The 1,148,984-nt window shown below is 47.1% G+C and overlaps 4 protein-coding genes across 10 annotated transcripts; all 4 read left to right on the top strand.

The window, feature by feature from the left end:
• The first annotated feature begins 43,108 nt into the window (after positions 1–43,108).
• On the top strand, positions 43,109–138,156 carry LOC146869489 (solute carrier family 12 member 6-like). The gene is made up of 4 exons (XM_085599919.1): positions 43,109–43,156; positions 73,487–73,674; positions 107,453–107,586; positions 133,748–138,156. The coding sequence occupies exons 1-4, from the start codon at positions 43,124–43,126 to the stop codon at positions 133,837–133,839; spliced, it is 447 nt and encodes a 148-aa protein (XP_085456045.1). The 5' UTR covers positions 43,109–43,123; the 3' UTR covers positions 133,840–138,156.
• A 201,525-nt stretch (positions 138,157–339,681) lies between these two features.
• On the top strand, positions 339,682–907,494 carry LOC146869487 (RNA helicase MOV-10-like). Of its 6 annotated transcripts, none has more exons than XM_085654053.1 (23): positions 339,682–340,001; positions 457,221–457,317; positions 488,166–488,320; positions 489,045–489,283; positions 521,558–521,798; positions 523,777–523,926; positions 589,879–590,041; positions 591,033–591,187; positions 602,640–602,816; positions 608,905–609,052; positions 674,668–674,829; positions 717,934–718,037; positions 721,270–721,367; positions 721,856–721,975; positions 724,194–724,296; positions 782,699–782,816; positions 784,116–784,307; positions 784,845–784,919; positions 807,318–807,443; positions 810,038–810,126; positions 872,090–872,211; positions 894,397–894,487; positions 907,241–907,303. In XM_085654053.1, exons 3-22 carry the CDS (start codon positions 488,169–488,171, stop codon positions 894,474–894,476), a joined length of 2,814 nt encoding a protein of 937 aa, XP_085510179.1. In that variant the 5' UTR covers positions 339,682–340,001; positions 457,221–457,317; positions 488,166–488,168; the 3' UTR covers positions 894,477–894,487; positions 907,241–907,303. The 6 variants fall into 6 exon arrangements, with proteins under 6 accessions (XP_085510179.1, XP_085510160.1, XP_085510169.1 ...); XM_085654034.1 differs by lacking the exon at positions 339,682–340,001 and adding an exon at positions 340,048–340,144; XM_085654043.1 differs by lacking the exons at positions 339,682–340,001; positions 894,397–894,487 and adding an exon at positions 340,048–340,144 and having other exon boundaries at positions 907,241–907,494.
• On the top strand, positions 675,998–677,266 carry LOC146869488 (uncharacterized). Its single transcript, XM_085599670.1, has 2 exons — positions 675,998–676,062; positions 676,606–677,266. The coding sequence occupies exons 1-2, from the start codon at positions 675,998–676,000 to the stop codon at positions 677,264–677,266; spliced, it is 726 nt and encodes a 241-aa protein (XP_085455796.1).
• A 121,400-nt stretch (positions 907,495–1,028,894) lies between the features above and the next one.
• On the top strand, positions 1,028,895–1,091,447 carry LOC146869486 (prolargin-like). Of its 2 annotated transcripts, XR_014960013.1 has the most exons (3): positions 1,028,895–1,029,864; positions 1,072,414–1,072,921; positions 1,090,764–1,091,447. XR_014960013.1 is itself a non-coding variant. In XM_085599906.1 (2 exons), exons 1-2 carry the CDS (start codon positions 1,028,910–1,028,912, stop codon positions 1,072,584–1,072,586), a joined length of 1,128 nt encoding a protein of 375 aa, XP_085456032.1. In that variant the 5' UTR covers positions 1,028,895–1,028,909; the 3' UTR covers positions 1,072,587–1,075,143. The 2 variants fall into 2 exon arrangements, 1 of the variants encoding a protein (XP_085456032.1); XM_085599906.1 differs by lacking the exon at positions 1,090,764–1,091,447 and having other exon boundaries at positions 1,072,414–1,075,143.
• Positions 1,091,448–1,148,984: the final 57,537 nt, after the last annotated feature.

Genomic DNA, 1,148,984 nt, shown 5'->3' with positions numbered 1-1,148,984 from the left:
CGATATCCTAGTGATGGGGAAGGAACAAGAAGACCACGACGAGAAGCTGGAGATGGTGCTTAGGATCCTGGAGGATAACGGACTAACAGCAGAATGGGAGAAGTGCCATTTCGACATGTCGTCGGTCACCTACCTAGGGCACGAAATTGGAGAGAGTGGGATAACACCAAAGAAGGGGAACGTGACAGCCATATGCGATGCTCCTCCACCCACCACCAAGGAGGAAGTACGATCCTTCCTAGGGATGGCGGAATACTATAGTAAGTTCGTCCAACACTTTGCCACGAAAAGGCACCACATGAGGCAGCTCACGAGGGAGAAAACAGCGTTCGCATGGACGGAAGAAGCGCAAGAAGAGTTTGACACAGTCAAACGAGAAATAAGCCAGGCTATCCAGCTACAAGGGTACGATCCCCTAGGGAAATCGATACTGATGGCAGACGCCAGTGAAAAGGGGTTGGGAGCAGTGCTCATGCAAGAGAGACAAGATGGCAAGAAGGAGACGATCGGCTTTGCATCTAGATCACTGACGAATTTAGAACAAAAGTTCAGCGTGATTGAGAAAGAGATGCTGGCCGCAGTATGGGCCATGGGGAAGTATCGCCAGTTCTTGTGGGGCACGCGATTCCTGCTGAAGACAGACCACAAACCCCTGGTGAAGGTATTAACGTCCAGCGGCCATGCCGGCGCGACTCCCCGAATAGCGAAGATGACGCTGAAACTATGGGAATATCGCTATGATGTGGAATATATACCAGGATCAAGGAACAAGAAAGTGGATTATCTCAGCAGGGCGGCGGCAAAGGAGAGTGCCACCACGGGCACGGAAGAAGATGAGGAGATGGTAGCCGTGACGGAGGATCCGGAAAGGGCAATAAGCAGGAGAGAATGGAAGGAAGCCTACGGAGCAGATTGAGATCTGGAAGAAGTCAAGAAATGCATAGTGCGAGGGTGGCCCGAGAGGAGACACCAGAAGCCCCAAATTCCGGCAATTTTATGAAATCAGGGACGAGTTGTCGGTGGGAAATGATGGGGTGTTTGTATACCGAGGAAACCGAGTGGTACCACCAGCAGAGATAATACCACATCTTCTGAAGATAATACATGAGGGGCACCTGGGAATCGTGAAAACGAAAGCACTAACTAAACAGACATATTGGTGGCCAGGCATGGACCTACAGGTGGAGAGGCATGTCAGAGACTCTGTGCAGTGCCAAGGAGCTGACAAAATTCTGAAACCCATGAGACCAGCTCTAGGGAGGTTCACAAACCCATGTAATCCCTGGGAAGAAGTGGCGGTAGACATCTTGGGGCCGGTACTTGCCAACATAGGTATTCCGAAGTACATATGTGTGATAGTGGACAAATACTCAAAGTGGCCAGAGGTACACATTCAAGAAGAAATGGACACAGGGACAATCATTCGATTCCTAACCATGGTATTTCTCAGGGAAGGCATCCCCAGAGCCATTATAAGCGACAACGGACCCCAATTTACTTCGGACAAATGGAACCGATTCGCAGAAAGGAATGGCATACGACTTAAACACACGGCGGTATATCACCCTGCCAGCAACGGCCAAGTAGAAAGGTTCATTAGGGTGATAATGGGCTCTATACAGGCAGCCATCTCCGGGGGCAAGGACTGGGAAAAGGAGGTACTAAGCACACTATGGGCATACCGCATCACCCCCACTAGCACGGGGTACAGCCCGTTTCAAATTTTACGTGGAAGGCAACCCTTCACGAAAGACAATGTCGCGTGGCAGGAGAAGACAATCACAAGCAAGTGGTCACCTGCAGTGGTGCAACATAACCTGGAGAAAGCGCGGAAGATATATACTGACCTTACAACAACAGAAAGAATGTGAAAGAGACAGCTTTGGAAAAAGGGGAGTGGGTCAGAGTAAAGCTGGCAGTCCTCAAGAGGAAGGGAGATAGCAAATACTCCCCACCCCTGAGAGTGGAAGAGGTGTATGACAGAGCGGCACTACTCAGTGATGGGAATGTATGGTCCCAAGACCACATGGCCAAGTGCAACAAAATCCTACAGTGGCCCCGAGAGGACAATGAAGGAGTGACAGCCCCAGAGGACATGAGGGACGAAGAAGGAACACCGAACGGAGAAAAGGGAGAGAGTCTGCAGGAAGATCATATCAACGAAGAGGATGAACGAGAAGGACCACATAGGGAAGAAAGGACCCGGGAAGAGGGTGAGAAAGGAGGAAAAGAAGGGAAAGGTACCCTAGAAGGAAGAAGGGGAAGCCCTGTCGCAGCAGAGGGTCGAGAAGGACACGCTACCCCGGTAAGATACACCCGAGTTGGGAGAGCGGTGGTGAGACCAGCCAAGCTTAGGGACTATGAACTGGAGTAACAGACTATGAACGGTAACCCCTCTCAGTTATATATATAGTTTTGTGTGTGGTGTAAAAAGGGGAGATATGTAGTGTCGCGGTCTAGCTGACCGGGCACTACGTCATCACGCGCATTAGCGTGGCGGCCATATTGGGCACGTCTGCGCATGCGCGAGGGAGCGCGAGACGCGCGAGAGACGAACGAAGCGTTCGGAGGCGGCTGCCCGGCGCTCTTGGTGTAAGAAGAGTTAAATAAATAAATAAAGGTTAAATCTTGCACTGGCTGCTGTCCTTCACTGTGGGGGAAGGCAGAACATTACAGCTGTGGCGCGCGCGCACCGCTCGCGGGCTTCTTGGATCCATTTCACAGGGAAGTAACTAAATGAAAGGACCGCTGACGTCTTGCATGCTTCTTGTTATTATTTCATTCCTATCACCTTCCACTTCTAAAGGCGAGAAACAAAGAACAGCTCAAACACTGTCGGTGTGTGAAGGTGTAAAAATCGAGGTTTGAGTTTAAACATGCTTGATCAGGGCGTGTAGGAGCTGCGGGAGACTGGAAGCTCACACATGAGGACCCTCTCTGCTCTGGTAACATCACCCCGACGCAGTTTTGTGAACTTCCAAGAGCCTGTAAAGCAGTCATCCCCCCAAGAATGCCTACTGTTCCCATTAATGGCCCTAATAAGGATCCCATAAAAGCACCCAGCCAGATGGCAGTGATTAGGAGCGCAGAGCACAAGGGCCCGCGTTTCGCGCTTACGAAAGAGGGTGGAGGGGGGCAGGCATGGCGCTCTTGCGGTTGTGGGGTCTGACGGATGGCATCCAGGAGGAGGAATTTGGAGGGGAGGTGTGGGCGGGATGGGCCATGCCTGGGCTCCAATGGGTGTTACCTCGCATCTGGTGGGGTGGCAACGCCGGGCACCGCAGGGGGGCGTGGCGCCCAGAGTTAGTGGTTGGCTTTTATTTGTTAGCAGGAGTAATGGGAGGTTCGGAGCGGCCGACCTTGGAGCGGAAGGAGAGCACAAGTAGGCGCATCGAAGCCGGAGTTGGGCGGCAGGGTAGAGAGAGGCACGGGAGTTGTTTATGTATTGTGCAGCAGGGGGGAAGTTGGGAGGTTGTCATCAGTGGTCCACTGTAAAGGTGAGGATTACAGGAAACAAAAGCAACTTGCAAAGAAATCCAGAGATCGTTGTCTGTGTTGAAAGTTGATTTATTCTTCAGACTTGAAAGGAAGTCACTGGAGCACGTCTGTTGCGGTAGAAATCCAACTGCTGAACAAGATCTCCAGTTTGGAATCATCTACCGCAACAGAGGCACGACACGAGCGCTCCTTGAAAGTAAACATACTTTCAATAAGCGCACGCCACAGAACAAAGAATATACAGAAGAGAACTGACATCACAGAATACAGGTTACATTATCTACTTACGTACTCTACATCATCTCCCTTTTTTCAATAAAAGAAAACAAGCTGTCGAAATAGGAAAAAACTAAGACAAATAAAGATCCTTAAATTTTGCAGGGAATGAACAGTTCCTTGTCGGTCTGAATGATACAGATGTTGTGGGTGTGGGAAAATCATAATTGATCTGTGAATCCAATACTTGGGAAGTGGATCGAGTTGGGTTGCAAAGAGCAGTTTGAAAGGATCGCGTGTGAGAACTGTCAGAAGATAGGCCAATGGGGAAATTAGAACTTTGAAAGGATTGTGTGTGAGAATTGTCAGAAGGTGAGCCAATGGGGAAATGAGAATAGCCAGATGAATCAAAGGAGTGTTTAGTCATCCTAATTCTATTAGCTTGTTCAGGGGAAAGTTCAACTATAGCTCTTTTATTCCACCACCCCTTTTTATCCAAAAAAACTGACCCCTTTGCAACTTTTAGAATTTGTGTGGGCAAAGAAAATTTCGAAACACCTTTACTAACTCTACATGGATTTTTGATCATCACCCAATCACCAACTTTGAATGTATGTACAACATGTTTAACTACAGAATCAAAATTTCTTCTTTGTGCTTCCTGTTGCACCAAGACATTTCTTCTAAGAATATGCTTATCAGTACAAGCTAAACAATTTCTGTCTTTACTTGAAAGACCTTTTATCCAAGATGGGCAAATGTTCCCATTAGGATTCCTTCTTTTCAGTAATCTAAAGGGAGAAATGCCCGTAGTGGAATGAGGGGTAACAATGTATGACCAAATCTTTTTTCTTAGAAAGTCTTCCACATCAACATTGGTAGAAATAGCAGACTGAATACCCTCCTTAATCAATCTATTCATTCTCTCAATAAGACCGTTCGAGGAAGGAGAATACAATGCAACCCTTAGATGCTTAATGTCATGTGCTTTAAAATACTCTTGCATTAAAGAAGAACAGAAATGTGACCCATTATCCGTTACAACCTCTCTTGGTGAACGCTCAGCTTGAAAAACTCTATTCAGAAATTTAATGACAGGATGAGAATTTGGAGTTTCACAAAAATCAAAATCAACCCATTTCGAATGATAATCAATGAGAGAGATAATAAACTGTTTATGTTGAGGTAAAACAACAAAAGGACCCGCAAAATCAATTGCAAGTTTAGACCAAGGCTCCTCGGGTAAAGGAACACAGTGTAAAGGAAGCTGAGAAGTCTTCCAATGTTTATCTGAAACCAAACATGTATTACAACTGTTAATCCAATTTGTTATGTCTCCATCTAGACCTGGCCACCAAAAGTGTTCTTTAAGTTTTCTAGAAGTGGCACCTATCCCTAAATGTCCTTCATGTGCTGCATGAAAACGTTTGTTTCTAAAAATGGATGGAGGAACACACTGGTCTCCACGGAAAATCACATCATTAACAATAGATAAATCATTCGACACCTGTGCAAATGATTTTAAAGTACCAGGAAGGGAACGTTCTTTGGGCCATCCTGATATAATCATGTTCTTAACAGCAGAAAGTGTGACATCCTCACAATAAGCTTTTACCCAATCCGATTGTGATATACTGAAAGGAGACAGAACTAAATCCTCAATTGAAGCAACAACACATTCTACATCATCAAAACTTGAATCAGATGAATTTTCTTTTAAAGATAATCTGGAAAGGCAATCTGCTCTCAAATTATGTCCTCCCGAAATGTGTTGTATGGTAGAGTTGAATTCATGTAACCTAGACAAAATCCTGACTAACCTGGCTGATGCCTTACCAGTGCCATTACCACTGAGGAGGTGCAACAAAGGTTTGTGATCACTTAGAAGAATGAAGTGCGAACCCCAGATATACGTTTAAAATTTTTCTACTGCCCAAGAGCAGGCTAAAGCTTCTCTCTCAATAGTGCTATAATTTCTTTCAGCACTACTCAGAGATCTTGAGGCAAACCCAACAGTATGCTCTTTTGATCCTATCCATTGACAAAGTACTGTGCCCAATCCATGTTGACTTGCGTCAACAGAGATTGTGCATTTTGACCCTGGAGTAAAAGATGACAAAACAGGAGCCTCAATTATGACTTTCTTAACTAGATTGAATGCATATTCAACCTCACTTGACCAAATAAATTTCTCATTTTTCTTGAGAAGGGAACGCAAAGGCTGAACAATTTGGGGGTAACCCTGGATAAACCGAGAATAATACTCTGTCAATCCTAAAAAAGATTTCAGCGAATCTTTATCAGAGGGAATTGGCACATTTGATATCGCCTGAGTAAGTGATAATTTTGGTTTTATTCCGTTTTCTGAAAGTGAGTGTCCCAAATAATCTACTTCCTTTGCAAAAAATTTGCATTTATTTTTCCCTAAAGTCACGCCAACCTCCTTAAAGCGAGACAAGACTGCCCTCAAAGTGTGTATATGATCACACTTGTTTTTTGAAAAAATAAGGACATCATCCTGGTACGCTTGTACAGATGGTATATCTCTAAGAAGGTCATCCATAAACTTCTGGAAGACACTGGCTGCAGAAGCCAAGCCAAAAGGAAGTCTTAAATATTTATATGCTCCGAAAGGAGTGATAAATGTAGTAAGCTCAGATGACAATGGTGACAAAGGAATTTGATGATAAGCACTCCGTAAATCAAGCAAAGTAAAAAATGTTGATCCAGATATACCAGTGAGTAAATCTTGAATTTTAGGGAGAGGATGGCAGTCAATAATTATATTCTGATTCAATGAGCGAAGGTCAGCACACAAACGAATGCTAGAATCCTTCTTTTTAACAATAACTATGGGACTGACCCATTGTGAAGAGATGGTTGATTCAATAATGCCTTCAGAGACCATTTTGTCTAATAATTTTTTAAGATCATCTTTGACATTTAAGGGTATTGTCCTTAATTTGTGCATAACAGGGACTGCACCTGGTTTAAGTCTAATTAAGTGCTCATAGTTTTTAATTTTCCCAACAACTTCTTTGAAGACCTCTGGAAACTCTGAAATAATACTACCAGCTAGATCATTTAAATCTTCTGACACTAATGAAACTGAGACATCATTAACCTGTACTGGTGAATCTGAACCTGGAACTAGCTTTAGTCCCATTTTTGCAAGATCTTGCCAACCCACAATACATTTTCCCTCGATTGCAACATATATTTTCGTACAAGTGCACCTTCCCAAACATTTCACATCACCCATAAAATAACCCAACAGAGCGACCTCTGACCCTGTTTACCAGGCAGGTCGCTCCCCTCACCGCCACGCAGCCCCCTGTGTGACCACGGACCGCTGCTGCATTGTGTCTGCCTGCGTCAGAGTGACTGTGCCCTCCTTCTCTTCTGTACCCACGAGTGAGTGATTCTCCCCCACTGTACCTGTGTATTTTGCTGCCTTGATTGTTCCCCTCTCCTTTGGTGCCCAGATTGTGTCCCTTTTTTCTTCTGTCATTCCCCGCGTCTCCCCCTTGCCGCCCGTTTCCCGCCGCCGCGTCCCATAGCTCTGCCCCCCTCGCACCCTATTGGCCGCCGCGTCCCGTAGCTCCGCCCCCTCGCACCCTATTGGCCGCCCCGCTCCCACCTCCCAGCTGCTCCTCCCTCCCTCTCCCACTCATATGGAGGCCGCGCAGCGGTAGAGAGAGCGACCTCTGACCCTGTTTACCAGGCAGGTCGCTCCCCTCACCGCCACGCAGCCCCCTGTGTGACCACTGACCGCTGCTTCATTGTGTCTGCCTGCGTCAGAGTGACTGAGCCCTCCTTCTCTTCTGTACCCACGAGTGAGTGATTCTCCCCCACTGTACCTGTGTATTTTGCTGCCTTGATTGTTCCCCTCTCCTTTGGTGCCCTGATTGTGTCCCTTTTTTCTTCTGTCATTCCCCGCGTCTCCCCCTCGCCGCCCGTTTCCCGCCGCCGCGTCCCGTAGCTCCGCCCCCCTCGCACCCTATTGGCTGCCGCGTCCCGTAGCTCTGCCCCCCTTGCACCCTATTGGCTGCCCCGCTCCCACCTCCCAGCTGCTCCTCCCTCCCTCTCCCAATCATATGGAGGCCGCGCAGCGGTAGAGAGAGCGACCTCTGACCCTGTTTACCAGGCAGGTCGCTCCCCTCACCGCCACGCAGCCCCCCCTGTGTGACCACTGACCGCTGCTGCATTGTGTCTGCCTGCGTCAGAGTGACTGTGCCCTCCTTCTCTTCTGTACCTACGAGTGAGTGATTCTCCCCCACTGTACCTGTGTATTTTGCCGCCTTGATTGTTCCCCTCTCCTTTGGTGCCCAGATTGTGTCCCTTTTTTCTTCTGTCATTCATCGCGTCTCCCCCTCGCCGCCCGTTTCCCGCCGCCGCGTCCCGTAGCTCCGCCCCCCTCGCACCCTATTGGCCGCCGCGTCCCGTAGCTCCGCCCCCCTCGCACCCTATTGGCTGCCCCGCTCCCACCTCCCAGCTGCTCCTCCCTCCTTCTCCCACTCATATGGAGGCCGCGCAGCGGCCGCGCATCTGGCGCGCCTAAGGCAAGCCCGTCTGTGCCCATCTGCGCCTGGCCCGCGCCCAGCGCCAGACCCCCTGGCCCCCGCAGATGCCAGCCTGCCCGCAAGTCCTACAACGCCGCCACTCTCATCGCACTCAACACCGGCCGGAGCCCTGGCTGCTGCAGAGCCACCCCAAGACGCACCCACGGACCCTTCACCTGCCAGTCCTGCAAATTCTCCTGCATCCGGACCCATACCGCACCCGCAAAGCCAAGCACCAACAGCAACCACCTGAAGCACCTGAAGTGCATCCTGCTCAACACCCGCTCCGTCCACAGGCACGCAGTGGAACTCTGGAACCTGCTCGACGCCACATGCCCAGACGTCGCCTTCCTCACGGAAACCTGGATGAACGCCTCCTCAGCACCCGACATCGCCATCGCCATCCCGGACGGATACAAGATTACCCGGAGGGACCGCACCAACCAGAATGGAGGAGGCATCGCCATCGTCCACAAGAACACCATCCGCATCACGACCAACTCCGAAGACACCCTCACAGCCGCCGAACACCTGCACTTCCAGATCCACACCGACCCCAAGACCACCCTCAGAGGCACCCTCATCTACAGACCCCCGGGACCTTGCACACAATTCAGCGAAGACATCGCCGACTTCATCAGCCCGCACGCCCTCCCCTCCGCTGACTACATCCTCCTCGGGGACCTCAACTTCCACCTGGAGAACAACAACGACCGCAACACCACCACCCTGCTGGACAACCTCGCCAACCTCGGACTCAAGCAACTGGTGACCACCCCCACCCACTACGCCGGCCACATGCTCGACCCCGTCTTCTCCTCCAGCAAGGACATCACCTTCAGCCACGCCACCGGACTCCACTGGACAGACCACAGCTGCGTCCACTTCAGCTTCAGAAGGACCACGACTCACCACCACCCGCAACTGGTCCCCCGCAGAAGCTGGAACAGGATCACTGCCGACCAGCTCACCACATCCCTGAGCCAGAACCCCCCCACCAGATCAGCAAACCCCAACCAAGCCGCCAACAACCTCACGAAATGGATCAGTAACTGCGCAGACGACCTCGCTCCACTGAAGACCCCCCCCCCGCCAGACCCAGCACCAAGAAAGCATCTTGGTTTACCGACGAACTGAAGAGCTCCAAGAAGAACTGCCGGGCCCTCGAGAAAGCCTGGCGCAGAGACCCAACTACAGACAACATGGCCACCCTCAAGCTCGCCACTCGAAGACATCACCAGCTGATCCACGCCACCAAGAAATCCGCATTCAAGGAACAACTGGACAACAACACCCGCAACAGCAAGGAACTCTTCAACATTGTTAAAGAGCTCTCGAACCCCAGCGCCGGAAACAACGACATCACGCCCTCGCAAGACCTCTGCAACTCGCTCGCCTCGTTCTTCCACAGCAAGATCGCAGACATACACAACAGTTTCAGCACACAGCCAACGCACCCTACGACCGGAACAACGCCCCCCACAACCACCCTCCGCGCCTGGACCCCGGACAACACCGAAGACACCATCCGCACGATGAACTCCATCCACTCAGGATCTCCAACCGACCCCTGCCCTCACCACATCTTCAACAAGGCCGACTCTGTCATCGTACCCCACCTGCGGGACATCATCAACGCCTCCTTCGACACCGCCACCTTCCCAGAGAGCTGGAAGCACGCCAAACTCAGCGCCCTACTGAAGAAACCATCAGCGGACCCCACCGACCTCAAAAACTACCGCCCCATCTCGCTCCTTCCTTTTCCGGCCAAAGTCATCGAGAAAACCGTCAACAGACAACTGCCCGCCTTCCTCGAGACGAACGGATCCCTCGACCACTCGCAGTACGGCTTCCGGGCCAACCACAGCACCGAGACCGCCCTTATCGCAGCCACCGACGACATGCAAGCTTTGCTCGACAACGGGGAAACAACGGCCCTCATCCTCCTGGACCTCTCCGCGGCGTTCGACACGGTCTGCCACCGCACCCTAGTGCAGCGCCTCAACAACATCGGTATCCAGGAGAAGGCACTGGAATGGATCATCTCCTTCCTCGCCGGAAGAACACAGAGAGTCCGCCTACCCCCGTTCAGATCCGAGGCCACCGAAGTCATCTGCGGCGTACCACAAGGATCATCACTCAGCCCCACCCTCTTCAACGTCTACATGAGCCCCCTCGCAGCCATCGCACGCCAACACAACCTCAACATCATCTCCTACGCCGACGACACCCAACTGATCCTCTCCCTCACCAACGACCCCGCCACCGCCAGAACCAACCTACACGAAGGGATGAAAGACGTAGCCGAGTGGATGACGAACAGCCGCCTGAAACTGAACTCAGATAAGACGGAAGTCCTCATCCTGGGATCATCACCCTCCGCCTGGGACGACTCCTGGTGGCCCCCTGCCCTTGGCAGCGCACCCAAACCAACAGACCACGCACGCAACCTGGGCTTCGTCCTGGACTCCTCCCTCTCCATGACCAGACAAGTCAACTCCGTCTCCGCATCATGCTTCAACATCCTACGCATGCTACGTAAGATCTTCCGGTGGATCTCCACCGAAACCAGGAAGACGGTCACCCAGGCCCTCGTCACCAGCCGACTGGACTACGGCAACTCCCTCTACGCCGGAACCACAGCCAAACTCCAGAAACGACTCCAGCGCATCCAGAACGCCTCAGCACGCCTCATCCTGGACATTCCCCGACACAGCCACATCTCCGTACACCTGAGAAACCTGCACTGGCTCCCCGTCAGCAAGAGAATCACGATCCGACTCCTCACCCACGCACACAAAGCTCTCCACAACCAAGGCCCAAGATACCTCTTGACCTTCTACACTCCCACCCGCCAGCTTCGATCAACCAGCCACGCCCTCGCCGCCGTCCCCCGCATCCGAAGAGCCACAACAGGAGGAAGATCCTTCTCCTACCTGGCTGCCAAGACGTGGAACTCCCTCCCCATCCACCTCCGCCTGACCCAAGACCACCTCTCCTTCAGGAAGCAACTCAAGACCTGGCTGTTCGAGCAGTAGCGGACCCCCCTCCCCCAAGCGCCTTGAGACCCTCCGGGTGAGTAGCGCGCTATACAAATGCTTGATTGATTGAATGTCTTTACCACCATAACCCTTTGGAACAATATCCAGAGGATGCAACTTCATAGAATGAGATGGCCAATGAAAATGAAATAAAACATCAGAAATGATGGTTACAGGTGCACCAGAGTCTGCCATCATGCTAAAGGAAATGTTATTAATCATAACTTCGCACGTAGGTTCTTTTGCACGATTATTCATTGATGACTCTCCGACAGTATCAATTGCAAGAATAATCTTTTTCTCTTAAGACTGCGATGAAATATTAACAGTGTTAATATCCAGGTTATGTAGAGCCACATCCACGGAACCAATATGTCTGGGTATTCCTCCAGTGATGAGACAGCACTGACTTGAACAAATCTCTTGCCCCTACAAACCGTGTAAAAATGTCCAATCTTTTGACAATTTGAACATTTCTTTCCAAGTGCCTGGCAAATAGGACTGTTCCCAAGATGCATTCTTGAACCACATCTGTAGCATGAAGTAGTCATTCTCCTTTGAAAAGGTTTTACAAAAGGTCTAACAAACTTGCTTTTTGTGGAAATGGCATTGACGTGCGATTCATTCTGTGAACTTGTAGTAAAACTCGCTTCTTGTGAAATACACTGTGATGACAATATAGATCGCTCAATGCTTTTAGCCATATCTATCACCTCTGATAACGTTGGATCACGGCAGCTTAATATTCTTTCTTGTAGTTTTTTTATGATAACATTTGTAAACAAATTGATCCCTGATGACTATATCAAGATAAGCACCAAAATTGCATTCTGCTGCTAAATTTCTGAGTGCTGAAATAAACTCTTCCACCGTTTTGTTTGGCTCTTGTTTTCTTCTCATGAAATTATATCTTTCAAGCATTACATTTGGTTGTTCCAGAAATGTTTTATTTAGTCTCTGGACTGCATCAGAAAAAACATTCCAACCATCTCCATTACCAGGTGGGGGAATACCGGGAGGAAGATTGTCAAATATTTCCCGTCCCGCTTTTCCCAAATGACTATACAAAATTGCCAACTTCCTTTTAGCTGAATACTCCTCATCGTCAATTGCAACCAAGTAACTCTGGAAAACTGCAAAACCAGGTTTTCCATATTTCTTTTGGTTTTCCAGATAAAGGAAGAAATTGTTCAAGTAGGACAATTTGTTGATTTGCTGCCATTTTCTATGTATTGTTTCTCATTTACTATATATATATAATTTTTTTTATATATATATATATATATATATATATACTTGACATGCAAAAGATTTAATTAAATTTAAAGTACCTTTTTTTTTTTATATATATATATATCCTCCAAATCTCTTCCTTCTTGTGACTGACACCTTTCTCTTACCAAATGTAGGCCTTTTATCTTGTTTTATTGTAAATAGCGTGTATATCGCTGAAGAATATACACTCTTCGCAAGCTTGTGCAAAGAAATCTCCTTCCCATTCAATTTCTTTCCCTCGTACGCTCCGTTGCCATGGAAACACACTTGTTTAATCCTTAAAATGGCCACCGGTCCGGTCTGTGCGTGACGAAGCGCAACGTTGTATTGTTTCGATGCCTTGCTAAGATACAACGTTGGAGCGTGAGGCGTCAGAAGAGTGCGTCTTGAAAAGCTGCAAAGCACTCAAAATTCCGCCGATTGCTCCCCCGTGCAGATAATTGATCGCCGGAAAGCACCACAAGTACTACGCGTCAATGCCAACATCAATTTCCTCTTTTCTTTTAAATGAGGAGAGCGTGCAAGTCTGGTGAAATCTTCCTTTCTTCAAAATCGTCGCCAAAATGTAAAGGTGAGGATTACAGGAAACAAAAGCAACTTGCAAAGAAATCCAGAGATCGTTGTCTGTGTTGAAAGTTGATTTATTCTTCAGACTTGAAAGGAAGTCACTGGAGCACGTCTGTTGCGGTAGAAATCCAACTGCTGAACAAGATCTCCAGTTTGGAATCATCTACCGCAACAGAGGCACGACACAAGCGCTCCTTGAAAGTAAACATACTTTCAATAAGCGCACGCCACAGAACAAAGAATATACAGAAGAGAACTGACATCACAGAATACAGGTTACATCATCTACTTACGTACTCTACATCCACATGCAGCGGCGGGTACAGTGGAGGTTGTAGGTCAGTTGTCCAGGGGTATTGAGGGCGCATCACGTGCTGGGGACAGGTTCGGTGGGGTTTTTGAAGGAGTTTGTGGCCGTGGTAATTCCCGCTGTCTGGGCGGTGGAGACGGGGATGCGTGGGGTGTCAGAGGCTGCACCCAGTTTGGTGGCGGAGCGTCGGGGCGAGTCTTGATGCTGCTGCGGGTTTCCAGGGATGGATGAGCGCTGGCCGGGTGGTTACTGTTTTGGGGAGTGTGCAGTGCAGCATTGGACGGGGGAGGCCTGGCAGTGGAGGTGGTTGCCCCCCCAGGGGGATGGCAGTGTTGGAGGGGATTTGGTAGTACCTGGGCTCTGGCGAAGTCGCAGCTCAAAGGGAGTAGGGTTGGGGGCAGGGGGAGCGGGCCAGGGGGAGCGGTGCGGTTGTGGGGGGGGCGCTAACCTAGGCAGCCAGAGAATACACAGCGTGGGGTTGGGGTTAACAGGAGGAGTGGTACAGTTGGGCAGTTGTGGCAAGCAGCTCCATGTGGAGTGCGCCTTGGGCGGATGCCGCCTTTCAGATCATGCACCGGAGAGCAGGGGGATTCACGCCCCAGCCCCCCCCGTGTTTTCGGAAATTAAATAAGGAGACGACGGTAAAAAAAACATGGATACAAACGGTTTCCGCTACAAAGAGTAGTTATGAAGTTAATTTATCGAACAGTTATCGACCGTCTTCTGCCTTTAGACGGGGTTACGACCCACTCCTCGTATCGGCAGCGCGAGTGTAGTTAGCAAAGCTATAGTCAGAAACATTATTTCCAGAAGTCAGGATTGGCGCCATTTCTTACAGTGGCTGGGGGAATTTGCTCACGGGGGCGTAGAGGCACCAGTCGGCAACATTATGGAGTGCAATCGCAATTAGAGAGAGAGTGTTAAGTACTGGCCTGGCGGGTTGCTGGCAGGGCATACACTTATTTATTTATGTTTATTTAATGCGTTTTTTATATAGCGCTGACTTTACCCGAAGGTGTCAGCGCTTCTCAATAGGAACAGTAATGACAAGTGAGCATGTTACAAAAGCAAACGTTATGTTACCTGAGGCAATAGTGACAATTGTGCATGTATCGAGCAAACAAAAATACAAGAGGTAGCAAACGCATGTTTCATAAGCGTACAAAGTACAAGTAGAGGTATAATACCGCATAAATGGCAGACACTAACTCTCTCCCCCCCTCCCCCTCTCCCCGGGTTGACAGCCCGGGCGGAAACAGTTTCTCGAGCAGACACACAGCCGCCCAAAGCACTTCACAGGTCTTCATCTGACCATTAGCTGGTTAATGAGGCTTTGTGGGTTTTTCACCCTTTATAGAGCCCCTGCATCGCTACACGGATACTGCTCGAAGCATTAGCATGTTACACAATAACAAGCCCTGACGGCCGAAAGGCCCGGGGAATTGGGTTTTTGCTTGCATGAATAGAGGGTTGGGAGACTAGCCGTGAAATCGGTAGTCTCCCGCAGGAATTGGGAGGGTTGTCATGTCGGCACTAATGCCTTCTGGGCCTTGCTAAGAGCGCCCCCCACTCACAGGCGGCCACCTCACATCCTGCCTGGCTTTGTGTCTCTCCTCTGTCCATGGGAGTTTAGGAGTTCTCCTGCCTTCGCCTCCAATTTCCAATGCCACATAAGATCGAATCCCGCCCTAACAGCCCCCCCTATAACGCCTGCATTTCAGGAAGTGTGAGGGGCAGTACAGCAGCAGAAATTGGTTTGACAGGATAACGCCAGCTGCGGGCTCATTTAATTTGTGGCTAAAAATCGGTGCCTAGCATAGTGTGCCGCCCCATTTGTATTTTGCGGTTTGTCATGGCATCCAGATATGTGAGTCGAGAAGTAGCAGCATACGGATAGTAAGTCGGGCCGATTGGCTTTATCAATGGTGGTTAATTGAATTAGATAGCTAAGCAGCAGGGATTGCTTGGGTAATAGGTGGCAAAAGAGAAGAAGTTATGCGGTTTAATGCAGTACATTGGGTGCATGGCGAGACCAAAGAGGTGGAAGCTGCCGGAGGTTAGTAAGTGTTAGTGCTGCACTCTGCATAAGAGCTACCAGCGTCCGCTGTTAGTCCGCGGGCGGCATGCGCTGCTACCTCTGCTCGAGCTAATTTTGCCAGTTAATACACACCACTCCAAAAAAAACAAATGAATGTCCACTCAGCCCACTTTACAGCACGAAAAGACTATGCTTAAGGATCGTGGTGCAGCACCCAGCCAGACGGCGGTGATTAGGAGCGCAGAGCACAAGGGCCCGCGTTTCATGTACAATACCGCGAGCGCCTTCTCTCCACCACTGCCCTCCCCTAAACCTAAGCGGTCTCCCATGCTCTATTGTAAATGTAAATGTATGTGTCTTGTAAAGCGCACTGCTGCCCTGAGGCGTCGTGGCATTAAAAGCAAGGCAGGTCAATTAAATTCTATTCGATGTGCAACCGCTTGTGTACACAATGTGTCGACCCTCAAACTGGAGTGATGGTGTGTGCATGATGGATTACTTCGTGCAACATTATCTAGGCTCATTTATATCTAATCAGCAATTGGTAGCCAATGTAAACTGCTTAATATAGGACCGATACGCTCCCACCCTACTGAAATGGCCGCTACTTATAGCAGGGCCCTAAAGCAGGTCCCTGCAACACTTGCGGTGCAGGGGGATGGGTGGCACTATTCAGGGGGTCCAACCTGTTAGGGAGCCCCCATCCCCGTCGGGAGACTCACATTCAGCCCAAACCCAATGAGATACGGCAGACTCAGGGGCCCACCCTCATATTCTGCAGGGGCCCCCATCACTTTGCGTTACGCTACTGGACTCTTGTCGTGCATGGGTAATGCACTTTTATTGTAAAGCGTTCCCTGTTATCTAAGTAGTGTTCAGAGAAACATTGTAAAGACCCTTAACGCCTTTAGCCGATCACGGACCATTGATTAAATGCCCTTTACCTCAGCCTTTGTTCTTCACTATAGGTGACAGTGGTTTTTTAAGGTAATTTTTTTTTTTTTTAAGAAGATTGCCATTTTTTGTTTTTGTCTAATGAATGTCAGCAGAATTTTAAAAAATGGAAAAATGTCATTAAATCCTACCTAAATCTACACATAAGTACCAGTGCTTCAATCAAGGTGCCTAAAGCTCCCCTAATTATTAGAATTACAAATATATACAATGCTGCTTATACACTAAAGCCCACAGCTGTGTATGGACACTTAATCTTAATACGGGGCACCTTGAATTGAAATTGCATTTGTTTAGCGTTATTCATGACGAGAATTTGAAGCCAGCCTATAGAAAAGCATGTATGTTGTAATGGCACATATGTACACTGTGATAGCTTTCGTCTGAGTTATTTTAAATGCATCAGCGGACTCCTGAACTGGATGGAATTCCTTATAAATAAATAATCCAATCAACAAGAAGAAATAGATGCAGGCCCCCCTGTATACAAATCATGTACATATTTCCTAGGAAGCTGTAAACATTTTAGCACGACAGGCAGTTTGGATTTCCATAACACGGAAAGCAAAATGTTGTTAGTAGCAGGTGTCTGGGAAGGCAAAGTCACATTAGAAATGTATATCATTTATGGGTGAAAATGGGACTCAAAACGCCTCTTGAAAGGACGCCACCTGGGGATGTTGGCGTGGCGAGTCAAGGACTACAATTGGCGACTTCTACAAGCGTCCATCTGGACACGGCTCTGCCAAACACACAGTACCTGTGTGAATGGCTGATCCTGTTTTCTATTATCATATGTTTTGATCATAACCGGTCAGATCGCAAGACAGGACGTGATTTCTAGGTCTTGCAGATGTGCTCCCCATCCTTGCAAGGATGCATCCGTTGTCATTATGTAACTGGGCGATTGAGGTTCGAAAAGTAGACCTGCCGAGAAATGTTTTCTTATACCCCACCATGACAGTGTTTTCTATATTAGAGGAGTGATCAGGACTAGATCCTTGAAAGACCCTTGAGCTTGTACCCATTGTAGGTTAAGAAGTTTCCTGAAGTGGCCTCATGTGAAGACAGCAATTTGGGACTAACGGAATTCAGGATGAAAGCATTCCCAGCATGGACTTGAACATCCTCAGTGAAACTGACTTTCTTTTTTGCATCTGAGAACTCAGCTTTTAGATTTTCTGGATGCGCTTTTCCGATGGATTCGCCTTTGCTTCTTTTGTGTTCAACACTACCCCTAAAAACTGTAGAGTCTGGGACGGAATCCGAGAGGAATTTTTCCACATTTATCTTTAGACCCAGGGACACGAAAAGATTCCTGCAAGGTCTTAGAGTTTTGAGTGTCCTGATACATCGGACCTTTTATCAGCCAGTCATCCAGATATGGATAGACCTTGTGTCCTTCTTGTCTCAAATATGCTGCCACTGGCGCCATGCACTTTGTGAACACTCTTGGTGCGGAACGGAGACCAAAGGGAATACATTGAATTGGTAGTGGCACCCCGCCACCTCGAATCTGAGATACCGCCGCTGTTTGACGTGTATTGGAACATGGCAGTATGCATCTAATAGATCTAAAGATGTCATATAGTCTTCTCTGTTCAGCATCAGCAGAATATCTTGCAGCAATAACGTTCTGAAGAGCTGCTTTCTGATGTACTTGTTTAAACCTCTTAGATCCATCACCTGCCTCCACTTGGTACTTTGTTCTTTCCTTATTAGGAAACAATGTGAGTAGAATCCTTTCCCTCGATGGTGGTTGTGTGTGTGGTTGTGCGTGGTTGTGTGTGTGGTTGTGGTTGTGGTTGTGGTGGTTATGTGTGTGTGTTGTGTTTGGGTGTGGTTGTGTGATTACACATCAAATAATTCCACTGTATTCAATACAACATAAATACACTCCACATACCACTCAGTACTACATAATTGCACGCCACATAATTACTCTACTTAATGCAAGATAAATACACTCCACACAATACCACTCTGCCACATAACACAACACATAATTACACTGTACTCAATGCAACATAAATACACACCTTTCACTCAAGTTCGTACTATATAAAAAAAACACACAAAGAACAATTGCAATGCAATAGGTCTCACATTACTGAATCTTTGAGCTGCTATTGGTGTTGCATTATTATTAGCAATGCCAACAGCTCAAACTTTAATAATGCGAGACCTATTGCATTGAAAATGCTTGTTACTTGTTTGCCACAGGGCTTTTGTTCTCACTTAAAGTTTTGAACATCTGGTGACTTTTTTCCTTTGTGTTGTTGTGCTTCCATTCATCGTGGCTGCTATCATTGACAGGTGTCTTTTCTTTGGTGTGAAAATGTCTTCCAAGGACTACAATGATTTGTGTGATCTACCTTCTAGACTCTCATGCCATTATGAACTGTAATATCTGTTAGAAGATGTCTTAGAACATTGAAGAACAGAGAATGGATTTGCCTCCAAGACAAGCAGGAAGGACAGCTTGGAAATTACTGACACTGCTCCTACTGGTCCTCTTTGATGGAAATAGAAAGAGGGTGGCTTTTTTCCTGTGCGGTTTCTGAAAGGATCAAGTCACCTACCCTCCCCAGTGGCTTAACCACCAAACTTCAGCATAATGAGAACAAGTGGTTGATTAGGACGATCTCAACATGGCACATTTCCAATCCTTCACTGCCCAGAGAACCGATTCATCTAAGCTTGGCATGGTAGTTGCAAACAGCTAGCACCCCTCCTAACCCCCCCCCCCCCATCCGAGAAGCATCATGTGATAGTGTACACTATAAATATTATCCATACATTACTCTTATTTGGCATTAACATCTCTTTTGATGTGGAATTCAGCGTTGCAGAGTGTCTACTTCCATGGCCTCAGTTTCAGAAACATAGTTTGCATGGAGAACTAAAGGTTTGAAAAGGTTCAGGCCCTTATCTCCTCCCCATATCTGATATCCGAGGATGTCAACGTGGTTCTTCTTCTGCCTTACGCTATACCAGCTCCTCTGGAAGGGGTGCAACCGCCATATGAGATGCCTGCCTTTCTGGCTAGTTCGCTAACATCACCTGCATACAACATAATCACATACATAAACACCACACCCACTAAAGATCGAGTAGTGATAGACCTCCTGATAGGCCATTTCAGAAAGTAAAACGGAGGAATGACCCACAAAAGCATACAAATGCTGATAAGGTCCTCCTAGAAAACATAATTTCAGAGAGGAGCAACACGGATGTCTGTGAGACTCCACTCTGAAAACTAGGAGGTATGATGGACACTCATTCAGATTCCAGTTGGGCTACTCAGACCTCTGTTTCTGAGTTCAGTTCAGTTCTGTAGTTCTTTATTCGGTTGTTAAAACAACATAAAAAGATATATATACACAATATTTTTTTTTTTTTTTTTTTTTTAAACCAATTAAATCAACATCATGAGAACTCTGGTAGAAAAGAATACGTATTCACAAGAGAGGTACATAAAATTCATAACAATCACAATTTACTCCTGTCCTCTAGTTGCTCTTAATCTCAATGCGACTTTAATAACATTCAATATACAACACAGAGTCAGTGGATCAGCCGCCCTTTGTAAGAAAAGTAGCGCGGGTTTGGTTTGAGTCAGTTTGGCCCTTTTAATGATATCAATTAAAAATCTCCGCCTCGGCATTGAATAAAAAGAACATAAAAGTACAAAATGAAGGGTGTCCTGCGGAGACCTGTTGTCGCAGCGCAGGCACCCTTCTGCTTAATCGAAACAGTGTAACCTAGTGGGTCAGCTAATAAATGTGGTAAAAGATTGAGCCTAAAACAGGACATTAAAAATCTATCCTGTGCATTATGCATGAGGTAGAGATAAGGTTCCATTCCCTCGGTGGTCTTAACGGAGCTATGGGCATTCACTGTTCCCTTGGTCCCTTCTTCTATCATTCTACTTATATTTCTTTGGGCCAGGAACAATCTTTTTAACTTGGGTTTATCCTGGGCTCTAATTTCTGATGGATTAACAAAAGATCTTTATAGCCCAGGTTCTCCAAATTGGTCTTAACATACTTAAGCCAAGGTATGTTCATGCTTCTTTCTCTTCCTAAACAGTCTCTCAATATTTGCCTACTTATAGCAGCTTCTGGATTTGTCCAGATATTAAGCCACGATAGAATAGGTCTGTACTTGACCATATCTTCAATATATGGCCTTCCCAGCTCTCTGTGGGCGATGACAGCTGGAATACTCTGACTGGATTTTTAATACTGACCATGCAATTTTATTTTCCTCCCGCTGCAATTGTTCTATATCTACAAATCCCCAGACTTAAGGGCCGTACATGGCTTTAGAACAACTGATGGAGCTGTACAAATTCATTGCTTGTTCTGGAGACCATTGCCCTAGCCTCCACCCATAACTGGTTATTGCACCATTTGATGATATTAATTTCCCACATCGCTCCTCTACCAAGGGGGTGAATTTTAACATCTCGTCAAACAGTAGGCCCAAATAGGAGAAGGTCTGCACCTTTTCCAGTATGTGACTCCCAATTCTGTGCGTGAAATTTGACCGAGGTTTATTGCCTGCCGCCATTACAAATGATTTGCCAAGATTGACGGAAAGATCTAAAGTTCCCAGAAACTTGACAAAACCATTGATCTGTAAGCTTTTCGGCGTTCGGGCTAACAGTACCGCATCGTCTGCGTAGAGCAGAACTGGGATGTGGCGTGTACCAGCTTTTGGGAAACCAACATTTAGATTAATTAGGGTCTGCTCTAAATTGTTAATGTATAGTGAGAATAAGAAGGGCGCAAGAATGCAGCCCTGTCTCACCCCACTAGTACACAGGAAGGGATCAGTAAGGCCCCCCTCGGTGTTATAACGTACCCTAGCTGTGGTGTCCCTGTGTAATTTCCTGAGTATGGTGATCAGGCCCTGGTCAATGCCAAGCTCGCCCATCATTAGCCAGAGTTTGTCCCTATTTACATGATCGAAAGCAGCCGCCAAGTCCATGAACCCTAGATGAATGGTTTCATTGCTTGTTTTAGTGTACTTGGCGACTAGCATATAAAGGTTCAAACATTGATCACTAGTTGACCTCCCTGATCTGAAACCGTATTGAATGTCCGATATGATGTTTTTTTCCTCGGTCCATTCAATTAATCTGTTAAGAATTACCCTTCCCGAGGGGAGGAGCCAAGATGGCGACCGGGACGGCAGCGTAGACTCCCGGCTCCGTGAACCTCCGCATCCCGCACGGATATCCTGCACGAGATCCTCAACCTGTGCTACGCGGTCGTGTTTCTGAAGGAGAGTGGCACCCGACTGTGTGACTCCGAGGTTTCTGGCTGCGGTACCGCCGGAGAAATGTGCATTTGAACTTTGCGGCCTGTGCGGCCCCGGAGCCGGGACCTCGAGTGGACGCCGTGGCCGGGTGGCAGTTCAACAACAGCGGTCTGTTGTGACTGGGTGGAGTCGATCCACCGGAGCGGTGCCAAACTCGGCCTACATTTCGTCGTGGTCGTTTCTATTGTCAAGCGTAGCGGACCGGGTGCATGCCCGGGGGTGCAATTCTCAGATCCTCCGGTGGTTGCCCCTGCCTTTGATGGTGAGCTGCCCGGCCGCCGCCCGTATCCTGCCCGGATCATTGCGGGCCGCCCCCGGATTTTTACGGGAGCTGGTCCGTAGTGGGGACGACTGTTGCCCGTGACCACGCAACGGATAACTTTTTGCCTGCCCCCGGAACACGGTCACCAGCGACGTGGACATCGAGACGCTTGTCCCAGGGTTCCGGCCCCGGTGAGGGTCGGGCATACTTGGTGGCCATCTTGTTGCGATGAAGCCTACCATCCTGTCCGCTGGGTCGCAGCGGGCTTGTGAGAGTGCGACTTTCGGGAGTGTGGCGGCGCGATCCCAGAGAGCTGTGCTGGGTTACGGCGACCTCCTCGAGGCCCTTGGTGCTCTTCACTCCTCCTTGATTCATGGTGTCGGGGTCTTGGGGAGTAAGCTCAACGGTGTGGCGTCGGCGTTGGGGCAATGGCGACCCGCCTGTCGGCACGTACACAGGGACTACTCACACTGCGCACAGGAGGACACTTTGGCGGCCACCCCTGAGGTTAGTGCACAGCTGGACACTCCGGCCAGTATGCTACAGTGTGTTCGTCCAGTTGAGGGCCTGATCTGCCCCGGAGGCATTGGCCCTGAATGGGATGTGGTAGCCTCGTCCCGTACGTGCCCTCCTGCGACCCAAGGACAGCTCCAGCAACTATTGTCTGCTTTGGCTGCTTCTGCCTTCCTGGACCTTGCGTGCAGTGCATATCCTGGGGCAGCACTGGGAAGCCTGTTTCTCCACGCTGCGGACTGTGTTGATGCTCAGAGACTTCCATCCCACCTGTGTGCGTCGCTTCTCGGACGTTATTGGACAATCCTCTACCTTGGAACATCGGATATGGTGCTGGGTCGAGGGGTAGGCATGGGCAGAATTCCAAAGAGTGGTCGGGGATAAGGCTGATCCTTCAGGGGTGGTCATCTAGTGGACGGGCGGGCTCAGGGGTTGCGTCCTCTCCTGGCATAGCTAACAGCATAATAGGTGCATAATGCTCCCCATCTTTCTTTGAGAAGATCGATTTTGTGCTGTTTATTGTTCACTTTGGGGGAAACTTACCGTGCGGGAGGGAGAAGCCGGGGGTATGTTTTGAAGGCCCTCCTCCAGTTTATTAATACTTTCTCTACCCCCCCGTCTGGTGGGGTTCTTTTCCTACTTCTTTTTCCCTATTCTCCTATATTTCGGGTCTGGTTCCAGGGCGACAGGCACACTGCTGGGGGGGGGGCCGTACTCATCTGCAGAGGTGCAGGGTGGGGGGTTGGGGGAGGGGATTCTTTAGTCTTTTCTCTCTTTTTCCATGGCCTCCTTTTTCTTCTCTGATTCTTTTTTGTTTTTCTTTTTCTGGGATCAGCGTGATACACTTCCTTTGCTATGACTCGTTGCCGCTCCATGTGTACCACAATTTCCGGGGTGCTCCCCGGGAGTTCTGGCGGGGGACTGCTGGCGCCACTGCTTACGATATTCTTCCCCATCCTGACGTTCTTGTGTTTGCGCCATTGACCTAACAGATTGCTGTAAATCGTTTCTGTTTATTACTCTGCATACCTGTAATTGCTGTTTGAAAATTGTCTGGCACCTGATCCTTCTGCCTTGTTTCATTATAAAATGAAAACCTTTTTCTCCTGGTGCCCTACCTACGCTGTTCACAGTATTAGCATTACGATTCTCCTCCCCGAAGTGCTGCCTGTGTTTACATTTGCCTGTTTTTGCTTTGATTGCTTAGCGGCCGGCCCCGGGGGGTTGTAGGCCCATACCTGTTCTTGATTGAACTGTCAATAAAGGTTTTAAAAAAAAAAAGAATTACCCTTCCCAATATCTTAACAGAGACATCAATCAGCGAAATGGGCCGATAGCACTGAGGGTTGTCCCTGTTACCATTCTTGAAAATAGTGACAATGATGTCAGTTGACCAAGATCGGGGCAGACCAAACATGATGGCTGCGTTTATCAACCTAGTCATAATCGGGGGCCCACAACTCCACGTTACTAACGAACAGGTCAGGTGGGGATCTGTCTGGACCAGGTGGTTTATTTTTAGTTAGTCCCTCAATGCCCTCAGTAATTTCTGCTAAGGTGAACTCGATAGTTGCAAAAGAAAAGACTTAAATAGCACTCCCACACGGGGGTTAAGTTCCCCACTAATATATTTTGCCAGCTAAATTCAAGTCGCATATGCTTGTCAACAAAGGAAATAAGAGGATCAGTTTCATTAGTTGGTTGTCTTGTCTGATAGCAAATCCGAGACCCCTTAGTTATTAGTTGCTTGTCATCTTTATTTTTTTAATAGGATTGCAAGTTCCACTACACGGACCAGCCGACACGTGTTTCGTCTTACAAAGACTTTTTCAAGGCTGGAAAGATAAACACAATAACTCAATACATCCACCTACAATACAAATTTAAAAAAGCAATGTAGAGAATCAATGTTAAAATGCTGACAATAGAGTGCTCACCCACACTAGTGATGAACAAAAGTAAATGTGCAAATAGATACCCAGAGTTCCCAAGGTCTATTAGAGGTATTGAAGCCAAGAGGAAGATCAGAACCATATAATGAAATAAATATATCGCACCACTGTAACTTAAGAATCTCTTAACACTAAAAAGAAATTGATTGTGAACACGAAAAAGTCGGAAACACTGCTCATGCGTTGTACGGCTGAAATGAACTGTATGTCAGATATAAAGCAAAACCGTAGCAACCCACCACAAATCGTAAGAAGGCTGGGTTAATGTTGTTCATAATATTCTGGAACGCGTGGTTCAAAAGCACGAAGTCCAAAGTAACTATAACGCGTGATAAATCACACCATCTATGGGGAGGACAGAACACCATCAGATCACTAATCAACATTAACGAAGAATGAGTATCTTAAAGCTCGACTTATAGCAATACGGTTATTTGCAATTAAGTCAACTTACGAAGGCTCTCTAGGGCAGACATAAGGCAAGCCGTGTCATTCTCATCTAATGCCAGAAACTGTAACCCTCCATACTAGATATATACACACCTGGACATCCATAATCCCAGGGTTCCATTAAAGTGGCAACAATAATGTCACAGAATATGCCAGAAGCGCTTCAAACTACATAAAAACCTAATAGGTCATAAACATGTGACTATGAATGTTTTTTGCGATCTCTCCTCTATATATGCTGACCAAAGCTAGTAGTTTACTGGTAGGTTAAATGCACATTCAGAACGAAACATTATTAGATGATCACATACAAAGCTGATAAATTAAGTTGCATGAACAACAAAACAAAAGAAAGTCGCGTTAAAGCTAAGAGTGACCCCCCTCTCATGAACAAACATACCATTTAAAGTAAGCAGTTGTCCATTCCAATTGAGCAAATAGAAACTTTTCAATAAAGTTCTTGAAGTTAGTGGCGTGCTGACTCCTTGATACGAGTGCACCCACTGCCTAAAATCACGCAAAGAAAAAAACAAAAGAGATAAGGGCCAAAAACATCCCATAAGTATGAGTGAAGGTGAAATATCACCAGTCCATATAGCTAAAAGCCCTGTGGTTCTTACCTGTCTCCACAGAGAAAAGAATATAACCGCAATCCGCACTGTCTCGCTGACAAGTGAACGGCGCGAAACTCCCGTGTTCGGGATATCCAAACGCCTGTATCTCGTGATGTCAGATGGAGTCACCTGATCTAAAAACAATGTTTAGAAAGTGTAAAAGGCATGGCAGTTTAGCCGCCATATTAGAATGGTAACCTACCCTACATGTTATATATATATAACACCATAGAATAGCGCGTGTGTAACGTTACACATAAAACAAAATAAAAAGAAAACCTCCAAAGTATTAAAGTAAAATACATACAAGATTTCCCTCAGAGAAAATCCTATTTACTTGAGGGTCGATAGTTATGATAAAATTGAGGTAATAAATCCCCCCCTATCCCCGCGTACCACTATTTCAATTCCATTGAATCAAGTCGTGCAAAACTAGCAATGTCCCGTCCCATAAGAATCATTGACCCATTAGGATTATTTAGGTTAGCAGTTTTCACGAGCGCCATAATTAAATGGTCTTCTATCCTCTGTATAGGGTAAGTGTAACATCAAAGGGAACTAGATGTTACACGAGATAAAAAAAAAACCCAAACAGTATCAGCAAATAACCAGACTGTAAACACTACCTAAAAATAATTGTTGGAAAACAGACATCTGCCCAATAATCCCTACTTGTTAAAAACGCAAAAAAAACACTACCTAGTGTCCAAGAATTAATAATAGAAGTATGGACAAATCGGGAAAAACGTGTGCCGAGTGTCCATCCTCAAAGTACAAAAAAGCCCATGTCAGAATTTTTATTAGAGGATTTAGTATCTCCCCACACGAAAAACGTAATGTAACTTTACCCCCCTGTCAATTAGTTCAAGAAGTCAAACACCAAAAGAAAATAGCCACTCCACAACAGTTACATAATAAGTAAAGAATATGTTGCTTCTATAGCTCGGTTAGTCATTAGTTATAAATATCGCAGATGGCAAAAGGAAGAAAGATAAATAACAGACATACAAGTGTTTAAGAGAAACATAAGCGACCATAGTCGCCAGAGTGTTAGCTTCGCAATTAGTTATCATGCCAGGTAAGTTAGTGCTCCTCACATACATAAGTCAATGTATAATGAACAATAAACTTATACATCAATTGGTAAGTATTGTGTACTAACTTAGGCCTCCTCTTGAATATACTCCTATTCAATTAATCCATATAGACAATCATGAATCCGCCTGTCATAGAATACATTTACATACAGTGCAGTGTAAATGGAAACATGATTAACATAAGTGATCAAACAGGGTAGGTCTCATAAGCAGTCAAGAGTTAACATGATTCATGCATGGGAGTATGAAGCAACCATTTCTACATTTATTGTAGATGAAAACACGTTATAAAACTTTTTAGTCTTTCAGGAATACATGGAGCTCCCTATCTATATTTAGACCCAAGTCGACAGTTGGTAATTTTATGAACCATTTAGCCTCCAGTTTCCTCAAGGCCATTGTTTTATCACCCCCTCTGGGGTCCTCTTTTAATGCCGCAATCCCATGGAATCTAATTCCTAGAACTTCAGAATCCTTATGTGTGGTGTTATAATGTGCTGCTAGCGGGTAATCCCTGTTGTTGTTGCGGATAGCTCTGATGTGTTCCTGAATCCGCTCCTTGAGGTGAACTCGACCAGCTGCTCCTGAGGGGCAGCACCCTCCTCCAGGCTCTTAAAATGGGAGACCCACTGCTCCGGTAGGATGTTTGCCCCAACCTCCGGGGCACTGCTGTCATGAAAGCAGGGTTTATTAATTATGCTCCAAAATTTGGTGATATCCCTTCTTTCCGCTGCCTCCCTTAAGTCTGCCCACACTTCCCCCTGTAGTGCTAATTTTCTCCTTTTGACCTCGACCTTGTATTTTGCTCTGCACTGAATTACCCTATTTATGTCACGGGGCTACTGTTTAAGGCAGCTTTTTAACTCCCTGAGGGCCCGTGAACAATCCCTATCCTACCATCTTGGTTGGTTAAAGGCTTTTTTTGAGATGCGTGTTGTCAAAAGCCCTTCGATCAGACTGGTTATCTGCCCAAATGCATTTAGTAATTGTGGCCCATCAGTTTCAAGGTCTAGGCATTCTTCAATGGGCTGCTTCCCTTGCTCCATCAGGGCTCTATAGAAGGTGGCACTCCCTATTTTTGCCCACTTGAGTCGCCTTCCTTGGTCTGTCACCCTCTCAACAATGCCCCCCACTGAACGTATCCTAGGTAAAACCTGATACTGGAGTACCATTGTTAGGGGGTTATGATCACTGAATGGGCTCCACTCAATCCCAACTGCTACAATCCTGTGTTTGAGGGGCCTAGAGACTAGAATGTAATCAATAATTGACGAACACCCTCTCCTCTTAAAAGTCGGGGGGAGGGTGCCATCACTCTCCGTGGCCATCATATTTATCGTGTGTTCCATATCATGGCTAAACAAAATCTTACTCAGGTCCCTTCCTTCTGGTGTATGGGCAAAATGAGGGCCTTTTTGGCAGGGCAACGTGACCAATCTGGATTTGTTGGGAGAAGGAATGGGCATAAATGAATGTTTAAATCCTCCATGATTATATTAAATGGGTTCATTGCCCCATTTGTATGTCGGTATTCCTTACTCAATTTAGAGTCTAATACCCCTAGGGTGTAGTTTTCCTCCCTACCTTCTCCCAGATTATAAACGTTGTATAAGATCAGTCCAAGTCCCTTACCCTCAAACCTTACAACCTGTACATTGCGGGATGGGCTTGCTATGTTGGACCATTTACCTTGCACCCTTAAATCCACATACAGGGACAAACCTCCCATAGCTCTGCCTGAACTAGATTTTAGAGCCGGGATAAAAAAACATTTATAACCCTGCATGTGGAAGGAACTATTATCGGTCACCCAAGTTTCCTGGAGGCTAATTACCTGAAATTGTTCGATGTTTTCCCTCCACTCCTGGTTATTAAACTTGCTTGCTAAGCCAGCCGTATTCCAGGAGATAATACTTAAGCCTCCCTCTACCTTCCTTGCCTGACCCAGGCTTTGAATATTTTGTTGTGCCCCATTTAACCCTCCCATAGACCGTAACACCCTATTCATTCCCTCGCGACCCTGGGGGGTTTCACCTCTCTCTATCTCCCTTTCCACCCTAATAGGTTGCGATGTTTCTCGGGTAGATGGAATTAACTGGTCAGCAATCTCTTCTATTCTTACTCCCCTCAGTGTCACTAATGATTCGGGGTTATCCATGGGCCAATTAACTGGAGGAAAGCGATCCTGTAGTGGGCTCATCCGTCCCTCCCTCAGAGCCACCGCATTTTTTAACTTTCCCTCATTTCTTTGCGGTGACAATGAAACGGGAGAGGGAATTAGTCAGTCATTATCCCCTAAGGACATCAGGGGGGTACACCTGTTTCTCCAGCTAGCCGAACCCCCTTCCCATATCCCTAGCATTTCTCCATGATGACACTGGTTCATGTGGGAGCTTGTGTACATTCTCTCCCTTCGTCCTTCCTGATGGCGTGTTTCCTCAATAGGGGCAAACTGACGAGGATAGAAATAATCCAGGGGCAGGGGTTTTATATTCCCAGTGTAATTTACTATGTCTTCACTGAGAATAAGTTTAACTACACTACTGTCCCTGAAATTGATAATAATACAATTTCCTACGATATCTTTATGCCTATTTCCAAGCCAGTTTACCCTTCTGACCAAGAGAATCTCCCCATCTTTCCCCTCTGGCAGCGGTTTGTTGTGACTCAACCAATGTATAATCTTATTTTTTAATTCCTGGTGAGACTCCTTCTGTTCGCCCTTTAATTCTGGGACCCCCGCAAGAATCACCACTAATGGGCACGCCTCTGGGGGTAGATTAATCGTTGGTAGAGGGGCAGTGGGTACTATCCTAGGCACACTCACTAACTGATAAGTCGCCTGATTTGTCTGAGTTATATTCAGGGAACTTGAGTGATCCTCGATGTTGTATATAAACCCTGTCCTCTCCCTCCTTTATACTGATCCTTCTAATTTGATCTAATAATCTCGGTCTGCTGCATTATATGGGCCTCTCGTATTGGCATCTGCATGCCTAAAGCTTGTCCCTCCTTAGGTCTGCTAGTTTGCCTCTCTATTGCAGGGGCTAGATTAGGGCTAGTTGCATTTGTGGTGTTAGTTGTATCCACCGCTGACCTATATGCCCTATCCCTATTTTTCATTTCATTAATTATTTTGTCCAATCTACTTACAAGTGGTTTAATCTGGCTTACAATAAAAGCTTCCAAATGTGTTTGTAGGTCAGCCACTATTTGCGATAGCCAGATTGGTACGACTGTGTGTTGTTTTGGCTCGGCCTCCCTCCCTTCCCCTGGTTTAGTTCTCGTGTTAGACGGGGCGCTGCCGGTTCTGAATTTCTTAAATCTAGATTTCATTGGTCCGGCTTTGCGTTTCCTACATACCTCTATTGGTGTACCCATTATGAAGTCCCCCGTTTCCCCCTCGGAAATCTGCTGGGCACAATGTAAGTCCAGGGTACTAAGCTCATGCGGGCAAGAAGGGGGAGTATCCACAATCTCACAATCTAGCACCTGGGTTGGGTTCAATGGCTCGGTTAATGGGGTAAGAGAAAGGCGTCTCTGTTCGTTCGATTTCACTAGAGACTGCCCCAATTGCTTTTTGTAGCATACGATCGATTGCCATGGGTTGAATAATTTGCGGGGGCAGTATACCATTTTCCTGTGTAAGCAGCTTTAGCGGGGTGAGCAGCCTAGGCTTGGTTTTGGTTGAGCGTGTTCTAACTTTGCCCGCCATTCTATCTATAGTTTAGCCTCGTACTTTCACACAATATTCAGCAACTACCACACACACTACGAAACCCCTACAAGGTTTCCCGTACCACCCGTAAGGGCCTCCAACACCCCCTTTGAACACCACCTGCGTTTTAATGTCCCAATGTCTTTACCTTCAAGACCACTCCCACCACAATCACGATCTCCTGGAGCCCAGGCCTCTATTAACGAGCTTAGAGGGGTGGCCCAGCCCAGCCCAGCCTCCTTCGGCCTGTGACGGCCTTGGACGGCCCCGCCCTTGGCCCGGGCTTTGCCCGGGCGCTGCCTGCGCGCGTCCCGCGCTGCGGGGCACCTGCGTCGGATTTAAGCTCCCCGGCGCTGCCTAGGGACGTCAAAGACAAGCGCCTGGGGTGAGCATGGGGCTTCTGGGCAATGTAGTTCCCGCTGGCCGTTCCCCTCACGGCGGTCCGCTGAAGGCTGATGGCGGTGGAAGAACTGCTGCTGCCCTTGCTGGCTGTTCCCCTCACGGCAGTGGTCAGGTAAGTTCAGTGGCAGGGTATTCAGTCTCTTGTGCGTCCCTGAGTTACATCCCACAGAGAATGAAAAATTCCTAACGTACGTAACAGAAAGTTTCAATTCTATTAAGGACTTGGGGGCGAGGATTATACCTTCTTCACTCTTTATTTAATAGCAGCTATTAAAAGGTTAACAACTACATTTTCCCTGAACCCTAGGGCAAGGTAGTAAAGAAAAACACGTGGAAAAAACAGCCAATCAAGTCCATGTAACAGTGTCCAATCAGGGGTCTCCGAGCCCAACATAGTCCTCTGTCAGTGTCACTTCGCCCTCTTTCTTTGCGCAAAGTCAGCCCTCAGTACACCTTCAGGCATCCTGTTTGTTAGCACCAGATCCTGCAAAGACAGAGAAATATTACCAATGGCACCTCGACTGAACCAGCCTGCAAGATCAACGTCAACGTAACATAGCACAACAGGTCAAAGACACCCATGCAACCCCATGTATGTAAACAAGATTACTTACTGCAGAATGTGGAGGGTTGACAATTCTTGGACTCTAGGGTGGAATTATCCTCGCCTCCGAGTCCTTAATAGAATTGAAACTTTCCGTTAAGTTAGCTAGGAAATTTTTCATTCTGTGTCAGGACTGGAGGCAAGAATTATGCTAGTTCAAAGCTTGCTCACAATGAGGGGAGCCATGTTCAGCACCGGCTTGAAATAGAATCTCTGAAATGTGGAGTCCGAAGACCAGTCTGCCGCATTGAGGATATCCTCCAAGCGGGCACCCAACCTGATGCTTTAGAGGCCATCGCCCCTTGAGCTGAATGAGCTCCGAACTGACCAAGGTTGATACCTGCCTCGTGCATCACCCATATGACCCATCTAGCAATAGTCGTTGACGACACCGCCTTAAAAGGCTTCCTAAGTGCAATGAGCAGTTGACGTTCTCCCAGAGGGCGGAATTTGTCTGTCATCTCTTCATACGCCTTGAGGCATCTGACAACACACAATTTGGGAGAATCTGGAAATTCCGGATAAGAAATCACCCTGATATGGCATTTCATGCGTCTGACAAGGGTGAAGGTCCCCCCCTCCGAAGTAAACATCCTGCTAGTGATGTCCAAAACCCTGAGGTCTGAAACACGTCTGCAAGATATGAGGCAGAGGAGCATGGCTAGTTTTGCGGAAAGCTCTTTTCTAGAGAATAACCGATTTGGTTGCCAAGACAGAAATAGGTTGAGGACTTGGTTCACGTCCCAGAGTGCCAAGTAATGAGGCTCGGGGTGGGGGGGTGGGTTAGAGAGAGTCGAATGCCGCGTAGCAATCTGCAGACCATTGTGTGTGCACCCATAGCCATGTCATTAAATGGCACATGCCCAGATGAAATCGCAGAACGAAAGGTGTTTATTGGCCGGTAAGCCATGCTCTTGGCGGCCAATTGTGCCAAAAGATTCACGACGCGACCAAGGGATCAAAACCCTGTCACAAGCACCAACGGGACCGTCTGCCCCAAGCGGATCTGTACCTCTTGATGGTGCTATCCGCCCAAGCCTTGGAGATGAAGGATTCAGCCTCTTGCGAAAGGCCCGGGACTTCCCATCGTCCCCTGAAATCTGCCACGCCATGAGCCACAGCGAGTTCGCCAACACTATGTGGATGTGGATCTTTGTCGGGACTCAAGAGGAGGGTCGGAAAGTGGGGGAGTAGGATTGGAGAATCCCACGAAAGTTCCAGTAGAACTGGAAACCAGACTTGCGATCTCCAAAGGGGAGTAATAAGAACAAGGTCCGCTGACCGTCTGGGGATCAGGTCTGCTACTCTTGTGATCATCACGTAGGGAGGAAAAGCGAACCCCTTCTCCAAGCTCCAGTCCTAGAGGAATGCATCCGTGGCTACCGCCGAGGGATCTGGCCTCCAGCTGAAGAACCGGGGCAGCTGGTGGTCCAATCTCAAGGCGAACAGGACCACTGAGAAAGGACCTGTGGGAGGGCAGGTCGTATAAACAGACGCGGAGGCTGTATGTATGAGGATAATGGTCGAGTTTTATTCAGTGCTTTGTTCAAAGGGGTTGGAGATACGAAATAATGTTCAGTGTCCTCGGGTAGTTCTTCTTTTCCTTCCCAGGTGTCCCTGTCGGTAGTTTCCCTTCGGGAGGGTTCTTCTTCTTGGGTTGTGGGGTTCCCCCGGAGGCTCATGAGCATGTAAAGAAAAAGGAGCTCGTCAGTGTTCCAATCTATATAGCATGAGGTCAGGATAGTTCCTTCACCAACACCCAGGTGTGCTACTACGTCTTTCAATCCGGGACGTGCCAAAACAAGATGTACATCAATCATGCATTTATCAATAAAGGCAGGGGACTTCACAAGGCTAGGGGTTATCGTGATCCTTCCTAATTCTCGGCTACCGCTATCACGCTAGGGCAAAAGAAAGGAGGTCTGTGCACAAGAAGTAAGAGTTTGAACGTGCCCGCAGTTTCCCGGTTTCTCCCGACACGTCCCCCCCTCCCTCGTTTGTAATCACCCGCTTTCGTCCCCCTGACCCGGTCCCGTACCACTCACCGGCTCCGCCGCAACTCTTCTCCCGAGTTGCGGCCGCTCTCCAGCCTCCTCCTGAGGTATCCACCACTCCTCACACCACGTCTCGTCGTCTTCCTCCTCCTCGCCTCGGAGTGCTCTGGTTCCGCCGTGGTTGCCGTGCTCCGCACCTCTTCTCCTTAACGCCTCGTCCTCTGTGTACTTCCTCTCTCCGGCTTCTTCGCCCCTTCTGTCCTGTGATTGGTTCTTTTTCTTCATGGTCTCCTCAGTACTTCCGGGTTCACTCCCGCCTTCTCTCGGGAGCTGAGAGAGTGCTTCCTGTAAGGGTGGCAGACGTAAGGGATTGGTTATTGGCTCCGATACAGTTCGCCTGTTTTCCGGCCCCGGGGTCCTAGTGCCGATATGTGGACGGTGAGGATCGTTGTACACGGGCCATGGCGAAGAGTCGGTAAGTCCTTCCTGACATCTCCTTTCCCTTGCTGTCTTTCTAATGGGGGGATTCCCTTGAGGATATCGAGAAAAGAAATCCGCATTTATCTGTTCTGTACCTTTCCGATGTTTGGTTTGAAATTTGTAGGGCTGTAAGGCTAAGAACCACCGCAATACCCTTTCGTTGTTCCCTTTATTACGGGCCATCCATTCCAAGGGCGCATGATCTGTATAAAGGGTGAATTCGCGTCCTTCTAAATAGTATTTCAATGAGTCGATGGCCCATTTGATGGCTAGAGCCTCTTTTTCAATGACAGCGTAATTCCGTTCTCTCGGAAACAGTTTCCTACTTATGTACAACAGTGGTCTTTCCTCCCCCTGAGTGTCCCTCTGGGATAAGACAGCTCCCAGCCCTTGATCGGAAGCGTCTGTTTGTAGGACAAAGGGTAAGGTGTAGTCAGGACTTGCCAGTACCGTGTCCGACGTGAGGGATGATTTTAACTTTTCAAATGCCCGGACTATCTCTGGGGAAGGATGTCGGAGTTTATGTTCGGTGTTTACCGTTTTCTGCAAGAGGTCGGTGAGAGGGGCAGCTATTTGGGAGAACTGAGGAATGAATCTACGATAATACCCTAGTAACCCTAAGAAGGCACGGAGGTCTTTGGCTGTTTGGGGCAACGGTATTTGGGATATCGCTGTCAATTTTTGACTTTGTGGTCGTATGACACCTTCTCCTAATAGGTAACCCAAATATCTTACGGTTTGAGCCGCCAAGTGACTCTTGGCAGGGTTGATGTTTAGGCCATGGTTTCCCAGGGACCGTACTACCCGAGAGAGGTGATCAAGGTGTTCCGACCAAGAGTCGCTAAATATAATGATATCATCTATGTACGCCCCTGCATATTGTTCATGAGGCCGCAAGATTATGTTCATGGCCCTTTGAAAAGTAGCGGGTGCTCCATGTAATCCAAAAGGTAATACTCGGAATTGGAAAAGGCCGTCCGGTGTGGAGAAGGCCGTCTTTTCCCGATCTTCGGTTCTCAGGGGTATCTGCCAGTATCCTTTACATAAATCAAGGGTGCTGATGTACTTTGCTTTACCTATTCGTTCAATCATCTCATCTACTCTCGGTAGAGGGTAGGTATCGAATTCAGAAATTTTGTTGACCTCTCTAAAATCGATACAGAAGAGGACGGAGCCGTCTGGTTTAGGTACCAGTACTATGGGAGAATTCCACTCACTGATAGAGGGCTCTATTATGTCCATCTTGATCATTTTCTGTACCTCGTCTCGTATGGTCTGTCTACGTGCTTCCGGAATCCTATATGGTCGGAGACGCACTTTCTTACCGGGACGAGTTTTAATGGAATGTTCTAACAAGGTGGTTCTCCCTGGGGTCTGAGAGAAGATGTCCTGTAAGGGCGTCAAGACCTCGACTAGTGTTGTCTTTAGGGAGGCTGGTAACTCCGAATCAATGCATTGGACAAATAGGGGAGGGTTTGGTTCTGTGATGCCTACGTGAGCTGGAAGGGGTCCCTCCCATTTCTTGAGAAGGTTAACATGGTATATCTGAGATGTCCTTCTATTTTTATCCAGTTCTATTCGATAAGTAACGGGGGTTATTTGTTCAAGAACAACATAGGGACCCTGCCATTGGCCTAAGAGTTTGTGATCAGATGACGCCATCATTAACAATACGGCGTCTCCGATGGCGAAACTACGGGTCTTCGCGGTCTTATCATATTGAGCTTTTTGGGCCTCTTGAGCTCTCTCCATATTGTCCCTAACAATGGTACGTATCTGATGCAGATGCGTTTTCAATTGACTCACATATTCGATGAGGGGTGTGGAGTTGTTAGGTTCAGATTCCCAGCTCTCACGTGTCATATCTAACAGAGAGCGAGGTTGGTGGCCATAAAGCAGCTCAAATGGGGAATATCCTGTGCTCTTTTGTTGTTTACAACGAATCGCATATAGAGCTAAGGGTAAGAGATCTTCCCATCGTCTTGATTCTAGGGCTAGCAGTTTTTTTAACGTGAGTTTAAGGGTGGCGTTATAACGCTCCACCAAACCGTCCGTCTGGGGGTGATAGGCTGCAGTTCGTATCTGTTTAATGCCCAATTGAGAACACACCTGCTTCATCAATTTGGATACGAACGGGGTTCCCTGATCCGTTATAATTTCGCTAGGAAAACCAACCCTAGAGAAGACGGTGATCATGGCTTTAGCGATACTAGATGCATTTGGGTGTCGCAATGCGATGGCTTCTGGAAATCTAGTCGCATAGTCTACCAGCACTAGAACGTAGCGGCAGCCACTACGAGAAGGTAGAAGAGGGCCTATGATGTCCATTCCTATTCTATGGAAGGGTTCGTCTATGATGGGTAGGGGCTGTAGTGGGGCCTTAGGTGGTCGATACCTGCTATTCTTCTGGCAAACGGGACATTCTCTACAGTATTGTTTCACCTGACTGTATATTCCGGGCCAATAGAATCGCTCCGTGATGGAACGTTCCGTTTTCTCGTTGCTGAAGTGTCCCCCTAACAGATGACTGTGGGCCATATATAGGACTTTTCCCCGGAAAGGGCCTGGAACCAACAATTGGGGTGTCGAGTCCGGTTCAGCCTTCCTATACAACAACCCCCTGTTAATAAAAAAATAAGGACATACATGTGAGGGGTCTTCGTTGGGTATAGCCTGATTCCATGCTTCTTGAAGAACGGGGTCCTCTCTTTGTGCTGCATGGAAGTTCCGATCTTCCTCCCATGGATTGTTCTCTGTCTGTACTGGGAGGACTATGGCGGGTTTCTTCCGTTCTTTACGTCTTTGTGTTTTGGATTTCCTGCTTTTTGACGGGGGCCACTCGGGATTTTCATCTCGGGAAAAGGGAGCATCTGCCCACCAATCTCTGTCCTCGGGTTTGGCCTTATCCAATAGTTGAGACAGTTGTGGATAGTCATTTCCTACTATGATTTGTTCAGGAAGTTGTGGGATGAGACCGACTTTTAATTTTGAACCAGGATCGTTGGGGTGCTGTATATGCACATAGGTGGTAGGATACGGCTTGGTATCCCCATGTACACATCGTATGTTCACTATCTCTTCGGATATCTGGAGGTCAGGTCCCAATTCTTGTGGCCGTATTACGCTCTGTCGGCATCCTGTGTCGGCTAAAGCTGTCATGGGTCGACCATTCACCACTATATCACAATGATAGGGGGGGGCGGTACTGGTTTGTGACATACAACAATAATTTCTGGCTATCCCAATTTCCATGGGTTCCTCTTTTTGGGGACAAAACCGAGCTATGTGTCCCATGGCTCCGCAATGGAAACATTGAGGACCCGGTTGCGAGGGTCTTGTGACTGGTACCCCCGGAACCCTGAACACCGGTGTACCAGGGACTAGAACAGCCGGTTCCGGCTTTCTCTGCAGGGTTGGTCGAGGCGGACGATGCAGGCCACTGACCCCTGTTCTCCATGATATGTCTTCTCTCCCTTTCTGTACGTCTTGGGCTCTGCTGTAGGCACTTGCAATTTCAACTGCTGTGTCTAGGGTTAGATTAGCGTGTTGTCTAACCCGTTTCTGAATGGGTGGATGGAGTGAAGACAGATATTGTTCCAAGTAAACTTTTGCCATGATTTCGTCCTTGGTGGCAGTGGCCGGCTTTAGCCACCGATCAGCCATGTCTTTTACCCGGAAGTATAATGCTCTGGGGGTTTCTTGGGGACCCTCTTTCAGTTGTCTTAAACGTATCCTATAAGTATCGTCGTCTATCCCCAATCTTTCTAGGATGCACCGTTTAATATCGGCATAGGGGGTAGTTCCTTGAATATTAGCTGCTTGATAGGATGCTTGTAGTTCTCCAGATAGCAAAGGTCCTAGATATTGACCCCATTTATCAACTGGCCATGCCGCGGCCAGGGCCATTCTCTCAAAATTGTTGAAAAAATAGTCCGGATCCTCTCCTGACACATATTTCTGCAATATAACGGAAGGCATGGTGCTGGGAGCCCTCTGTTGCCCAATAACATCCGTAAGTTTACCCATGGTGGTATCGTGTGCTTGTCCTTGGTCGGACAGTACTTGTTGGAGCTTTCCTCTGTCTTGTTCCACCACCGACAAAAACTTCTCCATAGCCTTACCCAGGCTCTCTTGGTTATCGGCCATCCTGGCGAGTACAGCTTCCATGTCTTTGGAGGATCCCACTTCTGACACCACTTGTGGGAGGGCAGGTCGTATAAACAGACGCGGAGGCTGTATGTATGAGGATAATGGTTGAGTTTTATTCAGTGCTTTGTTCAAAGGGGTTGGAGATACGAAATAATGTTCAGTGTCCTCGGGTAGTTCTTCTTTTCCTTCCCAGGTGTCCCTGTCGGTAGTTTCCCTTCGGGAGGGTTCTTCTTCTTGGGTTGTGGGGTTCCCCCGGAGGCTCATGAGCATGTAAAGAAAAAGGAGCTCGTCAGTGTTCCAATCTATATAGCATGAGGTCAGGATAGTTCCTTCACCAACACCCAGGTGTGCTACTACGTCTTTCAATCCGGGACGTGCCAAAACAAGATATACATCAATCATGCATTTATCAATAAAGGCAGGGGACTTCACAAGGCTAGGGGTTATCGTGATCCTTCCTAATTCTCGGCTACCGCTATCACGCTAGGGCAAAAGAAAGGAGGTCTGTGCACAAGAAGTAAGAGTTTGAACGTGCCCGCAGTTTCCCGGTTTCTCCCGACACGTCCCCCCCTCCCTCGTTTGTAATCACCCGCTTTCGTCCCCCTGACCCGGTCCCGTACCACTCACCGGCTCCGCCGCAACTCTTCTCCCGAGTTGCGGCCGCTCTCCAGCCTCCTCCTGAGGTATCCACCACTCCTCACACCACGTCTCGTCGCCTTCCTCCTCCTCGCCTCGGAGTGCTCTGGTTCCGCCGTGGTTGCCGTGCTCCGCACCTCTTCTCCTTAACGCCTCGTCCTCTGTGTACTTCCTCTCTCCGGCTTCTTCGCCCCTTCTGTCCTGTGATTGGTTCTTTTTCTTCATGGTCTCCTCAGTACTTCCGGGTTCACTCCCGCCTTCTCTCGGGAGCTGAGAGAGTGCTTCCTGTAAGGGTGGCAGACGTAAGGGATTGGTTATTGGCTCCGATACAGTTCGCCTGTTTTCCGGCCCCGGGGTCCTAGTGCCGATATGTGGACGGTGAGGATCGTTGTACACGGGCCATGGCGAAGAGTCGGTAAGTCCTTCCTGACAGGACCCCACCGGTCGTTCAACATTGGAAAAATGCCCTGGTCGAGCATCCAGAGACTGGAATCTGAAATACCATGAGTGAAAATCCGCCACCTGATTGTCGCGCCCTGGAAGGTATTCCGCAGTGACTGAAACCTGGCTGTCCGGGCAGTATTGCCAAAAACTTGTGGCTAAGTCCGAGAGGGCTTTGGATCTTGTCCCTCCTAGGTGATTTATATACCGGACTGCCGAAATGTTGTCCATCTCGAGGAGGACACATGATTGCACCAAGTCCCTCATCCAACAGTGGACGGCGAAGGATCCCGCCAGAAGTTCCAAACAATTGATCTGTAACTTCTGTTTGGCGGGAGACCACAATCCTCCCGTAGAGAGGTTTCCGCTCCTGGCGCCCCAGCCTAACCTGCTGGCATCGGACTCTATAATCAGATCTGGTGCAGAGCCGAAAATCGCACAGCCGTTCCAAGCCTCCATGTTATCCAGCCACCACTGGATCTCTTCCCGGGCGTCGTTGGACAGGGAGACCTTGTTGGGAGTAAGGGTAACCCTTGCGTAAGAAGTATACCTTTAGTTGCTGAAGAGCCCAGTAATGGATCGGGCCTGGGAAGATGGCTTGGATTGACGGCGAAAGGAGGCCCACCACCCGAGCTAGTTGTCTGAGAGACACCCGTTGTTTGGAAAGTACACTCCTCAGCTTGTGCCGAATCTTGGTCACTTTCCTGGAGGGAAGGCTCAGGGTGGAAGAAGCAGAGTTTATTACGAATCCTAGGAAGGTAATGGACTGCACAGGCACCAACAGAGATTTCTTCTTGTTCACCACAAATCCCAAACTCTGAAGCAATTCCACCGCAATCTGAAGATGGGCCGATAGCTGACGAGGACAAGAGTCCATCCGAAGGAGATCGTCCAGGTACGCGATCATCCGAATGCCTCGAGCTGTCAGGAACTCCACCACTGGTTTGAGGACCTTGGTGAAACACCAGGGAGCCGAGGAAAGGGCGAATGGAACAGCGGAGAACTCGCACGTTTGATGGCGCCAAACAAACTGGAGGAAGCGCCTGAGTGGAGGAAAGATTGGGATTACCAAATAGGCATCCTTGAGGTCTAACCGTACCATCCAATCTTGAGGCCGCAAGACATCCCGGAGGAGATGGATCCACTCCATCTTGAAGTGGCGGTAGACCAACCACTCGTTGAATTCGCTTAGATTGATAACCGTCCACCGTCAGTCTTGTCGACCAAAAATATATTGCTTAAGAAGCCTTGTGAGTGTGGAGAGGATAGGGAGATAGTGCCCTTGTGGAGGAGGGATGCTACTTCCTCATCCACAAGGGCGGCCTCTTGAAGTGAAAACTGAATGGTCCGGGGTCTGGGAAGCTGAACTGGTTCCCCTACAAACTCTATGTGGAACCCGTGTACCTTCTGCAGTACCCACGCGTCCTGGGTGATGAAACTCCAGGCCTGGATCAAATTCGCCAGCCGCCCCTCTATTTTTAGATGGGTAAAAAAGGAGAACACTCACCGGGACTTGAGGTGGTCACTCCTCCTTTGTAGCCTCTACCCTTGCCGCGACGGCCTCTGGTCGGGTAGAAATTCCTGAAACGGGACTGATCCTGATACTGCTTGGAGCCTTGTCCCCTTTGCGCACCCTGGTGGGGATGACGACCGGCCGAGGGGCCCCTGCCTTGGCCAGCCCCGTGAAAAACACTAGGAAACACTCTTTTTTTGGTGGTCGGTGCTTTATCTAATGGGGTGAAAGTGTGGACAAACTTTCCGAGCTCTTTTACCAAAGGCTCACCAAAGAGACCTCCCTGGGCAACGGCGCCCGCCTCCGAGTCCGCCAGATCCCCCAATTTCGGGTCAACTTTATTTAGCAGGGAGCAGCGGCGTTCGGTGGAAAGAGAGCAATTCGCATTGCCCAAAAATATAATGTGCCTCTCTGCCCATCCTGAAAGGCTTTCCGTGGAAATCATAGAGCCGGATTCTATGGCCTCCTCGCCATGTCGAGGATCTTTGTCATGGGGCCCAGGGCATCCAGGAGCTTGTCCTGGCATGCCCTCCATGACCTGTCGATCCCCTTCTTAGGGTCCCTAACAAATTTCTTCTGCAAGAAAGTGGCATGTGGGGATCAATTTCTGGGGTAAGGGCCACTTTCCCCTCCAGAGACGGGCGGGCACTCTGCCCGGAGGCAACTGCAGGCCTCCTCTAGCAGTCTATGTATGCGCCCCGTCACATAGCTTGCTACCATATCGGCCGGAGCCCACTCTGAGGAGCGTGGGTGGACAATGTTGTCGGGGTCGAGCATGCCCGACGTACTCTGAGAAGGGCGGTATGGAAGCCAGGGTCTAGACAGACCTGGTTCCTCATCTTCAGCTCCTGCCACCTTAGGGTCAGTGTGAGGGTAGAAGAGGGTAGGGATATGTAGTATTATCATTTTTCGAAGAGAGAGAGGCTGTTGGTGTGGAGAGTCGATTTGCTGGATTGTTGGTGCGATCGCTTGGTCCCTTGGCTAAATCGTGGGGACTGTGTCATGCTGAAGGAGAATTCCTGGACTTACCTGGGTTTTCTTTGATGATAAAAGGACGATTACATCTGAAGGGATTTTGCTTATTGCTGTGGGTTGACAGGTTCTTCTGGAGGCGGTCTCCAATGTCCAAATTTAGGTAAATAATTTATGTCATGTCAATTTATGTTAGAGATCAAAGACTGGAAATCGCTCAAAGGAGAAATTGTTGAACTGTAATCCTGAATATGCCAACACAACGTGACTTAATTAGATAAACTAAAACTTTGATTAATAAGAAACGAGTTTGTGATTCTTTAATAAGGTATTGAAAAGCTAATCGAAAGGTTCCGAAGCTTTAAATGTGTTTTAGCTGGTTCTAAATCACCATCAACCAGACCAACTAATTGGTCCATCGACCAAGTGGTGGAGTGCCTTGATGTTAAAGTTAGGATTCTATAGGTGCAGATGTATATAATGTAAAGGAATTACTCCCGACAGGTAACAAGGTACCCCCCCACATGTCCAGCGCTTCTTTTCCTCCTGTGTCCAGATTCGAGTGAGACTCATGAGTGTTGGTGTTATGGGCCCCACCAATGAATGAATGTATGAATGAGTAGTGTGGTGACGAGTCTGTGACATAGGGAGGATATGTAAATCTGCCCTTTTCCGCTGAAGCAGTCTCATTGGAAAAGTAGTGTGTCATGTTACTGTCAATACTGCTGTTGAATAAAGTGAAGAAAGAGGAGCATAATACTCGCCTCTCGTTCCGACGTAAAATTACATACATTGCCAGCACCCGCATCATAAGCCTCTGTACACACTTTGTTATAAATTCTTGGGGAAAAAACCTCCAGAACAGAGAAAGCATGGTGTTGCACAGGCTGAATCACCTGGCAAAATTTATCTTCACGGTTCTACAGGTTGTATGACAGAAGAACGCATTCCGTTGCAAAGCATGCCTTTACCACGCATGCGTTTACCATGCATCCTTACCATGCATTCTTTTTATAACGAATATGTCTTTACCATGCATGCCTTTTCCAATGAATTTCGTTGTAAAGGCATATGTGTGGTAAAGGTTATGTGTGGCAATGGTACCCGTCACTGACACTCCGAACACTTAAAACATTCCGATCCCATCCCTGAACCCTAATACCTGCACCCGCTGCAGCTCCTCCCCACCATCCAAATTCAGTCTCCCAACCCCTAAGCCTTAAACACCACTCCTCCCCTCTCCCCAGCCCTGTAAACCATCCTGCCCCCAGCCTTGAGTGCTATAATCCGGTACACACCACCTGTAAACAACCCGGACCCCCGCTCTGAGCCACAATACCAGACCGACGTGGCATCAGCCCTAAAAGCTCTCAGGCCTAAAACCCCATGTTTACCTTTGGCTTCTAAAGGGAGGGGCGAGGGTGTATGAAGTTCCTCTGACGCACATGTGTTCTTTTCTGTTTTTTTAAATAGAAGTGGAGAAATGAAACTAAGACAAAAGGGGAAAGACTGAAACGTGGCTCTGAAGACTGACGTGATGTCTTTCCTGCAGAGGGTCTCTAATTTTGAGGTAAAGATACTTACGCAACGCATATGCCTTTTGCGTTCATACCTTTACAACGTAATTCGCTGTAAAGGCATGCGTGATAGAGGCATACTCGTGAAATCACGCGTGGTAAAGACTATGCATGGGAATGTTAGGTGCATGGTGAGGGCTGTGTTGTAAATGCATTGCATGAAAACGCCCGCTTTAAAGCGGCTGTTCCCCGGTTCGACTGCATCTTTGTCAAAAAAGGCACTAAGCAGGCGAGTCAGGTGCAGAAAAGGGAAAGATTTCTCTTACAGCCTTAGATATGGACAACTCTGCCCCCGGAGAACCCACCTGGAAGGTGCCTAAAAAGTGGACACAACATCAAAGCGCCCTTTACCCTCCAGAGGTAGGCCTGTCTCAGATCAGCCTGGAAGCCTTGTGTTACTCCATTGACAGAAAATATTATCTCACTTTGTTGACAAAGACAGTAGTGGCATCACTAGCACTTAGGTTTCATTTGGACGTACCATCCATGTTTTTATGAGCTCACATGTCACTGACCCCATTTGCAAATAAAACTTTGAAACTGTCATTGAAGGGGGGTGATGAGGGATCAGGCGATGATGGCCCTTTTGGACAAGCATAAAGCCCAGGCAAACTGATTGTCAAATGGAAGGATGCTGACCATAATCAGGATCCAGATAGTTAATACTCGCCACAGGCCAATTCATGTTGATATCATGGTAAGGATACAAGTCACGCATGAGGGTACTGTGTCCAGAACTGTGATGCACAATAGGATCCATATTATGAACAGAAGTACCATGGTAGCAGGTACAATGAACCACCTACCAATCAAGTGCCAAAAGATCTATTGCGTGAACTTCAATCCATGGTGGTCGATTAGTATACCAGGTTACCTTCAATACTTCATCCTACATTACCACAAGCACAGCACCCAGTACCCCCTCAATTGGTAGTGCCAAAAGCACAGCCACAGCCACAGCTACGTGAGCACCTGCTTTTCCCAAACAGTCCACTCCTCTGTTGCCCCCTCTTACCCTGGATCCACCACCTCATCATCATGATCCAGATTCTTCTGAAGATGATGATGTAGAAGGTGAAGGATAGGTTTTTGACAAAATTATCCTACTGAGGACAATAACGTGAGGATTATTTCGCATACTTCCAGAAAATGAGAACCTCCACCAGCAAATTCCCTGCTCGACGACATTAACAAGTTTTACACTCCGTAACAGGTTATGTAGAGATTTGTTCTCGTGTTGTAAGGTCTAACCAGAAGATCACTTCATATTTGGCTTGAGAGATCCACCTTGAAAGGCATCCAAGGCCATTGAAATTGTAGACCATATCCCTTTTGAAGGGAAGAAACGTAATCAAAACTTGGTTTCTGGTCTAGCGACTTTACCTACACTTTAAGTAGTCACCCAAAAGCAGATTATATTGTAGCTCAAGCTGCACAGAGCTTGCAGTTAATCCACACATTGTACAGTGACTCTTGACATTGGAGATCATTGCATGAATGCGTTTGGGGAAAGAAACTCCTCACTTGCAGCTAATTTCACCCACACTACCAGTTCCTATTTCCTTCTTGGGTAGATATGACCAGCAGATGTGGAATGACATAGCTCCATATCTAGCACTCATACCAGAAACAAGCATTGGCATAGCCAATAGGTCTCGCTTTTGGGACCCTATAAGTACTTTGGTATGCAGCACAATATCCTTAGTGCAACACCACCAACTGTTGCATGGCTAAACACTTATAAGGTCCCAAAAGCGAGACCTATTGGCTATGCAGATGGCGGCGCTGCAAAAGTGAAAGTAATCGCGGCTGTAAGGGTACCCACGAGATGGCGAGATACAGAGAGCTGATACATGGAGAAATTGAGTATATCCTGTTTTAATATTCCCGGATGCATTATGGGGCAGTGCAATTTCATCTCAATGCACTTACTTAGCCAATTCTACTCAATTTGCATCATCTGATGACCTTTTGCAGCACCTGGTGTGTCATTAAGCACTGAGAATTGTTTTATGAAGTAGTCCTGCGTTGGAACTGGTCACATGTTACATCAACATAAGTAGAGATTTAGCAAATCCCATGTAAAGGGACTGAGAATAATATAAAACGAAATATATGTACTCTCAGCCCCATAGCTCCTGGAGACAGGAGGCTCTTGCCGTACAAAGACACTTAGGAGCCCATATATTCGTAACAATGCAGGACACTGTGCGGTAGAGGCTGAAAAATCGATTTTACATGCACCAAAAAATATTTATTTTCTTAAGTGAACTTCAGTAACACGGAGGGGTCCAGCATGATCGGGGGATTAAAAAGAAAAGGGATGAAACAGACAGATTTCTAATGCGCCTTGTTCCCTTCTTAATCCGCTTATGTTGTGGTGGGAAGAGGGCGCCTGTCAGCTGAGATCATGCAAAGCTGCCCCCAGTGTGTGAACAGAGCACGTGCGGGCACGAGCGTAAAAGGTTGAGGGGGGGTCACAGACGTGAGAATGGAGAAGGGCGGAAGAGGCGGTATCAAAGTGTTTCTAGATCAGCACTGGGATTGAGGAAGAAGGGCGGGGCTATGAGGATAGAGAAAGCAGCACATGGACAGGAAGAGGCGCGAGGAGATGGAATGGGCAGGTCTAGAATGTAGAAAAGCTCGCGGGCAGGAGAAGGGGAAACAGAGGGGATTGAAGGAGGCAGGGTTATAGCAGTAGACAGACCACGGAGAAGAGTGGGGCGGGATTAGAGTGATAGAGCAGTACACAATCATGGGGGAGAAGAGAGAAAGGGGCGCAACTGTTCGTTCTTTTTCCGAGTCTAACTGAAGTGCTGTAATGGCGAGTGTAGGGTCAGTCATCCTTGGTCTGTTGTTCCTTTGTTGTTTCCCGGCCGGCGGTTGTCAGGCGTTAGATTGTGAAGGTGAGCGGATCTGTGATGCTTGCTTTGTGTAGACCACGACGCACTCTGAACTACCCCTTACACACTTACAATCCCTCATCGCGATCACTGTAAAAGTGATCGCGATGACGTACGCTAGGGATGCGCGTGCAGCAGCGGGGGAGGGGTATGGTGCTGAAGGCTGGCGCAGGAAAGGCAGATGGCTGGGCGAGAAGGGAGGGGGGAATGCGGGGAGCAGCTGTGTGCGTGCACGCCATTGTGCACTGTAGCTTGTCGCCAGCACAAAAATGTGGGTAGCACTTTCTAAACCCACCTACTAAATGTCTCGCCAGACCAGCGCATGCGCTGGGTCAGGCGAGACCTAAAAAGGAAGAAGTCAAGGCCTTTTCTCAAGCTGGAAAAGAAGCATCTATTGCTATCAACAACACTGCCTTGGATGTATGCCATGTGGGATTTCGACAGCTAACATCTCATTAACTGGCCTGTTCTACTTAGCAAAATAACTATTGGAAGCAAGCATTAAGACTTCAAGCAATAAAATGGATGTAATTTACAGCTAGCTTGATAGTGCATGCAGCCCAAGTGAAAAACAACATGTGGAAATTAGGTAAGGGGTCTATAGGCCTTTCTCTCAAGTGACAAATCTTAAAATGGGAATTCAGAAATTCAGTCAGAAACTTGAGAAAGATGAACTCCCAATCTACTCCATGGTAAAAAGTAAAAACATGAGAAAACAATAAAAAAAAACTATATAAAAAACAGTTCTGTGAAATCTGAAAGCAAAGGCAGACGTGTTCTGGGCAAAGCTAATTTTTAGTGCCAAACAGATCAACTCCAGTTTATTCTGGGAGATAATTAATGAGCTTGATAGACCTGTTAATGTAATAAATAACTCGGATGTGGCTGAGCAAGCATGGTTTGTGTACCTGGCGGATAGGTTATTCGGTGGTCCCTGTTCTAAGGTATCCGTGACAGAAGAACACACAAGACTTCCAGGCAACGAAATGGGCTGTACCATTGTAATACATGGAACTGATAAGCACAAGAACCCTGTAATGTATGAAACTGATAAGCACAAGAACCCTTAAGTGGGAGTAGCCAAAAAGATAGAAAAACTATATCAAATGATATAAGTAATACAAGAGGCACGGTAAACAGTGAGTTCAATACATCATTGGATATGCAAATATGTATGCCTGAGTACGAACAGCAGTCCTATTCACCCAATGATGTAAAAAACGTTACATCAGTGGGACAGCAAGATGGTGCGTCTGGGCCAAATGGTATACTACAGGCCATCTTTAAAATGGACCCTCAGTACTAGGCAATTGCATTATCTGCTTTATATAAAGAGGTCTAACCAACAGGCTCTATCCTCACGAGCTGGCGAGGTTCAGGAATCCGGTTTTCCACGGTGGGTATCTTTCCAGTCTAGCCAACTACAGGCTCATAGCACGAATAGACTCAGAAGCTCAGTACTATGCTTCTGTAATCCTTGCAGACCTTATCAAGTTGTGGTAAATATTCTTTTTCTACCGTGACTGAATTTCATACGGAATCTAAAGTAAAGTAAAATAGCTCAAAATAACAAGAGGCAGAATCCGTGGTATAAGAGATTTTCTGAATGGTCTTTATTCCAAAATGGCCGACTCGAGTGGCGGCCTTCAGGTTCCGTCACCACGAGGGTTCAGGAAGTGAAGTACAAAACTTTATTGACAAGCAGTAACTTTTATAATACATACATCACAATGAAGTGAATACAGTAGGCGTAACAATTGATAAGGACATTGACGTTTGGTGTGCGTAGCCGAAAATGGGTGTAATAATGAGTAAAAAGGAACATGATTGGCTATGATGTAATACATAGGTGGATCTATAAGATAATACTTAACATAGATGCGCGCGCAGCAGCATGACGTGTGATTGACGTGCAACTAGGGGGTGAAGGGGACTTGACATTTAGCTCTACATGTGGAGACGAGAAGTCTGGGGGGTCAAGTCAACCTAATCCCAAATCATATCTAACATCCTATGTTTAGAGAACTATGTTATCCACAAGAAGAGACTCTCGGACAGAATCTATTCTATACTGACTGTGTGCGTGTACAAGCGTCTAAGTGTCTATATGAGATGCGAGGGGCAGAAAACTTTCCATGGAAACAGGGCTATGAATTACTTGCAGGAGGACGGAAAGGCCGAGTCCTTTGCTTGTGAGCTAAAGGAAATGTTTACCTAAATCACTGGACAGGAATGCATCGGCTGAGGAGCAAAGTAGATAATTCGAAGGTGAAATACAGCTTCTTGGCAGGCAGTCAAAACTGGCCGGGGCAGGCACCGTTAGCTGCACAGGGAGTAGGACAAAGTTCATGGATACAGATGCGAGCTCAAGCTGAAGCTGTCAGAGACAGAGAGCAGGGAAGGCTTTGAGGACAGAATCGGGCCTATTTGCCTGAACTGTAAAAATAGAGTAACTTAGCCATATAAAGTCGGTGGCCTTTCATACTTAAGAATCGAATATCCAGCCCATTGATGGCGGATCTGACAGAGAACATGTTGACGGTGGACGCACATATGTTTGCGTTTTGGAAACTGGAACTGGAGAGAACATACATGTACTTGTGACATGCACATAGAACCGTTGGGGTCCAAGATAGGGGACATAACTGACCAGAAAAATCCATATTTCCACATTCCCTCCTTGTCCCCTTCTTGCCCTTCACGAGATATCAATCTTCATCAATCCATTGATCTGTTCATATAGCATCATTTGTTCTTCTTTCTTCTTCCGGGATCTTGAACGAGAACCTTGATATGGAATGCATGATGTGGCACACAGACCACAAATCGCTGGTCCACATTGCAGGCATAAACAACAACTGAAGAGCATAAGAAGGCCAATACCTAGGAAGGATAGAACTCTCCATCCCCAGGCTGATATCACACTCCAAAACCACCCGGACCACGTCCAAGTGCCTGGATTTTCGTGTATCTGGCTCACAATCTTATGAAGGCGTGTTATAGCTTTATATACAGATGGCGAATTTTCTGGTATGAATATGCAGCAGCTGGATCCGATGACCCTGCAAGCTCCGCCCCTATCGGCCAGGATGACGTCAAGGACAAGACGATTCTGGAGAACAACAATTCTCATCACTGATTGTTCCTCTGTCAGATTGCCTAGGGCGGCTATAGTCTCGTTTACTACAGCTTCGAGAGTCTTGGTTAGTCTGCGTATCAGCTTACTATTTGATATTGTACCTATATAGGGAAAGATACCTTTATTGAAATCTACATACTTGTCCCATGCCGTCTCAGTATAATCGACAACTGGGAGATCTCTTTGCTCTCTATTGTGTACTAAATGAACATTCCGATAATAATCAGGGGGAGCTAGGAAAACAGGTGGTAAAAGGAATGCTATGTAACAGGTACCATCCCAATCTAGAGGCAGACGCATATATGCCGTCTGACCACATATAAAGTAAGAATGGCGAGAAGCTCTAAATGACGATTTACCTTGATCACTATATTCTATTGTAGTAACGCATTGGCTATGGCCCATATGTATGGAACCAACTTTTCTTACACATAATTCACCCTTAACTGGAAATACTGACATAGTGGGCAGAATTAGTTCAACTTCGGATTTGACATTCAGAATCATAAGATTAGGTGTAAAATTACCTAATTTATACACTTCGTTTTCTAGATCAGTTCCTGTTCTACTGGGGCGACCCTCCTTATTAGGATGACAGACTTTGAATAAAACTAGATTCAGATTTCCCCATATCCAATGTTGTTGATAAACTGCTGTGTCTGGGTCTATGGAATTTAGTAAACTAAACCATGCTCCACAGGAGCCATTGTGTGTGAACGGATGTGGAAAGAAAGGCAGAACTCCTTTGTTATTCTGATAGGGAGGGAGTCGGCCACACACCCAACAATTGGTGGCATTACTAGTCTGATGGGAATGATGTAACATGCTAATGAAGGTGTTATTGCGCAGCGCAAGTCTATAAGATAATTCATGTGGCGGTAGGTCACTAAAAGAATGTTCTGCAGCAACATTATAAACATGTCTAGAGATAGGATGATATATGTGCAAAATCACACTCGTAATAATTACTAAAACACTCAATAAAAACAAAATTAATAATGTCCTCATACAGTAGCTACGCAGTGATTTACAATACGCCTGTCGTTTCAACATTTCTCGGGTATTTTCTCTACTCAGGTCCAAGGGATACATGTCGGAGACAATTCAACCGCTTCACCTTGGAGAGGACTTAAACAATCAAATTGCTCGACTGTTTGGGCCTAAGCTTTAATTTATAGCACTGAGAGTCATTCTGTTCAACAAAAGGAAGTTTTGAATCAGTCTGTGAGGGAGTGCAGGGCACAGTGTCTATATCCGAGGATAGTCCATGAAATTTTTTAACGTGACTGGAATGTATCCATCCTTTGCGGCCCTCCACTTTCACGGCTGTTCTTGTGGTCAGCAGGACTAGCTTCGGTGTTTTCCACCTGGGCTCCAATTGGGTTTTCCGATCGAAATTCCTCACAAACACCAGATCCCCCGGAGCAACATCATGGGGTTTCACCTCAGTGTTGTCAGGAAAAGCTGCAGCTACCTGTGAACGACAAGATTGTAGTGCAGACATCAAGGAAGCCAAGTAATCTGTCAGCATATTACAATTAACATCAGTTATTTTACGTGGTATAGGCGTCCCCCACATATTTGGTGGTCTTCCGAAGATCACCTCATACGGGGATAGCCCTGTTCGAGAGTGTGCTACCATCCTTATGTAAAATAGTGCAACTGGTAATGCTACTATCCAGTCAACACCTTTCTCCTTACATATTTTAGACAATCTGATTTTCAAAATTTGGTTATGTCGTTCCACGAGACCTGCTGCCTCGGGGTGTCGGACACAGTGGAATTTCCACTGATATCCCAACAAGAGTGAGACATGTTTCATTAATTCGGATGAGAAAGGCTGGCCGTTATCTGAATATACAACACGTGGTAAACCGTACCGCGGGAAGAATTCTCGAACTAACTGTTTGGCAGTAGTCGGGGCCGTGTAATCTGATACTGGGTACGCCTCAGTCCATCGGGAGAGAGCGCAGACAACTACCAGAACATATTTGAATCCTCGACATCGTTCCATCTGGATATAATCCATTTGGAGCACTTCAAAAGGATGGTCAGGAGTCTGGAATCCACCCTGTTCTACGGGAACACTTTTTCCTGGGTTGAACTGACAACATATCATACAGGTACGGACTTTTTGTTTAGCTGCCGCTCGTAAATGTTTGTTGAACCAAATGTGTTGAATGCTATCTAGCATAGCTTTCTCTCCTAAATGCGCTGGGCTGTGAATTGTAGCTATAATGGCTTGGACCATAGAGTCAGGAAGAAACCATACAGATTTCTCCTTCGTCATCCATCCCTGATCTGTCTGGATCCCTCCTAGTTCAGTCCATTTCTTTAATTCTTCTGCAGTAGCATGTGTCTGTATGTCAATCACGTCAAGTGCGGGATCCTTAATTGTCATACACTGTGTTGGTGTCTGAACTATTGGCTTTGTCATGTCTAATGTGCGATTCTGAGCAGTCTGTTTAGCTGTTCTGTCAGCTAAATCATTGCCTTGAGAAATGATATCAGTAACCTTCGTGTGTGCTTTACATTTCATAATCGATATGGCAGTTGGTAGATGTATTGCGTCTAACAAGGCATGAATGAGGGTTCCGTGCTGAATGTGGGCACCATGGGAGGTTAAATAACCTCTCTCTCGCCACAGCACGCCGAAGTCGTGTACAACTCCGAATGCATAACGTGAATCAGTGTATATGTTGACTTTTTTATTCGTGGCTTGAATACAGGCTTGTGTTAGAGCAATAAGTTCTGCTGCTTGGGCTGACAAAGTATCTATACAATTTGTCTCAATAACTTCAGTGTCTGTTGTGACTGCATACGCGGCCACTAAGTCTCCTGTACTTGCTCTCATGCATGATCCGTCTACATACAACGTCAGGTCTGGATCTAACAATGGAACGTCTGTCAAGTCTTGTCTAGGTTTCGTCTTTATTTCAATAATTTCAACACAATTATGAGCTAGTGGGTCTGTTCCAATTACAGGTAATAGTGTAGCAGGATTCAATGTATTACACCGTCGGATCTCTATGTGTGGCTGAAACAATGTTAGTTCATAACCGGTAAGTCTTGCTATGGTCAAGTGTTGTGTCTGTGTTCGGTTCACAAGAACTTCTACTGCATGTGGTACTTGTACTGTCAATGGATGTCCTAACACTATGGCATCGCTTTGTCTGATTGCTAAAGCTGTTGCTGCCACTGATTTCAGGCACGCGGGCAAAGCCTGAGCTACGGGATCTAATGTACTGGAAAAATAAGCACATGGCTTGCGTGATCCTGCTTGATCCTGAGTGAGTACTGACAAAGCAGTACCTTCGCGTTCTGTAACGAAGAGTGTAAAATGTTTGCTATAACATGGTGTTGCTAAAACAGGTGCTTGGCATAAAGCTTCCTTTAGGCTTTCAAAAGCTTGTGTATGTTCCTGAGTCCAAGGGAGAACAGTCGATGTGGCTGCCTCCTGTGTGGTTAACTGAATGAGAGGTTTTGCTAGAAATGCGTACTGAGGGATCCACTGCCTACAATATGAAGTGAGGCCTATGAAAGCCCGCACCTCCTTTTGTGTCTGGGGTATTGACATGTTAGCAATTAACTGGATGCGATCTGGTGTAAGCTGCCTTCCCTCCTTGGACAGCGAGTGACCAAGATAAATAACTCGCTGGACACAGAATTGCAGCTTAGAAGGAGACACTTTGTGCCCCTTGTCGGCTAGAAAATGTAAAACTGTCAGAGAAGCCTTTTCACATTCAGGTTCGCTTCTCGCGGTGATCAGCAGATCATCGACATATTGAAACAGTGCAGTGTTGACTGGCATGTGGATACTGTCAAGTTCTCGTTTCAGTGCTTGGCTGTAGATGCTGGGGCTTTCTGTAAATCCTTGGGGAGCGCGTGAGAATTTAAAGCTGCGCCCATTTAAACTGAATCCGAACAAATATTGGCTTTCCGGATCTATTGGGACGCTGAAGAAGGCATTCTTGAGATCAATTACAGTAAAGAATGTTGCTTCGGAATCAATTGCTGTCAATAATGATGATATATCGGGAACCACAGGAAATTGTGGCACAATGCACTTGTTTAGTTCACGCAAATCAATAACCAATCGGTATACTGGCGGAGCAGTAGGGTCAGTTCGTTTAAGAATCGGAATTATCGGCGAATTACATACATTGGAGTCTGTTTCTACAACTACTCCTTGGGCAATTAGCTCATCAATGATTTTCAACAAAGCCACTACAGCATCTTGCGGTAACTTGTATTGTCGCATTCGTGGTAATACCACTCCTGCCTTGAGTGTAACTCGGTATGGTGTAATGTTCATGCAACCAACATCAGTAGGGCCTTGTGCCCATAGATGTGCTGGTAAAGTCTGTAGTCGGGGATCCATGTCTCTAGATACATAGTGACCTTTAAAATCACGTAAAAACAATCTTACTCCTTCCGGAGAACAACATATTATGGCTCCTAGGGCTTTCAGAGTTTTAATTCCTAACAGATTTTCTGGGCATGATTTAGTAAGCAATAAATCTGTGGTTCGTGTCAAAGGTCCTATCGTAAGTGGAAGAGGCTGTGATACTTCATTAACAATAGGTTTTCCTGAAAAACCAAGGGAAACATTTTGAGAGCCTGAGAGGGGTGCCCCTGGAACTTCACTACGTTTTATAGTTGTTCGACTTGCCCCTGTATCGAGTAAGAATTTTCTATCTTGACCTAATAATTCACTATGTACATAAGGTCCTTCTTGATCTACAGGAATCTCGATAAGCGGTAAGTCAACTTCCCTCTCTAGGCTGGTTCATGCGTAACGCTGATACTCAGGATATTCATACTGTGCAGTCTGATACATTTGTCGTGTTGTGGTTTGTGTGGCAGTAACAGGCAACGGTGGTGCAGCTGGCACAAACTGTATTGGCTGTTGTGCGGCTGGCATGGCCTGGGAATGCGGCATAGCTCCTTGTTCATTCTGATCTTGTCTATGTGGCCGTGATCTTTCTTGTGTTTTACCTATGGCGATATTATGTTTTAGAACTGGACAATCGTGTACGTAATGACCTGGCTTTTTGCAATAATTGCATGTTCCTTTTACCGGTCCTGCTGAATCGGACTGTGTCGTACCCTTTTTATGTCCTTCAGCCGGTACTGTCTGAGACACTAGCATTTTCATTTTTGTATCTTTCATACGTCTTTGTTCGTGTTCTTGTTCATCTCTAATTCTATTGTGATGATACTGTAACATTTGTAGCATTTGTGACGGAGTATTACTTTGCCAGGTACTCTCGAATTTCAATATTCTATTCTTTACTGGAGGTAAAGCATTTTCTACTAATTTTGTCACAAATAAATGTGGATACGACTCACTACTTGTTTTTATACCACTATTTATTCCAAAATATTTTTCAAATCGGGCATAATAGTCACTTGTGTCTTCATCGTGCTTTTGTTTACAGGCCGTGATTGCACCCCAATCTTCCTTTTTCGTAGTTAATAAACGTGGCAGTACTTGTACTAGTAAACCTGGTAATGCTTTGACTTTATCCCCGAGCCCTGAACCTGCAGCTCGGGCCTTTTCTTCCGTTTCTAATGCTGTCCAATCTATCTTTTGGTCTCCCACTTCCCACTCTTTTTCTTTCAGTTTTTCATAAATGCCAGCAGGTAAGAGCACCTTTAATATCGTCATAATATCAGGATAGGTATACTCTCCCATCAGCAACATGTCCTTAATTTCTCGGTGGAAACCCGCTGGGTCTTTGTCATGACTTGGTACTACTTTCTTCATTTCTAACAATTCAATTTTTGATATGGGTGTGTATACAAATACACGGTGAAACTCATTGTCTTCGCCTTTTATTGGGTGCACTTCTCGTAAGGGATTTTGTCTATCCATATAATACGGCGTTCTTTCTCTGCGGGGCAGCGAGAAAGAATCCGGACTTACAAAAAGGACATACTGTTTACGTGACACTAATATTTCTTTAATTAACTTGTTACTAGAACCTCTCCATCTGTTCGTGAGTAGTTCCGTTAATATATCAGGTAAAGGACCAGGGTCAGCATGTTGGCTCTTATATAGTATAAGAAGCTGCTGAATCATATAGATTCCAGCTAAACGTTGTTCATCTGTACTAAGGTTAAAAAACGTGTGTGCTACGGTCTCATCACCGTATTTTTCAGGACTGTCAATCCAGTGAACGGCTGATCTGGCTAATTCTTGCTCATCCAGGGAATCGAGGAAATGGTAACCCCTTCGTCCTCGTAGTATTTTATCTGCGGCTTGGAACAAATGTTCAGGAGACTTTAAATTTATTACAGGCGTCGGATACGTTCTGCTATTATTTGGACATTCTGAGTGTATGGGATCAGAAAAGTATCTAGTATTATCACAGGGTCTTCCTCTGCCTACGTATGCTATGGTTTCTGACTGTCTTGCGGAATTCCCTGATTCGGATACTTCATCTTGCTCGAACTCGTCTGTTTCCAATCTTTCTTCGTGAATACGTTCTATTTCTCTACGGATTTTTCGGCACATGGCTATTATACAGTTTTTCTTATCGTGTCTCCCTTCTGATATATTCTGGCTCCATCTTGTAAGAGTAAGCATTGTATTCGGGTCTACCCCCGGTCGGTCTTGATTTCTGATCACACAGTTTATGAGGAAACGTAACAGTTCCCCCTGTATCTCTACTTTCTGGAATTCCATAGCTCTGTTAATACATTCTGGGTCTCGCCCTGTTTGGACAAAATGATATATTTTATCTAGATGCGTAATCATTCCTGGTAACCTTGCTAAATACTCTGCAGCTCGTCTGATACGTAAGGATGCCAGGACCATTTCGTCCTCTTTACCGACCACCGGGTCATATCTACAATCTATAAGGAGTTCCTTAAGCGTACGTTCACTTACGAACTTGGGTGTACGTGAATGCGCTGATTCTTGAAAAACAAGTTTATTTATTCTAGGTGGCGTAAAAGTATTGCTTGCACCTCCCGTGGCTCCTTCAGGGGCGTCGGGTGTGAATGGATTCGTCGAACGTGATACAGCAACTATAGGTGTCGATACCACTGTAGAATCGATTGCGGGGGCAGATGCGGAAACAGATGTGCTTGCCGGAGCTCGTGTCGGGACTTGTTGTTGCACGGGGACAGATACCTGATCCTGACGTTGAACCCCTCCGCCAGACGGTCTATGTGGTGTGGGGTTAGCATACTCGGGAGCTGCGTCGTCTAGATATGAGGAAAGAAAAACATCTTCTGCGGTTCTGGGATGCCCTTTTGGATGTACCCTAATTGGAAATAATGGGGGTGGCAAGTCTTTTGGCATCTCTGGAACAGCCTTAGGTAGTCCTTCGGCTAGGAGGGGGTACATACCACTCATAAGAGCGTTTCTTTGTCTATCTACTTGTTCTGATTTCACTCGGATACCTTCCTCAATTAATATATTTTCTTGAACTTCCTTTGAACTCTCTTTACTCCTCTCCTTTTGTCTACGTGCTTTTTCTGTACGTCTATGAGATTCTTTACGCCATAATTCAACGGCGTCTTTCTGTGACTGTCTGACTTTTCTTTTCCATAACTCTTCTTCCACTTTCATGATGCACTCTGCATCCCAGGTTCCCGCTGCGGGCCACCTTTGACTTTCCGGCAATCCCTTGGTATAATCTACCCATAGATCAAGAAACAATATGGCATCTAAGCCATGCTTGTGATACATAAAATGCCCTGGGGTGTCCCTAGGAGGAATAGGAACTGCTTCTTCGAGCACCCCTTTTCTGGTAGTAATCTGTCTTAACTTCGAGAAGAGCGGCATTTCGACAACTGATCTGATACTTACTCTTGAATTCACTTAATACGGAAAACACAATAATGAACGGTGAACAATGAACAATCATTCATACCACAATATGCAAGACATTTGAACACTTTAAACATTAAACATTAAACATTTTAAAAATGACCGACGATGATGACAGTCTGCATAACTAATCACCAAGCTGAATTCTTGACAAAAACTGAATACTTCGGAATACTTGATATACTGCTAAACAGTACATATACACTGCTAAACAGTGCAGACCGGATTTGTGTACCCAAATCCGTCTTGACCGGCACAACCTATGTGCGCGTCAACACGCCTCCCCGGCGATGGTACTCACCGAGTAGCTCCTTGAAACGGAAGGCCTCAGAGAATGAACGGGACTCGATGACTGCGGACAGCGGACCTTCTGGACATCGGGATTTCGAAAACCTGGTGGGCCTCTGTATACCTCGGATCTTGCTCTCTCAGCTAGGCTCTGGTCGGGATACTTCGCACTTCTCACCGCCTCGTCTGGGTTGATCGCAGCCTCAGTCGCCCCCGCTTGACCGGAGGGAGCTTACAGGAAATCCTGCTGGTACGCGTTTATGGTCCGTCCAGCTGTGGCAGGAGACCGGGCCTGCAACGCACCGCCGGCGCGTGAGATGAGAAAGTGTCCCTATTCGGGCGCCATTATGTGGTAAATATTCTTTTTCTACCGTGACTGAATTTCATACGGAATCTAAAGTAAAGTAAAATAGCTCAAAATAACAAGAGGCAGAATCCGTGGTATAAGAGATTTTCTGAATGGTCTTTATTCCAAAATGGCCGACTCGAGTGGCGGCCTTCAGGTTCCGTCACCACGAGGGTTCAGGAAGTGAAGTACAAAACTTTATTGACAAGCAGTAACTTTTATAATACATACATCACAATGAAGTGAATACAGTAGGCGTAACAATTGATAAGGACATTGACGTTTGGTGTGCGTAGCCGAAAATGGGTGTAATAATGAGTAAAAAGGAACATGATTGGCTATGATGTAATACATAGGTGGATCTATAAGATAATACTTAACATAGATGCGCGCGCAGCAGCATGACGTGTGATTGACGTGCAACTAGGGGGTGAAGGGGACTTGACATTTAGCTCTACATGTGGAGACGAGAAGTCTGGGGGGTCAAGTCAACCTAATCCCAAATCATATCTAACATCCTATGTTTAGAGAACTATGTTATCCACAAGAAGAGACTCTCGGACAGAATCTATTCTATACTGACTGTGTGCGTGTACAAGCGTCTAAGTGTCTATATGAGATGCGAGGGGCAGAAAACTTTCCATGGAAACAGGGCTATGAATTACTTGCAGGAGGACGGAAAGGCCGAGTCCTTTGCTTGTGAGCTAAAGGAAATGTTTACCTAAATCACTGGACAGGAATGCATCGGCTGAGGAGCAAAGTAGATAATTCGAAGGTGAAATACAGCTTCTTGGCAGGCAGTCAAAACTGGCCGGGGCAGGCACCGTTAGCTGCACAGGGAGTAGGACAAAGTTCATGGATACAGATGCGAGCTCAAGCTGAAGCTGTCAGAGACAGAGAGCAGGGAAGGCTTTGAGGACAGAATCGGGCCTATTTGCCTGAACTGTAAAAATAGAGTAACTTAGCCATATAAAGTCGGTGGCCTTTCATACTTAAGAATCGAATATCCAGCCCATTGATGGCGGATCTGACAGAGAACATGTTGACGGTGGACGCACATATGTTTGCGTTTTGGAAACTGGAACTGGAGAGAACATACATGTACTTGTGACATGCACATAGAACCGTTGGGGTCCAAGATAGGGGACATAACTGACCAGAAAAATCCATATTTCCAAGAAGAACAACATGGTCCCAGTCAACCAGACAGGATTTAGAAGCTGGTTTGGTCCAACCATGAACATCTTAGCAGTTTCCTTAATAGCAGATAAATGCAAGTGGATGCAAAAAAACTGTTACATCGTTGTTGTAGAGATCTCAAAGCAGCATGCAACTGTGTAGATTGCAGGATCTTGTGGAGAAAAGTAAGTGAGTAGAACATCCCAGCTAAGATGCTACGAGCTATAGAACGATTGTACTCGCAAGCCTGAATTCAAGTCAAGTTGGTATGTGGCACGAGGCTTTAGAGGAAGATTGCTACGGGAAAAGGCCTGAAACAAGTGCGTGTTGGCGCTATTCTTTTCAACATATTCATGGCGGATCTATCACCAATGTTAGCCCAGATAAATTTGCATTCCACCACGCCTGTGCCCCCTAAGCCTATCACACCTATCCTATGCGGATGATGTTGTAAAGCTTAGTTTAACAAATGTTGGATTGCGAACATCAATTATTAAACTGAAAAACTACTTCATTGCTAATAAACTTGAAATAAATACAACAAAAACGAAAACAAGACCATTGGGAATCGACCAGGGCACCCGTTTAAGATCCGGCTGGACGAGATGATGCTGGAGCAGGTTAACTGCAATAAATACCTGGCAGCATATATAGACAATAGAGCAAATTCCCTTGAGCAGAAACAGTTAATGTCAGGGAAACACCCTTATCTTTGCATTTTGCACACTTGCCAAGAAATTGAATGGCCCCTCTTTCAAGCCATTGAGAGTTGTCCTGTTGTCTAGTGCTGAGGGGGATGTGAAACCAAGTGACATGTTGTACCCCAGCATGGAAAGTGAATGATTACTCATAAGGGGCAAGTAGATAATGGCACAACAACTTCAAAAGTTGATCGTGCAATTAGAATAAGCAATGAGTGAGGATTGCACATGATGAGATGTGCTATAAAGTGAGTATTTATGAGGGATATAACCCAATCAGGTGGCATGCTAAAAAGAATAGCGTGTTTCTAAAATATCTACCTATATTCTTTTGCTAGAAGTAACTACACAATGTCATTGTATAGTTTAGGCTGAAAAGCCCCTCTGGTTCGCCTGTTGAATGCTCTCATTAATACGTTTTTTCCACAGTTGCAGTGACACAGATCAGAGACTTAGTAAACTATAGAACGTTAGAATAGGTTTGGCCAAATATCACTGGTAGACTAACCGTCTTGGAAATATAATGGCCCTACATCATGTAGACATTGTGAATTCGAGAAGGAGGACTTTATACATCTGATTTGTATATGTCCATCCTTTACAAAAGTCACTTGTCACTCTACTTAAAAAGAGCATTAATGCCAGGGGCATACGTACACATGTGTACATGTAGGGCAGCCATAATAGAACATCTTAATCCTGCTGACCTCAAACTGAATTGCATTTGTCATTACACAAAAAGGCAATACAACTTAAATTGCAATGAACCCTAATGCATCTTTGTGGGTGGTCAACTGCCATCGTTAGACTGTGAAACAAAACTGAACTGTGAAGGCAGGCTGTTGGCCAAGAACATAATAGGGTTAACCTTGACTATCCTGTTAATCGTAGGGGTCAATAGTAGTAAGAACTCCCTGATAAGTACTTCTGCTAACTAGATGGTGTTATGACTTCATTGTTTATTAATGAATATGAATTGTTGCATTTTATCAATCTGTTCCCTTTTGAAAAACAAATTATTTTCCATGTGGATTAAGAGGATCCAAAGCAATCTGGGTTTATGTATTAGGCTGTATGCGTCTCATTTATTTATCCGAGCAGTTCAAATGAAAACAAACAATTAGTTTTGTTTTATATTAAGTGATAAAGCATGAACAGTGATACAATAGTCAATATTTATGTGTTTTATTCAATATATTAACTATTTGTACGTTTTATAAGTAACATAGTTACGGTTTTAACTAACCAAAACAATAAAGAATTTTTTATTTGATTTAACAGCTAACAGAGGCTGCTGTATAACAGTATGCGGGTTCGCTTCGGTATACCCGATTTCAACCAGACATACAGTGCCACAGCCTGGATTTGCCTTATGGTGTAGAGTCTATGTTTGGATGCCACCTGGATGATGGCCTCCAGCCTATCAAAACAGTCACAGAGATACTTAAGAATTCTCCAGGTGCGCCAACCACAAGCCTTTCAAGAAGATTGCAGTCACTGAGCTCAAATCTTTCGGCAATCTTGCCAACCGTACCACCAAAAACAGCAGCCTGGTCTAACGTGGGACATCTTGAGAACAAGGATTAGAATGAGGTGCTGGAGGCACCTTTACGGTTGCTATTTGCAGCCCGGCTCAGGCTGATCCAACTTTAATACCTCCACAGAGTATATTTTACACACCGTAGACTTTGGCGCATAGATGTGATCGCCTCCCTAACTTGTCTCCGTTGTGGCATCGGGGGAAGGCACATTTATTCATATAGTGTGGAGCGGATGATGTTGTAATGCTTAGTTTAACAAATGTTGGATTGTGAACGAGTTTCATAGATTCTGGTGTGTCGTGATGGCCTGTCTGGGTGGGGTTCTGTTTCTCGATCCCAGTGGATCCTACACTTACACTTGTGCATCTCACCGGTGATTTGGGTGGTAACAAATATCAATTATCTCCATTGTATTTGGGCCTAACTGTAGCTAAGCGGATCATAGCGCGGGAGTGGAGGGACAAGGCTCCCCCCCCCCCATTCCTGGCAGTATGGAAGAAGGGAATCGACCATTGTATAGGCTTGGAAATATCAGTTTATAAGGCATGGGGCTGCCTCCCAGAAACACCCTAAGATATGGCAGAAATGGGCAGATTACTGGGGCATAGATTTAGACCCAGTTTGTCCCAGGTCTTAGTCGATTCATGATGATGTGGCATACTGATTGTCTTCTGTGGATTATTTCTGTGTTTTATTGCCGGATGTGGGGTGGGTGGATATGTGCGTGCGTATTAATCATTGTTTCATTGTTTGTTGGCCTAATAGGCCCCGTTCTTAGTATAAATTGCAAAATAAATAAAATGTGTTTAAATGTAAAGAAAACAGCAGCCCTGTTAGATATCTCTGTTACCTTTTCCAGCAATGCAGAAGCTTGGGCCAAAAATCTCAATATATTCTGCCCATCTCAAGAGGCACAAAGAAGTCACTCCAAATGCCAGGTCTCAAGAAGACAGTGACTCTAGATTTACACCAGCTACACTCCCCTCTAATTTCTCCGAGCAGTGTATTTCTGCCATATCTTACGGTGTTTCTGGGAAGCAGCCAAATGCCTCATAAACTGCTATTTCCAAGCCTCTACAATGGTCTATTCCCTTCTTCCATACTGCCAGGGATAGGGGGAGCCTGTTCTACTTGTGGGTCCCACGCTATGACCCACTTAGCTAAAGTTAAGCCCAAATACAATGGAGATAATTGATATCTGTTACCACCCAAATCATGGGTGAGATGCATGAGGGTAAGTGTAGGATCCACTGGGATCGACAAAGAGAACCCCACCCACACAAGCCACCAGAATCTATGAAACTCGTTCACAGTCCAACACTTGTTAAACTAAGCATTACAACATCATCCGCTCCACACTATGTAAATAAATGTGCCTTTTCCCCGATGCCACAACGGAGACAAGTTAGGGAGGCGATCACATCTATGCGCCAAAGTCTATGGTGTGTAAAATATACTCTGTGAAGGTATTAAAGTTGGATCAGCTTAAGCCGGGCTGCAATAGCAGCCGTAAAGGTGCCTTCACTGCCTCATTCTAATCCTTGTTCTCGAGATTCCCCAAGTCAGACCAGGCTGCAGTTCTTGGTGGAACGGTTGGCAAGATTGCCGAAAGATCTGTCTGTATGGGTTCCCTATGTCAATTGTCTGACCAGCACTAATTGCAGGGGCCACAATCCCTTGTTCATGGAGAGGGGCGGAAGTTATCCCCATTTGTAAAAGGGGGGAAATCAGGGAATCTTGGCTAATTATAGGCCATTTCGCCTCTTAGATGCCCTCCAGAAAGTGTATGCAAGACAACTGTCAAATACACTTAACGATTGGATTGAGGGTATAGAAATCTTGACCCTATACAAAGCAGGGTTTAGACCAAAAATGAGTACTATTGATCAAGTCTTAAGGCTGCTGATTATGCTCTGGAAACATACTAGACTCAGAGAGACAGATATTTATATTGTGTTCGTCAACCTCAGAGCTGCCTTTGGATTGGTCCCCAGCATCCTTAGAGGAACTCTGGGTCCTGGCGGTCCTCCTTGCCCAGATATTTATATTGTATTCGTCAACCTCAGAGCTGCCTTTGGATTGGTCCCCAGCATCCTTAAAGGAACTCTGGGTCCTGGCGGTCCTCCTTGCCCAGATATTTATATTGTATTCGTCAACCTCAGAGCTGCCTTTGGATTGGTCCCCAGCATCCTTGAAGGAACTCTGGGTCCTGGCGGTCCTCCTTGCCCAGATATTTATATTGTATTCGTCAACCTCAGAGCTGCCTTTGGATTGGTCCCCAGCATCCTTGAAGGAACTCTGGGTCCTGGCGGTCCTCCTTGCCCAGATATTTATATTGTACTCGTCAACCTCAGAGCTGCCTTTGGATTGGTCGCCAGCATCCTTAGAGGAACTCTGGGTCCTGGCGGTCCTCCTTGCCCAGATATTTATATTGTATTCGTCAACCTCAGAGCTGCCTTTGGATTGGTCCCCAGCATCCTTGAAGGAACTCTGGGTCCTGGCGGTCCTCCTTGCCCAGATATTTATATTGTATTCGTCAACCTCAGAGCTGCCTTTGGATTGGTCCCCAGCATCCTTAAAGGAACTCTGGGTCCTGGAGGTCCTCCTTGCCCAGATATTTATATTGTATTCGTCAACCTCAGAGCTGCCTTTGGATTGGTCCCCAGCATCCTTAAAGGAACTCTGGGTCCTGGAGGTCCTCCTTGCCCAGATATTTAGCTTCCACCAGAGCAATTATGCCCAAGTTCCCAGGGGGCAGGGGAGTGAGGCAAGGGTGCATCCTGGCCCCTACCCTCTTTTCCCTATATGTCAACAACATAGTGGAGGCTCTTCTACAAGGGAACATAGTTGCACCTAAACTCGACGCGCCCAGGGTGCCCATACTCTTATTTGCTGACTATACCTTTTTAATCTCCCAGACTCTGATGGGCCTACAACCGCTTTTAGTAAATTTTAATGCTTTTTGCTCATCTAAGGGCCTTGAGATTATTATCTCAAAAACTAAATTTGTGACAGTCAGACCACACAAAACATTTAAGCATGCTAAAACTAAGACTTTTTTTCAAATTTGAATAGTTGCACATAATGCTTGATAGCAGATTATCATGGTCTCCACATATTACAAAGAAGGGCTGTGCTCAAACATCAAACCTCTGCGATTTGTAGGAGGTTTCAGGGAACAGCTTTGAGAGCCTTACTATCGGCACTTGCTATACAAACTAAAGGCCCAATCTGCTGCCTTGTATGGACCTGAAATTTGGAGATATGCCACCCTGGAGTTTCTCACCTCAAGCGAAAACAAGTTAATTCGATCATTGCTCTATCTCCTCACAAGCGCTCCTCTAATTTTTTTTTTTTTTTTTTTAAATTATTTTTATTGCAGGAATTAGTAAATCTTTACATAATCGGCCAGCATTACATCTCAAGCCGGAGCGTTGAAACCCAACTCTCCGATCCCCTCCGGAAGTTGCTTACACAGCCGTTCAGCCCACAACCCTGGGGTCGGGCGGCGAAAGTCCGTGGGGGCTCAGGAGGTTGTCGAGGTCGGCCCGGAGGATTCGTTGTCCTTCATCTGCTTTTCTAAACAACCCTATAACTCCAAAAACACCCCCCCACCCTTAAAACCCCCCAATCCTAGAAAAACCCTCCCCCCCACCGCCATCAGCGCGCGGCATCATCCGCAACCAGATCTTCTTGGGGACCCATGGGGAAAACAATAAAGCTGAGAAGTGCAACCGTCTACCGGGACTCAGGGCGCGCCGCTACCTCATGTTCGGCATCGCCGGGGGCGCAGTACTCCCTAAGGGCCTGCACAAGCATCTCCCACTCCAGCGCTGTCTCCTCGGCCTTCTCGTTACGCTGCCTCCAAGCTAGCTGGTATCTAAGCGTACTCTCCCCCGCCGCCCACTTCAAAAATTCGCTGTGCCACCGGCTCCCTGTCGGGCCGGTCCGTGCCTTCCAATTCCTGGTCACCTCCCGTTTAGCAAGGAGCAGCCCCAAATCTATGAATTTACTAGATATTTTATTCTTGGGGGTATGAGGGAACCAATGCAGGAGACCCACCGCCGCATCCAACGAAAGAGATCTCCCCGTCGTTTCCTCCAGGGTCTTCCCCACTTCCTCCCAATAGACCGACAATCCCGGGCAGGCCCACAGCATGTGGAGAAGGTCCGCCTCCTGGGCCGGGCACCTGGGGCACTCCGCTGAGGCCGCCGCAAAATATCGCCTGATTTTCACCGGGGTCAAATATGCTCTATGGAGCACATAATAGTGGACTAATTGAAAGCGGGCGTGGCGTGTGCCCTTCCAGGCACGCCGCACCAGCTGAGCCCAGGTCGTCTCTGGGATCTCCTTGCCAATGTCCTCCTCCCATCGGTTTCTCAGGGTGGTGAGGGGAGCCAGCCCCTCTTTGAGCAGTCTACCGTAAAGGCATGTGACCGCCCTTACCGTGCCCGCGGACATCATCACGTATTGGCACACTGGGGATAAAAGGGGTTCTGCCTGCCCGGACCTCCAGTGCGCCTGGATCGCTCGAACAAGGGCCGAGTGCAACAAAAAGTCGCCGCGGGGAATCCCGAAGCGATCAATGAGCTCCTGGAATGGCAAGAGCGTCCCGTCCTCGTAGAGATCACCGATGAGCTGCAGGCCGGCGTCCTCCCAGGTCGCCAGCCGCGACCAATCACCCCCATGGGGCAAAGCCGTTAGCATCCCCAGCGGTATTTCGGGTGCATACGGTGTCCGCTGGTGGCCCCGGGCGTGAGCCCGGTTCCAGCACAGGCGAACAGTCCGCTCCTCCATGGACAAGTCCTGCAAGGCCAATCGTTGCCTCATCACTATGAAGGAGAGAACATGCCTGGCCATACCCGTTCCCCTCCTGTCCTCGGGGCCCCGGAACTCCCGAGCGATCTCCTGGGTGAAGGTCTGGAGCTGCGCCGCTAAGTAATATTTTTCGAAATCCGGCGCCGCAAGCCCACCCTCCTCCTTCGGCCTCATCAGGGTCTTGAGGGCCACCCGCCGGCGGCCCGAGCCCCAGAGGAATCCGACTATCATGGACCGTAATAGTCGAAACGTGGTCGGTGGGATCCAGATCGGTAGTGTCCGGAAATAATATAACAGCCGGGGGAGCGCCACCATTTTAAGCAGAGCGATCCGCCCTGCCACCGAGAGCGGCAGCGTGGCCCAAAAGCCCATACTGCCTCGCAGTGCCCGGATGCCCCGGGCAATGTTCCCATCAAGGAGGCCAGAAGGTTCGTGGTAGACATACACCCCTAGATATTTGAAGCAGTCGGGTTCCCATCTAATCTCCCTACTCAAGGCAGGTGTAGGGGTGCCCCTGCGAATCGGGAAAAGACATGTCTTAGTCCAATTCACTCGAAGGCCCGAGACCTCCCCAAACTCCGTGAGCGCCGTCGCAGCTCCACGTAGGGCAGCAAGCGGATCTTCCAGGAAGAGCAACAGGTCGTCTGCGTATAGGGAGACGTAGTGCGGGCCCGACAGGGTCCACAGGCCCGCGTAATGGGCTCCCGACCGGAGATGCAACGCAAGAGGCTCCACCGCCAGCGCAAAGAGCAGTGGGGAGAGCGAGCAGCCCTGCCTCGTGCCCCGTTCCACCGGGTATCGTGAGGAAATCAGCGGTCCCGCCCGAACCCTGGCTGACGCCGAGGCGTACAGCACCCTGGTCCAGCTGACGAAACCCTCTCCGAGGCCGAACCTCCGCAACACAGTGCAGAGGTAGTCCCATTCCAGGCTATCAAAGGCCTTCTCTAAGTCTACTGATAGGACAACCGGGCATGGGGCGTCCACAAGCGGTTCCCCAAGCAAGCGGCACAACCTGCGAATGTTCATGGTCGTGTTACGCCTGGGGATAAAGCCAGCCTGGTCCTCATGCACTAAAGAACTCATGTGCCCAAGCAGCCTCGTGGCCAAGATGCTGCTAAGTATTTTATAATCCACCGTCAGCATCGTTAAGGGACGGTAGGAGCCCGGATCGGATGAGTCCCTGCCGGGCTTGAGGAGCGGGACCACCAATGCCTCACACATCGAGCCTGGAAGGCGCCCCAGCCTCCTCGCCTCTCTATATACCACCAACAACCTAGGGGCTAGGAGATCGGCATAAGCCGCATAGAACTCTACAGGAAGCCCGTCCAGGCCCGGGGTCTTATTTCTCGCCATCTTTTTAATGGCGCTACGGATCTCTCCCAGTTCTATGTCGGCCCCCAAGGTTTTAGCCACCTCCTGCTCCATCGCTGGAATCTCTAGGGGCCGCAAATAATTATCTAGCAGGGCAGGGTCTCGGACAGAGCGACTGCGGTACAAGCGCTCATAGTATTGCCGGTAGCAGCTCAAAATCGCAGGCTGAGTATACACCTGGGTTCCGTCTGCCCTACGCATGGACGTCGTCAGTGAAGTCTGCCGCGCAGGGTTGGCCAGCCACGCTAACAGCGCGCCCGACCTATCCCCCTCCGCGATGGACCGAACCGTATAGGCTTTATAGTCAAAACAGCGGAGCCGTTCGACCTCTGCTGCCACCGCCTCCCTCGCCTCCGCCGTGCGCGCCTGTAAGTCCGGGTGCCCTGGGCGGCGTAATTCCAGCTCGCGGAGTTTCCGATCCGCTGTCTCCAGGTCCGCGAGGATAACTCGCCGCACACCGACCTGTTTAGATATGCAGTACCCTCTCACCACCACCTTAAAAGCGTCCCACTCTAGCGCTCTCGTGCTCGCGGTGCCACCGTTGGACGCAAAGTACTCCGAGATCGTGTCACCCAGGTCCGCCTTGAAGACACTGTCCTCAAGGGTCTCGGGACGTAATTTCCAGGTGGGCACCGCCGGCACCCCAGGAAACCAGCGAAGGTCCAACAGGAGGGGGTTATGATCAGAAATGGTTCTGGTCAAATATTCAGACCGGACCGCCGCCGAAACCAATTCGGGCGAACCAAGAAAGCCGTCCAATCGAACGTGCAATTCATGGAGGCTCGAGAAGTAGGAGTAGTCCCTAGTTGTGGGGTGTTGCGCCCTCCAAATGTCCGTTAGGCCCCAGTGAGTCTGCCAGTCCCGACGGTCCCTAGCCAAACGACGAACCGGAGAATCAGGGAGGGGTGGGTGCGAGCGGTCATTGTCTACATCCACTACGGAATTGAAATCGCCACCCAGCAGGATGGGCCCGGAGAGGCAGTGGGCCAGCGAGCCCGATAACCTGGAAAGGAAGGCAGTCTGGTCGACATTAGGAGCATACACACAGCAAACGTTTAGGTCTCTCCCTCCCAAAGTCCCCGAAATGGCCACATAGCGCCCCTCTGGATCTATCACTGAGTTCGTGACCTGGAAGGGGACCCCAGCTCTAACCCAGATCAGCGCCCCTCTGGCATACGCGGAGTACGAGGTGCAAAAGACCTGCCCCCTCCATCTACGCTGTAGCGCCGCCCCTTCCGCCTTGTTCAGATGGGTTTCCTGCAGCAGCGCCATTTGTATCCCCCTACGCACTAAATAAGCGTGGACCTTGTGACGCCTGGACATTGTATGAAGCCCCCGTACGTTCCAAGTAACACATTTCAGATTGGCACTCTCAGCCATTGTCCCATATCAGTCTCGCAAAGTCTCCCCAGCTGGGTCCCAACCATAAAAGGACATCAATCCTCATAGCACTGATGGCGGCCATTGTCCCCAAACAAAACTGAACAACCCAAATATTAATTAACTCCCCTCCACCCTCCCCAGAACAGGACCCAAATAGCACCATCTAGTTCCCATCCAAACCACACTCCCCACCAACCCACTACACCTTACTAATCCTGCAGTCGCCACCACAGGAAGGCCTTAAGGGCCAGGTGCGGGCCGGACGGAGGCAATGGGCCCTCGACGCCCAGGCCACCAGGACTAAAGCAAGCCCACAACAGTGTCACGAAAAGACCCCCTGGGGGCCAGTCCAGGGCACCCCGCCCATCCTACCCCGGTAGACAACCACTCTTACCGTCCCCTGCCATCCCCCCGCCGGGCCCCCACCCAAACTGAAGAAGAACACCCAGTTACCCCTGTCCATCCAGTATGTCCTCCACCGATTGTGGTGTGATCTCCGGCGTATGGCCACTGTCCGGTACAGATCCCTCGGAGTCCGTTGAGCCCCTCTCATCATCCGGGATCCCCTCCTCCGCCGTGGCATCGTCCCGTGACCCAGACAGCGCCGTCAGCACCTCCAGCACTCCCCTCCGCTCCGTCGATGTCTCCACAGTTGAGGGACCCCCCGATCGGCCTCCGCGACCTCTAGTCCTCCTGGATCTCCGCCTCTGTCCCGGCTCTGCCATCCGTCTAGGCGAAGAGCCGGATCCACCTTTCCCCGCTCTATAGAGTTCGAGCCAGTGACAAGCGTCCTCTGGGGTGTCGAAGAACTGGGTTTTGTCATCGACAATTACGCGGAGTCTCGCCGGGTAGAAGAGCGAGTACTGGATACCCTCACTCCGGAGCTCGCGCTTGACCGCCAGGAAGGAAAACCGTCTGCGTTGGGTTTCATAGGTGTAATCCGGAAAGATGTTCACCTGACTATTCGCCACTTTGAATGGTCCATTGTGTCTGGCGGCATTGAGGATCAGGTCCCTATCCCTGAAGTGCAGCAACCGCGCCACCACCGGCCGCGGGGCACGGCCCTGCTGCGGCGGCCTCGCCGGGACTCTATGGGCACGCTCCAGAGTGTAAAAGGAGGACAAACCCTCCGGGGCCACCGTGTCTCGGAGCCAGGCCTCCAGATACGCCACCATGTCGCCATCCTCGACCTTTTCCGGCAGGCCAACCACACGAATGTTGTTCCTCCTGTTGCGGCCTTCTGCATCCTCCGCTCTCTGCTCGAGGACCGTGATCCGGGATAAAGCCTCCTTCATTTCCGCGGCCAGGGTGCGCTGCGCCGGCTCCAAGGTTTTCACCGAGCCCTCCACTTCCTTGACCCGGTCCGACAGTTTGCCGTGGTCCGCTCTAAGGAGACCCAGGCTCGTCGCCACCTGGGCAATGTCCTGCTGGAGGGCCGAGCGCGTGGTCGCTATCGCCTCCAAAACACGGTCGAATTGCTGCTGCAGAGGTGCACCACCGGCCTCCTCTGGACCTCCGCGTTCCTCCTTGTCCTGGGTCTCCAAGTCCGAGACGACCTGGGCAGTCCCCTTGGCACCTCTAGGCTTCCCCATGTCGCCGGCCGTTCTCCGCCCGGGTCCCGGGGCAGGCGTCCCCAAGTGTCGGCACCGGCTACGACTCCCTCGGGTGCTAGGCCTCAAGTCAAATGCCGGAGATCTCCGTCTCCAAGGCCCGTTGGATCGTCCCAGCCGCGGCCCGTGCCACCACCTTGCCGTCCGGGGGCACCGTGGAGGAGGCGGGGACAATCGTCGCCGGGCCGGGCAGGCCCACACGGCCGACCGAGTGTCACCAGCTCTACCGGACGACTCGCGGTTCCAAAGGGTTGCGCCTCCCATGGGAGTGGGTCAGCCAGGAGAAAGTAGCCAAGTACGATGCAGGGAGTGGGGCCACCGTCGGGATCTCCAGTTGTCCCAACGTGGGCTCCGCTATGGTGTGGGCATCCGTTCATCCAAGTGCAATCCCCAGTAGCAGAGACCACTCTGACTGATGTCCAGTTTCAATCCCCACCGGGAGACCACCGAGCAGGGGGCGCCCCGTCGTCAGCGACGATCCTCCAGTCTATCGGATCCGGCCACGGGGACAAAGAAGTCCGGGCGCCATGTTGGGTCACACTCCGCAGTTCCCCTAACTGCGATTTGCACCGGGTCACCGCTCGTGCCGATCACGCTGGGGGCCCCGGCAGGTCTCCGTTGGGCCGGTCGCCAAAACATGGGGGTCGGGGTGCCCCGTAGCCGCCGATTTACAGGATAATCACGGGCTCAGTCCCGGAGCCGAGCTCTCAGGCGACCATCGCCATCGGCGCCCAAGCCACGCCCCCCACAAGCGCTCCTCTAATACCAATGTTTTATGATGTCGACCTAAAAAGGGTGGGAGAGATAGCTAGACTTGGGCCTCTCATATATTGTGTGAGGCTTTGAACCACTGAGTAGTTGAGCCCGTATCGGAGGTCAGTTGAGGAATTGTTAGCCCTTGGTAAGGGCCTCACCTTCCCGTGGTTCAAACATGCCCGCCATTGGTCTGAAAGATTGGACCTTAGACAATTCTGGTCGGAATCTGCCTTGCTTGTGGCTACTTCCAAGCTCCAGCTAAAAATACGCTATAGGGAGTATATTCAAACCAGTCTCTTGTTGTTCCACCCTTGGTAGGCTGACAAACCAATTCTTGCTTAGTAAGGATCGTCTCTTATGAAACCTTTCTCTTTCTCTTGCTGCAACAATTAGTAAAATCTTTATACCTGAAATGTAGCTATGATGCTCTTGAATTGGGGTCATTCGCAGCAGTATGGAGCCCTTACAGGGGCACTGCCAACTTGTCTGAACGTACTATGTGTTCTCTGTTAATAAACAGAGCTATTTTTTGCTATTTTTCTGTCCAGCATATACAAAGACTAGATGGACATGATATGTCCGGTGTGCAAGTATCAATGGCATTCGTAGGTATTTGGAGGCATTGAGAGTCTTGAAGGGTGACACATCCATTTATACTGTTTTTGCTGTAAGCAAGTTCTTATTCATGGTAGAGCTTATAAGGAAAGCTAATGGTCTTAAATTGTAGACCAGAAGAAATTGTTTGAATGCCACTGGTTGCTATTTTACAAAAGAATTCAATGTTACTTCTTGGTGTGCTACGAAAATGTTTTTTATTCTTTTTCAAAGGGATTTTATGATGCAGTGGAATAGGCTTTGAAGAGATTATTACCTGACCATAACTATTCTGAAAAACTGTATATTAATGATTGTTTTGTTTTATGGACTCAAGTTTCGAAAATAAACTTTCTCTGATTACTGACTGATTTAGAAACTTCTAAGTCCTCTCTCTTGATTTATGATTGTTTATGTGGAATCCTATGGTATTCTCTTGCACTCTTTGTAAGAATTAAGTTGTATTCTAGAAGACTTCCCTCCCTCCTCCAGGCCAGCCACGTTTAAAGGTCACCACTTTAGTTTACATGTTTTCGGATCCACTCTGCATGGAAAGTTAGGGGTTTAAGTCTGGAAAAAGCGAGGTACAAATCCAGAGTAGCTTCAGTGTGATATTCCTGTCCCCGGGTTGTTACCATGCTTAACAGGGAATAATCCAACTATTTAATCCTTGAAATGGAACAATGCTGGACAGCTGTATTGGAGGCAATTGGATTTTGTTTATTAAGGAATTGGATACACTGCACTAGGATGACATTTTTGTATGCTAGCCTCCATGGGGAGTTGTTTTGGTAAGCTACCTTATTCTGATGTGCAGGTATGTCATCGTTCTGAGGGGGCGGTGGGCTGGGCATCTGAGACCCTTGCGTGCAGCTCATCGTGCTGAAATGACGAAGAGCCACTGTTCTCCTTTATTCCTTTTCTGCGCATTGTCTCATACATGGTCTGGATGTCGAGGCAGCTCTTGATGGAGACAGATCCTGATGATCAAGGATATCTGAATATTCAGGCCCTTGATAAACAAGTCTCCAAAGGTGAAAAGTATTACCTTATTGAACAGGTTGCTGGTTGTGTTCTAAATGTCACATAACTTGACACCAAACAATTAGAGATGTCCAGAAGCAGAATTGACCACTTTTCCACCGTTTGTTTGAGGGATCATTTCAGGGTGTCCTTCCTTAGCCCCTCACCGAAGTAAAACCTTGAGGTACACAGTTGTTTTATCTACTCCAAAAGGCCTACTTTGTAATTTAGGCTTCACTTGACGTATGTCACTCACTTCAGTGGTGTGAGAGTCTGGAGGGCCGCAAAAACTGCTGTGCTGTCCTTGCAAGATTTGTTCTCACCACGGAAAGATAATTAAGAGGAGACCACATTATGGCTGTAAAAAGAGTAGGGCAGAGACTGCACCTAGGGAGGAGGGGAATGCAACAGTAGAGTTCTTGTCGCCGTAGAAGAGTGAATTCGATAGTTAATATTGAATAAATCAGCAGACATCACCTGAAAAATCGTGAAATCTAGCATACACATAAGAAATATCTGCTTCACAGACTGGAAAAATGAACGGCCTGACCTCACTGTATGTTCTGAGACCGTGAAGCATCTGCTTCCTTAAGGGACCAGATTCAAACCTCTGCCGTCTAAATGCTGAATGCTGAATGCATCATTCACAGCTTTGCAGTGGGCTACTTCAACTAGTCTTTGCATTCAAATATATGCGATATTGTCAAATGTCAAGTTTTCCAGAAGGAGACCCTTAAAGGCTCTCAACTATGAGTAATGACGGCCATCACAGGAAATGATATTCATGATACCTGAAGTTCTTTTTTTTTTTTTTTTTTAAATATTCAGGCTCAGCTGGTAAAGGACAGAAATTCAATGCTGCGCTTGACGAGCATCGGCTCAGATGAGGAAGATGAGACAGAAACTACCCAAGAAAAAGTACACATGACCTGGACTAAGGAAAAGTACCTGGCTGCACGAGCACAAAGCCGGGCAAAGACACTGGAAGGCTTCCAGGACCTACTTAACATACGACCGTGAGTGCGCGTGCGTGCAAATTGGAAGCCATTTTTGTTTATTGACACGGAAGAGGAGAGTATAGACTCACCAGAATTGTAAATGGTAGTGACACAGTGAACATAGTAGGAAGGTGATGTTTGGAAAACAGGTAGAAGGTGTGGGCTTTGAATGTGAGTATCAGGATTGTAAATGGGCTTGTGATTACATCCAGTATTGGATGGGAGTATAGATAGAGTCAGGGAGAAGTGAGCATATAATGAAGAAAAGATGTGCATAACACAATGAAGGTGTTGACACAGCAAAGAAGTATGGGCTGGCAAAGGAATGAAGATTTTCATTTAGCATGAAGGTGATTTTGTGTGTTGCAGGAGAGTTTGTGGGCACAGTAGAAGGACATGGTCGATATATCACAAGGAAAGGTGTGGGTATAGCAGTTTGGTGGTGGGAGCACAGAAAGAAAGGGGATGTGTGAGAATAGCAATGGAATGTCAGGAGTATAAAGAGGTATGTTTTTGATGGATACTTCTAACTACATATTCCTCACTATTTGAATACCCCCAGGCGCCAGACTGGACCCAGAAAGTCTACAGCAGGTGCTCCTATGCACCTTCTTGCCTCAAAATGGACAGCGCAGAGATGTTTAATGGCGCCACCCCTGTGCGCTGACATCAGTTCCTTTTTTGAACAGCATATGACATGTATCCAAAGCTACACTCAAACTTTTGTTGGTTCTTCTCCAACTTCCAAAACGTTTTTTAGTGACAATGTATTAGGGATAGATCTCTTGTATAGACTACCGGCTGAATGAAGCACATGTTCGTTACGGACTTGCATGATGTCTATCTATGGTTTCTCAGATCCACACATGATTCAAAGTCATGCAGCAAATGCTTCCTGATTCATCCAAATTTCATCAGGGAGTGGGAGGCAAAGTTGTATGTCTTCGAGCACTGGAAACGAAGTCGGTCACGCTCCAAATCGTAAACCCGTTCCTGCTCTAAGTCCAAATCTCTTTCTCCTTTTTTGGGTAAGACCATTACGAAGTGAAAGGACAAATCTTAAGTGCGAGCACAAGAAGTGTACACAAGAGGCTACTCCCTGCTCACTGCCCTTTATGAAGAGATTGCGCAGTCGTCAAGCAAAAGGGCATACTCTGCACCTTTCATGCAGATCCAACCTTATTCCAGAGCTGGAGCTGATGCGCTTCAAATTTCCTGGGCCAAGTTTCAGTCTGCAGGAGGCAAACACCTTCAAGAAGGCAATGCTGCAGCTTTTTCAAATGATTCCAGGTCCCCCTGGAGCCCCAGGACTCTGACAGTGCCTTCCTCGGTGCAGACTGGCAATGTTAGGTCTCTACCCAGCCCATGCCAGTTCCACGGCCATGCCTCTACTCTTTTGCCGAAGGCCATGTTCATTCCAGAAGGTTTGGCACCCGCCCTGGCTATGGTACTCTTCTTCTGACCCAAATGCCAGTCTCCGATCCAGAGCAGAGTTCAGCTAAATTTCAGCCAATGTCTCATTATAAGATTATTAAAGTACAGCCTATTATTGTTGGAAGATTCTTTGGCTGTGCCTCTGACAAGGCACCAATATTCCAAGCATCTTGAGGCCTTGTTCAGTTCAAACTCTGATGCAATTTAAGACCTTCAGAATGTTCCACATGATGAGGAGGCTGTACGAAGCTGATCTGTTTTTAGACCACCAGATTGCTAGTGGCCAGGATACCTTACCCGAGTCACTGATGGACTCCCTATTGGGTCCCTCACAGTGGAAATCACCACCTTTGTGGTGGTGGTTTGTAGAGGTGTTGGAACTACAGTTGCCAAGTGGAAACTGAAAACAATTTGTTTACAGAAATCTTGCAGCCTGGCCGTGCAACTTCAGAGCCTTTGCTGCCTTTCAGTGTAGCCCTGAAAGAAGGAAAAATACACTCAGATGATGGATGGAATGCAGAGCAAATCAAACATTCTTCCCCAGTCAAGAGATCTGGGTTACATCCATTGTTCTTTTCCTCACCATGCCACCCAGTTTAGACCCAGCCATATGCAAATCAGTCTTGACCCTGTGCCTCATGGGAACAGTCCTGACCGAACTGCCAAACCAGGTCCTCCCTTGACCGGAAACAAGCATCCTGGGACCGGTTTCAGGGCATCACCCCTCATCAGCCAGGCTAGCTTGAATCGAGTGGCACAGTGAGCCTGGGACCCTCATTTGGGCATAGCCGGCGCAATTAGGGTGAGAAAGCAAAAACACACAGATGATGGACGGAATGCAGAGCAAATCAAACATTCTCTCCCAGTCAATAGATCTGGGTTAAATCCATCGTTCTTTTCCTCACCATGCCACCTCAGTTTAGACCCAGCCAAGAAGAAGGCATGGTGAAAACCATGCCAGTAAGTTGGTAGGTGCCATAGGCCAGCTCTGAGTGACCATGCCTTTTTAACATAGCTCCCCACACACCAGAAAGACTCATAGTTCAGGCTTCATCCAGCAAAGTGTGAACCCAAATGCCTACCTAATTTGCCACCTGACACAGAATCTAGGAGCACAAATATGCTTAACAGGAGTGAGATCGCGTCTACCAGTCTTGCACTGCAGTCTCTCAAAGCTGTCTGATTCTTAGGAAATACAACTCATGCCCTCTGGGATAGGTGAGTGAAATGTTGCCTGACTTCCAGGAGGAGTTGCGTAGTGCCTTTGCCTAGGGGTTCCATAACGAACAGCATGCAGTCAAGTACATTTTACGGGCTGGTCTGGACACTACAATGTGGGCTCTGCCATGGCACTAGTGTGGTGATTCGTAATCACACCTGGATGAGCACTGTATGTTTCTCTGTGTATGAGCAAGCATCCATTATAGATATGCATTCTGATGGTTCCAGGCTGTTTGGCAACAAAGCAAATTGAGATTTAGACCATATAAAGGATTGTTCTGCTATGGCCCTCTCCTGCGGCTCGTGACCCCAGCTGCCAGTTCCATCAACAATACCGTAAACCCGGGGGTTACTCCTAGGGCCTGGCTTACTGTCAGAGACTGCCCATTTAACATCCTATTCAACAAACCGCTTCCCCTTCTTTTGCAGTACCAGGGGGGCGTCGTGAGCACAGGGCTATCGAGAATGGCAGTCCTCATCTGCCTTTTCCCCTGTTTCTGCCAGGCCTCTCTGATTCACCCTTTGGAGTCATCTGCTGCCAGTAGGGAGATGAATGTATTTTTACTTTCCCTGCTGGCATGCAATTACTTCAGACCAGTGAGTCTTGCAGGTTACACCCTTTTCTTTACTGTCCAACCCTCCATCATGCCGCCAGTCCCTCCTATTTTCACTCAGACTTCGGCAGAACATGTTTCAATAATTACCAAAGTGGTCCAGTCATTGCTAACCAAAAAGATAAGAAAAGAGTCCCTAAGATGGAGTGGTGCTACTCCTTGTAACCCTAAAATTCGGATACTCATGCTGATTTAAGATCTTTGGTTCTTGATCACCTTCCTGCAGAAAGAAAGTTCAAGATGATCACTTTAGCATCTGTCCTTCCACCCCTAGATCCTGATGATTGGATGGTAGCCTTAGGAATACCGATTGCATACTTTCATGTAGCTATTCTGCAGCCTTGCAGATGTTTTTTCCTCTTTGTTGTGGCAAAGGAGCATCTCCAGTTAAACACCCTTGCCTTCGACCTCACATCGGTTTTCTGAGTATTTACGAACGTGATGGTGGTGGTTCGCCGACCATTTTCTCGGGCCGGTGGTTGCATGTATTCTCATACCTTGACAACTGGCCATTGAAGGCAGGTTCATCACAGTCAGCCATGGACCACCTGGGGACGGCCATTTTGCCACTGTCCACCCCGGATTGCTCTATCAACTAGCCAAACTCCCACCTTCCGCTAGGGCAGAGGAATCCGTGTATAGGACATGTTCTGCAACAAATCTGTAACATTCAGGATATGATCCTGATATTTTGGACTCAATCATATGTTCCAGCCCAGATAGTTCTGAGGCTGCTTGGTATGCTGCCTTGTGTATCCTATTGGTGCCTCATTCCCATTGGCACATGTGGGTTCTGCCATGGACCCTCTGCCTTCAATGTGCGCAGCAGTGGGGATGCCACTCAGACGTATCCAGGGATTGGAAAAGATGATTAAGGGCCTTCAGTGGTGGATTGAGACCACTTCCTGTATGACATCCAGAGCTTGTAGTAGTAATGGTTCAGCTCCTGGATGAGAAGGCTACCTGGCTAAGGTGAAGATTAGAGGCCCCTGGTCTCTGATGTGATGCATCTAGTCCAGCAGTCTTCTGGAGCTGTGCGCCATCTGACTGGACCTTTGGGCTATTTCTTTGACTGTTTACCACCTGGTAGGATCCCTAAATGCAGAGCAGATAAGCTCATCAGATGCGATCTAGTCGACCAGGAGTGATTTCTGCACCTGGAGATAGTTTGGAGTGTCAAACTATATTGGATTAACCAGTGACAAAGCTCAGGTACTTCTCCTACCCTCTATGCCAGTAAACCATCTGGTTGATATCTTAAAAAATACTTAATGTTGGGAAGCAAAAGCTGCATCAATATTTTTGTATATCTAAAAGTCCTCATTGCACAATGATCATTCATTTCATATGTTATTTTATGTAAAAATAACAAAGATATTTACACATTATATCCGTTCTCATGTAGCAGCATCTGAAAGTCCTATTGAGTTTCAAATCACAGTTCCAGTTCCTAATGTTTTTCTGAAGACACGACTATTTCCACCATTATTAGTGATAGTTTTTTTTTTTTTTTTTTAAATAATCCTCTGTCATGAAATTATTAATGATCATTCCAACCCTTTGAATCTGTAGTTTGTGGGAGTGGTGCAAGGAATAGGTGACCGAGCAATGTATTTAGTAGATCATGGTTCAAGTCCGACTACATTAAGATTATATATTTTTGGATCTAGTTTACTATTCCTCCTAAAAAGTTTGTAACATACACTTAAGTATAAATGGAAAATATTGAATTCTGTATGATTCTTTTTACCTCTAGAAGAATGCTTTCACTCTTGAAAAGTCTTACCTTTGGGGTTTTTTGTGTTATGGGTAATAGGATACATTAACCAAGGAACCTCATCGCAGTGAACTACTGGTCAATGTACTGGCATGGCATAGGAGGCAGTTGACAGACTGAGAATTAATCATTATAATTTAAATTTGTAGATATATATAGCGCAGCTTATCACCAGTTAGGGTATCTAGGTGCTTTTAGGAGATCAATGTTCAAGATTCACTACAAGTTCTGCAGATTTTTCTTTTTCTTTTTACTGAATTCATTTTGGTGGTTACATTTTTTTTGTTGTTTTTTTATTATTCTCTACAAGAAATAGAGAAGAATATAGGCTATAATTTTTGTGAGTTAAGTCTGGTGCTTATACATCTTCTTTGTGTTGAAACAACCCATATTTAACTAACTGTTCAATTAAACGTAGGTGGTTAAATGTCCTGCTCATGACATTGGTTGCCTAACTTGATCCTGAGTTATTTAAGAACCTTTTTTCAATAACACAGGTTTGCTTGATGCGGAAGGTGAACAGCATAGATTGCTCATGGTTGGTACTATTGGCTCGAAACGCATATATAATTGGTTGTGCTAAGAATGAGAAAGGAATTGATATAATATTTTATAAGATTGTAACCTGGTTATTAGGCTTTCTTATGGTGTATACACAGATAGAATAAATAGAGATAAGAATGGTTTATTATGAGGGTGGCATGGAGCATTTGCTACTAACAGCCAAACAGGGATATCAATCTAAAGGTTTGGAAATAATTCAGGTTGCAGTGATCATAGTTAGCCCACTTTGTGAATCCTCTTAATTGTATGCACTATTAATGTATCTTTGAAACTGTACCCTATTTTTCATCAGCCTCGCAATTTGAATTAATGTTTTCTTAATTTTTTCTCGCATCACTCGCAGCCCCCGCCCCGGGTACAGTCCTTTTCAGCCGGCCAAGCCCAGCAGGTCACCAGGGCGCTCCGTCTGTGGGTGTGTATCGGTTCCGGTGCACTAGGTATGTGCGCATTTATCGTGTGGCATATGGGCAGTCACCTTGTGCATGTCAGTCCGCCCTTGCCGCGCAGCTGCCTCGCCGTCCTCTCCGCCGGCAAACCACCTTTCCCCAGGATGGTTACCTTCATGGATGGGCAATCATGCGCCACACACAAGCAGGGGCCAATCGGCTCTCACCCCCGGGGCGCCGCAGTCATCTCTCCCCGCGCCGGCGGGAGCGTCAGTGGATGCAGCAGTGCAGGGTGCTTCTTCGCTGCCAAGGCCTCATCAGCTCACAGCGCACTCCGGCACTCCTCTCTGCCGCCCGCGTGGGTCAGCCAGCCCACCGCCTGCCAGGTGTCTGCTTCAGCGATCCGGCTGTGTGTGGCAGGCCAGTCTCGCCCCCGCAAGTCCCCGCGGCGGCTCCACTCCGCGCGCCGGGTCCTCTGCTCGCGACCGGGGACTCGCGTAGCGGACGAGGCCGCCTAGTGCAATGTGGGCAGGCCGCTGGTGCAGCGATGGGCCACCGCGTCGGAGCGCCGCCACCTAGCGCGGCCGCGAAAGCTGTCGCCGGGTCTCCAGCGCTCAGGCATCTCCCGCCTGATCTTTGCTGCACAGAAAAGGAGGCATAGTACGGATGGGCATGCGGATTTTGTGTTCGGCCGGCAGAGCCCCGTTACACGGCGGCCATCTTGCGGCTCGGCTCGGCCACGCCCCCATCTGATAGAGACTTCTAGCTGCAGATTCCTGACCTTTGAATCAGATACCCGAGCCATACTATCCTGGCGGTGGGTTGCGGACTCATGACCTAGACTAAGAAATCTTGCAACACTGAACGGGCAAAGTGCCCATCCTTGCACACTTGACCATCAAGGCAATAATGTTTTGCGAACGTGTGCAAAGATGCCCACGTCGCTGCCTGACAGATGTCTTGGACTGGGACACCCCGAGCCAAGGCCGTAGTCGCAGCCTTTCCCCTGGTGGAGTGGGCCCTTAATCCCTCAGGGTGCTGCTGCTTCACAAGGCGTAACAGATTTTAATGTCTGTTAGCAACCCATCGAGAGATGGTTCTTTTCTGCACTGCCTTTCCCTTCTTTGCTCCCATACACCCCACAAAGAGTTGGTCATCCACCCGGAACTCTTTTGTGCAGTCAAGGTAGAATGACAACGCTCTTTTTGGGACCAGTCGGTGGAGACGCTCCACTTCCTTAGAGGAATGTGGGTGAGCAAAGAAGTTGGGCAAAGTAATGATCTGAAAGAAACAGTTAGTTACAGATTCCTTACCTTAGAATTACCCCCAGGCATCAGACTGGATCCGGAAAGTTTTTCAGCAGCAATACTTGTGCGCGTCACAAGGTGGCGTCGGTCGGCTCCACGTCCGTCGTTGGCGTTGTGGTCGCCAGGAAGACGTTGCGGTAGCTACTTAGACTCCGCCCTCACGCGCTGACGTCAGTTCTTTCTTTTTCCGTACCAGCCAGCGCAGATCCAGAGAGAGCGGTACCTCCAGTCATTTTTTGACTGACTTTTTGATTACTTTTGTCGACACCTTTTTGAGTCCTCACGACTCCTGGTGCACGTAGGGATGCCCAGCTTCAAGGCTTGCGGTTCCTGTAACCGACTGATGTCAGTTCCCCACCGCGTGTGCCTCTTTTGCCTGGAATGCGACCACGACTCAAGTCGTGCTCCGACTGCCTGTACATGGCTCCGAAGGCTTTGCGGGAGCAAACCCGAAAGCTTCATGAGGGGTTCTGCAGTCGGCTCCGTGCCGTTTGAGGTCCCGTTCACGAAGGAGGTCGAGGGACTGGTTGCGGAGCCATCATCACTCTTCTAAGTCTTCGCACTCGGGGTCAGGTAAGTCGAAGCACAAGAAGAAGTCAAAGAAGCATCGTCACTCTTAGACTTCTCCCTGTCGGTCGGCTGACGCGATGAGGGATGCGTGCGGTGCCCCTTCCGCAGCTTCACGTGCGGAGCCTGAAGAGATGACTCCGGGTTTCCCTCCCTTCCCGGGAGTGACTCCTGCCCAGCTTCCTAAGTTCTACGAGGCGATGCACACCATCTTTGGGCAGCCCGAACCCGCTGGCGCGGCTTCAGGCCCCATGGACTCGTTGTCCGTCGGTGGCTCCGGCCCCGGCCCCGCACGCCCTTCTTAGATCCAAGCCTGGATCTAGATCAGTGCTGGTGGAGGTGTAATGAGGTCAACCGGTGCCCGCATTCAACGCATCGACTCCGGCCTCCATCCTGGTGTGGGCACGGAGCCGGACCAGCGTCGACCGATGCCGGATCCAGCGGCGAGTAGGGTTTTTGTGCCTGTGTTCACTCCTGGGGTCCCTTTAGGCCAGATTGGCACCCAGAGGAAGAGGAGGAGGATTGGGAGGGGTCAGGTGACCCTCTGACCGACCAGTATGACCCGGACTGGAGAGAAGACCTGGGGGATACATCTCCTGACCTTGGCATGTTGTCTCCTGCTACCATGGCTACGGAGGAGGGAGCGTCATATGCAGTGGTGTTGTGTAGGGCAGCCGAGGCTCTCACCCTCGAGCTTCTTACTGTGGCAGTCAGGGCTAACCTCCTAACAGAGGTGCTTCAACCGCAAGCGAGCTTTTCAGAGCCCCTGCTTCCGTTTAATGAGGCCCTCACTGACATCCTTTTGGGCACCTGGTCCAGGCCCAACACGGGGGCTCCCATGGATAGGATGATCGCCCGACGCCACCGCCCAGCCCCGGGTGACCCCACTTTCCTGACCCAACACACCACCCCTTAGAGTTTGGTGCTTCAAGCCTCTACTTCTAAGGGCACATTCCCTACCACTCCACCAGATGGGGAATCCAAGAAGCTGGATCATCTTGGGATGAAGATTTTTTCTTCCGCCAGCTTGGGACTGCGGTCTGTAAACACCGCATGTCTATTGGGCCATTCTTCTCACTCTGTGTGGGATACAGTTGCGCAAGTGCTGGCACAGTGCCCGGAGAAGGCCCGGACACTACTCTCCCAGGCTGTCGCCGCCGGGAGGTACGCGGCAAAGTTTACCATCTGTTGTGGGTAGGATACCGCCAACTCTCTAGGCAGGACGATTTCCATGTCAGTAGCCCTTCTAAGCTACGCCTGGATGAGGTCGACTGGCTTTTTCCGGGGATGTCCTGAATACTCTCATGGACATGCGCTTTGATGGCCGTCGCCTTTTTGGCGACAAAGCGGACAACGCTCTACATCGTTTCAAGGACTCACAGGCTACGGCCAAGTCTTTGGGCCTCTCCAGCCGCCCTTGGCAATCTGCTTTTCGCCCCTATCGTGGCTACAGAAGGGGTGCCCCACTACGTCCTGCCCAGAGCCACAGGCCGGCGCATGTTCCCCAACCTTCGTGTGGCCAGGGACGTGGGTACCACTGCCGTGGTTCAGGGGGCCAGCGGGCGGGCCGGTTCACCAACCCCCCTTCTGCAGCAGCCTCCAAACCCTCCTAGTCGGACCTTTCAGGCACATCAAAAGCCAGTGTGCGGCAGGATCCGCCATCGCCTCCCTCACTGGCGCACCATCACGTCAGGCAGGTGGGTTTTGCAGATAATCCGAAGGGGCTACTCCCTCCCCTTTGAGACTACCCCTCCAGCCATGCCACCACAGTACCATCGCATATCGGAAGATCACCTGGGCCTTCTCCAGCAGGAAGTTTTGGCTCTCTTGGCCAAGGGAGCCATCGAGCGCGTTTCTGTCTCGGAAGTAGGTCGTGGTTGCTATTCCCACTACTTTATGGTACCCAAGAAGGACAAGGGCCTGCGTCCTATCTTTGACCTCAGGAGCGTCAATCGCTTCCTCCGGAAAGAGAAGTTCAAAATGTTGACGTTAGCTCAGGTCTTGTCTGCCCTCGACCCTGGAGACTGGATGGTAGCGTTGGACTTGCAAGACACCTATTTTCATATCCCCGTCCTGCCGGCCCACCGGCGCTACTTGCAGTTCATGGTAGGCCACAAGCATTTTCAGTTTACCGTGCTCCCCTTCGGCCTTACCGGTGTCCCTCTTGGTGCTCACGAAAGTGATGGTGGTGGTCGCAGCTCACCTGCACAGATCAGGGGTTCCAGTCTTCCCCTATCTTGACAACTGGCTGTTAAAGGCGGGCTCGCCCCAGACTGTCGTCTCCCACCTCCCGACTACGGCCGACCTCTTGCAGCCGACCTCTTGCATTTGTTGGGGTTCTCCATCAAGATGCCGAAGTCACACCTATCCTCTCTCAGAAACTCACTTTCATTGGAGCGGTTCTGGACACGACGCAGTTTCGGGTTTATCCTCCCGAACAGCGAGTCCCGGATATTCGGGCTATGATTCCGATCTTTCAGCCTCTATCCAGGGTATCGGTCAGGATGACCCTGAGGCTGCTGGGCCTCATGGCCTCCTGCATCCTGCTGGTCGATCATGCCAGGTGGCATATGCGGGCTCTGCAGTGGGACCTGAAGTTCCAGTGGGCACAGTATCAGGGGAATCTGTCTGATTGCATCCAGATCTCGAAGGGCACTGCACGCCAATTGTAGTGGTGGCTCTGCGGCAGATCCCCAACCAGAACACACAGTGGTGACAGACGCATCCCTTCTGGGATGGGTCGGCCACATGGGAGAGGCGGAGATCAGAGGCCTCTGGTCTCTGGCGGACTCCAGGTTCCACATCAACCTTCTGGAGCTACGGGCGATCCTTCTTGCACTAAAAGCCTTCCTTTCCTCTGTCCGGGGAAGAGTAGTGCAGGTGTTCATGGACAACACCACCGCCATGTGGTACTGCAACAAACAAGGCGGGGTGGGGTCGTGTACTGTATGTCAAGAGGCTCTCCGCCTCTGGACATGGCTGGAACATCAGGGCATATCCCTGGTGGTTCAACACCTGGCAGGTTCAGTGAACGCCAGGGCAGACAAACTCAGCCACAGGTGCAAGACGGATCACAAAAGGCGTCTTCATTCGCAGTGGTGCAAGTTCTCTTTCAACAGTGGGGAGAATCTTGGTTCGATCTATTCGCCACCGCAGAGAACGCACAATGTCAGCAATTCTGTGCGTTGGAATTTCCAAGGTAGCACTCGCTAGGCGATGCTTTTCGTCGCGAGTGGAGTTGTGGTCTTCTACACGCCTTTCTGCCTATACCACTTCTGCCCAGAGTGCTGAAGAAGATCAAGCACGACCCAATCCGGACCTTGTGGCTCCGGATTGGGCACGAAGAGTCTGGTATCCTGAGCTGCTCAGCATAGCCATCGATCCTCCGATCCGACTGCCTCTTCGGTAGGATCTTCTGTCGCAGCATCAGGGGACAGTCCTCCACCGAACCTGTCCAGCCTCCACCTCCTTGCATGGAGATTGAGCGGCGGCAATTGACGTCATTTGACCTGCCTCCCAAAGTATGTGACGTAATCTTGGCAGCCAGGCGTCCTTCCACTATGACGGTATACGCCTGCAGATGGAACACATTTGTGGCATGGTGCACAGCAAAGGCTGTGGATCCCCTTTCTGCCCTTCTTTCTGAAGTTCTCTTGTTCCTCCTTTCTTTGGCCCAGCAGGGCTCTGCTCTGTGCAGTATCAAGGGCTATCTTTTGGCAATTTCTGCCTTTCTTTGGCTTCCTGATCAGCCTTCTCTCCAAGTCTCCGGTTTTCAATAATTTCTTAAAAGGCATAACTCATCTCTTTCCACCTATTCCCTTCGTTATGCCTCAGTGGGACTTGAATCTGGTCTTGACCTATTTGATGTGCGCTCCCTTTGAGCCACTTCACAACTGTCCTTTAGGACTTTTAACCCTTAAGACTGCATTCCTGGTGGCCATCACTTCTGCTAGACGAGTGAGTGAGCTCCAGGCTCTTTCCTCTAAACCTCCTTTTCTGGCTTTACATCCGGACAAGGTTGTCCTTCAGACTCGTCCATCCTTTCTTCCAAAGGTGGTTACTTCCTTTCACATTGGGCAAACCTTCACTTTGCCCACCTTCTTTCCGCCTCCGCGTCCTTCTGGACTCAAAACGTGCGCTTTCATTCTCTCTGGATCGCACAAAAACGTTCCAGGTGGATGACCAACTTTTTGTTGGCTACGTGGGCGCAAAGAAAGGTTGGGCCGTACACAAGTGGACCATTTCTAGATGGGTCGTTTTGTGTATTAAAGCCTGCTAGTCTCTGGCTAAAAAGGAACCTCAGGTGTGGCTCCGCGCCCATTCCACCAGGGCAACGCCAGCCCCTACTGCTTTGGGACGAGGAGTTCCTCTACATGACATCTATCAGGCAGTTACGTGGGCATCTCTGCACACGTTTACCAAACACTACTGCCTGGACAGTCAAATCCGGAGGGACAGCTTCCTTGGCCGTTCTGTTCTCCAGGACTTTCTGGTGTGAACTTGGTTCGCAGACCAACCTCCGGGTTTGGTATTGCTGGGGTATCTATTCTAAGTTGAGGAATCTACAACTAACCGTTTCTTTCAGATGAACAAGTTACTTGCCTTCGGTAACGATATATCTGTGAGAAACTTAGGTTAGTTATAGATTCCTTACCGTCCATCCCATCCTCCCCGTTCTGCAAACTGATTTCTAGGGTTAAGGACATCCTTTCAGGGCCCTAGTTTTGTGCACCAGTGGTCTGAGTCTTGCACTGACGTCAGCACGCGAGGGCAGCATCTAAGTAGCTACCGCAACGTCATCGCGGTGACCATGACGCCAACGACGGACACGGAGCCGACCGACGCCACCTTCCAACGTACAGACGTACTGTGGACGAAAAACTTTCCGGATCCAGTCTGACTCCTGAGGGTAATTCTAAGGTAAGGAATCTATAACTAACCTATGTTTCTTACAGATATATATCGTTACCAAAGGTAAGTAACTTGTTCGATTGGCCCAGATGAAATGGGGTCTCAACCTTTGGTCAAAAGGATGTCCTGGTGCGAAGCCCCACTTTCTCTGGAAAAGACATAAGATAAGGAGGTGAGCTGGACAACGCCTGTAATTTACTCACCCTCCGGGCCGATGTAATCACCAGTAAGAAAGCTGGAGGGGACAATTATGCAAAGGCTTCGAAAGGAGCGCACTTCAGGTAAGTGAGGGCCAAATAAAGGTCCCATTGTGGCATAACAATGGGTGTAGGTGGAAATAAATGAACCAATCCTTTTGGAAATCTATTTACAATAGAAGATTTAAAGAAAGAAGGCTCGTCTGGCAGCCGCAAAAAAGCAGACAGAGCAGAAAGGTAACTCTTGAGAGTTCCCAAAGCAGAGCCCTGCTGGGCAAGGGTTAGAATGAACATAAGGACAGTATAAATGGGGTCAGAAAGAGGGTCTATAGACCTTTCTGTACCGTATAATACAAATTTCTGCCAACAGCAGGCATATACCGACTTAGTGGATGGCCGCCTGGCCGCCAGAATAACATCACAGACTTCAGGAGGAAGGTCAAAAGCCATCAACTGCCGCTGCTCAACCTCCATGCATGGAGGTGCAGAGTTGACAGGTTCGGGTGGAGAACCATCCCCTACTGCTGCGACAGAAGATCCTACCGAAGGGGCAGCCTGATCGGAGGATCAACACTTATGCTCAGAAGCTCTGCATATCAGACTCTCCTTGCCCAGTCCGGCGCCACAAGGATGACTTGGCCCCGGTCACTCCTGATCTTCTTCAGAACGCTTGGCAGGAGTGGTATGGGCGGAATGGCGTACAACAGGCCTGAGCTCCATTCACGACGAAATGCGTCACTGAGCGATAGCCGCCTTGGAAACTCCAGTGTGCAGTACCGCTGACATTGCGCGTTCTCTTCGGAGGCGAACAAATCTAACCAAGGTTCTCCCCACTGTTAAAAGAGACCTGGAGACACCATTCGTGATCCTGAAGGTATCGATGGCTGAGATTGTCCGCCCTGGTGTTAAGAGACCCTGCCAGGTATTGAACCACCAGGGTTATGCCCTGCTGTTCCAGCCATGCCCAGAGACGCAGGGCCCTTCGACAAAGGGTCCACGACCCCACCCTCCCCTGCTTGTTGCAGTACCACATGGCGGTGGTGTTGTCTGTGAACACCTGCACTAATAATTTTCCCTTGACAGAGGGAAGAAATGCTTTCAATGCCAACTGAATCGCTCGGAGCTCCAACAAGTTTATGTGGAGCTAGACTCTGCCGGAGACTAGTGACCCCTGATCTCCACCTCTCCCAAGTGGCTGCCCAATCCCAGAAATGACGCATCCATCACAACTGTGAAATCTGGTTGGGGAAGGGAGAGCGGTCTGCTGTTGACCCAATTGTGGTTAGTTAACCACCACTGCAGATCCTTTGCAGCTCCTTCTGAGATCTGAGCCACGTCAGTGAGATTTCCTCGATGCTGTGCCCATTGGAACTTCAAGTCCCACTGCAGAGCCCGCATACGCCACCTGGCGTGTCTTACCAACAGGATGCAGGAGGCCATGAGACCCAACAGCCTCAGAGTCAATCTCACCGAAATCCAGGATAGAGGCTGAAATGTCGGAATCTTAACCTGAATATCCTGGTCTCGCTGCTTGGGAGGATAAGCCTGAAACTGCACTGTGTGCAGAACAGCTCCGATGAAAGGGAGCGTCTGAGAAGGAGTAAGGTGTGACTTCGGCACGTTTATAGAGAACCCCAGCTAATGCAGGAGGTCCGCCGGAGTCTGAAGGTGGGAGATGACTGCCTGGGACGAGGACACCTTCAACAGCCAGTCGTCTAGGTAGGGGAAAACAAACTCCTAACCTGCGCAGATGAGCTGCAACCACCGCAATCACCTTGGTGAACACCTGCGAGGCACTGGTAAGACCGAAAGATGACACGGTAACCTGAAAGTGCTCGTAACCTACCTTGAACCGCAGGTAACGCTTGTGGCCCAGCAGGATGGGAATGTGAAAATATGCATTCTGCAGGTCCAACACCACCATCCAGTCTCCTTAGTCTAGTGCAGACAAGACCTGAGCCAATGTGAGCATTTTGAATTTCTCAGTTTTGAGGAAGAGATTGACGGTCCGAAGATCTAAAATTGGCTAAAGCCCCTTGTTCTTCTTCAGAATCAGAAAGTAGCAGGAATAACAGCCACCGCCTACCTCTGAAGCTGGGACCCTTTCTATAGCTCCCTTGGCCAAAAGAGCTGTAACTTCCTCTTTTTTTTTTAATAATAATTTTTATTGAACATCAAAGAAAGAAAGGTCATGTTATACAAGTTATCATTTCCACATACCTGGGTACGGTGTCTATTACGGGCTGTAGCATTGTGTCTCAGTTTGACTTACTTTACTACGCTGTCAGATTTCTTTGGTTTCAGAGCGTTAATTGGTCGTCAATGGAGGGGACAAATGGGGGTGTAACTTCCTCTTGGAGCAACTTCAAATGATCCTCCGTCAGCCATTCCTGAGGCGGAATAGGAGGAGGAAAAGAAAGGAAAGGAAGAGAATAGCCCTCCTGGACGATCTGCAAGACCCACTTGTCTGTTGTTATAGATCTCCAGTGGGGGGATGATGACGAATTCTCCCACCCACTGGAGAAGGTATGGTCCTGCAGAAACCGCCTAGGAGTGCTTGGAGTTTGTGGCTGTTGGGGGCAGTGTGGCAAACGACTTCTGGCCTCCATTACGAGGACGGAATGTACCACGTCCACTTATGGCTTGGGTAGTCTGAGCGGGACGGTGGCTAGGATAGGGCTGACACGGCTGGAAACCCCTTCCGTTGCCACAAGAGGGCCGAAAGGAAGACTAGCCACGAGGAGTGGAGGAGAGGCCCAAGGATCTGGCCGTAGCTCGAGAGTCCTTGAACCTGACCAGTGCCGAGTCTGCCTTTTCCCCAAAAAGGCGGGTTCCATCAAAGGGCATGTCCATCAAATTGGCTTGGACATCCCCCGAGAAGCCAGTTGTATGAAGCCAGGCGTGGCGCCTCAAGGTCACCGTATCCAGACCACACCATATGGCGAATTTCGCTGCATCTCTCCCGTTATTGACAGCTTGGGAGAGCACAGCCCGGGCCTCCTCCGGGACTTGTGATAGCACCTGCGCAAATGTCTCCCAAAGAGAGTGGGAGAAACTGCCCAATAAGCAGGCAGTATTCACCGACTACAATGCCAGACTGGAGGAAGAAAACATCTTCTTTCCAAATGAGTCCAGTCTCTTGGATTCCCTATCCGGAGGGGCGGAAGAGAATGTGCCCTGGGAAGTAGAGGCCTGCACCACCAAACTTTCTGGGGTGGAGTGTTGGCTGCGGAACTTTGGGTCGCCCGGAGCTGGGTGATGCCGGCGTAAATCGTCCTATTCACAGGAGCCCGTGTGCTAGGTTTGGACCATGTTCCTAGAAGAACGTCTGTAAGTGCCTCATTAAAGGGCAATAGTGGTTCAGAGGCACTGAGGGCAGCTCCAGTCCAAGGACCTCAGCTGCCCTCTCAACCACCATGGCATAGGGCTCCCCCTCGTCGGTACCCACTGTAGGCGGAGAGAGCATGCCAGTGTCTGGGGAAGTGTCCAGACCACTGGCTTCCCCAGGTTCCCCTATACCAGCCCATAGTCTCCTCAGAGACATCCTGGTTCTCTAATGGGTCTCCAGGCTCCTCCTATTCCTCTCCTGAGCCCAGCACATCAACAAAGTGCTCAGGCAACAACATAGAACCCCTGGGTTCTGTCGGAATCTGCGTCGCTTGGCGACGTTCTGGCTCTGTGTGATCGGGGATAAGGATAGGGCTTACGCCACCGACGGGCATCGGCGACCTCGCAGGCACTGACTTCAGGTTCGACACCCAGGAGATCACGTTGGCACGACCGGCGCCGAACTGGATCTGGAATCTGATCCCTGAGGCCCCACCGGCACTGTGGCTGAAGCCGACGGCCTCGAACCCGATGGGGCCCCCTCCAACCCCGCAGGGCCCAAAGACTCACCAACGGGGTTGTTCCGCTCAAATACACGGCGCATGGCCTCATAAAAATCTTTAATTTGAGCGGGAGTCGCTCCGGCTCCAGGAAAAGGGGGCGAGGTGCGAAGTCGACTAAGGCTCTGGCTCTGCAGAACCTTGCCTAGAGCGTCGGTGCTCCTTACCTCTCTCAATGACGGACACCAGTTGAGGTGAAGTCGAAGTCCGCTGGGACTTCTTCTTCTTGTGCCTCTTTCCCGAGTGTCCAGATGATCTTGAATGGGAGGAAGAGGATTAGGGCTCCGTGAGCGGTCCCGCAACCTCCTCTTCTTCGAACGGGACCGTGACCTCGGAGTCCAGCTTAACGGTGTCGACGTCCGGGCCGCGAGCAACTTCATCACCCGCTCCCTCAAGGTCTTCGGGGCCATCGCTTGACAGTCTGAACAAGTCTTCGAATCGTGGTCGCGTTCAAGACACTACAGACATACGCGGTGGATATCGGTAACCGACATCATGTGGGAACATGTCCCACATGGTTTAAATCCCGTCTTTCTACCAGGTATCCCTTGCACACAAAGTTGTTCAAAAATTTAGACAAAAGTCAAGAAAAAAGCCTGCCAAAAGGCAGCAGGAGGGTAGCTCTTCCCAGATCGGCTCTTAACTGGTGTGGAAAGAAAAGAACGGACGTCTGCTCATGGGTGGTGCCTATGTAGGCACCCGACGTAATAACCAACGCTACAGACGCTATCAACGTCAGGTGGAGCCGAATAGAGCGTGTGAGGGGTATTGCTCAGCAAAAGGTTCTGGATCCAGCCTGACATGTGGGAAATTCAAAGGTACGGAATCTGCAGCTAGAAGTCTCTTATCAGATATTAATATTTGGCATTTGTATAAAACCAAATGGCACTGATCCTGCCACTCACCCTAAACATTAACCCACTCAGTTGATAGGAAACTTTTTGGATCACTTAGATGGGAGGTGGGTGCAGGTGGAAACTAGGAAGAATTACCCCACTCTCATTTTGCGCTTACCAGTACAGGGTTGGGGAGATCTTTTTCACAGACAAGACTGAGTTTTGTGAGATAAATCTGGTCCTGAGCATGTTAACACACCAACGGACTCCTGTGGAAAAGAAGACATTTTCGTTGAAGATGTCTGTCTGTAATGAAACAGAGGGATTGCAGCTAACTTTTTTCCTCTGAACGTTTGTGTTTTCTATAGTGGCAAGGTGGATCTCTGGACTTACCCCTTTGTCTTAGAAGTGATGTTGCAGTTTCATATGAATGAAGAGAGTGAATTATTCTACCTACGAGCTGAAAGGAACTTCTAGCCCCAGATTTTTCACCTTTGAATTTCCCCCAGGCGTCATCCGGTAGGTGGCGCTGATCAGCTCAGAGTGGCATTATCCACGTCGGAAGTGACATGTGCGTTGCCTATGTAGGCACCAACACTCCACGACCATCCGCGCCAGTCAGTGCAGATCTGGAGAGAGCTAGCCCTTTAGTCACTTTTTGACTGAGCTTTTTTCAGCTACTGTCAAATCTTTGAGAGTTTTGCTCCTGGTGTGGCAGGTGCAATATAGAAAGGCTGACTTCAAGTCCTGCAGCGCCTGTCACTGACTGATATCGGTGAAGTACCTGCATTCTGTTTGCTTTTCGTACCTCGAGTACAACCATGGCGTACTGCTCTGTTTTAATTTCAAGAGTTTTCACCTGCGTGTACACCTCTCTAATCTCCGATACCACCCTGCTTAAAACACCCCCCACCCGCATGATTGACTGGCCCCAGGCTCTAACCTCCAACCCAAGCAGAATTTCTGACCCCTCCACCTCTGGACACTCGGGATCCTTCCAATGTCTTCCCATGCCCAGCTTAAAATCCCTCCTCCTCCTCCCCCCCCATTCTCCTCAACAGAGGCCTGCTCCCCTCCCGCACTGGTTTCTCTTCTGCCGCCACCATTTAAAAAAGCCGACTACGTTTCTATCTCGCAAGTTTGTTTACTTTATGTCCCCTCCCCCAGGCAGCCGTTTACTAAAATTCTACCCCTAAACAATTTGCCACATACTGCGTCATTTCGCTCCCTGAGCCGGATGCCAGAAAGAAAAATGTCTGCAATTTTAAGGCGCTTTTGCTTGGTTGAATTCTATTAACAGGAAACCGTAGTGAGGTTTTTTCCCATGACAAAAAGTCCTCACAAAAAAGCAAGATAATTGTGCAATTCAGAAACATCCACAAAGCGTATTAGCCAAAATAAGTCGTAATTTAGAAGCACAATTGCCGACAAGTATCCCTACTAATGGTGCTGCAGGGAAAAAAACAAGTGTTGGCAAAGTCAATAAATAGGTCTTTTGCTGGCTGTAAAACTTTGGCTTTGTCAATGTTTTGTCAATGTTTTTTTGTAAAACTGTTCAAAAGGACTACTTTTTGTGGGTCAATGCACATTGTGCAAGAGCAGAATGCAGTCTGAGATCTGCTCTTCCCCAGCAGCTCCGCTGTGCCGTGCTCTGCCTCTGACCCCACCAGGCAGGGTTCAAGACCGCGCCTTGCCTCGTGCGCCTCGCTGGTGCCCGGTGCTATGTTTTTTGCCCCTGTCACGCTGGTATTCTAATTATTCTCCTCTTGTCCCTGCATTGTGCCCTTGTATATTTTTATTTTCATTCTGTTTTTTAGGTCTCGCCTACGCAGCGCGCATGCGCTACATAGGAGGAGACCTCTTGAAATCGATTCGGTTTTTCGCCCAAAAACGTGCACGCATTGCATTGCTTTCAATGGCAACGCATGCACGTTTGGCGATTCCCTTGCGGGAGCGAGCTTTGAAGCCATCTATTTGTAATTAACTTGCAAACAGATGGTGCCTCTTGCTCGCTCCCGCAAGGGAAACAGGCGCAGGCCCCCTCCTCTCTCCCCTCCCCCTGCTGCCTCCTCCTCTCCTCGTCAAACTTGGTTTTTTTACATGGTCGATGACGACCTTTATTTGCCTCCGGTTGAAAGGAAAGTATGGGGTCTCCAGCACTGTGAAGATTGCTTAACTTGGATTTTTTTTTCTTTTTAGGTATGCCGAGCATTTATCAGCAATATGGCACCACTCGCACCGTTCATTCAGGGCATTGTTTTTGTTTAGGAAGAGGCATTGGTGTCTCTATTTTCTGCATCACGGGCTCTTGGTCAACACTGCCACATGCCAGCCAGACACCCATAATGCACGGAGCTGGAGATTCAACGTGCAAGCCTTCCTGCAGCACCTAGATTTCACACGCACAGTGGTGCAGCGTTTGGTGCTGCCAAAAAGCAGTGCACGACTGGTATCCGTTTACTAGTATGGACTTCTTCAGGGCAGTCAGGAGCAAGTGCGTTAGATTTTTTACTGCACGTCACTGCTAAAATAAAGGAGGCGCTGTTAAGTCTGCTGGTCGACCCCTTGATGCAAGTCACTGACTCAAAGACCAATGAGGCTTCTCAGCCTTTCATCCTTCAGAGGTCGATAAGAGGAGTACCAAGCAGCTGGGTATAAAATGCACACGATCAACTCTTAGTTTTTTATAGTCAGACCTGCAGGACTCAATCGTTTGCATATCAGCTGGTGCTTTGGGATTTCAAGTCCACTGTTAGGAAAATACCGTTTTTATGACTTCTTTTCTTTGCGACAGCTGAGCATCAACTTATAGCGCCTTGTTTTTTTAGAACATTTAAATTCAACCAGCTGCAAATAAACATCTCTCCCTTATGCACAAATCGGTTGGACAACTCAGCAGGTTAATACACTTGTTGCTGAGATCTCTGCAATCTACACAATGCAGACAGTTCCGTAGTCAAAATCATGGGCCACCAGCCAACTGGTTGCTACACGAGCTATAGACGCAAGTGCTCATGTCTTAGGAGGGGTTTCCGCCACTCGTTCCGTTCCAGAGTAGAATGCTTGTGCGCATGCCCAGCTTCATCCAAGGGGTGGAACCAATTTGAGTCTGTAAATGGTGTCGCTATACTGCTCTTGTGCCTGCGCACTTTAGGTTAATTGGAGCCAGTGTGCATGACCACGCGCAGGACCAGTCAGGAGGAGGGTGGTCAGATAGCTTTTCGCGCATTACTTCCAGCTTGGTGGATGCAAAAACAGAATGTAATGAATCAAAAACGCTATTACATGCCTGAAAGGTTAGCTTGAAAGCCACAGCGGCATCTTTTCACAGGCAATGCTAAGCAGAGGGTAACCACGGCCCTCTTTCGAACGGTTCAAGACGAAGAGCAGAATTCAAAGTGAGGTAGAAATTGGTGCAATACTTAAGTCCTCTTGAGAATTTGTTGCCCTGCCCTCCTGGGGACCTCCATTGCTATACTCTGCTTTTTAAGGTCTCGTCAAAACAGCGTTCGCTCTGTCATTCTAGAGCCTATTGTTAAAACAAACATTGGCAACGCTTCATTGTGCTTTACTTATACAATCAGCCACAATACTCTACAACATAGCCAAACTGTATTAATAAACACACAAGTTCCCAAAAGCGAGACCTATCGGCTATGCCAATGCTTGTTTTCATTCTGGTTAATCTACTTCCTTTCAATTCCGTTGTACTTGTATTGTGCCCTTGCTGTTTTTCTCTTTAATCTGTTTTTCCCTTATTGTGCTGCCTGCTGTTCCCGCCAAAATCCTCTGCCCCTGACCACCCCCGCCTCCCAGCTGCAGTGCGTCCCACCCCTCTCCCCTACTTAATGGCGGCTGCTTAGGGGAAGCGTGAGCAAGACCCCATCTCTTCCCCAGCAGCTTCGCTGTGCCGTGCTCTGCCTCTGACCCCACCAAGCAGGGTTCAAGACTGCGTCGTGCACCTCACTGGTGCCCGGTGCTGCGTTTTGTGCCCCTGTCGCGCTGGTATTGTAATTATTCTCCTCTTGTCCCTGCATTGTGCCCTTGTATATTTTTATTTTCATTCCGTTTATTTTCATTCTGGTTAATCTCCTTTCTTTTCAATTCCATTGTACTTGCATTGTGCCCTTGCTATTGTTCTGTTTAATCTGTTTTTCCGTTATTGTGCTGCCTGCCGTTCCCACCTAAATCCTCTTCTCCTGACCACCCCCGCCTCCCAGCTGCACGTCCCACCCCCTCCCCTACTTAATGGCGGCCGCTGCGCGCCGAAGGTGCACCTAAGGCAAGCCAGTCCGCGACCAGCACCAGGAACCCTGTATCTCCAACCATCCGCTGCTACGACACCACCACCCTCCACGCACTCAATCCCAGAAGACTCGGAGAATGGCTACAGGCCTCACTGAACACAACCAATGGCCAGTTCTCCTGCCTCCGCTGCCGCCAGACCTTCACCACCAACACTCCTGACGCCAGCACCAGCGACACCCTAAGGTGCATCCTCCTCAATGTACGCTCCATACACAAACACGCCATGGAAATCTGGAACCTACTTGATTCTCTCTCACCCGACATCGCCTTCTTCACAGAAACATGAACCAATGCCTCCTCCGGCCCGACATCAACAAAGCAATCCCGGACGGATACAAGATCCAGAGGAAGGACCGCCCTAACCACCCAGGAGGAGGCCTCGCCATCGCCCACAAGAACACCCTCCGTCTCAACACCTCCAGCGAAACCTTCCTCACTGCCGAACACCTGCATTTCCAGATCCAGACCAGCCCCAACGCCACACTCAGAAGGACCCTCGTCTACAGACCACCCTGCCCCCGAAATCCCTTCACCACTACCATCACAGATTTCATTGCCCCCCACGCCATCGCCTCAATGAACTACATACTCGTCGGAGACCTGAACTTCCAGCTTGATAACTCCAATGACCACCACACCACCACCCTCCGCGACAACCTCGCCAACATCGGACTTGAACAACTCGTCACTACACCAACCCACAGAGCAGGACACACTCATGACCCCATCTTCGCTGCAGGAAACAACGTCCACTTCAGTCACACAACACAACCGCCATGGACCGACCACCACTGCGTACCCTTCACCGTCGACAAACCCAAGGCACCCAAACCTGCCCCATACCCACCACGAAGGAACTGGAGCAAGGTCACCCACGAACAACTTCAGTCCACCCTCACCCGAGACGACTGCACCTGGGCATCCGACGCATCAGATGCAAACAGCGCAGCCAGAGGACTCCACACCTGGATCTACAAATGCGCAGACGAGCTTACCCCGCTTCGCCACCCCAGCAAACAGCAGGAAAGTCGCCTGGTTCACCGCCGATCTCCAAGAAACAACCAAAAGCTACTCAACATACAAGGACGACATGACTGACTACCCCAACCAAATCAGAACCACCAAGAGGAATTTCATCCACAACAAAATCCTTGCCAACTCGATCAACTCCAAGGAACTCTTCAGTGTCATCCAGGAATTCAACAACCCAAGCAGCGAAGCCACAGACATCACCCCATCCCAGGACCTCTGCGACAAACTTTCAACCTACTTCCACCTCAAAATTAACAAGCAATGGCATAGCCAATAGTGTCTCGCCTTTGGGACCTTATCAGTGTTTAGCCATGCAACACTTGATGTTGTTGCACCAAGGATATTGTGCTGGATAACTAAACACTTATAAGGTCCCAAAGGCGAGACCTATTGGCTATGCCAATGCTTGTTTTACTGGTCATCCTGCGGTGAGTGCATTGTAATGCAAAACCTGCAAAATTTCACTGAGCCACTTTCACCTGCCACAGATCAAAGAAAGGCAGGTGGCAGACAATGAACTTCCCCAAAGAAGTAAACTTCCTGCATCATAGGTGGCTCTGCACAGAATCCGTTTTGTTGCAGAAGCGGCCCATCATTAAGAGCGGAGGAGCTCTGCCCCTTCACATTTTTCTGACTCATGAAGAAGGTGTGTCAAGCTGAGCAACGGTCAATCTGACAGGCATCCATCATGTTTGGGTCAGTCATCAATGCACTGTACATGTGCTATATTTGTAGGAACATGACTACCGGAGCTGAAATTTGCCAGGCTGAAGTTTTCACAGCACGCTGGGCATGACCTCCTCAGCCCTGCAGAGTCTTCTATGAGACTCACCCTCTCCCCTCATGACGAGGGCTAGTGTCACAGACATGTGTGCTTCAGTTTTAAGCCCTGAAGTGCCCAAGGCAGAGTGTCCGTCAGTGACACTCATCAGAGAGGGTGTGGGGTTTACAACTCTCACTGATCCCATTCTGTGATGAGTTAATGAAGGTCCTCCTGTCATTGGCAGGTTGGCCAGCGAGAGGAGGTGGTGAGATCATTCTTCAGTCCCTTACTCCAGAAAACAAGAGACTTCCCTCCTGTCACCCACGATACAGCCCAATAAGTTTTCTTTTTGTAATGTTGCGTGCGCGTGTGTATGTATGAACGTTTGTGTGTTTGTGCGTGCATGCATGCATACCGTGAATGGGTGTGTGCATGTGCCTGAGCTGGGTGTGTGTGTGTGCGTGTGTGTCAGCTTCACAGCTGAGGGGGGAAAAACACACAATACAGATTGAGAAAAGGGCAAATTGAGCCCATGTATACAAATTTGCTAGTGCATATGCCCATGGCACCTTTTCATGTTCACACTGCCTACGAGGCATTTTTTGCTCTCTCCTGGAGGTAAAAATTGCATGGAAGAAGCATAAATAGAAGAATCACATACATTACAAAAATGCAATAATTAAATTAAAACTGAGTGGAACCTTATTCATCTGCATGTGCCCAGGTCCAGAGCATGCGTGCGGTAGGAAAGGGTTAACGTTTCATGTGGAGCCCTGGAGAAGCCATGCAGAACTGCTTCAGCCTCCTCTCGTGGGTATTCTGCTGCACACTTTGCCAGAACTAATTTCACGCTTTTAAAGGCACTTGTACTACAAAAGGAATATGTAATGAGCCGCCGTGAGATACGATTGTTTGCCGCTTGCACGGAAAGACCTGTAGCTCTTCAGCACTTATTAAAAATCATTTCTCAATTAGGCCCACCACCGATGCCTAAAAGGAGTCACACAGACTGCACCGCTCTCACGCACGTCTTGTTAGTTGAGAGCTTTTGGCGCACGTCTGGCATTCGGTCTTCGCCTCATTAAAATGAAAGTCGAAATCACCAAAATGCCCAAGGGTCGCGGAAGTGACGTCATGCATCATTTGACCCCTCAGTGACAAAATCTATGTTACCCATGCCCTACCCATAGCTTCCTAACCAATAGCTTCTTATTGCCTTGTGATGGGCTCAAAACATTGCACGGATTAGAAAAGAAAGAATGAAAGGAATCGTGTTTACCTTCTGTTCCTGCACAGCCCTCATGATTACTGAGACTAGTGGTACTAAGTGCAGTACCAGGGGTGCAAAAGACATGCCCACTGTAGCAGCTGCCACACCTAATCGAGATCCAAGCTTCATAACTTCACTACTTTTCCTCTCTATTCTAGGAAGCTGGTGTGGCTGGAGGAAAAGAAAACAAGCACTAGCGCGCAAGCCTCACGCGGCAGCAGGGGGAAGGGAGAGAGGAGGGGGCCTGCGCTATTCCCTTGCGGGAGCGAGCAGCAAGGCACGATAATTGATCACATATGGCGCCAGCTGCTCGCTCCCGCAAGGGAATCTCCAATCGTGCACGCGTTGCCATTGAAGACAATGGAGCACGTGCAAGTTTTTGGGCGAAAAAGGGAACAGATGGCTAAAGGTCTCTTTCCTATGCAGCGCATGCGCACTGTGTAGGCGAGACCTAAAAACCTCTACGACGACTTCATCGACCACCCACCAGACGCCACAGACGGTCCCATGTGCCCTAGAGACACTAGCCGGCCCACCATCTCCAACTGGACACCAATCACGGCTTAAGACACCGCCTCGACCATGAAAGGCATCCACTCGGGGGCCCCCACCGACCCCTGCCCTCCTCATATCTACCACAGAACCACGGCCACCATCGCACCTGAACTACAACGCACCATCAACACCACCTTTACAGAAGGCAACTTCCCAGATGATTGGAAACGTGCAAAAGTCAGACCCCTGCTCAAGAAGCCCACGGCAGACCCCAACGACCTAAAGAACTACCGACCCATCTCGCTCCTCCCCTTCACAGCCAAAGTGGCAGAGAAGACAGTCAACAGAAAACTGACACGATTCATCGAAGAGAACGCCATCCTCGACCCTTCCCAATCCAGATTCCGAAGCAACCACAGCACCAAGACCGCCCTACTCGCCGCCACAGACGACATCCACACCCTCCTGGACCAGGGCCACTCCGCAGCACTCATCCTACTCGACCTATCAGCGGCCTTCGACACCGTCTCCCACCGCACACTAGTCGCCAGACTACATTTATCATGGATACAGGGAACAGCCCTGGAATGGATCAGATCATTCCTCACCGGAAGAAGCCAAAGAATCAGACTGCCACCCTTCCTCTCCGATCCCACAAAAATCACCTGTGGAGTCCCACAAGGGTCATCTCTGAGCCCGACCCTCTTCAATATCTATATGGCCCCCCTTGCTGCCATCGTCCGACAACACGGCCCAACATCGTATTCTGCGCTGACGTTACCCAACTCATACTCTCCATCACCAAAGACCCCACCACCGCCTAACTCAACTTCAGAAAGGTATGCAAGACGTCGCAGTCTGGATGACCAACAGCTGCCTGAAACTCAACCCAGAGAAGACAGAAAACCTTGTCCTTGGAACCACCCCCTCTGCATGGGACCACACCTGGTGGCCGACCGCCCTCTGATGCCTGCCTACCCCCACAGATCACGCCAAGAACCTCGGCATCGTACTTGACTTCTCACTCACCATGAACCGACAGGTCAACGCCGGCACCTCCAGCTGCTTCAACACACTCCGAATCCTCCGCGAGACCTTCAAATGGATCCCCTTTGAGTTAAGAAAGACGGTCACCCACGCACTCAACTACTATGGAAACGTACGCTACGCCGGCATCAACAAGTCCCTACTCCACAGACTCCAGACTATACAGAACGCCGCCGCCAGACTCGTCCTAGACATTCCCAAACACAATCACATCAGCCAGCACCTACGAAGACTCCATTGGCTCCCCGTGGGGAAAAGAGTCACTTTCAAGATCCTCACCCATGCCTACAAATGCCTGCATAACAACGGGCCAAAAAACCTCAACGACAGAGTTAACATCCACGTACCCAAGAGAAACCTCAGATCTACCAACCTCTGCCTGGCCGAAACCCTGCGCATCCATAGAGCCAGAGCAGGCAGAAGGTCCTTCTCCCACATCGCAGCCAAGACCTGGAACGAGCTACTGGCAAACATCAGAAGTGCCCCTTCCCTGAACACCTTCAGGAAGACCCTTAAGACCTGGCTCTTCGGCTAAGCAGACCTGCGCCCCCCTCCTCCCCCCCCATTCAGCGTGATGAGACCCTCACTGGTGAGTAGCGTGCTTATAATCCCCTGATTGATTGATTGATCGATTGACTGCCGCACCATGAACCTGAAGGTCTTTAGGGAGCGGCTCCCTCAAGCTCAGGGCAGCTCGACCTGCAAAGCTGGGACGCGCTCAATCCCAGTTGAGAGGAAGGTCCTGCAATCGGTCATGGAGTCCAAGATCTTTGTCGCATTTGAAATTGTCGGGTCACTTAGGTAAGTCCCACTGCATGAAGAAGAGCAAGAATTCGAAGAAGTCTTCAGCATTGCTCTGTCTGTCTCAGTCTTCAAAGGAGGCGAGGGAGCACCCTCATTCGAGGCCTGGCTCCGCGGTTGAGACAGCTTGAGGGACGACTCAGAGCCTCCCCGCGTTTACGGTGCCGGCCGGAGCAACCCCCCCCCCCCCCCCAAAAAAATTCATGAGTGTTATGAGGCTGTGCACCTCATAGTAGAGCAGCCCACATTTGGGCCCCTTGGGTTCGGGTGGGGACTCTACTTGTTTCACGGTGGCAGCTCTGGCCTATGGTTCCCCAGCACTGGTTCCGATGCTGGTGCCCCGGATGCCGCTGTCCCCATTCTAATCCCTGACTCTCACACGGAGCTGGAGGAACATCGCCCAATGCTGGCTCCAGCGCTTACTGGCGCCTTGCCTCGCAGGTCGGACTCCCGAACCCCATTCCGATGGGGTAGAACTCAGGGAGAAGTAGGAGGGGTTGCTGGAACCAGAAGGGTACCTGCCCCTAGATACAAGCATTTACTGATGTGAGGACCATCCGGCCGTCAGCGGACTGGATACTTCTCCAGATACTGACATGGTCTCTCCTCCTACTGTGACTACGGAGGAGGGAGGCTCTTTCGCTATGGTGGTGAGGGTGGCTGAGATCCTGGACTTTGGCCTGCCTCCGTAGCCGACAGTACTAATGTCTTGACAGAGGTGCTTCAACCAGATGTGTCTTTCTCAGGACCGCTTCTTCCTGTCAATGAAGTCCTCACGGACGTCCTACTAGGGTCTTGGTCCAAACCCTGCACAGGGGCTCCTGTGAACAATGATGATTGCCCGCTGCCACTGCCCTACCCCAGTGGTCCCCAGCTTCCTCATGCAACCCCGGAGAACTTGGTGGTCTAAGCCTCAACTTCCAGTGTAAATCCTAGCACATTCCCTACAACCCCACTGGATAGGGAATCCAAAAGGCTGGATACCTTGGGAAAGAAAATGTTTTCTTCCGGCAGCCTGGTACTGCGGTCCGTGAACACTGCATGCCTTTTGGGCTGCTACTCCCCTGCACTGTGTGATACGGTTGAACAGGTGCTGCCAACGGCTCCAGATTCCCCCAAGCTCCCAACCTGTTAATGACGGGAGGGATGCACACCATCCGATGTGGACTAGACACCACCGACTTGCTGAGCAAAGTGGTTTCATCAATGGTGGCCTTACGGCGCCACACGTGACTGAGGTGGACTCGCTTTTCAGGGGATGTCCAGGCATTCCTTATGGACGTGCCCTTTGATGGCACCCCTCTCTTCAGAGAAAAGGCAGACTCGGCGCTGGAGCGCTTCAAGGATAGCAGGACTACCGCCAGATCATTGGGTTCTATTTATGGTCCCTCGCCAACCCCAGCGCGCCTTTCGCTGCTTTCATGACCACAGAAGGGGCTTCCAGCTGCATCTTTACAGGCCCTGCAACCACGTCACACTAGCTTCCCAGCCTCTGCGTGGCCGAGGACGCGGTACCCACAGACCCCATGGGTCGGCCAGCCAGAGGTTTGGCCAGTCCATCACTCCCTTGATAGCCACAGCCTCTAAACCCCTTTAGTTTGACTTTAATCCATCATGGGAAACTAGTGGGAGGCAGGATATGCCATCACATGCCCCACTGTCGGTCTATAACTTCAAACCAGTGGGTTCTTCAAATTGTCCAACAGGCTACTCCCTCCCCTCTGTGACTTCCACGCCCCCCCATGCCACCTACTGAGTAAAGACTGACAGAAGACCACTTCTCCTTTCTCCACCCGGAGTGACAGCTCTCCTGGTCAAGGGAGCCATAGAGAGGGTGCTGATGCCAGAAGTAGGCCATAGTTGTTATTCCCTCTATTTTTTGGTGCCCAAGAAGGACAGAGGCCCTTGTCCTATCCTAGGTCTGCACCCTCTCAACTTCTTCCTCAAGAAGTAGAAATTCAAAATGCTCACACTTGTTTAAGTCCTGTCTGTCGTGAACCCAGAAGACTGAATAGTAGCGTTGGACCTGCAGGATGCATACTTCCACATTCCCATCCTGTCTGCCAACAGACATTACCTGCAGTTCACAGTAGGCCATGAGCACTTCCAGTTTACCGTTTTTCCCGATGGCCTCACTAGCCCCCCCTCTGTTGTTCACCAAGGTGATGGCAGTGGTTGCAGCTCATCTACGGATATCAGGGGTGCTAGTCTTCCCCTATCTAGTCTACTGGCTGCTAAAGGCGGGCTCACCCCAGGCTTTCGTCTCCCACCTCCAGGCTGTCGTCTCCCACCTCCAGGCTGTCGTCTCCCACCTCCAGGCTAAGGCAAACCTCCTGAACTCGCTGGAGTTCACTATCAACATGAGGAAGTCACACCTGACTCCCTCTCAGACGCTCCCTTTCATCAGAGCTGTTCTAGACACAGTGCAGTTTGGTCTTATCCTTCCAAGCAGGAAAGTACAGGATATTCAGGCTATTATACCAATGTTTCAACCTCTATGCTGGATTTTGGTGAGACTGACTCTGAAGCTGCTGGACCTCATGGCCTCCTGCATCCTGCTTGTGACTCATGCTGGCACATGCCTGCTCTACAGTGGAACCTGAAGTCCCAGTGGGTGCACCATCAGGGGAATCTCTCCAAACTGGCCCAGACCTCAGAGGGAACTGCAAAAGACCTGCAGTGGTGAGTAACGAACAATGATTGGGTTTCCCTTCCCCAACCAGATCTGACAGTAGTGACAGATGTGTCACTCCTAGGATGGGGCAGCCATCTGGCAGAGGTGGAGATCAGAGGCCTGTGGTCTCCGGCGGAATCAGAGTTCTACATCAACCTTCTGTAACTCCAGGCGATCCGGCTGGCATTGAAAGCCTTTCTACCCTCCATCAAGAAAGGCTAGTACAGGTGTTCACAGATAACACCACCGCCATGTGGTACTGCAACAAAAAAGGCGGGATGGGGTCGTGGACCCTTTTTCAAGAGGCCCTGGTGATTCAACACATGGTGGGTTCTCGGAATGCCAGGATGGACAAACTCTGCCAAAGATGCCTAGTGGATCATGAATTGCGTCTCCATTCGGAGGTGGTGCAAGGTCTGTTTGAACAGTGGGGAGAGCCTTGGTTAGATTTGTTTGCCACAGCAGAGAACGTGCAATATCTGCAGTTCTGCGCACTGGAGTTTCTAAGGTGACTCTTGGTCAGAGACACTTTTCGTCTCGAGTGGAGCTCAGGCCTCCTGTATGCCTTTCTGCCCATACCACTACTGCCCAGAGTTCTCTAGAAGATTAGTAACAACCGAGCCCAAGTCATCCTTGTGGCTTCGGACTGGGTTAGAAGAGTTCGGTATCCAGAGCTGTTGAGCATGGCCATCGGCCCTCCGATCAGGCTGCCCCTTTGGGAGGATCTTGTGTCGTAGCAGCAGGGGAGGGTTCTCCACCTGAACCTGCCAGCACTCCACTTAAATGTGTTTATATTAAGCGACAACAGTTGACCGCTTTGGACCTTCCACCTGAAGTCTGTAACTTTATCTTGGTAGCCAGGCGTCCCTCTACCAAGACTGTATACACCTGCCGTTGTAACATATTTGTGGCATGGTGTCCAGAGAAACAGATTAATCTCCTCTCTGCTCCCCTCTCTCAGGTCCTTCTCTTTATTCTCTCTCTCTCCCATCAAGGTTCTGCTCTGGGCACCCTTAAGGAATATCACTCTGCTATTTTAGCCTTCACGCGGCTGCCTGATCAGCCATCCCTCTTCAAATTCCCTGTTGTTAACAGATTCTTGAAAGGGTTACAATACATGTTTCCTCCTTCACCCTTCATCATGGCTCAGTGGGACCTTAATCTTGTGCTCACTTTCCTCATGTGCGCTCCCTTTGAACCTTGGCGGGTGAGGGATCGCCTGGAAAAAAGTTTTTTTTCTTGCTAAGCGATCAAAATGGATTCCCCCTGTATCCTTTTCCCTTAGGGCACGTTTTATCATCAAAGCCTCCATATCTGAGCATCTATTCAGACAAACTGGTTCTGCGCACTAGGGGCTCTTTTGTACTGAAAGTAGTTACTCTATTTCATCTAGGCCAATCCATCACCTTGCCTACTTTTTACCCTCTACCACATCCCTCCAAAGAAGAGGAGCCACTTCACCATCTGGACCCAAAAAGAGTGTTGCAGTTCTACCTTGACCGCACAAAAGGTTCCCAGGCGAATGACCAACTCTTCGTGGGAGCAAAGAAGGAAATAGACTTGCAGAAACAGACCATATCCCGTTGAATCATGTTCTGCATTAAGCTCTGCAAAGCATTGGCTATCAAGCAAGCCCTGAGGGTTTGCGAGCTCATTGCACCAGAACAAAAGCTGCAACCACTACGTTAGCATGTGAAGTTCCAGACCTGTACATCTGCCAGGTTGCACATGTTCACCAAACACTACTACCTGGACAATCTGGTCTGTCAGAATGGGCACTTTGCCCATTAGGTCCTGCAGGGCCTTTTAATCTAAAACCTGTTACACAGACTCCCCTCCGGGGAGGTATTTCTTGGGCATCAAAGTGAGGAATCTGCTGCTAGAAGTCTTGATCAGATGAACAAGTTACTTACCTATCTGGTAGAGGCTATATCTAGCCACAGATTCCTTGTCGCCCCACCCATCCTCCCTACTCTGTGAGCTGATTCTAGGGTCAGTGTTATTCCCCTTTCAGAGCCCTTGTTTTCCTCACCAGTGGTCAGTGTTCTTCGTTGCTTCGCGTTCCTGGCGTGGGAAGTCATGAAAAGAAACTGACATCAGCGTGCTGGGGTGAGCACCTATATGGGCATTGCACATGTCCCTTTTGGCAGGGACAGCGCCACGCGGAGCTGATCAGCGTGCAGGAGTACTGTTTAAGAACATTTTCCAGATCTGGTCTGATGCATGGAGAAAATGCAAAGGTGATCAATCTGCAGCTAAGGCATTACTGAAGGTAATTAACTTGTTCTTTAATACCAGACCACAAACCATATAAAGTCCAAATAGCTTGTCAATTATGGACCAATCCATTTCTAGGTAGACAATTTCCTGTATCGCTGTGTTATCAGAAAACGAAAAGCCCCTGACAGGTATACTACTCTTTGAGGTATAGGGAAATGTAGAGATGGAAGAAGCATAGTTTGTGTATACAAAGTAGAGACGTGGGGAGATGTGTGTATACAGCGTGCTACTTATAGTACACAACAGTCCAATTTGTTATACGGTTCTTACTAATTAAGTAGGATTGTGTATCTGGACAACCTAAACATGAGAATATGAATAGCTGCTTCACACATAGGAAATGTTGAATTAATTCTTTGCTATCTCACAGTGCCCCATTTGAACACCTAACCTTTCCAGGGTACCAGATGGTATCAGCAACCTTGAACTTGACCACTCTCTTTGTTCCCAAGGAAAATCGTCTAAACAGTTCTATCTTTTCATTATTCACTTTTGCATGCCCAAGGTAAACACAAGAAAGATACAAATTGGGTCTTCAACCATTTATTGAAACAATTATATTCTTGTATACAAAGAGTGTGCTACAATCATTAGGCAGGAGAAGCAAAGCATTGTAAGCAGCATTACAAGAATGTTGAAAAAGATGAACAGTTCAACCATGATAACATTATTATGTGATTATATGATTAGAAGATTATACTCCTACCTAACACTACTTACACTATCTGGAGCATAGTGGGAGTGCCCTCGGCCAGATCCCTTGGGCTAGCTGAAACCCCCCCATACCAGAGTGTGATGTATAAGGAAGCTAACTCATCCTATATAGAACAGGATATCGTCCTTTGCAGATTGGAGGTTAGAGTCAGCAGGACTGCATTTCAGCCACAGCACGTCGACTACCAGGACAATCCCACCAGAGATGCTACTCTGCTAAATGTAATACAGAGGCTGGTAATATAATAAAAACACTGTTCCAATCGCACTGTGCCAAAGGTGTAGAGCTGATGCAATAGTGTTTATGGTGCCTTAGAGCTATCTCCAACCGGACAAACAAATACAAGGGCATCACATTCCATGTGCCTAGCCTTGGACAGAGTGTACAACCAACATGGTAATAATGCTTACTAAGAAATAAACAACATGTAGAATAGCTTCTCAGTACATTATAGTGTAAGTGTAAAACATGTAAAAAGTCACCATCAGAAAAAGATGTCAAGCTAAAAAGTGAAGCTAAAATGGAGACTTAGTGCAGACTCTGTTGTGCCCCACAAAAAATGATTCTGTTACAGTAGAGTCTGGATGCAGTAGCAAAGAATGACATTCAACAAATTCATTGTACAAGTGAATTTGTACAGATGTGGTAATTTCAATGTATACTCCGAGTTGTATAACCTGTCCTTTATTTCTCCTCCCTCTCGTGTTCAGGGACCAGTCAAATGTGAGGCGCATGCACACGGCGGTCAAATTGAATGAAGTTATTGTCAATAAGTCGCACGATGCCAAACTGGTCCTGCTGAATATGCCCGGGCCTCCCAAGAACCCCGACGGTGATGAGAATTGTATCCTTTTTCAGGTTTTTCAATCCAGTTTACAGATTAGTTAATTCTTTCATTCACTTTACTTCTTTTGTACTCTGTCTGCCAGTTGCCCCAGTAAAACCCCATAATGGTTTGTTTTAGTCTCTAGAACTAAGTAAACTCATAAGAAAACAAATGAGAGTGCTAGACACGCAGGAATATTTCCAAAATTCCATCACCTAAACTGAAATGTCCGGTTTCCATTAATACCCGTCACACAGATTCTCTGCTTACTGAAATATCAAAATGTGCCTGCCAACTTTTATCCATGCAGTAAGCACAAAGTAGTGCCTAAGTAAATATAGACGCTGAGCTGTCAGGGTTAGCATTGGAGCCGACAATAGGGCCACACACACTTATGACATCATTACCCAACTCTATTGTTAGATTGTTTTTGTCCGCCATTAGATTCTGACGTGATCCAGTGAGCTGCAGGTCTCGACAAGTTTGTCGGTTCCCGTCATGGCCTTGAGTCTGCTGACTTCCACCTTGTGCATACTCTATTTGATGCATCACTCTATACTTGCACGTCTGTTCCATCGGCTGGTTCCTTCAACAATCAGTGTCCAGGCCTCAGGGCCCTCTGGGCACTTTGGGCCAATGCATGCCCCAGCCTCCCTTCAGAAAAAGATGACTCTCTTAAGGTGTGTGAACGGACGACCTCCAGGAGATGACCCGAGGGTCACACTACATATCCCTGGGCCAACCTCCATGCTGTGTACAACTTGTGCCTATCGCCGGACCATAACAAAAGCCACTGCAACTGCTGTTCGACGTTCTGAAGCAAAAAGACTCTTCACGCGCCAAGATTCATGGTTGGCACACACCAGCTTGTCCTGGTCTATATTGGAGATGCCCGACATCTTTGGGGAAGCGTACCCCTGGCTGCGGAGAAAGAGGAAGAAGAGGAAATGAGCGAGTCAACCAAGCTCCCAGCCTGCCAGCCCAGCCATGAGTACATCCACTCTGATGACTCAGAGCCTGGCAAAGAGTTCCTCCAAAAGAGGAAGATGATACCACCAAGGATGCCCAATCCACCTAAGTGGGCTCTGGTCCACGTGTCAAGATAACACCACAAGTGAGTACTGTAGATGCCGAGCACTGCCCCTTGAGGGATCGGGCATCAAGCCCACTGCCAAAACTGCCACATCTTGAGGAGCACCACAGCACTGGTCGACACAGAAATAAGGCCACAGAGCCAAACCCCTCAAGCCTCAATCCGCCTCAATGCCGAGACTACCCATCTGCACCCATACACAAGCAACACTGATGACACAGACTTTCCGGCGCCGGCCTCAACTGCTGTTGAAGCTTTCCTCAGCCCCAAAGACACCCTTGCACCGAAACCCTCCTTGGTGTCAAAGCCGCCTCCAGCATCAAAAACACATTCCCTTGACGTCTGTGAACATCCCATGCTCAATAGGTTCCAGGAGGAGTGGACGTCAGACAGTGCAAAATCATCATTCAACTGCTCACTGGAAAGATTGCAGCCTCTGAGAAGCTTCTACCCCAAAAAGGCAAAGTTGCTCCCGAGGACACTCAACCACTGGAGGTTCATGGTCTTCCCAAAAGGCACAAGGGCAAATTGCGTCCTCATATTCCTTCTCCACCATCTCCTCCTACTCCTTCTCTACCCTCACCCAGTCCACCTCTTCCATCTTCACCTCCACATCCTACTCTACCTCATAGGTCACCAGACGTCTTATTCCAACACTAGCAGTCCAAACCCCTCTTCATCAGCCGATGGTTACACACTTATGTACCACGGTGCTTTCAGTCACCCTGAGGAGGACTACGATGTGGACCCAGATTTAGAATACATCCCTGTATCCCTCACTCCCCAATGACACTACGGCATATCATAGTGTCTTCAGTGTGCCGCCGCCTATCACAAGGTGGATCCCTACACCACCCAAGAGGATTTCATCTTGGAGACTCCTCCAAGACAGAGCACTCTTTACAATATTTCCCCATGCTAAAAGGGTTGGTCAAATCTGTTCCTAATATTTTTAAAGAGCCTATTTGGTCTATACCTTAGTCAGATTACACCTAACCCCTAATGCAGCATACATGCAAAACAGAGAACATTTGTCTCTTCAAAATCCCTCTTATCAAAGCCTTCATGGAAAGCCTCAAACGGGTCAATTCACCCATGGAACTCCCCACCCCTTCTTGGAACTTTAACATTGACCTTACAAGACTGATGGATCAACCCTTTGAGCCCATGAATTCATGCTCTCTTCAATTTCTCTCCTGGAAGGTGGCCTTCCTTTTTTCAATTACTTCACTTAGACACATCAGTGAGTTGCAAGTCCTCCCATTTAAAGATCCCTTCTTCCAAGTCCATAAGGATAAAGTAATTCTTAAAACCAATGCTAGGTTTTTGCCCAAGGTGACCTTTTCCTTCCACCTCAACCAATCTATTTAGCTCCCAGTCTTCTTCCCACAACCTGACTCAATAGCTGAAAGAGCACTCTACACTCAAGACATTGAATGTGCTCTTATGTATTACATTGATAACGCCAAACTTTTTCCTAAGGCACAGAAGATATGTGTAGCCTTCTCCAAACCCCATAAAGGGCATGCCATTTCAAAGCCAGGGATATCCAGGTGGATAGTCAAGTGTATCCAAACCTGTTGCGATCAAGCGAAAAAAAAGCTACCCTCCTGCCCACATTCCACCCACAAACAGGGTGATAATGTGGCTTTCCTTGAAAATATTTGCATAGCAGACATCTGTGAAGCTGACACTTAACCCACTCCTCAAAGTTTTACAAAACATTATTGTCTGGACGTGCTATCAACAGAACAAGCCAGAGTTGACCAGAACATTGTTTCAAACCTCTGCCCCATCCAATGGCTAACCTCAATTTACAGGAAGACATTTTTTTCAGTCTTTGCACGGCATGTGTAGTTACAGCCACACATTCTATCAACATAATATGTTACCCTGTAAGCGTCTGTTAGTTGCATGTAGTGCTGTACATTCACATGCGCCCACCCTCATTTCCGGGAGCCAGTGGTTAACGCAGAGTTTTTGATTTTTTCCCTCTAATCCGTTTCCTTCTGCTTGCATGGTCATTGTTCTGTTATATGCACACTACTCCTTATTTACACTTACCCTTTGGGCGAAAAACAATCTAACACTGGAGTCCGTGACCATGCGCATTTATTCCTAGAGGAGGAGTCACAGAGACCTTGTGACTCAAAAGACTTCTTTGAAGTAAAACAACTTGCAATGACCAAGCCCAGCACTAGATGGCAAGTGTTTGCACAGCATGTGAATCTACAGCACTAGATGCAACAAACAGATGCTTACAGGGTAAGTAACGTATTCCTTTTTGTTCAACTTTTTATTACTCCAAACCACGTCACGCCTAAGGTCGACTTGGTCATAGCTCACCAATCCTGCACTCATTCTCACAGCAGAGTAAGCAGTGGTGTTTAGCAGCTTGGAAGCCTTCCTTATCTCCTCTTGTTAGATTAAGATGCTACTAAATGGTTTACCTTAAGGATCCATCCCAGAAACAGCCCATTTTCAGAAGACAATGGCCAAGGTCTTTTTATAGACAGTTCCTCCTTTTTCTCTGCCCTCTGCCACATCTTCTTTCAACATTATAGCCCCAATGGCATCAAGCATGGATCCCAAGGCTGTTTTTGAACATAATACTCAATGCATTTAACAGTGAGACATGCCCGCAACTCACACAACTCCTGGTACTTTCTACAGCCAAGCTGACTTCTGGAGGGTACTTTGATGTCTATGGTGCTACATATGGGGGAGGTTAACAGAATTCCCTGAGGAAGGGAATTGAATTTGAAGGTTACTATATCCCCCCCATTCCAGTACAACCTATCTAACAGACTTACAACATGCTAGTGGGAAGATACTTTACACAAGTATTCAATCATTCATAGATTCTCATGCTTGAATATTCCCTGTCGTCAAGGTGGGAGTCCCACTGTAATTTTAGCAAGCCGTATAAAGGAAAAGCATAACTTAACACAGTTCAAAGTAGCGATACTGTCAACCAATTAACATCCATTGAAAACAACCAACCTCCAGCCAATCAGGAAGCAGCTCAGAATGCACCTGTCCCCTCTAGGACCACCATTCCTACTGCAAGTCAGGTGAAGGGGAGCTTCCCTGCGCTTTGCTGACTTTAACTTTCTCAGAAGTAGATTTTATCAACTTTTGTCTTCAACCTCAACTGACAAAACCTTTAGTCTAACATCACTTCAGTGTTAATTCTGACAGAATTATGACTGAAGTCTCTAAAAAGTTAGTTTTTAGGTCTTACGGTTGGTGTGGTAAGCTTAGGCTCCACTCTGATGACCCTCATAAGGAGTGCCTGTACTGTCTTCATAAAAAGCATAAGGCCAAGAACTGTAAGAACTGCTGTACTTTCTCTGCAAAAACTCTCATTGACAAAAAGGGTAGCTTACTGATTTGTCTCCAGAATATGAAAGGGAGAGAGGATCCATCCTGTGGAGATAGAGGTGAGGAAACTTCTAGATCTCTAAAAAAAAAAAACAGAAAAGAGATGGTTCCTCAGAAAGAGATTCTATTGATGAGCCCTTTTGGAAGGTCCTTAAGGGCCAAGAGAAATAGCTCACTGGGAGAAGTCCTGCCTTCGAAGAAGATTCTGCAGAAAAAGTCATCTTGTTCATCAAAACTTGAAAAATACAGGTCAGAGCCTCCCATTCTTTCATTTCAGGTTCCTTCTAAATCAGACTAAAAAAAGCATTGACAGACCCCTCGTCAACAAGACACGTCATCAAAGAAACCGTTGCTGAGGCCACCATCAAAGAAGGTGACATCTTCAACATCAACAACTACAGTAGCTTAGTCGTCAAGGATTTTGATGACGTCATCGACTGCAATACCTTCGACGCAGACAACACCATCGCCGACAGATGTCGATGGCATCTTTGCTAGCATCGTCCTGATTGCAGACTGACCTCCGTCCGTGGATATTAGATACCGCATCGACTATATTCTAGTGTGGGTAAATTGGTTTATCCCTTTGTGAATGTCTTTTGTGTCACTGTTTACAGTACCATCCAGGTCTTCAGCTTGTAGGAATAGACTATAGCTGCGTAAGTTACCCTGGTTCTCCGACACCGACATAAATTGGATCCTTTACCATACTACTTTTAGACGATTGAATTAATATACACTTCCTGCTGATCTAAATACTTATGGAATTACTATAGCCATTGCGGCTATCCTGGTCATCCTAAGCCTCTACAACTGGGATCCTTTACCGAACCATTAACAGACCATTGAATCTCATTACGTCTCCGGTATTTTTATAGCGCCTAGGTCCCCAGAATCCCCGTTCTGAAGAGACCCCGTACCACTTGAGGGTCGAAACGTCCCAGAGTTCTAGAAACATACTCTAGAACGAATGATTCAATCTGATATCCAAAGGACAGCCCTTTCATTCCAACAACCAATTATTCACTGTAGCTATTTCACTGTTTTGGTTATGGTCACTCCACTGGGGTCACATAAGTCACGTTCTAATATAAATTTGTATACAGTGTGAATACACAGCAGAAATCTATTTTTCTATTTTGCCGGATTGTTATTGCAAATAAAATACGCTCACTTCGGCTGAAGTGGGTGTAGCATAAGAACTGTTGTGTGTGGGTTAGTTTCTCCTGAGTCATATATGTTCCCTAGAATCAAAGAAATTATATTACTTAATTATAACAAATGATACACATATTGACTCTATCGTATGCTAATTTCATTTAAATCGCACAAGAAACTAACTCCTTGCTAAAATTTCATTTTTTTGATTTCTTGAGTTTCTTGTGAACAACTGTATTTTGGCTGCGTAGTACAACTTTGAAGCGCAAAAATACCATTGTCAAGGACACCATCTATGGGTTCCTTGATGAAGCAGTCTGGTATTATACTGTTACTCCAGTACTGGAACTTTCATAGATTCACATGCTTGAATCATTTCCCGTTGTTGAGATGGGAGTCCCCGGTACCATATAATAGTAATTTAATGGCCCCAAGCCCTTCAATTTTGCAACCTATCAGGCTGCTTTGCCTCCTTGAACACTCCTGGAGAAGCTCCAGTCCCTCAGATGTTCTACCACACATTGTGCTAGGGAGTCTCCACTGAGCTCTGCTCAGTTATTTCTTACTTGGATGCTTTCAAGAGAATATTTCCAATATTTTGGTACAGTGGAAGTATTTACCTTCTACCCTCAGTGTTTTCCTACATAAAAATCTGACTTCATTTAACCATCATGTCAGACAAGGAGAAGAAAAGTCTCTTCAGGGCCTGCAGTACCTGCAGTAAAATGAGATCACACTCTGAAGACCCACACCAAGACTGCATTCATTGCCTGTACCCAAATCATTCTATTAAGGACTGTTCGGTATGTCGCACCTTTTCAACCAAAACTTTGAAGGATAGAGAAGGACGCTTACTTATCTGGCTTCAAAAATACAAAACTAGAAAGGAGCTACAATCACTACATTGTCTCCCACCTCCTCCTCCTTGACGACGACATTGTTGGCGACGGCATCTATGATGACCGTCAATGCTGAAGATTTCCCTGATTTTATCATTGACGACACTGTCTTCGGCTCCTCCGTCAACTCCGATAACCCTGCCGACGACTGCGATACCAGCGACGATTACACCACCGACTGCAAATAAGATGTTAGCGCCACCATAGATAGAAAAAAATGGCAAAACATCAAAGAACAAAGTTTTTGACCCCTGAAAACACCTCTCCAAGCAAAGTGACAATCCTAATTCAAGCTCATCTCTTGGAGGAAGAAGACTCTGATGATGACGGGTCCTTTGGTGTCACACGCAGTCCCTCTGAGTTGCATGTGAAATGCCAAGAAGAAGAGGAGGTCTGTGATGATGAATATGAACAGCACTATTTTCTTCCCATGACCAGTATCAGCAGCCATTCAAGGAGGACATGGTTTGTCTACCTGGTTCTCTGGTTTCTGACTTGCAGTTTGTGCTTTCGGATTATAGGAAGCAATTTCCATCTAATACAGCTACGGCGCCACAGGTATCCACGCCTACCAGATCATGCGCTGCTCAGCGATCCACTCCAGCACAAACTACATCATTGCCTGTCTCAGTAAAGCATACACCACAGGCAGCCATACTCCATGATCCAGATACAGCTGAAGATGAGTGAGAGGAAGGAGAGCTTTTGCGACTCCCACACCTACGCAATCATCTCCATCACCCACCTGAGTGGGTTTGCCACTGGAAGATATTGGGGGTTTTCATAATTTGTTGAAAAGGGCAGCTAAACATTTTGCACTCCCTATTCCCACCAAGCTGATGGACTGTTTTTTATGATTTTAAGGAGCCTTTCCAGAAAAGTGTGAGGTTCATGCCCATTGCCAGCTATATTTGGGAGGAGGGCTTAAAAGTAATGAAAAATCCAGCTACAGTCACAGCGTTTCTTCCATGCCTTGATAAGAAATATAAAGCCCCAGAGGATGCTTGGCTTGTCTAACTAGCCATCCAAAGCCAGACAAAGTAATTACGTAAGCAGCCCAATAAAGATCAAAGAACCCCTCCATTCCGATCTCTGCGGCTCTGGACAAGGAGGGCAGATGCTTGTATAAAATCTGCAAACTTTTTTCATCAATGTCAGGGCTGACAGAGCGGCAAATTCTCTGGCTGTTTCGGGAAGATATGATTGCCAGCAGCAGGCTGACATCAGCCTATATGTAGGTTAACTTCCAGAAGACACGAAATTGGAAGCAAAAAAGATGTTGTAAGAGGGAGAGCACACATCAGCATAGATCATAGAATGTGTCATGGATATAGCCACCACTGCATTTAGGCAACTTTCAGGTTCTGCTTTTCTCAGCAGACAAGGCTTGCTCAAAGCTACTTCCTTTAGGCCTGAAGTAAAAAATAAAATGTAGATCTTCCCTTTGATGGAGAATCCTAGTTCGGCAAGCATGTTGATGAAGCCATCCTTGCAACAAAGACTGACACAGAGACAGCTAAATTGTGAGGGATTCTTGAGTTCAAGAAGATGCCCTTTTGTGGGGGCCAGAGAAAGAGGTATGCCATCATATAGGGGAGGTTATCAGCAATACTGATATCCCTCCTACACATCTACCTCCCAGCTGTTTTGTCTACTATATTCCCAGAGACAACCACCTCAAGTGGCCTACAGCAGACCTGCACCTAGAGGAATAGCAACACATCAGGTAAAAGATGCTGGTCTTACCCAATGACCTGTCACAAGATCCGGGTACCCCTATCTTCTCACCATTCAGACTAGAAGGATATCCCAGTTCAATACATTGGCAAGAAATAACATCGGACCAATGGGTCCTAGACCTTGTTCAATTTGGCCACACCCTAGAATTCGTCTAGAACCCACTATTAAACCCACTGCACTCCTCCATTCCCAAACATTTACAACTGCTCGAGACCATGTTTAGGAAGGGAAAGATAGAGAGGGTCACTCTTTCGCAACAAGGGAAGGGATTCTATTTCAGTTTCTTCCCGATTCGCAAAAATTGTTAGTAATGGCAGTCTATCCTCGACCTCTGAGATCTCAACACATCTCAAATCTCAAAAAACAATCATCCCTTATGGTGACATAGCAAGATATTCTCCATCTAAACAACTCTCTACCTGCAGAATGCATATTTTCAAGTCTCCGTCCTTCCTTCCCAAAGGAGATTTCTAAGGTTCACAGTAGCAGTCAGCCACTACCAGTTCAAGATTTTTCCTTTTGGTCTGAAATCAGCCCCCAGGATATTTACAAAGTGTCTTGCTCCTGTAGCAGCCTTCCTAAGGAAACAAAAACACCAGGTGTTCTCATACTTATATGACTGGCTCTTCAAGGCGCATTTAAGTCAAGCAACACAAAAATCAACAAACGCTTGCATTGCCCTGTTCAACGAGCCAGGTCGCAATCTGAATTGGAAAAAGCAAGGCCCACAACCATCAAGGACTGTAACCATTTTTGGGAGCAACACGAGGACTATAACCAACAAAGCTTGCCCCACATCAGAAAGACATGTAAAGCTTATAACATTAGAAAAGTCTATTCTGAAAAAAGAGTCTCTTTAAGTACTCATCTACAAGTCAATATTGGGGATGATGTCATCAGGCATTCCTCTACTTCTGTTCTGCCGGTTAAGGATGCAACCCCTCCAGGTAGAAACCTCCAATGGGTACAAGCGACAGGTTTGTTCAACAATATCATCAAGTCACTCATGCCGTGGGGGGCGGAGCTTGTCTGGCTCAAAGATAGCCGTGGCTTAGAGCAGCTCCATAAGCCCATTAATATATCACTAATAACCCTGCTTCTCCTAGTGCTAAATCCTCAATTTTGCCCCCAGCCAGGGAGTGCTGACTACTGAAGGAGACGAATGCCGCCGGATTTGTGACCGAAAGCACGGGCGGGAGAGTAGAGAGTGCAAACGCGACTCCTGGCCTAGTGGGAGACGACGGGCCAAGAAGGTCCCATTACGGGCTCTCGCTCTGGAGCGGTCCTACAGAAGGTTTTACTGGGAGTAGGTAGCGCCCCCATTGTTTTATGTCCAGCCCGGGAGGACCCGTACGTAAGCGGTCCCCTGGAGAAAGTGCCTTTGGTGTTCCTGGAGGCTGCCGGGTGGAAAAAGGAGGTGACCGGCGGATCGGGACCCGCGCTTCTGAGCCGGAGTGTGGAGGCACTTCTGGAACAACACAGGCTGCGCTCGCAATCTGAGGCGGCCCCGACTAGGAGACACCTTGAGCCTCAGGCTGCCCCTCCCTGTGGCTCGGCACGCATCGAGGGATCTGCGGCAAGACACCCAGCAGAAGCCCTGGGGGTCTGATGAGTTGTTGCTGCACGGACCTGGGAGGATCGTGAATGGGTCACACTCCGACCGGCCAGACTTTTAAGGTAGGGGGAAGCTGCGGGAGGGAGGAGGCGGGTGGCGAGTCTTCACGTAGCCTGATGGCTCCGCAGCCTTCCGGCCACTTGTGACGCCCTCCCCCTGATCAAAGTGAAGACTGGCAACTTTGAAAACTCCGTCAGGCCTAAAATGGCGCTGCGTGCCTTTGTGTGTCAACCAGATGCAGTGAGGGCCTTTACCTGCAAGGCATGTGAGAGGGAGCAGAAGCCTGAAGTTCAGCTCACTGCCCCCTCACTGAAACCAAAGAAGGTCTAAGGGGGCCCCTTCCGAGGACTGCCAGACCCAAATAGCCTATTGTCCTTTATTACCTCAAGGGCCACTGAGGAGTGAGCTTGTGGAGACCGCACACATGCTGGAGTGATAAGTGCGGAACCTGCACTGCAAAGAGTTGGCTGTTCCTCTGCTGACTGGGGAGGGGGAAGATAGAGTGGTCGCCGCATCCCTTCACCTGCTGCCTCGACCTGGGGCCTTGCAGGTCAGGCTAGACGGAGGTCTGGGTACTAGCGTGCAGCGGCGTTGTTGCTTGTAACCTAGTGGCATACCAAGTGGAGACTTGCTGGGGGGAGGGGAGACACCCTCCCTACGAACCTACGGCCTTGCGCACCCTCAACATGGGAAAAACAGAAAAGTACCAATCTAAGTTACAATTCTAACCACGAAAAACTCCAAGGCAGAGAGACGCAGAAAAAAACGCTTCGGAATTTTGTTTTGAGGTGGGTGACTCGGCTGCTGATATGGATCTAAAGCAAATACTTTCCGCTATGCAGCGAAGCCTAACCAAGATAGGTGGGAAGAGATAGACGCTCTCGCATTTCGGATGGATTGGATGTCCGAGCGCCTAGACAAACATACGGAAAGGCTAGACACTGGAGAAAAGGGTATCAGATGCGGAAGATGCTCTGAATTCCAACCTGCTCTCAACCATGAAAATGGATAAGCTACTGCTCAATGTGCAAGCTACGGCAGAGGACTTGGAGGCGCGCTCTTGAAGAAATAATGTACACATAGTTGGCATTTCGGAATCCGCAAGTATCCAGAATATGTAACTGTTTGTGGAGAAATTGTTAGTAACTCTGCTAGGTAGAGATACATTATCGGACATTTTCATCATAGAGCGGGCACACCGATCCCTGGCCCCTAGACCGATCCCGGGTGCTCCCCAGTGCCCCATCATTTTGAGAGTACTCAATTATAGAGATAGGGATGCGGCCCTTCAGAACGCTAGAGAACTTCGAACCTTGAGGTACGAGATATGGACTTATCCATGTACCCAGACTTTACCGATCAGGTGCAAGAGGCGCGGCGCCAGTTCCTGCCGGTGAAGCGTCGACTTTGGGAACTTAATCAAGAGTACAACATGGTATACCCGGCGAAACTGAGGATATACACGTCTTTGCTGAAACCAAGCATGCTCTGCAATTTTTTTTAAAAAAGAGACCGTGAAAGCCATCGTGAAGTATCCCCAAGGTCTCAGGAGAAGCGGGACGGTGCCTCCCTGGACCCAGAGGAACAATGAGACAGGCTGCTAGCTGCACTGGAAGGGACAGGATATGAGCTTCATGTGGCTCTCTACACGAGAAAGGGGAGGATAGATATGGCCAGGATGGGGTATGTCTAAACTAAATTGGAGAATTCAGACACTGATAACGCTCAAGAACAAACGTGGAGGCCGTGACCTGGTCCTCTTCTATCTCCTTCACTGTCTACGACTCCCCAAAGCTGATGGAGGAAACTCGCACTTGCAGCTACCAATAACTGCGGCTCACTGCTCAGTTTTCAGGTCCGCACACTAAAAAGAGGCACTAGCTGGATTCTCCACTAGCCGCACGGACATATATGATTGTGCACTGGAAACGCAGATACATGGGAAGATGTGGTAATGGGGAGTGATTTAATGACATGGTGGAGGGCGGTGGTGTATGTTTAATCATTTGGAGAAGCATAAATGTTATTTTAGTTAAGGGCTGGACTGGTGGTAAACAAACTAGACTGCCGGCAACATCTGCCCCTGTGTGTATTACACCAGGATATCAATGTTATTGGTTGTTTCGCCACAGTGGCGTGTTTAGGTTTTATAGGGTTGGAGGGATTCTCTTCGATAATGCTAGGTTGGGGTTGGCATAGAGTGGGAGGGGGGAGGGTTTGGGTGCACGTCATAATCTTACACAGAGTTGCGTACTCTGAATATTCGGACAGAGAAGAACACTACACAGATGGCAGACACTTATACAGGTAAAAACAATTCGCGGCTGAAAACTCAAGAAAGCTGAGGAAAAAGATGAGGCTCTAGATGTGGACGTTCAAGGTCTTAATGACCATAGAAAACTACGTAACGTAAAGTGGTGGCCTCCTTCAAGCAACATCAGGTTGATGTGACGATTCAGGAAACACACTTAGCCCCCATCCCCCCCCACAAATGCGATGTTGTCCGCGAGGTGCTTGCAGGGGCAGTTACGCGTTGCAGGCTTCACCTCACATGCTAGGGGTGTCCTTACATGGGTTAATCCTAAATCAGACCTCACATTCCTAGACGCTGATGTGGATCCCAATGGTAGATTTGTTGTCACGCGATGCCGCAAAGGGGGTTCAGTGCAATGCTAGTTAACATATACAGAACCAACCATGACGATTCGCAATTTTACCACCCACTAGCGGGCCCGCCTGATAAAAAGTAGCGACCTACCACTAATGGTAGGGGACTTCAATTGTATATTAGACCCAACATGTGACGGATCCAAGGGTCAACCCAGGCAGCCATCTGCAACGGCAGTAGCAATTAAAGACATTATGGACCAATTGGGTTTGGTTGACGTATGGAAGCAGCCCGCCAGTTACTCCCCAGGGTTCACTCACTACTCAGCACCTCACAACACACATATCAGAATTGATTATTGGCTGACATCCAGGAATCTCCTCCTCCAGATTGAGTCCTATATCCCCCTTCCAAGAACCTCTTCTGATCATGCCCCCATTCAGCTCCACCTAGAAATGACAACAGAGCACTTTGCCCCTTTTACATGGAGGTTCCCTCCCTTTTCCCTGCTGGACCCGGTTTTCCACGCGGAAATTGCCACATCCATAGAGTCCGATTTAGAGACTAATATAGAGTCAGTTGACTCATTACTGACAGTATTGGAAGCCTTCAAGGTGTATATAAGAGGGGAGGCCATCTCAAAACACACTGGGGTCTTATGTTCTATCTGAAACAGACTTGCAAGACTAGAGACAGAAATAGCGCAGTTAGTGAGGGAACACCAGTGGACTGGGGATAGGACGAGACTAGATGGGATTAAACGAACACTCAAGAAGTATCATGACACCGCAGACAGTGAAATCAAGCATCTAGGTAAATACGCTACTGCGAGGGTGTATGGTGAGGGTGAGAGGCTGGGGGCTATACTAGTGAACCTTCAGCACCCTAAGAGGGACAATAACACTGTGGTGGAAATACAGAACAAACAGGGTGTTCTGGTCCGCGACTCGAAGGGATTGCGGACAGGACTAAGATAATACAAGATGTTGCTGCCATTGAAGATTAGCGCACATCAAGATGGCATGGCTCGCTGATGAGCATAGAGAGCTCCACTGGAACCCAGAGACAAAAGAGTTGCGCTGTTGTCTATGCGATCAGGTTCAGCACCAGGCGCTGATGGCCTTACTGTGGCCTTCTACAAAGCTTACCTAGACCTGATCATGCCCCAACTACTTACATTATTTGAGGAGATGGTAACGCAGAAAAAGATGCCTCTGTCGATGAGAGAGAAATGCAATAATCGTCATTATACTAAAGTCAGGAAAAACCCCGGCAAATTGTTCATCTTACAGGCCATTATCCCTCCTAAAGGTGGACACAAACCTCTTTGCTACAATTCTTGCTAACTGCATAGCTCCCCTTGTCCTGATCCGCAGAGCAGGCAGGATTTGCTCCAGGCTGCAATTTAATCCTTAACCTCAGAACTGCCTTTGGCGCAATCCAACACATAAACCCGGAAACCAAAGCGGTTGCTGTGTTTTTAGACGCTGAGAAAGCGTTCAATTCGGTGGAATGGCCATTCATGGAGGCAGTACTACGGCATATCGGAGTTGGCGAGGTCTTTCTACAGTTAGTCCAGGTATTATATGAGGCAGGAGTGGCGAGGATCAGGTTGGTGAATAGAGTCACTGCACCAATTCCCATCTCTAGAGGCACTCGCCAGGGTTGCCCTCTTTCCCCTTTATTGTATGCTCTGGTTGCGGAGCCCCTACTCTGTGCATTGAGGGAATATCACGGACAGAGAGGCGTTCGCTTCCCCAGTTATCAGCTAATTGTGTAAGCATTTGCCAACGATATGCAACTATATGTGAGGGAGCCGGAGACCCACCGTACCCCGGTCCTCACAGAGGTGATCAGGTTCGGACAATTGTCTGGTTTAAAGAAAAACTGGACCAAATCTCTAATATTTCCTCTAACCCCTGCGACAGTCCTTGTTCAACTGGAATTTCCTCTATAATGGACCACAGAATCGGTCCGCTTCTTGGGGATACAAATCCACACTGACTCTGGGGTAGTCATGACGGATAACTATGGTAAAGCTGTGGGGAAGCTTGAGGAACATACCCATGCTCCTCCTGGCACACATATTCACCAAACTCAGGTCACTCATAATTAAGCTAGCCTGGGCGGGTAAGCAACCCCGGGTCAAGTGGGAAACACTTACACTTCCGTATTCCATGGGGGGACTCAACACACCTGATTTGGAATTATATTACAGGGTAGTACTTAGCTCACATGTTCATACGTGGCTGCAGGGCCCACAGAACCTCCCACATCTACACATAGAGAGAGTGGCTGCAAACCGGAACACATTGCCGCAAGTTATATTCAACACTCCTTCCCGCACACACAGCATATTAGACTCCCTCAACGCTACTATCCATGCATGGCGAAACTTAATTTATAGGAAAGCAGGAGCGCTTATGTTCTCACCCAGAATCCCAATAGAATTGTGCACCTGGCTTCCGACGGGGATAGATAAGGAAGTATCCAAAGCCTTGAAAAGAGTGGGTATTGAGGTAGTAGGTGACTTGTTCCAGGATGGCGAACTGCGTGAGTGGGAAGATGTCTCTGGAGAGGGAAAAGTGCATTAGCCACGAGAGCAATACCAGTTTTTTTAGAGTTAAACATGCAATGCAAAGTCTGCTAGGTGATGGATGGCATGCTACAACCAGAAGAGATGGTAGTCCACACCTATGCTATACGTACCCCATCCTCATCTAAGCTAATCTCTACAATATATAGTATTACACCAAAAAAATAGAAGGCCACTACTCTCTAAACCACAGCTGCATTGTCAAAAAGATTTAGCCAGAGTAATAGATGATGACACCTTGTGATACTGCTGTGAGGTCACTAAGCGAATCTCCCTGAATAGCAGGCACCGCCTCATTCATGTTAAATATGTCAATGGGATACACTATACCCCAGCTAGGCTGCATAGATACGGTCTGAGGGATTCTGCTGCCTGTCATCGTTGCTCGGAGACGGAAGCCACAGTCATACATGTAGCTTGGCACTGCCCCAGAATATCGCAGTTTTGTGAAAAGCTTTTTCAGACACTCTCTGGTATCACCGGTCTTTCACTCGCACTTGACTCGTTCTTGGCGTTATTGGGCTATAATAAGGGAGTAGGCAGGGAAGAGCGATGGCTAGTTGCAATAGGTCTATTGTTGGCCAAAAGAAGGGTGGCAATGCGCTGGGCTTGAGGCCCGGCCCCTACTATAGAGGAGTGGTTCAAGGACATGGTATACTGTAATACCTAGGCGGACACTTATAGTGAACTCCTCCTCTCACAGAGCAGACCCAAATCCTATTGGGGACTGTTCCAGCAATACCTGGTGGGCCAAGAATCGGGGGAGCCTGGTGGAAGAGGGGAAGATGAACCCAGTGTGCATCTCACCATTATGGGGGCGGGGAAATAACATGTATAATCCTAGGACAGTGTCAAACTGATTGTTTGCCATTTTGTGCTCAGAGCAATGAGAATCGTAGCTGTGATGAAAAGGCTATTGCTTATTTGGATTGTGCTGTTTCATCTGTACTAGAGTACGCAACCGATGTGTTTAAAACTGCAGTTTTTTTTCCTTTCCTTTGTGTTTTTTGTTGTTCTTTTCTTTTGTAAAAGAAGGCTAATTGAATTGGTGTTATGTTGTTTGAAAACTAATAAATACAATCTAAAAAATAAATTTTTTAAAAAGTCACTCAAGCCATGGTCAAAACCTTAGCTTGGTGGACACAGCAGACACAACTGTCAGGCGGCCTTTCATTCCTAGCTCAACCCTCTCCGTTGGTCATTACCACTGGTGCTTCCTTGGATGGATGGGAGCATCCCTTCAAGACCTATAGTTCAGCTGCAAGTGGCAGAAGCCTCATCAGCGTTTTCACATCAGTCTGCTCGAGCTCAAGGCAGGACATCTGGCCTTGCTGGCTTTCCTCCCCAAGATAAAGAAATCATAGGTTCTCATACAAACGGACGGTACAACAATATACTATATAAACAAACAAGGGGGTATGAGATCACTTCCCCTCTCTCGAGAGTCACAAGTCATCTGGAATTGGGCCATCCGAAATGGGTTGCATCTACAAGCGGAGCATGTCCCAGGAAAGCAAAATAAGATGGCAGACAGTCTCAGCAACCTGAGCGGGAACTAGATTAAGAAAAAGTCAACCACATATTCTCACAGTGGGTAAAACCCAGTCTCAACCGCTTGGTGAACCCTCAGAACACCAAATGCTGACTCTTTGCAAGATGGCATCACCATCCGGGATCATGGGGAAATGCATTTTCGATGGCATGGTCTGGAATCTTTGCTTGCACCTTTCCGCCCATTCCACTGATTCCAAAGGTTCCCACAATGATGAAGATCGAACCTTGCAGGTTGATACAGATAGCCCCAACATTGGTTTACATAACTCCGCCTGCTGTTGGAGAAATCTCACATCCGATTGAAGGTCTCGCCTTCTCTGCCTACGATAAGCGAGGGTTAAGTCCCGCACCCATATCCTAAGTCTCTTCACTTATTGGCTTGGCTCCTGAGCAGAATGAATTTGCCCATCTGACTATCCCTCCTGAATGTAGGGAGATTCTTTCCAAGGCCAGAGCGGACAGTATTAACAAAACCTATTCTCACAAGTGGAAGAGATTTTGTTTATGGTGTCAACAAGAGCAGATACATCCCCTGTCCTCCTCACCTGAACATATATAAACATACCTATAGCAATTGGCACTATCTGAAAGAAACACGTTAGTTATAGATTCCTTACCTTAAAATTACCCCCAGGTGTCAGAACGGAATTTATTTTTGCCTGCAGTACCTCTGCGCATCGGAAGGTGGCGTCTGGCATCGTGGTCGCTGGGATGACGTCGCGGCAGCTACTTAGACGCCGCCCTCGGGCTCTGACGTCAGTTCTTTCTTTTTCCGCACCAGCCAGCGCAGATCCGGGAAGAGCGGTACCTCAGTCATTTTTTGACTAACTTTTTCTCGACTTTTGTCGACTTCTTTTTTCGAGTCTTCGTCTCCGAAAAGGCGCACAAGGGATGCCCAGTTTCAAGGCCTGCGGTTCCTGTCATTGCATGATGTCGGTGACGGATCCGCATCTCGTATGTCTTTTTTGCCTGGAGCGCGTCCACGACCCCAAGTCGTGCTCCGACTGCCAGTCGATGGCGCCAAAGGCTTTGCGGGAGCGATCCCGAAAGCTGCTTGAACACTGACAGTCCGCTCCGTCCGTGCCTTTCGAGGTCCCGGTCGAGAGGGAGGTCGAGGGACCGGTCGCGAATCCACCACCATTCGGGTTCAAAATCATCGAAGTCTTTGCACTCTGGGTCGGGTAAGTCGAAGCATAGGAAGAAGTCGGAGAATCATCGTCTCTCTTAGACTTCTCCACATCGGTCAGCCGATCCGATGAGGCACACGGGTGGTGCCCCTCTCGTGGCTCCGCACGCAGAGCCTGAAGGGTCGACTCAGAGTTTCTCTCCCTTTCCGGGACCCGGAGCGACTCCCGCCTAGCTTCGTACGTTCTACGAGGCGATGCATGACATCTTTGGGCAGACCGACCCCTCCAGCGCGCCTTCGGGCCCCGCGGACTCAATTGGGGGGCCTATGTCTTTGCTGCCGGCAGCTCCGGTGCCCCAGACCCCCCTTGGATCCAGGCCTGGAACCGGATCAGCTCCGGTTGACCTTGTTACAACTCCACCGGCGCCGCTTCCGACGGCACCACTACCGCGTTCGACGCCGGACAGCCCCCCCAGGCGGGCATCGACCCCGGCCTCCATTTCGACGGGAATACGGAGACGGACCGGCGTCGTTCGACGCTGGATCTGGTGCTGGTTGGGTTTTTTGTGCCCCTGTTCACTCCTGGGGTCCCTTTTCAACCACAATGGCACCCAAAGGATGAGGAGAAGGAGAACAGGACAAGAGAGAGGAACTAAGGATGCCAGTGGTTTGGACACCCCCTGACCTTGGCAGGCTGTCTCCTCCTACCGTGGCTACGGAGGAGGGAGCGTCATACGCAGGCCGAGGCTCTCAACCTCGAGCTTCCTACGGTGGCGGTCAGGACTAACCTCCCGATTGAGGTGCTTCAACCGGCTGCGAGCTCTTCAGATCCCCTGCTACCATTTAATAAGGCCCTCACAGACGTCCTTTTGGGCTCGTGGTCCAGGCCCAACGCGGGGCTCCCGTGGACAGAATGATTGCTCGACGCCACCGCCCGGGTCCGTGTAACCCCACTTTCCTCTTCCAACATCCCACCCCGGAGAGCTTGGTAGTCCAAGCTTCCACTTCAAAGAGCGCCTTCCCTACCGCTCCACTGGAAAGGGAATCCAAGAAGCTGGACCACCTTGGCAAGAAAATTCTCTTCCGCCAGCTTAGGACTGTGGTCCGTAAACACCGCATGTCTCTTGGGCCATTATTCCCACTCTGTGTGGGATACGGTGGCGCAAGTGCTGCCTCAGTGTCCGTAGGAAGCCCGGGCAGTGCTCTCCCAGGCTGTTGCCGCCGGGAGGGATGCAGCAAAGTTTACGATACGTTGCGGGCTGAACACCGCCGACTCTCTGGGCAGGACCATTTCAACGTCTGTAGCGCTTCGTCACTACGCCTGGATGAGGTCCACTGGCTTTTCAGATGCTGTCCAGAAAACCTTGATGGACATGCCCTTTGATGGCCGTCGCCTTTTTGGCAACAATGCAGACAACGCCTCGCCACCCGTCCGGCGCAGTCTGCTTTTCGCGCCTTTCCTGGCTACGGAAGGGGTGCCCCACTATGTCTCACCCAGAGCCACAGGCCGCAGCAAGTTACCCAACCTTTGCGCAGCTGGGGACGTGGGAACCAACGCCGTGGTTCACTGGGCCAGCGGGATGGCCAGTCCACCAACCCCCCCCTTTGCCGCAGCCTCCAAACCCTCCTAGTCCGACCTTCCAGGCCCATCGAACGCCAGTGGGCAGCAGGATTCGCCATCACCTCCCCCACTGGCGCACCATCATGTTGGACAGGTGGGTTTCACAAATAGTCCAAAGGGGGTACTCACTTCATTTCGAGACTATCCCTCCAGCCATGCCACCGCGATACCCACGCATGTTGGAGGATCATCTGGCCCTTTTCCAGCAGGAAGTTACGGCTCTCTTGGCCAAGGGAGCCATCAAGCGCGTTCCTGTCCCAGAAGTAGGTTGTGGTGTTACGCCCACTACTTTCTGGTCCCCAAGAAGGACAAGGCCCTGCATCCTATCTTGGATCTCAGGGACGTCAGTCGCTTCCTCTGGAAGGAGAAGTTCAAGATGTTGATGCTTGCTCAGGTCTTGTCTGCCCTCGACCCGGAAGACTGGATGGTAGCGTTGGACTTGCAGGACGCTTATTGTCACATTCCTGTCCTGCCGGCCCACCGGCGTTACCTACGGTTTAGGGTAGGCCACGAGCACATTCAGTTTACCGTGCTCCCTTTTGACCTTACCAGCACCCCTCATGTGTTCACAAAAGTGATGGCGGTCGTCGCAGCTCATCTGCACAGATATGGGGTTTCAGTCTTCCCCTATCTCGACGACTAGTTGTTAAAGGCGGGCTCGCCCCAGGCAGTTGTCTGCCACCTCCAGACTACGGCCGACCTCCTGCATTTGCTGGGGTTCTCCATCACTGTGCCGAAGTCGCACCTGATTCCCTCTCAGAAGCTCCTCTTCATCGGAGCGGTTCTGGACATGAGGCAGTTTCAGGTCTATCCTCCCAAGCAGCGAGTCCGGAATATTCGGGCTATGATTCCGATCCTTCAGCCTCTATCCAGGGTTTTGGTCACAATGACCCTGAGGCTGCAGGGCCTCATGGCCTCCTGCATCCTGCTGGTCGATCAAGCCAGGTGGCATATGCGGGCTCTGCAGTGGAACCTGAAGTTTTAGTGGGCGCAGCATCAGGGGAATCTGTCCGATGCGTCCAGATCTCAGAGGGCACTGCACGACAACTGCAGTGGTGGCTCACGAACCAAGATTGGGTCAATGGCTGATCCCTCTCCCTTCCCCAACCAGACCACAATGTGGTGACGGATGCATCCCTTCTGGGATGGGGCGGACACATGGGAGAGGTGGAGGTCATAGGCCTCTGGTCTCCGGCGGAGTCCGGGCTTCACATCAACCTTCTGGAGCTCCGAGAGATTCGTCTTGCACTGAAAGCATTCACATCAACCTTCTGGAGCTCCGAGAGATTTGTCTTGCACTGAAAGCATTCGTTCCCTCTGTCTGGGGAAGGGTAGTGCAGGTGTTCACGGACAACACCACCGCTTTGTGGTACTGCAACAAACAGGGTGGGGTGGGGTCGTGGACCCTATGTCAGGAGGCCCTCTGCCTCTGGACATGGCTGGAACATCAGGGCATATCCCTGGTGGTTCAACACCTGGCAGGTTCTCTGAACGCCAGGGCGGACTAACTCAGCCGCAGGTGCATGATGGATCACGAATGGCGTCTTCACTCGGAGGTCGTGCAAGGTCTCTTTCGACAGTGGGGAGAGCCTTGGTTAGATCTATTCTGCACCGAAGAGAACACGCAATGTCAGCAATTCTGCGCGTTGGAATTTCCAAGGCGCACTCGCTCAGCGACGCTTTTCGTCGCGAGTGAAGTTGCGGTCTGTTGTACGCCTTTCCGTCTATACCACTTCTGCCCAGAGTGCTGAAGATCAGGCGCGAGTCATTCTTGTGGCTCCGGATTGGGCACGAAGAGTCTGGTATCCAGAGCTGCTGAACATGGCCATCGATCCTCCGATCAGACTGCCTCTTCGGGAGGATCTTCTGTCGCAGCAGCAGGGGACGGTCCTCCACCCGAACCTGTCCAGTCTCCACCTCCTTGCGCACTGGAGTTTCCAAGGCGGCTCTTGCTCAGAGACACTTTTCGTCTCGAGTGGAGCTCAGGCCTCCTGTATGCCTTTCTGCCCATACCACTCCTGCCCAGAGTTCTTTAGAAGAATAGTAACAGCCGAGCCCAAGTCATCCTTGTGGCTTCGGACTGGGTTAGGAGAGTTCGGTATCCTGAGCTGTTGAGCACGGCCATCGGCCCTTCGATCAGGCTGCCCCTTTGGGAGGATCTTGTGTCGTAGCAGCAGGGGAGGGTTCTCCCCCCGAACCTGTCCAGTCTCCACCTCCTTGCGTGGCGATTGAGCGGCGGCAGTTGACGTATTTCGACCTGCCTCCCGAAGTCTGTGACGTAATCTTGGCAGCCAGGCGTCCCTCGTCTAAGACGGTATATGGCTGCCGGTGGAACAAATTTGTGGCATGGTGCACAGCAAAGGCTGTGGATCCCCTTTCTGCCCCTCTTTCTGAAGTACTCTTGTCCCTTCTTTCTTTCGCGCCGGAAGGGCTCTGCTCTGGGCACTATCAAGGGCTATCCTTCAGCCATCTCTGCCTTCCAGATCAACCTTCACTTTTCAAGTCCCCGGTAGTTAACCGTTTCTTAAAGGGCTTAACACATCTTTTTCCTCCTATCCCCTTTGTTATGCCTCAGTGGGACTTGAATCATGTGCTAACTTATTTAATGTGCGCTCTCTTTGAGCCACTTCATAACTGTCCTTTACATCTCCTGACTCTTAAGAGTGCTTTCCTGGTAGCCATTACTTCTGCTAGGAGGGCGAGTGAGATCCAGGCTCTTTCTTCAAAACCTCTTTTCCTGTCTGTTCATCCGGACAAGGTGGTTCTCTGGACCCGTCCATCCTTCCTTCCTAAGGTGGTCACTGCCTTCCACATCGGGCAGACCATTACTTTGCCCACCTTCTTTCCGCCTCCGCTTCCTTCAATGGAGGAAGAGAGGCTCCACTGTCTGGACCCAAAGCGTGCGCTCTCCTATCTGGATCGCACAAAACAGTTCCGGGTGGATGATCAACTTTTTGTTGGCTACGTGGACGCTAAGAAGGGTCGGGTCGGGCCGTACACAAACGCACCATTTCTCGATGGGTCGTGTTGTGTATAAAGACTTGTTACTCTCTGGCTTAAAAGGAGTCTCTAGTCAGGCTATGCGCTCACTCCACCAGAGCGACAGCAGCCACTACTGGCTTGGGAAGAGGAGTACCTCTGAATAACATCTGACAGGCGGCCACGTGAGCATCGCTGCACACGTTCACCAAACACTACTGCCTGGACAGCCAAGTCCGGAGAGACGGCTTCTTTAGCTGTTCTGTTCTCCAGGATTTTCTGGTGTGAGATTGGTTCGCAGACCCACCACCGGGGTTGGTATTGCTGGGGTATCTATTCTAAGGTAAGGAATCTATAACTAATGTGTGTCTTTCAGATGCAGAAGTTACTTACCTTTGGTAATGATATATCTATAAGAAACAGTTAGTTATAGATTCCTTACCGCCCCACCCATCCTCCCCGTTCTGCAAACTGATTTCTAGGGTTAAGGACATCCTTTCAGGGCCCTAGTTTTGTGCACCAGTGGTCAGTGTGTTGCATGGCTCTGCGTTTCTGGTGCGGAAAGTTGTGTAAAGAACTGATGTCAGTGCGCGAGGTCGGTTTCTAAGTAGCTGCCGCGACGTCATCCCAGCAACTACGACACGGACGCGGAGCCGACCGACGCCACCTTCCAACGCGCAGCGGTACTGCTGACGAAAAAACTTTCCAGTTCCAGTCTGACGCCTGGGGGTAATTCTAAGGTAAGGAATCTATAAATAACTAATGTTTCTTACAGATATAGTGTTACGATAGGTAAGTAACTTGTGCTTCAGGTTTAGCTCATGCATTCATCAGAGTTCACCTGGTGGCCATTACTCGATTCAGATGATCACCCAGGTCACCCTCATTATGGTCCTCCAGAATAATCAAACCATTCCTCAAAGGCTTATTTAGGATCTTCCCTCCAGTCAGACCTCCTCCTCCATCTTGTCATCTGAAGACTGTGCTATCACAGCTCATGAAGAACCCATTTGAGCCCATTCACAGAGCGAGTTTAAACTACCTGTCCTGGAAGGTTTCTCTCCTTGTGGCCCTGATTTCTGCCACACTGGTCAGTGAGATCCAAGCCCTCGCTAATCAAGAACCCGTCCTACAATTTAGAGAGGACATGATCATCCTACGTACAAACCCAAAGGTTTTCCCTACAGTCCCTTTGGACTTCCACCTCAATGAGCCGCTGATTTTGAAGACTTTCCAAACCCTTCAACAACGGCTGAAAGGGCTCTTCACTCTTGGACATCAAAGGGTGCATCAAGTTCTACATAGACAGGACCAAGAACTTTTGTAAGTCTAACCAATTGTCACATTACAGTGCACCACAGAAGGGGCAACCCCTTTCCAAACAGAGCATAGCTAGATGGATATCTGCTACATTTCTCTTCTGAAACCAAGCAGCAGGAAACCAGTTACAAACTTCTGTGCATGCCCACTCTACAAGGAGTATTTCAACCTCAACAGCTCTGTTTGCAGGTCTGCCACTCCAGGATATTTGCAGAGCAGCTACCTGGAATAAGACGCATACCTTTACGCAACACTACTGCCTGGATTCAACTCCTCAGGGGATGTAGCAGTAGGACAAGTGGTTCTAAGACATCTTTGCCAGTAAAATTGAGCTACCTCTTTCTTCTCACCATCCTATTACTAGTTCCTTACATTGTCTGTAATATAATATTTTTTTTTTATTTATGTACTGTATTTGGGAAAGGGCCCTTTTGAACAGATGGGTTGGGCCTCCTTAAAACAGATAGAAAACAGATTACCCTAGATGTAATTATTCAAAGAACACTTTGTTTTCAGTCAAGTAAATACATTGTTTGACCTGTGTTTATTCACAACTTATTTTGTGATCTTCTATGCAATATTTACACTTAAACATATCTGTCAAACCACATTCAGATATATAAAAAGACACATTTTTACACTATACAACACTGTACAAAACTCTGATATTACTTATATACCATAGTGACATATATTGACACATACTCATATGATCAGTCTGATAATGAACAAAATGCAAAGGTTGTAGTTGCTAAGATTATTTATGCAAACTCTCTTGCTACTAGTATCCCTTAGTCGTTCTAAGTCAGTTGTGTTACAGTAGACTTTATCAGTTATTAAGTCTTTTTTTGTATGTCTACTGTACGACTTAAATACAATGAAGACACTCCTCAAGTTTGTCAGTCGATGCATTTCGAACCTCTTATTCCTTTTGGATTCTCCTCAGGACCCTGAATGGTTATAATTTTTGTTCTTTTTAAATTAGAGCACATTCATTGTGCTTTTTCAAGGATTCCTCTTTCAAATTAAGACGGCTTCCTTCAGTCCTTCATTTAGGTTCACATTTTCTTTTGGAATTCCATCAGGGCTTGGCGTCTCTCCGGTTCCTGCTCACATCAGTCTGCTACATTATTCTAAGTAAAAGGGAGATCTCTATAGAATTGTATCCCTAACAACTCTGGTTGATTATTGCATTTTCCTGGAGAATGTGAGTTGCAGGTGATGTATTAAAATAAACCCTCTAATCTGTTTCTATAAGATAATGTAATACGTCTGATCTAAGTTCTTGCCTAAAGTGGTTTCACATTTTCACATAATGAGATTGTTGGCAGACTTTTTACTCCACCTCACACTTCACAGGAGGAATACAAAGGCTAACATACACCTTTTGTTTGGTTTCTCAACGGGTGAAGAAAGAAAAACACTCTCAGAACGCAAATGACATCAGATCTGCTGTGATTACTCTCAGTTGCGAACCGACATAAAAGATGTCTGTAACTGTTGGGGCAAATTCATTGCCAAGTATGTGCCAACATCTGGGCTTCTGAGAGATAATCAGGTCTTGGAGGCCAATGCATGTTTGCCAAACATCAATATCTCGACTTGAAAGCAAGGCACATTTTTAAAGAGTGGTTCTCCAGTGGCTAATGGGTTGACATTTTGTTATGGCGGTTATTGACGGGAATGGACGGAACTGACACATCACGGCATAAATGGCAGTGATAACATTGCTGACTGTGCAGCTGAAGTTACTATGGGGCATTTCTAAAAATAAAAAATCCCAGATCTAGTCTAATGGCTGCAGCGATTTCTAAGATGCACAATTTGCCAAGAAGATCAAGTTAAGTATCCTTCCACTTTTTCAAAGCACAGGTGAAAGGGAAAGTTATACACATGGGTTCACCTGTGCATTTTGTAGTGATGCAGTTCTTTCCCAGGAGGGCTCCAGGCCTATGCATTGATTTAGATTACCTTCTAACATTAAAACTGATAGTGCTGGTGGAACTCTGTGTATCAAAGCAGGGTAATATTCGCCTTTGAGACCACTATGTCCGCATCCATCACGCTATGGCTTCCACCCCTGTTTGCAAGGCTTATTTCAAATGGCCAAACCAAGCTGCAACACAAAACTGTAGATTGAAGAATAAGCAGTAAGTAAATGATCTTTCTCATGAATGAGCTTCCTACAGGGTGACACTAAGACTTGCTCCCCATCTTGTTGGTGAAGCATCATGGGTGACTTTCCATTTACACCTTGGAGTATAAAGACTTATGTTTTGTGTTGCAGGAGACCTACAATTTTTAATATGCGCTGTCATTACGGCAGCCATTTTTTCTATAAGCTGCACTGCCTGATAATGTGCGGTTTGGAGTGGTGAGAGGGTGAGTAATTGAGAATGTTCCATTATAAACAGTACTTGCAGATGTTACATTAGGGACAAATATACTTACTGCATCTTCTTTTTATACTTAACCTACTCTGTCAGATATGGAATTCTTAGAGGTTCTTACGGAAGGTCTGGAGAGAGTCCTTTTGGTCCGCGGGGGTGGCACAGAGGTCATCACTATCTACTCATAAACTGCTGTTTCCTGTTCCAGCTGTTCATCATCAAAGATCCCCATAACTGGACATCAAAATGCCAGGAGGATTACAGAGGCCATTCTCTGCTGCTGTTAGACTTGTGTGCGCTCTCAGTGCAAATGCCTTACAGACTGCTATGAGAAAGATGTTCACTTCCAGGAGTACATTTGTTGGGGACCTGCATGTTGGTCACTGCACGTCAGCTAACAGGCCTGTCTCCCCTTTGCTGGTTCTCTGCTAGCTCTTACCAGTTACATCCAACTTCTGTGGTGCGACTGAATTGGGGCCATAGAGACAATTTTATCTTATAGTAAATTGCCCTCTTCACCAATGGAAAACATAATTTTAAGACCGTTTTACTGATGAAGGACAGTGTTGCCTTTATCATTTTTTTTGTTTTTCCTTTTTATGCTGATGAGTGGTTATACATTTCCACAATGGAAGGTGCACTTCCTCAGGATGCACTGCTGGGTTACCCAGACCTGTTGAACAGCACACCTACACCTCAAGAGAGCAGATGAGGTCATTGTTACAAAGGGAAAGACATTCGGCTGATTGGGGTCATTGATACCTCCCAAACCTGAATTCAAAGTCTTTTAAATATTGGCTATTATTCTGCTGGGTATAAATTTGTAATTGTACATTTTTATTTGAGTGCTACCTGTTTATTGGGGGGTGGCATGTTCTTTGACGTTCCTACTAGCAATGTGAGGGAACTGCTTGGGGAGAAGAAAACTAAACATGGACATTGTGGAAAACTGCACCTTAAGATCTGTAATCTTCAACCTGAGAACTTAAGAGTAATATTTGGAGATTGAAAGCTCAGTGGTTTTTGCTGAATTGACTGAAGCCACAGTGGCTGAGGGTGTGTTTAGGAAGAGCCTAGTAGCAACACTTGTGGCCATTGTTTTTGGCTGCACAAGTGTTACTATTCAATAAAAATGTATTTATTTCTGGATAATTTGATAATAAATCTACATGCCCCGTACTTCTATCTTTAAACTACCAACGTTTGTAGTTTACAAGGCATTTCTTTGACAGGTGAGTGTGGAGTTTTGAACCCAACATGCTGCTGAAGTAGCTAGGGTGTTTTGTACCAGAATATCTCCCTGAAGGTTACCTCACAGTCCCTTAAGAAATATATATATATTTTAATTTGCACACTTTGATAAGCATATGTATTGATAGGCATATGTGTTTCCCCTCTTATGACGGACTTTGCCTCATAAGGAAAGCTGCCTGGCACCAAAAACGTAGTATGTGAAATATGTAATAAGGACACTGAAGTTAATAAAACATTCCTAAACCATTTTGCCATATCAGTGTTTAGAAGAATTATATTTGGTTTCCTTTTCCTGTCCAAGACAGTGTATACTGGGAGAGCAATTAATTCTACCAGAACTCCCGTCTTGTGGGGAACCCCTATCCGGCATTAATTAGATTCTGTTTCTATGATTGCCTGTCAGATATGCCAACTTTGTATTGATATGGTTGGATATGCCAATTTTGCATTGATGTGAGACCACTATCTCTATTCTTGGAGGGCACCATCAAATGGACCCATCTATCATGGATACCAACATTTTATCTGCTACGGTTTAGCTGGCGATCTTAATATAAAATAACCAATTCAGTGTTTTACTGTGCCTCTATATTACCAGTGAGATTCCAACATGGTTGTGCATAGTAGACTTCACCTCAGCTAGTGTTCATTGTTAATGACGTGCTGAAAACAGTAAGGATGAGTCTGACTTTCCACCATCTTCTACTTTAGGATCCCTACAGTCTAATGTGAGATGGTTGTATGTATGTATGTGTATGTATGTAAGATGCTTAGAATGTAACCACAGGGCAAGAAGTGTGACCCGCTGCTCTTTCCAGAGACTCATAGGAGTTTTGTCTAGGAATTCTCTGTTATTTTTACTCAGCAGGTGTGTAGGTTAATGTCCTGTCCATAGGCGCACAGAGATCCTTGAACAGTTTCTATGCCATGGCTCTAGATGGCAGATGATTAGCAAATCCATTCCATGAGGCATACCAGGTGTCAAGACCCAGATCTGCATGCCACTTGTAAGGGGTAGCAATCAGGCTAATGTATATTCTGCAGGGGCAGATGTTCCAGTTCTAGATTTCTTTGACACTGTGTTACTGTGAGCTAATGTCCATTATGCAGCACAGAGAATATCAGTACAAGATGTTGCTCCCACTGTCCAAGTTGATGCATTGTGATTCAGAGGGTGAACTGAAGTTCGGGTGACTGGAACAGAAATTCAATTCCTCTTTTTAGTGTCACCTAAAAATTATAGGGAACTATGAATTCCAACATATTCCTTAGTGAAAGAAAATGAAGCCTACATATTTTAAAACGTATCAATCAGTGAGTACAAAGGCAAGTCTGTGTCTTTTCCTATGAGATTCTGATTTGTCATTTAATTTGGAATCACTTGGCTAATTCCTCACTTCTAGCTTTCATTTGGATTAAATTATTTCACATTTTATTTTTGGGGATATTTTTTAATTTTGCATATCTGTGATTTTATATCTTACTTCTTTAGTTTTGGTCTCATACTTTCCAAGTTCTTTTCATTTCTTTTGTCTCTGCTAGTGTTTATTTTTCTGTACGTCTGTGCTAAATTAATGCTTCATTTATTTTCTTAACATCTCTGCCACTTTCAAAATTATTTCTTTACTTTGGATTCTTACTTTCACACTTCAAGGTGGTTAGGCGCTCTCATCTAATTTCACACTGTGGTTCCTCCCTTTAGGATCTTCTTCCTCATTTGCACAGATGCAGGGGAAAAAAATTAAAAAGGAAACACCACCCAACGTCTTTCTCCTTTTCTCATTACCTGCCTTAAAGAAGCCCTTTGTAAGCAAAGACCATGCTCATGACAAATGTTATGTGCTTCTATTAATATTGCCCTATGTTGTTCTTTTGAACTACTGTAACATCCTTTTGGTGTAATTGCAGCAAACTAGATGCCAATTTAACATTTTAATAAAAACAATTCAGTTGTTTTGTGTAACTTAACAGTGGGGTTTGTGACCTTTGTAGTTGTCCCATTCAGTACACTTTTGTTAGTAGTTTTTTTTAGTCAGCCCTAAATCTCCAACTCCTGAATTTTTTCTGGACTTGGAATACGTTAAATTGATAGGTATATTTTGTATTTTCCAGGGCTTCTGTCCTCTAAACAATATAACTTGTGCCATCTGAAGGACAGGCTTTCAGTTCTCTGAAGACCAGTATGTAGTCTCCTCTGAAGATCATGTATTTTCTCCTTCAAATAAAATAACCTTCTGCTTTCTAGGCTTTCCTCCATTAATGACAATGCCACCAAGTGGCAAGGGCATGAGCCCTTGGAAGACTATCTCTTTTGACCGACATTCTCTCTGCTTTATGTATGGCATTATGCAATGCAAGGACCACATTTAGTTTTTTTGCGTATCAGGTTTTCTGAAAGTGAGGCATTGATCTGAAGATACGGTCTTGAATTCCTGATGCATTTTAAAGCACAGGCTTTGTGTCTTCTGAAGACTAAATATGCTGTCCTCTAAAAAAGAAGAGTCTTTTGATGATGAGACGTTTTGTCCCCTGATGGCAAGGTCTTCTGCCCTTGTAGGCCAGGCCAAACCATTTGGCTTCTAAAGACCAGACTTTCTGCCCTCCGAATGAACTGGCCTTTTAACCTTGAAAGATAGGGTTTTTAGACTGTGACAGTTAGCCCTTCTGCGCTTTGCATACAAAGCCTTACATCCTTAGAAAACCATGCCTTTTACCTTCTGAAGATGAGGCCTTCAGGCTTTAAATGTTATAGTCCTCTGGAAATGTGTCCTTTGTTCTGTAAGGAAAAAGCCTTGTGCCCACTGAAGAGGTATTTTATCAGGCGGTTCCTTTATATTAAATCACCCAGCTGATGAACCTGTGATAGGACAGTTGAAAGGTACCCGCTACGCATGGTTTGCAGAAGGAACACTGAACATATTCGTTAGGTGTCTGTATGTTTGTACAATATTTGCTATCATGTTCCAGGGATCATTTCTTCTCGATAGGGGCATATGCTAATATTTCTCCGTCTTGTCACAGTTTGCCTATTGGGGGTCAGGTGGAATAGTGATGGGAAAAATGTTATGAAAAACATTGATACTGAAGGGAACATATTTTGAACATGACTAAAACAATGATGCTTTTCGCTCTCAGTTTATTCAGGTGGGTTATTTATTTTAGGACTGTGAGATTTTTACAGACCAGCAATATTCTTTGTGTACATCAACGTCACTGTGTAAATGGAAAATGAATAAATCGTTTTTATAAAACATTTGTCATTGAGTTATTTGAAAGACGCATCCTCCTCTAGGGCCTCATGCCACAAAAATGATCATGATCATGCTACAGGAGCGTAAAACGGCCCTGTGCATGTGGCAACCAGCTCATCAAGGATTGCGTCTGGAAAGCAGAGGTGAAGTGTGTGCTTTCATATGCATGCAGGAGACGGGGATACTGGGAATTTTTTCTGATAGGCATCTACAAACGGTTGTATGACAGAACAACACATGGAAATACTTTGCATGACTTTACCACACATTTTAACCCCAATTTTTTTTAGAACACATTTTTACAATGAATGCCATTACCTTGCATTATTTAAATATATATAAAAATAACTATTTGTGGGGGGAGAGCCCCCCCAACTTACCTTAAATGCGTGGTAAAGGCATATGTTGTAAAGGGATATACATGGTAAATACATGCGTCATAAAAGCACAACATGGTAAAAACCTCGTTGTAAAGGCTGTTTCCTCTACAAACTGGGAGTACACAGGTGTGTGGATGGTACATGAGTAATTATAATTCGTGCAGGGCACACAATTGCCCCTGCATAGAGTGCCGCATTAGATGCCATGCTCCTTGTAGAATGTGTCCTTAGTCTTCCTTGTAATGGACGCTTTGCCTTGGCACGACAGAATTTGGGTTCTTTTAAATGAGGTGGGTGTGCTTTTAAATGGAGTGGGGTTTTTTCAGGCTTATGGGCATTTTACACTGTATACCAATGCTCCCTTACTTTTTCAAACCACAACCTACGTTTTAGTTTGACAAAATTTTACGATCCACCTAGCTTTAATGATCATGAGGCAGGTGTTTTTTTAATGTTATAAAGAATTGTGGGGTAGCACATTGGTATTTGCAGACAGCACATGATCCATTAAAATAATCTCTAAATTTGCACAAACATACAGTTTTATAGGTAAAACTATACTGCATACAAACGATAATGTTTGGAAATCGGATTTCAGTGAATATTATTTGCATCATCAAGTAAAGTTTCTTGATTTGTTCTGATCCTGCTAAAATCCATCACACTTCAGACTTACAAAACAAAGTGCTTCATTGTGCTTTTGTAACTGCTAAATGTGTACAGTTCAGGTACAGATTTTTAGGTCTCGCCTGAGACAGCGCTTTAGCGCTGCTCTGGCGAGACTTATAGTAAGCACTTTTGGAAGTGCAAACGATTGCTTTCAGGCCGCCAACTACTGTGCATGTGTGCCGGGCGCGCGCACCATTTGGCAGCCTGAAAGCACTCGTTGTCTTTCACTTTCGCGGCCGCTCGGCCGCTTTGATGTTTTATCGTGATCGCGATGCTTATCTTTAGATGTTTGTCCTTGTGTTTTATCTTTATAGCTGTGCTCTGCGAGTAGGCAGTGCCCTGGAGAGTGCAGTGCCCTGCGTGGCACCCTGCTGGCACACCTCTCCTAGGTTTTTTTTGCATCACACACGAGCTGTCGAGTTTAAAAAGAACGCAGTGCCACACATGTGTCAAGTAGCAGGACTTGTTGCTGTGTTTCCCACGAGTCAGTGGTGGGGTGTCTGTATCAAGTGTCTTAGCTCACAGATCACACACTGATCCAGCAGGGAACTGGGACATTTCTGCTTCTCTCCGTATTGGGGCTGGTTTATTTTTCTAAATGGGGCCAGGCTTAGTATTTTTACACTTTTATGTTGTTGGCACTGGAAAGTTACCGAATTGCTGACAGCTATTCTACGCCTTCCCAATGTCAGAAAGTGCCCTGTACAAATGATATAAATATACTTACACACACACATATACAAGTCAAGTCAAAACTTTTGTATCCGATCTGTCAACAAATGTCCAACCATCATTTTTTCACATCGACCTTTCATGTGTGGCAGACATATTTCTGTATACTTTTAAGAAACATCTAGCTTTAAACACAATAAACTGGATTTGCATCTATTGTGCTTCACGCACGACAGTCCTGCAAGGACTCCGGCATGTAAAACCTCGGGCCCCAGAGACTACGTGCACTGCACCGCTTGAGTTTTTTTCCTTCCCCTGTCATCAGCGTCTTTGATGTTTCCTGTTCTCAGCTTGCTTCATCCCGCAACCCTGCCCAGCCCCGCTCTGTCAGGCTAAGAGTCCCCATAACATCATGGATGTTGTGAGTTTCGAAATATCCCTGGTTAAAGAGCTGCTGTCTGAGTTGGAAAGCTAATGGGTGGAAATAACACACTGATATATCTGCTCCAAATTCTAAAAACTGCATAAATTCAGTTATTGATGAAAAAGGTTCTGAAACTTGCCTAAGCATTTTGCTTCGCATTTTTAATTTGAGGCAGAGGTGCTAAAAGTAAGATACTCTGGAAAAGACATGCCCATGTATACTTACACACACACATGCATGTGAGAAGCACCGTGCCAGCTAAATGAGCACTGTATCTGTGCTCTCCTTAAGTGAAACTTTGAATACAGTGCGTGAGCTCCCAATAAAAACTGCACACACCATTCTAATACATTTTTTAAAAACATATCACCTTTTTCTAGTGCTAAAGGTTGGGACAGAATGAAAATGAGAAGTGAATGGTTTCGGAGTTATGACGTGTGACGCGAGCACAGGCATCTTGGCTGTTTTAGTTACTTAAAGGTGCATTCCTTCAGAGGAGTGCCGGTCTCCTCTCCCTTCGTTGCTTGGTATTGGATGCCTCGCCACTTACCTCCTTTTTGAGGGCCTGGAATAGAACTGAGTGGGCTTGTGTACTGAGCCACCTCTAGGCGCTTCGTGGAGGGGTGATGCGAAAGGCTGCCTGGGTTGTGGTCTTAGGACAGAGGGGTTGTGTGTCTGCTGTTTTTTTTCACTGATTTGTCTACCTAGGAACAGTCAAGATGTATGCATTCTTTAAGGTACAGTCCTTCTGCTGTTTCTTACACACACTCACCCAGCACCATTTCCATGCACAAAAACTATTCACTCTTTCTTTCACACCCAGTGTGTAGTCATTTTATAGCTCTTCAATACCTGGTTCTCTCTTTTAAACCAACCCCATCTTTCTTATTCCTACCGCCCACCCGTTTCCTGGTTTACAAAAATCACTACTGTGTACGTCATCGCTCTACTCCCTGGCATGCACTCACATAGAAGTTTTTAACTCTTAGTAAAAGTACTGATTAAGAGTAAATAAATAAACGTTACTGCACTGAACCAAAACTTGAATCTAAAATCGAATACTGAGCATTCCATGCAAGATATCTTTTGCTATACTAATTTTTTGCTTTTTCTGAGAGATTTATGAAAAACTCGTTTATTTTGAGAAAAGGTAACCGGTAAATAATAAATATGGCTCATTGCATTTCATTGATTTCTGTACAATAGACAGGCAACAGGACGTGATGAAGGGGCCACTTAATCGAGGTGTCACTGAAAGCTCCTACTCGTATGGCTCTCTCTATCTGCATACAAATAATAATAAACGCATTCGCCACCGCGCACATACTCCCAGCCTCCGACTGAAACGGACACATCTCTGAAGATTCAGGCACATTAAACTGAGAGCCCACCCGTTTCTTCTCCCCATGTGCCCTCCGAGTTGTGCAATTGTGTAGGCGGCAGGCATACGTGTGCTCTAAACCAACCCCATCTTTCTTATTCCTACCGCCCACCCGTTTCTTCTCCCCATGTGCCCTCCGAGTTGTGCAATTGTGTAGGCGGCAGGCATACGTGTGCTCTTGTGCAGTGAGGCATATTAAAGTTTTTTGATTTTTTTAACGCTGTGACACAGCAAACCTCGTTTAAAAAAGAAAAACACTTTAATCCATGTTACCCAACATTTTTTGTGGACTTAATTTTTTTTTCAAATTGGCTAGATCTCATTGCTTCTTGATTTCCTCCTAGCCCGGTGAGCGTTAGCCCTGGCCTTTTCTTTTTATTCAGTATTTGAGTTTTGTCGTAGCAAGAGGTAAGTGACTTTTACAAATGTTAGCCTCCCCCGTTTTTGCAGCTCACATTGCATATCTGAAAGGAGTAATCTCGATAGTCTCTTCACATGGAAATGCATGTGTTTCTTCTGGGATCCTGGGTGTACAGTGGTATTGAGTATAAAATAAATCATTATTGGAGTGGAAAGGTGGTTACCTATGCAGAGAGTGACTTGTTCATTTTTTTTATTTTGCAAGTGGAGCCTTGCTTTCCTGCAGCCTGGACATTTCAGAATAGCATCGCTTTCCGTCCCTAACCCCTCGCAGCTTATTTATTTGTTGGTTGAGGAAGATGATCTATCTGATGCTTTTCTTTTCACATTCTTGCCGATCTTCCTGCGTGTTTTCCTTCTTTCAGGGGGAGACCGGGGAGAGGGCTTTTGCTAATGGAAAGAATGCAGGGCCTGTGACTGAAGAATGTTTTGTTCTGAGCTAGTTAAGGTGCTATAATGGACGTTTCTTCCAATGTTTTAATGCAGTGTCCGTACCTGAGTCAAATTATTTATTAGGCCTAATTACTTTCACATTCGGCCAATGCTTGTTATACACTTGTTTTGTTTTCTTCTCTTTCGTAGTTAGGGAAATGTGATGGTGAAAGGCAGCACGAGTACATTTAAAGTGTAACATTTGCTTGAGTTTTCGTCTGTCCTTGTGCTTTCATTTCGCACCCTCTTTTATTTGTTTGCAAAGCGCTCTGATACCCACGGGTCTCGCCAGTGCTATATAAAGCTTTATAAATAAAAACTCGGGCGCACTTCAAATTACAAGAACGGTTCTGTTTCTGGCCAGGCCCCATCACTGACCCTTGGAAACACTCTCTGCTCACTCCCAGCTCAGCACATCCAACTCTTCCCTCAGTCCACAGCACAGAGCAGCCGATTTAAAGGGGGCGCCGTTTTTCACAGAAATTGCGTGCACTTCGCCCCGGAATCAGACTTGGCACCAAGATAACAGGCCACAGACATGCCTCATAGCTGAAAATAAAATAAATGCAAGTCCAGTCTGGTCATTAGATAAAGCTCTCTACCAGGTTTCATTGTTGTAGCCCTCTCCATGGATGTTTCACAGGAGCCATTTCAATCAAATGCTAGATGTGTACTCTGTTTTCAGCTGCAAGAATTTCCCTGAAACATGAGCCTAAACGTCTGACTGTTGCATGTGGGCACTGATAGGGCTGATAAGGAAGAGTGATTATGGCAATAAAGGAGGCCTGTGCGAATTCTGTAGCCTTCACTGCTTGTGGATAAGCACATTATATGCGTGCTCTCCCCGTTACTTTAAGATGTCTGAAATGGCCGCAAGGAAGCTCTACAAATAGTGCTCCGGAGTAGCACTAATTTCTGTTATTTATTAACAAAATAAACAGATACACATTTGTGTAGCACCCAAATCAGATTTCTAAGAAACTACCGTTGTGAAACCAACACACCAAGAGCCCCACTGTTCGTTCTCTTGAACCATCAGACTGACACATCTGAAGCACTGTCCATAGCACACTAACACACACACTCACTGCACCCCGCACTGAATCCTACTCCTGCATACTTAATATACTTCTGCAAGTCATTCATACACTGGCACACTTTAAATCCGTATAGAAAGCAATGCATAGCATATTGTGGCAACTAGCTCATACACACATCCACTTGGCTTGCAGACACTACACCTCAACACCTTACTCCAACAAACGGCAAACAAATACAAATGCCTACGCCACCTAGAACCCAATGCAATGAAGAGTACACTTGGCTTTACCACACCCTCTAGATAGGTCTGAGCTCTTAAAAGCTCTTTTCTAGTGTTATAAAGTCTTTTAGGTACATCTAGGCTAAACATGCATGTCACCATTTGGGGTGCATCTGCGGTTAAAATCTACTGTGACACCTCACCTATTGATCATTTTTGCTATTAACTATGGAAAAAGATCATGTGGCACTTTAAATACTCTTGAAATATCACCAGTCCCAAAAATCTGCATAAGTGACAAGTGAAATAGGCATAATTTCTAATTATGCCCTTTTGGCTGGTGCTATCATCTCACCACACCAAGTTCCCAGTCCTATTTACTTTCCATTCTGCAGAGGTCTGGTAAAAATAGTGCAATTTGTTAAGTATTACATCCCATAATGTTTGTGTAAGTTACCAGATCTTTAGCTGCCACGAAACACTTAAGCATAGTATGGTCCTCCAGAATAAGGTCAAGACACACAACCAACCACAACCAACCACACACACACACAACCACACATACAACCACACACACAACCACACACACAACCACACAGACAACCACACACAACCACACACACACCCACACCCAACCACACACCCACACCCAACCACACACCCACACCCAACCACACACACACACAACCACAATCACACACACAACCACAATCACACACACAACCACACACATACACACACAACCACACACACAATCTTAAACACAACCTCAAACACACACACAACCACACACACAACCACACACAACAACACACACACAATCACACAAACAACCACACAACACACAAACTAACACACAACAACACACACACAACCAAGCACACAACCACGCACACAACCATGCACACAACCATACATACAACCACACATACAACCACACACACAACCACACACACAAACACACACACTCAACCACACACACAACCAACCACAACCACACACACAACCACACACACAACCACACACACAACCACACACATAACCAACCACACAACCACACACACACAACCATACACAACCAATCACACACACACAACCACAACAACACAACCACACCCCAACCACACCCAACCACACCCAACCACACTCACACACAACCACACACACACAACCACACACACACAACCACACACACACAACCACACACACACAACCACACACACAACCACACACACACACACACAACCACAGCCACACAACCACACACGCACACAACCACACACGCACACAACCACACACACACACTCACAACCACACACACACAACCACACACACACACACAACCATACACACACAACCACATAACCACACAAACAACCACACACAACCACAACCATACACACAACCACACATGCACAAAACCACACACACACACAACCACACACACACACAACACACAACCAGTTTTTTGGGCTGTCAGCATAAATAGGCTGTCACCAAACACGATGAACACCTCGGGAAAGTTTAGGAAGTCACCCTCAACTTTGAAACCACTTGCTGTTGCAGAGTGTGTGCTGTACACATGGCAATACCTTGACACAGCGGACTGTTGCAAGGAATGCTTTGAGCCTCGGAGGCTGACAGACTTCAGCCTGTGCATTAGTTCACCCCGACTTGGCGCTGCATGTAAACAGGGTGCCCACTGTCCAGCATGAAGTGAGACATTGTGATCGGGGCTGGAGATGCTATTTAGCAATCTGCTTAGAACACTGTGTTTCATTTATAACATTAAACATAAAGGAGCACTGGCAATGCTGATAAACTGGATTTCATTTTGAGTAGTGACTAAAACTTTAAAAAAACCTTCAGTACTGAAACAAGTGCAATAGGTCTTGCATTTGCAAAAGTTTAAGCTATTAGCATTGTTCATGACAATGCCTTTTTATCTATTTTATAAAACAAACACATAAATAAATGTCATTATCATTTACAATGCCAATAGCTAATGTTGCATTATTATTAGCAATGCCAACTGCTCACACTTTTATAATGCGAGACCTATTGCATTGCAAATGCTTGTTTACATTGTGTTGTGTTAGGAAATATGGATACCCTTCAGCTTTCCTTTCACTGTTCACGTACACCATCAGAATTGTCACATAATTCACTTTTTTTTTCTTTTTTTGGCTGCAAAGTGAGAGGTGTGTGTAAACACCAGTCTCTGTGTTAAAAATTAAGTAGCAGAAGTCTTAGCCTGACATTTGACTTCTGTTTTTGAAGCGCAGCAAACGGGACATATGTACAGAATTTAAAGGCATCTTTATTTATTGCTTGGACTTTGGTGACTCAACAAAAATCAGCTTGCGACCCACCAGTGGGTCGCGACCCACAGTTTGGACAGCACTACTGTATATGTTTTTACAATGTATACCACTATACCTGTACCGGGTATTCTCAGCCTAACGACGGAATGATTCAAGCATGTGAATATATAAAAGATATATATAAAAATAGAGAGAGACCCCTTTTAAACACAAAGGCACTGGAGTACTATTAAGTAGTTTTGAAGTCGGCTATCCCTTGGAGTATAATTAGGAAACATGCAATAATCCCATCATCTTTTTCAGTCATACAACAATTCTATCCTCTAAAAAGCACCCCCAGTTGGTTCTAATAATGTCTAATTTTCAACTCCAAGTTGTGTCACAAAGGACTACTTTATTAAAGATATATTGTATACAATTGTAAGGACATTAAAAATTTCACAAACTGTGTGTGACACAATTTTTTCTAAATAAAAACACAATATTACATACAGTACAATTAAAACTTCATACAAAACATTTCATATGCAGAACAGCATTTCATATGCAGAGAGAAAGAGAAAATTGACAGCACAATTTGTCATTCAAAAAGCATATCGATTGGGACAGGTTTGAAAACTAGGCCTTGATGCACTTAATTGTTACACCATTTACAAGACCAAGAGTTCCCATAGATTATGCTATTAATTGCGTCAACGCGTTTCGATGGTTTCTTGTTAATAGTTCATCTTTTTCAAGACCATAATAAATTCAAGTCTCTCTGTGTATTTCATTATACAGTCGCTGTAAGCATCCTTGTCATTGCAAGTACCGGGCCCCTGCTGCTATTTAGCGCAAGTTGGGACCATATATCAGCCCTTCTTATGTCTGCACAGTTTCCTTTTTATTCAATTGGCCTCTATATTAAATCTGCGCTCACGGCTGCCTTACGTGATTTTCTTTCTATTCTGTATGGTTTAAAAACGTTGTAGACCCTTGGAATTTTGCTTAACCTTTAATTAAAACAGCAGAGAATCGTAGAATGTCTCAGATCACACCTCCTACCATAGACGCAGCTTGAGGGACTAAATCTTTACAAGCCTCCTCTCGTTTGTTGTTGCAATTCACTTCCGTATCGACGGAGTGACCGGGTCTTACACGTGTTGTCTTTCTCTCTGCATATGAAATGTTGTTTTGTATGATGTTTTAATTGTACTGTACTTTATGTAATATTGTGTTTTTATTTAGAAAAATTGTGTCACACACAGTTTGTGAAATTTTTAATGTCATTCCAATTGTATACAATATATTTTTAATAAAGTAGTCCTTAGTGACAAAACTTGGAGTTGAAAATTAGACATTATTAGAAGCAAGTGAGGGTGCTCTTTAAAGGATGGAATAGTTGTATGACTGAATAAGATGATGGGATTATTGAATGTTTCCTAATTATACTCTAAGGAATAGCCAACTTCAAAACCAATATGTAAAAGGTACCAATGTTGGAGAACTGCGGTTACAGATAAGTAGATAATTTCATACAATGCGTGTAAGTATGTATGGCACATTGTTGCCCAGAGTAAGTAGACAGTTCATGTGTGTCTGTAAATCAAAATGTCATTAGGAGTCTGAATAACACATGGGTTCTGTAGGAAAATGGGTTCTGACCTATTTAAAAAACAGAATACTTTTGCATTTAAACTATCCAGTATTTGGACCTTTACCATTAATGAGTCTCAATGAGTTGTTCTCACTGTAAACTCTCTGAAGCGGGACTGAGATTGCTAGCCGTCACTGTATACCTTTTAAAACAAGGCTTGCTGCTGCTCAGCAGAAGTAAGATACACTAGGTTGGCTGCATATCAGCAAGTGGGACTATTTTTTATTTTAATCAGACTAATGTATTTCTTCTGCTAAAGTGTAGGGAGTACTTTTTTTCTCTACAATCTTATTGACAGTGGGTGTGCATGTAGACACCATTTTGTGATAAGGATTTGTTTTTTTCATGTGTTTGTAGACAGATAACTATGCAGTTTTTATATTTTGGTAGAATTAGAAACCAGTCATTGTTTATGAATTTGTGAAATGAGTTATGTTTCTGCAGTAAAATGTAGTACTCCTTGTAGATGAAGAAATGTGTTTTGGTATAGTGCAAGGGATAGTGTTATTTGTCTACAATCACACAGTGACCAGCTCTCAGGACACCCCCGCGCCGCACGGCCACCAGCTGTGTGTGTGCCCCTCGCTGCTGCTCGCAGCCTCGTTGTGCCGTCTGCCTGGCCGCCCTAGCTGCCTGCCTCGCTGTCCCTTGCCCCTGCAGTTCCGCCGTATTTTTGTTATAATTTGCTGTATTGTTGTATTCTGACTGCCTTATTGTATCAACGTGGTTGTTTTCCCCATGTGCCTTGCCCGCCCCGCTTCCCGCTCCCCGCTCCCCGCCGCCGTTCACGTGGCCACGCCCCCTTTTGTTCTGTGTCCTCCCCGCTCCCGCCTCCCAGCTGCTCCTCCCTCCCACTTGTCCTTAAATGGCGACCGCGCGGCACAGGTGAATGTGACCTGCTCTCAGGTCACCCCTGCGCCGCACGGCCACCAGCTGTGTGTGTGCCCCTCGCCCCTCGCTGCTGCTCGCAGCCTCGTTGTGCCGTCTGCCTTGCCGCCCTAGCTGCCTGCCTTGCTGTCCCTTGCCCCTGCAGTTCCGCCGTATTTTTGTTATAATTTGCTGTATTGTTGAATTCTGACTGCCTTATTGTATCAATGTGGTTGTTTTCCCCCTGTGCCTTACCCGCCCCGCTCCCCGCTTCCCGCCGCCGTTCACGCGGCCACGCCCCCTTTTGATCTGTGTCCTCCCCGCTCCCGCCTCCCAGCTGCTCCTCCCTCCCACTTAGCCTTAAATGGCGACCGCGCGGACGCGCAGCGGTTACGCGCAGCGGGCATGCAGATTGTGCGCCGAAGGCGTGCCAAAGGCAAGCCCGTCCGCGCCTGGACCGCGCCCAGTGCCAGGACCCCTGGCCCCCACCGATGCAAGACGACCCGACAGACCTACGACGCCGCTGCCCTCAACGCACTCAATGCCGGCCGGAACCCCACCTGCTGCCGGGCCGCCCCGAAACGCACTCACGGACCCTTCATCTGCAGAACCTGCAAGTTCACCTGCCTCCGAACCTGCACCGCGCCCGCCAAGCCAAGCTCCAGCAGTAACCTCAAGTGCATCCTGCTCAACACCCGCTCCGTCCACAGACACGCCGTGGAACTCTGGAACCTCCTCGACACAACATCACCAGACATCGCCTTCCTCACGGAAACATGGATGAACGCCTCCTCAGCCCCCGACATCGCCATCGCCATCCCGGACGGGTACAAGATCATCAGGAGGGACCGCGTCAACCAGACCGGAGGAGGCATCGCCATCGTCCACAAGAACACCATCCGCATCACGACCGACTCCAACGACACCTTCGCCGCCGCCGAGCACCTCAACTTCCAGATTCACACCGACCCAAAGACGACCCTCAGAGGCACCCTCATCTACAGACCCCCGGGACCACGCACACAATTCAGCGAAGACATCACGGACTTCATCAGCCCACACGCCCTCCCCTCCGCCGACTACATCCTCCTAGGGGACCTCAACTTCCACCTGGAGAGCAACACCGTCACCCTGCTGGACAACCTCGCCAACCTCGGACTCAAGCAACTGGTCAACACCCCCACCCACTACGCCGGCCACACGCTTGATCCCGTCTTCTCATCCAGCAAGCACATCACCTTCAGCCACTCCACCGGACTCCACTGGACCGACCACAGCTGCGTCCACTTCAGCTTCATAAAAACCACAACCCACCACCACCCGCAGCAGGTTCTTCACAGGAGCTGGAGCAAGATCACCGCCGACCAGCTCACCACCTCCCTCAGCCAGAACCTGCCAGCACAACGGACCCCAACGAAGCAGCCCGCAACTTCACGCAGTGGCTGACCGCCTGCGCCGACGACCTTGCACCACTGTGAAGAACCCTCCCAGCAGACCCAGAAGCAAGAAGGCCCCCTGGTTCACCGACGAACTCAAGGACTTCAAGAAGACCTGCCGCACCCTCGAGAAAGCCTGGCTCCTCGACCAGACCACTGACAACATGACCGCCCTCAAACACGCCACCCGCAAGCACCACCAGCTCATCCGCACCACCAAGAAGAAATCACTGAAGGAGCGACTGGACAGCAACGCCCACAACAGCAAGGAACTCTTCAGCATCGTCAAGGAGTTCTCCAACCCCAGCACCGGCAACAACGAATTCACCCCTTCACAAGATCTCTGCGACTCCCTCGCCTCGTTCTTCCACCGCAAGATTGCCGACATCCACAACAGTTTCATCACACCATCCACGCACCCAACCGTCGAACCAACGCACCCCACCGCCACCCTCCGCACCTGGACCACGGTAACCACCGAAGACACAGCCCGCACGATGAACACCATCCACTCCGGATCTCCAACCGACCCCTGCCCCCACCACGTCTTCAACAAGGCAGACTTCACCATCGCACCCCAACTCCGGAACGTCATCAACACCTCCTTCAACACTGCCACCTTCCCGGAGAGCTGGAAGCATGCTGAGCTCAGCGCCCTACTGAAGAAACCAACAGCGGACCCCACCGACCTCAAGAACTTCCGACCCATCTCGCTCCTCCCTTTTCCTGCCAAAGTCATCGAAAAGAATGCCAACAGACAGCTTGCCGCTTTCCTCGAGACGAACGGATCCCTCGACCCCTCGCAGTCCGGTTTCATAGCCAACCACAGCACCGAGACCGCCCTCATCGCAGCCACCGACGACATCCGAGCCCTGCTCGACAACGGGGAAACAGCGGCACTCATCCTCCTGGACCTCTCCGCAGCGTTCGACACTGTCTGCCACCGCACCCTAGTCCAACGCCTCAGCAACACCGGCATCCAAGAGAAGGCACTGGAGTGGATCATCTTGTTCCTCGCCGGAAGAACACAGAGAGTCCGCCTCCCCCCGTTTCGATCCGAGGCCACCGAAGTCATCTGCGGCGTCCCGCAAGGATCATCACTCAGCCCCACCCTCTTCAACGTCTACATGAGACCTCTTGCTGCCATCGCACGCCAACACAACCTCAACATCATCTCCTACGCCGACGACACCCAGCTGATCCTCTCCCTCACCAGAGGACCCGACACCGCCAGAACCAGCCTACACGAAGGGATGAAAGACGTCGCCGAGTGGATGAAGAACAGCCGCCTGAAACTGAACTTAGACAAGACGGAAGTCCTCATCCTGGGACCATCACCCTCCGCCTGGGACGACTCCTGGTGGCCCCCAGCCCTGGGCACCGCCCCCAAGCCAACAGACCACGCACGCAACCTGGGCTTCATCCTGGACTCCTTCCTCTCGATGACCAGACAAGTCAATGCCGTCTCCTCATCATGCTTTCCCACCCTTCGCATGCTTCGCAAGATCTTCTGATGGATCCCGACCGAAACCAGGAAGACGGTCACCCAGGCCCTCGTCACCAGCCGACTGGACTACGGAAACACCCTCTACGCCGGAACCACAGCCAAGCTACAGAAAAGACTCCAACGCATCCAGAACGCCTCCGCCCGACTCATCCTGGACATACCCCGACGCAGCCACATATCCGGCCACCTGAGGGACCTGCACTGGCTCCCCGTCAACAAGAGGATCACATTCAGACTCCTCACCCACGCACACACGTCTCTCCACGACCTGGGCCCCAAGTACCTCAACGACCGCTTGACCTTCTACACGCCCACCCGCCAGCTACGGTCTACTAGCCTCGCCCTCGCCGCCGTACCACGCATCCGAAGAGCCACCGCCGGAGGCAGATCCTTCTCCTACCTGGCGGCCAAGACATGGAACTCCCTCCCCATCCACCTTCGGCTGACCCAGACCACCTCGCCTTCAGGAGACAACTCAAGACCTGGCTGTTCGAGCAGTAGCGGACCCCTTCCCCCAAGTGCCTTGAGACCCTTCCGGGTGAGTAGCGCGCTATACAAGTGATATGATTGATTGATTGATTGATTGTGCATTTGGGAACCACTGTGAGAGAAGCATTTAGTAATATCTTGTATTTGCTGACAGATAACTCTTTTAAAACCTGTCATGTTGTCAAGTTTTAGTAGCATGAGAAGCCAGTGTTTGCTTATGCGTTGATTAAATGAGTCAGGCAATGATACAAAAGTGCACTTTTGAAATATGCACATTGTGTGCAGTTCTCTTACCACTTCCATAGTAGTAAATAAGGTTTGGTAAACTCGTAGAGATAGTGGTTGTTGTCTAGAATCACACTGTGAGTCTGTGTGCATTTGGGAACCAATGTGAGAGAAGCATATGGTAACATTGTTTATTTGCTGACAGATAACGGTTTTAAAACATGTCATGTTGTGAAGTTTTAGTAGCATTAGAAGACAGTTATGACATATGCGTTTATTAAATGAGTTAGGTATTGACAGTAAAGTGTAGTCGTGAAATATGTAGATTGTGTGCAGTTCCCTTATCACTTCCAGTATAGTGAATGAATTTTGGTAAACTCCTAAGGATAGTGGTGCTTGTCTAGAATCACACTGTGAGTCTGTGTGCATTTGGGAACCACTGTGAGAGAAGCGTTTGGTAACATTGTGTATTTGCTGACAGATAACTGTTTTAAAACATGTCATGTTGTCAAGTTTTAGTAGCATTAGAAGCCAGTCTTTGCTTATGCGTTGATTAAATTAGTCAGGCATTGACATTAAAGTGCAGTCGTGAAATATGTAGATTGTGTGCAGTTCCTTTACCACTTCCACTGTAGTGAATGAGTTTTGGTAAACTCATAGGGATAGTGGTGCTTGTCTAGAATCACACTGTGAGTCTGTGTACATTTGGGAACCACTGTGAGAGAAGCATTTGGTAACATTGTGTATTTGCTGAGATATAACTGTTTTAAAACATGTCATGTTCTCAAGTTTTAGTAGCATTAGAAGACAGTTATGGCTTATGCTTCCATTAAATGAGTTGGGTATTAACAGTAAAGTGTAGTCGTGAAATATGTAGATTGTGTGCAGTTCCCTTACCACTTCCAGTGTAGTGAATGAGTTTTGGTAAACTCCTAGTGATAGTAGTGCTTGTCTAGAATCACACTGTGAGTCTGTGTGCATTTGGGAACCACTGTGAGAGAAGCGTTTGGTAACATTGTGTATTTGCTGACAGATAACTGTTTTAAAACATGTCATGTTGTCAAGTTTTAGTAGCATTAGAAGCCAGTCTTTGCTTATGCGTTGATTAAATTAGTCAGGCATTGACATTAAAGTGCAGTCGTGAAATATGTAGATTGTGTGCAGTTCCTTTACCACTTCCACTGTAGTGAATGAGTTTTGGTAAACTCCTAGGGATAGTGGTGCTTGTCTAGAATCACACTGTGAGTCTGTGTACATTTGGGAACCACTGTGAGAGAAGCATTTGGTAACATTGTGTATTTGCTGAGATATAACTGTTTTAAAACATGTCATGTTCTCAAGTTTTAGTAGCATTAGAAGACAGTTATGGCTTATGCTTCCATTAAATGAGTTAGGTATTAACAGTAAAGTGTAGTCGTGAAATATGTAGATTGTGTGCAGTTCCCTTACCACTTCCAGTGTAGTGAATGAGTTTTGGTAAACTCCTAGTGATAGTGGTGCTTGTCTAGAATCACACTGCGAGTCTGTGTGCATTTGGGAACCACTGTGAGAGAAGCGTTTGGTAACATTGTGTATTTGCTGACAGATAACTGTTTTAAAACCTGTCATGTTGTCAAGTTTTAGTAGCATTAGAAGCCAGTGTTTGCTTATGCATTGATAAAATGAGTCATGATTTGACACTAAAGTGCAGTACCATGTAGTATTGTCTTCACTGCACCAGAGCTGAAAATTTTAAATTTTTACCCAGGCACTGTCCTAGAAGTAGTCTGATGATTTAGTCAGTTTCTAAGTACTTATGTTGTGAACCATTCATTACCAAATAGACTGCTTCAAATGTCTGTGCAGTATGCATGTAGTTCTCTAACCACCTACACAGTTGTTTTCACACCTTCAATTCCCTAGTCAGTATCCATACACTTCTAGGAAACACCCTGTCAGTCCCTTTGCAGTCTTCTAGTGACCCATTCAGCACCATGTAGTAATCCATTCACTGTGCCAAAACCCAAACACTTATAAATTCACTAAGACACTCTCTTTACAGTACTCTAATGATTCAGTCACTGTCTAAGTATTCATGCACTGAGCCAGGCCTTAGCACATGGACTGCTTCAAACCCCTATGCACTATGCATGCAGTTTTCTAACCACCTACAGACTTGTCTTTTACACTTTCAATTCCCTAGTCAGTATCCATATAGTCCAGCAAACATCCTGTCACTCCCTTTGCACTCTTCTAGTGACCCATTCAGTACCAAGTACTAATCCATTCCCTGTGCGAAAAGCCTACCACTTATAAATTCATCCAGGCAGTCTCCTTGCTGTAGTCTAATCATTCAGTCAGTACCCAAGTACTCATGCAGTGAGCCAGGCCTTAGCACATGGACTGCTTTAAATGCCTATCCAGTATGCATTCAGTTCTCTAATCAGCTACACAGTTGTCTTTTGCACCTTCAATTCCCCAGTTAGTATTCATATACTTCTCGCAAACACCCTGGTACTCACCCAGTGTGTCTCCTTTTAGTAGTGTAATCATTCAGTTACTTAGCATGTAGTCTTTTAGTGAGGTAGGCTTTAGGGCATGAACTTCTTCAAAGTAGTATGCACTATGTATGTAGTGTTTTAATCATCGTCACACTTGTGGTTCAGGGCTATAGTTTCTTAGTCTGTTTTTATATAAAATGTGTTTGTACAGTAATGGAAAACTATAAATTTTAAAGTTATTAATATACATTTATTTGTGAATCTTTTTTGCAGATACTGTATTTCAACGTTAAAATTGAGAAATTATGCCAGAAAAAAAAAGAAAAGAACAGAGACAGGAGGATTATTTGAAGAAACATCAACCACAAGTATTGAATGAACAAGATAATGTGGCTAAAAGGAAATAAAATTCTGGTAAGATCACGAAGCAATTTATTAAAAATGTTTGTAGGAGCAAACAGAATGTAGAGAATGCTGCAACTTCAGAAATTTTTTTAAGTAAGAAAAAAAATCAAAATAAGAGGAAAAGTAAAAAAGCAAATGTTCAGTCAAAGGAGATGAAGTATGGTAAAAGAAGACAAAATCAGTATAAGGAATTACGCAAAGAAATATTTTACAAGAGAGTAGTGCATAATTTGCTGAAAGATGTGAAGAAATATAAAAAGAGAGCTTTATTTTATAAAAAGAAGAAGCATATTGAAAGCATTGTGGAAAAGGCTTTTGAAGTAAAAAGGAAACTGTTTATTATACTGTTAAACAGAATTTGATCCCTAGATAAACCAATATATGTAATGAAGGCCAAAAGTAGGAGGGAAAGAGTTATTAATAAAAAAACATTTTGTGATGTTTTTTTGGGAGAATGGAAACACAGTTCTAGTTCAGAGCCTTTTTTTAATGAACAGAGTTATTCACTAAGTGAAAAATTATTGTATGCAGTTGACACCAGTGGTAGAGGTTATGAGGTTAGTGATGGATGTCCAATGGAGAAAGAGAAAATGGTTGAAAGAAATGCAGAAGTGATAGCTGATTAAGTTTTAGGGAGACGTGCTAAAAACCCTGTGTACAAGTAAAACAAAAGATTAAGCTGTTGCAAGGACTAGACCCTTGCAGAGTGAGAAAACATACTGGTTTGCAAGGTCATTCTCTGGCTTGTCTTTCTAGGAAAGTTTGTGAAAGTGCTTTTCACCATTTCAGAATGCTAGCAGTACATCAAACTCAAATGCGGAAGTTAGTGGGAAGGTTGTATTATGCAAAAAGTCCAGCACTAAAGCTAAGTGAGTTAAACAGTGCTCGTTTACGTGGGTCAGTTTCAGATGTGAAGCAGGTCTGTGAGGATATTGAGTTTTGTTACTTTGGGCCTCAGCAAGAGAGTGAAGAAACTGACATATTAGTAGAACAAAATGTTGAAGACAATGTAGAACCTGTAATTACAGAAAAATTTGAGGATGAAATCACAAAGTTTAAGGTAATTTCAGGTGAAAGACCAAATGTTTCTTGGATTTGTTGTCGGCGAAATCACTATAAAAATCAGACTAGGGGTGTCAATCTGTATTTAAAAAGTGAAATAGAAGATAATGATAAGTGGATGGAATTTGCAACTTATTTGTTGGTAGAGGATTGTTTTGATTTGGGATGTGAGCAGCGTATTTGCAAATATTGTTATAATAAATTGGATGAGAATAAAATGCCTGCTAGAGCTGTTCATAATAATCTAGAGTTGGTTGCTATTCCTCCAGAGCTGGTTGATTTAAATACGTATGAGTCTATTCTGATACAATGTGTTCACCCGTTTCAGGCTATTGTTCGTATGGAGCCCAAAACAAGTAAATTACCTCCATCAGATTTGCAAAGAGGATTGAAAGGAAGAGTTGTGTATTTACCATTAGATTTAAGGAAAAATGTTGAAACTATTGGTGTAGATAATGCAGAAAATGAGCCACAAGTCATTCTAGTTAATGGTGTTCCTACTAAGAATAATAAAATCTGGCAAGAGTTAGTGGAAGTTAGAAAAGTGCAAAAGGCATCATTGTATCTGTTAAAAAATAATGAGTACTATAAAAAATGTGTTTATTGGAGAAGAAGAAATATATTTAGCAGAAGATAGTGAAACATTAAGTGGACAAATTGAAAAAGTGGACATGTCCAGATGTGAAGAGATCTATGAACATTACAGTGTACATCTACTTCATTCCAAAGAGGTGATGGGGAATACAATTGAGTTGTTTCAAATGAAAAAAGCAACAGGAAGTCCCATGAGTGTATGGGAAGAGAGCTTGGAAGCTCGTTGTTTCCCGCAGTTGTTTCCAACAGGAAAAGGTGGACGATATGATGATAGTCCTGTGCAGATTCCTGCATCTGAATATCGGACAACAAGATTATATGCAGAAGATCCAAGATTTCGACAATGTATCCCTTATATGTTTCATCTTCTGTTTGAAAGTGACTTGTCTGGACTTTCATATGCAGTAAATCACATTTTAAAAACTGGAATGTATCTTCAAAATGTAACTGCAATGGATTTTATGGATAAAGTGCATCAGAGAGATGATCATTTAGAATCTCAGTTGATTAATCTGATGGCATGTCAGCGTTGGACTAATGAATATTGGTACCGTCGACATGGAGAACAGAAATGCATGCTACGGAACTTGGGAACTCCTACATGGTTTGTTACACTAACCTGTGCTGAGTATGCTTGGGATGATTTACTTGAATTTCTTCGAGAGACAAATTCCAATATAAAAAATATTGAATACAAGACACCTGCAGAATTGTGCTCTTTGGATCCTGTCAATGTATGCAGACATTTCAATCATAGGTTTGAAGCTATGATGTCTTTCGTCTGCAATAAAAAGAATCCTCCTCTTGGAGAAGTTGTGGATTTCTTTTGGAGAAAGGAGTATCAAGCAAGAGGTGCTCCTCACATACATATGTTGTTATGGGTCAAGGACGCCCCCAAATTTGGAACAGATTCAGATGAAACGGTTTTGTCTTTCATTGAAGATTATGCTACATGTGCTCTTCCAAATAGCAGAGAAGAGAAAAACTTAAAACAACAAGTCTTACGATTTCAAAGCCATAGGTGTGGAAAATACTGTAGACGAAAGTACAAGTCAAAGGATAAGTTCTATACCAAATGTCGTTTTGGATTTCCACGTCCTGTATTAGCCAAAGGAAGAGTGAACAGTTTTATGTCAGCTGTACGACATACCATCACAAGAAAGTCTCCGAAAAACACCTACAACTTAAGAAGAAGCGAAGAATCAAAATACATAAATGACTACAATCCAGTTATTTTATCCATGTGGAACGCTAACATCGATATTCAGTATGTTACGGACAAATCCATTGCAGTTGCTCGATATGTAACGTCTTACATTACTAAATCAGAAAAGACTGAATTGAAAGAAATGTGGGAAGAGATTTCTCACGAGAAGACTCTAAGTAAGAAATTATACAGTTTCAGTTTGAAGATGTTATCGCATCGTGAAATTGGAGCATATGAATGTTCCAGATAGGTTATCATCTGCAAGTCTATATTCCAAAAGTAGAAGAACCATTTATGTGAGTCTACGTCTTGCAGGAATGCGAAATCGGGTACTGAAATCTGTTCAAGAAATTGAATATTTAGCAGAAAATGACCCTGAAAGTACAGATATTTTGAAAACCAATATGTTGGGCACATACTATCCAAAGAGTAGTCATCATCTTGAGAACATGTGTCTCTATGAAGTGCTGCAAAACTACACTTTTAAACGGAATATTACAGAGAACATCAACAATGGAAAATATGGAGTGATTGGTTCTGAAGGATGTCTGGTGAAACAAAGGAAAGGAAATTTAATTAATCACAGAAAACTGAGTTGCGACACTGCTGACAAAAGGGAATTTTACTATTTAGCCCTTTTGCAAATGTTCAAACCATGTCATTCTGAACTGGAATTACTTGGAGATTTTCCCAGCTATGAAGATTAATTTAATGCTTGTAAAGATAGCATACAATGCAGTGCTTTCGCAAATTATGTGAAAATGTTGAATGATGAAATTGATCAAGAAGCTTCAATTGCAGCTGAGATTGCTAGAGACAGTTCTCAAGACAGTCAAAGTTCTGCTGTACTGAGTCAAGATCCACTGGGACAACCAATTGTTGAAAATGAAGCAGCGATTGCAATGAATGAGGTGGAAACAGCAATGTATCATGCACAAGAAGATGCAATACAGTTAGAAAACTTGGAAGAGCAACTAAATGTTGAACAGAAACAAATATATCAGCAAGTGAAAGAGCAGATTGACCATGGATTACTTCATGAAAAGAGAGTGTGCTCATGTACATCATTTCAACCTATCCGAATGTATGTGAGTGGTCAAGCTGGAACAGGAAAGAGTTTCTTAATTAAAGTAATTACAAGTTATCTGCAAAAAACAACTGAGTCGCATTTGTCTTGTGTTGTCACTGCTCCAACTGGGTTGGTAGCACATAACATTAAAGGAATTACTTTACATTGTTTACTAATGCTGCCAGTAGAGCATGAGAACAAATTGGAATACCACAAGCTATCTGGAGAAGCTTGTTGTGAAGTTTCAAGAGTGCTGAAGAAAATGAAACTTCTCATTATTGATGAGGTGAGCATGGTCTCAAACTTGATGCTTGCCTTTGTGCATTTAAGAATGCAGCAAATTCTTAAAACAGAGTATGACGTGTTATTTGGAGGAAAACACGTCATAGTTTTTGGAGATCTACTGCAACGGACACCGGTAAAAGGACAACCGGTATTTAAAACACTTGCCCATGAAGATACCAGAAAGTCTCTTGGCAGTGTTGGTAATGTGAACATTTGGAGTAATTTTGAATACAAAGAACTGACAACAAATATGCGACAGGCAAATTATGCTGAATATGGAAGTATTTCTCAAGATATAAGAATTGGAATTCTTTAAAAAATAGGGAAAGAAGCTTTGGAGAGTCGATTACTTTGCAATGTCTTTCCAAATGAAAATGCAGTTGCTGCAAAAGTGTACGTGGAAATTGCTAAAAATAAGTCAGTGATTTGCTTAATGCCGACACTGCGTGAGTGTTCAATATTCAACGAAGAATTATTAAAATTGGAAAATGAAGAAATTGTTAAAATGGAAGTCATCGATAAAATACTACATGAAGGAATCACTATTATTTTGACGGGTAAGTTGAGATCAAAACTAGATTGTTTAGAAAAAAAATATCTAAAACTGCTGGTTTGGAAAAGACACTGTGGTGCCGATCATGATCCTGCAAAAACCGGGTACGAACCGTCGGACGGAGCACATTCACCGTCCGACGCGTACCTGGTCGTCAAAATATACAAACATGGAATTACGATTCGCACGGAAACTCAATTTCCGTACGAATCGTACAAAACCTCGACCGACGAAAATAAACATACAAATGCGATCCGGGAAAGCGCCGACGTGACGTCGGGACGCACGCAGCCTGCCATTCACGAACCAGGAATTACGATTCGCACCGACGTCATCCCGCACGGAGAATATTTTCCGGCTGCCAAACACTGCCGGGAAATCAGGATGACGCGAACAAGGAGGACCTGTACGCGACGGACAGATATGGACCCGAACCTACGTGTCATCCCGGCCCTCATAGCAGTCGACCTCCTCTACAGGTTCCGACGCAGACGCCGCAGAAGGTCAGAACAACTAAGGGAGGGGGGAAAGGGGGGGGGCAAGACCCGGGGCAGGCCACAAAACCACCACCAAAGTCACACAGCACACATGCCCTGGACATACCTGACCCCCATGCCCTGGTCACCACGAGGGGGTGGGGGCGTGTCCAGCAAAGCCAGCGTCCGCCACAACGGAAGTGCCTGACGACGCGAACCGGCAACACAACTATACAGGTACGTCCCGTACCCACGCCTTAAGAGCGTGGGTACGAGTCGTACCACGCCCACACCTACATCACCCCAACAATGGCAGGACGGCTCGTACCCACGTGGCAAAGGCCTGGGTACGGCCCGCACAAGCATTCCACAGCATGGGTACGGATATGTACGGACCGTACCCCCACCCGCGTATGCATGGAGCGTACCCTCCATGCCAACAGTGTACGTACGGACCGTAACCCCACCCGCGTATGCATGGAGCGTACCCCCACCCCAACAGTGTAAGTACGACCCGTACCCTCACCCGCGTACGTATACGTCCCACCCCAACAGTGTATGTACGACCCGTACCCTCACCCCCGTACGTATGGAGCGTACCCCCCACCCCAACCGTGTATGTATGGACCGTACCCCCACCCCAACAGTGTAAGTACGACCCGTACCCTCACCCGCGTATGCATGGAGCGTACCCCAACAGTGTAAGAACGACCCGTACCCCCACCTCGTATGCATGGAGCGTACCCCAACCCCAACAGTGTATGTACGTACCGTACCACCACCCCAACAGTGTAAGTACGACCCGTACCCCACCCGCGTACGTATGGAGCCTACTCCCACCCCAACAGTGTAAGTACGAACCGTACCCCCATGGAGCGAACCCCCACACGTGTATGTTCTAAGCGTACATATTGTTAAATAGGAGGGGTGTGTGCCTATCACTCCCAGCAGTGCCCAGACGCAGGAGGGGTGGGTGCCTATCACTCCCAGCAGTGCCCAGACACAAGAGGGGTGGGTGCAGAGTCCTCCCAGCAGTGCCCAGACACAGGAGGGGTGTGTGCAGAGTCCTCCCAGCAGTGCCCAGACAGAGGAGGGGTGTGTGCAGAGTCCTCCCAGCAGTGCCCAGGCACAGGAGGGGTGGGTGTAGAGTCCTCCCAGCAGTGCCCAGACACAGGAGGGGTGTGTGCAGAGTCCTCCCAGCAGTGCCCAGACAGAGGAGGGGTGTGTGCAGAGTCCCCCCAGCAGTGCCCAGACACAGGAGGGGTGGGTGCAGAGCCCTCCCAGCAGTGCCCAGAGTCAGGAGGGGTGGGTACAGAGTCCTCCCAGCAGTGCCCAGAGACAGGCGGGGTGGGTGCAGAGTCCTCCCAGCAGTGCCCAGAGTCAGGAGGGGTGGGTGCAGAGTCCTCCCAGCAGTGCCCAGACACAGGAGGGGTGTGTGCAGAGTCCTCCCAGCAGTGCCCAGACAGAGGAGGGGTGTGTGCAGAGTCCTCCCAGCAGTGCCCAGGCACAGGAGGGGTGGGTGTAGAGTCCTCCCAGCAGTGCCCAGACACAGGAGGGGTGTGTGCAGAGTCCTCCCAGCAGTGCCCAGACAGAGGAGGGGTGTGTGCAGAGTCCTCCCAGCAGTGCCCAGAGTCAGGAGGGGTGGGTGCAGAGTCCTCCCAGCAGTGCCCAGAGTCAGGAGGGGTGGGTGCAGAGTCCTCCCAGCAGTGCCCAGAGTCAGGAGGGGTGGGTGCAGAGTCCTCCCAGCAGTGCCCAGACGCAGGAGGGGTGGGTGCAGAGTCCTCCCAGCAGTGCCCAGAGTCAGGAGGGGTGGGTGCAGAGTCCTCCCAGCAGTGCCCAGACTCAGGAGGGGTGGGTGCAGAGTCCTCCCAGCAGTGCCCAGAGTCAGGAGGGGTGGGTGCAGAGTCCTCCCAGCAGTGCCCAGAGTCAGGAGGGGTGGGTGCAGAGTCCTCCCAGCAGTGCCCAGACACAGGAGGGGTGGGTGCCTAACACTCCCAGCAGTGCCCAGACGCAGGAGGGGTGGGTGCCTATCACTCCCAGCAGTGCCCAGACACAGGAGGGGTGGGTGCCTAACACTCCCAGCAGTGCCCAGACATAAGAGGGGTGGGTGCCTAACACTCCCAGCAGTGCCCAGACATAAGAGGGGTGTGTGCCTAACACTCACAGCAGTGCCCATGGAACGCAAAGGGTGGAGTAGCCACAGATACCATGCCCACAAATTTCAGTCAGGTGCACAAAGACCCTGCAGTACATGTAACACATGTGTGCGAGGCTGGGAGCATACGCATGCATAGCGCAGAAAAGAAAACATGTCCACATGAAGTCATGTCAATAGTCCACATACACAAGTACAATGACTACCAAGGATGCCACGAATGATGCAGGTGGAGACATCGCTCAGCATGCATGTGCAAAGTTAAAGGAGTCCGTCACACACCCAGCTAATGTACACACAGCTCAGCGCTAAATATTGGGAACACCCTGCAGGGAAGATGTCAGGGTACACAGAGGAAGGAATACACCTTGGGACAATTTCACCATGCAGCAACTGCTTACATGAACACAGAATCCTAGCTAACACCGTGTGATGGCACACAGATCCCAGGGTCCCCCCTATGACCAGCACACTACTACATTTCCCACACACCCAACACATGAACACCACCCAAAATCATGTAGCAGCCCCACCAACAGCAATACCAGCAAAGCAGTAGTGTTCCAAGGGAAAAAAAAATTGCTTTATTCAGCATGAACCAAAAAATCTTGTTTGTAGGAAGTTCTATATTTACAAAGCCCATAGGGCAGTCCAGAAGTCACAGCTGGATGGGGGACACAGTGGGATGCGTGTCCCCTAGCTTGCCTGCACAGTTACATTCCGTCGTCTTCCACAGGGGTGAGGGCATCATGTGGGGGGGAAGAACCAGGCACCGCAGGGACAGGAGGGTGAAGGGTAGGCGTCGTGGGTGCAGGGATGGAGGACTCCACCACAGGGGGTGGGGCAGGGCCAAAGGCGGAGGCCAGGATCTCGCTGCACACCTTAGCAAGGTCCTCCAGGGAATCCCCTGCACCCGAAGGAACCACAGGCCCCAAGGAGGGGGAGGGGTCAGAGGGATGGGTCGCAGCGCCACTGGGGGAGGGTGTGAACGGGGGGGGGGGGGGGGGGGGGGAATCAACCACCCTGACCGGGGACTTCCTTGACCGCTTGCGTGGTGGTGTCACTGTGGGGCTCAGGGACAGAGCGGCCATGAAGGAGTCTTTGGGGGAGATGTGGCCAGGAGAGCTGAGGGGAGGGGATTTGGAGGGAGTGGATTTGGTGGAATGCGGACTCCCACTCTGGCTGCGTGTCACACGTTTGCCCCCCGACCCAGTGGGTGTGCCTACTTCACCCTGTGTGTGCGTGTCAGGAGGTGTGCGGTGGACCTTCCCTGCTGGTGTGGTGCCTGTGTGTGTTGTGGTGGGTGCATGCTGACGTCTGGGTGTATGTGGGACAGGCATGGGAGTGGGAAGTGTGGATGGGGCAGGGGTAGGGGGTGGGACGTAGCGCTGCAGGAGACCCACTGCTGCAGTCAGTGTCGAGTCTATCGACCTCAGCAAGCTGCGTTGGTCAGCCTGCGATGAATGAATGCCCTCCAAGTATGCCTCCATGTTGTTGAGGACCTGGCTGTGGCCATGGAGGACATTAAGGATCGCAGCCTGACCAATCTGCAACTGCCGCTGGATGTCCACAGACTCGGCATTGGCGGCAGCAGTGGAGACAGGGGCAGGGGGTGCGGTGCCTGGCAGGAAGGAGACATGTGGTGACCGGGCACGTTGGGAAGGGACACGAGCAAGTGGGAGGCGGCTGATGGCAATGAAGGGGGCAGGTGCGATGTTGTGCCGCCGTCAGCTGCTGGTGCAGCCTCCGCCCACTCGGAGAGATCATCCTCGGACCCGTCAGCTTAATACTCTGTTGTGCCAGTCGACAGGTCCCCAGCTTCACTCTCCTCCGCCTCAGTCCCACTTGATGTGCCAGCCCCGATGTCACCGCTGGCACTGGTGCTCGGTCCCTCTGCTCCGTCTGTGCCCATGTCTCCCTCCGTGTCCCCCGACTATGCTGTGGGCAGGGTGAAGAGACAGAAATTAATCATACACCTGTATACATATGTCACATGAGTCCAATCTACATAGGTTACAGTGCATAGCCTGAAACAAAAGAAGAGTTACATCTACAAAACAAGGTACATATGTAGGGCATGCAAGACACAGTTGTTTGACCCACCATGCCACTGAAAAACTATGGAGAGCATGACACAATAGCAAATGAGATGGAATGGAATTTTGACTGAGGAGCAAGGCCCTGGGGACAATCCAGCACTGCATCTGCACCACACAGTGTGGCAGGAAATAGGGATGAACAGGGACCATATCCACGAACAAGAGGCACATGCAGCATAGGTTATACTGAAAACATGCCCACCATGACTGGCTCACTGCACCTTGAGTGCATGTCCAGACAAACATCACACACTGGCCAGTCCTAGCAAGGAGATATCAGGTTGTGACATGAAGGCCATGCCCGCACCACCCACCCCCTACATGAGACAATTATTTGGAGACACAGGAAGCACTTACAACCCTTAGTCTGGGTGAAATACACATGGGATGCAACAATTCAAGATTGCACACAAAATACCCAAGGTGCGCCTGCCAAATAATCATGTACAAATGGGATTCATCAGATGATTGTAACAAGACACACAGGCAATGTCCACCGTGAGTATGAACAAGGAAAATCAGGTCAGGCTGTACAGTGGACACTTGTACTACATTTCACGTCAATATACATTTGGCCAGGGGACAATGGCACAGAGCACAACCTATGCTGTAGACACAGAGATTGTCGACATATTCGGATTACACACATGATACCTTGGAAAATATGCCCCTGGGGACAGTAGTGGCCACACAACTCCATGCTCCTGAATGGGAATGACTGCAACACACGCTACCATCCCCGCACTATGCGTACCGCACACTCATGCACATCATGTCACAGGCCACCACATAGGACATGTGTGCTGTAAGGCCTCACACTTGAGAGACTAACTCCCATGTCTGGACTCAGCATTAGTGCCAACTGACATGGAACCCACAAGACCAGAACTGGACAGGGCACAGGCAAGGTCCCAAAACCTGTTACACACCACCCCCACACATGATGCTGCAGGCATTGTACACGTGGAGAAGGCGCCAGGCTACATAACCTTGTGACGGAGTGACATCACACAGACCAGGGAACACATTGCAAGGAGGGGAAGGGAGGCAGGAGAGCACTGCAATACTGTGGGTAACAGGATCTGCACAGCACCATTAAACCCTGGCAGTGTATCCATGGAACAGTGCACTTACAAATGCTGGTGAAACACAACAAACACACATGTACCTACCCCCTTCCTGCGGCTGCATCTCCTGTAAGCGCCTGTCCAAGTCTGGAAATACCACTGCCAGCACACGCTTGTGGATGTGGGAGAGACGGCGGCGCCCGCGGTTCTTATGGCTCTCAGGTGAGTCCCCCAGCAGGACCCGTGCGATCCTCCGCGTCCAGCACTGGATATCCTGCCAGCGTTTCCTCACCTGGGACAGGCGCCGCTTGCGACCATCCGCACTCCTCACGGCACTGACGGCGGTCAGCCAGATCTGCTCCTTGGCAGAGGCGCCTACCTGTGAGGATGAACAAGTGACACTACATCAATACACCTGCAACATGTCACAGAGACACATATGAGAACAAATTAGCTGGTTACAACAAGGCATGTCATGCAGCCAACGCATTGCACCTTTGCCATAGGGACATACTCCTCTGGGGAAGGGCAAAAGCAGTACGTGCCAGTGAAAGTACACAGTTGGAATGAGGGCAAAGACACAATCAATTATCAAGGCTCACACTGTGCATCACACCCACCCCTCCTGCGTCTGGGCACTGCTGGGAGTGATAGGCACCCACCCCTCCTGCGTCTGGGCACTGCTGGGAGGACTCTGCACCCACCTCTCCTGACTCTGGGCACTGCTGGGAGGACTCTGCACCCACCCCTCCTGTCTCTGGGCACTGCTGGGAGGACTCTGCACCCACCCATCCTGCGTCTGGGCACTGCTGGGAGGACTCTGTACCCACCCCTCCTGACTCTGGGCACTGCTGGGAGTGATAGGCACCCACCCCTCCTGCGTCTGGGCACTGCTGGGAGGACTCTGCACCCACCCCTCCTGTCTCTGGGCACTGCTGGGAGGACTCTGCACCCACCCCTCCTGCGTCTGGGCACTGCTGGGAGGACTCTGCACCCACCCCTCCTGACTCTGGGCACTGCTGGGAGTGATAGGCACCCACCCCTCCTGACTCTGGGCACTGCTGGGAGGACTCTGCACCCACCCCTCCTGTCTCTGGGCACTGCTGGGAGGACTCTGCACCCACCCCTCCTGCGTCTGGGCACTGCTGGGAGGACTCTGCACCCACCCCTCCTGACTCTGGGCACTGGCTGGGAGACATCAGGCATTCCCCCCCCTGGGACCCTCCCTACAGTACATAGCATGTGTGTTACACCTGGACACAATGGCAGAAGTCACAGTCACAAAAAAGGGACACCGTCTGTGCTAGTAGCCTCTGCACTCACCTGATACCCTGGTCGCCCATACAGCAGGGGGTACTGTGGGAGGATCACATCCAGCAATGCCAGGTTCTCCTCCAGGGTGAATGGCTGTGACCTCTCCACAGACCTTGACATGGTTCCAGGGAATCAGGAGCAGCAGCAGTGTGGTAGAATCGAAATATGTGCAGGCAAGTGATCCCTCATGGGACATGGCTGCCTTATATCTGCCTTGCTGTCCTGTTTCATGCACAGGAGTACAGAGTGATTGGTCACTCACATTTGCATCCTATGTTTCCTCCAATCCCTTCAAACCTGGCACAGTCAGTGGGTTCTTATTGTGTTTTTTTCTTCAGCATGATGTCAACCCCACAAACACATTGCAACAAAGTAGATTCATTCCAACTGACTTCTGCTGTGCACCTTCCAGAACAAATTCAAACTTAAAACTTGGTCTCCATGACAACCAGCATGCATGTAGGCCTTAACCCCTTCCATGCTCATGACGGAACGGTTCCGTCATGAGCATCGGTTGAGCTGTGCTCATGACGGAACCGTTCCGTCATGGCCCCGCCCGCGCTCGAACCCTTCAGCACCGCGGGGGAATCCGCGCCGCGCTGAAGGGGTTAATACTTGTCCCTCATGTGTCCCCTATGTAAATTTGAGCTTCACACACACGTACGGTGCGTTCCGGGGCCCTAGGGCACCCCAAATGCATAGCACGGCCCGTACAGGCGTGTGTACGGGCCGTACCACTATGAGTACGCATACGCAAGAACACCCATAGTGGTACGGCCCGTACACATGCCTGTACGTTCACTATCACCATGGGTGTCCTCGCGTATGCGTACTCGCAGTGGTACGGCCCGTACACACGCCTGTACGTTCACTATCACCATGGGTGTCCTCGCGTATGCGTACTCGCAGTGGTACGGCCCGTACACACGCCTGTATGTTCACTATCACCATGGGTGTCCTCGCGTATGCGTACTCGTAGTGATAGTGAGCGTACAGGCGTGTGTACGGGCCGTCTCACTATGGGTGTTCTCGCGTATGCGTACTCATAGTGATAGTGAGCGTACAGGCGTGTGTACGGTCCGTACCACTACGAGTACGCATACGCGAGGACACCCATGGTGATAGTGAGCGAACAGGCGTGTGTACGGGCCGTACCACTACGAGTACGCATACGCGAGGACACCCATGGTGATAGTGAACGTACAGGCGTGTGTACGTGCCGTACCACTACGAGTACGCATACGCGAGGACACCCATGGTGATAGTGAACGTACAGGCGTGTGTACGAGCCGTACCACTGCGAGTACGCATACGCGAGGACACCCATGGTGATAGTGAACGTACAGGCATGTGTACGGGCCGTACCACTGCGAGTACGCATACGCGAGGACACCCATAGTGATAGTGAACGTACGCACGCGTGTACGGGCCGTACCACTATGGGTGTTCTTGCGTATGCGTACTTACTGACCGTACACATGCCTGTACGCTCACCATCACTATGGGTACACATACGGCAGCACTCCCATAGTGATATGGGAACGTACACAGGCCCTCTTAGCAGCAGTACGGTGGTTTTCACACATCACAGTGGTGACAGGCAGCACACAGGAAGGAATAGGGCTGACATACTTGTCCATGGATGGACATCAAGGCATTGTCTGGGCAGTACTACATGTGTGGGGCACAGGTGTGAAAGGCTGTGATGTGGCACATGACTCCTGAGTCGAGAAGGCACCAGATGTATGATGAGATGTGTACACATGTAATGTGTGATGGTGCGATGTGTGCCAGGCATGCCCTTGACTCCTTTGACATGTGTGCATGTCGTACTGCACACTTGTGTATGTATGTATGTATAATTATTTGTAGAGCGCACTGTAACCCTACGGGCATCCTGGCGCTATAGACATAATGCAGGGCAGAAACAGAGTAGGGGGAGCAAGGAGGAAATTAGACTCTGGGAAAAAGCCAGGTCTTGAGCCGTCCACGGAAAAGAGTCAGATCCTGAACCTGTCGTAGCTCCGAGGGAAGACCATTCCAGAGTCGAGCAGCCGCGGAGCTAAAAGCTCTGCCTCCCAAAGTGGCTCTCTTTGTCTTGGGAATCAAGGCCTGCCTAGCTGAAGAAGAGCGCAAAGTGCGCGAGGGGACATACCATCCAAAACGACTTTGCAGTGGTATAGGGCCAAGGCCATGAAGAGCTTTGAAGGCTACACACAGGGATTTAAACATAATCCTCTGTTGCACAGGCAGCCAGTGAAGCTCAGCCAGAGCCTTGGTGCTGGAAAAATAGCGCGGTCTTTGAAGGGCTAGTTTTGCGGCAGCTGCCTGGACGCGTTGAAGCCTCCGGATCAGATAAGCCGGGGACGCAAGCAACAAGGCGTTACAATAGTCCAGACGACTAAGAATGGTGCAGCGAACTACTGTGCCTCGCACATGAGGGGGCAGAAGAGGTAAGATCCTGCGGAGGCCTCTCATGATCATATAACAGTTTGAGACCACCTTGTTAACATGTGACTCGAGGCTTAGCTTCTCATTGAAACAGACCCCCAGATTACGTACAGTCTTTACAGGAACCAGGGGGGTGTCCAAAGGAAGAGGCCAAAAATTGAGAGGCAGGGGTGGCGATACCCTGCCCACTGAACAATGTAAGATCTCAGTTTTGGCACCGTTAAATTGCAGATCATTGTTTTTCAGCCAAGTCGTCATTTCCAGCATGCAGTTATGGAAGGTGGGTAGAGAATCCGCCTGATCACCTTCCAGGGAAATGATTAATTGTGTGTCGTCGGCATAATTAACAGCCGTAATGTTGCAAGATTTAATGATTTGTACCAGAGGTCGCATGTAAACATTAAACAGTATCGGGCTGATAGAGGAGCCCTGTGGGACACCCTGTTTGTTAGGCAAAAATTCTGACTGATATGGAGGCAAAAAGACCGCCTGCCGTCTGTCCGACAGATAGGACCATAGCCATTTTAGGGCCAAGCCAGTGATCCCCATCTCTTCGAGCCGATGTAAGAGAATCTTATGGCTAACAGTATCAAATGCAGCGGATAAGTCAAGTAATATCAACGTTGCAGACTGTCCCTTATCCGCTCGCATTCGCAGGTCATCCAGGGCAGTGATCAAGGCAGTCTCAGTGCCATGCCCTGGACGGAAACCAAATTGATTCTCCTCCAAAATACCTCTACTCTCTAAAAACCCAGATAGCTCCTGGCTAACGAGGCGTTCCGCTATCTTGGCTGGGAAAGGCAGCAAAGAGATAGGGCGATAGTTCCCATAGCAAGTGGGATCCAGCGAAGGTTTTTTCAAAAGGGGGGAAACCAGCGCATCCTTCCAGCCGGCCGGGACCTCACCACTAGTTAGAGACTGATTGGTAATCAGGTGGAGGTGCGGAAAAGTTTCTGATCCCAATTCCTTCCAGAATTTATGCGGAATAGGGTCAAGAGGAGACCCCGAGCAGACTTTCTTGGCCACATTGGAAAATTCCTCCCAAGAAGGGCACGTCCAATGATCCAACCGAGGCCCTGCTGCTACGCCCACATTTAGACTGGGAATTGAGTGGTTCAATGGCTCCACTGTTGATAAGACTACATCAGCTTTACAGCTAGAAATAGGATCATACTGCAGGCCCTCAAGAATCCCCCTGATTTTATTGTGAAAAAAGGCCGCCAGCCCGTCACACAAATCCTGCGAGGGAGAAATCTTATTGGCCAGACATTCAGGATTATTAAAACCTCTCAGAATGTTGAAGACACACTTAGCACTATTCGGGGAGTTTTGAATGAGGTCAGCAAAATATAGCGCTTTAGCAGATACAATAGCGCACTTATATCTGCCCAGCAGATTCCGCCAAATGATCCTATCACTAGTTAGGTAGTGACAGCGCCATTGCCTCTCTGCATGTTTACACTGAATTTTAAAAGCCCTGAGTTCCTCTGAAAACCAAGGGGCCGAAGGGGTAGCTCTTTTCCTAAGTTGTTTCATTGGGGCGATCTGATTAACCGTATTCTTAATGTAACTGCAGAGCTCCTTGAAGTTAGTGTCAACCGACTGCCCTGGAACAGGGAGAGGAGCCGCATTAAACAGAGAGGTACCGTACGCTCTCCTTCGTAGGGTTTTCCAATCCCTGCTCAGCACACTATCAGCACCTTTGAACAGAGGGGGTTTACCTTTGGAAATTGTCGGGATACTAAAACTGATCAAATAATGATCAGACCAGTCCATAGGGAGGATATTGTCGAGAATCGCTACATTCTCGCCCGCAAATATAAGATCAAGGGCATGTCCTGCCGAGTGTGTTGCCTCCAACACATGTTGTACTAGATTGAGATTGGCGCAGGATTGAACAATATTGTTATATGCCGTTTTCATCGTAGCGTTAGGCCAAAGATTGAAATCTCCCAAGATCAGCAGACTGTGATGAGTGAGAGCCAAATTGCCAATCACCTCCAGAAATTGCTGCTGTGTCTGTTCGCTCACAGTCCCCGGGGGTCTATAACAAAGTATTCCGGTCAGGACATTGCCGGACTTGTCCTTCAGCGAGAAGCCCAAGGTTTCACACTGCGAGATCTCGTCAATGTCCAAAGGAACAAAATCCCAGATTTCTTTAAAGATAATGCCGGTACCACCACCCCTGCCATTAGATCTGGGTTTATGGAAGGCTTTAAACCCAGTGGGGCAGGCAGCCCCAAGTTCCCCATCAAGACCAGGCGACAGCCAAGTTTCCGTCATAAACAGAACATCGCAGCTATGCTCATCGATAAGCATCTGAATTTCTGTTGAGTGCTTGGGGAGAGACCTAACGTTTAAGAGTCCACATTTCAGTCCCTCTTCTTTGTCGGGGCAGCCAGGAATCCCTAGTTCTTGTCCCATTGATATCGCTTCCGGAATCAGGGCACAATTATTCAATTGGAGTAACTGTGACCGGGTGTAGCAAAGTCGCCTATTAAGAGGCCTCACACAAGGTGGGGACTTGCTGGCAGCATGGTATGGCACATCCGGCACGTCCGAGGCGCGGACGGGCGCAGACGGGCTTGCCTTTGGCGCGCCTTCGGCGCGCCGCCGGCGCGCCCGCTGCGCGCGTCCGCTGCGCGGTCGCTTAATGATGACGTTTAAATAGGCGTCAGGCACAAAAGACTGGAGCGCTGACCGCCTATCGAAAAAACGCGCTAGTTCCGGTCACGCAAGTAATTAGGTTACCAGGAATAACTTTGTGCAAAAGAGCAAGAAACAGTAGCAGGTATATTTTAAAAAAGTGCGAGTCAATTTTAAAATCAGGCAGCGATAAAACACACAATTCCCAATTCGATAACTCCACACCCCCAAAGCGTCACTCCCTTCAAGTCAATTAGGGCGCGGTCGCTTAATGATGACGTTTAAATAGGCGTCAGGCACAAAAGACTGGAGCGCTGACCGCCTATCGAAAAATGCGCTAGTTCCGGTCACGCAAGTAATTAGGTTACCAGGAATAACTTTGTGCAAAAGAGCAAGAAACAGTAGCAGGTATATTTTAAAAAAGTGCGAGTCAATTTTAAAATCAGGCAGCGATAAAACACACAATTCCCAATTCGATAACTCCACACCCCCAAAGCGTCACTCCCTTCAAGTCAATTAGCAAGTGTGATGAGCGTCACTGGCATGGCACGGACACCAACACACGGAAGTGTCCCCTGAGGCCCGGTAAAGGGGTTACCACACCTGACATGTCACTACCCACGGTGCACGATGTGACTATGTCATGTATGTGTGGGGGTTCACATTAGGTTGATGTTGGAGCTCCCTCAAAAGCTGCAGCTGTTGCAGCAACCAACATGTGTCTGTGTGTAGATTGACATTGCACACTGTTCCGCACACCATGCCACATGTGGTATCGGATGTGAGGTGCGTATGTATGCATGGGACACGGAGTAGCGTAACAAGGACATGTCTGCATCCTCTCTATGAATGTGTGGTGAGTCATCACATGTACACCTTCATGGCAAGGTGTGTGGGCTGTCCTAGTGTAATGTCATGTGACCTGTGGCTCTAGTGTTCCGCTACCAGTCTCTGCAATCTACATCCTACTTCTGCTGATGTGTGGATGTATGTCACTCCTGTCTTGCGTCTGGCTGTTCACTTGCACTGGGACACAGCTAATCCCATGCCATGGCATGTGGAGGTTCACAATCTCTGTGTGTAGCTGGGTCTTGGTAGGAGTGTCACCTGGCAGCCATACGTGTCCAGGGCATGTGGCACATACCTGACTCCGTATGTAGCATATGTGTATAGACAGATTAACATGTGCTCAGTACTAATTAATTGTTGTTGTGGTGCACTCACTCTTCCTTGTCACTTCCAAATTACTGCAGAGCGCCGCCTCTTCCCCGACCAATTCCGGACTTGGCTGCCATGTGGGAGAATGACTGTATCCGGTGCTACCGCTTCCCCCAACGGTTGATTCTGGATTTGACGGCGAGACTGGCACCACACCTGCAACCGCTGCACAGGTATCCTACGGCACTGACACCCAAGCTGAAGGTAATGGCAGCCATACATTTTCTAGCCACGGGTACCTTTCAAAATACCATAGCTCATGTTGGTGGCATGTCCCAGAGCATGTTCTGCCGTGTGCTGCATGATTTCTTAGAGGCCATGTTGATTCACCTGGATGACTTCATCCATTTTCCTACCCCTGAAATGTTGACTGGGGTCAAGCGTGGATTCTATGCCCTGGGAGGGATGCCCCATGTCATTGGGTCCATAGATGGGACACATGTGGCTTTGGTAATGAGGAAATATGAATTTTGTGATCAGTTATGTCCCCTATCGTAGACCCCAACGGCTCCATGTACATGCTATAAGTACATGTATGTTCCCTCCTGCTCCAGTTTTGAAAGACGCAAATATATGTGCGTCCATCGTCAACATGTCCTCTTTCAGATCCGCCATGAATGGGTCAGATATTCCACTCCTAAGTATGAAAGGCCAACGACTTTATGTGGTTCACTTTCCACATTTTACAGATTCAGGCGAGTAGGCCCGAATTCTGTCATCAAGCCTTTTCCTGTCTTCTGCCTCTGAAAGCTCCAGTCTGAGTCTGCATCTGTGTCCATGAACTTTGTCCTACTCCCTGCGCGGCTAACGGTGCCTGATCCAGCCCGTCGCCTGCCAAAAACTGTATTTCACCTTCAAGATTATCTTCCCCCGCTCCTCATCCGATGCATTCCTGTCTAGTAGTTTAGGTAAACATTCCTCCAGCTACCGCGCAAAGGGCCAGGCCTCGCTGTCCTCATGCAAGTAATTCATAGCCCTGTTACCATGAAATATTCCTACCCCCTCGCATCTAGTGTAGACACTTAGACACTTGTACACGCACTAACAGTCAGTATAGTCAGTATAGAATAAGATTCTATCCTAAGAGACCTCTCTTTTTGGATAACACAGTTCTTTAAACATAGGATACTAGATATGATTTGGGATTAGGTTGACATAACCCCAGACTTCTGTCTCCACATGTAGAGCTAAATGTCAAGTCCCCTTCACCCTCTAGTTGCACGTCAATCACACGTCATGCGGCTGCGCGCGCATCTCTGCCAAATATTTCTGCTGACATTGCAGGATTCTCTTATGGATCCACCCACTTGTGACATCATGTATGATGACGTTTATTAAATTACGCCCATGTATACGCCTCTATTAGCTACGTATGCACAGTTTATCTGTACTATCAGCTGTTACGCCTCTTGCATCTGTTTCACTGTAATGTATTTTCTATAAAACTGCCTATCTGTCAATAATATATGCCCTTCCTTCCTGAACTCTCGTGGTGATGGAATAGAATGCCTACAATTCGAATTGTATTCCTTTGTATAGGAATAAAGCCTTTTAAAAACCTCTAATACCACGGATTCTGCCTCTTATATTTACTGAGTTATTCTTAATAGACTTTACCGCATAAAAAATAGTACCGGTAACGAAATATTTACCACATAAATTGGCGACCGAACAGGGACACTTTCTCATCTCACGCGCTGGCGGTGCGTTGCAGGCCCGGTCTCCTGCCACAGCTGAACGGACAAAAACGCGTATCTGCAGGATTTCCTGTATCTCCCTCCGGCCAAGCGGGGACGACTGAGGCTGCGATCAACACCCAGACTAGGCGGTGAGAAGTGCGAAGTATCCCGACCAGAGCCTAGCTGAGAGAGCAAGATCCGAGGTATACAGAGTCCCGCCAGGTTCCGAAGTTCCGAGTCCAGTCGAGTCGAGTCCAGTCCGGTCCAGTTTCAGTTCCGTTCCGAGGCCTTCCGTTCCGAGCTACCCGGTGAGTACCATTACCGGGGAGGCATTTAACGTGCACATAGTCTGTGCCGGTCAAGACGGGTTTGGGTACACAAATCCGGTCTGCACTGTTTTAGCAGTGTATCTGTACTGTTTAGCAGTATATATAGTATGTTTTGCATATAAATAAGTATAAATAAGTATTATCTAGTGTCAGTATAATGTCAGTAACTAGTTTTCTATTAGTTATCATTGTTCGTAAAACTGTTAAGTGTTAAATGTTTTAAATACGTTCTATATATTGTGGTGTGAATGACTGTTCATTATTGTGTTTTCCTGTATAAAATGTGTTCTAGTAATACGGTCTAAAAATGCCGCTCTTTTCGAAACTAAGACAGATCAAAACTAGAAAAGGTGTACTCGAAGAAGCTGTTCCCATCCCACCTAGGGACACTCCAGGGTACTTTATGTATCATAAACATGGCCTAGATGCCATATTATTTCTTGATTTATGGGTGGACTACACCAAAGAATTACCAGAGAGTCAGAGATGGCCCGCAGCGGGGACCTGGGATGCAGATTGCATCATGAGAGTAGAAGAAGAATTATGGAAAAAGAAAGCCAGACAGTCACAGAAAGATGCCATTGAATTATGGCGTAAAGAATCATATAGACGTACAGAAAAAGCACTCAGACAGGAAGAGAAAGGTAGAGAGAATTCAAATAAAACCCGAGAAAATCTATTACTTGAGGAAGGTACCCGAGTAAAATCAGAACAAGTAGATAGACAAAGAAACGCTCTTATGAATGGTATGTATCCTCTTCTGGCCGAAGGATTACCTAAGGCCACTCCGGAAATACCAAAAGATTTAACTCCTCCATTACTCCCGATAAAAGCACATCCTAAAGCACATCCCAAAACAGCAAAGGACGTTTTCCTTTCCTCCTATTTAGATGACGCAGCTCCCGAGTATGCTAATGCCATACCACCCATACCGCTTGCCGATGGTGTTCAACACCAAGAGCATCCTTCTGTGCCCCCGCAGCAACAGACTCCTATGCCAGTCCCGTCCGTTTCTACAGTTTTTCCCGCGTCTACAATCTCTATCCTACGCCCAACGAATCCTTTCGTGCCTAGCACCTCAGATGGAGCTACAGGAGGTACGACAGACATGTTTGCCACACCGCCGCGAAATAAACAGACACTTAGAGATTTAGCACTCCAACGTACACCCCAATTAGCGACATCAGACATGTTTAAAGAACAGCTTGTGGATTGTAGATACGACCCAGTACCAGGTAGGCAGGATAAATTGCTCATATCATCACTACGTATAAGACGAGCTACATTATATTTAATGACGATACCAGGAATGGGTGAATACCTAGACAATATATATCGCTTTGTCCAAACAGGGCAAGGTCCAGAAAGTATTAACGAAGCTATGGAATACCAGAAAGTGGATGTCCAAAGACAACTACTACGTTTCTTCATAAATTGTGTAATCAGGAATCAAGACAGACCTGGGGCAGATCACGAAACCATGCAAAGACTTGCCAAATGGGGTCAGAACATATCAGAAGAGAAACACGATAGACAGGCGTGTATAATCGCCATGTGTCGAAAGATCCGCAAGGAAGTAGAACGAATACATAAAGAAAGACGAGAAACAGACAGAGTAGGATCAGAAGAAGAGGAGGAGCAAGAATCAGAACAATTAGATACGATAGCTTATGTAGGTAGAGGAAGACCCCATACCAATACTAGAGGTTTTAATGACGCAATACGTCCAATACGTCCAGAATATAATAGACATTTTCCAAACCCTATGCTAAATACGAAATCACCTGAACACCTATTCCAAGCCGCTGATAAATTACTCCGAGATCGAAGGGGGTACCATATGCTCGATTCCATGGACGAACAAGAATTAGCCAGGTCAGCAGTACAATGGGCTGACAGTCCCGGCGAATACAATGATGATGTACTTGCACACACGTTTCTGAATCTAGATCCATATGAACAGCGCTTAGCTAGTATATACATGATTCAACACCTCCTTATTTTATATAAAAGCCAACACTCCGATCCAGGACCCTTACCTGACATATTGATAGAACTACTCACGAATACATGGAGAGGGTCAGGTACTGATTTGATTAAGGAAATTCTAGAATCCCGAAACCAATATTTAAATTTCGTATGTCCAGAACACGTTCCAGTTCCCATTATGGGAAGAAAAATGTATCACATAGATAGACAGAACCCGTTACGCGAAGTGCACCCAATCAGAGGTGCCGGTGATAATTTTACACGCGTGTTTGTGTACACGCCTATAACTAAATTGGAATTATTAGAAATGAAGAAAGTAGTACCCAGCCATGACAAGGATCCAGCAGGTTTCCACCGTGAGATAAAAGACATGTTACTCATGGGAGAGTATACCTACCCCGATATTATGAAAATATTAAAAGTCCTATTACCTGCCGGTGTTTACGAAAAACTCAAAGAAAAGGAATGGGAGGTGGGAGACCAAAAGATAGATTGGACAGCATTAGAAAACGAAGAAAAGGCCCGAGCTGCAGGAGCAGGGCTTGGGGAAAAGACTACAGCACTGGCAGGATTACTAATACAGGTATTGCCACGTTTATTAACTACGAAAAAGGAAGACTGGGGTGCAATCTCAGCCTGTAAACAAAAACCAGATGAAGACACTAGTGATTTCTATTCCCGATTTGAAAAATGTTTTGGTATAAATAGTGGCATAAAAGCCAGTAGCGAGTCATATCCACATCTGTTTGTGACAAAATTAGTTGAAAATTCTCTGCTACAAGTCAAGAATAGAGTATTGAAATTCGAAAGTACCTGGCAAGGTAATACCCCATCACAGATGTTACAGATGTTACAATATCACCACAATAGAATTAGAGAAGAACAAGAACACGAACAAAGACGTATGAAAGATACAAAAATGAAAATGCTTGTTGCACAGTCAGTTCCAGCCGATAGTCATCAAAAGGGTGATTCCGCAGGTCCTGCGAAAGGGACATGCAACTATTGTAAACAACCAGGTCATTATATACACGATTGTCCAGTCCTGAAACATAATATTGCCACAGGTAGAACCAATGAGAGACCACGTCCACCTAGACAGGATCAGAATCAACAACAAATCCCTCAGAATGCACAACCTAGGTTAGCTCCGCAACAACTAGCTCCGCAACAGGCAGCTCCACAACAGATCGTAGCACCACCACAAGCGCAGCCTATTGCTGCAACCCAAGCAACAACACAACAGATGTATCAGTACGCACAAACAGATTATCCAGATTATCAGCGATACTCATGAGATAGCCTAGAGAGGGAAGTTGGCTTACCCCTTATTGAGGTTCCTGTAGACCAAGAGGGACCTTATGTACATAGTGAACTATTAGGGGAAGACAGAAAGTTTTTACTTGATACAGGGGCAAGCAGAACAACTATAAGACGCAGTGAAGTTCCAGGGGCACCCCTCTCAGGCTCACAGAATATTTCCCTTGGATTCTCATGAAAACCTATAATCAATGACGTAACACAACCTCTTCCACTTACAGTCGGTCCATTGACACGTACTACAGATTTATTGCTTACTAAATCATGTCCAGAAAACTTGTTAGGCATAAAAACATTGAAAGCCCTAGGAGCCATAATATGTTGTTCTCCGGAAGGAGTACGACTATTTTTACGTGACTTTAAAGGTCACTACGTATCCAGAGACATGGATCACCGACTGCAGAATTTACCTTCACATTTATGGGCACAAGGCCCCACTGATGTTGGTTGCATGAACATTACCCCATATCGAGTCACACTGAAAACAGGAATAGTACTACCACGAATGCGACAATACAAGTTACCACCAGATGCTGTAGTGGCTTTACTGCAAATCATTGACGAGCTCATTGCACAAGGAGTGGTTGTCGAAACCGACTCCAATGTATGTAATTCCCCGATAATTCCGATTCTTAAAAGAACGGATCCAAAAGCACCACCAGTATATCGATTAGTTATTGATCTGCGCGAATTAAATAAATGTATTGTACCACAATACCCTGTGGTCCCAGATATCTCTTCACTACTCACAGCTATTGACTCAGAAGCAACGTTCTTCACTGTAATTGATCTCAAGAATGCTTTCTTTAGTGTCCCAATCGATCCGGAAAGTCAATATTTGTTCGGTTTTAGTTTAAATGGACAAAGTTTTAAATTCACACGCGCACCTCAAGGATTTACAGAAAGTCCCAGCATCTATAGCCAAGCACTGAAACGAGAACTTGACAGTATACACATGCCAGTTAACACTGCCTTGCTTCAATATGTCGATGATCTGCTGATCACCGCCCGAAGCGAACCTGAATGTGAAACAGCGTCACTGACAGTTTTAAAATTTCTGGCCGACAAGGGGCACAAGGTGTCCCCTTCTAAGCTGCAATTCTGGGTCCAGCGAGTTGTTTACCTTGGGCACTCGCTGTCCAAGGAGGGAAGGCAGCTTACACCCGACCGCATCCAGTTAATTGCTAACATGTCGCCACCCAAGACACAAAAGGAGGTGCGGGCTTTTATAGGCCTCACTTCATACTGTAGGCAGTGGATCCCTCAATATGCATTTCTAGCAAAACCACTCATCCAGTTGACAACACAGGAGGCAGCCACATCGACTGTCCTCCCTTGGACTCAAGAACATACACATGCCTTTGAAAGCTTAAAGAAAGCTTTATGCCAAGCACCTGTCCTAGCAACACCATGTTACAATAAACAGTTTACACTCTTTGTTACAGAACGCGAAGGTACTGCTTTGTCAGTACTCACTCAGGAACAAGCAGGATCACACAAACCATGTGCTTATTTCTCTAGTACATTAGATCCAGTAGCTCAGGCACTTCCAGCGTGCCTGAAATCGGTGGCAGCAACAGCTTTAGCAATCAGACAAAGCGATGCCATAGTGCTAGGACATCAATTGACAGTACAAGTACCACACGCAGTAGAGGTTCTCTTGAACCGCACACAAACACAACACTTGACTATAGCGAGACTCACCGGTTACGAATTGACATTGTTCCAGCCACACATAGAAATCAGACGTTGTAACACGTTAAATCCTGCCACACTGTTACCAGTAGGCGGAACAGATCCATTGGCACATGATTGTGTCGAAGTTATCACTATCACGACAAAACCCAGACAAGACTTGACAGATATCCCTTTGTCAGATCCAGACTTGACACTGTATGTAGATGGATCATGTATGAGAACAAGTACAGGAGAGTTAGTGGCCGCTTACGCAGTCACAACAGACACTGAAGTCATTGAAACAAACTGTATTAACACTTTGTCAGCTCAAGCAGCAGAGCTCATCGCTCTGACACAAGCCTGTATTCAAGTCACAAATAAAAAAGTCAACATATACACAGATTCACGTTATGCATTCGGAGTCGTCCATGACTTCGGCGTACTGTGGCGAGAGAGAGGTTATTTAACTTCTCACGGTGCCCACATCCAACACGGACCCCTCATTCAAGCCCTATTAGACGCGATTCATCTACCTACTGCAATATCGATTATGAAATGCAAAGCCCACACAAAGGTTACCGATATCATTTCTCAGGGTAATGACCTAGCTGACAGAACAGCTAAACAGACTGCTCAGAATCAGACTCACACAACTGACACGACAAAGACAATAGTTCCGACACCAACACATTGCATGACAGTTAAGGATCCCGCTCTTGATGTAATTGACATACAGACACATGCTACACCAGAAGAAATAAAGAAATGGACTGAATTAGGAGGGATCCAAACAGATCAAGGATGGATGACGAAGGAAAAATCTATATGGTTTCTTCCCGACTCAATGGTCCAAGTCATCATTAACACAATACATAGTCCAGCGCACCTAGGAGAAAAAGCTATGCTAGACAGTATTCAGCACATTTGGTTCAACAAACATTTACGAGCAGCAGCTAAACAAAAAGTTCGTACCTGTATGATATGTTGTCAGTTTAATCCAGGTAAAAGCATCCCCGTAGAACAGGGTGGATTTCAAACTCCCGATCATGCTTTTGAAGTCCTCCAGATGGATTATATCCAGATGGAACGATGTCGAGGATTCAAATATGTTCTCGTAGTTGTCTGTGCTCTTTCCCGTTGGACAGAAGCATACCCGGTTTCAGATTACACTGCCCCGACTACTGCTAAACAGTTAGTTCGAGAATTCTTCCCACGGTACGGTTTACCACGTGTTGTCTACTCAGATAACGGCCAGCCATTCTCATCCGAATTAATGAAACACGTTTCCCTTCTATTAGGCTACCAATGGAGATTCCACTGTGTCCGACATCCCGAGGCGGCAGGTCTCGTGGAACGCCATAATCAAACTTTGAAAATTAGATTGTCCAAAATATGTAGAGAGAAAGGAGTCGATTGGATAGTAGCCTTACCAGTTGCGCTCTTTTACATGAGAATGGTAGCACATTCTCGAACAGGGCTATCCCCGTATGAGGTGATCTTCGGTAGACCACCAAATATGTGGGGGACGCCTATACCTCGCAAAATCACTGATGTTGACTGTAATATGCTGACAGATTACCTGGCTTCCTTGATGTCTGCACTACAATCTTGTCGTTCACAGGTATCCGCAGCTTTTCCCGATAATACTGAGGTGAAGCCCCATGACGTGGTTCCTGGGGACCTGGTGCTGGTCAGGAATTTTGACCGGAAGACCCAACTGGATCCCAGGTGGAAGTCACCGAAGTTGGTTCTACTCACCACAAGGACAGCCGTGAAAATCGAGGGACGGAAAGGGTGGTTGCACTCGAGTCATATCAAGAAATTTTATGGACTACCATCCAGTGTAGATACTCAACCCTGTATTCCCTCACAGACAGACTCAAAGCTCCCCTTGGCTGAATTAACAAAACCAGAACTTTACAAACTAAAATTGAGGTCTAGTAAGTCAGACAATTTGATTGTTTAAGTCCTCTCCAAGGTGAATCGGTTGAATTTGTCTCTGACATGTATCCTCTAGACCGGAATAGAGAAAGAAATCATCAGATGCAGCTCAAGAAACATGCGTATTGTAAATCATTTCGTAGTCACTGCACAGTAACATTATTAATTTTGTTTTTTCTAAGTCTTCTGATCATCATTGTCAGCATCCTATTGCACATGTATTACCCTATTCTTAAACGTGCTTACAATGTAACTGCAGAACATTCTTTTAGCGAATTACCTCCGCATGAGTTGTCCTATAGATTTGCGCTGCGCAACAACACATTCATTAGTATGTTACATCATTCCCATCAAACTAGCAATGCCACATATTGTTGGATATGTGGCCGACTCCCTCCCTATCAGAACTATAAGGGAGTTTTGCCCCTCTTTCCCTATCCGTTCACACACAATGGCTCCTGTGGAGCATGGTTTAGTTTGATTAATTCCCTAGATTCAAATTCCGCAGTTTATCAAGACAACTGGGTATGGGGAAACCTGAACTTAGTTTTGCTTAAAGTCTGCTACCCTAACAAGGAGGGACTTCCCAAAAGAACAGGAACTGATCTAGAAAATGAAGTATATGGATTAGGTAATTTTACACTTAACCTCATGATCCTGAACGTTGAATCTGAAGCTACACCAATCTTGCCCGCCATGTCAGTATTCCCAGTAAAAGGGGAATTATGTATAAGAAAGAATGGCTCCATACACATGGGCCATAGTAAATGCACCACTGTAATAAAATTCAGTGATCAAGGCAAGTCTACATTTAGAGCTTCCCGTCATTCCTACTTTATATGTGGCCAGACCGCATATATACGTCTACCTTTAGATTGGGATGGTACCTGTTACATAGCATTCCTTCTGCCACCTGTTTTCCTAGCTCCTCCTGATTATCATAGAAATACCCATTTAGTACACAATAGACAGCAGAGAGATCTCCCAATTGTCGATTACACTGAAACAGCATGGGAAAAATACACAGATTTCAATAAAGGTTTCTTTCCCTATATAGGTACAGTCACTAATAGTAAGCTGATACGTAGATTAACCAGAACCCTTGAAGCAGTAGTGAACGAAACTATTTCCGCCTTAGGCAATTTAACAGAAGAGCAGTCTGCTATGCGGATTGTTGTGCTTCAAAATCGTCTTGTCCTTGACGTCATCCTGGCCGATAGGGGCGGAGCTTGTAGGGTCATCGGATCAAGTTGCTGCATTTTCATACCAGAAAATTCGCCGTCAGTATATAAAGCCATAACCCGCCTTCATAAGATTGTAAGCCAGATACACCAGAGTCCAGGCACCTGGACTTGGTCCGGTTGGTTCTGGGGCGTGTTGTCAGCCTGGGGATGGAGAATCCTATCCTTCCTAGGTATTGGCTTTCTCATACTATTCAGTTGCTGCTTATGTCTACAATGTGGGCCAGCGATTTGTGGTCTGTGTGCCACCTCGTGTATCCCACATCCAAGTTTTCGTTCAAAATCCCGGAAGAAGAAAGAAGAACAAATGATGCTATATGAACAGATCGATGGCTTGATGAAGATCGATATCTCCTGAGGGTCCGTAGGGGACAAGGAGGGAATGAGGAAATATGAATTTTGTGATCAGTTATGTCCCCTATCGTAGACCCCAACGGCTCCATGTACATGCTATAAGTACATGTATGTTCCCTCCTGCTCCAGTTTTGAAAGACGCAAATATATGTGCGTCCATCGTCAACATGTCCTCTTTCAGATCCGCCATGAATGGGTCAGATATTCCACTCCTAAGTATGAAAGGCCAACGACTTTATGTGGTTCACTTTCCACATTTTACAGATTCAGGCGAGTAGGCCCGAATTCTGTCATCAAGCCTTTTCCTGTCTTCTGCCTCTGAAAGCTCCAGTCTGAGTCTGCATCTGTGTCCATGAACTTTGTCCTACTCCCTGCGCGGCTAACGGTGCCTGATCCAGCCCGTCGCCTGCCAAAAACTGTATTTCACCTTCAAGATTATCTTCCCCCGCTCCTCATCCGATGCATTCCTGTCTAGTAGTTTAGGTAAACATTCCTCCAGCTACCACGCAAAGGGCCAGGCCTCGCTGTCCTCATGCAAGTAATTCATAGCCCTGTTACCATGAAATATTCCTACCCCCTCGCATCTAGTAGACACTTAGACGCTTGTACACGCACTAACAGTCAGTATAGTCAGTATAGAATAAGATTCTATCCTAAGAGACCTCTCTTTTTGGATAACACAGTTCTTTAAACATAGGATACTAGATATGATTTGGGATTAGGTTGACATAACCCCAGACTTCTGTCTCCACATGTAGAGCTAAATGTCAAGTCCCCTTCACCCTCTAGTTGCACGTCAATCACACGTCATGCGGCTGCGCGCGCATCTCTGCCAAATATTTCTGCTGACATTGCAGGATTCTCTTATGGATCCACCCACTTGTGACATCATGTATGATGACGTTTATTAAATTACGCCCATGTATACGCCTCTATTAGCTACGTATGCACAGTTTATCTGTACTATCAGCTGTTACGCCTCTTGCATCTGTTTCACTGTAATGTATTTTCTATAAAACTGCCTATCTGTCAATAATATATGCCCTTCCTTCCTGAACTCTCGTGGTGATGGAATAGAATGCCTACAATTCGAATTGTATTCCTTTGTATAGGAATAAAGCCTTTTAAAAACCTCTAATACCACGGATTCTGCCTCTTATATTTACTGAGTTATTCTTAATAGACTTTACCGCATAAAAAATAGTACCGGTAACGAAATATTTACCACAGTACCACCACAGGCACAGGAGGTAGCGTACCGGAATCGCAAGCACTACCACTCCATCAATGCCCTTGTGGTGTGTCTGTCCAACATGGTGATTTCACATGTCTGTGCTCGTTTTCCAGGATCAGCACACGATGCTTACATCATGAGGCGTAGCAGGGTGCCTGAAATGATGACGCAGCTGCGCAACGAACGAGCATGTGTTGTTGGTGGGTACACTCTGTCTGTCCTGTATTTTGCGTAGACTTCCAGCACGACCGCTTCTCCTGTCCTGCTTATGTCCATGTGCTTTCCATGTAGGGGACGCTGGCTATCCCAACATGCCATGGCTGATCACACCTCTCCGCAACCCCATCACGCCGGCCCAGCTCCGCTACAACACCGCCCATGGCCGGACAAGGCGAGTGATAGAGAGGACGTTTGGCCTCCTGAAGAGCCGATTCAGATGCCTCCACAAGACCGGCGGCGCCCTCCCATATGCCCCGGCGAAGGTCTGCAAAATCTTCATGGTCTGCTGCATGTTGCACAACGTGGCAGTTGAGAAAGCTGTGCCACTCATCCTGGATCAAGATGACCAGGACCATCCACCCGTGGAGGACGAAGGGCTTGGCAATGGGGCTAGTGATGTGGAGGATGTGGAGCCGCAAGAGGACATCCGGACTCGGCTCATACGCGACTTCTTTGCTTAGTGGTGAGTACCAGTGTCTGAGTGTGCACGCATTGGTCCCCGTGTGGCATGTGTTGCGATGTGTGTCTCCACCTGCATGTATGGCACGTGAGTCAGAGGTGTGTGTTGGTGTGTCACTGGAGTGATGGTGCCAGTGATGGTTGTATTTCCCCAGTCATAATTGTGACCTAGCATGTTGTCATCCATACATGTGTCGAGTACATGCACATGCAAGTGGCTGTGCTTTTTGTGGCTGACTTCTTGTGTGTCTCTCTTCCCCAGGTACTTGCGCATGCCGTCTGCTGGTTGCATTGTTGTGGCACTGCTATTCCTCATGGACACGTCATCGTGTGCTGACTCAGCGTTACGGACACGTTTGGAAGTCACCTTAGGGTAAGGGATGCATCAGGGGTGTATTGGGTGTGGCAGTTGTTCACGATGTATGCACACTGCCCCTGTCGATGTTTGGTTCCTCTGCAGACATGTAGCATCACCATGGTACACATTACATGCAGCTGGGTACACCTGAATAGATGGTCAGACTTGTTGACAGTCATCAGTGATGGGATTGTGGAATGTGATGATGGCATCAATGTGTGTAACACTGCCCTCGGACACATACGGTTTGCATTGGTTGACATGCTGTGGGACTTCCACATCAGCGGATCAATGGTGTATGGCAGGCTCTCCGTGAGCAGCTGGGGGTGTTTAGCTGTTAGCCGACACTTGTGTGCCAGTTCCATGGCTATCATGCATTTGTGCTGCAGAAGGGGGGTGCCAGTGTTGGACCCACATGTTACTCCACATGAACTGTTCATGTGTACTTCGAGTTGCCTCTGCAATCCCGAATACATGACTAATAAAGGTGTCCCTATGCCTCCAAGGTGCCTCTTCTCAGTCAATGCTGGTGTGTTGCCACGGTGCATCCGGCATGTCTGGCATGGTTTTCCGTGATAGTGGCTATGTGTCTATGTGTCGAGTAGCAAGATGCAAGCTGTTTATGTGGGATTAGACTGTGTATTGTGCATGATGTCCATGACTGTGTGGGTATTGTGACATGTGCCATCCCCATGCATCCAACGTTGGCCAGGCCACCATTCTCTGCATCCACTGGACTCAAACTTGCAGGACATGGTTCTGCCACCTGTCTACACATACCTGGGTGCCCCCCAGGACACTCGACATGATCCCTGACCTCTGCGCATGACTGTTGCTGTACTCAATATGTCTGTCTGCACGGTTGTGCGGCCACCCCCTCAGCTGGTTGGGCCCATCACGGGTGTGTATGGTGCTCCATGTCTGTCTTGCCTAATACACTGTGACCCATGTGTGTCCTGTGCCAGACTCAGGCCCCAGGGTGTGGATGGTTGAAGTCAAAAGAGAACTCAGGCATGGTTAGACTTTACAAGACACATGTAAGGTAATAATGCAACCAGCAGGCATCTTCTCTTCATGGTGTGACTTTTTATTTTAGTGGGGGGGGGGGGGGGTTGACATGAGGGGCTTTCCGGGTGTGTGGAATCCAAAGTTCACTAGGGGAGTTGGTGTCCTTGCCATTTGAAATCCTCAGAGTCCATGCCACAGTCTTTGTCAACATTGGTCAGACAGTGACCAGCAAGGCCATGTGGCAGAGAATGTCTTTTGATGCTGTGATGCTGTTGCTCCAGTGGGCCAGGTGCCAGGCCAGGTGTCCTGGGAGATGGTGCTGTAGCGCCGACCCTCACGGTCTTTTCCGTGGACGACCCGCCCTCCTGCAGGGACCCTCAGAAGCAGGCCGTGATGATGTTTGGGATGCTCCATCGGATGTTTCCTCCTCCTCCTCCTGATCCCTCCCTGTGGGTGGTGATGTTCTACGCCTTCTGGCACAGGGAGGGTTGCCCATGTTGTCGGCTATCCGACGGAGTGTAGTGTGAATTCCTGTGAACACCGTCACGAGCTCAGCCTGTCTGTCCTCCATCCTCCGTTGGTGTTGCAGTAGACAGGCATGTAGCTCCGCATGTTGCTGGGCCTGCTGGGTCTTGATCCCCTCGAGGACGGACACAACCTGGGCCATGTCCGTGGTGTCCTGCCGGTATGTGTCCAGGATGTTTCGGACATGGGCATATACCGGTTCCCCAGCCAACTGGTCAGGCTGGCGCCTCCGCCGTCCTCCACTCCCACCACCCCTGCCCACTTGCGCCTGGCCTGCCGTTGTGGGCACATCGGGTCTCCGGGACCCCTGAGGGATGGCATTTGCGGTGTTGTCTGCCTCCTCCTGGGTGCCCGGAGAACCTTGTCCCTCCTGGACAGACTGGCTGCTTTGTGGTGGTGGGGCAGGGATCCTGGGTGTCTCCTGGGATGTGGCAGGAGTGGGGGTGGTGGTTGGCCCCGTTGTACCTGACGCAGGTGCTGCAGGTCGTTGGACACCAGAGGGGCCAGGTTGGTCGGGGTCGTCCACAGAGTGGTGAGAGTCGTCGCTGCCGGTGGGATCGGCCTCCCGCAGAGCCGGGTCCTGTGAGTCTTCCTCCCCAGTGTTGGGGGGTGAACCACGACGTTGACCTGTGTGTGAGAGAGACAATGTTAATTTTGTTCCATGCAACATCCATGTTTCATTAGTTTCAAAGTTGGAACATTTCCTCTGGGTATTTGGATCTGTCTAGCATTCCACTCACAGTGCACTTGTGCATGGGTATGTCCCTTGGGCACAGCTTTGGCGACTTTAACTATGTGTGGCACAGTCTTACTTGCTGCGTCAAGTGTGACTGCAGTCAGCAGTGGAGTGGGCAGGTGTGGCGAGCCGTGCATTGGCGCCTTCCGTGTTGCACTGTACGTGGGCACATGAAGTTGTTCCACACACTTCAATGATGCAGGTAGCTGTCGTTGTGCTCGTGCACAGGTTGTGACATGGCCTGTGTTTTGCCAAGGAGGAGAGGGGGGGTGCTGGCACTGGCCACCCTTGTCTACATGCATGCAGTCCACCTGCTGACGAGCAGACATTCCCACACACCACAAGGCTGATTTGCTCTCCCTGTGTCTCCCTCCCTCTCTGTCCCCCTCTCCCTCCCTCTGTGTGTCGGCCTCCTCCCTCTGTCCGTCTCCCTGTGTCTCCCTCCCTCTCTGTCCCCCTCTCCCTCCCTCTGTGTGTTGGCCTCCTCCCTCTGTCCGTCTCCCTGTGTCTCCCTCCCTCTCTGTCCCCCTCTCCCTCCCTCTGTGTGTCGGCCTCCTCCCTCTGTCCGTCTCCCTGTGTCTCCCTCCCTCTCTGTCCCCCTCTCCCTCCCTCTGTGTGTCGGCCTCATCCCTCTGTCCTTCTCCCTGTGTCTCCCTCCCTCTCTGTCCCCCTCTCCCTCCCTCTGTATGTCGGCCTCCTCCCTCTGTCCGTCTCCCTGTGTCTCACTCCCTCTCTGTCCCCCTCTCCCTCCCTCTGTGTGTCGGCCTCCTCCCTCTGTCCGTCTCCCTGTGTCTCCCTCCCTCTCTGTCCCCCTCTCCCTCCCTCTGTGTGTCGGCCTCCTCCCTCTGTCCGTCTCCCTGTGTCTCCCTCCCTCTCTGTCCCCCTCTCCTTCCCTCTGTGTGTCGGCCTCCTCCCTCTGTCCGTCTCCCTGTGTCTCCCTCCCTCTCTGTCACCCTCTCCCTCCCTCTGTGTGTCGGCCTCCTCCCTCTGTCCGTCTCCCTGTGTCTCCCTCCCTCTCTGTCCCCCTCTCCCTCACTCTGTGTGTCGGCCTCCTCCCTCTGTCCATCTCCCTGTGTCTCACTCCCTCTCTGTCCCCCTCTCCCTCTCTCTGTGTGTCGGCCTCCTCCCTCTGTCCGTCTCCCTGTGTCTCCCTCCCTCTCTGTCCCCCTCTCCCTCCCTCTGTGTGTCGGCCTCCTCCCCCTGTGTCTCCCTCCCTCTCTGTCCCCCTCTCCCTCCCTCTGTGTGTCGGCCTCCTCCCTCTGTCCGTCTCCCTGTGTCTCCCTCCCTCTCTGTCCCCCTCTCCCTCCCTCTGTGTGTCGGCCTCCTCCCTCTGTCCGTCTTCCTGTGTCTCCCTCCCTCTCTGCCCCCCTCTCCCTCCCTCTGTGTGTCACCCTCTGTCACCTCAGCCCAGCTTCCTGGGCACACACTGTTAGCAGTTCTTTGAATGGCCCTTGGCTTGTTGATGTGAGTTTGTGTCTGATCTCCAGGCACCCATTGGGTGTAGTGTCTGTGTCTGCGCTGCTGCTGTGGTGGTGTGTGCTGCCACTCTTTCACAGTGTTGGCTGTTCATTAGCTGCTGTCATGTGCAAAAACGTGCCTTCACCCCCATGTGTTAATGCAAGGCATCCGCCATTTGCTGGCAAGTCTTTCCTGTGTGGGGACACACTGTTTGTCTGGCTGTGACCTAGGCCATATGGGCAGAGGGCATTGTTGTCTGCTTCTGAGTTGCACTATGTGATTTTTGGGGCCCACCCTCCCGCCATCCGGGTTACCGTGTCATGGGTTGGTGTCTTCTGTGGCCTGTGACTTGACATTGTCCAGCTGGGTGCATGGGGCATGGTGGCGCCAGTGGCATGTGCGTGTTCATGGAGTGTGGTTGAGTCATGCGATAGCTTGGGGTGGTTGCGTGCCTGTTTGTGGGTTTGGTTGTGGATGACGTTCCCCCCATGTGAGGTGCGTTGTTTGTGTACTCACCCGGGTCTCGGAGTCCTCCTAATCCTTCGACTGCCTCCACCGGCAGTATGGCCATCACCCTCTCCTCCCAGGGATGGTAGTGTACGGGTCTGCGGGACGGCCCTCCTCCAGTGACGTTGGCCTGGTTGTGTTCATCCGTCATCTTGGCTCGGACCCTCCTCCGCAGATCGTACCACCTGGCTTGGCATTCCTGCTTGTTCCTTCTGGTGTCCGCAACAGCATTCACAGCATCGACGATGGTCTGCCACATGGCTGTTTTTGCTGATATGCTGGTCTGTCTGACCAATGTTCCAAAGAGGTGTGGCTCGACTCTGAGGATTTCATCGACAAGGACCTCCAACTCTCGGCTAGTGAACTTTGGATTCTTGTTAGTGGGCATGGTGAGGGGTGTGGGTGTGGATGGTGGGGGGGTGTGTATGGATGGTTGTGGGTGTGGTTGTGCAGGTGTCTGTGTGAATGTGATGAGGGGGTGTTTGTGAAGGTGTGTGTGTGAAGGTGTGCAAGTGTAAGGTGTGGTAAAGCTTCTAGTATGGTGCTGTAGGTTGTCTGTGGGGTCTGGCAGCAGTGAGTCTGTTGCAAAGGCTCATGGTTTGTGTGTGTTGGCCCTTTTTATTGGTCCATTGGTGGGTGTGGCTGTGTTTGAACTTTGGGTGGGTGTGTTATAAGGAGTGGTGGTGTTTTGGGCCTCTGTTTGTTTTTGGCAGTTGCAGGTCAGTGAATGTGTTGTTTTAGTGGTTGTTGGACATGTTTAGTGGCTTTGTGCCATTCGAATGGTGTATTCTTGTGTCGTTTTGGTTTGTCCTGGTTGTGTACGTGCGTTTTAGCGTGTGTACGGTGTGTACATGGGCCATTTTGTTGTACAGTGCTGTCCTTGTGTGTGGCTTGGTACGACTCGTACATGCGGTTGTGATGTTGGGGCCTGGGGTGCGCTCCGTACTTAGAATGTTGTGGTGGGGGTACGCTCCATGCATACGCGGGTGGGGGTATGACTCTAACGTACACGGGTGTAGATACACAGGGGTATGACACGAACGTAGAGGGGGGGTGGTAGGACACGTACAGGGGTGTACATACGGGGGGTACGACACGTACACGGGTGTACATACACGGGGGGTACGACACGTACAGGGGTGTACATACACGGGGGGTACGACACGTACACGGGTGTACATACACAGGGGTGTACGACACGTACACGGGTGTACATACACGGGGGTACGACATGTACACGGGTGTACATACACGGGGGGTACGACACGTACAGGGGTGTACATACAGGGGTGTACATACACGGGGGTACGACACGTACACGGGTGTACATACACAGGGGGGGTACGACACGTACACGGGTGTACATACACGGGGGTACCACACGTACACGGGTGTACATACACGGGGGGTACGACACATACAGGGGTGTACATACAGGGGGGGTACGACACGTACACGGGTGTACATACACGGGGGTACGACACGTACACGGGTTTACATACACGGGGGTACGACACGTACAGGGGTGTACATACAGGGGGGGTACGACACGTACACGGGTGTACATACAGGGGGGGGTACAACACGTACACGGGTGTACATACACGGGGGTACGACACGGGTGTACATACAGGGGGGGTACGACACGTACAGGGGTGTACATACAGGGGGGGTACGACACGTACACGGGTGTACATACACGGGGGGTACTACACGTACAGGGGTGTACATACACGGGGGTACGACACGTACACGGGTGTACATACAGGGGGGGTACGACACGTACACGGGTGTACATACAGGGGGGGTACGACACGTACAAGGGTGTACATACACGGGGGGTACGACACGTACAGGGGTGTACATACAGGGGGGGTACGACACGTACACGGGTGTACATACACGGGGGGTACGACACGTACACGGGTGTACATACACGGGGGGTACGACACGTACATGGGTGTACATACACGGGGGTACGACACGTACAGGGGTGTACATACACGGGGGTACGACACGTACACGGGTGTACATACAGGGGGGGTACGACACGTACACGGGTGTACATACAGGGGGGGTACGACATGTACACGGGTGTACATACACGGGGGGGTACGACACGTACAGGGGTGTACATACAGGGGGGGTACGACACGTACACGGGTGTACATACACGGGGGGTACGACACGTACACGGGTGTACATACAGGGGGGGTACGACACGTACACGGGTGTACATACACGGGGGGTACGACACGTACACGGGTGTACATACACGGGGGGTACGACACGTACACGGCTGTCCATACCCGGGGGGACGACACGAACGTACACGGGTGTTAATACGGGGGAGGTACGACACGAACGTACACGGGGGGGTACGACACATACACGGGTGTACATACACGGGTGGGGGTGTACATACACGTGGGGTACGACTCGAATATACGGGGGCTGGGGGGAGTGTTGGGCGCGTATGCGGGCACATGTCTCCATGGTTGCTATGGGAGTTCGGTGCGGACGGTGTTTTTTCCATACGGTTGTAACATCGGACGCACGGGATGGATCGTGATTCCGCGGTCGGACTTCACTTTTCACTTTTGTACGGTAAATCGTACAAATGTGTCGGACACATTTTCCGACCCGAGGACGTGTGGGGAATAATTCCCAATGCGATTCGTATGGTCTTTTTCCCATGCAAATCGTAATTGGCAGTTTGTACGGCACTTGTACGATTCGTACAGTAAAAAGACCGGATACGAGTCGTACGGGCTATTTTTTTACCGGATCGTGATCGGCACCTGTATGTGTGTGTAAACTGTCGGGTAATTTTAAGGCGTAATTTGGATGTAGAGAAAGGTTTAGTTAATGGTGCAATGGGTAAAGTGGTGGATTTTGTGAATTATCAGAAAAAAGAAGGAATTGAATTTTTTAAAATTAAATTTGATCAGATTGATGAAGTTAAAGAAATTGGTCATTCAGTTCGTTTTTTGCTTGTTAAAGATTTATATGTCCGTAGGAAACAATTTCCATTTTCTCTGGCATATGCAGTGACTATTCATAAATCTCAAGGATTAAGTGTAGACAGTGCATTGGTGGACATTGGATCTACTGTATTTAAAGAGGGTATGGCATATGTTGCTTTGTCGCGAGTCAGAACATTATCTGGTTTGTTTTTGATTGATTTTGATGAGACAAAGGTTACTGCAGATGCAAACTGTGTAAAAGAGTATAATAGGTTAAGAAGGGTGTATGCTGCAAATTTAGGTCAATATCCTGTATTTGAAAAGTGTGTGGTTGGTCGAAAAAGAAGGTTAGAGAATATCTGTACTGAAGATGTCAAGAAGGGAAAAGAACAAGATAATGTTGCAATTGCAGGTAAAAAGAAATTGGACACTGTTGAAGAGATTGTTGGTTATCAGTTTGAAAATAGTTCTGGTGTCAACTGCTATGCTAATGTAGTGGTCAATGTTGTTTTATATCTGGAAGGTTTGCAAGCACAAATTATGCAGAATCGGGGAAAAAAGATTTTGTTCTCTGTTGCATTCTGTTTAGGAAAAATTGACAACAGATAGAAGTAAAATACAATCTGTTTCAGATGTTCGTAATCTTTTGGATGTGTGTTCTGGTTCTACACAATTTACACAAAATATCCAACAAGATGCTCAGGAATTTTTAATGTATATGCTTACAATTTTTGAAAATGAAGGTGTAGAAATAGAAAATATTTTTGGCCTTTCTTACAAATGGGAACATTATTGTGACAATTGCATGTATACATGTAGCACCAATGTAGACACTGAGAGATTTCTTTATTTAACATTACCAGACTGTAAATCAGTGTCTTTCAATAAATTAGTGAAAGGTGCAATTCAAAACATGGAGTGTAGCCAATGTAATTCAGAAATGTTATCCACATTATTCTTAACAAAATATGGAAAATACATAATTTTAATGATGCAACGTTGTACAGCTGATGGAAGAAAATTGGATACTTTAATAAAGCAGTTTGTAGCAACACAAGTATCAATATCAGGAAGGACTTTTGTAGCAATTGCAATAATTTTCCATGATGGTCCTTTCACCACATCTGGACATTACACTGCCTATCTAAAATGTGACAAAGGCTGGACACTTTGTAATGATGCCCAGTTGGTTTTCAAACAACGTTTGCCTAGGGAATTACAAAATTCCTACCTAATATTTTTAAAGCCAAAGTTTTAGGAAGATAATTCACTCTCTGAGGAATTTATTATTATAATTTAATAGGACTACCATTGGACAATTTACATAAAGAAGAAGTGCAAAAATACCATTTGGCCTCAAGGATAGGTATATTTTTGAATTATGGACTTTTTGGTGGCATTTATTCGGTGATTATTTTAATGCGGCAACATTTACAGTTTTTATAAGTTAAAGTTATAAACTTTTGTAATCTGTAAGCATTTCAGATATGTATGATTTGTATTTTCTGGTATTTTACTGAGAATAGTATGTTGTTTTTTTTTTTAACAATCTTTCTGATTGTTTTTTTTTTTGCCCGCTGTTAAGTGATGAGTACCATTGAAATCACTATTTATAGTGAAATTCAATATATTCTGAGAACAGCACAAAAGGCAAACAAATTACTTTGTGGAAATTATGTTGTGTTGTAAAAAATGTATTATTATATGTTATAATTTTTTTTCACAGATCCAAATTTTAAAATAAGCAATTTTTAAAAATTTATATTTGAATGAAAAACAGCAAAAAATGAATACAATTTTTTATTCCTATTACTGTGAAGGTAAGTTTAACTAAGTCTCAATATGCAGAATGAAGTGGCCTGCAAGAAGCTTCAAAGTTGAAACACGTTTCTAAAAACACTCTGTTTATGTAGTTTTGAAATCTGACCATAATCAGATATCATGTGACCTGCAAAAAAAGAAATTTGAGGGGTTCATAATATTTCACGTTTTTAGCTGTTGAAGGACCGCAATCATTTCAATCATTCTTCTTTGAACATCTTTGCAGACAAAACTCTGTGCTTACTTTTATCATTCGCAAGGAAATTTAAAAAACGGAAATATGTCACTTTTTGTAACATAGTGTAGTAATCTGCTTTTAATGTAGTGCATTTCCCTTGCCCTGCTGTTCTCCCCAGCTATGTGATGTCATGTAGAATGTTGGGAATGTTGGGACGGTTAGAGTGGCAGTTGTGGAAGATGGGCTGAGTAGCCAGGAGGCTGCTCCTGGTGGGGCTTACTTAAAGACTTACTTAAGAACCTGTGAGGACATAACTATGGAATAAACTACAACTACAAGATCCTGTCTACGAGACTTTCCTTTTATTTTTACATTGGCGACGATTTTAAAGGCGAAGAACTTACGCGTGGAGTAAAGATGGTTGGGATGTAGAGGGAGGTGGATTCCCCCTTTACGTCAATTGGTGGTAACTGGGATGTAGAGGGAGGTGGATTTCCCCTTTTTAGGGTACTAGGCTTTGTTTGGTTTGGTGGTATTTGTTGTGTTGAAGCTGGTCTTCACACACTCTATTTTAATCTACAGTGAGGGTAGTGCACACCCTTTACACTGATTCTACCCTAGTTGGTTTTTCTTTTGTGCCTAGCATTAGTGTTTCAATCTCGCTACCCTTTTATATTGTTAGTTAGCTGTGTGTTTGATGGGTATCTCTAGTTGTCACATAAGGTTGAAGTGCGCAATGGACAACATTTTTATTTTATTGGTTATGCGCAATGGTATGTTTAGGGAGGAGGATTCTCCCTGTCCAGTAGGTGAAGTGTGTATGCAGTAGAGGGCATGTAAATCTCCCTGGTCCTGCCATTTGTTTAGGGAGGAGGATTTCCCCTTTACATAGAATTCTATATTTCTTGTTATTTGATTATACTTACTTATTATTATATTTACAGTAGATTTCGTGCTAGATGTTTATCTTCCTTTTACTACGGTTATAGAATTGTATGCTAATTCATTTTGTGAATTTTATTATTATATTTACAGTGTATTTCTTGCTTAATGTTTATCTTCTTTTACTGTGCTTGTAGAATTCTATGCTAATTCATTTTATTATTATTTAAAGGGGGGAGATATGTAGTAATCTGCTTTTAATGTAGTGCATTTCCCTTGCCCTGCTGTTCTCCCCAGCTATGTGATGTCATGTAGAATGTTGGGAATGTTGGGACGGTTAGAGTGGCAGTTGTGGAAGATGGGCTGAGTAGCCAGGAGGCTGCTCCTGGTGGGGCTTACTTAAAGACTTACTTAAGAACCTGTAAGGACATAACTATGGAATAAACTACAACTACAAGATCCTGTCTACGAGACTTTCCTTTTATTTCTACACATAGTTATTGTGCAAGATACTCTTTTATATTTACAAAGAGAGGAAAAGGCACTCTGTGCACTTTTTATACTCCATGTAAATACAACCTCTTCATTTAGACCACTTTGCGTTGAAAGGGTGTTCTATAAGTGTTGTTGTGCATGATTGCACTTAATACTCATAGAACAAGACACATGTCTAGATTTATCAGAAATCATAAATCTCGATAAGTGTGTGAATGGTGCACCATTCTACAATTGGTGTAGGAAAGCACAACAAAGAGAATTGTTTTAATTTCTCCACATTTGTATATCTTCAATGCATGCTGAAATGTTCAGCATACATTGAAGGAGAAAAATGCATTTTCTCATTGTTTTTGTGCAGGAAGGTGTGTCTTCCTGTAGAAAAACAAACAGCACATGACACAGAAATCCTTGCACTATGGTGCAAGGGTGCCTGTGTCACCACATGGCTGCAGTTTAAGCAGCCGTGCAGACAGAAGCATAGATTTGCAACATATTTATGTACATATGTTGCATCCCTGTGCTTCGGAAGTACTACAGCACACTGCAGTTAAAGAGGTTACTGTGTGATGCTGCAGCACTTCCTTATAGTTCTGCACTTATACATTCACCATACGCTACTAATGCATTCATTCAGTCAATTACGTACTACACATACATTCATCTAAACTTTCACACACTAACAAAGAAATTTAGCTCTTTTTTTAAACCAGGAAAGTTAGTTGTTACAAGAACTTTTTTTTTTCTTCTTTCTTCTTTTATATTCTTTTTTTGGTTTTTCTAACAATTTTGTGATTGTTTTGTTTTTTCTGAAAAAACAAAACAAAAACAAAACAGGAGAAACCAAAAAATTAACTTCAGGGAACAATAAAAAAAAAAAAAAGCAAATATGACTTTCTTGGCGGCTTTTAAAAATTGATATTGAGGACGGATGTCCAAGGTTTGGTCTGATGGATGCACTCTTGATGTGCTCGGCTGCGATGAGGTGGATGGCGCAGGAGCAGGAGCGTTTCTCATCCGTCGGCACTCTTCTTTTGCAAGATTGTTTGGATGAACGGTCCTCATGTGCTTCATCATACTTGCCGTGCCGCAAGAGTATTTCTTGTTAGGATCCCCTCTCGATAGGACTCTTTTGCAAATCTTGCATGTGACCAAGGTGGCATTGGTTTTATTCTGCCCCTCTGGAAAAGTAAAAAAATGTCTTTGCGTGGTAACTCCGGCAAAAATTCATCCTCAGAAGTATGAGGTGATGCAGGTGATGCCTGCTGGCCTGAAGCCATTTTTGGTTGAAAAAAGTTAGAGCTAAGTGTAAACTTTGTCTAAAAAAATCTTCTTCTCTCCAAAGAGGTGGTTCTCCAAAGAAGCTCAAAGAAGAATGATTGAAATGGGTGGGGTCTTTCAGTAGATAGAACAGGAAGTGTAATGAACCAATCAAATCTCTTTTTTTGCAGGTCACATGGGATCCGCGCACCGTGCGCTTACGCAGCACACACCCAGCGCGCATCCGCGAAATTGAATTAAAAAGAAATATAGGATTAGATGTCAAAATATATCAGTTTTAAGACTAGTTTAGAGTTTGTCTTCAATTAACATTCACATGAAATACATAAATATGTTTTTTTAAATGTTAAATACTTCGCGGGATCCGCGTACCCACCGCATCATAGACGCAGATGACGCATCGCGGAAGCGCGTAAACGTTGCGTTAAGTACATCGAACGTGTCGCGTATAGGCTGGGAGCCGCGTACGGGTCGCATTGAAATCGTGCACTAACCACGTACCCGACGCATACCATGCGCGGATGCTATCACGTAGGGATCGAGAACGGTGCGCTTAGGGTGCGCGGATCCAAAAAATGGAAAAAAAATATATAAAATAAAGTTTTGCAGATATAGTTAAAAAAATATTTTAAAAAATATGTTTGAAAAACCCATTAAGTTCAAATAATATTTTTTAATTTTCAAAAGAATTAATTGAAAAAATACATTTAAAAATGGTGATAAAAAAGTATTTTAAAAAAATGTAATTAATGAAATGACACACTGAATTTGAAAAATATAGAAATCCAATCAAAATCATTAAACATGATATTTTCAGAGATAAGTTATAGATAGGAATTAGCATTTAAAAAACCTTTGAAATTCACTGAAAAAAACATAGGTTTCAGGCCTGATATAGCTAGGAATTAGCATTTAAAAAACCTTTGAAATTCACTGAAAAAAACATAGGTTTCAGGCACGTTATAGTTAGGAATTGGCATTTAAAAAACCTTAGAAATTCACAGAAAAAACCATAGGTTTCAGGGGTGTTATAGTTAGCTGGACATTCCCCTCGTACAAAACCCTAGAAATTTCCCTGTTATAGTTAGTTCAGCTAACTATAACTCGCGCCCCCGCAATGCAGTGCTGATGACGTCACATATTACATCACTCATGACATGGTCAGTGACATCACTGATGACATCACTGATGACATCACTGGTGACATCACTGATGGCGTCATCCATGTGATAAATTAGTGCATCTTCTCACACCCTAATATAACCTTTGATACACCGACTCAAAATTTCAGATGGCCATTTTGACAACCATTGATACTCCAATACCAATAACTACTCACCCACTCATTGACTCTTAGGTCTATATACATCTCCACTCACTCACCTGTACAGTCACTCATACTTACAGTCACTCTGTGCATTTATACACCTATATAGACACTCACACACCGCCAATCATCCATTGAGGTACTGGCACATCTAGTCAGTCATGCAAATAATTAATCACAGTAAAATGTACTCACCTTTACAGTTAAAAACACTCAAGTTCACTTACTCATAAAAAATACTAACAAATTCTGTGTCTTCCTGCAGAAAAACAAACAGCACATGACACACTATGGCGCATACAGCCACTCCCAAAATCACACACTCTCACATATAGATAGTTATATACTCTTACACACATATAGACTGCGTTTCACATATGTAGTTACTGACACATGTACAACTGAGATATACATTCAATCACTAACACACCCATACATACACTCACCCAACCATACAGTCCATCACAGATGCACTCTTAAAAACATGCACCCACTGAATCACCCACTCACACATCTAGTCACAGAGTCACACACACCCTACCCACATAAACAATCAGGCACCCATACAGATACTCAGACAACCGATCAATAACCCATATAGACACTCATGTAGCTATTCACAAAACCATGCACCCACTTATACACCAACACACAGACACATACAGACATTCACACAGTTTAGTCACTAGTCTGCAGTAAGGTACATTTAATGACTCACTTATAGACTCAGTTACGCACCTAGAAAATCATCCATTCACACACTTGTACAACCACTTATTTTTCAACAGGCCTTTCCCTATATATATTAAACATAATAAAACTGTTCAGAAACACATGCTCAATGGATGATGTCATCAGTGATGTCATTTGAGATGTCATCAGTGATGTCACTGACCATGTCATAAGTGATGTAATATGTGACGTCATCAGCAGTGCATTGCGGGGGCGCGAGTTATAGTTAGCTGAACTAACTATAACAGGGGAATTTCTAGGGTTTTGTACGAGGGAAATGTCCAGCTAACTAGAACGCCCCTGAAACCTATGGTTTTTTCAGTGAATTTCTAATGTTTTTTAAATGCCAATTCCTAACTATAACGTGCCTGAAACCTATGGTTTTTCAGTGAATATATATATATATTTATATTAACAAATCTATCAGGGCCGGCTTTAGGGCGGTGCAACCGGTGCCACCGCACCGGGTGCTGGCTTCCTGGAGGCGCCGTGTTTGAAAGTTTATTATGCTTTTGAAGCACCTGCTGCAGCGTTTCTTTCCCCTGGCAATTACCAGGCCCCACATAAATGTCAAGATAACTCGTGTGATTAATTATCTTCCTGGAGAGAGATGAGCATTTTGTATAGTTGAGGTTTTGACTTAGGTGAAGTTAGTGCAGAGGGTTAATATGCCTGCTGCAAGGAACGTGTACCAAGTAGATTACAGAGTGTTATGATTTAAACAGATCAGCAGGTTACAGCTTTCAAAAGAGACATCTTTTTTGTTACTTGCAATTTATAACTTAAAGTCCTAATATAGAACAATGAGCTATTAACTTTCATCCTAGAACTGCAAACACACTGCAAAGTATACATTATTAGAACATTGATTAATGTTGCACAAAGGGTTAATTTGGCTAGAAATCGATTCTTCTTATTAAAGAAAACTCCCAACTATGCTGTTTCTTTTTCGACTCTGAGTTTTTGCTTCTCCACACCAAGCACTCTTAAACTATACTGCCTACCAGTATGGATGACATGAGACTCCTACACTTTTAGGGGCATATTAGCAAGGGCTGGAGATATAATTATCGCCGCTTTAGCGTCCGTTTTCGGGCGATAAGCAGCAATAATTATATCGCAATATCATCAAGGACACGCTAGCGCGTGTTTCTTTGATGTAGAGCCCGTTTTTTCACAGCCTCGCATCGCTAATGAGATGCAAAGGAGGCGTGGCTGTGAAAATAACACATGAAAATATGTGGATGTGCAGCGATAAAAAAAATCGCGCTACCTCGCACTTAACGCTGGAATTTAATGTCTGTTAAATTCCAGACTAAGGCATACTAATAATGGTGGGTGGAGGGTCGTATCAGCAATGTTAGCACTGTTTTGCATGGAAAAACGCTGGAAAACCAGCGATGTTCCATGGTAAACACCGCTATCTGTGAAATATTATCGCCATAGCGCTATGTATTGTTAATATAGCATTATCATGGCGATAATTTTCAGCGATAGCCGGCGATAATATTTCTACCGCTATGTGGGGCCTGTTAATATGCCCCCTAGTCCTTTGGCTTATGTAACATTTCCTATACACTGATTTACACAGGTATGATTTATTGTCTCTGTGTAATGTGTGTGTGATGCAAAGTGCTCGGACACCCTACACTGGTATGAGTGGCGCTATATAACTAATTCAATGCATCTGAGAGTGTGTGGTTATGGAGACTTGGGGGCATATTATCAAAGACGGCGTTAAAAATTATCGCTGGTTTAGTGGCAGAAAACTGCCGCTAATGCGGTGATAATGGGCTTGATAATATGCCCTTGAGAATTCTTTAGACGTCCATGTTCTGGTGTGAACATGAGCTTCTATTGGAATTCTCCAGGGCATATTATCAAGCCCATTATCGCCGCTTTAGCGGCAGTTTTCTGCCGCTAAACCGGTGATAATTTTAACGCCGTCCTTGATAATATGCCCCCGAGTCACTGTTAAAGGGTGCTAGTGAGAGAATCCGTGGTGGAGGTGGGCATTGGGGGGGCGTCAACAATCATTGCCGCACAGGGCGCCACCACTACTAAAGCCGGCCCTGAAATCTATTTTTGATTATGGTGGTGGTCATGGATTCTTTCTTACCACGCCTTCTAACTGCATTATGTGAAGTATGTATGGGATAAATCTTGGCCTTGTGACCAAGAATCACATCAAACTAATCAATGTTCTTCTACTGTTTTCCTGTATGTAAACAAGTGTTTGCATTGAGTACCACAGTTAGTTTTTTTCCTCGTTCTTTGGATCATCTATCTACTCCTGCCAGAGGACATGTCCCGAAGGTCCAATCCTGGTGGGAGAAAGCCGATTGACTGTGCCTCCACGAAATAGAGACAATTGCAGTAGTGTACCGAAAGATGTTGGTCCTGGAGGAAGAGGAGCAGCCAGCCACCACTCCCTTGGGCTGCCTTCTGGAAGGACCCGGGCAACGTCATAGCCACTGCAGCCAGCCGAGGTTCTCAGCCACCAAATACACCCCCATGCAAAACTATCTACTTCTGCCTTCCTCCACAAAATCTCAAAGGACCAATAGAAATTGAAGATGGGCTAGCAGGACCTATCAAGCAAATAGAGGCAGTGGAGCACATTTTTATGGGGGAGCTGCTGTTGGGGGTGAGGTTGGCACAATTGGAGACCGAGTAGTTTGTTTTTAGACTTTTATGTTTTTTAGAGCGTCTTGCTTAGGTTAAGGGATGGGCCTGCTGTGGAAGGAAAGAGTGGGAAGGTCAATTGGGATGGAGGTATGGTTAAACTTGTTATTTATGCAGATCTTTTTTTTGGGGGGAGTTCATAGCAGTAGGAGGGGGTTTGGGATGAGTAAAAGGGAAGTGGAGTGGGAAGAGTCGTAGGGAAGGGTTTAGAAAACCTTGTTTGGGAGCACTGAATAGTAAAAGAGGTATGAGATGATGGAAGGAGGGGTAAAGTAGGGAAGAGTCTAGAAAGGTTTTTTTGGGGATCATAGTAGTGGTATGGGTGTTGGGATGAATGAGACAGTGGAGGTAGAGGATGTATTGAAAGAGGTATAGGGTGAGTATTAGTGTAGTGCATTGGAAAGTAGTAGAATGATGTTTGAGAGGAGTCGGAGTTGAAGCAGAGGATATATTGAGAGCGGTATAGGGTGAGAAATAGGGTAATGCTTTGGAGAGAGTAGTAGAACAAGGTTTGAGATGAGTGAGTGGAGATAAAGGATATATTGCAAGCGATATAGGGTGAGATGTAGGGTAGTGCATTGGATATGCTGAATTAGAAGCAAAGTAATAAATATATAGATATATAACTACATGAAAAGTATATATATGCATAAGAAAGGTAATATATGTAGATTAAAGTTGCATTTAATAAACCTCCAGCTTTCTAGTGTTGTTGTACTTTAATTTATTTGTTTTCATTTTTTGTAAAACAATTGTGAAACAATTGTAGATAAATAGTTATGATAAAAGATTTACTTATTTATGCAGTCACTTATATACATGTTAAAATATAGAATAATGTAACTTTAAGTAATATGTACACATTTTAAGCAGAACTAGCGAATATCTATATATTTTTAAACATTATTATACACATTTATCCAAAGCAGTACACATCTGTAGGTACATAGCTATAGTCCAAATAAATGCCTATATGCACAGGGGTGTGGAATTTAATAAAATATCTACTTGTCCATGGGGCAGGTTGCTTCATAAATTTACTTGTCCTGTAACAGAATCCACTTGTCCCTTTGGTGCCATGTAGTGCAACAGAAAAGTATGGCAGCAGTCTCATTATATAAAAGCTCTGATATAGCCTCTCTAATTATGCCAGGGCTCATACCATAGTAGTGTTTGAGCCCTTGCAATCCCTGTATATTGCCGCATTTCCCATAGATCTAGATACTGGGGCTGAAGGCAGTGGTAAGCAATAGTTCCAGGGTTAGAATGCCCTTTTGAGTGTGTGCAAACCTACTAACTGGCATGTTTTAAGGGTTTTCAACAACTCTTCTCTAATCTTTTCCCATACTGAGAAATGTTGGAAATTGACTCCTGACAATGGCGGACGTCAACCTTCTTCCAGAGTTGGGGAAAAAAGTGGTTGGAGGGAAAGTGAACTTGCAATCACTCAGATTTTCGCATGAGGAAATCTACACATGCATATTTGCTTATGCTAAAATGCAGTTCATAAATATTTTCTAGGAGTACTATTTCTTGTCCTAGTTCTGTACATTTTTGGGAATTCACGAAAGCTGTATAGCTGCACTTAATGCAAGGACATATACCATGGGTGCACTTTTGAGGCTTTCTTTAATAATTGGGCCTCTAATTTGGTCTGGCGTTGACCTTTTGTGTTTATTAAAATTCTGTCTCTCTTTATCGGCTGGCTTTACTGTGAGTGACAGCATTCTGCTCTTTCACAAGGAGCATATTGGTACACAAAGTAGTTTTGTTTAGTGCCAGTAACTACTGTGGCAGTGTGTGCTTTTTGAAGCCATAAAACAATTTTTGCTTTTGCCAATGTTTGTTATAGTGGTAAGGACCCGGCAGCACCCAATAAGGTTTTACAAAAACCGTGCCAAAACTAGTCACACATTGACAAAACTAAAATGCTCTATACCAACGTCAGAACTTTTGGCTTTGTCAATGCTTGTTTATTTTTGTTTCCCATAATCATTTTGAAACTGGTTAGACTGATTTTCCATTATGAATATTTTAGGAAATTCTAGCATGCATCAACATTTTCCTAAATGATGCTTCAAAGAAATGGTACCTAATATTTACAGTAGTTTGGCTAAACATTTTTTTCCTGGTTGCATTTTTGTTTTGGGAACATTTTATTTTGAAAGCACAGGATCATCAGTCTTGCTTTCAAGCTTCTGCAGATAATTGCATCTAATCAGAGAGCATTCTGGGAGCATTGTATGTTGCCTCATATTGCTAAACTTTGCAAATGTGTGAATACAGTTTTTTACTAGAACCACTGTCAGTAGTGCAGTCCGTGCTTACATTTCCTCAGAGCGTTCAGCCTAATAATAAAGGCTTTGCATTAATGAACCATAAAGACAAGTTCAAACAGCATTAACCTATAGATACAAATTCTACCTTAACTGCAGACAATGCCCTTCCCTGATCCATAATGTGGAACTGTACACTAGAAAGCCAAAGGATTAGTGAAGCAGGGGGTTGGGTTTACTTGTCCCAATGACAAAATAAACATGAAAACATGCTGTCCTTGACCTTAAACAATATGTCCTGGGCATTGGGCTATAGGAATTCCACACCCCTGTATGCAGAAGGATATGCTTTATATTTATGTTTGAGTATGGTGGTTATGTGCGGAAAAACCACCTCCTGAGTAGTCTTCTGAAGATAAGGTGGTTATCCATGGATCATATGTTTGGGGATAAAGAGTGCCATAGTTTCAGAGAAGGTTGAGCCACCCATGTTTTTTTCTTGTATGATGGGATTTTGAAGTGAGGTGTTACTCTAGAGTGGAGGTTCCTTAGTTGAATGTATTTGGTGGTTTTATTCCTGATGAAGTGCGGTGCTGTTCCATATATTGCTTTGTGTGTGATACAAAGCAGTTTGAATATGGATCTTCTGGCAACCGGTAACCAATGTAGGGCTTTCAACGCAGGGGAGATGTGGGCTTGTGGCTTTATATGTAAGAGTAGTCTCGCAGCCGAGTTCTGAATCTGTTGTAGTCTTTTCATAGTTATTAAAGGTGATCCGTGGTAGAGGCTATTGGCGTGATTGAGCTTGGACGGAACAAGAGAGATGGTAGCTTGGACCTTGTGTGGAAATCCCAGGTGGGGGAAGATTTGTTGCAGAGTTTTTATAGTAACAAAGCTTGATCTAGCTAGTTTGTCCACTGGGGCATTCATTAATAGCTTGGTGTACATGGTCATTTCAAGGTTTCTTACTTCCTTTTGATACTAGGCGGTGTTTCCAGATCATTAGGTCAGACGGCGAGTGGGTCATAATTTTTCCAACCTCCACATGTGAGTATTTCCGTTTTGGAAGCATTCAATTTGAGATGGCTCCATGTTATCTATTGATCCACGGCTCGGAGACAACTGAAAATTGGGACGTTAACAATGTATTTGGGCATTCCAGTTGAAGGAGTATGTGTGTCATCTGTATGGTTATAGCACATAAGGTAAAATTGATTGATCAGTGCTGGCAATGACTTCATGTAGATGTTGAAAAGCATGGGTGAGATGATAGAACCTTGAGGGACCCCTGCTTTTGTGAAGTATGGTTTGGGCGAGAAAGGGGGGGTATGGCTGACGTTAGTTTTGTTGTGAAGTAAGGATGTGATTTAGTCTAGAGCAGTCCACTCTATGCCGGCTTCGTAGAGTCTTTGTATCAGAGTGTCATGGTCAACCGTATCAAAGGCAGCTGAGAGGTCTAAAAGTAGTGCAGCAACCCTTCTGTGGTCAACTGTGTTCTTAGGTCATATAGATAGCAACGAAGGCAGAGTCTGTGCCTCTTGAATCTGAGAAACTCTGCTCACTTTTTACAATTGTGTGTGCAATACTTTGTGACTATGTTTTAAGAACACTGTGTGAATAGCTCTTTTAAAAAACAAAATTAACGAACCTGTGCAGGACTAGACCTTCCTTGCCCCGGTCCGTCACGGCTTGCTAGTGCCGATTGTACGGAGGGCAGGAAGTAGGTATTGGCACTTCCGGTCTCCCGGTAGATTGACTGGTCGACGGTCTAGTGTGGAGGCGGGCGGGCCTATTTAGCTGCATGCTGGGGAGGACACGCTGCGGTTCGAGTGCAGACGGTGGCAGAGTCTGTAGGTACCGCTTCTCCCTTGGCATTGCGGTTTTGAATCTGAGAAACTCTGCTCACTTCTTAAAATTGTGTGTGCAATACTTTGTGACTATGTTTTAAGAACACTGTGTGAATAGCTCTTTTAAAAAACAAAATTAACGAACCTGTGCAGGACTAGACCTTCCTTGCCCCGGTCCGTCACGGCTTGCTAGTGCCGATTGTACGGAGGGCAGGAAGTAGGTATTGGCACTTCCGGTCTCCCGGTAGCTTGACTGGTCGACGGTCTAGTGTGGAGGCGGGCAGGGCCTATTTAACTGCATGCTGGGGAGGACGCGCAGCGGGCGTGCCGAAGGCAAGCCCGTCTGCGCCCGTCCGCGTCCGGCTGGGGCCTGGGGCCAGAACCCCTGCTCGTCCCCCAACAACCATCAGCTTCACCCCTGATGCTCTTTATAGGCTGCGCCCCCCTACATTGGCTGCATGTGCGCACAGCATACGGGTAGCCTCCAAGACTCAGAAATGTAATCATTGCCCCTTCTCACTGGCTAACAATCAGGATGACTCCAAAAAGGAACATAACTTCCGGATAACGCTGATTAATTGTAGATCCCTTACTAAACACCAACTTGAATTATATGACCTCCTTTTAGATAGCCAGCCGGACATCATGATGTTGACGGAGACTTGGTTGTCAGAGGACTCGGTCCCTGATATCCTTGTGGCACTCCCCCCGAATTATGGAATGGTGAGATTGGACCGTCCAACTCATAAAGGGGGTGGGATTGCACTGATCCATAAACTCTCTATTGAATGTGCACTGGAAAGGGCGGATATAGAGGCGTGTGAGGCAGGTCTCTTTACTATTGGGGTTGATAGCGCCTATGCTATCAAAGGCCTACTAATATACCGTCCTCCCGGCCCTATCCTTCAATTTACTAATAATCTTAGAGAATTGGTCATCCACTTAGCGTTACGGTATGCTAAGGTGATGGTGTTGGGTGACCTTAATCTTCATCTGGATGACAGGGATAATGCCCTTGCTCAAGATTTTTTTTTTTTTTTTTTTTTTTTTTGTTTTGAAAAAGTTTTTATTGAGCAACAATTCGGTCACAAGTATGGGCCTACAACCACCCGGGCCGGCCGCTAGGTACATAAGGAAATACACACATATCAAAGTTGCAATCCGTCCCCAGGGCACTGCCCCGCAGTGGCTCAAGATAGTTCTCGAAGAACAGCAAGCGTCAGTCCAATAGTAACAGAAACAAAAGAAAAACAATAAAAACAAAAGGCGAGTTACGAGGGATACCAGTGCGGTTCAGGCTCCCCCCGGGAAACTCCAGTCAGAACATTTGAGCAATCCGCTAAAGAGAGGAGTACCGGGAGGCCGGGGACGGAGGGGGGGGGGGAAAGGGGGGTCAAGGAGGATGAACGTCCCTATGTAGTTGTTACAAAAAGCGCCAGGAACCGTCGAGGGTCAGGGGGACATGGCGATATCAGTGTCTACCAGGGGGGGCGTACAGATGCCTCCGCGATACGCATTCCATTGGCCCCAAATTCTACCCCATGCCCCCGGCTTGCCACGGGCCACATACACTGTCTTCTCCCGAAACATACACCAGTCCATATTCTCCTTCCATACTGACACGGTGGGCGGCCGTTGAGCGCCCCAAAGTTGCGCTATATCCCTCTTGGCAATCATGTTCCCTAGGGCCGCCCACCGAGTCTGAGCCGCGTTGTAGTCATTGGGCTCCCACACATTCAGGACACAGCGACGCACCTCCGGCAGCAGTACAACCCCGGTGACCTGTCCCATAACCGTGTGGACCCGGCGCCAATAGTCCGCCACCTCGCGACACTCCCAAAGGATATGAAGAAAGGTGGCGCTGAGCCCGCAGCCTCGTTTACAGAGCCCGTCGTCGGAAAATCCCATCGCGACCAAGCGCGGACCCGTAACATACACCCGGTGGAGAATCTTGAGCTGTACCAACCGGAGACGAGCCGGAATGGCAACCTCCTTGGGGGACGACAGTGCAGACTGCCAGTCTTCGTCGTCCAATTCGACCCCATCCCCAGTCCAAGCCCCCCGAAGGCGCACCAGGAGATCCGCCCGGTGATTGATCAATTTTTTATAAATTAAAGAAATAGTACTATCAGGGACATGTCCGTCAAGTACGCGGTCCTCGAGGGGCGAGGAAACAGGGATCTTGGTCCCCTCCCCGAAGACCGAGAGCAGGGCGTGTCGAACCTGGGCGTAGCGGAAGAACTCCCTGTCGGTCAGCTCGTATTCGGCCTGGAGCACCGCGAAAGTCTTGACCGCGCCCTTGTGCCACAGGTCTCCCACTTTGCTGATACCAATCGTGTCCCACTGGTCAAACCCCTTGGTGGTCCACAAGCTGCCCAGGCGGTCGGAGGCAAACAAGGGAGTAGCACATGTCATTCGCTCACTCCAGCCCATGGCCGCAGTGGCAGCCCTCCAGGTCCGCACAGCAATCTTAGTAGGACCCGTAAGGGTCCGGTCAGCCAGGCGGGAATAAAGTGCCCTGTTGTAGTTCCCGCCGGGAAGCAGGAACTTGTCCATCTCATACGCCGGATTCAAGCCGGGCGCATACGTGGCGTGGTTAATGGCAGATAGCTGCGAGGCCCAATAGTACCTGCGAATGTCAGGAAGCGCGATGCCCCCGTCATACCAGGGGAGAGTGAGCTTGGCAAGAGCAATACGCGCCCGGCCGTTCCACACCAGTCTCCTCTGCAGGCTCTCCACCTCCCGAAAGTAGGCCACTGGGATAACGTCAAAGGAGTTCTGGAGTGCATAGAGGAACCTGGGAAGGGACATCATTTTAAACAGCGCGGCCCGACCCAGCGGGGACAGGGGCAGCCTGCACCACCGGGCCGTGTCCTCCCGCAGCCGCCGAAGTGGACGCAGAAGATTCTGCTCGTAGCGAGCCACCGGGTCCAGCGAAACGTATATCCCCAGGTACTTAAAGCCGCTCAGAGATATTTGAATCGGGAGCCGAGGCGGCAGGAGAGGAGGACCACCAGCGATGGGATAAACGCAGGATTTAGACCAATTGATCGTGAGACCCGAATTGTTCCCAAAGGAGGTCAGAACGTCAAAGAGGACGTTGAGTGACTGCCGCGGTGAGGTGAGGTACAGGAGAATGTCGTCCGCATACAGCGAGACCCGATCTTCAAAGCCCGGGCCCCACCGGATCCCTCTAAGCGAGGGCTCCCAACGGAGCCAGGCAGCGAGTGGCTCCAGGGCGAGAGCAAAAAGCAACGGGGACAACGGGCACCCCTGCCTCGTGCCCCTGCCGAGGGCAAAGGGCCGAGAGACCCGCCCATTCACCACCACTTGAGCCATGGGTCCCGTGTAAAGGAGCCTCACCCAGCCAATAAATCCCTCCCCAAAGCCGAATTTATCCAAGACGGCCCAGAGGAATGGCCACTCAATAGTGTCAAATGCCATCGTGGCATCCAAAGAGACCAGCACGGCCGGCTCGGTGAGGAGCCCCGCCCTGGCGAGGACCCCGTGCAGACGCCGCAAGTTAAGAGCGGTGTTGCGGTGCGGGATGAAGCCGCATTGGTCCGGATGAATAAGGTCGCACACGACACTCAACAATCGATTGGCCAGGACTTTCGCCAGGATTTTAGGCTCTGCATTGAGCAGTGAAATAGGCCGGTAAGAGGTACAGCGGTCACGCGGCTTGCCCTCCTTGGGGAGAACGACTATAGTGGCCAGGCGCTGGTCGGCCGGAAGGGAACCCGCCGCAAGAGAGTCGCGGAACATGCGGCCGAGGAAGGGCGCAAGCTTATCAGGACGCAATTTGTATAGTTCAATGGGCAGACCGTTAGGACCCATAGCCTTGCCCGAGCGAAGGGAACGAATCGCGGTCGCTATTTCATCCGACGATAAGGGGGCGTCCAGCCGCTCCCGGTCCTCAACGGACAGGCCGGGCAGAGCAATATCTCTCAATAGGAGGCGAGAGTCATCTTCGTCCCTGTCAGTCACCGGGGAGTACACCGCCCGAAGGTGGTCAGCGAAGCATTCCACAATCTCATCCGGTTCAGTCACACACCCACCATCCGCAGCACGCAACTCGGGGACCACGCGATTCACTCTCTCCTTTTTGTCCAGCCACGCAATCAACTTTCCCGCCTTGTCCCCCGCGTCATACAATCGGCCCTGCTGCTCCCTATACATAGTTTGGGCCGCGTCAGTGACCAGGGACCTATATTCGAACTGTTTCAGGCTAAGGGCATGTAGCCCGTCCGGAGTAATATTCGCCTCCAAGGCCGACTCCAGCCCCGAGACGTCAGTCTCCAGCTTCACCACCGCCTCGCTCCTAACCTTCTTGGCCACCACTATCTGGGCGAGGGCGTGTCCGCGTATAACAGTTTTAAAGGCTTCCCAAAGGGACAACGCAGACGACACCGACCCCTCGTTTTCACTGAAGTATTGGTCCATGGCCTTAACCAGGCTGTCACGGGTCACAGGGTCCCGCAGGTACCAGGGGTTAATGGGAGCTATCCGCCCTGCGGACCGCGGCCCGGTGTCAAAGAGAAGCCACAGCGGAGAATGGTCGGAGATACCACGCGCCAGGTGTCTGACCTCTCGAATCCGACCAGTCTGCGCCGCTGGCATAAGGAAGTAGTCTAACCTGGAGAGACTCCCATGCGCCCCCGAATGAAAAGTGAACTGGCACTGGGTCGGATGCAGTAGTCTCCAACTATCCACCAAGCCGAAGGTCTCCAACATCCCACCCAGCCATGACTGGGCAGCGGGGAGGGTCCTCGGTGGGTGACGATCCAGTTCACCCGAAACCACAGAATTAAAGTCCCCGCCCATGAGCAGGAGGCCGTCCGGGAGGTCAAGCAGCATTCGACCCAAATCAGCAAAGGTGGAGTTCTGGAGGCCCGGGGGGACGTAGACTGAAACCAGGGTAAGGGGCTGCCCCTCCCACCTCCCAATCAGACACACATAGCGCCCTCTGTCATCCGAGACTATCCTCGTGATCTCCACCGGAAGGGAGGTTCGCAGGAGAATGCCCACCCCCCTGGAGCCAGTTGTGAAACCAGAATGGGCTACGAGGCGGTATCCCCCTCTGTGCATCGCATGGCAGACATTGCCGACCAAATGCGTCTCCTGGAGAAACACCTCATCAGGAGTCAAACGGCGCAAATATTGCAGTACAACACCCCGCTTAATACGGTCCCCCAACCCATTGACGTTCCACGACATAAGCCTCAACCCGTCTCCCCCCATCCCCTCCAATAGAGCAAGAAGCCCCCAGCCCGCAGCACCGCTCCCAAATATGGATAAAAATCAATTCCTCGCCCTGTAAACAAAAAACACACAACTAAACAACCCCTCTTCCCCCCCAACCCCACCCCAAGTCCACCGCCCCCCACCCTGCACCCCTGCGGGCCTAAGACCCCCCCCAACTTGCAGTGTGCCTGTCGCCCCGCTAACCCCATTCTACAAAAAGACCCCGGAGGAGGAAAGGGACCCGAACCCGCCCGCACCCCTCACAGTCCTGGTAAAACACAGTATGCAAAAGAAGTAAGACCCAACTGTACAGTGCAAAAACGCAAAAGCAAGGACCAAAGGTCAGTCTAAGGGGACCCGTCACCTGCGGTGCCCCCAGAGGGCCCGGGCCGGCCACCCCCGTCCGGCAGCGAGTCCAGCCAGTCACTTGCGGCCACAGGAGTGTCAAAAAAGACTGTCCGCTCTCCATGCTCCACTCGAAGTTTCGCCGGGTAGAGCATCGAATACTTCAGGCCTAGCTCGCGGAGACGGCGCTTCACCCCCTGGAATCCCATCCGCTGTTTCTGGACCAGTTGCGTGAAGTCCGGGTAAAAGTTGACGATCGAGTTCTCGTAGCGGACCGGGCCACGGGTCCGTGAAGCCTGCAGAATAGCATCGCGGTCCCTGTAGTGGAACAGTTTAGCCACGATAGGCCTCGGGGGGGCCCCCGGCCGCGGCCGGCCGCCAGGAACCCGATGGGCCCGCTCCACAGCGAAGAATTTACTTAGGCCAACCGGGGACAGCTGCTTCAGGATAAGTTCCTCGACCACGAGGTCCACCGGGCGGCTGTCGGAGGACTCCGGTACCCCAATGATACGGATATTGTTGCGTCGGGCCCGTCCCTCGAAGTCCTCAAGCCGCCGGGCCATGTGGTCGTTGACCACTCTAATGTCCCCAAGCGCGGCCCGCAGATCCGACACCTCCGCACCCAAGGTGGAGGTCCGTGTATCAAGGGCCTGGACCTTCTCGTTGGTTTTAGAGAGGTCGGCCCGAATCAGGGTGACGTCGATCGCGACAGTGTCGATCTTACGGGCCAGGGCCTCATATTGCGTCGCGATAGTTTCCCTGATGCCCTCGATGGCGCCCATAATGTCCTGTAGGGAAGGTTCCGCAGCGACGGTCGTGCCTCCCCCCGCAGCATCCGGGGAGAGGCCAGCAGCGCCAGGGGACCCCCTGCCCTGGGTATAGCGGTCCATGTTGTTGCTCTGGACCGCTCCCCCGCGTAGTGAGGCCTTGGTCTTGCGCCCCTCCGGTCCCCCTTTGCCCGCCATGTGAGCGCCGTCACTCACTGGGACCTCCGATCAAGGGGTGCACGGGTGCCAGAGAAAGGATCACAAACTGTCGGTGTAGGGGTCGGAGGCGTCAGACCCGTCCGTAGCAGATGGAAGCAAACCTCGGGCAGAGGCCCAAGAGGCACCCCGCCACCTTGAGCACGCACGCCAGCTGATCTCCTGAAGGCCAAAATCGAAACCGAAAGTGCTGAATCGGTGACTGGCACCGCGCTGAGGCCGCTGTTGTTCAATTGCAGCCCGGCCCCACGGGTCGCCTCCACCCCGGCCTCCTCCGTCGGGTGGGTCCCAAAAGTTCCGGCGACGATAACTCAGGATTCCCAGGTCCGATTAGAATTTTGGAAAGAGATATATAGTCAGCTGGTCTTCTTCTCTCAGATTCCATACACCAACTCAGGATAGTCTCAGGATTTATTCCGAGGAGCAGAAAGGGTCCGGGGAGCCCTGTGCTCACGCGACCATCTTGGATGCGCGCTAGGCTCCTCCCCCCTTGCTCAAGATTTGATGGCCTCGCTTAATTTAATGCTCCAATCCACTCTCCCTACCCATCAGTTGGGACATCTGTTAGACTCCATCTTTGCCAACTGGGAAGGTATCAGGGTGGACGCTCCGATTCCGGTCCCTTGGTCTGACCATTATCTGGTCCCCTTTAGCTTTACGATCCTCAAACCTCAGACTGTGCTCATAACAGGTAAACCTCAGAGGAAATGGGCCAGTTTCTCGGTCTCCAAGTTTAATCAGGCCCTACTGTTAGCAGGGCCCCTGGGGGGAGTGACTTGGAAACTGCCTGCAGTGCCTTGACCCACCGTATCAATGAGGCGCTTGATAAGGTAGTCCCTTGGGCCTCTAGTGCCCAGAGGAGACAGAGTAAAACTGCTCCCTGGTTCAACGAAGAACTGAAGGTCGCCAGATCCTCATGTAAACGTTTGGAATGTAGTTGGAGAGTGGACTTTTCCGAAGATAGGAAACTATCCTATAAATCTGGTCTCAAGAAATACCACTCTCTTATAAGAAAGACACGAGCTGCCTATTACAACACCAAGATTGAATTAGCTGAGAACTCCTCTAGGGAACTGTTCAGGATTTTTAAAGAACTATCATCGCTGGACAGAATTTCACCCCCTAATAGGGACTCAGCTGAGGCTTGTGACAGGATCGCTGAGTTTTTCTCCGAGAAGGTGGAGAAAATGTATTCTACCTTTCCTGAGGCAGCTCGTAATGGGAAATCCACTTTACCAAATGATGGGAGCACGAATGTGGTCTCCTGTCTCCCGAGCTTTAGCCTTCCTTCTATGACTGACTTTCATGCTCTTGCCCTAAGCGTTTAGTCGGATTCCCCAAAAGATCCTATGAAACCTAAGAACATGAAGGATAGTATGGACACTTTGACACCTTACTTTAGACACCTCATTCAACTCTCATTTAACACAGGATTAGTCCCACGGGAATGTAAACAGGCTGTGGTTGTGCCTATCAAAAAGAAACCCGGAATGAAGTCTAGTCAGCTTGAAAATTTGCGGCCAATCTCGCTTTTACCTTTTATCGCTAAAATTGCAGAAAAGGTGGTCAACGAGCAATTGGTGAGTCATATTAATCAGAACAACCTGCTGCACCCCACGCAGTCGGGTTTCCGGGCTACTTACTCCACAGAGTCGGCTCTGCTTTTCTCCACGGAAACCATCCGCAGTTTGGTCGATGCGGGTCAGTCGGTTGCACTGATCCTATTAGACCTCAGTGCTGCTTTCGACACTGTAGCCCACCCGATTCTGCTGCAGCGTCTTAAGGAAAGCGGAGTGGTTAATCTGGCTCTGGAATGGCTTAGCTCCTTCCTACGGGATAGGCATTTTCAAGTAGCCCAAGGACCGTTCTACTCCAAGAACATCAGGCTAGAGCAGGGGGTCCCTCAGGGTTCCATTCTGAGCCCTACGCTCTTCAATCTTTATATGGCTCCCATGTCCGAGAGTGTCAAAAAATATGGTGTCAATGTCGTGTCATATGCAGATGACACACAGCTTGTTGTATCTCTTTTTCAATCCCGTGCTGAGGATGCCTCCAACTTTTCACTGTGCCTACAAGAACTTGCCGGTTGGATGGCAAACAACTGCCTCAAATTGAACGGTGATAAAACCGAGGTACTGATTGTAGGTAGGGACACCAACTTATGGTCTCCCAAGTGGTGGCCTCAGACCCTCGGCCCTACTCCTGCCCCGAGGGAACAAGTGAAGAACTTGGGTATATGGTTAGACTCTAAACTTTCATTTGACCACCAATCCAGGACACTTGCTGGTAAGTGTTTCGGTATAATGAAAGGCCTCCGGAAAGTTTTAGATGTGCTCCCTGTAGCGGCTAGGAAAACCTTAGTCCACGCACTCGTCACCTCACGCTTGGACTATGGGAATGTCCTCTACTTGGGCGCTAACAATAAAAGCATGCAGAGGTTGCAATATATCCAGAATGCTGCTGCCCGACTTGTCTTGATGCTGCCCAGGAGGGCTTCAGCAAAATATGCTCTCTCCACTCTACACTGGCTGCCAGTTAAAGAACAAGCTTCCTTTAAGGCCCTCTGCATTAGTCATCGAATTCTCCTAGGGAAGGCTCCGATCTATCTTAACGATCTGCTGTCCCCCTACTCGCCCCCCAGGGCCTTGCGGTCCTCGGGCTCAGGGCGTGTTCTCGTTCCTGTTATAAAAAGAGCAAGAATGGGGGGCCGATCCTTCCGTTAACTTGCGGCTAAACAATGGAACAATCTCCCCGTGGAACTACGACTGGAGCAGTCCGAAACCACTTTCCAGAAGAAACTGAAGACTTGGCTTTTCAGGATAGAGTAGCTTGTCTCTTCTTCTCTCTCCTTTTCTGATCGATAGTGCTTACTGAGGACGGACCATTTGTACCGCAGCGCGGGGACATACTAGTTAGTATAACCAGGCGCTTTATAAACTTCTTTATTATTATTATTATTTCTTCCCGGACGGAATCCCGTTTGGAAGCCCGAAAGCAAGGGATTATCTTCAATTGAATTGTGACATCCGTGCGAATGCTGCTCTTTCTATCAGTTTGCCCAGGAAAGGTCCATTTGTAATCAGTCAGTAGTTGTCGCGGTAATGGGCATATGTATTACTTTATTAGGTCTTAGTTAGGAAATTGTTGATGATTCTTCTTACTGGTGTGGCAGCAGAGGTTCTTAGAATAATTGTCTTGAAGGTTTGTGGTGCTCACCGGGTCAGAAGGGCTGCCAGCAGGCATGCTTGCTTGGACCAGGTCCATAAATTCATTGTGTAAAATTTGTTGAAAGGAATTGAGAGGCTGGGTTAGAGTATTCTTGGATTGTTGTTTTGGAAAAGGGTAGTGTTGGTGCTTTTTCTTTGTTTTAAATATGCGTCAAACGTGTCTGCTTCAGCCGTGTAATGATTTACCAGTTTGTCTGTGAAATCTTGAGTAATGGGATGAGCTCCTTCTAGGCAATTTGGTTTGCGAAACTCAGTTACAATTTGATAGAATTCTTTATTTGCACATTTAGCATTTTTAATTCTGTCTGAATATTACATTTTCTTAGCTTTTTTGATAGCTGACTTGCATAATCTGTTAAGTTTCTGTAGCCGCAGTTTGTCTTGATTGGTGTTTGTTTTGAGACAGGCACGTTGCAACTTTCTAATTTGTTGTTTTATCTCTGTATTTCTCCAAGGTGCTGTTTTCTTTGGTTCTGTTGTGTCGTTTTTAGTGGTATTAGGCTATCAAAGCTTCCTATAGCTACTCATGTAGTTTTTTAACAGAATTTATTGTGTCTAGATCTTTACTGGATGTTAGTTGTGTTTCTAAGTGTTCCAAATTGAGTTTGTTCCACAGTCGACAGGTGAATGCACATAAGGTGGTTTTAGGTGCGTTGCTTTGTGTTTTTTCTATGTATTGTCTAAAAAATGAGGATTTGGCTGCCCTAATCTAGATGATAGCTCACAAACCTTCTGAAAACTCCACATTTATTTTTTAGCTCCCATTTTTTTTATATTTTTGTGCTTGGTATAGAGGGTGGCCTGGTTCAATAATTTGTAGAGGTTAATGATACTTTTTCCTACCCTCAGCTCAAAATGATTTCGGTAGCTGTGTTATCTTTAGCCCCATGTTACCTATTCCAGTTCGATTAGGTGAAATGCAACAATTGAAGCAATCTAAAATTATCTATAGGGGATAGATCAAACTCTGCCACACAAGTCTCCCCATGTTTTAGTACCCCATTTTCAAATAGGTTCCTTAGTACTGGTGGGGATGTTGGATTCCATGTCCTGAACCTTGCATCAATCATCTCTGAGGAAACTCAGGGTTATATACTCTGTGGATTATAGGCACCAGATCTGTGATTATCTGTTCCAGTGATCTAGTAAACTCGAACAGACGTAAGAGTCTCTTCATCATCTTAGCCTCAATGTATTGGGGCAATCATAACAAGGATGCCAATGCAGCCCTTAAATTATCTTTTTCTACTCTAAGCAAGGGCTTTAAGTTGGGCTTTTGCATCCCTTCAAGGGCCAGTCTAGTCTAGGTAACCTAGGTCTCTAGATCCCAAAAGCTAATATGTCTTTGAGATATTTGTTTATATAGTATGGCTCTTGGGAACTGTTAGAACTGGGGGTCTCCAGTTGGCTGAATAGGGACCCTTGCTTCTAGTCAGGGCAAGGGAGTTACACGTTGAAGATAACCCCTGCTCAACCCCTTGGTAGCTTGGCACGAGCAGTCAGGCTTATGCCAGAGGCAATGTGTAAAGCGTTTGCGCAACACACTCACGCAGCAGCAACACACTAGACACACCACAAAAGAAACTCCACACAAGGTTATATATAAAAATAGCCTTTGTATTATCCAAAACACATTAGAATAGTAATCACACAATATACACTGTGCCAACTGGCACTAGGCAATATATTCACCGGGGATTATATGCAGGACCAGGCCAATCGGGCCACGGTCAGAACCATCAGAATGCAGGTAGTAAATATAAAACAACCAGTAACTACTGGTGAAATACTGTGCTCAGCAATATACCATCTCAGGCCTAAAACGCAACCTGCATAAACATCAGAGGCATAAATACATTATGCATAAGCACCATAGCATAGATCACATTGGATTAGGCATAATCAGCAACATAAGCACATTACGCAATAGGCATCATAAGCCTAAACCGGGCACCTCAGTCGCACAGTACTTTAGGGCCTTGCGCCCTGCCAACCATAGAGTTGAGCCCAGGCTAACTGGCCTCCAATGGGCTCCAATGCCCTTTGTCCAAAATGTCAGGGGTTCCGCGGTGGGCCTTCTACTGGCCCTTTTGCTGCCCATGCAGCAGAAACACAGTGCGCAGAGGCTGGGGCGTGGGGCGCAACTCACCCCCTCCTTAATGAAGGAAAATAGCCCCCAAACGTTGCAGCTGCCCGCAACGGCGGCGCAGCAGTGGAGAGAAAATAGGCACTCGCACTAGAAGTGTCTCAGGAGCATCAACAAATGTTCAGGGTGAGCCCCTCTCACTGGGGCTCTGCAGGGACTTCCGAACACCGGGGGAGGGCACCGACAATGTGCCCCGATCAACCCCCCAACAGCACACACGGCAGCCCCACTCAACAGGGCTCTCTGGAGGCTCTCTTGTTTAGACACAGGACTCCGATGGGGAGCCCGTGAGGCTCTTGTCCTGCTTCTCCTTCCGGCTTCACTTCCTCAACTCCTCGCTTCACCAATGGAAGCCCCCACCCAGTGGGGACTCCTCGGGGACTCTGCTCTTCTTCTGACGGCATGCGGGGCTCCCACCGCTCACGGGGGCCCCGCTCAGGGATCCGCCGACTCCGGGACTTCTCCCGCTCCTCCATACTTCTTCCGGCCGACACCGCGGGGCTCTCTTGAAACTCACAGGAACACTGCTCCGGCCCTCCCGGATTTCCGGTCGGTCGTGCTGTAATTGGCGGCCCCAGCAGCCTCCTCCAGATGGCTCCGCCCCAAGTCAGGCACGGGGGCCTGACTTCCTGCCACTCCTCCGTGATCGCCGCTCTCAGTGATTCCTCTGGCAAATGCAGGGTGGGCTCCGGCTCTTGTTAGCATAAAATGCGGGGTGGGCTCCTGCTCACAATGGCAAAACGCAAGGTGGGCTCCCCTTACAAATCCGCAACTTAGGGGGGAATCCCACACGCCGGGATTTCCTTGCAGCTGAGCCAGCTCCTCTCCCTTGGCCAAGAAAGTACAGTCCTCACTTATGCGCTGAGCCCACAGTTCCTGGAAGTCCTCAAAGCTCAAGGGGGCACAGCTTGGCCTGGGCATGCCAGCACACAGGGCCCTCCAGCAGGGAGGCAGTCCCTCATGGCGGCCTCCTCCTGGGGCCCAGCAGTAGCAATTCCCCCAGTCAGACAAACAGCAGCCCAAACACATGGGGCTCTAATACTTATACCCCCAAAAAGCCTTTGAGGCCTTTGTGCTCAGGGGGCACTGACCCCTGTCTAAATCAGTTCTGGGAGTCTCCCTGCCAGTGACACCTTCTTCCTTTGATAGTGGGGGTCTGGATCCTCAGTCACTAAGCAGGAGATGGAGCCATTGTTATCACTTTCAAATCCAGACAGTCAATCCACAACCAGGCAGAGAGACACAGAAATGTTAGAGCACAAAAACCCAGTGTGAGGAAGTACCCGTCTGCACCAGACCCTTACGGCCCCCTCCGGGCATGAACCCCCTCCAACGAACTCCCTTCCGGACTCTGCCCTACGGAACAGTGTCTACAACGTCCATGACAACGGCGACCCCGCCCCTCTCTCTGTTACAGGAACCTCCCCCGAGAAACAGCAGACCGGAAGGACTACCCCTCGACCCCGGCAGTCCCTCCTCCCTGCCGAAAGCCCGATCGATAAAAGACGGGAAAGGAGAACCAGCAGGCGTCGGAACATCGTGGCAGGAGGTATCGACTCGAGACGTGGAGAAGGAAGAAGAAGAAGGCGGCGAACCCGAAGAGTGGTCCGAAGACTGGTGGAACCCTACGGAGGTGGCTGAAGAGCGGCCGTAACTCGGAGGAGAGTTACGGCGGAGCGCGTGAGTACCTGTTTCCCTCCTTTCAGCACGCTAGGCGTTCTGTGTAAATATGTCAACCCCAGTGTAAATACTCCCTCTACTCGAGACACCCCCTATTCACCGAACAACCTGTGTAGATAGTATACAGCACTGCATCCTGTAAATACCGCCTTCACGACCCCCATTCCGAACACCTCTGTGCCTTTCCACCCCACCTCCGTCCCTTCTCTTCCTTTTCCCTCACGGTCGTTTTCTCTCCCATCTCACCCCTGGTTGTGGTTACGGCATAGAATAGCGAGTCTCAGCAGGACTAACGGCTCCCTTTTCCTTTCTCTTATTGCCCTCCGAGGAAACACCTGTGGGTTACCGAGCCTCGTCGTCCCCCTCTGACGTGCGTGCCCGAAGTGTCAACATCGACGGCCAAGGAGGAAGACCGTGAACCAACGCATTGCCGTTTTGTTCCTGCTGGAGGCATTTTCTGTTGTTGTGAACTCTTCATTCACCCCTTCCAACTGCTTTGTGTGCAATAAAGCTCAACATTGCCCACTATATCCGGCCTCCTTGCCTGCTTTTCCAGCCCGCCGACCGCCCACGATCACATTTGGTGTCAGAAGTTGGATCTCCTGGAGGTATGGAGGCCGTAATGATGAGGATGGCTGACTCCCAAGAGCAGTTAGGACAGCTAATGGAGCGGTTCTTGAAAACCGCCGAAACCGACCGAGGTCAACTCCATGACGTTTTGAAAGGACAGGGGGATACCCACGAACAAGCTATGGGGAAACTTACAACCGTTCTGGAACACCAAAGACCAACCACCTCCCTCCCCTCTGTGGTTCTCCAAAAATATGTGCCGGGAGACGACCCCGATTTTTTCTTTACAAATTTCGAACGCCTAGCCCAGACAGCTGCCTGGCCGAACGACCGCTGGGGCCATTACCTGGGTCCCTTGTTGACTGGTGAATTACAGGCCGCGTATCAGCAAGCCAACATCCAGGGTACCGCTCCGTATCCTGATATCAAGAAATGCATTCTCGAAAGACTGGTTATCGACGACGAAACGTATCGAATAAAATTAAGACAGATAAAGGAAGGACCACAGGAATCCCCCAGAGCCCTGTCGTTTCGAATCAAAGACCTAACCCATCGGTGGCTGAAACCAGACACCGCCACCAAAGAAGAAATCCTTGAGAAAATATGTCTTGAACAGTTCCTAATCTCGCTACACCCCGGTACGCAAAGGTGGGTAAGACAACATGTCCGCCTTACCTTAGAAGCAGCTGTGGAAATAGCGAGTGCCTACAGCCGTGCTCAGGAGCTACAAAGAGGCAAGGAGGAACATCCCCCTAAACAGCACCCTTCGACCGGATCCAGAGCTCACCGTCCGCCTCTTCCCCGAAGACCAGAGCCTGTACCTCCGTTTCCTGTCCCCCTGATGCCGCGACCCCTCAACCCTGGACCCCAATGCTACAGTTGTGGGGGTTTTGGACATATCGCCCGAGTCTGCCCACACAAAGAAGAGCCGATGGAGGTTGGCCTTGCCCGTAACTATGTGTGTTCCGTTCCGGGTAGCAAACCGCCTCCGTTCCATTGTCCAGTGACTATTGACGGACGACAGCTCATGGCTCTAGCAGACACAGGGTGTCGACAAAGCGTTCTTAAACCGCAGGTTTTGCCTCAGCCTGTGACGTCCCCCTCAGGTACAGTCGCCATTCAATGTGTGCACGACGACACGAAAATGTATCCCACCACCCAAGTGACAGTTCAACACCCAAACGATTCCGGCACCACCCTCACAGTGGGTCTGATACCAGCCCTTCCGGAACAGGCCATCTTGGGGAGCGACTATTCGGGCCTACCAGGACTTCTACGAGACACTACTGATTCCTTGTCCCAATGGTGGGAAGAAGCCCCTTTTCCCCAGGGACCGTCCTCCCCTATGATGAAACCCAAAATCCCGAAAACCAAAACCCAAAAGAAAAAGGAGAAAAGAGAGCACGCCGGGGTTTTTCCTGTAGTCTCGGAGGAACACCCATGGCAGACCGACAGGGAATTCAGGGCCGCACAGCGTGAAGACCCTAACCTCCAGGAAGCCTGGACAAAAGCGTTGGACCACGAGGATCCTCTGATCGTAGGTCCTTACTTCTATAAGAAGCAGGGGTTGTTGTACCGTAAGGGGGGAACCCAACAAAAGTCCCAACTCCTAATCCCTGGCCCTTTCCAGGGAAAAGTCCTGTTTCTGGCCCATAGCCACCTTCTGGGCGGTCATTTTGGTGAGGAGAAAACCAGCCAAGCCATCCTAGAACGATTTTATTGGCCGGGGGTGCACCAACACATAAAAAAATACTGTAGGGAGTGCCCGATATGCCAAAAGAATAGCCGGTATCGGCCGCCTAGGGTACCCCTACACCCTCTTCCTATTATCGACGTCCCCTTCAGTAGAATAGGGATGGACATTATAGGACCCCTGTTGCCTTCCCGCAGTGGCTGTAGGTACGCGCTGGTGATCGTGGACTACGCCACGCGGTTTCCTGAAGCCCTACCTCTACGTCAGCCTACAACCCAAAACGTTGCCAAAGCCCTCATCACGGTATTCTCGAGGGTGGGATTTCCTCGGGAAATCTTAACGGATCAGGGCACCCCTTTTGTTTCAAGACTTCTGAAACAAGTCTGCTCCCAACTAGGGATTAAACAGATCCGGACCTCAGTGTACCATCCCCAAACAGACGGGCTCGTGGAGAGATACAACGCCACGCTAAAGCAAACCTTAAAGAAATTGCTGGGACTAGAGGCGAAGCGTTGGGAGGACATGTTACCCCTTGCCTTGTTCGCTATTCGCTGTAAGACCCAGAGCAGTACCGGTTATTCCCCCTATGAATTACTGTATGGTCGACCCCCTTGTACCCTGCTGGAGATGGCCCAAGAAGCTTGGGAAGCAGAACCCGACCGTACTAGACCCCTTCCTGAATACATGGAAAACCTTAAAACCCACTTGTCTATGATGAGGGACATCGTACACAACAATCTGGAGAACGCTCAAATAAAACAGAAAGAACAGTACGATAAGAGTACAAAACCCAGGGTCTTCTCGGTGGGAGATCAAGTTCTATTAATGATGCCATCCTCTGATCAAAAACTCCTAGGACAGTGGCAGGGCCCATATACTGTTCTTCGACAGGTAACCCCCGTCACCTATGAGTTGGACCTCGACCCCACACGCGGTACCACTCAGATATATCATGTAAACCTTCTAAAAAAATGGGAAGGCCCTCGCCCCGTCCTCTCCACTACAGCGGCTCAAGCTTCCCTCTCCTTTTTCCCCTGCATAGACCCTGGACTAACACCACAGCAGAGTCACGAGCTTACGACTAACCTATACCCCTTACGCATGGTGTTTTCATCCTCACCCGGACATACCACTGTTACAGAACACAGTATACGAACGACACCGGGAAAAGTAGTAAGGCAACGACCGTACCGAGTCCCTGAAGCCCGCAGGGCGGTTATACAGAGAGAGGTAGAACAAATGTTGGAAATGGGTATCATAGAACCCTCGGTGAGTGACTGGAACTCCCCAATAGTCCTGGTACCCAAACCGGATGGGTCTGTCCGGTTCTGTATCGACTTCCGTGAAGTGAACAAAATATCCTCCTTTGATACATATCCATTGCCTCGCGTCGATGAGATGGTCGAACGCATAGGGAAGGCTCAGTACATTTCCACGTAGGATCTCTGTAAGGGGTACTGGCAGATACCCCTCAGAGAAGAAGATAAAAAGAAAACAGCGTTTTCTACCCCTGAAGGGCTGTACCAATTTCTCGTTCTTCCGTTTGGCCTTCATGGGGCCCCGGGCCACCTTCCAACGAGCCATGAACCATGTATTGCGACCCCACACTTTGTATGCGGGCACCTATCTCGATGATATCGTTATCTTTAGTGATAGCTGGACACAACACCTAGAACACCTACACAAGGTCATCACTTCCCTAGGCTCCTACGGTTTCACCATCAACCCTGCCAAAACCACCCTAGCAGCACAAACGGTGAAGTATTTGGGGTACCTCCTAGGTGAGGGCCTGATACGACCACAAGAAAGCAAAACCGACGCTATCCACTCCCTCCCCTTCCCTCAAACTAGAAAAGACCTGCGGGCGTTCCTAGGTCTTCTGGGATACTATCGTAGGTTTGTACCTAACTTTTCCCAAAGAGCAGCCCCGCTCACGGACCTGTTAAAGAAGTCCGTAAAAACCGAAACTCTCCTACAGAATCCAACCCCCGCTTTGTGGCAGGCCTATACTGACCTGAAAAACGCCCTGACCTCCAGTCCAGCATTAGTCAGTCCTGATTATTCACAACCCTTTCTTCTCCAGACCGACGCATCAGACCAGGGACTAGGGGCGGTGTTGTCACAAAAAGACCCCTTTGGGAATGAGAAACCCGTCCTCTATCTCAGCCGAAAATTATTTCCCCGAGAGAAGAACTATGCGGTGATCGAGAAAGAGGCTCTAGCCATTAAATGGGCCGTAGAAAGTCTCCGCTACTACTTAGAAGGGCGGCCTTTTACCATTTTCACTGACCATGCCCCACTGGAATGGATGGCTCAGAACAAAGGACACAACGACAGGGTCCTCCGCTGGTTCCTGGCGCTCCAACCCTATCACTTCACCGCAGTACACCGGAAAGGTGCAAACCAGGGTAACGCAGACTACCTCTCCCGCTACCCAATGTCTCCCCCCCGTACAGGAAAGACAGCTAGGGAAAGGGAATGTGAGGAAGTACCCGTCTGCACCAGACCCTTACGGCCCCCTCCGGGCATGAACCCCCTCCAACGAACTCCCTTCCGGACTCTGCCCTACGGAACAGTGTCTACAACGTCCATGACAACGGCGACCCCGCCCCTCTCTCTGTTACAGGAACCTCCCCCGAGAAACAGCAGACCGGAAGGACTACCCCTCGACCCCGGCAGTCCCTCCTCCCTGCCGGAAGCCCGATCGATAAAAGATGGAAAAGGAGAACCAGCAGGCGTCGGAACATCGTGGCAGGAGGTATCGACTCGAGACGTGGAGAAGGAAGAAGAAGAAGGCGGCGAACCCGAAGAGTGGTCCGAAGACTGGTGGAACCCTACGGAGGTGGCTGAAGAGCGGCCGTAACTCGGAGGAGAGTTACGGCGGAGCGCGTGAGTACCTGTTTCCCTCCTTTCAGCACGCTAGGCGTTCTGTGTAAATATGTCAACCCCAGTGTAAATACTCCCTCTACTCGAGACACCCCCTATTCACCGAACAACCTGTGTAGATAGTATACAGCACTGCATCCTGTAAATACCGCCTTCACGACCCCCATTCCGAACACCTCTGTGCCTTTCCACCCCACCTCCGTCCCTTCTCTTCCTTTTCCCTCACGGTCGTTTTCTCTCCCATCTCACCCCTGGTTGTGGTTACGGCATAGAATAGCGAGTCTCAGCAGGACTAACGGCTCCCTTTTCCTTTCTCTTATTGCCCTCCGAGGAAACACCTGTGGGTTACCGAGCCTCGTCGTCCCCCTCTGACGTGACGTGCCCGAAGTGTCAACATCGACGGCCAAGGAGGAAGACCGTGAACCAACGCATTGCCGTTTTGTTCCTGCTGGAGGCATTTTCTGTTGTTGTGAACTCTTCATTCACCCCTTCCAACTGCTTTGTGTGCAATAAAGCTCAACATTGCCCACTATATCCGGCCTCCTTGCCTGCTTTTCCAGCCCGCCGACCGCCCACGATCACACCCAGCTAAAAGAGTGGTTTCTAAACACACAATGCAAAAACCACCTTCACAAAAAGATGTGTTATTGAATTGTGAGTTCAGGCACACTAAACTTCACCCCTCCATCTTAAGCCTTTGAGAAGATAGGCTGGAAACATATTACACAGCCTTCCCATTTTGTCCTATGGGTAAGATGGCCTTTCAACAGTGAAAAATGAAATGGAGAGTATTTTACTGTCAGGACATGGTACACACCTCAGTACATGTCCTACCTTTCACATACACTGCACCCTGCCCAGGGTGTACCTTGGACCTACCATAGGGGTGTCTGATGTGCATAGAAAGGGAAGGGTAAGGCTTGGCAAGTGGGTGCACTTTTCATGGCAGTTTAACAAACTGCGCACAGGTGCTGCAGTGGCAGGCCTGAGTTCTCTCTTTAAGGCTACTTGTGTGGGTGGCACAATTAGTGCTGCAGGCCCACTAGTAGCATTTGCATTACCAGCCGTGGCACACATAGTGCACTTTACTAGGGACAAAAATACCAATCATGGACAACCAATTACCATTACACTTTACAAAGGGAGCACTTGCACTTTGACACTGATCAGCAGTGGCAAAGTGCCCAAAGCATCTAAGTTGGCAACACCATGTCAGGAAAAAAAGGTCTAGGGGGAAAGCAAAAAGTTTAGGGAACTTTGGCCAAAAAGGGCCAAGTCCAACAGGAACCTAGGAATCTTATTACACCAAGTGAAAGCTAATTTTTTATTTTGCATAGTTGTAGTGGTTGACGTGCGAATCTAAGTGGTATCATCTATACTATGTCAAGAGTTGCAGTATGAAATTCATCTTGATGGACAAGACCCATAGAAACCAAGAAATCTCTAGCCTTCCCCATCCAGGTGAAATGGAACCCTAGATATTGAGGGGATGTATGTTGAGACAAGTGCAATCCAAAACACCCATTGCCCTTTGTTTAGTATGGTTAACTCTTAACCTGGAAACTATTGAGAAGCGTCAAAGCAAGAAGAGACCTTTGCGGCTGCGTCACAAGACGTCATCAGCAAAAAGAACTAGCATGTACTGAACACTTTTAGTGGTTATGCTATGAATCTCTAGATCGTTTTTAATGCCACATGGAAATGGTACCGTAGAGGGGGCAATTCTCAGTCCTGTCTACCCCTACTCAAAGCCAGATTGGCTAAGAAATTGCCATTAATGTTTATTTTAGCCTTGGAAACCTTAACATTTTCTAATATATAGATATATAAATTGGCATGTTATTGTCTAGTCCTATTTTATAGGAACCTCCACTAGACCCTAGTTAAGGGGTTCTTGCCATTAGAACGACTGATTTCATTTTAGTAAGATCCGCTTGTTGGAAGCCGGAGTCCCAGTCCTGCACTACTGTCACCAGGTGTGCGACCTGGCGCTCCCCGCTCAACGTTTAGGCCAAGTAAGGATACCGTTTGAGATAGCCCTGCTCACCCCCTTAGTAGCTTGGCACGAGCAGCCAGGCCTATCTCCAAGGCACGAGTGTTCAGTATGTGCAACCACGCCCACAGCAACCCCCCGGTGACACCACAAATGGACTCCACACAAGTTTGATAGAAACGAGTATAAACTTTATACAAAAAGATATACGATCAGACCACACAATACATAAGCCAACATAGAATAAAGGGTAATATTCATTCCGGCTGGCTGGTAGGTTCAAATCCCAACCACCGCTTTCGAAATGCTATGCTGGTTGCAATGCTCGAATCACACACGTTGCAATAGACAAACAATAGTGCACTGCGTAACGATATTATCCTGTGCTGGGCAAAGGAGATATAATATAATGCATAACGATACAACCCGGTACATGCAATGGGAGAAATAATGTAATGTGTACCGCTATCTTTATGTACTGTGCAATGAAGGAATAATGCAATGCGTCACACCCCAATCACGTACGTTGCAATGAAGAAACAATGCAATGCGGGCCGCTACAATCATGCACTTTGCAGTTAAGGAATAATGCAATGCGTAACGACAATCTTGTACTTTGCAATGAAGAAATAATGCAATGCGGCCCGCTGCAATCATGTACTTGGCAAGGGAGAATTAATGCAATGCGTAGCGCTACAATCGTGTACTTCATTAGGCAATAATTATGTCAGGCGTCCGAAGACAGTCCGGCAGTTCGTTAGCAGCAATATTGGCAATCTGTTCTGTGACAATCAGCTTCTTCGATCAGAGTTGCCCCCCCACACAGTTAAACGACGACGGAGCACAACTTATTACTCTAGCCCCTGTACTGCCGCTCCTTTAGTCAGTACGGGCCTCACTCTGAGCCAAAGCAAAAGGCTCACGTCATCAGAAGGACTGAGAGGCCGAGAGAGTGTTCCTCCGAGCCCACACCCCGCCCAGGTAGTAATCCATGTTACCAGTACTCTCAACAGGCCTCAGCGGCTCGACCTGCCAGCTCAGCTCTTCCAGGGCTACCGGTCGGGGCCGCGACTGTTAGGGAGGTCTCAGGCAGCCTCAGGGCACACGTACCCCACGCCCCTGAGATGACTTTTACTCCGGGTGCACATTCACCACCGCACCCTCCGGGTCTCCTCTGCCACGAAGCCACACACACAACGCTGATGGGACTTCACGTCGACTCCGAGTGCACGCTCACCAGGCACTCCTCCTTGCGGTCTCAGTTGGCACCAAGACACGCTCACCGCGCTGCAGAGACTCAGTTTCTTCCGGTGCACACTATGATCAGCCGATCACCTCCACAGTCCCAGGTCCCCGATATCCAGGCGCTTGTCACCAACCCCTTCGGCGCACCTCGACATGCTCACCGTGTCCGAGCCTCACTTCTCCTCCGGTGCACTCGATCACCAGGCGCTCTTCACCAATGCCTCCTGTGCACCCCAACACCCAGCCTGCGCGTCTGAGGCTCACTCCATTTCCGTTGCACACGCCGACCAGACGCTCCTCACCAGCGATTGCGGTGCACCACGACACGCACTAAGCTCGTCCGAGACTCACTTCAGCTTCAGTGCACACATTGACCAGGCGCTCTTCGTAACGCCTCCTGTGCACCACGACACGCACCACGCGCGTCTGAGTCTCACTTCTCCGTGTGTCCAAGATCACAGGGCATACCTTCCGAGGGTCTCTTGAAACTTCTTTTATGTTCCTGTGTTTCCAAACAGGGAGCCAGCTCGCCTCGGGCCCTTGGGGTTACAAGACACAGCACAAAGTACAGTCTTTGTCAAGCAGGGGGACCCAGCACCTCCAAGCACTGTCCCAACAGCCTCTTCCTTAGTTAGAGCAGCAAACTGCAGACCAGACCCAGATCACGAATCAAGGATTGGTCTTTTCCCAGCAGTCTCTTCATTTACTCCTTCTTTAGCAGAGGTTCCTCTTGACCACAAAAACGGGTCCAAGCCTTTTCAGTCTCAATCCATTTCTGTTTCATTCCAACGTTCAGGGGTTTCAGCTCTCATAGTTATACCCCTCAATGTCTTTGAAGTTCGTTGTGCTCGGGGGTCCCTGGCCCCTGCTTAAATCAGTTCAGGGTGTCTCCCTCCCAGTGTCACCTTTCTCCCTTTGATACTGGGGGTCTGGATCCTTAATCACTCAGCAGGCGATGGGTCAATTGGTTTATAGCACCAGCCCAGGCCTTATCACCTCCCGGGCTTCTCCTCCCCCTACTCTCCAGATGTAGGGCAGCCTGGTGCCATCTCAACCCCTCCCTAGGTCAAGACCTCTCCCAGCTCCTCGCACCTCTCAGATCCAGACAGTTAATCCACATTCAGCAGAGCCACACAGAAATGCTTAAAGCACTAAACTCAGCCACTTTCTGAAAGAGTGGTTTCTGAACACCCAGTGACAAAACCACCTTCATAGAAAGATGTGTTATGCCACTGTGAGTTCATACATACTAAACTTCACCTCTCCATTATAAACTTACAGGAAACTAGGCTAACAAAATACAATACCCAGCCTCCCTCATTCTGTCCAATGGGCAGAATGGCCTTTCACCAGTGAAAACGAAATGGAGTGTTTTTCACTGTTCAGGACATAGCACACACCTCAGTATATGTCCTGCTTTTTACCTACACTGGACCCTGCTCAGGGGTTACCTAGGACCTACCACCGGGGTGCCTACTGTGTACGCAAAAGAGAAAGTAAGGCCTGACAAGTGGTTAAACATTTTCTGTTGAAATGGCCACTAAATTGGCATAGTTCTGCAGTTTTACTGGAAAACTATATAGTGCAAAAACAATAATGCATGGAAAAATGTCTTTCAACAAATATTTATCATTGGTGCATCCCTAAGTCAAGTGTCTTCATTGATCCTATTAAAATCTTTGCCTCCTCCATACATCTGAATTACAAAAAAAGTCTTCATTTGTGTCTTCCTAATTGCTGATATAATTTGAAATATGTATATTGTTCATTTGGTAATTAAATATTGTTGTGTGTTAGAAAAAACTGACATCCTACAGCCTGTAGGATTTTCACCTAGATCCCGACCCTTTTACAAATTCCTCATACTTTGCAGTCGGAGAAATAAAAATACACACCACTTTCCAAATCAGCAGCAATTTGTCAGAAGACAGCCTGACATTGGACCCTTGTCTTTGTACGTCCAGAAAATGTGGTGAGATAAAGACAAATTTAAAGGCATCTCTATTACTCGTTCACCATCTGAACTCCAGCGCAATTATTTCTGGGAGTGCTGCAACACCACACTTCCAGCGCTTATGCACCCCCCCTCCCCCTCCTTCTCTCTTGAACCATTGATGTACTAGTTGCAGTAAAGAGATCCAGGACAGCATTAGAAAATAAGATGGCCACTATAACCACTGAATTAACCTTCTAGGTGCCGATTTTCATAAAATGTCTGGCCTTGAGGGAAGCGAGAAAGATAAATTCATACCCTTTTTTTTGGATGTAAAGTCACAGTGACTAAACTTCAAACAGTGTTGTTGTAACTGGTAACAAAAGAAAAAAGACACATAGGGGTGTAGGGGAAAGCATAGAATATTAGTTTAAGATCTAAATCTATGACATCTACGCCCAAAGGTCCTCTCTGTAGTAAGATCCCATGGGGGTCCAGTGCCTGAGCTTCAGCCACCTCCCAAGTATGGTCATTTCATGCACCATCAATGATGGACACGTAATATTACAGGGACCAGAGCCTGTGACCAGTTGATGTACAAGTTTGTCAAAATCTTTTTATTTCCAGACTTCAAGCAAGTGGCACATGAGCAGCGGCGCCCACTCGAAGCGGCAAAGAAAGAACTTAGAGAAGAGAAAAGTCAAGTATATGATGCTCCTCCAAAGAAACTGTGTAAAAGTGTGCCGGGTGAGACCTAGCACTTCCTCAACACTAACAACACGTGGTAGTGGTTGGAGACCAGATGGAAGCCTTCAAGCTCTTGGACTGCAGCAGGCGCTCGACAAGGAGAACAATAACTGCTAGAGAGAAGAGGTCAAACTGACTCCCCATGAAAATAGTTCAAACCAGTTCCAAAGAGAGAGCACAAATGATTCATTAGGTGTCCCAACAGTCTGAACCCAACCACAGCAACAAGACAACAGCAACCCAGACTTGGGCAAAGAACTTTAGGGAAGTCGACAATAATGTGCTTTTATGCGTAAAATGATGCTTTACAACTGGCTTTACTGGCGGAGCTCACAGATGGCCTTCCACGCCTTACACCAGATTATCCAATAGAAAGGTAGTGCACAGATTTATATGTGTTGTGTTGAGTACTCATTTGTTACAATTAAAACTGTTAATGTTGGAGCGAAATGTGCCTCGCCCACTTCTCTAGGAAGTGAAGTATGGTGGGGTATTGGGGAGTCTTTAGTAGTCAAAGTAGAGTTTTATGTCAGGAATGCTCATAGTAAATGTGAAGTCCATTAGTGATGTATGAGTTACTTCAACACACTTGTTACTTAACTACGAACCCATGGGCATATTAACAAGGGCCATATCTCCGCTTTTTTGGCTTTAAAAGCCAAAAAAGCGGAGATAATAATATCACCCTATTACCAATGCAGGGCTAACATGCATTAGCGCATGTTAGCAGCCGTATTCCACACACCTCGCATTGCATCTCTAGATGCAAAGTAGGCGTTCCCTGCCTAAACTAACAGGAAAATATCGGTAACTGTCCTTTGCCGTATTTACAAGACAGCCCAGGATACATGTAGCGTTACAAAAAGCAGCGCTAACCGCGGTAATCGCCAGGAATTAACGTCTAAGAAAATCCTGACTTGCCTATATGTTACATGGGAGGTGGATTGTACGGCTCAATCCACATCTCCCTATTAACAAGGATTCCCTTTACACTGCTGGTGTATCGCTGGATTTCCAGCGATAAACCCGTATTTTGCCGCTATCGCCGGATTGTTGATCGCCATGGAGATAGGCGTTGATAATAACGAGATATCTTGGTGATTGAATCCAGCGATAGCCGGCGTTGTGCAAACTCGCGCTAGCAGGAAATGCGATAATTATCGCATTTCCTTGATAATATGCCCCCTAGTGTGGTGCGGAAGCATTACACACTTAGGGTCTTTGCGTGGAATGTGAACACGTTGAGTCATAAGCTTAAGAGAAGGGTGGTGCTACGTTTCTTACATAGGAGGTGATGCTACAGGACACACGTCTCCTGGGTTCCTGGGGGTAGACACATATACTCTCCTGTCTCACAATGGGTACACAACAGGATGAAGAGGGAGTAAAAATGGACCACTGTGTCCTGGAGACGAATCATTCAGAAGAGCCTATTCGGCGACCAGCTTCTCAGGTTTGACGTCTACAACAAGTAGCATGAGGAGCTATGACCTCTGTCCAAGTGCATTCCACCGGCGCAGTCAGCATCTCCTACGACGTCCTCGGCTCCCAAAGCTGATCGTGGGAAGGTGCCTCGCCCTTGTTTCACCATAACAGTAGCCAAGAAGAAATGTGAGTGTGGGCAACCACCAAGCTGCTATTGAGAAACGTCATCTGCTTTCCTTCATTATAGTGCCTTGTTCAACTGCTTGTGGTCTGTGCCTATTTTGGCGCGGAGAAAGCTGCCTGACGCTCTTCCAAGTCACATCCAAGCATTTCCGGTTTGCTGTCCCTAAAACACCCTGTGTCATCAGAGACCATTTTTATAAACGATTGTGTCACAGACTCGAAATGATGAACTACTTTATACGGACCATAACACTGGATGGAAACGTCTTCTTGCATGCACGTTGTACGACTGGAGCAGTAATAGGATCGGGTTAGTGTGCTGCTGAAGTAGCAGATGCAAAATTGCCGTATTGCTCTTCTTCACCACTACAGAAGACGTTTATAGTTGTAGTAATTGGCGAAGAATTTCAAGGATCCGCGAGGACAGTGGCCGAAACTCTCTCCACAGCTGTGAAATATCAACGGTGCTCGGCACCTGCCTCAACTGTTTTTTCTGTATGAAACTGATTTTTGTGAACAATGGCAACAATCTTGTACATGATTTTCATATCTGAGAGCTAGTTAGTTAAGTATTTCTTAATGCAAAGTATACCAATGATTCTGGAAGTCCGACCAGATGATCTTTTGTCGACACGTGTGTATGCCAGACTGCAAATCCTTTGTGTGTGATGCCTTGTAGTGAAGGGCTGCCTATCACTTGTTCTTGTGGGCATGGCTAGGTTATTATGCGTGTAGTTGGACTTCTGCTAAAGATTAAATAGCATATCTTAAGTGCATGAAGGAAAGGGGGAACCGCAGGACACACAAAAAATTCGCAACTTTAGCTGCTGTTTCTGAAACCTGATCGGTTTGTGTCTGGATTTAGGATTGCGAAGATTCCTTAGTTCTTCGAGGTGTTTTTTAAAGCGAAAACCGCATTTGTGGGGACCCTGGCAAAACATTAATTCGGGCTGTTTGTAGCAATAGTACTTCTTAATTCATCGTTCCTGCACCCACCTGTTTGTTTCCTGTTGGCTGCTGTACTCGCCCTGGGAAGGGCTTTGATGATCGCTGATTTCCGCGAGTGGCGGCACTAACGTGGGGAGTAGGCTCAGCACGGGACTCCGGTTCCCAGGAGCCCGTGCGCGGTCACACCTGTGCTTCTCCCCGCCTACCGCCCCAAGAACACTGATAACGCCTCGCGGAACCCGCTGGCGCGGGTCCCGCATCGTTCCTGCACCCACCTGTTTGTTTCCTGTTGGCTGCTGTACTCGCCCTGGGAAGGGCTTTGATGATCGCTGATTTCCGCGAGTGGCGGCACTAACGTGGGGAGTAGGCTCAGCACGGGACTCCGGTTCCCAGGAGCCCGTGCGCGGTCACACCTGTGCTTCTCCCCGCCCACCGCCTCAGCTATACTTAAGTTCTGACGGCATCCGCTTCGCGGTACGCGAGCGGGACGCGCCGGACGAAGCCCGGACAAAGGGCGGGCCGTCTGTGGCCGTCAGGGGCCAAAGGAGGCCGGGCTGGGCCATATCCCTTTCCTCCCAAGTGTAATCAGCCTAGGGGGATGCCCTCACCAGGACTATGCAAATCTACTGCCAGGGAAGGGGGTTGCAACGCAGGGACACTGGACAAGTACTTCAAACCTACCAAAGAAGACGTAGGTAAGGAAAATTCTTTGGAGAGACGTAGGGCGGAGCGGCGGCGCTCCATTGATTCTATGAAGAGCAGACCCCTGCCAGAGATTATCCCGTATCCTATTACTCAAGAGGAAGGTACGCCCCTGTTAGAACCGGCGGTCTCTAGTTGGCAGAGGTATACACTTCTGACAAATAGGGACCTACCAACTCTAGTCAGGGAAAGGGGATTACACACTCAGATAACCCCTGCTACCCCCTTGGTAGCTTGGCAGAGCAGACAGGCTTATCTCAGAGGCAGTGTGTTAAGCATTTATGACCACATACAGTAATAAAGTGAATACACTACAGATGGACACGACACAGAAGTTATTATAAAAAATAGTATTTTTATATAAGGCTTAGCACAAGACCAAATAACGACAAAAATATACCACAGTCTTAATAAATACTCTTTGGAAGGAAAAATAATAGTTCAAGTAAGGTTTCTTCTTGGCAAATAGTTCTTTAGCAAAGTATTCTTCTGAGCACAGTTCTTTGGCAACAATGTAACCCCCACAGGAGTCACACGACGTCGAGTCTACAAGATTCCCAAGGTTCGGCGTCGACCGCGAGGAGCGCTACGTCGAGCCTGGAGTTGCAACAGACCCCACAAGTACAGTACCTTGAGAAACGAAGAAAACGATGATCCACGGCGTCGAGATGTCGGCGTCGAGGTCGGCGTCGATCGTGCCTCGGAATCGGGTCAATCCGCAGCGGCTTCGAGGGATGTCTGGCCGGAGCAGCGCTCACGGCGTCGAGAAGGGCGTCGAGTCGATGCGATCAGCAGCGGCGTCGGGACGGGGTCGCTTGGAGGTAGAGCCGATACTCACTCCTCACTGGCGTCGATACCGGCGTCGAGACGGGGTCACTTGGAGCCGGGGCCGATTCCCACTGCTCACTGGAGTTGCTGCTGGCGTAGATCGGGCCCGGCGGCGTCGAGACTGCAGATTTTCCCTTGTGTACTGGAAACAACACTTTCCAGCAATTCAGCAATTCAGTAGATGGTGAAGTCCTTTGGCCCTGTGACTTCAACAGGAGACTGGCACTCTTCCAGTCCTTGGAGATTTTCTAGCAAGTGTTCAGAGAGTACACACCAAGTTCCTCTCTCCTTGTTCCTTGGCAAAAATAAAGAAGCAGCTTTCAGGTTCCTCCACAGCAAAACAGCACTCTGGCAGAAAGGGGAGGCAAGTCCTTAGATCAGCAGGCTTCTTGTCCTTGGTACAGGTTTCCTTGTCAGAAGTGATCTGAGTTCTTGGTTCAGGGGTCCTTCTCTTATACCCCTTTTTCCCTTTGTTCCCTTTGTCCAAGCAGGGAGATTCCCACCAGCTCAGGTTTGTTGTGGGTGTTGCCAGGCAGAGGCACCTGGCCTATTCACTGAGCAGGGCAGAGTCCTCAGCCGCCCAGCAGGAGGCGGAGCCAGTATTGTCACTGGCAGGAGCAGGGCTATCAGTCGCCCAGCAGGAGGCGGAGCCAGTATTGTGTCAGGCAGGGCAGGCTACTCTTCCCTCACTCTATGTGTAAACGCCCCATTCACCCCACACTGATTCATTTAGACCTCTGGAGCCACCCAGCCCTTGACACACACACCAAACCAGCAGAGACCGGTAGATAGTTGGACAAGAAAATAGCCACTTTCTAAAAGTGCTATTTTCAAACATAGAATTTAAAAACCATCCATCCTAAAGGGTGTGTTATTAAATTCTGAGTTCAGGGATACTAAACTCGACATGCTACCATGCTCCCTGAGTCAGATAGATTATAATGGAGTTAATAATCAGTCTGCCCAGTCTGGCCTATTGGAGGCAGGTAGCCCTTCAATAGTGAAAAACGAAAATGGCTGTAATTCACTATTAGGTCATGCCACACACATCAGGGCATGACCTACCTTTTACCAACAATGCACCCTGCCCTAGGGCCTACCATAGAGGTGTCTGAAATGTGGCAAAGTGAAGGTTTAGAGACTGGTAAGTAGGTTTCCTTACCAAGTCGACATGGCAGTCAGGGACTGCACGCAGGCGCCGCGGTGGCAGGCCTGAGACACATTTTACACGCTGCTTCTGTGGGTGGCACAACCAGTGCTGCAAGCCCACCAGCAGCAGTTAACTTACACGCCCTTGGCACACGCAGTGCACGAGACTAGGGTCTGAACAGTAAGTCAACCAAGCCAATCATAGTAACACCAATCAATGTAACAATTTAACATAGGGAGCACTTGCACTGTGGCACTGATCAGCAGTGGCACAGTGCCCAAAGCAATAATCCAGCAAAAACATCGTAAACAGAGGAGGCAAACAGAAAAAAATGGAGGAGAGACTCATGCCAATGATGCCAGGTCCAACACGTGTCCCCTCCAGCTGAAATGTGGGGAGAACTACCCTTCACCCAGGGAGTCCTCATCACTAAGGCGGAAAAATCTGGACAGACCGTCAGCATTGGCGTGATCTGTACCAGGGCGGTGTTCCACCGTAAAGTCCATCCCCTGTAGGGAAATGGACCACCTCAACAGCTTTGGGTTCTCACCCCTCATCTGCATTAACCATCTGAGGGGCCTGTGGTCTGTCTGAACCCGGAAGTGAGTCCCAAACAGGTAGGGTCTTAGCTTCTTCAGCGCCCAGACCACAGCAAATGCCTCACGCTCTATCGCACTCCACCTTTGTTCCCTGGGAAGTAACCTCCGGCTGATGAAGGCTACAGGTAAGTCTCGGCCCTCCTCATTCATCTGTGCTAGAACAGCCCCCACACCATGCTCTGAAGCGTCTGTCTGGACAATGAATTCTTTTGAAAAGTCGGGTGCCTGGAGGACTGGTGCTGTACACATTGCAGTTTTCAGGGTGTCAAAGGCGTTCTGACAGGCGTCAGTCCAGATCACAAGTCTCGGCTGCTTCCTGGAAGTCAGCGAGGTCAAGGGGTGCACAATGTTGCCATACCCCTTGACAAACCTCCTGTAGTAACCCGTGAGACCCAAGAAGGCTCTCACCTGAGTCTGGGTTTTGGGCGGTTCCCAAGCCAGGATGGTATCTATCTTGGGTTGCAGGGGGGCCACCTTGCCGCTCCCTACTTGGTGCCCCAAGTACACCACGGAACCCTGCCCAATCTGGCACTTACTAGCCTTGATTGTGAGGCCTGCTCTGCGCAGGGCCAACAACACTTCCTGGAGGTGGCGCAAGTGTTCCTCCCAGCTGGCGCTGAACACTGCTATATCGTCCAGGTAGGCGGCGCTGAAATCTTCCAGCCCGGCCAATACCTGGTTAACCAACCTCTGGAATGTGGCAGGGGCATTCTTCATCCCAAAGGGCATCACACGGAACTGGTAGTGCCCATCTGGTGTGGAGAATGCAGACCTCTCTTTTGCCCCATCAGTCAAGGCGATCTGCCAGTACCCAGACGTTAGATCAAACGTACTAAGGTACCGGGCAGCCCCCAACCGATCGATGAGCTCATCAGCTCTGGGGATGGGGTGCGCGTCAGTCTTGGTGACCGAATTGAGTCCTCGGTAATCCACACAGAACCGAAGTTCTGGTGAATCACCAGGCGCTGCAGCCTTTGGGACCAAGACCACTGGGCTGGCCCAAGGACTGCTAGAGGACTCAACCACCCCTAAGGCAAACATCTTGGAGACCTCCTCCTTGATATATGCTCTGACCTTTTCAGTCACCCTGTAGGCCTTGTGCCTCACAGGAGTGCTGTCCCCAGTGTCCACATCATGGACACACCACTGAGTGACACCAGGGATTAAGGAGAACAGATCAGGGAATTGTACCAACAGATGGCGACAATCTTGCTGCTGCTCAGGGGTCAGTGTGTCAGAGAGGACAACACCATCCACAGACCCATCTTTTTCTTTTGCACACAGGAGGTCAGGAAGAGGCTCACTCTCCTCCTCCATCCCAGCATCTGTGGCAAGGAGCATGCCCACTTCGGACCTTTCTAAGTGGGGCTTTAACCGGTTGACATGCAGGACCCTTAAGGGGTTCCTGGGAGACTTCAAGTCCACCAAGTAGGTGACATCGCTCTTTTTCTCCACAACCTCAAACGGTCCAGTCCACCTGTCCTTGAGCGCACAAGGTTCCACAGGGGCCATGACCCAAACTTTCTGACCAGGTTGAAGCTCAACCAGAGTGGCATTCTGATCGTACCACCGCTTCATCTCTTCCTGGCTGGCCTCCAGATTTGCCTGAGCAAGATCTCTGAAGCGCCGAGTCTGGTTCCTAAAGGCCAGCATGTAACTATATACATCCTGGGGAGGTTTCCTGGGAGATTGCTCCCAGCCTTCTTTGACCAGACTCAAAGGTCCTCTTACCGGGTGACCATACAAAAGCTCAAAGGGGCTGAACCCTAGAGACTTCTGTGGCACCTCACGGTAAGCAAACAGCAGGCATGGCAAGAGGACGTCCCATTTACGCCTCATTGGTTCTTCAAGACCCATGATCATGCCTTTTAGGGTCCGGTTGAATCTCTCAACCAGCCCATTACCTTGAGGGTGGTAAGGAGTGGTAAACTTGTAGGTTACCCCACACTCCTTCCACAGAGACTTCATATAATTCGAAATGAAGTTGGTGCCCCGGTCTGACACCACCTCTCTGGGGAACCCCATGCGGGAGAAAACACCCATCAGTGCCCGTCCCACCACGGGGGCCGTCACTGTTCGGAGAGGGATGGCTTCCGGGTACCGGGTGGCATGGTCCACCAAGACCAGGATAAACCTGTTGCCCATGGCTGTCTTGGGGTCCAGTGGCCCCACAATGTCAATTCCCACTCGCTCAAAGGGGGTACTGACGACGGGAAAAGGTTGGAGGGGAGCCTTCTGCTTCCGCCCACTTTTCCCACTTGCCTGGCAAGTTTGACAGGTCCTACAATGGATATCTGAATCCCTTCTCATCTGGGGCCAATAAAAATGGGTGACAAGCCTGTCATAGGTCTTGTCCTGCCCCAGATGTCCAGCTAACGGAACGTCATGAGCCAACCCCAGTAGGAAGGCTCTGAAGCGCTGGGGTACCACCAGCACACGGGCTGACCCAGGTTCAGCAGCCTTAGGCTCGCTATACAGGAGGTCGTTCTCCCAGTAGACCCAATGTGATCCTGACTGATCACCTGTCGTTTGGGCTGAGGCCTGCTGCCTCATACCCACAAGAGAAGGGCACACTTTCTGTTCAGCACAAAATTCCTCCCTGGAGGGACCACCATCCTGCTGCCAATGGGTCAGCTCGGGCAGGTCTCCCAGTTCGGCCACTTGTTCTCCTGTCGGTTCCAGGGCATCCCCCTCAGGGTCTGCTCCCTCCTGGACCGCGGGAAGGATGGGGGACGGTTTCCCGCGCCCCCTGCCTCTTCTCTTCACGGTTGGGACCTGGGCCATACTTTCAGGCTCCGGGCCCCCATCAACACCCTTACTGACTGACATGGACCGGGTGGTCGCACACACCCACTCAGGCAGACCCAACATTTCCAGATGCGCTTTTCTCTCCACCTTAGCCCAAGGGGAGTCCTCCAAATCATTGCCCAGGAGACAATCAACAGGCATGGCGGGCCTCACAGCAACCTGAAGAGTACCTGAGACCCCCCCCCACTCAAAAGGAACTTGAGCTACCTCACACTGACTCTGTGAGTTGTCAGCAGCTACAACGGGGTAGTATGCATGAGGGACCACCTGCTCTCTGGACACCAAGTGACACTTGACAGCTGTCACACTCGCTCCGGTGTCTCTGAGAGCTTCCACCCTATGGCCATTAATGGTCACCCACTGCCTATATTTCTTAGTGTTACTAGGCAGAGGGGTTGGAGGGACCATTTCCACGTCTCCTAAAGAGACCAGGGACATTTCTGCGGGACCCCACCCACCGGGGGCACCCATCTCATCCCCTCCCAGGGCTACACTCGCTACCTGACGAGGGGGTGCACGCGGCGGTGCATTCGAATCCTTCATGGGACACTGGGGATCATAATAACGGTGTCCCACCTGCTTACAGGCATAGCAGGTCATGGGGCCCCTGTGAACAGGTTTACCTGTCGGGGCCTCTGGCTTCTTTACAGGGGGAGGCTGGGAACCCTTCCCTTGGTTCCCTTGGGGACTACTTTGGGGCCCTTTCTGAAACTCCCTCTGTTTACCCCTGTCCCCCCCCACTCTTCTGCTGGGGACCCTGCCCACCTTTGGCTGAGTCTCCCACTGGACCCTTGTGGACCCTGGTACTGACCCAGCGGTCCGCCTCCTCAGCAAGTTTTCTAGGGTTAGATATCTTGCTATCAACAAGGTGCTGGCGTAGCTCTGGAAAACAGTTATTAGACAAGTGCTCCCAAGCAAACAAATCATAAAGAGCATCATAACTATCAACCTTGCTACCCTTTATCCAACCATCCATGGTTCTGCAGAAAAAAGACACATATTCAACCCACGTAGTACCAGGCAACTTCTTACATTCTCTAAAGGTTTGTCTGTACTTTTCTGGAGTTAAGCCATATCTCAGCATTAAAGCATCTTTCATATGAGTATAAGACATCCTATCCTCAGCAGGAAGGCTCAACAAGGTATCTCTCCCCTCGTTTGTAAAGCGGCTCCACAACCCCGTTCCCCAATCCTTCTCAGGGACCCGGTGGGCCAACAATGCTAACTCATACGCTTTAAACCATTGGCTAATATCTTCATTCTTACTGTAATCCTTGATCACATCTTTAGGAAAATAAAACCTACTTTCTGCAGGCACAGATGGAGTGCTGCCACCAGAGGGATTCAACTCTAAACTCTTAGTTTTAAGCTCCATCTCCCTCACCATCTTCTCACGTTCAAACGCTAATTTCTCTCTCTCAAAATCTAATCTTTTGCTCTCCATTTCAGCTTCTCTCTTGCTTCTCGCATTCTCTAATTCCAACTGCCCTCCTAATTTAAGTTTTGCCATTTCTAACTTGTACCCCCTCTCCTTCTCCCTGTCTTCTAATTCTTCGGGGGAAAGGCTCCTAGAGGACGCACTACTGCCTGGAGATGACACTGGCCCACCTGTGGGCTCTTCCTCTTCCTCTTCTTCTTCCTCTTCCGGTACCACCACCGGATCAGAGGGATTCCTGGCCTCTACCCAGGCCTTCAGCGCTTTGAGGAAGCCCTCTTTCTTTGAGACACCTGTGGTAGGAACTTTAAACTGCTTGCAAAATACTTTTAGATCTTTTAGCGTGTAGGAATCTATCTTCTCCTTATCGAATTCCCCCACAACATTCTCCACAGGTGTAGCAGCTCCGGCATTCTCCATGGTCAAAACTGGCAGTGTTTAGAAAAATCAGATCCAGGAAAGCGGAGAACAAAAATAGGATATCCTACCAAACAGACTGTGGCTGCGTTATGGTCTGCTTTCACTATGTAGCGTACACTAATCACTGCACATGAGTCATAAATGCAAAGTTCAAATCCTCACCGCTGACCACCAATGTTAGAACCGGCGGTCTCTAGTTGGCAGAGGTATACACTTCTGACAAATAGGGACCTACCAACTCTAGTCAGGGAAAGGGGATTACACACTCAGATAACCCCTGCTACCCCCTTGGTAGCTTGGCAGAGCAGACAGGCTTATCTCAGAGGCAGTGTGTTAAGCATTTATGACCACATACAGTAATAAAGTGAATACACTACAGATGGACACGACACAGAAGTTATTATAAAAAATAGTATTTTTATATAAGGCTTAGCACAAGACCAAATAACGACAAAAATATACCACAGTCTTAATAAATACTCTTTGGAAGGAAAAATAATAGTTCAAGTAAGGTTTCTTCTTGGCAAATAGTTCTTTAGCAAAGTATTCTTCTGAGCACAGTTCTTTGGCAACAATGTAACCCCCACAGGAGTCACACGACGTCGAGTCTACAAGATTCCCAAGGTTCGGCGTCGACCGCGAGGAGCGCTACGTCGAGCCTGGAGTTGCAACAGACCCCACAAGTACAGTACCTTGAGAAACGAAGAAAACGATGATCCACGGCGTCGAGATGTCGGCGTCGAGGTCGGCGTCGATCGTGCCTCGGAATCGGGTCAATCCGCAGCAGCGTCGAGGGATGTCGGGCCGGAGCAGCGCTCACGGCGTCGAGAAGGGCGTCGATGCGATCAGCAGCGGCGTCGGGACGGGGTCGCTTGGAGGTAGAGCCGATACTCACTCCTCACTGGCGTCGATACCGGCGTCGAGACGGGGTCACTTGGAGCCGGGGCCGATACCCACTGCTCACTGGAGTTGCTGCTGGCGTCGATCGGGCCCGGCGGCGTCGAGACTGCAGATTTTCCCTTGTGTACTGGAAACAACACTTTCCAGCAATTCAGCAATTCAGTAGATGGTGAAGTCCTTTGGTCCTGTGACTTCAACAGGAGACTGGCACTCTTCCAGTCCTTGGAGATTTTCTAGCAAGTGTTCAGAGAGTACACACCAAGTTCCTCTCTCCTTGTTCCTTGGCAAAAATAAAGAAGCAGCTTTCAGGTTCCTCCACAGCAAAACAGCACTCTGGCAGAAAGGGGAGGCAAGTCCTTAGATCAGCAGGCTTCTTGTCCTTGGTACAGGTTTCCTTGTCAGAAGTGATCTGAGTTCTTGGTTCAGGGGTCCTTCTCTTATACCCCTTTTTCCCTTTGTTCCCTTTGTCCAAGCAGGGAGATTCCCACCAGCTCAGGTTTGTTGTGGGTGTTGCCAGGCAGAGGCACCTGGCCTATTCACTGAGCAGGGCAGAGTCCTCAGCCGCCCAGCAGGAGGCGGAGCCAGTATTGTCACTGGCAGGAGCAGGGCTATCAGTCGCCCAGCAGGAGGCGGAGCCAGTATTGTGTCAGGCAGGGCAGGCTACTCTTCCCTCACTCTATGTGTAAACGCCCCATTCACCCCACACTGATTCATTTAGACCTCTGGAGCCACCCAGCCCCTGACACACACACCAAACCAGCAGAGACCGGTAGATAGTTGGACAAGAAAATAGCCACTTTCTAAAAGTGCTATTTTCAAACATAGAATTTAAAAACCATCCATCCTAAAGGGTGTGTTATTAAATTCTGAGTTCAGGGATACTAAACTCGACATGCTACCATGCTCCCTGAGTCAGATAGATTATAATGGAGTTAATAATCAGTCTGCCCAGTCTGGCCTATTGGAGGCAGGTAGCCCTTCAATAGTGAAAAACGAAAATGGCTGTAATTCACTATTAGGTCATGCCACACACATCAGGGCATGACCTACCTTTTACCAACAATGCACCCTGCCCTAGGGCCTACCATAGAGGTGTCTGAAATGTGGCAAAGTGAAGGTTTAGAGACTGGTAAGTAGGTTTCCTTACCAAGTCGACATGGCAGTCAGGGACTGCACGCAGGCGCCGCGGTGGCAGGCCTGAGACACATTTTACACGCTGCTTCTGTGGGTGGCACAACCAGTGCTGCAAGCCCACCAGCAGCAGTTAACTTACACGCCCTTGGCACACGCAGTGCACGAGACTAGGGTCTGAACAGTAAGTCAACCAAGCCAATCATAGTAACACCAATCAATGTAACAATTTAACATAGGGAGCACTTGCACTGTGGCACTGATCAGCAGTGGCACAGTGCCCAAAGCAATAATCCAGCAAAAACATCGTAAACAGAGGAGGCAAACAGAAAAAAATGGAGGAGAGACTCATGCCAATGATGCCAGGTCCAACAGCCCCCCATCAGTTTAAAACCTTTGACCCCTGAGGACTTCCCTCTCCTATTGCGGGATATCCCTACTTCCCCTGAGTTGGCCCCTGGAAAGTCTCTGGACATAACCCCTCCCATGACATCTACTACCCCTGTTAATTTGGTTACTCAAACCCCCCCTTTGCATGCAACTAAGAAAATCAAGCCAAAACAAAGTGTAGTGGTAGAGTTGCATAGGCCCCCACCGAGTAAACGTAGCAGAAAGTCAATGGGGGGGAGGGGGAAAGCCAAATCGTCCCACCTAGATTTTGGCAAAAAACACACAATTGTGCCACAACCTGGGAGGGACAATGAGATTGTTCCTATTGCTCTCCCCTTTAAGGCCCTCAGTCCCAATAGAGCTGCTAACACAAACGACCCAGTGGCCGACACATCCAATAGTAATTCCCCTCTTACATCTTTAGGGAGCATAGAATCGCTACTTCGTTCCCTTCTGCAGCCCATCAGTGATAGCTTGAAAAAAGTGGAGAGTAGGCTCACCCTATTGGAAACATCCCTTACTACCTTGAACACCTTAGTTAGTAAGCAATCCAATAATACGGGACCTCATCTCCCCGCAGGAAACCCCACTAAAAAAGGAATTACAAAGGGCGATAATAAAGTTTCCCCCCAGAGTGTGACCACTGCCCCTCCCTTGCAGCCATTAATGGCTACCTCAGTCCAGGCACCGCGCTGTAACTCATTCAATAGGCCCTTACAGCCAATAGACTCTGCCCCTCAAAGTTCCCAGTCGGGGATTAATGGCGGCCATCTAGAAGCCGGTGGCATCCCTCTACCCTCCCCGGGCCGGCCGGTCCCAAGTCTACGGAGACCAGACTTGCCGCCAGAGGCCAATAGTTTAACGGTGGTCCTAGCAGGTGCCCCCCGTTTAAGACTAGGGGAGAATGAAGATTATCAAGCACTAAAGAATAAGGTCATTAAATGGCTAAATTGGAACCGACCTTTACCTTCTCATTTTAACAATGAGATCATTATGGTTAGAAGGGTCCCCTGGTTAGGCAAGACTAGGAAAACAATAATAGGGGACTGTATTCTGGCAAGTTTTAAGGACCCGGGCACTGTGCTGCACATCTGTAAAGGAACAAATAGATCACTGGATTCTACTATTCAGACTCTTCCAGTATCCTTTTTTTTCCCCCCTATCCGTATGCACCACATTCCAACGCAGGACGAGAGGGTAAGGGTGGAACATAGATATAGACAAAAGGACTATGTACATCGCCCAAGTTTCCAAGTGCAGGATAGGCCCTATTTCCATTCCAATCGCTTTAACTGCCTGAATAGTTTGGATGGGGTTGATTGACTTTCCGCTCATACGCCAATGGCTTTGGATTGTGGCGTCTGCAGCTCTTTCAAGCTACCTACCTTGACTGCTGTTAAATCCCATGGGCCACTGAACAACCTGGCGGTCCTGGACAACTTATCGGCCCATAATGTTCCCAATGCCTCTGGAATTCTGATCGACCCTATACGGGTGGAGAATGACTACAGTAGACCTTCCGATTCACCGGTCCCTACTGCTGGTAGTGCGTTAGAATCCCCGATTGCAGTAGAGTCCGGAATCACACTCTCCAATTCTCCTGGCCCGGCATCTAACACCCTTGGATTTCTGAGGCTAATTTGTTGGAATGTTGCCGGCCTCGCTAACAAACTGTGGGACTCGGACTGGGCAAACTACATCGAGACTGGAGACATATGTATGTTCCAGGAAACCTGGGCCAGAGAGGACTATGGTCACCAAGGCTACATGTCATTCTTCATTCCAGCGAGATGGGAAGGCAAAGGCCGTCCGTCAGGAGGACTTACGACTTGGGTTGCATCTCATCTGGGCTGTGTGGCAATTCGGATGCCGACCAATTCTGAGGACATTCTTGCGATTTCTCTATTATGGCCCAATCAAGTTAAACTGGTGTTCATTAATATTTATTCCAGGCCAATGGGGAATGTAAAGGAATCGCCGACCATAGATGAACTCTCTAATTTTTTAGTTGACCTACCGAGTGATTCATACTATGTTGTGGGAGGGGATTTCAATTCTCATTTTGAGCCACTCCCTGGTCTTCTGGATGGGCTATCATCTGAAGAAGAAGTTAGATGGGCAGTCCCTATGGTGGAAGCCCCACCCCCAAAGGCATGGACCCCTTTAGCCGTGCAAATCACAGCCCTCACCCTGAAGTTTGGACTCAGAGCTTGTAATGGGCGAACAAAATCTGATATACCCAGCAAAACCACCTATAACAGACTGGGAAGAGAGTCCCGTCTGGATTATGTCCTGGCTCAAATAGTGAAGTGGCCGACAATCCAGGACTTCAGGGTGATGGAAAGGTCCGATAGTGACCATAACGCACTGGAGCTCGACCTTGTCCATCCTGGCCCCCAAGCTCTTGTGAATAACGTGGTGGGTAACACCCCGGCGCTTCTCCTTGACAACAATAGGAGAAGGATCAGGTGGGAGCACCTGGCTACAAGCAAGAATAAACTCCCCAGGCTCTATGATGGGATAATTCCCATTTTGGAAACTGTGGGTTGCTTGGACACTGAGCCATACAATAAAGACTCCCAGGGTTAATTGTCCAAAGCCCATGAGGAACTTATAAAAGCTGCGGCACCTCATTTCACTTGTAGCCCGCGAAAAGCAAAAGGGGGGCGACGAGGTAAAACATTATGGTACAACCTTGCTTGCAGAAGTGCAAAAACAGAGCTCCTTAAACTAATCAAGGAGGGTTTAGGTGGGGATAGCCTAAAACAAAGCAGACGAGTTTATAAGAAACTCACTGCCCACGCTAAGGCAGAATGGGAGGAAAAACAGTGGGAAGAACTCACTAAGACACTAGCGACCCAAAACCAACGGCTGTTTTGGAGGATTGTGAATGGGGGGTCGGGGAACCTAAAATCTGCATTCGAGCCCAATATTGCCCCAGGGGTGTGGCAAGCTCACTTCCAGACCCTATACAGTCCTGACCCGGGAGAATCTCCTGCTGTTGACGGGGTAGGCTGCCTGGACTATGAAGGGGAGCCGATAACGCTCGGTGAAGTGACCGCTGCCATCTCAGGACTTGCTTCTGGAAAGGCGCCGGGACTGGACGGTTTACCAGGGGATATGTTTAAACAAGAACCTACTGTATGGGCCCCTTATCTTACCGCCCTCTTCAACGGAGTTCTCGGTGGCATGGAAATCCCTAGTACTTGGCTGGGGGCCGAGGTGGTCCCCATTTTTAAAAAGGGCTCACCTCTCCTCCCAGCCAACTACAGACCAATCAGTCTGATAGATGTGGCACAGAAACTGTTTGGTAGGGTGATGCTGAATAGGCTCCAGGACTGGATGGAGGAGGTGGGAGCCCTCAGTCCATACCAGGCGGGATTCAGGAAGGGGGTATCCACAGTGGACCAGGTTTTTAGATTGAATCTGATCTACTGGCGGGCAGCAAAAATCGAGGGCGGTAGTTTGTACACAATTTTTGTGGACTTACGGGCCGCATTCGATCTGGTGCCCAGGGGGAAACTTTGGAGCATCTTGGCAGAGATGGGCGTTCCCCCGGACATCCTATTGATCTTACAGAGACTGCACCATAATAACTACGCCCGAGTGAGGTGTGGGAGGTCGGGGGAACTGACCGATAGATTCCCCGTTGACCGGGGGGTAAGACAGGGCTGTGTGTTGGCACCGACCCTGTTTTGCCTCTTTGTCAACGGGGTAATCGCTCATCTGAACGCCACCGAATATACCGACGCCCCGAAATTGAACGGCAGCAGGGTGCCCGCAATTATGTTTGCGGACGACACCCTGCTGCTATCCAAAACCCCCATGGGCATTCAGAGGATTCTTGACTCCTTCGTGGCCTTCTGTACTGATAGGGGGCTGGAAATTAATGCGGCAAAAACCAAATTTATGGTTTTGAATCCGAGGCAAAAACTACGGCCAAATCCGCAATTGGGAGCTGGACGGCTTGAGAGAGTGACCACCTTTGAATACCTTGGTGTGACTCTCAACGAAACCATGACTTGGGGATCCCATCAGAGCAGGGCTAACCTTAAACTTACGCAAATCACTGGGGGTATTGCCCGGATGATGACTGGTTCATCATATCGTCCATTGGGGGCACTGATCCAGATATATAAGGCCCAGGCTAGGGGAGCGATAATGTATGGGGCGGAAATATGGGGCCATACGCCTTGCCAGAGTCTGTCATTAGTGGAAAATAAGTTTATAAGACAGATAGCCGCACTCCCGCCCAGTACTCCGCTCCTCCCCCTGAGGCTTGATCTGGGCCTACGACCATTAGCTGACGAAATAAGCCTGAGACCTTTAGCATTCTGGCGTAGGCTGTGGAGCAGCAACGATCTCGTAGAATATAGGGCGGAATTGGTTGAACTTCTGAATCACCCAATAGCGCTCAATATCCCTTGGGTCAAAAATATCCAAGCCATTTGCATGGGAATAGGGCTCCCCGACTTATGGACTGAGCCAGCGAAAGCCGCACTAAATATATCCAAAAAGTCACTGGCCAAGGTCTATCACGAATATAAACTAGCCAGGGCTCAAGCTACCCAGGCAGAAGGGTCCTTAGCTTCTGTGTTTATGCAGAGCAAGGATTTCTATAGATTTGAGAGGGTGTTGGATCCTATCTCCCCCGTACTGACCCGGAAGCTGTTCCTCCAATGGAGATACGGCACACTGCCGTTCCGGTCTTTCACAAGCACCTGGTTACCGGCTCCCACCCTAAAGCAGTGTCCGGCCTGTGATGCCACGGAGGAAACTGACCTGCATGTGGTTTTTTTTTTGCCCAGCCTACAAAATAGCACGGAAATATTGGCTTCTCCCGTTGATAAGGAATATGGGTTGCAGGGAATACGCACCAATGTATAGAATTTTAAAAACTGATCTCTCTGGCCCAATTGTTTTTGCATTAGCTAAATTTCTGACCAATGTTTGGCACACGCGTAACCGGATTTTAAAGGCGTTGGGTCCCTCTTAATAGTTTTTATTCTTATACTAGAGATTGAATATGTATACTGTAATTCTTTATTGTTTCCACTTTGATAACTGCTGTTTAATAATTTTTTTATCTTAATTCCTGAATTATTTATGTATTTTATGCTTGTACATATTTTACCTGTGCTTTTATGGTCACCGACCGAAATAAAGCTATCAAAGTAAAGCATGCTTTGAGACAAAAGACTGGTCATCTGCTGAGAGATGAGCGTTAATTGCACCCTGACATTCGAGCTGCTTAAAACCATTTATTCTATGTGGGTCCGGCTCTTTTTTAATCACTACCTGTCGTGTTTAAATTAATAATATATAAATGGTTGAATTTGTATGGTACTGTTATTGTTGAAACCCCCTTTTTATCAAAAGAATTGTTTATTTTCACTTTCTAAATGTAATAAAAGTAGAGATGCTAAGCACTGGGAAACCCGGGAAAGGGGGGGGGGGTGCTGATGGGTCTGCTCCTATTCCAGGTATGAGCAGGGATAAAGGAGACATTCAGCCACGGCTATAGGGGTATGAGTTTGAGCAAGAGAAACGCAGTAGAAACTAATTCCGTGTTTCAACCTTACAAACGATTGATGCTGCAATCTTTCTATTTCAGGACTGTCAGCATAATTAGAGCAAAGTTTAATCGCACGTGTGAAGTTATCTTAAGGTCACTTTGAGTAATTAATACAATCACATCCTGGAATGTTCATTAAGCTACTTATTGCGCTGTTAAACTTGGAAATCAACATGAACTGATGTGTGTGTTCTTCTTAACCGGTGCTCTTTTCTTACCAATAAAGTACAACTGTCCCCTAGTTCTCAGTTTTCCGTTGGCACCTCATTACTAAAGTACTCTGATTCCTAAAAGTCCTCTCTGTCCTCTGCCTTCAGATTCAACAGCTTTTCACAGACTTTTGCGTTAATGTGCTATTTGTCTTCAAACTTCTAGGCGCGCTTCTGCACTTATCAGTCTGACACCCAATGTCCAAAGCTCACGCGCTGACATGAATGAAAAGGAGAACGCCGGATCCCTTAAATCACTCCTACATTTAACAGATTCATAAACTTCCGTGTCTCTGACGGGAGCGCTGATCATAATCGGTCCACAGTGTATGACAACGAGAAATACACACGGGAGACGTGTCTCACAAGCACTAAAGCGGAACTGGAAATGACGTTTTCATGCTACGAGCCTGCAGAACCTGAATTATGTCACATTTAGATTACATTTCGAACACAACATAACTACATATAAAGTCATTAAAAATACAGGTAGTTCGGGGTTTATGTATAGTGAAAACTCTATCCGAAGCTTCACTAACACATAGGCTTCCCTAAAATGCGGCCATATACAGAATTGCAATAGCCGGTAGGCCTCCCAAAAACAACCGTAGATGGTGGGCGGCAGCAATGCATGCTTCCTTCCACTCACGTTAACAGATACAGCGTAGATAACATCACAAGCGTGTATCATGCTTCACTTACACCCAGAAAACGGTTGCAATATGTCCAACAGCAAGCATCCTTCACATGCACAGAACAGGTGCAGTCTTTCAGCACACGTGTCACGTATGACACAAATGGCCGCAGTGAAAGATTCATTCACACATAAGAGTAACAGTAATACTAGTCTGTAGACTTACCACACAAACATCAGATGCAGTACAGACAGCTACTTCTGTCACACGTAGAGAGAGGAGTCCTTGGCATGAGCAAATAGCAACCCATGGTTGTCGGAAACACAGAATAGCTACAGCATTGCCCGCATGGACGTTAATTCACCAATAAATGTCAGGAGCAGCAGAAGTGACATCACATACACTTTGCCCTTAGCATCGCCGTCAGGAAGTGACATCATAAACTTTGAGCCTGGATCTTACCTGTCCTGAGTAGGTCCGGGTCTGCGCCGCCTCGGGTCCGTTACTTCTGGCGACGACGCCTACACACTCACTCAACAGCCCATCAGTGCTAGCATTGCAAGACCCCTCTCAGCCAATCCTGGTGCTGCTCCTTAGAGCAGGCTTACGCTCCACCCGCCTACCCATTAGGAGACCGAGGTTTGAGCCTTGGCTCAACCCTCGTTCTCCTAATGGGCATGCGCCAGCCTTTGGAAACACTAGTGCGCATGACTGGGCACGGTGCAAAAATCGCCCTCCGTCCCCACTCATGCGCACTTGTGTGCTGCTGGCTGCCTGTCAGTCAACATGACGCCAGACCGCCCACCCCCTTCAGAGTCTGAAGGGGGTGGGCGGTCCAACGTCATACTGACTGACAGTTCTCCCTCAGCGTCTCTGAACTTAAGTAAACTGAGAGTTTACTTAAGTTCAGAGACGCCGAGGAAGCTGCGGGCGCGGGGTGCGGGCGGGGGGGCAACGACCCAACGCCCCCAATGGACGGACCGCCACTGATGTACTGACTAGTGGAGTGACACCACGTCACTAGGTGTCTTAAGGACTACGAAAGAAGAAACCCAAAGGGAGGGGCAACACTATAATGCTTTCCTTCTTTGAGTGATACAATGAGCCGTCATTATTTTTCTTTCTTGTACTTGAAAGACATATACTACGCCTTTGATTTTTGCGGGAGAACTGAATGCTTTTTCGATGATTTTCAACCATCCTTGATCTTTATTTTTGGACTGTCTTTATGCTTTCTTTGCTGAACTATTGATTTACTGAGTCTCACTTTTATCCCTGCATATAGACTCGCTCTTAGAGGACTTTTAACTTGATCCTTTTTGTCCTGTGCTTGGAATTGGAATGATGTTAAGGAAGCTGCCCATCTATCTGCCTAAATACTAGTTGACATTTGTAACTTTGAAACCACCCTCTTTTGGATTCAATTTTATGATCAAATGTGTAGCTTTGGACTACGTATTGCAATGTGTTTGACTTAAATGCTTAAGAAGTTTCTTTTATTAATTTTGGATCAATAATACAATAACAAATTAACTAAATTGCCTGAGTCTATTATTCTGTCTTGATGTTCTTTATTGGACTGTATTTTATTTCCAAGTAGATTAAATGTGGTGTAGAGAGTATCTGAGAATCTTTTCAGAATGTCAACTTCTGCTCCTTTTCTTTTGTGTAGCAGCACCTTGTGCGCCTAATCCTGGTTGGGCTGAATTTTAAGGCTGGGTCTTCCCATTGCAATACCTTATTTATATAGATTGGTCCTGAGAATAATATATTTGAACCTGATTTCGAACTTGTGAGTTAGTCACCAATTAACGGTCCTCATTGGGTGATTAACGCTGTGATTTGGTCACCCTAATTCCCACCCTCCTATTGGCGGATAAAAATCCTTCACAACATTCTACATTCGCCTTTGTAGTTAGGGAAATGTTGTGAGTCTTTTGACCATAAAGTGCCCAGTACAGTTAGAGGGATAAATAAGTAAGCAGTGGATTATAATAGAAAATGTATTAGATTATTTTTACGCTTCCACTGGATCAGTCAGATAAAATAACATATATAAACTCAGCACCAAAGTCAAAGTGAAACCTTTTATTATTTTCTGCAGTTTTATATTGTGCAAACTCGACCCAAAGGTATTTGGGCACTTTACATGAGCTGCAATTAAATGACACAAGCCTGCATTATTTTTTTTCTTTTAGGTTCCGAGACATTAAGTGATTTGTCCAGAATTGCAGGATCTTGAGCCGATGCCGATACTCAAATCTTTATGCCAAGATCTAAAGTCACATCTGCTATTATATTTTAATAGCAGAAACACTTGGAGACCAGCGATTGGAACATTGTGGAAGAATTGTTCACTTTTCTAATGAACATGTGCATTCATATATTCACTGCATGAAACAACAGGGTTTACCAAAATGCATGTTGTCTTACTTTAATTGCTGGCCGATGAGATGAACTGATTCATGCTCGTCCTGCCTGGATTTTGGCCCAGAGTTTGTAATCTCTGCAGGGGTGCATGACAGCAGCAGACATTACACTTATTGGTGGCACCAGCACAATGGACACTGGCACCAGTATTCTATTCCGAGGAGTGTCCACGAGTGGTCGCTCCTCCATTTATTTATACCCTCGCGCCACGCTCAGCAATCAGAATGCGTATAATGCAACAATGTATTGTAGAGGCAGGGTGGCACTCTACATCCCTTCCAACTTTTATTAACTTTGTCATTCGGTGCACATATATTCTTGAGTCTCTGACTTGGTGCGGGGTTGCGAAGAAGACTATACTTCTGGCTCCGACCTCCTCCATTAAAGCTGCCAGACAGCAGTGGGGTGATGGTACAAGATGCACCAGAGCATCCTCCTGATGGCTGCGATGGCCCTGCGGGTCTGCCTGTGTGGTTTTTTGGGTGAACTCAGTGTGATAGTCTGACATCTCTGCATCAGGAGCGATGGCAATTTTGTCTTACTCCTGGTTCCCTTCCCCAGCCAGGGATCTCACTAGCTTAAACCAAGACACGTTACGGGCCGCCATTGTGTGGCCTCGCTGTACTGTGACCATAGTTCCGTGGATCGTTGTCACCTTCCAGACTTCCCTCTGGAATGGAGTGTGGAACTTCCATCGGCAGTGTTGCAGGCTAGGCTGGCATGTCATTGTTATTGTTTCTTCTCTTTTGAGTGGCCTGTACATACAGTAGAGTTGACTTTCACTGAGGTCCAGAGGGGATGCATTCACAAGTGGCTTCACATCAGAAGGTCCATTGGCGCACAGTTCGTGGTACTGTAGGAAGTTTGTCAGTAGGTTCATAGGAACCTATAGAGACAGCACTCCAGGTACTCCTCATTGTCTACGCCTATTTTGAGCGAGTTCAGCGTGGGCATGAAGCACTCCACCTCTCCATTGGCTTGAAGCCACTGAGGAGTCACTTTATGGTGTTTGATGTTTATTGATCACATATATGCCTTGCATTCTTGCCCCTGGAATAGGGGCCGATTGTCTGTCTGAATCCAAGCAAAGCGAATACTTTCTCTAAAACTGGCTTCACCTTGGAGAATCTAGTGGACTGTATGGCTTCCACCACTGGGTACATGGTGTGGCGGTCCATGATCACTGCGGTGATCTGTCCGTTAGGGAAGCTCCCGAAGTCCTTGCTGATCTGGGACCATGACGCAGACATGGATCCTCCGTGACAACAGGTTCTGGAATGGGAGCCCTGCTTATGATCGTACATGAGTGGCAAACCTCCTCCTTATTGTCCACCAGGGTGCCCATGCCGCGGAACCACACCTTGTCTCTCAGCCTTGCTTTAGTCTTTACCAATCCTTGGTGGACCTGATAAGCCAAGTCAAACACTCTGGTCTGGAGGCTCTGTGTAATCACGATTTGCCTTGCCAGAGTAGCAGACCTAAACCGTTGGCGCTCAGTTCATCTCGTATGCATCAATGCTGGCTCATCGTCTTTTGCACAGTCTCTTCCAGTGACTTAGACCCATCCAGAAAATGTCGGAATTGCTTCATCCTGACGGCCTCTTTTGCATTTGAGAGGCACGTGTCAGCAAACATCGCCTCTGTGATCTCTGCAATGGACAGTGCCCTTGGACATGCGTCTTTTACCACCATTTTCACAAAGTCCACTGTTCCTTCATCCTCCTCAGTCGTCTTTGGTCCATGCTCTTCCTGAGGGTGACGTAACAAGTGATTGTCTGGGTTGTTGAGCTCTGGGCGGTACAGCACGTCAAATTGGTAAGGTTGCAGCTGCACCGCTCGATGCGAGGCCAGGCATGTCGGGAGGTCCCTGCAAACAGAGTGAAAAGGGGCTTATGGTCAGTGATGACCTTGAATCGCTGCCCACAGAGGTATAGGTAGAAGTGATGGCAGGCCCACCTAATGGCTAGCGCCTTGAATATAATTCTGCCCCTCCAAAGTGAAGCAACAAGAAGCTCTTGATGGTGCCATCTGTTTCTCATGTTGCACAGAAGTAGTGCTGCAGGCGTCTAATCCACTGGTGCCAACATGGCACAGCCATTTGCGGGGTCCTTCAGCTCACTAAATGGTGACAGCGCTTTAACTGAGGCGTTGGTCTCCTCGGGATGCATCTAATACAACAATTTATTGTAGAGGCTGGGTGGCACTCTACAGAGGTGAACATCCAATACAATGGGCTGTTGTGCTGTTGTATTGCGGTGTTCCCGCTGTTGGTTGCTACAGCAGGAACACCGCAGCTGTCCCTTCCATCGTACCACAAGACTGGGGCGGATTCTGACTTCACACGCTGTGTGAGCAGGCGTGCTAACTGCTTAACCTCTTCAGTGCCCATGACGAGATAGTCTCGTCATGGACACGTTTATAACAAAATCACGCATCCTACAAGTGTTTCTAGATTTAAATACACTTGGCATTTGTATAGGCTTCTTGACAAGTTATGCAGTACAATTCAATTGAATGTATAACCAACAAAAGGACAACAAACGTTGCTCTTTACTCCAAGGTTAGAAACAAGCCTCACACATGTGAGGCCAACATCACATGGTGCTGCAAGAGTTTTATGGTCCAAATATGGGAACACAATTGACCCTTTACTGTCTTGACCTCAAAAAGATGCTTGATGTGGATGGGTGGTGATGCGGCCCTTGTCGCTCCCTCCCTAACTGGTTTTGAGACTGATCCTGGGTTTCATCGCTCACTCAGGGGACCATGGGTCTGGGAACACACGGTTATGGCGGCTGGAGTTGGGGCCGGCTTACGTACTCCCTAAACAGAGTTCTCCCGGGGGGGGCGGTTAATCTCTCCGGGGTGGGTTGGGCGACAGGCGCTCTGCTAATTGGGGCGGTGGGTAGTTTAAAACCTGCGGAGCAGGGAGCGGGGTGGGGGGGTATGTTTGGTGGGATGTTACAGCGGTTCTGGCTGGGTCGGGAATACGAACCGGGACGGACCCACGTTGGGCAGTCCTTATTGCTATGTCTCTTGTTTTGAGCGGTTGGGGGGTGGGTAGGAGGGCGCGGTGGGTAGAAGGTTGTTCCGGTCACACACTGATGATATGGAGGGGCGGGAAGGCGGTGCCGGCACTCGAAGACAGGTGGGCTCCTACAGTAATGGGTATGGCTAGTAGCCGGGAAGATAGCCTCCGGGTTCTTAGCTGGAATGTTAATGGTCTGGGCAATGGGCTCAAGCGTACTATTGTCCTACAGTTTATCAAGCGCCACCTCCCAGATGTAGTGTTACTGCAGGAAACGCACTTAATGGGAAACGCATGCCAGGCCCTCAACAGATGGGGGTACACTCTGGCGGTGCACTCTGGCTTCACCTCCGGCTCTCGGGGGGTGGGGATTCTGCTTCGCCGGGCCCTGCCACTGCACATTGATCACACAGAAACGGACCCACTGGGCCGCTTTGCGGGCTTGTCGGGGAGATGGGCTGGCCGCCGGTGGAATCTCCTCTCTGCTTATATCCCTCCAGACTCAGGCGTATGTGGACCTCGGTAGGCTCCTGCTCTCCCTCCCGGACGGGGTGGTGATCATCGGGGGTGACTTTAACGCAGTGATCTCCGGAACCCTTGACAGACAACCCCCTAGGGAAACACCGCGGGGGCAGCGGTGGCTGGCAGACTTCCTCGACGCCTTCGGGCTCACGGACAGCTGGCGGCTGTTGCATCCCACAAGCAGACGCTTTACTTTCCACTCTGGCCCTCATCACTCTTTCTCCCGCCTAGACTACATATTGACTTCCTCACAGCCTGACATGACTGTACGGGAAGCCGCCCTTCTGGCGCGCGGCATATCTGATCACTCCCCGGTTTCCGTGCACCTTGCGGGGGGGGGGGGAGGGCCGGGAGGGTTGTGTTTTGCCCATACCCGCCTGGCGCCTCAGGAGTGAGTACATCCGGAAAAAGTTGGCCGGCGCTATCGAGCAATACTTCGAGCTTAACGTCGGGTCGACTACCTCCGCGGTCACCCTGTGGGAGGCCTTTAAAACGGTGCTGCGGGGAGAGGCCCTTTCGGCCATCTCAGGCAGCCGCAAGGAATGGGTGGCGCAAATCACCACGGCAGAGACAGACCTTCGGGCTCTTGAGGAGACCGCGTGCGCGGACGCTGACCCGGGGGTGCGACACCGGTTGCGCCTCAAAACCGCAGAGTATAAGGAGCTGGTCACGCACGCTGCTCAGACAGCCCTTCAACACAAGTTAGGCAGGATATATGACCAGGGCGACAAAGCGGGCAAGCTTATTGCCTGGTTTGAGAAAAAACAAATGGCCACTACTGTGGTGCCGGAGATTCTTACGGCGTCGGGGGACGTGCTAACGAGGCCCGAGAGATAGCAGCGGAATTCGCAGGGCATTATCGACAGATATACAGTAAGGGGTCGGATCGTCCGGAGGAGGACTCTGATGAACTGCTCGCAGATATTCGCATGCCCTGTGTCAAGGGTTCAAGAGTATTCTTTCAGTAATCTTGCACAGGAACAGAGACGCTGATTCCCAACTCCCCTTCAAGGATATTTCTGCGGTCCAGTTTAATTTCTAGACCCACAAATCTACCCCCAAGGGGGAAGGGGGAGTGGATAAAATAAGAAACAAGAAGAGACTGGTCCTGAAGCTTGTCTTCTCTCTTTCGTCTACTTCTTCGTTCTATCTGCAGACTGCGTGTCAACTGAGAGAATCTAAAAACCAAGCATTAAGTTATAATCTCTTACACTTAACTGAATTCTATATTCTATTCCGCTCCCTTGTTCTTTACCTACCCTTAGCTCCAAGCACTGTGCCTCTCTTCTATTATTCTTGTTACTATCTCTCTTTCTGTTCTTTCTTTTTCTTGAAAAGGCACCTCTGGAATTTACCTGTCAACAAGATATCACTTAATGTATTTATTTCCTATTTACCCCTTGAACTCTCTTGCTCTTTAGGTAATCTAATTCACTTACTTGAGTGTGTATGCCTTTATCTCTGTAGGGACTCTTCTTAATAGTATCTATTTTCTAACGACTTTTCTTAACTGTTCTGGAATTCCTTTTTGACGACCTTTTCCTTCTTAGCAGGATATTGCCGTTAATCTAGTTTTTTTCTGGTAAGTACTGTCTAGTCTCTAACTATATACAACATTTTTTACATTTTATTCAGAGTAATTCTATTATTTTCTTTGTGACTTAGCTTATGACTTCTTTCTCCCTTCAGGTTCTGGCAGCGCTAGGTATCCATCGACGAGTTGCTTTCACCAGCTGAAGCCGAAAAATTGGGAAGAGGTGCCACAAACTGTTACCTCAGCAAACTTCTCCTTCTCAAACTTGCTGCGAACTTAGACTGCTTCTGACTACTTCCGATGGAGGTAGCGGACGAGAAACCGGGCGAAACCCGACGAGGTTGCTCTCTGACTAAATCTGAGGAGCCTAAGAATTAACCTGCGTGCTCTGAAACTTTCTCAGTGAAGTACGCGTTGGTTCCAGCGCGCGCGCCTCAAGCTGCCTCTGAACACCTGTGGGGAATAAATAAACTAGACCGCTGCGATGATTAGAAAGCGGCGGCCTTTCTTCGGTTCCATTTCTGATTCAGCCTGGTCCAGCCATTGCCTCTGGCCCGCATTCTTCTTCCTGACCCATAACTTCTGCCCAACACTGTGCCCGCTATTGTCCAAGCGCCCCTAGGAGCCCTGACAGTACCCCCCAACAAAGGAGGTCCTCTCAATCGTGGCTTAGCGGGAAATCTTTGATGAAAAGATTTTACCAATCTCGGAGCATGCACATCTGACTCCAATTCCCAAGATCGCTCCTCTGGCCCATAGCCCTTCCAGTCCACTAAGTAGTACAATTTGCCCTTTACCTCCTTCGAGTCTAAAATCTCCTTGACTTCAAATTCTGTTCCAGATTCTAATGGAATGGGTTTCGGAGGCAAGTTTTTTCGCAGTTCTAGTGGTGCTTTTTTCAACAATGATACGTGAAACACTGGATGAACCTTCAATTTGGTGGGTAGTTTTAACCGATAGGTAACCGGAGACATCTTTTCTTCTATACGATAGGGCCCTATAAATCTTGGTTGAAATTTCCTGTTACCTTTTAACCTTAGGTTCTTTGTACTTAACCAAACACAATCTCCTGCCTCTAAGGGAGGACCCTCTCGTCTTTTTTTATCTGCATAGGTCTTGTATTTTTTCTTAGCCTGTTCTAAGTTTTGTATGACCGTCTGATGGACTTGTTTCAAATGAGATACTAGGTCTTTCACTGCTGGGACTAGAACATCAGTCTGCCCTATGGTGAAATTTGGGTGTCGGCCATAGTTCAAGTAAAATGGGGAATAGCCTGTAGAGACATTCCTGGCATTGTTGTGTGCAAACTCAGCTGCCCATAAATAATCTGCCCACTCTCCATCTTGTTTCGAAAGATACAACCTTAGGTACTGCTCTAATTCTTGGTTCACCCTCTCTGTTTGCCCATCTGTCTCTGGGTGATAACTGGTTGAATACCTGGCTTCGATTCCCAGACCTTCCAGAAAAGCCTTCCAAAAATGGGATACGAACTGTGTACCCCTATCTGAAATGACAATCTTCGGAATTCCGTGAATCTTCACAATTTGTGTACTGAAGTGTCTGGCAAGTTGCTTAGCTGTGGGAACCCCTTTTAGAGCCTTAAAATGTGCCATTTTAGAAAATGTGTCCACCACCACTAGGATGGTGTTGTAACCTTGACTAAGGGGTAAATCTACAATGAGGTCTAACGTAACTGTGTGCCATGGAAAGGGTGGTGTAGGCAAAGGTTGTAACAACCCCTTAGGAGCCTGCCGTTCTGATTTTCCCTGAGCACAGATTTCACAGGTCTTGACATATTGCTCCACGTCCCTGGTCATTTGAGGCCACCAATAAAGTCTTTTAATCAATTCTTCGGTTTTAGCTTCTCCTTTGTGCCCAGCTAAAAGAGCATCATGGCACTCGTACAGCGCTTGATCTTGTAACTCTTTGGTAGGCAAATACAAGGCTCCTTTAAAATATGGCAACTGATGTTGGATTTCTCTTCCAGCGCCCTCTTCGGCCCAACCTTGCATTTCTTCTGGACTCATGATTTCGATTATTTGTTTCTTCAGGTCAGTTGAGATGGTGGCGCCAATGATTCTGGTACTTGGAATTATGGCTTGATTTTCCGTGTTACTTTTTTGGTTATTGGTTCCTAGTCTGGACAAAGCATCTGCCTTCCCATTCTGTGCCCCAGGTCTGTAGGTAAATACAAAGTCATAATCGGCACAGTACAATGACAATCTAAGTTGTCTTGGTGTTAGTGTCTTAGCTGATTTTAGAAATTTTAAATTTCGATGATCTGTAAAAACTGTCACGATATGCTGAGCTCCCATGAGGTAGTGTCGCCACTCTTTAAAGGCGTCTTTAATTTAATGGCCAATAACTCTTTTTCCGTTATAGTGTAATTTACTTCAGCTGGCGTTAGTTTTCTCGATCTGTAAGCTACTGGATGCAGCTGACCTGTTTCCTTGTGTCGTTGAGATAGCACTCCCCCAACTGCTAAATCGGAGGCATCAGTCTCAACATAAAATGGTTCCGAGGGATCTGCATGTAAAAGTATTGGAACAGTGGTAAAGTCTTTCTTCAGAGATTTAAAGGCTTCTTCGGTTTCTTCTGTCCAATCAAAGCGAACTCCCTTCCTGAGTAGTTTTGTTAGAGGAAGTATTTTCCGTGAGAATTCACTTATGAACCTTCTGTAGAAATTTGCGAACCCTATAAAGCTCTGAACCTCCTTAACACTTTCGGGGGACTTCCAGTCGACCACTGCCTTGATTTTCCGTTCGTCCATGTTTATTCCGGTTGGTGAAAGGACAAAGCCCAAAAACTCCACCTGGGAAACGTTGAACACACATTTTTCTAGTTTCACAAACAGCTTATTTTCTCGGAGCTTCTGTAAAACTCCTCTCACTTCGCCTCGAATCTTATTCTTGTCGGATGAATAAATCAGAATATCGTCAATGTAGACTATTGCACACTGATCAATGTATTCATGGAGGATGTCATTAATAAAATGTTGGAAAGCAGCCGGAGCGTTGCAGAGACCATACGGCATAACTTGGTATTCAAATAGCCCAAATCTTGTTCTGAAAGCTGTCTTCCATTCATCTCCTTCTCGCATTCGGACAAGATGGTAAGCCCCTCTAAGGTCGAGTTTTGTATATATCTGTGCTCCTTTCACCTGATCCAAAAGGACGGAAATAAGTGGAAGCGGGTACCGATTTTTCTTGGTGATTCTGTTAATTGCGTGATAATCGATACAAGTTCTCAAATCACCTTCCTTCTTCAGCACGAAGAATAGAGGCGAAGACACTGGAGATTGCGATGGCCTGATGAAACCATTTGCCAGATATTTGTCTAAGTATTCTTTTAAATGACGATGTTCTTTTTCTGTTAAGGCATAAACTCGACTGCAAGGCAGATTTGAGCCCGGTTCCAGGTCTATCTTACAATCATACACCCGATGTGGTGGCAATTGTTCTGCTTCCGTTTCATTGAACACATCCTCAAAATCTCCATACTCTTGTGGAATTTCTTGAGAATTGATGACACAAACAGATACTGCAGTGATACACAAAGAATGAGCTGGATTACACCCATTGGTTTTTTCTTTTGCTTCAAAACAATTCTTCTTACAATACTCCGAATCCATTACTATTGTCCTGGAGCTCCAATTGATTGTTGGGTTGTGTTCTGTAAGCCAGGGTAGGCCTAAGATGAGTTGAAACTGGGGTGCGTCAATTAAATTGAATTGGATCACTTCTTGGTGTCCGTCACTGGAAATTAGCTGTACTTGCTCTGTATGGCTCACTATGGGTCCGGAGGAAAGATTCGTTCCGTCCACCGCCCGGACGGGTTCGCTCCTAGATTTCAATATTGCTCGTAACCCTACCTTGGTTGCAAATTTTAAGTCGCAAAAGTTTCCAGTAGCTCCGGAATCTATCATTACTGAAACCTCGGTCAATGTTACTTGCCGAAACTTAATTACCATTGACAAAATCAAGTGTGGGGCCGATGACTGCAGGGTATTTGCTACTTGATGTTCAGTTGGAGTTGATTTTTGATTAGCATCCACCGGTCCAACTCCCGCTACTGGTGGTGCTGCAAGTTTTCCTTCGGCTTGAAAGAAGTCTTTGGTTTCTTTGGACACCCCCTAACGAAATGTCCACTGGAGCCGCAGTACATGCATAAATTGCCTGTCCTTCTCTTTTCTTTTTCCTCCTTGGTCAAAGGACCCCTTATAGTTCCTATTTGCATCGGTTCTGACACCACTTGTCCGTCCGCAAACTTGACTCCTTCTGACCGAGCCCTGTCAAATCTTGGAACTATTGGTTTAAAATCTCTTCTCTTTTCTCCTTTTCTCTCTCCTTGGCGGAAGCCTATTTCTAAGACCAGATCTACCAGCTCTGAAATTTGGGTGGGTCAATTTGGAATTTGCGCCAACACATCTTTGAGTTTGTCTTTTAGCCCTCTATAGAAGACTGCTGCTCTTTTACTCTCAGGCCAGTCAGTCTCCACCACTAGTTTGTTAAATTGTGCCAAGTATGCCACGAGATCTCGGTTTCCTTGTCTTAAGTCAAGTAATTCGTTATCTACCGCTTGAGAGATTCTCCGTCTGTCAATGATCCGAAGAAATTCTTGTTTGAATGCTTCGTAATTATGCAGTAGGGGGTCATCACGGGAAACCAAGGGCATTGACCAGGACGCCGCATCTCCGCCTAAGTATGACAACACGAAGGCTACTCTTGACTGTGCATCTGGGAAAATCGAAGGGCGGCACATGAAGTGTAGTGAGCACTGAGTGATGAATATCTGCGCTTTTTGTGGGTCTCCGCTAAATCGCTCTGGGGAAGCTAATGGTATGACTGGGGACAGAGAATGAATTACTTGTGTTGCAATTCTACTTGGAGCTTCAATAGGAGGGTCTCCGGTTTCTCGGCCTGTACTAAATGGCTGTTTTAACCTCTGAGCTAATTCTGCTGTCTCCTTCCTAGAGTTGACCACCTCTTGTCTAAGACTCTGATTTTCCTCCCTTACTGCCACCAACTCCTTCTGTATTGTCTCTAAAACTGTTCCTAAGGTTTGCAAATTTATTCCTTCAGCCACCTCTGCTCAGGTGCAAGTTTTTAAACGTGGGCACTTCACTCTGTCAAGGGTTCAAGAGTATTCTTTCAGTAATCTTGCACAGGAACAGAGACGCTGATTCCCAACTCCCCTTCAAGGATATTTCTGCGGTCCAGTTTAATTTCTAGACCCACAAATCTACCCCCAAGGGGGAAGGGGGAGTGGATAAAATAATAAACAAGAAGAGACTGGTCCTGAAGCTTGTCTTCTCTCTTTCGTCTACTTCTTCGTTCTATCTGCAGACTGCGTGTCAACTGAGAGAATTTAAAAACCAAGCATTAAGTTATAATCTCTTACACTTAACTGAATTCTATATTCTATTCCGCTCCCTTGTTCTTTACCTACCCTTAGCTCCAAGCACTGTGCCTCTCTTCTATTATTCTTGTTACTATATCTCTTTCTGTTCTTTCTTTTTCTTGAAAAGGCACCTCTGGAATTTACCTGTCAACAAGATATCACTTAATGTATTTATTTCCTATTTACCCCTTGAACTCTCTTGCTCTTTAGGTAATCTAATTCACTTACTTGAGTGTGTATGCCTTTATCTCTGTAGGGACTCTTCTTAATAGTATCTATTTTCTAACGACTTTTCTTAACTGTTCTGGAATTCCTTTTTGATGACCTTTTCCTTCTTAGCAGGATACTGCCGTTAATCTAGTTTTTTTCTGGTAAGTACTGTCTAGTCTCTAACTATATACAACATTTTTTACATTTTATTCAGAGTAATTCTATTATTTTCTTTGTGACTTAGCTTATGACTTCTTTTTCCCTTCAGGTTCTGGCAGCGCTAGGTATCCATCGACGAGTTGCTTTCACCAGCTGAAGCCGAAAAATTGGGAAGAGGCGCCACAAACTGTTACCTCAGCAAACTTCTCCTTCTCAAACTTGCTGCGAACTTAGACTGCTTCTGACTACTTCCGACGGAGGTAGCGGACGAGAACCCGGGCGAAACCCGACGAGGTTGCTCTCTGACTAAATCTGAGGAGCCTAAGAATTAACCTGCGTGCTCTGAAACTTCCTCAGTGAAGTGCGCGTTGGTTCCAGCGCGCGCGCCTCAAGCTGCCTCTGAACACCTGTGGGGAATAAATAAACTAGACCGCTGCGATGATTAGAAAGCGGCGGCCTTTCTTCGGTTCCATTTCTGATTCAGCCTGGTCCAGCCATTGCCTCTGGCCCGCATTCTTCTTCCTGACCCATAACTTCTGCCCAACACTGTGCCCGCTATTGTCCAAGCGCCCCTAGGAGCCCTGACACCCTGCCTGTCGGAGGCCGACCGTGAGGCCCTAGAGGCCCCTCTCGGTGCTGAGGAGCTGCAGCGCGCGATTGTGGACCTCCGCCCGGGTAAAGCACTTGGACCGAATGGTCTGCCGATCGAGCTCTACAAGCTGAAGCCCGATGTTCTTAGCATGCACCTCCTTCATATGTTTGAGGAAAGCGCGAAGACGGGGAGCTTGCCGCGCGAGCAGCGCCTGGCCACTATAGTGCCAATACCGAAGGAAGGGAAGCCGAGAGACGCCTGCTCATCGTATCGACCGATCTCACTGCTCAATGCCGAGCCGAAAATATTAGCGAAAACTCTCGCCAATAGGCTTCTCTCCGTCCTCCCCACGCTGGTACACCCTGATCAGTCCGGCTTCATGCCGCATCGCAATATGGCACTAAACATTCGCCACCTGAATGGTGTATTGGGTAGGTGCCACACGATCCGAGAAGACGCAGTGGTGGTGTCGCTTGATGCAACCATGGCCTTCGACACCCTCGAATGGCCGTACATGATGGAGGTACTGCGTAAACTGGGCTTCGGCCCCCGCTTTGCGGCATGGGTTTGCCTTCTCTACTCGGAGCCCCTGGCCCAGGTGGTGGTCAACAATAGGGTTTCGGAGGTTTTCGCCCTGGAGAGGGGCACCAGACAGGGGTGCCCGCTCTCTCCTCTCCTCTTTGCGCTCTCCCTTGAGCCGCTGGCGGCGTGGATCCGACAGGACATCCAACTCACAGGGTTGCGCTGGACGGACGGCTGGGAGGATAAAATCTCACTATACGCTGATGATGTCCTCCTCTACTTGTCCCACCCGCGGAGATCTCTAGTGGCGGCAATGGATATATTTACAAGTTTCGGTCGCAACTCAGGGTTCCGCATAAATTGGACCAAATCCGTCCTTTATGTCCTACATGGCGGCCCCCCCAGGCTCCCCGACAGCTGCCCGCTCACCGTGGCGGAGGACGGCTTCAGGTACCTTGGAGTGTTTGTCACCCTGGATAGGACTCTACGGTATGGAAAGAACTTACTGCCGCCGCTGCGGCGGTTTCAAAGCGACTCGGTTTTGTGGCAGAAACTCCCATTGTCCCTGCTGGGTCGGGCGGCCCTCTTTAAAATGATGGCGTTCCCCAGATTTCTATACGCCCTCCAAAACTACCCGGACTTAGTGCCCAATTCCTACTTTGTGGCTATAGAGGCGGCGCAGCGAGCGCTCCTTTGGGCGGGTGCGCCCAGGATAGCGTTGCGGAAACTCACGTTGGGATGGTACGATGGGGGGATAGCCCTCCCAGATATCCGCAAGTACTATTGGGCCGCACACCTTTCGGCGATCAACCAGGGGACGTATAGTGCTGGGAATGACCCAGGCTACGGGATGAACAGGTGGTTACTCCCGGGGGGAATTATGAGGTCGCGCTCTACTCTAAACCCGGCAAGTACCAGCTCACCGGCCCGACGAAGCATTCGGTGCAACTATGGCACGCGGCCCACCGCAAGCTGGGCTGGTCTAACACTTTGACCATGGCCACCCCCCTGTGGGCGTCGGAGAAATTGGGAAGCCTGGGGCACACAAAGGGGTTCCGTAGCTGGGACCTTATCGGGATCTCCCAGGTGAAGGACCTGTGGGGATCCGAGGGGGTTAGATCCTTTGCCTACCTGCAGGATACGTACGACTTGGCGCCTACGGAGTATTTCCGGTACCTGCAGATTAGACACTCCCTCCAGGCGAACATTCCACCCGGGACTCGACCCCCGCAGGCCTCCCCGCTCGAGGATCGGCTGCTCGACGGGCACCTGCCAGAACATGCCATCTCACTCACGTACAAAAAACTGATAAATAACCCCCCAGATCCACTCGACTCCCTGAGGGAGAAATGGGTGGCCGATGGACTTGAAATTGACGATGAGGAGTGGGTTGCGGCTCTGGCGTCCCCAAGGGAGGTGGCGATATCGGCTAGACTCCGACTTGTGCAGCTTAAAATATTGCACAGAGTATACGTTTCTTGCACAAGACTTCAGGTGATTGGGGGGGGCGGGGAGGGGCTCTGCCGGCGGGGGTGTGGGGCGACGGGCTCCTTTTTCCATATCTTGTCGGAGTGCCCCGTGGTGCAGTGGTTCTGGAGGCGAGTTGTGTCCTGCATGGGGGAAGTGTGGGAGGTGGACCTTCGCACAGAGGCGAAGCGCTGTCTCCTGAACATATGGGAACCCACTGACTTATCTACACGGGGGAGGCTCTGGGTCACGCTCGGGCAAATGGTGGCCAAAAGGAACATAGCCCGACTGTGGGGTGCAGCGAGGCTGCCGAAATTGGTGGACTGGCAGAAAGACATGGATTGGTGTATGCTGTAGGAGAAGACGGTATACACGGCAAGGGGGTGCCCCAGAAAGTGGGGGGAGGTGTGGGCGCTTTGGAACACCTACAGAGGTGACATTTGTGAGCCTCCGCAGGCCCGATTATCCGGCTTGGAGATCAAAGAGTGAATCTAGCCTATGCTCAGACCTAAGGTTAATTTGTCTAGTACTACACTGTCGTCTGTATGGCCGGTGCTGCAACAAGCCTGCTCTCTTTATGACCCAAGTCTTCGTATGTGACCTTGTTATGTTTTTATGTATAATAAAAAGGGTTTTAAAAAAAAAATGACCATTCATCATGGTCCCCCCATTAAAGCAGTGCACTTTGTGATCTGCATGGTACATGTTCTTTGCAGCAGGCACATTAACCCTCTGTGCTACCTTTCCAGGAGTCAACTCTTCCACTAGACAAAACTCCGATCTCTCTCTAGGAAGAACATTAATCACCTAAGTTATCATGACATTTTTATTGTTTCTGAAAATTGCTGGAGGCCAGTAAGGAGGCAGCAAGTTTTTTTTAAACCATAATATACTTGCAAACACTATGCACCCACCCGAAATAGGTACCCAGTGCGGTCACACCGTTCGCATCGCCCTAACCTGCTCAAGGTTCATGTGACCTCGGTGACAGAGTCACAGCAACTGGATCACTGTTTCTCTAGGGTGCGCTGCTTCGTAGGCCTGCCCACAAGACTGGAGATGAATTTCAGTATGGATTGTGGTGGACAGGCCTTCAAGGTTAACCCACAATTGACACCACTAGGGTACACCTGCTTGTGCTAAGACATCAAACCTTCTAAGGTCTAGTGGGGCCTTCTAAGGTCTAGCATGGGAATGTGCTCCCTCAGTAGAGTGGTCTGGTGGACTGGTCATGAAGGCTGAACCTGGTTCCCCAGTTCCAAATTCGACAGCTCTGGCCATAGTGCCACATCCTCTCCCCCACTGAACACCATACTTCCCCACTGAGAGAAACTCGCACTGCCTTCAGCTACAACCTAATTGTGCCTGCTATAAACACTTGGATGTGGCTCAATTTAAATTATGCACTTGATAAGAGTAATATGCTGCCTAAAAAAAAAAGTAAAAGCAACCACTCATAGGGAATGCAAGATTAAGTAAAGCATGTGAAATGCAAGCAGAAACAACATGGTTACCTTAACGATCTCTCACTCACTATTCAGAAATCAGCGAGTGGTTTTACCTGAAAAGTTAAGGACATAACTAGAGGGCCCTGAAGGGAACCGTTTCAATGTCCATTGCTTATATCCTTACAAAACGTAAGCAGTATGGTTTAAAAAGACCACATCCATAAACACAGAGCCATGGTACACATTTTGTTTTCCAATCCACCCATCATCCAGGTATTGCAGTACCTCCAGGAATGGTACACTTTCCCACCTGGGAACAACAATGCTGTTCAAAGAAAGACGAGAAAACAAACGCAGCGCTTCACTGGCAAACGCTGTAAAGTGATGCTGATGTATTTGGATGTAAATAAAACCAATCTGGCCACTTTGCAACCACTCTGTCTTGCTTTATTTAGTTATGTATTTATTTTTCATATTTAAAACCTTCTATTTCTCTCCATCACGCTGCTCTTTGGAATAGAAAAATGTCAGAAAAAGGGCATTTCCCGCAAGAGTGTTTTTCTTTTTTGGATCCATTTCACAGGGAAGCAACTAAATGAAAGAAGGAAAGAGAGGTTGTGAACCTTTCTTCAAGTCACGGTTTTCCGTAAGTGAGGAGCAAGACAGAAAGAGAGGGAATAATAGGAAGAGAGGGGGGAACAGCTACCAGCACAAAAAAGAAGAGGACATTGCCCGAGTCCTATTCCTTCTCTTCCCTCTCCACGAAAGGAAGCAGAGCCTTATCTGAATGCCTTTGTCCTCCCCCAAAATAGTGCCACCTGGGGTGGACCGCCCCCACCGCCCCACCCTAGCTACGCCACTGTGCTGTGGGCATTTCACCCCGACACTCAGTGCTTTTTGACGCTGCCCCAGATTTACAAGGATCTGTAAATCTCAGGCAGCAACAAAAACTAACGCCATGCAATAGCAGACGTTAGAATGGAGAAATACTTTTATTTCTCCTCATTTTTTTTTTTCTATGTATGCTGCAGTCTGCAGCACACAGAGAGAGCAAAACAACATTAATGATTGTTTATGGGCAGGAACGTGCCCATTCCAGCACATAAACGATCATTAAATAATGATGATTTGCTACTTCTATGTGTTCTGCAGCACATATAGAAGTAACAAATTGCCATTATTGATTGTTCATGTGCAGAAAGGGATACCTTCCTGCACATAAACAATCATTCCCTGCAATGCAGGCACCCTTGCACTATGGTGCAAGGGTGCCTGCGTTGGTGCTAGGCAGCTTAATTTAGCGCCAGCGCTAGGGAAAATACAGGGTTGTGCAGTATTCTTGTTGATATGGCGCATCCCTGCGTTTTTGGAAATGTCGGAATGCGGAACTGCCAAATTTCTAGCAGCTCTGCGCTCTGACATTTCCTTCTAAATAAGTCCCCATATTTTCTATATTTAATTACACACTGAATAAAACTAACTATTGTCAGACATACACTCAGGAGGGCAGTAATTGTAAATAAAACATAGCTTGCATTTTCTTAGATCAGATCCCTTTAAAAACGGCAATAATATACATTTCCTAATACCTAAATAAAATGTAAAAAAAATAGCATAAGGTGCAAAGTAGATTGTGCAGAGAAGCCGTCACAGGTGCACACATCTAGGCCTGCTGCATACCTAACTTATTCTGGAAAGGCAACCATAAAGTTTAAGGTGCTAGACTTAGCGTAGTCAGCAAACCCCGCTGAAACATGTTATTTACCCAGGTAAAGTATAACTCCATACCAGGCCCGGAGTTTAAAAAGCTGTGCTGGAAAAGTGTACTTTTAATATTCTCTGTACAGTCTCTTATTTCTATGCCAGATCCAGAAGAGATACTTTAGAATTTGTTTAAAGGCCGGTGAAAGAGCCTCCGGACTAGCATAAAATGCAGGGATTCCTTATGTTCTGTATGTAAATTAGCCGGGGGGGGGGGGGGGGGTGGTCCACATAGACAGCAACAAAAGGAGCGGTAAGATTCTAATAGGATTGCTTATCAACATAATCAAGGCCCAGTTCAGCATGACTAATGTGGGTAGCAGTACTCTGAGGAGCCACCAACAGTCTTTTCAAGCACCCATTTTCAACTCTTTTATGGCAAGAGAATCCTTTCATAAGTTGCTGTTGCTACACATTTGGCTCTATATACTGCCAAAACCTCCTAAGACGTTTGGAGCCAAGGTTTGTTATGAACTTGAAAAATGCTTCTACAGTCCAACCAAATGTAGGTGATGTAGCAGCACCAAATGGGTTCCATGTACCATTTTCGCCAGAGAGCACTCCGAGGTATGGAAAAGTCAGGATTGGTGCAATTGTAGTTCCGGTAACAAAAAAAGGACTTGCTCTCATTTATTCTAGGCCCATAGATCATGATGTGAGTTTTGGAATGGTTTACAGTTAGTTCCAATCCATTCATAAAGCCGACAAAATTATCAAGCTGCATCTGCAACCCAAATTTTGTTCTGGCAATAAGGAAAGCGGCGGCCGTGTACTGTAAAATGGGAACAGAACGAGTTCCTCAAATGTGGTGCATCCCTGTTTAAATTGACAAGATGTTGTTCCAATACATTAGTATATAAAGTAATTAAAAGGGGTGCCAAAATCCAGCCATGTCATATACCCAAGGAAAGCATAAATGGATCAGTACTTTCCCCCATCGAGCCATACCTCACACTAGCTGATATTTTGCTATATAATTGCCCTACAAAATTAACTATATTAGCCTTGACTCTCATATCCAACATCAGTGGAGGTTCTTTTGACAGTATAGCCCAGCCAAGAGCCATGATGGTCTGTAACCCAGCTAGTCAGAGCCAAGCTGAAGATTTCTGTGTTGCAAGATGGCCTGCAGTAGACATTGCTGGATACATTGAGCGCAGTGACCCGTCATCACCCCGACCTGCCAACAGCATTTTATGACTTTCTGGATGCATAGCCCTTTCACAGCCAAATTGGCATATATTTGCTCCCCTTTTTGACCAAGGTCATATGGTAGAATCTTGTTCTTAAAGGCTGTTTACCCAAATTTCAGAACCAAATAAACCATCTTAGCCCTTACTGTTCCAGAGATATTACAGTCCAAGACGCAACTGAACTTTAACCCTGAATTTCAGTTTCCTTGTTTCTACTTCAGGCCGTTGACAACGGCCTCATGGGTGTACCTCATAGTCTTTTTTTTTTTTTTTTATAAACCTTTATTGGTACATAAAGCAGTTACAAACCCGGGCCTGAAACCATCACAGTCGGCCAGTGGTACAGAGTCGATCAAAGCAAATCAGTCAATCCACAAGAGTACAACAACCCGCCTCCCAAATGCCCCGTCGTAACTCAGGATAGTATCGGTACCATATCGGCACCAGGATGAAAGAGGTTTCTTTTAGAGTTTTAAGAAGGAACAGGATCTAATGCCGCACAATCCAATAATACAAAGGACAGGGGTTACCACAGCTCAGGATATTCACAGGCGGGACTACTGTAGGCAGGACGTTGGCGGTGACGCACCTTAAACAGGATAGACAATGAGCTATACAATTCGCCCACCAATACAGATTCATGCCCGCTGCAATATAAAAACGTTAAAGAAACATCCACCCCTGTAATCTGTAATACCAGGACGTATAGAGAGGAACCTGTGAGACAGTTCCCAAAAGAAATAAAAAAGAAAGAGGAGAAGTAAGAGAAAGCCAAGAGAGACAAAGAATAAGAAAGAGGCCCTAGGAACATAAAAGGAAAGAACAGTAGTACCCCTCCCCCCTAACCCCCCACCCTGCACCTCTGCCAATGGCTACGGCCTCCCCCTTAACAGCGTGCCTGTCGCCCGGTGTACGGAACCCGAAATATAGAAGAAAGGAGAAATATAAAAGAAGGAAATATAAAAGAGAAAGATATATTGGGGGGTTCACCAGTACAGGCCCCCGGCCCCTCCGCGTAACTTACAGGTATATCCGTTCCGCTGCAGGACAGCCGAGGAACCCATCGACTCAGAATAGCAGTCGCCCCGCCAGCCCCCCCAGTTACCCCCCTGTCAGCATCTGAGGGAAACAATCACTATTTCGTAACCCAGCCCCACCCGGCCATTATCAGAAACATGTCCCAGTCCACACAAAACGTAGCCAACAAAGCACCAAGAGTACAATAGACAAGGATATCCAAAGAAGAGTAGGAGTTCTTCCAATACGCCAGGACACGACACATTTCACAGCCGTTCACAGCCCACAACCGCCTCCCACGCAGCAAGACATAGTCCGGTTCAGGAAGAGTAGGCAGTTCAATTTAAATGGGTTGCGCGACGATGTCTGCCACAAGGGAGAGGGCAATAAAGGAGTCCCCACAGTCTCACATCCGATGGAATCCCCGAACACTCCATTAGTCCATGGACCAAGTTCCATTCCGACGATGCCCTTTGTGGCGATCAAGTAGACCCCAGTCACCAACGTCCACTCATCAGCAACGTATAGGGTCCCGTAGAGATACCCATCCGGGACATACCACAGATCGTAGAGGGAGTCACCAGGCAAAGGCACACAGTGAAAATACCGCATCAGGCTCTCTCATACTTCCACTTATGCCGGGGACTAATCGCCATGCGAACCAAACCCACTCGCTGTGCTTCCAAAACACGGGAAGGGGCTTCCGAACTCCACACTCCTTTTGAAATGCGCATCGCCATCGACTCGGGCGGGCAGGGTTCCATGAGGGTATCACTACCAAATGGGGCGCACAGCATTAAAGCCACCAGAGTTCACACTAGAGCCTCCATCATTTGTGCCATCCGGACATCTCCCCGGTGGCACCCGTTGTGATAGCCATCGCAACTGCCCCCCAGAGGTCTCATCTGCGCCACCCAGTGTGTCCGAACTACTCCAAATCGCCATGCAGCAATCGGCCCCGATCCGCCAAATCGCGGGATCCAGGCAGCAGCTAGCGGGTCGTACCAATCTCCAGCAGAGAGACACAGAGCAGCGTCACACGTCCACATTTAGCGAGGCAGCGTTCGGGTGGGTGGGGGGGGGGGGGGGCCGTCCGGCATGAGGGGACGGCACTCAGCAACGGGCGCTAGGATGTTGTTCAGGGCTGGTTCGAGCACCCTCGCGGGTGACCGTGTTTTCCCGGCCGTTGTTGGTCCACTCACCACCGGCTACAGTATCACGTGAGGTCCCGGCTCCGGGACCCGCGTAGGCCACACCGACCGGGAAGCATATCTTCGTCCCTGAAGCTCGGAGAGCCGCCGGAGCGACTCTCGGTGAAATCGGTCCTTCTCCGACATCCAGGAGAGTGTCGGCAGAGCTGCCCCGACAGCTAGGTCCAGCAGCAAAAAGAGAGAGTCGACGGAGCCGGGAGCCCGGGCGACCATCTTGGCCGCCGGCCTGGCTCCGCCGTGTACCTCATAGTTGATGATATTAATACACATTATCCTGTTTTTACAGGAGCCAAAACTAGGTTGAGATGTGTAGTAATCAGGCCCACATCCAGGTAGTAGTTTCAAGTAGATTTATTGAGGTTGGTTACAAGATGTAGGTTAGATGTAAATAAGCCAGTATTTAGCCCCACCAGGAGCAACCTTCCAGGTGCTCAGCCCTTCTCCAACTGTCCATTCCTACTCCCAACATTCCATCTAGCATCATACTGTCAGCATTCCACTGGCACATCTTAAACCATACCAGACCAGGATACTACATATCCTCCTTTGTTCCAACAAAAACAAAAAGAAACGCCAAAATCTAGAATGACAGGAGAGAAAAGGAACAGAAGCGAGACACAGGCTACAGGAAGGAGAAAACCGGAAAACACATAAAAGAGTAGAGGGAAAACATAACGAAAGGAGATAAGAGAGAATAACGAAAACCAACCCCATCTTTCCTTCCAAGGATAGAAACCTAACAAAAACACCAAGGAGAGTGCGGTAAAACATAATGAAAGGAGATGAGAGAGAATATCATAAACCAAACCCATCTTCCCTTCCAAAGATAGAAAGAAATAGAAGAAGAAAAAATCCATTAATGGCTGTCCTCTGCAAACCCACTGGCCAGGTAGAAATACAAGAAGGCAGCTCACAACAGGAGAAAACAAGACGACAGAGAAGAAGAGGAATCCAAGTACTCACACTTCCCCATCGACAGCAAGAAAAAGAGATTACAAATATACAATACAACTGGGATACAGCGTGCAAAACAAAACTAAGACAATTGAAACGCCCAGAGTAACGTAACCCATGCACTATGGCGACTTAAACCGCACACCCACTTAGGGTAAAGACATTTGCTAAAGCATGGGCAACCTCGAGTGGAGGTATAAATATGTGCACTTTTGAAAAAAAAAACATGTCCAACCTTAGACAACTAAGAAAGGTAAAGCGTGCACTGCATTGGAGGCAACTGACAAATAATGTGATGTTCACCTACGGACGCACCTCGACTGGAGGCAACAATTGATATGCACCGGATAACGGGGAAAAGCCCCACAACACACCTCCGGAGAGGTCAACAGATTGTGCATAGAAAACACGGGACACACGTCCGCGCTACACACCTCTACTAGAGGTCAACTAATATGCACATGAACTAGGGACATAACCCTAACACACCTCGCGGAGAGGTCCTTAGATTAGCATGTGCGAGTGGGACAGTAGTCCACACATAACCATGTGTACATGAGACACAGTACACCATAATACTGGTGAAAACAAACAAAGAACATTTACTGAGGTAAGTAAACAGTGAAAACAAGCACCTCATACATACGTATTAACGTTGAGTACCCCACACTGTAACCAAAAAAAAAACACGACACCCTAAGAAAAATGAAGTCAAACACACCTCACGGAGAGGTCAGGAAACATTGTGCATAACAAGATATAGGGTTAAAAAGTGTGATCCATAAACAAAAGGAACCACTATGACAGAAATACATTTTGACTATTGTGATTAAATACACATTGAATGGTGAAATATTTACCATGGAGCTTCAAACTCGAAAAATAAAAAACGTCACTAGATGGCATAGAACAGTGAATGTGAACAAAAACAAATTTCCAATTTTTAACACCCTTACACTCCCCTCTAGAAAAGCATGCCACGACCAATAATAACAAGTCACTGTTGTAATTGAAACAACATTTGTGCTCCGTTGACCTTGTCACATATATTAATTTCCCAATAAAGAAAGAAATACCAGCAAGTTGCAAAACAAATACACAGAGTCACCGGATAAGGCTCAATGTTCAGGAAAATCCACGAGCAGGCAACAGTTATAGAGAGAGAGTAATTCTTGCTCCCACGACGGCTCCGCTGACAGAGAAACATTGGATAAACTTTATTTCAAACGTGGTTGGCAGAACACACTGAAATCGTGGCTGGCAAAAAAAACACTCCATGAAAGAGCAAAACAGGCAGATGATTCCAAGATGGCCCCACGCTATCTTACGTCGTGCAGGATGGTTCACGGCACGCCAGTACCTCCAAACGCCGATGGGAACCTCGAAGGACGTCACAAGAGGCTCGTGAGCTGAAGAGCGCGACACCATGGATCAGGTAAGGAGCGCGAGCACAAATTTAAATTTAAAATAGTGCGCAACTGCCATGTTTTACAGGCATTGAAAAACAAACATGCCTTTCAAAGAAAATAATACTTTACCAAGTCAAAGATGTCATGCCTTTCTTCAGCAGCAGGCAGGAGACTTTAAATGGCCACTGGAAACCAGCCGTAACCAGTTAGAGAACGTCGCACATCCAATACAGAACAAAATAACACAGCACATGTAACTTTTGGAATAACTCCAGGCTTACAGAAACCCCAGTGTTCACGAGGGATGCCGATTTCCACATAATGCCGATTCAGTTGAAAATTGTTGAACACTTGAACAACTCAGGATATGTAAATTTAGGACACTTCCAAGCTTACAGAGACTCCAATGCTCACAAAGGTGCCGGTTTTCACATAAAGCCATTCACAGATTCTTGCCAACAAAATGTCACGCATTCAAAAACAAATGAACTCCAAGTTGACAGTCTTCAGAACAGCAAAAACAGGCTTACCCTCTCTTGAGGGCACAGCAGAGGCTTACCCTCCCTTGAGGGCACAGCGCACAGTAGAGGCTTACCCTCTCTTGAGGGCACAGCAGAGGCTTACCCTCCCTTGTGGGCACAGCGCACAGTAGAGGCTTACCCTCTCTTGAGGGCACAGCAGAGGGCACAGCACTTGACAAAGGCGTTGGGCTTACCCTCTCTTGAGGGCACAGCAGAGGGCACAGCACTTGACAAAGGCGTTGGGCTTACCCTCTCTTGAGGGCACAGCGCACAGCAGAGGCTTACCCTCTCTTGACAGCAAACAGAGACTTGAGCTGTAGTTAAGACAGGAACTGGCACCGTAACGTAGAGGGCGACCGTTGTAGAGGTCACTGGTGGGGCTATGGTGTGCCAGTTGGTTGAATAATCGCAGCAGTAGTTACATGAGTTGCTTTAGCTTGAGAGTAGATACTCCAGACTTGAAGTTGAAGGTCTCAGAGGTAGCAGACGTAGGTTCTTTAGTTCAACTCGTAGCCAATAAATTGTAGTAATCAGGCCCAAATCCAGGTAGTAGTTTCAAGTAGATTTATTGAGGTTGGTTACAAGATGTAGGTTAGATGTAAATAAGCCAGTATTTAGCCCCACCAGGAGCAACCTTCCAGGTGCTCAGCCCTTCTCCAACTGTGCATTCCTACTGTAACGCCCTGAACGTCTCAGGATCGTTTAACAGACACGATAATGAGAACGCAACCACTTGTGAAGGTTTAGTTATTTTAATGAAGGCAAAAATAATACAAGGAATAAACAAAGGTTATAGTCACTGGAATCCTCCAGGCTAAGTACGTTACCAGCCCACAGCACGGATGGTCCTAACCGTCCTCTGCATATACGCCGATCCCGGCGTAAGCCAACAGAGGGCAGAAATGAAATGGCCGACAATGCCAATCGGTAGGCTGCGAGGGGCACGAAGAGTGTTGGGGAGAATCGAGGAGTCAGGGAAACACCCAGCCGGGGTCTCTACCTGAAGGGAGCAGCCGCTCAACCTCTTCCTCAGACTGCACCGGGACGCGGAGTCACCTCCTGGTGATGCGTCACCGATACCCCAATCACAAGCAAAGAAGACTGAACCGAGAGCAGCCGCTCGATCGATCCTGTGGACTTCCGAGTCTGTAACGCGGCAAACACCTCCTGGTGTGCGTTACAGCTGGCAGTCCCTGTATCTCTGGTCGGGCTGGGAGTTACGACTCCAACCAGCAAAAGCGCCACTGCGCTTTGACTCAGCCGAGTCAAAAGCAAGCTCAATGGTTATCTGGTAGAGCTTCCGGGTCCTTCACAGGTGACGATGGGGCAAGACACGGCCCAGGGAGTAACGACTCGACCTACCTCCGTTCTTGCCTTACTGGAGCACCACTCCGGAACACTGCTCTTCACTAAGCAGGTACGTCGGTGTAAACACAATATCCGACAGCGTTGTACCTCCCGGTTCCTCCCTTTATAGGGCGTGTTTTCCTTGAGTTATGTAACAGCTCTCCTGTTTACATAAGGGCGTGTTTTCCTTGAGTTATGTAACAGCTCTCCTGTTTACATAAGGGCGTGTTTTCCTTGAGTTATGTAACAGCTCTCCTGTTTACATAACCTCTCAACCGCTAAGCATCCTGGGAGATGTAGTCCGTTTTCGCTGGTTACCGTTTTCCTCCCCTCGCATGACAGGAATTCTTGACAGTACATCCTCCCTCTCAGCGGCTCCCCACGGGTCCAGCGCTGGCAGGAAAACGCCGATGGAACAAGGAGACCAAGCGCGGAGCATGAACCCCTTCAGCCGGTTCCCATGACTGCTCCTCCGGGCCATAGCCTTTCCACGCAACCAGGTACCACAGCTTCCCCCTGCGCCATTTGGACGCCCGTATGCCCGACACTTCATACTCCACCTCCGACTCCACGCATACCGGCCTAGGTGTCCCAGACGGCTTGGAGGGTGCTGGTTTGAGCAATGATACATGAAAGACAGGGTGTATCCGCAATGACTGGGGCAAGCACACCTTCACGTTCACGGGACCCATACACTTGGTAATTCGATAGGGGCCCATGTACTTGGGATGGAACACATTGTTCTTTCGAAACCTCATGTTTCTTGTGGATATCCAGACGTAGTCTCCAGTGCGGTACAGTGGCCCGGGCCTTCTCTTCCTGTCTGCCGCAGCCTTGTATCTTCTCTTGGCCTCTATTAGGACAGCCCTTGAGCGCATCAACGTGTCTTTTATGTGTGCCACCCTGTCCGCTGTGGCGGGAATCCTGTCCTCTCTGAACAGATGTAGAAATGGCAAGAACCTGGGATGTTGGCCATAGTTGCTATAGAACGGAGATGACTGTGTGGAGCTGTGAGTGGCGTTGTTATAGGCTATCTCTGCAACCCATAGCAAGTCGACCCATTCTTCCCTGTCCTGGTCCACAAAACATCGCAGATACTGTTTGAGCGTTTGGTTCAGGCGCTCGGTTTGGCCGTCCGTTTGAGGGTGGTAGCTGGTGGACAGGGCGGTCTTAACATGCAGCGCAGTGCACCAAGTCTTCCTGAATTGCGCAGTAAACTGCGACCCCCGGTCCGACACGATCACCCCAGGTAATCCATGCAGTCGTACCACATTCTTTAGGAGTAGTGACGCCAATTCCCCGGCCGTAGGGACTCTCTTGCAGGGGATGAAGTGCCCCATTTTCGTCAAGTAATCCACCACCACCAGTATTGCCGTCATCCCCTGGTCTACCGGTAGGCCCACCATGAAGTCCAGTGATATGCTATCCCATGGTCTATCCGGGGTCGGAAGTGGATGTAAGAGCCCTTGGGTTCGGCCATGGTCGGCCTTCATGGTAGCACACGTAGGACACTCCTGTCCCCACCTCCTGACATCCACTCTCATGGTTGGCCACCAGAAATGCCGTCCCATGCTAGCCACCGTTTTTTCAAAGCCCAAATGACCTGCGCATGGAGAGTCATGGCACCAGATGAATGCTTGTTTCCTTAGCCTAGGCGTGGGTATCAATAGGCACCTGCCCTTCAGGGGTATCCCGTCCTTCAGCTGCCATTCTCTGTGACTGAGGAGCCACCTCCGCCATGCGAATGACCTGATCCCTCTCTTTATTCCCCTCAGGAAAGTATCCGGTTGGATAACCCCCAATACCATCCTCGGGGAAATGATGGAATGCTCGGTCGCAGGCAATGGTTCCTTAACTGCAGATTGACGGGACAGGGCGTCCGCCTTCCGGTTTTCCGTCCCCGGCCGATATGTGATACGGAAGTTGAATCCCGCAAAGAAGATCATCCACCGCAGCTGTCTGGGAGAAAGGTGTCTTGTGGCCGTCATGAACTGTAGGTTCCGATGGTCCGTGTACACCGATACCACATGTCTTGCCCCCATCAACCAATGCCTCCATTCGGTGAAGGCGTCCTTGATTGCGAGAAGCTCCTTCTCCGCAATATGGTAGTGGCGTCGTTGAGTTTGCGGGACATGTACGCAACGGGATGAAGCACCCCTGTGTCGTGGTTGCGTTGGGACAAGATAGCCCCCAGCGCCACATCCGATGCGTCCGCTTCCACCACGTAGGGGAGATCCGGATCGGGGTGAGCCAACACCGGCGCCTTACCAAAGGCGCTTTTCAGGGCCTCAAAGGCTTTGTTCGCTTCAGGGGACCAGACAAACTCCTTGGACTTCCTCAGTAGCTGTGTGATTGGGGCCACCAATCCTGAAAATCCATCTATAAACCGCCTGTAAAAGTTGGCGAAGCCAATGAAACTTTGGACGTCCTTCACGCTTTGGGGCACCGGCCATTCTTTCACCGCCTTGATCTTTCGTTCTGCCATCTCCTGTCCCTCTGGACTCAGCATCACTCCGAGGAATTCCACGGATGTGACGTGGAAGTCACACTTGCTGAGTTTACAAAACAGCATGTTTTCCCTCAGCTTTTGGAGCACAGCTTTGACGTGGTGTACGTGCTCCTCCACAATGGACGAATAGATGAGGATGTCGTCGATATATACGACCACGTAGATATCCAACTCCTCTCTGAATACCTCATTTAAAAAGTACTGAAAGGCTGCCGGGGCGTTGCACAGACCGAACGGCATGACGAGGTACTCAAAAAGGCCGAACCTGGTCTTAAAGGCGGTCTTCCACTCGTCTCCGTCCCTCATGCGCACCAGATGGTATGCCCCTTTCAAATCCAACTTGGTGTAGATACGAGCTTTCTTGACCTGTTCCAGAAGTACACTGATGAGAGGCAAGGGGTACCGATTCTTTACGGTTATCGCATTCAATGCCCTAAAGTCCACACAGGCTCTCAGCTCCCCATTAGCCTTCGGGATGAAGAAGAGTGGCGAGGCGGCCGGAGACTTGGACGGGCGGATGAATCCTAGCTTGAGGAGTTTATTCAGGTACCCCCGGAGATGCACGTTTTCAGGCTCCGTCAGGGCATACAGCCTGCCGCTGGGAACGCTGGCCCCTGGCACCAGGTCGATCTGGCAGTCAAACTGTCTATGTGGTGGTAGCACTTCCGCCTTCACCTCATCAAATACATCCTCAAAACTGTGATAAGCCTGGGGGAGAGCCACATCTTTTTCTGCCGCTGTAGCCACCGTCTGACTCCCGCTCTCATCTGCGTCAAGGGATTCCGTTCTTATTCCACAATGCAGGATGCAATACGGTGACGTCAGTTCGATGCGATGTGTTGGCCAATCCACAGAGGGGTTGTGTTTCTGTAGCCACGGCAATCCCAATATGACGCCATATTGGGGGGCTCGGATGATGTTAAAATCGATTTGTTCCAAATGGTTCCTCCCACATCTCATCGGAAGGACCCCCGTGTGCTGCCCGATGGGCCCCGTCACCAATCGCCTTCCGTCTACAGCATAGACGTCTTCGGGTACAGCTTTGGAAAGAAGCACTAGCCCTAGCCTGCATGCCTCGTTGTGGTCCATAAACATGCCAGTGGCCCCTGAATCCACCATGGCCACAACGGGTATCCACTGGTCATGCACTCCCACGTGCACCGTGAGAAACAGGTGTCGTTGTCCCTTAGTGACCGAGTTGGAAAGTGAAGGCATGGATGAGTGACTCCGAGATGCCCCTTCTTTGGTCTGGGAGTCCTCTAGTTTTCCGCCGGTACGTCCACCACGGCTGTTACCGACCGGTTGGCCCGATAACGTGACGTCTTCGGTTTGGCAGGGCATTCACGTACGTAGTGGCCTTTTTTGCCACAATATAGGCACAATCCTTGTTTACGGCGTGACTCTTTCTCCGTGGCTGTGAGGCTCGCTCGTATTGCGCCGATGTCCATGGGTTCTCCCTTGGATGCGGTGGAAGTTTCAGGACTTCCCACTGTCACATAGGATGGAAGGGAGTTTCCTTTTCTCCCATGATCCCCCTTTCTTTCACTTAGCCTATGTTCCAGCCGTAATACCAGGTTGATAAGGCCCTCACATGTCTTGGGTTGTGGGTCAATATGAGCCACGGCGTCCTTGAGTTCATCGCACAGCCCGTGATGGAAGAGCGCCGTCTGTTTAGCAACAGGCCACTTGGTTTCCGCAAACAGCCTTCGGAACGCGTTGAGATACTGCACCAGGTCGTTGGATCCCTGTCTCAACTCAAGCATTTCACGGTCCGCCGTGTACGAGTCAGCCCTTCTGTCGAAGACTTTCAGGAATTCCTCGCGAAAAGCACCCCAATCACATAAGATGGGGTCGTCCCTGCTCACCAGAGGTACGGCCCATTGTGCCGCGTTTCCAGCCAAATAGGATATAAGGAAAGCCACACGAGCCTGACTCGTGGGGAACGCCCTTGGTTTGCACAATAAATGTAGCGCCACTTGTGTGAGGAATACCTGCACTGTGTTAGGATCCCCACTGTACCTCTCTGGTGTTGCCAAGGGGACGGCTACCGGCATTTCCACTACTACCGCAGGGGTCTGGTTCGTGAGGGAGGTGCTGGGCGTGAGCGGGTCCAAGTGGATAGCATCCAGTCTGGCTTTTACATCGGCTGTTTCTTGCCTGGAGGCAGCCAATTCAATTTGCACGGTCGCTAAAGCAGCCAGCACATCATCAAGTGTTGCCATGTCTGTTATCGACCGGGAGACAGTTAGTGTTATTAAGGTCGGATATTTTGTAACGCCCTGAACGTCTCAGGATCGTTTAACAGACACGATAATGAGAACGCAACCACTTGTGAAGGTTTAGTTATTTTAATGAAGGCAAAAATAATACAAGGAATAAACAAAGGTTATAGTCACTGGAATCCTCCAGGCTAAGTACGTTACCAGCCCACAGCACGGATGGTCCTAACCGTCCTCTGCATATACGCCGATCCCGGCGTAAGCCAACAGAGGGCAGAAATGAAATGGCCGACAATGCCAATCGGTAGGCTGCGAGGGGCACGAAGAGTGTTGGGGAGAATCGAGGAGTCAGGGAAACACCCAGCCGGGGTCTCTACCTGAAGGGAGCAGCCGCTCAACCTCTTCCTCAGACTGCACCGGGACGCGGAGTCACCTCCTGGTGATGCGTCACCGATACCCCAATCACAAGCAAAGAAGACTGAACCGAGAGCAGCCGCTCGATCGATCCTGTGGACTTCCGAGTCTGTAACGCGGCAAACACCTCCTGGTGTGCGTTACAGCTGGCAGTCCCTGTATCTCTGGTCGGGCTGGGAGTTACGACTCCAACCAGCAAAAGCGCCACTGCGCTTTGACTCAGCCGAGTCAAAAGCAAGCTCAATGGTTATCCGGTAGAGCTTCCGGGTCCTTCACAGGTGACAATGGGGCAAGACACGGCCCAGGGAGTAACGACTCGACCTACCTCCGTTCTTGCCTTACTGGAGCACCACTCCAGAACACTGCTCTTCACTAAGCAGGTACGTCGGTGTAAACACAATATCCGACAGCGTTGTACCTCCCAGTTCCTCCCTTTATAGGGCGTGTTTTCCTTGAGTTATGTAACAGCTCTCCTGTTTACATAAGGGCGTGTTTTCCTTGAGTTATGTAACAGCTCTTCTGTTTACATAAGGGCGTGTTTTCCTTGAGTTATGTAACAGCTCTCCTGTTTACATAAGGGCGTGTTTTCCTTGAGTTATGTAACAGCTCTCCTGTTTACATAACCTCTCAACCGCTAAGCATCCTGGGAGATGTAGTCCGTTTTCGCTGGTTACCGTTTTCCTCCCCTCGCATGACAGGAATTCTTGACACCTACTCCCAACATTCCATCTAGCATCATTCTGTCAGCATTCCACTGGCACATCTTAAACCATACCAGACCACGATACTACAAGATGCTAGATAATTACCCACACATCTTTGATGTAGATGACTATTTGGTTTACTCTCTTGGTAAGGGTGAATGCAGTCATCTCAGCCAATGGTACATATCACAAATAGTGTCACCTTCAGTTACCATCAAACTTGTCAAATCCATGCCACCCCTTCTCCCATCCAAACCTCCTCTGATTCCAGAATCCTGCATGCCTCACTGTGCATCCCTTTTATTCCATCAGCACTTCAAAAATCCTGCCACCCAGACACCCTTTAGAAGGCCAACATTCTGTCGCTATATCATGGGGATCTATCAACAACTGACTATTTCCATGCTACCAAGGACTATGTCACTCACATACTCCCTCTCTCATTCCCTCCACACACTATAATAAAGGACTAATGGTGGAACTCAACCCACACCTCACTTGAAAATCATCCACCCCCTCTAACTAGTAAACTCCCCCACTATCTAACCTGCATCTCTCTACCGGCCCTCCACACACCACACCCTTTATGCCACTACTCTTCAGTAAAATCCTAGCCTTTCAATTGCCCACTGCTCTCTTAGACACATGATGCAATTCCACCAATCTCAACGAGCACCAAAGGTTTCTGTTACCAAATGAGCAGTGTCAGAGCTCTTTTCAGAGGGCCACAGTGCACGCAGGGGTTAGTGGGCCCAACCGTGGAGTTTGAGGCCTTTTACTCCTGATGTCCCGGGGCCCAACCTATTATGATCCTGATCAACTGGGTTAAGTTCCCCTACAGCACTAAAGTCTCAGGAATAGCGCGATACGAGCAGTACAAGACTCTCTCAGGGGCAGGTGGATGCAGGGGAGTAAACAGGGGCTCACAACTCAATATGGGAGCTGAAGCAACAATAAATTATTGTTCAGCCAAATACTGACTTTTATGAAGAAAGAGCAGGATATTATTTCTTCCGCTTTCAACACAAAGGAACTAAGCAACATTCACAAACAACTACACAATCCCCTTGAAGTCTCTAGTGTTTCATTGGGAGTTCCCTATCCCACTTCCTCCTTGCTCTAGCGATAGTGTTTATTCCCCATTCACTATTGGCAATATCCAGGGTTTGACCCACTTGTAGTCCGAGTCGCAAGAGTCTACTTTGACTATGTTCTAAAGTTAAAAGTGTTCCAGTGCTGACACGCTCTCTAGCAAGTAAATTCCCCCAGGGCCAACGGGCCCGAATTCAGCATTACAAGCACCTGCAGGCTCGGAGTGTCCGAGTTCCTGAGTGTACCCCTTCTGCGGTCATCAGAACAGCAGTGGCTAGACTAGGTGAGTTCACTGAATACAGGGCCCCTGCTCTACATGAGCGTCGACTTGATCGGCACGGCTGCCCCTTCTGGCAAACAGGGTTGCTGAGCCTCAGCTGCACACAGTCTCCAACGCGATTGGCACAGCGTTCAACAAAGTTCATGTGCAGCAGCTCCTCTTGGCATATGGGGTTGCCGATTCCTAGCTGCACACTTGCTCTGGCCCAATCTGAAAAGCTTTCAGCAAATTCCACTCTACAGGATTAACCCTGCGCCTTGCGCCTGCCAACGCTCTCCTCTTCCTCACAGGGCACAACGGTCTTGGCAAGCAGGCAGGCAATGTTGCTCCAGGCTCCAGGGCAGGTAGTCTTTGATTCCCAGGGTGATGTCGCCTCACCAAGCAGGCAGACTAGCATGCCTTGGTCTTCGCCCACTTCTGGTCACAGTCAGAAGTCTTGCGGATCTTCTCCTCCTCACACAGCCCGCCTGGCTGCTTGGCAGATGGCACTCTTTGGGGTCTTAAACTCAACTTTATATAGTCCATTTCTAAAATGTGATTCAGAGTTGAAGTATTTCAGGTTTCTTTTGAAGTTCCCACTCCATTGCCCTCTCTTCCTCCTGAAAGCCGTCTATCACAGCAGGAGCGACTCCAAAGCTGATAGTCCAACAACACAGGCCAAGGGAAATTAATAGAGTTCACACCTGGAAATCAGCTACAGTGATATGTGCATAAAAAGGTTAGCCCAGGGTCCTAGCCCTACTTTTTAGGTCTCACCTAGCGATTTAGCGCGTGCGCTGCTCGCCTTGTCGAGATCTATTCTCATCGGTTTTTCGGCCGAAGGGGGACAGGAGATGTGCACGCATAGACAGCAGATGTGCACGCGTACGGCTTGCAGCGTTACCCTCTTGGCTCGCTCCCTCCCTGTCTCCATCAGGATGTGTACGCGTGGACAGCAGATGTGCACGCGTATGGCTTGCAGCGTTACCCTCCTGCTCGCTCCCTCCCTGTCTCCATCAGGATTTGCACGCGTAGGGCTTGTTATAGACTCCGCCAGCCTGCACGTCCCGCTGGCGAAGGGCGGCATGCTGCCTTGCTCAAATTTAGGGCGAGTGGGTCGCACGCATCTCTTAACGGGGCGTACAGTAAACACGGAAACTATATGGGTCGGGTACAATAAATATGAAATTGGAGCAACACTGATCCCCACACCTCGACCGACAAGGTCGTCGCCCAGCCATTTTAAACAGACTCACCGCGTTTGTGTTTTCTCTCCCTCCCCCGAAGCCCTTGGTGCCCCACCCCCGCAGGTGTTGCAGGGAGGCATCCCCGATGAGAAAAAAATATATACCTATACAAGAGGTCGGGCTGTTAGGGCCGCTCTCGCTGCAGTTGCCTTGGAGACCACGGGCCCACTCGTGTCTCCGTTCAATTTTCTCGGCAATGATTGTTGCGGATCATAGTTGGAAGAATTCCTCGAAATAGTGAACACAAAGGAAGGACGTTTCCCTGCGAACTAGCAATCGAGAGGATGCCGCAAAGCTATTGCCGCAGCCATCTTAAAAACAGAATTACATGTTGTGTAAGATTGCCTCCCTGGGGGGAAACAAAATTGTCTTTTTCATTCAGAAATAAAAGGAAATATATAACCTACACAAAAAGCAGTACTAGGAGATTTCCTTTATTCTGCAGCTGGTGTAAGATCACCAAACATGACTAATCCAAGATGGTCCATTGAATACTGTTTTTGTTCAGGCCGTCAGCTTCACGCGTTCATGCCTTCTGTCAATGCCTTAACAAAACCCGGCCCCGGAAGTAAAAGGTGATTTCTCGATTCTTTCTCACTGCAGCTTTCTTTTTTTCACGTTTTAACCTAAGCGATACTGTTGGCTTCTGAATCGAGTTTCCTAGGGAGGTGTCTCCAATGTAGGTGCGGGGAGCACTATTCCTGTGGAATCAGTCGAGTGAGCTTCACAAATGGTACCAGCTCGCCCCGACTTATGTTTTGTGTTTTTTGTTCGAAGCCCACAGACAGCACAGCCTGGTTTGCAAAGATATCTTGGAGATATTATAGTTGTTTACCATTGGCTTTGTGGTTTGGAACACATTTGCTTGCTATCTATTTGCTGGCTTTTAAAAAAAAATTATAGAGTGTCCAGCATGTCTTTGTTCCTCCCATGGTTCTTGTATTCTCCCACGAGTGTTAGCTTTCTGTAAACAGGCCTTCACATTTTGTTCTTATCTTGTCACATCTGCTGTGCATTCAAAGACTGAGGTCAAATGTCAGGCGCTGTCCTCCAGGGAGCATGGTGTTTATTTTTGCTTCTCTGACTTCAAAGTGAGAAAACCAAGTCAGCAGAGCTGCTGTAGAGCCAGAGAACCGGGTCAGGAGAGGTGCTGTAGAGCCAGAGAACCGGGTCAGCAGAGCTGCTGTAGAGCCAAAGAACCAGGTCAGGAGAGGTGCTGTAGAGCCAGAGAACCGGGTCAGCAGAGCTGCTGTAGAGCCAGAGAACCAGGTCAGCAGAGCTGCTGTAGAGCCAAAGAACCATGTCAGGAGAGGTGCTGTAGAGCCAGAGAGCCAGGTCAGCAGAGGTGCTCTAGAGCCATAGAACCAGGTGAGCAGAGCTGCTTTAGAGCCAGAGAATCAGGTCAGCAGAACCGCTCTAGAGCCAGAGAACCAGGTCAGCAGAGCTGCTGTAGAGCCAGAGAACCAGAAGAATATTTGGGCAAATAATAACCTCGAAGTACTGATTCTGTGGTACTGATAAAGTAAGGGTAAAAGTGGAGGCCATGCAAGGTGACTGAAGTCAGGAAGGAATCGGCAGTTCTGAATAGCATTGTCATTCTCCAGGTAGGAATTCCCATGCAGGGCAACGCAAGTAGCTGGAATGAAACAAGCCTTTGCAATGCAATAGGTCTCTCATTTACGCAAGTTGAAGTCATTGGCATTGTAAATGACAATGTGTTTTATTTATGTTTTAAAAACCAAAACATAAATAAAAGGCATTGTCATTTACAATGCCAATAGCTCAAACTTGCGTAAATGCGAGACCTATTGCATTGCAAATGCTTGTCATGATTCTCTTATTATCCCCATCTCCTTCTTGAGATGTGCCCAGGCCCCTTCCTTGTGACCTGTCACTGAATCAAAGTGCACCTTTTGAAGTGTACGGGGGAAACCTCGCCCCCTCTCCAGTGTATGTCCCACCCACCTTACAGGAATGCAGCAATACACAAATCTGTCTGGGGGGATCTCAGAAGCAACATCATACATCTTTTGACTTTTACTTTCACTTACACATACACAAAGTCTCCCACATAAACACACTCTCACCCACAAGCATGCACACAACATACATTTAGAAGCCTTTTTTACTTACCTCAGCTGCCAGGGAGTGTCATATTGCAGCTAATCTTATTACGCTAATAGTCAATAATACTATATTATTACTATTGCTATTAGTGTATGTTAGAAGGCGTTCCCCGGGGAGGCTGCGGAATACGTTCCCAACCACCCGGAGGCCCACCTTCCCCAGAGTTTAGGCCGAGCAAGAGCGGGGAGGCCCTTCCTGGAAGGGTCTCGTGCCTAGGATCGCACACGCTGCACTTACTCTCTTCAGATAGAGGGACACCACACAGGAATTCTTTGCAAGACAATAGGCTTTATCGTTAGTTGTCAGGGATCTTTATGATCCGGAAGGCAGGTGCAGAATTAGTGCCACAAGCGGCAGCGATCTTGTGATGAGGGGTAAGGGGTAGCGGGACAGTCTTTGAATCAGTGTCTCTGCGGAGTATCCGGAGCACAGCTCTCAATCCTCGAGCTGAGGGGATGTTACTTCTCTCGGCAATCTCGGCCGATTCCTTTGGAGGAGCGGGCCGCGAGTCACTCAGCAGGCACCGGAGGTTCGTAGTTCGGGGAGCCGCGACGGCGTCAGCAGGGCTCAGATGGTTCAGAGTTCGGGGAGCCGTGACAGCGTCAGCAGGGCTCAGATGGTTCAGAGTTCGGGGAGCCGCGACAGCGTCAGCAGGGCTCAGATGGATCAGAGTTCGGGGAGCCGCGACAGCATCAGCAGGGCTCAGGTGGTTCAGAGTTCGGGGAGCCGCGACAGCGTGAGCAGGGCTCAGGTGTTTTCAGAGTTCTTCGGTTCGGGGAGCGATCGAGCCGCGACCAGGTCAGCAGGCTCTCGTCAGTCCAGGTCTTCTCTGCCTCCCGTCCCTTCAGCACCCCTTGTTATACTCCCCCTCCTCTTTGAAGTCCGGAGTCCTCGCCGAGAGGGGTCTTGGTGCCTGGGGGGCGGTGTGTCGGGATTTCCTGTCGCTCGGCCCTTTGATCTGTTCAGGTGGGTCCGGGAGGGACTCCAGACACCCAGCAGGTGAGGCGGCCGCTCACCGGGGGCCTGGTGGTCGATCGAAACCTCCCTTGGGGGAGAGACCAAAGGTGTGACAGGGTCAGCGCCTCTCGGTCTGGTTTGGGGGGTTTCGCTCTCCCTCGGCCGGGCATGCGTGTTGGGGATCTGGCCGGCCCTCGGAATGTTGGGCCACGGGGGCCAGAAGTCTGTGACATCGAGGTTCGGCGCGGTTGCAGGGTAGCTTGCTGGTCGGGAGGGCCCACGCCACGAGGCCGGTCTCACACGTGCCCCCCCCAGCTGAAAGGCGGGGAGAACTACCCATCCACTTGGGGGTTCTCCTCGCTGAAGCAGAAGAATCGGGACAGGCCGTCCGCGTTGGCGTGGTCCGTCCCGGGGCGATGTTCCACAGTGAAATCCATCCCTTGGAGGGAGATGGACCAGCGTAGCAGCTTGGGGTTTTCCCCTCGCATCTGCATCAACCACCGCAGGGGTCGATGATCTGTTTGTGCTTGGAAGTGTGTTCCGAACAGGTAGGGCCGTAGCTTTTTGAGGGCCCAGACTACTGTGAAGGTCTCTCTTTCAATTGTGCTCCACCTCTGTTCTCGGGGCAGCAACCTTCGGCTGATGAAGGCTATGGGCTGATCTATGCCTTTGTCGTCGTACTGTGAGAGGACTGCCCCAATGCCGTGTTCCGAGGCGTCCGTCTGGACCACAAACTCCTGGGCGTAGTCGGGGGCTTTAAGCACCGGAGCCGTACACATAGCGGCTTTTAGGGCGTCGAACGCTTTCTGGCAGGGGGGAGTCCATTGTACTTTCTTGGGGTGTCTTTTGGAGGTTAGCTCTGTGAGGGGGCCTGCGATGCTGCCATAGTTCTTAATAAACCTCCGGTAGTAACCGGTGAGGCCCAGGAAGGCCCGGACTTCTGTTTGGGTCGTGGGGGGTTCCCAGGACAAGATGGCGTTGATCTTTGGCTGGAGGGGGCGACCCGTCCGCTTCCCACCTGGTGCCCCAGATAGGTTACGGAGTCGTGCCCAATTTGACATTTGCTGGCTTTGATGGTGAGGCCGGCCCGGCGCAGAGCCAGCAGGACTTGTCGGAGGTGCTGGAGGTGCTCGGTCCATTGGGAGCTGAAGACCGCTATATCGTCGAGGTATGCTGCGCTGAACCCCTCTAGTCCGGACAGGACCCTGTTCACCAGCCGCTGAAAGGTGGCCGGGGCATTCTTCATTCCAAACGGCATCACCCTAAAGCGGTAGTGCCCATCCGGGGTGGAGAAGGCGGAGCGCTCCTTGGCTCCCTCGGTGAGGGCAATCTGCCAGTATCCACAAGTTAGGTCGAAGGTGCTGAGGTAGCGAGCGGCCCCGAGGTGGTCAATGAGCTCGTCTGCGTGGGGGATAGGGTGGGCGTCCGCTCGGGTGACCGCATTGAGTCCTCGGTAGTCCACACAGAATCTCAGCTCGGGGGCGACACCAGGGGCAGCCGCTTTCGAGACCAGGACTACCGGGCTGGCCCTGGGGCTGTCGGAGGGTTCAATCACCCCGAGGGCCAGCATCTTCGCTACCTCGGTCTGGATGCAGGTTCGGACCCGATCAGGGACCCGGTAGGCCCGGTGTCTCACTGGCGGGCTGTCGCCGGTGTTCACGTTGTGGACACACCAGTTGGTGACCCCAGGGGTTAGGGAGAAGAGGTCCGCGAACTGCCTTAGTAGCAGGCGGCAGTCGTCGGACTGTTGGGCTGTGAGGGCGGTTGATAGTCTCACCCCCTCCACGGAACCATCGGTCTCTTTCGCCCTCAGGGGGTCTGGAAGGGGCTCGGTGTCTTCTTCGGCCCCATCGTCGGTGGCCAGGAGTAAACTCAACTCCGTCCTTACAAAGTGGGGTTTGAGGCGGTTCACGTGGAGAACCCGGTGGGGGTTCCGCGGGGACTGCACATCGACGAAATAGGTGACTTGGCTCTTCCGCTCAACCACCTTGAAGGGTCCAGTCCATTTATCTTGGAGAGCGCAGGGTTTCACCGGGGCCATGACCCAGACTTGACGGCCCGGCTGAAACTCGACCAGCGTAGCATTCTGGTCATACCAGCGCTTCATCTCTTCCTGGCTAGCCTCGAGGTTCGCCTCTGCGAGTTCTCGGAATTTCCGGGTCTGGTTGCGGAGTGCCAAGATGTATCGGAACACATCTGGAGGGGTCCCCCGGGGAGTCGATTCCCAACCCTCCTTGACCAGGCTCAGGGGCCCCCGGACGGGGTGTCCATATAGCAGTTCGAATGGGCTGAACCCCAGGGATTTTTGTGGAACCTCCCGGTAGGCGAACAGGAGGCAGGGGAGGAGAACGTCCCATCTTCGGCATAGAGGTTCTTTGAGGCCCATGATCATTCCTTTCAGGGTCCTGTGGTAAATATTCTTTTTACCTTGACTGAATTTCATGCGGAATCTAAAATAAAGTAAAATAGCTCAGAATAACAAGAGGCAGAATCCGTGGTATAAGAGATTTTCTGAATGGGCTTTATTCCAAAATGGCCGACTCGAGTGGCGGCCTTCAGGTTCCGTCACCACGAGGGTTCAGGAAGTGAAGTACAATACTTTATTGACAAGAAGTAACTTTTATAGGTCATACATTACAATGAAACGAATGCAAAAGGCGTAACAATTGATAAGAGGAATGACATAGTGGTACGTAATCGAAACTAGGCGTAATAAGGAGCAGAAAGAAACATGATTGGCTCTGATTATCATGCATAGGTGGATCTATAAGATAATACTTAACATAGATGCGCGCGCAGCAGCATGACGTGTGATTGACGTGCAACTAGGGGGTGAAGGGGACTTGACATTTAGCTCTACATGTGGAGACGAGAAGTCTGGGGGGTCAAGTCAACCTAATCCCAAATCATATCTAACATCCTATGTTTAGAGAACTATGTTATCCACAAGAAAAGACTCTCGGACAGAATCTATTCTATACTGACTGTGTGTGCGTGTACAAGCGTCTAAGTGTCTATATGAGATGCGAGGGGCAGAAAACTTTCCATGGCAACAGGGCTATGAATTACTTGCAGGAGGACGGAAAGGCCGAGTCCTTTGCTTGTGAGCTAAAGGAAATGTTTACCTAAATCACTAGACAGGAATGCATCGGCTGAAGAGCAAAGTAGATAATTCGAAGGTGAAATACAGCTTCTTGGCAGGCAGGCAAAACTGGCCGAGGCAGGCACCGTTAGCTGCACAGGGAGTAGGACAAAGTTCATGGATACAGATGCGAGCTCAAGCTGAAGCTGTCAGAGACAGAGAGCAGGGAAAGCTTTGAGGACAGAATCGGGCCTACTTGCCTGAACTGTAAAAATGGAGTAACTTAGCCATATAAAGTCGGTGGCCTTTCATACTTAGGAATCGAATATCCAGCCCATTGATGGCGGATCTGACAGAGAACATGTTGACGGTGGACGCACATATGTTTGCGTTTTGGAAACTGGAACTGGAGGGAACATACATGTACTTGTGACATGCACATAGAACCGTTGGGGTCCAAGATAGGGGACATAACGAATCAGGAAAATCCACATTTCCACATTCCCTCCTTGTCCCCTACTTGCCCTTCAAGAGATATCAATCTTCATCATTCCATCGATTTGCTCATGGAGCATCATTTCTTCTTCCTTCTTCTTCCGGCATTCTGAACGAGAACTTTGATATGGAATGCATGATGTGGCACACAGACCACAAATCGCTGGTCCACATTGCAGGCATAAACAACAACTGAAGAGCATAAGAAGGCCAATACCTAGGAACGACAGAACTCTCCATCCCCAGGCTGATATTACACTCCAAAACCACCCGGACCACGTCCAAGTGCCTGGATTCTCGTGTATCTGGCTCACAATCTTATGAAGGCGTGTTATAGCTTTATATACAGATGGCGAATTTTCTGGTATGAATATGCAGCAGCTGGATCCGATGACCCTGCAAGCTCCGCCCCTATCGGCCAGGATGACGTCAAGGACAAGACGATTCTGGAGAACAACAATTCTCATCACTGATTGTTCCTCTGTCAGATTGCCTAGGGCGGCTATAGTCTCGTTTACTACAGCTTCAAGAGTCTTGGTTAGTCTGCGTATCAGCTTACTATTTGATATTGTACCTATATAGGGAAAGATGCCTTTATTGAAATCTACATACTTGTCCCATGCCGTCTCAGTATAATCGACAACTGGGAGATCTCTTCGCTCTCTATTGTGTACTAAATGAACATTCCGATAATAATCAGGTGGAGCTAGGAAAACAGGTGGCAGAAGGAATGCTATGTAACAGGTACCATCCCAATCTAGAGGCAGACGCATATATGCCGTCTGACCACATATAAAGTAAGAATGGCGAGAAGCTCTAAATGAAGATTTACCTTGATCACTATATTCTACTGTAGTAACGCATTGGCTATGGCCCATATGTATGGAACCAACTTTTCTTACACATAATTCACCCTTAACTGGAAATACTGACATAGTGGGCAGAATTAGTTCAACTTCGGATTTGACATTCAGAATCATAAGATTAGGTGTAAAATTACCTAATTTATACACTTCATTTTCTAGATCAGTTCCTGTTCTACTGGGGTGACCCTCCTTATTAGGATGACAGACTTTGAATAAAACTAGATTCAGATTTCCCCATATCCAATGTTGTTGATAAACTGCTGTGTCTGGGTCTATGGAATTTAGTAAACTAAACCATGCTCCACAGGAGCCATTGTGTGTGAACGGATGTGGAAAGAAAGGCAGAACTCCTTTGTTATTCTGATAGGGAGGGAGTCGGCCACACACCCAACAATTGGTGGCATTACTAGTCTGATGGGAATGATGTAACATACTAATGAAGGTGTTATTGCGCAGCGCAAGTCTATAAGATAATTCATGTGGCGGTAGGTCACTAAAAGAATGTTCAGCAGCAACATTATAAACATGTCTAGAAATAGGATGATATATGTGCAAAATCACACTCGTAATAATTATTAAAACACTCAATAAAAACAAAATTAATAATGTCCTCATACAGTAGCTACGCAGTGATTTACAATACGCCTGTCGTTTCAACATTTCTCGGGTATTTTCTCTACTCAGGTCCAAGGGATACATGTCGGAGACAATTCAACCGCTTCACCTTGGAGAGGACTTAAACAATCAAATTGCTCGACTGTTTGGGCCTAAGCTTTAATTTATAGCACTGAGAGTCATTCTGTTCAACAAAAGGAAGTTTTGAATCAGTCTGTGAGGGAGTGCAGGGCACAGTGTCTATATCCGAGGATAGTCCATGAAATTTCTTAATATGGCTGGAGTGTATCCAGCCCTTGCGGCCCTCAACTTTCACGGCTGTTCTTGTGGTCAGCAGGACTAGCTTCGGTGCTTTCCACCTGGGCTCCAACTGGGTCTTCCGATCAAAATTTCTCACAAACACCAGATCCCCCGGAGCAACGTCATGGGGTTTCACCTCAGTGTTGTCAGGAAAAGCTGCAGCTACCTGTGAACGACAAGATTGTAGTGCAGACATCAAGGAAGCCAAGTAATCTGTCAGCATATTACAATTAACATCAGTTATTTTACGAGGTATAGGCGTCCCCCACATATTTGGTGGCCTTCCGAAGATCACCTCATACGGGGATAGCCCTGTTCGAGAGTGTGCTACCATTCTTATGTAAAATAGTGCAACTGGTAATGCTACTATCCAGTCAACACCTTTCTCCTTACATATTTTAGACAATCTGATTTTCAAAATTTGATTATGTCGTTCCACGAGACCTGCTGCCTCGGGGTGTCGGACACAGTGGAATTTCCACTGATATCCCAACAAAAGTGAGACATGTTTCATTAATTCGGATGAGAAAGGCTGGCCGTTATCTGAATATACAACACGTGGTAAACCGTACCGCGGGAAGAATTCTCGAACTAACTGTTTGGCAGTAGTCGGGGCCGTGTAATCTGATACTGGGTACGCCTCAGTCCATCGGGAGAGAGCGCAGACAACTACCAGAACATATTTGAATCCTCGACATCGTTCCATCTGGATATAATCCATTTGGAGTACTTCAAAAGGATGATCAGGAGTCTGGAATCCACCCTGTTCTACGGGAACACTTTTTCCTGGGTTGAACTGACAACATATCATACAGGTACGGACTTTTTGTTTAGCTGCTGCTCGTAAATGTTTGTTGAACCAAATGTGTTGAATGCTATCTAGCATAGCTTTCTCTCCTAAATGCGCTGGGCTGTGAATTGTAGCTATAATGGCTTGGACCATAGAGTCAGGAAGAAACCATACAGATTTCTCCTTCGTCATCCATCCCTGATCTGTCTGGATCCCTCCTAGTTCAGTCCATTTCTTTAATTCTTCTGCAGTAGCATGTGTCTGTATGTCAATTACGTCAAGTGCGGGATCCTTAATTGTCATACACTGTGTTGGTGTCTGAACTATTGGCTTTGTCATGTCTAATGTGCGATTCTGAGCAGTCTGTTTAGCTGTTCTGTCAGCTAAATCATTGCCTTGAGAAATGATATCAGTAACCTTCGTGTGTGCTTTACATTTCATAATCGATATGGCAGTTGGTAGATGTATTGCGTCTAACAAGGCATGAATGAGGGTTCCGTGCTGAATGTGGGCACCATGGGAGGTTAAATAACCTCTCTCTCGCCACAGCACGCCGAAGTCGTGTACAACTCCGAATGCATAACGTGAGTCAGTGTATACATTAACTTTCTTATTTGTGGCTTGAATACAGGCTTGTGTTAGAGCAATAAGTTCTGCTGCTTGGGCTGACAAAGTATCTATACAATTTGTCTCAATAACTTCAGTGTCTGTTGTGACTGCATACGCGGCCACTAAGTCTCCTGTACTTGCTCTCATGCACGATCCGTCTACATACAACGTCAGGTCTGGATCTAACAATGGAACGTCTGTCAAGTCTTGTCTAGGTTTCGTCTTTATTTCAATAATTTCAACACAATCATGAGCTAGTGGGTCTGTTCCAATTACAGGTAATAGTGTAGCAGGATTCAATGTATTACACCGTCGGATCTCTATGTGTGGTTGAAACAATGTCAGTTCATAACCGGTAAGTCTTGCTATGGTCAAGTGTTGTGTTTGTGTTCGGTTCACAAGGACTTCTACTGCATGTGGTACTTGTACTGTCAATGGATGTCCTAACACTATGGCATCGCTTTGTCTGATTGCTAAAGCTGTTGCTGCCACTGATTTCAGGCACGCGGGCAAAGCCTGAGCTACGGGATCTAATGTACTGGAAAAATAAGCACATGGCTTGCGTGATCCTGCTTGATCTTGAGTGAGTACTGACAAAGCAGTACCTTCGCGTTCTGTAACAAAGAGTGTAAAATGTTTGCTATAACATGGTGTTGCTAAAACAGGTGCTTGGCATAAAGCTTCCTTTAGGCTTTCAAAAGCTTGTGTATGTTCCTGAGTCCAAGGGAGAACAGTCGATGTGGCTGCCTCCTGTGTGGTTAACTGAATGAGTGGTTTTGCTAGAAATGCGTACTGAGGGATCCACTGCCTACAATATGAAGTGAGGCCTATGAAAGCCCGCACCTCCTTTTGTGTCTGGGGTATTGACATGTTAGCAATTAACTGGATGCGATCTGGTGTAAGCTGCCTTCCCTCCTTGGACAGCGAGTGACCAAGATAAATAACTCGCTGGACACAGAATTGCAGCTTAGAAGGAGACACCTTGTGCCCCTTGTCGGCTAGAAAATGTAAAACTGTCAGAGAAGCCTTTTCACATTCAGGTTCGCTTCTCGCGGTGATCAGCAGATCATCGACATATTGAAGCAGTGCAGTGTTAACTGGCATGTGGATACTGTCAAGTTCTCGTTTCAGTGCTTGGCTGTAGATGCTGGGGCTTTCTGTGAATCCTTGGGGAGCGCGTGAGAATTTAAAGCTGCGCCCATTTAAACTGAATCCGAACAAATATTGGCTTTCCGGATCTATTGGGACGCTAAAAAAGGCATTCTTGAGATCAATTACAGTAAAGAATGTTGCTTCGGAATCAATTGCTGTCAATAATGATGATATATCGGGGACCACAGGAAATTGTGGCACAATGCACTTGTTTAGTTCACGCAAATCAATAACCAATCGGTATACTGGCGGAGCAGTAGGGTCAGTTCGTTTAAGAATCGGAATTATCGGCGAATTACATACATTGGAGTCTGTTTCTACAACTACTCCTTGGGCAATTAGCTCATCAATGATTTTCAACAAAGCCACTACAGCATCTTGCGGTAACTTGTATTGTCGCATTCGTGGTAATACCACTCCTGCCTTGAGTGTAACTCGGTATGGTGTAATGTTCATGTAACCAACATCAGTAGGGCCTTGTGCCCATAGATGCGCTGGTAAAGTCTGTAGTCGGGGATCCATGTCTCTAGACACATAGTGACCTTTAAAATCACGTAAAAACAACCTTATTCCTCCCGGAGAACAACATATTATGGCTCCTAGGGCTTTCAGAGTTTTAATTCCTAACAGATTTTCTGGGCATGATTTAGTAAGCAATAAATCTGTAGTTCGTGTCAAAGGTCCTATCGTAAGTGGAAGAGGCTGTGATACTTCATTAACAATAGGTTTTCCTGAAAAACCAAGGGAAACATTTTGAGAGCCTGAGAGGGGTGCCCCTGGAACTTCACTACGTTTTATAGTTGTTCGACTTGCCCCTGTATCGAGTAAGAATTTTCTATCTTGACCTAATAATTCACTATGTACATAAGGTCCTTCTTGATCTACAGGAATCTCGATAAGCGATAAGTCAACTTCCCTCTCTAGGCTGGTTCATGCGTAACGCTGATACTCAGGATATTCATACTGTGCAGTCTGATACATTTGTCGTGTTGTGGTTTGTGTGGCAGTAACAGGCAACGGTGGTGCAGCTGGCACAAACTGTATTGGCTGTTGTGCGGCTGGCATGGCCTGGGAATGCGGCATAGTTCCTTGTTCATTCTGATCTTGTCTGAGTGGCCGTGATCTTTCTTGTGTTTTACCTATGGCGATATTATGTTTTAAAACTGGACAATCGTGTACGTAATGACCTGGCTTTTTGCAATAATTGCATGTCCCTTTTACCGGTCCTGCTGAATCGGAATGTGTCATACCCTTTTTATGTCCTTCAGCCGGTACTGTCTGAGACACTAGCATTTTCATTTTTGTATCTTTCATACGTCTTTGTTCGTGTTCTTGTTCATCTCTAATTCTATTGTGATGATACTGTAACATTTGTAGCATTTGTGACGGAGTGTTACTTTGCCAGGTACTCTCGAATTTCAATATTCTATTCTTTACTGGAGGTAAAGCATTTTCTACTAATTTTGTCACAAATAAATGTGGATACGACTCACTACTTGTTTTTATACCACTATTTATTCCAAAACATTTTTCAAATCGGGCATAATAGTCACTTGTGTCTTCATCATGCTTTTGTTTACAGGCCGTGATTGCACCCCAATCTTCCTTTTTCGTAGTTAATAAACGTGGCAGTACTTGTACTAGTAAACCTGGTAATGCTTTGACTTTATCCCCGAGCCCTGAACCTGCAGCTCGGGCCTTTTCTTCCGTCTCTAATGCTGTCCAATCTATCTTTTGGTCTCCCACTTCCCACTCTTTTTCTTTCAGTTTTTCATAAATGCCAGCAGGTAAGAGCACCTTTAATATCGTCATAATATCAGGATAGGTATACTCTCCCATCAGCAACATGTCCTTAATTTCTCGGTGGAAACCCGCTGGGTCTTTGTCATGACTTGGTACTACTTTCTTCATTTCTAACAATTCAATTTTTGATATGGGTGTGTATACAAATACACGGTGAAACTCATTGTCTTCGCCTTTTATTGGGTGCACTTCTCGTAAGGGATTTTGTCTATCCATATAATACGGCGTTCTTTCTCTGCGGGGCAGCGAGAAAGAATCCGGATTTACAAAAAGGACATACTGTTTACGTGACACTAATATTTCTTTAATTAACTTGTTACTAGAACCTCTCCATCTGTTCGTGAGTAGTTCCGTTAATATATCAGGTAAAGGACCAGGGTCAGCATGTTGGCTCTTATATAGTATAAGGAGTTGCTGAATCATATAGATTCCAGCTCAACGTTGTTCATCTGCACTGAGGTTAAAAAACGTGTGTGCTACGGTCTCATCACCGTATTTTTCAGGACTGTCAATCCAGTGAACGGCTGATCTGGCTAATTCTTGCTCATCCATGGAATCGAGGAGATGGTAACCCCTTCGTTCTCGTAGTAGTTTATCTGCGGCTTGGAACAGATGTTCAGGAGACTTTAAATTTATTACAGGCGTCGGATACGTTCTGCTATTATTTGGACATTCTGAGTGTATGGGATCAGAAAAGCATCTCGTATTATTACAGGATCTTCCTCTGCCTACGTATGCTATGGTTTCTGACTGTCTTGCGGAATTCCCTGATTCGGAGACTTCATCTTGCTCGAACTCGTCTGTTTCCAATCTTTCTTCGTGAATACGTTCTATTTCTCTACGGATTTTTCGGCACATGGCTATTATACAGTTTTTCTTATCGTGTCTCCCTTCTGATATATTCTGGCTCCATCTTGTAAGAATAAGCATTGTATTCGGGTCTACCCCCGGACGGTCTTGATTTCTGATCACACAGTTTATGAGGAAACGTAACAGTTCCCCCTGTATCTCTACTTTCTGGAATTCCATAGCTCTGTTAATACATTCTGGGTCTCGCCCTGTTTGGACAAAATGATATATGTTATCTAGATGCGTAGTCATTCCTGGTAACCTCGCTAAATACTCTGCGGCTCGTCTGATACGTAATGATGCCAGGACCATTTCGTCCTCTTTACCGACCACCGGGTCATATCTACAATCTATAAGGAGTTCCTTAAGCGTACGTTCATTTACGAATTTGGGTGTACGTGAATGCGCTGATTCTTGAAAAACAAGTTTATTTATTCTAGGTGGCGTAAAAGTATTGCTTGCACCTCCCGTGGCCCCTTCAGGGGCGTCGGGTGTGAATGGATTCGTCGAACGTGACACAGCAACTATAGGTGTCGATACCACTGTAGAATCGATTGCGGGGACAGATGCGGAAACAGATGTGCTTGCCGGAGCTCGTGTCGGGACTTGCTGTTGCACGGGGACAGATACCTGATCCTGCCGTTGAACCCCTCCGCCAGACGGTCTATGTGGTGTGGGGTTAGCATACTCGGGAGCTGCGTCATCTAGATATGAGGAAAGAAAAACATCTTCTGCGGTTCTGGGATGCCCTTTTGGATGTACCTTAATTGGAAATAATGGGGGTGGCAAGTCTTTTGGCATCTCTGGAACAGCCTTAGGTAGTCCTTCGGCTAGGAGAGGATACATACCACTCATAAGAGCGTTTCTTTGTCTATCTACTTGTTCTGATTTCACTCGGATACCTTCCTCAATTAATATATTTTCTTGAACTTCCTTTGAACTCTCTTTACTCCTCTCTTCTTGTCTACGTGCTTTTTCTGTACGTCTATGAGATTCTTTACGCCATAACTCAACAGCGTCTTTCTGTGACTGTCTGACCTTTCTTTTCCATAACTCTTCCTCCACTTTCATGATGCACTCTGCATCCCAGGTTCCCGCTGCGGGCCACCTTTGACTTTCCGGCAATCCCTTGGTATAATCTACCCATAGATCAAGAAACAATATGGCATCTAAGCCATGCTTGTGATACATAAAATGCCCTGGAGTGTCCCTAGGAGGAATAGGAACTGCTTCTTCAAGCACCCCTTTTCTAGTAGTAATCTGTCTTAACTTCGAAAAGAGCGGCATATTGACAACTGATCTGATACTTAATCTTGAACACACTTAATACAAAAAAAAGCACAACAATGAACAATCATTCATACCACAATATGTAGGACATTTTAACACATTAAACATTAAACATTAAACATTTTAACCTTTAAAAATGACCAACAATGATGACAGTCTGCATAACTAATCACCAAGCAGAATTCTTGACAATAACTAGATACTTCGGAATACTTGATATACTGCTAAACAGTACATATACACTGCTAAACAGTGCAGACCGGATTTGTGTACCCAAATCCGTCTTGACCGGCACAACCTATGTGCGCGTCAACACGCCTCCCCGGCGATGGTACTCACCGGGTAGCTCCTTGAAACGGAAGGCCTCAGAGAATGAACGGGACTCGATGACTGCGGACAGCGGACCCTCTGGACATCGGGATTTCGAAAACCTGGTGGGCCTCTGTATACCTCGGATCTTGCTCTCTCAGCTAGGCTCTGGTCGGGATACTTCGCACTTCTCACCGCCTCGTCTGGGTTGATCGCAGCCTCAGTCGCCCCCGCTTGACCGGAGGGAGCTTACAGGAAATCCTGCTGGTACGCGTTTATGGTCCGTCCAGCTGTGGCAGGAGACCGGGCCTGCAACGCACCGCCGGCGCGTGAGATGAGAAAGTGTCCCTGTTCGGGCGCCATTATGTGGTAAATATTCTTTTTACCTTGACTGAATTTCATGCGGAATCTAAAATAAAGTAAAATAGCTCAGAATAACAAGAGGCAGAATCCGTGGTATAAGAGATTTTCTGAATGGGCTTTATTCCAAAATGGCCGACTCGAGTGGCGGCCTTCAGGTTCCGTCACCACGAGGGTTCAGGAAGTGAAGTACAATACTTTATTGACAAGAAGTAACTTTTATAGGTCATACATTACAATGAAACGAATGCAAAAGGCGTAACAATTGATAAGAGGAATGACATAGTGGTACGTAATCGAAACTAGGCGTAATAAGGAGCAGAAAGAAACATGATTGGCTCTGATTATCATGCATAGGTGGATCTATAAGATAATACTTAACATAGATGCGCGCGCAGCAGCATGACGTGTGATTGACGTGCAACTAGGGGGTGAAGGGGACTTGACATTTAGCTCTACATGTGGAGACGAGAAGTCTGGGGGGTCAAGTCAACCTAATCCCAAATCATATCTAACATCCTATGTTTAGAGAACTATGTTATCCACAAGAAAAGACTCTCGGACAGAATCTATTCTATACTGACTGTGTGTGCGTGTACAAGCGTCTAAGTGTCTATATGAGATGCGAGGGGCAGAAAACTTTCCATGGCAACAGGGCTATGAATTACTTGCAGGAGGACGGAAAGGCCGAGTCCTTTGCTTGTGAGCTAAAGGAAATGTTTACCTAAATCACTAGACAGGAATGCATCGGCTGAAGAGCAAAGTAGATAATTCGAAGGTGAAATACAGCTTCTTGGCAGGCAGGCAAAACTGGCCGAGGCAGGCACCGTTAGCTGCACAGGGAGTAGGACAAAGTTCATGGATACAGATGCGAGCTCAAGCTGAAGCTGTCAGAGACAGAGAGCAGGGAAAGCTTTGAGGACAGAATCGGGCCTACTTGCCTGAACTGTAAAAATGGAGTAACTTAGCCATATAAAGTCGGTGGCCTTTCATACTTAGGAATCGAATATCCAGCCCATTGATGGCGGATCTGACAGAGAACATGTTGACGGTGGACGCACATATGTTTGCGTTTTGGAAACTGGAACTGGAGGGAACATACATGTACTTGTGACATGCACATAGAACCGTTGGGGTCCAAGATAGGGGACATAACGAATCAGGAAAATCCACATTTCCACAGTCCTGTTAAAGCGCTCGACTAGGCCATTCCCTTGGGGGTGGTACGGGGTGGTGAACTTGTATGATACTCCGCACTGCTGCCAGAGGGACCTCATGTATCTGGAGATAAAGTTCGTACCCCGATCACTCACGACTTCGCGGGGGAACCCCACGCGGGAGAAGATCCCCATCAAGGCCCGGCCCATCACGGGGGCCGTCACGGTGCGGAGGGGGATGGCTTCGGGGTAGCGGGTGGCATGGTCCACGAGGACGAGGATGAACCGGTGGCCCTGGGCGGTCTTGGGGTCCAGTGGTCCCACGATGTCGATGCCTACCCGCTCAAAAGGAGTACTGACGATGGGGAAGGGTTGTAGCGGAGCCTTGCGCTTCCCCCCACTCTTTCCGCTGGCCTGGCACGTGAGGCAGGACTTGCAGTGGGCCTCCACATTCGCTCGCATCTTGGGCCAATAGAAGTGGGTGACGAGTCGCTGGTAGGTCTTATCTTGGCCCAAGTGTCCGGCCAGGGGTACATCATGCGCCAGGCCCAGGAGGAGACTTCGGAAGCGCCGGGGTACCACCAGTACTCGGGCCGATCCGAACTCGGCCGTCTTCTGTTCGCTGTACAGGAGGCCGTTTTCCCAGTATACCCAGTGGGTGCCGGTCCGGTCGCCTGCTGCTTGGGCCTCGGCCTGTTGTCGGGGTCCAATGAGGGAAGGGCAGGTGGATTGTTCTTGACAGAATTCTTCTCGGGAGGGGCCTCCTTCGCCGTGCCACTGGGCCACTTCCGGCAGGTCCCTGAGCTCGGTCAGGGGTTCGGGGTCGGAAGACACGGACCCCTCGTCGGGAACGGTCGCTTCGTCCGGAAGGGGGTCGTTAGCCTCGGGTGTCGCATCCGGGACCTCGGGGATGGTGGCGGTGCTCCGTGGCATGGCCTCCCCCCCTCGGAGGAAGGCACTCTGAGAGTCATTGAGCGCGTGGTGGCGCATACCCATTCGGGTAGGCCCATCATCTCGAGATGGGCTCTTCGTTCCACTTGTCCCCACGGGGAATTCTCAAGGTCGTTGCCCAGGAGGCAGTCCACGGGCTGGGAGGTACGGACCGCCACTTTTAACTTGCCAGTGACTCCCCCCCCCCATTCGAAGGGAACTAGGGCCATCCGGCAGAGGCTCTCGGAATTGTCTGATGATATGACGGGACACAAGGCGCCGGGCAGGATTTGATCTTCGGAGACCAGGTGACAATGAACCGCCGTGACACTCGCCCCCGTGTCCCGGAGGCCCTCGACGCGGTGACCGTTGACCGTCACCTGCTGTCGGTACTTCTTCGTGTTGGCGGGTAGGGACGTTCCGGGGACTATCTCCCGGTCCCCCAGGGAGACCAAGGCCATGGCGGCTGGTTCCCATTCTTCGGAGTCTTCCATCTCTTCCCCCAGGGCTACGGATGCCATTTGTCGAGCCGGCGGGGTGGTTGTTGTGGTTCGCTGGTACATGGGACATTGAGGGTCGCTGGCGTAGTGTCCGGTTTGTTGGCAGCGGAAACATGTGATCCTCACTCGGGGCCCCGGCCTCCCCGGTGGCCCGGTGCTGGCCGGAGGTGGAGCTGGAAAGGGCGGAGGTTGTCCTCTGGGGGGGCTGAGCGGGGATCCCCCCGGGAGTTCCCTTGGCCGGCCTTGATTCCCTCCGCCCCTCTGGCGGGGGGGGTCCCTGACTGTGGCGACCGTAGTCTCCCACGGGACCCCGGGAGACCCGGGTGTTTACCCACCGGTCAGCCTCGACGGCCAGTTTTCGTGGGTCTGTGAGTTTGCTGTCCAGGAGGTGCTGGCGCAGTTCTACAAAGCAATTAGCGGACAAGTGTTCCCATGCGATTAGGTCGAACAGCTCCTCAAAGGTGGAGACCTTGCTGCCCTTGATTCACCCGTCCAAGGCCCGGCTGTAAAAGTTCACGTATTCCACCCAGGTGGTACCGGGTATCTTCTTGCAGTCTCTAAACCGTTGTCGGTACATTTCAGGGGTGAGCCCATATCTGGCTACTAGGGCCTCTTTCATGTGACTGTAGGAGTTCATCACCGTGGAGGGCAGGTCCAGCAGGGCATCTCTCCCCTCGCTCAGGAACCTGCCCCACAGCCCAGCCCCCCAGTCTTTCTGCGGGACTCGGTGGGAGGTCATGGTGACTTCGTAGGCTTTGAACCATTGCTGGATGTCGTCGTTCTTGTAGTATTCCTTCACCACATCTTTGGGGATGTGGACCTTTGGTTCCACGGAGGAGGAGAGGGGTTGGGTTTCCGAGGGTCTGGCCTCCGTAGTCTTAGCCTTGAGCTCGATCTCTTTCAGGCTACGTTCGTGCTCTAGTTGGAGTTTTCTTTCTTCGTGTTCTCTTTGTCGTTTCTTTTCCTCAAGTTCTCCTTGCAGGCGTAACTGTTCTACCGCCAGCTTCTTTTCGGTCAGCTTTAGTTCTCCTTCGATTTTTAATTTTGCTAGTTCTAATTCATGGGTGCGACCTCTTTCTCGGTCTGCTAGTTCCTCTGGGGATAGGCCCCCCTCGGGGGCGCCGTTCCTCCCCGGGGTGCTTCGTGGTTCGTTAGGCGGCTCTCCTTCTGTTTGTGTCCGGGGAGTTCCCGCCTCGACCCAGGTTTTTAATGCTTCCTGGAAGTCCTCTTTCGTGCTTAGTCTGGTGGTAGCGATTCCAAGGTCTTTGCAAAATTGTTTCAGTTCTCGGTGCGTATAGGATTCCAACTGTTCCTCTCGGAATGTCGTGCTCGGGTTGGTGCCTGCGGCACCTAGGGAGGTTTCTCCTTCCATTTCTTCTTGGTAGTGCGTTAGCCGTCCACTGCACGATCTCTAGGTGTTGGCTCGGATCCCGTCGCCTGCCACCAAATGTTAGAATGCGTTCCCCGGGGAGGCTGCGGAATACGTTCCCGACCACCCGGAGGCCCACCTTCCCCAGAGTTTAGGCCGAGCAAGAGTGGGGAGGCCCTTCCTGGAAGGGTCTCGTGCCTAGGATCGCACACGCTGCACTTACTCTATTCAGATAGAGGGACACCACACAGGCTTTCTTTGCAAGACAATAGGCTTTATCGTTAGTTGTCAGGGATCTTTATGATCCGGAAGGCAGGTGCAGAATTAGTGCCACAAGTGGCAGCGATCTTGTGATGAGGGGTAAGGGGTAGCGGGACAGTCTTTGAATCAGTGTCTCTGCGGAGTATCCGGCGCACAGCTCTCAATCCTCGAGCTGAGGGGATGTTACTTCTCTCGGCAATCTCGGCCGATTCCCTTGGAGGAGCGGGCCGCGAGTCACTCAGCAGGCACCGGAGGTTCGTAGTTCGGGGAGCCGCGACGGCGTCAGCAGGGCTCAGATGGTTCAGAGTTCGGGGAGCCGTGACAGCGTCAGCAGGGCTCAGATGGTTCAGAGTTCGGGGAGCCGCAACAGCAGGGCTCAGATGGATCAGAGTTCGGGGAGCCGCGACAGCGTCAGCAGGGCTCAGATGGTTCAGAGTTCGGGGAGCCGCGACAGCGTCAGCAGGGCTCAGGTGTTTTCAGAGTTCTTCGGTTCGGGGAGCGATCGAGCCGCGACCAGGTCAGCAGGCTCTCGTCAGTCCAGGTCTTCTCTGCCTCCCGTCCCTTCAGCACCCCTTGTTATACTCCCCCTCCTCTTTGAAGTCCGGAGTCCTCGCCGAGAGTGGTCTTGGTGCCTGGGGGGCGGTGTGTCGGGATTTCCTGTCGCTCGGCCCTTTGATCTGTTCAGGTGGGTCCGGGAGGGACTCCAGACACCCAGCAGGCGAGGCGGCCGCTCACCGGGGGCCTGGTGGTCGATCGAAACCTCCCTTGGGGGAGAGACCAGAGGTGTGACAGGGTCGGCGCCTCTCGGTCTGGTTTGGGGGGTTTCGCTCTCCCTCGGCCGGGCATGCGTGTTGGGGATCTGGCCGGCCCTCGGAATGTTGGGCCACGGGGGCCGGAAGTCTGTGACATCGAGGTTCGGCACGGTTGCAGGGTAGCTTGCTGGTCGGGAGGGCCCACGCCACGAGGCCGGTCTCACAGTGTAATAAAAAAATTGACAGAAACCAAGGAAAGTGGAGCCCCGGGGCGGTTACTGCATTAGGGCTTTCTGCCTACGTCCCTCCAATGTTGTGCCCCATAAAATGTTTCCCTTACTCTTACCTACAAAGAGCTGGCTGTCTCATCTTTCAACCGTTCCGAGCATCATCGAAATGTACAGCCAAGCTTGTGGTTGGTAATCCTTCCCTTAGGGATTATCGTTTTATAGCCCTTGATTGTCGTTGGAAAGGCTCTGCAGGGGTGACGACATCACGTCGAGAAATCATTTCTCGCAGGCTGTGCACGCTCAAGCCCAGCATAATGTAGTCATCAGCTACGTTGCTCGTACAGTCTGAGACATCTATTTTGTAGCAGTCCATCTGCAATGTTTAATGGATGACAGACTGCATATTTTGACTGTGTTGTTGCAAAGCTGATTAAACAGGGCAATCAGAAACCTCCACTAAATGCTGCAGGACCAGACACTTTATGTAGGTATTTACAAAGATCTGTAATGGTACTTCATGCATCTTATGAAAATATGCCATTGTTCCTATTTCACAGTAATTGATGTCAGTGGCGCTTTGAGTGATCTAGATTTTACTGAGTGAAAGCTGTAAAAAGGCTTATTCTTTAGGTCTCGCCTACGAAGCGCGCATGCGCTGCATAGGAGAGAGACCTAATGCCATCGGCACAGCTTTGGGGGCAAAAACGTGCACGCGTTGCATTGCTTGCAATGGCAACGCTTGCACGTCTGGCGATTTCCTTGCGGGAGCGCGTGGCGCCATATGGTGGCAGGCTCCCGCAAGGGAATCTTGCAGGCCCCCTCCCCTGCGCGATTTCAAAAGTAAACAAGCATTGGCATAGCCATTAGGTCTCGCTTTTGGGACCTTATAAGTATGTTTACTTTTGCCATAATCGCGGCACGTAAAGCGCGGGTGCCGCGATTATGGCAAAAGTAAAGGAATAGATGTTTTTTTCTATTTCTTTACTTTTGCTATAATCGCGGCACCCGCGCTTTCCGTGCCGTGATTATACCAAAAGTAAATATACTTATAAGGTCCCAAAAGCGAGGCCTATTGGCTATGCCAATGCTTGTTATTACTATATTTTAAATTCCTAAATTTCTTGCCTTTTATGTGAGACATTGCAAAACTGTTCTGAAGTAGTGTAATCAAACAACGCCACCTTCTGGTCTGTTGTATATGATGTTTATTGTATTAGAATTTAATGAAACTAATGCATGTTTGACATCAGCGCTTCACCAAATTATGAAGCGAGGTAAAGTGGTTTTCCATTACATTTACATACCAAGGTGGGCAAACACAAGAAAAGTAGTCCTGAGTCTTTCTTTTTAGAGTTGGGGTATGCTTCATGTACTCATTGCATTTCAGTAAATTCTATGTGTGTTCTTTCAGCTCTCTATTTTCAAATTTCGCCAGCCTTCAATCAATGTACATAATGACGAGTTGTCCCAGGCACTGATTTTTCCAGCTCTAAGGTCAGAGGTTGCAAAGGCAGTGGCTGCAAAGGGCAAGACAGGGCTGGGCCTGCTTTAGCGCTGGTGGCGCCCGGTGGGACAATCATTTTTGGACCCCCCACCCCCACGACCTTCTCCTCAGATTCTCTCACTACCACCGGGCAAAAGTGCCCCTCATCTCTCTTATCATAAGATATTGCTAAACACAGCGCCCCCACCCCCCGCAGCTCAGGGTCCACTGCCGCCGCACAAGTCGCACTGCCCAAGAGTCAGGGTATCACTTGCGACCCCTGAATGACCTCCATGTGTGACTTGAAGTGATACACTTGATCCCAGCTGACTTAATAAGCGTCATCTCAGCTGAATATATAAAACCATGAATTTTAGTTCAAGAAAAAGTTTCATGTGAATATAGTTGTAAAGCGAATAAAGAACTAGAATAAGTAGCCAACTAAGAACAAATTATTTCCCATCTGAGCTTTTCCCCATTCCAAAGCCGTTTACATTTATTTTTCTGCAATTCAAATATATAGTTTTATTCAATTATAAAATACCGTCTAAATCAACATACACTTTTAAAACATCAATTATGATTCTTTTTCCCATTAAGTCGTGCGCCTGTGCATTTTAATTTAAGCATATGTGTAATATTTTTTACAAGCCTAATGCGAAAATGTGTCTTCCGGTGCCGAAAATCTCCTTTCTTGCTTAGGGGTGGGGCCCGCGCGTGCACAAAGCCGTTCCGCCTCCTCCGAGTTTCAATGAGGCTGCGAGTAAGTTAAATGCCACCGGCTCCCTTCCGTAGGCTGTGTGTGTCAAGCTCCGGGGATATATAGCGCGGGAAGCGCGTCGATCAAAACTGGTAAAGCAGACTGAGGGCGAGACGTGCCGGAAATACAGAGAGAAGGGAACCGCGCAAAAGAGGAGTCATGCTTTCTGTGACCTTTAAAGAGCTAATTACGACTGGAGAGGCAAATTGAGCAAAAGAGGCGAACTGAAAGCCATCTACGCAGAAGAGTTCAGAAACAGGTAAGCAACCATTGGATTTTTTGGAAGTAGAACTTGACTCAGAAAATGTGTTTTTTTTTGGTTTCGTGGAAGTCTGTTTAGTTGTTTGAGATATTAATTTTTAACAACAATGTCAGGTAGGATTAGCAATGGCTATTTCTATCGATCACATTTGATTTTTTTGATTGACTAATTGAAGGGGATCACATTTATTTTCCATCACATTGGAAATCGTGTTTTTGTACTGAATCGTGCTGTGAAAAGATTTCACGTATTATCCTAACATAAAGTCCCGTGGGACTCATTCAGACAGGGGGACCTCGTTTGTGTGTTTGAAGGAACCCACAACTTGCTTAATAACATGATTTAATTTCAATTTAACTTTTCAGATTTTTTTTTTTTTTAAGAACAGCCCAGGGCAAACTTAGTTTCAGTCAAGAATGTATTAAGTCAATGCATATGCATTACAATGTGATATAAGTGAGCATAGTCCAGACGACGCACAGCTCAAATCGTGTATTTAGAACATATAATACAGAAGACACTGTACAATTTCCAATGGTTGTATCAATTAATCAAAGCGGATGAAGTAAGGGAAGTTCAAGCGAATTCACAGTCCTTTCCTGGTTATTGCCAGTGCCGACCTGTTAGAAGGTGGTTCTGACACTATGGGCCGCCCGGATTTTTCGCTTTTTGAGCACCTAATTGTTGAGCTTTTACTGTGGGGGAGCCTCATAAGTTGGGACTCACCCACAGTGAACTGAGGATGGAAGAGACATGCCAGAGAAAGTCAGTGTGTTTTACTGTGTTTTCACTTCCTTATTCCCCTATGGGAATGTGGAGCCAGGGGCTAGATTAACTTCAATTAGGCCTACAGATTCCAGACACGCACTTAAGTCCAATGTAGCAAATGTGAAAAGAAGTATTCTGCAGAGTCCAAAGTCATATTTGTACTGCTTTTGGGTCATCCAGAACTGTCATATTTCTCTGAGCCAGCCATGACCAGACCCAGGCTGAGGGCTGACCTCAGCTGGAGGGATTGATAACCTTTCTTCCACAAGCTAGGGCCTACTCTTCACGAAGAGAAAATGGGTGGGGCTGCAGGCCAATCCATCAACTGCTGTCGCTGGGTACCAGGCACCAGGCTGCACCAAGGAGGGAAGGAGTTGGGTTTCAGAAGCCATGTGGCCAGAGACACTGGACAACACCATTTTGAACAAACCCAGAGGCTGGACAAGAAGGAGGGAGCAGGGGCAGGAAAGTGATGTGTCGCTGTTTGATAGGACCAACAGGGACTTCCTGCCAGCCCCCTACTCAACTTTTAAAAAGTGCTTGCACAGGAAGAGAAGCTCTCTCTGGGGTGTGGTCGGCTGAGGCTGAAGGTGCTGGAGCCTGGCGCAATGGGCAGTTGGAAGGAGAGACCTCCTGACTGCCTCCAGGACCCTAACAGCACCAGAAGAAGAGCCCAGGACCGGTGCGCAGGAGCAGTGGCCTCTGCACAGGGAGAAGAGAGGCCCAGAACAAGAGCCAGGCGAAAGGCTGGTGCAGGGAGCCAGTGAAGACCGTTCCCTGCAGAAGGCAGCCTCTTGAAGACCCGGAGGGCGAAGGAGAGTGCTCCCAGTGGGTGGGGGGCGCCACCAGGAGCGAGAAGACGCGAAAATGGAGGAGATCGGACCCCTGGGGACTGAGATATGCCCCAAGAAGGTACACGACCTTTGACCTTTGCTGGGACCGACGACGAAGCACGTGGGGCTCCGCCGCCGGTCTTGAAACTGCCTCCGGGTCAGGTCCCGGGGGCTGCCCCCCAAGGAACGAAAGTCAGGGTGCGCCGTCGCGCACCCCGTGAAGGTACCCCGCGGGGTGCCAGAAGCCTACCCTGGCCCCGCCGAAAACGGAGGATGGGGAGCGCCCCCGAAGATGTTCAGGGGCCCGGCACCCATCCCCGGGCCCCGAGTGTGGAGAAGGTGGGGGGAAGTGCCGTCGCACTCCCCCCGAAGAACCGCTCCCGGGAGGATGCTGCGTGTCTGCCCGCTGGAGCGGGCACACGAGAAGAGTCGTGCTGGCTCCCGCGGCAGCACGCGAGGGTGCTGGCCGGGCGGGGAACCGGCGGGGGCAGCCGGGGGTGGACTCCCCAGGCTGCCCTCCATCACAGAGGCATGCGGGTTCCCGGGTGGGACCGGGACCCCGAACACGAAGAGAGGAGGCGCGAGGGGCCCGGGTGGGACCGGGCCCCAGAAACCAGAAGGAGCGGCCGGGGGTGGGCTCCCCGAGTCGCCTAGCAGCACCTGGGGGTCCGGGTGGGACCGGGCCCCCCACCGAGGGAGGAAGATACGGCGAAGCCGCCGGCACCACCAGCGCGGCTCTCCCCGGCACAGCAGGAGAGCCGCTCATCTATTATGCATAGAAAGGAGCTCGAAGCGCCCCATAATGCCTTGCAAGGCATGGGGAGAACATTGTTTTTGGCGCCTGGTGGCCCCCAGAGGAGGGGGTCACCCTCATGTGTGAAAGGAAGTGCATGGGGGCTGCAGGAGCACCGCAGCCTCCCCCAGCATAACGGAGAACAGTCCCCCCATAAGTTTCATGGGGCATCTGAAAGAATAACCCCTCAAGGGCTCAGCCAGCATTTATCACCTTCTGGGCTAGAACTTATGTTCTACAGCTGAGGGTGTATTACGAAATGCATCATGGAGTGAAGGGCTGAGTTGGGGATGTCTGGAGAAGGGCATTCCCTGGAGGTGAAGTGGTGTAACTGCACCGAAATGCATTTACTAATGGTTATTTCTTTCAGATGGACTGAAATTAATTTTTTTAATGTGATGTGCTGGTGTAAAGTGATGTCATAAGCCAAGTGGGGTTATGTTGCCAGACCGTCCTGCTAGGGTGTCTGGCTGTATATGCGTAATCCTGTGATGTCATATGTGAAGCCTTTAGGGGCTGTGATTGCAATGCCTTCAAATGATCAACCAAGGTGATGAGTACTGTCATTCTAAAGTGTGAGTAAACATGGATTCTTGCTGCTGCGCTTAGGTGAAGACCCCAGACTGCTAGCCCTTAAGATATAGAGGTGCATACTTTATGGTCTTTAGGAGATGCTCAGTCAGGGTCATGTGTCACCAAGGCAGGTTTACCCCTTTTTTTTTTTTTTTTTTTTTAAACCGTTTATTGCAATCTCCAGTATATACAAGTATGGGCCTACAACCTTCCGGCCGGCCGCTAGAGTGACAGGAGCACCTGACAAACTTACAAAAGGGCACTTGGCGTTACAGAGAAGCAAATCAGGAGACATCAACGACGTAAGCCACATGACTCTAAGCCCACAATACGGTTTCATTTTATACACACGCAACAACATAAAAAAAAAAAAAAAAAAAAAACACACCCGCAAGGCAACCCGCAATCGAAGGTAACCACACGTGCTCCTCGAATAAGGGACCCCGACCATCCACAGGAATCTGAAGAGGGGGAAGGGAAACAAGTCCAGGACTGGGGGAACTCTGTGCCCGGGGCTGGGGGAGGGGGTCAACTAGGGGGACGGAGCCGGTGAGGCAGCAGGCAGCAGTGGCGGCTCGCAAATACCCCCGCGGTAGGCGTTCCAGGGGCCCCATATTTTCACCCACGCCCCAGGCTTGCCCCTCGCCACATACACCACCTTTTCTCGGAACATGCACCAATCCATATGTTCTTTCCAGGCCGACACCGCCGGGGGACGCTGGGATCCCCACAGTTGAGCGATGTCACGCTTAGCTATCATATATCCCAGAGTCACCCATCGCGTCTGCGGAACCGAGTAATCAGTTGGTTCCCACACATTCAGCAAGCATCTCCTCGCTTCAGGCAACAGTGCGACATGCGTAACCAGACGCAGGACCTCATGCACACCACGACAGAATCGCTCCACCTTCGGGCATTCCCACAAAATATGCAAAAAAGTCGCCAAAGCACCACACCCACGCTTACACAACCCATCCTCAGCATAACCCATACGCAGAAGCCTTGGCCCCGTCATGTAAACCCGGTGGAGTATCTTAAGCTGGACGAAGCGAAGGCGAGCCGGTATGGCCACCTCCTTCGGAGAGGCCACCGCGGAAATCCAGTCCTCGTCGTCCAACTCCAGCCCGTCGGCAACCCAAGCCTCACGGAGGCCGGTCAGCAGGCCCGAGCGGTCATTAATCAATTTTTTGTAAATGAGGGAGATCGTGCTATCCGGAACGTGGCCATCCAGCACTCTATCCTCCAGGGGGGAAGACTCCGGGATGGAGGCGGCGTCTGGGAAGACGGAGCCCAGCGCATGACGGACCTGCAAGTACCGAAAGTATTCACTGCCCTGCAGCTGAAACTCCGTCTGCAGCGTCTCGAATGTTTTAAATCCCCCTCTCGTCCAGAGGTCCCCCACTTTACTGATGCCAATCATGTCCCACTTCTCGAAGCCCTTCGAGGTCCACAGGGAGCCCAACCGCTGAGGCGCATATAACGGCGACGCCCGGGTCAAACGGTCCTTCCACCCCATAGCTGCATTGGCCGCGTGCCACACCCGCACCATGACACGCGTGGGCCCCGTCAAGCGGGGGTCCGGCGCGCCAGAGTAGAGTGCTCGATTGTAGTCGCCACCGGGCAGGAGCATCTTGTCCATTTCAAATGCCGGGTTCAAGGCGGGCCCATAGAGGCCGTGATTAATTGCAGCTAGCTGGGAGGCCCAGTAATACCGCTTAATGTCCGGGAGGGCAATCCCCCCGTCGTACCACGGGAGCGTCAACTTCGCCAGGGCTATACGCGGCCTCCCGTCCCAGAACAGGCGGCGCTGTAGACTCTCCACCTCACGGAAGTAGCGCGCCGGGACTAGGTCCATAGTGTTCTGGAGAGCGTACAGGAAGCGCGGCAACGACATCATCTTAAACAATGCCGCCCGGCCGAGCGGCGAAAGCGGCAGGTGCCGCCAGCGCGCGACGTCCTCCTTCAAGCGCTGGAGGGGGGGAAGCAAGTTTCGCTCGTAGCGGGCCGCCGGGTCCAGCGTGATATAGACACCCAGGTACCGAAACCCCTGCGAGGCAATCTGGATCGGACATCCCCGCGGGAGGACGGGAGCCTCCCCGGAAAGCACATAGACACATGATTTAGCCCAGTTGATGACAAGGCCTGAGTTACGGCCAAAGGAGCGCAGGACATCAACCAGGACAATCAGGGATTTGCGCGGGGAGGCTAGGTACAAAAGGATATCATCAGCATAGAGGGACACGCGGTCCTCATACTCAGGGGTCCAACGGAGACCACGGATGGAAGGGTGCCACCGCAACCACTCCGCCAGGGGTTCCAAGGCCAATGCAAACAGGAGCGACGACAAGGGGCAACCCTGTCGCGTGCCCCGTCCCAGCGCGAACGGGGCCGAGACTCGCCCATTCACTACCACCTGCGCTAACGGGCCCGAGTACAACAATTTGACCCAGCTGATGAATCCCGGTCCAAAACCAAATTTCGCCAGCATCGCCCAAATGTATGGCCATTCGAGCGTGTCAAACGCCATGGTGGCGTCTAAGGACGCCAAGATGGCCGGCTCCCGCACAAACGGAACACGCGCGAGCACCCCGTGCAAGCGCCGCAGATTGAGGGCCGTGTTGCGATGGGGGATAAAGCCAGACTGGTCTTGGTGGACCAACTCGCCCACCACGCCGACCAGCCGGTTGGCAAGCACCTTGGCAAGGATTTTGGGCTCCGCATTCAAGAGCGAGATAGGCCGATAGGAGGTAACCCGGTCTCGGGGTTTCCCCTCCTTGTGGATCACCACGATTGTAGCCAGACGGTGGTCCGGCGGGAGGGAGCCCCGCGAGTGGGCCGCAAGGAACATCGCGCGTAGGTGGGGTGCCAGTACGTCCGGTCGCAGCTTATACAACTCGATAGGGATGCCGTTCGGGCCCATGGCCTTGCCAGATGCAACCGAGCGTATAGCGAGGGCAATTTCGTCCGAGGTAGGAGCAGCATCCAACGACTCCCTGTCCTCCACCGAAAGGGAGGGCAGCGCGATATCTCGAAGCAGGGCATGAGAATCCGCCTCCGAGCAGGGGGAGACCGGGGAATACACCTCGCGGAAATAATCCGCGAAGCAAGAAACAATGTCTTCTGGCTCGGTGACACGTACGCCATCCATCCTCTCAATCAGCGGAACCACACGACTCGCTCTCTCCTTTTTATCCAACCACGCAATCAATTTACCAGCCTTATCACCCACATCATACAGTCGCCCCTGTTGCTCTCTACTGAGGCCCCTGGCTGCCTCCGTGACGAGGGCCCTATAGGCCGCTTGCTTAAGGTGTAGAACATGCAGTGCAGCATCCGTCACCCCACTCCCCAAATCACCCTCTAGTTCAGTAATTTCGGCCTCCACTCGGGTCACCTCCTCCTGCTCGCGCCTCCGGGCATGGGATATGAAGGAGAGGGCCTCCCCCCTAATAACTGTCTTGAAGGCCTCCCAAAGGGAGATAGCCGAAGGGACAGACCCCACATTCTCCTCGAAATACCGCTGCAAGGATTTAATCAAGTCAGCGCGAATAGTGGGGTCGCGCAGATACCAGGCATTAATTGGAGCTACCCTGCCCTCCCCCCTCGGGAGGACACCGAAGTGCAACAGGAGCGGGGAGTGATCTGAAATACCCCGCGCCAGATGGCGCACCTCTCCCACCCTCCCAGCATAGGCCGCAGGGACAAGGATATGATCAAGCCGTGAGAGGCTACCATGGGCACCCGAATGGAAGGTGTATTGCAGCTGCGTGGGATGTTTTAAGCGCCAGCAGTCCACCAATCCCAATGTATCTAAAAGGCCGGACAGCCACGCCTGCGCCCAGGGGAGGTCCCTAGGGGGGTGACGATCCATAGTCCCAGAAACCACCGCATTGAAATCCCCCCCAACCACCAGAAGCCCCCCCCGGAAGGTCAAGGAGGAGGCGCCCCAGATCCGCAAAAGTGGTAGACTGTAGCCCCGGTGGGACATACACTGAAACAAAGACAACCACTTTGCCCTCCATTCTCCCCACCAAGGCAATGTAGCGTCCCCTCTCATCATGGCGCACCTCATCTATTTCCAGCGGGAGCGAGTTCTTAACCATGATGCCCACCCCCCGCGAGCCAGACGTGAAGCCCGAGTGGGCCACCAAACGATAGCCACGCCGATTCATGGCAAAGAAGGAATTACCAATAAGGTGTGTCTCCTGCAGAAAGACCACATCTGGCGAAATTCGTTTCAGATACTGCAGGACCACACCTCGCTTAATCCTATCCCCCAGTCCATTAACGTTCCAAGACAACAAAGTCAAGTCCCTACCCCCATCACATACAGAAGCCATCATTCGTCCCCCCGAGAGCACCTCAAAAACACCAATACAGTAAAGGGTTTGCCTTGCGGTAAAAACGAACAACACCCCACCCCAACCCACCCGTCCCAACAGAACTCCCCCCTCCCTGCACCCCTGCATGAGCCCGAACAGCCCCCCCAAAGTGCAGTGTGCCTGTTGCCCCATAGATGAAAACACTAACTAGTCCCCCAGAGGAGGAGGGAAAGCCCCCAAGAGACCCCGTACGACCTCCACGGGAGGGGAACTTACACAATCAGTCAATGATAACAATAATGTTGTCCAGAGCAAGGCCTACTATTAGTCCCTCAGTCCTGATCCGGCAAGCCCTCCCCACCAACCGCGCCCCCCCCACCCCCCCGGCCCCGGTCCCCGGGCAAAGTGTCCAACCAGTCCCCGGCCGCCTCGGGACGATCAAAAAAGTGCGTGCGGCCATCCACCTCTACCCTCAACTTCGCTGGAAAAAGCATCGCATACTTGAGGTTCAGGTCCCGTAGGCGACGTTTGACTCCGAGAAAACTCAGTCTCTGCTTCTGAACCGCCGGAGTAAAATCAGGATAGAAGTTTACGTCCATATTGTCGAGTCTAACCGGTCCTTGTTGCCTAGAAGTCTGCAGGATAGCGTCTCTGTCCCGAAAGTTGAAGATCCGGGCAATGAGAGGCCTCGGAGGGGCTCCGATCTTAGGTCTCCCTCCGGGGACCCTGTGGGCACGTTCCACTGCGAAGAGTTTACTCAGCCCCCGGGGCTGGAGACGGGTGAGGATCAGGTCCTCCACAAACAGATCCGCCGCCTCCTCCTCACGTCCCTCCGGCACCCCGACAATGCGAACATTGTTCCTCCGGGCCCGACCCTCGGAATCTTCCAGTCGACGATCCATCAGGGCGCTCGCCTGGCCCAGTCGGCGCACCTCCTTTTGGAGGGCCGCCACGTCCGTTGTGAGGCCCGAGGTGGTGTGGGCCAAAGAGTCGACCCGGTCATTCGTCTTGGACAGATCGGCCCTCACCAGGCCCACATCCACGAGGACCGAGTCAATCTTTTGCGCCAGAGTGTCAAAGCGCTGGTCCACTGAGGCCTTCATCTCGGCGATGGCGCCCATGACGTCCCGGAGGGTCAGATCCGCGGGCAAAGCAGGGGCATCAGTCGGGCCAACAGGGGACCTACGCGGCGCCTCTGGAGATCCCTTCTGGAGGGTGTAGCGGTCCATGTTGTTAGACTGAGGGGCTGCGCCACGGCGGGTCGATTTCACCTTTGCCCGGTCGCCATCTTGTTTCGTGGACATGGCTCCAGTCCCCAAATCGTGCCAATCTCCTTGAAAAGGGCTGACAGACCGGTTCACGGGCTCCGGGGGAGGGCGACCACAGCTCCGAAGGGCGGATCACAGCTGGCGGGCCGGCAGGGCACCCCGATGAAGTCACACCACCGCACGCCGCCTCGCGACCCTACCTCGCTTGGCAGCAAGGAGGGCGCGAAAGCGAAAGTGCGGGGTACGCGAATCGCCCAGCCTCGCCCGCCGCCGTTGTTCACTTTGTCTCCGGATCGCCCCACAACTCCAATCCGGGGGGCCGGCGTGGAGAAGGCCGCAAACCTCAATCGATGCTCCCGCCGGTGTCCGAGGTCCGATTTGGAAACGGAAAACGGGTGGCACCTCAGCTCGGTCTCACGAACACAGTCCCCTCATCTAGGACAGGATATAGTCAGGATTTATGCAGGAGGTCGCGGAGGTCCTCGGGAGCCTCGCACCTACGCGGCCATCTTGGTTGCGCGCTAGGCTCCTCCTCTCCGGTTTACCCCTTTTTAATGCTTGTTGAGGTAATGGGGTGGGTCGCCACTGGGATGGTGCCAGTGTGCAGGGCCCTCGCTCTAGGTTATGTTCAACTATCTGCATTGGGGGCAAGTTGATGTGCATACATGGGAGTGGTGGTACTAGACCCCACCCCCCCCCCCCCTTTTGCAGGAGGGGTGGAGATGTTAAGCAATGTCACAAAGTAATTCCAACAGCTTATGCATATTTGTAAATTGGTGCATAGTATTGAGTAGTGTGTGTGTTTAATAAATGTACTCTTACTTTTATAAAGCAAAGTACAGACTGGACAATCAATTATTGATTGTTATTTTTGTGCACCTGCAAATGGCGATTACTAGCCCACACCACCTCCCTTGAGTAAGCCTCAGACTGCTCTGCAACGCTACCCTCTGAGAGACAGGCGCTACAATTGGGTGTTTGGTTCCCAGTGAAGGACAAATGTAGTCATGTTATTTGTGCAGGCCTCACAGATGCTGCCTCTTTTTCCAACACAACCAAATAGGAGGGTTTGTCTGTTTCAACCCGTAATTATTTGAAGGGTCTTCACAGGACATAGTCATCCGACTACCACACCACCTTAGTAGGGAATGTAGGTTACAGCATGTGTGGGTCTCCAAATAATGGCTCAACGAATCCATTAAATAAACATCGTGCGTCCATACTAAGCGTCCTCAATGTCTCAGCCTTCAGAATAATCTCAGCCTGTGATGTCTCCTAAAGTGCGGTACATGAGCGGGAGAATTCGCCGCTCATGCCTCACTACACAGCCTTTTTTATTCTACAAGATAGATTATAGAGCAATTTTGTAGTCACACTAAGAGTGCCTGCCCCATAGGAAGTAGGGGCACTGAATGTGGAAAACAGGAACAAATAAAATGGATCTGTTATTGTAAGATGTTGATTTTCATGAAAATTGGAATCACGTGTCCACCATTTTGTAGCTGAAATAAAATGACACCATTTTATAAAAATAAATGCAGTTTTCATTTTGTTTAAATCTTTTTATTGTCATTTGTAATTTTATAAATGTTGCATTACAACAACAGATCAACGACACCGTACACAAAGAGTAAACACATTAGCATGTCGACTGTTGTTGATACAACGGTGATAGTATGTGTTTAATGTGTCATGAAGGAGGGGTTAAAGGAGTCCATATCAGTAGGTCACCTGAATGTTGGAGTAACCGTGTAGATTGCCTGTGCGATATGTGGATCATTGATGATCTGTGTATGGTATAAGGCATCTCTGAACAGTGTGCGTAGGGTTCAACAAAATGAGGACAAAATAACTCAACAAAGGGGTGGCGATAACCGCCCGTGACCTACAGCTGCAAGGTACTAAATCAGGTGTTTATCTGCATGTAGTATGTGTTAAGCAACTATGTTATGCCTGGCTGAGTAGAGATTGAGGGACACTGCCATAGCAACAGCGATTTGTGGCCTTGGAGCTGCTTAGACTTCCAGCTCTTCTTGTATGTCTTCAGTGGGTGCATCTAGCTTCTGTAGGTCATTCACAATTGTCCCCCAACCACTAGCTGGGGAAAACTGGCGAAGTCCCAGCAGGTCTTCCCTTTGCAAGGCCACACCCTCCACCCTGGCCCAGTTGAGCAATGAGCGGTTCCAGGCCAGTGCATGAGATGCCTTGGATCTTTTAGTGATCAGGAGTTTTGCTGTGACTAGGCCCGGGTCCAAGAATCGTGAGGTGAACCTGTCTTTCATGCTCCTTTTGAAGAGGTGTAAAAATGTACACCTCCCATCGAAAAGGGATGTCGCGCTCTGTGCAGCAGGTTAAAGTGGTAGCTATGTCGGTCCAGTACTCTCCCAGGGCTGGGCAATGCCAAAGCATGTGCAGGTGGTCTGCATTGGGCAAACGGCATCTGGGGCAGTCTGAGTCAGTGCGGTGGAAATACTTATTTTTCTAGGCAGGGGTGAGGTATACTCGGTGCAGAATAAAGTATTGAATCTGCCAAAAGTTCTGGTTGCAAGGGAAACGTGTCGGGCCCTCCACCACTGCCATCCATTCCTTCTCTTAAAGGGCATGCCCCAGTTCGTCCTTCCATTGTTGTTTTAGGGGGGGCGAGTGAGATCGCCGTATGCTGACGGAGGGACGATGCAAACCAGCGTATCAAATGGCCCCCTTCCCCCATTATATGTAAGTACTGAATCAAATGGTTTGTGGGAGGCTCTGTTGTGAAGTTACCCCACCAAGATGAGAGTGGAGTTATGAGTGCGTAGTACAGTAGGAAATGTCCCGGGGGTAGACCCTCCTCTGAAATGAGTTCCACATATCGGATTAAAGTGCCATCTCTAAAGAGGTCTCCACGAATGCCCAACGCTCCAGGGCACTGCCCCCGCTTGTCCTACGGTTTCAGGGAGCCTACCGCTGGGTGCCGCGAATGTCTGCTCACGCTGTCCATGCCTGAAATGTTGAAATTGCCAGCTAGATGCAGTGACGCTCAGGAAAATCGGGTATAGGGTTTGGAGCGCGATCAAAACACGTCTGCCATCTTAGGTACTTGGCCACGCCCCTCAAGCACAAGCAGTTTTCATTCGTAGGTAATCTGCTTTTCGCATGGTTCCTGTCCATTTTAGATCAAAGCTGCGCTGTCTGCTTTGTTACCGGCATCTTGAGGACAATTGGATATCTTTCCGGGGAATGCATTACACCCATCATTAACCATTGGCTTTGTGGTTTGTAACTCACATTTGTTTGCTTTCTATTTGCTGGCTGTTCTTGCTTTAGGTTGTCCAGCTTGAGTTCCACCCTTCCCTGCCCAAACCCTTACCGTATTCTTCCACCAGTACAGCCCTTTAAATCTTGTTCTCATTTGGTGTACATTCAAAGATAGAGGCCAAACGTCAGTCTCTCTCTCTCCCTGGGAGCTTTATGTTTATTTGTCTTTGTCTGATTTCAAAGCGAGAGGATGTTTGTGACAATCATCCTGGCTCTGGGGGAGTGCTTGAGGAAGGCTGTACATTGTTATTTTTCTAGCACACAACTAAATTTAAAAGCCTGTAAATGAACCTTGATGATATTTCAGAATTGGAAAATCCCAAATAAAGCACATTTTTGATAGTTCTGAAGTGTGATTAAACAAATCCCAACAGTAGGTGATGGCAATGCCACACATTATCCTTTGTGTGCTGTATAGTTTTATCAGTGAAACTGTATGTCTGGAAATGTAATGGTGATTTATCAATTGAAGATGTGTTGTCTGTAATGGAAGTGTGCTACCATACCATGCATATTTCACTGTACAACACTCCACTGCACTCTACTCTGCACCACTCCGCTTTACACTACTGCACTCTGCACCACCGCACTCTACTCTGCACTACTCCACTCTACACCACTCTACTCTATGCCAAAGCATTCCACATGACTCTACTCTACAGCACTGCACTCTAAAATGTAATCCACTCTCGTCTAGGCCACTCCACTCTACTAGGCACAACGCCACTTTAAGCCACTGCACTCTACCCATTATGCTACGCCACTGCACTCCGCCCTCCACCACTCCACTCTACGTCGCTTCACTCTGCTCTGAAACAATCTACTCTCCGCCACTGCACTCTACACTATGCACCACTGTAGTCTATGCCACTCTGCTCTACAACATGGCATTCTATGACACTAAACTCTACTGCACTCTACTCTACTGCACTCTGCGCCACTAAATTCTACGTCACTATACTCTACTCCGCACCACTCTACTCTACACAACTGCACTCTATGCCACTCTACTCTGCACCACTGCACTCTGTGCCACTCTACTCTGCACCACTGCACTCTGTGCCACTCTACCCTGCACCACTGCACTCAGTGCCACTCTACTCTGCACCACTGCACTCTACTATGCACCGTTAATCTATGTGAAGCTGAATTGTATGCCACTGCACTCTACACCACAACACTCTACGCCAATGTACTCTACACCAGTCAACGCCTATTCCACTCCACCCCACTGTTACCCCTATGCCATTGCACTCTACACTGCACCAATCTACTCTATGCCACTGCACTCTACTACTCACTACTCTGCACTACTGCATTCTTTCCCACTGCACTCTACGGAACATCACTCCACTCTGCACCACTTCACTCTGCAATACTCCACTCTATGCCACTGCACTATATGCCACTGGTCACTACAACACTATTCTGTGCAACACTGCACTCTACCCCACCCTACTCTGCACCACTGCATTCTTTGCCACTGCACTCTACGCCACTCTACTCTGCATCACCCCACTCCATGCCATTCAATGCCGAAAAGTATTAGTTAGGAACAACAGCCTGTCATGTCAGTATAGTACTCATGTATAGGATAAAAATGATGACCCAAACATTATGCCCTCAAAAACCAATAGGAGCAGATTCTGCAATTTGTTTTGCTTGTTGTTGATTGTAGGTAAGCCAACTAACTACATGGTCTGTAAGTTTCAATAATATTCCCTTCAACTCTGTACCAAGATTCCAAAAATATATAAACGTTTTGTTCTAGGAGTTTCCGGAATGCTCCTTTCACCATCAGGAAGATCTACAAATAATTCAGTGGCAAATTCTAGCAATTTCTGGAATTTTCCCCTTCAACATTACTGCAAAATTCAGGCAAAAATCTCTTCAGAACTATTTTAACACCGCAGTCTAGTACTTTATAGTACATGTGCAAGGACCCACCTTTTAAGTATGTAGAGTCTTGCCACCTCTGGAGTTTCTGTATTAGAAGGGACCGGCACATGGGAGGCACAGGGTCTGTACCTCGCACAGGGTCTGATGGCCACAAGAGTCCCTTAAAGCTCCAGTGAAGCCCTCAAGCCAAAGGACGATCAGTAACAAAGCCACGATGATGCACAAAGCAGAATCTAGCTGGTGATGACCAACTGTAATGCAAGCCAGGCTCTGGTCTCAATACTAAATAGCATACATTTGCTGTGGCATTTTTATATGGGCACTGTCAGAACAACTTGGCCACCATGGCGCGAGTCCTGGGACATGTAGTTCCGAGTCCAAAATAACGCAAGAGTGCTGACTGTTGTCTAGCATGACACTGCAGAAGGAAACGTGTTCCATTGGTGGTCCCAAACATGCACCTGCCCACATATCAGCAGAGGGGAGACTGAATTCCTGGAAGAGGGCAATAACCTAACAGATACCAGCAAGTTCATGTGTGACCGGCAAGTTTGTGTGTGTTCATGTGAGACCGCTGCTTCTGACATACAAACTGGAAATGTCTTTCCTTCCTTGCTGCATTCTTCAGGATGAACTCCAATATCTGATCCAGAAATGCTCTGCAGCCATCAGTAGAGACAAGCAGAATGATTTTCGAGATTGCCAGTTTGAAATGTAGGCCCTTAGAATCCAACTTCAAGCTCTTGAGGAGCAGCCGTCCTCTTTCCTCTGGAGGGAGGGGAGCTATGCGTTCTTGGTCCGACGACTGCAGGTTTCTTCCGCAAAATCTGATCCTTTCATGTTCACCGGAACCCCTAATTCCAAGGTAGGGAAGGTAATGCTATCCATCAGTGGTGTATGCTACACAATCCTCAAGAAAGCAAAGCAGGGAGCTTACAGTTGACAATTCTCGACTATCCATGGTATAGTATTTATTTTATCTTTGCAGTTTTATACCAATGCTGGCAAAGCTAAAGAAAAAATGGCGTCAGAGCTCCTTAGATTATATGTTAATGTACAATATGATTAGCAATAGCAGGAACAATGGCTACATTTTGGTAATTATGGTCAGATCAAAATGTGTATAAAGAAACCAAGTTCTACAGCATGAATTAATAATCCTTTGCTTATATTGAAAATATTCATGATGACATAGATTGAGACAAGGAGTTGGTTGGAGAGCAAAAGGAAGCATGTTTACATCCTTGTCGCAGGTTGGAGGGCAGGCAGACTATAGGGCATATAGTTGGAGCGGTTATCGTTCCGGATGAACCTAGGTGTTTGAGCTAGAGGTGGTCTTTCAGTGAGTGTTTAAAGTGGTTGAATGAGTTGATCTTTAGGTCATATGAATCCTGGTGAGTGGCCAATCAGTTACAGTCTGTAACAATTACACATTACAAATTTGAAAACATACTGGCTACTCAAAGTTGCTGGTTGCAGAGCCTGTGCCAATAAAAAAAAAAAATGGTAAACAAAGTATACAAGTCGAAAAAAATTATTGAACATCCTGGGTTCAACTGACCATTTGTAAATGCTTTCCTTTGTGATTGGCTGGATCTTCAAAGTGGGGGATTTGAGTGTCATCTTTTTTAAAAAAAAAATCCTTACCAAAAATCTTCACACTAGAAGCCAATGGTGTAGCGGGTAAGCAGTTCATACATTATGGAATTATACAAGCACTGGAAGCGTGTATCATGCTTAGGTGATAATCATTCGGTGGTAGTGGGCGTATAGAGGCTGGAATCGGTGTATAATTGCCTTATAAACCAAGATATCAACAAGAGGCACACTTCCACTGGGATCACAGTCCTCAACCTGCAACATGTTAATATGAATGCAGGGGTGTATGCAGGGGTGTATGCAGGGGCGTATGCCCCGCATAACATTTAAGTTTAGTAGCATTGAAGCATCTTCTGGTCTAGGAGGACCATGCCACATAATTATGCATGATTAGCGATATTGTCCAATACATACTAGACAGCACTATTGGTCATAACACACCTGAAGTGTAGGCGGCGGAACCTAAGAGTAGTCTACAGGAGAAGTGGAATTCGGTGGTGTCTATTGTCTTAAACAGGGTTTTAGTTGAGTGGATGAGTGGGAAGTCAGATTCAGTGGATCTTGAAGGGATTGAGAGGGGCAACAGTGGTGGTCGATGTAATGAATGAGGAGTGATATACTGTGCTGTCAAAGTGGACTGGAAAGAGGGGGGTGTGCTGTTGTGTGGGGAGATGGCTTATGCTAATCAGTTGATGAGAGAAAATTAATCATTGCGTTTTTTTCGCTCGGTAGAAAGAACATCAGCAGAGGTTCATACAGTGTGGAGGTGGGAAAGCAGCCAGTGATGTGAATCAGAGTAGAAAGGTTGAGGCAAGAGAAAGAAAAAAACATTTGGGTGTCAATAGCAGGGAAATAGGAGGAGGACCTGTATGAAGAGGTGGAGTATGAATGACAACAGAAAAGGCAAACATGTCACTTTACCATATCCAGTAAAATCGGCCAAAGAGAAAAGAAAAAGAGCTGTGTTTATTCAGCCAGAGAGAAAACAGAACAGGAAGAGAATAAGTATGCCTAAATGAACTACAGAGTACAGTGGGATATTTTGTCCCACTGTGTCTCCATCAGCAGAGGAGAGATTAAGCATGGTGAGGGAAGAGGAGTGATGGATTTTATAAGCAGTGATGATGCTGTATCAGTGAAATTCATTTTTCAACCCCATTAATGACTTCAGGTGGAGACACGCGTTATTGGAGGAGACAGCTAGTCATGTGAACAACCCTTGCGAGTCTTAGAAAAAGCTGTGAGGAGGAGCTGGATTTACCGGAAGAGGGAGCTCTACTGAGGACTTTTAGTGCTGTTCGAGTTGTTGCAGCCACTTGGGAGTAATGAAGACATGTGCCGTCGAGTTTGGATCAGTTGATGCATCTCCAAGGTAAGGATGTTAATGGTTCAGACTTGAATTTTCACAGTGAGGGTGACAGACTTATCTAACCCTCTGTTAAACATATGTGTTTACCTGCTTACCTCTACCCAGCAGAAACATGCTAAGGAAGGGGTTTCTCGCTGTGTCATCGTCAGCCAAAAAATAAATAATACAATTGCATCTACAGCTTGAGTCATTAATTAAATTGGGATTTCGACTTGTGTCATTCGGTCTGTGATGTGTATGCCCCATTCGGTCTGTGATGTGTATGCCCTTAAAAGCTTTGCACAGTGCTACCAGGTAACATAAAGCCTTCCTTTTACCGTGCATGTCTATCACCTATCACTTACACAAAACTCAGTGATATGCAAGTTCTACTGATATTTTCCAATTCAGTGACAGACGGGCTCCCTACGGATCAGGAGTTCCATGCAATGATATTTCTTGTCTTAGCTGTGTGGTTTACAGAAGAAGTGTCATTAAACTGTAAGAAGTTTCGTTGGTGGTGAAGATTCTTCTCAAGCAACAACCACAATCCTTCCTTTGGGTGAACCTCAAAAGTCACTAAACTAATATGTGCTTAACTCTCTGTGGTAACTTGGCACAAAAGCAGTTAGGCTTAACTTAGAGGCAACAAGTTTATTATTTTTGCGGCACACAAACAGTGATAAAGTGAAAACGCATCACACAAAAAAAAACACCAATTTCGAAAAATGGAGGGAAATGTAATGATTAAAAACAAATTAAATCCAATCAATAGAACCGGTGTTAAGAATTCCTAAAGTTTTAAGTGAAAAATAGACCCTAAAAGATCAAAGTGCCAACCACAAGAGTCAAGTCACGCAAGGCAGGGGCACAGTCAAAAGTTATAGTCGTCTGAGATGGAGCGCCGTTTGGATACACGAGGTGGATTTGTCCCAGTTTTGGCTTACCTTCAGACTTAGAAGAAATTTTGAGGAAAAGTTCCTGATAAGGTAAACGTTCCGCGGGGCGAGGCCGCTGGCTTTGTCCAAGGAGTAGGAGGCATCGTCATTGGGGAGCCACTTGACCAAGTCGTGGTGAAGATTTCTATGTTCAGACAGTCTCTTTTATGGAAGTAAAAAATGTCCAATAGGACGAAGCTGCAAGATGTAGCCGACAATGACTCCACAAGGCCAGACACCCTTTCTGAGAGGACCTGCTAAATAGGATTTGGTGCTTCGAAGAACAAAATAGCGGGAGCTATGGAGAAGTCAGGCCAACCGGCGATGCACCTCAGGTGGATCTGCGAGCAGCTAAGGACCGATCTCCTGTTGATTCTCAGGCTACGTTTGTGAAAATTTTGTTTTTCAGTCCCAACTTTCAGGTTTTCTCTGGATAAGTGCCTTTAGCATCACTTCCAAGGCAGTGGCCAAGTGCAGGGCTTAAGGTTTCTGGAGCTTGTTATTTCTCTGTAGCTCAAATAGGAGAGCAGCCAACTAGCCCTTGGAGTCACTTTGATAGTCTGGGGATCAAGCAACCAAGCAGGCCTCCAGCAGCAGGGCAGCCCTTTGAGGGTACAAGGCAAGCTTTAAGCACCAGGGCAGTCCTGTGGTAGCAGCAGGTCAGTCCTCTGAGGTACAAAGCAGGTCTCAAACAGCAGAAAAGTCCTCTGAAGTACAAGGCAGTCCTTCTGTGGGTCCTCCGCAGGTCCAGCAGTATATTGTAGAGTTGCTTTGAGGGTCCAATATTTATACCTGGTGCCAGTTTTTGAAGTTCTGGAAATGTCCTTCCTTCCCCTGCCTAGGCTTCAAGTAGTCTAGGGTGACAATGGAGGGTGTCAAGTTTTTGTGAGTGTGCTGGAAGCAGCCCTTTGAAATGTATGTGCAGCAGAGAACAGCTCTGCTCCGTCCATCCTACAAACACCTAGTCCTCATTTGTCTCACTGTCTGGGAGGTATACACAAAGGCAAACTGCCAACTATTCACAGTCATGTGACTCAGATCACAGGCTGCAGGCACCAAATGGTTAGGACAAGAAAATATCAATTTTCTAAAGGTGGCATTTTAAGAATTGTGACTTAAAATCCTACTTTACCATTAAAGAGGATTTTAAATTACAATTATTTTAAGATAAAACACGACATATCTATCTGTTCCCAATCTAAGGTTAGCACTTAATATATGTAATAAGGTAATCCAATGTTATACTGTGGGGGTGACAGGCCTCACAGTAATGAAAAACGTATATGGGATTTTTTCACTACCAGGACATGTAAAACTTAAAAACACATGTCCTACCTTTTAAATAAAATGCACCCTGCACTATGGGATGTTTAGGGCCTATCTTATCGGTGACTTGTATTTATTAAAAAATGGGGTTTCGGCCTGGAAAAAGTTTATTTTGAAAGGTAAATTGACATTATAAAACTGCACACAGGCAGGACATTAGTTCAACCACCAATTCAAATTAACACCACATTCTTTAATTAGCTGCAGTAAAATAACCATATTACTGCTTATGATATTTGTTTCATAACTATCCGTATTTCTCATGAAACACGAAAAACATCCTAAACCCTTAATTTCTTCGGAACAAATGCACACTGGTTAAAAATATCAATTTACATGAAAACAAATGAATTAGGAATCACTTAAAACATTAATTCATGACAATCCATTTTTCTCAAAGATTGTAAAATGTACCCCAAGCCTATAATCACATCTAAAAAGCAGATACTCACTAAAACATCGCAAGGAGGCGAGACTATGCACCATATTTTAAAAACAATGGTATTGAAAATTTCTGATGCCTGGATAACAGAAGATGACAATCAATTAATATGTGAATGATAGTAAATTTTCTTTGTAAAGTGCCTATACAATATACCTTAGTTCCTCTATTTTTTCCAGTCAAACAGGGATATAGCCTTAAAATGATTTAGGTCTATTCTAATTTTTTTAATTTCTAAACTAAGTAATGATCCGGCAGCTAATAGAGATATGGATATAAATCTGTCCTACCCAAGGAAGATACCCTCATTTGGATTGATAGTTTCTGAGACAGATACTCCTTCTCTTTCCAATTAGTCAAAATGGAGGCAGCTTCCCGAAGTAACTTCTTTATGTGGGAAGGTCTCCCAGCTAGAAAAAACCTCTGCATATAAAATATGGTCTTTAAGTTTTTGTACATTTCTCTTGAGAGCCTAAGCCCGTTTTAACTCACTCCACTGGGCTTCAATCCAACATACCTGAGCTATCCTTTTGGAGCTACCCAACTGAGTGAGATTTGTTTTTAAAAAAACAGGTTTTATAGGGTTACTTGACTGAGTGGCACAGTAAGTGCTGCAGGCCCACTAGTAGCATTTAATTTACAGGCCCTGGGTACATGAACTACCACTTTACTAGAAATGTACAAGTAAATTAAACATGCCAATTGAGTGTAAGGCAGTTCCATCATCTTTTAAGGAGTGAACACAGGCACTTTAGCACCGGTAAGCAGCAGTAAGGTGCACAGAGTCCTAAAGGCAACAAAAATGGAAAGGGGGGGCCCTTGGCCCCCCCGCCTGCATGGCAGTGCGGCGACCTCCCCCGGACTTCTCGGTGGTGGGGCGTGTTCACTGGGGGCGCGCCCTACCACCGATTGGCTGCCTACGTGACCCGGATGACGTTAATCGACATCCGGGTCAGAGGGGAGGGGGGGGGCGGGCCTCTGGGGGGTTAAAGCGTCGGGGAGCGCCCAGGTGACCCCCTTGTTCCCTGGACGCTCCCCCAGATCGGACGTGCCCTGGCGCGCAGGGCGGTAAATTTTCTTTCCTTTATTTTCCCGCTGCAGGTTACACGAGGAGGCGACATGCGGTTTCAGCGGAGGAGTCTACGGCGGCTGGAAACTTGAGCCGGAAGACCGGGGACTTCGTTGCCTTGGTTGGGGGCTAATCGGCGGAGTGGAGCGGGTCGGCGGTGACCAGTGCGGGAGCAGCGTAGGAGTCTACTGCGGGGCAGCTGGAAACGTGTAAGCGCAGGCCGGCTTACGGAGAGTAGGTTGCTGTGGCAGGATGAGCTGTGGGTGTGGGGATCGGTGTGTAAAGCGCCCAATATCTATATCTATGTCTCCGTTACATACTGGTGAGCGTTCAGCCCTGCACAATTCCCCCCCCTCTTTCCATTTGCGTTTGACCAGGTAAACCGATCAAAAATTGTGGCAAATAGTTTTCCTGGGGGTGGAGCTGGACATTTTGTTTGAGAGACCTTTATAGGGACGCAGAGGCATCTATCTGTCTGTTTTTCTAAAGACTTGCAGTGCTCATGTAGTTCTAGTATTACGAAAGGGGTGCGGAATGCTTGTATTTTGACTCCGGTTTTGTTTAATACATTGACAGATTCGAGAAGGCCCTGATTGATGTGAAATCAGATTGTCCGTGCCTGTGTATTTAGGGTGCAAAGGGGAACGAGCGAAGCGAGGCTTGCCCTCGCCCTTTCGTTATTAACGAGGTACTACGGTATTTTGCAGCGGCAGGCGTCCCACGTCCTGTAAATTTTCGAGCAAATCACTGCACCACCCGTGCCGGAATGTGTATTGTCAATCCTGTGCTCCAATGCCTCGGGGCAAGTTCGCGCTATATAAATATGCAACATTTTATAAATAGTTTGGGCAATTGTACACGGTTAAGGGTGAGTTTGTATGACCTGCACTTCTCTCACCTTGAGGAGGGACCCTGTTATTTCGCTTGGTGTTTGATTTGCCCTTATGCTTGGGTCGCGCAGAGTCAGAGTGTCATAAGTTGGCAAAACTTTGCCCTGCGTTTTGGAAGCTAAGCAGAGGGGGTTTGTTTGACGGCGCAGTGGAGAGGTTTTCGTAGGTGAGGCAGACAGAGCAGTTTGCTCATTTGACTTGGCTGCGCAAGGCTGAATAGAATAGTTTTTCCCTAATTTATATTGGGTATTGGGACTTGGCTCATCGTTTTGTTGGCCTACATGGAGGGATTACGGTGTTTTCGGTATTAATTAATCGTTTCCACATTGGCTTGCCACGTCTTGTCCAATCGTGTGTTTTGGCCATGTTTGGTGAGTTGCCCGAGTAGAGAGATTAGGCATTTTAGTTTACGGTTGTTCTGTGGCTTTGGCCATCTAGCAATGTTGTCGGTTAAACTATTCCTACTGTGATTGGAAAACAGACATGTGGGCCGGGTGTTTCGCACGCATACACACTGTCGTCTTTGTGACGCGCTGAGACTTTCCTTTCAGGTGTTTGTTTCCATGGGTCACGGGGAGCTGCTGTGGGATGCCTTGCAGCAGAGTCATGGCATGAGCCACTAGTGGCTCCATCTTCACTTTTGCAACCGTGGAAGTGTCAAAAGGTTCTCAGATCCTTATGCGCTGAATGCATGTAACGTGTGGAGACAACAGATTAAGAGGCGCTGCGCATCCATTCTATGACGACATTTTACAGTGTTAAGCATTGTGATTTTATTCTGAAGTCAGCTTTCTAGTGCGCAAGATGTTCACGCTTGGTATTTATTTTGTGCACATACTGGAATGGAGCAATACATCTGACATTCCTATAGTCCTTGCATTTCAGGGTCTCCTAGAAAGGGTTAGAACACAGTGATTTAACGGTGCGCGCTAGTGTATTAGAGAGAATTTTGAGGCCAACGCGGTAGGCAGCTGGAGCGTGGGTTGTTCAGTGGTAAAGTCACTGTCCCATTGATTCTGGTTCAGGTAGTTCTCTTCGCATGTCCTGGAGCAGCAATGTAAGGCTGGTATTTAATTTCCTGATGGTAAATTTGGTACTTCGTGTTTGCCATCCGTGTTGGTGTCGGGGTTACGAGGCATAAGTGGGTCATGGGGACAATATCACATACAGAAAATGTGCTGAGGGTTTTTCGAACTTCACCTTAGCGTAGCGCAGCTCGCCGTGTGTGGGCCACCATTTAAACTGCATGGCAAGGTGGCAACAATAATAGGCTATGCCCTGCAAAGGCAACAGAGCATGCACTAGGCGACAAAGCCCCGTATATATGAATTGCGCCCGGAAAGGGGAGAGGAGGTGGTGTGAGGGCTAGAGTTGCCGAGTTTGGGGGTTTTCAAATCGGGGATCGCGCCTCGGGGTGGCGTACATAACTTGTGCGTATGGACAAATCTCCCCACGCGTACCGGGGGCTCTTGCATTACGAGGGTTCGTGAATGAGTCCTTGTGTAATGTGACGGGTGCTCATGTAAAGCTTCCCAATACCTGCGTGGCAATTGTGCGCTTTAACACATTTTGAACTTGAATCCTATCCTTCGCCTTTACATTTGATGTCCGATTTCTATAGGGGACGTTTTCTGAGTCCGACTAACAATTGCGGGCGCTGCCCGTGGCGAAGGTTCCTGGAGTGTGTAGGTCTCACCTACAGGTGAGCACAGTTGAGGAAGGCGGCTGCTGTGGACCGCCGTTGGTTGGTTTACAACATCACCAGGCTTCGGGTCACTAGGGATCACATATGGGTGATATATGCTAGTCAGTAATCAGTCAGCATTTGCTTTTGGGGGCTAATCCAGGCAATTTGGAGATTCTTTAGATGGCGGGAGCCAATGCCTTGGCCTGCAGGTCAAATCCATTAGGTAACATTGTAATAAGCAGCGTTAAGGGGATTAGCTATAGATAAGGGAAAATAAAGTGGGCAGGATTAGGAAACGTGGAATAGGAGTCGGTGTTTTGTTCCTGCAAAGCGGGTCAATATTGCCTAGGACGGCGTCCTAGGGGGGAGGTACCAGGTCTATTGAGGAATATCGTTAAGAATACAAGAGGTGGGGGCCATGGCATGTAAGCCAAGTACACATGATGGGCCCGTACCACCAGCATTGCCACCCGCCGGGGTGGCCCACCTTTTTTGTTAACACGGTGTGTCAGACATATCATTGTAGGATCTGCTCAAAACAGTTGGTAATTTGCCAGGTTGGAGCAAGCCTTCGCTCCGTTACATATGAAGTACCTTTATGGTAGGTCACGGGGTTGCACAGTGTGTTACAATTTTTTAGTAGGCAAGCGAGGCTCAGCGTGTTACCTAATGTCTTGTCTTTAAAATGATTATGGGGTGGGGCCCATTAGGCACTGGCTGGGGGTCAGGGTCATTTAGGTGAACTTGAACAGGTATAGGCCTTGTCGTCAAATCGGCAAGGGTATCCATATGTGCAGTGGGGGGGTGCGTAGGAAGGTGGGGTAAGGAAGCCCTAGGCGCTATGTGCAGGGGAAGTAGCTGCAGGAGGGCGTTCAGTCACACGGCGCCTTTGCGCCGGTCCAATTATACATGTAGGGACTGGGGTCCGATGTCTGCTCAGTGTCTGTACACTAGTATCCAGGGAGCACAGTTGTGCACAATGATGTATGGTATCACACGGGATCTCTGCATTTATGGGGCTGGTGTACTTCTTATTGTACGTCGTATGGCAGCACAGGATACCGTCGCCCCCCCCCAGTACGTTACACGGCGTCCTTATATGCCTGGGGTGTGTCATGTTGTATTTATGCACTATTGCCCAGCCACTCACACAGTGTAATGTAAGTGTGGGTCACGTAATTTTGGCACGTTTAAAGCCTGTGGGGAGTAGGGGAAAAAGGGGGAGAGTACAGTCTCGCGGAATAGCAAGGCAGTCAAACATCGTTGTTGGGCACCTCTCGGTGTAAGGCACTAATCATTTGTCTTTGATTTCCGTTTGTTTACCTGGATCAACGCCTGGTGCCTGGAAGCGCTACGTGCCGCTATGGCCGCAGAAGTGGACAATCAAGGGGACCGGTGGATCCTGAATGTGAGGGGTCAAGCGGCGCCGTCAAGTCGGATGGGTGATCAACCCAGTGGACAAGTGGTGCCAGCCTGGATGGTGCTTCATAACGGACTGTATAGCTGTCATGCGTTTGTGGTTACCATTAGTGGTAAGTCGGCAGTACTTCTGCCTGGCAGGTATATACCTGCAGATCTGCTGATACTCTCTAGTGAGAGGGTATGGTTGTCACCATTTAATTTTGCCACACGAGTTCTGACGGCAGGGCGCCGCTTTGTAAGTATATACCTTTACCAATGGTAAAAAACACAAGTATCAGGGGCAGAGGTGACACAACTCCTGTGTCATGGAACGGTTAACTGCCATTACGGCGCATGCACGCAGGCGCCTATCGATGCGGACATGGAGTAGAGTTTGGATGCTCCGTGTAGGGGGATAGGCAGGCACGGGGCCTATCTCAGAACATTGGGCTTGGATGCAGATAGTTCACGGTTTAGGGGTCCTAAATGGTAGGTTCACTCCCTATGATGAATCCAGCACCGTAGCATTATTGTCCTGCTAATGGGAGTGCCCGGGTGTGGAATTTTTCCTCAACGCACCTTGTAACTACATTAGTCACTGGGTCGGTTGGGAGGCTCCGGAGTAGGGGCAGCAGCCAACCCAGAACCTAGCTTAGAGCATATGGGTTCGGTTTCAGCAGTACATGGGGCCCTGGGGGATGCTCATGGGAATTATCTGGGGCCCTGGGGGCACTATTCTGGGTTGTATCACAAATTGTACAATTGCATTGGGAATGAGTACCGGGTTACGTGAGTGGCTGGTCACCCGTGTAGGTTTAGAGCAGGGTGCTAATACTACTAGGGGTTTGGGTTGCAACGTGGTACATCACGATGCGTCAATCAAGACCATTTTGTGGCTCCTTGACGGTATGTCGATTTTGTCAGATTCAGTCAGCTCTGGGATTTTTTGGGTTGCCTTACACTGGGTGGGGGGTTGCGTACCCTACCCACTGGGTAGAACGGGGGGAATACTTCGCATGGGATTGGGAATGCGACATGACTATGCCAAGGTACACTTCGGCATGGAGTGCAGCGATTCCAGTAGGGAGGAGGCTGGCTAGCGTTTTTACACCTGCAGACTAGACAGACAGAGCTGAGAACAGGGTGGTTTTTCAAGTATAGGTCCTTGGCCTCAGTCAGTTTCGGGGTTTTCTTTAGGACTGATACTCTGAAGAGATACAGTCCTTCGCCGCAATAGTTCCTATAGTTAGTAAAGGAATGGCGTGTTACCACTAGGCAGAAGGGTCTTGCGGGCGGAGGTAATCTTCGAGGCCGGTTAGCACAGGGGTAACAGGGCTGCAGCATAGTCTGGTCACAGGGGGTGTCAGGGCGAATTGTGCTTTATAGAAGTCGTGGTTCACTCGACTAGGGTGGGTGATGACATAGTGTTGAGAAATTTCGTAGGTGTGGTCAGGGAATTGAGGCAGGGGCATGACCTTTCTGAGTTGTAGGATTGGGGGGGAGGCCAGATCGTCGGTTAACAATACTGGCCTGTGGCGGTAAGGTCATGACCGGTGAGCAACTATTTGAAGGTCTGAGGGGGCGGGCATCATCCTACGGAGGTGCCCGCCCAGGGGGAGGGGCCATTGGCTCCTCCTAGAACTTCAGGGGCAAGGTAACTGGTGCTTAAAAGGGGCGCGGGTTGGGGAGTCACGCTTTCCTTAGGCTGGTAGCCACCCCGCGCGCGCATACTCATGACGTCACCGGATGGCGCAGAGTAAGGGCCCTCCTTCAGTGGGTAAATGGAGTTCACGGCGTGGACCGGGTAATTACCGGGCCCGGCTGCGCATGCGCACACCTGTAGGGGAGGCGCAGCTAGTAGGACCTGACACCGGTTAGCGACCTTGCCATATGGCCCAGAAATGTTAGTATACAAAATACAGAGGAGGATGTTAGACTCGGTTAGGAAACAATCTGTATTAGAGTCTTTGTTAAGGATAGTCACTCACACCTGTTGACAATAATGTATCTAATGTCCTGCTGAATTTTTGTATAATTGTTTATCATGCAAATTTAAAATTTATTGTTTTTGTACTTAATAAATACGGCCGGGGGGTCTCTCGACCTCCCGCCTTCCAAAGATACCACGTCTAGGGTGCTGTGTCCGGGGGTGGTGTGGACATAGGGGGAGGGCGGTAGCCAGTCACTGACCATGTGGAAAGGGGGGGCCCTTGGCCCCCCCGCCTGCATGGCAGTGCGGCGACCTCCCCCGGACTTCTCGGTGGTGGGGCGTGTTCACTGGGGGCGCGCCCTACCACCGATTGGCTGCCTACGTGACCCGGATGACGTTAATCGACATCCGGGTCAGAGGGGAGGGGGGGGGCGGGCCTCTGGGGGGTTAAAGCGTCGGGGAGCGCCCAGGTGACCCCCTTGTTCCCTGGACGCTCCCCCAGATCGGACGTGCCCTGGCGCGCAGGGCGGTAAATTTTCCCCACCCACCATCCCTGGAGTACGTGGTTGACGCGTTGCTAGTCCAACTAGCGGGCATTGGGCGCGTGAAACTGTTATGAGATGTTAGTTTCTGATGAGGTTTTCTTTTAGGACTTTTTCTCCCATTCTAGTGATCAATATGTTATTATGCGGTTATGTTTTTGACTATGCTTTCTTGTAGGCCTTGTTCTCCCAAGGTAGTGAATGATACTGTATTATGTGTAACTGATGCAGTCGTGTTTAGGCCTTTTCTTTCCCTTGTAGCTTTATGGTGTTATACATGACGTGTGATTTTAGTCAGTGTAGTTGTCCTTTAGAATTTTCTCCCATAGGTCGTCGTATTTATTAGGTATGGGGGCATGCGGTAAGGTCATGACCGGTGAGAAACTATTTGAAGGTCTGAGGGGGCGGGCATCATCCTACGGAGGTGCCCGCCCAGGGGGAGGGGCCATTGGCTCCTCCTAGAACTTCAGGGGCAAGGTAACTGGTGCTTAAAAGGGGCGCGGGTTGGGGAGTCACGCTTTCCTTAGGCTGGTAGCCACCCCGCGCGCGCATACTCATGACGTCACCGGATGGCGCAGAGTAAGGGCCCTCCTTCAGTGGGTAAATGGAGTTCACGGCGTGGACCGGGTAATTACCGGGCCCGGCTGCGCATGCGCACACCTGTAGGGGAGGCGCAGCTAGTAGGACCTGACACCGGTTAGCGACCTTGCCATATGGCCCAGAAATGTTAGTATACAAAATACAGAGGAGGATGTTAGACTCGGTTAGGAAACAATCTGTATTAGAGTCTTTGTTAAGGATAGTCACTCACACCTGTTGACAATAATGTATCTAATGTCCTGCTGAATTTTTGTATAATTGTTTATCATGCAAATTTAAAATTTATTGTTTTTGTACTTAATAAATACGGCCGGGGGGTCTCTCGACCTCCCGCCTTCCAAAGATACCACGTCTAGGGTGCTGTGTCCGGGGGTGGTGTGGACATAGGGGGAGGGCGGTAGCCAGTCACTGACCATGTGAATTTCAGCATACTGGAGGGGAGCACGGACGTCAGGGAGCATGGACGTCAATTCGCCAAAATGGTGGCAGAGACATCATATGCCCTTTGACCTTTGCGGAATCATGTTTTTATGTCATGCATAGAATCCATTTCGTCCTGCTGAGTCCTGTAATATTCAGTGATGATAAGGCCTGCAGCTGCGGTCCGTGCAGGTAACAGCAGTGGGACCGGGTAAGGGGGTATTTCAAGGAACGATGCAGAGGGAATATGAATTAAATAATTAATTTCCACTCTGCATCAACCTTGGAAAGTCCCCCGTTACCCCACCGCTGTTACCTGCACGGACCGTGCCTGAAGCCCTGTAGAATGTGCATAGCTTATATTTTGAACTTTTGTGAGCTGATGCACTCTACTGGAAGGAAGCTGGCATCGCAAGGCTTGTTCATGGACATCATCCTCACAGCACATGCTGCTAGATTAGCAACAGGCATTTGGCCACACCATACTTATAAGTGGCAAAGCTTATATGTCCGTGATTGAACAAGTATTACAAATATTTCAGACAGCATTTACCATTACTAGTGCATGGCTGAAGCGTGGAAGAAACCCTAGTGTCCCAATCTGGACATGTGGGAAGGAAGTGAACACCACCCCCTTGTAGCATGCAGGCAGCAGCAACATTAGCTCCTTCTGATTGGCTCTTTACCTTATAATTGTGTAACCTGAACTGCCTGGAGCATGTACACGTGATGGATTCGTCCATAGCTGCTGAGAAACTCTCTTGTTCTTGTGACATATAATGAAACGCTTTTTGTGGTTTGGGGGCATAAAAGACTGAACTTCTGCAATTCGGACATTTGTTTTTTCCGTGCCATCTGTTCCCGCACATACGTATAAAGCTGCCTTTCAAATTCACCTGTCTGTGACTATTTTATTTATCTTTCACACACACGCATATCCTAACACATGCACACCCTTTGCTTACACATACATATACATTCATGCATACACACACTCTTACATAAACACACTCAAACATAAACACACTCAAACCTGCTAGCACGCACACAACATACATTTAAAAGCATTTTTTTTGTACTTACCTCAGTTGCCAGGGAGGGTCACGAGGCAGCTGCATCTGCTCTATTTGTTATTCCATTAATAGCGAGTAAGATATTGTTCCCTATTGGTATGGAAAAATAAATAGACAAAAAACAGGGACAGTTGAGTCCTAACGAAAGTCCATTAAGACGAGGTGCCCCTGTGTTTCTGGCACTGACTTTTCCATCTCCATGGCGAGGGGTTGCAGAGGCAGTGCCAGTCTCAGGGGCAACACAGGGGTCGCATCTGGCAATCCCTGCTGACCCCTAAATGACGTCCATGGATCGGAGAAGGTAAAATGTAAAGGAAAGACCCCATCAAAGTCTGTCAGGTCTAACATAAGCCAAACGTGGCTATGCCCAACTCCAATGTACAGAAGGTGCTGCTTCACGCGGTGACGCTACAGTCACGGTGGTGAATCCAGCATCAACAGACGCACGCCATAGGATGCTGTTCCATCTCAGGTGAAACGATCTTCCCTGACCAGTGGCCGAGGGGCAGAGCTGCCCCAGATTCACTGTTTGCAATCAAAGCCACAAGCCTGCCTGGGCTGCTGTAAAGACGGCAGAGCAGTGGGAGCCCCCTCTGACTGGCCTGCTGACCCAGATGTGGATCCGCAGGCTATCTGCATCTGCATCTGCACTGCCCTGAGGGTGATACAAGAGGTTTACATGGGTGTAAACAGAGGCCCACCGAGCGCCGTCTCTGGGTCTGTGTGGACCAAGGGAGTGTTCGGCGCCTAGGTGGAAGATCACCTGTTCTGCAAGGTATGCGAATAAAAACCAGCAGTGCCTGCGCTTGGTGCGCGCGAGGAGCGAGACGGCACGTCACTTGAAGGCAGACGCACTGTTCAATGTGTACTATCACACAAGTAGCATAAAGATTCTTCGAAGGCTCCGGCAGTGTGTCTACAGCTGTGAGATAAAGCTGCAGCTTCTGCAACCCTTGTCGTCCGCCCGCCGTGGCGTTTACTTCCGGGCACCACCTGCGCGTCATACAACCGGAGCGGCAATTCGTGTCAAGGAGCAGACTAGACTGTTCGAATATTTTGAAAAGAAACTCGTTGAACAATTAATTTGATGGAGAAAAGGCTGGAGGGTAGCCGACTGTGAGCGCCCACTGCACAAGCACACAGAAACACAAGGGTTCAAAGGTACATACGACGAATTCACAGTCAGCAAGCGCGGTGCAACGTTTTCATGCTGCGCTTGCTGAGCTCAGACCTACACAAGTGAATCTACACGTCCCATAATGCAAAGCTGTGCTGGCTAAAAGGACAGGGCTGGCTGGCGGTATCCTCGAGGCGAAACACGGGTTTTCTTCATTCAATTCTGACTTTTTAGGCTGCCACACTTTCACTGGAACTCGCACCCAGGACAGAGGTGCATTGGTGGAAATGTAGGGTAGCTCTCGCGACACGAGTCCCACTCCTGCTGGCAGTCAAAACGGAGTTTGTCTCAACTTCCAAAAACACGACGTTACCGCTATGTTACGTCTAGTCTGGCCTTGGCTCTGCTCTGTTAATGGGCGGGCGGAGGAAGAATGGAGAGAAAGCCGTGGATGACGTAGACCGAGAGTTCACAGGTGCGAACCAAACAATTGCGTCACGGGCGCTTTCTAGTCACGTGGCGTTAATTAGTGATAGGTCTGAAAAGGTTGGGTTACAAATTTAGGAAGAGTTTGTTGATCCTTTAGTCCTGGTTCACCATGTACTCTGAAAGATCCAGGTAATTCACTGCGTGCGCGCGAAAAGAAACGGTGACAATGAATGCTGTCTAGTAACTTGTTGTCCAACTTTGTATGCGGTCCATCAAAAAGCACATATCCTTCCTTCGGTCCCAATTACGTCCTGTATCTTTTGACATGTCCAAGCAGTCCAGAATAATATTTTGTAGTTATTTTGGATTGCACTTTCTAAAAGAGGTAATTTAACGTGAGCTTTCCCATACTATTTTGTCTATACACCGGCCTCTAACTTTATTGGATGTTTTAACGAATAACGAAACATATCATACATTTCCCAAGTTGTCTATTGAAAAGTTCATAATCTAGGTGGTTAAAACAAAAATATTTTTAAAAAAGAAAATTGGTGACTGCTCATTCTAACACGAGGGTCTGTTGAGAACGCAGCATTTGTTTGCGATGTCTGCATTTAGGTTTGTGTCTGCTTTGACGTTGAGAGTTATTTGTCCGAAACACTTGTTTAGGAATAAAGGTTATCTGGTGTGGCTTGTTTTATTCATGGCATCCATTATTGGTTTACTCCGTGGTGACCTCGTGCAAATAATTTGTTTGGTCGGGGTAAGCATTTGATAAGTTCATGTTGTTAAGCAGTTCATGTTTTACCGGCATAAAGTTATGTAAAATCAGAAGTAGTTTGGAAGTGGAGGTAGTTGTTGGCAGGCTCGGGTTGGTAAAGCGGGCACTCGGGCAATGGGCCGGTGTTCGAGTTGCAGCTGCGGGTCGCTGTTTTGACCCGAGTGATGGCCGGTTTGGGCTGTGTCTGTGCCGGTCAGATGCGGCCCAGTGCCCCCTCTTTGTTTTCATAATACTAAAACACTGAAGCAGCGCTTTGCGAAAAAGGAGCAATCTGCAAATATGGCCCACTTTTTAGGGTGCCGGGCCAATTTTTGATCCCAATCCACCCCTGGTGCTTGGGACATTTGTAACCCGTTTTCCTTTCCAATAACGTTTTTCATTCACAAGATCGGTTTGAAAGTATTTTTATACAGTTAAGCATATGTGCATTTCCATGGAGGTGGGCGAGCCGCTGGAAGCTCAAGCCAGACATGCGCCTGAGGTCTGGCTCTAGTTCAGCTCGCCGTCTCGTTGAAACCTCAAGCCTGTAACAACTGAGGCTTCTGCCGGCCTCTCTCGCTCTACCCTTGTGTGCAAAAAGGTAGACACAAAGCATAAACACGTAGTAAAAGAAACGACCAATGGGTATTATTTAGTGGTTTGTGTGCACACAGTGAATCCAGAAAACCTGGATTAATCACGATTTCCTTGCTTAAATGAATTGTGTGATTTTAGGCAAATTTTTGGTTTACCGATCTTCCTTTTTCTCGCTATCACACACGAAAGCACCTTCCAATATGTGAGGTCAGAATACCAGTTGTTTAAAAACCCTTTGCGTTTGATTCAATAGACACAGACAATATCGCTCTATCTGTAAATTCGTGTTTAGAAACTACCACTTTTAAAAAGTACTTCTCAGTACAGTGCTATAATGTGATGTATTAATGGCAGAGCATCCACGTGTTAAAGAAATGCACTTTTTTTACGTTTTGAATAGACGTTATCATATTTTATGCGATGTTTATTGTATGATTTACATGGCAAACATTTTCAGGGCTAAATTCGTGTTGGAGACCCTTGGCTCGGCTCGCCCTGTTAATTGGTTGCAACACCCTCTTCTACTTTTGTTATTGTAGGGGCTGGCAAATTGTGCTTTCTGTCATAGGCATTTTTATTTCACCCAGACAGTTTTGACACATGCTTTGTGACCAACGCTCTTTGCAGTGACATAACAAGGGTACAATGGGGCCTAATTAAACCAAAGACAATACTCCAGTTTGGTAGAAAAAGACCGTTCCAATTGAAGTGCTTGGGCCCTTCACATCTCTGGTCCCTGGTGACCCTGCACATGCTGCACTACGGATATCTATGCTCCAGCCATTGTTTTGTTGGGAGTGATAATTTAAATTGAGTTTATAAGCGTTAGGGTTCTCGTGTGATTTACTAATCTACGGCTGTTTTCGTAAACAACTTTCGACCGATCCTGTGGACTTAAAAACTGGTGATTTGCACGTACTAGGAATTAATGCCCCATAATCTAAGTCACTGGAATTATGTGATTGTGTGGCTGCTGCGTTTTTCGCATAATTGGATATTTACCCCATTTCCACATAATCCACCATCTGGTGGATAGTCTGAAGATTTTAACAAAAAAGAAATTGTTTCTAGCCCAAGCGGTTCAAATGTTACTAAAAGCGCAGCAACATGTGTTGCTGCGCAGTAGAATGCCCCTTGCAAAGAAGAATTGTAACTGGTCAGTTATGTTGCTTATTGCTATATTTCAGTGTTAAAGTGGAGCTAATGAGGTGCAACCAACATTAAGACAATGTCAAAATTACAAAATAATGATGTAATACTATAATGAAATGTTTTGCATTACGCTGCATAATTTTTCGTTAATTGCAACTTAATTTACTCATCACTGCGGCACAATTCAGCCCACCCCTGCTGCTTAATTCCAGCACCTCTGCCCATAATACAGAAATTTTAGGACATAATTTAGGCTGTTGCAAAACCTTCGCCACCTGACTCTTTCCCCACCCGAAGCCCCCAGCAGAGGGACACTTACTCGGTCAAAATTGTGTGTCCTTCTTGACAGGAAGCCGGTGTAAATAAGGAGTTAAGTCATCTCAGCACTTCAGAGGGAGGGGAACCTGGTAACATTTTGCATAGGGCCACTGTCAAGGGTGCACACTTAAAGTGTGGAGATATTGTTTTAATGGCCCCTGACAGGTGTTTGTAGTATGGCCTACATTGCACACGCTGTATTTGGTGCGTGAGCATTGAACTATGTGTTGGAATCCTGGTGCCCCTAATGCCATTGCACATAAGGATGGAGTGTATCAGGGATTGTGAGAATAGACACCACCACACTTCCGGTATTTAGCAACTTTAAGTGGGTTAGTATCAAAAGTAGAAACCTGCTAGTGATGTGCCTGTAAGGCCCATTAGGATATATGGAGTTCTCTCAGTTGCAACAAAGATTCGACCCGCTGACAGGAGTGTTAAGCCACAGAGGGCGTATTTTACGGAATCCACCCAGGAGTAACAGGGTCCAACCAGAAGCGCAACTAGAGCCACATTTCGGGAGGGGCTAATAGAAATTTTGGGGGGTGCTAAGTCTTCCAGCAGTAGGCAGAGAGGAGCTGCAGGGGCTCTAAGAAGGGGTAAAAACACAACAAAGCGGGTTTAACAAGTAAATGGTCTTTTAAAGACCTGTGAAGTACTCGGGTGCGGCTGCGATAAGACGGTCGCCAGCCAGGGAAGGTGTCTCAGCCAGGCTGACACACACAAGGGGAGGGGGGGGGGGGGCTGAAGCCCTGTGAGCCCAATGGGTGTTGCGCGCCTGGTTCCAACCCTTTGGAGGCAAACTTCAAACTCTAAGGAAGTGTGGAGCATAATTCACCTAGGACAGGGTCCAAGATCTCAGTAATGCAGCATTTGCAGGGACTGGGCGTGTGATGGGCCCTCTTTACCCCATATACTGGCTGTTTTTTTATCACCAAACCAGAGAATGGGGTGGGCCCAGTTCCCTTGTATTAGGGTCCAGGGTGCCCTTGCAACACCATTGACGCAGGAATGGCCAAAGGGAACCTTTTTGTTGGTATTTACTGAGGAGTGACTTGGGACCAGCCAACTGATGGGAAGCACCCAAGAATCATTGTTTTCACTTGCCACCATAATACAAAATCCCTTTGGGAGCTATGCAGTCTGTCTACAGCTTATTATTTTAACAGGAAGAGAGCTGATCAAGGCTTCCCAATGACATCTTTAACACAGAAACCCAGGACATGTATCAAATGGATAGCAGCAGTACAAGCTCCCCATAGAAAGATAAGGTGACCACCTTGCTCCCTGGTATCAGAAACACCGCATTTACTTTATTGGGCTTTTCACTTACAAATTATTACTAGCTTGTATGCTAGTATAATTCGTGTAATGGAAGCAAACCGAGTGCAATACCCAGAATGGAGTGGAACTTGTTTCTGTGCTAATATAGTGTGGAGACCATATAAAACAATGAACAGCAGCAAGCCATCTTCTCTCGCTCTTCTCTGAAGGCTGGCATAAGACCTGAGTTTATATTCCTTGTAGTCTGTTTCACTGACAGTGAACCTCCTTTTTCCAATACTTTAGGTAAAATGGCCAGACTGGAAACAAGCAACTAAATTGTGTAACCTGCAGAGACTGCAAGCAACCCCTGAAAATATTTACCAACCCCATTTTGCACTAGGAAAGCCTAACCTACTCCAGTGAAATTAGGCCCCTGTTCACCTAGTCCCTTTTAACAAAAGAAATGTAAGTGATCCAATTAATAGCTCACATTTCCAATATGGTGGCATAAAAGTCAAGTCTTATTGGTAGATCTGAAAAGTATTATGTCTCTGGAGGTTGTCTCTTGGGTTGGATGTTCCCTTTGCCATGGTTTACCAAACTTCCTTCACAGCATTGTACCCGTCCCCCAGACTTGGATACTACAGGCAAAGTTCTACAGAGAAAAAACACGAAGGGTTGTCCAGCAGAACAGTTTTTAGTGACCAGCCCTCCACAAAGAGCGCTATGTTCTGTTGTTTCTGGGACTCCAATGGGTAGTAGTATTCTATTGCACTGAGATCTAAACTTGGCGTTGTCCAGTCTTTCGTCCTGACACAGAGGTCCTTAGATTGTGGCATTTCAATTGGACCTCCTTAACTATCAGCTGAACGCTTGCAAGCAGGGATTCGTTTTCTGACTAAATCTGCCAGCTTTTTATGATCTTCTAGCAGGATACCAAACTCAAAGGCCACTGTGCCTCTTTGTGAATCAAGAGCAGTTTTGGTGCCTTCAATAGCAGTCAGTATTTTGGCCATATGCTCTAAAAAGGGAGCCCCCTGCTAATCCGTGGTCTCCTGCGCTCTCCGAGCACCACCTCCAGTGGTCTTGGTTCTCCCCATCTCCTGCTTTATTTGTAGACTGTCATTTGCTGCTCTTCACTCCGTCACCAACCTGCCTAAGCGTCTCCCAATTCGCAACTCTGACGCTCCATGTTTACAGTTGTGTGCTTCACCCCCTGGTTCAAAGGTATGTAGACGATTGTTTGAAATAAAATAAATAAATAGAGAACCCTAAACCCTCCACTTCAAGAACAGGGATCCAAGCCTCTGACTTAGCTAGTGTTCGTCATCATCCTCTGAGTTCCAGTGTTCATAGTCAGTGCTGACAGGGAGTCTTATCACTAGTGCCCAGTTAGCACATAGGTGGGGGGTTAGGGGGGTCCCCTTCACCCCAGGCCCTCTGCATTTGGCCCTGGGGGGCGCCTACGGTGCCCCCTAAACATCCCTGCCCCATGTGGCAGGCACCGTGAGGTGCAGGGATGTTTGAAAACGTATGTTTTTCAATGGGAGCTTGTGCTGCGTGCAGTTGCAGCCTGCTGCACATGCTCCCATTGAAAATTGTATGTTTACGACCGTATTATGTGTGGTCGCATCCAAATAATGTCAGAACCGCTGAGCGGTGGTCGGTCAGTTCTCAATCCGCAACGATATCGGTCGGAGGCATCTCCGACTGACATTGTAATGAGGGCCGTAGTTTTTAGCCTTCAATTTCAATCTCATTCACATTTACAGAACATTTTCAAATGTTAATTTTGCTTCTCTATTTATACACACCTTATTCGTTCTTTAGTATTATCTAATTTTCAAAGTAGTTGCTAACCCACTGAGTAAGTGTCATTGTTAAGAACCTCTGGTTCAAATAGTTCTTGACTTCATAAGACCTTCCCTACCAACAGAACCTGATCCCTCACCTGCTGAGTGATGGTAGACCACCATCTGGCCCTTCTATGACAAGGGAAAAGAAGAGACAGCACCCTATGAGTTTCAAACGGGTCACTAGTTCAACAAAGATATCTGGCTTTGCAGGTGTGTCATCCAGATAATAATGATGGTGTTAATTGTTTTCATCTCCTGCTCGGATGCATTTTTGTCTCCTTTGTGATCTTGGTCTACTGATGTGTCCATGAAGATTTTAAATGATTTGGAAAACCAGAGCCATCAAAGTTCTCCCATTCTTAAGTTCTAAAAAAAAAAAAAAAAAAAAAAGCAGCCTGCTGTTATTACTGCTCCCTGCTGGAACTAGTTGCAAGTCAGATGGTACCTGTGCGTCCACCCTGAGTATCAAGAATGGTAAACCATTTCCTATGAACAGTTGAAGTCACAGTGCAGTTGAAACAATCAGTATATATATTTTTTTAAACATTTTTATTGAGTACTGCACATTGTAAACGTGTACACAGTCGGTAGTATGGTTTTGGTTCAATTTTCAAGATTAAGTTAACATCAATCTTACATGTGTTCTAAAGCCAAGCATTTATTGAGTGAACCCACTCTGCATAAAGTGCAACAAGAGTCATTGTATATATATATATAATCTACTGGCGGTCGCCAGTAGATAGTTATAGTTAGGACCGTGTTTCCATTGGAAATCCGCAACATTCTATTTGGAATAACTTTGGCGCCGGTTAACGAATCTTCGCAAAATTTTCAAAATAGGTGGGGCGCTCCGCTCCGCTCCTACCCTGAAAGTCTCGGGGTGATTCGTCTAGCGGGGGCCGAGGAAAAAAAAGGGGGTCCCAAAACGCGTTTTCACCATGCAATTTTCCATAGGGACCTTTAGTCCAAGGTACAGCCCGAACGGCTGAACAGAATTACTTGGAATTTGGCAGAGAGGTAGTCCTCAGGTCAGGGACGTGCCTTTTGCAGGTCTGGTGTCAATCTGTTCAGTAATTCCTGAGAAAATCAAAAGTAAAATCATATATATATGTGGGCGGAGCCTAACCACACATCTCATCCTGAGATCTGATTGGCTGTCAGCACTTCATCCAAGAAGTGTTGGCAGCCATCTTGGGACCAATATACATGATAGCACCTCATTAAAAAGCATTGCAGTTAATAGAAGGTTTTAAGACTTTAGTTACATTATAAATCATTTGTTGATGGTACCATACTCATTTTAGGAATTGTGGTATGTTCTAAGTTGATTTCACCATGTGAAAAAGCCTTCTGCTGGGATATCATGATTGAGAGAACAATATTTTCTCATGCTTTTCCCACAGAGGTTTGGAAGGTGATCTATAAGCTAAACTGAGAGCTTATTTTCTGTAAATTCACATTATCTTTCTCAGTCATGTGAAAATGAAGTCTGACATTCTCAGTAAAACATGTACATCCAACAAGGGCAGAGACTGTCAGTTGATTCCTTTGTGTTCTACTGCAGCTTCCCAGAGTGTTCCAAAGAACAACTAGAGCGCTAACAGTCCTACTTATGATAAACGTATGGCACACCTGAAGCCATCTTGCTTGGATTAAAGTGGTAACTCTTAAAACATTTAATTTAAAAGAACAAAATCAGGGGGTTCATTTTTCCATAAAATTATGATTAGTGCAGCAGAAAGAAAAATTAGGGCACATTTTGAGTGACTTCTCAAATCCTCTTCTATTTCATAAAAAAATTCTGACATGCAGACTGAAACATTCACTTTCAATACCAGCAGCAGTTTTCCCTGGTGAGCAGTAGCTTTACTACAGTGATCTAATGAGCAAAAAGAGTGCTAACATTCTGAATTTATGGCAAATGTGCGACACATCTGAATGCCTTCTTGATGGAATCAAAGTAAAAAACTGAAAGTATTTCCTACTGAGGAGACTGCAGTAAATGAGGAAATTAGGAAACGTCATAACAAATAAGTCTCCCAAGATGGCCACCAGAGACAAAAGAGCCCAAATATCACCCAAATATCACCCAGATGTAGCCCAAGTATAGCCCAATGACAGAATGTCCCAGAGTGTTCTTAAAAACAATTAGAGCGCTTAATGTCTTCTTTATGACAAAAGTATGGCACACCTGAATCCATCTTGATTGGAATAAACTGGTAACACTTAAAACATTTAATTTAAAAAGGAACACAATGAGGGGGTTCATTTTGCCATAAAAAGTATGATTAGTGCTGCAGAAAGAAAAATGAGGGCACATTTTGAGTGACTTCTCAAATCCTCTTCTATTTCATTAAAATGTTCTGACATGCAGACTGAAACATGCACTTTTAATACCAGGAGCAGACTTCCATGGTGAACAGTAGTTTTACTACAGTGATCTAATGAGCAACTAGAGTGCTAACATTTAGAATTTATGGCAAATGTGTGACATATCTGAATACCTTCATGATGGAATCAAAGTAAAAAACTGAAAACATTTCCTACTGAGGAGACTGCAGTACATGAGGAAATTAGGAAACTTCATAACAAATAAATCTCCCAAGATGGCCACCGGAGACAAAAGAGCCCAAATATAGCCCAAAATCACCCAGATGTAGCCCAAATATAGCCCAATGACAGAAGTGTGCAAAACACTTATTATTTTGTGTTTTTGCAGTGTTATATAGTGCAGACTTGTCAGGTATTGGAGTGCTTTACATGAGCATTGGTTACATCACACAAGAACAAATTCATTTTGGTTGTAGACATGGGGAGACTAAGTGATTTGACCAGAATCACAGAATGTCGAGCTGAAGCACAAACTCCAACCCGGGTCCCCAGTTGCAAAGTCTGCAGTTCTGGAAGTAACACCACATCCTCTCCCCTAAGTGCAACATTTAATCAAGTGGTCAACTCGATAAAAAAACATAAAGGTAACAAATAATTTAAAAGTGCTTTGTCGCTATTTGAAAACTCAGAAAATATGTCCTTATTTTAGTCTTTTAGAGCACTAACCATAATTTTGATGCCAATACGACCCTCACATATATGTAATTTCTAAAGGAAATGCTCTAGGTATTACAGTTTTGATTACATCAAGATGACGTCAGGCGTTCCACACTTTTGTAATAAATATAGAATGTTAGCAATCTAGTTGTTCATTAGGATACTGTTGAGAGGCAGAGGCCAGGGGCACGGACTCTGAAAATTGAAGGCAGGTAGGAGGGTGCAAAGGCAACAATTTAACCACACTGAGCAGGCAGGAAGGACTGTGGCAGCACAACAGACTATGGAGGGCAGTGGAAAGGGGGGCAGGGGCAACAAACCAACAATACAGGACTTGCAAGAGAGGCTGTGGCAATGTAATAGACCATTGTGGGCAGAAGGAAGAGGCAATGGTAGTACAACCATACATGCCAACAGACCCGATTCAGCCAGGAAACGTCCAATGTTTTTAAGCTCAAATGGGCTTTATTTGATCTGTCTCCTGTCTACAATCTCCTCTTTTTCAATGTAACTCAAAGGGGAAAATCAATACCCCGGTTTTTTTCAAAATCTCCCTCTTACCAAGTTCAAAATGTTCGCAAGTATGGTACATTGGATCATGGAAGGAAATGGGGTAGGGACATGGACTTGGATAACAGAGGACAGGAAGGACATGGAGAGGTGCACCAAACTGACCCTGCAGGGCAGGCATCAGGGTTTGCAGCAGCACAATACACCACACAGGGCATGCGGGACGGGAGTGCAGCACAACAATCCATAGAAAGCAAGAGGGAGGGGACAGGACCATGCACATGGACAACAGAGAACAGAGGGGCAAGAGGCAATGGTAGCTAGCTGACCATAATGGACAGACAGGAGAGAAAGCTGCAGCATAACAGACCATAAAGGGCAGGAGGGATGGATCAGGGGCATTACAATGGAACAGACAAGCCAGGAGGGAGGGAGTAGGGGTCTGCACATGTAAACAGAGGGCTGGGGGCAAGGGGGCAGGGCAGGAGCAGCAAGATAGACATCGAGGTCAGGCAGGATGGGCACTAGAAGCAAGACACACCATGAAGAGCAACAGTGAGACTGTGATGGCATACACACAGACCATGGAGGGAAGGTGGGAGGGGTTCAGGGGCAGCTAACTGACCACACAGGGAAGGTGGGAGGGGCCATGGCAGCACAGAAGACCATGCATGGCAAGTGGGAGGATTAGTGGCAGCACAATGGCTATGATGGGCAAGAAGGAGGGTGCAGGGGCATGCACAAAGGACGATGGAGGATAGAAGGGAGGGTCAGGACCTGTGCACAGACAAGAAAGTTCAGGGGAACGGGCCTCACAACAGTTCGCACGGGGCAGGCAGGAGGAGCAGTTGCAGCACAACAGACCAGGGAGGGCAGAAGGGTGTGGCAGTACAATGGACCATGTAGGACAGGAGGAAGAGGATAGGGGCATGGCAAGTGGACAGGCAGGGTGGAGGTGGCAGGGACAGGTTACAGTCATCTGACAATGATAGGCAGGTGGGAGGGGAGTGGCAGCTCAACAGAACACTCTGAGTAGATAGGAGTGGCAGGTCCATGGAACATGGTGGGCAAAAAGGATGGAGCAGGGGCATGCACAAAGACATCGGAGGGCAGGGGGAAGGAGAATAGGGGCAGCAAGCTAAGCACAGAGTTTAAGCAGGAGGTCAATGATGGGGCATAGAATTGGGCAATGGAGGTCAGGAGGAGTGGACTGGTACATCATACTAAATTGAGGGCAGTGGCAGCACATCAGACCATGCATGGCAGGAGGGTGGAGGCTAGTCCATGGATTCACACAACAGAGGATAGGGAGGAGGAGGATGCGGCAGCAAGCTAACTGTTCAGAGAAGGCGGGTATTAGGAACTTTGTTTTTAAAATGTGTGTCTGTGCAAACTACTTAAAATATGAACAAGTATGCAGCATAATCTCACTTTTATTCAGGAAGAAGAGGACGTTTGTGACTGACTCCGGGCTCACTTGGCAGAAACACCCCCTGACCCTCCACACCCATCGCAAAATGTAATGTCCGTGAAAAGGGTAGGTGGACGCAGTGTTATATAGAACATAGTCCTGAGAGCACGATTGAAAATGAAAACTAGATATAGTGTATGGTATAAACTATGCACCAAAAAGTGTGATATAAGATGAACCGGGTGTGAAATCTAATATGCAATACATTGTGCGCAATGACAGATTCATTGGAGAGCGCGAGATAGCACAGGCACTAGCGCGTGCTATGCGATATGCGCCTTAAAGTGTAATATGCACAGGGCAGTGTTGTGTAACCTAACTAGTCTCTAAAGTTGTAATATAAAATATGTGCTTGGGAGTGTAACGTTGCATATGCACTGTGACAAAGATATGGATCCCAGATTGTAATATATATGGCATAGCACTGTGCGTTATAACATAGGCATCAAGGAAGGCACGTTAGATGGGGCAATATAACCCGTGCGAAGACAAGTGTGGCATGACATATTCACGAGGTGGTGTTACAGTGCACATGGGCTAGAGAGTGTCATAGCATATGCACTAGCTAGTGGAATACAACACAGAAGTGTGTGGCACTCAGCAGGCAATGGTGGGTGTAACACAGCATTGGGCTCTGCCAGGAGCGCGCTGTGACTCTCAAGTGATGTTCGTCCCCTTTCCAGAGAGTAAAATAAAAAGTATTACACATCCGGCAGTGGATGTGTGTTTTATTAACCGTGAGGGGGGTTTCTTGCATAGTTTTGGTCGAATTTTTGTCGAATCCCCTTTGAATGGCTTGGTGTGCATGTGTATTAAATGTGCCCGTCAATAGCTACCCATGTTTGTATAAATAAACGACAAGGGTGTCTACCGGGATTAGGCACGGTAGGGCATCAGACATGTCAGAGCTTCACTAGTGGTGTAAATACATTCCACGTGGATTCATTGCATGCATAGTCGCCTTTTAATGAATATCACGCAAATCGTCATGGTGATAGGTACGTACTGTTTGTCCAGCATGTCCTAGGTGTGTCTATAAATATATATTTTTTTAAAATAATAAAAAACAGTGGCCGGCCCTGGGGATTGGGGTAAAAAAAATATAATTAAGAGACAGGCCCTGGGGGATGGGGTCATCAGGGCCAATAAATTAGAATAAGAAGGGGAACCACACAGCCCCCCTTCTTAAAAAATTAAAATAAATAAGACTGGCATCGTGCCGGAGGCCACGCCCCCTCCTTGCAGCACTCTGCAAACGCGCCCCCTGGCGAGTTGTAAGTTGGGGAATTACTTCCTCTTCAATACTGAGGGTCCCTGAGGGCCAACTAGCCCAACAGGCATCTCCAGTATGCGCCAGGGAGCTGCGCTGCAGACAGGTGTTCTGAGGCCAAGCCCCTTTTTACACCTCTCTGCAACGCAGCTCTGTGGCGCTTACTGGAGGTACCTAGTGGTCCAGTTTGACCCTAGGGATCCTTAGGATTCAAGGGGACTTAATCTCTCAACTTAGAACAGCCACAGGGCGCGTTTACACAGTGGTGAAGGGAGGGGACGGGGCCTGAGGTGACGTGTGCAAACACGCACTATGGCACGTTTTAAATTGGGGATATAATTTTCCTTCAATACTGAGGGCCCCTGGGGGCTAACTAGCCCACCAAGTGCTTCCAGTAAGCGCCACTGAGCTGCATTGCAGAGAGGTGGTCCAGGCCGTGCCACTTTTTACACCTCTCTGCAACGCAGCTCTGTGGCACTTACTGGAGGTACCTAGTGGGCTAGTTGGACCCTAGGGACCCTCAGGATTCAAATGAACTTAATCTCCCAACTAAAAACGGACACAGGGCGTGTTTACACAGTGGTGAAGGGAGGTGAAGGGGCCTGAGTTAACGTGTGCAAAAACGCCCTTTGGCCTGTTTTAAGAGGTAGTTTTAATCCCCCTGCCCTATTATATACTAGGGGCTTACAGAGGAGGTCATGCTAATCACAGGGGGACCCCAACGCATAATGTTCCCTAGTGTATGTAGGTGTTTTCACTGTATTCTAAGTGTCTTTTAACATAGCACTGGCTCTAGGACTGGTTAGTCAGACTCAGTTACCACCAGTATCCGTCTCAAAAAGTTAGGGTACAGGATGATTTTGCAACAAGGCTTCTTTCTGCTTTTCTTTTTGTTCTTTCTGCACGTTATCCTTCTTCCTGCACTTTTCTTCGTCTTTGAGGACTTCTGTTTCTTCTTTCTGCACTTCTTTTTTTTCTTTCTGTGCATTTTTTCTTCTTTCTTCACATGTCCTATCTCTGTAGGCATAGTTAGAAATTAGCATTTAAAAAAACCTTTGAAATTCACAGAAAAAACCGTAGGTTTCAGGCACGTTATAGTTAGGAATTAGCATTTAAAAAACATCAGAAATTCACTAAAAAAAACATAGGTTTCAGGGGTGTTATAGTTAGCTGGACTTTTCACTTGTACAAAACCATTGAAATTCCCCCGTTATAGTTAGTTCACCTAACTATAACTCACGCGCCCGCAATGCGCTGCTGATGACGTCTCATATTACATCACTCATGACATGGTCAGTGACATCACTCATGACATCACTGATGACATCTCAAATGACATCACTGATGACATCATCCTTGTGATAGAGTGGCAGACCTCCTCTCACCCTAATATAGCCTTTGATACACACATTCAAAAATAGAGACTAAACTTTTCAAAACAATGGACATACCAATACCAGTTACAACAACCTCTTCAGTAATTCTAAGATCCACATACACATCCTCTCATTCACCAACAGTCCTATACAGTCACTCATGCATGTACTCACTCATCATATGTACTCATACACCTATACATCCTGTTACACAATGCCACTCATCCATAGAGTTACTCACACACATAGTCACTCATGCTAATAAAGAATCAAACATACATTTACTTGCATATACAGTTATACACACACCACCACACTTACTTCTACGGAAACTTACACATACTTAGTCTTTTAAACAATCACTTATAGAAACACATACTTATTCATACAGGAACTCTTTCAATCTCTCACTCTCACATATACTCACTTATATACACCAATAGTCACATATACTAGTTTAAAACATATGTAGTTACTCATAAAGACACTATTGAGACAGTCATTCACTCACTAACACACCCATACACACACTCATCCACCCATACAGTCCTGCACACATGCTGTCTTCAACACATACAAAGAGTGAGTCACTCATTCATGCACCTATGCACTACGTAATACCCCCCACCGAACCATGCAGACACTCAGACTGATACTCAAAAAACCAACTAATAACCTATATAGACACCCATGTAGCTACTCACCAACCCATGCAGCCACTTATACACAAAGTGAGAGACTGATACAGATATTTACATATTTAAACATTACTCACTAAGCCATGTATTCACTATGATACACTTAATCAGTCAGTTACACAATCAATTTTTCAAAAACAAATCATCCATTTAGACACTTATATACCCATATATTCTTCCATCGACCTTGAGATATACATATATTAAACCTATTTAATTTTCAGAAAAACACACATTCACTGGATGATGTCATCAGTGATTTCATTTGAGATGTCATCAGTGATGTCATGAGTGATGTCACTGACCATGTCATGAGTGATGTAATATGTGACGTCATCAGCAGTGCATTGCGGGCGCGCGAGATATAGTTAGCTGAACTTACTAGAACGGGGGAATTTCAATGGTTTTGTACAAGTGAAAAGTCCAGCTAACTAGAACACCCCTGAAACCTATGTTTTTTTCAGTGAATTTCTGAGGTTTTTTAAATGCTAATTCCTAACTATAACGTGCCTGAAACCTATGGTTTTTTCTGTGAATATATATTATCTACTGGCGGTCGCCAGTAGATAGTTATAGTTAGGACCGTGTTTCCATAGGAAATCTCAAAATTCTATTTTGAATAACTTTGGCGCCGGATGACGAATCCTCGCGAAATTTTCAAAACTAATGGGGCGCTCCGTTCAGCTCCTACCCTGAAAGTCTCGGGGTGATTCGTCAAGCGGGGGCCGAGAAAAAAGGGGGGTCCCAAAACTTGTTTTCCCCATGCATTTTTCCATAGGACCTTTAGACACAGCTACAGCCCGAATGGCTGAACAGAATTACTTGAAATTTGGCAGAGAGGTAGCCATAAGGTCAAGGAAGTGCCTTTTGCAGGTCTGGTGTAAATCTGTTCAGTATGTCCTGATAAAATAGCTTTTAAAAGCATATCAATATCTATACGCGCGCACCGTGCGCGCACCGTGCGAGCACCCTAACGTGCGCGAGCGTAATTCTGATTGGTGGTTACATGTTAGTCAACGTTCGAATCGGTCGAAATCAGGAAGTGTCGGCCGCCATTTTGTTTGTTTTCAGTGTGAGAGTGAAAAAGGAAGGTGGCGAACGTGAAAAGGGGGCAGGGTAGAGAGTTCCTGACCCCCTAGCCTTTGTCAGGGGGTCCCTGAAGGACCCCGAAGGCAAAAAAAAAAAATATATTTTTTTTAAATCGCGGGGTGCACGCACCGTGCGCGCACGGTGAAACCCCCCCCCCCCAAATTTGTTTTTTTTAATACGTAGTTTATTGTAAAATAAATATATAAAAAAAATAATACATAAATAAATTAGCATTTAAAAAAACGTACAAATTCACTGAAAAAACCATAGGTTTCACACACGTTATAGTTAGGAATTAGCATTTAAAAAACCATAGGTTTCACACATGTTATAGTTAGGTGGATATTTCACTCGTAAAAAACCAATGAAATTCCCCCGTTATAGTTAGTTCAGATAACTATAACTCACGCGACCGCCACTCTATCACAAGGATGATGTCATCAGTGATGTCATGAGTGATGTCACTGACCATGTCATGAGTGATGTAATATGTGACGTCATGAGCAGTGGATTGCGGGCGCGCGAGTTATAGTTATCTGAACTAACTATAACGGGGGAATTTCATTGGTTTTTTACGAGTGAAATATCCACCTAACTATAACATGTGTGAAACCTATGGTTTTTTAAGTGAATACTTACGAAATACGAAGAAGCAGGGCGGGTACCCCGGGGACTTGGAATACTCCTGGCTCCCAGCTATGAAAGCCCGGACCCGGCGATGCTGAAAGAATGGGGCAAAAGTAACTTAGATGCCTCAATGAATTTAGTTCGTATTCTTATCAAATATGCAGAGTCGGATCGGGTAAAAATAATGAAAGAGATTGATGAGCTCAATGAGGCTCTGGCGAAACGAGAACCAGACGACTACATAACTAAAACAAGAAAGGAAATACAAGAACGTCTACTTAAACATGAAGAAAAGATTAAACAACGAAAAATATTTAAATTTGCACGGGACCGGGCAGATTATGAACAAGGCCAAATTTATACGTTTGCCAGAAAATATGCAACAGCAAAAAAACTTAAACTTAATCCCGTAGGTGCCAGCACAAGTCAACATCATCAGGCAGGCCCCCCTACGGTACCTACATCGGAAGATGGTTCACTTACCAGCGATACAGGCTCGGAATATAGCAATTTAAGTGCGGATAACATCAGAGAAGAAAGAAGGCTAGATCTTGGAGAAGAAATTGATTTTTTAGTCGAGGACCGGCGCAACACCTTGAGATCGCGGAAACAAACACTGCCTCAAGGAAACGCAGAAATGCAAAAAGGAGAGACAGACGTAAAAAGAGGCAATCCAAAGCCAAAAAGAAGGTATTGGCGCAAGTGAAAATCAATATGAATGAGAATAAAACCATAATCAATTTATCAACCATGAAGCTAACTGAAAAAGAAAAGCAAGTGCTCATGTTGGGACTCTCTTTCTGTCCTCCAAATGACTTCGACTATCCCCAAGCCAGGATCGATGTATTCAACTATATCCGGAAACTTAAACTCATGAAATTTTACACCATCAAAAATGGCAATGCTAATAACCCGGGAAATACATCTAAATTGAAACAACAACAAGCAAACACGTTACAAGCTTTGGATGTTCCCGTTGTTTTGGCTATACAATCTATTCTTCATGAACCAATTGATGAAAACAACTGCATTTCCCATGCAACCGCATCAACGCAAGAGTTGCTGGCTCAAGCGGACATTGGTCAACGAGGGGCAGGCAGCAGCCCCTACAAACAGAAATCTACCTTCATCCCCCAAATGCCGAAAGATGCAATTGATATTTTTCATGAAAGAGTGACGGAAGATATCAAACAGCTATATCATCGGGTCAAACATCAACGACGGAAAAAATCCAACAAGGAAGTTGAATATAATGAGCTGATCAACAAACTGAGTAAAAACCATGAGATAATAATCAAACAATCTGACAAGGGTGGCAACATCGTATTATGGCCCCAAAACGATTACATCAAGGAGGCACAACGTCAACTATCTGATTTACAGTGCTACCAACAAACCAGCATAAATGACTACAACAAAGCCAAAGATTCGTTAACCAAATTGCTTCATCAATTCAAACGTGATAGTATGATTTCAACAGAAGAATTCAAATTCCTGTGGATAGAACATCCGATTATTCCATCTATATATTTCATACCGAAAACTCACAAAAATGTAAACCCAATTCCTGGACGGCCGATCATCTCCGCCATCAATAGTATGGGTGAACACATTTCACAGTATGTTGATTATTTTTTGAAGGATCTGGTTAAGAATCTACCAACGTATGTGAAAGACACAGGTGACTTTCTCAATAAAATCAAAGACATACAATGGGGAACAAACATGAGGTTTATCACCCTGGACATTGAGTCCCTTTATACATGTATTGAACATGGTATTGGGCTCGTGGCGACCGAGCATTTTTTGGACACGAGATCAGTAGAATATTATGAGCATAATAAGATCATTATCAAATGTATTCATTGGTGTCTTAATAACAATTATTTCATGTTTGGGTCACAAATGTACAAACAAACAAGAGGTGTAGCGATGGGATCCTGCTTCTCCCCCAGCGATGCCTGCTTGATGGCAGGTCCTCAAGAAAACCTGGGCTGAACAATATAATAGTCATGTTAAATATTGGTTCAGATACATTGACGACGTGTTTGTCATCTGGCAGGGTGATGAGGAGGAAGCCATTTCATTTGTTAATAACCAACAACAATGAAGTGAACCTTAAATTTACCTCACATATCAGTGAAAAAGAAATTGACTTTCTTGATGTGAAACTGTTTATCAATGAGGGCATAATCAACACCACTTTGCACAGAAAGGAAACGGCAGGGAACTCGACGCTGCATGCGTCGAGCGCCCACCCACGACATCTGATACAAAGCATTCCCTATGGGGAACTCCTCAGGTTAAAAAGAATCTGCAGTTCTTTTGAACAGGAGAAATGTACTAATGAGGCGGTTGTAAGGTTTAAACAAAGGGGCTATAATTCATACACTCTTAAACAAGCAGTTATTAAGGTAGCCCAAAGGTCTAGAGAATCGCTGTTAGAAGGCAACAACAGCTTGTGTGAGCCAACATCAGATTCCAATACTCCTAGACTGATTCTCACCTTCAATAAGCAGGAGTGCCAAATAAGATCTATAATCAAACGCAATTGGCCCATAGTTTTGACTGATGCCGTCTTATCTCCTGACCTCCCCAACAATCCTACAATCACATATAGGAGAGGTATGTCCATGAGGTGCCAGTTGGTCAGAAAAAGTCCCGAGATTGTAGCTAAAAAATCCACTTGGCTTCAACCAAGACAGTGTTTTTATAAATGTGCCTCATGCCGAGCGTGTAGATTTGGTGAAACAACTACCAAATACATGACTCCTTTCAGCCCCATTGAACACAAGATCAAAGGCAGCCACAACTGCAAAACCGAATATGCAGTGTACATTCTGACATGCACCTGTGGCCTCAGATATGTAGGCAGTACAAAACTACAGGTGCATGTCAGGACCCTACAACATCTACGAGCAATTGTCAACAATGATCCGGCATACCCGGTTGCTCGGCATTTTAAAGCAGTACATGGAAATGACCTTAAATGTCTGAAATATTTTGTAATTGCCGCCATCCCAAATCCCCCAAGAGGGGGAAATCGGGAAAGATTGTTGCGACAATTAGAATCAAGAATGATTGTCGAACTTGATACAAAACATCCAAATGGGCTTACCAACACTGAAGATCTCCATAATTTCTTATAGTCTCTTATAGTTTTTATAAGTTTTCTATAAGTCTTTTAATATCATGCTTTTATATGAAGGTTTTTTATATTGACCTTTTATGATGAATTCTTTATCTTTTAAGAGTTTTTTGTAGAGGGTTTTTATAAATGTTTTTTATATTGTATTTGCCTAGGTCATTCTGCACATACATATCCTCAGCTGCTAACAGAAACATCCTTCCTTCCCCTGTTTTTAAATTTCCCCCCCTTTTTCAGGCACTTATAACTTTATGATTTTATAAATTAATTGCACCATTTGCACTAATTTTTCAGCACCTTATAAAACTTAGCGCTTTGCACTTTGAAGCTTAACATAAATTATATGGGACCTTCCAGTGGTTTACATAAATGCGTATTTTTGCACAAATTTTGACAGGCAACTATCAGTATGTTATTGTTTCCATGCTTTCCTCTTTTGCACTATATTCATAAAATCGATCCTCACATGAAATTGTTTAGGAATCAGCATTCATGCTGTTATAACTTATGTATTTGGGGTCAAATGGATCTTAGATATATTAAGCAATATTCATTTTGTGACATGGTATAGGATTCATCCTATTTTTAGGTATTTACATGCCACATAATGTAATGTATCGAGAAATAGGATTTATTGAGGAACGTGTGCAGCATTTATGCAAGCATTAAGCAACAATATATGCAACACATATTTGCATGGACGATAACAACTGTCTAAAGTCATACAATGTGTATTTGAATTCATATTCGCACTATGTATAAACCAAACGACAATGGATCAGCGCTAAAAGAGGATGTTGTTTATGTCTATCATCACGTGACTATGCACTTACACACGTAACACACAAAAAAAAGGTATATGGGTATAAAAACTGTTGGCGGACTGCGCTTCCGCATGTGAACAAGGATACTGTGTTATCCGAAACGTGTCGACAAGCTGCAATTCAAATAAAGACCTGACTTTGCCACGAAGAAAACTGGTGTCCGTGACTCTCTCTTCGCTGTTTGCCGGACGGGAAGCGGGAAGAGCTCGGAAAGTATTTCTGATATATATATATACGGACTGTGTACTTGCATACCGAATAATGACCCAATTATGAACGTCTAGTCACAGTACTCCTTTAAACTCCCACCCAAGACATCCCAACCATACCACCCCCCAAACTGAACTAGTAAACCATTTGCCGCTACAGTGACAATACGCTCAGCTGATGCTCTCAGAACTGGTGATTGTCCGGTCTGAGATCCTCAGGGAAGGGTGCACAAGGAGGAGGGGGGGGGGAGAAGAGGAGGGGATGAAAAGAGGTCCAGAATGGGAGGAAGGCCGAAAAGGCCAGAGGGTACGGAGCAGGAGGGAAGGGAATGGGAGGCATTGTCATGCATCGCAATCTGTGATTCTTCCAGGTCATCCTCCCCGGCAGTCTTAAATAGTTCTAGTAGGTGCGCCCAATCCAGAGAAATCGTCCTTGTCCGCAGTCCCCTGCATTCCTCGCGGTGTAAAGCCTCCCTCTCAGCAATGGCCCATCTGACCACCTCCTCGCGCCAAGCGCCCGCACGGGGCGCTGAAGTAGACTTCCAGCTCTGCGTAATCATACGCTTAGGTAGCATCAAAGACAAGCCTGCAAAGCGGCGTAGCAATTTCACCTTCCTAGGAAGGGGGAAAAGTTCCAAGAGACAGGCCTCAACTGTGTCCCATGGTGTACGCTCTGTCAGCACCCCCCAAACCCTGGACAACCTCTGACCAAAACCCCAGCTGCACTGGACAATACCATATCATATGGAGAAAATCACTTTCAGGCGCCCCACATCGCGGACATGCCGAGGACGCAGCAGGAAACATCTTTAGTATCGTTGCCGGGGCAAGGTATGCTTTATGTAATATAAATAATTGAATCGTCTTTAGGCGACAATTACGAGAAAGTCGCCGGGGGTGCTCTAACATTTGAGCCCATTCCCTGTCCTCCAGTTTCCGCCCCAGTATCAAGTCCTACTTCTGCCTAAGATGCAGTAACGGAATATGTGAATGTTCCCTCTACCCTCGATAGAGCCAGCGCACCAAGTGTCGGCCGTGCCCCATAATGTGTAGTGATTTTAGCAGTTGAAAAGTTGGGGGTTCTCTTTGATCTATCCTATGCACCAATAAGTCTGAATGAAGCGCATAACCGCAGCATGAGTGAGAAACAAGGTTTCCGGCACTGAATAAGTACGTGCAAACTCATCATGGGGCATCAAGTGGCACTCTAAAAAGAGATCTCCGACTGTCCCCACCCCCTCCCGCGTCCACCCCTGAATTTGATTCATCGAAATTATTCCACGCCTAGTAGGTAGCCCACAGATCGGGATGTTCGGGGCGTACCGAAATGGCAACTTTGCCTGTCGTCTAGCCTGCTTCCAATAATGTAGTGCAACTTGCAGCAAATAAGGAGGATCACTGAGCTTTTGTACACCCAGGCATAACTGAGATTGAAGGGTTCCACGTTTCAAATAGTCCAGGGAGTACCCAATTTCAAATAAGATCTTACCCGCTAACCAATATGCATACACTGTAATTGTCCCACTATACAATAAGTTTTAAAATCAGGCGCCCCCATGCCCCCTGCAGCACTAGGGAGTTGCAACTTAGTCAGCGCCAATCTACGTCTACCCGTCCCCCATATTAAGGAAGATAACAGTGTGTCAAGTGTTTTAAAAATCCAGGCTGGGAGGACAACCGGCAAATTCACAAAATAGTAAAGGAGGCGGGGCAACAAAACCATTTTCGACACCACCAAGCGGCCCGCCGTCGTAAAAGGCAATGTATTCCATAAGGCGATCTGAGAGCTCGGCGAATTAATGGGGCGCACTACATTACCATCTATGGTACCGGCATTGGATCTATATATATATATATATATATATATATATATATATATATATATATATATATATATATATATATATATATATATATATATATATATATATATATATATATATATATATATGAATTCCCAAATATTTAAAAGTGACAGGTTTAACTCTAAATTGCATCCGACCAAATTGCAAAAGGGGATATGGATAAGTATTATAGAAGGAGAAGGCGACCGATTTAGAGACGTTAAGACACAGGCCAGAAATTTCCCCCAAACTAGAAAATACAGCAGCTATCTTGCGCTTATCGGCATCTAAATCCCGGAAATACAACAGCATATCATCTGTGTATAATGATACAGAGTGTATCACCCCGTGCAAGGGGAGGCCACACGGGACCATGACCTGCCGCAGATATTGCGCAAGAGGTTCGAGGGCTAATACGAAGAGCATCGGGGATAAGGGCCAACCTTGGCGCGTACCCCGGGAGATTGCATAAGAGGGGGAGATGGTCAAACCCGGTTTAGCGCGTGCTGTAGAGCTAGTATACAACAATTTAATCCATGTACAATAAGATTGAGGGAAGCCAAATTTAGATAATACTGCCAGCATGTACGGACAGCTTAGGGTATCAAAGGCTTGACGCACGTCTAAAGATAAGCAACCGGCAAGCGGTGAAGTGTCGGACGCTGCGTGCATTAGGGCATGGAGCCGGCGGATATTCAAAGAGTTGCTGCGTTGGGGTATGAATCCACATTAATCCGTATGGATCAACCGAGGAAGAAGAGGGAGGAGCCGCAACGCCAAAATCTTACTAAGTATCTTGTATTCGGTGTTAAGAATAGAAAGCGGCATATAAGCGAGAAGGTCAGTTGGTGCCTTATCCAGTTTTAATAAGGATGTGACTATTGCCTCCCTAGCAGTGGGGGGCAGGACACAGTCTTCCAAGGAGGAAGTGTAAAGTTGCAACAGCCTAGGGATCAGCACAACAGCAAAAGTTATATAAAACACCACAGGTAGGCCGTCGGAGCCCGGTGTTTTGTTACGGGCCAATGTCTTTATCACCACCCAGGTCTCTGCACTTGTAATCGGAGCCACCAATTTCTTAGCGATCGAATCAGAAACTGTGGGAAGTTGGACCCTGGTCAAAAAGGAGAGTGTGGGAGCCGAGACATCCAAGCTTGGGGTGGTATATAATTGAGCATAATAGTCCCGAAACGCAGCATTGATCTCAGACTGGGAGGTTACTAACGTGGTATGGATTGTATTGATAGCTAAAATGGGAGTAGGACTCACCGTAGGTTGGATCAGTCTCGCCAATAATGTACCTGCCCTATCTGCCTCGGAATGTGTGTGCAGCGTATAGGCATTAAAATCGATCACACGTAAGCGCTCTAGCAATTCAGCATACTTAATTCTAGCGGACTGTAGTGGCTCCACGCCATCGGCGCTCCTCTGAGCCGCTACTTCCAAAGCCTGCAAGTCCCCCTTTAGGGCCGTTATGTCCCTGATCGTCTCCCTACGCAACCCCGCCAAAGTCCCCATGGCGACCCCCCCGGATCGTCACTTTGAAGGCCTCCCACTCAATAGATCTGGACGAGGCAGTACCCTCATTCACCACAAAATATGTTTCAATAGCTGTTGACAATGCGGCCCGATACACCTGGTCCTCTAACTGCGGAGGTTGCATTCTCCAAGTCGGAATAGGAGCCGGAGGACGGCCCCAAGTCAACAATACCTCTATGGGATTATGGTCAGATATAGTCTTGCCCAGGTACTCCCAGTGTGTAATAGAAGAGGATAAATCCGGGGAGCAAAGAAAGTAATCCAAACGTGTGTGTAACTTGTGAGGGTAAGAGTAAAAGGAATATTCCCTCATGTTCGCATGCAAGGCCCTCCACACGTCCAATAAATCCCAGCCTTGTGCCCAACGTGTTAAGGCCACGGCCTGCGCCCTCACCGTAGTGTTAAATAAAGGGGGATGGGAACGATCCAGACATCGTCAAACACCGCATTCAAGTCTCCACCCAAGAGCCATGGGAAATGGGACCAGCCAGCAAGCGCTCGGGAGACCCGTGTTAAAAACGCCTCTTGATCTGTGTTCGGAGCATAGAGGGACCCCAACACCACCTGCCTACCATCTTATGTGCCCAGCAAGAGGACAAACCGGCCCCGGTGGTCAATTTTGCTCTCAGTAAGGGAAAAGGGGATTCCCTCCCGTATACAGATGGCAGCCTCCCTAGAAAAGGCAGAGTATGCAGTGGCATAGAATTGACCCCGCCATCGCCTGTGTAGTTTCATAGTTTCGGAGGGAACCAGATGCGTCTCTTGAAAGCATATTATGTGTGCCTTACAACGATGTAATTGCGTAGCTATTCTGTGCCGTTTAGCAATAGACCCCATACCCCGAACGTTCCGTGAGACCAAAGTATAAGAATTAACAGCAGGCATCACCAAAAATAATGGAAAATCCCCCTGGATCCCAACCCCACCCATCCCCCCCACCCCCCACAACCGACAGACCTGCAGCATAGTTACAAAAAACTCAACAGTGTCCCAATACTGGGTCCAACGCCCAAACTTTGTTCGACCAAACCGTGAAAACAAGGGTAACATGCTTCACATTCAACAAATGTTAACGCCTACGGGGAAAAGGTCGCCAACACTATCAATAGTCACGCAAGAGCTACAATCAACATATGAAAGCGCCCAGAACGCGGTCCGGGCCAGGGAGACTCACTAAACCGTCCCCACCTGTCATACAGACGGACAAGTTTCATGGCATACTACCATTCGAGTAAATGAGCATATGTAATACAACAGTACTTCAGACTGGACAGAGAGACAACAAAAGACTGAGCGTGCCTTACGATGGCACATGTCAGAGAACTAAGAACCAGCGGAGGCTAGAGTATCATTGCTAAGTTGTGTGGTCACCGAAGGAAACAGTGCAACGCTGCCATCAGAATCAGTATCTGTATCCAATCCTTCAGATGGGCTGGAGCTGATAGGCGTGCGAGTGGTGTGGAAGGTCGAGGCAGTATGGAGTGCCCTTCGCCTGCCCTCCATCACCTGTTGACGAATCAGGGGACTGGAGGCAGAACTTTGAGTAAGAAGACCCTTCTTACGCCTCAGAGGGGGGTGCTGTGTCTTTGGCAGCGAGGAGTCCATTTGTCTCATTGGTTGGACATCGGGGAACGTCTTGTCGAGCCAGTCCCACGCACTGTCAGGAGTATCAAAAAACAGGGAGCGTTGATTGTAAAGGATTTTCAGTTTTGCCGGAAACAATAAGGCAAACGACAGACCCGCTGCCCAAGCTCGTGCCTTCACCTCCATAAAGGAAAATCGCCTGCGCTGCACCGCCAGGGTGTAATCCGGGAATATGGAAATCTTCGCGTTATCAATCTGCAGCGGACCATTGTCCCTCGCCGCCTACAGTAGATGATCCCGGTCCCTAAAATTCAAAATCCTGGCCAAGATGGGGCGTGGGTTAGCGCCTGGAATTGGTCGACGTGTAGGGACACGATGTGCCCGTTCGACTGTGAAATGAGCTGATAATCCGACCGGGGCCACGCTAGACTTTAACCAGTTTTCTATGTATTCCGTGGGTGTGGAACCTTCCATTCCCTCTGGCAGGCCTACTATTCGGAGATTATTCTGATGGGCCTGGCCTTCCGTGTCATCAGCCCGGGCCTGGAGGGAGTCGATCTGTTGGCGCATATGGGTTAGTTGTTCCTCATGGGCTTGCACTTGAGGCACCACACTGTCCAACCTCTGCTCAGCTGTTTTAACCTTCTCAACAAGCTTCTGGTCATCTTTCAATAAGTTTAGATCCACTGAGATTATGCCCCGTTGCGCTTCCATCACAGAGCGAGAATCACGGCTCTCCCGCAAGACCATGTCCAGTTTGTCCTCCGGAGCGTTAGTGCCTACATGGCCCTCCGTTTGATGAGAAAGGGCGGAGAAATGGCCCGAAGGTGGAGAGAGAGAACCCGCTCTCCCCGACTGTGTAGACGCCCTGGGCTTTCCCCTGCCCATGACCGGCGGTGTTGTGGAGCAATGCAGCAAACACTTGGCTACAGCAATTGAATCTCAGAGACTCTGGCACATCTGCAGCCAGGGAGGCAGTCGGAGAAGAGCCACGTCAGATAGCAAGTACCCACCACTTACCGGTGGCACAAGTCAGCTGCCCGGATGCCACACAACCAAGCACAGTAGCAATCTGGAGCACCCAGGTGGAACAAGGGAGCCGATACCCAGTGCAGCAGTGGGCTCCCCCAACTCAATGGGAAAGGATCGGAGGAAAGGGCTGTGATATAGCGTCCCGCGGCTCCAGGGGTGCAAGGCCCCAGTAGTCCAAGCAGTCCACCGTGCAGTCCGGCACTCCACCTGCGACCACACCAAGATGGGCCATGAGATGTAGCAGTGCACTCGCCTCAACGTGGCAGCAACCCCAGCACAGTGCCGACCAGCACAGGACCAGCCAGAAATCCACCACCGACACGTGGCACGAAAGGGCCCCCACAAGCAAGAGCAGGCCGCCCCACCCCAGCCAGCTAAGTGGAAGGCAGCAGGAGCACACCAAACAGACCCTGTATCCCGGGTCTAGCCAGTCCACCAAACAGCCCGGAGATCCCAAGGTGTCACTAGGTGCACATAGGCCCGTGTCCAATATCAGCGCTCACCTTGATGTTGCAGGGGTATCCGGGAGCACCAGTCCAGCTCCCCAGCCTTCTCACATTCCAATAAGGCAATGCGGGCACATTAGGGGACCCGCCACCGAGTCGTGGCGCAAAGTGGTCCCGTGTCTAATAGGGCCCCCGCTACGGCGGGCAGCTATTCACCAGCTGACCGGTGCGCCGCACTCACCCCCCGACGGCAGCAGCGATCCGGAGTGTACCGGAGTGCAGTGTGCAGGCAGAATCGAGCACCAGCAGTGAGGGTGCGGAGGCCCCGGGGACCAAAGTTGTCAACGTGGCCGGGCGCTCATAGCCCAGCCAGCCCCCAGGGCCGTCCACGGCTTCAATTCCCCAGTAGGCCTCTGGAAAGGCCGGGAAGCGCCACCGTCCGTAAACCCACTCTGCAAGGGTCACAGGCTTCCGCTGTGCAGCGTCGAGGCAGCCCGACAGTGAAGACAGTTCAGCAGCGCTAAAAGTACCGTTAGACAGGTAGGGAATATCGGATAAGGAAATGGATTCAAGGCCCCGGCCCGGAGCTCGTCGCTTTAACGACCACCATCTTGGGCTGCAGACCACGCCCCCCATTGAAACAATCAGTCATGACTTAAAAAAAAATAATATATTTTTATTAAACAAACAGAAAAGGAAACAAGAACAGTTCCAGTCAGATACACAACGTACATCATATTGACATGTAAAATACAGATTACATCCCGAAGCGGGGCACTGTCGTGAACAGATCAATAATGTTTGTACATCCTAAGCAGGTCAACTTCTCCCTCAAAAGCCACTGTATTTCTTTATCGCTTCCCCCATCCGATGACGTTATTCTTAAGCTCTATATTTCCCCCAGGGGTTCCATATTTTTCCCACTTCTTAGGGCAGCCTCTGCTCTCATACATCACCCTCTCCGCAAGGCGACACCAGTCCATATCTGCCTTCCAGTCTGATAATTTGGGAGGTGTTCCTGCACCCCACAGCCATGCAATGTTGTGCTTAGCAACCCCAGCTAGCATCAGCCAGATTTTCGTGTATATTGGCCATCTATCCTCCCCTGTAACGCCCATCAAGAGCCAGCATACCTTTGGTTGTATGTGTATGCCCACTATCCCCGTCATCACACCGGCTACCCTTGTCCAGTATCGCTGTATCACCGGACATTCCTATAGAGTGTGGAAGAACGTGCTGGGTAAGCCACTGCCCGTATGTGTAGCTCTGAGTCTACACGCCCAATTCTATGTAAAAGTGTGCAGGAGTAGTAAGTCCTGTGCAAAACTCGCAATTGGATTAATCGAAATTTGGCCCGTATTGCTATTTCTCTGGGGCTCTGCATTGCCTTCTGCCAGTCGCTGTCCTCCAACAGACCAATATCTAGTTCCCAGCTCGCCCGGAGCACCCCGAGAGGGTCAGGTAAGTTGTTCATTATTTTATTGTATGTAAGGGAGATTGTTTTGTCAGGGATTGGGTCTAATAGCAGTCGGTTTTCTAACGGGGCATATTCTGCTATAGTTTCCCCATCTTTGATGTGAACATCTAAGCTCATGCTTCAGTTGGATAAAGCTGTATTGTTCCGTCTCTACAAATTGATATGCTTTGTGTAGCTCGCTGAATGTGAGCATTCGATCCCACCTCCATATGTCCCCTAGAGTGTCTTTGCCTATGCAGCTTCAGGAGCATGAGTCTTTTTAAAAAAAATATTTTGTTAAAGGACAATTTATAGTACTATAATCCCATTACAGGCCTACCTTGGCTTTCCAAAATTCTGGAGAAGGTAGTTACTTCACAGCTACAGGTCTTTTTGTAATCTGAGTTTGCAATCCTTTGTCAGGATTTGGACAGACAGTACCAGTAAAGCTACTTGATTGCATGCTTGCTGCTGCAGAATAAGGCAACACGACTCTCCAGGTAGTCTTGTGCCGACTGTCCGCACTCAACATTGTGGATAAGACATCCCAATTTAAAGGCTTCTGTCAAAGGCCACTGTGTTGGAGGAGGCAGCAGGACAGTTGAAGTCCTTTCTCTGCCATCGTACACTGTCTTGTTTAGCCCATATTTGGTTACCGAAAATGAGGTGAAATGCCGCGTTCCCCATATTTCATTACCATCTCCCCTGCTATGTAACACTTACATTAAACTATTGTTTTCTGTTATGAGGGCTGGAGGGCTGAAGTTCAACCCTGAACTAATGAAATTCAGATCTCTGTCAAGGGTCCTGATCAATATTTCCCTAGTCTAAAAAAGGATCGATGATATAGACCAGAGAATCAATCTCCTTAGGCGAAAAGTGAATGGTGCTGGAATTGAATTCCTCATACAGAACTATTTAGCTTTTTTGCCATTATGCTAAACCAGCGAGAAACCCGAGTTTGGCTTGGGATTTCAACCTCCCCTTCAAATCACACACAGTTAATGGTTTGGTTACCATTTTTCTGCCTCCGGCAATTAAATCCACTTGCCTTTCATAGAATGAACCCATTCACAAACTAGTTGTAGGATTCTGTTGTAATGTCAAACAGGATGATGCCTTTGGCATTCTGGGTTCGGCTTACCCATGGGCCAGATTGGGCAGCTCCAAATAGTCCAGAATGCCGCAACTAGGATGGTGCTCAAGTTTAAGTTCAACAGCATTAGAGAGGGCTGCCAACCCAAACTCATCACTTTTAAGCTTTCATGTTTAGTATATAGATGCTGGTTGTGCAGTGTTCCCTCATACTTGAGGCATAAAATTGCTCAGAATCATTGAATGAGGCCTTTGAGGTTCCAAGAACCAAGTTGTGATTTGAAGGGTTACTCCGCATCCTCCATTCTGGGGCCACAAATGGAAATTTCCATGCCTGAATTAAGGATAAACCCTCTTTACTAAGGTTCAGAAAAACTGGAAAACATTTCTGTTTACCAAATAATTTTGTAAGGATGGTCTTGATCAGTGTGGCCCCCATAAGTTAAATTTTGGATCAAGGCACCTAGGACCGTATTTGTTTTTGGGAATCAGCTTGGTAAAATAAATATTCATCCTAAACTGGGCCCTATATTTTTGGCTTCCATGTAGAAAGATTGGGGCCCCTGAATGTCCCGCTTCCATATGAATGCGTCACTTTGGTTTTAGAGATTTTAATTCCTGCTAACCTGCATTCCCTGTTTCGCCCGTGCTGTTTGCCCTCCGTTTTTCTGTCTTTCACCAGGCATTACTTGCAAGTTTAACCTTTTACAAAAAGAAAAAAGAAAATCATACTTGTGGGAATACATAACTGACAAAAGAAAATCAAGTGAAATAGGATTGTGCAGAATCCTAGGCACTGCAGGTAGGGTAGCAATGTCATAGTACGGGGTTAAAGCACTAGCAGCGAGATGTAAGTTCAATATATATAGCTTAACATGAGATCGATGTACATTTCCATGAGAGAATATTTTAAGATAATATTTGAAGGCAAATGCTCATTTATTTTCTTGTAACGTTGCAGTTCACTGGGGGTGTGTGGGAGCACTGTGTGAATTGTATTGCAAGAGGCTAATTTGTTAATGATTGACTAACATGATATAGGAGGGTAAAATGTATATTAAGTGTGGGGCCTCGTCGGGGTTTACTGTTAGCAAAATAGGAGTCAAGTGTTCCCCACAAGGGTCTTTGCAGGGGTTTCCATGGGGTGTGTTTCAGTGCGGTGTTGTCTACTCCTCCCATGTGCGATCCAGTTCAACCATGACTTAAAAGAAGTGGAAGCAGTTTTATTCCAATTGGTATGTATGGAACTGCATGCAGTAGTTTGTGGAATGTCTAGAATTAACGCTTTATTGGGAGAACTTAGTTGACAGTCTAAAAACCCCATAATGATGGAGTGAAACTAGTGTTTCATCTGAAAGCCAAGTGGCGTCAAGAGAAATGTAAATATTCTGTCCTAAAATGCAGTAACAGTGGTGCAATGAAAGATCAGGTGTGGTAAGTCACCAATTTCTGTATTACAGTTCCAGCAAGTTTGGTTGTCTTTGAAGTGAATATTGTGGAAACGTGAGGGTGTCCAAAAATTCTTTGTAGGCGCCAAAATTTGGTCTGGGAACGGGCTGGTATCATTTTGTGGGAGAGGACTTGTTTGCATATCAGACTCCAGTTCTATTGGGAGATGGAATTATGTCACATCTCACTTATCCTGTATGACTAAGTTTAGTCATGTGGAGAGCAGTTATAAGAGTATGTATAATCTTGAGACCTGGTGTCCAGATCTGTTGGTGATGCTAATCAGCCTAGGAAGGGAGGGGTCTTGGAAAGATGGTTTGGCTTTAGATATGCAGGATTTAAGTTTGAGGAAATCCTAGAATTCCATATTTTCTAGATTGTATTGGTTCTGAAGATCTTTGAAAGTGAGTAGGTAGTTTTTTTAGGCTTAATTGCATCAAAAAGTGGAAGGCTTTTAGAGATTCATGAGTTACAACGGAGTGGGATATCATCAATCTTAAATTTTGTGTTATTGCAAAGAGAAATCAGGTTGGAGGACTTTATCTTGCAATCAAGGCATTTATCTAGTCTGAGTAAGGCCATTTATTTGTTTTGAAATATTTGTATGGCTGGTCGGGAAGGTTTAATTTTGGTGGACAGTAGCATGATTGGGTGAGAGTGTTCCAGGATTGCTCGTTCAACTATGAGCCAGGCTTGCATGTAATCAAGTCGTAGAGATAACCACATGGAACCCTGTTTCGCAAGGAAAGCAGATTGGTACCTTCAAAAAATTTGGCAAGTTTACCCCACCAATGCTTAGAGGGAGTCGAAGTTTCTTGATTGAGATCCTAGGGCGTTTAGTTTGCCAAATAAAATTTCATAGTAGTTTGTCTAGTTTGTGGTGGAAGTCATCTGTGAGATTGAGTTTGAGCATGCATATGAGATACTTTACTATAGATGTGACCATCATCTTTATTGTCTAAAAGTTTTCCCAGCTGGTAATGAATTTGGGGTTCCAGTTGTCCAAAAGATTATGTACTTTCTATAGTGTCTTTTTTTCGTTATGGTTTAAGTTGTCTATCAGGTCTGATTCAAAATCTATTCCTAAATATTTAAGGTAGCCAGTTTGCCATGCTAGTCCAGCCTCTTCTAGTAGGTCTTTAGAGCAGATGTTAGTTAGGCCTTTGACTTAAGATTTATCTCTAGTGAGGCTGTAGCCAGCAACCAGCGCATAGTTATCTATAGTGCTAATCAGCGCTTTAATAGGGGGGTGTTTTTTTTTTCTGACACAGTCAGGATATCGTCTGCGCTACTTATATAATGATATCATTGTAATTAACACCAGAGATTAAATTGTTGTTCTGGATACTGTAGAGAAGTTGATCGAAGGCAAGCATGACCAGGGAGGGGGAGAGATGACACACATTTCTCATTTCCTTCTCTAACTTAAAAGTTGAAGAAATAAGGCCTCCTGCTCTCACCCTAGCTCTGGGGTTACTGTAGAGGGCCATCCCATTTTGATAAAGTCTTCTCCAAGATTGAATTTTGTCAGGGCTTCTTTGAGGAAAATCCACAAGGCTTTATCAAATGCCTTTTCGGCATCCAACGTGATGGCCACAATTTTGGAGGATGTATTCTTGGCTTTTTCTAGTACCTGGCATAGCAATCGAGTGTTATTGTTGGACATGCGGCCTTTCATGAAGCCTACTTGTGATCCACTAAGTAGTTTAGGCAGAAGTAGTTCAAATCGTTTGGTTAAGATCTTGGCATATCTCTTAGCATCCAAATTAAATGGGGAAATAGGCCTGTAGATTTTTGCTAAGGTTCGGTGTTTGCATACTTGGGAATAACTAATGTGATAGCGTCACTTGTCGGTCCAGTAACAGTCTCTGCAAAGTGTTGGAATAGGTTTACCATTATAGGGATTAGTGAGGGTACAAATGTTTTATAAATTTAGCTGTAAAGCCATCAGGTCCTGGGGCTTTATGTGACTTGAGACATATATTTGCTATCTCTATTTCTTCTGTGCTAAGGGTAGAGTTGAGTCTCTGTTTATCTCCTTGGGATAGCTGTGGTAGGTTCAGTTTAACTAGGTAGGCTTTACAGGAAAAAGCAGAGAGTCCGCAATCGTCCTGGTATAATGACTCATAAACTCTTAGAACACGTCTAGAATCTTGAGTGTTCATTTGTATGCGGTTCAGTTTATCTTTTATTTAATTAAAATCATTTCGTTTTTGCTTGTGTTTCAGATAGGACATGAATATTTTCCCTGCTCTGTTCACCTCACCAAGTTACAGGCATTTGAATTTGCTGATCCAGTTCCCTGCCTTCTCAGCAATTTATTGTATTTATATTTTTCCTTCTTTAAGAGGGTGAGGGTTGTGGAGTCCAGTTTCGAGAGTTGAAGTGCTTTGAGTATCTTAATTTCAGCTACTAAGGCACACATATTACTATGTTCTTTGTTTGCTTTTGCCTGAATATCTATTCAGGTGTCCCTGGTTGTTGCTTTTAATGCATCCCTAAAGGTGGGTGCTGAGATATCAGGTGACTTATTTTCATTGATGTTATTAAGGATAGTTGATTCTATGCATGATCTGGATATATCGTCTTTTATCAATTGGTCATTAAAGCACCATAGTTTGTTTGTAGGTTTAGTATTAGTACCTGCAATTGTTTAGGATATGCATGAATGGTCGGATATTAGTTGAAGAAGAATGTCTGTTTTGGAAATAAGGTGGGTAAAGGCACTGATATGAGAAGATAGTCAATTCTCGAGTATGAGGATAATGCTGCCAATATAAGAAGATAGTCCATTCTCAACTATGAGGAAGGGGAATATGAACAAAAGTTGTAATCTTTTGGTGTCAGGGTGTTGTAACCTACAACAATCCTTAAAGTTAAATCTAGTGCAGATATTAGGTAAGGCCTTGTGAGACTTTGGACCGTGGAGGCAGGATTTCCATAGTCTGCCCAGAGTTTGGTCAAGGGGGAGATTGAAATCTTCACCCACTATCGTCCATTCATCTACAGGGATGTTTTTTAGGTTGTCGCTCAGGGATTTCCAAAAGTTGAGAACTTCAGCGTTTGGGCCATATAGGTTTAGGTGACTATAGTTTCCATTCTGACAAAGTTTTGTGATTGCTAGCCTATCCTTGTCATCAGTGGTGTGAGACATTAGACTGAGTTTGGATTTATTTGAGATTATCGTTATGACTCCGTTCTTTTTATTCACAGCAGGGCAACCGATGACTTTGCTTGTCCATCTGTTGCTAAGGGAAGCAGCTTCTTTCTGGCCAATTGAGGTTTCTTGGAGTATAATCAGGTCAGCCTTAAGTTTAAACGGGTAGTTCTCCATTTCTTTACGCTTGACAGGGTGGCTGAGCCCCTTAATGGTCAGTGAGACTATTTTCAGACAATTTGCAGAGAATGGGTTTGCCATCTTGCGAGAGTAGATGATCTGTCAAATCTAGTGTATTGGGATTACCGTACTGTAGGGAGAAGGAAACAGTGTGTCCGTAATAAAGAATGGTATACTGTGGGGTATCCAAGATCTATAAAGATCCGGTGGATGTTAAAACGGGACATCAGGGGAGTGTTCTGGTGGGTAAGAGGACATGAGATGAGCTATAAGTCAATGTTCACACAATTCTTAGTGCAATGTGAAGAAATTAAAAACCAAATTCCACACATCAACCGACTGCTGCGAGATCAATGAGTAAGTAACAACTTGTGAATTGATCAAGGTGAAAAACGTAAGTGATCTATGTATGAACAACGCTCTTAAACATGAACACAGGTTTAAGGCCATGTGGGTAAATGGATGGGTAGGTTTACAGCAATAATTCTTCCAACTAGCAGGAGGAATGAGTGGGCAAACTGCAACATTGCATATGCTTGATTTAAGGCATAATGGTGTGAAGTAACATCAGTGATATAGGTGCAAGGCTCAATATTTTAGTTAAGTAGTCGTAAACATGTACAGGTTACAACAGCAGTTACATATTATCTTAAATCCTAAGTATGTATTAGGAAGTAACAGTGGGAAACATTATCGGGTATGGGCAGACAGAGTTGGTAATTACTACCGTATCAGCCAATCGAATGGTTGCTAAAACAGACATGCTAAACTGATCTGGGATTATGATCGGGGAATCTGGTAAAAGTGTAGCAGAACCATTATTCGCTTAAGTACAAGATGTGTACTGGATCAATTGGAGAGTTAGTGATACATTTTATGGTCCTCTAGGAAAGTTGTAAGGTCTTTAGCATCAACGAAAATATGGTGCTTGCCATTGACGAGAACTCTGAATTTTGCTCATCCAGCGAATGAGAATTTGCAGATTAAGTTTTTTGATTCGGGGTCGAAGGGCCAGGAAACCTTTTCTTGTGTCAACTGTTGACTTTGAGTGGTCCTACGAAATGTATATTTTGTGGGTCATTCTAGAGGATGCGATTATGCTTGCACATATAGTTGAGGATCAGCTCAGTGTGTTGAAAGCGGAGAGGTTTGCAGAGTGTGGAAATGAGCCTTTTTAGGGGCCCACTGGTGCAGGGGTTCACCCTTCTCTGTCCACGGGTCCTTAAAACAACAAAGAAGAGATTGGCACTGAAGCTTGAATTCAAAATAAAGTTTATTCACTCATGAGTGAGACCACTTCCATACAACACCCTCAAGTATTCCAGGAGGTAGTGACTTGAATATACAGACCATGGGCATTTTATACTGAGTTTTCTGCACTGGTCAACATGTGGTTACAAATAGAAGGTACAGGCCTGCACAAGAATAACTACCGACAAACATGGTCAAATGGGAAATCACTTAGTCAGCAAAGTGGGAGGGGGAGCAGGAGTGCTTATGGTAGCACTAAGAGATTGACAATTGGGTCTGAGCCCATGGGTTCTGGCAGCTACAAACTTTAGCATGCATATTGCTTTTAGCTGAGTCAGGAAGTTAACTAAAATAGACAACACAGGCAGGGAAAAAAGACGAGCAGCAGAGGATGGAAGAATTACATAGCTGACAAAATGGATGCCACAAACAAGATGGCTTCAGCCTTTGCTAATCGATTATCTGCGATTTCCACAGACGGCCCTTTTAGCATTAGCTGAAGACCTCGTTATGCATTAGAAAAAACATGAAAGTTATCACCTATATCTATTAACATCAGTTTTTTGTTATTTCATGTTCAGTTACTAGTCGGGCATTTACATTCTGAACATTTCATTTAGCTGGTATGGGAGGTACAGGTAGAAGCACAAAGGGAACAAAGCATCGGGCCACATTGTATACATAAACAGCAGGAAAAAAGGATTGCAACAAATGTACATAGAGCTGACAATAGTGTTCAGCCCCATACAGTAAATATTGTCCATAGCCATCCAGTCAAAGTCCATGTTCCTGAATCCTGATGGATTTCAGTGGCTATTTTATGCAGCTTGGAAATTGCCTCAAAAACGGAAGGGGCGTGGTCAGGGATATAGACGCAGCAACTGCTCCCAATGAGGCGGCATGCTCCACCACGGTCCGCAAGGACCACGTGGAGGACCATCCTGTTTTGGAGCGCCACAACCCACGCAATTTGTAGTTCTTCCGTGAGATTTCCAAGGGCCATAGCTGTCTGATTGGTTACAGCCTCTACAACACGTGTCCAGCGTCTGAACTTTCTGTTGTTAAAGGCCGCACCAACGAAGAAGAACAGTCCCAAATTAAAGTCAACATATTGCTGCAGTGCAGTATCAGTCTGATCCACCTTATAATTTATTGTTCTATTTGATCGGCTCTTAGAAATGTCATTGTACAGTTTATAGACTTTGTGGTAGGATGCAGGAGCCAAAAACAGGTGGTAGCAAAAAGGACACATAACAGATTCCAGACCACCCAATAGGTAGGTGGTAATACCCTTTACTCCCACAAATGAAATAGGTGATATATGATGACAAAAAACTGCTATTTATTCCAATAATGTCCAGTGTAAGAATACATTTACTTTTTCCCACTGGGATGCTACCAATACTGCTTACACAAAGACCTGCTCGAGCTCTAGTAACAGCAATAACAGGAGGCCATTGCCTTTGACTGTCCGTGTGTTGGAGAAAACATAGCGTGTGGAGGCATTTCCTCTGTGATATTCCTCCATTTCCCATTTAGTTCCTATAGCTTGCGGATCTCCTTCCTCCTCAGGATAGCAGACTTTATTTAGCTGAGTAATGAATCCTCCTACACCAGCATCAGTGATATTAGCAATTTGAGAATCCCATAACAGTGCGAACCAGGCTCTGCAGGAGCCATTATGTGAAAATGGCAAGGGAATGAAAGGCGTTCCTCCCTTTTTCTGATGAGCTGGCATCATTTCACACACCCAACAGTTGGTGATGTTCGTAGCATTGTGGGTGTGATGCAACATTTGATTGAACGTATTGTTGAGGTAGGACATCCTGTGCTGCTGCTCATGATAGGGAAGAGTGAAATAGTGATGCTCAATGGGGACAGGAGTATTCGCAGTCAATAGGTTTCGAACAGGAGTTACTCCCTCTACAACCCATGTGATTGTAGCAATCAGAACAATAATTGAAGTGAGTCCAATAATGAACATACTCTTTCGATCACAGACTCTTGCGGCAGTCGATTTCTTCTCAGTAGGCATGTTCATCTCGATGTTGAACAACAAAACCGATAACACACTAAGGTCCTGGGCAGATGTTGGTTTTGTCACTGAGGTTGAGATGAGTAATTCCTACTAGAAGACCCCCTTTGCTACTCAGTCTTTCACTACCCAGGACAGTGACTCAATCAGTCTCTTTCAGTAACAAAGTGTCTCTTTTCCGAGGTCGCAGCTGATATCGCGATGTACCAGGGATCGTGTGGTCCAGAAAGACTTACTCAGGTTCTTCAGGTGACGTGGCTTGTCCCATCTCTGTATCCAGGATGTCGCAATTATCCGCCAACACAGCTGGGCTCACTAGGTCATGCGGAACCCGCCGACAGTGGGTGGCATGGACCCAGTTCTTCCGGTTGGTTACTCGCACCGCAGTTCTGGTAGCCAAGAGCACCTGCTCAGGGCCGCGCTACCTTGGGGCTAGGGAGCTGGCTCTCTGGAAGGACTTTGTCACCACGTAGTCTCCAGGTCGTAGATCATGGCCCTCACCCTGCGACCTGTCTGGAAGCGTTTCCCGAACCTGTTGATAAATAGAAGCCAAACTGTCAGTCAACTGAGACAAATTGTCATTCATCAATACACAAGGTAAATCATGTATAGGGCGTGGCTTAGGAATCCCCCAAATATTCATTGGCCTCCTGAAAACCACCTCATACGGTGTGAGGCCAGATCGTGTATGTGGTATCGATCTAATAGATAGCAATGCCAAGGGCACTGCATCAGGCCATTTCAGAGATGTCGAAGCTTGTATTTTGGTCAACTTAAGTTTGAGGGTAGAATTGTATCGTTCCACTAGCCCTGTTAATTGTGGGTGAACAGCATCATGGAACTTCTGCTTGATTCCCAATCCTTTCATGAGGTAATCAACAACTTGCCCAATGAAATGGGGTCCGTTGTCATTCCACAAAACTCGGCAAATCCCAAATCTTTTAGGAGCACCTTTGCTGTAGTAAGAGCTGTATTATCTTTCATAGCGTATGCCTCTATCCATTTACTGAAGGCACATACCACCACTAAGACATACTTTAGATTATTACAGCGTTCAAGCTGGATATAATCCATTTGTAGAACCTCAAAAGGTACAGTAGGTATGGCAAACCCTCCAGTTGGAGTTTGTGTTCCCTTTCCAGGATTGTACTGGAGACAAATCAGACAAGTCTGGACTATCTTTTTAGCTGTGCCAGCAATATCTGGATGATCCCAAACTTGCATAAGTAGCTTTGCTATTGAGGATGCTCCAACATGCGCCAGCCCATGTGCCATGTGAATCATGGGATGTAAATAGGCTGTGGGCAATTTCCACTTGGTCATTTCTTTATTCCTCCAACAGCCCTCATCATCCAATGTTCCCTCCTTAGACCATTGGTCTAATTCTTCAGCAGAGGCAGATCGCTGCATGTCCAGCACCTCTTGCCTGGCATCATGCCAATGTTCAGCTTGTGACTTGACCACGTACATAGATGTAGTACTTCGCTGCATTGCAGTCTCACGGGCTGTGTGATCCGCAAAGGCATTGCCTTGCCCTATTTTATCAGTCACTTTCTTATGTGCGCTACATTTAACAATCACTACTTTCTTAGGATATGTCAAGGCAGTAAGGAGATTATGTACTAATTCCCCATGCACTATTTGTGTTCCATGTGAAGTAAGAAAGCCTCTTTCCTTCCAGAGTTGCCCAAAATCGTGAGCCACTCCAAAAGCATATCTGCTCTCAGTGTAGATGTTAACAAACTGATCTGTGCTAAGCTCACATGCTCTTGTTAGAGCTATCAACTCAGCTGCCTGAGCTGACTTCTGTGGGATGCGAGCTGTCTCAACTACTGTCTGAAGTGTTGTAATTGCATACGCAGCAGATGTCGTGCCATCGGGCAACTTCAAGCAGGACCCGTCAACCCACAATTCCCCATCAAAACTAGAAAGGGACGTATCTTGTAGGTCAACACGACCCTTTGTTTGTTCTTCAGTAAGGGATATACAATCATGTGACTCTTGTGACTGTGACTGAGTAGCTGGAAATGGCAATAGTGTAGAAGGATTCAAAATCTAACATCTTTTCAGTGTAATATGAGGGGCCAAAAGTGTTAATTCCTAGCTTGTCAAGTGAGCACTAGTCAAATGTTGTGTTTTTCGTTTGATTTAAAAGGGCATCAACTGAATGGGACACTAGCACAAGCAATCTATGTGACAAGACTATTCCCTCACTTTGACGTATGGACACAGCTGTCGCTGCCACCGCTCAAACACCCAGCCAACGCACGAGCGACTGGATCAAGGACCGCTGAAAAAATAGGCACAAGGACGCTGCTTATCACCGTGTATCTGGGTTAAAACCGAGAGAGCGCAACTGTCCCTTTCATGTACATAGAGTGTGAAGGCCTTAGTGTAGTCTGGTGTTCTTAATACTGGTGCAGAACAAAGAGCTTTTTTTTTTTTTTTTTTTTTTTAAATTTTTTTTATTGTTGAAACTGAAGGTGTCATACAACATTCAAGTTAATACAGAAAGTGTCGCATTACAAAAACCAAAACATCTCAGATACAATGAACCAAGATCTTTGTACAATAACAAAAGCAATTTGAAAGTGACCTGAATGAAAAGTCAAAAAAAGTTTTCCCAAATTTTTTCGAATTTTCTCCCCCCACCAATCCTCGCTGCATAGTTACGCTCACTAATCTTAACTCTTTGCATTTTATGCAACCATTCATAGAAGGATGGAGTCTGAGTTGATCGCCAATTCTGAAGAAGCAATGATCTTGCCACTGCCATGCAAATAAACAGAAGTTTAGCATGTGAGACAGATATATTTAGATTCTGATCCAAACCGTGCAGCATCAAATTGGAATTTAAAGATAACGGGATATGAAAAATAGAAGATAAAAAAGCAAAAATATCTCTCCAGAACTCTTTGATCATGCAACATTCAACTGTGACGTGTGTCCAGTTAGCGGGGGCAAAACTTTGACAACGAAAGCAGATCGGTGTATAATTACTAAACATTTTGGCAATTACCGCCGGGGTATAGTAGAGGAGCCATTTCCCAAAAAATATCATTCTACGCCAATTGGCTCCCCGTAAAGTGGAGAAATTATAATTATGAATAGTCCGCCACGTCGTTAAAGATAGAACCTGCTTTTCGTGTTCCCACCATTTTTTAACTGCTTTCGATTCTAAATCGTCTTGTTTGATCTGAGCAAGATGACGTTTCCACTCACCAGGTTTCCTTATTAAAATACTATTGAACAGGAGATCGTTGTTAAAAGGGGAAATCTGAGTAAAGGAGGTGGGAGCAAACGGCAGTAAAAGTTTATAGATTATATGATAAGACCCGGCTAACAAAAAGTTGCCTGAAAGTAGTAGGCGCATCTCGGGCGGAGTTAACCACCTAGAGTGATGTAAAAAGTCGCCTACTGTGCTAAAGCCGGCTTTAGACCAATAACCCATTAAATGCTGGCTTACCCCCTGCCCTCTTGAGGAGAGTAAATTAATCAGCGAGGAGGAGGTATTGAAAAGAGAGAGAGAGTATCGACTAATCAAAGCCTTACGCTTCATAAAAAACCAAGCAATTATTTTATACCTAACCAATTTTGGAGATTTGGGTATTTGAAGAGGGGAGGATATTTGACTCTCTGAAAAAATTAAATCGAAAAAAAAACTAATATAATCATTTGGAATCGGAGTAGGGACCTTGAAACGAGTTAAGTACTGAGCAAAATAGGCGTAATAATACTCTCTAATGTTTGGAAGTGCAAGACCGCCAATATCTAAACCCTCATAAAGGGTAGTCAACGCAATCCGGGGCTTTTTATGTGACCACAGAAAGCTTGAGAATAAGGATTCTATTTTAGAAAAAAAAGACCCTGGGAGAAAACACGGAATTGTTGAAAACAGAAAGTTAAACAATGGTAAAATGGACATTTTAATCAGGGCGACTCTACCTAGTAATGATAAAGGTAATTTATTCCAGCGAGTTAACATCGAACGAACCCTTTGGAGAAGGGGAACAAAATTCAAACCGAAAAGATCTGTAACTGAAGAAGAAAAAAACACCCCCAAATATCTTTTAGGTTTATTATTTATGCAACCGCGTAGATCCGGATATAATTCTGGAATGTGATTGCCACAAATCAATATTTCGGTCTTTTTTTTATTAATCCTGTAGCCCCCAAAAGATTCATATTGCTCAAAAATCTGAAATGCCTGAGCTTGAGACTGCAAATCGGATTTAATGAGCAACATGATATCGTCAGCATAAAGTTTTATCTTAGACCTAAATGGGATTGGGGGTGAAATCTCTGCAGACTTTCGAATAGCTATTGCGAGGGGTTCGATAAAAAAGGCAAAAAGAATCGGTGATAAGGGACACCCCTGACGAGTTCCACGGTTAACTGCAACAGATCCAACCAAATGTGAATTAATAATAATATTAGCTTTAGCACCAGAATAAAGATTACGAATGAAGTTAATAACGATACCTGGAATATGAAAGTGCTGCAAAATAATAAAAAGTGTCTCCCAAACCACCAAATCAAAAGCTTTTTCTGCGTCGAATAACAAACTAAGTGCAGGGATTCTCCGTGTCTCCAGGTAATCCAAAGCTTCTGCCAGATAGTGAGTATTAGTCATAAGCTGTCTACCGGTAATAAAACCGTTTTGGTCTGTATGGATCAAATCAGAAGAGATGCGATTAAATCGAATAGCCAATAATTTAGTAACGATCTTGTAGTCCGAATTTAGAAGAGTAATGGGGCGATATGAATTAGGATCAGTAGCATCTTTCCCCTTCTTCAAGAAGCTGACCACAGTGCCCTCGCGAAAAGAGTCAGGGATTGAGGCTCCAGACAACATAGAGTTGAACAAAAGTAACAACAAATTAGAGAAAGAAGAAAAAAAAACCTTAAAAAACTCTGCAGGCAGTCCATCCGGACCGGCAGCTTTCCCTGATGGAAGATTTTTTACCACCCCCTCTATCTCTTCCAAAGAAAATCCATCTGCCATGGTTAAATCTTCGGGGTGGGAAAGAGAAGGAATCTCAGCCTGCCGTAAAAAGGAGTTTAATTTAGACTGGTTAATTTTAAGCTGGTGTGAATATATATTTTGATAATGGCAATGCATTATTGCACCTATTTTATCTGGGTCTGTTGTGGATTGATGTGAGACCGGACATTTTAACTCCCGAATTAAATTAGATGCTGCTTGTTCCTTGGCCTGCCAGGCCAAGAATCTCCCAGTGAAATTACTTTCTTCATATATTTTTTGATATTGGGTACGAAAAAATGCCTCGCCCTGCTCATATAAAAAAGTAGTGTATTTTTGTTTAGCTTCAATTAATTGTTCTTTAACCAATCGTGAGGGGTTTTGTTGCCTTTGGACGCTAAGTGTCTGTATACGAGATTCCAATAGTTTGATTTGAGCCCTGGATACCTTTAACATAGCCGCATCTTTCCCTATGATGATTCCGCGAATGAAAGCCTTTAGGGCATCCCAAATTATACTTATGGGGGCAGTGCCCATATTAAGAGTTATAAAGTCTTTAATCTTGTTTTTTAATTCAGAGACCCATTTATCATCACTGAGATAAGCTCTATTGAAGACCCATCTTTTAGGGGATCTTCTAATATCCCCAAAAACGAACTCCCGAATAAGCATAGCGTGATCTGAAAATACATTGAACACCGTATTACAAAAACCGAGTTTAAGGTTACGTGAAGCTATAAAAAAAATCAATGCGGGATGAAGATTTAAATCTACCCGACCAGCAAGTATAATCTCTTTTAGAGGGATTATCAGCCCGCCAGTGATCCGAGAGATCGAATAGTTTAATATAATGTGAAATGGTTTGAAAGACTTTCGGTTTAAGTTGTTTGGATAATTGGGATGATGTATCCAAGTGCGGGTCCATTAACAAATTAAAGTCCCCACCAATCACGATATCACCTGAGACCATCAATAGAGATTGAAACAAGTCTTCATACAAACTAGCATCATCTGTTAAAGGTCCGTAACAACATACAAAGATAAAAGGTCTCTGCCTGGTTTTGACTCTGCATAAGACCCAACACCAACGTCCTGCACCAACCTGTTGTGATTGAATAATATCTGCACATAGGTTCTTATTCAAGAATATTGCCACCCCACGCTGAGATACATCACATGATGCAAAGCACCGAAACGAAGCCCAGGAATTAAGCATAGAGAACCCATCTAGTTTGGAAGAGGGAATATGAGTCTCCTGTAACAAAATAACGGAGGGATTCTCAGCTTTTAACCAAACTTCCATGGCGCGTCTTTTCTTAATATTATTTAAGCCATTAACATTCAAAGAAAGCAACTTCAAACTCTCCTTATTAGACATTGAGATCAGAATTGAATTGTCTATAGAGAATTATCTGCTCTTGGCCCCTTGAATACAATGAATACATGTTAACAAATGGACAAAATAAGTAAATATAGTCAGACACAATCAGTTTCCTTTTATCCCTCAAAACACCCCCCCCCACCGTGACCATCCTTCCCAGCCTCACCCCCCCTGGCCCTCCCCACCAATGGCCGAACTTTCCCTTCCCACGCAGGCCATCGGAACCTAACCCCCACCATTTGGGTGACCTCGCACCCTCTGGACCCCTTGGATTCCACTCCCCCTTGTTCTACTGACTCCCCCCCCAAGCACAGAGCTCCCCAGCAAACAGCATCCCAGGGAGAGAGAACTTCAAATTAGAGACTTAACACATCTATATAAACAAAAAAGAAAAGAAAAAAAAAAAAAAAAAAACCCAGCTCTATGTATAATTCCTACAATTTTAACCTGATGAAGAGCTCGAAATTTCCCTGAGCAAGTCCTGTGCTGCGGAAATGTCGGATAACATAAAGAATTTTCCTTTTACTAAAACTTTGAGCTTGGATTGTTGCGCTATTGAGGCCTGGGCCCCTTTAGCTTTAAATAATTGTAGCATTTGGACGAACTCCTTTCTTCTCCGAGCTGCAGAAGCGGACATGTCTGAAAAGATACGACATTTCACAGTTTCATTAACAGAAAATTGTCTTTTCTGAATTGCGGTTGAGAGAATAGTCTCTTTAATCCGTGTATCAGAAAAATTTAATAGAATTGTTCGGGGGAGGGAGGAATTCGGAAAAGGTTGAGCAGGGACGCGGTGCGCTCGTGTAATAGTTAGATCTCCCTCGTGATTAGGAATCACTTTAGATTTTAAAAAGGAGGTCACCCACTGCAACGTGCTCGAACCTTCAAGGCCCTCGGGAACCCCCACGATGCGTAGGTTGGATCGACGATTGTAGAAACAAAGAGCTTGACGTAACTGTTGGAAAGCATTCTGGCATTCAGTAGTCCATGGGAGAGGCATCGGAGTGTCTTTAGTCAAAAGGGCCAACAAGGGCTTAACAATGTAGGAAAAGCTAGGGATCCACTGCCTACAGAAAGAAGTAAGACCAATCAGTGCACGAACATCCTTCTGAGTACGGGCACAGGCATGTCTAAAATAGCTTGAATGCGGTCTGGTGTGAGTGCACGTCCCTCCTTAGACAGGAGGTGACCTAAGTAGGTAACCTGCTGTCTACAATACTGCAATTTCTTCCGAGAGACTTTGTGATGATGAGATGCAAGAAATGATAGTAATAACAGTGTTTCTTCTTCACACTGTTCAGGGGCATCAGCAGCCAACAAGATGTCATCGACATATTGAATAAGAGCCATCCCTTTCGGTACAGGGAAAGAATCAAGCTGTCTTTTCAGTGCCTGGCCATAAATGCTAGGACTCTGTAAACCCTTGTGGAGCTCTACAAAATCTGAATGAGCGATTATTCAAAGTGAAGCCGAACAAATAAGAGCTGTCAGGATGAATGGGTATCGAGAAGAAAGCATTCTTCAAATCGATCACGCTGAAAGTAGTTGCAGTAGGAGGAACCATAGTAAGAAGTGTTGTGATGTCAGAGACTACTGGATATTGGGGCACTACTATCTTGTTGACCTCTCTCAAGTCAATAATAAATCTATAAACCTTAGTATCAGTCTTTTTTTTCAAAAAGGGAAGAATAGGGCTATTACCGATATTATAAGGAACTTCTTCCATAACCCCCACTCTGATCAAATCCTGAACAATATGTATCGATGCTTCTTCACCTTCTCGAGAGATTTTATATTGGGGCAATCGAGGCAACGAAGCACCTTCCTTCACTTGAATATGTACTGGTGGGATAACCATTTGACCCACATCGGTGTCTGATGTAGCCCACAAGGTACTAGGTAGTGATGCCAAAGCAATATCCTCTTTATTAATACAAGATCTCTCGACCATTGGATAGTTGTCGTTTAAAATAACACGCACACCTTCTGGGAAACAACTTATTGTAGCACGAAAATGTTTAAGCATATCGATACCCACAATGTTATCCGGCGTGTTAGGGGAAAGCAGAAATGGACATGTTACAGTGAATTTATCAAGACTAAATGCAAGTGGTTGTGACAGTGGACTAAGGGTAGGTGTCCCATCGAATTCTATCGATGATATCGTTGTGCCAGACAGGGGAGCCCTAGGAACCAATTGTTTAGCCAGAGCACTACGAGTAGCTCCTGTATCAACCAGAAAGCGATCAGTAGAACCAAAGACGTTTGCATCGAAATAGGGACCCCTCTGATCTACTGGTACCTCAACCGGTTCCTTAACCCATTCTAGGCATTCCTATGCATAATAAAAATCCTTAGGACCATCAGCCGAATAATCAGACATTTGGTATTGGTTTAGCTTATCAAAGGTATTAAAGGAATTAGGATTGTGTTCAACTGTCTCAATTCTGGTACAATTATCCATGCCTCCCCAATTTACTGTGTTCCCTGGGCTGCCTCGCATATCTACCCCGCTGATACTGCTGACCTCGCAAATGGGGGCACTCGGAATGCCAATGTCCAATCTCTTTACAATTCGCACACTGATCAGAAGCCGGAGTTGCTCGAGGGGGTACACCAGGGCGATACATCGCAAGTCCACCTCTACCACCGCCTCTAAATGATGAACCATAGACTTGAGCCAACATAACTTTCGTTTTTAAATCCTTAACCTTTTTATCCTCCTTGCCTTTTGCTTCCAATTCTTGACGCTCAAAATACTGGGCCATAGTCAAAAGGGAGACAGCGGAAGACATAGTCCATGAACTCTCGCTGGCCTTTAGGCGACTAGCTGTTTCTGGCAACATGTTGGCAACAAATCTGTCTACGAACAGATGCTTACCCGTTTCATCTGTCAACGACTGCCCACTAAAGTCATGGAATGTCTCTTCGAATCGTGTAAAGAAATCAGAAACTGACTCATCCGCTTTCTGCTTACAAGACGCTAATGTAGTCCAATCTATTTTCTTAGGGAGTATAGGAGTTTTCAACTTAGTTACAATGGCTTTGGAAAGATCTAATATCACCTGTTGCGGTTTCTGCGCAGGCTCTCTATCAGCATCTATTTCCTCTAAATGCACCCAAGTATCACCATAAGCTACATTATCATCTACCTTCCGAATTGATCTCCACATATCAGGGGGTAAAATAAGGACCCAAAAAATGTCAATATTGGGCAACGTCATAGTGCAGGAGCTAATAGCTCCTTCTACTTCTTCATAAAAAGCGGCTGGATTTTTGCGTGGATCAGGCAAAGCAGCTTTAAGAGCCATAACGTCTGCTCTACTCCAAGGGGTATAAATAAAATATCCCTTCGCATTATATGTAGTTTTATCATCACTTGTGCCCGCTCCCTTTGGAGGAATATACACAAAGGCGCAGCTTCAAGCATCGGCTTCACAGTAACTACAGGATTACTAGTGTCTTTATCTGTCCCTGTAGCTTCTTCTTGTCGCGCTGGTATCTGAACTGTTTGCTCAGCTGTAGCTTTACCAACTGCTTTTTTCTCTCCTCGTAGACGGAATGTGTCAACTCGCAATTTAACCACTCGCCTAATTAGATCGGACACCTGTGAAAAAAGAAAGGTGCCATCACTTAACTGTTTATAATCAGAATTTATATTAGAGGGCTCTAGAGCACCAGAATGTTTTCTATAGCTGGTTATTACTTCACAAGTGAACGTCTCTAAAAAATATAACTGCTCTAAATCGGACCATTGCTAGAATGTCTGGCGTGGAGGCATCCCCATAAGCTGCTTTACGAGCAGCATCCCGAAGAGTGGCCTTATGTTCAGTAGTTAAAGTAGAGCGAGTTGGTTGCCCGACTTCCTTATCTTCATTTTCTTCATCAGAACCTTCATTCTCAGGGGCACTAGGGAATTTATATGGGGGCGGAGGTCTGTCTAACAAAATAGAATCATCTTGAGGTTTATTAAGTATAGGATAAGTGGGGTGCGACTAACAGGGTACTGGCTAGTTACCTCTAAATGACTCTCCCTATCTTCTTTCTCTTTTATTTCTTTCATTGCCTTATTTTTTAATTCCAAAGCTTTTTCATAAATCGATTTGCGCTGTTCTTTTTCTGCAATAGCTTCTTCTTTCCTCACTCTCTCATTCACTTCTTTCTCCCACACTCATACACAATCAAACCTATCTTGTCGACTCTTTCTCTGAAACAGACACTGCTGAACATACTGAATCTTCTTAAAATCAAATGACCCATTTACTGGCCATCGTAGATCAGGATCCTTTTTCGAATATTTGTTCCACAGTGTACTATACATTATGGAAGAAATAGACATATTTAATCTACATAAACCTATTAGGTGTCCCACTTAGGGGAGCTGGCTGACTACTTTCTAGATCCATATTGGTACCTCCAAGACAGCAACACATTCTACGAAGTGTGCTAGGAGCAGGCATGCCAAAAATATAACATAATCAAATACTATTTATCCCAAGTATATCAAAAGTAGAGACAAAAATCTCCTCATTACCTGCCTTTGTTTATTGCAACAAACAAACAAAACAAGAATCTTGGCCAAGCAAATCCAAAACAAGAGTGTTGCTCCAGCGACCTTACCAAACCAAAGTCTCCAACCTGCACCTGCTAAACTGTGGGTCGAACTAATGGTCACTGCAAAACCTACGCCAAAGGAGATGTCAGTCGACACCGGCCACCACCTGGAGGGTCAGATCGGGAAAACCGGAAAAAAGGTCAGTCTGCAAAGACAAAGGGTCTCCTCGTGCAGGGTACCTCCTCAGTAGATTCCTGTCCTCCGTCAAGACCACTCCTTCAGACAGCGGCGTCTCCCATGAGCCCCACGAGTCGGACGCCAAATTGTGGAACTGAGCCTTTTTAGGGGCCCACCTGTGCAGGGTTTCACCCTTCTCTGTCCATGGGTCCTTAAAGCCACAAAGAAGAGATTGGCACTGAAGCTTGAATTCAAAATAAAGTTTATTCACTTTTATGAGTGAGACCACGTCTATACAACACCCTCAAGTGTTCCAGGAGGTAGTGACTTGAATACACAGACCATGGGCCTTTTATGCTGAGTTTTCTGCACTGGTAAGCATGCGGTTACAAATAGAAGATACAGGCCTACATAAGAATAACTACCGACAAACATGGTCAAATGGGAAATCACTTAGTCAGTAAAGTGGGAGGGGGAACAGGAGTGCTTATGGTAGCACTAAGCGATTGACAGTTGAGTCTGAGACCACGTGTTCTGGCATCTACAAACTCTTTTGCATGCATATTGCTTTTAGCTGAGTCAGGAAGTTAACTAAAATAGATAGCACAGGCAGGGAAAAAAGACGAGCAGCAGAGGATGGAAGAAATACATAGCTGACAAAATGGATGCCACAAACAAGATGGCTTCAGCCTATGCTAACAGATTATCTGCGATTTCCACAAGAGGATATGACTTGTTTGCAAGCTTGAAAGAGGCAACTCGATGCACACGTTCAAGTTCAAACTCTTTGGCAAAGAATTTGCCGATGGTTGTGAGAGCCATTTTTCCTAGAAGGTGAATCATGAGTCAGCAGAGTCTTCTAATTTCTCCCCCCGGAATGCCAAATATTACCTCTCCAGTTTCTGTCCTCTAAGTCTGATACTTCTTAATGAAGGGATTTTGTAGATGATTAGAGCGTTCTGAGTTTGTTCTCTGTTTTGTATCCAAGATCTTCCACGTTGCTGATTTGTTGCTCTGCATCAGAGAGCTTGCTACTAATGTTGTTGATGTCTGCTCTTATATCAGGTAAAGGTGCCTACAAGGGATTCAATTTCTTGGATAGATTCAGAAATGAATTTTAATAAGCCCTAATAAGTAGCTTATTATGAATGTAATTCCTTATTTTAACATGAATCAATCTTGAAAAAAACCTTAACATAAAAGAGCAATGCAAGACATGTGTATACTAATTCAAACACAAATGTATGTGAATAAAACTGTATCAGATAGGGTACATTATCCAATTCACATAAAACAAAAGTGACCGAGATTTAACAATTTTTTGCTATGTTTCTTATCTTATCTCACTGACACTTTTGTTATCACCCATTTCATATATTACAAAAGCAAAGATATTGTCGTCTGTTACATTAAAGACAATTCCTGAAATGAAAAGAATCGCAAAGAAAATGGGTGCAGTTGTCGACGTTTCGGTCTTTGGTGTGAAGACATCTGTAAGATCATCTTCAGGATGATTTAGTCATATGTGGACTGAAAACCCTTTAGAAAGACTGGGTAAGTGATTATATGTTCGAAACCGGGAGGCTGTACTAAGCAGTGTCTTGGTTTGAAGGAATTTCCAGTTTCAAAAGATACAAGATGGTAGCTATTATTTATGCAAACACTCATTTGAGAATTCTCATTATTTATGGCAACCTCAATCGTCCAGTGAGGATTGCGATACAGCCAGCCAATATTTATTATAGAACGGCCTGGGTTAACGTTGTTAAGGTTTTTTCAAGATTGATTCACGATAAAAATAGGAATTGTTTTGAAATTGCATTCAAAATAAGCTACTGATTAGGGCTTATTAAAATTCATTTCTGAATCTATCCAAGACATTATGAAAATGAATCCCTTGTAGGCACTTTTAACTGATATTGTACTATATTGCCCAAGCCTCCAAGGGTCTATTGGGCTTCCCATTTTTTCTGTTTAACAGAGGTCTGCTCTTATGGAACTCCATTGTAGCTGTATTGTGTCTGTGTTGCTCTTGGTTGATTTGATGATTGTGAACCTCAGCTAATTTTTTTAATCGTGCCCATAGCAGCATTAATGTCAGTTTTCCCTTCGATCGACGAGTCTAGAGTTGGAGGAATAGCCTTGGAGCACTTAAGAAATGGTTTAGGTTCTTTTTCTGCCATGGTCCAAGCAACAACAGTGTCACAAGTGGTGAAAAGTTTCCAATTTGTTCAGGTAGAGGCTTGAAGGCCAAACAATGAGGCAGGAGAACAAGGGTGTGCAAAGGGGACCGACCATAGGCCAGATGTCCTGGTATCTTAGTGTCACCTTGGTATGTTTGAGATGGTGTAGTGAGATTGTATTGTCACTGTCTCATCTAGTGGTAGTAGTAAGATATCCTTTGGGGGCCCTGTGCAGCCGATTGACCTGCTAGAAATTAAAAAGAGTTTGCGACGTGTGTACCCTTTGTGCAGTAGATATACAAGCTGAGGTAGTTTATTGAGGGTATGAGAGAATTGCTTTGGCAGTAGTGCTCCTCCGGCACATAGAACTCCCACAGCACACAGGGAGAGATGTTAAAAACAGGAGCTTAGGAGCCACACTGGCAGATATTCAATCAGCGGGGTAATTCATGGAGTAAACTTAGTGGAGCCCAGTATGGTAATCGCTGTGGACTAGACCCTAACGCTGGTGTCAGGTAAGCGGAGGAAACACAGCCACCTGGATCATGCAGGGAGTAAACCCAGTGGGGCAGGCTCAGTTGGAGCAAGCTTGGTGGTGTTCAGCTCAATTTGTGCTGTATTCTGGCCCCTTGGGCTGATGTCTGGTGAGCCAGGGGCGGCAGTCTCTTTGAGGTTGAATCGGGCTAACATGTCGTTAGGCTACCACATTCCTTGACACCATCTTCGGGTCAGGCACAATGTATTTTAAGGAAACTAGTGCGGGAGACGGTGCTGTGACAAGGGTGGAAACAGTGTATACCTGATTTGGGCTCGCTGTGCCGTTGCAAGTTTTTTGAAAATTTATTTTTTATATCTCTTTATTCAGTTTTTGCATAGAAGAAACCAACAACACAACAAATTCCCTCCAACTTGCGATGGCATGTGAGCAATCCTAGAGGAGCAGTCATTGCATAGAGCTTCCAGAAATAAGTAGCCTTCCTTGAATGCCGCCGGGTCCGGAACGATAAAAGGGGCGGCAGCCGTTTCACGAGGCCACTAGGCCCCTCTCAGAAGATTGGAAGTGGCAGGGGACTCTCAAAAAATGCGATCTGTTGGAAACATGGAGCATCGCTGGAATCTAGCTTTCTTACCCTCTCATGTGGAGTCACCTGGGAGCATTTTAATGCCGTTAAAGTCACTGGAATCACTGTTTTCGGTCCACGCCACCGGATCATACTGCCTTTCGCCTCGCTGTCCAAGCCTCGCCCCGTAGCATGATTCATAACCTTTAGTGTTTCCTCAGATATGTACAATTTGTATCGTTTATGCATTCTTGATTTAAAAAAAACAAATCTGTAAGACCATGTTGATTCAATCCTGTAGAAATACAGCCTCTGTTTGTTATCGAGGATTTGTGGACTTTCATGGCATGGGGTCACCGATCAGGCCAGCTGAAATTTGTCAAGGTGACAAGAGTACCTCAAAGCTCAGCACACACCACTGTTCCTCAGTGATGATTAGTAACAAGGAAGTGATAGGTTTACCTCGAACAGAAGTAATCTTTCAAGGGTTAGGTTGGCAGTCTTCCACGGTCCTAACTCCCTCAATAGACTAACATAAAACACAGCACTTTGGAAAAGCCTAAAAGTCTAACCTGCATTTAATGCAGAAATAGCCAATATCCAAGCAAACTGTCGTTTCAATGAACTAGACTGAAGCTTCCTCCCAAGCTCCAGTTGGAGCATCTAATAATAAAATCCATATATTTTTAGCACACTTTTATACAGTTTGTTCTCCATACAAGTCAATCGAATCATGAGGATTTGATTGAAAAAGTTATTTGAATGAAGCTAGCTAATGAGCAGATGGCAGAATCTTCTTACTTAAAGAATGTGGAAAGTCCTTTAAGACCAGATACTGAAATATAAACAAGAACTGACACTACTACCACTTACTACAACTGAGACTTCTTCAAAACTAGGCTAAGCTTACTAAATAGTGCAAAAAATGTGCAACACTGAGAAAAAATGGCTTCAGGATTACAGAGTTATATGAAACTTTGCAGACATGGTAAAGATAAATTGCACTTCGGGTTAATATAAAACACAATTGCAAATCAGACATGAAATGTATTCAGTAGATGTTATGGCATAAATTAGTTTTGGCGATTCTTAATAAAATACTTACATTAAGGCACATAAATGATTTTGCTTTCTCGCCCCCCTCCCCCCCTTTGTTTTTTTGCAGAGAGGCAAAAAGCCCTTACCAGTAATTACATTTAATATAAACGTATTATTTCGGCGTTTACATCGTCCTTATCACCACCTTAATGATCGAAACCAGTGTCAAGCATCTTCTTGTTGACACAGCCTTTACTAGCACAAGTGTATAAGATGGTGCACATCATTAATGTTAAGCCACACAAAATAACCACAATTAGAATGACATGACTGCAATAACTATATGGAATCTATTCATCCCACAATTCCTGAATATCTCTGACAGCAAAGACTAGATGCCACTTACGTTGAAAGTTTATTTGTTCTGAGTCTCATGTAGTTTCTTAACACTGTCCTTAATGTGGTCTTTTTGTCTTGCATACTACATCCCTGCTATAGGGGCGATTCCACTCTTTGATGCCAGGAGCTAATCTTTAGCAGTATGGCTTTCTGGGTAACCAGCAGTCTGAGTGCAGTTGCATTTGGTACTCCAGTATTTCAGCATTGTGTCCGGTTTTGCGAATAGCCTTTCCTACTCTACACATGAGAGATTATGGAACAGAATCTTTCTGTTTCAGAAGTTTCATGTCGACTGTCGTTTCTGGAGAGGGTGAACAGCAGAATATGTGATGGACGGTACAACGTAATCGGATTAACAGACCCCAGTCCACCTTAGCAACAGCCATGAATAGCCTCTAGTTTCACAAATGAAATGAGCATGTCCTTGATGTGACAGTTTGTGAAACGCCCATCAGTGTGGAGTCTGTATTCACACACAGGAGATTCAGGATGAAGGTTTCTGAAACAGTGTCCCATTCACTCTGACCCACAATGACACTTCAGGTGCTTGCTTTGCGGCGCTCGCGGACCCTGCGCCTCACATAGTAAGATAAGTAACGTTGGATCAGTAACTGCAAAGGGTATCCTTTTATTTTTGAAGTCCTTGGTAAGATTGAGAACAAATGCTGGCACGTTCTCCAGTCACCAGCAAGTACATAGGATAAACCTGGCACCTCTGCCGCCACCTCAGAACATTTCTGGACCTGCGAAATCTTCATATGAATAAAATGACTAAACTGGAAGACTACTCACAGAAGAAGAGGACTCGCGGAAGAACGCAAAGGCTTCCGAATCCTGCTGGAAATCAAGTACTGAACCTCTCCCAAATGATCACGTGGTCAGTTTCCTCCGTGCTTACTTAGGAGACCCAAAAACCAGGACTCGTGATCCTAAGAGGACTCCGCTGACCACAGGTGATTGGACCCTGCGGGAGTCCTAGCTGGAGAGACGTTTGTACTTGAAAAGTGCTCTCTGAGGACCTAAGGACTACAGGGCTGACGAGGAGACACCCTTCAGCATTTGGCAAACATTATTAGGACCTACATTTTCAATCTCCGGAGGAATGGGACAAGATTAGGGGTGGGTGGAATTTGCGGAATTAACCTCCGCAAATTATCGCGAGAATGCAGAAAATCTCCGCAAACACGCCGGAAATATCGCGAAGATGCGGAAGTTTTTTGCCGTCTGTTCGCGGTATTTTTTGCGTGTTCGCGGGTCGCCAACTTACCCATGCGGTCGCTCACGGGCGCGGCCATCTTGTTTTCACTTGTCCCGCCCTCTGGCGTTGTTTACTTCCTGTTCCGGGTCGCGCAATGCATGTTCGCGGTCGATATTTCCTGTTCGCGATCGCTTTTACTTGATCGCGTTGCTTTTTGCTTGCTCAGGGAGAAAATATCGCGCGAACTTGCGCACGTGGTCGCAACGGGCGCGGCCATCTTGTTTTCCACTCTATTGCATGGTTCTGGGGCCTGATTTTCAATCCTCCCTAAATCTTTTCAATCCTTTGTTTATAGCCACTTTTTTCGGATCTTTATTACTTATTATTTCTCTAACTATTTTCCTGCCTCTATATTTTTGGTTTTTGTGTACCTTTTTTTTTGTTTTTTAGCTACTTTTTCTCTTTGTATTGCCTGCTATTTATTTCCTTTACTCCTTTATTTATTTTACCTTTTCTTTCCCGCCCCGTCCCCAGAACCATGTCCAAGGGCAGGGCTGTTCGCCGGCGCAGCCAGAGCCGCGACCGCCTTCCTTGCGGAAGGCGGCGCCCACAAGGGGTGCATGCACGGGCCTTATTTGGGGAGGCGGAGTTGGCTGCACTAATTTTCTTTGTGCAGCGCCACCTCCCCTCAACCCTGGCAGCAGGTGGCAGGCCTGGGTCCGGGTACGGCCTCCGGGAGCGTCGGCAGCGGTGGGGGAAGGTGCGCCGGGCAGTGTCTCGCATCTCTGGGGTCCGGCGCACCCAGGCACAGCTGACGCACCGGTGGTCCGACATCCTGGACCGTGAGCAGGACCTGCTGGACCTGCTAGGAGTGGAGGTCCCGGGGCTTGGTGAGTACCTATTTAATTATTACAACTTTGTGTCTGTTCTTCTGCTCTATGTTATATATTGCGAATATCTTTTTTTCCTTCCAACCAGATAGAATGTTGCTGCTTGCAATACATTCCAGGTTAATAATGTTTAAAAGTCTTCTGTGATTATGACACAGGTGCTCTTCTGCGCTACTACTAATCTTACTTGTTTGCAGCTTTGCGTTTGCGCTTGCTTAGCGTGATTCTTTACGAGTTTATTTTAGAGAAATTAAGTTACGTAATGCTACAGTGACTCATGTCCACTCCTTACTTTGTCCTGTCACTAATAGATAGGGGCGGATTGATACATAGGTTTAGGTACTTTGTATGAGCTTCTAATTGGTTAGTGGTATGCGTGATGCCCCCTCACTCAGTTACGTGACGTGCTGCTAGTACGCCAGTCTTTAGAACCTTTCTAGTTTGTTCAATGAGTGGAGGTAGGCTTTGCAGTTACTTAGCAGTAGCAGATGAGCATCAATCAAACCAAAATTGTGTATATACAAAAAATGTAGTCATGTTAATGTGTCCTCCATGATTGGATCATACACATTGTTGAGGAATACAGTCGAAATGCATACTTAATGTACAATTGGCATGCCTGGAATAGGTGGGCTAGGTTGGGTGGTAGGTTGTACTAATACTTAGGCTTACTTGTAACTTAGTTTTCTGGAATCAGAATGGAAGAATGGATTACTGTTGATAAATAGTAACTTAAGTAGTCGAACTGCGAATCCCCCGATATTACATGTTGACCAGATGAGATCGGTCAATGTAGTTATTGCAATTGTTTACATAAGTGTTTTTTGACCGTTGTTGAAAAAAATTGTATTTGCTTAAGTTGACACCATCCATCAATGTTTGTCTTTCTTATATCTTTCCTGTTCATCAGCACCCAGGGGCAGACGGGCAGGGACTGGGCAGTCGGCGGGACAGGAACACCACGAGGAGGACACCGCTGAGGGCTCCTCTGCTGGCCCCAGTAAGTCTTCTTGTTTTTAATAATATTTCTTATTCCATAACTTTTACTGCCCCATTTCTCCCGAACTATAGTGTGTTTCCAAATGCTATTTTTTTACCACCAATTATCCTTCGATCTGTACGGTTTCAAAAAGCTTATCCCTGCCTCCGCTATGATGACTGAGTACTACTACATACTATCAGTCTGTCTGTCTGTACTGTAGTAGCTAGTCTTGCCCAGTGCCACTCTTTGTGAAAGGTTGTAATATAAAACTCATATTCACCAGTAGCTCGTACAATCCGTTGGGTCGTTGTCTTGTACTACTTTTTTCTCTTGTTGATGTTTAGGCTTTGAAAATTCACAGCAACAGCCCTACCAGATTTCTTAATATTTTGATATGATACCCTATAGGACATACAACTGTTGTAGGGATCTTGCACATACATTTGCACCAGAAAATAGGATGTTGGTGATGGTAGGTTGGACCTTCCTTGCACACCTCAATCAGAAATTCCGCACCCACCACAATTCCACTGCTTGACTATAGTACTGTCTTGTCATACCTATTAGGTCTCGGAACCCTCCCCCCAAGACAACCAACAAGTAGACAACCCAGAACATTAACACACCCAACCTCTGTCGTGGAAGCAATTCACATGCACACCCTTACTTTAATTTGCTCAATCGTGTAAGTTAGTCCACTCCACACCAAATACCACAAAGTCTATGTAAGTTTAAAATTTTTATTTCAATTTGAGAAGGTCTGTACACTGTTATCTTAGCAGCACCAACCGGCAAATCAATAACATTAAAACAAAATACATTGTTACACTAATACAGTTGGGAATTAAATCATGATAACTGAAGTGGTGGAAGGCAGCACCACCATCCCATAGCAATTTAGTTTATATACATTTATAAATGAAGATGTGAGTGAAGGGACCCCTCACCTCAGAAGAACCTAGTACTGGTAGTTGGTGCATCGTTCAGAAGCTCTGGTTCGTAGAAGCGAATCTTGCGTCTGTAATGCGAAAAAAGGAAATGGTGTGCGTTAGTATATTGCAACTTGCAAGCATTTCTCAGCCGTGCCAAAAAGTGTAGCATCTATGGATAAGCAATATGGACTAACAGTAACAGTAGTACACCAGTTCTTCCTAAAAAAGTGGCTTGTTAATGTTTGTTGACCGCCTGTACGCAGCGCGTAGACTAGACAGTAGCAGTGTGAGGCAGGTCATGTGGGCTCAAAGGTGTCTTAAGAAGCTGCAAGGTAACGGTAACGTCACATGTGCATGGCTAGGGCTAATCAAGCAAATGCTACAATGATCATATAACTTAGTGTCTACTCTACTACTACCTGATTTGTACTAGTGATTTATGTTAGTATTAACTCATTTTTCAACCTTGCTACTGATCAATAGGGGGGAGGTGTATATGTTGCCTAATAAATGTGTAATGTTTTCTAGGCGCACTACCGACCACCATTGCTGGGGCCAGCGAAGGCGACGCAGAGGGCGAGGATGCGGCAGTTGCAGATAGCAACGGAGGGGGAGTGGCAGCACCAGTGGCAGGCGGTGGTAAGTTAGATTCATAATCTTTAACTATTGTTGAACTTGACAGCACACTCACTGCAAAGGTGTACTGTATGTATATGTATACTGTAAAGTTGTGAATTAGGGCCCCATTAGGATGGTGGGCGTATTGCCCCCGCCGGGCTGGCTGGAATTCACTGCCGTCACAGCAGGGGCAAACCTCCCGCCATCCCTGTAGAAAATATTCAGACATGTCTAGGCGGAAAAGGGTTCAATATGGCGGTGGTGTCTCTCTCACCACACCGGCAGCCATATAATCTGCATTTTGGAATGCCTTTGCGTGGCGGCATTACCGTCCGCCACGGAAAGGCATGCACACATTGCAGAGTATGCTTGGGGGCCCCCATGGAGGGTACCTACCGATGCTATGGTACCCCCCGACTTTCAAAGCAAAACGTGACCGGCTCCGTGCGAGGCCCGTCATGTTGTGCTTGGAAAAGCAGCACAACATTTTAGCATTGCTTTCAGCAAAGCCAACCAGAATTTAAATTTAAAATAACAGGGTGCGCCCGCCACTGTGCCGGGCGCATCATCCTAATTAATTGTCCCCACGGGACCCCCACCCTTTTTAGCAGTCGGATGGCGGGCGGACAAAGTCCGCCCGCTATCCGATGTCGTAAGTAAGTATGAGTTCTTGGGGACGTTTGAAGAGTGAACTAGAAGACTAGAATTCCCTTTAATTGGTATAGGACTAGGAGCCAGAGTATTGAGTAACCAATGGCCTCATCTATCTGATTTCAACTCCGCTTTGAAAGTTTTATGGAGAAGAGCACCTGGTGCACTGTTCAACTAAAAAGTGTAAGACAGGTGGAAGGAAGAAGGACGGGCGACATTTAAAATGTTATGTACTACTGTGCTTTATTTTATAGTGCTACTCTACCATGCCACTATGTGTATAAATAATTACCTTGTCCTACTGTTTTATTAAGACTATATTTTACAATTGTCTTGTTTTTTTCTTTTTGATACACAGCTACTCCGAAAATCAACCGGAAGGAGTTGGCCGCCAAGGCACGGCGCCGGAAGCTGGAGGCAATCCAGCAGGAATACCGGCGGCTGGTGGTCCTAGCCGAGGAGGAGGAGGAGAGTGCAGCAGCAATTGAAGCCTCCTCCAGTGCCCCGGGCCCCAGCCACCGCCCTCCAGCGGTACGGCGCCACCGTCTGGCGGCTGCCCGCCCCTACCGTGCCATCTCCGGTGCCCCCCCCCACTGTGGTTGCAACTGCCGCGGCCTTAGACGCCGCGTCGCCCATTTAGAGGACCAGATTCGTGTCCTCCTCCAGTCCCGCCCCACCAGTTAGTCCCTGTCACTGCCCCTTTTATAATTCCTGTTTGTTTCCTCACTCGTTTGGGCGTTCTCTATTTCTATGGACAGTCGTTGGGGTTAGGGAGGGGGGTGGGTCAGCTTTTGTGGGTTTAGTTTATTTGTTAGGGTCAATTAAATATATTTTTCTATGTTACATGCAATGTTGTTAATGTTTTGTAGGTGGGGTAACTGTTTTACATCACACTGTTTCTTTGCTGGTGCATGGCCGCCCATAGCGTGTGTTTGATTTCAATAATTTGCTGACTGTATAAGACACAAACAGATAGATGCGACACACCTCACTCATTGACTGGTCCTACTATGCATTCTTTGGAGTGGTGTTTGAAACTGACATCATTGACAACATGTCCATTATTGATTCTGCCTCCCCCAAACTTCTCTCTTACCGGTGCTTGATGTTTATGTCCAACTGTGGCACAGCACTGGCTGCATGGTGAAGATGGTTTCCTTTTTCATACATGCCATGATTGGGGTGGTGGTGGTAGTATAGTAGTAGTATACACTGGCAGGGAAGCAGCATTTCCAAAAAAAGAAAAGGAGATAGTCAATCGCCTTTGAGAGACTGTTAGAGGAGTAGTTGAATGAAGTACATCACAGAATTTACCGAGCAACAATTATATGCTCAAATATTTGACAAAAAAAATGAATGCTGGATATTATGAGGATAGCCTACTAGACAGAGTTACAAACTATAGTTTTGTCGACTTGGCTATGCCTACAGTCTAACAGTTAGTGCTGTATATGAGGAATGACAACAAACAAATCAAATCAATGCCGGCAATTCATGCTGAGGTATATGTTCCTTTGTTAAATAAAATAACCTGTGAAATATCCTACTCATGGGTGGGCAAGCAGAAGAAGATCATCGCTCTGCATTGAAATTGAAGTAGTGTTGCTTTCACCACATCCGCCCCAGCAAGTGTGTGATTAAGTATTGGTGTACATTTAATTTAGTTACACCTCGACAATAAGTCACACAGCCCGGGGGAAGAGGGTTAGGGTCCGTTGATTGGATGGGAAGGGGGATTTTGGGAAAGGTTTGACATAGAAAAACAGTATGCATACATAGACAAACAAACGACAATCATTGAAGACTACCATACCATATCCATTCCATATGTTAAGGTATAAAAAAGGAAATGCATGCATGATGAGACCCGGATTACATACACTTCTATTTCTTGTTCTGTTCCGGCCTTAAAACTTTAACAGATAGCAAATAGAAATTTTAAATATTGGTAGTGAAGAATCGTAAACACAGAGCAAACGTAATGATGATTGATAATAACAACTCCAAGAACACACTGTTGTAAAGAATGTATACAAGATATTAATCAAATTATTTAAAAGAAGTGAAAAGTGGATACTGTTACTGTCTTATCCTGGTCAAAAATGTGGACTGGTTTTTTGCATCTCGGCATTCCTCTTGCTCCTCTCGTCCATCAATCTTGGGTGTGTCGCCTCACCACTCGCCACTGCCCGGCTGGAATAAAAAGGTGATTGATTGGTAAGGTAATTAATATGCATTGTAATGTTTTACAAAGTTTTGGACAAGGCCCGGCCTGTAATTTTAGATTGAAAACCAAAGGGGATATTCAGAAAGAAAGTGAAAACAAATGCACAAGTGATGGTGTAGTGCAACAAGAACACTTTCCGAGGTGGCATGTATGCATATGCATCATCTCTACTGTAGTCTGTTTCCAGCATAGACCTTCAACAGTAACAGGAGAGATCAGGCCCACAGTGCTTACCATTAGCACATCCTACGTTAACACTTTAGAGTCCTTTTTTTTTTTCTCTCAAAGAGTTGGACAAACGCAAAGCACATTATCCATTCCAGACATAGCATTTTACAGTTAAAGTTAGTAAAATCAATGCACTGCAGTCATCCCACCGCTACACTCTATTCAACTTCTACACAGACATTTGGGTGTGCTGTGGTTGTGGTTCACGTGTTTACCTTTAGGCTTTTCCGTTTTATGCCACTCATGAAACATCCTCCTGACTTCATCATCAGCTCTGATACTTCTACTGACTGAAGATCGGCCTGCAGTACAAGTGTAATTTTTAGAACACAACAAGAGTAGAAATATAAATATTACTGACTTGAGTCATTCTTTATTGTGTACAGAAAGATAGATTAACACTAGTACACTTTGACATCATTCACTTTGTGCACAACAAACAACGCAAACACAAAGATCAATAGCTCAGAGTCAGGTGTCCAATGCATGCCATTAATTATCATCATTTATTACCTGTTACTTCTCATCTTAAGTTAACGGGCCGTCTCTTTCGCCATCATCATGACGGACGGTGCTGTTTAAGTCACAGTCATTTGCATTGCGCAGCAGATTGAGTGAGTCCCCTTCCTGTATTGAATTAAAAGCAATGTATCACCAAGATGCAGGAGAAGTACACATTTCTTGTTTGCCAGAAGAGGAAAATTAGTAATTACTAGTGTGTTCTGTAGAAAGTTGATTAGTGGCAGTGCACAATTACATCAATTCATGCGAAACACACCACAAAATCTACATCATTCAGTCTGCTATTCTGCGGCCAATGCATGGCATCAATCATTACCTGTTGCATCTCATCTCGTTAACGCTGCAGGCCGTCTCTTTCGCCATCATCATGATGGACGGTGCTGTTAAGTCACAGTCATTTGCATTGCGCAGATTGAGTGAGTGCCCTTCCTGTATTGAATTAAAAGCAATGTATCACCAAGATGCAGGAGAGAAGTACACATTTCTTGTTTGCCAGAAGAGGAAAATTAGTAATTACTAGTGTGTTCTGTAGAAAGTTGATTAGTGGCAGTGCACAATTACATCAATTCATTCATGCGCAACACACACAACAAAATCTACATCACTCAGTCTGCTTTTCTGCGGACAATGCATGGCATCAATCATTACCTGTTGCATCTTATTTTCAGTTAATGGCCAGTCTCTCTCGGCTCTGAAGGAGGATAGCTATAGAAGTCATCAGATTCATGGTCCACTTGTTTTGGAAGGACGAGGAAAGTTTGAATTTGTTGTTACCATCATCCAATCATCATTCATGAGGGAAATGGAATTGACCAGGAGATGCAGTATGATCGAGCGGAGGAGCTGGATTCTGAGGACTGTAGTGTCAAATGGCAGACACCTGAAACTTGTATCTTAAATTAGAAGATTAGAAGACGGTGATAATGCATTGGTTGCGATTCACAAGTTTATAACCGGAACAACAGACACAAACAAAGGGGGAAAAAAGGGAGGAAGACAGTAAGTGCGAGCCTAATTGTCAGGGAAGTATAGCTCGTCCTCAAACTCTGGGGGATCGTCCAGTAGTAGGTAATCATCTGACACAATACTTCCGTCACCTGAGCCGCTGTCCTCATCTTCCTCTGTTGATTCATGCATTGTGTAATTCGGTGGTATGAAGTGCTGATTCATTTTGATCATTGTTAACCTCTCCACGTTTTTGGGAGATAGACTGGTCCTTCTCAAGGTTACAATGGAACCAGCAGCACTGAAAACACGTTCGGAAGAGACACTTGCGACAGGGCAAGCCAGATAGCTTATTGCCAGCCTGCTGAGCTGTGGCCATTCAGACCTTTTCCTATACCAATACTGCACTGGGTTTTGATCAACGTACACCTCTGTTGGGTCGTCCAGATAGGCCTGGACCATCCGCTCAATGTTCAGGGTTGCTGCTGGTAAGCTTTTGTGCTGTTTTTTCTGTGCATCAGCACTGTGCTTACGGCCCATCTTTACATACCAATCTGATAATGATTGTACTCGGCTGAATGATCCAGTTATTGTTTTTGTAGTCGATGGTGATGGTGAGTGTTGCGATTGTGAGCCAACCGCACTGCCCTCAGCCGACGAAGTTGCACTTGATTCTGCATGGCCTGCTTCAGTATCAGTACTTGTTGTGGGTTGATGTGGCAGGCTTTTAATTAGCAGCCCTTCGTTTTCAAACTTGATGGCTGCTTCAGCTATACAACTTTTGTAGCGGGCAACATCAGTGTCGGAAAAAGAAAGGAATAGTCCTAATTTTGCACGTGGATCCAGAATTGTGGCACAAATGTAATGGTCTTGTGACAAAATTTTATTTTGTATCCTTACATTTTCTGATAAGCGCCTGGATAAGCTCTCCACCAAGTCATGGGCTTGCCTTCTGTCCTCTACACCTTTGTAGGATTCAGACACATTATTCAGCTCATGCTCTAGCATTTGCAACAATGGGATCGCTTGGCCCATTGTACAGTCCTCCTTGCTGACTTCACGTGTGAAGACCTCAAAAGGAGACAGCATCTCAGTCAGGCATTGAATTAGGGTCCATTGCTCCCTCTGAAGGGTCATGCCTTTAACACTAGCATCACTGCTTCTGTACCAGACATAATCATTGAGTGACCTGTGCTGTTCGTACAGACGATCAAGCATGTAATACGTTGAGTTCCAACGTGTTGCCACCTCCTGGATGAGTGCCTTGACTGGCACCCTACGCTCACGTTGGAGGATCCTCAGCTGCTTCCGAGCTTTAAAAGAATGGCTGAAATGAGTGCATATTCTTCGGCAGATGGACAGTAAATTGCTTACTATGGGTTCTTTTTTCAGAAAGTCTTGCACTATAATGTTTATGCAGTGTGCCAAACACGGAACCCTGAAATAGGAACCAAGTTCCATGGCCTTAAGTACATTACTGCCATTGTCTGTGGCAACAAAACCAATACCAAGCCCTCTGGGCTGCAGCCATTCCAAAACCTTGGTGCGAAACTCTTCTAAAATGTTTTCAGCCGTATGAGATTTCTCCATGGCGAACATGGCTACAGTTGCATGTTTCCGAGTACCTTCAAAAATCGCAGCTGTGTCAACAACACCTCGTGCAGATAGTTGATCTTTAACCCCCACAAAAGAGATCCAGTGTGCAGTGATACACATGTAATCTGTGGCTTGGCAACTGGTCCACATGTCTGTTGTCAGGTGGATATTGTGCACAGCACTCTTCTGCAAAGCTTGTCCAACCAATTCCAGCACATCATGATGTAGTGCCGGAACAGCAATTCTTGCGAAATAGGACCGGCTTGGAACTTTCCATTTCGGGCAGATGGCAGACACAAATTCAAGGAAACCCACCCCTTCCACAAATGAAAAAGGAAGAAGGTCCAGCGCTAACATTTTAGCCAGCTTCGCATTGTACAATCGTGCCGTTGGGTGGTTGCGTTGGAACTGCCCCTCCAACCTAAACATGCTGTCAATGGTAGGCTGGCTTACTTTCCTTAGTGGTGCCATTAACCCACTAAGGCTCAACGACACAGATTGTCTCATTGAGGTACTCGCCGCCGGTCGCCTTGGTGTCTCACCCACACTCTGAGTATGGCTCTTACTGCGGTGCCACTCTGATGTTACTGAGGAGGATGTGGGCGTTACCACTGCAGTGACTGCACTACTGGAGACAGGGCTAGAAATGCCTCCCTGTTCTTCACCTGCCACCACAATAATATCGCTCCCTGATTCCTGACCAACTTCAAAGGGTTTAGTTTTCCTACTTTCTTTTAACTTAAGTAGGTGATCCTCCCACACAATAGTGTGGTGTATTCTGAGATGACTTGCTTGTCCTCCGGTACCATAGTTTGTACCAAGCTTACCACGCCGAACACCTTGCCGACAAATTGCGCATATAGCAATGTTCTCCTCCTTGGCGCTAACAGAAAAGAAGTCCCAAACTGGGGAGGAGAACTTTCTGGCACTGCTGGATGTGCCACTTTCAACACCAGATGAACTTGAGGGGGTCCTTGAAAATATGTGACCCTGTCCACCTACACTGTGACTTTTACTAACACTTCCTACTGAGGTGGTTGAGCTGGATGTAGGTCCCTGCCGGGCCTTGGAAAATATGGCAGCTGGAGGTAGTGGTGGTGTAACCTGTGTTGGTGAGATCCGTGCTGCATCCCACTCAGTAGCAGCCTTTCTGGATAGGGTTAGAATGTCGGTCTCCAATCCCTTTGGGGCGGGAGTAATGTGCGTGATGACTGGCTCGTCTTCATCAACATCATCACCCCCCTCTTCTACATCTACCTCCATAACTCTAAGTTTTTCTGGGACCTTCCTTTTCAGAAGCAATGTCTTGTGGCGTACTTCACTCTCAGACCGAGCTGGTGGGACCCAAGTGTCATCACGATCATCAGAAGCGGGGCTTGAAGAAGAAGATGATGGACTAAGCCTCCTTTTCCTTGCTGGTGGTCTGGAAGACAATAGATGTTCTGAAACAGTGGTTTGACTTCGCTCCGCTTTGTCTGCAGGAAGCTCGATTTCCTGAAATGCCCCTACGTCAGGAGCAACAACTACTATGGTGGGCTGTTGTGGCGGCTGCTGCTGTTCTGGTTGCGGCGGCTGCTGCTGCTGTTCTGGTTGCGGCGGCTGCTGCTGCTGGTCTGGTTGCGGCGGCTGCTGCTGCTGGTCTGGTTGCGGCGGCTGCTGCTGCTGTTCTGGTTGCGCCGGCTGCTGCTGCTGTTCTGGTTGCGCCGGCTGCTGCTGCTGTTCTGGTTGCGCCGGCTGCTGCTGCTGTTCTGGTTGCGCCGGCTGCTGCTGCTGTTCTGGTTGCGCCGGCTGCTGCTGCTGTTCTGGTTGCGCCGGCTGCTGCTGCTGTTCTTGTTGCGGCGGCTGCACACTGATCTGCTGAGTTTGCGCCTGCGTTGAACTTGATTGTGTACTACTTTGCGGTAATGACATTTCTTCAACATCGCTGCCCGTTAGTAGACTGGCTACCTCTGCGACAGTAAAGCCCTTGGGCCTAGGTTGGTGGGGTTGCTGGACCGCTGTGCTGCTCCCAGCTTGGTTCCCGGACAACGCTTTGGTGCCAAAAAAAACCTTGGCCGGCACACCACCAGTCGTGGTTAATGGCACTTCCTTTTTCTGTTCCTTCTTCTCACCAGCAACTTTCTTGGTACTGGACCTGGTACCTTTCTTTGGGGCCATCTTATTCCGACGTCAGGCAGGAGGCAGATGCACAACAAGTTCTGGTCACACGTGGGCGTGATGCGCAGCAGGACTTCTGTCTGGCTGGCAGTACAACGGGTAGCCAGGTGATGCCGATGACACCTCCTACTCTGTCTTTTGTGCACCTAAAAGCAAAGAAGACAGGAGAAGAACATCAGTGAAATGTTGCATTTGTTTTTGTGGTTCAGTTACTTAGTACTGTACTAGTGCAAACAAAAGATAGTCTAGCCATTTATGAATTTTTTTTAACTAGAGCTATGTTATACTACTAGTACTGTGTACAGCCACACTACACTCTCAGGAAGGTGATGTCTAAAAATTCAACAGATCACATAGAAAACACTTGATCAATAAAGCTGTGGCTACCTGCTCTGGTAGCAGTGGATGAAAGCAGGCCTGCTGGCAGACAAGGCCAGGCAAGCTTGCAGGCCTAGGCCTCAAAATGGCCACCAGCCACATGGCGAGCCCCAACAACATCAGCAAGGCCACCCCAAAATACACACTTCCCCAACTCAATCCAATGCCATCCATGCCCAAAATGATGTCTAAAATCAACAGAACACACAGAAAACAGTAGATTACTAAAGCTGTGGCTACCTGCTCTGGTAGCAGTGGATGAAAGCAGGCCTGCTGGCAGACAAGGCCAGGCAAGCTTGCAGGCCTAGGCCTCAAAATGGCCACCAGCCACATGGCGAGCCCCAACAACATCAGCAAGGCCACCCCAAAATACACACTTCCCCCAACTCAATCCAATGCCATCCATGCCCAAAATGATGTCTAAAATCAACAGAACACACAGAAAACAGTAGATTACTAAAGCTGTGGCTACCTGCTCTGGTAGCAGTGGATGAAAGCAGGCCTGCTGGCAGACAAGGCCAGGCAAGCTTGCAGGCCTAGGCCTCAAAATGGCCACCAGCCACATGGCGAGCCCCAACAACATCAGCAAGGCCACCCCAAAATACACACTTCCCCAACTCAATCCAATGCCATCCATGCCCAAAATGATGTCTAAAATCAACAGAACACACAGAAAACAGTAGATTACTAAAGCTGTGGCTACCTGCTCTGGTAGCAGTGGATGAAAGCAGGCCTGCTGGCAGACCAGGCCAGGCAAGCTTGCAGGCCTAGGCCTCAAAATGGCCACCAGCCACATGGCGAGCCCCAACAACATCAGCAAGGCCACCCCAAAATACACACTTCCCCAACTCAATCCAATGCCATCCATGCCCAAAATGATGTCTAAAATCAACAGAACACACAGAAAACAGTAGATTACTAAAGCTGTGGCTACCTGCTCTGGTAGCAGTGGATGAAAGCAGGCCTGCTGGCAGACAAGGCCAGGCAAGCTTGCAGGCCTAGGCCTCAAAATGGCCACCAGCCACATGGCGAGCCCCAACAACATCAGCAAGGCCACCCCAAAATACACACTTCCCCAACTCAATCCAATGCCATCCATGCCCAAAATGATGTCTAAAATCAACAGAACACACAGAAAACAGTAGATTACTAAAGCTGTGGCTACCTGCTCTGGTAGCAGTGGATGAAAGCAGGCCTGCTGGCAGACAAGCTTGCAGGCCTAGGCCTCAAAATGGCCACCAGCCACATGGCGAGCCCCAACAACATCAGCAAGGCCACCCCAAAATACACACTTCCCCAACTCAATCCAATGCCATCCATGCCCAAAATGATGTCTAAAATCAACAGAACACACAGAAAACAGTAGATTACTAAAGCTGTGGCTACCTGCTCTGGTAGCAGTGGATGAAAGCAGGCCTGCTGGCAGACAAGGCCAGGCAAGCTTGCAGGCCTAGGCCTCAAAATGGCCACCAGCCACATGGCGAGCCCCAACAACATCAGCAAGGCCACCCCAAAATACACACTTCCCCAACTCAATCCAATGCCATCCATGCCCAAAATGATGTCTAAAATCAACAGAACACACAGAAAACAGTAGATTACTAAAGCTGTGGCTACCTGCTCTGGTAGCAGTGGATGAAAGCAGGCCTGCTGGCAGACAAGGCCAGGCAAGCTTGCAGGCCTAGGCCTCAAAATGGCCACCAGCCACATGGCGAGCCCCAACAACATCAGCAAGGCCACCCCAAAATACACACTTCCCCAACTCAATCCAATGCCATCCATGCCCAAAATGATGTCTAAAATCAACAGAACACACAGAAAACAGTAGATTACTAAAGCTGTGGCTACCTGCTCTGGTAGCAGTGGATGAAAGCAGGCCTGCTGGCAGACAAGGCCAGGCAAGCTTGCAGGCCTAGGCCTCAAAATGGCCACCAGCCACATGGCGAGCCCCAACAACATCAGCAAGGCCACCCCAAAATACACACTTCACCAACTCAATCCAATGCCATCCATGCCCAAAATGATGTCTAAAATCAACAGAACACACAGAAAACAGTAGATTACTAAAGCTGTGGCTACCTGCTCTGGTAGCAGTGGATGAAAGCAGGCCTGCTGGCAGACAAGGCCAGGCAAGCTTGCAGGCCTAGGCCTCAAAATGGCCACCAGCCACATGGCGAGCCCCAACAACATCAGCAAGGCCACCCCAAAATACACACTTCCCCAACTCAATCCAATGCCATCCATGCCCAAAATGATGTCTAAAATCAACAGAACACACAGAAAACAGTAGATTACTAAAGCTGTGGCTACCTGCTCTGGTAGCAGTGGATGAAAGCAGGCCTGTTGGCAGACAAGGCCAGGCAAGCTTGCAGGCCTAGGCCTCAAAATGGCCACCAGCCACATGGAGAGCCCCAACAACATCAGCAAGGCCACCCCAAAATACACACTTCCCCAACTCAATCCAATGGCATCCATGCCCAAAATGATGTCTAAATTCAACAGAGCACACAGAAAACAGTAGATTACTAAAGCTGTGGCTACCTGCTCTGGTAGCAGTGGATGAAAGCAGGCCTGCTGGCAGACAAGGCCAGGCAAGCTTGCAGGCCTAGGCCTCAAAATGGCCACCAGCCACATGTCCAGGCCCAACAACATCAGCAAGGCCACCCCAAAAAACACACTTCCCCAACTCAATCCAATGCCATCCATGCCCTAAATGTGATTGAAAATGAAATATATTCAAAAAACAAAAGGAACAGTTGCTTCATCATGCACACACACACCCATGAGGCCATGCCCATGGCTAGCTCGGGCCTACTACTACAACCCACAAAATTAAAATAAATTAAAAAAAAAAAAGGAATGATGATAATTAATTATCAAAAATAAATTGTAGTTACACAACAACTGCAATGCCCACAATCAAACACAACAACCACTTACTTGTAAAATATCCTATTCCAAAAATCCTGAAATCCAATTGCAATGATGCAGCAGACAAAAAGAGAGATCTTTCCAGCTCCAAATCCAAAGGCAGAATGAGCAGGAGATGGACAAAGCACTGGGAGGAGCCTGCTGGACAGGAACAGGAAGTTGGAGAATCTGTGTCACTTCCTCCCTCTCTCCACTTTGTAAAAAAAAAATGACTCCTGGAGTCCTTGCACAAAAAAGGAAAGCCAAATGTGAATGTAAGGAGTTCTTTTCATCCAAAATCAGTATTTGCAGATGGTTTCATGCTGCTAGAGCCGATATTCCTCTCCAAATTGTAAATTTTACGTTGTTGAGTTCTCCAGCTTCACATTACTTCCGCCGGCGTGTCGAAAACGATATGATCGCGTTCTCTTCTTTGTCCCTGTCGCGTTGGATATGACGTGTTCGCGGTCTCTTTCTCCTGTTCGCGTTCGATTTCATGTGCCCGCGTCCTCATTCTCTGGCTCGCGATGTAGAATGACATGTTCGAGATCTCAATCTTCTCATACTCGCGCGGTGCATGATCGCGAGAAGAAAGACCTGATCGCGCGACAAATGACGTGATCGCGTGAAAAATGACTTGAATGCGGCCGCGAACTCTCGCGAGACAGCGCAAAATGGCTACCAAAATCCAACATCTCGTGGAGAACGCGACCGGGTCAAGAAAACTTGTCGGAGAACGCAGGGATTCAGGTAAGGCGATCGCGCGAGAATGTATTGTTTTACAGCGCGAGCAAGAAAAAAATTATCGCTAAGCTGCGGAATGCGGAAATTTTGACATTTTCGCGCTTTCCGCGGAACGCGAGAATGCCAAAATATCGCAACTTCCGCGAACGGAACGGAATTTTGGCCCAGGCCTAGACCAGATTTCGAGCCCTGCTCAGGGATGTCACACCCGAGTGGGCAAGAAACTCTGGTTAGTCCAACTCTGAGCTTTTTACTGCTCTAAAAGCTTGTACAGGGATTGAGCATAGATTCGCCCTAAACTGTGTTTTGACCTAACCACAGTGGATTTATTAAGTTGGTAGGGGTACCCCCTCTCAAGTCAATCCCATTCCTGACAATCATTGTAAAGTGAAGCTGCTAAATGCCATCCATTCTTACTTTATATGTAATAAAGTAGAACATACTTCTAAAAGAGCACTTTGTTATGCCTTTAAAAAAATTATAATTGGTACAATTCTATCCAAAAAGGCACATGAAAGTAAACTAAACTGGAAAAAAAAATAGCTGACCGTACGGTAAATCCTAGCACACAGGTTGTCATCGGTCATAATATCAATTATCCATCCTGACCAAGTTGGTGTTATAAAAAAAATAGATACTCTAATGAGAATACAAGACTGCTTTGCCATGATCTATCATCGTTAACTCAACCTCATCACCTCTATGCTTTTTGACATTTGGGGCCTGATAACAATGCTGCTCGGACTAGCGTCTGACTGGCACTGTGGCAGAAGCAGGACCGCTCGACTAGTAGTGGGCTGTTCCGCTGCCCGCAATACAATGCAGCCGCCTTGACGGCGGTCGCAATTTGTATGCTTTGTATTGCGGCTTGTCCTGTGGGCTGCAGCACAAAATATACACATCTTGCATATCCCTGCACCATACTGCCACATGGTGCAGGGATATATAGGGGACCACCATAGGTGCCCCCCAGGACCCAACGCGGAGACCCAGGGCGGAAGGGGGCCCTGCTAGGAACCCCCTAGTCACTTTCCGCCTGCTTATTCATGGCAGGTTACCGCCCATGAAAAGGCCGGTGGAAAGGGGCATCCTAATCCAATTGTAGGGAATAGTAGTCAAACCGCCGCACTGACTGGATCCTTGATCCTGTCGGAGGAGCGGTCTTTCCCCCGCTAGACGTGATCCAACCACCTGCATCATAATGAGATGGTCGGATCAGATGGGCTGGATGGCGGTGGGACCGACGGCCTGATGGTGGCAGTCCCACCACCTTCGTAATCAGGCCCTATATACTGAATAAACATTTGAAAAAGTAAATTGTGAATTTCTATTCAAATCTGTGCAATGTTTTTCATTTAGTTACCATTCAAACATGGTTAAAGCTTTATAAGTTGAACACGGACCAAAATGTATGTTAATGGGATAATTTCAAACGTTTTTAACCTTATTATAGGAACTAGAGAGTGCTGTCAGCTAGCCCCCTTTTTAGGTCTCACTGAGACAGCGAAAGCTGTCTCTATGAGACATTTTGTAAGTGGGCTTTCAAAAGTGCTACCCACATGGTTTTGCTGGCCTAGGGCTTGAGTGCACGATGGCGTGCACGTGCACAGCTGCTCCTCTGCTCCTTGCATTCCCCCCTCCCTTCTCACCCAGCCCTTTGATGCTCTGCTCGATTACTTTCACTTTAGCCGCTTTGACCCTTGCATTCCCCCCTCCCTTCTCACCCAGCCCTTTGATGCTCTGCTCGATTACTTTCACCGCTTTGATGTTTGATCGCAAACGCGATCACTTCCGCTTGGCATAGCCTGTACTTGTTCTCTTTGTCCTCACATATGCTCTTCCCTCTGTTTTTCTCTCTGGTCTCGCATGTGCTACTCCCTCTGTATTTTCACTCTGCCCTCACATGTGCTTTTCCCTCTCCATTTTTCTCTTTCCTCACACATGCTATTCCCTCTGTATTTGTCTCTCTTCCCTCACATGTACTCTTCCCCCTGCATTTTTTCTCTTTGCTCTCACATGTGCTCTTCGCTCTGTATGTTTTTCGCTGCCCTCGCATGTGTTCTTCTCCCTATATTTTTCTCTCTGCTCTCACATGCTCTCTTCCCTCTATGTTTTTATCTCCGGTCTAACATGCGCCCTACCCTCTGTATTTTTCGCTTTGCTCTCACATGAGCTCTTCCCTCTCTATTTTTCTCTCCTCCCTCACATGGACTCTTCCCTCTGTATTTTTCTCTCTGCCCTCACATGCTTCTCCCTCTGTATTTTTCTCTCTGCCCTCACATACTCTTCCCTGTATGTTTTCCTCTTTGCCCTCAAGTGCACTCTTCCCTCTGATCACATGCATACACAACTATGCACACATACGAACACACACATGCATTTACACACACATATGAACATATACAAACACACAGACATGCATAAACATATGCATATACATGCACACCAACCCCACATACACATATAAACAAGCATGCACACCAACATACTCAAACACATATACATACACACAAACATGCATACACAGAAATGGGTATACACACAAACGTGTACACATCCATGAAGACAAATGAACACAATGACACACCCATACTTGCACACCAACACACACACATGCATACACAAACATATACACATACAAACACACACACATGCATACACACACAGATATATACACATAGACACACACACTATGCACACGCACGCATCTCCCGTACTGTCCCAGGGGAAGAGTCGGTGTCAGCTGTCTCCTAGAGGGAGATCTCGCATGAGACAGTAAGACTCAGAGACATGTGGCGGTGGGGAGAGACAGACATGCCTCCCTTTAATTGTGTTGTTGCAAGATGGTGACTATCTAATGCCACTGGTGCATTCAGATAAGCGGCAGGAAGTTCGTCGGACACATGCACTGGTTTCAATTTCGAGAAAGTGGGGTGAACGTTTCACAGATCGGGAGTGTGTGTCAACACGTGTTTCTCCTTCACGGCAAGGCCAATCAGTACGTTTTGTTTAACCGTGTGGTCATGAATCCTTTAATTGCATAAGTGAGCGGGTATGGATGTAAACAAAAATGTAACACTAATACCACATTTTCTGTCACTCTTGTGAACAGGTTTGCTGTGAATGTATGAATGAGAATGGCGTTTTAGAATACGTTGCATGGAAAAGGGTCAACATGGTGTATACGTGTTTTTTTTATTTTTTTTTAATTTATTTTTTATTGCATGGTTAACGTCATGATATACCGGATTTGGATGCTTCATTGCAGATCAGCTGTTTGGCCCGTGGTTATTTACGAGTTTGGAAAATACTTTTGTATTGTTTCGATTCTTTTTGTCTCTGCCCTATCTCTTGGCTGCGTCCTTACTCTCTCCCATCTTCTCTCTCCACCTCATTGCTACATGTTCTCTCGTAATGTTTTCATTTTCCCCAACTATCCTCTTTACTCTCTCTATATCTTTTTTTGCTCCTTTTCGGTCTCTGTCCCTTCTCTCCTCTTTCTCACCCCACCTGTCCCTTCTCTAACCCCACTCCTCTTCCTCTGCCCGCCCCCCCATCCCTCTCTCTCGCAGTACTGCAGCATAGGCAGCACCAGGTCTCTGATGTCTTCTCAGTGTTGGCCCTGGGGGTGGAGGAGGTTAGTCAGCCCCCCAAGTGAATCCCATTATTAACAGATAGTGAACCTCTATTTACCAACAAGTACGTAGTGGTCTCGGGTGACGGCTGATGCGAACAGTGATCTGCTCTCGGCCCCGGCAGGACCTGTGGGGTGGGGGCGTTACCTTACACTAGGAGAGGAAGTAAAAGTGATATCCTCCCCTCCCCCCCACTCCACCACTCTCTCTCCTCACCCTCCACCTCTCTCTCTCCTCCACTTCTGATTCCCTTCCACCTCGGTCTCCCCTTACCCTCCACCTCGGTCTCCCCTTACCCTCCACCTCGGTCTCTCCTTACCCTCCACCTCGGTCTCTCCTTACCCTCCACCTCGGTCTCTCCTCACCCTCCACCTCGGTCTCTCCTCACCCTCCACCTCGGTCTCTCCTCACCCTCCACCTCGGTCTCTCCTCACCCTCCACCTCGGTCTCTCCTCACCCTCCACCTCGGTCTCTCCTCACCCTCCACCTCGGTCTCTCCTCACCCTCCACCTCGGTCTCGCCTCACCCTCCACCTCGGTCTCGCCTCACCCTCCACCTCGGTCTCGCCTCACCCTCCACCTCGGTCTCGCCTCACCCTCCACCTCGGTCTCGCCTCACCCTCCACCTCGGTCTCGCCTCACCCTCCACCTCGGTCTCGCCTCACCCTCCACCTCGGTCTCGCCTCACCCTCCACCTCGGTCTCGCCTCACCCTCCACCTCGGTCTCGCCTCACCCTCCACCTCGGTCTCGCCTCACCCTCCACCTCGGTCTCGCCTCACCCTCCACCTCGGTCTCGCCTCACCCTCCACCTCCGTCTCGCCTCACCCTCCACCTCCGTCTCGCCTCACCCTCCACCTCACCCTCCACGTGTCTCTCCTCACCCTCCACCTCACCCTCCACACGTGTCTCTCCTCACCCTCCACGTGTCTCTCCTCACCCTCCACCTCACCCGCCACACGTCTCTCCTCACCCTCCACACGTGTCTCTCCTCACCCTCCACACGTGTCTCTCCTCACCCTCCACACGTGTCTCTCCTCACCCTCCACACGTGTCTCTCCTCACCCTCCACACGTGTCTCTCCTCACCCTCCACACGTGTCTCTCCTCACCCTCCACACGTGTCTCTCCTCACCCTCCACACGTGTCTCGCCTCACCCTCCACACGTGTCTCGCCTCACCCTCCACACGTGTCTCTCCTCACCCTCCACACGTGTCTCTCCTCACCCTCCGCCTCACCCTCCACAGGTGTCTCCTCCTCACTCTCCGCCTCACCCTCCACAGGTGTCTCCTCCTCACGCTCCACACGTGTCTCTCCTCACCCTCCACGTGTCTCTCCTCACCCTCCACGTGTCTCTCCTCACCCTCCACGTGTCTCTCCTCACCCTCCACACGTGTCTCTCCTCACCCTCCACACGTGTCTCTCCTCACCCTCCACGTGTCTCTCCTCACCCTCCACGTGTCTCTCCTCACCCTCCACACGTGTCTCTCCTCACCCTCCACACGTGTCTCTCCTCACCCTCCACACGTGTCTCTCCTCACCCTCCACACGTCTCACCTCACCCTCCAAGTGTCTCACCTCACCCTCCACACGTGTCTCTCCTCACCCTCCACACGTGTCTCTCCTCACCCTCCACACGTGTCTCTCCTCACCCTCCACACGTGTCTCTCCTCACCCTCCACACGTGTCTCTCCTCACCCTCCACGTGTCTCTGCTGCACGCCTCACACTGCTGCACGCCTCACACTGCTGCACGCCTCACACTGCTGCACGCCACACACTGCTGCACGCCACACACTGCTGCACGCCACACACTGCTGCACGCCACACACTGCTGCACGCCACACACTGCTGCACGCCACACACTGCTGCACGCCACACACTGCTGCACGCCACACACTGCTGCAACCGGCACACTGCTGCACGCCACACACTGCACGCAGCACACTGCTGCACGCCGCTGCACGCCACAGTGCTGCATGCCTTACACTCCTACATGAAACACTGCTGCCCGCCGCACACTGCTGCCCGCTGCACACTGCTGCACGCCGCACACTGCTGCACGCCGCACACTGCTGCACTCCACACACTGCTTTTATGCGAGTTTATGCTACTGACATTGTAAATGACAATGCCTTTTATTTGTTTTAAAACCAAAACATAAATAAAAGGCATTGTAATTTTACAATGCCAATAGCTCAAACTCTTATAAATGCGAGACCTATTGCATTGCAAATGCTTGTTATTTTTGCTAGCTATCGGACCATTGAAATGGGTACTCACTAGTAACAGAGTAGTTATTCAAGATGCCATTTTGAAAATCCCTACTTATGCAAAAGATGTACTATATTTTAATAACCCAATTGCTACTTTTAACAGCTATCCTTTCTGTTACACCGTGATGCACTTGCGTACCTGTATATGTTGTAAATGTAAACCAGTCTGAATGTTTCCTGCTTAATATTCAAAGTACCTTTTGATAGTCTTTGGTGCAATACTACCCTCAAATCTGGGTATTTTTTTCTATTTGTATGATCAGCACAATTGAACTAAATTGTAATTCAATGGTCTTAAATAAATAGGACTGAATTGAGACCTGGCCCTGACTTTTTAAAAATGTGTTGGGTCGATTTGAAGCAGTTGGGACATTAGTGTCTGCATTATGATCTCAGGCGGATGTTGCTGTCTTTGGACCGACCTCTGCTCGGCGGTCCTGACACCGCTATTGCAATGCAACCACACATGGTGCGGTCACATGCTCCCATGTTTCTATGGGAGCATGTGCTGTGGCCATAAACCGGACGCAGCACAAGCTCCCATAGAGAAATGGGAGTTTTTGTTAATCCCTACCCAGCTTGGCAGGCACCACACAGTGCCTGTCACTCGGTGCAGGGATTGACAGGGAGCCCCATATATGCCCCCCAGGACCCAATTTAGGTGCCGCTTTTGCAAGGGGTCCCTCGGGGCCCCCTAAGTCGCTTTCCGACATGAAAAGCCTGTGGGAAACCGGCATCGTAATCCTGACAGCGGAAACGTCATACTTGAGGGATTAGGTGCCTGTTTCGAATGGCAGATGGGCTTCTTGAGCCTGTCTGAAGCCTGCCGGAATGACCTGGCGGTTTTACTTCCGACCGCCCTCATTGCAATACGGCGGTCAAAAGTGAAACTGAATAAGTTGGTCGGAAAGCCTCCAACCGACATCAAAATAGGGCCCAATGTCTTCAAATATGTTATATTGGTTATCTATGCTACTAGTATAAATTCCTTCTACATTTTATTTAAAATGTTTTATTACCAACTTTATTTGGAACAGTAAGTAGCCTAGAATCTCCGGCCTCCTGCATAAAGCATTGTAATGAATAAGGTGATTTTTACAAAAGTCAATTTGCTTTTTTAAAATCAGCAAGGATCATTTTGATTCAAAACTATTGATCCTCCTAAATCCCCTAAATAAATGTTAGTTGAGGAAAGTCTAGAAAAAATTACCCGTTGGCTACTATTTTATCTCGGTCTAATACTAAAATTGGTCTTTTTTTCAGCTACAGAAATATTAAATGTTATATATTTATTTTGCATAATCCACATATGAATTTACTAATGTTATGTTTTGGAAAAGTTGTTTAAATGTTTTTTTTCCTTTTTTTCCAAGTCTTCTGCAAAGCATAACAACATACTATCTTAACTACATGAGAAATTCAGTTCTTAAGTCCAAATACGAAATTAGTGCGCAACCCGCTTCTAAATAGTTTTTTATATATATATATTATCTACTGGTGGTCACCAGTAGATAGTTATAGTTAGGACCGTGTTTCCATAGGAAATCCGCAACATTCTATTTGGAATAACTTTCGCGCCGGTTGACGAATCCTCGCGAAATTTTCAAAATAGGTGGGGCGCTCTGCTCCGCTCCTACCCTGAAAGTCTCGGGGGGGGGGGGGGGATTCGTCAAGCGGGGGCTGAGAAAAAAGGGGGATCCCAAAATGCGTTTTCCCCATGCAATTTTCCATAGGGACCTTTAGTCCAAGGTACAGCCCGAACGGCTGAACAGAATTACTTGAAATTTGGCAGAGAGGTAGTCCTCAGGTCAGGGATGTGCCTTTTGCAGGTCTGGTGTCAATCTGTTCAGTACTCCTGAGAAAATCTAAAGTAAAATCATATACATATGTGGGCGGAGCCTAACCACACATCTCATCCTGAGATCTGATTGGCTGTCAGCACTTCATCCAAGAAGTGTTGGCAGCCATCTTGGGACCAATATACATGATAGCACCTCATTAAAAAGCATTGCAGTTAATAGAAGGTTTTAAGACTTTAGTTACATTATAAATCATTTGTTGATGGTACCATACTCATTTTGGGAATTGTGGTATGTTCTAAGGTGATTTCACCATGTGAAAAAGCCTTCTGCTGGGATATCATGATTGAGAGAAAAATATTTTCTCATGCTTTTCCCACAGAGGTTTGGAAGGTGATCTATAAGCTAAACTGAGAGCTTATTTTCTGTAAATTCACATTATCTTTCTCAGTCATGTGAGAATGAAGTATGACATTCTCAGTAAAACATGTACATCCAACAAGGGCAGAGACTGTCAGTTGATTCCTTTGTGTTCTACTGCAGCTTCCCAGAATGTTCCAAAGAACAACTAGAACGCTAACAGTCCTACTTATGATAAACGTATGGCACACCTGAAGCCATCTTGCTTGGATTAAAGTAGTAACTCTTAAAACATTTAATTTAAAAAGGAACACAATGAGGGGGTTCATTTTGCCATAGAAATTATGATTAATGCTGAAGAAAGAAAATGAGGGCACATTTTGAGTGACTTCTCAAATCCTCTTCTATTTCATTAAAAAATTCTGACATGCAGACTGAAACATTCACTTTTAATACCAGGAGCAGACTTCCATGGTGAACAGTAGTTGCTCATTAGATCACTGTAGTAAAACTAGAGTGCTAACATTCAGAATTTATGGCAAATGTGTGACATATCTGAATTACCTTCATAATGGAATCAAAATAAAAATCTGAAAGCATTTCCTACTGAGGAGACTGCAGTACATGAGGAAATTAGGAAACTTCATAACAAATAAATCTCCCAAGATGGCCGCCGGAGACAAAAGAGCCCAAATGTAGCCCAAAATCACCCAGATGTAGCCCAAATATAGTCCAATGACAGAAGTGTGCAAAACACTTATTATTCTGTGTTTTTGCAGTGTTATATAGTGCAGACTTGTCAGGTATTGGAGTGCTTTACATGAGCATTGGTTACATCACACAAGAACAAATTCATTTTGGTTGTAGACATGGGGAGACTAAGTGATTTGACCAGAATCACAGAATGTCGAGCTGAAGCAGAAACTCCAACCTGGTTCCCCAGTTGCAAAGTCTGCAGTTCTGGAAGTAACACCACATCCTCTCCCCTAAGTGCAACATTTAATCAAGTGGTCAACTGGATAAAAAAACATAAAGATAACAAATAATTTAAAAGTGCTTTGTCGCTATTTGAAAACTCAGAAAATATGTCCTTATTTTAGTCTTTTACAGCACTAACCATAATTTTGATGCCAATAAGACCCTCTCATATATGTAATTTCTAAAGGAATGCTCTAGGTATTACGGTTTTAATTACATCAAGATGACGTCAGGCGTTCCACACTTTTGTAATAAATATAGAATGTTAGCAATCTAGTTGTTCATTAGGATACTGTTGAGAGGCTGAGGCCAGGGGCACGGACTCTGAAAATTGAAGGCAGGTAGGAGGGTGCAAAGGCAACAATTTAACCACACTGAGCAGGCAGGAAGGGCCGTGGCAGCACAACAGACTATGGAGGGCAGTGGAAAGGGGGGCAGGGGCAACAAACTAACAATACAGGACTTGCAAGAGAGGCTGTGGAAATGTAATAGACCATTGTGGGCAGAAGGAAGAGGCAATGGTAGTACAACCATACATGCCAACAGACCCGATTCAGCCAGGAAACGTCCAATGTTTTTAAGCTCAAATGGGCTTTATTTGATCTGTCTCCTGTCTACAATCTCCTCTTTTTCAATGTAACTCAAAGGGGAAAATCAATACCTCAGTTTTTTTTCAAAATCTCCCTCTTACCAAGTTCAAAATGTTTGCAAGTATGGTACATTGGATCATGGAAGGAAATGGGGTAGGGACATGGACTTGGATAACAGAGGACAGGAGGGACATGGAGAGGTGCACCAAACTGACCCTGCAGGGCAGGCATCAGGGTTTGCAGCAGCACAATACACCACACCGGGCATGCGGGATGGGAGTGCAGCACAACAATCCATAGAAAGCAAGAGGGAGGGGACAGGACCATGCACATGGACAACAGAGAATAGAGGGGCAAGAGGCAATGGTAGCTAGCTGACCATAATGGACAGACAGGAGAGAAAGCTGCAGCATAACAGACCATAAAGAGCAGGAGGGACGGATCAGGGGCATTACAATGGAACAGACAAGCCAGGAGGGAGGGAGTAGGGGCCTGCATATATAAACAGAGGGCTGGGGGCAAGGGGGCAGGGCAGGAGCAGCAAGATAGCCATGGAGGTCAGGCAGGATGGGCACTAGAAGCAAGACACACCATGAAGAGCAACAGTGAGACTGTGATGGCATACACACAGACCATGGAGGGAAGGTAGGAGGGGTTCAGGGGCAGCTAACGGACCACACAGGGAAGGTGGGAGGGGCCATGGCAGCACAGAAGACCATGCATGGCAAGTGGGAGGGTTAGTGGCAGCACAATGGCTATGATGGGCAGGAAGGAGGGTGCAGGGGCATGCACAAAGGACGATGGAAGGGAGGGTCAGGACCTGTGCACAGACAAAGTACAGGGGAAGGGGCCTCACAACAGACCGCGCGGGGCAGGCAGGAGGAGCAGTTGCAGCACAACAGACCAGGGAGGGCAGAAGGGTGTGGCAGTACAATGGACCATGTAGGACAGGAGGAAGAGGATAGGGGCATGGCATGTGGACCGGCAGGGTGGAGGTGGCAGTGACAGGTTACAGTCATCTGACAATGCTAGGCAGGTGGGAAGGGAGTGGCAGCTCAACAGAACACTCTGAGTAGATAGGAGTGGCAGGTCCATGGAACATGGTGGGCAAAAAGGATGGAGCAGGGGCATGCACAAAGACATCGGAGGGCAGGGGGAAGGAGAATAGGGGCAGCAAGCTAAGCACAGAGTTTAAGCAGGAGGTCAATGATGGGGCATAGAATTGGGCAATGGAGGGCGGGAGGAGTGGACTGGTACATCATACTAAATTGAGGGCAGTGGCAGCACATCAGACCATGCATGGCAGGAGGGAGGAGGCTAGTCCATGGATTCACACAACAGAGGATAGGGAGGAGGGGGATGAGGCAGCAAGCTAACTGTTCAGAGAAGGCGGGTATTAGGAACTTTATTGTTTTTAAAACGTGTGTCTGTGCGAACTACTTAAAATATGAACAAGTATGCAGCATAATCTCACTTTTATTCAGGAAGAAGAGGACGTTTGTGACTGTGACTCCAGGCTCACTTGGCAGAAACACCCCCTGACCCTCCACCCCCTATCGCAAAATGTAATGCCCGTGAAAAGGGTAGGTGAACACAGTGTTTTATAGAACATAGTCCTGAGAGCACGATTGAAAATGAAAACTAGATATAGTGTATGGTATAAACTATGCACCAAAAAGTGTGATATAAGATGAACCGGGCGTGAAATATAATATGCAATACATTGTGCGCAATGACAGATTCATTGGAGAGCGCGAGATAGCAAAGGCACTAGCGCGTGCTATGCGATATGCGCCTTGGAGTGTAATATGCACAGGGCAGTGTTGTGTAACCTAACTAGTCTCTAAAGTTGTAATATAACATATGTGCTGGGGAGTGTAACGTTGCATATGCACTGTGACAAAGATATGGATCCCAGATTGTAATATGTATGGCATAGCACTGTGCGTTATAACATAGGCATCGAGGAAGGCACGTTAGATGGGGCAATATAACCCGTGCGAAGACAAGTGTGGCATGACATTCACGGGGTGGTGTTACAGTGCACATGGGCTAGAGAGTGTCATAGCATATGCACTAGCTAGTGGAATACAACACAGAGGTGTGTGGCACTCAGCAGGCAATGGTGGGTGTAACACAGCATTGGGCTCTGCCAGGAGCGCGCTGTGACTCTCAAGTGATGTTCGTCCCCTTTAGAGAGAGTAAAATAAAAAGTATTACACATCCGGCAGTGGATGTGTGTTTTATTAACCGTGAGGGGGGTTTCTTGCATAGTTTTGGTCAAATTTTTGTCGAATCCCCTTTGAATGGCTTGGTGTGCATGTGTATTAAATGTGCCCGTCAATAGCTACCCTTGTTTGTATAAATAAATGACAAGGGTGTCTACTGGGATTAGGCACGGTAGGGCATCAGACATGTCAGAGCTTCACTAGTGGTGTAAATACATTCCACGTGGATTTTAATGAATATCACGCAAATCGTCATGGTGATAGGTACGTATGGTTTGTCCAGCATGTCCTAGGTGTGTCTATAAATATATATTTTTTTAAAATAATAAAAAACAGTGGCCGGCCCTGGGGATTGGGGTCAAAAAAATATAATTAGGAGACAGGCCCTGGGGGATGGGGTCATCAGGGCCAATAAATTAGAATAGGAAGGGGAACCACACAGCCCCCCTTCTTAAAAAATTAAAATAAATAAAAGACTGGCATCGTGCCGGAGGCCACGCCCCCTCCTTGCAGCACTCTGCAAACGTGCCCCCTGGCAAGTTGTAAGTTGGGGAATTAATTCCTCTTCAATACAGAGGGTCCCTGAGGGCCAACTAGCCCAACAGGCATCTCCAGTATGCGCCATGGAGCTGCGCTGCAGACAGGTGTTCTGAGGCCAAGCCCCTTTTTACACCTCTCTGCAACGCAGCTCTGTGGCGCTTACTGGAGGTACCTAGTGGTCTAGTTTGACCCTAGGGACCCTTAGGATTCAAGGGGACTTAATCTCTCAACATAGAACAGCCACAGGGCGCGTTTTCACAGTGGTGAAGGGAGGGGACGGGGCCTGAGGTGACGTGTGCAAACACGCACTATGGCACGTTTTAAATTGGGGATATAATTTTCCTTCAATACTGAGGGCCCCTGGGGGCTAACTAGCCCACCAAGTGCTTCCAGTAAGCGCCACTGAGCTGCATTGCAGAGAGGTGGTCCAGGCCATGCCACTTTTTACACCTCTCTGCAACGCAGCTCTGTGGCGCTTACTGGAGGTACCTAGTGGTCTAGTTGGACCCTAGGGACCCTCAGGATTCAAATGAACTTAATCTCCCAACTAAAAACGGACACAGGGCGTGTTTACACAGTGGTGAAGGGAGGGGACCGGGCCTAAGTTAACGTGTGCAAAAACGCCCTGTGGCCTGTTTTAAGAGGTAGTTTTAATCCCCCTGCCCTATTGTATACTAGGGGCTTACAGAGGAGGTCATGCTAATCACAGGGGGACCCCAACGCATAATGTTCCCTAGTGTATGTAGGTGTTTTCACTGTATTCTAAGTGTCTTTTAACATAGCACTGGCTCTAGGACTGGTTAGTCAGACTCAGTTACCACCAGTATCCGTCTGAAAAAGTTGAGGGTACAGGATGATTTTGCAACAAGACTTCTTTCTGCTCTTCTTTTTGTTCTTTCTGCACGTTATCCTTCTTCCTGCACTTTTCTTCGTCTTTGAGGACTTCTGTTGCTTCTTTCTGCACTTCTTTTTTTTCTTTCTGTGCATTTTTTCTTCTTTCTTCACATGTCCTATCTCTGTAGGCATAATTAGAAATTAGCATTTAAAAAACCTTTGAAATTCACAGAAAAAACCATAGGTTTCAGGCACGTTATAGTTAGGAATTAGCATTTAAAAAACCTCAGAAATTCACTGAAAAAACCATAGGTTTCAGGGGTGTTCTAGTTAGCTGGACTTTTCACTTGTATAAAACCATTGAAATTCCCCGTTATAGTTAGTTCAGCTAACTATAACTCGCGCGCCCGCAATGCACTGCTGATGACGTCACATATTACATCACTGATGACATGGTCAGTGACATCTCAAATGACATCACTGATGACATCATCCAGTGAATGTGTGTTTTTCTGAAAATTAAATATGTTTTATATATGTATATCTCAAGGTCGATGGAAGAATAAATGGGCATGTAAGTGTCTAAATAGATGATTTGTTTTTAAAAAATTGATTGTGTAACTGACTGATTAAGTGTATCATAGTGAATACATGGCTTAGTGAGTAATGTTTAAATATGTAAATATCTGTATCAGTATCTCACTTTGTGTATAAGTGGCTGCATGGGTTGGAGTTATAGTTAGCAGAACTAACTAAACCGGAGGAATTTCTATGGTTTTGTAAGAGTGAAATGGCCAGCTAACTATAACACTCCTGAAACCTATGTTTTTTTCTGTGAATTTCTAAGGTTTTTTTAAATGCTAATTTCTAACTATAACTTCTCTTAAACCTATGGTTTTTTCAGTGAATTTCAAAGCTTTTTTAAATGCTAATTTTTAAGTGTGATAGTAGTTATACCTATTTTTTTGTACTGATTTTCTACAGTTTAACTGTTTATTTATAAATATTTCATTCATTAAATAACATCATCTATTCTGAAAATTGCAAAAACAAATAAAAAAATTCTAACTGAAATATTGATTAATTTTCTTGTTTTCATTTTGTATTTTAATATATTTAAAATACAAAGCACAAATACACTCAAAGCGTACACATCACGGTGGGTGCACGCATTCCAGCCGCCATTTTAGAAAAGTCATGAAGGATCCGCGTACGGTGTGCGACGGCTGTGTGTTTTTCAGTTACATCATATACATTTAATATTACGTGATGTGTGCGATTGGTATGCGACCAGTCCGTGACTCCTGCTCCCGCGCATTTGCGACACATGCGCATTATGGTACGAGATGCTTGCTCGGTTGTGGGTAATGTGTCACGTCCTATACGTGCTGGGGCGCGCTGGGTGCGCGACTCCCGCCAAAAAAATGTATGTTCCAAAATGATATGTATGTGTTTTTAATATACATATTAGGGCAAGAGATTATCTAAGATAATCATAAAAATAATATATTTGTACTTACAATAAACTTATATTATTTTTAAATATTTTTTCGCGGAGTTGGGTGTGTGCATTGTGAGTGCAGAGAACCAGGTCAGCAGAGCTGCTGTAGAGCCAGAGAAACCAGGCCAGCAGAGCTATTGTAGAGCCAGAGAACCAGGTCAGCAGAGCTGCTCTAGAGCCTAAGAACCAGGTCAGCAGAGCTGCTCTAGAGCCTAAGAACCAGGTCAGCAGAGCTGCTCTAGAGCCAGAGAACCAGGCCAGCAGAGCTGCTTTAGAGCCAGAGAACCAGGCCAGCAGAGCTGCTTTAGAGCCAGAGAACCAGGCCAGCAGAGCTGCTTTAGAGCCAGAGAACCAGGTCAGCAGAGCTGCTTTAGAGCCATTAGAACCAGAGAACCAGGTCAGCAGAGCTGCTTTAGAGCCATTAGAACCAAAGAACCAGGTCAGCAGAGCTGCTCTACAGGCAGAGAACCAGGTCAGCAGAGCTGCTTTAGAGCCAGAGAACCAGGTCGGCAGAGCTGCTTTAGAGGGAGAGAACCACGTCACCAGAGCTGCTTTAGAGCCAGAGAACCAGGTCAGCAGAGCTGCTCTAGAGCCAGAGAACCAGGTCAGCAGAGCTGCTCTAGAACCAGAGAACCAGGTCAGCAGAGCTGCTCTAGAGCCAGAGAAACCAGGTCAGCAGAGCTGCTCTAGAGCCAGAGAAACCAGGTCAGCAGAGCTGCTTTAGATGGAGAGAACCAGGTCAGCAGAGCTGCTTTAGAGGGAGAGAGCCAGGTCAGCAGAGCTGCTTTGGAGCCAAGAGACCAGGTCAGCAGAGCTGCTCTAGAGCCAGAGAACCAGCTCAGCAGAGCTGCTTTAGAGGGAGAGAACCAGGTCAGCAGAGCTACTTTAGAGCCAGAGAACCAGCTCAGCAGAGCTGCTTTAGAGGGAGAGAACCAGGTCAGCAGTGCTGCTTTAGAGGGAGAGAACGAGGTCAGCAGAGCTGCTCTAGAGCCAGAGAACCAGGTCAGCAGAGCTGCTCTAGAGCCAGAGAACCAGGTCAGCAGAGCTGCTCTAGAACCAGAGAACCAGATCAGCAGAGCTGCTCTATAGCCAGAGAAACCAGGTCAGCAGAGCTGCTTTAGATGGAGAACCAGGTCAGCAGAGCTGCTTTAGAGGGAGAGAACCAGGTCACCAGAACTGCTTTGGAGCCAAGGGACCAGGTCAGCAGAGCTGCTCTAGAGGGAGAGAACCAGGTCAGCAGAACTGCTTTAGAGCCATAGAACCGGGTCAGCAGAGCTGCTTTAGGGCCAGAGAACCAGGTCAGCAGAGCTATTGTAGAGCCAGAGAACCAGATCAGCAGAGCTGCTCTGTAGCCGAAGAACTAGGTCAGCAGACCTGCTGTAGAGCCACAGAAACCAGGTCAGCAGAGCTGCTCTAGCTGACACTGACTGACTGACACTGACTGACTGACACTGACTGACTGACACTGACTGACACTGACTGACACTGACTGACACTGACTGACTGACTGACTGACTGACACTGACTGACTGACACTGACACTGACTGACTGACACTGACTGACTGACTGACTGACACTGACTGACTGACTGACTGACACTGACTGACTGACACTGACTGACTGACACTGACTGACTGACACTGACTGACTGACACTGACTGACTGACACTGACTGACTGACACTGATGGACTGACACTGACTGACACTGACTGACACTGACTGACCGACTGACACTGACCGACTGACACTGACCGACTGACACTGATGGACTGACACTGATGGACTGACACTGATGGACTGACACTGATGGACTGACACTGATGGACTGACACTGATGGACTGACACTGATGGACTGACACTGACTGACTACTCTCTACTACTCTCACTCTCTACTACTCTCACTCTCTACTACTCTCACTCTCTACTACTCTCACTCTCTACTACTCACTCTCTACCAATCACTCTCTACCACTCACTCTCTACTACTCACTCTCTACTACTCTGCTACTCTCTCTCTACTGCTCTCTCTACTACTCTCTACTACTCACTCTCTACTACTCTCTCTCTACTACTCTCTACTACTCACTCTCTGCTACTCACTCTCTGCTACTCACTCTCTGCTACTCACTCTCTGCTACTCAGTCTCTGCTACTCACTCTCTGCTACTCACTCTCTGCTACTCACTCTCTGCTACTCACTCTCTGCTACTCACTCTCTGCTACTCACTCTCTGCTACTCACTCTCTGCTACTCACTCTCTGCTACTCACTCTCTGCTACTCAGTCTCTGCTACTCAGTCTCTGCTACTCACTCTCTGCTACTCACTCTCTGCTACTCAGTCTCTGCTACTCACTCTCTGCTACTCACTCTCTGCTACTCAGTCTCTACTATACTCTCTCTACTACTCTCTCTCCACTCAGTCTCTGCCACTCAGTCTCTGCCACTCAGTCTCTGCCACTCAGTCTCTGCCACTCTCTGCCACTCTCTGCCACTCTCTGCCACTCTCTGCCACTCTCTGCCACTCTCTGCCACTCTCTGCCACGCTCTGCCATGCTCTACCACGCTCCACGCACACATATGCACATATATATGAATATGCATTTATATATGTATATATATATACTTACATATAATCTGCATATCTATATGAATACAAATATAAATGCATGCATACATATAAGTTTGAAAAACACTAATGCAAGCAAAGCTAAAAAGCCACCTAATTACAAACAGAATTGCTTTAACTTAAACGAGGGCGAGACCTATTGCATTTTCAATGCTTGTTTACTTTGGTTCCATCAAGAAGGCATTCAGATGTGTCACATATTTGCCATAAATTCTGAATGGTTGCACTCTAGTTGCTCATTAGATCACTGTAATAAAGCTACTGCTCACCAGGGAAGTCTGCTGCTGGTATTCAAAGTGCATGTTTCAGTCTGCATGTCAGAATTTTTTAATGAAATAGAAGAGGATTTGAGAAGTCAAAATGTGCCCTAAGTTTTCTTTCTGCAGCACTAATCATAATTTCTATGGCAAAATGAACCCCCTTATTTTGTTCCTTTTTGAATTAAATGTTTTAAGAGTTACCACTTTATTCCAATCTAGATGGCTTCAGGTGTGCAATATGTTTGTCATAAGTAGGACTGTTAGCGCTCTAGTTGTTCTTTAGAACACTCTGGGAAGCTGCAGTAGAACACAAAGGAATCAACTGACAGTCTCTGCCCTTGTTGGATGTACATGTTTTACTGAGAATGTTAGACTTCATTCTCACATGACTAAGAAAGATAATGTGAATTTACAGAAAATATGCTCTCCGTTTAGATTATAGCGCACCTTCCAAACCTATGTGGGAAAAGCATGAGAAAATAGTTTTCTCTCAAACATGATTCATGATATCCTAGTAGAAGGCTTTTTCACATGGTAAAATCACCTTAGAACATACCACAATTCCTAAAATGAGTATGGTACCATCAACAAATGATTTATAATGTAACTAAAGTCTTAAAACCTTTTATTAACTGCAATGCTTTTTAATGAGGTTCTATCCTGTATATTGGTCCCAAGATGGCTGCCAACACTTCTTGGATGAAGTGCTGACAGCCAATCAGATCTCACAATGAGAGGTGTGGTTAGGCTCCGCCCAGATATATATGTGATTTTACTTTAGATTTTCTCAGGAAATACTGAACGGATTTACACCATTTAAGCAAAAGGCATAACTCTGAACCAAGGTCTACCTTTCTGCCAAATTTGGCATAATTCCGTTGAGCAGCTCGGGCTGTAGCTGCGGCTAAAGGTCCTTTGGGAAATTGCATGGGGAAAAAACGTTTTGGGACCCCCCTTTTTTCTCGGCCCCCACTACATGAATCATCCCTAGACTTTCAGGATAGGAGCGGACCGGAGCTGGCCAAAAGTTTTGAAAATTTCGTGAAGATTCGTCAGTCGGCACCAAAGTTATTGGGAATAGAATGTTGCGGATTTCCTATGGAAAATAGGTCCTAACTATAACTACCTACTGGCGACCGCCAGTAGGTAATCTATATTTTCTCCCAGACTGGTTTGTTCTTCAGTTTAAACAACTCAAACAGGCTTGTTGCTTCTAAACTTTATAATGAAGCATCTCCCCAAATATTAAACATGTATGCTTTAATTGTGAAATTTGGAATAATAAATTGCATGTAAAGTTTTCTTTATAGCAAAGGAAACAAATATGACTTTTTAGCATTTCTGGGTGGTCACGTATATCTGTCAGATAAATTTGTTTATTGTGTACAATTTCTTATATCCTCCTTGTAAACGTTTTAAGGCTTTATTAATTGAGTCTTCAATGTGCTGGCATTGTAAAACTAAAGACTGATATTTGTAACAATGTTGGGATGGAAAAATCCTCTGCATGGTGAAGGACGTGTCCAACTGTACTGATGTCTGGATTCCTAATGCCGATTTTTTTTTTTTTTTTTTACTTTTTGATTTTTTATTTATTTATTTATTTTTTTGTCAGTGACCAGCAAGGATAATGCATGGGCGCTGTGTCATAGGCCTCTCTCACAGATTTTGGTGTTTTTGGACCGGGAGGGTGTCCAAAGTGCCACCTTCATAGTGGTGAAAGACAACTACTTCACCAGGAGTTAAGCAGCACAAGCACAGTGGTGGCAGCATACTGTGTAGAGATCAGTAGAAGTAAATAGGTCCTTTCTAACCCATGTCACCCAAGTGAGGCCTACAGGCTCACTCATTTTTAAAGTTCTGCTGTGTGCTAAATGCACCCTTGGCCCACATCAGTTTGGTGTGAAGTGCTGCGCAGCACATAGATGGTGTATCTGCGCTTGTGTGATCTATGCCTATCAACTTACAGAAATATCTCAATCATGGAGCATCCCAGAATGGAACTAATGGGGCTTTAATCCCATGTAATTTGCATTCTGATGTAGGTAGCCGAAGGGCTTTGTGTAACCTCTCTGCTCCTCCCGTGGCTGAGGACCTTGTTCCTTTCTCGCTTGGCATGCTCCAAGATTGAAGATATTTCTGTAAGTTGATGGGCATATCCCCTTATGAATAACCTTTGGGGTCATTTATGAGATTCTCTTGGGGTGCACTCAAATTCAGATGCATGATTTTCAACACTTTTTCACTGTCGGTGTGTGTGTACTCTTTCTTTTTTATTTTAAATTTTTATTCTATTTTGTAACTGAAAGCACATGATGACATACACAGCAGTGCGCCTACAACCCTGAGGCCGGCCGCATTCACTCTGCAAGGCACGTCCCTTCACAGCTTATCTCACATCCTGGAGGCCGGACATCGCTGTGTCCGACATTTGTAGCGCCGTACGTTATACAAATAATACTTTGTTGTATGTCAAATCCCATATATGTTTCCCATATGGGAATGCAAAGTTTTCTCTTTAATTCAAGAAAGAAACCAACAACCTCCCCTCACCTTTCAACTTTGAGGCGTCCGGCCATTCGTTGTCCTTAAAGCTATCCTCTTACACCCTGGACAGTTGTTAAATCCCGATTCAGAGGTAACTACACTCCATCTTCCCCATATAAGACTGGTGACTCTCGATCAGTGGCCATTATGTCCCCTCGTTTCCAGTCCCACTCACCTCCTGTACCCCTCCAACCTCTCTGTCTGGGAAGCCCGTCCATCCCCAAACACTGTCCCCCAATCTCCTCAGGGAGCCATCGTGTCAGGATCTGTCCCGTCATTTGTCCCCGTCCCTGTCCCTATACCCTCTCCACCCTCTCTAAGATAATCAGTGTATAGTCCCCAGAAGTTCTTTGGCCTGCTCCGCGGCGGGAGTAGTTCACTAAAATTCTCAGATTGCGTGCAGCAGTAGAGCACGTCGCGAGTCCATTGCGCCACTGTGGGTAAGGGCCCCCGCATCCAGCACAGTGCTACTCTGCGCTTTGCTGTCAACAATCCCATATCCACCAGCTTGCGCACAGCCCTCGGAAGTTTTCTAGAGTAGCCCAGTAGCGCCACTACTGGGTCTGGGGGCAGATCTAGCTCCACCACCGCTCCTATCTTCCGAAAGATGGCTTCCCAGAATTTGTAAACTCCAGGGCAATCCCATGCCAAGTGGATAAAATCTGCCGTCCGATAGCCGCATCTATCACAAGTCGACCCTTCCCGTAAGCCATACCTATGCAATCGTTCTGGCGTATAATAGACTCTATTTATATAATTGAAATGAATCCGTCTGTGTTTGCCATGCAGTGATATGCGACACGTACCCGCACAGCAATATGCCCACATGGCATCATCTATTACAGAGTCCAGATCCCTCTGCCAGGCCAGCCTGGCCTTAGTGTACTGGTCTACTCTCTGTGACATTGCAATGTTGTTAGACTTGGGGGTCTCTGGTTGGTGCAAGGATGCCCTTGTGTCAAGCAGGGACCCTCTCCTCCAGGTCAGGGCGCAGGATAACCCCTTTGGAATGACCCTTGCTCACCCTCTAGGTGCCTGGCGTGAGCAGCCAAGGCTATTCTCCAGGCGTTAGTTAGCTAAGCATTTGTAACCATACACACAGTAAACACATCAATCCCCCCACAAATGGACACCAGGCTTGGATATGGAAAAATACGCTTCTTTATGGAAAAATATAGGTATATATATATCAGCAGACTTATCACAAGACCAATAACGTTTTCTCTATGCCACCAGACTGTAAAGCAGGCAAATGTTCTTTGTTGTAGCTTCAAATGGATATTCTTTAGTCTCTTAGAAATGTTACTTGGGGTTCCAGTTACTTTTTAGGTGATTTTAGGCCAGTCCTAGCTCTTCGGTGCGCTTCATCGCGCTTCCCTCTCTCCCCTGTCGAAAATCGGCCCGGACCCTACCGCGGCTCACGCATCGGGCGTGAGCACACCTGCGCCGCGTACGGCTCTTCCCAGCGGCTCGGAGGCAGGACGGGAGGCGAGACGGGCTTGCGGTGCGGTGGGGGCTACGGGGAGCAGGGCGCCTGTCAGAGGGTTCGAGGTCCCAGGGGTGGAGACTGAGGTATGCGCTCGCTCTCACTCACCCGGGAGGACTCTGGAGAAAGCACAGCCCTCTGGCACGATCGGCTCCTGATGACGGGGAAATAAGGCGTTGCGGGCCCCGAGCCCGATACTGGAACCTTGAGGAACTTGGCAAGTTCTTTGGGAGTCGGCACGGGTCAGTGCGACTCGGTGATTAGGGGGAGCACCTTTGGATCCTACGTCAGCGGGTGCATGCGCTCAGGCAGGCGCGGCCCACGACCCTCAGCACGGCGGTGCGGGGGTCTCCACAACGGGGGCGGCGCGGCCTGATCCTAGTCCGGGATAGCGAAGCGGGGTCACAGGGCACGGTCCGTGCAGCTGTTGACCCGGCGGGGATCACGATCGTCGGAGAGGAATTCCGGCGGGAGGGGCGATAGCACTTCAGCGCGCTCCAGTAGCAGATGGTGGCAGAGGAGCAGGTAGCCTAGCCCGGGGGCAGAGAGCGACTCCAGTCGGAGCGAGGCTCTCACGGGAACAAAGGCAGGCAAGCTCCCGAGTGTCACGGCCCTAGGAGGGGGCGATGAGGGGTGCAGTCTTTCTCCAGCTGGATGCACACACGGCTCGAGTTTCAGGACGAGCAAAGGCACAAAGAACCCACTCGTCCTGGGGTTCAGTTCAGGGGGCAAGCTCAGATCAAGCCCTTGGAGAATGTTTAAAGCACAAAGCAGCAAAGTCTTTTCAGCAAGTCTCTTCCTCTCCTTTCTCAGCAAGGCAAGCAGCAGGCCAGTCCTTCCAGCGTCGTCTTCTCCTTCCAGTCGGGCAGGGGTTCTTTGTGGTAAAACAGGATTCTGATTCTCAAGGAGCAGGGCTCCTACTTTTATACCACATTTCTTTTGTTCTTCCAGGCCAGGGGGGCCTTTGCATAACTGCTCTCAGTCCTGAGCACTTTGTTGGGGGTACTCTGACTTCTGCTTTCAGTGTGAGGGGCAGGCACATCAGCCGCTCCACAGGAGGTGGAGCCAATATTCAGGGGACAAGTACAGCCAGGAGCACTTTGTTGACAGTGCTTCGCCCTTCCTGGGCCAGGTGCAGGCTGAGTCATCAGTCGCTCCCCAGGGGGCGGAGCCAGCATTGTGGTGGTGGAGCACAGCCCTATTCAGAGTCCAAGGGGCACCCCCACCTCCCACCAAGGTGTCCTCCTGCCATTCACCACCTGTCATCCCCCAGCCCTGTCACTCACATAGCCCAAACAGTCAGATACACACACAGCAGAGGCGGGCTGAAATGGTTAGGCAAGTAAATACTAACTTTCTAAAAGTAGTATTTACAAACCCAGGATATTAAAATAAACTTGACTACAAGAAGTATTTTATTATTCTGAGTTCAGGCATACTAAACATATTTCTCTACCATGTTCCCTGAGCCTGCTGGGATTATAGGGTGTAATAATTCCAGCAGCTCATCTGGCCTAATGAGAACAGGTAGCCTTGCAATAGTGAAAAACGAAAATGGATGTAATTCACTATTAGGACATGCCACACACTCAGGGCTTGTCCTACCTTACGCCTACAATGCACCCTGCCCGTGGGCCTACCATAGGGGTGACTAACATGAGGCAAAGGGAAGGTTTGGAGGCTGGCAAGTGTGTGCACTTGCCCAGCCAGCATGACAGTACCAGACTGCACGCAGGTTCCCTAGACACATTTTACAAGGCCGCTTCTGTGGGTGGCGCAACCAGCGCTGCAGGCCCACTAGCAGCATTGGCATTCACAAGCCCTGGCACTCCTGGTGCACTTTACTGGGGACTGACAGTAAATCCAATAAACCAATCATGAATATCAATTCACATAATACATTTTACCATAGGCAGAGCATATGCACCTTAGCACTGGTCAGCAGTGGTAAGGTGCCCAGAGTCATAAAACAGCCAACACCAGGTCAGAAAAAATACATGAGGAAGGCAAAAAGTTTAGGGATGACCCTGCAAAAAGGGCCAAGTCCAACAAATGTTATATAATTTGGATATTAACTTACGGGGAGATTTAGTTTTGATGAGGTACAATAATTCCATAACCTCAGGGGGTTCGGCCATGTCTTCCCCTAGGTGTTGCCTCAATGCCCCACTCACCCTGTAGAATTGAAAACGCTTCAGCAGAGTAGGAGCTTCCACCGTGGTCGCAACTTCATCCCATGTTTTAGCGACACCGTCTGAAAACAGTTCCCCCATCGTGTGTATTCCCAATGCTCGGAGGGCACGCACCACTCCCCGGTCTTTACAAGGGAACAGCCAGACCGCCCAATCTCAGGGCATTCCCGGAGAATATAATAAGGCCCCCCCCACCGTTTGCTGCAGTATGTTATTCCATGCATGCCTAGTTGAGTTGAGGGAGTCCAAAAACCCCATTCTGCGATCAACCAGCTCAAAGATGACTGCCGGAAGTGGGAGAGGATCGGCAAACAATCTCTAGTTTAAGATATGGAACTGATTCCGCACCGTGAATCCAACTATGCGCCTGAGCTCCCTGCGCCACCCTATAATACATCTCCAAATCAGGCGCACCCAGGCCTCCCATATGATAAGGCAATGTCAACACTCACCAGCTGACGCGCGCCTGCCTGCCCATGCCAGCCGTACCAAAGATTTAGTGAGCCTAGCAAAAAAGGCACGCGACAACACTATAGGGACATTAGTAAACAAAAATAGAAACCTAGGTAGCACCACCATCTTCATAATTGATATCCTACCAACCAGCGACAGAGGGAGCCCAATCCAAGTTTCTACATCATCTTCCAATTTATCCACCGCCCTCCCATACTTCTCTCTAAGAACTGTTTCAGAGTCCATATGTAACCTTATCCCAAGATATCTGACCGCGTCGTCTGACCACTGCAACGGGTATTCCATCTCAAATGGTGTGGTGGACGGGGTGAGCGGAAAAGCAATGGACTTGGACCAATTGACCTGGAGTCCGGAAAGCGCCCCAAAGTGCACCACCTCCGCAATACTGGAGACAGGTTATTCTCAGGGTCACGGACGTAGAGCAGGGTGTCATCTGTGTATGTGGAGACCACTATCTTGTAGGTAGGAAAACTCACTCCCCTAAAACTATGATATTCCCGGAGTGCGCACGCCAAAGGCTCAGCTATCAGGGCATATAGTATAGGCGATAAGGGGCATCCTTGACGTGTTCCCCTAGTGATAGGGATGGAGTTTGTGACCAGGTCACCCAGTCGTATCCTCGCAATGGGTGCATGGTATAGCACCCCAATCATTTGCAAAAAGACTGGACCGAGTCCCATTCTAGTCAAAACCTGTCTCATGAAAGACCATTCCACCGAGTCGAATGCCTTCTCCATGTCCAGAAAGACAGCAAGCGCCTTAGAATCCCGCCGGACATGGTGCATTGTGCCAAACACCGTACGCAATTTATAAGTGGGGTTTCTACCAGGTACAAACCCTGCCTGCTCCGGAGCGACCAGCTCCGGGGTTAGCAGAGCCAGGCGCGTTGTCAAGACTTTCCCAAACAGCTTAGTGTCCACGTTGATCAAGGAGAGTGGGCGGTAAGAGCTACATTCCTCCGGGGGCTTACCCAGTTTGGGGATAGCCACCAGAATAGCCTCACGCAGTGACTGTGGCATTTGGCCTGTTACACTCATATCATCAAACAACTCCGATATATATGGGAGCAAGAGGTCTATGAAGTTTTATTGAAAGTCACGGTGAGGCCATCCGAACCCGGGACACTGTTCGCCTTCATTCCAGCCAGTGCCTCTAAGATCTCATCTCTTTCTATAGGAAGGGCCAGGAATTCCCTATGCGAATTAGTTAGGAAGGGTAACTGAATGTGCTCCAAGTAGTTCAGTATTTCCCCATCCATATCGGTCTGACGTGAGGCGTACAGAGTCGAATAATACAATTTGAAGCAATTAGCAATGTCCACCTCCTCCATAAATAACTCCCCACCTTCCGATCTAACCTTTGTGATGGAGGTTTTACCCCACCGGGCCTTGAGAATATTAGCTAGCACTGAACCAGGCCTGTCGCCTTCACCATACACTTGTGCTGTGGCGTATTTCCCCAGATGTTGCACTTCATTATCTGCCGCCTCATGATATTCTTCTAACAGTTTTTTTTAGCTCTTCTGCAGTGTCCTCTTCCTTCCCTGACTGCTGCCTAACTTCCAATTTCCCCCAATTTGCGCTCCAGATTCGACAATCTCTTTCGGATGTCTCGAAACACCCAGGAGTGTTTGGTAATGGCAATCCCTCTGATATACACCTTAAACGCTTCCCAAACCGTTTGAAAACTGTCCACTGAACCAACATTAGTGTCAAAAAACGTCACTATCGCATCCGCCATCTCTTCCTTAAAGAGGGGATCCAGTAGAGAGTATGGGGGTTATCGCCATGTGAATGGAGGTATGGACTTCTTAGGAGTGGACAAATCTAACAATATAGGAGAATGATCCGATAGGGTACGTGGCTGAACCTGACGCCTACGAACCTGTGACATAAGGGATGTTGACACTAGCCAGTAATCAATACGTGTGTGTAGGTTATAGTAAGCGGAGTAGTGCGTAAAACCCCCCTCCGTAGGGTTGAGCGTTCTCCACACATCCGCAAGTGCCATACTAATCATTGCCCTATCTAGCGCTTTAACCGCCGTTGCCGGCTTTCTGATCGGACCCCCTGATCTGTCGAGGCACGGGTTCCTAACCATATTGAAATCTCCTCCCCACTGAATATGAGGCACCCTGCTGTCTCCGACTATGTTGGCTAACGTGGTGAAAAACTCCGGGCAGTCATAGTTGGGGCCGTAAACCTTAACCAATAGTAAGTCTAGACCCCTACCCTGGCAGTGTGAGATCACAAACCTACTGCCGCAATCAGCCTTCAACAGTTGTAGCTTGTAATCCGACCTGGGATTGACCCAAGTCATTACCCCCCTGGCGTGTGTTGTGAAACCAGCCGCCTTGACATTCCCCATCAAACCCCTAGTTCGCATCATGGGGCTCTGATTCGGGAGGTGCGTCTCCTCTAGGAGGGCAACGTCAATGTTGTGCCGCGTGAGGTAGTGTAGTACTTTGCGTAGTTTCCGGTTATCATTCAGGCCTCTTACATTCCAGGTCACCGCTCCTATGGAGTCCACCAGTCTCTGGGATTTGGCCTCGCTAGTCATTACCGTCCTGTCTGTTACACATTATGTATCGTCCTGAGTCTTGCAGGTGACATATGCAGTGGTAAATTAGCGACCATTTGTCCAGCCAGACTAACCTCCGAATATAGAACTGTGACACACCCCTCCCTCCCCCCCCCCCCCACCCACAGCAGACCACCCCCAACTCGGCCACGCTGCATCCCTTATACGGATTTCCCACACCTCCCTCTACCCACCCCAAACAAATTAGACCAGAAGTGGTGTTTTGCACTCGTGGGCGGAGGTCGCTCCGTGCTCAACCTATATAGAGATTTCACTTTGTTAGTCTCGACCTCCGAGCGCAGAATACAAGTCTAGGCTCCACAGCTAAGTCAGAAGCAAATACGTTGTATATCAGTGTGTGACCCGAAGCACCGTGCTGTGTGCCCTCTTAGGTTGCACGCTATGTCGAATGCATCCTGTGGCCTCACGAAGGCTGAAACTAGTCTGTCTGCCTACGCTCTTTTGGCCGCTACCCATATAATAGCTTGCCTACTGACCGGGAATCTGTATATCAATAAATTCCTGCTTCATAACCGCATTATACATCATACCTTCGTACTCCCCTCTAACCCCCCACTCCCACGACCCCCAAGTAGATGGAAACATTCGACACATGCTTGCCGTCTAGCTAGACTCAGTCTTGTTCCTCCAGCGATCCCCCAGCGGCTTCTTCCCGTAACTGTCTCTCCGGACTCCGCTTCTGCTCTTTGTTCCAGTCTTTTAGCGCCTTCTGCAATGCCTTAGGGTCAATGAAGATATGGGACTTCCCCTGCCTATTCACTCTCAACTTGGCCGGATACAGCATCGCGTAGTCCAGTCCCAGCTCCCGCAGCTGCTTCTTTAGTGGGATAAACTGCCGACGAGCCTCCTGCACTCGGGCAGTAAAATCCGGGTAGAGGGAGATGTTCGACTCCCTCATATGGCAGCGTCTGCTTGTCCCTCGCCGCGTGTAGAGCCGCATCCCTATCCCGGTAGTTCAATAGTTTTGCTATAATTGGATGCGGTGGTACGCCCGGCGGAGGCCGGGGGCCCAAGGATCTGTGCGCTCTCTCCACCACAAACATGTTTGAGAACACTTCAGCCCCAAGTAGTTCGACCAGCAGTTTCTCCACGAAGCGCTCCATGTTCCCGGTTGGCGTAGTCTCCGGCAGGCCCGTGATCCGCAAGTTGCAGCGTCGTGAACTAGCCTCAAGGTCCTCAGTTTTATCCTGCAGCACCTGCATGATACGTCCCAGCTTTTTGTGATCCATATCCAGCCGTCGCTCGGACATGTCCAGTCTCTCCGCCTGCTTGTCTAGCCTCTCCCCCATCCGATCCATCCTGTAGGAGAGGGCGTCAATCTTTATGCCCAAGGAGGTGATGCCACTCTGCAATCCCTTCTCCATGGAGAGCAACAAACTACGGATATCCTGTCCTTCATCCATCGGGGGAGTTGTTCTGCTTACTTCCCCCTCAGACGGGTCCTGGGTTTTGGAGTGCTTCTGCTCAAACGTCAGTTTTGACTGGGTCCTATCCGACTTGCCCATCGTGTATACTGCAGCAACCAGGCAATTCACACAGCGATGCCGAATGCCCCCACCGGGGCTAGGTGATAAAAGTGTACGAGAAGACTCCTCACCTGAAACAGTCTTCCCAGGCCAACAGTCCTATACCGCTGCTTGGTATGTAATTGCAACTTGGTCGACTGGACTCTTCATATGTAGTTTTGCCTGTTACTGGCCGCCTCACGTCCAGACCTCGCACCTCTTCAACCCATGGCCCGTCTGGGACCAATTCCCAATGTGCGGTTGCGTATCTAGGCTAGTAGAGGTATGCCATATTGAGCTCCCCGTCACGTCGGCCACCTGCTCACCTCTCTGCTGGGACCCGGTGTATAGACCCCTCCGCAGCAAGGCACCACCTTGTCGCAGTGATAATCCGGCAGCAGCAATGCGGCACACCACGCCTCCACTTCAATCCGGCTCTGCTCTTTCCTTCTCGCTACCTCCTATAAAGGTCGCCTTATCCGAGTAATCACCTCCTGTACAAGGCTCCCGCCTGTACTCCGTCTGCGATATTCTTGTGCGGCACGTCTTCTCGCCGCGTCTGCTGCCTCACCTCTTTCCCGGTGCTGAGTAGTGCTCTGGGCCCCCTCACCAGTACACCTGCTATTCGCTGCCTTCAGTGCCCTCCTGCTATACCATGTCATTGTGTCCCAATCATTGTGGCAGAGGTGTAGGGAGGTACTGGAGCCACCGCTGCAATGTCTCTTACAGCACCACACCTTCAATATGGGGCCGACCGCTCAGGCCCACCAGGCACCTGCTCCAATATTTATCGCCTCATCCCCACCTCGCCGCCAGCACCTGCTTACCTGGTGCCACTCACGCCGCTCCTACTGCGGGGCTACTCGTGGTGGCTGGCGATGATATTCCTCCTATTCTCAGGCAGCTTAGCGGCTCCGAGCACCGCCCCAGCCAGCAAAAGAATATCGCTGCGTCGCGGCGCCGTCTAAATCTCTTTCACGTTACTTCAGCACTCCTGCTATGCTGCGTGGCAGCGCTCCTTCACGCTGAACCCGACCCCAGCCATCACACACGCGCCGGGTGGGTGAAGGGGGCGCCAGCGTGTTGATGCGCTCTCCGCGCTGGCTGCGTATCCTAATGAGGGCGCCCAGCCCTCACGAAGGCAGCCCCCCGCTCTCTGGTACTCCTCGGCGGTGCCTCCGCCAGCGCCTGTGTCGCGCTCACTGCTCTGCTCCGGTACGGGCCAGCACCGGCAAAGGGACCCTGCGACCCCCGTCTGCCAAGCCGCACGACGACGACGTCGCTCCACCTTAGCCTGCACAAGCGCTTGGGGATCATATGCCTCTCGCACCTCCGTCTACCACAGCAGATCTCCCGGCTCTAACTGCGTCTACAGGCTCCGAATCACCAGCCGCAGGCAGCGTACCAATTGCGGTACTCGGGTCGCAACCACCGGTAAAGTCACATGCGCTGTGTGGCAGGATTATTGCAGGATAGGTGTTCTATGCTCCGGAGCTCGAGGCTCAAGCAGCCATTTTCGCCGTGAGCCAAGCTCCGCCCCCACGTGTGTAGTCTTTCACGTCTGCTTTACTGCTTGACTCACCTGGAATTTCACTCCACTATTTGTCTACCCATTCCTGTGGTGTAATAATTATGTAAAATTTTTTACTTTTGAACACTGGTTGGACTCACTCCTGCAACCTTGATATTTGTGGAATTTTTTATATAGTCACTTGACAGTTGGTTCCACACAAGTGACCATTTTAGTTTGTATGTACCATAATGCGGTCCATTTTGTAAATATGTACATATTTTTGTATACACTTTTTGTATAAGCACCCCGTCTTTTATTACGTCCTGAAGAGGCCGATAAGTGAAGTACCGAAACGCGTTGACACCGCACTATCGAAGTCTCTGGAAGACCTGGAGTATTGAATGTATTAAATACACTGTGTGTTGCATTAAGATCTACTACTTTCTGCTCTGCAAATACACACAGACCCCAGAGACTATTGTTCAGAGTGATTGTGCAGGAATCGGATGCACAGCCTCATACAAGTAGGTGTATGGAAGATAGGAGTCTTCCTTATAGGGACCATATTTTGCGTTGTATTGAGTTTTATAACGTTTTGTATTTTGTTTTATTTCTGTATATAGTAAAATTTGTATGTTTGTACTATAATTAGCAACAACCCTATTTCAATCTGGATAAAATATGAATACTTGGAAAGATCTAATAAAAAAAGATCTCGCAATGTTCGAGCTGTGTCTATGATTAATTGATGTAACCAATAGAATTAATAATAGCTGTATCTTTCCCTACTTCTCAGTATTTTTCTGTTTTTCGCATAGCCCTTGAGGTAGGGTTATTAGAGCTATCCCCATTTCCTTGTTACATACTACACAGATTGAGTCATTGCTTGAGTGCAGGACAGAGTCTGCCACCCATGTATGCCAGAAGTAGTCCGCTGTGAATTGTGCCATGCTGCGCCAATCATGCTAAAGCCTGTGCGTAGTGCATAGACAGCGACCCCCGCATGCCAGGAGGGGCCGTCATGGAAAAGACTGCTGTGTGGTAAGAGCCGTAGCCTTGTGCAGTTGTGGGCACCCACCCTGTATGCCAGGAGGGGCCACCGTGAAGAATTTCACCATGCCTTTTGTTTGGCAGGAGCCCGTGTACTGTTAGTTGCGGTGACCCTGTATGCCAGAGAGGGGGTCACTTTGAGCACCAAGGACTGCTACTTGTTCTGCCACCCTACACCCCTTCTCCCAAAGAACTTAGGATGCCATTGGAGCACCAGCACACCTTCACCCAGGCGAGGGCCCCAAGGCAGTCTTCTTTGCAGCCAACTCCCCTCCACCCAGCCACCACGGGGAGACAAACTGAACACTTACCCCGCATGAGGAGCTACAGAGAGCCTCCGGTTGCTTTAGGAATGCAACAGTGAGTGAAAGACTTTGCACCCACTGGCCGCCTAGGCCACGTGTGGCCGGCTCACCTGAACTCCGCTGCAGCCACTGCAAGCACCTGCGGACGGGGTGCACTAAGGAACTCCGAATGCTTCTCGCCTACCACTGCGGGTCTGAATAGTTTTGGACATTTTGACCCCGGGAGAAGTCGATGCTAAATTAGTGCAGTAGCGCTTGGAACACTATTGACTTTAGAATCGTACTGGACTCTAGAGAGACTGAACACATGGGGGCATACCCTGGATGTTACCAATAGTGAATGGCAAATAACCATGATCGCTAATGCGAGGAGTGAGTGGGAACTGCCAAAGAAACAATAGAGCCCCGACATTAGGACTGTTTGTGTAAGTCATAATTTTATTTTGTGCTGATGTGCAGTAAAAAGAAAATACCTCTTTTTTCAAAAACATTATTTGGCTGAGTAATGTTCTATCGCTGCTGCTGTGCGCAGTTTGAATTATGTGCCTGTTTTCACTATCCTTTACCCCCTCTCTCCCCCCCCTATCCCCCCCACCCTCTGATGGACTGCTCTGACCATGACACCCTGAGAGTCAAGTGCATAAGGGTTGCTTGGCCCAGTTGCTCAGAATCCATAGAAAGTAGGCCCATGGGACATCGGGAATAGAAGGCCTCAACACCCACGGTTGGGCCCAGTAATCCCTGGTTCTGAAAAACATTATTTGTTTGAATTATACTCCTGTATTCAATTTTGATCTATTATTTGGGATACCATTGCAAATATCCTTACTACCTCTAAACCTATATCATATAATTTGCTTATTCGTAAATCTTATGTTTATTTATCGTTAGCCACTAGAGATAACAGTATGTGATTTCCTTATATCTTTGCTATCCAATCTGTTAATTCCAATTAGAAACATTTTAATTTATCAATTCATACATGGTTGACTTGGATTATCTTTACTCGAAGAGGCACTGATTTATCTCTTGCTCGCATTTCCAGAATCTTGTAATTTTACCCATTGGTTAAGATTGTCTTAGTAGCTCACACTTTATTTAAGATTTTAAAAATAAATATATATATATATATATATATATATATATATATATTTATATTACCTACTGGCGGTCGCCAGTAGGTAGTTATAGTTAGGACCCTCTTACCATAGGAAATCCGCAACATTCTATTTTGAATAACTTTGGCGCCGGTCGACGAATCCTCGCCAAATTTTCAAAATAGGTGGGGCGCTGCGCTGCGCTCCTACCCTGAAAGTCTCGGGGGGGATTCGTCAAGCGGGGGCTCAGATAAAAGGGGGGTCCCAAAACGCGTTTTTCCCATGCATTTTTCCATAGGACCTTTAGACACAGCTACAGCCCGAACGGCTGAACAGAGTTAAATGAAATTTGGCAGAGAGGTAGTCCTCAGGTCAAGGAAGTGCCTTTTGTAGGTTTGGTGTAAATCTGTTCAGTAGATTCTGAGAAAATAGCCTTTAAATCAATATATATATCTGAGCCAGCTTACGGTGCGCTTACGGTGCGCTTACCGTACGCGTACGGTGACGTGCGCGAGCGCGATTCTGATTGGCTGATAGATCTTAGTAAACATTCAAATCGGTCGAAACCAGGAAGCGGCGGCCGCCATTTCGTGTGTTTCAGTCAGAAAAAAAAAGGGAGATAACTTGAAAAGGGGGCAAGGAAGAGAGTTACAGACCCCCTAACATTTGAAAGGGGGTCAAAGAAGGACAGAAAAGTACAAAAAAAATTTATTAATTTTTAAAAAAATCGCGGGGTACGCGTACGGTAAGCTCACCGTACGCGTACGGTAGAAAAAATAAATAAAAAATGAAATGCAGATTTAAGTGTTTAGATATTAGGGGGCTCTAAAAAGAGCCGTTGTGTTTATGAAGTGATTTTTTAGTGGTACCTACAAGTAAGTACCGATGCAGAGTCTAAGGTTCAAGAGGAAGACTCTGTTTCCTTCATCATTGAAGTGCACACCATCTCCTCTATAAATGTCTTGCATGTCGTAACGCAAGTTGTTGTGGTAAATGGAACCCATACCATAGTCTCGGAGGAAAGCAGAAACAGATTTGTTGACGTGCTTTCTTGCTTTGTCAATCTGTGGACAGAAATGATTGGACCAGTTCCATTTTTGCCTTTGGCATATGTTAGAAAACACAAAGGCAGTTTTAGGGAAAAGTGAAAACAGTTGTGCAAAGGTCTCCTTCATAAGCATTTCCAGACCTACCCCAGTCAAAGTGCCTAGGTCATTGCCACCACAGTGCACTATTATGAGGTCAGGGTGTTGGATTTGCATGAAGGATTTCACCAATGGCATCAATTGGTGCCACTTTAACCCTCTCTGACCAATCCATTTAATGTCTACATTTGGCAAAGCAAGGTCTCTCACCATACCTGTTTTCTCTGCATACTTTTCACTCCAGAAGACATAGCTGTGCCCTACAATCCACACTGTGAACATCTTCAAAGGAGAACTGGATGCACTCAGGAGGTGTAATTCAGTAGAATGGTAAAAAGAAATGAAAGACAGTTTGGAAATGGAGGCATACATATATATATATTTTTTTTAAACTGATTGGCTGTTTCATACCATTCTACAATAAAAACTAGGCTGTATGTGTAAATTTATAGAAGCATGTTTTGTATTGGTACAGAAAAATGTGTTCCCAAAGAACAGTACTATGGATTTGCTGTTAGGTTTGAAAAGTCAAGCACTCCTGCTCTTTGGAAATGAAACATTGTTTGGTGAACTTCTGACCTAACTCTGCACAGCAGTGTTTCAAGAGCTGTTGCTATGGTAGCAGGCAGAAGTCAAGTTGGGGGAAGGGTACTTTTGGAAAAGGGTTGGTTTTCAACCAATAGAAATGTGTGATTACATTTGAAAAAAAGGGGGAAGCACTGAGATTTGAAACTTACATGTATATGTGTGGAAAAAGAGAGGGAAACTTTGCCATTATCTGGTTCTGCTGAGAGGAGAGAGGTGTACAGAACAGAGATCCTGGCTCTGATAATCTGCTGTTTGAGTGCCACATTTCTTTCACAACTAACTAATTTTAAAGGTGAGTTTAGAGTTTGAGAGGGGATGTATATGGTAAATTAAGAAATGAATAATAGAATTGGAATTCCTTTTGTTGAAGTTGTGTTTATCATTTTCTGTTTTGGGAGAAATTTAAATGTGAGGAACATGTAAAATAATATGGACTATGTTTTCACGATAAATTAAGGTGTACTGGTATAAATAAGGAATACTTTAAGGGTTTGAGGTTGCACTTAGTAATGCAAATACATTCAGCATCACTAAGGCTGGTTGCCCTTGCTGGAGTGTAGTCAGTCACCCAGGTTACACATGTTGCTGGTCTGAAAATGTTGTTTGGACATGTGCTTTTTTAAGAATCTGAAAAGTGGATTCATAATGTGTCAGACTGTAAAAGTACTTATCACTTGCCAAAAAAAAGAGTAGTAAGTGTGCATTCAAATTGGCAAAGAAATTTCGTTTTGTGACTAATATGAAAACATGACTCTGTGTGCAAATAGGAATTACAGGCAGAGATTTATTGCGTATTGCTCTGGTGATTTTACATTTGCATTAGATGTAAAGGGGGAGCTATTTTTTTGTGCAGAAGCAGACTCTTAGCACACAGCCAGCTGCTTATCCTGTGGAATCATGCACAGTATTCACAACCGAGTGGGGTTTGAGATTGCAGTTAATAATGCAAATAAAAACATGTAAAATAATATGGACTATGTTTTCACCATAAATTAAGGTGTAGTGGTATAAATGAGGAATACTTTTAGGGTTTGAGGTTGCAGTCAGTAATGCAAATACATTGAGCATCAGTAAGGCTGGTTGCCCTTGCTGGAGTGTAGTCAGTCACCCAGGTTACACATGTTGCTGGTCTCAGAAATCTGTTTGGTATTGCTCTGGTGATTTTACATTTGCATTAGATGGAAAGGGGGAGCTATTTTTTTATGCAGAAGTAGACTCTTAGCACACACCCAGCTGCTTATCCTGTGGAATCATGCACAGTATTCACAACCGAGTTGGGTTTGAGGTTGCAGTCAGTAATGCAAATGCATTCAGCATCACTAAGGCTGGTTGCCCTTGCTGGAGTGTAGTCAGTCACCCAGGTTACACATGGTGCTGGTCTCAAAAAGCAGTTTGGACATGTGCTTTTATCAGAATCTGAAAAGTGGATTAGAAATGTGTCAGATTGTAAAAGTACTTATCACTTGCCAAAAAAAAGAGTAGTAAGTGTGCTTTCAAAATGGCAAAGAAATTTCGTTTTCTGCCTAATTTCAAACCATGACTCTGTGTGCACACAGGAATTGTTTTTAGATATTTAATTTGTGATGGTGTTATTGTGATTTTCACTTGTAGGAAAGGGGTACATAGTATTTTAAGATTTGAAAAGATCATAAAAAATGTAGTAATGTATTTAAATAAAATAAAGGATTTTTTTTTTAGTTTTTTTCAGGTATTGCTGAAGAGCAGTGAACAAAATTTAAGATGCCTACAAAATCCAGACAAAGGAAAAACCACAAAAAAATCTATATTTGAAGACAACTGGAGGACCTAAGTTAGCTGGAGATGCTCATGTTGGGAAAAAGAGAAAGTCTTCTGGTAAGCAGACAAAAGATTTTTTAAAGAACATCTTCAAAAAAAGGAAAAATGTACAAAATGTCTGTACTGGAAAGAATGTTTTCAATAGAAAAGAACAGGAAAAAATTGAGAATTTAGTTAATGCAAATATACCTTCTGCAATAACAAAGATTAACTTAAACAGAAAAACAGCGTTTAAAGAGATACGTAGAAAAATGTTTCAGAGAAGAGTTATGTCCAATTTGATAAAGGATGTGAAGAAATATAAGAAAAAGGCAAAATATTACAAGAGAAAAAAAGAAATTGAAGCCATTGCAGCAAAGGCATTAGAATTAAAAAGGAAACTATTCATTTTAATTTTGAATAGGATGCGTACATTAGATAAAATGGTCAATGTACTGAAATCACAAAGCAAAAGGAAAAGAGTAGTGAAAAGAACAAACTTTTGTAAAGTGTTTTTAGGAGAATGGATGCATAGTTCAAGTAGTGAACCTTTTTTTAATGAAGAGAGTTATTTTCAAAGTAATAGTTTGCTGCATGCAGTTGACACCAGAGGTCGTGCTTACGAAGTGAAAAATGGTTGTATAATGGAGAAGGAGAAAATGGTTCCAAGAGATGAGGTACAAGTGATGGCGGATGAGGCTATGGGGAGACGTCCTAAAGCCCCAGTGTACACTTGGAATTGTAGTAGTATTTGCGCTGTGCGTCAGGAATCTATTGATAAATTTCGTGAGTTTCTAAGAGAATATAGTAAAAAAAGTGTAAAACAGAAGATTAAGGTGCTTCAAAGTCTAGATCCATGCAGAGTGAGAGAGAATACTGGTTTGCAGGGTCATTCTCTGGCTTGTCTATCTAGAAAAGTGTGTAATAGTGTTTTCCATCATTTTAGGATGCTGGCTGTTCATCATACTGAAATGAGAAAGTTTGTGAGACGGTTGTATTTTGCTAAAAGTCCAGCAATAAAGTTAGATGAATTGAATAGGGCTCTGTTCCGTGGATCGGTATCAGATGTAGAGAAGGTTGTTGATGAAATTCAGTTTTGTTACTTTGGTCCTGAACAAGACAGTGCAGAAAAGGACACCGTAAATGAGGAAGAAGCGGAAGAGAATGTAGAACCCTCTGTAAGTAAAACATTTAATGATCACATAACAAAATTTGCAATAATCTCTAATGAAAGACCAAATATAACTTGTATTTGTTGCCGCAGAACTCATTATAGAAAACAAACTAGGAATGTTGATCTCTACAGAAAGAGTGAAAATGAAGATAATTATAAGTGGAGGGATTTTGCCACATATATATTTCTTGAAAATTGTTTTGAATTGGGTGAAGATCAGCGTATTTGTAAATACTGTTACAACAAGTTAGAGGAAAATAGAATGCCAACCAGAGCTGTACATAACAATTTAGAATTGGATGTTATTCCTGTCGAACTTTCTGAATTAAATACATATGAGTCTATACTTATTCAATGTGTTCATCCGTTCCAGACCATAGTACGTATGGAGCCCAAAACTGGTAAATTACCTCCTTCAGATTTACTGAGAGGTTTAAAAGGTAGAGTGGTGTATTTGCCCTTGGATTTGAAAAAAAATATGGAAACTATTGATGCAGATACTTTGGAAACTGAACCATTAGTTATTCTGGTTAATGGTGTACCTACAAAGAATAAGAAGATTTGGCAGGAGCTGGTAGATGTACGGAAAGTACAAAGAGCAAATTTGTATTTGAAAAGGAATAACAAATGGTATGAATCAATTTATATAGAAGAAGAAGAAGAAGATTTACAAGAAGACACAGAAACACCAACTGGACAAATTGAAAAAGTGGACAAGTCAAAGGAAGAAGAAATTTATGAACATTTTAGCATACATCCTCTACATTCAAAAGAAGTTATGGGAGACAATATTGATCTGTTTCAGATGAAGAAAGCAAAAGGAACTCCTGTGAGTGTATGGGAGGAGAGCTTGGAAGCTCGATGTTTTCCCCAGCTGTTTCCTAAAGGAAAAGGAGGACGATACGATGAACGTCCAGAACAGATTCCAGCTTCTGAGTATCGGACTACAAGACTATATGCAGAAGATCCCAGATTTCAACAAAGTATTCCTTATTTGTTCCATCTTTTATTGGAAAGCGACTTGTCTGCACTATCTTATGCAGTAAATCACATTTTAAAAAGTGGAGTACATTTACAAAATGTGTCTGCTAAGGATTTTATGGAGAAAGTGCAGCACCGAGATGATCATTTGGAAACACAACTGATCAATCTGATGGCTTGTCAGCGTGGGACAAATGAATATTGGTACCGACGCCATGGTGAATTAAAATGCATGTTACGGAATTTAGGAACACCAACATGGTTCCTTACCCTAAGCTGTGCTGAGTACGCTTGGGATGATTTACTGGATTTTCTACGAGAGGCAAATTCAAACATTAAAAACATTGAATACAAGACAGCAGGAGAACTGTGCTCATTGGATCCGGTTAATGTTTGCAGATATTTCAATCATAGATTTGAGGCTATGATGTCCTTCATCTGCAATAAAAAAAAATCCACCCCTTGGAGAAGTAGTGGATTTCTTTTGGAGAAAAGAGTACCAGGCAAGAGGTGCTCCTCATATTCATATGCTGTTGTGGATCAAGGATGCCCCAAAGTTTGGAACAGATACTGATGAAGCAGTGTTATCTTACATTGAAGAATATGCAACATGTGCTATACCAAAAAGCACAGAAGAGAAAAAGTTAAAGGAGCAAGTTTTACGTTTCCAAAGTCATCGGTGTGGAAAATCCTGTCGACGGAAATACAAGAGCAAAGATAAATACTACACTAAATGTCGATTTGGATTTCCTAGACCTGTTCTTTCAAATGGAAGAGTAAACAGTTTTATGTCATCTGTGAGACATACTATCACAAGAAAATCACCTAAGAATACCTACAACCTAAAAAGAAAAGAAGAATCAAAAAATATAAATGACTACAACCCAGTCATTTTATCCATGTGGAATGCTAACATGGATATACAGTATGTAGCTGACAATTCCATTGCTGTTGCTCGATATGTAACGTCTTACATTACTAAATCTGAAAAAACTGAATTGAAAGAAATGTGGGAAGAGATTTCTCACGAGAAGACTGTCAGTAAGAAGCTGTACAGTTTCAGTTTAAAGATGTTATCGCATCGAGAAATTGGATCCTACGAATGTTCAGATAGGTTATCTTCTGCAAGTCTCTACTCGAAATCAAGAAGAATAATTTGGGCAAGTTTAGGCCTTGCAGCAATGAGAAATCGGGTACTGAAATCTGTTGGAGAAATTGAATATTTGGCCGAGAATGACCCAGAAAGTACAGATATTTTGAAATCAAACATGTTGGGCACATATTATCCAAAAAGAAGTCATCATCTGGAGAACATGTGTCTCTATGAAGTGCTGCAGAACTACATTTATTCACGGAAAGCCGCAGAAGACATCAACAATGGAAAATATAAAGTCATTGGTGAGGAAGGATGTTTGGTGAAGCAAACAAAAGGAAGTTTGATAAATCACAGGAAGCTGAGTTGCGACACTACTGACAAAAAGGAATTTTACTACTTGGCTCTTTTACAGCTGTTTAAACCATGGCGTACAGAGGATGAACTACTGGGAGAATTTCAAAGCTATGAAGATTCTTTTAATCCTTGCAAAGACAGCATACAATGCAGTACATTCTCAACTTATCTGCAAATGTTAAATGAAGAAATTGAACAGGAAACTACAATTGCAGCTGAAGTAGCTAGAGACAGTTCTCAAGACAGCCAAAGTTCAGGAACACTCAGTCAAGATCCCCTAGGACAACCAATCGTTGAAAATGAAGCATCAATAGCCATGAAAGAAGTGGAAACGGCTATGAATCAAGCTCAAGAAGAATTTATAGACTTACAAAATTTGGAAAGACAACTGAATGAAGAACAGCAACAAATTTATGAAGAGAACAGAAGCAAAATTGATCACGGATTTCTACATGAAAAAAAGAGTGCTCATGCACATCATTTCATCCAATCAGGATGTATGTAAGCGGACAAGCTGGAACTGGAAAAAGTTTCCTAATAAAAGTCATCAGAAGCTACCTACAGCAAAAAACGGATTCTACTTTGTCTTGTGTGGTTACCGCTCCAACTGGGTTAGCAGCATATAACATAAAAGGAATCACCTTACATCGTTTGCTAATGTTACCAGTGGAGCATGAGAACAAAATACAATACAACAAGCTAACTGGAGAAGCATGCTTGGAAGTTTCAAGAGTATTGAAGAAGATGCAAGTTCTCATTATTGATGAGGTGAGCATGGTATCAAACTTAATGCTTGCCTTTGTGCATTTAAGAATGCAGCAAATTCTAAGGACAGACTATGACGTGTTATTTGGTGGAAAACATGTCATAGTTTTTGGGGATCTTCTACAATTTACTCCAGTTAAAGGACAACCAGTGTTTAATACTGTGACACATGAAGACACAAAGAAGTCATTGGGAAGCATCGGTAATGCAAATATTTGGTCCTTCTTTGAGTACAAGGAACTTACTACTAATATGAGGCAAGCTAACGATGAAGAATATGGAAGTATTCTGAAAGATATCAGAATTGGACTACTCACAGAAGTTGGCAAAAAAGCATTACAGAGTCGGCTGCTACATAATTTATTTCCAAAGGAAGAAATAGTTGCAGAGAAGATATACAAGAACATTGCAGAAAAGAAAAGTGTCATCTGCTTAATGCCAACTCTACGTGAATGCTCAATATTCAATGAGGAGCTTTTAAAATTGGAAAAGGAAGATATCAGGAAATTGGAAGCAGTGGACAAAATTGAGGATGGAAGAATTACTATCACATTAACAGGCACACTGAAAAATAAATCGGATTCACTAGAGAAGAACATTTCCAAAACAGCTGGATTAGAAAAAAATCTATGTTTGCATGAACTGTAGAGTATTTTTAAGGAGAAATTTGGATGTTGAAAAAGGTTTAGTTAATGGAGCTATGGGAAGAGTTGTGGGTTTTATTAATTATCAGAAAAAAGATGGAATTGAATGTTTAAAAATAAAATTTGATCAGATAGAAGAAGTTAAAGACATTTGTCGTTCAGTTCGTTTCATGCTTGTGAAAGACTTATATGTACGTAGGAAGCAGTTTCCGTTTTCGCTAGCATATGCTGTAACTATTCACAAGTCTCAAGGATTGACTGTAGATTGTGCTTTTGTGAACATTGGTTCAACTATGTTCAAAGAAGGTATGGCTTATGTAGCTTTGTCACGAGTGAAAACATTATCTGGTTTATTCATGATAGACTTTGATGAGTCAAAAGTTAGTGCTGATACAAATTGTGTAAAGGAGTATAATAGATTAAGAAGAACCTATGCTCCTCATTTAGGTCAGTATCCTGTGTTGGAGAAACGTGTAGTTTCTCGTAAAAGGAGAAATGAGAATATCTGTAATGAAGATGTAGAGAGGAGGAAAAAAAAGAGGAGTGATGTAATTGCAAGCAAAAAGAAAAAGGAAAATGAAGAAGAGGTTGTAGGATGTCATTTTGAAAATAGCTCTGGTGTCAACTGCTACGCTAATGTAGTGCTGAATGTTGCATTTTATCTGGAAAGTGTGCAAGAGCAGATAATAGTAAATCAGAGAAAAAGATTCTGTTCTGAGTTGAGTCTCCTTTTTCAAAAGCTGAGTAATGATAAAACTCAAATAGAAAGTGCTACTGAAATTAGAAAACTTTTAGGTGTATGTTCAGGACGAACACAGTTTTCTCAATGTACAGCAAGACGCACAGGAATTCTTGATGTTTTTTCTTCAGGTACTGGAAGAAGAAGGGGTTCCCATTGAAAATATGTTTGGTGTCTCTTTTATAAATGGGAACATAGTTGTGAAAACTGTTACAATACATGTGGCTCTAATGTTGATTTCTGAAAGGTTTATTTATTTAACATTGCCAGAAAGTAAAACAGTCACTTTTGCTAAATTAGTTAAAGATGCTAATCATAACATGGAATGCAGTGAGTGTCAATCTGAAATGTTTTCAACGTTAATTTTAAAGGAATACGGACAATATGTAATTTTAATTATGCAACGATGTAAAGCTGATGGTTCAAAATTGGATACTTTAATAAAGAAGTTTACAGGACAGCAATTATCAATTTCAGGAAAAACTTTTGTAACAGTTGCAATAATTTTCCATGAAGGACCTACTGTTACTTCTGGACATTACACAGTTTATCTTAAATGTGAAAAAGGCTGGACACTGTGTAATGATTCCCAATTGATTTTCAAGCAACGTTTGCCTTTTGATTTAGCAAATTCCTATCTAATCTTCCTGAAACCTAAATTTTAGAGAGACTTGGCAAGATCTGTACAAAACAATTTTACCATTTTATTGGATTACCATTGGAATTTTAAAAAAAAATAATTTTTCAAATTATCATTTGGCCTAATGGAAAGGTAACCAATTGTAATGTGGACTTTTTAAATTTTTAATGAAACTTTGGAAAACCAAAAATTTAGACAAAATCGGTAACATCTGCACAATTTAAATTTTGGAATGTTATTGGATTGCCATTGGAAATTTATTCAAAAAAGATTTTTTAAATTACTATTTGGCCATGAGGAAAGGTAAACTATTGTATTGTGGACTTATTTAATTATTAATTAATCTTTCGGAAACCAAAATGTTAGAGAATCGGTGAGATCTGTACAATTTAAACTTTAGAATTTTATTGGATTACCATTGGAAATTTAATCAAAAAAGAATTTTAAAATTACTATTTGGCCTAAAGGAAATGGAACCAGATGTATTGTGGAGTTATTTGAGATATATTTTTGTGATTATACTTCTGAAACAAAAATGTCAGACGGTATTTTAAAGAAATAAGTATTGATATTAGTTGATATTTTTTTAGAATATTATGCATTTCTATAATGTTATGTTTAAGTAAAAAGAGATTGTGGGCTTTTTTAAAACAATCTTTGAGATTGTTATTTTTTTTTTTGCCCGCTGTTAAATGATGAATGCAATTGCTTTCACAATTTAAAGTGAAATGCAATATATTCTGAAAACAGCAAAAAAAGGCAAACATTTTTTGGGGAAAATATGTAAATATGTGTACTGTATTATAAAATGTTTTATTAAATATTAATACTTTTTTCTTTTTTTTCAGATTGAGATAGAAAAGTTTCGAAAACTTGAACCATTTTTAAAGCAATTAAAATTAAATTTTAATTAATAAATAATTTTTTGAGTGGGTATGGTAAGTCAAAAATTTCATGGTCCCTTTTTTCCACTTCTCCACAATCACATTTTCAGTTTTTCATTGTAGTCTCTCAAGGACCTTGTAATGTGATAATTGATTTTTAGTGTTTTTAAAAAAAAAAAAAAAAAATTACGCGTACCGTACGGTAAAAAAAAAATAAAAAAAAGTTTAAAAAAATATATAAAAAAAAGTTGAAAGGTAAGGTTGGCTCTTAAAAGAGCCGTTGTTTTCATGCAGGGACAGAGGAAAGAAAGAATGGGAATATTAGTCGGTACGACAAATGTGCTGATCTATTAAATTGTTCACTAGGGCAACACTGGTCTCCCTATGACAAATTAGATCATGACAAGTGGCGCACCAAATTAAAACCCTCGCAAACCGATGGTTGGTTTCCAGAGGACCAGAAAAAGGAGATGCTCCCCCCACAGATGAAGGGCTCAGCTGACCTGCCGAAGATGGACTCGGCCCTGCAGATGATGGACCAGGCTGAGCTGCTGTGGATGTGCTTGGTTGACTTACTGAAGGGTTACCTTCAGTATGTCGAGCATATGTCCTACCGTGTACATCATAAAGGTGTCTCAACATGGTGTGATTCCCGAAGGAATACTTCTTGTTGGGATTCCCTCTTGAAAGTACACGGTCACAAAGCTTACAAGTCACTAAGGGTGCATTTACCTTTTTCTTGCCCTCTGGAAAAGAAAAATACTCCCATATGAAAGAGCTCTTTTGTTTCCTCCTTCTCTGCCTCAAGGTAGTGCTGCTAGCCTCACTCTCAGAAGAGGTCTGCTGTTCTGCCATCGTATCACAAAGACAACTCAGCTCCTTCTCCTAAGGGATCACAAGCAGAAATGAGGGGAATGGGTGTGGTGTAGGAGAGTTCTAGAACTGAAAGTACTTTAAACCAATCAAAAGTTTTGTTTCTTGATCACATGACCTACCGTGCGCGTACGTTACGCTTACGGTGCACTTACGGAGCGCTTACGGCAAAAGTACGCATGCGCGTAAAAAAGACACACGCACGCGCGCATGCGCAAAACAGGCACTTCCCTTCACTTCCGCGTAACATGCACGTGCAGCGTACGCGTTATGCGCTGCGCACGCGTGACGTACGTCTACGCAAATTGCGTAAATGAACGCAAACAGCGTAGAAATCTAACATTATAAAAGCAAGACGTGCGCTTACCGTACGCGCACGGTAAAAAAATACTAAAAAAAAAAAAAAAAAGGGGGGGAAAAAACCACTATGTTATACTAATAAATCTTACCTGTTTAGTTTAAAAAAATGGTAAAAATAAAAAATATATTGTAGAATTTTTAAAATTTAAACATAGTCTTTAAAAAAGGATAGAAAATTAAAATAAAAATATGTAAAAAAAATTGAAAAAAAAAAAGGTCAATATAAGAATTAGCATTTAAAAAACCTTGCAAATTCACTGAAAAAACCATGGGTTTCACACACGTTATAGTTGGGAATTAGCATTTAAAAAACCTTAGAAATTCAATGAAAAAACCAAAGGTTTCACACACGTTATAGTTAGGAATTAGCATTTAAAAAACCATAGAAATTCAATGAAAAAACCAAAGGTTTCACACATGTTATAGTTAGCTGGACATTTCACTCGTAAAAAACCAATGAAATTCCCCCGTTATAGATAGTTCAGCTAACTATAACTCGCGCGCCCGCAATGCACTACTGATGACGTCACATATTACATCACTCATGACATGGTGACTGACATCACTTATGACATCACTGATGACATCTCAAATGACATCACTGATGACATCACTGATGACATCATCCTTGTGATAGAGTGGCAGACCTCCTCTTCCCCTAATATAACCTTTGATACACACATTCAAAAATAGAGACTAAAATTTTCAAAACAATGGACATACCAATACCAGTAACAACAACCTCTTCAGTAATTCTAAGAACCACATACACATCTACTCATTCACCAACAGTCCTATACAGTCACTCATACATGTACTCACTCATCATATGTACTCATACACCTATACATCCTGTTACACAATGCCACTCATCCATAGAGTTACTCACACATACTCACTCATGCTAATAAAGAAACAAACATACATTTATTTGCATATACAGTTATACACACACCACCACACTTACTTCTACAGAAACTTACACATACTTAGTCTTATAAACAGTCACTTATAGAAACACATACTTATTCATACAGGAACTCTTTCAATCTCTCACTCTCACATATACTCACTTATATACACCAATAGTCACATATACTAGTTTAATAGATATGTAGTTACTCATAAAGACACTATTGAGACAGTCATTCACTCACTAACACACCCATACACACACTCATCCACCCATACAGTCCTGCACACATGCTGTCTTCAACACATACAAAGAGTGAATCACTCATTCATGCACCTATGCACTACGTAATACCCCCCACCGAACCATGCAGACACTCAGACTGATACTCAAAAAAACAACTAATAACCTATATAGACACCCATGAAGCTAATCACCAACCCATGCAGCCACTTGTACACAAAGTGAGAGACTGATACAGATATTTTCATATTTAAACATTACTCAGTAAGCCATGTATTCACTATGATACACTTAATCAGTCAGTTACACAATACATTTTTCAAAAACAAAGCATCCATTTAGACACTTATATACCCATTTATTCTTCCATTGATCTTGAGATATACATATATAAAACATATTTAATTTTCAGAAAAACACACATTCACTGGATGATGTCATCAGTGATGTCATCAGTGATGTCATGAGTGATGTCACTGACCATGTCATGAGTGATGTAATATGTGACGTCATCAGCAGTGCATTGTGGGTGCGCGAGTTATAGTTAGCTTAACTAACTATAACGGGGGAATTTCATTGGTTTTTTACGAGTGAAATGTCCAGCTAACTATAACGTGTGTGAAACCTATGGTTTTTTCACTGAATTTGCAAGGTTTTTTAAATGCTAATTCCTAACTATAACGTGTGTGAAACCTATGGTTTTTTCAGTGAATATATATATATATATATATATATATATATATATATATATATATATATATATTACCTACTGGCGGTCCACTGTTACGGAAAATAGGAATGTTCCTGAATAATGAGACTTTGTATTATTGTGTAAACTGCATAAGCATAAAACAATGTTTTTTTTTGTTTCAATCAAATGAACTATTCAAAGCGAGGATAGATAGTCTGTCTTGGATGCATGTCCAAGCCATGTCTTGGAACTACACACTCACACTGAAATATACAGTGATCTGCAAGTCACAAGTTTGAATCCTGAAAAGAATGCCTGAGCCTTCTACTTGTAAATGTGAGTAACATTAAATTTGGTCACAGGTACGCCTGTTACATCACCTAAAAGTGGTAGCCAAGTAGTATGAACGTGTATAAACGCAGTCAAGTATTGATTTAAAATGGTCTGTGTGTAAAAAATGACTGTTGATTCTAGTTTTGGTCTGTATTTGTTGCCTTTGTACAAATTTACTGTTACTCCATTCTTTGACCATACGTTTAGGCAGTCACTTAAACCGGTCTTAAATATTTGCATGAACCATAGCAAAAGGTTTCTGCCTTTGGGTAGTCAGAGATATATATGTAAATGTTCCCTCATTGTTACTTCCCTTTTCTCATGCTTATTAACCTTTGTTTGTGCTTTTGTCTTTTGATTTGTTTTAGTATGCTTTTAAAACTACAACAAATGCTTAAGTTTTTTAAATTCAACTAAGGAACATGTAATAACACTACGCATACTATATTGTATCTGTAGATATATGATCTATTTTCTCTGTACTCGCTTAGTACTTGTATGTTGAGCCAAAATATATTTGACACCCAAGTCCAGAGCCTTCATTGCATGCCATGAAATTTGTTTCGATTTAGACATGCAACTGTAAATGTTGTGAGGATTAATTTTTTTTTTCCTTTAAATCTTTAAGGGATGGGCAAAGAAGACCAGCTTTTTCATCAATACTCTTTTCCTTGGTTGAAGTTGGTAAAGCTCAAGCGAGGAAAGATGATGTTTTTTTCACAAAGGTATTGCATTCACTTTTTCATCATTCTTGTTTAAATTGGTTACTGGTAGTGCAGTGGAAGAGGGGTATGTGGGAGATTTTTCCTTTTAATTTTTAAGACCAAGAGGGATGGTAGCGCCAAGTATTCTTCAATCCTTACCTAGATTGAAATCCCTTTTAGTTCACACTCCAGCAAAAGTTAAAGTATGGTACAAAACATGGACTTGCCAAATTAATTTACCGAACCTTGGCCCAGTCCCCAGCATCTTGTAGGCTCTGACAAATCGACTTTGGCTCCCCAAAGGCTCTCAGTTGGTCTCCAGCATTAAAAGAAAACATTTTCTTCGAGGGGTTATCTCATGTACTGCAAGACAAACATCTCGATCGTAGTGGATGGGCATCTAATATTTGAAGGATGCAATTTTAATCGCCCACTGGTTTGATGAGGGCTACTCCGTCATTCTATTACCAAGTTCAGACCTAAGAGCAAAGTTGGTGCTACAGTAACCCATGAAACTACAAGTTCACTTTCATGGTAAGACCTCTTAACTGTCTCGCTCAAATAGTAGCCTGAGAGAAGCTCACTGCAATATAAACTGCTTTGTGTTAATACATCTTCATTCATTTTAATACATAGGGAACACCAGTACATCTTGTAGTTGCACTCTTTCATCACCAGCTAGAAGTCTATAGGGCAGAGTCAACCTTTAACCCTCCCCCTCCATGTATCTCAGTTCAGGTTGGCATTGCTGTCTCTTTCGCCTCCCTCCCATGTAGCCCACCGTTCCTCTAACCTCTTAACCACATTCTCTCCCCTCTTATATTCACAATTTTAAGACCTTTCAGAAATACTGGAGGACCCATGAATGTCTACTGATGAGTTCCTGCCCCCCACCCCCAATCCAGTCTAAGAATCACATACGTAAGGTGTTAGGGGTGAAGAACTGCTTCGAAGTCCGAATCATTTATTATTGTCCTCCTGACTTATTGAGTTTCTTCTTTTGCAACCCCCAGAGCTGGACAATGAAATCCTTGGTCTTTCTTGAACCGTCTGTTGCTCTCTGCCTAATTCCCGTCTGCCTTATTGTTGCTTATCTTTGTATCTGGTTTCCTCTCTTTGGGTACTCCGTCAGGACTTTCCTCTTCTGGTTGTGAATCGTCTATTAAGAATTTTTGTCTTCCCTTCCGGTGATTTTTGCATGGTGCGATTCACACTGCCACTAAAGGATTCAATGGAAAGGTGGCCCCATCTATACAGTACTGTGTGAGGTCACAGGAGTTCCATTACCTGTTGGAAGGTCTTTTACTTCTGCAGTTCATTGCCGATATTTCTTGTGTGAGCCTCAAAGCAAAATACTTTTTGTTTCCGTGCTGCATCCATGAACAATTCTTCTTCTGTAAGCAATTGACTTTTGTCAGTGGATTGGGGAGGGGGAGGTGGGGGTTGGCTGGAATGGTTGCTGTGATACAGTGAGTTCTACTTGAAGTGCCGTGAACAGCTTTTCTCCATGTCTTTTCCTTCAGCCTCCCAAAGGGACGTCTTGTAGCCTGATATTGTTGTGTCTTGAGCAGTCTTCTAACAGGCACTGTAGCACAATATTGTGTTCCTTGAGGACAATCTGTCGCTGTCTTATAGAATCCTTCAAATGCATTTCTTTATTGCAGCGGTTCTCAACCTTTTGACTTCAGTGGGCCCCCAATGAATCTCTTCTGGGCGCAGGTGTTCCCAGCCTAAGTGATTTGTACAGTTTGAACCGATAAAGGATACATAAGCAAGTTAACATTAGAGAAATGCACAAATCATGATTGATTTCATAATTTATTTTTTAAAATTTCAATCCATAGCAACATGAATATTATTATTATTATTATTATTATTATTATGTGTTCTTATATAGGGCTCAACTTACCCTTGGGCATCTTGGCGCTTGCATTGGGAACCCGTCCTGGTTTTTCCCTGTGAGATAACCCGTACTGGGCATCCCCAAGGTGAAAGCCAGGCATCCCGCCGCGGGGGGCCGTTGTGGAGATTAAGCAGGCTTGTTGCCCAGAGCTGCATAGTGTGAACTCGTGCTTAGAGTGGGCACCGAAGCGAGAATTATCGAGTCCGTGGACGATTGGGCTCCGGACCCTGCCGCGTGGGGAATTGAACCCTGGTCCCGGGTCTGACCTCTGCTTCAGGGTATGCCTCCTCTAACCAGTGAGCTACACTTCTCCATAAATAAATACATAAACATGTTGTATCACATCTCATGACTGAGTTTATAGAGGGGAAAAAGCAATTAATAAAGCGGCTTAAAAATGAAAATAAAAAAAACACTAATCCCTTTTCAATCTTTCATATGGGCAATCATGGGATGGATATGGAGATAGATATATCTATCTATATCAAGTTTGCGCCTTCTTGCCCCTTTGACTGAGGAGAGGCTATACTCCAAATTGAACTATAGAACCTGGCCCTCCACATCTGAAAGGATGGTGCTTCCTGATGCAACCCCATAGACGATATGCACAACCGAGCCGCCGCCGTGGCTATGAAAACTAAATAACAGAATTTAAACACAGGTAGGCCTTGCCGCAACTCTTCCCCAATTCCTAAGAGCATCATGGAGGTTGAAATCTTTATCCCGGCTCCTGTTATTTCTGACACAAACCTTTCAATATGTCCAAAAAGATGTATCAATTATTCACACGAATAAAAAATGTGTACAATATCAGCGGTATCTGCTCCACAGCGAAAGCATTTCCTGTCATTAACTCCGCCCCACTTCAACATCTTTGCAGGGGTATGGTACAAATTGAACACTGTCTTAAAGTGCTGTGCTTTTAAATTGGCTGAAATCAAAATTTCCCCTGCTGTATCTCTCGATTGCTCCACAGACACACCCTGCTCTCCTAGACGATTTTCCCATTTGAAGTTTTGTCTATCAAGATCGTCCCTCCTAGTCTTTCACAGCAGATTATACAGTACCCCTATCTTACCACAGTGCCGGATAGCTTCTACTAATTTATGTGGTTCGCTCATGATCTCACTTTTGCCCAAGAAATCACAAATTTGTAAGAACTTAAAATATTGATTCTTAGGCAGATGAAACTTATCCACCAATATTGAGAAGGAGGAGCACAGATCCCCTTCATCAGAAAAAGCCCCAATTTGCGTAAGGCCTTTAAGTCTCCAGTTATCGACCGTCTGATCCCCAAAAACTTCAGGCAGTATTGGTGTTGTAGAGGTGGGCATATAATACGACAACCCTTCAATCTGGAGGCTTTTCCGTACTACCTTCCACACCTTAAAGGCCGTCACCATGATATTAAAACAAGTTTTTATGTAGTAGCTGCCTTTTAAACAAACAGTTCTTAACTTCAGTCCCAAGACCATCTGGTATATAGATGGGGCCTCAGCAGTATTTCCCACCTCTTCTCCTGTTAAAAGTATTCGCATGTTCTGTAATTTGCAGGCAATATAGTAGAATGTGAAATCTGGGACTGACCACCCTCCTTTCTCCCGAGGGAGTCCTAAAACGCATCGCTCTATGCGGTTTCCCCATGGTCCATAAGAAACTAGCACACATTGACTGTAATTGTTGTAGCTGATCTTGAGAGAGTTCCAGTGGAACTGACATAGTAGTACAGAATCTTGGGCAAAATATTCATTTTGAGAATATTACCTCTTCCAACCAGTGAGAGATGTAAGCATTCCCACCTCTCCAAAAGGTGGCTCCCATTAGCCATAATGGCCCCCCAATTGACCTCAACCAATTCCTTTAGACACTCCCTAATCTTGATTCCTAAATATGTTGCTTCTTTAACTATTCTGGGATCGTTGTCCATAGTTTGATTCATGCAGATGCTCTGAGTTTTGACAGCATTCAATTTATAACCTGAGACGGAACCAAACATATATGCTAGATGTTCAATTTCTTGCATACCTGCAACAGGATCAGGTGTTGCGACCGTTATGTCATCAGCATATGCGAGAACACAAAAGTGATCTTGCCCTCCAATAACAGGTTTAATCCCAGAGCTTCTCCAACATATTTAAAAAAGGATTAATGTATTAGGCAAATAAAAGTGGAGAACGGGGACCTCCCTGCCTCGTCCCTCTGGAGATACGCACTGGGTCTGATTCGAGCCCCATTGTATATATCTTGGCCATGGGAGATTGATATAAAACCCAAATAGTTTTAATGAACCCAGGGCCAAACGCCCATCTGCTGTAAAACACTCCCAATAGAAAATCCCACGTGATGCGATCAAAGGGCTTTTCGGCGTCTAAACAAAATCAGCCCAAAATCACTATCATGAACCTTTGCCATGTCCAAGAGGGTAATGACCCTATTGATATGATTAACGGTCCCCCCTTTGGCCAGTCGATTTGCTAAAATTGTAGCATATATTTTCCAATCGCAATTGACTAGGGATATTGGCCGATAAGACCTGAGGAGATCTGGTGTTTTAGCTTTCTTTTTAAATACAACTATAGTCCCCTGATCCCAGGATCCCAGCACCAACCCACTTTGTGCTGCTTGAAATACAGCCAACATATCCAATTTTAGGTCTTGAAAGAAGATCTTCTAAACCTCCGAGAGAAGCCTATCGGGCCCAGCCGCCTTACCGCTAGTCGTTCTATTTATGGCCTCTCCTAATTCCTTGATAGTGATTGGTCTATCTAAGAACCCTGCCTCCTTCTGCCCCAGCAAGCTCCCCCCACCTGGTTGCTCCGGCCCACCTGCACACCACCCTGTGTTAAAACATTGAACACCAAACACCACAGCCTACATAATACACACAATCTAACTCCATGCAGATGATGTTTGTATAAAAAAAAGATAAACATAGGACATAAGACATAGAAAAATGCCCCCCACTGGCAAAAGAGAGAGGGTGGACAGAAGAAGGCTAAGAGCCCTTAAAGTCAAAAACACCTGGTAGGTAGAACAGATATGCATAACTAAGCATATCATACATTATCCTACAATGTCAGCCGCCTGCCCTTGCCTCAGATAGATTGCAAATACTCCTTTGCTTGTACCTCAGAGGTAAAGAAAGGAGTATGCTCCTTATATAGCACCTTTAGCTTAGCTGGATTTAGCAAAAAGGCTTGCGCCCCTTTAGCTTGAAATGGTGCAATAAGCCGACGTAGATGCCAGCGCCTCTCTAAAGTTTGATGGCAAAAATCTGACCTAACAAAAAACTCTGCCCCTTTCCCTGCCCTCTTTCTATCAGGGCGCGCCGGCTACGATACAGCTTCGTGGACCAAAAGGTTATTAAATGATATTAATATCGCTCTCGGTCTGGGTGCTGCTTGTCCTGGTCTTGCTCGAGGAGAGAACGGGAATCGGTGTGCTCTTTGGATCTCTCTCTGCCAGTCCCACTGTGTCAGTTCCAGAAAAGCTTCTGAGAATAGTTTGATGACATATTTTCTGGGATCCTGGCCTTCCCCACCCTCTGGAATTTGCAGGACTCTGAGGTTGTTCCTTCGGAGACGGTTTTCCAGATCAGTCAACTTCCATTGTGTATCATCCTTAAGTGACCACATGGCCTCCGTTGTCGCCTTCTGAGCTGCCAGTTGATACTCCAGGCACGAAATCAGAGTTCCGCTTCGTTGAACCTTTTCGGTAAATTCGGAGCACGATTTTGCGATGCGTAAGACAGAATTCTGCTATTTACTACAAGCACTCTGTGTCTGCTGGCTCTCTGTGCATGTCTCTTCCCTGTGTGTCATAATAGTTTGGTATATCAGGGCGAGTGAGATCTCCTCAGGTCTGTCTGCTGTATTCTCTTTATTGGGCTCTAGGATGCACCCGCTGCCAGCGCCTATCTCTGCCGAGAAGGAGTAGTCCCATTGCAAAGTATCGCTGCCATCCACCAGCGTAACCCCTTCTCTCAAGTCCTTCTTCTTACGGATCGTCCGTGAGCTGGCTTCCGGGGTATCCCCACCCATGTCATTGGGGTGCATGCTACTTAGATCACTGTCACCACTGCCATGCGAGTGTCCCCTAACTTGAAACGTCAGGATTGACTCCAGCTCATCAATTGGAAGAGTCTGAATGATCTGACAGGCAGTAAACATTATCCCCAGAGTATATCTCCTTTGTTGTGGTCTGGGAACTGCCCTTACTCTTAGCACCTGAAATCTCTGGTTTTGTAGAGGCCATTCTCCCAGATCCAGATATTAACTTTAGACCGTGCTAGGTACACCCAATGGCACGGTATCTTGGTGTTTATCCCCTTCTGCTCCTTCCAGCATCGGATTTGCACCCTCTAGAATTTGCATCATAATGTCAGCATCTGCTACATTCGACTTTTCAACAGCAAGTTCCCCCTCCACAGAGCTGTGTACCACAGTAAGATCTGGGGTTTTACCTCTCTACCATCTGTCAAATACCTTTAATCTGAGGGGTATATGATAAAGCGTTCTGTGCTTTTTTTTTGTTTTTCTTTTCCCACAGAAAACAGAGGGGGAATGATGCGCTTACTAATGCTTTCTTTTGGTGTGCCGTCCCACTTTTTTCCCAAAGCATATCCAGCGGTGCCATTGTTGCCTGCTGTAGACGATGTAACTGTGTTGACAGAGCTCTTGACGGGTCCGGCTCCAGCCCCTGCGATGTCAGTCAGGGGGCGAGACCTCCCTCTCCCAGCCTTGTAAAGCATCGTCGACTCAGCTCCGCCCTTTCCCCTCATGCTTCTGTCTGGCATCATGGCCGCAGTACACCACCAGCGCCGATTCCACTACGCAGCCCCGCGAGCTGTTGTACCCTGATTATCAGCGCCGCAGCCCTAGTTCTGAGCATGCAGGACGGACCGTCCTTTGGATTCCGGTACGTTTTCACGCGCTTGCTCATATTTTAGGGGACTTTTTCTACCTCCTACTGCTTCACCCTTTGTGCAGGTGGGGAGACCGGGAGCGCCAGCCCGCACGTCCGACCCGGGGGATGCCATTTTGCCTTCTCATAATTTATTATTTTAGAAATAAAACTACATTTTAAAAATCTCCAACCTACCCATTAAAATAAAATTTAGATTTTGGTATATTTTTGCTTGAGAATTGCATTAAAAAGAAATCTTAATTTCTTTTTAATGTAATCCTCAAGCAAAAGTATACAAAAATCTTAATTTTAATGGGTAGGTTGGAGCTTTTTAAAATGTAGTTTTATTTCTAAAAGACAAGTGGTATGCTGGACTTTTGGTTATCACTTTCTGTTTTTAATCCTAATGCATGCACATTTTGTGGGTATACACCAGGGATTGAATTGAGGCCAGCAATCGCTTATACGAGATTCTTACTTGCGCTGCACCCACGAATCCGACTATGTATGCCAACTTCATTTTTCGCCTCTAACTTCAAGCTCCTTAACATTTACAAAGCATTTTAAAATGTTCAATTTAAAATTTTACACTTTTTGGGTACATACTTTATGAATCCACTAATATTGAATTTTGTAAACATCAACCCTGAGGTGGTGTTGTGGACTCCCAGTATTTCGCAGACCACAAGTTCAGAACTGCCGTTTAAAAAAAAAAAATATATATGCTATCCAAAACTATGTATTCTAATCCATAGATACCTACACACATGCAATATTTCGTATGAATTGCAGTAAATTCAGTCCTGAAATACTCCACACATTTCGTTAACTGATGGACCCTTCATCACAAGAATTACATTACATATATTAATCTGTAAAAAATAAATATATTCCTACTCGAGTAATTTTGTTAAACACAAACTTATATAGAATGATGTAATCAACAGAAAACCTTCTACTTGCTTTGTTGCATTTAAGTAACGCATAAAGTATCTGCGTTCAGTGTTTTTTTAATTTAGTCTCATCACTTTTGTGTCCATAACGTGTTGAAAATGTGGCAGACTGCTAACCTCATGTATTCTTTGTGGTTAGATCACCAACCTCTTGTAATATGTGGCTTTCAGTTAGCTTGACCATCCTATAAGCATAAACTACAATCTTGTTTTTCGTTTAACCCACATGGGATTTTAGGGTTGAAAACAATATATCTGGATGCTGACCCAATGGAACTTTCCCGCAGCTCAGTGCAATACTCTCTTGTGGCTCTTGCTATGGAAGCTGATCTGCCGGAGCTTTCCTGCTTCATGGAAAAGTTTCTATTCCTGAAGATCACGATCAGGAGTTGACCAGTACCTCTTCAGTAATGTTAAAAGAGAAGTTCATCCCAACCAATGCATCACTTCCTCTTCAGGAGGAGAGCACTTAGAGCATGTACAGGAAATCCTTTAGGGTAATCAAAGTCTTCTGGGCTTTTGGTCAAGCCTTCTCCAGGATCTTGGATTGCTTCCCAATCTGAAAAATATGAGCGACATTTAGAGTTTTGATATTCTCCTAAAACAGGATGTTTTAAGTCTGTTTTTATGACTGGTCTGTTTTTGGTCCTCTTCCTTATCGCTGACTGGCCAGCATGGTAACTAATTTCTGTAAAATAAAACAACCTATATGCCCTTGTTACAGTTTTCAAACGGTGTGAAATTTATGGCCCCTGTTACAATGTCAATTTATAATAAATGGCAGCCTGCTATCTCTGTAATAAAGGCAGTCCCTAATTTATTTATTACACGTGACTTGTGATGCACCTAGTCAACTGTAATAATGGAATGAAGGAGCTCCTCAACTGTAACAACATATTACAGTTACTTGCTGATGGCACAGTGGCTGCTGTCAGAGTCAGCAGCCAAGGAGAAAGACAAGTCACAGAGCATAATTAAAGCTGCAATTTAAACAAGCATTATCAAAGCCAATAGGCCTCACCTATGTAGCAGCTATTGGCTTTACCAATGTGTTTTTGAAATGTTGTACACCGTGTGGCTGCTGTTCAGCATGGCTCAAAGTTAGTGGCATAAAGGAGAGTGACATGGAGTAGATTGTTGTATTGTACATTGGTGAAAAGTGGAGTAGAGTGGCGTAGAGTGGAGTTGAGTGAGAGGTGTGGCGTAACAGCCAGAGCGGCTGACTCTAACACGCGGGGCTCATGGTTCGATCCCCAGTACCGGCGGCAGCTCAGCATCATGTGACACTGGGCAATAGCTCACTTATCTCCCCAATGGCCCCAAGTGCCTTGAAACCCTTAAGGGGTGAAATGTTGATGCTGTACAAATATGGATTATTGTAGAGTGGCAAAGTAGGGGGAAGTGTGTGGTGGGATGGAGTGCAGGGACCTACAGTGGAGAGGAGTAGAGTGGAAGGGTGTACAGTGGAGAGGTATTGAGTGGCGTAAAGTACTGTTGTGGAGTGGCATAAAGCTTAGAGTGGAGTATGCATGATGTGCTGGTGCACTGCCATTATTGACAGCATACTTTCAATTGAAATGACCATTACATTTGCACATACAGTTTTACTGATAAAACTATTCAGCGCACTAACAAGAATGTGTGATAATGGCATCACCAAGTGTACTGATTTGTTAGAATCCTATTAAAATAGGTTTCCTCCTTACTTCAGAATTGCAAAAAAAAGGGCTTTATTTGTGCTTTACAAATTCTGATATATTCTGATATATTTGCACAGTTCATTTACAGACATTTACATTTCTTTTGTGTGCTAGAAAAAACCTTTTCTTTCCCAGTACCCAGTGAGATTGTCAGATAAATCCTCTAATTTTAAAGTCCGAGAAAGAAAAGTAAACACCAAGCTCCCTCGGAAGACAGAAACTGACATTTGAGCTCTGTCTTTGAACGCACAGCAAATGTGACAAGATAAGAGCAAGATTCAAGGGTATGTTTACATAAAATGAGCACTCGTGGAAGAATACAGTATACATGTGATGCTCCATGGGAGGGACAAAGACATACAGGACAGCCTAAAACAAATGAAGCCAGCAAATAAGAAAGCCAGATAATGTGAGTTACAAACCACAAAGTAATCCCAGGGAAGCGTTCAGAATGCCCACAAGAAGTCTTTTCACAGCCAGACAGCTGTGCTATCTGGTAGGCTTCACCCTAAAAATGTTTCTGACTTCAACATGGAGAGTGGAATTTCTTATGATTGAGACATCTGAGAATAATTTTCTTTCTGAAAGGAACTGCAAACCACACACACTATGACCAGAGTATCCAACACAGGCTTAGAAGGTCCCTATTTTTACCAGATTTTCATGATTTCCACATGAAATACATTTACATATCTTAAGTTTAAATAAAAATAATTTACATAGTTAGGGGTTATCCATTGATTCTTTTGGGAATTTGGCAGTCCTGGATCAATGATAGGCACCCAAGCACTAGGATAATCAAAAGGAAATACTGTCATTTTGTAAACTGCTTTATCAACACATAGTTTTCATGAGGTGGGAGTATAAATAGGCCCTGATTACGAGTGGTGATATTCCACGCATAATTGGGATATTGCTAGGTAGAGAATTTACATCATCAGTCAGTTACTCAGCAGCCTAGTACAGCCATTGTAAGTTTATTTCTTGAAATGTGTAATAATTGTTCGGATCCAAATTTACTGGGTGCTTTGCCAGGCAGGATACAATATTTTGGTGAAACAAACACAGACTTTTATTATCTTCTCTAAACCTTTGCAAAGCATCTGCAAGACTGCCAATGTTGCGTGATGGAGTGGGGTTAATGGTATGGTGAATTGCACACAATTGTGCCTGTCTGGGGGCAGCATCATTTGTTGCCCCAGAGTGCTGGTGGGGGGGACAGGGAGGTGGGCTAGAGCCGGGCAATGCTGCAGCCCACAGCAAGTCTTACAGGCTGGTTGTCTTGGGGAATATAATTATTGGGTACGGTGTGTTCTGACCATATAATTCTGGATGCAGACACACTTGTAATGGGGCTTGTGGTATTTAACCTGTCTTAGGATCAGTAATAGCAGGGTGTGAAAATTGTAGGCTCCTTTATCCTGGTTCTGAAAACTCCAGGCCTGATAATTGTAAGCCAAGTGGCACTGGGACCTCTCTCACTTTCTACAGATGTGCACCAGGTGAAACTGCTATGGGAGGGCAAGGGCTGAGGGCAGGAACATAACTCAGACCACTGTCTGACGAGACTGGAACTTCTCTTGCCAACTTTGGTGTGCTGGGATGGTTCCCGATTTCAGTTCTTGAAGGTTCTGGTCTGTACAAGGTAAGGCAACCCTTTCCGGACAGCATAACGCCAGAGGAGACTGTGCCTTCCAGAAGGAGTCCCAAAGAGGAAAATCCCTAAAGGGGAAAAAACCTCTTACTGCAGACGGAGAGTCCAGGAAAGGAAAGGAGGCAAAAGGAGAAGGCCAGGGAAGAGGCCAGAATATATCAGCAAGAAGGAATCAGACCAGAAGACAGGAAGCTCCAGACAAGAGCAGAAGTCTCCAAAGGATTCCAAACAGGAACAGGAAGCACCAACAGGAAACGAAGATTCATCAGACAGGAGCAAAATGCACCAAAAGGAGCGAGGACAGACCAGCAGGCGCAAGGAGTGTTGCAACGCAGAGAAATAAAAGATTCAGCACCTTATATACCCAGAACCAGGAAGTGATGCGACAGGAAGTGAACAACCACCATCTTGGATAGGGAAGTGGAAATGGAAAAGAATAGAGAAGTCACCATCTTAGAATGGTGTAAGAAAACCATTCCCAAGGAATGTTCGGAACAATGCTGAAGGATTATGGAATGAAGCCTGCAGGAAAATGGCTCATAAACACATGTTGACTGCTAAGGTTTGGAAACTTTATCTCCCAAGCTTGAGGAAAGCGCTGCACAAGAGACCGCAGCTCCAAAACCAGGAGCACAGATTCCTTGGTACATTGAAGGAAAAGCAACGGGTTGCTGCATGAATCCGTGGTGTGCCTGATGGATGGAGAGACGAGCTGCGTGCTGAACTGCGGCTCGCAGCTGATTGTGTGAGCGTTGCGAGACACACCGGCCACGCCAAAACAGCATTAGCAGGCCGCCGCGTAGGACCATGGCGTGCCCAAGAGAAGGAAGGAGGGACCATGGACTGAACCTCAGCCCGCGGTGGTAAAGATAGATGCGTCGTGGGCCACGGTACGGCCTGTGATGTAACCCTGTGTGGGACTTCCCTGAGTTTGAGGCAGCACCCAGCCACGTTCAGAGCCAGAAGCCAGAGATGATGGCTCATGTCAGAGAGGGGACCCACTCAACCCAACATCTGCATGGGGAGAGCAGACTACTCTTCCTTCAAGCAAGCCCTGGACATCCCCTGAAGTACAGCCCTGGGACAGTGGCAGAGCCTGGGGGTGTCTTACCCCCTCCCCCTCGCCCAAAGCACATGGGCCTGGGGAGTAATCAACGCTCTTCCAGCTTACTTTGCATTGCCTGGGACACAGACCCCTGCCACTGACAAGGCACTGCCCCCCCCCCCTGCTGACATTTTAACCTCCCTGGACAGGCGGGGAAAATCAGGATTTGGCCCCGAAATCAGGGATAAATACACAGAAAAGATCCTGGTAAGCCCTTGTCCGTGTGGTTATTCCACACTCCAGAGACAAGTCTTGTAAATGCCAGTTTTTGATACAGGGATACCAGCCGGAAGTGAAGACTCCAGCGTCTCAGTATCCTCGTCCCAAAATCTGCGATAAGCCTCTCCAGACCCATAGTCTTACGCAGAGTTTGTTTTCTTCAAACACAATGCACAGTCCTTAGAATACACTCCATGCCAACATTATTTAAATGTTAAACTCATTTACATATTTCCAGCTTCGCAAAATGAATGTGTCTCTTGGTACCGGCCATCCTTTCTCATCTGTGAATAATTTCTGAAGCGAAGATGTTGCAGATTCAGAGTCCAAGAAAAGCATTTAACGAAGTAAGAGACAGTTCTCACAGTGGACACCGAGCAGGATACCCCTTTGCAGCATCCTGTCTGTGTATAGAATTTAAAGACCACCTACAATCTGACGCAATTTAAGAGGATCATTCGAAGCACTAAAAATACGGAAGTTTGTAGGCGTAGATGGTAATGGTTTATTTTGCGATGCCAGAGCCCCTCTGACATGCCGTGTTATTAACATTTGATTACACGCATTTGCAATGCAATAGGTCTCGTATTTACGCGAGTTTGAGCTAATGACATTGCAAATGACAGTGGCTTTTTATTTGTTTTCGATTTTAAAACCTAAATAAAAGGCATTGTCATTTGCAATGTCAATAGCTCAAACTCGCATAAATGCGAGACCTATTGCATTGCAAATGTTTGTTCTCTCTTTTGCTGAGGGTCAAACAATGAGGATGTGGAAAATATGCGCCGTGGCCCCAAAGTGCCACTGGTGCCCGAGAGGGGTCGGGCAGAGAGCGGGGAGGAAAGGAAGCAGAAACCTATCAAGAACGAGGCAAAGGTAAAAGAAGCCTAGGGTGGTGGGAGAAGGACATGCGGTGAAATCAATACTAGCTGCATTGGTACTTGGCAGCGCCCGGGGCGGGCTCTGCAGAAAAGCTTTAGACCTCTGCACTGATTTGTTTTGGCATAAATAAAGACCACATCTACAGTAGCTTATCACTAGTATACCCAAGATAAAAGGACCTTTTTGGTCCTGTGCGAGTTTCTTTACTCTGCACCAGTGGCATGAGTTCACTGAAGAGTAATATTTACAGGAGTAGTATTAATGATGATTTCTTATTATATACAACGCTATTACAGTTACTAAGCGCTATAAATAATAGCTGCCGCCTCTGACCCAAGTTAAAGATACTCAATACCACATAGAACTCTAAAAGGTAAGTCCTTCACTGCAGCTAGCGTTTTTCTGGCAGCCTGATAGCACACATCAACTTTGCTCAAGAAGGAGCATAGCATAGACTAAGTGCTCATTCATTTCTTGGCCTCTCGCTGACACTTAGCTGATCAACTCAACAGAGCGGGCGCGACTCTGGGATTGAGTCCGATGTTGCACAAGAGAGCAGTGATTAACTCTAAATGAAATGATACTGCGTCCGCCGCAGATCTGTGAGCTCGCTTTCCTATGAAGGTTAATCAAAGACTTGTTACTTAAAGGCTGTCAGACAGGTCTGTTTATGATGAGGGAGTGCTAAGAGACTGTCGGTTTGCCTGGGGAGCGCTTCAGTCTCCTCGGTCGCAGTTCCTGAAATTAACTGCTAGACGCCACTTACGATGACTGAAGTGCTGTGCACTAACTAGTCAGTAAGAGATGCTAAGGCTGATTATGGGGAGATGGGGAGCAGTGTTCATAAGTGATGAGAAAGGGGGTGCATATCTAATCAGGTAGTGGTGGAAGTCACTGATAGAGTACAGTGTACATGAAATGAGTGTACAACTCCTGCTGATTTGCTATCGAGAGACTACTAACAAAAGCAAATTTTAGCAGAGGGCACAGTGTCCTACTAATATATAATACATGCAAATCCATAAGTGACTAAATATGTTGTGGTCTTTGTGTCCAGTACCACACGAGCATTTGCCCGGGGGCCACCGTAGCACATTAATGAGCTAGTGCTCAGAAGGCATTGCAACGGTCATTTGCGGAAAAATAAATCAGATTAAAAGAAAAGAAAGTAAATGTTTCATCTGATCTATTAGTGTAAATGAAAAAAAATAGAAAAGCACATTTTTATTAAAAAAAAGCTGGAGATGCTGGGGATTGAACCCGGGGCCTCATACATGAGAAGTATGCGCTCTACCACTGAGCTACATACCCAGATAGATGACTGTCCTTCTACTAAATCCTTGAAGACAGAGGGCATACATGCTTGTCAGTGTTTGACGTAGTATGTATCAAAAGCGAATTCTAGCGTAAAATTTGTATGATAGTACCAACCGCTACATTTTTATGTTGTCTCACTGCATGTTCTCACAGTTTGTTTTTGACTGTATTTTTATGCACTGCCTCTCAATTTCCATATTTTTGGGGTTTCTATATTTTTATAGATTTTGGATTTTTTTAAAAATATAGAAACTGAGTTGTCTATCATTATTGTGCTGATGATTGAGCAACTGTGAAACCAGACATGGTAGTGTCTTTCTATCCGACCAGCGATCATTATTCAATTCTACTAATTTCTCTAGCCATTATCAGCTCCAATTCAGCTGTATGGATATCAGTTTCGGTCTATACATCTATGAATATTATTATCAATAATGCATTTAGTAATAATAATACATGGCTATGGGCTATGTAGACGGTCACCCAGAAAAATACATAAATCATAATCCATTTTACGTAGCAAAAGAAGCGGAGATGCCGGGGAATCTAACGCGGGGCCTCATGCATGAACAGCATGCACTCTACCACTGAGCTACAGCCTCTCAGATAAATAGCTGCTGTACAGGAAGAAGATCATCTGTCTCACCCACATCTTCCGCTGTGAGTGGTGTGAAATATTGTAAGTGATCGTCATCGTGCCCTCGCATAGGCCCCTCACTGCCAACAGCATTTCCACCGTACTTTATCTCTTTTTTATTGTAACACAAACACGTATTTAGCAAAGAGCATGCAGTGTGTTGGGTCATTTTGGGAAACTTAACAAAATATTTTAAATGTGAAGGCACTGTCTATCTCTTACCAATTTCGACGCCTCATCAGGGGTAGTAAGCGCAATATAAATGCAATTACAAATGCATCATTATAGTCTACCCCCACTCACACTTCGGTTTTCTACAAAAGCCAGACCTACCGAGTTTGTCAGTACTTGTTTCCGAATCTACACAGCAACACGAGGTTGAGACCAACCTGTTGATGGCGGGCTAATTCCTCCACTCTCATTTCCCATTCACTCCCACTCTCATTTGAATGCGACCTCTGGGCATCTCATTGTAGGGTGTAAACACACAAGTGACCAGCTCTGCTCCTTCGTCCTGCAGCGCGCAGCCTGCTTTCAGTGCATCTGTCATGCTCAGGACCGAACAAACTAGCACTGAAAGCGCGCTGTGAATTTCCGCCAAGTTTATGTGCGTGGGAGGTGGGAAAGTTGAAGGGTCAGGATGCTGATAGTCATCAGCCGAACCACTGACTGAGATGTATGTAATAAGGTCAGGTGACGGCCATGAATAGTCCTTTGGACTGCAAGGTGTTGTAATCCTCGGGCTTTCCCTATTCAAATGGAGAGGCGGACTTGGGGAGGGCCCTGATTGCCAGCAGTAATCTTGCTGCAGATCAAAGCTTCTAAATTCTCCCTACTTCCACGGACAAAATAATTTCACAGTCATGCGCACATACACTCATCATACGCTGGTGGGGCCCATTACACCAACATCCATTCTATTACCCTATCCGTACTGAATATAAGGAGAACTCCTTTAATCAATCTGCACCTAATTTGAGGTCAATGCAACCAAAATTGAATTGTCTTGAGTCTTGATAAAACTGTTAAACACATCTGAGATCTCAATAACATGACAAAGAAATAACCACCCGACACTGTAATTCAAACAAGAATTATTTTATCTAAATTAATTCATATGGGAATCATTCAATTTGCAAGATCATTATTCTCATATTTACCTATTCTGGCTAAATGTCGTTCTCTAGGTCAGGTCAGGTCTCTCAGCAAAGAATTAAAGTCTCTCAAGCTGTCATGTAGAGTCACCGTCCTCTCAGTCAGCATCGATCCTCTTGAGCATAAGTTCAGGAAGAAGTGCGCTAGACCCTTTCTAGTCTAGTAATATTTATACTAAAATTTACATACTAAAAGTTACAAACAAAGCTCTAAAACGTCTGTTGAGCAGGAAAGGATGTCAGCTTGCAACATTAGAAAAATCTCCGCTCTTGGATATCTCAAAATTCAAAACAAAGAAATAGGAAGTCCAAAACTAATTCGTAACATTCACGGATGCCCTTCTCCGGAATTGTATCACTCGCAGTGAAGACACCACAAGTTTATCAAATGTTCATTTGTGACAACTGTTCTCCTCCAAGGATAACTGGCGGACATCCCAGAGTTGTCATCTTTTTCATAACTTTTAGTTCAGGCAGAGGCCGAGGTCACAATCAGCGAAGCCTCTCTTCATATTTCATCTACTCAAATGCAGGCTGTAGATGTCGGCCATTTTCTTAACAGGCCACAATGGACAACTTAATTAAAAAGAAACACCAAACAACGTTACTACATTGTATTGATTATACAGTGTTAATTTCCCACTAATACCCTTATGTGTATGTATTTATCTGGCCATTTGCAACATAAAAAGCATTAAAGCATTTTATTTTAAAGCGCAATCACATAACAAATATCACATAAGCCACACTTATTTAATTAATTTGCTCACCATCTTAGTTCATTTATTAATTAAGCCATGCAGTTGCGTTCCCACGTGTAATTCCTTCCATTAGTAAAGTTGGTTAATAAAACTCAACAAAACTTGGTACTTAATAATTAATCATTAGTAATTTTAATTATGACCTACAAAAATATAAACTGGTGTTTGGGTTTAAATAGAAAACCCTGCTCCGGCAATCCCCCCTTTGGTGATATATTATCACCACAATAATCCAACCCAAAAAATTTTGTTCCCCTTTTTTAGGAAAAATTCAAATGTCTTTTTGTTCATTCGTTAAACTCCAGTTTCTCTTTCATCATCTCTTTTTGTCTCGAAGTACATGCTCTCCCTAAATTCTTCCAATTCTATTTCTTGTGGGTCTCTTTTTGACCTCTTTTGTCTCTTTTCTACATTTTCTTTCATTATTTTCTTTTTATTCCTCCTATATCTACAACATAAACACCCTAATCTAAGAATCAATAAAGTAACAATCACACGTCAATGGAAATAATATCTTACCAAAAATGGAACTACCTATCTTAGCTATAAAATTCTTAACAGCAATCATCTTATTAGCCATTTTAGTCCAGATACTTTCAGCTTCCAGTGGTACTAATTCTTCATGCAAATCAGTAATATTTTTGATATAGACTTTTAGATCTTTGCTTTCATCAGGAATGTAAGTGCAACAATGTTGAACTTTCAGCATTCCACAGACTCCACCCTCTTTTGCCAATGGAATATCAAGGGCAAGTCGATTTTGCATAGACATAGCGCGTAAGGCAACCATCTCTGTATTTACCAATAGAAACCCTCCAGCGGTGCTTGTCGATAAGCGATCCACCACTGTTGACAGCTTCCGAATTCCATATGCATTTAATGAAATTCCCACTGCTGCTATCAAAGCTCCAAAAATATCTCCTACAATTTCTGTCCAAGTTTCTCTTTTAAAGCATGTTAGTAAATTAATCTGTTCTGCATCTTCTATTCTATCCATATGGAAAATCTTTGGAAAGATCAGGCCAACATAACATGTGCCATACCAATGGTCAGGCAACCTATAATAGGCTTTATTCCCACAAATATAATACACTCCCGGAAAAACTGGATCTTCTCCTCCTTTGAATCCCCATCCTGTTGCAATAAAGTATGTATCATGACACTCACTAGTTCCAACAAAATAATAATCCTATTGGGATTTCCCTCTGGTAATGCATAGTTTACCCTTCTGTGGTGCATCTAAAGCCAAAGTTGGACTGGCCCCATTCTTCAACTCCTTTCCCATCTCAATGTCCCATATTGTCTCACTCATTTTATATCCTCCTGCCTTTTCATGCATACCCATTCTCCTTTTCTCTACCATGTCTAGGAAAGCTTCTTCTTCTCCCTTCAAACTACAAGTTAAATTGTTTCTAAAAATGTAATCTAACGTTAATTCGTCTGTTTAAAAAAAAATCTCACCTAAAATGTTAGCTTCTTTAGCAGGATTCAGTTTTTTATTCATAGGCAATTGCCCAAAAATGTTATCCTTATTAGACATCTCATAATCTATTTTCCCTAATAAATAAAAAATACTAATCAACACACTACATGAAATTCCATACGTAGCTGGGAGATGATAAGTAACTCCCTCTGAAACAGATGCAGGTAATTGCATACAGACGTAGCAATCCCTAACTTCCATTGTCTTCACGTATTCATACAATAATTTTGAAAAAACATTGCTAGAAAAATCATTAATTGACCTATCCTTGTGTATGTATATATTACTAATTCTAGTTGGTACTACTTTCTGTGAACTCTTCCCTATGTTAGTCATATTCTCAGTATGTATTCCCAAAGTGTCTACTGTAATTCTAAAAGTAACTAATAAAGCAAGCACACTCCATAGTAGCATCAATAGTACTGTACAGCAGCAGCACATTCTGCACCATCTTTTCAAGAAGGTACATCTACTTTGTCTACTTTGATTATTTTCTGTGTTAGCCATCTTATTACTTTGACTGTGTCTTTTGACTTAGCCTCTACTACTCCACTACTGAATCTCTAGGACACTAGATCGTTACAATCTGTTAATTAATTTTTTTTTAGAGCTCTTCTTCTTCACTCTTCTCCAAGTGACTCCTTTAGTTCACTCAATCTGGATTTTCATCACTTTTCACTTCTTCTTCATCAACATCAAATTGTATCAGATCCTGAACATCTGTCTCTTCTCCAATGTCAGACAAGATAACTTTCAGGATTCCAACAGTTTCCTCCTCCTCAACCACTTTCAGTGAGGTCCCCTCTGGATTTCCTTGACTCTCTGCCTCTTCTTCTTCTTCAGACAGTGCCACATACGTCCATTCTGGTGACCTATACTTCTGGTTGGGCTTTCTGATTCTCTTGATCTTCTCCAGTTCCTTTGGTTCTTTTCGTTCTTCTTCATTCGCTTGATTCTGGCTTGATACCTCGTTCACTTGTTCAGCTTTCGATGAATTCACTCGTGTTAGCCGATATCTCAGCCTCTTTATCTTGTTAGGCCAAAGATCTCCTTTTACGCTTCTTTTCTGTTTTACTTCTTTATTGTTCCTTTCTCCAATCCAAGTTCTCTTTCTCAGAACTCGACCCTCTGATATCTCATTCTCACTCTCATCCGATTCTGTCTCATTTGCCTCTTGTTGATCAACAATTCTCTCTTTTTCCACAATCTTCTTTTCCACCGATTGAGATTTCCCTACTACTGTCCCTCCTCGAATCTCTGACACGCAATCTTCTTCCTGTCTACTTGTCCCTTCACCTAGCTTATCATGAATGTTCCCTACACCTCCTCGGGGTTCTTCCGCAATCTGTCCCTCTCTATCTTCTTCTGACCCTACTTCTTCAAGAATTATCTCAGATGGATTCCTCTCAACTTCTTCATTTGACTCAGGTATAGTCTCTGTGGAATCACTCTTTTCTTTTCTTTCTTTCTCTTTTCCTTCTCCACTGCTAGTTAGAACTTCAGGCACTTTTCCAGAATCTGAACTCTCTTCTGAGATTCGCAATGTTCCTCTTGAAGCTTCTCCTGGTAAGACAAAAGAATCACCTGACTCTCTTTGTGACTCTCTTTCCCCCACTTTCAGGATTCTTTTCTCTTCTCACTGTTTCAGTGTCTGCATCATCACTGGAATCTGACTCTTCAAAGTATTCTTTCCCAGACCCATCCTTTGGATTTGGAACTCTCAGAGTATGGCTTGCATGAACCCAGTTCTTCACACCAGCACACTTTACAGCAGTTGTCGTAGTCAGAATGACTTGTTTTTGCCTTCACCACCTTGGAACCAAGCAATTTCTTCTTCTGTGCACTTTTATTCTCACCCAGTCCCCTGGGCTCAGATCATGGGCTGCCTTCTTTTCAAGTGTGGTGGCGTCTTCTCCAACCTGATGAAACACAGAATGAACTGCGTCAGCCAGGCCTTTACAGTAATCCAAAATCATGTCATCAGTTATAGTCATCAGCTTGTTGACAGGCACGAATGCATGTCTCATTGCATGTCCCATTATTATTTCATGTGGACTCAACCCCGTAGTTCTGTGTGGAGTAGACCTAATAGTCATCAGCACTAGAGGCAAGACATCAGGCCATTTCATTCCAGTGGCTAAGCACATTTTGCCAATTCTGTTTTTGATTGTACCGTTCATCTGCCCAACAACACCAGAAGCCTCTGGTCTGTATGCACAATGTAGCTTCTGCTGTATACTCAATGCTTCACAAATTAAACTCATTAGTTCATTATAGAAGTGTCCTCCTCTGTCTGACTCAATTGTCACTGGGAACCCGTACCTAGGAATCAACTCTCTTAACAGCAACTTGGCCACTGTTATTCCATCATTTCTCCTAGTTGGATATGCTTCCACCCACCTTGAGAACAAACAGACTACCACTAGAACATACCTCAATCTATTGACTTGGGGCATTTCAATGAAATCTATTTGCATTCTGGTAAAAGGACCTCCTTCTCTGCCTATTGTTCCTAGGCTCACCACTGTTTTCTTTCCAGGATTGAATTGCTGACAAATCAAACATCTTTGACAGATGCTTTCTGCTATCAGCCTGAACTTTGCATTGTACCAGGTCTGCTTAAAGGATCTAATCATAGCATCCCTCCCCAGGTGTCCCTGGACATGATACATTCTTGCCATTGTTGACAACATAGCATTTGGCATGACTGGTCTTCCAACCCTATAGATCCATACATGATCCTTTTCTCTTGGTGCACAACCTGCCTTGATCCAATCTTTCATTTCCTCATCTCCTGCTTCATCCTGCAACTGCCTCACCTCCTCCCATGTTTCCATCACATTAGTAAACATCAAGGAACAAAAAGACATTTCTTTCTCTTTTCCCCTGTTAATGGAATGATTGTTCTTGGCACAATACTGTGCTATGTCATTTGTGAATCGATTACCAAGAGTAACAAAATCATCACCCTGTCCATGAGCAGCACATTTTACAACTGCCAGCTCTTTAGGCAGCTGTATCGCCTCAAGCAATTTCCCAATCACTTCAGCATTCTTTATAGGAGTTCCACTTGAGGTCAGGAAACCTCTCTGTAGCCAAAGTTGGCCAAAATCATGAACAACTCCGAATCCGTACTGACTATCAGTCATCACAGTCACTCTCAGATACTTCCCAATCTTACAAGCTTTTGTCAGTGCCACCAATTCCGCTACTTGAGCAGATTTAACTCCTTTTAAAGGTGAAGCTTCCATAACTTCTGAAACTTTACACACCACAGCACTCAGCACACCTTCTTCTGTTCTCAGACATGATCCATCCACAAACAACACATGATCACTCTCAGGCAGTGGCAGATCTCTTATGTCTAGTCTCGGTTTTGTACAGTAATCAAGCACATCCAAGCAATCATGATCAACATCATCTCTCACACTCACATTTTCAGCATCTGGCAACAGTGTTGCTGGATTCACATTCACACATCTCTCAAGACTCACATTTGATGCTCCCAGAATGATTTTCTCATATTTAGTCAGCCGACTATGTGACATATATTGAGTTCTGCTTCTTGTCAAAAGAATTGCCACATCATGAGGTACGAATACCCTTACAGGATATCCCATTATTATACCCTCACTCTCTTCCAAGCTTCTGCATGTAGCAGCTACTTCTTTCAGGCAACCTGGTAAACCCACAGCTACTGGGTCAAGTGTTGATGAGAAGTACGCAATTGGCCTCCTCAGACGTCCATGTTTCTGGATTAACACTGAAAGTGCACATCCACTCCTCTCACTACAGTACAGCTCAAACTCCTTCTCATAGTCTGGCATTCCTAGAGCAGGAGCTGCACATAATCTGTTCTTTAATTCTTCGAATGCTGCCATTTGTTCTGCATTTAATTCCAATGGGTCCTTAACTTCACTTTTAGTCAATTTAATCAGTGGCTTTGCTATCAGGGAAAAGTTACTTATCCACTGACGACAATAACCTACCATTCCCAGAAACATTCTCACTTCTCTCTGGGTCATTGGGGCTCTCATTCCTCTCATAATTTTGATCCTGTCAATGGTCACTTTTCTTAGACCTTTTTCAATATTGTGTCCAAGATAATGTACTTCTTTCTTGCAAAATTGCAATTTGGCTGGAGATAACTTTAATCCTCCATCAGCTAGATGATTCAATAAAGCTATGGTATCTACTTCACAGGCTTCACGTGTCTTTGATGCCACAAGTAGGTCATCGATATATTGTACTAGTACTGAGCTTTCAGGCATGGTCAGACTTTCCAAAGATTTCTTCAGCAACTGATTGAATATTGAAGGACTCTCTGTATACCCCTGTGGGATTCGGCACCATGCCAAAATACGCTGTCCAAACCGAAATGCAAAAATCGTCTGGCTGTCATGATGCAATGGAATTGAAAAGAAAGCATGGCACAAATCAATTACTGTGTACCATTCAGCATCATGAGGAATCTGATACAAAATCACTGATGGATTTGGCACAATAGGACAGCATGATACCACAATTTTGTTAACCTTTCTCAAATCTTGTACAATTCTGAACTTCCCATTAGGTTTCTTCAGTCCCATTATAGGTGAATTACATGGGCTACTGAGTAACTCTCTCAAGACTCCTTGCTGAATCATTTTGTCAATTATAGGTGTTATTCCTTCAATTATCTCTGGTGTCAATCTGTATTGTGGGATGTTAGGATAAGAGATTCCCTCTTTTACTGTAATTTTTACTGGATCTACATTATTCATCAATCCCACATCCTCTCCAGTAAAATCCCAAACTGCTGCTTTTACTGTGTGTCTCAACTCTTGAGGCAAGTCATCTGGATTAAATACAGCATATGTTCCAACAATCTCATTTTCTCTATTATCTAGAGTTACTCTGTATAAGACATCCTCATCCGGTGTCTCAAAGGCTATTCCATCCGGAGTACAAAAAATTGTGCAATTCATTTTACACAACAAATCCCTACCTAACAAGTTCACTGGACTAGTGTCACACACTACGAACCTGTGCATATCTAAACATTTCCCTATCCTTACCCTTACTGGTTCAGTAAGACGAGTCTTAATCTGTGTATTAGATACACCAACCACTTGGATTGCTTCGTCCGAGAGAGGAAGATTTCTTATATCTGCTGACCTGACAGTTGATCTCGTCGCTCCTGTGTCTACTAAAAAAGTAACACTTTCTCCATTTATTTTCCCATCTACAAATGGTCCTGCCTGGTCTATTTCTAGAGTTGCTCCAAGTATGCACTCTTCCTCCTCTCCTCGGCACCGTCAGAAGTCACCTTCAGACTCACTACCCTCATTCTTTAACCAATATTGTTGTACTGGATTTGTACGTCTCGGTTTGTTTACCTGTTCCTCATTGTAGAATCCCGAGTCTTGATTGTATTTCTGGGATCCTCTGTTTTGTGGCAAAGGCAGTTTTGGCTCTTGATTCTGCTGCTTGACAACCTTCTGCTGTTGCTGCGGATGATTACACCCCTCGTTCTGCACCTGTTGATTCAAGGATTGATTGTCATTATTCACTAATGGTGGATTCGTACACTCGGATCTCCAGTGCCCTAATTTTCCGCAGTTGTGGCACGGAAATTTTTTCTTCGCCTCTTCAATGTTCCCCTTTCTTTTTCCTGTACCATATCTAGGCCTATTTCCTGGATTATTTGCTTGTTCAACCAGCTGTGCTTCTTGTCTTTCTGCAACCTTCACCTGTGCCCACATCGCTTTTTCCTTTAGCTTTCTTTGTTTCGTCTCTATTTCATCACTGAAGTACTTCGCATGTCTCAAGATCTCATCAATCTTCTTACTCTGCCAATCAACTGTGTGCTCACGTATCATTTCACTGATTTCGGGTCGCAAACCATATACAAATCTGTATACAAAATGACTCAAATCCTTATCACCCAGATGTTCATCTCCACTGAACTGTTTAAAAGCCAGTATTAACCTTTCATACAAGGCATGAACTGATTCTTTTAATTCCTGATGTGTTCGATCTATCTTAACCCAATCTGTCTCTTTAGGGGGTACCTTGTTCTTCAAGAACACTATGACCTGTTCATATTTCTTCGTAACCTCCGGGTCTGGAGCTCCTGTCTTTGGATCTCTTGTGTATTCTTTAGTGGGCCAATCTATGACTATTTTACACTCTGCCCACAAGTCTGCTGGAACAATTATATCAAACAGACTATTCAGGTCAATCCACAGCACTTTTGACAATTTCACAAACCTATCAACCTACCTATACCACTCGACAGGCTTCTCTCTCAGTCGAGGGAAATCATTTGTAAATGACAAAATATCCTGCCTAGTCCATGGGACATGTACATATCCTCCTCCAGGAATCTCTCTCATAGGATAAGCATCCACTGTTTTTTCCTTTTCTCTCATAGGGAATGCTGAGTAAGTCCTGTCCACTGTATCTTCTCTTTTCTTATACCATCTATCCTTCCACTTTTCCACATCACCCCATTTTCGTAATAAGGTAATCATTTCCTTAATCTGTCCTGTTCGGCCAACATCATTTAGATTCTCAATATCCTTATCTGTAAAATCCACTCGGTAAGGCTTCTGTAAAGCTTTCACCTTATCCATGTCAATTCCCATTTCATTCGCTATTCCTTTTAATCTGTCATGTGTATTCTTAGCCCTCCATGTGATGCTCTTGCACATGAATAACAACTCTCCATCATGATGATTTTTTAATGTTTCTGTAGGAATTGTTCCCGCTATAAGCTCCTCCAATTCCATACGTAACCTAGCTACATCAATTGCCTGAGAATCTTTGTCCTTCCTTTGAAGAGCTTTCAACCAATCATTCAAATCCTCAGCCGTTATTCCTGTAGATTTTTCTGTACTCACTTGTTCTGCCATCCTCTGTGGTTCCAAAATTGATCCTCCCATCATAACATTTCTTTCCACACAACCAGTATTCAATCCTGAATTAGGCTGTACATTTAACTCTCCACCACATATGGTATGTCTCAACTGATTCTCTCCCGTCCTCATTCCTGACTGTTCCGGAGAACTAACTAGTCCATTTCCCACATATGGAACTGTTAAACCACTTTCACCCATTCTTTGCTTATCAAAAATAGGCATAACCGGACCTATGGTTACAGGCACTGTAACAGCTTCTAGATTTTTAGTCAGTTCCCTTATTTTTTCTGTCAACTCAAATGTGGTTCTTGCTAATTCTCTTGTTTTTTCATCCTCTATTTCATTCTCTCTTTCTCTCTCTCGCTCTCTCTCTCTTTCCCTTTCCGCGAAAGAGCTACTACTTTTCAGATCAGGTGTCACAACTTCTGTTTTTATAATTTGCAAAGTATCTCTCATTGGGGTAGCAACTGGTGTTCTCACTTCTGGTTCTTGTCTATATGGAGGTGGTCTCTTGTAGATCATGTCATCCAAGACTTCATCCTCATATTCATTAGCCCCATACCTTCTCAATTCTGCATTAGGTACCTTTTCCATACCTTTCCTCCCTTCTGTTTCCTCAATAGTTCTCACAGGATATAGTCCCTCAGTCATACTAGCATCTCGCCATCTCCTCATTCGATCATGATGAGTTTCACGATCATATGTCCTCTCAAACATATACCTATAATTACCTCCACTCCTCTGTTTTTCTCGCTCATGCACCTCATCTTCCCATTCTACCAATGCCTCGAACTGTGTCGGCCTTGGTCTGGGCTCTAGACCCATCATTCTCTCCCGTAAATTTCTCAACACGGCCAGATTAAATGAACCATGTTCCGGGAATGCTAAAACACCATCTTCTCTAGTATACTTAGCCCAATTGTCTAACCAAATACAGGTATGATACCCATATTTCGCAACCATGAAGGATGCAGGGGTTCTTGTCGGAGGTAGTAACTCACCTTCTCTAGTTATTATATCCTTATCCTTGTCAAACCATTTTTTAATTTTACTGAACAAGGATTTATTTTTCTTTTCCTCGGTTTGGTAATACATTTTTGCGTTTACCACAACCCTCTAATCCTTTCTACAACTGTACGATCTTTTGTCCAATAACAGCACGACCCACACTAACGCACCAATCCCGGAGCGTCTACGTCACCCTGTACTTCTTCCAATCCCTGCGCGGCTCACACCAACGCACCAATCACAGTGCTTTCGCTGTTTTAACCCACTGTCCAATCACAGCGCGGTCTTTTCTGACGTCAGCAGTCGCTGCAGTCGCTTCTTCTCCTGTCACTCGTCTACCCCTCCTTTACAAAACCTTCTTGGTAGACTCTGTTTCAAATTCTACAAATCTATTAGTTACAACATATAAACATCTCCATTGTCTGCTCCGCTAACCACAGAATAGTAAAGACCTTTCCCACGAGAATCCCGCTTCTCTTTAGAACAGCGCTTACCTCTGCTCTACTACGGAATTGTTACTTTCGTTGACACAGTAGCACATCCCTCTACTTTGCCCTTCTAACATGCATCCATTAACTGTTTCCTCCCGGAATGTTCCTAAGAGTTTCACAATTAACTAAATGCGCATACATTCACGCACTTTCACACCAGAAAAATATAGCACATTCACACAGAATCCTGTCTTTCGCGAGAACAGCGAACAATCTGTCCTACTACAGAATTATAACATACGTTAACCAAGCAGCGCTTACCTCTGCTCTGTCCTTCAAACAAGCTCAGAGAATACCTATTACCTTCCCAGTGTTAAGCGTTAACGGCAATCCCAAAAAGGATCCCCGATACCTAAGACCAGAACTTCACAGATAACCTTCGCAACCATACACACTTCTCTTATACAGAAAATATGTCTAGTAGTAACACACAACGATGTCACTGAATCGAACCCAGACAATGCGACGCGCAACTTCAATTGTCACACGCTTTTCCCTGCATTCGTACAGGGCCAACAATTCCGCCTTTCCCGAGAGCAGCACTCACTTCCCTCTGCCCTACTACGGAACTGTCACCGACTCCCTACGTCCTAGAAGCCGTACACACTACATATAACTCAATATGACTTCAACATTTAGTGTTAGTACATGTATCAACATCAATCAAATTAATCCAAAAGCCTATGTACAAGCAATCTATTAGATCAAGACAATAATCAAAACCATCATACTGCTACCAGGAAACTGCTGCAGATCAAAGCTTATAAATTCTCCCTACTTCCAAGGACAAAATAATTTCACAGTCATGCGCACATACACTCATCATACGCTGGTGGGGCCCATTACACCAACATCCTTTCTATTACCCTATCCATACTGAATATAAGGAGAACTCCTTTAATCAATCTGCACCTAATTTGAGGTCAAAGCTACCAAAATTGAATTGTCTTGAGTCTTGATAAAACTGTTAAACACATCTGAGATCTCAATAACATGACAAAGAAATAACCACCCGACACTGTAATTCAAACAAGAATTATTTTATCTAAATTAATTCATATGGGAATCATTCAATTTGCAAGATCATTATTCTCATATTTACCTATTCTGGCTAAATGTCGTTCTCTAGGTCAGGTCAGGTCTCTCAGCAAAGAATTAAAGTCTCTTAAGCTGTCATGTAGAGTCACTGTCCTCTCAGTCAGCATCGATCCTCTTGAGCATAAGTTCAGGAAGAAGTGCCCTAGACCCTCTCTAGTCTAGTAATATTTATACTAAAATTTACATACTAAAAGTTACAAACAAAGCTCTAAAACGTCTGTTGAGCAGGAAAGGATGTCAGCTTGCAACATTAGAAAAATCTCCGCTCTTGGATATCTCAAAATTCAAAACAAAGAAATAGGAAGTCCAAAACTAATTCGTAACATTCACGGATGCCCTTCTCCGGAATTGTATCACTCGCAGTGAAGCCACCACAAGTTTATCAAATGTTCATTTGTGACAACTGTTCTCCTCCAAGGATAACTGGCGGACATCCCAGAGTTGTCATCTTTTTCATAACTTTTAGTTCAGGCAGAGGCCGAGGTCACAATCAGCGAAGCCTCTCTTCATATTTCATCTACTCAAATGCAGGCTGTAGATGTCGGCCATTTTCTTAACAGGCCACAATGGACAACTTAATTAAAAAGAAACACAAAACAACGTTACTACATTGTATTGATTATACAGTGTTAATTTCCCACTAATAGCCTTATGTGTATGTATTTATCTGGCCATTTGCAACATAAAAAGCATTAAAGCATTTTATTTTAAAGCGCAATCACATAACAAATATCACATAAGCCACACTTATTTAATTAATTTGCTCACCATCTTAGTTCACTTATTAATTAAGCCATGCAGTTGCGTTCCCACGTGTAATTCCTTCCATTAGTAAAGTTGGTTAATAAAACTCAACAAAACTTAGTACTTAATAATTAATCATTAGTAATTTTAATTATGACATACAAAAATATAAACTGGTGTTTGGGTTTAAATAGAAAACCCTGCTCCAGCAATCTCTCCTCCCCCCACACACACTCCTCGCCTCCCTTGGCAGTCACTTCTATAGCTTTCTATTAACATGTGAATCCCGGCGCCCTGCTTAGAAAGACCGGGCCTGGCCTACTTAAAGAAGGTCTCAGAGTTTTCCAATCATTTGATTCTACATAACAGCTAAATAATGCCACTCTGCTTGAATTTAAATTGCTTGAGCGCCGAGAAGAAAGGGCAGTTGGCACGCGCTCTCAAGGGTGCTGCTGCTGCCGAAAGCCACATCGCTGACATTTCCAAATTCCAGAACAAATTTGCGCAAGAACTTGTAAATATATGGAAATATCCCCCCATTATGACACGCACCAGACTTTGTAAGAGAGCCTTGCTAGGAGCAGACCAGGCTTGAAAGTAGAATGCTAGGCTGGAGGAATGCCGCCGTTCTATTGCGAACACGGGGAGCGGGTCTTAAATAAATAAAACAAACGCGGCGTGAGAAACAGATGGCACACTGCAGTTAATTAAACCAAGTGCGAGTTGCGGACGAAAACTGTACTTAGGCGCTGCTGCTTTGGAACTACACGGAAGTAACTGGAGGATCAACAGCCAACAGAAAGCACGAACACAACACAATGCCTCAGGTAAGCTAATCACAAGCAGAAAAACAAATTAGACTAAATTTCAGCCAACATACAGATTACTTTAGGTCTCGCTGAGACAGCGCATGCGCTGCCAAACACGAGACCTAAAAAGGAAAGTGGCTTTCCATTCTCCTGTTTTTCTAGATGAACAGTAATAAGCAGAAACAAGATATTTATGGCAGCATGTTTATTTTACCATGCTTCAGGTAACTAGAGGAAAAATAGAATCGTTCTGCGTGTTTCTGCTAATTCTGAGCAACAGTTTATTTTAATCTGACTTGTATTAAACTGGTTCTAATATCTTTTTGCAACAAATATCGAATTGCTTTTGTGTTTGTTTAATTTTGCGTGGTAGAAAATAGAGATAATTTTATTATTTTGCAAATGCAACCCAGCGTTGGTCATGTAAAGTAAACGTTACTTATAGATTAGTGTTTAGACATTAGCATGTCAAATAAACCAATGCACTTCATGACATTAAAGAAGTGTGTGACTGATAGCTTATTCTAATTGTGTTCTTCATGTTTACAAACATTCTATGTCTTTCACATGAAAGAGTGACACACCAAGGATATAAGTATTTTGTGGAAAGGGTGATTGTGTGGTCATGTATTATAAAGAATAAAGTACTCCCTGCCACACTTTATAAGGACATTGCAAGTCACCTCTGAGTTCAATGACCTTATAAAGGAACTCCTGCCTTTGGCCTTGTTCCTCCATATGGTTGCGGATCTCCATGATGATCTGCAAAATACTTCATGATGTACAGCAGGTTGTACTTTGTCACGTATATTTTAGTGATGTACAGACTCTGCTTCCACTCCACCCCCATTGCTAACCAACGTTAGTTGAAAATAATCACTTCGTTTTAGGATGTCCTTTTAGCAGAATGTAATACCATCCCAACTGTAGGTGAGCTTCGGATATCGGTAGAGAATACGAGTGTACAGTTTCTTCCGGGTCATTTGGAAGCCTTGATTCCTCCAATAAGTAGTATATAAAACACATTGCAGAAGCATGCATCCACTGGATAATAAAAAGTCACATAAAGAGAAACTGACCTTACCCGGCATCGACTGGCATGTTGTGCCTCAGAATACTGTTTTATATGATTATTTTTGCTTAGGTAATGAAGAAGAATCGGTGGGAACCTGCAGATCAGTACAGAAGACCCCAGACTTCTCGACAGGAAGAACCCACCCTAACTCCACCAACTGATGGCGGTCAAACATATTCAAGGGGTCAAGCAAAAAAGTATATTCAGTGGTTCAAGAACAACAGGTATTTTACTGCGGAGTATTAAAAGTGTTTTATACTTAGACTGTAGAACAATGTTGCTTAGACATAGTCATACCTCAGCCTTCAAGATGTCTCGACAGAGTGTTTTGTGGAATAGTAAAATATTGTTCTGCTGTGCTAGGAGGAGAGTTAAATCCCTGAGAGAGTGGTGCGGGTGTTTCCCCTCAAGTGACTTAAAGTTAGTAGAGCCAAGGTCGTTTCCCTTTTTAGCATCAACGGATGGTACTAGGGCATCATTCCCATAGAGAACTTGTGCATTCATGTGTATGCATGATGGTCTCTATTTTGTTAATGGAGCACTGTGTTTTGCACATTTAGGGCAGGTTTACAGTCACCACGAAAGACGGATGAACATAAACATCGCAGGTCTGGGCGTTCTGAGCTGTTGTTCTGTTAAAGGCAGCTTGAGAATTTGCTAATTCTTTGGACCATAGTCTATATATGACATTCACATGAAAGTGTTCAAGTAGCACTACTTCAGCTAGTTTAAATATCCATAATATTGAATAACACGTCACACATTAATGTTTCTATTCATGGTTTTGATGATCGGTAATCCAGTGTATATCACTGCGTTCAAGAGGAGCCCAAAAGCAACCAAATAAAATCTATAAGCCTCCGGCACTGAGGTCTGAAATTCCCTGAATGTCGCCGTGGAGGCATCTGTTTAAAGGATGAAAATGCTGACCATATAATTTCTTCTCAGGTCGGAGTTTATCAGTGGGAAAAAAGGGATCCATATTTACTCAGCACATGACCTTACAAATGGAAGGATTCGATTTCATCTTACCCAAGATGAGCCTAAAACAATCGTCATCTGTATTGAAAATAAGGGTGACGAGGAGGTGACGTTCAGGCAGTACAAAGTTCTGCGAAGACTGCAGGTATTTGGCTTTGAAAATGAAAAGAAAGTGTCTGCGAGCAGCCCCCTCATTCTGGCACCAGGTATTCAGCTTTGATAAAAAATTGACAAAATGTATTATTTTTTATAAAGCAGCTGAATAAAGGTACCTATGAGTAGTATGTAGTCATGTACCATAAGTCTGATTTGATCTTCCTGGGGTTACCATTTGTGTGTGTGTATATGTATGTGTGTATATATATCTATATCTAGAAAGAACCTGAGTCGAGGATACCACCCCAGGAAGACTCTCACTCCAAGATTCAAACTCCACCAGTGTTAATTCTGCTATGCGTTTCACCCACACAGGGGCTTCGTCACAGCCTGATCAAACCATAATGTGCCCAATCACCCCTTTAAAACAAACTTACTAGATCAATAGACATCGAAAACATTTTAAAAAGTGCAAGCAGTCATCCAGCATTTCAGAAGTTTTCAGCTGTGGCACACATTATTTGTAATTCACATGAGCATCATATTGAGGATATAAAATTAAAATAAAAATAAATAAAAATATCTATATATTATCTACTGGCGGTCGCCAGTAGATAGTTATAGTTAGGACCGTGTTTCCATAGAAAATCTCAAAATTCTATTTTGAATAACTTTGGCGCCGGTTGACGAATCCTCGCAAAATTTTCAAAACTAATGGGTCGCTCCGCTCAGCTCCTACCCTGGAAGTCTCGGGAGGATTCGTCAAGCGGGGGCTGAGAAAAAAGGGGGGTCCCAAAACGTGTTTTCCCCATGCATTTTCCCATAGGACCTTTAGTCGAAGGTACAGCCCGAACGGCTGAACAGAATTACTTGAAATTTGGCAAAGAGGTAGTCCTCAGGTCAGGGATGTGCCTTTTGCATATATGGAGTCAATCTGTTCAGTAGTTCCTGAGAAAATTGCAGTTAAAGTACATAAATATCTATAGGCGCGCATCGTGTGCGCGCACCCTAACGTGCGCGAGCGTAATTCTGATTGGTGGTTACATGTCAGTCAACGTTCGAATCGGTCGAAATCAGGAAGTGTCGGCCGCCATTTTGTTTATTTTGAGTGCGAGAGTGAAAAAGGAAGGTGGCGAACGTGAAAAGGGGGCAGGGTAGAGAGTTCCTGACCCCCTAGCCTTTGTCAGGGGGTCCCTGAAGGACCCCGAAGGCAGAAAAAAAAGATTTTAATTTTTTTTTTAAAAATCGCGGGGTGCGCGCACGGTGCGCACACGGTGAAAAACCATTAAATAAAAAAAAGATTTTAATACGTAGTTTATTGTAAAATAAATATATAAAAAATATAATAATAAATTCATAACTTAGCATTTAAAAAACCGTACAGATTCACTGAAAAAAAACATAGATTTCACACACGTTATAGTTGGGAATTAGCATTTAAAAAACCTTGCAAATTCACTTAAAAAACCATAGGTTTCACACATGTTATAGTTAGGTGGACATATTACTCGTAAAAAACCAATGAAATTCCCCCGTTAGTTGAGATAACTATAACTCGCGCGACCGCCACTCTATCACAAGGATGATGTCATCAGTGATGTCATGAGTGATGCCACTTACCATGTCATGAGTGATGTAATATGTGACGTCATGAGCAGAGGATTGCGGGCGCGAGAGTTATAGTTATCTCAACTAACTATAACGGGGGAATTTCATTGGTTTTTTACGAGTGAAATGTCCACCTAACTATAACATGTGTGAAACCTATGGTTTTTTAAGTGACTATATATATATATATATATATATATATATTCACTGAAAAAACCATAGGTTTCACACACGTTCTAGTTAGTTATTAGCATTTAAAAAACCTTCCAAATTCACTGAAAAAACCATAGGTTTCACACACGTTATAGTTAGGAATTAGCATTTAAAAAACCTTGCAAATTCACTGAAAAAACCATAGGTTTCACACACATTATAGTTAGGAATTAGCATTTAAAAAACCTTGCAAATTCACTGAAAAAAACATAGGTTTCACACACGTTATAGTTAGCTGGACATTTCACTCGAAAAAAAACATTGAAATTCCCCCGTTATAGTTAGTTCAGCTAACTATAACTCGCGCGCCCACAATCCACTGCTGATGACGTCACATATTACATCACTCATGACATGGTCAGTGACATCTCAAATGACATCACTGATGACATCACTGATGACATCATCCAGTGACTGTGTGTTTCTGTACAATTTAAATATGTTTTATATATTTATAGTGAAAGGCCTGTGGAAGAATGAGTGGCTGTACAAGTGTGTGAATGGATGATTTTCTACGTGCGTAATTGACTGGAAAAGCGAGTCATTAAATGTATCTTACTGCAGACTAGTGACTAAACTGTGTAAATGTCTTCATGTTTCTGTCTGTTGGTGTATAAGTGGCTGCATGGTTTTGTGAATAGCTATATGAGTGTCTATATGGATTATCGATTGGTTGTCTGAGTATCTGTATGGGTGCTTGAGTGTTTGTGTGGGTAGGCTGTGTGTGACTCTGTGCATAGATGTGTGAGTGGGTGATTCCATGGGTGCACGGTTTTAACAGTGCATCTGTGATGGACTGTATGGTTGGTTGAGTGAGTGTGTGTATGGGTGTGTTAGGGATTGAATGTATATCTCAGTGGTACATTTGTGACTAACTACATATGTGAAAGGCAGTATATATGTGTGTAAGAGTATATAAGTGGGTATATGTGGGAGTGTGTGATTGTGAGAGTGGCTGTATGGATGAGTGTGTGCTTGCATCAATGATTGTACAAGAGCGTAAGAATGTGGTACTATTTTTATGAGTAAGTGAACTTGTGTGTGTATAACTGCATAGGTGAGTAAATGGGAGTGTGATTAATTATTTGCATGACTGACTAGGTGTGACAGTACCTCTATGGATGATTGGTGGTGTGTGAGTGTCTATGCAGGTGCATAAATGCATATGATAGTCTTGTACGGAGTGACTGTAAGTATGAGTGACTATACATATGAATGAGTGGAGGTGTATGTAATCCTAAGAGTTAATAAGTGGGTATGTAGTTATTGGTATTGGAGTATCTATGGTTTTGAGAATGGACGTCTGAAATTTTGAGTTCGTGTATCATCGGTTAAATTAGGGTGTGAAGATGCAGTAATTTATCACATTGATGATGTCATCAGTGATGTCATTTGAGATATCATCAGTTATGTCATCAGTGATGTCACTGACCATGTCATGAGTGATGTAATATGTGACGTCATCAGCAGTGGATTGCGGTCGCGCAAGTTGTAGTTAGCTGAACTAACTATAACGGGGGAATTTCAATGGTGAAATGTCCAGCTAACTATAACGTGTGTGAAACCTATGGTTTTTTCAGTGAATAAGCGGAGGCGATCGAAACGCGTCTGAGGCGGACACTTGTCTGACTGAAATGGAATAAATCAGAAATGAAATGAAACTTTAAACTGCTTGGCGTATTTTCATTGGACAAACAGCAACGTGTGGGTTTCGAGGTCCGTACCTCTCCCCAGCTTGATTGGGAGTTCAGGACTTGGTTTCATTCATATATATATATATATATATATATATATATTCACTGAAAAAACCATAGGTTTCACACACGTTATAGTTAGCTGGACATTTCACTCGTGAAAAACCATTGAAATTCCCCTGTTATAGTTAGTGCAGGCAACTATAACTCACGCGACCGCAATTCTCTGCTGATGACGTCAGATATACATACATGTTTGTGTGTATATCTGTCTTGTAAGATACCACCTCTCTGTACAGTGTACTACAAGGAAGTACACTATGAAGAGCGTGCTAGATATCCCCAGAGGAAGATGGAGGCAACAAGAAGATCATACTAACTCTTTTTGTGGTAGTGTGCGCGAGCAGTTAGGCTTATCAGAAGACAGTGTTGAGCATTTGTTGTGCTCACAGAGGCAATAAATGAGAGAGCCACTCAAGAATAAACCTGAGACCAATTTGTATAAAAATATCAAGTTTCTTTATATATGTTTTGAGACGCAAGTCATCAAATCGGGGATCTACTTTGTACAGTTTCAAAATTCTTCAATAAATACTGTGTAGACTCTAGTAGTTAGAATAAAAAGGCAATACAGTTCAAAGTATGCAGTACTCTCAGTATCTAGGAACACAACAGTTATTACCGTCAAATATTTACCATCGCGGCCAGCAGAGGAAGCCCGATATGCGTATAACTTTAATGGAGTTCAGTAAACCGTCAACACAGTTACCGACGCGGTCGACGGCAGCAGGTCACTGTAGTTCTATAGAAACACCACCAGCCCAGTGGTCATGGTTGAGTTTGCTGGGATGAAGGTGTAGTCTTCAATGATGGAGTACAGCTGACGCAGTTACCCTAGCAGTCGTTGGAAAGAGGACTTCGCCGAGGAGTTTCGGAGGACCACACTACCTTGGACGGTCGGAGGTTTCTTCACCGGCTGGGTGAAGGTCTTTGGAGGCCCAGGACCCTGGTACAACAGGAGTTGGAGTGTACTTGGAGCAGGAGTACCAGAAGTTGTGGGTGCTGGCTATCGGAATTCACTGGCTGGGTTTGGGCCGCAGATGGACTGCAGGGCAGTCCCTCACTGAGGAGGTGCATTCGTGGCAAAGTTGCTGCTTCTGCCATCTGGGCCACTAGCAGGAGGGTAGGGGCTTGCAGGAGCTGGGCTGTTTCCAGCGTCGATTGATGTGCAGAGAGGATCCCGGGAGGTAATAGAGGCCTGCTGCAAAGGTTGTTTTACAGTGGTGAGTCGCGTTGACACAAGTGCCGGTCAATTTGCAGAAGGCTTGTGGGCTCTGGGGTTTTGTGGAGGCCTCACAGTTGTCAGGAAGGACAGCAGGTTGCAGAGGTAGATTCTTGAGCACTGGTGGGTGTTTGCGCCAGTTTTTTCTGCATCGGATCTCCATTCTTGAACCACAGCAGTCTTCTGTCTTCTTGTGTCGGTCGAATCTGAAGTCCGGTTTCTGGGGAGCCACCTAAATACTAGATTTTGAATCATTACAGGGGAGTGACCGGTAGGGACACAGAAAAATGTGCTTCACTTCCAGCAATTGAGGGGTGTAGTTGCCGTAGGGGGTGGGGCACCCTTCTGTTCTCACTTAGGGTTTCCCGTCTGTTCTCCCGCCAAAAGTGGGTTTGAACTGGGGGTTGCCATCTGCTGCTAGCAGCAGAGGCAGAGGCTGCGGTCACATTACAAAGGCGGCAAGGTCTTTGAAACTTCCCTCTTGAGCACTATGCTCATCCTGGGGTAAGAGGTGTGGCCCCTCCACCCAGGATAGGCTTTGTTTCTGGCCTCCGAGAGCAGCGGCTCTCGACCTAGGGGTTTAGAATTATGTCTGGTGCCTAAAGCCAGTCAGAAACCACAACAGGGTTGATAGGTTTTCAGGGCGCAACTCCGAGGTGGCTCTTGAGTACAGGTTTAATAAATGCAACACTGGCATCAGTGTGGGTTTATTAGGAGGGGTTGTTTGGTACCAAACACTCCTGGGTTCAGTGAAGCCATCATGGTGCTGGGGAACTCGAGCTGTCGCGTTTCCAGCCCATGTACTCTATGGCTTCCCTGTCACTTATATAATATTAAGAATAGAATTAAATGTTGTAGGGCCATATTTGCTCATGCATATATGCCTACACCGATGATATAGTGCACCTTGCCTCAGGGATTGTATGGCCTGCTAGAGAGTTGACTTACTTAGGTAGTTCTAATTTGACATGCTACACAGGCAGTGTGCCATGTCGACTTAGTCGATTTGTCTGCACCAAGGCATGCAGACTGCTGTGGCCTTTAACATGGCCCTGGTGAGGGGTCCCTAGGCCCTGGTGAGGGGTCCCTAGGCCCTGGTGAGTGGTCCCTTGGGGCCCCTCTTCAGTCCCCATGCCCTAGGTAGGTACTATTTACTAGTGACTTACAGGGGGGTCTGAAGTAGCCAATTGTGGTACAGTTTTTAGGCAAAGAACACTGGTACTTGGAACCTGGACAGCAGGGTCCCAGTACACTTCAAGCAAAGTTGCATCAAAAGCCAGGTAAAAGGTGTGTGGGAGGACTGCAACAGAAACCCACTTTCTCACATATATCATGAGTAAAACAGATCTTGAATTTATGCTGAGCTTCAAGCTCTATCTTACTGTAAGTGCCTCTTGCCGCTTTTGAAGTGCTATAAAAGTACATGTGTATTAACTCATCATTAAAGGTCATTTCATGCTTCTCAAATGCAAAGAATACATGTATAATGCGGCAAGTGGCTCAAAGTACAACTGATACTTGCCCTGTGTCTGCCTTAAAGTTCACCAAACTAAATAAATTGGATAAAGTATAGGCAAATTGAACAACATACTCTTAATGTGACACTGATAGAACCCGTCACGGGTGCATGTCCTGAATTTATACTAAGAAATGTATGCAGGCCAACCAGTTTAACACTCGTTATGGCAATAGAGGTAACTATCACTAGTCCATCTTGTCAGTCTTCATTAAAGATTTAATAAAAAGGGAAAGCAAGAACATGTACAACCAAATGGTTAGACTGTACATCACATTGCCAGATCTCTTGTCCCCTCATATATGAAAAATCCAAATAGCAAACACTCTTTCAGACCGCATATTACTCGCATGTGATGTAAAAAAAAAACCAAAATATCACACACCAACCATAACCTCAACAGCACACTAGGAAAATGTGTTGCTACAGGAAATTTACAAGGTACTAAAAGTCTCCTAAAATAAAATAAGGTAGAGTGTTGCTTGACAAAGGAGATCTGGGAAAGGGAGAGCAGTCCTAAACGCATTCTATTTCACTGGAGAGGGCAACATTATCCTAGCACAATTCTCATACAAATCAAAGTTCCAAAATTAGAAATTCTAAGCCAAATCCGACATCACGGTCACTCCAGGACTTCACAGGTCTGCAATGGAATAGACCATACTACCAGATCAGCTTATGTGAACATCCTCATTGAGATCTTCTGGGGACTTGCTCCCAAGCAGAAAAATTATATTCAGTAATTCAAAAGTCTGAGCCTCTTCTCCCCGTCTCCTCCTCGTGCACTCTTCATGATCCTGTCAATTCCCAAAAAGTATATCAAATATCAAGGACATACACAATAATCACTTCCACATGTGATGAGCTTATTGATGACGCATGTCTTGCCCATGTGTAGTTTGTACGTTTTTTGATTGCTGCTGCTCCCTTTACAGGCTTTGCACCAGCTGCATTTGTATAAACCTTGCTGTTCATGTAACCAACCTCCTGTACTGTCAGGTGTGTCTGTGTAGGTGTGTACTACAATATCCCGCAGTGATTTAGATTTGCGATATGTGACCAAAGGATGTGGAGGTGGCATTCTGTTCCTTATAACAGGGATGGATCTAACTGAATGCCAGTGCCTTTTAAGCATCTTTTTGACAACAGTGGATTCCCTATTATAGGTAGTGATGAGTCTAACTATATGTGGGCCCTGCTCCTCTTTCTTTTAACAAGTAGGCTTTCCCTTGTCACTAGCGCTAGTGACGACTGAAGAAAGAAAAAGAGAAGAGTAGGACCCACATGTAATCAGACTCATCACTACTTTGTAATAGTGAATCCACTGGTGTCAAAAAGACGCTTAGTGCAGTTTTTTTTAAATGGGTAAAGAATCTCGCCCAGCTACTGTCATCCAACTTCTTTACTTGATTCCTCCACCAAAATCATGGGTAGTGTTGCTGACAAGATTGGAGGCCTGGGTAGAGGAAAATAATGCTCTTTTTGAGATTCAATACTGGAACCGTAGACAAATCTTTTAAATCCATATCTCTTAATCGGGAAAGATGTCAAAGCTGGAGAAGATCTATCCATTTGGTACTTACGGACCTCATCTGTGCATTTGCCACCCTAAACTGCTCAAAACTGCGGTTGATCATGGAGACTACAGTAGAGGAAACTATTAGTTACCCTACTTCGATGCTTGCATTGGGGCAATGCCTGCAGGTGTTCACTATGAGTGAGATGGCAAATGTTCAGACCCAATTAAAGCAAATAGAAGTGTTCACCAGGAATGTGTATTGGACCCATTCTTGTTAACCATCTACAATAATGGGTAAGGGAGATGTTAGAAATGGGGGTCTCTAGTTGGCAGAGGTAGATACCTTTGTCCAAATAGGGGCCCTTGCTTCTAGTCAGAGTAAGGGGGATACACATTTTAGATAACGCCTGCTCACCCCCTTGGTAGCTTGGCACGAGCAGACAGGCTTATCCCAAAGGCAATGTGTAAAGTATTTGTACCAACTAACAGTAATATAGTAAAAACACCACAAATGGACACCACACCAGTTTAGAAAAATAAAATATCTTTAAACTTAAAAAGAGTAAAACGACAAAAATCCAAAATACACAGATAAAAATATGACTTTCAAAATGTTTCAAGAACTAATGCCATAGAAACCTATGGATGCGTGACTTTTACACAAAGTACCTGTAGCTGCGTAAAAATTCACAAGGTCAAACAGCCGCAGAGTGAAGAGGCGCCAAACAAAGAGATGTCAGTTCCTGAGACCTTGGGGATGCAATGCAACAGTTCTGCTGCACGCAGGGGAAGTGATGCGTCGAATCCGGTCTGTAAGGGGAAGTGTTGTGTAGATTCTTCCAGACTGTTCTGTTCTGCAGGTGATGCATCGGGAAAACTTTTCGCACAGGTGCAATGTATGGAAATCCGGGATGCGTTGGTAATCAATGCGGTGGCGGCGAGCGGTGCTGTGTCAGTTTTCTCCAGCCGCAACCCCTCGATGCGTCTATTCTTGCAGGAGCGACGGACGCTGCGTTGGTTTTCTTAGCGGCACAGCGATGCGTGGAAATTCTTCTCGCACCGTGGATAGCGTCAGAAAAACAGCCTCAAGAAGAGCAATGCGTCGTTTTTGTAGTTCTTAAAGTTCCTTCTCTCTTCCAGCTCCCAAACAGCAGCAACAACCTCCAGTGGTCCAGTACTGGCACAGGCACCCCCTGGCAGGTCAGAACTCACAGCAGAAGTGTTCAGTGGAACTCGGGGTGAAGTCTTTGTGTCCCTGAGACTTCAGAACTGGAGGCCAGCACACATAGGCCCTTTGAGATCTCCTTCAAGCAGGGAACACAGCAAAGTCCTTCTCCTTTCCTTGGCAGGAAACACAACTGCAGGCCAACCTCGCACAGCAAATGAGCAGTACTTCTCCTCATTCTCCCCAGCTCTTCTCCTTGGCAAAGGGTCCTCTTGTATTCCAGGGATGATCTAAAGTTCAGGGGTTTTAGATCTAATACTCATAACCCAAAATGTATTTGTTCTTTGTGCAGGGGGCTCTGATTCCAGTTCAAACCAGTTCTGCCTTCACTGGTGCAGCATGACCACAGGAGGTGGAGACAGCATTGTTCAAGGGGGACAGGCTCCATTCAGGTGCAAGGGAAATCTCCTCCCACTACTCTATATGCAGACTAGGTCTATTCAGCTCAGGGCTGAGTCATCCAGGAAGGGCCAGGCACACCTCAACCCCACCAGAGGCGGTCTACAGGGAATGCACATCCTCTGTCACACTGAAACCAGACAGTCAGCCCACAAACAGGCAGAGGCACACAGGATGGTTGAACAAGTAAATAGCCACTTTCTAAAAGTGGTATTTTCAAACACACAATTTAAAAATCATCTTTACTAAAAGATGTGTTAGTAAATCCTGTGTTCAGGGATACTACACTCCATTTGTCTATCTTATCCCTATGGGAAGATATGCTTGTAAAATGTTACAAAGCATTCTGTCCTATGGGACAAGATAGCGCACCGCAGTGGCAGACCTGAGACTTGTTTTCAGGGCTGCTCATGTGGGTGGCACAATCAGCGCTACAAGCCCACTAGTAGCATTTGATTTACCAGCCTTGGCACACTAGGTGCACTTTACTAGGGACCTACTGGTAAAACAAATATGCCAATCGGGGAGAACTAATCACAATATCAATTTACACAGGGAGCACTTCCACTTTGATACTGATCAGCAGTGGCAAAGTGCCCAAATCATCTAAGCCTGCAAAAACGAAATCCAGCACAGCATCAAAAACCTAGGAGGTAGGGGTAAAAGGTCAGGGAAAACCATGCCAAGGATGCCAGGTCTAACACGTGTCCCCTCCAGCTGAAAAGTGGGGAGAACTACCCACCCTCTTGGGAGTTCTCATCACCAAGTCGGAAGAATCTGGACAGATCATCAGCATTGGCGTGTTCTGTACCAGGGCGGTGTTCCACCGTAAAGTTCATTCCCTGCACTCCACCTCTGTTCCCTGGGAAGTAGCCACCTACTGATGAAAGCTACAGGTCGGTCCAAGCCCTTGTTGTTTAATTGTGAGTACTGCTCCCACACCATGCTCTGAAGCATCTGTCTGTAGAACAAATTCTTTGGAGAAGTCAGGTGCCTTAAGCCCGGGCGCCGTGCACGTGGCAGATTTCAGGGCATCAAAAGTAGTCTGGCAGGCATCAGTCCAGATCAACTTCCTGGGCTGCTTCCTTGAAGTCAGCTCTGTCAAGGGGGCACAAATGGTGCCATACCCCTTGACAAACCGTCTTTAGTACCCGGTGAGACCTGAAAAGGCTCTCGCCTCTGTCTGGGTCTTTGGGGGGGGCTCCCAAGCAAGAATGGGGTCATTCTTCACTTGTAGGGGGGCCACCTGGCTGCTCCCTACCTGGTGTCCCAAGTACACCACAGATCCCTGCTCTATCTGGCACCTACTCGCCTTGATAGTGTGGCCTGCCCTTTGCAGAGCCTTCAACACTTCGCAGAAAGTTGCAAATTTTCCTCCCAACTGAAGCTGAACACAGCAATGTCATCCAGGTAGGCGGCGCTGAATTCCTCCAGCCTGAACCGTACCTGGTTGACCAGTCTCTGGAAGGCGGCAGGGGCGTTCCTCAACCCAAAGGGCAAAACCCGGAACTAGTTGCTACACCCATTCGAATAACATGGTCTGATCATTTCATCATCCCTAGGGAGGTAGAAATTGCCCAACAGAAAGGTAAGACGACCAAGCCTGTGCCTCAAAAACGCAGAGATTGGAGGAAGTTTACGCAGGAAGATTTTAAATCCGCTCTTCTTAAAGATCCTCCTCCGTTTAATGATACTCTGCTGAAGGCATGGAATGACTATGAAACATGGATATCTAGAGCTTTAGACACTGTAGCACCTTGGACACTCAAGCCACCTGCCAGAAAAACCAAAACTGCCCCCTGGTTTTCCAAAGAACTTAAAGTAGTTAAAGTCAAATGTAAAAACTTAGAACGGGTCTGGTGGAAAAACTACACTCCGGAAGACATGTTGAATTATAAAAAAGAACTAAAAATATATCATAAACTCATAAGAGCAGCCAAAAGCGCTCATCTTAAGGAACGCATTGAACTTGCAAAGAACCCCACTAAAGAGCTATTTTCTATTTACAAAGAACTCACTGTTCCTTTTAGACTGGAGGCCCAAGACACTTACTCTAATAAGCTATGTGAGGATATTGCGGACTTTTTTGTGAAGAAAGTAGACGTAATACATGCCACATTTGTTGATAACATGCCGACTAAACTTCCGATGGTGAGTAATGACTATGCCACTAAACCCCATATGACATGTTTCAAAGTCCCTGAGAGGCAAGACCTGCTCACCATCATAAACGGCATTCAGTCCGGCTCCCCCTATGATGTGATTTCTCCTATTCGTTGTAAGGAAGTTCTAGAAGATATGATTGATCAGTTTCAACACCTGATCACCCTATCTTTTCAGGAGTGCTATGTGCCAGATGCATGGAAAACGGCACAAGTAATACCCCTGAAGAAAAAAGCTACCATACATATTTCCCAGCTAAAAAATCTCCGGCCTATCTCCCTTCTCCCTTTTTGCGGGAAAGTGGTAGAGAAGGTAGTAAATATTCAACTCATGAAATATGTTGAGGAGAATTACCTTCTCCATTCAACACAATCAGGGTTCAGAGCGGGCCACTCTACTGAGTCGGCGGTTCTCTTCTCCACTGAATATCTGAGACAACTAGCAGATGAGGGGCAGACGGCAGCATTGGTTCTACTACACCTAAGTGCAGCCTTTGACACCGTGCTGCACTCAACGCTGCTGTCTCTGCTCTCAGATATGGGAGTTGAGGGATCCGCACTCGAATGGATAAAATCCTTTTTAGAAAACAGGAGCTTCCAGGTGCATTGCCCCCCTTACAAATCCTCCCTTCGAAAACTCAGACATGGAGTTCCTCAGGGCTCCAGTTTAAGTCCCACGTTATTCAATTTATATATGGAGCCTCTAGCGCATATTGTGGAAGCTTTTGGAGTGGATATGGTCACATACGCTGATGATACCCAACTTGTTATTAAACTTACTCACAATCAGGCAGAGGATGCTACTAACTTTTCCAACTGCATGCTTTCTGTGGCAGGGTGGATGAACAACTGCTTGCGCCTTAATGGCAACAAAACAGAATTGCTTGTGGTTGGTAAATCCCCCTCCGACTGGTCGCAGGCCTGGTGGCCTACAGAATTAGGGGCAATTCCCCATCCAGCGGAGTCTGTCAGAAATCTAGGGATCATGGTGGACGCGGAGCTTTCTTTTAAGCACCAGATTAGTAAGATCACGGGAAAATGCTTTGGAATGCTCAAAACACTCCGAAAAGTTCTCGATCTACTCCCTATCAGTGCCAGGAAAACTCTTATTCATGCCTTAGTCACGCCTCATTTAGACTATGGCAATGCTCTTCTCCTAGGCCTTAGCAAAAAAGGTATCCATCAACTGCAGTGCGTTCAAAATGCTGCTGCACGCCTGGTGTTAAACCTCCCACGGAGAGCATCAGGTAAAATGGCATTATTTGAACTTCATTGGCTCCCTATTGAGGAGCGAATTAGGTTTAAGGCTCTTTGTTTTGCCCATCGCATCGCCCAAGGAAAAGGCCCAGGCTATTTGCGTAATCTTCTTACCATCCATCGTCCCATCCGTAATTTAAGATCTGCCGGAGCGATGCTGTTCCAACTTCCTCGCGTTCGCAAGACCAGGATGGGAGGTAGTTCCTTTAGGCTTCTAGCCAGCAAACACTGGAACAAGCTTCCTCTTGATTTACGTATGGAGCCCTCCGAAACAAGATTTAGACAAAAACTGAAAACTCATCTCTTCCCACGTAAACAATAACTTTTGGATCCTCGGATTCAGGTGAGCCCCGGACATTGGCCTCCAGGGGAGTAGTGGCATCTTTTAGCGCGGGGACACACTGGATAAGTGTAACCATGCGCTTTAGAAATGGTTTTATTATTATTATTATTATTAGTGCCCCTCTGGTGTTGAAAACGCTGACCTCTCTTTGGCCCAATCAGTTAGGACAATCAGCCAGTACCCAGATGTTAAATCAAATGTACTGCGGTAACGGGCAGCTCCTAACCAATCAACGAGCTCATCAGTTCAATCAATCAATCTGGGGTTTATATAGCGCACTACTCACCTGTGAGGGTCTTAAGGCGCTGGGGGGTGGGGGGGGAGCCCAGATCAGTCGAAGAGCCAGGTCTTGAGGTCCTTCCTGAATGTGTGCAGGGTTGGGGAGCATCTGATAATCACGGGGAGCTCCTTCCAGGTCTTGGCTGCAATGTGGGAGGAGGCTCTCTTGCCTGGCTGTTCTGTTCCTGTGGATCCGGGGGACCTCTGCCAGGAAGAGGTCGGCGGAGTGGAGGTTTCTCTTGGGTACGTGGAAGGATAGTCTCTCGTTGAGGTATTTTGGGTCCGATGTTGAGGGATTTTTAGGCGTGGGTGAGGAATTTGAAGTGACCCTCTTCTCGACAGGCAGCCAGTGGAGGTCTCGTAGGTGTTGGGTCATGTGTTCGTGGCATGGAGTCCCGAGGACGAGTCTGGCGGTGGCATTCTGGATGGTCTGGAGTCAGTGTAGGAGAGATCTGTTGATTCCAGCATATAGGGCGTTGCCGTAGTCCAGTGTGCTGGTTATGAGCACGTGGGTGATGGTCTTTCTGCAGTTGGGGGGATCCATTTGAAGGTCTTGTGGAGGATGCGCAGGCAGTTGAAGCTAGTGGAGGTGACGGCGTTGACCTGGCGGTTCATGGAGAGGGAAGATTCGAGTATGATGCCGAGGTTGCATGCTTGGTCTGTAGGAGTGGGTGGGTTCCTGAGGGCAGAGGGCTAACAGGAGTTGTCCCAGGCGGAGTTGCAGGGTCCAAGGATGAAGACCTCGGTTTTCTGAGTTGAGCTTAAGGCAGCTGTCTTTCATCCAGGTTGCCACGTTCTTCATTCCCTCCTGGAAGCAGAGTCTGGTGTATTCGGGATTCTTCGTGAGTGAGCGGATAAGCTGGGTGTCGTTGGCGTGGGATACGATGCTGAGCCCATGCTGTCTGACGATGGCGGCGAGGGGGGCCATGTAGATGTTGAAGAGCGTGGGGCTGAGTGATGAGCCTTGGGGCACTCCGCAGTTTGTCGGTGGGTTCGGAGAGGAATGGAGGGAGTCTGGGTTCTGCTGGAGAGAAAGGATCAGATCCAGTCAAGGGCGGCTCATTGTATCCCTGTGTCGTGAAGTCTGGCTGCAAGGGTCTGATGAGAGACTGTGTCGAAGGCTGCAGAGAGGTCTAGAAGGATGAGGGCCGCGGGGTGTTCCTGGTCGAGTAGCATATGGGTGTCGTCTGTGGCAGCGAGGAGAGTGATCTTGTGCTATGGTTACTGTGGAATCTGGACTGGGAGGCATCTAGGATGGAGTTCTCTTCGATGAAGGTGGTCAGCTGAGCATTCACAAGTCTCTCGGTGACTTTGGCTGCGAAAGGGAGGAGAGAGATGGGCCGGTAGTTTTTCAGGTTCGTTGGGTCGGCCGTGGGCTTCTTGAGGACGGGTTTAACCATTGATGGTCCGTCCAAATTCGGGTGCAATGGCTGTGGCGGCCCTGTGGAATATGCGGTGGGCAGGGGTCTGTGGGGGCTCCTGAAAGGGTTTTATGCATGGTCGTGGAGATGTGTTCGGTCGTGGGCATCCAGGTCGAGATCGTTGGCTGATCGGCCGCGATGGGGTGTGGGGGGGGGGGGGGGTGATGTCCCACGTCGGTTCGCTGAAATTGTCATAGAGGTCCTTGATCTTATGGTGGAAGTATGAGCTGAGCTTGTCGCAGAGTTGTTGGGAAGGTGTGACGTCCGTGGCTTCGCTGGGTGGGTTTGTGAGCTGTTTTATGATGCTGAACAGTTCCTTGGCGTTGGTCGCGTTGGCCTGGATTATGAAGGTCGTTTTGGTGTCCTTATGCACTGGTGGTATTCCTTCAGGGCGCTCCTGTGGTTGTTCCGTGCTTCCATGGTTTTCTGGTTTCACCAGGTTTTCTCTAGGTGTCTGCATGAGCGTCTGGCTTCCTGTAGTTCTTTGGTGAACCAGACAGCCTTCAGCAGGCGTTGCTTGGCTGGGTGCTGGAGGGGTGCGAGTATGTCAGCGCAGTGGGTGATCCAGCTGTGGAGTTCTGTGGCTGCGGAGTTGGTGTCAGTCGTGGCGCTGGGGGGGTCTTGGCATAGGGTGGTGTTGAGGAGTTCCTCTGTGACCTTGCTCCAGTTTTTGTAGCTGTCGCGGTGCGGGCTTGGGTGCGGTGGTGGTGTTGAATGTGAAATGGACACAGTGGTGGTCCGTCCAGGGCAGCTGGGTGGTGTGGCTGAACCGGATGTTTGTTCCTCCCGTGAAGATAGGGTCCAGAGTGTGTCCAGCTCTGTGTGTGGGTGTGTTGACCAGCTGCTTCAGTCCGTGGTTGGCGAGGCTGTTGAGGAGAGTGATGGAGTGGGGGTCGTTGCAGTTGTCGAGGTGGAAATTCAGGTCCCCGAGGAGGATGTAGTCCGTGGAGGTGATTGCGTGGGGTGCGTCTAGCTCGGCGATTGCGGACTGGGTGCGAGGGCCCGGTGATCTGTAGATGAGGGTGCCGTGTAGCGTGGTCCTGGGGCTGGTCTGGAAGTCGAGGTGTTCTGTGTCAGAGTGGGGCACACATGCTGGATGTGGAGAGTCGGAGGGGGTCTTGTCTGCGCTGGCGAATCCTCCTCCTGGGTGGTGGGGGCGGTCTTTTCTCTGGACCTTGTAGCAGTCCGGGATGGCAGTGGTGATGTCGGGGCCGGAGGTGGCATTGGCCCAGTTCTGGGGATGGGGTGCGTGTCAATCTTGGTGACCGCATTGAGCCCACAGTAGTCCACACAGAACCACAGTGGCACCGGGTGCAGCAGCTTTTGGCACTAAGACAACTGGGCTAGCCCAGGGGCTGATTGAGGGCTCCTTCACCCCTAGCGCCAACATCTTGGAAACTTCTTTCTTGATGCTGGCCCAGACTTTGTCCGCTACCCGTTAAAATTTCTGCTTCACATGTAGACTGTCCCCAGTATCCACATCATGGACGCACCAATTGGTGACTCCTGGTGTCAGGGAGAACAGGAAGACAAACTGTCCCAGCACCTGGCGACAGTCCCTCTGCTGCTCTGGGGTACCCCATCCAATGACCCATCATGTTCCTTTGCTGACAGGAGGTCAGGAAGAGACTCGCTCTCCTCTTCCATTCCATCATCTATACAAGGATCATAGCTATTTCAGACCTCTCAAAGTGTGGCTTGAGGCAGTTTACATGCAGGACCCTCAAAGGGTTCCCAGGAGTCTGCAAGTCAACCAGATGGGTCACCTCACTCTTGCGCTCCACCACCTCATATGGACCAGTCCACTTATCTTGACGGTCCTCAGACAGTCAACATCACTCCCCATCTTCACGAGAAACCTCAAAACTTGGCTCTTCGACAGACCCCCTCCTTGATGGACTGGAACCCTCACCTCACCTCCCCTCCCCTCCTCCCCAGCTCCTTGAGACCCTTACGGGTGAGTAGTCGCGCTTAACAAACACATGATTGATTGATTGATCTAGGAGCTCACAAGGCTCCACTGGTGCCATCACCCACTCTTTCTGGCCTTGGTGAAATTCGACCTGAGTTTCATTCTGGTCATACCATCTTTTCATTTCTTCCTGGCTAGCTTACAGGTTTGCCTGAGTGAGTTTCCTTAAGCATTGAGTCTAGTTTCTGAAGGCCAGCACATAGCTGAACACATCTTGTGGGGTCTTACCAGGAGTTCTCTCCCAACCCTCCTTCACCAGACTCAGAGGTCCTCTCACAGGGTGACCATACAGTAGTTCAAAGGGACTGAACCATAAGGACTTCTCTGGTGCCTCCCTGTATGCAAACAGCAGACATGGCAAAAAGACTTCCTACTTCCGTCTCATGGGTTCTGCAAGACCCTTGATCATGCCCAGGGTTCGGTTGAATCTCTCAACCCATTCCCTTGAGGATGGTAAGGAGTGGTGTACTTATATGCCACACACAGTCCTCCCACAAAGATGTCATGTACTTTGAAATGAAGGTTGTATCACGGTCAGAGAGCACCTCTCTGGGGAACCCCACACAGGAAAAGATGCTGGCCCACCACGGGGGCTGTGATTGTCCAGAGAGGGACAGCTTCTGGGTACCGGTTGGCATGATCCACCAAAACGAAGGTAAACTTGTTGCCTAAAGCTGTCTTGTGTTTCAGTGGCCCCACAATGTCAATGCCCCCGGGCTCAAAAGGGGTGCACACCACAGGAAAGGGTTGGAGGGGAGCCTTACACTTCCCTCCACTCTTGCCACTTGCCTGGCAAGTTGGGCAAGAACTACAGTGTGTGCCAACGTGCCTTCTCATTTGGGGCTGGTAAAAGTGGGTGACAAGCCTCTGAAGGGTCTTGTCGCACCCATAATCTCCTGTGAGAGGCACGTCATGAGCCAGACCCAGTAGGAAGGTCCTGAAGCACTCTGGTACCACCAGCACATGGGCTGCACCAGGCTCAGCGACCTTAGGCTCACCATACAAAAATCCATCTTCCCAGTAAATCGGATGTGATCCGGACTGATCACCTGTTGCCTGGTTTGCAGTCCATTGCCCCAAACCAATAAGAGTAGGGCACTCCATCTGTGTCATGCAGAACTCCTCCCTGGGGAACCCCCCTCCTGCTTCCAATGGGTCAGCTCTGGTAGGTCTCCCAGTTCGGCTATCTGCTCCCCTGTGGGTTCCAGCGCATCCCCCTCAGGGTTTGCCTCTTCCTGTACCGTGGTAACTTCTGGGGCTGGTTTCCCACGCCGCCAACCCCACCTCTTCCTGGCAGGCACCTGGGACACTGTTTCAGGCTCCAGGTCCTCTTGATTACCCCTACTGGCTGCCATTGGCAAGTGGTCACACAGACACACTCAGGCAGACCCAACCTCTCCAAATGAGCCTGGCGTTCCACTTCCTTCCATGGGGAACTCTCCAGGTCATTTCCAAGCAGACAGTCTACAGGCATGGACTGACTAACAATGACCTTCAAGGATCCTGAGACTTACCCCCCAAAGGGAACTAGCGCCATCTTACATAAGCGATCAGAGTGGTCTTCTGCAACTACCGGGTGAAGTACATTGGGAATAACCTGCTCTCCAGACCCCCATTGACACCTGACAGATGCCACACTGGCTCCTGTATCTCTCAGAGCCCCTACCCTCCTCACAATGATGGTCACCCACTGCCTATATTTCTTAGTGTTCTCTGGCAGATAGGATCCCTGGACCATCTCTCTGTCTCCTAATGAGACAAGGGTCATAACTGCTTGCTCGCCGTCTTCACTATGAACCAATTCCTTACCCAGTGCTACACTCACTTACCCCGGTGACTGTGCACTAGTGGGTGCTGGGCGTGTGTTGGGGCACTTAGGATCTCTTGCAATGTGGCCCACCTGATTACATGAATAACACCTTGGAGGGACCCCGGTTGTCGTGCCTGCCCTTAGGGGGTCAGGACACTTTAAGCTTGCGGTTCTGGGACTCCTTACCCTGGGAACTGTTTTGGGGCCCTTTAGAGAACTCCTTTTTGTTACCCTTGTCCCCCCCCACTCTTCTGCTGGGGATTTATGAAAAAAGAGAACGGTCCAGAGATCCTGCGTCTGGATATGAATCCCTAGAGTTTTGGAGGAATTTTGCTCAAGGCTCTGGACCTTTTCTGACTCAAAAGGAACAAGTGAAGAGAGGGTTGTGAGCATGTATTCCTCCTTTCCAGATACATATATGCACACCTGTCAGTAGGTTAATTACTTTTTTGAAGGTAGCACAATACAAGTACGTTGGAGTGAAAGTAATTCTTTTTATTTTTCACTTAATTGAGTCCATTTCACTCATTTATCATTTTTTCATTGTGAGCATTATAAAGGAGAGTGAGAGAGAACAGCTGACACGTGTTTTGCCCCATGTGGCGAGTAAGGCCAGGGCTTTCTCAAGGCGATTTTATATTCTTCTAATAGAAAAAGGTATCGGCGTCAATTTCATACATTTTCACGAATTGTAGCGCAACTTTGTTAAAAACATCCAAATTTGGAGAACGGTTTAATAAAGTATCGCATCTCGGCACCGGGTAAATCTGAGCTGATATACTCTGTAGGTATGCAAAACCTCAATATCAAACTCCAATTCTGCCATCTCACTTGCTGGTTTACTCTTCTGAGACATGATGCGTGGATACTTTAAGGGTCAATCAAAAAAAGAACTAAAACAAAACCCAGTATGTTGTTGCGTAGTGGTCTGCACTAAACTAGTGATCTGCATCAATCATTGCGGGACAAGTACAAATACAGGTTCAAATCCTCACCGCTGACCACCAATGTTAGAAATGGGGGACTCTAGTCGACAAAGGTACCTACCTCTGCCAACTAGAGGCCCCCATTTCTAACAAGAGACATTTGTTCAAAAACAAGTAAGACATTACACAATTAGGAAACGTCCTATGCCAGTCGCGCTAAATGCAGATGAAGCGGTCTTTGTCTCAAGGACAGCGAATGGCGTACAAGACCTGCTATACTCTATCGCACAATTCATGAAGGACATGGTAAGATTTGTATTTAGGGCCTAGTCATTTATTATGAAAAGTGGACCCAAAAGCATGAAGGTCCGGTCCCATTTTATAGGGGGAAGCTCCTTGCTGCAAAATTAAGTTTCCTGTATCTAGGAATAACATTTGGTACTAACTGAAGCTGCTCCATCATCTTTTTGACTCGGATGGTGATCAGAGTTTGCCATCGCTTTATGACGATGATGTTGACGATTTACTCACATTACTATTAACACAGTGTGTACAAGGATTTGCAGGAGGCCAGTGAGCTTGATAATTCTCAGGACACTGGGTCGATTTCTCGCCTTGGAACTCCAATGGAAGAGAACTCTGGTACACTCCGCTACACATAACTCAATGGTCTGACTTGACTATTGCTACTATTACTTGGGTATCAAACAGAGACTTCTTAATAAGCTCCAGATGCTGCAGAATTCAGCTTGCCGTCTGCTCAAGAAAACCCCAAATTCAAGTCTGTGTCTTCTGTACTTGTGGAGCTTCACAAGCTCCCAGTCAGAAAAAGGATTGCCTTGAAGGTGTTATGCTTGGCACATAGTGTTTCATGGAGTCGGACCCCAGTATTTGAGAAGTAAATTCTGATGATACACTCCAAAAATACATAGATAACCTGCTACTAGATCTGGGATTGTCTCAAAAATTAAGAAAGTGACCGGGGGTGGTTGTAGTTTTGTATACTCTACATGCTTTTATTAACCAGTGACCAGGCAAGTAGTCAGACTCAACTGACTGGCTCCTGGTGACCCAGAATTTCTGCAGTATCCTACTCATGAGAGTTTGGTGGTTCAGGCCTTTACTTGCAAAGTTAATCTGAATAGGTTTCCTACAACTCCTGTAGACAGGAATTCAAAAAGAGCTGAGGCATTCAAGAAGTGAATGTTCTCTTCTGGCAGCTTGGCATTGAGGTCTGTTATTGCGGTCTCCATGTTACACCCTCATATGCGTGCCCTCTTTTCAGGCCTCTTTGGCTCAAATCATTCAGGACAACAAGGATACCACCAACTATGTAATTAGTGCTGGCTGTGACACTACAGATTGCTTGGGGTGAGCGGGTAGTACTCGTGGTCCTTTGCCAATATGCTTACTTTTTACAATTTATCCTTCCCCCATTAAGAGCTGACTTTGGTGATGGATGCTTCCCTGCTGGACTGGAAAGGTCATCGTGGATAGGTTGGAGATCCACTGGAGAAGTAAAGATTCAGCAAGAAACTCTGCGACCAAGCTTCTCACAAATGTCTTGGAGCTGCGTTCCATCTGCCTGGTGTTAAAGGCCTTCCAGCCGTCCATCAAGTGAAGGTTGTTGCAGGCTCCCATGAACATCAAGCAAAAAGGAGGGTGGAGTGGGACATGGGTCCTTGCCAAGAGGTGCTGCGCCTCTGGAGTTGGCAGGGGCGTTGGGGCATCTCCCTGATCATGAACCACCTGGTGGGATCTTTACATACCAGGATGGAAGTGCTCAGTCAGCGATGCCTGGCTGATCATGAATGGTGGTTGCATCCAGAGGCGGCACAGGGCATCTTCCACAGTGGAGCGAGCCCGGGCTGGATCTCTTTATTACTGCCAAGAACACGCAGTGTCAAAGTGTCAGAATTCTCTCTAGGAGACTCATTTAGGCTAGAGAGGAGCACAGAACTTGTGTGTGCCTTTCCGCACCTGCACTCCTTTCCCTTGTTCTGAAGATCAGGAACTATTAGACCCAAGCCATCCTTGTGACTTCAGATTAGGTTAGGAGAGTGTGGTATCTATAACCTCTGGGCATGAATAGCTGCTCCTACCATCAGGCTACTGCTTCAGGAGGATTCTCTGTCACAGCAGCAGGGCAAAGTTTTTCACTCGAACCTGCACAATCTACATCTTAATGTGTGAAGATTGAGCAGCTGCAGTTGACTGTATTCAATAAACCTAAGGTTGAGATGTCCTCTTCGTGGGCAGGGGCACCTCTACAAAATCTATTTATGCAGAGAGCTGGGACAAATTTGTGGCGTGGTCTGGAATCCAGAACCAAGACCCCGTACAAGCTAAACTGTCATATGTTTTGTTAATTTTATTTTTTGCAAAAACCAAAGGAAATGATGGACGGAGTGTTGAACATTGCAAGCACTCACCCCCAGTCAACTGATCTGGGTTTAATCCATCACCGTTCTTTAGCCCACTCTGCCACCCCAGTTCAGAAGGCTTGCTTGAATCCAGTGGCAAAGTGAGCAAGGCCATGTCTGAACTGGGGTGGCAGAGTCGAAAGAAAAGGAGACACTCCATCAGCTGGACCCCAAAAGAGCTTGCGTTACATCCATTGCACCAAAGACTTGATAGCCGAGCAGCGTTTTGTGGGGTTGTTTGGGGCAAAGAGCAGTAAAGCTGGGCAGAAAAGGACTTTTCAGAAAAGGACTTTGTGAAGGTGCTGGGAATCAGTCTCTGGAGGGACTGAGGGTTCATTCCAAAAGGGCTAAAGCTGCTACCACTGGATTGTCACATGAAGTGTCTGTTCCTGACATCTGCCAGGCTATGACATGGGAATCCGTGCACACATTGACGAAGTGCCACTGTCTTGTTAGCCAGCTCTGAGTGAAAGGGTATTTTGTGTATTTGGTCCTGCAGTACTCTGGTCTAAGCTCACTTCACATACCCTCCACCTTGGGAAGGTACTGCTTTGGTATCTAGTCTAAAGGTGAGAAATATGCGGTTAGAAGTATGCAGCAGGTGAACACTCTGTAACACTCTGTCTGGAGGATACTGTTTGTAACTGCAAAATACTCACTGTCCTCCCACCTCATTCTGTGAAATTATCTCTTTTTGCCATCTAATAAGGTCCCAAACTAGAGATCTGTACCCTAGTAACTCCAATTGTTTTGTGATCTGCACCTGAGGGTGCAGAAAGAGTCAAGCAAACGGACTTTGTGCTACAGCCTGCTTTGTCACTTCCAGGGCAGAACAAAGTCAACAAAATCATTACCAAAGGTAAGTGACTTGTTTAACCCCTTCCCGACGCACCGGTGCTCATGTGTGTAGGTGTCCTTGCACATGGCACAGGGAATCCCTCTGGTGCAGGCACCAGAGGGATTCCCTTTACCCTCCAACAGCCTCGGGAGCTGGGAGAAGAGCTTCCCCAGCTCCCGAGGCTGCCTGCATGGTTTCCCTGAAATGACAATCAGCGTGCACTTTGCGCTGACGTCATTTCAGTGAAACTGAAAGTAAAATGAGCCAAGAGGATTATTGGTTAATTCAGGACGACCTGTACAATGTAATTGGACACAAGCTTTATGATGTTACAACTAAGATTGTTACTCATATTAAGGATTGATAGATATGCAGGTACAGGGGTTGGAAATGAGATGCGAGAGGTAGCACGTTGTGCAAACATACTCTTGTTTGATCACACTGTAAATCTTGCCGGGGTACTGCATATCCTGTGTTAGGCACATTATGTAACGGGCAAATGTTTGTATCCATTGTCATGAAACTGGAGCTGGAACGATGTTTTGTTTTTGCATCTTGAAACTGATCAATAAAGTTGGGGGGAAAAAAAAGAAATGAGCCAAGAGGCTCATTTCAGTTCATCTTTCTACGTGCTCAGGGGGCTATCTCAGCCCTTTGAGCACGTAGAAAGTCAGGAGAGGTATCGTTTGAAAGGGGAGAACCTGGTGAGAGCCAGACAAGTCACTCCATCCTGGATTCCCCTGGGTGTCTAGTTTTCAACAATGTATAGGTTGTTTAGGTTTCCCTAGTTGCTGTCAGAGCTAGGCTTCAAAATCTACAGCTAGGCACTTTGCAAAAAAAGGGTCAGTTTTCACTGTGAAAATGTGGTGTCCACGTTGCGTTATGGGCCGTTTCATGTCGCAGCCACTACACCTACCCACACAAGTGAGGTATCATTTTTATCTGGATGCTTAGGGGAACAAAAAATTGTGGAGCAACTTTTATTAGCTATTGACTTTCAATGCATTTCTGCCCTCCAAATGTAAGACAATGTGTAAAAAAGAAATCACTTTGACAAATGACCTATAATTCACATGCTGGTATGGGTACCCTCAATTTCGGAGATGTGCAAATAGCTACTGTTTCTAAACTCTATATTTTGTTCTCATTTCAGAAACACATAGGTGACTTTCAGACTTTCCCCCCCCCCCCCCCCCCCTCTTTATATTTTTCCAAATGAATTGCTATATACTCGGTACACAATAATAAACCATTGCAAGACGCTGCTCAGTTATTGGCTCTGGGTTCCTATATATCCCCACAACCAGAAGGGTCCATCGAATGTAACAGTATATTGTTTTCAAACATCTGTCATACTTGGTCGATGTTACAGGTGAAAACGTTGGCACAAATGGCTGTTTTTTAAACTCATTTTCCATTTTTACTATTTTCAACAGTTCGTTCCTATACGAAAACCTTGAAGGATCTACACACATGACCCCTTGCTGATTCAAAATGTTGCCTACTTATCAGAAATGTATAGCTTTCCAGGATCCATCATTGCTTTCATACCCATTGTTAGGTCTTGGCTAGCGAAGGCTGCGCTTGCGTAGTCTCGCTTGGCGAGATTTAACGTTTTCTAGTATGGGGCTTGAACCCGCCCCTCTTCTCCATTGGCTGGCTTCCTAAACTGAGGCCAGCCATTGGAGGAGAGGGGCGTCTGTCCATTTAAGCCCTGTCTTTTTCGGATTTGGGACGTGTTTTTTACTTTCTTTCCCTCCTCTGGAATGTAAACATTCCAGCCAATGGCAAGAGGAGAGAAAGAAAAACACGCCCCGAATCCGAAAACGAAGCTGCGTTTCTCCGAGGCATTTCTGCTTGACTTCGGAGAAAGATGGTGGTGCTCGCTCCCTCTCCTCGGGCGTTTGGGTCACATCGGCTCAGATTTTCCAGTAAGGATTGCAGCATTTCCCGAAGTTTCCTGGCAGGGGCACTGGCGGACCCCCTTAGCCCCCGGTCACTTGTGATTTGATTTTTTATTTTTTTTACTTTTCCATGGAAGCCTGTGAGGCAATGTCCAGCTGCCAAGGATGCCCCAGTCCTGCCTGCGCACCCCCCGCACCCACCACGGAGAGGGCCCTCGTCTGGTGCTCCCTGTGAATGCATCTGCAAGGGCCCCACATGGTAACCGCTGCAGCCGGTGGAGGTGGAATGGCACAGAGGGGGGCAGGCGATGGTGGGGGCTGGTGCAGTGTGTCTGTTGTGTGTTATCCTCCTGTGCTTTGGAGCTGCTGTGTTTTGTAGCTTCCTCCATCATAGCCTGGTATTCCAGACAGGCTCCTTTTTCTCTGCTCCGGGGATTCCCGGGCAGCAGCAGCATGGAAAGGGGCCCATGCCTCCCCCAGCGTGAAACTCAGTTACGCACCACTTAAAAGGCTACAAATGCACGTAGTATGTCGCGTAATGTGATTAAATGTGTCTTGCTGCGGTGAGCCCAGAAGCCAGTTCTCCAGGGCATGGCGACTTACGAGGAGTCCAAACAAGCACCTCGAGTGTTAACTTTTTGTGTTCTTATTTATTTATTTTTGGGAGGGCCTCCTTTGGAGCACTTCGGTTTACTTTTGGGAGCGCAGAGACAGCGAGGGGGGGGGGGGGGAAGTTTGTGTCGCAGCTGATGAAACCTTTCCCCCAGCAGCACATTCTGTCTGGCACACAGGGGCCGCTGCCAGATGTCCCTCAGGTGGAGAGAGGCCCCGGCTGCTGCTCCTCCTTCGCCAGCAGCGGAATCCGGAGCCCGCGGCTATCCGCGGAGACGTCCTCCACGTCTGGATCCAGGGGCCACTTTGGAAAGATTCAGACGCCTCGGGCCACCGGGCACCAGCTTTGCCCGACTCCTCCCTGGAATTAGGAGAGGTTCTCACCCCTCGCGGAGCAGCTGTTAGACACCCCATAAAAGGCCCGGACTCCCAGACACGTTTTATTTCTGAAACACCTCAAGACGTGTAGCTTTGTTGTGGGAGTCGGAAGGCAACAAGCCGCCTCGTTCCCAGGTCGAGCTCACACGCCCCTCCCTGTTGGAATTTAGGATGGCCTTTCTGTGCTAAAACAAAATGAATCTTACTTACCTTCTGTAATGTAACTAGTGCTCATGTAATGCGTTCCAGTGCGCTACATAGAACTGCAAAAAGAAAGAAAAAAACTCTTGGTTTTATTCCCAGCCTCAGTGGGCCACCCCTAACTTTTGCCTCTACCCTGGAAAAGGGACTAACAGCCAGTAAGGGCGGGGGGGGGGGGGGGGATTAGGCTGCCGTGCACAAACGCGGCTGTCTAAACTCACGTGTAAAGGAAGTAGGCGGCAAACATGCACGTCTCCCACCTGCACGTGCATTGTAATCAAATGCTGCTGTGAAGTTCTAAGCAAGAGTGTAACCGGGTGCTGTTATCCGAGTTGTATTTGCAGGAAGGTCAGGCTACAATTCTTCACCTCCTACTATGCTATGCACCAGGACTAAATTGGTTAAGAGGTGGTCTCAAAACACCAGTACATACAGTGAATGTCTAACGCAGTGATGAGAAGTCATTATGGGACTGTTGGCTCAATTCATCTGTTTTCAGTGCAGAATCAAATTAAGCCGGGGACAGAGCTCCTACTGTAATCTACAACGCCAAAAAACACAGTGCTCTGAACTGTCAACTGCATTGTTTGTGCTGCGACGTTCTAACCAATCAGCTGTGCACCGCCGACCATGCACAGAAACCGCTCCTCTGCTAGGGTTATCGGAGTCCCATGCTAAATGATATTTTGCTGTTTGGGCACTCCTTCTAATCTTGCTACACGGACATTAGTATCCATCTGGTGAGTTCATGATAGCGCCATAAGGCAGCTGCCTACAGTGGCCCTAACTTAGCACCGGCCACGGCCAGCAATCACAAACCCTTCACCAGTGCTTTACCTCCCCCCCACCAGCCCCACTCCCCCCCCCCAACACACACCCTTTCGGACCTGTACATGTTTATTTAACTAGCTTGGCAAGCCTCAGTTGGATTACTGGCAGCTGGCGTGCCTTTCGGTTGTTAGTTGCTTGTTTACGAGAGGCAGAGGAGCGCCAGCAAGCCAAGAAAGCAGCCAAGCCTCGCCCGAAGTTACAGAACAATGAAACATTACCCTATAACTGATGCAGCTCACGTACACATACATTCGTATATATATTATTTGAAAGGTTGTTTCTGTAATATTAGGGACTCCACAGTGCGCCCACTCGTGGGCCATCGCTTGATCTAAACAGATCTTCAGAGCACATGCTCTGGGCGGGGGGGGGGCTTTTTCTGGGGTCTGATGGTGCACAACAGACCAGACCATGCTCTCGGTGAGGGAGGAGGCTTTTCATGGGGTCTGAGGGTGCACAACAGACCAGACCATGCCAAAAACATTGCCATTTACAATACCAACAACTTTAAACTTTGCAAATGCGAGACCTATTGCATTGCAAATGCTCTGTGTGTGTGTGTGGGAGGCTCTGTGTGGGTGGCTTTTTTTGTAGGCGGCTCTATGCGTGGTGGCTCTGTCTGTGTGTGGGTAACTGTGTGTGTAGGTGGCTCTGTGGGTGGCTCTATTTGTGTGTGGGTTGCTCTATGTGAGTGGCTCTGTGTGTGTGGGTGGCTCTGTGTGTGTGGGTGGCTTTGTGTGTGTGGCTCTGTGTGTGGGTGCAAATGCAATAGGTCTCGCATTTGAGAGTGATTAAGCTATTGACATTGTAAATAACAATGGCGTTTCTTTAAGTAATTTAAAAACAAAAACATAAACAAAAATAATGTCATGAGCAATGCCAATAGCTCTAACTTTAACAATGCCGAGACCATTGCATTGTAAATGCTTGTTACCATTAACTGGAAGGAGGTTGAAAGCACAAAAAATAGCAAAAATAGGGTATGTCCCAGAAAAAAACCAAAACTGTGTAAAACATTTTTTTTGTCCCTGAAAGCTGGGAAGATGGTGATTTCAGCACCACAACCCCTTTGTTGATACTATTTGCAGGGGAATAAACAGACTCTTTCATCTGTAGCCCTTTTTTCCCATCCCCCTCTCCAAAAAAAACTTACCTGTATTTTGGCTAATTTCTGGGTTCCCTCCAGGTGAATCCACAAACCCTGGGTACCTTTAGAATCCCTGTGATGTTGGAAGAAAAGGATGCAAATTTGACGTGGATACCTTATGTGGTCAAAAAGTTACAGGGGCATAAGCGCGAACTACCCCAAATAGCCCAAAAAAGGTTTAGCACATGGGAGGGAAGCCCCAGCAGCGAAGGGGTTAATTTGAGTTGAAGACATAGTCTGGTTCTCAGGTGAACAATGTAATGTAGTGAGATGCACACCGGCGTACTCAAAAATTTAGACGCATGACTCTTTCAAACTGTGTTTGGCGTGCAAACATAATGCGCGCTCCGTCCAGTTGCGTGTTACAACTTAAACAAAACACATTGACTCCTCTTCGGCGCCACTTCAAGATGCATCTATAGACATTCGTAATGAACAGTGATATCTGCAGATGATTATGCTGGTTTACAGACGGGCAGGGCAAGCAAGACAAAAACCGTGGGGTGAGGTTATGGGAATTGTAGTTTCTCACATGAGACTGGATTAAAGGGTTAGATCTGAAGCTGTTTTCAGCATTGACTGGGTCCGCAGAACAGTGTGCACGTGATTATTCACCTGGGGAGAATCACGCAGGAGGGAGATAAATTGCACTGGCTTTCAGTATTGGTTTTGGTTCAACCTTGAAGAAGTCGTGGCTGTGGCGTGATGTGGAGAAGTGCCCAGGAACAGGGCTAATGAGTGGATTGGGTGGATTTTAAATGCGCGATGTTGCACATGTCACGGTAAGCGTTTGAACAGGGCGTAGCAGCGAATTTCGTGTATTTTCAATGCGCAATGTTGCACTTGTTACGGCAAGCGTTTGGAAGCAGAAGGGAGACTACAAGAATTGTAAAGGAGGTTCAACAATTAAGCCTGTGGTTTTGTCTATTGCGCGCACTAGAAAGATTACATATTATTAAGCTAGAGCCAGAAGAATAACTATGCATTAGTTGCTGTGATGCAGACATAGGGATAGACATTGATAACATTATGTTGTTACTAAACAGCAATGTTGATGTTAAAGGATTTTCAAATATCAATTTTGTATTCTAGATACCCCTGACGAAGGGATTTCATCCCGAAATGCATTGGGTAATTTTAATAAAGATGTGGCATGTGGACACCATAACGCCTCCTACGTTTTGATTGGAACAAGTAAAATGGAATGAGTAAAATGAATTGAATAATTTGCGAAAAAGATATCGAGTACATGATGGGTAAAATGAAGAGTAAAGAATAAGAAACTTTTGATTGATTTGATTCATTCTCAAACGGCTGTGCATCTTGAAGTGGCGCCGAAGAGGAGTCAATGTGTTTTGTTATAGTCTGGTTCTCTTCCTGGGCCAGTGACAGGGTTTTATGCTATTTTTAATTTGAAACACTTCAGTTGCCGCTACATATGTTTATTTTATCGTTTTTTTTTTTGTTTTCTGCTTTTACTTGGTTACTTTGGCAGTGAACATTCACAATAATTTTTGTCAGTTTTAGTCCAAGTAAATATCTTCCAAAGCTTTGTTTTCAAAACCTTTCACCTAGACATCAGGTTGGCACCATCTTTACATGTCTGTGATTGACGTGTTCTTAATATTGCTGTTAACACTAAGGTAGTTCTCATCTCAGGTCATCTGTTTTCTAAGGCCAGCTTTCTACTCATTAAAATGTTATCTGTATAAGAGGAATTTCACACTTTCTATGTCAACTACTGTTAAAACATGGCCACACCCAGTGTAAGTTGACATCTTGTCTTCATAATGGATGCCTGCACTGTACTCTGACATTGTTATTGTTCTTGATTACACACATAATTACGCAGTTATCAATTTGGCAGCCCCCTGAAAATGTCAAGGCCAACATGGCGCTGCCCATTAATTTAATCGTGGAATTCAGTTTACGTAAATAAGGATGTGATAGTTTTGACTAAAGAGACGTATTTTAAAACCATGGTCGCAGTAAACCCTAATAAAAATTCAGTTTCTTTTTTTTACTATTAATTAGGAGAGGTCTTTGCCAGAGAGATTATCGACCGATGTTGCGATAATATTTCCCGGTTCCTAATCCAGATTTAACTCGGAGAGATGCGTCAGGAGAGTCTGGGCACAGTACGAGCCTGTTATTTCCTGAAAGAACTCTCGTAACAAACAGCCACCCTTTGGTGTTTTCCAAGGATATGCTCTGCGTCATTCCAAATACGCGGCATGCAGATATATATGATGTTTTAGCCTACTAAATTAGCATGAGGTTTACAAATAGCAATATGGTCTAAAATACCATCTGAACTCGCAAAATAATATTTGAAATGTTCTTATTGTTTTCATTAATGACAATTGTAACTGCAATCATGTGTTCCTGTGTTTTGCCATGCATTTCATCTGCACAAGATTAAGGCTTTTAAAATAAAGTTTTTAAAACTACGAGTCCCAATTACTTAGTGCAAAGTTTGTGTATTTTCTGCAAGACGAAATCCACCGTGTCCCTGAACCTGTTTAACGCCACAGCTCGTATGTAACCTGAAAACACTCCCTGCAAATAATAGCTAGGTGGGTTTTTGCTGTGCTGCGGTCCACTGGGCTGCTCGAACTCAGCACGTGCCCTGAACGGAGTCCTTGCACTGTGGGTCTGTGCATTCACGCTCTAGTTCTGAAGGAACTCTCCAGATACGTATCCATATCTGGCCCACACTTAAAGGCCTCTCTCTGACTTATTAATTAGTGCTTGTTGTGGCATCTGTGAGCATTTTTTGCATGGTTATGGCATCTAAAATCTCATAGTTCAACAACGCGGTCTTTTTAAATTTCTCAAAGTGAGAATCTTGGTTTATAAGATTTGTGGCCCAGACCTTTAAAAGCTTCATGTCGAAGTCCATGCTTTATTAGAGAGGTTACAAGATTTGAAAGCAGGCATCGCTAAGGTATGCCCCTTTTTAACGTCGCTTGACTCAATTTAGCTATTCACACTGGCGTTTCAGTCGATTGGGCCATTCTCTTTTTTAAAAAGCGTTCTTTATTATGTTTCTGTTTCAACAATGCCGCATAGCATGCAGAACATGATTGTTCAGTATGTGTACAGGATCGCACTCTAGCGCATCTCTCCAACCTGTCCCGGAGATACAATGCCGCTTGCTACTTTTATGTTTAGTAATCGCTGGTCAACGACCCGCCCATCCCCAACCACCGCTGTTCCCAACCAGCATCTTATTGGCTCGCGCCACTTGAAAACTTCCCCTATTAATTGTCATGTTAGGAGTATCTTCACGGAGCACTCGCAGCGCCCTGTGCGACAATGTTTGTTGGTGGTTCTATTTAATAATAAGAATTGTTTTCTGCCCTAATAAACCCTTTTGGGAAGATTAGGATAATGTAAGACTGTGCAAAAAAAAAACATATAGCTCTAACATATACCTTGCTGTTTGCATACAGCTCTTTGATGACAGTTAATAGCTCTATGTTCTGTATTAGGATTTTGATTTATAAACTACAAGTAACAAAAAGAGCTCTTTCACAGAAGCGGTAACCCACTGACCTCTTTACATTATATGTACTTTGTGATCTGCATGGTACATGTTCTTAGCAACAGGCATTTTAACCCTCTGCGCTACCTTACGATAAATTAAAAATTTCACTAGACAAACCTCCGTTCTCTTTCCAGGATCATGATTAATCACCGGAGTTATCTTGACATTTTAATTGATGCCTGAAAATTGCTGGAGGCCAGGAACGCAGCAGCAGGTCCTTTTAAAAAAATGTGAATATACTTGCAAAAATGACGCCCCCACCCCAAGTCAGCTCCGGTGCGGTGGCACCGATCATACCGCTCTAGAGCCGGCCCTGCTTCGATTATTACTTGGGACAACCGCTTACCTCTTTACTCGACCTCTCATGCCCCAAACATTTCCCTCCAAGTATCCACATTCGTGGTCAAGAGGTTACCCCAGCTTTGTGTGATCTTTCTGTGCTGACGTCAGGCCCATTGCTACAGTGTCTGTGTTTTGAGAAGTAGTCTCTCGCAGCATCCGAAGGCTCTTTTTAGGCGAGTCGAGACTTCTCTGGGTCTGGGGAAAAGTCGCCTGTTATGAATGTGTACAATTCCAGAATTCTTTAATGGCTTTGGAGCCCCATATGGTGTGGTAGAATGATCCATATGTCTTCTAGGCATTTTATGGAGAACGACAGATCACAATTTTTACTTAGATTATATTTCTAAGGTTGACTGTTTATTTTTATTCTATATATTTAACAATGTAAGCATTAAAATACCATTCTAGACAACCATACATTTATGGAAAATTAACATGTTGGTTACCTTAATTGATTACAGTGGCAAACAGTTTTTCTGCAAAAAGTTACATAAAACCTAGTATTATTTGCTGCTCTTTGGTCGTTTTGCAGGAGATACCTATGAGGTCCGAGTATATTGCCTGACAAAATACTGTGGCTATTTCCCCATCACTGTGGTGTTTGAGTTTTCATGCACAGGCTTTGGGAACTTTTGTATTGGTCGGTTTTTGTCAGCTGTGTCCAATGGCAGCCTTGCTGAAGAACTGGGCCCTACTGCTCCATATAAGCCCTACCAAGCTACCATCCAAAGACCAATGACCTATCTGGACGATGAAGGAGTTCCACCAGAGAAGTAAGCTTTTTGGCGCCATGTTTTCAAGAATGATGCAGATGATGGCTTAGATGATGTACAGATGGAGTTTATTATGGGTTCTGTGTGATATGTACCTGCCAAACCAGATCACTGAGAAAATGTTTGATTTCACTCACTAAGAATACTCTTTCAGTTTTTTTCCAACGTAAAGTCTCTTTTGGGATGGTGAGGAGGGTAAAGCAGTTGGCCAGATAAATTAAAAACCAGCAGTACATCCACTGTTGGGGCGATTTGGAGGTAGTAACGAAGTGTGCAACACGGCCTTTCATTCAGGTAGCTAAGTGACAGATAATCGTGTTATTTACATGTTTATAAATGGGAAAATGTTGCAAAAGTATAATAACCATTTTGGCTGTGGTTGAGCATGGTGGTCCAGTTATTGGGGTCATTTAAAAAAGAATTCACAATGTAGCCTTTGGTCTCTGTAGACGGGTACATAAATGGGACGTGTTGGCCAGTGCTCCTGTGGCCTGGGATTTTCATCCTTTCCCTGACTAAATCCATTTTAGAGGAAAGAAATGTGACTTATGGTAATGTCTTGCAGATTTCTAGTTTCTACTGTAAAAACCTCAGGAATGAGTATGTACTCGACCAAATGGCCGAAAAAGGCGCTGGTGACCAGAAAAATGTATGTAAAATATCAAACTGGAGTGGGTTTAGATAGTTCACTTTCATGACCAACACAAACATGACCAACATTTTGGTGCCAAAAAGCTGTACAACCTAATAAACGGCATCAAATATACAAGGAGCAAAATATAGAATATACGGCATGACCAGATAATACAAAGAGACATAGAGAAAACACCAGCAATGAAATCAAATTGGCATGGATAATCACCTCCGATAGGAAGGAAACGGGCTTTGTGAACACTTGGACATCCCCAAAAATTCTAGGTTCTGCAGATTGTGTGTTGAGGGCCAAGGTGCCTGTGAATCCGAATACTGTACTCTTGACCTATTCCATGTGATACATTTTTGAATGAGAGACGTCTCTAACTCCCTTGATTGCTTAATGTTTTAGAATAGATGTGTGTGTGTTCGCCATGTATGGCCATGTGTACAGGTATACTATTATCCTGGGTACAGATGTACACTTTTATGGACCTAACCAGGTAAGCTGGCTGGGGCCAGGCTACTTTTTCAGAGCATTTTACATAGACTTTTTATCTTAATATGAGACCATAGGGATTCAATTCAACTGCTGTAGACAAGTGACTTATGGAAACAAATTGCAAAACGATCACCGATAGAAATAGCAAGGGTCACCTGTGGTTCTATGGGCAGCAAATTCTCAAGCAATAGTCCCAGACTCCAGGTCGCCTGTGTACGGTTAACACATTCACGAAGGTTGAGAGGGAGACAGAAGTATGATAACTGAGGACAAGGCAATTATCGGCCACTTTCATTCGTTTCCATTTGTTTTGACTTATGCTGATAACTTGATGGTCTTTGTGTGATCTTAACAAAGACACTGATCAGGACCTGTGCCAACTGATGTCATCCATAATTATGTTGAGAAGCCTGGCTTGAAATCTGAGCAGGGTTTCCTATGGGTTTGTGGGCTATAAGTAATGTGTTGCAAGTTTTACTTCTAGGTTTTGAGAACATTAAAACCCTTAACTTTATTTTTTGTGGTGAAATTCAGGGAATGTGTGTGCACCTCATTAAAAGTATGACCATAATACATCTTCATGGCATGATGGAGCTATTATAAAAATACCCATGTGTTTTTACATGATCACTGAAAAATTTGAATGAAAATATGAACAAAACAGGAGCATTGAAGGTGTTTGGGTGGAGGCCATATCATGTGTCAATAGGGTATCCCAATGTGTTTTTACCAAATACAATTATTGAAATTTTATGTAGAAACCATCTGCAGATTCTGTCAAGGATGACAATGCACTTGGATATTTGAATCATAACACAATTTCTTTGCCATTTGTCTTTACAGTTTCTTGGATTATGAACTTGAGCGGTCCATTTCTCTTGGTCAGTACAAGTATCCCATGAAGTTGAAGGACATTGTCCAAGAACTTATCCAGTTGGGATTAGACCGACCCAACCCTCGCAGTCCTGTTATGGAGGAGACCAGGCAAGTTATGTAAGTAACTGTGACCAGCCATCTGTAGTTTAAGTCCTGCGCTCATGATTTCTTATGGAACAAAGCTCTCCCAATGAAAGGATCAGAAAAGGTAAGGAAAAGCTGATACAACAGAATTACATGTTCGAGGCATATGAGCTGTAGATCATATGCTACGCACAGATCGCCATCTAGTGTTGGGTCCGGATGGTTGCACTTTGTTTTTTTTTCCGAAGAAGTCTTTCCAGTCACAAGGTAGGTAGTGACTCCTTTCAGTGATAGTGCGCATGGGTATCGACTCCATTGTTAGATTGTGTTTTTCCGCCATCGGGTTCGGATGTTAGTCGATGCACTCCGGTTTGACATCGTACTTTTGGTTTCCCTTGGTGCGCAAGACATTCTACCTCAACTGTATTATTTCTGATCGCGTATTTCATTCTTCGCGTGTCATGTTTACTGTAAAAAAAAAACCTGTTTCGATCGGAGAGCTTGTGGTAGGCTGTCGGGCCTACCCGCTTCGGTTCGATTCGCAGTCAATGGAACAAACTCCATTTAAGTTCTGCCCTTGGTGCCACTCAAAATACCTGTGAACCGACTCACACAAAGTGTGTAACCTGTGCTTGTCTGCTGAGCACAGTGAACAGGACTGCGAAGCGTGCAAAGCTTTCCACTCCAAGAAGACGCTTCCGGACTGTCGGGCTCGACGTCTCGACATGCAGAGCCAGCACACAGGCTCCATTCTGGACCTCTTTGGAACTGAATCGAAGGAAGAACCCGGCGATGCTATTGGGGCCGAGGAGGAACAGGAACCGATCTCAGTTTCAGAGTACGGCTCCGACCAGGATGAAGACATCCCACATGGACAGCGTACTGTAAGTACAGATCCTCCCTCGCCCCGAAATCCACCTCAACCCAAAAAGAAGGCTACGGACCAACCTGTGCCCATGGGTTCCGGTCGGCACCGAGACCACGCTTCCGACACCCTGCCTTCTGGCTCTGCACTGAAGCCTACAAAAAACCACACGCTAAATCGGACATCGAGCTGAAATCTTCGGGATCGAAATCGAAGTTCGGCTCTGACCCACAACACTCGGCACTGAAACATGCTTCGTTTCCGAAAACTCCAGCCCCTAAAACCCTCGGTGCCGAAACACGGCAGGCACCGAAATTACCAAAAAAACACTGTTTTGATGATCCGCTCAATAAACCCGGCCCTAAACAGAAAGTGCTGTACATTCAACCAAAAACTAGGCATATCACCACCACAGTGACTCTAAAAAGAGTAACTGAGGCTGAAGAGGAATTTCACACTCCTTTGAAGAAGGGAACTGTTGGAACTAACCCTTCCCCTCCTCCTATCCCATCTCCTCCTTCTCCACAGTCTATACCTGTGCCTACTTCGCCTCAGCATTCACCATATACACCTGACAACCAGGATGATGGGGATGATAATGGGGATGATGATAATCAGCCAATACCTGCAGACCCATGGGACGACTATAACATTAACTCGCCCACAGGCAATGATCCTGACTTATATCCCACCAAACCGTCCCCACCAGCCGACAGTGTAGGTTGCATTGAATTGCTGGGTAGGGCTGCCAATTACCATGGGGTGCAACTCCACAAAGATTCCCTCGAAGAGGATTTTTTTTTCGATACCCTGAGCACTACTCAAAGGTCATCACACTCTACCAATGCTCAAGGGTAATATCAGACATGTGGATGATATCTTTAGTGATGCTGTCAGGGCACGTATCATTACCCCTAGGGTAGACAAAAAATATAAGTTAGCACCATCGGACCAAGCGTACATTAGGGGACAATAACCATTGGACTCGCTAGTCGTGTCTAACGCACGCAAAAGGGCTAACTCTCAAACCACAGGAGATGCTCCACCCCTAGATAAGGAATCTAAGCTTCTTAATGCTTTGGGGAAAAGAGTCGCATCTCAAGCAGCAAACATCTGGAGCATATCCAACACACAACCGTTGCTAGCTAGATACGACTGTGCGCATTGGGACGAGATGGAACAATTTATCCAATATCTACCCCAAGAACATAAATCTAAAGCGGAAGACCTGAAAAGGGAGATACAGCTTGTTTTCAACCATCAAATCAGGTGCTCCCTTGAGCAGTAAATACCAGTGTCCTTTTAAGAAGGCACGCCTGCCTACGTATCTCTGGATTCAAATCTGAGGTTTAAACCTCTATCTTAAACACACCTTTTGATAAGTAACACCTTTTTGGTCCAGTGGTAGACTCTTCAGTGGAAAAGATTAAGAAAGACACTGAGGTGGCCAAATCCACAGGGGCGCTTCGGTTCCTTTCGACCCTCTTTCTATCGAGCGGGGTCCAACAATTCTTCCTCAGAAAATACTTCCACCTACAAGGATAAAAACCAACGCTCTGGTTTTAAGAACTACTTCAGAGGGGGGTTACAGAGGAAATAATGGTAAGGGAAGAGGTAGAGGTTCAAACACACGCACCTCTTCCTCAATACAAAACAGTGACTCACCTCTTCACCACCCTCCCCCAACCATCTAACACCTGTCAGGGGAAGAATGTCAAATTTCCTACCAGTTTGGCAGTCAATAACAGACAAGAGGGTTCTACAAATTATTTGTTCTGGTTACTGCCTGGAGTTTATCAACACTCCTCCAAACATTCCCCCAAAGTCACACAAACTCTCACCAGATCATCTACACCTCCTCAAACAAGAGGTACAGTCTCTACTTTTACAAGAGCTATAGAGCCCGTACCACTTCAACACCAAGGGTCAGGCGTGTACTCCTTTTACTTCCTAATACCAAAAAATGACGGGTCTCTCATACCAATCTTAGATCTCAGAGAACTCAATTTTTAGATACAGTCAGACCATTTTCACTTGGTAACACTTCAACAGGTACTACCTCTTTTTCAAAAAGGCGACTTCCTGTCCCCTCTAGATGTAAAGGACGCATACTTTCATATTCCAATCCACCCTGCTCATCGAAAACTTCTCAGGTATGTGCTAGGAGGCCAACATATACTCCCATTCGGAGTCACCACTGCCCCCAGAGTCTTCACAAAATGCCTGGCAGTAGTAGCTGCTCATCTAAGGAGACCAAGCATCCATGTCTTCCCATACTTAAACGACTGGCTCATCAAAGCCAGCACGTACCAACAGTGTCTCAAATACACTTTCATAACAATCAAGTTACTACTGACTAATATCCACCACTCAAATTACTTTCATATTTTACCATACTAATTCACCACCAATACTTTATGGGTTTCCGGGAAACGTGCTTCTCGCCAAAAAAAAGCGCTTCAACACCCCATCAGAGGTAACAAGCGCTATATAAATACAAACCTTTTTTCCTCCTCTATCCTGCTGCTAACGTTCCGAACCCAAATAACTGACTAACTTATCCACCACTTAAAATTACTTTCATATTTCACTATACTAATTCAACACTAATGCTCTATGGGTCCTGGAGTAGCGTGCTACTCGCCGAAAAAGCGCTTCGATGCCTCGTCAGGGGTAGTAAGCACTATAAAAATGCAATTACAATACAATACATCGACAAGGGTTCACAGTCAATGTGCCAAAGTCACATCTTCAGCCAGCCAATATTCAGAACTATCTAGGAGCCACTTTAGATACTCAAAAAGCTCTGTCAAAAGGACGGCCCTTCATAGACCCGGTTCCACTGACAGTACTAACAGTGGACGCGTCTCTAACTGGCTGGGGTGCTCATCTACAGCAACACACAATACAAGGCCTGTGGAGTCGCCAACAAAAGTTGCTCCACACCAACCATTTAGAGCTTATGGCCATATTTCTAGCCCTCCAGGCTTTTCTAACCCATCTAGTGGGCAAAGCTGTCCTGGTTCGTACAAACATGACAGCTATGTATTACATACCAAGACGGGGGGCAGGGGGGACACACTCCCTCCAACTGTTCCACCTAGCCCAGGAAATCTGGAGGTGGGCTGGTGATCACAAAATCTATCTCCTAGTAGAACACCACCCAGGAGTAGACAATCAGATGGCAGTTCTGCTAAGTTGTTAGACACAGCAAATCCATGAATGGGAATTACACCCTCAAGTTCTCCTCCCATTCTTTTAGATGGGGGGCTTTCCAGACGTAGACCTGTTCGCCACGCACTTAAACGCAAAATGCCCAAACTTCGCGTCCAGGTATCCACATCCATTGTCCAAAGGCAAAGCACTATTCATGAACTGGTCAGGGATATTTGCTTACGCTTTTCTGCCTCTCCCACTCATTCCATGAGTGGTTCGGGATCTCAGACAAGCGTCCCTGACACTAATCCTAGTTGCTCCCACATGGGCATGTCAACCATGGTTCACAACCTCATTGGAACTCTCTGTAGTTCCTCATAAAAAAACTATGTCTTACACCCAATCTCCTCACTCAGAGCCATGGAGACATAAGACACCCAGAACCCAGTCAACTCAATCTGGCAATCTGGTACCTGAAGTCTTAGTGTTTGGCCATCCTAATCTACTGCCAGACTGTATGAATATTATCAAGGAAGCTAGACGTCCTACCACAAGAGCTTGCTATGCAACAAAGTGGAAGCGGTTTGTAATTTACTGTAATAACAACCACATCAACCCGCTTGATGCTTCTGTCCAAAACATTATATGCTATTTGTTACATCTACAACAATCCAATTTAACATACACGTCAATACGTTTACACCTGGTTGCAATAGCTGCATACCTCTGGAATTGGCATGTGGAATGTGGAGGGACTCAAGAGTAATTCCCCGAGACGTCCACCTGCTCCAGTATGAAATCTCAACATTGTTCTCCTCAGACTAATGGGTCCACCCTTTGAGCCATTGCACAAATGTGAACTGCAATTTCTCACATGGAAAACTGCTTTCCTTGTAGCTATCCCATCGCTCAGAAGGATGGGTGAGCTTCAGACATTAACTATAGCAGAACCGTTTTTATAAATGCACCAAAATAAAGTGGTTCTTAGGACTAATCATAAATTCCTTCCTAAAGTCATTTCTGCTTTTCACATCAATCGATCGGTTGAGTTACCAGTGTTCTTCCCTCAACCAGATTCAGTGGCAGAACGTGTCCTACACACATTAGATGTAAAGAGAGCATTGCTGTATTACATAGAAAGGACAAAACCTTTCCGTAACACAAGTCAACTTTTTGTCGCTTTTGCTCCACCACACAAAGGCAATCCCATATCAAAATCAGGAATTGCAAGGTGGATAGTCAAATGCATTCAAATATGCTATGCAAAAGCAAAACCAACGCTAACAGTTCCCCCTAGAGCACACTCTACACACAAACTGGGGGCTTCTATGGCATTCTTAGGAAATATACCCATAGATGACGTATGCAAAGCTGCAACATGGTCTACCCCACACACATTCACAAAACACTAGTGTGTGGATGTGTTAGCAAGACAACAAGCTAGAGAGGGCCAAGCAGTTTTACATACACTATTTCAGACCACTGCAACAGACACAGGTTAGCCACCGCTTTGGGAGATAACTGCTTTAATCAGATGCATGTTAGCAAGCAAGTTCAGTTTGTTCCCCCAAACGTATGGTAATTGAAGAAATCAATATTTTGGCTGGGGAAATATTTATTGAACAATCGGCTGCTGGTTGCTGATCTGTGTTTTTCCAGCAACTTGCCATTTGACAGTAAACAGGCCTTGTATATTAAATTTCCAAACTTTTCCATGTCCGTGATGGTTTCCAAGCTATATAAGAAGTGTAGAGCCTCTTTGGCCGATCGAGTGCCCTGGTGTACAAAAAGATTGGCCTCAGGAAGGGTAGACGGGGCATGCTGAAGTGCCGTGTAGCAAAGTAACATGTGAGCCAGTGATTTCCCTTTTGTAATTGCACAGGCTGCAGCATGTGATGATTTCAATTATTTTCCAGGCCGGGTTCAGTTCTCTAATTGGGAGTGGCACCAGCCTTGCCCATAATATTTGATTTAGAGCGCGTTTTCCCAAAACCTGTTTAAGAGGAGGTTTGTGTGGGGAAAAGTTAGTGACGTACTCCAAGTAGAAAAATAACAGGAAAAAGAATGATGTTGAGAGAAGAGTTTAATCCATCTTCATAAGATAGGAGTCAGTTACATAATGCCAAAACCGCAATCCTTAACCGCTCCTACCGAGAATCACATAATTGAAAGCAAATACTCTGCGTGATCTCCACGAGCGTGGAAAGAAACGCTCGCGGAAACCACGCAAAGCATATGCAACACATCTTCCCCCTTTTATTTATTTATTTATAATTATTATTTTCCCCTTTAACAGGTATACTAATCTATAATATAATCTTTGAACCTATCAGGACAATGATGTTCACGTTTCTTCCTGGAAGAGTCACTGTCCCAATTGGAGCAACCAGGATGCTGTTTAGGAGAGACATCATTGTGTACATCATCCAAACATGTATTTTTGCTAAGATCCCTAGGTGAATGGGAGTCCCCTTTGAACAAAGAGATCCTGTTCAAATTCCAAACACTTCCTCCCTCTATTCTCACCGCGTTGTTGAACACTTCTATAATTCTTTTTGGATCTGTCCAACATTGGGAACCTTTAGGAACATTTTATTTTCTTCTCAGACGAACAAAGTCACCAATAACAATTTTTTGTTTGCTTACCGAACCTCTCTGCTTATCCATAACCTGTTTTCATTTTTTTTGGTACTCATTGACCCTTTGTTTAACAACATCATAATCGATAGCAATCAACTTGTTGTCATCCAAACCTTTTTTTTAACCACCACGGAACTCAGCTAGTACTAGGTTTTCGTCCCCTCAAAAGTTCAAATGGACTAGCTAAGGTAACTGAATTGGGAGATGTCCTATATGCTAGTAACATGGATTGTAAGGCATTACCCCAATTAAGACCCCCCCCTTAGTGGATAGTTGGATCGCTTCCTTCACCACACGGTTAAAACGTTCTACTTGACCATTAGCCTCTAGATGGAACACAGATATTCTCCTATTCTCCTATGAGTTATACTACATTTTCCAAAAAATGACTCCATCTCCTTACTAATGAATTGAGGTCCATTATCAGTAACAATTTCTTGCGGGATTCCTTCTCTGCAAAAAATACTATCTAAAAACTCAATCACACTTTGTGAAGTGACCTCTTTGACCATCTTAACCTCAGGCCACTTTAAAAAAGAGTCAATTAAAACAATGCCAAAACATTTATCTTTGGGTAGGACATGAAATGGACCAATGATATCAAGCCCTAATTTCCTCCATGGACCAACAGGACAGTCAACAGGGTGAGATTCAACACGCAAAGGAACAGCTGATTTGTCACTACCCGAACATTTACTACACTTGCGTACAAAATGCTCGACAGAGGAATCTATTCCAGGCCACCAAAATGCCTCCCTAATCCGCCTTCTAGTAAATGAAACCCCAAGGTGTCCATGACCAATCTCCATGATGGTGTTTCTAAGGCCAAAAGGCGGAATTATTTTGTCCACTCTCATGACTAACCCATTTTCGATAGCTAATTCATCATGAATCTTTGAGAAACTCATCAGGTCGCCAGATAACCTCCTTGATTCTGACCAACCTTGCACAATATATTTTTTGACAGTATTTAATTCAACATCCTTTCCCATTTCAGCAATCCAGATATCCTCACACAGACTTGGTTTCCCACCATGTATTAAGTTCATATCATGTGTGGTGAAAGCGACTTCACAATCATCATCCTGATAGTTCTTGTCGCTAGCCATAGGTAACCTGGACATACAGTCAGCGTGCATATTCGCCTTCCCTTGAACATACTCAATACAAAAGCGAAAGGATTGTAATCTTGATGATAATCTGGCTAACCGTGCAGACATAGACCTACCTCCACCAGGGGACATTAAAAATACGAGTGGTTTATGATCGGTTTTGATAATAAAATCAGTGCCCCACAAAAAACTTCTAAAGTGTTCTGCCCCCATACACAAGCAAGTAATTCTCTTTCGATAACCGAATAATTTTTCTCTGCATCTCTTAAAGCCCTAGCAGCGTAAGCTACAATCCATTCATTGCAATTATCTTTTTGTAGTAAGACACCTCCAAAGCCTAAATTGCTGGCATCTACCATAACTATACATTTTTTTCCAGGGACAAATGGTTTTTAACATGGTGCATTAACAATGAATCTCTTCAATTTTTCAAATGCTTCAGTCATGTCATTCGACCACATGAACTTGGCATTTTTCTTAAGCAAACACCTGAAAGGGTCAACTTTAGCAGAATAATTTGGAATAAACTTTGCATAAAATTCAGTTAACCCAAGAAACGCAACTAACTGTTCCTTTCGAGGTAGGTAAGGGAGCGTTAATACTCTCAATGTGTTTTTGTTTTGGTTTAATTCCCTTCCCACTGATTGTGTGTCCTAAGTATTCCACTTCCCTTGCTTTTATTTTGCATTTATCCAAACGAAGGGTGAGGCCCTTCTCAGCCAAAGCCGCTATGACATTATATAAATTGCGGTCATGCTCCTCATCATTCTTTCCGTAAAACCAGAATGTCATCCTGGAACGCAATGGCACCAGACAACCCTTCCAGAGTCTCTTTCATCAATCTCTGGAAAACTGATGCGGCACTGGCTAAGCCAAACGGCATGCGGCAATATCTGAAAAGACCCTCTGGTGTAATGAATGCTGTAAAATCTTTAGAGTTTTCAGAAAGAACTACTTGGTGGTACGCACTTGCTAAATCAATGCAGGAAAATACTTGCGCATCAGCTAAAGTGGAAACCATTTCATGCAAGTTGGGAAGAGGGTGTGCATCTACCCAAATGGCACGATTTAAACTGCGTAAGTCAACACACAGCCTAAGTTTCCCTGAAGATTTTACCGAAATAACTATGGGAGAAACCCACGGGGAGGACTCTATGGGTTCTATAATGCCTTCACTGCAAAGATTCTTTAGCATATCTTTCAATTCGTTCCTATATGACAGTGGAACATTTCTTACTTTGTGACGAATGGGGATGGAATTTTCGTGAAGTTTAATAACATGCTCAAAGCCTTTATATTTCCCTAGTTTTCCACTGAAAATGCTTGGAAATTTTCTGATTAATTTATCAACTGAAATGGGCCCATAATGAGCATCGGATTCAACAGCAAAAACAGGACGATTGGCTCTGGGATCAAGTTTAATGCCCAATTCATGCTGGTGTGGCCACCCTAGAAGGGATTGCCCTGATTTTGCCACATAAATCTTGCTGAAGGTATGGCGTCCAGAAAATTTTAAATCTGCGTAAAAATAACCTATTAGGTCAATCTTTTGCCTAGTGTAACCCCTAGGAGATACATCGGGATGAATAAGATGTCTGTTTGGCCAACTCTCATAAAAAACGTTTGAGGAGATGATGGAATACCAAGCGCAAGAGTCTACCAAAATTCTCAAACTGATTCCATGAACGTTGATGAAACAGGAAGGACATTTTGAAACTCCATCACTGCATACATTAATTACAGTATTGATTTCATTTTCATCATTATCTATAGGAAATGTTATCGTCATCTGAACACTGTATGTAATTTACCTTCCTAGGAGTAGTTTTACAACACTTACTAAAATGGCCCTTCTTATTACATTTAGAACAAACTCTATCGGTAGCAGGGCAACCCTTAAAGTTTGCTAAATGGCTGTTGCTTCCACATCTAAAACCGAGTAAAGGTGGATTGCGTCTTTCAACTCTTGCGTTTGAATTCTTGTATTTGCTCTCACTTTTGTTGGAGTTGTCAATCCTTTGATTACATTTTTTCTTTGTTTGTCGAGATCTTTGAGCTCTTTGTTGACACTAAAAACATCTCCTTTTTCATTGCCTCTAATTACTTTTACAAATTCCTCAGAATGTTCAATGGATTTGGCAATGTCAATAGCCGCATTTAATGATAGATCAGAAGTGGACCACAATCTTTCCTGAACTTTTTTGCTATTGGTAATTACTGGCCATCAGACACTCATGAAACTGCTGATTCGCGTGCTTTTTCTGACCTAATGTTGAGCCTTAACTGCACTCAACATATACATGCACCCACACATGTTAAAGGCCACATTTTAGACCAAGTCTGGACCACCTCTCTTGCCATCTCTGCTCCCCTCATCGCCCCTTGTCTCTGGTCTGACCATCACCTCATCACTTTCTCCGTATTCCTGTCTTCCCCTATCACCGCTGCCCACCAATCCAATTTCCTGGCGCGCAATTGGAATAAAGCCGACCTTAACAAACTTGCGGCTCTCCTGAGTTCTTCACTCCCACTCATGACTGGACCCAACATCTCTATCGACCTTCAGTCCAAAACCCTCACACACTGGCTTACCGCCGCGGCCGACTCTGTGGCACCACTAAAACCGGTTAAGACAAGGCGCAGGCACGATGCTCAAAAGTGGTTTACCGCTGAGCTCCGCGCACACAAACTTACTCTCCGCCAGGCAGAGAGACGCTGGCGCCGGGATTACTCCCCCGAATCGAAAATTATCTTCTCGTCTCGGCTGAAGGAGTACAAGAACGCTATTACTGTGGCTAAATCATGCTACTTCTCAGGCAAAATTTTAAACTCATCCAATAAATCTAAAGATATTTTTTCTATAGTGGATGAATTATCCAACCCGGAAAGAGTCATCTTAGCCCCTCTCCCTTCTCAATCCTTGTGCGACTCTCTTAATCAATTCTTTGTGGAGAAAATCACCAAAATTAAAACTAGCATTTCCACCTCCCCACCTGCCCCTACATCCTTTTGTGTCCCCAGTTATTCTCCCACACACACCTTTACTCACTTCCCTCCTATTTCCAAGGATAACTTTCTCTCACTCCTACACAACGTCTCTTCTGGCTCTCCCAGCGATTGTTGCCTCCCCTCGGTCCTTCGAGAAGTTTTTACCGCCTGTCCTGACCCCCCCCCTTGCCCTCTTGAACAACTCTCTAGCCATAGGGGAGGTTCCGGGACCCTTCAAACAGGCCGAGGTGGTTGCCATCCTCAAAAAACCTTCGGCAGACCCTTCCATCATGAGCAACTTTCGCCCTATCTCTCTTCTTCCCTATCTTAGCAAAGTTCTAGAGTCGCACGTCACTCACGCTCTCAGCTCCTTTGTGGAAGAATCTGGTGTACTGGACCCCCAGCAGGCTGGATTCAGACCTGCGCACTCAACAGAAGCCGTCATCCTTTCTGTTATGGAGGAACTGCGCAGGGGCGCGGACGTGAACATCTGCCAGGCCTTGGTCCTCCTGGACTTGTCGGCCGCCTTTGACATGGTCGACCATCAAATTTTGGTCGATCGTGTCAGGGAGGCAGGCATCCAGGGCACCGCTCTGGCCTGGGTCCGATCCTTTCTGACCCAACGCCATCAAGCTGTCAGACTATCCCAGTTTACTGCCTCCCAGGTCAAACTGTCCTGTGGTGTCCCACAAGGCTCTTCCCTCTCCCCCCTCCTTTTTAATTTGTATCTTTCCCCACTTATCCGCGCCCTCCGTCAGTTCAATGTCACAGCATTCAATTATGCTGATGACATACAACTAATTTTCAACATCAACTCCTCTGCTGACTCTATTGCCACCTTTCAAAATACCCTGTGCTTTATCAGCAACTGGATGAGCTCAAACCATCTGAAGCTCAACCCCGACAAGACCGAACTCGTTCTTGTCGGGGGTCCCCTCAACCCTTGGGATTCTTCTTTTTGGCCTCTCAGCCTTGGCAGTCCACCTAGCCCAGCCCCGCCAACTGTGTTAAAAGTCTGGGAGTCGTCATCAGTAGTAATCTCTCCATGACGCCCCAGATTAGCGCGGTAGTCTCCTCCAGCCATTTCCAATTAAGGAAAATTAAGAAAATCTCCCGGCTACTTACTTCCGAGGCTCTTACCTTGGCCCTGATGGCGCTTGTAATATCGAGGTTAGACTACGCCAACGCGCTCTATGTAGGCATCCCAGCCTACCAACTCAGGCGGCTTCAGCTGATCCAGAATCAGGCTGCCCGCCTGATCCACTGCCTCCCTAGAGATCATCATGTCCGTCCCCTCCTAAAGAGCCTTCATTGGCTCCCTGTAGCCGCCCGCTGTAAGTTCAAGCTGGGTTGTATCATTTACAAATCTCTAGCCGGCCAGGGCCCCCTCTTTATTTCTTCCCTTCTTCAATCCTACGTCCCTTCCCTCACTCTCCGGTCTTCCCAAATGGTTTTGCTTTCCATCCCTAGATATAAGAGGAAGAAACACGGCGGGCTCAAGTTCTCCTTCCTGGCTCCCACTTTTTGGAACTCCCTCCCCTTGTCCCTGAGATTGACCACTTCGTACCCCAGCTTCAGATCTGCCCTTAAAACTTTTCTTTTCACAGAATCTTATCAATAAACGGCCTTTGCGCTATCTTCTGCTCTCTTTACTTTGGCGCCAAGAAACCTAATGGTGTTAGTTGCGCCCCTATAAATTTATTTAACATAACATAACATAACATTAGGATTTGGTCTCTCAGTACCTGTTCATATGAGATGCGTTCAAAATCACAAGACTCTGCAAGAGACCTGAGTGCTGAAACATAGTCTTCAATTGATTCATCAGGACGTTGTTTGCGTGAGTTAAAGATGAATCTTTCCATAACCAATTTTTTTTTTTCCAAAACGGAAATTGAGTTGTGAGGAAGCATACTGGTATACGTTAATTCTCCCAGGATTAACTAAAGCAGTTAAAGTTTTAAACTCTTTTAATCCAAATCCACCTAGGCAATGTTTTAATAAGGATAATTTTCTTTCAGGTTCACAGTCGTCTCCTTCCAGGACCTCAACATATGCCAGAAAAACAGGTTCCCACACTTCCCATGGCATAGGAGGGTCACCTGATGACGTGAGGCAGGAAGGGGGTGGTACGATACCTGACATGTCACACAACAATAACGATGAGTAAACTTACACATTTTCAAAATGTGCTTAATGTGCATATGAATAAGGCAAAAGAGAAAAATAAAATAAAAAGAAATATGTGATAACACTTGCCAATCAATAATGTACCTCACAACACGCAGTATGCGTGTTGCTAAATCTTTCTTTCCTCTGTAATAAGATAAAGTGCTCCACCACACGCGATGATCGTGCGGAAACAGGTGTCTTATTCTACGATGAGATGTGAATGCTGCCTTGTATTCCAACCTCCGTGATGAAATGATACCATTAAGTATGGAGACACGTTAATCTCCGTGACGAGGTACAACAAGTCAATACGGAAGCACGTAGGATGAAGATGCGGCGTAACGTGGTGAGGTAATAGCGTGCATGCGTGTTCAAAACTTACGGAAAACGCGAATGAGGGAGAACAGGTCCGAGAATTCTACATCAAAGTGGTGAGTGAACCGCAATGCGATTTCAAAACAAAACACACAAAAGCCTTCTGAACTCACCTAGATGATCGAAGTGTAAAATCCTCTGCTATTTTCAATTCCCTCTATCTCGGGTTGCAAACAACGGTCGTGCGCCCGAGATCCTCTCCCAATCCGTCAACTTCGCACTTATACAAATGCAATTCTCTTGTGGAATTAGCGCAGAGAACAATGATGAAATGTTGAATTACACTCCGTGGTGCAAAATATACATCCAAGTAAGCCTCAGCAGTAACAAGTAGGATATGATGAGTAGGTCTCCGGAGTCTTTCTTTTCTTCTAAAAAAAAAAACAATTTTTTATTTTTTTTTGTAATCCTTAAATACGCATGGGCAAATCCATGCCCGCTCGTCGCCAATGTGGAAAAAAGTTGGTGGCGTACTCAAAGTAGAAAAATAACAGGAAAAAGAATGATGTTGAGAGAAGAGTTTAATCCATCTTCATAAGATAGGAGTCAGTTGCATAATGCCAAAACCGCAATCCTTAACCACCCCTACCGAGAATCACATAATTGAAAACAAATACTCTGCATGATCTCCACGAGCGTGGAAAGAGAAACGCTCGCGGAAACCACGCAAAGCATATGCAACAGTTTGCATGACTAATTTGTGATGTTATTAGGAAATCCTGAAGGGCTCTTGCATGGGGGGGGGCGTGGCTTAGCCAGCAATGAAGCCGGTCGTGTCGCTGTAGAGGTCCGCCATCGGCTCAAGGCTCTGGCCGAAATACTCTTGTCGGCAACAGATTTAAGGGGGCTGCTGCCAGACGAGACTGCTCCTATGACCGCCCTGATGCGTCGGTGACAAAAGCAAGTGGATGGCTACTGAGCAGCACAGTGTTTAAAACCCCCCTCCCCCCGGCCTATAGCCTCATCGAGCGCGCCTCGACGGCTCTGAATGCGGCAAGGCACGCGAGGCCGGGAGTTGGATCCACCCTCTAGGCCCTGCCGGATGCAACAGATCTGACCGGCCCTGCGTGCTGCCCATAATCGTCACTGACCCTATCCAGCGGAGAGGGCTGGTGGCTTACTTCATTGCCCGTAGAGCTGCAGGCAGAGAGAGACGTAGGCGCCGGCGGCAGGCCTCCATGCAAGGCAGGGGATCGGCCCCGTCTGCTGGGCCGAACTGAGCGGAGCTGGTGCACTGTGGAGACTGTGATCGGCTGCTGAATCCCCGGGCCCATCTGAAGGACTAGGCGGTGAGGACGTGGGGTTGGTGGCTGACCTGATCCCCCGCTGCGAGTTGGGTAGTGACACAGCGGCCGATGATTCGCCTGAGGCGCTTTGCAGGTGGAAGCAGGTGAGCGGCTGCCCCGGGCTGTAGAGGTGATTCCCCCTGCTTGCAACCTTCCTGGACACGATGTTCGGGGGCCGGGCATGGAAGTCTACGCGAGGCTGGGGATTGACTCCACCCCCTAGGCCTCGACGGAAGCTGTGGCCCGTCTTGCCTTGCACACTGCCTGCAGCTGGTAACTGCCCACGACTGGTCCAGTTGACACAGAGGGGCAGGGTCCGATGAAGTACCCCTCCACACACAAGGCTGTTGGGTGTGAGATGGCGACACCTGATGTGAGATTTCAAGTATTGGGCCTGACTGGTAGGTACGAGACCGGAGGAGTGTGTCAACTGCAACCCACGGTTGAGGCCTCAAGATCACCGGTGGGTCCCTGTGGTGACAGCAAAGGGCGTCTATGTCCAAGAGCTGACCCGCCGCCCTGCCACAGAGTGAGATACAGCGCCGGGCCTGGTGACTCGCCCAAAACCGGTGACTGCCCCTCCCCCCCTAGTAATTGAGAGACCGAGACCATCCGTCCAGGCCGTGCTGTCCGGAATAAGGCTGAGGTGAGGCATCTCTGCACACAAGGGCAGTCTGCGCGCGGCTTGTTAGTGCTGGTGGATGCGACCTGGGGCACTGCATGACTCACTACTGCCCGAACGCTACTTACACAACAGGGGTTGGCTCTGCTGGGGTGGCTTGCCAGGTACAGTCTGTTGGGAATAGCAGGAACTGGGGGACACTACACAGCCATTTGAGGATTGCCATAACGGCCGCACCTCGCTGATACACTTCTTGTCTTGGCGTGAATTGCCGCAACATGTGTTCATTCCCCCACTGTCTTCATCGGTTGGGGTGCTGCGTAATCAAGTATGGCTGTCCCTAAGGGTCTGTTAAGCACTACACCCCTTGCTCTGTTGAGGCTGCGACACCGAATTCAGAGCCGGAAGGACCCAGCTGACACAACTCACACGACGATTGTTGCTGTGCAGTGGAGGGTGGCACTGGTAGACCCCTGCTGCCCAGCCCAGTCAATTTATTAACTCGATTACCACGGTTGGCGAGTGTGAACTTCAAAGCTTCCTTTAGAGGCGACTGACGCTCACTAACCGCCATTCCATGTCACGAGGGGGCCAAACGAAGGTTGGCACTGGGAGTGCGACGGCCTCTCACCCACAGACTCTGGCGCACGCAGACAAGATGGCAGGAGCGGAGACACAGGACCCCATGGCGCACAAGCTCGACGCAGTGTTGGCAGCTGTTGAGAAGCTGGGAGAGACCATGAATCAAATCCGCACCTCCTTAGAAGGCAAGATAGACAAGGTGGCATTAGATCTCACGTTATTACATGCAGACCGTCGAAAAGGGGATGCTGCAGAGGTTTCACCACGAGTAGCCACGGCTGAAAAGAACATCCGTGACTTATTGAATCGGGTGGAATTCTTGGAAGACAGAGCTGAAGATGCCGAAGTTGGGCCCGCTGCAATAACGTACGCATCGTAGGTCTGCCAGAAGGAGTGGAGGGGAGAAATGAAGTGACGTATGCAGAGGACTGGATCCGATCGTTGGTTCCGGCCAAGGCCCCATCTCCACAATTTGTTGTTGAAAGAGCAGATAGGGTGCCTGCCAAACCTCCACCTCCAGGTTCGAACCCAAGGCCGTTTCTAATACGTTTATTGAACTACAGAGATCGGGATACCATTCTCCAAAAGACACGGAAACTGCAGGACCTTCAAGTTGACAATCATAAAGTCATGAACTACCCAGACTACATGTTCCAAGTCCAGAAGCAGAGACACTCCTATCTAGCGGTGAAAAGGCGCTTGTGACAATGTGATCTCAAATACTCTGTTGTTTCTGGCAAACTTGAGTTGTTGCGAATGGTAAGACTCACTTCTTCAATACCCCCAGACAGCGCTGAAGAATGGTTAGAATCCTATAATTCAACCCCAATAGGACGGAGAGAGACTCTTCCGGAGGCTGCACCGCGGCGGCGTAGGGGAAGAAGAAGGAAATCTCAATCTTCGGTGTCTCAAACCTCTGGCCCCACACCAGAGTTGATGTTGAGTGGTCAACTTGAAGCGGTGCAAGCCGTGGCAAGCATCAGCATATCACTGGGAAGGGAATCCGATTTCGGATTCTGATCGGCAAGGTCCGCAAAGTGATGAGGAACTCTCGGACAGTCTTCCTGGCTCCCAGGACTCCTGCGCGCTACCACATGTTACTCTGCAGACCTCCGATAATGTTGTTTGAACATTTGCCCGCACTGTATTCAATTCTCCCTCCACTTGTAGACAGAAAGCTGTGCGCCCTCGCCGGACATGCAAGTATAAAAGACTCTAAGTGCTGTTAATGTATTGTGTTGATTGTATTTAGTATATAAGAATTTTTTTTTACCTATGCCTCTGGTGACTTCAACACTTATTCGTATGAAGTAAGATAAACGAAAATTAATACGTTTATCCAAGCAATGATTTATGCCTTTTATTTATTTTATTTTTTAAATTAATATCTTTGATCACAAAAAGAACACATAATAAACTACACGAAATACCACATTGATATTTACACAATAAAAGTGAACAACGTGAAAAATGTGTTTTGACATACAATTATAAATAAACTCATAATAGTCAAACATTGAAACCATCAAATGCAATGTCACAAAAAACAATCATTATATAAACAATACGAAATGCAAAGTTGTCAAACAAATTGATAGATTGATTCCAAATATAAGGGTGTTAGTTGTCCAATCAAATCCCCTAAATATCAGGGACACAAGGGAGTATATTTGTGATATTTAACCAAGAAGTTAGATTCCTTTGTCTGCCTTGTAATATTTAACCAAGGAGTTGAATTCCTTTATCTGCCGACGCGTTTCGAGTGCCGGTTAAAATCAATTGCCGCACTCTCATCAGGGCTGGATTAATCTTTCTCACGAACAGACTGATTGTGACAAAAAAGGGAGGGATGAAAAAAAAAAAAGAATTTGAATCTTTATTTAAAAAAAGGCGCTTCCCAAAGCCCTAATTGTTTTTCTATCTGTACAAGTTGGTGGTCACATACCTGCATTATGCCGGTTGCATGTAACCATCAGCAATGTATAACACACAGTGGTTGCCAAACTGATTTTCAATATTGCGGGGCCAAGACGATTTTTAAACCGCAGATCTTTAATTCTGCAAGAGAAATGTTACACGCACATTCGCGGTGTCTGTTTAAATGAGTTTAAAACGTGACAACTAAGCACAAGTTATTTACTCACTCAAGAAGGGGGGCCAAAAACTACATCTCCCAGAAGTCAATACAAATGTAATTAGATCATCTCCTCCTGTGATTGGTCAGAAATGCATCATGTGACACTGATGCACCATCACAGCTCGGCGAGCTGCTAGCAGTAATGGAGACAGATCCCATTTGAAACCTTGAGCCTGAAATCTTGAGCTTGAAGCTTCTTTAGGTGAGCAAAATAGAGTTTGCATTTGAATTCAAGGGAGTTTAGCTAAAAAACGATTTTTACAAATTCTTACACTTGTTTGCTCTTGCAGCCACAAACTACTTTTAAAGAGAGTGAAGGATCGTTATTTGTTACAACACTTCCTCTGTGGGACCACGTTTTTGGCCCCCCTTCTTGAGTTAGTAAATAACTTGTGCTTAGTTGTCACGTTTTAAACTCATTTAAACAGACACCGCGAATGTGCGTGTAACATTTCACTTGCAGAATTAAAGATCTACGGTTTAAAAATCGTCTTGGCCCCGCAATATTGAAAATCAGTTTGGCAACCACTGTGTGTTATACATTGCTGATGGTTACATGCAACCGGCATAATGCAGGTATGTGACCACCAACTTGTACAGATAGAAAAACAATTAGGGCTTTGGGAAGCGCCTTTTTTTTAAATAAAGATTCAAATTCTTTTTTTTTTTTCATCCCTCCCTTTTTTGTCACAATCAGTCTGTTCGTGAGAAAGATTAATCCAGCCCTGATGAGAGTGCGGCAATTGATTTTAACCGGCACTCGAAACGCGTCGGCAGATAAAGGAATTCAACTCCTTGGTTAAATATTACAAGGCAGACAAAGGAATCTAACTTCTTGGTTAAATATCACAAATATACTCCCTTGTGTCCCTGATATTTAGGGGATTTGATTGGACAACTAACACCCTTATATTTGGAATCAATCTATCAATTTGTTTGACAACTTTGCATTTCGTATTGTTTATATAATGATTGTTTTTTGTGACATTGCATTTGATGGTTTCAATGTTTGACTATTAAGAGTTTATTTATAATTGTATGTCAAAACACATTTTTCACGTTGTTCACTTTTATTGTGTAAATATCAATGTGGTATTTCGTGTAGTTTATTATGTGTTCTTTTTGTGATCAAAGATATTAATTTAAAAAATAAAATAAATAAAAGGCATAAATCATTGCTTGCATAAACGTATTAATTTTCGTTTATCTTACTTCATACGAATAAGTGTTGAAGTCACCAGAGGCATAGGTACATTTTGTTTTTCTTATATAGTATAACTAGCCCTACCTACCCTCTAATCCTTTGGGCTAAACCCCTCCTTTTTTGACGATTGTATTTAGTAGTCATGCCGAAGTTGGGATTGTGCAGGGCTGGGTTTATAATCATTGCCATGTTTCTCTTTTTAGCTTTTCAATGTATGGGAATTTCATATATAATAGACAGCGGCCACAGTTCACAGGTGACTGGCCAAAGCCGGGTATAGCCACATTTGGCGGTCCCCTCCTTTTCTATATTTAATTTTTAGATTGCTGTGCACAATAGTCTCCCCCGGACATTAGTTGTGTGCCATTGCATTTTAAGTTTGGGCAATTGCCTGTTGCAGATTTGCTCTTATGGAATTTTTGATTGTGTGTTTTTGTTTATTATGCCATCTTTTATCAACAAGGGTATTAGTGGAGGGGCGTGGCTAACCGCCTAAAATGGCGGACGTGTCCTGGTGAGGCTCCGGATTCCCAGTGGTGGGGGGGAGAAATTAATCTGAACCACCCAAAATGAACTCCCACCAGTCATACCTATCGGCATGTACCTGCGAGTGCCTCCGACTCAGCCTGCGGTGACAGCGGAGCCTGTAATTGCCGGCAATGCGGAAATACGGCTGTCTGCTGGTGGAGGCGGCCTGGTGCGGTGGTGCTGCCGAGACCAGGAGGTCGATTTCTACTCGAGCCTCACAGGACGCAGCGCCCTGGGACCTGCGAAGCGGACTGAGCGCCCACGGACCTGGCGGCTGCATGATGCTTTGAGAGCGTGGCTACACGGCGGGTGGCTCCCAGTCGACTCTGGATAGGTGCGGCACAGCACCGCGGCACAACGGGTGGTGGGTGCGGCGCTTGGGACTGGGCCTGCCTGGAATGTGAACCTGCCCCTTCACCGAGGTGCATTAATAATACCTCGCGTGCGGCCGACATCGGCCAGTGGCTGCGCGGGGGGGCACAGATTGAAAGACTGCCACATCACGTCAGTGCTTGAAAAGGGGCCCACCCCCCCCGCCCCCCTCTTCCCCGACTTTAGCCGGAAAAATCCCTATTCTGGCCCGTGGAAAAGACACCACCGCAGCGGCGGACCGTGGGGGATCTGCTTGCTCCTGACTCACGATGGTGCTTGTGCTGTGAGTATTGCCGCGGTCGCCCAGACTTCCTTGCCCCTACTGGGCCTGACTGAGCTTGGGGAGTGGCTCGGGGGTGCACTGGGCACAGGCTCGCTGATTGCCTTCCTCCTTCCGTATAAAGACAGTATGTGATTGTTATTAGGAGAGGAGTCTAATTAAGCCCGCCGACTGTGCATTACAACTCTGAGGTGAGTGGTGCCTATACTCAGGGAGGGCTGGATATGCTGAGTACCACCGGCCTGGCCCTTAGCAACTGACTGTGTTTGGTACACAAAGGAGTCTAATCACTACACACCACTTAGGGGTCTGACTTGGAGGTGTGGTGCTGGACATTGGGCTTGGTGCAGTCAATGTGTGGGCGGGATGGGGGAAACACCCCCCCCCCCCTCTTCCCTTGTGTGTTAGAGATCAGCACCACTATCGGGCAGTACCGGTGTCCACCATGGGCAGGCTTAAGGGGGAGGTTCTGGATGGCCACTTGGTCGTGGGTGGCAACTCTAACCCACCTGGGACCTCTAGTAGGCCCCCATCGCCGGGAGCGGCGGAGAGCACCCCTGACAAGCTAGATCTAATCCTGAAGGGAATCCGCGAATCCCAGACAGCTCTCGAGCAGCAAATAGGGACCCTCACCTCTGGCCTTACGCTGCTTAAAGCTGATCATGGGAAGCTAGCTGGAACGGTTACAGAATATGACCGAGCTCTGAAAGATTTGGAACCACAAATCGCGACACACACGACGCACTTGCAACAGGTCACCAGTCTTCAGGATCGCGTGGAGGGTGCAGAGGGCAGAAACGGACGCAATAACATACGCATAATTGGCCTTCCGGAGCGCAGCGAAGGCTCCAGGGTGGCGGACTTCATGGAAACCTGGTTTATGGAACATGTGGCTCAAGACTGACTTTCACCGTACTTCTGTGTAGAGAGAGCCCATCGGATACCAACAGGGGCGCCAAAGGTGGGCGCACCCCCGAGACCACTGATTGTAAGAATTTAAAACTACAGGGATCGCGATGTTCTCCTACAAAGAGCCAGAGAAAAAGCACAGATCCACTACAAGAATCACCGAATTTCATTGTACCCAGATTACACTATCCTAGTGCAACGGCAAAGATCCTCCTACCAAGCTGTAAAGAAAAAACTACGGGCAGCACAACTCAAATACGCATTACTGTTTCCGGCCAGGCTAAAGGTTATTTATGACAGAAAAACCTATTTCTTTGACAGTCCGAGTGATGCCGGGAATGGCTGGAAGTTATGAACCTCGAGCCGAGTCAGAGTGGTCAATCTGAATCGCAGCCCAGGAGCCACAATGAATCGCAGAGACAGGAGCATCGCCGCACACTGTTGCAGACTCGGGGCGGAGGCATTACTGGCCCGACCCGAGAACAACAGCAGCTGGATAGGGTGGAGGCTCTGAATGCGGCCGGGTCATTCAGGGATGGCAGCCACAAGATCTCCACAGACTCTGACGACAGCACACTCCACTCGGACTCTGAGCACAGTATCACCCTGTTCCGCTCAGTTACACCTCAGACAGTAGATGATCTAGTTGATACTTGAAGCTATGCAACCTCTGTGAAATGATTGGCCTTGCATGAGGACACCAATGTATGAAGGGATTCCTAATTACTGCGATCGCCATTGACCTGTCGGTCTCAACTGTATTGTCTGGTATCACGATTGACCAATAGCAGTTAAAAGGCCTGTAATCGTAGGAATGTTACTTTTTACTGTATTCAAGTATGGCTATATCTAGCTATGTGATTTTATCCATCTCCCAGCAGTACTGCCTGATTTATAGAGGTTCACATGTACCCAGGTGGTGGTAGTCAAATGACACTTATATTGTGTATATACTTCCCCCCCCCCCCCCCCCCCCTCCCGGGCTCCGTCGAGCCTCCAGGACCCCGCGTTCACACAAAGTGCAGTATGAACGGTGACAGCGCACCCCACAGAGCGTATGCACCATTATATGTAATTTGTATGTTGGAATTAGTTGTTGGGCCCAGCACAGTTTAGAAGCTGAGCCAAGTTTTGTTAGTTTTCAAGAAATGGGGTACTCCTGGTCTGCACCAATTCAAACTCCATAATATATGGAGCTTCACCTACTATAGAGCCTTATGTCTAGAGGTCGCACCACCGTAGGCTCCTATAATATACTAACTTGGAATGTGCGGGGTCTAGGCGCAATACAGAAAAGGCACCGTGTACACGCATATCTCCTTAGGCGTAAGGCCACATAGTCTTCCTCCAAGAGTCTCATCTCACCGACACCGAGGTCCAGAAAACACGCAAAAAATGGTGGGGTCATGTTTACTCCACTAACTATTCAGCGTTTGCTAGAGGGGCTACCATCTGGATTCGACACAGGGTCCCATTCACGGTACTAGATCGTCGCATGGACGACCAAGGGAGGTATATTCTACTGAAGGGCACACTGGATGGCGTAGATGTGGTTCTGGGAAGTATATATGCCCTGAACTTCGACCGGGAAAAATTCTATCAACGGTTGGGCACAGCATTAGTCGGATGGCATACCATTCCATGGATTTTGGGCGGGGACTGCAATGCAGTGCTAGATGTGGCCTTGGATAGGTCTCACCCACCGTTACACGGCACTAGCGTAGGCAAATTAGCAGAGATGCTGAACATCTGGCTAGAGGGTTGTGCATTATCGGACGTTTGGCGCTGTCGACACCCCACACATAAGGAATACTCCTTTTACTCACCAGTCCACCAACTCCACACACGGATAGACGGATTCCTCCGCTCCAAAGCCATAGCCACACAGGTCCACCAGTCCACTTATTTAGCTAACACCCTTTCGGATCACAACCCTCTCGAGATTACACTTGCCTGGGGTAGACTGTCGACCCCTGTGCCCACCTGGAGACTGGGACCACAGTTATTGGAGGAAACCCCGTTCCGCACTACTATATCTGACACCATTGTGAATTATTTCTCAGAAAACTGGAACACAGCTTCCTCTCACCTGATTGAATGGGACGCACTTAAAGTGGTGGTGAGAGGGGCTGCAATTGGACAGATAGTGGGGGCTAGACAGGAAATGCAACAGAAGTTAATGAGAGTAGAAGAGATGATGACCACCTTAGAGCAGGAAGCAGCGACGGACCCCGGTAAAAGGGACGCACTGCAGAGTGCTCGTATAGATCATGCTGAAACACTTGAAACATTGCGGGTCATAGACCACAGGGCTTTTATACAGCGGAAACATTTGGAAGCAGATAGAGCTGGGACATTATTAGCCCGAATAGTACAAGACAGACCGGAGCCGCACATTATTACGCATATTTACACACCATCCGGTACCTCAGCCCACACGCAACAAGAAATAAATGAAGCCTTTTGCACCTATCTCAGTAGTCTTTACGCAGCCCCAGCACATGACACCGGCACTTCTATTGATGATTTTCTGCAAGATCTAACACTCCCCTCCCTGACGGCAGACATACAAGAAGAACTGGCGGGCCCTATCACCCAACAAGAAATACGTATTGCAATTAAAGGTCTAAACTGAAATAAGGCACCTGGCCTAGACGGTTTGCCAATAGAATTCTATCAAACCTATTCAGACACCTGGTCCGCAAACTTGAAGAGGTATATAAGACCACTTTAGAGGCTGGTCATTTACCACACTCCACCATGCAGGCCCTGGTCACCTCCATACTCCAGCCAGGCCGTGATGGCACGGACATTACTAATTACAGACCCCTATCTCTCCTGGCATCCGAATATAACATTTTAAGTAAAGCTCTCGCAAACCGCATACAGCCCTATCTTCACACCCTCATACATGGTGACCAATGTGGATTCCTACCGAATCATAGAATGTCCCTTAATACTAGACGGCTCCACTATGTCATGACTGCTACCCCGACCGCCTAGCCAGCTGCAGGTTGCATAGCGTTAGACCTATGACAGGCCTTTGACTCTATAACCTGGTACTACATGTTCACTACCCTACATCGTTTTGGCTTCCCGGACGACTATCTTAAATGGGTGTGCCTACTTTACACCTCCCCCACGGTGAGGGCTCGTACAGGACAGCATATTTCCCGGGAGTACACGATTCACAGGGGAACGCGGCAGGGATGCCCTCTGTCCCCCCTGTTTGTACTCGCCCTGGAACCCCTGGTGATAGCTTTGAGGCAATCAGCCGAACAGCTGGGAATACCTATCGATGGCACGGCCCACCTTATTTCTATATATGCAGATGATATCCTTTTATATCTCCGTGATTTGGCTGCCGATGCTACGCCCCTCCCCACTATTCTCTTAGACTTTGGGAAGATATTGCGCCTTGTTATTAAATCAAGAAAATCACATGCCTTTTTCTTTCAGGAAGGGCCACACCCAGCTGAAGTACAATTTGGTACTGACACTCTACCAGTAGCCCACAACACCTTCAAATACCTGGGAATCCAGGTATATAGATCACAGGCGGATATGCTGGAGGGTAACCTTTTGAAGGCCATAGTGGCCCTGCACTCCAGTGTGGCCTTTTGGACGTCTTTACCCATCTTGGTGATGGGATGAATCACCATCTCCAAGATGGTAGTACTCCCCCGGTTATTATATTATTTTGTTAACTTGCCCATAGTAGTTCCCCAATCCATATTCCGCACCTTGAACACGATCTTAGTGGAACTTATATGGGGGGGCGGGTCGCCGGAGAGTAAGTCTTCAAAAACTTCAACTGGGAACCTGCAAGGGAGGACTGGGGATCCCGGACTTTAGGGCATATTATTATGCTTGTCAAATCCAATGGCTGTCTTACTGGACGGCGGGGAGGAACCTACATGAGATCGAATTCACGTTGGGAGATATTGACTGGGGTAGGCTGCATTCCCTGATTCTGCTCGAAGCTAAAATTCCCCCAGAGGGACCCACGTTACTGAAGACCGTGCTACTATGCTGGAGGAAAGCGCTGCTGTATACCTCAGGAGTGACCCCATACGCTACAAATATACCATTACTGGGCAGTCCCGTCCACGGGGGTAAGCTCACGAGGGCTAGACTATGCACCTGGGCAGAGGCAGGGGTGGAGGCGGTCGGTGCTTTTTTTGGTGATGGTAACCTCCTGGATCAAGACACCTTTGTGCAGGTTACTGGAGCGCCGGGCCATCGGCACCTACTACATGCAATCGTTTCACACTACATCAGGATCACTTGGGCACCACAGCGCAGGGAACCCCCACAACACGACCTGGTTCATTTACTGTATTATATGGGGGCAGGGGGGCATCTTATCAATTGGTTGTATACCGGTATCAGGGCGCATCCTAGCATAACACTCATAACACTTAGGACGAAATGGAATGAGGATGCCGGTCTAGAACCTACTGATAAAGCATGGGCAAGTATGCTAGAACACCCCAAGAAGGTGTCCCGCAATGTTATATTGAAATTTATCCAAACAATGATACTACATAGGGACTATCTCACTCTGCAAAGGATACACTGGATGTTCCCAGAGGCCCATCACAGCTGCCCCCGCTGCAAAGGTGACGAGGCAGACTTTATTCATATGCTATGGTCCTGCCCGTGCATATTAGATTACTGGAATGGAGTTCAGCATTATCTGGGTGTGGTCACTCAAATAACAATTCGAGACAATGCCCTAGAATGCCTTGTGGGGCTCCGTAGGCATAAAAAAACACAAAAGGTTCAACAGCGTTTCCTGGATCTTGCCCTTCTGTTGGCGGTTCGGGCCCTCACCATGAGATGGAAATACCCTAGATGCCCGACATTATCCAGCTGGCAAGAGGACATGACACAGTGGGGTGGCGCAGAGAGTGCGGTGCTGCGTAGGGAGGAGGCAAGGGGATAACGTAAACTGCCTATCTCGCTGGAATGAGACGTTATGTTGGAGGCCTTTAAATAACTAGATTTAACCCCTACACAACACACTTTAACACGATAAGCTACTTTCCTTTTTCTTGGAAATATAGATAGACCCGCGCAGACCCCAGACCACTTCTTAAGGGCCTCAGACAGGGAAAAGATACTTAGCACCACGGCGGTCATCTAGTGAATGGCCATATGACTAAAGAATGGCAGACCAGGAAGGGGGGCGGGGAGGGAGTGGGGGATGGGACCAGTTTAGTTAGACAGAGTTAATTCATAAGTTAACATGCTTGGTTTTATTGATTTCGATATCCAGTTCTTTACCACGAATGTGAAAAATACCTGTAAGGCCGCATTATTGGTTGATCTGTATTATGTATAAGATGAGAACAAAAACAAAATGCCTTGTGTGTTGTAAGTGATCCTACCTTTACGCTGCCGAGGTGTTTCAATAAAAGTATGTAAAAAAAAAAGGGTATGAGTGTTGGAGAATGGATCTAGACAGAGTCGTGCGCTCTTGGATGATCAATATAAGCCTGCTGCTCCCCCCTCCTGACCTCTGGCGGGCGGAACCATTTGTACCCCTGACACATACTGGTCATGGCTCCCATTAGGATAGGCACATGGAACGTGCGAGGTATACATAGCCCAGCGCGCCGCTATCTTATATACTCCTACCTTAAACATCTTCGCATATAAATAGCGCTTATTCAAGAGACGCATTTGGCTAAAGCAGAAATCACACGCCCCCATAGGCGCTGGAGAGGGCAATTATATGCAACAGGATATTCTACATATGCACGGGGGGGGTCCTAGTGTGGGTAAGACCAGGTACACCATTTCAAATGGTGGACCCAATAATAAATGGGGAGGGCAGGTATGTTCTAGTTAAGGGGATACTAGACGGTAAGCCGATAGTATTGGCATCACTTTATGCACCCAATATTGAACAGGTTGCCTTTTTAGATTAGATGTCGCAGAAACTGTCCACATGGCATGACACTCCTATGATCTTGGGTGGGGATAATAATTGTGTACTGGATGTCTCTTTAGATTGATCCCTTGCCAGGCACCATCACATACACGGCAGCGAAAGCATTGGCGAATTCACGGATGTATGGCGGCACAATAATCCGCTAGACAGGGTGTACTCCTATTACTCTGGGGCCCATCAACTACATGTACGCCTAGACCGCTTACATGTCAGATGGTCTCTTACCATGCATTTCAGACTCTTTGTACATGGGACGCACACACTCTGATCATAACCCTCATGTTTTGGAGTTCCAATGGGAGGTTGAACTGCCACCAATTCCGGTATGGCGCCTCCAACCGGATGTTCTCCTTGATGCGCCATTTCGTGACTCGCTGGCCTCCGCTGTAGCACAATACTTTGAAGACAATGAGGATACGGCAACTTCGGCACTGGTGGAATGGGACGCCCTTAAGGTGGTGATCAGAGGGCATTGCCTGGGGACGCAGGCCGGCATGCGTAGGCAACTAGAAAAAGACCTCACTAGTTTGGAACGGAGACTGGCCGTCCGTGAACAGACTGCCATAGATGGTGCTCTGGAACGGTTGGACCGTCACAGAGAGGAACATACGCGGTTTCTAGAACGGCTGCATTGTCTCAATTACGCTGCACACTCGGCAAGGACGCATCACAAGGGCGACAAAGCTGGCAGGCTACTCACATGGCTTATCCGCCAAAGCGAGTCATCAACACCGATGGCATCGGTGAAACTGGCTACAGGAGAAATCGCGTATACTCAACAGAGCATTCATAGTGCGTTTGTAACGCACTACCGATACCTGTATAATTCGCGCGTGCGGGTTACATCTCTAGAGCTGTAAGCTTACCTGGAAGACACAGTTCTGCCAAAGCTCACACGCACTCAAAGTGATGAACTAAACGTTTCCCTTAACCCTGAGGAAAGCCGAGACAGCATTTTCTCATTGTCTAATGGGAAGTCGCCGGGACCGGATGGTCTGCTGGCCGAATTTTACAAGGCATATGCACACATCTTGGTACCGCAATTGTTAAAGGTGTACGAGACGGCACTGGATGACTCCACCCTCTCTACTACTCAAAATTAAGCCCTGCTGGTATCCCTCCTCAAGCCTGAAACCCGGAGCTTTTGGGCTCTTATCGGCCGCTTGCGCTCCTTAACACAGACTACAAGATATTTGCATCATTATTGGCCAGACGCCTCTCGCCATTAGTGAAAACATTGGTGCACCCCGACCAGAATGGCTTTGTCCCCGAGCGGTGCACTTCTCAATATACAGAGGTTCTTTAGAGGTCAACAATATGCAGCGCATAGCTGGCTCCAATCAGGCTACCTGGTATTAGATTTAGAAAAAGCCTTCGACTCTTTGGAATGGCCCTACCTGGCAGCTGTGCTTGACAAATATGAATTAGTGGAGCAATATTAGAATATGGTTCGTCTATTGTATCAGCGACCTACTGTCCGGGTCCGCACCGGAAATCTGGTCTCCGATTGCATTAGAGTGAGACGCGGGACGCGCCAAGGCTGCCCGCTGTCTCCGTTGTTGTTCTCCCTAGCTATGGAGCCCCTGGCGATGCTGCTCAGGAGAGATGGTGAGGATTGGGGTATACAGTTGGGGGATGGGCTACATGCCGTCTCCCTGTATGCAGACGATTTATTGTTATATCTTCGGGATGTTACAGCGATCCCGGCATCCATTGCGGATATACTTCAGACATTTGAGGAGAAATCGGGTCTCCGGGTCAATTGGGCCAAATCAGGGATCTATTCATTCAATGCTGACATAGAGGAGGATATAATTCTGAATGGATCGCTCCTTGCGTGGTATCCCACCACTTTCAAGTACCTTGGCATTTTTTTATATCGATCACCTGGCGATTTATTGGAGGGTAATCTGTTCCGGGCTATTTCAGCCCAGGTGCAATTTTGTAAAACACTTCCACTGAATGCACCGAGCCGCATTGCCTTACTGAAAATGATTGTACTTCCCAAATTGCTCTATTATTTTTCAAATCTCCCTCTTTATGTCCAACCTAGGATCTTTCGGGAGCTGGAACGATTGTTTCGAGATTTAATATGGAATAAGGGCAGACCACGAGTTGCTTTATGAAAGATGTATGTTCCTATTGGCCAAGGTGGATGAGCAGTCCCCAATATGGAATTGTATTATCTGGCTGCCCAGCTCCAGTGGGTGACGAAATGGTTGGACGGTAGATATTTGGAGGATACCGCAACTATGCAGCAGTCCTGGACACACTCTCAACCATTTGTTCCACCCCATTGCTAAACCCCCACGGCCAGTACAATGATATTTAGGACTGACCCATAAATGCAAAACAGTGCCTATATCTTACCCGCACGACACTCCCTTACGCCCCGATCTTGCCACTATTGGGGACGCCAAGAGGAAGGTTAGGCACATCAGAGACAGCATTGACAACCTGGCATGCAGCAGACTTGCACACTCTGGGCGATTTATATAGAGACGGTGCAATGTTATCATTTGAGGCGTTGGTCGAAGAGTCTGGGTTGCCAGCGGGCCAATTCATTTTGCATACCTCCCTTTTGAAGGCTCGGTCAACCGCCTGGGGAGATTTGGCAACCGAACCACCGACGCATCTGGTGTTGCAATATCTGCATGTGTTGGAGGCGGGATCGCACATAGTACACTGGCTAGTGGAGGCGTTGCTTGCGCACACACATTGAGGCCGATGCAGCACCTTCGCGTTGGATGGGAGACGGATAGGGGCAGTCCCTGGACAGATAAGGACTGGGACGACATATCAGCAGGAGCCAGGAACATACCGAGAAACTCTAGGTTTAAACTCATACAAACCTATATCATACAAAGGGCATACTTCTCACCGGACATGATAAACAGATACTTTAACACTGCCGCCTCTGCATGTGCACGTTGTCAACAACTAGGCGCAGACCTGCTTCACATGCTGTAGGCTTGCACATCTCTTCAGCATTACTGGCGAGATGTACAGACACCTCAGCTGCCAATGTCATGGGAAGCCTGCCTCCTAGGGCTCTATGCCAGATCTAAAAAAACACAGTCGCCCAGAGGTTTCACGATCTAGGCTTAATTACTGCAAAGCGACTCATAACCAAGAATTGGAAAAGCACGCATCCTCCAGTAACTAACTGGCAGTGCTCATTTCTAACATGGGCACAAGCGGAAAGTATGCCATTGCACTGGGAAGAGCGGGGCTCCGTAAATTCCCTATTGCGCAAGATTGGGACGCACTCCTCACTACATTGCGTGTCGCTACCACCATAACTGTAGATGACACGTTGGCCACTGATTCGTGAATACACCACACGACATGGGAAGGTACACACACCCAAGTTGCCTCACTAGACAGGGGGGTCCCCTCTGCTAGTTGGTAATCACACCTAGCTGCACGCACCTCCACATAGTGTTGTGAGAAATGGATCCAACAATATCTCCTCGTACCCTGCCAAGAGAAAATGATTGTTATTATTTTGTTGATGGCAAACTTTCTCCCCCCCCCCCTCTTTTTTAATTTTTTTTCTTTTTAATTGTATATAATGTAGGTCTCCGTTTGTTTTGTATAGTTTTAGATAAGATTTATTGGTAATTTTCAGTGATCTCTTCTCGTAAATTGTCACTGGACGGAAACTCTATTCTTTTTCTGTAATGACGTGATGTTCGGTTCCGAAAAGCAGCATATGTATGTTCATGTTATATATGCATAAGCATATATCAGTATGTTCTTAGTCCAATGTGTCGGAAGCTAGATGTGGCTAGGAATGATTATAATTTCTAAACCAAGCTGTTGTAGAAATATGAGCGATGGCGCACTGGAATCTCAGAGTGCATACCTACCGAAGATGTAACCCATGTCATTAGCAAATGCAATGTTGTCACTAACAATAATTTGTAGAAATGCAGGAAATATTCCGCTGTTTTTGTACTGTATGCACTATATATACATTTGGAAATGTACATGAATATGATGACAATTTTATGCAGAAAATACCAATAAAGAAATAAAAAATAAAAAAAATTAAGGGCCCTTGCATGGAGAGCTTTCTTAGCCTGAACACGAGTGGAGGTACAGTTTCTTTTTAATTGCAGTTTTAATGACTGTGTAGTTAATGGCATTTTTATCCCAGCTCTCGAGGGTGAGTTGCAGGGTTTTCCTCACGACTAAGATTAACCACTTGTGTGTGCATGACTGAATGGTTTCATCAGGCGCCACTGTGCTCTTGTGCTGAGGGCAGAACCATTTTGTTCTCTGCACACAACCACCAAATCCCTCTTCTGTAAACAGCAGAGTGATTTCCTTCTCTTTTTTCTGCCTCAGGAGCAGGGGGAAGATATTCTTCAATCTCCTGAGGCATTTTTTTTTCCCAGTATAATGATGAAAGGCATGCATGGCGTGCCAACGTCAGTACACTGAAAGTGAAATAAGGTGATCGTCTTATTTCACCTTTACTGCCTACATGCTCATGGGGACTATCTAACCTCCCCGAGCACCTAGGCAAATGGAAGAGTTACCATTTGAAAGGTGAGAGTCTCCGCTTTCCAATGGTGCCTTTTCCTAGTGGATCCCTGCTTGGGGAGCACTGCAGCAGTGCGATCCCCAAACAGGGATCCACTCCATTAAGCACCAAGGAGGTGGGAGCGGCCCCTTGGGCAATGACTTTTGCACCCACCCCCATATTTTAGGGCCAGATCAGTCTTTCTGCCCCCCCTGCCCACTCTGGGGCACATGGGGGCAATAGCCCCTGATCTCCTCCAGGGGGCAGAAAGCCCACTAGGCCGCAGGAATTGTTTGTTTTGTAAACATAGGGGAAGGGATGCCCCAAATGGGCAAGCCAATGCCCCCCCCCCCCAAAAATAATACAAAAAGGACAAGCTTTCCCTCTTCACCCCCCCCCCGGGGGGGGCAGTTGTAGGTTATTACCCCAGATCTGCCCCCCCCATGTGGTGCAGAAAGCCTATTAGACACCATGGATTTTATTTTTAAATAAGAGGGGTGGGGGCTGCCCAGAATGGGCATGCCAATGCCCCCACTCCCCCAGACATTAATAAGTCTTTGTGCCCCCTCGGGTGGGGGGCAAATGAGTTATTCTCCCGATCTGCCGCCCAGGGGGGGCAAAAAGCCCTCTGGGAACCAGGTATCCAGGACCCACTAGACAGCATGGATTTTGTTTTTATATACGAGGGGCGGGCACTGGGCAGAATGGGTATGCCAATGCCCCCACCCCCTCAAAAAATAAGCAGTGTTTTTCTGCCCCCTAGGGGGCAGATATAGGACACAGCCCCTGGTCTGCCCCCATCGGGGGGGGCAAAAGCCCACTAGACACCAGGGACTATTTTTACTTTGTGTAGGGGTGGGAATACCCAGAATGGGAATGCTGATACACCCCCCCCCCACCTGAGAACAAAATGGCCAGTCTTTCTACCCCCTGACCCCCCTCCCCCCAGGGGACCAGTGGTGGTTATTACACCCAAACTGCCCCAGGGTGGGAGCAGAAAGCCCTTTAGGCACCAGGAATATGTTTACGAGCATATTAGTGAGCGGTCCCACAGTCAAGGGTCGCTCCCCATTTCTAACCCCCTTGGTGGCAGATCAGCAATATGTTTAGGCTCACCTGCCCCAATCGGGGCAGATAACCACTAGATACCAGGGAAATTTTGTGTGTGTATTCTAGTACGGCTGACTGTCTGCATGTACTGCCATTTGGCTGGCAGTGTGTGTACTGGCATTTTGCTGGCAGTATGTGTGGACTACTGCTTGGCTGGCGGACTGTGTGGACTAGTGCTTTGTAGCGTAGCAGTGTGTGTGGACTTGCTCTTGCCTGGTGATGTGTGTGTGGACTGGTGTTTTACTGGCAGTGTGTGTGGATGGCGCTTGGCTGGCGGTGTGCATGGACTGGCGCTTGGCTGGCGTTGTGCGTGGACTGGCATTTGGCTGGCAATGTGGGCTGTCACTTCGCTGGCGGTGTTGCTTGAATTGATCCTCCAGTGTTTTCTCAGCCAGAATCCACTGCAAACCTCAATTTTAGCCAAAATTTCAAATTTTCTTCACAGGTTTGTGTGGGAAAGGTGAGGATCACTGCACCAACAAAAACATCCTCCCACCCAGCGTTCCTGTCGATCTCCTGATAAAAATTATACCTCACTTGTGTGGGTGCCCAAAGCAAAGTCAGCCTATATATATAGAAAGAACTGCCCTTCAATCAATCAATCACTGCATTTGTAAAGCGCGCTACATACCCGAGAGGGTCTCAAGGCGCTGGGGAGGGGGAGGGGGTGCTACTGGTCGAAGAGCCAGATCTTGAGGAGTCTTCTGAAGGCCAGCAGGTCCTGGGTCTGTCGTAGGATGGTGGGGAGAGTGTTCCAGGTCTTGGCGGCGAGGTAGGAGATGGATCTGCCGCCGGCTGTGGTTTTTCGGATGCGAGGGGCTGTGGCGAGGGCGAGGTTGGCTGAGCGGAGGCTTCGGGTGGGGGTGTGGAAGCTGAGTCGGTTGTTGAGGTAGGTGGGTCCGGTGTTGTACAGTGCTTTGTGTGCATGGATCAGGAGCTTGAAGGTGATCCTTTTGTTGACGGGGAGCCAGTGCAGGCCTCTCAGGTGAAGTGTGATGTGGCTGCGGCGGGGGACGTCGAGGATGAGTCGGGCCGAGGCGTTCTGGATGCGTTGGAGTCGTCTCAGGAGCTTGTTTGTAGTTCCTGAGTAGAGGGCGTTCCCGTAGTCGAGTCTGTTGGTGATGAGGGCCTGGGTAATGGTTTTTCTCGTGTCGAGGGGGATCCATTTGAAGATCCTGCGGAGCATACGGAGGGTGTTGAAGAAGGACGCGGAGACGGCATTGACTTGCCTGGTCATGGAGAGAGTGGAGTCGAGGATGACCCCCAGGTTGCGTGCGTGGTCCGTGGGTTCCGGGGCTGTGCCAAGTGACGTGGGCCACCAAGAGTCGTCCCAGGCTGATGGGGTGGGTCCGAGAATGAGGACCTCTGTCTTGTCTGAGTTCAGCTTCAGTCTGCTGTCCTTCATCCAGTCGGCTACGGCCTTCATTCCTCTGTGGAGGTTAGCTTTGGCGGTGTGGGGATCTTCGGTGAGGGATATGATCAGCTGGGTGTTGTCCGCGTAGGAGATGATGTTGAGGTTGTGTTGTCGTGCGACGTGGGCGAGGGGGGCCATGTAGATATAGAACAGCGTCGGGCTGAGGGAGGATCCCTCCGGGACGCCGCAGATGATCTCGGTGGTTTTGGAGCAGAAGGGTGGGAGGCGGACGCTCTGGGTTCTGCGGGAGAGGAAGGATGTGGTCCAGGCCAGGGCCTTCTCTTGGATACCGGCGTCATGGAGGCATGCTGATAGGGTGCGGTGGCAGACCGTGTCAAAGGCTGCTGATAGGTCCAGGAGGATGAGGTCGGCTGTTTCTCCTTTGTCCATCAGGGTCCGGATGTCGTCCGTGGCGGCGATGAGGGCGGTCTCGGTGCTGTGGTTGCTGCGAAAACCAGATTGGGAAGGGTCCAGGATGTTGTTAACTTCGGGGTAGCGGGTCAGCTGTTTGTTGACAATCTTCTCGGTCAATTTTGCCGGGAAAGGGAGGTGGGAGATGGGCCGGAAGTTCTTGAGGTCCTTGGGCTTCTTCCGAAGGGCGTTGATCTCTGCGTGCTTCCAGCTTTCTGGGAAGGTTGCTGTCTCGAAGGAACAGTTGATTGTTTTCCGGAGGTGGGGCGTGATGGTTGCGCTGGCTTTGTTGAAGACGTGGTGAGGGCAGGGGTCCGATGGGGATCCGGAGTGGATGGAGTTCATGGTTTTGATGGTGTCTTTGTCGCTGACGCTGGACCAGACGGTCATGCGACTGGTGCGAGTGGTAGTCGCAGGGGTGGTGGACTCGGTGGTGGGTGCGGGGGGGTCGGAGTTGAAGCTGTTGTGGATGCCGGTGATCTTGCGGTGGAAGAAGGTGGCCAGGGAGTTGCACAGGACTTGAGATGGCGGGATGTCGTTGGTGTTGGAGCTGGGGTTGGAGAGTTCTTTCACGATGCTGAAGAGCCCTTATGGACACTCTTTGGTTCCCCCTCAGTTTTTCATTCTACATGTGTGTAAGCGGACTCTACTTTGAGCCCCCACAAAAGTGAGGTATCCTTTTTTTATCAAGAAATAGTGGGGAACGCTGGGTAGTAGGAAATTTGTGCTGGTATGCTGAAACCACACAGAAATGTGTGGAAAATGTGATTTTTTTTTTCTTTGTTTTAAGCTAAATTTGAGGTTTGCAGGGAATTTAGGGTTAGAAAACGTCGGGGCATCCATGCACGGGACATCCCCCGGGTGTCTAGTTTTAGAAATGACTGGGTTTGGTAGGTTTACCTAGGTGATTGCCACGCCTGAAAACAAAAACCCAGGTGCCTCCCTATCTATCCCCAAATTACCTGTTTTCAAAGGAGGTTACTGCTTTTAGTCTGGGTCTCGGCAGCCATGTAGGGAAACTTGCCAAACCCGGACAGATTTTCTGGTAACCGAACCGGATGAGAGCCACACAAGTCACCTCATACTGGATTCCCCTGGGTGTCTAGTTTAAAAAAAATATACAAGTTTGCTAGGTTTCCCTAGGTGGTAGCTGAACTAGGGTCCAAAATCCACAGCTAGGCACATAGCGAAAAAAGGGTCCTTGTTCACTGGAAAATGTGCTGTGTCCATGTTGCGTTTTGTGTTATTTCCTGCCACGGGCACTAGGCCTACCCACGCAAATGAGGCTCTGTTTTTATTGGGAGACGTAGAGGAACACAAAATAGTAGAACAAGTGTTAGGACCAATTGATTTTCTATGCATTTCTGCCTTCCAAATGTAAGACAATGTGTAAAAAAGAAGACATTTTGAAAGATGCCTTCTGATTCACATGCTAGGATGGGTACCCACAAATTCAGATATGATGAAATAACCTCTGCTTCTAAACTCCATTTTTTGTTCACATTTCAGAAATATATAGGTTTCCTTGATACCTACTTTTTACCAAATGAATTACTGTATACCCAATGCACAATGAAAAACCATTGCATGGCACAGCTCAGTTATTGGCTCTGGGTACCTCAGGTTCTTGGTAAACCCACAAGTCCTATATATCCCGCAACCAGATAGGTCCTGTGGACGTAACAATATATTGCTTTCAAAAGACTGCTATATTTGGAAGAAGTTACAGGTGTAAATGTAGGCACAAATGGCTGATTATTTTAGCTCAATTTTATTTTATTTCAACTGTTGGTTTCTATAGAAAAACCTTGAAGGAGCTACACAAATGACCCATTGTTGAATGTAGAATGTTGTCTACTTTTCAGAAATGTATAGCTTTCCATGATTGGTTTTTACACCAATTTCTAACACTAACTGGAAGGAGGTTGAAAGCACAAAAAATAGGAAAAATAGGCTATGTTCCAGTAAAATGCAAACCATTTGTTGATAACATTTTTAGGGGGAAAAACAGACACTTTGTTCTACAGCACGTTTTTCCCATAAATGACAGAATGTTGCTGTATTTTGGCTAATTTCTCACTCCCGCCAGGGGAATCCACAAACCTTGGGTATCTTTAGAATCCTCGGGATGTTGGACGAAAAGGACGCAAATTTAGCGTGGATACCTTATGTGGACAAAAAGTTGAAGGGGCCCAAGCGTGAACTACCCCAAATAGCCACAAAAAAGGCTTAGCATAGGGGGAAAAGGCCTAGCAGCTAAAGGGTTAATGGACCAGGAATTATTTTCGTTTGTGAAGATTTTTTTTACAACTGCCTTCATAGTATTTTCATGTGCGACAGTAGTCTAGTAAAAGAATTTCGCTAGACCCGCCATACGTTAGAGTTTTTGATTAACAAGGGCGAATTCAAGTCTAATCAATGTGTTCCTTGTGTAAGAGGGAAGTTGTCACAGTTTCTTACAGTCCGTACAATGGAGCTTTTTAAGTTTGTCACCCAGCATGCCTGGGAATGCCTGCGGAGCGTAATTAACCGAGGGCATAAGTTTTACCTGAAGCATCCTCCTTTTAGCCATGGTCATTGGATTGTCGAGGGTTCCACCTCTCCAGTTTCTGCCAGAGTGTGTTCCGGACTACTCAGTCGAAAGCTGCAGAGTAGTCAAGCAGGCAAAAATGGGGAGAGTTGTGTGAGTTACAGCTTGATGGGCTTAGTACGAGGGGGCAACAATGGTGTGCACTGTTGATCCTCCTGCTCGAAACCCTGTTTGATAAAAGGGTAGAAGTCCCTCGGCAGAAGCCCAGTCAGCTAGCTCCTGCAATAGTATAGTGGCATAGGCTTTGCCTGCAATATCCAGCAGTGCTATATTAGGTGGTAATTTTTGGGATCGGTATTGTTACCCTTCTTGAAAATAGGCTGCAGTAGAGAACCCCTCCATGAGTCCAGAGCGTCTTCATGGAGTCTGCTTTCAATTCAGCATACAAAGGGGCGGCGCTGACAAAACACGGCGTCTTCTCGGGGCAGTCTGAGTTGGGACCGTATATGGCACAGATTGTAGCAGTGTGACCCGCTATCTGCAGCTGAACGATAGCCCATCTCCCCCTGCTGTCTTACAATGTACGCATTATAGTGGTGGCTAGGCTCCTTGATTTCAATATAGCAACCCCCCGAATAGAGACTGTCTGCGATGTACATACTAGTGTGTCATAGCCAAGCTGTCCCAGTCTTTGCATGCTAAATGGGTCTCAGTTAGGCCTAATGGATGTGGTTTCAGGATAAGATGTTCCTCCCTGATTAAGCGCTGTTTGCGAGATTGGTTCAACCCTTCGACATTCCGGCACATACGTTTTAAATCAGACATTGGATAGTTTAAATTTCTCGGACTTCTGACGTCTTAGTTTTAGCATCTACACTTCTGTTAAATGGCTATTTAACCCCCACATCTGCCCTCCCCCTGCCCCCACCCTTGTCACCCAGTGAAAAAACAATATCCAACACGTGAACCCCCCCATCCCTGAGGGACTCCCATCCCCAAGCCCCCTCCATTGCCTACTGAAAGGAATCATCCCACCCGAGCTATCGGTGAAGGTCCACCCAGCCCCCCATGGCACGGCAGCCCCACACCCTCCCATTCAGACAGAAGAAAAGAGCCTGGGCTGTTTGACACCCATTAATGGTGTTCCCCCCCTCCCCCGCCCCACTCCCTGCCCCTAATGGAGTTTATACGTTTTAAATCTGGAAAAGGGACGAAATAGAAAAAAGGGGGTGGAGGGCTGGAGAAGTGGAAGGGGGAGGATAAGAGAACGTAAGAGAGCAGCCAGGCACATTGTGCTCAATTTCTATCTTTCTGGATCTGTGCGCTTAACACGTCTCAACCTGCCATTTCGACAGAGCCTGTCTGGTCTCCTGTTCCATGCTGAAAAAATGTGAACATCAGTTTCTTATGATCTTCAAGCGTGCTGGCTCTTGTAAATAAACTTGCGAACAAACCGATTCAAAGGGGTCGATTAACTGCTGCATCCTCCATCGTCAGTCCATTGTTGACTTGCACAGATCCGAGCGCACGAACATAGTAATAGTGTCCAATTTGACAGGAGTAGAGGGGCGCGCTATGGTATATATTGCTTGGCGTAGCAAGAAGTTGCCCAAGAATACCAAGACCGGACGTGGACAGGTTGGATTGCCATGATTTCCTTGTGGGATAGTAAAAGGTATACAGTGCGACCTTTGAACTTGTGAGTCTATGTCCCAGTCTGATAGTTCAGGAAATGCTTGTTGAAACAGATGAACATTATACGCCCGTGGATATGAGCCTTCTCTCCCCTCTGGTATGCTGAAGACTAGTAGGTTGTGCCACCGTTGACGGTTCTCAAGATCCTCCACCTTAGATTGTAGAAAAGCCACCTGGGTTTTGCATGCTTTAGCAATGCTTGCGGAATGAGTGTTAGCTTCTTCAACTACTGCCACATGTTCTTCTAGTTCAGTAATGTCTGTGGACAAAGAGGCAACCTTACTAGTAACTTTGGCAAGAGCTAGCTTGATATCTTGGCTGTCTACCTTTGCTTGAGTGTAGTGTTTCAGAGCCTCGGCCTTCTGAAGAGACAAACAAAGCCTGCAGAGTTGTAGACAAGGAGGGGTATGTCCTGCTCAAAGTGACCAATTACAGGCCTTGTCATGTGTGTCAGTACTTGCTACTGGCGTTGCGGGGCAGATGTTGTCCTGGTCTCGGCCTGTTCATCGCCCCTGTCCCTTCAGAGCTACACTGTTGACTGAGGACCACTGGCGATGCCATACGGACCATACCAGAGATAGAAGATGGATGTAAGTCACTGCCCCCGGCAGCTGCAGCCCCCACCAATGCATTAGAGACAGTGCTGCCAGTGTTAGAGCCTTGAGACAATTGCTTTGACCTCTCCCTTTGATGCCACCCACTTTCGAAGAGGACTAAAGCCAGAGTCAGACTTCGTATCACTTGAGGCATGGTCTTTAAGTCGCCCCACAATAGTAGTAGGGAGAGGTTTAGCCCCACCATGACCTTTTCCGCTCTTGCCACCTTTGGCCCCTCTGACAGTTTTAGGACCTTTTCCCTGTAGGCACTTCACCTCCACAGCCACTGGCATACATGCAGCAGATAATTCAGTAACCTCGATTTCACCATCACCCCCAGCCACTTTTGCTGGCTGTATCGATGCTCCCGGCAAGACACCGGTCCGCACATCCTGGAGGGCCTGATCGAGGTGAGCAAGCATAGAGCCATCCGGCAACACTAGCCTGCCATTGCAGCTGGATAAGGATGGTGGCGTTGAACTATCCTAGTCTAATGACGTGCAAACTTGGAGGTTGGGGTCCAAATTATGGAGTGTGCCAGTGTTAGTATTGTTATCGTCGTTATCATTAATGATGCTTAGCGGAGGGTAAGACTGCGCCTGAGCTAATTGTATTGCAAAAGTAGTTTGAACGCTTGGGACAGTGATCACCAGCTCTGAAAGTACCCAATGCAGGATGGCTCTCACTTTCGCCATCCCTGCCACTCTCATCCGGGACTCCGGGACCATTGGCTTCATCAGGCACTATTGTGAGGGGACCATTCCTCCGTGACACCAGAAACGTTGATGCTGAAGCGCCAGTCAGAGGATGGTCCTTTTCCTCCAGGCCATCCTGCACTGCCTCAATGAGGGCTTCAGCCTTCTCCAGCCAGGAATGGAGCTTGCTGATCCACAGGATCGGAGCAGCCCTGCCAGATGCAAGTAGCTGGAGAATTGGTCGCCTGAGCTGGTCTGCTTTGGTGTCCTGGCCCTCGTTCCTGCCTATACCAGTTTCTTCAGTAAGGGGACTGTTGCCTGATGCCTGAGTATCCGCTGTGCGTCCCTGCCCTTTGGGGGTTGTAGTGTGAGGGAGGGCCATTGCTGTGCAGGATACCACGGATGTCCACTCACCTTTACTGATGGTTGTCTAAGCTCAAGATACAGCTTCTGGAGCAGTTGCCGTGGTGTAGCGAAGGAGCTGCCCAGTATGGGACCAGGGCAAACGCAAGGAGATGATGGACGGAGTGCTGAAACTTTTCAAACACTCACCCCCAGTCACAGATCTGGGTTGAATCCATCATCATTCTTTAGCTCACTTTGCCACCCCAGTTCAGACATGGCCATATGCAAATCAGTCTTGACCCTGTGCCTCATGGGAACGGTCCAGCCCGAACTGCCAAGCCATGTCTTCCCTGGACCGGAAACCAGCATCCTGGGACCGGTTTCTGGTTAACAGCCCTCTTCAGCCAGGCTAGCTTGAATCCAGTGGCAAAGTAAGCAAGGGACTCACGTCTGGGTATACCCTGCCAACTTAGGGCGAACAAAGCAAACACAAGGACATGATGGACGAAGTGCTTAAACTTTTCAAAAACACACCCCCAGTCAGTATGGGACCAGAGCTATGCTGGGCTCGCATGTACCAGACTGTGCGTGACAGCTGAGCCAAGCCTTCACATCGATCGCTTGGTGCCTGCTATTGAGCCATCCGCTCTGCTCTGCTGTGAAGCTGCAAAGCCGTCCGTTTGAGCAGACCGGTAAATGGGTGAGAGGCTGGACTGCTGTCTGAGGGGCTTTAGAGTGCCCCTCCCCATGCTCTCATCGTGTCATCCCGTGCCAAGCCTTTGCCCCTAGGCGCGAGAGTAAGGGGAGCCTCGTAGCCGATGGGGAGGTCACTGAACAGCATCTACCATAGCGGTCTCACTCTGCCATCTTCCTTTCGTTTAGTCTTTTAATCCCAGAGGAATTATTTCTTTGGCAGCCTCAAGCCTCCTATTGTTTTTTTTTTTTTTTTTTCTTTTTTTTTGAAACCGTTTATTACAGGTCTTAAAAGTATACAAGTATGGGCCCACAACCTTCCGGCCGGCCGCTAGCAATAGTAGGAACATACAACATATATTCATGGAACACGTGGTATTACAGGAGGAGCGTTTCTCAATAGATAACAATGTTGAAAACCACATCATCCAGGCCCCATTATGCGGTTTCATTTTAAAATAAGAACAACAAAAAATTAAAACCACACCCACAAGGCAACCCACAATCAAAAATAGCAGCACGTGCTCCCCAAGAGGGGGGGATCCCAACTATACAAAGAAGTGTGAAGAGGGGGAAGTGAGCAAAGCGAGGACTGGGGGAACCCAATGCCCGGCAGCGGGGGGAATGAGTCGGCTAAGGGGATGGGGCTGGCGAGGGATCAGGCAGCAGCGGTGGCGCGCAGATACCCCCTCGGTAGGCGTTCCAGGGGCCCCATACTTTCACCCATGTCCCAGGCTTACCCCTCGCCACATACACCACTTTTTCGCGAAACATGCACCAGTCCATGTGTTCTTTCCAGGCCGAGACCGTCGGGGGCCTCTGGGATCCCCACAGTTGAGCAATATCACGCTTGGCTACCATATATCCCAGAGTCACCCACCACGTCTGCGGCGCTGAGTAATCAGTCGGTTCCCACACATTCAACAGGCATCTCCTCGCTTCAGGCAACAGCGCCACATGCGTAACCAGTCGCAGCACCTCATGTACACCACGCCAGAACCCCTCTACCTCCGGGCACTCCCACAAAATATGCATAAAGGTCCCCAAAGCACCACACCCACGCTTACACAACCCATCTCCAGCATAGCCCATACGCAGAAGCTTTGGCCCCGTCATGTAGACCCGGTGGAGTATCTTGAGCTGGACGAAGCGAAGGCGAGCCGGTATGGCCACCTCCTTCGGGGAGGCCACCGCGGAGGTCCAGTCCTCGTCGTCCAACTCCAGCCCGTCGGCAACCCAAGCCGCACGAAGGGCAGTCAACAGGCCCGAGCGGTCGTTTATCAGCTTTTTGTATATAAGTGAGATCGTGCTGTCCGGGACGTGCCCATCCAGCACTCTATCTTCCAGGGGGGAATATTCCGGGATGGAGGCAACGTCCGTGAAGACGGAACCCAGCGCATGACGGACCTGCAAATACCGGAAGTATTCACTGCCCTGCAACTGAAATTCCGTCTGCAGCATATCGAACGTTTTAAATCCTCCCCTCATCCAAAGATCCCCCACTTTACTGATACCTATTATGTCCCACTTCTCAAAGCCCTTAGAGGTCCACAGGGAACCTAACCGCTCAGACGCGTATAGTGGTGATGCCCGGGTCAAACGGTCCTTCCACCCCATAGCTGCATTGGCCGCGTGCCAGACTTGCACCATGACACGCGTGGGGCCCGTCAGACGAGCGTCGGGCGCGCTAGAATAGAGCGCTCGATTGTAGTCGCCACCTGGCAGGAGCATCTTGTCCATTTCAAAAGCCGGGTTTAAGGCGGGCCCGTAGAAGCCGTGATTAATGGCAGCGAGCTGGGAGGCCCAATAGTACCGTTTAATATCCGGGAGGGCGATCCCCCCGTCAAACCATGGGAGCGTCAGCTTAGCCAGAGCAATGCGCGGCCTCCCGTCCCAGAATAGGCGGCGTTGCAGACTCTCCACCTCACGGAAGTAGCGCGCCGGGACCAAGTCCATAGTGTTCTGCAAAGCGTACAGAAAACGCGGCAGAGACATCATCTTGAACAATGCCGCCCGGCCAAGCGGCGAAAGCGGCAGGCGCCGCCAGCGTGCGACATCTACCCGCAGACGCTGGAGGGGGGGAAGCAGATTCCGTTCATACCGGGCCTCCGGGTCCAGAGTAATGAAGACACCCAGGTACCGAAATCCCTGCAGGGCGATCTGGATCGGACAGCCCCGCGGGAGAATAGGAGCCTCCCCAGAGAGAACATACACACACGATTTAGCCCAATTGATGACGAGACCGGAGTTGCGACCAAACGAGTGTAAGACATCAACTAGGACTATAAGTGATTTGCGTGGGGAGGCTAGGTACAGAAGGATGTCATCAGCGTATAGGGATACGCGATCCTCATACTCGGGGGTCCAACGGAGACCACGGATGGAAGGCTCCCACCGCAGCCACTCCGCCAGGGGTTCCAAGGCAAGCACAAAAAGAAGCGGCGACAGGGGACAGCCCTGCCGCGTGCCCCGGCCCAGCTCGAACGGGGCCGATACTCTTCCGTTCACGACCACCTGTGCCAATGGGCCCGCATACAGCAATTTGACCCAACTGATGAATCCTGGGCCGAACCCGAACTTAGCAAGCATCGCCCAGATGTATGGCCACTCAAGCGTATCAAACGCCATGGTGGCGTCTAAGGACGCCAAGATGGCCGGTTCCCTTATGAATGGGACGCGCGCAAGCACCCCATGCAAACGCTGCAGATTAAGGGCTGTATTGCGATGGGGAATGAAGCCAGACTGGTCCTGATGAACCAGATCTCCCACCACACCGACCAGCCGATTGGCGAGTACCTTAGCGAGAATTTTGGGCTCCGCATTCAGTAGTGAGATAGGCCGATAAGAAGTAACCCGATCCCGAGGCCTCCCTTCCTTGTGGATCACCACGATTGTAGCCAGACGCTGGTCAAGCGGGAGGGAGCCCACTGAGTGGGCCGCAAGGAACATTGCGCGGAGGTGAGGCGCCAATGTATCCGGCCGCAGCTTATACAGCTCGATAGGGATACCATTCGGGCCCATGGCCTTGCCCGAAGCGACCGAGCGTATGGCGAGGGCGATTTCGTCGGAGGTGGGAGCGGCGTCCAGCGATACCCTGTCCTCCCCGGACAGGGAAGGCAGTGCGATATCTCTGAGCAGGGCACGGGAGTCCTCTTCCGAGCAAGAAGAGACCGGGGAATACACCTCGCGGAAATACTCCGCGAAGCAGGAGACAATTTCTTCTGGTTCAGTTACACACACACACCATTCGTTTTCTCAATCAGCGGGACCACACGATTCGCTCTTTCCTTTTTATCCAACCACGCTATCAGTTTACCAGCCTTATCACCCACATCATACAGCCGCCCCTGTTGCTCTCTACTAAGGCCCATGGCCGCTTCCGTAACGAGGGCCCTGTAAGCCGCCTGCTTGAGCTGGAGGACATGTAGTGCAGCGTCCGTCACCCCATCTTCTAGATTACCCTCCAGCTCCGCTATTTCAGCCTCCACCCGGGTCACCTCCTCCCGCTCGCGCCTCCGGGCGTGGGAAATAAGGGATAGGGCCTCCCCTCTAAGTACTGTTTTGAAGGCCTCCCACAGGGAGATAGCTGAAGGCACTGACCCCACGTTCTCCTCAAAATAGCGCTGGAGGGATTTAATCAAGTCAGCACGAATGGTGGGGTCGCGCAGGTACCAGGAATTGATTGGGACCACCCTGCTCTCAGCCCTCGGAAAGACATCAACATGCAACAATAGCGGGGAGTGGTCCGAGATACCCCGTGCCAAATGGCGCACCTCCCCCACCCTCCCGACCTGGGCCGCCGGGACAAGGACATAATCAAGCCGTGAGAGACTACCATGGGCCCCCGAGTGGAAAGTGTATTGCAACTGTGTGGGATGTTTTAAGCGCCAGCAGTCCACCAATCCCAGTGTATCCAAGAGGCCGGATAGCCACGCCTGTGCCCGGGGGAGGTCCCTAGGGGGGTGACGATCCACAGTTCCAGAAACCACCGCGTTGAAATCCCCCCCCACCACCAGAAGCCCCCCCGGAAGGCCAAGGAGGAGGCGCCCCAGATCTGCAAAGGTGGTCGATTGCAACCCCGGTGGGACGTTCACTGACACAAAGACAACCACTTTGCCCTCCATTCTCCCCACCAAGACAGTGTAACGTCCCCTGTCATCATGGAGCACCTCATCAATTTCTAACGGGAGCGAGTTCTTTACCATGATACCCACACCCCTCGAGCCTGACGTGAAGCCCGAGTGGGCCACAAGGCGGTAGCCACGCCGATTCATGGCGCAGAAGGAATTGCCAATAATGTGTGTCTCCTGGAGGAAGACCACATCAGGCGAGAGTCGCGTCAGATACTGTAGGACCACACCTCGTTTGATCCTGTCCCCCAATCCATTAACGTTCCAGGACAACAAAGTAAATTCCCTACCCCCCATCATACACAAAGACCATCATTCGTCCCCCCGAGAGCACAGTAGAGCCTACACAAAAAAAGGGTTGCCTTGTGATAATAACAAACAACGCCCCATCCCTGCCCACCCACCCCAACAAAACTCCCCCCTCCCTGCACCCCTGCATGAGCCCAGACAGCCCCCCCAATGTGCAGTGTGCCTGTCGCCCCATAAATAGTTAAACTAACTAGACCCCCAGAGGAGGAGGGAGAACCCCCAAGAGACCCCACACAACCTCCATAGGAGGGGAAATTAAGCAATCCGACGTATAGTCAAAAGTGGCATCATTTTTGTCCCGAGCGAGGCCTAATATTAGTCCCTCAGTCTTGATCCGGCGGGCCCTCTCCCCCGGCCGCTCCCCCCCCGCCACCCCGATCCCGATCTCCAGACAGAGTATCCAGCCAGTCCCCGGCCGCTTCGGGACGATCAAAAAAGTGTGTGCGACCTTCCACCTCCACTCGCAGCTTAGCTGGGAAGAGCATGGCGTACTTGATGTTTAGGTCCCGAAGACGGCGCTTGACACCAAGGAAGCTTAGTCTCTGCTTCTGGACCGCAGGGGTGAAATCAGGATAAAAATTAATATCCATATTATCAAGTCTAACCGGTCCCTGTAGTCTGGAGGATTGCAGGATAGCATCTCTGTCCCGAAAATTAAAAATCCGGGTGATGAGAGGTCTCGGAGCGGCTCCGACCTTAGGCCTTCCCCCGGGAACCCTGTGGGCTCTCTCCACAGCAAAGAATTTACTCAGCCCCCGTGGCTGGAGATGGTTGACGATCAGGTCTTCCACGAAAAGGTCCGCCGCCGCTTCCTCACGTCCCTCAGGCACCCCGATGATACGGATGTTGTTACGCCGGGCCCGACTCTCGGAGTCCTCCAGGCGACGATCCATCAGCGCACTCGCCCGAGCAAGCCGGCGCACCTCCGTTTGCAGGGCCGCCACATCTGTCGTAAGGCCCGATGCGGTGTGGGCCAAAGAATAAACTCGGTCGTTGGTCTTGGAGAGATCGGCCCGTATCAGGCCAACATCTACGAGGACCGAGTCGATCTTCTGCGCCAGTGTGTCAAAACGCTGGCCCACAGAGGCCTTCATCTCGGCGATGGCGCCCATGACATCCCGCAGAGTCAGATCCGTGGGCAGATCAGGGGCATCAGTAGGGCCCTCAGGGGACTTGCGGGGCACCTCAGGAGATCCCTTCTGGAGGGTATAGCGATCCATGCTGTTGGACTGTTGGGCTGCGCCACGCCGGGTCGATTTTACCTTTGCCTGATCGCCATCTTGTTTCGTGGCCATGGTCCCAGTCTCCCGATCGCACCAGCCACGTCGTGAAGGGCAAGCAAGCCGGTCCACGGGCTCCGGGGGGGTGCCACCCCAGATCTGCGGGGCAGGATCACAGCCGGCGGGCAGGCGGGGTCCCCCAGAGAGGCCACACCAACACACAATGCCCCGTGACCCAACCTCGCATAGACCGCAAGGAGGGTACGAAAGCGAAAGTGAAAGTGCGGGTTCCGCAAGCCACCAAGCCCTGCCCGCCGCTGTTATTCACTTCGTCACTGGATCGCCCCACAACGCAAATCCGGGGTTCGGCTAGGAGAAGGCCGCAAACCTCAATCGGTGGTAAAGTCGGTGTCCGAGGTCCGATTTGGAAGCGGAAAACGGGCGCCACCTCAGCTCGGGCTCACCAACACGGTCCCCTCATCTGGGACAGGATATGTTCAGGATAGTGATAGGAGGTCGCGGAGGTCCTCGGGAGCCTCGCACCTACGCGGCCATCTTGGTTGCGCGCTAGGCTCCGAGGAAGCCTCCTATTGTTGTTCACAGTTACTGAATTGATCAAAGGAGTTTTCAGCTTGAGCTTGGAAAATATTGTTTGCATTGTAGTTTCTCCGTATTTGCATTGGGATGTTTTGGCTCATTCACCTTGCAGGGGAAGATATTTTGGGGAAGCCACGCCCACTCAAAATTGTACATGGCTAGCCATCAACAAATTGGTGTTTTCACCTCTAGGCTCCAAGGGATACAATGGACAATTTAGGCTTCCCTCTCATGGTCTATCTGATGTCACTTCAAACTCCTCGGTATAAAACAACCCTGTTACTGACAGATATCCATCTGTAATTGCATGTGCTCATCACTTTGAAGATATTCACATACCTCTTCTGGATTGTGCTAATACTGGTCATTTAAACTGAGTCTTGAGGGAAAATTGAGAGCGATGTATGAAAAATTATACCAGACAATTGTTTTTTAGGTCTTGTGGTGAGGTTACATAGGCCATGTGCACAAACACATGCATTTTACATGTCCACATTTAAAGTTGGCATCTTTTTAAACAATGACTTTTAGCAAAGATTTGCTTGCGCGCTGGTATGAGATGGTGTACTCGGAAAAGGTTTGCTTACAATGACTTTTCCTGGTAGGCACATTATTAGACCTTAAAGCATTCTGTTCAAGGACCCGGTACACTGCCCACACTGGCCTTGTTTGTTGTTGTCTGTTCGGTGACATCTGGGTGGGTAGAATCAACAATCAAAGGCAGACCCGAGCTCTGGCATGGTACGAATAGGGACAGTTTTCATTATGTAAACCGAACCAAACCTTTGTTTGGGAGAGTAGCATAGCATTGCTATAGATTGCCCTGGTCACCTCGTGCCTGAGCTCCAGCCCAGCTGACTCTTGACCCTACCCAGAGAGGGATGGCAGACTGCTCTATGCCAGACTGGCTACCAAATGGCACACAGCATGCAGGTAAATGGGGAGTTAGACCACTCTAAGGTATTTGACAGAATTGCTCTCTAGGCTAGGCAGTGCTAGGTAGGAGTACAATTATGTGTATTTAAATATTCGCTGCATTAACTAAAATGTTGTAGTATTCCTCTTCATTTCCATTCCCGCAGTGCTGGTTACTATTCTTTTTCGTTCTACGAATCATCGCAGCACACGTATTTTACACCGGAATCCAATTGCTTCAATGAATGTTTGAAATGCCAATATGGTTATTTCTTGTGTTTCCTTTAGGGCATGCCTGAGATTACAATGAAAGGGTAGATCTCGTTCCACTATTTCCTTGGGAGAATCAGGACAGTAATTTTCTGAGGTTGCAGACACCATCAAGTACCTTGAAAGGTTTAAGGGTCCAGATGGTGCACTGTGAGCTATCCATGAACTAGGTCATTCCGATGGTATGAGTAGACACAGTCCCCCATAGTTTTTACGCTGGTGTTGCCCAAACGCACAGTCTAACTGAATTAGTGAGAACCATACGACAGTCTGATGTAGTGGGATGTGCAGGTTTTCAGGGGTTCAGGGCAGTCTCCACCATGCTATACTCCTTTGCAAAACTTGAGCTCAGCAGGGGCTTATCGCCCGGAGTTGTGAAGAATGGAAGAGAGACCAGTACCTCCTGTGGAATTTGTGCAGTTCTCAATCAGTATGTTGGATGCACAAGGAGTGCGGTCCTACTAACTGAAGAAGGTTCCTCAAGAGAGCTGAACTACCTGGGGCCAATTGACTCGACATATAGTTGAAAAGGAAAACACATGTGAAATAACCTCACTGAAGAATGCATTAGAAGTCCAATTACGTGGACAAAAGATCGAGGGAATAAACTGCATTTCTCTCAACCTGTGGGGAGGCACATTTTAGTCCGACAGTGCAGTACGCACTATACAAACCCACTACTTGAACCAAGTATGTGGTTCTATTACTAGGAGGGTACTAAGTATTTGGTTCCAGAGATTGTCTACTTTGTGTTTCAAACTGCAATTCCCATACTGGTCAGCCTGGTGGCTGTCAAATGAGGGCCCGATGCTTTAGAGGAAGAATGGCTTGCAAAGGCTGACTTTATGGACCTTATGGAAGCCTATGAAGTCTTGTTATTACTTTTTTCTTTTTATTAGAAAGGTGAATATTATTGAAAAGTGGATTACTTCACCGGGATGGGCCACAGTTTAAAGTCTAGTATCTCTGAGATAGGACATTTGAGGTGGGTTGCACAGATTTGTTTAACAGTAACGGTTAAGTCCCCATGAAATGCAATGTGGGTTTAGAGGAACAGCCTGGTGCCATGCAAGAAAATTATAACAGCAGGCATGGAGTATGAAGGGTTGGAGAGGGGGGCATCAACATAGTAGATGGGAATTAAGGTAAGCTCCATGACTCAAAAATGAGAAAAGGCTTCAGTAGCCAACTAGAGGTGTGGGAGGTGAGTTAGACACATCAGGGTACTTTTAGCAGAGGCCTGAGATGGACATAGTGCAGTTTCTAAAGTGGCAGTTGTCTTTAATACCATTTGAGTTATTTGGTGCTGCATGATCAGGCTCGGGGACTGGGACACACGTTTGAAAGTCTCTGTCGGACTCTGTGTCTCTGGGCAATATCACTCAAGTGGATAACAAAGTAGATGGTGGTTGGATGAAAAGCAGAATGGTATTACTTGTGCAATAGGCTGCATCAATGCACCTCTGCTGAGTTGATGCAGGATTTGGGAGCCTGGATGGCACATAAAGCAAGGGATAACCAAAGGGCTCTGGTTTCCTGACACCGAGGGGGGGTAGTCATGTTATGCAGATTTGTGGAGTGTGCCTTCATCCATGAGGATATACTGCCGCTGAGCAGGTGAGAGTTTAGCCACACCGAGGGCCTAGTGGGACTAATCGAAAACCCAGGTCTTCAGCTTCTTGCGGAATTCAAGAAGTGCGGAGCAGGCTCTTCTGTCCAGCAGCAGATCGTTGCACCATGTAGGAGCGATGTGGGAGAAGGCTTGACCGTCGGATCTAGTTTTCTTTATGCTTGTGATTTCTGCAACTAGAGGTCTGTATGAGCCGAGGTGTCTGTAAGGGTTGTGAAAGCTGATACAATTGTTGAGGTATGCTGGGCCAGTGTTTTGTAGTGCCTTGAAAGTGTGGCTTAGGAGTTTGAATTGTGCTAGTTTGTGAATGGGAAGGAGCCAGTGGAGATCCTTCAAGTGTGGTGTGATGTGAGTGCGGCATGGGAGGTTGAGAGTGCTTCTGGATTCTAAATAGTCTGCAGCCTTCTGGGAATATTCTTGTTGATCCTGGCTTAGAAAATGTTCTTAGTCCAGTTTGCTTGTGACCAGGGCGTGCGTTTTCGGGTGCTGATTGGGAGCCATTAGAAAATCTTCTGCAGCATCTTCAGGGTGTGGAAGCATGGGGCGGTGACTGCATTAACTAGGGCTGTCATGTTGAGTTTGTGATCGATGATGATCCTGAGGTTTTTGGTGTGGGTGGTTGGGATGTGTGTTCGTCCTATCTGTGTTAGTCACCAGCTGGAGTTCGACAGTGATCTACTCATCCTGAAAATCATGATTTTGGTCTCGTCGATGTTCAGCTTTAGACAGTTGGTCTTCATCCAGTGGGCAAATTCAGTCGTGCAGGCATTGAACTTGATCTGGGTACTGGGCATCTTGCCCGTGAAGGAGAGAATGAGTTATGTATCATCGGCGTAAGAGAGGACGTTGAGCTTGAGAGAGCAGATGATGCTGGCTACAGGATCATGTATCCGTTGAATAGAGTCTGGCTCATAGAGGATTCTTGCGGAACTCCACAAATGAGGTTGAGGGAGTCGGAGGTGTACGGTGCCAGGCTGATTTACTGCATCCTTCTAGCCAGGAAGGAGCAGATCCTTTGAAGTGCTTGTCCTTGGATTCTGATGATGTAGGCTTTGGATGAGGGGTGGGAGACTGAGTCAAATCCTGCAGAGAGGTCCAGGAGGGATGAGGGCCCCTCATTCTCCTCTGTCCATAGTCATTCGGATGTCATCTGTGGAGGGGATGAGGGCAGTTTTGGTGCTGTGGTAGGGTCTGAAACCAGACACAGTGGTGTTGAGGAGTTGGTGGTTGTTGTGGTATTAGATGAGGTTGTCTGTTTATGATTTTCTTAAAGACCTTGGCTGGGAACGGTAGCAAGGAGATCGGTCTAAAGTTGGTGAGTGTTGAGGGGTCTGCAGAGGGTTTCTTCAGCAATGAGAGGGCAGATGCCGGTTTCCAACCATCTGGGAAAGTGGCGGAAGAGATGGAAGCATTCAGAATGTGTGTGAGCATGGCTCTCATGGGTTGCAGTCCTCTGGAGTAGGCGTGGTGGAGGGAGGGGTCCGATGGGGTTCCAGAGTATCCACTCATGGTGAGACTTCATGGTGGGAGCGGTCTCTTATAGGATGATCATTGGCCATGTAGTTAGCAAGGTTTTTTGGATAAGGCCTGAGGGTGTTTGGTGAGGTCTGTCTGATTCGGCTACTGGCTGAAGTTGCTGCAAATGGGAGTGATTTTGCTGAAGAATTGAGGGAAGATTGTTGCAAAGGTCCTTCAAGTGGGTGATCAAGTTGGAGGCGTCTGATGGTGAAGTGACATCTTTCACAATGGCGAAGATTTCTTTGTCTCGTTTTGTGCTGGCATCAATGTAGTCTGCCAGAGCGGTGCATTTGGTGATCCGGAGCATTTGGTGGTAGAATTTTAGGGCGGAATTGAACGTACTCCTGTCTGCATTGTGCTAGCTTATTCTCGATTTGCTGTCCGATAGTTACCAGAGGTGTTTCTTCAGTTTAAGTTGCTCCATATACTAAATAGCCTGGGGTCCGGATCTTGTTGTATTGCTGTGTTTGAGGGCTGTTTGAGGGCTGCCAGGGAGTCTGCGCAGGAGGTGATGCAATTGTTGAAATTCTTGATGACTTTGGGGAGGCTGTTGCTGAGTTTTGGTTGGTGGGTGTTGAGAACGGTGTCCCAGTCCTTTTCAGTGATGCTGTTCCAGTTTCAGCAAAGCTGGTCTGGTGGTGGTGCATGTGCGTTAGACCGGGACGGGGATGCTGAACTTCGTATGGGAGTGGTCTTTCCAACAGACTGGTGTGGGGTCGTCGACTCAGATGTTGTCGAAGTTGGTGAAAATAGGGTCTAGGAGGTGTCTGTCGACATACTTGTTGGGCTAGGCCCATGATTCCAGGGTCTTCAATCAGTGCTCTTGAGTTGGGGCAGGTGTTGTCTTCAAGGTGGAAGTTCAGGTCTCCGAATAAGATGCAATTGCTAGCATCAAGGGCGAATGGTGCAACAAAGTCCTTGATGGTGTCAGTGAAGTTAGTGCGTGGTCAGGGTGGCCTGTATATAAGTGTTGCTTAGAGTCCAGTTGGCTGTGACGTGGAGTTTGAACGACGTGTTCCATGTTGGAGAATATCATATTTGTGGATGTGGTATAGTTCATGGTGTTCTTGTGGATGATGGCTATTCCGCCTCCAGCCTTGAGAAGTATAACTTGCCTGGAAATTGTGCAGCTAGTGATGGCTCTTGATGTCATGTGCCTATGAAGGGATCCGCCAGGTTTCCGTGAGGAAATGTAGGTCAGAGACATTGCCGTCCAGCAGTTCCCAGATCTCTGTGGTATATGGTGAGTGACCAGGTGTTGAGGAGCATGCATGTGAGAGTGGAGTGTTGTGTGGATGATTGCAGGACTGTGTGAGAGTGAAGTGTTTGGTGCTGTTGATGTGGTGAGGGTTGGGTGTGGGTAGGGGAATGAAAAGTGCAGGAGGATGCTTCTTCAGTGTTGTGTGGTGTGGCAGCAGCGTGTGGAGCACTGATTGGGGTTGTGGGTGGGGAGGGTCGCAGTGTGGTAGCGGTGTGAGGGGGGGCAGGACCAGGATCCCTGGCGCGGTCCAGGCATGGACGGGTGCAGATGGGTATGCCTTTGGCACGCCTGATGAGCATGTCCACATTGTGGCAGCCTTGGTCCTGGGAGGGGATGGGATAGGATAGGAGAGATGTGGTCATGTGGAGAAACGTACAGCTCCAATCCCGAGGTCCTACCTCCCTGAGCTATTGATTGGGTTTAGCCAGGCGTTGCAAACACAGCAACAGCTGAAAACTCTTTTAGTCTTCACTCCAGGTACACCAGCGAAAGAATAGAGACCTTTGGCAGCAATGTCCTCTTGTACCTTTCTCTACCAAGGGGTGGCTATTTGCAGAAACAGCCACCCTCCGGGAATTGCAGACCACGTGTATCCTCCAGTGAACAAGATTAGTAATGCCCTACCACCTAGCTCCAATGCGTTATGCTTGTATGCTGTGGGATAATGTATACAAATCTCAATCCGCGTAATGCAGCCAATCTTGATCTCTATGCCTGATTCCTGGAGAGGCCTAGCGTGTCTAGTGAGATTCATAAAGCTTTGACCTCCCTGGATCTGGGTTTGATCTCCTCTGCAAACGATTGTGCGCTCATCTTCGCGGACTGAGATTGGTGCAGTAAAGATATATAAAATACTTTATTTCGGTTCTTTTACAAACCATAAAAGTGCATATACAATTTAAAATAAGAAAAAAGTAAACACATTTCAGGTTAAGTGCCAAAAGTGAATAACTATACTTTCTTCCCCAAAATAGAGTCATTACTAAAGATGAGGACAGAGATAGTGCAAAATACACAGTGAATCATTACTGGTCCAGACAGTTCCTCAATTTGACAGTTAATTTTAAAAATTCCTTCATATGTAGGATACTGTCACTATGCAGGAGTTGTTAGTACATTAGTGCCGGTCTGATTTGTGTAAAATCAAGTTTTTTTAAAAGAGTTACCAAATGGCGCTTGCGTGGGAATTCATAAAACTTATATAAAAATATAAAATGCAGCATGTCCTGCGGAGACTTTCCGTCGCAGCCGCAGGGTGCTGCCGCTTTATTAAAAATGTCTGTTTTTGGTCTGATCAACAGATGATGGAAGAGATTTAACCTGAACCTCGTCAGCAAAAATTTTTCATGGGAGGTCAGTGAGCCGGTCAGGTACGGTTCTATAGTTTCACAGGTTTTCAACATGGCAAATTTCCTCACACTTTGTTTCTGGAGCTCCACACCTTCCCTCCGGGTCCTCCTATCCATAAGGAAGGCCCGTTTAATGAGCTCTAAGTCCCCTTTTACAATTTTACTCTGGTATTCAAACAGTTCGGGACGGCCAAGCCTAGCAAAGTTGGATTTCAGATATTTTATCCAAGGGGTACACGTTACCTTATCATGACCCAGAAAATCCCTCACAATCAAATGCGTTCGTGGTATATCCTGATTCAACCATAATTTAAGCCAACAGGTCAAGGGACGTAAAGAGAACATGTCACTTAAATACTGCGTCCCTAGCTCTTCATGTACGACAAGGTTAGACGTGCCTGCAGGGACACATAGAAGACGCTTCAAAAAAGAGTTATCAGCAATCTGTAGTTGCTCGCCACCAACACACCCCCAAATTTCACTGCCATAAATTGCAGTTGCCACTGACTTTGCATTATACAGTTTTAACATGGCACAAATGGGTTTTTTCCCCAATTTGGCAGCAAAATTAAAAATAGAAGCATTAACCCTCACAAATTCTCCTTTCTTTTTTGCAAGGTGAGGGGCCCAATTAAGTTTGGTATCAAAGAGGACCCCAAGGTAAGAGAAAGTTTTTGTTAAGGGGATTATAGCTTCATCGATTTTAAATGTGAAAGTCCTCCTTGGTTGCTGACCTACTTGCATGACAAATGATTTGGAATTGTTAACCAAAAGATCTCTATCTGTCATGAACAATTTAAAAGCATCTAGGAGAGATTGAAGTCCCTTGTCAGTTCTCGAAATTAAAACCGCATCATCTGCGTACAGAAGTATAGGAATTCCCCGCCTACCGACTCTAGGACAGTCGGCCGGGACATTCTGTAGCACGCTATCTAGCTCATTAATATAAAAATTAAAAAGGAAGGGGCCAAGATACATCCCTGACGAACGCCCTTTCTAATACTTAAGTTATTTGTTACACTCAGATCTTGGGAGTATCTCACGTTAGCTCTGGTGTTATGTAGATCAGCCAAAAAATCAACCACACCACTGTCTACCCCCTTCTCCCTCATGGACTGCCACAGCTTTCTCCTGTTTACACAGTCGAAAGCGGAGGACAAATCCATGAAGGCGAGATGGATGGTGCCCCTTTGAACTACAGTGTACTTACTTAATATTAAAAGGAGGTTAAGGCATTGAGTTATTGTAGAGCGACCTCTACAAAATCCATACTGAGAAATGGACATGATGTTTTTTGCCTCTGCCCAGTCAGAGAGTCGCTGCAATAGAATTCTTCCTACAATTTTAACCATAGAGTCTATTAGTGAAATGGGTCTATAACAATGTGGACTACCTTTGTCCCCCTTCTTAAAAACCGGGACAATTGTAGAAACACCCCATGATTGCGGGCACCCATCTTTCACAGCAGCATTAAAAACAGACTCTAATATGGGTGCCCAAAAGTTAGGCTCGGACTTGTACAAGTCCGGAGGGATCCCATCAGGCCCTGGTGCTTTACCAGCTGTTACACCCACAATGCCCTCAATAACTTCACCTCTATTAAAGCTAATATTTTCACCACTGACAGAGAAGGCAGAGCTAAGAGACTCATCCATCAAGCAACAGTACAATTTCTTACAGTGTGCTTCCCAGTCCTCCTTAGGAATATGGCATTCTAAGCAGTCACCAGGCTCCTGGACCAAAAAAGACTTCCTCATCACTGGCCAGAATCTAGTGCTACACTGCAGAGTAGAGGGATCAAGAATCTCACTCCATGCCTCTTCCCTAAGGAATTCCTTGTGTCGGGCGATAGAAGTTTTATATATCTTGCGACATAGCTGAACTTCTGCCTTTATCCTTGGTTTGGCTGCCAGTACTATTCTTAAATTTTTAGCAGCTTTTGAGCAATCATGATTAAACCATTTAGGTCCCTTGATCTCCAACTTCTTTGCTGGAGTTGACAGCAGCTTTGAAACCTTATCCGCTAAACTTTGGAAAGCATTAAGGACATTGTGTGGCTGTGCACCTTCTTGCGTACAAACCGTAATCTCATCTGCACAGGCGACTTTAATCTCTTTGTACAGCAAATCTGGGGTGATCTTGGACCATCTTAAACGACGTCTCCCATACCCCCCCCCTACCTGAAGAGAGATTCATTCCTTCTTTGTCTAACCACGGGCCCCTCAAGTGTACAGTGAGTGGGTTGTGATCACTGAACTCACTGACTTCAATAGTAAAGAAACCCACAAAGGACTGCATTGATGATGTTAATAATACATAATCAATGAAGGTACCCCTCCCATGACCCTTAAAGGTCGGTATCTCAAAACGCATAGTAGGTTCAGTCAATGCCATTGTCGCCGTTAAGTCCAGATCATTAAGCATATCATTTAAGTGTTCCCCCTCAGTTATATGTTCAAAATGAAAATCCGCGGATCGTGGACAGTTCAGATCTGTGATACTTTTAAAGAGAGGGTCCCCGCAGGGATGAACATTAAAATCTCCCATAATCAGAAGATTATGGGCACAGTCCTTCATAGAACTACTGATGAAAACATTCAATGCTGCTATCTGGCTAGGAGCTGAGTAGAAATTAATAGCATTATAAAAATTAACCACACCGGCCATACAGTTTTCCGCCGTTAAAACTAGACCGATAATTCCAGTATTGCTTGTTGAGACTCTACGTACTTTACAGGATAATGCAACCGAGATGAATGTAACCAATCCCCCTTTGGGCCTGCCCCTAATAGATGCTATTGCAGGGACATAATAAGCCTTGTGCCCTTCGAGAAAATGGTTACAGTCAATAGACCAAGTCTCCTGCAAGCAGATGATTTGGTACTGCTTAATGTACCTAATCCAATTGCAATCCTCCATTTTAGTGCCCAGACCCGCAATGTTCCATGAGATTACATTATTCTGACTCATTTTTGCCCGGATTGTCTCTGCGAATCCCACTTCCTCCAATCTCCCATTATCCTGTCCCACAAATTCCTCACGTCAATCGCATGACTCTAGATCTGAGAGAGTATCAAATCTATTCTGCGTTACAATATTGAGCCCTTTCCCACACTGATTACCAACATTGTACAAATATGCTCCATTAGGGGTCGGTGGCTGAATAGGAGTGAATGGTCGAAATGACCCAGAATTCAGTGTGTCTTTAATCAGATGGGTATAGAAGTAACCAAGTGGGCATACACATATACTATTCACATTATAAACTAAGGATGCCGCTCTTAATAAAACTGTGGCAACATGTTGGGGATGCTTAAAATTAACAATAATACAGTCTCCATTTGTTGATTTTCTGGATGTTCCAATCCAGTTCACCCTCCTTGTTGACAATATTTGGTCAGCAACTGTGACTGGAAACCCACAGTTTTTATTCAACCATGATACTGTTCTATTTTTTAATGAATCATGGGGTTCCTCATGGGCCTGATGAGGATGACACTCAATGGGGGGGACATTTGTAAGAACAACCACATAAGGTGCGCAATCAGGAGGGAGGTTAGCTTAGCGGTTTTTCTTTGCATACCTGGGAGCTGGCGTTCCCTCAAGATCTACTGTGGCCTTTTTATTCTGAGTGGTTGGAGGGATAGACTCAAGTGGGGCTGGCTCAATTACAGATGTTGGTTGGATGGTTTGCTGTAAGTTTGCTCTACCAGCTCCCTGCCCCTCAGCCACTGATCTCTTGTCCACCACCTTAGATCTTCCTGCCGCTGCTGAGGCCAGGTGTGTTGCCAGCAGCCCACCCAATCTCTCAACTTCTAGTGCCACTGTATCTATTTTAGATATCAGGGGTTTCATCAGCTCTATGATTTTTGCCTCTATCTTTGCTTCTATGGAATGAGTTGAAAGGGCAAGTTGCTCCGTATTTATGTTTAGATTTGTGCCAACCACACTTATACCTTCCTGTCGATCAGTTATAGTCACAGCGTTAATCGAGATAGAATGGCCTTTTTCAGCTCTTTTTTTAGTTTGTGCCTTTCTGCATAGTCTCACTGGCCTAGGGGAGGGTGGTAGCTCTTCTTCTTCTTCTGCTGATTCGTTAATTATTTCAGGTAGGACATCATTTAAATCAGCATGGACCTGTGCTTCAGCCGTAATGGTGCCCCTATTGCCCCCCTCCAGGATATCAATTACAGCCTGGTCCATCGGTGGGAAAGGCACCTCTTCGTGTGGAACAGGATGATCTCCTCGACCTAATGAGGCCCTACGCTCATTATTAATTTGGATCACCTTTTTAACCAGGTAGTTGTCCATGGTTCCTAGCCCAGATACAGTTTTGTCGGTCTTAGACTTAGACATGGTCCAACTTGCCTATATGCCACAATACAACGCGAATAACCAAAATAGGTAAACACAGGCACTTTACTCTAGTGACAAAATATAAGAGAATCACAAGTTGATGGTGAGAGCAGTAGCCTTTGTTCTTCTGGTCTGACCCAGTTAGGGGTATGATGCAGGGCCAGACTGGGGAACCAAAAGCAGCCCTGACAAAAATGCTCAAAACAACCCGCTCCCTTTGTCTCCTCAGACAATTTCTCATTCCATCCACTCATTATTTCTATCTCCTTTTTTCCCCTCTCCTCCTTCTCTGGTCGCTTTCTCTTTACCCTCCCCCTTCATTTCTCTCTCTTTTGAAGCCTCTGTATGCCTTCAGTAGATAACCTGGGGGAGTTGGGGAAAGTGACAAATGCACCCAGTGACTTTCAAAACCGGGCCTCCAAGGGCTGCAGCCCACTGAGGAAAGGCCCGGTGGAGTAAAAAGCCTGTCTGCCCTAGTATGTCATTTTCACCTCGTGGTTAGTGGGTGCTAGAGAAACAAGCATTTGCAATGCATTTGGTCTCGCCTTTGGGACCTTATATGTATTTAGCTATGCAGCACGATGCTGAAACATCTACTATTCTTTAAGATGGAGGGAATGTAAGCACCAAACGGCGTGACACGCCAGGTATGGTAACACTTGGAGAGAAATATTGCCTTTCAGCGGGAAATGGTATAGTCCAAAGCTCTGTCAGGGCCTTCGGTGGTCAGATCACTGAAAATACAAGATTTGAAAAAAATATTATTGTCTATGGGTGCTCGTGGAAGATGATTTCTGTGGACTGGAATCTAGAGAATGCTAACGTGATTCTAGTATTTTACTAACCTCTGCTGGTCGTTTTCTATCAAGAAAGTTAAAAAGAGGCAGTTGCCAGAAAAATTAAAAAAAGAAAGTCCCTCAGCCAGACCCCCCCCAGGATATTGCGGCATGGATTAGCAAATTTAGCAGCCCAAATATGGAAATTTAGCGGCAGAAATATGGAAATTTAGCGGCATTTTTGCGGCACTTTATTTTACTCATAATCATTCATTTTCAGCTTGAAGCCAATCGAGACTGTTTTAGCAGAGTATTCCACTTGTAATAGGCATGTTTAAAGGATCTGCCGCTCTACGGAAGCACAGTTCCAGTCCTAACCTTGTGGGAGTGTGCTGTATTTCTCCCTGGGATGTTCTAGTGCCCATGTATGCATCGTGTTGGGGCACCACTGCCTCTGGATCGGAGAGGCAGTACACCTCTTCCTCAGGCGCCCTCTTTTGCAAATGTTTTAACTAGTGCTATGGGGGCCCTCAACCATGAGATCAGTAATGTTGAGGAAAGCCTAGGTGTCACCATACAGATTTTGCTGGAAGATAAGCAGGCTCTACCAGCATCAGACGTCGCCGGCCCCAGTACTGAATCAAGCAACCCGAGTTGATTAAATACATCTGGGTCCTCTTGATGGAGGAGAGTTCATCCTTGTATTACACATGAACTTGTAACTATTAATTCAGATCCAGTTAATTCTGTGAAGCCTTTGACTGAATTTTCTCAGCTCACACCCAGGAAAAAGTAAAAAAGGACTCTTTGCGTACTGTTCACCGTAAGGATAAAGTGCTTCCCAATCCACTTGGCAGTTCAGTGTAGACCACTACTGCTGTAGTGAATTTGGAGATTAGGTCAATTTCAGCATCACAAACTCTGTACATACCCAGCACTCAAGAGACTATTTGACTAATTCACGGGTAAACTAAAAGCAATTGAGTGTGCCATTTTGACTTGCCCACCTCTGATCACCTACCCACGTCAATTTGAAGAATTGAGGGTGCCACTGATGCCCCCCAATCTTGTGGGACCATACAGCACCTTGATTCAGATAGCTGTATTTCCAAGGAAACTAATACTGTAACATTTGTCCCTCAAGCTAATTCTGCTAGTCTTCCTGTACTGTCTTTCTGACTCTGGATGTACAGACTGCACTGTCACCGTGGGCTGTTCCCATCTGAAATGGCTGCTGCAGATTTGGAACCATGTAAGGCAGCGATTGCGTGTTATTAATTCATATATACAGAAAGAAGGGAGAGGCAATGCTATAATGACCAAAGAGTTGTCATAAAAAGCAACATTAATTTCGAATATATCCTACCCCAAGATCCACAAGTACTTGCGAACACAAGCCTGCGCTGCAATGTAACGCAGCTCCGTGTTTACGCTTCCTGCTTCGAATGCTCGATGGCTTAATGGCTTCTGAATGAATCACAGCTCACAACCCCCTCAGCTGAGACTCGTCTGGCCGGCCCTCTTGAAAGTGGTGTAAAGCACTCAACCATATCACGGATGCCTTTTTGCAGACACATGCCATAAATAACCGTGTCAAATGCAAGCACCAATGATGTGCAAAACAAGAGTACGTGTCCGTGGGCATGCTGCACACCAGGCCTGTAGTAATCTAATGTTTGCATGCAAGCCTGGTGTGCTTGAAACCGGCTATTAAAAGATTCCTTCAATGTTGCATTCACCAGGGCGGCAATGGTTTTATTGTGCCAGTCAGCAAGAATAAGTGTATTTCGGACCTATCAATCCACTGAACGTGGAGTGTGCGTGCAAATGAAGGATTTTATGCCTGCTTCGGTGTGTGCGTACAACTGCGCAGAGACGCAACTAGAGCCAAATTGTTTTTGGGGGGGCGCTAATTCCTACACCAATAGGCAGAGTGGTGGTGCAGGGGGCTGTAAGAAGGGGTGAAAACAGAACAAAGCCTAGTTAACAAGTGAATGGTCTTTTAAAGACCTGTAAAGTACTCGGGTGCGGCTGCCTTAAGACGGTCGCCAGCCCGGAAAGCTGTCTCAGCCCGGACTGACACACACGACGGGGGAGGGAAGGGGCTGAAGCCCTTTGAATCTGTCACTGTGGGTAAAACATACATACCTGCCCCCGCATCCATGTATCGACGGCTTTTCAATTTCCCTCTGGATTCACAAATCTACATCTTTAAGATGAAATTCGTATGGACCTTCAGCGTTTTGGCGCATTTTCTAATTTTCGCTGGCAGTTTTGTAAAAATTGCTTCATTTTTACAAAACTGCCGATTTCTGGTATTTTACTGACCTCTGCTGGTTATTTTCTATCAAGACAGTTAAATAGAGGCAGTTGAACAAAAAAGAAAGTCCCTAAGCGGAAGCAGAAAAGTATAGGGCTGATCTCCAGAGCCCACAAAGAACATACACATATAAGTTATACTAAAGTATATATACTAAAGTATATACTGAAGTATATACAAGAGGTCTTGAATGCTCGACCTAAAAACTGGGCCATGTCTGTTTTGTTAGAAACTGTCGGGAAGTTTGAACAGTCTTTAAAACCTGGGAGTGTACGGGCAAAACCGGGACGTCTAGTCACCCCACTTCAAAATGCAAAAAACATATCAAAATAGAAAACATAAAGAACATTTATTCATTAAAAAAACCTGTTACAGCACCCTAGGATAAATACAAAGTTGTTCGTCTATCAGCTAATTATTTAAACTGGTGGTCAAGTCCTCAGCAGTACATCAGTGACAAATCACCACTACGCATTCCCCATTTGGCATTTCTTTGTACAAAAATCCTAATGTGAAAATACTTGGATTATTTAGCATATTTTTTTAAAAAAACCGGATAAGCAATTGTTATACTGAGCTTCCTACCACACTCCTGCCATTGCGAAGCCTTATAATTAATGTTAATCAATAAAATGATTGTCAGCCAAGTCGGACTGGCTGGATTGGTACCTCAATAGCTCCTTAAGCTACAGGTAATAATAAAAGGAACATTTATCATTTTCAGATTCTAAGATATGGGACCAATTTATACCCACAAAGTATCTGGTCAAGGAATACTATTTTAGTAGACCTACTTTTTCTCTTCAAATAGTTATTTACTACTCATATTGGTTACTAACCATCTTCCTAGCTAGTGTGCACTTGTTTAGGTGACTTGGCAAGAAACCCCTTCAAGAATTTTTACTTTCATATCCGATCAACATCACCTCAACGTTTCTTGTAAGGGAACTGAATTAATTTATCAGTGGTCAACAATGCACTCTGTTGGTAATCCGGCTGTCCTTCTAAAATAAATAAATACATCATCTAGACAGAAGACCTGGCTCTTCCAACAGTAGCAGCTTCTCCCTCCCCCCCCTAGCGCCTTGAGACCCTCGCAGGTTTGTAGTGCTCTTTACAAATGCCATGATTGATTGATCCATAGCTTTTTGCCCTCATTGGCACCCTGAGAGCAGTACCTGCTGACTTTGCTAAATTTAAACATTTTAACTCCGTTTTAAAATATTTGCAGAATGTTTAACTTTCCTAAAAATATTCCAGGTGGTGAGTTGGATTATAAATAAGCCCTCCAAACTTGCACTTTCCAAAAAATCTGCGGACTGCAGGTAGAATAGTAAACTTGGCTTTAGCACCTGAAAGATTCCAGGTTGATGGAATCCTGGATCGTAACTGACTACTGATGCTCCAGGGTGTTTATCTCCCCTTTTTGCACCAACCTTGTCCTAAGGTATGAGACCTGAAGGCTCACTGCTCCGGGGAGAAACAGTGGTACTCTGGTACAACTCCATCTGAAACAATCCCAGCCCTATGCAATCTGCTTTGTGCTCAGCCTCAAAGACGATGATCTAGCCAGCTGCAACTGTTCCTGTTAATGCTGGACTCCACTCACATGTACACACTCAACATGTCCATCAGAGCAACCAATCAGACGCCACTCAACCTATTATGTGACTGAAAGTGTCCTGTATGAGACACCGGACAAGATGTCAGCTGTGCAAGCACCTTGACTGCAAGTCTAATATGCTAGTAATTGACACAACATTGCTGTTGTGAATTGTTTTGCTACTTTTCAGCGCAAAATATGTTCAATGCAAAAAACCTCATGTCAATTTGCTGTTCTATACTGCTTGTTGCCAGCCTTACATTATTTTTACCAAACCTAACGGTATTGAAATTGTTAGCCTCATACGGACAAAGGTTGGGGAAGAGTGGGGTATGAAAAGGACACATAGGTATAGTATACTGACTCGTCCACCTCAGACGAATGAGGAGGGACTAACAAGCCTCAAACCAATCGGAAGGCAGCATTTAACACAAAGCCAATGGGCAGAGAGTGGGCGGAGCTTCCACACTGCAGTATATACTGTATGCCTCGCAAAGCGATGGCAGCGCATTCGCGCTGCTACGCTAAGCGAGACCTAACAAGTAAAGGATGAGGTCAGCCTATGATTTCACCAAGATTGGTAGTCCTTCTTTTTCAGAATATTTCATCATTATATTTTTTTTGTTGCTTGCCATTTCATTATTGGCCCTTTGCTCAGTCACCATTTCATCTTTGGCGAGTACTTAGCATATCCTGATTCAGTTTAATGTTGGTCTATTATGTCCAAATATTAAACGAAGCAGGATACAAATAATAAAATATGTATGAAATTGCATTCAATTAAAAGTAAATATTTAAAGAAAATGATTTCAAAACTTAAATACAGAGGAATTCGGCAGGCCCTTATCCTCTACCCACACTAAGTTCATAGATAATTAAGAACCGTGAGTGGCATTCATTTATTTGACAAGAGCAACAATAGAAAAAGCTAATTTGTATACAGTAACGGAATTAAAAGGAATATACTTAAGTTACATTGTTTCAAAGGCAATTAATTTGGGGAGAGCAAGGGACCTAAAACACAATATAAAACTACATTAAAATATTCTACAAATAAACAAAATAATGGGTTGCATTTAGCAGAAAAGAGTAAGAAAGGGAACATTAGGTAACTTACAGTGGGGAAAAATAAAATGGAAGGTTAGCCATTAGTTTCCAGGAAATAGCAAGAACGGGGAGATGGTGATTAGAAAAAAGCACCACTGAGGTGGCTGGAGAGAAGAAAAAGCAGTGAAAGAGTTGGCGTGTATCCGCTGAATGTCTTGGGCTGGTACGCGAGCAGATCCAATGATCTTCAAACGAGATTGGGTTTTGCCAGTAAGGAATGTTCCCAGAATTTGTGTGGCGCTCTTCTGTTATTGTATGGCACCATGTCTAGGCTCCATTAAATGCATCTCTGGAAATTCATCCTCAGTGGCCACGTTGTCTGGTGCCATTGTTTGGCCTGTGTTTATTTATGAAAATAATGTATAGAACTACTTGGATCTGCCACAAGATGAATGGACTAATCCGTCTCTGAAAACGGACCCATTTTATTTCTTGCTTCGTGCAATAATTCAGTTGGATGCTCATGTGCGAAGCGAAAGGTACAACCTGTAAAGGGAAGTTGATGTTTGTCCAAATCGGCTTGAAAACTGTGTAATCCTGTTTTGGTGTAAGGACCAGTGGGAGAAATTGAGAGAGGTAATGTAAAATTGGAGTTTAGTCTAGCCAATGGCGACTTTTTCAGGGTTGCCATTGTAGGCTTCCATAAAAACATGTTGAAAGACATTTAGGCTGGGCATGGCTAGTGTAAAAATAGCAAAGGCATGCATGACTTACACATGCAAGGATATTCTTGAAGTGAGGTTCACTTACTGTACTTTTGTTAATTTACTGACATTGTAGCGGATGCAAAGAAAATGTGCCCAGCTCCAGGAAATAAAGAGTTGCTACCTTTGCTAAGTATAAATGCATCTGTACCTTGGGGAGCAGAAATTCAGGAAATCATGAATGCGGTCGTAGGAGTTTTGGTGTTGTAATAGGTCTGACGTAAAGGGACTAGCCACAACCTTTAAATACCCCCATTTGAACCACATCTTCAATCACACTAATAAAGGTAAAGCAAGCAAACCCGGCCCTCCTTTGAAGAACTTGCTTTGCCCTTTCACCCTCCTCCTTCCAATCATCCATTCATCATTTCACCCTTTTATCAATCCGTTCATCCATCAATATATACACCAATCCTTTCTTCCATCTGTCCATTCTTCATACTTCACTTTCACATCCACACCCTTCCGTCATTGTATTCCCCATTGGTATTATTGATCAGCAGATCTGCAGACAGAAGGCTCGAATAAATCCTGTTTTAGTGGGACTCGGTTCACCAGCCCAACTGGCCCAGTGGGAGCCCCTGCTTAAACTGCCTCAGCCTGGACCAGGAGAGGCGTTCTCTTGTGCACTTTATTTGAGCCATGCCATCAAAGACACTGTCCCATGAGTGCTGACCGCTTGACCTAACCTGCATTTCTCGCTGTGCTTCCAGGTCATTGCTTGCGGCAGATCTGCAGTTTTCAAATTACAAGGGCCGCTTCCAGCTCCTGCTGCAGCTGGAGGAGATCCAGATGGAGGTGGACATCAGAAGATATGATCAAACGGACATGAGCATGGTCCAGGATCCGAGCAGCAGAAGGCTTCTCATTTTGTCTGTAAGAATGTTTTTGCCTCTAGTGGGTGACGTTTTAAATATTCCCATCAGTTTGAATGTCACATTGGTATTGTCTTGAGGTCAAGCACATATTGAAGTCTTATTTTGTTGAATTCATATTCTGGGTATAGAAATAACCTCCCTTGTTATGACGCGTCTCTGGAATAAATACGTTTGAAGCCTTTGGGATATCGAGTTCTAAGGGGAGACCTCTGTTCGGGTGAAGGAAGGCATTAAGCCAGCCTTACTTGCAAGACTTGGTTATAATATGATGCCCCCTTTGCTCCATTTTATAGGTGTGTTTGAATTTCATGGGGGGGGGGGGGGCGGGGGAATGTTTACTTTGCACCATTTATTATATTTTAAGGTGGAACGCTTGCTGGTATTTACATAAACTAGCTGTGTGCCAAGAAAGGCAAGTGCACACAATTCTGTGTGTGTGCATCAGAGATAGTTGTGCAAACTCCGCTTTTAATCCTTCTGGCTCCATCAAAAGTAGTTCTGTTCATTTGGTGAATAGAGAGACCTATTTACCCAAGCGTGGGTCTATTTGTTTTTGTATACTTGATATACACGCCCACAACTGCTACTATACAAGGAAAAGCCAAGCATCTTGTGGGCATGTGAACATTGGCCATTGGCATTGCTGGCACCAATGCTGGTGCGGGTGTGCTGCTGGCACTGTCTTGGGCTCTTTGTTATGAGCTGTCAGATGCGCTTGCTGAGGTGCAGCAATCCTTGGGGAATAATCATTAGCAAGCAGCCAGCCATGGGCACCTAACCATTGATCATGGGCTCCTTAGTGGCCATTTGTACATTGCAGTGGCTACAGTGTTTCGCAGTAAAGTGGTACTAAGTGTAATATTTGATATATGATTTAGGTTCTGTTTTCTGTTCTTGATTCTAGCAAGAGTTGGGGAAGATGGATAGAAGCCATTTTAGCTCAGCTACATGTTTTTGCGTGTTTGCCTAATATTCCTCTTGTACCACAGGTTCCTGGTGTTGCTGAAAATAGACCGTCCGTGCTCCGAGGAGATCACCTCTTTGTAACCCATGCCAACCACCTCGGAGGGCAAAATATCACTCGGTACAAAGGCTACGTGTACGCTGTGGAACTGGAACAAGTCAAGCTGGGCTTCTCCCAAAAGTAAGACTGCCGATCCTCGTTTTCTCAAGCATGCCTCATTGTACTTTGTAGCGGGTTTGTCGCTGAAGCCATGTCAGGTTTGAGGGGAGGAATGCAGGTAAACTGGCCTAGTTCGACTTTCTGTCATATTAGCTTCTTCTGAGGCGGTGCCTCGTGGGGTGCTCCAGGACGGTCTCGGCCACACGATCACAGGCAGGAGAAGGAGGGGCAACTCGGGGGCAATCTCTTCAGCGCGTCGCGCTGGCAGCTTCGCTCAGGGGGTAAACAGGGCGCACAGGTCCTTACAATGCTCTCCACTTCCAGGGGTCGCAGAGGCTCGGCGCTTGGAGCCTGGTCAGGTTCTTCTTTACTTTGTGAGCTACGGCTCGGGGGGCAGTTGCTTGCTGTGCTCGGGCCAGGCAGGCCTTTACTGTGCTCACAGCAGCCCCGGTGGCAGAAGTCGCGGTGTTCAGAGAGAGGGGGACGCACAGGTTCTCTAGGGTCAGCGTTCAAGGATCATCTCCAGCAGTTTCTCTTCTCCTTGGGGAAGGTAGCGCCCACTGTTCCTGGGGCGCAGGCCAGGGGGCAAGTTCACAAGCAAGCCCTTGGAGATTGTTTAAAAGCACAAGTTGAATCATAGTCTTTTCCTTTAGTCTTTTCCTCTCCTTCCAGCAGACACGCACCCACTGCAAGCCAGTCTCTCAGGCAGAGAGACAGTATTCCACCTTCAGCTTCTCCAGGTCCTTCTCCTTCAGGCAGAGGTTCGTCTTGGCGCAAACAGGATCTGATTTCTTAGGAGCAGGGCTCCTTCTTTTATAGCACAATTCTTTTGTTCTTTGTCGCCAGGGGGCCTGGGCCTGGCTCAGTCCAGTTCTGGAGCACTTTGTTGTGGTGACTCTTTCCTTTCAGCAGCAGGGCAGAGACATCAGCCGCTCCACAGGGGGCGGAGCCGGCATTGTGGTGGCAGAGCACAGGTCTATTCAGAGTCAAAGGTGTACTCCTCCCACCCATCCTGGTGTAATCTCTCTACCCACCACCTGGCAGCCAGCCTGTCTCCTGGAATTCCCCAGCCCTGCTCTTCACTGTTGCTAGGCAGAACACACACACACAGCAGAGGCGGACTGGAATGGCCAGGTCAGTAAATACTAACTTTCTAAAAGTAGTATTTACAAACACAGGATATTAAAATAAACTTTACTAAAAGAAGTATTTTATTATTCTGAGTTCAGGCATACTAAACTTGACTTTCTACCATGCTCTGAGTCCACTGGGATTACAGCGTGTAGTAATTCCAGCAGCTCATTCTGGCCTATGGAGAGCAGGTAGCCTTCAATAGTGAAAAACGAAAATGGCAGTAATTCACTATTAAGACATGCCACACACATCAGGGCATGTCCTACCTTATGCCTACAATGCACCCTGCCCTTGGGCCTACCAGAGGGGTGACTAATATGTAGTTAAGGGAAGGTTTAGGGACTGGCAAGTGGGTGCACTTGCGCCGTCAGCGCGACAGTACCAGACTGCACGCAGGTTCTACAGTGGCAGACCCTAGACACATTTTACTAGGCCGCTTCTGTGGGTGGCACAACCAGTGCTGCAAGCCAACCAGCAGCAATGGTGTGCGCAGATTTATGGTGACTGGTTGAGAAGTGCCACTTCTAGAAGTTGGCATTTCTGTGTACTGTGTGTCTCCCTGCATGATATGAATTGCATATCTGGCTTGTGATTGACAGGAGCTGAGAGGGCTGGGGAATTCCAGGAGCCAGGATGAGTCTGCCCAGTGGTGAATGGAAAGATCTGCATGTAGATGGGAGGGAGGAGTTGCACCTGGGACCTGAATACGGCTGTGCCTTCCCTCCACAATGCTGGCTCCACCTCCTGTGGTGCGTCTGATGTCCCTGGCCTGTCCTGTGAAAAGGAGAGGAGCTGAGCAAAACAAAGTGCTCCAAAAATCCCCTGTACCAGTTCTGACTGGTATCCCCCCAGCCCTGTGCTGTTACACAAAGGATTTAATAGTATAAATATAGGGGCTGTGACCCCATGTAAAGGTTCAGTGTTCCTGTTCTGTTCCTGACGGAAGGAGCTTGCTGCTTCTGGGGCCCAGGAGGGACCGCCATGGGGGCTGCCTCCCTGCTGGAGGGCCCTGTGTGCTGGCCCCTGGGCCCAGCTATGCCCCTTCCTCTCTAAGGAGTAACTCTCTTTACTCCTGGACTTTTGCCTCATCTAGCGCCTGGGAGCGCTTTAGTTCCCTTTTGCTGAACCTCTGCCAGGAGCGTGGGCTGCGCAGCGCTGTGCTGCTGCCCCTTTTTCAAGGGAATCCCAGTGTGAGGGATTCCCCCAGTGATGCTGTTGGAGCGGGTGCCCACCCCGCGTTCTTGTTAATGGTGGCCGTGTTATGGCCGCACGCTGTAATTAATGGAAAGCGGGTGCCCACCCCGCTGTATATGCCGCAAATTGATTTTATCTAAAAGCGGGTGCCCACCCCACACTTTACAGAGTGAAGGATCACCGCCGCTGGCCTGGGCCAGAAGTCAGGCAGCATCATGCCTGTCGTGGAATTGCTGAGAAGAAGAGTGCGGCCGGTAGCTGTGCTGCGTGCTGGGGGAGGACGGGAGCCTACCCCGCCTCTCCGAGTACTGGTGACGAGTCCCGGGTCCCAGGAGGGGGCCCGGGTGAAGAGAGGAATGCCGCTACCCCGGTATACTCCAGGCGGGACTCCCGGAGTGAAGAGGGAGTCCCGCGGGCCGCCGCAGAACAACCGGGAGAGGAGCATAGTCCCCACCCAAACTCCCGGTGAGTGCTCAATTGGCGAGCGGCCCCATCTGGCAGCAGGCCGCTCCACCGTTGAAGGAGCAGTTCAGTTCCTTTGTGGGGCATGTTTTGTTTTAGGAGCCAGCGCGCTCCAACTTGGGGCAAGTTATTTGCAAGCCCCGTAGGGGCCAGAGGGCACAGAGGTGCCGTGCCCGTATTCTTTGTTTCCTGCTGCCCCGATGGCTAGAGGGCAGCTGCCACGTGGGGCATAATTTGTTTCAAGGGCCAGAGGGGCCAGTGGTTGCTCCAACAGGGCCATGTTTTACTTTTCAGAGCCTATGTGGCTCCAACGATTGCCCTCGGTATCTCAGAGCCAGATGGCTCCAACAAAGAGGACATAGCTGTTTACAGAGACCCGTGAGGCTCCAAGGCTTTGTATTTGCTTCAGAGCCCCATGTGGCTCCAACGAAGGGGGCACATTTGTTTTAAGGGCCATTGAGAGCCCAGCCTCATTTTGCTATTCCCAGCTGCCCAGCAAGTAGTGGGCAGCTGCAACGTTTAGGTCTTTCTTTTCTTCAGGGGCATGTTGGTAGTTCGGACTGAGATGCACTCCTTTGCCCCATCCTTCCACAGCTGTGCAGCACTTAGTGCCAACTGCAACGTTTAGGTTTGCGCAATTGCGCACCCCTGACTCCTGCTGCTAGGCAGCGTGCCCTGACATTCTGGACACAGGGCATTTGAGCCCCTTTGGGATGGCCAGTTGGCCAGGGGGATTGTTAGGTTTATAGGGCGCCAGGCCCTACGGTGATTTTGGGTGCTAGGAAATGTGATTCATGTAGAATGATTTACGCATCCTGTGTTCTACCTCTAAATGTGTTTTATGATTCTGAGGTTGTTTTGCATATCATGGTTTATGCTAGTGAGATTATGTTCCACTGTGTGAGTTATGCCCCTAATGTAGTTCTACTTAGGAGGTTATTGTCTAATGCATTTAGACTTATGAGAGAATTGCATAATGTGTTTATGCTGGTGAGGTTGGCGCAGAATGTAATTTGCGCCTGTTGTGATGCTGTGCATAATGTAGTTTGTTACAGGCCGATGCTAAGTACAGTGATTACCAGTAGTTACTGGTTGTGTTCTATGTTTATGATAAGTTCTACATTTACTAAGTTCACTTTGTGATGGTACTGACAGTGGTCCAGTTGGCCCTGTCAGGAGTAAATAATTCCCTTGTAGATATGACCTAGTGCCAGATGGCACCATGTATATTATGTGTTTACTATTCTAATGTGTTTTGAGAATACAAAGGCTATTTTTGATATAACCTTGTGTGGATTTCTTTTTGTAGTGTGCCTGGGATGTTGTTGCTGTGTGCCTGCGCAAATACTTTACACATGGTCACCGGGATAAGCCTGACTGCTCGTGCCAAGCTACCGAGGGGGTGAGCAGGGGTTATCTTTGGCGTGTAACTCCCTTGCCCTGACTAGAGTGGTGGTCTCTGCCTGGATTTGGCGCAAGCCTTAGCCAACCAGAGATCCCATTTCTAAAAGTCATCCTACTTGTCTTGGTTCGCAACCCATTGGAGTTTGTTGGTTATAAGATTTGGCTTACATTTTTAAGTGTAGTGAGGAGGCAAATCAATTTGACATGTTAAGCAACCAAAATATTAAAGCAAGCCATAAAACCCAGGTTAGTCACACTCAGAGCTTTTGGTGCCCAAACCAACGGATTCAGCAGGAGTTCAATAACTACATATCTAACTTTGTGGGGGCCCTCTCCGGCCACCGCCTTGAAACTTGCCCTACTGGAGGATTTTTGACTTTCATAAAAAATAGGTTTGAAGGTTAAAAAAATTAAACCAGGGCAATCCACTTGGTGTGTCCAACCTCTGCTCTATTGCAGAGGACCTGAAATTGCACCTCCACAGAGAACAGTGACTTTTGATTGGTGCTTTAGTTTTTCTTGGTGCTATTTGACCTAAACATTTAAAAATATACCTTTTTTTCCCCCGAACTAATTTTATATGCTCATGTTTTTACTCAATTTTCCTCCATTTCTTAATCAGTTGGAGATATTGTGTTCTTTTCTTTAAAATGGTTGGTACTGCTTGAACTTACTGCATACTTGTCTTGCAATTGCCTACTACTTGTGCCATAATTTCCAGGGGTTGAGCAGAGATTCCCCCAGAACTGTGTTTTGACTTAATCAAAGGGTTTGATTTGGTATGGGTACCACCCTCCCAAATTAATAGCCCCATTTCTGACAATGATAATGCATACTTGGAGGCGCAGGGCACAGCGCAGAGGCAAGATGGCGTCATTGTGATTGGAGCGCGAACCGGCACAGGCTGACCTGAGAGCTCCACTCTCCTGTGTGTTGATGGCGGCATGGTTTGAAAACCGAACGAGCTCATGAACCCTCATGAATCTTCGTGAACCCCCAGTGAGCCTTTTGCGACAAATTGACTAAATACTTAACAAGGATTAGCTGTTATGCATCCAGTCAGATAGCGGGCATTTACAGTGATTACAGCGATTACAGGGAGACACAGCGTTGAGCGTTGGAACCTGTTCAAGCCTACGATAATCGCAATTTAGTCAATGTGCTATCTATGGTTATCTAATATTTAATACTGAACATCGAACACCGGCGAGATTAGTGAGATCAGCGAAAGCACCGGTATACAATCTCCTTCGAGTTACCGATAAAGATAGAGCTGTGTCTGTGGGAAAAAAAAAACCCGGAGTCTAACCTGGCGGTTGTGACCTGTTTCGCAGCTCGTTCGTCGGATCCGTCCGTGGCAGCGGCAGGGACGGCTCTGGCGGTCATGTCAGCTTCTGCTACGTTCGGTCTTCGGTAATCCTACGGTGACCTGCGCTGCAACGCTAATCCCGCAGTGAGCGCTTCAAGTGATTGGTGGCTGATGCTGGTCGATGCGGTGTTTCGTCTTTCACTTTTCCTGCCTCCTAGGGCACACACTGTTTGTCGGGACAGTGCTGCTCGGCAAGAGGAGGTGGCAGAAATTCAGACGACCAGGTAATTTCTTTGAAGGTGAGAGTGAGGATAAAGGTGAGCAAGAGCGAGGGGCAACGCTTAGGACGGTAATTACTAACTCAAATACAAACCCACCTAGAAACATGGAGCAGGACCAGGAGCAGAGGGCTGACCCAGAGCAGAAAAACGACACCAATATTGATAATGATTTATTGGGGTGTCAAGGTGCCCCGGGTGACCAGCCTACTCAGCTTACTCAGGAGATTCACAGTGGTCATACCCGCCCAGAAACAAGAGGGCTGAAAGTCAAGATGGGGAGAGAAAAGGAGAAAGATAAGGAGAAAGAAAAGGATAAAGAAAGGGAAAAGGAGAAGGCCAAAATCAAAGTCACAACAAAATCGAAAGGCAAGGATAAAGATAAGGAAAAAGATAAGGACAAGGATATGGTCGGTGATGATGAAGAATGTAGAGATATGATTGATTTGCTGGAGAAAAAAGCGAAGCGGCTCCAAACAATAAAAAACCTAAAGATTGCTGCAAGAAGCAGCGGACAACCAGACATTACCCAACCTCGAATATCAAACATCTTTAACACTGTGGCCAAAATATCTTCCGGCCCTGTAGAGGGCTGCAGCCAACCCGGACCTGATTTGAAATTTAGTAACACAACGCTAGGGGTACAGGGAGTTAACCCCCTAACTAGCGTGTGTACTGAGAGTCTGTCAGGTGTGGGAGAAGCATTGAATACTGCACAAACGGAATCAAACTAAGCATACGAACCAAATGAACTGTATAAGACCACACCTGTACAAACAGGGGCGCAAGGAATAGAAATACCAACAACAGCGGTCATCACAACGTTAAAAAAACCCAGTATCGGCATAAGTCTCCGCTCTGACCGTTCCAACATTAAAGCCACTCAAGGCTTGGAAGACACCAGCTATCTTCAATGCCCTGCTCGGGACCAAGATCAGAACAAAGCCCACTCTGTGCTACAAGAACCCGATCCTGACTCAAGTTCAGGTTCTGAAATTTATGAAACCGGCGCCTCAACCTCAAGTGAGCAACAGAAATTGGAACAGACCAGTTCCGAATCTATAATGTCAGACCCTGAATTATCAGAGCTCGATGCAAAGAAACAGAAAACCTCCTTAAGAGGTAGCTCTACAAAGAAGAAACAGGAAAGAAAAAGGGAAAGACAAAAGAGACAAAATAGACTAATGTTTGAAGACCCCACGGATCAAGGGAGTAACACCGAACAAACAAACTATAAACCCAGGAATATTTTACCACAAGAATCTGATGTAAACCTAAGTCCCATGGGGAAGGCTTTGAGGAAACCTAAGATAACTAAAAACCTGCAAATTGAGATGGGTGACGATAATCGAGATCAATCAGAACTCCCCCTGTGCGATATCCTCAAATCAATTAAGAACTTTCATGAAGATGTCAAACATGATAATAAGAAAAACCACGTAGCTATCCAGAAACTTCAAGGAGCAATACAAAAGGTGGGACAAACCTGTCTAGAGATTTCGGACAGAATGGCCTCTGTGGAAATACGCACGGAAAATTTGGAGAAAGATGTCTGTGATCTACAAACACTTGGGAAAGAACAGGATGGCATAATCAAAGACTTAATGGTGAAGGTTGAAGATCAAGAAAATAGAGCCAGACGAAACAACCTACGTTTTCTTGGGGTTCCTGAGAACGCTGAGGGAAATGATCCAAGGGGTTTTAGAATCACACTACTGAAAAAATCATTTCCACAACTACAAAAGTGGGACTTTAACAAGGAAATACATCGGGCCCATCGCTTTCCCTTGATACTCCCTAAGCGAACCAAGACATCAACACAATATCCCCGTGCGTTCCTTGTTAACTTTGGCAATTTTGTGCTACGTGAAACTATTTTTGATCTCGCACGACCGACAAAAAAAAGAGAATTTAAAGACTTTGCGTTCTTTTGCAGACCAGATTGGGCCCATGCTACTGTCGAAAGAAGGTGGAGGATGAGACAACTATTCACCCCGTTTGAACGCATTGGCGCCACTGTTTACTTACAGAATCCTGCACGGTTAAAGATTATCTTTAACGGCAATACAAGAAGCTTTACTAGTGAGATTCAAGCTGAAGCGTATTTAAGAGAAATCACAATCTCAGACAAAAACAAACCCAAAAAATAACCGTAATTCTCTAAAAATAACCTAATCTGAATTTAGTTAGATATAACAGGAATGTTAAAACAAGCAAGTCATAAATGGCAAAGAGGGAGGGGAGCACAAAAAAAAAAAAACACACAGGGATGTTAAGAAAATGGGAAATAAAGATATATGTCAGGTCAGCCGCCGCTTGCTGCCCTCTGACTGCAATGATGCCCACAACCTGGTTCAACCTGAATCCGGTAGCCTCTCTTAGGGGAATTGGGGGGTGGGGATGGGTGGCGGGGAAGGGGGCACTGGGTTTTCTTTCTATATTTACACATTCAGTCTCAATTTGTTTTAGGGGGCTTGGGGGGGAAGTGAGATGGGGAGGGCTTACAGGCGTAACGATCAGGCTAGGAAAATTGGTATTCCTAAAGCTTCAAAATGAGTAAAATTAAAATTTTAACTATTAACCTATGTGGCCTAAACGATCCAAATAAAAGACAGAGAACAGCTGTTGGTCTTAACTCAATTGGGGCAGACATTGTCTGCCTCCAGGAAACTCATGTTGAAAGGTCCCAAATTGTAGTCTTAAAACCTCTCGGATATAAGGTGATTACGGCAACAACTCAGAGCAATAAAACACGGGGAGTTGCAATTTTAGCTCGTAGCGGGGGTCTTCAATTCGGTAAATCAGCTGCAGATAAATCTGGTCGATGGGCAATCACCGAATGCCATTATGGTGTGGGGAAGAAATTAACTATCTGCTCGGTATACGGGTGTGTTGACGATGACCCAGGTCCTTTAGAATTTTTATCCAACGAACTGGTTCATTGGCCACTACCATTGATAGTATGTGGTGATTTTAACTTAAATCTTCCTTCAAACTGGGTACTGGGGCACAATAAACTTAAGTATCAAGGTCGAAAACCGAAAGTTTTCAGAGCCCTTGAAGAATTATGCAACACACATGGGTTATCCGACTGTTGGCAATTGAAGTGCCCAAACAATCAAGGATACACTTTTTTTTCAAACCCACATCTTAAGTTCGCAAGGCTGGACTATATATTTGCATCACACAATATAGCCACACATAGCTCCATAGATCGACTACCCAAGGTATTGTCCGACCATAACCCTCTAACCATATGTCTTGATACTGGTAAAATAGAATCTAAACACAATAGGTGGACGTTCGAAAGGGCTCTTCTGTTGAATGAAGAATATTGTAAGGTTCTAGAGAACTGGATCCCCACATTTTTAGAAAATAACCTTGGCAGTGCACCACTGGAAATTGTCTGGGATACCCTTAAGGCGGGAATCAGAGGAGAAACCCTGAGATTCTCAATTAAAAACAATCAAGAGGAAAAATTTAAATTAAAAAACCTACAAAATGAATTAGCTAAAAAAGAGGAAGAGCTCATAATGGCAAACTTATTCTCGGGGCAGCAACGGGAGATCATCTCTGGCGCTTGACCTATGACTGTCATTTCAAAAAGGTCCGGTTTAAAACCCTTAAAGGAATCTATTACGTCTGGGGTAATGTACACAAAATACTGGGGATTGGTAGATTTTCATACTACACGACTATCCACTGCAATCAAAATCTCCCCGCAATTTTTTCAGATTCATGTATGAAACGTTGGGTTATGTCAGGAATCACAAAACTTGGTGTATTTTTCAATCAAACTGTGTTTAATACATTTGAGTCACTAAAGAATAAATTTGCACTAGAACATCGTGACTTTTACAAGTATTTGCAAGTAAGAGACTTTATGTTGAAAAAAGGGGGTGGTAACATAGCTTTTCAGAAAATACAGATAATAGATATGATTATAAAGGATAATACAATTAAAATTGGTGAAATCTACAATAATTTAATTACTAATCTACCTGACGACCTCGACCAACACATTCAGATATGGCAGGATAAATTAGAAATTTCCGAAAACTCCATTCAAATTGCATTCAACCTCTCGCAATCAATCTTAATATCAACCAAATTACAAGCACAATTTTACAAGACCTTTTTTCAGTTATACTACACTCCTAAAAAGATAGCAAAATGGAGCAATGGCAAGGGGACAAGATGTTCAAGATGCGCACTTCCCGAAGTGGATTTAATACATATGTTTGCTACTTGCAAGGAACTTTATACCATTAGACGGGATATTTCTATTTTTCTTTCTAAAATCCTCAAAACCGATATTGTAATAACAGCAGAAATAGTTTTGGGGGTAGAAGGGGTTTCTCGATCAACTCAAATAAGGGGATTAATATTTGTTGCAATGGCAATATTTAGAATTTGTTTAGCGTCGGCCTGGTTAGATCTACATCCACCTTCATTTCAACAATGGCGAGCACGCTTACTTGCCACTTATAGTTTTGAAATAGCCATATACAGATGTAAGGGCTTGAATAAGAAAAAGAAAGGCCTAGCTATCTGGGATCCACTCAGAGTATGGATAGAAGATATTGACTAACCCAAAAAAAAAAAAAAGTAGTAATTGCTAATATGTCTAAATTAAAAGCGGCTATGTCATAATTTTTTCTGTTAAATGTATATATATGCAAATAAACTGTAATGCCTGTAAGCTGGTGGCTGGTGGCTGGTGGGGGGGTCGGGTAAAGCAAAATAAGCCAAACTCAGATTTGTTTAAAAAAAAAAAAAGATAATGCATACTTGTATGTAAATTTCTAGGTGCACACATTATTATATTTAATGCATAATAATCTTTTTTATTGTGTAGCAATAAGTCAGTCTAGTTATTTGACGTAACAAAAACTGGATTCATTTGAAATAGTTGAGGGTTGTGATTTAGACCAGTGTATGCATTAATTTCAGAAACGATGTGGGGGAATGCGGAAAATGTACAGTCTTGTATAGTTAACATTGTACACATGAAAGTTTTTAAAATTAGTTCAGAACAGCACTCCTCTCTTCATAAAACAATTTGTATATTTACAGAAGTTATCTTCTTATTTTATAGTTTGGGTCTCTCCATTAACCCTCCCACTTATCTAATTTTTAGATTTATGTGATAGCTGCTTATTTGATTGCGTTAGCTACTCCTTTGTGCAGCTGCTACTATGTCAAGAGAGATGCCAACCCTGGATCGTTTCTGTGTGATATAAACTACCAAATATATAATAAAATAACAAAACGCATCCCATACTGTGGACTGCAACAAGACCCCATAGTCTGCTTCCACTTGCACATTCCTCAATCCAGGAAGTACATCTATCAGTCCTTCAAATGGCACGTGCCCAAATTGGTTAAGATCTCCAGCTACAAACACTGGCCATGAGAAAACAACCAAAAGCTAGCTTCAAAAATGACTGCCTTCACTCTGCTGATTATCCTGCTCAAACAAGACTGCTTTCTGGGACTGGATCTTAGGTTAGAATTCATACCGTTTAGGACTGGAAGGGGTATCCTGTAGAAGCAATAAAACCTATTCGTTTGTGAAGGTGGTAGTGAGGGGGAAAACGAGAGAGTGCAGTCCAGAATGTGTGGTCTTCTCGTGAACGTCGGTAGTTTGATCATGCAGGCTGATCGCTTGAAATCTTTTTGTGTTTTGCAGCCTTTTAGGCAGGTTTGTTGACCACTTGAAGTTCGATGTCACCTTCACCTTTAATCGTCTGCCTCTCAGAGTGCAGCATAGAGCAGTGGAGCTCGCGGCACAGAAGCACCTGAAAGATGTTCTCTTTCCCTCCGCGTCCTACGGGAAGTGCATCTTACCTCCTGGAACAAAACTGCGGTAAGGTCCGAATGGGAGAGGGCCGGCAGCTTTACGTTCGAGTTGTGGGGCTACAGCAAAACGAAATGGCGCTGAGTGCCCTTTCAAGTGCGTCATATGTGGGTTACATGTTTTTACCTGGAGAGTGGTGCACTGAAAAACAAATGTTTGTGTTCTTCCATGGTATGGGGTCCAGTAGTTACATTTACTCTAAAGCAGTTGGGGGCAATTTAAGCATGCTTTCTCAGCTACAAATGGGCTGCAAATTAATTGAAGAAAGCCGTGCGATCACATCGTTTCTAGTTTATAAACTAGCAGGGTATAGTTTTATGAGCACTACTTTCTTGTAAGAAAGAGGTCACCAATCTGTTAACAGTGGGGATACACCCCTTATCACCTCTGCCTCGTGTGCTTTTGGATGGGAGATGTTGGAAACTTCTTGAAACCATTGGCATCTTTCAGTTCACCCTGTTTTCTTCTCTGATGTGTTAGAGGCCTGAGAGGGGAGGGCCTGTGGTAGTGTTTTCATTTTTATAATTGAGATTTCCACAATGAAATCCTCAGCAGCTTGCCTTTTTTTCTTGCGTTTGATTGCGTTTTAAGGCTAACCGCAAGAGTCATTGGGACGTCTTCACTGTCAGATCTATGAATTTGTTTCGTTCTTTCACAATTTATTCAGTTTGTTGCTTCTTAACAAGATTTGAGGGAATCCCTTACCGACCATTTAAAGTAGTCGACAGAAGGAGTGTAGCAGTGTGAGGTAAGTGTGACCCTATCTGTTGTGGATGCAGCTTCAATAGGCTGGAATACAAACTCCACTTTCTTAGCGAGGATGTAAAAAGCATCATCACTAACTTAAATGCGACCTCACTAGCCGTACTGGAGGTAAAAACGTATGCATTAGTGGCATTCACACACCTAAGAAGGTTACCCCCACACACTCTTACGATACCACACAACCGGCCATACCACTAGCTAAACAGGTATTTGTAATACAATAGGTCTCGCATTTACACAAGTTTAAGCTATTGGCATTGTAAATGACACTGCATTTTATTTATGTTTTAAAAACCAAAGCATAAATAAAAGGCATTGCCATTTACAATGCCAATAGCTCAATCACGTGCGCGTAAATGCGAGACCTATTGGTAGGCATCACGGACAACAGGAGGGAGGGCTGGGGGGGGGAGGGGAAGAAGGCACGGACAATGGGAGGGAGGGCGGGGGATAAAGATGACACGGACAACACGGGAGGGAAGGGTTGTAAAGTAGGCACCAAAGCTCGTTGTTTCTGCAGTAAGAGAAATTGGATAAAGAAAATAGTGTAACAACCGAAGTAAACAGGCCAGTCGCCATGGGAGGTGACAAATGAAGAGGAGGCGGTACTAAGGAGGGACTACCTATCCCATTTATGAATCAGAAGCCAACATTTAGGACAGACAATGACACAAGCCAATGGCAAATAGGGGCGGAGAGTGGGCGGGGCTTCTACTCCCTACTCCACTACAGCATGCGCACTGGCTCAGGCTCAACCTAAAAACCGCACGTCCAACTAAATCTCTAAGGCGGACACTATATAGACCCATTACAATCCTAGCAAGATGCAGCTCAGACACTCACTTCACCAACCTACGAGATACCGATCATTTCAATCAGCAATGCACCAATATCATGCTGCAAGGTGTAGACGCCCAACCCCAATACCTTGATCTTGAAACTGCTTATCAAGGACCACAAGAACAATCACTAGAAGTCAGAGCCAACAATAAAGTGTTTGTTATTCAATTGCAGGTCAGTGGATAAATCTGGCACAGGCATTGCCAAATCGATCTGGTTTCATGAGATTGACATGATATTTCGAACCCAGACTTTGGTAAATCAGTCGTCCAATCCCTTGATGGATATCTTTGCACCTCCTAATTTTACCATCAAACAACTCGATCATACGCAACGACTGGTTGGTTGGATTGCAGTTATGTACTGAAACTCTCTGCACATTAAGCCATTCATGGTGGATAATTCATCTTCTTGCAAATACATGGGAGTTGAAATACACACAGAAGGCAGTTCAACTTCTCTACCAGCCGGCAGGGAACAACCTATTGTTCCTCGAACAACTAATGGAAACAACTGTGGTACACTCCCTACTACACTCAAACTCCATCTTTCTCAGAGGCTTCAGTCTCCACTGGAACAATGAGGAAGACATACAGGTCACTACTCTGAAAAACATACTTGGCAATCATAAACTGGTACAGGTGTGACGCACACCAAAGTGACTGTGCTTGATCTAATCATAATGAAGAGGTGCCATTACCACAGACTCCATCATCCCAACTGACTGGTCACTTAATCACCAAATCATATTCTATGTTGACACCCACACCAAAATGTCAAGAGATCAAACAAAAGCACTGTATGAGAGACACTAGAAACATGAGCTGAAATGACCTGACTTCCCTATCCTAGAGAAACCTTCCACCACTAAACAAACTAAGGAGCATACATGAGCTTACTGAGCACTACAAACCAATGTCAGATATATTAGAGGTGGTAGCTCTGGTTTGCCACAAAAGACACCAAACAAATTCTCCCATCCTTGGTTCAACAAAGAAGCAAGCAGTGGCAAAGTCAATAGGCCTTGCCTGTGTGAGAGCTATTGACATTGCCAACGTCATATAGCCATATTGTACAGCAGTGTGGCTGTTGTTCAGAATGGCTAAAGGTTAGTGACATGGTATAGAGGAGGGTGTAGTAGCGTGGAGTGGTGTGGAGTAGAATAGATTGGTGTGGAGTTGGGCGCAGCAGCCTTAACCCCGCATATGCCTTAACCCCGTATATGCCTTAACCACGCATATGCCTTAACCCCGCATATGCCTTAACCCCGTACATGCGTGGTTAAGGTAGTGTGCGGTCTAGATGCGCGGCTGGCCGGGCACAGGAAGAGGAAGGATTGGGAGAGGAGGCAGTCTGGTAAGTGGCGCTGGGTTTTGGGGGGTGGGGGTAGTTTCTGGGGGTGGGGTCTTTTTTAGGGCTCGGTGAGGTGGGGTCAGGGTTGTTTATAGGGCAGGGTTCCGGGCTTTAGGGCTCAGAGAAGGGGGTGGTTGGGGTAATTTTCTGGGGTGGGGTCAATATATAGGGCTCATGGTGGAGGAGCTGGGTTCGGGGTAGTTTTTACGATGTGGGAGTCAGCTTTTAGGGCTTGGGGCAGGGGGGAGGACAGTTTTCAGGGGTGGGGGCAGTTTAAGGGTTCGGCAGGGGGGCAGAGTCGGAAGTTATTAAGAAGGGGTGAGTTTTCGGGCTGATGGCGGCAGGAGGAAGGGACAGTATTTAGGGCTGGGGACATTTTTAGGGCTCAAGGGCAGGTCTGGGGTCGGGGTAGTTTTTAGTACATGGGGCTTGGTTTTAGGGCTCAGGGCAGGGGGGCTGGGGTATGATCTTTACAACTAATATCCCTTCACCAATCATGCATTTGCCTCGAAATTGCGTGGTAAAGGAATTCGTTAAGACGCAGTCTTTGTTGGGGCTGCTTGGTATAGGCACGTGTGGTTTAGCCATGCGCGCTTCTGTCATATAAGCGTGGAGTGGCATAGAGTAGAATGGCAAAGAGTTGGGTGGTTTGGAGTTGCGCTGTGTAGAGTGGAGGGGCATAGAATAGAGTGGCGTAGAGTGGTACAGTTGTGGGTGTAAGTAATTAAATTGTCAAAAGAGACGGCTGATAGGTTGAAAGCAACAAAAAAATGAAGCCATATGTCTGTGTTAAAAGTAGGCAACATTGCATGGCCAAGAATAACACAGGAAAACTCTAAAGCCTTCTAACCTTCAAGGAGGAAATACTGAAAATTGAACAAACAGCCACATCGGATAACAATATACTCCACGATCAGTGAGAAATCACATTAGTGGACAAACCCTGAACCCACATTCAGCCCACTGAGACCTAGAATGAGGCCGCATGGAGCAAGTTCAAAACCATCACTGAAGATGAGATGAACAAGCATCTATAAACCAATATCTGATTTCTATCATTCAATCCCCCCCACAATCATAAGACATCATTCAATTTGTTTCCACTCAGGACGAAAATAGTAAATTCCTCATTAAATCAAGGAACCATACTAGAATGTTTGAAGATAGCGAAAGTGACACCTCTCCTAAAAAATGTCAGATACTACAGATCTAAATAATTTCCATCCAATGTCTAACAGCCCCTTCCTCGCAAAGCTGCTAAAGAAATGTATACTTAACCAGTTATGTCAACATATTAAACAGTACAGTCTACTAGACAAGTTCAAGTCTGGTTTCAGACCAGGTCACAGCACTGAATCGGCCATCGTAATCATCATGGATGCCACTTAACATGCTGGACCAGAATGACTCCTGCCATTCTCCTACTCTACCCATCTGTGGCATTCCACACAGTTGACCACAACTGCCTTCTAGAGTTACTTGAATGCAGAATGGGGCTATCTGGAAGCGTGCAAAAATGAAATCCCTTGAGATAACCCTGGATGAAAATCTCAACATGCGGGCGCACATCAGAGCATCCACACGTAGTGCATTTCTCCAACTTAACCTCAAGAAGGTGAAACTTTTAATCCCACCACAAGAGCTCAGGTTCGCGGTCCAATCCTTAGTTGTATCCAGACTGGAATATGGGTGTGCAACACTAAGAGGTTTACCGAGATCAAGCACAGCATCACTCAAGGGGTCTGTGAATGCCACAGTGAGACTAATAACTGATACTAGAGACGCTTTGAACATATTACACCTGCTGTAAAGTCTCTCAACAGGCTACTAGTCGAAGCAAGGATCCAGATGAAGATAGTGTGGCTGATGCATAAAGCCCTACACCATGATACACCGGAGTACCTTAAAAAACAAGCTCAAGATTTCAGGGGGTACTTAATCTCTACAAAGTGCCAACTCCCTCTTGCTGGAACCACAGATTCAGAAAAAAGAAAACCTAGGCCCACACTCCACTGGATCCACGCCAATAATATGGAGCTCTCTCCCGTCGGAGGATTGGTTGAATTCATCAACTCACTGTTTCAAGAAAGCGGTTAAAAGGATTTTTCTAGACAGATTCTTAACATAATGCAAGGTTCTAACCAACCTCAACTCCGAGACCCTTACAGCAGGGTCCTTGTGCTCACATAAATGCACATGTACTTGGAACTACTGGCACCACACAAGAAGCCCTATCTTGAACCACAAACTCTCTTGTGATTATTATGGTTTGTGTATATGAGCTACTAGGTTATGTAACACATTGTGGGGGTTGCTTTGCTCAGCACTCTGAAACCTTTGGATCACGTTTTCACGTTATAAAACTATATAAATAAAATATATATATATATTTAAGACTCTTCTAGGAAGCTCACTAGTGTATCATACGGACCAACAGCATACTGACATCACACTGGACTTTACAAATGATTTGTCTGTTTTCTCTGTATAAATAACCTTAAAAAATGTTACCGTATTCAACATTGGGATGGCTGGTGATATTGGCTGGTCCAGGAATTTATTAAAAAAAAAAAAAACGTCTACAGCGCACAAACTCATTTTTTGGTTTATGGGAAAATCTCAAAACTTAGTGGCAGCTTCACCCTTGTGTTGCGATTAATGTTATTTCCAGTGAATCGGATCTTCAGTTTTGTCTCCTGCAAACTGGAGTGTGGAATTCTCACCCTGGATACTAATCTTGGATATAAATTTGGTTGGGTGTTAGCATGACCTGTGATGTCTATTGATTGATGGTTGGGATACCCGTGTCATTCCGCTTCAAATTTACTTTGCAAACCTGAATATATGATTGTGTTTATACAAGTTATGTTTTTAAAATATGCAGAGCTATAGCTTAACACTGGGCGACAGACAGCATGTATAAAAGGGACCCTTATGTTTGCATGTGAGGATCTAAGGCACGGACAGTGATTTGCTTCCGATTGCACTTTTTGATTGTTTGGGGAATGTAAGATTATTCGGTGTCCACATTAAAGAAAGTTAACCTCTAGTTCATGTTTACTTCTATTGATTGGTACTGCTAGCTAGTGGATCCCATTCAGGATATTACCTTTCCTGTCTCTGTTCTTAATTTATTTAGACTCTTCGATAGCAACCTGGAGAGTAACCAGGAACAGTTCAATGCTGTTCATCAGATAGTGACTGGATCCTCCAGGCCTGCTCCATACCTGATTTTTGGGCCACCTGGAACTGGGAAAACAGTAACCTTTGTTGAGTCAATCAAACAGGTAACTACAGTTCTTACATTCTCTTGCACTTTGTGTTCTTGCAGTTAAATTGTTAGTTTAGAAATGACTCGTCTTCTGAAGGATTGTCATCGTTGCTACGCATTTGCACTAGTGGTAAGAGACCTATTTGTGTTATTGCATCGGGATTTTAATGTTTGAAAGCTTTATTCAAGAAAACGTTAATACAGAGACATCAGCTGAGCTGAAGAAATAAGTAAATAATACAAAAAATAAATAACATTAACCAAGCTAATATCATATAAAAAGAAACGAGCAAAAGCATTTTATACATTTTGAGGGAAAATTGGAAAAAGGGGAGGAAAGGAAGGGAAGGGAAGAAAGGGGAAATACAATAACCTGTTATAAAAATATAAAATTATACGTTAAAGAGCGTTAAAGAGCAGGTGCTGCAGGCAGAACAACAATCAAAGTGCAACATAGCAAATCAAGTAGAACCATAAATAAATCCTGTATCGTTAAAATAGAAGAAGAAGGAGCAAATCCCTCAAGGTGGTTCAAATTTTCCGAAGCAATGATCGAGACATTCTTCGGGACTATCTGATCTAAATATGTGGTAAGAGGCACCCAGAAGAGATCCCTATTTTGTGTAGTAGTGCAGGAGGAGGCAAAGGCAGTATCAAGCCTGTGAAAGTGACATAACGAGTTCCACCAGTGACGGATGGAAAGCTTTGTGAGGGATTTCCAATTCGAGGAGATGTGTTGAAAGGCTAGAGCAAGCATGAGATCACAAGAGTGTATAGGAAGATCTAAAGAGTCAGATAAACTACCTAGAAAAAGAAGAGAAATTGAGTACTGAGAAGAGTGTGAAAATACGAGAAATGTAAAGCCAAACAGAATTCCAGAATTGAGAAACAGAGGGGCACAAGAATAAAAGATGAAAAAGGTTAGCATTAGGGGCAGAAGAAGTCCACCAGTTAGACTCAGAAGAGGAAGAAAAACGGGTTAGAGAGAGTGGAGAGAGATATAGTCTATGATATAGGTAGAATAAAGATTGAGTGAGAGAGGCAGAACGAGAAATTTTCAGAGATCTGGACCAAAACTTATCCCACAGGGCAACGGTCCAAGCGCAGCCCAAATCCGCCTCCCAGGAGAGTTCCAGTTTAGATTTAAGGCGATCTGGATTAGGAGATGAAAAGAATTTATAAATGAGAGAGGCCTTGGGAAGGGTTGAGAGAATTTTAAGAAGAGGAGCGTGGGAAACAGGGGAAGGAGAGGAAGGAAGAGCGTAAAAAATATCAAGAATAAGTGTCATCAGGATAACAAACTTTTGCAAAAAGGAACGAGGACAGTGAAAGGACATTTGAAAATGGGGAAAGGAGCAGGGAGACGCTCCGTCAAAAAACTGGTGCACCCATATGATACCCCGAGACCTCCAAGACTTCCAGAAGATGGGCCTATTTTTTATGAGGATGAGGGAGTTATACCAATCAGTGGAGTCCAAAAAAGATTCCCTAGTAATAGGAGTGTGATTGAAAAGAGGCCTTAAAAGAGAAGATGTATGTTTAAACAAAGGCAATAACGAGTGCGGAGCCTTGGCCGAGAAGCGTATGACCTCTCCAAACGAAAAGGGCAACAAAAATATTTGCTCGATGTGAAGCCAAAGAGGAGCGAGAGGAGAAGGAACTGCAGCAAGCCATCTAGATGCCTGACGAAAAGAAAAAGATTTATGGTAAAGACGAAAGTCTGGAAAATTGACACCCCCATTGGATTTCGATTTACGAAGCCGGACCAAAGAGATTCTAGATCTTTTTTTGTTCCAAAGAAAACTGGACAAACAAGAATCAATACGTTTAAAATAAATTGCAGGGATGTGAACGGGTAACATAGATAAAATGTAAATTAAAATGGGGGAAATCATCATCTTGATTGAGTCCAATCTCCCCCACCAGGAAAGAAAGAGGGGATTCCAGGAGGAAACTAATCGTTCAATGCGAGACAAGACCGACGACATGTTAAGGGCAATTGAAGAGGAGATAGAATTAGAAAACCAGACTCCTAAATATTTAATTTTGGAGCTATTCCAAGCAAAGCCAGTCGGGGAGAAGGCGAGAGGGGTGCAAAATTTTGTGAGGGGAAGAATTTCAGTTTTATCCGAATTAATTTTATAACCGGAAACCTGAGAGAAAGATTCGAACTCGGACAACAGAGGGGGAATGCAGGTGTCTGGGCTAGAAATGAAAAGAAGAATATCATCCGCGTATGCGGAGAGCTTCAATTGGTGATCACCATAAGGAAATCCCGAGATGGAATCATTGTTACGGATAGAGGACAGGAAGGGCTCGAGGGCTAGAACAAAGAGTAAGGGAGATAAGGGGCAACCCTGACGAACCCCCCGCTGAAGAGAAAAATATGAAGAAACTTGACCATTGACCAGAACCGAAGCTTTAGGAGATGAGTACAACAAAGAAATAAGAGAAATGAAACGGGGACCGAAACCATGCCAACGCAATGAAGCAAATAAGAAAGACCAGTCAACTCTATCAAAAGCTTTCTCTGCATCAACAGAAATAGCCGCTAAAGGAATAGAAAGAGATGAAACCTTATTTAGAACATTAAGGAAGAGGCGAGAATTATCCGAGGTCAGCCGACCTTTCACAAAGCCACATTGCTCCTTACCAATGAGATGGGGCATTAGGGGATCTATACGCAAAGCCAGTACTTTAGCAAATAGCTTATAATCTACATTTACTAAAGAAATCGGGCGATAGTTCTTACAGAATTTGGGGTCGCGACCTTCCTTAGGAATAAGACAAATGGTGGCTTCTTGAAATGTGCCTTCTGCTTTACCCGATAAGTAAAATGAATGAAAGAGAGATAGGAGCTTGGGAAGTAAAAGATCGGAAAAATGTAAATAAAATTCAACTGAAAAACCATCAGGACCTGGAGTTTTACCCTTGGTGAGAGTATTCAAAGCCACGGAAAGTTCATGTAGAGAGAGATCAATTTCCAGATCTGGAAAATTAAGATGAGAAGTCGACGGTTTAGGAAGTTTGTCCAAATAAGCTTGGACAAGAGAGGGGGGGGAGAAGACTCGGGTGTATAAAGAGTACGATAAAATAACTGAAACTGGTCAAGAATATCCTGAGCTTTATGGAGTAAAGTATTATCAGAAGAGTAAATAGAATCAATAAAGGAGCGTTCTTTGCGCGATTTAAGGTAATTAGCCAAAAGCTTCCCTGCTCTATTACGACCACCATAGTATCGGGCACTGCTACGAAGAAGCATCGACGAAGCATTGTCAGTAGTAGATTTATTAAAATCCAGCTTGGCACGAATAAGCTCCGGAGAGAAGGAGTTATTAGGGGAAGAATAGAACTTATGCTCCAAAGATTTAATATGGGCTAATATATTTTTCTGTTTCTGGAGAAAATGTTTCTTTTTCTTGGAAACAAAGTCTATAACAAATCCGCGAGCCGTGGCTTTGAAAGAGTCCCAGAGAAGATGGGGGGGAAATGTTAGAAACATCGTTTAACAGAAAGAATTCAGTAGCAAAGGAGCGAAAAGAAGAGGAGAAAAAAGGGTCTGAAAGAAGAGAATTGTTAAATCGCCAACGAGAAGACTTGGGATGCGGAGGAAGGAAGTCAAGATCTTGTCACAATAGGAGCATGGTCCGAGATAAGTATGGGTTCGATAGAAGAAGATAGCAGATTTTGCGACAAGGAGAAGGAAAGAAATATATAATCAATGCGAGAGAAAGATGAATGAGGAGGAGAAAAAAAGGAAAAGTCAAGGGTGTCAGGGTGTGAAAGTCTCCAAGAGTCAGTGAGACATGCTTGAGAAATAGTGTCTAGAAATTGTTTGTGGGGTATGAATCGAACCGATGACTTACGATCAAGAAAGGGATCTACAACCTGGTTACAGTCACCACCTAAAATGAAAAGATCATCTTTATATTGGGTACATTTGCTCGTGATTGAGGGCCAGAAAAGCAAATCAGGTTGTGTAGGGCCATAAACATTAAACACAGTCAGAGGAATAGAATTGATTGATAGCTTAGCTAATATCCATCTACCATCAGAGTCCGTTTCTTGCAGTAAAACTTTACAATTTAACTTTTTATGACACAGAATAACAACACCATTCTTCTTGTTGATAGAAGGAGAAAATAGGACCGTATCCACCCAACCACGCTTTAATTTGAGAGACTCCGCCTCCGAAAGGTGAGTCTCTTGTAAAAGAACTATATCAGGGTTATAAGAGGCAAGGTGGGAAAGAATTCTCTGACGCTTAACAGGATTAATGAAACCTTTAACATTCCAGGAGATTACTCTGAATTAAAACTCTGGATAACATTGGCAAAAACAATACCTACAGCAACAGATAAAAAATAAGAAAATTGCAAAAAGTAGAAGAAACTAGAAGCGAGAAAAGAAGGCTGGAGTAAAATAAGGGAAACAGAGAATAAAGAGTACAAAGCTGATGCAGGAAGAAGAAAAAGACAGGCTAATGATAGAAACAAAGGAAGATTGAGAGAAAATAAAAAGAGGAACCAAGGTAGTAGGAAAAGAGGGGGAGGATAAACAGAGAAAAATGCAAGGAATGACAGTACAAATCCAAAAAGGACGACTGAGAACAACATACCTGAAGGGAACGTGAAGAGGGTATCGGGACAATGGGAAGACGCAACAAGAATGACCTCCCGAACCAGGAGACCAATCCGGACCGCACCAGGACAGGATATGAAGATTATGAATCACAAAAAGGGAGAGGGGAGCACCATAACAGATCTGGGTAAGGAAACCAAAACACAAGAATAAGAAACGCCAATAAAGAAAGAGGCACAAAGAGAAATGCATAAAAAATGGAAATGTAATCATCCAACAGTTAAAGCAATAGTAATAGTGGGCTATAAAAGGGACGCTTAAAAGAAAGGGAACAAGCAAGTATTAATAACAGACCATGAGAAACATCATATAGAAACTGTCAAGAATGAATCAAAAAGGAGAGATCCAACGATATAATATAATAATGCTTGTGCAGTACTTTGATTTATCAGAAAAAAAAAAAAAAAAACCTGGGAGAAAAGGTAGAGGGAACACTCAGCCACAAGCAGAATTGGAAGTATCCATGCCAGCACTGGACTGGATATGAATAAAGTTTTTAAGCTCCGCAGGATCTTGAAAAGTCCAAGTTTTATTCTGATGAGTAACCTTGAAGGTGCAGGGGTGAAATAAACCATATCTGGCGCCTAGAGAGCGCAGAGGGGCACGAAGACTCAAATTCTTTCCTTCTTGCTGCTGTAGCATTGGAAACATCCTGAGTAAGAAAGACCCTCTGGCCCAACCAGGAAACTTGGCGCTTGGACCTAGCCGCAGAAAGGACTAGAAGCAGATCTGTGAATTTCAGAAAAAGAATGATGACTCCTCGAGGTTTAGTTGAAGTTGATAAGCGAGGACCAAGTCTGTGAGCCCTTTGGATGCTAAGAGAGGTGGTAGAAGGCATATCCAAAAGTTTCAGGAGGAAGGAGGAGAAAAACGTAACGGGGTCACCAGTTTCCAAAGATTCAGGTAGTCCATAAATGTGCAGGTTATTCCTCCTATTTCTATTTTCTAAATCCTCAGTATGTTGCTGGAGGGCAAGAACGGATTTTTCCAAAGAGGTGATACGTTGAGAGTGCACTTGGACCTCTGAGATCTGCTGCTCCACCAATGACACTCTGGTGTCCATCGTTGACCATCTCTCTTCAAAAAGCTGCATCTTATTGTTGGTTTCCTCAACGAACGGACGCAAAGCCCGTATCTCCTCCAGAATTAACTCCATGGAGATGGGAGAGGATGGCTGCTCCGGAGGAGGGGAGTCGTGTTTCAAGCATTTGGTTGAGGTAGTAGAAGAAGAGGATTTACTTGAAGTTGGCTGTGGCAAGGAGGGACGACCAGAGGCTGCTGCCGCCATTGGGTCTGTGGCAGAGGAAGAAGAACCAGCTGTTGAGGAGGAGGAAGACGGAGCTGCAGAAGAACTCTTTGAGGGCACAAAAACAAACTTTGGGTTGCGTAGCTTGCCCATAGATACCTTCCACACAGTTCCTCACAAGTATTGCGCCTCAGAGGAACGCACAGTAATGTGACGGACAACTTAATAGGCACGCAACAAGATCATACAGCGCCCCTCAGCGTCTCCTCAGCCACCACCGATGAAGAGCCAGAAAACTCCAAGCAACTAAGGCAATGAAACGTACAGCATCAAACAGCAGATCCCCATGAAGCGTCTGCACAATGTACACTGGGTGAAAGTATAAAAACTGCACAAAAGAGGGAGCGGACTCCTTGTGAAATTTATTTGCTGAGAGTTAAAAAGTTATAGGCATTGGCACAGCGTCATCACCCGACTATAATGCGAGGAAACAAGTAGTAGAAGTTACCTCCTAGCAAGACACCATGTGAATAACCATCTTGGACCACCTCACAAAAGCCTTGAAGTTGATGGGGAATCATCAATAAATCGATGAGCAGCCCTGAGAGGATGTCAGATATGCGCGCACTTCATTGCGCTGGCATCGTTCATTATTCAAAATGGCGGCCGCTGTGTGACGCGAACAGAAACAGGATAAAAACGAAGCGTTTTAAAAGTGCTGAAACGCTCGTTTTGGTCTCACCAGGTGCCCCTGTTACTCCGACAAGCGGAACCGGCAGAAAACGCTTCAAGGAAGCGGGAACAACATCGGAAGGTAGAAAAGTCCCTCACGGCACGGCGGAGCCCCGGACTCAGGCGGCCATCTCAGGTGACGTCCAAGCCACGCCCCCATTGCATCAGGATTTTAATACACCACCAAACATAAGACATTTGCAAAATCATTTTTGGCCTATTGGCTTTGCCGGAACTGTGCAGCCTCAGCAAAACGTTTTTTGCCAATGCTATACCAAAAAAAAAAGCCATGACCTGGATACATCCATGCACCTCAGAATGCCGCTAGCTGCTACATCCTTCTCTAATCATGTGCCTTTGAAATGGCATGGGTGCCATTTTTTTCTTTTTATTGATTTGAAAATGCCACATAGAGCAGTAAAATAGAATAAAAACTGGTTTTTTTAACACTGGGCAGCCTGGAAGAAATGGGAGACACTAGACACACAAATTGAAATATTTAAAGGACAATGAGGGTTGAGGGAGCAACAAAGAGGGTGGGGGAAGCAGTAGGAGTAGACAGAAGAGAAATAAATGAACCTGAGGCTGAAGGAGGTAATAAAGAAATGTAAAAACAAATACAGGTTGGGGGGAAGAATTGGTTGGGTGGGGTCGAAGAGAGTGATGCAGAGCATGCCGAGGCAGGTATTGGGGTGGCCATGCAGGGACAGTCTTTGGGATGCTATCAAAGAAACATGCGCGCCCTCACATAGTACTTAAAAAGGAAAAAAGTAGCCTGCGTGTGTGCAGTGGAAGGGATAATAGTCATACAGTCAAAAGAATGGCAAAGAAACTGTGCTCCAGGGTACTGACAATCAAAACAAACATTGGGAAGGCCAGGAGTTCTTGCCTTTGGGACCTATTGGCTTTAGCAACGCCTTTCTAGTGATGGTGTACAGATTCAGCAAGATACTGTGCATTACATCACCAAAAGCAAAAAATAAAATATGCACTACTTTTATTTACTGATATGGATGAATCTGCACATATAATAAAAAATGAATGAAAAAGCTTTTTTGTTGCTTTTTGTTTTGTTTTTGAGGTGGATGAGTTGGCAGTCATTGTCTGTCCTAAAAGACAGTGGCTATTTGGGCAAATAGAGGAATGGATGGAGGGAAGCCACAGGGAGTGGCGGTAGAAGGGAAAAACAGTACACAAAAGAGCAAAATAGAGTGGGGGAGTGCTCTTGTGGAGTGCTCAAGTGAAAAGAAAAAGTAACTTCCTAATAGTGGGCAGTGGAAATACAGAAGCCAGCCTATCGGAGATTGTATACAGGCTGTAGGAAGGTGAAATCTGACTATATGGTTGCCCCCACTTTTTGTCGTGGTGTTTTGCTGGTTTATGACTTAGTTGGACTGGGACCCTGCTATTCAGGGCCCCAGTCTATCTGCTTTCTCTGTAAAATGGTTTGCATGTACATTAGGTACATATCTAATTGGATTCTGGAGTGCCTTATACGCCCCTAGTATATGGTATACTATGTACCTAGGGCATAGGTACCTCAGAGGCCTACCAGGGGCTGAAGCCTGTATTATGCCACCCCTGGGAAGCACTCCAAAATGGCACCACAGGTCTGCTACTGCAGCCTGGGTAAGGGTGTTCTTACACCCCTTACAGTGGTAGAGGCTACCTATATCACTACCATTACACACACATATAAAACCTATAAGTAACTCCTATGGCAGGCCTTAACAATCCTGAAGGCAGAGTGCTTGGTTTTTATGTGAGAGGGTGCCCCTGCATGAGCAGAGCCCCTCTGCAGCGTTCGGAGGAGCTCCTCTGATGCGGTTTGTGGTGCAGCCTGACCATATGCTCTTAAGTGCATTATATCCTCGCGGTAAATGCTAACGTTGGGATGGCTGCACGGAAACATGTCGTGTTTGGTGTCAAACGCTTTGGAATACTACCCCCGCCAGTTCTGGCGGCGGGGGTAGCATTCCACCCTTCTAGAGGGAGAGACATGTTCACACGGGTCTAACCCGTTAGGACTTTCCTGAGCCCTGGCATCACAAAATGGATGCCTCTGCCACAGACACGGGTCTGGCCTCCTGCTGCTGACCGAAACTCCGGCAGGGGAGGCCTGGACAATAGGTTTCCTGTTGAAGGGAGGTGTAACCACCTCCCCAGACAGGCAGAGGTGTATTGGGGCTGGGCGGGAGCACTCTCTGGTGCTTTGAAGTCCTGCACTGGGGCACACATGGTGTCCCTGTGCATAGTCCAGTTCAATCCGGTTGCAGGGGCTACCTGCCCCTGCTCTGGTGCGAAACTGGACAAAGGAAATGGGTGTAACCACCCCTCTTTCCAAACCCTCCCATAGGTGGGTCCCTAGATTATGTCCAACCCCCTAACTTAGTATAAGTATGGGAACCCAGTCCTTGTGACTTTAGATTACCCTGGACGAAACTCTGCAGCATATATCCTGGACCTTCGACTTTCTATCTCGACTAGAAGACGGAAGAAATCTCCCTTGGGGTCAAGGAGTGACTCCCCTGCTTGGCAGGCACCAAAGAAGCAACTGACCGGTCTGCAATTCTGAAGCTCCCGCCGGACGCCGAAGTCCCAGAGGTGGATTTCCAGACTTCCCCGAGGCTACCCTGAGTCCACAGCAAAGCTGAGGCCCGTGCCTATCGTGGGTGACGTGGAACCGTGACCCCTGAACACTGTGAACTTTTGCAGCAACACAATCTGAGGTTCTGTAATTCTCGAGTCTGACTCAATTTTGTTCTGTGCCACCATGTTGTGTTGCCCTCACGTAGGCCTGTGAAGGTAGCCTGTCGAATAAAGTGGCCTGGCCTTCTTAGTTCATGTATACATTAACTAGGTTTCTTATTGACTCTGAAATGAACTGTAAGAAACTGACCTCTGCACCTGAAACTGACCCCGCAAAGCCAATTTCCCTGATCGATCTTTGTCTGAGATTGCCAATCAATGTTCAGGACAGCGTTAATTTTTAGTTTCCTTGAACATGCCTTATCTTGTTCAGCATCTGTTACCGTTTCTTTTTTTTATGTTTCTTCATTACATGGGTTATGCTTTCAATTATAGGTTTGTCCGGCTTGTGGAGATTGAATTTGGGACATTCCTAATAATTAACTTTTGGGTTGGGATACTGTAAATTGAGTTTTTGTTATGTGACACTTTGTTTGAAAATGTACCTTATTGGCTAGAATTTTGTGCAGTGGGTGTACATTTATAATGTGAATATTGGGTATAAAAGGAGACGTCTCGCCTTAGTAAAATGAGCAGTCTCCTGAGAATTTACACCGTGATGTATTTCTAGGATCACTGTTACTAGCTGCAGCTAATAAACTTGGTCTCTGATGCCATCCAGAAGTATTCCGTGTCTCTGTATACCAAGACAGGTGAACTCGAAGATTTTAGGCGTGCCCCTGACGCCGCTGGGTTAAACCCCGGTTCTTCAACTGGCGCCCAACGTGGGGTGACTTCAGCAGTACTGGTCCAAGCCCGAGGATTGTGAGGAGCCCCGTGAGGAAATTCTGGAGGATAGCCGCCACTTCATCGACCCCTGCATGTCTACGTGGACCGAAGGTTTTTTTTCTGCGAGGCTTCCCCTTTCCGACGGCTGCGAAGGACTGCTGCCCTGACTGTCGCCCTGTCTTGTCCCTCTTGTGATGATTTGTAAGGCGAGACGTTAGACGGTCTTCTGGTGGTGTGACAGACATTTTGGTTAAGTATAAGTGGGTCGCTCCCACGACTTTGTTTTGTTTCTTGGTTTTGATTCGGCCATTGTAATAGTCGAAGCCGGGGGGTTCGTATATTTGCGAGCGTATCATTTTTGATAACCCCTTGAAGTTTGAAGCAAGACTAGTGAGCTAAAAGATGCCTGGTTTTAACAAATTTAGGAAATGGTTTTGTTGTAGTTTTAATAGGGATTCCCGATTGGAGGACTCGTGTCCGATACCTCCGGTTGGAACTCCAACTTATGAGCTCTATTCAAAGCATGGTGTAGGTCCCATTACCTTTAATGAAGTATGGGTCCGTTATACAAGAAAAGATGGTGTTTTACGATGGCCCCAACATGGTAGTTTTGAATCAGATGTTTTAGATAACCTAGAAGTTGCGCTATTTAAGAAGAAAGCCCGGCCGGTGATGTTTGGCTCTTTCCGCCTTTGGCGTAAGGAAGCCAAACAGCGAGAAATTAAGCAAGCTAAGAAAGATAGGAAGGAAAGGAATATATCGGTAATGCAAGCTGCTAGGCAGTTTAAGGAAGATGAAGAAGATTGTGCGATTGAAGTGTCAGATAGACAACATTGCATGGCCATTGACAAATGTTACCCGGCTTTGCCATCTCCCCTTTCAAATGTGACTGTAGACCCTGAAAAGGATCCTTTGATGTCACATTTACTGAGATTACCACCTGTTGTTGTTCAGCCACCCGTTGCTTCACAGGTGGTTCTTCCTCCCCCGGCGCAGCCCCCTTCAGGGCCGCCAGCCTTGCCACCAGCATTGCCTCACTCCTTTGCCTTACACTCCTTTATCTTCGACTTCTCTTATTTCTGTCCCTACGTCTGTCACCTCAAAACACTTTGTCTCCTGTCCTCATGTCAACTTCTTCTCCTTCTGCTCGGCAACGAATGACTGAGACTGTCACTAGTCTTTTGTTTCCTTTCTTTGGGTCACTGAATATGACCCCTGTTTCTGAACGTAAGCAGAGACTTAGTCAGCTCCCTGGTCCTGAAGAGTGGGCAGTGTTAGATCTCCTTGCTCGTAGATGGGTTTCGAATACCTCCAAGTACAGCCCACAAGTGGTTATGGATATCTTCCTACAGTGGGAAGCACCAAAACAAAGGTATGTTTTTGATGTCATGTGTACCTTCCTTCGTCAGGAGTGGGAAGATAATGAGTTGGGTTCAATTCCACTGGAATTGCTTAATGTTCAGTCTGAATTTGCTAAAGGGACGATGTTGAGGAAGCGGTAGAGACACTACTCACTTTTAGGTCTAGACTTCCACCTCAGTCATTGTTCGAACCTGACCCTTCTATTAGCAGAAAAGTGAAGCAGTATCCTATGAGAGAGGTTACCCCTGTATGGAGAAAGGCAGTTGTGGCTGATGCCGCTCATGGTATTGCGGCTGCACCGGCTCATTTTCAGCGAGTGTGGGTGCATGTCCCTTGGAAGAGAGCTGAGGTCCTGGCTCTTAAGCAGACTTTGCCTGACCCCCGTAAAAATCCTGCTGGTTATTATAAGGAGTTGTCTCAGACAGTTGATGCGTGTGTTATGAATTTAGCTGACATAGATATGTTGATGGGTAATGTAGTTCCTCAACCCTTGTGGGCGAAGATCCGTCACGAGGATCACGCGCCAGAGTTAGGAGATACGTGGGTTAATATTACTGCTGCAGATGGGAGGCAGGTAGGAGGTGCCAAACCTGAACCCTTAGTTGCAGAACTACCTGGTAGGATTATTAATTTAATGAAAACTATGATGCCTCCTCTGCGGGTGAATTGGGACAAGTTAGCAGCATGCAAACAAAAGAAAGACGAGAGTGTGTCTGATTTCTTCACTAGGTTTGAGGAAACATTCATTGATCATAGTGGTCAGGATATGAGTACAGAAGGTGGTCAGAGGTTGTTTGTAGATAAGTTTGTTTTTAATGTACTTCCTGAACTTTCTAATAAGTTAAAGGACTCTGAGAGTTCATGGGCTGTTTCTTCTTCGGCTCAGATATTGGCTACTGCACAGTACTATGAGAATAGAGATAAAGATTAGAAGGATAAAGTAGAGAAGAAGACTAGAGAATTAAAAACGAAAGTTCTTCTGCAGCAGGCTTATCCGCCTTGCTCTAATCAGCATCAGTTTCAGCAACCTTCCCAGTTTCAGCAACCCCCACAGTTTCAGAAACTGTTGCAGAAGCCTGAGTCTTTTGCTTCGCTACTCCCGCTAGGCCCTAATCAGTGTGCTTATTGTAAAGAAGAAGGTCTCTTCAAGAATAGTTGCCGATCTTGCTACAGCGTGCGAATGGTAAGTCTGGTCTGAGAGGTCGTGGAGGTTTCCAAAAAGTACCTAGGGGTAGGGGACGTGGTACGTTTCCCCAGAATGAACGTTCCTTTTCCCCTCAGAATTCTATGAATTATTTTGACCAACAGAATGTTCCGACCATCCAGTCCGCTCAGTACTACACTGATGATTATTATGTTGGAAGTGAGAGTGCTGGTTTTAATGATAGTTAGGACAGCCATGGACAAAGGGAGGGATTAGTGTCAGTTCCAGTAGACCAGAGAGGACCTTATGTTGAAGTGATTACATCAGGTGTGGCAGAACCTTTTCTTTTGGATACTGGTGCAGCAAAGAGTTCTATCATGCACTCTAAACTCCCCGGCGCACCTTTGTCTGACTTGACCAATGTTTCAGTTGGATTTTCTGGCGCCCCAGTTCGTAATCCGGTTTCTTGTCCTTTGCCCCTTTCTATTGGTCCCTGTGAATTGGAGGCTCCCCTTATTCTAACGACAGACTGTGGTGAGAATCTGTTGGGTTTGGACTTGTTGAGAAGATTGCATGCGACATTACATTGTTCTCCTTCGGGAGTACATCTTACGGTGGGTAAGAAAGTGATTTCCCCGATGTATCTGTCTAAGGATCGCCTTCCACTGGAACTGCGTTCTCTCCCTGATACACTTTGGGCTACAGGTCCCAATGATGTTGGTCTCTTGCAGATTCCACCCTACGTTGTTACCCTAAAGTTGAATGCTAAATTACCTCGCATTCCCCAGTACAAAATTTCCAGTGATGGCGAAAGAGCTCTTTTAGCGATTATCTATGATTTGGTTGAGAAAGGTGTGGTTGAAGAAACGAGAGGTAATGTGTGTAACAGTCCTGTTCTGCCTGTCCTTAAGCGTACTGACTCTTCTCAGCCACCTGTGTATTGGTTTGTGATCGACCTTCGAGAGGTCAATAAGATCGTTGTGCCACAGTTTCCTGTTGTCCCGGACATTACTGCTTTGACTATGATCCCTGCCTCAGCTGCTTGATTTTCTGTTATTGATCTGAAGAACGCTTTCTTCAGTTTTCCGATTGCTGAGGAAAGTAGGGATATTTTTGGCTTCTCTTTAGGAGGCCGCAGTTTCCGGTTTAAGCGCGCTCCTCAAGGTTATTGTGAGTCCCTCCATTTACAATCAGGTTTTGAAAACTCAGCTTGATACTCTTGCATTGCCTTCTGGTGTTACTCTTATCCAGTATGTTGATGATCTGTTGGTTGCTGCTGATGATGAAGAGATTTGTAAAGAAGTTACTCTTTCTTTGTTGCGACACCTGTCTGACCTTCATCATAAAGTGTCACCTTCGAAGTTGCAGTATTGCTGCCAAGAAGTGACCTACTTAGGTCATCTCTTGTCGAAGGAGGGAAGGCGATTGACCCCAGAGCGTATTCAAGCGATTGCCCAAATGACTGTGCCATGCACAGAGAGAGAGGTGCGTGCCTTCTTAGGTATCACCTCGTATTGTAGACAGTGGATTGCAAATTTTTCTTTGCTAGCGAAACCTTTGTTGGCACTTACTCTTAAGGACACCCCACACCCTCTTCCTTGGTCTGACGAATGTCAGAAGAGTTTTTCCGAGTTGCGTGATGCATTGTGTTCTGCTCCGGTGTTGGGTACCCCCGACTACAGTAAACCTTTTACACTTTATGTACACGAGAGAGAAGGTTGTGCATTGTCAGTGTTGACGCAACAATTTGGAGACAAGCAGCGCCCATGTGCGTATTTGTCAGCTACTTTAGATCCGGTAGCTAGGGCGTTGCCTAGTTGTCTAAGAGCTACAGCGGCAGTGGCTGTTTCTATCCGAAAGTCTGCTGGTTTGGTATTGGATAATACATTGATTGTGATGGTCCCACATGCAGTGGATACCCTATTGAATAGAACGAAGACTCAACATCTTACCAGTGCGTGTTTGTCAGGTTATGAGTTGATGCTTTTGGCTAGCCATGTGCACATCAAGCGGTGCAACACATTGAATCCAGCTACATTGTTGCCGATTTTTGTAGAGACAGATGCTCAGGAACAGCATGACTGTTTTCTCCGGACAGAGGAGGAAACGAAGGGTAGAGTTGATCTGAAAGATACTCCTCTTTCGAATCCTGATGGTACCCCATGGGTAGATGGTTCGTGCTTTAAGCTTCCGAATGGAGAGACGACTGCAGCATATGCTGTCACAACTTTGCACACGATTGTTGAAACAGCACGTATTGCACAGAATTCAGCGCAAGCAGCGGAGTTGATAGCATTGACTAGAGCGTGTGTGTTGTCAAAAGGAAAGAGTGAATGTTTATACTGATAGCCAATACGCATTTGGCGTGGCTCACAGTTTTGGTCGCTTGTGGAAAGAGAGAGGATTTCTTACTTCCCATGGTACGAAAATTCAGCATGGACAATTAGTGAGTGAACTTCTTGAATCACTTACTTTGCCGACCCAAATTGCGATAGTGAAGTGTAGTACGTATAAGAAGGTTACGGATGATGTGGGTCAAGGGAATGCATTTGCAGATGAAGTAGCGAGAGAACCGGCGAAAGATGTGACGAGTCGGATGTATGTTGCAGGTCCTGCCAGATGGGTTGTGGAAGGAGGAAAGTGTGAAGATGATTCAGGCAGAAGCTACTGAGAAAGAATTGAGTATGTGGAGAGAGAGTATGGGAATGTTGGATTCAACAGGCTGTTGGGTTGAGTTGTCAGAGCACCAGCGATGGTTGTTGCCGGATGCATATGTGCTTCCGGTGGTTACTATGGCTCATGGGTTGGCTCAAATTAGTTCAAAAGGGATATGTAAGTTGTTGGCTCCGGTATGGCAGAATGGTGGAATTCCTAAGTGTGCTGAGAATTTGGTTAAACACTGCATGATTTGCTTGATGCATAATCCTGGAAAGGGAACCCCAACTCCAGCGGGTCATTTTGCTCCTCCAACGTATCCGTTCGAGTATAAGGAGAGCCAGGAAAGTTCTGCAGGAGCGTCAGGAACCCGGAGAAAATGCCTCAGTCTTCCCCAACGGTCTTCCGACTCTATCAGGCTCTAGAGTATCGGATGACACGCCAGGGGAAAACAGGGAAACAAAACAAGGGAAGGTGGGCTTAAACTTCTGTAGCGTGACTGGCGTCTGGTCAGGAATAAGGGTGGCAACACCCCGCTGTAAAACAAAGATTGCGTTAATTTCTGCTTTCTCAGAACAACCCTCTTGAATAACTAGACTCTCGACTTCACCTACCACTATATGGTTACTTCTAATTGTGTAGAGGGGAGGCGTCAGTGGTTCAAACGTAACATCCTACACAATAGAGAGCACAGGGTTAGAAGGGAGTTGGCACTGTATACTAGAGCTTAACCTATAAATGTGTGCAGCTCACCCCCACTCGTTCTGTTGGAGGACTACCGGCACACCGGATTGTACTTCACCTTGAGTCCACTACGGATAATAGTGTAGTTGTTCACCTGAGACCTATAGTACAATCGTGATTCTGTTGTAAGGAGAGCCAGCACACTGATCCACGCAAGTATCCCAAGGGAACCACAGGACACCTTCTTCATGGGATAGGTGAGGTAGCACCCACGCTAGTATGTAAAGCCAAACAGAAGTCCACCAGACTGGACACACACAGACAACGCTTGGCCGATGGAAAGGGCAGAGTCAGCCCCTGGTTGGAGCACCAAAAGTAGGGAAAGGGGGGAATAAGAAGATAAACAATGAAACCCTGTTGGGGCTGAAAATGCGGACACAGGCACTCCCTAGGATACAAGGAGTGAAGTGGCAATGCCCGGCCTGGCAGTGAAAAAAAGATCAGCGTGCTTGAGCCAGCGCCGAGGTGAGCGGCACACGCGGGGAAATGCAGCAGATGCTGAGAGATACCGGGAGGCCAGGAACAATGAAGAAAACCTCTCTCTCAGCAATAAGGGGAGAGAGGCAATATCCGACCCGCAGGCGAAGGTGGAGATGGCCGCGGGGCGGAACGCCGCATACGGTGGAGTCAGCGGCAACTACACGGCAAGTAGTCTTCCCTCACGGGATTGAAAGCGGAAACAGGAAACAGAACAACGGAAGTCAGGCACCAAGGATTAGGACGGAAGTGAAGCTCGAAGCAAGAACGCTAAGCGCGTTTGCATGAGTTGAGATTCCTTAAATACTGGAGCGTCTGAGGGCTTGGACCACAGGGCATGACAGCACACTCCCCCCCCCCCCCCCCCCACAACGTCCCCCCAACCCTTTGGGCCTATCCGGATATCTCTGGTGGAAAAGACGAATTAACCGAGGAGCGTGCACGTCACAAGCCGGTTCCCACGTACGTTCTTCCACCCCATACCCTTTCCAATGCAGTAGGTATTGGAGAGAGTTCCCCACTATACGAGAGTCCACTATGGTCTCGACTTCGTACTCCTCGGTATCCTGAATGATAACAGGAGCGGGCCGTCTCGGGACTGGGGTACCCGGCTCAACAGGTTTCACCAACGAGACGTGGAAAACAGGGTGAATCCTGAAGGAAGCAGGCAATTCCAGTTTCAGGGCCACCGGGTTAATCACTGTCGGGACTCGGTAGGGTCCTATGAATTTGGGATTGAGCTTGCGTGAACCACTGAGCGTCAAATGTTTGGTGGAAAGCCACACCTTATCCCCTGGTTTATAGATGGGTTCTAATCTCCTATGCAGGTCCGCCCCCTCCTTGTACTTTACTTTGGCCATGTCGAGATTCTCCAAGGTCTCTTTGTGTAGGTTCAGCAATTTCTGCACTAGATGATCAGCGGCCGGGATAGGGCTATCTGGGGAAACCCCGGATGACAATAACTTGGGATGGAACCCAGAAGAACAAAAGAAAGGTGAGTGGTTGATGGAGGAATGGGGACTGTTGTTGTATGCTATCTCAGCTACCCACACCCACTCATCCCAGTCCAAGAGGGTAAGTAAGACCTGATTTCTGACGTACTGTTCGAAACATTGGTTAACTCTCTGTTTGCCCATCTGACTGAGGATGATGGCTAGAAGACAACCTGACGTCTATCTGAAGTAAGGAGCACAAACCCCTCCAAAACCGAGACACGAATTGGGCCCCCCTATCCAAAACCAAGACAGAAGGGAAACCATGAAGACGCACCACCTGATGCAAAAATACAGAGGCCAACTCAACAGCAGTGGGCAAGCCACCCAAAGGGACAAAGTGAGCGGTCTTCGTGAATAGATCTACTATAACTAATACGGTATTGTTCTTTTGCTTGGTAACAGGTAATTCCACTATGAAATCAAGTGATACTGTATGCCAGGGACCCGGTGGAGAAACCAATGGCAGGAGTAGGCCTACCGGATTTTGGTGGGAAACCTTGGTTTGAGCGCACACAGGACAGGTTTTTACATATGTTTCTATGTCTTTCGACATGTTAGGCCACCATAAACGATCACGTAGTGTCTTAGTTGTTTTCTTAATCCCTGGATGACCTGCCAAGGGATGTGAGTGATACCACTTCAACACTTGTTCTTGTAAGTCTCGTGTAGGCAATACCACTCCTCCTTGGATGCAAATATACCCGTCGTTGACAACAGTCTCGTGAGAGCCTACCACATCCCGCATCTTCACTGAAGATTGGGCTTGCCGAATCAGTTTACGAAACTCTTCTTCCGTGAGCACCCCACCTATGATGGCCTCTTGGGGAATGATGTTAGGTGACCCTACAGGTTCGTCTGAATGTATAAAACCCAAGCGGGATAAGGCATCAGCCTTGCCATTCCGTCTCCCTGGCCTGTATTGTATGGCGAAGTCATACTCCCCAAAGAATTGAGACCAGCGTAATTGTCTCATAGACAAGGCTTTGGCTGATTTCAGGTACTGAAGATTACGGTGGTCTGTGTATACAGTAGCCGGATAACGAGCGCCCAAGAGATACTGCCTCCACTCCTCAAAGGCCTTCTTTATTGCAAGGAGCTCCTTATCCCCCACTGCATAATTGTATTCTGCGGGGGTAAACTTGTGCGAGAAATAGGCCACAGGGTGACCGTGTCCTAAGACAGGATCCTTTTGACTAAGAACACCTCCCACTGCCACCTGAGAGGCGTCCACCTCCACCACGAAGGGCAAGGCGGGATCCGGATGTCGTAAGACAGGAGCTCTAGTGAAGGCCAGTCGCAGCTGTCGAAAGGAATCCTCGGCCTCCCTGGTCCAAGCAAAAAAAACACCCTTCCGCAACAGCGCCGTGAGGGGATTTGCCAATTCCGAAAAGTCCCGTATAAAACGTCTATAGAAATTTGCAAAGCCCAAGAAGCTGTGTAATTCCTTAACCGTGCAGGGCGCCGGCCATGAGAGAACCGCCTTGACTTTACCGGGGTCCATAGCTAGACCCCAAGGGGACACAACAAAACCCAAAAAAGGCACCTCTTGGGTGTGGAAGGTGCACTTCTCCAACTTACAATACAACTGATTATCGCGGAGGCGCTCCAACACCTTTCGCACGTGGAGTATGTGTTCTGACATGGAAGGCGAGAAAATCAAAAGATCGTCAATGTAGGCAATCACATAATCGTCAAGCATGTCCCTGAGCACCTCGTTTATAAAAAACTGAAATGCTGCAGGAGCATTACAAAGCCCAAAGGGCATCACGAGATATTCAAATAAACCATATTTGGTGCAAAATGCGGTCTTCCACTTGTCTCCTTCCTTGACACGCACCAGATGGTAGGCGCCATGCAGGTCCAGTTTCGTGAAGAAATGGGCACCACGTACTCTGTCAAGGAGGGAGGCGATAAGGGGCAGAGGGTACCGGTTCTTAATAGTAACAAGATTCAGTTTCCTGTAATCAATACAACAGCGAAGACCCCCTTCACGTTTGGGTATGAAAAATAACGAAGAAGAGGCAGGAGAGCGTGGGGGTTGAATGAACCCCTTTTCCAACATGGTGTCTAGGTATTCCCTTAGATAAGTCTTCGCCTTTTCAGTGAGTGAATACACCCTGCTGCATGGGATTCTGGCTCCTGTCTCAAGATCAATACGACAGTCGTATGCCCGATGTGGGGGAAGGACCTCTGCCTCTTTGGGGTCAAACACTGCTGTTAAATCCCGGTAGCAGGAGGGTAACTCAGGAATAGGTACTATCTCGTCCGACTCAACGTTGACCTGTGTACCTGCGATCACTGCTTCTTGTTCGGTAGCAGGGCGAAACGCCAGAGTGGATTCTTTCCAGTCGATTATAGGATTGTAGGTCTTCAACCACGGAATGCCTAATAGCACTGGGATTTGAGGAGAACAAATTAAATCGAACGCAATATCCTCATGATGGTTGGGGTCTATATGCAAGTGTAGCATGACCGTTTGATGGGTTACCAGTCCTGAAATAAGGGGACGACCGTCAATAGTGGTGACCTTGTTTGCTTCTCCTTTCCTTATACATGGTATCAAGTTTTCTCTAGCCCACTCGGAGTCCATGTAATTCCCAGAAGCACCGGAATCTATCATTATGGCCACCTGAAGACCGTGTTGTTCGAATGCTATGTGTGCTGATACGTAGAGATGTGTAGTGGGGGTTTTGTCAAAGTGAGCAGAGGAGACAGTACTTCCTGAACCACCCGGGATTCTTGCCTCACAGGACCCCGGGCTTTCTAGTTTCCCGACCTGTCTGACTGAAGTTGGTTTAATCGGACAAGACCTCAAGAAATGACCAGCTTTCCCACAATACAAACAAAGTCTGTTGGTTCGTCTTCTTTGCCTTTCTTCAGGTGTCAAGGGACCCCTCAATACCCCTATTTGCATGGGCTCGCTCTCTTCGCTGCCTTTGGGAGGTTCATTCTTCTTTTCCCTAGGGGACGTATAACAAGGTTCCAATTGACCTTTCTCCTGCTTTCTCTCTTGTAGCCGATGTTCTATTTTGACTACCAAATCAATGAGATCAACACAAGACTCGGGCAATTCCACTATTTGAGAGAGAGCATCCTTCAAATAATCACGTAGTCCTCTGTAGAAGAGGGTGCTACGCTTTTCTTCTGGCCAATTAGATTCTACCACTAATCTGCGAAATGTAGTAATGTATTGTACTAAGTCATGGTTGCCATGTTTTAGTGCCAACAACTCGGTATCAGCTGAGTGAGTGTACGTGTGTCTGTCAAATAATTTGCGGAACTCTCTTTTAAAGGCTGAATGACTGTGCAACAACGGGTCCTTTCTGTCGACCAAGGGAATGGCCCAATCTGCTGCGGGACCACTCAGATACGAAATCATAAAGGCAACCCGGGATTGATCAGAGGGAAAGCAATTGCTCTTACAAGAAAAGTGTAGCTGACATTGGCTAAGGAATGCTGCACACCGAGCAGCATCCCCTGAGAACCTCTCTGGAGGCGCTAAAGGGATGGAAGGAGGTGTAGTGACCTGTATAATAGGTTGTGTGACATCAGATCCCCCTCCTTGAGCTGCTCCAGCGTGATGACGTTGAAGGGCGTCTACTCTAGCTGCTAAGGCCTGGGTCTCCACCTGCAAGTTACCTATCATGCCGGCGAAGTCGGCTAGGGAGACTGCTCCCAAGTCCATGACGCTCGGGCAGAACACACCACTAGGGCTTAGCGTTCTGTAAGGAGAGCCAGGAAAGTTCTGCAGGAGCGTCAGGAACCCGGAGAAAATGCCTCAGTCGTCCCCAATGGTCTTCCGACTCTATCAGGCTCTAGAGTATCGGATGACACGCCAGGGGAAAACAGGGAAACAAAACAAGGGAAGGTGGGCTTAAACTTCTGTAGCGTGACTGGCGTCCGGAATAAGGGAGGCAACACCCCGCTGTAAAACAAAGATTGCGTTAATTTCTGCTTTCTCAGAACAACCCTCTTGAATAACTAGACTCTCGACTTCACCTACCACTATATGGTTACTTCTAATTGTGTAGAGGGGAGGTGTCAGTGGTTCAAACGTAACATCCTACACAATGGAGAGCACAGGGTTAGAAGGGAGTTGGCACTGTATACTAGAGCTTAACCTATTAATGTGTGCAGCTCACCCCCACTCGTTCTGTTGGAGGACTACCGGCACACCGGATTGTACTTCACCTTGAGTTCACTACGGATAATAGTGTAGTTGTTCACCTGAGACATATAGTACAATCGTGATTCTGTTGTAAGGAGAGCCAGCACAGTGATCCACGCAAGTATCCCAAGGAAACCACAGGACACCTTCTTCATGGGATAGGTGAGGTCACACCCACGCTAGTATGTAAAGCCAAACAGAAGTCCACCAGACTGGACACACAGTGGCCGATGGAAAGGGCAGAGTCAGCCCTTGGTTGGAGCACCAAAAGTAGGGAAAGGGGGAAATAAGAAGATAAACAATGAAACCCTGTTGGGGCTGAAATGCGGACTCAGGCACTCCCTAGGATACAAGGAGTGAAGTGCCGTGGCGCCAAGACGCCACGGCATTCGCGCGCTTTACAAATAACAATTCAGATCACATCAAATCAAATCAAATGCCCGGCCTGGCAGTGAAAAAAAGATCAGCGTGCTTGACCCAGCGCCGAGGTGAGCGGCACACGCGGGGAAATGCAGCAGGTGCTGAGAGATACGGGGAGGCCAGGAACAATGAAGAAAACCTCTCTCTCAGCAATAAGGGGAGATAGGCAATGTCCGACTCGCAGGCGAAGGTGGAGATGGCCGCGGGGCGGAATGCCGCGTATGGTGGAGTCAGCGGCAACTGCACGGCAAGTAGTCTTCCCTCACGGGATTGAAAGCGGAAACAGGAAACAGAACAACGGAAGTCAGGCACCAAGGATTAGGACGGAAGTGATGCTCAAAGCAAGAACGCTAAGCGCGTTTGCATGCGTCGAGGTTCCTTAAATACTGGAGCGTCTGAGGGCTTGGACCGCGGGGCATGACATCGAGGTGCTGCAGATAGACTCTATTCATATGGAAAGATGCAATAACTTGAAGTATGTCCTTGTGGTTGTTTGTGCCTTTTCCAGATGGATAGAGGCCTACCCCCTAAAGGATAATACTGCCTTGTCTACAGCCAAGGTTTTGCTCAAAGAATTCTTTCCCAGATATGGCTTGCCGAGGATGGTATGAAGTGATAATGGAAGTGAATTCGTGGGTCAGATTATGAAGAAAGTATGTGCGGGTCTGGGTATCAAACAGAAGTTTCACGCTGCGAATCACCCCCAGTCAGCAGGCCTGGTTGAGTGCTATAATGGCACTCTGAAGCTGAAGTTGGCCAAGGTACAAGCGAGCTCTGGTCTTACATTGCCCGATGCCTTACCATTGGCACTTTTGTCCACGAGAACGACAGTACATTCTCGCGTGGGACTTAGCCCATACGAGATTGTTTTTGGACGCCCGGCGAATGTCTGGGGTGTGCCGAGGCCTAAGAAGTACAGTGATATCGAGTACCCTATGTTGGTTGACTACTTACATGATTTGACTGCTAAATTGCGTGTTCTTCACCAACAGGTCCATGACACTTTGCCTTCAGTTTCTGTAGACGCAGGCCACACGATTCAACCTGGCGACTGAGTTCTAATCAAGAATTTCCAGAGGTCAAAGAACTTGGAACCAAGATGGACCGGTCCATACCAAGTCCTGTTATCAACGCGGACTGCTATTACGGTGTTCGGCAAGAAAAACTGGGTACATGGTACCCATTGTAAGAAGATACCTTTGCCCTTACCGTACGATAAGTGGGTCCGGGAAGGTGTTGCCGATTCCGAGAGTGAAAGGGTTCCGAGATTTGTACCTTTTAGCAATGCACATCTGGAATGGACTCAGTCAGAACGTGCGGATGATAAAGTCTTGCAAGAAGCTGTGCCGCCGTGTTTGAGACTTGATACTACGCACCCAGAGACACTCTTTCAGGATCAAACTGTACCTGGTAAAGAACGCTACAACTTAGGGTCTAAAAAGGACAAATAAAATTTGAATGTTTTTGTGAATTACACTCTTTCAGACAAGAGACTATTTTTCTTTTTCTTTTTCGAACCACCATCCGGGTTCAGCTGCAGGGTCGCGGTATAAGAACTTAAGGGGTGGCCCGCGTATTGACGAAAGGTCTGCGGTTCTAGGGACGTCTAAGATCCCTGGACGCACACTTGAGTGAAGAAGGAAAATTGCCGAGAGCAGCACGTTAGAGGATGGAGTCTGTTGTAACTGAAAGAGATGTTGAGAGAATAGATCTTAAGACAAGATTTTGTACATTGATACATAGCAAATGTTTTATAATATTGTGCTTTTTGATGTTTTTAAGTATCACATTAGCTTGTGTGGGTTGGACTGTCTATGCTACACAAAAGACATCTGCACCCACCTCCCAACCTATGCTTTCTTTCACTACTGTTCCTTTGCACCAGTTTTATACGTTGCCTGAACATGAACTGACAAGGAGATCAGAATTTGTCAACTCGTTTATACAGTTGTTGCATCAGCATCAGTTAGTTGTAAATACCACTAATTGTTGGGTTTGTGGTCTTATGCCTCATACGACAGATAAAGGTATGCCATATTTGGTTTTGCCTTTTTCTTTTAATGGGTCTGTGTGGGCTTTTCAGACCATGTTTATCTATGCAAATGAGGTACGCCCCTTACGTTCCCTTAAAGATAACTCGAGCAATAGTGCCTTAATAAGGGGAATAGTAGCTATGATCCGAGATATTGATGCATATAATGCTATCCCTAAGGATGAGGTGCAGGCTTACGTTGGTTGGAATGTGACTGGATATAGTACCAGTTTGACAGAGAAGGAGAGACGAAAAAGGTCTCCCCCTATTTGGATTGTGCCCCACCGAGGCCACTTTTGTTTTCAAGGTAATGGTCGGAATCCGAAAGCTCAGCTAGGTAAGAGTGTGTGTGCTCAAACCTATGTCTATTCATCTCGGACTTCTCCACCGTTTGTGCCAGCTAAAGGCACATATTTTGTTTGTCATGACAGAGCCTACACATGGTTGCCACCTGATTTTTCAGGAACGTGTTATGTGGCGTTTCTACTTCCCCCTACATACACTACTGCTTCAGACTATCATAGAACGAGATATGGTAGAGGTGTCTTCAATAAGGAAGATACCGCAGCACACGAAGTAGGAGATTTCTTCAAGGGCTTCTTGCCCTTTTGGGGTCCTATGATCAATAGTAGGCATATTCAACAGCTTGTCCGCGTTGTTGAAGCTACTATTAATGAGACCGCAGGTGCTCTTAGTAATGTTACAGCTGAGCTTCAAGCGGACCGCCTTATGACTTTGCAGAACCGTATGGCATTAGACATCATACTTGCAGATCGAGGAGGAGTATGTAAATTGATTGGATCCAGTTGCTGTGTTTGCATACCAGATAATGCCCCTACAGTGTACCAAGCCATCTCTAGGTTGTATAAAATCTCTGAGTCTATCCATGTAGACGAAGGAGACTGGTCATTGACGGGATGCTTTTGGGGACTGCTGTCCAAATGGGGATGGAAGATTTTGACATTTCTTGGGATGGTTTTAACCATCCTTTTCTCTTGTTGTCTTTGCATCGAGTGTGGTCCCGCTATTTGTAGTCTTTGTGCTACTATGTGTGTTCGGAGACCTGTTCCGAGAGAGGTAGAGAATAATAAGATGATGCTACAGCAACACCTTGATGACCTAATGAATATCGACATAGACCTAGATTCAGATTAACATGAGTCTTAGGTTATTGCCTACGTAATGGCAAAAGAAGGGTCTGAGGTTCTGTAATTCTCGAGTCTGACTCCATTTTGTTCTGTGCCACCATTTTGTGTTGCCCTCAGGTAGGCCTGTGAAGGTAGCCTGGCGAATAAAGTGGCCTGGCCTTCTTAGTTCATGTATACATTAACTAGGTTTCTTTTTGACTCAGAAATGAACTGTAAGAAACTGACCTCTGCACCTGAAACTGACCCCGCAAAGCCAATTTCCCTGATTGATCTTTGTCTGAGATTGCCAATCAATGTTCAGGACATCGTTAACTTTTAGTTTCCTTGCACATGCCTTATCTTGTTCAACATCTGTTACCGTTTCTTTTTTTTATGTTTCTTCATTACATGGGTTATGCTTTCAATTATAGGTTTGTCCGGCTTGTGGAGATTGAATTTGGGACATTCCTAATTATTAACTTTTGGGTTGGGATACTGTAAATTGAGTTTTTGTTATGTGACACTTTGTTTGAAAATGTACCTTATTGGCTAGAATTTTGTGCAGTGGGTGTACATTTATAATGTGAATATTGGGTATAAAAGGAGACGTCTCGCCTTAGTAAAATGAGCAGTCTCCTGAGAATTTACACCGTGATGTATTTCTAGGATCACTGTTACTAGCTGCAGCTTATAAACTTGGTCTCTGATGCCATCCAGAAGTATTCTGTGTCTCTGTATACCAAGACAGGTGAACTCGAAGATTTTAGGCTTGCCCCTGACGCCGCTGGGTTAAACCCCGGTTCTTCAAATCTTCCTGGTCCTCCTCGAAGTTGTGCTTTGGGCTCCGAGTAGCCCAAGCCTTGAGCACCTCCTGCACCGAAGATTACTGGCCTCCACTCCACAAGTGACCCGTGGGCCAGTTTCAAGTGCGACTGCTCGAGGCTCTTTCGCAATCGCTAGCCCGTTGGCTAGTAGGTCCCCACGAAGGCAACTCCTCTTCTACTTGGGCTTTCCTGGTTGCTCCAGACGTGCCCTGACTAACCCTCGCTGGGTGAATCCCTCAGACCATGCTGGTCTGCACCGCAGACCTTTCTCTGAATTCCAGTGACTAGCCGTTGCCAAGGCTTGTTGGGTCCAATCTGGTTGCCGATACCGCAGCACTCAACAGACTTCGTGGGACAGTTCGAATCCGGCTCGTGGACTTTGTCAACACCTCCTGGACCTCATGGCTGAAGAGTCAAGACACCCGTCAACTCACCTGAAGCATCCGACATCTGTGGGCATTGGTCCATCCTGCCCTCTGTCACTGGCTAGTGACCCAGACTCTGTCCCCTCTGCTTTCAGGTTCCTTCCATCCTAGATCCAGGCTTGGATCTCTTCGGACACTTCTCCTCTTCACGGCAGCAGCAGTTCTTTGCAGGCTTCCATTGCAATCAACGACGCGACACGACACCAAAAGACACCTATGCACCCGGCTTCCCTGGGTGTACTCCGGTGGGTGCTAGCCCTAGAACTTCTTAAGTCCAAAAGGGTTTGGTCTTGACTCGATTCTAAGTGTCCCTAATCTTTAAATTTCCAACCGTGACATTGCCCATAGAAGATAACGGGAACCCGCGGTTGTGTTTACACACTGCACACGGCCCCCGTGGGTCCCCTGTGTCACTACCTTGGGTGGTTCCTTGGGGTCCCAGCGATTCTAAAGGCTCTAGGCCTTGTGTCTAGTTCAGTCGTGGTTCTTATACCACTTTATTGGTATATGGTTTGGTACGCCCCTAGGGCCCAAACGTGTATTTGTGCTATTACTGTTGATTGCTAACCTGTAAATTAAGTACTTCGAACTCCAGTCTCATAAAGAGACTAGAGGGGTGTGTTTTAACCTAAATACATATATTTAAAATATATACCTGGTGTGGTTGTCCTTTCATTTCATCACTCAAGAGATTATAGACTGGTAAAACAAGCTGCTTTACATTCCTTCAAGACTTAGCCTGAAGGCTGCTCTCCATAGCTACCACTAGGATATCTTTCAATAAAGGTTTTCTTTAACCAATTCACCATAAGGGGTTGTTTGGACTGATACAAGGTGCCCACTAGAACTAGTGGACAGCATATATCAGGCCACCTTCTCACACAGGCTATGCTCCAGAGGGGGGCAAACACAAGATGTACAATCTAAGATAAGAAAAGCCTTTGAATAAAAAGAAGGCAACTGGGAAACCAAAGGAAAGCAATGGTCCGGCTGTAAGCCCCTGTACGTTCTTGGTAAGCCCACATTGTGTCTTTTACAAAAGACAGTTTGTGCTGTTAAGTAGGCTCAATATAGAGGAAGAAAAGTAATGAAATGAGAAGCAAGCAAATGAGTGACAATAAAGCTAGCTAATGATAAAATATGAGTTGGCTGTAAGCCCACTGTTTAGTGGTTTTGTATGATCCATAAGGTCTTTGTTGCTTGCCATGACTAAGAAATGCTTTGTATTGGTCCTCGACAACTTGTAAGGCAAAAGCAAGGTAATTATATTTGGAGTTTTTTTAAGATATATAGAGACTGGCTTGCAGGGAAATCATCCTTGTGCACAAATGTCGTTCACACCAAATGAAATTTTTTCGCACCTGGATTTTCTATGATAACATTACTAGCCCTGGGACAGCAGACATGTAAGACTGGGGAGACATGTGACGGGTCTACCATCTGGGGATGAAAAAACCTAATGGCATGATTTTGATTTTTCTTTTTAACCAATGCAATATGTTAGCATTACTATTTTTGAGGTCACTTATTTTTTTAGTTTAATCTCTTCTTACCATCATACGAGGCTTAGGAGCCTTGAAACTAGAGAATGCCAGATATGAGCCATCTCTACCCATTGGCACGAACTACTTTGTCAGTGTGCCAAACCGAGACAGAAAGGTAGTTGGGCAGTGTTGGAAAGTGGTTTATTGGTAGGGGCAAATGTAGGTCTGCCACTGGCAATAAGGCCACTAACACATAATAGGACCCAGCATAGGTCTTAGAAAATTATTCCTATGCTCAACCCTTGGTAACGTGGCTGCGAGCAGACAGTCTTAACTTCAAAGACAGGTGTGTAAAGCATTTAAAAACACCATTTCAGTAAATAATTGAGACACAACACACAATAAAAATCCAACACCAATTTATAAAAATAGGTAATATTTTTATCGTTTAAATTACACCAAAACTAAAAAAAATCCACTGTAGGGAACCAGAGATATGAATTTTTAAAGATTAGTCACTTTCTAGGGCTTAGAAACCAACAGTGCCCCTTTTAGTCATTTTGTTTTCTCTGACAGGGACACACCTTTAGAAACGGTTCTGGAGAATATCTCACCACTGTGTAGCCTTCTCCAGCAGGCTAGGTCCAGTTAGAACTCCTTCCTGAAGTTCTGCTTGCGGGTCCCAAAGTATTCAACACACAGTCCAAGGTTCTGGAATCTCCAACAGGGTCCTTGAAAGTGTGAAACTTCAATTCCGCAATCCACTTGAACAAAGCCCTTTCAAATCCACCGGTTCTCCAGGCTGGGGATTCTTTGTGGGGATGTCCAGGTGAGCTCTGTTAACCTGTAGCTTGCAGGGAGTCTACTTCTTAGTCCTTTTGTAGCAAGGTAATCCACAGGGCTGCAGTGTTCAGATGGTGCAGTTTTCAGAGGTCAGGCCTTAGAAGTCTTTGCACAGCAGAACTTCGCAGCAGGGCACGTCTTGCTTCAGTAATTTTCAAGCAGCAGATCTGGAGGGCTCTGCCCCTCTCAGATACTTATTCAAAATTCTCTGGGTCAAGCCACAGGTCACCTCTGACCAATGAAAGCAGGGTAACTCCTCATAGTGATGACCACATCCTGCAGAGTGTGGCATTTTGTTGTCCCAGAGTGCATCATTCTTCCAAATCCATGATTTTCCAGCAAGGAGGTAAGAGCTGGCTAAACACACCCCCTGGGATGGCTTATTTCCATGGACTCTTCCCCTACCATCTGCACATACCTTCCTTAAGCCTAGCCCTGACTCCTGGTCAAGAGTGTCAGAGTGAAACTGAAACCCAGGCCTCCCCTCTGCCTTTGAAGAGCATAGTTTACGACTCCACCTCCTGGCCTGGCATACCTATAGACCAGCACACTGCCCTCCCAGCAGAGTGGTTCTTTATCACCTCTTCAAAGCAGCCTGGCCCAATCCACTTAACTCTGACCAATCAGGGCAGACCACTGGAAGGCTGAATTTGGACTTACAAAGTCTTATATCTTCTTGCATGTACGCTTTAGGAGAAATTCAACAACATAATATTGTTGGATTTATTACTACCATTCTGGGAAGTCTTTGAATGGTCCGGCTAGTCCTCTCCTATCAATGTTTATTAATCATTAACTTCCTACCATGTTAACCTATGGGCCATGGGGTTTGCAATGGGGAAAATGACTTGGGCCAGTCTTCTAGCACCAGGGCTTATAAAAACATATTTTATAAGTATTTCCCTAATTTCTACAGGACCCCCACCCCCTGTGCAACTAGGGAAGACTTTAGGGATTCTGAATCTGTAGAAATATTGCAGATTCTCCTTTTACTGTGTTTCTAGTATCAAAGTCGAATTTGACCAGCAATGTACTGTTTCAAAGCAGTCCTGGCACCCAGTGCTGCTTTTAAACTGACCTCAGGCTTCAGCAGTGCACACATGCTACTGCAGAAAAAGCTGCTGGCCTCTAAACTGCCATGCCCCAGGGTACTGGGGACTTCTAGGTAGGTTCAATCCCCTGCCCTATTAGATACTAGAGGCTTATGGGGTAGGTCATACCAATTACAGGGGTACCCCACCATACCATAGTGTACCCTAGTGTATGTTGGGTGTTTTAACTGTATTCTAATGTGTTCCTTTCAGCTTGGCATTGGCCCTGTGCCTGGTTAGGCAGAGCCCAGGGTGAGTCAGAGTCAGTTACCACCAGTTCCAGTGGGCAAAAAGTTGGGGGGTGCCCAGGGCACAGGATGACTTTGCAACAGGCAGCAACCTCCCCGCAAAACAATGATCAGTATCTGAGTGAGATGTGTTTCTGTTAATGATTAGTTCTGGGTGATATCAAAGGGCTGAGTAGTGGACTCTATGCCTGCATTTATAACAGAAAGGCACCTAGGAAGCAATAGATATATTTTAAATATTTATTTTAAAAACAAAATCCTGTCCTAGTGCACACAATGTGAATAGTAACTACAGAAAAAAAAACTGAATAGTGGCTGCAATGCTTATGAGCAAAATGAACAGCAAACAATATTGCAACATATTAGTTCATGCTTAAACCTTTGTTTATGTTGATATTTGCAGTCCTATTGCTGGCATAAAATGTCAAACACCTTTTGTTTATCCAGATTAGATACACATTTATGACCATCAGTTTGCCCATGTATCCAACAGTGTAAATAGTCACCTTAGGTTAGCCATAATATTCCTGCTTGTATAACGTCGTCCTGGCCTGAATTGGGCAGCTTCTGCATCAGTGGGGCCAAATGGGAAGCAGTTACCTTTTCAAGAAGCAAACACTGCTTAATATCTGTTGTCTTTACTATCTACAATCTTCAGGGTCCTCATCTGGTTTGTGCTTCAATACTATCAATGTGTCTTTCATTGTGTCTTAGATAGACCCTTCTACCTTTGGGGGAAGAGTACTTCCCGGGCTTAGGAGCCAGAAAATCAATGCGTAATGTAGAATTCAATATGCAAATAATAAATAGCCGCTGTCTTACTGCTGGCCATTGATTTCAAAATGATTGTCGCATAACTTGTCATTTTTAAGTTATAATGCAGAACAAGACCTTTTTTCGGACTGAAATCAACACATAGCTGGTTCAAGTCACTATGTAGTGAAACAATTAAAGTACCCTGAAGCAGTAAAGCACAAGCAATTAAGATTTTAGAATTGACTTACCAGAAGATGCCAGCATAGAAGCTTTGCTCATCTCTCAGGGACCAACTTCCGCTTTCATACCAGTTGGGATTTCGTTTTACTCTGCTTATCTACCTACACCTAAATCATGTCAAGTTATCAGGTAAAACCATTCTGAAAATCATAAATGAGAATTATAACCCAGTGCTCTCAGAAGCTGGTCTTACAGGCATTCCGTAATGAAAATGCATTTCAATTTATTTATACTGCTGTTTTATGAAACACTGACCACAACAGAAGACATCTATAATTTTCTGTGCACGTATCGGGTAATCAACACTACCTCCTGAATCCTAAAACTGGGCCAGTGGATAGGAAGCCTGCCTGTTGTTGGAGCAAACTACAAAACCAAGGAAACCCTTCCAAACTTAACACGAGTGCCTCTGGATTCAAGTTTAAATGATCATGTTTAGTGTGCGAGCCTCCACCACAAGATTGCCATTGCTATTGGGGGGGCATTGTGAGGGGGCTGTGAAGTGATGGATCAACAGCCCCCCCCCCGTGCTCTACATCACTCTGTGGTTCAGCATCATTCTTTGAACAAGCAGCCATATCGCACCTTTCCCTCCAAGTCTCTTGTCCCACTCCTTCCGTCCTGTGGTGTGCGGTGTGAGCAAGGACTCCTGCTCTCACTCAGCTGATACTGAGTCCTTGCTGTTTTCCCATCCCCGAATAATTTGTCTGTTAGGTGGTTCTGACACTATGGGCCGCCTGGATTTTTCACTTTTTGAGCACCTAATTGTTGAGCTTTTACTGTAGGTGAGCCTCATAAGTTGGGACTTACCCACAGTGAACTCAGGATGTAAGAGGCTGCATGGGGATTTTACTGGTGTTCCCCTGGCTTGACCAGGCCACTGCGCAGCAGCTGGAGTAAGGGACACCGGGCTGGTTACATTCAGACACATGTGGACATGCGTGTGCACAGGTGTACGGGCGGCGAAGGGGAGATTCCTAGCGTGCGCAGTCCAGGAGCAGCTACAAAGTGAATGGTGTGGCAGGACTTATGCAGTATTGGGTGGTGACATGGAATAGGCTTTATACACGGGGGAAAAAAACATGCCAGGGAAAGTCAGTGTGTCTTACTGTTTTTTTACTTCATTATTCCCCTATGGGAATGTGGAGCCATGGGCTAGATTAACTTCCATTAGGCCTACAGATTCCAGACACGCGCTTCAGTCCACGGTAGAGGATGTGAAAATAAGTATTCTGCAGAGTCCAAAGTCATATTTTTACTGCTTTTGGGTCATCCAGAACTGTCATATTTCTCTGAGCCAGCCATGACCAGACCCAGGCTGAGGGCTGACCTCAGCTGGATGGATCGATCACCTTTCTTCCACAAGCGAGGGCCTCCTCTCCATGAAGAGATGATGGGTGGGGCTACAGGCTCATCCATTAGCAGCGGTCACTGGGTGCCAGGCACCAGGCTGCACCAAGGAGGGAAGGCAGCGTGGGGGAAGAGGCTTCAGAGACATGTGGCCAGAGACCCTGGACAATGCCATTTTGAACAAGCCCAGAGGCTGGACAAGGAGGAGGGGGCAGGGACGTGAGGTGTCGCTGTTTGATAGGACCAACAGAGACTTCCTGCCAGCCCCCTACTCAACTTTTAAAAAGTGCTTGCACAGGAAGAGAAGCTCTCTGGGGTGTGGTCTGCTGAGGCTGAAAGTTCTGGAGCCTGGCGCAATGGGCAGTTGGAAGGAGAGGCCCCCTGACTGCCTCCAGGACCCTAACAGCACCAGAAGAAGAGCCCAGGACCGGTGCGCAGGAACAGTGGCCTCTGCGCAGGGAGAAGAGAGGCCAAGGAGGAGAGCCAGGCGAAAGGCTGGTGCAGGGAGCCAGTGAAGACAGCTCCCTGCTGAATCCACCCTCTCAGAGACCCCGAGGGCGGAGGAGAGTGTTCCCAGTGGCTGGGGCTGGTAAAGAGGAGCCTGAAGCGCCCCATAATGCCTTGCCAGGCATTTGGAAATCTGCCGTTTTGGTGCTTTGTGGCCCCGAGAGGAGAAGGGTCACCCTCACTTGTGAAAAGGTGCTGGGGGGAGCTGCTGGAGAAGCGCAGACTCCCCCCCCCCCCCCCCCCTCCCCCTCCGTAGCACAAAGAAAAGTCCCACCCTCAGTGCCATGGGGACCTAAAGGAAACTACCCCTCAAGGGCTCAGCTAGCATTTAAACACCTTCTAGGCTAGAACTTTTGTTCTACAGCTGAGGGTGTGTGGAGAAGTGTATCATGAAGTGAAGGGCTGAGTTGGGATGTTTGGAGAAGTGCATCCCCTGGAGGTGAAGTGGTGTAATTGCACCGAAATGCATTTACTAGTGGTTATTTCTTTTTAGGTGGACTGACAGTCACATGTGTAAAGTGAAGTACCTGTGTAAGGTGATGTTAAGCTAAATGGAGTTATGTTGCTGGACCTTCCTGCTAGGGGGCCTGGCTGTATTTACATAATCCCATGCTTTTACCTGTGATTCCTTTTAAAGTGAAGAGGTGCACTGCAGGAGAAGTGTAGTTGCCAGGAGTACTTCTTTTGAAGGGACTGTAAGTCACATGTGTAAGGAGATGTCATAAGTCAAGTGGGGTTATGTTGCCAGACAGTCCTGCTAGGGTGTCTGGCTGTATATGCGTAATCCTGTGATTTCATCTGTGATGCCTTTAGGGGCTGTAATTGCAATGCATTCAAATGATCAACCAAGTCGATGAGTACTGTCATTCTAAAGTGTGCGTAAATATGGATTCTTGTTGCTGCGCTTAGGTGAAGACCCCAGACTGCTAGCCCTTCGGATATAGAGGTGCATACTTTGTCAGTAGGAGATGCTCAGTCAGGGTCATGTGTCACCAAGGCAGGTGTACCCCTTTTTAATGCTTGTTGAGGTAATGTGGTGGGTCGCCACTGGGATGGTGCCAGTGCGCAGGGCCCTCGGTCCATCTGCATTGGGGGCAAGTTGATGTGCAGACATGGGAGTGGTGGTACTAGACCCCGCCCATCCTGCATGAGGGGTGGAGATGTTATGCAATGTCACAAAGTAATTCCAACAGCTTATGCATATTTGTAAATTGGTGCATAGTATTGAGTAGTGTGTGTGTTTCATAAATGTACTCTTACTTTTATAAAGCAAAGTACAGACTGGACAATCAATTATTGATTGTTATTTTTGTGCACCTGCAAATGGCGATTACTAGCCCACACCACCTCCCTTGAGTAAGCCTCAGACTGCTCTGCAACGCTACCCTCTGAGAGTCAGGCGTTACAATTGGGTGTTTGGTTCCCAGTGAAGGACAAATGTAGTCATGTCATTTGTGCAGGCCTCACAGATGCTGCCTCGTTTTCCAACACTGTCTTTCCGGTTATTTTTTTCCTTTCTAGCTTTTTATAAAGTTGCTTTCCTTGCTTGATTGTAAGTTTGATGGTATGGTCCACAGTTTTGTACATGAACTTGTGGTGTTCCAACTTGCCCTTTTTCATTTTATGGCATTAGTAGTTATATCACAGCTTTGGCATGTATTGTGAACTATGGTTTTGAGAATGTTAGTTAAACTTAGAATGGATTGTAGAGGCCGCCTGTAGCCCAGTGTTAGTTCAGCATTTGAAGGACTGCTCTAGTCTGGCAACTATTGGTGAACAACTTTTTCTTACAAACCTTGAGCTGACCGCAGCGCTAGGGTCGCCTTTGAGAGCAGTTACCTGTGCGTGTGCTCGTATGTTGCCAAGCGAGGATACGAATGTGCACGATTGTGCATCCCTAAAGCATTACATCACGCCACAGTAAGGTCACATGATGTGAACCGCTGCGATGGCTAACTTGAATCGCTTAACAAACTATTTAACACACAAGGCTTACGGCTACGCAGTATAATATATCTGCAGTTTATATTAGCACTTGTTTACTTGGGGAAAATCGACTGTCTTTTTTCACCACTTCAACTGCCATGCATTGAGGAATTACCAAGTAAACAATGTGGCTCATATTTTCCGCAAACGTTACTTCACACTATCCCAAGTTCTGGATTTTCAACAAATTTCACTCACTTTGGATAAAATGTTGGATTATTAAACGAATACTGCAAAAAATACCCAATGTGTGCTTCTCAGATTTTACCACTAACACCAGCACAACCATGTCTGGCTACATCAGGAAACCCTCCACTAAAGCGTCAAGAGTGGAGGGAATCTTATGTGCATTACATTGACTCCTTAAAGGATGAGGAGTTGGCTCTAGAAAGAAAACAAATGTCTACTCTCCTTGGGACCCTAGGGTCTCAAAGTATACAGTATTGAAAGGAAACCCAGGCCACCTGCTGAAGGTGACTTTTTTTCTAAATGCATTAGAATACTACTATGCACCATCCGTATGCATCGCCAATCACTAATGTATTTTCTTCTCAGAAAACAAAGGAGAACAGAGCCTAGAGATGTGTTGAAAACAAAGGAGAACAGAGCCTATAGATGTGTTGAAAACAAAGGAGAACAGAGCCTATAGATGTGTTGATAAAAAAGGAGAACAGAGCCTAGAGATGCGTTGAAAACAAAGGAGAACAGAGCCTAGAGATGCGTTGAAAACAAAGGAGAACAGAGCCTAGAGATGTGTTGAAAACAAAGGAGAACAGAGCCTAGAGATGTGTTGAAAACAAAGGAGAACAGAGCCTAGAGATGTGTTGAAAACAAAGGAGAACAGAGCCTAGAGATGTGTTGATAAAAAAGGAGAACAGAGCCTAGAGATGCGTTGAAAACAAAGGAGAACAGAGCCTAGAGATGTGTTGATAAAAAAGGTCACAGATCTGTAGATTTGGCCTGTTAAATGATGAGCTTCGAAGGGACCAAGTCATTATGCAGGTTACCAATAAATATATTCTGGGAAAGGTATGGACTCGTGGTGATGCCCCTCTAGCGGTTGTAATGGTGACGAAAGCTGAGATTTCAAAAAAATGTGCTAGAGCACCATTTAGAATTGTCAGGATTAGGCAAAACGTTACTGTGCATGATCAGGGGTAAACAAAGTAAACAGACCAACTCATTTAAAAGCAAACCGGGTTGGACGGATACTGGAAAAAGTGACATTAAGAGATGTTATAGGTGTGGCAAATTGGAGCATTTAGCTATTACCAACCATTGTCCAGCAATAAATCCAGGATGCCAAGCATGTGGAATTAAAGGATGCTTTCCAAAGATTTGTAGGACAAATAGTAGGGAAAAGAAGATGCATATATTCGGGGTGCCCTTTTTTAACATGGAATCTTGATTATGAAGACTGGTATTTAGTAGAGCTGCAGGTAACACCAGTTCTTCAAGGCTAGTGAGCAGTCTTAACAAAACATGCAGAAATAAATCAGTGTGTGAATGTAGATTGGGTTCAAAGGATTGGTTAAACACATGGCCTCCTGAACGTGCTTTTTAGCCCCGATGTCCAGTTGACTCAGATTCAAAGAGCTTAAACAGTTTTGAGTTGTTTTCTAAAGCTGCGTAGGTTGTCGTTCTGTCTAAGGGTTACTGTTATATCCTACTTAATTGAATAACATTGTAGTCCAGCCCTGCTGCCACTAGCTGCTCAGCCAGAGCGTGAGATGGTCATGGAATGTTGGTGTGCCTGTGATGCATGGAATGCCTGGGTGTCTGAGTGGAGGAGTGTTGGCAGTTGAAGATGTGCTGAGCAGCTAGGCAGGCTGCTCCTGGTGGGGCTGGTACCACACTAGGCTGGCTGGAGTAGAGACAGATGTAACCTGAACTGGAGACTGAATAAAGATGGCTTAAGAATACCTCCTGGCTCCAGGTGTCTTTCTACAGAGATCACAACAGTTACCGTTAAAGTATTCCTGAGTTTGAGGGCAAGAGGCAAAAGAACGCCCCTGCATCTGGCTCTTTCTACTCTGGGAATGAAAAGGAGACTCGGATTACATCATCGTGGCTTTCAGTTGGCACAATATGGGCTAATCCAGTGATGTAAGATGCATAGACCTACTTTGTGCCTCGCCTGGTGTGTTATGCAGAGTGCTTTAAAATAAATCCTCTTGTTTATTGGCAGCGAGCACCTGGGTGGCCAATTGAAATTTGGGAACGTTCAATAGTATTCGGGCAGCTGCGTTCTGTATAAGCTTAAAGTTTATTTGTGATAGAGAGCAGACTTCCCGGATAGGTTTCCCTTAGTCCAGGCTGAACAGTATTAAAGTTTGAGCCACTATTCTACGGACTGTAGCTGGTAGCCATGTATGCATCTTCCCAAGAGCTCTTAGGAGGCCAAAGCAGCTGGAGGCCAAGTTTACTGTCCAGTGTGACACCCCGACTCTTCACATTTTGCTTGGGGGACGGTCTGTCACCCAAGTAAGAAGGACAGCTTAGCTGCTCTCAAAGTGGTTGTTGCCGACCTCCAAAACCTAAGTTTTGTCACCATTTAACTTGAGAAAACTGGAAGCCATTAAGTTGGTGGCCTGTTTTAAACCGAAGTTTAATTTTTGTGAGATTGAACCCGTTTTGGCCATGATGGAGACTAAGATCTATGTTATCAGTGTAAGACATCATAGTGAAGCCTAAGGAGCAGATTGTTTGACGGTGGACGAAAGTACATATTGAAAAGTGTGGGGCTAATGCAAGAGCCCTGGGTCACCCCACAATTTAAGTGGTGGATCGCAGAAAGAAATGGCCCCGTTCTTGCTTCAACTTCTATCGTTTCGAACAGAAGAGAGTCATTATAATGCTCTACCTTTTATACCGATCTTTTCCAGTCTACACAGTAGTGTAGGAGACTGTGTTGAATGCTCCACTCAAGTCTAGCAGAATGGTCACAGCTAATCCACCTTGGTTGAGAACACTTTTAAGCTCCTCCGTGACAACCAGGAGCACTGTTTCAGTGCTACAACCTGGCCAACACGCTCTTTGACTAGGCTGTAGTATATTATTGGATTCCAGAAGTACAGAGAGATGGCTATTTATAGCCTTTTCCAGAATTTTACTGACTCCCGGGAGGAGGGAGATAGGCCAGTATTTTCGACCAGCTCAGGGTCCAAAGAAGGTTTCTTTAACAAGGTTCTGATGATAGCGTGTTTCCATGCATTTGGCATACTGAAGCTATCCAAGGATGAATTGTATAAGTCAGTTAGTGCTGAGAGAATGATGTCCCCAGCTTTTAGAAGGATTTTTAGGGGTACAGGGTCAAGTGGGGAGCCTGATTCAACCATTTTTGCTACAGTTAAAATGTCCTCCTTTCTTGTTGGCCCTAGTTTTGTAATCTGACGTCACTACAAGCACGTTTTAAATGAGCCTTGCTTTCCCAAAGAAATGATTGGCTAATAGCTCACCGCAGATCTCCGAGGGAGGAGCGCCTGCTTCTGAGGTGACAGGTTTTTAAAAAGGAATTAACAATAATATAAAGATACTTTGAGAATTTAGAGGAGTTATCAATCATTTCCAAAAAATCATCCATCCAGGCTTTCCGGATGGCATGTTGATTCTTTTCCTAGTTTTGTTTGTAGATAAGTTTACTGGTGTCATCATAGATTACCCTCCACCTCCTTTGACTTCTTTTACAATATTGCTTTAATTCCATCATTCTGTAGAAATCTACTGGACGTTTGCCTGCGGCAAGGGGTTCTTGCTAGATCTTAGTGAGATTAATTTTTCTTGGGAAACATATACCCATTCCTTGAATTCTGAATGTGATGAGGAGACCTCTCCAGGTAGTTGGGGTACTGAATTGTGTAAGGCCATGCCCCACCTTATTGTATCCAGTACTGACCGCTCCCTGGTAATCCTTGATTGCAATGCTATGGGGGCTTTATTTTATGTCATTGGAAAGGAGAAATGGATTGGAATATTAGTAAAATATGGATCAAGCAGATTACCTTTGTGTGCGGATGAGGAGACCATTTGAGAGATCTTTATTGCTGAGGGGTCCTATATGACGTTTGCTGCTTGTGTGCATACTTATTGTCAAGGTGCATGTTTAAGTCACCTAACACCTTAAAGTTTGCTGTCTGCAAGCTAAGTGAGACTGAAACGTCCCACCCTGAAATCATGACGGAGAAGAACTTAGTTCTCGGGTGATTTATATATCTTTTTATATCACTGCCACCCCCCCAGGTTCAGCCCCCGTAGCCGATCTTATGTGCTCGATCACATCTTGTGATGGAATCTCCATGGGGCAGCGATACTGCAATGTCAGACAATCCTATTTTAGGCAGGTTTCTGTCCGAAATAAAACTTCTAGCTAGTTGTCTTCTAGAAAGATAAAGATTTCTAGTTTATTTTTTGGGAGGGACTTGCGGTTAATTAAGAGCATATGCCACAGATGCTCAGTTCTGCTCTGTAAGTTCTGCTCACTCATATTTTGGTGTGTGGATGAGTCTGTTGTTGCACCTGATTCTACATGCCCCAGTTCTTGTCTACAATCGAAGCACTTGCTGGGCTGGTTAATGAGGTTCATAGAGTGGTGGCAGGCCCCATCCACTGAGCAATGAAGGGGTTTCAGTGCGTCCGAGGTGTACGGAATACTTCCTGTGATTAACCTGGCTGGGGTTCTATCCCCTAGCCCCTGCCAGACTCGGACGGACGCAGACCAGCGTGCCTTAGGTGCACCCGCAGCAATCCTGCTACGCGCATCTGTACCTCCTCGGACCTCATTAGATAATGCGGCTGGAATGAAAGACTAGACCGCCAACCAAGATGGCACCCACGAATGGTTTGAGTGCCTGCTGGCTCTCACCATGGCCAGTGAAATGAAAATATGCTACACAAAGTCCCCTGTAATATGCCCACAAGCACCGTCCTGTTTTAACATTAAATGTGTAACTATTGCAAATCAATTTTTAAAAACGGAGCACCTTCAAGTTTTGAGTATAATGTGCAAATACCGCAGGCCATAAAAAATACTCAAACCCATCTGTGCAGAACAATTAGAATACCATGAGCCCACTGCTTCAAACCTTGAGAGTTTCTCATTAGGGGTCGCGGTGGAAGATTACTGATAAGACATTTGCTGAGGTATTGGCTGCTCAGGTTTTACAACTCAATATAGCTCCAGACACCTTTACTGGTTATCCCATACTTATGGTGGGTTATAGGACAGTTAGCTTTGAGTTTAAAAACCGAAGTCAATAGGGAAAATAGCTGCAGAATCTGGTGTGTCATTCCCATGGTGGATCCATCCAAGAGCTCTCACTATAATTTGGGACCCGACTAGTCCGAAACAGGCGTTGGTCATAAGAACTAGTGAAGCAATGGGGCAAGAATATCTGATAACATTTATTTCCACAGGTATTTTCAGGGAAAGTTGGCACCTCAAAAGCCTTTTCAGGTAGGAATGTATTTTTAAACAAAAATGGAAAACCAAAGTACATAAAGTAAGGAATATTCCTTGGACTGTAAGAGAAGTCCATTTGGAAACTGAAAAGCTATTGAAGGCTCCGATAATGGGGCATGTGGAGGCGTCGTGATGGGTGGCTTTCTTTATTGTAGACCTCAGACAATTCAATTATATTCTAGTAATTCAAAGATTTCCCCTACCTTCAATTAATTAAATACTATAACCAAGGGGATGCAATGGTTCTCTTCCATCGGCCAATCATGTGGTCTGTTTACTCTCAGCCTGTAAGAGACTTAGCAATTTCATGACTCCCATGAGGTGGATGCCGTTTGGGTTGCTTCTGGCTGTCATAGTATTCCAAAAGTAGATTTTCTAGTTGTTTAGAGGATTTTTCGTCACCATGTACTTCTAGGGCGAAATTCTAGTCATGGTAAGGGACAAGAAACAACACAATTGTGGCTTGGAGAAAGTCTTAATTTCCAGAAATATGTCTTATCTGTAGATCTTTCCATGTGCAAGTTTGGAGTTTCAAATTTTAAATGATCTAAATCACAAAGTATGCAAAGAAGGGATTAAACCGAAAGATGAATTGATGCAGGCCATATGTAATGCAGCAGCACCTTCTACTAAAGAAAACTTGCGATCATTCTAAGCACTAGTGAAATTTATGCTAAGCCTGTACCTAATTTTCACAGAAAAAATATGATAAGAGACTGCTAAAAAAGTAAGGCTAAGTTTTTATGGGATACCAAATTGCAAGCAGATTTCAAAAGTAGGCAGTGCTTAATTTGTGAAAGAGTTCCAGTGCCCAATGCGCAGTGCGCAGAAGCCAACGCCGCTAGTCTTTAATCTACTACCCCTTTTTCCGGCCACTAGCACGGTTCTGCACTTGCAGGTTTCTGCTTACTCTTCATGATGGTTTTGTTGTCTTTGTTCCCCTCTTACACTCTGTAAATATCTGAAGCGCAACAAATAAGTGCATGTCGCCACAAATAGGTGCTGGTGACCCCTACTGGCAACCACCGAGACTATGAGCTCTGCAATGAGGATATTAATTCAGCTAAAGCTTTGCAAGGTTTTGACCCAGCAAACAAATACATCATAACCACAGATGCAAGTAACAAAGGTATGTGTGCGGTGTTGTCGCATAGAGACTAAAATTGGTAAAGAGTGAACTGTGGCATTTGCTTCTAGAGCATTGTCACCTGTGGAAGGACTTTACTCTATGGCAGAGTGCGAGGAAATGTTAGCCATTGGGTGAGGCCTTGAACATTTTAGAAACTTTGTGGTTTGATGTTCTTATAAGATGTGATCACAACCTTCTGGTAAGACTGTTGTCCCCTGAAAGGTTCATTACTGCAACCCTGAAAATTCCCAGATTATACATACAATTGATGGATTATAATGACAGGATCCAGTATGTTCCTGGAATAAAAAACAGAGTGGTTAAGTTGCTTTCTGCTACCATTTAATGAAGTACCATAGACAGAATTAAGTGTAGCTTGAGAAGGTAAAGAATGCATGGATACCATACCAAAAGATGAGTAAAACTGAAGTGAAAGATGAAGTGCCTACTCATGTGGAATAATTTGTGATCGAAGGTAGGATGAAGAAACAATGATTGGCACTGTTTGTCACAAATTTTGTGAAGTGCGTGAGCAATTGTCTAGTTGTGTTCTAAATTTGAGAGGTGAAAGAGTGGTACCACCAAAAGAAATGTGGAAGATTGTAGAATTGTGACATTTAGGGAATGTAAAGCCCAAAAGGTGAGTAAAAAGATATATTTATTGCCGGGTGTGGATGTGGGGATTGAATATATTGTGAGAGAATGTTCCGAATATGGATGCGCAGACAAATCTCCATTATGTCAGACATAGCCTGGGAAACAGTTTGGGTAGCTATAACAGGTCCTGTGGTTGAGAATGGTGAAAGTACCAGTCGTCTTGTGGCCATGTGTTATTTTTCGAAATGGCTGGAACTAGACCTTGTGGAGTGTGAATATGCTGTAGATATAGTGAAATTTCTGGATGAGGTTTTCCAAAAAGAAGCTGAGGAATTGAAATAATTTTGAGGTGTAATGGCATTGAACAAAAATGTATCTCTGTATATTAACGGGGAAGTGGAAAGATTTAGTTCCTTACTATGAGTACGGTGGTCCTAGGACAGCCATACTCCCAGTGGCAGTTCAACCACTGCCCGCCGTATTTAGAGTGTGGCAGTCGGACTGACACAGGATCCCGTGTCTGCCGGGATCCAGGATTCTGTGGCAGTGGCTCAGCGTTAAAGGGCAGGCATATGCTGGTGGTGCTGCTGTGGTACCGCCGAGCATTTTCCGATTTGCTTTACCACGGTCCATTTGATGACGGTGAGCCCACCATGAAAAGGGTAGCGGAGATGCAACTATGGTAGCCCTAATGGGGCCCCTTGCTGCTTCTGTGCCTAGGGGAGCATGCGGGGGAGGACATGTTGTGCCCCCCTGAAAATGCACCCCTGTTCCTGCACAGTGTGGCAGGTCTGCCACACCGTGCAGGAACATGATGCAGGCGCTGTCACCGTGGTGGCCTGCTGTTAAGGCTCTCCTATCAGCCTGATGCAGCTGCTACTGTGAGACCACTGCACCATTGCCAGCCTTCGATTAAACTCATAATCCGGTGGGTGCACCACAGGCCTGGCGGTCCTTCTTCCAGCTCAGCTGTGGCGGTGCTGCAGAAGTACTGCCAAATCCGTAATAAGGCCCTTAATCAAATAAGGGTGTTCTCCTCATGGCTATGGGTAAGAACAAAACGTAAATGGTTGAGCGCAAGAAGATGATTTGGATGTATTGTGTTAAAATGAATGATAGTGCGCAGGCATGGGTCTTGTATAAAGGATTTATGATTTATTCTTCAGATCCAAATCACATGTTACAGGTTATCAGGAGATGTTCTGTTCCTTCTTAATGCCCCACCAGGAGCAGCGTCCTCCCTGCTCAGCCCCTTCTCACCAACTGAACCCACTAGAATCCAAACCACCCTCAACATTCTATCATACCTCATCAAAGGCTGAGCAGGCAGGCAGAGAGCCAGAGTAGGGAGAGTGTATAGAGAATAAGCACATTACAACACATCTCCCCCCTTATAATAATTGATAACAATGAAAATGTGTTATGGTGAAACAACACACACTCAGCATAGGAGGATGCATTAATACAACTAATAACAACACCCCCCCAGCTATAATGATCATAAACAATAAAATGCATGAGGATAATTTAACACACATTTGGTAGAAAAGGAAGATGAATAACCAAAACATTAAACACCATCCTTCCCCTGATAATGATCAAAAACAAATTGCAAAGCTAGCATGAAAACTCACACTACAACTATGGGTACAAAACACTACACCCCACAACGTACCCATTGTGCCTCATACAAAGGCACAAGACTGCGGCAGAACAGGGATCTACAACCCTAAACTGCACAACTAAGACAAAACAGATCTACCACTAAGACAGATCTAAGACTAAATCCCTTAACCCTGACCAAACATAGGGTACCTTTAAACCCAAAATACTTTATGGGTAACTATAACTGGCAAATCAGGGTATCCCTTAACCCTAAAACACTCTAGCGATAACTATGAGTAACCATAACTCATGACAAATTTAGGGTAACCCTTAACCCTAAAACACACTCGCAATATACTACGGGTATCCATGACCATTTAGGGTATCCTTTAACCCAAGACTATTTAGGGTAACCTTTAACCCTAAGCAAATACTGGGTAACGTTAAACCCAAAACACCCCCAAACATAACTTCTGGGTAACTATAACTGACAATTTATGGTATCTCTAAACCCTAAACAAACACAGGGTAACATCAACCCCAAAACACACCCAAACATATCTTATGGGTAACTCAACTGACAAATCAGGGTATCCCTTAACCCTAAAACACTCTCGCGATAACTATGAGTAACCATAACTCATGACAAATTTAGGGTAACCCTTAACCCTAAAAGACACTCGCAATATACTATGGGTATTTATAACCCATGACCATTTAGAGTATCCTTTAACCCAAAACATACTGGCCAAGATAAAATTCCGAAAGTCCACAAGAAACTCGCAGAGTCTTGCACACACTCAGGCACTGCAGAGAACAGACACCAGTTAACACCGTACACATCCCAAGAACAAAATCCACCACATAAAACAAAACAACCAATCAGTAACGCAATGACAAGATGAAGAAAAGGAAAGTCTCTGACTCCGGTGAGCGATCTCTCACCCGAAATTGTCACCAGCAGGAAACTCTTCATTAGGAGTTCTATGCAGCTCTAAGGGAGTTGTCCTTGTTCCTTCAAAAACGAACAGTTCATCACAGACCTCGTATGAACCACAGTAATGCAAAGCCAGAAAAGCCAAAAAAAAAAACAACAATCCAAACTCGTTGGTCGGCTTAAAATCATTAAAAAAAAACACACTTGTTTGTCACCTGGCTTGTGGGGTCCTAGAAATCCACCAGAAATCGCCAAGACTTCTGAGAGTTGCCGTGAAAACTCGTGAAGACTCGTGGTTGGTAAACAAGAACTCCAGTCAACCCTTCAAAATCGCTGCGCTATGGCCAAACTCAAGATGGCAGCACGCTTCATGACGCCACACCGGGTGGCTCCCGGCGCGTATCTGCATCCAGGCGTCACTGGGCAGCATCACTGGGCATAACATCCTACGAAATCAAGACGTCGTCACAGAGGATTGCTGAATGCTGGACACGTCATGATGAAGTAAGTGCGCGCACGCTCAAGCTGATCTTGTGGCATGTTTAAATTTAAAAAAAACGGCGCCCTGACAACCCTCCGTGTAGACAAAAAGAAATGACTAATAACCCAAATTTCACCCGACACTGTCCCAGAGTGTATATTCCGCCAAAACACTCTTCAGTTCAGGCGCAGTCAAACATCTTCACTTGGCACGCTGTTGAACCACCATCCAATCGCTGACGGTTGATCCTCTCCTCAGACTCTGACAGAGAGTCATACACCCTGACTCGATTAGTGCCAAAACAAAAACGATACCCCACCGTTCTTCGAGTCTAGCGGTGAAATCCATTTGATGGGTCATATAGCAAAACTGAAATTGTGCCCAAGATCAACCAGCTCAAAAATAAAAATCTCATGCGCCACCAATGTAACATCATGCCATGTTCATGTACATGGCAAACTCCACATACCCCAGCACAGGAGCAGGCTTTAGCATCAGAAATCGGCAGGCCCAGGCTAGAGCTGACCGTTCCGAGATAGTCAGAAATGTCCAAAACCACAGCCAATCTAGTCTTTTGGGGAATCACTCACCCAAGTCCATCATCTGGCATGTCCACGATAGGGCTGACCGGTCTTTTGGTCACTGGTGGGGCTTGTGGAGTGCAAGATTACTTCTTTTTCTCTTTAATGCGCTTCTTAAGTTCCAAATTCATCCAAGGTAGGCCCTTAAGTTTCAAAAGTCCAAACACCTTTGAAGGTACACGCAGGTTCTTTAAATCGTCGCCAGTGTTAAAATGAATGATAGCGCGCAGGCATGGGTCTTGTATAAAGGATTTATGATTTATTCTTCAGATCCAAATCACATGTTACAGGTTATAAGAAGATGTTCTGTTCCTTCTTAATGCCCCACCAGGAGCAGCGTCCTCCCTGCTCAGCCCCTTCTCACCAACTGATCCCACTAGAATCCAAACCACCCTCAACATTCTATCATACCTCATCAAAGGCTGAGCAGGCAGGCAGAGAACCAGAGTAGGGAGAGTGTATAGAGAATAAGCACATTACAACATATTGCCCCACCTCCACCATTATAGTCCATCCAGCATCATGCAGTATAGGGATGCATTCAGCAAAGATAGTTCAGGTTGAATGAAGGAGTCCAAACAAGCTTAACTGGTCGTTGGAGGTATTTAAACATGACATTGAGAATGCACAGAAGAATTACAAATGATAAAGCAAGCAAAAGTGGTACAGTTGGAGGAAGGAGAGATGGTTTGTGCCCTAAAAAAACAGGGAAAGTACATTTTCCAGGCCCCTAAGAGTGCAGAAGCTCTTTCTGAATACAGCTAAATTAAGTGATAAAAGCGTTTGCACATGAACAGGGTGGCTAAGTGCATTGTAAGGGAGTAAGGTGTTGAAGAAGGAAAGAACCATTATAATTGGTCGCATGAGTTGGATGTGGAATGTTATGTCACTATGGCAAATAAGGAGGAAGGATGGAATATTTTCGAGGATACAGTTAAAAATAACTGAGTAAAGTGAGATAATTCAGAGCAAATCAGGTCATATAATCTTAAACCCTTTTTATTGAGAAGACTTACTTGATTCTGTAAAAATAAATGATATTTGTTTTATTACCTTTTTGTAAATATATCTTTAATATAATTTTCTTTTTAGGTTATTAGTGATGGTCTAATTTGTATTTTATGTTTCCTTTTATGGCATTCGTGTTAGTAGGTATATCACAGCTTTACAATATATTCTTATGAATAATGGTACTGAGATCATGGGCAGTTAAGTTGAGTGGGTTGGAGAGGCAGCCCGGAGGAGTTGTATGGCGACTGTCCAGGACCAAAACGCTTACCTTCCCTTTGTGTCATCGATACCTTCACTTGCAGAGCTCTTGTGAGCTTGGGACTAATTGTCCTTCTACTGATTCAGGATGGGTGTGAAGTTGCAGCCCCGGTGCCCCTTCCTGGTGTGGTAGGATTACTGTCTCTACTCTGCTTTCTAGGTCACACTAAGTTTACCTAAGCATCCCTTGGTTGGTTCTGCCTTCTCACCACCTTGCTTTCAGCCTGTTCCCGGTCGCCATGGTTCATGCCAGAGACTGGCCACCCTGCAGGGCTCGATCAACGTGAACCGACTGACTGCTTTGACTCAGGGTCTGGAATGTAGCTGAGTGGATGACTGGGTGGGTTCAACTGATGTTGTGGCTTCTGTTATCTGGGCCCTGCTTTTTGGAGAACTTGAGGGAAGTGACTCCTATTACACACTTTGTTTCCTTGTCTCAGTATGGTTAGGAAGTAAAAAGTCTTCAACTGTATTCCCTAGATAGAAACTAATGCTCCTAATGGGGATCAGAAGGTTTTTAAACAATCTTTGCCTTCACATTAGAAAGACTTTTCACTAGCCAAAGTTTTGAAAACCATCACTCTTCTTCTGAATAAAAAAAACTCTGTTTTAAAGATAATAGCCTGGTAAATTTCATATACTCAATAAAGATGTATTGATGCTCACTGTTTTGACTTTACAATTTCAATTATGTGAAGCAGTATTCTCAACCTGCCATTACAGAAATCTCCCTTTAAGGTCGCCCCTCAAGCCTGACAACATTTTGCAACTTTGTATGTGCTACAGAACATATATTTGGCCAGTGTCACCAGACTGTCTTCAATAAGTCCTGAATCCATTGGCAATCATGTTGCAGAGAAGTTTGTCAAGGATCGAGAATGTTTTAGGAAAAATAAGCATTTCTGTGCGAAGACCACATAAAGCACTTATAAGAGGTGACACAGAGAAAATATTTGACAATCTAACTTCACCTTTCCTTTTTGTGTGGGTCTTTATTGACCTATTCTGCGGTGTAGTACATGAACTAGGTGCAGGAGATGCAGAGCTGCCTGAGTTTGGTATGAGTATTTGGGAGTTGTTTTCAGTGTAACTATGTTCCATGCTTGTATGTCCTCTGGCACTTTTGGTAGCACTTTATCAGAAAATGGTACAATGCTGCAAAGCTAACTTTGTGAAGAGCTTCAATATCCTGTGCCTGCAGGAAATCTGGGCTGCCAGCCAATGATTTTATTTCTGGATTATTCTGCCTATATTGAAACTGACAAAAGACGCAGACATCTGGGGGCTTAGCATTATTTTTATCAAATAGTTCTATCTTACTAGTTACTGATTAACCTCTTTGTACTTGTGATTTTAGTCTCTTGCATACATTTACTTTTTCCATTTACTTGGGACGAGTACAGCTGTGATATTTTTGCTTTGGGCCACAAACGACCGAGTGAATCAAAATCTTGATGTTGTTCATAAATTACACTTGGCATACACGGACACCTCACTGAATATAATTGGTGTCTTTAAACAGCATATCATTTTTTTTTTACTTTGATGACCATCGTTTATCTGAGGAACTACTCAGTACTTCACCTTTCTAAATAAAGGAGATACTGGATTTGTAATTGCTTGGAATCCTTCACAATTTTCTGGAAGCCCTAAATTGAAGACCTAGAACTGATTACCCAATTAAATGAGCACATCTCTGGCGCCTGCAAAGATTCTTTAGTGTCACTAAGATTATTCTGTTCTATAGAGAAAACTTCCAGTCATCAAAGGCTAGTAGAGAGTGACCGTTTTTCTCACAGTTTTATATTAAATTCTGATAGCCAAACGTTATCGACCCAGGCACTACAGGTCGAAGTATCGACTGGTCTCAGAAGAAACTAAATAAGTGGTCTACCTCTATAAGTAATAATTTTGAAGCATGGAAACTCTCAGTCAAAACGAAATCAATGGTCTCTTCGCTTATCGAGGCAATAGATATACCATCTAATTTGATTTGGACATCATTAAGTAAAACCTTTTCTAGAAATTCTGTCCTCCCAAGAGAACCCGGAGATGTTTGTTGAGCAGTGATGAAATCTTAAGACATAATACCTGGTTCAGTAAAATCTTAAGGCAGGAGAAAAATGCCAGAAATGTCATGCAATCATGCTAAATTATTAATAGCTTTGAATTATAAAACTTTTTTAAAAACATCCAAACCGACATTTGGGCAGCTAAGTGGTAAGAGGCTAGAAGTTATCCCCAATCATAAAGCTGTTTTTTTTTTTTTTTGTAAACAAATTTTTATTTGTTAAATACACGTCGCGAAGCTCTGTAGCCCAGAGACTTCCATCGTATCAAGAAACAACATATCAGCTCTGACAAGTTTCTCATAAAGTACCTAATAACAATTACAGAAGAGACGTGCAAAACAAGAACCGCCCCCTCGATTAAAAAACAGTGAACACTCCCTCCCCTCCCCCCCCCCCCCCGCACGGCCAAACCAATCCATACAGCAAGTCTGTGTGCGACTATGAGTCTGTCCTTACTACAAATCATGGCCATATAGCCCGGTAGCACCCAATAGATACGTGTTGCACGTCCCCAAAACGCATGTAAAAGAGCGCCGGACACCCAGGCAATCATCCCTCCGAAATGGGTTCCAATTCCAATCCCCTTTAATCCGCCCACCGCTTCCAAATTTTAAAGTGTTTTCGCGGGCAGCCCCGCGCTACATAAATGGGTGCCTCTAGTCCCATACAGAAATCCAGCCCAGCCTTCCAAGCCGATATTGGGGGGGCAGCCGCCGCCTTCCAGGCCCTTGCTATATCCCGTTTGGCAAGGGTAAAACCCAGAAGCATCAGATGGCGCTTATAAATATTGCCCCCTATATCGTCCATCACATGTAGGAGTACCAGTTTAGGGGACCGAGGAAGATCCCACCCCAGAACCTCTGAAAGACATGTCAGTACGCCCCGCCAGAACCTAGCCAGTGCAGTGCAGTCCCATACAGTGTGGAGCAACGTCCCTTCATCACACATGCAGCGAAGACAAATCGGGGATGCCACCAAGCCGGCCCTATGCAAACGAACCCTAGTGAAATACACTCTGTGGAGGTATTTGCATAAAGCTGTTTTTATATAAAGTCTGGCAACTTTATATAAAAAAATTAGATTTCACTATAGATAAAGACGAACTGCATTATCATGCAGGTTACAGGAAAATATCAGTGTTTAAGTTGAAAAGTAAGAATGTGAGTGAGGTCATTATGAAGCTGTGCTTAGATAGAACGCTGGGCCCAAATGTGCTGCCTTATTTAAATTACATGTTTGAGGCATATGAGCTGCAGATCGCACACTTTGCATTAGATCGCCATCTGGTGTTGGGCTCGGATGCTTGCACCTTGTTGTTGTCTTGGAAGAAGTCTTTGTAGTCATGAGATAGGTGACTCCTCCCTTGGACGATAGTGCGCATGGGCATCGACTCCATCCTCATATTGTTTTTTTCCGGCATTGGGTTTGGATGCAACTTTTGCGCACCAGTTCGAAACTTCATTTTAAACATTTTCGATACGCAAAACTTTTCTCTAACTCTTCGGAATTGGCTTCGAACGTCTAAATCTTCGACGCGCCTATCATCGATTCCAGTCGACGACGCGGGACGCTGGGCCGATCAACGCCGTAAAGGCCTATGGCTCATGGAAAGGATGCCGTTAAAAAAATGCCCCCAGTGTGGAGCGAAGTTCCCACACACTGACCATCAGAAGGTCTGTAACCTGTGCCTCTCGCCAGAACACGACGAGTCCAACTGCCAAGCCTGCTCCTCTTTTTGATTGAAAAAGACTATCTGAGATCGTAGGGCCCGACGACACATCATGGCGCAGAGATCCACTCCGGAACCAGTGGACATCTTCGACGAAGGCCCAGATGTCCCAGAGGAAGATTCTGAAGACCTGGAAATCGTGTCAGAGGCAGAAGACTCAGACGACCCCATCACTCCTGGTCAACGAGTGGGTACAACTGCCCCAGCCCCACCACCTAAACAGAAGGCACTGGTCAAGACTTCGCCTGTTGGCCCCAGTCTTGACCGAAAACACACTTCAGAAGCCCCGGGCCCGGCTCCGAAGAAAAAAAGACCAGCCTTCCGGTAGCTCGGGACCAAGCAAACCGCATGTAATAGTCCAACAGGCGCTTTCGGTACCAAAGCCAAAAGAACACTCTGCTCCAAAATCGGCTCCGAACGCTTCGATGCCAAAAGACAAACCGGCCCGAACACCCTGAGGCCGATAGACAAACCGGCTCCGGACACTTCCAAGCCTAAAGACCACCCTTCGGCTCCAAGACCAAAACCCTCGGAACTGAAAACCAAGCCAAAGGATTCTACCACACCTCCTAAGGCCAAGGAGCAGAAACCTCAGCTTCGCTCTGACCCGAACAAATCGGCGCCGAAACAGCCAAGAGAAATTTTTCATCCGGATCCTGTCGATCCCAAACAGAAAAAGATCTACATTCATCCCAAAACAGGACATGTCACAACTGTGCCATGCAAGAAGAGGAAGCTAGACACAGCACACACCCCACCAGTGCCTGTGAAGGACTGTGCCACTTCACCCATACCACCTTCTTCTCCTGTCCTTCCTTCTAATCCCATTTCTCTCCCTAAACCTGTTACACCACCTCTGCCTGTAACCTCTCCACCACATACACCACCACCACACGATGATGAGGACGATGACTTAGGGGGAGACCCTAATGACCCGTTCACGGATCCACAGGACACACCACAAGACGATTAGGGTGATTACAATGACCCAATAGATCCATCAGACCTCCCAAGCCCTCAACCATACCCAACAAAACCATCTCCCCCAGACGACAACATTGGTTTTGGACAACTTATCAATAAGGCTGCTGTTTTTCACGGTATGCACATGCACTCAGACACAACAGAGGAGGATTTTCTTCTAGATACCTTTGAAGAGTCACATAAAACTGTACAAATCTTACCAATGATTAAAGGGATCATTAAACATGCCCCATACATATTCAAAGACCCTGTACAAGCCAGGATTCTTAATCCTAGAATCGATAAAAAATATAGACATGCTCCTGAAGACCCTGCGTACATCAAAGGACAGCTGCCTTTAGATTCACTAGTAGTTTCCAACGCTAGGAAACGTGCCAATTCACAAATATCCGGGGATGCACCACCCCCGATAAAGAATCTAAATTGCTAGATGCATCTGGCAAAAGGGTAGATGCACAAGCGGCCAATCACAGGCGCATAGCCAACACTCGAGCACTGCTGGCTAGATATGATAGGGCCCACTATGACCAGCTGGAAACCCTATTACAGCATTTGCCTGACCAATACAAAACTCAGGCAAATGATCTAATACAAGAGGGCACATGAATAACAAACGCCTCAATTAAATGTGCCCTTGATGCAGCAAACGCTGCCTCTAGGTCCATCAATACTAGTGTACTGCTCAGACGACATGCCTGGCTACGCATTTCAGGCTTTAAGCAAGAGGTCCCGACAACCATTCTCAACCAGCCGTTCAATCAAGAACAACTTTTTGGACCAGCTGTGGACATTGCTCTTCAAAAAATGAAAAAGGATACACAGACTAAGTCCATGGGAGCATTGCGGTCTCGACACACACGTGGCTCCTTTTGGCGCTCCTTTTATAGAGGAGCCTCCAAAAATGTCGTGCAGATAACTCATCTTCATTCAAAAATACCACTTAAACATACCCCAACAGAGGCTATTTTAGAGGAGGATACCGGGGGAATAACAACAAAGGGCGAGGCCGAGGTAACAATAGCACTCACACCTCCCCTGCTAATAAAAACTGACTTCCCTCCACTCCCCCCAGACCATTCCACTCCGGTCGGGAAGATTATCACAGTTCCTACCTGTCTGGAACTCCATCACAACAGACAAGTGGGTAAGACAGATTACCCAGTATGGTTACTGCCTGGAACTTACAGATAACCCCCAAACATACCACCCAAGCAGCGTCCAATGTCCACAGAACATCTTACACTTTTAAAACAAGAAGTTCTCTCACAGCTTCAGAAGCAAGCCATAGAGCCAGTCCCCTTACCACATCAGGGAACAGGGGTTTACTCGCTGTATTTCCTGATCCCCAAAAAGGACGGGACTCTTAAGGCCAATACTCGACCTTAGACCCCTCAATCTGTATACACTCAGATCATTTTCACATGATCACTCTACAACAAGTGCTTCCACTGCTGCATCGAGGAGACTTTCTTGCCACACTAGATCTCAAGGACGTCTACTTCCACATTCCCATACATCCTGCTCACAGGAAGTATCTGAGGTTCATAGTGGATGGACAACACTATCAGTTCACAGTCCTTCCATTCTGAGTCACCACAGCACCCAGGGTATTCACAAAATGCCTTGCAGTGGTAGCAGTACACTTAAGGAGACAACAAATCCTTGTCTTTCCATATCTGGACGACTGGCTGATAAAAGCCAAGTTATTCAACCAGTGTGCAACACATTCATCAAACCATCCAAACATTGGGGTTCACAGTCAACTACACCATGTCCCATCTCCAGCCCTCTCATGTACATCAATATCTAGGGGCCACAATAAACACTTCCACAGCTCTAGCAGCCAGGATAGCCAGTATACAAGCTCTTGTCACCAAATTTCAAACCCAACACTCTCTCCCAGCCAGAGTGTTCATGCAACTCATAGGCATGATGGCATCTTGCATATTTATTGTACCTTATGCAAGACTTCAAATGCGTCCCTTATAAGAATGTTTAGCACATCCGTGGAATCAGGCTCAAGGACTACTTACACATCCGGTGTTGGTGAACAGCCGCACACATCGCTCTCTGCAGTGGTGGAACACAATAAACTTATGCAAAGGGCGGCCGTTCCTCGAACCTGTTCCACAGATAGTACTTACAAGAGACGCATCACTCACAGGATGGGGAGCCCATCTCCTCAATCACACAACCCAAGGCAAATGGCTCACTCATCAAAAAGTGCTCCATATCAATCATCTAGAACTACTAGCAATATTCCTAGCACTAAAATAATTCCAACCACATGTACAGAACAAGGCTGTCCTGATCCGGACGAACAACATGACAGCCATGTATTACATACAAAAACAAGGAGGCACACATTCTCTGCAGCTGTCCCAGCTTGCACAGAACATTTGGAGATGGGCCATCCCACAAAACATATACCTGCTTGCACAACACCTTCCAGGAGTTCACAGTCAGATTGCAGATCTGTTAAGTCGACAAACACAGCAGATTCACAAATGGGAGCTACATCCCCAAGTTCTTCTCCCATTTTTCCAGATTTGGGGCCAACCAGACATAGATCCGTTTGTCACGCTCAAGCGCAAAATGCCCAAACTTCGACTCCAGGTTTCCACACCCTTTGTCCAAGGGCAATACGATATGGATGAACTGGTCAGGCAGATTTGCCTACGCTTTTCCGCCACTCCCACTGATTCCCCTAGTGGTACGCAAGCTCCGACAACAGTCTCTCAAATTGATCCTGGTAGCTCCCACATGGGCACGCCAACTGTGGTTCACAACACTGCTAGAACTCTCTAGTTCCACACCAAAAACTACACCTCTCCCCATCACTACTAACGCAGAACCATGGAGAGATAAGGCACCCCGATCCAGGTCAGCTGAATCTGGCAATCTGGCTCCTGAAGTCCTAGAATTCGGTTATCTTAACCTTCCACCAGACTGTATGAACATCATTAAAGAAGCCAGGCACCCTACCACTAGAGCTTGATATGCGGCAAAATGGAACAGGTTTGTCATTTACTGCACTAAAAATAATATTGATCCACTGGATGCATCCATTCAGGACATCATTTGCTACTTACTACATTTGCAAAGATGTAATTTAGCATATTCATCCATACATTTACATCTAGCAGCACTTGCTGCTTATTTACAAAACAGACAACACTTGTCACTTTTCAGGGTCCCAGCAATTAAAGCCTTTATGGAGGGCCTTAAAAGAATCATTCCTCCCAGATTACCACCCTCTCCAGTGTGGAATCTAAACCTCGTATTTACTAGGCTCATGGAACCCCCATTTGAACCTCTACATAAATGTGAACTTCAGTTCCTTACATGGAAAGTAGCTTTCCTTATTGCAATCACCTCTCTCAGAAGAGTAAGTGAGATCCAGGCTTTAACCATACAAGAACCTTTCTTACAAATACATCGTAACAAAGTGGTTCTCAGAACAAATCCAAAATTCCTTCCTAAAGTCATCTCGGCATTTCACCTTAACCAATCGGTGGAGTTAGCGTTATTTTTTCCAAACTCAGACTCCGTAGCAGAGAGAGCTCTTCACACACTAGACGTCAAAAGAGCACTACTTTATTACATTGACAGGACTAAATCCTTTCGGAAAACAGAACAATTGTTTGTAGCCTTCTCTCCACCTCATAAAGGTAACCCCATCTGCAAAGCTGGGATTGCAAGGTGGATTGTTAAATGTATCCAAATATGCTACCACAAGGCTAAACACACGTTAACTATTCCCCCTAGAGCGCATTCCACACGCAAACTAGGGGCTTCCATGGCATTCTTAGACAACATACTCCTAGAAGACATTTGTAAGGCAGCAACATGGTCTACCACACACACACCTTCACTAAACACTATTGTGTTGACGTGCAGGCCCTGCAACAAGCTTCTGTAGGCCAAACTGTTCTTAACACTCTTTCAAACTACTGCAACTGATACAGGTAACCACCGCTAGGGGAGACACTGCTGTACAGTCTATACAAAGTGTGCGATCTGCAGCTCATATGCCTCGAACGGAAAATGCTACTTACCAGTATGCATCTGTTCTTGGCATGTAGAGCTGCAGATCCGCACACACCCACCCACCTCCCCGGGACCTGTATCTGTTCCAGTACTATCTTATTTGGAGATACACACATGGGCATCTTTTTCTTTTCTACTAACTCCATCATTTCCTATCATGGCGAAAAACAATCTGAGGATGGAGTCCATGCCAATGCGCACTATATTCCAAGGGAGGAGTCACCTATCTACTACAAACTTCTTCCAAGACAACAACAAGGTGCAAGTATATGAGCTCAACACCAGATGGTGATCTAATGCAAAGTGTGCGGATCTGCAGCTCTACATGCCAAGAACAGATGCATACTGGTAAGTAGCATTTTCCTTCTTATTGGTCTAGATGGCTCAGTCGACTATTTGTTTCACTATTGCTATATTACTGGCTTCGTGGAAGGGGTCACTGCTGCATCCTCTATGAAAAAAGGGTATTTTACAGATACTTCACATAAGAGAATTATGAGATCAATCAATGTTGATGTGAAATATTAAGTGAACATCTTACGAGATGTAATAGAAATGTGTTGCACTACTTCCTGAATCTGCCCAATTAGCAAAAATCTGAAATAAGGCAGAATGAAAGAACTGCACTGCAAAATCTCATGGAAAACCACAAGGTGTCCCCGTTGCCAAATCCCAAACGTCAGCACTTGTAGTAACTAGGAAACGTTTATGTAAGGAATCTCGTACATGAAGGAGACTTAATCTACAAGATGAAGACTAGTCAGTGCTGAATAAATCAATCCTAAACATTAGAGCTGGAAAAATCCTTCAAACAGGCAAAAACCCTTGATAGTTACCTGAAAAGTGCAGTATGGGCAGCAGCCATAAGGAACTCAAAACACGAGCCATCCAGCAGCTATACACTAAAGCCTGGGTGCAAATATAGATTATTTGCTCATGACATTATCCTCTAAGACCTATACAAAGAGGCCTGAAATGAGACTGTATGTTTGTCTTGCAGTTCAACCTCTGTGTTGCGTATCTAGCTGTTGATTTGCCCAACCCGAGAACTTTCAACAGGGATTGGTAAAAATCTAATTTCCAATTTTACACTATGATAGAACTATATAGGCCTGCAACATCATCATGATGCTCTTCATGTGTACTAAAAAATTAACAAGATGTTAGAAATCATTACAAAAATAAATTTTTAGTGGGATAAGGAAGATCAAGAAAACGGGCAATGGTTTATGAACTAACAGCCAAAAGCAAGATCACAAACCTCCAATTCCTCCAGGTGGGGTTTAACAAAAAACACCGCTATCTTGATCAGTTAGTGTAGGAGAGTAGGATCTGCACTTATGTTGCCCTCACTTTTTTGGGCAAAGGGAAGTGGGTGTAACCACCCACCCCCATGACCCTCCTAGAGGAGTGGTCATAGAGCTAGTCCCTCCCTTTCTTTTACTATAAGATAGGAACACCTTGCCATTGCAAGTTAGATAACGTGGACGACGCTTTACAAGAAGAATCCTGGCCCTTCGACGTTCCACTACCTTTGGAAGAAAGAAGAATCTCCCTTGGAGTCAAGGAGTGACTCCCCTGCTTGGCAGGCACCTGAAACTCTAATCAACAGTCGCAAACTTTCCCGCTCCCGCCGGAGCCCGAAGTCCCTGCAGCCCCGGAAGTGGATTTCCTGACTTCTCGACAGCCATTGTGAGTCCCCAGCAGAGCTGAGGCGAGTGGACCCCACGAGTGACGAGGAACCGCAATACCTGGGGACCGTGCACTATTGTTGAGTGCAACCCCTTCACGACGTTCTATGAACTTGTGCTTTAGACCATCTGTGGCCCAAGCCTCCAGCAGGTTTTGCAGCAAAAATCAGCGGCCTACCCCGTCCCGAGTGACCGTGGGCTCCTGTGAAGCATTTCCTCAAGAGGCGTCTTTGCGATCCCTTGCCTGTTGGCTTGTGGGTCCCCCGAAGACTTTATCAACTAAAAGGGCTCCCCTGGTTGCTCCAGGCCTGCCCTCACTCACCCTCGCTGGGTGAGTCCCTCAGACCTTGCGGGTCTGCACCATCGACTTTCTTCACACCACACAAGACTTGCTGTTGCCAAGGCTTGTTGGCTACAATCCGGTTGCCGACACCGCAGTCAGCTGCAGACGTCGTGGAACACTCCGAATCTAGCTGCTGGTCATCGTCGATCCCTCCTGGACCTCGTGAGCGAAGAGTCAAAACACCCTTGATCACCTGAAATCACCAGACATCCGTGGGCATCCATTTTCCTGGCCCCGGGTCACTGGCAAGTGACTGTGAACACTGTCCCTTCAATTTTCAGGTCTTCTACATCTTGAATCCAACCTTGGATTCCACCGGACACTTCTTCAGTCGCCGCTAGCAGCAAGTCTTCTTTGGTCTCCATAGAAAACAGCGACGCGACCCGACACCAAAAGACACCTATGCACCCGGCTTCCCTGGGTGAGGTAACTCGTGCACTCAAGTGCCCTAGTGTGTGTTGGCCCTCGAATTACTTACCTTGTAAGTGGCTTGCTTGTAGACTTCCTCGAAGTACCCTAAAACTTTAAAAATCAAACCGCAACTTGTTCCATTGTAATCAATAGGGAACCCGCGGCTGTGTTCTCACACTGCATGCGTCTCCCGTGGGTCTGTTACTTACCTGCTATCACTGCAGTCATGACGCCCCAGCGATTCTACAGGCCCTAGGCCTTGTCATTCTGCAAGTCGACTTTCCAAAACCTCTTTTTAGGTCTCGGCTAGCGAAGGCTGCGCTTGCGCAGTCTCGCTCGTGAGATTTAATGACTTGGAGAAGAGGGGCTTGAACCCGCCCCTCTTCTCCCCTCTTCTCCATTGGCTGGCCTCTTGAATGCTGGCCAGCCATTGGAGAAGAGGTTTGTCTCTCCGAACAGGCCCCGTCCTTTTCGGATTCGGGGGCATGTTTTTTGCTACTTTTCTCATTATCTCCTCCAGCCAATGGCAAGAAGAGAGAAAAGAAAAACACGCCCCCGAATCCGGAAACGCCGCTGCCTTTCTCCGAGGCATTTCTGCTTCGCCTCGGAGAAAGGCGGTGGTGTTCATGGCATCATCCCCTGCTCCTCGGTCTAAACACGGTCCCTCCAGGGGCCCTTCAGATGCCCTTGTTAATGCTTGTACACAGAGACACCCGTAGCACGTTACTTTGAGAAAACAAAACCGAGACAATATTTTAACGCTGGGTCCTGTGTTGGTTAATGAAGCTTCAGGTAAACCGCAACAATACAGTCTAGACTACGCATTCCACTAAACAGCAAACTCTACGAAGCCAGCAAGTTGGAAACGAAGACGTGCTTCTGTTTCTATTTTTTTAGGCACTATCTCTTTGATCTCCGCTTCCTCATTCTTCGCTCCCTCAGATTTCTGGTGTGTATCGGCGGCATCTCGTATAATTAACCCGAGCCCTACAAGGCCTCTGTGATTACGGGAGCTGTGCCCTGAAGACAGCCTGGAGCCAGGGGCGCTCCGGCTCGCTTCCCCTCCCGCCCGAACAATGGGCGGCATCTCGGCCCGTCTGCACCCGTCTGAGGAGATAATGTTACAGCGCGCCGGCCCGGAGAAGCGTGCGCAGGCATGTCACTCAATGAGCCCAGGGTGAACCTGTAAGCGGACTCTGCGACCTGCAGCCAGATCGGCCGACCCAAATCCCCGTAAGATTGCTGTGGAGGAAGTAGGAAAGGAAAATTATAAGGGCAACGAAGAGCCCAGCAGGCTGCCTCCTGTGCAATAATACCCAGACAAAAACAGTGTGTACGTTTCATTACAGATCAGACGGTTTACCAAGTGCTCAGCCAGCATTAATGTACGGTAACATGAACAGGAGAAAGTAAGGGCAAGAGGGTGAAAAAAAAACAGAGTCAAGGAGGTGCAAGGCTAAAATAAACTATGTAAATGCTCAGTATAAATTCATTCATTCGAAATGCACCTTCAAAACGTTACAGCACTGTTTTAAATAAATTTTAAAAAATACTTTTCGAAATACTGGAGGAGAAACATGCATGTAAAGACGACGTTGAGGATGAGAATTGAGGATTACGCAGGGTATATGACGCGATAAGTTTAGACGGGCAGTTCTGTTTGTCCTGTCAGTTTCCCCGAGGCCCCAGTGTACTTTGTTTTCCAGTCTTTATTTTTGCAGTTTTTTTTAACGCGAACTCGACTCCAAGGTACTGGAGCGCTTTTGCATCATCACAGTTACACTACACAAGGACACATTCATTTTTGTAGGCACGGGGCGATTAAGTGATTTTCCCAGAATCACAGAATGGTGGACCGACGCCGAGCCTCGAGCCTGGTTACCCAGTTTTAAGGTCGGCTGCTCTGGCCGTTACGCCAGTCTTATTCTTCTCAGAGCTCAGGTACTCTTAGTTTGTCCAAGTAGTATTTAAACACAAGCTCTGTTTTGTCTAATTAGGTATGCTACTTCTGGCATTCAACGTTTGTTTGAACACATATTTTCTACAGTTACTCCCGTGCCATCCCTCAAATTCGCTCCCTCTGGTTTGTATCGTGCCTTCCACTGCTAGGATCACTCCTCCACTCTGTATTGCTTTCAGGATTCTACTATCTCAGCAGCAATGCTGGTGGCCAACAACGGAGTTGTTCACAAACCTAAAATATGTGATCACCTAAAATCGCGGTGGAACACGGCCAGCGTCCGCGCGACAGTGTTTTGGTTCCTGTTTTAACCTCATTGTTTAAATTCTGCTTAGTTATCTTGCCCTATAGTACCATGTGGTCTATATAGTTTGCCCGTCTGTTTACGAAAAGCGGCGCACCAGCACCAAAAGGAATACATGTAACTGCTTGTTTGCCACTTTTATTTAACTCTCTAAGCGCCGTCGCCGGAATAGTGTTTATTTTTTACTCATCTAATTTACTTCCTCCTCAGAGCCATTGTGTACCGACGTCTTCCAAGGCCTTTTTACAGTTGCGTGTGACGCACGCGTCCTTTCGAAGGTTTTGGGCTGAGGAAGACAGCGTTGCTACGAAAATTACCGTCTGCCCTACATACGCTAGTATCTCTGTAAATGTGGGAGGGGTTAACTTGAAGGAACTGAAAATCCCCATTTCTCCCCAGGGCTGTAATGAAATGCTCAAAAAAGGAACCACATGAAAACATTTATTGTAAAGAAAATGGAACCGAACGCGATGTGACTAGGACACTGCTTCTACCCCAGTTCACTCTTTGCCACCCCTCGGGGCTCGGTTCTGGTTATGCCCTGGTACCACTTTGGTACCGTAGACTCAGGACAGAGTTAAAACAACAAAAACAAGGACCCCCATCTCCTCTCCCTCCATAGGAACAGCATACCTCCTCTTTTCTTCAGAATTAAAGCAACCACATAATTCAGCCCCAGTGGTCAATAGCTTGAAATGAACCAGAATAGATAAAACATATTGAAGCCTCAAGATTATTCACTTTGCGTCACCTATGGTACAATATATTCTGCAGATGGCTAAATTGGCTCAGTAGGTCAATGTGTCTTCCGCCCGCACTAACGTCTATGCCCTCTGCATACCACAGGCGTAAAACACCACAGCTTGTTTCTGGCTTTTGTTTTAGGCCATAAAACAAGGACCTTAGGAACAGGAACATAGGGTAGTCCTAAAGTATGTTATTAAAGTTGGTGCAAAAACTAAAAGCTGTATGGCACGCACTGTATGAAGAAAATAGTATTCCTCTCAGGACATCTTAGCTGGGCGAGCTACATGGGTACAGTTAAACTTGCCTTGACTGCGGCCACCCAAATATAGACACCAAACTGGCTTGCTGTCTAACTACCGATTCCCTCACCCAGTACTCCAGGCCCACCAAGGTAATGAATCACCGACGCCTGTGAAATGCTGCCGGTATAGGGCATTAAGCACACAATGACCTTTCTTCACTGCCTCCCCAGCTCCCAACCACACACGGGTCACAACCGGGGGGAGTAAGAAAAAATCCTCTAAAGCAAACATCTCGCCAAATCTTAACAAGTGATATCTGAAATGTGGCGTCATAATGCTTGGAAGTTAGGTTAGTGGTCAAATGCACACTTAGTATATGTGTCTGCAGTGGATGAAGTGGCTGTTCGTGTGTTCATCACATTGCAGTTCAACGATACACATCTTCCCGACTGTAGCAAGGTATTAACATCAGCACCACATTCAGGCGCACAGCAGCCTCAAATGCAGCAATAATTCACCTCGTATTATTTTTGGCGGAAAAAGAGAATAATTTACTGTAAAGTGTGGGTTGTAGTTGAAGGCAGTGTGAGTTTTTCTCAGTGGGACAGTATGGTGTTCAGTGTGGGAGACGATGTGGCACTATGGCCAGAGCTGCTGAATTTGGAACTGGGGAACCAGGTTCAGCCTTAATAACCAGTCCACCAGACGACTCTCCAGTGAGAGCACAATCCCATGCTAGACCTTAGAAGGCTTCGCAAGACCTTAGAAGCACTGGTGTCTAAGCACCAGCAGGTGGACCCTAGCACTGGCAAGTCTGGGTTAACCTTCAAGTTTGTCCACCACAATCCATACTGAAGTTCACCTCCAGTCTTGCTAGCAGGCCTATGAAGCAGTACAGCCAAGAACAACAGTGACTCTGTCACTGAGGTCACAGGACCCTTGAGAAGGGCCAGCTCTAGGGCAGTGCAACCAGTGTGACCGGGCGCTGACTTTGGGTGGAGACATTATGTTTGCAAGTAAATTAAGCTTTTAAAAGCGCTTGCTGCCTCCTTCCTGGCCTCCAGCAATTTTCAGCAACAATAAAAATGTCATGGTTTAATGTTCTTCCTAGAGAGAGATCAGAGTTTTGTCTAGTGGAAGTTTTGACTCCTGGAAAGGTAGCACATAGGGTTAATGTGCCTGCAGCAAAGAACATGTACCATGCAGATCACAAAGTGCACATAATGTAAATAGGTCAGTGGGCTTCTGCATGTGTGTGTAGGTGGCTCTGTGGGTGGCTCTATTTGTGTGTGGGTTGGTCTATGTGAGTGGCTCTGTGGGTGGCTCTGTGTGTGTGTGGGTGGCTTTGTGTGTGTGGCTCTGTGTGTGGCTGCAAATGCAATAGGTCTCGCATTTGAGAGTGATTAAGCGATTGACATTGTAAATAACAATGCCGTTTCTTTAAATGTTTTAAAAACAAAAACATAAACAAAAATAATGTCATGAGCAATGCCAATAGCTCTAACTTTAACAATGCCGAGGCCGTTGCATTGTAAATGCTTGTTTAGTATATGGTCTGGTACGCCCCTAGGGCCCCAGCCATATTTGTGCTTAACTTATTGTGAAACGTTGATATTTGAATGTGTTCCTGGCTTCTAATCTCATAAAGAGATTAGTAGAGTGTGTCTAGAAATAAATACATATATATTTGATATATATACCTGTGTTGTGTCCTTTCATTTGGTAATTCAAGAGATTATAAGGTAAAACAAGCTGCCTTAAGTTCCTCTGAGACTTAGCCTGAAGGCTGCTCTCCACAGCTACCACTAGGATAGCTTTCTTTAAAAGGTTGTCTTAAACCTATCTACCATAAGAGTCGAATTGGACTGGTGCAAGGTGGCCACTATAACTAGTGACCAGCATATGCCAGGCCAACTTCTCACAGTTAGTATCACTAAAAGCAGCCTTTGACAGTCTTGCACTCAATCCTCATCCAAAGACCCTGAGGCTGGAACTGTGGCCCTGCCCTTCACCGGGCCTGCTCATTCATTTCTGCATGTGCTCCAATGGTCAGCCTTGCCCCTTTCCAGTCTGACGCCACCAAGCTGATCTGTGGATTTAAACAAGATTCTTCCCTGAGCCGCCCCACCTCTTTATTGTCTACAAGACTCCACTTGCTTCCATTATTCAATCCCACGGACTCCACATCATCTCTTAAGCAGATAAAACAACTTCTACTCCTCCTCTAGGAAGACATGCCTACCTCGCAATCTAACTTCGTAGCATGCATGTCTGACATAGCAGACTGCATGAAAAGAAGCTGCCTCAAGCTCAGTGATTGCAAATCAGAAGTGGTGCTTCCAAGCACACCTCTCTATGGACCCCTGCCCGGTGGCCCTATTCCTGTGGACCACCAGCTATCTCCACCAATGCTGCTAGGAACCTGGGTATCATAAATGGCAGTCAAATCTGCATGGCCAGCCAAGTCAACATGATAGCAGTAGCATGCTTCCCTAAACTCAAAATGCTCAGAAAAATCCCTAAAAGGCTCCCACTTGATACTTTCAGGACAGTAACTCAGGCTCTCATCACCAACAGACTACACTACAGCAACGCCCTTTATGTTGGCCTCTCTATCAAGCACTCCAACCGACCAAGTAGCTCAAAGCGTGGCTGCTAGACTCATACTCAACCTTCCTTCATGAGCCCAAATCTCCAAACACCTTAAGGACCTCCAGTGGCTCCCCATCAAGAAATGCACCACCAGCCAACTACTCTCGCTCTTCTACAAGTTACTCCATAACCTAGGCCCTGCCTAGTTCAACTACCACTTCAACTTCCACACCAAGCAACTCAAATTGGCTGGCCAGCTCCTCACACACATCTGACAAACTAAAATGGGAGAACGCACCTTCTTCCCCATCGCCCCCAAGACCTAGAACAAGCTCCCCTTCAGAACAGCCAGCTTCTTACTCCCCAAACCCAACTTAAATTCAGAAGCAAGCTGAAAACCTGGCTTTTCAACTAGTCTACTCTTGTCTCAGGTCTTCCCTTCCAGGGCACGTATATACCCTCCTTGGTAACTAGCATGTGATACAAGTCGGTAGAACATAAGCAGCGATTAGAAACTTATTGTAGACTCCGTGGTATTGCAGACTATGATTTTAAATATCTATTTGATGCATGTTATAAATATGATCTATATTGACTTGGCAGTTAAGTTGTGCTTTTTCAATGGCTGTCCATTTCTTTTGATGTGTGGAGTAAAGTTTAAAGAATTATTTTAGTGTTGAAATTGAAAGTTGAACCACAGTCATTATATGCTCAATAAAATGGCTGAATTATCAAACAGCATTGTCATGCAACGTGACCAGTGCTGTGCAGCTTAAAAAGCATGTAAAATTTGAAAATGGTGTACTAGAATTCTGAACTTAAATTAGCATCCTTAGAGTAAGTGGTGTTCTCTTGTGGTAAGAGGTCTTTAATTTGGTCTTGACACATTACTGGAAATTGATGATTAATTTTCTTTCAGTATTGTGCTCTGTCATTTGCTTTATTTAGTTTTAATTCTCTGCATTATATTTAAAATTCTTTAAAAATCCCCTAGATTTGTATGATATTTTGTAATGAGCAGTCTGTTCTGGATCTTTCATGGCCTCAACAAATATTCCATGTGTGCTGGGTATTTCCACCAACCTTCCCAGTATACCAGTCCGGTCATCTTCAGCCGTAATGCAAGGAACATATCGGTTAAGGAAGCTGCCTGAATACAATAATGGGCAATGCCCATGTTTATGACTGTTTTGATTATCTGTGGAGTTCTCTGCCACACACCATGCCAGATCGGCATATCCTTGATATCTTCTTTGAAGCTTAACCGTGACCAAGCAACCAGTTTAGATATTCATTCTCAACCTGGCCTGCTCAGTGTTAGCACATTTATTATAAAGCACTATACACAAGTCCTGCGAAAGATGAATCCATGTGTCCATATTATTTTCAGAAGTGTGTAGTATGTAATCCTATGGCTGTCTTGGCTAAAGTGTTTTTCCGTTTTGGCTTTTGATCCCCATTGATCTTTTATCCAGGTTTTGGAACGCATTCCTACATCACATGTCCTTGCGTGTGCACCCTCTAACAGTGCAGCTGACCTGCTGTGTGAGCGCCTTTTGAAACACCGAGACAAGAGGGAATTGTACAGGATAAATGCGAGCAGCAGAGACTTCCGCCTTATCCCAGAGGTGATTAAGGTACGCATCAGAAAATAGTGTTCGAGGCGTATGAGCTGCAGATTACACTCTGTGCATAGATCGCCATCTGGTGTTGGGCCCGAATGTCTGCACTTGTTTTTGTCTTGGAAAGTCTTTGGAAGGCACGAGGTATGTGACGCCTCCTTTGGATCATAGTGCGCATGGGCATCAGCTCCATCCTCAGATTGTTTTTTTCCGCCATCGGGCTCGGATGTGTTCTTGTGTTCCAGTTCGGAACTGTAAACGTTTTTTTTCGACGCGCAATCCTTCCCTTCTCGACGGTATTGTTTCGATCGCGTTTTCCAACCACACGCGACCCTTCAACTTCGAAGTCTTCGATTCCGGTCATCGACAAAGGCCTTCGGGCCTACCTGGGCCTCATCTCCGGCTCATGGAAAGCGCACCATTTAAAAAGTGTCCTCGATGTGGGTCGAAGTTTCCCCACACCGACCTACATGAGTTGTTCAACCTCTGCCTCTCACCGGAGCACGAGGCTGGAGACAGTCCAGCTTGTGCCTCCTTCCGCTCCAAAAAGACCATCCGGGACCGACTAGCTCGAAGAACAATGGCACGCTCGTCATCTTCGATCCCCGATGACATCTTTCAAGAGGGCGTCGATGTTCCGGAGCAGGGTCGAGTCAAGGGAGCAATCATCAGCGCCTCCGAAGCAGACAATTCCGACGTCGAAGACATCACTCCAGCTCAATGGGCCGTGAGTACAGACATCGACCCCGACCCACACCCCCCCTCGACACTGTCGAAAAAGGCTTCGGTACCACCTCCACCTTCAGGCCCAGGTGCACGCTGAGACACTGCTTCCCATGCCCCGCCTTCGGGCCCGATAAAGAAGCCTACTAAGCCTTTAGGCGACTTGGGCTCTAGTCCGCCTACCCTCGGTACCGACAAGCTAACTCCGGCACCGAAGAAAAAGGCGTCTTCGACCTCATCCACGCCGACCGCTGCTCCCACATCGAAGCACTCGGCGTCGAAGCCTAGCACCAGTTCCTCGGCACCGACCACACCCTCGGAGCAGACTAAAAAACGCCCACCAAAAGGCTCCGATTCTTCCAAACCAAAGACCTCGGAACAAAAAAAACAGCAACCGGTTCCAAGTGATAAAGACACTTCAAAACTACACGGTTCCAAGCCTCGAACTGCTACCGAGTCGATGCCCAAAAAACTAACGGCACCAAAGCCCTCTACTCCGAAGGATCTGTCTTCCACAGATGAACGGTTTCATCCAGATCCTACCCAAAAGACTTTAATGAAGGATCCTAAGACTGGTCATTTAATGCTCAGCATCAAGAAAAGACCATTAGAAATGCCTGCGCCTGCACCGCCACCAAAGAAGAGAGACTTCTCTTCCTCCTCCTCCTCCACCACATCACTCTCCCACACCATCACCAACCCCAATAGATGATAACACCTCAGATAGTGCAAGAGGAGGTGCGGACGATCAACCCCTTGGGGTCCCTACCCCTACTGGCTCCCCTGACCCATGGGATGATTACAGTGTCCCAGATGTCCCTTACACCCCACAGGATGACATTTATCCCACAAGGCCTCCATAACTCCCCACCCCCCCAAGAGGACAATATCGGATTCAACCAGATCCTCCACGGAGCTGCCCAATACCATGGGGTGGCCCTGCATACAGACCCAGTAGAGGAGGATTTTCCTATGGACACCTTTGATACCACACAAAGGTCCACCTCAACATTACCCATGCTTAAAGGGGTCATTAAGCACGCATCAGATCTTTAAATACCCCGTCAGGGCTCGTATCATCAACCCACGTATAGAAAAGAAATATAAAGCTGACCCAGTATACATTAAGGGCCCCGCACCACTAGATTCCCTAGTTGTCTCTAATGACCGAAAGAGAGCAAATTGCCAAACTTCAGGTGACGCACCGCCACCATACAAGGAATCAAAACTCCTAGACGCCTCTGTCAAACGCACAGCATCACAGGCTGCAAATATTTGGCGCATTGCTAATACACAAGCGCTCCTAGCCAGGTATGACAGGGCACATTATGACGAACTTGAGTCCATAATGCAGCACCTCCCTGACGAATATAAAAACCGGGCCAATGAACTCATCCAGGAGGGTAAAACTATCATCAACACCTCCATCCGATGTGCCCTAGATGTAGCTGATACCGCCTCAAGGGCAATAAACACCAGTGTCCTTTTGCGCAGGCATGCCTGGTTACGTATATCAGGTTTTAAACCCGAAGTACAGAGTTCTATACTCAATCAGCCTTTTGATGAGCAACACCTATTTGATCCCAATGTAGACGTATCCCTTGAGAAAATGAAGAAGGATACAGATACCGCCAAATCTATGGGAGCCTTGCAATCGCAAGCTACCGGACAGTCCTTTCGTCGCTCATCATTCAGAAGCACACATCGAGGGTGGTTACAGGGGGAATAACAGCAGAGGCAAAAACAACAACTCCCGCTCTGCCTCTACACCTACCCCATGACTTCCCACCACTTCCCCCCGACCATTCCACTCCAGTCGGGGGAAGACTCCACCAATTTCTCCCTGCCTGGATAAACATCACTTCAGACAAATGGGTCCACCAAATCATTCAATCAGGCTACTGTCTCGAACTAACATCTACCCCCCCAACCATACCACTCAAACACCGTCCAATGTCACAAGAACATTTGTTACTGTTAAAGCAGGAGGTAATCTCCCTCCTACAAAAAAGTGCAATAGAACCAGTTCCCCTGCACCAACAAAACAAGGGAGTTTACTCTCTCTATTTTCTCATACCATAGAAGGACGGATCTCTAAGGCCTATTTTAGACCTCAGACCCCTAAACCTATACATACACTCAGACCACTTCAATATGGTCACACTCCAGCAGGACCTCCATCTGCTTTCCCAGGGCGATTTCCTTGCTACTCTAGACCTCAAGGGCGCCTATTTCCACATTCCCATTCACAGCGCTCACAGAAAATATCTAAGATCCGTAGTGGACGGTCAGCACGATCAATTCAAAGTACTCCCATTCGGAGTCACCACAGCACCAAGAGTGTTTACCAAGTGCCTAGCGGTGATGGCAGCACACCTAAGAAGACAACACATCCATGTCTTCCCATATCTGGACGACTGGCTCATAAAAGCCAGCTCATACAAGCAGTGTGTACAACACACTCACGCCACTATTCAACAACTTCACGACCTGGGGTTCACAATAAACAACGCCAAGTCCCAGCTGCAAACGTCCCACATGCAACAATACCTCGGTGCCACAATAGACACCTCAAGGGCGCTGGCCTATCCCAGTCCCGCCAGGATAACCAGCATACAAGCTCTTCTCACCAAATTCCAACCCCAACACTCTCTTCCAGCTCGAGTGTTCATGCAACTCATCGGGATGATGGCCTCTTGCATATCCATTGTGCCTCATGCAAGACTCCAGATGCGTCCTCTCCAAGAGTGCTTAGCACGCCAATGGAACCAGGCTCAAGGTCTGCTAACAGATCTGGTGTTGGTAGACGGTCATACCCATCGCTCTCTGCAGTGGTGGAACACCAAGAACCTTTCCAAAGGGCGACCGTTCCTCGAGCCGGTTCCTCAAATAGTCATGACAGCGGACGCATCGCTCTCCGGCTGGGGAGCTCCCCTACTACATCACACCATGCAGGGCAGGTGGACACCTCAACAAAAGTTACTCCACATCAACCACCTGGAGTTACTAGCCATATTCCTAGCCTTAAAAGCATTTCGAAAACAAATATCGGGCAAGACTGTCTTAGTCCGCACCGACAACATGACAGCCATGTTTTATATCCAAAAACAAGGCGGGACACACTCTCTGCAGCTCCCAGCTCGCACAGAGCATATGGAGGTGGGCTATACCTCAGAACATTTTTCTCCTAGCCCAACATGTCCCAGGAGTCCAAAACACAATAGCCGATCTCTTGAGCCGTCCAACACAACAAATTCACGAGTGGGAACTTCATCCACAAGTTCTTCAACCGTTTTTTCAGATGTGGGGGCAACCACAGATGGACCTCTTCGCCACCCAACAAAACGCCAAATGCCCAAACTTCGCCGCCAGGTATCCTCACCCATTGTCCAAAGGCAATGCGAAATGGATGAATTGGTCAGGCAGATTTGCGTATGCTTTTCTGCCTCTCCTACCATTCCACTGGTGGTGCGCAAACTACAGCAACACACCTTGACGCTCTTCCTAGTTGCTCCAACTTGGGCCAGACAGCCATGGTACACCACACTGCTGGAACTCTCAGTAGTTCCGCACCAAAAACGACACCTCTCCACGCCTCTTAACCCAGAACCATGGAGAGATCCAACACCCTGACCCAACTCAGCTCAACCTAGCGATCTACACAGAAGAGTCACAGTGTAAAACTTAATCTCAGTGCCTGTATGTGAACCTCTGTACAGAATGGAGTGAGCAAATCTGTTTCAGATGGAAGTGGGTGGATATTTTTGCCTCTGTCGTATGCCAAACTGAATTGGTCTCTAGGTACTCTTAGTTTAGGGAGGTCAGGAAATTGATACAAAGGGAGATGCTACTTTATTTTTTTATTTTTAAAGTTCCATAGTCTACTTTGTAGCCACGTTAGAGCTCTGTGTTTTTCCTTATGCCTGTAGATGGGATCCTCATTGCCCTAAATTGTGTTTTGAAAATGACTTTTTTAAATGACTGGCCTTCCTGGAAATGTATGTATTTGGCTAGTGAAATGGAAGAAGTACTTGGTCTTGACAAGCCATGTTTGAACGTTACGTTTGATTTGAACATACACACATTAACTGCCTCCAGCCAACTATCCTGCACAAATTCCCATGTTGGACCTGGCATTCTTGGTGTGGTTTTTCTCCTGTTTTTTGCCTTCCATTCTCCTGTTTTTGCTGCCTTTGGGACTCTGCACACTTTACCACTGCTAACCAGTGTGAAAGTGCTTGAGCTATCTCCTTTTAACATGGTAAAGTTGGCTTACACCCAATTGGCATATTTAATTTACTTGTAAGTCCCTGGTAAAGTGGTACTACACAAGAGCATAGCTCCAGGTGGAAGTGTTGGGGTGTTATCACCTCACAAATAAATGTATTTTCTGAGAAGTAATTGTGTAAAGGTGCTTTCAGTCGGGTATGGTGAGGTGTCTGTCAAAATTCACCTGGAAGTTTTACATTCACACAGCCAAAAATGCACACACAATCTCTCCATCTAGTTAAAAAGTCCTTAAAAATGTTGGATATTTTACAGAACATTGTGTTTTCTCTCACATTGTATGCCTACCAATTGCATTCATCTCCCTTTCCTCTGCCTCTTGAGCTTCTCTCATGTATCCTGCTTGTCATATAATGTATTTCAATATTATATGCCAGCATGATTGTTGGAAAATCTGAAGCTCTCCCCCTCCACCCCACATCTCACTGACCAAGCTACGCCCCTGGTAGTACATGTACCCGGGTCCTGTAAATTAAATCCTACTAATAGGCCTGCATCACTTATTGTGGCACACACTTAAGTAGACCTTTAAATATGTCTCAGGGCTGCCACTGTAGCCTATGTGCAGTTTTAAACTGCCATTTCAACCTGGCAAGGTAAACCTCTTGCCAGGCCAAAACCTTCCTTTTTAATACATTGAAGTCAACCCTAAGATGAGCCCTAAATAGCCCATAGGGCTGGGTGCAGTGAATTAAAAAAAAGTTAGACATGTACTTATAAGTTTTACATGCCCTGGCAGTAAAATACTCCTAAATGATTCTTCCAATACCCTGTGGCCTACCTGTCCCATAGGATAACATTGGGTTAACTCATTACATTTAATACTTTAATACATGATAACTTTCAGTTGGGAGCAGATGGGAGTGTAGAGTTTGTCTATGGAATTGTAATTTAAAACCCTTTTTTATGGGAAATTAACATTGCGGCAAGATGGCGGCTGTCTAATCGCGGCTGTTGGGAGCCCTCCAGCTCGACCACTCCGTATCGTGTTTTCCAGTCCACCTACAGTATGCTCTGGGGAGAAGTGGTTGCTGCAGTAGGCTGCGCAAAACGCTTCGTGAGGATTGTAGGTGTCCTTTCGCTTCGGACGGTTCTCATTTCATGGATTCCGACCTGCACTGCTTGGCCGGTGCTGCTTTTTGTCACCGGAGCTGCCCTGACTGGGAGCAGCATTAATCAGGCTCCAGTTCAGGCAATGTCTCCAGTAAAAACCAAAAATCAGTGGCGAGGCAGGAGCGCTTTTCGCTGAGGCAGGGGTCCTCAGCGAAAAGACCCCCACCAGGCGAAACAGAAGGCATCTGGCTGAAATTTTTCAAGAACCCTCCCCCCCCCCCCTCGCACCAGTGTGAAGGATTTAGACAAAGTCTCTAATAAAAAAATTGCACAGATGCAAGACCAGCCGTCCCCCACAAGCTTAGCTCCACATTTGCAAGGCACTGGATCCAGCAGTCTACACCAGATGGAAGACGCTTTGCCCGGGATACAATCACCTTTGGACTGTGAGGTGAGCCAAACCTTAATTTCTCCTAGTGGAGAGGGGCAGGTCTCAGAGTGCCTTGATGGTAAAGGGGAAATACCTGAGCAAAAGAATGATGACGAACTGGCAATGGCAGGCAATGAAACATCTCAATTAGCTGGTCCTAGTGCTATACAGGAGGGGCCAAAGGAAGAGACTGCTAACGATCGTGGAGAGGAGGTGGAAGCTGCGGATACGTTTTTCTCCCAATCGTTATCACAGACTGGTCTAACTCAGACAGCCAGGGTCAGTTATCGGATTCCAGTGAGTCCAACAAGGGCAAGGGGAAACCCCAGCTGACGCTGGCACAGTTAAAAAGGGAAGGAATCTTTACAACAGAGGCAGTAAAAAGGAAAAGAAAACTTGAGGCCTTCTATGGGACTACTGTCTCCCCAGAATTAGAAGGAACACCCCCCTAGCTGGAAGCAAGTCGGGTGAAGCCGAGCCTGCCTCCCTTGACTCCATATATCAAAGTATCATGGCGCATAAAGACGAAATGCACATTGAGAGTCGGAGGGTTCAGACAGCGTGCAGGAAGATGCAAGGGGCAATCCAGAAGATATCAAAGACCAGCTCTGATTTTCTGGGGAGAAATGAGGAAGTAGAAAGCAGAGTTAATGCGTTGGAAAACGAAGCCTCAACCCATAAGGAGATGACCGTGTCACTGGAGAATCAAATGTCGGACACTCGCTGGAAATTGGAGGAATTCGAGAATCGGGTGAGACTCAATAACTTGAGCGTCCTTGGCATCCCAGAGGGGATTGAGGGGGGTGACGCTCTAAAGTTTATGGTCGATCTTTTAAAAGGAGCATTGCCTGAGCTGGGGAATTGGAACTGGGTGCAAGAGATACAACGTGCTCATAGATTTCCATTTAAACAGAGGAAATCCTCCGCATCAGCAGGGAATAAACCTCGAGCTATTTTGTTTTTTGTAGGGAATTTTCTTCTCCGCCAGGCAATATATGATCTTGCCCGCCCAGATCGACAGTGATCCTTTAATGGTCAAACTTTTTTTGTAAGGCCCGATTATTGCCATACAACAGTAGAATGCCGCTGCCGAGTTAGTCAGCTAATACAGCCATTCCAGAATAAGGGAGCGCATATGTTTCTACTGAATCCGGCCAAACTTAAAGTAATTTGGAGGGAAATCCCCCATTTTTTTTCATCAGAAATTTAGGCTAAGGAATTTTTACAATCCCTTGAGTAAACCCTTTTACATGGGTAAAAGAGATACATTTACTGTTTGGCAATTTCTGGAGAGGAGGCATCGGTGGGCTTTTTTTGACTTTGGGTGTTTTTTTCTGTTTTCCTAAATGGAGCGGGTACGAGGGAGGGCTCCCTTTTCATCACAGGACCTGGTTAGTCTAGCCGTTAGTGAAGAGAGGTGGGACACAAGGGGGGGGGGGTGATAGTGGGGGGGCAGGGAAGGGAGGTTCAGGGGCAGGGGGATGGAGGGGGTTGGGGGGGGAAAGCAAAGGTTAAGACAATGTTTGATTGTTACATGTCATAATATGTACATATGCTTAAGGAAGACTGAAATAATTTGCATACATTTTCATAATTCAATGTTACTTTTGGAGAGTCAGGATTTGAGTCTTTTCACTATAAGGATAATGGGTTCTTTAAATGTCTGTGGCCTTAATGATAGGGGTAAAAAGAGGTATACTGGCTAAATACCTACGATATATGCAGATTGAAGTAGCTTGCCTGCAAGAAACTCATATACCTTGGAACAAGCATGGGGGGCTACGAGACTTGGGGTTTAACATCTTAGCATGCTCTCGGCAGGGAACAACAACAATGGGGGTAACAATCCTTGCAAAATACAGCGTGGGTATCTGTAAGAGAGTTAAGGAAGATAAGATGGGACAGTGGGCTATAGTGGAATATGAACGAATAGCTGGCAGTGACCCTATTGCAGTATGTTCCATTTATGAATCTAATCTAGATGATCCTGACATATTACATTTCTTAAGAATAGAACTTGCCCTATGGCCACACCCCTTGATCCTCTGCAGTGATTTTAACATTCACTTGGCTAGTAACTTTAACACTGACTTGCCATATCAGGGCAAGAAAGTAAAAGTTTATAAAGCTCTGCAAAGTTTAGTAAGGGAACAAGGCCTGATAGACATCTGGTTTGAGCATAGGTCAATGGATCCAGGATTTACCTTCTACTCTGCTCCCCATAATAAGTTAGTCCAATTGGATTATTTTTTTTATCTCTGACCAATCAGTTAAAATAATTAAATTGGAAATCTACCCAAGAACAACGTCTGATCACAACACTTGGTAGTTGAAGTTCTTCTGTCTGGGCATACTAGGAATCAAAGGCCCTGAAATTTTGATAGAAAACTTTTGTGCAATCCACTTTACAAAGACCACATGACTAAATGGATTGTTGAATTCTTTAATATAAACAGAGATTAATCTGCCGATAATACAGTATGGGATACATTCAAGGCAGGGATCAGAGGCGAGACCTTAAGCTTCTCCATTTCCCGACAGAAAGCTCTGCAGAATCAAATGGGGAAATGGTTCAAACAGATAGAAGTGGCGGAACTTGAGCTCACGAGAAGTGTTAGCAAAGGGCTTAATAAGGAGGAGTGCCAGCAGGAAATTTCAATTATCAAGGCTAAAATACATCAGCACTTTGGCTCAGAGGTAGCGGCTAAATATGTACAATATAGGGATGACCAGTATGAATTAGGGGAGAACACTGGCCGGATCTTAGCAAAACGCCTGCAGCAACGTGAGGTAGCGAGTAGAATTATCAAAATCAAAGATCAATCAGGACAGACTCAAGAATCCCCAACAGAAATATTAAATGTTTTTAAAGACTACTATGAACAATTATATACTGAGAGGGACGGACTTTAGTAGATGGAGAACCCGAGGCAGCCTTTCTTAAAGATCTAGAAACAAAGAGGGTTACAGATACACAAAATGAAACTCTTGCATCACCAATTACTTTGCAAGAATTAAAAACTTCTCTAAATTCTCTAGCCTTTGGTAAGACCACTGGCCCGATGGTATTCCCCTTGAGTTTTATAGGACATTCTTTAAATCTTGTCAGCAGGAGATTCTGCAGATATTCCGAAATGCTCAAGGGGGATATGCTCCGGATTCATGGCAAAAGACGGCTATAATAGTATTTAAAAAAAAAAAAAAGGGGGAAATCTGATCTAATACCAGCATCATATCGGCCTATCTCACTCATAAACTGCGATAGCAAAATCTATTCTAAGATACTTGCAACTAGATTAGGTAAGGTTATTACCCCTCTAGTATCGTCTCATCAGCATGGATTTATCCCTGGAAGGCATACAACAGATCATGCGCGCCGGGTTATAGCTGTATTAGATCGAGCGCAGGCCACGGAATCACCGCTGGGGTTAGCCCTGTTGGACGCCGAGAAAGCGTTCAACAGGGTTTCCTGGCGATATCTGTGGTATGCCTTACAATGGAAGGAATTCTGTGGAGAGTTTATTCAGGCGATAAGAACACTATATATCCCTCTCCAAACGCTGCAATCCGTACATCAGGCCAAAACCCAAGGGACTTTAATATTGGCAGAGGGACAAGGCAGGGCTGTCCATGCTCACCTCTGCTTTTTGCCCTCTATTTGGATCCTTTTTTTACAAAAATTGGAGCTGGACATCAATATTAAGGCGGTTAAGATTGATGATATTAATTATAGAGCACTTGCGTATGCTGATGACATCGCGGTTCTTACAACAGATGTTATTTCGGCAATTGCAGAGGTAAAGCTGCTGACAGAACAGTTTGGAACCTTCTCAGGTTATAAATTAAATATCGAGAAAACGCAAATTTTATGTTCTGGACCTGTTCAAACACTGGATCTCCCGGTTGTCCAGGAGGCAATTTACCTAGGGGTAAGAATTACAGCTACAATAGAAAAAATACCTGATATAAATATTACTCCACAATAATAGATAATAGGAGTAAAAAATTGGAGAAGTTAGATCATCTCCACCTCTTTGTGCAGTCACAGCAATGTCATCAAAATGTCGGTCCTCCCAAAGTCTTTATACATTTTTAGAACAGTTCCGCTACAATTCCCCTCATCTACCTTAGCAAACAAAGATTGATAGGATTTGTCAGAGATTCTTATTGGAGTACCGCACACCAAGGAGAGCAGCTAAATGTATGACCCTCCCAAAACAAGCTGGAGAGGATCGGCGTTTTCCTTTATTATTAGGCGGCAATTTTGCAACATATGGGCATTCTTTTAGTGGGGGATAAAGCACAAATTTCAGGGAAAGCCAGACCGACAATATATGAAATAGGACTGGGGCGGGAGTTAAAGGGTGCTTGGTCAAGATTCTTGAACCGAGTTATTATAAAAAACTAAATTTAAAATCTTAAGATCTGCTTATGTGGTATGGAGACAAGTGCAACGGAAGCTAAAGATCCCAAAATTGATATATACTCCATTTTCTGTGCCGGGCTTACTCCCAACGTTTTTTCAGGATCAAATCACTTTTAGATGGAGGGAAAAAGGAATTAGTGACGTGGTGATCTATGCAGGGAAGGTCAGCTTATGTCATTCATGGATCTGCAGGAAAGGTTCGGGGTGGATAAAAGGGATTTTTTTAAATTCCTACAGATGAGAAGCTTTCTAAGCAGTAACGAGAACAGGATAAAGGGAATATCAGAAAGCATTCCCTATGTGGAGTTATTGAGGAATAAGTCCAGGATCGGGAAGATCTATCAAAATGTAATTCAATCTGTCCCGGATGATTTGGAAGTGCAGAATAGGAATTGGGAAAATATGTTGGGGGAGGATTCAATAAATACTGCGAGGATTCCTTGAAGCTAGCAAATCAAGTGTTATTAACAGGGAGTCTTAGAAGTCAAGCCAACACTGTATGTCAGCTTTTGATCTATATTATTGTTCTGCTTGGGTTGTCGGATCAGATAGAACCCGCTCAACAGAGCCTCTCTAACCCAAATCAGAACGTTACCCCCTCCCTAGGGCCTATTCACAAGAACACACCTATATATATATATATGTACCACCTAAGGACAGGGAATTCCTATTATATGGATATATATATATATATATAGCAGCCTCGCGGTCTCAGACAGACCCAGGACTTCCTGCCCAGACGGCAGCCTCAGCCTCGCGGTCTCAAACAGACCCAGGATTTCCTACCCAGACGGCAGCCTCAGCCTCGCGGTCTCAGACAGACCCAGGACTTCCTACCTAGACGGCAGCCTCAGCCTCGCGGTCTCAGACAGACCCAGGACTTCCTACCCAGACGGCAGTCTCAGCCTCGCAGTCTCAGACAGACCCAGGACTTCCTACCCAGACGGCAGCCTCAGCCTCGCGGTCTCAGACAGACCCAGGACTTCCTACCCAGACGGCAGCCTCAGCCTCGCGGTCTCAGACAGACCCAGGACTTCCTACCCAGACGGCAGTCTCAGCCTCGCGGTCTCAGACAGACCCAGGACTTCCTACCCAGACGGCAGCCTCAGCCTCGCGGTCTGAGACAGACCCAGGACTTCCTACCCAGACGGCAGCCTCAGCCTCGCGGTCTCAGACAGACCCAGGACTTCCTACCCAGACGGCAGTCTCAGCCTCGCGGTCTCAGACAGACCCAGGACTTCCTACCCAGACGGCAGCCTCAGCCTCGCGGTCTCAGACAGACCCAGGACTTCCTACCCAGACGGCAGCCTTCACGAGTTCATCCTATGATCACTATAACATACGACAAGGGAATCAGTGTATCAGATCACACAAGAACTGCCAGTTTGAGCACAACCTGTTCTCTGGTTCGAGGGGCTCCTTTCTCCCCTATTCAGTTACCACTTACCGGATCAGGGTTAACATCTGTTCATGTTGAGTTGCAGCTGACTAAAAGAATAGGCTACCCTCTTATACAAGAACACGCAGCACATGTTGACTACAAACTGACTTTATTATATATATATATATATCATATACGCAAGCACATAATGTAACACATAACCTGTAAAGAAAAGTGAAAGATTAGGTTGTACACTCTAATAAGAAAGGGGTCGACATCACCTTAGTCGTGTGTAGCCTGCATTCAATGGTCATCTAGGTCCCCTTCTCGTCTGTGCCTCGGCTCGCCTGGAGATCACACCTACGTAGCTCCCTTCTCCGAGTCACTGGGACCTCTTCCTCATCGGCTACTCTCTCCTCTCTGGCAATTCTGCTAGAAGCTCTTGGTCTTTCTCCGCCCTCAAGTTTGTCATCTGTCTTCCCTGGAATAAGTAGTAGATTTTCTGCTAACGGCTAGGTGCCGCCTATGGATTGAAAGAATAAGTGGCCGTATCTGCCTCAGGCTTTCACTAATATAGAGGTGCATTTTCTCATGGAAAATTCCAGCCCGTAACCTGCCGCCCACCAAATTCTTGTACCTCCCCGTGCCAAGGACACTTTCCCAGCCGGCCGGCCTGATGTAGCGTCTTCGGCATGAAGAAAAATACAATCCTTCGATAAGGGCCGGTCTGAACCGGTTCTCTCCAAGCGAATAACACCTCATAACTAAAACATCCCCTGTAACTTAGAAACATCTCAAGCTGCTGGAGCAGAAAGAAAGATGGAGTCTCCCCCGTTTGAGGCCTACCAGGCCTGAATTCAACACGGCTCCATGAAATACCCTCACTACAGGGCAGGTCATCCCTAAGACTAACGAATCTATCCCCTAGGATATGTGTGCAAGCCCTAATCTATGGGGAAGAACACAGGATCATGTCGAAGTGCCTAGTAAATAGACTTCATTCACTACTCTAACCCTTAGGCTTGAATGGTAATAGACTGAAGTCACCCTAATCACCCATCAACACAATAGGGCCGGGAAAATCGAGCAGTACATTTCACCCTTGACTTCAGTCTATTATACATTCATTAAACCGAACTAACATCCGTAGAGGAATAATATGAAACAAAACTAACTGACCTATGTCTAGCACCAAGTGTGCAGAATTGAAGTAGTGAAGGGATACACTGAATAAAACAACAAATAGAAATCAAAACAGCGATGGTAAGTAGAATACCTCCTAATATTTGACGTAATAGATACAGGTCAGGTAACCAATTAAAGAGCCAGTCAAACCAGCCTTGGTCAATGTGTTTTCTCACTTCCTCCGTCAAATCATGTAACCTGTCAATGTGGGCGCGAATAGATTGTGTATGATCAGACAAGTTAAAACAACAAAGACCCTCAAAGTCAGAGCAGTCATGTCCATGTTTAAGCAAAAGATAATCAATGGCCGCTCTATTTTGCAAGATGGCTCTACGTTCACCCTGGGCGTCTAACAGCATGTCAGATAGGACTGTAGAAGTATGATTAATAGATTTTACCATCCAGCAGGCCATTTTCTCAATAGATTTAGCATTATAAACCGCCAAAGCAGGAACACCAATAATTGAAATAGCCAAGCTAAGGTATTCAGACTTGGAATACAAATGCAAAGATGAGTCACAATCCTCCTGTAACATCACTGTATCTCGAATCACACGAGAATTGGCATTCGGATGTGACGAGAACATTAGTAAACTGAGTCTTGTAATAGCACAGGGGCCACCAGAAATATTCGCGGGGACATATGGCCAAGAAGTATTACCACATGAGAAAAGCCATCCGGCCGGTAGCAACATCGTGCGATAATGACTGGGGGTAACTACCAAACTCTTGCAAGTCATATTGTTCATGACCGAAGCACATGTTTTCGGTGTCCTTTGAAAGCACAAAGTTCGCTCATGAAAGGTGAAGGAAGTAGCACCTTTCAATTTCAGCTGTAGACATTCAGAGATTGCACTAGGATTACATGTAAGGAAAAAGCATATATCACCTTGTGTGATATTATAGGTAACTATTTGGGATTGGATGGGGGGTATCCTGTCCGGAAGTTCCGTACATAAGGGGCAATACGTGTGGGTAGCAAAATCGCCCAGAAGAACATTGGGGCGAGCCTTCGAAATGTTGAAAATATTAGTTAGGGTTTCCAGTGAAGCAGGGACAGCAACCAGACAGGTCGCTAGGATATCATGTACAGATCTCATCGGCGTCAAACAAAAGTGAGGGGCATCGGTCACCCTTTTCGCCAGTAGTGTCCAAAAGTTCGATGAAGAATCCCACGCAGCAAAGGAACGCGACACTCTGGCGCGTAGCTCATCCGGGGTTGACGGGAGTCCTCCTCCCTCGTCGAACCAACCCGAAAATAGTCCTGCGACGACACATCCTGCAGCAACAGTCCAAAGAATGATCTGAAAGAGAATCAAATACAGGCATTAATCATTCTCGTAAGTAACATTTGTCAGCCGGGACTGCTTCCCAGCTATCTTTCCCTGGTCTCATAACTAAAATGGTATTATCATGACCAGTGGCGATGACCTCTGCCTGTTCAGGGGGAGTCTTAGGCGACTGCACCCAAACCCTGGCCCCAGGGTTATCTGTGGAGCCAAAACCTTTCTGGCCTCGTACAGTTAGCAAAGTTGGGGCAGTGCCTTTTACCATCCCACCACTGAAGACAGGCATTATCAGTAATTGAGCCACTCGGTCAGTTCGATGGATCAGCAAATCAGCCTCACTGCTATTTAGCAGGAGCACCTTAATCTCTCCCTGATAATCGCTGTCAATAACCCCTCCAAGTACCTGAATGCCTTTTACGGCCAGCCCCGATCTAGGGGCGATTAATCCAAAATTCCCGGGTGGTATATGAACACCAACACCGGTCGCGATGATGACCCGATCTTTACCTTTTAGAACGGTGTCATCCATGGCATGCAAGTCTAAACCTGCCGACCCTGGGGTCGCTCTACATGGAGCCAAAGCTCCGGGAGTAATCTCCCAGTACATCACAGTCTCTCTGATTTCATTTGGCTGAGCATTAACATTCGGAGGGAACAAACGCATAAGTGGAGATTCAGCATTTAGAAAAGGACGATTATTCAAAATTAATAGTGCTTGAGACAAAAAGTCTCGCCAATTCTTATATTTGTCATCAGTTAGTTTACGCAACTGCCCCTTCAGCAGACCATTCATTCTCTCCACGAGACCTGAGGCCTGTGGATAGTACGGGACATGGAACACCCAGTCAATATTGTTTTCCACACAGAATTCCTGTACCAATCTTCCACGAAAATGGGATGCATTATCAGATTGAATTTGGAATGGCACACCATAATACATGATAACCAATTCCAACGTTTTAATGGTATTCAATTGGGTAGCTTGCTTACAGGGAAGGGCTACCAACAAGCCACTGTATGTATCAACAATTGTGCAAACATATTGACAATTCCTGCTCATGGGAAGTGGACCAATGTAATCAATTTGCCAAATTTGAGCGGGCAGTTTCCCGCGATGTAAATGACCTTTAACAATTTGGGGCACTTTGCGCTGTCTGATATGCTGACAAATGGGACAATGTAAAATAACATTCTTGATCAAATCTAAGGGAATATAAATTCCTCGATCAGCAGCCCACCTGCTAGTGGCTTTCTCTCCAAAATGTCCTGCCTTCTGGTGGGCCCATTTCGCCAATCCCGCCATATCAGAATCTTGCCTGTCCACCACTGCCTCAGCAATTTTAGATTTCTCATCTGCAATGTTATGAAAAAATTTGTCAAGAGAATCTATAGGGGTGTGAGCATCCACATGGAAGATTGTAACAGTACTCTGTGGGAGCATCTCCCAAATCTCTTGCCATAACTCTCTGCCCCACAACTGTTTTGAATGCAATTCCCAATAATGGGAATGCCAAGTCGGTAACCAAACTGCCAGTCCATTGGCAGTAGACCAAGAGTCAGTGAAAATATGACATGTGCCGGGTAATTCTTGTTTCAGGACTTGGTAAACAGCATACAATTCAGCGAATTGGCTGCTCTTACCTTCACCAGTTGTGCTCAGCAGTTTCTGCGTGACCGGATTATAGGACACCGCTTTCCAGTGCCGTTTCGGCCCTATGAACCTCGCTGAACCATCCGTAAACCAGACATGGTTCCTGTCCTCTACGGACAAATCATCAAAGGGTCTACCCCACTTGACAGGAGACTCCTGTACTAAAGGTACGGAACATACACTCTCAGTCTCAGTCGATGGCGCTCGCGCCACCTGCTCATGTAAAGATGCAACTCCTTTCTGTCCCACACGTGCCCTGTCTTGTATATACCATTTCCATTTAATCACACTCGCCTCCTGAGCGTGTCCAATGCGGTGAGTTTTTGGCGAACTCATAACCCACTGCATAATAGGAATCTCAGGTCGCAAAACTATATCATGTCCCAAAGTCAGTTGCTCGGTATCCACCAGAGCCCAATAACATGCAAGTAACTGTTTCTCAAAGGGTGTATAACGCTCACTAGCATCAGGTAACTTTTTGGTCCAGAAACCTAACGGCACTCTACTTCTGCCTTGCTTCTGCCACAAGCTCCAATTCGCATAAAGGCCCTGTACAGACACATTTAAATCTACCTCCCCATCACGTACGGGCCATAAATCCAAAGCATGTTGAATTGCCTCTTTTGCTAGGTCGAACGCATCTTGCTGTGGTGTACCCCAATCAAACGCATTCTTTTTACGGGTGACACGGTACAAGGGGGCCAATATTTGACTCAAATGAGGAATATGCTGACGCCAAAAACCAAATAAACCAATGAAGCTTTGGGCTTCCTTCCTATTCCTTGGAACTGCAAAATCAAGAATCTTCTGTTTAACCTGAGGGATCACTTCACGGTGCCCTTCATGCCAATTAATACCCAAAAATTTCACAGCCTGGGACGGGCCTTGTAGTTTATCCGGATTGATTTCCCAACCTTTCTCACGCAGGCACTCAATGACTGTCCAATTGGGTCTGAACTTCCTCTTGTGTTTCGCCTTGGATCAAAACATCATCAATATAATGACACATCTGAACCCGTGGATGAACTGGCACCTCAGCCAAATGCTCTGCCACCAGCCGGTGACATATTGTGGGACTATGCACATAGCCCTGAGGAAGACTCCTAAACGTCATTTGACGCCCATTCCACGTAAAACTGAACTGTTCCTGACACTCAGGGGCAATCGGAATTGAAAAGAAAGCATTAGCAATATCAATTGACGCATACCATGTACCCGGATGTTTTTGGATTCTTTCAATTAGAGTAATAACATCCGGTACTGCAACAGTCAAAGAGGGTGTGTGTTTGTTCAATTCTCGATAATCAACAGTCATACGCCAAGAATTATCACTCTTACGTACAGGCCAAACAGGATTATTCCAAGCAGAAGTAACTGGGGTTATAACACCTGCATCCACCAACTCCTGAATAGTGGTACTAATCTCCTCATGACCACCCGGAATACGATACTGCTTCTGACAAACCACTTTTGTCGCCTGAGGAACTGTTATGGGGGGCATTCGTAAACGACCAACCCGTATAGGCCTGGACGATATATAATGCGTAGTTCCAAATTGGTAACATCCATCATCTAAATGCAAAGTCATTCCTTTCAAAATATCTATTCCAATTATGAATTCCAAGAGAGGCACCACTAGTACAGAGTATTCTTTTTTAGGGATTCTACCTATTCTCATTTCAAGTAATGTTTGAATTGCGGGAGTTTCCTTTCCACCTAATCCGGTAATTGTAAAAGGCTGACCTTTAAACTTCTTTGATTTACCATGAATAAGAGTGGCCTCCGCTCCTGTATCTACCAATGCTCGGGCCCTTTGGATATTACGATGTCTCCAATAAATTTCAATATCTACATAGGGTCTATTATCTCTGTGAGCCCATCTGTGTACTGGAGCTTGACCTATTCCCTAGTCATGTTTCCCGCATTCTGTGTACCAGGATAAATCAGGATAAAGACTCTCACGTTTCTTAGGTATAGGAGCCTCCTGTTCATATCCATTCCCAGTACGAAATGGATTCGTGTCATCAGCAGTACAGTGCTGGTTTCGATCGGCCAGATTATGACGATCCTCTCTCCTCCTCAACTCAGGGGATTGATCCCTATCATCTCTACGTCTGTTGTAAATATAATCATTTTTTCCCCTCTCTCTTTCCTCTTCTCTCTCTCTGTCTCTCTCTCGACGAGGGGACATATCACGTACATAACGTCGGTCATCACGACGAACAGAGTGCCCACGGCGGTCGTCATCACCGCTACCGTCAGAACCACCGCGATCACACTCAGACATCCGAACACGCCGGGCACCCTCCTTCCGATCCAAGCCACGTTTGCGAAACAATTCCCACAAACGAGCAGTTGTCTCACCGTCAATGTCCTCCCTCCGCACACCATCGGCCAGAAGACCAGAAAAGATATCACGTCTAGTAAGCTTATTGTCACCAGGAGTACGAGTGTCAGGCCGGGACTGACGTTCAGGTTTAAACCACTCGCCTAACTCACCGAGTTGGCGTACCGATTCCAGTACTGTAGATAACACGTTACCAGTTTGATTAATCAATAAAGTCATCATGACCTGCTTATAAGCAACAGGGGAAGAACAAATAATACGATTCCGCACAGAAGATGTCAATGAACCATCAAGTAATCTGTCAGCAGTACCTAGAAAAATCGCCGTTTTCATCACCTCTTCTTTGAGACGTTGTGCAGCGTCGCGCAAAGTATACCACTGTTTGTCATTCACAGGCCAATCAGACTCAGTAGGGTACTTTATATTACAACCCTCAGTCGCCAATTGAAGTAAAGAAATTTGACCACCACCATTATAGTTACGAAAATGATCCTGTACAGTAGAATCCGAGCTCAAGGAACAAAACTTCAAACAATCACCATTATCCAACATAATGCCAGCAGCGCCCAGTTCATAAAGGCGCACCATCCATGTGAGTAATGTCTCACCAGCTCGCTGCCGAAATCGCTGCAAAATATCACTAATTTCCTGTTGGGTAAAGTCCTCTAAAGAGTCTAAAGAAATACCCTGCGGAGCAGCAGGAGACTGCTGCAATTTCCGACGAAAAACTGGATGCACCGAGACCGCGGGGTGAGCATCACAAGGAGCTCGACCAGTACTCGTAGAGGAACAATCAGCGGAAGAAGCATCAACCCCGCTCGAAGGAGGAGCGCAATCACGGGGTGCACCATCAGGGGTGCGAGAAGCAGGCTTACAATCATGGCGGGAGCGGGAGGACTCACATTTAACAGATTCCTCACCCGAGGAACCAGAATCGCTCGAGTTCCAGATATTACCACCCCATTCATCAGGATTCCAATCCAGTCCGGCATTCGCCACGACCAGGCGCACCTTTCGCGTCGAAACCCGGCCGCGCCGATGTTTGTATTTATAACGGGCAATTCGCACAGCCGCCCTCTCGGCAATAGTCTGATAAGTCTCAAGTTTGTCAGTAAGCAACTTATTTTGACACCGCAACAAAGTATGAGAATTCTGAATATCAACAAAGTGCGCTTCCACATCCTTAAGAGAGATCTGTAGCTTCAACAACCTCTCATGCAGAATTCTGTACGCAGACAGAACAATCCAACCTCTGCGCCCTAAAATGGGAATCTCCTCACCCTTCGAGATGGGTGCCTTCTGTAAACAAGTAATCACATTAGCCGGCTCCGCCAGCTCCAAAGAAGAATTCCAATTCTCACTCAAACCAGTAGAATCAGCCCACTCCCGGGCTAAGGCTTCATAAGGTGTTGAATCCCATCCGGGAATATCAATGGGCAACTTGAAAGTAGATTTTGACTTTCTAGAAAACATTGTGAAAAAGAAAGAAGAAAAGAAAGAAAAAGAAAAGAAAGAAGAAGAAAAACTATACACACAATTATACCACAAATAATACACAAACAAAACCACGCACACGCCGAAAGCAAACACGAGACAACACGACGCACACAGGTTTCGAAAACGGTTCGTGACGCCAAATGTTCTGCTTGGGTTGTCGGATCAGATAGAACCCGCTCAACAGAGCCTCTCTAACCCAAATCAGAACGTTACCCCCTCCCTAGGGCCTATTCACAAGAACACACCTATATATATATATATGTACCACCTAAGGACAGGGAATTCCTATTATATGGATATATATATATATATATATATATATATATATATATAGCAGCCTCGCGGTCTCAGACAGACCCAGGACTTCCTGCCCAGACGGCAGCCTCAGCCTCGCGGTCTCAGACAGACCCAGGACTTCCTACCTAGACGGCAGCCTCAGCCTCGCGGTCTCAGACAGACCCAGGACTTCCTACCCAGACGGCAGTCTCAGCCTCGCGGTCTCAGACAGACCCAGGACTTCCTACCCAGACGGCAGTCTCAGCCTCCCGGTCTCAGACAGACCCAGGACTTCCTACCAGACGGCAGCCTCAGCCTCGCGGTCTCAGACAGACCCAGGACTTCCTACCCAGACGGCAGCCTCAGCCTCGCGGTCTCAGACAGACCCAGGACTTCCTACCCAGACGGCAGTCTCAGCCTCGCGGTCTCAGACAGACCCAGGACTTCCTACCCAGACGGCAGCCTCAGCCTCGCGGTCTGAGACAGACCCAGGACTTCCTACCCAGACGGCAGCCTCAGCCTCGCGGTCTCAGACAGACCCAGGACTTCCTACCCAGACGGCAGTCTCAGCCTCGCGGTCTCAGACAGACCCAGGACTTCCTACCCAGACGGCAGCCTCAGCCTCGCGGTCTCAGACAGACCCAGGACTTCCTACCCAGACGGCAGCCTTCACGAGTTCATCCTATGATCACTATAACATACGACAAGGGAATCAGTGTATCAGATCACACAAGAACTGCCAGTTTGAGCACAACCTGTTCTCTGGTTCGAGGGGCTCCTTTCTCCCCTATTCAGTTACCACTTACCGGATCAGGGTTAACATCTGTTCATGTTGAGTTGCAGCTGACTAAAAGAATAGGCTACCCTCTTATACAAGAACACGCAGCACATGTTGACTACAAACTGACTTTATTATATATATATATATCCTATACGCAAGCACATAATGTAACACATAACCTGTAAAGAAAAGTGAAAGATTAGGTTGTACACTCTAATAAGAAAGGGGTCGACATCACCTTAGTCGTGTGTAGCCTGCATTCAATGGTCATCTAGGTCCCCTTCTCGTCTGTGCCTCGGCTCGCCTGGAGATCACACCTACGTAGCTCCCTTCTCCGAGTCACTGGGACCTCTTCCTCATCGGCTACTCTCTCCTCTCTGGCAATTCTGCTAGAAGCTCTTGGTCTTTCTCCGCCCTCAAGTTTGTCATCTGTCTTCCCTGGAATAAGTAGTAGATTTTCTGCTAACGGCTAGGTGCCGCCTATGGATTGAAAGAATAAGTGCCCGTATCTGCCTCAGGCTTTCACTAATATAGAGGTGCATTTTCTCATGGAAAATTCCAGCCCGTAACCTGCCGCCCACCAAATTCTTGTACCTCCCCGTGCCAAGGACACTTTCCCAGCCGGCCGGCCTGATGTAGCATCTTCGGCATGAAGAAAAATACAATCCTTCGATAAGGGCCGGTCTGAACCGGTTCTCTCCAAGCGAATAACACCTCATAACTAAAACATCCCCTGTAACTTAGAAACATCTCAAGCTGCTGGAGCAGAAAGAAAGATGGAGTCTCCCCCGTTTGAGGCCTACCAGGCCTGAATTCAACACGGCTCCATGAAATACCCTCACTACAGGGCAGGTCATCCCTAAGACTAACGAATCTATCCCCTAGGATATGTGTGCAAGCCCTAATCTATGGGGAAGAACACAGGATCATGTCGAAGTGCCTAGTAAATAGACTTCATTCACTACTCTAACCCTTAGGCTTGAATGGTAATAGACTGAAGTCACCCTAATCACCCATCAACACAATAGGGCCGGGAAAATCGAGCAGTACAATTATTCTCCTGCAAAAGTAGCTAAATGGGCGAAAGGGCGAAGAGGAGGAACATTCAATAGATGTGATCTAGCTGCAGGCGATTCTTTACACATGTTCTTCATATGCCCAAAAATGTAAATTTTCGTGCAGGAACTAGAGATCTTTTTAACTAAGGTCTTAGATTTCCCGGTTTTAATCACTCCCATGTTATTCATTTTAGGGCTATTAGACAGCATAGAAGCGAATAAAAGAAATAGAGCAGAGATAGGGCTCCTGTTTATTGCTATGGCTATTGCTCGCTCCAGTGGTGTAACGAAACTTGAGAGGGCCCCCCCTGCAGGATACGTGGAAGGGGCCCCTCCGGTTGACTTCTTCATGTAGGACTTCCACAGGGTACATGTCTTTGGGGGTAGGAAAAAGGTCTGCCTACTCTACTCTCCACAGGTCTGCTTACGAGGTTGTCTGTGCTTCTTCTAGGGTTGTGGTCTGTGGGTTATGCCCTTCGAGTCTCTCTACATCATTTCCTCTCTATCACTCACTCTCCTGTTTGTATCTCCATCGCACAATATCCTGTCCCTCTCCTTCACTCATTCTCTCACTCACTCTCCTCTGTTTTCGTCTCAATCATATAATATTGTTGTTGTCTTTATTCATCACTCCCTCTCCCCCCTGCGTCTCAATAATATAATGTCCTCTTTGTCTCCCTCATCACTCATTCTCTATCACTCACTCTCCTTCCTGTGTGTCTCAATCACACAATAACCTGTCTCTCTCCCTCCTCCACTCTGTTGCTCTATCACTCACTCTCCTCCCTGCGTGTCTCCATCAGACCATCTCATCTGTGTGTATCTCCAACTCTTCCTCTCTATCACTCACTCTCTTCACTCACCTCCCTGTGTCTTCATCATATAATATCTACTTTGTATCTCTCATCACTCATTCTCTATCACTCACTCTCCTCCCTGTGTCTCCATCAGATTATCTTCAAGTCTCTCTCCATCTCTTCCTCTCTATCACTCACTCTGTGCGTCTCCATCACACAATATTGTCGTCTCTCTATTCATCACTCCCTCTCATTACTCAGTCTCCTCCCTGCGTGTCTCCAGACATTCTCCTCTGTGTCTGTCTCCATCACTACCTCTCACTCACTCTCCTCCCTGTGTCTCCATCATATAATATCCTATTTGTCTTGCTCATCACTCATTCTCTATCACCAGTGCTTAATTTGTAAAATATGAAGTGCAGGTGCTCAATTTTTTTTTAGGAGGCCACACCCACTTCCCTTGGCTCCACCCTCTTCTACCAGTGGCTCCACCCACTTACTCTAGTTGCCCCACCCACATCCTTAACCGGCACTGCTGACTCTCATGTACCAGAAAACTAGCACATAGTGGCAAAGGTTTATTTAATGGACCCTAGACAGATGCATTATGGGAGCTTCCATGCAAGACTGTGGCTGAAGTGAAGCAGCTTGACAGTAGCAACTATTGGGTGTTCTACAGTCCTTATCCCAAAGGAATGTAAGAGAGCCAATGTTGAAAATTAGATGCATTTTTATTTTTTTAGGTCCGGATTACATGCTATCCCCACTTGAAAGGTCTATCTCTTTGTTTCACAAAATGTCCGCACTTCATGTGGATCTCCGTTGAGCAGCACATCATTTAAGACCATTCTAGTCAGCTGGTCTTTTGTCCTATATGATGTGGAAAGTCCAGTATGTCGCAGTTAACTGAATGATGTCATGTGGGGTATTGGTGTTTTCAGCTTTGTGGACGGCATGCAGTCTATAATTGCAAGCGTGAGCAGGGTTTAACAAATCAACAGGCACATGTCAACTGCTTCTTATTCGAGCAAGAAAAATTAGAGAGATGGAAGAACCCACAAATTAATAATAGAGATTTTAAAAGTGTTCTAGTAACAAAAAGTGTGCATCCACACACTAGAGACGGAGGAGGAAGAAAGTGGAAAGTGATTGAACAAGAACATTAGAAAAGGGAATGAGAGCAGTGCAAATCCAAATTCAAATGAGAGTAATTAAAACAAACATGCCATTTAGTTTGACTATTAGAGTTATTATTAGTCTATATATAGCTTTAAAATAGAGACATTGCACTTAGTAACATCGTGCTTGGAGGTCCTGAGCTCCCTTACCTCCCCTCTACTGTGAGGCACTCCCTTTTCACAGCGTCTTTCGGTCATCATTTTGAAAGACATCCAGGAAAGTTTTGTGGCTAGGCCTCCGTATACAAAACAGTGCAAACCACCTTCCAAAGCTTGTGTGTTGGGGGAGGCAGCCTTAGAGCACGTGATTCGAGCTATCCATGTGTTCAATGCATGAAGCTGCTGTTCACTGGTCTGAGAGCGATGCACGTACCTGAGAGCATTTTGCACGTGGGTGAGAGATGATAATGTTCATTAGCGACTGTAGCTCAGAGCTTTGACCAGGAACATGCACAGTGCAGGCCTGTGGTGGTTTCATGCTCTTGCTTCGTAGTGCAGACATGCTCTGCTTCCTGCAGCTACCGGTGTGACACACACCTCCAGCAGAGCAACAGAATAAACTCCTCCAGACGACACGCCTGACGGCGCGGATGCTGTCGGTCTGGTCAGCTCCCCAGGGCAGAACACCTCTCAGATACAGCAACTCCTAGTCACAGCCTCCCGCACCGCGGCCCCACTTCCGGGCAACCAGAAGTGATACGTGATACAGTTTGCCGCAGTGCTTAATTTGTAAAACAGTAAGTGCTGGTGCCCAAAGTTTTGCTCAAATCCAGTAGGTGGCACGTATTCTTGATTCCACATCATGCCTATTTCGTCCAGCACCAGTCACCCCTTTCCCTTAACTCGTGCACATTCTTTTTCGTTACTGCCTTCTTCCTGTGTCACTGTTTTTCCATATTTCTCTTCCTCTTTCTTTCCCCTTTTTATGTTTTTGTCTCTCTGCTTTCGGCGAAAGTCTGATTATGAAAAATAGGCAACGGTCAGTGCTCGTGGGCCCCACCTGCAACAGCCAGTTCAAATTAAGCACTGGGAGAGCATATGTAATCTACCTTTACGTCGCAGTCACAGGCACCAACTAGGTTTAGGCTCCATGCTCACCAGTACTTGTATTCATATATACCCAGAATGTGCCAGCGCTCATAGAGTTAACACATATAAACTCCGTGACAGTCAGTTTTGGTGAAATGGAGAAGAACGTGAAAAGCCAAACATTTCCATACAGTAGATATAGCAGTAATTGTAGGAACTAGAAAGAGTAGCTGCACGGATTGAAATTAAAGACGGGAGCAATTTCAGGAAATCACTACGGCTACACTTCCAGGTAAATTAGAAGTGGTGCAGAGGCGCCAGAGCTAACTGCAGTCTCAGTTAACAAACTGGCTGCACTTGTAGGCGCTGGAGCACTTCTCAATCGCAAGTGAACGAAACGCACCCATTAACTGCATATGGCAGTGCCTTAAAGATTGTCGAAATCCATCCATTAATGCCAGATTCCAAACAGTGCCTTTTTACATTGAAGCGTCTTTTTACTAACACGCTGTGGATTAATCTGCACATTCTAGGCAGAGCAGAGGAACGCACTCTCAAGCTTTATGACCTAATCACAAGCCTTGCTAATGTTTTTGTTCCTTTTACAGACTAACATAGACCATTTTTCCACATAACATTATAGGCACACAGAATATGCCATTCAGGAAGAGAGTGATGTGACTTGTATTTATTTTTAGACTTTAGACACAGACTGCAAACATCGAAATAGTACACAACACAGTGAAGTGAAAACTCGGAGGCCCTGACTCGACTGTTTTATCAGATTAAAGTTAATAACGAGTTAAAGAATATACCCTGTAGGAGTTGGGAAGGAGGAAACACGTCTGGAATCTGATAATGAGTTTCAAAATAATTGATATAATTAGCTTACCTTTTTGGGAACTGCCAAACGAAACAAGGCAAGCAGACCGGCTAAAATGAGCGTGAACACCTGGGTGAGGCGGCGGCCTAGGGAGCTCAAGGTGATGAAGCCCAACCCCCGCAATCGGATCTCCACTGCTCCGAAGTGTAGTATCTGGGGTGGACGGGGTAGGCCTAAGGGCATGGGGGTCTGCACAATAAAGGAAGGACACAACAGTCAGGGTCACTGGTGTGGGCCGAAGACCACGAGCGGTCTTGCGCCCGTTTATTTATGCCTTCGGGCGTGCCCGCCCTCCGGGTGCGTGGGTGCGTGCTCAGCGTGACGGAACGGGCCGGGTGGCTCCGTTACCACATCCCTCCAATCTTTCAGATACAGAGATCATTTATCACGGAACAGTTCGGCTCTTGCGCACACCACGCAAAGTCTCTCAGTCTCTGACTAGGGGCCGGGTTTGGCCGGAGGCTATACGGCTGGCTCCGGGGGACGTCTCCTCGTCCGGTCCCGCAGGTTCCTTTATCACTGGGTGCCCCCACATCTTCGGAGGGCCCGTTCTCTCGTTCTCCCGCGCCGGACAGTGGGGGTGCGCTCCGCGATGTGCTCGCCTGCCCTCCTGGTGAGCTGCACCCTTCTCGGGCCTCGAGCTCCTCCTCCTGCGGGTCAGTCTCGGGGGAAGCTGAGGTGACCTGTTTGAACCAGGACGCATTTCGAGTCGCTGTCCGTGTTCCTCTCCGGACTGACACCATGGTGCCCTGCACTCTGATCACCTCCCACACTTCCGGTTCAAACGGGGTGCGATACTTCCAATTTGGATAACGGTCTTTCAGGATGACCTCGTCCCCCACCTGGAGACTCCTCGCCTGGGCCCTCCTCGCCCGACTGGCCTTCTCGTTGGAGGTCCGCCTTCTCCCTTGAGCCGCCCCTTGGTCCAGCGGCCGAGGCTGCCACACTTGACTCGCCGGAATGTTGTCCCTGGGGGCCTTCTTGAACAGAAGGTGCGCTGGCGCACACCGAGTGGTACAGTGAGGTGTCCGGCGGTACGCGCTGAGAAACTGTGAGAGGCATTGATCCGCGTCTTCCCCTTGTTTGACTCCGATCCTCAGAGCCCGGTTCATCGTGCGCATAAACCGCTCTACCTCTCCATTCGCCTGGGGCCATTGTGGGGTGATCTTCCTGTGCCTGACCCCTCGGGCTGCTAAGTAGTCCTGGAACTCTCTTCCTTGGAAAGGTGGCCCATTGTCCGACCGGACTTCCTCAGGTAGGCCCATCATGGCAAATATGCGGTCCAGCGCCGCTCTCACCTGGCTGAATGCTGTGGAGGAAACCACTTCCACCACCGGGAACTTGGAGTGCGAATCCACCACCACCAAGGTGTGTCGCCCATCCGGGAAAGATCCAAAGTCCACACACAGCTTGGACCAGGGTTCTAGACATGGGTCCTCCGTGATCACCGGATGAGGTGCCGGCTCGCCCCCGGTGATGTTGCACGAGTGACAGTTGCGGACGACTTCCTCAACCATGGCATCCATCCGAGGGAACCACACCTTGCTCCGCAGCCTGGCCTTGGTCTTGGAGACGCCTTGATGCCCTTGATGCGCCAACCGAACCACCTCTCCTTGGAGACTCTTCGGAATGACGAGTGTTGCGCCTCTCATGACCACGCCATGCGGCCCCTCGCTGAGCTCACTCTGCGCATTCCACATTTGCTGCCGAAAGACTCTCTCGTCTTCAGTGAGGGCTTGCACCCCATCCAGGAAGTTCCGCCAATGGCGGTTCGCCAACGTGCGCTTCACCTTTACGAGGCACTCGTCCAGCTCCGTGGCCTTGCCGATGTCTTCCAGCGTGAGTGCCACCGGGCATGCCGCTTGCGACACCATCCGGATGAACTCTTCCGTGCCGCGCTCATCCGACTGATCAGGGTGCGATTGGGCCGGCCCCGGGTGCCGGGACAGGAAATCCGCCGGGTTGTTGGCACCGGGTCGGAAGACGACCTCAAACCTGTAGGCTTGCAATTGGACTGCCCATCTCTAGAACCGCGGGGGCCCCAAACGTGCCGTGCCAGCGAAAAGCGGGACAAGGGGCTTGTGGTCGGTGACCACCCGGAAGTCGTGACCATACAGGTAGAGATGAAAGTGCTGACAGGCCCACTTGATGGCCAGCGCCTCCCGCTCAATCTGCGCATACCGCATCTCTGTGGCCGTCAAGGCCCTGCTGGCGTATGCGGTCGGGACCCATTCCTTTGCCTCCGTTTCCTGCATCAGGACTGCGCCCAGCCCAACGGGGTTCGCGTCCACCACCACCTCTGTTCGCCTGTGGGGTCTAAAGTACGCCATGACCTTGTCGTCGATTAGCGCGTCCTTGACCGCCTGGAACGCCAGATCTTCCTACGCTGCCCAGGTCCAGGGCTGGCCACTCTTCGTGAGAAGCCGGAGCGGCTCCGACAGGGACGCCAAGTTGGGAATAAAACGTCCACAGTAGGTTGCCATCCCTAGAAAACTCCTGACCTCGGTGGCGGAGGTGGGCCTCGGGGCTGCTCGGATTGCTTCCGCCTTCTTTGGATCTACTCTCAGGCCTTCCCTCGAGAAGACGTAGCCGAAGAACTCGACCGACTCCTGGTAGAAGGAGCACTTGGCCTCGTGCAAGGTGAGGCCACTGTCCGCCAGCCGCTGCAGTGTGTCTTGAAGATGCCGATGGTGCTCTTCCAGAGTCTTCGAGAACACCAAAATGTCGTCGCTCAAATTGATGACTCCCTGGAGTCCCGAGAGAGTCTCCCGTATGGCGTTTTGGAACACTTCAGCCGCTGACGAAATCCCGAAACTCAGCCGCTTGTATCTCCGTAGGCCAACGTGGGTGGAGAAAGTGGTGATGTTGCGGCTGTCCGGGTGGAGTTCTAGCTGATGGTATCCCGTGTTGAGATCCAGTTTTGTGAACCACTGTGCGCCGTTGAGGTCGGCCACGATATCGTCCATGGTGGGCGTGAGGTGTCTTTCGCGCTTTACTGCCTTGTTCGGGAGGCGCATATCGACGCACAAGCGGATGGCGCCTGGCTGCTTGGGTTTGGGCGCCACAACTAGGGGGGACACCCACGGGGTGGGGCCCGATACCTTTTCGATCACCCCCAGGTCTTCCAACTTCTTCAACTCCTCCTCCACTCGTGGCCTCAGGAGGAATGGTATTCTCCTGTGGCGCAGCGCCATGGGCCGGACCGTCGGGTCCACGTGCAGTTTGAACTGTTTCCCACGTAGGCACCCTAGACCTCGAAACAGCATTGGAAAGTCCTTCAACATCTCCCTGGCATGCAGGTCATGCACCTGATTCGCGAAAAACACCAGCGCCAGATCTTCGGCGGTGTGACAGCTCAGCAGGGTGCCCCTCTTGCCTTCCGCCACGTGGAACGTCGTGGCCAGCTTCCTGCCATCACTGACGACTTCAACGTCAATCACCCCTCGCAGGGACAGCGGCTTGTCACTGTCGTATGTGAAGATTTGGGCTTTGGAGGGTCTCAGGGGTGGTCGTGGCGACAGTCTCTCATACTGGCAGCTGTCCATTACGTTTACTGACGCCCCCGTGTCGATGAGAGCGCTCACCGGGGACCCGGCCACCATGATGTCACACATGGGCGGCGGCCTTCGCCTCATGCCTTCCCGGCCCACGAACGAGACGAAGAATACTTCATCATCCTCCACCTCATCTTCGAATTCCGTCTTGGTGTTGTCTCTCAGGGCGGCGGATTCTTCCACTGTCAGTTGGTGCACGCTCGCCGCTGCACCTCGTGGGCCCGCAGCACCGCCGCGCGCCCTTCCGCCTCTGCAGACCTTCGCGAAATGGTTCGCCCGTCCGCACTTCAGACACGTTTGTCCTCTTGCGACGCACCGTCCGCCAGGCGGGTGACCTAGGCCGCAGTTGCCACAGGCGTCTCTCTGCGGAGCCCTCGCGGCTCCGCGCTGCTGGTTCGGTCGCCTCTGCAGCACGTCCACCCTCTCTTCCTTGACTGCCGGCGGTTTTGGGGCCGCAGCCGGCCGGTTGAGGGCTGCTTCCATCACGTCCGCCCGAGCGTTGGATAGCTTGTGAGACCGGCCCAGGATCAAGATGTCATCCAGGGTGATGCCTGGCTGCCGTAGGATGAGGCGCCGCAACGGGACCGACCTGCAACCCTGGATGAGCTGCGCCCGAATCTCTGCTCTCTGGTCCGGTAGCTCGCATGACAGCGCGAGTTTTCGAAGGCGGGCATAGAAGACGTCGATGCTTTCTGTTTCCTCTTGTCGCGCCTGGCGGAGCTTGAACCACTCGAAGTCGGGGTTGGTTTGGGGGTCAAAATGGCGATTTAGGGCCCTTATGGCGCCCGCATAGTCGTCGGCGTTCCCTCTATCTGGTAGGGTCTCGAAGAGGTCGTACAGTTCCTCGCCACCGTAGCATATGAGGAGAGACCTCTTGACTGTATTATCCGTCTCCCGCACCCCGACAAAGTAGTGCTCCAACCGTCCGATCCATGAGCGCCATCGCACCGCCGCCGTGGAGGGGTCCGACAGCTCGCTGAACGGCGGCAACGGGGCTACCGCACTGTGTCCAGGCGCGGCGGCCGCTGGCTGCGCGGCCCGCTGCTGTGGCGGCTGCGTAGTGCCACCTCCGCTGGTGACAGGGGTGGACATGCTTGCTGCTCCTCTCCGTCACCACCCACCTCACAGGCCGTGGCTGCAGGTCTGCTGTCCAGGCGAGACCACCGTCACACTCCTCCCCCTTTAGGGCTGATGCAGGCTACCTGTTTGTCGCTGCGCGCAGGCGAGACCAACGGCTGTACTCCGTGACGCAGATAGGTTGCCTGGCTGGTGCTGCGCGTGGGCGAGACCACCGGTTCTCTTTTTTTTTTTTTTGTCTTTGAGCTTTATTTAGACCGATCTCCCCAGCAGGCACTTCTGAGGACGCCCCTGCCACACGTCTCCCTCGGGGCCTTCTCCACCAGAGCTTCGACGAGCTCTTCACTCCCCCACACAGATGCTGGCCGGGCTCACGAGGGCCGACTCCTCCCCTCCGACACGAGCTTACCGGCAGTGCGCAGGACTCTGGAATCCCCTCAGGGCAGCAGTACGGCGCGCGCGGCCCAGTCAGCCAGCGCGAGGGCGCGCCTGAAGAGGTCTGCTGTGTTCCGCCTCCGCGGACAACCTGGAGCACCGCCAGCCGGAACAGCAGGTGCGCGGGAGGGGCGATGCGCGGGTAGGCTCCGCTCTCGTCGCCAATGTAGTATCTGGGGTGGACGGGGTAGGCCTAAGGGCATGGGGGTCTGCACAATAAAGGAAGGACACAACAGTCAGGGTCACTGGTGTGGGCCGAAGACCATGAGCGGTCTTGCGCCCGTTTATTTATGCCTTCGGGCGTGCCCGCCCTCCGGGTGCGTGGGTGCGTGCTCAGCGTGACGGAACGGGCCGGGTGGCTCCGTTACCACACGAAGATCACCAGCACCGGGCCGGATAAATAGCAACGCCGAAATTCTGGAAGCCCATTGCAAGGACGAAGAAGGCAAAGCTGCTGCCGAACACGTAGGAGGGAATCGAAAGCGTCCCATCAACATGCTCTTGCTCTGGTTCAAAACACAGTCACATAAAACGGCAACAGGGTTATCCTGAACAGGACTGCACGCACTTGGTGGTGGGCCCAGGCCACAAGCATAGAGAAGGTCTACTTAATCATGTATGGCCGGCTTCAGCTGAATTCAGTTCAGTGCGTGCGAGCTGTTTGAAAAGTAAGGCACGCATTTTTAATTTACCTTGACGTCATTGAGTTTATGCAGAGACATGAACTTTCCCAGCCTGCCTCACAGCCAGCTCACCCATCAGCCCGCCCCTTAGCTGCAATTATCCAACGGGAATAACACGCTCCTGCGTGAAAGACAGACAGGCACTGCTGACATCACTAGCGTGATGCAGTCATGCCTGGAGATGGGTGGGCCATCCTCCGGAGACATGTCTGCTAGCCATCCGAACCGACGGAGATAAAGACAGGTGCAATTATTTGTATTAATTCCTGGGCCACTCGCCCGAGGGGAAAATTCAAAAGACCCGGCCCTGTTAAATAAGTGCCGGTGCTAAGCACCGGAAAGCACCGGCACAAATTAAGCCCTGTCTATCACTCACTCTCCTTTGTGTGTGTCTCCTTCATATAATATTGACCTTATCTCTATTCACCACTCCCTCTCTTCACTCAGTCTCCACCCTGTGTCTCCATCCTATAATATCCTCTGTCTCCCTCATCACTCATTCTCGATCACTCACTCTCCTCCCTGCGTGACACCATCAGACAATCTCCTCTGTCTGTCTCCATCACTTCCTCTCTATCACTCACTCTCTTCACTCTCTCTCCTCCCTGTATCTCCATCATATATTATCCTCTTTGTCTCTCTCATCGCTCACTCTTTATCACTCACTCTCCTCCCTGTGTGCCTCCATCAGATCATCTCCTTCAAGTCTCTCCATCACTTCCTTTTTATCACTCACTCACTGTCTTCCTGGTTTCTTTCTTTGTAGTTTCCTTCCCCTTTTATCTTTCTCTCGCACTCTTTCCTTCCGTTCTCGACCACACAAAGGTCTCTTCTCCATCACTTATGTCCACTCCTGTCCCCATCATTCTCTTTCTCTGTTGCTGCCTCTCTCTGTTCATCACTCCCTCTAGTCCGTCTCCTCCACCCACCCTGTACTCACTCGTCTTTTTCTCGATCACTTCCTCTCACACTCCCTGTTTTTCCCCATCCATCCCTCTGCGTCTCTCTTTCTGAGTCCCTCACTTCTCCTTGTTCTCTCCCCTTCCCGATTCTTCAGTGCCATCGCTCCTGCAGTCTTATGTCATTCCCTCTATCTGTAGTCTTATTTCCCCATCTCTTTCTTCGTCCTGTACACTCTCTCATCAGTGCCATCTCTTCTATCGGTTTCTCCTTTATCCTCTCTCGGGTGTCGACCTTTATTTCTCTCTCTGTCCTTTCTACAACACTCTCTTCACTTTCTCTGCACATCTTTCCTAAGTATCTATTTTTATTCTCTCTCCCCCGATCTCCTTCTTCGGCGCCTCGTCAGGGGTAGTAAGCGCTATATAAATACTATTGCAGTGACTTCTGTAATGGGTGGCCGCTCCCTCTCTCTCTCTCTCTGCGTTGCGGTCTCCTCTCCACCTCTCTCTCCTCGCCTCTCTTTCCCTTCTCGTTCTACGTCAATCAACTCCTTCATGCTCTTCGGGTCCTCTCTTACCTGCCTTCTGTCCACTGATCACCCTCCCCAGTCTGTCTCTTTCACCATCACCTCCTCTCCCCACTGAGCCTTTCCCATCCTTTTCTCCCTCTCCAAGGCTTCACCCCCGATATGTCTCTGCCTCTTGTCCTCTCCACCAGGCTAATTTCAGGACGTGTCTTCCTGCTCTACCCTCCTCACAGCCCCCTGCTCGAGCTCTCGGACGAGAGTACTGTGCTGAGGGGGCCCCCTGCAGCTCGGGACCCCGCACCGTGGAGGATGCGTGGGGCCTGTGTTACGCCCCTGGCACACTCTTGCATAACTTCACCATGGATTAATACAGATCCTCCTACATTTTCTAATTGGAGATCTAGGTTACTGGCTACCCACAACATAGAATCTGCAGTGTATCCATTAAAGGGTAAAAAATAGAGTTTGGGCAGACATTATGGGCCCCAATCAGCAATTTGGTGAAGTAGCAAACTTGTAATTAGTAAGTTATTTATGGCACAGTCATTATCTATGATATACTATCAAAGGAAAGTTATAGGGTAATCTAAGCTGCTATGTGAATATTCTCACTGTATATTTATGCATGAATTTTGATATGTTTTTTATTGTCTTTCCAAATATCTGAGATGGTCTTCTTTTTATTATGTATGCAGGAAATGTCATGGCATGTAATAATAAGCGTTTTTTTTCTTGTGGCTAAATAAAAAAAACATAAAAAAAAAAAAACCCTCTTTAATGGTAGGTGTGGATTTTAAGTGCCAGTACTGAAAGTGTCACTTTCAGAAAGTTGGCCCTTGTCCTAACAGTTTGATGCCTGCAGCCTGCATCTTGTTCCAAATGACTAAATGTAGCTGGTAGTTGGTCTTTGTGTATTGCTCCCAGACAGTGAGACAAAGGGGAAATAGGTGTTGGTAGGATGGGTCCTCTCTAATTTGATGAAGGGGATGAGCTGTCACCTACCACACCTGCACATCACAAAGTCTCTGCCTCAGCACACACAAATTGTTGAACTCAAGTTATTTGTGACTCCAGACAAGCTGGGGCCAGGGCAGGGAGTTAGGAAATTGCTAGCACCTCTGGGGTTGGAAACCTCCAGAACCTTCTCCTTCTTCAAAGTGGGCACCAGGTATAAATATTGGACCCTCGGTTCCAACTCTTCAATACACCTCTGGACCTGTAGAAGACTCGGAAGGATTGCTGTGCTGCGCTACAAGAAGGACTGCTATTCTGTTGCCCTGCTGCCGGTGAAGGACTGGACCTGCATCTTGATCCTAGGACCACCAGAGTAACTCCAATGGCTAGTTGTCTGGTCTCTTGCTCAGAGCCTTGGGGAAAGATACGGCTCCAACCACCTTGAGTCCGCCTCCTGGCCTCTGCCTGCTGTGACCCCTAAGTGGTGACTTCCCAGTCCTGGACCTTTGGAAGTGGGCCTCCTGGTGCTCTGCCCGCCCAACTGTGATTCTGTGGGCAGAACCAATGCAGCATGAACGCATCCCAGATTATGAACCTTGCATCACAGTACCCTAGGAACCAGGCCTGCGTATGCCTTTGCAGAGCAAGCACCTTATCAACAGATTCCTCGATGATAAAAGAACTCTGCATCGTGCCGTGTAGCTTCTTCAGAACTGCCCCTGCATGACGCATCCTCGACGCAAGATCTCGCAATGATCCACAAACCAGGATTTAAGGTACTTGGGCCCTGTAAGAAATTGGGTTACTGATTGAGGGGGCTGAAACCCATCTCAAGCAGCCACCCCAATCCTGGTCAGGGTCACAAGCAAACCCAAATTAACCTGTGTTAACCCTTCTGGTAGCTTGGCATTCAGGCTTACTTTAGCGGCAATATGTAAAGTATTTATGCACCACTTCAAGCAGAAATAAAGTGAAAACACAACACGAGAAAAATCCCACACAAAATTGGAAAAGTGTAGTAAGATCTAATAATTATAATACCAAGACAACAAAAATCCTATCAATAGAACTGGAGATGTGCAATGTTTAAGATTTCAGTCAATATAGCTCCAAAAAGCAGAAAATGCCAACTATGGTTATCTTGTCATGGCGAATCAGGACAAAGTCTCAAATTCTGGGCCAACTGCTATGAAGCGCACGCCTGCTACAGTGACCCTGCTGAACAAGAGTACCTAAATTCCGGTTTCAGAGAGCTGCAAGGACCCATGTCGTGGATGCATTGAGCAGGCGATGGGAGGTCCAGGCCAGAGATGCATCACATAGCTGCTGTTCAGGGAAGTTGCAAGTGGTCTGGAAGTGATGCCTATAGATTCGCCCGAGCATGCGAGAGTGTACATCTGTTTGGTGGCATGTCCCTAAATTAATCTCTGTGCATGTTTGAAACACAACAACCAATACCTACTCCCTATAAACATACATAAATCCAGCCACAACAGACTGGATTGGATCTCAAACTCTAAAAGGCTCTTATTCAACTGTCATACTTTTAAATGTTCGCTCTTTACATAGGAATAAGTATCAGATCGCTGATCTGGTAGAAAGCCGCTCCCCTGATATAATCTTTCTAACCGAAACCTTGACCGACAATACATCGGGCCCAGGCTGGAACATCGCCTTACCCAGCGGTTATGTGGTCTCCTCTCAAGATAGGAGAGGCAAGAGGGGCGGGGGGATAGCGGTGGCTCATCAAGCACATTTAAACCTGCGAGTGGAAACATATCTTGATCTCCCAGCAGAAGCACTTTATTTTACTATATATTTGGGAAATGTTTTCAAACTGCAAGGCCTATTAATCTATCGACCGCCTAGGCCTAAATCCACTTTCCCCTCAAAGCTTATGAGCCATTTGGAATCCCGAATGGATCCTCACCCTTTTATCCTTCTGGGCGATTTCTACTACCACTTAGAACTTAGTAATCAACCAGAGGTAGCTTTACTACTGGATAATCTAACAGCCCTAGGCTTTAACCAAGTGGTCAAAGGTCCGACTCATACAATGGGACACACCCAAGATGGTATTTTGACGAGCAATATGGATCTGGAAATTATTAACATTAAAGCTCTTCCTTGGTCCGACCACAGCGTAGTGGGTTTTGCTATCAGAGCGGAAATAGTAGCAGCGTCCTCCCGCTCTAAAGCGCCGAAGGTAATAACTAGACTTTGGTCTCAGACGAAGGCGGATAATCTAATTACTGCGCTGGGTCAATCACGCCCCCTTCATAGTAGAGACAACTCCGAGGCAGCACTGCTCTTTGACAAATGGCTGGCGGATGCGGCTGATGAAGTAGTGCCTGTTAAACGGCTTGGTACAAGTAGGACTAAGCCATCTGCCCCCTGGTACAATAGGGAGCTTAAGGTCTTGAAGAGTACTTGTAGAAGGGCTGAGCGCCTTTGGAGAGTCGACTATAGTATTGACCGAAAGGCCAGATATAACCATGCTCTATCAGCTTATAGAGAGGCAATTATATCAGCCAAAAGGACATTCTATGAGACTAAGATTAAGGATGCAGGGAATTCAGCCAAGGAGCTTTTTTAAACCTATCACGGCCCTTTCCAAGCCCCTTTTGGATAACATTTATCGGCCAAACCTGGAAATGTGCCAGAAACTTGCCCGTTTTTTTCAAGACAAGGTGCAGGTAATATATAGGGATCTTCTTAATCTGCACCCTAGTCCAGATAGTCATAGCCAGCTAGTGACAACTGGTGGGGAGGACAGTTCTGTCCTTAGCCCCTTCCCTCTCATTACAATAGAGGAAACTTGTAGATTGATTACTCTGACGAAATCAGGCTCAGCTAAAGATCCCTGCCCCCCCCCCCCCTTGTTATGCACCTTGCGCCAGACCTGATTGCTGGAGAGCTATGCGCTTTAATCAACCAGGTAATAGAGTCCGGCACCTACCCTAGAAGCTGGAGGAGTGCAATCATCAGACCGCTATTACAAAAAACCTCATTAGACCCTCTTACACTAAAGAACTATCGCCCAATCGCCGCTCTGCCTTTTGCAGCTAAAATTATGGAAAGGGAGCTAAATAGATCCCTGACAGAATATTTAACTGCCCACAACCTACTTGATTCGAGCCAACATGGTTTTCGGGCACAGCATTCTACTGAGTCTGCCCTTCTGGTGGCAGCAGAGGAGATCCGCAATATTGTGGACAAGGGAGGTAAGGCAGTCCTAGTGATGCTAGATTTATCAGCAGCCTTCGACACCGTAAATCATACGGTGTTGACTCCGAGGCTTCAGGAGGTTGGCATTTGGGGGACGGCACTGTCCCTTCTCTCCTCTTTTCTGGAGGGGAGGAAGCAAAATTTACTTTGGGACGGGCTACAGTAGGACAGTTTTCAGCTGCCGTGTGGTGTTCCTCAGGGCTCAGCATTTTCACCCACGCTGTTCAACATCTATGTGACTCCCTTGGTGAAACTTATCAGGAAGCATGGGTTCCAGATAGTCTCCTACGCTGATGACTCGCAGCTCATAATTTCCACGGCTAAACATTCTACTGACTTAGCCCTTAAATTCCATAGGTGTCTGTCAGAAATTATGAGTTGGATGCAGGAAAGCTTCCTGAAGATTAATACTGAGAAAACCGAGATTATTGAGTTTGGTCATGGAAGTCCCTTGTGGAACAGATCTTGGTGGCCGGCAAGGGCTGGTGAGTGTCCCTGCCCCGTGTCCAAAGTGAGAAATCTGGGCATGCTGTTTGACAATCAGCTGAATTTTTCAGCCCATGTCAACAGCCTTGCATCATCCTGCTCCTTCCTTATAAGGACGCTGCGTAAGATTTTTCCTTTCATCAGCGCCGAAATGCGCAAAGCGGTGGTAGTGGGACTTGTCCTATCCAGACTAGACTACTGCAACGCTTTATTGCTAGGGATAAACAAGACGCAGATAGGAAGGTTGCAGACTCTCCAAAACGCAGCGGCGAGGTTATTATTGGACGTCCCAAGAGATCAATCGATCTCAGAGGGAATCATTGCATTACACTGGCTTCCTGTCCATCTGCGTATAGATTTTAAAGCTATCTGCCTGGTACACAAAGCTGTCTTCGGAGGTGGTGCTAGGGACGTTCAGAAGCTGTTTATTCCTTATACCGCCGGCCGTGTGCTAAGATCGAGCACTCAGAGTCTCATCAAGATTAATCGGATTAGGAAAGCTAGATGGGGCAGCAAGAGCCTTTTCGGTTCGTGCCGCCGGACTCTGGAATAGGCTTCCCCACTCTTTAAAATCTATACATAACCATCAGACCTTCAGAAAAATGTTAAAGACACGGCTCTTTCAAGAGGCTTGTATTTGAGGATTTCGTTTCCCCCTTTGTGTTGTATGAGCGCCAAGACGCTTCGGCATTCGCTGCGCTATATAAATACGTATCCTATCCTACCCTATACTGGCAAAATAAGGTGAAGCTCCACTCAAGCCTATGGAAGAGCAACATTGTGACGAGACCTAAGTGAATCCTGACTTGGTGCTTCCTGAACGCTTGCAGGTGCGCAGTGGCCATTTCCTCAATGCTAGTACTAAACCTTGAAGCTGTCCACATGGCCTGCTGCCAGTTCTGCTGCTGTAGAGTCTGTGTGCATTGCTCTTGCAGGTTGGTGCACCAGGAAATGGTGATGTGCATTTATTTTGCTACGAGATCCCAGCTTGCTGAAAGCACTGTAAATATGAAAATCATTGTTTTAATATTCTTTTACAGACAGTATTAGATAGGTTGCCACAAAATGTGTGAAGAGATTTTTGGCCGGATGTACAAAGCCATTTAGCACTGTCGACCAAGGCACAAAACGCCCTACTTATCGGATGGAAACCAACTAACCAGTATTGAAGCAAAAGTGCCAGCGAGTCTTCCTGGAAACCTAGAGACGCTGGCCCCTCCAACAAGTTTGTTTTCTTTATGTGGACACCCCCAACTAGCCCAGTCTTCAGCACCCATCACTCAACCTTTTTTTGCAGTTTTACAAAGCGCGAACTCGACCTGAAGTTATTGGAGCGCTTTACATAAGCACCAATTATGTTACACAAGGATATGTTTTTTTGGTAGGCACCGGGAGATTAAATGATTTGCCCAGAATCACAGGGTTTCCCAGCTCCAGAGTCGGGAGCTCTGGCCTTTACGCCACTTTGCTGCTGTGATGAGAGAGCACACCTAGCACCACACACGTGGCTTGCTGCTAGAAGTAGCGTCACTGGGCCACAATTACTGGTCATGCACATGAACAGTGGTTCCCTTACTTGTTTTTGGTCCCCAAGGGTTCACACCTAAAGTTACCAGAGTTTAAAAATGGAAATCGGGGACAACTTAAAGTCTCCTGACATCATTTACTTTTTTGTGTTAAATCAGGCGGTACAGCTTTGTGGCACAATGTCAACTGTGCTGAGTTTTAACACAACATTTAGGGTCTCATTTTAAAATGACCACAATTGCGTGCACTAATTTCGTACTCGGTACAATTACACATGGTAAATACTGGCTCAGTGTGTGAGGTATTTACCAGATGAGGTATAACTTCATCAGATTAAATTTGGCACCACTGAGTGTTAGATAATACAGTAATATTGTGAGATCTCCCTCCCCCCCCCCCTCCTCCTCCCCCGCCTCAAGGACAAAAGCATGAATAACGCATTTTTACCATTGCCATGGTATTCTAGATTTACAAATTGCTCCATCTATCTCACTGAGACACTATATAGCAGACCTTCAATGAATAACCAAGTGCCTTCTGGGAGCTGTAGTCCCGATCCACCGCAATTAATAAAACTGCACCGGGGTTCGACGTTACAATTATTTGTATATGGAAACCCCAAGGGCGGTCCAGGTAGCATTAAGTCAGCTGGTATTAGTCTGTTCATATTTGGTGATCGTGTGAGGGCATGTGTTTAAAGAATGTTCAATTAAGTCAGTTTTTCTTTTAGCTTGCATCAGAGGTGCAGAGGAGATTAATCTTACAGGCCTTTGTTTCAATCGTTTAGAGGCATTAGCCCTGCTTTTCTCATGGCAGCCTCTTCACGTGGAGTGTCCTAACCCTGTATTCAGATAACATCAGGTATTTAGAGTAAGACAAGGAATCGTCTGAAAATGTGCAACTCACATCTAAATACTTGCAAGATCTACGTGTGCCTTGTTCGTTATAGTATATTACCGCAAAATGAAAGGAAATCATCTGGGACTCGCTGAAAAGCGGGAATAAGCGCTATATAAATAAAATTACAATTGCATTGAGTGACGGGGGTAGAGGGGCTCACAGACCTTGCGGGAGCTAACCTTGGATTATGGCAGGGCCTAGTTTACACCCCTGAATCCCATGGTTAAAGGGTTCGCTGCAGCCCTCAGCCTGCCATGGTAACGTCTGTGGCCAATTAACAGCTTCAATGTGAGAGACTGACTAGAAGCGGGGTGCACAAACAGAAGGCTCCGGGTTGCAGGCAGAGTTAATTCAGGCATCTCCCTTAAAAACAGTCAAGAAAGGGTCAGTGAGAGAAGGCAGGAGGCGAAGATGGTGCATGAGGAACACCAGAGTATACATGTGAAAGGAAAAACCGAGAAGCAGCCGACAATAATGATGAAAGCGGGCGCAGCGCTAAACTATAAAGCGCAGCGCCCGTGCATATTTAAGGTATAAGCATGGTGGCCCATGAAGCGGCACCATGCTGATTGATAAAAAAAAAAAGAAAATAACAGAAACCGGGTGCAGTGCTTGGCGCTGCTGTGATGAAATATCCCTAGCACAAAACAGACGAAATAGTCCCAAATGAAAGAGCTAAACACTTTACTCCGTAACAAAACTGTAGTTGGTTGGTGCTGCTTCCGATACATCGGAAGTGATGTATTGGAAGAGCCAACCCATACAGAGTCAAAAGAGAAGAGCAACGGAGGAATTAGCCAAAGGCAAGCGGCAGGCGGGATTACATGCCAGTATACTGCTTACTCTAGGTCTTGCAGACCGCGCATGTGCTGTCTAGGCTCGACCTAAAAAGGCAGGTATAGGCATGCAAAAGGTTGATTTGCCAGGTCGAAATGGCAGTTTAAAACTGCACACCCAGGCTGCATTTGCAGGCCTGAGAAAGGTTTGCAAGGCTACTTAAGTGGGTGGCACAACAAGTGCTGCAGGCCTGCTATTAGAATGTAATCTACAGGCCCTGGGTAAGTGTAGTACCACTTCACTAGGTAATTATAAGTAAAGTAAATAAGCCAATGATACCATGTTCTAAGGAGTGAGCACACACAATCTGGCATTGGTTAGCAGTGGCAAAGTTCATAGAGTTCTAAGGCCAAAAGAAACAAGATCAGAAAAATATGAAGGAGTGAGGCAAAACGTTTGGGAAAAGACCACCCTAAGGCTGATGGGTCTAACTGTCCATGTATCCGGCCCATGCCTCATTGCAGTCGACCTCAACTTGTGACTTTGTCCCAGTCTGTTGTGACCAGATAACCAAAGCTGGTGCTAGCCACTATTTTCACTTTAAACTTTGAGATTGCGTATCTAAATTGGTTTGGGATCATTCTTGCATTGTTTTCACTTTAAAACTGCTTGAAGTACTGCATAAATACTTTACACGTTGTCTCCAAGTTAGGCCTTACCGCTTTGGTGTTAAGGGTTAACCACAGTTAAATTTGGAGTTTGCTTGTGTTTTCACCCTGACGGACATTTTGGTTGCTGCTTGAGTACGGTTTCACCCCCCTCAACCAGTAACCCAATTTCTTACAAGGAGCAAGTTTGGCCCACTGAACAAAGTAGTTTAAATCCTTGTTAGTGGATCATTGCAAGATACCGGGTCAAGGATGCGTCATGCAACTGTGGTTCTGAAGTAGCTACAGGGCTGCGATGCGGAGTCCTGTCTCATCACCAAGGAACCCAGTTTCTTACACCCCACAATACATTAGGTCAGTGGTCGCTCTTGGAGTACATATCCCATATATTTCACTAACTGTAGGCATTTGCTCGTGGGGTCTATTGCTTTATTTACCACTCTGTGATCTATAGCAGGTGCATGGTTGCTGATGGTCTCCCAGCTCGCTCCACTTAAATTAGTTTTAGTAGTAAAGACTTAAAGCAAACAGTATCCTGAAATTTACATTTGAAGAATAGACTGCATTCAAATGTATGCTTCAGAAAGCCATGTTGCATAGTCTGATCAGTAAACCTTAGATTTTGACATAATGTAAAAAAAGACAGGTTTGTGATTTAGCCTAGGACAGTTGTGTACCACCTACATTAAACATAATGCCCATCCCACGTGTCAGCCTGCACCTCTGGCAGTGAGTGACACGTGGGCTAATACAGGCGTTAGTAGACATTCACAACTCATGAGGCTCTGGGTTTTAAGTATTATGTCAATCCGCAAGATATGCCTCCTTTTAATGCTTTTTTAACTACCTGAAGTATTAAAAATATTTTAGGGAGTACACCATCATGGAGGATGTAAAATTGCAAAAAAGGGGGACTTGTGTTTTCATTCAATCAAAGGAAGAAAATACCCCTGTCTTAGGTAGAGCTACCACTTTGCAGAACAACATATTTTTCTTTCTGAACAAACTGAAATCAAGCACTTGCCTTTGAAGTTTGCACCCCTCACTTGGAAGTATTATAATCCTGTGCAAAATCTAACAATTTAAAATTGAATCTGAGTGGTGTTTGTTTATATTTCAATTGAATCTAGCCATGCTGCAATTGGGACGAAAATAAGCTGTGCCATGTGTTCCCTGGGAAGGAGAAGCTGGAGACCTACAGGGTTATCATTACAACCCTGGTGACAGCTGGAAGGTAAGGGTGTACACTCAGCAATGTTTGTTTCTTGGTTTATACCTTGTCACTTCTGTATTCTGATGCGGTGATGAAGGTGTGCCATGTGTTCCCTGGGAAGGAGAAGCTGGAGACCTACAGGGTTATCATTACAACCCTGGTGACAGCTGGAAGGTAAGGGTGTGCACTCAGCAATGTTTGTTTCTTGGTTTATACCTGGTCGCTTCTGTATTCTGATGCGGTGATGAAGCTGTGCCATGTGTTCCCTGGGAAGGAGAAGCTGGAGACCTACAGGGTTATCATTACAACCCTGGTGACAGCTGGAAGGTAAGGGTGTGCACTCAGCAATGTTTGTTTCTTGGTTTATACCTTGTCACTTCTGTATTCTGATGCGGTGATGAAGGTGTGCCATGTGTTCCCTGGGAAGGAGAAGCTGGAGACCTACAGGGTTATCATTACAACCCTGGTGACAGCTGGAAGGTAAGGGTGTGCACTCAGCAATGTTTGTTTCTTGGTTTATACCTTGTCGCTTCTGTATTCTGATGCGGCGATGAAGGTGTGCCATGTGTTCCCTGGGAAGGAGAAGCTGGAGACCTACAGGGTTATCATTACAACCCTGGTGACAGCTGGAAGGTAAGGGTGTACACTCAGCAATGTTTGTTTCTTGGTTTATACCTTGTCGCTTCTGTATTCTGATGCGGTGATGAAGCTGTGCCATGTGTTCCCTGGGAAGGAGAAGCTGGAGACCTACAGGGTTATCATTACAACCCTGGTGACAGCTGGAAGGTAAGGGTGTACACTCAGCAATGTTTGTTTCTTGGTTTATACCTTGTCACTTCTGTATTCTGATGCGGCGATGAAGGTGTGCCATGTGTTCCCTGGGAAGGAGGAGCTGGAGACCTACAGGGTTATCATTACAACCCTGGTGACAGCTGGAAGGTAAGGGTGTACACTCAGCAATGTTTGTTTCTTGGTTTATACCTTGTCGCTTCTGTATTCTGATGCGGCGATGAAGGTGTGCCATGTGTTCCCTGGGAAGGAGGAGCTGGAGACCTACAGGGTTATCATTACAACCCTGGTGACAGCTGGAAGGTAAGGGTGTGCACTCAGCAATGTTTGTTTCTTGGTTTATACCTTGTCGCTTCTGTATTCTGATACGGTGATGAAGGTGTGCCATGTGTTCCCTGGGAAGGAGAAGCTGGAGACCTACAGGGTTATCATTACAACCCTGGTGACAGCTGGAAGGTAAGGGTGTGCACTCAGCAATGTTTGTTTCTTGGTTTATACCTTGTCACTTCTGTATTCTGATGCGGCGATGAAGGTGTGCGCACACTGCATTCCGCAGACTGAAGTTAGGCGGCAGTCCTAGTAGGATAAGTCAAGCGCGTAGTATGGTGTTTTTGTTGTTGTTTTTTTTATAACTTTAAAGTTTTACACAATGACATAATACTGGTGTGCAACCAATGCCAGCAAAAAGAATCATGTAGTCCTAAATCATGGTGGTGCAGTTCTAGAAATTGGTCCAACCGCTGATTCGCCTCCCCACCCCCCCTTCCGCAAGCATTAGCCAAGTATAACAGACATTTAATCCCCCCCCCCTTCCGTTTCTGCCTAGCTGCTCACTTCCTGTGCACTTTGGTGTTATTGTCTGATGGCAGTGGCTCTCAATCAACGACTCCTTTGAAGGTGGGAAGCTAGGTCCACAAGATTGAAGCCAAACAAGACTTTAACAAAAGAAAAACAATAAAGCAAAATCTGTTTCTAGGCCAAACATGGACCACTGCAAAAAACACAAGATATATTGAAAAAAAGCTTTTAATTTAGATCCCAGGAAACCTTTTTAACCACTGATTGATGGTGTCCATGTATTACTGAGACGGGCTAAGAAATGTGCGGCAGTAATGTGCAAAACTTGTTCATGTGCTGTCCCCAATGTTTCTGTTAGTTGGGTTGTTTTGGGCAGAGAAAACGCAGCCTGCACTTGAGGGTCTGCGCGTGAGTTCTGAACTGCAAAACAAGAATGGACTGTGAGATCCTCGGATGTACTCGGAGAAATCACATCCTTAAGCCGCGATGGTTCTTCACAGCCAAACCTAGGAACAGGAATGCACAGCTCTAGGTGTCCTTGCCTTGATCTTCTCAAGGCTTACAAGCAAACTCGTCTGTTCCGCGCGGCCAAGTGAAGGATCCTTGTGACTGGGGGCGGTGGGTTGGGAAGTCTTAGGCGTTGCATTAAGGCCACAAGAAACATTTGACAGAATTGTACGTCATGAAAAAAGCCAAACCCACTTTTTGAATCTCTTATGGTAACTTTCCTTTCTATATAGGACAATTTTCTGAAGGGAGTAACTTCACTGCATTGGTTGCAGAGGAGAAATGAAAGGGGGCAGCGAAAATGGGGTCTGGATGCGGTGTCTGGGACGTTAATGTCACTTACTCCATTTAATTACCTCTGCCTACTGACATTTGGGGTGATTAAATAGGAAATGCAAAATTAATGGAGGAAGCAAACGGAATATGTTGCAGAGAAGTAAAAAAACAAAGTGCGGTTTTAGGGGAAAAGTGTAGCATCAGGAAAGGATCTACTTAAAATGGAAAAGAGCAATTGGTTGGGCAAACGTTAGCATAATTTGGGTGTGCGGCAGTGAGAAAGGCAGAGAATAATAAAAAACAAAAAAAAGGAAGATACAAGAATGAAAGCAGAATATTCATTTAAGGGCCTAATCCACGGGGGAGAAGGGGGTTGTGCTCCTGAAAATTAAATCATTTACTCCATTTCCATCAGAATTTTTAAGAAAAACTGAATAAATGAAACAAATCTGTTATAAATCACCAGTGATAAAACTGATGGAACTGCCTGGGAATGCAGGCATTTGAGGTAGTCCAGCTAGATGCCGTTTTAGACTTCAGTTCGCAGGATACATGCAACAGAAACAATGATGGTTGGGCTTGCCAGCCTTTGATCAGAGATAGCATGTCCTTTAGGATTATTTCCAGAATTAAAAACTTTAACCAAGATTCTCTAACCTAAACAGATGGTTTTTTTTGTATGTTTGACTGATGCAGGGGAGAGAATATAAAGAAACTCCTTTATTCTTTATTTGGCATTTTACACCTTACTGTGGCTGCTGCCTATGCAGGAATTTATATTTTCTTACACCTTCTGCATTTCTGCCTTGGGTCTTTAGTTCATTAATATGGGTAGATAAAGCCATGTTGATAATTGTCTTATTTGACTCTATTTTCATTTTAGACTTGTTTCTGCAAACTTCCCTCATGGTCACTTTTCCCATGTATTCATTGATGAATCCGGGCATGCCGTGGAGCCTGAATGTGTCATTGCAATAGCAGGTATGGGTATTATGTTTTGAAAACATTCGTTTTGCTCTTGGTATCTTTGTCTCACATCATTTGCTTATGTGCAACATTTCTACATCTTTAACTCCTAGCATTGTCAATTGTGAAGTTTCCTCTCATTTTGGATGAGATATGAGAGTCAGTGGTCTTAGAGCGCCACTGCGAGGAAGTAGCAGAAAATACTCTTCCTTGGTGTGCATATTTTATTCTGCCCAAACCCTGAATGAGCCTTCTGGAAGGTCTTTAAACTTTGAGAGGGTTTTGTCAACTCCGTGCACCTAAAACAATATTCGCTTTGAAGAGGTTCCCCCTATGGATGACCTTTTAACAGGGGACTGACTATGTCAATGCAATAACGTTTTGCCGCGTCACATGAAGCACCTCAAGACTTTGGTAATGCTTCTCAGTTTGGCAGTATTGATAATGATCCAAGAGGAGCAGCCAGCATAAATCTTTAGTTTAACCGTTTCATTTTTTTGTAGGAATAATGGATGCAATGGACACCCTGACCAACAAAGATGGAGGACAGCTGGTTCTAGCAGGTGACCCGAAGCAGCTAGGGCCAATCTTGAGGTCCCCTGTCGCCATCAAACATGGTTTAGGTGAGTCCAAAGGTGCTTGACGTATACATTTGGGTTTACAAGAAACCTTTGAACTGTAAAATTTTGGGGATTAAAATTTGGTAAAACTTAAAATGAAGATGAAGGGCCCATACAAATACAGCTTAATAGAGTGTATACTTAAAATTGTCTCTTTACTCCTGGATTCCTATAGCTGAGATGGACAGACTATTAAGTTGTGAGATAGTGTTGACATAGTGAAAGAATAATCGCAAAATGAGTGCATTTGAAATTACTGCCACCCTTGCTTAGGCCATTGATATTGTTCATTTGGCATCTTGGTGGCACTTGGTTTCGCATTCGAATTCCAATGCTACAAAACAATCTGATGTGTGGGTAAAAACAATGCATTTATTTAATGGGATTATAAATCCAGTTGCTCAGAGCAATTATGTAGGGGTATGGAAGTGAAAGACCAATTTTGGTGTAAAAGTGTGACCTATGTGGAGGTGAAAAAAGGTCATTCTCACTTGAGGGTGGTGAGACCTGTAAGTTCAGCATGAAACAAAAGAACATTGGTGAGGCTTCCTGTTCACTGAGTTGAAACTATGAAGTACAAAATGTACTTGTACAAATCTTCACTCACCCTTCAAGCATTGTCACGAGTAGGGATAGAACCACATGGAGAATGACCTGTGGTGAAGCGTCAGCCTTGTGAGGATGACTAACACATGCCGCCAGCTGAGGATCAGGACCCTGTTCAATCACTGGTGCTCAGCTGAGCCTTTTACCCTTCAATGCAGTGAAAAGGAGGGCTCGCCTATATTCTTTTGTTTCATGCAGCGCTATGTGACGTCTATTTGCTTACCTACTAGGAACCTTCACTTAGCTTCTCCTTTTCTGATCCTTCATTGAACCTGTAAGAGGAAGGATCACTGAGGCAAGTCCCTGCAAGTTAAAGGATGTAATTGATGAAACGCCCTCCATCATAATTTGTTGACTATGAGCACAGTAACTTGTATTTCAGGAAATTCCTGAAAACTGAAATATTTAGAGTAGATATTTCTTGAAAGCCTTTACAAAAGTGTGCCCTTTGTTAAGTGGGATATTTGCTTGTGATTAATGTGGAGTTTATGTTGCTGTCTGTAAATAGAAGCCAGAATTGGAAGAAGGTAGGCCATTATGCGGAAGGTTGTACAGGAGGGTTTCTTGATTATCTCCACACAGTGGCCTCTGGTCTTGAATTGATAAGGCAGTGGTGCTTTAAGCATTCTGTTTTGACAACTTTGTGGGTATAAAATATTTTCTGAGGCTTTATCTTCTTGAACCTTTTGCTTGAAGTTGGGTTTTTTGTTTGAACTAAGTAGTGAAGTCCAGGCTTTATGGGTGTACAGTACTCTGCAGGGGATTACAAATTTTCTCCACCCACACTGTGTGAGATCATCATTCTGATTGTTCTTTTCAATTCCTCATCTACTGGATGTACGTCTTGTTTTGCATTAGATCGTCTAGAACCCTGGACACCCCCATTGGCTCACAAGTCTTGCCACCACCTGGGCCTGATTAACATAAATATATATATATATATATATATATATAGGTGAATGTATGACGATACTACGCGATCATGTTGATCGCTGTATCTTACAACGCGGATTTTACAACGCAAGTCGTTTCAACGACTTGCGCTGGAGGGCACTGGATTTAGGGATAGTACGATTTACTATTCCAACACCAGTCTACGTACAGTAGGGAAGTTATTGGATAGTAAATCGTACTATTCCTTAGCTTACAGCGCCCTCCAGTGCAAGTCATTGAAACGACTTGCGTTGTAAAGCCCGCGTTGTAAACCTACCGCGGTGAAATGCCCGCGTAGTAAAGGTAGTCTCCCATATATATGGTGTGTATATATGTACTACTAAGTGTTTAACTCAAACAAAACCTTAAATCTGTGCTACTAGATGCATTAAAATGGACTCTGCCACCACTTTTCACCCATAACTCAGACTTAATTGACTATGTTCTGTACAGAAGATCTAAAGCAACTTTAAGATGGTGCCATACTGCGAAAGACAGGAATGTAAGAGGAAGAGATTTACTACATATTTTGAAAGGGTTCCCAAGGTACTGCAACCATAAGGAAGTGTTGCAGCGTATTTATGAAAAGGCTAGCCATTTGTTCTAGTAAACTAATTAAGGTAAAGTCTTCTTCCTATTTGACTTTAATAGTAAGGTGAACTTCTTCTTTCCTCTCTTTCAGACATGTCCTTACTGGAAAGACTCATGACCCAGAACTCCCTTTATCAAAAGACTGACAGAGGTTTTAATTCAGTGTTTGTAACTAAGTTACTGAAAAACTACAGGTTGGTCTTTAGAAGATTGTATGCATTTAGTTTGTAAAACAAGGCATGGTGGTACACTAGCCACTTTACGTTATTTGCAATTATGTGTAGTATAGGCTCTTTCAAAAGAAGCCATGCAAGTTTATTGAAACCTGATGGTGGGGCTTTTCAGGTTGTATTTCTTTGAAGAAATTGGTATTTATGCTGCAAGAGATTGAGCTTCAGGGAACAGTATGATTAACAATGGTTACATATGGCAAGCTAGCAAAATATTAAGTTGTACTAGATCAGACTTCTCCAATGAGTAGCTTGAGAGCTACTGATAACTCTCCAGCTACATAAAAGTTGCTCTCCTGTAAGCAGCCCACCCTATTAAATTAGAAGATGTTGTTTGGTTGAATTAATATATGTATACCAAAATTGAAATGTGTATATTTGAGAAGAAGATGTGTGTATTCTCATTATTGCCATGATATACGTAAATATAGTTGAGTGATGAGCCATGCGGCGTAGGTCAGACTTACTCCTATTACCCTGGTGTATTCAAGCTGTGGCTTTTATGTATTGCCTCTGTAGAGACTTTCCAAATCGGCAAAGCCTGGTTTACTTTACTGCCTGTAACCCTGCACACTCTTGCTATCACTGCTGGTAATATTGCGTAGGGTAGTCACTAACGTAATCTTGTTTGATGTAGTCACTATTACACCAGTACTATTTGTTAGCTTGGGATACATTTAAATGAACATAAATAGCTCTGGTTACTGAAAAGGTTGGAGACCCCTGTCCTATATCATTAGTCATATGTGTTAAATCACAAGGTGTTTTCAACCGTCTGCAAAGGTTGGAAGCAGCAACATACTGGGCTGTGTTTTACTGTCTCTATTCTCTTAAAAGATCACCCTCTAGTCTATACCATCCATCTGGCCATTTTTCAGCTAGTGTGAGAGATCCATCTCTGTCCTGCACCACTTTAAAGTTTGTGTTTCTCTGAATATCTTTTGTGAGAGGGAGGTCTCTACTTGTGTTTGTTTGAGGAGGCGATCCATGTTTCATTTGTGGCAGGCGGCTTCAATCCAGGAAGGGGTTCTGTATCATTTAAGTACATGCCTGAAAACTGCATAACATTTAAGTCTCCCTTTCCTATTCTTTGGTAATTATGTTTTAGATTGTGTGTTTAGATATAGTGAGTGTGCATCCAGGAGGTAGTTTCAAAGTGTCAGTTGGGTCTAATGATGAGAAGCGTAGGGAATCCAAGTACAATGGAACGATTAAGATTAATTTGCAGAAGAACAGTGTGTCCCCATGGTTCTAAACTTCAGACAAATAGGTTCCAGGCCATGTTGTGATTCAAGGGTGCTAAAGCAAGATCCCTTGATTATAAAGCTATTGTGATGAATGTAATTACTTAAGATGGTAGATGCAGCAATAGGTTTTAGAAGATTTACTTTGTGGCTGCTGGTAGCACAGGAGTGCTCTGTAGAAGTGCCCAAACTCGGTTATGGGGGCTAGCAAACAGTTTTGAAGTCAATAGGTTATTTGCTCCTCAGGCAGCCTAATGTTTTCCTGGCTCAGATTCGCTCTCTTAAAGCCATAGATGAAGCCAGTTACAAAGATGTGGACCAACTTAAACTCGTTAAATGCTACAGCTGAGTGCCTGGTATCGAAACGTTTACAGAAATTAAGCTTTAACTTGACAATTGAAACTACAAGCCTTCTCATTTTAACATGATTAGGATGGGGTGGAACTTGAGCAATAAGATAAAGACCCAGAGATGACATTCAAATTGTGACGCAAAGTAAGCAGGAAATATAACTTGCAGGTGGGGGGGTGGGGTTGGTGTCTAGGACCACATTAATGGAGGTCAGTATTAAGGTGGTTTTGTCCACTTGCCCCCCCCCCCCCCCGAAAAATAATTTTGGATTTAACATTTTGATTCATCCAACCCTAAATGTGTTAGTCCTTGGACCCTTTTGATGACCACCATCCTTCTCACGTCTAAGACCTGTTGTCAACGTACATATGTAAGCCAATCACTTAGCAACTGGAACCTGTGCTGGAGGGGTGAATATAGGCATTCAACATAAATTTCGATTGGGCAGAGCCCTGTGGCACCCAGAAGGAAATCTTGAAGATTGAGGACATGAAAGAATACAAATTTACTGGGTGGATGCAGTCAGGGAGTATGTGAGGCAAACCCCCGAAGGAGCTCTCCCCTCAAACCCTACCCAGCACTTTAAGTAGCCAAGTAGCTTTGAGTGGACATCCAATTGCCATTGGCAAGATGGAGGCCGTTCATGTTAAGCTGGGCCACTTAATATTCTGAACACCCATCCGGCAACTGGTACCTATCCGACCTGCTGGGGTCCCCCCTGGTGCTTGCCTTTTCCCCCCCGGGTACCTTATGGGGTCAAATCCAGGGCTCTACCCCCCACCCCTCCGTCTGTCAGTGCTGGGCCAACTGTTGTTCCCTTGCCGGCGGGCTGAGCTTGCCACCCGAGTAGCATCCACCGTGGCTGGAGCTGGGGATGTGGTTGACTTCAGCCCGGTAGGGGCGGAGTCCTGTGAACACCACCGAGCGCCAACTAAGCTGTCTCAACCCCCTGAGGAGAAGAGAGCACCAGCTGGGGCAGTGGGGTACCCTGATGTGCTAGGGCCCCAGAGACCTGCAAAACACCACCTTCATGGCCTGGGAGGCTGGCGCTGATGAAGTAAAGAGAGCAATACAATACTACTGGCCAGACTCCATGTGGACAGTGCACCTTCAGCTGCATGTCCCATTGGACACACATTTGCCCAATTGGTACCAGAACCTACGCATAACGCCGGTCACACCCTTGACCTTCTTTTTACCATTTTGTCTGAAATCACAGTAAAATCCCCAGTTCAATTATTATGGACTGATCACTATCTTTTAAAATTTTCGATTCCAATCACTTTGATAAAAAACCATGATTCTACATTACGTAGCTCTTGGCGTAAAATCACCTTGCCTCTTTCTTTAGAGCATTTCCGCCCTGACCAAATTAGCTCTGACATGGGTGTAAACCAAGTATAACATATCCTAGACGAGGCAATCTTAGCCACACTAGATAAAATTGCTCCTCTTACAAAGGTGAAGACCAAGATCAGAATGGCCCTCTGGTTCACAGATCAACTAAAAACTACAAAGTTCGTGTGTCGTACGGCGGAGCGAAAATGGCGCAAGAGCAAAAATTCGGCCGACCGCAATATATATAAAAAAAATACATCATGGCTATATAAATGAAATAAAAGTGGCAAATAAATCTTTTCTTATTGATAGGATTAATAAGGCTGAAAATTCCTCCAAGGAACTCTACCAAATCCTGAAGGAATTTACAACTCCCAGAAATCATCCATCAATACCTGACTCTCAACTCTGGGCTGACTCACTTTCCAATTTTTTAGAAGAAAATTTTTTAGCCATCCGTCTATCTTTTTCATCACAAAGCAATAATTTTCATCCAGATGACGAGCCTTGTACCTCCTTTGACCCTCCTTATATACTGAACGAATTTGCCAAATGTGACACTAAAGTCTCAAGTGCCATGCGAAAGATAAAATCCGTCTCTCCCACCGATTCTGTACCTTCTAAATTCTTTTCCATTATTGCTCCTGCTTTAATGGATAATATAACTGATCTATTCAACAAGTCAATTTCGGATGCAGTTTTCCCTTCGACCTGGAAGGTAGCCCGAGTGAGACCAATTTTGAAGAAACCTACGGCCGATTCCAAACTTCTTCCAAATTACCGTCCAATTTCTCTGCTCCCCTACCTAGGGAAAATGCTGGAATCCCTTATCAACCAACAGCTTGTTGACCATCTTGAGAGCTACAGTCTTCTGGACCCTTCACAGTCCGGTTTCAGGGCAGCACACAGTACTGAGACAGCTCTGGTCGAGGTTACTGATGACATCAGACGGGCATTAGATAAACATCAGTCAGTTATCCTTGTCCTCCTCGACCTGTCGTCTGCATGTGACACCATCTCCCACAGTATTTTAGAACAACGGCTTTGGGAGATTGGTGTCAGAGGTAACGCCGTGAAATGGTTCAAAAGTTATCAGGCCGTAAAACTATTGTTCAGATGGGCAAAAGCATTTCCTGCGCTAGATCTGTTATGATGGGAGTGCCTCAAGGCTCTATTTTGAGTCCTACACTCTTTAATCTGTACATGACTCCACTGGCCCCGGTGATAAGAAAATATGGATTTGATGTCATATCGTATGCTGACGACACACAAATCCTGATCACTCTGGGTCCAGATCTTATTGAAACTAAGTCACGTTTTAAAAATTGCATGTCCCACATTGATAGGTGGATGAGAAGTAACCATCTCCAATTGAACGGCACTAAGTCAGAGATTATGCTCTTTGGAAAAGCGCCCGAACATTGGTCACCCGATTGGTGGCCATCCGATCTGGGCACCTGCCCAACTCCCAAAGAGGTGGTCCGCAATCTTGGCTTTTACATGGACAGTCAACTGTCCATGAAAAGCCAAATAAATCACATTATCAGCATGTGTTTTGGAATAATGTGTACTATGCGTAAAGTTTTCAAATGGATTCCCACCTCCCTTGGCATAAAGGACCCCACATCTGCTGAGGAGTGCTATGGTTGGTGCTGTGGTGTGCCCCTTTGCACCACGGGAATGCAGAGTGCTACCTTCTCGGCCTGAATGGCCGAGGAAGGAGGGACAGAGGGTGATGCCACACAGCCGGCCCGCCACTTCCAACCACGCCCTGCGTAGACACTGCACCTTCAGCTGCATGCCTCATTGGACAGACCAGCTTGGAGCTGCTGAGGGTAGCACAGATAGTTCTCACTCCCACCTTCCTTTTCAGCATGCCTCCTCCCACCCATCTGTGTGAAGCAACCCATGGACCGGTGGGATGCAAGGGGCCAGTTGGCCACTGTGATGGACCTAGGACAGTCTCCCCTTCCTTAAACTTTGAAGCACCTCTAGCCCTGAGATTGTGGCTTAAGGATATGACCCCCACATGGATGCCTTTTGATTCTGGCAGTGCAACCAGAGGAGCTGCTGCTGATTCCCTCCTCCCCAATTCTCCCCTTAGTCCTCCTTGGGTTGCACAGCCCTGTCCCCATGGTTAAGGGCAAGCATGCAGACAATGGCCAGTTGGCAAAAAATGACAAGTTCACCACGCCCGGTGGGCCGACTTGTGGACCCTGGGAGGCAATGGAGCTTGGGCCCAACCAAGTCTCCCCAGAAATGATCCTTCAAGCAATCGAGACAATCCGGGCCGCACTGGAGGATTGAATTGGGGGAGTAATGGTGGTCGTATCCTTGCTGTGACAAGATCTGCGCATCCTTTCAGACCGCACCAACGAAGCCAAGGACTGTATTTCGAGCGCATCACAGCACTGAGACCGCTCTCCTTGCGGTAGTGGAACAAATCAGAAAGCTGCTTGACAGAGACCAAACGGTAGCGCTGATCCTGTTAGACCTCAGCGCTGCCTTTGATACCGTCTCCCACTCCATCCTTCTCCAACGGCTTTCGGAAGCTGGGGTCGGCCAGATCGCTCTCGATTGGTTTCGGTCTTTTCTTACAGACCGATCCTTTCAGGTGTCCACACCGCCTTTTGTCTCCGCCTCCCGTTCTATTTTGCAAGGTGTTCCTCAGGGGTCGGCTCTCAGCCCAACCTTGTTTAATCTATACGTCCAACCCCTGGCCGAGGTAGCCCAGAGATACGGTCTCACCATGGTGTCTTACGCCGATGACACTCAGCTGGCGGTGGCACTTAATGGTGAGTCCGCAATGGACGCCGCTGCCTTTCAGTTCGCTTTACGAGGAATTATGGGATGGATGTCGGACAACAAGTTGCAGCTGAATGCCTCAAAAACCGAGGTTTTAATCTTCGGAAAAAACACCGACCTCTGGGGCAACCAGTGGTGGCCCCCGGAGCTTGGCCCTGCTCCGGTGCCTGCTGACGAGGTCAGGAATCTTGGGGTGTGGTTCGACAACAAGTTGTCCTACATTCCCTACACTAAAAGACTGGCCGGGATCTGTTTTGGCACTCTACAGTGTCTCAGACCAATCTTCAAATTTTTTGACCCTACCACCAGGCAAATCATAGTTCAGGCTATGGTCCTAAGTAGATTGGACTATGCTAGTTCGCTTCTACTGGGACTTAATAAAGCGGAGCTTCTCCGCCTTCAGCGCATCCAAAACGCGGCGGCCAGGATGCTGGTTGGCCTGCCACGTTTTTGTTCTGCCCGCCAAACCATCCAAAATCTGCACTGGCTCCCGGTGGAACAGAGGATTAAATTTAAGGCACTTTGTCTTACTTTTAAAATTCTAAAGCTGTCCACTCCTCCTATCCTTGCCCAGACGATATCCCCTTATCTCCCGAACAGAGCGCTTCGCTCTGCGGGATCAAATCTGGCAATTGTTCCCCGCTTCAAAAGAGCTAGAATGGGTGGACGCTCTTTTTCGGTGCTAGCCGCCTCACTTTGGAACACCCTCCCCCTTTCGCTCCGTTCCATTACTAACCTTTTTCCTTTCAGGAAATGTCTGAAAACCTTCCTGTTTGCCACTATTTAGGTCCTTTAGCTCATCTATGACCAGTATTCTCTCACCGTTATGTTTTACCATCTTCTCAGCGCCAGGACGCCACTTTGCTGCGGCATCTGTGCGCTATACAAAAATTAATAACATAACATAACAACATAACATTTCTTCAGCAGAGGACCAGCTCTGCTCTATCAAGGCCGACCACACTAAACTCAAATCAACAACAAAGCGGCTGCAACTGTGTGCAGAGGATGCCTAAGCCAGATCACGCCCAAACAACCTCTGACTGGTGGGGTTGACCAAGGGTCAGAAGGGCCCACATCCGGAGAAATTCCTGACTGACTTGTTTAGATCCTGGATGGCCCCTAAAGCCTTCTCTCCCTGCTTTATACTGCAACATGCCTATTGGGTCTTAGTATCCACGACCCCCACCTGGCACCCCTCCACGCCTTCTCAACTACGCAGACCGAGATTCTATACTTTGTGAGGTTTTGGGATAGAGGTTTTTTAGAGTGCCTTCAAAATCCTACTCTTTCTGGGCTATAAGGCCACGATTCAGCATCAACGTAGGTCCTTAATAGAAGTCAATCAAAAGATGAGAGCCATGCAACTACAATATTCACTACTGTACTTTGAAGAACTGAAAGTCATGCACCTGAGGATATCACACTTTTTTTTTAGACACCTGAACGTGCATGTGAGTGGGTGGCGGAGCAGCATGACTTCCGAGGACAGCATGGAAGAACCCCCTTGGTTATTGTAGTGGCTCACCAGAGGAGCACCAGGAGGCCTTCGGGCTGCTCCCAACCTGCGAGTAAAAGCCGCTGAATCATTATTCTTGTTGTTTACACTTATAAAGTGTACCTTTTAAAGGCATTCTGGTGCTTAGACAACCTTCCCAAAAACATTTTCCAGTCTATCTTGAAGGTACATCCTTTAGTTCTATCTTCTAGTGCACAACTGGGTAATTGGGAAAGAGTCAGGTTTACAGATCCTTCTTAACTTGAATCAGGCTCTTAAAGGGAATGGCAGCTTGTTTCACAGCTGGGCAGCCCTCACTGAGAATGCTTGGCCTCCATATCTCTTTTTCCGATATTGCAGAATACATAATAGATTGGCTTAGGAGGAGTGTAGGTTCCTTGCTGGAATGTAGTGTTTGAATTTTCTTTGTAGCAGCCTAGGTCCTGTTTCTTATATTGCCTTCTGCACAAACATTTAAATGTGATCCTCTCTTTCACTTGAAGCCAGTAGAATTCCTTACTGGTGCCAGAAGAAGAGGCATGTCTAGGTTTTTCTAAGGCAAGTTTTTCTGCTGCTGCATGTATTCCATATAACCCGTGTATTAGGGAGCCTGGAGCTCCAAGTAGCAGCGTCTTACAATAATCATCTCTGCTTAGAACTGTGCTTTGCACCACTAGCTTCTTGCTGGCTGTGGCAGTAGGGACTGGAGTTTCCCAAGGTTTCGGTGTAGTCCAAAACATGTAGCTGCTGTCATATTGACATGTCTACATAGAGAGCTTGTCATCAATATATACTCCCAAATTACACACTGACTTTGATGTTTCCAAGTTGCCTTTGCTTGTCAAAGGCCAGAAATTGTTTGGGAGTAAATGAGGGTTATTAGAGGGTGAACAACATAGACCTGCAGTTTTCTCACCATTGAATTTTAGCGAGTTGCTGTTCTCCACTCTTCCACCTCTCTTAGACAGTTATGGCATGCTTCTAGTAAAGTGTGCCTATCACTATCTAACGAAAGTATCAGCTGCACATCATAAGCATAGATCACAAAGCTAATGCCCTGTGATTGGATAATTGTCAACAGTGGGCATTTAAAAGATTGGTAGAGAAGGGTAGAGCCCTGAGGTACCCCGTGTTCTACTTTTAAAAATTCTGACTAGAAAGGGGGATTTAAGATCGCTTGTGTTGTATTTAAGAGATAGAATTCAATCCACTTTAATTGTGTACCATCCTCGCCTATATCTTCTAATCTAGATAGAAGTATTTGATGAATGACCGTGTCAAACGAGGCGGACAAGTCAATCAAGATCAGGACCGCTGGTTGAACTCTGTCAACCATCATCTGGACCTTATCCAGGGGCGGCTTCTCCATGTGGGTGGAGGAGCGTCGCCCCACTGCTTTCTCGCAGTGCGAGAAGCAGTAACATAAAATGGTATAAATACCATTTTATGTTACTGCTTCTCGCACTGCGAGAAATCAGAAGGGTTGGTTGGGGGTGGGCAATCCTGCAACAGGCCAGGGGAGGAGTCGCTAGCCCAATTTCAGGGATTTGTGGCTTCTCCATAGGCGCCTGGCTAGGCGCGTCCCCACCAATCAAAACGCTGCCATTGCAGCGTCGTGATTGGCTTAGGGGAGGGGAGGGAGGCTGCCTGGTTCCTGCGAGGAGCAGAGAAGCAGAGATGATGTGGGACCGGATCGGGCCGGCTAAGTTAAGTTTTTTTTTTTTTAGTTTTTTTTTATAATTAAAATTAAACCTCCATACCTCCCCCCCCCCCCACGTGATCCCCCTCTGCCCCTCTGACCCCCTCACACCTCCTCCGCGAGACATGCCGGCCACGACTGAGCTCATCCATAGCAAGTCCTAGTGTTGTCTACATGCTATGTGCAGGTCTAAAACTAGTCTGTTTTCTAAGAGGTTATGATCTAGATAGTTTGATGGTTTCATACTGAGATATCTTTCCAGGACTTTTACCATGTAGGTGAGTTGTGTCATGGTGCAGCGGGGAACCAGGATTCAAGACGGCACGCACATGCGCAGCAGAAGGATTCAGACGGCACGCGCATGCGCAGCAGAACTGAGCGAGTCAGCGTTCTAGCTGTCCGCTCGTCCGCACAACCCGGAAGTGCCTCACTCGCCTGGGAAGCGCTGCCGGTTGAGACCGCATTTAACCGCGGTATTCAACCAAAGCAGTGCTTCCAGTACAGAACCGGAGAGCGAGCCTTCCGCTTGCCGCCTGACCGCCGCTCCAGCCTTGACATCCAGAGACTAGGTTTTTGCCGACCCGCCTTGCGTCACCCTTGCTTGGCTGCCTTCCTGACTCCTGCCTTCCCAGCGCAGGAGCGCCTCAGCCCATATTCCCTTGGCCCTTGTCTTGACTCCTGCCGTCCCTTGCCTCTGCCTTTCCGGTGCAGGAGCACCTCTGCCCCCATAAACTCGTACAGCACCACGCCGCAAGTGCTCACTGCTGTACTAGGGGAACGCCACACCGGGGCGCCCAGAAGTCCCGTGACACGCACAGGGTAGCGTGTTCACGGCATCGTGTGCCCTCCATAGACCTCAAGAACGTCACTGCGACACACACAGGGAAGTGCGTTCGCAGTAGTACCCTGATTTCACCGCGCCGGAGCGCTTTACGCTGAGACATACTGCGACACGCACAGGGAAGCGTGAATCGCAGCACCTTTAATTTCACCGCGCCGGAGCGCTTTATGTTGTGACATTTTGTGACATTTCATTTCGTTCCTTGGAAGCACCTCGTCCTTGCACGTCCGCAACATACTCCTTGCTGGCAGAAGAAAAGCCTGGATCCACTTGCCTTTCAGGTGACTATGTTTTGAAACCTGGTGCTAGATGAATGCATAGCATGAGCAAGTAGGTTAGAAGCTGAACCCGTTTATTAATCCATGGGTCCTTTTCTCTTCTAGTTGGCGATCCTCCAACACACCCTCAGACAACTTAGCTCCTGCCATTTCCCCTGTCCTTGTCTCCTTCCCCTGGTTCCATCCTCAACTCGGTCAGTGTATCCACCTGCCGAGGTGTGGAGGGGAGCGGTGGAGGTTGTTCGTGTCGTCTCTGCGAGATAACCTCACGAGTATACCAGGTAAGCCTTGTGGGGCCTTGACAAGTTGCAATATTGACCAATAGTTACTAAGCACTGATGGGTATGCTGTAAGTTTTTCAATAGAGGGGTTATTAGTGCTTTCTTCCATGTGTGTGACCAGTCATGGCTTGCAATAGGGCTGACCAAACAGTCGGGGTACTCAGAGTGGTGCAAGCCACTCCTTCCCGAACCCACCAACCGCCCACCCCCAACCAGGTATACCCCTACCTTCTGTTTTGCGCAGCATGAAAATTCAATTTTATGTTTCTGCTTCTGGCACTGCAAGAAAACAGTGGGGCGGCGCTTCTCCGCCCAAATGGAGGAGCCGCCCTTGTGTGTAACTCTGCTTGTAGTTAAGGACTGATTACCTATTCCCATTTCTACTAAAAATATGCAATCTGACCATTTCTTCCAGATTCTGGGTGGCACTGGATTTAGTAGTGATCACGAAGAGATGGTCATAGCTAAAGTTCTAAAATCATTCTGATTCCATCCTGGTTCCATATTTTCTAATTTAGTGACACCTTGGTTTATCTCGTCTGTGGTGGTTCTGTCTATTGGAATCTGGCTCTCCTGGATGGGTCTGCATTTATCAGTGTATAAATAGGGATCCTCTGTAAACACACCCAATAGATGATTACTCTATACATGGGCCAAAAGACTGACTTAAAATTGAAATGTTTTTATTACTTAATCATTATATTTTTTTAAATTCTGGCATGCAGAATATATTAATGTGTGAATCACAACAAAAGATATGACAAACAATTATCCACACATTCCCACAATCATACTACAGTACATCATCAAAGTGCAATAATTGTAATAGTCCAAAATTGATTTATGCTCCATTTAACATCATGATTATCATGATTAACAATGATTCTCAGGGCGTGTCCAAGATGGCGATGTGAGCAGTCGAGTTTTGAGCTCGCTCCATCACGACCACCAACCATCCTGAGTTTGGCTGCCAAGGACCAGCCAAAGTCCTCCGAACCTGCTACGGGGCGCACCGTGGGCATCCCGCGACTTTGTCAAAAGCTATTTACAGCAATTTGGACCACGGGGAAGCTGTGCACTGAGTCGGAGACTTTAGCTCACGCTTGCTGCCCTTCCCCTACCAGACCCTCGCTAAAGGCGCACCTGCCCGCGGAGGCCTGATTCACCCCCGGCGGCCTCCCCCTCGACTGAGTACAACACCCGCGAGCCCCGCAGCTGAGGCAGGGGCTCATCAGGTCGGAGTGCAGCCAAATCGAGCCCCCCCTGTGTGACAGTCAACGCCGGGGGAGCACCGCTGCATCACGTTGGAGATGGGCCCGGCCACGGATGAAGGTAGGCCACCCGTGCTCCATTCCCCTTGAGCTTGCCTCAAGGCTTGCATCACCAAGGTCGGGCTGGGGCCCCATATTCCTCCGTGCGCCCCACCCCCTCCATATCCAAGGACCCATCAGGCTGCAACAGGGAGACCCGGGACTTATTCACTGGGGTATTGTGACCCGACGGAATGCTGCTTAGCCCAGCGCCCTGCATATCACCCGTCGCCGAAGGAGCGCTACTGCACCATACTGGAACCGGGCCCGGCAAGAGAGACAGGTAGGCCGCCTGTGCTCTACATCCCGTGGGCATATCCCGAGCCTAAACTTTCCCCTCCCACCGCATGCACGTATTCATCAGTCAGCACTACAGGGGCCTGAGACTCAGACCTCCTCACTAATATCGTGTACCCTGCAGGCGCAGCGAGGTTCACAAGACCTGCCATACCTGGGTGCTCTCTAGCCCTGCTTCATTTGGTTCCCCAAGATCCACGGTTAGGCCGCGCACCTACCTACTGCTTTGCCACTGGCGCCCCCTTGCTCATCGGAAAGTGGGGCCTGATAACTTTTTCCTCTTGCCCGGCCTCGCACCTGAGCAGGGGTGAAGATCGACTACCCCTTCTTGCTTGGGGGTGCCTCCAGTAGTGGGGCATGAGCATTGGCTCCAACACACCTCTACCCCTCCTCTCCCTGGAATCTACGGAGCACTACCACCATCAGGATGGGCAAGACAAAACTGGAGAAGCAGCAGCCACTGACCACTGATCCACAGGGCCCAATGTTTGTTGCCGTGGGGTCTGACCAGTCATCAATGACCCAAACCATGCCACAGGCTGATCTCTCGCACTGCCTCGATGAACTCATTGCGGCGGTGATGGACATAAAATCCACCGTGGTCCCAATCAAGACACTGCAAGAGGAGGTGAACTACCTCAGCGATCATGTAGAAGGTAGATCGTGCCGGAACAACGTGCGGCTGGTGGGCATGCCGGAACGCGTTGAGGGACAGAGCATGGAGCTATATGTGGAAACTTGGTGTTCGAGGCATATGAGCTGCAGAATTCACACTCTGTGCATAGATCGCCATCGGATGCTTTCACCTTGTTGTTGTCCTGGAAGAAGTCTTTTGTAGTCACGAGATAGGTGACTCCTCCCTTAGACGATAGTGCGCATGGGCATCGACTCCATCCTCAGATTGTTTTTTTCCACCATCGGGTTCAGATGTAACTTAAGCGCTCTGGTTCGGTGCCGTGTTATCCAAACCTTTTCGATGCGCAAAGCATATCAAACTCGACAGGTAATGTTTTCAATCAATTGCTTTTCGACGCGCTACTCAAATACTCGATTCCGGTCATCGACGTGGGCCCCTGGGCCTGTCGGTGCCATTCGGGCCTACGGCTAATGGAAAGGACTCCATTCAAAAAATGCCCCCAGTGTGGCGCTAAATTTCAACACAGCGACCAACACAAGGTCTGCAACCTCTGTCTCTCGCCCGAGGAGAAAAACTGCCAAGCCTGCGCCTCCTTCCGCTCCAAGAAGGCCATCCGTGATCGCCGGGCCCGACGACATGTTATGGCGCAACAAGCTGCACCGCTGCCAGAAGACATCATCGATGAAGGCCCCGATGTTCCTGAGGCACAGGATTCTGAGGATCTGGACATCGTTTCTGGGGCAGACTACTCTGACTCTGATGACCTCATCACTCCGGGTCAACGAGTGAGTACAAGTGCCCCTGCCTGAGAAAAAGAAGGCACCGGTCAAAACTTCGCCCAGTCAAAGCTTCAGAAGCCCCGCCCTCAGGCTCGGCTCCGAAGACAAAAGAAAAGCCTTCCGGCAGCTCAGGACCGAGCAAGCCGCATATCAGTGTCTCCCAGACACCAACAGCACCGAAGCCGGGTGCTCATCCTACTCCTGCAAATCCCAAAAAGACATCTGCACCGAACACCCCTGCACCGAAGCAGCAAAAGGCCTCGGATCCGAAACATCAGGAACCGACTAAGATTCCCGACTCGTAGCCGTAGGATCCAAAAACCCCTGCAAAGGCTCCAGAGCAGAAAGCGGTTACCGAAGAGGAAGAACTTTTTCGGCCGGATCCCATTGATCCAAAACAGAAAACTCTCAAAGTGGACCGCAAGATGGGACATATTGTCAATGTTCCACCCAGGAAGAGGAAATTAAACACCGCACACATCCCTCAAGTGCCTGTAAAGAAGAGACTGTGCCACTTCACCTTTAAGACCCTCTTCCTACTAAGCCTTTCTCTCCTCCAAAGTCACCCATACTTCCTCCATACTCACCACCACCACAGGATGATGATGATGATGATTTAGGGGGTGGGGGAAGGACTAATGACCCTTTCACTGACCCTGATGACGACACAGACATGCCACAGGATCCATATGATGACCCAGTAGGTCCTCCAGACCTTCCTGATCCCGATGCATACCCGACAAAGCCATCTCCCCCAGATGATAACATTGGCTTTAGTTAGCTCACTCATAGGGCTGCCCAGTACCATGGTGTTCAATCAATCAATCAATCAATAAATTTATAAAGCGCGCTACTCACCCGCAGGGTCTCAAGGCGCTGGGCGGGGGGGGGGGTCCGCTACTGCTCGAAGAGCCAGGTCTTGAGCTGTTTCCTGAAGGAGAGATGGTTCTGGGTCAGACGTAGGTGGGTGGGGAGGGAGTTCCATGTCTTCGCTGCCAGGTAGGAGAAGGATCTTCCTCCAGCAGTGGTCTTGTGGATGCTTGGGACAGTGGCGATGGCGAGGCTGGCGGAGCGGAGCTGGCGGGTGGGCGTGTAGAATGTGAGGCGGTTGTTGAGGTATGTGGGGCCCATGTCGTGGAGGGCCTTGTGTGCGTGGGTGAGGCGCCTGAACGTGATCCTCTTGCTGATGGGGAGCCAGTGCAGGTCTCTCAGCTGGGAAGAGATGTGGCTGAGGCGGGGGGTGTCCAGGATGAGTCGTGCAGAGGCGTTCTGTATGCGCTGATGTCTTTTCTGTAGTTTGGCTGTGGTTCCGGCGTAGAGGGTGTTGCCGTAGTCCAGTCGGCTGGTGACGAGGGCCTGGGTGACCGTCTTCTTGGTGTCGGCGGGGATCCACCGGAAGATCTTTCGGAGCATGCGCAGGGTGTTGAAGCAGGATGATGAGATGGCGTTGACTTGCTTGGTCATCGTGAGGGAGGAGTCCAGGATGAAGCCCAGGTTGCGTGCATAGTCCGTGGGCTTTGGAGCGGGACCCAGGGCGGGGGGCCACCAGGAGTCGTCCCAGGCGGAGGGGGATGTTCCCAGGATGAGGACTTCCGTCCTATCGGAGTTTAGTTTCAGCCGGCTGAGCTTCATCCACTCTGCGACGTCTTTCATTCCTTCCTGGAGGTTGGCTCTGGCGGTGGCGGGGTCTTTGGTGAGGGAGAGGATCAGCTGGGTGTCGTCGGCGTAGGAGATGATGTTAAGGCTGTGTTGGCGTGCGGTGGCTGCGAGGTGGCTCAGGTAGATGTTGAAGAGGGTGGGGCTGAGCGAGGATCCTTGTGGGATGCCGCAGGTGACTTCGGTGGCCGAGGATCGGAACGGGGGAAGACTGACGCTCTGGGTTCTCCCGGCGAGGAACGAGGTGATCCACTCTAAGGCTTTACCTCTGATTCCGATGTTGCTGAGGCGCTGTATCAGGGTGCGATGACATACGGTGTCGAAGGCTGCCGAGAGGTCCAGGAGGATGAGGGCGGCTGTTTCCCCGTTGGCGAGCAGGGACCTGATGTCGTCGGTGGCTGCGATGAGGGCGGTCTCGGAGCTGTGGTTGGCTCGGAAGCCGGATTGCGAGGGGTCGAGAGATCCGTTAGTCTCGAGGAAGGCGGAGAGTTGCTTGTTGGCGATCTTCTCGATGACTTTAGCCGGAAACGGGAGGAGCGAGATGGGTCGGAAGTTCTTGAGGTCCGTGGGGTCCGCGGTGGGTTTCTTAAGGAGGGCGCCGAGCTCGGCGTGTTTCCAGCTCTCTGGGAAGGTGGCGGATGCGAAGGAGTTGTTGTTGTTGATGATGTCCCGGAGTTGGGGTGCGATGACGGAGTCGGCTTTGTTGAAGATGTGGTGTGGGCAGGGGTCAGTAGGGGAGCCGGAGTGGATGGTGTTCATCGTGCGGGTGGTATCTTCAGTGCTGACCGTCGTCCAGGTGCGGAGGGTGGGTGTTCAAATGCATTCGGATCCCACAGAGGAAGACTTCCTACTAGACACGTTTGCGCAGTCACAAAGGACACTGGAGGATAGCCAATGCACAGGCATTACTTGCCAGGTATGATAGGGCTCATTACGACGAGCTTGAATCCCTAATGAAGCATTTGCCTGATCAATACAAAACCAAAGCCAATGCTTTGATTCAAGACGGCAAATTAATAACAAATTCATCAATTAAATGTGCCCTCGATGCGGCAGATACCGCATCTAGATCCGTCAACACTTGTGTGTTACTGAGAAGACATGCTTGGCTGCGCATTTCTGGTTTCAAACAGGAGGTACAAGCGACTATCCTCAATCAGCCGTTCAATCAGGAACTGCTTTTTGGTCCAGCTGCAGATACAGAGTCTGCTAAATCCATGGGAGCATTACAGTCTCCATCCACACGAGGTTCCTTTTGATGCCCCTTCTTTAGAGAAGCATCCAAAAACATCAGTACAGACACGGGTGCTTCCTCATACAAAAACACCACACAAACATCCCCCAATAAGGGACATTTTGGAGGTGGGTACAGAGGAAATAACAAGGGTAGAGGCCGAGGTAACAACAACACTCGGGCCTCTCCCGCTAATAAACAGTGACTTCCCTCCACTCCCTCCAGACCATTCCACTCTGGTTGGAGAGAGACTCTCACAGTTCCTACCTGTCTGGAATTCCATCACTACAGACAAGTGGGTAAGACAAATTATCCAGTATGGTTACTGCCTGGAACTTACTGCAAATCCCCCCACCCTACCACCCAAACAACGTCCGATATCCACAGAACATCTGACACGCCTCGAACAGGAAGTTCTCTCACTGCTTCAAAAGCATGCTCCCTGTATTTCCTAATCCCCAAAAAGGAAGGTACTCTACGGCCAATACTGGACCTTAGACCTCTCAATCTCTACATACAATAAAATCATTTTCACATGATCACTCATCAACAAGTCCTTCCACTGCTTCAACAAGGTGACTTCCTTGCCACACTAGATCTCAAGGACGGCTACTTCCATATTCCCATACACCCTGCTCACAGGAAATATCGGAGGTTCACAGTGGACGGCCAACACTATCAATTCAAAGTTCTCCCATTCGGGGTGACCACAGCACCCAGGGTATTCACAAAGTGCCTTGCGGTAATAGCGGCACACTTGCGAAGGCAGCAAATCAGTTGTATTTCCATACCTGGGCGACTGGCTGATAAAAGCTGAGTCACACAACCAATATGTTCGCCATACTTATCAAACCATTCAACTGCTACACAACTTGGGGTTTACAGTAAACTATACCAAGTCACACCTTCAGCCCTCCTACCTACATCAGTATCTAGGAGCCACAATAGACACTTCCAAAGCCCTAGCATACCCCAATCCAGCCAGGATAGCCAGTATGCAAACTTATCACCAAGTTTCAACCCCAACACTCTCTTCCGGGCGTAACACAGGCCACCGCAGCCCCTGCGGTGCGGTGGGGCCCCAAACTCCAGGGGCCCCCCCTCAGCACATTACTCTGGCCGGAGAGCTCTTGATTGAGCCTGGAGGGGGCCCCTTCACGTTCCTTGCAGGGAGACCCCCTCAATTTTCATTACGCCAGTGACTGTCTTCCAGCACGAGTGTTTATGCAGCTCATAGGGATGATGGCCTCTTGCATTTTCATTGTACCTCACGCAAGACTCCAGATGCCCACTTTACAAGAATGCTTAGCACATCAGTGGAACCAGGCTCATGGTCAACTTACAGATCTGGTGTTGGTGGACAGCCGCTCCTATCGCTCTCTGCAGTGATGGAACACAAAAAATCTTTCCAGAAGGCGGCCGTTCCTAGAGCCAGTTCCACAGATAGTGCCAGACGCATCACTCACCAGCTGGGGAGTCCATCTCCTAAACCACACAATTCAGGGCAGGTGGACCACCTAACAAAGAGTGCTCCACATCAATCAACTAGAACTACTGGCAATATTTCTAGCGTTAAAGTCATTCCGAACACATCTCCTCAACAAGACTGTCCTAGTCCGCACCGACAATATGACAGCCATGTATTACATACAAAAACAAGGAGGGACACACTCTTTGCAGTTGTCTCACCTAGCGCAAAGCATATGGAGATGGGCCATTCCACAAAACATCTATCTTCTGGCGGAACATCTGCCAGGAGTGAACAATCAGATTGCGGATCTGTTAAGTCGTCAAACTCCACAGATACACAAATGGGAACTTCATCCGGAAGTTTTTCAATGTTTTTTCCAAATGTGGGGACAACCAGACATAGATCTGTTCCCCGCGAACACAAAATGCCCACCCTTCGCCGCCAGGTTCCCACACCCGTTGTCCAAGGGCAATGCAATATGGATCAACTGGTCAGGCAGATTTGCGTATGCTTTTCCGCCACTCCCGCTCATTCCGCTAGTAGTACGCAAGCTCAAACAGTCTCTCAAGATTAACCTGGTTGCTCCCACATGGGCACGGCAACCGTGGTTGACAACACTACTCGAGCTCTCAATAGTTCCACATAAAAAATTACAGCTCTCCCCAAAGCTGCTCACGCAGAACTATGGAGAGATAAGGCACCCAGATCCAGCACAACTGAATCTAGCGATCTGGCTCCTGAAGATGGAAGCTGGCATATTCATCTATAAGATTACATCTGGCTGCCCTTGTCGCCTACCTACAAAACTGACAACATTTGTCATTGTTTAGAGTACCTGCTATCAAAGCTTTTATGGAAGGCCTTAAAGAATAATTCGACCCAGACTGCCACCCTCTCCAGTGTGGAACCTAAACATTGTTCTTACTAGACTCATGGGTCCCCCATTTGAGCCTTTACACAAATGCAAATTACAATTCCTTACATGGAAAGTAGCTTTCCTTGTCTCAATCACCTCTCTCAGAAGAGTAAGTGAGATCCAGGCTTTAACCATACAAGAACCATTCTTACAAATACATCGTAACAAAGCGGTTCTTACGACATCCAAAATTCCTTCCCAAAGTAATCTCTGCTTTCACCTTAATAAATAGTTACCAGTGTTTTTCCAAAACCCTGATTCCGTATCGGAAAGAGCTCTTCACACGCTCAACGTCAAAAGAGCCTTACTTTATTGCATAGACAGGACTAAAGCTTTTAAAAAGGCAAAACACATGTTTGCAGCTTTCTCTCAGCCTCATAAAGGCAACCCCATCTCCAAAGCTGGAATTGCCAGGTGGATAGTCAAATGCATTCAGATATGCTACCAAAAAGCAAAACGCACATTAACAAATCCCCCTAGAGCGCATTCAACACACAAATTAGGGGCTTTCATGGCATTCTTAGGGAACATTGCCCTAGAAGACATTTGTAAGGCAGCGACATGGTCTACCACACACACCTTCACCAAACACTATTGTGTAGATGTGCAGGCAAAGTGTTAGAAAACCCCGGGCAACCAGGGTTAGCAGTCACCCGGTTTTTCCCAGCACAAGGGGTAGCTTGGCTCGAGCGGTCGGGGGTCAGGCACCGTGTTAAGCGTACGTCACACCCTCACAATAACCATGCGTTCATCCGTTCCAAAAACGACTCTACACCGTAAAAATTTATGAAAATATATCTGTGTTTATCTTGTTTTCTCTTAGTTGCAGGTTAAATAAATAATAACACACTTACAGTACATAAAGCTTTTTCTGTAGAAAGGGTAGGTCAAATAAATAAGCTCAGATCATAAATAATCAATGAATAAATAGATGTGCATAAAATACATAGGCAAATAAATACTGTGAGGGAATAAATACTGTGAGACAATAAATACTGTGAGACAATAAATACTGTGAGACAATAAATAGGATAATACAAAGAATACAATACTCTCAATAAGTATAAGCCATCAATACACTTTCAAATCAGGTCACATTTGTGAGGTACTATGGGTTGATTTGGCCCAATCACAGCTTGTGGTTATGTGGATGGCCTGAGGGTGTCTCACCTAGCTTGGATAAGGCTGAGGCTAAAACTGAGGTAGATCAAGGGTAATCTAGGAATCTGGCTCTCCCAAACTACACAACCCCTCACACAGGTCACTGTATCAGTCTCAGTCCACCCCTGGCACTCCCAGGCTGGTCCTAACACCTCTCTAGCCCCTAGGATGGTCTCTTAGGGCTCCACAGGGCCTTAGGCGCCCTCTATTCCACTTACTGCCCTCTTTATGAACTTCCGACTCCGCCGGAGTCGTGTCGACGCCGTGAGGCGGTTCCGGTTCGATGTCGCTAGCCGGCCTCGGCTCGATGTCAGTTCTTGTGGACGCCGTGAGGCGGTTCCGGATCGTTGTCGGCGGACGGCCTCGGCTCGATGTCACTGGGCAGCCTCGATTCGATGTCGGTCTCCGGCGTCACAGGGACTCGATCTCCCTACTTCCGGGTGTCTCCGGAGTGCGATCTCCACTCCCGACCTCCGGCACGATTCACCTCGGTCTCCGGCGACTCCGGAGGGCGGACTTCACTCCCCCGTCGACGCCGCACACTCGGCCTCAGGTGACTTCCTCCTCGACCTCTGGTGTCTCCACGACCTCCGTCGGCGCCCTCTCTCGACCTCTGGCGGCTCCGGGTACGACGTCTGCTTTCCAGTCAGCGCCGCTTCTTCACCTCCGGCCCCAGGTCTCTAGGCTTCTCGGCGTCGGACTCCAGGAAGATACCAATAGACAGGTCAGGAACTTGCTGTTCTTTACTTTCAAGGCCTGTTCCGGCTGTTCAGGTCCTTGAATTGGTTCTTCTTGACTTTATCCCACACAGGGCTCTAGGCTGGGCTCAGTCAGTAGGGACTAGTATCAAGGGTGGGTTTCTGAACCCCACTCCAGGCACAAGTTTCCACCCCTGCTGCCTCACTCCTTCCTCCTTCAGTGTTGTGCTGCTCTCCCTTCACCAGTCAGGTGCCAACTGCCTACTCCAACTGCCAACTCTGAGCTGGCTTCCCAACATTCTAAACCTGCCTCACACTGTCACAGGGTTCTAGAATGTTCTGGAAGGTACTAGTAGGTTCCAGTGATGTCACAGGTGACAATGGGTGGCCACCATTTTGTGTTTCAGGCCCTCAGACAGAAGTTCCAGGGGTAGGGAAAATGGCTCCCTGACCCTGCATCAACACTAAAAAGTCTGGTGGTTCCCAAAAAGGAAAAATACTAACAGGGTTTGAGGCAAAAGTGGGACAAAATAAATAATGATGAGGAGGGACCACCCAAAGGGCTGACAGGTCTAACACGCGTCCCCCCCAGCTGAAAGTGGGGAGAGCTACCCAACCCCTTGGGAGTTCTCATCACTAAGGCGGAAATACCTTGAGAGACCGTCTGCATTGGCGTGGTCCACTCCAGGCCGATGTTCCACCTGAAAGTCCATTCCCTGTAGGGAGATAGACCACCTCAACAACTTGGGATTCTCCCCCTTCATCTGCATCAGCCAACGAAGGGGTCTGTGGTCGGTCTGAACTAGGAAGTGCGTGCCAAACAGGTATGGCCGCAGCTTCTTCAGAGCCCATACCACTGCAAAGGCTTCACGCTCTATTGCACTCCACTTCTGTTCCCTGGGAAGTAGTCTCCGGGATAGGAAGACCACGGGTTGATCCAGACCCTCTTCATTGAGTTGCGATAACACTGCCCAAATGCCATGTTCCGATGCATCCGTCTGGACAATGAACTCCTTGGAAAAGTCTGGGGCCCGTAGGACCGGGGCCTCGCACATGGCTTGCTTCAGTTTTACAAAGGCCTGCTGACAAGCCTCCGTCCAGACTACCCGTCGAGGTTGTTTCTTGGACGTAAGCTCTGTGAGGGGGGCCACAATGGTACCGTATCCCTTCACGAAGCGGCGGTAATATCCGGTGAGGCCCAGAAAAGCTCGGACCTCAGTCTGAGTCTTGGGGGGTTCCCAGGCCATGATGGCCTCGATCTTCGCCTGGAGGGGTTGCACCGCTCCCCTACCCACCAAGTGTCCAAGGTACACTACCGACCCCTGCCCGATCTGGCACTTGCTGGCCTTGATCGTTAAACCAGCTTGTCTCAGGGCCTGGAGAACAGCTTGCAGGTGACGCAAGTGATCCTCCCAGCTGTTACTGAAGACGGCTATGTCATCCAGATAAGCAGCAGAGAAACTCTCCATTCCAGTGAGGATCTGGTTCACCAGACGCTGAAACGTGGCAGGTGCGTTCTTGAGCCCAAAGGGCATCACACAGAACTGGTAGTGGCCTTTGGGCGTGGAGAAGGCTGACCTTTCCCTAGCTCCGTCAGTCAGAGAGATCTGCCAGTACCCAGAAGTAAGGTCAAAGGTACTTAGATATTGGGCAGCTCCCAGCCGGTCAATCAATTCATCCGCCCTTGGGATCGGATGAGCATCAGTCTTGGTTACTGAGTTCAGTCCCCGGTAGTCCACACAGAACCTCAGTTCCGGTTGGGCACCCGGTGGTGCGGCTTTTGGTACTAGCACCACCGGACTGGACCAGGGGCTGCTGGAAGGTTCGATCACTCCTAGCTCCAGCATCTTAGTGACTTCACTGTGAATGCTGGCCTTCACCTTGTCTGACATCCGGTAGATATTGGACTTCACAGGTGGGCTGTCTCCTGTGTCCACATCATGGACGCACAGGTGAGTCCTACCCGGAACAAGGGAGAACAACGAAGAGTACTGTCCCAGGACCTGGCGGCAGTCCTCCTGCTGTTCAGGAGTTAGAGATGGGGAGAGAATCACTCCCTCCACCGACCCATCCTTCTCTTGAGACACAAACAAATCGGGGAGAGGCTCGCTTTCCACGTCCTCTGCTCCGTCAGTCACCATCATCAAAATGACTTCGGGCCTCTCGTGGTGGGGTTTGAGGCGGTTGGCATGCAGCACCCGTAGGGGCTGACGAGGGGTCTTCAGGTCCACCAAGTAGGTAGCCTTACCCTTCTTCTCCAATACCTCAAAGGGTCCTGACCAGCGATCCTGGAGGGCGCTAAGCTCTCCTGGTTCGATCACCCACACCTTCTGGCCAGGCTCCAATTCCACCGGGTGAGCGTTGTGGTCATACCACGCCTTCATGACTGCTTGGCTGGCCTCCAAGTTGTCAGAAGCTTGCTTCCACAACTTAGCCATTTGGCTTCGGAAGGCCAGCATGTAGCTCACCACGTCCTGGGGAATCTTTCTGGGAGTTCTTTCCCATCCGTCTCTCACCAGGCTGAGAGGTCCACGCACAGGGTGCCCATACAAAAGCTCGAAGGGGCTGAAGCCCACTCCCTTCTGTGGCACTTCCCTGTAGGAAAACAATAGACAGGGTAGGAGGACGTCCCATTTCCTCCGCAGGCTTTCAGGCAGACTTCTAATCATGCCTTTCAAGGTTTTGTTAAACCTCTCCACCAGACCATTGGTCTGGGGGTGGTAAGGAGTTGTGAACCGGTAGGTCACTCCACACTCCTTCCACATGGCCCGCATGTACGCTGACATGAAGTTGGTCCCCCTGTCGGACACAACTTCCTTGGGAAAACCCACTCGGGTAAAGATTCCCATTAGGGCCCTAGCCACAACAGGTGCTGTAATGGTCCTTAGAGGTATAGCCTCTGGGTACCGTGTGGCATGATCCACCAAAACCAGGATAAACCTGTGACCAGCTGTAGTAGGCGGATCTAATGGACCCACAATGTCGATGCCCACCCTTTCAAAGGGGGTGCTAATGACAGGAAGTGGTTCCAGGGGAGCTTTCAGCTTCACCCCTGTTTTCCCACTGGCTTGGCAAGACACACATGTCCGGCAGTAGGTGTCGGACGACACTTTCATTTGAGGCCAATAAAAGTGTGGGACAAGACGGGCGAAGATCTTGTCTTGCCCCAGGTGTCCTGCCAAGGGGATCTCGTGAGCCAATTCCAGTAGGAAGGCTCGGTAACGTTGAGGGACTACTAAGGCTCGTGACGATCCATGTAGGGGTGCCTTGGGTTCACTGTAGAGGAGGCCATCCTCCCAGTAAAGGTTGTGGTTCCCCTCAACGTTCCCTGCTGCCTGGGCTTCGGCCTGTCGCCTCAGTCCCTCAAGGGTAGGGCACTCCCTCTGGCCCTTGCAGAATTCCTCCCTGGTCGGCCCTCCCTCCACGTGCCACTCGGCCGGGATGGGTAGGTCCTCCAGTTTGGTAACACCCCCCACCGCGGACTCCTGGTCCACCACCTCCGGTGGCCTATCCGTCACACGGGGCGCGGATGCCGAGGCAGGCTCCTCCTGTCCTCGGTTCTTCCCTTGGTCGGCAGCCGGCTGTGCCTTTGTTCCAGGCTCCAGTCGAAACAAACTCCCTCTCCGGGTAGTCGCGGACCCTGTGCTAACACAGGCCCAGTCAGGTGTACCCAGCATCTCTGCATGAGTCCCGTATTCCACCTCCTTCCAAGCATTGTGCTCCATGTCATTCCCCAGTAGACAATCGACCGGCACGGCAGGGCTTACGGCAACTCGAAGTGAACCTGCAACCCCCTCCCATTCACAGGGAACCTCGGCCACCGGATATTGGCCGGTTCTGCCGTCAGCCATCGCGGCTGGGTGGAGTACATCGGGAATTACCTGCTCTGGAGACACCAGTTGGCTACGTACCATAGTCATACTGGCCCCTGTGTCTCTCAGAGCCTCCCCTCTTTGGCCGTTGATGGTGACCCACTGCCCATACTTTATGGTATTTGCGGGCACCTGGATCTTAGGAACCATCTCCCGTTCTCCCAGGGACACTAAAGTGACACCCGCCCACTCCCTTCCCTTAGTTAAGGGCATCTCCTCCCCGAGCACTACACTAGCTACTCCGGGGGCCTTTCCTCCAATGGGAGGGGGTGGTCTTTTCGGGCACTTCGCATCTCCCTTAAAGTGTCCGACGCCACCGCACTCGAAGCAATGGACAACCCTTGGCTGCTGACTCTGGCCAGGATTAGGGTTTCTGGGTGGGTTAGCCCTAGGGGTGAATCCTGTTCCCTTTCCTTGGAAGTTATTTTGGGGGCCTTTAGAGAACTCCTTTTTCTTTTCCCCTCCCTCTTTCTTCTGGGGGGCGCCCTGTCCGGCCTTTTGAGTATCCCCTCCAGTCCCCCTTGTGGACACCCGGGTACTAGCCCAAATGTCCGCCTCCTCAGCAAGCTTCCGGGGATTGGTCAGCTTGCTATCCACTAGGTGTTGACGCAGTTCAGGGAAACATTTTTCGAGCAGGTGTTCCTTCAACACTAAATCAAACAACCCCTCGTAGTCCCTCACCTCACTGCCCTGAATCCAACCCTCTAATGCCATCTTTGCATAGTCCAGGAAATCCACCCAATTCTGTGTGCCCAGTTTGTGGCTACCCCGGAACTTCTGTCTGTATTTCTCGGGTGTTAGTCCAAACTTTCTTACGAGCGCCACCTTCATGGTGGGGTAGTGGGTCTGCTCCTCCTGCTCTAGGGCCAATAATGCATCCCTACCAGCTGGAGGCATGTATTTGTACAATCCCCCTCCCCAGTACTTCTCTGGCACCCCATGGGCCCTTAAAGAGACCTCATAGGCCGCTAGCCACTTGGCAATATCATCCCCTGCACTATAGCTAGCTACTATGTCTTTTGGCAGATAGGGTTTGGGTTCCCTGGTGATTTATTTGTCTTTGCTGCCACCATTAGGAACAGTTTGTGCCCCGACTCGTAGGATCTGGAGATCTATTTCCCTCAGCCTCAACTCGTGAGCCATCCTCTGTCCCTCCTTCTCTTTCTCCAGCTCCGCCAACTTCCATGTAAGCTGTCTTTTCTCCCTCCGGTCAGTTAATTCTACTTCTGATAAGCCACCGCTAGAGACAGTGCTGCCCTTCCTGGAAAGTGTTCTGGGCCCCGCTAACAGGTTCCCCACCTCAGGTTGGTACAACCCAGCCCCCTCGCTAACAGGCTCTCCATCCCTGTCCTCCTGCTCAGCCTTACTCTCCCGTCGTGCCTCCCCCCAAGCTGGTCTGGAGTTCACCCTTCTTGGCACCTTGGGGACAATACACCCCCTATCTCTGACAAAACTCTCTGAGTTGGGCCACAGTATAAGTTTCCAGGTCTTCCAACACAAACTCCATTTTGCCCACTCAGAATAGAAGACAGGTGTTTACAGAAGCTAAGCAGGGGGGTACCTTTTGTAATACCTCCTCCCACCACCAGAGTAAATTTGGAAAAAACAAAACTCAGAATTAGGAAGTCCGCTTTGAGAAAACTCCTGGTGTAGGCCTATGGACTACCCACAGTTATTGTCGAGTGGGCGCAAGCACAGCTCTATCCCACCGCTGAACACCAATTATGTTAGAAAACCCCGGGCAACCGGGGTTAGCAGTCACCCGGTTTTTCCCAGCACAAGGGGTAGCTTGGCTCGAGCGGTCGGGGGTCAGGCACCGTGTTAAGCGTACGTCACACCCTCACAATAACCATGCGTTCATCCGTTCCAAAAACGACTCTACACCGTAAAAATTTGTGAAAATATATCTGTGTTTATCTTGTTTTCTCTTAGTTGCAGGTTAAATAAATAATAACACACTTACAGTACACAAAGCTTTTTCTGTAGAAAGGGTAGGTCAAATAAATAAGCTCAGATCATAAATAATCAATGAATAAATAGATGTGCCTAAAATACATAGGCAAATAAATACTGTGAGGGAATAAATACTGTGAGACAATAAATACTGTGAGACAATAAATACTGTGAGACAATAAATAGGATAATACAAAGAATACAATACTCTCAATAAGTATAAGCCATCAATACACTTTCAAATCAGGTCACATTTGTGAGGTACTATGGGTTGATTTGGCCCAATCACAGCTTGTGGTTATGTGGATGGCCTGAGGGTGTCTCACCTAGCTTGGATAAGGCTGAGGCTAAAACTGAGGTAGATCAAGGGTAATCTAGGAATCTGGCTCTCCCAAACTACACAACCCCTCACACAGGTCACTGTATCAGTCTCAGTCCACCCCTGGCACTCCCAGGCTGGTCCTAACACCTCTCTAGCCCCTAGGATGGTCTCTTAGGGCTCCACAGGGCCTTAGGCGCCCTCTATTCCACTTACTGCCCTCTTTATGAACTTCCGACTCCGCCGGAGTCGTGTCGACGCCGTGAGGCGGTTCCGGTTCGATGTCGCTAGCCGGCCTCGGCTCGATGTCAGTTCTTGTCGACGCCGTGAGGCGGTTCCGGATCGTTGTCGGTGGACGGCCTCGCATCGATGTCAGTTCCTGTTGACGCCGTGAGGTGGTTCCGGATCGATGTCGGCGGGCGGCCTCGGCTCGATGTCGGTCTCCGGCGTCACAGGGACTCGATCTCCCTACTTCCGGGTGTCTCCGGAGTGCGATCTCCACTCCCGACCTCCGGCACGATTCACCTCGGTCTCCGGCGACTCCGGAGGGCGGACTTCACTCCCCCGTCGACGCCGAACACTTGGCCTCAGGTGACTTCCTCCTCGACCTCTGGTGTCTCCACGACCTCCGTCGGCGCCCTCTCTCGACCTCTGGCGGCTCCGGGTACGACGTCTGCTTTCCAGTCAGCGCCGCTTCTTCACCTCCGGCCCCAGGTCTCTAGGCTTCTCGGCGTCGGACTCCAGGAAGATACCAATAGACAGGTCAGGAACTTGCTGTTCTTTACTTTCAAGGCCTGTTCCGGCTGTTCAGGTCCTTGAATTGGTTCTTCTTGACTTTATCCCACACAGGGCTCTAGGCTGGGCTCAGTCAGTAGGGACTAGTATCAAGGGTGGGTTTCTGAACCCCACTCCAGGCACAAGTTTCCACCCCTGCTGCCTCACTCCTTCCTCCTTCAGTGTTGTGCTGCTCTCCCTTCACCAGTCAGGTGCCAACTGCCTACTCCAACTGCCAACTCTGAGCTGGCTTCCCAACATTCTAAACCTGCCTCACACTGTCACAGGGTTCTAGAATGTTCTGGAAGGTACTAGTAGGTTCCAGTGATGTCACAGGTGACAATGGGTGGCCACCATTTTGTGTTTCAGGCCCTCAGACAGAAGTTCCAGGGGTAGGGAAAATGGCTCCCTGACCCTGCATCAACACTAAAAAGTCTGGTGGTTCCCAAAAAGGAAAAATACTAACAGGGTTTGAGGCAAAAGTGGGACAAAATAAATAATGATGAGGAGGGACCACCCAAAGGGCTGACAGGTCTAACACGCGTCCCCCCCAGCTGAAAGTGGGGAGGGCTACCCAACCCCTTGGGAGTTCTCATCATTAAGGCGGAAATACCTTGAGAGACCGTCTGCATTGGCGTGGTCCACTCCAGGCCGATGTTCCACCTGAAAGTCCATTCCCTGTAGGGAGATAGACCACCTCAACAACTTGGGATTCTCCCCCTTCATCTGCATCAGCCAACGAAGGGGTCTGTGGTCTGAACTAGGAAGTGCGTGCCAAACCGGTATGGCCGCAGCTTCTTCAGAGCCCATACCACTGCAAAGGCTTCACGCTCTATTGCACTCCACTTCTGTTCCCTGGGAAGTAGTCTCCGGGATAGGAAGACCACGGGTTGATCCAGACCCTCTTCATTGAGTTGCGATAACACTGCCCCAATGCCATGTTCCGATGCATCCGTCTGGACAATGAACTCCTTGGAAAAGTCTGGGGCCCGTAGGACCGGGGCCTCGCACATGGCTTGCTTCAGTTTTACAAAGGCCTGCTGACAAGCCTCCGTCCAGACTACCCGTCGAGGTTGTTTCTTGGACGTAAGCTCCGTGAGGGGGGCCACAATGGTACCGTATCCCTTCACGAAGCGGCGGTAATATCCGGTGAGGCCCAGAAAAGCTCAGACCTCAGTCTGAGTCTTGGGGGGATTCCCAGGCCATGATGGCCTCGATCTTCGCCTGGAGGGGTTGCACCGCTCCCCTACCCACCAAGTGTCCAAGGTACACTACCGACCCCTGCCCGATCTGGCCTTGATCGTTAAACCAGCTTGTCTCCGGGCCTGGAGAACAGCTTGCAGGTGACGCAAGTGATCCTCCCAGCTGTTACTGAAGACGGCTATGTCATCCAGATAAGCAGCAGAGAAACTCTCCATTCCAGTGAGGATCTGGTTCACCAGACGCTGAAACGTGGCAGGTGCGTTCTTGAGCCCAAAGGGCATCACACAGAACTGGTAGTGGCCTTTGGGCGTGGAGAAGGCTGACCTTTCCCTAGCTCCGTCAGTCAGAGAGATCTGCCAGTACCCAGAAGTAAGGTCAAAGGTACTTAGATATTGGGCAGCTCCCAGCCGGTCAATCAATTCATCCGCCCTTGGGATCGGATGAGCATCAGTCTTGGTTACTGAGTTCAGTCCTCAGTTCCGGTTGGGCACCCGGTGGTGCGGCTTTTGGTACTAGCACCACCGGACTGGACCAGGGGCTGCTGGAAGGTTCGATCACTCCTAGCTCCAGCATCTTAGTGACTTCACTGTGAATGCTGGCCTTCACCTTGTCTGACATCCGGTAGATCTTGGACTTCACAGGTGGGCTGTCTCCTGTGTCCACATCATGGACGCACAGGTGAGTCCTACCCGGAACAAGGGAGAACAACGAAGAGTACTGTCCCAGGACCTGGCGGCAGTCCTCCTGCTGTTCAGGAGTTAGAGATGGGGAGAGAATCACTCCCTCCACCGACCCATCCTTCTCTTGAGACGCAAACAAATCGGGGAGAGGCTCGCTTTCCACGTCCTCTGCTCCGTCAGTCACCATCATCAAAATGACTTCGGGCCTCTCGTGGTGGGGTTTGAGGCGGTTGGCATGCAGCACCCGTAGGGGCTGACGAGGGGTCTTCAGGTCCACCAAGTAGGTAGCCTTACCCTTCTTCTCCAATACCTCAAAGGGTCCTGACCAGCGATCCTGGAGGGCGCTAAGCTCTCCTGGTTCGATCACCCACACCTTCTGGCCAGGCTCCAATTCCACCGGGTGAGCATTGTGGTCATACCACGCCTTCATGACTGCTTGGCTGGCCTCCAAGTTGTCAGAAGCTTGCTTCCACAACTTAGCCATTTGGCTTCGGAAGGCCAGCATGTAGCTCACCACGTCCTGGGGAAGCTTTCTGGGAGTTCTTTCCCATCCGTCTCTCACCAGGCTGAGAGGTCCACGCACAGGGTGCCCATACAAAAGCTCGAAGGGGCTGAAGCCCACTCCCTTCTGTGGCACTTCCCTGTAGGAAAACAATAGACAGGGTAGGAGGACGTCCCATTTCCTCCGCAGGCTTTCAGGCAGACTTCTAATCATGCCTTTCAAGGTTTTGTTAAACCTCTCCACCAGACCATTGGTCTGGGGGTGGTAAGGAGTTGTGAACCGGTAGGTCACTCCACACTCCTTCCACATGGCCCGCATGTACGCTGACATGAAGTTGGTCCCCCTGTCGGACACAACTTCCTTGGGAAAACCCACTCGGGTAAAGATTCCCATTAGGGCCCTAGCCACAACAGGTGCTGTAATGGTCCTTAGAGGTATAGCCTCTGGGTACCGTGTGGCATGATCCACCAAAACCAGGATAAACCTGTGACCAGCTGTAGTAGGCGGATCTAATGGACCCACAATGTCGATGCCCACCCTTTCAAAGGGGGTGCTAACGACAGGAAGTGGTTCCAGGGGAGCTTTCAGCTTCACCCCTGTTTTCCCACTGGCTTGGCAAGACACACATGTCCGGCAGTAGGTGTCGGACGACACTTTCATTTGAGGCCAATAAAAGTGTGGGACAAGACGGGCGAAGGTCTTGTCTTGCCCCAGGTGTCCTGCCAAGGGGATCTCGTGAGCCAATTCCAGTAGGAAGGCTCGGTAACGTTGAGGGACTACTAAGGCTCGTGACGATCCATGTAGGGGTGCCTTGGGTTCACTGTAGAGGAGGCCATCCTCCCAGTAAAGGTTGTAGTTCCCCTCAAAGTTCCCTGCTGCCTGGGCTTCGGCCTGTCGCCTCAGTCCCTCAAGGGTAGGGCACTCCCTCTGGCCCTTGCAGAATTCCTCCCTGGTCGGCCCTCCCTCCACGTGCCACTCGGCCGGGATGGGTAGGTCCTCCAGTTTGGTAACATCCCCCACCGCGGACTCCTGGTCCACCACCTCCGGTGGCCTATCCGTCACACGGGGCGCGGATGCCGAGGCAGGCTCCTCCTGTCCTCGGTTCTTCCCTTGGTCGGCAGCCGGCTGTGCCTTTGTTCCAGGCTCCAGTCGAAACAAACTCCCTCTCCGGGTAGTCGCGGACCCTGTGCTAACACAGGCCCAGTCAGGTGTACCCAGCATCTCAGCATGAGTCCGGTATTCCACCTCCTTCCAAGCATTGTGCTCCATGTCATTCCCCAGTAGACAATCGACCGGCACGGCAGGGCTTACGACAACTCGAAGTGAAACTGCAACCCCCTCCCATTCAAAGGGAACCTCGGCCACCGGATAGTGGCCGGTTCTGCCGTCAGCCATCGCGGCTGGGTGGAGTACATCGGGAATTACCTGCTCTGGAGACACCAGTTGGCTACGTACCATAGTCATACTGGCTCCTGTGTCTCTCAGAGCCTCCCCTCTTTGGCCGTTGATGGTGACCCACTGCCCATACTTTATGGTATTTGCGGGCACCTGGATCTTAGGAACCATCTCCCGTTCTCCCAGGGACACTAAAGTGACACCCGCCCACTCCCTTCCCTTAGTTAAGGGCATCTCCTCCCCGAGCACTACACTAGCTACTCCGGGGGCCTTTCCTCCAATGGGAGGGGGTGGTCTTTTCGGGCACTTCGCATCTCCCTTAAAGTGTCCGACGCCACTGCACTCGAAGCAATGGACAACCCTTGGCTGCTGACTCTGGCCAGGATTAGTGTTTCTGGGTGGGTTAGCCCTAGGGGTGAATCCTGTTCCCTTTCCTTGGAAGTTATTTTGGGGGCCTTTAGAGAACTCCTTTTTCTTTTCCCCTCCCTCTTTCTTCTGGGGGGCGCCCTGTCCGGCCTTTTGAGTATCCCCTCCAGTCCCCCTTGTGGACACCCGGGTACTAGCCCAAATGTCCGCCTCCTCAGCAAGCTTCCGGGGATTGGTCAGCTTGCTATCCACCAGGTGTTGACGCAGTTCAGGGAAACATTTTTCGAGCAGGTGTTCCTTCAACACTAAATCAAACCCCTCGTAGTCCCTCACCTCACTGCCCTGAATCCAACCCTCTAATGCCTTCTTTGCATAGTCCAGGAAATCCACCCAATTCTGTGTGCCCAGTTTGTGGCTACCCCGGAACTTCTGTCTGTATTTCTCGGGTGTTAGTCCAAACTTTCTTACGAGCGCCACTTTCATGGTGGGGTAGTGGGTCTGCTCCTCCTGCTCTAGGGCCAATAATGCATCCCTACCAGCTGGAGGCATGTATTTGTACAATCCCCCTCCCCAGTACTTCTCTGGCACCCCATGGGCCCTTAAAGAGACCTCATAGGCCGCTAGCCACTTGGCAATATCATCCCCTGCACTATAGCTAGCTACTATGTCTTTTGGCAGATAGGGTTTGGGTTCCCTGGTGATTTCTTTGTCTTTGCTGCCACCATTAGGAACAGTTTGTGCCCCGACTCGTAGGATCTGGAGATCTATTTCCCTCAGCCTCAACTCGTGAGCCATCCTCTGTCCCTCCTTCTCTTTCTCCAGCTCCGCCAACTTCCATGTAAGCTGTCTTTTCTCCCTCCGGTCAGTTAATTCTACTTCTGATAAGCCACCGCTAGAGACAGTGCTGCCCTTCCTGGAAAGTGTTCTGGGCCCCGCTAACCGGTTCCCCACCTCAGGTTGGTACAACCCAGCCCCCTCGCTAACAGGCTCTCCATCCCTGTCCTCCTGCTCAGCCTTACTCTCCCGTCGTGCCTCCCCCCAAGCTGGTCTGGAGTTCACCCTTCTTGGCACCTTGGGGACAATACACCCCCTCTCTCTGACAAAACTCTCTGAGTTGGGCCACAGTATAAGTTTCCAGGTCTTCCAACACAAACTCCATTTTGCCCACTCAGAATAGAAGACAGGTGTTTACAGAAGCTAAGCAGGGGGGTACCTTTTGTTTTTTCCAAATTTACTCTGGTGGTGGGAGGAGGTATTACAAAACTCAGAATTAGGAAGTCCGCTTTGAGAAAACTCCCGGTGTAGGCCTATGGACTACCCACAGTTATTGTCGAGTGGGCGCAAGCACAGCTCTATCCCACCGCTGAACACCAATTATGTTAGAAAACCCCGGGCAACCGGGGTTAGCAGTCACCCGGTTTTTCCCAGCACAAGGGGTAGCTTGGCTCGAGCGGTCGGGGGTCAGGCACCGTGTTAAGCATACGTCACACCCTCACAATAACCATGCGTTCATCCGTTCCAAAAACGACTCTACACCGTAAATATTTGTGAAAATATATCTGTGTTTATCTTGTTTTCTCTTAGTTGCAGGTTAAATAAATAATACACTTACAGTACACAAAGCTTCTTCTGTAGAAAGGGTAGGTCAAATAAATAAGCTCAGATCATAAATAATCAATGAATAAATAGATGTGCATAAAATACATAGGCAAATAAATACTGTGAGGGAATAAATACTGTGAGACAATAAATACTGTGAGACAATAAATACTGTGAGACAATAAATAGGATAATACAAAGAATACAATACTCTCAAAAAGTATAAGCCATCAATACACTTTCAAATCAGGTCACATTTGTGAGGTACTATGGGTTAATTTGGCCCAATCACAGCTTGTGGTTATGTGGATGGCCTGAGGGTGTCTCACCTAGCTTGGATAAGGCTGAGGCTAAAACTGAGGTAGATCAAGGGTAATCTAGGAATCTGGCTCTCCCAAACTACACAACCCCTCACACAGGTCACTGTATCAGTCTCAGTCCACCCCTGGCACTTCCAGGCTGGTCCTAACACCTCTCTAGCCCCTAGGATGGTCTCTTAGGGCTCCACAGGGCCTTAGACGCCCTCTATTCCACTTGCTGCCCTCTTTATGAACTTCCGACTCCGCCGGAGTCGTGTCGACGCCGTGAGGCGGTTCCGGTTCGATGTCGCTAGCCGGCCTCGGCTCGATGTCAGTTCTTGTCGACGCCGTGAGGCGGTTCCGGATCGTTGTCGGCGGACGGCCTCGGCTCGATGTCAGTTCCTGTCGACGCCGTGAGGTGGTTCCGGATCGATGTCGGCGGGCGGCCTCGGCTCGATGTCGCTGGGCAGCCTCGATTCGATGTCGGTCTCCGGCGTCACAGGGACTCGATCTCCCTACTTCCGGGTGTCTCCGGAGTGCGACCTCCACTCCCGACCTCCAGTGCTCTTCCCTTCAGGTTCCGGCGACTCCGGAGTGCGATCTCCACTCCCGACCTCCGGCACGATTCACCTCGGTCTCCGGCGACTCCGGAGGGCGGACTTCACTCCCCCGTCGACGCCGCACACTCGGCCTCAGGTGACTTCCTCCTCGACCTCTGGTGTCTCCACGACCTCCGTCGGCGCCCTCTCTCGACCTCTGGCGGCTCCGGGTACGACATCTGCTTTCCAGTCAGCGCCGCTTCTTCACCTCCGGCCCCAGGTCTCTAGGCTTCTCGGCGTCGGACTCCAGGAAGATACCAATAGACAGGTCAGGAACTTGCTGTTCTTTACTTTCAAGGCCTGTTCCGGCTGTTCAGGTCCTTGAATTGGTTCTTCTTGACTTTATCCCACACAGGGCTCTAGGCTGGGCTCAGTCAGTAGGGACTAGTATCAAGGGTGGGTTTCTGAACCCCACTCCAGGCACAAGTTTCCACCCCTGCTGCCTCACTCCTTCCTCCTTCAGTGTTGTGCTGCTCTCCCTTCACCAGTCAGGTGCCAACTGCCTACTCCAACTGCCAACTCTGAGCTGGCTTCCCAACATTCTAAACCTGCCTCACACTGTCACAGGGTTCTAGAATGTTCTGGAAGGTACTAGTAGGTTCCAGTGATGTCACAGGTGACAATGGGTGGCCACCATTTTGTGTTTCAGGCCCTCAGACAAAAGTTCCAGGGGTAGGGAAAATGGCTCCCTGACCCTGCATCAACACTAAAAAGTCTGGTGGTTCCCAAAAAGGAAAAATACTAACAGGGTTTGAGGCAAAAGTGGGACAAAATAAATAATGATGAGGAGGGACCACCCAAAGGGCTGACAGGTCTAACACAAAGCAACAAGCTTCTGTAGGCCAGGCTGTTCTTAAGACACTTTTTCAAACCACTGCAACTGATACAGGTGACCACCGCTAGGGAAGACACTGTTGTACAGTCTATGCACAGAGTGTGAATTCTGCAGCTCATATGTCTCGAACGGAAAATGCTACTTACCAGTATGCATCTGTTCTTGGCAGGTAGAGCTGCAGAGATTCACACGCCCACCAACCTCCCTGGAACCTGTATCTGTTCCAATGTTATCTTACTTAGATACATTCACATGAACATCTTTTCTGTTTCTACAAACTGCATCATTTCCCATCATGGCGAAAAACAATCTGAGGATGGAGTCGATGCCCATGCGCACTATCTTCTAAGAGAGGAGTCGCCTATCTTGTGACTACAAAAGACTTCTTCCAGGACAACAACAAGGTGCAAGCATCCGATGGTGATCTATGCACAGTGTGATTCTCTGCCGCTCTACATGCCAAGAACAGATGCATACTGGTAAGTAGCATTTTCCTTTCAGACACCATACTTCAGGGCAAGCACTCTAAGTTCTTCTCCGTGGGGCGAGCACATAGTTACGGGAGGCCCTCATCGACCAGACGCTCCTTCCAGGCCAGTAGTCGTACGCCTCTTCAACTACCGCAATAGGGACCACATCCTACAGGTCACAAGGCCCCGTGGGTAATTGAGAATGCGGAAGTGCACATATACCCGGACTACACATTAGTACAGCATCGCAGGGCATCCTTTATGGACGTTAAACGCAGCCTCCACGAGCATGAGATAAAATACGCACTACAATACTGGCCACTCTGCGCATACACAATAAAGGTAGCGCAATCTTCTGTCAGCCTCCTGAAGATGCCTGGAACTAGGTGGAACAGAATGGAGTGGCGACGTGGGGGCCTATGCCAACAATGGAAATAAAAAGTTACACACCGTGGACGCCACAGCTAGCTTTGCGGGCCATGCCCCACCAAGGCCCAAGCAGTGCAGGAAAGGGAACAAGCTCTCAAACACGCCGAACAGCACGGAGCTGCAACATCACCTCCCCATCTAGACTCGGAAACGCAGGCCTCTCCAGAACAGGAATACTCCTCATCGGACTCACAGCAACAATTGATGCTGGGCGACGGCCCCAGCATGAAGCCACAGACTTCCGATGAACTGGGTTAGCTACTTATGGCATTACGACTCACCGGAACTGTGTAAAACAAACAAATGTAATATTATACACAAGCAGGTGGCGACTGCTGATTGCAAGTATGTCATTCCTGGAGCGGCTCGCTCATGAACATACTACTAGGGTGATCAGAAGACGACGGCGAGACCGAGCGAGTATCCACACGTCCCACACATGATAAGCAACTGTTACAGAGATGTGCAAGTTACTGTTTTTCTTTGCTTCTTTAATTTACTATGTTTGCATGTAAGTGCATATGGCCTCTTGCAATTTGGCCTGGGGTGGTGGGATTGGTTTATAGTATACCACAAAATGTCAGTTAACAGTATATGCCTGCTTGCCTTGCTAAAATGCAGGATTGCCTTGTGTGGGTTATTGAGCTGTCTCCTGCATGTGGGGAATGCACATCGACCGTACTTAGCTCTTATCGATGTACATGCATGGGAATAATTACTTATTGTTGACTTGGAATGTGTGCTGTCTGGCTGGTTGTTTCAAGAGACACAAAGTGTACCAGTATTTACGTAGGTACAAGATTGCCATAGCTCTACTTCAGGAGACTCATTTAACGCAACAAACATTGCAGTTGCTTAGTAAAAGATGGAGGGGCACAGTAATAGGCATGATTTACTCAGGCTACACTAGGGGGTCCATGATCTGAGTGGCACCAGGTATTCCAATACAGATAATGCACATGCGCTTTGACACTGGAGGCCGTTATGCGGTTCTGGAAGGCTCTCTAGATGGTCGCCAGCTGTCTGTGTTATCACTTTATGTGCCCAACTCAGGACAATCCGCATTCCACCAGACATTAAACCTGGCACTCCTCAGTGATCCATCGGCTTCCACTTACTGGGGGGGCACGACTTAACTCTTGAATGCTCCTGCCCTACCCGGAGCACAGGCTGTTGGGCTTGCACACACAATGACCGCTTGGGCCATGCAGATGCGATTGCTTGATGGTTGGCGCGCAAAACATCCTATCGATTGGGTATACTGACACTACTCCACTCCCCATGACCTGTACACGCGTATTGACACCATTTACTGTACGGAAACGGCGCTAACTCATGTAGCTCACGCTGAGTACTTAGCTCACACAATATCGGACCGTAGCCCCCTGCAGGTCCAATTGACTTGAGGTGCATCCAGACCCAGCGTAAAGACTTGGCAACTCCCTCTAGAAGCACTTTGTGACCCGGTTTTGAATGCCACCATCTCGCAGTCCATAACCACATACTTCCAGACTAATGAAGGGGTGGCCACAAATGCTGGTATTGAATGGGACGCCCTGAAGGTCATACTACAACGGGCAGGTCATACAGGCAGTGTACGGTACCCGCATGACACTAACTAGGGAAATCCAAGGGCTAGATGCCGACGTACTAAACCAGGAATGCACAGCCCCCACGGACCCGCACATACTACCAGTACTCTCCAAAACGAGATTGGCACATAAGGAAGCACTGGATACAAAATTCTGGGGAAATTGCTGCCCAATAGATTGCTGGAGGTTGTCCTCCTGTTGGTCCATACGGACCAAAACGGGTTTGTCCCGGGCGGGAGCACGGGACTGAACCTTCGTCCCCTGTTTAGAATCCTAGAGTGGGCCCAAACGGCTCCCGGGCAACACTGGATAGCAGCCCTAGACATAGAAATGGCCTTCGATACCCTGGGGTGGGATTACCTACATGTTGTGCTCGATTTTGGTATAGGTCCTAAGTTCCTTCTCTGGGTGAAAATGTTATACACCAACCCACGTGCCGAGCTGAAAACAGGCAGAGTTATCTCACCACCCTTTTATATTGAGCGCGGTACCAGGCAGGGAAGCCCACTCTCACCCATGCTGTTAGCTTTGGCCATGGAGACCCTGGCCTGTGCGCTCCGCAGCCATGTTATCGACTGGGGCATTCGAGTGCACACGCAGTTGCACATAGTGTCCCTCTACGCGGACAATGCCCTGATTTATCTATGCATCCAGGGCAAGGCGCTCTGAGGTCTCGTTGAACTCTTAAAAACCAATGCGCGGTTGTCTGGTCTGAAAGTTAATTGGGATAAATCCGTCTTATTCCTGATGTCACCTATCCAAGTTGAGTAAAGGCAGCGGCCCCATGCCCCACTTACCAGAGTGTATGACTCATATAAATACTTGGGCGTCCAGGTCGACCACTCCCCCGTCTGATCTGATTGACTGCAATCTGGGGAAGGCGATCGCCAGTGCTAGGGCGAGTCTCCCGTTCTGGACTGCTCTCCCATTATCCCCTATGGGCCGGATTGCCATATCCAAAATGCTGCTCCTCCCTAGGCTCCTATACTATTTTGCAGTTCTCCCCTACAGACCGCCTCAGAAATTGTTCCATGACCTACGCTCACTCTTAGTTTCTCTGATATGGGTCAACTCGAGGGTAGCACTCTCAAAGCTTCATCTCCCTATATCTGAGGGAGGACTGGGGGCGCCCAATTATGAGTTATACTATGCTTCCGCCCAGCTCTAGTGGCCCATGCGCTGGCTTGCAAAGAAGAACCTAGCTGAACTAGACACCTGGGCAATATCGTTAACGGGAGCAGACCTGCTTGAATGGCTATCGGGTACTAGAACCCAGCTTAAGAGGACCTAGGGTTGTACTCTGCTATGGGCAGCCCGTAGTGCCTGGTCGCATTACGTGATATCCAAATGCTGCCCTATGATCATTAAATGAACACAGTACAAATTTACAGCGTTTCATTTGATATGGCGTTGTCAGGAGTCTGTGGTGGTATAGATTATGGTTAACCGGATATCACTGCTGTTAGAGAGGGACTTGCTAACTGGACGCCCAAGGACACAGGGCATTGTCTGTATCATGGGTTCTGTGTTGATCTGCGGTGTTTGAGTTGGGGTACTCCGCTTATTGTGCTTTTAGCGAGAAACTTAACTTCTTCATCTAGGGTAACTATAACTGTATGCGTGATACCGCATTATTATAGGGGCCGGTTGGCTGATTTGTCGGCTTTGATTTCAGCGCTGTGTGGACCTCGATGTGGAGGGGAAATGTCGTGGCAGAGTGTGCTGGTTGTTGTTTGTGTTTGGCATTGGGCCACGCTCTACTGTATGTCAATTTCTACAGGAGAGGTGCGCTGGGTCTCTCCGTGACGTATCCCTCCCGCGGGAGGCGGGGTGACTTGCGTCAGGGGTTCGCCTGCCCATCCTGCTTATAGGAGTGGAGTAGTGTCTCCCATTGCATGGATATGTGGTATTTGCAAATGCCTTTAATTTATTCTGACCTTAGCGCCTCTTCCTCCAAGGCTCCCCACTTACTAAACCCCCCCCCCCCATCTCCAGGCCGCCAACGGAGGTCCCTCCGGCCTTTGGTGACACTGTTGAGGGTTCAATACTAAATTAGCACCGCAAATCATGCCACAGTATATTGCTTTCAGCTCTATTGTTTATTAAAAGGCAAGGAAGAGGGTGTGTGTATGTTTGCTTGTGGAAAGGGAACAGTGCGATGAGGGCTGCAGTCAATAGTAGAGAGCAAAAAAACAGAGTTTGCAGACAAAATACGTATACAAGTTATATTGGTATCCATTTAAAGATGGCTATTGTACTTTAAATTAAGAGGAAACATTAAGTCACATACAGATCGAGCAGGATCAGTGCCGCCTTACCTCCCCGATCCACTGCCTCCCTAATCTCTTCCGTGGCTTTAACCAAGGCGGACTCCGTACTATGACCTGGCCTAAAGCCATATTGAGTAGGGTCAAGCGCCTGCGTATCTACCAAGAAGAGACTAAGTTGTCTGTTCAAGAATTTTTCGACCAGCTTGGCCGGTAGAGGAAGTCTGGCGATCGGGCGAAAGCTATTAGGATCATTGGTTGGAAGGTTGTTTTTTTTAGTAATGGTAGAATCGATGCTAGTTTCCACTGCCTTGGAAAGAGACCAGTTTCAAACATAAGATTAAATATACTTGTAAGCCTCTTTGCAATCGGACCCGAAGCCAGTTTAGCCACCCTGCTGGGGCAGGGGTCAAAAGGGGAGCCTGAGTTAATTTCCATCAAGCCTTGTTGTGTATCCAGTGTAGAAACTGTCCGGAATTTGTCAAAGGTTGGGCCGGAAGCATGCTCTGACCTCGGGCCTTCCCTGCTCACGTCCATAATGCCAGTACTTCCCTCACTGAAAACCCCGAAAATAACTTCCACCTTGGCCAGAAAAAATTCGGCCAGGTCTTCACATAGTTGTTGGCTCGGTTGAACCGGCCTTGGCTTCGGCGATGCCAGCATCGCCACCGCCTTGAACAGTTCTTTTGCTGCGTTTTTAGACTCTAAAATCTGAGCGGCAAAGTATCTTGTTTGGCTGACACAATTACTTGTTTATAGGTCTGCAAGCTGATTTTGTACGCTTTTCTCTCGGTTTCTTTATAATTGCTCCTCCAAGCGCGTTCAAGCTGCTTACAGTTGAGCTTTTGGGTCCTGAGCTCCTGCGAGTACCATGGGGCGGAGGGCTGTGCTCTCTTTGGCCGTAGTACTTTAATCGGGGCTAGTCTGTCGCAGGCCTGCTGCAGCCAGCCCGTATAATTTTGACAAGCGCTCTCCACTTCATCTGACATACAGGCTGCTGAGGAGGATAGCAGCTTATTAAGAGAAACTTCTTCCACCTTATTCCAGGCTCGGATTTTTATACTGTTTTTTCGACCAATGGTTTCCTTACCAAGATTGCCTAGTCGTATCTCAAACTGAACTGCAGCATGGTCGGACCAAGCCAGAGGGAGAAGGCCCTGGAAATGAAGATTAGTTTGGTTAGAGAAAATCCCATCCAGGGTATGCCCTCCCCTGTGCGTAGGTCCTTCAACCCGCTGCCTGAGATCTACTGACAGTATTAAATCATGCAAAGCCATAGTGTCCCCATCTTCCCTTAATTCTAGGTGGAAGATAAAATCTCCCAGGACTGTAAAGGCCCTGGAAAGCAGCCCCTCCTCCAATAACGTTCCAACGGAGGCCAGGAAGGAGTTACGGATCCCAGGTGGCCTGTACACAAGACAGCCCTTAAAAGATTGGTGATGGGTTAACATGAGATTAAAAAATAGGGCTTCGCAGGTGTCCATGGGGATGGGCTGGAAGGATGCTTTGATGGAATAGTGATATATCACCGCCAAACCTCCGCGTTTCCTTAAAGGCCAATCCATAGTATAAGAAAGGAAGTCTGGGGGGGTGGCCTTCACCATGTGTGGCCCTGCAGATGGATCGGTCCATGTTTCCGTTATGAAGGCAACCTTAACCTCCAGTTCCTCCATAAGTCTAGCACACTCAAGGCCATGCTTGACTAGGGACCTTGCATTTAACAAAATCTCGGCCTCTCCCCTCTTCCCTTCCTTAATGGAAATGGGGATGTTAAGAATCCTCGGAATACTGGAGGCACAGCCTGAACAGTAATCGGGGGTAATTAAGGGCAGATCCTTCGGTACCAGGCAAGGGCAATTTAAGGTTGTCCCCTTTCTGAGGTTCTGCAAGGTTAGGGTGTCATATCTGAGGATTGGCTCAGTAACCGAGCCGAAATCGGCAGAGTCCCTGTCGCTAGGCGCTGACCTGGCACGGACGGGCGCAGACGGGCTTGCCTTCGGCGCGCCAACGGCGCATCCGCTGCGCGCTCGCGCCAGGTCGTCAATTTATACGCAGTCAGGGAGCCTAGCCCGCTGACCTGCGTACATCCAAAATGGCGGCCCAAAATCTAGAGCTCCGCCTCTATCCCAGACGTGCCCCCAGTTCGACTAAAATACTAAAACACAGGATAAAAGCAAGTAGCAGCAATATATCAGATAAAATGATTTGTGCAAAATAAGCAATGAAACGCTCACGAGTCACTCGATAATACTCCCGGCTCAGGCCTCAGGAGTTCTAGACTTACATAGCTCTTTGCTGCTCTGAAAGTAATCGCATCATATCCTATGCCCCAGATCTCCCCGTTGAGACGCTACCAGGATCATACACCTACCTAAAGCATCAGGAACTGGTTGATTGGCAAGCAGGCTGGACTGACAGCATGGGGGGGGATTTATTCATAGATTCTGCCTTGTGTGGTTTTGATACTCTGAGGGACAACTACGGGGTGGCTCCCGTAACATTCCTTCTCTACGCAACACTGACACAACAGGCAACACATATCTGGTGGGACATAAGCACGGTACCACCGACTTCTGAAGCCTTGCAGACACTACTGACCCACAGGTCGGGTAGGAAAGCCATCACGGCCATATATTATTTGTGAGAAGTTGGCCTGGCATATGCTGGTCACTAGTTATAGTGGCCACCTTGCACCAGTCCTATTCGACTCTTATGGTAGATAGGTTTAAGACCACCTTTTAAAGAAAGCTATCCTAGTGGTAGCTGTGGAGAGCAGTCTTCAGGCTAAGTCTCAGAGGAATGTAAAGCAGCTTGTTTTACCTTATAATCTCTTGAATTACCAAATGAAAGGACACCACACAGGTATATATATAAAATATATATGTATTTATTTCTAGACACACTCTACTAATCTCTTTATGAGATTAGTAGCCAGGAACACATTCAAATATAAACGTTTCACAATAAGTTAAGCAAAAATATGGCTGGGGCCCTAGGGGCGTACCAGACCATATACTAAAAAAGAGGTTTATGAAAGTCGACTTGCAGAATGACCAGGGCTAGGGCCTGTAGAATCGCTGGGGCTTCACGACTGCAGTGATAGCAGGTAAGTAACGGGAGACGCATGCAGTGTGAGAACACAGCCGCGGGTTCCCTATTGATTACAATGGAGCAAGTCGCGGTTTGATTTTTATAGTTTTAGGGTACTTCGAGGAAGTCTACAAGCAAGCCACTTACAAGGTAAGTAATTCGAGGGCCAACACACACTAGGGCACCGGAGTGCACGAGTTACCTCACCCAGGGAAGCTGGGTGGATAGGTGTCTTTTGGTGTCGGGTCGCGTCGCTGTTTTCTATGGAGACCAAAGAAGACTTGCTGCTTGCGGCGACTGAAGAAGTGTCCGGTGGAATCAAAGACTGGATTCAAGATGTAGAAGACCTGAAAAATGAAGGGACAGTGTTCAGTCACTTGCCGGTGACCCGGGGCCAGGAAGATGGATGCCCACGGATGTCGGGTGATTTCAGGTGATCAAGGGTGTTTTAACTCTTCGCTCACGAGGTCCAGGAAGGATCGACGATGACAAGCAGCTGGATTCGGAGTGTCCCACGACGTCTGCAGCTGACTGCGGTGTCGGCAACCATATTGGAGCCAACAAGCCTTGGCAACAGCAAGTCTCATGTGGAGTGAAGAAAGTCGATGGTGCAGACCAGCAAGGTCTGAGGGACTCACCCAGGGAGAGTGAGTGAGGGCAGGCCTGGAGCAACCAGGGGAGCCCTTTGAGTCGATAAAGTCTTCGGGGGACCCACAAACCAACGGGCAAAGGATCGCGAAGACGCCACTTGAAGAAAATGCTTCACAGGAGCCCACGGTCACTCGGGGCGGGGTAGGCCACTGATTTTTGCTGCAAAACCTGCTGGAGGCTTGGGCCACAAATGGTCCAAAGCACAAGTTCGTAGAACGTCGTGAAGGGGTTGCACTCGACAATAGTGCACGGTTCCCAGGTATTGCGGTTCCTCGTCACTCGTGGGGTCCACTCGCCTCAGCTCTGCTGGGTACTCACAATGGCCGTCGAGGTCAGGAAATCCACTTCCGGGGCTGCAGGGACTTCGGACTCCGGCGGGAGCGGGAAAGTTTGCGACAGTTGATTAGAGTTTCAGGTGCCTGCCAAGCAGGGGAGTCACTCCTTGACTCCAAGGGAGATTCTTCTGTTTTCCAAAGGTAGTTGAACGTCGATGGGGCCAGGATTCTTCTTGTAAAGCGTCGTCCAGGTTTTATCTAATTTGCAATGGCAAGGTGTTCCTATCTTATAGTAAAAGAAAGGGAGGGACTAGCTCTATGACCACTCCTCTAGGAGGGTCAGGGGAGGGGGTGGTTACACCCACTTCCCTTTGTCCAGTTTCGCGCCAGAGCAGGGACAGGTAGCCCCTGAAACTGTTTGAGCTGGCATATGCACAGAGGAGCCTACTGCTCCCCCAGTGCAGGACTTCAAAGCACTCTAGGAGTGCACCCACCCAGCTCCAATACACTAAATCCTGTCTGGAAGGTGGTGCCACCTCCCTGTGACTTGATGCCTATTGTTGGGCCTCCTCCACTGCGAGTTTCAGTCAGCAGCAGGAGGGCAGCCCAGTGTCTGTGCTGGTGGCATCCATTTTGTGATTCCAGGGCTCTTTCAGATTTCTACCGTGTTACCACAGTAGGTACACGTCATCCCCTCTAGAAGGGTGGGATCATACTCCCACACCAGTTACTGGTGTGGGGGTATGATTCCAAGATGTTTGACACCAAACACGACATGTTTTGATGCAGTTATTCCAAAGTTAGCATTAACCAGGAGGTTATAATGCACTTAAGAGTATATGGTTTAACCGCATCCACAAACAGCCACAGGGAATAGACCCTGCTAGCTGCAGAGGGACCCTGCTCATGGCAGAGGCACCCCCTCACATTGTAAACCAAGCACCCTGCCCTCAGGATTGATAGGCCCTGCCATAGGGGTGACTGATAGGTTTATATGTGTGTGTAAGGTGAGATATAGGAACCTATACCTCTGTGAGGAGTGCCAACACTACCTCACCCAGGCTTCAGTAGCAGGCCTGAGGTGTCAGATTTAGACTGCTTCCCAGGGGTGGCATAATACATGCTTCAGCCCCTAGTAGGCCTGTGAAGTACCTCTGCCCTTTGTACCGAAGGTACCATATACTAGGGGCTCATAAGGTACCACAGTATCCAATCACTAGTGTATCTAATATGCACTCCAAGTCGTTTAGAGAGAATGGAGAGACTGGGGCCCTGATTAGCAGGGACCCAGCCTGACTATAGCCAGAAACCAGTGTATACATCAGAAAAAAAGTGGGGGCAACATAAGTGCAGATCCTACTCTCCTACATTATTCACTTAGAACGGACACAGCCCCCTCACTGTCCCCACTGCGTGAATACTGGACAGCGTCGCTCTCCACCGAAATCACAGATAAGCAGTGGCAACAATGCGTAGGAAACCCCAAGACAATCTCAATGAGCACTATACTTTTTATGCAGGGTTTAACTAGACCCATGCGTTTTTCAAGGAAAATGTCCTTGGGATAAAAAGTGGCAGCCTGGTGGTATATCTAGTTAGGTTGATTGATGCGATTTACTTTCAGAGCAGCAAAGAGCTATGTAAGTGGCATAATGTATCTTCAAGTTTTTTTCTGCTCCTATTGAAATTCACTGTGCCTGCTTATCAGCACACTAATGGTTGGCAACCTTTAATCCTCTAGACAAAGATGTATGTGACTTAATGTTTCCCTTTAATTTAAATTAAAATAGCCATCTTTAGATGGATACCAGTATAACTTGTATACATATTTTGTCTGCAAACTCTTGTTTTTTTGCGCTCATTATTTGATACAGACAATGCCCCGTACCCACGGTACCTGATACAGACAATGCCCCGTGTCCTCGGGCGTCCAGTTAGCAAGTTCTTCTCCAACAGCAGTGATATCCAGTTAACCATAATCTATACCACCACAGACTGCTGACACAATGCCATATCAAATGAAACGCTGTAAATTTGTACTGTGTTCATTTAACGATCATATGCGATGTATTCTGCGTAATAATGAAATGCCAATAAAAATGAATATACAAAAAAAAAAAGATTCACCAAAGGCTGGCAGGCTTGCACAGGTAAAAATCAAAGGCAGCTAAATTGTTTTTCTTCTTACAGTGAAGATGATGTAAACTATGCCTTTAAAGAAATACTTCACCTTCTCTACTTTTTTTATAGAAAGGGCTTCTTTTTTAGGTTTTGGCAAATATAAACATAAAAGCCATGGTGAAATACATTGCAAGATCTACCCATCCATTGAGGGATAAATCAGCATACATTGGTTATACTTGCAGGCATGTCCAAACATTGACAACATTATTTTAGGCACTGCATTAACAGGAGGGTTTATCCAGGCAGTATATAGTAGCAATAGTGATATCCATATATAATCATATGGCTTCTCCCACTCAGTCCCCAGTGACTACTCCACAGTAGCAAACTTTAAGGCCAACATTGTCTAGTGTATAAACAATTGTTTGTTCATTCACAAGTCAATTTTAAGATGCTGTCTCCAGTGGAGAAATTGAGCTACTTCATAATCTGTGCAACCATGTGCATTTGCCATGCAAATATTGCATAACTATTTATTGCATTTTGGTGGGGCTCAATTGCCCTAAACTCCCAGAGACCGCCTTGGCCATAAACTCAGCTTGAGCCCCAGAACAGTGTTCTGCCTTTTTAACACAAAATCTTTTGGGTACTGTGGCATTGCGATAATGTACAGCAGTGCCAACCATTCCAGTCTCTCAAGCATGTATTGTCATCCACCTTCCTAAACAGTAATTGAATCTGTGTGTAGTAAACCATATAGAATTTTAGAATCCCTCTATGAGGCCAAGTTGTGCATCTTCCCCATCCTTGTCATCTGAAGGCCCAGTTGATTTCTCATTTAGTTTACAAGCATACCAACCTTAAGTATCAAAAATGGAAAGTTCAGCGTGCACAAACTTGTTATTTGGGTGCTCAAGTGATCTTTGAGCCACCAGACATTGTATAGTTTAGTAATCCCAATTAGTTCCCAATTCTAGGAACACTATAGGGTTTTGATGTTGTACTTGTCCAAAGGGAAGTCTCCTTAGACAACACCTTCCCAACTTGGCTGCAGCATACTTCAATGCATGCCCTTGAGGATCCCATGAGGCGGTTGCACAACCTACCCCAATTAAAGCATTATGATATCCTTTGCTGCCCAATATATGCATGTGTGCATATGGTATTTCTAAAGCAGTACCCTAAGCGGAAGGCAGTGGAGGAAAGTACATGGTCAAAGACCAGCATAAAGTTACTGCTTAAGAGGAGAGAAAGCTGGAAGCCCATAGAGTTCCATTCCATCAGGATGGGGGTGATGTGATCTTATGACTTCAGGCCCTGAATAAAATGTGCTGCAGCATGCGGGGTGCCCGTAAATGGTGCCAGTGTGGCACATAGGAGGCCATGGAGTAGGGTATTATTACCATCCTGATGCAAGATTAGGACAGCTTAAAATGCAGTTCTGAAGTCCATTTCTGGAAGAAATGGTTTCTCTTTTTTTGTACAGGAGAGAGCTGGTACAAGGCCATCTTTGTTTTTTGGCTATTGAAGAACCAGGGCCTTATGGGCCTAGCGGCGCAGGGCACGCCTTAATCTCCTGAGTTCACCTGCTTTGTTGAACAGAGACACAGGACATTCTGTTGAGCGTAGAAGATCAGGTTTATTAGCTGCAGCTAAGTACAGTTGTCCCAGAAGTACACTCAGTATGTTCTTAGGAGACTGCCACTCTACTGCATCACGCACAATCTTTTATAGCGCATAGATTCACCAAGAACACTCCCAATGCATACATGGTTATCCAATGAGAAGAGTTTGAAAACAAGATATAACCAATGAGAAAAGTTTGAAAACAAGATATCAAGTAACCCAAATAAACCTCTCTTCCAACTGTTTTTGTCACCCCTCCCCACAAGTTAATCAGTGGTAGTGTCTACAACTCAACTTGCAGGTGGCAGGACATATTTGTATGCTTTGGAGGACAGTTGTGAAATGAGAGAGTACAAGTAGAGAATAGCGAAGGGCAGAAGATAAGATAAAGTCAGGAAAGAATGGTGTGAACCGACAGACAGTTGAGACAGGGTTTAGTCAAACCAGACGAGGATTAGTGGACTCAGCCAGTCCCTGACATCAGTCTCGTAAACAGAGGCAGAAGGTTATTTGACTCATCGCAGTAAGATCAGCAGAACAACTTCGTTCATTGTGCTGCCTGAGTGAGGGCACCACAAAATAGCGGTGGAACACAAAGAAATGGTGGCTGAATACAAGCGAGATCGAAAATCGAATTTCCTCAGACCCTCCTTTTGCCATAACTCAGGCAAAACACACAGATTCACGTTAATCTGAATCAATGTCAATAGCCATGAGGTCGTCAAACTGTTGTTGCAACATCATTTTAATGTTATCTGTTTTGTGTGACTCAGGTCTTGGGACACACAGAGTGGCACAAAGACCGCAGATGGCGGGGCCACACTGCATACAGAGACAACAGGAAAAAATGATGGCCAAAACCACTCCAAGGAAGGTTAGTACCTTCCATCCCCATTTAGATAGTAATCCCCAAAACCATACTAATAAAGACCAATCTCCTTCATCTTGATGAATCGATTCGGAGATTATGTGTAATTTGGAGATGGCTTGGTATACCGTAGGGGCGTCGTCGGGTATATAAATACAACAGCTAGATCCGATCAATTTACAGACTCTACCACGATCTGCAAGAATAACATCTAGTGCAATCCGGTTCTGCAAAGTCATGAGACGATCCGCCTGAAGTTCAGCTGTGAGATTACTCAAGGCTCCCACAGTGACATCTATGGTAGTCTCAACAACACGAACCAGCTGTCTCATGTTTCTGCTGTTGGCCATTGGGCCCCAAAAAGGAAGAAATCCTTTGAGGAAATCACTTCCCTCTTGTCCTGCCGTGTCTTTAGAATCAATAATCCCTCTGCCATATCTGTTTCTATGATGGCCTGAAGGAGCAGTGTATGTAGGAGAGAGAAGAAAAGCTATATAGCATGTTCCTGAAAAATCCGTTGGTAGCCACGTGTAAGCTCTATCGTGGCAGACAAAATATGTGCCCTGGGATGGCACTAACGGCGGTGAATTCTGAGACGTGTAGCTGTATGTATGGGAACAAAAGCTTTTTCTTTGTCCAGTGTCAGTAGTCTGGCCATTCATTTGTAAACAGAAATTACCTTGATGAGGGACAGTCCAAATTGGTGGAGATTTTCCCTGTTTAGTTTTATCTGTAAGGCTAGTAATGTAACGAGTCATGTTCCAATTAGTATGTTTGTCTCTCGTCAACAGGAACCTTATTATTCTCCACAATTTTAGTCGGAGAATTATGACTAAAATCTGGCTTACTACCATAGGAACCAACTGGATGTCTAAATCGGCTCTGATATGCATTTGAAAATATTACAAAATAGGCCCAAGCGGAACCTTCATAAGAAAATGGAAGGACTAAATATGGCATCCCTTTATCTGTGGTATGAGGCATAAGTCCACACACCCAACAGTCGGTTGTGTTGACTACCAATTGGTGTTGGTGCAACAATTGGATAAATGAATTATTAAAATATTCTGTTCTCCTGATTAGTTCATGTTGGGGAAGTGTATATAATTGATGTGGGGAGATAGTAGAATGAAAAGGCAAGGAGATAGAATTAGGGACAACTTTTTGCTGCATAGCATGAATAACCCAACCTACACAAGCCAATAAGATACACAAAAATATAGAAACACACAATGTTACGCCACATCGACTGTACAATATTTTACAATATTCCTTTCTCATCTCTTCCTTATTATCCTTCTTTCCTAATTTAACATCCATCCTCTAAAATTGTTGCTCACGGCAATCTTCCTTACTCACTTGGCTGTGATTATTAGCCGTCCTATGACACCAAGTCCTGGGGGCCTAGCCATTATACAGGTCACAAACCAAGACTCCTACCGTGACCCTGCAACCTGGACAGATGATAAATGTAGCAGAAGAGATGGAAATCTCAGGTGTCCTTGACCAATCTAGGTCTTAAATTGTATCTAGTCCTTGTTGGTACAGTTTGGTCTTGAAATAGGGTCTGTGGCTCTGTAGTGTTTAATCGGAGATGGGAAGGTACGGCTTCTTGTAGAATGTCGTCATCTTCTTTCTCCGATCGAGTTCCATCCAGGTGTGCACTACTGAAAGGTATGAATCGGGGGACTTTTTCTCCTTCAGAATCACCTATACCCTTACGAACCCACTGATCAAAAGGCAAGGGCACTTTCTTGCAGTGCACGCCGTGGATCCAGTTCTTTTTCCCTTCGACTTTTACTGCTGTGCGAGTTGTCAGAAGAACTTGACGAGGCGCCTTCCAGCGAGGTTCCAAATTCTTTGTCCTCTGAAAATTTTTCACACAGACCCAGTCTCCAGGTTGGATAGAATGACCTGGGTCTGTGGAGGCTTCTGGTAAAGCGTTTTGAACCTGTTGGTGAAGAACACGTAATTTAGTGGTGAGGTCATGTAAATAGTCAATCAGCATTGGATACTGTATATCAGAATACTTTCTAGGGCGAGGGACTCCCCATACATTAGCTGGGCGCCCGAAAACAATCTCGTATGGGCTGAGTCCCAAACGAGAATGTACAGCTGTTCTAGTGGACAGGAGAGCCAAAGGTAAAGCATCGGGCCAATTAAGACCTGTGCTGGCTTGTACTTTTGCAAGCTTAAGTTAAGTGCACTCTACCAAACCCGCGGACTGAGGATGATTTGCCGCATGAAACTTCTGCCTTATACCAAGACCGGTACACACCTTTTGCATAATTTGGCCTACAAATTTACTTCCATTGTCACTCCAGACAATGCGCGGCAAACCAAACCTAGGGAAGAACTCTTTAAGAAGAACCTTGGCAGTGGACAAAGCAGTGTTGTCTTTCAGGGGGTAAGCCTCTATCCATCTGGAAAAGGCACATACCACTACCAGAACATATTTAAGATTGTTACATCGATCCATGTGAATGTAGTTGATTTACAACACCTCAAAAGGATATGTTGGGGGAGCAAAATGACCTGCCGGGGTTCCCTTTCCCGGATTGTACATCAAGCAAATGATACAATGCTTCACCACATTATCTGCACATTTTGGAATCCCTTCGTTCAGCTACACTGGAGCCAGAAGTTTACATATTCCTTTTGCACTGGTGTGGGCTGGACCATGCGCCATAGTAACTACAGGCAGTACGTAGGCGTCTGGTAACAGCCAACGCTGGTGTTCTGACAATTCTATCCAACATCCTGTTGCGTCTAACATTCCTGTACTCTCTTTCCACTTTCTCAACTCTTTCTCTGTAGCATCTCCCTGAATCGATCTCACACTTTCTATTGTGTCCTCACACATCCCTCTTTCCCTGACCCAATTCGCAGGGCCCGCAACATACATGTGACTTGTAGCATCTCTGGCTGTCCTTTTTGCTACCTCATCCGCAAAAGCATTTCCGTGACCAACATCATCAGTAATCTTCTTATGCGCACTACATTTCACAATTGCTATCTGGGTAGGCAAAACAAGTGACTCAAGAAGATCAGTTACCAATTGACCATGCTGTATTTTAGTACCGTGGGAGGTAAGGAATCCTCTTTCCTTCCACAAACGACCAAAGCTATGCGCCACACCAAACGCATACTGGCTGTCGGTATACACATTCACTCTTTCCTTTAGATAACACACACGCTCTGGTCAAAGCTATCAGTTCAGCTGCCTGAGCTGAATTATGTCTGATGCGTGCTGTCTCCACGATTGTATACAAGGTGGTAACAGCATAAGCTGAAGTTGTCTCACCATTTGGGAGTTTGAAACAAGACCCATCCACCCATAGGATCCCATCTCAGGGCTCGACAAATCCACTCGCCCGCTCGCATTTGCGAGGGAGAATTGATGAGGTCGAGCTATTTTTAGGTCCTATTTGCCCTTTCTGGCGAGTAGGAAGACAAACTAACTTTTGTCCTCTGTCTTTGAAAACTAAGCAAAAGTGACAAGATAACAAGATTTAAAGGCATTTTTATTGCTCACAAAGGGAATGAGCAATAAAGATGCCTTTAAATCTTGTTATCTTGTCACTTTTGCTCCGTTTTCTGAGGCGGAGGTCAAGTAGGTTGCAGTGAGGTCGAGGGGATTTTCCATGGCACTAGACCTGCAGAACTAGTACCATTTTTCGGATTTTTCGAGCCCTGCATCTGGATCCACTAACTGCTTATCTTTCAAATCAATCCTGCCTTTTGTCTCCTCCTCAGTATGGAGAAAACAATCATGTTGTTTCCGAATATCTTTCTCTTCTGGAAGAGGTAACAGTGTGGCTGGATTTAAAATATTACATCGTTTGATGTGCACATGACTAGCCAAGAGCGTCAGCTCATATCCAGACAATCGAGCACTTGTAAGATGTTGCGTTTTCGTCTTATTTAGTAAGGTATCCACTGCATGTGGTACCAGAACAATGAGAGTATTATCTAGCACCACTACAGCAGACTGACGAATAGAAATCGCTGCTGCTGCTGTAGCTTTAAGACAACTAGGCAATGCCTTGGCTACTGGGTCTAACGTAGCTGAAAAATAGGCACATGGCCGCTGTTTGTCTCCAAATCGTTGTGTTAAGACTGACAACGCACAACCTTTTCTTTCATGGACATAGAGCGTGAAGGGCTTACTGTAATCTGGAGTACCCAACACAGGAGCAGAACACAGAGCAGTACATAAATCAGAAAAACTCTTCTGACATTCGTCAGTCCAAGGAAGGGGTTGAGGTGTGTCTTTCAAAGTGAGTCCTAACAAAGGTTTGGCCAACAAAGAAAATTTCGGAATCCACTGTCTACAATAAGAAGTGATGCCCAGAAAGGCGCGCACCTCTCTTTGTGTAAATGGCACAGACATTTGCGCTATTGCTCGAATTCGTTCTGGGGTTAATCACCTTCCCTCCTTTGATAAGAGATGACCCAAATAGGTAACCTCTCGACGGACATATTGTAGTTTAGAAGGCGACACCTTATGATTAAGATCAGACAAGTGACGTAACAGTGCAACAGTCACATTCCTGCAGACACCCTCTGAATCAGCAGCAATAAACAAATCATCCATATATTGAATAAGAGTAGCACCTGGGGGCAAAGGAAAAACATCAAGCTGACATTTCAGAGCTTGGCTATAAATGGAGGGGCTTTCACAATAGCCTTGGGGTGCGCGCTTGAACCGGAAACTTCGGCCTCCTAGAGAGAAACCAAAAATATCCCTACTCTCTTTGGCAATGGGAATGCTGAAGAAAGCATTTTTCAGATCAATAACAGAAAACCAAGCCGCTGAGGCAGGTATCATAGTTAACAGGGCAGTGATATCTGGAACAACAGGAAACTGTGGTACACCAATTTTATTGACCTCCCGAAGATCAATCACAAAACGATAAACAGGAGGCTTAGAAGGATCAGTGCGTTTAAGAATAGGAAGAACAGGACTATTGCATACATTTCCCCTTGTCTCCTCGACCACACCCTTCTTAACCAAATCATAAATGATATCCAAAAGCGCTCTTTCACCTTCATTGGAAATTCTGTATTGAGGAATGCGTGGCAATTTAGCATTGGGCTTGAGAGTAACAACATAAGGCGGGATCTCAAGACAACCAACATCATTTGGACCGTAGCCCAGAGCGTTGCAGAAAGAGAGAGCAATTCAGGTGGGAATTGATCTTTAGACACATACATTGAAGAAGTCAATTTCTGCCCTAAAGTAGGATGCACACCAGAAGGAGAACAATATATCGTTGCATGCATTCTTTTCAATAGATCCAAACCCAACACATTCTCGCCGCAACCAGTCGTTAAAAGAAGAGGAGCTTCCATATCATAAGGGCCAATTGAAATGGGCAAAGGACAGGAGACCGGGTTACGAACTGGGGCGCCAGAAAATCCTACCGATACATTTGTTAAGCCAGACAAAGGTGCCCCAGGGAGTTTAGAGTGAATGATAGAACTTCTCATCGCACCAGTATCTAAAAGAAATGGCTCTGAAACTCCCATTGTAGTGACATTGACATAAGGCCCATCCTGATTTACTGGAATCGATACAACTCCCTCACTTTGTCTATGGCTGTCCTAGTTAGCGTGAAGGCTTTCATTTTCACCTTCAACATGATAATCATCATTGTAATACTGTGTAGACTGAGTATTCTGCTGATCGAAGTAGTTCGTAGAATTTGGAGGGGGTAAGGAACGCTGTTCTTGAGGCATCACACCTCGACCTCTACCCCTCTATATTATCTGGAAACCACCATGGCCTCGTGGAGCAGATAGTTCTCCCTTACGTTGCAATAAAACCGGGCAGCTATTTTTAAAATTACCTTCCTCTCTACAATAGGCACATTGGTTAGGACCTAATAAAGGTCGCAGAATAAAGGGCTCAGGCTTTTGATACACCCTCTGAAACTGTGGAGGCTGTTGAAACTGGCGCTGAGTACAACGAGGAGGATAAGCTTGTTGCAGAAGAACCTTCGTTTTTAATTCTTTCGTCTTCTTCTCTTGCTTATCTTTCTCTTCTTCATCCCTGTTCTCATAATATTGAGCAGTCGCCAATATCTGGGCAGAAGAAGAAACAGCCCATGAACTCTCGGAGTCTTTCAACTTATGTGACAGTTCGGGAAGCAAATTAAATACGAATTTATCTACAAATAATCGCTGTCCACCCTCCGTAGTCATATCCTGACCACTGTGATCAATAAACGTCTCTTCAAAACGAGTGAAGAAATCAGAGACACTCCTCTTTCTTCTGCCTACACGCAGCTAGTTTATCCCGATTAACTCGCAAGGCGGGCATCATCGTTTTCATTAAAGTAATAATCCTACCGGGGAGTTCTGAAATCAAAACATCAGGCTTAGCACCACCCACTTGGGCTGCATCCGCGGCAGTTATAGCAGCCCAATCGCCACCCAATGCTTGGGCGTGATCCGCTCTACGAATCCGAGCCCATAATGCTTGTGGGACTACATTTCCCATCAACATATCAATATCGGCTAAATTCATAATACAGGCATCAACAGTCTGGGACAACTCCTTATAATAACCAGCAGGGTTTTTACAGGGATCCGGTAGAGACTGTTTAAGAGCCAAAACTTCAGATCTCTTCCAGGGGACATGTACCCATATACCCTGGAAGTGCGTGGGAACAGCTGGATTAGCACCTGCTTGTGCAACCGCTTCTCTCCACACTGGAGGAACCTCTCTCATGGGATAATGTTTGGATGTCAGCCTAACAGCAGGATCGGAATCAAAAAAGGTCTGTGAGGAAAATAAGGACCTAAACGGCATCCTCAACCTTAGAACCCACAATGAGTCCCTTATCGAAATTAGCCTGAACATCTAACAAACCCTGAGGAAGTAAACCCAAATCCATATCCTCCCATTCTTTAGCGAGAGTGTCACACAACATTATATACATATCTCTGCGTGGGCGCCTCCCACTGATGAAAGGTGGTCATGATATCTTTCACACTATACTGGGGACCCTTCTCGATCCATTTGCGAGCGAGAGAGTCCAATACCACCTGTTCGTCGGAACCTGGGAGTTGACTACGAGACTGTCTTCGAGAAAAAGCCGGAGACATATTCAAAGTCTCAAAGAAAGGAGACAGAAACCCAGAGACAGTATCTGTGATTCGTTTGCGCACAGTAGGAGAATTAGACATAAGAACAGGGGACAAGTTATTAGGTGAACTAACAGAAGAATTAACAGTTATAAGGGGAGCCGAAGGCAAAGGAGATTGATGTTCAGGAAACGGAGGCAAAGAAGTCGGTGGCGGAAGAGGTGGGGGTGGCACTACCGGAAGGGGCAAATGCGGAAGAGCCGGAGCAGGCGGAGGCGCAACTAATGGCTGAACTGGTTGTAACAATGGGGGTGCATTAGCACCTTGTACTTAGGGAGGAGGCAATCTCTAAGTGAGACATCAAAGGGTCTTCCTCCGGATCCTTACTTTTATCAGAAGGGGAAATAGGCAACACCGGATAGCATTTATCTATCGCCATACGATGCTGTCTCTCTGAAATTTCCAATTCATGATTAATCTCATTATCTTTAAACTGCTGGGCAGCCTGTATAATCGTCATACTTTGTGTTTTCTTATCTCGTTTTGCCTGTTTAATTTCTCTCTGTTTGGCTTCCTTACGCCAGAGGCGGAAAGAGTCAAACATTGCCGGCCGGGCTTTTCTTTTAAACAAAATTGCTTCCAAATTATCTAATATGTTAAGCTCAAAGCTACCATTCTGTGGCCACTGTAGAACACCATTGTTCTTTGTGTATCGGATCCATGCCTCATTAAAGGCAATGGGGCCAACACCATCTTTAGAATAAAGCTCATAAGTGGGAGTTCCAACCGGAGGAATTGGACAAGGGTCCTCCAGCCAGGAATCCCTATCACAACCAAAACAACAAAACTTTCTAAACTTACTCAGACCAGGCATCGTTATTTCACTGGACTGTTCACAAACATCAAGGGGTTAAATCGAATAACACAGCACAATCTGTACTCACCCCTCGGCTTCGGCTTTTGCAATAGCCGAATCAAAGGCCCAAAACAAAAAAAACGAAATGGTGGGAGCTACCCACCAATACTTAAATAAGTGTCTTCTTACGCCAACAGAGGCCCGTCTAACGTCTTGCGATACCATACATCACCAAAAGGGGCCAAAGCAAGGCGGCAGTCAGGGCAGCAGTCGTCAGCAGCCGTCAGGAAGGAGAAACCGCGCTGAAAAAGACCTTCGGACCACTTCGACATACAGGGGTCGCTTGACGTGGTTCGCGATTCCTCCAGAATTTTCTTGCGGGGTTCCTCACGACCCTCAGGCAAAATCGCTACCTCTGAAGCCGCCTCACAGAGGGCACCAATTGAAGAACCAGGGCCTTATGGGCCTGGCGGCGCAGGGCACGCCTTAATCTCCTGAGTTCACCTGCTTTGTTGAACAGAGACACAGGACATTCTGTTGAATGTAGAAGATCAGGTTTATTAGCTGCAGCTAAGTACAGTTGTCCCAGAAGTACACTCAGTATGTTCTTAGGAGACTGCCACTCTACTGCATGACGCACAATCTTTTATAGCGCATAGATTCACCAAGAACACTCCCAATGCATACATGGTTATCCAATGACAAGAGTTTGAAAACAAGATATAACCAATGAGAAAAGTTTGAAAACAAGATATCAAGTAACCCAAATAAACCTCTCTTCCAACTGTTTTTGCCACCCCTCCCCACAAGTTAATCAGTGGTAGTGTCTACAACTCAACTTGCAGGTGGCAGGACATATTTGTATGCTTTGGAGGACAGTTGTGAAATGAGAGAATACAAGTAGAGAATAGCGAAGGCCAGAAGATAAGATAAAGTCAGGAAAGAATGGTGTGAACCGACAGACAGTTGAGACAGGGTTTAGTCAAACCAGACGAGGATTAGTGGACTCAGCCAGTCCCTGACATCAGTCTCGTAAACAGAGGCAGAAGGTTATTTGACACGTCGCAGTAAGATCAGCAGAAAAACTTCGTTCATTGTGCTGCCTGATTGAGGGCAACACAAAATGGCGGTGGAACACAAAGAAATGGTGGCTGAATACAAGCGAGATCGAAAATCGAATTTCCTCACTATGTGTTCCTTCGAGGTGAAGTTAGTGTCCATGGTGAATCCAAGTGACTTGGCATTTGATGAAAGTGGAGGTTCCCAGCAGTAAAAGTTCATGTTGTTGAGCCAGATTTGAATATTATCTTGTTTATTGTTCTTGGCAAATGACAGGAATTCTATCTTGGTTGGGTTGAGCTTCAGGTAGGTGCTTGATATCCAGGTCTGGATGATGTGCACGCTGTTTGAGGCATTGCACGTCTGAAGCAGAGGAGATTTTCGAGTAGAGTTGTGCATCATCGACATATTGCTGAATCTTGATGCTGTTATTGAATTCGAGTACCAAGCAGTTCAATGTATAGATTGATGTTTGACACAAGAGAGTATGGAGCCCTAGGAGACTCCGCAGGTGATGGGGATCTTTTGTGTTCTTGGTGTGCCTATGTTAACAAACTGGTATTGATTGGAAAGGTAGCAAACCAGCCAGTGAAGGGCATTGCATGTGAATCCCATTGAAGATCCAAGGATGCATATAAGGGTGGGTTGGTTGACTGTCTAAGGTAACGGAGAAGTTCATCAATGTTTGAGGGCAGGGGTTATCTTCAACTGTGGTCAAGAGGACATCGGCTATGGTTTTTGTTTTTTAGGGAAGGTTACTGTTGTGGTGAGCATGCCCACTCTTTCACTCCTTTAACATTGCAAGTTGGGACAACCGATAGTCTTTTTGCATAGTTGCAGATCTATGCCCCAATCATGCACACTCCTACACAGTGTTTGGTCAACACCCGATAGAGTATGCCACCTACCGCAGAAAGGTATAATTTCTAAATGTTTAGTCTTTTGTGTAACAGAAAATGATTAGTGCCAGGCTTTAGGGCGTACAAATTGTTGGAAGAAAGATTAAATTAAGTGATATTTAGGAGTTGGCGACCTTTTGCCGTAATAAGGTTAACAGTGCTGTTTTGTCTCATTAAGGTCCCATCCAGATATCCTCAAGATACCAAATGAGCTTTTTTATGATGGAGAACTTCAGGAGTGTGCAGATAAGATTCTGAGCCATTCGTACTGCAATTGGGAGCATCTACCAAAGCAGGTAAGCACTTGCTTCCAAATGAGGTTGCATTCATGATGCGAGTGTGCCATTTCATGATTGTGTCATGTATCTAATATTTACAAGGCCAAGTTTGTTCAGTAGCAATGTTCTCGAGGGGTTTGTTTCGGGAGGTACAATCTGCATAAAAGCATTTTTCATTATTTTTTTACATTATTTTGTCCGTGATCTTGCGGTAATCTGAAAGTATTCTTGTTGCTGACTACGTTTCGCTCTGCCATTTCATTTGTGGTTTCTTCAGACACTGAATTGTTAAGTGTTACTTGGCTGAATTCGTTAGTGAATGGGGCATTAAGGTTGTCAAAATTTCAAAGTATTGTGTGTTGCGGAACCTAACCTCGTACCAAGCCTCCGTACCATGTAAATGCCACAACAGATTATTTTTTCATTTTGGAAATATTTATACATCTGTCCAACTCTGAAGTCCATATCATTGAGTACTCAAAACTAAATTTGTTATTTTAACTAATAAAAAGCAACCTGCAAGGAGAAATGCTAGAGTGCATAGTAATCCAAGTTTCTGGTCTACCGATGCTGCTTTTGCCTTTTGCTGATTTAAATTTGTTGATTTCTTTATTTTGTACTCACTTTTTTTTTTTATTATTGCACTTCACCTTTCTGTCCTTCTGTTCTCGAGCTGTGATCCTCTTTCTCGTGCCTACTCATGGCTACTCTTCTGCATCTGCTAGTGAAGGTTAATCCTCTCTTGCCTATAGTTTCTGGGATGTGATCCGATCCACACCCGTCATATGAACAGCACCTCTCGAGGATCCTTTTTGTTCAGGGTCCATGTCTTTGTGCTGCTTACATCTCCGCTCACTGTTTCTCTGCTGCTTCTGTCCTTGGGATTCACTTCCTACTCGTTCTCTGCTTAAGACGTTTCTTGCCCTTCCTCCAGGCGCCTTTACGCTGTTGTGCTTCTGTCTGGTCTACAACTTCTTTGCTCCTTCGCACCTTCCGCCCTTGCATGCTGTCACCCTACCAACCTTTGCAGCGACATTAAAGATGTTGAAAAGATGTCTGCATCCCTAGTCATTTTTGTCTAATCGTAGGAAAACATTTTTTTATTTTATTTGATTTTAATGCAAGATAATTTTTTGTCTACTCCTTTCCTGTTGTATTCGACCAGTCTTATTAGAGGTGTTATATCGTCAAGATTCACTAATTCACATACTGCAAGCATAGTAGTAGGGGAATTGTTCTCCAGTAAATAATTGTGTATACTTGAATGCATTTTCCTTGAATGGAAGATTTTAAAGTTAGTCCGGTTTTCACTTTTAGGGATTTCCAATCATTTTTAATGGGGTACTAGGAGAAGACCAGCGTGAAGGCAACAGCCCTTCATTCTTCAATGTGACTGAGGTTGATGCTGTGGTATCTTACCTCAAGAAACTGCTGGTTGCCCAGGGAAAGAAGGGGACGCCCAAACTCTCTCCTAAGGAAATTGGCATTATTTCTCCTTATCGGAAACAGGTAAGGCGTTGGTATAATTGCAAACTATGATCTTGGTTCAACATTTGTGCCACGTTGTATAGTGCTTTATGTGGCATTAAAATCTAGAATGTTACACTGATTAATGGAGAGTATCATCTTTTGTAAGGTAGTGTTGCTCAAGCCAGTGTAATTCATTTTGTGAGAAGACATTTGCCAGCAATAAATAGAAGCCTGTTCATAATGCTGCCCCATTGTTCTGGTAAGGGAGATTGGCCTCTAGAGAACACACTGTTTTAGTCTCACTTTCTCTTAACCCGCTGCATTGGGATAGGGTTGGATATAATGAATACTCCAACCCAAGATACTTGTCTTTAGATGTTGTCCAGCATTGGAGAGAGAGAACATGTTTAGATAAGCCGCTGTAATCCGTATCATTTGTTGCTGATTGTGTTTAATCCTGCATCTGAAAATGTCTTCCTTAAATGATTCATGCAGCAGCACAGTCTGCCATCATGACTGATCTAATAAGCTACATTTGTGTAGTCTTAACCTATTTGCACTGTTGAATCTTTCCAGGTTGAAAAGATCAGGAAAGCCATAACTAAGTTGGATCCAGAGCTCAAAGGCATGAATGATATCAAGGATTTGAAGGTAAACCGTAGCTTGTTGATTACATGGTAAATCATCTAGTATATGTTAACATATTTCATATCATTTGACCAGAGGGTGGATGCAGACTTGGCGTTCATCACTGAGGTCACTTGATAAAACCTGCACTTTTGCTGTATTCAAGTGATAAATAACAAATTTCACCTAATTTATTGGTGTTCAGTTACCCAACCTAGCCAGAATGGAAGGATAAATTGGCAAATTGTGACATTCAGAGCAAAGCAGTTCTCAGCAGTGGTTGCTTTACTTTACACAATCCAGAATTCTAGATCGGATTTTATACAACAGCAGGTCAAAGAGGAGATACAGCCTTGCTGTTGGAGAGATTCACGAATATTCCTACATATCATCCATCTTTAAAAGCATGCAACTGAAATCCCATGTGCTTCATTTTACACGTGCATGAGCAATTAGAGTTGTATGGTGCTTCTGGAATTCTCAGTAAAATAGCTTTCTCTGTCTTACAATTTATGAAATATTTACAGTGGAAATGGTACAATACATCTTTTTACAGGGCTATTTTGTACTTTTTGTTTCAGAATACCTTCTTTGGTCCTTTATACCAAGGTTTGATTTCCATCTACTGTCACTGTTTGACTATATGTCAAACATTGTTAAATTAAATAAGTTCTGTACACTGTTGACATGTCACCTTCTGGCTACCTCCCAGTGCATGGTTACTACTGGTGCTGTCTTGCTATGGTTACAGTTGTCTCCATGATCAAATGTAAATAGAAACTGATGTATTTCAGTTTCTTGCTGTGATTCCTCTTGATGTTACATGGACGGTGTGTGTGGTGTGTGTGAGTGGCAGGGTTTGTGTGTGACAGTAGTGCATGTTACATGCAGGACAGGCCTGATTGCATGTCAACATGGTTGTGCCTAATATTGCAGAATACATATAACCGGAATAGAGCCTTTAAAGGACAACAATTTGAGAGGTAATGCTAACAGATACATGCATGTTTTCAGTGTAGAAACTCCACATGTTCTGACACTATTCAAATGATTATGGCAGAGAAGGGAACTTTCCAGTGTTGCAGCGTGAATCTTTTCTGGATCCACTATGCTGTGCATTATTCCGCCATCTAGTGGTTGAGTCCGGAATTGTAGTCTTTTTTTGTGACTGATGGGTGTAGACATACCACTATTTGGTGGCCTTCAGTGACATCAACGTGCTTCCTCCGGAAGCTCCCTTTGGTCGCCATCTTCAGATTCTTTTTTTCTGCCGTTGGGTCTGGATCGATACGGAAGGAGCTCCAGAAGTTTGGAGAGAAGAATCTACGAAAAATAACAAAAACAGCAAGAAAATAACTTTATCGACATACTGGCCTTCGAGTCAGTGAACCGGGACACAGCAAAGAGAAAAAAGACCAAAGCTTCGACGTCCTACGGAGAATGTGCATACTGGGGGCTCCCTGTGCACGGTAATGGACAAGACACCATTCAAGTTCTGCGACAATAGTCACCACAAGTACACACTGAAGGATCAGCATCCGGTCTGTAACCTTTACCTGCCGCTGGACCACCGAAGCGAAGATTGCAACGCATGCTCGGCATTCACCCCGAAGACCTTGAGAGAGAGGCACAGAAAAGCAAATTACAACATGCAGGGTCAAGGACCACTTGCGTCGCTTCGAGACCTGGTCCTCTCCAGTGAAGAAGAGGACAACGTCGCCGAAGGGCCTGGCGGCGAAGAGGACGCGCACGTCCCAGTCGTCGGTCGAAAAGAAAACTCCAAAGGAGGTAAGAGAAGCATCGACCCCTAAACAATCAGCCGATCCACGAAAGAGTGACTCCAAGTCCTCGAAGGGAGCCTTGGCGTTGAAACATTTGATGACTGCAAGTGCGTCTAAGGACAAACAGTCTGTCGGTTCCTTTGACAAGGACTCCCAGACACGAAGACCCTAGAAAAAACAGTTGTCGGAAGAGCAGTCACAAAAAGGACTATTCAACATCGAAAAAAGAAAGGGTTAAACAAGCTTCAACGTAGACAAGCTACAAAAGAAAGGCAGAAAATCTCGACGCCGAAACATATGCGTCTGAGTTGTAAAAGAAAAAAAAAAAGGCTTGAAGCCGAAATGGCGAGTATCTTGCAACGCAAGAAGGATTTCGACGAGAAAATGAAACAGTTCAAAATTCCGCTGAAAATTTCGACCGAAGGTGAAAGACGTCCAAGAACTAGATCTTCTGACGACTCCAGAACCGGTCGAGGAAGAAGAGTACTACTTCAAAGCCAAAGTAGAGGAAGAGGACCGAACATATCACGGTTCGGCGACCTCGGAGGTGCAAGACATGCAGTGGCAAGATCTTGACGCCGGATCACCAGAAGAAGGGTTAGAGGAGGAAAAACCTCAATACTGTTTTCTCCTAGAGTCCTTGCTGCCTACACAAACAAGGACTCAATTCCTTCCCATGCTACCTAGTGTGCTGGACCAGGGTAAGGAAGCCTGTAAAGAACCGGCTGTAACACCAAGGGGTGAGAGAAAATACAAACATTCCTCAAAGGTTCAGTGCCAGCTGATTCTATGATAACCTCCACAGCTAGGAAGAGAGCTAATATACCCACTAATGTGGGGCCACCACCAGACGGCAGAAAGGAAAAGGATGGATCTCTTGGGGAGAAAGGTGGAACGAAGTGCGGCAATTTAGTGGCATATCGCAAATTCAAATGCATTAATCAATAGACATGCATATCAAAACTGGGAGGAAGTAGTGACCTACTAAAACATCTGCCAGACCAATTCCAAAGAAGGGCAAGCCACTTAGTGGAAGAAGGGAAGAACATGGCGAACACATGTTTAAAATCAGCCCTAGATGCAGAAGAAACATCTAGCAGACAGATGATCATCGGGGTAACTGAGAGAAGGCACGCCTGGCTAAGAATTTCAGGTTTCAAACCAGAGGTACAAAATAACATATTAAACACCGCGTTCAATGGTGAAAAACTATTCGGAACAGCTGTGGACGAGAAATTAAATCAATTAAAGAAAGAGAATGAGACTGCAAGGTCCATGGGAGCACTATAATCCAGAGGCATGCCTAGGGGAGTACCATTACGGAGACCAGCAGGCAGAGGTAACCACCAGCCTGTAGCCTTACACCAAACATTTCAACAAGATTATCAAGGAGGAAGCCAGGGCCAGCAGCAGGGCCAACAACAACAACAAAGTTGGCAATACCAACACTGAAGACAATCCTTTCAAGGGTGCCCTCGAGCAAGAGACTAACAACAAAGAGGGGGACAGCAACCCACCTTCAAGTGACTTCACTGCAAGAATTACGCACACTCAAACAAAATCTCAGAGGGTGCAACAACAGACAAACATAACAAAAGAACGTGTCCCAAAAATCAAACAATCCCTCCAACATATAACATCAGTGGGAGGCAGAATAAGAAACTTCTTCCAGGAGATCAACAAAACACACTACCAATTTACGGTGCTAGCATTTGGACTGAAATCAGCATCAAGAGTCTTCACAAAATGCCTAGCAGCAGTAGCGGCCCACCTAAGAAGGCAAGGGATTCATGTTTACCCATACCTAGATGACTTGTTAGTAAGAGCAAGCTTGTACAATCTTTGCAAAGAGCACATACAGAAAGTCATAGAGACATTGCTCCAACACTGTTTCTCAATACACTGGGAAGCAATCGTCAATAGAACTAGAACAAGTAAAAATATTCTTAGGGGCAGAAATCAACACAATACTAGGAAAGGTATTTCCAAGCACGAAGAGAATATTAGCGATACTGAAGGAGACAAATCTATACCACAAGGGGCAAGCTCTGACAGTAAAGACAGTGGGCATACTGCTAGGGATGATGACTTCATGCATTCATCTAGTCCCAAACATTCGACTACACAGGAATGGATTCAACAGCAATGGTCACAAGCAACAGGGAGTTGGGAGGATCTAGTGGTTGTCACGCAAACAGTTCATCAAGAGATGGCATGGTGGAACAGAAAGAACATAGCACAGTGGAGACTTCTCACACAACCAACTCCAACCGTGACCATTACAACAGAGGCTTCCCAGCTAGGGTGGGGATCGCACATGAACAACCTAAGAGTAAGGGGATGGTGGACACAACAGGATGCAATAAAACACATCAACTTCCTGAAGTTAAAGTCTGTGTTCCTAGCCTTAAAGGCCTTTCAGAAAGAGCTTTACGGGAAGAGGGTGTTAATCCAAATGGACAATACAACCACCATGTTTTACATCAACAAAAAAGGAAGAACACAATGACACTATCAACCTTCGCCCAAGAACTATGGCGATGGGCAATCCCAAGGAAAATAGACTTGCTAGCAATGCATCTTCCAGGGAAGGAACATGTAGAACCAGACAGGCTGAGCAGGCAAGCATCAGCATCCCACAAATGGGAAATTAATCCATTTGAAATCCTAAAGATATTCAAAAAATGGGGAACTCCGCAAATCGACCTATTTGCAACACCCCACAATGCCAGCACTTCGCTTCCATGCAACCGTGCAAACTGTCCCTAGGGAATGCGCTATGGATAGACTGGTCAGGGACATTTGCTTACCCTTTTACCCCGATACCACTGCGACACAGGGTACTCAAAAAATGCAGGATCAGCCACATGACATTAATACTCTTAGCTCCTCAGTGGGCCAGTGAAACCTGGTTCTCCTAGATAATGGAGATGACTCAAGGGGCAATGCATAAGTTCCCCAACAGAAAGGACCTCTTAACAATGCAGAACAGGAAGGGTGCTACACCCAGAACCAGAGAGCCTAAGCCTAGCAGCATGGCTCCTGAGGACTTAGAATTTGCTCACATCAGACTACCAGAGACCACAATGGCAGTACTCCGAGAAGCGAGAGAACCTACAACAAGGAAGTGCTACACAGCCAAATGGAAAAGATTCTCTCAATGGTGCCTTAAAGAAACTTTCAAGAAGGATCACAAGAGAATCAACAGTACTAAAATACTTAACATATTTACTACAGAATAAACTGAGCTACACATCTATAAGGGTACACTAAGCAGCAATCGTAGCGTACACAAGGGGAGAAACAGGGAAGAGTTTTATTCACATCCCAGGTGGTCAAAAGATTCCTAGAAGAAGTAAAAAGAATAGCACCTCCAAGAAAGATGCCACCACCTGCATGAAATCTCAATGTAGTACTAGCTCAAATGATAAAGGCACCATTCGAACCAATCCACAAAGCAACGCAACAAATTCTCACACTAAAACCAGCGTTTTTAATTGCAATTACATCACTACGTAGAGTAAGTGCATTGCAAGCTCTAACACTGCAAGAGCCCTACTTCCAAATACATAATGACCGAATCGTCATGAGAGCTGATCCACAATTTATGCCAAAGGTGGTATCCAAGCAATACAAATACCAAGTTTTTTCCAAAAACAAAAGACACAATCAGAAAGGGCATTACACGCCCTGGACACCAGAAGAGCAGTCATGTACTAAATAGAAAGAACCAAAGAATACAGGAAAACAAAACAATTCTTTGTATCATTCACCAACAGTTTTCTTGGAAGACCAATCACAAAGAATACCATTGCAAGATGGATTACACAAGCCATACAGTTGTGCCACAACCAGGCAGGTCAGACATTACAAGGAGCACTGCACGCTCACTCAACAAGGAAGAAAGGAGCAACAGTAGCTCTTTTTTAGCAAATACGCCTATTCAAGAAATTGGGCAAGCAGCAACATGGTCTACAGTGCACACCTTCACAAAGCACTACTGCATAGATATTCAAAAGAAAAAAGAAGCACAAGTAGGACAAAAGGTCTTACAACATATTTTCACAAACCAACACTCAGCTTGCACCCAACCACCACAAGACTAGAAAACCGCTCCAAAGTCTATGCACAGCATAGTGAATCCAGAAAAGATTCATGCTGCAAAACGTATAGTTTCTTACCTGTCGGTGTAGTTTTGCAGCTTGAAGAATTGTCCGGATTCACTAGCGAACCCACCCTCCTCCGCCAGAAAGATGAGACAAGAGGAAGAAATAAATAAAACAAGAACGAACATTAAAAAAAAATAAAAAAATCCGAAGATGGCGACCGAAGGTGGGAGCTTCGGAGGAAGCACAGAAGGACACTAAATGGTGGTATGTTGACGCCCACCGGCCACGAAAAAAAACACGAAAAAAGAGACCCTACAATTCCGGACCCAGCCACTAGATGCACAGCATAGTAAATCCAGAAAATTCTTCAAGCTGCAAAACTGCACCGACAGGTAAGAAACTATACATTCTCTGCTCTCATAGTAATGGTAGCTGCAAGGGAAGATGACCTTGCAAAGTTCCATCTTGAAAGAAAGAAGGGACAAATAGTAATCGCTTCTGCATGCTTCCGTAACGGGGCATTGACTGCACATATTTGTAGCAAAGCGGATTCAGAGCATTAGCGACCCTTTGTCACTCCATACAAAGTTGTTGGTGATAAGAGTATTTAGGGCACTGCCGCAAGGGTGTTTTCAGACACATGAACAGATTGCTGAGGGTAGATGCTGAAGGACTGAAGTCCGACTGCTGACTCAGTTATGGCTTAAGTATGTGGGTGAATACTTAATATACCTTTGCATAATTTAAGCTGAGGAAATCAATGCAGCTATATATATGTTAGATGTTTGACGACAATATTTAGATACTTCAAGAAGGAACCAGATTAACAGATTTGGGATGTGAGGTGAAATAGGATGGTAGCTAACATGTGCCTTACTCTGCATATTATCTGGTGAGTTGCTTCTAATCATTCTGATGCAGATGATTTGTAGATAAATGCTGCTTAATACATAATCATATGATAGCACATGCTGAGTTAAGGCTCTATTAGAGCATAAATCATTAGAGACAGACTGAGAGACACCTACTACTTCTCTTTTTCTCTGACAAATGTGCGTTTCCTTGTGGGTCTATGATCTTCTACAGGGCAGGACCCCTATAATATTGGGGTGGACACAACGGGGATGAGGAATTAGGGCAAGGGCATAGCAAGCGATTATGTAAAATAAAGGGTCAGTGCAGTCTTTGTGCTTACAGCGCCCAGACTGAATCAGATGCGGAGACTAATTGCTTTTCCATGATTGGCACCTCTGTGTCACAGCCTGATATTTCAATATAAAAATATGGTTCTCTGTTTAACTCGGGGCTAGGATTCCACGTTAAATTTCATTTTGTCGATGGACCCCCAGCAATCTTCCTAGCCTGTCCAGATATAATATTCTTGTTTTTTCTCATCTGAAAAATTGGTAAGCCCCTGTTCAAGAAGTGGTTTGCTAAACATTTACATTATTTAGTCATAGTTCACTCATTAGTTTGTTTCATGAGCTTCTAGAACTGGAAGTGATTAGTTTGTGTTGTCAATGTGAAGCTGTTTCAAAGATCCGTGCCTTAAGCAGCTAGCTTGTTTAGAGGAATCCAATAGTTAAGTAATTCGGGGCCCTTCTCTGGATCTAGCCATGTCCATTGTTGAAGTGGGCTGTGTATGGTGCACAGTAATGTATAGGCAATCCTGGATTCCTTCAGGGATTAGAGGGGAGATGTATGTTGTGGGTAGGGGGAAGTCAGATGAAAGATCTTTAAGGCCTCATTGATGTCTTGCTACTAAGATGAGTCTTACATGAGCACATGAGCAAGACACCAGGCAGGCAATGTTTTGTCAGTCTTTTGGGAAAGCTGATGTCGACTATGGTAGTAGTAAAATTGAGCAGTAACCAAGACTCTGGTAAGTAGAATTCAATATTTTGTTTCAAGAAACTGAAGGATTTTCCTCATCTATTATTTTCTTTTTAAGATAAATAAAATAAGTAGTATTGTGCTTTTTAGGCACATATTAAATGTGTTTTTGCCAGTAAAAGACTGACCAACTGTGAGAAAATGGGTTACTGTCTGAAGGGGGTGAAGCTCTATTTAAGCCGCTACCACAATCCTTGTCAGAGTGAGGCACAAGGAAACCCCAAATTAACCTGTGATCAACTCTCTGCTAGTTTGACACAGATCAGTAAGGCTTAACTTCGAGGCAATGTGGTAAGTATTTGTGCAGTGCTTAAATAGTAATAAAGTGAAAACACTGCACAAAAAATCCCACGCCAATTTAGAGAAATAAAGTACTATTTAATAAAATAAGTCAAGACTAAAGTAACAAAAATACAATTTGTAGAACCATAGATATGCAATCTTAAATATTTGAGTGAAAACTGCGCCAAAAAGCCCAAAGTGCTACTTGCGGCTATCTGGTCGTGTGAGTCCAGGAGAAAGGTACAAGTTCAGGCCAACTGAGATGGAGCGCAAATTAGATACAAGGACCACCTCTTAGTCCAGCTCAAAGGGTAACTTGCAGTTGGGTGGGCTGGGAAGAGCAGGGAAGCATTATGGATGTTTGTTGATTTAGCGCAAAGAGCAGGCCTGGCATCCCGGATGGTCGTCACTGTATTGCGGAGATCTTGTTATCACAAACGGTTGGGCCGGAGGTTCGCTGTGGCATTCCCTGCGAGCAGTGGACGCTGTAGTGCAAAGGGTCAGATTGACAAAACTTCACACTGGCTAGCAGTGCAAACAATGTTTTGGCACCAACATGCCCGACTGAGGCCATACCAAGAGTCCACAACCTGAGGGGCACCTCTTCGGGGTCAGGCGCTTACTTCAGCTGGGTCTGTCAGGTGCTTATTTCAGCTGGGTCTGGGTGCTGGTTCATGTGGTTGGGAGCCTGTTATGTCCTTGTAGCTCTGAACAAGAGGTCAGCAGGCTAGCCCTTGGAGTCAATCTGGGAGTCCTAGGTTCAGGTACAGGACCAATTCCTCTGACCCAGGCAGGAGGGCAACTGGGCAGCAAGGCAGCAGTCTAGCAGACAGGCAGTCACTTCAGCAACACAACAGTCCGGAAGAAATAGCCTGTAGGAGAGCTAACTTAAAGCTTCCTCCCTTGGCGCCGCTCACCCTTTAGGAGAAATTCGCTTCCTTATAGACTTTTCCCCTGGCGTCTTTCAACCTGGCATTATTTACAGATTTCAATTCAATCAAGGTTTATTCGATCTCATCAAGTAGATCATAAAAGATGTACATTACAGAAGATGTCATGATTTAAAAAGAATAACTATATGCAAGACTATTAAATATACATTAAACATTAAAAGCATACCACAGTATAAAACCTTGCTTAGAATCCAACATTATCAGGAATTACAATATTTTGTTAAACTGCTAGTGTGGGGAACAAAAAAAGCCTGGACATTAAGTGCAAATAATGAGAAGCATTGTATCAATTAAAAGAACATACTCTTCCTCTAGGCTAAAGTGCATTTCAAAGCTTATCCAAAGCAATAATGTGGATCATAATCGTTAAATAAACAGCATAACTGTTAAAATAACATACTCTTTCTCTGTGCTAAAATGGAAAGCGACAGACCCAATAACGTGTCATAATCCTTAAGTTGCTGAAGAAAGAAAAAGGCAGCTTTTTATATAGAAAACGTATACCTACGCAGCAGAGACAATAAGAATTTTTTAGTATAAAGCAAACAAGCATTTGCAATGCAATAGGTTTTGCATTTGCGAGAGTTTAAGCTATTAGTATTGTAAATGACAATGCCTTATTATAGTTTTAAAACCCTAAACATAAATAAAAGGCATTGTCATTTACAATGTCAGTAACTCAAGCTCACGTAAATGCGAGACCTATTGCATTGCAAATGCTTGTTTATACTTTGAGTATGTGCACTCCAGATAAGGCTGAAATTGCCTTGGTTGGTAGGAGTTGATGATGACCCATGCGTGCCTGCGCTTTGCTTGGACATCCATGTCAGCCTGATATAACAGAGAGCGCGCTCGCTTTTTAATGCATTGCTTAAAGGCATTTTGACTCAGTTGTAGTGCCCAGAGCTCTCTGGCATTGAAGATGCTGCACCAATCCTCAGAGGTACTTGAAATGGGGTTGTCTTGGACCACCAGATTGAACTTCGTCCCACAGTAGGGCCTCTAAGCTTCCTCTCCTGGTAAGCCGAACTTTGTGGCAGAGATTTAGGAACGCACCTGCCCTGGCCACCCGCTATTTGAGAAGGCCAAATTCCAGCTTGATCTGGGCAGCTGAGGAGGATCTCTGCAGGTGACCAGCTTATTTACGAGCTTGCCATCTCTCCCCAGCAAGATTTTGCGATCATAAGCCAAGGATGGAATGATTTTTGTCCTCATTACCTTAAAGAGCGGGACAAAACTGGCCCACATAAGAGCTACAATTATCTTTAGGTCCTATATCTAAGCCCAGAACTCTCTAGGAGCACTTTGTATGTATGGCCGTAAATGGATTTATATAGTTTGCACCTAGGAACATATTAATGGATGGATGTGCAGGTTGGGGTAGAGAGGAAGAATAAGAGGTACGACTAATTTTAGCTGTCAGTTATTTTTATGTATAATAAACATGCATGCTTCAAAGCTGAGTTTGTTGAGTGCAGTTGCTTATGTCAATCAGTATCCCCTGAGTGCTCCAGGACCAACAGAAAAGGTCTCATATGCCCCTTTATTATTTCCATGCTACCCGGAACCTGTGTGCGAGCACACGCGCAGCTCTCTGCTTTCCATGAAGTCCTAGATATGTGCGCGTGCCAGGAGCTCGCTGCTTTCCTTCCTGCCATGGACCTGTGTGCTTGCCAGGAGCTCGCTGCTTTCCTTGCTGCCATGGACCTGTGTGCGTGCCAGGAGCTTGCTGCTTTCCAGGCTGCCCTGGACCTGTGTGCTTGCCAGGAGCTCGCTGCTTTCCTTGCTGCCATGGACCTGTGTGTGTGCCAGGAGCTTGCTGCTTTCCAGGCTGCCCTGGACCTGTGTGCTTGCCAGGAGCTCGCTGCTTTCCTTGCTGCCCTGGACCTGTGCGCGCGCCAGGAGCTCGCTGCTTTCCTTGCTGCCCTGGACCTGTGTGCGCGCGCCAGGAGCTCGCTGCTTTCCAGGCTGCCCTGGACCTGTGTGCTTGCCAGGAGCTCGCTGCTTTCCTTGCTGCCATGGACCTGTGTGCTTGCCAGGAGCTCGATGCTTTCCTTGCTGCCATGGACCTGTGTGCTTGCCAGGAGCTCGCTGCTTTCCTTGCTGCCCTGGACCTGTGTGCGCGCCAGGAGCTTGCTGCTTTCCAGGCTTCCCTGGACCTGTGTGCTTGCCAGGAGCTCGCTGCTTTCCTTGCTGCCATGGACCTGTGTGCTTGCCAGGAGCTCGCTGCTTTCCTTGCTGCGCTGGACCTGTGTGCGCGCCAGGAGCTTGCTGCTTTCCAGGCTGCCCTGGACCTGTGTGCGCGCCAGGAGCTCGGTGCTTTCCAGGCTGCCCTGGACCTGTGTGCTTGCCAGGAGCTCGCTGCCCTGGACCTGTGTGCGCGCCAGGAGCTTGCTGCTTTCCTTGCTGCCATGGACCTGTGTGCGTGCCAGGAGCTTGCTGCTTTCCTTGCTGCCATGGACCTGTGTGCTTGCCAGGAGCTCGCTGCTTTCCTTGCTGCCCTGGACCTGTGTGCGCGCGCCAGGAGCTCGCTGCTTTCCAGGCTGCCCTGGACCTGTGTGCTTGCCAGGAGCTCGCTGCTTTCCAGGCTGCCCTGGACCTGTGTACTTGCCAGGAGCTCGCTGCTTTCCTTGCTGCCATGGACCTGTGTGCTTGCCAGGAGCTTGCTGCTTTCCTTGCTGCCATGGACCTGTGTGCGTGCCAGGAGCTTGCTGCTTTCCAGGCTGCCCTGGACCTGTGTGCTTGCCAGGAGCTCGCTGCTTTCCTTGCTGCCCTGGACCTGTGTGCGCGCCAGGAGCTTGCTGCTTTCCAGGCTGCCCTGGACCTGTGTGCTTGCCAGGAGCTCGCTGCTTTCCTTGCTGCCCTGGACCTGTGTGCTTGCCAGGAGCTCACTGCTTTCCTTGCTGCCATGGACCTGTGTGCGCGCCAGGAGCTCGCTGCTTTCCTTGCTACCCTGGACCTGTGTGCTTGCCAGGAGCTCGCTGCTTTCCTTGCTGCCATGGACCTGTGTGCGTGCCAGGAGCTCGCTGCTTTCCTTGCTGCCATGGACCTGTGTGCGTGCCAGGAGCTCGCTGCTTTCCTTGCTGCCATGGACCTGTGTGCGCGCCAGGAGCTTGCTGCTTTCCAGGCTGCCCTGGACCTGTGTGCTTGCCAGGAGCTCGCTGCTTTCCTTGCTGCCCTGGACCTGTGTGCGCGCCAGGAGCTTGCTGCTTTCCAGGCTGCCCTGGACCTGTGTGCTTGCCAGGAGCTCGCTGCTTTCCTTGCTGCCCTGGACCTGTGTGCTTGCCAGGAGCTCACTGCTTTCCTTGCTGCCATGGACCTGTGTGCGCGCCAGGAGCTCGCTGCTTTCCTTGCTGCCATGGACCTGTGTGCTTGCCAGGAGCTCGCTGCTTTCCTTGCTGCCATGGACCTGTGTGCGTGCCAGGAGCTTGCTGCTTTCCAGGCTGCCCTGGACCTGAGTACTTGCCAGGAGCTCGCTGCTTTCCTTGCTGCCATGGACCTGTGTGCTTGCCAGGAGCTTGCTGCTTTCCTTGCTGCCATGGACCTGTGTGCGCGCGCCAGGAGCTTGCTGCTTTCCTTGCTGCCATGGACCTGTGTGCTTGCCAGGAGCTCGCTGCTTTCCTTGCTGCCATGGACCTGTGTGCTTGCCAGGAGCTCGCTGCTTTCCTTGCTGCCATGGACCTGTGTGCGTGCCAGGAGCTTGCTGCATTCCAGGCTGCCCTGGACCTGTGTGCTTGCCAGGAGCTCGCTGCTTTCCTTGCTGCCATGGACCTGTGTGCGCGCCAGGAGCTTGCTGCTTTCCTTGCTGCCATGGACCTGTGTGCGTGCCAGGAGCTTGCTGCTTTCCTTGCTGCCATGGACCTGTGTGCTTGCCAGGAGCTCGCCACTTTCCTTGCTGCCCTGGACCTGTGTGTGCGCGCCAGGAGCTCGCTGCTTTCCTTGCTGCCATGGACCTGTGTGCTTGCCAGGAGCTCGCTGCTTTCCTTGCTGCCATGGACCTGTGTGCTTGCCAGGTGCTCGCCGCTTTCCTTGCTGCCCTGGACCTGTGTGTGCGCGCCAGGAGCTTGCTGCTTTCCAGGCTGCCCTGGACCTGAGTACTTGCCAGGAGCTTGCTGCTTTCCTTGCTGCCATGGACCTGTGTGCTTGCCAGGAGCTCGCTGCTTTCCTTGCTGCCCTGGACCTGTGTGTGCGCCAGGAGCTCGCTGCTTTCCTTGCTGCCCTGGACCTGTGTGCGCGCCAGGAGCTCGCTGCTTTCCTTGCTGCCATGGACCTGTGTGCGTGCCAGGAGCTCGCTGCTTTCCTTGCTGCCCTGGACCTGTGTGCTTGCCAGGAGCTCGCTGCTTTCCTTGCTGCCCTGGACCTGTGTGCGCGCCAGGAGCTTGCTGCTTTCCTTGCTGCCATGGACCTGTGTGCGTGCCAGGAGCTTGCTGGTTTCCTTGCTGCCATGGACCTGTGTGCTTGCCAGGAGCTCGCCGCTTTCCTTGCTGCCCTGGACCTGTGCGCGCGCCAGGAGCTCGCTGCTTTCCTTGCTGCCCTGGACCTGTGTGCGCGCCAGGAGCTCGCTGCTTTCCTTGCTGCCATGGACCTGTGTGCGTGCCAGGAGCCTGCTGCTTTCCTTGCTGCCATGGACCTGTGTGCTTGCCAAGAGCTCGCTGCTTTCTTTGCTGCCATGGACCTGTGTGCGCGCGCCAGGAGCTCGCTGCTTTCCTTGCTGCCATGGACCTGTGTGCTTGCCAGGAGCTCGCCACTTTCCTTGCTGCCCTGGACCTGTGTGTGCGCGCCAGGAGCTCGCTGCTTTCCTTGCTGCCATGGACCTGTGTGCTTGTCAGGAGCTCGCCACTTTCCTTGCTGCCCCGGACCTGTGTGTGCGCGCCAGGAGCTCGCTGCTTTCCTTGCTGCCATGGACCTGTGTGCTTGCCAGGAGCTCGCTGCTTTCCTTGCTGCCATGGACCTGTGTGCTTGCCAGGAGCTCGCCGCTTTCCTTGCTGCCCTGGACCTGTGTGTTTGCGCCAGGAGCTTGCTGCTTTCCAGGCTGCCCTGGACCTGTGTACTTGCCAGGAGCTCGCTGCTTTCCTTGCTGCCATGGACCTGTGTGCTTGCCAGGAGCTCGCTGCTTTCCTTGCTGCCCTGGACCTGTGTGCGCGCGCCAGGAGTTTGCTGCTTTCCAGGCTGCCCTGGACCTGTGTGCTTGCCAGGGGCTCGCTGCCATGGACCTGTGTGCTTGCCAGGAGCTCGGTGCTTTCCTTGCTGCCATGGACCTGTGTGCTTGCCAGGAGCTCGCCGCTTTCCTTGCTGCCCTGGACCTATATGCGCGCGCCAGGAGCTCGCTGCTTTCCAGGCTGCCCTGGACCTGTGTGATTGCCAGGAGCTCGCTGCTTTCCTTGCTGCCATGGACCTGTGTGCTTGCCAGGAGCTTGCTGCTTTCCTTGCTGCCCTGGACCTGTGTGCGCGCCAGGAGCTCGCTGCCCTGGACCTGTGTGCGCGCCAGGAGCTCGCTGCTTTCCAGGCTGCCCTGGACCTGTGTGCGCGCCAGGAGCTCGCTGCTTTCCAGGCTGCCCTGGACCTGTGTGCTTGCCACGGGCTCGCTGCTTTCCTTGCTGCCATGGACCTGTGTGCTTGCCAGGAGCTCGCTGCTTTCCTTGCTGCCATGGACCTGTGTGCTTGCCAGGAGCTTGCTGCTTTCCTCGCTGCCATGGACCTGTGTGCTTGCCAGGAGCTCGCCACTTTCCTTGCTGCCCTGGACCTGTGTGTGCGCACCAGGAGCTCGCTGCTTTCCTTGCTGCCATGGACCTGTGTGCTTGTCAGGAGCTCGCCACTTTCCTTGCTGCCCTGGACCTGTGTGTGCACGCCAGGAGCTCGCTGCTTTCCTTGCTGCCATGGACCTGTGTGCTTGCCAGGAGCTCGCTGCTTTCCTTGCTGCCATGGACCTGTGTGCTTGCCAGGAGCTCGCCGCTTTCCTTGCTGCCCTGGACCTGTGTGTTTGCGCCAGGAGCTTGCTGCTTTCCAGGCTGCCCTGGACCTGTGTACTTGCCAGGAGCTCGCTGCTTTCCTTGCTGCCATGGACCTTTGTGCTTGCCAGGAGCTCGCTGCTTTCCTTGCTGCCCTGGACCTGTGTGCGCGCGCCAGGAGTTCGCTGCTTTCCAGGCTGCCCTGGACCTGTGTGCTTGCCAGGGGCTCGCTGCTTTCCTTGCTGCCATGGACCTGTGTGCTTGCCAGGAGCTCGCTGCTTTCCTTGCTGCCATGGACCTGTGTGCTTGCCAGGAGCTCGCCGCTTTCCTTGCTGCCCTGGACCTGTGTGTTTGCGCCAGGAGCTTGCTGCTTTCCAGGCTGCCCTGGACCTGTGTACTTGCCAGGAGCTCGCTGCTTTCCTTGCTGCCATGGACCTGTGTGCTTGCCAGGAGCTCGCTGCTTTCCTTGCTGCCCTGGACCTGTGTGCGCGCGCCAGGAGTTCGCTGCTTTCCAGGCTGCTCTGGACCTGTGTGCTTGCCAGGGGCTCGCTGCTTTCCTTGCTGCCATGGACCTGTGTGCTTGCCAGGAGCTCGCTGCTTTCCTTGCTGCCATGGACCTGTGTGCTTGCCAGGAGCTCGCCGCTTTCCTTGCTGCCCTGGACCTATATGCGCGCGCCAGGAGCTCGCTGCATTCCAGGCTGCCCTGGACCTATGTGTGCTTGCCAGGAGCTCGCTGCTTTCCTTGCTGCCATGGACCTGTGTGCTTGCCAGGAGCTCGCTGCTTTCCTTGCTGCCCTGGACCTGTGTGCGCGCCAGGAGCTCGCTGCCCTGGACCTGTGTGCGCGCCAGGAGCTCGCTGCTTTCCAGGCTGCCCTGGACCTGTGTGCGCGCCAGGAGCTCGCTGCTTTCCAGGCTGCCCTGGACCTGTGTGCTTGCCAGGAGCTCGCTGCTTTCCATGTTGAAGCTGAGCCTGAGTGAATCTTGCTCTGTTGATGCCCATGGGGGAGGGGGTGTGCATGTGTGTGCGTACGGATGTATGGCTTACGCTCAGGCTGTGCCTGTTTCGAGAGAATTTTGCAGTTGGTGATCATGAGTGGAGGGGTGGGGTGACATATGAGAGCGTAAGAGTGTGTGTGTGTTCGTGCGTGTGTGAAAGGAAGAATGTTTTGGCTTTCACTGCCCCTGTCCATCATATATTTTTGTGTATTACAGGTAGGTCAGGTAAAATCATAATTTCAATAAAAGTCAAAAAGACTCAAGGTTTTTTAGCGATTTCCTTCAATACAGAGCAGTATTTAAAGATATAGAGGGCACATGCCAGTGACCCACAGCTACATGCATCCCACCCCCTAGTGCCAGACCCGGATCTAGAGGGTGGGCAAGGTGGGCCAGGTCCACCCAAGGAATACCCTGGTCCACCCAAGGCCATTCAGAACTGAAAAACAAGTGTTTTTCACCCTAATGTTGGGGATCTCCCTTCTTGTTTTTTCAACCATTAACACCATTGACATAGGCTAATGTCAGGCCTGAGAAGAGATGTCAAGTCAGCAGAGTTTATTAGCTGCTATGATGCACAAATGACCAGCAGGGATATCCTGAGAACTGAATTCTGATCTCGGGCTTATTGCATCATATGTTTAAACTTCAATGCTTTGCAAATAAAAAAACTGCCACCGTTTTTTTAAAGCATGACAAGCTGTAAAGTGGCTCTGCATGGCAGCAGACACAACTCTGCTGCTGCACGTGACCAAGAAGGAGCAGGCTGCAGTTTTAAAGGTCCGCAGCTTAAAGATGTGACAAGCAGCCTCCCTTCCCCGAAGCCAGAAGCACTTCAAAAAAAGCAAAGTATGAGGCTCTTTGGTTACTTATTTTGTTAAAAATGTCAAATGCGGACAGATGCCAATACCTAATATATACGATCGATTAAATACGTTGTTGTTTTTTTGGTCTGCACCCACTCACCTTCATGGCTTACCCATGCTTCTTTATGGCCCTCCCAACGAAAAAATGCCAGGGCCGGGCCCGCCAGCAGCTCGGCTACAGGACCGGATAACATTTTTATACAGCGGAATCCGTGCTCTTATTTTGAGATCAAAAGCTGCCGCTGTTGGGGTAACTGCTCCCCTATAGCAGGACTACGTAAAATACGCTGTTCCACATCCGTGAGTGCAACGCTGCAGTATTGAAAGTGAAAATGCTCAGCGCATCAATTACTTGCTGGTTAAGATCTGTGGGCAACTTGCAAATAAGGGGCTAACTTTACCCTTTGGCTTTGTGAAATTGACAAATTACGTGCACTTGAGTTAACAGTATTAAAACACTTGCTTAAGCCCCCCGAATTGCAAATCTGTTGGGGTGAGTCTTGTATAAATGTGATTCTGTTTTATAAGAGACTAGAATGTGGTATTTGACTCCCGCAACCTTGAAGCCTGGAGTTCTATCGGGCATCACCAATTAAACTGTCATTCTTGGCAAACACTTTCTCTAATACCTGAGCGAGGGCCCTAAGCTTCCAATACTGGGTGTGCTAAGAAACCTTGTAACGTCAGTGAGAGGAGCTATATGCAAATAAAACAGTGAGTATACGTAATATAAATCGCCTAAAGTGGAACGGTGAGGAGTGAATGGTGTGCGTAGCAAAATAGATGAACGCTTAGTGGCAACCCAGGCCCCCTGTCAGACTATGAATGTGATGTAAAAATATATGTAAAAGACGGGAAAATCAAAACGGAGAGCCACAATAACTACTCGCATTGATGGAAGGGGTTAACTTTATTTTTGTTGGTTTCTCTGCCACCTTGGAGCTCTTTAAGGATCGATCGTCAGGGTGTACTGCATAGTCCTCTTTCATTTAATGTCAACGCCTCGCCATGGGTAGTAAGCGATATATCGATGAAATTACCATTGGAAGCACTATACACAACTACTCTACAATAAGAAAAAGAATAGTTAAACAATGGTGACACCTGGTGGGTAACGCAGGGCTCTGCAGCCACTGCGTCGCAGGCTCCCCATCCCTTCTGTAGCATGTCACCATATTCTGTTGGGGTGGGAGAGGGTGGGGGGAAATCTTTTTGCATTACTCGCTGTATTGCTCTAACAATACAACACTAACAATTGAAGGTCCTTCACAACGAGTCGCCATTTAAAACTGAGCATTAAAAATAGGAAACTCCTGATTTGATACCGGGCGAAATAAAATCGTATGACAGGGACCTTTTATAAAGTATGCACGAGAAATGGAATTATGTTTCAAAAAAATTGTACTATTCTTACTCCGTTCAGCAATTCTCATATTCAAGGTGGGCGAATAAAATTGAGTCAGCCGTGACGGCATGTCCCTCAACTCAGTCCTACCCTTTATACGCCACGCATTATTACTATCACCATGTCCTTGTCATAGTCATTCGGTCACGAGTTTTAGTCCAGTGTCCACCCCTTAGAAACATGAATAGAAGAAAACACCATGCACAGAAAGATGGAAAAAAACAAGCATTTGAAATTGAATAGGTTTCTAATTTACACAAGACCCAATGCATTGCAAATGGTTGGCAACTTGGCATCACCAACTACGGGAGAGAAGGCGAGCGGAGGGATAGAAGGCACGGACATCGGGAGGGAGGGCGGGGGAAGGAGGAGACGGCACTGACAACGGGAGGGCAGGTGGGGTAGAGAAGGCACAGACAACGGGAAGGAGGGCGGGGGGGAAAAGAAGGCATGGACAACAGGAGGGAGGGTGAAGGGGCGCAGAAGGCACCACAACACTGCCTGCAGTAGGAGAACCTCATTAAAGAAAATAGTGCTGTGAGACTAAAGATGTACCGTGTAACAACCGAAGTAAAGGAGCCTGTTGCCATGGGAGGTGACCAATGAAGAGGAGGTGGTACCAAGGAGGGATTAACAAGCCTGTTGACAAATCAGAAGCCAGCATTTAGGACAGACAATGACACAAGCAAATGGCAAATATGGGTGGAGAGTGGGCAGGGCTTCTATTCGCTACTTCACCACAACAAGTTTTGCAGATCAACGCATGCGCGCTGGCTGTAGGCTCGACCTAAAAAAGACTTGGGCAAGTACACATCCTTGGCATACTCCTTGTTAAATTAATGGAAGCCAGGAGATCCTGGTGAAGGAGTCTAAGGAAAGAGACCAAGCCCTCATTAAAGCCCAGGGACACGCGGGTAGCCGATAATTTGGATCTGTTAATGAACTCAAATGAGCTCAATAGGTCCATAAATGCAGGATAAATAGGGGCACCCTTTGCAGTTTTGTATTTAGCCACAATAAGATGTAGATTGAGGCACTGTTCAATCGTCCCAAGGCCCTCCTGAAACCGCATTGTCATTGAGAGGGGACATTGTTCTCTTTTGCCCAAGAAAGGAGACGATCCAGGATTACTCTACCAATTATCTTAGTTGTAGAATCCAGCAACGTGATCGGGTGGTAACACCTGGGATCATGGGCATTACCCCTTCTAAAAATAGGAACAATAATAGACGTACACCAGGATCGTGGAGCCCGCACCCGACAGACAGAATTAAAAACACCAGTTAGCACAGGAGACCAGAACCCAGGGTCTTCTTTAAACAAATCAAGAGGGACTCCGTCTGGGCCTGGAGCCTTCTTGCATGGACTGTTGTGAATATCTTTGGCAACTTCGTCAACACAAAAAGAAAGGCTACCAAAAAATGTCGCACTGTTCCTCATCGTATAACACATCGTCATTAGTAGAATAAATGGCAGAAAAATAATCTATCAAGGCATCAGCAGTAACATGAGCAGTAACGTTATCTGAGGATAAGTGGTCAGCCAAGGGATAAGGCAGCTCACACCACCTTCCAGAATACCGGAGGATCTTTTTCCTGGCAAGAAACAATAGCCTCCCATTTATCATCCTTAACGGCTGCCTTCCTCTTTACGGATGTCATTCTATCAACATTCTTTGGACAAACTGGGAAGCAGCCTCTTAGTACCCTTAGTTTGGATACAAGCAGCAATCCTTTTCTTTGTGCTTGTCCTATCCTGATGATGACCTGTTAAAGTTTGGAAGGTTGAAACGCAGTCGACATTCATATGGCTGAAAAAGGCTATTTATTTTGCAATGATATTATATTAATATTTTGGACTTTATCTATATTCATGCGCAATATTAAATTACTTGTTTATTTTCACTGCTCTTTTGTTCTTGTCTCATTTTGTACCGTCCACTTGATTCTCATGAGCACTGTGTGTTCACTTTATACATTGAGCACTTTCTTCACCCATATTTGATGCTGCTTCTAACTATGTACAAGTTCTATTGAATACATTTTGATTCTAGATTTTGTTTGGCTATATCTTATTTTTTCTTTCTTCCTTTGTGTTTTAATTAAGTTGTACATACAGTACATGCTTTACAGTATTGTAAAAATAACTAGATTAGATCTTCTAAAAACTGATGCCATTTGGAATATTGTTGCTTGATACAAACTTTCTAAAAGTGGCATTTTCAAAGTTGTAATTTAAAATCGAACTTTGCCACAGGAGGATTTTTCATTACAATTCCAAAGACACCAAATATGACCTGATTACCTGTTTCATTTGAAAGTTACATCTTATGAAATATATTGAGGTAACTCTAATGTCCTGCTATGGGAGGGATAGGCTTTGCAGTAGTGAAAAACCAATGTAAGTTTTTTGCTACCAGGACATGTAAAAGTTAAATGTACATGTCCAACGTCTTAAATACACTGCATCCTGCCCTCTGGGCTGTCTAGGGCCTATCTTAGAGGTGACTTGTATATATTTTTAAAAAATGTTTGGGCGTGGCAAAATATTTATTTTGCGAGGTCGAAATTGCAACTTAAAACTGCACACACAGGTTACAATGGCAGATCTGAGACATGTAAGTAAGTAAAATGGGAGGGTTGAAGGCAAAATGTTAGGGGAAAACCACGCCAATGGTGCAAAGTCTAACATCATCTGTGTGCTGTTCTTATGCCTTGTTGCAACACTGCTCACATGAGGAGAACACTGTTCATCTGAAACACCTTTCTAAAGTCTTTAGAAAAGACCGGCTGATTAACAGAGTGCAGTAATTCTTTTATAGGACATTTGGTTTGCATACGCTAAGAGGAGCTAAACACTTAAAATGCAGACAAACCATGTAAGTTTGTTTCTGATTGCTTCACTTAATGTTATATAATGTTACATAAAGAAGCCGAAATCTTGGAATCTCTCCCTAAATGGTCAAATTTTTTGCTTTGCAACCAACAGTTCACGCTCACACTGCCCTGACTTCGAAATCTGTTCTTTGCCAGTTAAATCTCCTAAGCAAAGTAAAATGACTCCTGGTAGCAGAGGACAAATGTATCCATCTCGAATTGAAGGAGGCAACAACATTCTTGCCAGCCTTCCCTGGTATTCTCGCACTTGCCAAGTCCATAATTAGTTGTTAGAGCCAAGAAATTAGCCTACATTCCACCAATCTTTTACACCTAATGGATCAGATTTCATTCAAGATAGGATCCATCACACTCTGTACTTCATCCCAAACATCACTTCATCCATTCCCGTATTTGGGGGGGCATTGCTCTGACTTTGATACGAGTAGAATTTCTGCCTTATCTTGGTTAAGTTTTAGGTGGTTGCGAGTTAGCCAGTGTTGGACTTCTTTGAGAGTGGCGTTTTGTCTGTGCATGTAGTCTAGTGACGAGATTTCCAAATAGAGCTGTGTGTCATTTGTGTATAGGTGAAAGGGTATGTTTGCTTGGTTGAGAATGATGGTGAGGGGCTCCATGTAGATACTGAATAGTGTAGGCGAGAGGACAGAGCCTTGGGCGACACCCTGGGTGATTTGCATTGTGTCAGAGGTCGGATTGCTTGTTTTTATTTGTTGGCAGCAGCTTTGTAGAAAAGATGTGAACCAGCTAAGGAGCACCCCTTCCGCTCCAATCCCCTTTTGGAGGAAATCCAAGAGTAGCTTGTGATTGACCATGTCGAAGGCCATCGATAGATCTAGGAGTATGTAGGAGCAGACAGCATCAGTCTGTGTCCAGGGATTTTTGCAGGTCATCCACTATGTTCAGAATGGCTGTTTCTGTGCTGCAGCCCTTTCTGAAGCCTGACTGATGAGGGTCTAGCAGTTTGTAATTGTTGAAGTGTTGGTTTAGTTGTGATACGACACATCTTTCTAGGGCTTTGGCTAGGAAGGGAAGGTTAGAGACTGCTCTGAAGTTGTTGTCATTCAGGTCAGCTCCCGGTTTTTTAAGGAGTTGCTGACTTGGTCAAGTTTTAGACGGTGTGGCATCTCTCCAGTCATCAGGGAGCTGTTCATGATCCTAGTGTAGAGTTGTTGATAAAAATGTACAAATGCTTTGTTTTCCCTCTTCATCTTTCCTAATGTCCCCTTGGTGTTGTGGATTTCTATTCATCTCTTTTTAAGAAGTCTTAACTAGTCCTTTTTTCTTTTTTTCAGGTTGGGTCAGTGGAAGAGTATCAAGGTCAAGAACGGAGGGTGATCATTATATCCACAGTGCGGAGCTGCACAGACTATGTCAAGCTCGATGCAGATTTTAATCTAGGATTTCTGAAAAACCTCAAAGTAAGTCTGGCTCTCATGGTTGTGCAGTGGAGGACTTGTATTCAGCTGTGTTTTCTCAAAGGAAAAGTAGAGTAAAGAACATTTTTTAAAAGGCATTCATGCTACTTCTCAATCACAAAGTTGTTACCTTATTTTAAAATTCTGCTAAGAACGTGGCTGCAAATGGTTTATAAGGAGTGGGAGGTAATGTCTTTGAGGATTAGACAGGAAAAAAAATCTAAAGTAACTAATGTTGGAGGGAAATTTTACTAGAACTGGTGGAATAAGTGACCCGCATTGTCAAAGCCAATATGTCCTCCCTTTGAAAGGCATTGGCTAACCGTGTGCCTTTACCAATGTTTGTTATCCGTGCTGAACAGCATTGGCAAAAACAAAGTAAAAAAAGCTAGCTCTGGCATAATAACCTTTGTGCACACATGCATCATGTACTCTTCAGAATGCCTATCTTTGGGCAGTAAACTAAAAAGTGTGCAGCTGTGAAAGGGCATTGTAGAGAGAGGAGCCGCCTAGTAGTATACTTCATCTGCTGGTCCTCCAGGAAAATAAATGTTGTGCAGGGGAGCGACCAGAGTTGGAATGAGATGAGCAATTTAGAAGAGAGTGCCTAGCAATACAAGGCAGAGAGGCGCAACAGAGGAGATTGGGAGGCCGTGGTGGGTTGTGGCGTGTTGTAGGGCAAGATAGAATTTTTTTTCAAAATGTGGAGTAGGACAGGGAGAGTATGGGGAGGCAAAAGACGAGTTGGGGGAGCAACATGGAGATCATTGTGGCACTGACATGTGAGGAGAAAGTAGCAAATGGAAAAGAGCACAAACAAAACTTGTAGTCCCATGGAGTGCTGAAAGACAAATGTAGCTCCCTTAATGTAAGCAGGGGAAGCATACAATGTATCCAATTAGGAACACTGTACCACAGATATTCTTCAAGGGAGAGACAGACACCAGAAGCAAACAAATGAGATTGACAAAGCCAACCATTCACGAGCAATGGGCTGACCCATAGTCTGCTATACGTTTTGCTACTGGACACAATAGGTCTAAATGTGTCTGTAGGCAAGACCTAAAAAAATAGCAAATTGGGAGAAAACATCCAACAATTGTTCTTCGAAAAAAACTGTGGGTGGTCATTAACAGTGTGGGATTAGGGAAAATAGAGCAAGGGAGCGTAATAAGCAGGCATGAGATGGATTGCAGAACAGTGATGGCTACAACATTGGTGTCTGAAAGTGGGATGGAGCGGCGCTTTTATGTAGTTAAAAATGAGGTTAAGGCAGCATGTCTGACTTGGAGTGGTGTGGTATATGGTACTGTTGGGGGATCATGGTGTTGGTCATTGTACAGTTCATACTGGTGTCCATGCTAATCAGTAACTGCCATTTATGTATAGCTAAATATTTAGCTGATCTCTTTTGTGTTTAATTGTGTGATCTTGAAACATTTGTGCATAATGCTGGTAAGGCACAAGGTGACTCAAACTGGTTTAGTAATGATGTGGCACAAGACATGCCATCTGGCTTCCATTTCAATGAGTGCAGCAATGACCTGGCCATTGGGCGCTTCCATTTCAATGAGTGCAGCAATGACCTGCCCATTGGGCTGACTCTCTGCTAAAGGTTTCTGCTGCAGATTTTCTATTTTCCTTTTTTCAAAAAACAAATAAGTCCAGCGTTGGAATGGCTTATTTGGAAGTTCTGATTATGGCACTACCTTGGTTTGGTTTGTGATGGTGGTGGATGAAGGCGCGGTTTTTGAAGTTATCAAATGAATACATAGCGAGATGAGGACCACTGGCAGAACTACTGCCGAAGCACTGCACGCCACTATTCTGAGGTGTGGATGCAATGTACTCAACACTTATTTAAAAAAAAGCTGCTACAAACAATGCCAGAAGGAATGAAAAAAGTTAATGTACGAGGACATCTGTGTTTGCTCATTTTACTAGATTTCCTAGGAGAGACTAGGCCTTGCATCTTAAATAAGTTGCAGCTTTTTGCAGTACTATCCCCATTCCTAATTTTCCATTCATGGAAAGTTGTCTAATGCAGAAATAAAATCTGGAGTTCAGTGGTATTAATGGTAAGTCTTTGGAAAGTTGCATTGCATGGCCCTGCAAGGTACTCGAATGGAGAAAAGATGTTCACACTACGCAGTAAATTGCAATGAGCCCCAGTTTGTTTCTGTTCCAAGCTTTACCCAGCAAGCGAAGTTGACCAGAGGTCTATAAGTTGAAATAGATACATGCTGGAACAGCTGAGGAACAACATTTTGGTAATCTCATGGTTCAGTTTCTGACCAAAGTTTGCTGAGATGATGATGAATCCCAGAATGGCTTGCTGGTGTTGGCTTATTGGATTAGGTGGTCTGAGCTTCGTTCAGTGATGGTGTCCGCCGGTCTGTTACCACCAAACTGACCAGACCTAGACCATGAGTTTTAAGGAACGTATGATATTGCAAAAAACGCACTAGATTCTTGTTAAGGGTGAAATACGTGCAGACAGGAAGAGTAGTTCTAGAGCTGCTATTTGTGGAAAATAGTCTATTTCACCAATCAAGAACCTAATGGCATGGTCTTTTTGTATCCTTCTCTTTCTGCAGAGGTTTAACGTCGCAATAACCAGAGCAAAGGCCCTCTTGATAGTGGTGGGAAATCCCATTATACTAGACAAGGATCCCAACTGGTCCAGGTAAATACCAATAATCATTTTTTCCAACTTCTTAATGTGTGGATAATCTACACCTTTGCATTTAAGTGTGTGTCAACAATAGCAATAGGGTTTGCCCTGGCAGCATTAGCAGACTAACCTCAAACCCTTGACCTCAGGTAAGTCTTACTTACTGTACTTGACACAGTGATTTTTCGTGACCTTTTATGATCACTCCATCTTTAACAAACATACCTGCTGCTTCATCAGTGCCTTTATCCCAAACTCTCTCAGAAATATGTATGCGTATATGGCAAAACACTGCGTAGCCTGAAGAATTCAGGGTGTGTGCTTGAAGCGCAATTGGAAGGCAATAGTGTGTTGCTTGAGTGTTTAGTATATTGCATTGTTCCCCCTACAACACTGGCCACCTTCGCATTTCATTCACACCTGTGTGTAACTTTCCACATTTTAATTATATCTGTACATTTACATGGAACTATTAAAATGTGAAAGGAAATCTTTAGGGTGTGTTTCAATGTGTTTTCTGGCCAAGTCTAATCTAGGACTCAGTTAGGCCTCGAATTCATTCTTGTAAACCAGGCTGCTGACTTTAAACATTGTGTGTTTTATTTATTTTGCTATTGACACCGAACACACCAAGATATGCACTGTTTGTTTTGAATGACATGTTCTCAAAGAACTCTCTGTAGGAAGTTTTTGCTACTTTTCAAATCTCTTCCTGCTAGCAGACTATATTGCATTCAATCACCCCTCCCAAATGACAGCCCCCCCCCCCCATGACAGTCTGTTATAATGGGCGATCAATAGTCATTGAGTGTGATAGTGTTGACATGGTAGGTTTATATGACGTTTTTAAATGACGTTTTGTGATTTTCTGCAAAAATAATATTTTTGCTCCCCCCATGCTGACGTAGCAGTTTCTGTAATTTTCTATCTTGAAATTGACCATATAAACCCTTGGATTTGGAGGTGAGATGTACGGCTTGCAGTTTTGACTAGGGATGCCGTCCCTTTTGCTATTGATTTGCTGCACATATAAACCTAGTCTTATTTTCCTGATTTTGCTCATTATTGCAGAGTCCTGTGACGGATTGCCTTCATCGCAATGCTTTTCATTGTACTTTGGGTGATTTAATGAGACACTACTACTGCATTCGTATTTCTTCAGTATTCTGTTTTGTACTGACATTTTAACAAATGTACATGTTTTTCTTAACTTGTGATCACTAACTCCCTTTATGGGGCAAGTCCTTTCTCACTGACTGTATTTTTAAATGCCATATTGAATCTCGTCTCCATGATCATATTGTCTCGAGATTAACACCACCCCCTCCCTGCAGTCTGGCTGCCTCGCTCATGTTGATCTAAGACAATGGCGCACTCACACCTGCCACCTTCATTTGTGGTGCTTCTGCATTGGGATTGCACAGTTTAGCACTCTGAGCCTGGGTGATCTTGAAGGAACCAGGAGCAACGGGCACCGGGCTGCTTGTGGGCTTGGAAGCCATGCGCAAGCTTCAAGGTATGTGGGCTTTCTGGTAAAATATGGATAGACCAAGAGCTTTTTGTTTGCATATTATAAGTTGCATATTATTGTTCTACCTGGATGATTAAACTGGGCAGTTTAATTTTACCCTCCCCCTCTGCTTTACTTTATTTCAAATTCTTGGAAGTCCACTCTTTTCTGGCCGGCCCTCACTCTCTCACCCATATATACTTGTGGATCTATTATTCTCCCAGTTGTCATTTTTCCCAACCCTCTTTGTGTACTTTTTAATCTAGGATTGGCCAGGTTTATACTCCAGTTTAGAGCTGCCCATTCATTTCTAAGCCAAGATAGGGGTCTTCAAACATCTGCTGGGGTTTTAAACCGGTTCATTTGCATATCGAAGTTACCTCACAGTGCTCACACCTTCTTCAGCTTGGCACTTTCTTCGGTGCTACCTGAGAAGAATACCCGACCCATCTCAAAATGGATTCTGAATTATTCTCAGTTAAAAATGAATTTTTACAATTGTACCACACTGAAATGCGCAACTTTTCTCTATTCCTCTTCGTGCCTCTGTCACATAAAGAAAACCATGATCAATATCCTCTGCAGTGAACTTAAACAGTACATTTGCATCCAAATTTAGCAATTTAATCCAGCGTTAAAATCACGGGCCTTGAATTGAATGTAGGTTTTCTTGTGCTAACTTCTGCCATGTTGAACCACTATGTAAACTACCAGCGCAGCTCCGGTCATTTGTAATACATTGACACAATGTGCACTCTGTTTTAAAAACGAGATAGTGCACACAAAGCACTCCCTTAAAAACTCGAGAATGATACTAAGAATTCTTAATCTCTTCTCTACTCATGTTTAACAAAACAAACTTTGCCCGCACAATCAGGATTCTAAATACAACTCTTTCAGTCAGTAAAATCCTGTTTATCTAGAAACGTCTATTCTCAACATTCTTCTACGTGGGAATGCACAGCTCACTAACAACATTTAGGAGGCAGGAAAAAGCGCTGTGCTTACGAGCGTTAAGCTAGTTGGCAGCGTGCGTGGGACCAATGTGCATCATTTATATAAGGGCAGAGAGACACCCCAAGGTTCATGAAAAGGAACTGGCCAGGTTCTGTTTGGGACAGTGACGGTAGGAATGTCTGCTACACCCATGGGTAAACTTTACATTCTTAGGTCTCGCCTAGCGTTGCAGCACGCATGCGCTGCTCACTCTGCGAGGCATATTGCAGCAGGGTATGTTTTAGAAGTAGAGTGGAAGCCCCGACCATATTTTTCATTGGCTGGCGTCATCGTCCATGGTAAACGCTGGCTTCCGATTGAAAATGAGGCTTCTTAGTCCCTCCTTGTTACCGCCCGTCTCCTTTTGGGACTGCCCATCAGGACTGGATCTTTTACTTGCGGCATTATACTGTGTCCTTCATTTAGTCAGTAAGCACTATTTATTTTTTTATTCTGCTTTGGTGCGCGCCCAGATTTATGGTTTGTTATCTCAGCTGTGCCTCTCCCCGGGTCAGCTGATTCCCTGCCGCTGAGCTGTGTGTGCAGAGTTTAGTTCACGAGGACTGTTTCAATGGACAAACTTCCGTGAGGGCGTAGTTTATGGACCGTGGCACAGAAATGGAACTGGAGGGGTGTTTCACGTCATGCAGTATTGCACGTGAAGAGAACGAACTGTGGGTCTTTTGCGCTGCCGGTTTCTTTATGATTTACATTTCAGCTTCCCAATGCAACTCCAAAAGTTGTCTTATCCATGTTCCTATCGGTTGTCACCCTAAAAGACGTGAGAATGGTTTGTCCAAACTAAGCAGGTCAACTTGGAACTCAGCCCCATCTCTCATCTGTGAAAACAATAACACGGCAATTGCTCTGTCACGGCACGCGTGAGACAGTTTTCATCACAGAACACACGAGACACAGGCCCCGCTCAAGAGACTCGTCGCTAGACAGTGCGCGAGGCCGTCTGCTCCCCCCCGCAAGGCATCACTCGGTGCTGCACGAGGCCCCACTCTCCTCCCTCGTGTGCCCCACAGGGAAGCATGAAACACTTATGAGCCATAGAGAGGTGCAGGGAGACTGCGAGAGCCCCCGCGAGGTCCCTGGCAAGGCTCAGGCACCGCCGGCCCCTCCCCTTGCCGGAGCCCACCATGGACTAGTGGGTGACGGTGGAGCGGGAGCTGGAGAAGGTGCTGCATACGTTTTCGGGCCACGGACAGCACAGCTAGCAGAGCCTGGAGGAGCTCATCGACTACACGAGCGGTCTGCGCCGTGAGATCCTGCAAACAGCCAGTGAGATCTGCCTGTGCGCCGCCGCGACCCTCCCACCTTTTATCCATCCCTATACCCCTTCCCAGAACATAGAGCACTGAAAGTCCGGAGGCCTTAAGGCTCAAGACTCCAGCGCAGGGTTTTTGCTGCTAAGAACCTCCAGTCTTTAGGCATGCGATGTTTTGTGCCTTACAATCATTAATCGTATGCCTAAACCAGTGCTTCAAATTGGCAGATACTGTCCGGTACCAAGTACCTGCACTTTTTTAATTTGAAAGGGAGAATACCTGCACTTTACAGCACTACTGCAGTATATCTAATGGTAGAGTATCGGCACTTCACTTAATAGTGAGGACCTGCACTTCTGTATTTCCCTTGAAAGCACTAGCCAAAACGTAAGTGAGACAGGAGTACGTTAATCGATGAGACATCCAAGTTTTAAGATTTGACCTAAGATTGTTTCTAAAGCTGTTGGCCTGCCGAGTTCTAGTGATATTAAGCCCATTTGAAGCTTCGGACTCAAAAACAGAATCTTTTGACTAAGGTTAAAACTGTGAAACTAAAGTCCCATAAAAAGAAGAGGCCATCGTCTGTTATTTAAAAGTCGACCGCGAGTTCTGTGACTGCATGGTCTAAGACCCGCAATATCTTGTCCTGACAAGCCTGAAATTTATAGTAATAAGTCATATGGTTAACTCTAAGACCTGACAACCACGGATCACCAAAGCTTTTTAGGCATATGTGCTTTCAAACTATTAGATCCTTGTCCCTTTAGACGCATTGGGCTTCTGAGAAATGAAATACTTGCACTTTGATACTTAAGATCATTTAAGCCGACATACCAGCCAGACGACCAAACTATGTTGAGTGAGGTCTTTGAGAGTCTGGACCATTTAAGCCCCAAAATGCCCTAGGAAAGTGTGTGACTTGCGCTATAAATCAATACACTTTGAGAGACCCTGTGGTCATCAAGTTAGTCTGATCCGATTTATCTAAAGCCAAGAGCCTCAAGGACAGAAACATTGGAATACTTGGTATACACCTTAACGCTCGTTTCGCTCTAGCCATCAGGAGCTTGCATAATTCCCAAAATCAACAGAACCCGTGGTGGTGGTGGTGCAGATCAGGGCATATAAATTCTCTCTACTTCCACGGATAGAGTAATTTCACAGATACACGCACATACACTCACCATACGCTTGGGCCCATTTCACTAACATACACTCAGATTACTCTATCAATGCCAACCATGGAGAGAGAAACCTCCTAAACACCCTGCATCTACAGTAAGGTCAATGAGACCAAATTGACACTGTCTTGAGTCATGATTTAAACAACAATAATCACAATAGAGTACTCAATAAATGACAAGAAATAACCACCAACACTGTATTTAAAATAATGGTATTTTATCTAAAATTAGTTCAAATGGAAAGTCTATCAAAACAAAATCATTATTCTCATAGTTACCTATTCTAGCTAAATGTCATAAATGGGTCAGGACAGGTCTCTCAGTAGAAGTCTCCCGAGTCGCCGTCCTCACAGCATCGATCCTCACCAACGCAGGTTTAGGAAGAAGTGGCCTTAGACTACTAACAATAACTTATAGGCTAACAATACTTATAGGAAATCTTTCAAAAATAACGCAACATAAAATGTTCTGAATATCCGTTGAACCGCTGAGCAGAGCGAGCAGGAAAGGATGTAGCATCGCTACATTTGGAAAATCTCCGCTCAGAAAAATCACAAAAATAAAAAAGACGGAAGAAGGAAACTCGAGTTTGCAAATGTAACTTTTGTAAATGTTCTTCCTCTGAACCATAGCGAAACCATCACTGTAATCACAAAGTTCATTGTGGCTCTCTTTTCCTCCAAGGTTATTTGGACGATTGCCTGGAGTCGCTGTCATCACGGAAACTTTCAAAACTCCAGCAGAAGCCATAGTCAGGTGACTTTCAACAAGGCCTCTCGTCATCTCATTTCACTCGAGCACAGGCTGTAAACGGCAGCCATTTTCCCTTAGGCCAAAACGAACCATCTTAATTGAAAGAAACACAAACAACGTTACTGCATCATCGCAATGATTAAACAGTGTTATTCCCACTAATTCCCTTATGTGTATGTAATTATCTAGCCTTTTGCAACATATTTAAGCATTAATACACGTTATTTCAAAAGCGGTTTGTGCTTTAAACAAACAGCACTTAGCAACATTCATTTAATTAAACCTGCACATTATTATTAAGCAACATATATGCATTCCCACGTGTAATTTCTCTTGTTAATTGTGTTGGTTAGACAGAATTTTCACACAAAACGAATAATTAATGATTACAAATTAATATTTTAATTCTCAACATATAGACAAAACTGGAGCTTAAAAACCCAATAAATTTTCAACAGAAAACTCTGCTCCAGCAATCCCCCTTTGGTGATATTATCACCAAATAACCCCAAAAAAAAAATTTAGTCCCATTTTAGGAGAAATTGAAAATGTCTTTTTTCTTTTTCACAACACTACACACCAGACTCCCTTTCATCATCCCTCTTCGTTTCCAAGTAAACACTCTCCCTCAATTCTTCTAATTCTATTTCTTGTTGATCTCTTTATGACCTTTTATTTCTCTTTTCAATATTTCTTTTGATTAATTTCTTTTTCCCTCCCCTGTTTTTACAACACAAACACCCCAATCTTAGTATCAATAAAGCAACAATTACACATGTTAAAGGAAACAATATCTTACCTATAATAGTACTACCTATTTTTGCAATAAAACTCTTAACAGCAACTATTTTATTAGCTATTTTGGTCCAGATACTTTCAGCTTCCAGTGGTACTAATTCTTCATGCAAATCAGTAATATTTTTGATATAGACCTTTAGGTCTTTGCTTTCATCAGGAATGTAAGTGCAACAATGTTGAACTTTCAGCATTCCACAGACCCCACCCTCCTTGGCCAATAGAATATCAAGGGCAAGTCGATTTTGCATAGACATGGCACGTACGGCAATCATCTCCGTATTCACCAAAAAGAAACCCTCCAGCGGTATTTGTCGATAAGCGATCCACCACTGTTGACAGTTTCCTAATTCCATATGCATTCAAAGAAATTCCCACTGCTGGAATTAAAGCTCCAAAGATATCACCTACAATTTCAGACCAAGTTTCTCTCTTAAAACGTGTTAGTAAATTAATATGTTCTACATCCTCTATTCTATCTATATGAAAGATCTTTGGAAAGACCAGGCCCACATAACACGTGCCATACCAATGATCAGGCAACCTGTAATAAGCCTTGTTCCCACAAACATAATACACTCCTGGGAAAACTGGATCTTCTCCTCCCTTGAAACCCCATCCTGTTGCAATGAAGTATGTATCATGACACTCACTAGTCCCAACAAAATATGTATCATATTGGGATCTCTTTCTTGTAATACATAACTTACCCTTCTGTGGTGCATCTAGAGCTAAAGTTGGACTAGCCCCATTTCTCAATTCTTTCCCCATCTCAATGTCCCAAATTGTCTCACTCACTTTGTATTTCCCTGCCTTTTCATGCATGCTCATTCTCCTTTCCTCTACCATATTTAGGAAAGCCTTCTCCTCTTCTTTCAAACTGCAAGTTAAATTGTTCTTAAAAATGTAATCTAATGTTAATTCTTCTTTTTCAATAAAAATCTCACCAAAAATGTTAGCTTCTTTAGCTGGATTCAGCCTTTTGTTCATAGGCAATTGCCCAAAAATATTATCTTTGTTAGACATCACATAATCTATTTTCCCTAACAAATAAAAAACACTACTCAACACACTACATGAAATTCCATACGTAGCTGGTAAATGGTGATAAGTAACACCCTCTGAAACGGATGCAGGTAACTGCATACATACGTAGCAATCCCTTACTTCCATTGTCTTCACGTATTCATATAACAATTTTGAAAAAACATTACTAGAAAAATCATTAATTGACCTATCTTTATGTATGTAAGTATTACTAATTCTAGTTGGAACTACTTTCTGTGAATTCTTCTCTACATTAGTCACATTCTCAGTGTGTATCTCAAATGTACCTATTGTAACTCTAAAAGTAACTAATAAAGCTAATATACCCCATAGTGCATTAATAATCCTGTACAGCAACAGCACATTCTACACCATCTTTTCAAGAAGGCACATCTACTTTGATTATTTTCTATGTTAGCCATTTTACTACTTTGACCGTGTCTTTTGACTTCGCCTCTACTACTCCACTACTGGAATTTCTAAAACTCTGGATTACTTCAAACAATTAATTTTCAGACTTTCTTCTTTTCACTTTTCTCCAAGTGATTTCTTTTGTTCACTCAATTTGGATACTCATCACTCTTCACTTCATCTTCTTCAACATCAAATTGTATTAAATCTCCAACATCATCCTCAGTACCCGACTTTTCTCCAATGTCAGTCAAGATTACTTTCAGGATTTCACCTGTATCTTCCTCAACCACTTCACGTAAGGTCTCCTCTGGATTTCCCTGACTTTCTGCCTCTTCACCTTCAGACAGTGCCACGTACGTCCATTCCGGCGACCTATACTTCTGGTTAGGTTTTCTTATCCTTTTGATCTCCTCTGGTTCTTTCGACTCTTTTCGTTTTTCACCTTTTGCTGAATTCTGACTCGACACCTCATTCACTTGTTCAGCTTTCGAGGTATTTGCTCTTGTCAGTCTGTATCTCAGCCTCTTTACTCTGTTATTAGGCCAAAGATCTCCTTTCACAACCTTTTTCGGTCTTGTTTCTTTATTATTTCTTTCTCCAATCCAAGTTCTCTTTCTCAGAACTCGACCCTCTGATTTCTCATTCTCACTTTCATCCGATTCTGTTTCAAATGCCTCTTGTTCTTCAGCAGTTTTCTTTCGCTCCACAGTCTTTTTCACCACTGTTTGAGACTTCCCTATTTCTGTCCCTCCTCGGGTCTCCAACACGCAATCTTCTTGCTGTCTACTTGTCCCTTCACCTAGCTTATCAGGAATGTTCCCTACACCTCCTCGGGGGTCTTCCGCAATCTGTCCCTCTCTATCTTCTTCTAACCCTGCTTCTTCAGGTGTAATCTCAAGTGGATTTTCAACCTCCTCATCTGATTCAGGAGTAGTCTCTGCGGAACTGCTCTTTTCTCTTCTTTCTTCTCCACTGCTTGTTAGAACTTCAGGCTCTCTCACAGAATCTGATCTCCCTTTTGAAACTCTCAATGTTTCTCTTGAAGCTTCTCCTGGAAAGAAAGAATCACCTGACTCTCTTTCTCCTTCAGCTCTTTCAAAATTCCGATTCCTTCTCACTGGTTCTGTTTCTTCATCATCACTGGAATCTGACTCTTCAAAATACTCCTTACCAGTCCCATCTTTTGGGTTTGGAACTCTCAGAGTATGACTTGCATGTACCCAGTTTTTCACACCAGCACACTTCACTGCAGTTGTCGTAGTCAGAATGACTTGTCTTGGCCTTCCCCACCTTGGAACCAAGCAATTTCTTCTTCTGTGCACTTTAATCCTCACCCAGTCCCCTGGACTCAGATCATGAGCTTGCTTCTTCTCAAGTGTGGTAGCGTCTCCTCCAACCTGGTGAAACACAGAATGAACTGCGCCAGCCAGGCCTTTACAGTAATCCAAAATCATGTCATCAGTTATTGTCATCAACTTATTGACAGGCACAAATGCATGACGCATTGCACGTCCCATCAAAATCTCGTGTGGACTCAAACCAGTAGTTCTATCTGGAGTAGATCTAATAGTCATTAGCACTAGAGGCAAGACATCAGGCCATTTCATTCCAGTGGCTAAACACATCTTACCAATCCTGTTCTTGATTGTGCCGTTCATTTTCTCCACCACGCCAGAAGCCTCTGGTCTGTAAGCACAATGTAACCTCTGCTGTATGCTCAATGCTTCACAAATCAAACTCATGAGCTCATTATAGGAGTGTCCACCTCTATCAGACTCAATCGTTACTGGAAACCCGTACCTAGGAATCCGCTCTCTTAACAGTAACTTTGCCACTGTTATTCCATCATTTCTCCTAGTCGGATAGGCCTCCACCCACCTCGAGAACAAACAGACTACCACTAGAACATACCTCAATCTGTTCACTTGTGGCATTTCAATGAAATCAATCTGCATTCTCGTAAAAGGACCACCTTTTCTGCCTATCGTTCCCAGACTCACCACTGTCTTTTTCCCAGTGTTAAATTGCTGGCAAATCAAACATCTTTGACAAATGCTTTCTGCAATCATCCTGAACTTTGCATTGTACCAAGTCTGTGTAAAAGACCTGATCATCGCATCCCTTTCTTATGTGAGGGTGGTTATGGTCTTGGTGGGTGGTTTCCCACTTCTTTGTGTTGTGTGTAAGTCGTCCTGCGCTTCACGTGTTGTTCTGTGTAAGTCGCCCTGCGCTTCAGATGTTGTATGTGTGTAAGTCGCCCTGTGCGTCACATGTTGTCCTGTGTAAGTCGCCCTGCGCTTCAGATGTTGTGTGTGTAAGTCGCCTTGTGCATCACGTGTTGTTCTGTGTAAGTCGCCCTGCGCTTCAGATGTTGTATGTGTGTAAGTCGCCCTGCGCGTCACATGTTGTCCTGTGTAAGTCGCCCTGCGCTTCAGATGTTGTTGTGTGTGTAAGTCGCCTTGTGCATCACGTGTTGTCCTGTGTAAGTCGCCCTGCGCTTCAGTTGTGGTCGTGTGTAAGTCGCCCTGCGCCTCACTGTGTGTATCCTCTATGTGGTCCATATTGTGGTACACGTGTATGTGTAGTGTTGGTTCACCCTTGTTGTCTGTTTCTGGCCTCGGGTGTTTGTCGTCAGGTGTGTTCACCTTTCACTACATGTATTTCAAATGTTCAGGGGGAAGGATGGGGTCACTGCTAGTTTGACAGTTTAAGTCTTCCCCAAAGTACGCAGTGTTAGTCTGCGTTGTTATATGTTGTAATAATCTTCATGAGGGAGGATGGGTGAGGGAGGATGGGTGTGTAGTAATTCACTCAGAATCCAGTTGAATTAAAGTGAATTTATTGAGATAGCAGGACTACACAGCTCTTGAACTGCCAACCAACTCCAGCATCTGTCACTCTCCCAATTGAATTATAACATTCTAACAGTGACATCATGAGCTGACATCACACACACATAACAAGAAGCAAGAGAATAACTCAGGCTCACTTAACATTGACTACAGAATATAACATACCTCCCTTCCTTCTGGCAAACTAAACTAAACACTAATCACATTATACAATACAAAAAAAACAAAACACTAGTCACGAAGTCTGAGGAATAACACGAATTCTGGAACTTCTCCTACGTTGACCTGAAAGTATTTTGGAAGATCCATAAGCTTTGCTTGACACACTAGTATCCTTAGAACAGGTAAAAACTTTGCTTGACGCACCTGACTTCTTAGAAGACAAATCAGACCTAGTTTTAATAAGTCTAGACAAATTCCACCAATGACCACCCTCAACCTGGGCAACATTGTTATAAATACGAATGACCTTGACCGGATGTCCAAACTTAGAACATCCCTTCTTGATGTGTACAGGACTCCTAATACGTACAAAAGCACCCACAGAAAGAGACCATTTTTACACTTTTCTTTTTGTCAAACCATGCTTTCTCTTTTTCTTGAGTATTATCAGAATTTGTTTTAACCTTACCCATGAGTACCTCAACATCACACAGTGAGTCCACCCACTTTCCCATCCAGCCTGGACGGAAACTCGTATTGGCCTTCCTACCTCTTAATAACTCAAATGGAGAAACCTTCGTAGACGAATGAGGTGTAGTTCTATAGAACCACAACATGCTCTCAAGAGCTTTGTACACATCATGCCTTCCATTAACAGCCCACTTGACACAATCACCAACCACCCTGTTCATTCTCTCAACGAGACCATTAGTTTGTGGGTGATACAATGAGCTTTTGAGATGCTTAATCCCACTGAGCATAAGAAAAGATTCAAACTCTTCACTCAAAAACTGTGTCCCATTGTCAGAAACCAGGAATTGTGGGAAACCTTCCCTCAAAAATATGTCCTTGAGAAATTTGACCAGAGATGAAGAGTTGGCCTCCCTGACAACCTTAATCTCAGGCCACTTGGACGCATAGTCCATTACTACAAAAATGTATTTCATACCCAAAGGAAGAATCATACGGCCCCATGATATCAATACCCACTTTGACCCAAGGTCCCGAAGGACATTCAATAGGGTGTAAAGGTGGAGTTGAGACCTTCAAACTCTTCTCAGATGTCTGACAAACCAGGCAGTTTTCAACTATAGTGGAAACCTCAACATCCATCCTGGGCCACCAAAAATCCTGACGGACTCTACGTTTAGTAAGAGTGATGCCCAGGTGTCCCTCGTGGGCCTCTTTAATAATGTTGACCCTCAAGGAATGGGGTGGAATGAGCTTGTCACATCTCATCAATAAGCCGTCTTCTACTGAAATCTCTGACTCAACTTTCCAGTACGGTTGTAACAATGCAGACAACGATTTCTCACTCGGCCACCCATCCTTGACAAACTGGCACACTTCTTGAAGAAGACAATCATCCAACAATGCTGTCCTCCAATCAGACTCTGAGCCAACAGCAAGGACCGGAATATCTATTGAAGCTACCAAACAATCCTCATTATCCTCATCATTTAGATCTTGAAAACTGGTCCCTTCACTGTGTCCACTGCTCTGAGGAAAACGAGACAAAAAGTGCGCCCTGACATTCTTTCCTCCAGAAACATGACGAATATCAAACTGATATTGAAGAAGTTTGCTAACCATTCTTGTGATTCTTGGAGTGCAACACTTACTGGGTCCCGCAGACAATATGGCAACCAACGGTTTGTGATCCGTTAACAACTTAAAACGTCTACCCAAAATGTAAGGTCTATATTTTTCTATAGCCCATAGACAAGCAAGCAGTTCCCTCTCGATCACAGAATACTGCGTTTCTGCATTGCTAAGCACCCTTGAAGCAAATGCAATAGTATTCTCAACATTTCCATTCTGTTGTGTAAGTATTGCACCCAGACCCTTCTGACTGGCATCAACAGTTACACAACACGATAGATCTGGATCAAATGGGGTGAGAGCATCACTATCTCTTAAAATTTCTTTGACTTTGCTGAATGCCTGGTCACACTCGACACACCACTCAAACTTCCTTGAAAACTTTAACAAGTCACTAATGGGCCTAACTATTGATGCGTGGTTTTGAATAAACTTAGAATAGTACTCTAAGAGCCCCAAAAGAGACTTTACACCTTTTTTATCTTCTGGTACAGGGGCCTCCAAAATTGCATCAATCAATCCCTGCCTAGGCTTTATACCCTCTTGAGTCAACAAATGCCCAAGGTATTCAACCTCGCTACAAGAAAATTTACATTTCTCAGTTTTGAGTACTACTCCACTCTTCTTGAAGATTTCAAGAACTTGTCTGACAATTGAATCATGTGAATCATTATCCTTAGCGTAAATGAGGACATCATCTTGAAAGACAATGACACCCTCCACACCTTTTAACATGTTTTGCATGACCCTTTGAAATACAGATGCCGCGGAGGCTAATCCAAACGGCATCCTCCGGTACCTAAATGTACCAATAGGAGAAACAAAAGCCGTTAATGCACAAGAATCAGGATGCAACTCTATCTGATGATAGGCACTAGCCAGGTCCAACTTTGAAAACACACTAGCCCCTTTAATGGAAGTGAATAGATCGGATATTCTTGGCAAAGGATGGGAGTCAACCCAAATCTCTTTGTTGAGTGACCTAAGGTCCACACACACACGCAATTGTCCGTCCCTTTTACGAGCGACAACCAAAGGAGACAACCAAAGAGAGGACTCCGTGGGTTCGATAATACCTTTCTCACAGAGTGTCTGAAGTTCTTTGTTAAGATCCTCACGAACACTAAAAGGAACCCCTCTAAGTTTGTGCTTTACTGGGATAGCTCCATCTTTGACAATGATTTTATGCTTGAAACCAGAAATTTTACCCAGTTTGTCGCTAAAGACAGAAGGAAATTCATTTTTCCACTTAGTACACACTCCATCAGAAGTGACAAGCAACACCTGCTCTTTACCTCCTGGTCTTAAAATCATGCCAAAAAGACCTTGGTGAAACCACCCTAAAATATTCAAACCCTTAACTGCCACATAGATTTTACCCCTTATCATTCTTCCCTCGAAACTTAAGAAATCTTCAATAAAACCTAGCAAATCAATTTTCCGTCCTTCATACGAGACTGGTGATCTATCAGGAGGGAACAAATCTCTGTCTCCCCAAGTTTCATGAAATAGTTTCTGGGTAATCCTTGTGATTCTAGCACCAGAATCTACAAGAAGGTTAAGCTTTTTATCACCCACAACTATTTCAACTATTGGGTCAACACAAGATGAAGGATCACCCGTTAAAGGTATATGTGTTTCATCGACAGCACATGCATCATGAACAACAGAGATAATATCTTCATCTGACTCGTCAGCAGATTCCACCACACATGCTATCGATTTTTTCTGAAATTTCTTCTTGAGGCAAACAGATGCAAAATGACCCATCTTTTTACAATAATTACACATAGAATTCAACGCTGGACATTTCCCACCCTTGATGTGTGATGCATTACCACATCGTAAACAAACATTGTTAGGTATAACAGAATCTGATTTGCTATTAGCAAAATTCTTAGAAACATTTTTCCCAACTTTCCCCTTATCCTTCTTTACACCACCAACAAAACTGACTTTTTCAACTGGTTTATCATCAAGCTCTTTTAGTGACACCTGGGAAGTCTCGATACTTTTAGCAATCTTGATTGTTTCATCAAGAGTAGGATTGTCCATGGAAAGTAGTTTCTGCCTAATGTGTTTGTCTTTCCCATGACATACAAATTGATCGCGAATAAGTTGTTCTGAGAAATTTTCAAAACAACATACTGAGGCCAATTTCCTAAGAATAGAAATGTCCCATCTACATCCTCATTTTCAGCCTGCTTACGCTTGAAGAATTTATGCCTTAACACAATCAAACTGGGTTGTTTGTCAAAGCGGGTCTTTAGTTTGGCTACCGTAATAAGATATTCATCTAGCTCCTCCCCATTGTCTGGCAACTCAGGTAGATGTTTAAATATTGATCTACCCTCAAATCCTAAGGAGTGTAAAAGTAGATACTTTTTCCTTTCAGGACGATAACGTAGTGCCCCTATTGCACCCAAATAAGTCTCGAAAGCATCGAACCAGACATCCCATTTGACAGGAGGTTCACCAGGAGTTTCCAAAAAGGCAGGAGGAGCATTGATTGACTGCATACTTGACATGTTAAATATTAGTTACACAAACACCGGATTGCATATAAGATACAGTTTGCAGAATTCCACCAAACCTGTATATGTAAATATTAAAAAAAAATATTTTCTTTTTTAAATGTAATAACTAACAGTAAATTGAAACCTGTTTAAAGAAGAAAAATAAGTTATTTGACAGTAAACATAAACAGAAGATAAACAAACATGTTAAAAAAAAAAACTTTGAATGTGTACATTTCAGTCAAATGGTTGGCAAAGTAATCCTTCGCGCGTGTGATTGACAAAACAAAGTTCACACGTGGTTGGCATGTAAGCGTGGTTGGAACAAATGCATTCAGAAAGCAGTAGTAAAAGAAACAATCAAGCTTCCATGGCTTCTAAACTTGCTCTGTGATGTTCGCGTGGTCAGCCAATGAGCGTGGTTGAAGCAAATGCCTTCAGGAAACAGTAGTCAAAGAAATAACCAAAACTCAATGGTTTGAAGACGTGGTCTGTGACGTACACTGTCAGCTGGATATTGACGGACGCTGTTGTCCGGGAAACACAACCACAACAATGTTTCCAGGGTACTTTGAAACTTCGATACTAGAAGACGTGCTTTGTGACGTTCGTTGTCCCGGATACGGTTGTCTGGGAAACACAACAACCAGGATGTTTCCAGGGTGCACTATGACATTGATATTTTAAGCGCATGCTCGAGTGAAAACCACAACATGGTGCGCGTGTAAACAGCTCGAGTAATCCCTTGTGCACATGCGCGCGTAACAGCCGACGTGAAGAATGGACGACACGAGAAGCAAACGCTGCAGCAGATTCAAAACAACACAACTTGCTCGGTCCGGACACGCTGAGGTAGCTCACACGAAGCAAAACGTTAGCGCTCCCAAATTGTCTTCAAACACTGAGCATGGTAAAAGGGTGAAAACACTGCAAACTTGGTAACGCAAGGCTGCGAGAGAACAGAAACAGCCTCTCTAACCAGGCTTCTCTCTAACCAAGCGCCGGTATGGCGATAATTCCAAAAAGTCACGCACACCTCCAAATAAAAATATTCAAGGGATACTCACAGGTCCTTGTCCTTTAGAGATATCACTGGTACTAGTCCTTTGGAGATGGTGAGAATGAGGACACAGCAGACAGCAGAAGCTTGCCCTCACCTGAAGTAACGGATCGTAAATCAGGAATAGAGATCCAGGATCGCAGGAAATCAGGAGACAATTACTGCGGTGTAACAGCAGTGTTAGATGAAGTATAGAAATCCATCGTGCAGGTAAAGTTGAATTTTTAGATTTGAAAACTGGAAGGTCTTGATAAAAAAAACGATATATTCGATAAAATTTTTAGATTTGATAGTAGATTCTCGTGGGTTCTGCTGTGTAGTCAACTCGTCGCCAAATTTCTGTAGTAATTCACTCAGAATCCAGTTGAATTAAAGTGAATTTATTGAGATAGCAGGACTACACAGCTCTTGAACTGCCAACCAACTCCAGCATCTGTCAGACTCTCCCAATTGAATTATAACATTCTAACAGTGACATCATGAGCTGACATCACACACACATAACAAGAAGCAAGAGAATAACTCAGGCTCACTTAACATTGACTACAGAATATAACACATCCCTTCCCAAATGTCCCTGGCCATGATACATCCTTGCCATTGTTGACAACATAGAGTTTGGCATGACTGGTCTACCATCTCTATAAACCCAAACATGATCTGTTTCTCTTGGGGCACAACCTGCCTTGATCCAGTCTTTCTTTTCTTCTTTTCCTGCCTCATCCTGCAACTGTTTCACCTCATCCCATGTTTCTAGGACATTAGTAAACATCACAGAACAAAAAGACATTTCCCCTTCTCGTTCCCTATTAATCGAGTGATTATTTTTAGCACAATATTGTGCTATATCGTTTGCGAAACGATTTCCAAGAGTTACAAAATCATCTCCTTGTCCATGAGCAGCACATTTTACAACTGCTAATTCTTTAGGCAGCTGTATCGCCTCAAGTAATTTTCCAATCACTTCAGCATTCTTTATTGGAGTCCCACTCGACGTCAAGAAACCTCTCTGTAGCCAAAGCTGGCCAAAATCATGCACAACTCCAAATCCATACTGACTATCAGTCATCACAGTCACGCTCAGATCTTTCCCAATTTTGCAAGCTTTCGTCAATGCCACCAAGTCAGCAACTTGTGCAGACTTCACTCCTTTCAATGGTGAAGCTTCCATAACTTCTGAAACCTTGCACACTGCATATGCTGCACTCAGCACACCCTCATCATTTCTCAGACATGATCCATCCACAAACAGCACATGATCACTCTCAGGCAATGGAAGATCTCTTATGTTTGGTCTCGGTTTTGTACAGTAATCAAGCACATCCAAACAATTGTGATCATGTTCTGTCTTTATACCCACACTTTCATTATCTGGCAATAATGTTGCTGGATTCACATTCACACATCTCTCAAGAGTCACATTTGATGCTCCCAGCAGAATGACTTTCTCATATTTAGTCAGCCGACTATGTGACATGTACTGAGTTCTGCTTCTCGTCAAAAGAATTGCCACATTATGAGGTACGAATACCCATACAGGATATCCCATTATGATTCCCTCACTCTGTTCCAGACTTCTGCATGTTGCAGCTACAGATTTCAAACAACCTGGTAAACCTACAGCTACAAGTGTCGATGAGAAGTACGCAATAGGCCTTCTCAGTTGTCCATGCTTCTGGATTAACACTGAAAGTGCACATCCATTTCTCTCACTACAGTACAACTCAAACTCTTTTTCATAGTCTGGCATACCCAAAGCAGGGGCTTCACACATTCTGCTCTTCAACTCCTCAAATGCTGCCATTTGTTCTCCATCTAGTTCCAATGGGTCTTTCATCTCACTTTTTGTCAGCTTAATCAGTGGCTTTTCTATCAGGGAGAAATTACTAATCCACTGACGACAATAACCCACCATCCCCAGAAACATCCTCACTTCTCTCTGGGTCCTTGGGGCTCTCATTCCCCTGATAATTTTGATCCTGTCATCAGTCACCTTTCTCAGACCTTTTTCAATATTGTGTCCAAGATAATGCACCTCTTTCTTGCAAAATTGCAATTTGGCTGGAGATACCTTTAACCCTCCATCTGCCAGATGATTCAGTAAAGCTATGGTATCTACTTCACAAGCTTCGCGTGTCTTTGATGCCACAAGTAGGTCATCAATATACTGCACTAGTACTGAGTTTTCAGGCATGATCAAACTCTCCAATGACTTTTTCAATAACTGATTGAATATCGAAGGACTCTCTGTGTACCCCTGTGGAATTCGACACCATGCTAAAATACGCTGGCCAAACCTAAATGCAAAAATCGGCTGGCTGTCTTGATGCAATGGAATTGAAAAGAAAGCATGACACAAATCAATCACCGTGTACCACTCAGCATCATGTGGAATCTGATACAAAATCACTGACGGATTTGGCACAATGGGACAACATGCCACCACAATTTTGTTAACCTTTCTCAAATCTTGTACAATCCTAAACTTCCCATTAGGTTTCTTTAGCCCCATTATCGGTGAATTACACGGGCTACTCAGTAGTTCTCTCAAAACTCCTTGCTGAATCATTTTCTCAATTACAGGAGTTATTCCTTCAATTATTTCTGGTGTCATTTTGTACTGAGGAATGTTAGGATAAGTAATTCCCTCTTTCACTGAAATTTTCACAGGATCTACATTATTCATCAATCCCACATCCTCTCCAGTAAAATCCCAAACTGTCTTTTTCACTGTGTCTCTCAGCTCTTGAGGCAAATCCTCTGGATTAAACACAGCATATGTACCAACCATCTCACTTTCTCTATTATCTAGAGTCATTCGGTACAAAACATCCTCATCTTGTGTTTCAAAAGCTATTCCATCCGGAGTACAAAAAATTGTACAATTCATCTTGCATAGCAGGTCCCTGCCTAACAAGTTCACTGGACTAGTGTCACAGACCACAAATCTGTGCATGTCTGAAAATTTCCCTATTTGTACCCTTACTGGTTCAGTAAGACGTGTCTTGATTTGTGTATTGGCTACACCAACTACTTGGATTGCTTCATCCGAGAGAGGAAGATTTCTAATATCTGCTGACCTGACAGTTGATCTTGTCGCACCTGTGTCTACTAAAAAAGTAACACTTTCTTCATTTATTTTCCCATCCACAAATGGTCCTGCCTGGTCTATTTCTAGAGTTGCACCAAGTATGCACTCTTCCTCCTCTCCTCGGCACCGTCAATATTCACCTTCAGACTCACTCCCTTCATTCTTTAACAAATACTGTTGCACCTGGTTAGAACGCCTTGGTTTGTTTACCTGCTCCTCATTGTAGAATCCTGAATCCTGGTTATACTTTTGTGACCCTCTATTCTGCGGCAAGGGCGGTTTTGGCTCTTGGCTCTGCTGTCTCACAACCTTCTGTTGTTGCTGCTGTTGATTATTCCCCTCGTTCTGCACCTGTTGATTTAAGGGTTTACTCTCATTATTCGCTAATGGTGGATTGGTACATTCAGATCTCCAATGTCCCAGTTGGCCACAGTTGTGACAAGGGAACTTTTTCTTAGCTTCCTCCAGATTCCCCTTTCCTTTCCCTGCATATCTGGGCCTATTCCCTGGATTATTTGCCTGTTCCACCAACTGTGCTTCTTGTCTCTCCGCAACCTTCACTTGTGCCCACATTGCCTTTTCTTTCAGCTTTCTCTGTTTTGCTTCAATTTCATCACTGAAGTACTTTGCATGTCTCAGAATCTCATCTATTTTCTTACTCTGCCAGTCCACTGTATGCTCACGAATTCTCTCACTAATCTCAGATCTCAGGCCATATACAAATCTGTATACAAAATGACTCAAATCCTTGTCACCCAGGTGCTCATCCCCACTGAATTGTTTAAAAGCCAGTATCAGCCTCTCATAAAAAGCATGAACTGATTCTTTTGCTTCCTGATGTGTTCGATCTATCTTAACCCAGTCTGTCTCTTTTGGAGGAACTTTACTTTTCAGGTATACAATCACCTGATCGCACTTCCTCATTACCTCTGGATCTGCTGCTCCTGTTCTCTGATCTCTTGGATATTCCTCAGTAGGCCAACTTACAACTATTTTACACTCAGCCCACAAGTCTGCTGGAACAATTATATCAAACAGACTATTCAGGTCAATCCACAGCACTTTTGACAATTTCACAAACCTGTCTACCTGCCTATACCACTCGACGGGCTTTTCTCTCAGTCGAGGGAAATCATTCGTAAACGATAAAATATCCTGTCTGGTCCATGGAACATGTACATATCCTCCTCCAGGTATTTCTCTCATAGGATAAGCATCCACTGTTTTCTCTTTTTCTCTCACAGGAAATGCTGAATAAGTCCTGTCCACTGATTCTTCCCTTTTCTTGTACCACCTATCCTTCGATTTTTCTACATCACCCCATTTTCGCAACAATGCAATCATTTCCTTAATCTGTCCTGTTCTACCAGCACCATTCAGATTTTCAATATCTTTGTCCGTGAAATCCATCCTGTAAGACTTCTGCAAAGCTTTCACCTTATCAATGTCTACTCCTTGTTCATTCGCTATTGCTCTTAACCTGTCATGTGTATTTTTAGCTCTCCAGGTAATGTTTTTGCACATGAACAATAATTCTCCATCATGATGGTTTTTTAGAATGTCTGTGGGAATTGTCCCTACAACAAGCTCCTCTAATTCTATGCGTAACCTGGCCACATCAATTGCCTGGGAATCTTTATCCCTCTTTTGAAGGACTCTCATCCAATCATTCAAATCTTCAGCTGTTATTTCAGTAGTTTTTTTTCACAGGAACCACTTTTTCTGGCATCCTCTGTGGTTCTAAAATTGGCATCCCTGACCAACTAGTATCACTAGCATCCAATCTCGAATTAGACTGTACCTCTAATCCTCCACTGCATGTGTCACGTCTGGATTGTCTCAAATCATCATTATTTTCTGTCCTTTTTGCTGACTCTCCTGAGGGACCAGCCAAACTTGTCAATTTATTCCCAACATATGGAACCACCAAACCATTTTCACCCGTCCTCTGCTTATCAAAAACAGGCATAACCGGACCTATGGTTACAGGCACCGTAACAGCTTCTAGATTCTTCGTCAGTTCTCTAATCTTTTCAGTCAGTTCAGATGTAGTTCTGGCTAATTCTCTCGTATTCTCATCACCACATCTTTTCTCTCTCTCTCTTTCTCTGAAAGGGTTACCACTTTTCAATTCAGGTGTCACAACTTCTGTCTCAATGATACGCAATGTATCTCTTATCGGAGAAGCAACTGGTGTGCTCTCTTCTGGTTCTGGTCTATATGGAGGTGGTCTCTTGTAAATCATGTCATCCAAGACCTCATCCTCATAATCATTAACTCTATATCTTTTCACTTCTGCCTCAGGAACCCTTTCCGTACCCTTCCTTTCTTCTTTCTCGTCAACTGTTCTCATAGGATATAATCCCTCTGACATACTAGCATCTCGCCATCTCCTCATTCGATCATGATGAGTTTCACAATCATATTTCCTCTCAAACATGTATCTATAGTTGCCTCCAGACCTCTGTTTTTCTCGCTCATGTACTTCCTCTTCCCATTCCACCAAAGCCTCAAACTGTGTCGGCCTTGGTCTAGGCTCTAGACTCATCATTTTCTCCCGCAAATTTCTCAACACGGCCAGATTAAATGAACCATGTTCTGGGAATGCTAGGACACCATCTTCCTTAGTATACCTAGCCCAATTCTCCAACCATATACAGGTATGATACCCATATCTCGCAACCATGAAGGATGCAGGCGTTTTCGTTGGAGGTAACAATTCACCTTCTCTTGTTTTAACATCTTTATCCTTGTCAAACCATCTTTTAATTTTTCCGAACAAGGATTTCTTCTTTTTCTCTTCTTGGTAATACATTTTAGCGTTTACCAAAACTTTCTAATCCCTTCCGTAATACAACTGTACAATACGATATTTTATCCAATAACAGCGCGACTCACACCAACGCACTAATCCTGGAGCGTCTACGTCACCTTGTACCCCTTCCAATCCTTGCGCGGCTCACACCAACGCACCAATCCCAGCGCGAGCACTGCTCTGATCTACTATCCAATCAGAGCGCGGTCTGTATGACGTCAGCAGTCGCTGCAGTCGCTCCTGCTCCTGTCTCCTGTCACTCGTCTACCCCTCCTTTACAAAATCTTCTCAGTGGACTTCGTGTCAAATTTTACAAAATCTATTAGTTACAACATATAAACATCTCCATTGTCTGTTTCGCTAACCATAGAATAGTAAAGAAAATCTATTTCTCAAGAATCCCGTCTTTCCCTGAAACAGCGCTCACTTCTGCTTCACTACGGAATTAATACTCTCGTTGACACAGTAGCACATCCCTCTACTCTGCCCTTCTATCATGCATTCATTAACTGTTTCCTCTAGGACTGCTCCAAAGAGTCTTACAATCAATTAAATGCTCATACATTCACGCACTTTCATACAAGAAAATATAGTACATACACACAGAATCCTGCCTTCCCGAGAACAGCGAACAGTCTGTCCTACTACAGAATTATAACACGCATTAACCAAGCAGTGTTTACCTCTGCCCAGTCCTTCAGACAAGCTCAGAGAATACCTATTACTTCTCCAGCGATAAGCTTTAACGGCGAACCTTACGGATCCCTGGGACTTAAGACCAGAGTTTCACAGATAACCTTCGCTATCATACACAGTCCTTTTATACCAGAGATATATCCCTAATAGTAACACACGACGATGTCAACTGATTCCGAACCCAGACAATGTGACGCGCAACTTCAATTTGTCACACGTTTCTCCTGCATACGTACAGGACCAACAATCCCGTCTTTCCCGAGAGCAGTATATACTTCCCTCTGCCCTACTACGGAACTGCTACCAGCTCCCAAGTTCCAGAAGCACTACATAAAACTCAATACGACGACTCCAACATATAATATTAGTACATATACCAACATCAATCAATAATCAATGAATCAAAAAGCCAATGTACAAGCAATCTAATCAGATCAAGACAATAATCAAAACCATCAAATTCTGCTACCAGGAAATTGGTGCAGATCAGGGCATATAAATTCTCTCTACTTCCACGGATAGAGTAATTTCACAGATACACGCACATACACTCACCATACGCTTGGGCCCATTTCACTAACATACACTCAGATTACTCTATCAATGCCAACCATGGAGAGAGAAACCTCCTAAACACCCTGCATCTACAGTGAGGTCAATGAGACCAAATTGACACTGTATTGAGTCATGATTTAAACAATAATCACAATAGAGTACTCAATAAATGACAAGAAATAACCACCAACACTGTATTTAAAATAATGGTATCTTATCTAAAATTAGTTCAAATGGAAAGTCAATCAAAACAAAATCATTATTCTCATAGTTACCTATTCTAGCTAAATGTCATAAATGGGTCAGGACGGGTCTCTCAGTAGAAGTCTCCCGAGTCGCCGTCCTCACAGCATCGATCCTCACCAACGCAGGTTTGGGAAGAAGTGGCCTTAGACCCTCTCTAGGCTAACAATACTTATAGGAAATCTTTCAAAAATAACGCAACATAAAATGTTCTGAATATCCATTGAACCGCTGAGCAGAGCGAGCAGGAAAGGATGTAGCATCGCTACATTTGGAAAATCTCCGCTCAGAAAAATCACAAAAATAAAAAAGACGGAAGAAGGAAACTCGAGTTTGCAAATGTAACTTTTGTAAATGTTCTTCCTCTGAACCATAGCGAAACCATCACTGTAATCACAAAGTTCATTGTGGCTCTCTTTTCCTCCAAGGTTATTTGGACGATTGCCTGGAGTCGCTGTCATCATGGAAACTTCCAAAACTCCAGCAGAAGCCATAGTCAGGTGACTTTCAACAAGGCCTCTCGTCATCTCATTTCACTCGAGCACAGGCTGTAAACGGCAGCCATTTTCCCTTAGGCCAAAACGAACCATCTTAATTGAAAGAAACACAAACAACGTTACTACATCATCGCAATGATTAAACAGTGTTATTCCCACTAATTCCCTTATGTGTATGTAATTATCTAGCCTTTTGCAACATATTTAAGCATTAATACACGTTATTTCAAAAGCGGTTTGTGCTTTAAACAAACAGCACTTAGCATAATTCATTTAATTAAACCTGCACATTATTATTAAGCAACATATATGCATTCCCACGTGTAATTTCTCTTGTTAATTGTGTTGGTTAGACAGAATTTTCACACAAAACGAATAATTAATGATTACAAATTAGTATTTTAATTCTCAACATATAGACAAAACTGGAGCTTAAAAAACCCAATAAATTTTCAACAGAAAACTCTGCTCCAGCAGTGGTCGGGCATTTGCATATCTGGGACCCAAGTTTTGAAACAGTCTGCAAATCACTTACAGCTTTCGGCGAATTCCTCAAAACATGGATGTTAACACGTCTTTAACAATCATGCTTGGCTTTTGGAAATGCAGGTTGTTTTTTTAGGTAGCCATGCTCTCTACAAGTCAGTTAAATAAATAGACTATATGTGCTTCAGGAAACTACTAAAAACCTAAACTATCCATTGACTAAGACTTGATGGTGTCATGAGCACGATATCGGATAGTAGTCATGCCTTGTAGACGTAGACTCCTTCTAGTCCCTAATTTTGAACTTGTGGACTAGTCCTGATGGCACGTACAGTGCTGTATGAAACTAAATAAATGAAATGTATAGCACTGAGACTACTCAGCCTTCATATCATATGGTTTTCATCTTAAATGCCATTCAACTCCTATCCTGTAAAACTAGCAATCCATTGGTGGATCTTTTGCTTTTAAGCTCTGATACACTAGAAGTTGAATTGTTGGGCTGCGATAGCATTTAGATTTCTAAACACATAGCCTCAAACTCTAATAATAATAATAATGAAGCCATTAGTCCCTAAAACTGTGTAATTTAAGCCATGTTTGCTTTAAGCATTGATGTGCAAAACTACTATGCTGATAACTCAAATTTTCATTCATTGCTTATATTGAGCTAGAGAATCACATTTGTAGCCTCAGCTCCCAAAAAAACTCTATAGTAATAGTTATAGCATTCCTAAGGAACATATTTTTAATGCGTAGCACACAAGTCTTGACATTTGTATCACTTTGACTTAATCTCACTCTGAGACATCAGCTGTACTAACACCCTACAGGTTTAATGACACCCTCCAGCCCCCTACAGCCCCACTTACCATGCCAGCATCTTGCCATCGACACTCACCTCAGTTCTCACCTGCAGCGCCCCCCGCTGTTTCGGAGCGGAGGGTCAGTATGTACCTGCCAAAGTGCGATTATGTCTGGCCTGAAGCCCCGCCCTGCGGTTGCAGGGCCGAGACCAGTCCTGACTTGAAGCACCTCCTTCAATTCCAGAGCACGCGCACACTGTGTGCACTCATCTCCGTCACTGCATCTCAGCCACACCTTGCAGCAGCCCCTGTTAGTTCAGCACTGCATCCACACGCAGCCCTTCCGGTGTGCTTCAATCCTGTGTTGGGTACCTGCCAGCTTGCAGTTGTAAAAGACCAATGCATAAGAACAACTTTCTGCAATTCGCATTTGCTTTCGTGTCACCGGGCATGCAGAAAAAAACCTTACAATGCACAGCGCTCTACCCTTCGAAAGAAAGTGCAGTGTGCCATCCAGAATGCTGTAATAAAAGTAAAGGAAACATGTGAACAGGTTCTGCGCTTCATATTTCAATTTTTTTCCGCCAATCAGCATGCAGTGATAACAGAACAATGCCTAGGTATATACGTCTGCAATGTAGGTCTGTGATGTTGGTATACTAGTCGACCTGCAGTAACCGGGCAATGCGCGCCGTTCTGCTCTTCACACGTCCCCTTGTACCGGTCACTATGCAGTAATCTGGGTAGACTGCACACACGATATACCCACGTTTTGCATGCCACATGTTCGTTTTGTGTATCAGTCAGCATGCAGACACGGCAAAAGGGATGTGGCCTAGTGGTAAGCGCTGCTGACTTTGAAGTGGGACAACATCCTGGCTTCTGCTCAAAGTCGTGTGATTCTGGGCAAATCACTTAATCTCCTTGTGCCCAAAAAGGTTTGAAAATGTGTATGTTTTGTCTCGGTATGTCAGTTTCTGTTAAGCGGTCTAATGTCCTTAGGCCGAGTGTGAGCTATAAAACTATACCAAACAAGCATTTGTAATGCAATAGGTCTCGCATTCATGCGAGTGTAAGCTATTGGCATTGTAAATGACAATGCCTTTTTATTTATGTTTTAAAAACGAAAACAAAAATGCAAGGCATTATTTGCAATGTCAATAGCTCAAACTCGCGTAAATGCGAGACCTATTGCATTGCAAATGCTTGTTCTTTGTGCCTTTGATGAATTTTTCAAGAATGGAAGTAACACTCTCAAACTTCACTTTCTTGTGTTCTATCTTTTGAATTTGCCACGCTTTCATGGATGGCTTTCTAAATCAATTAAAATGGCATTTCGTTTTCTCACATTGTGGGCCTCATTTTAAAGGTTTTTTTTTTTTATTGTTGCATTTAATAGGTCATACATTACAATAAAAACAGGTTTTGCTTCCAAAGGGTGGTTCATAGCAAATACAACCATTACAAGATGCACCAACTTGAAGCATGGACTTGTGAGCCTACTAAAAGAAAAAGTAATGCAAACTATTTTCTAACTAAATGGAGCCATAGAGGAGTCGTTCAGTGGACATAGCACCACAGTTCGATCACACCCAGAGTACATTTACAAGAACAGGAAGGTTAAGCAGGTTTGTTACATACGTCAGTATCACATTTATCAAATAACAGTAACATTTACCCCAAGGTGTTCTTCGCGCGGGGCGTAGCGTCTATGGTCGAGAGGGACTTCCCAGCAAGATATGTTTGGTATAATCCCGAGAAGTTCTTAGGACGACTGTGGGGGGGAAGCAACTTACTGTACAGTTCCGTCTGCGTATTACAATACAGCATATCCCGTGACCATTCCTGTATTGTGGGAGGCGGGCCGCGCGACCAGTGCATGGCTAATCTGCGTTTTGCTGTTAACACCCCCATTTCAATCAAGCGTCTGATACGCTTTTTTATCTTCTTAGTATAGCCTAGCAAAGCAAATAATGGATCTGGGAGCATAGGGACCTCTGTAATGTCACTTAGTGTTTGGAATACCTTTTCCCAGAACTTGGCGATTATCAGACATTGCCAAGCTATGTGCATGAAATCCGCCGGGCACTTCTTGCATCTCTCACATTCGACAGTCTCCCGCAACCCATAGCAAAATAGCCTTTCTGGGGTATAGTAAACTCTTTGTAAATATTTGAAATGGATTAGTCAGTGACGGCCGTTTAGAGACACCCGTCGAGTTGCCTCACCACTAATTCTCCAAATATCATCATCTATATTCATGCCCAAGTCCCTTTGCCACTTCAGCCTAGATTTTGTGTAGGAGTTTGTACGATATGCCTAAATAACACTATAGAAACTGGATACTAGTTTAGCAGGGGTTTCCGCTTTTAGTATGAGAGTAAATGGGGTCACCTCCGGGGGCTCCGCCATGTTGTCTCCTAGTATCTCGTGTAGAGCTTGTCTCACCCTATGGTATTGGAACTGCACTAATGGGGTGACCACTATGCCTTCCGGAGCTGCCTACTCCCACGTTCGAACTTTCCCTTCCAGGAAGCGGTCTCCCGCCTCCTTGATGCTCAAAGTCTGCAGTGCCTTGAGCACTGCGTGATCCCTGCATATAGGGAGCCAGGCACACCATTCCTGTGGAGCCAATGGAGAATATAGCACATAACAGTCTTGTATCTTGACCAAGTCATGTCACGCATGTACCGTGGAATTGATGGAATCAAGATTTCCTGTATGACGATCTGGGGACCGAAATAGACTGGTAGGGAGGTCCAGTGGAGTGACCCCCACCTTTTCGATATGCAGATGCGGCGGTTCTAGAGTCTTATGTATCCAATGAAAGGCATGTGTGCTCTTTGCTACCCTTAATACAGATCCAAGTCAGGTGCTCCCAACCCCCCCAGATAGCAAGGTATAGTGAGGACCTCCCATTGCACCCTTGGCTGCTTTCCAACCCACACAAGTTTAGTCAGTGTAGAGGTGATGGTTTTAAGGAAAAAAGCTGGTAAGACCATAGGAATGTTTAAAAATAAGAATAAAAACCGCAGTAATACCACCATTTTCATCGGCGATATCCGCCCGAACAGCGAGATAGGCTGACATACCCACTGCTCAACGTCTTCCTCTAGTTTGGTAACTGCCCTCCCATAGTTTTCCCTAAAAACTATCTCCGGGTCTGTATGGATTTGTATTCCCAAATAGCGGACTGGCTCAGTAGTTCAGGTCAATGGGAACTCGAGTTCAAAAGGTGTAGTGGAAGAAAATTATGGATTTAGTCCAGTTAATTCTTAAGCCCGATAACATGCCAAACCGAACAACCTCCCTCAGCACCAGGGACAGATTGACCTCCGGGTCCCTGATGTAGAGCAACGTATCATCAGCATAGAATGATACAATTAAGTTGTATTTAGGGAAGCGTATCCCGCGGAATCCATGATATTCTCCCAGGGCGCATGCAAGGGGTTCTGCAACTATGGCATATAGGAAGGGCGACAGTGGGCAGCCCCGTCTAGTGCCCCTTGAAATTCTTACTGGGGCAGTGACCATATCTCCAATGCGTATTCTTGCAGTAGGCGAATTGTATAATACAGCGACTAAGTTCAAGAAAACTCCACCCACACCCATCCTTTTCAGGACTTAAAACAGGCATTCTATAGAGTCAAATGCTTTTTCAGCGTCCAGGAATATCACGGTGGCCTTTACATCAGGGTTAACATGTTGAAGAGTACCAAAGAATGTGCGCAGGTTGTATGAGAGTTTGCGACCCGGGACAAATCCCGCCTGTTCTGTACTGGCCAGACTTGGGACTAGAGGAGCAAGACGATATGCCAATATTTTGGCATAGATTTTAGTGTCCACATTCAATAGCGACAATGGGCGGTAAGAAGAGCACTTCTCTGGTGATTTACCGGGCTCGAGAATGGTAACTATCATAGCCTCCCTCATTATTGGAGGCAGTTCCCCAGACTCGTACAGCTCCTTGAAAAGCGTAGCCAAGTGCGGAATGAGAAGATCTGCAAATTCTTTATAAAAGGCCACCAGCAGGCCGTCCTGTCCCGGTGCACTGCCAGATCTCATATGTCGTAATGCCTCATTAGTGAGCCAGGGTAATTTTATGTGCTCCAAATAATCCCGGATCGCTCTGTCCTCTGCCAGGGGGCGGGAGCGATATAGGAAGTCAAAGTACTGCTTAAATTGGTTGGCAATGCCTTCAACTAACATCTCACCCTCATCTGATCGTATAGCTGTTATGGACGACGCCTCTCTTCTGTTCCTTAGTAGTGCCGCAAGGGTGGCACCCGGTCGCTCCCCCTCACCATGGCTTTTCGCAACTGTGTATTTCCCCATATGCTGAACTTCATTATCTGCGGTCTCATGATATTCCGCAAGTGTTTTTTGCAATTTATCGTCTCCCTCTTCTACCCCATCGCGACCCATAGCGGATTCCAGCTCAGCAAGTCGTTCCTTTAGCTGCTCTAGCCTATTCCTGATTGCACGGAGCACCCCAGAGTATTTAGATATAACTACCCCTCTAATATAGACTTTAAATATTCCCAGACCATGGAAAAGTGTCACTAAGTCTATATTCGTAAAGAAGTCCTCAATCGCCTTAGTCATCTCAGCCCTGAATGCCATGTCTAATAGTTAATATGGGGTAACCTCCAGGTAAACTGGGCAGGTCGTCCCTGCAGGCTGCGCAGAACCAAGAGCACAGGGGAGTGTTCCGAAAGGGTCCGAGGGTGGATTTTATAGTCCCTGATTTCAGAGTACACTTTGCGCGACAAAAGCCAGAATTCTATTCTCGTATGAAGTCTGTGTGGAGCAGAGTAGTGTGTGTACCCCCCTTGCTCCGGGAATCTCGCCCTTCAAACATCTACCATGTCTAATCGTAATGTTGTGTCTGTGATAAATTTTGCTGAGGCAGATGTGCGACGCTCAGGACCCCAGAACGCTCTAGAGTTGGGTCGAGTACACAATTAAAATCCCCTCCCACTAATAGTGGAAGCACTGCGTCTACACTGGGAGAAGCAAATAGGGACCTGTAAAAGAGGGGGTTGTCGTAATTTGGATCATACACATTAATAACCCGTATATCTAACCCCTTTACCCTACACCTGGAAAAAGTTTACCTCCCTTCACCATCCGTCACCTCTGGGACAATTTCGAATCCTAATTTCGGGTTTACCCATGTGAGGACCCCTCTGGCGTGAGAAGTAAATCCTGAGGCATGAAACGAACCCTGCAGTGCTTTTTGTGTTAACATTGCGCTGTCCGTAGGCAAATGAGTTTTTGGAGTAAGTCAACTGCGTGTCCTTTAAGGTACGCAATCACATTCCGCACCTTGCGATAATTATTAAGGCCTCGGACATTCCAGGTTAAGAATCTGCTTAGTAGACCTTCTTGCTGTGTCATTGTTAAGGATTACAGGTAGCTGTTGTTAACAATGTGTGTACCTCTATGTCAACCTCCAACAAATGTGGCAAATGTCTAGAAAGTATGTCATGGTCCCATCTCAGCAATGACTCCAACAAAGAGTACCCCTTAATCACCCCCCCACCCACGTTGCATCAACCCCAACTGGACACAATCGGTGAACCCTCTACCCCCCCCACCCCCAAATTCAAATAAGTGGCCTAGTGCAATCAAGTGGTTCACACACAGGGGCGGATGTTGCCACTCCACCCTCTCACCACTGGAATCTGCCAGTAGTGATTATCCGCCATTTCAATACTATTATGGCAGATTACCTGCCTAGTGTCAACACATTGTATAATCTCTCAGACCATCCAGGGTCGGAGGCCCTATCTGCCTGAAGCCTATTACACATTCTACATTCGGTGGCTGCAGTATCTAGGGCCTGTCTATCTTAAAGAGTAGTGCTGCAGTTATCCCCTAATTTCAGGGTGGTAAAGGAAAGGGGCTTCCTATATTAATTGACACACTCTCTCCGTGGGAGATCTCGTAGTCTGGCTCCGCTGGCCCCACTGGCCCCACACTCCCTCAACTAAAGTCCCTGTGTAACTATACTAGGGTAGTCCCAAATACAATACATCTCCGCTTGGGTGTAGAGACAGTGATACTGCTTATCTAGGAAACTGCCAACTCTACAACCATACACCTAGGACGCACTGAAGACTCTCCTAAACTGCTAATTAAGTACCATCGTGACCCAAGCAGTTTTAGTGTACCGGTAAATTCGCCGCACTCCCTCCTTCCCTCCGCTGTCATTCCCGCTGTAAGCAATACTTGCGGTGCAGTTCTAATCATTTTCATCCATAATGCCTCCCTCAGCTCCCTGCGACAGTTCCAATGTAGGTGCTCGCTGTTGCTCCTTGGTGTAGTCCTTGAGCGCTTTCTGTAGGGGCTTGAGATCCGTGAAGATCTTCGATACACCCTTCATAGTGACTCGCCGACGCACTGAGTAGAGCATTGCATAATCCAGTTCCTGAGCACGTCTTTAGTGGGGCAAACTGTCTCCGGTCTTCCTGAACTTTGGCCATGAAGTCAGGGTATAGCGATAGTGTAGAGCCCTCATACAGCAAAGACCCCAAGTCTCTGGCCTTCCTCAGGGCCGCATCCATATCCCTTTAATTTAAAAACTTTGCAATAAACGGGGGCGGTGGAACGCCTGGGGGAGGGCGCGGGCCCAATGAGAGGTGCAAGCGTTCAATTACAAAAATGGCGGAGAAAGTGCTCCCGGCCCAGAAGTGAGACTAGCAGGGTTTCAATGAATAGTTCCATGCTTACGGTAGAAGTTGTTTCGGGTAGTGCCGTAAGGTGTATGTTGCTCCTTCGAGACCTGGCTTCGAGGTCTTCTGCTTTATCTTGTAGCTGCATGAGCATCTTGCCCATCTGCCTTCATGTGGGCCTCCTCAACCTCAGTGATACGCCTTTCCACCATATCAAGCCTTTCGGTGTGCTTATATAGGCGTTAAGACATTCTGTCAACGAGCTAGACTAGCGAGTCTATCTTGCCATCTATTGAGTTGAGGCTGGACTGAATTGTAGCCAGGATGTGCCGAAATGCTGCAGGGGATTCTTCGCTCATGTCAATCGGTTCTACAATGTGTGGAGCGTCCCCTGTCTCTCTGGTCCTAGTTTTGCGCTGCTCAAATGGGAGTTTGGATTGGACTTTGTCCACCTTCCCCATCGTCGCTAGTTTGCGTCCCAATGGAGGCACTGTAGAGATCTACCTTCACATGTTTGCAGCGCAGCTTAAGGAGCAAATCCGAGTTTTTTTAGGAGCACCCCCTTGGTCCCTCCAGCGCCGATAGTCGTGCGAGAGAGGGAGCGGGAGGATATAAAACAGTCCCAGGTCCACTCCACAATAGGTCCCCAGTGTCTATCAGGTTAGGATTGTAGCTGTGGGTTTACCACGTTGTGCCTCTGGGGATTCCCAATGCTCAGTGCTTTTGCGCCGAGGATTAAGCCCTTGGGCCACCCCTGACGCTCTTTCACCACCACCGCCAGTGCCAGGTCGGTCTAGTGCTGCACCGTGATTCAGGTGCCCCCCAACTGCTCACAATCTCACTATCTAATCTTCAAATTACCGGCAGCTATATGGCCTGACCAGGCGTCTGGATCACGGCCTAGTACTGCACCGCTACTAGTGCCCAGCGCCCAACAGGCTCATGACTAATGGAGCTCTGGCAGGGCCTGGACGTGATTCAATCTCTATTGCCAGAGGCAGTCTCGTGTGGGGCCGTTCAAGGACAGTTCCAGGCCTCCTGCGACTCACCGTCCCAGTTAAGGGTGCTTCAAGTCGTCTTTAGTAAGGTTCGCCCCAGTGCGATCCCAGCTCGCCGCTCCCCGCAGTAGTTCACTAGGCCGAGACCTCTGCTCCTGGCCTTCTGGCACTTTTGCGTCCCAACACAGGCCCTCCAGGCCTCAGAGCAAGAGGGATCTGTGGGGGCTGGTAGACTGCGCGCGTTCTCCGATTGCAGGCGATGTGCAGCCAAGGTATAGGTGCTCTCAGCGGGTCAGGTGCTCCTTAACGGGTCGGGTCGCTCCTCGGGGGGGGGGGGGGGGGGGGGGGGCGGGGATCGTCTCGTACCACAGCGGGGCTCAGGGCCACACTTAACTCGTGTCACCTTCCGGCGCTCGTAGCTCTGCAGTTACACCACAGACCCGCCTCAAACTCGGACGATTCAGCACCAGTTGGCTTCCGACACACAGAACGTCCTCATTAGCCCTCGTTAAACCGAAAAGAACTGCCAGAATAGTGATAATAGTGAAGATTGTCTCATATCGTAGCGGAGCTCAACTAGCTCCAGGCCATCTTGTCGCGCCGGCAAGCTCCACCCCCGCCTCATTTTAAAGTTACCTAAATCTGTGTTTGACACAAGACCAAAACCCCACATCTGGTAAGGGCTTGAGTCTCTCTTGGGTAATTCAGGCCTGTACAGTCAGCCACCAGCTACTCAATGTAATGGTGCCTATGTAATAGGGCATAATGACCAAACAGGTCAGGCACTAGGACCGGCCTGAGTGGGGACCAGGGCGGGCGGAAAGGGAGGAGCGGAGGGCTAGGAACGGCAGTTAGCCGTTAGCCCGGGGACGAGGAAGGAACTAATAAAGGAGCTGAGCAGTAAGAACCCTGTGTCCGTGTCTCTTCTTTCTACGGAGACTCAACACTCAAGGCTTCCGTTTTTGGTTTTTCTGTCGCAACTGCAATCCAGTGTAGCTCCTGGTTTCGCACTCGTCTCCAATCTCCAAATGTCGAACTCCTTGACTAACACTTAAAAACTCCTGTGGTACCGGACCCTATTTCGTCTGGTGGCCTAACAGACAGTAGCGGCTGGTGTTGTCAAAGAGTGGTGAGCCATTTGGTGGGGGAAGGGGTCACTGGACAAATGACAAAATCCTTTTTGAAAAAATTGACTTACCTGCAGCCGGCCGCGGAGGAGCCACTGCTGCATATAGAACTATCTCTAACCTGCCCTCCAGGCTCAATGCTGTATTGAAATCTGGATTTATTCAGCTACGAGTGGCAGTGTTGGTATAGAAATCTTTCTACACACTATGCCACTTGCTCAGTTCCAGCCTGGCCTGAAAACCTTTTTGCAACATTGGGGAATGTCTGCACATGAGGCTCGGGTTCTTCTCCCCTGCCCTTGGCTCCCATTGGAGTATCCTCTCTCTAGGCTGAGAATCTCAAGCCTGTTTATCTAAAGGAGAAGATGGCTCGTGCAAGAAACCATAGCCACTGCGTACTGCAAATAAATTGAGGGGCTTAATCATTTATTAAAACCAAAGAGGCCTGTGTCTTTCTGTTGAATTTCTGTTCCTTAAATGTCACATCATTATGGTACTAGAAAAGGAATGTTCCAGTCCACCTCCTCTGTGTAGAAAACTGTATAACACAAAGAAGGACTTGCAAACCTATGGAAACTGTCCTCAAAGGCCTAGTTCCTCCCGGCTCCGGTTTATTTGAAGCTGAGAATATTTAAGGAAAGGTTCTCTCACTGTTGGTGTCCTAATGTACAAGCAGGGCTTATGTTTAACGTTTTTCATCCGAGCACACTACATTTGCTTAGCTATAAGGCATATATATGGGTTTACATGCCATCCAGGAATCTGTTTTAAATAAGCCACTGGGCCTGTAAGAAAAACATTTGTCACACTTTCCTGGACCTTTGCTTGGCACTTGCTGAACTACCCGTAGTTCAACATATTGCTCAATGATCTTGAAAGTCGCCTCAAGATGTTCATACTCTGGATCCTTATGTATTAAGGCAAAGCTCAGATGGACTGTGACCTTTGTCTACTAGCTGTAAATGAAATTGTTGAACTGACAATCCTCTGTTAAGTCACTTGATGTCGTTAAACATATTGCAAGCTGGAGGATTTGGAGAGGATGGGGCCTAACTGCCAGGGAGGTCGACCTTGAAGCTGGGGAACCAGGTTCAAGTCTCGGCAGGGACGCTCAACATCCTGGGATTCTAGGCAAATCACCTAATCTTCCTCTGCCTAACAAAATATATATATATAGATATATATATATATATATGAATGTGTCTGAATTTTTGCAACTGGTGCTCATGTAATTTACTCTGATACCTTCGGGTCCAGTCCGCGCTCTATAAAACAAAATTTTAAAAAAGAAATTGGAGTGTACTCTCCAAAGCTGACAAAGCTTGAAAAACTCTCTATGGACTGCCCAGTTTACCTGGGATGTGCATATCAAATATGCATCTCACTTTGACCCCCCCCCCCCTCTAGCAACAGTAATCTATAGGGAAAACATTGTAGGTGGAATTTGGCATGATAGCAAATGAAACAGTTGGGAAAGTAAAAGTGGTGTAGCATCAAATGTGTTAGCATTCGGTTTAAGCCACTCTTTCCACGACCTGCCACCATATGCACCACAACAGATGTGTGGGTCTTTGGCAAATTAGTGGAACCCAAGACTGGTTTCATGGACAGTTCATGAGGAACCTTCAATGGATATTAAAAAGAGAAAGGTACAACGGGGAGCCCTGTTGAACTCTAAATTTGATGGCGACTAGGGAAGAGTTGCAGTTCTTCAGTGTAACACTAAACAATCTTCCAGTATAGATCTAAACCACCTCAAGGGTGCCTTTGAAGTATTGATCTCTCACACACATACTGTAACTGGAAGGCATTGCGTGCAGTACCACAGACATGAGTGGCTGCTGTCAAGGAGTTTGGACTTTGACCCTCAAAAGCGTTTCAGAATAATATGGGATTTAGGCTCAATAACTGAGGAACTAAACCTGTGATTTGTCCAGTAAAATAATACATTTACAGCCAGTGTGGCACACAGAAATACCACTTCACTTGCAAGCAAGCCAAAGCCTAGCAGTTGTTCTAGACCTAGGCTAATGTAGCCTGGTCCACTTCCAAAAAATCCTCTACTATGTTAATGTCATGTTACATGACAAAAGCAGGACAAAAGTTGGTTAACTACCTTTGAAAACAAAGTGATACTTCATTGTAGATTATATGTTCTTCACAGCCCTCAAGTCTCAAGGTAGATTTAATCAGGAAGTCAGTTTTAGGAATAGCAGTATATAGAGAACAGACACCAAGCATCCAACTCTGAAGGCAGAGCATTTGGGTCTTTCGAAGCTTTTAACTCCTTGTGATTGAGGATGTAATAAGGCTGTGAAACATAGTGCTTCTCGAGTTGTGGTGGAGCATACAATAAAGAGACTTATTTAATGCTTGATTTAATTTCAGCCATTGCTAATTACTCCTGCAGCATCCCTGTCTGTTATTTTGCACACCATGCCACCTCAGTTTGGGCCCAGTGTGGGAGAAGAACCCCAGTAATCTCCTGAACTTCAATATCATGTGAACATCTCATGAGTCAAATGAGTTATGTTAGTAATAAATGAATCAATCACTTCTAATCCAGTATGCAAGTAAAACACCTCTGTGTCTTATTTACATTGCAAACGTTGCCCTCTTTCACCAAAAAGATTATCCAAGGTTAGACTGTTCTGCATGACCATTGCTTTAATTGTTTTAATGTACTAATCTAAAGACCCTACTGTAGCTACAGCAAGTCTGGTATACTACTGTAACTAATATTCACATCATTCTTGGCTGCACCCATTGTAGGAGTAATTGCTCTTAAAATATTTAAAATCTCTCTCCAGAACTTCGTTTTACTCTCCACATTCTATGTTCTTCATCCACCTCCTCTATATGATACATTCTAGGAAAAACTAAAGCTAAAAAACATGAACCCACCTAATTTCCCAGCACGTTAAAATAAACAGTCTTTCCACAAACATAGAAGTTTCCTCTCATAACAGGTTCTCCTCCAGACAAAAGACCTCCTGTAGGAGAGTAGGATCTGCACTTATGTTGCCCTCACTTTTTTTCTGATGTATACACTGGTTTCTGGCTATAGTCTGGCTGGGTCCCTGCTAATTGGGGCCCTAGTCTCTGTTCTCTCTAAACGACTTGGAGTGCATATTAGATGCACTAGTGATTGGTTACTGTGGTACCTTATGAGCCCCTAGTATATGGTACCTTAGGTACCAAGGGCATAGGTACTTCACAGGCCTACCAGGGGCTGAAGCATGTATTATGCCACCCCTGGGAAGCAGACTAAATCTGACACCTCAGGCCTGCTACTGCAGCCTGGGTGAGGTAGTGTTAGCACTCCTCACAGAGGTATAGGTTCCTATATCTCATCATGCACACACACATAAATCTATCAGTCACCCCTATGGCAGGCCATATCAATCCTGATGGCAGGGTGCTTGGTTTACAATGTGATGGGGTGCCTCTGCCTGAGCAGGGCCCCTCTGCAGCTGGCAGGGTCTATTCCCTGTGGCTGTTTGTGGATGCGGTTAAACCATATACTCTTAAGTGCATTATAACCTCCCGGTTAATGCTAACTTTGGAATGACTGCATCAAAACATGTCGTGTTTGGTGTCAAACATCTTGGAATCATACCCCCACACCAGTAACTGGTGAGGGAGTATGATCCCACCCTTCTAGAGGGGATGACATGTACCTACTGTGGTAACACGGTAGAAATCTGAAAGAGCCCTGGCATCACAAAATGGATGCCACCAGCACAGACACCGGGCTGCCCTCCTGCTGCTGACCGAAACTCACAGTGGAGGAAGCCCAACAATAGGCATCCTGTCACAGGGAGGTGTCACCACCTTCCAGTCAGGATTTAGTGTATTGGAGCTGGGTGGGTGCACACTTAGAGTATTTTGAAGTCCTGCACTGGGGGAGCAGTAGGCTCCTCTGTGCATTTGCCAGCTCAAACCGGTTCAGGGGCTACCAGCCCCTGCTCTGGCGCAAAACTGGACAAAGGGAAGTTGGTGTAACCACCCACCCCCCTGGCCCTCCTAGAGGAGTGGTCATAGAGCTAGTCCCTTCCTTTCTTTTACTATAAAATAGGTACACCTTGCCATTACAAGTTAGATAACCCTGAATGACGCTTTACAAGAAGAATTCTGGCCCTTTGACGTTCCACTACCTTTGGAAGACGGAAGAATCTCTCTTGGAGTCAAGCACTGACTCCCCTGCTTGGCAGGCACCAAAACTTGAAACAATGGTTGCCAACTTTCCCGCTCCCGCCGGAGTCCGAAGTCCCTGCAACCCCAGAAGCAGATTTCCTGACCACTCATCCGCAATTTTGAGTCCCCAGCGAAGCTGTGGTGTCTGGACCCCACGAGTGACGAGGAACTGCAATACCTGGGAACCGTGCACTATTGTCGAGTGCAACCCCTTCACGACGTTCAACGAACTTGTGCTTTGGACCATTTGTGGCCCAAGCCTCCAGTAGGTTTTGCAGCGAAAATCGGAGGCCTACCCCGTCCTGAGTGACCGTGTGCTCCTGTGAAGCATTTCCTCAAGAGGCGTCTTTGCGATCCCTTGCCCGTTGGCTTGTGGGTCCCCTGAAGACTTTCTTATCGACTAAAAGGGCTCCCCTGGTTGCTCCAGGCCTGCCCTCACTCACCCTCGCTGGGTGAGTCCCTCAGACCTTGCTGGTCTGCACCATCGACTTTATTCACTCCACACAAGACTTGCTGTTGCCAAGGCTTGTTGGCTCCAATCCCGTTACCGACACCGCAGTCAGCTGCAGACGTCGTGGGACACTCCGAATCCAGCTGCTGGTCATCGTCGATCCCTCCTGGACCTCGTGAGCGAAGAGTCAAAACACCATCGATGACCTGAAATCACCCGACATCCGTGGGCATTCATCTACCTGGCCCCGAGTCACTGGTGACTGTGAACACTGTCCCTTCAATTTTCAGGTCTTCTACATCTTGAATCCAGGCTTGGATTCCACCGGACACTTCTTCAGTCGCCACAAGCAGCAAGTCTTCTTTGGTCTCCATAGAAAACAGCGACGCGACCCGACACCAAAAGGCACCTATGCACCCGGCTTCCCTGGGTGAGGTAACTCGTGCACTCCGGTGCCCTAGTGTGTGTTGGCCCTCGAATTAATTACCTTGTAAGTGGCTTGCTTGTAGACTTCCTCGAAGTACCCTAAAACCTTAAAAATCAAACCGCGACTTGCTCCATTGTAATCAATAGGGAACCCGCGGCTGTGTTCTCACACTGCATGCGTCTCCCGTGGGTCTGTTACTTACCTGCTATCACTGCAGTCGTGAAGCCCCAGCGATTCTACAGGCCCTAGCCCTTGTCATTCTGCAAGTCGACTTACCTAAACCTCTTTTTTAGTATATGGTCTGGTACGCCCCTAGGGCCCCAGCCATATTTTTGCTTAATTTATTGTGAAACGTTGATATTTGAATGTGTTCCTGGCTTCTAATCTCATAAAGAGATTAGTAGAGTGTGTCTAGAAATAAATACATATATATTTGATATATATACCTGTGTGGTGTCCTTTCATTTGGTAATTCAAGAGATTATAAGGTAAAACAAGCTGCTTTACATTCCTCTGAGACTTAGCCTGAAGGCTGCTCTCCACAGCTACCACTAGGATAGCTTTCTTTAAAAGGTTGTCTTAAACCTATCTACCATAAGAGTCGAATTGGACTGGTGCAAGGTGGCCACTATAACTAGTGACCAGCATATGGCTGGCCAACTTCTCACACCTCCACATCTAAGATTTTTCACGCATACAAATTCCACTTTCTCTTCTTCCCTAGGGTTACGCCTTTCCATACACATCTCCTTTTTTAGGTCTCGCCTGATTCAGCGCTTGCGCTGATCTGGCCGAGACATTTTGTAAACGGGCTTTTTAAAAGTGCTGCCGTGGCCTAAAGCTACAGTGCACGTGAACGTGCACGCGCGCCCTCCGTTGCACGCGATCGTAATCGCGGTTGCGATCACTTTCACTTTCGCGGCCGCGTTGCCAAAGCTTGTTGACAAATAGTATGTAGCCTGGCCCCATAAACAAGAAACATGTTCAGGTATTATGTTTCTTACACGCCCTTTGTTAATTTGTGCTTTACAATGCGATGAAAATCGACCAATTCCCTGTTTCGGTGACACCTTTCTGCCCTAAAGGCATAATATGATCAAGTTACTTCGCGCCTAAGTAGATGCCGGGCAGCACGATACACTATCACGTTTTCATAGCTGGACACCACTGACTCGTGTGGAATGTTCCATTATTTTGCTGTGGGGGTGTTTGTATTGTTTCATGATGTTGTTATGCAGATGGCATTGATCTGCTGCCCTGCGGTATGAGGAGGTGAAGAGGCATCCGGACTGCTGTGCTCAGCTCCTTGTCTATGTCCAGTACGGCACTGGGGTTAGGGGGGCACTGCTGCCCTTTGATGTCCGAGCCCACTGTCCCCCATCAACAATGGAGTCCTCTCGGGGCTGCTGGGAATCCCGCCATTCTTCTGGCAGTCTTTTGATATCTAGAGGCCTCCGTCCTCTGACCTCTACACTCCAGCACAATGATCCTTTCCAAGCATGGCCGCTCGCGTCAGAGTTCCTCAGCCCGGACAGAGGAGCAGGCGGTGCTTTCTCTGCTGTCAGACAGCTGCGCATCTTCTTTCCCTCGTCCCAATACTGGAATAATATTTTTTCGTTTTAGCATCTATATACTATAAGTCTAAGGATATGCTGGAACCGTTATGAACTTTTACTTATCTACAGTCTTTTCTATTTATTTATCTTTTACGATGCCACATGTTAAAATATGTGAATGGGACAGAGGAGCAGGCGGTGCTTTCTCTGCTGTCAGACAGCTGCGCATCTTCTTTCCCTCGTCCCAATACTGGAATAATATTTTTTCGTTTTAGCATCTATATACTATAAGTCTAAGGATATGCTGGAACCGTTATGAACTTTTACTTATCTACAGTCTTTTCTATTTATTTATCTTTTACGATGCCACATGTTAAAATATGTGAATGGGTGCCAACTATTAAATCGCTTTGTTTTAGCTCCCTCTCATAAACTGTCCTCCACTTGAACGCAATGCGAAGGGAACATTGAAGTACTCCCTCATCGCCCTTTTTTCCACATTTCGGCTTGTATCTTTAGTAGCCAAAACAGTAAAAAAAAAAAATTCTCAGGATGAGGGAACAGCATGTCTTTTAGAGACAGGTGAACATAAATGTCTCATTTAATTTAACACTCATGCTCAACATATCTCTAGCAAGACTGATTAAATACTCTATGCAAAAGCTGTTGTGAGTCATTCCTACCATCTCTTTTGTTTTGAGCTCCAGAGACGGGTTGCTGTTGAGCAATAAGACTCGACTCACACCGAGGCGTTTTAAATCATGGGCAAAGTGGGCTGAGGCCCCCCCAGCCTTTGAGGCCCCCTGATAAAGCTAGCTGTGTTCTGCAGAGAGCCTTGCCCTTATGATCTTGAATAATTGTTTTAAATACAATTTTCATTTAATTCTATTTTAATGTGGGTGATGTGTTCGATTCTATCACATACATTTTGCAGAGAAATGTTGTGTTTATGTCTCATTCAACATCCATAAAATAGTTTTGATTAGATTAAAACAGGACCTCCTATATGAGAAATGGGAGGGTGTCACAGAGATTATTTGCAGTAATATTAGTGAGCTGCTGCTGGGTTAACATATTAAAAATATGTCACTATCCCTGAATATTCTATGTAAACGCATTTAGAATTTGGACACGTGTGCCTGTGCACTGTCAGTGACCTGGCCAAAGAGGGCATGAAAAAGCTTGAATTGGATCATAAATTCAAAGCAGTTTCGAACAGGGGTCCCCAAAATACGTTTGGCCCAGGGCCCCCAACATCCTTAAGCTGTCCCTGCACTGAGGGCTATACGTACAAAGTAAAATTATGTTAGGATGCATGTTCATGGTGCTAGCCAGCGAGATAATTTCTCTCCTTTCAGAACAGCAGAAATGCTTTGTTCGCCTCGATAAACCTGTGCCCGACAGACACCTGCTTGTTTCCTCATTAACAGAGGTTAGTTGTTATTGGAAATCCTCAACTCCTCTTTAGCTTCTGAATTGGCCTATATTACATTTAAAAATGCAGAGTCCACCCCGCTGCTGAAAATCCCATGCTGTCCTGTCCTAACAAACTGCACATCCTTTTCCAGTCTTGTGGCTGGCACTCTTGATGACAGCCAGTAAACAATCAACAACAGTCATTTATTTAAGGAACCCATATCTTTAATCTACAGACTGAGGACTGCATTAGACCAGCACATGGGGCATAGTTGATGGTGAAGGCAATACTTGTTGATCTTAGAATAGCGGTAGATGGTGCTGGTGTTGGAGGCCTCAGTTTACTGTGTCTTTGCAACATTCAGCATTGTTGCCCAAACTGCTTTCCTTAAAAGGGTCATTATTTATTTTATTTATTTGTTTTATAAAGTGCAAAAATGTTTCCTTTTGGTCTCTTTAGAGCACTATAAGAGAATGTCACATAGAACATCTGTTTGTGCTTAGATGGGAATGTCAGAGCCTAGACAGTTGAAAAAAACATCTTCCCAGCATCGTTGCCCATAGTAATTAATGCTGCAGAGTCTAGGGTAGGCAGATAGAGCTCAAATCTGATGTGCAGCATCAGAAAATTCTAGACAGTGCAAAACTTTGGCTCCTGAAAATGTCTTGGCCATCATACTCTCCACACATCCTTCCTTGTTGAAAGATGATCCAAGTGAGAGCATCCAGAATTGAAAATAGCTGGATGCTGAATGGAGCTGAGGCTGAAGAGTTTGTTCCATAATCTCAGGACTTGACCCCCCAGGGATCTTACTCCATGCTCTAGGAGAGTTGCTGGATTACATTTGAGGTGACCAATCATAAGTCCCAGGCTAGGAACCACTAAGGTGCCTGATTTTGGGTTATAAGCATTTTACTCAGCTAGACCTTATATACCATGGTTTCAAATATCGTTTACTCCACCCCTATGAAGCACATCTGTGGACCCATTTGGTTCTGTGTGCATAGAAAGTTGGTGAAATTAATACAGGAAGTTTTGAGCAATATAGATGTTTGTGTTTTCTATGGAAGAGCCTATGTTAAACAAGCATTGTCATAGCAAATAGTTCTCGCCTATGAGAGCTATTGGCTTTGGCAAAGTTTTGTAGCCACGCTGTACAGCAGTGCAGATGATTTGCAGTGTGGCTAAACTAACTTAATAAAGTGCTAAAATGCAGCTAGGGTTAATGCACTTTTTTTTAAAGTGCGTTAGCGCTGGATACATCATAGTCCTTTTTAGGTCTCGCCTGAGCCAGCGCTTTAGCGCTGCTCTCACAAGAGCTTTTGTAAAAGGGGGATTTGAAAGTGCAAACCAGTGCTTTCAGGCCGCCAACTACAGTGCATGTGCGCCGGGCGCTCGCACCATTTGGCAGCCTGCTGATCACTTTCGCGGCCGCTTTGATGTTCTCAGTGAGCCGCGCGGCCACTGAGAACATCAAAGCGGCCGCGAAAGTGCACACCATTTGCCACCCCCTCCCTTATCCCACTTCCTGCTTGTTTTAGGTTTGGTTCGTGTGATATAATTCCATAACGTTTTTTTCCCGACATGCCCTCGGGAGGCTGCTCACGTTGTCAATGAATTTCATAATAATAGCTTTGAGATACAATTTGTTCCTCGCCATCAAGTTAGTTGATGTTACACAGCCACATCTAAGGTGGACCGTGTTACTACACTGACCAGCGGGCCATTAATCACTCTTGACCCGGCTGCTTTCAGCACATCTCACAGCGTGACACCCCTCCGGGGATTGCAAATCCGATCCTGTAAATAGTTCAGACTGCCGTGTGCGCCATTCGCAGCCCCTCTTTGAAAACACTGAAACGCGCGCGCCGGACTCTCTGTTCCGCAGTCACAACACACCAATTAAACGGTGACCGGTTTAACTTGACTGTGCTTTCTATGTGCAACATACCTGGAAATCATTTTTATCAAGGCTTCCCATGCACCAATTGTGCGCAATTAAGGCAGAAATGTTGCCACTGCTTCCTGACTAGATTCAATATGAACGCCCTCGCTGCACCCCGCGCGCCACTTTCTGCCCGTTATTCTGTTTTATTGTCACAAATCGAATTGAGGTCCAACGCATAGGTGAAATATTCGGTGAACAAAACAAGCATTTGCAATGCAATAGGTCTCGCAGTAACACGAGTTAAAGCTATTGGCATTGTAAATGACAATGCCAATAGGCATTGTTATTTGAAATGTCAATAGCTCAAACTGGCGTAAATGCGAGACCTAATGCATTGCAAATGCTTGTCTTTCCTGATCCACCTCCAACATAGGATGGAAGCCTGAGCATCTAAATTCCTCCACTTCTTCTTTTATTTCTTCCAAGCAATCTTCTTCCCTTCTAGATTTCTCACTATTACTCCTCTCTCACTATATTCTCTGATATAGTCATTCTCTTTATTACCCAATGGACACAAATAGTCTCTATTTAAATTAGTATTCTCTGTTTTGTGCAATCTCACTCAAATACTAAATATATTTACCCCTTCCGTTATTCTAATCAGTAAATAAGTTCTCTAAAGACATGTTGAAATCAGTCTGTCAACGAGAAATAAATTCTTTATTAAAAATTGGTATGAAATATTACAAGAAAATGAGTATGAAATCTCTAATTATATGTATGTCGAACCCTCCCTAGCTGATGTGGGACGGTAAGTACATATGTAGCACTTGCTCAATTTCATGAAGTCTGCATACCCCCTAATCATTTTAGAGTACATATTAGCCTTAAAACCACTAATAAATGCTCTTCATTTATTGGGATCATTTGTTTCAACTCTTTATGATTAGTTTTAACTTCAACATTTCTAATTATATATATATATATAACAAACTGGGGGTGTGCAGCTTCAAGATGTCCACTGAATCAATGAAAGTAGGAAAATAACTTCTTTATTCAAAACATTTTCTCATAAAAAGCCAATTGGTGAGGAGGGCGGACAGTCACTTTCGTTCTCAATAGAGGAACCCCTTCCCTTTTGACCTATCAACCTGTGTGGTCGTGGTGCAATACACTTTGTCACAAGAGGATTTATTCAAAATGAATCCATGAAAAGGACAACCATATTACGGCTGGATCCCCTCCCCTTTTTGCAACCAGAATTGGATTTGAAGTCGTTGACGGGCATATTTAGCCTACATTCAGTCGCTGATTTGTCGTGGCGGGGGCTTTCCACCACTAACAGACCTCGTCTTCACATATACCTGATGGACGTTGCTTCTTTTCCATCCAGGTTCAGACAGGAGCTTACTATTCACTGGAAAGGGTCACCGATTTCAACAGCTGCATACTTTACCTATGGTTGCGGATATATCTGCACTACAAGTGTACTCAGATTTGTGACACTTTTTGCTTGCCCTGAAGAAGTTCCCGCTATGGGAATGAAACACGTTGGCTGGATTGTGTAAAAATCAATTGACTTTTTATGAGAATTTTTTTTGAATAAAGAAGTTATTTTCCTACTTTTTTGATTCAGTGAACTTCTTGAAGCTGCGCACCCCCAATTTGTTATATGACTATTTGATCTGGAGCACAGTGATGCCACTAAACTGCTGGCGTAGGGGTAGTTTGCACCTGGTGGTACCTAATTGGGACAGAACCAATCTGCCATTCATGAAATAACCATATTCTGGGCTGTTTCAGATGATGATGCAGATACATCACAGTTATAGATACACTTACTGAGAACTCAACAGATCTATTCAGATAACCCCCGTCCACTCTTTTTGTGTTATATATCTAAATCTGTATTTGGTCCTGATGAAGGTGGTATAACTTCCCACCGAAATGTGCGTAGACCATTTCCAGACATTTGGGAATCCTACCAGAGACACAGATAAAAGAAGAGTTGATGAGATGGATAATGAAATTATCAAGTGTCTTTGTAGAAGTCAAACCCATACAGGATCCCATATATGCTTTGTATTCTATTGTCACTTTTGTGTTGTATGTATGTATGATTGTATGGTTGAACAGGTTGACAGGTAAGAATGTAGGTATGCTGGTTGTTTGTGGGGTTATTTATGATTTTGTGATTTGTACTTCAAATGTGCATAATTTATATGAATTTGTACTATATGTATGTTTTTATATGATGATTTGATGACATTATGAGCACAAAAAAAGAGAACAAAAATATACATAAAAGAGAAAAAATATATCTTTAATAAACAAAATAATGTATCAAATAAGCACATGTGATAAGATTTTGTATATGGGGAACATGTCTTGCGTATGAGCTTTTGGCCAATATTGTAATTAGATAGGTCAGTATAGAGGTTTTTCTTTCAATTTTGTGTTACTGGCTGTCTGTCGTACATGATTTGTCTAAGAAAATCTAGCTTTTTAATATTTAAGGTGCCTTCCAGTGGAAATTGTAAAACCTCATTATGTGCTGTATATATATTCCACTCGGAGATCCAGATGCATGTGTAGTACCCGACCTCCACCAAAATGTCATATGCTGCCATTGCCTCGCTCTGCAATTTCTGACTCTTTAGATATATCGCCTTGTGATTTAGGTTTTGGAAATACACCACCAATGTTTCACACTAAATAAACAAAAAACAAACTCAAAACGACAATAAATCACTGTAAACAAACTTAGCGGACAACAGCAAATAACAGCTCAGCTCTGTCAAAGGTCCACCTATCGCAACCTGACTCTGTCAGCAACCAACCAATTAGAATGTGGCTTTGTGATTGTCTCACCAGTACCAGAGTGGCTCCCTGGCTGAACAACTAGTCACAGCATGACTTCTTTTTGGATATTAAAAGAATTATGCAATACTTTAAACAATTTAAAAATCAATTAATCGTTTGTTTACCCTACAAAGGAATAAAAGTAATTATTTTAAGTAAAAGAACTCCATCACCAACCATAGAAGTTCAAATACGAACAATAGGAAACCACCAACTGAAGTTCTCACCAGGCAAACCCTGACCAGCAGAAATATGCCTCTGAGTATATATTTCTCCCCTGTGCACCCACGGTTAGCGCATTAATTCAAAATACATTTTCAATCCTTAAAATAAAAAAACTAAATTGTTCGTTCACAAACCCTATTGATGTGCAGTCGGTGCATCGCTCTACACACTATGGTACAGACAAATAATCAATATCTCAGTCTTGAAATTTTGACTAATCCTACAACCAACTCCAATCTTCAAATCGGTTTACAAATGTGAATAATATTGTAATCAGTCCAAAGTTGAGCCCAAGATCATCATCACATATCCAAATAGTTCAACACAGAAATCCATAATCACAACTCATACTTCAAAATACATTCAGAAACCTAGATTGTCCCTATTCATATTTACACTCAAAATGTGTTCAGCAACACACAGCCAATACAGCTAGTCACTTCCCAGGACGGTCCGACACCCGAAAACTAGCATATTTCCAAAATGTATTTTCTTATTTGATGTGTGGATTAAAGGCACACAACTTCAAAAATCTTTCAGGGGACCCCTTAAAGAGGAGCTGCTCTTAAGATAACCATCCTCTGCTTGAACCCCAATAATCTCCTGAACCCCAATATCATGTTAACCCCTAAATTTATCTTGCGCTGTGCAGAGATGTGAATCTTTTCCATGATCTAACAGTAAGAGACTACCCTCCCCATCGATGACACAAATTTAGCAGAGTACAGTCAAATTAGAAACTGGGACCACTCAAGAACTGAGTTTGAGATCAAAATTAAGTTTTAAAAGATTTCATGCAAAATTGTTAATACATACATTACAGAGAAAATACATAATTTACCATGAAGACTCGGATAGAGAAAACAATTATAAATTATAGTAGAATCCCTAGTTAGGCGATTAAATCCCCCTAAACTCATAAAGAGTCCTGACAGTATCCTAAGTGATAAAAGGCTCAAAATAAGCGGAATCTGCAAATTCAGCATGGTATCATCATGGTTGCATCACATTGGCAAATCAAAAACAACTTTGTAATTGTAAGATTTTTAGCACTAACTAATTTCTTAAGGTAAGAGAAATTGTCTGCCTGTGTCCTTAGCAATAGCACTCTGGAGATGTAAAACATAATATGAAAGATTTTTAAAACAATAGCTCATAGGCTTATGATGTTCTGCATGCTAATTTTAAGCAGCAATCCTTGAAAAAGTTTCATTCACAATACATGCTTTCTAATACCACAGCTTTTTTACTTCATCTATGTTTCTGCTGACACTGTGAGGAGCTAATACTCACAGCGGATCACTGATGGGAAGCGGGGAAGGATCAGGTGGAGGATTAGGGGAACTCCTGAAACTGCATCCATTTAAAATTAATGGATGGTGTCGCACACAAAAAAGGTAAAAGACACACAATTGATGGACGGAATGCAGAACAAATCAAAACATTCACCCCCAGTCAAGAGACCTGGGTTAAATCCATAATTCTTTTAGTCACCATGCTACCCCAGTTTAGACCTGGCCATATGCAAATCAGTCTTGACCCTGTGCCTCATGGGAACAGTCCATCCCGAACGGCCAAGTCAGGTCCTGCCTGGACCGGAAACAAGCATCCTAGGACCGGTTTCGGGGTTTCACCCCTCTTCAGCCAGGATAGCTTGATTCCAGTGGCACAGTGAGCCCAGGACCCACGTCTGGGCATACCTGGCGCACTTGGGGTGAGAAAGCAAAAGACATACAATTGATGGACGGAATGCAGAACAAATCAAAACATTCAACCCCAGTCAAGAGATGTGGTTTAAATCCATCATTATTTTGCTCACCATGCCACCCCAGATTAGACCTGGCCATATGCAATGAGTCTTGACCCTGCGCCTCATGGGAACAGTCCAGCCCGAACTGCCAAGCCAGGTCCTCCCTGGACCGGAAGCAAGCATCCTAGGACCGGGTTCGGGGTTTCACCCATCTTCTGCGGAAATGTGCCTAAAAGTGGTCACCCTCTTGTCCACGGGTCCAGAGACCAACAAAATAGAGATTGGCACTGGAGTTGGAATAAATAACAAGTTTATTACTCACTCATAAGTGGGACCACATCCACACAGCACTCAAGTGCTGCAGGAGGTAGTACACTAAATGCACAAACCATGTCCCTTTTATACCAGTTTTCTGCAATGTAAGCATGTGAACAGAAATAGGAAGAACAAGTTTTAGAAATAGTTATCTGCAAACAAGGGCAGATGAAGAACTACGTGGTCAGCAAAGTGGGAGGGGGAGCAGGAATGCTTATGGCAGCAGTAAATGGTCGACAGTTAACATCTGAGACCAGGTGCACTGGCAGCTACAACAAACCCTCAGCACGTACATTGCTTTAGCTGAGTCAGGAAGTCAACTAAAATAGATAACACAAGCAGAGTTAAAAGACGAGCTGCAGAGGATGGGAGAATTATGAAGGAAACTAAATGGACACCACAGCCAAAATGGCTGTCACTTACGCTAAGTAAAATATTACACATTTCCACAGATGACCCTTTTAGCATAAGCTAAGACATTTTCTTATGCTTTTAAAGGGGTACAATAAACATCATGTAAATCAATTAACATCATAGCGCTGACTTCTCGGTCTATTGCTAAACCGGCATTTACATTTTGGACTTTCCTTTTAGATGGTAGACAAGTAGTACAAGTGGAAATACAGAGGGGACAAAGCATTGCCCCGCATTGGATACAGAAGAGAATTGCAATAATTATGAACAAGGCCAATAATATTTTCAAACCCCACACAGAAAATACGCTCCAGAACCATCCATCCCAAGTCCATGTTCCTGAGTCTTGATGCATCTCAGTAGCTATTTTGTGTAGTTTGGAGATGACGCCTATACAGAAGGTGAATTGTCCGGTGTGAAGACACAACAGCTGGATCCGATGATACAGCATGCTTCAACTCGATCAGCCAGAATAGCATCTAGAACAAGTCTATTCTGCAAAGCAACCATACGGATCAATGCTTGTTCTTCTGTCATGTTCCCTAAGGCCGCAGTTGTCTGATTGATCACTGCTTCCATTGTACGGGTGAGGCGACGGACCAGCTTACTGTTCTGTACTGGGCCAACAAAGAAGACGAATCCTCTATTAAAGTCGATCTGGCACATGCATCAACAATGCCATTTGCGATTCCTTATTAGCGAAAAATAAGGATTCGCTAATAAGGAATAGCTAAAGGCTATGCATGTAGAAATCGCTTACAAAATAGCGATTCCTAAACATTCCTTAATTGCTACTTGCAAATTGCGAGTTGCAATTAAGGAATTACCTCCCCATTCATTCCTATGGGCCTAGAGGCCCATAGGACTGAATGGGAAGACTTTCTTAATTTGCCATTCTCAATTAGAGAATCGCAAATTGCTCATGCAATTTCAAGGGTGCCAGGGTGTCAAAAGGACACCCTGTTGCACCCCTGAAATCTGCATATGAGTACATCTTGCACACACACATGCCCCAAGGGCATGTGTGTGTGTAAAATGGAACTTTGAAAAAAGCACTTAAGTGCATTTTTCAATGTTTTTGCAAATTACCATGAAGTTCAACTTCATGGTAATTTGCTCCCCCTATTAGCGAAATCGCTAATATTTTTACTTTCATGCATTGCATTTAAGGAATCTCAATTTGAGATTCCTTAAATGCAATTGCAATTTAAGGAATCGCAATTTAGAGATTCCTTATTTTGCTATTTTTGCATTTGGGATGATGCATCCCAAATACAAAAATACCGGGAGCAAAGGGTCAGATTCTGAGAATCTGCCCGTTTGCGACCGGTTTTTGTTTTGATGCATGTGGGCCTATATTGTTCCCAAGTGGTCTCTGTCTGTTCGACTACAGAGACATCGATTGCACGTTTTCCCTTACCACCAGCATGGTGATCGAACAATTGCAACTCTTGATGGTAGGTTGGGGGAGCCAAAAACACAGGTGGTAGGAGGAAGGCTATGTAACAGCTACCAGACCAGCCTGAAGGTCGGAAGTTGTATGCCTTAATTCCACAAACAAAATAAAAGTGTGACGTGATGCAAGCAGGCTGCTTCGGCCTCTCGTAGACATCTGCAACACTATAGTAGAGTTACTGTGGCCCACTGCCATATCGCCTGTACTTTGTTGCCATGACCACTGGCCGCCTTTGTGTACATAGATAACAAGGGGTCCATTTCTTTTAGCCGACCTTGAATTTGGATACACATAGTTTGTTGCTGCACTTCCTTTACTATATTCTTTTATTTCTAAAACAGTACCTTTTGCTTGTGTGTCCCCATCTTCGTTGGGGTAACAGACTTTGTTCATTAGAGGCATATAGAAGTTTGAACCAAGCTGGGCATGAGCCATTGTGAGAGAAAGGAGGCTGTGACAACGGGATTACTTTTTTTTTTGATAAACAAGTTTTATTAGGTTTTGTAAAAACACAATAAGGAACATTGAGCCGGACAAACCACCACTGTGCAAGCACACGGAATGAGACCAATCTCCACCTGTCCCCACCCAAAGCCCCACCCCCCGCCCCCACCCCCCAACACACCCACTCAGAGTACATTGCCCAACCATTTCCCCCATACTCTACGATATTTCTTGGGGCAACCCCTCGCCTGGTAGAGAGTCCGTTCCTGGGCCGCGCACCAGTCTACACCAGCACTCCATTTGGCCAAGGTAGGCGGTTGTGAGTGCTTCCATGCCGCTGCAATATCCCGTTTGGCCACCATGAACGCAGTCATAAGGAACAGCTTCTCTGCGCGGGTACCCTGTAGACCATCAGTGATGCCCAGCAGGGCGTGTCTAGGATTGTGTGGCACTTCCCAGCCCAGCACCTCAGTGAGATCAGTCTCTATGCCCCTCCAGTAATCCCCAAGATCCGGACAGGACCACACCATATGAATGAAGTCGGCCGGGTCAAAACCACAGCGGGGGCAGGAAGCTTCAGCTGAGAGGCCCGCACGGTGTAGACGCGCCGGTGTAAGGTACGCTGTGTGGAGATAATATATTTGAATCAGCCGTAGCTTGGCTGAGGCCGTCACCAGCCGTGGGCCATAAGGGCGTCCCGCCAGTCCACCTCGTCCAGGGGCCCCACCCACCCCTCCCATCTGCCCCTCAAGCCGTTCTGGACCGCGGGGGTATTGTTAATAAGAGTGCGGTGTATACGGGAAATACCCCCCCTCCCTAGGTTGCCCAGCAGGACCTGAGCTTCCGGGGGACTATGGTCCGGCAACCGAACATCCAGGGGAGTGTAGGTGCGGATGGCGTGGCGCAGCTGGAGGTACTTGTAAAATTGTGATGAATGTAGAGAGAAGCGCGCCTGCAGCTCCGCGTAGGAGCACATGCGTCCCCCCCGCCAGACGTCCCCCAGCAGGGAGATGCCGAGCAGGTCCCATGATCGAAAACCCTCCAGGGCAGCAACGTCTCGCAACCACGTCCCATGCCAAAGGGGAGTGGCGCGAGTCAGCTGCCCGGTCCACCGGGTGTGACGGAGCGCCGCTCGCCAGGCCAAAAAGATCGCTCTAGTGATGTCGGGGCAGGAAGCGGGAATGGGGGCACCATACAGACGATCCAAAATGCAGGGGAAACCCAAGGCAGTTAGTTCCACCCTGTAGGCCGGGTCGGACCAACCCCCTCCGAACCAATCATGAATAACGAGGAGGCGAGTGGCCAAATAGTAGAGGTAGAGATTGGTCATACCGAGCCCTCCATCGAAGGTGGGCAGGCGACACGTAGCGAGGGCCAGCCGCGGTCTCCCCCCACCCCAGAGAAATCGAGTAGCCAGCCCGTCCATCTCGCGGAACCAAGGCCGCGGAAAGGACACGGGGGTGTTTTGTAGTACGTAAAGGAACCGGGGGAGGACCATCATTTTGTAGAGTGCCACCCTCCCCAGCGGATTAAGCGGGAGCGAGTGCCAGCGCGCCAGATCAGCCTTGGCCCTCTTGACCAGGGGGGCCACATTAAGGGCCCAGCTCAACTCTGGGAGAAGAGAGATCCAAATACCCAGGTATTTAAAGAACAGCCGGCGGAGGGGAATCCTGTCCTGCCAGTCAAAGCATTCCCTGGAGGGGTGCAGAGGTACCAGGACCGATTTGTGTGGGTTCAAATAGAGGCCGGACGCACGGCCGAAAAAGCCCAAGAGATGGAGCGCACGGGGACCAGATTGGGCCGGGTCGCTAAGGTACAGCAATACGTCGTCCGCATACAGGGCTATTTTGTCGGGCACAAGGTCCGGCCACTCCCAGCCCCGAAAAAGAGGATCTGCGCGGACCAGGGCGGCAAGGGGCAACAGCGGGCACCCCTGCCGCGTCCCCCGGCCGATCCGAAACGGCCGCGACAACGCCCCATTAACTAGCACTCTAGCACGAGGACGCGCGTAAAGGACCCGCAACATTCCAACAAACTTGGGGCCGAAACCCATCTGAGCCAGGACTTCGAATAGATAGGGCCACCCAACCGAGTCAAAAGCCTTCTCGAAGTCGGCGAGTAGGAGCGTGAGATATGGGGATATGCGGTGGCGGTGAGCCAGAGCCACATGAAGGCGACGCAGGCAGTGGCGAGTACCCCGATCCGGCATGAAGCCACATTGGTCTGGATGGACCAGGTGCGGCAAGAAGGGCCGAAGCCTCTGCGCCAGGACCGCCGCGTAGATTTTGATATCCGTATTAATGAGGGAAATCGGCCGATAGGCCGACCTATCACAAGAGGGTGGTGTGGACTTGGGCAAAACCACAATCGTGGCCATGTCGGCCTCTGGGCGAAAGGAGCCGCGTTCAACCGCCTCGGCATACAGGGCGCTCAACCGAGGCGTCAGAAGGTCTTTGTAGGTGGCATAAAATTCCTGAGGGAATCCATCCGGTCCCGGGGTCTTTCCCGCGGATGTGCGCCCTATCGCCTCCCCAATCTCCTCTAGAGAGATGGGTTCCTCCAGGCTCTCCCAGTCACCGGACCGAAGGCAAGGGAGCTTTAAATTATGAGCTGCAAGTAGCGAAACTAGGGACAATTCCGGCGCCCGGGCACGGTATAACTGCGCATAATATTGAGCAAAGGCGTTTGCCATGGCCACGGAGGAGGACTTAAGCTGGCCCTCCGAATCGGTGACCGCCGGGATAATGCGCGACGCCACCGAGTACGTAACCAGCCGGTGTAACAGAGCACCATTCTTATCACCCCACCCGTAGACCCGTGCCACCGAGGACTGGCAGAGGAGTTTAGCTGCGTCTAGCGACCGCTGGCGAATCTCCTCCCCTAAAAGCCGCAGCTGTCTATCTACAGCCGGATCTCCATCCGCGGGTAGCGATTGCTCCAAACGCAACGCCCGGGCCTCGCAGGCAGTGAGTTGTTGGAGCTGCGTCTGACGGTGGTGCACCACCAGCGCCTTGGCGGCCCCCCTGATGGTGGCCTTACCCGCCTCCCAGAGGGTCCCCGCCGATGAGACTGACCCGTCGTTGTCGCCAAAGTACTACACCAACGCGGATCCCACCCCCTTGCAGAGCTTCCGATCCCGGAGAAACCAGGCGTTGAAGCGCCACATCTGACGGGCCCCCTGGGGCGGGGAGCCCAGCCCCAGGAGGACAGGGGAGTGATCGGATATCCCTCTAGGAAGGATTTGGACGTCCTGGATGCCCGCACAATCGGTGGAGGGGACAAAGATAGCGTCGATCCGCGCGTGAGTGTGGTGGGCGGCTGAGGTGTGGGTGTATTGCCGTGTGTGCGGGTGCCAAATACGCCAAGCGTCGCATAAGCCCTGAGCTTCTGCCCACCCCACCAGCTGCTTAGCCCGCGCGGGGCGCCGATACCAGACCAGAGGAATCCAGTGGCGGGGCGGAGACAGCGTTAAAATCCCCACCCACAACAACTGCACCCGGTGGGAGATCAGCCAACATAGATGCGGCCTGGGATAGTGCCCTGGACAACTCAATGGGTGGCGCGTAGAGTGACAGGAAATTGAGCGGCCGACCATCCAGCGTACCGCTGATAGCGATCCCCATCCCCTGGGGGTCTCGGATCACCCGGAAAAAGACAAAGGGGACGGAGCGGCGCAGCAGGATGGCGACTCCCCGAGATCCGCGAGAGTATCCAGAGTGCCACACCCGGTCATACCCTTACCTGGCCAAGAAGGGACACCTCTCACCCAGCAGGTGGGTCTCCTGGAGAAGGAGGACATCGACCTCGGCGCGCTGGGCATACTTAAGGACTGCAGTGCGTTTGAGTCTGTCCAATAATCCGTTCACGTTCCATGACAGAATGCGCACGCGGTCCCTGGAGGTGAGATCACCCATGGGAATGGTAAGAGCAGAGCACTTTAAAGATGGGATGGCAGTGAGAGGCCAGGACCATGGGTCCCACACCGGGGAGGAGCATTGAACTGCGCATGAGGGCGAGCGGCAGTGGGGCATGCGCGGGTGGGTGTGTGGAGAGGCACGGCAATGCACTGAGTGTGGTGTAGTAAAAGACGTTCAAAGAAAGACAAATCCAACCCAAACAAAACATTCCCCCAGAAAGAAACAACCAACAGGCCCCCAACCCCAGGCCCCCACCCCCCACCCTACACTTCGAAAACGGAAGCATCTGTCGCCCGAACAAACCCAACAGGTACAAGACCCCAAGCTTAGATGCTCGGGTATAAGAGCGTAGTGGACCCCTCCAGAGGTACGGATTTCAGTGATACAGCCTAGGTAGTGGCGAGAAAGCATAAGAGTGCAGAGTCCCCTGCTCCCCGCCCTCGAACAGGTCCGTCTCCCCCCGTGGACACCCGGGGCAGACCACACATCACAGGGCAGGACTGCGGGAAAGGTCAGACAAGTCCGACTGTACGGTGAGAGGGACAGGGGATCCCCCCGGCCTGGGCGACAAGCAACGCCGGGGTCCCCCTGCCGCCCTAGACGAAGCGTCGGAGGAGGCCGACGAGCCCCTCACACGTCTCTCAGAAGCGTTGGCGGACCGGGTCCGGATCGTCGCCACTCCTCAGCGCAGCCGGGACTGCGTGCGCTTCCTGCGCCGTGGTCGTCGGGTTACGGGCGCCTCGCGGCCTCGGGACCCCGCAGCGGAGGACACCCCCGCGGGTGGGCGCAGAGGCCGCTCCTCAGTGAGCCAAGTCCAGGCTGCCCGGGGGTATCAAAGAACAGTGTCTTGTCCTGGAAGACAACACGAAGGCGGGCCGGGAACTGGAGCTGGTATTGAAGACCCAGGGAGCGCAGCTTTTGCTTCACATCCATGTAGGAACGGCGCTGCTCCTGGACCTCCCGGGTGTAGTCCGGAAAAACCATAATGGTGTGGTTGTTAAAAGTCAAAGGCCCACGCACTCGTGCCTCCCGCAGGATAGCGTCTCTGTCCCGAAAGTTGAGGATCCGTAGGATAAACGGGCGCGGGGGAGCCCCCACGGGGGGTCTGGCCGCCAGCGACCGGTGCGCCCTCTCCACCACGAACCAAGTCGACAGCCCGGTCTCCGGCATCCAGGACTTGAACCATTGCTCAAGGAAATCATCGGCACGGCCAGACTCCACTCCCTCCCGAAAACCCACCAGGCGAAGGTTGTTGCGACGGGCGCGATTTTCGGCATCTTCTGCCCGCCTGTGCAGTTCCTTGGAGTGGGTGGTGAGCTCCCGGACCTGATCCTGCAGCAAGTGAATGTCGTCCTCCGCCGTCGAGATCCGGGATTCCGCCTCCGTAATGCGGGCTGTGGCGTTGCGGAGATCTTGCCGTAAAAGCGCGACATCAACCTTCACCTCCCCAACCATCCCACCAGGCATCAATGGCCTGGAGGATGACAGTCAGGTCCTTATTCGGGGCCGAGGCCCCCCCCCCGCCCGGAGGGTCCGAGCTGGCGAACTGGTCGATCCGCGTCTGATGAGAAGTGCCCGGCAACTTGGGGCCCTTCTCCTTGCCCATGGCGGACCGATGGAACACAGGCAGACGGCCCCCGCTCAACAACGGGGCAGCCCCCCGCACCAGGCCGGAGAGGGCGATGGGAAAGGAAGGAGCAGGGGGCGCAACCCGGCCACTCCGTTGGATCCGGACCAGATCGCTGTCGCCACGGCGGGGGGGGCCACCAACCAGAATGTCCGCCCGCACTGGTGCCCAACGGTGAACTGTGGGGGGGGGCCACCGGGACGCCGGTGTGATCAAGGCAGCAGGAGGTCAGGGGCCGACAGCCCAACCCCCCCCGAGATCCGGGGGGCAAGACGCGGCTCCAGAGAGGGTACGATGGGGAGACCCCTCTCAGCCAGCCATGTGCCCGAGTTGGGGGGGCAGGTCCCCAGGGGGGCCACCACCGCAGTCCGCGCCGGTCTACATCAAGGGCACAGGAGGGGTCGTCCCACGCCGGCCGCAGCGTCCGCCCCGGGCCGATCCGCCCGCCGACAAGGGCCTCACCACCCCCGGGCAGCGTCCGTCGAGCCTCGCCTCCCCCAGCTCACCTCAGAAGCAGATCAACGGGTCTCAGCTCCTCCGGTCACGGGGCAGCCGCTCTTCGCCTACGCCACCTCCAGATGCAGCCAGCCAGGGAGTCGTCAGGAGAGCACGGCGGGGCGGCCAGGGTGACTCACCCCCCGGGAGGCAGCAGCAACACAAGCCTCACCGCCGCCAAGTAGGTGCCAGGAAGGAGCAGCACGGGCAGCGCGTCCGCCCTCCGGGTCCGCAGCAGCTGGAGAGGATCGTGCGGCCCTCGCCCCTCGTGGTGCGCCGGGGCCTCTCGCAGCGGATGGAGCCGCACAGGGAGCCTGATGGATTCCTCCCGAGCGCCGGCGCGGGCTGCGGGCCGTCCAACTCAGCCCCGGAGGCACCAAGACAGGCCAAACTCGCTCTGAGGGTCGGGTATCGGGACCTCCACACTCGGCGGACAGCGGATCCAGCCTAGGACAGCATCCACGGATGTGGGGCGACTACGAGGGGTCCGGCAGCCAGGAGCCTCACACCGTCGCGGCCATCTTGGCTGGCGCCACCTAGCGCCCCCAACGGGATTACTTTTATGTTGTGATGAGGAAGAATCTTGCCACAAACCCAACAGTTAGTAGCATTGCTTAGCTGGTGTTTCTGATGCAACATTTGAAGAAATGATTTGTTTCTCAGATTTTGCTGGTATCCCTGTTCATGTTGCAGCAAATCAAAATGATGGTCCTCTTTTGCAGCAAGTGATGTAACAGTAATGTTAGGTAAGGAGGCTCCAGGCATTACTTCCTTCACTACCCACATTACAGTGGCGATGATGGCAGCAGTCAAAGTCAGACCAAAGATGCAGATTGTACACCCGTTGCACGTTGTCGCAGCGATCTCCTTCTTCTTAGGCGAGCTCATTTTCATCCGCAAACAACAAAATAGCTGATGCCCTAAGGTCCTGGGCAGGCTTTGGTTTCTTCACTAACGTTGAGACGAGTAGTCACTAAAAGGCATACCCCCCCTTTGCAGTCAGTCTTTAACCACCCAGGACAGTGGCTCAAACAGTCTCTTTTTGCGATGAAATGTCTTTCTTCCTGGATCGAAGCAGATATCTAGATGTACCAAGGATCGTGTGGTCCGGGAAGACTTCCTCAGGTCTTTTAGGTGACACGGCTCATCCTCTCTCGGTGACCAAAATGTCGCAATGATCTGTCAGCACAGCAGGGCTCACAAAGGGAGAGCTTCCCGCACCTGCTGATAAATAGAAGACAAGCTGTCAGTTAACTGGGACAGATAGTCACTCATCAACATGTCTGGGGTACCTAATACTGGTGCAGAACAAAGGGCGTGGCGTAACTGTTTTAAGGCGCTCTGGCACTCATCAGTCCATGGTAGGGGCATCGGAGTGTCTTTAATCAAAAGGGCCCACAAAGTTTTAATAATGTGCGAAAAACTGCCTACAAAAAGAAGTGAGGCCAATCAATGCACGAACATCCTTCTGAGTGCGGGGTAGAGGAGTGTCTAGAATGGTTTGAATACGGTCTGGTGTGAGTGCATGTCGCTCCTTAGAATGGAGGTGATCTAAATAGGTAACCTGCTGTCTACAATATTGCAATTTCTTTCGTGAGACTTTGTGATGATGGGAGGCAAGAAATGATAACAATATCAGTGCTCCTTCTTCACACTAGGTAAGGACGCCAGAGCTGCATCCTCATTGATAAGACAGGCTCTCTCAACCATTGGATAACTGTTATTTAAAATAACAAGCACACCTTCCGGAGAACAACGTTTTGTAGCACGAAAATATTTAAGCATATCGATACCCACAATGTTGTCTGGCGTGTTAGGGGAAAGCAAAAATGGACATGCTGCAGTGAATTTGTCAAGTCCGAATTCAAGTGGCTGTGAAAACGGGCTAGGTGTAGGTGTCCCATTGAATCCCATCGATGTTATCATTGTGCCGGACAGGGGAGCCCTAGGAACCAATTTTTTAGACAGAGCACTACGGGTAGCCCCTGTATTAACCAGAAACCGATCAGTAGATCCCAAGACGTTTGCATCAACATAAGCACCCATTTGATCTACTGGCCCCTCAACCGGTTCCTTACCCCATCCTAGGCATCCCGATGCATAATCGGAATCTGCAAGGGCATCAGCAGAATAATCAGACATTTGATATTGATTTCGTCTATCAAAAGTATTCGAGTAATTTGGTCCTTGTTCAACTGCTTCAAATCTGGGGCAAGCTCCTGTACCTCCCCTGCTTCCTGAATTCCCTGGGTGTCCTCTCATACTTCCCTTTCCCCGCTGGTACTGCTGACCTCGCAGAAGAGGGCCCTCAGAACACCAATGCCCAGTCTCTTTACAATAAGTACACTGATCAGGGGACAAATTTGCTCAAGGGAGAGGGGGCACCCCAGGTGTATACATTGCACGTCCGCCTCTTCCACCTCCCCTAAATGGTGGACCATATACTTGAGCCAACATAACTTTTGTCTTTAATTCCTTAACCTTCTTATCCTCCCTGCCTGTCGCTTCCTGTTCCTGTCGTTCATAATATTGGGCCATAGTCAAAAGGGAAACTGGGGAAGATGTAGTCCAAGAAATCTTGCTGGCCTTTAAGCGACTAGCTATTTCCGGGTAACATACTGGCGACAAATTTGTCAACAAACAAATGCTTACCCGTATCATCGGCCAATGACTGACCACTAAAATCATGGTGGACTTCCTTTAAGTTGAATGTTAAAAAAGCTCACCTGGACCATTACCACCAAGAATCCCCAGCCTAGAGTACTACCAGTGGATTTTTAAGGGTTTGTCCAAGTGGATTGTGAGAATTGAAGTCCCAAACTTTCAGGACCATCTTGGTGCTTCCAGATCCTTGGACTACGTTTTGGGAACTATGGGACCCTCAAAGAAACTTTAGAAAGATGTTCCAGAAGTTTGAAAACGTTTGGAGCAACTTTGAAACAAAGCTCCATAAGTGGACCAACTTTACCTGGCCAGCCAAGCCGTCGACCCTCAATCGCAAGCCGGCCTGCCCACGAGGTTCGTCCTGCTGAAAAGCTCCGTAGGTCCGACTTCCAGAGTTTGAGCAGGAGTTGGTAGAAACCTAAGCTGGCAAACTGTCACTGAATCCAGCCTGGTAAAGAGCATCGAGGGACCCCAGGACAAAAAGCTCAGTGAAAATGTATAAATCTGAACGTAGAAAGGTGACCAGGACCAACCGCAAGAGTCAAGCCACCCACCTTCAACTGTGAGCTGGCCTGGATCTCTGGTTTGTCCCGCTGGAAGGCTCCGTAGGTCTGACTTCCATAAGTTTGGCCGGGAGCTCATTGCAAGGCAAGCCAGCGGGCGAACCCTCACCGAATCCGGACTGGCTGAGAGCTTCGAGGGACCCCAAGAAGAAAAGCTTCAGAAAAGTTTCTAAGTCAGAAGGTTAAAACTTTGACTGAGGCCTACCGCGAGGGGTAGCCGTGCAGGGCTCCATCGCGGTTGGCCTGAAACTTTGACCTTGTCTCGGTCCAGCACGACTAGATGTCCCAATCGGCGCTATATGTTTCTATATGCTATACAGTTCGAAATCTTTAAAAATTCCTATCTCCATTTCCCTACATTGTATTTTGTCATGTTTGGTGTCATTTTGAAGACTACAATATTACCTATTTTTATAAATTGGTTTTGGATTTTTATTGTGTGTTGTCTTAATTGTTTACTGAATTGGTGTTTTTAAATGCTTTACATTCCTGTCTTTGAAGTTCAGCCTCCCTGCTCGCAGTCAAGCTACCAAGGGTTGAGCATGGGAATCATTTTCTGAGACCTATTTTGAGCCCTTTATTGTTTCAGTGGCATTAATAATTCACTTTCTAATAGCGGTTCTACAGCGGATGGCGCATTGCACCGTCCCCTGTAGGACCGCTAAAGTCGCAATAAGGCCCTTAATCTTTAAACACAACTACTATATCACCCCGATGAACACCATGCAGCATGGAAATGGTCTTTGAGAGACATAGATCTTTGATTCTTCAAGTAACATTCAAATTGACTAGGTCTTTTGTTGATGATGATCAGACTTTTTATGAAATCACTGAGTATAAAACGTTGGTGCTCTAACACGTTTGCTTACAGACTACATAAGTCAATACCTACATATTGGTATGAAAGCTTAACATGAAGCGTGGTTTTTATTGTTGATTATAGGCAATGCATATATTCTACTTGCAGTTGAGCAAAACAGAGCTTTTCTGGTGTATGATGGCTCTCATAAGTGGGGTTGTATTATGTAGCCAGTTTTTTTGCATGTTCCTGGCAGCGATCAGAGTACTGTAAATGAGTGGACTTCCCTTGTGTAGCAATGCCTGGAACTTGTGTTGGTTGTATCACATATTTTGAATCTTTTCTTCAACAGATTTCTTAAGTACTGTAGCGATAAAGGAGGTTACACTGGGTTCCCATACCAGGAAGATGACATGGCAGAGGATGATCTTGCAGAACGATTGAGTGCTCTCAATTTAAATACAGAGCCACCAGGTAAAACCTAGTACGTTGTAACATAGTAAACATGCCATCATGTTATTTCATACTGAAGTATTGACTCTTGGTTAACTAACCTCGTTACCTGCCCAGTATCAATAGAGGAGAATTTCACATTGAATTTAAATGGGAGCTGTTTCCATTTTTGGTGTGTACCTAAACTAATAGAGAGTAACCCTTCAAACGGACAAAGGGAACTGGGTTCAAATAACCGGAAAAAAAACTATTGTCCCTCATGTGCTTATTCATTCAATATTGTGGAACACCCCTATTGTTCTTCTATTATCACATTCATGCATACATACTCAATATGCATAAAACCTGTTTTTTGCAAAAGTGTCTCCTCCTTTATTAAAAAATGTTCCTTTTATATTCATGTAACGCTGAATCACAATAATTGATATGTTCGAGGCATATGAGCTGCAGATTACACACTTGTGCATAGATCGCCATCTGGTGTTGGGCCCGGATGTTTGCAGTTTGTTTTTCCTCTTGGAAAGTCTTTGGAAGTCACGAGGTCGGTGACTCCTCCTTTGGATCGTATTGCGCATGGGCTTCGGCTCCATCCTCAGATTGTTTTTTTCCGCCATCGGGCTCGGATGTAATCTTCGCACTCCGGTTCCGAACAGCTTCCAGTTCGACGATCGACACGCAATCCACACCCCAAACCGCGGTATTGTTTCGATCGCGATCTCCCCCACTCGACGCGCCTTCTCATCGGCACAGACCTTCGGTTCCGGTCGTCAACGGCGGCCTTCGGGCCTCTCCAAGCTCCGGTTCTGGCTAATGGAAAGGACTCCATTTAAAAAGTGCCCTCGATGTGGGTCCAAATTTCCCCACACCGATCTCCACGAGGTATGCAACCTCTGCCTCTCCCCTGAACACGAGGCTCGAGACTGTCTGACGAGTAAGTCCTTCCGGTCCAAAAAGACTATTCGGGACCGAAGAGCCAGAAGAACTATGGCGCACTCCTCGACGACGATTCCGGACGTCATCTTCGGAGAAGGCATCGACGCTCCAGAGCATTACACCGACGAGGGCTCGTCAGCGCTTCCGAAGCCGACGACTCAGATGTGGAGGACATCACCCCGGCCAGAGGGTCGTGAGTACTGATCCCCCTCCCCCCCCACACCCCTGCCGGCACCGAAAAAGGCTCCGGTCACACCTTCGCCTCCGGGCCTAGGCAAGACCAATGACACTGCTTCCAACACTGCACCTTCGGGCCCGGTAAAGAAGCCAAGCAAGCCTTCCGGCGGCATGGGCTCGAGCCAGCCTATCGTCGGTGCCGATAACACGCTTCGGCACCGAAAAAGAAGCTGACTTCCATATCGACACCGAGCCCCGCACCGAAGCACCCGGGGTCGAAACACAGCTCTTCGGCACCGACACCACCTTCGGTGCCGACCAAAGCACACAAGGCCACCGACACTTCGAGGCCGAAACCCATCTCGGTGCCGACCAAGCGTCCGGAGGTTCCCAAACCGGTTTCCAAACAACAAACCGGTACAGAAAAGCCTAAAAAGCTAACTGCCCCGACGCCTCCGGCACCGACGGACCGACCAGCCTCACCGGACTTATTTACACCGGATCCCTTGCAAAAAACACTCACCAAGGATCCAAAAACTGGACATTTGACACTCTCTACCAAAAAGAGACATTTGGAGAAGCCTGCTCCACCTCCAAAGAGGAAGGACTCTGCTACCTCTCCGTTCAGAATACCTTCCCCACCTCTTCCACCTCCTTCACCTTCCCCACCTCCGCCTTCTCCACCCCAACCTCATCGTTCTCCCACCCCTTCTCCACACGATGATGATCATGGGGACCCATATGATAACATAGGGGGATGTGCCCCAGGACCTACCCACAGGGGACCCCACCCCTACAGGATCCCCAGACCCATGGGACGATTACAATATCCCGGATATCCCCAACGTCCCACAAGATGATCTTTACCCCTCCAGACCATCTCCACCGGAAGACTCATTGGGGTTCCACCATCTACTGCAAAGACCGGCACACTATCACGGGGTAGACTTGCATACCGACCCCGTGGAGGAAGATTTCCTCCTCGACACATTCGACACCACACATAGGTCTACCTCCATATTACCTATGCTCAAAGGAGTGGTAAAGCATGCGCCAGAAGTTTTTAAGGACCCAGTTAGGGCCAGGGTCATTAACCGGCGCGTCGAGAAAAAATACAAAGCTGCCCCCACAGATCCCTCCTACATCAGAGGGCCAGCTGCACTAGATTCTCTAGTGGTATCCACTGCCCGTAAACGGGCAAATTCCCAGCGTCAGGCGAAGCACCACCACCTGACAGAGTCAAAACTACTGGATGCATCAGGGAAGCTTACTGCGTCACAAGCAGCCAATATGTGGCGTATCGCCAATACTCAAGCGCTATTGGCCAGATATGACAGGGCACATTATGACGAGTAAGAAAGCATAATGCACCACCTCCCTGAAAAATATAAAGCTAGGGCCAACGAACTAATTCAAGAGGGTAAGACTATTACTAACACCTCTATACGTTGTGCCCTAGATGCAGCAGACAGCTTCCAGGGCCATCAATACCAGCGTCCTCCTCCGTCGCCATGCTTGGCTAAGAATATTGGGGTTTAAACCGGAGGTACAAGCCTCCATCCTTAACCATCCCTTTGACCAGGAACATCTATTTGGCCCAAAAGTGGATGAGGCCCTAGAAACAATGAAGAAGGATACGGATACGGTGAAATCCATGGGAGCCTTACAGTCACACCCTCCTAGACGCTCCTTTCGCCGCTCTTCCTTTCGAAGTACGTCTAGAGGCTACTCCTCAGACACTGCGTTCACTTCATACAAATCCCCTACTCAGTCCACCTTCACAAGGGGTTATCAAAGAGGCGGCTATAGGGGGAACAATAATAAAGGCAAAGGCAAAACAAACAACGCCCGCTCTGCCACACCGCCTACACAATGACTTCCCCCCCCCCCCGCGCCCCCCAGACCATTCAACTCCGGTCGGAGGCAGACTCCAACATTTCTTTCCTGTCTGGGCTACCATCACCTCAGACAAAGGGGTAACACAGATAATTCGGTCAGGCTACTGCCTAGAACTAATATCTACCCCCCCAAACATTCCCCCCAGGCAGCGCCCAATGTCACAAGAACATCTAAGCAGGAGGTAATCTCCCTCCTACAGAAACAGGCAATAGAACCCGTTCCTACCAACCAACAAAATATGGGAGTCTACTCCCTATATTTCCTCATACCAAAAAGGGACAAGACTCTGCGACCCATCCTAGATCACCGGCCCCTAAACACATACATATACTCAGACCATTTTCATATGGTGACGCTTCAGCAGGTACTTCCACTCCTCTCCCAAAACGACTTTTTGACCACTTTAGACCTAAAAGACGCTTATTTCCACATTCCAGTGCACAAAGCTCACCGGAAGTACCTCAGATTTGTAGTGGACGGACAACACTACCAATTAAAAGTGCTCCCGTTCGGAGTCACAACAGCGCCAAGGGTATTCACCAAGTGCCTAGCAGTGGTGGCAGCACATTTGCGAAGACAACACATCCACGTCTTCCCATACTTAGACGACTGGCTGATAAAAGCCAGGTCATACAATCAGTGTGTACAACACACGTCCACCACCATTCAACTACTCCACCAACTGGGCTTCACAGTAAACCACCAGAAGTCCCATCTACAACCATCCCACATAAAACAATACCTCGGTGCCACCATAGACACCTCAAGAGCGCTAGCCTACCCCAATCCTGCCAGGATTGCAAGCATTCAAGCTCTACGCACAAAATTCATAGCACAACACTCCCTTCCAGCTCGAGTGTTTATGCAACTAATAGGGATGATGGCCTCTTGCATCTTCATAGTACCTCACGCAAGACTCCAGATGCGTCCTCTCCAAGAGTGCTTAGCACACCAATGGAACCAGGCCCAGGGTCAATTAACAGATCTGGTGTTGGTAGACGGTCGCACCCATCGCTCTCTGCAGTGGTGGAACACCACAAACATTTCCAAAGGTCGATCGTTCCTGGACCCGGTTCCTCAAATAGTACTGACAATGGACGCATCGCTCTCCGGCTGGGGAGCTCATCTACTACATCTCACCACACAGGGCAAGTGGACACCTCAACAAAAGTTACTCCATATCAACCATCTGGAGTTACTAGCAATCTTCTTAGCCCTAAAATCTTTTCAAACCCAAATTTCAGGCAAGGCAGTCCTGATCCGCACAGACAACATGACAGCCATGTATTCTATTCAAAAACAAGGCGGCACACACACTCCACAGCTCTCTCAACTAGCACAGAGCATATGGAGATGGGCAATACCCCAGAAAATCTTTCTCCTAGCTCAGCATGTCCCAGGAGTCCAAAACACAGTGGCAGATCTGCTCAGCAGGCAGACACAACAAATCCACGAGTGGGAGCTTCACCTGCAAGTTCTTCACCCGTACTTTCAAATGTGGTGGCATCCACAGATAGACCTCTTCGCCACCCACGAAGACGCCAAATGCCCAAGCTTCGCCGCCAGATACCCACACCCATTGTCCAAAGGAAATGCGATATAGATGAACTGGTCAGGCAGATTTGCGTACGCTTTTCTGCCTCTCCCACTCATTCCACTAGTGGTGTGCAAACTACAACAACACTCCCTCATACTAATATTGGTAGCTCCAACTTGGGCCAGACAACCGTGGTACACCACACTGCTGGAACTATCTGTAGTACCGCACCAAAAACTACACCTCTCTCCACACCTCTTAACCCAGAACCATGGAGAGATCAAACACCCGGACCCAGCACAGCTCAACCTTGCGATCTGGCTTCTGAAATCCTAGAATTCGGGTACCTAAATCTTCCCCCTGACTGTATGAACATCATCAGAGAAGCTAGAAGACCTACCACTAGAGCGTGCTACGCCGCCAAGTGGAAACGTTTTGTTGTTTATTGCCATAACACCATCAATCCACTGGACGTGTCCATTCAACACATCATAGGCTACTTACTCCACCTACAAAGGTGCAATCTAGCCTATACGTCCATTCGACTACACCTCGCAGCTATTGCAGCTTACCTACAAAACAGGCAACATCTATCACTCTTTAGAGTACCTGCCATTAAAGCCTTCATGGAAGGCCTTAAAAGAATAATTCCCCCCAGAGTGTTACCCTCACCTGTGTGGAACTTAAATATCGTTCTCACAAGGCTAATGGGGCCTCCCTTCGAACCTCTGCACAAATGCGAACTACAATTCCTAACATGGAAAACCGCTTTTCTTGTAGCCATCACTTCCCTTAGAAGGGTCAGTGAGATACAAGCACTTACCATTCAGGAACCTTTTCTCCAAATGCACCACAACAAGGTTGTTCTCCGTACCGACACCAAAATTCCTTCCTAAAGTCGTTTCTCCTTTTCATCTAAACCAAACAGTAGAACTACCAGTATTTTTCCCGCAACCACAGACCGTTGCAGAAAGGGCTCTTCACACACTGGATGTCAAACGAGCATTACTCTACTACATTCAAAGAACACAACCTTTCCGTAAGACCAAACAACTGTTTGTTTGTTTCTCTCCACCACACAAAGGCAACCCCATCTCAAAATCAGGGATAGCTAGGTGGATTGTAAAATGCATTCAAATCTGCTACCATAAAGCAAAGTGAACGCTATCCATTCCCCCGAAAGCCCATTCTACACGAAAAATAGGGGCTTCCATGGCATTCTTAGGGAACATCCCATTAGATGATATCTGCAAAGCAGCTACATGGTCAACACCGCACACTTTCACCAAACACTATTGTGTAGATGTGCAAACTAAGCAACAAGCTAGTGTGGGCCAGGCAGTACTCAAAACATTATTTCCAACCACTGCAACAGATACGGGTGGTCGCCGCTAACGGTGGGTACTGCTATATAATCTATGCACAAGTGTGTAATCTGCAGCTCATATGCCTCGAACAAAATATGCTACTTACCAGTATGCATCTGTTCTTGGCATGTAGCGCTGCAGATCTACACACGCCCACCCGCCTCCCCGGCTACCTGTATCTGTCCCAGTTTATCTTATTTAGATAGCACACACATGGGCATCTTCACTGTTATTACTACGCTCCATCTTTCCCTGCTGGCGAAAAACAATCTGAGGATGGAGCCGAAGCCCATGCGCAATACGATCCAAAGGAGGAGTCACCTACCTCGTGACTTACAAAGACTTTCCAAGAGGAAAAACAAACTGCAAACATCCGGGCCCAACACCAGATGGCGATCTATGCACAAGTGTGTTGATCTGCAGCTCTACATGCCAAGAACAGATGCATACTGGTAAGTAGCATATTCCTTGTATACAGAACCACAGACTCCATATCAATATTTTATAAAAAATGTTAATCGATCAATCTTGTACTGAGATGTAAATCAAAAACTTAAGGTATCCTTTGTCATTCCTCCTACTTGTTGATGAAAAATCACAATATTCCTACACTGATTTTTTTTTTTGTTTGTTTTTTAAACAGTAATCAAACCAATGCTCATACAAATATAGTAAAGCAAAGTGCTTTTACTATATTTGCATGAGCATTGGTTTGATTGACTGTTTTTTTAAAAAATTGCTTGTATGGGATTTTGATAATATGTGAAATGTTTATTTAGAGTTATCCATGTGCAGAGATTCACAGATAAAAATCATTGTACGAATATTGTTTAAAAATCACAAGTGTAAATAGGAGTAACATTTTTTTTGCCCAAAAGATATTTGAATCCGTTTAATGTATGTCAGATAAAGAAAAAACTGTAGTTTGAAATGTGTAGAAACATGCAGAGATATTCTTTCTAGTAATAACTGCGTGCATGCAAAAAATATATACTGCTACAAATATTTATTTTCTGAAGATCAGTGTTCATTTCAGAAAAACCTATCAGAAGCGAAAAATACCAGTGCTCGTTTTTTAGGTTTCGCCTGCACAGCTCTTGGGTTGTGCTTGTGAAATCCATTATTTTAATATATCTTTAAAGGGACTTTTGGTCTGTATGCTTGTCTGATTACTTTCCTCCGTTTCTAATGGTTGTAGCCTGTTCTCCCTTCTGTTTCTTTCATCAGTGTCCTGTGGCCTAGCTACTCATTTCCAACCTTGTTGGTGGTTTGAACTTTATTTCTTTTTGTTAAAGCTGCACACTGTTTACTTTTTAGACACTTAATATTACTATATCTGACTCCTAAACAGGCAGTCAGAGATACATTGCAGTTAAAAGGGGCTTCATTTAAATGCTTTAGCCAGTGCATGGGCACTGTGGCCAAAATCTCTAGGGACCCCACTAAACACAGATTATTGTAAATGTTACTACCAAATTGGCAGTAAAATGTGCAGTTACTTTGCAGGCATTAGGGCCATGATTTCAATGGTGCAACAGGTGCAGTTACATCTGGGACCAAAGCTCTAGGAACCCCTCTAAACACCAAATATTGCTATATTTTACTACTGAACAGGCAGTCATAAATGCAATTATCTTGCAGTTAAAAGGGGCATGATTTTAATGGTGCAGTAGGTGCAGTGGCACCATGGTCAAAAGTTCTAGAGACCACACTAAACACAGATTATTACTAAATGTTACCACTAAACAGGCAGTCATAAGTGCAGTTATCTAGCAGGCATTACGGTCATGATTTGAATTGTGCATCAGGTGCTGTGGCACCGGGACCAAAAGCTCTAGGCACCCCGATAAACACTGATTATTGCTATATTTTACAACTGAACAGGCAGTCACAATTGGTAATCTTGCAGGCTCTAGGGTCATGATTTAAATAGTGCAGCAGGTGCAGTGGCACTGGGGCCAAAAGTCGTCAGAACTCCTGTGATCACCAAATATTGCTGTATTTAACTAAGCAGGCAGTCACGTGCAGTTAGCTTGCAGGCAGTAGGGGTCATGATTTGAATGGTGCAGCAGGTGCAATTACACTGGGCCCCAAAGCTCTAGGAACAGCTCTATTCCCAAAATGTTACTACTAAATGGTCAGCCACAAGTGGAGTTACATTGCAGGCAATAGGGTAATGTTTTGAATGGTGCAGCAGGTGTAGTGGCACCAGCCCTAGAAACTGTCAGAACTTCACTAAACACAGAATATTGCTATATTTTACTACTAAACAGGCCGTCACAAATGCAGCTATCTTGCAGGCACTATGGCCATGATTTAAATGGCTCAGCAGGTGGAGTTGCACCAGGACCACATGTTGTCCCCTGGCTGCACGCATTCAAAACATGCTTGTTTAACTCTGTTTCAGTTGGTGGAACTTTTAACACATTTTCACATTCTTTGTGATATTGTTCCACTATCAAAATTGCATTTTTTTTTTCTGTCATGTTTGTTGTTGGCGCATTATGTAGCATAAGCCCGAATTGAGTGATTGCAGTGCTTAACATGAGCACCCTCTGTGGTGCTCTGAAGGGATGTTTTAACTGCCTTTATCTGTTGGGACAGTTCTGTATAACATTAGAGCGCCAGACAACTGCAGCAGAGTCTTGGATTGTAAGCATTGTCATCTGCCTGTAAAAGTATTCCTCGAGTTGGGGGGGCGGAGCTTGCTCGTGATCAAGATGGCCACTTGAGCTGCGAGTTCCGATACACCGTGGAACTACCATTCAATTATCCGACAACTACACGCATTAAATTGAGCCTCAAAGCGCGTCCCGGTTACCGGAAGAGATCCGGAAAGTACAGTGCCGATCCCAGTCCTGGTGCGATCGTTCATTGCGAAGCTGCGGAAGACTGCATGTGACGGCCTAGCCGGTCCGAGATCCCCTGGTGGTGCGGCGCGGTGACCCGCACTCCGGTGCTTGGGAGTGCAACGCTTCTGGACCTGATTTGAGGTGACGGCGCTGGTGACAAACCCCCGCCCCGAGGCGTGCGGAGCAGTTCTCGGACCGAGAATTTACCTGGAGAGCAGGGCCTCCATCTGTGGCGGAAGAGCGCCGTAGCGGCACAAATACAGGGCGCTCGCTGAGCTGCAACAAAGTAGCGGAGACCAGGTGAGAAGACTGGCGAAAGAACGCCCGCCTGGTGTTGCATGTCTGGGCGCCTGGTGCCTTACCGTAACCGGAGTCAACTGAGGGGGACAGAATTAGATTCCCGGCTCCCCCGCGGGGCTGCGACTTAATGGCTTGAAGCGACCTGCTCCGCCATTACGATCCTGAGCGTTGGGGCTACCTCTGTGCGGCCGCATCACCAGTGAGCGCTTAGGCCAGTGAGTGCCACATCTCGAGTGGGTGCTCCACGCAATCGAGGGGGTGACACCCAGAAGGGTTGGCCTGCGTCTGTGCGGCGAGGGATCGTCACGCATCCACCTCGGGCAGTCCCTAAAGCCTGGAAAGCTGGGGCGGGCCTCCACCCGGCGCTGCCTGCCCGGTCCCGCGCTGTAGTGGCAGGTGAACGCGGCCTCGCTGGGGTTATCTGCTAGGAGCACAGCTATGGGTTGCTGCCAGATGGTCTTCCCCCCACCTCCCCCCCACCCCCATGGTTCACTAGTAGGAGCGGCCACACGGAGACAACCAGGTACCCACCTTACCACTGGAGTCGAAGGGTGGTGAGGGTGCGGAGGAGGTGTTGGCGCTTGACTGTGGGGGCCGGTGGTTCGACATTGAGGAGTCCGCATCCTTATACACGCTTGTGCCGAGATTGCCCACGGAGCAGGCCTGATCAAACGACGCAGGCTTGAGACATAGCTCACAGGTGCGAGGATATATCCGGTCTGCTGAGTAATACCACGGCAACCTTATAGAGTCCTGAGGAGGCTATATCTGGACACGCGGACCACTATAACTGCGCCTCAAGCCTGACTTGCGCCCTGCAGCTTGCGTAGCGGTGCTTGGAAACGACTAGAATGGGAAGAACAGACAGGTCTCAGCCGAAGCTCTTGTTCCATCAAAAGCCATCGAAGTCTCATGACACCACCACTGAAGACGAGGCCAGCATGCATGGACACTCTGCTGAGGAGACACACCAGGACATTCGGGGCATGCTGATCGCAATGGAGAAGTTTGCAGAGTGGTATCACCTCGCTGGGCACTAAGATGGATGCCCTGTCCTATAGAATGGATCGCATGGTGGAAAGACTAGATGAGCACGTTGAGCGTCTCGATGTGTCCGAGCGCAGGATTACTGAGATGGAATGGTCGCAAACCACCCTGGACGCCGAGCATAAGCAACTAGACAGAGTGAGGAGGGTCCTGCAAGATAAAACAGAGGATTTAGAAGCGCGCTCACCACGCTGTAATCTCCGAATCACAGGACTTCCGGAAAATACCCCCACAGGCAACATGGAACTATTCATAGAAAAACTCCTCATATCTCTACTAGTTGACGATGTCTTCTCATCCATGTTTGTGGTGGAAAGGACACATTGCTCCCTGGGTCTGCGCCCGCCTCTGGGGACTCACGCCAGAGTACCGCCTGCAGACAATGAGTATCATGCTAGGACTGGGCTGGGTATCGGGATTGTTGTGATTCGTGTCCTGTAATTCAGAGATGCAGACCGTAACAAGTAGTTGGGCAGTTGGGGGCATAGGAGAGAAGTTTGGGAACTAGTACAGGTGGTAACATGTTGTCACTGCGGTGTCCCCCCTCTCCACGAGGGCTATTGGGGGGGTGGAGGGCCACCCACATGATCTTGTTGGGCGTCTGCATTTGAGGATCTCTTATGGGGAATCTTGGACTGATTTAGCATATCCTAGCCCCTACCTGCTTGTTGGGTGCCCAGGCATATACGATATGGACCCCCTGCCATTTGAGGACTCGGTGGTTCATCCAGACATGTAGTTGTACACTATGGTTTAGACGGTGTGTGGGGCGAGGCTCTACATGGGCTAGGCAGTTTTTTCCTATAAGCTAGCGAGCAACATCCGCCCATGCGTGAATCACACCAGGGGAAAGTTTAGTCACGTTAACTAGTTGGGGGGAGGTGGGCAGCATGCCATTGGGGTAACTGCATTGAGTTTGTTGTGTGGTGGGATGGGTTGTTTGGGGAGTGTTGGGGGTGCTTTCCATCAGGCCACAGTTGGGGGGGACCTGATGTGGGTGGGGGGAGGGACGTTTTTGAGACTCAGACTATGGGATATTCAATCATGGTTGTTCACATGTGATATGTTCTTGGAATGTGATACTTCACATTGCGACATGGCAACACACACTGACAACATGACGCACTCTCCTGTAGGTAATAGGGCTACCGGGACGGATACTATTAGAACATTAACATGGAATGTTAGGGAGCTAAACGATCACAGAAAGGTTTGTAAAGTCCTTTCGTTTCTGACACGACATGTGAAAGACATCGCATTACTACAGGAGACCCATCTCCCACCCAACTTAACTATGTTACGTAGCAGAGGGTTACATGGCAAGATACACAACGCAGGATTCACCACACACGCACGTGGAGTCCTCACTTGGGTCAATCCAAAATCCTCGCTCACGCTTATCCCTGTGTTTTTTTATACTAATGTGGGCTCTGTAGAGGATTACCAAGTGGTCTGGGAGACCTTTAAGGTCTAGATTAGAGGGTTCACGATATCAAAGCACTCTGGTGTACTTCGCTCCATGCGTAAACGGCTGTCTGACCTTGAAGGGAAAATCAGCACGTTAGAGAGGCGACTATTGATAGATCCAAGGGACTTTGTCAAGACGGAACTTTCGGAACTGCTGGAGTCATACCACACAACAGCGGATGACGAAATTAAGCATATGGGCAAATACACCACAGCTCGCAGGTATAGTGAGAGCGAAAGACCGGGGTCTGTCCTGGCCCAATTGATTAGGGAAAAAAAGGGATAAGATAATAGTGGCTGAGGTTAGATCTGCGGAAGGAGAGCTCTTAACGGAGGTCTCTGATGTGGCGGACAGATTCCACCAATATTATACTGACTTGTATTCCACACGTAGTGCGACTTCAGATGATGAGATACTAGACTACTTATCACACATACGACTTCCGTGGCTTACCAACATGCACAGGGAGTTCCTCATGAGACCAATAGAACATGACGAAATCCTACTGGCTCTTTCTGGTATGCGAGCGGGTAGTGCCCCTGAGTCTGATGGGCTTACAGTCTCTTTCTACAGGGCTTTTCTCGACCAACTATTGCCGCAGCTGACCACCCTGTTCGACGATGTGTGTCACGGGCACAATGCCACCCTCAATGACCGAGGCGGTTATAGTTGCGTTACTCAAACCTGGCAAACCTCCGGAGGAATGTGCCTCTTACCGCCCGCTGTCATTGCTAAATGTTGACACGAAAATCTTCGCCAAAATTTTAGCAAATCGACTGGTCCCCTTGGTCCCGCTGTTGGTCGCGCCAGAGCAAGCCGGATTCGTCCCAGGCAGGAACTTGACATACAACCTGCACATGGTTTTCGGGGCATTACAGCACACTAGGCCGGAAACGTCAGCAATAGCAGTCTTTCTTTTTTTTTTTTTGTTAAATATTTTTATTTGCATTTTCAACCAAACAACCAACGTGTTACAGATGGTCACTCTCGCACCCAAATACCCTCCCCCTCCCCCGCCTGCCTCCCATAGCCTCTTGTCCATAACATAAACCCACCAAAGAATCAGCTCTGGAGCCGGTGACCTATTTGGGAGTCTACTCCCCGCTCCGCCTGTCCTCCCCCATAGTCTATTACACACGTTCCATAGCACTCCGTGTTCGACCGCAGTAAGTTTCGAAGAGGCCCACCCTTTGCTATTCAGGGTCCAAACCCCCATCCAGACCATGATACTTCATGATACTTCCTCCATTTCCCCCGTACCTTATGGAACTTCTGGGGGCACCCCCTCGCTGTATATGCAACCCTTTCTGCCTCCATGTAGAGGTCCATTCCCCGTCTCCATTCATCCAGCTGTGGGGGAAGCGCTGCCCCCATGCACAAGCCACATCCCCTTTCACCACCACTAATGCTAATAATGCAAAGATAAGTTGTCAGCAGTCTTTCTTGATATAGAGAAGGCATTCGACTCTGTTGAATGGCCCTTCATGACGCAGGTTTGGACTAGGATGGGTGTCAGCCCTACCTTTTTACAATTGCTAGGCACGCTTTGTAACCTATGGCCAGGATTAAGATAGGAAATATAGTCACCGAGCCCATACGTATCACGAGAGGCACACAACAAGGTTGTCCCTTATCTCCGTTGCTATATGCGCTGGTAGCGGAGCCGCTTGCGTCCGCGCTCCGAGAGTACCATCAGCACCGAGGTCTCAACTATCCACACTATAACATTATACTTTCTACCTACGCAGATGACACCCTTCTGTATGTTAGAAACCTGGCTACAGTCTTGCGAGATGTGGTCCGTTTTGGCGCTTTGTCTGGTCTCCAAGTAAATTGGCCCAAATCCATTATCTTCCCGCTTACTACTAACACCCCCCCGCATAGTCCCAGAGTACCCTCTGCATTGTACTACAGAGGCGGTGAGGTACTTGGGCGTTAGAGTACACACAGATCCTGACATATTGTTCAGAGAGAACTACGGTGTTACTTATAGTAAGCTTGAAGATGATGTTGAACGGTGGATAAAACTTCCACTATCCCTACTGGGAAGGATATCCATAATGAAAATGGTGGTGCTGCCGTGCCTTCTGTTTCTGTTTACTAATATCCCAATGGTCCTACCAAGGGTTTTCTTTAGTCGCTTCACTACGTTAATGCTTAAGCTAGCTTGGGCGGGTAAGCAGCCGCGGGTTAATTGGCAGATATTAGTTTTACCGTACCATCTGGGAGGACTGGGTGCACCGGACTTTGAGTTATACTACAGGGCCGCACAGAGTGCTCATGCATATTATTGGATGCACGGCTCTCCGGACATCCCCTACCTCTGTATAGAGAGGGGAAGTTGCTTCACCACTTCCGCTGTCCGCATTACTGTTTAAGGATGTGGACAGACTGACAGGAATATTAGACTCTATCAACTCCACGGCGCATGCTTGGCATCACCTTCTACAACGACAAGCATGCGTAATACTATATTTGCCGCAGACCCCATTAGATTTGTGCATATGGCTCACGCCCTATTTATTTATTTATTTGTAAAGCGCCAGAATCGACCCCCCGAAGGGATATCTCTGTGCTCGGACGGGCAGCGTGTAGAGAACTGTCTGCAAAGATGAAGGGGTTTTATTGGCATTCAACTTCCTGGGCTTCAAGACGGTGGGCAATTTATTTATAGATGGAACAGCGAAAGCTTGGGAAGATATTCCCCCACTGAGACGGTACCCACTCTACTGACTAGGTTCCAATTTCATAGAGTGCGCAGGGCGTTGAGGACGGTTTTAGGAGACGACTACTTGGAACCACCGGAATTGTTGGCCTTAACGCAAATTATACGTGCTAAATCCCCAAAACGTATAGTGTCCACGATTTACAACACGTCAATGGCATATAGAGCTAATCACTACACTAAAGCGCGTCTGGCTTGGCAGTGCGATCTTAACATAGATATAACAGATGAAATGTGGGCCTACTGCTGTACCAGCACCAAACGTATTACACTTAATGGGGGACATAGGCATGTCCACTTCAAATACCTTAACCGGTTATATTACACCCCTGAGAGGCTACATCGGTATGGCCTCCGGGAAGACCCAAGATGCGACCGTTGTAAAGCACAGCCGGTGGACTTCCTTCACTTGTCCAGGACATGCCCGGGAATCTCTGCCTTTTGGGGGGAGGTCTTTAAAGAGCTAGGGTAAATCACCAAGCTACCTTTGGTACCGGACCCAGGGTTGGCCCTCCTAGGATACTCTAGGCCTATTGCGAAGGGGGTCAGACGTTTGGTGGGTATGGGTCTACTGATGGTCAGGCGTAGGGCCACCCTTAACTGGTTCCGTGGCCCAGTACCAACGATCACACAATGGTCCCGTGATATGACATATTGCTGCACGCAAACCGAACTCTACAGTGATTTACTCCCTCCGCGTAACAGACCCCAAAATTTCTGGGAGTTGTACAAAACGTACTCATGGGTAGCATCCACTGACGAGGCCACAACACAAGACTGAACACAGTATCAGGGGACCGTGCTACTTACCCAAGCCAGAGTCCCAGATAACTTTGATGTAACCCACACTACAGCTTACCGGGGCGATGAGTTGCAACTGTTGGCGTGGTGTTGGAGGGAGAGTTGTGTTAGCCAAAGCTGGTATCTGACTAGAAGTATGTGTGGTTAGACGATTTTCACAGGAACGTACGAATTATACGCTGTCAACTTTATTCTTGGATTTGTATGCTTCACGAACGCACCATATACTCAAGTTCTTCTGAGTCTCGCTTTTGATTTTATTATAAAAAACATTAAATTAATAATATAAAAAAGTAAAAAAAGTATTCCTCGAGTTTTGTGATTGCTGCCTGTTCCTTCTACTGGACGGTAAGGGAGGCTGTATAGTTTCAAGAGCAGTGAATTTGAAAATTCCAGCTGCTGGGCATTGTTGTCGCACTGTTTCAAAGCTTATCTTTGTGAGCAAGTGTGTTTGGTGACTGTATGGGATTTGTGTTGCTGTTCTTTTTTTCGGAAGGTATCTATTTTGGAATATTTTTACATTTAAAAAAAACTAATTTTGTTTCTTCTTTGGTGTGAGTTCACCTTTTTAACACCGAGTGTATAGCTTACTAGGCAGGTATGTGGTAAGACTGACTTTTTATATTGTCCCAGCACCACAAACATGTTGTATTGTTTGCCGTATTTTCCAATGGCCATATGAATAAAGAACGTGATAATTGGGCGATACTCTGTCAACTGAAGCGGGAGTAATTTCCTAATAGTGAGAATTTTTTCTGTGGATGTATTTGCATTCTTTCAAAATGTGGTATTTTAGCATAATAATTGATAAAAAAGGGTTTGAGTTGTTCTAAGAAATGTAAACAACCTCCTGTATTTTCATTTTTATATAACATAAGGATACCAACTGCAAAGTGCAGTAATCTAGTAGGCATTAGGGTATAGTGCAGCAGATGCAGTGACACAGGGACAAATGCCTTGGGGAAAAAAACAGTATTTGTTACAATATCCAAACTTTATAGTTTATTGCGCAATAATTGAAAATGTTAGTGTACGGTTCAAATAAAGAAAAAATGTGAACCCTAAGTAAAACAATATCTGAAAGAGACACGTTAGTGATAGATTCCTTACCTTAGAATATCCCCAGGCATCAGACTGGATCCGGAAAGTCTTTTCGTAGCAGCACCCCTGCGCGTCAGTAGGTGGTGTTGTGCGGCTCCGTGTCCGTCACTGGTGTCGTATGCGCCGATGACGTCACGGAGCCTACTTAGGCGCCACCCATGCGCGCTGACGTCAGTTCTTTTTTTCCCTGCCAGCAAGCGAAGATCCGGTTAGAGCACGTACCTTAGTCACTTTTTGACTACACTTTAGAGACTTTTGTCTCCCTTTTTCTCCTTGGTGCACGTAGGGATGCCTAGATTTAAGTCTTGTGTGGCCTGCCGTCGCAATATGTCGGTGGCGTCCCCCGCGATGTTTGCCTCTACTGCCTGGAGAGCGACCACCACTCCCGGTCCTGCCGGGACTGTCGGGCCATGGCCCCAAAGTCCTTGAGGGAGCGGCGCCGGAAGCTGCTGGAGGTCTGGCACTCGTCCCAATGCCGTTCCAGATCCAGGGACCATTCCCGGGAACGCTCGCGGGGCCGCAGTCTTTCCTCGGGCTCCAAGTCTTCGCCCTTGGATTCCATTAAGCGATGACATAAAAAGAAGTCGATGAAGCATGTTCGCTCTCCGACGTCCCCCTGTCGGTCCTCGGATGTGGACGAGGGGGACAGGGGTTCTGACCCTGTGGCTCCTTTGGAGCCTGGGAGTAGCACGGCTTACCCGGGTCCGTCGGCGACTCCTGAACCGGTGCAAGAATTTCTTGCCACCATGGACTGCCTTTTTAGGCCTCTGGCTCCCCGCGGTCCCATGTCCAGATCCTGTTGGGCCGTCGGCACCGCCGGTGGATCCAGCTTTGGTGCCACAGGATCCTGGGCCGTTGGCTCCAACCCCAGCGCCACGAGGTCCAGCACTGCCGGCTCCGGCCACAGCGCCACCCTCGGCTCCGGCGCCGCAGTGGGTGCCGTTTGTACGGCCCTTGCCCCGGTTCCAGGACCATTTCGTTCCTACCTGGGATCCGCATCCCATGGGATGCGGCACCGGCTCAGCCCCGGCCGGCGCCGTTCACAGCGCCGTATGTTCCTTCTCCGGATCCAGCTCTGCCGCCGCGGTCTGTTCCCCATGGGTGGATGACTTGGAGGACGCCGGCGACCTCGATGTCTCTTCTGACCCGGGGTTTGCCTCTCCCCGCCTACCATGAAGGAGGGCGCCTCCTACACGATGGTGCTCCGTCGGGAAGCTGAGGTCCTCAACCTCGATCTTCCTACGGTGGCCCTCAAGACTAATCATCTCACTAAGGTGCTCCAGATGGCGTCCACTTCGTCGGAGCCCCTGCTTCCCTTTAATGACGCCATCACTGACGTCTTGTTGGGCACTTGGTCGAGACCGGCCACAGGGGACCCTGTGGATAAGAATGTCGCCAGGCGGCACCGCCCAGCACCTGGTGACCCCGCGTTTCTGACCACTCATCCTACGCCTGAGAGCCTGGTCATCCAAGCCTCGACGTCGCAGAGTGCCTTTCCCACGGCTCCGCCGGATAAGGACTCGTAAGAAGCTGGAACAGTTCGGAAAGCGGTTGTTCTCTTCGGCCAGCTTGGGGCTGCGGTTGGTGAGCACCGCCTGCTTATTGGGCCACCATTCCCACACGGTGTGGGATATGGTTGCTCAGGTGTTGCCTCAGTGTCCTGATGAGGTCCACGCTGTGCTGTCCCAAGCAGTTGCAGAGGGTAAGGATGCGGCTAAGTTCGCCATTAGGTGTGTTATGGACACCGCTGACTCACTGGGCAGGGGGATTTCTACGACTGTGGTGCTTCGTCGCCACGCCTGGCTGAGATCCACCGGGTTCTCGCCTGATGTCCAGAGCTCACTCATGGACATGCCCTTTGATGGCACTCGCCTGTTTGGTGATAAGGCCGACAGTGCACTGGAGCGTTTTAAGGACTCGCGCAGCCCCGGCCAAGTCCTAGGGTCTTTCCGCAAAAAGCCCGTCAACTCCTGGGTTTCGTTCCTTTGGTGGCCACGGCAGAGGCACCCAGGCGCGTTCCTTCAGCAAGTCTGTGCAGAACCAGCCTCAGCGCGGCCGCAGACGTGGCTTCCGCAGGGGCGGGTCTGGGAATCAGCGTGAGGGTCAGTCAACCTCCGCCCCGCTGCTTCTACCTCCAAACCTTCCTAATCCAAGCTTTGTGGAGCACCCCACGCCAGTGGATGGCAGGATCCACCACCACCTCACCCACTGGCGCAATATCACATCTGACAAGTGGGTGTTGCAGATCATCCGCAGAGGTTACTCTTCCCTTTCAGTCCTCCCCTCCAGCCATGCCACCTCGGTGCCACCGCATGTCGGGGGCTCACTTGGTACTTCTCCAGCAGGAAGTCACGGCCCTCTTGGCCAAGGGGGCCATCGAGTGCGTTCCTGTGCCGGAAGTAGGGAGTGGTTGTTATTCCCACTACTTTTTGATCCCCAAGAAGGACAAAGGGGGCCTGCACCCCATCTTGGACCTCCGGAACGTCAATCGCTTCCTCCGGAAGGAGAAGTTCAAAATGCTGACTCTGGCTCAGGTCTTGGCTGCCCTCGACCCTGGAGACTGGATGGTAGCGTTGGACTTGCAGGACGCATAATTTCACATCCCCGTCCTGCCGGCCCACCGGCGTTACCTGCGGTTCACAGAAGGCCAGGAGCATTTTCAGTTTGCCATACTCCCCTTCGGCCTTACCAGTGCCCCTCGGGTGTTCACGAAGGTGATGGCGGTGGTTGCAGCTCATCTGCGCAGGTCGGGGGTGTCAGTCTTCCCTTACCTCGACGACTGGTTGTTGAAGGCGGGCTCGCCCCAGGCAGTCATCAACCACCTTCGGACTACGGCCGATCTGTATATAGCATTTGGTGTAGTTCTCCATCAACATGCCAAAGTCGCACTTTAGTCCCTCTCAGAAGCTCCCCTTCATCGGAGCGGTTCTGGATTCGATGCCGTTTCGGGTTTTTCCTCCCGAGCAACGAGTCCAGGATATTCAGGCTATGATTCCGATCTTTCAGCCTCTGTCCCGGGTTTCAGTCAGGATGACCCTCCGGCTCCTGGGCCCGATGGCCTCCTGCATCCTGCTAGTGCACCATGCCAGATGGCATATGCGGGCTCTGCAGTGGGACCTGAAGTTCCAGTGGGCGCAGCATCAGGGCAACCTGTCCAATCATGTCCAGATCTCGGAGGGCACTGCACGACAATTGCAGTGGTAGCTCACGAATCACGATTGGGTCAGTGGCAGATCCCTCTCCCTTACCCAACCGGAGCACACAGTGGTGACTGATGCGTCCCTCCTGGGATGGGGAAGCCACTTGGGAGAGGCGGAGATCAGAGGACTCTGGTCTCCGGCGGAGTCCCGGCTCCATATCAAACTTTTTGGAGCTTCGGGCGATCCGGCTTGCACTGAAAGCATTCCTTCCCTCTGTCCGGGGAAGTGTGGTGCAGGTGTTCACGGACAACACCACCGCCATGTGGTATTGCAACAAACGGAGCGGGGTGGGGTCCTGGACCCTATGTCAGGAGGCTCTGTGTCTCTGGACATGGCTGGAACATCAAGGCATTACCTTGGTGGTTCAACACCTGACAGGTTCTCTGAACGCCAGGGCGGACGAACTCAGCCGCCGGTGCTTGATGGATCACGAATGGCGTCTGCACTCGAATGTGGTGCAAGGTCTCTTTCAGCAGTGGGGAGAGCCTTGGTTAGATCTAGTCGCTACCGAAGAGAAAGCGCAATGTCATCAGTTCTGCGCATTGGAATTTCCCCCGCTCCGACTGCCTCTTCGGGAGGATCTTCTGTCGCAGCATCAGGGGACGGTCCTCCACCCGAATCTGTCCAGCCTCCACCTCCATGCGTGGAGATTGAGTGGCGACAGTTGACAGCTTTTGATCTTCCTCCCGAAGTCTGTGATGTCATTCTGGCAGCCAGGCGTCCCTCCACTAAAATGGTATACGCCTGCAGATGGAACAAGTTTGTGGCATGGTGCACAGCTAAGACTGTGGGTCCCCTTTCTGCCCCTCTTTCCGAAGTCTTTCTGTTCCTCTCTTTGGCCCAGCAGGGCTCTGCTCTGGGCACTATCAAAGGCTATCTTTCGGCCATCTCCGCCTTTTTGCGGCTTCCTGATCAGCCTTCTCTTTTTAAGTCCCCGGTTGTTAACCGTTTCCTGAAAGGCATTACGCACACGTTTCCTCCCGTACTGTTTATAATGCCTCAATGGGACTTAAACCTTATCTTGACATATCTGATGTGTGCTCCCTTCGAGCCCCTTCATAGCTGTCCTTTGCGTCTTCTCACTCTCAAGACGGCATTCCTGGTAGCTATCACCTCTGCCAGAAGAGTGAGTGAGCTCCAGGCTCTTTCTTCTAAACCTCCTTTCCTTTCTGTTCATCCGGACAAGGTGGTTTTATGGACCTGTTCTTCTTTCTTGCCAAAGGTTGTCACGCCCTTCCACATCGGGCAGACCATCACTTGGCCTACCTTCTTTCCGCATCCTTCTAAAGAGGAAGAGAGGCTCCACCGTCTGGACCCAAAACGTGCGCTCTCGTTCTACCTGACGCGCACGTAACAGTTCCGGGTGGATGACCAGCTCTTTGTTGGCTACGTGGGCGCAAAAAGAGGTCGGGCTGTGCACAACGGACCATCTCTCGGTGGGTCGTTCTCTGCATCAAGGCCTGTTACTCGTTGGCCGTGAAGGAGCCTCCTGTGGGGCTGCGTGCCCATTCTACCAGGGCAACGGCAGCCACTACTGCCTTGGGACGCGGCGTCCCCTTGCAGGACATTTGTCAGGCAGCTACGTGGGCCTCGCACACGTTTACCAAGCATTACTGCCTTGACACTATGGTCCGGAGAGACTGCTTCTTTGGCCGTTCTGTTCTTCGTGACTTTCTGGTGTAATCTGTTCGCAGACCCACCACCAGGGTTGGTATTGCTGGGGTATCTATTCTAAGGTAAGGAATCTATCACTAACGTGTCTCTTTCAGATGCACAAGTTACTACTAGTAAGAGACATTAGTTAATGATAGATTCCTTACCGCCCGCCCATCCTCCCCGTTCTGCGAACTGATTTCTAGGGTTAAGGTCATCCCTTTCAGGGCCCTAGTTTCATGGCACCATTGGTCAGTTTCTTGCATGGCTCTGTGTTCCTGGCGCGGAAAGTCTTGTACAGAACTGACATCGGCGCACATGGGCGGCGCCTAAGTAGTCTCCGTGACGACACCTCGGCGCATATGACGCCAGTGATGGACGCGGAGCCGCACAACGCCACTTATTGATGCGGAGGGGTACTGCTACGAAAAGACTTTACGGATCCAGTCTAACGCCGGGGGATATTCTAAGGTAAGGAATCTATCACTAACTAATGTCTCTTACAGATATATCGTTACACAAGTAGTAACTTGTGCGACAATACAAGTACCAATATTTACTGGAGGCCCAATATTTATCAGAGTTTGTTAATGTTTAAGTTTTTTCGCAATAATAGAATAAAATGTGCAGTGCATAATAAAACAAACTTTGCAAGAGAAATCTGTAATAAAAAAAATACAGAATTTCCCATCTCAATAAAATAATCTCACTTTCAGTGTGTTTCTTTCACTTATGTGAACATTTTAACTGTCATTTTCATTTGTTTATCCTAACAATGGACAATAACTAAACATCACCTTTTCATCTGGTTTTTGTAATCTTATTTTTGGGATTTGCAAAAATAGCTCTTACGCAGTACTTGTATTTTTTTTTTAATCCACCCTCTTCCTATTCTCCCCATAGCTGCACCATTTTCAACCCTAGAGGTACCTGTTTTTATCTTGGTCCTCCACCATTTACCTAATCTCCCCACTTTATTATAGTACTACTAACAGCACAATATATTGACTTTTTGTAACCAAGTCATAACATTTTAACGTACTTCTGTTACTTATATTGTACAGCTACTCAGCAAGCTACAAATTATAACAAAAAAATCACATAGGCGAAACCTAATGCATTTACTAATGCTTGTTTTTTTTGTAGTAGGTCTGCTCTTTGACCTGCCATTCAGCTTGGTTGCTGGCTCTGATAGTAGGTTTCATGACCTCACAAATCAACTGTAAACTCATTACAGGTGAGCAGCTATTTCATTTCATTATTAAAGGTGACTGAAGATGTCCCAACTTGGAGATTGACTTTAAACCAAGGATTGCAGGCTCCCATATATTCTATTGTCATACATACTATATTTTGTCTGAGTTGATAATAAGGTAGATTTACCTAGGGGACAATTAACATTTTATTTACTCTTTCAAGTGAGCTTTTTCTTTGACATTCACAAAAGGGATTTGCTGCACATTAAGGCTGTAAGCTGTGGGTCGCACAAGTATGACTGTAGGGTGGCAAATGCAGTCTCTATTTCTGACCACTCGTACACCAGTTAATGTTGCCATTAACTGTATAAATACTAAAAGCAAGACACTTAGAACAGCCAAGCACTTGACTTGAGCTCCCCCTCAAGTGCTAGTACTTGCACACTCCAGAAAAACCAAATATCATTAGTTGATGAAAATGGCCTTTAAATGTACTCACGTTCTCCTCTCACCTTTGTTTTCGGAATGTCACTTTGAATCGTTTTTAAGTTCAATTATCCATTTATGTTGAGAAAAAATACTTTAAAGTATTCTTGTCAGGTTTCTTTCTGTAATATCAATATTTTTCCATGATCATCCATTTGAATCCGTTTTCCCTTCCATTTTCATCATTTTTTTTTTTGCTCTCCGACTGTTTTTTTTCATTGGCACGTAGTGAGGCCTTGTAGAACAATTTGACGCTTTAGTATAATACAGACTGGTCACCCGACCTCTGTGCTTAATTTCTAGAAAAGTGCCAGGGCCCTTATAAGGAAGCCACTGCAGGGTGTAGCACCCATTGCCCAGCCGGTATGAGTGCCACTACTGGCCATCGCACTCCTGCAAGTCTAGCCATTAAGACTATTCCAAGCCACCCAAAGCTATAAGAATGTCGTGGAATAGTTTGAATTGTCATATTTAATGTATGATGAATTATTACGCACAGTTATGTTTATCTCAAGATTAGACGGAAAGAGCCACCAAGTGGTAGACTATCATTAGTGCCGGTGTTGAGAATTAAGCGCTGGTGCCGAACACCCTTAAACCATTGGCTCAAATTAAGCACTTCCTGACGTAGGTGCAACACTCCTTCCTTTCAGGAGCTGACTGAGCTGAGGCTAAATGCTACTAGTTGTAAGCTCAGAAAAGAAAAAAATTATTTAAATTTGTGCTCGCAGCCACACATCGTCCAACATTAAAACTAATTTCTCAGTATGCTCATTTGTAGCTGTCCAGATGGTCCTAGGGCAGTTGGAGTTTGTGGGACCCAGAGACAAAAACTAGTTGATGGCCCTGACCCACAGTCCTGGTTTCAGTCCTGGCTACCCAGCTTGACCAAACTGGGTGACCCTATTAAACCACTTTTCCCTCACTGCCTTATTTTACTCAATCTCTTTTGCGTGCAGAAGAATCGTTAATACATTTGTTAGGGCAGAAGGGGTGTGGTTCATTAATTAGAAGTACATGCTACTCAGCGTAGTGATTTAATTAATGTGCTAAAGTGAAACCATACAAAATACTTAAATTCAGGGAGTCAGCGATAGTAGCAAAGCAGAAGTGGAGAAAATTGCTAGTCTGCCCCCAACCTTCTGACAGTGGTGGTCAGTCTCCCGGCCAAACACCAGGCCTGTTCAGTAGCACACCTGAAAAAGATTTCCACTTTCTTACATTCATTAATTGAATAAAGTACACCTAGGACTCCTCTTAGGCTAACCATGGGGTGGTTGCAAAAGGTAGGAAATAAACTATTCCTGAGAAAATGAATTCAGAATATCATCTGCTAAGACAACCCATCCTATCATCTGGGTGAAAGTCTCACAGAGTACGACAACCTCCAGCAATTTTCACTTTCTGTGACAAGAAAACCCGAACCAGCCACTACCTTCTATTATGAAATTCGATGCACTGGACTGCGTGAAGTGGTCACATGATCTGCTGCATTGAACTAAAGCGCTAAACGAGCAAGTTTCTTACCTTCAGTAACGCTTTTTCTGGTGGATACAGTAACTGGCTATGGATTCCTCGCCTTTACTCCATGCACAGTATTCCACTGAAAGTTTTCTCCTTAGCTCTCCCATGTCGAAGTCACAATGGAACGACTCCGCGTGACATCATTGGAGCCATAAGAAGACCTCGTTGGCGTGCTGACGTCCGTTTTATCCATTTTTTCCGTGCCTTCAAGATGAACGGGCAAACCGACAACATTTTCACAAGTATACATAGTACACAAAACAGAACTAAAACTGGAAATTCTAAATCATAGGCATTTCCTTATGTCAAGTATCACATTATTTCAACAATAAAATACATGAAATGCATACCAATAATTTTTGGGTGTAAACAGGCAGACAACGGGGAGGCGGGTGGGTCAGTGAGGAATCCACATGCGGATCCTTTATCTGCCAGAAAAAACGTTACCGAAGGTAAGTAAGTTGTTCTTCTGATGGATAAATCTGCCTGTGTCTTCTTCACCTTTTGAAATGACTCCCCCAAACAGTCCTGCTCCTATCGGAGGGTGCTTGCCTACCTATACCAAAAAAATCCTGCAGCACTGAACATGCAAAATGGCCATCCCTCCTTACCTCCGAGTCCAAGGAATAGTGTTTCACAAACGTTTGGAGTGAGGCCCAAGTTGCCACCTTGCAGATGTCTACAACAGGGACACCTCTAACCAAAGACGAAGAAGACGACTTAGCTCTGGTAGAATGAGCTCGAATACCTTCAGGAGGCTCCTTCTTGGTCAGGGCGAAGTAGATCTTGATACAGAGTATAATCCACCTGGACAGCGTTTTTTTGTAGACAGCCTTGCCGGTCATCTTGGACACATATCCAATGAAGAGTTGGTCGTCCAACATGAAGTCCTTAGTCCTATCCAGGTAGAAGCTGACTGCCCTCTTAGGGTCTAGGCGGTGAAGTCTCTCCTCCCGCTTAGAAGGGTGAGGGGAAGGATAGAAAGTAGACAAAGGCATGGATTGCTCTACGTGGAAAGGAGTGATCATCTTCGGCAGGGAAGCAGCTCTGGTCCTAAGAACCATCTAATCCGCATGGAATGAATAAATGGAGGCTTGGAACTAAGAGCTTGCAACTCACTCACCCTCCTAGCAGAAGTGATTGCAACCAGAAATATTGTCTTAAACTCCAAGAACCTTAAGGGACAACTATGTAAAGGTTCAAAGGGGGAACCCATCTTGAAAGAGAACTAAATTTAAATCCCACTGAGGCATGATAAAGGGAGTGGGAGGAAACCTATTAGTGAGACCATTAATAAATATCATAACTATGGGAGATTTGAACGACGAGGGTTGATCTGGTAAACAGAGAAAAGCCAACAAGGCTGACAAGTAGCCTTGAACAGTATCTACTGCACAACCCTATTGAGCAAGAAAAAGAGCACTCAGAATATCAGACAGATGGGCCTGCAAAAGATCAATAGATCTCGTTCCACACCACTTAACAAACCTGGCCTACCTACCAGAATAGACAGGTTTGGTGGAGTGTCTCCTGGCCGATAAAATAACATCCGCCACATCCAGTGGGAAAAAGGAAGAACTCAGTTTGCCCCGTTGAATCTCCAGGCATGAAGGTGCAGGCTCTGGAGGAGGGATTGTAGAACCTGCCCCTGCGATTGCAAGAGGAGGTCTGCCCTGAGAGGGAGACTGAGCAATGAGAGGTAAAGAAGGTCTGTGTACCATACCTTTCTTGGCTAGTCCGGGGCGATCAATATGACTTGGGCCCGGATTTGGCGAACCTTCCTCTGAACTCCAGGAATCAAGGGTATGGGAGGAAATGCGTAAAGAAGATGTTTGCCCCAATCTAACAAACTCGTCCCTTAGTGCCCCTGGAACAGATACTGGAGACTGCAGAATGACATGCAGTGCGTGTTCTAGTCAGTGGCAAATAGGCCCAACCGAAAAGAAGAAAAACGCATCCTGAAAATATGATGGACCACTTCTAGATGGAGACGCCACTTGTGATCGGCCGAGTACTGCCGACAGAGACTGTCCGCACGCACATTCAGCTCTTCGGCCAGATGATTTGCAATAACGCAACCCTGATAGTTCTGAGCCTAGGACCAAAGTCGCAGAACCTCTGCAGAGACGATACGACCCTACTCTTCCCTGCTTGTTGTTGTCTGTCAGAACCTGAACCGACTGACCGCGAAAAGAGGGAAGAAAGGCCTTGAGAGCCAAACGTATTGCCTGCATTTCCAGAAGACTGATGTTAAACAATCTTTCCTCTGGAGACCAAGGCCTTTGACCTCCAGATCCCCAGTTGAGCTCCCGACCCCAGAGTGGAGGCAGCCATTATCCCTGTGGTCACCGGAGAGGGAGGTTGAAATGGCTTCCCTTAAGACAGGTTGCCTGAAACACTCCACCATAACAGATCCACTGCAGTGTCTCGATCCTGACCACCTCTTTGAGATCTCTGTTGAAACCACTGCTTACGGAGGCACCACTGGAGGGCCTCATGTGCCGGCATGCAGGGTTGACCAACAGCATGCAGGAAGTGAACAGACTGAGCAGGCACAAGACCTTCAGGACCTTAACAACCGCTCCATTCTGAAAAAGTGGAATCATAGCCTGGATGTTTTGAATCCTCTACAGAGGTGGAAAGGCACGGCTCACAGTAGTGTCCAGTACTGCCCCTATGAACAGGTTGCGCTCAGGGAGCTCCAGGCGAGATTTGGGTACATTTATCCAAACAGCTGTGTTTCTTGCAAATGATGCATCACCATCTCTGGTGACTTTGCGTTTAGCAGCCAGTCGTCCAAATAGGGCAAACAGGAACCCCCAATCTTTTGAAATGTGCTGCTATGGTTGCCATCAGCTTTGTGAAGACCCGAGGTGCGGAAGTAAGACCGAACATAAGGACCGCAAAGTGGTAATTTTGAGACCCCACCGTAAAACAGAGATACTTCCGATGCGACTTAAGGGTGGGAATGTGAAAATACGCATCCTGCAAATCGATCGACACCATACAATCTTCCTGCTGCAATGCCAGAAGAACCTGAGCCGGGGTCAACATCTTGCACTTATCCTGCTTGAGGTAAAAATTGAAGACCCTGAGGTCTAGGATCAGCCTCAAGCGACTGTCCTTTTTAAGAATCAGGAAGTACTGACCCCTTTTCTGCTATGGAACCACCTTTATCACACCTTTTTGTAGTAAAGATAGAACCTCCTACAGGAGAATCAGGAGGTGCTCTTCTGTTACCCTGATGGGGGTGGGGGGAGAAAGGAGGGAGGGAACTCCTGGAAGGGTGGGGCGTACCCATTTTCTACATGGTTCAACATCCCAGAAATCTGAAATAACAGACCTCCGATTCTGTAGAAAATGGGAATCCAGTCCTCCCAATGGACAAGCGTGCTCTAGGATGGAGGAGCTAGAGCTGCTTCCCTGCAGTACCAGTTGGAGGGGCAGAAGAGGAGGAGACTTGCTGTTGTGCTGAACCTTGCAGACCTGTACTGTACCCTCTGCATGACCTGTAAAGGGAGTTCGCCTGCTGCTGCTGTTGTGGCTGCTGTTTGTCTCGAAATGATAAAGTCCTGCCAAAACCACGAAACCTGCGGTAACCGAAGCCAATGGGCTGTGACTGGAGACCCAATGATCTTACCGTGGCTCTGCTGTCTTCGAAGCGCTGCAGCGGCGAGTCGGCCTTGCCTCCAAATAGACAAGAACCGTCAAAAGGCAAGTTCAATAGGGTTGCTTGGATGACCGGTGAGAATCCAGACCCACGCAGCTAAGCGTACCTCCTGGTTGAAACAGTGACCTATTACCCTGGCCACAGAGTCCACAGTGTCCAGATCTGATTGTATGACCTGGCGGGCTGCAGATTGAGTATCAGAAAGTAACTCCGAAAAATGGCCCTGAACATCTTCAGGAAGCTTCGGGAGCACTTCCCTCACCTAAACCATCAGAGCATGGATATAGGGGCCCAACAGGCATGTCACATTTATCAACTTCAGAGCCATACTACCCAAAGTGAATACTTTCTTTGTGGATTGCTCCACAAGTTTGGATTTTTTCTATCTGCAGGTGTAGACTGGAATGGCCCAGCTGACTGCCTAGAGGAGCACAATAACAGTAGGCAATGGTAAATCCAGCAGATCAGCTGCCTTCCTAATGACAGAGTGATACAAAGTCAACTCTTGTGTTGGATGACCTTTTGGTGAGTAGAGCTTCCATTCAGGAGATGTATCCAGGCCACTAGCCTTCTGCAAGCCCTCAAATTCTTGATCAGGGTCAACAATCTCACCCTCCTCAGCCTCCTCATGCTGTTTTTTATACTACTACTCTTCTATCAACCTTTGCGCTTCCCTTCTAGACCTCATTCTTGGGGCTGCCAGATGCAGTGCCGGTGACTTTAGGATCGGCGTCCAAGGGAGGTCCACCGGGATAGTAGACTGCGTCGGACAAGGTCGCGCCGGACTGGAGCCACACAGCGTCGGAGAAGATCCGTCCATTGCCTCTCTCCCCTCGAGACTGCACTGGCATCCAGAACCTCGTGTTGAAAGAGGCCAACTCCCCAGAGCCATTGGCATAAAAGGCATGAGAGGTGCCTGAGGAAAGTGAGGTGGCGAGCCTCCCAGGGAGTATGCCAGCGGGCCCATAAGGCCAACTGGTGCGCCAGCAGGGTTAGCCGCTCTGACAAACAAGCCAAAGATCGCATTGAGGTAATGAGATGGAGCCGTACCTGGCGTTGGGAAGGCAGGATACCCTGGATACGGTACTGCGCGTTCTGAGCCAGCTCAAGGAGGCAGCACAATCTACTCCGGTTGTGATGCCGGAGACCCTGGAGCCGGGAATGGAGTAGCCGGCGGAAAAGGCATCATTTCTCTCTGCACTGGTGAAGTCACCGCTCTCTGAGCCGAAGACAGTGCTGGAGTCACCTCAGGAGAAGGAGAGACTTCATCCTTGCAATGATGTTGGGGAGCAGGAGACCCTGACTTCAGTGTCCATCCTTTGACGAATGACATCGAGAACCATGGCATTGCTTCTTTTTATGCTTCCTCGACGACTTCGAGGTATGCGGAGTCAGTGACTTGGTCCCGGACCTCGACCTCCTTCGACCTCTTTTCTGCTTTTTTGCCTTAGCCATAAACAGCTTAGCCTTGCTCTCCTTTAAAGCCTTGGGGTTCATGCGCGTGCATGACTAACACTCACCGACGGTGTGGTCGGACAAGAGACAGCACAAACTATCTTCATGGGGGTCAGTAATCGACATCTGACCCCCACGTTCCCTGCATGTCTTGAATCCAGACTTCCTCTGGGTAGCCATGGTCGCTGCTACAAAGACCCGAAGACTTGCAACAAAGAAACTCTCAGAAATGAAAAGCCCTGAAAAACAAATGTTACGCATTAATGGCGCGGAAAAAAAGTAACTGACGTCAGCACGCCGACGAGGTCTTCTTATGGCTCTGATGACATCACGCGGAGTAGCATGTGGAGCCGTTCCATTACGACTTCCTCATGGACGTGGGAGAGCTAAGGAGAAATGTTTCTGTGGATTGCAGCGCATGGGTTAATTCAAAAGGTGAGGAATCTACAGGCAGATGTATCCATCAGAATGTAGAATATTCATACAGTCGCTCGACCACAATGAAAAACGAGGATATTGTGTTGTATGTATAGGAGCCCTTCTCCCTTAGAGCGAGATCCACCAGTGGGAGGAGATAATACCCAATCACATTCACCATTGCTTAACATTGGTGGATGACCAAGTAACATTTATTAGCACTGAAATAGCCTGTAAATTAGTCTTTTCCCATTGTGTCGTTGCCTTTGGTATATACCCATAATTGCTGTGCGGGCAGTTACCGTTCAGTATTCTCCAGCTAGGGCAATAACACTTAATTGTGAGATTAGCTCCTGTGTGCCTTAATGGCCCACTTGTTCACTAACTATATCCATCTTATCAACAATCAGGTTTCCTGCAGAGATTTATATGCATTCATATCAACAAGCTGGGTATCAGTATGGAAAAAGTGTTCTCAAAGAAAGCTTTGCGATATTCCAAAATTTATGTACTGGCCACGCCATTTATAGCTCAGATGGCCGAAGGTAAAGAGAACGAGCAAATACTTGGCACCCATAAACAACTAGTTGTGGCACTGGCGGATGTTTTCCATCCTGTAATCCGTGCTAAGAAACATATACCAAACACCCATCCTTGGTATAATACGGACTGCAGGAGATTACGCAGGGAACTTTTAATGGCAATTAAGTCAAAAAACAAGGCAGATATTAGAACCCTTAGGAAGGCATATAAGGAGGAATTACGTAGGAGCCGGCAGGATTGGGAAGAGGATATATGGGGAAAATTGAAGAATGCCCTGAACCTTAAGGACGCCAAACTTTTTTGGGCCCTAGTGAATAATACCAGGGGAAATAGTGCGGAATCTTTTCTCCCAAATATTGCGCCCGCAGTGTGGGAAGCCCATTTTGCGACCCTATACAGCTCCCCCCTTGGTGAGAGGGCACCTCATCTGGAAGGCTTCACTGGCACATTAACAAACCTGGATTGCCAGAGTGACCCCAGTACGCAAAGACCCATGATACCTGTGGAATTCCTGGACCCCGTAGATGCCAGAGTCAGGGTAGCTTCAGAAAGTATTGATAGAATATCAATCAAGGAAGTAGAGCATGCCATCGCTAGGCAGCCTCATAATAAAGCACCCGGCCTTGACAAAGTCCCTGGCGACCTCTTCCACTCCCAACCTAGGATCTGGGCACCCTATTTAGCGGCACTGTTCAATGCAGTACTCGAGGGAGCTAACATCCCAGATACATGGGCCGGGGCCGAAATTGTCCCTATATTTAAAAAAGGTTCCCCCTTGGTGCCCTCAAACTATAGACCGATAAGTCTCTTGGACACCTCACAGAAACTTATGGGTCGGATCATTTTGGACAGAATTCTAGAATGGGCAGATGAAAGCAAAATACTAACCACCCTACAGGCCGGGTTCAGAGCCGGGATCTCGACTCTGGACCAACTTTTTAGGTTGCAGGTTTTGTATTGGAAGACGGTAATACTGGAGGGTTGTAGCTTATACCTGGTATTTGTTGACCTACGGGCCGCTTTCGACCTCGTGCCCAGGGAAAAGCTATGGAGGGTATTGGAAGATCTAAAGCTCCCCCCATATTTACTAGAGCTCCTAAAGCGGTTCCATAAAGGGAACTATGCCCAGGTACGCTGTGGGAAGAATGGCGATTTATCCGACCCTTTCCCCGTCACCAGAGGAGTTCGCCAGGGCTGTGCCTTGGCACCCACACTTTTTAGTCTCTACATAAATGGCCTGGTTGGTGACCTGGACGCGGTCAGGAATAATGACGCCCCTCGCCTGTCATCTGGACGGGTGCCCGCTTTGATGTTCGCTGACGATACTTTATTATTATCGCGGACATCAACGGGCATCCAGAGGGTCCTGGATGGATTTGTAACATTCTGCGCTCTGCGTGGACTTGAAATGAACTTAGATAAGACAAAGTACATGATTTTCGGCCCACCTAAGCGCACCCGCCCCTGCCCATCTTTGAATGGCACTCCGCTCGAAAGGGTCAGAACCTTTGTTTACCTGGGTGTTACCCTGACCGAAGATTTCGGTTGGGGCCCCCAGGTGACCAAATCTGCCCTAAAGCTGACACAGGTAGCTGGTGGCATCAGCAAGTTTCACAGGAAAACGCAATTTAAACCAGTGTCTCCAGCCCTTGAAATGTATAGGGTTCAAGTAAGACCTACCGCTACATACGGCGCAGAACTCTGGGGCCACACCCGTGTATTACCCCTATCAAAGGCTGAACACACATTTGTTAGAAGCTTGCTAGGGCTCCCCCAGAGCACACCTCTCGTCCCCTTGAGGTTAGATCTAGACCTGGAACCCATTTCTGAATTTCTGTCAAACCGACCCCTCCTATACTGGAGAAGGTTATGGACAGTGCCCGAGCTCAATGACTATAGAGCTGAATTCTTGGCTATTTGGGACCAACTGAAGGCCAAAAGTATACCCTGGCTATCTCACCTTAAAGCATTAATACACCAGATAGGTTTGCCTCAACTCTGGGACTCTCCATGGGTGAGCTGCTTAGCGGTACAGAAGAAGGAGTTGCTAGTGCTACTAAAGCAGCACAGGCTAACTCTGCTGTACCGCTCACAGACTATGGGTAGGTTGACCACAGAATTTTTGCAAGTCAAGATGGCACCCAGCAGGGAGGAATTCTTAGATCAAATTCAGCCCCCGTTTGCCAAAAAACTATATACTCAGTTAAGGCACGGCTGCCTCCCAATCGGGGACTTTACTTGCAAATGGCCAGGAAGAAGTGAGGGGCTTTGTCCGGCTTGCAACACAACCAAAGAAGATTTAGCTCATATCTTATTCTTCTGCCCTGCCTATAAAGAAATTCGTAGATCATGGCTTGTACCATTATGTAGAAATCTAGGCCTAAAACAATGCGCACAAGCATGTAGGATATTGCGTTATGACACTTCGCCCCCTATCGTATTTACTGTTTCCCGTTTCTTGCACAGCATGTGGCGAAGGAGGTCCACCTTCATCAACTGAACCATTAATATGTAAATCTCAACTTTGATAACTCTGTTTAATAACTTTTTACTTGTATGTATAAATATTTATGTTTTATCCTGTATGTATATATTTTATCTGTGCTTTTATGGTCATCGACCGAAATAAAGCTATCAAAGTAAGATATTCCATATTGTTGTAAAGGTGACTTTTTAAAAAGAAATTCCACCATAACAAGCTGTGGGCTAGACTAGTTAATATAAAACCAGCTTTGGGTAGTTCGAATAGCTACCCAGAGCCTTGCTTGCGGTTGCCATTCGGTAGTTATTAGGTCTGCTTTTCCATAGAAAGAGTGTTTTTTTAGGTTGGTAATAACTTTGGCCTTGTTTGACAAATCTTCACAGAACTTTCCAAAAATAAGTCCCCCTGGGTCACCTGCCCTGGATGCAATACTCAAGCTAGTGTTCCCTACCCCCCACGTGACCAGGAAGCCCTGTGCTCCGGCATTTATGCCCTACGCGCTGCGCAACCGGTGTGGACGTTTTGCTCATCCTCCTGGATTAATTCCCGTATCCTGTCTGATTTATACTTTTGACACGCACGCCGCTACCCGGCATCCCGACCGACTTAGCGGATTGCTATTTCCAGCCTCTACAATTCGGGCAGCAATTACTTAACGCCCAGGTAAGAATTCATAATTCCCGACCCGATCGGACCTCGTCCATGGCCACTTCCCCTTTCCTTAATTCTAATTCGTGCTTCGCATGTCCCCCCTCTTTTCATCCCTTAGGGTATGTTTCATCTGCCGAGCCAATTTGGATCCAGCAAGGTGTTCCCCGTACGCTTTCAACAGGTACTGTTTGTCATGCCCCAATCCCGTTTTTTCCCACTTCGCCTTTTCCTACTTAGGCCTTGCGACCTATCATCCATGACCCTGTGTACTCTTCCTTCCCCCAGCGACCCCTCAAGCTGTTTTCCCTCGCCAAAATATCCAACCTTGATTGAATCAACCTTGCGCCACCAGGTAAATTCTAATTGATTCACCTGGTGCCATTCCTTTCTATACATTTATCTGGGGCCTTTTCATTCTTATCCTTATTTACCTTTCTCTTCTCACACAGCACTATATAAGAAATTAGTATCCATCGTCCTGATGATGACCACAATTTAAATTGGTCGAAACGCCGTCAAATTCACAGCATCATTTGTGGCCTCTGCGGGGTCATTCGAGGTTAACTTAAAATTGTATTTATATTTATCCAAACTGTACTTGTTGACCCTGAATAACTCTATTTTTTACTGTTTCCCGCCATTCCACGCTGTTTTTACCACTTGTGTCACTGCGCCGTTCACTCTCACAAGCCCGTTCAGTGCACATTTTGTTGTTATGGTTACTCCAATCCAATTGTAATGTAGTGCTGTATAACTACCTGCAAATAACAACCCTTATTTTCTATTTCTTGGTCTTCCCTCCTCCCTTTGTGCCCCCTCCTCAAGTGATTAACGCACTTTGTGTAACGGTCTTTATTAATGATTACTGGTTGAGACATTGTCGTTTTTGATACATAACTTACCCGGTCTCAACTGGGTGAAAGGGTTTACTCCTGTATTCTGTTCCTTATGACCTCACATATGACATCACTCATGACAAGGATATAAACTCAAGTTTTAGCTTCCAATTTCAAATTCCTTATTTACTAAACCTTTAGAAATCTTCAGTTTTACACTTTGCTTGTTCTTGTGTATGTACTTTATTGATCTGGTATTTCATTTTTGATGGGCTCTCACTCCGCCACAACACGGTGTTGTGGACTCCTAGGGGTCCGTGGACCGCTGATTAAGAACCGCAAACCTAGAACATACTTTGTGTTGTAGACCTGGAGGTTTTTTGATAATGGGTCTTTTAAATGCATAAAAGGCGAACTAATCTTTACAAAGTCGTTATTTTGTACCATTTTTATTTGGTTTAAAATGTGTTTTCAAAAATATTCAAACACGTAAAATATCTCTACATTACCATTTAGACAATAGCTTAGCTGGTGAGCAGTGCAGATGTAAACTCAATAGTATTGTGTCATTTCAAACATTTAGAAGGGTTGTCCACATAAAAAGCAAGCATATTACATGCGTAATTACTTCCACATATTCGCTATGTCATCTGATCTGTTAAAGGTGTCTTCGGTTGCAAAATGTATATGGGAAACGACTTTTTACTCTTATTGTCCATGTCCTTTATAGGGGCGTCTAGCGGAGAGAGCGTTGTCCAGCAGCAAGAGGAACCAGAATGGAGGAATGACCTTTGATGCCCTTGACATGCCTCCTACAGACACATGAATGGGACCGGCCTCTGTCATGTGTTCGTCAGTTGCCTCTTCCTTCATCCATCAAAGCTCCATACATGGTCCACCTCTCCACTAACCTGTGCAGATGGACTTTACTAAAGGTTTACATGGAAATGGCCTAAAGACATGCAGGATCTGATGGTAGACGTTCTCTTCGACCTCCATACGTGTTTGTCCCGAAGTTGTCTGTCTTTTATTCATGTTCATTGTCCTCCCACGTGCTCTTTCTTGGTGTGAAATCGCAAAATGGTACTTTGTTGTAGCAAACCGCATCCAGAATCATTTTAATCGTTTACCAGTCAGATAAACTCGCGCAATCCTATAAGTGCCTTGTAAAAAAGAGAAAGAAACATGGAATCTATGCAGCTAATTACGAAACACTAAAGACAGTCAACCGTGGTTTTCACATCCTGTTTCAGTACTTGATTAAACTAGCAGCATCTGAACATTCGGACTCTGGTTCTTCAGTACTTCAGCTGCTCATGTGTTATGCCCCATTGCAGCGATGCTTCGGAAGAGGCAATGAAGGTTTGAGTGCAGGTTTCAGGACATGGCCCCTTTTGCAGCAGCCCAACTTACTCTGATCTCGAGTTCTCGGGTGCCAAGACCCTGATCACAGACAGCCCCGAGTGTCTCAAACATGGGGCCTACATTCACATGATCAAAGCATGTGGGTGGCGCTCTCTTGCAATCACAATGACATTACTGCTCTGCACCTTTAACTGCAGAGCTCTCCGTTATGACAAGCTATTGGGAATTGAAACCTACCTGAGGGAGTAGGAAGGGACTATTGGAGTTTGGCACCATGGATGTCTTGTAAGAAACTATTTCCTATTTTCGGTGGAGAAGTGTTTGAGATTTGCTTGACTTCCTTTTCATTTTGGGTGCAAATCTTACAGAACACCTCCACCTTGTACCGCGGCGTGCCCCTCTCCTGCCTCCATGTTTAGAATGTTCTTTCTTTTGCCACAGTCATTCATACTCACAAGTACACACACTTTGTAGGTGTCCTTAATGGAGCCTATATTCATGAATATGGGTCTGTGTTGACTAACTTGGATATAGTGCACGGGTAGCATTCTGCGTTTGTACTGCAGCGATTGTTGGCCAGGTGCCAGAGTCCTGGTTACAAGCACCAGATATGAGCCAACAATCGCAGGCTTCAAGTAGAGTGCGTCAGCAGGTACAGCAGCTCCCGCGGTGTGCAGCGACATGATCATTCCTTCTGAGTATTGGGGATCCCAATCTCAATTGTAAATGGTCCATACTATTCAGAACCGATCCGTTGTGGGGGGTTCAGACATTATCCAATGATGCCAAACTTGGTGCTTATGCTCCGAAGATTCAGGGGTATGAAGTTTATCCATCATGGTTTGTGTATAGCAAAGCCTCTAAAAAAAAACTGTAGTATAAAGAATTGCAGACATCCAAGTGCCCTCGAAAGGCCACGGGGGGCTGAACAATGTAATCTACTTGTCTGGCTTTTGGGACCAGCTGACGGCCCCAGCGGAGTATGTATAGGGGACTGCGTCCATAAGGTGCCTGATTAGTACTTCAATCATTCCAAAAAGTGTTATCTTTCCTCTAAATGCAGGTCTCTTTCCTACTGTTTTTCTAGTGTAGAGAGGGCAGTCCTGTTTTTTACTAAATGTTCTCATCTGGTAATTGTTGCATGTATTGGATTGTAGTGCCCTAAATTGTGAACCCTCGTGCCTTTTTAGCTCTTGTTGCACACTAGTACGTTTAAAACTAACATTTATGTGCAAACCGTGTTGGTGCGTCAAATCCCCATCCTGGAAAACAATATGCACTTGGACAGAAATCCCAAATTCTGCTGGGATTTTCCTGGCCCAATGCCACATAAGCTCTTGAAATAACAAGTCAAACCCTTTCACACAAATAGCAGTCAAAGTTTTTTTGTCTTCAAAATGGTCCACAAAGCATCAAAGGAGCGGAAACCATTCACCCTCTTCTGATAGTTTTACTGGACCCTATGAACATCCATGAATGGAGAGAACACTTCTTGTACACGTACCACAATTTGTGGATTCGCTAAACCTAGTGCTTGAAATTATTTGTAAATAATTGTAGTCTTTTATTTGGAGGAGGTGAGAGTTAATTTGAAGCAAATAAAATACAGCTATTTAGGAACTAAGCGTATTCTTAAAATATCAAGTTGATGTTTGGGGCCAGTATGGTTGCATTACTATAAATTATTTAAAGCTGATATTTTTGTGATAATTCGATCTCACTTAACACTGGACACTTATTTTAATGGCTATTATTCCACTAATCATGTAGAGGCGATTTATATACATGGCATAAAGTATCCCCGGCCGTATAAATAAGGATATTGTAAGCCACCCAGGAGTTGCACTCACAAGAAGCACCACTCTGCTTAAGGGGGCACTGATGCAGTTACTTAATTGCTGGACATGCAAAGTTTAGGGAGTTAAAAAATCACATGTATCCAAAACACCGACTATCATTCCCTTGGTGCACAATGGGGTGTTTCTATAGAAACATCAGATTTTTGTTTTTGTTTAAGCAATTTGTGTCAACGCTTAAACAAAGACCCCACTAATGAAAGAAATCTAAAATGATCCATCTTTTCGGCTACCTAGGAGGTAAGAATAGAAATCCTTCTAGAGTCTTCGGGCTTGTCAACATGGGTAAAAGTTCAGTCTTTTGCTGCCACTGACACTGGGAGCCATGGCTGCTAGATTCTGCTGCCTTTTCAGAACCACACGTGTTGGCAAGGAGCCCCTCGGTGGCAGCGGAGGTGACTCGCAGGACGCCCCGATGATGCCAGGCAGCTCTTCCCGGGGTCCATCAGCAAGGTCATCTCCGGCTCCGAGTATTCTGTGATGAGTACAGTCAGACTGGACAAGTTCGGAATAAAACTGTAAAGTCCAGTCTGCACTTCAGAGGTGACCAGGGTCGTTTCTAGGTGTTTTGCCGCCGTCGGCGAGAATTGAAAAATGCCGCCCCCTCCTGTGTGTGATTAGTGTCGCCATGAGGATGTTCTATGATCGGTTCTGTGAGATTGGCATGACAATTACGCTGAAAAGTCCAATAAAAATGCATTTATTTATAACATTTACTGCACCCACATATATCTATATATATATTATTTAAAGTGCCCTATTTTAATTACCTGGAAATAAAGACCTATTTTTCTTCGAAATGCCAGTTAGGACTGAATATTGAGACTTCATTATTTGCTGTGTCATGCGCTATGAGTTTCTAGCCCCTTCCACCATCTAAAGTAAGCCTTGATTACTCGACTTCTCTTCGTCACATTCCCTAAAGAGCCAAGTAACCAGACCAATTAACTTGATTGTCCAATTCGAATGCAGTGGTTATGGAGGCCCCGGGAAGCCAATGGTAGCAGATGGCACCCCGAGATCTTGAGACACAAAGCCACTGAACCATAAGGAAAAGCCTGCCATCTGTCTGAACATGTCATCTATGTTATGCTTGTCTCTCTCTTATTTATTGCTCAGCAGCCTTAACAAACAAGCATTTGCAATGCATCAGGCCTCGCAATTGCGAGATTTTGAGCTATTGGCTTTGTAAATGACAATACCTTTTATTTATGTGTTTAAAAAACCTGCAATGATAAAAGGCAATGCCATTTATAATATAAGTAGGTCAAAGTTCCTAAAATGCGAGACCCATTGCATTGCAAATGCTTGTTAAGGATTAAAAATGTGATGGGTGGTTTGCCCTGTGGGAGGGGCTGATCGGTGTAAAAAAAGAAAATATAAATAAATATATATATCTATATATATATATCTATATATATATATATATATAAAAAACCAACACTTGTTCCCTGAAGAAAAGCACGACACACCACTCCGGAATCCTTTGAGGGCTTTATTTTCGATCAAATATCGCAGTGCTGGCAGTCCATGAGATACAGGCATATCACAGTGCTGGCAGTCCATGAAACAATGGCATACGCGTTTCAGCGGTAAGTCACCTTCATCAGTGCCGGTTTCACAAAGTCCATCGGGAGTCAGCACACAGTACAGCTGCTGTAAATACTGTTCCTGTTTAAATGTTCTTCATGCCCCTCCTCCACATCATGTGCACTTGCAACGCGCTGACACTCCCACAGGCAGTAGCATGCTGGTACCTGAAGTCCGGGTGGGCGGCTGAAAAGTTTCAGAAGCGCTCCAAACATATTGTGATGCTCCCAAATTAATGAGCACGGGCCACACACCAGCTCGAGTGCCCACGGGGGTGTAAAACGAAGTCCTCAACGATTCCTTCCTCAGGCACACCATGTTGCCTCCTCTCTCCCCATTGCAGCCCATATAGCCAAATGGCAATATATCTGCTGGGGGGGCGCCTTGTTTTGCCACCACTGCAAGTATACCACAATGCTGGTCTCCCAAGGCGCTCCAAACCGAAAGGGTGTGCCGTTATATATACACACACACACACAGACGTGCTAGACTTAGTTCATCTATCTATCTATCTATCTATCTATCTATCTATCTATCTATCTCTCTCTCTCTAATTGTCTTTCTATATATGAAACGTTCTGTAAAATTTAGTTTTGACTAAAAGCACAAGTCAGGCAGCCGTATGGATGTGAAATCATTACATATATGTGTATGTGAACTCCCACAAGCTCAAACGCCTGAGCTAAAAACATAGTCACCCTACAGCCAGACCCCAGCATTGCAAGTCACCAGCCATTAAACAAACATGGCCTGTACTGCGTGGGTGAAAGGCATGGCCCTCTGTGGCCCTGAGTCGCGCCCGCTAGCCCGGGACATAGCAGGCCACATGCAATTGCTCTGTTCTCTCCCTGGACAGCTGATTGTGGAATGCCTGGAAAAGATAACCTTTGGAGGCATTGGGGATTTTTTTTAAATCATTGTAATGACTAAATTCTGGCTTGTACATTTTAGCAAGCAATTTTGCACTAGAGGGTTTTATGACTGCCCCTTTTAAGTTTGCCTCAATAAATTGATATTTTGCTTCTAGTGTGATATTACTATGTGCTGTTTAACCCGTTTTAACTATAGTGTGACTTCCGTGTTTAAGAAATTATTATGTTAATTAAGGAGGCTATCTTAATAAGTAAGTAAGTAAAAGAAGTAATTGTTTTACCGAACTAGTGAATAATTGCTTTATTGGCACGATTTTGCCGATGGTGGTGCATCGAGTTTGATCGTGGCATTGGTTTTAATTAATTGTGCTCAATAACATTTACTTTACTGAAGGGCTTGGGGGAGGACCTGCATGTTATCTGCCTAGGAGAGTCTAGGGGGAGAGACTACACAGGAAACATCAGGCATTTGCAATGCAATAGGTCTTGCAATTGAAAAATGTTCAGCTATTGGCACTGTAAATGACAATGCCTTTTTATGTTTAAAAACCTGCTATAATAAAAGGCATTGTCAGTTACAATATCAATAGGTCATTGTTTCTAAAATGCGAGACGTATTGCATTGCATGTGCTTGTTTAACATGGGTCTTGGGTTTACAAACTCCTCACACTTCGCAGTCAAAGAAAGAACAGTAAAGTGAACTATGTGACAATCTCCCAGCAGGACAGAGTGTGAAAGGAACGGCTGCGGGATGGTATTTTTTCTATAAAACACAGCAGACTGTAAAGACCTGCAAATGAACTGTACACATTCAGCAGTTTGGAAAGCAACAATGAAGCACACATTTTGTTGGTAATTCTGAAGTGTGATTGAAACAAATAAGAGGATTTAAACAAATAAAGTCACTTTTTCTTGGTGATACGCAAATGATAAATATTCACTGAAACCCAGTTTCCATACATATCATTTGCGTGCAATTTAGTTTTATCATTAAAACTGCATGTCTGCAAATTTAGTGCCAATTTCAATGCAAAATATGCTATCTGTAAATGACAGCGTCATGTCCATTGAAACTAGGCGGATCGTGAATATTTGTCATGTAAAAGAGTGGGTGGATATTCTAAAACCTTTTGAAAGCACTGGTCTAGAGCACAATCGCTGCTAGGGAATCCAGCCCCCCACACGTGCAGCATCCTCTCAGCCTGCACTGCTCTACCGGGAACTGGGAAGAGAAGCAGAACTATTCTGGCCTCACCGCCATCTTCTGTGGGCTCCCAACAGCAGGCACGGAGCAGACACACAGGCTCAGGAAAGTACATGGCATAAACAAAGTGGTCACCACAGGCGCCTAAAAAAACGACTGGCAGCTAACAGACTGATAGGAGGGGTAAGAAGAAAATAGAGAGCCATGCATAAACCGGTGGCACGTCCTATATAGCAGCACTAGCTTGAGGCCACATCCCCTTTCTCTGGCCCAAGTCCAGCACTAGGCCTGGGAGCAATGTGCTATCATTCGGTTAGGGTGCAGTGGGGAATGTGTTGCATGCAGACACAAACAGCGCTGCTGTGGTCAGGGGTGGTTTTAGCGTGGGGAGTTGGGTGTTATACCCCCTAATACATTTCTTTTCTTGTAAATGGTTGGGTACAAGTGCTTTCAGTCTTGTATGGTGAGGTGTAAGTCGGATTTCACCACAACTTTTCCCATATGCAAAAACGCACACACACTCCCTTTGTCTGTTGTCAAAGTCTTTAAATTGCGGGTAAGTTTACAAAATACTGTGTTTTCCCTCACTTAGTACCCATACCAATCTATATTCCTCGCCCTTTCCACTGCCCCTTAAGCCTCCTCATGCGCCCTGCCCCCGTAAAAAGTACTTTTATGTTATATCCCAGCGTGAGTGTTGGAAAATCTGAAGCTCATTCTCCCCTCCCCCCATCCCCAATCTTAATGACCTGGTTGTGGCTGACTAAGCATCGGGAGTGGTTGGGGCGAGGGTCTTCGGTGAGGAGAAATCAAGCGCCTTTTTTAGGTCTCACCTTGCTATCGTGTAAGCGATCGCCAAGCGTGACTATTGTAAGCGGGTTTTAAAAGTGCTCCCAAAAAGCGGATTGCATGGCTAGCACGCGCACAATCACGTGCATCGTGCCGCCATGCAATCTGCTTTTTGGGAGCACTTCAAAGGGTCCGCTCCCCTGCCTGGAATGCGCTCCCCCGCCAAGCGCGCGCGCCACGCTCCGCCGGGCTTGTCTTCAATTTGGTGTGTGGGAGACGTGTTATTAAAAGCTCACTGGAAACAGCCGCTTGATGTTGCGTGCTAGTTAGCTGTGCTTTCAGTTTCATGGCGAACGTGCGCCTTTGTTTACATATGGCTAACCGTATTTACTTTATTTATTTTCTTGTTCTTAGTTGTTTTTAAGATGAGGCTTTTATATTTCACTGAACCTGCGCATTTCCCTGCAGTAGTTGTTGATGACATGTCTCAGATAGACGATGACTTGACGGTTATGTGCCTGTTTAATTAGCTCTTCCATTGTGTTTGCGGTCCTTGCGCATTCCAGTTACTGACACTGGCGCTAAATCTTTTGCTGAGCACTCATCTTTGTCGCGCAACAGCTGGTGGCAGCAATTAAAGGCCTCTTAATTATGAGGCATCACGTTTTGTTGTTTCTCTTTTCTCAACACACGCCGCTGGCCCGCACCCTGGGTGTCGTCTCCCTCCGAGTGAATGGCAGGGACGGCTGCCACAGCCCCTTCCCTTCTCATCCCGTTTGTTGGTGGTTGTTTCTTTTTTTGTCATCTTTCCCTTGCAAGTCAGACAGAAAAGAAAATCACTGGAGCAGTCAAACTACAAAGAGGGAACAGACTGGCGCTGTCATCTTCACATCGAAGAGTCGCTCGGCGAGGCTGACGTACTGAGAGGAAAAGCACCACCAGGGAGGCGGGATTCACTCCTGTTTACGGCAAACAAACAACACCCTCGCGCTCAGGCAAACCAAGCAAAGAGCGCCACCCATCTGGACGGGTGTCACTTTAAGTGTGGTCAGTCCTTCCTGGCTAGACATGGCTCCTAGATGACTGTCTAACCATGGGCGACATGTTTGATCCTCGACTTTTTGTTCAACAATCCATCTCATGTTGGGAGTCATTATCTTTAAGCTAGGACCAGCAGGACTGCTTATTTTAAAGACAAGCTCACCATCTCTGGTGGCTCTCGGCACAGGCACAGCAGCCGTGACACCATCAGACTGCAGATAAAGACGTGCAAAATAAACAAGCATTGGCATAGCCAATACGTCTCGCCTTTGGGACCTTATAAGTGTTTAGCCATGCAACAGTTGCATAACTAAACACTTATAGGGTCCCAAAAGCGAGACCTATTGGCTATGCCAATGCTTGTTGCAAGTTTGACAGCGGGTGACTAGATAGGAGCTGCCCACGCCTTGTGTAAATAAGGATAAGAAAGTGGGTGAGATGGTAATGTTTAATCCTTGAGGCCATGCAATCAAAAGCTACCTCTTGCCGTCTCAGATCTGAAAAAAACATTGGCAAAGTCAATAGGTCAGAGAATAACAAGTTAACAAATGCGTGTTTGCAGAGTGGAAAGATACTAGACAGGGAGCCAATAGGAGCAAACAGAGAAGGTGGTACTGTCAAAACCTAGACCTAAAAATGAAGAAAAGAATATACTGCTACGTTCAGCCTTCAAAGGCATTGGTGTTGCTAAGCTACAAATGGCACTACGTCTATTTGTCGCTCTACTTTAAAATCTATATGTGGCCCAGTGATTTTCTGGACTATAAAACGCCCTGGTAAGCACAAGCATATTTCTGACGGTCCTAGTGCGCTTGAAAAATAAATGAGAAACACGTAATAATTGTGCAGTGGTGCAAATGATATCTGGGGAAATTGGAAATATAACAAATTCAGGTTTAACGCTGTATTATTTTTATCTTTATTAAACATATATTGCATAAAAGTTCGCAAAACCTCGAATGAACTTGTGCGGAAAAACGTGAGTCATCGGATAAGCCTCATTCCGCTGTTCAGCTCTGACTGTTCTTCAACAGAACATAAGAAGGGACTGTGGTGGGAGTTTGTTATTGTATGTTTATGATTTTTTACACGGTTTGGAGATTCTTAGGTCTACCCTTTGCGCCAAGGAATCGGGCACTGGGGTCATGAGAATAACTTCAAATGCCCCCCGGAAGAAATGTTTAGAAAAACACACAGCTTACAAACTTACCTTCAGCAATGACAGAATTTGCCGTTTCCCACAAGAAGTTTTTTGTAAATAAGTAACCCGCCTTGCTTGCGATTTACAGTATAGTACGTGTCTATTTTTCACACACAGAAATAGTTTTGCAAATGTGGTGACCGGACCCACTTTGCTAGTGTTTATTTTATAGTATGTGTATATTTTTCTCACAGAGAGATGTTTCAGTTTACGAGGTGACCCGCCTTCCTCTAGTTTTACGTTTCAGAGAATACATATGTTTGTCGACATAGAAAATGGTGCATACATTTCTGCAAAGATGTATTAATAACGCAGACAATCCAGATAGACGTGTACACAGCAGACAACCAGGTACATTGACAGACTTACACCGCACACTTCGAGATATGCGCGCATAAATATCGACACGCAAATATAACTTTCACGAGTAAACACACGCATATGGAGACAAACCGATCACAAATGCACACCAGAGTCCACAGTGTCATAAATACAGAGCACTGTCACACGTTCAGATTTACACCCACAGCCTAGTGCTTCTATCAGCAAGTGTTTTTCGAGTGTTTCTGTAAGTAAGTTTGGTAAGCACAAGGGGGTGTAAATTGCAAACCCACTAAGCAGTAAGTGAAAGAGCACCTGTTCTACGAGCAATGCTGCCCTTAGAGTGAAGAGCGTTCATATGAACGCACAACCGATCTTACCGCTATTAGTTTTTACGAGGGTGGGTTTGGCCCTTAGCCCTCCGGTGACCTGCGGGCACAGTGCTGTCATCGCCCGGGGCAGCGGGTGTGGGGGCGGGAAGGAGGCACCTAGGAGATTCTGCCTGGGTGTCTGCTCAGGTCCTGCGCGTGCGCCTCCGTTTTAGAGTGTGGATGTTGTGAGGGCTGGAAGGGAGGGGCCCCAGAAGAGAGACTCTGGATGCGAGGCTCTGCAAGTTTGGTGCTAAGAGAAAAACAAGCATTGGCCACGCACGTCATCGCGATCGCTGTGAAAGCGAAAGTGATCGCGATGACGCAGAAAGGTGTTCATGAGTGCTGCTGGTTGGCCTAACGCATGGCGGCTGCACGCTTGCACGCTCACGTGAACGCAAGCGCTAGGCCAGCCAGCAGCACTTAAAAAATCTCACATGCAAAATGTCTCTCCGAGTCAGCGCATGCGCTGGGCTCAGCGAGACCTAAAACACCAACAAAAGACTACAAATCCCATGAGTCTTTTGACAGTTCACAACAACCATAGAGGCAGTCCCATATAAACAACATCAAGGAACAGCACTTCCTCTTTCTTCGTTGCTCAGCAGCCAGATAAGTGTTTTGCCTTGATCTTGTTTATGCGTGTGTGGACTTTGTTCCCTTATGTACTCATTGAGGGCATGATTGTGCTCATTGAGAGTTGTTTGTACTTTATTTACTTCGAGGTCGGCGCTAACCTTTCTCTCGGCGAATGCCTCGTCAGCTGCGGTAGAACCCTATTGCTGGTGGGGGGGGGGACTTCCAGAGAGGTCGATACTGCGCTGTTTGTGTTCGCGGGTCCTTACTTGCTTCTGCCTTCCCGGTGTGCGATAATGCGTTGAGCACCTCGTTCACGCTCTGACCGGACTGCTATTCAGACCGCGGTGGGGGATTTTCCCCTGCGGCGCGCTCCCTTCTCCTCACATCGCAGACGCAGTGCACCGTCAGACCTGATAGAGGGCGCGTTGCGCATGCATGCGTACGAGGAGGGCGGGTGCATTCCTCCACATATTTGGCATTCCTTGGCTTCTTTCGGCTCTTCTGACAGCTTCCGTCGAGCGGGCTGTCAGTTTCTTCATGCTCAGGGTGAAATCAGACGGACAGCGCTCGTATCTTTTGTTTAGTGGCTCCAGCATTGCGGTGCTTCCGCGGAGCAGCAAATGACTGCCTTGGTTGAGCAACAAGCCAATCGCCTCCTGGGCCTGTGCTGGTGCAGTTCTAAGGCACCTACTTATATTTTGGTCAACACACTCTAGGTTTTTTCCTACTCCTCTTATAATGGCGGGTGAGTTCATCTCTTGGGAACCCGAAGAGGAGGATAATACACTTCTCCCCATTCACTTGGGGTTGATGGATGCAATAGATGCATCCAGGGCCATATCTAGGTGTTTTGCCGCTCTAGGCGAGAATTGAAAAATGCCGGCCTCTCCATTTTACTACCATCACTCTCTCCCCCTGCCATCCAGGCTAGAGAGGCACACCCTCTACTGCCGAACCCTTCTATGTTACTCTCATTTACTATCAGGAAACACAACAGTCAGTCTTGCAAACAACCTCAACGAAAGGCCCAGACCAGACCGTTACAGTAGCCATACACTCACAGATTTATGTACATGGATGCCCAATAGAGCCTTGTCTTTAAATACCACCAAGGCATCAAGTGCACCTCATTTTCAAAACCATAAACAACAAAAATAGTAACTTGCATTGCCCACTCACCCAGTACCTGTCCTCAGTACCCATCAGTGAACACAGACATCGGGGCTCACTTGGTCGTACCTGTCCACAGTACCCATCAGTGAACACAGTCTTCTGTGCTCACTCGGCCAGTACCTGTCCTCCGTACCCCTTGATGAACACAGTTTTCAAAGTCACTGTCAGTACCTGTCCTCAATACCCCTCAGTGAACACAGTTTTCAATGCTCACTCTGCCAGTACCTGTCCTCCATACCCCTCAGTGAACACAGTTTTCAATGCTCACTCGTCCAGTACCTGTCCTCGATACCCCTCAGTGAACACAGTTTTCAATGCTCACTCGGCCAGTACCTGTCCTCAATACCCCTCAGTGAACACAGTTTTCAATGCTCACTCGGCCAGTACCTGTCCTCAATACCCCTCAGTGAACACAGTTTTCAATGCTCACTCTGCCAGTACCTGTCCTCAATACCCCTCAGTGAACACAGTTTTCAATGCTCACTCTGTCAGTGCTTGTCTTCAGCATCCCTCAGTGAACACAGTTGTCATTGCTCACAGTCAGTACCTTTCTTCAGTACCCCTCAGTGAACACAGTTGTCAATGCTCCCTCTGTAGGTACCGGTCTTCAGTACCACTCAGTGAACACAGTCTTCAATGCTCACTCGGTCACTACCTGCTCTCAGTACCCCAGAGTGAACACAGTCATCAATGCTCCCTCGGTAGGTACCGGTCTTCAGTACCCATCAATGAACACAGTCTTCATGCTCACTCGGTCACAACCTGCCCTCAGTACCCCTTAGTGAACACATTCTTCAGGGCTCACTCGTTCAGTACCTGCCCTCCGTACTCCACAGTGAACACAGTCTTCAGGGACACTTGGCCAGTACCTGTCCTCTGTACCCCTCACTCAACACAGTCTTCAATGCTCAATTGGTCCGTATCAGTCCTGAGATACCCTCGGTGAGTACCAATTCTCAGTGCCAGTCCTTAATACCCCTCCCTATTGTGCCAGCCCTCAGAGCTCCTTGCTCAATGCCAGTCTCAGTTCCACTCAGTGCCAGACCTCAAAGACCTTCACAAATACTAGTCCTCGGACCCCCTTCCCCTCCCCTCATTAATAGCAGTCTTCCGTACTTCTTGTTCAGGGTCAGTCCTCTTTAAGTACCAGTCCTCAGTACTGCTCACTCAGTACCAGTCTGCAGTGGCCCTGCGTGAGTACCAGTCCTCAGTGCCCTTCGCTCAGTGCCAGTCCGCATAATCCCTCTCCAGTGACAGTCCTCAGTGCCCCTCTGTTAGTAGCAGTCCTCAGCACCAGTCTTCGATACACCTCGCTCAGTACCAGTCCCCAGTGCCCCTCTGTGAGTACCAATCCTCAAGACAGTCTGTGAGTACCAATGCTCGGTGCCAGTCCTCATACCCTTCACTATCATTCAATCAGTGCCAGTCCTCAGTGCCTCTCCGTGGGTAGCACCACTCCGCACCTCTCGCTCAGTGACAGTCCTCAGTGCCCCTCTGTGAGTACCAATCCACAGGACAGTCTGTGAGTACCAATCCTTGGTGCCAGTCCTTAGTGCCCTTCACTATCATTCAATCAGTGCCAGTCCTCAGTGCCTCTCCGTGGATAGCACCCTACAGCATCTCTCGCTCAGTGACAGTCCTCAGTAGTATCCTTGCTCTCGTGTCACTGATGCACCTTCCCTCTTGCATGGATCATTGAACTCTCTGTCCTCGTGCCCTTCTCATCCCACATGCCGATGCCGGCACTCCCATCTTCACCCGACAGCTCTTGCTTCTCCCATGGCGCCTACCTCTTACCCTGGACGGCTCCCTGCTTCCTCCTTCTACCTTTCACTTCTTCTCCTATGCTCCCTTCTTATCCCCACAACCTCGGTGTTCGGCGCCTCTCTACCAGGAAGCCTCCTTCCGGATCCCCTCTCTCCTCTGCAGGGCTCTCTGCACCAGTCACTGCCCCTCGTGCACGGCTCCCTCTGACTCTCCCCCCCGTGCGACTCTCCTCTCGCGGGTCTTTCTCTTCACCCCTTGTGCCTCCTTCTGCACATTTCCTTCAGCTCTTCTCATGACTCAGTTTGCAGTTGTTCCTGTGCACCTCTCCCCTCTCTCTTCCTTTGGTCCTCCTCTGCACCTCTAGTCTCTGAACTCCCCAGTCTTATCACCTCCTCTCCCGGTTCCTCTCTCCTCATTAAACTCTGCAGTGAGTTGTTGCAGGACCGGGACGAGCGGTCTGGTGGAGATCAACAAAGTGCAGCACTGATCTGCAGGACAGAAAAAAATCATGCAGAGCACACAGGACACGACGTAGGAAGCCTTCATGCAGAAAAATCTACAGGCCAGTCAAAAACGCATAAAGAGGAAAGACAGCACCATAGCCTGTCCCTGGGGATATAAACGGTGAAAACGAGAGCTGTTCGCTGCAGCTCACCCACTTCTTCATGGAAAAATTACAGACCAGACACTTCCAGGAAATCTATCCACACGTTGACCGCACCTGGTGGCTGGTCTCTCAACCCCTTATTTGTGTTCCTTCTTACAGAGCGTTAGTCCTTCCGGTGCAGTGAAAGGACGCTTCTCTAGGTCAGGCGTGGAATCAACTGCATTGGTGAGTCAGTCGTGGTGCGCATATACACCCTAAGCCCTTAAGACTGGATGGAAATTCATAGTTTTGAGGGTTCTGGCGAAGCAACAGGTTCTTCTTTTTAATTTAGGAAGAGGAGGGGTTATTTTTGTTCAAAAGTCGGCGTATTTGAGTACATATCCACTTTGCAGTTGGATTACCGAAATACATTTTGTTTAGATGCAAAATGTGCGTGTTTGTGAGATGTCTTGTATCACCAGTACTTTTTTCGAGTTTATCAATTGAGCGTGCTAAAGCACACTTCCTCTACTGACGCATTAGGTAGTGGTAGTCAGCAGCGTGCATGCAGGGCCGTCTCTACCATTCCCTGCTTTTGCCGCCCTAGCCATTTTGCCTCCCTAGGCGGCCGCCTATTCTTGCCTAATGGTAGAAACGGCCCTGGAGGTGACGGTGCTCGCAGCAGAGGCTCTGTTAGAAGGTGGTTCTGACACTATGGGCCGCCCGGATTTTTCGCTTTTTGAGCACCTAATTGTTGGGCTTCTACTGTGGGGGAGCCTCATAAGTTGGGACTCACCCACAGTGAACTCAGGATGTAAGAGACTGCATGGGGATTTTACTGGTGTTCCCCTGGCCTGACCAGGCCACTGCGCAGCAGCTGGAGTAAGGGACACCAGGCTGGTTACATGAAGACACATGTGTACACGCGTGTGCACACGTTTACGTGCTGCGCAGGGGAGATTCCTAGCGTGCGCAGTCCAGGAGCAGCTACAAAGTGAATGGTGTGGCAGGACTTATGCAGTATTGGGTGGTGACATGGAATAGGCTTTATACCCTGGAAAGAAACATGCCAGGGAAAGTCAGTGTGTTTTCACTTCATTATTCCCCTATGGGAATGTGGGGTCCATGGCTAGATTAACTTCCATTAGGCCTAAAGATTCCAGACACGCACTTAAGTCCAATGTAGCGAATGTGAAAATAAGTATTCTGCAGAGTCCAAAGTCATATTTGTACTGCTTTTCGGTCATCCAGAACTGTCATATTTCTCTGAACCAGCCAGGACCAGACCCAGGCTGAGGGCTGACACAGCTGGATGGATTGATAACCTTTCTTCCACAAGCTAGGGCCTCCTCTCCACGAAGAGAAGATGGGAGGGGCTACAGGCTCATCAATTAGCAGCTGTCACTGGGTGCCAGGCTGCACCAAGGAGGGAAGGCAGCGTGGGCGAAAGGGGCTTCAGAGACATGTGGCCAGAAACCCTGGACGACGCCATTTTGAACAAGCTCAGAGGCTGGACAAGAAGGAGGGAGCAGGGGCAGGGACGTGATGTGTCGCTGTTTGATAGGACCAACAGAGACTTCCTGCCAGCCCCCTACTCAACTTTTAAAAAGTGCTTGCACAGGAAGAGAAGGTCTCTCTGGGGTGTGGTCTGCTGAGGCTGAAGGTGCTGGAGCCTGGCACAATGGGCAGTTGGAAGGAGAGACCCCCTGACTGCCCCCAGGACTCTAACAGCACCAGAAGAAGAGTTCAGGACCGGTGCGCAGGAGCAGTGTCCTCTGCGCAGGGAGAAGAGAGGCCCAGAAGAAGAGCTAGGCGAAAGGCTGCGCAGTGAGCCAGTGAAGACCGTTCCCTGCAGAAGGCACCCTCTTGGAGACCCGGAGGGCGAAGGAGAGTGCTCCCAGTGGCTGGGGGGCGCCACCAGGAGCAAGAGGACGTGAAAATGGAGGAGATCGGACCCCTGGGGGCTGAGATATGCCCCCCAGAAGGTACACGACCTTTGACCTTTGATGGGACCGACGACGAAGCACGTGGGGCCCCGCCGCCGGTCTGGAAACTGCCCCCAGGGTGGGTCAGGTCCCGGGGGCTGCCCCCCAAGGAAGGAAAGTCAGGGTGCACCGTCGCGCTGAGGTTCTGTGAATTTTGACTCCATTTTGTATTTCAGCGCCATTTTGTGTTGCCTTCACGTAGGCTCACAAAGGTATCTTGGCGAACGGAATGTCCTTGTCCTTTCGACCTGTGTATACATTAACTAGGTCCTTCTCCGGCAGTGAAATTAATTTTAGGAAACCAATCTCGCCAATTGATCCTTGTCTGAACTCGTTAATCCATGTTTGACCTATTGGTTAACCTCAAGTATTCTTTTTCTGCTTTATCTTGTTCATCAGCCTTCACTGTTCCTTTCTTACACTATTTTCATTACACGGATACTATTCCCAATTATGAAGTTTGTCATGCTTCTGGAGATTGAATTTGGGACTCACCTATTGATTAACTTTTGGGTTTGGGCTGCTGTAAATTGCATTTTTGCTATATGATACTTGTTTTTAAACGTTTGCTATTGGCTAGAATTTGGTGCAGTAGGCGTATCCCTCTTAATGTGAATATTGTGTATAAAAGATGGGGACCCACGGAGTAAAGTGGGCAGTCTCCTGAGAACCTACTTCTGTGTACTTCTAGGACCACTGTGCGAGCTGCAGCTAATAAATTTGGTCTTTGACGCCATCCAGAAGTGTTCCGTGTCTCTGTATAACAAGGCAGGTGAACTCGGAGATTTCAGGCGTGCTCTGACGCCGCCAGGCCTAAGAGTCCGGTTCTTCAACTGGTGCCCAACGTGGAGCCACATCAGCGGTACCGGTCCAGCCCGAAGATTGCGAGGAGCCCTGCGAGGAAATTCTGGAGGAGGGCCCCCACATCGACCCCTGCATGTCGAGGTGGACCGAAGGTTTTTGCTGCACGGCTTCCCCTTTCCGACGGCTGCTGATGACTGCTACCCTGACTGTCGCCCTGCCTTGGTCCCTTTGGTGACGATTTGTAAAGCGAGACGTAAGACGGACTTCTGGTTGGCGTGCGAAGACATTTTGGTTAAGTATAAGTGGGTCGCTCCCACGTTTTGTTTGTTTCTTGGGTTTTGATTCGGCTATTGCAATTGTCAAAGCCGAGGGGTATGTATATTTGCGATTGAAGTCATTTGAATACCCCCTCGAAGTTTGTAATGAGACCAGTGAGTTACGATGCCTGGCCTCAGTAAGTTTAGGAAATGGTGCTGTTTTTGTTGTGATAGGGATTCCCGATTGGAGGATTCGTGTCTGATACCTCCGGTTGGAACTCCGACTTATGAGCTCTACTCAAAGCATGGCGTGGGTCCCATTACCTTTAATGATGTATGGGTTCGCTACACGAAGAAAGATGGTGTTCTACAGTGGCCACAAAATGGTAGTTTTGAATCAGATATTTTAGACAACCTAGAGGTAGCATTGTTTAAAAAGAAAGCCCAGCCGGCTATGTTTGACTCCTTTCGCCTTTGGCGCAAGGAAGCTAAACAGAGAGAAATTAAACAGACAAAGAAAGATAGAAGGGAAAAAGGGATGCCTGTTTTACAAGCTGCTCGACAGTTTAAAGATGATGAAACTGATCGTTCAATTGAGGTGTCTGACAGACAACATCGCATGGCAATTGACAAATGTTATCCAGCATTGCCACCTCCCCCTTCGAATGCAGATGTTGACCCCGAAAAGGATCCCTTAATTTCGCATTTGTTAAGATTGCCTCCACCTTATGTTCACGGTGCTACTGCACCTCCGTTATTCCCTGTTGTTCCACTCGTTGTTCCACCCCCTGTTGCTCCACCCCCTGTTTTCCAGCCACCCGTTGTTCCACAGATGGTTCCTGCTCCCCCACTACAGCCCCTTCCAGGGCCATCAGTCTTGCCTCAGACTCCTTTGCCTCCAACTCCTTCCTCTCTGACTTCTCTTATCTCTGCTCCTTTCCCCTCTGTTTCACAGAATACTTTATCTCCTGTTCTTATGTCAACCTCCCCTTCTGTTCGTAAACGAATGGTTGATACTGTCTCTAGTCTTTTTTCTCCTTTCCTTGGGTCACTGAATCTGACCCCTGTTCTTCCTCGTAAACAAACACGTAGTCGGCTTCCAAGTCCCGAAGAACGGGAAGTGTTAGATCTTCTCGCTCGTAGGTGGATTTTGAATGCCTCCAAGTATAGTTTACAAGATATTCTGGATACTTTCCTACAGTGGGAGGCGCCCAAACAAAGGTATGTTTTTGATGTCATGTGTGCCTTCCTTCGTCAGGAATGGGTGGACATGGAGTTGGGTCCAGTTCCGTTGGGTTTACTTGATGTTCAGCAGGAGTTTGCTAAAGGGACAATTGTGGGTCCCGGTGTTGGGGAAGCTGTAGAGACGCTTCTCACTTTTAGGTCTAAGTTAGCTTTTCAGTCTTTGTCTGAACCTGACCCTTCTGTTAGAAGAAGAGTGAAGCATTATCCGATGAGAGAGGTTCCTCCGGTATGGAGAGAGGAAGTTGCAGCTGGTGCCGGTGGTAATCCACCAGCTATACCTGCGCATTTCCAGCGAGTGTGGGTACATGTGCCTTGGAAAAGATTTGAGATTTTGGCTCTTAAGCAGACCTTGCCTGATCCTCGTAAAAACCCTGCTGGCTATTATAAGGAGTTGTCTCAGACTGTTGATGCATGTATTATGAATCTGGCTGATATAGATATGCTGATGGGAAATGTGGTTCCTCAGCCATTGTGGGCTAAAATTCGTAATGAGAATCATGCAGCGGAGTTAGGAGATACGTGGGCTAATATTGTTGCTACGGATGGTCGGCAGATAGGAGGATCTAAACCTGAACCTTTAATAGCAGAACTCCCTAATAGGGTTATTGCTTTAATGAAAACGATGATGTCTCCTTTGCGAGTTAATTGGGATAAGCTAGCGGCTTGCAAGCAGAAGAAGGACGAGAGTGTGTCTGATTTCTTTACTAGGTTCGAGGAGACCTTCATCGATCATAGTGGCCAGGATATGAGTACAGAAGGTGGCCAACGCTTGTTTGTGGATAAATTTGTGTTTAATTTGCTTCCCGAACTTTCTAATAAGCTGAAGGACTCTGAGAGTTCATGGGCTATTTCTTCCTCAGCCCAGATTTTGGCTACTGCCCAATATTACGAAAACAGAGATAAGGAAGAAAAGGATAAAGTAGAGAAGAAGACTAGGGAATTGAAGACGAAAGTTCTTTTGCAGCAGGCTTACCCGCTGCGCCCTAATCAGCGTCCGTTTTCACAACCCCCACAGTTTCAGAAGCTGTTGCAGAAGCCTGAGCCTTTTGTTCAGCGACCGCCACTGGGTCCGAATCAATGTAGAGAGGAAGGTCAGTTCAAAAGTGGTTGTCCGATTTTGTTACAGCGTACGAGTGGAATGCCTGGTTTACGTGGACGTGGTGGTTTTCAGCAAGCGCCTAGGGGTAGGGGACGTGGTACGTTTTCCCAGAATGAGCGTTCTTTTCCCCCTCAAAATGCAGTGAATTATTTTGATCAGCAAAATGTGCAGTCTACTCAGTATTATAGTGATGATTATTATGTTGAAAATGCAGGTTTTAGTACTAGTTAGGACAGCCTTGGACAAAGCGAGGGAGTAGTACCAGTTCCAGTAGACCAAAATGGGCCTTATGTTGAAGTGACTACACTAATTGTTACAGAACCTTTTCTTTTGGATACTGGTGCAGCGAAGAGTTCTATTATTCACTCTAAACTCCCTGGCGCACCTTTGTCTGGCTTAACGAATGTTTCTGTAGGATTTTCTGGTGCCCCAGTTCGTAACCCAGTTTCTTGTCCTTTGCCCATTTCAATTGGCCCTTGTGATTTGGAAGCTCCGCTCATTTTGACAACTGGCTGTGGTGAAAACTTGTTGGGTCTGGATTTGTTGAAGAGATTGCATGCAACATTGTATTGTTCTCCTTCGGGTGTACATCTCACGCTGGGTAAGAGATTGATTTCTCCAGTGTATTTGTCTAGAGACCAGCTCCCACCTGCATTATGTTCTCTTCCTGAAACGCTTTGGGCTACAGGCCCCAATGATGTTGGTCTCTTACAGATTCCATCTTATGTTGTTACTCTCAAGCCGAATGCTAAGTTACCCCGCATTCCCCAGTGCAAGATCTCCAGTGATGGTGAACGAGCTCTTTTTGAGATAATCTATGATTTGGTTCCGAAAGGTGTAATTGAAGAGACGAGAGGTAATGTGTGTAACAGTCCTGTTTTGCCTGTTCTTAAACATACTGATTCTTCCCAGTCACCTGTTTATCGGTTTGTGATTGACCTTCGAGAGGTCAACAAGATTGTTGTGCCCCAGTTTCCTGTTGTTCCGGACATCACTGCCCTATTGACTATGATTCCTGCCTCGGCTGCTTGGTTTTCCGTTATCGACCAGAAGAATGCCTTTTTCAGCATTCCTATTGCTGAAGAGAGTAGGGATATTTTTGGCTTCTCTTTAGGAGGCCGAAGCTTTCGGTTTAAACGAGCTCCTCAAGGTTATTTTGAAAGTCCTTCCATCTATAGTCAGGCTTTGAAAACGCAGCTTGATACCTTTCCTTTGCCTCCTGGTGCTACTCTTATCCAGTATGTTGATGATCTTTTGGTTGCTGCTGACTCTGAGGACATTTGTAAAGAAGTTACTCTTTCTTTGTTACGCCATTTGTCTGACCTTCATCACAAGGTTTCACCTTCTAAGTTGCAGTATTGCCGCCAAGAAGTGACCTACTTAGGTCATCTCTTGTCGAAGGAGGGAAGACGATTGACCCCAGAACGTATTCAAGCAATTGCTCAAATGTCTGTACCACGTACACAAAGAGAGGTACGTGCATTTTTAGGCATTACATTGTATTGGAGACAGTGGATCCCAAATTTTTCTCTGTTAGCGAAACCTCTGTTGGCACTTACTCTTAAGGATACACCACACCCTCTTCCCTGGACAGAAGAGTGTCAGAAGAGTTTTATGCATTTACGAACTTCACTGTGTTCTGCTCCTGTGTTAGGTACTCCTGACTATAGTAAGCCTTTTACACTCTATGTGCATGAGAGAGAAGGTTGGCACAACAATTTGGGGACAAGCAGCGCCCATGTGCGTATTTTTCGGCTACTTTAGACCCAGTAGCTAGGGCATTGCCTAGTTGTTTGAAAGCTACGGCAGCAGCAGCTGTTTCCATTCGGCAATCTGCTGGATTAGTATTGGATAACACTCTGATTGTGATGGTGCCACATGCAGTGGATACCCTTCTGAATAGGACGAAAACTCAGCACCTTACGAGTGCACGTTTGTCAGGTTATTTGTTGACGCTCTTGGCTAGTCATGTGCATATTAAGAGATGCAACACTCTGAACCCGGCTACATTGTTGCCGATTCCTGTAGAGAAAGATGCTCAGGAACAACACAATTGATCTGAAAGAAACACGTTAGTTAGATTCCTCACCTTAGAATATCCCCAGGCGTCAGACTGGATCCGGAAGATTTTTCGTCAGCAATACCCCTTGCGCGTCGCTAGGCGTCGTCTGCGGCTCCACGTCCATCGTCGGCGTCGTGCGCCGGGATGACGTCGTCGGAGTACTTAGACGCCGCCCTCGCGCGCTGACGTCAGTTCTTCTTTTTTCCGCGCCAGTAAGCGCAGATCCGGGAGAGCTACCCCTTTAGTCAATTTTTGACTAACTTTTTGATCCTGTCAATCGACACCGGTGCCGGTAGGATGCCTGGGTTTAACGCCTGTACGGACTGTAACCGATTGATGTCGGTTACGGACCATCACCGCCGGTGCCTGTACTGCTTGGGCCTCGACCACGACGCGGAGTCGTGCTCGGACTGTAAGGCCCTGACCTCGAAGGCTAGACGGGAGCGGTCCCGTAAGCTTCTCGAGATTCGCTACTCAGCTCCGCGCGCCTCTCGATCCCGGTCCAGGAGGAGGTCCAAGGATCGGTCGCGGAGCCGCAGCCGACGTCACCATCGGTCGTCGGGATCCAAGTCTTCGGGTAAGTCGAAGCATTCCAAGAAGTCCAAGAGGCGACATCGCTCTTCGGACTCCCCTCGCCGGTCGCGCAACTCGGCCGAGGGTCAGGGTGGATCCACCCCCGCGGCTCCGGCGGAGCCGCAGGCGCCGCGCCCGTCCCCATACCCACCGGTCCCTGGGACTAACGTGACGCCGGCGGAAGTCAGTGCTTTCCTCTCGGCCATGAGGAACCTGGCTCCGCCGTCGGCGCCCGCTGGTGCGCCTTCGGGCCCCGCGGACCCGACTGGGCTGCCTTGCCTGCCGGTGGCTCCGGCCCCGGCGCCGTTGACGGCTCCGGCCTCGACGCCGCAAGCGCCCGAGGGACCCGTTCTCGAGTCCCCGTCGACGCCGGTCGACCTTGTCACGCCTCCTCCGCCGGCGTCGACACCGGTACCACCCCCGACGTCGACTCCGCTCGACGTCGAGCCCCGGTTCAGTCCCACTCCGGGCCCGGCGCCGGTCCGGCGTCGATGGACGCCGAGATCGACGCCGCTAGAGACACATTATGTCTACCGCCCGGCTCCGTTACTTTCTCCTCTATACCAGGAGTCGGATGATGGGGACAACTGGGAGGGATCTGAGGATCCTATGGCCGTTCAGGCTCAACTGTCCCAGGACTGGGCAGATGAACTGGGGGAGGCCAGTGGCCTGCATACCTCTCCAGACACTGGATTTGTCTCTCCTCCGACTGTGGCTTCGGAGGAGGGCGCTGCTTTCTCTGTGGCCCTTGGGCTCGAGCTGCCTGCCGTGGCTGTGAGGACTAACGTCCTTACTGAGGTGCTTCAGTCTGCAGCAAGCTCCACTGAGCCTCTGCTGCAATTCAATGAGGCCCTCATTGACGTTCTGCAGGGCACCTGGTCCAAGTCCTCCACAGTTCCTCCTGTGGACCGGAACGTCGCCAGGCGCCACCGCCCTGCTCCGGGCGACCCCAGTTTCCTGTCCCAACACCCTACCCCTGAGAGCCTGGTTATCCAGGCCTCCACCTCCCAATCCTCTTTCCCGACCGCCCCGCCGGACCGGGATTCCAAGAGACTAGAACAGTTTGGCAAGAAGCTGTTCTCTTCCCTTAGTTTGGGCCTGCGGTCTTTGAACACCGCTTGTCTCTTGGACCGTTATTCCCACTCTCTGTGGGATGCGGTGGAGGACGCGCTGCCCCTGTGTCCGGAGGAGGTCCGGACACGACTTACCCAGGCTCTGGCCGATGGGAGGGATGCCGCGCGACATGCTATACGTTGTGGGCTTGACACCACGGACTCGCTGGGTAGGGCCATTTCTACCACAGTGGCGCTTAGACGTCACGCCTGGCTGCGGTCCACGTCATTTTCGGGCGATGTCCAGAGCACCCTCATGGACATGCCGTTTGATGGCACTCGCCTGTTTGGCGAGAAAGCGGACAGTGCGCTGAACCGCTTTAAGGACTCCCGGGCTACGGCCAAGTCCTTGGGCCTCTCGGCCCCGCGGTCGCAATCTTCCGCTTTTCGCCCCTTTCGTGGCCAAGGAAGGGGTGCCTCCTCACGTGCGCCTAGCCACCAGCCGCAGAACCAAACTGCGCGCGGTCGCGGACGTGGTTTCCGCCGAGGCGGCTCTGGAGGTCGACGAGGTCAGCCCACATCCACCCCGGCAGCATCCGCCTCAAAGCCTTCCTAGTCCGAGCTTTCAGGCCCATTCCACGCCAGTGGGCGGCAGAGTTAGCCATCACCTGCTCCACTGGCGGTCCATCACATCGGACAGGTGGGTGCTGCAAATCGTCCGAAGGGGCTACTCCCTCCCCTTCGAGACGACCCCTCCAGCCATGCCACCGCAGCACCACCGTGTCTCGGGGGATCATTTGAATCTTCTCCACGAGGAAGTTTCGGCCCTCTTGGCCAAGGGTGCCGTCGAGCGCGTTCCGAGTCAAGAAGTGGGTCGTGGTTGTTATTCCCACTACTTTCTGGTTCCCAAGAAGGGCAAAGGGGGCCTACGCCCTATCTTGGACCTTCGGAACGTCAATGCCTTCCTCCGGAAGGAAAGGTTCAAGATGTTGACTTTGGCTCAGGTTCTAGCTGCCCTAGACCCCGGAGACTGGATGGTAGCGTCGGACTTGCAGGACGCATATTTCCACATCCCCGTCCTGCCGGCCCACCGGCGCTACCTGCGGTTCACGGTGGGCCAAGAGCACTTTCAGTTTACCGTGCTCCCCTTCGGCCTCACCAGTGCCCCTCGGGTGTTCACGAAAGTGATGGCGGTGGTCGCAGCTCATCTGCGCAGATCAGGGGTTCCAGTCTTCCCCTATCTCGACGACTGGTTGTTGAAGGCGGGCTCGCCCCAGGCAGTCGTCTCCCACCTCCAGACTACGGCGGATCTCCTGCATTTGCTGGGGTTTTCCATCAACGTGCCGAAGTCACACCTGAGGCCCTCTCAGAAGCTCCTTTTCATCGGAGCAGTTCTCGATTCGGCGCAGTTCCGGGTCTATCCACCGGAACAGCGGGTCCGGGATATACAGGCCCTGATTCCCATCTTTCGGCCTCTATCCTGGGTTTCGGTCAGGCTAGTGTTGCGGCTTCTGGGGCTGATGGCCTCCTGCATCCTACTAGTGCATCACGCCAGGCGGCGCATGCGGGCTCTGCAGTGGGACCTGAAGTTTCAGTGGGCCCAGCATCACGGCAACCTGTCCGACCATGTCTTGATCTCGGAGAGCACTGCACAGCAGTTGCAGTGGTGGCTCACGGACCGCGATTGGGTCATGGGCAGAAGCCTCTCCCTTCCCCAATCGGAGCATGTCGTAGTGACGGATGCGTCCCTCCTGGGATGGGGTGGCCATATGGGAGAGGCGGAGATCAGAGGCCTCTGGTTTTCGGCAGAGTCTCGTCTCCACATCAACCTGTTGGAGTTGAGAGCGATCCGGCTTGCACTGAAAGCCTTCCTTCCCTCTGTCAGGGGCAGTGTCGTGCAGGTGTTCACGGACAACACCACCGCCATGTGGTATTGCAACAAACAGGGCGGGGTGGGGTCGTGGACCCTTTGTCAGGAGGCTCTGCGCCTCTGGACGTGGCTGGAACACCAGGGCGTCACCCTAGTGGTTCAACATCTGGCGGGCTCTCTGAACGCCAGAGCAGACGAACTCAGCCGCCGGTGCATGATGGATCACGAATGGCGTCTGAACTCCGAGGTGGCGCAAGGTCTCTTTCAGCAGTGGGGAGAGCCTTGGTTAGATCTATTCGCCACCGACGAGAACGCGCAATGTCAGCAGTTCTGCGCGTTGGAATTTCCAAGGCGGCACTCGCTCGGCGACGCTTTTCGTCGCGAGTGGAGTTGCGGTCTGTTGTATGCCTTTCCGCCTATACCGCTTCTGCCCAGAGTGCTGAAGAAGATCAGGCACGACCGGGCCCAAGTCATCTTGGTGGCTCCGGATTGGGCACGAAGGTACTGGTATCCCGAGCTACTCAGTGTGTTGACCGATCCTCCGATACGTCTGCCCCTTCGGGAGGATCTTCTGTCGCAGCAGCAGGGGACGGTCCTCCACCCGAACCTGTCCAGCCTCCACCTCCATGCGTGGAGATTGAGCGGCGGCAGTTGATGCCATTTGACTTGCCTCCTGAAGTCTGTGATATCATTCTGGCAGCCAGGCGTTCCTCCACAAAGACGGTATACGCCTGCCGGTGGAACAAATTTGTGGCATGGTGCACAGCAAAGGCTGTGGATCCCCTTTCCGCCCCTCTTTCTGAGGTTCTCCTCTTTCTTCTTTCTTTGGCCCGGCAGGGCTCTGCCCTGGGCACCCTGAAAGGTTATCTTGCTGCCATCTCTGCCTTCTTACGGCTTCCTGATCAGCCTTCTCTTTTCAAGTCCCCTGTAGTTACACGCTTTCTAAAAGGCATTACTCACACGTTCCCTCCTGTCCCTTTTGTAATGCCTCAGTGGGACTTGAATCTTGTCTTGACATTCCTGATGTGCGCTCCCTTCGAGCCTCTTCACAATTGTCCTCTTCGTCTTCTGACTCTTAAGACTGCTTTTCTGGTAGCCATCACCTCGGCTAGACGGGTGAGTGAGTTCCAGGCTTTATCTTCAAAGCCTCCTTTTCTGTCTGTTCATCCGGACAAGGTTGTCCTTCGGCCTCGTCCCTCCTTTCTTCCGAAAGTGGTGACTCCATTTCATCTTGGGCAGTCTGTCACCTTGCCCACCTTCTTTCCGCCTCCGCATCCTTCCAAAGAGGAAGAGAGGCTCCACCGTCTGGACCCAAAACGTGCGCTCTCCTTTTATTTGGACCGCACTAAGCAGTTCCGGGTGGACGACCAACTTTTCGTTGGATACGTGTGTGCTAAGAAGGGGAAAGCTGTGCACAAACGGACCATCTCTCGGTGGCTCGTTTTGTGCATCAAAATTTGTTACTCTTTGGCGAAAAAGGACCCTCCTGTTGGGCTGCGCGCCCATTCTACTCGGGCCACAGCGGCTACTACTGCTTTGGGACGGGGTGTCCCTTTGCAGGACATCTGTCAGGCGGCGACGTGGGCTTCGCTACACACGTTTGCCAGGCATTATTGCCTTGACAGCCAAGTCCGGAGGGATGGCTTCTTTGGCCGTTCTGTCCTCCAGGACTTTCTGGTGTGATCTTGGTTCGCAGACCCACCACCGGGGATGGTATTGCTTGGGTATCTATTCTAAGGTGAGGAATCTAACTAACGTGTTTCTTTCAGATGAACAAGTTACTTACCTTCGGTAACGATGTATCTGTAAGAAACATTAGTTAGTTAGATTCCTCACCGACCCACCCATCCTCCCCGTTCTGCGAACTGACATCTAGGGTTAAGGTTGTCCTTTCAGGCCCCTAGATTTTATTTTTGGCACCAGTGTCGGTCTTTGCATGGCTCTGCGTTCCTGGCGCGGAAGGCTATGTACAAGAACTGACGTCAGCGCGCGAGGGCGGCGTATAAGTACTCCGACGACGTCATCCCGGCGCACGACGCCGACGACGGACGCGGAGCCGCAGACGACGCCTAGCGTCGCGCAAGGGGTATTGCTGACGAAAAATCTTCCGGATCCAGTCTGACGCCTGGGGATATTCTAAGGTGAGGAATCTAACTAACTAATGTTTCTTACAGATACATCGTTACCGAAGGTAAGTAACTTGTTCTTTTCTCCGGACAGAGGAGGAAACAAAAGGCAGAATTGATTTGAAAGATACTCCACTTTCGCATCCCGATGGTACCCTATGGGTGGATGGCTCTTGTTTTAAGCTTCCGAATGGTGAGACGACTGCGGCATATGCTGTTACCACCTTGTGTACGATAGTGGAGACCGCAAGTATTGGACAAAATTCAGCGCAGGCGGCTGAATTAGTGGCCTTGACGAGAGCGTGTGTGTTGTCAAAAGGAAAGAGAGTGAATGTTTATACGGACAGCCAATGCGCGTTTGGCGTGGCTCACAGTTTTGGACGATTGTGGAGAGAGAGAGGATTTCTTACCTCCCATGGTACTAAAATACAGCATGGTCAGTTGGTGAGTGAGCTTATGGAATCGCTCACTTTACCTACCCAAATAGCGATAGTGAAGTGTAGCGCCCATAAGAAGATTACGGATGATGTGGGTCGAGGGAATGCGTTTGCCGACCAGGTAGCGAAAGAGACAGCGAGAGATGTTGCGAGTCGCATATATGTTGCAGGCCCTGCTAGATGGATCGGAGAAGGAAAAATGTGTGAGGATACGATAGAAAGCGTGAAAATGATTCAGGCAGAAGCTACTGAGAAGGAATTGAGTATGTGGAGAGAGAGTACGGGAATGTTAGATTCGACAGGCTGTTGGATAGAGTTGTCAGAACATCAACGATGGTTGTTGCCAGATGCGTATGTGCTTCCGGTGGTTACTATGGCGCATGGTCCAGCTCACATTAGTGCAAAGGGAATTTGTAAGCTTTTGGCTCCTGTATGGCAGAATGGAGGGATTCCCAAATATGCAGAGAATCTGGTTAAACATTGTATAGTTTGCTTAATGCATAATCCGGGAAAGGGAACACCAACTCCGGCAGGTCATTTTGCTCCTCCAACGTATCCGTTTGAGGTGCTGCAAATAGACTACATTCATATGGAACGATGTAACAACCTGAAGTATGTCCTTGTGGTTGTCTGTGCCTTTTCCAGATGGATAGAGGCCTACCCCCTAAAGGATAATACTGCTTTGTCTACAGCCAAGGTTTTGCTCAAAGACTACTTCCCGAGGTATGGATTGCCTCGAATTGTCTGGAGTGACAATGGAAGTGAATTTGTAGGCCACATAATGCAGAAAGTGTGTGCAGGTCTGGGTATCAGACAAAAGTTTCATGCTGCGAACCACCCTCAGTCAGCAGGTCTAGTTGAGTGTTATAATGACACTCTGAAACTGAAGCTGGCGAAGATTCAGGCCAGCACTGGTCTTGCTTGGCCTGACGCCTTACCTTTGGCACTTCTGTCTACGAGAACGACTGTCCATTCTCGTGTGGGACTTAGCCCATATGAGAGAGTTTTTGGGCACCCGGCTAATGTCTGGGGAGTTCCTAGACCTAAGAAGTACAGCGATATAGAATACCCAATGTTGATTGATTACTTACATGATTTGACTGCTATATTGCGTGTTCTTCACCAACAGGTCCACGATGCTCTACCTTCGGCTTCTACAGATCCGGGTCACACCATTCAACCCCGGCGATTTTGTTTTGATCCGAAATTTTCAGAGGTCGAAGAATTTGGAGCCTCGCTGGTCCAAACCGTGTCAAGTTCTGTTGACAACACGTACGGCACTGAAGGTCTTTGGGAAAAAACACTGGATCCATGGTGTGCATTGTAAAAAGGTACCTTTGCCTTTACCTTATGACCAGTGGGTCCATGAAGGCATTGGTGATTCGGAAGGTGAGAAAGTTCCCCGATTCGTATCTTTTAGCATTGCGCACCTGGATTGGACTCGATCAGATAGAGACGATGATGAAGTTCTGCATGAAGCTGTACCACCGCATTTGAGATTAGACATGAGTCACCCAGAGACACTTTTTCAGGACCAGACTGTTCCAAATAAAGTCCGCTACAATTTGAGGTCCAGAGCAATAATTGAATGAACCTTTTTTTCGAAATTGCACTTTTCCTTCTAAGAGACTATTTTTCTTTTTTTCCTTTTTCGAACTATCATCCGGTTCAGTTGTGTGTTCCGTGGTAGAGTCTTGGGTGTGACATGAGTAGTGGCAATAGGTCTGCAGGCTAGTGTGTCATAGGACGCTAGATATCACACCTAAGTGAAGAAGGAAGATTGCCACGGGCACCCCCTTTAGAGGATGGAGTCTACGATTGTTGAGAAGAGTGCTAAGAAAGCGGATTTGAAGAAGAAATTTTGGAAATTATTGCATAACAGATGTTTCATAATATTGTGTGTTTTAATGTTTTCAAGTATCATATTAGCTTGTGTGGGTTGGATTGTTTATGCCATACAACAGATACCTGCACCTACCTTCCAACATATGCTTTCTTTTACTACTGTTTCCCTGCATCAATTTTATACACTACCCGAACATGAACAGACAAGGAGAGCAGAGTTTGTCAACAACTCGTTTATACAGTTGTTGCACCAGCACCAGTTAGTAGTTAACACAACTAATTGTTGGGTTTGTGGTCTCATGCCTCATACGACAGACAAAGGAATGCCATATTTTGTTTTGCCTTTTTCTTTTAATGGGTCCGTTTGGGCTTATCAGACCATGTTCATTTATGCGAATGAGGTCCAACCCCAGCGTTCTCCTAAGGCAAATCCGAGTAATGATGCCCTGATAAGAGGAATAGTGGCCATGATCAGAGACATTGATGCCTATAATAATATACCTGCAGATGAGATGCGAGCCTACGTTGGTTGGAACATGACTGGATACGTTGCTAGCCTGACGGAAAAGGAGAGACGAAAAAGATCTCCTCCTATTTGGATAGTACCTTATCGAGGCCATTTGTGTTTACAGGGTAATGGTCAGAACCCGAAAGCTCAGTTAGGCAAGAGTGTGTGTGCCCAAACCTATGTTTATTCATCTCGAACTTCCCCATTGTTTGTGCCAGCTAAGGGCACATATTTTGTTTGTCATGACAGAGCCTATACCTGGTTGCCACCTGATTTTTCAGGAACCTGTTATGTAGCTTTTCTGCTTCCCCCTACATACACTACTTCTTCAGACTACCACAGAACTAGATACAGTAGAGGTGTCCTCGATCAGGAAGATACCGTAGCACAAGAAGCAGGAGACTTTCTCAAAGGTTTCCTTCCGTTTTGGGGTCCTATGGTCAATAGCAGACATATAAGACGACTTGCCCGCGTTGTTGAAGCTACTATTGATCAGGTGGCAGGAGCTCTTAGTAATATTACGGCTGAGCTTCAAGCGGACCGCCTTATGACTTTGCAGAACCGGATTGTGCTAGATATCATACTTGCAGACCGTGGTGGAGTGTGCAAATTGATTGGATCTAGTTGCTGTATTTACATACCTGATAATTCCCCTACAGTATACCAAGCCATATCTAAGTTGCACCTGATTTCTGAGTCTATCCACCAGGACAAAGGAGAATGGTCTTTGATGGGATGGTTTTGGGGACTACTGTCCACGTGGGGATGGAAGATTGTAAGGTTCCTTGGTATGATCTTAGCTATTATTTTCTCTTGTTGTCTTTGTGTGCAATGTGGTCCCGCCATTTGTGGTCTATGTGCCACTTTGTGCGTTCGGACACCTGTTCCCCAAGAAGCGGAGAATATAAAAATGATGTTACAGCAACACCTTGATGACCTCATGAATATCGATGCAGACTTAGACTCAGACTAACATGAGTTTAGGTTATTGCCTACGTGAAGGCAAAAGGAGGGTCTGAGGTTCTGTGAATTTTGACTCCATTTTGTATTTCAGCGCCATTTTGTGTTGCCTTCACGTAGGCTCACAAAGGAAGAGAAGGTCTCTCTGGGGTGTGGTCTGCTGAGGCTGAAGGTGCTGGAGCCTGGCACAATGGGCAGTTGGAAGGAGAGACCCCCTGACTGCCCCCAGGACTCTAACAGCACCAAAAGAAGAGTTCAGGACCGGTGCGCAGGAGCAGTGTCCTCTGCGCAGGGAGAAGAGAGGCCCAGAAGAAGAGCTAGGCGAAAGGCTGCGCAGTGAGCCAGTGAAGACCGTTCCCTGCAGAAGGCACCCTCTTGGAGACCCGGAGGGCGAAGGAGAGTGCTCCCAGTGGCTGGGGGGCGCCACCAGGAGCAAGAGGACGTGAAAATGGAGGAGATCGGACCCCTGGGGGCTGAGATATGCCCCCCAGAAGGTACACGACCTTTGACCTTTGATGGGACCGACGACGAAGCACGTGGGGCCCCGCCGCCGGTCTGGAAACTGCCCCCAGGGTGGGTCAGGTCCCGGGGGCTGCCCCCCAAGGAAGGAAAGTCAGGGTGCACCGTCGCGCTGAGGTTCTGTGAATTTTGACTCCATTTTGTATTTCAGCGCCATTTTGTGTTGCCTTCACGTAGGCTCACAAAGGTATCTTGGCGAACGGAATGTCCTTGTCCTTTCGACCTGTGTATACATTAACTAGGTCCTTCTCCGGCAGTGAAATTAATTTTAGGAAACCAATCTCGCCAATTGATCCTTGTCTGAACTCGTTAATCCATGTTTGACCTATTGGTTAACCTCAAGTATTCTTTTTCTGCTTTATCTTGTTCATCAGCCTTCACTGTTCCTTTCTTACACTATTTTCATTACACGGATACTATTCCCAATTATGAAGTTTGTCATGCTTCTGGAGATTGAATTTGGGACTCACCTATTGATTAACTTTTGGGTTTGGGCTGCTGTAAATTGCATTTTTGTTATATGATACTTGTTTTTAAACGTTTGCTATTGGCTAGAATTTGGTGCAGTAGGCGTAGCCCTCTTAATGTGAATATTGTGTATAAAAGATGGGGACCCACGGAGTAAAGTGGGAAGTCTCCTGAGAACCTACTTCTGTGTACTTCTAGGACCACTGTGCGAGCTGCAGCTAATAAATTTGGTCTTTGACGTCATCCAGAAGTGTTCCGTGTCTCTGTATAACAAGGCAGGTGAACTCGGAGATTTCAGGCGTGCCCTGACGCCGCCAGGCCTAAGAGCCCGGTTCTTCAGCGCACCCCATGAAGGTACCCCCGCGGGGTGCCAGGAGCCCACCCTGGCCCCCGCCGAAAAAGGAGGATGGGGAGCGCCAAGTGCGCTCCCCGTGAAGGTGGCCCTAGGCAGGGGGCCAGGAGCCCACCCTGGCCCCCACCGATGCGGACGGCCGTCGCGCCCCCCGAAGATGTTCGGGGGCCCGGGACCCCATCCCCCTAGTGTGGAGAAGGTGGGGGGAAGTGCTGTCGCACTCCCCCCGAAGAACCGCTCCATGGAGGAGGCTGCGTGTCTGCCCGCTGGAGCGGGCAGGCGAGAAGAGTTGTGCCGGCTCCCGCGGCAGCACGCGAGGGTGCTGGCCGGGCGGGGAGCCGGCGGGGGCAGACGGGGGTGGGTTCCCCGGGCTGCCCTCCATCACGGAGGCAGGCGGGGGACCCGGGTGGGACCGGAACCCCGAACAGGAAGGCGGAAGGTGCGAGGGGCCCGGATGGGACCGGGCCCCAGAAACGGGAAGGAGCGGCCGGGGGTGGGCTCCCCGAGCCGCCGAACATCACCTGGGGGTCCGGGTGGGACCGGGCCCCCCACCGGAGGGAGAAGAAGCGGCGAAGCCGCCAGCACCACCAGCGCGGCTCTCCCCGGCACAGCGGGAGAGCCGCTCATCTATTATGCATATGAAGGAGCTCGAAGCGCCCCATAATGCCTTGCAAGGAATGGGGAGAACATCGTTTTTTTGCGCCTGGTGGCCTCCAGAGGAGGGGGTCACCCTCATGTGTGGAAAGAAGCGCAGGGGTCTGCCGGAGCACCGCAGCCTCCCCCAGCATAAAGGAGAACAGTCCCCCCATAAGTTTCATGGGGCATCTGAAAGAATAACCCCTCAAGGGCTCAGCCAGCATTTATCACCTTCTGGGCTGGAACTTATGTGCTACAGCTGAGGGTGTACTACGAAGTGCATCATGGAGTGAAGGGCTGAGTTGGGGATGTCTGGAGAAGGGCATTCCATGGAGGTGAAGTGGTGTAACTGCAGCGAAATGCATTTACTAATGGTTATTTCTTTCAGAGGGACTGAAATTCATTTGTTTAATGTGATGTGCTGGTGTAAGGTGATGTCATAAACCAAGTGGGGTTATGTTGCCAGACAGTCCTGCTAGGGTATCTGTCTGTATATGTGTAATCCTGTGATTTCATATGTGAAGCCTTTAGGGGCTGTAATTGCAATGCATTCAAATGATCAACTAAGGTGATGAGTACTGTCATTCTAAAGTATGCGCAAACATGGATTCTTGCTGCTGCGCTTAGGTGAAGACCCCAGACTGCTAGCCCTTAAGATATAGAGCTGCCTACTTCATGGTCAGTAGGAGATGCTCAGTCAGGGTCATGTGTCACCAAGGCAGGTTTACCCCTTTTTAATGCTTGTTGAGGTAATGGGGTGGGTCGCCACTGGGATGGTGCCAGTGCGCAGGGCCCTTGCTCCAGGTTATGTTCAACTAACTGCATTGGGGGCAAGTTGATGTGCATACATGGGAGTGGTGGTATTAGACCCCACCCCCCCTGCGGGAGGGGTGGAGATGTTATGCACTGTCACAAAGTAATTCCAACAGCTTATGTATATTTGTAAATTGGTGCATAGTATTGAGTAGTGTGTGTGTTTAATAAATATACTCTTACTTTTATAAAGCAAAGTACAGACTGGACAATCAATTATTGAGTGTTATTTCTGCGCACCTGCAAATGGCGATTACTAGCCCACACCACCTCCCTTGAGTAAGCCTCAGACTGCTCTGCAACGCTACCCTCTGAGAGTCAGGCGCTACAATTGGGTGTTTGGTTCCCAGTGAAGGACAAATGTAGTCATGTTATTTGTGCAGGCCTCACAGATGCTGCCTCGTTTTCCAACAGGCTCCAAATGTTGCAAACAAGGGGGTGGTACAGTGACATCCTCACTGCCTGGTACAAACAGAGAGGTAGCTCTAAAAGCAGGAACATGCGCAGTATGAGTTTCCCACCCAAAACAGATGCCCGCTGCTGCACTGGGCAGAAACTTTACTGAAAACTTTTGAAATTCCAAATGTATTCATATATTTAAACAGTTTCCTTTTTCGCGAACATGGCCGAAGACTTTGGACCACTTTACAGGAAACGAGAGTTGGCTACAGAATTTACAGCAAATAAATAAGTGAAAACCATGCAGAAAAGCAGTGCTCTAAAAATGCGGTCGGACATATGCACAGTCCGGTGTAGGAAGTTTTGTTGGGGGAAGCCAGGGAGAATAAGTGAAGCGGAAACAGCACTGGGCACTAAGACGATGAGAGGGCAGAAAGGAAAACAACATGCTGAAAAGCAGCGCTCTTAAAATGCGGTCGGGGAAATCCATAGCTATGGTGCCTGCAACAGCATGTACGAAACAAGCGAAAATGAAAGAACGGTAACCTGACCCACGAGGAATGCAGTTGCACCCTGAGCACCGCTGCTCGCTCCTGGGAGCAAAACGCAGTGGGAGTGACATATTGGAAAGGAGAAAGGAGGTGGGACATGCACCCGCCTTTGGCCATTTGCGTGCTTTCATTATTGAAAGATACACGCAAAGGCCAATCCAATGTGTGGGAGGAGTCAGACCCACACGGAGAAGTTTTGAGTGCTCACAACAAGCCTTCCATAGAGCAGCACATGCGCTCTGTGCTAGGCTCGACCTAAAAAACAGGGCTGGTTTGAATATTTTTCAATTTCGCCTACCAGATAGCACAACTCTATGTAGGCATAAAGATCTATTGTCAGCTTACAATGAGCTTAGAGCCCATCCATTACTCATCATTGGATGACTTTATTGTCACTCATTTGTTTGCTTCTTATTTGCGTACTTCTCCCCTCTATACTGTGCTGGTGTGCTCTCTCTCTCTTTTGTATTCTTCTTTCTCACCTCCCTCCATGATGCACTTGCCCATATGTGCTTCTTCCCTCCTCCCAGTGTTTGCTTTCCTGGCCTTATGCTTCTCCTCTCAACTTCAGTTCATTCTCTCTCTCTCTTGCCTGTTTGCCTTTCTCCCCTGTTCCACATTTCTGTATCCGAGTTACTGCCATCCTCGTGCCTTCTCTTTTGCTTCCCCCAACCCACACCCATGTTGTTTCCCAGGCACTCTTGTTGCACCTCTGCCTCTGTGATTCTATAACCACCAACCTCCATATTCCACTTCCACTCACCCTGTTGTTTTCACCAAACCACGCAATTTTTTTTCTTTTTATATTTCAGGAGAATTTTATTTAGCAGATTTTTTGTATACAAATGAACAGAGAGAAAGGAGCAATCAGAGAATACAAGCGTCCAGTTTAAAATATACAGATCAAATGCATAGAGTCCTGGAGGATTGATCGGGTCCTGAGGGTCTAGATTTACAAAGCAAAATCCAGGAAACAGATGCTAATTAAGAGAAAAACAGCAAATGGAGATTCAAATAAACCCAAAGAGCTGTGTTATGGCGTGAAAATAAGAGATAGAAGTAAAGTAAATTGAGTAAGATGAGATGAAAGGGGGGAAGAGGGGGCACTAGAAGGCATAGAGACCAAACATATAAAGAATTGTGTAAAATCCAAGGAGATCTTAGCAGGTTTATGAGCAGGCGTATTCCAGATCATGTGCTCCATTCCGTTTAAGGGTTCATCCTAGGGTTTTGAGAGGTGGTGTTAATAAATTTAAAAGATCTCTCATAATTCTACCCATGTGATAGAGGAAAGTTTTATGAGAGTATAGTGGTTGGACAAAAGAGGATCACTGTGATTTTAGGGTGGTGAAATAGTTGTCGAGGGAGTTCCAGATAGATGTGTTGCGTTTAATCCATGGAGAATTTTGTAATGAGATATTATCTGCACCTCTCAGAAAGGCGATCCAGTTTAGCCAAGTCCGGAAGGACGTGGCGGCTGTGTTTTTCCAATTCGTTAGAATAGATTTGTAGGTGGCCATGAGAAGGATATCAATTAGTAGGCTGTCATTGTGGGATCTGATGTTTGGGTCTAAAAATACCTTGAGTAGTGTTAAGAAAGGTTGTTCCAGAGGGACCCCATAAATAGAGTGAATAAAGCTGAACAATGAGTCCCAGAATGGGCCGACCGCTCTACAGTAAAAGAGAAGGTGAGGGAGATCCCCCATAGGGTCATTGCAGTTCCAGCAACCTGGATTCTCTTTGAGATTTTTGTGCAGGCGTGCCGGGGTTCCGAAGGCCCTGTGTAATAACTATAATTTTGTCTGTGCAAGGGAGGGAGATATTTTATATGAGACCACTTATCTCCAAATCTGATGCCAAGATTGTGGCATATTCGTGCTGTTAGGATCCCATTTAATTTGCATTTTAGAGGCTGTGGTGGAAGACTTCGGTTATAAAAGATGGTAGAACTTGGAGGCCTGGTGGCCAGATTTATTAAAAGATATGATGATCTTGATGTGGGAAGGGTTGTTGTTATAGGGCTTTAGTTTAGATACAGCAACCTTAAGTTTCAGAAAATCATAGAAATCTATGTTTTGCAAGTTGACGCGCTTTTACATTTCTCTAAAGGATAGCGGTTTTGGGAAGTTTCTAGGTCTTTCAGGAAGTGAATGCCCTTAGAAGCCCAGTGAGACCAGCAGGCTGGGGAGCCATGGATTCTAATTTTGGAGTTGTTTCAAATGGAAGTCATATTCGAGCTACAGATCGGAAGTTCTAGGATTTTATCTATCTTCAAGTCAGCCCTTTTTATGTTGTAGAGGATGTATTTACCCGAGGACGGGGTGTCGGGGTTACTGGATAGGAAAGAGATCGGGTGGAATTCGCCTAGGATCTCTTTTTCTACCACTAACCACATGGGAGTATAGTCCGGAGATTGAGTGAACCAAAGTGAGCCCTGTCTGGCCAAGAAGACGGTTTGGTAGTTCTTGACGTCTGCAAGATTAACACCGCCAAGATGAACAGGGAGGTGTAATTTTTTTAACAAGATTCTAGGTTTTTTGTTTTGCCAAAGGAATTTATTTAACAGTTTGTCAATCTTTTGTATACATTTTTCAGATATAGTCAAAGGAAGCATGTTTGTAAGATAGTTGACTATGGGGGTGATCATCATCTTGATGGTCTCAACTCGGCCCCACCATGTCAGGAATTTAGGGTTCCATCCCTCACAAAGAGATTCTACCTTTCTTAAATTAAGTGTCTCATTATGTTTCAGGGATTCCAATATATCGGAGTTGAATTCCAAACCCAAATATTTTGCAAATTTCGGTTGCCAGGTGTGCCCAGTGTTGGTGAACAGGGCCCTAGAGCAGAGACTATTCAGAGCAAGGATTTCGGATTTGTCATTATTACGTTTGTAGTTAAAGACTTGGGCATATTCTTCAATGGTTTGGAGGAGAGTGGGGATAGATTGTGTGGCCAATTCAGAAATTATTAGGATGTCGTCAGCGTAAGCCGTGACTTTCACATTGAGGTTGTTGAAGGCGATACCATGAATGAGGGGATTGGATCTCATTTTGTGTAGTAATGGCTCAAAGCTTAGGATAAATAATGAGGGGGATAGAGGGCAGCCTTGCCTCGTTCCTCTTTGTGGGTTAAATGCAGAGGAAAGTAAACCCCCGGACCTGACTTTAGTTGATGGACCACTCTATAGATCCATGATCACTTTAGTGAAGGTATCTCCTAAATTACATTTCTTAAGCGATTCATTGAGAAAAGTCCAAGAGACCCTGTTGAATGCTTTTTCAGCATCAAAGGTAACCGCTACTGTTTCAGAGGGGGGCCAACTTAGCTTTTTCAATAATAAGACCGAGTTATGATTGGAGAGTCTATGTTTCATGAAGCCCACTTGTGAATTCCCAATCAGACGAGGAAGAAGAGGTTCCAGTCTCTGACAGAGAATTTTAGCGTAAATCTTTGCATCCAGATTAATTAGGGAGATTGGTCTGTAATTTTTGACTTGAGTCGTGTCTTTCCCTTCTTTGGGGATTACAACGATAGTGGCTTCACTGGTGGTGCCGGATATGGTACCAGAGTCTGCAAAATATTGAAAAAGGGACAAGAGGGTTGGTTTAAGTACATGGGCAAAGGTTTTAAAAAAATTGGCTGTGAAGCCATCTGGGCCGGGTGCTTTGTTAATTTTTAGCGCTTGAATTGCTAGGTCTACCTACTCCAGAGAAAAAGGGGAGCTTAGGCAAGCTTTTTCTTGGTCTGTGAGGACGGAAGCGTGATGTCCGTAAGATAATCTGCACAGGCGGAAGCGTTTATCGCGGAGTCGTTTGTGTAAAGAGACTGGTAAAAATCTTTTAGTATTTCTAATATTTTCTGGGTACTGGTATGTGTGATGTTAGATTTATCTGTGAGGAAATCAATTCCCTTGTAGTTTTGTTTATGTTTTAGGTAGGAGGACAGAATTTTCCCAGCTCTGTTTGCATCACACAGACCTAAGCTTTTTTATTTGTTGACCCAAATGCCCGCTCTCTCACTTAGGATTCTATTGAGCTTGTATTTCTTGTTAGTGAGTTTAGAGAGGGTTTGCGGATCCAAGTTAGATTTGTGTGCAGTCTCCAAAGATTTAATGTATTGTTTCATGGATAGGAGATCTTTGTTATGTTCTTTGCTAATCTTAGATTGTATATTAATAAGGGTGCCCCTTACCGTGGTATCAGAGCAGATATTGTCTTCCAGGTAGTTTAAGATGGTTTTCTCGATCCTCTCTTTTGAGGCAGTGTCTCTGATTGATTCATCATTGAATCTGCAGCTCTTACTCAGGGTATCAGCGTTGGTACCAGTAAGGGAGAGAGTTATCGCTGAGTGATCCGATACTAACCTCGTTAGTATATCTGTTTGATCGATTAGGTGTATATGAGGTTTAATATTATTAGGTAGTCAATTCTGGAGTAGGATTTATGGGGGCTGAAAAGAAGGTGCAGTCTCTAGTATCCTGGTGCTGGAGCCTCCAGGAGTCGTGTAAGTTAAATCTTTCGCATAGTTTGTGTAGTGACCTGTGTGCCCCAGAGGGGTTAATTTTGGATCCGGATTGTCTATCTAGTGTTATATCCATGGGGAGGTTAAAATCGCCTCCTAAGATAATGAGGTCATTGCTGGGGATTTTACTTAGGGGTAAGGATAATGAATCCCAGAATTCTGGGTTGTCCGTATTTGGGCCATATATATTAAGGACATGGTATAGTCTTGCGTGTTTTTTCGTGGTCCCCAAAATTCATCACCTGGTGGGGCAGAATAGAAACGATTAAAATGATGATCACCCCGCTGATTAACTACCTCACCAGCATGCTACCACTTCTCTTGACAGACGACTTCCACCGCAAATTAGACGTCCTTATAACCAAGTTTTTATGGCGAGAGAAGAAAGCTAGGATCAGTATTAAAAAACTTAGACTAAACAAAACACTAGGAGGGGTAAACTTAGCAGACTTTAGAATATACCAGCTGACCTTCCTGGCAAAGCAGGGCTCATATTGGATTTCTCCACCTATCGGATACACCCCAGTGTGGCTAGAGGTGGAGAGGGCCATCCTCAATAACCTAAACCCGTTGGCACTCTTAACAACGGACAAACTATACTCTCACATGTCCAGGTCTATCTTTAGGAACACAAAAATAGCCCTACTAAAAGTAGATAAGAGCCTAGAGAATAGCATCAAAGGCTCAAGGACAGAGTCACTCTGGGCCAATAGGAAGATACTGTACAAGGGCAAAAGCCTAACTTTCAACACATGGATCCAAAAAGGCATACATTGTCCCTGGCAACTAGAGAACACATCATACCCAGTAACCTTCTCAGACCTTAAAACTAAATATAACTTAGAAGATATCAAATTTTATAACTTCCTAAAAATCAGAGCGGCACTCTCAAAAACCAAACTGTCCAGTGCCCAAAAACCACTAAACTTAACGATAAGACTATAGCTTACTGGGAGCAACAATCACCAGACCTACCTAATACACAGCTATGGGCAACAATATGGGGATCAGTATCACAGAACAAGATCTCCCCGGTCCTCTCACAGACGAAATACTGGCTACTACACAAGGCTTTCTGGACCCCAGCCCGACTGTTTTCACTAGGTCTCAGGGTGGACGCAAAATGCTGGAACTGCAACCAGCATAACGGGGACCTCGCCCACCTTATCTTCCAGTTTGGAAGAACATTTTTGCTTTCTTAAAGGACCTGTTTGGGTGTGAGGCAGCCAAAGACTTCTCAGCATTACATAGGGCATTTACGAACGCAAACCTGAACTCCGACTCTGACAAAGACCTACTTGACCTACTAATCACGTCGTCAGTTAAAATGGTTCTAGAAAACTGGAAGGATACAAGCAAAACGTCCTTCAAGGGCTGGTTGAATTGGATTATACACCGAAGAGGGGCGGACAACATCTCACTTCACAACTCCCCCTGGAAACCTTCGTCAAGGAGGATGTGAGACTCTTTGGACAAATTTCTGGTTGATTATGACCCTCCCTGACCTCCTTGGCCTTTTGGGTCCACAGAATGTCAATAGCAGGTCCCCCCGGGTTGTATTTGTGTAATAATGGGTTCACCCAGGTTGCCGGCACTTTGGGTACCGCATGCAGACCTACCAAGCTGTAACTGCACTCTTGCCAACTAATCCTCAGTATATCAGAACTGATCAATACAGCCAGACTACTCGTCGCTGTTGCAAAGTCATCCTGTGCCCTGGGCACCCCCCAACTTTTAGCTGACTGGAACTGGTGGTACCTGACTCTGACTGACCCTGGGCTCTGCCTAACCAGGCCCAGGGCCAGTGCCAAGCTGAAAGAAACACATTAGATGTATATAATATGGCAGGGGATTGAAACTACCTAGAGGTCCCCAGTATCCTGGGGCATGGCAGTTTAGAGGCCAGCAGCTTTTCTGCACTTGCATGTGTGCTCTGCTGAAGCCTGGGGTCAGTTTTAAACCAGCCCTGGCGGCCAGGACTGCTTTTAAAAAGTAAAGAGCTGCTCAAATTCGACTTTGATGCTAGAAAACCTGGTTAAGGAGGATCTGCAATATTTCTGCAGATTCGGAACCCCTAAAGTCTCCCTTAGTTGCACAGGGGGTGGGGGTCCTGTATTTTAGGGAAATACTTATAAAATATGTTTTTATAAGCCCTGGTGCTAGAAAACTGACCCAAGTCATTTACCCCATTGCAAACCCCATGGCCCATATGTTAACATCGTAGGAAGTTATTGATTAATAAATATTGAGAGGAGAGAACTAGCCGGACCATTCAAAGACTTCCCAGAAGGGTAGTAGTAAATCCAACAATATTATATTGTTGAATGTGTCCTAAAGTGTACATACAAGAAGTTATAAGACTTTCTTGTTTGTAAGTCCAAATTCAGCATTCCAGTGGTCTGCCCTGATTGGTCAGAGTTAAGTGGATTAGCCAGGCTGCTTTGAAGAGGTGATAAAGGGCCACTCTGCTGGGAGGGCAGTGTGCTGGTCTATAGGTATGCCAGGCCAGGAGGTGGAGTCGTAAACTATGCTCTTCAAAGGCAGAGGGGAGGCCTGGGTTTCAGTTTCTCTCTGACACTCTTGACCGGGAGTCAGGGCTAGGCTTAAGGAAGGTATGTGCAGATGGCAAGGGAAGAGTCCATGGAAATAGGCCATCCCAGGGGGTGTGTTTAGCCAGCTCTTACCTCCTTGCTGGAAAATCAGCCATTATGGATTTGGAAGAATGATGCACTCTGGGACCACAAAATGCCACACTCTGCAGGATGTGGTCATCACTATGAGGAGTTACCCTGCTTTCATTGGTCAGAGGTGACCTGTGACTTGACCCAGAAAATTTTGAATAAGTATCTGAGAGGGGCAGAGCCCTTCAGATGTGCTGCTTGAAACTTACTGAAGCAAGACGTGCCCTGCTGTGAAGTTCTGCTGTGCAAAGACTTCTAAGGCCTGACCTCTGAAAACTGCACCATCTGAAAACTGCAGCCCTGTGGATTACCTTGCTACAAAAGGACTAAGAAGTCGACTTCCTGCAAGCTACAGGTTAACAGAGCTCACCTGGACATCCCCACAAAGAATCCCCAGCCTGGAGTACCAGTGGATTTGAAAGGGTTTTGTTCAAGTGGACTGCGGAATTGAAGTTTCACACTTTCAAGGACCCTCTTGGAGATTCCAGAACCTTGGACTGTGTGTTGGATAATTTGGGACCCGCAAGCAGAACTTCAGGAAGGAGTTCTAACTGGACCCAGCCTGCTGGAGAAGGCAGCACTGCACAGTGGTGAGATATTCTCCAGAACCGGTTCTAAAGGTGTGTCCCTGTCAGAGAAAACAAAATGACTAAAAGGGGCACTGTTGGTTTCTAAGCACTAGAAAGTGACTAATCTTTAAAAATTCATATCTCTGGTTCCCTACAGTGGATCTTTTTCGTTTTGGTGTCATTTAAAAGATAAATTGGTGTTGGATTTTTATTTTGTGTTGTGTCTTAATTATTTACTGAAATGGTGTTTTTGAATGCTTTACATACCTGTCTTTGAAGTTAAGCCTGTCTGATCGCAGCCATGTTACCAAGGGTTGAGCATAGGAATAATTTTCTAAGACCTATGCTGGGTCCTATTATGTGTTAGTGGCCTTATTGCCAGTGGCAGGCCGACATTTGCCCCTACCAATAACCCACTTTCCAACAGTTGCGCTCTCTTTTCTGCTTCTATCTCTGTCCTTCTCTTTTCTCTAACCACTCTTCTCCACAGTATACAGGGAGTGATCTTCTTGACAACCAGAAATGCTTTTCCCTCACGGTTCATTATAAATGTATAACCTTGCCTTCTAACAACTCAAGATAGTTATGATAACCCTGTTACTGTCTCTTTGTATGCTCTATATAAAATCAATAAAGAATTTTGAAATAAAAAAAAAAAGAAAGGACCCATATTCCGCTCTTGTCAGCCAAATATGAATCAATGGAGAAACCTGCATTCTTGGAGATTAAGGTGGCAACCTTGCCTTTCTTGCCTTACCTGGGCGAGCTAGCAATGTCAGCGATCCGGCTCTTGCCAAAGTACCTACGCCCATCTTGGGACATCATTGTTGCCTGTAACAGGATAACATCCTGCTTTAGCTTGAAAAGGTAATTTTCTATTTTTTTCCGTTTGATCGGGTGGTTAAGGCCCTTCACGTTTAGAGATATAATCTTTAAGATACTATCCAATGGAGAGTTATTCATGTGTTAGTGGAGGAATATGGTTAATCGAGATAACCAAGTGTGAGGCTAGCCTGTGGATTGAATTAAGAGAGAGCCCCTGGGAAACATTGGAGAAAAGATGTGAGAGAGGTATATAGGGCCTAAACCCAGCTGCAATGAGAGCGATCGATACCGAGTGAGGTAAATGATTCATTTCGCGAGTGACCCTGGAGTGTGAATAAACACCTGTGGTGGCGGCATACCTACTGTGGGAAGAGAATAGAATAAAAAAGGAGGAACTGAAAATGAGAAAAAAAGAAGCCCCAATCTTCCAATCCCTTTCATCCCCCAACCCCAACCCGCCACCCCACCCATCCCATAAACCCTCGCACCCAACCCGATCCTAGTAGTAGAGGGAGATGACAGCGGGTGAGAACCGCCATCATTGGCAACAACAAGTTGCAAGTGAATAAGAATAACAATTACATGTAAACTTGCTAACGGTTAATGATAACAAGTCATATAACCTATTTAAGGCTAGTACATAGGTGGATCCGTAGCCAAGTGACTGCTAAAATAGCAGCATTAACACCTCACCTTAAGGGGATCACTAGTACAGCAACTACTTAAGTATAGGGAGGGAGCCTAGTGGGTTACCTGCTTATGTGGTCATGTGTTCATGTTGTGTTATGCGGTCATGTGTTCAAGTGGGAGTTATGTGATATCACGGTGTATTTGTATTTGTATTTGTAGGGGGATTTATATAGCGCATATATACCGACAGGTCTCTTAGCGCTGGGCGAAGGAGATTAGCACAAAAAAGCCAGGCAAAGCAGTCCAGATGACATGGGTCTTAGGAGGAGTCTCTGAAAAGCAGCGTTTTTAGTATCTTTTGAAAGGGAAGTAAGCCTGGTTCCTTTCGTAAAGTATCCGGCAACTGTGGTCTGAAATGATGTGTTCTGATGTGATGTGGTGACATATGATGTGTTGGTCAATTGATATTCAGAGCCACAAAGGAGTGGTGAAATGATAATATGTGATGTGTTAAGGCATTTTGTATGATTAAGGTAAAGTGATGTCATGTCAAATATTAATAGAGGTAACAAAGAGAATATCAGGATAAAGAGCTGCGTCTGAGGATCTCTTTGGAGCTCTGACATCCTAAGGATTCTGTAAAACAGAAAATACAACAATAGCATCTTGCAGTCATACAGTAGTACACGTTCTCCGAAATCTAAATGAGAGCACATTAGATGCCGGCTACGGAATTAGAAAAGGATGTATATCGAATAGCTCTATAGTGACATAGGTTTTTCTTTTTAATTACCAATTCAACTAGGATCGATAAACAAAAAGGAAAAAAAGGTGCTTGTGTCATTTTGTAGGTGTGTGTATGCTTGGTGCATGCACCTACAAAATGGCGCCGCAGGACACATCATAAGCTTTCTTTCTCTTTCAGCCATGCTGCACAGCATTGGGGATACTATACAGCATGGCTAAAAGCCATGGGCAAAGCCATTACTTCTCAAAGACAAGACCTATTGACTTTGTCAGGGCTTATTCCCAGGGCTGCCTTTAATAATTGGCTTTTTCAAAACTGACCAATAAACCCATAAGCGAGAAAAGCAGCATCAGTGGACCAAGGGGAACCCTTCTGAGGATGCCGACGAGTAGACAGCGCAGTAGAATGTGACAAGCATTTGCAATGCAATCGGTCTAGCATTTGTGAAAGTTAGACCTATTGGCGTTATAAAAGACAATGTTTTAAAAAAAAATGTTTTTGTTCGCAGGCATTTAACACTGCTGGTCAGTAACCTGATCAATGAAAGTAATTTTATAGAAGACGCATGTACGTGTGCTCTGATGACCTTCTTGCACTGATAAGCACTTTCCCTGACCACTTCTACATACTTCCCATGCGCCTCAATAGCCGGCGGCGCAGTGCTGCGCTTACTATTTTAAGGCAATGAAGTTATAGTCCTTAGTTCGGCAAACGTTTAATTTACATGCACATAAGCTACACCACTAGAAAAAAAATAGCTCAGTGAGTTGATTGCATCGGGTTGCCGTCCTTGGTTCGGCAAGAGTTTTATTTACTGACATCATCTATGTCAGTTCTGGTGGGTACTGCGCATTTCTATGTATAGTAAGTAATATACAGCCGTAACTCACCCGTGGCCGACCACCACACACTTGATGGCCTGCATGGGAGCTGTGGGGGGCTCCTCTCTAGAGGACTGCACTGACACTGGCGCTCGAGCGGGTTAGCAACCCTCCTTATCCGACCTCTGTGCGGCCCCTACGAGAGACAGATCGCAGCTCGAAGCAGCCAACACCCTAAACCAGGACTACGCTTCAGGGAAACCATAAGTGCCTGGCAGGTGCACACCCGGCCGCCCCTCTCGGCGCATGCGGGCACTCACTACAGCACCATGAAAATAAAGAAGGGACAACACTCTACACTCTCTGATATTCAGGCCATCATTCGCCTAGCGCGAGCTTGACGGTCATCATTGGGTGATACTTTTTTGCTATTTATGAACAATTGATCTCACCGACAAACAAATAAAAGATACGTTTCTTCGTGAACTAAATTGAATAGAAGGGCAACCACTCTACAAAATAATAAGTCTACTAATAAATAATGTGTAGCATCTATTTTATAATATTTATAACATGCTCTTTGTACTATAGAGTTCCTTATGTGTCATACAGATGTGGCCATCGCAAGCAGGAAAACTATTGCCATCAAAGTTTTTTAGAAACTCGCTGGTGGAGGACTGTCGTACGTGAAGTAACGTACTAGTCTTTCGAAGCGGAGGACAGTCCTCTTTCCATTGTATGTTGCCTCCTGACGTCACTGGCCAATCCGATGTCGAGGATGGCTGTGACGTCAGGGGGCGGCGGGAGGAGGGCAGAAAGAGCGCGAGGACGCTAGCCGGCGGTTGTTGCACCCGCTGCTCCTCGTGGGCCGTAACATTCACTGTACTTAATAAAAGGCTCAGTTATACCTAGTAACGTGTCTCGCCTCCCTCATTCATGCCACTACAAATGGCGACGAGGGTTAAAGCTATCGTTACGGCCCACGTGTGATTCCCTATGTGCCTGATGTTCCGGTGTTGCTGAATCGGCGCGCCGATGTCTCCTCGCTTGATCCTGCGCGCTGGATTCCATCGCAGATGACTCCTTATACCTGCCCCTGCCTGCTGAATGCGTGGCTCTGCCAGTGAGCCCTGAGGTGCAGCCTGCTGCCGCCAGCTGTGATGATGTGCTGTTCTGCCCCGACGACCCCGTGAGCTGCCCTTGGTGAGCTGCTGTGGGGGGAGCGCTGTCTCCGCTGTTCCTTGGTGATTCCAGTCGCCTGAGGCTGTGTTTGCTTGCTGCTGCGCCTGGCACCTGCCTCCTTGCACCCGGTGGTGCCCTTCTGAGCTGCTTGGGAGCTGTCTGTGTGCTGCGCTCCTGTTCCACGTGTACCTGCTCGCCAGCCATGGCGCAACCTATCAACATTTGTGTGCCGCCCCTCTTTCTGGACTCCCCTGGTAAGCCGTGTATGAAATGGAAGGGGTGGCTGTGCGCATTTGAGAATTACATCGTCTCCATTGATGGTGAGGGGTATAGCCCTGCACGCAAGAAGTCGCTTCTATTCGGACTGTTGGGGAAAGCGGGTCAGGAGGTTTTCGACAGCTTACCCGTTTATGCGGACCCTCCGGGGGCCCTTGCCCCTCTGGATGCGTACCAGGAGGCGGCTAAGCGGCTCGAACTGCAATATTCTGAGGAGGGAAATATCATGGTGGGGCGCCATAAATTCGCATTGCGGAAGCAGGAGGAGGGTGAGACTATCGAGGAATATATTACCTGTCTACGTGTTTTGGCACAAGACTGTGAATTCGCGGAGATGACTGATACCTACCTCAGGGACCAGGTGGTGTTCTACTGCCATTCTAAGAAGGTGCAGGAACGGTTGCTTTCTTGCAGGAATCCTTCGCTGAAAGATGTGGTGGCCATTGCGAAGGCCGTTGAACGTTCTATGGTGTCCACGAAGGAACTTGCGAGCACAAGTCAGGCTTCTAATGTGTTCTTTGTGCAGGACAAACATAAAAGTGCATCCAAGACCCCAGACAGGGCGGCGAGTGAGAGAGGGGGGGGCAGGAAGCCGTTCGCTTGTTTTAGATGTGGGTCGAGGGACCACCTAGCGGATAGCAGGACCTGCCCGGCCCTGTCCAAAAGTTGTTCTAAGTGCAGGAAAGTGGGCCACTTCGCGGCAGTGTGCAAAGCCAGGAGACCCGGTGGGGGCATGAAAGTGAGCTCGGTGAGCGATTGTGATGCGGATGCAGATGCGGACATCGTACTGTCCATTGATGCTGAGGATGGTAGAGTGAAGGGGCCTATTGGCTCTGTCCTGATCGGTGCAATTGAATTGCCATTTACGGCTGATTCTGGTTCCCCTATTACCCTGATATCTGATACCACATATGATTTGAAATGGCAGGGTGTGAAATTGCATGAGACGGATGTGAATCCGAAGGCCTTCGGGGAGCAAGACATAGAGATGATGGGGTACTTCTGGGACTCCCTCACCTTCAAGGGGCGAACAGTGAGAACGAAGATCTATGTGGCTGAGAAAGTGAGGAGCCTGGTGGGGTGGAAGGACCTGGCAAAGCTGGGGGTGATGCTAGTCCCGGGGGCGGACGATCCCATAGTTCTGAGGGATGATTGGGTCAACTACGTGCAGCCGGATGACTTGCCTGAGGGTTTGTAGGGGGTCATCGGCAAATTTGAGTCTGTTTTTGAAAACAAAGTAGGGTGTGTGAGAGGATTCGTGCACGCCATCCGTTTGAAAGAGGATGCTGTGCCAATTAAACACAAGGTCAGGTCAGTTCCCCTCTCTGTCAGGGGGGAGCTAAAGGCTGTTCTTGATAGGCTGAAGTCGGAAGGAGTGATAGAGGAAGCAGGCGCATCAGAGTGGGTGTCCGCAATCGTGGTGTCCAAGAAGACGAGGACAGGGGACATTCGGCTGTGTGTGGACCTGCGATCTTTGAACAGAAACATCCTGGTGAACTGCCACCCTCTGCCCAACATTCAAGAGATCCTGTCTTCCACGTCAGGATCGAGGTTTTTCACTTTGATAGACCTGAAGTCCGCGTACCACCAGGTATGCCTCACGGAGGAGTCCAAGACACTGACCACCTTTATTACCCCATTCGGAGCGTACAGGTACGTCCGTCTCCCGTTCGGCCTCGCTTCAGCTTCCGGTGTCTTCCAAAGATTGATGGATCTGCTCTTCGGCGACATGAAGGGCGTTGAAGCCTTCCAGGACGACATTTTAGTCCACACGGCGGATGAAGAGGAGCACCTGGAGCTGCTGGGCAAAGTGCTGGAGGTGCTGCGTGAAAAAGGATGACGGTCTCCAAGGACAAGTGCAAGTTCATGGAGGGCAAGATCGACTACTTGGGGCACGTGCTGACCGCGGAGGGCATTGCGCCTAAAGATGACTTGGTGAGGGCCATACGTGATGCTCCGTGTCCCGGAGACAAAGACGCCCTGCGATCGTTCCTGGGGCTCAGTGAATACTACTCCAAATTCATGCAGGGATATGCGACCATTGTGGAGCCTTTAAGGAAACTGCTGAGGAAGAACGAAAAATTTACGTGGGCGCAGGCCCAACAGGCTGCTTTCGACGCCGTCAAGCAGGCCATCGTGGCGGCTCCAGTGCTACAGCCGTACAACAGGGCATTCCGGAACGTGATCACAGTTGACGCCAGCGCCAAGGGTATCGGCGCAGTGTTTTGCCAGTTCCAAGGGAAGAAGGAGAACACGGTCGCTTTCATTTCCCGGTCACTGAGTGACGCTGAGACGCATTACAGCACCATCGAGAGGGAGACGCTCGCATGCGTGTGGGCCGTGGAGAAACTAAGGAACTATCTGTGGGGTATGGAGTTCGAACTAGTCACTGACCACAAGCCCTTGATCTACATGATGGACGGCGAAGCCCGCGGCAACGGGAAGGCCAGCTCGAGGCTCCTGCGTCTGCTGTCCAGGCTGCAGGAATATCACTTCGTCATCAGGCATATCAAGGGTGGCCTCAATTGCAGGGCGGATTGCCTGTCGCGCATGCCGGTCAATGGCGAGGAGGACGTTTCCATGGATGACACGGAGTGCGTGGTGGCGCTGGTGGACGCTACGGCCATTTGCGAGGGATCCATTTCTGAGGAAGAGTGGTTGGCGGCCCAAGAGAAAGACATGACTATGCGTAGGGTGATGGACCATATAACGGCTCGTTGGCCCCCGATCCGGAACTTGAACGGTGCTCTCCGGAGTTTCCAGCAGGTTAGCCCCGAACTCACCATCGAGGGCGGCTTCGTGAAAAGGCATGAGCTGTTTGTGCCGCCGGAAGGGTTGAGAGAAAAGCTAATCAGGATAGCTCACAGGGGCCACCCGGGCGGTACTGCCACGAAGAATCTTCTCAAGCAATACTACTGGTGGCCAGGGATGTGCGGCGACGTCGGCAGTTTTATCGATCGATGCGGACCGTGCTTAAGGGCCGACAAGCATTGGAAGACGGTGAAAGGAACGCTGCAGCTGGTGGACATTCCTGCTGGTCCATGGATCAAGGTTGCCATTGCGTTCGCAGGCCCATTTACCCTGCTGCCTGACGACTGCAGACATCTCATTGTCCTCACGGATTACTTTTCCAAGTGGATCCACTATAAGTTCGTCAGGGAGGTTACCACTGAACGAGTGATCAAGGAGCTGAAGAAGATCTTCGCTAGTGAAGGACAGCCGAAGGTTTTGGTGTCCGACAACGGCACACAACTGGTCTCCAGGCAGATGAGGGACTTCCTGGCCAGATTGGGAATCAAGCAGGAGAAGACCCCGCTCTACAGCCCTAAGAGCAACGGGCAGGTCGAGCGGATGAATAGATTCTTGAAGGAGGGTGTGCAACAGGCGGTTGCCTCCAACTTAGATGTAAAAGCATTTCTGGCGGACAAGGTGCACACTTTTCACAACACGCCCAATGCAGTCACGGGGCACACTCCGTTCTACCTGATGAGAGGGAGAAGGTGTATGAGTGAGCTTACTCCCAAATTTAATAAGTGGTATGACATGAGGGAGGAACCTGAGAGTATACCTGATGAGAGGTTGAGAGTCAAAGAAAGAATTGTGGCTAAACAGGAAAGCAACAAACGGTATACAGATATGGTGAACAGAGCCAAAGTTAAAGAGGTAGCGCAGGGGGATTGGGTATTGGTGAAGAAACCAACCAAGGTGATGAAAGGAGAATCTGTTTTTCAGACCCCTGCACGTGTGCAAGGAATGACTAAGGGAGCTGTCTGTTTGGAAGGAGGGGGATGGCGTAGCAAGGACGACATTGTCAGGCTCAAGGCAGGCCAAGAGGAAATCATCATGAGAGGCAACCAGGTGCGCGAGGCAGAGAGCGATGATAGTATGTACGAATGGCAGGTTCAAGAAGACAATGATGGTGCCACTGGTGATGGTGTGGGTGGTGATACGCCTCCTGTACGAGGGCGGACTGCACACGGAAATGCAGACCGGTGTGAGAATACGTGGCACGGCCTAGGGGATACCGAAGGCCGTAGTGACAGCAGTCCTAAATCAGTGAGGAATGACAGTCACAATGTAATGAATGCAAGCCAAGGTGGTACGGGCACCAGCGGCGGGGGGTCCACCCTGTACGTCACTCCCCGCAGACCAACAAGGCATATCAGGGCTCCCAAGAGGTTCGAAGATTTTGTTATGAGATAAATGTACGTGAAGTAACGTACTAGTCTTTCGAAGCGGAGGACAGTCCTCTTTCCATTGTATGTTGCCTCCTGACGTCACTGGCCAATCCGATGTCGAGGATGGCTGTGACGTCAGGGGGCGGCGGGAGGAGGGCAGAAAGAGCGCGAGGACGCTAGCCGGCGGTTGTTGCACCCGCTGCTCCTCGTGGGCCGTAACATTCACTGTACTTAATAAAAGGCTCAGTTATACCTAGTAACGTGTCTCGCCTCCCTCATTCATGCCACTACAAGGACCTGCATGATGGTGGAATTTTCTTTGAATAAGTTGTAACAAGGGATTCCTCATGCTCGACATGAAATGCGGCTACCGACGCGATAAAGAACGGTGACAGTCATGTGGATTATCATAATAATGTACTTGTTGGGAAATGTCAACACGCAGTCCGTGAAGCTGAAAAACAAGCCAGAGACCGACCGAAAACAAAAGTGCACACGAAGGAACGTAAATTAAAAAAAGAGTAAGACCACATGTAGCAGGGAGGGTCCGAAACACCAAAAGGCACTTATGAAGGGCACGAACAGGAACAAATGGAAAAGCTGGGAGGTGCTTCAAGCCACAGTCTAGATTACAAAAGATCACACAAATTATGGACGGAAGGCAGAACAAATCAAAATATTCACCCCCAGTCAAGAGATCTGGGTTAAATCCATTGTTCTTTTGCTCACCATGCCACCCCAGTTTAGACCCAGTCATATGCAAATCAGTCTTGACCCTGTTTCTTATGGGAACAGTCTAGCCCGAACTTCCAAGTCAGGTCCTCCCTGGACTGGAAACAAGAAGTTTGATCTGTGTCTGGGGGTGAATGTTTGATTAATTCAGCATTCCGTCGATCATTTGTTCTTTTTTCATTTGTCGCCCTAAGTGGGAAGGCTATGCCCAGACGTGGGTCCCATGCTCGCTACGCCACCAGATTCAAGCTAGCCTGGCTGATGAGGGGATGTTACCCCAAAACCGGACCCAGTGTTTGATTAATTCAGCATTCCGACCATCATTTGTTCTTTTCGCACAGTATAGATAACAGCATGCTTCGCAGAGCAGCATATACGCTGCCTAGACTCGACCTAAAAGGTTTCAAGGCACATGAGACGCCCACTTACTAAACACCATCATTCAAAGCCAAGTAGAGAAATTTCTGAAAGATATGAAAATTTAAGGTTGCTTTACATTTGAGTAAAGATGTTTCTCTCTGTGATATATATCACAGCATCATAATAAAAACTATTATCTGATATAAATATCATGTTCAAACTATTATTTAAAAATATATACAATGATATTTAGGATACTATATTTATGTCAAAGGATAGTCTTGGATAAACACTCTGGTACCATACCTTCCAGCTGTGTTACATGTGGATAAAAGGGTCTCTAGCAACGTTGCATTTGGGTAGACTTCTACCAGCGTTAATAAAAGATAAAGATAGTTCTAGTTATTATAGTTATGTAAGAAGAGAGATCTGTCCGAATTAAAATTGGATAAAGATGGCACAAACTGAACAAAATGTGGGCTAAACAGGTATCTGACAGAATTAAATTTGGGTAGATTTGCAGCAGCATTAAATTCGGATAAAGAGAGTTCTAGCTGCATTATATAGCTGTGAAGAAAGATTTGTCTAAGTTAAATGTGGGTAAAGATGGTTGTAGCTGAATTAAATGTGGGTTAAATAGGTATCTAGCAGCATTACATTTGGGTAGAGTTACAGCAGCATTAAATTGGTGTAAAGGGAGTTCTAACTGCATTATATAGGTGTGAAGAAAGATTTGTCCAAGTTAAATGTGGGTAATGTAGCTGAATTAATTTGGGTAAAATAGGTATCTAGCAGCATTGAATTTGGGTAGAGTTCCAGCAGCATTAAATTGGTGTAAAGAGAGTTCCACCTGCATTGAATATGTGTAAAAAGAGTTCTAGCAGCACTCATTTTTGGTAAAGAGAGTTCTAGCTGCATTATGTTGTGTAATATCAATTCTAGCTGAATTAAATTTGAACAAAGATGATTCCACCTGTATTCCATTTGGGTAAAGAGGGCTCCAGCTACAAGTGGTGATGCGTGTTCAGAGGGCGGTGCCATCATGGAATGCAAGAGGCTCTTGGAATTCCAGGAAGGGCAGTTGTCTCTGGGCCCCTGTAGGAGAGACATGTCGTCCTACTAAATAAACACCTAAAACTCACTAGAGAAGCATCTGTATCTACGTCATGGACATCACTGCAGACAATGTGTTCCAGACACAAACTCCCAGATCTACACAAACTCATGCATGCTATACTAGCCAGAAGATGGGCAATGGGATCCAGCAGCCCCATGTCCAAAGCCGTGAGTGTCTAATGCTTTGTGTGTGTAGCCGTCACAATGCAAGAATGGGCCTGCCTGAAAGCACATTTCTGCAGTAGAAAGAGGCCCTTAAATCCAGGGACCAATGTTCTTTCATTGCTGAGCATGTGTCTATGCAACCTGCCTTCTGCTCCAACTGTGCTGTACAGTCTAGAACCCCAACATCAGCTCTGTTTTAGGATTATAGATGCAGGTATTTGCCATAATCCAGCCTCAAATTCAACAAAGATGTTATGGAGCAGGAATAATGCAGATCAAACTCCTAGTAAATGTGAAGCAGAAACAATATTTTTGGTTGTATAATATACTTTGACTCACCGTCAGCATCAGGGAGATGTTTTGAGCAAGCCACGGGCTCCTCTCAGCTCAGCATTCTCTAGTTTCATCCATCAGCATTACACACTGGGAAAGGTTTTTATAGAAGAAACTGAGCCTTGGGTTCTGCAGCCTGTTCTCGTTTATGCAGCAGTTTTTATCAGGTGATTCGGGGTGGAAGTTTTCTAGTTTCTGAATCGCCAAATACCTTCTCTGGCTCGACAGAAAAATATTGGACTCGAACTTGTGAACTGTCAAACATGTCCATTGATCATGGGCTGGTGCCAGCTTGTACATTTCTTGGAGTTTTTCCTGCCACCGAGCCTTCCATCTTTCACTAGCCGAGCCCCTCCTGTCGGCTCACTCTTCTAAGGGTTGTATTTCTTTTTATAAATGTTTTTCTAATGTCCAGTTTATCAATGTGAAAACTCCATCACGTTTGTAAATTGAGTTTGAATTCATTTTCCTTAATCAATAATGATCATGCTTGTGAGTGAAGCCTCCGCCTGTGCTGTCTACAACCATGGGAGGCGAGTCCCGCCTGTGCCTTGAATGGAGTTTTCTGTAAAAATCTGCATGAAATGGAGGTATTTCCAACTTTCTCTGGGTGTGGTGTTCAGAACTGAAGGCTGAATTCTTTACTCATCTAAAGCCATAGATAAAAGCCAACATCCTCCTTGTAGGTGGCCAAGCAAAGTTTGAAGTTGAGGAGCACAGAAGTTTCAGTGAGATGGTGAGACTGTGGCAGACAAAGATGCGGAATCGAGGCAGTCACAGCGCATGGCAAGATGCTGAGGGAGTGAAAAAAGGTAACAAGAAGCTATGGCAACGTCAAAGATTGAGAGGGTTGATGTAGAAGACAATATTGGAGAGGAAAATGGGTGTGACTCAAACGCAACATGATGAATACCCCTGCGCCCAGCCCATCTTGGACTACATAATGTACATAAATCTACTTGTTTGCCATGCTTGAATTTCAGTCCTGTTGTATTAATTTTCTGTTGATTTTTTTACTTTACTCTGTATATCCATGTTACTGTTGTCTTGTTAATCATATCATTATGTATGTCTTACAATCATTTGTCTGTATTTGAAATAATTTGCTGATGTGAGAAGCTGGGGTCGCAATTTCAGCCTTTTCAGACTAGGAGCTCTCCATAAAATCCAGTGGCATTTATCGAGCATGAGACATCCCAACATTTGGAAACTTCTGACCTTAGTTAGAAAAACTCTTGGCAAGGAACACTGGACCTGAGCGAAAGTCATTTCAAATCTTCCAACAGTGAGTCTCCAACTTGAATGAGAGAGAAAGAGGAAAGGAAATCTACAGAAGGAAAATAAAAACAGGAGCCGCAGTGAGGTAAGGTCTGAAACCCTTGGACTGTCTGAGCTGCTGTGCTAGGAAAGCTGACCAAGGCCAGGAACAAACAACAGAACAAGACTCTTTCCAGCAGCACCTCATTAAACCAGGGTCTTGGAAGCAGGCGTGGAATAAGCTGACCATACGAAAAACATGGGAGGCGCAAACTAGATGGCATCTTACCTGCGGGCTGTAGCTGGTCACGCAAGGAACTAAGGGGGTGAAGAACAAACGGGCTAACTAATAAAATAGATTCTGATCTGTGGGTAAGAGCAAGCTGGTCATGCACGGAAATAGGGGGCTGAAGAACAAGCAGGAGAATAACAAAATAAGGTCTGACCTGAGGACCCAAACATATCACAGGATGAACAAGAGGGAGTCTGACCTGAAGAGACTGGTTTAGCACACAATGAAAACATGGATCACACTAATTGAACAAAGGGGTAAAACACAACAGTTGCTGACCAGCAGGCACAAGCTTATTAAACGAAGAACATGGGGGTAGAGAAGTAAAGGGCTTCTGACCTGAAGGTAGAAGCTAATCACACAGACAATAAGGGTGAGAAGAGCAAGACATGAACCGAGGGTACGTACATGCCTATCACATGAAGATTACCAGAGTGAGGAACCAATGCGCATGTTCCAGATGGTTCAGGCTGAGAAACATGAAGAACGGGGAGATGAAGCACAGAAGGGCATTGGACTAAAGCGACACGCTGACCACATGCAGAGGGTATAGAACATGAGGGTCTCTGACTAACTAACCGCATGAAGAACAAAGGAGTGAAGAACAAGAGATTGGCATATGTGAGTTTGTGAAGAATAAGACGACATCAGACCTAAGTACACAAACTGACAACACAGAGAATGAGAGGTTATAAAACAAAAGGGTGTCTGACTTCAGATGACACAGAACAAGAAGGTAGCAGACGTGAAAGGATAAGCTGGCCCACAAAGTGAAAGAGTGTCTGTGATTCAAGCAGAAATCTGATCACGCAATGAATTAAGTAATGCACAGTTTGAAGGAACAAACTGACCACATGAATACTGTATATTTGGCAAGAGGCAACAGGCTAACCACAAGCAGAACAAAATGGTTTCTGAACAAACTAACCCAACTTGACCAACCAAATACAGAAAAAACACCAGATGACAAGCCATGCCTGTCTATGCACCCACGTTCTGGAACAAATGGCCAACCACAGATCAGAATCTCACCTTCGGAAATTAGCTGCAAATGTGTCTCTTCAAGATGCACCTTCTGGACGTCTATCAAGCAAAAAGTCAAAAAGAAGCAAATGTTGCATCAAAGACCATTGAACCCTAAATAAAATCAGAGGCTTGACCCCTTGTTCCATCCTTAACTCATCAACAGCCTTCACACTGCCCAACTTCATCCTTTCCCTCATCCTTTCACTGTCCGAATAGCCCTCCCTCACCAAAGCCAGCTTCACTAGATGCATGATGAACGTCATGGACTGGATGAAGTACAACTGTCCCAAACTCAACCCAGACAAGACAGAAGTTCTCATCTTCGGGAATTGCACATAGTCATGGAACGGAGCATGGTGGCCCAGGGAACTCAGCCCACCCCCCACCCCAACAGACCATGCTCACAACCTCGGCATCATCCTGGATAGCAAGCTATCCATGAAAAAACCAGTCAACGCAGTCTCATCCGCCTCCTTCCACACCATTTGCATGCTGCTCAAGATCCTCAGGTGGCTCTCAGTCAACACCAGAAGGACCATCATGCAGGCCCTTATCACCAGCAGACTGGACTATGGAAACGCACTCTATGTAGGAATCCCTGGACGCCTCCTGAAGAGACTCCAGACAATACAAAACTCAGCGGCAAGACTCATGCTCGACCCCATCAGAAGGAACCACATCACACCCCATCTCAAGAAACTACACTGGCTCCCGATTCAGAAGAGATGCCAGTTCAAAATGCTGTCTCACTCTTACAAGGCCTTGTACAACAAAGGACCAGCATACATCAACAAAGGCCTGACCTTCCACCAACCGACCAGACACCTTCGATCCGCTTCCCTCTCCTTCGCAGACACCCCACAATCCGCCGAACCAACAGCGGAGGACGCTCCTTGCACCTGCCAGCCGAAACACGGCACAACCTCCCTGTGCACCTCAGGAACGCACCGTTACTCCAGCCATTCAGGAAAGAACTAAAGGCCTGGATGTTTGTGTATAAACTTATTTATTTGCTTTCCAACAACATTGAATCGGTGCACATTATGCATCTTAACCATATTAGCGTTTCCCACACCTGGTTCGGGTAACTTTACATCCACATATAAGGTGAGCGAGGAGTGTTGCAATTCACTGTCCCTGTGCAGAGCCAGGCCAATTGCAAGCTAGATCGCTAATGAAAAGACATGTCCTGACATAATGAATGACATAGATCTGGCGTCAGTACATCTGCTAATTGGAATGAGGAGGAGGCACCACCTCTGCTGTCAACTGGGCCATCAAAGTTTGCCGTTCTCTCCATAGCTCTACCGTAGGAAGACCTGGATGTTTGAATGATCATACCACCCTGCAGGAGCCAGCATCTCCAGTGCCTCAAGAACCCCACGGGTGATTTGCCACGCTTTATAAATGTTTGATTGATTGACTGATTGATTGGACAGTCTTCACTTTACAATATAATACCAGGTAAGAAAAAAGGGTCTGAGGGAAGTTTACAGACCTGCGCGGATCAATCCCCTAACCATACATCTATAACAACATAGAATCCGCAGGTCCAAAAGGAGAGGATATATACACACGAGTAAACAGTACAACTCCACAGGATAACACAAAAAGGGGGAGTCTCATTTAAGAGGACAGAATCCCATCACCCACCGAGGTGGCATGCTTCATCATTTGGAATCTCCTCTTAGCTGCAACCTAGTGCAGCCAAGGAGCTACAACTCCTGGCTAGTATAAAGGAGGAGCTTGCGGATGTTTTAATGTAATCCGGGACTAGATGTCCTAAGATCGATGGAGCATTAAACGGTGTGGTGAGAGTGCATGATGCAGTGTATAGAATGAGTGCATTGAAATTGACTACCCGGAGAACATGAAGTTTATTAAGTATCTTGTGGTGTCAATAGTTAAAAAGCAGTAAATGCGTGATCTGAATAAATGTGTGAGCGCGCTAGTGTGAAGGTCTACATGTTTCAGCCAACCTTGACCCTACATTGATCACGGCTTTCTTCAGGACCTAGTTGAAACTACTGCATTCAAAATATGTGAGAAAAGTTAACACAAAAACCTATTTCGGAACGATACAACCATATACCTGTGTAAAAAACTTTTGTGTTGTGTTGTTGGAGTCTTCACGCTACTCCAAGCGGCTAAAGGAAGGGAAGGAGTGAAACATTCAAAAAGTAAACTGGGATGTAAGAACAGTTTTTTGCTTTCTGATTTTACACTTGCCTTCATAAGGCCCAAGACCAGGGGTAGTGAGAACTGTGCCTGTGGTAGCGGAGGGCAAGCAATGCATTGCAAATGCTCCTCCTCTTTACACCTAATTGGAATCCATGGTGCATAATGAAAATTCATAGAGCCTTCTGCTCACAACAATGAACTATACAGACAGCACCCAAACCTCCCACTCTATATCTGCTTTTTGTACTCATCTTGAATCATTCCCTACCCAAACTATTACATTCAGAGCACCACAGCATTCTAGCTAGATTTGCACTATATGTTGCAAAACATGTGTAGGAGGGTGGAATCTGATTATATGGTTGCCCCCACTTTTTGCCTGGTGTTTTACTGGTTTATGACTTAGTCGGACTCGGATCCTGCTATTCAGGGCCCCAGTCTATCTGCTTTCTCTGTAAAATTGTTTCCATGTACATTAGGTACATTTCTAATTGGATTCTGGAGTGCCTTATAAGCCCCTAGTATATGGTATACTATGTACCTAGGGCATAGGTACCTCAGAGGCCTACCAGGGGCTGAAGCATGTATTATGCCACCCCTGGGAAGCACTCCAAATGACACCACAGGTCTGCTACTGCAGCCTGGGTAAGGAGGTGCTTGCACCCCTTACTGTGGTATAGGCTACCTATACCACTACCATTGCACACACATATAAAACCTATAAGTCACTCCTATGGCAGGCCTCAACAACCCTGAAGGCAGAGTGCTTGGTTTCTATGTGAGAGTGTGCCCCTGCATGAGCAGAGCCCCTCTGCAGCATTCAGAGTATCTCCTCTGATGCTGTTTGTGGTGCAGCCTGACCATATACTCTTAAGTGCATTATAACCTCGCGGTAAATGCTAACTTTGGACTGGATGCACGGAAACATGTTGTGTTTGGTGTCAAACGCTTTGGAATACTACTCCGCTGCCAGTTCTGGCGGCGAGGGTAGCATTCCACCCTTCTAGAGGGAGAGACATGTTCACACTGGTCTACCCGGTAAAGACTTTCTAAAGCCCTGGCATCACAAAATGGATGCCACTGCCACAGACACAGGTCTGGCCTCCTGCTGCTGACCGCAACTCTGGCAGGGGAGGCCTGGACAATAGGTTTCCTGTCCCAGGGAGGTGTAACCACCTCCCCAGACAGGCAGATGATATTGGGGCTGAGCGGGAGCACTCTCTGGTGCTTTGAAGTCCTGCACTGGGGGCACACTTGATGTCCCTGTGCATAGTCCAGTTCAAACCGGTTGCAGGGGCTTCCTGCCCCTGCTCTGGCGCAAAACTGGACAAAGGAAATGGGTGTAAGCACCCCTCTTTCCAAACCCTCCCATAGGTGGGTCCCTAGAGTACGTCCAACCCCCAAACTTTGTATAAATATGGGAACCTAGTCCTTGCGACTTTGATTACCCTGGACGAAACTCTGCAACATATATCCTGGACCTTCGACTTTCTATTTCGACTAGAAGACGGAAGAAATCTCCCTTGGGGTCAAGGCACCAAAGAAGCAACTGACCGGTCTGCAATTCTGAAGCTCCCGCTGGACGCCAAAGTCTCTGCATCCCCTGAGGTGGATTTCCAGACTTCCCCGAGGCTACCCTGAGTCCACAGCAAAGCTGAGGCCCGTGGCTATCGTGGGTGACGTGGAACTGTGACCCCTGGACACCGTGATCTTTTGCTGATCCATCTTCTTCCTGGTCTTCCTCAAAGTTGTGCTTTGGGCTTCGAGTAGCCTCAACCTTGAGCACCTCCTGCACTGAAGATTTCTGGCCTCCACTCCACGAGTGACCCGTGGGCCAGATTCCAGTGCGACCGCTCGAGGCTCCTTCGAGATCGCTAGCCCGTTGGCTAGTAGGTCCCCACGAAGGTGACTCCTCTTCTGATTGGACTTTCCTGGTTGCTCCAGACGTGCCCCGACTTACCCTCGCTGGGTGAGTCCCCCAGACCTTGCTGGTCTGCACCGACGTCCTTTCTCTGTTTCCAAGTGACTTGCTGTTGCCAAGGCTTGTTGGGTCCAATCTGGTCGCCGACACTGCAGCACTCGACAGACTTAGTGGAACAGCTCAAATCCAGCTCCTGGTCATCGTCGACGCCTCCTGGACCTCGTGGTCAAGACACCCGTCAACTCACCTGAAGCACTCGACGTCTTTGGGCATTGGACTATCGTGCCCTTGGTCACTGGTAAGTGACCCAGACTCTGTCCCCTCTGCTTTCAGGTTCCATCCATCCTAGATTCAGGCTTGGATCTCTCCGGACACTTCTCCTCTTCACGGCAGAAGCACTTCCTGAGCAGCTTCCATTGAAAACAGCGACGCAACCCGACACCATTTGACACATATGCCCCCGGCTTCCCTGGGTGAGGTAACTCGAGTACTCCGGTGCTCCCGTGGGTGTTGGCCCTAGACACATTTAAGTCCAAAAGGGTTCGCTCATAGTTATCCTCTAAGTGTCCTTAAACTCTTAATTTCCAACTGCGACTTTCCCCATAGAAGTTAACGGCAATTCGCGGCTGTGTTCTCACACTGCACGCGTCCCCCATGAGACTCCTGTGTCACTACCTTGGGTGGTTCCTTGTGGTCCAAGCACATCTACAGGCTCTAGGCCTTGTGTCTAGTTCAGTCGTGGTTCTTATACCACTTTATTGGTATATGGTTTGGTACGCCTGTAGGAGAGTGGCATCGACTGCATAGTTGCTCTCAACTTTTTGCTGATGTTTTGACTGTTTTCTGACTCTAGCCAGGCTGTGGCCCTGCTATCCAGGACCCCAGCCTATCTGCTTCCTCTCTAAACCGATGTAAGTACCCTAGGTACATACCAATTGGATATTGAGGACACCCTATGAGGCCCTTGTAGATGGTACCCTAGGTACCCAGGGCATGGATCCCTCAGGGGCCTACCAGGGGCTGCAGCACTTATTGTGCCACCCCTGGGACAGCCATACAAACTGACACCACCAGACCACTACTGTAGTCTGGGTAAGGTGGTGCTTGCACCCCTTACAGGGATATAGGTACCCTGTATCCCACTTAATTACAACACATATATCCTCATAGGTCACCCCTAAGGCAGGCCTTGCTAATCCTACAAGGCAGGGTGCTGAGATATGTGTGAGGGGGAACCCCTACCTGAGTAGGGCCCCTCTGCAACCTTCATTAAAACTAGTGCGAGTTTGTTTGTAGTGCAGCTATACCATATACTCTTAACCGCATTATAAGTAATCGCGATAGCGTGATAACTTGAGAATGGCTGCACAGAACCATGTCATGTTTGGTGTCAAACATCGTGGAATCCTACCCCCAACCCAGACATGGGAGTGAGGGCATGATTCCACCCTGCTAGAGGTGTGATATGGTAAAAGCAGCAAATTTTAGACACCAATTTAAAAGTGCACACGTAGTACAAAATGGATGCTACCCGCCACCCCCACGACTCTGGCTGCCTGTTGCTGGGCAGAACTCCAGCCACGGCAGCTGGACAATAGGGATCTTGTTGCAGGGAGGTGCTCCCACCTCCCCAGACAGACTATGTGGATTGAACTGGGTGGGGGCACCATAGGATGTCTATCAAACTTGCACGTAGGCTTCTCCAGTGCCTACTTCTGCATACACCACCTCAAACCGGTTGAGGGGCATCCTGTCCCCTGCCCAGGTGGGAAAACACACAAAGGGGAGAGGGTGTAGCCACCCTTTCCTGCCTGAACTCTCATTGGTGGGCTCTGATTTAGACACTCCCCTAATCTCTGGATAAAGGTGGGTGCAGGGTCCCCAGAGCCTCAGATTAATCTTGGACTTCACAGACTTGAACCTTCGACTTGTTGTCGCACAGCTGAATGAAGAAATCTCCCTTGGGGTAAAGGAGTTACCCCCCTGCTTGGCAGGCACCTGAAACACTGCAAGTGACCCAGTTGGAACTCACGGACATCGAAGACTTCTGCCTACCTTGAGGTGAGTTTCCAAGCATCCCAGAGGCCAGTGAGTGTGCACAGCAAAGCTCAGCACTGTGGACCCCGTGGGTGCCGAGATCCCCAATACCCCAGGACACCGGCCACCTCTTGCACAGCACATGAACCCGACAAGTGGGGAAGTTGTGCTTTGGCCCATTATTGAGCCAACCTCTTAGCATCATCTGTGCCAAAGATCGACGGCCTATCCCGCTCCGGCGACCCGTGGGCGCATCTTTACGCACACCAAATTGCTGCCTCCCACGGTCCCTTGTCTCTCGACTGGTGGGCCCTAGCGGAGGTCAACCTTCACATCCAAGGGCTCCCCTGGTTGCTTCAGGCCTGCTCTTCAGTCTCCTTGCTGAAGACCTCACTCAGACCTCGTGGGTCTGCACTAGTAGCTGTTTCTTGATTCTTGAGTGGGTTGTGGTTGCCAAGGCTTAGTGGATCCAATCCGGACACTAACACTGCAGCGACCCTCATCCTTTGTGGGACAGTCGCCCTCCAGCAGCTGGCCTTCCTTGATGCCTCCTGGAACCCCTGGCTGTTGATCCAAGCTACTCATCTTCCACCTGGAAGCACCCGACATTGAAGGGATCTTTCTCCTGAGCCCCCTGGTCACTGTGCCGTGACCCAGACTCTGTCCCCTCTGCTTTCAGGTCCTTCTCTTCAAGATCTACATCTTCAATCTGCACGACATCGATGACGCTTCTTGCTAGCAGCAGTTCTTCACGTTTTAACATTGAAAACCAGATCGCGACCCGACATCGAAAACGACCTATGCACCCGGCTTTCCTGGGGCAGGTAACAGTGGTACCTCGGTACTCTCGTGGGTGTGGGCCCTTCAAAAGCTTAACTCTAAACTCTTGAACTTGAACTCCTCCTAGAAGTGTCTAGATTCTTGCAAATTCCAACCCTAAGTGCCCTAGGAACCGTCTGTTGAATTGTCGTGGTTCTTATACCACTTTTTTAATATATGGTTTGGTCCCCCCTGGGGCCCTATGATTCCAGTGCTATTTATTGTAACTATCAATGCTTGTTTGAATTGTATCTTTACCTCCAGCCTCATAAAGAGACTAGTGGGATTATTCTTAGAATAAATACATATATTTTGAATATATACCTGTGTGGTCTACTCTTTCATTTGGTCATTCAAGAGGTTATCTATGGTAAAACAATAAGCTTAACACTCCTTCAAGACTTAGCCTGAAGGCTGCTCTCCACAGCTACCACTAGGATAGATTTCTTTAAAGGTTGTCTTTTAACCTATCACCTTAAGAGTCGAATTGGACTTATGCAAGGTGTCCCCTATAACTAGTGACAACTTCATATATAAAGTTGATATAAAGGGATACCTAGGGGAGACCCTGGGTGTCCTTAATATGCCAAAACATTGTAGGTTATCCATTTGTAAGTGCCCCAAACACCAAAGTCGAGTTTGGGCACAATTTACTTTTTAGAAGCAGTCCTGGCACCCAGGGCTGGTTTTAAACTGACCTCAGGCTTCAGCAGTGCACACATGCAAGTGCAAAAAGAGCTGCTCGCCTCTAAACTGCCATGCCATTGGGTACTAAGGACTTCTAGGTAGATTCAATCCCCCTGCCCTATTATATACTAGCGGCTTATAGGGTAGGCCATGCCAATCACAGGGGTACCCCACCATGCCATTGTGTACCCTAGTGTATGTAGGTGTTTTAACTGTATTCTAATGTGTTTCTTTCAGCATAGCACTGGCCCTGGGCCTTGTTAAGCAGAGCCCAGGGTCAGTCAGAGTCAGTTACCACCAGTATCAGTTAGCAAAATGTCAGGGGGTGCCTAGGGCACAGGATGACTTTGCAACAGGTACTTACACTGAAGCTCGTCACAACGATTGGCATTGCCTGTACAACCTAACTTACAATCAGGTTCGTAATCTAATGTCCTTTTCTTAGGGTAATAATGAACTTATCATTTAAACCTTAGTTACAATGCTAGATATACCACACCCCACTGGGGTTCATTAAGACTTAGTTGCCTCTGACATGATCACTCTAGGTCTCTGACAGAATGAATGACGACCCTCTGATACACATCCGAAAACTAAAAGCGTGCATCTCATATGAGTGTACACTATACTTGCGTGTTACAATGACTAGTCACATACACCTTAGGAGCTCTAGAACGATAAGCAAAAATATAATCATCAAATCCAACTTGGCTCGAATCACTTCCCTACTTTGTAACTTTTTCTTGGGCCGACAAGTACGGCCTGTAAACACTTTGTAATATTCAGCACCGGGTCATTTTATCACACGATCCGACATTGGACGAATTATCCTTTTGAATCACGCTGGGCCTAGATTTTATTTCCCTCGGGCATAAAATATCTTTTCTCATTATTGTTTTCAAGTTACTAGCATAAACACATCTTCAAGAGACAGGAACAAAACGCATTGTAAAGTTTTCATGATTGAATATGCCAACTTGGCAGTTTACGCTCTAGTCGTTCTGAGCTTGTCTTTTGGTATAAAACAGCACTTTCGGGTCGTGCATCTGTCCTCAACCGGAGCAGAGCACTCGACCGATGCACACATATCCCTGTAGCGCACTCCTCAAGGTAAGACCCATTCCCTTTGGGTTTGTTTTTGTGAACTGCACATGCAATGACATTAGCAGGCTGTTTCTCGGACTCTAATGGGGTACAATACACTTTGCAGGTCTCTACTAATTACCACGTGTGGAATGGAATCTTTTCCCGCGCATCTCATATCGGTCCTGTGACTCATATCCTAATATAGGTAAGAGTTGTTGTTTTCAATCAGCTTATGTTGTAACCCAGTAATGCAGCAGTTGGTTGGATATTAAAATACCTTATTAATCACTTAAGTTTTAATCTTGGAGAACACTGCTTGTGAGAACTCTGAGAATACTCTCATTTATTGGCCAGCCGGGCCGTAAATATAACCGAAGGAGGGGTGTGGATCCGTCATTAACTCATGACATTCTATCTACCACTAATTTTCCTGGCCATTTTCCAATAATACAGTTTCCCCTTACTTTGGCACTTACTATCATTTTTGTGTTATAGATCGTTGAAAAGACTTAGCATAGAAGTACAGGTACCACTCTTTTTGAGGCTTGATTGTGCTCCCATAGCTAGATAATACATGTAGTTTCTACTGTACCTACATACTGCCTTCCATCGTGTTTAATGTACATTTTGTGATTTCTTCTGCTGCGGGCTATACGGTTGTTCAAGCGACGCTGGACTGGCACCTATCACATCACTTTCATGTATAGATTGGAGAGAGATAATTCCCTTTTTTCATATTCACACGCTCTGAGGAGCGAGTAAATTGTCACATTTTAATTTACAATGAGTTTAGGGTTTCCACATTAAGGTGATACTTTGATCTTTTATTAGATGTGAGTAATTTAACAATACTACAGCAATGTGATACAACGCGATTATACAATGATTATTGAATCCTTCGCAGCCCTGAAGAAGTCGAGGGATATTTCCCGATAAGACGAAACACGCGTTGGCTGGATGCTCTTTGCTTTTTGTTTGAATTAAAGACAAGAATCGGATTCATTTGGACTTTCATTGACATTTGCACTCAAATTACTGGATGAACTTTCATTGAGTTAATATGACGTGTGCATAGGACTCTCGCTTTCAGTTTTGTGCAGGATTCTTCCTCCACACATTTGGGGGTTTGAGGGTGTTTCCCCCACCTACTGCACCGCACCAATAAGGAGATGAACACACTACACGCATAATCAGCGAGGCGCCACCACTTCCTTTACCCTTTACACCTTCCAGCGAAGTAATCTGCAAAGAAATAGGTGTTGGGCAAATTTCAAGGAGTAAGTAGTCAGTCTTCCTAGTGCATAATGTGAAGGCTTAGGAGTGGTAACAGGGACCTCCTTAACCTTGAGCTATTAGCATCTGCTTGGACTGCAGGTGGTTCCGTTGAAGCTTTGCCTGCCGGTCATTATAAGGGTGGGGCTTTTGAGTATAGGCATCAGCTCTTACTCTCAATTAACTGTACTGTGGGCCTGTTTGGAAGAAGATATGATGTAATCTTGGGCTTGTAGGCTTCCTCCAGAATTGACAAATATTGGGCCCACATTGGCCCACCCAAACATACCTGTGGCTCATCCAGAGGAAAATTCCTGGAACCGGGCCTGGTTACAAGCCTCAGTGTGTGTTGCCCACCATGCCACCAGTGTAGAATGTCACACTAGGCCGCGCAGGAGACCGCTGGCCGATGAGAGAACACGCACAAACACTCCGTTTCTGGTGGGGGAGTGGCCCCTAGAGCAGTGGCATAACACAAAATTATGGCCCCCCTGCAGAATCAGATGAGGGGGTGTTGGACCCGGCCTCGTGGCATGGTCCTTACCCCCGTGGATTGTGCCCGTTCCCCGCCCCGGCCTTCACGGGCCAACCTTCTGAACTGCACCGAGGCCCTTCATCCTGAGGTCGCATACCCCTCGTGGCTCCGCCATCTTGTTGGCACCCACGTGACTCTGTGCGCCAGCCAGCGCGACCCCGCTCAACCCGGCCTCGACCCCAGCGAAGCCCCGACATCGAGGCACCACGAACTGGCCAGGGGGTGCCGCAGGAACCATTCATCGCCCCCGGCGGAGGACAGTATCGATGGGACCCCCAACTGTCCTCCCCTCTCAAGGTGTGATCGCCCTGCAACTCCCCTGGGCCTGGCGCCTCTCCTGCTGGGCGTCTGGCCACCTCCACCCGGCCTCTCCGCCCCCACCGGGCGCCTGGGTCCGGACATCAAAGGGCTCCAGACCTATATCTGGGGCGACCCCGCCACAGATCGGCAGTTGTATCCCGGAGTCGAGAGCCCTGCTGATTGAATCGCGGCTGACCCTACGGAGAAGAACTCTTGTCGGAACCATCACGAGCCCTGCTGACTGCGTCGTGGCTCCTTCTTGTGAACACTTTGAAGCCACCTGGAACATCGGAGCCCTGCTGACGCTGTCGCGGCCCAACCTCGCTGAAACCTCCCTCGGAGCCCTGCTGACGACGTCGCGGCTCGAGCTGAGCAGAAACCATCTTGAGAGCCCTGCTGATTGGATCGCGGCTCTCCACGAACTGTACGCCAGAGCCCTGCTGACGCCGTCGTGGCTCGACCCCTCCGAGATCCGGAGGTCCTCCAGCTTGAGGATAAGAACTGGGCCCCAGGTACCCTCGTACCGCACTCCTGCCAAAGACTGTCCCGCTACCCCTACCCTTCCAAAGAGACACTAAGACTTTTGGTGGATCCCTCGATCCCTTCGTGTAAATATTGACCTCGTAACCTTTTTATTGCTGATAAAGAATTGCTTGTCTTGAGACAACCTCCTTGAGTCCTGTGTGGTAGTGTTACTGGGCTAGTACGTGATAGGAGAAGGATCTCTCAGGAGACTTCTCGGCAGCGCTCGGCTACTTCGTACAGTGTGAGGGCCCCCCTTGGTGGTCTCGCCGACTCCTCGGGGTCCGCCTTCCAACATTTGGTGGCCAGCGACGGGATCCGAGCCGAACGCAGTACGTACCAGCCAGTACCCACTAGCTACCCATCCAAACGGACAGTAATCATGAGCAGCCAGGAAAACAACGCGACAATGGAGTTCCAGCCCGGACGGCTGGAAGAATATACGCGCAAAGAGTTAAAACAGTTCTGCAAAGACAAAGGCATTGCAACCACCGGCCTAAGTACCAAAGAGGACATGCAGAAAGCTCTGAGGACATGGCTGGAGGCCGGGGCAGGCCCCTCCCAGGAAGAAGGTCCCTTGCCCCTGACTGAGACCATATCAACCGCACTGACTCCGGCAACCGGAGGAAGAAAGAGCCTAGAAACCGGCCTCTCCGAAGAAGAAATACGAGAGCGGGAGAAGGTCCGGAACCACGAGCTAGAGCTCGCACGACTGCGGCTGGACGGCGAACTCCAGCTGGCGGAAAAGAAACTGGCCCTAGAGCAGCTACGGCTTCAAGAGGAGATAGAGGAGAAGAGGCGACACCGGGAGTTGGAGGAAAAGAAACTGACCCTTGAGCACGAGCGCAGCCTCAAAGAGCTCGAAATCAAGGCCAAGAACGGAGGGACCAACGCCCCCAGTACTAGAGACACTCTACCGCCTGCCGAGACCAAGGTACATATCCCGAAAGAGGTCGTCAAGGAGTACTACAAGAATGACGACATCCAACAATGGTTCAAGGCCTACGAGGTGGCCATGACCTCTCATTGGGTGCCCCGAAAAGACTGGGGCGCAGGCCTGTGGGGGCGGTTCCTGAGTGAGGGTCGAGACACACTGCTCCAGCTGCCGGAGGAGGTGATGACCTCCTACGATCACATGAAGGAGGCTCTGCTCACCCGCTACGGGCTAACCGCAGAAATGTACCGCCAGCGGTTCAGGGACTGCAAGAAAATCCCGGGCACCACCTGGGTGGAATATGTGGACTTTTTCAGTCGGGCCCTAGAAGGGTGGATCAGAGGTAGCAAAGTCACCACCTACGGGCAGCTGGTCGACCTCATCGTGTGGGAACATCTCTCCAACAATTGCTTCGTGGAACTGAGACAGCACCTCCTCGACAGCAAAATGACCGACCCGCGAAAACTCACCGTCGAGGCCGATCGATGGGTCAACTCCCGGTTCCCCTGGAACTCAATGGGGGAGTACCAGAGGAACCCCACCGGACCCCCCCGCCAACGCGGTGGAGGGGGAGGGCCGAACAGGAACCGAGACCCTCCCGCCGGGGCCCCCAGGAGCCCCCCTCGAGGGCCACCGCAGCAACAACTCTCCCCGAGCCTAGCCCGAAGGGGGGCGCCCCCGGCCAGACCCGGACCACGGCCACCAGAAACGTGCTACGGCTGCCAACAAACCGGACACTATGCCAGCGATCCGGTCTGCCCCCTGAACCGAAGAAACGGGGCCGGCGGGCCCCCGCCCCGACAGCTGGCGGCCGCCACCCTGGGAGAAGGAGAAGAGGAAGAGGAGACCCTCGACCGAGGGGCCACTGAATGGGAGCCGGCAGCCATGTCCCTGGTCTGCCTGGGTAGCCGAGAAATGGTACCCTGCACCCCCATCCCAAGCAACACCCAGAAGTACCGGCAGCAGGTCACGGTCAATGGACAACGGGCCGAAGCCCTTCGTGACACCGGCGCTAGTGTCACCGCTGTCCGCTGCCACCTGGTGACCCCCGAACAGATCCTACCGAATGTGCTGTGTCCCGTCCGGACGGCCGACAACAGCGAAAGCCTGTGCCAGATGGCCCTGGTCCCCTTCGAGTGGGGAGGGGTGACGGGCCTGCTGAAGGTGACGGTACGCGACGACGCCCCCGTCGACTGCCTCCTGGGGAACGACTTGGAGAGTTCCCCCTGGGCTCAAGTAGAGCGACGAAAGCACCTCCGAATGCTGGGACTATCTGACTGGGCCTGCGCCATCACCCGGTCCATGACCACCCGGGCCCCCCGCTCATCCTCAGCCTCCGGGGCCGCCCAGCCCGAGGGGCTCGCACCACCTCCCGCCAGCAGCGAGGGGGAGGTGGACACCGACCCTGGACCTAGTGAATCCTCCCCCGAAGAGATGGCTTTCCCGTGCGCCCTACCAGAGCTGACACAATGGCGACACGAAGGGGGCCCCACCCGGGAGCAGTTCCAACAAGAGCAGCAGTCCTGCCCCACTCTCGAAGGGGTCCGCCAACAAGCGTCCGCCCAAACCAACGGGGACCAGACCGGCACCCACTGGGTCTACTGGGCCGAGGGCCTGCTATACAGTGAGCAGAAAGTGGCAGAACTCGGGGCCAGCCGAGTGTTGGTGGTCCCCCTCCGCTTCCGGGAGTTCCTGCTCAACCTGGCACATGATGTGCCCCTCGCCGGACACTTGGGGCAAGACAAAACGTACAGCCGTCTGGTGACCCACTTCTACTGGCCCCGGATGCGGAGAGACGTGGACAACCACTGCCGGTCCTGCCAGACCTGCCAAGCCAGCGGGAAGACGGGGGGGTCGGGTCAAGGCCCCCCTCCAACCCTTTCCAGCCGTCAGCACCCCGTTCGAACGGGTCGGAATCGATATCGTGGGGCCCCTGGACCCCCAGACCGCCCTGGGCCACCGCTTCATCCTGGTCCTTGTGGACCACGCCACCAGGTACCCGGAGGCCGTCCCGCTAAGAACTATAACGGCCCCCGTGGTAGGCCGGGCCTTAATGGGGATCTTCTCCCGAGTGGGATTTCCCCGCGAAGTGGTGAGCGACAGAGGCACGAACTTTATTTCCAGATACATGCGGTCCCTGTGGCAGCAGTGCGGGGTCACATACAAGTTCACGACCCCCTATCACCCTCAGGGGAACGGACTGGTTGAGCGGTTCAACAGAACATTAAAGGGAATGATCCAGGGCCTAGAAGAGCCCCTCAGGCGGAGATGGGATGTCCTGCTGCCGTGCCTCCTGTTCGCCTATCGGGAGGTCCCGCAGAAGTCCCTGGGGTTCAGCCCGTTTGAACTATTGTACGGACACCCGGTCCGCGGACCGCTCAGCCTGGTCAAAGAGAGCTGGGAGACGAAGCCCCAAGGCGCCCCTCCTGACGTCTACCGATACCTCCTGACCCTCCGAAACCAGACCCGCAAGTTCCGAGCCATGGCCGAAGCCAACCTCGAGGCCAGCCAAGAGGACATGAAGCGGTGGTACGATCGGAACTCCTCTACCATAGAATTCGAGCCAGGTCAGAAGGTATGGGTCATGGCCCCGGTTGAACCCAGCGCCCTCCAGGACAAGTGGACCGGGCCCTTCAAGGTAGTGGAGAAGAAAAGTCCCGTCACCTACCTGGTCGACCTGGAGTCCCACCGGAACCCCCTCCGGGTCCTACATGCTAACAGGCTAAAACCCCACTTTGCCCGGACCGAACTGAGCCTGCTACTGGCGACCGACGAGGGGGGCGAGGACGACTCCGAGCCCCTGCCCGACCTCTTGCAGTCCAACGTCCATGATGGAACAATCGAGGGTGTCCAACTCGCCTCTTCCCTGACTCCGGAACAGCGCAACGACTGCCAGCAACTGCTGCAGGACTACGCAGCCCTCTTCTCCCTCACCCCGGGGGTGACCCACTGGTGCGTCCACGACGTCGACACCGGGGAGAGCCCCCCCGTGCGACACAGAGCCTATTGGGTACCCGACCGAGTGCGGGCATGCATCCAGGCCGAAGTAACGAAGATGCTGGCCCTGGGGGTCATCGAACCCTCCGACAGCCCGTGGGCCAGTCCTGTCGTCCTGGTGCCAAAGGCCGCAGCTCCCGGCCACCCCCCGGAGTTGCGATTCTGCGTGGACTACCGAGCCCTGAATGCTGTGACCAAGACGGACGCCCACCCTATACCCAGGGCCGACGAACTCCTCGACCGCTTAGGGGCCGCCCGCTACTTGAGCACGCTGGACCTCACCGCCGGGTACTGGCAGATCCAGCTCACCCCCGGCGCCCAAGAAAGATCCGCCTTTTCGACCCCGGATGGGCATTACCACTTTCGGGTGATGCCCTTCGGAATGAAGAACGCCCCGGCCACTTTTCAAAGACTGGTGAACAAGGTTTTGGCCGGGCTTGAGGCCTTCAGCGCGGCCTACCTAGATGACATTGCCGTGTACAGCAACCACTGAGCAGAGCACCTCCTTCACATTAAAGCCGTCCTGGCCGCCCTCCAGCTGGCCGGGCTCACAATCAAGGCCAGCAAATGCCAGATCGGCCACGGATCCGTGACCTACCTGGGCCATCAAGTGGGGAGCGGGCAGGTGGCCCCTCTCCAACCAAAAATAGATGCCATCCAGGCCAGGGAACCCCCCACTACCCAGACCGCTGTCCGGGCCTTCCTGGGTCTCACTGGATACTACCGGCGGTTTATCCGGGACTATGGGAGCATTGTTGGCCCCCTCACAGAGCTAACGTCCAAAAAGCAGCCCAAGAAGGTGCACTGGACACCCCGCTGCCAAGCAGCCTTCGACACCCTAAAGACCGCAATGTGTACTGCCCCGGTGCTACAGGCCCCTGACTACAATAAGGAGTTCGTGGTGCAGACGGACGCCTCCGAGTATGGGATCGGGGCCGTCCTGTCCCAGGCCAATGAAGAGGGGCTTGACCGACCAGTGGCCTTCATCAGCCGACGGCTACTGCCCCGGGAGCAACGATGGAGCACCATCGAGCGTGAGGCCTTCGCTGTGGTGTGGGCCCTTAAGAAACTCCGGCCCTACCTCTTCGGTACCCACTTCCGGGTCCAGACCGACCACCGGCCCCTGCGGTGGTTAATGCAAATGCGGGGCGAGAACCCCAAGCTGCTGCGGTGGTCCATCTCGCTACAAGGGATGGACTTTGACGTTGAACACCGGCCCGGCAATGACCATGCCAACGCCGACGGCCTGTCCCGCTTCTTCCGCCTTGACGAGGAGAATCCCCAAGGAGATGGGTGACTCTCCATGCCTGTTGGACCCAGCCTCGTGGCATGGTCCTTACCCCCGTGGATTGTGCCCGTTCCCCGCCCCGGCCTTCACGGGCCACCCTTCTGAACTGCACCGAGGCCCTTCATCCTGAGCTGCACGAGGTCGCATACCCCTCGTGGCTCCGCCATCTTGTTGGCACCCACGTGACTCTGTGCGCCAGCCAGCGCGACCCCGCTCAACCCAGCCTCGACCCCAGCGAAGCCCCGACATCGAGGCACCACGAACTGGCCAGGGGGTGCCGCAGGAACCATTCATCGCCCCCGGCGGAGGACAGTATCGATGGGACCCCCAACTGTCCTCCCCTCTCAAGGTGTGATCGCCCTGCAACTCCCCTGGGCCTGGCGCCTCTCCTGCTGGGCGTCTGGCCACCTCCACCCAGCCTCTCCGCCCCCACCGGGCGCCTGGGTCCGGACATCAAAGGGCTCCAGACCTATATCTGGGGCGACCCCGCCACAGATCGGCAGTTGTATCCCGGAGTCGAGAGCCCTGCTGATTGAATCGCGGCTGACCCTACGGAGAAGAACTCTTGTCGGAACCATCACGAGCCCTGCTGACTGCGTCGCGGCTCCTTCTTGTGAACACTTTGAAGCCACCTGGAACATCGGAGCCCTGCTGACGCTGTCGCGGCCCAACCTCGCTGAAACCTCCCTCGGAGCCCTGCTGACGACGTCGCGGCTCGAGCTGAGCAGAAACCATCTTGAGAGCCCTGCTGATTGGATCGCGGCTCTCCACGAACTGTACGCCAGAGCCCTGCTGACGCCGTCGCGGCTCGACCCCTCCGAGATCCGGAGGTCCTCCAGCTTGAGGATAAGAACTGGGCCCCAGGTACCCTCGTACCGCACTCCTGCCAAAGACTGTCCCGCTACCCCTACCCTTCCAAAGAGACACTAAGACTTTTGGTGGATCCCTCGATCCCTTCGTGTAAATATTGACCTTGTAACCTTTTTATTGCTGATAAAGAATTGCTTGTCTTGAGACAACCTCCTTGAGTCCTGTGTGGTAGTGTTACTGGGCTAGTACGTGATAGGAGAAGGATCTCTCAGGAGACCTCTCGGCAGCGCTCGGCTACTTCGTACAGTGTGAGGGCCCCCCTTGGTGGTCTCGCCGACTCCTCGGGGTCCGCCTTCCAACAGGGGGTCACTAAGTATCCCATATCTCGCCAATATCCATTAGCCTTGGGCTGAATGGGGGCCCCATGAAGTGGTTGGGGTCCGCTGAAGAGTTGTGGGACCCCCTGATCTGCGGGGGCTGCAGGGGCTGTAGGGGCCTGCGTTACGCCCCTGGCCTTGAGCCGTCCACCTCCTGTTTATTTCGTCCCTCGGGCCAGGCCGGGCCACAGGTCCGTGTCATGCAGTAGCCAGTGGCGCAGGGCCAGGTGGTACACTACAGTTTCCAGGGCTTGTTATCCTACTGCACACATGGTGGTGAAAGGTCTTATGTGAGCCATGTACAGACTGAGGAGGGCGAAGAGTCTTCATTTCATGTAAGCCATGCACAGAGGAGGGTGGAGGGTTTTAAACATGTTAGCCATGTTCAGAGGAAGGTTAAGGGTCTTATCTGCATTTGTTGTGTGCACAGGAGGGCAAAGGGTCTTGTGCACAGATTCGTTTTATGCAGAAGAGGAAGAAAGCTTTACTAATGTAGTATAATGTTGTCTGTTAATCTCTTTACGTGTCGTCCTGCACGGCCCTCTCTCTCGCCGAGCCCTGCAGAAGGGAATGTTATTAGTGTTCCGGCTGAGAAGCAGCCGCTGTGGAACACATCTTGAGAACTTTGGCTGGCAGATAAAACGCTCCTTGTCCTGCCAGGCCCCTCTCCCCTCTCTCCCTCTCCCCGTCATCCCTCCCTCCATCCCAGATGGAATCTCCGGAGGCAGTGCAGGCAGTGAGCTCAGCATACTGGCAGTGCAGAGGCTGAGAGCTGAGCTGGACTCAGGAGGAGAGGGAGCGAGACAGCGCCCTGGGAAGAGAGTGCCCCTCAGGACATTACTAACCTTCGAGCAAAGTTCCAGGGCCCACGAGGTGCGAGACAGCGCCCTGCCAATATTATGCATGCGGGTGAGAGTCAGCACCCTGAGGGAACCGCAGCCTCTAGACTAAAGACAGCATCCTGCCAAAAGCGGTTATAGCGTGTGTGTGTGAGAGACAGCCCTCTGCTAAGAGAAAGACAGCACCACGTGGAAAGAGCAGGTAAGAGCGAGCATTCGGACAGAGCGCCTCTGGATAAAACACAGCACCCTGAGGATAGTGCTATTCCAGACGAGAGACCGCAGCTTTATGCTAGAGAGCATAGAAGGCGAGAGACAGCACCCTGAGGATAGACCTGTTTCAGAACAGAGACCGCAGCCTTAGGGTAGAGAGGATGGAAGGCGAGAGACAGCACCCTGAGGATAGAGCTGTTCCAGAAGAGAGACCACAGCCTTAGGGTAGAGAGCAAGGAAGTCCAGAGACAGCACCCTGAGGATAGAGCTGTTCCAGACGAGAGACCGCAGCCTTAGGGTAGAGAGCATGGAAGGCGAGAGACAGCACCCTGAGGATAGAGCTGTTCCAGAAGAGAGACCACAGCCTTAGGGTAGAGAGCAAGGAAGTCGAGAGACAGCACCCCGAGGATAGAGCTGTTCCAGACGAGAGACCGCAGCCTTATGGTAGAGAGCATGGAAGGCGAGAGACAGCACCCTGAGGATAGAGCTATTCCAGACGAGAGACCGCAGCCTTAAGGTAGAGGGCAAGGAAGTCGAGAGACAGCACCCTGAGGATAGAGCTCTCCCAGAAGAGAGACCGCAGCCTTAGGGTAGAGAGCAAGGAAGTTGAGAGACAGCATCCTGAGGATAGAGCTGTTCCAGACAAGAGACCGCAGCCATATGGTAGACAGCTTGGAAGGCGAGAGACAGCACCCTGAGGATAGAGCTGTTTCAGAACAGAGACCGCAGCCTTAGGGTAGAGAGCAAGGAAGTCGAGAGACAGCACCCGGAGGATAGAGCTGTTCCAGAGGAGAGACCGAAGCCTTCTGGTAGAGAGCATAGAAGGCGAGAGACAGCACCCTGAGGATAGAGCTGTTTCAGAACAGAGACCGCAGCCTTAGGGTAGAGAGCAAGGAAGTCGAGAGACAGCACCCGGAGGATAGAGCTGTTCCAGAGGAGAGACCGCAGCCTTATGGTAGAGAGCATAGAAGGCGAGAGACAGCACCCTGAGGATAGAGCTGTTCCAGAAGAGAGACCGCAGCCTTATGGTAAAGAACAAGGAAGGCGAGAGAAAGACAGCACCACGTGGAAAGAGCAGGTAGGAGCGAGCATTCGGACAGAGCGCCTCTGGATAAAACACAGCACCCTGAGGATAGCGCTATTCCAGACGAGAGACCGCAGCCTTATGGTAGAGAGCATGGAAGGCGAGAGACATCACCCTGAGGATAGAGCTATTCCAGAAGAGAGACCGCAGCCTTAAGGTAGAGAGCATGGAAGGCGAGAGACAGCACCCTGAGGATAGAGCTATTCCAGACGACAGACCGCAGCCTTAAGGTAGAGAGCATGGAAGGCGAGAGACAGCACTCTGAGGATAGAGCTATTCCAGAAGAGAGACCGCAGCCTTAAGGTAGAGAGCATGGAAGGCGAGAGACAGCACCCTGAGGATAGAGCTATTCCAGACGAGAGACCGCAGCCTTAAGGTAGAGAGCATGGAAGGCGAGAGACAGCACCCTGAGGTTAGAGATGTTCCAGAAGAGAGACCGCAGCCTTAGGGTAGAGAGCAAGGAAGGCGAGAGACAGCACCCTGAGGATAGAGCTATTCCAGAAGAGAGACCGCAGCCTTAAGGTAGAGAGCTTGGAAGGCGAGAGACAGCACCCTGAGGATAGAGCTATTCCAGACGACAGACCGCAGCCTTAAGGTAGAGAGCATGGAAGGCGAGAGACAGCACCCTGAGGATAGAGCTATTCCAGAAGAGAGACCGCAGCCTTAAGGTAGAGAGCATGGAAGGCGAGAGACAGCACCCTGAGGATAGAGCTATTCCAGACGAGAGACCGCAGCCTTAAGGTAGAGAGCATGGAAGGCGAGAGACAGCACCCTGAGGATAGAGATGTTCCAGAAGAGAGACCGCAGCCTTAGGGTAGAGAGCAAGGAAGTCGAGAGACAGCACCCTGAGGATAGAGCTGTCCCAGAAAAGAGACTGCAGCCTTAGGGTAGAGAGCAAGGAAGTCGAGAGACAGCATCCTGAGGATAGAGCTGTTCCAGACGAGAGACCGCAGCCTTATGGTAGAGAGCATGGAAGGCGAGAGACAGCACCCTGAGGATAGAGCTATTCCAGACGACAGACCGCAGCCTTAGGGTAGAGAGCAAGGAAGTCGAGAGACAGCACCCGGAGGATAGAGCTGTTCCAGAGGAGAGACCGCAGCCTTATGGTAGAGAGCATAGAAGGCGAGAGACAGCACCCTGAGGATAGAGCTGTTCCAGACAAGAGACCGCAGCCTTAGGGTAGAGAGCAAGGAAGTCGAGAGACAGCACCCTGAGGATAGAGCTATTCCAGACGACAGACCGCAGCCTTAAGGTAGAGAGCATGGAAGGCGAGAGACAGCACCCTGAGGATAGAGCTATTCCAGAAGAGAGACCGCAGCCTTAAGGTAGAGAGCATGGAAGGCGAGAGACAGCACCCTGAGGATAGAGCTATTCCAGACGAGAGACCGCAGCCTTAAGGTAGAGAGCATGGAAGGCGAGAGACAGCACCCTCAGGATAGAGATGTTCCAGAAGAGAGACCGCAGCCTTAGGGTAGAGAGCAAGGAAGGCGAGAGACAGCACCCTGAGGATAGAGCTATTCCAGAAGAGAGACCGCAGCCTTAAGGTAGAGAGCATGGAAGGCGAGAGACAGCACCCTGAGGATAGAGCTATTCCAGACGACAGACCGCAGCCTTAAGGTAGAGAGCATGGAAGGCGAGAGACAGCACCCTGAGGATAGAGCTATTCCAGAAGAGAGACAGCAGCCTTAAGGTAGAGAGCATGGAAGGTGAGAGACAGCACCCTGAGGATAGAGCTATTCCAGACGAGAGACCGCAGCCTTAAGGTAGAGAGCATGGAAGGCGAGAGACAGCACCCTGAGGATAGAGATGTTCCAGAAGAGAGACCGCAGCCTTAGGGTAGAGAGCAAGGAAGTCGAGAGACAGCATCCTGAGGATAGAGCTGTTCCAGACGAGAGACCGCAGCCTTATGGTAGAGAGCATGGAAGGCGAGAGACAGCACCCTGAGGATAGAGCTGTTTCAGAACAGAGACCGCAACCTTAGGGTAGAGAGCAAGGAAGTCGAGAGACAGCACCCGGAGGATAGAGCTGTTCCAGAGGAGAGACCGCAGCCTTATGGTAGAGAGCAAGGAAGGCGAGAGAAAGACAGCACCCTGAGGATAGAGCTATTCCAGAAGAGAGACCGCAGCCTTAAGGTAGAGAGGATGGAAGGCGAGAGACAGCACCCTGAGGATAGAGCTATTCCAGACGACAGACCGCAGCCTTAAGGTAGAGAGCATGGAAGGCGAGAGACAGCACCCTGAGGATAGAGCTATTCCAGAAGAGAGACCGCAGCCTTAAGGTAGAGAGCATGGAAGGCGAGAGACAGCACCCTGAGGATAGAGCTATTCCAAACGAGAGACCGCAGCCTTAAGGTAGAGAGCATGGAAGGCGAGAGACAGCACCCTGAGGATAGAGATGTTCCAGAAGAGAGACCGCAGCCTTAGGGTAGAGAGCAAGGAAGGCGAGAGACAGCACCCTGAGGATAGAGCTATTCCAGAAGAGAGACCGCAGCCTTAAGGTAGAGAGCATGGAAGGCGAGAGACAGCACCCTGAGGATAGAGCTATTCCAGACGACAGACCGCAGCCTTAAGGTAGAGAGCATGGAAGGCGAGAGACAGCACCCTGAGGATAGAGCTATTCCAGAAGAGAGACAGCAGCCTTAAGGTAGAGAGCATGGAAGGTGAGAGACAGCACCCTGAGGATAGAGCTATTCCAGACGAGAGACCGCAGCCTTAGGGTAGAGAGCAAGGAAGGCGAGAGACAGCACCCTGAGGATAGCGCTATTCCAGACGAGAGACCGCAGCCTTAAGGTAGAGAGCATGGAAGGCGAGAGACAGCACCCTGAGGATAGAGATGTTCCAGAAGAGAGACCGCAGCCATAGGGTAGAGAGCAAGGAAGTCGAGAGACAGCACCCTGAGGATAGAGCTGTCCCAGAAAAGAGACCGCAGCCTTAGGGTAGAGAGCAAGGAAGTCGAGAGACAGCATCCTGAGGATAGAGCTGTTCCAGACGAGAGACCGCAGCCTTATGGTAGAGAGCATGGAAGGCGAGAGACAGCACCCTGAGGATAGAGCTGTTTCAGAACAGAGACCGCAGCCTTAGGGTAGAGAGCAAGGAAGTCGAGAGACAGCACCCGGAGGATAGAGCTGTTCCAGAGGAGAGACCGCAGCCTTATGGTAGAGAGCATAGAAGGCGAGAGACAGCACCCTGAGGATAGAGCTGTTTCAGAACAGAGACCGCAGCCTTAGGGTAGAGAGCAAGGAAGTCGAGAGACAGCACCCGGAGGATAGAGCTGTTCCAGAGGAGAGACCGCAGCCTTATGGTAGAGAGCATAGAAGGCGAGAGACAGCACCCTGAGGATAGAGCTGTTCCAGACGAGAGACCGCAGCCTTAGGGTAGAGAGCAAGGAAGTCGAGAGACAGCACCCGGAGGATAGAGCTGTTCCAGAGGAGAGACCGCAGCCTTATGGTAGAGAGCATAGAAGGCGAGAGACAGCACCCTGAGGATAGAGCTGTTCCAGAAGAGAGACCGCAGCCTTAGGGTAAAGAGCAAGGAAGGCGAGAGACAGCACCCTGAGGACAGAACACTTCAAACTCCCCACCTTGTTGTGACCTGCCTCTCTCTCGGCTAGCGCTAGGGCGCCTTCTGGTAGCCATGCGCTCTACAAATATCCATAACGTAACATAACACTTCCAAGTAAGAAACAACACAATGAGAGTGGAGTGCATGCACTATATGTGAGAGACAGCACCCCAACGATAAAGGATATTCAGATAAGAGACACGACCCTGAGGAGAGGGTGCAAGGTAAAAGTCAGGCAGCACCCGAAGTGCTCTAACACTTCCAGGAAAGAGCACCTTGAGGGTGTAGCGTACGGTAGGTGAGAGACCGCACCATATAGACAGAGCACTACCAGGTAAGAGACATCACCCTGAGGATAGAGCTGTTCCAGAAGAGAGACCGCAGCCTTAGGGTAGAGAGCAAGGAAGGCGAGAGACAGCACCCTGAGGATAGAGCTATTCCAGAAGAGAGACCGCAGCCTTAAGGTAGAGAGCATGGAAGGCGAGAGACAGCACCCTGAGGATAGAGCTATTCCAGACGACAGACCGCAGCCTTAAGGTAGAGAGCATGGAAGGCGAGAGACAGCACCCTGAGGATAGAGCTATTCCAGAAGAGAGACAGCAGCCTTAAGGTAGAGAGCATGGAAGGTGAGAGACAGCACCCTGAGGATAGAGCTATTCCAGACGAGAGACCGCAGCCTTAAGGTAGAGAGCATGGAAGGCGAGAGACAGCACCCTGAGGATAGAGATGTTCCAGAAGAGAGACCGCAGCCTTAGGGTAGAGAGCAAGGAAGTCGAGAGACAGCACCCTGAGGATAGAGCTGTCCCAGAAAAGAGACCGCAGCCTTAGGGTAGAGAGCAAGGAAGTCGAGAGACAGCATCCTGAGGATAGAGCTATTCCAGACGAGAGACCGCAGCCTTATGGTAGAGAGCATGGAAGGCGAGAGACAGCACCCTGAGGATAGAGCTGTTTCAGAACAGAGACCGCAGCCTTAGGGTAGAGAGCAAGGAAGTCGAGAGACAGCACCCGGAGGATAGAGCTGTTCCAGAGGAGAGACCGCAGCCTTATGGTAGAGAGCATAGAAGGCGAGAGACAGCACCCTGAGGATAGAGCTGTTCCAGAAGAGAGATCGCAGCCTTAGGGTAAAGAGCAAGGAAGGCGAGAGACAGCACCCGGAGGATAGAGCTGTTCCAGAGGAGAGACCGCAGCCTTATGGTAGAGAGCATAGAAGGCGAGAGACAGCACCCTGAGGATAGAGCTGTTCCAGAAGAGAGACCCCAGCCTTAGGGTAAAGAGCAAGGAAGGCGAGAGACAGCACCCTGAGGACAGAACACTTCAAACTCCCCACCTTGTTGTGACCTGCCTCTCTCTCGGCTAGCGCTAGGGCGCCTTCGGGTAGCCATGCGCTCTACAAATATCCATAACGTAACATAACACTTCCAAGTAAGAAACAACACAATGAGAGTGGAGTGCATGCACTATATGTGAGAGACAGCACCACCCCGAGGATAAAGGATATTCAGATAAGAGACACGACCCTGAGGAGAGAGTGCAAGGTAAAAGTCAGGCAGCACCCGAAGTGCTCTAACACTTCCAGGAAAGAGCACCTTGAGGGTGTAGCGTACGGTAGGTGAGAGACCGCACCATATAGACAGAGCACTACCAGGTAAGAGACATCACCCTGAGGATAGAGTGCAAGATAGTTCAGACAAGAACATGAGGAAAGAACATTTCCAGGTAAGAGGCCGCACCCTGGAGGTAAAGTGCCCCAGAGGTTAAATAATGGATTCTGAGGGGAGAGCACTCCCAGGTAAGAGACAGCGCCCCAAGCACAGAGTGCCCCATGATAAGAGACGGCGCCTTGGGACGAAACGCACCTATGTGTCAGACAGGTCCCGGGGAGATTCTTGGAGTGCTCGGTGGATACAAGGTTCCGAGTTGAGAGACTGCACCCGGTGGGTAGAGTGCTTCCAAAAGCCCCTGCAGGTGGAGCGCTTCTATGTGAGAACGTCGGGTGGATCGAGAGCTTTAAGGAAAGAGACAGCACCCGGTCGATAGAGTCGGAGCTCTAAGAAACAACGCCCGGTCGATGCAGAGCTCTGATTAAGAGTAGAGACAACGCCCGGTCGATGCAGAGCTCTGATTAAGAGACAGCACCCGGTCGATGCAGAGCTCTGATTGAGAGTAGAGACAACGCCCGGTCGATGCAGAGCTCTGATTAAGAGACAGCACCCGGTTGGTAGAGTGCTTCCAAAAGCCCCTGTAGGTGGAGCGCTTCTATGTGAGAACGTCGGCTGGATCGAGAGCTTTAAGGAAAGAGACAGCACCCGGTCGATAGAGTCGGAGCTCTAAGAAACAACGCCCGGTCGATGCAGAGGTCTGATTAAGAGTAGAGACAACGCCCGGTCAATGCAGAGCTCTGATTAAGAGTAGAGACAACGCCCGGTCGATGCAGAGCTCTGATTAAGAGACAGCACCCGGTCGATAGAGTCGGAGGAGCTCTAAGAAACAACGCCCGGTCGATGCAGAGCTCTGATTGAGAGTAGAGACAACGCCCGGTCGATGCAGAGCTCTGATTGAGAGTAGAGACAACGCCCGGTCGATGCAGAGCTCTGATTAAGAGACAGCACCCGGTTGGTAGAGTGCTTCCAAAAGCCCCTGTAGGTGGAGCGCTTCTATGTGAGAACGTCGGCTGGATCGAGAGCTTTAAGGAAAGAGACAGCACCCGGTCGATAGAGTCGGAGCTCTAAGAAACAACGCCCGGTCGATGCAGAGGTCTGATTAAGAGTAGAGACAACGCCCGGTCAATGCAGAGCTCTGATTAAGAGTAGAGACAACGCCCGGTCGATGCAGAGCTCTGATTAAGAGACAGCACCCGGTCGATAGAGTCGGAGGAGCTCTAAGAAACAACGCCCGGTCGATGCAGAGCTCCGATTAAGAGTAGAGACAACGCCCGGTCGATGCAGAGCTCTGATTAAGAGACAGCACCCGGTCGATAGAGAACTCTGATTAAGAGACAACGGCAGGTAGACGGAGGGTTCCAAGGTAATAGCGCCCGGGTGACAAAGAGTGTTCCATACGCCCAGGTGGATAGTTTTACGGTAGGAGATAGAACCAGGAGGAGGTTCTACTCCCAGGCAAGGGACAGCACCTGGTCGATAGAGTGTTCCCAGGTAAGTGACTGTACCTCGGTGGATGGAATCATGGAAAGCGTTAAGGGAAGGCGCTGCACCGTTAGAGCTCAGTCAGTGCGCAGGTGCCACCCCGCCCGGTGGGTAAGGAGCCCCCCTCCATCACAAGTGATGGGGCGAGGTGCAGGAGGTGAAGGTGCTGCGGTCCGTGGATGGGAGCACGAGGCGCTCTAGTAAACATTGGGGAAACCAGCGCTTCTGCAGGAGATGGTTTCAGCGAGAGATTGAAACATTGGACTCTTCTGTGCACTACTCTGATCACATCTTCAGTACATTGTTTTCATTGCGTTTTCTTCTCTACTCCTATTTCCTATCTTCTAATTTGACCTCTCCTCGCTTGGCGTGTGTTCATCTCTTGTTCTTCCTCTGGTTTCCTCACTGCCTGGCCCTCGTTCGGTTACTGCCGTGTATCACATATGCTGCAAGCGGTGACGTGACTGCGCTGTGATCACACACCTGTCTCAGCCACGACGTCAGCTACTCGCCCTTTCTCTCCCTTCACTTACTGTCCATACCCTCCCAAACCTAAAGTTTTTAGGTTTGCTAAACACATCTTGGGGACATTCAGAAAGCTGACATAGGAATGCATTCCGCCCGCTGTTCACCACTGGCTTTGTGGTTCGTAAATCACATTTTCTGGCTTTCTATTTGCTAGCATTATTTGCTCTAGTTTGCCCCTCCCCTTGCCCAAACCTTGCTTACTGAACTTTTCCACAAACTTGCTTTCTGTAAACAGGCCTTTGAATCGTGTTCTTATCTTGTCACATTTGCGGTGTGCATTCAAAAACTTGAATGTCAAGCTCTCTCTACAGAGGGACCTTGGTGTTTACTTGTCTTTCTCTGTCTTCAAAGTGAGAACATTTATGTGACAATCCTGCCGAGTATCCATGTAAGAGGAGAGGGTGCAGGTTTTTTTGTTTCTAGCAAACACACACAAACAAAAAAAATTACTGTGATAAGGCTTCAGAATATATCAGAATTAATACAAGTGAATGATTTTTTTAAATTCTGAATTGTGGTGGAACCAAATGTTTGAATGGGATCAAAACACATCAATGCACTATATGATGTCATTTGCACACATTATTATTTTTGTACAGTAAAACCATATTTCAGTCCAAATGTGATGGTCATTTCAATTGAAAATGTGTTGGCTGTAATGTCAGTGTGGTACCACACCATGCATGATCCACACTACCCCACTCCACTCTATTCTATTTCTTTTCACTCTATGCCACACCGCTCCATTCTACGACACAACACTCTACCTATGACAACCCGCTCCACGCTACGCCCCTCCACACCAATGTACCCCAATCCACCCCACTCCATGTACCTCAATCCACTCCACAGGAGTCTACCCCACTCCATTCTACTTCGCTCCACTCCACTCTACCCCTGTCCAATTTACCCCACTCCATTTCAATTTAACCCATTCCACTCCAAACTCCACTTCAAGCTATCCAACTCATCTCCACTTTAATCTATCCCACTCCCCTCAAATCTACCCCACTCCACCACAATCTAACCCACTCCAATCTACCACAATCTGCCCCATTCAAATCTACCACAATCTACCTCACTCCTCTCCAATCTACCACACTCCAATCTGCTCAATCTACTTCAGTCCACTCCACTCTAATCTTTCTCATTCCACCATACCACACTCCACTCCAAAAATCTACCCTACTCCATTTCACTCCAATCTACCCTACTCCACTCTTACCCACTTCCCACTTCACCCCTACCCACCCTAACCCCAATCCACCGCACCTCACTCCAATCTACCCTACTCCAATGTACCCCTCCCCAATCTACCCTGTCCCAATCTACCTCACTACTACTGACTCCACTCCGCTCCAATCTACAGCACTCCAAACAACCCCACTCCAATTATCCCTCTTCAATGTACCCCACTCAAATCTGCCTCACTCCATTCCAATTTACCCTATTCTAATCCACCCAATCTACCTCACTCCACTCCCCTAATCTACCCCACTCACTGTACTCCAATCTATTTCACTCCACTCTAATCACAACTCCACTCCAAACTATCCAACTCCACTCCACCCTACTCCACTCCAACCTATCCCAATCCACTCTACCCCTATCTAACCCACTACAATCTACCCCAGTCCACTCTACCCCAATCTACCCCACTCCACTTTACTCCAGTCTATCACATGCTACCCAACTCTACCCCACTCCATCACAATCTAACCCACTCCACCCCAATCCATCACACTCCAATCTCTCCTACCACACTCCACCTCAAATCTACACCATCCAATCAGCCCTATTCCAATCTGACCCACTAAAATCTACTCCATTCCAATCTACTCCACTCCACTCCAATCTACCCCATCCTATCCTAATCTACCCCCACTCCAGTCTACCCCACTCCACCCCACTCCACCCCACTCCATCCCAATCTACCCCATACCACTCTATTGAATCCACTCCAATGTACCCCAATCCACCCCACTCCAATGTACCCCAATTCAATCCACCCCACCCACTCTGTTCTACTCCACTCCAATCCACTACAATCGACCCCGGTTCAATGTACCCCACTCCATTCCAATTTACCCCACTTCACTCCAAAGTCCACTGCAATCTATCCAACTCCTCTCCACTCTAGTCTACCCCACTCCACTCAAATCTACCCCACTTCACCACAATCTACCCCACTCCAATCTACCACAATCTACCCCATGCCACTCCAATCTACCACAATCTGCCCCACTCAAATCTACCACAATGTACCCCATGCCACTCCAATCTACCACACTCCAATCCACCCAATCTGCCCCACTCCACTTTAATCTACTCCACTATACCACACTCCACTCTGCCCAAATATACCCCAGTCCATTTCACCCCAATCTACCCCACTCCACTCAAATCAACTTCATTCCACTCCAATCTAACCAATTTTACCCCTAACTACCCCACCCCAAACCTCCCCACCACACTCCAATCTACTCCACCCGCTCCACCCCTATCTACCCAACTCCAGTCTACCCCTCCCCAATCTACCTCATCCCAATCTATTCCAATACAATTGACCCCACTCCACTCCAATCTAACGCACTTCAAACTACTCCACTCCAATCATCCCTTTCAATCTACCTCACTTCATCCCAATTTAGCCAATTCTAATCCACACAATCTACCACACTCCAATCTGCCCAATCTACTTCAGTCCACCCCACTCTAATCTTTCTCATTCCACTACACCACACTCCACTCCAAAAATATACCCTACTCCATTTCACTTCAGTCCACCCCACTCCACTCAAATCTAACCCCATTACACTCCAATATAACCCACTTCACCCCAATCTACCCTACTCCACTGCAATCTAACGCACATCAAACTACTCCACTCCAATCATCCCTCTTCAATGTAGTCCACTCAAATCTACCTCACTCCATCCCAATCTAGCCTATTTTAATCCACTCAATCTACCTCATTCCTCTCACCCCAATCAACCCCACTACACTTTACTCCAATATGTCTCACTCCACTCCAATCTCAAGTCCACTCCAAACTATCTAACGCCACTCCACCCCACTCCAATCTACCCCACTCCAATCAACCACAATCTTCCCTATTCAAATCTACCTCAATCTACCCCACTCCTCTCCAATCTCCCACACTCTAATCTGCCCAATCTACTTCGCTCCACTCCACTCTAATCTTTCCCACTCTACTATACCACAATCCTCTCCAAAATCTACCCTACTCAATTTCACTCCAATCTACCGCACTCCACTCAACTCTATCCCATTCCACTCCAATCTAACCCACTTTACCCCTACCCATTCGACCCAATCCACTGTACCCTACTCCAATCTACCCCACTCCACCCCAATCTACCCTTCTCCAATCTACCCCTCCCCAATCTACCCCATCCCAATATACCTCCCTCCTACTGACCACACTCCACTCCAATCTACCGCACACCAAACAACCCAACTCCAATCATCCCTCTTCAATGTACCCCACTCAAATTTGCCTCATTCCATTCCAATTTACCCTATTTTAATCCACCCAATCTACCTCATCCCACTCCCCCAATCTACCACCTACACTGTACTCCAACCTATTTCACTCCACTCTAATCACAACTCCACTCCAAACTATCTAACTCCACTCCACTGTACTCCACTCCAACCTACCTCAATCCACTCTACCCCTATCTAACCCATTCCAATCTACCCTATCTTCCCCACTCCACTCTACCCCAATCTACCACACTCTATTCCACTCTATCCAATCGACCCCACTCCACTTTACTCCAGTCTATCACATGCTACTCAGTTCTATCCCACTCCAGCACAATCTAACCCACTCCACCCCAATCCATCACACTCCAATCTCTCCTACCACACTCCACCTCAAAACCACCCTACTCAATTCCACACCATCCAATCAGCCCCATACCAATCTGCCCCACTCTAATCTACTCCATTCCAATCTACTCCACTCCATTCCAATCTACCCCATCCTACCCTAATCTACCCCACTCCAGCCTACCCCACTCTACCCCACTCCATCCCAATCTGCCCCATACCACTCTATTGAATCCACTCCAATGTACCCTAATCCACCCCACTCCAATGTACCCCAATCCAATCCACCCCACTCTGTTCTACTCCACTCCAAACGACCCCTGTCCAATATACCCCACTACATTCCAATTTACCCCACTTCACTCTAAAGTCCACCACAATCTATCCAACTCCTCCCCACTCTAGTCTACCCACTCCACTCAAATCTACCCCACTCCACCACAATCTACTCCACTCCAATCTACCACAATCTGCCCCACTCAAATCTACCACAATCTACCCCACTCTACTCCAATCTACCACACTGCAATCCGCCCAATCTTCCCCACTCCACTTTAATCTACTTCACTATACCACACTCCACTCTGCCCAAATATACCCCAGTCCGTTTCACTCCAATCTACCTTACTCCACTCAAATTGACCCCATTCCACTCCAATCTAACCCATTTCACCCCTATCTACCCCACCCCAATCCTCCCCACCCCACTCCAATCTACTCCACCCTGCTCCACCCCATATACCCAACTGCAGTCCACCCCTCCCCAATCTACCCCATCCAAATCTATTCCACTTCAATTGACCCCACTCCACTCCAATCTAACACTCTCCAAACTACTCCACTCTAATCATTCCTCTCAATCTACCTCACTCCATCCCAATTTAACCTAATCTAATCAACACAATCTACCTCATTCCACTCACCCCAATCTACCCCACTACACTGAACTCCAATCTATCTCACGCCACTCCCCTCTCAAGTCCTCTCCAAACTATCTAATGCCACTCCACCCCACTCCAATCTACCCCACTCCGCTTCAGTCCAGTCTATCACATGCCACCCAAAATCTACTCCACTCCAGCCCAATCTAACCCACTCCACCCCAATCCACTTGACTCCATCTCACTCCAATCTATCCTACCACGCTCCACCCCAAACCACCCTATTCCAAACTATCCCATCCAATCAGCCGCACACCAATCTATCTCACGCTAATCTACTCCAATCTACTCCACTCCAATCTACCCCACCCTACCCTAATCTACCCCATTCCAGTCTACCTCACCCCATCCAAATCTACCCCACACCACTCTATCCAACTCCACTCCAATCTACGCCACTCCAATATACCCCACTCCACTTTGAAATACCCCACTCCAAACGAACCCACTCCTATCTATCTCACTCCAATCTGCACCACTCCACTTCAATCGACTCCACTTTAAACTACCCTACCTGAATCCACATGATCTTTCTCACTCCATTCTACTCATCTCCCATCTACCCAACTCAACTCCAATCTACCTTGTTCTAATCTACCCCACTCCACTCCAGTCTTCCCCAATCCACTTCACTCTATTCTTACACAATCTAACCCACTCCACTCCAATCCACCCCAATATATCCCACTCCACTCTACCGAGATTTACCACACTCCAGTCTTCCCCACTCCACTCCAATCTGCTCATTTTTACCCCAGTCTACCCCAATTCAATCTATCCCACTCCCCCACTCCAATCTACCTCAATCTTCTCCACTCTAGTCGACTCAACTTCACTCCAATCTATCTCACTCTAACCCAATCTACCCCACTCCAAACTACCCCACCCTATACCAATCTACCCCACTACACTCTAATGTACCTCACTCACCCAATCTACCCCAAATCCATTCCATTCTTCCCAACTATAATCCGCCCAAACAACCCCACTCCACTGCACTTTTCCCAACTTCATTCCTGTCTACCCTACCACACTCCACTCTAATCTGCCCTAATCCACCCCACTCCACTTCAATCTACTTCAATTTATCGAACTCCACTCTACCCCAATCTACCCTACTACTATCTACCCCAATATACTCCCTTCAATCTACCCAACTCTACCCCAATTCAATCTACCCAACACCAATCTACCACACTAATCTAACCAACTCCCCCACTCCAATCTACCCTATCTAGCCCATTCCACCCCACTTCAATCTACCCCAATCCACTCCACTCCATTCGACCCCACTCAGCACCCATTACACTCTAGGCCAATCTACCCTACTCAACTCTACCCTAACCTACCCCATTCCACTGTACTCCAATTTACCCCTCTCCAATCTACCGTACTCCACTCTATGCCACAAATTTTTAGCCATGCTGAACAGCAGTCACACTGGTTTACATAATGGTTAAAACACATTGACATAACCAATAGCTCTTGAGTAGGTGGGACCTATTAGCTTTGCCAGTGCTTGTTTCTCTCTCTGTTTCCCTGTTATTTCTCCCTTCTTTTTCTGGGCTGGTCTTCTGCCTTCATTGTCTCTCCTTTTCCTTCGTTATCTCTCACATCATGTTATTTTCTTTCCCCACTCCTCAATTCTTCCCACATCTCAGCTCTTCCCTCTCTTTCTACCCCCTCTGTATCTCATATTCGCCCTTACATCAGTGTATTATTTTATGTCAGTCCTCACCTTTATTGTCTTCTTTCACTTTCTCTGTTTCTCCTTCCGGTCTCCTCACATCTTGATGTTCTTGATCTCTCTCTCTCTTTAAGTGCCCTCTTTGTTCTCCTCCTCCTTTTCTAATATCTCTTGTCTCCTTTACTATGCTTCTATCCCCCTCTACTTTATTTTTATATCATGGGTACTTACTACATTTTCCCAGGGGCCAAAAAGTTCAGCCTGTGATGTGACAGAGGATCGCATTGATGCCAACGGGGTGGTAGTCAGGCAGGTGGGATTTGGAGGGATTGGCGCTAAGGTGGTGTAGGGTAAGGAAAGCATATACATCTAGTGGCTGAACTGAACAATGTGAAACCAGAAAACCTGAGATTAGTCCCGGCTTCACCACTTTACCAAATTGTGTGATCCTAGGAAATTATTTTATATCACTTTCTATCCTTTTTCTTTATTATCTCATATGAGGGACCCTCGAAATACATGACTTCAGGATGTTCGCTGTACAAAACCTTCTCCTGTGTTTAATTTAATACACTATAATGTTGTTCATGTATAATAGCAACCCTGGACACCAAACAACTGACTTGCCTGTTTAGTTCACTATTGGCATTGTTGCCAGGATGGGGGGAAAAATGACAATTCCCCAATTAACATATAGAGAGAATCAGGATTTTATTAAAGACAACGGATGCTAACATTATGTAATAATCCTTTTATTGCTGCCCACATGCAGCCCTTTAAAGAACATGTTACATCATAAATTAAGCATTCCATAAGAACATAGCACATTATATAACATTGTGGTAACTAAGCATCATCCTCTTAGAGCTGCGATGAAAATATGGAATCTGTTTATTTGACGTCCTCCTCTCTAATTGCATTTGATAAGGAGGAGATTTTCACAGAGACGAAGTGTCTGGAAAGAATGGAAAGAAATCAGGTACCAAAAGTGGATGCATTCGACTAATCTGCTGCTTTTACAATATCAGGGTGCCGATTCCGATCCTATAAAAATTTTCCCCATACGACTCGTATTCGTATTTTTTTCCGTACGAATCGTACAAGGACCGTCCATCCGGTGAAGTACGATTCGTACGTGAAAAATACATACGAATCGTATCTGGAAAATTCCCCGACACGCCCTCGTATCGGGAAAAGTCCCTGACACGTACCCCGGACATTTTTACGTACAATCCGTAAATAATAAATCCGAGCGCGCAAGTACGATCCGTCCCGTCCGTCCGAATGTACAACCGTATGGAAAAAGCCCCGTACAGAGCGAACGCTATACCACTCATGTACACGTTTAAACATGTGCCCGCATACGAGTCTCACAGCCCCCCCTCATCCCCCCGCATATGTTAGCACCGTACCCCCATATGACAGCACCGTACTCCTTATGTCCGGACTGTACCCCAGCCCCCTACGTGTACGCGCCGTACCCCAGCCCCGTCCCACAGCCCCGTGCCTGTATGCACCGTACCCCCAGGCCCGTACACCAGCCCCGTGCCTGTACGCACTGTACCCCAACACCGTACCCCAGCCCCGTGCCTGTACGCACCGTACCCCAGGCCCGTACACCAGCCCCATGGCTGTACGCACCGTACCCCAACACCATACCTCAGCCCCGTGCCTGTACGCACCGTACCCCAGGCCCGTACACCAGCCCCATGCCTGTACACACCGTACCCCAGGGCCGTACCCCAGCCCCGTGCCTCTGCGCACCGTACCCCAACACCGTACACCAGCCCCGTGCCTGAACGCACCGCACCCCAGGCCCGTACCCCAGCCATGTGCCTGTACGCACCATATCCCAACACCGTACACCAGCCCCGTGCCTGTACGCACCGTACCTCCAGGCCCGTACACCAGCCCCGTGCCTGTACGCACCATACCCCAACACCGTACCCCAGCCCCGTGCCTGTACGCACCGTACCCCAGGCCCGTACACCACCCCGATGGCTGTACGCACCGTACCCCAACACCGTACCTCAACCCCGTGCCTGTACGCACCGGACCCCAGGCCCGTACACCAGCCCCATGCCTGTACACACCGTACCCCAGGGTCGTACCCCAGCCCGGTGCCTCTGCGCACCGTACCCCAACACCGTACACCAGCCCCGTGCCTGAACGCACCGCACCCCAGGCCCGTACCCCAGCCACGTGCCTGTACGCACCATATCCCAACACCGTACACCAGCCCCGTGCCTGTACGCACCGTACCCCAGGCCCGTACCCCATACGAATCGTATCTGGAAAATTCCCCGACACGTCCTCGTATCGGGAAAAGTCCCTGACACGTTCCCGGACATTTTTACGTACAATTCGTAAAAAATAAGTCAGAGCGCGCAAGTACGATCCGTCCCGTCCGTCCGAATGTACAACCGTATGGAAAAAGCCCCGTACAGAGCGAACGCTATACCACTCATGTACACGTTTAAACATGTGCCCGCATACGAGTCTCACAGCCCCCCCTCATCCCCCTGCATATGTTAGCACCGTACACCCATATGACAGCACTGTACCCCTTATGTCCGGACTGTACCCCAGCCCCCTACGTGTACGTGCCATACCCCAGCCCCGTCCCACAGCCCCGTGCCTGTACGCACCGTACCCCAGGCCCGTACACCAGCCCCGTGCCTGTACGCACCGTACCCCAACACCGTACCCCAGCCCTGTGCCTGTACGCACCGTACCCCAGGCCCGTACATCAGCCCCGTGCCTGTACGCACCTTACCCAAACACCCTACCCCAGCCCTGTGCCTGTACGCACCGCACCCCAGGCCCGTACACCAGCCCCATGCCTGTACGCACTGTACCCCAGGCCCGTACCCCAGCCCCGTGCCTGTACGCACCGTACCCCAACACCGTATTCCAGCCCCATGCCTGTACGCACCGTACACCAACACCATACACCAGCCACGTTCCTGTACGCACCGTACCACAGCACCTTCAACCAGCATCGCGCATGTACGCACCTTACCTACGCGAAAAAGACTCGTACCGAACCCGGACACTGTAAAACAGCACAAGGAGGCTCAATTCGACTCGCACAACAACAAAAACACGTCTACATGACAAAATACAGCTCAATGACTGACCTTGCACATCCAAACAGGCAAACAGAGGCCCAACCCCATAACCACCTCTCATAACACACCCACCAAAAATTCAAACACAGCCACACCCAAAAATGGACCAATAAAAAGGGCCCACACACACAAACCATGAGCCTTTGCAACAGACCCACTGCTGCCAGCCCCACAGACAAACAACTGCACCTTACCAACAACTTAACTACACCTCAACTTACACACCTTCACACAACCTCCTTCACAAACACCCACTCTCCACATTCACCCACACACCGTCACATTCACACCCACACACCCACAACCATCTACACCCACACCCCACACCATGCCCACAGACAAGAATCCAAAGTTCACAAGGAAGGAGCTGGACATCCTTGTCAACAAAATCATCAGAGTCGAGCCACAGCTCTTTGGAACATTGGTCAGACAGACCAGCATAGCTGCAAAATCAGCCATGTGGCAGAGGATCGTCGATCGGGTGAATGCTGTTGCGCCCATCAGAAGGACCAGGCATGGATGCCAAGCCAGGTGGTACGATCTGCGGAGGTCAGTCCGGCGCAAAATGAGTGACGAATATGCCCAGAGTAACATCACTGGAGGTGGGCTGCCCCGCAGACCGGTACACTACCATCCCTGGGAGGAGAAGGTGATGCGCATGCTGCCGCCGGTGGGAGTACACGGAGTCGAAGGAGTCGCAGAGCCTGGTGAGTACACTAACCACTGAGCTAACATGGGGGGAACGGCATCCACACTCCAACTACAACAAATGCACACAACTACCCCCAAGCCTCACCGGACACAACCACACTCAAAAACCACGCAACTGCCACTAACGTCTACATGCCCGATTCACAATGCAAGGCCATGCCATGTCCCAGGCTACATAAAACACAAAACAAAGACTGGCTGTCTGCGATGCTTGGCGGGTGGTGCTCACAAAACACATTGTGCAACTCAGAAGCAGACACCAATGCCCTCAGCCCATATGGCCTAGGTACATACCCATGCACCATGCTCAATGCACAGGGACTGGCCAAGTAGTGAAAAGGTAGCTGACACTTGGCCCTGCTGTAGCCAGCACAAGGCCCTCCTGTGACCACTGTACACCCAAACACCAACTCCACCAGCTCAGATACCTAGCACAGGAACTCACACTCACTGTCATGCCAGCATGCACCATGAGGGGACAGACACATCACCTGGGAGACCCAATGCCAACTCACACTACACCCAACAGCAGGTCCGGTCACACCCCCACCTTACACAAGCACACACCCCCGGGGCAGCCAACGGATTTACCCACTCTCACAATGGACATGTGACACAACAAGAACAATCCATAGCCAAATAAGCATCCTAGGCAAAATTCCACTGGTCAAACACTCAGGAGAAAATATCAATCTGTCCCCCGCAACATACCCATCCCCAAGTGTCCATTGAGAGGAATGCCAGGCACATCCAACTACCTTGAGGAACTGTGTCAACTTGAATATGTATGAAACATGGATGTCGCATGAAACAGCATTTACATTGTCTCTCTCTCACACACAGGGCAACGTCATGGATCTCCCCCCAACACTGGGGGGGAACAATCACAGTCCCAGGCTCGGCGTGAAGATGATCCCATCGGCAGCGACGACTCTCATCACTCCGTGGATGACCCCAGCCAACCTGGCCCCTCTGGTGCCCAAGCCCCTGCAGCACCTGCTTCAGGTACATCTGGTCCAACCACCACCCCCATTCCTGCCACATCCCTGGAAACACCCAGGAGCCCTGCTCGCACTGAACAACACAGCCAGTCTGACCAGGAGGGACAAGGTTCTCCGGGCACCCAGGAGGAGGCAGCCAAACCTGCAAATGCCATCCCTCAGGGGTCCCGTAGACCCGATGTGCCCACAACGGCAGGCCCGGCTCGTGTGGGCAGGGGTGGTGGGAGTGGAGGCAGGCGGAGGCGAGAACCTGAGCAGCCAGCTGAGGGAACCGGTATGTCACACATACGCCACATTCTGGACGGATACCGGCGTGACACCAGGGGCATCAGCCAGTTAGTGGCGAGCCTCACAGACATCAAGGGGACCCTCCATGTGATGAAGAACATGCAGGCCAAGCAACATGCCAGTCAACAGCAACACCAAGGACGGATGGAGGCAAGACTGGCTGAGCTCCTGGCGGTGCAAACGGACATGAGCCGTTCACTCCGTCGGATCGCCGACAACATGGGCAACCCTTCCTGTGCCACGAGGCGAAGAACAACACCAGCCACAGGGAGGGAGGAGGAGGAGGAGGAGGATTTCTCCGACGGAGCATCATAAGCATCGTCAAGGCCTGCATCTGAGGGTCCCCCGAGGAAGGTGGGTCGTCCACGGAAAAGACCGTGAGTGTCAGCGGACCATCCACATCTCCCAGGTCTCCTGGCCTGGCACCTGGACCTCTGGCGCAACAGCAGAACCTCATCCAATGACATTCTCTGCCACATGGACTTGCTGGTCACAGTCTGACCAATGATGACCAACACTGTGGTCTGGACTCTGATGAATTCCAATGACAAGGATCCCATCTCCCCCTGTGAACTTTGGATTCTATGGACACTGTATAGCACCTACTTGTCCCCACTAAACACGCCCCCCACTGACAATAAATCTTAAACTCTCTACCTATATGTTGCAGTTATTTAGCATGTGTCCACAACCTACGAGTGGGGAAATGTCAAACTATGCCTGAGTGTTTAACTAACTCCAGCCATCCATACCCTGGGAGCTGAGTCTGGTACAGGACACACCTGGGTCACAATGTATCATCCTAAACAGACATGGAGCACAATACTCACCCGTGATGGCCCCATGCTGCTGAGGGGGGGATTCAAATGCTGTGCGGACAGACCAATTGGGAAGAGGAACAATTAATGCGTAGAGGACATGGCTCATGTGGATGTTGCCGGGGAGGGAGTAGCAGGTATGTCTTGGCAGGTGTGCAAAACATGTCCTGCATGCTGTAGTATGGTGGATGTGAAGAATGGTGGCCAGGGCAAGGTTGGATGCAGGGAGATGGCCCAACGGGGTCTCGGCTGACAGACGTACAAGGTTGGTTTGGGGTCTGGGGTTGGGGCCTGCCTCCTGAGTGTGGGTGAGGAGTCTGAAGGTCATCCTGCAGCACACAGTGATCCATTGCAGCTATCTCTGGTGGACGGTTATGTGGCTGGGGCACAGGATGTTGAAGCTGAGGTGTGCAGATGCCCCCTGGATGTGGACAAACTTCTTGTGAGTTTGGATGCACTTGCAGGGCAGTATTTGACACGGATGTTGGTGTGGACCTGGGGGATGGCCTGTCTGTCCGTGGAGTGGATCTATCTGTGGATCATGTGCATAATGCCGAGTGAGTTTTGGCCTGAGGTACAGATGCTTGAGATTAGCATGGCAAATGTGAGCCAGCAATACATGATGCACACCATCTTGTGTGCGTGGCCACTGTGTGCTTGTGCAGGTGTCTTGCGTGCGGGACACAACCAGATGACCCAGCTATAAGGGGACAATCCTCAGATTATTACCTCAGTCCTGTACCAGTCCAGCCTCAGGTGGCTGCTGTACAGCCATTCATCAATGGATGACATGCATTCTTGAATATTGGAACTGACAATGTCTGCGTCTTTCGTGAGGGTGAGTAGCACCTGGCTGTCAATGGCATACGAGCTGATGAGGAGTTGCTGTGCGCATGTCATGGGGGATAGGGTAGTCCTGGACACATAGACGATTGACACGCTCAGAGATGATACCTGGGCCATGTGCCAAATGACGACCCCATACTACATACTGAAGGCTTGACTCCCACTCCCATGTACTTGCTGTGGTAGAGCGCAGGTGGCGAGTAGAAGGGACATGACCTGGTAGGTGTGACAGGGCCTGGAATGCGTGGCAGTGCTGTGTAGGCAGTTGGAGTGGCACACTCATCATGCAAAGCTCCTGTGTGTGTGCTGAGGGTATGCCTGAGAGCATGCAGCAGATTTGCGGATGGACATTGCTTGGAGTGTGGCTGCAACATCAGACTGTAGTGTGATGTGGGTCATGCAAGGACATGAGGGTCACGCAATGTGCACGTTGCATGCACTGACGGTCCATCCTTCAGCACAGTGTGACCGCAACAGTGGCACAGACAAGATGATGACAGGCCAAATGAATGGGTGGAGGGAGGAAGGGAGGATCATCTTGGAGGCGTGTGTGTTGCCGAATCCGGATACTTTCTGTGCCCTTGCTGCTGGGGCTGCATCAGCATGCGGCATGTCCTTGAAAATATGCCACAAGTTGCACCAAAACACAAAGATGTCAGAAAGGGCAACAGGCGTATGTACATGAAGGAGTCTCCGCTTTTCTATGGCACACACAGACACAATGGATGCACAATAACCTAAGATGACACAGGACCATGAAACCGAAGGCCGAGATGTGCACAGGAGACACACCCTCAGCAGGCGTTGATTGCCCCTTGTGGGGACCAACAAGCCCAAATACATACACAAACATGGACTTCATGCTCAATAGACAATTGAATCCATGAGTAACTGCATGCATGTTGCAAAACTACACATAGACTCATGTTCCCAATCTTTGACAACTATGCCAGAGATGCCGCATGCAAAGTGGCAAGAGACCTGCATTGAGTGAGATGAGGCACCTTGGAGGGTGAGGAACACCTTTATTACTCAGGCTCACACCATGGGACATGCATCAATCTGAACAGACTCACAGATCTTTTGCCTGAACATGTGGGAGCTAAACTGGGCACCCCCTTCACAACACAGAGGCTGTAAATCCATTGAACTGGCACACAAGTGAAGTGTGTGAGCCAAACACCCCCTGCTGCACACCGAGAGGCTGCAATTCCCCATTGAGCCTGGGATGTCCCACACTATGTCCACCTGTAGCATCCTGTATGTTGCCGGGGTAGTTTTACACACATTGATGCCTCCATCAGAATCCACAGACCCATTACAGATGACTGTCACGAAGTGTGACTATCAAGTCATGTGAGTCATGCTACATGTCATGTGCCCCATGGTGAGTCGACATGTATGCATAGTGACACAACATGCACAGGAGCAGGGCACACACAGTACAAACACCTACCATACCCAAAAGGGCTTATAGCAATCCTCACACAAAATTACTACTCACCATGTCTGTGCATGGAACGCTGATTCAGCACACGTTGCAATACCCATGAGCAATAGCAGGAGGACAACCATGACACGAGCAGACAGCATGCGCAAGTACCTGGGGATGACAGACACACAAGAAGTCAGCCAAAACATTCTCATCCGCATGCATGGTCATTTACCCTACAGGAATAAGTGTGTCACCATGCTACTTGGAAATTGAGTGTCTCAGCTACATTGCGTTGAATGACATCATCACGCGAGGGACACATCTGAACACACCTCTAAGGCACTTAGCAGACAGTCAGCTGGACACACACATAGCAACACATGCCACACAAGGCTCCAAGCGTGCACACTCAGACACAGGGACTCACCATTATGAGAAGAAGTTGCGGATGAGCTGACTTCGGATGTCCTCCTCCTCCTCCTCGTCACTTGCCTCGTGACCAAGCCCTTCATCCTCCACGGGTGGATGTTTTTGCTCATCCGGATCCAGGATGAGTGGCACAGCTTTCTCCACTGCCATGTTGTGCAGCATGCAGCACACGAGGAAGATTTTGCAGACCTTCACCGGTGCATATGGGAGAGACCCGCCTGTCTTGTGAAGGCAGCGAAATCGGCTCTTCAGGAGTCCAAACGTTCTCTCAATCACTCGCCTGGCCTGCCCATGGGCGTTGTTATAACGGTGATCTGCAGCTGTTCTGGGGTTGCGGAGAGGCGTCATCAGCCATGGCATGTTGGGATAGCCTGAGTCCCCTACATGGAAACATCATGTGAAGAAGTGGGTCAGGAGATGACGTAAGATACAAAGATAGTACTAAACACAAGACAAACAGAAGATACCCACCAACAAGACATGCTCGTTCGTTGTGTAGCCGCTGCATAATTTCTGGCACCCTGCTACGCCTCATGATGTAGGCATCGTGTGCTGACCCTGGAAAACGTGCACAGACATGGGAAATAACCATGATAGCAAGACACACTACAAGGGCATTAATAGTGCGAAAGGCTACCTCCTGTGCCTGTAGTGGTACCAAAGCCACATGTGTCCCATCAATGTCCCCAATGACATGGGGCATCCCTCCCAGGGCATAGAACTCACCCTTGACACCTGTCAACTGCTCACGAGTCGGGAAATGGATGAATTCATCCATGTGCTGCAACATGGCTTCTAAAACATCATGCAGGACACGGCTGAACATGGTTTGTGACATGCCACCAACATCAGCTATGTTGAATTGAAACGTACCCGTGGCAAAAAAATGTAGGGTTGCCATCACCTTCATCTTGGAGGTCAGCGCAGTAGGATACCTGTGTCGCGGTAGGAGGTGTGGTTCCAGCCTCGCGGTTAAGTTCTGAATCAACTGTTGCGAGAAGCGGTGGCGTCTGATGCAGTCACGTTCCCTCATGGCACCCAAGTCTGGCATTGGTCTGGGCAGAGGTGGTGCCCTGCATTAAATCAGAAGGAATGACGAAGGGTGAGTACATGATGACATCTAGGTCAATGAACTGAGCACATGCTACGCTGCTACTACACATCAGCTAAATTCAGAGTATGGTCTGTGCAATACATCCCGGACACATCTGCTATCCAGGGGATACTCCTACGAAGACACAGCTACACCCGTTGATTGTCAAATTCTACATTACATGCCCTGGAACTAGCTATGTGCCAGTGTAAGTGAACAGCCAGACACATCACAGGAGTAACATACATCCACATATCTGCATTCCAAGGATGACATCTCATACAGACAGCTGGTGGCCAGCTAGACGCACAGGTCACATGTCATCATTAATGTACAGATCACACACATTGCAATGAAGGGGTACACGTGAGTAATGGAAACACAGACATGGAGACATCGCAGATATGTTCTCATGTAAAACAACTATCATGTTCGGAGCATCCAGACACATGTTACGTGTGAAGCCACATGTGGCATGTTGTGCGTATATGTGCGACATGCACATATACACACAGACACATGTTGGATGCAGAAACAGCAGATGCAGTTGACGGACCAGCAACAGCAAGCTCATGGGAACACATGACACACATGACATAGTCACATCGGGGCACGCTGGTAGTTAGATGTCAGGTGGTAGTGTCACTGTCCCTGGCATCATGGGACAGTTGCGGGTGTTGTTGACTGTGCCATTCCAGTGATGCAGTGCTTGACATGTTTGTACTACATGCACACATGTGCAAAGTGGGAAGGAGAAGTGTGTACATAGTGCCCCATCACACATGACATGGGGACACAGGTCCTCACACATCTATTGTGATAACACATGATGAGACATGTGCCATATCACTGCCTGACACGCATTGTCCCTGCACATGAAGGACTGCACTGACAATCACTTGATGTACAGCCTTGTGCGATTCTGAGACCTCCATTGCTTTTGTGAGCGCCTACTATCCCCATTGTAAGCTGTGAAACGCACCGGACACACGCTCTGAGGGCTTGTGTGCGGTTGTGTCACTATATTGGGGACAGTAGTAGGAATACGCGTGTGTGTACGGACGGTACACACACGCGTACACACTCATCAGACACACACGCAGGCGCGGTGCGTCCATTGTGGCGTGGAGGCGTTGCCCCCCCGCCCCTGCCGGCGCATGCAGCTCCCTCGGCGTCTATGAACGCCGAGGGTGAACTGACAATGCATGTCAGTCAGCATGAGGTCGGACCGTGGGCGGTCCGGCGTCATGTTGACTGACATGCATTGTCAGACAAGCCAGGGTAAGCCAGCACAAGTGCGCATGAGTGGGCATGGTGAGCTCACATTTGTCCGTGCCCAGTCATGCGTACTTGTGTTTTTACTGCCTTGCGCATGCCCATTATGAGCCCCTCGGTCTCCTAATGTGCAGGGGTTGGGCAAAGCGTTGCCCTCAGCCAATCCTGGGGCTGCAGCAGCGCCATGATTGGCTGAGGGGTTGCCACTCCAGTGTGCTGATGACGGTGTTCCTGTTTGAAGGCGACTGAGGCGCCAACGCGGACCAGGAGCAGAGGCGGTTGGCTCATGTAAGTTTGTGTCATATTTATAATCTTATTCTCCCTCGGACCACCACCACGCGCAAACTGCTTTTGTTTTTACATGACATAAGCTATGGCCATTAGGTCTCAGTAGGCGCTATTGATGTTCAATCAATTGTGAGATGTGCTCTGTAGTCGTAAGTCACAGCTTGAGTCCAGTTCTCCCGCTGCTGCCAGCTGCCTCCCCCCTCCTTTATTCCCCCTCTTCCCTCTCTGTCTTGCTCCTCCTCATGTAGTAGAGACTTCGAGAAACTGGTATTACCTTTTCATTCCTCCTTTCGTGTATTTGCTTCCTTGTGAAATGGATCAAAAAAAGATATCCACTTGCTGGAAAGGTTCTCTTTTGCTGAAATATTCAAATTTCTAAGGGCAGACTCAGGGTAGAGAGAAATGAAACATTCGACAAATGAAAAACAACTAACTAACTGAAACAAGGTGGCCATATTGATTTATTCACACCTAAACACATTTGCGCCACATTAGTGTTTGCCAGTGAAGCCCTACTTTTGTCGCCTCCTCGCTCTTTGCCCAACCATGTTTTCCCTGGGCGGGAAAGCACACTATTCCCAGAGGTACTGAAATGCCTGCTTGTTGGTGTCCGTGCATTTGGTTACAAAATGCATACTGCGGTTTTGTATACACAAACGTGGTCTTTTGAAACCATTCAGCTTACGTTTTGTAATCATAAAAGCTATGGGCATTAGGTCAGCTCAGTTACTCTCACACGTTCCTTTCTGCACCCTCGTTCCCTTATGTCACTGTTTCCTTCTCGTTGTATTCCCTGGTTAACGGACTTTTCTCTCTTGCTCTGGGGGTGAAGGCCGATGATGAGAAATACGCACCACGCCGGACGCCGGACCTTAACACAGTGACAGTGGCAGCGCTAAGTGCCCACCACCTGCAATCACCGGTACATATTTGGCGCTATAGTAGAGTCTACAGATACTTCATCCGATTATTGTTGGAGATGTACGTTCCGTACACGCACGCGTACACACTGGTCGTACGCGTATGTGTACTACCGTAGTGCAGGTACGTGTACGACCAGTGTGTACGCGTGCGTGTACGATCAATGTGTACGCGTGTGTGTAGGGTCCGTACACACGCACGCGTACACACTGATCGTACACACACGCGTACACACTGATTGTACATGCACGCGTACACACTGGTCGTACACGTACGTGTACTACCGTAGTACAGGTACGTGTACGACCAGTGTGTACGCGCGCGTGTACGATCAGTGTGTACGCGTGTGTGTAGGGTCCATTCACATGCACGCGTACACCATGATCGTACACGCACGTGTACACACTGGTCGTACACTTACCTGTACTACGGTACGACCAGTGCGTACACGTACGCATCAAACGCACTGTGCAACTGGTGCCGTAGGGGTACGTGTAAAATGCACCGTACCTGTGTGTTTAACTTAAAATTACATAGGGGACACATGGGGGACAAGTATTCGGGCCTAAATGCATGCTTGTTGTCATGGATACTGAGGTCCCAGTTCAAATTTTTCCATCAGGTGGCCTGCAACAGTCGGTTGGCCACTATATACTATGTTGCAAAGTGGTTGTTGACTTGACATGATGTTCTGATTTTCAAACCATCAAAACTCCCTCACTGGTGTATATTTAAAGCGATTGGTGGAAACGTAGGATGCAAATGTGCCTGACGAATCACTTGTTACTCCTGTAAATGAAACTGCACAGCAAGGCAGATATAAGTCAGGCAGGACCCATGAGAGGGCACTTGCCTGCACAACCTTTCATTCCACACCACTGCTGCTGTTTGTGCTTCCCCTGGAACCATGTCAAGGTCTGTGGAGAGGACCCAGCCCTTCACCCATGATGAGAATGAGGCGCTACTGGACGTCATCCTCCCACAGTACCCCAGCCTGTATGGGAGACCAGGGGAGCAGGTGAGTGCTGACTCCACTACCTTTGACTGGCCCTTGTTTGTGACTGTCCCTCCTGGCATTGTGTCCCGGTGTGACAGACATGCAATGTTGTTTAGAGGGGGTCCCCGGGGTGTGATTGGCTTATGTCTCTCATGCAGAGCATGATGTAGCTCATGTGTGCACTCATCACTTGCATTGTGCATACTCTTACATTCACTGCATAGTGCATTGCACATTCTGCAACTTTCATCCTTTTTGCAATTTAATTTCTATGTGCCTGAGTTAATTCAGTGGTTCCCCCGTTGTGTTAGGTGACTGTACCCACAGATGTGTGTGAGTTGAGTGGAGCTGTGTTGACACAGTCCAAATGATGTGTACGCCCCCTAGACATTGATGTGTGTGAATGTTCCTTGTCATGTGTGTGAGTGTGTATGTGGAGTTTTGCACCACAGCTGCATGGAGGAGGCAACAGCTCTAACCATCTGATGTGAGAAGTAAGCCGTGCTGTGCGTCTGACTTGCTGAGCTAGCACCACACCTGTGACACCCCACAGGCAAGTGGCACATGTGCAGAGTGAGGTTTGTAGTCGCTGTTGCCTATGGCAGGTGATTGTTCTGTGCCTGTGTGTGTCTGTGTACTCTGCTGAGGTTGCGTCAGTGGCCAGGGGCATGTGACTGCTTTGAGGTGCTGTCCATCAGCCTGGTGTTGCTTGGGATGCACAGTGTGTGCCATGATCAGGGAGTGTGTCGCACCCCTCATGCCACCTGTGTACTTTCAATGCCATGTAGTGCATTGGGGCTTCCACAGAGGCTAATCTCCCTATTACAAAGGTGCTATTGGTTGGCACAATCCTATGCCCTGTTCAACATAGCAAATATGTTAAAATGTGTGTCTCTGTGACATGTAGCAGGTGTAGTGATGTTGTCTCACTTTGCCATCCTCACAGGTAACCGCCTACGCCAAGGGGGAGATATGGAAGCAGGCCGTCAGGGCTGTGAGATTGTTGGAGGGTTGCAGTCGGCGCCTGCCACAAGTGCGGAAACGCTGGCAGGATATCCGGTGCTGGACCAGGAGGATCGCCCGGGTCCTGCTGGAGGACTCACCTCCACTCAAGCACGGCGGGGGCCGACGCCTGACCCACCAGATGAAGCGTGTCCTGGAGGTGGTCTTCCCTGAAATGGATAGGCGGTTACAGGAGAAACAGCGCAAGGAGGGGGTAGGTACATGTGTGTTTGTTGTGTGTCCCAAGATCTTGGTAGTGCTCAGTTGCATGGATACACTGGCAGGGTTCATATGTGCAGGGCATATCCTGTTGCACAAAGTCAACCGGTGCTGTTCTTCCTCCCTTCCCCTCCTTGACATGTTTTCCCTGGTCTGTGTGCAATCACTATTGCACAAGGTCATCTATTCTGCCAGGTAATCCAAGTGCACACAGCTTTCTGCATCATGTGTGGGGGTGGTCTGTGACATGTGTTGGTACCTTGCCTGTGCACCGTCCTGTTCAGTCAGATGGGGGTCCATGTATCTTTGCACTGATGCTGAGTCTCAACCTAGGAGTGTGAGGTTTCAAATGCACAGACTTGCAGCATGCTTGAACGATGTTGTGGCCTCAGACATGATGTGCATGGTTGGGAGATATGTATAGTGCCGGGAGGGTTGCTCATGTTACAGTCAGATCATTCCAGGGCCATGGAGCAGTGTGCCCACTACAGTCCCCTGAGACACCCTTGCCTCATAATCATGTGTCTCATCCAACACTGTGCCCATTTTCTGTGTGTTCAGCATAGTTTGGCCTCTGTGTTACAACAAACAATTGATGGACGGAATGCTGACAATGCAGACATTCTCCCCCAGTCAAGAGATCTGGGTTAAATCCATCGTTCTTTTGCCCACTACGCCACCCCAGTTTAGACATGGCCATATGCAAATCAGTCTTGACCCTGTGCCTCATGGGAACAGTCCAGCCCGAACTGCCAAGCCATGTCTTCCCTGGACCGGAATCAAGCATCCTAGGACCGGTTTCTGGCTATCAGCCGTCATCAGCCAGGATAGCTTGACTCCAGTGGCGTAGTGAGCATGGGTCCCACGTCTGGGAATACCCATCCCACTTAGGGCGAAAAGCGTTACAACAAACAATTGATGGACGGAATGCTGACAATGCAGACATTCTCCCCCAGTCAAGAGATCTGGGTTAAATCCATCGTTCTTTTGCCCACAACGCCACCCCAGTTTAGACATGGCCATATGCAAATCAGTCTTGACCATGTGCCTCATGGGAACAGTCCAGCCCGAACTGCCAAGCCATGTCTTCCCTGGACCGGAATCAAGCATCCTAGGACCGGTTTCTGGCTATCAGCCATCATCAGCCAGGATAGCTTGACTCCAGTGGCGTAGTGAGCATGGGTTCCACGTCTGGGAATACCCATCCCACTTAGTTTGGCCTCTGTGGCATTGTTCAATGGCATCATTAGTATTCATGTAATATGTACTACATGTGTCCACTGTACAGGCTGAGCCCATTTTGATTGTGCATCCTCACACTGGCCAGTGCCTGTGTGTATATTCACAATGATCTGTTGATGGTTGTTTCTCACAAATATGTGTTGCAAGCCTCACAAGGTGTGGTGGAGTACTTTTGGGAATTATTGCTGCACATTTGTGTTAACCCTGATTAAGAGTTGTCACTTCTTGATCTGTCTCAATCACATTGTCTCAGGTTTGTGGGGGTTGTTCAGCCAAGGACTACATGTCCAGACCTTATGTCTCCTTGCAAGCTCTGACCTGTGTGTGATAATTGACAGAACAGCCACTCAACGTGCAGGGACACAGTCATGTTGTGCAGGGTTCAATGGTTGTGCCTTGCAACATGTTTCAAGAGTTAAAATACATGTTTCCTGCTCATCCATATTTGGCACCTGTGTGTGATCGAGATGCTACGTTTTTTCTGTGTGTGCTGACATCTGTGTGGACATTCTTTGTTCACATGAGGGTGTCTCCTCAGTGCAGGTGCTCCTTATTCCGACACAAATGCAGGCCCATTCTCTCATGCATTGTCCTGTATTTGGACATGTGTGGCACTCCACATGACAGGCAGTGGGTCAGATGTGTTTCCAAATGTGTCATCATGTTACGGATGTCCATGTGACAGGTGGCATGATTCAATTTGTTACTCAAGAAGTGTGGTACCTTGCCACTCACTACACCTGTCAACATCTCCCAATTGTAGCAAGCCTTTACTTTTCAGTTTTGTTGTGCAGGACAATGATGTTCCTGCATGACAGATGTCTCCCAGGGAAGTGCACAAGACACCACCACGGCACTTGCCGGGGACACACTGGCACTTTTAACTGAAAGGCACATTTGGATTGACACTTGTTTAGCGATTATGCATAGACATGTTGCCACAGTGTTGTTGCATTTGGGTAATTCCTTGGTTGTTGCTGATTACTACTTACGAGTGTCAAGCCATCCAGACCACCGTTGTGCCATGTATATGTACTTACTGATACCCCATGTCTTCTAAACAGCGGCTTTTGTGATTTAGGCTGGCAGCTCATACAACGACTGTGGAAATGTCGTTTAGTGTGCACCTCCTTTTGTGACTTCTGTTATACAGGCACATGTGTGTTCTGGTCAGAAAGTGTCACATTCACACTTTCTAAACATGTAGATTGTGACAATTATTGTGATTCACAATGGATCCCAATGTATTCTTTTTGTTGTTTCTAATGTACTCACAGGTCTCTGAGGGTGGGGACACCTTCAGCATTGGTGTCTGTTATTTTCCCTTGTGGGAACCAATACTGTTTCGTTCACAGTGAACAAGAGGTGGCATGCCTTCATAGTCTTGCTGTGCTCAACAGTTCCCAGACACTGGCATCTCAGTATAATTCGATATCAAGTTATTTGCTGTTGTGTCCTAATTGTCATTGTTACCGAGTGGCATGGTGGGTCAACCAACTGGGGAGTGCAGGGCTTACATATGTGCAGAGTATTTTCAATGTTACTCATGATGCATTTCCTGATGTGCACTGTGACCTATTTAGTTTGGACTCATGTGTCAGATGTATACAAGTGACTGATTATTTTCTGTTTCTTCACCTTGCCCACAGCATCATCGGAGGACCACGAGGGAGACACATGCACGGAGCCGGAGGAGGGATCCAGCACCGGTGCCACCACTTCTGGGGAATCTTCGGAAGCAAGTGGCACGGAGGGCGAGGGGAGTCAGGCGGAGGACCTGTCCACTACCAACGACGAATACGACGCTGACGGGTCCGAGGCTGAACTCCCTAAGGGGGCGGAGGCTGCTACAACAGGTGGCAGCAGCACTACATCTGTCACCGCCCCTACATCTGTCACCGCCCCCTCCATTCCCTCCATTCCCATTCCCGCCCTCCCAGTTGCTGGGGTCCCTTCTGGCCGTGCAGGCAGACACCGTATCTCCTTCGTTCCAGGCACCGCTCCCCCTGCCCCTGTCCCCCCTGCTGCCCTCACTGCAGAGTCTGTGGACCTTCAGCGTCAGTTGCAGGTTGGCCAGACATCGATGCTGAATGTCCTACATGGCCACACCAGACTGCTGACACAGATGGTGTCGTACATGGAGGGCATGTCATCAGCGATGTCTGACCAACGGATGTTGCTGAGGTCCATGGACTCTTCACTGATGGCAGCAGTGAGTCTCATGCAACGCTTCGTCACCCCCCCTACCCCTGCACCATCCACCCTTCCCACACCTGTCCCAAGCACACCCAGACATTCCAAGGCAAGCACCCCACCAGACACAGGCAGCACACCAACACACAAGGGCAAACGCACACCCCCTCGCACGCACACTCAGGGGGAGAGAGGCACACCCACTGGGTCTGGGACACACAAGCATACACGCAGCCACAGTCCAAGTCCGCATGCCTCACCACCCAGTACCTCCCATTGCACTCCCCTCGGCTTCCCTGCCCCACAAGCTGAGAAGGAGAGCTACTTGGCTGTGCTGGGCCTCAGCCCCACTGGATCACCATCCCGCAAACGGGCAAGGCACTCCACGGGTAGGGGAGTTCAGTCCCCCACCCTGTCCACCCCCTTTCCCAGTGGCGCTGCACCACATCCCTCTGACCCCCCCCCCTCCTTGGTGCCTGTGATATCTTTGGGTGCAGGGGAGACACTTGGCGACCTGGCAGTGGTGTGCAGCGCCGTGCTAGAATCCACCTTTGGTGCTGCCCCCCCTGTGGTGGAGTCGTCCGTCCCTGCGTTTACCTCACCGACCCTTCCCCCTCCTGTCCCTGCGGTGCCTGGTCCTTCCCCACATGATGCCCCCCCACCAGTCAAGACACCTGATAGTTCTGATGTGCAGGCAAGCTAGGGGAGACATGTGCCCCAGTGTCCCCCCAAAGGACTGCTCGTATGGACTGGCCATGTGCCTTTGTACATAGTGTCCTTTTCTATTTTTTGTTATTCATGCTGAATAAAGCATTTTCTTTTCACTTTCAACAAGATTGCATTTGAGGTATTGATGTGGGTGCTGATGCTCCAGGAGTTGGGGTTGTGTTAATGTGTTCTGTTTCAGGGTAATGTTGTGGTCTGCTGCTCATGGGGTGGACCATGGTATCTGCCTGCCATCACAAGGTCTCCTCTAAGAATCTTTGGTCATATGTGCTAATTGTGTTTTGAGACATTTTCCCAAGGAGTGTTCTTTCCTCTGTGCCACCTGACATCTTCCCTGCAGGGAGTTGCACAATTGTTGTGCATTTCCTCTGTTGGTGACGGATCCCTTCAACTATGGCCATGCCTGCTCAGCAATGTCTCCGGCTGCATCGTCTGTGCCATCCTTGCTAGTCACTGTACTTGTGTATTGAGTATGTTGCAATGCCTTGATGTAGAAATTGACACTTTTCCGTACACTGCATGTGTGTAATCCCAGCCTAGCACACATATGTTACTTGTTCTGTTGGGTATTTGGGCACCTGACTCACATTTATGGTCATTGTATCTGTGGGAACTCCACCCTATTCCAGCCATGAGAGACACCATCTTGGTGGCTGTCCCAGCACCTGCACATCCCTATCAGTCCGGGGATGTGCGTGACAGTGTGTGTTCCCTTAGGCGTTCTTGTTTTCTTGGGCATAGACATGACTATACAGTCTTGTGGCATGGTCTCTGTGTGTGTATTGTGCTGCATCAGCCAGGGGTGGGTATGCAGGTGTCATTTGTCCGCACACCCACATGTGGTGTGTCATGCATTGGGGGAAAAACATCCATCCTCATGGGAGTGGGACACTGCTGTCTGTGATGTGTTGTTATGGCACTATCAACATAGTCCATTTTCAGGGATGCGTACATACACCCATGGAGTTGTGGCCATCTGATTAGGATGCACACACCCCTCACATGTCTCTGTCCACTGCTGGGAGTCCTGGGCACACACCCGTCACGCGTCTCTGTCCACTGCTGGTATTCCTCTGCACCCACAACCATATCTATGTCCACTGCTGGTAGTCATATGCACCCACCCCTCATATGGCTGGACACTTGTGGGAGTCCTCTGCAACCACCCCCTTGTCTCTGTCCACTGCTGGTATTCCTCTGCACCCACCACTCATATTTCAGGCCACTGCTGGGAGTCCTGGGCACCCACCCCCATATCTCTGTCCACTGCTGGGAGTCCTGTGCACACACCCATCACGTGTCTCTGTCCACTGCTGGGAGTCCTCTGCACCCAGCCCTCATATGTCTGGACACTGCTGGGAGTCCTCTGCACCCAGCCCTCATATGTCTGGACACTGCTGGGAGTCCTCTGCACCCAGCCCTCATATGTCTGGACACTGCTGGGAGTCCTCTGCACCCACCACTCATATGTCAGGCCACTGCTGGGAGTCCTGGGCACCCACACCGATGTCTCTGTCCACTGCTGATCGGAATCGGCACCACTACAATAGTGGTACGGGCCGCACACATGCTCTGAGTGCGTGAGTACGGGCTGTACCAACATTGTAGTGGTGACGGGTACGCGTGGTACGGCCCATACACCCGCATTCATAGCGTGGGTACGGTCCGTCCCACCATTGTAGTGGTGACGTAGGGTTACGCATGGTACGGGCCGTACCCACGCTCTGGGGGGCGTGTGTACGGCTCGTAAGACCATTGTAGTGGTGATGTAGGGGTGCGCGCCGTACCAACACCCTCAGAGCGTGGGTACGGCCCGTACCACCATTGTAGTGGTGACGTAGAGGTATGCGCCGTACCCACGCCCTCAGAGCGTGGGTACGGCCCGTACCACGCGTACCCCTACGTCACCACTACAATCGTGGTACGGGCCGTACCCACGCTCTGAGGGCGTGGGTACGGCGCATACCCCTACATCACCACTACAATGGTGGTACGGGCCGTACCCATGCCCTCAGAGCGTGGGTACGGCCCGTACCACCATTGTAGTGGTGACGTAGGGGTATGCGTGGTACGGGCCGTACCCACGCTCTGAGGGCGTTGGTACGGCGCGCACCCCTACATCCCCGTACCACCATTGTAGTGGTAATGTAGGGGTACGCGCCGTACCCACGCCCTCAGAGCGTGGGTACGGCCCGTACCACCATTGTAGTGGTGACGTAGGGGTACGCGTGGTACGGGCCGTACCAACATTGTAGTGGTGACTGGGTACGCATGCGCGGGTATTAGTGGACACGCCCCCCGAAGGGACCAGACCCTGGAGGTCAGGTATGTACAGTATATGGTATATTTTTAATTATGTAGAGGTTATGTTTCCTGCCCCTCGCACCCCCTATGCCCCTGGGTGTTGTTCTGACCTTCTGCGGCGTGCGCGGCGGTTTCGGTGCACCAGGTCGTAGGCTATGAGGGCCGGGATGACACGTAGGATGGGGTCCATTGCTGTCCGTCGCGTCCCGCTACGCCTTGTTCGCGTCGTCCTCAGTTTCCCGGGAGTTTTTGGCTGCCGTAAAAATGTATCCGTGCGGAGTGACGTAGGCACGAATCGTACTTGCTGGTCCGTAGAACGCTGCCTGACTCAGTCCGGACCTCACGTACAAGATGTCCTGAATCGGAATTGTGGGTATTTTTTCCACACACGTAAATGTTTACGAATCGTACGGAAATGGAATATCGGAACGAATCGTACTTGCTGGTTTGTAATGTGGATTTCCCGGGTACAAGTCCTATGGAGAAAACGCTCTGAACGACGATTCGTACCCAGGTTTTCCATGATCGGAATCGACACCCAGGTAGGGAACCTCCGCCCCTAAACACTTAATTGGCCATTGTACCACGGGATGAGTGTGCGCCAAACTTGGATAAATCTATTCCTGCTTCTAGCATGACTGTTCTTACCCATCTCGAAATTGTAGCTGAAGTGACTGCCTTAAAAGGTTTACGAAGGATATTAGTAATTGATTTTCACCATTTAGTCTAACATCAACCATTTTTTGTACATAAACTTTCATGCAGCTTACTACACACAGTTTTGGGCAGTTAGTAAAGTAAGGATAAAAAATATTTTCAGACATAGTTTTGGTTCTTTTCTATGTTTCAAAAAGTACTCCATCTGGGGAATAGTATCTGCTACAGATCTCTAACGTCTTAACATCTGACACTCCTCTAAAGGATATTAGACAAAGTATTGTTGCTAATTAATGGATAGTTGTTTTCTGGAAAGATGAGGGTTATCAGGCCAAGACACGAATAGGTCAAAAATATTCCATAGTGAGTCATATTTGGCCTTGGTAGGACGTCTAAGTCTTATTTCCTTCATTACTCCACGTATTAAAGGGTCGGTACCAATAGAATAATCGTTAATTAGTAAGTGGCCTGCTGAAATCCCTGATCTGTAACAGTTAACTGTTCTATAACATAAACCCAATTTAAATAAATCTGCTAGGTAGCTTGCTACATTCACTAAAGGGGTGTCCACGTGATCCAGATCCCATTCCAGGCACCAACTACACCATTTCCTTCACACACCTGTGTATCCTCTCCTTGTTTCTGGTGCCCATGATTCATCCAGTAGGTTTGTAGCTTCTCCTGAAAGGCCAGAGTATCTTTTGGATCCCTGAAATCCTCCAAGCAAGAAGGATCATGTTTCCCTATAGAAGAAGAGGATGTACCTCCCTCTCTTGTCTAGCTGGAGAAGGTCTAAACTCCCTGGGATAAAACGTGGGACCTCCAGTGTCAATTCCATCACATCTGGAAACCATATTTGAGTATTCCAAAATGGTGTAATTAAGACGATGCTGCATTGCTCCGTTTGAACTTTCAGTAAAACCCTCTGAATCAGTGCAAAGGGAGGGAACACATAGCAGTTCTTTGTTCCACGATTGGACCAGAGCGTCTACTACTGCGTCTTGGGGATCTGGTCTACAACTGTAATACATATCTATTTGAAACATTAACCTGCTGGCAAACAGGACCACAAAGGAGCATGGTGTGCAGGTCAAACGTCAGAAAGACCGCCTGGTCGGACCACTGTCTAATTAGTTTTAGGGTGCCCAGCACTTGGACTGACTGCCGGACTCTCCAGAGGAGGGCTGAAAATAAGTTTAGAGCACTGCGCAGGATTTCACCATCAGCTCTGGAGGAAGCTCTTGAATCTTCTGTCCCCTCGTTATCAGGTAACCCTGATGGGGACACACTACAACTGGAATCCTGGATAAGGCAGAACATACATGAATTAGCCCCTCTGATGATATGCACTTCCAAGAAGGCCAGGCCCTCAGCCCCCTGGTTTAATGATCTTCTTTGAACTAGCAAATGCGTATGTAAACGCTTGGAAAAGAAATGGCGGAAAAACTATAATCCTGAGGATAAATTGAAATATAAGGCTGCATTGAAATCTTACTATACTAATGTCAAGGGTGCCAAAAAGAGCTATCTGGATAACAAAACCGAGACTTCCAACAAAAAGGTAAAGGACATTTTTAATATTGTGAAATTGTTCACAGCCCCTAAGGCTGCCATTAAGGAGCTCCCGCATTCCGCAGACTGGACAAACCATCTGGCAACGTTCTTCCATTAGAAGATCGTGACTATTCAGAAATCTTTTTCAGGGGGGCCTCTAGATGAGCACTCACATTTGCGAGTTCCTGCTAGGGAAACCCCCGCTTTATTACAGATACCTTTTCTGCAGCCTGAGATATCTCTATATATTTTGAAGGGTATCAAGTCTGGCATGCCCGTAGACTCATGTCCAGTGAAATTGCTGGCCTCGGTCATAAACCCAGAGGTCAATAAGGTTCTGAATTCTTGTCTCTCAATGGGCCATATGCCTTCCGTTTGGAAGCATGCAAACATTCTTCTGCTCCTGAGGAAACCATCAGCTGACTCGAATGTGCTTGCTAATTACAGGCTCATATCTCCTCTACTGTCTCTCTCTAAGGTGTTGGAGAAATATATGACTAGAGTCGTTTCTGACTATGCAGAAAATAATAATCTTCTGCACATCAGTCAATCTGGCTTCACGGCTAATTTTAGCACTGAAACGGCTCTGTTGGAGGTGACTGAACACATCAAAGAAAAGCTTGATCAAGGCGGCAGAGCTATCCTTATTTTATTGGACCTGTCAGAGGCCTTCGATAAGGTCACAAATGATAGGCTCCTGGATAGGCTTAGAGAGCTTGGAATAGGCGGATCTGCGCTGGAATGGTAGTCTTCCTTTCTTGAGGACAGAAGCCAGGAAATTTGGACTCCTCCTTTTGCTTCCTCCATTCCCAGCTTGAAATTGGAGGTCCCTCAGGGATCGGCTTTGATCCCCACTCTTTTTAATCTATATATGTCACCCCTCGTATCCCTGGCAGAAGCTTGGGGGGGGGCTAAAATAATATCATATGCCTATGATAAGATCGGATCGTGCCTCACTATGGTGTTCAATTGGCTTAGGGGGAAAATCATCATATTGGCACTCCATGCGCATAAGAATGGAGACGCTGGTGGCCTGAGGAGATATCGATGCCTCTCTCAGCTCAAACCATGTTAAAAAATCTGTGCATCTATATTGACAGTGCTCCCTCGATAAGATCTCTGGTGCAATCTGTAGTGGGCATCTGCTTTGGCCTTCTACGTATGTTGAGAAAATGTCTTCCACTTCTCTCATTGGACACCAGGAAAACCATGGTCCAGGCACTGGTTACTTCCAGGCTGGACTTTGTCAATATTTTGTACTTAGGCCTTCCTGAATATCTCCTCCAGGGCCTTCAGTTGTGGACAGACTGGTTCTTATGCTCAAGACAAGAACTCGCATGTCCCCGCCCATGAAGGCATTGCACTGGCTCCCTATGAGTAAAAGGATCAAATTCAAGGCCCTGGTACTGTTCTTCAAAGCCCTTCATGGAATGGGCGCTGGATATTTCAGGATAAGAGTTAGCCACTACTTGCCAGCCAGAACTCTTAGGTCATCCTCCATGGAACTGGCCTGCGTCCCCAGAATATGCCTAGCCTAGCCCGGTCAGGGGGAAGATCCTTCAAGCTCCTGGGAGCTCAAGCTTGCAACAGACTCCCAGCTACTCTCAGCTCTACGGCTGACCTGGCGGTTTTTAAGAAACTTCTTAAATCCTGTTTTTTTCCATGGCTTGGTATGTTAGACGGAGACTGTTAGCTCCGGGACACTCTTGCTGAGTAGCCGTGCGCTCTACAAATGTGCATCATTCATTCATTCAACAGGTCTACCTGCAAAGGACCCCAGAGGCACTGAACCTTCTTGAAGACCATTGGATTCAGTTTCCAATTGCTTGAATCTCTTAGAAACCTCGAGTTCCAATCTGCTCTTGTGTTTTGATGGCCAGGGATCAACTCTGCCTTCAGTACCATTTTTTGATTTCAACAGAAATACCAATTTTTTTTGGCAAGGTCTGCAAGTATTTTTGACCTTGCGCCTCCTACGCGGTTGATGTAGGAGACAGTTGTAAAATTGTTTAGGTTGATAAGAACGACACTGTTTTTCAGTACGGATTTGAAGCTCATTAAAGCATTCAAACTTGCCATAATTCCTAAGCAATTTAAGTGGAGTGGGAGTTCCTCTTGGGACCATTTCCACCATGTTTCTATTCCTCCCAATTTGCACCCCAATCCAGTTTGCTTGCATCTGACTCAACAGTGTGATACGGGGTGTTCCCAAATATTGCTTTTCCATTCCAGCTGTCTAAATTGTTCCGCCACCATAGGAGGTCCTCTTGAGCTTTCAGTGATAGGGGAATTCTCTCTGAGTACCATAGGCCCCTTTTTAACCCCGAAGATTTTAAGTCTCTGTAAGGATCTGTAGTGAAGTGGAACTGTGGAAACTGCTTGAATGGAAAAGGATAGAAGTCCAACTACTCTTGCTAGTTTGCGTAAGCTCACTACATTTTTTGATAACACATAAGTTACCTCCTTCTTTATTTTGGACAATTTCTGTAGTGGAAGTTGTAGCTGGGCCGTAATGGTGCCTACGTGGAACCCTAGGAATTCTAGATTTTGTGTTGGGGTTATTACGAATTTCTCTATGTTGATAATAAATCCTAATCCTTCCAAAAGATCCCCTCACCATTTCATGTGTCTTAGTAATTCTTCTTGACTTTGAGGCATCAGTAGTATATTGTCTAGATAGAGTACTAGCCATACTCCTCTGCTCCTCAGAGAGGTGACCACTGGCGTCACAATCTTGGTGAAACACCATGGTGCTGTGGAGAGGCCGAAGGGAAGACAACAAAATTGGTAAGTTATTCCTTTCCAAATAAACCTTAAGTTTTTTTGAGAGTCCCTGTCCATAAGGATTGTGAAATAATCGTTGTTGAGATCCAATTTCACAAGCTACTCTTTCTCTTGTAGGTTGTCTCTTAGAAGGGGGATACCTTCCATTTTGAAATGTCTGTATACTAGACAAATATTTAGTTCTCTCAAATTTATTACAGGGCACAAACCTCTGTCTTTTTTCTTTACCAGGAATATCATGCTCACGAGTCCTTGCCTGTGTATGTCACTTTGCATATAGCCCCTTTTAATAGCATTTGATTCACTTCTGTATCTACCAGAGTTCATTGTTCCTGGTCTAGGTTAAGTTCTCTGGGTTGGTGTATCTGGTAAGGTGTCATATTGAAATCTATTTTGAATTCCTTTATGGTATCTAGTACCCAACAGTCATTTATTATTAATGACCAATGTTGGGTGAAAAGCCGTATCCTTCTCTCTATCTTTCGATGGGAAGAAACAATGGGATGTAACACTCTTACCTTGTTATCCTTGGCCTTGGAATCTGCCTCTACCATCACTCTGTGTGCGGGTGCTGCGGCCTCTTTGCGGGAAAAAGGAGTTGTTGTTTCTGCAGAAGTATCTCCTGTAGAATACTAAACTTAAGAGGGCCCCTGAATATTGAATGAGAGGGAGAGGAGGGCCGGGGAAATAACTAAATACAAACAACAAACCTCCCCCTATTAAATTCTTAATAGGTAATATATCTAAAAGTAATTAAAAACATCATTGTCCCACTGAAAATATTTTCATTTTGATTTATTTTATGAAAAAAATAATGTTGAGACAAAATTATTAAATTTGATATACATTCAGTTTAGACAATTCCAAGCGTTTCTGCATATAAATATCACCTGAGCAACCCCTTCAAGAAAAAATATATACTGAGTACAAAAAATCACAAACTCAAGATACACATACACACAACATACATACCAACAATACATAAATAGAAAAGAAAGAAAGGCAAAACTGCATCAAATAGACAATAATCACAAAAATCACAATTGAGATCTATTAACAAACTTAGGACTACAGATAGCAAATAGGAACCTTCTATTTCAAATGATTAACAAACAAAGTGCCGACGCGCGTTTCGGAGTGGACCTAAAGTCCAACAGTTCCTTCGTCAGGGCGCAGAAGGTAGAGATCATCAGGTGGTCAAAAGTCCCATCCAAGGTTTCTTTTTATTTGTGTATATACATGTAGCGAAGTGAGGGGGCTCCTTAATAACACAGTATATAGCCATATATAATTTTTTGAAAAGACAGGTCAAAGTAAGTCAGCAGTTAGAGAAGGATCAAATCAGACATAGAGTGTCGAGAAGCGTGGGCCCCTATGATTCTATGGGTCATCAGCATGAACCAATATCCGAGAATATGATCTTAAAGTGATAGTCCTCGACTTGAAATATAGGGGTGCCTTCATAAGAGTATACTATTTAGGCGTGCCGAACAAAGTCCACATTTGATTCGTAGTCATACGTTATGGGGACATCTTGGACCCAATACAAAATGGAGGCTGATAAGTCTTGATAGCATCCGACACGCAAGATCCCAACGTCCGTCAAGGCATCCATGAAGTATCTCCTGTAACCACGCTGACTTTGTTTGTGGAATGGCTGACAGCCAGTTCCATCCTGTCAGCCCTTCCAAACATTATACCCCCGAACATGCGTCTTATGTTTGATTGGGCTTTACTAAAGGCTGAGAAGGTGGAATCATACTTTCCTAATATTTTGGTAAAGTTTTCCCCGAAGAGTAAGCCATTCGAGTTACCCTGGATATCTTTATTTGCAAGGTCTCCCAATTTGGTGTTTATGCTCATTAGTATAGCTCTTCTTCTTTCAGAGGTTAGCCCTGTGTTGGCATTACCAAGAATGCATAGGGCATGTTGGCTCCATCCCCGGAGTAATTCTACATCCACAGGAGTGCCCTGAAGGGAGACTTCTTCCGCTAAGTCTAGGATTCTAGCCATTGGTCCTAGACTACCTAGTAGTTTATCTTGGCACTGTTTGAGGCAGCGCTCAAGCACTTTTCTAGGATCTCTTCCTGTTTTAAAATAGGAAAGTCAGTAGTTCGGGGTTTAGGTTTGGTATCATCCCGATTTATTGCCTAAAAAGGGTCTAGGGCATTCTGCCCTCATTAGTATTCGTGTGTCCTTTTCAAAGGGTTTCCGGTTCCAGAATTTAATTAATTTTGCTATGTGGTCCAAGGGTCACCAAACAGATCCCCAAGGGTGTGTGATGCAGGTGGGGTTAAACATCGCCACTCCCGCTGGGTCTTTGATAATTTTAGAATTGCTGGGTTGATATAAATGCTCATTAAGGAGGTCATTATCAAGAGGATCAAATAGATACTCGTCAGCCTCATCATCAATATTTACTGGGAATAAGTATTCATCATCATTGTCTGTTGGTAAACTGAGGTCTTTGTGCCATGAAGGTCTCTTGGTCTTCTTGTGCCACGAGGGACACCTGTACTTATTGCGCCAATATGGTCGCTCTTTCTCATTATGCCGCTAGGGGCACCCAGTTCCCCTGTAGCGCACAGGCTACCTAGGGATAGTTCCCAGTCATTTGTAGCGCACAAGCTACCATGAGGTTCAAAGTGTTTGGTCTTTTTTAAGGCCTTACCTCCTTTCTTTCGTAAAGGGTTTACGTCCTCAGAGAGGTCAACTGAGTCTTTCTCAGTAACATGATATCTTTTTATTTGTTAACAGCTGCCTCCAGTGCCTCTTTTAAGGGGGACTTGAGGTGTTTCTCAAAGAAACTCATTAGCATATTTTCAGTAAGGGGTAGGTCTTCATTATCTTGTATTTCATTCTCTGACATCTTTGAGGTCAGATCCCTTTCTTAATTCTTTAAAAAATCTTATATTTAATTCTATCCCCTTTTAGTTAATACATAATCTTTTTTATTTTTTTTGGTTAGGCAGTATCTGGCAATATGTCTACCCGTCTGAGTTGCCTCAGCTTCTGCCCTCGCCCAAGATGCCATCATCGTAGCACAGTTTAACTCCCAGAAATCGCATGCCGATCTCTTGCAAGATCAGTAAAACACAGAAAATAAGTGCACTCTCCCAATGGTCTAGGAAAAGCTCACATGCCTGCTAATTTTGCTTTGTAACCGAGGTTTCCCCCTTATCCCCGCACCAAGTCGAGCCCCCCCTATAAAGGGGACCTCAACCCTATGGAAGGGCAACACTCATCCGGTGGTGCAGCACTTAGGGGGGTAATGAAAGAGTGAGAAATGGACGGCACGTGTAGTGAAGGTAACTGGGGGATGTATGGATATTGGAGGTCTTGTACTGTGCCGTGCCTTCCTAAAACTAACATTAGATTCACGATATCGAAACAAGGAGCTCTGCCCCTGGAACTAATTTGAGACCTGGGCAGGAAGGCACGCGACCCGCCCCAATCTCTATAACCCACATCGGCCCAGCTGTGCCCCAAAGACCTCACAGATTCCGCACGTGCAGTGCTTAACCTGTACAAAACCATCTGCCAGGCCTGCATCCGACAGCCACTTCTGTTGCACCACACATCGCTCCTGCCGTGCTGTCCAAACATATTAACATCGCAACTACTGACCCTGGCACTGTGCAACTATCTGCCAGGACTGCAGTCGGGCAGCCCCTTCAGTTTGCCCCACACATTGCTCCTGCTGTGTTGCCACTCCTGGTAACCTCACAACTCCTACCCTGACAATAGTCCAATTGTGACAATACAGACTCTTCCAGGCTTCAACGGCTAAAAGAATGGCAGGGGCAGCGCGCACTAGTAATTTCAATGTGATTGAATTACTCAATGCCTGTTGTAGTAAACTTAGACAGCCAGCGCCAACTGGTGGCAGACTGTCACCAGCTCCAGAGGTGATCAATAACTGACGGGGGCGCGCACCAGAAAGCCCCGCTCACATTTAGCTCCGGTGGACTGGATCCAGAGGATTAGCATTGGTAGGTCATTGGGCACTTACGGGTTCAAAATTGTAAAGGGGGTATCCCTGTGCTTATATTGGCAGGGGTGAGCGTGATTGAGTCCCTCCCCCTGCAGTAACATAATCAATTGTATATCCTGAGGTGATCTGTGGATGAGTGGTCCATGGTATACGAAATACAACACGGCATACATAGTTCCAGAGACCCGACTTTGAGAAACCGCCTCCCGGGTGAATTGACACAAGCAGTGCCAGGTACGACCGCCTCTCAATTAAAATTAACTGACGACACAACGACATGCCCATCATGTGACAAATGCAAAGCTGATGGATTGCCCGTGGAGCAGGGGTCTCTTGGTGGTATACCGGTGTTACCCACTAGGCCTCCATCGGCACTGCATCATGGTCATTAACAAATGTGCTTTTCTGTTCAAATTCCGTGCATGCCAGTGCACGGGGATGTGGAGCCGCAACTGGGGTGTGGACCCGGTAAAACTCAACACAACCAGCAGCCCGAATGGGGGCCAACTCACCCACGTGCTCCCCGCATGCCTCTGCCCGGCACCCTAGCATTGTCCGCCCCACCTACCAGACAAGCAACAGCGCCATGGCATGACAGGGGAGCACGAGGCCCGCACAAGACTGTGAGGTGGGTAAGTCCCAAAGCAGTGGATTAATCCTGCCGTAAACCCTGACCGCAACCAGGTACGATAGCAGGTAGGACAAAACAGGGGGGGATAAACTTGTCTGGAAATAGTGACGCCAGGGATTACCTGCTGCTCCATCACCTGCAGGCACCCATCCGACTGCCCCACCGGTACCCGCGGCTCCCTCACCACAGACAGGCCCCCCTCCATTCAGATCAGAAGAAGAAAAGCCAAGAGCCCGGTAGGATTCTGATTCACTGGCTATTTTTGGTGCACCAGAGAACACAACACACTTTATTTAGACGAACCTTGTGCCTGGGAAACCTAGCTGTTCTTTGGCTGAGGGGGCGTGCTAGAGCATTCGCAAATCTGCCCGACCACAGTTTCGCCCTCCAGAAGCCCCGGTGCTGAGATCCTCTGCCCACCCCCTAGAACACCAAAGGGAAAGTAATCCGGCCCGCCGTATAGTGTCAAGTCTTGTCCCCCACGTGAGGATCTCGGTGCTATGGGGTTCTGCTGCGGAATTCCTCTGCCTAGTCCTATTGGATGAACATCCAGGTCTTCAAGTCCTTCCTGAACTGTTGGAGAGACAGAGCTACCCTAGGTGTAGGGGGTTCCTGATCCTAACCGCCAGGTGGGAGAAGCAGCAGCTTCCATAGTTCTCACGACGGATGCACTGGGTGCTGCTAAAGAGAGGGAACTGGAACAGAGTTTCCTGGTTTGGTAGGTAGAAGTTCACTCGTTTGCTGAGGTACGCCGGACCTCCGTTGTGTAGTGCCTTGTAAGTGAGCAGCTTCAACTGACATCTCTTCACGACTGGTAGCCAATGGAGTTTCTTGAGATGTGGGATGATGTGTGTCTGGTAATGCCTGTGTTGATAAGTGACAAAACTTCTTCATAACGCACCATAACAAAGCTTGTGAAAGGTCAGATGTGCCCAGCGACACACTGTTCTGATATGGGATTAGGAAATGCTAGAGCAGAGAAATGTCAGGCTATAAGAGATGGTAGGAGGGACTGAGGGCAGTAGAGGTCCAAGACTCCCCATGGGAAGGGAATTATAAGGTACAAAGGGAACTGTTTGCTGTGAAAACACCATTAAAAGTAGCATGTATTTGGGTTGTTTTAGTTGTCATATTTCTGTCACCATGTTCAACACATTTTTTTAGTTCAGCTGGGGAGTGTAACACTGGTTTGGACCATGTCTAACAAGCCTCTTCTGCACTTTTTGTGTTCCAGCTGCTGGGGACCTGGACCATGAAGTCCTTTTTTATTCTGTTGCTCCCTCTGATCCTGCTACTGTTGTCTGAGGTTGATGGGCAACGCAGACCAAAGCCAACGAAGGCCAAGCCACCCAAGCTACCCAAGAAGCCCACCCGACCTCCTCCGGAACCAGTGGAGCCGACGGACCTGCCTCCACCTCTTCCTTTTGGTCCACCATCAGTTTTCCCAGACTGCCCACGGGAATGCTTTTGCCCACCAGATTTCCAATCAGCACTTTACTGTGACAGCCGAAACCTGAGAAAGGTCCCAATCATCCCAGCCCGCACCCGGTACCTTTATTTGCAGAACAACTTCATTGATGACCTGCAGGAAGAATCCTTCAGGAATGCAACTGAGATCAAATGGATCAACCTCGACAACAACCGCATTAAGAAGGTGGGCAAGGGCATCCTAGAGAAGATGGACAACCTCACCTTCTTGTACATGGAGAGGAATCAGCTGAAGGAACTGCCTGCCTTCCTACCTGCCCACTTGGAACAGTTGAGGTTGAGCAGGAACCAAATTTCCAAAATTCCTGCCGGTGTATTCAATAAGTTGGAGCACCTGCTGCTTTTGGACCTTCACCACAACAAACTGAGCGATGGGATCTTTAATAAGAACACATTCAGGGGCTTAAAGAACCTCATGCAGCTGAACCTTGCCCATAACATCCTCCGAAAGATGCCATCAGGTGTCCCCAACAGCATCCACCAGCTGTTTCTGGACAGGAATAATATTGAGGAAATACCTGATGACTACTTTAAAGACTTCCCTAACCTGGCCTTCATCAGATTAAACTACAACCAATTGTCTGACAAAGGCACGCCCAAGAACATTTTCAACGTCTCGAATTTGTTGGTTCTGCAGTTGTCCCATAACAGACTGACCACTGTGCCGCGGATCAGCCCCACACTGGAGCACTTGTACTTGAATGACAATGTCATTGAAAGTGAGTATTAAGCTTTTCAAAGAGGATGGTAATGGTGGGCCTTTTAATCTTGGTATAAGAATGCATGCTGCCCAAAGTCTATGAGGTTCCTTTGTTAGGCCTTCGAGTCCTCTCTGATCAAAAGCTAGTTTTCACTTATGACACAGATTCCCTTGGCAATCATTGATTGACACTGTTCTAGTTTTTTATATATCCTCGGAGTCAGGGAGCTCAATTTTTAAGTGAAACGAGCTTTGTTTTTTTTTGTTGCAGCAGATTATTATTATCCATACACAAACTCATTCTGCCTCTTCACTGGTGTATATGTCAGCTCTATCTCAAAGACCACATTCAATCAATGAATCATAATTTGTAGAGCGTAGCTACTCACCCATGAGGGTCTCATGGCGATGTGGATGGGGGGGCTGAAGGTCTGTCTGGGCACTGAGGTTAGTTGAAGAGCCAGTCTTGAGATCCTTCCTGAATTGCATCAGCAATTGCCTGAGGTGGAGATACAGGGCGTACTAGGTCTTGGCTGTTATCTGGTTAAAGGATCTTTCCCCAGTCCTGGTCTAGCAGATCCGTGGGACGGTGGCAAAAGCCTGTTGGGTGGAGCAGAGGTGTCTGGTGGGTACGTGGTGTGAGAGGTGGTGGTTCAGTTATGCTGGTCGGGCATTATGGAGTGCTTATAGGTGTGTGTGAGGAGCTTGAAGGTGACTCTTTTGTTGACTGGGAGCCAGTAGAGTTCTTGCAGGTGAACGGTAATGTGGCCACGGCGAGGGATGTTGAGAACCAGCCTGGATGCACCGTTTTGAATGTTCTGTAGTTTCCTGAGATGTTTCTGGGAGACGCCTGCGTAGACTACTTTGCCGTAGTTGTGTCTGCTGCTGATGAGCGTGAGGGCGACCGTCTGTCTGGACCCAGTGGGGATACATCTGAAGGTCTTTCAAAGCAGGTGGAAAATGTGGAAGCATGATGAGGAGATGGTGTCTATCTATCGGTTCATAGTGAGAGAGCAGTTCAGTATGATGCAGAGGTTTTGTGCATGGTCTGTGGGTGTGGGGAGGTGTTCCTAGCGCGGCGGGCCACCAAGAGTCATCGTGTGGAGGTGGTGGACCTCAGGATGACGACTTCAGTCTTTTCTGAGTTGAGCTTGAGGCAACTGTCTCTCATCTAGGTAGCTGCTGCTTTTATCCTGGTGCGGGTGTTGTTTCTGATGATTGTGGCGCTGGTTGGTGAGGATCACCTGGGTGTCATTGGTGTAGGAGACGATGCTGGGTCTGTGGTTCCTGACGATGGCTGAGAGTGGGGCCATGTAGTCGTTGAAGAGGGTGGGGCTCAGGTAGGTGCCCTGGGGGACTTCACAGCCGACCTTCATGGGTTCTGAGAGGAACGGTGGTAGTCTGACTCACTGTTCTACCGTTGAGGCTGGAGCAGATGCAGTCCAGGGCTTTGTCATGGATGTCGGCGTTGTGGAGTCTCATGCTTGGGGTGTGGTGGGAAACAGTGTTGAAGGTGGCTGAGAGGTCCAAGCGGATGAGGGCTGCTGTTTCGCCCCGGTCGAGGAGGGAGCGGATGTCATCGGTGGCGGCGAGGAGGGCGGTATATGTGCTGTGGTTGCTTCGAAAGCCGGATTGGGAGATGTCAAGGACATGGTTGGCCTTCTCAATGACCTTGGCTAGGAAGGGGAGCAGGGAGATGGGTCTGAAGTTCTTGAGGCCCATCGGGTCGGCGGATGTCTTCTTCAGCAGGGGGTTGATCTCATTGTGTTTCCAGTCATCCAGGAAGGTGGCAATCTCGATGGACCAGTTGATGGTGCAGTGTAGCTTGGGGGCGATGGAGATTGAGGCTCAGTGGAAGATGTGGAGCGGGCAGGGGCCCATGGAGGGTTCCAGAGTGGATGCCCTTCATGGTCTTCAGAGTGTCATTCGTGGTGAGCGATGTCCAGTTGAGCAGAATCTTTTGGGGGGTGGCATTGTTGGGTGCGGTGGTGGCGGGAGTGATGAGAGGGTTCTGCTTGATCTTGTCGCGGAAGTAGGTGCCGAGTTTGTTGAAGAGGGCATTGAAGGGTGGGTCTTCTGTTGCCTTGCTGTTGGGCGAAGAGTTCTTTGCTGTTGTGTGCATTGGTAATGATTCTCTCTTGAAGGGACGTTTTCTTTGTAGTTTTGAGGAGGAGGTCGGGTGCGGTGACGGCGGCTTTGAAGGCTGCGTGGGCTTCCAGGGTTCTGTTGTTCCTTCATCTTTTCTCGAGCTGTCTACAGGTACGCCTGGACTCATGGAGGAGGTGAGTGACCTAGCTGGCTTTCTTGGAGTGTTGCTTGCTGGGTGCTTTCTTGAGGGGCGCCAGAGTGGCAGAGTGGCAGAGAAGACGGGGTCGAGCATATGTCCTGCTGAGTGTGTGGGAGAGATGACTAGCTGCTTGAGTCCTACATTTGTGAGGTTCTCCGGGAGGAATTTGGTGTTCTTGTCATTGGGGTTGTCCAGGTGAAAGTTGAGGTCGCTGAGTAGGATTAAATTGGTGGATGTGAGAGTCTGTGGTGCGATGAAGTCGATTATGGTGTCGGTGAAGGGCAGGCGGGGGCCAGGACGTCTGTAGACGAGGGTGGTGTTGGGGTTGGTCTGGACTTGAAAGTGGAGATGTTCCATGGTTGTCGTTGGGTCATCTGAGTGGGTGGTCAGGGTGAGGGTGTTTTTGTGGATGGTGGCGATGCCTCCTCCTGGTTGGTTTGTGCGGTCCTTGCGGGTGATCTTGTAGCCATAGGTGATGGCAGTGGCGATGTCTATGGCTGGGCTGGGGTTCATCCAGGTTTCTATAAGGAAGGCTTTGTTGGGCGAGACAGAGTAGAAGAGTCCCAGATTTCTGTGGCATGTATGTGGATGGAGCGCATGTTGAGGAGGATGCTGCTCAGCTGGTCAGGTATGCAGTGGGTCGGCCGGGTGGCGGGAGGAGCTTGAGTGCGGAGGTGGGTGAGGGTGCAGCTGCAGTTTCGGCAGGAGAAAGGTGGCAGGCAGTGTGGTGTCCGGTGTTAAGGGCGTGGTGGTAGTGTCTCCTCTCCTTAATTACTTGCCACTGTTACCAAAATGGCTGCATCTCAAATGCAGGATGTTTTGGAGTTGTTAAACTGCCTTGACAATTATCATGCATGGATATTATTTAAGAGTAGCAGGAGGCAGAAATTGCTACCCCTAGTTGTTCTGTGGGGCCTCTGGCGCTGTACTTCCTACTGCTGGTCTCAAAGGGCTTAAACATATCTGCCTGAACAGTAAGTAAGCAGGCTCTTAAAGGCATGCTTATTTTCAATACCATTCACTCCTTAACCTTTCCACAGTTTCTCAAGAGCAGATGGATGAGTTGGGGTCTAATAGTGTGACAAGGGGACTAGCTTGTGACATCTTAGAAAGTAGAAGACAGTATGACGCCATTTTCACTGCCCCTGGAATTTTGGTGCAATGGCATCAGTGTTTTCAGATTGGGTTTAGTCCACACTCAGGGGACAGAATCTGTTCTCCCATTGATCATGCTATATGGTAAGTCTGTCTACCACGGAGATGTCTCAGCATGGGCTCTTTTGGACCCATCAGCTTTTTTGACACAGTCAGAGGTCGATAGGGGTGCTCCTAGTCTATCCAGGATACAGTTCTCTCTGCACAAGCACCATCAGGGGGGGTTCTCACACTTTTCACCTCCTTATTTCCAACCACTGAGAATCTCCACAGGGATGTTTAACTTGTACTTTGATCTGGTTGCGAAGCTCTTCCGCCCTTGGACTGTCACCTGTACAGGTCCTCAAACTCTCGTCTGTCTTAGGAGATGAGTCGAAAGACTGAAGATAATCCTTTTCATGAGAGCACAGTGGCAGCTCTAAACTGGACGCGCTGCAGTTGCCTCAATTTGAGGACAAAGTGACAGAGATAATGGGGAATACAGATCTTTGGGATCCTGTGGATTGGCCTGTAAGCAGCGGTGAGCCTGAGTCAGTTTAACTGGTCAAGACTCTGGGTTGTAAACTACACAGAGATTGACAGGGTCACTTCTGAATCTTTTTTCCAAATTCAGGTCCTCCCCAGGATTATTCTCTGTAGAGCCATGAAAGACCTGCCAACACACGCGCCCATACATGAACTTTCCTCCCGATCGCACCAGCACCGGATCGGGAGCGGTGTAGACCCTGCCGGACGTTGGTGCTTCCCGCTGGACCTGTCTCTCTTGGTGAGCTCGGTAGGGAATGTACAGAAGGCAAGAATAAAGCATTTCTGCTACAGAGTGACAGACAAAGCGCTCTGTTTTAAGGTTTACTCAATTAATTAAAGTACAGACATGCAGAGGCTGTGCCATGAATGTGAGATCAATAAGCATTTAATTCATAGGAATGACAGCAATACTCAGGAGCGTTCCGACTCCAGCATAGATTCGACTTCAAAGGATTGGGGAGAGGGACTCTCTTAGCATGAAGAAATCACACCCTTTTATGGGCTTTAGACAAAAGCTTCACACATTTACTACATTAGCACGTGATTCACCTGCTCATAACGAATAGAAATAAAGCAAAGAGCAGCCGCTGCAACAGAATATATTCAAAGGTTTCCTCCCTGTTCTAATACGTGGAGTTCTAGTGTTCACAGCATCTGCTTTCAGTGCATGAAATGTGACATAATGTGCTATTCAGCCTGGGCGGTGGCTCTGTCTGTCGGCCTTTGAAGATGTGTGGAGCTTAATTCACGAAGTATGCAAAATTCAGAAGCCCAAAAGGAAACATGTCTGTGCCCCCCCCCCCCCCCCTCCCTTTCTTTTCTGAATTCACAGGTTCTATGTCTCAGGTCGGGTTGTTGATACGTCGCGCGCGTGGCCAATCAAGCCTTGTCCCGGAAGCGCTCCGTCCTTCTAAGGCATCTATTTAGGCTTCCTGGCACAGAAGCACCAAGCAAGACCTGCAGCTTCTTCCTCCTCAGACAGGGGAGGGGCTATGGGGGGGCTTTCATGTGTTTGCTTCAATTTGTAACAGTTTGCAGGTTCCATTGCGACCTACATGGAACTTCTTGAAGTTCTACAAACCCCAGCTGAATTTACAGGGAGTCCACGTGTCTGTCCTCGAGAGGTTCACGGCCTTCGTCCCAAACCAGGGATTTGACATCACCACCTGACACTCGATCAGTCCTTCCGCATTCCATGCTCAAACCACAGATTTAAGAAGAAGACGGCATCCGAGAGAATGAGATGGGATTGTTGTCCCATCACCCGTTCCACATGGTTGGTACAAACATTCAGCTTCTCTTGAATGTTCTCAACAGTGAATGCATCCTTCATGAGCAGGACAGCATTGCAACCCTTGTAGACACATTTTCAGTCTCTACCCCATGAAAATGTTTCTAAGGGACTTACAGGGTGTGTGGTTTTTCCGTGCTCTGTCCCTCAGAAAGTTTGTAGAGATCTGGACTTCCAACTGGTCTCTCTTTCGGTCACAGAAAAGGTGATACTTTATAAACACTTCACGGGTGAACCACGCACACGTCTACAAGGCTTGTGTGATGGCACCTCCAGAGACGGTGAGGACGAAGATTTAGGGGGCCTGCACAGACAGGTTTAGGGGACCCTGCGGGGACAGTTCCAGCGTAAGCCAGAGGAGGCGGATGCGGCTCGAATAGCCATTGCCTGTGCTTCCTTGGCGACCCTAAAGACACAAAGCCAGGGGCAGATGGAGGAAAGGCAACTCTCAAAGACGGAGGCAGGGTGAGTTTGAGGGGACACAGCCGGGATCAGTTGGGGGGGCAGAGGAAAGTGAAGTATCCAGGGCCAGGAGTGACCTGTGGACAGGACTCCAGCATTGCAGACAGGCGACACAGGGATGGAAGTGGACCGGGGATAGAGATTCGGGGGCGGTCTGAGGAGCCACAGGTGGCCTGGGGAGACTGTGCCAGGAGCAGCCAGTGGAAGCACTGAAGAGATGGCCTCAGGAAGGTCTCTCAGCCTCACCGACCACGGGACGTGGCAGCAGCCAATGCGAGATTACAAGATTATTTTTGTCTATGTTCATTCAAAGAGGAGGTGCAGTCTGACAAGAGATGTGCAGCTGGGCAGGAGACATACAACCAGACACACAGCTAGACAGGGATGTTCAGCTGGACAGGAGACATACAACCAGACGCAAGACACACAGCTAGACAGGGATGTTCAGCTGGACAGGAGACATACAACCAGACGTGAGACACACAGCTAAATAGGGATGAGCAGGTGGACAGGAGACATACAAACAGACGCGAGACACACAGCTAGACAGGGATGTGCAGCTGCACAGCAGACATACAACCAGACGTGAGACACACAGCTAAATAGGGATGTGCAGGTGGACAGGAGACATACAAACAGACGCGAGACACACAGCTAGACAGGGATGTGCAGCTGGACAGGAGATATACAATGAGACACACAGCCAGACAGGGATGTGCAGGTGGACAGGAGACATACAACCAGACGTGAGACACACAGACAGACAGGGATGTGCAGGTGGACAGGAGATGTACAACCAGAGAAGGGATGTGCAGGTGGACAGGAGACATACAACCAGATGCAAGACACACTACCAGACAGGGATGTGCAGGTGGATAGGAGATATACAACCAGACGCGAGACACACAGCCAGACAGGGATGTGCAGCTGGACAGGAGACATGCCACCAGACCAAGGATGTTCAGATAAACTGGACCCGTACAGTCAGACAGGAGAACTGTAGCCAGGCAATGGACACACCGCGGGATGAGATGTTGACGCTGGAGGCGCGGAAGGCTGTCCGCGGTGATGAGTGAGGGAGATCTTTGATGGCACTCTTCAAATTAAACTATCTCTGGTTCATGGTGCAGTGAGGGCGTGTGTGCTATGCAGGTTGCTGTAGCCAACTCCAATGGGAGCGATGCCGCATGAACCAGATCCAGCCAGCGATGCAATGACGGGCGCTGTTAGATCTGGGGGTCTCTAGTTGGCAGAGGTATCCACCTTAGACCAAATAGGGACCCTTGCTTCTAGTCAGGGTACAGGGACACACACGGTAGATAACCCCTGCTCACCCTCTAGGTAGCTTGGCTCGAGCAGACAGGCTTATCCCCAAGGCAATGTGTAAGGTATTTGCACGTAGACACCACAATGATCCCCCCTCCGCACACCACAAACTTAGACCACACAGGTGAGTTATATCAAAAATAATATATCTTTATCTAGTTCCCGCAGTTGAAATCAAGCATCACAGGTTTACACAATATTCGCTTTCTTGGTTGGTCGGGATCGTGAGATGATAGTCTCTAGTTTCTTGAGTGATTCGATACTCACTGAGAATGAATCAGTTTGTAGGCTCTCGATGTTTAGGCAGCTACGTTGCTCCGGCGGTGTCGCTGCACTCGTTGTACAAGCGCTCCTCGGGCTGTTCGGTGCAAGGATTCCACAACTCCCTCGACGAGCCCCCAGTGACGATGTCGACGTCACCGGAGTCAGCCACTCACAGCGCGGCTTCGTAGAGCAGGTAAATAAGACTCTCGATCTGCTTCAGGCCTCCGGGTCGCGGCAAGGCACGTGCCGATGAGCACGTCGATCTTCTTGATGCGGCAACCGGTGTCAGGCCCGGATCGGTGTGGTACTCTCCAGCAAGACAGAGAGCAGCCAGCCCACCTCACAGGCAGATGTTGAGAAGCTTGGTAGAACAGTCCACGGTCCCTGCGGCACACAGCAGCGCAGGTGGGACACAGCAGAGTCTTGAGTTCTTGGCAACCTTTCTATCCCTGGGTTGCGAAACAGGAGGCCAGCTCTTCTCAGGCCCTTGGAGATTCAGTTGAAGACACAGCACACAGCAAAGTCTTGTTTGGTCAAGTGGATAGGGTCAGCACACAGCAAGACCCCTTCTCCTCCTCAGCTTCAGTTGTACAGCAGAACAGGTCAGCCTTTAAAGCACACAGCACGGCAATCTTCCTTTAGTTCTTCAGCGGTCCGTCTTTCAGCAGAGGTTCCTCTCGATGGTCGAATCTAAAAATCTGTTGTCAGGGGTCGTGTACTTATACCCCAAGAAGTCTTTGAAGTCTTTGTGCAAGCGGGTCCTGAGCCCGGTCTGATCCAGTTCTGGGTGTTGCTGGAGCACTTTGTTTTCCTGGCCTCTACATTCTTTTCAGAGTGAGGGGCAGAGTCGTCAGCCGCCCAGCAGGAGGTGGAGCCAGCAGAGTGGCAGGCAGGCACAGCCCTATTCAATCCCAGGTGCTATCTCCTCCCTCCACTCTCCTTGCAAATGTCGCCATTCAGCAGAGGGCTGACTCAGCCAACCTCCCGGGGGATCCCCAGCCCCTGTCACTCTCAAACCAGACAGTCAATCCACAAGCGCGCCCAGGCACACAGAAAGGTCAGACAAGAGAACAGCTACTCTCTAAAAAGTACTATTCTCCAACTCAGGATTTAAAAACAACCTCTCCTAAAAGATGTGTTATTAAATGCTGAGCTCAGGGATATCAAACACTCATGTCTTATCTTGTTCCTATGGGAAGATAGGCGGATAGCCATTGGCACCCGCCTCCCCCATGTTAGCCTACGGAACAAGATAACCTTGCAGTAGTGAACACACAAAATGGCCGGTGTTCACTACCAGAACATGTTACCTGCACTAGTACATGCTCTACCTTCTACATACACTGCACCCTGCCCAGGGGGGTACCTTGGGCCTTCCATAGGGATGACTGACGTGTACGAAAAGGGAAGGGTTAGGCCCGGCCAGTGTGGACACTGGCCAGGAGGACATGGCAGTCCGGGGACTGCAGGCAGGCCTGCGGCGGCAGGCCTGAGACACTGTATTAGGGCTACACAGGTGGGTGGCGCAATCAGCGCTGCAGACCCACTAGTAGCATCTGTCATCACCAGCCCTGGCACACACAGTGCACTTTACTAGGGACTTCATGGGGATACAAATATGCCAATCAGGTATATCCAATCAATACGATATTTTACACAGGGAGCACTTACACTCTGGCACTGGTTAGCAGTGGCAGAGTGTCCAAAGCATCTAAACCAGCAAAAACGAAATCCAGCACAGCATCAAAATCCAGGTAGCAGAGGCAAAAGATAGGGGAAAAACCCACGCCAAGGATGTCAGGTCTAACAGGCGCCTAGTAGAGTTGGCTCTGACGGCTCGCATAAGACCACGGAAATCAAAAGTCGATTTTATGAACACGGAGCCGGCTGTGGTCCCTCCGGAGTAGCTTTCATGGTAACCCTGAATAATACAATATGAAGCTTTCTCCAGACCTGCACACAGTGTAGGTCCCAGGGGATCTCTGGGCTCAGCTTATTCTAGCAAAGACCTCGCACGGTTAGCTGTACCCTGGGGCAGGTGGAGGGCTGCGGGAATGTACTGGGAAAAACCATGAGCCACTTCCACCCTTGGGCCCTGCCCACGTGGTGGTGTCTGTGGTGCACCCTCAAAACAGTCTATCCTGAGCTGAGGAGCAAGGTCTGAACACCGCACCTCCCCTGCACCTCAATGTCCAGCTCCTTTCATTATTGGGTGTGTATAGCGCAGGACCAGACTGAGTGGGGGACAGAGCATCTTACATGGAAATATTTTCGTCCTAGCACAAAAGTCAAAGCACCGTCCAGCGGTGTAAATTAAGCACCTTGAATACTATTTAGAACGAAGAACGTTTGCATTTTTTGCATTTTTTTACAAATAAAGTGTTTCAGAAAAAATGATAATATAAGATAATAGCCTATAGCATAAGCTTAATATAAACAGTTACATAGGTTTAATGTAATGCAGACAGACAGACTGAATACGCTTTATTCGATTTAAGACATATTAAACAATAAAAGCACAATGCACTTAAAACTTAAATTACATCAGAACAACTTAAATAAAAGAAGCAAGAATCACAAGCGATTTAGAGGAAAGAGGGGCCATCCATTGACTTCCTATATCTAACCGCCCCTTTCAAATATTTAGCTGTGATCAGTCACAGGTCCATCTTTTAAAAGTTGCAACTTTAAAAAAGCAGGTTGGCATTGTCTCAAGCCATACACTATTAAAATAGGTAAAATCCATATTTTCCTATGCAGAGTATAAAACTTACAAAAAAACATAACATGAATTGTGGACTGTACAGACGTATTATCACCGGGGCATAAGCATAAGGAACGAGACCAGTCGTTGATATTTGGAAAAATGACCCTAATGTGAAGATTTCCTAGGAGTAAACGGGTCAATAGCAACCACTCATAAATTCCTAAGGTGTTTATCAGATAGGGCTGCGTTCCTGATTGGGTCAAAACCAATTGATTTTCTCTAACTAAAGGCTTCATTATATTTGTGGACAATCTAGTATTCTCCATATGATCAATGCATAACAACTTTAATTCATTCCTGGTGACATGATTCAAACTGTCAGGATTAACAAATCATTTACGAATTTCTTAACATATGTGATCCAGGGAATACGGTCTACCCCATGAAGAGACAGACAGTCGTTAATCACGTCCCGATTTAAGGTAGTTGAAATGCCTGTTCAAACCTTATGCCATAATAGGATAGGCTGCATTTTAATCAAGTCGGACAAGTATGGCAGCCCCAACTCAGCATGACAGATAAACATAGCAGTGCTACTCTGTACCGCTAAAAGGTATCTTAGGAATCTATTTTCTACCAACTGTAAAGACGCAAAATTGCAATAGCCCCAGATGCCAGCTCCATACATGGCAATAGGTATGCATTTGGCTTTATAGATTGTTAATAGATCAGCACTTGGACGCTTTCCTACCTTTCTAGAAAAATTTATCAATGCACCTATGGCTTTGCAAAATATCAATTTTCTGGAGTCAGAAGCTTTTGCCCATAGGCCCCTTCTTTCGATTACAACGCCCAAGTAAGAAAAGTGATTTGTGAAGCCGAGTTTCCTATTATCAATATAGAAATCGCGGCACTTAACATTGGACTTACAACATTTCATTGTGAATGTTTTATTAATGTTTACTTTAAGATCAAGATCTAACATATAGGCAGGAAAGCTAGAGACAACTTTCTGTAGGCCAAGGGGGGTACGGGCCAAGAGGACATCGTCATCCGCATACAGCAATGCTCCAATTGGCCGATTACCAATACCTGGTAGGTCCTGGCATTAACTTCTCAAAGTTGCTCCCAACCTGTTAATATAGAGTGTAAACAGAAGGGGGGGGCTCACACACACCCCTGCCGCACCCCCGTCTTAACATGGAAACTGTGGCTGAGTTTGCCACTTCTCCCGTATCGAACCTGGGCCCTAGCGACTAAGTAAGACTGCTTTAAAAAATTTAGAATCGGCAAATCCATCCCCATGGTCTCTAATATACACCATAGCTTCTGGTGATTGACGCAATCAAAAGCTGAGCTCAGATCGACAAAACACAAATATAAACTCCTCCTTTTGGCTTATATATATTTTCTCATCAGGAGATTCAAGTTCAGGCTCTGTTCAACAGTACCCAGTCCTTGACGAAATCCATACTGTAATTCTGAAATTATATCGTTTTCCTCCACCCAAAGCTGCAATCGATTTAAGACAACACGCCCGGCCACCTTTACAAGAGAATCCAAGTTGCTGTAAATCCCTGGGTACAGCAAGCCCTTAGGACCATAGTTAATAGTGGGCCCGAAGCGCAGGGCAAGATTTAAATAGATCCACGGGTATACTATCCGGGCCCAGGGCTTTGCCTCCCTTACTCACATCTATAGCTAAAATCACCTCATTAACATTGAAGTCAATATCAATTGGCAGATAGCTTGGGAGGTTTAGTCTCAGGACCCCTTCATTTTGGGGCTCTACCAGATTGCAATAGAGACTAGAGAAATGAGTCACCCATTGATCCTCCCCCAGTGTGATTTCAATACTAGGTAATTTCCTAGAGGCAAGAAATGGTGCATTCACCGCCTTCCAAAAGCCTTTCGTATCTTTCAGTTCTGAGGCTTGCTTAAGATTTTGCCATAATTCCGATCTTATGGCAATTTTACATTCTTTAAGGGATACCTTATATGCTACTCTTGCCATTTTTATTGCTCCTGCGTCTCTCATGGGCTTATGCAAGGCGGTTAGCAAGGCTGCATGTGCTTTTGAGCATTTGGAGTCGAACCAACCGTTCTTACTATCTGCCCGGTCTTTGCCTTGATAATAATTTGTTTTGTATGAACGGGGATACATTTCTAAAAGAACTAAGAACATCAGACTTGCTGGCAGTTTCATTGAGACAAACCAAGCAGTCATCTTTACAGCTACTTAAAAGTGACTTACATAGTTGTAACGAGTCAAAGCCCACCCACTTAAATGTATAACAATTCAGTCTGTTGATAACGATGTCTTCCGCAGGTTGCAGAGTCCAGCGGTGTAAATAAAGCACCTTTAATACTATTTAAAACGAAGAACATTTGCATTTTTTTTTTTTTTTACAAATGAAGTGTTTCAGAAAAAATGATAATATAAGATAATATCCTATAGCATAAGCTTAATATAAACAGTTACATTGGTTTAATGTAATGCACAAATATTCTCACATAAAGTGCTTGTTTACAAAGTTACAGCAAAGAAAACAAGCATTGGAATGTTAAAGAACATTCACAAAAATATTGCTTTGTGTATACAAAGGATGGATGAGATTACAAAAAATGAAATGTGTGACAACGAAGTGTATTTTTCACATGTAAATAGTTCCTCGTACATTGTAATAGGGTGGAAGGATAAATCCATACAGCCAATAGAAAGAGGTTGAGGGTCAAATACTTGTGTAGGTTATTCCAAAAAGTCACTGACAATGTATTAACCCAATGGCTGAATTCTCCCGAGCTAAAAAACAAAACAAAAGCCAGTCGCTGAAGGAGGGTGAACCAAAGCCCCTTACAGTAGGCATACTTATGTTTGCCAGCATTACACGCCAAACCCAAAAATCACAGGTGTAAGAAAGTGGCTCTGTATATACTGTTCCCAAATAGGTACAGGGTGTACAGAGTCCACAGTCCCCAGAGGTTTGGCAGAGGCTAAGTTAGATATAACCTTACTCTCTAAAGTGGTAGCTTGGTCGAGCAGTAAGGCAGTATCAGAGGACAGTGTAAAGCATTTGTTGTACACACTCAGTCAGCAAATGGTCTCACACACTCAAGAACTGAACTCTAGGCCAATGGTTTGTATATAAAAATATATGCTTGTTTTATTTTAGAACCAACAATAGATATCAAAATACACTTTCTCAGAATGAGATGCTTTAAATAAATACTTTTCATTAGGCAATAGACTTTTGAATGCAATGTTACAGTTGTTGCAATAGGCAACACAATTTCAAACACAATTATACATTGAGCTCAATGGGAATTTCTAGTTAAATGCAATAGATTACTTTTTGGATTACTTTTCTTACCACAGGACTGGATCCTAGATTCAGTCCTGGGACAGTTCCTGTAAACAGTTGAGTAATGGTTACTTTTTCTAACTCAGTGTTGGATCCTGGACCCAGCACTGGGGCATCTCCAGTAAACAGTTGAAAGAATGTGATTTTGTTATACAGGCGATTTTTAACGAATATTTGTAAGTTTGCAAGATCGACAGAAGAAATTATGGTGAAAACCAGGCAATGTTATCCTATGGCAGGAAAATCAAGTTTAGGTAAGTACGGTTGTAATTACTTTTCAGGGTCAGTGCTGGGCACCAAGATCCAGCACTGGGATCTCTCCTGATAACAGGTGAGTACATTTGTTTTCGTAATTCGGATGATTTTAGATGAATATTTAAAAGTTTCAAAACTCAACACTTAAAAGAATTTCCAAGTGAAACCAGTCAATGTTACCCTAAGGAAGAAAAGTTAGTTATCGGCTTTTGGGTAAGTACTCGACTGGCAGAGTTAAGGTTCTGGGCGTAGACTCAGGGGTCTCCCAGGGTCAGGTAAGTACAGCTGTTACACCCTCAGCGGCACAGGGGCAGCCGGGTGCAGAGTGACTTAGGCCCAATGTTATCCTATGGGGGGCAGGGGGCCTGTGGTTGGTGGCTGCTGGCTAGCAGGCCACATGGCTGTGGGAGCTGGGCTCCTGGTCACTTGCTCAGGGCAAATGGGGAAGTAGATTAGAGTACAAGTTGCACTGCCAGGGGCACTCGGGCGGCTGGGTGCAGGGTGCTTTTGAGCCGTCAGGCGCTCAATGGATTGCAATGGGGAAGCTCAAGAACGAACAAAGGCTGCAGGCTCGGGGACGAAGATTCTTCAGGTGCGACCACCACTTCGAGAGGTAAGTTCGGTAGTTGGAGGATAGGCAGGCACCCAGGAGTTGGGCACAGGGAGCCGCAGGGCGCCGGGTGCAGGGGTGCCTTTTGGTGTCGGGAAATCTTAACCTCTGCTGGTCACGGTTGGAGGGGTCCCTGGTTCCGAGGCGGCAGGCGTCGTCAGGAGCGTCGAGGTGGGTCCTTGGGTGCTGGATTCGGGGTCACAGTCGCCGGGGGGACGTCTTCATGGTCTTTGTCCACTCTGGCACAGGCCAGGCTTGGCGGGTGCAGAGTGTGCAGGGTTCGCGGTTCCTGGCTGATACCAGGGTCAGTTACTTGCTTTGAGCAGTACCACTGCTCGTGGGAGTCCCAGGTAGTCAGAGTCACAAGACAGTCAGGTCCTCCGGGGTTTTTGAGGTTGCTGACCACTGGAGATGCCGGGGTTTAGCAGGAGCAGGTTCGACGGTCGACAGGCCAGTAGGGCTGGGGCCAAAGCAGTTGGTGTCTTCCTCTTGTTAGCAGCTGCACGGCAGGTCTTCTTGTTCCTTGTTCGTCTTTCTTGTTTCGGAATCTGGATCTGAGGAAGGAAGGTTCAGGCTTCCCCTAAATACTAAATTTAGAGGTGTTACAGGTAGGTAAAGGGCAGGGACCAACGGGTCCCCTCCTGGGGTGGGTACACCCCCTATCCTGCCACTCTCCTGTGGGAGGGGGGCAGTAGCCTAGTCCTGATTGGGCAGGGTTTCCCATTTTCAATATGGCGAGAGCCCAGAGATGTGCTTCACCTCGCCTCCCCCACCTGAGGGGTGTGGTTGGCAGAGGCTTGCACACCCCCTTTCCTTCCTTGGGGTTTCCAGCCAGTCTTCCTGCCAGAGTGGGGGTCAGAACCGGTAGGGGCCAGTTGCTGAGTACAGCAAGTGGCCTGGAGAAGCTCACAAAAGGCGGCATGCCTTTGAAGTTTCCCCTGCCCAACCTGGGGGAGGAGACCTAGCACCTCGCACAGTATGTGCATTGTTGCAGGCCCAGGAGAGCAGATGGCTCTCTACCCAGGGTCCAGCAACAAGTCTGCTGGGTGGAATCCTAGGCAGCCCCTCAGACAAGACGTGGATTGTAGGTTAGGTTCAGGGGGCATCTCTAAAATGCCCTCTGTCATGCATTGTACATTAAATCCCACACTGGCATCAGTGCGGGTTTAATGTGCTGAGAAGTTTGATACCAAACTTCTCAATCTTCAGTGTTGCCATCATGGTACTGTGGAGTTCGTGTTGACGATCTCCCAGCACCATATACTCTTAAATGGCAGCACTGCACTTACAGTGCCCAGGAATGGACCTGGGTACTGTAGGGGCACAGGGCTCATGCACCTGTACCCACACCACTGGCATAGGGCAACCAGCTAGAGGAGTGGCTGATGTATGCCAGGGCAGTGTGTGTTGTGGGCATGGCACATAGGGATGTGTACCATGTCGACTCTCTGTTTTGTTCTGCACCCAGGTACTCAGCCTGCAAGGGCAGTGTGTGTGTGTCAGGGTACATGGCCTCTAAGGCTGGCACAATAAGTGCTGCAGCCCTTAGGGGCCTTCTCTGGTCACAAGGCTCTGGATACCTAGTGTACCATTTACCAGTGGTTGACATGTGGCCAGAGATGCCAATTGGGTTTAGGCTTTAACACAGTTTTAGGGAAGGAACATAGGCCCTGGGTACCAGATTGGCAGGAGCCCAGGGCACACCCAGTCAAAGTACATCAGCAATTCAGCAAAAAGTGGGGGCATACCATACAAGAAAGATGGCACTTTCTCACACAACACCCCCCCCCCCCAAACGAAAGGTGATGAGACTAACCTTGCCCTATGGAGTCTTCATTGTCTAAGTGGAAGAACCTGGAAAGTCCATATGCGTTGGCATGGGCAGTCCCTGGTCTGTGTTCCACTTCAAAGTCCATTCCTTGTACGGAGATAGACCACCTCAGTAGTTTTGGATTTTCCCCTTTCATCTACATTAGCCATCTGAGAGGTCTGTGGTCAGTTTGAATTAGGAAGTGAGTACAAAACAAGTATGGCCTCAACTTCTTCAGGGACTAAACCACAGCAAAGGCCTCCCTCTCAATGGCACTCCAACGCTGCTCTCTGGGGAGTAGCCTCCTGCTTATAAAAGCAACAGGTTGGTCTTGGCCTTCATCATTGGTCTGGGATAGGACCGCTCCTATCCCTAGATCAGCGGCATCCTTCTCCCACCACGCCGCCAAGGCCTGGAACACCCTCCCCCTCAACCTACAACAAACCAAACACCTTCTAACCTTCAGGAGATGACTCAAGACCTGGCTGTTCAGCCAGTAGCGACACCACCCCCCTACTCCCCACCCTCAGCGCCTTGAAACCCTTGTGGGTATGTAGTCCGCTTTACAAATTATTTGATTGATTGATTGATTGATTGATTGATTGATTGATTGATTGATCAGTCTGCACTATGAACTGCTTGGCATAATCTGGAGCTTTTAGAATTGGTGCTGAGCACAGTGCTTCTTTGAGGGTGTCAAAAGCCTTTTGGCAAATAACTGTCCAGTTAACCGTCTTGGGCATCTTCTTGGAGGTGAGTTCTGCGAGGGGAGTCACAATGGACCCATATCCCTTCACAAACCTCCTGTAGTACCCAGTCAAGCCAAGGAATGCCCTGACTTGGGTCTGGGTTGTTGGAGCTACCCAATCCAGGATGGCCTGGATCTTGGGTTGTAAGGGTTGCACCTGGCCTCCACCAACAAGGTGGCCCAAGTACACCACAGTGCCCTGCCCTATTTGGCATTTGGATGCCTTGATAGTGAGGCCTGCATTTTGCAGAGCCTCTAAAGCCTTCCCAAGGTGGATCAGGTGATCCTGCCAGGTGGAGCTAAAGACAGCAATATCATCAAGATAAGCTGCACTAAAGGACTCAAACCCAGCCAGGACATGGTTCACCAACCTGGAAGGTGGCAGGCTCTTTATTTAACCCAAAAGGCATCACCGTGAACTGAGAATGCCCATCAGGTGTGGAGAATGCTGTTTTCTCTTTTGCTCCTGGGGCCATGCCAATCTGCCCGTACCCTGCAGTTAAGTCAAATGTACTGAGAAATTTTGCTGCTCCAAATTTATCTATCAATTAATCTGCTCTTGGAATAAGGTGAGCATCTGTCTTGGTGACAAAGTCTGCCCTCTATAGTCCTCTATAGTCCACACAGAACCTCATCTCTCTCTTTCCACCCTGTGGATGAGGTTTGGGGACCAGAAACACTGGGCTAGCCCAGTGGCTCTCAGAGGGTTCAATAACCCCTAACTCCAGCATCTTGCTGACTTCAACTTTGATGTTTTCCTTGACTTGGTCTGACTGACGATAGATTTTGTTTTTGACAGGTGCACTGTCACCAGTGTCCACATCATGGGTACACCAGTTTGTCAGACCGAAGGTCAAGGAAAAGAGCTAGCATACTGCTGCAAGACCTGCTTGCAGTCAGTCTGCTGTTGGGCAGAGAGGGTGTCTGAAAAGACTACACCATCTACTGACCCATCTTGTGGGCTGTAGGAGACGAGATCAGTGAGAGGTTCACTCTGCTTCCTGCTCCTCATCAGTCACCATCAGCATGGTGATGTCAGCCCTGTCATTGTAGAGTTTAAGGCGGTTCACATGGATAACCCTTTTGACCCTGTGGGCATTGGACTATCGTGCCCCTGGTCACTGGTAAGTGACCCAGACTCTGTCCACTCTGCTTTCAGGTCCCTTCCATCCTAGATCCAGGCTTGGATCTCTCCGGACACTTCTCCTCTTCACAGCAGCAGCACTTCTTTGCCAGCTTCCATTGAAAACAGCGACGCGACCCGACACCAAAAAACACCTATGGGTGAGGTAATTCGAGTACTCCGGTGCTCCCGTGGGTGTTGGCCCTAGACACCTCTAAGTCCAAAAGTGTTCGCTCGTATTCATCCTCTAAGTGTTCTTAAACTCTTAATTTCCAAACACGACTTTCCCCATAGAAGTTAACGGCGATTTGCGGCTGTGTTCTCACACTGCACGCGTCCTCCGTGGGTCCCCTGTGTCACTACTTTGGGTGGTTCCTTGTGCTCCAAGCACTTCTACAGGCTCTAGGCCTTGTGTCTAGTTCAGTCGTGGTTCTTATACCACTTTATTGGTATATGGTTTGGTACGCCCCTAGGGCCCAAACGTGTATTTGTGCTTTTACTGTTGAATACTGACTTGTAACTTAAGTACTTTGAACTCTAGCCTCATAAAGAGGCTAGAGGGGTGTGTTTTATCTTAAATACATATATTTTAAATATATACCTGGTGTGGTTGTCCTTTCATTTGGTCATTCAAGAGATTATAGACTGGTAAAACAAGCTGCTTTACATTCCTTCAAGACTTAGCCTGAAGGCTGCTCTCCATAGCTACCACTAGGATAGCTTTCACAAAAGGTTGTCTTTAACCTATCACCAAAGGGGCTGGTTGGACTGATACAAGGTGCCCACTATAACTAGTGGACAGCATATATCAAGCCAACTTCTCACATTGGTGGCAGCGGTGGGATTCCAGCTTGCTATTGTTTTACCAGATAATCGCAATTGAATTGATCAACTGAAAACCACTAAAGGTACCTTAGGTACATATAATATCAAGTTTAGTATACAGTAAGTTCTACTGAAATGTGTGTCAAGGGCTTAACACACTGTGGTGTTTTGCTGAATCTAGAATCTGGAACACCGTGTGTGTGTGCCAGATTCTAGAGGAGACGGTTAGACCCAGGTTTACCGATAAGGCTGATTTCTATGAAGCTCAATATTAATAAAGCTTCCTACTTCAAATAAGGCGTGCTGTGAGACATCATTATTGCATTGGCGACGATTGGAGAACAAGCGGAAAGAAAAGAAAAGTAAACCTGGAGTCCTGCGAGCTGCAGATCAAGTGACCGTCATCGTTTGAAGTGAGTGAGCCGGTATCGAGTCAGATGCAAGAGCGGGATAGCAGAAAGCATTTGACGAAAATCCGATGTTTACAAGACCTTCGGTGAGACGCATAGTCATTTTTAACTAATTGGCTCGATTTCATGACTGGAGTGAATCACTGCGCAAGCACGCGTTATGGCGTGATGATGTCATGAAGTTGGCGGCCATACTTTGGGATATCTGCACGCAACGTGACGGCCATTTTAAGTGCATATCACGAGTTTAATGTTATGTGTACATCGCTGATGTGCACAGCCACTGTATTTGGGCTACTATTTTGAGAAAAATACGAGCGTAACGCTACGTGTACATCGCTGATGTGCACAGCAACTGCATTTGGGTTAAAATTTTGTGCAGAACACAGTTAGTGCGCACAATTTCAACATGTGTTGTCATTAGTGATAGTGACACATATACACATAAAAAAAAAATAATAAAAAAAAATATAGTAGCATAAACGAAGCACCAGTGAATACTTGGCTACATTAAATTCATTATTATACATGGAGGGTTTTAATGCTCCCACTCCATTTTTACCATCTCCTGGTGAACCGGTGTTGGAATGGAAACGCTGGAAAGAAGGTTTTGAGGCATATATTGAAGCCATAGGTGGTGAAGCCTATACTGATAAAAGGAAACTGGCCGTATTAAAACATTGTTTGGGTGCAGAGGGAAGATATGTTTTAAGCCATCTTCCACCGTGTTCTAATCGGATTTCATCATCAGAAGAGGATGTTGATGTATATGAAGAAGCTATTACGAAATTGGATAAACGTTACATAAAAAAAGTCAATGAAGTGGTGTCACGTCATAAATTTCTCAGCAGAGGTCAACTAGTAAATGAATCCATAGACACATTTGTAAATGATTTAAGAATTTTGGCATCCAAATGTAACTATTCTTCATTTCATGATCAAATGCTGCGTGATCAAATGGTGCATAAAGTTGCAAATGTAAAATTTCAAGAAAAATTACTTGCTGCTGAAGACTTGACTTTGGATAAGGCTATGGATATTGCTCATCGTTTCGAAGATATGGAGTTGGGTTTAAAAGAGCTTGCTGAGCAAAAAGCATCACAAATCAATGCGGTCAAGGTTTCGAATGCTGCAGAATCGACATCTAGCAAAGATAAATTTAAAACTCAAGTTATGCAAGAAAAAAAAGAATATATATGTTTTAAATGTGGTATTCCAGGTCATTTGGCTAACGACAAAAGGTGTCCTGCTATTGGCCAAGTGTGCAGATATTGTAAACTAAAAGGTCATTATACTAGGATGTGCAGAAACAAAAATAAGATAAGAAATAAAAGTATTGAACAAAAGATGCAAAAGGATGAGCATATAAAAGAAGTTGATGATGTCATCAACGAGGATGAATTTATGTTAGCGGTTTATGAAATTAATAGCAATTTGAAAGATGCTCCATTATGCACTGTGACCATTGGTGACAAAAATGTGAGGGTAATGGCTGACTTATAGGGGATGAATGGCTTAAAGAATTTCCTGATGTGTGTTTATTCCGGATATCAAATTGGTTGGTTATGGTAGGAAACCCATTGATGTAATTGGTTATTTTACATCTACTCTTACATTCAAAGGTAAAACCATTACTTCAAAAATTTATGTTGCCAAAGAAGGTTCATGTCTTTTGGGGTGGCCTCAACAAAGAGATCTGATGATCACTTTGGACCCTAATCATCCGGATCAGGTTCGAGGTTATTCGGATTTGATTGGTCAGATCGACATTGATCCTGCGTCTGAGTGGGAGAAAAGATTTCCTAGTGTATTTTCAACAACAAACTTGGGTCTTTAAAAAAATTTTGTGCACAAAATAATGTTAAAACATGATGCTATACCAAAGGTTCATAAAGTTAGGAATGTTCCGTTACATTTGAGAGAGGCGGTTAAGGTGGAGCTTAAAAGGCTCTGTGACTTGGATATCATAGAGGAAATAGAATCATCTTTGTGGTTAAGTCCGTTTGTAGTCGTGCACAAACCTAACGGGAAAGTCAGATTATGTGTGGACTTGAGGGATCTAAATGACAGTGTGTGGGTGGATAGACATCCGTTACCAAATATAGGTGAGATGTTCACCAAATTGAAGGGTGCAGCGATATTCTCTACTCTTGATTTGTCTAATGCTTATCATCAGATTGCTTTACACGAGGAAAGTAAACATCTTACGTCCTTCATTACATCTGAAGGTGCGTTTAGGTATAAGAGAATGCCTTTCGGACTAATTTCTGCATCCTCTGTATTTCAAAGATTGATGCATAAGTTATTGAAAGACCTTGATAATGTGCTGTATTTTCAAGACGATATTTTAATTTTTGCTGCCAATCCCACTGAACATACGAATATCTTACATCAAGTTTTGTGCATTCTCCAAGATAATGGGTTAACTTTGACTGAAGATAAATGTAAATTTGGTGTAAAGTCAGTTGATTATTTAGGGCACTCAATTGACAAACATGGAGTGTCGCCCAAGCAAAATTTTATCAGGGCTATTGAACAAGCTCCTGATCCACAAAACAAAGATCAGTTAAGATCCTTTTTAGGGTTAGCTGAATACTATGCTAAATTTATACCTTTGTTTGCTGACAAAACTGTGCATATGAGAAATTTATTTAAAAAAAATGTTTTTTTTGTATGGGATGACAATTGTAAAAATGAATTTAAGCTGTTAAAAAAGGATATTTCATCTGCGCCTGCTCTAGCCACGTTCAACACTGCGTATGATTCAATAATTGTTTCCGATGCTAGCAATGTTGGGTTGGGTGCAGTGTTGATGCAAAATCAGAATGGTCATTTAGTCAACATTGGTTTTGCATCAAGACCATTGAAGGGTGCAGAATGCAAGTATTCAACATTGGAAAAAGAAACTCTTGCTTGTTGGTGGGGGATAGAATATTTTCGGAAGTATGTGTATGGTACTACATTTAAGGTCAGATCTGATCATCGTCCGTTGGTAGATCTCTTTACAACAAAAGGTTGTGGTAGAGCCACTTCAAGGATCGCCAGATGGCAATATAAATTACAAGATTTTCATTTTCATGTGGAATATATTCCAGGTGTGAGAAGAATTCTGGCAGATTGCCTGTCAAGGTTGCCAGTTGTGGACGACAATGTTGTAGAAGAAGATAGTGATCTGGAGAAGGTGATTTCCATTTGTGAGGTGTCTAATGGTTGTATTCAAGAGAAGGAATGGAAATTTGCTTGTGAGAAGGATGTCATACTTGGGGAAGTGATTAAGTACGTCAAATCTATGTGGCCAAAGAAGGCTGAGGTGTCGGAATTGGTGCGTCCATTTTGGCAAGTTTCTCATGAGTTGTCTCTTAAGGAGGATATTTTAATGAGGGGTCTACAGCTAGTGGTCCCGGTTGAGTTACAACAAACAATTTTAGACATGGCTCATGAAGGTCATCCGGGCATGACAAGCATGAAACGCAGAATTAGGAGTGAATTTTGGTGGCCAGCCATGGACAAAGCTATTGACCGCAAGGTCATGGATTGTGTAGAATGTGGTGTAAGTGATAAATCACAAAAAGGTTTTACATATGATCATCTACCGGTGTCTAGACCATCTAGAGTTTGGCAGTGTGTTTCTTTGGATATTGCTGGTCCTATTTGTCTTGGTCAGAAACCGGTGTATGCAATTGTACTCATTGATCAATTATCTCAATGGCCAGAAATTAAAATTGTGCCTCATGTGACTTCTAGTGTGGTTATTAAATTTTTGAATGAGGTATTTGAAAGGGAGAGTTTTCCTGAATCCCTGGTGACGGATAATGGGGTACAGTTGATTTCAATTGAAATGAAAAGTTTTCTAGAAAGACATGGAATTAGTCACAAACGTGCTTCTGTATATTATCCTCAAAGTAATGGGATTGTGGAGAGGTGGATTAAAGTTTTTAAGGAAGGGTTACAATTGGCAATTTCTAATGGGAAAAATTGTAGTCAAGCTATTAGCGAAGTCTTGTGGAGTTACAGGAATACCCCTAGGAGCACTGGGGATATGTCGCCTTTTGAGAAGATGAGGGGGAGGAAGTGTATATCTAACTTGAGTCAAGGGTGGATGAGAGATATAGGTACCTGCAAGGATGACAGGGATGTGTTGGATAAAAGTGGTTTGAATAAAGATGTTATTTCTCCAGTTAGAGTCAATGATTGGGTTCGTGTGAAGAAAGGGAGGTTGGTTAAAGCTGGTGAATCGCGTTATTCTCATCCATTAAGAGTAGTTCGGGTTGGTCGTCAGGTGGTTGAATTATCTGATGGAAATGTTTGGAGTTTATCCAAAGTGATTAAAGTACCACAATTCTTGTGGCCTGATAAAGAGGCATCTCGATCAGATGATATAGTGTTACCCAAAATGTCTAACAATAAAACTAATTGGAGAAGGTTTGTTTCTCCAAAAGTCAGTAGTTTGGTTAAGGACCATGTGCACAGGTCACGACAAATGCCTGTTAGGTATAAAGATTATTATGTAACTAAGTGATAATTATTTTTTATTTGAATGTGTTAATTGATGTATGTTATTTTGGTGTAATGTAAATAATGATCAATTTGTTTGTATAAAGGTTATGTAGTAGTGTTCATGTATTTAAAAATGTTTTTGTTTTAATTTTGTTTTGTATTTCTAAAGGAGGGAAATGTGTGGGGTTTTGCTGAATCTAGAATCTGGAACACCGTGTGTGTGCCAGATTCTAGAGGAGACGGTTAGACCCAGGTTTACCGATAAGGCTGATTTCTATGAAGCTCAATATTAATAAAGCTTCCTACTTCAAATAAGGCGTGCTCTGAGACATCATTATTGCACACACCCTTTCTACAACTCAAGAGAGTTTAGTAGGCCACACTAGTGTGGGTAGTGCAATACACCACACCACACTAGTAATGCCTAATCAGCCAGGAACCAGTGGGTCCCTGCCAGAAGCTAGTGGGCTTCTCCCCTATAAATATGAGGATCTCACCTTTGCTCAGCTTAGGGCCTTATGTTCTATTAGGAAGCTGTAAGACAGGCAAAAGCCCAACCATCCAGCATCTTTTACAGATACTCAGGCTGGATGATCTCTCAGGGCCTAGTGGGCCTGAAGGGGTAGGCAGAGTGGGTGGGGCAACAGTTGAGGGTGGATCTGGGGGTGGAACTCCCCCTGGCCCAAACTCTGCTGCTGACCAGACTGATGACAATGATCAGGATCTGGTGAACACAGCTCAACTGAATGAGGATGATGAGGATGAGCACAATGCTCCCCTCTTTGTCCCTCCAGGAAGAGTTGAAAGTAGGGTTAGAAGAAATAAATCTCTCTCAAGGGAGTCTGTCCAGTCTACCTCATCTGTAGGGACCTCTGTTTCTTCTCACAGAGGGAGGGAAACCTCCCAGGACAGGAGAGAGAGACTACTGAAGTATGAGCAAGATAAGTTTAACCTCAGAAAGCAGCAGATGGCCCTAGATAGGGAAGCCCTAGAGCTCTACAGAGCCAGCAAAAAGGAGGGACTAGAGTCCCTTGGTGGCAGCAATTTCTCTAGAGATAGGGAGAGGTCTTATGACCATAGAAACCTAAGTAAGATTGTCCCTCCCTACCAGAGTGGGGATGACATCCACAAATAGATAACTGCCTTGGAGAGGGCCTGTAAAGCACAGAGGGTCCCCCAAGGGCAGTGGGCAGCAATCTTATGGCTCTCCTTTGCAGACAAAGGTAGAGATCTGCTCCTCACTGTAATAGAAGAGGATGCTGATGATTACCAGGTCTTGAAAAGTGCACTGATAGATGGGTTTGGCCTAACCACTGAACAATACAGGTTAAAGTTCAGGGATACCCAAAAGACACCAAATCAAGACTGGGTGGACTTTGTTGACTGTGCTGCTAAGGCTCTGGAAGGTTGCATATTGGGCAGTAAAGTCTGTGACTTCATAGGATTGTACAATTTGATAATGAGGGAGCAGATTCTAAATAACTGTCAAAATCAGCTGTTGCACCAGTACCTGGTAGACTCTGATCTGACCTCTCCCCAAGAATTGGGAAAGAAGGCAGACAAATGGGTCAGAACCAGGGTGAGGCAGAAGGTACAGAACCAAGGTGGTGACCCAAAGAAGCAAGATTCTAAGAACTCTGACAAGGGTGGGGAGAAGGGTAAAGACCAGAAGTCTTCACAAGGTCCCCAAAAATCTTCTTCAGGTGGGGATTCACAGTCCCACAAAGGGAAAGGCCAAACAAAACCATGGTGCAAAGTCTGTACGCAAAAGACACACTGGACCAGTGATTGCACCAAGTCCAAAGAGAATGCTTCAGCCCCCTCCAATGCCCCTAAGGCACCTGCTCCTCCTAGTGCAGTTACAATTGGTGGTGGGAATACACAAGCCAAGGGTTGACCCTGGGCACTTAGTTGGGTTCTGGCCTAGTCAGAGAAACCACTCAGGCTGTTCTTGTCTGTGGTGGGGGCATGGATATGACCCCCTCTTTGAGTCCCAGTAACTTGGGCAAGTACAGACAACAGCCTTTAATCAATGGAGTACAGGCTTTGGCATTCAGGGACACAGGAGCAAGTTTCACTATAGTGACAAAAGATCTTGTGGACCCTGGGCAGATTATACTTGGTGAAATGTACCAAGTGACCAATGCTAGCAATGTCAGAACAGACCATTCTCTGGCAGTTGTTTACTTCTCCTGGGGAGGGGTAACTGGCCTTAAGAAGGTTGTGGTGAGTGCAGACCTAGCAGTCGAATGCTTGCTTGGCAATGATCTAGAGACTTCAGCTTGGGCAGAAGTAGAGCTCAGGACTCATGCAGAAATGCTCGGCATCCCTGCAGATGTGTTTGCTGTGATCAGGTCACAGGCCACAGGCCAAAATGTCTGAAACTGAACAGGCCTTGGATTCTGGAATAACGGACCAAGTGCCATCCAAGAGGAGGAGCAGAAGGGTTAAGGCAGAGCCTTCCCCCCTGACTCAGAAGGAGGATCAGTCTCTTGAGGGAGGTGATCACAGTCCTGAAGAAGGAACTGTCCCAGAGGAGCTTGAGCCTGATCAGGTTGAGTTCTTGGGGACAGGGGGACCTTCTAGGGCAGATCTGAGCCAGGAGCAGCAGAGCTGCCCCTCTCTTGAACCCCACAGACAGCAAGCTGTTGCTGAGGCTGCTGGGAGTGCTAGTGGTACCCTTAAGGTGTATTGGGATGATGGACTTCTGTGCTCAGAGTGTAGAGACCCCAAGCCTGGTGCCACAAGGAGGTTGGTTATACCTCTGAAGTTCAGGGGCTTCCTATTGACCTTAGTCCATGATATCCCTTTAGCAAGTCACCTGGGCCAGAACAAGACTTGGGACAGACTTGTCCCTCACTTTCACTGGCCCCACATGTCTGAAGGCAGAAAGGAGTTTTGTCGCTCCTGTGTAACCTGCCAAGCCAGTGGCAAAGCAGGTGGCACTACAAAGGCCCCCCTTATATCACTACCAGTGGTGGGGGTGCCCTTTGAAAGGATAGGGATTGACATTGTTGGTCCCATGGATCCCCAAACAGCATCTGGGAACAGATTTATCCTGGTAGTAGTGGATCATGCTACCAGGTACCCAGAAACTATTCCCCTTAGGACCACTACAGCACCTGTGGTGACAAGAGCCCTGTTGGGAGTTTTCTCAAGAGTGGGTTTTCCTAAGGAGGTGGTATCAGACAGAGGTTCCAACTTCATGTCTGGTTACTTAAGGGCAATGTGGAAGGAGTGTGGAGTGACTTACAAATTCACCACACCCTATCACCCACAATGGAATGGTTTGGTTGAAAGGTTCACCAAAGAATTAAAGGGCATGATTAAAGGGCTCCCAGAAAAGCTTAGGCGAAGATGGGACATTCTCTTGCCCTGCCTTTTGTTTGCATACAGGGAGGTGCCACAAAAGGGGGTTGGCTACAGCCCCTTTGAACTTTTGTTTGGTCACCCTGTCAGGGGTCCATTGTGTTTGGTGAAGGAAGGATGGGAGTTGCCTCTCAAGCCCCAAAGCAAGACATAGTGGATGATGTACTTGGTCTCCGCTCCAGGATGGCTGAGTACATGAAAAAGGCAACTAAAAACCTTGAGGCTAGCCAGGAACTGCAAAAAGCCTGGCATGACCAAAAGGCTGTACTGACTGTTTACCAGCCAGGACAAAAAGTGTGGGTGTTGGTGCCTGTAGCCCCAGCAGCTCTCCGAGACAAATGGAGTGGACCCCACACTATTGTTGAACAGAAGGGAGAGGTTACCTACTTAGTAGACCTAGGAACTCCCAGGGTTCTCCATGTCAACAGGCTAAAGCCATATGTAGACAGGGCTGACATGGGTTTGCTCAAGGCTACTGATGAGGGACAGGAGGAAGAGAGTGACCCACTCCCTGACCTCCTCTCACAGAACCCTGATGATGGGTCAGTTGATGGTGTGGCCTTGGCAGGCAGCCTCACTGCCCAGCAGCAAACTGATTGCAGACAGGTGCTCAATCAGTCCGGAAACATGTTCTCTCTGACTCTAAGTCAGACTACCTGGTGCACTCATGAAGTGGACACTGGGGACAGTCTGCCTATTAAAAATAAGATTTATAGGCAATCTGACCATGTCAGGGACAGTATCAGGACAGAAGTCCAGAAAATGTTGGATTTGGGAGTTATTGAACCCTCAGATAGCCCTTGGGCTAGTCCAGTGGTCCTTGTGCCAAAACCTCACACCAGTGGTGGGAAAAGAGAGATGAGGTTTTGTGTCGACTACAGGGGTCTCAATGCAGTCACTAGGACTGATGCTCATCCAATTCCAAGGGCAGATGAGCTTATAGATACTTTGGCCTCAGGCAAGTACCTTAGCACATTTGACTTGACAGGTGGCTACTGGCAGATCAGACTAGCTGATGATGCAAAGCCAAAAACAACATTTTTGACCCCAAGTGGGCACTACCAATTTGTGGTGATGCCCTTTGGTTTGAAGAATGCACCTGCCACTTTCCAAAGGTTGGTGAATACAGTTCTCACAGGCCTGGAAGCCTACAGTGCAGCTTATCTAGATGATATTGCTGTCTTTAGCGCAACCTGGGAGGATCATCTGGTCCACCTAAGGAATGTTTTGGAGGCCCTGCAAAAAGGCCTCACTATCAAGGCCACCAAGTGCCAGATAGGGCAAAGTCAGGTTGTGTACCTGGGCCACCTTGTAGGTGGGGGCCAGGTTCAACCACTGCAGAGCAAAATTCAGACCATCATGGACTGGGTTGCTCCAACCACCCAGACTCAGGTGAGAGCCTTCTTAGGCCTGACTGGGTACTATAGGAGATTTGTCAAGGGGTATGGATTACTAGTGACACCCCTGAATGACTTAACTTCTAAGAAAATGCCTAAAAAGGTTCAGAGGACAGCTAGCTGTCATAAGGCATTTGATGATCTGAAGCAGGCCATGTGCACTGCTCCCATTCTACAGAGTCCTGATTACTCCAAGAAGTTCATTGTGCAAACAGATGCATCTGAATTGGGGGTAGGGGCTATACTGTCACAATTGAATGGTGAAGGCCAGGATCAGGCAGTACCTTTCATAAGCAAAAGGCTGACCCCTAGAGAGAAACGTTGGTCAGCCATTGAGAGGGAGGCCTTTGCTGTGGTTTGGGCTCTGAAGAAGTTGAGGCCATACTTGTTTGGTACTCACTTCCTTGTTCAGACATACCATAAGCCCCTCTTATGGCTAAAACAAATGAAGGGTGAAAACCCCAAACTGCTGAAGCTGGATGCCGCAACATCAGGTGCCCATGACAGCGTGATGACCAGCTGTGTGTCATCGGCATATGACACTAGTTGGATGCCATGACTTTCCACAATGGTGGCTACAGGGGAAGCATATAGGTTAAACAGGGTGGGGCTCAGGGCGGAGCCCTGGGGAACCCCTTGATCAAGATTGAACACACAAGAGTAGTGTTCTCCCTGTCTGACCTGAAAACCCCTATCGGTCAGGAAAGATTGGATCCACCTCAGCGCTGACCCAGTGACTCCACCTTTGTTAAGACACTGTAGCAAGGTGAAATGTGCTACAGTGCTACTTGATGTGCTACAAGACCTAAGCTGCACTTAGGTCAAGTAGAATGAGGGCCATAGTATGCCCCTCATCTACCCCTTGCCTGATGGTCTCAGTGGCCATGAGCAGCGCAGACTCCGTGGAGTGGCGTGCACGAAAGCCAAACTGAGTTGGATGGAGCAGGTTGGCTTTCTCCACAAATGCCATAAGTTGAAGATTTGCCACCTTTTCTGGTACTTTGGCCAGGTAGGGGAGGAGTGAGATAGGACGGAGATTGTCCAGCCTGTCCCAGCTAAGATTCGTTTTTAGGTCTCGCCTGGCGAACACAGCGCGAAGCGCTGCTATCGCCAGCGAGATCTATTGTTGCTGACTTGCCTCGGAAGTGGGACAGGAGATGGGCACGCGCAGGCTTTGGCGGATTTGAGTTGGTGTACGCTCACGTACACCAACTCGCACGTGTGCACATCTCCAGTCCCCCTTCCGTCCACGCAAGCCAGCTGCATGCAGTAACTGCGCCACCAAACACAACCAGCCAGTGCACGCGTACTAGATCACTGAACAACAAACACACACACCAGCCCCCACGTTACAACTGAGCCCCACTCACCGGGCTCTTTTGTGGCTGCTACAGGCTCCGTCTCAGGACTCCCCTAGTCTAATCTCCTCCGCCTCACATGACCTGGAACACGCGGGGCTTCCCTCACTCATGGGAGCCCCGCACTTGCATCGGCGGCCTCTGCTGCCACTTCTTACCCAGGGCTTCTCATTACTTCTTCCGCCACCGCGGGGCTCTCCCTCAGGCATGGGAGCCCCGCGTCACCACTTCTCCTCTCGGACAGCCACTCCGTGCGCGCGGGCTTCCCGCGGAAGGCAGAAGTCCCGCCCCACGACAGGCATGACGCTGCCTGACTTCCGGTTTTCGCGCCGAATCGGGCCGGCGGCGGTGATACCTTCACTCCAGATTCAGCCAGCAGGGTTGGAGCACTGGCGCAGAGAAAGCTTGGCACCCGTCGCTGCGTACAGATGCTAGGCAGAGGCTAGAGCCTATGCTGGGGTAGAGATCGCTGTGGCAGACTGTCGGAGCCTGATACTTTGTTTATGGTATCGGCATCATGAGGATGTGAGGCCGGACTCTCTGTGCCATGTGCATTCAGCGTGAAACTGACAACACCGAGAAGCGGGCCCAGCTTCACTTGGATCCCGTGTTTGGCAGGCAGCAGTAGTATTACTCTTCTCCTCTGTCCCCACACCCGATAAGACAAGGTGCCGCCACGGCACAGCTGCCTGTGTGTGCTTCTCTGTAGGAGGCACTACGGGTGCTGCTGTGCAGGCTGTTTTGGTGGCACAAGTTAGCAGGAAGAGCAGAAACCTATGGCACTCCCTTTGCTCCCGACCCTCTAGCACTCACGGACATGTGTGTGTGCAATGGAGTTGGAGTCTTGTCTAAGCGCAGTGCAGGGGCCATGCACAGGCTTAAAAGGGCCAGCCTGACCTGCCGCACCGCCATTCAGTCTTAGGAGTTGAAATGCTGCGGAGTGCATCAGAGGGTTCAATGCGATAAATGAGCTACTGCCATATGACGTAGGAGACAGCCAGTGTGACACTGGCTGGATAATTAGTGTTGGATTATTGGCAAATCAATTAAAACATTATTTTTCATGTTTCGGCGCGCACAGCAGGCAGAGAGAGTGTGGGGCTGGTATCCTGTTGTCCACGCTGTGCCTCATTGGTTCTGCACTCTCTGTATGCTACCAGCCATTAAAAGGGTTTTCAGCGCCCATGACTGATACCAGGCAGCATGCTTTTTAATTTTCCAAAAATCCTGCCGGAAAACAACATGCGGAGGGTTTCCAAACCTTTGAAACTGCTGCCAACCATAGCGAGAATCCTTAGGAGAGGGGACTTGCCTCGGACTCTCCATCCCGACGACCCAAGAAACGTGGCATCTGAAGATGTGTAAACAAAGCTTGGCCGAAGCGCTCATCTTGGAGACCCCAAGGCACTTGTGAAATGGGAACAGGCAGGTTAGTCACGCTGTGCACTGTGTTTATTTGATATTAGCAGCATGGGCCTAACTGTATTAGGTTAACACAAATGTAATGGCATGGATGTGTAAGACGTGCTCAATTAATATTTCCTTACCTTTACATTTTTGGGCACATTTTTAGACTGTCCATGGCATATTGTATTCTACTAAAAATAGATTGAAAGGGAATGCCTGCTTGTACAACATTTTCTTCTTCTGCAGCTATGGTTCTATCTCAAACATTTCATTTGGTCTTTGCAATGGAGCATTGGAAACATTTTGAAAAATTGTACATGCAGCCATGTATTTGCTTGCAGAAACAGGAAAGTGTCACTTATACTCGTTGAATGTTACTCATAATTATACTGAAATTATATAAATGTCACACGTAGCAATCTGAAACTTTGGGAGCTATGTTGCATACACATGGTAGCAGGTGCAGCGTTACCCCTCCAGAGCTTTCTTTAAATCTAAACAAGCATTACGTGTGCATGTGTATTTACATGGTGGGGTAATGTACTGTAGCTGCTCCGCTGTGACGGTGAGCTATAACTCAGTATTCATTTAAAAATCTATGTTTTGTTGGAAATCAGTGACCAGCACTTTCTGGGTTCGAAACAAGCATTTGCAATGCAATAGGTCTTGCATTCGCGAGAATTAGAGCTATTGGCATTGTAATAACAATACCTTTTATTTATGTGTTCAGAAAAGCTGCAAGCTGTGCATAAACTCGCACTTATAGTCCCTGCTTACGAAAAGAAAGACTGGCAGTAAAAGAGGTGTAGTAACTGCCAGCGTTGCTTTTCGTAAGCAATGACCACAAAGTGCCTGTTGACGCACCACTTGCAGATTTTTTAAATATATAATTAAAAGGCATTGATATTTACAATGCCAATAGCACAAACTCTTGTAAATGCGAGACCTATTGCATTGCCTAATGCTTGTTTTTTTAAGCGGGAGTACTACAGCCTGCTTCCAACTTTTGGGTACGGTGCTGGATCTGAAGGAAAGATCCAGAACATCCCTAATATAGGGTTCAAGGATCTCGATACTCTCTCCAAGAAGTTTCGGTGATGCCAGATCACGGGGGGATCCAGACTTAATGGAGCGGCATATCTGCTGGAGCCCGTCAGGGGATGGGGTGAAAAAGTTGTCCAGGCTATTAACATCCACATCCACCAATATACTCTCACTGAACTCTGTTCCCTTTTTCTTTCCCCCTGAAAAAGTGGAGTAGATGGTGGCCACTTTATCAGAAAAGAAAGCGGCAATGCGGTTACAGGATTCCTCTGAGACCGAGGACGGGTCAACAGATGAGCCACAGAGAGAGATTTCCTTATAAATTTTGAATAGCTCCTTGGTAGAGTTTTTAGCTTCTCCTATCCTACCTGAAAAGTAAGTTGTTTTGGCACGCCTGATCAAGCTATGATATTCTCTGCGTTTGTCTATATACCTCTGTTTTGCTTGATCGAGGTAAGCCACCCTCCACTGTCTTTCTAGTTGTTTGCATTCCGCTTTAGCTAGGCGAAGTTCATCGCTGTACCAGGGGGCGGAACTCTGGGGTCTACTACAGGGATTTTTATGACAGAGAGGGGCTATGTCATCTAAAGCATAATTAATGCGGCCTTCTAGTCTATCCGATGCAGTATCAGCATCCTCACCTCCTGGTCTGCCGCCTTTAGTCAGAGCAGTATCGAACTTGTCTTTGGAAAAAACAGTCCATTTACGGCTCATATATTTAGAGTTGGTACGCTTTTGGATATTGCTAGCAGGGATATTTATTATAAAAGGCACTAAAAAGTGGTCGGACCAAGGGACTGGGACGGAGGCCTTAACTTCAATGTCTTCCCAGTTGACAAAGATAGGGTCCAATAAGTGGCCCTTTTGGTGGGTCGGGGCCTTAGATCTGATGTGTAATTGGAGGGAATGTAGTTGCTGACAGAAGTCAGTGGCTCCTTTGTCCTGTTGGTCATCCAAATGGATGTTAAGGTCACCTAAGAGCATAAACGTGTCCCTACGCAAAGCGGCTTCCGTTATACCTTCGGTTAGGCTGGTAGTAAAGTGGGTAAAAGGACCAGGAGCGCGATAGACCAAGAAGCCCTTCACCGTGTTACCAGCGTTAACCTTAATGGAAAAGGCTCCTGTCTCACTGTCAGCGATAGCGAGAGGTTCAAGTTGACAACATAGTAGCTGCTTAGATATTATAGCTATCCCACCACCTCTGCCCACAGTTCTGTCCAGTCGTACCATGGTATAGCCAGCTGGGAGAGAAGCAACTATATCCGGTTCTGAGTTGGAGTCAAGCCAAGTCTCAGTAAGGAATAGGAGGTCGAGTTTCATATCTGTGAGCAGATCGTATATATCAAGATTATGCTTCCGCATAGATCTGGTATTAAGTAGTCCGCATGTAAGCCTAATGTTCTCAGCCTTAAGCGTAGATCTATTGTGCCAGTTATACTGACACTCTTTACAGTTGTTAGTGTCTTCTGCATTAAGACTATGGAGACTGGCTTTAGCAAATGCAGGACAGAGGGCGCGAAGTTGTTGCGCGCTCCAGCATATTACTGACCTATTTCGGCCAGGGGTCGTGGCCCCTGTCCCTGGCCGGCCGCGGACGGGCGCAGACGGGCTTGCCTTAGGTGTGCCTTCGGCGCGCCGTCGGCGCGCCCGCTGCGCGGTTGAGTGGTCATTACCAAATATAGAAGGGTAGAGGAAGTGACGCAGCAAGGTGCTGGTGTTTCACTGATTTACGACCTTAGTCTGGCTGTGGCCCTGCTAATCAGGACCCCAGCCTAGCTAGTCCCTCTCTAAAATGGTTTCCATGTACATTAGGCACATTTCTAATTGGATTCTGGAGTGCCTTATAAGCCCCTAGTACATGGTATACTCTGTACCTAGGGCATAGGTACCTCAGAGGCATACCAGGGGCTGAAGCATGTATTATGCCACCCCTGGGAAGCACTCCAAAATTACACCACAGGTCTGCTACTGCAGCCTGGGTAAGGTGGTGCCTGCACCCCTTACTGTGATATAGGCTACCTATATCACTACCATTGCACACACATAAAACCTATAAGTCACTCCTATGGCAGGCCTTAACAATTCTGAAGGCAGAGTGCTTGGTTTTTATGTGAGAAGGTGCCCCTGCATGAGCAGAGCCCCTCTGCAGTGTTCGGAGTACCTCCTCTGATGCTGTTTGTGGTGCAGCCTGACCATATACTCTTAAGTGCATTATAACCTTGCGGTAAATGCTAACTTTGGACTGGCTGCACGGAAACATGTTGTGTTTGGTGTCAAACACTTTGGAATACTACCCCCCTGCCAGTTCTGGCGGCGGGGGTAGCATTCCACTCTTCTAGAGGGAGAGACATGTTCACACTGGTCTACCCAGTAAAGACTTTCTAAAGCCCTGGCATCACAAAATGGATGCCACTGCCACAGACACGGGTCTGGCCTCCTGCAGCTGACCGAAACTCCAGCAGGGGAGGCCTGGACAATAGGTTTCCTGTCCCAGGGAGGTGTAACCACCTCCCCAGACAGGCAGATGTGTATTGGGGCTGGGCGGGAACTCTCTGGTGCTTTGAAGTCCTGCACTGGGGGCACACTTGGTGTCCCTGTGCATAGTCCAGTTCAAACCGGTTGCAGGGGCTACCTGCCCCTGCTCTGGCATGAAAGTGGACAAAGGAAATAGGTGTAACCACCCCTCTTTCCAAACCCTCCCATAGGTGGATCCCTAGAGTATGTCCAACCCCCAAACTTTGCATAAGAATGGGAACCCAGTCCTTGAGACTTTAGATTACCCTGGACGAAACTCTGCAACATATATCCTGGACCTTCAACGTTCTATTTCAACTAGAAGACTGAAGAAATCTCCCTTGGGGTCAAGGTGTGACTCCCCTGCTTGGCAGGTACCAAACAAGCAGCTGTCCGGTCTGCAATTCTGAAGCTCCCGCCAGACGCCAAAGTCTCTGCATCCCCAGATGTGGATTTCCAGACTTTCCCGAGGCTACCCTGAGTCCAGTCAGTGGCTATCGTGGGTGACGTGGAACCGTGACCCCTGGACACCGTGATCTTTTGCTGATCCATCATCTTCCTGGTCTTCCTCGAAGTTGTGCTTTGGGCTCCGAGTAGCCCCAGCCTTGAGCACCTCCTGCACCGAAGATCTCTGACCTCCACTCCACGAGTGACCCGTGGGCTGGTTTCAAGTGCGACCGCTCGAGGCTCCTTCGCGATCGCTAGCCCGTTGGCTAGTGGGTCCCCACGAAGGCGACTCCTCTTCTGATTGGGCTTTCCTGGTTGCTCCAGACGTGCCCCGACTTACCCTCGCTGGGTGAGTCCCCCAGACCTTGCTGGTCTGCACCGCAGTCCTTTCTCTGATTTCCTGTGACTTGCCGTTGCCAAGGCTTGTTGGGTCCAATCTGGTCGCCGACACCGCAGCACTCGACAGACTTCATGGGACAGCTCGAATCCAGCTCCTTGTCATCGTCGACGCCTCCTGGACCTCGTGGCTGAAGAGTCAAGACACCCGTCAACTCACCTGAAGCACCCGACATCTGTGGGCATTGGACTATCGTGCCCCTGGTCACTGGTAAGTGACCCAGACCCTGTCCCCTCTGCTTTCAGGTTCCTTCCATCCTAGATCTAGGCTTGGATCTCCCCGGACACTTCTCCTCTTCACGCAGCAGCACTTCTTTGCCAGCTTCCATTGAAAACAGCGACGCAACCCGACAAAAGACACCTATGCACCCGGCTTCCTTGGGTGAGGTAACTCGAGTACTCCGGTGCTCCTGTGGGTGTTGGCCCTAGACACCTCTAAGTCCAAAAGGGTTTGCTCGTAGTCATCCTCTAAGTGTCCTTAAACTCTTAATTTCCAACCGTGACTTTCCCCATAGAAGTTAACGGCTATTCGCGCCTGTGTTCTCACACTGCACGCGTCCCCCGTGGGTCCCCTGTGTCTCTACCCTGTGTGGTTCCTTGTGGTCCAAGCACTTCTACAGGCTCTAGGCCTTGTGTCTAGTTCAGTCGAGGTTCCTATACCACTTTATTCGTATATGGTTTGGTACGCCCCTAGGGCCCAAACGTGTATTTGTGCTTTTACTGTTGAACTCTGACTTGTAACTTAAATACTTCGAACTTTAGCCTCATAAAGACACTCGAGGGGTGTGTTTTATCTTAAATACATATATTTTAAATATATACCTGGTGTGGTTGTCCTTTCATTTGGTCATTCAAGAGATTATAGACTGGTAAAACAAGCTGCTTTACATTCCTTCAAGACTTAGCCTGAAGGCTGCTCTCCATAGCTACCACTAGGATAGCTTTCATAAAAGGTTGTCTTTAACCTATCACCATAAGGGGTTGTTTGGACTGATACAATGAGCCCACTATAACTAGTGGACAGCATATATCAGCCAACTTCTCACAGTATCCCTCAGAGCTTCTATCCTAGTTCCATTCACCCAGGGGTATTGCAAATAATTCTTTAAATTGAGTGGCCTCACAGCTACAGTGGCAAACTCAACTTCCCCTTCTGAAATTAGAACTGCTTCAGTGTGCATTCTGATTTGCTCTGGGGACACTGTTGATCCCATCTGTAGATTTGCCACCCTAGGTGTAGCTGTACTGGGTGCCTTAGGGGCCTTGTTGTGGTGGCAAGATTTATCTACAGTTAAGTGTCCCAACTTCTTACAGTTGTTACACCGGGCCTTTGAGGGATCATAGTTCTTCCCCCTATATGTTTGAGGCACATAGGGAGTAGTTTGGGACCCACCTCTCTGAACAGGTTTTTGGGGCCCTTTAGAAGACTCAGACTTTTTCTCTTGGGGATTCTCACCATCTTTCCCCTGGGGAGGGTTTGTAACCACCTTCTTCTGGTCACCCCCAGTGGCTGTCCTTGTCACCCTAGTCTTGACCCAGTGGTCTGCCTTCTTTCCCAATTCTTGGAGAGAAATTAGACCTAGGTCTACCAAATGCTGATGCAACTTTTCATTTGTGCAATTACTTAAGATATGTTCCTTCATAAACAAATTGTAAAGTCCAGTAAAATCATGCACATTATGTCCAGTTAACCAACCATCCAGTGTCTTTACTGAGTAGTCTACAAAGTCAATCACGGACTGGGTCTGGGTTTTGTGAGCCCCCTGAATCTAATTCTATATTCCTCAGTGGTGAGCCCAAATCCCTCAATCAGAGTCTTCTTCATGAGGTCATAGGACCCTGCATCTGGCCCAGAGAAGGTCAGAAGCCTGTCTCTGCAGTTCCCAGAGAACAGTTCCCACAGGAGTGCCCCCCAGAGAGGTTTCTTTACTCTTCTCATTTCACAAGCCCTCTCAAAGGCTGTGAACCACTTGGTGATGTCATCACCTTCCTCAAATTTAGGGACAATCCCTTTGGGGATTTTAGGACCAGAAGTTTCCTCCCTATCCTTAGTTTTAGTATTGCTGCCACCATTGATGGGTGCTAAATACATCTCCTTTCTTTCTTTCTCTAGAGCCAGGAGCCTGGACTCTAGATCCCATCTTTTGGCCAGCTTCACTTGAGGGTCCCCCAGTGAGTTCCCTGGTACCTGGTCCACAAAAGTGGTCTCAAGGTTCCCAGAGGTTGATTCTTGGAGTCAAGGGTATGGTAGCCCTTTCCTCCCTAGGGATTGCTGGAGGGGGGTCATTATCCTCCTCCTCGTCCTCCCTGTCCTCATCTGACTGGTCATCACCATGTTCAGATGGGTGGTCCTTAGCATTCTCAGCCAAGAGCTCCTGGAGCCCTAGTTTGGTTGGATGCAGGCCCATTGGTAAATTTTTAAGTTTGCATAGGGACCTCAATTCCTTGAAAGACAAATGTAAGTAAGGTGTGAGGTCGAGCTCAGAGTAAGTTAGGCCCAATGTTATCCTATTGGAGGCAGGGGCCTGTGGTTGGTGGCTGCTGGCTAGCAGGCCACGCGGCTGTGGGAGCTTGACTCGATAAGGGCAAATGGGGAAGTAGATTAGAGAAGAAGTTGCTCTGCCAGGGGCACTCGGGAGGCTGGATGCAGGGTGCTTTTGAGCGCTCAATGGATTGCAATGGAGAAGCCCAAGAACGAACAAAGGCTGCAAGCTCGGGAACCACGATTCTTCAGGTGCGACCACCACTTCGAGAGGTAAGTTGGGTAGTTGGAGGATAGGTAGGTACCCCGGGATTGGGCACAGGGAGCCGCAGGGCGCCGGGTGCCGGGGTGCCTTTTGGTGTCGGGAAATCTTACCCGCTGCTGGTCGTGGATGGAGGGGTCCCTGGTTCTGAGGCTGCAGGCGTCATCAGAAGCATCGAGGTGGGACCTTGGGTGCTGGATTCGGGGTCACAGTCACCGGGGGGACGTCCTTGTGATCTTTTTCCACTCCGGCACAGGCCAGGCTTGGCGGGTGCAGAGTGTGCAGGGTTCGCGGTTCCTGGCTGATGCCAGGAGTCAGTTACTTGCTTTGAGCAGTACCACTGCTCGTGGGAGTCCCAGGTAGTCAGAGTCACAAGGCAGTCAGGTCCTCCGGGGTTTTTGAGGTTGCTGACCACAGGAGATGCCGGGGTTTAGCAGGAGCAGGTTCGAGAGTCGACAGGCCGGTAGGGCTGGGGCCAAAGCAGTTGGTGTCTTCCTCTTGTTAGCAGCTGCACGGCAGGTCTTCTTGTTCCTTGTTCTTCTTTCTTGTTTCGGAATCTGGATCCGAGGAAGGAAGGTTCAGGGTGCCCCTTAATACTAAATTTAGGGGCGTTACAGGTAGGTAAAGGGCAGGGACCAATGGGTCCCCTCCCTGGGGTGGGTAAACCCCCTATCCTGCCACTCTCCTGTGGGAGGGGGGCTGTAGCCTAGTCCTGATTGGGCAGGGCTTCCCATCTTAAAGATGGCGAGAGCCCGGAGATCTGCCTCACCTCTCCTCCCCCACCTGAGAGGTGGGGTTGGCAGAGGCTGGCCCACCCCCTTTCCTTCCTTGGTGTTTCCAGCCAGTCTTCCCGCCAGAGTGGGAGTCAGAACCGGTAGGGACCAGTTGCGGAGTACAACAAGTGGACTGGAGAAGCTCCCAAAAGGCAGCATGCCTTTGAAGCTTCCCCTGCCCATTCTGGGGGAGGAAACCTAGCACTTCGCCCAGGATGTGCATTGTTGCAGGCCCAGGAGAGCGGATGGCTCTCTACCCAGGGGTCCAGCAACATGTCTGCTGGGTGGCAGCCTAGGCAGCCCCTCAGACAAGACATGGATTGTAGGTTAGGTTCAGAGAGCATCTCTAAGATGCCCTCTGTCGTGCATTGTACATTAAATACCACACTGGCATCAGTGCAGGTTTAATGTGCTGAGACATTTGATACCAAACTTCTCAGTCTTCAGTGTTGCCATCATGGTGCTGTGGTGTTCGTGTTGACGATCTCCCAGCACCATATACTCTTAAATGGCAGCACTGAACTTACAGTGCCCAGAAATGGACTTGGGTACTGTAGGGGCACAGGGCTACTGCACCTGTACCCACACCACTGGCATAGGGAACCCAGCTAGAGGGGTGGCTGATGTATGCCAGGGCAGTGTGTGTTGTGGGCATGGCACACAGGGATGTGTGAATCCAATTGGAATGTGGAAACGTACGCACTCCTAGGTGTGTATATGTCATTAAATTTGATCGTGGTTCATCAGGATATTGGGTGCAGAGTTGGTAACCCTTCTGAGCGCAAGGTTGATTATAATACTGAAATGTGCGTTATTTCCCTTGGGAGTAACTTCCCCAACTTTGCACTCCTTGGGTATGCTTCAAATACATTTTATACAATTGTTTTCAATAAAGTTTCATACGAATGTTTTCAATAGTTTCTTCGTTTTATTTCATGTGATTAATCTTTTTTACTTGATTTTAAATAGTTTCATACTATTGCATTCATAGTGTAACGTTAAATTCCGCCCAATGCATTTCGGGCTGAGCCCTTCTTCAGGAGTCTTATATTCTGAAAGTACAAGAAAAATAAAGTTTTGCACAAAGAGCAATACTCTGAAAAGACAATTCACAATTGCTGTTTAAACATGTATCAGAGAGCATCAAAAAACATCAAAAAGTACATGAACAGATGTCCGTCTTAAATTGATCGACCTGACATTGAATGCTAAACATATCTTACGCTTTGGTACGTTTAACTATAAAACATGATACTTCAAACGGTTAAATAACGCACATTTCAGTACCAAGCTGTATGTTCCCAAGAGAGCGTTAAGATCTGCCTCATCCGCATCCCTATGCATTCAACGAGTGAGAACAGTCACTTGGGGAGACAGATGTTTCTTGGTAGCTGCCTCGAGGCTCTGGAACTCCTTGCCCCATCACATAAAAAACAGCTCTTCACTGCTGCTCTTCAGAAAGCAAGTGAAGACTTGGTTATTCACTCAATAATGCACAGGAAGTGCCTCTCTGTCTGCCCAGCGCCGAGACACCATTCGTGGTATTTGTTCGCGCTCTAAAAGTTTAGAAAATAAATAAAATAAAATAAACATTTCAGTACCAGGGATGTGTGCCATGTCGACTCTCTTTTTTGTTCTGCACCCAGACACTCAGCCTGCAAGGACAGTGTGTGTGTGTCAGGGTACAGGGCCTCTAAGGGTGGCACAATAAGTGCTGCAGCCCTTAGGGGCCTTCGCTGGTCACAAGGCCCTGGGTACCTAGTGTACCATTTACCAGGGGCTGACATGTGGCCAGAGATGCCAATTGGGTTTAGGCTTCAACACAGTTTTAGGGAAGGAACATAGGCTCTGGGTACCTGATTGGCAGGAGCCCAGGGCACACTCAGTCAAAGTACATCAGCAATTCAGCAAAAAGTGGGGGCATACCATGCAAGAAAGAGGGCACTTTCTCACAACAGGCGCTTAAACTACAAGCTTTCAGGTGTTTGAAAAAGTAATGCAATATAATTGTCCCACATCCTAGGAGCATTTCCTAAAGCTTGTCTTAGAGTTTTTCCTTTTTAAATCCGTGTGTTTCAACACAATCAATCATGGTGCAGAACAATTGCTGCTACTACTCATAATTGTGACAGACCAATACCTTCGTATGCCAATACAGATATAGGTCTCGAGGAAGGCAAGGCTAGGCAGCTGGTTGGAATGCAACCAGGTGTGGTGCAGGGAGGTGAGATGCCGCTAAATTGCACATCCAAGTATCAAGGGCTTCTGGAGTGAAATGTTATTAGTCACTGGAATCTGGAATTAAGCCGGAGAAGGGAGCCAAATTAGGTGGCAGGTCTGACTAAATTACGCAATACAAAATGGCAAATTATGCAGCGTAATGCACCACATTTTGTGATAATATTATGTCATTATTTTGTAATTTTTACGTTTATTAACACTGTCTGGGCATTGGTTGCACCTCATTAGTAGCAGTTTAACATTAAAATGTAGCCATAAGCAACAGACAGGTGACAGTCAACCTTTGCAAAGGGCCTTCCACTGCACGAAAATAGGGGTTGCTGTGTTTTCAGTAGCTTGTTAACCGTCTCAGCTAGAAACAACATTTATTTTGTTAAAATTTGCAGATTAGGCAGCAGGTGATGGATTATGTGGCAAACATAGCAAGTTCATATTTATGCTTAAAACGCTGTGGCTGCACAATCGCATAATTCTAGTGGTTCTGGTTTCTATCCTCATAACTGAAAAAATCATTGCATATGAATATTTAGCTATTTTTAAGGCACAAATAGATATAGTGTCAAAAGAAAACGCTAAATTCTCTAAAATGCTGTCATATTCTAACATTATTTTCTAGAGCTGAGAAAAATCGCATTATTCCTGTGAATATCAGATACCAACCGATGGGAAGCCTAGACAGTCCGTGTCTGATTTTCTTCTCATATCAAATACTCTTGGTTGTGAAATGCCTGACAGTCCCTTTGAATAATCACAGGTTGAGGGAGTTGTAGCTGTGCCCAATGAAAGCTAATTTTTACAGGGTTGAAGAAGCCATTATGGTTGTTTGATGGGAATTTACAGGTGGTCACCTTAAAGTTCTAGGTTTTCATCCTGACCATGACTAATCACTATCCCGGAGGGAGGGCTCGATGGATCCCTACTCAGGATGGCTTCGTGCTACCAGTATTGTCTGGCATATTTGTGAACAGGATTGACTTGAAGAAGTTGCCTGTTTTGGATGGGGGGGGGGGGGTAGTACTACTGCCCCTTTAATGTTGATTTGAGCAGTCAGGAAACTGTTAAACGTCCACACTCTTGGCTTTAAGAGAACTATGAACATTGATAAGATAGGCCTTCAAGACAGTATGGTGTCTCCCTCTGCTGAAAAGTTCCCTCAACTCCTACTGTTAACTGTGCCTTTCCTGGGCACAGTGTGTAATCCTCTGCTTTCCTTTCCAGAGGTCAACGGCACAGAGATCTGCCCTGCTACGGTGTCCTTCGAGGTCTTCTCCTCTGAGCCAGAGAAGATCCCCCGGTTGCGGTACCTGCGACTAGACGGGAACCAGCTCAAGCCCCCTATCCCTCTGGACCTCATGCTGTGCTTCCGGCTCCTGCAGTCTGTCATCACCTAAACCCTGTGACCCTGGCCTGATTCGAGGCGGGATGCAGAGACTCCTCAATGCTCTCGAGTTACACTTATGCTCGAAATCTCCTGCCGGCGAGGTTTCACGCATTCAAACGTCAGCTCCTGCTCAAGGCATCGATGAAGGAAAGGGACTTTATCAGCAGTTGGCACATAGAGGGTGGCATGTCTCACAGCACGACCACCAAGGCAAACTTCCAATGATTCCGCCTCTTACTGTGACAAGCGCATGCTGATGTTCACTTGTAACTGTGCACACTCAAGCTGATGATGTACATTCACACCAGTCTGCACTCAGGATGCAACCGACCTTGATGCATACTGGTAATGATGCACACACACACACGAATGCATGCTTTGATGTAGCCCACACGGAAGCGCACATGTAATGACCTCCACACCCGCTTGTAGAGAGGCACATCCACTCTAATGGGCCATCCGGATGCAAGCCACAGTGATGCATGCAGGAATGATGCACGCGCTCACTGATCTGCACTTGTAATGATGCACACTCCCTCTGATCTGCACTTGTAATGATGCACACTTCCACCAATGCACACTTGTAATGGTGCACTTGTAATCACACTTAAGCACAACCTCCCACTGATGCACACTGGCAAAGATCCGCCGTCGCGCTGATGCACCCTCCAATCAATGCACATTTGACAAGAGGCACACATGCATTGGTTTACATTCAGAGTCCATACTATGGCCAGTGCACACAGTGCTGATGTGTATGCACATCTGTGAACGGACACAATAACAGTTGTCTGCAAGTATTCATACATACATTCGGCTATAAGCACATTTTGCACATGCCTCACCTCAGTATGTACATGACTGCATGCACAATGCTCTGGTACAGAAATACAAGCGGTCACATGTAGATACTGTCTCTTAATCAGAAATGCACAATGCACAAAACGTGCAGTGATATGCGTGTATGTACATACATGTACGTTGTTAGGCTGGTGCACACCACACATTTACACATGGACACATGGACGCTTTTGTCAGGGATGTGTAATGCTGGTCCCAAAAGTTCCAAACTGTGCCTGATGTTCAAAGCATCCTTGTAAAATAATGTGAATACAGCGACGCACAACTGAGCTGAGTTACACAGCCATTAGTTATCTGAAAGTGTGGCGCGGATCAGGGCGTTCAAGACCTAAAATGGACACTGTGTCACACACATATGTCTGCATGCAAGCACTCACATTGACGGACCTACAAGCAGGACCACACAAGGCAACATAGGGTTCCTAATGCACAGAAAGGCACATTCACAAATCTGCTCCATGGGTACTCCTTAGCTGGTAGATTAACGCACAAACACATATAGTGATCTGTATACATTCAGGGAAGTATGTTTCAACTCGCAATAATGTACTTTTGACACTTAGACGAGTCTCGCGCTTCACTTATATGTTAACATTATCTGATTCACACCTTCCTAAATCGAGGTAAGGGCACAAAACACTATTCTTAAACACAGATCCATGCCATGCTTACGACATGTGCATTGCCACTGAAACACATTACGCTCCACACACAACTGCACATTGTCATACATTTCAAACCGCTCTGCCCCTGAATGGAGCCATGTTTATCTTTATAGCCGTATCATGTGCTCATGTGTGCACCTGCACACAGACATTCACGTGTGTATTTTTACACCCATTCACATACTAACCAAAAGACACATTCCAACAAGCATATGTGTACTTTCACTAACATATCAATTTGGAGGTGCACAATTCCTCACACAACCCCACGTGTCACCCTGTACAATGCCACAGTGGTGCCTTTGAAGGCCAAGGAGGTGCATGCCAATCCCTCCCAAGTGACTTGCCCATTGTGGGCACTTTGAGACCCTGACGGACGCCTGGGGCGGCCTCCCACTTGCAGAGCCAGCGCCCCCTGCTGGAGGGCATGATTTACACAGACTATTGGTTGTCCAGCCTGGATCTCTAGGGGGTGGGGAGAGGGAGGTCCCTGAAGTCTTCTGAGGTGCTGGTCACTAGAGATGGATGTGGCACCTGGAGGGATGGGGGGGTTAGGATATTACCTACACTGCAGTTTTTACTTGGGTCATAGGGGGAGCTCGCTGTACCATGCAGTATTACTGACAGTTCCTTTACTTGAACTGCCTGCCATGTGTGTGTATGCAGCCTCTCGCTTCATTCTTCACTCTACCTGACTAACTCATTGCACCTCTCCTGGAGAAGGACCAGCCTCCTGGGGTATGGAGGAGCCCCTGTCTGTCTGGTGCCTGACATCTTCCTCTGTCTCACTCAGTATCTCTTCAGCTGTCATGTGTTTTAATCACCTGCACTCTTCGCATCTGTAAGGCTTCCTTGGTATTCTAAGTCTATCTCTTGCTAGATCCTAGATAGGTCTTCCCCTCTGCACCTTCCTTGTGTTCCAGATCTCGCTTCCATTGCATGCAGGTACTTCTTGCTCAGTTTTTGAAGCATGGCTCTGGCAGGACAGGCACACCAATAAAGAGCCAGGTTGCATGCACATATACTTCATAACTAGGCAGAAGGCCCAAAATTTGACTAGTGATGCCTCTGGCTGTGTATCTGGTCGACCTGCCTCTAGAGTCATGATAGCAGAAAAACAACTTCCTGGGTCACGGTGGCAGGAAAACAGCTTCCAGGGTCATGGCACCAGGAAAATACCTGTATGTTTTCAGAACTGACTCAAATGGAGTTAATCCTGAAACTCGGTACCCATGGCTTTCTCGTTGTTACTCCCTCTATCCTCCAGAATTATTTTCTATTACTATTTAGCTCTGTGTTGAACTCTGTATTTTAGGTGTGTTTTTCTGCTGTGCAGTAGTCGTATGCCTTGTCTTTGTTCTAAGTCCTTCTTCTTCTGTGCTTTGAGTCTTTGCCTCTCCCCATTTGCATGTTTGGTTCTCCCCTTTCGAGTTGTAAGTTTCTTTTTCTCTCACAGATTTAGGCTCCTTTGTTTCGGTAGTAGGGCCCCCACGCCTCTCTGTACTCTGTCAGGGTTCCATCAAGTCCATCTGTGCTCAAGATCTCTGTGCCTCTATGTATTTTCCCATTTTCGAGACCTCCCTGCACTTTGTACAACTCGCTTCCTCTCTCATGCACTATGCCTTCTCATTTCCAAGTTCATCTCTCTGCCCGTCTTTGTTTATTCTCTCGCTTCTTGATCTCCTCCCCTCCCCCGACCTCTCACAGTTAGCCTATGGCTATAGTAATTCTCCTTCTTCAGGTATCTTCTTTCACAAGCACTTCCCTCTTGTCCTTTCACCCTCAATCCTACAAACCCCCTCCAGCCATCACCACAGACAAACGCTCTGTCTGTACTGGTCCATCTTTTCCCACACCGTGGAAATTGCTGCATTTATTCATTAATCTACTGCAGTCTACATCTAGCCCCAATGGCTATTAATACAAACGCAGCGTCCTACAGTGCAGACTAAACCCGATTGTGTCAGCCCTATGGACCCCTGAGCCCAGATTTACATGGAAGCTGTGCAACCCCGGGCGGGCAGCAAGTAAAGTTACTGAAGTGCGCTGCGTGAACTGAGAGAGCGGAACAGCGCCACGCCTATTAAGATGCGGCTCGGTTCTGCTCTCTGCCTGCACTGATGCACTTTTGACTGTCATGAGCTTATGCAGACACCCATGCACCAAGGTCAAGGTCGCTGGAATCAGGTGCCAGGAAAAAGTCAAATGATGCAACGGCGTTAACTAAATTATGCTGCAAGAAAAGGCAAATGATGCGGCATAATGCGTCACATTTTGTGATTGTATTACTTCATTGATTTCTTATTTTTACACTTGTTAGCATTGTCTGGGCATAGGTTGCATCTCTTTAGAACTGGTTTAACACCCAAATATACCAATAAGCAACAGAAAGGTGACCAGTCAACCTTTGCAAAGGGCGTTCCTCTGAGCGGCAACATGAGTTGCTGCATTTTTAGTAACTTTTTGTTAAAATCTACAGATTATGCAGCAGATGAAGGAGTATGTAGCAAATGTGTCAAATCCATAATTTAACGAAAAATGCCGCAGCAGAACAATTGCGTAATTCCAGTCGCCCTGGCTGTAGTGTCGCCGTGAATGAATTTACGACACCAACACAATTATGTGGTGAGGAGCTTTATTTGCATACGTCTTACTCCTTTCTTTTCCTGCACCGAACTGCTCCCCTGACTCCTCCTGTTCCCACTCCCATTCTCCTCCCACCTCTAGACCTCCCGTGCTGGTCCTAGCGCCCAGCACGTCTTAAAATATTACATCTCCCCCCTTCTTAAACAACTTGAAAATACCTCAGAAGTGTCCGTGCATATAGATTAACCAATAAAATAAAACAGCATAGTTACAGTTCTTCAATCAGGCGAACAGGTGAATTTGCTGCGGCCGTAGAACTGCCTCCTGAGTCGCCTGCTCCCCTTCATCAGGAGATGGGGACGGCCGATGATCACTTACTAACTCAGGTGCGGCCCCTTTTGACGCACTGCTGGGTGAGGTCAACGCTTCTCTGACATTGGGCGTGCATTTCTGAAAGTGCGTCACATTCCTTGTGATCCTCTTGTCCTCTGACGTGGCTGTGATCATGGTCCCTTTTTGATTTGTCACCAGCAGGGGGCATGCACGATATCGACAGTCTGCTTTTCTCTGTTGTTCTTGCCGCACTAGTACCCAGTCTCCCTCCTGGATAGATGGCTGTGCAGCTTTTCTCCGTCTGTCTGCATATTCCTTCATCTTCTCCTTCTTCAGTCTGTCTCTTGTTGCTTATTTTTCGTGATCAGAGTCTTGATGAATACCACTAGCTACATCTTCCCAAGCCGGTATTCTTGTGCGCACTGTGCGACCCAGCATTAAAGTTGCAGGGCATCTCTCTGTGGTAGTATCTGGTGGGGTTTGATAGGCTTGTAATACCTCATTTAAAGCCACTTGCACATCACACTTTGAAAGTTCTGCTTGCTGGATGTTTTTTTTTTTAGAGTGGCCATGAATCTTTCTACCATCCCATTGGCCTGCGGCCACAAGGGGGTAATCTTCCAGTGTCTGAAATTCAAGTGGTTGGCAAATGCGGCAAATTCTTGCCCATTGAATGGTTGGCCATTATCTGTTTTTACTATCTTCGGTATGCCCCATGCTGCGAAAACCTCATCCAGTACAGGTATAGTGGTGGCAGCTTTGGTTGACGCAATTGGGAAACGTGAGTATTCGTCCATGATGACCAGAATATACTTGCCAGATTGCAATGGGCCAAAGAAGTCTACTGCAACATGATGCCAGACACCATCTGGCAATTCCGACATTTGTAGAGGCGCAGGGGGATCTTCTCGACTTACTAGCTGACATTGCAGGCAGTCTTTCAGTGTAAGTTCAACCATCTGATCAAGAATAGAGAACCAGACTCGCACCCGCAGCGCCCTCTTCGTAGCTACGATACCTCTGTGCCCTTCATGTGCTAAGTTAATGACTCCTTGGCGCAGCTGTTTTGGAATGATGATCCGTTTGTCTCTTAGTAAAAGACCATCCGAGGTGATGGACAGTTCATCCTTGACATGTCTAAAAGAGGACAGTTCATGACTGTCAATTTGTTAACTCTGTCCGGATTCCTATAGATGCCTCCAGCTGTTTGTCTGGACGCAATGTTTTACATTTTGTTGGGTGACATCTTTATTGGTGGCTTCAAGGATGGCCTCCAACAGGACTGCTGGTGGTTTGGCTTGATCCAATACAAAATGGATATATTCCTCCGCTAACGATGGATTGGATTTGGACGTTGCCTTAAGATGTCTCGACATGTAGTCAGCTGGATTTGCAGCTTTTCCTGGTTTGTGGATGATGGTGTAAGTATACTCTTGAAGGCGAATGCCCCAATGCTCTATTCTGGGTGGCATTTTGGCTCAGGGATTTCCAAAGATGGTTATCAGAGCCTGGTGGTCCGTGATAAGCGTGATGTGTTTTCCGTAGATAAAAATGTGAAAATGTTCACAGGCCCAGACTACCGCCAAGCTTTTCTTTTCGGGCTGAGAATACGCTCTCTCTGTGTCTGTGAGATTCCGACTGGCATATGCTACAATGTATCGTTGATCACCCTCCTTGTCATATTGAGCTAATAAAGCTCCAAGTCCCACGGGACTCGCATTCCACAGTGATTTCAGTTTTTCGTCGAGGATTGAAATACGCACGGTTGTTGGCAGATTCAACAGAAGCTTTAATCGTGTGGAAAGCTTGATTACATCTCGTGGTCCAGTGGAAGGGGTGGCCCTGTTTGGTCAGCTTTCTCAGAGGGTAACTGATAGTGGCATAATCCTTGATATAGCGTGCACAATAGCTTGCCATGCCTAAAAACGAACGCACATCCGCAGCGTCTCGCGGCCTGGGGGTATCGTTAAAAGCTGCGATCTTTTCAGGATCAGGTCTCATACCTGATAAGATATGTCCAAAGAACTTTAGTGTGGATTTGTGAAATTCAAATTTGTCTTTATTTAATGTGAGGTTGGCATCCAACAGAGCATGACAGACTCGGTCCAGCACTGTATCGTGTTCTTACATTGTTGCTCCATAGACGAGAATGTCATTACTGTAGTATAGGGTGTTGGGAATGTGATGGATTACTTTCCTGATGGCCTCTTGAAAAATCTCAGTGGCAGATGAAACCCCAAAACTGAGTCTTTTGTATCTGAATAAGCCTTGGTGAGTCGAGAATGTGGTAATATATCTCGATTTTTCGTTGAGTTCCAGCTGGTGATAGCCCTTGTTGAGGTCTAGTTTGGAGAATATTTGCACACCATTGAGTGACGCAATCATGTCACTGATGTGAGGTCCTGGGTGTCTCTCTCTTTCAATGGCGGTGTTGGGTGCTCTCATATCCACACAGAGACGCACTTTGTCAGGCGAGCCCTGTTTTGGTACTATAACCACTGGAGAGACCCAAGGGGTGGGTCCTGATGTTCTCTCAATGATGTCAGGCCGGAGAAGATCCTGCAGTACCTCCTCTACAGACTGTTGAAGATGAAATTGAATTTTCCTGTGATGTTGTGCTATGGGGGGTCACACATTCATTTATATGCAATCAAACTTGACAATAAGCCATCTTTCCGATTCCGGTGAATAATTTTGGAAACTTGTGAACTATGTCAGGTTTGTTATCAACTTTGTACAATATTTCCACTAGTCAAAACCGTTCCGTCGTGGGCAAGCTGAGAAGACAATCTGCTTCAGGGCCATCAATGACATGAATACGGGCTGGAATAGTCCTGTCCTTGTATGTGAGATTAGTCTGAAATTGTCCTAGACAAGGAAGAGGTTCCTTTGACATCCATGTGTATACCGGCACGGCAGATTTATGCAGGTGTGGTTGCGGATTCATTTTATTGTATTAAGCAACGGAAATATAGTTGAGAGATGCCCCACTGTCCAAAACAAACTTGGCCATGTGTGTGTCCATTTGAAGATGTAGTCGCGGATATTTCTTCAGCCTGTCAGGATCCGCGACCATGCAGACATATTCATCACTGTCTTGCGATATTGGTGATAGCAACCTTGACTCACGAGATTGTGATCGACGTGATTTGTATGTGCCATGAGAATGATGGCTGGACTTTGAAGAGCCAGTGGAAGAATCTCTGCGGTCCCACACTGCTTTGGCACGATGCGAGTGTTGGATTGTCTGGATTGTCTGTAACTGTCTCTGTGGGTGTCTTTGCGAGGTGCTCCGCAGACGTTCTCAAAGTGCTTGTCCCTGCCACACTTCCTGCATTTTTGGCCTAGTGCAGGGCAAGTTTCCGTGTGAGGGAAGTCTTATCCACAGCGATAGCATTTAAGTTGGCGCTCCTGTCGTTTATCAGATCGACTGGTACTGCGACGATGACGACCTGTATAGTGAGACTGAACTTTGGGTCTGGATGATCGTTGCTTTGCAGGGGAAGACCTAGTGGTGTTGCGAGATTGGAGCCGGAATGCCTGTTATCATTTTTCGCCTCTTCCAGCTTCCATTCGCTTAGCATGTTCTTCTGCTTGATCATGTACTCGCGTCATTTCTTCAATCTAATCCAGAGAGTAACTTTTCTTTAATAGACGTCTGCGTAATGACTCAGACTGGCATCCTTCTATGATTCACAGGCAAAGGGCTTCTTCCGTCGTGAAAGAGTCAAAGTCACAGTAGCGGGCCAAGCGTCTAAGTCTCGTGATGAATGTACCCATGGGCTCATCTTTTTCTTCAGATGCCAGATTGAATGTGTATCTTTCATAATCAATGTTCTGTTTGTGAAGACATTTTCTGTTTAGTGAGTCACGCATGTTTGCATAAGACGAAGCAGCATCAGCCGGAAGTTCCTTTATAATCTGACCAACATCTTTCCCGTTGAGATTGCGCAGTACAATCAGTTGCTGATCCTCCTCAGTCACATGGGAACCTTTCATGAAGTCTTCAAAGTCTTCTAGCCATTCCTGCCAGTGAAGGCCCATGCCTCCCCCCGAAATAAGGACTAGGGGTTCCAGCGGGCATAAAAAAGGGCCTCCAAGCATGCCAAGTCTGTGGCCTCCAATTTGCGATGTGGACGTAGGGGACTCCAGCCTGGCGCTGGCGTTAGCAGAGGTATGAAGCTGTCATGACGTTGGGGACTTAGACATGATAGATTGAAGTGCAAAATACAGGTGAGCAATGGATTGGTATCGAAGAGTTTAGACACAGGAAGTCTCACAGAGCCTGTCACCTGGCGCAGATGCAGTAGCGTTGACACTATCAGTAGGCAAGGTACGGTGCGGGCTCAGCAGCAGGGAGCCTAGGGAATGTCGCAGTCCCACCAGCCACGCGACGTATGGTTACTACCACGAGCAGTAATAGAGATCAAGATTGTGCAACAGAAGAGAAAAACGTGTGGGCCACTCCTCACGCTGATATCAGTCTGTAATGGTGCGAAAACACATATGGAAACCCATTTGCTACTGGTTTGAGGTGATTTCCAGCACTTGCCAGACCTCAACATGGCCGTCGGCAATTCTCGCAGGGGATTGGATGAGGCGCCTGACCTCAAGATGGCCGCCGATGAAATCTCGCTCCTTGCGAGAGTATAGTCCAAAAGCAGGTGGTGTTAGCAGCGAGGAAAACAGGCAAGCACCGGTACCTTCGGGCGAGACGAATGCAATTCCCGGGTAAAGGACGAGACCCTACACGCCCTCGAGGACACTTTCAGACAACAGCAGCACGGGCACTCACAGCCCGGATCCTGCGCGACTGGGGTAGGCTCCCGGGTCGCGATGAAACGAGTGGACGGAAAAAGGCACACACGACCGGGGTGGGCTCCCGGGTCACGGTAAAGAGAGTGCACGGCAGGGGTACACACGACTGGGGTGGGCTCCCAGGTCGCGGCACAGCCCCACAGCTCCGAGGCAGCGGAGCGGACAGCAGACACAGCAGGGGCACAACGCGACCGGAGAAAGCTCCCGGTGCACGACACAGCACAGCAGCTCCGAGGCAGCGGAGCGCTCGACGGGACACAGGTAAGACAGCCAAGGTCCACAACCACCTTCGTCGCCAGTTGTAGTGTCGCCGTGAATGAATGTACGACACCGACACATTTATGTGGTGAGGAGCTTTGTTTGCATACGTCTTACTCCTTTCTTTCCCTGCACTGAACTACTCCCCTGACTCCTCCTGTTCTGCCTCCCATTCTCCTCCCACCTCTAGAACTCCTGTGCTGGTCCTAGCACCCAGCACGTCTTACAATATTACACTGGCCATAGGGCAAGGGTGTCTGCATAGTGGAAAGCATAGGCTTTGTGCTGGAAGGGTCCTTTCAAGTACAAAACTAGGCTTTTAGGTATTTCACACTTTATGTGTGCTGTACAATGCAGCCCACATGCAAAGTGGGAAAAACAAGGAGAAATGAAAAAATTTCTCCTCGTTACATCTGCCTTGAAGAGGCGCAAGATTTTGGTATAAATCCCTGTCTGTAATTCTTCGTAGATAGAGATTTACGTCAAACCCATGGGTGTTTCATGGGCACGCCCAAGCACCACCCATGAAACAACCCTTGGTACAAAGTGGCACAAGGGAGCGCATTGATATACCCTTGGTGTAGAGCAGTGTTCGGTAAACCTAAGCTTGAGCTTGCTGCACCTTTGCTGAAGAGCAGGACCCAGCTACACCCAACACTTAAGCTTGTTCAGCCATGATGTAGGTCAGGGCCTATCTACTTCAATTCTTGTGCTGCCACACCCTTCGTGATGAGCAGGGCCCAGCTACACCCAACACTTCTGCTTACTACATCCTTGTTAAAGAACTGAGCCCTGCTAGACCCAACCCTATGCATGCTGCACACTTGGTGAAGAGCACGCCCCTGGTAAAACCTATGCTGGTGCTTGCTGCAGCCGTGGTGCTGTGCAGAGTCCAGGTACATGCAACGCTATGCTCACTGCACCCTTGGTGTAAAGTTGGACCTGGCTAAACCCATGCTGCAGCTTGCATCACCCTTCGAGCCGGCTGCTCTCTACTGTTTCACTAGCACATGGCCCTGCTGCCTCCACATCTGCTGCACCTGCTCTTCCTGTGACTGGCCTTTGAGCACCTTAGTGCTTTACCCATTGGATTCTGAATGTAAGTAATCAGTCCAGCACTACATTTCAACTTCTACACCATGGTCCAGGGCCCAGATTTACGAATGCTTGGCACCACGTTTGCATCACTTTAGTCGCGCAAAGTGTGAGGGTTAAATCTACTATCCAACACAAGTCAGGATTTTGGTTGGCTAGTTTACCAAAGTAACGTAAAGTTGTGCAATGCACTGCTTGCGTTACTTTGCACCAAGGGGAGGTCTCATGAGGGGCACCTGGGTGTTGCAATGCAGCCACCCATAGTAAATCTTTGGCGCAAGGCAACACTGCACCAAAGTTGCTGCACTGTCTGGCGTCAAAGGGAGAGACAAAAAATGTGTCATATCTAGTAATATATGGTGCATTTTTTCTCTCTCCAGCTCTGGGGCACTTTTAACAGCCATGTACCAACGCACACATCCATGCACCATGGGGTAAGAGTGCGTGTGTTCTATGAAGCATAGGTTTGGTACTGGAAGGGGTCCCTTCCAGTACAAAAACTAAGCTTTAAGGTTTTTCCCACTTTGTAGGTATGTTGTACAATGCTCTAAATCACAATAAGTACTCCTAGGATGCGTGGATGATGACCCCGTCTCTTCTATAACAGACCCTGATACAGTACTAATGGGAAGTCCTAAGATGAAGAGACCCACTAAGGAGTGGGGAAGGAAACCATTCCTTTTGTTATAATTACCCTCACACACCCTAGTGGACTCATGCTTCATCATCAGGTCACCCTGACGCCCAAAAGTCAGGGTGGGCTCGACCGTATTTCAGGGATAATGTGACCAGGGGGAATTAAAGATTAAAAAACCGCAAGCAAATCCTCGTATCCCTTTATTTTTATTTTTGCATCTACTAGGGTTATAAAAATTTGTAAAAAGGGGGGGTAAAATAGAAGTATTTATGGTCCTATGACCATAAAGCCAATATGTTTCAGTCCTGCAAGGACCTTAAAGGTCCAGGACTTTCTTCAGGGCAACCACTAGGGAGAGTGAGGGTAATTAAAACAAAAGGAATTGTTTCTTTCCCCACTCCTTAGTGGGTCTCTTCATCTTAGGACTTCCCATTAGTACCGTATCAGGGTATATTATAGAAGAGACGTGGTCATCAGCCACCCATCCACGGAGTACTTATTGTGATTTAGTGGTTTGCATACGGGAGGGTGTACTCCCTCGTGAGATTTTCCTTGTTTGCCATAGTTGTGTTAAGGTACAATGCAGCACAAATGCGAAATTGGAAAAACAAGGAGAAATTAAAAATTTCTCCTCGTTACGCCTGCCTGGAGGAAGTGTACATTTTGATGCAAATCCCTGTCTAACACTGTCTGTAGATAGACATTTGCATCACAAACATGGGTGGTTTCATGGGAACACCAATGCACCACTCATTGAACGCCCACCTGACACAAAGTAACACAAAGCAGCATATAGAGCAATTTTATGGCAAGGCACGGAGGCCAATATTATGCATGTTTCTTTAATTGCAACTCACAGCAGCAACACCAAACAATGTAAAGAATTTAGAACATTCATTTAACATTCCAAAGTCCATATAATCCTGTGACAGCCAGCCATATTCCTTCTTTGTTGCTGCTCACAGATAAGATAAGGTCGCTCTCATTTTGGTCTTCATTTATATTGTTGGGGATAATTTTAATCTACTTTGTGATTGTAGTGATTTACATACTGTGATTTTTTCTTGCCTTGTTTTAATGATTCATTTCTTGTTTTGTCTGACAAATCTTGATTTTGGGGCATATGTATCAAAAACCGAATTTGCGATTCTCAAATAGCGATTTTTTGAGAATCGCTATTTGAGAATTGCAAAACGGGATGTATTTAAAAATTCGCAAATATTTTGCGATTTCTTAATATTCCTTAATTGCGATTAGCAAATTGCGAAATCGTAATTAAGGAATACCTTCCCATTCATTCCTATGGGCCAGGAGACCCATAAGAATGAATGGGAAGTATTTCTCAAATTGCGAATCGCAATTTGCTAATCGCAAATTGAGAATAATTTCAAAGGTGCAAGGGTGTCATGATGACACCCTGATGCACCCCTGAAATGAGCATGTGTGCGCATATGGTGCACATACATGCCCTAAGGGCATGTATGTGCGCCACGTGGCACTTTGAAAAATGCCAAAAAGTGCATTTTTCAAAGAAATCGCAAATTACCACCAACTAGAAGTTGGTGGTAATTTGCGATTTCTTAAGGATAAATCGTACAACTTGGGTGCGTGTTACATAGCATTTAAGGAATCGCAATATGTGATTTCTTAAATGCTTACGCAAAATTAAGAAATCGTAAAATTAGCGATTCCTTAATTATGCGATGCGAAAATGGCTCATACATACCGTTTTGCGATTTTGTATTCGCAAACGCTGTTGTTTTGCGATTCGCAGCGTTTGCGAATACAAAATCGTTTGATACATATGCCCCTTAATGTTTTAAATGAATCTTTGCGGCTGAATAATTCGTAATTTCCTTTTAGGGTGCTGGCTTTTATTATTGTTCAATCTCGGTACCTCCCTTGTTCTTCTTTTAGTGTTATTAAGGAACTCGTTTAATGTATTTCACAGACGAGCGCGAGGGAGACTGTTTGCTCGACTCGCGCTCGCGCTTCCTTTCTTCGTTTCACCGTTGCGCACCCAATGCGGAAGATCTTAGAAAACGGAGCAAGAGCTTCCGTTTGAAAGTTTAGTGAACAATGAATATTTTGAATGCCGAGAGCGTGCCGAGGACACGGATTCATCCACTTTTTAGGCTTTCAGTGCCTCGCGCATGGCCATAATCACGCAGTGACCGCATGAATCACCCATCGAATCATTTATTTATTTATTTACAGCGCGTGTTTCAAATCGTAACAGTGTAAATGATTCATGCCTCAATACCACAACTAAAACCGCTTTCTTACGTTTTAAAATAAGAGTATATACAATATCAAACAGGCAGAATGATTTACCTCATCACCTCCTTCACTTTGGAAAGATTTTGATCCTCATAGGCTACCGTACTTGCATCACATGATGCAGCAGCCATTTTGGATTGGTCTTTTCTACTTTTAATCTATTACTTTGTGGCAGCCATCTTTTGGACAAGCAAAAGTGGCAGAACCCAATTGTTTATTCCTTGTCAGACAAGGATCAGTCTAACTGTCAGCTTGGCTTCACCTGAGAACACTGTGAGGAAAACGACTCAATTTATTCTTACTGACCTTTTTTTGCGCAAATGTATATTTTAAGTGGGATTCTATTTATTTGGGTTTTGATTTTAACTATTATAGGGAATTTCATTTTAGTTTTAAAGATGGAAAATAACAATGATAAACATGATGCCCTGGATTTAAAAGTTAAGGGTTGTGTAGATCAGGCTATGTCTGTTCTAGCTTTACAACTTGACAAAAAACTAGATGAATGTGTAAATAAATTGGAGGACAGGTTTGCCAAAAGTATTCCTAATGAGGAACAATTTTGGTCTGTGGAGGAAATTTGCGAAGAACCTCATGCAAGTGGTTCGGGCAGGAAAGTGCCCCATAAAAGAAAACATATGTCCTCAAAAAAGGATAATTTAAACGAGGCTGCCTTTAACTTGACAGGCATTAAGGGTAAAGCTCAAAGAGGCTATAAAAGGCCAGTATGACTGAGGCTATAAATGCCAAAAAGGGTGATCACAGGGCGATCGTTGTGACGAATCCTCGAGTAGCGGGGATATTATCATCTCATGTTCTTCAGATTTTGGATCCTCAGATGAGGATGACCCCCTTACACAAAGGTTAAGAAAGATATAGACACAAATTCTCAAGGTCAAGTTATCGATCCATTTGGTGAGCTCATGTTTGACCCCAATACAATCCAACACCCACTCTCACCACAATGGGTGCCGGCTAAACATGTGGCTCAATACATAGAGTATTGGATTCGCAAAGAAATGCCTAAAGAGGTCAGGACACGTTTGAGATCAGAGTGTCCTAGACCATCACTAGCCAACAAGGTCGCGTTCACACCCGAATTAGACCCTAAGATGCTCACCTTTTTAAATAAAATGGGTAGAGATCCAAGAAGGGTCCTTGATAAGGGTTTAAAAGGGTGCCAAGACCGGCTCCTTGATGTCTTTGGCCCCTTGACTAAATTTTTTGATATCTGCGAGGAGGCATATACTCAACAGGGCATAATTAATGTAGAGGACTTACGTCAATGGGTGCAAAGGGCAATCTGCTTATTGGGAAATGCTAATGCTTCCCTCTGTATCGAAAGGAGAAAGAGTCTTCTAATGAAAATAGACCCAAAAATGGCAGACCTTGCTGGAAAAGAGTCTGGACATTCAGCAAATGGCTTACTCTTTGGTGAAGAGTTTGTAAAAGAAATGGCAAAATACGCAGGAGCCTTTAACTCTATCCAAAAGGTTCAGAAGGATATTAGGAGAGTTTTTGGCACGGATCTGGTATTTCGAGAGGCTCCTTCCCAAGAGGTGGCTTTAGGGGTGGAAGTTACCAATCAAGCTCAAATTTCCCAGGATTTTTTCCTCAGAGACAGAGAGGAAGTAGAGGTCGCTTTAGAGGTGAAAGAAGATCAAGATACCAAGGTATGTTTTCAAAACAACCATTTATCTTCCCTTGTAAAGGTGGGTGGAAGACTTGCTCTGTTCTTGGACAGATGGAAAGAAATTACCTCGGACCCTTGGGTATTACAAACGGTGTCAGGTTATCAAATAGATTTTGTCGCCAAACCGATTAAGGTACGGAGACCTCCTCTTCTAAGATTCGCAAAAGAACAAGAAGAATTGGTATGTCAGGAGGTATTAGAATTGGAAAACAAAGGTGCCATAGAAAAGGCGGAGAATTCATGTGTTGGGTTTGTAAGCAATCTCTTTTTGGTAGAGAAAAAAGACAAAACAATGAGGCCTGTAATAAACCTGAAGGATGTGAACGAATGGGTAGAATACAACCATTTCAAAATGGAAGGTATTCACATGCTGAGAGATGTATTAAGGAAAGGAGATTGGTTGACCCGCCTGGATCTGAAAGATGCTTATCTGACTATTCCTGTTTGTGTACATCAAAGAGATTTCTTGAAATTCCTTTGGAAAGGGACCATGTGGAGGTTCAAGAGCCTTCCCTTTGGCTTGACTTCTGCCCCTTGGTGCTTCACCAAAGTGATGCGACACATAGCTGCTTGGTTATGGTCAAGGGGAATAAGACTAATGATTTACCTGGACGACATTCTCATAATGTCAGTAGACAAGGTTCAAGCTCAGGAACACACGGCTCTTGCAGTCAGGGTTATAGAAGATCTGGGTTTTATAGGAAATATAAAGAAATCTTGTCTAGTACCCAGTCAGGAGACTGTATTTCTTGTTTTTCAGATCTCGACCTTGGATTGTGTCTTGAAATTACCGATGGAAAAAGTCAGGAAGATTCGCAGAGAGGTGCGAAGATTACTAGAATGTGTTTGGGTTCCACTGAGACAGGTTGCGAGGGTTATAAGACCTCTTACGGCCTCTATTCAGGCGATCTTCCCAGCTCCCCTTCACTACCGTGCTCTACAGTGAATGAGAACCTTATACCTGAACAGGGGAGTGAGCTATTCTCACAAAATACTATTAGACTCAGAGTCCAAAGAGGAACTAACTTGGTGGTTAGAGAATCTTGTGGCTTGGAACGGCAAGGCAATCTTTGGACCGAGCCCCAATATGTTCATAGAATCAGACGCGAGCCTTTTGGGATGGGGAGAGAGCTGCGGATCTTTGACTACCGGGGGGAGATGGACAGGGAAAGAGAGCCAAATGCATATCAATTATCTGGAGCTGCTGGCAGGCTCATTTGCAGTAAAGAGTTTTGCAAAGGACAAAGTGAAATGTTGCATTCTTTTAAAGATGGACAACATTTCAGCAGTAAGATATGTGAACAAACTAGGAGGCCCTCGTTCGAAGGCTTTAGCAGATCTGGCAAAAGAATTTTGGCATTTCTGCCTAAGCAAAAACATCATGGTCTTAGCTCAGTACTTGCCGGGGAAAAACAATTCCATTGCGGATTGGAATTCTCGGCAACTAAAGGACTTCCGTGATTGGAGACTAAAGAGTCAAATATTCTTATCATTGAATCAAAAGTGGGGTCCCTTCAAGATCGATCTTTTTGCCAATCGAATCAATGCACAGGTTCAGAGGTTCTACAGTTGGAGACCAGATCCAGCTGCGGAGGCAGTGGAAGCTCTCTCCCAAGTTTGGAGCGAGTCTCCTTGTTATGCTTTTCCCCCTTTTGCTCTCATTCAGAGAGTCCTATTAAAAGTAAAAAAAATAGCCCCCTTTTGGACGTCTCAAGTCTGGTACCCAGATGTTATGGAGATGTTGATTGCAGACCCAGTACTTCAGCCGAATGTTCCGGATCTGCTAACCAACGCTGTAGGAGATTTTCACGACTTAGTTCTTCAGGGACATTTAAACCTAATGGCTTGGTTGATTTCGGGAGAGCTTGGCAAATGTCAGGCTTATCTCCGGAAGCTTCAAAACTCATTAAAGAATCATGGGCCCCAGGGACCTCTAAGGCATACAGGTTGGCATGCGGGAGATGGATTCATTGGTGTTCTTCGAGGAATTTGGATCCAGTATCGGCTCCTTTAGTTGAAGTTGGTAACTATTTGTCAGAGATCTTCCTTAAAGGAAAATCTTATAGTACCGTTAATATTGGTAGGTCAGCAATTTCGGCTGGTCATGATCTGGTAGATAGCATTCCTATCGGTCAGCACAATGTAGTTAGGAGACTCTTAAGAAGCGTAAGAATCAAAGCCCCTCCTGGGGCAAAGTATTCATCTCTTTGGGACGTTGACATCGTATTGAAGGAATTGACAAGTTGGTACGAAAATGAATTTTTAAGTCTCAGAGATCTTTCCTTGAAACTGGTTATGTTACTGTGTTTAGTTTCCTTCAGGAGAGTTTCAGACGTGAAAGCTTTAGAGATCACTGAACATCGTTTTGTTCCTGAAGGGGTTTATTTCTCTATTTCTAAAAGAACCAAGACTATGTCTCGATCAATTTTCTATCCGAGTTTTGATGATTGTATAAAGCTGTTTGTTGTGAGATGTATATGTGAGTATGAAAGAAGGACTGAATCCCTCAGAAATGTTTCGGAAACACAACTAATCATTTCCTTCAAGTTTCCACATAAAGCTGTATCTACCCCTACCTTGTCTCGTTGGGTCAAAGAGGTCATGAATAGGGCGGGGATCGATTTTAAATAAATTTGACGCTCATTCTGCTAGAGGGGCAATGGCCTCTAAGGCCTTCATCTTGGGTGGTGGTTTATCAGCCATTTTAGCAGCGGCAGACTGGTCTTCTGACTCTGTTTTTAAGAAGTTTTATTTTAAGACTGTGGATTGTCCAGTAAGGAATATTATGGCAAGGCTTTAAACATGCATAATATTGGCCTCCGTGCCTTGCCATAAAATTCAGATTTTCCACAGCTTGGGTGGGTAGAAAATCGTGATTTTATTAAAGACACGGAGGCTGATATTATCCCTCCCTGTGTTTTTTTCTCTCCCATTGATATAATTTTTGTTCTTGAATTTCAGGTGGTGATGTGAAGAAGTAATCTACGGATGAGATTCTTTTCGTTCTCTGGACTTCTTCTCTTACGTTATAAAGATTTGGATATCGAGTAAATCTTTTGACTTGTTCGCAGCTTAAAGAAGGAATATGGCTGGCTGTCACAGGATTATATGGACTTTGGAATGTTAAACAAATGTTCTAAATTCTTTACATTGTTTGGTGTTGCTGCTGTGAGTTGCAATTAAAGAAACATGCATAATATCAGTCTCCGTGTCTTTAATAAAATCATGATTTTCTACCCACCCAAGCTGTGGAAAATCTGAATTTTGCTTTACTTTGGGATACTATCCAACGCAAATCATAATTGCGTTAGATAGTAAATCCCACCCCAACACTGTGCTTGGTATGCATCACAAAAGTGGTGCACACCCGGCGCAAAGCATTAGGAAATCTGGGCCGATGTTTTATGGATTTAGTCAATATTTTTGGGGATGTTTTGCCAAGCAGGAGAAGTCGCTGTTCACCTCTCTACATTTGTGATCTTTCTGAAAAGTGCTTTTGTTCTGTGTACTCTCCCGGCTGCATATATATTGAATGTATCCAGGTCAGTTATCTATACATAGGTATGCAATATATGTTATTAGAGCAGATCTTAATTTCCTATTGACTCAGCTGTGTTGGTCTTGACAATAAAATGTTAAAAGGTCTTTTGTGATTAAGGGATCATGATTACAAACCAGCAATATGCATAATCAACCCCACTGTTCTTTTCACTGACAAAACCACTGCCCTCTTCACAAAAAACAGCGCTGTCTCCAGAGCCCAAAAGATAACTGTATCCTGAGCAGGGAAGACTGCTGTCTCCCGACCTGCGACCTGACAACTGCGCTACCAACTGAATTGACAAGATCACTGCTGGCGGTATATCCGAAAAGGATGTGGGAATTATCAATGTGGCAAAGTATTGTAGTTTAAATATCAATGACCAAGATGGTGAGAAGGTAGTTATATATAGGTAAGAATAGATTTACTATACTGAGCTTTGCTTCTCCGTAGCGTGAGGATAGCTTGTGGATTTCGTAGTAGTCCATGCAATGCCCAAAAGTAGGGGGGGGGCGTCGGGGATTTCTTCAACTTGCCTAAATATGGCTTCATCCTGCGAGAGGGGCCGCACAGCTTCAACCAACGAATAAAGTGCGTGCTCAGGTGCTGCAAGGGAAGGGTTCCCGTTAAGGGGTTCCTACCGCCCTTCTGTGCACCAATCCTCGAAACACTATCACTTCTAGGCTCTACTAGTTATCGCAGTCATCCACTGACTCAATAGACCAAAATACTAGGGATAGCAGAAGTGACATTACACAGTTTTTGAGCCACGATGATGTAACAAGTTTTATTTGTTGCACCCTTTTCCCAACAACCTCCTATTGGCTATGAGGGGCTAACCTCCTAGGACTCCAAAAACACCTAGGGAGTTGAGAATAGTAAAATGGATCTCATAGATCCCTGTTAAGAGTTAGGTTTTGACGCTCCCTGGTGGCAGATGTACCAAAGGGAGAGCCAGGGTCGTAGCAATTAATGGATGTTACTGCATGGACACCCCTCATTGGCATAGATACACCTTGCTAGAAGTAAGTGGGAGGTGGTCAAAATGACTCAATGCTCACTGCTGTTTGAGACATGATATAAAGGCTGGATTACCAAAGGCTCCCGGTAGTAAACTCATCCCTGGTAGGGAAATTGAGGAATTGTGACCATCACCATAACCTGACGGACCAGATCAGCAGATGTGGTGGCAGATCAAAGGTTTACGCCAGTGGGACCAGCTGCACTCTGCAATGTAACCAAATTGCTTCCCCTGACTCTAAATAGAGAGCTTGGGGCACCAGCAACGCATGGCTGTGCTCCCTGTTTGCCAAACTTTAAATAACTTCCCCAGTCTTGCAGAGAAAGATTAACAGCTAGGTCCAGGTTCAAGATGGCTACTGGAATACTTGTAAAGAACTACTTTATCTAAAGTGGAAACCTCTATAGCATGGCAAGTCTACATCCAGGAGCAGGCATCTGAAGCTGTTCTGGTGAAGTTCCCTGGATGTCTGCAGGTTGACGGGTGCAGACAACAGGGTAGGACAATGCCAGAAATGCATGCAGTCTACAAGGTGAGGAAATGTCCTCCTAAGAAAGAATATTCCCACTGTCCTGTTTTCAGTGCCAGCAGCATACATGATGTCCTAGGATCATAATCTAAGAAGGGACAATAACCAATTATTTTCAGGATTATTCAAAGACCCTCCCCTTCCAGAGGAGGGAGTCTTGTATGTGTCTGTCCCCAAAACATTTGAATCTCTCAAGATGGGGAGAGAATCTATTTCGGATGGCTAATCTCAAGCATCTGGCCAGCTGCTATGATGTCACCTTGATGAAAAGGTACTGCATGAAGCAAATATTTTATTTGTTCCTTGCTCAAGGGCCAGTAGCTTGTCATCAATGCAGGGCATTTATGGCCTATTAGCTTTAAGGCAGGAATGGGGCTCACTGCATGATTCTGACCTCGTAGAAACAGGATCATCGTCTTGGCCAATCGATTCCATTGCAGTAGTCAATCCAAGAACTTAACACCGCAGAACAAAGTTAATCCTTGCAGCAGATGCAGCAGATGCAGCAAATGTAGGATTCTTCAGAGGATGTGCAGGCAGTTAAAGGAATTTTGTTGATGCTGACCTGTGGAATCAGTGATATGTTTGCATTCATGTTGACTCCCAAGTGCTAGCCATTTGGAGAGTGAGACAACGAAGAGCCCAAAGAAGGTAGCCAGTCAAATAGTTATAAAACTAAAAGCAGTACTTCAGTCGTTAAGAAGTATAGGCTTAACCAAGTTCTGTTCCGTCCAATTATGGACATGTGTTTAGCAGTCCCTCATTTTCCAGTCAGTCCTAGATCTATTAGATTATTTGATGTGAATCTGAGTATCATCTGTATACATTACCAGCCAATGTTGAAGCTCAGAAAGACTCTAGCCAAGGAAATGACCTGGTTGATGCGGATGTTTGTTGTGCAGTTCTATTGGTTGGTTAAGATGCCAGATGTACATGGTGAGAGCAACTGAACAAGGAGGTGACCCGCTAAAGGACTGTTTCTCAAACATTGTCCCTCTAACATCGCATTAAGATGAGCAAGGATTTTTTAGTACTTTGTAGTTATTGGAGTTAAATGCCTCTGGAAGACTACGAAGAAGGACAATGTGCAAGCCTCACCCTAACCACAGTGAAGTCATCAGCAATTCTATGTCAGGACCGGAGGCTCCGATTATGCTTCTCATTTCTCTGCTTTTTATTACTCAGCAGCCAATCAAAACACTTATGTATAAAAAACTACAAATCCCATGAGTCATCAGCGCTCCTGACAACCATAGAGTATAACATATAAATGTCCCAACTGAGGCAACTACTTCCTCTTTCTTTGCTGCTCCGCAGCCAGTTAGGTGCCTCTTACTTTACCTTTTTACATTTTGTAGTGTGCGGTCGTTCTGTGCTTTGATTCATTGCTGGATCGTATGCTAGTGTATATTTGCTCATACCTGTGTTTTTTGCTTAGCGCAATCGTGTGTCCGCTGTGGGGAGCATTTGTCAGCTCCTTCTGTAGGGGAAGCGCGGCGGCCAAATCCAGTTTTGCCTCGCGCTCTTGTTCGCGAGGCCTCCCGCGCCGGGCGCGACGTGCCTTTTGCAGTTTTTCCTGTGGAGAGGGAGTGAGGGGGCGAGGACTGCGCGTCGCTCGACCGCGCAGTCCTCTTTTGGTTTTCACGGGCAGCAGCTCCCGCGCATGCGCGGCAGCCATTTTAGGTCAATTTCCCCACAAAGTCCAGAGCGATCAGTTTCTGAGCGGGAACGACCCAAATTTCAAAGTGTTTTCGCCCGTTTCAGCCCCCACCTACGCCAGCTGTTTAGCGAAGGCAGTTGGCTGTACAATCTGTGCATAGGCATTGCCTAGAGAGGCTTTTGGCAAGCCCCTCCCTCCACTTATATCACAAAAGGTTTAGTAGATCTTGGCTTGCCTGGGGTAGTGCCTCTCCCCCTGACTGTCCAACACTGGAAGTTGGTTTGAGGATTTATCCTCCACTGTTCGCTTAACCAATAGCGTAGCTACTTGACTGGGCTCTATCATGGTGGACTATATGTACAAGGAAGATTATTATTATGAATCTGAACCTGCTGGTTCTTTAGAGCAGGACCTTGCAGAAGCATTAGATGCTGGGGTCCAGAAGTCAGTCAATTCAGCTTTGGTAAGGGCTATCGCCCCATTGAAGAGACACCTTAATAAATACGCCTTGCAGCAGGCATGGATTCCCGCCAAGCCCAACCCTCCTAAGCCTAGCGCTGCAGAAGTTGTTAACCCACATAATGAGGATTTTGCAAAGTTGGCCGATTCTTTGGCAAAGGATCAAGCTTCATCCACTCAGGATGATCCCTCGGAATCTCTCTACGGAGATCCTGATGATGCATCCTCCGATCAGCAGTCGGATGACCAGGAGGCGGCTGAGCCGGCCAAGAAAAAGAGGAAGGAGCACCAGTTGGAGACCCCCGTCCAACCTAAGGTACTTACTTTTGAGCCGGCTGATTTTATCCATCCCAATTCGACGGCGTGGCTCCCGTCGCCAGAGGTGGCAGACTATGTACAGTCACACCTCCGTCGGCCTTACGATAAGGACGTCGGGGCCCGACTACGCTCTGAATGTCCTAGGTCGGATTTGGCGGGGAAGGTGGCGGATACCCCCAAGGTGGACCCCACCATGTCACGTACTTGAAGAAGTATGCAAAGGACCCGAAAAAAGGCATTGACCGCGCCTGGCGGTCATGCCAGGATAAGCTTCTCGACTTGTCGGGCCCCACCACAAAAATTTTAGAGTTAGGATACAAGGCCAAGGAATCCAGAGCACCCATCGATCCCGATGAACTGATTGGCTGGGCACAGCGTCTCGTATGCCAGCTGGGAAATGCTAATTGGGCCATGTCTAGCGAAAGGGGGCGGTCCATTCTGTTTAAATTAGACCCCAAGCTAGCAGAATTTTCCACATCAGAGGCAGGGCCCATCGCGGAAGGCCTCCTCTTTGGTCAGCCGTTCCTAAAGGAACTCACGAAGTTTGTGGCGACCTTCAGTGGCCTGGATAAGGCACAAGAGTCCTTGAAACTGGCTTTCCGCCTGGTTTTCACTCGGGCCGGGCGATATAGAGGGTGGTCGTTCAGCCGAGGAAATCAAGGCGCCCCAAGGGGCCAGTTCCATCAACAGCGTGGAGGCCATCAGGACTTCAATTACTCCAACTCTTCCAATTCCTCCTTCTACCCCACCAGACGAGCTCGGAATAGGTTCCGCAGGGGCAGATACAACAGCAACCAGGCCACCCAGCACGACACCGGGAATTCAGGTGACACTGGTTTTATGTTCAGAGGTAATTTTGGGAGGACGCATTTAATCTTTTCTTCCAGTTTGGCGCACGATTTCGCAAGATGCCAGGGTTTTGGAGACCATTCAGGGCTACAAGCTAGAGATGTACAACAGCCCCAGTCAGGGCTCCTTACACCCTCCAATATATTTTTCCCAACACGACCAGAATTTTATCACAGACGAGATCAATTCTCTAGTGCGGAAAGGAACCATCGCCCCGTCACGTCTCCACCCGAGGGGTTTTGTCAGCAATGTGTTTCAGGTAGAGAAAAACTGGATTGTTTATCGCCACTTCAAGATGGAGGCCATCCATCTGTTGCGCGATCTTTTACGAGAAGGGGATTGGATGGTGTGTCTAGATCTCAAAGATGCCTACCTCTCCATTTCTATTTCCGCCCCGCATCGTCGCTTCCTCCAATTCATCTGGCAAGGCATGTGTTACGAGTACAAAGTTCTCCCTTTCGGGTTTACTTCTGCACCATGGTGCTTCACAAAGCTGCTTAGCCCGGTTGTAGAATCCTTGAGAGCACGCGGGGTAAGGTTAATCGTCTATTTAGACGACATCATTCTCATGGCAAGTTGTCCCCGAGTAGTAGTCACTCATCTGGAATGGTCTATCTCTCTCCTTCAGAGTCTGGGCTTTGTAGTGAACCCTCAGAAAGCTATTTTGTCTCCCATGCAGTCCATAGAATTTCTAAGGTTTCAGATAGATTCACGGAGCTGCCAGCTACTGCTGCCCTCTCAAAAGATCAGAACGATCAAAAAGGAATTGCGAATCGTATTGAGCAAACATGTGGTCTCCTTGCGGTCAGTGGCGCGGATTGTAGGACTGTTAGCCTCCTCGATACAAGCCATTTTTCCAGGCCCTCTTCATTATCGGGCACTCCAGCGTTTAAAGATCCAACATCTCCGCAAAGGCCTCGGATATACAGAGAAGATCCCTCTTTCCGAAGAGGCGAGGTGGGAGATGCTGTGGTGGCTTGAACACATGGAGTCATGGAACGGCAGAGCCATATTCCGATCAACCCCGAGATCATGATAGAATTGGATGCCAGCCGCTGGGGCTGGGGAGCGCATTGCGGCTCAATATCCACTGGGGGACGGTGGTCCCAACAGGAACTCTCCTTGCACATAAACTGATTGGAACTGCTGGCAGGCTCTTTCGCGATCCGCAGTCTCTCACCCCACAAGACAGATTGTTGCATTCTTTTGTGAATGGACAATGTCTCAGCGGTCCGCTATGTCAACAAACTGGGGTGAACGAAATCGAGAGATAGCCAAGGATTTTTGGCATTATTGCCTACTCCACAGGATTTCAGTAGAGGCAGAGTACCTCCCGGGTCGAAGCAACGAGGTAACCGATTGGCACTCTCACTACCTTCAAGACTTCAGCGACTGGAGAATCCATCCTCGAGTCTTCCGGGCTCTGAATCTCCTATGGGGTCCGTGTCATTTGGACCTTTTTGCCTCCTGTCTCAACAGGCAGTTACCGGCGTTTTACAGTTGGCGTCCAGATCCGGAGGCGTTAGCCTCAGATGCGTTTCTCCAGACATGGCCCCAGACTCTGAATTATGCTTTCCCTCCATTCTCGATGATTCCCAGATTCTTGGCCCAAACCAGGCGCCAACAAGCGGAGATAATACTCATCACCCCGCTATGGAGGGCTCAGGCTTGGTTCCCGACCCTTCTGAAAATGTCTTGTGCTGTACCTCCTCTCCTTCCTCAGAAATGGAATCTATTGCTAGATCCTCAGAAGGCTCCTCATCCCTTGATAGAGTTGGGACAGCTTCCGCTGGTGGCTTGGCGAGTTTCAGGGATCGCTGGGAAATCCCAGGACTTTCGAGTGAAGCACACAAGTTCATTAATGAGGCATGGTCATCCAACACTCATAAACGATATTCATCTGTATGGAGCAGATGGTGTAGCTAGTGTTCTCAACAGAACACAGATCCCGATACAGCATCTGTCTCCATGGTAGTGAACTTCTTGGCCTCCCTGGCGTCCTCTGGGCTAGCGTACCAGACCGTGAACAATTTTTGGTCCACCATATCGGCAGGCCACGTTCCAATAGATGGCAAATCAATTGGAGAACATCCCTTAGTTTGTAAACTGCTTCGGGGTATTAGGATGGTGAAACCTCCGTGCCCCAGATACTCAGTCCTTTGGGACATATCCGTGGTCCTACGGTTTATGGAATCATGGCCGGCCAACAGATACCTATCTCGAAAACAGCTTTCAGCGAAATTAGCCATGCTGTTATGTCTGGTTTCCAGCAAAAGGGTTTCAGATATCCGCGCCCTTGATCTCGCGGGCCATCGGTTCACTCCTGAAGGGGTAACTTTTCTTATCTCCAGACGAACTAAAGGACATTCCACCTCGGTTTCTTATCCGGCGTTCCCGGATAATTATAAACTATGTGTAGTCCAATGCTTGAAAGCGTACAAGGTAAGTACGGCTGAATTCAGGTCTGATATGAGGGGTCAATTGTTCATTGCTTTGCAAAAGCCTTTTCGACCAGTGACACCCGCCACCTTATCTAGATGGGTGCGGGGGCTCATGGAAGAAGCGGGCATTGATGTCTCAAAATTTGGCGCACATTCGGTCCGAGGGGCGATGGCATCCAAATCTTTTTCTATGGGTGTAAGTTTTGCTGATATAATGAGTGCAGCTGATTGGTCTGCTGAATCTACATTCAAGACATTTTACTATAAGCCTATATTGGATATGGCGTCTGTAGTGGTGGCTCAGCTTTGAACAAGCATAATCGGAGCCTCCGGTCCTGACATAGAATTAAACATTTGCGAACATACGTGACAAGAATTTTCAATTCTATTAAGGACAACGGAGGCGAGGATTATCCCACCCAAGGATACAATACTGTTGTTCTGTATTATGCTGAACTAATATGCCTTTAGAGTGGTTCCATTGTATAAGTTTTCTCTTCCCTCCCTTGTTGTATAATGTCATAACTATGTTTTCCGTGGACTTTTACCTCGTATTACGAAGATTTATTTCTGTTTCAGGGTCAGATGGCAAGTGAAACGTACAACTCTTCTACCTTGATTCAGTCAAAAGGTTATTCCTTCTCGAGTTATGTTGCGCTTGTTCACCGAGTGCTGGAAGTTTATGGAATCATCTTCACGTTCTGCGGATTGAAGTTCATTCGTCCAGGGTCGGGCCGTGAAGGACTCTAACATCGGGGACATCGTTTCAAGATAGTGTTTGGACAAGGTTCATTTTAAATATGCTGTGATCAAACAAAGAAAGAGGAAGTAGTTGCCTCAGTTCGGACATTTATATGTTATAATCTATGGTTGTCATGAGCGCTGATGACTCATGGGATTTGTAGTTTTTTATACATAAGTGTTTTTATTGGCTGCTGAGTAATAAAAACAGAGAAATAAGAAGCATAATCCTCGCCTCCATTGTCCATAATAGAATTGAAAATTCTTGTCACGTATATTCGCAAATTTTGAATTGTTCTTTGATGTGCAACTAAGCAATAACCTTGCTTCACTTTGGATATAACAAAGCTGAATGACACTAAGAAGGTAGTTCTGCTCCTTGTGAGCAGAGGGGGGTTTACCACTGCCTCGTAAGTTTGAAAGTGACCTGTCATTGTCCGGTTGAGCATATATTGAGTCCACTTTGGAGGAGGAGGCACATAGTGCAGTCAGGTGGATGTTTTGATGCCTCCAATGCCTTCCACTGGTAGTCTCTGGTGTTTTAAGAGGCAAGAGCCCACGCTGGGTCCTTCCTTGGCCAGAATGGAGTCAAGAGAGACCACCACAATAACACCACCCTATCCAAGTGCTCTATTTTCCAATAGGATGTCACAGCCAGCAATGAGAAGATCTTGAATAACGGGTGCCAACAAGTCAATGTGGCACCTTTCTGTTACAGTGCTGAGATGAGGGATCAGCATTGGTTTTGTGGATGTTCAGGGCCTCATAATTGCTGACCTAATGAGTGCTACTCCCCTGAAGATTGCAAGCCACTGGAAGCACCCTAGGCAGGTTTAGTGGAAGAGGAATAGTGATGAGCATCAGCTGTTCTCCTTGAGGGTGTGCTAGGAGTGTTGGTTGAGAAGAAGCCTCTGGTTGGTGTGGTATGTCTCTGGTCTTTTATGGTTTACAGTGTATTGGTGTGGCTGGTAAGGCATTCGCTTATTTGTGAGGAGGTAGAGGGTAGATTGGTAGAAGTTAAGTGGTTCAGTAGAACAGGCCATTGAGTCTGTGAAAGGGGTGAAGGGATGTAGGGAAGAAATTGAGGCTGGGCTACATTGGGCACTTGGGATCAGTTATGGCGTCCTTGCTAGGGGCAGTATGACTTCCTCTTCGAGAAAGGGGGAAATCTGTTTCCCAGCAGCTGTTGAAGTTTGGTTTTTGGGTGTTGGCAAGCTTGAGCAATGCTGTTGAGGTGGTACAAGGATTGGTCAAAGGCCTTGAGGTTGCTTTTTGAACCTGGTGCTAAGTCCTTAATGTTGTTGTGTAGATTTAAAGTCAGACTAGGAAATTCAACTAGCACAGTAAGGCCAGTTTAATAGGTAAAATAGAAAGGGTTGATGTAGAGTTGTCCTTGGCAGGGCACCAGATACTGGTCAGCTTTGGTCATTACCGTATTATGGGTGAGGCTGTCATTTTTAAATTCTTCCTCCTCCTTTTGGTATTTATAACTGTGTGGAGGCAATATTGAAGAAGGACTTACCTATTTGATTGATGCTCTGTCCTGGGACGGAGTGCGGCCGTACTCTGTGTATAGCGACCGGTGCAAACTACAAGGACTGTTCAGATGAAACCCTTCAGATTATAGCATGGACAAGCGCCAGCTGAAACCTTTTTGTAAAACTTTTGTAATTTCACTGGTAAACATAACTTTCAGCCTGTTTAACAATGTTTTATTGACTTTTAAATGTTTCTTTCTTCCTCACTCTTGTCAATTTCTAGAGTGGTGCATAACTACGACTTGAGCGTTTTGTGTACCTGGCTTCTCTGCAGCTCAGTTTGTTCAATCATGCTAGTTACATCGACAAGCTTCTACCCCTCTGACTGATCACAGCGGCTACACCTGTGCACACCTGACCTACCTGAGCTCCTACTATTCCTGGCACCAAGAAAGAACCTATTCCCTCTGAACCAACGTGGCCCACAGCCCAGTGGGCTTACAATGTCCCTAATCCCTCCACTAGCAAGACCTCGGCCCACTCTAAATAGAGCCCTATTCGCCTGCACCAAGATTCCTAGCCCTGTACACCATTAATGCCCCCACAGCTGTCCGTAAGATGCTCACTACAGTTGCTACATCAGTGAAGGCCCTAGACACCTACATCAATATTTGCCAACAATGTCGCCACTTCCTTCACCAGGATGAGCCTTACAACACCTCCCTGAACCAATCCATTGCTTATTACACTGTAACAAGGTTCTGAATCCCTTGCACCGATACTACTCTGTCTGCCTTTCTCGTCGCATCACATGGGGAGTGTCAAGGAATCTTGGAGACAATAAGGGTAAAGACAGCAAAAGGATTCCATGGACACACAGCAAGTAATAGCTGGAAAATCAGGTCAGTCGCATGGACAAAGACTCATACCTACAAGAAGGTCAGAACTAGGGCTGACGAGTGTGCAGAATTGTAACTCAGGGCACATGAGGACAGATTATTGGATTGATATTGATGGACATGAACGACAGACATGATCTAGCACTGACGGTCAGTTTCCCAGAGGGTCCGAATGCTAAAGGCGCATCCAACCGAGGTGCATTATAGAACCCCTCATCCAATCAAATAGGATAAGAGACAGAATACCAAGTGGGAGATCCAAATTATTGATAGACATTAGTAGCTACAAGAAAATGTCTATTGTGAAACATTTATAGCAACTATCATACACATGGCTGCCTCATTTAGAGAACTAAAAGCAAGCCCAATACCCATCGGAGAGCTTCAGAACCACAGCTAACACTCTAACTTACCTAAAAGATTTATGATTTACACTACACTATATAACAATCCTTTGAAACACAAAACTAAATGGTCTTTCTGTGAAGCACAGACAATAAGGCTCAGAAGCAGAGCCGGAATAGCCTCTCTGTGTTTTCGAGCTGTGCGGTCTGAAGTTCATGCATTAACTCGTAGGTTTTCCAAGCTGATGTCAATTATACACTGCAGGCAAAACATTTTCCGAGAAAACAAATGCCTGTTCTGTGCCTCCACAACATTAAGCCCGAGAACAAGTTACAGCTGTAGATGTGCTTTCCAAAGCAAAACACCTGAAATCTGTCCCATGTCAGAGTGGAAACAGCTCATTCAGCGTTTCCTCTTTTTCTTTGTATTTTTTTACTATTAGACCTGCATGTACAATGGTAAAAGCAAAACTGAACCACTGGAGAAGGAATATCCAAGATAGGTAAACTACTCACACCTAACATGGGATATATTTATCCAGATCTTTTCATAATTCCCATCTCCTAAACACTCGTCGGGTGAAAATTGGAGACATAGTATAATATGTATGGAAACAGAGACATCGTTTAATATGAAGTTTACTAATAACAAATGATTATGTTTGAAAATCAAAAAAATCTATTGGGTGTACTTACTGAGGGCCCTATTATGATGTCACTCGGACAAGTGTCTGACCGACACCGTAGTGGGATGGAACCACCTGAATATTAGTCAGCAGTTCCACCTGCAGTATTAGGATGCAACCACACTATGGGCGGTCGGAAACATCAATGTTTCTATTGGAGCTTTGCAGCGGCCAGAGAAGGGCTGCAGCACAAGCTGCAATGGAAAAATTGATGTTTTCAAACATCCCTGCACTGTGTGGTAAGCACCGAATGTCAGACGGTGCAGGGATGTTTAGGGGGGTGCCCCCCAGGCCCTATAACGGAGGGCCAGGAGGAAGGGGCCCTGCTAGGGGCCCCCAAAGTCACTTTCCACCTGCCTTTTCGTGGCAGGCGGTCCACCATGAAAGGGCAGGTGGAAAGCGACATTATAATCCCGACAGTGGAGCCGAGGCTGGCTCCACTCCCACTTTGGGATTACAATTACGCACGTCAGAAGCAGAGTGGAATTCCCTCGCAGGTTTTTCTCCAACCGCCAGTATCATAATACAGCGGTCAGATGGAAACCTATGTTGTCAAGCGAAACGCCTCCAGCGAGATGTCAGATGGCTTTCCACCCAACATCATAATGAGGGCCAAAGTGATTTACTAATAATACTAATAGGGTACGTGCAGACACAGGAAATCAGAATTTAAGTTGTAAATATCACAAGAAAGCAGTAACCAGGAAAGCTTCTACAATGTCCATAAAGTCAATAAATATTATGATCTATTTTTGATGAAACTATTATACAACAAGTATTAGCAAAGCCATTAGTTCTTGCCTTTTGGACTTATTGGCTAGGCCAGGGTAGACTTCTGATGCTGTGTAGCCTCTGCAAAAAAAATTAAGAAAAAAAGGCATGATGGGGTGATCACTGATGCTGCTTGTGCCATTCTGTAGATGTGCGCATCACGTCATGTGAGCGCTGACAGAATGACACAGGTGCCATTTTTAGGTCTCGCCTGAGCCAGCGCATGCGCTGCTCTATGAGACATTTAGTAGTGTGCTGTTAAAAGTGCTACCACAGGCTTCTGTTGGCCTAGCGCTTGCGGTCACGCGCGCAGCGCCAGCTTTCAAAGCCCGATCGGGCAGCATCTGGCTTTCCTCTTGCTTGCTCTCTCAACGCTCCTCGGCCCTTCCCCCGCCGCGGCTCGCGTTAATTATAAACATATGTGCAAACGTGCTGCTTTCACATTCGCTCACGCTTGCACCACGTTTGAAGACGGGCTTGTTACCATAGTAGCTATGCCATGGAGTCTACAATTGTTGTGACACACTTCCTCCCCTGCATAAGTTTTGCATCTACACAAAATACACGGGTGTACCCAAAACACACGTCAGTGACAGGCACGCCAGATATCGAGATGCGTCGTTCGCTCATAATTCCTGCTCAGAGTCAAAGAATTGTAAAACGGTTCGTCCTTCTTGCGGGAAGCCCTACCACAAGGAAACTGTGAGTTTGCGAAAATCATGTGATTCGGTTTCCTTTTTGCAAACCGCCTATAGATACGCGGTCACACAAACAGACTTCGCAATTGTAATCTCGACGCATTCCGGCAAATGGAATTCGCTGCATTGGTCGTTTTAAATGCATCAACGTGACAAACCTCGAGAAAGTTGCCTTATTATTAAGAAACAATCCGATCTTTGTTGTAGAATGAGTGGAAAAAATACGTTGGTGCGGGTTTCTCAGGTTACAGAGTCTCTCGCTCTCAGTTAGCCAGATGCGTTATTGCGCTCAGAGATAAGCAGCCCTTTGAACAATAAACCTTTGTTTCCTGATAATCTTTGTATATCATGTTGTCATGAGTGGTCGGGCTCAGGGCTGATGGCTACAGAAGGTGCAGCTCGGAAAGCCGCTTCTGCTTTTGTGTGTCCCACCATTGAGGCTGGAACCAAGCGGGCCTGGTGTGAAAGGTACTCTTTATCGCGCAACTACACAATCCTTGACAACCTAGCCTTATCTCTTGTGACAAGCACCTTGTAGTAATGGTCAGAGAAAAATAACTGTAAGATCTGCTGCATCCTGGTAGCAGAGGGGTCGGGAAATGTAATGGCTGCTGTAGGGTCGAAGGTCTCTTGGTGCAGCATCACCTGACACCAGCTCCTCCTTTTAACATTCTTTAGGCCTGGTATATGTTCTGATGTGAGAAACCCATGTCACGAATCTCTTGCCCAGCGCTCAATGTGACTGTGGAGTGCTGCTCTATAGAATGCTAGGCTCTATTGGGGTATGATAGAAGTATTTTGTGAATGAGCTTAAATGTATTACATTATTATTATTACTTTAATTGAGCCCTTCACTAGCCACAAACCACCTGAACCGAGACTCTGGCCAGGAAGTAAGACCAGAGTGCTGTTAAGCCACCCATGTCACCAACACCACAGCTATGACGTCATACAAACTGCAGATGTGCATCATACAAATAAGAGAAGATAATTTAAAGTATCACTGCATATAAACGTCTCAAGTGACTCACAGCGTTGGACACAGGGAGAGCCCTGTGTTAATACGTATTCCTTAACTCTAGCATAGGTTGCTCTAATCGTGAAATCTAACTGGATGAAAAGCAATCTGAAAGTCGGAGAAAAAAGTAGGCTGCCATGGTTACAGGCATTACTCAGCACTGGGCTAGGCAGAAGTCACTGGTGCCCCGTGCATCTAGTTCCTTGCCTTATGTCTGAGTTGGAACAGTCTCAAGTAAGTTACCGAAAGATCACTGCTATCACCAGCATAAAAAGTACCTTACATTGGTATCGTGATACTGGAAAAAAACCGAAAACAACAGCACACAAAGGGGAAGAACATACAGGATTGGAAAACAGGAGCCAAACAGACATGAAAAACCTGCCAGCACCCGTTTCTTCTTCAGCAACGAGCTGTATGAGGAACAAGCATTTACAATGCAACGGTCTCGGCATTGTTAAAGTTAGAGCTATTGGCATTGCTCATGATATTATTTTTGTTTATGTTTTTGTTTTTAAAACAATTAAAGAAACGGCATTGTTATTTACACTTTTCTCATCAGTACTTTTCTCTATATGATCACCCGCCATGCACCTGTAGATACAAAACATAAACTCATTGTAACCTTTAAAATTGGATCATTAAAAACAAGCAGAGGTACAATGTAATTACCAATCAAAGATGAATGTGCATCTCCTAATCAATATTGAAGCTCCAGAGTTCCTTGGAATCTAATCTCTGAATATACTGAGATTCCAATCGCTGCTGGCCCTCCTTTCTATATCCACCTCTTATTTTCTCAGAAACTCTCAATTGCAGTGTAACTTAAAAGGCTTGCAGTCCCCTGATGTTCCTTTGCAAAATGGCTCGCTACTGGGTACATAGCATCCGAATTTTTGATAGCCTGCAAATGCTGTAGTATCCGCTTTTGCACCCGTTTTATGGTACTCCACTAAGTAAACTAATTTTATTCTCTCACTGTAGGAAAGCCTGTGTGCACCTTCCTATTGCATCCAGTGGGATGCAGGATCCCCTCAGGTTCTACCCTGGCCTGGGGAGTTAGAGAGGTATCTGGTGAAGGTCTCCTGGAACTGTTGACTACATCTAAATCTGTCAAGAGTGCCAGAAATATTCACATTTCAGGTGTCACATTGTGAACTCGTCCGTGTTATGGGAACTTTTACTCTCGCCTTTCATACCCCAAACAAGATGAACGTATTCACGGAAATTATTACATAATAGAAACAAATGGTAACGCTGTGTGATCTGCATTTACTGGAACAAAACCACAAGTGACATGGCGTGAAATAGTCTCACGATAATATGTGAATCTCTGAGACCGCGCAATCACTTGAGAAGCACGTTACTGTTTTTCTAACGCAGCAATCGTTATATTTTATGTACAGTATCGTGCGTTATGTTGAACTTGGGGGTAAGACAGCAAAGCAGCTGCGTCTCGAGCAAAACAAAACGTCCGATGTGCAACATGTATTTAGCTTTCTACTTATTTATTGTGACTCACTTTTTCGACGGCTTTTCTTCAAAATGTTACATGGAGTGACCTCGAATTCACTGCCACCGCCTGGCACACAATTTGTTAGGTTTCCTTTCTCCAGGTTAACGAAGCGTGGCACAGACGTAAGCAGTGAGCCGCGCAACCAAAGCATCTTATAACCAGCACCTCAAACGAGGAACATAGGACTAAGATTTAAGGACACAAACCTCCCATTAAAATGTAGTGGCGGCACTGAAGCATTTCCTGTAACCAATCTGTAAAGACAACGAAACTATGATGGAATGACACTTAAAAAAAACACAGAAGTGTATTCAAACAATAACAGAACGGCTACACAAGCCAACAACAAAGGTGTGTACAGAACAAATAGCGGTTTCTTTTAACTTAGTGGAGGATAAACCTTGATAACGTGCACGAGTGAACCTCGAGGAGCAAAGACAAGTTAGGGCTTTCTCGGTTACATCATGCAGTGGGCTAGTACAGCCAAGAAAGTGAGCCAAACTTGATCTAACGTTAATGCCGGTGATCTCGCTCCTCCCAGGAAAATCGCTTAAAAAAAATCTCAATTGGATAGGAAAGTTAGTTGAGCACACAGCATCACAGCTCGCCACACGCAGTTTTCAGAAGCGCCTGCGGTCCTTGACAAAGGTAATAATAATAAGCTGTCTATTTTTTCAGAAATAATTTTGGAGCGGCTAGCAGCAATCGCCTGCCTAACTATACAGAAAAATAGCTCATCGTGGTGTAAGTGCGCAAGCGATATGGTTTAAAGCACAGTGTGCCCATAAAAACCAGGATATTTAATAAGGGAGGAAAGTACCCGTCATTTATTAAAGTTATCCATGTCACTTTTTTTTTTAAATCAGTTTTACCTTCAATGCTGGCGACTAGCGCCTTTCGTAGTTTATTATGTGTGTGCAACTTAGACAATAATTTAAGAAAAGTTACTTGCCTGACTGTAGTTATTTTAACACTTATTGAAACGTATGTAGAATTCTATGTCAGGACCGGAGGCTCCGATTATGCTTCTCATTTCTTTACTGAAATTTGCTCAGCAGCCAATCATATTACAATATAAGAAAAAACTACAATACCCATGAACCCAATGGGTATGACGAAATAACCATAGAGTATGCACATATAAATAGTCAGCAAGAGAATACCACATCCTCCTTCTTTGCTGCTCCGCAGCCAGTTAAGTGCATTTTGCTTTCTCTTTTCATACTCTAATCTGTTTTTTACTTATGGCAATGGTATTATTATATCTGCTTTGTATGTATTGCTAGCGCTGTGCGCGTTCCTTTTGAATTCATTTTTGCGAGTGTTGCTTATTTTGTATTGCCTGCGTATACGCGTTGCAGGGAGCATGTGTCTGCCTCCCCGGTTCGGGCGCTGTGCGCCCGCGCCTCATTATTCGTGGAGAGGGAGAAAACGGGGCTGAAAGGCTACGCGCGTGTCGCGTAGTTCTTTCTTTAATTACATTCAGGCGGTCGTTACCGCGCATGCGCGGCGGCCATTTTTCCTGTTGATAAACATCGTTTTCTCTTCAGGAATGCAGCGCGAGAGCAGCGCTTCTTTGCTCATATGCCCACAGCCTGTTTTTATGCCCCTGTTGACGTCCTGCTGTTTTCAGACACAGTTGGGGCTGGATAATTTTGCATAGGCTCTGCCTAGAGTGGCTTATTATTATTATTATGCTTGGCAAGCCCTCCTTCCACATTTAAATATTTTACATAATTTCAGGTCATTAAACCTGTTGTTTGGTCTTGCCTACGGGGTTCTGCGGCTCCCCCTTTATTGTGCTTTGGCATAAGTGATTCTTTGTTGATATCCTTCCTCTTGTGGGCTTTATTTACACCAGGCACTGCCATGGCTGAATATTTTGAGGAGGATGATTACTATTATTATGATGATGAGGAAGCCTCTGGCTCTATGGAGCAGGATTTGGTAGAGGCTCTTGACATGGGTGTTCAAACGTCCGTGAATAAGGCGCTGGTTCGCGCTATTACACCATTGAAACGTCATTTGTCCCAATATGCAGTGCAGCAGGGTTGGCTACCTCACTCTAAGTCTTCTAAATCTTCTAAATCTTCAAAATCTTCACAGTCCTCCAGGTCTGCTAAATCTTCCAAACTATCCAATCCACATAAATCTGATTTTGTTAAACTGGCCAAGGCCCTTTCTTCTGAACATTCCTATGGCCAGCCTCCCATTGAGCCTTCGTCCCCTCCAAATCGTCAGACAGACGATGACAGTACTTCTACTTCTTCCTCCTCAGATCATGGGGTCGCTTCTCCTCCTCCTCGTAAGAAGGCCCGGAAGGAACATTTTGTTGATGCGCCATCGCATCCCCAGGTTCTAACTTTTGATCCTTCCGACATCATGCACCCTAATTCATCCTCTTGGCTCCCGTCTCAGGAGGTGGCGGAGTACGTCCAGTCACACATTCGTCAACCTTTTGACAAAGATGTGCGTACCCGTCTCCGTTCTGAATGTCCACGGCCTGATTTAGCAGACAAATTAGCAGACACTCCGGAGGTGGATCCAACTATGGTGACATATCTTAAGAAATATGCCAAGGACCCAAAAAGAGGCATTGATAGAGCTTGGCGCTCTTGTCAAGATAAGTTATTGGACTTATTGGGACCTCTCACCAAAATTTTGGATTTAGGTTATCAGGCCAAAGAGTCTTCCTCCGCCATTGACCCTGACGACCTCATTGGTTGGGCTGAAAGAGCTGTTTGTCACTTGGGAAATGCCAATTGTGCCATGTCTTCTGAACGCAGACGTTCCATTTTATTAAAATTGGACCCAAAATTGGCTGAGCTTTCCTCCTCTGAATCCGGTCCTTTGGCGCAGGGTTTATTGTTTGGGCATCCTTTTCTCAAGGAACTCACAAAATTTGTCGCCACTTTCAGTGGTCTGGACAAGGCTCAGGCTTCTATTAGACGGGCTTTTCGCCCGGTTTTTGGGAGGGCCGGACGATATAGGGGACGATCGTTCGGCCGCGGCTTTAACCAATCTAACCAGCGTGGTTTCCAGTCCCACCGTGGTGGAGGTCAGCACCCCAACGCCGCCACCAACAAGCCTTCCTTCTACCCCTCCCGTAGAGGTCGATACCAATTCCGCAAAGGACGTGCCGGCGGTCATCAAGGAGGACATTACGATTCCTCAGCTTCAGGTGAGCTTGATCTCTGTTACAGAAGTCATGTTGGGGGGCAGGATTCAGTTTTCCTTCCCAATTGGCTCTTGATCTCCAACGATGCATGGGTGTTGGAGACTGTCAAAGGTTTCAGAATAGAGTTTTTCAGTTGCCCAAGTCAACCTTTCCCTCCTTCTCCCTTGATGTTTTCTCTTCACGATCAGGCGATTATTTCCGCGGAAATAGACTCCCTCCTGAGGAAAGGGGCTATTGTCCGGTCTTTTCCTCACCCTCAGGGTTTTTCAAGCAACGTCTTTCTGGTTCAGAAAAAAGGAGGCGGTTCCAGGTTAGTTCTCAACCTGAAAGAGTTCAACGGCTGGATTGTCTATCGCCACTTCAAGATGGAGGGCATCCATCTTTTGAGGGATCTTCTTCAGGAAGGGGACTGGATGGTCCGCCTCGATCTGAAGGATGCGTATTTGTCGATTCCCATTTACGGACCTCATCGCCGGTTTCATCAATTCCAGTGGCAGGGTGTCTGGTACGAGTTCAAGGTTCTCCCGTTCGGCCTCTCGTCAGCACCCTGGTGCTTCACGAAACTTCTGAGGCCTGTGGTGGAGTCACTGCGAGCTCGGGGAGTTCGTCTGATAATTTATCTGGACGACATTCTTATCATGGCTCACTGTGCCCGTCTGTTAATGCTCCATTTGGAATGGTCAATAGATCTCTTACAGTCTCTCGGATTTCTAGTGAATCCTCAGAAATCTGTTTTTCACCCCTCGCAGTCGATAGAATTTCTGGGTTTCCTGATCAATTCTCTCTCTTGCCAACTGCTATTGCCCCTTCAGAAGATCAGGACAATCAAACGGGAGTTGAGATTGATTTTACACAAACAGCTTGTGTCGTTGAGATCTATAGCTCGGATTGTCAGTCTGTTAGCTTCATCAATTCAGGCCATCTTCCCGGGTCCTCTCCATTATCGGGCGCTCCAGCGACTCAAAATCCGCCATCTCCAGAAAGGCCTCAAGTATTCGGATCAGATTCCTCTGTCAGAGGAAGCGAGGTGGGAGATGTTGTGGTGGTTGGAACATATGGAGTCCTGGAATGGCCGAGCCCTGTTCGGAGTGTCCCCGGAGGTGGTGATAGAATCCGACGCCAGTCAGTGGGGTTGGGGAGCCCGTTGCGGTCCAATGTCCACGGGAGGCCGGTGGTCTTCGGAGGAATTATCTCTCCATATCAATTGTCTGGAACTTCTGGCGGGGTCCTTTGCGATCCGTTGTCTATCTCCTCACATGACGAATTGTTGCATTCTCCTACGCATGGACAATGTCTCAGCGGTCCGTTATGTCAACAAGCTAGGGGGGACACGTTCCAAGATTCTAGCAGAGATAGCCAAAGATTTTTGGCACTTTTGTCTTCAGAGAAACATCACGGTGATTGCAGAGTACCTGCCGGGTCACAGCAATCTGGTGGCAGACTGGAATTCTCGTCATCTTCGAGATTTCAGCGACTGGAGACTTCACCCTCGGGTGTTCAGATAACTGTCTCGTGTGTGGGGCCCCTGCCAGATCGATCTTTTTGCCTCTCGCCTCAACACTCAACTTCCTCAGTTTTTCAGTTGGCGTCCGGATCCGGAGGCTCTTGCCACGCATGCATTTCTACAGACATGGCCGTCTCACCTGTGTTACGCCTTTCCCCCGTTTGTCATGATCTCCAGGGTTCTGGCACGCATGAAATTTTATCAGACGGAGTTGATTCTGATCACCCCTCTCTGGAGGGCTCAGGCTTGGTTCCCGGTTCTTCTGCAGATGTCTTGTGCAGTGCCATTTCTGCTTCCCCAGCTGTGGAATCTGTTATTGGATCCCCTCGGCAATCCTCATCCTCTAATAGAGTCGGGTCAACTCTTTCTAGTGGCATGGCGGGTTTCGGAGATCGCTGGCAAGTCTCAGGCCTTTCGGGAGACGCTTCCAGATTTATCAACGAAGCTTGGTCTCCCAACACACACAAACGTTATGCAGCCGCATGGAAACGTTGGTGTGATTGGTGCGCTCAACGGGAAGTGGATCCCTCTAATACAGATGTCACTTTGATTGTGAATTTTTTAGCTTCCCTTGCTTCCTCAGGCCTTGCATATCGGACTGTCAACAATTTCCGTTCGGCCATCTCGGCGGGGCATATTCCTATTAATAGTAAACCTGCAGGTGAACATCCTTTGATTTCCAAGTTACTCAGAGGTATCAGATTGGTAAAACCTCCTTGTCCTAAGTATGTTGCATTGTGGGATGTGTCTATTGTCTTACGTTTTTTGGAGGCTTGGCCTTCCAACGATTCTTTATCCCGCAAACAATTATCAGCTAAGTTAACTATGCTTTTATATCTAGTCTCTTGCAAACGTGTGTCTAATGTTCGCTCGCTAGACCTTGCAGGTTGTACTTTTTCTCCTGAAGGGGTTACTTTTTCCATTTCCAGACGTACTAAGTGTAATACTGCCTCAGTCACTTACCCAAGTTTTCCCAATAATCCAAAACTCTGTGTAGTGCAATGTATTAAGGATTATGAGGTAAGTACTGCTCGTTTTCGTCAAGATTTACATGGTCAATTGTTGATTGCGTTGCAAAAACCCTTTCGCCCTGTGACCCCGGCTACTTTAGCCAGATGGGTCAGATGGCTCATGGGTGAAGCTGGTATTGATGTTACTACTTTTGGTGCACACTAAACTCGTGGAGCTATGGCTTCCAAGGCCTTTTCTATGGGTGTGACCTTAATAGATATTATGAAAGCAGCTGATTGGTCAACGGATTCTATGTTTAAGACTTTTTATTATAAACCTATTCTGAATATTGCTTCTGTTGTGGTGGCTCAGCTTTGAACAAGCATAATCGGAGCCTCCGGTCCTGACATAGAATTAAAAATTTGCGAACATACGTGACAAGAATTTTCAATTCTATTAAGGACACAGAGGCGAGGATTATCCCACCCATTTTTTCTGTTATATATTTTGCATATGATAAATTTTCAACTATATATTTCTGGTATACTGTTATGATGTATTTGGATACAATCCTTGTTTTTTCTCTTCCCTCCCTACGTATTCTATGCTTTCTTTTCACTTCGGAATGGTATATTACCACTTTATATCTTTTTTCAGGTTCTGATCCGAAGTGAGCTGCGCTTCTTCTTTACCTTGGATTATTTTTTCTGGACGTCTGCTGGTTCCTGTTTTGGGGGATGTTGTTTCACGCATCAAATCAGCTGTTTCTATCCTGTTGGTCTTCAGTTGAAGTGTTCGAGCTACGATTTTATCTTCCACGCCTTTTTTCCAGTTATTGCACTTTTTTCTTCTTCTGACTGTTGCTAATTTCCAAAGAAAGAGGATGTGGTATTCTCTTGCTGACTATTTATATGTGCATACTCTATGGTTATTTCGTCATACCCATTGGGTTCATGGGTATTATAGTTTTTTCTTATATTGTAATATGATTGGCTGCTGAGCAAATTTCAGTAAAGAAATGAGAAGCATAATCCTCGCCTCCGTGTCCTTAATAGAATTGAAAACTCTTGTCACGTATGTTCGCAAATTTTTAATTGTACATTTACATAAGTTGTAATTGTTGGATTCACTTTTTAACCCACATAAAAATATTATATTTAGTGTGAACGGTAACTTAGTCAGGTAGATGGGCAGTGCTGATCCCGAGCGCCAGCATCAAGCACGAATACCATTGTCAATAGTCATTTTCTTACTTCCCTATACGACAATATCATTCGCAGTTAGACATGTTCCCACCTAATGCAATGCACAAGGCAACCGCCAAGTAGGTTATATCCACTGTAACTGGACACAACCCTGTCCCCTGCTCAGCTCCAGGGTTAGAACACACAGTCAGCCCTTGTCAGATGGGCAGACAACCATAACCTCATTCCCAAAGTGAATTACATTACAACATACTTGACAATTAAGAATACAGCCATCCTCACAAAAGTAAGAACCTAATAAATTCACCTTCCGGTTGAGAGCACAACAACCCTTCCTCAAGAGAACCATACCTACGATGCCATTGTAGAGATAAGCTCGGGAGAAACACAACAGCATCTCTTTCCTGTTTGGGAGCTCAATGCTCCCTCCAGCTGTATGCTGCGCACAAGATACAGTTTTCTTAAGGTAGCACGAAAATCTGCTTTGGAATTAACACAATACTCCACCACACACTTCATTTTCATGCACATACATTCGGTTCCCTCCGCGGTATGGAAGCTCATCGCATAAACACCGGGGACCATTAAATATTATGAAACATTAGACATCAATCCCAGTCGAACTTAAACCATGGTGCGTTCACTGTTGGTAGAACACGCATCGTGTAACAGTTAAAATATCTCACCTGCTTCTTTTCTGAACTTTTTCCCTGCTAAAAGTTGTTGACTTTCACGTTGCTGGCTCAACCTCGCATGCCTCGGAGATCAGCGCTCGGGCTCAAGCTACGCACAGTGCTTCGCTTAAACCAGTTCTGAGCAGCGCAAGACCCCCATTGTCCTGAACAGCCACATGGCTGCCGCAGCAATTGGACCTACGCAACAGACTTGAGTTACAGCGAAACACGGGAACGAACACGCGGATTTAAAAGATTAGCGCGCGCACCTCAGCCGCACCGATTGCAAGTACACCAGGCGGGAGTACATTGAAATGGAAAAAGGACGTGCCAAATGTTTGACGTCACACTCACGGCCATTTTAGATCGCACAGTTTACAGATGAACACATTCATTTTTGTCGGGCACGGGGAGATTACGCGATCTGCCCAAAATCCCAGGATGCTGAGCGCCGTTACCCAGGCTCGAACCTGGTTTCCCCAGCGTGGAAGTCCACCGCTCTATCCGCAACGCTACCTCCTTACACCTCAGGCGGCCAGTATTCTCTCGTAGCCCGCTACCGCTGCCTGCACCCAGAGTGTGGCGTGGAACCAAATGACATTGTGACATTCCCAGCCCCCAAACAACAAAGTGGCAAAACCGTAGTAGGACATGAGCAGAGGCTCCCGTAGATCCACCCCTAGATCTAACCTTTTCAGCCCTGCGAAACAGAGGGAGCCAGACAGTACAAGTCAGCCATGGCTGGGCAGCACCTCCCCGCAGAGGCTTGGGGGAGGGGGGGGCCGACTCACCCCTCACTTGGTGGGAGACTAATGCCAGTGCTCCCGCCCATGACCATGCCGCACACCCGGTCACAGGCACTGTGACCCATACGGCCCCCAGGCGGACCGAAACCATCGGTCCAGGGGCCAGTCTGTGACGGGGCGACTCGCCTCGCGATAAAACAAACACCGGCTGAATAATTTACGCTCCTGGAGCAACCGTATAGACAAATCTCGTCACACATGCATGCTGGCAGGGGCACAAGGACCCCTGCCACAGTCTCTGAGCCACGGCTTCCTGTAAGCCCGACACAACAGCCCGCCACACGTGAGCGCAGGGAACACACACCACCCGCCTGCAGCGACCCCTTCACCGCTCCAGGCCGCGCCGCTTACGCTGTTACCCAATGCCGAGCCGGCCCAGGCATGCCCCAAACCGACCGGGCAGAACTATAAGCCCAAATGGCGCCGCACAATCACCACGCCTAGGAGCTGCATCTCCTGGCCCGTGCTGCTCACTGTGTCCTCAAACAATTATCACTGGGTTAAACAACACTTTTCCAGCCAAGAGTGCCCCCAAAACGCTCGGAGCAGGACAATTTGTAAAAATAGCGCTACCGAAGCACAGCCGCTCCGAACCTCCCACATCGCTGTCTACCACCGGAATTGAGATGGCCGCAGGATGCCCCGGACTCACCATCGAGAAATCCCTGACAAACGGCGCAACGCGCCCCAGCGAAATCCAACACCATGGACACTCGTGACCAGCGTGACTGTGTTCCTGGACGTTTTATCAGAGGCCAGTTTACAACTGGACTTTTTCAAAGCGATTCCAATTCGGGAGGGAACACGGCAAATACCTAGGGCTTTCCTTTTATTTTCTTTATAACATCCCAAGAATGAAACAAGCACACCACTGCTTTTCTCCGAGGTGAAGCAGAAATGCCTCGGAGAAAGGCAGCGGCGTTTTTCGGATTCGGGGGCGTGTTCCTGCTGTTCTAAAAAGGGCGTGGCTAAAAAGTGGAAAGAACAGCACGGAACACGCCCCCGAATCTGAAAAAGACGGAGCCTATTTGGTGGGACGGCTCTCTCCTCCAATGGCTGGCCTCCGTTTAGGAAGCCAGCCAATGGAGGAGAGGCAAAAAGAGAGGCGGGCTAAATAGCCACTCTAAGCATCATAAGATCTCCGGACTTCCGGTTCTGCCTTCGGCAGACCGGACGGTCCCTCGACCTAAAAAGGGTCTCCTTGGCCACAAGTCAGGGGCACTCGCGCCAGAGGCCAGGTACTGATGCTTGGAACCGCCGCTCAACATCCTGTTATTCTGGGAAATCACTTCATCTCCTCGTGCCTTCCACAAATGAATATGTCCTTATGTAATGTAACTGGTGCTCATGTAAAGTGCTCCAATACCTTCGAGTCGAGTTCGCGCTATATAAAACTGCAAAAAAATTAAATTATTCGAGGCATTCCCAAATAGAATAAGTAAACGAATACATGCAGAACCACCAAGAGAAAACCTGGATGAAATACTCGAAGGCACAGAAGCACCTTTAAATGTAAAGTTTGCCTGTAACGCAATTGGAATTCTGCAGCCAATCACAGACCAGAAACTTTTTTTATCTCATGGGGCTGCATATATGCGAGTACATTAATGGATACTTGCTATTTGGCTGGAGCCAACAAAGGCTGTTTATTGACTGGTTCTCTGGATTGTCGGGAGGCGAGGAAGGCTCTTTCTGATTGTCCTCCAGTGCCTCATTGTCTGCGATTGTTAAACCAGGACACAGCAAATGCTTCTTGTTTTCTGCTATGCTATCTCATCTCCACTCGGAGAGAAGATGCTGCCTTTGATCAATCTCAGATTGTTGGCTTTTCAATGGTGGACACAAGCACTGCCCTCCCCTCCCCAACACTTCAGAGCTGCTAGATGCACAGAGCTGTCTCTTCCCAGCGCTATCTAGGCTCCAACAAATGACCTGGCACAGAAGTATAAAGGACCACTGTACATGTTCATGTATCATTGCCACTGCAGCTCTAGAATCTGGATCTGGAGAAGATCTGGACTATTTCCTGTCAACTTTAGCCTTTTTGATCTACCAACAATGCTTTGGTTGGTCAGTGCCATGGAGCTGGTGCAGAGAATTCTGTAAGTCTTCCCGAAGAGACCTCCTGAAAGGCATGCTCTTCCAAGAAGAGATCTCAGACATCTTAAAGAATCTACCCTGGGAAAGCATATTTACACGGACACTTAAACCACTCCAAGTCCTGGAGCTTGGATATTTGCATTCCCAGAAATGAGTCTGCAATTAGTGTCTGTTCCTTCTGAGTAGTTTCTAAGTATGTGGTGAGATAAGAGAACACAAGCATTGGCACAGCCAATAGGTCTTGCATTTGGGACCGTATAAGTGTTTAGCCATGCAACAGCTGATGTTGTTGCACCAAGGATATTGTGCTGCATAACTAAATACTTATAAGGTCCCAAAAGCAAGACCTATTGGCTATGCCAATGCTTGTTCTTTTTACGTTTAGCGATCCAAGATACCAGATGCAACTTGGATCAGTAAATACCAATTTTTTTTTTCAGCACAATAGCACTACATAAAAATAGTAAAGGGGCGTTGTGTGAAGGGCAGTTGAGGAGTTGGCGGGGAGAGCAGGAGAGGGGAGGAGAGGAAAAGCAGCATAGAGGTAGAGAGCAACACAGGGTTTAGGAGGAGAAGAACACAATGGAGAAAAGAACATGGAGCATGGGGGTAGGGGGTAGGGGAGTATAGCAGAGAGAAGCACACAAGTGGGCGATAGAAAGCATCATATGTGGAATAGGAAAAAAAAGGGCCAGTGGAGAAGCACACAAGGGAGAGAGCAGAATGATGCGCAGGGACCAGGGGAGCATAGGGGAGAACACAGGAGATTGAGTGAGCAGCACACTAGGGAACAGCAACACAGGGCATTGGGGCGGGTATATGGTGGGAGGAAAAGCACACAAGTAAGAGAACTTCAAAACACATGCACTCTGATAGAGTGATTAGCCAAAAAAAAGTAGTCCCCTAAAACTGAGCACTGGAAGGATATAATTCAGCCAGTCAAAAAGATGGTAAAGAAGTAATGCTCCAGGGGAGGGACAAATTCAAGAAGATGAATGCAAACCATTGAATGAGAAGCAAGCAAATGAGTGTGACAATAATGGCAAGTGACGGGCATGAGTTGCGTAATAGGCGAGACATAAAAACCTACCTGAATTTCGTTGGTGCAGTTTCCCACAATGCACTCTGCTTTCTCTCTACGCCATAATCACGAGAGGCCCTGTGAGATAAATGACATGCCAGAGATACTCTCTGAATATATTATGAAATGCCTGATTTTAATGGAAGTTCTATTTGTTCTGGATCAAGTGTAAATTCGGAGTGGATATGATGGTGGAGCACATGGCTTCAGCTGACTCTCTTCCAGATTAATCACTTACTCTAGAGAAGCACACCGGGTTTTCAGATAGTGAAAATTTCAGAAGTTTAGTGGTGAGCATCCCCACCCCCCACAATTTCTAATACTCGTCTGAAATTCAAATGAATATGCGGGGATGAGGGCCTACGGGTGCCAAAGATCTTTATCAGTAATGTATGTTTGGTGAAAGATCGAGTCTGGCGTTTGCCTGTCACGTAGACCATGGTAATTTCAGGTTAAATATCAATAGTCACTGGCGATGGAGTGAAGGAACAGCTTAGCATTATCTCTAGTATCCCAGCCCTCTGCCTATACAAATGTGCATTCAGTTCCTCTACCTATACATATGCGCATTCAGTTCCTCTGCCTATACAAATGTGCATTCCATTCCTTGGCCTATACAAATGTGCATTCAGTTCCTCTGCCTATAGAAATGAGCATTCCATTCCTTGGCCTATGCCTCTGCCTATACAAATGTGCATTCAGTTCCTCTGCCTATACAAATGTGCATTCCATTCCTTGGCCTATACAAATGTGCATTCAGTTCCTCTGCCTATAGAAATGAGCATTCCATTCCTTGGCTTATACAAATGTGCATTCAGTTCCTCTGCCTATACAAATGTGCATTCAGTTCCTCTACCCATACAAATGTGCACCTCTGCCTATACAAATGTACATTCCGTTCCTCTGCCTATACAAATATGCATTCAGTTCCTCTGCTTATAAAAATGTGCATTCAGTTCCTCTGCCTATACAAATGTGCATTCCATTCCTTGGCCTATACAAATGTGCATTCAGTTCCTCTGCCTATAGAAATGAGCATTCCATTCCTTGGCCTATACAAATGTGCATTCAGTTCCTCTGCCTATACAAATGTGCATTCAGTTCCTCTGCCTATACATATGTGCATTCAGTTCCTCTGCCTATACAAATGTGCATTCCATTCCTTGGCCTATACAAATGTGCATTCAATCAATACAAACTTTATTCGGCATTTACTAACGCCATAAAAAGTACAGAATAAAAAACATCATATATTTACAATCTTCCTTCTCATATGTTAGGCCAGTTAATCTTTTTACATCCTAAATTACTTAAGCACACTCCCCTATTTTTGCCCACTTATATCTTAGGGCAGCCTTACTCTTGCCTGGTAAATCTCTAATAAGGGCATCCATATGATAAACAATGATATGTAGGTCTTCCTTAATCCTAACTAATTGTACCCTCAGCCAATCTCTCTTGTTTCTCTTAACTTAAAAGCACATCTTAAAAAACGTATTATACAGAATAGAACCCTGGGGTCTTTAGTCATTTGTAAATAAAGAAGGGCCACCTTTGCATGTTTAAATTTGTTCTCCTTCAACAGGTCAATTAAAAAATGGCGCTTTGGCAATGAATAAAATGGGCACAGTAATACAAAATGAAGGGCATCCTGCGGAGATCGTTGATCGCAGCCGCAGGGGCCCTTTGGCTCAGAAACTTTATTAAAACCCGCCGGTACGGCTAATAAGTAATGTAAAAAATTGAACCTAAAACGTGTTAATAAAAATCTGTCATGAGGGTTATATATGAGGGACAAATATGGTTCTATTCCATCAGTGGTCCTCACCAGCCCATATGCTTTCACTGACTTTTTCCTCCAATCCATATCTTCTCTTCCGGTGACTTTGTGCATAAAAAATCCCTTTTTTACTATCTCCTTATCTTTCTCGTTATTCTGCCTGGGTTGGAGAAAAGATCTTCGAGGCCTATTGCTTTAAAGGTGGCTCTCAAATATTTTAGCCAAGGGATATTCATCCCCCTGTCCCTTTCTAGGCAGTCTTTAATTATCCGTCTGGAGAGTTCCGCTTCCGGATTAATCCAAATTTTTAGCCAGGCTAAAAGTGGTCTGACCTGTACCTTGTCCTCTATACATGCTCGCACCCAGTTCTTCATGAATGATGCTTGCGGGAACACATTGTGGTAGCTTGAGCAAGCATCTCATAAATTTATTCTCCTGCAACTGCAGCTTCTCTACCCCCGCGAATCCCCACAATTCTGCTCAATATGTCGCTTTAGTGAAGCAGATAGAGTTATATAACTTTATCATTTGTTCTGGGGCCCAGCGTCCAATCCTTCTGGCACAATTCATGATTGCCCCTACGCTGGCCGCGAGCTTATTGCCCCTTTCTTCTGTGAGTTCTTTAAAATTTAGGTGCCCATCGAATAGAATGCCTAAATACGAGAAGGTCGCGACCTTCTCTATTTTATGGGCGCCTATTCTATAATTGTAGCGTTTGTGGACCCTCCTGCCTGCTTCTAGTACGTAAGATTTCGCTAGATTGGCACTTAGATCCAGGTTGCTCATAAAATTGACAAACCCATTGATCAGTTTTTGTAAGCCCAAAGGCGTGCGTGCCAATAAGACCGCATCATCTGCGTAAAGCAGGACACGAATTGGTCTAGTCCCTACTCTTGATGAGTCTATTTTTAAATCCAATAGAGCTTTTTCCAGACCATTTATATATATGGAAAACAAAAATGGGGCCAAAATACACCCCTGCCGTACGCCACTGGTACAAGCAAAGGGTTCTGTACATCCCCCCTCTGTGTTGTACCTTACTTTGGCCAAGGTGTTCCAGTGGAGTGCTTTCATGATCTCTATTAGTTCTTGATCTGCCCCTAGTGCACTTAATAGATTCCATAGCTTCTCCCTGTTAACACAGTCAAAAGCGGCTGTAAGATCCATAAAGGCACGATAAACCGCCTCAGTACTAGCAATGGTATATTGTGTCACCAACAAGTACAAATTTAAACTTTGGTCTGTGGAGGATCTACTTGACCTAAATCCATACTGAACGTCCGTAATGACGCTCTTCTCCTCTGCCCAAATTGTCAACCGATTTAAAATAAAACGCCCTAAAATTTTAGCGGTGACATCAATTAGTGAAATTGGGCGATAGGTTGCGGGCTATCCCGATTTCCTTTTTAAAAAATTGGCACTCTTGTGGTGCCCATAGATCAACGTTACTTAAAAAGAGGTCTGGGGGTATCCCATCCGGGCCCGGTGCTTTATTCCTGGTAAGTCCACAGATTCCTACTCTTATCTCTTCTAGAGTAAATTCAGCTTTAGCTGCCCTCGTTGGTCTCCCTTCGTCTAACTGGGGATTTATTATATCATACCGATGCTCATTAGTAACCCGATTATACAGCCCACTGAAGTGTTCCACCCACTGCTCTGCGAGCATATTAGAAGAGATCCGATCCCCAGATCCCTCATTAAAACAGGGATTATTTATTATTTTCCAAAAACTAGACGAGTCTTTTTTCTCCGAGGCCTCTCTAAGATCCTCCCAAGTTTGGTTGCGTAGAGCAGACTTCCTGTGTTTAACTGCCTGCTTATAATTAAGTCTGCATTGTGCAATCCTTTGTTTATCTCTAGGGGTCACTTTTAGGGCATTTCTCAGTTTCTTTTGTGCCAGGGAACATGCCTTATCAAACCATTTAGGATCGTTATTTGGCCTGCCCTGTCCTTTAGATATTAATAAGCCGTCAAGTAAACGGCCCAATCCTTCAAAAAGTTCTACCAGTTTTTTGCCATTTACTGCTAAATCTAGGCGATCGTCCATTAACTGTTTGCCCCCTATTATGAGTGATCTGTAGAACTCCTCGCTATCTATGCAAGTCCATTTTAAGCGTCTACCCTGATCAGTGGCCGTCTCAACAATTGTCTCTCTTCCCTTTTTCTTAATTTTAGATAAGTTTGAGTCTTCCAAAATCAGTGTTAAGGGGTTATGATCACTAAAACCACTGATTTCAATAGAGAAATCTCTTATTCTTGGCTTCAATTGTTTTGACACCACAATAAAATCAATAAACGAGGAGCACCCTCTTCCTTTAAATGTTGGCGGTATCAATTTGTTTAGTCTTAACTCTAATAGATCTATGGTGTGCTCTAAATTGAGTGTATTTATCACCCGAGCTAACACCTTACCTTCGGGAGTATGTTCAAGATGTGGGCCCTCCTCATAATTGCAGGTGGTCCAATCCTCCTTGATCGGCAATAGATTAGGGCATAAGTGACAATTAAAGTCCCCCACAATTAGAAACATGGGTGCAAGGGGCCCTAATGTCTTCTCATTCAGATCATTTAGCCTTCCCTCAAGTTCCCTTGCACATTGACCACCCACATTATAAAAGTTAGCTAGAATGATATGGAGTCCCCTCATTCTTAGACTTAAGCCGAACATGTTTTCAGTACCCCATTTCAAGTCTGTCCAGGTTCCCACAATGGTTAAATCTACAAATATTAAAAGCCCGCCCCTTGCTCTCCCTGATGTAGATTTGCTCGCTGGGGTCCCGAATTGTTTATACCCTTCTAAATGAAAATGTAAGTATTCTGTCTCCCACATTTCCTGGATGCAAATGATATTAAAATTTTTGATGTATGCTATCCATTCCTGGTTTGTGAATTTGGTCACTAGCCCCGCCACATTCCAAGATACCATATTCAATGTTCTTCCTGCACTAACAACCTCCCCTCCACGGACATCTTCCAGGTTTATGTGAGATATCTTCTCTTGAACTGTTTCATTTACTCCCACCTTCCTAACCAGGACATTTTCCACCTCATTTACTGTTACATTTTTTAGAGCCCCCCTTTTGGCTAGTTCTTGTCTCTGCCTGGTTTTTATGTCGCAGGGTCAATCTATTTCGCTAAGGCGCCTACCCCACTGGGGTCTTGCTTGTCTGCTGTACTGATTCATGCCCCCCCCCCCCACTCACCTCTCCCTAATGTCTGCTGTGTACAAAACCTACCCTCTCCTTCTTGCTGCGTAGACTCCCATGTTCGCCCAAATTCTCGCCCGCTCCCTCTTATTCTTCCTATCTGGCCACTACATTCCTCCGCAAGCCGCAGATTTGAGCGAGTGCCTCCAAAATATGCAGACCTATAGAAGTAACCCAACTCGTGAACCTGGATTTGTGTCTCCTGATGTGACCATGTTCCCCTACAAATGTGATCTACTACTCTAGGATCGCTAAAGTTGATGACAATACAGTCCACCCCCTTTTTTTTTTTCCCCCTCCTATCCAGTCCACTCTCCTTACATGAAGGATTTTGCATCTTAGCCCTCTGGGTAATGGTTTGTGGATATTTAACCAGTGGATTACCTTGTTTTTCAGCTGGTCATAAGCTTTGATTTCATCACTCTCCCATGGTGGGACCCCAGTGAGAACCACCACATACGGGGTACATTCCGGTGGTAAATCTAAAATTGAATGCAATTCCAGATCAGTACCTCTGCCCCCCCCCTTTCATTAGCACTTATGGCTCCTCCCCCAGCTAGTGGGAACTTCCCGCTCGTCCCATTCCCCCCCCCACGGAAACCACTGGACATTCCTGTGGTATTGGGGGCACCGTAGAAATTGTGCTTGTTGGGGTAATAATAACTGGAATAGGGCGAGCCAACAGTTCCTTCCCCGCCTCTCTCCCACCCGCACTAGGCAAACCTCCACACACTATTTTATTTTCTGTCCCCCCTGTTAAATGGTAGCGGCAGTTTCAGTCGATAACCCTTCAAGTATTGCCCGGCGGTAATCGCCTCTCATACCATTCGATAATTTACCAATGAAAGAGGCAGGGGCCGGAGACTGGAAGGCAGGAAACAAAGTTTTTATTCCGTCGGAGCAGAACACATCAGATCAGACAGCAAGGTATCGTCACGAGGTGCTCTAACTGCATCTCTGAGACCTGGTCTCTTATACACACGTTTATGACTTTATTGCAGGTTTATCATACATGGCACATTCTTGAGATCGCTTGGAACATGAAAGAACATCCTCGGAATCCCCACTTCGAGCTCGTTCCCACACATATCTACAGTGGAAGTCCCCACCCCATCCACAGTAGGAGATGGCTATCACACAGCTGGACATTCCGCCAATTCCCGGGGGTGGGTGCGACCGGCCGGGTCTCAGGGGGTAGGGGCTTTGATCTACTGTAATCCCTTTGATGTGGGGTGTTTCCCTTACAGTAGGGGTAATAAACTGCATCCGTAGGGCTAGGTGATGGCCTGGGATCGGTTCGGACAATGGGGCGCAGAGGAAGGGGGTTATCAAAGAGATGCATGACCATGTATGGGATGTCGGTCAGGCGTGGAATGTGGTTCTATGGCAGGGTCGCGCAGAAGGAGAGGGTTTATGGCCCGTGTATGAGAGAGCGGGGGTGGCCAGCGCGCGGGGGATGCTTGCAGCGCCAGGGGGACGCGCTGGCGATCGATAATGAGCGGGGGGGAGAGAGTGGGGTGCCTAAAATGGCTGCCGTGTGCTCACTGTGCGTGGCGCTGGGGAGAGGCAAGATGGCGCAGATAATGTTCAGTTTGCAAGCTAAATTTCCACAGTCCTCCCTTTTAACATATCTCGCCAGCTTGCCTGGCCGACGTTTACCTTCGTTAACCTTCAGCTATAATATCGTTAATGTTTTTCGTACATTCCTTAAAGATACAGAGTTTTTAGGGCAGGCAGGAGTAATCTGACACATTTGTACATAGTTACATACAGGTGATAAAGTAGGCGAGGAGGTAGTACATACAAAGTTACATCAGCTGCGCCGCATGTCAGGCCCAGGGGTAGGAAGAGGGGAGCTTGTTTGAGCACAAATAGGATACTGTAAAGCAAAAAAATGTTTCTGGCAAAGCAAGGGATATTTCGTACATTACATAAGGCCCAGACTTCGTGTGGATCAAAAAGATAGTCAGTATAGTCGTGTGCATGGCTGGTGTTGTATGAATGTCATTATACAAAGTTAGATTTTCTAAACTTCTCAGTGTGCAGTCGGAAGTGACTGATGCAACATCATGAAAACTCGATAGGAAGATAGTTAATATAAAAAGGTGGTTGGGAGAGGATTTTTCAACTTTAACATGGGTTCTTCTTTCCAGTGTCCTATTACGAAGAGCCATCACTGGTAAGCTCTTATTGTTGTTCTTCTTTCGTTGGCACTGTTGAGCACCGGCGGTGGAGCTAAGGTCCAGCTCAAATCCAATTTCTCACGTGGCAGGGTGTGATCATTCGCTGTTCTCCGATCACAGTCCTGTTCCTTAACACAGTTCATCATAGATACTTTGAGACAGGGTACCTGCTTTTCGTTCTTCTGTAGTTAAGTCAAATTCATAATCCATATAATAGAGTGAGAGAGAGAGAGAGAGAGAGAGAGAAGGGTGTGACGTGCTTCGGGATGCCGAGGGAAGAGGGGGTGGAGTGGGATCGGATCAAAATGCGGACCAAGGGAGGAGCCAAGATGGCGACCGGGACGGCAGCGTAGACTCCCGGCTCCGTGAACCTCCGCATCCCGCACGGATATCCTGCCTGAGATCCTCAACCTGTGCTACGTGGTCGTGTTTCTGAAGGAGAGGGGCTCCCGACTGTGTGACTCCGAGGTTTCTAGCTGTGCTATCGCCGGAGAAAATTGCATCTGAACTTTGCGGCCTGTGCGGCCCTGGAGCCGGGACATCGAGTGGACGCCGTGGCCGGGTGGCAGTGCGACAACAGCGGCCGGTGGTGACTGGGTGGAGTCGGCCCACCGGAGTGGTGCCAAACTCGGCCTACATTTCGGCGTGGTCACTTCCACTGCCCAGCGTAGCTGACCGAGTGCATGACCGGGGGTGCAAATCTTAGATCCTCCGGTGACTGCCCCTGCCTTGCTGTTGAGCTGCCCGGCCGCCGTCCGTATCCTGCCCCGATCATTGCGGGCCGCCCCCGGATTTCTACGGGAGCTGGCCCGTGGTGGGGACGACTGTTGCCCGTGACCACGGATAGTTTTTTGCCTGCCCCCGGAACCCGGTCACCCGCGACGTGGACATCGCGACGCTTGTCCCGGGGTCCCGGCCCCGGTGAGGGTCGGGCATACTTGGCGGCCATCTTGGGTCGATGAAGCCTACCATCCTGTCCGCTGGGCCGCAGCGGGCCTGTGAGCGTACGATTTTTGGGAGTGTGGCGGCGAGATCACAGAGAGCTGAGCTGGGGTACGGCGACCTCCTCGAGGCTCTTGGTACTCTTCACTCCTCCTTGGTTCATGGTTTCGTGATCTTGGGGAGTAAGCTCGATGGTGTGGCGTCGGGGTTGGGGCAGTGGCGGCCCGCCTGTCTGCACGAACACAGAGTCTACCCACACCGCGCGCAGGAGGACGCTGTGGCGGCCACCCCTGAGGTTAGTACACGACTGGACGCCCCGGCCAGTATGCTACAGTGTGTTCGACCTTCTGAGGGCCTGATCTGTCCCGGAGGCGTTGGACCTGAGTGGGATGTGGTGGCCTCGTCCCGTGCATGCCCTCCTGCGACCCAGAGACAACTCCAGCAACTAATGTCTGCTTTGGCTGCTTCTGCCTTCCTGAACCTTGCGTGCAGTGCAGATCCTAGGGCAGCACTGGGAAGCCTGTTTCCTCACGCGGCGGACTGTGTTGATGCTCAGAGACTTCCACCCCACCTGTGTGCGTCGCTTCTCTGTCGCTGTTGGACATTCCTCTGCCTAGGAACATTGGGTATGGTGCTGGGTCGAGGGGTTGGCATGGGCAGAATTCCACAGAGTGGTCAGGGATGAGGCTGCCCCCTCGGGGGTGGTCGCCTAGTGGACGGGCGGGCTTGAGGTGGTGTGCTCTCCTGACATGGCTACTGGCACAATAGGTGCATAATGCTCCCCATCGTGGTTTGAGAAGATTGTTTTTGTGCTGTTCCTTGTTCACTTTAGGGGAACCTTACCGTGCGGGAGGGAGAAGCCGGGGGTCTGTTATGAAGGCCCTCCTCCAGTTTATAAACACTTTCTCTACCCCCCCGTCTGGTGGGGGTCCTTTCCTACTTCTTTTTCCCTATTCTTCTACATTTCGGGTCTGGTTCCAGGGCGACAGGCACACTGCTGGGGGGGGGGGCCGTACTCATCTGCAGAGGTGCAGGGTGGGGGGTTGGGGGAGGGGATTCCGTATTCTTTCATCCTTTTTTCCATGGCCTCCTTTTTCTTCTCTGATTCTTTTTGTTTTTCTTTTTCTGGGATCAGCGTGATACACCTCCTTTTGCTACGCCTCGTTGCCGTTCCATGTGTTCACAACTTCCGGGGTGTTCTTGGGGAGTTCTGGCGGGGGACTGCGGGCGCAACTGTATACTATGTTTTTCCCCATCCTGATGTTCTTGTGTTTGCGCCATTGACCGAATAGATTGCTGTAAATCGCTAACGTTCATTACTCTGCATATCCGTGATCGTTGTTTAAAATTGCTTGTCACCTGATCCTTCTGCCTTGTTTCATCATAAAATGAAAACCTCTTTCTCCTGGTGCCCTACTTACGCTGTTCACAGTATTAGCAGTATGATTTTGCTCCCCGAAGTGCTGCCTGTGTTTATACTTGTCGTTATTGCTCTGCTTGCTTAGCGGCCGGCCCTGGGGGGTTGTAGGCCCATACTTGTTCTTATTGAACTGTCAATAAAGGTTTTAAAAAAAAAATAAAATAAAAAAAATGTGGACCAAGGAGAGCAGAATCTTCCAGTACTGGGCCCATCAATCGGGCCCGACGGGTTGAGACTTCAGGCACGATGGTCAGTGAGCATGGGGCCTTGATATAGCCCTTCGTTCTATCGCTTATCATCCTGATAATGGTGCCTCGTCTCACGCCCTTTTTGCTTCGATGCTTCCCCCTTGGTCGATGCCATAGATGTTCCATGGTCCGCAGCCAGGCTGTGCGTCACGTCCGACCCCTCTCCTCCGATGGCCGCAGGTTATCTTCGAATGGGTACAAGAAACAAAAATCTTAGAGAGTTGGCAGGGAAGACATTTACATACTTCATCCTCTCTCCCAACCACCGAGTAGTTGCGGAAATGCTTGTATCGGTTGCTGTATGAATGGTGTCTATTAACTCTGATGTTAGTGTGCGTGCTACTAATCTATTAATCATTGCTGTGGTGCAGGTTTCTGTGGGTGTCCCTGTCCATTGTCTGGCCTTCTAGGTGTCGATTCCTGCGCCCTATAATCGTTGCAGGAAGCCTGTCATCGGTCAACCTTCTGGTCTAGTAAAAAATTCGAACCGGCTTCTCCGGTAGAGACTCGTTCATCTTAACACAAGTTTTGTTAATACACATTTTCCTCCGAGGACTGCTAAGTTTAAAAAAAAGTGCGAGGTGCTACTGTCACGTGTTCACGAGTATCCATTTCGGGGAGGAACATAAGCTAAGCATTATTTTTGCTGGAGACAATAGGTAACCCTTTATCAGTTTAGGCGATGTATTATTAGAGAATAAGGTCATCAGCTGTTTCGTTCGAAATACTCTGAGGCGGCTAGTATAGGGCTGGGGTTATTTTGGGAGAACGGGGTGCTTTAGACATTCTATTTCGGGGTAATTGGGCGGGGGCAATTCTGGGCGGTGGAGGTGTTGTTGTTAAAGCTCTAAAGACAAAACCAATGACATATAGTCCCCGTGATGAGGGCCAGATTGGGAGACATCAGTCGTCTTACCTGTCCTTTCTTTTTCAGCCAATTAAGCTCAACATTTGCAGAAAGGAGAGGTAGTAACGTGGTAAAGTATGGTCGTTTTGTTTCTGTCAATTTGTTCGAACACCACCGTGTTTTAGGCCAATTATACACTTACCGAAGAGGTATGTGTCATTAATTTATTTAAAAAAGAAAGAGGGCAAGAAAGCCTTTAGAGAGGGGGGAGAGAGAGAGAGAGAGAGAGAGAGAGAGAGAGAGAGAGAGAGAGAGAGAGAGAGAGAGAGAGAGAGAGAGAGAGAGAGAGAGAGAGAGGGAGAGAGTGAGAGAGAGAGAGAGAGAGGGAGAGTGAGAGTGAGACGAGTGCATCAAGTAGGCTATTTGGCATATGTACGACACAAAACGAGAGAGAGAGAGACATGGTACGATAATAGGCCACTTGGTGCGCATACAACATGGAGTAGCATGGTCGGTTCTATGTAAGAAAACACAAGCGGGAAAAAGACATAAATTCGGTGATCACGTACACACAAATACCCGGATAGGGTGTGACAGTACATGCATCAAGCGCAGAAACTTAAGACGGAGACTCAGGGGCTACGCTGAGTATGGGGACCTCTCCTTTCCTGTCCTCTTTCCTAAGCATGCTGCGTATTTCAGTATTTTGTAGTTTATCTTTCGGGGGGGGTGTTGGACCTTTTACTCTCCTCCCTTTGATCGATGGACGAGCACTTCAATCATACGGTGACTCTCTTCAAGTGACCCAAGCATGAAATGCAATACACAGTCATACCGTATAATCGTAGCACACACGCACAATCATATCATACAGTTTTTCATGTTCCCAATGGTGGTCTGCACTTACGCACTATCCCACAACGTTTGTCTATGTTTTTCCTGATATCAGACACGGTGCGGTCCATGTCCACTCCATTCTTCAGTCGGAACTTCGTCGTGACCTATAGAGGGGAGAAAGAGGGGAGGGGATGTGCATGTTTTCAAAGTACCTTACGCGCGTAGACACGGAAAAGTTCTACTTTACCACGTCGTCAGGCTAGCCGCAGGAGTGGGTAATACCACACACACTATTATTCTTTGTCCGAGACAAAGATGCTCCATTTCATTCATCTCCTAAATTCGGGTTCCCTGGTCGTGCATGCCTTTCTCAATCGGTCGTGTATTATGGTGCAAGATACCATACCTTGCGTTCGGCCTACACCTTAAGCTATAGTTGACCATCGATTTGACAACTCTTGGAAAAGGACAGGTGTGATGGGTACAAATTCCGTTAATCAAAAAGATTCAGGCAAATGGGGTCTGCATTATCTGTATTCTTTTGCTTGGGAGTAACAATCATTTATTCAAAAGAAAAACCATTGCCAACTTAGGTGATTTGTCATGACATTGATTCCGTAATTCCTTTTAAGAAGCCCTTTATTTAAAACAATGTCAGTATACAAATACTGGCCTACAACCGCTATAGGCCGGCCACGGCGTGAGAGGCGTCGAGTATCATGAGCAACACTATTTTAGCATAAAATCGGTTGCCCCCCCCCCCCGACCATCATGTGTGGAAGCATCGCATACATATCTCTTTTTAACACAAAATGCCACGTGACTGGAACGCCACAAGGAGTTGTAGGCCTCTCCTACATCGGCGCCATTTTGGGGCGAGGTCGGGCCAGTGTACAGTCTAAGTCTTTCCATGAATTAGCTGTTGGACCAGAATTCCTTTCGGTAGTTCGAGAACTTTCGTTAGCGTCAGCTTGCGTCAGCTTGGCGTCAGCATGGCGTCACCGCGATTTTGTAGCAATGCCGTGGTCCGTTCTTGGGGCGGGGTAGCAGGCGGGTTCTTCCGCCAACGTCTTGAATCAGTCTTTCTCACTGCACCAAGCGGAGGCAAGGTGGCTGCTGCCCGGGGCAAAGAACAATGGCGGCGGTTTGTCCTTACCGGAAGTCCGCGGGAGTCGAGTGTCAATGACTCCCACAAACCCTGCAAAGCTGAGGGGGCGTTTTGTCAAGGGTGGGGCCCATGCCCAAGCAGACAAGCTTTCGAGTCCAGAATCGCCTCTCGGAGGGCTAGGCCTGGATCCGAAGAACCGACCGCCGGAGTCCAAAGGCAGCAGCAGTAGCAGCTCTTCGGTACAGCCACCGGGTGGGCCCAGTAGCAGCGACAGCAGAAGTTCGGATGGTATCGCCACCGGGGTGATTCCAGTAGCAGCAACAACAGCAGTTTGGATGGTATCGCCACCGGGGTGGGTCCCCGATTACTTGGCTGCGGGGGCCCACTCCTCGCGTCTTGCGCTAGTGGCGATCCTGGTGAACCCGTGCTTGGGTGGCCGTCCGGCGGTCGAGCGCAGGGGGCGCCAACTTGGCTGGCCGGTGAAAAGAGACGGTTGGGGTGCCCTCATCTGCTGGCGAGCCTCCACCTGGGGAGGTGGGGGAGGCCTGTCGGCGGCGCTTCCCCCGGCCAGGACACCCTCCGTTATTGAAGAAAGAAGAAGAGAATGGGAAGATTCGCCCAGCATGGCAGACCCCGCCTTGGCGCTGCCAGAGCTTCGGCGCTTCGTGCAGCCTCCGGCCTATTCGCATAGTCGTCCGCCACTGATGTCAATGGATTTTTGCATGGCTTTTATAGCCCAAAACCGACTAAAAGGACCGCCCAAAACAGGCCAATGTTGCAACTTCGAGGAAGGAGAGGCGAGGACGGTGTCACGTGGACGTGGATGCTTTGGGATGCAGGTCGCAGCAGACTCATGTAAATAGTTGTTTAAAACGTGTTTTAACCTGTTTACCCTGTTGGTGTGTTTGTTATACCTATAAGTTATTAAAATGTTATAACTATACTACTTCGTTGGAGTGTTTGTACATATTTGCAATCTGGCGACGAGCACAAGGATGTTACTGCGTAATCGGAAAAATAACATAGCCCAATTGTGCGCGATCTAGCCCTAGTTCGGTGACGTCGATGGTGGGTATCAGCAGGCTTCCGTTTGTGCAGGATTTGGTCATGCTTATTGGGCGGGGTGGGTAGTAGGGCAGACATGTTTAGGTAGCGAGAGCGATGGAGTCGGGCTACCTCGTGGCCGTCTCGACCGTGAGCTTGGCTCCTTCCCTTAGTTCCATATATCCCACAAAGGGCTATTTCCTAGCGTTACTTTAGTTTTGTAGGGTCAAAAAGGATCCCACCAGTGTCTTTACTATTTTGTCGATTCCTGTTCGTTCATCCTTCGTTAGTCGATTCATTCTGGTGGAATCTTTCTTTCTCATCTCAGGGTCATCCAACGTTACTGCCGACGTTGTGTTCAGTACAAGAGGCTCGGCCGGCGCGGAGGCTGTGAGGACCGAGGCCCCAGTACTGCTTTCGCTCGTGTTTAGGGGTTGTGGGTGTTGCACTATCGATTGGGAGGGTGCGTATGGAGGGGGCATGTAAATTATCGGGGGACCTAATAGTAATTCGTCATTCGTTCGTTGCTTAGAGGACAACTCAGAGTAGAGCATAGAGGGGGTCCTAACAGCGTACTGGCCTGATGTTTCGGGCTCCTGTCTTAGTTTAGTTTCCCTTCTCTCCTTTATTTCTTCTTCTAACTTTCTAGCGGCAAGGTGAGCTGCCTTTCGTAATTCCTTTTCTGCTTTTACTTCTTCCCTCTTTTTCCGTTGCGTTGCTTCTTTGCGCCACATGCCGATACTGTCGAGCATAGTAAGCGTCGTTTTATTACTACGCAGAGCTATTTCTAGCATTTCTATCTTATGGTCGTCGAAGGATCCCATCAGTGGCCACTGACTCTCGGGGTCCTTCCTTGTATATTTATGCCATAGCTTGCTATAAGCTACGGCGACTAGTCCATATTTAGTGAACATGTCCTTATTAGGGGTGCCTTCCAGTGGGGCCGGATAGTCCACCTCTAATAAGCGGTCCGGGCAGAACCAACTACCAATCAGTGGGGAGAAGATAGGCATGACGGGTTTCAACTGGGACAAAAGTCAGCACTACCTATCTTTTCACTGCTTGCAAAGACTAGACAGAATATCTCTATTCCTCGTTATTTGTAAGCAGAGAATACCTCCAAAGAACCAATATCGAACAACTAGTGTTCGGACAATCAATCAATCAATCAATCAATGGGGAGATAAAGATAGGCACGACGGGTTACAACGGGGACAAAAGTCTGCGTTACCTACCCTTCACTATTTGCAAAGACTAGACAGAATATTTCTATTCTACGTTATTTGCAAACAGAGAATATCTCAAAGAGCACTATTCTTCAAAACAATCAATGTTCGGACAATCAATCAGTGGGGAGATAAAGATAGGCACGACGGGTTTCAACGGGGACAAAAGTCTGCGTTACCTACCCTTCACTATCTGCAAAGGGAGAGAGAGAGAGTATTTCTACTCCTCCCCGTTTGTAGACAGCGAATATCTCAAAGAGAACAATCAATGAGCAATACTAGTATTTCAAAACTTCAAACAATCAATCAATTATTTCGCAATTTGTCGTGTATCACGACCTTACCCGGACCGCGTGGACAGTTTCTCGTCTTCCGCCTCCAGCGCCCGATCGTCCTCTACTCTCCGTATTTGCCGCGGCACTCCTGATGGTTCCCAGTCAGGACCGTAGATCACTCGAGAGAGGTCTGCTCGGAACCAGTGAAGTTCGGATGATCGGCTGCCAGACGAGGGTCTATTGGGCAGGAGCTCTCCCGATCGTTGCAGTCGTTCACTCTGTCGTCAGGACCTCTCCCACTGGATCCACGTGTCTCTGATGGGCCCCACGCTTGGGACGCCAATTGTTAAATGGTAGCGGCAGTTTCAGTCGATAACCCTTCAAGTATTGCCCGGCGGTAATCGCCTCTCATACCATTCGATAATTTACCAATGAAAGAGGCAGGCGCCGGAGACTGGAAGGCAGGAAACAAAGTTTTTATTCCGTCGGAGCAGAACACATCAGATCAGACAGCAAGGTATTGTGGAAATATGGATTTTTCTGATCAGTTATGTCCCCTATCTTGGACCCCAACGGTTTCATGTATGAATCACAAGTACATGTATGTTTCCTCCAGTTCCAGTTATGAAGACGCAAACACATGTGCGTCCACCGTCAACATGTCCTCTTTCAGATCCGCCATGAATAGGCCGGATATTCCATTCCTAAGTATGAAAGGCCACCGGCTTTATATGGTTCACTTATGCCATTTTACAGTCCAGGCAAGTAGGCCCTGATTCTGTCATCAAGCTTTTCTTGCCTTCTGCCTCTGAAAGCTCCAGTCTGAGCCTGCATCTGTGACCATGAACTTTGTCTCATTCCCTGCGCGGCTCATGAAGTCTGACATCAGCCTGTTGCCTGCCAAAAACTGTATTTCACCTTCGAAATTATCTGCTCCGCCCCTGCCCAATGCATTCCTGTCTAGTAGTTTAAGTAAACATTCTTCCAGTTACCGAGCAAAAGCCCGGCTTCTCTGTCTTTCTGCAAGTAATTCATAGCCCTATTATTATGGAAGATTTCTACCCTCGCATCTAGTGTAGACACTTAGACGCTTGTACACGCACTAACAGTCAGTATAGTCAGTATAGAATAAGATTCTACTCTAAAGAGACCTCTCTTTTGGATAACATAGTTCTTTAAACATAGGATGTTAGATATGATTTGGGATTAGGTTGACTTGACCCTCCAGACTTCTGTCGCCACATGTAGAGCTAAATGTCAAGTCCCCTTCACCCCCTAGTTGCACGTCAATCACACGTCATGCGGCTGCGCGCGCATTTCTGCCAAGTATTTCTGCTGACATTGTGAAATTCTTTCATGGAACCACCCTATTATGACATCACACCTGATGACGTTCTTTAGCCACACCCAGTTACGCCTATTTTTTGCTACGTATGTATCTCTTAGCTACACTATCAATTGTTACGCCTCTTGCATTTGCTTCACTGTAATGCCTATTGTATAAAAGTGATTAATTATCAATAATGTGTGTACTTCACTTCCTGAACCTTCGTGGTGATGGAACTTGGAGCAACCGATTCGAATCGTCCATTGGAATAAAGCCCATTCCGAACCTCTAATACCACGGATTCTGCCTCTTATTTACTGAGCTATTTTTATTATGTTTCTGTATCAAATTAAGTCCCGGTAATTAAATTATTTACCACATGAATGGCGCCCGAACAGGGACACTTTCTCATCTCACGCGCCGGCGGTGCGTTGCAGGCCCGGTCTCCTGCCACAGCTGGACGGACAACAACGCGTACCAGCAGGATTTCCTGTATCTCCCTCCGGTCAAGCGGGGGCGACTGAGGCTGCGATCAACACCCAGACGAGGCGGTGAGAAGTGCGAAGTATCCCGACCAGAGCCTAGCTGAGAGAGCAAGATCCGAGGTATACAGAGGCCCGCCAGGTGTCCAGAGTGTCCGAAGTTTTCGAGTCGAGTCCAGTCCGGTCCAGTTCAGTTCCGTTCCGAGGCCTTCCGTTCCGAGCTACCCGGTGAGTACCATTACTGGGGAGGCGTTCTGACGTGCACATAGTTTGTGCCGGTCAAGACGGGTTTGGGTACACAAATCCGGTCTGCACTGTTTCAGCAGTGTATCTGTACTGTTTAGCAGTATAGCTAGTATATCAAGTTTCAGAATAATCCAGATAATGCCGAGTATTATGTTTAGTGATTAAGTTTTCCTTAGATCGTCATCATCATTGTTGCTCAGTTAAATGTTAAATGTTAAATGTTTTAAATACGTTCTGCATATTATGGTATGAATGACTGTTCATTATTGTGTATATTTGTATTAAGTTTGTTCAAGATCAAGTATCAGATCAGTTCCCAATATGCCGCTCTTTTCGAAATTAAGACAGATCACAACAAGAAAAGGGGTACTCGAAGAAGCCGTTCCTATTCCTCCTAGGGACACTCCAGGGTACTTCATGTATCACAAACATGGCTTAGACGCTATATTATTTCTTGATTTATGGGTAGACTACACCAAGGAATTACCAGAAAGTCAGAAGTGGCCCGCAGCTGGGACCTGGGATGCAGAGTGCATCATGAAAGTAGAGGAAGAGTTATGGAAAAGGAAAGTCAGACAGTCACAGAAAGACGCCGTTGAGTTATGGCGTAAAGAATCTCATAGACGTACAGAAAAAGCACTCCGACAGGAAGAGAAAAATAAAGAGAATTCAAATAAAGTCCGAGAAAATCTATTAATTGAAGAAGGTACACGAGTGAAATCAGAACAAATAGACAGACAAAGAAATGCCCTTATGAATGGTATGTATCCCCTCCTGGCCGAGGGATTACCTAAGGCCACTCCGGAGATACCAAAAGACTTGCCACCCCCATTGTTTCCAATAAAAATACATCCTAAGGGGCATCCTAGAACAGCAGAAGATGTTTTTCTTTCCTCATATTTAGATGACGCAGCTCCCGAGTACGCTAATCCCGCCCCACATAGACCGCCTGCCAGGGAGGTTCAACGCCAAGATCCAGTATCTGTATCTCTACAGCAACAAATCCTGACACAAGTTCCGGCAAGCACATCTGTTTCTACATCTGTTCCTACAGCTACTTCTATAGCTGTGTCCACACCTATAGTTGCTGTATCGCGTTCAACGAATCCTTTCACGCCCGATACCCCAGATGGGGCTACGGGAGGTGCTACCAACATTTTTTCTACGCCACCCAGAGTAAATAAACTTACCTTTCAAGAATCAGCACATTCACGTACCCCCAAACTCATAAATGCCCGCACGCTTAAGGAACTTCTTATAGATTGTAGATATGACCCTGTGCCCGGCAAAGAGGACGAAATGATCATGGCATCATTACGTATCAGACGAGCCGCGGTGTATCTAGGGAAGATACCAGGAATGACTGTGCATCTGGATAATATATACCATTTTGTCCAAACAGGGCGAGATTCTGAATGTATTAACAGAGCTATGGAATACCAGAAAGTGGAGATACAGGGGGAACTGTTACGTTTCCTCATAAATTGTGTGATCAGAAATCAAGACCGACCGGGGGTAGACCCGGAAGCAATGCAAATTCTTAGCAGATGGAGCCAGAATATATCAGAAGGGAGACATGATAAGCAAAATTGTATAATAGCCATGTGCCGAAAGATCCGTAAAGAAATAGAACGCCTACACGAAGAGAGATTAGCGGTAGACCAGTTCGAACAAAGCGAGGAGGAAGGATCAGGACTGCCCACAGGACAGTCAGACACCATAGCCTATGTAGGTAGAGGAAGATCTTGTAATAGTACTAAATGTTTTATTGACCCGATACGTCCGATATGTTCAGATAATAACAGGAATTTCCAAACACCTATAATAAATATAAGGTCCCCCGAGCATTCGTTCCAAGCCGCTGACAAATTACTCCGAGAACGAAGGGGTTATCATTTTCTCGATTCTATGGATGAACAAGAATTAGCCAGGTCAGCCGTTCATTGGGTTGACAGTCCCGGAAAGTATGGTGATGATACAGTAGCACACACATTTTTGAATCTCACCCCAGATGAACAGCGTTTAGCTGGGATTTATATGATTCAACAACTCCTTATACTATATCAGAGTCAGCATTCAGATCCTGGTCCCTTACCTGATATATTGTCTGAATTACTCACAAATAGATGGAGAGGTTCAGGTACTAAATTAATTAAAGAAATACTAGAATCAAGAAAGCAGTACATTCTCTTTGTATGCCCAGAACATGTCTCACTGCCCATCAAGGAAAGAACCACGTATTACATGGACAGACAGAATCCCTTACGAGAAGTACACCCAATAAAAGGCGAGGACAATGAGTTTAAACGTGTATTTGTATATACGCCCATATCGAAAATAGAATTGTTACAAATGAAGAAAGTGGTACCCAGTCATGACAAAGACCCAGCGGGTTTCCACCGAGAAATTAAAGACATGTTACTCATGGGAGAGTATACCTATCCCGACATTATGACAATATTAAAGGTATTGATGCCTGCTGGCATTTATGAAAAACTCAAGGAAAAAGAGTGGGAGGTGGGAGACCAAAAGATAGACTGGTCAGCATTAGAAGCAGAAGAAAAGGCCCGAACTGCAGGAGCAGGGCTTGGGGATAAAACTAAAGCACTGCCAGGTTTACTAGTACAGGTACTGCCACGTTTATTAACTACGAAAAAGGAAGACTGGGGTACAATCTCAGCCTGTAAACAAAAGCAAGATGAAGACACTAGTGATTTCTATGCTCGATTTGAAAAATGTTTTGGTATAAATAGTGGCATAAAAGCAAGTAGCGAATCATACCCACATCTGTTTGTGACAAAATTAGTTGAAAATTCCTTACCCCAAGTGAAGAATAGAGTATTAAAATTCGAGAGTACCTGGCAAGGTAACACCCCATCACAAATGTTACAAATGTTACAGTATCATCACAATAGAATTAGAGAGGAACAAGAACATGAACAAAGACGCATGAAAGACACGAAAATGAAAATGCTAGTCTCCCAGACAGTTCCAGCTGAAGGACATAAAAAGGGTACGACACAGTCCAGTGTTTCAGCAGGTCCTGTAAAAGGGACATGCAACTATTGTAAACAGCCAGGTCATTACGTACACGATTGTCCAGTTTTAAAACATAATATCGCCATAGGTAATACAAAAGAAAGACCACGACCACCTAGACAGGATCAGAATGAACAAGGAGCCCCGCAGCATGCACAGTCCATGCCAGCTCCACCACAGTCTATACAGTTTGTGCCAGCTGCACCAGCGCTGCCTGTTGCTGCCACACAAACCACGACACGACAGCTGTACCAGACCACACAGTACGACTATCCTGATTATCAACGATACGCATGAACCAGCCTAGAGAGGGAAGTTGACTTACCCCTTATCGAGGTCCCTGTAGATCAAGAAGGACCTTATGTACATAGTGAATTATTAGGCCAAGATAGAAAATTTTTACTCGATACAGGGGCAAGTCGAACAACCATAAAACGTAGTGAAGTTCCAGGGGCACCCCTCTCAGGCTCACAGAATATTTCCCTTGGTTTTTCAGGAAAACCTATTGTTAATGAAGTATCACAGCCTCTTCCACTTACGATAGGACCTTTGACCCGAACTACAGATTTATTGCTTACTAAATCATGTCCAGAAAACTTGTTAGGTATAAAAACACTGAAAGCTCTAGGAGCTATAATATGTTGTTCTCCGGAAGGAGTAAGATTGTTTTTACGTGATTTCAAAGGTCACTATGTGTCTAGAGACATGGATCCCCGATTGCAGACTTTACCTACACATCTATGGGCACAAGGCCCTACTGATGTTGGTTGCATGAATATTACACCATATCGAGTTACACTAAAGGCAGGAGTGGTACTACCACGAATGCGACAATACAAGTTACCACCAGATGCTGTAGTGGCTTTACTGCAAATCATTGACGAGCTCATTGCCCAAGGAGTGGTTGTGGAAACAGACTCCAATGTATGTAATTCACCGATAATTCCGATTCTTAAACGAACAGATCCAAAGGCCCCGCCAGTATATCGATTGGTTATTGATCTGCGCGAATTAAACAAGTGCATTGTGCCACAATTCCCTGTGGTCCCAGATATCTCGTCATTACTGACAGCTATTGATTCCGAAGCAACATTCTTTACTGTAATTGATCTCAAGAATGCCTTTTTCAGCGTCCCAATAGATCCGGAAAGCCAATACTTGTTCGGATTTAGTTTAAATGGACGTAGCTTTAAATTCTCACGCGCACCTCAAGGATTTACAGAAAGCCCCAGCATCTATAGCCAAGCACTGAAACGAGAACTCGACAGTATCCACATGCCAGTTAACACCGCCTTGCTTCAATATGTCGATGATCTGCTGATCACCGCGAGAAGCGAACCCGAATGTGAGAAGGCATCACTGACAGTTTTACAATTTCTAGCCGAAAAGGGGCACAAGGTGTCCCCTTCTAAGCTGCAATTCTGTGTTCAGCGAGTTGTTTATCTTGGACACTCGCTGTCCAAGGAGGGAAGGCAGCTTACACCCGACCGCATTCAGTTAATAGCTAACATGCCAATACCCAAGACACAAAAGGAGGTGCGGGCTTTCATAGGCCTCACTTCATATTGCAGGCAGTGGATCCCTCAGTATGCATTTCTAGCAAAACCACTCATTCAATTGACAACACAGGAGGCAGCCACATCGACTGTTCTCCCTTGGACTCAGGAACATACACAAGCTTTTGAAAGCCTAAAGAAAGCTTTATGTCAAGCACCTGTTTTAGCAACACCATGTTACAATAAACAGTTTACACTCTTTGTTACAGAACGCGAAGGTACTGCCTTGTCAGTACTCACACAGGAACAAGCAGGATCACGCAAACCGTGTGCTTATTTTTCTAGTACATTAGATCCCGTAGCTCAGGCTTTGCCTGCGTGCCTGAAATCAGTGGCAGCAACAGCTTTAGCAATCAGACAAAGCGATGCCATAGTGTTAGGACATCCATTGACAGTTCAAGTACCACATGCAGTAGAGGTTCTCGTGAATCGAACGCAAACACAACACTTGACTATAGCGCGACTTACAGGGTATGAATTAACATTGTTTCAGCCACATATAGAAATCAGACGTTGTAACACATTGAATCCTGCCACACTTTTACCTGTAATCGGAACAGACCCACTAGCTCATGATTGTATTGAAGTTATTACAATCACGACGAAACCCAGACAAGACTTAACAGATGTCCCATTGTCAGACCCAGACCTGACGTTGTATGTAGATGGTTCATGTATGAGAACAAGTACAGGAGAGTTAGTGGCCGCTTACGCAGTCACAACAGACACTGAAGTCATCGAAACAAATTGCATAAATACCTTGTCAGCTCAAGCCGCAGAGCTCATCGCTCTGACACAAGCCTGTATTCAAGCCACAAATAAAAAAGTCAACATATATACTGATTCACATTATGCATTCGGAGTTTTACATGACTTCGGCGTGCTGTGGCGAGAGAGAGGTTATTTAACTTCTCACGGTGCCCACATTCAGCACGGACCCCTCATTCATGCCTTATTAGATGCGATACATCTACCCACTGCAATATCAATTATGAAATGTAAAGCTCATACGAAAGTTACTGATATCATTTCTCAAGGCAATGATCTAGCTGACAGAACAGCTAAACAGACTGCTCAAACTCAAACATCCGACATGACAAAGACAATAGTTCCGACGCCAACACATTGTATGACGATTAAAGATCCTACTCTTGACGTAATTGACATACAGACACATGCTACACCAGATGAAATAAGGAAATGGACTGAATTAGGAGGGATTCAAACGGATCAAGGATGGATGACGAAGGAAAAATCTGTGTGGTTCCTTCCTGATTCAATGGTCCAAGTCATTATTAACACTATCCATAGTCCAGCGCATCTAGGAGAAAAAGCTATGCTAGACAGCATTCAACACATTTGGTTCAATAAACATTTACGAGCAGCAGCTAAACAAAAAGTTCGTACCTGTATGATCTGTTGTCAGTTCAACCCAGGAAAAAGCGTACCTGTAGAACAGGGTGGATTTCAGCCTCCTGATCACCCTTTTGAAGTCCTCCAGATGGATTATATCCAGATGGAACGATGTCGAGGATTCAAATATGTTCTCGTAGTTGTCTGTGCTCTTTCCCGTTGGACAGAGGCATACCCGGTTTCAGATTACACTGCCCCGACTACTGCCAAGCAGTTGGTTCGAGAATTCTTCCCACGATACGGTTTACCACGTGTTGTCTACTCAGATAACGGCCAGCCGTTCTCATCCGAACTAATGAAACACGTTTCACTTTTGTTAGGCTATCAGTGGAAATTCCACTGTGTCCGACACCCCGAGGCAGCAGGTCTCGTAGAAAGACATAATCAGATCCTGAAAATCAGATTGTCCAAAATATGCAGAGAGAAAGGTGTCGACTGGGTAGTAGCGTTACCAGTTGCACTCTTTTACATGAGAATGGTAGCACACTCTCGAACAGGGCTATCCCCGTATGAGGTGATCTTTGGCAGACCACCAAATATGTGGGGGACGCCCATACCACGCAAAATAACTGATATTGACTGTAATATGCTGACAGATTACTTGGCTTCCTTGATATCTGCACTACAATCTTGTCGTTCACAGGTAGCTGCAGCTTTTCCTGACAACACTGAGGTGAAATCCCATGACGTAGTTCCGGGAGACCTGGTCTTAGTGAGGAACTTCGATCGGAAGACTCAGCTGGATCCTAGGTGGAAGTCGCCGCAACTTGTCTTGCTCACCACAAGGACAGCCGTGAAGATCGAAGGCAGGAAAGGCTGGGTTCATTCAAGCCATATCAAGAAATTTCATGGACTACCATCGGATGTGAATACCACACCTCGTGTGTCTTCACCCATTGACTCAAAACTTCCTTTGGTTGAAACAAGTAATCACGAACATTATAAACTAAAACTCAGGTCTAATCAGTCAAGCAATTTGATTGTTTAAGTCCTCTCCAAGGTGAAGCGGTTGAATTGTCTCTGACATGTATCCCTTAGACCTGAATAGAGAACACACCCGAAAAATGTTGAAACGACAGGCGTACTGTAAATCACTGCGTAGTCATTGCACAGTGACGTTATTAATTTTGTTTTTCTTAAGTCTTTTAATAATGACTGCAAGTATATTGTTGCATATATATTATCCTATTTCTAGACACGTTTATAATGTTACTGCTGAACATTCTTTTAGTGAATTACCTCCGCTTGAGTTGTCTTATAGATTTGCGCTGCGCAATAACACGTTTATTAGTATGTTACATCATTCCCATCAGGTTAGCAATGCTACAAATTGTTGGATATGTGGCCGACTCCCTCCCTATCAGAATTATAAAGGAATTCTACCTCTCTTTCCATACCCGTTCACACACAACGGCTCCTGTGGAGCATGGTTTAGTTTAATTAATTCCCTAGATTCGAATTCTGCAGTTTATCAAGATAACTGGGTATGGGGAAATTTGAATTTAGTCTTACTTAAAGTCTGCTACCCTAACAAGGAGGGACTTCCCAGGAGAACAGGAACTGATCTAGAAAATGAAGTATATGGATTAGGTAATTTTACGCTTAATCTTATGATCCTAAATGTCGAATCCGAAGCTACTCCAATCTTGCCCGCTATGTCAATATTTCCAGTAAAAGGTGAATTATGTGTAAGAAAGAATGGTTCCATACATATGGGCCATAGTAGATGCACCACTGTAGTAGAATTTAGTGATCAGGGCAAGTCTACATTTAGAGCTTCCCGCCATTCCTATTTTATATGTGGTCAGACGGCATATGTACGTTTGCCTCTAGATTGGGATGGTACTTGCTACATTGGATTCCTTTTGCCACCAGTTTTTCTAGCTCCTCCTGATTATCACAGAAATACTCATTTAGTACACAATAGAGAAAGGAGAGATCTCCCAATAGTCGATTACACTGAAACAGCATGGGAAAAATACACAGATTTCAATAAAGGTCTCTTTCCCTATATAGGTACCGTTACTAATAGTAAGCTGATACGTAGATTAACTAGAACCCTTGAAGCAGTAGTGAACGAAACTATTTCCGCCTTAGGCAATTTAACAGAAGAGCAGTCTGCTATGCGGATTGTTGTGCTTCAAAATCGTCTTGTCCTTGACGTCATCCTGGCCGATAGGGGCGGAGCCTGTAGGGTCATCGGATCAAGCTGTTGCATTTTCATACCAGAAAATTCGCCATCTGTATATAAAGCCATAACTCGCCTTCATAAGATTGTAAGCCAGATACACCAGAATCCAGGCACCTGGACTTGGTCCGGTTGGTTTTGGAGTGTATTATCTACCTTTGGATGGAAGGTCCTATCCTTCCTAGGTATTGGCCTTCTCATACTATTCAGTTGCTGTCTATGTCTACAATGTGGACCAGCGATCTGTGGTCTGTGTGCCACATCGTGTATTCCACCACCAAGATTTCATTCATCACGGAAGAAGAAAGAAGAACAAATGATGCTATATGAACAGATCAATGGATTGATGAAGATTGATATCTCTTAACGGGCAAGTAGGGGACAAGGAGGGAATGTGGAAATATGGATTTTTCTGATCAGTTATGTCCCCTATCTTGGACCCCAACGGTTTCATGTATGAATCACAAGTACATGTATGTTTCCTCCAGTTCCAGTTATGAAGACGCAAACACATGTGCGTCCACCGTCAACATGTCCTCTTTCAGATCCGCCATGAATAGGCCGGATATTCCATTCCTAAGTATGAAAGGCCACCGGCTTTATATGGTTCACTTATGCCATTTTACAGTCCAGGCAAGTAGGCCCTGATTCTGTCATCAAGCTTTTCTTGCCTTCTGCCTCTGAAAGCTCCAGTCTGAGCCTGCATCTGTGACCATGAACTTTGTCTCATTCCCTGCGCGGCTCATGAAGTCTGACATCAGCCTGTTGCCTGCCAAAAACTGTATTTCACCTTCGAAATTATCTGCTCCGCCCCTGCCCAATGCATTCCTGTCTAGTAGTTTAAGTAAACATTCTTCCAGTTACCGAGCAAAAGCCCGGCTTCTCTGTCTTTCTGCAAGTAATTCATAGCCCTATTATTATGGAAGATTTCTACCCTCGCATCTAGTGTAGACACTTAGACGCTTGTACACGCACTAACAGTCAGTATAGTCAGTATAGAATAAGATTCTACTCTAAAGACACCTCTCTTTTGGATAACATAGTTCTTTAAACATAGGATGTTAGATATGATTTGGGATTAGGTTGACTTGACCCTCCAGACTTCTGTCGCCACATGTAGAGCTAAATGTCAAGTCCCCTTCACCCCCTAGTTGCACGTCAATCACACGTCATGCGGCTGCGCGCGCATTTCTGCCAAGTATTTCTGCTGACATTGTGAAATTCTTTCATGGAACCACCCTATTATGACATCACACCTGATGACGTTCTTTAGCCACACCCAGTTACGCCTATTTTTTGCTACGTATGTATCTCTTAGCTACACTATCAATTGTTACGCCTCTTGCATTTGCTTCACTGTAATGCCTATTGTATAAAAGTGATTAATTATCAATAATGTGTGTACTTCACTTCCTGAACCTTCGTGGTGATGGAACTTGGAGCAACCGATTCGAATCGTCCATTGGAATAAAGCCCATTCCGAACCTCTAATACCACGGATTCTGCCTCTTATTTACTGAGCTATTTTTATTATGTTTCTGTATCAAATTAAGTCCCGGTAATTAAATTATTTACCACAGTATCGTCACGAGGTGCTCTAACTGCATCTCTGAGACCTGGTCTCTTATACACACGTTTATGACTTTATTGCAGGTTTATCATACATGGCACATTCTTGAGATCGCTTGGAACATGAAAGAACATCCTCGGAATCCCCACTTCGAGCTCGTTCCCACACATATCTACAGTGGAAGTCCCCCCCCATCCACAGTAGGAGATGGCTATCACACAGCTGGACATTCCGCCAATTCCCGGGGCTGGGTGCGACCGGCCGGGTCTCAGGGGGTAGGGGCTTTGATCTACTGTAATCCCTTTGATGTGGGGTGTTTCCCTTACAGTAGGGGTAATAAACTGCATCCGTAGGGCTAGGTGATGGCCTGGGATCGGTTCGGACAATGGGGCGCAGAGGAAGGGGGTTATCAAAGAGATGCATGACCATGTATGGGATGTCGGTCAGGCGTGGGATGTGGTTCTATGGCAGGGTCGCGCAGAAGGAGAGGGTTTATGGCCTGTGTATGAGAGAGCGGGGGTGGCCAGCGCGCGGGGGATGCTTGCAGCGCCAGGGGGACGCGCTGGCGATCGATAATGAGCGGGGGGGAGAGAGTGGGGTGCCTAAAATGGCTGCCGTGTGCTCGCTGTGCGTGGCGCTGGGGAGAGGCAAGATGGCGCAGATAATGTTCAGTTTGCAAGCTAAATTTCCACACCCCCAAAGCGGCTAACACCAGTTTTTCTGTTTCAGCAAGCCTATTTTCAATGTCTAAAAGTCTTGTTGTTAATGGCTCCAATGCGGCAGTTATCAGTGCCCCTAATTTCTGCCAATATGAGTCCTCCATTGTCAGTGTGCGCCTGCTACAATTATCTTCATTTGTGGGGGTTAGTGTGACAGCCAGTGTAACCGCTGGCCCAGGCGGCTCTTCCGCCCCATGATGTTCTCCTTGTGTTATTCCCTGTTTTCCTCTCTGTGCAGCAGTTTCGGACATCTTCCCCTTTTGGTGATGGACTCCTCGCGGGCCCCCTTGTTTCTTCCTTATAACCCCTCCTTGTGTGGGAGTATGTAGATCGGGGGGGTCGATGGGATCAGTGGGCACCATGTGAATGTCTGCTCGGGTCTCACCCGTATCCTTCCAAGGATGTGACTGTTTAGTAGCTTGTGGCCTATCTACTGCTGGACAGTCAACCATGTCCGGAACTGTTGGTGGGGCTAGGGGTGCCATTTCAATCATTTGCTTAACATCCGTGGCCAGAATTGGGTGACTCATTCTTTCCGGTGTACGTACATTAGAAATGCCCCACATTGACGACCTTTTCCTAAACTGCGGCTCTAGTGATAGGCGTCTCTCTATGGCGGCGATCTCATTAGCCAGTACAGATGATGCCCTTGTGATAAACTGGTCCACTGTTCCCGCCACATAATCCACACCCGTTAACAATATCACACTTCTGTGATGGCTCACCCTTTAGCACACTTCCTCAGACCGGTAGCTGGTAGCTTGTCTTACATCTCAGGGGGGTGGCCCAGCCCAGCCTCTCCTGTCTCGAACGGGCTCAAACGGGCCTGCCCTTGGCCCGGGCTTCGCCCGGCGCGCGTCCCGCGGGACCAAAGGGAGAGTCTGGGTAAATACACCTAGGCAGGGGCGTGTCAAGTGGGCGGGTCCTAGCCCCGCGGTCTTCTGGTTCGCGTAGTTCTCCGAATCAGAACTCTCAGCCCCCAGCAGCTCCTTCTCACAACTTGCACCTTTGCTTTCAGCGAGTGTTTCCCGCAAAGCGGGAAACGCGAGAGGTAAAGTATGCCTGGGCTGAGGCAGGGCGTGTCAAGTGGGCGGCTCCTAGCCCCACGGTCTTCTGGTCCGCGTAGTTCTCTGAATCAGAACTCTCAGCCCCCAGCAGCTCCTTCTCACAACTTGCACCTTTGCTTTCAATTGGCTAAAAAGAGGCTAAAAAAAAAGAACTAAACAAGAACATATGAGAATAAACCTAACAAATACAAAGAAAGACAAAAATTGTTGATATCTGTTATTTATGTAATACAGGTTGACATTAGCGTGTGCTAGGGAAACCAATTTTTTTGTATAAGACAAGAGTGCTTCAGGGTACATGACGCAGACACAAGCAGCAGGCGCAATTACCCGTTGGGGCACTGACTGTAATGTGGCCCGTGGTGTACCAAAATGCATTGTGGATACCGAATGAAGAAACTCTAATATTATATCATTAAGAAGAATTCATGAAGAACAAGTAAAGTAAGCAGTTAATCACATTGATCTACTCGTGGAAGAAAATCCTTCAAGCACTTTTTTTCTTGAGCAGTGCAGCAGTGACCCGCTCTTTGCTCCTGGAATCACTGTGGATTCTGACCAGGAGAGGCGCAGCCATAGCAGATTATCTATCTGTAGAGACCAACCAGGAATGACAGATGAGGAGGGCCAGACTGGGGAACCAAAAGCAGCCCCGGCAAAAATGCGCAAACCAGCCCTGCTCCTTTTCTCTCCTCGCACAATCTGTATTTCTATCATCCATTCTCTTTCTCTCTCCTCCTCTCGTCTCTCCTCCCTCTCTGATGGCTCTCTTCCTACCTTCCCCTCCCTCCCTTCCTCTCCCTTGAAGCCCCTGAAACATGCTGCATTGAGCCTGGGGAAACTGATAGAGACTCCAGGAGAGTCCTCCAAGTGCTCCAGCCCACCGCAGAAATGCCTGGTGAAATGAAAGGCTCATCCGGCCCAGCAGATGAGCAATCCCCGGGCATGCTCTGTTACCAGGAGAGAGGGCTGCACCTCTAGAAAACTGAGGCCATATCCCTCCTTAGGAGAGGCCGTTATGATACCCAGAAATTCCAACCTTGCCGCTACAAGTTCCAGTGTGCCAGGTAACTGCGGGTACTGTACTCATGGAAAGGTGAGGAAAAAAAGAATTCACAGCATTTCCTGCACATACTCCACCCAAAGTTTGCAACCCCGCGAATGCCAGTGTTGCTCTGGAAATTAACATAACAATCCGTTAGCCACCGTAATCTGTGCCAGTTTCCACATAAACTGAAACAGCGGCGTCACTATGGGGGTGCGGACCGCACCAGGTGACACCCTCACATGGGGTGGCACCAACAGGGCCGGTGTGTGCAGAGCAACCTAACCTTTCAGGAGGAGGAGTGCGCACAGTCTCCTCCTCTGCCGAGTCTGCGCGCCTCTCTTGGCCCGCGTGCAGGCGGCTGATGTCATTCCCGCATGCGCATTGGGCCCTAAAAGTGCGTGTGACTGGTCTGCAGCAGCATAACGAGTAGCAGAGGCACCAACACAGCAGGTGAGTCTCTCCGGCACCAATTGATTAATAATCATGGGTGGTCAAGCGGTTATGCTGCCTGTGCTGTGTGAGTTGTGAGTGAGTGACTTTTGTGACTTCTTGAGCAGGGAGCAGGGCGGAGGGCGGAGGCAGTGCGGAGCGAGGTTGCCTGCCTCTGATCACTGATCACCGAGTTGTGGGCCCATCTTTTGAGCTGGCCGGAGGCCTGCGAAGACGACTTTCAGGCACAGCAGCTCTGTGTACATGCTGAGGCCTCTCGCCTGCTAGCGCGGCAGTTTTTCTCTTACTGAAAATAGTGGCTGCAAGACGGGGTTCTCACTCTCTTTCCTCTCCTTTTTTTTTATTTGCTTCCCTGTGAAATGGATCCAAAAAAGAAAATCACTTTTGCTGGAAATCAATGTTGTATTTTTCTGACATGTAATTTCAGAGTGCAGCATCGGGAATAAAAGTTTAAAAATATGAAACATAAATAACTAAATAAAGTAAGACAGAG

Source organism: Triturus cristatus, chromosome 1_1 (assembly GCF_964204655.1).
Source record: "Triturus cristatus chromosome 1_1, aTriCri1.1, whole genome shotgun sequence".
NCBI lineage: Eukaryota > Metazoa > Chordata > Amphibia > Caudata > Salamandridae > Triturus > Triturus cristatus.
Note: the sequence above shows the minus strand (reverse complement) of the source record. Positions and strands in the feature narration are given on the sequence as shown.

Coding starts and splice junctions, on each gene's coding strand:
- LOC146869489 (XM_085599919.1), top strand. CDS start 43,124: ATGTCTTTCCTGCAGAGGGTCTCTAATTTTGAG. Junction 43,157..73,486: donor AGAGGGTCTCTAATTTTGAG/GTAAAGATACTT, acceptor TTAAATATTCAG/GCTCAGCTGGTAAAGGACAG. Junction 107,587..133,747: donor CCCCGACGGTGATGAGAATT/GTATCCTTTTTC, acceptor CTACTCTGTCAG/ATATGGAATTCTTAGAGGTT.
- LOC146869487 (XM_085654034.1), top strand. CDS start 340,125: ATGTACTCTGAAAGATCCAG. Junction 488,321..489,044: donor CAGTGGTTCAAGAACAACAG/GTATTTTACTGC, acceptor ATTTCTTCTCAG/GTCGGAGTTTATCAGTGGGA. Junction 521,799..523,776: donor GAAGGAGTTCCACCAGAGAA/GTAAGCTTTTTG, acceptor TTGTCTTTACAG/TTTCTTGGATTATGAACTTG.
- LOC146869488 (XM_085599670.1), top strand. CDS start 675,998: ATGCCCAAAAAACTAACGGCACCAAAGCCCTCTACTCCGAAGGATCTG. Junction 676,063..676,605: donor CTGTCTTCCACAGATGAACG/GTTTCATCCAGA, acceptor ATACCCCGTCAG/GGCTCGTATCATCAACCCAC.
- LOC146869486 (XM_085599906.1), top strand. CDS start 1,028,910: ATGAAGTCCTTTTTTATTCTGTTGCTCCCTCTGATCCTGCTACTGTTG. Junction 1,029,865..1,072,413: donor GAATGACAATGTCATTGAAA/GTGAGTATTAAG, acceptor TTTCCTTTCCAG/AGGTCAACGGCACAGAGATC.